Raw genomic sequence first — 1,050,915 nt, 5'->3', positions numbered from 1 at the left:
ACTTATATAGGTTTTGTTTTATTTTACTACTTTTTTAAAAATATCACTTTTTGTAAGAAAATTGACCTGCTTAAAATTGTCCTCTTCTGACCCCTGCAACACTTTTTTCTGTATACGTGGCTGTGCGAGTCCTCATTTTTGTGCCATTATCTGTAGTATCTATCAGTACCATTTTTGTTAAGATGGGACTTTTTGATTGCTTTTTATTTTTTTTTTCTCATTGATAAAGTAACCAAAAATCTGCAAATATGGATTTTTGTATTATTTACATCTACGCCATTCACTGAACGGTTCAATTAATTATATATTTTAATAGTTCTGACATGGAGTCCTTACATAGAAAGATAGAAATGAGGGAGATGGATAGATCAGTGTTTTCAGACCAGGGTGTCTCTAGCTGTTGTAAAACTACAACTCCCAGCCTTTGGCTGTCCAGGCACTAGACAGCCTGGCTGGGTATTGTAGTTTTGCAACTGCTGAAGTCTTTCTCTTCCAAACTGCGCGAGCAGGTTTAAGGGTCTGTGTGGAGCAGAAAGCATCATTAGTGGAGCAGGGGTGTGCCTGCTCCACCAATAGGGTGGGATGCAAGGAAGTATGAGGGGAGACAGAGGAGCAACCACACCCTCAGTCACACCCCATAGCACTGGCTCTGAACCTGGAGAGAGCAGGCTGCTCTTATGAGGGGCCTCAGGACATTCAACATATGGAGAGGGTTTGTCTCGTAAAACCTACCCTCTCTAATGTACAAAACTGAACTTTTACTAACTGAAAAGACTTCCTGTAATCCAAAATTCAGGAGACTTAATATTCCAACTCCCCCCAGGAGGAGCAGAAGGTCTCTTAGAGGGCACCACTGGGTTGACAAACTTTTTTTTTAGAAGAGAACAATAAAAATGTTTTGTATCCTCAAAGAGACCGGCAAGCTTATGCAGTTAGAGACAGGAGTAATAATAGAAACTACTTCCTAAGGAGCTAGTTTCCCAGATAGTACTTTTAAACTTAAACTTATTGAAGACAGCCACACCTTGTTATCGACTGAAAAGGAAGGACCTACAGTAAATCTCCTGTTAACTTCCCTTTTATGGATGCTGTGAACCTGGGCCCAAATCATGCACAAGTTTTCATGAGCAGCATCAACTTGCCGATTTTCAGAATCAAAATGAATAGAGGTAACCCTAGGGTGATAACTGTAAATGCAAAAGAATGGGGAGGAATTCAGCTGATTGTTCATGGAGAACTTGGCCTGAGGTAAATTTGCTGCCCAATTGCCTGTGTATAACATAACATTTTAGGCATTGTTCTAAACCTTGGTTAACAGATACTGTTTGACCATTAGTCTCCTGATGAAAATCTGAAGAAAATGATGTTAAGCTTTTCACAAAATGCACACCAGAATTTAGTCACAAACTGCACCTCTCTATCTGAAACAATATTTTAGGCTACCCTGTGTAACCAAACAACGTGGTTCATGAACAGTGAGGCTAAGTGTTAAGCATTAAGTAACTTAGGTAATGGAACAAAATTACATATCTTCAAACCTATCACCGACTACCCAAACTGACGTGCTGCCATTGAAATAATAAAATCCATAGACAGATTTACCCAAGGCGAGGTATAAGAAGAGGGACTGCAGGATGATACATAGGCCTCAACAACCCTAGAGAGTCAAGACTGTCACAATTTCTGGACACCAAATATTTAGTACTGGCCATACTTGGGTAACTAGCCAGTACTAAGTTATGACATTTATTCATTCAATAAGCGCAATCACAAATGGCTTGAGGCAAAGTTTATCTCTTTGGAAACAGAATCAAGTGCCTGGTCTTGACTTTTAATAAACTAGGCAAGACCAGGACTTGGTAAAGACCTTGTAAAGCATAACGCCCCAGGAGCCTGTCGAATCAAGAAAGGTAAGATTTTTATAATCGGTAGCCACTGTCTTGTACTGAGCCCCCTCTAAAAAGTGATGCCATTCCTTGAATGCCCACTTGGAAAGGGGCTCTTGTTTACCGATGTAATTTTTTTCAGTACTAGAACATTTTCTAGAAAAAGTTTGACCCTGAGACAGAACTGCTCCTACCTCATTTTTGGAGGCATCCACCTCAACCAAAAAGGGTTTGGTTTAATAAGGTTGAGTGAGCATGGATGCCACAATAAAACACTTCTCAGGTTCCCAATGGACCAAATCAGATCCTTTCTTGATGTTGGTGAGCTCAGTAAGAGGCTTGGCAATGAGAGAGAAGTTAAAAAAAAAAAAAAAATACCTGTAGTAATTGGTGAACCCCAGGAACCGCTGCAGTGCTTTCAAGGAGGAAGGCAAAACCCACTCCATTATCGCTTGGATCTTGGCCAGATACACGTGAAAGGCTTGGGTTGTTAAAATGTAACCCAAGAACAGGACTTCTTGCACCCTGAAGACACATTTGTTAAGCTTAACATGCAAGTGGTTCTCTCTCTCAAAATCTGCAGCACTGACAAGACATGTTGAATGTGGGAATCCTCATGCTGAGAGAAGAATATATTATCATCTAAATACAAAAAATCATAAAACACATCATTAACCAAGTTTTGGAAGACTGCTGGGGCATTACTGAGCCCAAATAGCAACACCAAATACTCAAAATGTCCCTCTGGGTTATTGAATGCTGTCTTCCACTCATCCCACTCCTAGATTTGAATTAGGTTAAATGCCCCCCTAAAATAAGCTTGGAGAACCATTTGGCCCCAAAAACTTAGTTAAACAAGTCTGGAAAGAAGCGCAGGAGGTACTGGTTCTTAATGGTGATCTTGTTTAGTTCCTTTTAATCAATGCAGGGGCGATGACCACCATCTTTTTTTAGCAGCAAAAATAACCTTGCTCCCATAGGGGACACTGATGGACACATGTGGCCTTTCTACAGACTCTTCTGGATATAATCATTCATGGACTGCCTCTCAGGACCTGAGAGATAAAAAATTCTCCCTTCCGTTTCTGGCCTTGAGCACTAAATCAATAGCAAAGTCATATTCTCTGTGAGAAAGAAGAGCATCTGAGGCCTCATTTAATTTTTTTTTTTTTTTTAAAGCGCTAGACAATCAAGGAACTCTTGCTCTCCTACACACTGAGACCAGCCAGACTGAAAAGAATACACCTTGGGTGACTTGAATCTGAAGATAGCGGCCTTGCAGCTTTCCCTAATGGTGACAAAAAATGTTATGTTGTCAGAGAACCAGTTAGGGAGTTTACAAGGAGGTTCAGACCGAGGAACTATACATGCCACAGGGGCCTGAACTCTAATGGTCTCTTGCTGATTTACTTTTTTTTTTCCCAATATAAATCCTGTATACTGACCAATATTACCAATAATATCAGTGTACTAGGAGGAATATTATCACCATACATATTACCATCATTTTGTTACTGACCAAATCCTGTATACTGAGACTGATATTACCAATAATACAAGTATACAAGGATGGAATATTATCATCATACATATTACCATCATTCTTTTACTGACCAAATCCTGTATACTGAGACAAATATTACTAATAATACCAGTATATAAGAAGGAATATTATCACCATACATATTACCATCCTACTATTATGGGCAAAATCCTGTATACTGAGACAAATATTTGTTACGCCGAGCTCTCCGGGTCCCCGCTCCTCCCCGGAGCGCTCGCTACACTCTCGCTCCCGCAGACCGCTCTCGCTCTCGCTCCACTGACCGGGTGCGCTGCGATACCGCCTCCAGCCGGGATGCGATTCGCGATGCGGGTAGCGCCCGCTCGCGATGCGCACCCCGGCTCCCGTACCTGACTCGCTCTCCGTCGGTCCTGTCCCGGCGCGCGCGGCCCCGCTCCCTAGGGCGCGCGCGCATTGGGTCTCTGCGATTTAAAGGGCCACTGCGCCGCTGATTGGCGCAGTGGTTCTAATCAGTGTGTTCACCTGTGCACTCCCTATGTATACCTCACTTCCCCTGCACTCCCTCGCCGGATCTTGTTGCCATCGTGCCTAGTGAAAGCGTTCCCTTGTGTGTTCCTAGCCTGTGTTCCAGACCTCCTGCCGTTTCCCCTGACTACGATCCTTGCTGCCTGCCCCGACCTTCTGCTACGTCCGACCTGGCTTTTGTCTACTCCCTTGTACCGCGCCTATCTTCAGCAGTCAGAGAGGTTGAGCCGTTGCTAGTGGATACGACCTGGTTACTACCGCCGCAGCAAGACCATCCCGCTTTGCGGCGGGCTCTGGTGAACACCAGTAGTGACTTAGAACCGGTCCACTAGCACGGTCCACGCCAATCCCTCTCTGGCACAGAGGATCCACCTCCTGCCAGCCGGCATCGTGACAGTAGATCCGGCCATGGATCCCGCTGAAGTTCCTCTGCCAGTTGTCGCCGACCTCACCACGGTGGTCGCCCAGCAGTCACAACAGATAGCGCAACAAGGCCACCAGCTGTCTCAACTGACCGTGATGCTACAGCAGCTACTACCACAGCCTCAGCAATCATCTCCTCCGCCAGCTCCTGCACCTCCTCCGCAGCGAGTGGCCGCCTCAGGCCTACGACTATCCTTGCCGGATAAATTTGATGGGGACTCTAAGTTTTGCCGTGGCTTTCTTTCACAATGTTCCCTGCACTTGGAGATGATGTCGGACCAGTTTCCTACTGAAAGGTCTAAGGTGGCTTTCGTAGTCAGCCTTCTGTCTGGAAAAGCTCTGTCATGGGCCACACCGCTCTGGGACCGCAATGACCCCGTCACTGCCTCTGTACACTCCTTCTTCTCGGAAATTCGAAGTGTCTTTGAGGAACCTGCCCGAGCCTCTTCTGCTGAGACTGCCCTGCTGAACCTGGTCCAGGGTAATTCTTCCGTTGGCGAGTACGCCGTGCAATTCCGTACTCTTGCTTCAGAACTTTCCTGGAATAATGAGGCCCTCTGCGCGACCTTTAAAAAAGGCCTATCCAGCAACATTAAAGATGTTCTGGCCACACGAGAAATTCCTGCTAACCTACATGAACTCATTCATCTAGCCACTCGCATTGACATGCGTTTTTCCGAAAGGCGTCAGGAGCTCCGCCAGGATATGGACTTTGTTCGCACAAGGCGTTTTTTCTCCCCGGCTCCTCTCTCCTCTGGTCCTCTGCAATCCGTTCCTGTGCCTCCCGCCGTGGAGGCTATGCAAGTTGACCGGTCTCGCCTGACTCCTCAAGAGAGGACACGACGCCGCATGGAGAATCTCTGCCTGTACTGTGCCAGTACCGAACACTTCCTGAAGGATTGTCCTATGCGTCCTCCCCGCCTGGAAAGACGTACGCTGACTCCGCACAAAGGTGAAACTGTCCTTGATGTCAACTCTGCTTCTCCACGTCTTACTGTGCCTGTGCGGATATCTGCCTCTACCTTCTCCTTCTCCACTAAGGCCTTCTTGGATTCCGGATCTGCAGGAAACTTTATTTTGGCCTCTCTCATCAACAGGTTCAACATCCCAGTGACCAGTCTCGCCAGACCTCTCTACATCAATTGCGTTAACAATGAAAGATTGGACTGTGCCGTGCGTTACCGCACGGAACCCCTCCTAATGTGCATCGGACCTCATCACGAAAAAATTGAGTTTTTGGTCCTCTCCAATTGCACTTCCGAAATTCTCCTTGGACTACCCTGGCTTCAACACCATTCCCCAACCCTGGATTGGTCCACAGGGGAGATCAAGAGTTGGGGTACCTCTTGTTTCAAGGACTGCCTTAAACCGGTTACCAGTACTCCCTGCCGTGACCCTGTGGTTCCCCCTGTAACCGGTCTCCCTAAGGCCTATATGGACTGATGTGTTTTGCAAAAAACAAGCTGAGACTCTTCCCCCTCACAGGCCTTATGACTGTCCTATTGACCTCCTCCCGGGCACTACTCCACCCCGGGGCAGAATTTATCCTCTGTCCGCCCCAGAGACTCTTGCTATGTCTGAATACATCCAGGAAAATTTAAAAAGAGGCTTTATCCGCAAATCCTCCTCTCCTGCCGGAGCTGGATTTTTCTTTGTGTCCAAAAAAGATGGCTCCCTACGTCCTTGCATTGACTACCGCGGTCTTAATAAAATCACGGTAAAGAACCGCTACCCTCTACCTCTTATCTCTGAACTCTTTGATCGCCTCCAAGGTGCCCACATCTTTACCAAACTCGACTTAAGAGGTGCTTATAATCTCATCCGCATCAGGGAGGGGGATGAATGGAAAACGGCATTTAACACTAGAGATGGACACTTTGAGTATCTGGTCATGCCCTTTGGCCTATGCAACGCCCCTGCCGTCTTCCAAGACTTTGTTAATGAAATTTTTCGTGATCTCTTATATTCCTGTGTTGTTGTGTATCTGGACGATATTCTGATTTTTTCTGCCAACCTAGAAGAACACTGCCAGCATGTCCGCATGGTTCTTCAGAGACTTCGTAACAATCAACTTTATGCCAAAATGGAGAAATGTCTGTTTGAATGTCAATCTCTTCCTTTCCTAGGATACTTGGTCTCTGGCCCGGGACTACAAATGGATCCAGACAAACTCTCTGCCGTCTTAGATTGGCCACGCTCCTCCGGACTCCGTGCTATCCAACGTTTTTTGGGGTTCGCCAATTATTACAGACAATTTATTCCACATTTTTCCACCATTGTGGCTCCTATCGTGGCTTTAACCAAGAAGAATGCCAATCCTAAGTCATGGCCTCCTCAAGCGGAAGACGCCTTTAAACGGCTCAAGTCTGCCTTTTCTTCTGCTCCCGTGCTCTCCAGACCTGACCCATCTAAACCCTTCCTATTGGAGGTTGATGCCTCCTCAGTAGGAGCTGGAGCGGTCCTTCTACAAAAAAATTCTTCCGGGCATGCTGTTACTTGTGGGTTTTTTTCTAGGACCTTCTCTCCGGCGGAGAAGAACTACTCCATCGGGGATCAAGAGCTTCTGGCCATTAAATTAGCACTTGAGGAATGGAGGCATCTGCTGGAGGGATCAAAATTTCCAATTACTATTTACACCGATCACAAGAATCTCTCCTATCTCCAGTCTGCCCAACGGCTGAATCCTCGCCAGGCCAGGTGGTCTCTGTTCTTTGCCCGGTTTAATTTTGAAATTCACTTTCGCCCTGCCGATAAGAACATTAGGGCCGATGCTCTCTCTCGTTCCTCGGAGGCCTCGGAAGTAGAGCTCTCTCCGCAACACATTATTCCTCCGGATTGCCTGATCTCCACTTCTCCAGCCTCCATCAGGCAAACTCCTCCAGGGAAGACCTTCGTCTCTCCACGCCAACGCCTCGGAATCCTCAAATGGGGTCACTCCTCCCATCTCGCAGGCCATGCGGGCATCAAGAAATCCGTGCAACTCATCTCTCGTTTCTATTGGTGGCCGACGCTGGAGACGGATGTTGTTGATTTTGTGCGGGCCTGCACTGTCTGTGCCCGGGATAAGACTCCTCGCCAGAAGCCCGCTGGTCTTCTTCATCCTCTGCCTGTTCCCGAACAGCCATGGTCTCTGATTGGTATGGACTTTATTACAGACTTACCCCCATCCCGTGGCAACACTGTTGTTTGGGTGGTCGTTGATCGATTTTCCAAGATGGCACATTTTATTCCTCTTCCTGGTCTTCCTTCAGCGCCTCAGTTGGCAAAACAATTTTTTGTACACATTTTTCGTCTTCACGGGTTGCCCACGCAGATCGTCTCGGATAGAGGCGTCCAATTCGTGTCAAAATTCTGGAGGGCTCTCTGTAAACAACTCAAGATTAAATTGAACTTTTCTTCTGCTTATCATCCTCAATCCAATGGGCAAGTAGAAAGAATTAACCAAGTCCTGGGTGATTATTTACGTCATTTTGTTTCTTCCCGCCAGGATGACTGGGCAGACCTTCTTCCATGGGCCGAATTCTCGTACAACTTCAGAGTCTCTGAATCTTCTTCCAAATCCCCATTTTTCGTGGTGTACGGCCGTCACCCTCTTCCCCCCCTCCCTACTCCCTTGCCCTCTGGTTTGCCCGCTGTGGATGAAATAACTCGTGATCTTTCCACCATATGGAAAGAGACCCAAAATTCTCTCTTACAGGCTTCATCACGCATGAAGAAGTTTGCTGATAAGAAAAGAAGAGCTCCCCCCATTTTTTCTCCCGGAGACAAGGTATGGCTCTCCGCTAAATATGTCTGCTTCCGTGTTCCCAGCTACAAATTGGGACCACGCTATCTTGGTCCTTTCAAAATTTTGTGCCAGATTAATCCTGTCTCTTATAAACTTCTTCTTCCTCCTTCTCTTCGTATTCCTAATGCCTTTCACGTTTCTCTTCTTAAACCACTCATCATCAACCGTTTCTCTCCTAAACTTATCTCTCCCACTCCTGTCTCCGGTTCTTCGGACATCTTTCCTGTAAAGGAGATACTGGCCTCCAAAAAGATCAGAGGAAAAACCTTCTTTTTGGTTGACTGGGAGGGCTGTGGCCCTGAAGAGAGATCCTGGGAACCTGAGGACAATATCCTAGATAAAAGTCTGGTCCTCAGGTTCTCAGGCTCCAAGAAGAGGGGGAGACCCAAGGGGGGGGTACTGTTACGCCGAGCGCTCCGGGTCCCCGCTCCTCCCCGGAGCGCTCGCTACACTCTCGCTCCCGCAGCGCCCCAGTCAGATCCACTGACCGGGTGCGCTGCGATACCGCCTCCAGCCGGGATGCGATTCGCGATGCGGGTAGCGCCCGCTCGCGATGCGCACCCCGGCTCCCGTACCTGACTCGCTCTCCGTCGGTCCTGTCCCGGCGCGCGCGGCCCCGCTCCCTAGGGCGCGCACGCCGGGTCTCTGCGATTTAAAGGGCCACTGCGCCGCTGATTGGCGCAGTGGTTCTAATCAGTGTGTTCACCTGTGCACTCCCTATGTATACCTCACTTCCCCTGCACTCCCTCGCCGGATCTTGTTGCCATCGTGCCTAGTGAAAGCGTTCCCTTGTGTGTTCCTAGCCTGTGTTCCAGACCTCCTGCCGTTTCCCCTGACTACGATCCTTGCTGCCTGCCCCGACCTTCTGCTACGTCCGACCTTGCTTTTGTCTACTCCCTTGTACCGCGCCTATCTTCAGCAGTCAGAGAGGTTGAGCCGTTGCTAGTGGATCCGACCTGGTTACTACCGCCGCAGCAAGACCATCCCGCTTTGCGGCGGGCTCTGGTGAACACCAGTAGTGACTTAGAACCGGTCCACTAGCACGGTCCACGCCAATCCCTCTCTGGCACAGAGGATCCACCTCCTGCCAGCCGGCATCGTGACAATATTGCTAATAATACCAGTATACAAGGAGAAAATATTATTACCAGACATATTACCATAATACTATTATGGGCCAAATCCTGTATACTGTGACCAATATTACTAATAATATCAGTATACAAGGAGACATATTATCACCATACATAAAACCATCACACAACCATCATATACTGTATACTGACACCAATCTTACCAATAATACAAATATACAAGAAGTAATATAAACACCATACACATTAATATCATACTGTTACTGGTCAAATCCTGCATACAAATATTACCAATAATATTCCATAACATTATCACCATATATATTGTCATCATACAGTTACTTACCAAATCCAGTTTACTGGATTTTACAGGAAAAAACTGTATACAAGGAAAAATATAATCATCATGCTTATTACCACCAAATCCAGTATACTGAGACCAATATTACCTATAATACCAGTATACAAGGAGGGAATATTATCACCATACATATTACCATCATACTGTAACTGACCAAATCCTGTATACTAAGACCAATATTACCAATAATACCAGTATACAGGGAGGGAATATTATCACCATAAATATTACCATCATACTGTTAATATAGATACAAGCTGATCATACACGCTGATCGTATAGGTGATTACAGTTACATTTAGTGACTCTTAGTGATTTAGTGACTCAAATTTTTCTTTGATCGCAGTCATCTTCTTTTCTTTTGTTTTGTTCTCCATCCGGCTCAGATCACATGTCGACTTCTTCCACCCAAACTTATCTATTCAGCATCTGCAGAACAAATATTTTTGACTCTGTATTTTTCCAGTTCTTCCCCACCTCTACAAAATCTCTACATCTATAGGTCCCCAAACTGTGATTATGTCCAACTTGATGCACAGTAAAAGTGGATAGGTTAGTAGGTTCCCCATTAACCCCTTTATTCTGTAGGTCCATACGGTTAAAATGATACCCTACTTATATAGGTTTTATTTTGTCATACTTCTGTAAAAAATCATAACTACATGCAGAAAAATGTATACGTTTAAAATTGTCATCTTCTGACCCCTATAACTTTTTTATTTTTCCACATATGGGGCGGAATGAGGGCTAATTTTTTGCGCTGTGATCTGACATTTTTAGCGGTTTCATTTTTGTATTGATCGGACTTTTTGATAAATACGTTATTTTGGACTTTGGAATTTTTTTTGCGCGTACACCATTGACCGTGTGGTTTTAATAATGATATATTTTTATAGTTCGGACATTTACGCACGTGGCGATACCACATATATTTATTTTTATTAACATGGTGGTTTTTTTTTATGGGAAAAGGGGGGTGATTTGAACTTTTATTAAGGAAAGGGTTAAATCACATTTATTAACTTTTTTTTACACTTTTTTTTTGCAATGTTATAGGTCCCATAGGGACCTATAACACTGCACACACTGATCTTATACCCTGTTTAATGCAAAGCCATAGCTTTGCAGTGATCAGGGTTATCGGCGGTCGATTGCTCAAGCCTGAATCTCAGGCTTGGAGCAATCAATGGCCAAGGGGACACGCCGGAGGCAGGTAAGAGGACCTCCGCTCGTGTCCCAGATGATCGGGACACCACATTTTCACTGCGGTGGTCCCGATCAGCCCCACTGAGCAGCCAGGTAGCTTTCACTTTCGGTTTAGACGGGGCGTTCAACTTTGAACGCCGCGTCTAAAGGGTTAAGAGCTATTAGCCCCGGGTCCCCGGCATCAGATACATGCTGGGACCGGCCCGATATGACGCGGGGTCACTGCGTGACCCCGCGTTATATCGCGGTAGCCAGCCAAGGTCGTAAATATACGTCCTTGGTCGTTAAGGGGTTAAGTAGATCTATCCTTTTAGAGAACATATTCAGATACTTGCAAGTTATTGGTGTTAATTTCCTTAATGATCTGACAAATGCAAGAGAGGACAGGATAATGTGGAGAATCTCCATGGATAATTGTTTTAACACTGCAGCTGGAATTGGTCGCCAGTTCAGCACTAAACAGGGTAAGGATCTGTCTCATCATACGGTGTCTCGACGTTTAAGAACATTTGGACTGAAAGCCCACTCTGCATTGATCAAATCTCTCATTATCAGAAAGAATCAAATGGCTAGACTCACCTTTGCTGAGGAGCATGTTGTGTGGACAGAGGAGAAGTGGTCCAGAGTTCATTTTAGTGATGAAAGCAAGTTTAATTTATTTGGGTCTGATGGGAAACATTATGTTCGTCGACAAACTGGGGAAAGACTGAACCCAAATGTATAAAGAAGTCAGTGAAAGGTGGAGGAGGAAGTGTCATGGTTCGGGGAATGTGTTCTGCAGCAGGAGTTGGAAATTTGTGAATGCAAGTGTGTATCAGAACCTTCTTCAACACCACATGGTTCCTTCCTTGCGTTCACCACTGAATCAGCAGCAATTTTCATGAAGGATAATGCCTCCTGTCACACAGCAAAACGGGCAAAGCACCCACAGACAATACAGCACAACAAACAGCCAGAATTGTACTTCCCTTCAATAAAGCACACCGTCAAATTAAGAAAATGATTAACAAACACTGGCAACTACTACAAACTGATAAGACAATAGGGTCATCTTTAGCCCCACAACCACCAATCATATTCACTAAAGCCCCCAATCTAAGTCTAAAAATAGCTCCCACAACAAAGTCTACCACAACCACACAACACAATAAAAGACAGACCACAATATCAGGCTCAAAAGGTTTCCATAGATTCACCAAATGCAATAATTGTAAAGCCACTTCTTTCCCTAAAAAAACAGAACCAATAATATCCACTGCCAACCACACCGAACATACAATAAAATAATTTCTCCCTTGTAACAGCAAAAACACCATATACATAATACAATGTCCACGCTTTAAACAGTACATAGGCCGCACATCCAGAACCCTAAATAAAAGAATAGCGGAACATTTTTACAACATTAACCGTGGATATGAAAAATATACTTTGTCAGCACACTATAAGCAACACCACAATAGTCACCTCAGGGGTACTAGCTCGGCAGCTCTCCAAACAGTAAAGCCAGACTCGAGAAGCGGCAATTTCATTGCCAAAATGTCCAGGGCAGAGTCCAGGATGATTTATGATATGGGTACGTTATGGTATGGGTTCCTTTAACAGGAGGCAGACCTCCATCAGCACAAGGAGTCAGAGCCAGACTGTAACCAGTGCCTGAACCCCTACAGCACATAGGTCTACCCTCCCCTGTACCCCATCTACACATAGGGTTATCTTTTTATTTATTTATTTTTACATTTTTTTATTTACTTTATTTATTTTATATAATTTTTAAGTTTAAGTTTAAAAATAAGACACCTCTAATAGGCTTGGCAACCTTCAGTCAGAATGCCCAATCAATACATTACTACATTTGATACACATCTTGACATGAACTTTCATTCCAACCCATTTCATATTTTTATATATATATTTTTATATTTCTACATTTTCATAATATTCGCATAGTCATTATATATTCGTTAAACATTTTGACATGAACTTCTATTCCATCAGATTTGTATTTTATATATATTTTTTTATATATTTTTTATTTAGATTTTTAGTATACTATCCATATATTCCACATATATACTTCATAATTCAGTCCCAAATGTCTTTTTCACTGTATTTGATTACATTATATACCATAACAGGCATTATTACATTCTTTATGTCTCAGTCACCATGTATATATGTGTGAGTGTGTATATATGTGTATATGTATGTATATGTATATATATGTGTACACCACCTTCCTATTCCAGACCGTCCATCATTTCTATTACATCTATTATTATTATTATTTTCATTTTTATTATCAATTCCCCATTATATATGAATGCACTAATTTTCCAACACTGTTTACATGTATTGAGAGAAAAGTTTGATCCTGAACTTATCCGGTTTTCTGTTCATGTCCACATTTTCTGTACAGCACCAATTTGAACAATCAATTATGTTCCCCTGATTACGTTCACCCAGACCATATAAAAAGAGCCAAATGGACTTCTAAATCACATTAGCTATTGAAAAAGAGACCAAGAGGGTCTCGAAATGCATCTAGTCAGCATTGAGAGTACATTACCCCATCAAGCATCTTAGCCGCATATACGATACCATATCAAAAGTGCTCCGCAAGCCAGGGGGAAACTGCCAATCATTACTTCATCACCACCTACCAACTTCCAGCTTCAGCAACGGACGTGCACCATCTGACCTGCATCATCTGACCTCTCCCTCACCAGGCCCACCGTGACAGTACTCCCGCTAGCCGGACAATGAGGGAAGGACCGGCCTATGATGGGTAAGTGAGAGAGCTATGTTGGATCCATATTCCGGTGAGCAGCGCATGCAGCGCACACCTACAAACTGCAATTAACATTGCTTTCCTACAGCAACTAGGTAAGGCACATAGCGTCGATACCCTATAGCATCAGCCTTCTCTGAAGGCATATACCTAATTCTCATTATACAGGACCTCCAGGATGGCGCATAGTGTCATATGACTTTACCGCGTTGACAACATTTTTTCTCATGTGGGCAAAATAAGATATATTATATAAATGCGCAATTTGCAATATTGTCTGCCTTAAACATATATACCCACTGCTACCAAGCAGCATATGTTTTTCTTTTGCGGTAGATGCATATAACTCCATAGCGTATAAGCTAACAAGCCAGCGGCATGAACATTTGTACTCTTTTATTTTCTTTTACTCCATTAATGTTTTAAAAAAAAAGTATACAAAACCCTATTAGTGTTTTATGGGTGGTCTGCATGGGCCCTGCAGACACCACACATGTAGCACGATTTCATCTATATATATATATATATATATATATATATATATATATATATATTTATATACATTTTATTAATAAACACAATCATTATTCAAATATCTCTCTCTATCTTTTTTATATATTTTTTATTTTTATTTATTTTTTTCATTTCAAAACCGGTAAAGCAGTTCCTTGAAACTGAAAACATTGAAACAAGGAGTGTGAGAGACTAGTGATGTCCTGTGGCCACAGATGTGCTGATGTCATTCAAAGCAAAGACCTGTACACTTCCTACTGATTGGTAACTGTTGTAGCCTTCAGAAAATGTAGTTAGAATATTTCTATTTGTATGGGCCATTTATATGGATACACCTTAATAAAATGGGAATGGTTGGTGATATTAACTTCCTGTTTGTGGCACATTAGTATATGTGAGGGGGAAACTTTTCAAGATGGGTGGTGACCATGGCAGCCATTTTGAAGTCGGACATTTTGAATCCAACTTTAGTTTTTTCAATAGGAAGAGGGTCATGTGACAAATCAAACTTATTGGGAATTTCACAAGAAAAACAATGATGTGCTTGGTTTTAACATAACTTTATTCTTTCATGAGTTATTTACAAGTTTCTGACCACTTTTAAAATGTGTTCAATGTGCTGCCCATTGTGTTGGATTGTCAATGCAACCCTCTTCTTCCACACTTCACACACTGATAGCAACACTGCAGGAGAAATGCTAGCACAGGCTTTCAGTATCCATAGTTTCAGGTGCTGCACATCTCGTATCTTCACAGCATAGATAATTGCCTTCAGATGACCCCAAAGATAAGTCTAAGGGGGTCAGATCGGGAGACCTTGGGGGACATTCAAGTGGCCCACGACGACCAATCCACTTTCCAGAAAACTGTTCATCTAGGAATGCTCGGACCTGACATGCATAATGTGTTGGTGCACCATCTTGCTGGAAAAACTCAGGGAACGTGCCAGCTTCAGTGCATAAAGAGAGAAACACATCATCATGTAGCAATTTTGCATATCCAGTGGCCTTGAGGTTTCCATTAATGAAGAATGGCCCCACTATCTTTGTACCCCATATACCACACCATACCATTAATTTTTGTGTTCCAACAGTCTTGGAGGGATCTATCCAATGTGGGTTAGTGTCAGACCAATAGCGGGGGTTTTGTTTGTTAACTTCACCATTCACATAAAAGTTTGCCTCATCACTGAACAAAATCTGAGTAAACTGAGGGTCCTGGTCCAATTTTTGTTTTGCCCATTCTGCAGCACCTGAAACTACGGATATTTGAAGCCTGTGCTGGCATTTCTCCTGTGTTGTTGCTATCAGTGAAAGAATAAAGTTATGTTAAAACCAAGCACATCATTGTTTTTCTTGTGAAATTCCCAATAAGTTTGTCACATGACGCTCTTCCTATTGAAAAAACAAAAGTTGGATTCAAAATGACTGACTTCAAAATGGCCACCATGGTCACCAAAGAGAGGTGGGGGGAGGGGAGGGGGGAGGAAAACGGGGAAGCTCCAGCTCCACTTGGAAGTGAAAAAATTATTTTATTGATTATCCATAAAATAAGAAAAAGGTAAAAAAGTGCAAAAATCAAACATGCATGGTGAGTTAAAATCTCACGTCCACCGACGCGTTTCGGGCTGTCAAAAGCCCTTAATCTTGGTGCATGATCTACATGCTTCGAGCTGCTTATATACACTGACAACCTTATCACAGGTCACATGATCAGAGGCCACATGACCCTACACATCTGATGCTTAATTCACCTAAACTCACTATAAACCACATATCACGGCCAAAAGGTAAACTTATATATTGACCCTAAAAATAGATAGGCAACATGAGTATCAATAGATATATGCCAGATCATTTCTATAATTCATCCCTGCTGGAAATCTAGTTTCCAGCATAAGAATCCAATATGCCTCACGTTTAAGCAATAGGCGGGTCCAGTCTCCACCTCGTTGAGGAGGGGAAACCCATTCAATGCCGCATACTTCAATGAAGTCTGAATTACCCTGGTGGACCTCGGCTATATGCCTAGACAAACCAGACATTGAGCGTCAGTTAAAAACCGCAATGTGTTGTGCAACCTACATATTGTTTCTTACACTCTTTACATGTAGCCACATAAATTACATGTGTAGTGTCACAATTAAGAAATGATTTGATGGGATATCTTTTGCCATTCGTGATGAAAGCAAAGGTATTGGATTTAAAGGCATATCGGCAGAGATTGCATCTGTTTTTCGCATGCTTCAAAAAAAACTTTAAATGTAACCACGTATTGTCTTGAGATTTGTGTATAAAGTCACTAGGGGACAATTGGTTGCGCAGAGTGCGACCTCTTTTTGCCACAATGTTAACGCCTTCTTGGAGAACATTGTACAATGTATCATCTTCATAAAGAACAGGTAAGTTTTGCAACATAATGAATTTTATCTGTGAAAACTGCATACTGTATTGTGTTGAGAATGTAACTCTGCCACCATTTGATGTATCTTTTTTATGGCTGTTACATAATAACTCATCCCTGTCTTTATGTTGAGCTATGCGTTTGGCTCTAGTTAGAGTAGATTTTGAGTATCCTCTTTTTGATAATCTGTCATCTATATCTTTACTCGTTTGTTAAAAGATTTCTTTGGTGCCCTTTTTTGCTCGAATGTAGTCTCCAACAGGTAGGTTGCGGGTTACATGACGGGGATGACAGCTATCTGCGAACAAAATACTGTTGCCAGATGTAGGCTTTCTGTAAAGGCTCATACAAATTCCTTCTTGAGGATCTCCTTTCAAATTAACATCCAAAAAATTGATGCCTATACCACCCCATTCAGTGGTGAATTTTAAATTATTATGATTAATATGCTCCAGAAACAGAGAGAACTACTTCTTGGTGCCTGACCACACCAGGAGGAGGTCATTTATATAGCGCACGTACCATTGAATGGCATGTGCAAATGGATTGCAGGGCACATATAGATGGACCTCCTCCCAGTAGGCCATGTACAGGTTTGCAAGACTGGGTGAAAATTTGGACCCCATGGGGCACCATGGTCACCACCCATCTTGAAAAGTTGGGTCACATATACTAATGTGCCACAAACAGGAAGTTAATATCACCAACCATTCCCATTTTATTAAGGTGTATCCATATAAATGGCCCACCCTGTACTGTTAATGTATGGTTATTTTGTAAAACACTGTTGAAATGGCATGGTGTACCCCTGACAAAAAATATTTCCAAATGATGATCAATGTAGATGATGTTATTTCTGAAAAAAAATTAAGTGTTCATAAATAGTTCTCTAATTTTGATCTTTGGTAGGTAGCCAGATAGGTAACTAGATAGGTAGTCAGGTAGCCTAGGTTGCTAGGTAGATAGCTAGATAGGTAGGTTACCATGTAGCTTGCTAGGAATCCAGGCAGGTAGGTAGTCAGGTATGTAGCTAGCTAGGTAGCCAAATGGGTAGGTGGCCTGGTAGGTGGGTAGATAGCCAGGAAGTTAGCTAGCTAGGTAGTCAGGGGTTAGGTAGGTTGACAAGCTGGATAGGTGGCCAGGTAAATAGGCTGCTAGGTAATCAGGTAGGCAGCTAGCTAGCTAGGTAGGTAGTCAGGTAGCTAGCTATGTAGGTAGGTAGTTAGGTAGCCTGCTAAGTAGGTAGGTAGAAAGAAAGAAAGGTAGTTAGCTAGGCAGGTACTAAGGTAGTTAGTTAGGTAGCTAGCTAATTAGTTAGGTAGCCAGTAGGTTGCCCTGGCCCCTGCAGTAGCTAGATATGTCAGGATGAAAAAAACTAAACACATACACAAAACACATGTCTCAAACAGCAATCTCCCTTAACATCTTAAGTACCAAGCCCATTTTCCGCTTAAGGACCAGAGCGTTTTTTGCACATCTGACCACTGTCACTTTAAGCATTAATAATTCTGGGATGCTTTTACTTTTCATTCTGATTTCGAGAATGTTTTTGTGACATATTCTACTTTATGTTAGTGGTAAATTTATGTCGATACTTGCATCCATTCTTGGTAAAAAATTCCAAAATGTTATGAAAAAATGTAACTAACTTTGAAGCTCTCTGCTTGTAAGGAAAATAGACATTCCAGATGAATTATATATTGATCCACATATACAATATGCCTACTTTATGTTTGCATCATAAAGTTGACATGTTTTTACTTTTGGAAGACATCAGAGGGCTTCAAAGTTCAGCAGCAATTTTCCAATTTTTCACAAAATGTTCAAAATCGAAATTTTTCAGGGACCATTTCAGTTTTTAAGTGGATTTGAAGGGCCTTAGAAATACCCCATCAATGACCCCATTATAGAAACTTCACCCCTCAAAGTATTCAAAATGGCAATCAGAAAGTTTGTTAACCTTTTAGGTGTTTCACAGGAATAGCAGCAAAGTGAAGGAGAAAAATTCAAAATCTTCATTTTTTTACACATATGTTCTTGTAGACCCAGTTTTCGAATTTTACAAGGGTTAATAGGAGAAACAGCCCCCCCCCCCCAAAAAAAAAATTTGTAACTCAATTTCTCTCAATGTAAGTATGTACCAGCTCACCTTCAGCTGCTAGCGCACGAACTGGCGTGGACTACGCCCAAGTAAGATGCAGAAAAGAGAAAAATGTCCAGCGCTTGACTCGGGGAGCAGGAACTTTTAATTAGAATCCACAGGAAACATACAGGAACACAAATACGTGTGACGCGTTTCGGCTTGTTGTCACCAAGCCTTAGTCATACACTAAATACACTACAGTCTTTTTAGTGTATGACTAAGGCTTGGTGACAACAAGCCGAAACGCGTCACAAGTATTTGTGTTCCTGTATGTTTTCCTGTGGATTCTAATTAAAAGTTCCTGCTCCCCGAGTCAAGCGCTGGACATTTTTCTCTTTTCTGCAATTTCTCTCAAGTAAGGAAATACCTTCTGTATGTAAAATGTTCGGCAGGCGCAGTAGAGGGCTCAGAAGGGAAGGAGCGACAATGGGATTTTGGAAAGTGAATTTTGCTGAAATGTGTTCTTGGGGGACATTTCGCATATAGGAAGCCCCTATGGTGCCAGAACAGCAAAAAAAAAAAAAAAAAACACATTTTGGAAATTACACCCCTCAAGGCAGTATTTTTTTTTTATCCCAAATTTACAATTTTTACAAACGGTAGTGGGAGAAAATGCCCTCAAAATGTATAACCCCATCTCTTCTAAATATGGAAATACCCCAAGTTAGGACGTTAAATGCTCTGGAGGCGAACTACAATGCACAGTCTCATTTAACATTTGGAAAGCACATTTTGCTGAAATAGTTTTTGGGGGGAATGTCGGGAGGTGCCAGAACAGCAAAAAAAAATCACATGGCCTACTATTTTGGAAACTACACCCATCAAGGAACATAACAAGGGGTACAGTGAGCCTTAACCCCTTAAGGACCAGGCCATTTTACACCTTAGGACCAGAGCGTTTTTTGAGCATCTGACCACTGTCACTTTAAACATTAAAAACTCTGGAAAGCTTTTAGTTATCATTCTGATTCCGAGAATGTTTTTTCGAGACATATTCTACTTTAACATAGTGGTAAAATTTTGTGGCAACTTGCATCCTTTCATGGTGAAAAATCCCAAAATTTGATGAAAAAAATGAAAATTTTGCATTTTTCTAACTTTGAAGCTCTCTGCTTGTAAGGAAAATGGATATTCAAAATAAATTTTTCTTTGGATCACATATACAATATGTCTACTTTATGTTTGCATCATAAAATTGATGAGTTTTTACTTTTGGAAGACACCAGAGAGCTTCAAAGTTCAGCAGCATTTTTCAAATTTTTCACAAAATTTTCAAACTCACTATTTTTCAGTGACCAGTTTAGTTTTGAAGTGGATTTGAAGGATCTTCATATTAGAAATACCCCATTATAAAAACTACCCCCCCTCCCCAAAGTATTCAAAATTGCATTCAGTAAGTGTTTTAACCCTTTAGGTGTTTCACAGGAATAGCAGCAAAGTGAAGGAGAAAATTCAAAATCTTCATTTTTTACACTCGCATGTTCTTGTAGACCCAATTTTTGAATTTTTGCAAGGGGCAGCCCAATTTCTCTTGAGTAAGCACATACCTCATATGTCTATGTAAATTGTTCGGCGGGCGCAGTAGAGGGCTCAGAAGGGAAGGAGCGACAAGGGGATTTTGGAGAGAACATTTTTCTGAAATGTTTTTTGGGGGGCATGTCACCTTTAGGAAGCCCCTAGGGTGCCAAAACAGCAACAAAAAAAAAAAAAAAACACATGGCATACCATTTTGGAACCTAGACCCCTCAGGGAACGTAACAAGGAATTAAGTGGGCCTTAATATCCCACAGGTGTTTCTTGACTTTTGCAAATTAAAAAAAAAAATGCTTGGTTTCCCAAAAATGTTTCATTTTTACAAAGGGTTAAAGCAGAAAATACCCCCCCAAAATTTGAAGACCAATTTCTCCCGATTCAGAAAAAAACCCATAGGGGGTGAAAAGTGCTCTGCTTGCGCACTACAGGTCTCAGAAGTGAAGTAGTCACATTTGGCTTTTTAGAAGCAAATTTTGCTCTGGGAGCATGCCGAATTTAGGAAGCCCCAATGGTGCCAGGACAGCAAAAAAAACGTAACAAGGGGTAAAGTGAACCTTAATACCCCACAGGGATTTCACGACTTTTGCATATGTAGAAAAAAAAAATTTCACTAAAATGTGGGTTTCCCCACAAATTTCACATTTTTGCAAGGGTTAATAGTAGAAAAGACCCCCCAAAATTTGTAACCCCATCTCTTCTGAGTATGGAGGTACCCCATAAGTGGACGTCAAATGCACTACGGGCGAACTACAATGCTCAGAAGAGGAGTCACATTTGCAAACTTTGCAGAAATGGGGGGGACATGTCGCATTTAGGAAGCCCCTATGGTGCCAGGACAGCAAAATACCCCCCACATGGCATACCATTTTGGAAACTAGACCCCTTGAGGAATGTAACAAGGGATAAAGTAAGCCTTAATACCCCACAGGGTTTAACAACTTTTGCAGATGTAAAAAAATAAAATAAAAATTTCACTAAAATGTGTGTTTCCCCCCAAATTTTACATTTTACAAGGGTTAATAGCAGAACAGACACCCCACAATTTGTAAATAAATTTCTTTGGAGTAAAGACATGCCTTATTTTTTGATGATTTAGGCTTGGCGGGTGCACAGCAGGTCGTGCTTGAGTGGGAGCGCAGTCAGGGACCTTGACCTTGGAGCCAGGATGTGGGACCCCCCCCTCAAGGAGCGTTAATGAGGGGAGCACTGAGCCCTAAAATAGGGGAACACTATAGGGGACAACGGGCCGTAACTGGGGTAGACAGGTGGGGTACAGTGGGCCAGAAAATAATAAAACATAATAAAACAGGATATGTTCCCAGAATGATGACCCAGAGCATAGCCAAAACTAAATAAATATGGCCGCCCCAAACCCTATGCTCTGAATCATCATTCTGGGAATGTGATGTGTGTGGCCGTCCCTAACCTGTTGCCTCAAATGCGCACCCGCTCAGGTGGAGAGAGAGCGCTGCACATTTGAGCCAACATAAAAAAGTCCCCGATGATAGTGACTCAGTGACCTATGACCCATTTTTGACAAAACACCCCCAGAGGTCTTATCAGGTTTTTTTTTGTTTGTTTTTTTTTAAAGTTTTTTTTGGGCAATTTAGTGATTTATGGGGGTTATATTTTGGAATGTACTCTGGACTTGGTACATTGGTCAAATTATGGAAAATTCAAATAAAAAGGGAAAATTTAGGGCTCCATGGAAGTGTGATACTCCCTGAAGCAGCCTATGCAGAGGCCTGGATTATCTGGGCAAGTGTCACACTGAATGGTGGTGTCCCTCCATCTCCCCCTCCTGTAACACACTCTGCATTTTTTCTGGGATCGTCCCTTCTTTCCACTGGGGGGGGGGGGGGGGGGAACCTCACCTGGAAAGTGTTGGCCTGGGACGATCCTGGCGCCTATAACTCCAGACCCTTGGGAAGTCCGGCCTGATCTTTCCCGGTCAGCAAAGATCAGGAACCTTAGGACTTCTTCTTGGTACTGGAGGAATGTCCCTGTGTTGCCAGCGTACTGGGATAGTACAAAAGCGTTGTACATGGCAACCTGTACCAAGTAGACCGCAACTTTTCCTTTTCATAAGGGGTAAAAGGAGAAAAAGCACCCCAAAATTTGTAGTTAAAATGCTCCCGAGTACGGAAATACTCCACATGTGGTCCTAAGCTGTTTCCTTGAAATACGACAGGGCGCTGAAGTAAAGGAGCGCCATGCGCATTTGAGGACTAAATTAGGGGTTGCATAGGGGTGGACATAGGGGTATTCTACGCCAGTGATTCCCAAACAGGGTACCTCCAGCTGTTGCTAAACTCGCAGCATTCCTGGACAGTCAGTGGCTGTCCGGAAATGCTGGGAGTTGTTGTTTTGCAACAGCTGGAGGCTCAGTTTTGGAAACACTGCCGTACGATACGTTTTCATTTTTATTGGGGGGGGGGACAGTGTAAGAGGGTGTATATGTAGTGTTTTACCCTTTATTTTGTGGTAGTGTAGTGTTTTTAGGGAACATTAGTACTGGCGGTGCTTTACGGTGAGTTTCCCACTAGGAGTTTGCGCTGTGGCGGAAGATTTGCTGCAGCTCAAACTTGAAGCAGGAAACTCACTGTAAACCCACCCATGGGAATGTACCCTGTACATTCACATGAAGGGGCAAACCTCCAGCTGTTGCAAAACTGCAACTCCCAGCATGTACTGACAGACCGTGCCTGCTGGGAGTTGTACATTTGCAACAGCTGGAAGCACACTGGTTGGAAAACCTTCAGTTAGGTTCTGTTACCTAACTCTGAATTTTCCAACCAGTGTGCCTCCAGCTGTTGCAAAACTACAACTCCCAGCATGTACTGATCGCCGAAGGGCATGCTGAGAGATGTAGTTATGCAGCAGCTGGAGGTACGCTACTACAACTTCCAGCATGCCGTGACAGCTGTTTGGGCATGCTGGGAGTTGTAGTTTTGCAATATCTGAAGGGCCACAGTTTAGAGACCACTGCACAGTGATCTCCAAACTGTGGCCGTCCAGATGTTGCAAAACTACAAATCCCAGCATGTCCAGACAGCAAACTGCTGTGTGGGCATGCTGGGAGTTGTAGTTTTGCAAGATCTTGAGGGCCACAGTTTAGAGACCACTGCACAGTGATCTCCAAACTGTAGCCCTCCAGCTTTTGCAAAACTGCAAATCCCAGCAGGCGCAAACACCTGTATAGTGGTCTCAAAACTGTAGCCCTCCAACTGTTGCTAGGCAACTACTCACCGGCTTCCGTAGGATCATCGCACAAGGGAGCCGCACCAGGGAGCCGCATCGCCGTCCTCTGCCACCCGCCGTTGATGGGTAAGTGGACCTCTGGCGCCGGTCACCGTTGGTTCCCCCATTCTGCTCGGACTACTGTGGGGGGGGGGGGGGGGGAAGAACAGGGGAACCGAACTTTAACCCCCACTGCCTCAATCTGCTATTGGTCGGTCACTTCTGACCGACCAATAGCAGGGATAGGAGGGGTGGCACCCCTGCCACCTCACTTCTATCCCTTCTGGGGGATTGGGGGTGTCTTGGACAACCCCGGTCCCCCATCTTTTCCCGGGTCACCGGAGACCCTTGGGACCCGGAATCGCCGGAGACCCGTATGACCCGGAATCGATTTGCGGCCGACATGAGGGGGGGTTCACAAAGCTCCGGCCCCATGATCGCCAGTAATCAGACCCGGAGCGAACATGCTCCGGGGACTAATTATAACGGGGTGCTGTGTGCAAGATCACGGGGGTCCCCAGCGACGGGACCCCTGCGATCAGGCATCTTATCCCCTATCCTTTGAATAGGGGATAAGATGTCTTAGTGCTGGAGTACCCCTTTAACTGATTAGTAAGTTTAAACACCTAGCCCGTCCTTGCACATACTATATTCCAGCGCTACAGCGCATGTAAACATTCCATTGGTACTGACAAGCTAGCTTCTTACCTGAAGCGCTATCTGAAGTATCCAGACAGTTATTTTAAAAGCACCTCATAAAGAATAATGATGTGCAGACTTGGTATGGATATCATAACTCTTGCACAATTTCGGACTTTGGTATTTTTTTTACGTGTACGCCATCGACTGTGTGGTTTAGCTAACCTAATATTTTAATAGTTCGGACATTTATACACGCGGCGGTACCACATATGATTATTTTTATTCTTTATTACATTATTTTATTTAAAAACGGGGAAAAGGGGGATGATTTAAACTTTTAATAGGGATGGGGTTAATTAACTTTTTAAAAAAATAAAAAAATGTTATTGGGGGTTAAACATGCAATCTTCTGATTGCATACACTGATCAGTATTTTGCGATTGCAAACCACTGATCAGTGTAACCGGGCGCTCTGCTGCTCCTGCCTGCTGCGCAGGCATGGAGCAGTAGATCGCCGATCGGACAACGGAGAGGCAGGTGAGGACCCTCTCGTCGTCCAGTAAGCTGATCGGGACAAGCTTATTTCTGCAAGGTGACTGATGTAACCCTGCATGTACTGTGAATACAGGGAAGGCTGTGATAGAAGGTACGCACCCGGAGTCCAACTGCAGCGCAGTAATACAGGCTTAAATAGGCACTGTCAGATTCAAAAACCTTTTTCAACTTGGCAAAACATTAACATTTCTAATAATCTTCATAAAAACATGTTCCTTTCTTTTTATAGATACCATGACTTATTATAAAGACCACTAGATGTCCCCATACCATTCAAAACACAATCCTGTCTGGCTGCAGCATTATATTTGTCCAAGCTGAATCACAGGTATGAATAATGTCCAGTAGGTGAGGGTTGGGCTAGCATTCCTCTGTGCCTACTCCTGTTCTATCAGACTGCAGAATGAAAAAAAGAAAAGACGGGGGCAGCCTGTAGTGAAAAAGAGCAGCCTGTAGTGACTGACTTAAGAGACCCAGCACAGCAAAGCAGAGTCAGGAAAAAGAGGAGTCTGCAGAGTAAAGACACACCCCCTCCAGAGAACCGAATGACAAACCAAGTGAGCAAAAGGTAGAAGGTATTGTTGAGAGAAATATTTTTGCCAGACACAAATGATATGTACATGATCAGGATCAGGTACTGAGCAACATAAAATTGTTGTTGTTTTTTTTTTTGGGCGGGGGGGGGGGGAGAGGTGGCGGTGGGGATATGACAGATACTCTTTAACAGGCTGTGTTTACTTTGGCAGTAGGTCAAAGGACCGCAACGAGAAACCAAAGAAAGAAAGATTAATAACATTGTTAATCTTAAAGGGTAGCTCCCACCATCCTATTTTTATTTTTTTTGCTAGCCCATTCCCTCCTCCCCCCCCCCCGCCCCGCATACCCTGTTCCCTCATTACACTTGCAGTTACTGCAGAATCCGGCAGCGGGCGTGCAGGGACAGCGGCGGCGACGAGGTGGCGGAGGGGATGTACGGGAGGAGTGGCCTCTCAGCCAGTGGCTGGGGAGCCAATGCGATCGCTCCCGCCTGTCTGATTGACAGGCAGGGAGCGAGTGCAGCCTAACTGAAAAAGGACTGATTGCCACTCCAAAATCAGTCCTTTTTCAGTAGCCGGTTTTTAAATGTAAATTAAACCTTTTTAATGAAAAAAAAAATAATAATAAAAGTATATTAGAGATATGTGGTAGTACATAACTACTACAACATATCAAAAAATAAAGTTGGTGACAGTGCCCATTTAAACCACCTGGTTCAATCTACTCAATGTTTTTTTTTAAATTTTTATAACATTTTAAAGAGGGAAAGATATTAATCAATTGGCATATATCTGATACATAATTTTACCTTACATAACACTGACACCTAGCCACAGCCTTAGCTGTTTTCACTTAGTTTATTCTACACCAATACTCATGCCCTTTTACAGATCTCACATACCAGCTATAGGCAGAAGCCAAGCTAAGAAACAAACAAGCTAAACCAAACTAACAATGGAAATCTTGGTTCTCATGCATCATATCAACAATGTAGATGGGCAAAGAATTATTTGTTATTGTTATTCAAAACTGAGTGGATTACTTTGTGGGAAAATAGACTGCATAACCGGTTTTCTCTCTCTCTCTCTCTGTCTCTCTCTCTCTGTATATACAGTCATGGCCGTAAATGTTGGCACCACTGAAATATTTCAAGAAAATGAAATATTTCTCACAGAAAAGGATTGCAGTAACACATGTTTTGCTATACACGTGTTTATTCCCTTTGTGTGTAATATAACTAAACCAAAAAAGGGAGGAAAAAAAGCAAATTGGACATAATGTCACACCAAACTCCCAAAATGGGCTGGACAAAATTATTGGCACCCTTAACTTAATATTTGGTTTCACACCCTTGGGAAAAAAATAACTGAAATCAGTTGCTTCCTATAACGATCAATAAGCTTCTTACACCTCTTAGCCGGAATGTTGGACCACTCTTCCTTTGCAAAGGAAGGGAGCCTTTCCCATCAGCAATTTTAAGATCTCTCCACAGGTGTTCAATGGGATTTAGATCTGGACTCATTGCTGGCCACTTCAGAACTCTCCAGTGCTTTGTTGCCATCCATTTCTGGGTGCTTTTTGACATATGTTTGGGGTCATTGTCCTGCTGGAAGACCCAAGATCTTGGACACAAACCCAGCTTTCTGACACTGGGCTGTACAGTGCGACCCAAAATCCATTGGTAATTCTCAGATTTCATGATGCCTTGCACACATTCAAGGCACCCAGTGCCAGAGGCAGCAAAACAACTCCAAAACATCAATGAACCTCCAACATATTTCAATGTAGGAACTGTGTTCTTTTCTTTGTAGGCCTCATTCCATTTTCAGTAAACAGAAAAAGGATGTGCTTTACCAAAATCTGTTTTCCCAGAAGGATTTTGGCTTACTCAAGTTCATTTTGGCAAATGTAGTCTTGCTTTTTTATGTCTGTCAGCAGTGGGGTCCTCCTGGGTCTCCTGCCATAGCGTTTCATTTCATTTAAATGTTGACGGATAGTTCGCGCTGACACTGATGTCAGCTTGAATATCTTTGGAACTTGTTTGGGGCTGCTTATTCACCATCTGGACTATCCTGCTTGTAGAAGGCTTGTAGCATCCAAATCGCAGATGTCAACCCGGGCATCTAATGCGGTCTGGTATAGAAACCAGATAGTTGTGCACACAAAAATGCTCCCAAAGGGACCGGTGTACAGCACTTCCTCCAGTGGATATAAGTAATGTCTAAAGCTGTGTCGGACTGTAAAAGTCTTTATTGGTCAAACAGCACCCCTAGCATAGAAACAGGAGTCTTCTGCATACCTCCCAGCTTTTGCTAAGAGCAGAGGGAGAAGCCACGCCCCTAACCACATCCTAACCACGCCTGCAGCTGCAGAATGGGAAAACTTCTTTAGGGTCTATCCACATGTACAGTATCCTGCGCATTTTTGCTGCGCAGGATCTAAAGCTGTATGCAGTTATTTAATTTACATTGAAATCTGTAGCCGAAAATCCTTCGCATCAATTCTGTGCAGAATACTGTACTGTACTGTGTGAATACACCATTAACAGCAATAATGTTGTCAGTATGTCACCTAAGTTTAGGATGACCTCCTATAGTGACAGACCGACAACAACCCTCATCATTAGGCAGCAGCACCTCCCTCCCGCATTTCCCCCATAGTAGGCAGCAGCACCCCCCTCCCCCCACTCACTTACCTCCTGTAGCTCTTCTGTCTTTTTCCCAGCGGCTCCTTTAGCACATCCTCTTCCTTTCTCTTCCTCTGCACTCCGGCATTTGATAATGTCACTTGTGCATTGGAGTATCTTGTGTTTGCTGGCTAAATGTAGCCACAGGCACAAGCGTGATTGACAGGGTGAGAAGCCAATGGCTCTTTACTATGTCAAATTTCCCACCAAGCTTCTCATGTGAGGCATTTTTTGTTAAATGCGTGACATGTGGGGGCCATTCCGGGACATCACCCTAAAAGTGGTACTGTCCCACTGGATCCGGGACGGTTGGGAAGTATGGTCTCCAGCTCTCAGGTGCAGAATGTCACTTTCCTGCTCCGCCACAGACCCTGACACCACCTGCACCGATGGGAAGAGGAAGTTTTTGCCTGCCCACCACTGATACTGTGTATCAGAGTAGGTAACTTTCTGGAGAGGGGGGGGGGGGATGTTGGAATTTAGGGGTCAGTGGGAGATAAATGGGCACTATTTCAGTGTTTCCCAACCAGAGTGTCTCCAGCTGTTGCAAAACTACAACTTCCAGCATGCCTTTGGCTGTGCGGGCATGCTATCTATCTAAGCGGGGCTGCTTCTCCAGTCTCGGAAACTTCTGTGTTTCTGGGACTGGAGACGTGATGTCACGCCACATCCCCTCATGATGTTATGCCCCCTACCATAGACATGAATTTCTGATGCTCAATTATAGCTATTAGCTAAAGGTTTAAACTTTTGCCCTACTAAGAAACCAAACTGGTTCCAACTTGAATTAGACTATTTATAATTCTTTTGAAAATTTAGATTAAAAGTCTAGTTTGCAAATAGACCTCCTGAGACATGTGTGACTGCTGTTACACAGGATCAGCCGGCTGGTTTTCGCGCTACGGACTTTGATTTCAATATCCCCAGCGGCTTTAACCCCCAGGTTGATTCCTGTGCTATTGACACATTTTGTAAACTAGTTAAACAGGATCTTAAAAAAGTCAGTGTCAATGATCATAAATCCAATTCATTGAATTTAACTTAAACACAAATTCTAGTGCTAAACGAACTTGTCCATGACCACAACTAGATCATCAAACTCGCCGACAAAGGCAGGGCAGTTGTGGTCATGGACTGATCCAAATACCTTTTTGAAGTCAATCGACAATTGAATAATGGTTGTACATATCTTGAACTTAAATTTGATCCAAGACGTGATATTGCTAAAAAAAAGTCTATGATTGTTTGCAACCAGCTTTTTATACTGAACTGATAGACAAACCTTTGTTGGACTATTTAGTTGTGTCACACCCTACCACTCCCTTTTTGTATATACTACCCAATGATTCATAAATCATTGTAGAACCCTACTGGGAGACCAATTGTCTCCAGGAGGGGATCTATAACGAGCCATATATCAATTTTTCTTGACCAGATATTGAGACCCTATGAGGAAAAGTCCAACTCTTTTATTTGTGACTCAGCTGATTTTCTGAAAAAGATTGAGTCTATCACCATTCCCCTTAACACAATCTTTGCTTCACTGGATGTGACATCTCTGTACACCTCCATTCCACATGCTGATGGATTAGAGGCGGGACAGAAAGCCATTACACCAGATTTTTCTTCTGAAAAATGTAAGTTGGTTCTTTCTTTACTTGAGATCGTAGTTACCAGCAATTATTTATTATTTAACAACAAATTTTATTTACAGTTGATAGGGACAGCCATGGGCATGAACGTGGTACCTAAGTATACCAATGTGTTCATGGCGGCCCTGCAGGAGATGTCAATCTATGGGTGCCACCACTTCAGCCATGTGCTGGGGTGGTGGTGCTACATTGAAGACATCTTTCTCGTATATTTGAGTCACAGCTTTTTCATTTGATTCTGTCTTATTTGAACCATATTAAAGAACACATTAAATTCACTCTGACTCTCTCTTCCACATCAGTACAGTTTTTAGATACATTAGTATCAAATGATGGAAAACAGCTTGTCACAGATTTATACGTAAAACCCACAGACTGCAATTCAGTTCTGAGATTTGAGCAATGATTCAGTCTCACCGCATCATTGGGGTAGAGCCTTGCAAAACATGTTTATTCATTTTTCCCAAAGGGGTTACCAATCTGATTTGTTGCGCCAGAGTAGGGAAAAGGTTCTTGGGATGGACCATACCACCTTGATCCACCAACCCAAGATCACTAAACCTCCTAGATTATACATTTATATCCACGTATAATTTTGAATATAATAAAATTGCTAATGTGATCCACAAGCATTGGTCCATCATAAAAGATTGTTTTCCTGACATACCTGAATTTCAGATTTCTTCCTTAATGTCTTATCAGAGGTCCCCGAGCATGAGGGACAAATTTGTCCGAACTGACGTGTCTTCAGGCCAGGGCGACCGACAGACATATCTAACTGACAGACGAATCGTTGGATGTTGTATATCTCGATTTTTCCAAAGCATTTGATACGGTTCAACATAAACGGTTGGTGAATAAAATGAGAAGGATTGGGCTGGGGGAGAATATGTGTAAGTGGGTAAGTAACTGGCTCGATGACAGTAAACAGAGGGTGGTTATTAATGGTACTTATTCTGATTGGGTGACTGTTACTAGTGGGGTACCACAGGGGTCAGTATTGGGCCCTGTCCTATTTAATATATTCATTAATGACCTTGTAGAGTGGTTGAATAGTAAAGTAGCAATCTTTGCAGATGATACTAAACTCTCTAAAGCGGTAAACACTATAGAGGACAGGGCACTGTTACAAATGGATCTGGATAGGTTGGAGGCTTGGGCTGGGAAGTGGCAGATGAGGTTCAACACTGATAAATGTAAGGTAATGCACATGGAGAGGAAAAATCCGGACTGGGATTATGTATTAAATCGGAGCACACTTGGGACGACTGACGTGGAAAAGGACTTGGGAGTTTTAGTTAATAGTAAATTTAGCTGTAGTGACCAGTGTCGGGCAGCTGCTGCCAAGGCAAATAAAATCATGGGGTGCATCAATAGGGGCATAGATGCCCATGACAAGGAAATAACTCTACCGCTGTACAAATCGCTAGTCAGACCACACATAGAATACTGTGTACAGTACTGGGCAACAGTGTACAAGAAAGATACAGTGGAGCTGGAGAGAGTTCAAAGACGGGCAACCAGGGTAATACAGGGAATGAGAGGACTACAAAACCCAGAAAGATTATCAGAATTTGTGTTATTTAGTTTAGAAAAAAGATGGCTTAGGGGAGACCTAATAACTATGTATGAATATATAAAGGGACAATACAGAGATCTTTCCCATGATCTATTTATACCCAGGACTGTATCTATAACAAGGGGCATCCTCTATGTCTAGAGGAAAGAAGGTTTCTACACCAGCACAGACGGGGGTTCTTTACTGTAAGAGCAGTGAGACTGTGGAATTCTCTCCCAGAGGAGGTGGTCATGGGGAACTCTGTAAAAGAATTTAAAAGGGGTCTGGATGCATTTTTGGAGAATAATAACATCACTGGTTATGTATACTAGATCTATAGGGACAGAACGTTGATCCAGGGATTTATTCTGACTGCCATATTTGGAGTCGGGAAGGAATTTTTACCTCTAGTATGAGGGTTTTTTTTTTGCCTTCCTCTGGATTAACTCAGTAGGGACTCATTAGGGATATAGGTTGAACTTGATGGACTCTGGTCTTTTTTCAACCTTATGAACTATGTTACTATGTTACTGTGGCCCAGAAAGGTTCATTTCCATGCAGATCTTGTATGAACTGCCCATGCATGAATAAGGGTTCTGTTTGTTTGTCATCCTGAAACAGGAATATAAATTGAGTTTTTATCTCGCATGCAAGTCAGATTTCATTATTTATGTTTAAACTTGCCCCTGCCATTATCTATATGTAGGGCAAATGACCTTGGATTTCCACGCACGCCTCAATCAACTCCATTCGTAAAGCTCGTATATACCTGCTAGTGTTGAAAATTTTTGGGAGGCGGGACTCACAGGAATATGATTTGCGGTACACTCTTATCGATCACATCCCGAATTCCAAACAAGGTGGATACAGAGTGAGTCGTCTTAAGAAAAGAGAGCTATATTGGATATATGAATTAGGTAATTTACGCCCCCGGTGCTTAAATGTTGATTTTACCGTTACACCGTCAATCTACTATGCCAAATAAATGTCACCTCAGATAGCAATGGCTAGAAGTTACTAATTTCTTATAACATGGAGATTTGTACATGTATGTTGTGTACATTTCATATTTGTAATATATTTTAATTTTTTTAGATCTTGATGTTTTTACAATCATGGGGATCAGTTAGAACCAATCACCGGATTCAATATTTTTACATTTATGTGTACATGATATTTAAGAGTGTATTTATGAGCATGTAAATAATCTTTATAGCGTACTACTGCAACATATGCCTATTTTTACATCTCTTTATTACACTTTTAACCCCTTAAGGACCAAGTGTTTTTCTGTTTTTGCACTTTCATTTTTTCCTCCTCACCTTTTAAAAATCATAACCCTTTAAATTTTGCACCTAAAAATCCATATGAGGGCTTGTTTTTGTGCCACCAATTCTACTTTGTAATGACATCAGTAATTTTACTTAAAAACCTATGGCGAAACAGGAAAAGAAATCATTGTGCGACAAAATTTAAGAAAAAACACAATTTTGTAAATTTTGGGGGCTTCCGTTTCTACGCAGTAAATTTTTCGGTAAAATGACACCTTTTCTTTATTCTGTAGGTCCATACAATTAAAATGATACCCTATTTATATAGGTTTGATTTTGTTGTACTTTTGGAAAAAATCATAACTACACGCACGGAAATTAATTAATTTTAAATTGTCCTCTTCTGGCCCCTATAACTTTTTTTTATTTTTCTGCGCACAGGGCGGTATGAGAGCTAATTTTTTTGCGCCGTGATCTTAAGTTTTAAACGGTACCATTTTTGTTTTGATCAGACTTTTTGATCGCTTTTTATTCCTTTTTTTTTATGGTATAAAAAGTGACCACAAAATACTCTATTTGGACTTTGGAATTTTTTTGGGCGTACGCCATTGACTGTGCGGTTTAATTTACAATATATTTTTATAGTTCGGACATTTACGCAAGCGGCGATACCACATATGTTTATTTTTATTATGTTTATATATTTTTTTTATATGGAATTTGGGAAAAGGGGGGTGATTTAAACTTTTAATAAGGAAGGGGTTAATGTGTGGGTTTTAAAACTTTTTTTTTTTTTTACACTTTTAGTCCATAGAACCATACTGATCAGTGTGCTCTGCGCTCGATTGATAAAGCCTGGCCCTGCCAGGCTTTATCATTCAGAGCACGGGAGCCGCCACAGCAGGAGAGGTAAGCCCTCAGGCTACCTCCACAGTGGATCGCCCCCCCCCCCCCCCAGCGATCGTGCTGCGTGGGGGCGATCCCCCCCACTGGACCAGCAGGGACAGGATACAGGCACCTTTAGACGCCGCAGTGAACTTTGACAGCGGCGATCTAAAGGGTTTAAGGGGTTGAAAGCCGCATGTCGGCTATTAACGTCGGCCCCCAGCTCTGAATCAGCTGGGGGCTGGCTGGTATGACGTGGGCTCAAGTCAGGAGCCCGAGTCATACACCGTTAACGGCCATTGGACGAGTATAGACATCCATGGTCATTAACAGGTTAAGCACAATTTTTATTATGCACATATATGCCTACAAAATATATACGTAGTACTGTCAAGGATGGCTTGAGGTGAGGCATTGTGAGTGACTGCTGTGAGTGACTGCTGCTGTATATAGCTGAGTGTCAACATAAAGAGATATACACCAGACAGGATGTTGGTATAAAAACTCTCTCAGCAAGAAGCTCAGATAGTTCCCAATTGCTATCCGAGAGTTCTCAGAGAGAGTTCTGCTTTAATCAAGGAAGTACATTTAGTTACATTTGACAAAAAAGGGTGGTTAGTTATGACGTCAAAATCAGCATGTTACATTTTGATTGGTTAGTTGAGCTTTATCTCTGTATATATTAGCATATTTAGCATCCATTTCTTTCTTAGCCAAAGTTCATTTATGCGGCTCTCTCACTCAGAACTGGAAAAAACCCAGATCGTTGTCCTTCCATACAATCTGTATCTTCCTCAAATGTTTTGTCTTCTGACGACTCCTCTTGGACCTCCGGGCGTCACTCTGAGGTCTCTATCTTAGTTGCAAGCAAATAGCTGGATATAGGTTAAGAGTAGGTAACAAATATATTTTTTCAATATTAGAAATGGCATATAAATATATAAGTATTAAAGGGGTAGTCCAGTGGTGAAAAACGTATCCCCTATCCTAAGGATAGGGGATAAGTTTGAGATCGTGGGGGTCCGACCGTTGGGGCCCCCTGCGATCTCTCTGTACGGGGGCCAGGCTCTCCGGCCAGATAGCGGCAGACACGCCCCCTCAATACATCTCTATGGCAGAGCCGGAGATTGCAGAAGGCAGCGCTTCGGCTCTGCCATAGAGTTGTACTGAGAGGGCGTGTCGGCCCCTGCTTTGTGGGAAGGTCAACTCGCCCCCTTCCCGCGGGCTGTGGGGGCTCCGTACAGGAGATCGCAGGGGGCCCCAGCGGTCGGACTCCCCGCGATCTCAAACTTATCCCCTATCCTTAGGATAGGGGATAAGTTGTTCACCACTGGGTTCACCACTGGACTACTCTATATATTGATGGGCAGTCAGAATCATTTTAATCAACTTGTCAGTATATCTTTGTTGTACACACATTTTTTCATTTATTCTTTTATATTTTTAAATATATACATAACATATATGTTTACCATCAATATGCACTGTATAGGGGAGAATTATGAAAACATGTCCAGAGGAAAAGTTGCTGAGTTGCCCATAGCAACCAATCAGATCGCTTCTTTCACTTTTGTAAAGGCCTCTGAAAAATGAAAGAAGCGATCTGATTGGTTGCTATGGGCAACTCAGCAACTTTTCCTCTGGACAGGTTTTGATAAATCTCCCCCTATATCTCTATAGTGCACATATACTTTCTTATACACATTGATACTACTTATATCACATTATTGCATATGCATGTATAGTTAAGCCCATAGGGTATATATTGCATTACAGGTTGTTATATTGTGTGCATGTATTATGGATGTTATAGCATGTAATTGACTTTGCCCTGCATTGAGATGGCTTCCCGGACTCCACATGGGATCTTCGCATGTGCGGTTTCCTAAGTGGAAATGCTGGACACTGCTCATGTCTGGGGATTGAGCGCATGACGTGCGCTTGTCCCGTGACGTTCACTGTCAGTGTTACTGAAGATATGATGTCACTAAATCAACAAACATAACTTATATTTCTGAGGGTCTGAATCAATATTAATACGTATCTTGCCACAATATATATGTTTTATACTCACTAGTTAACATGATTTTTGATTGTTTTGCCATAAATTGATTTTTATTACTTTGTTAATTGTTCACCTGATAAATTGTAACACCAGTACCCACTGCACTATGCTTGAGAAACACGGCGTGATACTGTTGAAACGTTGTATCTAAACATGGGATAATAAACCGCTTTGTCTGAAGCTTTTTGGTATCTATCTATCTATCTATCTATCTATCTATCTATCTCATATGTATCTATCTATCTATCTCATATATATATATATATATATATATATATATATATATATAAAAATATTTATATACACATATCTCATATCTTTCTTCTATCTATGTATTTCATATACAGTACAGACCAAAAGTTTGGACACACCTTCTCATTCAAAGAGTTTTCTTTATTTTCATGACTATGAAAATTGTAGATTCACACTGAAGGCATCAAAACTATGAATTAACATGTGGAATTATAGACATAACAAAAAAGTGTGAAATATTCTAGGTTCTCCAAAGTAGCCACCTTTTGCTTTGATTACTGCTTTGCACACTCTTGGCATTCTCTTGATGAGCTTCAAGAGGTAGTCACCTGAAATGGTCTTCCAACAGTCTTGAAGGAGTTCCCAGAGATGCTTAGCACTTGTTGGCCCTTTTGCCTTCATTGGGTTTAGGTCTGGTGACTGTGGAGGCCAGGTCATCTGGCTCAGCAACCCATCACTCTCCTTCTTGGTCAAATAGCCATTTTCAACAGCCATTCCTGTTGAAAAATAAATGATGGGCCAACTAAACGCAAACTGGATGGAATAGCATGCCGCTGCAAGATGCTGTGGTAGCCATGCTGGTTCAGTATGCCTTCAATTTTGAATAAATCCCCAACAGTGTAACCAGCAAAGCCCCCCCCCCCCCCCCCCACACACACACACCATCACACCTCCTCCTCCATGCTTCACGTTGGGAACCAGTAGAGTCCATCCGTTCACCTTTTCTGCGTCGCACAAAGACACGGTGGTTGAAATCAAAGATCTCAAATTTGGACTCATCAGACCAAAGCACAGATTTCCACTGGTCTAATGTCCAATCCTTGTGTTCTTTAGCCCAAACAAGTCTCTTCTGCTTGTTGCCTGTCCTTAGCAGTGGTTTCCTAGCAGATATTCTACGATGAAGGCCTGATTCACACAGTATCCTCTTAACAGTTGTTCTAGAGATGTGTCTGCTGCTATAACTCTGTGTGGCATTGACCTGGTCTCTATTCTGAGCTGCTGTTAACCTGCGATTTTTGAGGCTGGTGACTCGGATGAACTTATCTTCCACAGCAGAGGTGACTCCTGGTCTTCCTTTCCTGAGGCGGTCCGCATGTAAGACTGGGTCCACACTACGTTTTGTCCCATACGGGAGCGCATACGGCAGGGGGGAGCTAAAAGCTCGCGCTCCCGTATGTAACCGTATGCGCTCCCGTATGTCATTCATTTCAATGAGCCGACCGGAGTGAAACGTTCGGTCCGGTCGGCTCATTTTTGCGCCGTATGCGCTTTTACAACCGGACCTAAAACCGTGGTTGACCAGGGTTTTAGGTCCGGTTGTAAAAGCGCATACGGCGCAAAAATGAGCCGACCGGACCGAACGTTTCACTCCGGTCGGCTCATTGAAATGAATGACATACGGGAGCGCATACGGTTACATACGGGAGCGCAAGCTTTTAGCTCCCTCCTGCCGTATGCGCTCCCGTGTGGGACAAAACGTAGTGTGGACCCAGCCTAAGCCAGTTTCTTTGTAGCTCTTACTGGTTTTTGTGACTGCACTTGGGGACACTTTCCACCTAGAATATGACATATTTTCAGTTGTTTCACACTTTTTTCTTGTGTCTATAATTCCACATGTGTTAATTCATAGTTTTGATGCCTTCAGTGTGAATCTATAATTTTCATAGTCATGAAAATAAAGAAAACTCTTTGTATGACAAGGTGTGTCCAAACTTTTGGTCTGTACTGTATATCTATCTTATATCCAGGGGAAAACTGACAGGTCGAGCACCCAGGCACTGCCTTACGACCCAGGCCTGAGAGTAGGTCTACCGCTGCCAACATCTTTGTTCGATTTACCTTCAGGCTACTTAGACGCTGGGCCTGGCCAGAAAGGTGGCCTGTCACCCGCAAAGCTTGCACTACCTACTGGGGGCGTAACCTACCTGGCACAATATCTACTGAGAGCATTACCTATCTGAGGGCATTAACTACCTGGGCGCACTATCTACAGGGGGCATTACCTACCTGAGGAAACTACCTACTGGAGGCACTATCCACTGGGGGCACTATCTACTGGGGACATTACTTACCTGGGGTCACTACCTACTGGGGGTATTGCGTACTACCTACTGAGACATTGCCTACAACCTACATACTGGGATAATTACCTACCTGGGAGCATTACTGGGGGGGGGCATTACCTACTACCTACCTACTGGGGGCATTACTGACAGTAGGGAACAGGTGGGGAATGTGCTGAAAAAGTGTGGTGCCAATATGTTTGTTGTCTGGCAGATTCGGTGGGGACGAGTCATGGTTTAAAAATGAATTAATGGTGGTCTGAGCAAAGCAGAGAAAAAAGGAAAAGATAACGACCCCAAGAAGACGCCTCCCGTGAGCCAGTAGATGTAACTGCACTGTGTATTTATACGGTCTGAAACACCTGTGTAGAGCTGGGTTCACCACTTTATGGGCTTTGTATGGGGGGGATGTTCACTGTTTGTTTGTTTTGTTTTTTTTACAGTCACTATGTGGTGGTAATGGTCATGGTGTGGTGGTATTATTCTCTCTTGTATACTGGTATCATTATTGGTAATATTGGTCTTAGTATACCGGATATGGTCAGTAACAGTATGATGGTAATGTGTATGATGATAATATTGTTCTCTGTATACTGGTATTATTGGTAATATTGGTCTCAGTATACAGGATTTGGTCAGTAACAGTATGATGGTAATACATATGAAGATAATATTCCTCCTTGTATACTGGTATTATTGGTAATATTGGTCTTAGTATACAGGATTTGTTCAGTAACAGTATCATGGTAATATGTAAGGTGAAGGAATTGTTTTTCTTGTCCTGTGTTTTTAAAATATTTTTTTCATAGACAAACGGCAAGATAGCGGGTGGCCCTGGGGACCGTTTTGAGGGTGGGCTATGGGGAAGAGGGCTGCATAAGAGGCCCCAAAATCTTTGATGGCAGCTCTGATTATAAATGGCAAATGGTACACATGGGACCCTATTGCATATTTTTCACTGGGGCCCAAAAGGTAAATGTTACGCATCGGGAGGCCCTATTACAAGGGGGGGTTCCGGTATTGTAACATATTGGTATTTTGATTCTTTCATTGTTCACGTTAAGCAGCAAAACTGAAGAGCATGGTGTTCTTGCTCATATGTGTAAATGTCTGACATCTAGTGGATAGTGTAAAACCTGCAGTGCTAAAATTTTCACAGTTGTTTTTTAAATTTATAGGTGTGAGAGGAACAGAGAAAAAAAATCCAAAAAGTGTAAAAACAACTTAGCAATATAGCTGGCAAAGCAGAAGAAAATTGTTCATCCATTTCAGCCAATCACCCTGCAGTGTTGCTTCAGGGAAAGGCAAAAGAAAACATGTGCTAGAAGCCAATATACTGCACATCAATGGCCCTTCTCCAGAATCTACGGTACTTACTATAACCTGTAATGTTATTACTCTCTAAAAATACATCCAGACACCTTTTCAACTTTTTTATTGAGTTCCCCATGAACACTTCCTCTAGGAGAGAGTGTAGTCTTCCTGCTTTTACAGTAAGCCTGTGCTGGTGTAGAAACCTTCTTTCATCTAGTCATAGAGGATGCCCCCTTGTTATAGATTCAGTCCTGGGTATAAATAGATCATGGGGACATCTCTGTTACTGTCCTCTGATATATTTATACATAGTTATCAGGTCACTACCCCCAGCTGTCTGGTTTTCTAAACTTAATAATAATCTATCAATGATAATTATCTTTCAGGGTACTGTAGACCGCTCATAGGCCACATACTGATTTAAAACTTGCATAGCACAAGGAAAACACTTTATACCGCTGGATTAATAAAACTTAAAAACAATTAATTCATCTTGTGTTTACTAGACAGCAATCTCATTCGAAGTACTCCATTCAACTATCCACAGGGTAAGTGGCTGTATGCTCATATCAAAAGAGCAAGCAGGCGCGGATGAGGAGCGGATGAGACAAGATTCATAAAACAGAGAACAAATAAGGTAAAAAGGAGGTAACCTAACCCCTAACAGTATCATGGAGCAATCATAATTAAGCTTTGTACAATAAGCTAGTCCAGACAGGGGTACAAGAAAGAAAAAGAACAGGTAAGGAGATGGGGAGAGAAGGGGTAAGGGAGAGGCAATGATAAGGGAAGGGAGTCCTCCAAGGAGGTAGAAGTAGATCTTCACCATGGTCACTATCTTGGGGACCAAATCAAGGCAGCCACTGTGCAAACGGAGGGACTGACCTGTGAATGCACCAAGTCTGTAGAGCCTTTTTGGGCCACCTAGGCTCCTCGACCATGAGGGATTTCATATAATGTATGGTTCCACAGACCACTCATAGAAAGCAGCTGTCACTGTGGATTTCTATTGCAGTGATATTACCGTCCTGGCCGCAGTTAAAAGATGCTGTAGCAGTCCCCTCTTAATAGCCTTGAGGGGCCCAGGAAGGCGAGACATCAAGGCAATGCCTGGCATAGGGGCCACAATGGTATCATAGACTTGTGAATACATTTCAAAGACTGCTTACCAAAAAAGCACCAGCGCCAAGCAATCTGACTATATTTGTATTGTAGTGCTGACCTATGTGTGGTAGCCCTTGGGGGGAGTATGGTAGTTGGGGTGTTTTTTCGGTAAGTTAGGGGTTAATGTTAACCCTAAAGTTTGTGATGCCAGGTTGAGGGCTAGTATGCTGAGGTAATTCTCCAGCCTATCGCTGCCCTTCCCAGTAACGATAGGTGCATATACAAAATGACTGAAGGTCCACAAGGTACTTGAACAAACTTTACTGAAAGGCTTGCGGTACATCCAATGCACAATAACAGTATCAGGAATACAGTCTCTATATAGTGCGATGACTGAGAGTTGTTGCGGACCTTGACTTTTAGATACAGTTTCTGAATTTAGGGTAATATTTGCAGATCCGTCCGGATTTAGGGGGTAGATAAGGTCCGGTGATCATGCAGAGTGCTTAGGGATTGATACACTCTCAATTTAGAATCGATTAGCCGTTGCCGCAAGGCTCGGGCCTAACTCACTGCGGGAGATAGTTGTATAGATCCTTCCTCGGCAGGAGCGCAGGAGCAAAGAGAAAGAGCAATGGCCACCGCTCCCTTATATGGGCAGGGGCAGGGCCGTTTTGGATTGGTCCCAGTAACTGTCACCGTTACAAGGAGTGATGGGTAGAATACATCACAGGGACCTCCAAAGATCCTAAACCAAAAACCATAGAGTTTTCCTGATCACGTGACCCACAGGTCCTGTCACGCTGCATACAGGTAATTAACTATTTATACAATCATATTTACATGCATCCTAAATAAACCATTAGCTCAATAACTATCTAGATGAGAGGTGACCAGGGGTGAACTAGACAATGGGGACCCTGACGTCATAGGGACTCTGGCTAAGGGGACCCACATACGCAGGTACCGGATAGGATACTGTACCGGGACACCGCATATGTAAAAAATGATGCAGTAAAACTAAAAGATAAAGCTATAAATGTTGCTTTGTGGATGTAGTTGTAGTATCAGCAGCAGGAGTAGTAGGTGCTGCAGTGATGGCAGGAGATGGGTGCCTGTGTGCAGTAGTAGTGGCTCAGAAAAAAAAATTGCAATGAGATTAAAGGGGTACTCCGGTGGAAAACAGTTTTTTTTTTTAAATCAGCTGGTGCCAAAAAGTTAGCCAGATTTGTATATACTTCTATTTAAAAATCTTAATACTTCCAGTATTTATCAGCTGATGTATACTACAGAGGAAGTTCTTTTCTTTTTGAAGTTCTTTTCTGTCTGATCACAGTGCTCTCTGCTGACACCTCCATTTCAGGAACTGTCCAGAGGAAGAGCAAATTCCCATAGCAAACCTCTCCTGCTCTGGACAGTTCCTGACATGGACAGAGGTGTCAGCAAAGAGCAATTATATTCCATTTCTCTCCAAGAGCTTTGTGTATGTCCAGCTGATTTAGATCGGGTGTCAGGTGTTTTTGGATTAGGGCATCAATATGCTCCTGAACAGTCTGTGGTACTTGGTGGCACTAATGCATTGAAGCATAATGTCCCAGAGGTTCTGATTTGAATTCAAATCTGGGGAATTTGAGGACGGTCAATGACATCAATGTCTTCATCATGCCGTAACTTCCTACGCATTGTGGCAAAACGAGGCCAGGCATTCTACTACACTAGGAAAAACCCAGGCCCACGGCATTAGCATAAGGTCTAAAAATGGATCTGAGGATTCCATCCTGGTACCTAGTGGCATCAGGGTATTAATTGCTATCACACAGAGGTTTGTGCGATTCACTAGAGAATATAAGGCCATCTCGCAACAGAATCCCTGAAAAATAAAGGAATTAAAGGGGTACTCTGGTGGAAAACTTTTTTTTTTAATTAACTGGAGCCAGAAAATTAAACAGATTTGTAAATCACTTCTATTAAAAAAATCTTAATCCTTCCAGTACATATTAGCTGCTGAATACTACAGAGGAAATTCTTTTATTTTTGGAACACAGAGCTCTCTGCTGAATCACGAGCACAGTGCTCTCTGCTGACATATCTGTCCATTTTAAGAACTGTCCAGAGTAGGAAAAAATCCACATAGTAAACATATGCTGCTCTGGACAGTTCCTAAAAAGGACAGAGGTGTCAGCAGAGAGCACTGTGTTCCAAAAAAGAAAATAATTTCCTCTGTAGAATTCAGCAGCTAATAAGTACTGGAAGGATTAAGATTTTTTAATAGAAGTAATTTACAAATCTATTTAACTTTCTAGGAACCAGTTGATTTAAAATAAATAAATAAATAAAGTTTTCCTCCGGAGTACCCCTTTAAGGTGTTGCAAAGGCCCAGTGAAGGTTAAGATCTTACCCCAATTGAAATGCTGTGGGAGAACCCTAAAAGGAATTTGTCTGGCCTGTATATAATCCATCCCTAGTACCTGGTAACAGAAGAATACAGTGTTTTGGTGCAGTGTCCATAGGTTTTCTCTATCATAAAAAATTTTAAGGAAAAATTTGGCAAAATTAACTTATCCCCTTTCCTGCGGGGATATCAGGGAGTTAATCAAGCCTGATCGCTGGAAGTCTGGTATCAGAGGACAATACCTCCAAATGCTGAGCCCTACTGCTAGGCACTGTGAGGGCTTATATAACCAGAGACGTTACCTTTAAGGCTCCGTTCACACTACGGATAATTCTGCAGATTCATTGAGGTCTGTCTGGTTTCCATTTATTTAGCAGGTTTCCCCAATTTCTTAGCCCAGTCAGATCCTACAAAATAAATGATACATGTGACACAGGTGTGAACTCAGCCCTATTACTGTATGTACTATGACCGGGTGAGTCCTGAGGTCACACAAAGTCAGTGTTTCCCAACCAGAGTGTCTCCGGCTGTGGAACACGATCAAGAGAAGGCGGAGCTACTGAATGGGTTCTTTAGTTCTGTATATACTATGGAAGAAGGAGCTGACATTGGACAGGTCAGTGCTGGTAACACATCATGTAATGTACTGAACTGGCTTAATGTAGAGATGGTACAAGGTAAGTTAAGTGATATAAATGTAAGCAAATCTCCAGGGCCAGATGGACTACACCCAAGAGTTCTTAGAGAGGTACGTTTAGTAATATCTGTACCCTTGTTCATGATATTTAGAGATTCTCTGGTGTCTGGTATTGTGCCAAGGGACTGGCGCAAGGCTAATGTGGTACCAATCTTCAAGAAGGGCTCTAGGTCTTCGCCAGGCAATTATAGACCGGTAAGTCTAACGTGCATTACGGGTAAATTGTTTGAAGGACTTATAAGGGATTACATACAGGAATACATAGAGGATAATAATATTATAAGTGATAGCCAGCATGGGTTTACTATGGATAAAAGTTGTCAAACCAATCTAATTTGCATTTATGAAGAGGTGAGTAGAAGCCTTGACAGAGGAATGGCTGTGGATATAGTGTTTCTGGATTTTGCCAAAGCGTTTGATACTGTCCCTCACAGAGATCTGACAGGTAAGTTAAGGTCCTTGGGCTTGGAAACTTTAGTTTGTAACTGGATTGAACACTGGCTCATGGATCGTACCCAGAGAGTGGTGGTCAATGATTCGTACTCTGATTGGTCCCCGGTAATTAGTGGTGTACCCCAAGGTTCAGTACTGGGCCCGCTGTTGTTTAATTTATTTATCAATGATATAGAGGATGGTATTAACAGCTCTGTTTCTATCTTTGCAGATGACACCAAGCTTTGTAGCACGGTACAGTCTATAGAGGATGTGCATAAGTTACAAGATGACTTGGATAGACTAAGTGTCTGGGCATCCACTTGGCAAATGAGGTTCAATGTAGATAAATGTAAAGTTATGCATCTGGGTACTAATAACCTGCATGCGTCGTATGTCTTAGGGGGGATTAAACTGGCTGAGTCACTGGTAGAGAAGGATCTGGGTGTACTTGTAGATCACAGACTACAGAATAGCATGCAATGTCAGGCTGCTGCTTCCAAAGCCAGCAGGATATTGTCATGTATAAAAAGAGGCATGGACTCAAGGGACAGGGACATAATACTACCCCTTTATAAAGCATTGGTACAGCCTCACCTGGAATATGCTATTCAGTTTTGGTCACCTGTTCATAAAAGGGACACTGCGGAGTTGGAAAGGGTGCAGAGACGCGCGACTAAACTAATATGGGGCATGGAACATCTTAGCTATGAGGAGCGATTAAAGGAGTTACAATTGTTTAGTCTTGAGAAGAGACGTTTAAGGGGGATATGATAAATGTATATAAGTATATAAATGGCCCATACAAAAAATATGGAGAAAAACTGTTCCAGGTTAAACCCCCCCAAAGGACGAGGGGGCACTCCCTCCGTCTGGAGAAGAAAAGGTTTAGTCTAAAGGGGCGACACGCCTTCTTTAACGTGAGCACTGGGATTTTATGGAACGGTCTACCTCAGGAACTGGTCCCAGCAGGAACAATTAACAGCTTTAAAACAGGGTTAGATACATTCCTGGAACAAAATAACATTAATGCTTATGCAGAATTATAAAACTACATCCCTTTTCCTTATCCCCTTACACCCTTCACTTCAATTCCCTTGTTGGACTTGATGGACGTATGTCTTTTTTCAACCATACTAACTATGTAACTATATAACACTACAACTCCCAGCATGCCGGTAGTTGAAGTTTTGAAACAGCTGGAGGCACTCTGGTTGGGAAACACTGGTCTAACCCAGTGCAGAGGAGAAGTGTATGATTAGGCTAAGGCTAGGTTCACACTGCCACCAAAGGGAGCTCTGTCACTCAACGGAGTTGAGCGGATAAAAAAAATACTGCATGTCCGATATTTTTTCTCGCCTCAACTCCTCTAAAATACTGGACACCCCATGGACCACATTCAAGTCAATGGGATCAGGGCTCAAGTCCTGCAGGAACTCATTGGAACGGAGTTCCTGCACTTTTTCCAAAGCAGGAACGCAGTTCCCATTAGCAGGAGTCCTGCAGAACCAGCCCCTAAAGGGGTACAACACCGCTGGACATCTTATCACGGGGGTCCCGCCGCTGGGGACCCCAGTGATCTTGGCTGCGGCACCCCAGACATCCGTTGCACGGTGTGAACTTCACTCTGTGCCAAATGACTGGCGAAGGGGGCAGAGGCTTATGAGGTCATGGCCATGGCCCCTCAATGCAAGTCTATGGGAGTGACAGCCGTCATGCCCCCTCCTATAGACTTGCACTGAAAGGCTGTGGCCGTGACGTCATGAGCCTCCGGTGCTGCATCCAATGCTCTATACAAATGTCGAGTACAGCAGGGAGAACGCAGTGGTCCCCAGCGGCAGGACCACCACAATCAGACATCTTATCCCATACCCTTATCTTATTCCTTACCCTCCTTTGGATAGGGGATAAGATGTCTAGAGGCAGAGTAGCCCTTTAAGTGGAAATCTTGGGTGAGTTCCCCCACTTTTTTTCCCAGGACTTGACCCCTGAATGGGATCTTTCGAGACCCAGCGGCGTCCGTTGTGCAAAGGGTCCATTCACAGGGATGTGAAATTCCTATCGCCCGACGCCCGGGACTAGCAGTTTTGGGCGCCGGGCAGGTGAATTTGTCCGGCCCTTAGCCCCGAACCTGACAAGCAGGGCCGGACCTGACAAGTGCGGCGGCGATCTGCAGTCTGTATGGAGCGGGCTCCCGACTCCTGCCCGCTCCATACTCTGCAGCCTGTGTCCTCCGAAGCAGAGCAGGGGAGATGAGAAGCTGTGTACAGTATTTGTCTTCTCTCCCCTGCTCTGCAGACGTGCAGGGGGAGATGAGGGGGCGTGGCTTCTTGCTCCCCGTGCAGACCTGCGTCCTCTGCTTCACTCCCGCCAGCTGTAGCTTCGGAGAGCTGAGGGGAGGAGGCGCGTCTGCACGGGGAGACTGTATGCGGCGCCGACAGGGGAGTATGGAGCGGGCTCGGGATTCCTGCCCGCTCCATACTCTGCAGCCCCCGGCTGTTCTCACAGTAGCCGGGGGCTGCCGCTAATAGCCAGCATGCGGCGATCGCCGCGACTGGCTATTAACCCTTTAGATCGCTGCTGTCAAAGCTGACAGCGGCGTCTAAAGGGACATGTGAATGCTCCCTGGTGGGCTAGTGGGGTGGATCGCCCCCCCCGCAGCGCGATTGCAGGGGGGCGATCCACTATGGAGGTAGCCAGAGGACTTACCTCTGTTTCCTCCTGTCCCGGCTCTGTCATTGATAGATCCTGGCTGGACCAGGCTCTATCAATGGATCACAGAGCACACAGATTAATAGAGTTCAATAGAACTCTATTCATCTGTATGAGGAATCTAATGATTCCTCCTATAAGTTTAAAAAAAATAAAATAAAATAAAAAAGTTTTAATAAAAGTTTGAAAGACACATTAACCCAGTGGTCTTCAAACTGTGCCCCTCCAGATGTTACAAAACTACAATTCCCAGCATGCCAGGACAGCCGTTGGCTGTCCGGGCATGCTGGGAGTTGTAGTTTTGCAACATCTGGAGGGCCACAGTTTGAAGACCGCTGCATTAACCCCTTCCATGTTAAAAGTTCAAATCACCCCGTTTTCCTGTATAAAAACATGTAAACATAATAAAAATAAACATATTTGGTATCGCTTCGTGCGTAATTGTACAACCTATTAAAATATAACATTATGTATCCCATACGGTAAATGTAAAAAAAATACCAAACCACAGATTTGCAATTTTTATAAATATCCCAGAAAAAAAAAAGTTAAAAAGTGTTTAAAAAGTCAGATCAATACCAAAATGGTACCGATACAAAAAACAGATTATGGCGCAAAAAATGAGCCCTCATACAGCCTGGTATGCGGGAAAAAAATAAAGCTACAGGGGTTAAAAAATGGCAATTAAAAAAATTAGAAAAAGTTCAGAATTAGTAAAACATGACGTAAACGATACAAATCTGGTATCGCTGTAACCAGGCACTTAAAGTATAAAACTAACATGTTACCTCAACCACAAGGTAAATGGCGCAGAAAAGAAAACCACCAAATCTGCTAAATTATCTTTTACTATTTCAATTTCACTTCCCTTGATATATATATATATATATATATATATATATTTATTTATTTATTTTTTTGGTTCGGAGAATGTTATTGAAAAATTAAAAGTTATCATTATAGTAGGTAGTTATGGCTATTATAGGGCGAGGAGGAAAAATTAGAGCGTAAAAGCAAAAATTGGCCCAGACAGGTGGATCGTCATGGTGTCGGATCATTTAGCAGGATATTATGGTATCTTTGCCCAGTCAGCTCATGCAAAATAAACAGAATATGTGACAGAGCTCTGACACAAGTGTGAACCCTGCCCTATTATGGACTCCTGAGGACACACTAAGTCAGTGGTTCCCAACAAGAGTGCCTCCCACTGTTGCAAAACTACAACGTCCAGCATGCCCGGACAGCCCTAGGCTGTCCGGGCATGTTGAGCGTTGTAGTTTTGCAACAGCTGGAGGCACCCTGGTTGGGAACCACTGCACTGAGTACTCTCCTCCCTGACCAGTGCAGTCACATCAGCTGTACTCTTCAATTACAGACCGTGACCCTGCGCTAGGGTGACGTCACTGTCCAGAAACAACACAGGACGGCAGTGGCCTTAACCCCGTGGCGAAACTACAATTCCCAGCATGCCAAGGAGTTGTAGTTTAGCAAGAGCAACAGGTCGGCGTCCCCTGCTAAGTGGCAAGGATGACGTCAGCAGCCGTATACCGCTGCGCACGACGCTCTACCTCGCGTTCCCTTACGTCACGCCGCTGACTGGTAGTCGCTGGACACATTGCTCGTGACGTATTGCTCGCGCGCCAAAGCCGGAAGAGGATGTTGTCTCATTTTGATGACGTCTTGTGTTCCGACTCCACGTAGCTTCAGATTGATAAGAATTGCAGGAAAACATGGCGGAAACGGAGGAGAAGCCGGATGACGGAAGCAAACAGCTGGTGAGCTCCCGCGGCAGATGTCGTGCAGTCTTGTGTAGTATATGGGGGTATCGTGCAGACGGGGGTAGAATGGAAAGCTTGTGCCCTATGACAGGATGTAGAATCAGTGCAAATGTGCCGGAAATGTGACTCTTGTATAACCCTGTATAATGCCCTATTCATTGGCATTGCTGAGTGTTTGGCTATTATCAGGTAATGCAGCATGGTGGTGGCGGACAGAGGGCAGCTACATGAGTGACAGGTTACACCCCATCCCTGTCAGAGACACAATACATGGATGATCAGGATGAGTGTGCGTGCAGTGAGTGACCCAGTGTGTCTTGTGTAAACTATGAAAGATATGTGGTGGTCTGCATGCTCAAACATTGTCCAGACATCCCATTGGTAAATAGATGTCAGTGATCGCCACACATTCTGCTCCTGGTCACATGATGTCATTGGGAGTCCTGCAGCCCATCTGCCAATTCCCTTCGGTGCTGAAGTATTTTAGTATGAAGTGAATGCCTTCCATATATAATATATATATATATATATATATATATATATATATAATTTGTAATATGGAGGATCCCATCTGTTATGGGATCCTCTATATTACAATTAACTCTTGGGGGACAACCTCTGTAACCATAGTGTAATAAAGCATTCTTTACCCTTCTCTTATACTGTTTAGCCCTGTAGAAAGCAATAGTCCTGACTGTTACCTCTTGGAAGCTGAGGCTGATATCGGCTCCTGCACCTAAGTTGTTAATTGAGGGAGGGGGCTTCCCTTGTCATCCCGTTGGTCATTGCCCTACAGTTCTGACCATGTACAGAAATCTGTTGGTCCATGCCAATGGCTGCCTGTCAGTGTAAAACCTACTGAAATCTTGCAATATACTATGGAAACAGTCAGAGGATTTCCTGTTCACATCCCCTAGTCCAGGCATAGGCAAACTTCAGCACTGCAAATGTTTTGGACCACATCTGCCACGATGCTTAGGCAGCATTTTGACTTAGAGACACCTGCAGTGCTGAAGGTTGCCTATGCCTACCCTAGTATAACATCAAAAAATCTAAATTGGTCTTTATAGAAAGGCATTTTTTTCAAACAATTGCCACATCCATAAAATATATATCTCAAAAAGTTGAGTGTACCCCAAATTATTGCCATAAATGAAAGAAGCCCTCTCACAGACAGTTATAGCTCTTGGATAAAATAGAAAATGTAAATTTTGTGTCACATAACTAGATGTTTTATTATTGTGGAACAAAATAAGTAAAACATAAAAAGAATATATACATTTAGCATCACCATAATTGACTTAGTGATACTGCATGTTTTTTGATGCTTAAATTTATGCAGTTTCTGCATCAAAAACCTTACAGGTTTTGCCTGTGTGAACTTAGCCGTATAGTGAACGCTGTATAAACAAAATCCAATAAAATAGCAAAATTGCAAGGATTTGTGTAAGTCTATAGTTATAGGTTAAATGTTCTTTGAAACAGTACCTTTAAAGAATATTACTTGTCAGACACCCCCCCCCCCCCCCCCCCCCCCCATAGACTTGCATTGAGGGGACGGAGCTGTGATGTCACGATACTCCGGCCCCGTGATCGTGAGTCATGAGACACAGAGCGATCTTCGATCTGTGAGGCTGATGATAGGGGGTGCTGGAGGATAGATCCTCTTGATCGGGGATAAGACGTCTAGGGCCGGAGTACCCCTTTAAGTATTGCACATGAGTTTTATTGAGTTTAGTAGACCTGGTGAGTGATACACATGGTGTAAGTGCTCTCCTTTATCCCCAGCATGTAGAAGTGTCCCATCACACCTTTTCAGATCCTGACATGGATTGTTTACATCTAGATGGGTGGAACTGAAATATATCCTGTAGGCACAGATTTACTAATACTGACTAGCATTTTAGACCAGACAGTCTCGGACTCTTTCACAAATCTAGTGCATCTTTGAAGTAAAATAAGTAAATAACAGTTGATCTAAATTCTGCAAAGTGTTATTCACAATTTTGTCATATGGAGTCCCAAAGTCATGGCATGGCTCAGCACAGTAATGTACAGTCATTTGCAGTTGGCCCAGGTCGGCTTGTGAAGCTAAGACGTCACAGTAATGCAGTGTATAGTTTGTTCAGCAGCAGATGGAAGGGGTAGTGACTAGGGATCAACAGATATCGATTTTTTTTTTTTTTTTTTTTTTAATTTTTTTTTTTTTTTAGGGACGATACCCATAATCTGTCACCTTTCAGGCCGATAGCCGATAACTTATACCAGAATATCGGAATAAGTTATCAGCTATTTCAACCCCCATGGCGGGGCAGAAGCCGTTGCAGATCAATGATTTAAAGTGGGTGCTTTAAATCAATGTACTGCAGCAGCTTTTTCTGTGCCAGAACCACCGCCGCTGCCCGCTTCTCTCCCCCTGCCTGTCCTGAGTCTAACCACCACAGTTGCCCCATCGCCTCCCCCCCCCCCCCAATCATCTGCCCACATATCACCACCGCTGCCCCATTGCCTCCCCCCATCCTCTGGCCACATGCCGCTGCCCCATCGCCTCCCCCTCATCCTCTGTCCACATATTGCCGCCGCCCCATCGCCTCCCCCCATTCCCGGTGTTATACGCAGTGCAGCGCACAGCAATAGCGCAGGAGCCAGAAGGATCGCGGACCCCCGGGAACAAGTAATTATAACACCGGGGATGGGGGGAGGCAATGGTGTGGCGGCAGCGGTATGTGGGCAGAGGATGCGGGGAGGCAATGGGGCAGCGGCGGCGATGATCGTCTCTGGTCGTGGCATTATCAGCATATCGGCAAGGTAATTGCCAATACCTATAATGTCCAAAATCGCTATTATCGGCTGATAATATCGGCAAAACCGATAATCGGTCAATCCCTAGTAGTGACAGTAGCTCGGTAGAGGCTCCTTGTTGTCTTCTAGTACACTACAACCAACCACTTGGCAGTATGCAAAGTCTTCTTCTCATATGAGAATGCTGTTGTCTCTGTTTGACAGGAAAGGGGAATGTGTACTTTTTGCATAACAATTTGTTTTTCCTCATGCACCAGCATCTTAGGCTCCTTTCACACTAATGTTATCGCTTGGTAGGTGACGTCCATTTGGAAGATAGCAGGGAAAAAATTTGTGCATGACAAGCCTTTTTCTCCCGCTATTTTAGGCCACAATGACTGGAGTTATAGTGAATATGGTCCTCTTTGCCCGTTATAACTCCTGTTAGGCTCCGTTACAATAACGAACATTAATGGTGATCAAATTGGGAGAAAAGAGCTCTTAGCATCCACTTGTAACAGAGCAACTTTCACAGTGTGAAAGTAGCCTTAGCAGGGGATCACTCTACGCAAGTACATATCTGATCTCTACAAAAGCCCATGTGATTGCACCGGATCTTGGCTAGGGCATGTTGGGAAATAGTGCCAACAATTGTTCTCTTTCATAAAGGCATGAAGCTTCTTTATTTATATTTTCAAATGTTTTAATTTGCATCAGACAGGTGAACAAAATGTGTCATGTGGTCATTAAGCGTAGAAAATGTCAAGCCAAGTATCAGATCGCTCATTCAGCACATGATAAATGTAATCATAAAGTCATGACTCATCTTCACATCGTGACAAAATAAATTAATGCTTCAGCATTTTAACCTGTTCCCAACATTTATCAATGGAAACAGGCTGGGCCTCATACCAAGCTGTGAACAACAAAGGAAACTAAAAGTGCCCTCTAACATAGTCCCCAAAATGTCATAAGTAGAGATGAGCGAACTTACAGTAAATTCGATTCGTCACAAACTTCTCGGCTCGGCAGTTGATTACTTTTCCTGCATAAATTAGTTCAGCCTTCAGGTGCTCCGGTGGGCTGGAAAAGGTGGATACAGTCCTAGGAAAGAGTCTCCTAAGACTGTAACCACCTTTTCCAGCCCACCGGAAAGCTGAACTAATTTATGCAGGAAAAGTTATCAACTGCCGAGCCGAGAAGTTCGTGACGAATCGAATTTACTGTAAGTTCGCTCATCTCTACTTATGACATTTTGGGGACTATGTTAGAGGGCACTTTTAGTTTCCTCTGTTGTTCACACCTTGGTATGAGGCGCAGCCTGTTTCCATTGATAAATGTTGGGAACAGGTTAAAATGCTGAAGCATTCATTTATTTTGCAGGCTCCTCTTCTGAATGGTACAAAAACAATCCGCTGAGGCTAGAGCCTCTAAATGGCGAAACTAGAATAGGAAAAATTTAGGGTCATGTGATAGTTGTGCATCAAGCAGAATGAAGCAGATGAGTAAATATTCATCATGAGTTCTTTAGAGTGATAGGGTACAGTATAGTTATAGTTTCTTATGTCTTTTTGTAACCTGCATTTGTGCATATTTAGAATGTCTGTGATGTGTTCTTTTTCCCCATAATTTTGCCTTGCAGTGGTGACAAACGGGGCTTTGTATGTTGATCACAACTCACACTTTCCGTAAAATACAAGATTGCTGCTTTGTATTCATGACCATTTTCTTTTCTAGTTTGCAGGATTGTCAGATGTTTCCATATCAGGAGATATTCCAGTGGAGGGGGAGATCACGGTTCCTATGGCCTCACAGTCACAGGAAGAGGATTTTTCTACATTGGATGAACCAGTTCGAGAAACCATTGTAAGAGAAATCTAGAAAAGAACCAGACTCTGCTTCACAAAAAAAATAGTAGATTAGGACATGTTGCCTAAATGCTCGTAAGTGGTAGAAATCATAGAGATTACTCATTTTAGTTAGTATCAGTATATTTGCATGCTTCTCACCCAGGTAGCACATCAGTTGGTACAGGTAAAAGGAATATGACCTATTGTTTAATGGTTACCATTAGAGATGAGCGAACTTACAGTAAATTCGATTCGTCATGAACTTCTCGGCTCGGCAGTTGATGATTTATCCTGCATAAATGAGTTCAGCTTTCAGGTACTCCCGTGGGCTGGAAAAGGTGGATACAGTCCTAGGAGACTTTCCTAGGACTGTATCCACCTTTTCCAGCCCACCGGAGCACCTGAAAGCTGAACTAATTTATGCAGGATGTCATCAACTGCCGAGCCAAGAAGTTCGTGAAGAATCGAATTTACTGTAAGTTCGCTCATCTCTAGTTACCATTCATTATAAACACTTGACATTTCATAGAGACCTACATTAAAAATTTTTATCGATCAGCAAAGCGAGCCAGTAGAAATGCACTCTAAGGGTAGGGTCACACTTGGCAGAAATGCTGCATATTTGATGCCCACGTGTTTTAGAAGCAGGTGCTTTTTTTAGTTCTAGCAAAGTATATGGGTGTTTATTATTACTCCCATAGACTTTACTAGCACAGAAAAACACACATGCAAAGTCTATGGGTCAAAAGTTATAGGACAAAAATGCATGCGCATCAAATACATAGCATTTACGCTGTTTGTGACCCTACCCTTAGTGTGCTCTCTCCCCGCTTTGTCCCAGAGCGTGCCTAGAAAACTCTCCCATATGGGCAGCTCCAGACTATTGTTTCATATGGTCCATGTGGCTGTAGGAAAGATGGCTGCTCCCATAATCCTGTACAAAAACAGAATTTAAAAAAGCAATATAATCAAAAAAACTAGAAAATAAAAACTAAGAAGGAAAGAATATGTACCAGTATCTGTTTTTATAAATAAATAAATATAAAAGGTTATACATTATCTTTAATGCCATATTTACATGCAATAAAAAATCCTACACCATTAAAAAAGCCATGGTTTTTATTTTATTTTACGATGTGTGAACATGGTCTAAGTCTGAAGTCTTATGCAGAGATATTATTAATAATCACTATAGACTTTGTACACCAGACTCTGTAGCCTTCATGTGATTGTCCCAGCAACTGTACTTTCAGATGCTCAAATGGAACAGCTGGCACTGCTGTAACTTCAGAGCTCGCTCCCTTTACCTTCCAACATTAATGTCACGTCACAGTCAATCACTGTAGCCTGTAATGCGGTGGTGCTTGACACAAAAGAAAGATAGCATCACAAACATAGTAACTCAAAGAAGAACATGCGGCAGCTCACCGCTTCTTTTGCAATCAGGCTGGTTTATTCATCAACCATGGGGTACAATAGGAAGCCAAAAGAAGCAGCACACCTGCGAAACGGCCATTGCTAGTTTGTTTGCACCCTGCACTGCTATTTTACCCCATGGTTGATGAATAAACCAGCCTGATTGCAAAAGTACCACTGAGCTGCTGCATGTTCTTCTTCTCTGATCTACGTACTTTCAGATGATTCTTGTATTTTTTTAATTTTTAGATTATCACTGAATATTTCTCTTTTACAATATTCAAGATGTGAACACTTACGGTTTTCAACCATTTTAACCTATAGTTTTCCCTTAAATTTCAGATGCGGGACCTAAAAGCTGTTGGACAGAAGTTTTTTCATGTTATGTACCCTAAAAAAAGTAATGCACTTCTGAGGGACTGTGAGTATTAAGCTACAACTCTATTACTATACATATTGGTTCATCTGTTGAAACTTATGTTACTGAGTTTTCTAAAAGTAACTTTACATTTACCTTATTGGAAGTGTATAATATCTTGTGGTGTTTTATAAATTTGAGATTCTGCGTATGAAGAATATTTTGCTATGTGGTGCAGTTCTCTGTTGCACGCATTTAGAAGTGTTTTAGATCATTGCTGTATATTGCTGTTGCTACATAATTTTCTGATTGTCTTTGTATATTGGTCACTGTTGTTTCCAAAACTAACACTGGGTCCAAAGCACAAAAAAAGGAAAGGTTTTTCACTAGAATTTTATCAAAAGATTCTGCTGCAGTTTAACTCAACTAATAGTTGCTCTACAACAGGGGTCCTCAAACTCTGGCCCGCTGAGGACATGTATCCCGCCTGCCGCTGCCTGGGACATCCCTGTGTCCCAAAAGATGTTTTCGGGACACAGGGATGCGCTCTCGGAGGCCCCGTGTTTACTTTAAAAACCCAGGGGCCACCGGGAAGGTGGCGCACGCAGGGATGTCACTGACGCCGTGCGTGCGCCCATAGCAACGGAGCGCGGAGCAGCGATGAGGATGTGCGCTGGCCAGCTTGGTAAGTGTTACCAGCGGCACGTCAGCTTCGGTGCTCCGTCCACCGCTCCTTCGGTCCCGGGACTTACTGCTATGTCCGGACCCGAGGAGCGGAGGTCGGAGCACTGAAGTGGGGCAGAACACAGGCATACAGCCTCCAGCCATACACTGAATTGCTGGAGGCTGTATGCCTGTGGGGGAACTATACTGCACCTAATGGGGGGGACTGTACTGCACCTAATGGGGGGGGGGGGGGGGGACTGTACTGCACCTAATGGGGGGGGGGGGGGACTGTACTGCACCTAATGGGGGGGGGGACGACTGTACTGCACCTAATGGGGGGGGGGGGGACTGTACTGCACCTAATGGGGGGGGGGGACTGTACTGCACCTAATTGGGGGGGGGACGACTGTACTGCACCTAATTGGGGGGGGGGACTGTACTGCACCTAATTGGGGGGGGGGGGACTGTACTGCACCTAATGGGGGGGAACTGTACTGCACCTAATGGGGGGGAACTGTACTGCACCTAATGGGGGGGAACTGTACTGCACCTAATGGGGGGGAACTGTACTGCACCTAATGGGGGGGGAACTGTACTGCACCTAATGGGGGGGGGAGAACTGTACTGCACCTAATTGGGGGGGGGGGGGGACTGTACTGCACCTAATGGGGGGGGGGGAACTGTACTGCACCTAATGGGGGGGGGGGGGGGGAACTGTACTGCACCTAATGGGGGGGGAACTGTGCTGTGTACTTAAAGTGGTAGTCCACTAATAAGATATATAAGTGTGCATAGCAATTTTTTCATGTTTTGTTATCTATAGTCCGGCCCTCCCACGGTCTGAGGGACCCTGAACTGGCCCCCCATTTAAAAAGTTTGACCCCTGCTCTACAATTACACTAAACTATTAAGAATATGACAGATTTATCGAACAACATGAAAATTCTGGCTCATTCATTCTATCTTGTCTAAGTTTACATTGTCTGAGAATTAGACTGCTTATTAAATCTGGGCCTGTGTGTGAACCCATCCTGAGGTTATGTATACACATTTTTTTTTTATATTGATATTTAACAACACTTGTTTCACCCCAAAAGACTGCCACAAAAAATAGCATTTTGTTTGCGGGTAAAAAGACAGGACCAATAACTGTGTGACTGTAACTTTAGGCAGAGACCAGATTTGTTTTTTGGTGAAGGAATTTAGGTAGCTCAACAAGCAAGAGAAAGGATTGGACGAGAACTGGTAAAGAAAGCTGTGTACCCTATACACCCTGTAGTAAAAAGAAACGGTAACCGTTCTCTTCAGTATTGCCATTCCTTATTGTGACACCAGGTCTTTGCCACACTCAACTTCAGTGTTTTCCAACCAGGGTGCCTCCAGCTGTTGCAAAACTACAACTCCCAGCATGCCCAGACATCCTTTGGCTGTCTGGGCATGCTAGTAGCTGTTTTGCAACAGCTGGAGGCACCCTGGTTGGGAAACACAGCTCTACTTCCTAATGCTGCAGACAACTTGCATTGCTGTTCAGAAGTGTTCTGCCTCAGGCTGAGCATCAATGAGGTGTGTTGCCTGCAGCAGCGGGATGTGTATCTCTGCACAGACCGGGCACCGTGATAATGGAGGCTGAAGATGGGGAAGGTAAGTAAAATGTATTTTTTATTTTTTTATTTTATTTTTTTTAAATATATATTAGACAGCCTGGACACATGTAAACAGACACACAGACTTCCTATCTAATCTCCTTGATGACGACCATTTTTAGAGGTATACTGTAGTGAAATATAACTCATCCCCTATCCAGCGGGGGACCCCCGCTATCTAACATCTTATAGGGGATAAGATTTTTTTAGCAGAGTACCCCTTTAACTTTTTTTTTTTTTTCTTTTATAAATAAAAACTGGTAAAGTAGATAAGCAAACGAGTTATTGCTGCTTACACCTGATTTTAATGCAGTTGTGATCTGCTCTTTCTTTAGGGGATTTATGGGGCCCTCTCGTACTTTGTGTCTCCCTAGCATTGTAAGTATTTGTAATTTATCTTGTGTCCATTTTGTTTATACGCCTATATGAATTGATTAAGGATGATGACCTTTAATTTGTGTGGTAGCAATGTTTACGTCCACCAAACCTATTGGTTGAAACTTGCTTCTCTTTACCAAATCTTGTTTAAATTATGGGACACTTCCTCAGTAAATTTACATTTGTTTGAATTCCAGTCATGTAAAAAAATATTTTTTTTTCTCCCCTCATGAGAATGCTTCAAGGTGGCAATGCAAACAGCAAAGATGATGGAGGTCCCCAGTTTGCTGAAGTGTTTGTAATCATCTGGTTTGGGGCCGTGGTCATCACACTAAATTCTAAGCTTCTTGGTGGAACCATGTAAGTAGATTATGGATGGAGGTGTGTATTGTGTTTATTCCTCTTGGTGCCCACTCACATATTATTGAGTAATGCTATAAGACACAGTCATGGCTGTAAATGTTGGCACCCCTGAAATTTTTCAAGAAAATGAAGTATTTCTCACAGAAACCAAAACCCAAAAGGGAGGAAAAAAAAGCAAATTGGACATAATGTCACACCAAACTCCAAAACTTGTCTGGACAAAATTATTGTCACCCTTTCAAAATTGTGGAAACATAAGATTGTTTCAAGCATATGATGCTCCTTTAAACTCGCCTGGGGTAAGTAACAGGTGAGGGCAATATAAAAATCACACCTGAAAGCAGATAAAAGGAGATAAGTTCACTTGTCTTTGCATCGTGTGTCTGTGTGTGCCACACTAAGCATGGACAACAGAAAAAGGAGAGAACTGACTGAGGTCTTGATAACCAAAATTGTGGAAAAATATCAACAATCTCAAGGTTACAAGTCCATCTCCTAAGATCTAGATTTGCCTTTGTCCACAGTGCGCAACATTATCAAGAAGTTTGCAATCCATGGCACTGTAAATACAGGGGTGTGGAAATTAAAAAAAAAATTACTTGTCCAAGGGACTAAAGCGGAACACAATCTACTTGTCCCTCAAGAAAATCCACTTGTCCTGGTAGATAAAATAATTTCAACCAAAATAGTCTGATTTCCCCCCCCCCCCCCCCCCACACTAGACCACCAGGGATGGATATAACATCCCTTTAGACACTGCTGTCAACTTTAACAGCGGTGATCTAATGGTGTAATAGCGGCCATGGTGATCGCAGCATGCCAGGCTATTAGCGGCGGGAGAGCTGTAGTCTAGATGTAATGAGCAATTCTGGACTATTTACATTTACACCGTTCACCGTACGATTTAATTAACATTATATTTTAATAGTATGGACATTTCCACATGTAGCGATACCACTTATGTTTATTTTTGTACATTATTTTTATTTAAAGAAAATTGGAAACTTATTAGGAAAGGGGCTTATTCACACGTATACGCACATTTTAAAATATTTTAATCACTATTTTTCAGTCTTCATAGGGACTCATGTTACTGGGGGGGGGGGTTCTGCTTCTCCAGTTTGTGGTGCATTTTGTGTCAGAAAATGCTGGAAGTTGCATTTAGTTACTAGATAACTACAACACTCAGCATGCCCTGATACAGCCTATGGTTGTGTGGGTGTTGCAGCATGATGTACTGTATAGTAGTACAGGTAAGGTTATTGTGTAACATGCTGGGAGTTGTAGTTTTGGTCCGTGTCAGCTGTAAAGCCATAGTCTGTGTCAAGGAATACAGGGAATTACAGTTAGTAACTACAACACCCAGCATGCCCTGATACAGCCTATGGCTCTGCAGCTGACCTGAACCAAAACTACAACTCCCAGCATGGTACACATTATAGTTCTACAGTTCAGGTTATGGTGTAACATGCTGGAAGTTGTAGTTTTGGTTCTGGCGTGTTTGCGTGCATCTGTGGAGCTCTTGGCCGGCGGGTGAGTATGAAGGGTGGGATTCTGGGGGAGCAATTCAGTGCGGGTGACCAGAAGCCACTAAAAATAAAAAAATTAGATGGCACAACTGGCGGCGGCGGCACACATCATACATTACATACATATCACACATAGACAGACATCATACATTACATACACATCACACATAGACAGACATCATACACACATCATACATTACATACACACATCATACATTACACACACATCACACAGACATCGTACACACCATACATTACATACATACATATCACACGTCATACATTACATACATATCACACATCATACATTACATACACACATCATACACACATCACACTTAGACATCATACACACATCATACATTACATACACACATCACACAGACAGACATCATACATTACATGCACACCCCTACCCCTTAATTCCCTGGTTGAACTTGATGGACATATGTCTTTTTTCGACCGTACTAACTATGTAACTATGTAACATCACACATAGACAGACATCATGCATTACATTCACACATAGACAGACATCATACATTACATTCCACATCACACATAGACAGACATCATACATTACATTCCACATCACACATAGACAGACATCATACATTACATTCCACATCACACATAGACAGACATCATACACACATCATACATTACATACACATCACACATTACATACACATATCACACTTAGACAGACATCATACATTACATACACACATCACACATAGACAGACATCATACATTACATCCCACATCACACATAGACAGACATCATACACACATCACACATCCACTCACACCCTACATATACAACCACCCTTCCTGCCGCCTGCATTCTCGGCCTCCTCACCTGGCCATGAGTGGACATCAGAGCTGTAGTCACCGCCCTGTGAGGTTACATGGGTTTGAAAATCTCCCCTCACACCGGACGTCCTCTTTACCCTCCCCCACTCTGTGTTTTACCCGTGCAAACATGAAGCCGCCCCGTGGTGGATTAGGTCCTGTGGAGACAGAGCAGGGGAGGGATAGAGCTGTGTGCGGGGGATGGAGCTGTGTACCGAGCTGTATAAGTCCTTTCTCTCACCCTGCTGTGTCTTCTTGTGTAATGTAGAGCTGCGTCCTCCATCCTCCGGGAGGGGAGATAAGAGGGCGTGGCTTAATTTGGTAATGCAAACGTGCGACCTCGGACTCTGCGGTCAGCTGGGGGCCGCTGCCCCCTCCATACACCCTGAGCGCCGGTGTGAGGTGCAGACTTGCATCCACTCCTGTGCCTCACACCGGCATTAAAGAAAAATAAGGGGGAAGTCTGTCTGTCCCTGCTAGCCTGATACAGGGCTAAATCTATGAAAAATTCACCTGCCCGGCACCCAAAACTACTTGTCCCGGGCGCCGGGCGATAGGATTTCCACATCCCTGAGCTAATCTCCCTTGGCATGGACGGAAGAGAAAAATTGATGAAATTGATGACTGGATAGTCCGGATGGTGGATAAGCAGCCCCAAACAAGTTCCAAAGATATTCAAGCTGTCCTGCAGGGTCAGGGAGCATCAGTGTCAGCGCAAACTATCCGTCAACATTTAAATGAAATGAATTGCTATGGCAGGAGACCCAGGAGGACCCCACTGCTGACACAGAGACAGGGAAAAGCAAGACTACATTTTGCCAAAATGAACTTGAGTAAGCCAAAATCCTTCTGGGAAAAAGTCTTGTGGACAGATGAGACCAAGATAGAGCTTTTTGGTAAACACATCATTCTACTGTTTACCGAAAACGGAATGAGGCCTACAAAGAAAAGAATACTGAACCTCCACCATATTTCACTGTATGTACTATGATGTTTTGGGGTTGTTTTGCTGCCTCTGGTACTGGGTGCCTTGAGTGTGTTCGTGGCATCAGGAAATCTGAGGATTACCAATGGATTTTGGGTCGCACTGTACAGCCCAGTGTCAGAAAGCTGGGATTTTGTCCGAGATCTTGGGTCTTCCAGCAGGACAATGACCCCAAACATATGTCAAAAAGCTCCCAGAAATGGATGGCAACAAAGCACTGGAGAGTTCTGAATTGGGCAGCAATGAGTCCAGATCTAAATCCCATTGAACACCTGTGGAGAGATCTTAAAGGAGTAGTCCAGTAGTGAACAAGTGGTGAACAACTTATCCCCTATCCTAAGGATAGGGGATAAGTTGCAGATCGCGGGGGGCCCCGACAGCCCGCGCGAAGGGGGCGTGTCGACCCCCCCTCCCCCCCCCCCCCCACCCGAAGCGGCGGCTGACACGCCCCCTCAATACAACTCTATGGCACAGCCGGAGTGCTGCCTTCGGCACTCTCCGGCTCTGCCATAGCGATATATTGAGGGGGCCGCCACCCGCTATCTGGCCGCAGAGCCTGTCCCCCGTACAGAGAGATCGCAGGGGTCCCAGCGGTCGGACCCCCTGCGATCTCAAACTTATCCCCTATCCCTAGGATATAGGATAAGTTTTTCACCACTGGACTACCCCTTTAAACTTCTGCTGGAAAAAGGCACCCTTCCAATAAGAGAGACCTGGAGCAGTTTGCAAAGGAAGAGTGGTCCAACATTCCGGCTGAGAGGTGTAAGAAGCTTATTGATGGTTATAGGAAGCAACTGATTTCAATTATTTTTTCCAAAGGGTGTGCAACCAAATATTACGTTAAGGGTGCCAATAATTTTGTCCAGCCCATTTTTGGAGTTTGGTGTGACATTATGTCCAATTTTCATTTTTTTTCCCTCCCTGTTTTGATTTAGTTCCAATACACACAAAGGGAATAAACATGTGTATAGCAAAACATGTGTTACTGCAATCCTTTTCTGTGAGAATACTTCATTTTCTTGAAAAATTACAGGGGTGCCAACATTTACGGCCATGACTGTATTTTGCCAGTACAGCCAGCATCTAAGTCTTCTGTGACTTTCTGATACAAGAAGAATATAAAACTGATAAATCTAGTGGTAAATTGAATGTATACAGCGAAAATACTGCACAATAATGCGTAATGAGTCACTTGAACAGGGTACATAAGGAAAAACTATATGTTCTTTTCATGTTGGTGGCACACTTTTTAGAAATACATCATTTCGTAGCACAGTAATTCAGTCTTAGGAGCGTGTGTAAGGATTTTTGTCATACTTCTGCCTTCAGTGATTGGAACGCTTTCATTGCTGTAACCAATAATACATACTGTGTGCATACATGAATACAAAAGATGAAGCCATAAAAATACATGCAAGTTGGTATTGATAATTTTTGTGTTTCACACCTACATGCTGCAGCAGACACACAGTATGGAAAGCTTTGTTCTAGACTGACCTATTGGTTAATAAGTATACGTAGGCCCAGATTTACGAAGGCTTTCTAAAACTTAGACCACTGTTTCCCAACCAGGGTGCCTCCAGCTGTTGCAAAACTACAACTCGCAGCATGCCTGGACAGCCTAAGGCTGCAACAGCTGGAGGCACCCTGGTTTGGAAACGGTAACTTAGACAGTATGTCATGCTGTTTGGTAAATCTGACATATTCTTAGATTCACTAAGTTTAGTTTAAACCAAGTATTATCTGGCTAAGGCTGGGTTCACACCACGTTTTGTTAAATACGGCTCCCGTATACGGTTGGGAGGGGGCGGGGCTTAATCGCGGTGCCCGCACTCAGCTGTATTCGGGAACCGTATTTAATGTATGTCTATGAGATGACCGGAGTGAACCGCAGCCTCCGGTCGGTTTTGTTTTCGGACGAATGCGGTTTCCTGACCGCAGGCAAAAAGGTGGTCGACCACGTTTTTGCCTGCGGTCGGGAAACCGCATACGGCCGAAAACGAAGCCGACCGGAGGCTGCGGTTCACTCCGGTCGGCTCATAGACATACATTAAATACGGTTCCCGAATACGGCTGAGTGCGGGCGCCGCGATTAAGCCCCTCCTCCTAACCATATACGGGAGCCGTATTTAACAAAACGTAGTGTGAACCCAGCCTTAGGCTGCATTCACACCACGTTTTTGCAATACAGTTCCCGTGTCAGGTTTTTGATGAAAAACGGATTCCTTAAAACCTGACTAAACTGTATCAAAACGTGTGTACAAATTTTAACCGGTATATGGTTTGAAAAGTGATGTCCGGTTTCATCCAAGAAAAAAAGTATAAGTTTTTTAACTTTTTACTCCATTATGAATAAAGTTCAAGTGCAAGTAAAAAACCAGATGGAACAGTATGCACAAACGGTTCCTATTGACTCCCATGTTAAAAAAAAAAAAGTGTACGGTTTGTCACCCGGACCAAAAACCGTGGTAGGCTACGGTTTTGGGTACGGGGGGGGGGGAAAAAACGGACAAAACCGTACTGGATGCAAAACTGACACAACCTGATGCATCTTTTGGCATACGGTTTTCAATGGAGAGTCAATGCATACGGTTTTCAATACGGTTCCATACGGTTTTCACATTCATAATGTATACAGGAACTGTAGTGCAAAAAACGTGGTGTGAATGCAGCCTTAAAGGGGTACAACGATCGGTGCCGCACGCTATTTGCCCAGGGTCCCAGCTTTCATTAGCCGCCGGGACCGACCACGTCGTGACTCAGCGTTATATACCGGGACTGGGGGCAGGGCGTACTGGTTCCAGAAAGTTAAACAGATTTGTAAATTACTTCTATTAAAAAAATATTTGTCCTTCCACTACTTATTAGCAGCTGTATGCTACAGAGGAAATTCTTTTCTGTTTGAATTTATTTTTTGTCTTGTCCACAGTGTTCTCTGCTGACACCTGATGTCTGTATCAGGAACTGTCCAGAGCAGAAGAAAATCCCCATAGCAAATCTCTGCTGCTCTGGGACAGTTCCTGACATGGACAGAGGTGTCAGCAGAGAGCACTGTGGACAAGACTAAAAAATAAATTCAAAGAGAAAAGAATTTCCTCTGTAGCATACAGCTGCTAAGTACTTAAAGGACAAATATTTTTTTTAATAGAAGTGATTTACAAATCTGTTTAACTTTCTGGCACCAGTTCATAAAAATTAAAAAAAATTAAACTTTTTTTTTTAATGTATGTATGTTTTTTTTTTTTGTTCTTCTTCCAGTTCATTCTTCCAAAGCCTGTGCGTGTTGGGATACTGCATCTTGCCCCTCACAGTGGCCATGCTCATATGTAGGCTGCTACTCTTAGCAAAAGTGGGCCTGACAACTTTCATCCTGCGACTGGTCATAGTGGCAGCAATGTTTGCCTGGTCTACATTTGGTAAAGTGTTTGTTTATCAATTTATTTTTTTAAATATAAATAACCAAAAATGTTTGTGCATGTTCTCATGTTTTTTCACATACTTGGTAGAGATGAGCGAACTTACAGTAAATTCGATTTGTCACGAACTTCTCGGCTCGGCAGTTGATGACTTATCCTGCGTAAATTAGTTCAGCTTTCAGGTGCTCCGGTGGGCTGGAAAAGGTGGATACATTCCTAGGAAAGAGTCTCCTAGGACTGTATCCACCTTTTCCAGCCCACGGGAGCACCTGAAAGCTGAACTAATTTATGCAGGAAAAGTCATCAACTGCCGAGCCCAGAAGTTCGTTCATCTCTAATACTTGGCTATAAAATTACTGGCTGCTTGCTATATAGAGCTTTTTTTGTCTATTTTTTAACGCAAAAATTTGCGCTAGAGTCTTTTCGTGTCCTTTTTTTTTTTGCGAAAAATCTGATGGAATTCTTCATAGCCATGTCTACAGTTAAGTTTTACCATAGAACACTTTCTACTGTCTAATCAAATTTAACTGCGGTTTATTTATTTTTTTAACTAAAAAAAAATGCACAAAAGCATTATTCTTGCGCAAATATACACCACCTCGGAGGATACGTACCAAAGTGTCAGAAAGCATGGCTGTCGGTGACTGCTGAGAGTTGTAGTTTTGCAACAGCTGAAGGGACACTGGTTGTGAAACTGTTTTTTTTTTTTACCTAACTGTGTTTCACGACCGGTGTGCCTCCAGCTGTAGCAAACTACAACTCCCAGCATGCACCGTACATGCTGGGAGTTGTAGTTTTGCAACAGCTGGAGGCACACTGGTTGTGAAACACTGAGTTAGGTCACAAACTCAGTGATACATAACCAGTGTGCCTACAGCTGTTGCAAAACTAAAACTCTCAGCATGTACAGTCTGTCAGCTCATGCTGGGAGTTGTAGTTTTGCAACAGCTGGATGTTTCCCCCCCCCAATGTGAACGTACAGGGTACACTCACATGGGCGAAGGTTTACAGTAAGTATCCGGCTGCAAGTTTGAGTTGCGGCAAATTTTCTGCCGCAGCTCAAACTGCCAGCGAGAAACTACTGTGAACCCCCGCCCGTGTGACTGTACCCTAAAAACACTACACTACACTAACACAAAATAAAAAGTAAAAAACACTACATATACACATACCCCTCCCCTCCCCAATAAAAATGAAAAACGTCTGGTACGCCACGGTTTCCAAAACGGAGCCTCCAGCTGTTGCAAAACTACTACTCCCAGTATTACCAGACAGCCACGGACTGTCCAGGCATGCTGGGAGTTTTACAACAGCTGGAGGCACCCTGTTTGGGAATCACTGGCATAGAATACCCCTATGTCCACCCCTATGCAAGTCCCTAATTTAGGCCTCAAATAGGCATGGCGCTCTCACTTTGGAGCCCTGTTGTATTTCAAGGCAACAGTTTAGGGTCACATATGGGGTATCGCCGTACTCGGGAGAAATTGTGTTACAAATTTTGTGGGGTATTTTCTGCTTTTACCCTTTTTAAAAATTTAACCTTTTTGGGAAAGCAAGCATTTTAGGTAAAAAAAAAATAAAAATTTTTTTTGACATATGTAAGTCGTGAAACACCTGTGGGGTATAAAGGTTCACTTAACCCCTTGTTACATTCCCCGAGGGGTCTAGTTTCCAAAATAGTATGCCATGTGGGTTTCTTCTTTTTTTTCTGACCTGGCACCATAGGGGCTTCCTAAATGCGGCATGCCTCCAGAGCAAAATTTGCTTCCAAAAAGCCAAATGTGACTACTCCTCTTCTGAGACCTGTAGTGCGCCAGCAGAGCACTTTTCACCCCCATATGGGGTGTTTTCTGAATCGGGAGAAATTGGGTTTCAAATTTTGTGGGGTATTTTCTGCTATTACCCTTTTTTAAAAATGTAAAATTTTTGGGAAAACAAGCATTTTAGGTCAAATATATATATATATATTTTTTTACATTTGCAAAAGTCATGAAACACCCGTAGGGTATTAAGGCTCACATGTTACATTCCCCGAGGGGTCTAGTTTCCAAAATGGTATGCCATGTTTTTTTTTTTTTTTTTTTTTTTTGCTGTTTTGACACCCTAGGGGCTTCCTAAAGGTGACATGCCCCCCAAAAACCATTTCTGAAAAATGTTCTCTCCAAAATCCCCTTGTCGCGCCTTCCCTTCTGAGCCGTCTACTGCGCCCGCTGAACACTTTACATAGACATATGAGGTATGTGCTTACTCGAGAGAAATTGGGCTACAAATACAAGTATAAATTTTCTCCTTTTACCACTTGCAAAAATTCAAAAATTGGGTCTACAAGAACATGTGAGTGTAAAAATTGAAGATTTTGAATTTTCTCCTTCACTTTGCTGCAATTCCTGTGAAACACCTAAATGGTGAAAACACTGACTGAATGTAATTTTGAATACTTTGGGGGGTGTAGTTTTTATAATGGGGTCATTGATGGGGTATTTCTAATATGAAGACCCTTCAAATCCACTTCAAAACTGAACTGGTCCCTGAAAAATATAGAGTTTTAAAATTTTGTGAAAAATTGGAAAATTGCTGCTGAACTTTGAAGCCCTCTGGTGTCTTCCAAAAGTAAAAACTTGTCAATTTTAAAATGCAAACATAAAGTAGACATATTGTATAGGTGAATCAAAAACATTTTTTTTTTTTTTTTTTTTTTTTTGGAATATTCATTTTCCTTACAAGCAGAGAGCTTCAAAGTTAGAAAAATGCAAAATTTTTCATCAAATTTTGGGATTTTTCACCAAGAAAGGATACAAGTTACCAAAAATATTTACTACTATGTTAAAGTAGAATATGTCACGAAAAAAAACAATCTCTGAATCAGAATGATAACTAAAAGCATTCCAGAGTTATTAATGTTTAAAGTGACAGTGGTCAGATGTGCAAAAAACGCTCTGGTCCTTAAGGCCAAAATGGGCTTGGTCCTTAAAGGGTTAAAAACATAAAATAAAAAAAACTCTTATTAGATCACCCCATAGATGTTCAATTGGACAAAGGTCTGTGTTCTGGCAGGGCCATTCCAAAACATTAATCATCTTCTGGTGAAGCCATGCTTTTGTGGATTTGGGTCCTTGTTGTGCTGAAGGGTGAACCCCTTCATTTTCCGCCTTCTAATGACCCCTGAATGTGTATTGCAGTATTTTAACAACCTATGGTATTTGATGGTATATATATTTTTTTAGTAATTTCCCCCTAACCTCCCCCCCCCCCCCAAAATCCCCTGCTCAAATGAATAATGAAGTATCAGCCGCAGTGCACTGGGGAACTAATCATATATGACCCGCGGGCGCTGCTCTGCTCCCCTCCACTGAATGAACTATCAGCCACAGCGCCGTCCCCACATCGGGGAACTAATCATTTTACCCGCAGGTGCTGCTCTCCTCCTGTGAGCCGCGGCGCTGGAAATGATTGAGTTGTGAGCCACTGGTGCAGGACGGAGAACTGAAGCTGTCACCTCCCCCTGAATGCCAGTGGGCAGCGGGCACTGTAGAGCTTCTGATCAGAAGTTCTGCATCACCTGCGGCCCACTGGCTTTCTGCGCTTGCAGTGGGTGGTGACAGCTTCCGTTCTCCGAACAGAAGTCCTGCGCCTGCGGCTCGCAACTCATTCAAACTCCTTAATTTCCAGCACCGCGGCTCACAGGAGGAGGAGAGCTGCGCCTGCGGCTAATATGATTAGTTACCCGATGTGGGGACAGCACTGCGGCTCATAGTTCGTTCATTTATTTATTCGATTTATATCGTAAAGAAAAAACACTGGTATTCGGTATGAATCGGATCGCCCAGCACTACACCCTACCCAAAAGCCCATTCATATGTAGAATACAGGAGATTGTTGCCTAAAGTAGCTCACAGCAAGTACGTGCCAGAGATCCCTGCAGTTCCTTTAATGTTGCAGTAGGTTTCTTGGAACTTTAAAAGTATGTGTACGCTTTTATATCTACTGTATGTGAGGTGTGTGTGTGTGTGTATATATATGTATGTATTGTACATACAGAGGTTAAAGCTACAGTTATCAAGTCTAGAGAATACTCTTTGGGGGAGATTTATAAAAACCTCTCTTATTTTTTCAGAGGCCTTTTCAAAAATGAAAGAAGAGATGTGATTGGTTGCTATGGGCAACTGGTCAATGTTTCCTCTAAACAGGTTTTGATAAATCTCCCACTTTTGAGTTTAACATCCAGTAGTAGGTTTATACATTAAACCTACATGGATACACTGTATTTGGCTCAGGATAGGAGAGATTTGTGCTGCTTATGTATTGAAGACAAACCTATATTTAAAACTCTTTTGTCAGCTGACTGCCTCTTTTAAGCATGTTTAAAAACCCTTGTTCGCCAAGTGCACATCTGTTCGCATAATAGATGTGGCCAGTGAACGATGGTAAAGGGCCTCACGAATGATCCAGCCCTGCCTGCATGGTTGTGCCATGTGATAGGTTTTAAAAAAAGAGCTCATCTCTTTGATGGCGCTTGCCCTTAGATTATATGGCAAAGCTGACAAGTGAGCTGAATTTTCTAGGCACTGGGCTAGGTTACAGGGCATGTTGTGGCTTTGGTCAGTGTGTGCTGTCTTTTTCCATTTTCTGTCTTCCTTACTGTCCTTCTGTAGTACATGCAAACAGGAGAGAAGTTAACCCTGTAATTTTTCTTTTGCAGCCTCAACTGCCTTTCTGGCAGACAGTCAGCCACCTAACCGGAGAGCCTTGGCTGTCTACCCCATATTCCTCTTCTATTTTGTCATCAGCTGGATGATCCTGACATTCAACCCTTCTCCTCTTTAGTTCTGAATTTCCTGTAATTACAGAAGGACTTGAATAGGCTTGAAGAATGGGACTCTATTGGTAAAATGAAGGCCACATAACATCGATATCTAAGTAGCCACCAACACTAACGCTGAAAAGGAAGCAGGGATAATGCACTGGTGTGTGCATGAGGCTTTGGTGTCGTTTTTGTATATAGCCATGCACTAAATCTATAGATATCTTCTGTTTTCAATTATTGCATTCTAGGAGGTTTTACTTCATTACATGAGAACTGTAGGGTCCAGATTGTTGTACTATGTGTATTCTCACAGTTCAAGCAGCTTTTGCTAAGATATGTCATTTAATTCATTACATGTCTAAAGGTGTGGCCTAGACCTTGGTTATCACCTGTTGTCTTAGGCACAAATCATGTGTAACCTAAAATAATGCAACAAAAGACATTACTAAAGAACGACAACTGCACATACCCAGCATACAACTATAAATCTAAACTGCCTTTACATTTACTGCTTTAGACGATTCATGCCAAGATCAGCGGATGAAGAGTTTGAAGCTTATTTTGAAGGAGACTGGGAATAGGAATAGTTTACATACAGTGAGGCCTTTCTTATTGTGCTAAAATAAAAATGCATATATCCAGAACTACATTGAAACAACCAGTAGAGGGCTCTGCACAAGAAACTGTTGTATGTCCATATTTGTATGAATGTTATGCATATGAGGTATATGCAAGAAGCTTTAGGCAGAGTCAAGACAAAGATGAACAGAGGCACAGGAGAACCTGTGCCACGGGTGGGACTATGCATTGCTTTACCCTCATGAGCAGGGCCTGATGACTATACTCTATTACTACTGTGCTTATTTCTTTCTTAGGGTGTTAGCACATTGGAGAGCGGTCAGCTGTGAATTTCTTTTGATTTCTTTTAAATTAAATGGTATAATGCAATCTATATTTATAATTTATTAAACTTTTTTTTTAATATTATGATAGTATCAGTTTGTTTTTGAGCTTACAAAGTAAAGAAGTGGAGAATCTATCTACATGAAATGAGTCGAATCAGTTTGATTTTTAAGGGATGCCTCATGAAGGCCAATGCTGCCAGATGGTTGCCCGACAAATACCTGATTTTAGCAATGTCTGCTATTAATGTCTAGGAAGAGCCCAACCGCCTATGTTTCCGTATAGTGCCAGCTGAGGAAATATAGCATTACATGCCGGTGTTAAGTGAGTGTATGTGGCATTTTATGTTACTTATTACATGAACAAAATGTTATATTGGATTAAAGACATTTTAAGGAAACAAGATAGACTTTGAATCGAGAGCACATGGAAATCAGAGGCAAGGTCCCCCTGCCCAAACCCCCTCTAAGAGCCATAATGTGGTGGGTATAAGTCGTACATGTTTAACAACCATTTATCGTCTACTTGCCACCATGAGTAAGGTGCATAAGTAATGGTGCATACACCCTGCGCCAACCGGCAACAAAATCGGATATGCTGCACGTCCAAAAGTGAACCAACCGGAGTCACTATCTAATGCTGCCTGGCTCATTAACAAAAATTGGGTTGGGGGCATGGCCTGGCTGCCGCTGTGAATGGCCGCTTGAAAGGATAGCTCAGTCTCCACAGCTCTAAATAACGGCAAAACCCGGTAGTTACTGTCTTCAAAAGCTGCAAAGCTGAAAAGCTTTCAAAGTTTTATTTCTCCTGCGCTGCTCGGGGCACACAAGATGGCGCCGACTACCCTGACCGCCCTCTGTCCCTTGAAACACAGCCGCCTGGAGCGCACAGTCCATCGCAACATACCGGACAGCTGACGTGTCGCTCCATATCTGAGCTGGCTCTCCACAGCAAGCCGCCCGAAGGAAATGGTGGCCCTTGTTCTTCTGCCGCTTCTGTGTCCCCTGCAAGGAGTGCGAATGCGTTTAATGAAGCGCTACACTCTGCTGCTATTCACAATGATGCCTGGGGCTCCCTTGCTGGGACTCCCGCACAAAGCCCAGCTAAACAGACCACGAATGGCAAAACCTGCAGCACCTAGTGAGGTATGTGAATGGAATATATGTGACACGGCTGACTTGAAAGGCATGGATGAACTACCCACAATCTCAGTGTCTGATACATCTCTCACAGACACTACCATGAAAGAGATGTTGCTGGTGTTCCATAAAGCATTCCTGACAGACATGCACAAAATGGCGACCCCTTTGCATACCACAGTTACTAATCTCAACTGCCGCATAAACCATGTTAAAACTAAATTCGCTGACTTTGCTGAATCCCATAATACTGTCATTGATGCCGCTAATGAGATGTCTGAGGCTGTTGAAGCCCTCCAAGCAAAAGTTGCGGACTTGGAGGACAGAAGCCGCTGCAATAACATTAAGTTGAGAGGGGTGCCAGAGTCTGTCCTCCCTGCTGACATCCCTAAATATGTGAGATCTCTGTTGAAAGCCACAATACCATCCTGCTCAGAACAGGAATTAGAAGTGGATCGTGCACACAGGATCCCACGCCCAAAAAATATGGATGACTCTGTGCCCCGAGATATCCTTTCCAGGATCCATTTTTATACCATCAAAGAGAGTAATGGAATATTCCAGAAAAAACAACGGGCTTCCTGCTCCTTTCCACAAAATTTGTCTACTCTGACCTCTCCGCAGCCATGTTGCAAGCCACGAGAGATTTACAACCAGTAACTATGGCACTTTAAGATGCACAAGTGCCCTAGAGATGGGGTTTCCGAGTCTGCCTCCTGGGGAAAAGAGATAACATCATCCATGTCATTCGCTCCCTTGCGGTGGGTCGGCAACTCCTATCAACACGGAACATTTCCCTGAAAGTGAACTCTGCACCCTTGCATACAGGCTCTGGGATTCGCTCTCACACAACCTAACTGTCTCTACTGAAGATGTGGCGGTAACATTCCTTGTTGCTCTAGTTTTCTAAGAGAAAGCTGATTTAGTGGTCTGTTCACTGCAGGCCTCAGTGTGGACTTACCCCACCCAAGTTTGCTGGCTCATATAGAAGGAGCCGCATGATCTACCTATCTTGGTACTCATTTTTGGTTACTGTTTTTATGTTTACCTGTTTTTACTGCCTCTTTATGCTTCTATGTCTGCTTTTACCGTTGTGCCACCTACCTTCAGTGGACGTGCTAGCTGGGAGGCATCCCTTCTTCCCTACTTCGAATACTACTTGCAGTCACAAATACTGATTGATTACCTCTTATGGTTATACATATCGCTAGTATAAATGTTAATGGCGTAAATGCACCCTCATTTCTGGAAGGAAGCAGTGTCCCTTGGTTGTGACATATGTGCCCAAGAATCTCATCTACTTGCTGAAGACTCATTTAGAGTAAAACACCCAGCTTTTCCACACATATTCCACTCCCACCACTCATCTAAATCCAAAGGAGTTCTCAAAGGTATAAAAAAAACACGGTCTCCTTTAAATTAGAGGAGGTGATCTCAGACACTAGAGGGAGGTACATTATCTTATATTGCACGGTTAACTCTTTTTAAAATTTAGCTTGATTTTCCTATACACCCCAAATTCGGGTCAACTTAGATTTCTTAACTGTCTGCTTAGAAAGGTTAAACGGAAATAGTGGGGCTCCCTTGTTCTATGCGGGGATTTTAGTGTAGTCATGAATCCAGCACTTGACTCCTCTTCTCAATCCAGACTTCCTTCTGGTAGTCTGGCATCATGGGCATGGGAATACGATATATATGATATTTGGCGATTGCAGCATATTGACGAACAAGATTATACCCACCTTTCTGCAGCTCATAATTCCTACTCAAGGTTGGACATGTTTCTCGTGGACAGTCGACTAGTAAACTCGGTCCAAAACTCTAACATTGACACAATCTCTTGGTCGGATCACGCAAGCATATCTCACTCTTGCTGATTCGGTTTCCTCTAAAAGCTCCTACTTGTGGTGCATTAGCCAGTTTCTTTTGTCCCACAAGAAGTATTCCCACTAGGTCTTCCCCAGGAAACTATAGACCGGTAAGTTTAACGTGCATTGTGGGTAAATTGTTTGAAGGACTTATAAGGGATTACATACAGGAATACATAGGTGATAATAGTATTATAAGTGATGACCAGCATGGGTTTACTAAGGATAGAAGTTGTCAAACCAATCTAATTTGCTTTCATGAAGAGGTGAGTAGAAGCCTTGACAGAGGAATGGCTGTGGATATAGAGGGGGGCTCTGTATATAGAGGGGGGCTGTGTATATAGAGGGGGGCTCTGTATACAGAGGAATGGCTGTGGATATAGTGTTTCTGGATTTTGCTAAAGCTTTTGATACTGTCCCTCATAGACGTCTGACAGGTAAGTTAAGGTCTTTGGGTTTGGAAATTTTAGTTTGCAACTGGATTGAACACTGGCTCATGGATCGTACCCAGAGAGTGGTGGTCAATGATTCGTACTCTGATTGGTCCCTGGTAATTAGTGGTGTACCCCAAGGTTCTGTACTGGGACCGCTGTTTAATTTATCAATGATATAGAGGATGGCATTAACATCTCTGTTTCTATCTTTGCAGATGACACCAAGCTTTGTAGCACAGTACAGTCTATAGAGGATGTGCATAAGTTACAAGATGACTTGGATAGACTAAGTGTCTGGGCATCCACTTGGCAAATGAGGTTCAATGTGGATAAATGTAAAGTTATGCATCTGGGTACTAATAACCTGCATGCGTCGTATGTCTTAGGGGGGGATTAAACTGGCAGAGTCACTGGTAGAGAAGGATCTGGGTGTACTTGTGGATCACAGACTACAGAATAGCATGCAATGTCAGGCTGCTGCTTCCAAAGCCGGCAGGATATTGTCATGTATCAAAAGAGGCATGGACTCTAGGGACAGGGACATAATACTCCCCCTTTTTATAAAGCATTGGTACGGCCTCACCTGGAATATGCTGTTCAGTTTTGGTCGCCTGTACATAAAAGGGACACTGTGGAGCTGGAAAGGGTGCAGAGACGCGCGACTAAACTAATATGGGGCATGGAACATCTTAGCTATGAGGAGCGATTAAAGGAGTTACAATTGTTTAGTCTTGAGAAGAGACGTTTAAGGGGGGATATGATAAACGTATATAAGTATATTAATGGCCCATACAAAAAATATGGAGAAAAACTTCCAGGTTAAACCCCCCCCCAAAAGACGAGGGGGCACTCCCTCCGTCTGGAGAAGAAAGTTTAGGCTCAAGGGGCGACACGCCTTCTTTACCATAAGAACTGTGAACTTATGGAACAGTCTACCTCAGGAACTGGTCACAGCAGGAAAAATTAACAGCTTTAAAACAGGATTAGATACATTCCTGGAACAAAATAACATTAATGCATATGAAGAAATATAAAATCCCATCCCTTCCCCAATATCGCGCCACACCCCTACCCTTCAATTCCCTGGTTGAACTTGATGGACATATGTCTTTTTTCGATCATACTATGTAATTGCTCTCTGCTGATATATCAGAATACTTCGCTTTAAACTCCCCTTCCACACAGTGTCCCTTAATTTTATGGAATTGCCACAAGGCAGTAACCAGAGGCATGTGTATTAAATATAGCTCAATCCTGAAACGTCAGAGAGAACAATGTATCTCATCTCCTTTTTAGCTCAAATCAAATGTTTAGAAAGGGTTAATAAACAATCTCCATCGGAGTCCACTACTTCAGCTATAATGTCCCTAAGGAGAGACCTTCGCTGCCATATGCTTGCTGAGTATGAAAATCCTTTTGTAAAACCAAATACTACTCGCAAGCAGGGCCGTTTGAAGAAATTTGGGGGCCCCAAGCAAAATGGACATGGAGGCCCCCCCCCCCCCTTGATGATCACACACGTCACGCTCTAGGGCCGGCCCTTGAATGTCGATACGAGGCCCCCACATTAGGTGCAGGACAGTTCCCCCCACGTTAGGTGCAGCGCAGTTCCCCCCACATTAGGTGCGGAACAGTTCCCCCCACGTTAGGTGCGGAACAGTCCCCCCCCCCCCCCCACATTAGGTGCAGCAGAGTTCCCCCCACATTAGGTGCAGCAGAGTTCCCCCCACACTAGGTGCAGCAGAGTTCTCCCCACATTAGGTGCAGCAGAGTTCTCCCCACATTAGGCAAGCAGTGTTCCCCCATATTAGGTGCAGTATAGTTCCCCCACATTAGGTGCAGTATAGTTCCCCCACATTAGGTGCAGTATAGTCCCCCACATTAGGTGCAGTATAGTCCCCCACATTAGGTGCAGTATAGCTCCTCAAATTAGGTGCAGTATAGCCCCCCACATTAGGCAGTATAGTTCCCCACATTAGGTGCTGTACATTTCCCCCACATTAGGCTGTAGTTCCCCCAACATTAGGTGCAGTATAGCTCCCCACATTAGGTGCAGTATAGTTCTCCCCACATTAGGCTATAGTTCCCCCACATTAGGTGCAGTATAGTTCTCCCCACATTAGGCTATAGTTCCCCACATTAGGTGCAGTATAGTTCCCCCACATTAGGTGCAGTATAGTACCCCCACATTAGGTGCAGTATAGTCCCCCCAACATTAGGTGCAGTATAGTTCTCCACATTAGGTGCAGTATAGTTCTCCACATTAGGTTGGCAGTATAGTTTACCTCACATTAGGTGCAGTATAGTTCTCCACATTAGGTTTTAGGTTGGCAGTATAGTTTACCCCACATTAGGTGCAGTATAATTCCCCAACATTAGGTACAGTATAGTTCCCCAACATTAGGTGTAGTATGTTCCCCTCCAGCCATACAGCCTCCAGCCATACAGTGTATGGCTGGAGGCTATATGCCTGTTTACTGCCCTACTTCAGTGCTCCGACCACTGCTCCTCTGGTTCGGCCACCATAGCAGTAGGTCCCGGGACTGGAGGAGCGGTGGTCGTAGCACTGAAGCTGATGTGCCACTGGTCACTTACCATGCGAGCCAGCGCATGTCCTGTTCGCTGCTCCGCTCCTCCGTGTTGCTTTCCAATGGGCGCACGCACGGGACGTCCGTGACGTCCCGGCGTGCGCTACCACCCGGCGGTCCCTGCGAGGGCCGAGAGGGTTAACAGGAGCATGGGATGTCCTTAATAGGGATGTTCTTAATAGTGATGGGGAAATCCGCCACTGCATGCATTATATACACACACACACAACACACTGTACACATTACATACTGTACATGCACCATACACACACACTGTACACATTACATACTGTACATGCATCATACACACACACATACTATACACATTACATACTGTACATGCATCATATATACACACAAAACACTACACATTACATACTGTACATGCATCATACACACAACACAATGTACACTTTACATACTGTACATGCATCATACACACACACTGTACACATTACATACTGTACATGCATCATACACACACATACTGTACACATTACATACTGTACATGCATCATGCACACACATACTGTACACATTACATACTGTACATGCATCATACACACACACTGTACAAATGACATACTGTACATGCATCATACACACAAATACTGTACAAATGACATACTTGACATGCATCATACACACACACATACTGTACAAATGACATACTGTACATGCATCATACACACACATACTGTACAAATTACATACTATACATGCATCACACAAACACACACATTACATACTGTACATGCATCATACACACACAACACACACTGTACACATTACATACTGTACATGCATCATACACACACACTGTACACATTACATACTGTACATGCACCATACACACACACACACACTGTACACTACATACTGTACATGCACCATACACACACACTGTACACATTACATACTGTACATGCACCATACACACACACACACACACTGTACACATTACATACTGTACATGCACCATACACACACACACACACACACACACTGTACACATTACATACTGTACATGCACCATACACACACACACACTGTACACATTACATACTGTACATGCACCATACACACACTGTACACATTACATACTGTACATGCACCATACACACACCCACACACTGTACACATTACATACGGTACATGCACCGTACACACACACACACACTGCACACATTACATACTGTACATGCACCATACACATTACATACTGTACATGCATCATACACACACACTACACATTACATACTGTACATGCACCACACACACACACACACACACACACACACACACACACTGTACACATTACATACTGTACATGCACCATACACACACACACTGTACACATTACATACTGTACATGTACCATACACACATACTATACACATTACATACTGTACATGCATCATATATACACACAAAACACTACACATTACATACTGTACATGCATCATACACACAACACAATGTACACTTTACATACTGTACATGCATCATACACACACACAATGTACACTTTACATACTGTACATGCATCATACACACACACACACACACTGTACACATTACATACTGTACATGCATCATGCACACACATACTGTACACATTACATACTGTACATGCATTATGCACACACATACTGTACAAATTACATACTGTACATGCATCACACAAACACACACATGACATACTGTACATGCATCATACACACACACTGTACACATTACATACTGTACATGCATCATACACACACACTGTACACATTACATACTGTACATGCATCATACACACACACACACTGTACACATTACATACTGTACATGCACCATACACAAACACACACACTGTACACATTACATACTGTACATGCACCATACACACACACACACACACACACACACACTGTACACATTACATACTGTACATGCATCATACACACACATACTGTACACATAACATACTGTACATGCATCATACACACACACTGTACACATTACATACTGTACATGCATCATACACACACACACTGTACACATTACATACTGTACATGCATCATACACACACACACTGTACACATTACATACTGTACATGCACCATACACACACACACACACTGTACACATTACATACTGTACATGCACCATACACACACACACACACACACACACACTGTACACATTACATACTGTACATGCACCATACACACACACACACTGTACACATTACATACTGTACATGCACCATACACACACACACACTGTACACATTACATACTGTACATGCACCATACACACACTGTACACATTACATACTGTACATGCACCATACACACACACACACACACACACTGTACACATTACATACTGTACATGCACCATACACACACACACTGTACACATTACATACTGTACATGCACCACACACACACACACACTGTACACATTACATACTGTACATGCACCATACACACACACACACACACACTGTACACATTACATACTGTACATGCACCATACACACACACACTGTACACATTACATACTGTACATGCACCACACACACACACACACTGTACACATTACATACTGTACATGCACCACACACACACACACACACACACACACACACACACACTGTACACATTACATACTGTACATGCACCATACACACACACACACACACACTGTACACATTACATACTGTACATGCACCATACACACACACACACACACACACTGTACACATTACATACTGTACATGCACCATACACACACACTGTATACATTACATACTGTACATGCACCATACATACACACACACACTGTACACATTACATACTGCACATGCACCATACACACACACTGTACACATTACATACTGTACATGCACCATACACACACACTGTACACATTACATACTGTACATGCACCATACACACACACACACTGTACACATTACATACTGTACATGCACCATACACACACACACTGTACACATTACATACTGTACATGCACCATACACACACACACACACACTGTACACATTACATACTGTACATGCACCATACACACACACACACACACACACACACTGTACACATTACATACTGTACATGCACCATACACACACACACACACTGTACACATTACATACTGTACATGCACCATACACACACACACACACACACACTGTACACATTACATACTGTACATGCACCATACACACACACACACACTGTACACATTACATATTGTACATGCACCATACACACACACTGTACACATTACATACTTTACATGCACCATACACACACACTGTACACATTACATACTGTACATGCATCATACACACACACACACACACACACACTGTACACATTACATACTTTACATGCACCATACACACACACTGTACACATTACATACTGTACATGCATCATACACACACACACACACACACACACTGTACACATTACATACTGTACAAGCATCATACACACACACTGTACACATTACATACTGTACATGCACCATACACACACACACACACTGTACACATTACATACTGTACATGCACCATACACACACACACACACACACTGTACACATTACATACTGTACATGCACCATACACACACACACTGTACACATTACATACTTTACATGCACCATACACACACACTGTACACATTACATACTGTACATGCATCATACACACACACACTGTACACATTACATACTGTACATGCACCATACGCGCACACACACACACACACTGTACACATTACATACTGTACATGCACCATACACACACACACACACACTGTACACATTACATACTGTACATGCACCATACACACACACACACACTGTACACATTACATACTGTACATGCACCACACACACACACACTGTACACATTACATACTGTACATGCACCACACACACACACACACACAGTACACATTACATACTGTACATGCACCATACACACACACTGTACACATTACATACTGTACATGCACCATACACACACACTGTACACATTACATACTGTACATGCACCATACACACACACACTGTACACATTACATACTGTACATGCACCATACACACACACACACACTGTACACATTACATACTGTACATGCACGATACACACACACACACACACTGTACACATTACATACTGTACATGCACCATACACACACACTGTATACATTACATACTGTACATGCACCATACACACACACACACACACACTGTACTCATTACATACTGTACATGCACCATACACACACACACACACACACACACACACTGTACACATTACATACTGTACATGCACCATACACACACACACTGTACACATTACATACTGTACATGCACCACACACACACACACACACACACACACTGTACACCTTACATACTGTACATGCACCATACACACACACACACACTGTACACATTACGTACTGTACATGCACCATACACACACACACTGTACACATTACATACTGTACATGCACCATACACACACACACTGTACACATTACATACTGTACATGAACCATACACACACACACTGTACACATTACATACTGTACATGCACCATACACACACACACACTGTACACATTACATACTGTACATGCACGATACACACACACACACTGTACACATTACATACTGTACATGCACCATACACACACACTGTATACATTACATACTGTACATGCACCATACACACACACTGTACTCATTACATACTGTACATGCACCATACACACACACACACACACACACACTGTACACATTACATACTGTAAATGCACCATACACACACACACACTGTACACATTACATACTGTACATGCACCATACACACACACACACACACACACACACACTGTACACATTACATACTGTACATGCACCATACACACACACTGTACACATTACATACTGTACATGCACCATACACACACACTGTACACATTACATACTGTACATGCACCACACACACACACACACACACACACTGTACACATTACATACTGTACATGCACCATATACACACACACACACACTGTACACATTACATACTGTACATGCACCATACACACACACACACACACACTGTACACATTACATACTGTACATGCACCATACACACACACACTGTACACATTACATACTGTACATGCACCATACACACACACACACTGTACACATTACATACTGTACATGCACCATACACACACACTGTACACATTACATACTGTACATGCACCATACACACACACACACACTGTACACATTACATACTGTACATGCACCATACACACACACACACACACTGTACACATTACATACTGTACATGCACCATACACACACACACACACTGTACACATTACATACTGTACATGCACCATACACACACACACACTGTACACATTACATACTGTACATGCACCATACACACACACACACACACACACACACTGTACACATTACATACTGTACATGCACCATACACACACACACACACACACACTGTACACATTACATACTGTACATGCACCACACACACACACACACACACACACACTGTACACATTACATACTGTACATGCACCATACACACACACACACACTGTACACATTACATACTGTACATGCACCACACACACACACACACACTGTACACATTACATACTGTACATGCACCATACACACACACACACTGTACACATTACATACTGTACATGCACCACACACACACACACACACTGTACACATTACATACTGTACATGCACCACACACACACACACACAGTACACATTACATACTGTACATGCACCATACACACACACACACACACTGTACACATTACATACTGTACATCCACCATACACACACACTGTACACATTACATACTGTACATGCACCATACACACACACACTGTACACATTACATACTGTACATGCACCATACACACACACACACACTGTACACATTACATACTGTACATGCACCATACACACACACACACACACACTGTACACATTACATACTGTACATGCACCATACACACACACACACACACACTGTACACATTACATACTGTACATGCATCATACACACACACACACACACACTGTACTCATTACATACTGTACATGCACCATACACACACACACACACACTGTACTCATTACATACTGTACATGCACCATACACACACACACACACTGTACACATTACATACTGTACATGCACCATACACACACACACACTGTACACATTACATACTGTACATGCACCATACACACACACACACTGTACACATTACATACTGTACATGCACCATACACACACACACTGTACACATTACATACTGTACATGCACCATACACACACACACTGTACACATTACATACTGTACATGCACCATACACACACACACACTGTACACATTACATACTGTACATGCACCATACATACACACACACACACACACACACTGTACACATTACATACTGTACATGCACCATACACACACACTGTACACATTACATACTGTACATGAACCATACACACACACACACTGTACACATTACATACTGTACATGCACCATACACACACACACACACACACACACACTGTACACATTACATACTGTACATGCACCATGCACACACACACACACACACTGTACACATTACATACTGTACATGCACCATACACACACACACACACACTGTACACATTACATACTGTACATGCACCATACACACACACACTGTACACATTACATACTGTACATGCACCACACACACACACACACACACACACTGTACACATTACATACTGTACATGCACCATACACACACACACACTGTACACATTACATACTGTACATGCACCATACACACACACACACACACACTGTACACATTACATACTGTACATGCACCATACACACACACACTGTACACATTACATACTGTACATGCACCATACACACACACACTGTACACATTACATACTGTACATGCACCATACACACACACACACTGTACACATTACATACTGTACATGCACCATACATACACACACACACACACACACTGTACACATTACATACTGTACATGCACCATACACACACACTGTACACATTACATACTGTACATGAACCATACACACACACACACTGTACACATTACATACTGTACATGCACCATACACACACACACTGTACACATTACATACTGTACATGCACCATACACACACACACACACTGTACACATTACATACTGTACATGCACCATGCACACACACACACACACACTGTACACATTACATACTGTACATGCACCATACACACACACACACACTGTACACATTACATACTGTACATGCACCATACACACACACACTGTACACATTACATACTGTACATGCACCACACACACACACACACACACACACACACTGTACACATTACATACTGTACATGCACCATACACACACACACACTGTACACATTACATACTGTACATGCACCATACACACACACACACACACACTGTACACATTACATACTGTACATGCACCATACACACACACTGTACACATTACATACTGTACATGCACCATACACACACACACACTGTACACATTACATACTGTACATGCACCATACACACACACACACACACACACACACACTGTACACATTACATACTGTACATGCACCATACACACACACTGTACACATTACATACTGTACATGCACCATACACACACACACACTGTACACATTACATACTGTACATGCACCATACACACACACACACACACACACTGTACACATTACATACTGTACATGCACCATACACACACACTGTACACATTACATACTGTACATGAACCATACACACACACACACTGTACACATTACATACTGTACATGCACCATACACACACACACACACTGTACACATTACATACTGTACATGCACCATACACACACACACACACACACACACACTGTACACATTACATACTGTACATGCACCATGCACACACACACACACACACACTGTACACATTACATACTGTACATGCACCATACACACACACACACACTGTACACATTACATACTGTACATGCACCATACACACACACACACTGTACACATTACATACTGTACATGCACCACACACACACACACACACACACACACACTGTACACATTACATACTGTACATGCACCATACACACACACACACTGTACACATTACATACTGTACATGCACCATACACACACACACACACACTGTACACATTACATACTGTACATGCACCATACACACACACTGTACACATTACATACTGTACATGCACCATACACACACACACACACTGTACACATTACATACTGTACATGCACCATACACACACACACACACACACACTGTACACATTACATACTGTACATGCACCATACACACACACTGTACACATTACATACTGTACATGCACCATACACACACACACACTGTACACATTACATACTGTACATGCACCATACACACACACACACACACACACACACTGTACACATTACATACTGTACATGAACCATACACACACACTGTACACATTACATACTGTACATGCACCATACACACACACACTGTACACATTACATACTGTACATGCACCATACACACACACACACACACACACACACACACTGTACACATTACATACTGTACATGCACCATGCACACACACACACACACACACTGTACACATTACATACTGTACATGCACCATGCACACACACACACACACACACACACACACACTGTACACATTACATACTGTACATGCACCATACACACACACACACACACACACTGTACACATTACATACTGTACATGCACCATACACACACACACACACACTGTACACATTACATACTGTACATGCACCATACACACACACACACACTGTACACATTACATACTGTACATGCACCACACACACACACACACTGTACACATTACATACTGTACATGCACCATACACACACACACACACTGTACACATTACATACTGTACATGCACCATACACACACACACACACACTGTACACATTACATACTGTACATGCACCACACACACACACACACACACTGTACATGCACCATACACACACACACTTTACACATTACATACTGTACATGCACCATACACACACACACTGTACACATTACATACTGTACATGCACCATACACACACACACACTGTACACATTACATACTGTACATGCACCATGTAGTTTTGCAACAGAGGTTGCAAAACTACAGCCTTCGGCTGTCCGAGCATGCTGGGAGTTGTAGTTTTGCAACAACTGGAGGCACCCTGGTTGGGAAATGCTGGTATAGATACACACATGCACTTTACATAGTCATCCACAGTAGTAACACACATATGTGTGTGTGTGTGTGTGTGTGTGCGTGTGTATATATATATATATATATATATATATATATATATATATATATATATATATATAAATAAATACATATATACACACATACACATACACCTATATATATATACAACAGGGACACTTACTATAGTCAGGCCCCATGTTGTACAGCCTCTGCGGTCTCCTCACAGGTCTGTGCTCTCTCCTCCCCCCTCCCCCTCCTCCTGCTCAGACAGCTGAAGGCTGAGAGTCCGGGGCTGAGGGAAGATACCAAGTGCAGCGGGGGTGGGGGGAGCGTGATTGTGGTGAGGTGAGAAGAACTCCAAAGCTGCAAGTGAGTTTATTTAAAAAAAAATGTCAGGCATTTGTCCGGCCTTGGTGATGGGTGGAATTGCCCTGTCGCTACAGGACGAGCAAGCACTGGCTCTGCTCGGGGCCCCAAGCAATTGCTTGGTTTGCCTGTCCTGTAGTGACGGGCCTTCTCACAAGATAACAAGGCAGGGAAATTGTTAGCTCATAGACTTAAAAAACGCCAGTTAAAAACGTGCATACCCTCCCTCCTCCATCCTACTCACAATACAAAACTACATACACCTAAAGAAATAGCTGATGGCTTTCAAACCTTTTATGCAGATCTCTATAATCAAGATAGGTCTATCCCCGCTCTCCCCGATGCCAATTTGGCTTTACAAACTTATCTGGATAGGCTACACCTACCGGCTCTCACAAACCCTCAACTTGAATCCCTGAATAAGCCTATTACTGCAGCGGAAATCCAAAAGGTTATTAGTTCACTCCCATCTGGGAAATCCCCAGCCCCTGATGGATTTTCAAGCTTATACTATGAAATGCACCACCGCCATGCAAACTGGCTCTCTACCCAAGGAAAACCTATAGGCTCTTATAACCACCATCCCAAACCTGGTAAATCTACTGACTTACCCCAGAACTACAGGCCCATTTCTCTTTTAAATCAGGATATAAAAATATATGCTAAATTATTGGCCATGCATCTCTCTACCTACCTCCCATGTCTGATTCAACAAGATCAATCTGGGTTTGTCTCGAATCGACAGAGATCTGACAATACGCGGAGGTTACTTAATGTCCTCATCACAGAGTCTCACAGCATTCCCTCCTTAATTTTGGCGTTCGACCACCTTAAGTGGTCCTATGCCTTTACAGTGCTAGAAAATATGGGCTTTAAGGGGAACATCTTCTCCGCCATCGCTTCTCTATACTCGACACCCTCTGCTAGAGTGCTTGCCAATAGGACTCTATCAGAGGAATTCACCATCTTGAATGGTTCCAGGCAAGGCTGCCCCCTTTTACCCCTCATTTATATATTATCCCTAGAGCCATTAGTCCAAGCGATTCGCCTAGACCCTCGTATCACAGGTATATCTGTTAACAGAAATATATAGAAAAAGACAGAGGAGACACAATGCGCATCTAAGCGTAGTAAAAAAAAAAATATATATATATATATAGATAATCTGAGTGTAAAAGAAAATAATTAAATTAAATAAAAAAAATTAAAAAATGGATGTCGGCTCTAAGGAAGGGGGGGGGAGCAGCCGTTTCCAGATTCGTGTTTTAAGTTGTTATGTTAGGTTTGCTCACCTTTCTGTGTTGTACCGTGGGCACAACACCAGTAGACGCTTGTTTCCCACTATTCTGGGGGACACAGATTGGAGGAGTGCAGCCGGCACTAGACCCGTTCTCACCGGCGGAGGACGGTCACTGGAATGGAAGAATATTGGTCACTTGGTCCCGAGAAAAAAGAGAAGTGCTTCTGTGGGCGCTCACCTCTGTCACAGATGTAGTCAATCACAGGTATGTGGAAGTTTCCGAGAACTTGGTAAAATAAAACCGCTTGGACACGGATGTATTTTGGAAAATAAAAAGAAGGTTTATTCCTTCAGCATGCAATACAGCAACACGTTTCGAGGGGCAGGGACCCCCTCTTCATCAGGCTATCTGATTGGGCAGTGTGGATGTCCTTTATTTATACCTCATTTGCCCACGAAAATCACATGTGTGTGTTACATAACATGAAAATAAAACAATAAAGAAAAAAAAATATATATATATATAAATAAATAAATACATAAATAATCAAAATAAATAAATAAAATCCATGGAAAAGAAGACATTTACATTAAAAATGGAAGTGAGCATTCTGTAAAATAACCCACAGATGGTCAGTTTGACTAACCATTATATTATGCACCTCATCTTGTATTGCATATGTGATATGTAATAATTCTGCAGACGTCGGGCCATTTCAAATGCTCTCCCTTCGGAGATCTACAGTGGCTGGGTGAGAGGTCTGAGGCACCGACCGCCGGTCTGTCCACACATCCATCCTCCTGGCCGCTTATTGGATGGGGGACCGGTGTCAAACCCATTTCCCCACACAGGGATGATTACATTTATTTAATGCATATGTGTATGTGTATGTACATACACACACATCCATATGCATGGTGGATGGATGTGTACTTATCAGCTGTTTGTTTTGTTTTAATTCAGTTTGTTTGTTGTGGTTGTTGTGTCAGTTGTTAACTATCTCATCTTTTTAAGATATTAATTCCACCGCTTCATTCAGGCCATGTGGTTATAATGTCTGGAGGCTGTAAATCCAGAACATTTCTTTGCGTGACAGGATTTCAAACCTATTTTTCTTTCCCGGTGGAATGTGCTCAATTGGGGTTATGGATATGGCTGTCATGTTTCCCTCATGCATCAGGCTCAGATGTCTAGATAGGCTATGGTGCATGAATCTCTTCTTTATGTTGGAACGATGCTGATTCAATCTCAAATGTAATGGTTGTGTTGTTCTTCCAACATATTGTTTACCACATTGGCACTCTATGAGGTAGATGACATATTCCGTTTGGCATGTCATCAGATGTTTGATGGGGAAGGTTTCACCCGAATGGGTACTGGAAAAACATTTTTGGTCATGGCGTATGGTAAAGCAACATAGGCATCTAGGTTTTCTGCATTTGTATGTTCCCACGTTTCCAGTTTTGTCGTTTTTCTGGGAGGATTTGTTGTGGCATTTGAGATTGCTTGGGGCTATCATACCCTTTATGGTTGGTGCCCGCCTAAAAGTCAATCCCGGATTTTTTGGGAGAATTTTTCCTAGATGTAGATCACATGTAGATGTAGATGTATTCCCCAATGTTTCTACATGATGTTTCTGATTTTTGTTTGACCCGCTGAATATGTGGTGATGAAATTGCATCTGGTTTTTTCCTCATTCTCCTTTTCTTTTTCTTTCTTTTGTAGGTGGAAGGCTCCCGGGTCCGTTGCCTCAAGACATTCCTCTTGGGTAAGTGCACAGGTTTTTTCATATGCATTTTCAAAAAATTCTTTCGGATATCCTTTTGCTATGAATCTGGACTTTAAGATTTTGGACTGTTCGGAAAAGGTGGCAATATCTGTACAATTTTTTCTTACTCTCTTGAATTGTCCAAAGGGGATGTTTTGTTTCCACTTCTTATAGTGGCCACTGGTAAAGGATATATAATTATTGGAATCAACTTTCTTGAAAAAGGTGGATGTGATGAATCTATCCCCTTTATGGGTGATGTGGAGGTCCAAAAACTCAATTGAAGTGGAGGAAAAAACGGGGGTGAATGTCAAACCCCAGTGGTTGGTATTAATATCCGTGACAAAAGATTTGATGTTCTCTGGGTGGCCACGCCATAATAAAAACAAATCATCTATATACCTTTTGTATATAGTAACATGTTTTTTATACAGGGGATGTTTTTTTTATCACCTGTTCTTCAAAGCAACCCATAAAGAGGTTCGCATATGATGGTGCCACTCTGGTCCCCATGGCCGTCCCCCTTATTTGATGGTATAGGGTGCCATTGTATGAGAAAAAATTGTATTCCAGAATGAATTTCAGACAATTGGTAAGGAAAATTACCTGTTCGTTTGGGATGCTTTTGTCTTTTTCCAGAAAGGAAATGGTGGATCGAATTCCCAGATCATGTTGGATATTCGTGTATAACGACGTTACATCCATGGTGAGTAAAACCATGTCATCTTCCCAGGGTGTATCATTTAAGATGGTGATCAGCTGATCTGAATTCTTCAGGTAACTTGGTAGATCTGCCACATATTCCTGCAATATCCTATCTAGATATTGGGACATGTTACATGTGGGACTATGTATCCCAGAAATGATGGGTCTGCCCGGGGGGTTTTGAGTGTCTTTGTGTACTTTTGGTAGATGGTAATAATATGGTGTCCCAGGGTTAGGATTAAAAAGAAATTTCTTTTCATTCTTTGATATGATTTTATCCTCCAGAGCTTTGTTTAAAAGACTTAGAATGTCTTTCTGTAATTTTGGAAAAGGATCTGTGCTGATCATTTTATAGTAGTTATTGTCTCCAAGAATCCGATTGGCTTCTTTGTTGTAATCTGTGTAATTTTGCATAACTATGCTTCCTCCTTTGTCGGCCGCACGAATGACAATGTCTTCATTCTTTTTCAGATTTCTCAGGGCGTTTTGCTCACCTTTGCTCAATCTTCCTTCGCTTTGTTTTCTTGGGAAAGCTTCTGGTAGGCTTTTGAATTCATCTGCCACCATTTCATGGAATGTTTTTATAAAATTGCCCTGACTTTTTCTTTTTTTTTCTTTATTGTTTTATTTTCATGTTATGTAATACACACATGTGATTTTCGCGGGCAAATGAGGTATAAATAAAGGACATCCACACTGCCCAATCAGATAGCCTGATGAAGAGGGGGTCCCTGCCCCTCGAAACGCGTTGCTGTATTGCATGCTGAAGGAATAAACCTTCTTTTTATTTTCCAAAATACATCCATGTCCAAGCGGTTTTATTTTACCAAGTTCTCGGAAACTTCCACATACCTGTGACAGGTATATCTGTTAAACACTCATCCCATCTGATCTCTTTATACGCAGATGATATTATTCTCACATTAGCAAATCCCCTTTCCTCACTTCCTGCAGTCTTACATAACATTTCTATATTCGGCTCCCACTCATACTATCACTTGAATAGCTCAAAAACTCAAACATTAGCACTAAATATGTCACGCACCTGAATGCAGGCGGTCTGGAACAGGATGTGGATCCTCTACCTGTGTGGCTGATGACTCAGACCATATCGGGGAGCGGAGGTGCCGCTGGTCTTTACCAGAGCCCGCCGCAAAGCAGGATGGATTTGCTGCAGCAGGCGACACCCAGGGCGCTACCCCCAATACGGCTCGACCACACAGGTAACTGGGCAAGGCGAGGTACAGGAGCATGAGACAGGCGTAGTCAACGTAGCAGAAGGTCAAGGCAGGCGGCAAAGTTTCGTAGTCTAAAAACGTAGCAAGTAAGTCTGGTAACACGGTTAGGCAAAACAGGCAATAGAAATGCTTTCTCTTAGGCAATGAGCACTGAAGATCCGGCAGGGGTGTGTGGGAGGTGCAGGAACATATAATGCGGTGTCAGGTGCAAAGACTAATTATGGGCGCTGTTACGGCGAGCGCTCCGGGTCCCTGCTCCTCCCCGGAGCGCTCGCGGCGTTCCTCTCTCTGCAGCGCCCCGGTCAGACCCGCTGACCGGGAGCGCTGCACTGACATTGCCGGCGGGGATGCGATTCGCATAGCGGGACGCGCCCGCTCGCGAATCGCATCCCAAGTCACTTACCTGTCCCGGCCCCCGGCTGTCATGTCCTGGCGCGCGCGGCTCCGCTCCTTAGGGCGCGCGCGCGCCAGCTCTCTAAGATTTAAAGGGCCAGTGCACCAATGATTGGTGCCTGGCCCAATTAGCCTAATTAGCTTCCACCTGCTCCCTGGCTATAATACCTCACTTCCCCTGCACTCCCTTGCCGGATCTTGTTGCCTTGTGCCAGTGAAAGCGTTTAGTGTTGTCCAAAGCCTGTGTTTCCAGATTTTCTGCTATCCACATTGACTACGAACCTTGCCGCCTGCCCCGACCTTCTGCTACGTCTGACCTTGCCTCTGCCTAGTCCTTCTGTCCCACGCCTTCTCAGCAGTCAGCGAGGTTGAGCCGTTGCCCGTGGATACGACCTTATTGCTACCGCCGCAGCAAGACCATCCCACTTTGCGGTGGGCTCTGGTGAATACCAGTAGCATCTTAGAACCGGTCCACCGACACGGTCCACGCCAATCCCTCGCTGACACAGAGGATCCACATCCAGCTAGCCGAATCGTGACAGTAGATCCAGCCCACAGGCGCAGGCCGCTGGGCCAAACACACAGCAACAGGAGAACACAGCAGCACACCGCCAGCACAAAGATACAGACGAAACACGAGTATACAGACAAAACACGAGTACACAGATAGATAGAACATGAAAAGCTATACAGCTGTAGTGCAATAAATGAAAATACGAGGCTATGAAATTATGAGGTACTTAGCTTGCAAATTTGGCGCCAAATAGCGTGGACCGTCCCATCACGGTAAGCCGAATCGTGACAGGCGCACTGGCCCTTTAAATTTCAGAGCCCCAAAAATGGGGTTGCGTCACTGGTCCAGAGAGGAAAAGTTTTAAAAATTCTCCCACTGATTCGGCTGCCATATCCCCAAACATGGTGTGAAGAAGCCCTAAGCAATACATTTTTTTAACAACTACTGCAGATGAAAAGTACATGGCTACAATAACTGCAGCTATATGTTATGTTGACCCCTTCAGGATCAGACAAATATTCCTTTTTAGTACTTTAGTTTTTTCTTCACCATTTAAAGGGGTACTCTGGTGCTTAGACATCTTATCCCCTATCCAAAGGATAGGGGATAAGATGCTTAATTGCGGGAATCCCGCAGCGGGGTGCCGCGTGCATGATCTCGGGCGTCCCCAGCGGCGGGACTCCCGCAATCAGGAATCTTATCCCCTATCCTTTGGATAGGGGATAAGATGTGTAAGCACCGGTGAACCCCTTTAAGGACCCAGCCAATTTTCACTGTAGGGTACGGTCATTTTTTGCACATCTGACCACTGTCACTTTAAACATTAATAACTCTTGGATGCTTTTACCTTTCATTCTGATTCTGAGAATGTTTTTTTGTGACATATTCTACTTTATGTTAGTGGTAAAATTTTGTGGATACTTGCATCATTTCTTGGTGAAAAAATTCCAAAATTTGATGAAAAAATTTAAAATTTAGAATTTTTTCTAACTATGAAGCTCTCTGCTTATAAGGAAAATGAATATTACAAATAAATTATATATTGATTCACCTAAACAACATGTCTACTTTATGTTTCCATCATAAAGTTGACATGTTTTTACTTTTGGAAGACATCAGAGGGCTTCAAAGTATAGCAGCAATTTTCAAATTTTTGACAAAATTTTCAAAATTGAAATTTTTCAGGGACCAGTTCTGTTTTGAAGTTGATTTTAAGGGTCTTCTTATTAGAAATACCCCACAAATGACCCCATTATAAAAACTGCACCCCTCAAAGTATTAAAAATGACATTCAAAAGGTCTGTTAACCCTTTAGGTGTTTCACAGGAATAGCAGCAAATTGAAGGAGAAAATTCAAAATCTTCATTTTTTACACTCGCATGTTCTTGTAGACCCAGCTATTGAATTTTTACAAGGGGTAAAAGGAGAGAAATCTTCCTAAAATGTGTAACCCAATTTCTCTCGAGTAAAAAAATACCTCATATGTGCATGATAAGTGTTCGGCGGGCATAGTAGAGGGCTCAAAAGGGAAGGAGCGACAGTGGGATTTTGGAGAGTGAGTTTTTCTGAAATGGTTATTGGGGGGCATGTCACTTTTAGGAAGCCCCTATGGTGCCAGAACAGCAAAAAAAAAAAAAAAACCCACATGGCATACTATTTTGGAAATTACACCCCTCAAGGAATGTAACAAGGGGTCCAGTAAGCCTTAACACCCCACAGGTGTTTGACGACTTTTTGTTAAAGTTGGATGTGGAAATTAAAATTTTTTACTAGGGACAATAGGACAAAATGACCCCCAAAATTTGGAACCCCATCTCTTCTGAGTATAGAAATACCCCATGTTAGGACGTAAAATGCTATCTAGTGGTCTCAGACTGTACCCTCCAGATGTCGCTAGGCAACTCACCGGCTTCCGTAGGATCCAGCCGCACGACGTCGACGCCCGCCGATCTCCGTCGCCGCCCACCGATCTCTGTCGCCCGCAGCCTCCGGATCGGTAAGTGGATCTTCGGCGACGGTCCCTGTCGGGTTTCCCCGTCCTGCCCCGCCTATTGCGGGTGAGCAGGACGGGGAAAACGAAAGTTAACCCCCCCCGCCCCCGATCTGCTATTGGTGGTCGCGTCTAGACCACCAATAGCAGGGATAGGAGGGGTGGCAACCCTACCACCTCACTCCTATATCTTCAGGGGGATTGTGAGTGTCATGGACACCCGCGATCCCCCTTCTATTCCGGGTCACTGGGTCACCATAGACCCGTAATGACCCGAAATCACGCAAATCGTAAGTGTGAATTGTACTAAGGCTCCAAGTATAATTCTAATAACTACATTGAAGCATGGCTCCCTATCTCACTCCTGGTCCCCCCCTATGGCTCCCCATCTCAGTCTTAGTTTTCCTTTAGGATGAACTAGAATTGAGATTGGCTTTCTAGCTCTTCCTAAAGAATGAGACAAGCACTTTTGTACAGTATCTTCTGATCAACTGGTGCCAGAAAGTTATAGAGATCTGCAAATTAATTAAAATCTCAGGCTTTCTAGTTGTTATCAGCTGCTGTATGCCCTGGAGCAAGCAGCATGTTGCATTGGGACTTGCTGCACATGATTTACTGCAGAGTTCAAAGCTAAGGTCAAGGCTCTAGGTGAGGAAAGTGTTGGGTTTCCCAGAGTTGGTTCTCTCACAGTTTATAACATGTTACCTGCATTTATGCCTGTCCTCCTATATGTTCAGTAACTTTACTTTTATTTTACCCTGAACCTGTAAGACATCTGTTTAAAAAAAAAATAAAAATAAAAATTATACTCTGATCTCCAATCATGCCCAGCCATTAAACCTCTTCAGCACATCTGTACTTGAGAAATCAATATGGCTGTCACCCAGCTTTTTCAGATTTCTGCACAGATATAGGAAATTTGTACTCCATACTGCCAGCAGTAAAAAAATAAAGAGGTACATACCTTCCTTCTATCCCCCGGTGCCTCCGGTAACCCGCTCCTGTCTCTGCCACGATCCTCTTCCTGGTTGCCGGTGGTCGGCGAGTCATACTGCGCTCAGCCAATCACTGGCCGCAGCGAAGTCCCCACTCGGCTGGCGGTAGGCTGAGCGGCAGTGTGATGTTTTCAGCCCCGGTAGCAGGTGCTGGGGAGGAAAACGTCACACTGCCACTCAGCCTATCGCCGGCTGAGTCGGGACTTCGCTGCAGCTGGTGATTGGCTGAGCGCAGTATGACCTCTGCAAAGTATGTGGAGTTTCTGACCACTTTCTTTCCTGGTGTAGAAGGAAGAACTACGCTTTCCATAATAAAATCATCTTCATGCATGACAATGCACCATGTCATGCTGCAAAGAATTCCTCTGCATCATTGTCTGCTATGGGGTTAAAAGGAGAGAAGTTCATGGTGTGGCCTCCATCCTCGCTCTACCTCAATCCTATTTAAAACCTTTGGATCCTCCTCAAGTAAAAGATCTATGAGGGTGGGAGGCAGTTTACATCCAAACAGCAGCTCTGGGAGACTATTCTGATATCTTGCGAACAAATTCAAGCAGAAACTGTCCAAAAACTCACAAGTTCAATGGATGCAAGACTTGTGAAGCTGCTATCAAATAAGGGGTCCTATGTTAAAATGTAATGTGACCTGTTTTAAAAAGTTAAAATGTTGTTAAGTTTGATTGAAATAGCTTTTGATTTCAGTAAATATGCTGCAAATACAACAAATGACAATTTTCAGTTCTTTACAACCGATAAAGTGTTTTAAAACTTACTGAGAGTAATAATTTGGAATAGTGTATTGTAAGTTTTTCATGTAAAAAAAAATACCGTTATCATTAGGAGGTTTGTTCAATAAAAATTGAATTGTACTCTTAATAGTTGATAACATGAGAATCATGCTGACTGTTATTTACATCAATTATTTAGGTAAATGAGAAAAATATAATTTGCATAATAATTTGGAACAGGGTGTATAGCCCCTACTATAAATGAGCTACAGTAGAAACTAACAGAATGTTCTTGCTGCACGCCACTGGATGGGATTATTTGGCAGAGTGATGTTCAATACAACCAGGATATGGAATTTCACCCTCTATAAAGCTCTCTTTAGAGCTGGATGAAAGGGCCTCTGGCTTACATGAGGCATTCAGCAGCTACATGTGAAGACATGATGTCATTGCTCAGCCCTCACCTGTACAGATCCCTGTGTGTGTCTCACTGTAACATCTAGCAACACATTGCTGGTCTGCACAGTGACTGGGCAAGTGCTACCATGGCACTGACTACCTTGCCGAAGACCAGGACCTGTAACAACGCTACTTGCAATGTAAATGCTACTATGTATGGAGCCATGTGACTTTATTTCAGCGCCAATGGAAATGACCAACTTTCCAAAATTGTCATGAAAATTCAGCAATGTCACAAACCGAAGACACTGAGGTAAGATTGAAGTATTATTGTTAGTGCTTTAATTGTTAAGGTGATTGTCTAATTCACGCTCCCAGAGGTAGGACTACTCCTATGCGATCAGACACTCATCTGGTGAAAAGGGTATGTTTTTATTTATTTTTTTATTGGCTGGAATACCCCTGGTATGGGACAACATATGCACAAAACAAGGAAATATTACCTGGATTAACACCAGCCTAATATGAACATATGTTTACATCTGTATTGTGACCACAAGTCTGTGAAGCTGTGGATCTGACGACCCAAACTGACAGCTGTCATTAGACCCCCTATAGCTGACATCACTGTTGCCTTCTCTTTTTGTAGGCTTGGATACCTTGTATGACTTTAATAACTCTAATACCTGTCAATTTACCATTTATCATTAATGTAGTTAATATTTCATTGATAGTGTTTGCTTTTGTTTGTTTGATTTTACTATGTACATGTTAGAACATGTGCTTTTGCCTTACTTCATCTTCTGCTTGCACTAATGCTGTACATCTTCATATACATATAGTTATTCAAATTTTACTTTGTATATGCTTACATTTTAATAATTATTGTTAAAGGGTGATTACACTCGGGGTGGGGCCAGGACTTGCAGTCGTAATGCAGATTAAAAAATATGTCCATATTGGGCAAGTGTGAACCCAGCCTAACAGTTTTATTGTTGACCTTTTAGACGTGTTCTCTAAACAGTTCTTACTTTTTTATTATATAAGCCATAGAGATATAATTATGATATAGTGATGAGCCTCTGGTGCTCTGTGTTCGCGTTACTATCAAGCCATCTGGTTTTCTGCTCCCGTAGAACAAGAGAGTCAGATCTGTCACATGATGGAGATGTAGCCCATTTACTTAATAATAATGGGTTTTATTAATAATGGGTCATTTATACAGGAAGAATTGCGCTGCATGTTGTATTTACCTAATATCTCTTTTATTTGATGTATGTTTCTATGCACTCGACATTGAAAATAATCTCACTTAGAAGTATGTATATGTTTGTTTCTTATGTAGCATGAACCTATTCTGTAGCGATGTACAGGGATTGCAGTCATTGAGATTTTTGCCTGTACCCCTATGGCCTTGCAAGCTAAATAAGAGTATTTTAAAATTTGCCAGAGTTTTCCCTCCTTGCTGCCTTTAGTATCACAAGAATGCCTAGTAGATCTGATGCTGCATAGTAAAATTGTAGTGAAGCATCAATGTTGTATAGCATTCCGTGTTCTGCGGATTTCATAACAATGAACAGCCTTATCATTGGCCGCTGTCTTTACATGTGGTTGTGGTCAGGAGGAAGGGGAGTGACGGTGGGCTATCAAGTTCAAATTTCTAAATAGATCATATTCGTAAATAGGATCATTTAAAAATGTTTGCAGATTTTTTTTAAAGGGGTTCCCTTGGGGCTTTAACATTGATGGCCTATGCTCGTGCCTATGAGCAGCGGGTGTCTGGTACTGCAGCACGTCCCATGCACTTCTGGTCTTAGCACGGCCACCTATAACTATGGGTCACAGTGTCTGTGTAAACATTGAAGGTAATTCGGTGCTTGTTGGGGTGCAGCAGCCCCTTAGAACGTATGCTGTGCAGTTAGGGTTGCCACTTGGCCGGTATTTTGGCCATCCTGCAATGACCGGTATTTATCTAACCAATCCTCCAACTCCCAGAATGTTGCACCATATACTATACCAGTGTTTCCTAACCAGAGTGCCTCCAGCTGTTGCAAAACTACAACTCCCAGCATGCCCGGAAAGCCGTTGGCTGTCCGGGCATGCTGGGAGTTGTAGTTTTGCAACAGCTGGAGGCCCCCCTGGTAAGGAAACACTGACCTATACTATATACTACTATATAGTCCAAAATGCTGGGAGTTATAGTTTTGCAATAGCTGGAGGCACCCCTGGTTGGAAAACACTGACCTATACTGTATACTACTATATAGTCCAACATGCTGGGAGTTGTAGTTTTGCAATAGGTGGAGGCACCCCTGGTTGGAAAACATTGACCTATACTATATTCTACTATATAGTCCAACATGCTGGGAGTTGTAGTTTTGCAACAGCTGGAGGCACGCCTGGTTGGAAAACTCTGACCTATACTGTATACTATTATATAGTCCAACATGCTGGGAGTTGTAGTTTTGCAATAGCTGGAGGCACCCCTGGTTGGAAAACACTGACCTATACTGTATACTACTATATAGTCCAACATGCTGGGAGTTGTAGTTTTACAACAGCTGGAGGCACCCCTGTTTGGAAAACACTGACCTATACTATATACTACTATATAGTCCAACATGCTGGGAGTTGTAGTTTTGCAATAGCTGGAAGAACCCCTGGTTGAGATACACTGAATTATACTATATACTACTATATAGTCCAAAATGCTGGGAGTTATAGTTTTGCAATAGCTGGAGGCACCCCTGGTTGGAAAACACTGACCTATACTGTATACTACTATATAGTCCAACATGCTGGGAGTTGTAGTTTTGCAATAGGTGGAGGCACCCCTGGTTGGAAAACATTGACCTATACTATATTCTACTATATAGTCCAACATGCTGGGAGTTGTAGTTTTGCAACAGCTGGAGGCACGCCTGGTTGGAAAACTCTGACCTATACTGTATACTATTATATAGTCCAACATGCTGGGAGTTGTAGTTTTGCAATAGCTGGAGGCACCCCTGGTTGGAAAACACTGACCTATACTGTATACTACTATATAGTCCAACATGCTGGGAGTTGTAGTTTTACAACAGCTGGAGGCACCCCTGTTTGGAAAACACTGACCTATACTATATACTACTATATAGTCCAACATGCTGGGAGTTGTAGTTTTGCAATAGCTGGAAGAACCCCTGGTTGAGATACACTGAATTATACTATATACTACTATATAGTTCAACATGCTGGGAGTTGTAGTTTTCATTTGGGGCAGCTGCTGAGCCACAGGCTGTATCAGGGCATGCTGGGAGTTATAGTTAGTAACTATATATGCAAATTCAGGAGTTGCAGTTAAAGGTGAAATAAAAAAAGTTATAGGGGTCAGAATAGGACAAAATTTCCCCCACATATGTGTAGCCTGTGATGTTACGCATATATTAATTATGCAAATTGCATGGCCAGTATTTTTTTGCAAGAAAAGTGGCAACCCTATATGCAGTGCACCAGTATAATGGTAACACAAGCTTACACATACATAGATATTTGAAGACTGCAGTTAACTATGTAAAATCAGTGGTGTGGTCTGTGTGCTCACTGTATGGTTTATGTTTCTTTCTACAGTAATATGGTTATTTTTCGCTGCATAGCCCGCTCCCCTATTATTCGCCCCCTCATCCAGCTGTCTGACACCCTCTCACATACAGGAGGCATTAGATAATGTAGCTGGAGGCTCACATTGCAGCTGCTGGCCTCTCCAGATGTAGTGACACTGATTTATTCCCAGTCAGGTGCTGAAGACTTGAACTGGTTCCAGTCGAAATTGATTGAAACCACATTTATGATTGCTTCACGGGCTCAAATACCAAGCAGTATAAAATATAGGAGCTTATGGAACTGGATATTTTTACCCATGACTTCATTTCCACTGTATAAAAATGGTTGTCTTGTTCACGAAGAGACCTTTGAGAAGGGAAAGATGGTAAATGGACAGTCAGAGGGAAGGCTGGCCCAGAAGACCAGGGCAGTGGGGGAGGCAGGAGAGCTGTCCTGACACATTAGATGAATGCTCTCTGAAAACACCTGGTTTGGTTTGGTCAGTCAATCTAATGTGTATTTGGGCATATTTCCTGATATTTGCAGTTGAGTAGAAGAATCGGACATGTTGGATTTAAAATGTCCAATTCGTTTTTCTCAGCAGAGAGGCTGTGCTAGAGATGTCTGGCATCTCCTTAATGCCGTCTCCCTATTTAACTAACTATGCATACTTGTCGATTGTATGGGGACTGCTATCCTATGCTTATGACCAGCTTTAACCCCTTAAGGACGCAGGGTTTTTCCGTTTTTGCATTTTCATTTTTTCCTCATCACCTTCTAAAAATCATAACGCTTTCAATTTGTCACCTAAAATTCCATGTAATGGCTTATTTTGTGCACAACCAATTCTACTTTGCAGTGACATTAGTCATTTTACCAAAAAATCCACGGTGAAGCAGAAAAAAAATTAATTGTGCGACAAAGTTGAAGAAAAAATGAAATTTTTTAAACTTTTGGGGGCTTCTGTTTCTACGCAGTGCATTTTTTGGTAAAAATGACACCTTATCTTTATTCTCTAGGTCCATACAATTAAAATGATACCCTACTTATATAGGTTTGATTTTGTATTACTACTAAAAAAAAATCATAACAACATGCAGGAAAATGTATATGTTTAAAATTGTCATCTTCTGACCCCTATAACTTTATTTTTATTTTTCTACGCACGGGACGGTATGAGGGCTAATTTTTTGCGCCATTATCTGAAGTTTTTATTGGTACCATTTTATATTGAATAGACTTTTTGATAGCGTATTTTTGGTCACTTTTTATATCATGAAAAAATGACTAAAAAGCTATTTTGGACTTTCCCCACGTGGCTATTTCCCCACGTGGCGATACCACTTTTTTTTTGCAGTGTTATAGCTCCCCTAGTGGCTATTACACTGCACACACTGCTACACAGATCATTGCCGTGCATTGACATGGCAAAGATCAGTGTTATCGGCGGACGATTGCTCAAGCCTGGATTTCAGGCTTGGAGCAATCAATCGCCAATCGGACGTGACAGAGGCAGGTGAGGGGGACCTCCACTCGCATTCTAGCTGATTGGGACATCTCGATTTCACCGCAATGGTCCCGGTCAGCCCGACTGAGCTGCTGGGAAGCTTTCACTTTCATTTTAGAAGCGCAATCAACTTTGAACGCCGCATCTAAAGGGTTAATAGCGTACTGCACAACGATCGGTGCTGCACGCTATTAGCCCAGGGTCCCGGCTTTCATTAGCCACCGTGATCGACCCGGTATGACATGGGGTCACGGCGGAACCCCACATTATATTCCGGGACCGGGCATACAGATATGCCCTGCGTCCTTAAGAGGTTAATGGGGTACTCCCCTGGAAAACATTTTTCTTTAAATCAACTGATGCCAGAAAGTTAAATAGATTTTTTAATTACTTCTATTTAAAAATCTTAACCCTTCCAGTACTTAGCTGCTGTATGCTCCACAGGAAATTATTTTTGAATTTCCTTTCTGTCTGACCACAGTTCTCTCTACTGACACATCTGTCCATGTCAGGAACGGTCCTCGCGGCTCGGCGTTTACTGACTTCAGCCTGCATAAATTAGTTCAGCTTTCAGGTGCTCCGGTCGTCTGGAAAAGGTGGATACAGTCCTAAAAGACTCTCTCTAGGACTGTATCCACCTTTTCCAGCCCACTGGAGCACCTGAAAGCTGAACTAATTTATGCAGGCTAAAGTCAGCAAACGCCGAGCCGCGAGGTTCGTGACGAATCGAATCACTGTAACTTCGCTCATCTCTAGCTCCTACTCTGGACAGTTCCTGACAGCACTGTGGTCAGACAGAAAGGAAATCCAAAAAGAAAAGAGCTTCCTTTGGAGCAAATAGCAGCTGATAAGTACTAGAAGGATTAAGATATTTAAATAGGAGTAATTTACAAATCGGTTTGACTTTCTGGAACCAGTTGATTTAAAAAATTTTTTTTTCCAGTGGAGTACCCCTTTATAAGCATTGAGGACAAATGGATATGGTAGGAGGATTAAACTAGTGTAAATAAAAATAGCAGCCCTGCTAAAGCTTGTCCACCCTTCACCTTCTTATGGACCTTTGTAAACATGTACAAGGCTTCATAAATCCACAATTGTAAGAACAGGGAAAAGAGAAATAGGGCCAGATAGTCATATGCCTCTTCCCTATAGAAAGGGACTACAGGGAAGTAGCAACAATGATGGCCGTTAGTGGGATGATTGGCATGAACCAATAGTAAATGGAGCTTCTTGTGATACTTACTCTGGGGCCTCTTCTCTCTGTACACCTCTATTGGAGCAGATAATGGACACAGGACACAAAAAGGAATGTTTTGAACATTTTGGCAATAGTCTTTCTTAGGACCTACAATAAGTCCTGACCTCTACAACTTCCATGGTGTGTGAATTCATATTCCACTCTTGTTCTCTTTATATAGGTACTACCTGAGAAAATGTTTACTGCATGTAAGAGATCACCTCATCGTATAAATATGCAATCATGACAAATGATTGATATGGAATGTATGTTATTTTCCCTACAAGAATGTCTCTTTATAAACCTTCCTTTAGGTTTGTTTGGGGGAAAAAACTTTTAAAGAATATGCAGCCTTCTTACATGAAGTAGTTACCTTCTGTGCTATTTCATCTTCTCATCATGCATATATTATTTACACTACATAGATAGCCTGTGATGAATAAAGAGACCCAAAGATGGACAGATGTATGGGATGGCCATTGTGCTGCTATGAGTTTTGAGAGTCTTGAACCGCACCAGCTACCAAGCCCACCCCATCCACGTGGAAACAACTTATATCCTTCTCACACATCCCTTCAATCATCTTCAAAAGGCCAGAAGAGGGAACCGCTCAGAAGCTTCTTTACCCTGTGTTGTGTTTGTTACCACCATGAATATGAAGAGATTAATCTTAGCTGTCCATGCCATATGGAAGAATCCACCTCATGTTGTGAATATACCCACAACCAAGAAGACATTATTAGGATGGACCCTCGACAGTCTTCTCTTCCAATTACAGATTCGCCCAAAGTTGATGGCACTGTTCAAGATATGGATGTGCAATGGCCAACGTTTCCTAAGAGAACGGTTTCATATGCAAAACACAGTATGGTATGTATTATGCCTCCTTTCATTCCCTCCCTGCTTCCTTCCCTTCTTCTATTCTTTCATTCCCTCCCTTTCTTGCTTCCTTCCATCCTTCCCTCCTCCTTTCCTTCTTCCCTCTTGCCTCTTTTTTCTTCCTTCCCTCCTTCCTTCCTGTCTTTGTATCTTATATTGGTGCAACTTGTATTTGAAACAGTTCTGTATTTTACACTTTTGTAAATAGGAAGCTAACTTGTAATAGTCAATTAAAGGTTACATTTCTATTTCAGTTTAATTCATACAGATTTTTTGCCTATGTATCATAGACGGTTACCTCTGTATCAAGACTAAAAAGAAGAAATGGCCATTAAACAGAAAATGTGTCGCCTAGATTTCTCTTTACTGATTAGAGGCAGATACTGAAACCTGTTATTTTTTTTGTTTCTATCTTTTGATTTGTAATTTATTCTTTATTATATTTTTTTTGTAATTTTTAAGGGGGCTGCCATATTGCATTTAGTAATAAGTTTTACAACAGGACCCCTCGCCGCCATAGACAGCAATAGACCTTTTCAGAAGTCATTCTACAGGGGGGGTGGGGGGTGGATGGGGTGCTGATCTCTACTGTGATTGGTGGGGATCCAGTGTTATCTCTCTACTGGTGTCACCTTTCACTGTGCTCTGCAAAGAACAAAAAAGGCTTCGTTTTAGCCCTAGTGGCCAGAGTGGAAACTGCAAGATTTCAGGATTATTATAAAATATAGATCACAAAATATATTATGATAAAAAAAAAAGTGTTACCAAAAATATGTTTTTAACATAAAAACCTGATTTAAAGGGGTACTCCGGTGAATTATTATTTTTCATAAACTGGTGCCAGAAAGTTAAACAGATTTGTAAATTATAACAAATATATTACTGGCGTACAAAATATATATGGCATACAAAAATGAGTAATAAAATATTAATATAATAGGAGCACACGCTGGGAAATAGCTGGGAGAAATGACAATAGATAAAAAACAGAAATGATGTCCTACCTTAAGATTTGTAGTGCTTCATCATAATGGGACAATGTACATAGGTTTCTGAAATATGGATGAGGATTGAAAAAATGAATAGAGGACAATAATATAGTGCAATAAGTGAGTGGTATGGTATATACTAGTTGGATACCTGGAAATGTTGAATGAATAATATGGCAGCCAAGAATAAAATAGATCCTTCCGTAGTGGGCCCGTTAATGGGTTGCTCCAGCGCTGCAAAATGTAATGTAATGGTATCTGCACTTCCTTAACAGAGATATGATATAATTTCCTGATGTGATTGAGTACCTGGAGTCTGTAGATGGTCAGAACAGTCACCTTCCAGGGTAGAGATCTTTAGAACAGGTGTAGCGGGAGAACGCTCCGGCCTGTAGCGTCTCAACCGGCTTCCGTCCTCGTGGCAAAGAGCTCGATGGTGTGAGTGGCTAATAGTGACGTCACTAACGGTTCATCGACGATGTTGTTTTTATCTGGAAAGGTGAAGTGGAGAGCTTGGACTCTTTTTTTAATTGATATTAATAAAAAATAATACTTTTTAAATTTTACAGCCACATATAGCCAGACTACTGTACATTTCTTGGATCTCACCATTTCTTTTTTAAATGATCAAATTACCACCTCCACCTATCACAAACCAACAGACAGCAACAGCTTTATTAGAATGGACAGCTGCCATCTCCCAAGCTGGTTAACTAACATACCTAAAAGCCAGTTCCTCAGACTGTGCAGAAACTGCACAGACACAACCCAATATGATAAGGAAGCCACCATCTTAAGGGACAAATTAATAGTAAAGGGATATGAAAAAGCCCCTTTGAAAACAATACAAGAACAAATACGGGAAACAGACAGAACATCATTAATATTTAAAGAAAACAAGAAAAGGAGGAAAAAAACATCAATATGGAAAAACAGAAAACAATAAAAATTTCCATTATAACACAATTCAACAATCAAAGCTTCGCCTTTAGGAAAATAGTAAAACGATATTGGAATGTCCTCTGCAGTGATAAAATACTGGGGGACATCCTCCCACAGACTCCCTCTTTTGTATATAAAAAAGCACCTACCATCGGAATAAAAATAGCCCCCACTATTAAATTAACAACAAAAAAAATCACCAGCTCTTAATAGTGGCAATTTTTTACCTGCCAAAAAAAGGCTTTTTTCCCTGCAAAGCTTGCAGCGCCTGTAAAATAATTAAAAATACCAACCCGACAATTGAGGTAGAAAATAAGTGTGAGAAAATCAAATACAAAATTAATAATCATATACACTGCAAGTTTGTGGGGGTGATCTATGCTATCACCTGCCCATGTGAAAAAATATACATCGGCAGAATGAAGAGGCAACTAGGAATAAGAATAAAAGAACACTTTTATAACATTCAGCTGGGTTTTGAAGGACACCCATTATCAGTTCATTATAAAAGATTTCACCAACAATCAGTCACAGGATCCCACTTTTTTGGTTTGGAGAAGATCACCCCACACTGGCGAGGAGGGAACTTTATTGCGCAACTATCACGATCAGAAAGCAAATGGATCTTTAATTTAAATTCAATGGCCCCATTTGGATTAAATGAATAAATGGAAATGTTTTATCCTAAAAAGATATATATATATATATATATACAGCAACATTTTCATCCCAGCGCTGGACCACAAATTAAGTCAATCACTCATCCAGGATAGCACACAGAGGGTTAAAATGTCAGGTTCGCTTCCTCCTATAAATACCGGCCACTTACCCACATCGTGTATCCCGACGAAGGAAACCCAAGTGCCTTTCGAAACGCGTCGATATCTTTGTGGACTCTCTGTGCCCCATTAGTGACGTCACTATTAGCCGCTCACACCATCGAGCTCTTTGCCACGAGGACGGAAGCCGGTTGAGACGCTACCGGCCGGAGCGTTCTCCCGCTACACCTGTTCTAAAGATCTCTACCCTGGAAGGTGACTGTTCCGATCATCTACAGACTCCAGGTACTCAATCACATCAGGAAATTATATCATATCTCTGTTAAGGAAGTGCAGATACCATTACATTACATTTTGCAGAGCTGGAGCAACCCATTAACGGGCCCACTACGGAAGGATCTATTTTATTCTTGGCTGCCATATTATTCATTCAACATTTCCAGGTATCCAACTAGTATATACCATACCACTCACTTATTGCACTATATTATTGTCCTCTATTCATTTTTTCAATCCTCATCCATATTTCAGAAACCTATGTACATTGTCCCATTATGATGAAGCACTACAAATCTTAAGGTAGGACATCATTTCTGTTTTTTTATCTATTGTCATTTCTCCCAGCTATTTCCCAGCGCGTGCTCCTATTATATTCAGATTTGTAAATTACTTCTATTTAAAAAATCTTAACCCTTCTAGTACTTATCAGTGACTGTATCCTCCACAGGAAGTTATTTTTTTTTAAAATGTCTTTACTGTCTGACCACAGTGCTTTCTTCTGATACCTCAGGAACTGTCCAGAGGAGGATAGGTTTGCTATGGGGATTTGCTTCTGTTCTTGACAGTTCCTGAGACAGACAGGTGTCAGCAGAGAGCACCGTGGTCAAACAGTAAAGGAATTTTAAAAGAAAATAACTTCCTGTGGAGGATACAGCCACTGATAAGTACTGGAAGGGTTAAGATTTTTAAATAGAAGTAATTTCCAAATCACTTTAACTTTCTGGCACCAGTTGATTTAAAAAAAAAAAAAAAAGAGTTTTTCACCGGAGTACTCCTTTAAACCATAAGTTATCTTCTGATGACACATTATCTTTACGTATTCTGTACACATTCTCTGTAAATATTGGATAGCACCAGGCTGACCTTCCTTCCTTACTGGACTTCAGGACTGCCTTCACCCTTTTGCCAGATGCCAGGCACCTACCTGCCCCAACAATGCACACCTAGTACCTAGCCACCTTGCCTCCTGGACATCAGCTAGGTACCTACTTTTATTCACCGGCTATTAGGTACCTACCTAAAATTTCCCTCTGGACAGGTAATTACCTGACCTTTTACAACAGATATGAATGAATGGCTGAATAGAGTGATCAACTTGACAGAAGCACCTCAACTTATACAGCAACTTGTGGCATGTACTTAAATTAAAATATTACATTTTAAATCACTATCCCTTCACGCCAAGTGCCCTGGTGGTCTATCACCTTAAATAGACAATTCCACATAGTACAAAAGACCAGCTCCTCAACGCTACACAACACAACTCACAAATTATATATACAGGTATGTATAAAATGAGGGTCAAACCATATAATTACACAATATAAAAAAATATAGGGGGAGATTTATCAAAACCTGTCTGTTACGCCGAGCGCTCCGGGTTCCCGCTCCTCCCCGGAGCGCTCGCTACACTCTCGCTCCCGCAGCGCCCCGGTCAGATCCACTGACCGGGTGCGCTGCGATACCGCCTCCAGCCGGGATGCGATTCGCGATGCGGGTGGCGCCCGCTCGCGATGCGCACCCCGGCTCCCGTACCTGACTCGCTCTCCGTCGGTCCTGTCCCGGCGCGCGCGGCCCCGCTCCCTAGGGCGCGCGCGCCGGGTCTCTGCGATTTAAAGGGCCACTGCGCCGCTGATTGGCGCAGTGGTTCTAATCAGTGTGTTCACCTGTGCACTCCCTATGTATACCTCACTTCCCCTGCACTCCCTCGCTGGATCTTGTTGCCATTGTGCCAGTGAAAGCGTTTTCTTGTGTGTTCCTAGCCTGTGTTCCAGACCTCCTGCCGTTGCCCCTGACTACGATCCTTGCTGCCTGCCCCGACCTTCTGCTACGTCCGACCTTGCTTCTGTCTACTCCCTTGTACCGTGCCTATCTTCAGCAGTCAGAGAGGTTGAGCCGTTGCTAGTGGATACGACCTGGTCACTACCGCCGCAGCAAGACCATCCCGCTTTGCGGCGGGCTCTGGTGAAAACCAGTAGTGACTTAGAACCGGTCCACTAGCACGGTCCACGCCAATCCCTCTCTGGCACAGAGGATCCACCTCCTGCCAGCCGGCATCGTGACACTGTCCAAAGGAAAAACTGCTGAGTTGCCCATAGCAACCAATCAGATCGCTTCTTTCATTTTTGACAAGGCCTCTGAAAAATGAAAGAAGCAAAAGCAGCAACTGTTCCTCTGGATATTTTTTTTTTTATAAATCTCCCCAATAAAAATAATGATATCAATGTGTCCACCACTGTTGTGGTCAGGGTCAGACTCCTGAAAAATAATTGAATGGTTAATATCCCAATAGGTCTTACGTGACAATTGTATATAATGCTAAAAACCAGAAGGCTTCTTTCACACTGTAAAAACACATCCGTTATGAACGCCCGTTAGGAAATTGGCAGTTATACGGCCGTTAGAAAATCCCATTATAGTCTATGGTATTTTTCTGATAGCCGTTTTAACCCGTTATCGCCCATTATTAATAACGGCCGTTATTAATAATGGGCGATAGCGGGCTAAAACGGCTTTTAGAAAAATACCATAGACTATAATGGGATTTTCTAATGGCCGTTAGTGATTTTGTACCGGCCATATAACTGCCGATTTCCAGGCTTTTTATAATGGGCATTCATAACGGAAGTATTTTTATAGTGTGAAAGGGGCCTAAGTTAGAGAGCACAGTGTTTGGTATGCGACAATTAATCAATGTGGATGATTTCATGTGTCAGAGTATTGTGCTGCACGCTATACCTCTCTGCAATAGAACTATAAGAAAAATATAAAACTGCCCAGCTGTTTATACTTCTTTAGTTAGCGGTCCCTGCATAAATGCTTATAAAAACGCATATGATATGCGGAAAGAAATTCCGGAATATCTGTTGGCACAAGCTACTCAGCATACAATACAGGAATATGGGTGCACTACTGTGGTAGATGTATACAATGACATTGGCTATCCCTCAACACTGATGTTAAAATTGAGACATTCGCCAGTATATCCTTATATGAAGGATACACCAGAGCCCGCACACCAACGCCAAGGTTTCTCAAAATGGTGCGGGACCTACGCTAATCCTACCTGTGCTTGATAAGCAAAACAGGGGCCAGTGGGCAATTACGGCAGCATTCGGTCGACTCACAACTTCCTCCCAGATACTCTCCAACGGGACTGAGCACACATGCAATGGGAGGAGGGAGGCAAGTCACAAGCCCCACCTGAGTTGGCTAATATGGGTGCATGGCCTCACAGGTGCTACCTTAATGCTGCCTTGAAGATATTCAAAGCGCATTAATTTTGGAGTTTACACACCTCCAAGTATAAAATTTAAACAGACAACAAAAAACGTGGTCTCAAATGGCTGGAGGTGCTCAACCCCAAATGCAGTTGTGCATTTATACTGGGGGAGCAGATCCTGCCCTTGTAGTCTGTTGCTAAGGGCGATCCCCAGCATAAAAATGCATACAATGGAGGATGCCTGCAGCGGACTACAAGTGTCATATTAGAATCCTACACCAGATAGACGGTGTGGATATGGTATGGAGGGTATTTGGGAGGAAGTTGTGAGTCGACCGAATGCTGCCGTAATTGCCCACTGGTCCCTGTTTTGCTTATCAAGCACAGGTAGGATTAGCGTAGGGCCCGCACCATTTTGAGAAACCTTGGCGTTGGTGTGCGGGCTCTGGTGTATCCTTCATATAAGGATACACTGGCGAATGTCTCAATTTTAACATCAGTGTTGAGGGATAGCGAATGTCATTGTATACATCTACCACAGTAGTGCACCCATATTCCTGTATTGTATTCTAATTGTTACACATCCACACCGTCTATCTGGTGTAGGATTCTATTGTGGCACTTGTAGTCCACTGCAGGCATCCTCCATTGTATGCATTTTTATGCTGGGGATCGCCCTTAGCAACGGACTACAAGGGCAGGATCTGCTCCCCCAGTATAAATGCACAACCGCATCTGGGGTTGAGCACCTCCAGCCATTTGAGACCACGTTTTTTGTTACTTGGCGTCTTCTAGGAGCGCTTGGAGGCTACAACGGTAGTTTCGCAGGATTAACCCACTTCATCCGGCCTCAGAGGCCGGAGGAATTGGGTTAATCCCGCGAAACTACCGGTGTAGCCACCGAGCGCTCCTAGAAGACGCAAGTTCACCCATGTCCCCGGACTCCATGGACTAACGACCGAAGCCTAGCGATGAGTGCATACTACTTTCTTTCACATACTATTTATGATACTGCAACTTTCTTGATATGCACCCCGCAGGTGGTCGCTTTATCAGGACACCCGGACCGCCATATGTAGAGGTATAGCAGACCTGCATATCCTAGCTCTATTAGAAGTGTTATAGTGTATTAACCCCATGAGTGCCCCCACTCGTTCTTCTGCTAATACTGCTTATATATAGAGATATGTTGGTAACATCAAAGAGTCGGCAAGGATCCTAGGTTGTGCACATAATAAAAACTGGCATGACTTTAAATATCTTGGATCAATAGCACCCTCTTAAAGTATATAATACCTATCATCTAAGTGTATCCTTTTCCATAAATTTAAAAAAGAATAGATATAAAATGCACATTTATTGATTAAAATATATATGTACTAAAAAAAACTCCATATAATACACTGTAAATATTTTTTGCATATTAATCCCATATTTTATTTTATATATAGAAATTAGTATAGTAAAATAAGCATACTAAAAAGTTTTTTAGGTTTTTAAAACTGGACACATGGGTAACCGAGCTTCAATCTCAAGGCGCTGGAATACCGCTGGAATATCAACCCATGCATTCAAATCTATTGGAGAAATCCTAATAGCTCCAGTTCAGAATTTGGAATAATAGTTTCAAACTGATAGCCCTTGATTCTGACATTTTTTTTAATATGATCCTCCTCCAGTCCTGTTTTACTGAAAATAATTTGCATATTTGAGACCCCATATGGTCCTGCTTATGTGCTACATTGAAATGAGCTTACAAGACATTTGTCTATGCCTATTCGGCAATGCACAGTGCAACAGAATCCCATTGAAACCAATATTTTAGTAGAATTCTGCTGAGAAATTCCACTGTGTGTGTGAAAATAGCATATATATATATAAATCTAGACAGTACTAGGTCTGTGCCAAGAGAGACATTGAGGGTATGTGCTTCCCAATATGCCAAAAAATTGACATAACTTGGTGAACTAGGTACCCATTGCGATATCAATCTGCTGTCTATAGAAATGGCTATTAAATAAAAAATAATTACGGTTTAGTATTATCTCTTACTTACTTGGTAACAAAGTAGCAATCTGCGAGTCTAATAATTCTTTTATTTTTTTCACTGCTTTAGTTTCTAAATTGTAATGATTGCACATATATAGGGAGCATATATCAAAGATGCACAAGATCCAATCCGACCTTCACAGGGAATCCTCTACCAACCTGACGGCTTGAGTGTTATTGCGTAAATACGACAGTGCCTCCCTGATGAATGGTTATAGAAATTGATCCACATATTGGGACAAATTTTTTTGTCAGGGAGCCTATGCCTGATATTATAGGCCTACCTGAGGGGTCGGTTGGATCCTTGTGCACCTAAAAAACTAAAATAAGGTGTTGTGCATGCAAGTTACATGCGGTGTAAAGTGCATACTGTGCATACTTTGGAGCTTCAGCGAGGAGTTAAAGGAGTAGTCCAGTGGTGACCCGTGGTGAACAACTTATCCCCTATCCTAAGGATAGGGGATAAGTTGCAGATCGCGGGGGGTCTGACCGCTGGGGCCCCGACCGCTGGGGCCCCCTGCGATCTCCTGTACGGAGCCCCGACACAGCCCGCGGGAAGGGGGCGTGTCGACCTCCGCACGAAGCGGCCGACACGCCCCCTCATTACAACTCTATGGCAGAGCAGGAACGCTGCCTTCGGCAATCTCCGGCTCTGCCATAGAGATATATTGAGGGGGCGTGTCGGCCGCCGCTTCGTGCGGGGGTCGACACCCGCTATCTGGCTGGAGAGCCTGGCCCCTGTACAGAGAGATCGCAGGGGGCCCCAGCGGTCAGACCCCTCACAATCTCAAACTTATCCCCTATCCTTAGGATAGGGGATACGTTTTTCACCACTGGACTATCCCTTTAAGGCTTTCATGCTCGGTGCTGATATTGTGTTCATGGTGAGAATTACTGTGAGTGTTTAGTTCTGAAAGTGACAATAGGTTTACATGGGCTGTATGTATAAGCTAATTTCCAGTGAGATAGATACCAACGGGGCATGCTGGGAGTTGTAGGTTTGCAACATCTGGCGGTCCGCAGGTTGAAGATCACTGTTTGGTGCAGAATAGTTTTTTTTCTAGATTTTGCACCTTTAAAGGGGTATTCCAGGCCAAAACTTTTTTTTATATATCAACTGGCTCCGGAATTACTTCTATAAAAAAATCTTAATCCTTCCAATAGTTATTAGCTTCTGAAGTTGAGTTGTTGTTTTCTGTCTAACTGCTCTCTGATGACTCACGTCCCGGGAGCTGTGCAGTTCCTATGGGGATATTCTCCCATCATGCACAGCTCCCGGGATGTGATATCATCATTGAGCAGTTAGACAGAAAACTTCAGAAGCTAATAACTATTGGAAGGATTAAGATTTTTTTTTAATAGAAGTAATTTACAAATCTGTTTAACTTTCCGTAGCCAGTTGATAGATATATATATATATATATATATATATATATATATATATATATATATATATATATATAAAAGGTTTTGCCTGGAATACCCCTTTAAGTCAATGATAAAATCTGAGAACACACATGTGAACGTGCCCTTAACAATACTAGTTAAATGTACAGTATGTGTATCATTGCAAACAATGTGATTACCCAGAGATTGTCACTAGAGATGAGCGAACTTACAGTAAATTCGATTCGTCACGAACTTCTCAGCTCGGCAGGTGATGACTTTTCCTGCATAAATTAGTTCAGTTTTCAGGTGCTCCGGTGGGCTGGAAAAGGTGGATACAGTCCTAGGAAAGAGTCTCCTAGGACTGTATCCACCTTTTCCAGCCCACGGGAGCATCTGGAAGCTGAACTCATTTATGCAGGAAAAGTCATCAACTGCCGAGCCGAGAAGTTCGTGACGAATCAAATTTACTGTAAGTTCGCTCATCTCTAATTGTCACTTAACCATATTAGTGAATGATATACTGTATTTGCCAAGTTAGTTATGAAGTGATACATCCCCCATGCCCTATATCAGTGGTCTCCAACCTGCGGACCTCCAGATGTTGCAAAACTACAACTCCCAGCATGCCCGGACAGCCAACGGCTGTCCGGGCATGCTGGGAGTTGTAGTTTTGCAACATCTGGAGGTCTGCAGGTTGGAGACCACTGCCCTATATCTTAATATTTAGGAGAAGCTATAATAAAGAACATCAATTTCACCACACTACTTCTTAGGAACATCAGGGCAAAGATGTTTACAACACTATACTGTCCACATTATTAAGAACCATTATAAGGCTGGGTTCACACCACGTTTCGTTAACTACGGTTCCCGTATACGGCTGGGAGGAGGGGGGACAGGGCTTAATCTCGGCGCCCGCACTCAGCCGTATTCAGGAACCGTATTTAATGCATGTCTATGAGCCGACCGGAGTGAACCGCAGCCTCCGGTCGGCTTTGTTTTCTGCCGTATGCGGTTTACCGACCGTAGGCAAAAACGCGGTCGACCACGTTTTTGCATGCGGTCGGGAAACGGCATATGGCCGAAAACGAAGCCGACCGGAGGCTGCGGTTCACTCCGGTCGGCTCATAGACATGCATTAAATACGGTTCCTGAATACGGCTGAGTGCGGGCGCCGCAATTAAGCCCCGTCCCCCTCCTTGCAGCCGTATAAGGGAACCGTAGTTAACAAAACGTGGTGTGAACCCAGCCTAAGACAGATTTCATCCTGTGACAGAGATTTGCTTCTATAAAGTATGAAAATTCCCTGTTTCCCATATTCACTTTTTAGATGCTAGTTTCCAAATGTAACTTTTTATGACTATTCCGTAATTTTTTCTTTAAGGAAACATGATGTTGGGTTTACTGGTCTCAATGACTTGTATGTTACTAGGGGTTGTAACTAGAGATGAGCGAACTTACAGTAAATTCGATTTGTCACGAACTTCTCGGCTCGGCAGTTGATGACTTATCCTGCATAAATTAGTTTAGCTTTCAGGTGCTCCGGTGGGCTGGAAAAGGTGGATACAGTCCTAGGAAAGAGTCTCCTAGGACTGTATCCACCTTTTCCAGCCGGTGGGAGCACCTGAAAGCTGAACTAATTTATGCAGGATAAGTCATCAACTGCCGAGCCGAGAAGTTCGTGACGAATTAAATTTACTGTAAGTTCACTCATCTCTAGTTGTAACTAGCAGGAGGGGGCTAGTTACTATCCTGTGACCTCTATAGTGAACACTGTAGTTTTACGTTTCTATATTGTAATTTCTATTACGCTGCTAAATGGTGTCAACGTTGGCATAATTTCCTACCTGGCAAATCTTAACCTGGAAATGTGCAATTAGTAAGTAATTATTAGAAATGGAAGGGTTAATCTCCCTTTCAATGTGTATCATATGTATTTTAACACCGATGTATGACAGAAATGGGTTCAATGTGTTAAAATCGACATTTTGGTCTCCCAGACAAATGCATAGAAAACCGTCTAATCTGGCCAGTATGGAGTTAGGATTTCAGCCTGAGATCTGATGTAGGAGACTGTGCTCTGTGGGTTAAAGTGATCTGCACACTACGCAGCTGCCCGGTATAAATGCGGACATTCATCTGCTTGTGAAGGTCCCTGTTCCCTCAGCAGATTTGTCATTTTTCTGTTGACCTTTTTGAGAATTTTCTGCATAGCAGAGAGCGGAAAATCACTGACGGTCGAGCTCCATGTTTAACTCTTACATTGCAAAAAGCAGTATCTGCAGGGGCCATGTAAACTGCACAAAATATTGTAAAAATCTAGGATGTCATATAAAAGAAGTTAGAGGAGCTATATATGTCTGCAGGTGATTGCTACAAGTCTTTACAGTCTTTTAAATGTAAAAAAATTAAATAAAAATTATACAGAATTCTCCCAATACATGTGAACATTCAGCTTACTATTATAAGTCTAAGTTTCCACTTGTTTTTTTTTTCTGGCAGTTTTTGGATATCTGCCATTGCAGTTTTTGAGCCGAATTCAGAAGTGGATCCATAAGGGAGGAGAAGTATAAGTCCTTCCTTTATATGTCCTGTTGCTTTTGAATACATTTCTGGCTTTGGCTCAAAAACTGCAGCGGCAGTATTCCAAAAACTGCCAGAAAAAAACCAAGTGGAAACGTAGCCTTAGTGGTGAAAATGATTCCTACACCACTAATTAATTCAGTACAAACCCAAAACAGCAACACAGACAATTTCATCACTCTGTGAGAATAAGCCTTTAAAGGGGTTATCCAGGAATAGAAAACAAAGCTAATTTCTTTCAAAAACTGCTCCCTGTCTGTCTCCAGGTTGGGTGTGGTCCTGCAGCTCAATTTCATTAAAGTGAATAGAGCCAAGTTGTAATACCACACACAACCTGGGGACATATGTGGAGCAGTTTTTGAAAGAAATGAGCTCTGTTTTTATATTCCTGGATAACTCCTGCGTAGTTGGTTAGAACCTTATGAGATAGTATTGACATTAGATGGAACAAGGTACCTTGCACAGTCTGATCTTGCTTCCCTCCATGTCTGTTTGTTTAAGAGGTACTGTCAGTTTTCTTGTCTAAAAATTAAGTAGCAAATGTGTGACATATTTATAAGAACTCTACTTGAGCCATTCCTTTGTTATTACTCCTGAAATCATATAGATAAATTGATATCAGACTTTGTAGATACAGATACATTACCCTATGGACAAGGAAAATGGTAATGCCCATGCATACATTTCCCAGAAGAATGAAAGAGGAAAGGCACGGCCCAGGGGTCTATAAAAAGATACTGTTGTTTTTTGTTATGGTAAATGTAATCTCTAACTAAAAACAGACATGATAGATAGATAACAGGGCCTGTTTAAATCTATACTGTATAATACAGAGAGTGCAAATGGTGAAGATACATAAGAGTAAGGGTGCATTCACACCACGTTTTAGCTATACGGGTATCAGATCCGGCCTCCTGCTCATTCATTTGAATGAGCCGACCGGAGTCCAACAGTGACTCCGGTCTGCTCATTTTTGCCCCGTATCCGGTTTTCTGACCCGACTGAAAACTGCAGCATACCATGGTTTTCTGTCCATTCAGATAACCGGATACGGGGCAAAAATGAGCCGACCGGAGTCACTCTTGGACTTCGGTCGGCTCATACAAATGAATAAGAAGGGGGCCGGGTTCAGCTGGGATATGGGAGCGCCCGGTTTTCACTCCCTCCAGCCGGATCCGGTCCTCGTATAGCTAAAATGTGGTGTGAACCCAGCCTTAGATAAAAGGGCAGTAGTTTCCTGATTGTCTAAACTACACTTAAAAGGTACCTAAGAAATGTCTGAAGGTGTTAATAGCACACCTGTATACGTGGTAATCAGGGCCTAACGAAGCACTGGTAGTGCGATAACGGACCGTCACCCGTCTCTCTCTCCCCCATGCTGTCCTCCCTCTCCGCTCCCTTGCTGCCAAAAACGATGTGACAAATAAAAGCTGCATTTGATTCATCTGGGTGAGTGCTCTGTGCTTTCTATGTCTACATATTTACAGTTTACCTGCATGTTTAGCGTGAGCACCCTGATTGAAGTCTCCATTGATGCCGTGGGAGATCATACCATACTGCTGATTCTGGTTAGTGGTGCCGAGACGCCTCTATTAGTGACTGTTCAAAAAAAATGCCTGATATGTGATACCATTATCTCAGAGGTCTTGTGCTGAACCCTGTGCCTGTTCATTTATGATTTTTACCACTCCCTGGAGAGCGGCACAAGTAGTGTAAAGATTTACAGAAAGTCCAGAGGCACAGTATAACCAGACTGTTCTAACACCAAACACTATAGTAGATGCACTATCACATGTGGCCACTAGTAGGCAATGCTAAAGCTTTTATTTTAAAGCATCAATATCCAGTACAGAAATACTGTACTTGCTGTAGTAAGGCCAAGCTCACAAGTCACAGAAATGCGGCTGATTTTTTTTATTGGCTATGTGAAGGTAAAATTTATAACAAACTACAGCAGGCAACAGAGATCGGAATTTGATTTTTTTGGAAGTTTTGGATCCACAGCAAAATCTACAACTGCACATTTCAAAACCTTTCTTTTTTTTTTTCTCATAAACCACAAAAAACAGCAGACAAATCAGTTTGGTGGAGATTTGTCCTAAAGAATTTTCTGCAGATTATTTGTGGATTTTTCCCTCAAATCTGACCATTTTAATTTACCCTAAACATGTAATACATCTACTACAAAATTAAAGCCTTATCTTTTAAAAATAGAATACATATTTATTTATGTATAATTTTATATATGCAAAGCATACCAACATTCCAAAAATAGAAAACACTTTTGTATAGAACTGCATTTATTATCAGGCCAATAATCATACCTCAAAATAAATCTAGTGGACTTAGAACTGTCTGACTGAATTTTTTTTACACCTACTAGGATCAGCCATATTCTTGTGCCACCTCTGAAAATCTAAAAGTACATTATGATTTACCCCCACTGATCATGAGAATAGATGTAAAATGTTCCAAGTGAATGGAGTAGAAACACAGACAGTTGGCCATGGCTCCATTCATTCTCTTTGGGGCTTTTGAACATTTATGGTACTCAGCAATGTTTGAAGGTAAATGTACACTGTATATGTGATAGGTGTGTGTGTGTGTGTGTGTGGGGGGGGGGGGGTGGGGGGGGGGGGGGGTCCCAGAAACCGGGGCCACAGTGTGGATATTCTGCAGACTGTACAGAAATGCGCCTTCTCATAGACAGCTATGCATTCCGTGCAGAGTCCGCAGAAAGAATGAACAGGGTAATTTTTTTCTGCGGACATGGAAGACGGAATTTCCGTGCCGGAAACATCTAGCACGGAGATTCTGCCATGTGCACAGCACAGCAGAATCCCATTGAATTCAATGGGACTCTGTTGCAGTGGAATTTCTGTGCGGACATTTCAAATGGAATTCCGCACAGAAATTCCGACATGTGAACATGACCTTAAAGTGTCACTCTTCTGCTGATTTTCTTGTTGGGTGTGGAGAGCCACAACTGTATAAAAATAAGCATTTCATGTGCAGGAAGGACAATAGAAGGACACTTTTTTGTTTCAGAATAAGCTCATTTAAATCAGGCACATTCCATAGATAGGATTTACAGCTGATCTATTTTTGTAATCATGGCTGATTCATATAAATGATCACATACTTCAAAGCATTTGTTGTTGAAGTTAAGTTCATATTTAGAGCCTTTTCTTGCATTTCAGGAGGCCGTATCTATATGTGTTACATACTGTATCTCTGGGTGCTTATAGTATCCATGTGCTATCCTTATCTCTGTTATGTTAAGAACACAAGTAGCATGACACACTGCTATCTGACAGCACCAGATGCTACATTTATCCTTGGCAGATGAAGCTTACTGGGAAAGAGACCCCCATTATTGAGATTGCACACTTCTACTATTTTGATCAGAAAGAAAAAGTTCGCTTTTCAAACCTCAGTACCCCCAAATAGAGGCCATATGACCCTACTATCCTCCACTTACCGCCAACATTTCTTTAATCTACACCTTTAATCTTGGTAGTCACAGGAAACCAGTTAAAAATGTGCACCAGATCTATGCCAGTAAGGAAACTCAAGTACTGTGGTATCACTATACTTGCCCTTCAAAATAGTGCGTAGCTACTAATGGTGGTTGGATTTCTAAATCTGAAAATAAACATAGCAGTTTTTACAATCTTTTCCTGCTGCAGCAACATTTTTCTGATACAGAACTCCATATCCCCGGCATAGGTGATATCCCCTGCATAGGCAACAGTGGCATAGCTATAGAAGTCGCAAAGGTCGCCATGGCGACCGGACCTCACAGCTAGGGTGCCTTCAGGGCCCCCCATGCCACTACACTATACTGTAGCTGGGGGTTGGGCCAGATCGGGTCGTCAGGCCCTGCCTGAGGGGGAAGTTGGTCACTGCCAGCACATTTTTTTTGTACTTTCCATTTTTTTTTTTAATTCCGGGCCCTTTAAAAAAATAAAAATAAAAATAAAAAAATAACAACAGGGCACAGAACATGATCTGGCCACTTTGCCCCCTGAACCCAAACACTGCTGCCACCGACCCCCCCTATCCCCCACCCGCCCGCTCTGGGCCCGCTGTGGGTGTAGATAGATGGGGCAGGGACATTGAGCAGAGCAGAGAAACTGATAAAAGCAGATGTGCCCCACGCAGGCACGCACATCTGCTCCAAACCCCTGACCTGTCCCTGCCTCTGACCTCACTTCATCCCTAGAACCTGCAAAAAAAGCAGCAGACTCCACTCCACTCCATCCCTGCCTCACCAGCATCATGAAGTCCTAAGTGTAAGTGGCTGGGGGTGGGTAATCTGTACATTTATGCTGGATGTGTGTATGAATGTGTGTATGTATGTATGATGGATGCATGTATGATAAATGGATTTATGTATACATGATAGTTGTGTGCATGCATGATGTAAGTGTGTATGCATGATGGGTGTATGAATGATGGATGAGTGTATGTATGATAGTTGTGTGTATGATAGATGTGTGTATGTATGATAGATCATGTATCTATCATGCACACATCCATCATACACACACACATTTATCATACATACACACATCTATCATTCACACACATCCATCATACATACACACATGTATCCTACATCAGTCATATACACATACGTCTATCATGCATATACACATACATACATCTATCATGCATACACACATCTACCATACACCAGTCATATACACAGCTATAATACATACATACACTGTATATCAATGATGTGTGTGTATGATAGATCATACATACATCATACATACATCTATCTATCATACACACAACTTTCATACATACACCCATCTATCATACATACACACATACATCATACATACATCTATCATACATACACACATCTATCATACATACACACATACATCATACATACATTTATCATACATACACACATTCAATACACCAGTCATATACACATCTATGATATGGAAAAGAGAGGAATATGAGGAGGCACTCACAGTTTCAAGGTGCAGCAATTTTCTTTTTATTCTTGGTGCAAGATTAGAGCATTACAGCAACCGCAGGACTCCATGGCAGGAACACAGGTGCAGTGACTATTGTTTCACGCCCCTTCTGAAACAATTGTCACTGCACCTGTGTTCCTGCCATGGCGTCCTGCAGTTGCTTTAATGCTCCAATCTTGCACCGAGAATAAAAAGAAAACTGCTGCACCTTGAAACTGTGAGTGCCTCCTCATATTCCTCTCTTTTCCATATCATTGTTGCACTGTATGCTCTGGAGGATTGAGCACCTCGGACGGTTGTAGACAGTTGATTGCCTCGCTACAGCACTGAATGTTTGGCAGCTTGCTTAGCTTGCCAGAACCTACATAAGACTGCTCCAAAACCATAGATGGCAGTGCCGGTCTCTACCTACCTTTTTCATATACACATCTATAATACACCAGTCATATACACATCTATAATATATACATACACTGTATATCAATGTGGAGGGGTGGGGGGGCCAGGGGCTGATTAGGTACAAATTGGACATTGCCTGAAGAGGACTTAGGGTATATTCATACAGCGGAATTTCCACAGTTCCAAAAAAAATTTATTTAGCATCTTGCCGAAAGGAATTGCAGAATTCTGCCAAAATTGCAGAGGAACACAAAAATTCTGCTGAAATCCAAGCACTATTGACAATGGGATTCCGCCGCTGAATTACGCAACATATGAGACTGGTCTTGTATTTCTGTGGAATGTGGAATTTCTGCTGCAGAATGCCCGCTGCTGAAATTCTTCTGTCTGAATGGGACAGTGGAATCCCATTAAAAATAATGGGCAGTAAATTCTGGCAGAATTCTTCTGCAGAATTCTGCATGGAAATTCCACGATGTGAACATATCCTTAAGGGTCTGAGGAGGGATCAGGGGAATCTGGAGAGGACTTAGGGGTCGGGGGGGGGGGGGGGGAGTGAAACAGAGCAGCCATGAGGAAGACTCAAGACTTAGAGGTTGGGGATGGAGGGGGGGGGGGAACAGGGGAGCCTGGAGAAGGAGGATGAGGAGAATCTCAGACGGGTCTGAATGAGGGGCAGTGCAAGGGTGGGATTCAGCTGAATTGTTACGAAACTGTGTGTACGTTTAAACTGTTAGTACGTTTAAATTATGTGCACAGTGTGAGGAATTATTATATTCAGGGGGAACAGTGTGATGCAGTATTATATTCACAGGGCACAGTGTGAGGCAGTTTTATATTCAGGGGTACAGTGTGTGTCAGCATTATATTCAGGGGGTACTGTCTGTGGCAGTGTTATATTCAGAGGGTACAGTGGGAGGCAGTATTATATTCACAGGGTACAGTGTGAGGCAGTTTTATTTTCAGGAGTACAGTGTGTGTCAGTATTATATTCAGGGGTACAGTGTGTGGCAGTGTTATATTCAGGGGGTACAGTGTGGGGCAGTATTATATCCAGGGGGTACAGTGTGTGGCAGTATTATATTCAAGGGGTACAGTGGGAGGTAGTATTATATTTTGGGTGTACAGTTTGTGTCAGTATTATATTCAGGGGTACACTGTGTGGTAGTATACTATTCATAGGGTACAGTGTGTGGCAGTATTATATGCATGGGGTACAGTGTGAAGCAGTATTATATTCTGGGGTACAGTGTGTGGCAGTATTATATTCAGGGGTACAGTGTGTTGCAGTATTATATTCATAGGGTACAATGTGTGGCAGTATTATATTCAGGGGGTACAGTATTTTGCAGGGTTATAATGATTATTGTCTTAATGCAGAGAATGTGTAACTACTGACAAAGTGAGGAAGCAATGTGCAGACGTCAGACTCGTGCAGAGACGATGGAAGAAGTCCTGGCATTTGGACCAGATGAAGAAGAAAAGAAAACAGAGAATACATCTCTTAGGTCACTGATATCATTGTGTATTCTCCTGACTGTCCCATCACTGCTGTAGTCCCTTGTATGTTCTGCAGTTATGATGGGTGACACTGTACCCCAATCTGTGGCTCTCCAGCTGTTGCAAAACTACAAATCCTATTATGTAGCTTTGCAACAGTTTAACCTAAGGGCTGCTTATTGTAAAAGGCATGGGTTTATATTTGGTCCCAGCCCAGCCCTGCCTGTGAGTCTTTTATATAACTGTGTCCCATCAGTGCTGTACTGGATTTTAATGTTTTACACTTTGGTTCCTGAGGCACTGTTTAATTTCATTGTTTTATGAATGGCATATGATCATGTTGTTTTTTAACAAATGTTGCATTTCCGGTCATGTGATGTGACTTGTGGGTATTTATTCTGAGTATTGTGTGATTTGTATCCCACCTGAAGAAGAAACCGGACCGGTTTCGTAACGCGTAGTACTTTTAAATAAACCGCTTTTATATTCATTTGACTACCTCATTGGCAGCACCCTGTGATCCTCCGTGGAGTGTGGTGTGGTTTTGGAGTCCACCAGTGCTGTAGTCACTGATATCCGATATCACTGATATCAATTTTTTGCATCAGGGCCTTGTGGTTTCCAGCTATGCCCCTGGCAATGATACAATTCTATCTACATTCTAAGGAGTGCAAATGTCATTCTTTCCATTTTATGGTAAAAAGACTGTATGTTTTGTTGTATGTTACACTGTGGTGATGTGCCATGCACTTAAGTTGCACTGCAAAGTCCTTGGTTGCATGAAATGGCAGGCAGCAGTACTCAGCAGTTCCACCATGTCCTGTCATGGTAGCTGACAGAGAGGAAGATGCTTTTTCAGCTGGTAGCTAAGAGAAGGAATACCAGTACCAGCATGAGCCAGGTAGGGGCCTAGTGCTGACATGGATGCGTGTGTTGTGGTTTCTGAAATGATGTGCCGCAATGCTATTAGGAAGGGCAGAGAGATGCTTATAAAAAGGAGTAGTTTGGCACCAGGGGGCTGAGTGTGGATGGACTACATGTGTAGTCTAAAATACCTGCAATTAGGCTGCATTAACATCTCGTTTTTACATTACGGGTGGGGTTTCCTGACCGGACCTAAAACCGTAGTATACTACGGATTTAGGTCCGGTCACAAAACCGGATACGGGTCAAAAATCAGCCATTTGACTCCGGTCGGCTCATTAAAGTAAATGGAGTTCAGCGCTGGTCCGGTTGGGGTATGGGAGTGCACGTTTTGCCCCTCCCCCAGCCGGATCCGACACACATAATGTAAAAACGAGATGTGAATGCAGCCTTAGCCTATGTAATTCTTAGGCCTGGGGTTGTTCATGAATCATGTGTCAGTAAGATAGAGGTCACAGAGGCTTGTTTATTTTGTGCTTGAGGCTGGTGCGGCTTTCATATTGCCAGAAAGGCAATAAGCTACAAGCTGTGGTGAGTGACGAGGCACTAGTGGATCAGTCCGGGTTCTTTTTGGGGCCCCTAAAAGAAAGATGGCATTGTGCTGTTTTATTGCAAGGTTTGAAAAACATCACTAGGAAGCAGATAGTTGACAGGGCACCATTGCCACTTTAGAGTAGAAATCTGATCTAGTGTCATCACAGGGACAGCATACTGGTCTTCAAGCCAACCCAACATGGGTTGAGTGTGCTTTCAGCCCTTAAGAGTCATTTTTGGGGAGTCTGCTTGGAAATGTAATAGATATCAGCATGGAAGAAAACCAAGAAAGCTTTGGTTATGGGAGACTTCAACCCAGGAGGAAGCCTGTAGCTAGGCCTTGGAAAGGCTTTGTTAGATGTAAACTTGAAGAGAAATTTAGGCCCATTGTGCAGCTGGAAACTGGTGGCCTGGCAGAGGTCTGGATGAAGTTGGAACCTGATGATTGTAAGAAGAGGCAGTGCCTAGTCCAGATTTAAATAATCAAAATAAAGCCAAGATGGTGGACAGGCACTTGTCATAGTCAAAGGTAAATGTTCAGAAACTGAAAGACTCACAAGCCAAGGTAAGGGTCATAAATAGACAATTATAAATACAAATGTTGGAGTAAAAATGGGATCTAATATAACAGCTCTGGCTGGGAATTAGTAAAATTTCCACTGAATAATAAGAAGGAGGTCTTCTAAATTGAAAGTAATATGGCAGACTGAATCTCAGTACTGCAACCAACAGAAAACTTATGCCTGAGAAAGAAGGAGAGTCTGCCAGGCCCTAGAACAGTCAGACACTGTTAGTAGCCGCTTGTCTCTGTTTTGTTCCATGAACATAATAAAACAGTATGCAGTAAGCACCTAAGCTGGCTGCAGGCAGGCAGAATGTTATCATTCATCTATATGTCATTGGAAAGATTTTTTATTATTACTTAGAGCCCTTTAAATATGTATATATTATTTATAAGTCAGTGCAAAATATGTAAAATGTAAAGTATGATTTTACAGTGGGGCAAAAAAGTATTTAGTCAGCCACCACTTGTGCAAGTTCTCCCATTTAAAAAGATGAGAGGCCTGTAATTTTCATCATAGGTATACCTCAACTATGAAAGACCTAATGAGAAAAAAAAAATCCATAAAATCACATTGTCTGATTTTTAAATAATTTTTTTTGCAAATTATGGAGGAAAATAAGTATTTGGTCAATAACAAAAGTTATTTTCAATACTTTGTTATATACCCTTTGTTGGCAATGACAGAGGTCAAAGTTTTCTGTAAATCTTCACAAGGTTTTCACACACTGTTGCTGTTATTTTGGCCCATTTCTCCATTCAGATCTCCTCTAGAGCAGTGATGTTTTGGGGCTGTCGCTGGGCAACATGGACTTTCAACTCCCTACAAAGGTTTTCTATGGGGTTGAGATCTGAAGATTGGCTATGCCACTCCGTGACCTTGAAATGCTTCTTACAAAACGACTCTTTCGTTGCCCGGGCAGTGTGTTTGGGATCATTGTCATGCTGAAAGACCCAGCCACATTTCATCTTCAATGCCCTTGCTGATGGAAGGTGGTTTTCACTCAAAATCTCACGATACATGGCCCCGTTCATTGTTTCCTTTACACGGATCAGTCGTCCTGGTCCCTTAGCAGAAAAAAAGCCCCAAAGCATGATGTTTCCACCCCCATGCTTCACAGTAGGTATGGTGTTCTTTGAATGCAACTCAGCATTCTTTCTCCTCCAAACATTTTTACCAAAAAGTTCTACTTTGGTTTCATCTGACCATATGACATTCTCCCAATCCTATTCTGGATCATCCAAATGCTCCCTAGCAAACTTCAGATGGGCCCGGACATGTACTGGCTTAAGCGAGGGACATGTCTGGCACTGCATGATTTGAGTCCCTGGCGGCATAGTTTGTTACTGATGGTAGCCTTTGTTACTTTGGTCCCAGCTCTCTTCGGGTCATTCTCTAGGTTCCCCTGTGTGGTTCCGGGATTTTTGCCCACCACGATTGTGATCATTTTGACACCACGGGGTGAGATCTTGCATGGAGCCCCAGATCAAGGGAGATTATCAGTGGTCTTGTATGTCTTCCATTTTCTAATATTTCTCCCACAGTTGATTTCTTCACACCAAGCTGCTTGCCTATTGCAGATTCAGTCTTCCCAGCCTGCTGCAGGTCTTCAATTTTGTTTCAGGTGTCCTTCGACAGCTCTTTGGTCTTGGCCATAGATGTGTTTGTAGTGTGACTATTTGAGGTTGTGGACAGGTGTCTTTTATACTGATAACAAGTTCAAACAGGTGCCATTAATACAGGTAACGAGTGGAGGACAGGTCTGTGAGAGATAGAAATCTTACTTGTTCGTAGGTGACCAAATACTTATTTTCCACCATAATTTGCAAATAAATTCTTTAAAAATCAGACAATGTGATTTTATGGATTTTTTCTCTCATTATGTCTCTCATAGTTGAGGTATACCTATGATGAAAATTACAGGCCTCTCTCGTCTTTTTAAGTGGGAGAACTTGCACAATTGGTGGCTGACTAAATACTTTTTTGCCCCACTGTATATGTGGACATTCACATGAATGGGAGCTGGATTTAAGTTCTTTACATTTACATTCCAAAGGCAATAAGATATTTAAGATTGGCTATTCATGTTCCATTGTATATGTCTCCATTGTTTCTGTACTCTCTACATTGATAACATTTCCCAATCAAAACTGTAGGCTATGCAAACTAAATGTGGATACCTTGTGCAAAGTATTTCTACATTCTAAAATGACTGATATGAACAAGTAGGTTGCATGTGGTGGCTATTAGACTATAGACACATCTCAGATGATTTATATTATATGTATATTATGAAAGTCCAATTAACCCCTTAACGACAATGGACGTAAATGTACGTCATGGTGATGTGGTACATAGTGCACCATGACGTACATTTACGCGCCGACATGATCAGCAGCCAGGGACCCGCCGGTAATGGCGGACATCAGCGATCGCGTGGATGTCCGCCATTAACCCCTCAGATGCCGTGATCAATACAGATCACGGAATCTGCAGCAGTGCGGTACTTTGCATGGATGATCGGATCGCCCGCAGCGCTGCCGCGGGGATCCGATCATTCAGCATGGTGGCCGGAGGTCCCCTTACCTGGCTCTGGCCGTCTCCCGGGGTCTTCTACAGAAGATCACCGATAATACTGAGCAGTGCTGTGTCCTATACATAGCACTGCAGAGTATTAGCAATCAACTGCTTGCAATGAATAGTCCCCTATGGGGACATAAAAAGTGTAAAAAAAAAAAAAATAAAAAAAAAAAAAAAAAAAAAAAAAAGTAAAAAAATTTAAAATAAAAAAATTTGAAAAATCCCCTCCCTCAATAAAAAAGTTAAACGTCCGTTTTTCCCATTTTACCCCCCAAAAAGCGTAATAAAAATAATTAATACACATATTTGGTATCGCCGCGTGCGTAAAAGTCTGAAATATTAAAATATACTGTTAATCATCCTGTACGGTGAACGGCGTAAACGTAAAAAAATTAAAAAGTCCAAAATTGCTGCTTTTTTGTCACATTTTATTCCCCAAAAATTTTTATAAAAAAATTAATAAAAAGTTAAACCTAAGAAAAAGTGGTACTGATAAAAACTACAGATCATGGTGCAAAAGATGAGCCCTCATACCGCCACATATACGGAAAAATTAGAGAGTTATAGGTGATCAAAATAGGGCAATTTCAAACATACTAATTTTGTTTAAATGGTTTGAGATTTTTTTCAAGCGGTACAATTATAGAAAAGCATACAATATGGGTATCATTTTAATCATATTGACCCACAGAATAAACGAAACATGTAATTTTTACTGGAAAGTGTACAGCGTGAAAACAAAACCTTCCAAAATTTGCTAAATTGCGGTTTTCTTTTCAATTTTCCCACATAAATAATATTTGTTTGGTTGCGCCATACATTTTATGGTAAAATAAGTGATTTCATTACAAAGTACAATTGGTGATGCAAAAAACTAGCCTCCATATGGGTCTGTGGATGGAAATATAAGAGAGTTGTGATTTTTAGAAGGCGAGGAGGAAAAATATGAAAATGCAAAAATAAAATTGGTCTGGTCGTTAAAGGGGTACTTCGCCCCTAGACATCTTATTCCCTATCCAAAGGATAGGGGATAAGTTGTCAGATCGCCGCGGTGCCGCTGCTGGGGATCCCCGGGATCCCCGCTGCGGCACTGCGCTATCATTACAGCACAGAGCGAGTTCGCTCTGCACGTAATGACGCGCAATACAGGGGCCGGAGCATCGTAACGTCACGGCTCCGCCCCTCGTGACGTCCCGGCCCGCCCCTTTCAATACAAGTTTATGGGAGGGGGTGCGGCGGTCGTCACGCCCCCTGCCATAGACTTGCATTAAGGGGATGGGCCGTGATATCACGTGGCTCCGTCCCCTGTATCGCCTGTCATTACGCACAGAGTGAACTCGCTCTGTGCTGTAATGATAGCGCAGTGCCGCAGCGGGGATCCCCAGCAGCGGCACCGCGGCGATCTGACATCTTATCCGCTATCCTTTGGATAGGGGATAAGATGTCTAGGGGCGGAGTACCCCTTTAAGGCCAAAATGGGCCTGGTCCTTAAGGGGTTAAGCTATTTTTTTGCCTACAGTGTTACACAGTTATGTGCATAAGGGATAGTTACAACTTCCTGTGTCGTCCATATGGAAGGAATGCTGAGAGCGTTTGGCAGGGGTTCAGCTGTAACAGGACATGAGTTGTTGGGGTGCTCTCCTGCATTCAGCTTATTTACCACACAGAGAGTAATGCAGTGAAGCTAGAAGAGTATTATACAGTCACTAGATATAGCAGCATGCTTTCTCCTCTTCTTGGCAGAACACTCATGGCTTATGCCTTGCTACCAAATGTATTAATAGACTCCATTTAGATTGAGTCGTGTAGTGCATTAGTCAGATGGTGCCAAAGCGAGAACTGTGCCAGTTTTCCCAGAGATACTTTTCCAACCAACAGGATAGCGATGCTGGATTTGAAATGACCACTGAGCTCTCCTCCCCTCCCTCCTTCCCCACTGACAGCTCCTTACACAGCTGTTCTGACCATGTTTCCCATGGAGCTACTAAGAACTGCCTGCGTATTAGGATCTGCTCTGCCCCAGAACCCCCTCTGAGGGTTCCCCTTGGTTATCAGCATGCCACTGCTGGATCTATTCAGGGCTTGTTTCACCCGAGCAAAGGTAAAGTGAGATATGCAACCACTGACAGCTGTATGTGTATATATGTACTGTATATGATAGACGATATTATAAATGAAGGATCTAAGATATCATGATGGGAAAAAGTTGTAGATACTAAACCTGGAAAGGTTTGCGAAAAGTTGCATGTGTGAAATTTCTCACTTTTTTTCTACTCAGTTCTCTATTTGCTGGAATTTAAAATACGCAACTTGTGGGTTTTCTCTTTCCAGAGCATAAAGTCTGCTTATTCATGAAATCACTCTTTTCTAGTTAACCCAATGCAGCCTCAGGAGCGCAGACAGAATCTACATTATTATGCAGCATTTTATGAACAGACTATATACAAGTGTAACAGAGCTGAGCATTTTGGATGTAATGGAGCTGAGAACTTTTTAGTCCTTTTTTAGGACCGCAAGTAACCTTATTTACATGATACATCTTATCTTAAAAAAATAGATGCACAGTCAATGCAAAGAGATAATAAATGTCATCTATCTATCTATCTCATATCTCTCTCATATCTATCTATCTATCTATCTAACTTGAAGAGAGGTTCGGGCAGCACTAAGAAAAAATTTTGGTAGGTGCTCGCTGAGGATGGACTTGGTCCCAGAAATCCCAGATAATTCCAAAATAGCAGAAAATAGCAGCACACAGGGGACTCGGTGAAAACTGTGTGGCTTTATTCACCAAACATTAATGGCGACGTTTCGACTGCCTCACGCAGCCATTGTCGAGCCATTGTCGAGCCATGTTTGGTGAATAAAGCCACACAGTTTTCACCGAGTCACCTGTGTGCTGCTATTTTGGAATTATCTATCTATCTCCTATCTATCTATCTATCTATCTATCTATCATCTATTTATCTATCTATCTCATATCTATCTATCTATCTCATATCTTTCTCATATCTATCTATCTATCATCTATATATCTATCTATTATCTATCTCATATCTATCTATCTATTTATTTATTATCTATCTATCTACCTTCATTCCAATGCACCACTTGACTTAGTGCTTGAGTGCGTTACTATTAGAGATGAGCGAACTTACAGTAAATTCGATTCGTCACGAACTTCTCGGCTCGGCAGTTGATGCCTGCATAAATGAGTTTAGCTTTCAGGTGCTCCTGTGGGCTGGAAAAGGTGGATACAGTCCTAGGAGACTCTTTCCTAGGAATGTATCCACCTTTTCCAGCCCACCGGAGCACCTGAAGGCTGAACTAATTTACACAGGATAAGTCATCAACTGCCGAGCCGAGAAGTTTGTGACGAATCGAATTTACTGTAAGTTCGCTCATCTCTAGTTACTATGTTAAAATCAATAGGTAGTTCCCATCACTGTAGATTCTGCTTTGTCCCCTAGTAAGGGTCACATGAGAGTTTTTCAGCTGTTTCTACTCTCCCAGCTGGGAATTTCTATTGAGCTGTTTATATTGTTTCAGTTTGTGTCATTGTCTATTTGATTCATTTTTTGTTTTAAGATCTGTTACTGGAGGAATTTAGATTTAAAAAAAACAACAACAATACCACCCAAAATTGAAAACCAGTACCAGCCAAAAATTAAAATTCAGTGTTTATTGTGATTTGTAAAGTAATGATGCAAAATATGTGATAATACAAGATCAATAGTAATAGTTTCGTTACCGAGACAATGATTCAGACATTTATCATCTATTATCCACCTTTTGTTATGCAGCCTTTTCATTTTAGAATCGTAAATTCCATGTGGTAGCCATTAGATGATGGACACATCACAGCTGATCTATATTAGACATTAAAGGGGTACTCCACTGGAAAACATTTTTTTCTAAATCAACTGGTGCCAGAAAGTTAAACAGATTTGTAAATTACTTCTATTTAAAAATCTTAATCCTTCAAGTACTTATAAGCGGTTATATGCTCCGCAGGAAGTTCTTTTTTTAAATGTTCCTTTCTGTCTGACCACAGTGCTCTCTGCTGACACCTCTGTCCATTTTAGGAACTGTCCAGAGTAGAAGCAAATCCCCATAGCAAACCTCTCCTGCTCTGAACAGTTCCTAAAATGGACAGAGGTGTCAGCAGAGAGCACTGTGGTAGAAAATAGCTGAGTAAGCTGACAGCAATGGGTTGGAGTGTGATTAAATAGCAATGTACTGCTTTTAATGTCTGAAGTATCAACAGTGCATGGACAATCTTGGGATGTCTAATAGTGCTGCCATCAGTCCAAGTACCTTGCATGGACTGTACATAGGTAAGATATGAAAAGTAGTACAACACTGTTTCTTATCACTTTCCTGCAGCCCAGAATAAATAATGCTAAAACCTTTCATAGGCCCCAGTGGCCACAAATAATGCCGCTATGGTAAACCATCAGTGGGAGCAGCATCTGGTATATGTGAGGGAGCATGAAGTCACAAAGACCCCTCTCTGAAGTTCCGTTATATGTTTTAAATTATCAGGTGCAATTGCATGCACATGCCTTTCACCATAGACGATGGCCCAGATATAATAGTGCTTTTACATAGGTTACTGCAGGAGTGCCAGTCTCACTGACCAGTGCTTGTTTACTGAGCCTTTAAAAGGCTCAATCAATTGTGTGGCCAATAAAGCTCATTAATTTTGGGCTCACTTCTCCAGTTTACACAGGGCATTGTGCAGTAGATAGCCGATAGCCGAAAGCAGTCGGCCAACAATCCAGTGTTTGCCTGTTTGTTGGCTGTTCGATGGCTCTTTTACACGGGCCAATCATCAGGAAAGCATTCCTAGGAACACTCATTTGCCCAATAATCTGACCTTGTAAAAGGGCCTTTAACCCCTTAGCCAATTTTGACCTTACGGACTCAGCCCTTTTTTTGCAAATCTGACCTATGTCACTTTATGCATTAATAACTCTGAGATGCTTTACTTAGTCTGATTCTGAGATTGTTTTTTCGTGACATATTCTACTTTCTGTTAGTGGTAAATTTTCGTCGATACTTGCATCATTTCTTTGTGTCAATATTTTTACACTAAAATGCAGGTGTTACCTTAATTTTATAATTTCTACAAGGAGTAATGGGAAAAATTGGGTTACAAATTTTGGAGGGTTTTTCCTCCTGAGAATGGAAATACATCCACATATAGGGTAACCTGTTGTGTGGGCATACAACAAGGCTCAGAAGTCATAAACACCCACATGAGACACCATTCCAGAAAGTATCCCCCCCCCCCCTGAGGAATCGGTATAGGGGTAAAAGGGATATTTTGAACACACAAGTGTTTCATAAATTTATTTTCCAGGAATAGAACAAGTGCAGTGTGTGAAAAATTGAAATGAAATTTTCATGCTAATATGTCAATTAGGTACCCAGAATGATGACCCAGAGCATTGCCAAAATTATAACTTGTGCCCGCCACAAACCCTATGCTCTGATTCATCATTCTGGGAACACCCAACATGTGACCCAAAAATTGTTGGCTGAAAATATGACGGGGTTCATGAGAGAGCACTCCATTCGCATTTAAGGCCTATGCTTCTTACTAGTAGCTGATGCTTACATACATTCAGAGGAAAGTAAAAAAAAAGAAACACCCACATGTGACCCCATTACAGACAGTACACCCCCTAAGGTAGGTGTACAGGGGGCAAGTGGACATTTCGAACAGACGGGTGTTCTTTAAATTTATTTTCCAGGAATGGATGAAGTATAGTTTTATAAAAAAATGAAAATTGCTATTTTCCTACTGATATGCCAATTAGGTACCCAGAATGATGACCCAGAGCATAGCTAAAAGGAAAAAATTGTGCCCGCTACAAACCCTATGTTTTGCCTTCATCATTCTGGGAATGTTTTGTGTGTGGCTGTCCCTAAACTGTTGCCTGCAAATGCGCACACCGCTCAGATAGGGAGAGAACACTGAGCATTTGAGGCAATATGCAAACCCCAAATGATTTTAACTCGGTGACCCATGACCCATTTTTGGAAAAAATAACACGAGAAAGGTGTTATCAGGGGTATTATATGAGGTTTTTTTTTGGGGGGGTTTCAAATTTGGAAGACAATGTACCGTGGGGTCAAATTAGGGGGAATTAAAATGGTGTAAAAGGATTAGAACTTTAGTATTCCATGGAAGTGTGGTATTCCCTCGAGCAATTGTTAATGCAGAGGCCTGAATGATCGGGGCATATGTCCCACTGAGTGGTGGTGTCCTTCCATATCCCCCCTCCTGTGACACTCTGCATTTTTTCTGAGACCATGGGAGATCTCACCTGACAAGTGTTGCTATGGTCGATCTGGGCGCCTACAGTTCCAGCCTGCTCTTTCCCGGTCGCCAAAGATCAGGGCCTTGAGGACTTCATCTTGGAACTGAATGAATGTCCCTGTGTTGCCAGTGTACTTGGACAGTACAAAAGAGTTGTACATGGCAACCTGGACCATGGTCTACATGGTCCAGGTTGCCATGTAGAACTCTTTTTTAGTGTAGTTTCCTGTGAACACCCAGAATGGGGGGGCATTCTGGGGCTTCAATACGGGAATCCCTTCCCTCGTACATTTGCAAGTGTACCCTGAGTTTATAGAGTTTCATGCCATGCCTCGCCCGCTTAGTGGGAATATGTTGGCAGAAGATGAGTCTCTCCTTAAAGCTGATGCGAGACTCATCAATAAAGACCTCCCTACCAGGGACTTGCTGCATTATCGGCATAATGCAAGTATATCTGTATGGCCTCGAAACGGGGGCGTGTCATAGCCATACTGTAGAATGGGGTCTGGTAGAAGACGTCCCCACACCAGTATTGCCTGACACTGTGGTTTTTGACTAGGCCCATGTGCAGCACAAGGCCCCCGATTTATTCTCATTTTGGCTGCACTGACATCAGACCATCCATAGGGCCCAGCTAAAAAGAAGCCCAGGTGCGCAGTGACAAACTGTTGGGCATACAGATTTGTCTGCACCACCATCAGATTGACAAAGTCGTCACTGAAAAAAAAAAAAAAACTAAAAAAGTCAATTTCAGTAAATCCGACAATGGCAAACTTGATTCCTGAGTCGACAACAAACTCAGGAATCACAGGCTCATACTCCTCTAGTACAGTCCAGACAAGTTCACCGGTAGGGGGCACAGGTAAACTTGTCCGGGGGGTCGTGTAAATATGTATATATATATATATTAAAGTTTAGTAAAAAAAAAATTTTGACTTCTAGTACAAAAAGCCCTGCGCCAAAAAGGAGCAGATACAGTGGTGTGCGTCACTGATTAGCGCTCGGTGGCAGCAGGGGGCACAGAAGTCAGTGGGGGTCTGAACACTCAGCCCAGAACAGTGGAAAAAACAAGAAAAAAAGGAAAAAACAAGAAAAAAAAAGCACCTGTCTGAACCTTAATAAAACGCTGATCAGTAATAAATCAGACCCAAAAAAGGTGCTTAACCCCCCCTCCAAAAAAAAAATGCTTTTATCCCCGAAAAAATCCCCAAAACTGCTGATCAGTGTTACTGCACTGATCAGCGGTGGGGTGGGTGATTCACTAACAGTGGCCGGCCGGTCTTTTATAGGGAAGAGGGTCCGGCCAGAATCAGCAAAGAAAAAAAATCTGCACCTCAAAAAAGGCTTGGGACAGACCGCAGTGCCCCTGTAGGGCCTGGGTCACACAGTAGAAGGTGCTGTGGAACCTCAGATACCTACTGTGGGGGGAACGCTGCACAAAAAATAAATAAATCTTTCTTTTACCACCAAAAGTTATACCTCCCTAATCTACAATGTACACCTATGGCCCTAGATTCCCTTTTTGCTTTTAACCAAAGGGGAGGTGGCAGCACGGGGCACCGTTCTGCTCACCAGCACACATACTGTGGGGTGAGCAGAGCGGGGCAGCGTGCATTAACCCTCCCATCTCTGGCACTTACTGCCGTGATTGGTCCGGTCAATGTAACCGGCCAATCACAGCTGTCCTGGGAGGTGGCATCACTGCCACCTCCTAGCTATGTAGGGCGAGTGATTGGTGGTGTGTCTGAATTGACTAGCGAATCGTGGTGATCGCCAACATGGGGAGTCTCAGGACTTCAGGACTCAGGATTTTAGCAGACATCCCATTCCGATCCCCACCCGGCGAGCGGCGGTGACCGGAAAACTGCAGGGTGTACCTTAAGTACATTACACCCTGCTTCCTGCATGGGTTAAACAGTGTAAACTTAAACATGACAGTCTAAGGCTGGGTTCACACACATTATTTGGTCATTATTTTTACAAAAACATGGAGGGGGGTCTAAAACACAGAAAAAGGTACAAATCTTTGCATTATACTTTTTCTCTCTATCTGTGTCAATCTTGGTTATGGTAAAACTATTGACAAACATAAAGGCCAAAATATGGCTTAATCCCTTAACGCAGAACAAGTTAAGCTTGCTTCAGCAGCCGGGTCCCATAGTTAATTCTGGACATCAGCACTTTAGACGTTCAAAGTTTATCATGGCATCTAAAAGTGGCTAAATTCCCTTGCCGATTAGCTCAGGGTACTAATCGGGACTATTATGGTAAAATTGAAGGTTCCCAATCAGGTGAGATCACAGCCAGAGCTCACTTATCCTACTCGGCTGCATGTACAAGTGGAGCCCTATAACACTGATCAATGCTGTTCTATGCCACAGCATTGTTCAGTGTCTGCAGTCGATAGATTACAAGTAATTGTCTTCTATGGGGACTAAGAAAGAGTGAAGAAAAAAAAAACATATGTGGTATTGCCGCGTGCAAAAATCTCTGAACTTTTTAAATATAATAGGAGTTAGAAGAGGTCAAATTTAGCCCATTAAGGGCACTACCAATTTTGGCCTTAAATGGCCACTGTCAGATACAAAAACTTTTGATAGGTTTTGCAATTGCTTTCATTAGAAAAAGCCAGTCAAAGAACTGCCCCCCCCTTGCCTGCTTGAACACATACTAGTCCTGCTGTGTCCATGCTTCATGGACCCACTTCCTTGATTGACAGCTGTGAGTGTAGGGCTCACAGCTGGAGGAAAAATCCTCCCACTGTCAGCTTGTGTCCCGCTACTGTCAGTGAGGACAAGCTGGGAGTTGTAGTTTTGCTAATGCTAGGGGAGATGTGAGCAGACAGCAAACTGAGGGAGGGGGCGGAGACCTGCACAGTGAGGCACAGAGAAATTCAGACTAGTGAGCTAAATTAAAAGTGTAATAAAAAAATAAATAAAGGTGCTAGACACATAAAAATTAGATGTACATGATCAGGATTAGGTACTGAGTGATATATATATATAAAAAATGTTGGTATGCTTTAAAGGAAAACTGTCACATGTTCACTCCCGCACTAACCACAGGTACTGACCGATAGTGCAAGGGACACTGGTTTATATGATCCCTACCTTGCCCAGATCCGTCCAGCCGTTCGCCCGCAATCTTAGTTTTTTTTATACATGCAAATGTGTCTGTTACTGGAACGGGCAGGGTTTTCAGAAGCCTAGTGGCACTGTGATGTCAGCGCCACCCATCCGCAGCGCCTCCATGTTATGAATATTCTTCCCCCCTCCCTCCGGCTCTCCCTCTCCTCGCCACTCCTAACTGGTCTTCACTGCGCATGTGCCGCCTCCTGACATGTGCAGTGAAGACCAGTTAGGAGCGGCGGGGTGAGAGAGAGCTGGAGGGAGGGGGGAAGAATATTCATAAGCTGGTGGCGCTGCAGACGGGCGGCACTGATGTGCCAATTACATCCATATTTGCATATATAAAAAAACTAAGATTGCGGGCGAATGGCTGGACGGATCCGGGCAAGGTAGGGAGCATATGAATCAGTGTCAGCAGCACTATCTGTCCGTACCTGTGGTTAGTGCAGGAGTGAACATGTGACATTTTTCCTTTAGGTACACAGCCAATTTTCATTTTTGCGTTCTCTTTTTTTCCTCCCTACCTTTTAAGAGGCATAACTCTTATTTTTCATCTACAGGCCCATATGAGGGCTTGTTTTTTGCGCAACCATAATCGTATCATAATCATGCCCAAAAAAATATTATTTGTGGGGGGAAATTTTTTATTTTTTTTTGGTTTTTACACAGCACACTTTATGATAGAAAAACTGTATAAATTGTTTTTTTTATCATTGTACCTAAAAAGACAACATAATCAATATTCTTAAAATGTTCCTTTTTTAGACCACTATAACTTGTATACAGGGCTATATATATACAGGTATCATGTATTGTGCCTTGATTTATAGTTTTTATCTGTACTACATTTGTTTTGAATGGACTTTTTATTAGGGGAGGGGCATTTTTTTATTTTTAATGTTTCACTTTTTAAGTCTACATAGGGGAATTTGATATGCAATCATAAGACTGCATTCACTGTTCAATACCATGCCTATTGCATAGCATTATATGGTGGGATCGGCGATCCAATAATACAGCCTGGCTCAGCCAGGCTGCATCATTGGATCGACGATTCAGCGGCCGGTGAGGGGACCTTTCACTGTCATTATAATAGTTCGCCCTGGTGCATTATTTCCCAGATGTTAAGGGCATACATTTATGCCGTGTGTCATCTAGGGGTTAAGCATACTCATTTTCTTACAAAAGGTTATAATTTTTTAATAGTAGTAAAATAAAACAAAACTTGTAAGAAATTGTAAAGACCTACAGGAAAACCATAACATCTATATCTCGCTGCATGAGACGAGCCCCATAGACTCACAATGGAGCTCTTTATTTTCTTATAATGACAGGGACTCTTTAAGGAACTGCATTATTACTAATTTGCTAATGTATCCAAATCAATTGATGAGTGGACACATTACAAGGCAGTCAAGTCCCCAGAGACTAATTGGATGCAACATAATGAAAGAGAGGGGCTGCTATAATGGTACTCAGTACACTAGTAGTGGTATTCAGGGTCACCTAAAGCAAAATATTAATTATACAGATACAGGAGAGCTGATTTTTTCAGTGAAATGTTTTATTTTTTTGTAAGCAATCACTTAAACAACTTAGTAGACTTACAAATAACTCATGCCACAGATAGTTTTGTAAAATAACAAATTGAAGGGGTACTCCAGTGGAATTTTTTTCTTAATCAAATGGTGCCACAATGTTAAACAGATTTAAAATCTTAATCTTTCCAGTACTTATCATCTGCTGTATACTCCAGAGGAAGTTGTATGGTTCTTTTCTGTCTGACGACAGTGCTCTCTGCTGATAACTCAGTCCATGTCAGGAACTGTCCAAAGAAGGCGCAAATCCCCATAGCAAACCTCTCCTGCTCTGGCCAGTTCCTGACATGGACAGAGAGGTCAGCAGAGAGCACTGTGGTCAAACAAAAAAGAAATTCAAAAGGAAAATAACTTCCTCTGTAGTATACAGCAGCTGATAAGTACTGGAAGGATTAAGATTTTTAAATAGAAGTAACTTACAAATCTGTTTAACTTTCTGGCACCAGTAGATTAGAAAAAAAAAGTGCCCCTTTAACTCCTTAACGACGCAGGACGTATATTTACGTCCTGTGCCGGCTCCTGCGATATAACGTTGGGTCACATGGTGACCCCGTATCATATCGGTTCGGTCCTGGCGGTCAACAGCCAGGATCCGTGGCTTATACCGGACATTAGTATTAACCCTTCAGACGCGGCAAACAAAGTTGACCGCCGCTTCTGACGTGAAACCGAAAGCATCCCTGCAGCTCAGTCATGCTGTTCCAAAGTTCAAAATAGTGTATTTTGGTCACTTTTTATACCATTAAAAAATGAATAAAAAGCGATCAAAAAGTCCAATCAAAACAAAAATGGTACTGATAAAAACTTCAGATCACAGCGCAAATGAGCCCTCATACCGCCCCATATGCAGAAAAATAAAAAAGTTATAGGGGTCAGAAGATGACAATTTAAACACCTTAAGGACTCAGGGTTTTTCAGTTTTTGCACTTTCGTTTTTTCCTCCTTACCTTTTAAAAATCATAACCCTTTCAATTTTCCACCTAAAAATCCATATTATGGCTTATTTTTTGCGTCGCCAATTCTACTTTGCAGTGACATTAGTCATTTTACCCAAAAATGCACGGAGAAATGAAAAAAAAAATCATTGTGTGACAAAATCGAAGAAAAAACGCCATTTTGTAACTTTTGGGGGCTTCCGTTTCTACGCAGTGCATATTTTGGTAAAAATTACGCCTTATCATTATTCTGTAGGTCCATACGGTTAAAATGATACCCTATTTATATAGATTTGATTTTGTTGCACTTCTGGAAAAAATCATAACTACATGCAGGAAAATTTATACGTTTAAAAATGTCATCTTCTGACCCCTATAACTTTTTCATTTTTCCACGTACAGGGTGGTATGAGGACTCATTTTTTGTGCCGTGATCTGAAGTTTTTATCGGTATGATTTTTGTTTTGAGCGGACTTTTTGATCACTTTTTATTCATTTTTTAATGGTATAAAAAGTGACCAAAATACGCTTTTTTGGACTTTGGAATTTTTTTGCGCGTACGCCATTGACCATGCGGTTTAATTAATTATTTATTTTTATAGTTCGGACATTTACGCACGCGGCGATATCACATATGTTTATTTTTATTTTTTTTACACTGTTTTATTTTTTTTATGGGAAAAGGGGGGTGATTCAAACTTTTATTAGGGAAGGGGTTAAATGACCTTTATTAACACTTTTTTTTTACATTTTTTTGCAGTGTTATAGGTCCCATAGGGACCTATAACACTGCACACACTGATCTTTTACACAGATCACAGGTGTGTATTAACACGCCTGTGATCAGTGTTATCGGAGCTTGACTGCTCCTGCCTGGATCTCAGGCACGGAGCAGTCATTCGCCGATCGGACACCGAGGAGGCAGGTAAGGGCCCTCCCGGTGTCCGGTCAGCTGTTCGGGACGCCGCGATTTCATCGCGGCGGTCCCGAACAGCCCGACTGAGCAGATGGGTCACTTTCAGTTTCGCTTTAGAAGCGGCGGTCAGCTTTGACCGCCGCTTCTAAAGGGTTAATACCACACATCGCCGCAATCGGCGATGTGTGGTATTAGCCGCGGGTCCCGGCCGTTGATGAGCGCCGGGACCGACGCGATATGATGCGGGATCGCGGCGCGATCCCGCTTCATATCGCGGGAGCCGGCGCAGAACGTAAATATACGTCCTGCGTCGTTAAGGGGTTAAAGGTATACATTATCCTGCATTTAGTTATGATTTTTTCCAGATGTACAACAAAATAAAACCTATATAAGTAGGGTATCACTTTAACCGTATGGACAGTATGGACTACAGAATAATGATAAGGTTTCATTTTTACGGAAAAATACACTCATACTGCGTAGAAACGGAAGCCCCCAAAAGTTACAAAATGGTATTTTTTCTTAATTTTTTCTTCATTTTCTCACAATGATTTTTTTTCCCATTTCGCCGGTGATTGTTGGGTAAAATGACTGATGTCATTACAAAGTAGAATTAGTGATGCAAAAAATAAGTAATAATATGGATTTTTAAGTGGAAAATTGAAAGAGTTATGATTTTTAAAAGGTAAGGAGGAAAAAATGAAAATGCAAAAACTGAAAGGACCTTAAAGGATAACTGTACTGCATGAATTTTACATATTCCTGTGCCCGGGCTGCAAAAATAAACAAAATAAACTTTCACTCACCTTCCTACGTTCCCCGTTGCTCCGGTAACGGCCTCATGGTCCTCCGCTGTGATCCTCATGCTGCTTTCTGGGGACGGGAACGTCAGAGAGCCGTCAGCGTATCACCAGCTGCAGCGATATTCCGCCTCGGCCGGTGATAGGCTGAGCGCACTGTCATGTAAGGAGCCTCCTTACATGACAGTACACTCAGCCTATCACCGTCCGAGGCGGGACATCGCTGCGTATGCCTTATATTTACCTAATTATGTTTAGGTAAAGAGAGGGAGTGGAGTGCATTTCACCTAATGAGACCAAGCTAATCACATTGCTAGCTAAGCCATATATAGATTGGGGGGAGGAGTTATTTAGTTTAGGAGTTTAGAGAGCTTGAGTGCAGAGCTCAGTGTAAGCTGTAGTGTGGAGAAGAGACAGCAAGAGTGTAAGGTGATTGAAGGGAAGCCTAAAGTAAATCTTAAAGCAAGCGACTACATCATTCTGCAAGTGTTCCCCGAACCGAAAACAGATATATGCGTAACAGATGGTTGCGCAGGGTTCAAGTAAGCAATATTACAAAACTTAGGACTTCCATGCATGTTGCTGTCCTGAACAAAGAGAAGCTAAGAGTAGTAAAGTCCATTTCAGCAAACTTCCTGTCTACTTCTAGAGTATTGGATGTTACTGGGTTGTCCAAGAAAGCCAGAAGCAGCTGTCAGTGCTGTAGTCAGTGCCATGGTGCATAGGGGGTATAGGAGTATAGGAAAGAAATGAAGGCTAGGACAAAGGGGAGAGGGAAATGAGAGTTGGCAATTGCACAGAAATCAGAGTCCAGTAGTCAATAAGACAAGAAGGAAATCAAAATAGAAGCAAAGTCACCTAAGTAATGGAAATGTTAGCGACTTTCCAAAAGGCGTAGTTGCCGAGTTCACGGGTAGATTTCTGGCTGGATCAGTATTTTTCAAAGCAGATATGTGTCAATTAACCTTATGTTGCTTTAGCGACTTCAACTTATCTTTGGTAATTTAAAGAGACATCTTCAGAAGAGCAGGCAATATGTGGTGCAGTTGCATCGGAAGCCATGACTGAATGCCCAGGGGTTTGATATTAACCACTTCGGGACGCAGGGCGTACAGGTACACCCCCATTCCCGAGTCCTTAAGGACTCAGGGCATACCTGTGTTAAAGCGTTCTCACAACCGGACAACACTTCAAACCCTGAGGGTCCCGACTGCTATCAGCAGCCAGGACCCGGGGTTAATGCCAGGCACCAAAGTTGATTGTGGCATCTAAAGTGAAACTAAAATTATCCCGGCAGCTCAGTGGAGCTGTCCGATGTCCCGATCAGCTTACTGGGTGACAGGAGGGTCCTCACCTGCCTCCTGGTCGTTGGATTGGCAATCTACTGCTCCAAGCCTGCTCAGCAGGCAGGAGCAGCAGAGCGCCGAGAACACTGATAAATGCTATGCTATGGCATAGCATTGATCAGTGTATGCAATCAAAAGATTGCATGGAATAGCCTCCTGTGGAGGCTAAAAAATAAAGTAAAAAGGATTAGTTGGCCAGCACATACTGATGCCAAACTATTGCATGGACCCGGCATACAGGTGCACACTGCTAGGCTAAATAAACCCAAACAGGAGAATACAGCAGCACACTGCTAGCACAAAGATACAGATAAAACATTAAATGCTATATTGCTACAATGAAAAGTTGAGGTGCTTTGCTCACCATTTGGCCAAATAGTTTGGACCATCCCACCGCGATAAGGTGACTTCATTGGGACGAACCCTACACTGTAAATGTGCCTCTGTGTAATCATTTACCAGGCTTGTAAGGTCTGAAATGTCCAGCACCTAATAAGATGGGTGGGGTGCAGGAACCAACATGGAGATAGCCACTCCCCCATATGTATAACACAACAAATGTCAGATTTGAAAAAACGGACTGGGTCATAAAGGCCAAAACTAGCTGGGTCAGGAAGGGGTTAACGAGAGTGGAAAGAGCTATGTCCTGGAACTGTTGTGTCAGGGTCCCCTCTAATCTTTAACTTTCATGATATCAGCGGTGGTTTTTGAGGGTTAGACTTCAGCAGCATATGACTTGGGTAGGCATTTTCTAAGAACATTTTACCTTTTGCTTTAATTACCATGATCCTCTTGCATCAGGAAGTCTTGTGATGTTGCAATTATATTGATGCTGTATGACAGAAAGAGACCATTTTTGTCACTATGTTTTCAAGTTGTTCAGTTCGGTAACCGTTGTGGCCTATGTCTGCTTTGATCTCCACCAATTCTTAGAGTACCGGAGAGAGAGCTCAAAACAGCTTGCTGTACAATTTTCTCAATAAAGCCGGGTTCATACCAAAAATGTGCGGAATGTCAGCCCGGAAAACAAGGGAGATTCAGCGGGGGGCTAGGGCAGTTCAGAAATGCGCTGTCTCAAAGACTGCAATGCATTTCCGAGTGGAATAGGCAGAAAGAATAGACATGTCTACTCTATCTGTGGACGCTGGGATCGGGATTTCCACGGCAGGTGTTTCCACCATGTGCACAGTGCAGCAGATTTCCACCGAAATTAATGGGATTCTGTGGAATCGCCTTGTGGAGTATTCTGGCGGAATTCCACAGGGACATTCCTCTGTGTGAACATACCCTAAAAGAGCAGGTCAAGGAGGAGCCAGTGCCTACCTGATAAGCTTTCCAGCTCTGACTCTTCCTCGTGGTTTCCATCTCTAAGAGCTGCTGGTGCCATCCAATGGGCTCTGTTCCAGATTTTAACAGATGTAACTATCCATGTCAGCCAGTCCAGTTGGGGTTTGTAAGGTGCCTGATGTTCCCCTGGGGTGAGCTTTGTCTGTCTGTCCTATCAGATAGCAAAAGAGATTCCAAAAATAGCAGTAATGAGCTTTGGCTGAGCAGCATACTAATGCAGCCATCCAGCCCAGCAGTCAGGCTCCGCCCCCCAGGTCTTGACTTTTATTTATTTATTTTTTTTACTCATTAAGCCATGCAATTTTCTGTGGGTCAGACTGGGGAACACATGAGTACTAAAACTCAAGGGTGGGGCTGTGGGGGAATGAAACAAAGGCCACTGGAAGACTAGTCATGGAAAGTGTGCATGACTGGGCAAAAAACAACACAAAAGAAAAAACGAAAGTACTTTTTTTTAATTGGGATTTTCACAACAGATGTTTCCACTGTGTGCATAGTGCTGCAGAATTCTACCAAAATCAATGGGACTCTGCTGCAGCGGAATGTCCGTGTGGAATATTCTGGCAGAAGTCCACAGGGACAAATGTTTCAATTACTATTGTCAAGGGATTCTTCTATTTCTGAGTTCACATTTTATTCAACGAATATTTAGTGATTTATGTTAATAAGCTAAGAGAAAAGTATGCCCAGGTATATCACTACATTCCCATGTTGGATTCATTGCTTTCAGTTTAAGACTATGTTCCCTTTCTTGTTTTTTTTTATTTTTTATTTACTTTTTAAATTGTTCAAATTCAGCTATTTTTGTTCGATTTTGTTGCTATGGCAATTAACAAAACCAGTCATAGATGGATCTTCTGCCTAGCTTTTTATCTCCTGTTACTATTTCTATTATTTTTATGTTGACTGTACTGCATGTTTCCACCACTAGGGACCTGGGAGACTATGTTGCTGCAGCAGTTTATTTAGATCATACATCTGTAGGATTGTTCCCAGTTCACTAACTTTTTAACCTCTGGTGTTACTGAGCTATTTGTGTTTCTACTTCATGACTCCCAGACTTGGAGCTTCTTGACACTGATGTCTTTAGCCAGGATTTGCTGTTATGTGTATGGCAGGGTTCTGGACAACTATTCAAAACATCACAGAGATTTACAGGAAAAAAAAAAACTTCTATATTTCTAATACTTTTCAGCCTTACATACAGGCCTTCATTTACCACTGGAGTTCTATTTAAACTTGAGATATAAAAGTTTAGGAAAATGCATTTCACAAAGTTTTCACTTTGGGATAATTTTCCAAAAGGAGGACAATGTATTCTATATTCTCACAATGATTTAGAAAATAGTTTATTCTGTTTTTGTTGCCTTTTCACACTGTGTTTTTTTCCCTTTTAATAGAGAGGTTAAATAAATGAAAACCAACACATTTGTGATTATGAGGGAAAACTCAAAAGGAAATTTACTATTAAAAGGGAAAAGAATAAAAAAAGTAGTATTTTAGGGTCACATAGGTAAATCTCGAAAAGGAAAAAATTGGACCTTAAAACAGGGCACTTCTCCAAAGGAAGGATAACAGATAACTTCCAGTGTAAATGAAAAAATGTTTATTGGATAAAGTGCTACACGTAAAAACCATTTCTAGCCCGGACCGGTCTCTTTATCAGGCAATACACAATAATAACAAAGAAATTATTTAAAACATATATGGTAAAATGGTTCCGGGTCACCGTATCGAGGTGAGGTCAAACTAACAAAACACAATGGGGGTGTATTTATCATGTTTACCTCTTGTCAGTTTCTTTTTACCTGTTTTTTTTTTTTTTTACTTTGGTTTTTACAGACATGCGCCAATTTATCAATTGTCATTTAGTAACTTTGGCGCATACCATATTCTTCCTTTGGTATGTGTGTTTTCCATGTCAGAATATTGTTGGTGGTGATTTAAGCCAAACATGTGTCCAAAACAGGCAAATTAGTACAAAAATATAATTAGCACAAATGATTAATTACTGAACAATGCCAAAATCATACACAGGACCGTCAAAATCCTAGCAAGTTTACAAAATGACAATGGAGAGAATGCGCCAAACTTTGGCGCAAAAAGACACAGTACCAAAAAAATGCTCCAAACATATGCAATAAAAGACACATAAATCTGTTGATAAATACCCCCCAATAGGTGTACACCTGCAGCAATGACCCGCCTCGGCTGGTGATAGGCTGAGTGGCAGTGTGATATAACAGGCCCAGGCCTGGCCTTGGCAGTGTAAAACTGCCTGATATGTTTTTGTATTACAGAGAACTTGCTAATATCTACATATTCGGAAATTACTGATATATTTAATGGACCCCCAAAATGTCCACTAACAGATAGTCCCATTATCAAGAAATACTCCCGATATGTTACAGTAAAGTCTCAAACTCAAGTTGTGAATTCTCTAAGCCATTGTCCATTTAAGAAAGTCTAAGGGAACACCCCCTTAACCCCCACAAGGAGTGGACTTGTCATGGTCACAGCCCTCAGAATAGTCACCAATTCACAACAATATGTAAAATACAGTAGCAAGGAACAGAGCCAAGGGTCAGAACCAGGAAAGCGGGCAGGAATGTGACAGGCCAGGGACAAGATGGGAGCACAGTCAGAAACTTAGCCAAGGGTCAGAACCAGCAGCAGAATAACAGGTACCAGGCAGACAGTCCAAAGCATAAAGCAGTAATGTTGTCAAGGAAAAGGCAGAGATCTAGGTCATTTTGCTGGAACAAGGTGAGTAACACAATCCAAGGAAGTACAAATCAAATTACTTTGACAAATGGACACAAGTCACAAGGTCACAAGCTTAAAAAAGGCTCAATAAGGGCTGAAACGTTGCTGTGCAGTGACATGAGGGAATAAACCCACATTTGTTTTTTTTTACTTGGAGTGCTGCGCCATTGCTTTTTGGTTATCTGGATGGACTCTGATCAAGTTCGGGACACTGGCACCATACATACAGGATTGGCTAAGTAGTGCTGTATTCGTCTGGTTTTGGATGATGTCTCTTCTTTCAGTTCAGCTTTATCAGGTCAGCTTCAAGATCATTTTGACAGATGTGCAAAGCAAAAAGAACTATTTTCTTTTCTTTAGTCACAAAGCCCTTTTGGGGTTTCTATGGTCAGCGGTTTGTTTGTTATGATTTTAGACTTTGCCTATGTAGGGGGCTCAAGAATTTTCCCTTTCATTCCCGATCTCAGAATAACTCTTCCGGAAGTTACCCTTCTATATTTATCAGCAGGTCTCCAAGGCCACATCTGGAGCAGATTTTACTTGTTTGTGATGGTGTGTGAACAAGCAGACCCTAGGGGTGTTGGATGATTTTGGGTGGTTAGCACATTAAGCTCCGGGACACTGTCTTCATAAACATTGCTTTACCAAAGTCACAAAATGATGCGGGATCAATAAAGTCAAATAGAGCTATATATGAATATTTTCCTAGTTTTATATAATGCATTTGCCACATTTTTTCTATTTCCAAATGACAAAGTAAACAAATACAAGGATATATCGGTACATACATATAGTTACAACTGTTATTTTCAGTTGGTTAATATATAGATTTGCTTGGGGGAGATTTATCAAAACCCGTGCAGAGGAACAGCTGACTAGTTGCCCATAGGATTACCCTAACCCTAAAACTGCTTCCCTTGTAAATGCTTTAAACAGAATTGGGAATCAGGGAATACCTAAACGTGATGTACACTAAAAGGTATGTATGCTATATTGTGTCTACCCATAATTCTGCTTATCCCCAAATATCTACTCTACAATAATATGATTTATAAGACTGAAGTATAATTTGTAAATGTTCTGTAGTATGCATAAAATGTGTAGGGTACTCCCTGGTCACCCATTAAAGAAAATGTGTGGCTAGTTTCATGCTGCCAAAACACAAGCAGCATGGAAAACTGAGAGACTTCCTTATCACAACAATCTATGGATCTCTCTCTCTCTCTTTGCATATAGGGAGAGATCCATCAGTCAGGGCTGACAGACCAATCCCATGATTTGGAGCTCGGTTCCAAGCTGAAATTATAGAACTATGATTTCTCTGAAATGGCACAGCCATTCTCTGGGCTGGAACCAAATGTAGGCCTGGACATTTTAGAATTGCCCATTTCAGTCAAGGGTGTGGCTATGTGCAGGTAGAGCCCCAAAGGGGAGGGTAAATGTTGATCATAGTTGGGCATAATTAGGTACACAATAAAAATAAATACAAAAATGAATATATATATATATATATATATATATATATATATATAAAACTCAACGTGTGTGTGTGTGTGTATGTCCCAGCATCACGTCCAAACGGCTAAAGATGTTAACATGAAACTTGGTCACATGTTACTTATATGTCAACAACAAACATAATTTAACCCTTACCCATGCCCATTTGCCAGGGTCGGAGTTTTTGTTTAAAGTCCCATATAAAGTCTATGGGAAATATATGTTAATCTGCATAACATCCAAACGGCTGTAATACTTTGTAATAAGTAATTCGATAATACTTGGTCAGATGCAACTTATATGTCCACTTAAAATATGGGAATGTTAATTTAACCCTTAACTACCCCATTTGTGAGGGTCTGGGTTTTGGTTTAAAGTCCCATGCAAATCTATGGGAAATGTATGTTCCCACATAACTTCCGTGCGGCTGGAGAAATTTCAATAATACCTGGTACACATATTACTTATATGTCAAATAAAAATATATGATAGTTAAATTAACCCTTATCTACACCCTTATATAAAAGATGAATTTTTGTTTCAAATCCCATACAAGTATATGGCACTTCCGTTAACTTACTTCAAAAGCTCCATTCTGCATCTCCTAGTGAATGTGTCAGTCCAGCTTGCAAGCCACACCCCATCTCACAAAGTCACGCCCACTGTTTAAGCCATACCCCTTTTACTCTCTACCCATTTTGTGCATCGGTCTGGCTTGCAAATCATGCCTAGTCCCACAAAGCCACGTCCCCTTCTTTCCAGCTTACAATATCTTCATCACAAATCAGTCCCACCTGAGGACAGGATATGAAAATGGGACATAAGGACTGGCTATGGGGTCAGGATATGAGGTCGAGATATGAGGACAGGATATGAGGTTGGGATATGAGGATGGGAAATAAGGTTGGGATATGAGGACTGGATATGAGGACGGGATAGGAGGTCGAGATGAGAGGACGAGATAGGAGAATGGGATATGAGGTTGTGATATGGGATATGGGGTCGGGCTATGAGGACGGCTATGAGGACGGGATATAAGGACGGGATATGGTGACGGGATATGGGGTCAGGCTATGAGGATGGGATATGAGGTCGGGATAGGAAGATGGGATATGAGTACTAGATATTAGGTTGAGATATGAGGACGGGATATGAGGACGGGATAGGAGGTCGAGATAGGTGGACGGAATATGAGGTCAGGATAGGAGGACAGGATATGAGGTCAAGATATGAGGATGGGATATGAGGTCGAGATATAAGGACGGGATATGAGGACGGGATAGGAGGTCGGGATATGAGGTCGAGATATAAGGAGGGGATATGAGGTTGAGATAGGTGGACGGGGTATGAGGTGAGAATAGGAGGACGGGATATGAGGTCGAGATATGAGGACGGGATATGAGGTCGAGATATAAGGACGGGATATGAGGACGGGATAGGAGGTCGGGATATGAGGACAGGATATGAGGTTGAGATATGAGGATGGGATATGAAGTCAAAAGCTTCCTCCTAGGACTAAGAAGGAAAAACCGGGCAACGCCGGGTACTCAGCTATTAAGCATATACAGGATGGGCCATTTATATGGATACACCTTAATAAAATGGGAATGGTTGGGGATTTTAACTTCCTGTTTGTGGCACATTAGTATATGTGAGGGGCGAATCTTTTCAAGATGGGTGGTGACCATGGCGGCCATTTTGAAGTTGGCCATTTTGAATCCAACTGTTGTTTTTTCAATAGGAAGAGGTTCGTGACACATTAAAACTTTTTGGGAATTTTACAAGAAAAACAATGATGTGCTTGGTTTTAACGTAACTTTATTCTTTCATGAGTTATTTACAAGTTTCTGACCACTTATAAAATGTGTTCAATGTGCTGCCCATTGTTTTGGATTGTCAATGCAACCCTCTTCTCCCACTCTTCACACACTGATAGCAACACCGCAGGAGAAATGCTAGCACAGGCGTCATGTATCCATAGTTTCAGGTGCTGCACATCTCGTATCTTCATAGCATAGACAATTCCCTTCAGATGACCCCAAAGATAAAGGGGGTCAGATCGGGAGACCTTGGGGGCCATTCAACTGGATATGCGAAATTGCTACATGATTATGTGTTTCCCTCTTTATGCACTGAAGCTGGCACGTTCCCTGAGTTTTTCCAGCAAGATGGTGCACCACCACATTATGGGTGTCAGGTCCGAGCATTCCTAGATGAACAGTTTCCTGGAAAGTGGATTGGTCGTCGTGGGCCAGTTAAATGGTCCCCAAGGTCTCCCGATCTGACCCCCTTAGACTTTTATTTTTGGGGTCATCTGAAGGCAATTGTCTATGCTGTGAAGATACGAGATGTGCAGCACCTGAAACTACGGATACTGGAAGCCTGTGCTAGCATTTCTCCTGCGGTGTTGCTATCAGTGTGTGAAGAGTGGGAGAAGAGGGTTGCATTGACAATCCAACACAATGGGAAGCACATTGAACACATTTTATAAGTGGTCAGAAACTTGTTAATAACTAATGAAAGAATAAAGTTACGAAAAAACCAAGCAAATCATGAAATTCCCAATAAGTTTGATGTGTCACATGACCCTCTTCCTATTGAAAAAACAAAAGTTGGATTCAAAATGGCTGACTTCAAAATGGCCCCTATGGTCACCACCCATCTTGAAAAGTTTCCCCCCTCACATATACTAATGTGCCACAAACAGGAAGTTAATATCACCAACCATTCCCCTTTTATTAAGGTGTATCCATATAAATGGCCCACCCTGTATATATAACAATTTCCCATGATAAACACATGCCCATTGATAAATAATACCTCTATATAAATCATATAGCTTCCAAATAACAACGGTATATATGGAGAAATGCAAAATTTTCAATTTTGGGGAATTTTTAACATAGAAATGATGCAAGTATCGATGAAAATTTACCACTAACATAAAGTAAAATATGTCACGAAAAAACATTCCCGGAATCAGAATAATTGGTAAAAGCATCCCAGAGTTATTGATGCATAACGTGACAGTGGTCAGAATTGCAAAAAAGGGCTCAGTCCTTAAAAGGGTATTCCAGGAAAAAAACTTTTTTTTTTATATCAACTGGCTCCAGAAAGTTAAACAGATTTGTAAATTACATCTATTAAAAAATCTTAATCCTTTCAATAATTATCAGCTGCTGAAGTTGAGTTGTTTTCTGTCTGGCAACAGTGCTCTCTGCTGACATCTCTGCTTGTCTCGGGAACTGCACAGAGTAGAAGAGGTTTTCTATGGGGATTTGCTTCTAAACTGGGCGGTTCCCGAGACATGTTTCATCAGAGAGCACTTAGAAATGAACAACTCAACTTCAGCAGCTCATAAGTACTGAAAGGATTAAGATTTTTTTAATGGAAGTAATTTACAAATCTGTTTCACTTTCTGGAGCCAGTTGATATATGTAAAAAAAAAGTTTTTTCCTGGATAAGCCCTCCAGGCTCAGGGCTCAGTCCTTAAGGGGATAAGACAGTGTTTAGTTGCAGACATGCCTGATCACTCCTGCTTTGGCTTTGCAAAACCTAAGAAATCTAAGATAAGTTTGTTGCGAGGGCCATACTACGACTGGGCCGATTCAAGAAATTGCCTTATTGTAGTGTCGGCCCAGTATGTGACAACTGTCTTATGCTGCTAATAGAAAACAGCTGTTTCGCTGTGACCATACCATACTGTTTCCTTTCTCATTCTGTATTATTGATGTTCTTATTATATAAATAAGTTTAGGTGAAAAACAACTTGGTTAGTACCACTTTCAATATAACAGTGTCTGTGTGACTTGCAGTGTCTGTGCAATACTTCCTAAATGACATGTTCGTAACAACTTCTATTACTTTTCTGCGAATCTTATGCAGAGTCATGGCAGGAACGACCAAACTATATTTACTGCAGCTCACATGTCTGCTACGATGAGAGAAAAGAAATTCAAAGCAACCAATCTTGAAGCGTACCTGTTGTTCTAGGGGACTTTTCAGGATAAAAGCATATAAAAAAAACAGCACTATTTCTGGCCATTCCAAAACTAATATGGTATTTTTCAGCAGATTTTGGCTCTGCATGATTCATCTATAAATTGAAGTTCTCCCAGAGCTGGTGCCCCCTCCTCCCCATCCCTCCATAGACCTGTATTGCTTTGTCTTGTAGACACATAATACAGCGGAGCTGATTTTTAGAGAAGAATATTTGAGTAAGGGGAGGGTGGGGGTATTTTAATAACAGGAGAAAAAAACCTTTTTGTCTTATAAGACATACTACAAAGATTCTTATATCTGCTTGTTCTACAGATCTATGAAAAGTTTGTTAAAATGACAGTACCTACTAAACATTAGTGCCTTAGGAATGATACATAATAAGTAAAAATAAGTGTATCTTATTTGCCATATTGAAACTAAAGTGTAGGGCAACATTCTTTGATCAGCAGCTTTTACAGAAGTCCCTGGTTTTGGTACCCAAAGCCTTTATATTTGTACAATAACAATGTATTTCTGGAAAGAATTACAGTGGTCCCTCAACATACAATGGTAATCCATTCCAAATGGACCATCATTTGTTGAAACCATCGCATGTTGAGGGATCCGTGCAATGTAAAGTATAGGACAGTGGTCTACAACCTGCAGACCTCCAGATGTTGCAAAACTACAACACCCAGCATGCCCGGACAGCCGTTGGCTGTCCGGGCATGCTGGGTGTTGTAGTTTTGCAACATCTGGAGGTCCGCAGGTTGAAGACCACTGTTAGAGGAAGTTGTACTCACCTGTCCCCGCCGCTCCGGACCGTCACCGCTGCCCGGGATGTCGCCGTCCAGCAAGGCGCTCCGGCAAGGCCTCTGCTTCCCCGGCATCCGCACGCTCCGTCACCGCCATCACGTTGTTACGCACGCCGCTCCTATTGGATGAGGAGACGGCGTGCGCAGCGACGTGATGACATCGATGGAGAGCGCCGACGATGCAGGGGATCCCGAAGAGGACGCGCCGGAGCCCCGAGGACAAGTAAGAGACATCACCAGAGCTCACGGGGCACCGTAAACGGCTATCCGTTGGCAGCTGAAGCAGTCTGCGCTGCCGGATAGCCGTTTATGCGATGGCCCGTTTATGCGATAGCCGTTTATGAGAGGCCATCGCATGTTGAAATTATCGTATGTCAGGGCCATCGTAGGTCGAGGGGTCACTGTATTCACTTCACCCCTTCATCTAATAAAGGAGAATAGCAGTGTCCCAAAATGAGTTCTCATTGTAACAATATTAAAATTAAAATTTGGAATTTGCCATTATGAGCAGCTCTTCCATAAGAGATGATTACCTTCCCTGAAGCTTGCATCCGCAAAAGCCGCCAGTAGTTGTCACAAAGCTGCGGAACTAGCGTTCACTGTACGTCTGTCAGTATCTAACTAACTAATCATTATTGTTGTGCATAACCCTGCACATCCTGGTCAGGTGAGCACATTTTTGTGCTCGTCTACATTGGGAAACCCTGTATAGCCATGTTTCCCTCTATTGGTGAGATGTGTACTTTACTTCATGATGTTAGGCAGTAGAGACTAAAAAGCTATTTTTCAGCTTCATTAAATTCTACAGGGTATTTTAGACAAAGGTATTTTATTCTCCAGAAACGGCAACTTCAATGGTTGCTCTGGTTAACCTCCCCACTATTTCTTTTCATTACTGTAGCTTTGATAAGTATCTCCCAGAGTTTCTCTACATATTCTATGGGGGAGATTTATCAAAACCTGTCCAGAGGAAAAGTTGCTGAATTGCCCATAGCAACCAATCAGATCGCTTCTTTCATTTTTAACAAGGCCTCTGCAAAATGAAAGAAGCGATCTGATTGGTTGCTATGAGCAACTCAACAACTTTTACTCTGGACAGATTTTGATAAATCTCCCCCAATGTCTATAAAAACGTATTGTAACCTTCTCTGCCAATCCACTATGCAGAAGCTTAAAAGGGTACTCCGCCCCTTGACATCTTATCCTATATCCAAAGGATAGGGGATAAGATGTCAAATCACGGGGGTCCCGCTGCTGGGGACCCCCGGGATCTCGGCTGCAGCACCCACCTCAACGGCTTCTGACAACCTTGGAGGATTCGGATCCCGACCACGCGAGCGAAAGAGCGTGACATCACGACTCCGCCCATGTGTGACGTCATGCCCCGCCCCTCAATGCAAGTCTATGGGAGGGAGCGTGACGGCACACGGGGCGGAGCCGTGATGTCACAACTCTCCGGCCCCATGATCGACAGTAATCAGACCTGGAGCGAACACGCTCCGGGATGAATTTTAAAGGGGTGCGGGACCCCTGCGATCAGGCATCTTATCCCCTATCCTTTGGATAGGGGATAAGATGTCTAAGCGCCGGAGTATCCCTTTAAACTTTACCATACTATTGAAAGAGCTGTGCAAATGAGTTACATAAAGTCAGACCTATTCAGAAAAAAAGGAGGATTCACAAATAATGCCATATTTTTCATGCAATAAGTGGTAAAGGATGAATGGAGCACTCACCATAGGAGTATAGCTGGATATCACTTTATTTCTCGATGAATCACATCTAAAAACAGGAATAACAGGTGCAGAGGCAGGATAGGACTCACAGAGGAGCGTCCTACGACTATGATTTATGTCCTTTTCCTTGCAGTGTAGCACCACTGGGGTTTTTGTAGCTGCCCCCGCTCCACACTCTGATCCGTTAGGAGTACAGACTGTGCCTGGTCATCTCTATCAGAACCTATTTGCCATATTTTGTATGCATGTCCTCCAATAAACTAGTATAAATACAATGGTACATCTTCTCTAAGGATTTACACATCAAATTGCTTGTACTTTTAAATTTTTTAACTGTCCCAAATCTTAAACATTTCTTTTTTTTAACCAGATGATGCTCCTGTATGTATTTCTTATTATCCAAACCTAACATGAGAATTTCCATTATAAATAATGAAAAAGCTAACGTTACACTGACGTTTCTTTTAAAGGAGTACTCCAATGGAATTTTTTTTTTTTTATCAACTGGTACCAGAAAGTTAAACAGATTTGTAAATTACTTCTATTTAAAAATCTTAATCCTTCCAGCACTTAGCAGCTGCTGTATACTACAGAGCTCTTTTCTTTTCAAATTTCTTTTCTGTCTGACCACAGTGCTCTCTGCTGACACCTCATAGCAAAACTCTGTGTCAGCAGAGAGCACTGTGGTCAGACATAAAGGAAATTCAAAAAGAAAAAACTTCCTGTCGAGCATACAGCAGCTGATAAATTCTGGAAGGATTAAGATTTTTAAATAGACGTAATTAAAAAATGTGTTTAACTTTCTGGCACCAGTTGATAAAAAAAACAACAACAACACACTGGAGTACCCCTTTAGAGGAATCTTCACCCATATTTTATAGTGTTTGTACAACAGCCCCCGAGCTTGACAGCTAAGATGGTCTTTCTTTTTTCTTTTGCAGCTGTTCGTATCTCAAAAAGAAAAGAAAACTGAAGGTAAGCCATGTGCACGAAATACAGAACTGATAACTTGTTATATTATGGTATTGTATTGGATTCTTCATATCTTGACTGCATACGCTCTGGATGATACTGCTTGTACCCTTCTTTTTGTCTCTCTTGCATTGCTCTTTATAATGTATACAAACACTTTTTGCACCTTGATTTGCATACTGGGTTAGTGAATTATTTTATTTATTGTCTTACACACAGATGGAATTAAGAGCTTTTTTAATTTGGTGAATTGACTTTGTTTCAAGTTTTTTATGTATTTTTTTAGGAGGGTATTTGTTGTGGGTCTGGTATTGAGGGGCTCAATGGATTTGTCCCTCTGTATCCACAGTAGGTGGTTTATAATTGTGTGGCCAATGGTCTATGGTCGAAAGTACACTTCCAATCAAGTTCTCTCAAGTTTTCGACACAGTGCTCTCTCATCAATGGGACAGTGTCTGGTACTTCCTCATTGTACTTCCTCTGGTACTTCCTCATCCTCAAAAGTACCTTCAAGCCATGTATGCAATACTCCAAGACCATACTTGAAACACATGTTGTAGGCAGGAGAGATCAATGAAAAGGAGCCCCAAAGCAATTTAGACCACCACAGGTCACATCTAAGAATATAAGGACATAGGGGGGGATTTATCAAAACCTGTGCAGATGAAAAGTTGACCAGTTGCCCATAGCAACCAATCAGATTGCTTCTCTCTTTTATAAAAAGGCCTCTGAAAAATGAAAGAAGAGATCTGATTGGTTGCTATGGGCAACTGTTCAACTTTCCTCTGTACAGGTTTTGATAAATCTCCCCAATGGAACTTATTCAGCTTTTTTTCTTCAAATTGATTTGTTAAACTATGTACTCATCATTTAATGGTATATCACCAGGATAATAAACAGGGCTGTAACAAGCAACTTTACAAAAGGTACCATCCCACCTTGATCAGAATATGAAAAACTTATACTTTTTGGCCCCCCTAATGCACAAGAATAATGCACAAAGTGATGTTACGGGGGCAATGTACAAGTAATGTCACAATATATGGATAATGCACATAATGATGTCACAATAGTGAAATAGCACGCACAGAGAAGTTAGAGTGCATAGAAAATACACAGTGATTTAACAATAATAATGGAATAATGAGGGGGCATGGCCGGAAGCTCATGGGGGTAAGATGTGCCTGGGCTGAGCTCCTTCTACCCACTGCTTTAATAGCGGGCTATATCCCTGCTAAATACTGGATTATAGCACCTAAACTATATAAAAAGGATCTACAAGTGCTCCCCTGCACGTTTGGTCTTCCTCTCGCCTGAAGCGGCCCCAATTTGCCGACACTGCAGTGAATAGCAATGTACAGTTCCCGCAATCCCCGGCAGATTACCTGCCTTGGCGATGGTCCAAACCGGGGCACAGAACACTGAGGCTCCCTCTGGTGAGTACTTGCAGTCTCCCGCTCGGCCTTTCCTCTCCCCCAGATCAGTTCCGACCTGCTGGCGCTGCAGTTTGCTTCGGAGCACAGTTCCCGCGTTTCATGCCAGCTTGCCTGTCTGGGTATAGGTCCACACAAGGCCACAGAAGACTACGGCTTCCTCCTGTGAGGATTTACAGTCTCCTGCTTATCTCTGAAACGCCCTGGAGAGTCCTCCTGCTGCCTCACCAGTCAGCCTTCTCCACTCCAGAGTCAGCTCCCAGCGCCATTACTGCAACACGTGGCGTGCTCCTCCATGGCTGGCTGTGCTGCCCAACCACCTGGGAACACACTGCACTTCAGGTGAGTCTTTCCTCATTTCACAGCAGTATTACCATTGGGGGTACAGTTATTCACAACCATTTCACACTACCTACATGCTGTAACGTCTGGAGCTGCACTATCTGGGCCCCAACCAAGACCTCATGATGACAGAGGGGTTAATCAGTGAATTCCCCTAGACCACAGACTCTTCACACTCTGCACTCTCCGTGGCTACCTTATTCCTCTACATAATGCCTTAATTGTGAAACATTCTTGTGAGGACTGTCTTTACTTTGGAGACCCTAACTACTCTGGGCAACCATGTACTAATTACCTGAAAGGCTACCTCAAGACCCTCGGCCTTGTAAAGTGAAGCCAACTTCCCTACGTCTTAACTAATCTGGGAACCAGCTTCATTAATGACTGTATCCCCTGCCTGAGACATATACACTTGTCTCCTTTCACAGCCAAACTTTTGAATTCTCGTGTTTTTTCTCTGCATCGAACCCCTGGCAGCACAGATCCGCAATAACCCAGATATTCAGGGAATTAAAATAGGCATGAGGGAATTTAAAGTGACATTATTTGTGGATTTACACATGGCCCTAGTTAAATATGGTCGTTTCTCTGGATATAAAATAAATTCCCATAAGACAGAGGCTTTACCAGTCAATATACCAGATAGAATTCTCACATCCCTAAAACATTCCTTCCCACATAAATGGCAAACTGAGACTCTAACATATTTGGAGATCCACCTTACCCCTAAATACTCCACTATATAAAGTCAATTTCCCCCCACTTTTACGTGATAAAAAAATCCTTTTTGACAAAATGGTCCTCCTTACTGCTTTCTCTCTTAGGAAGAATAGCCACAATCAAGATGTCCATTTTGCCAAAAATCCTCTATCTCCTTGAAACACTACCCGTTCCTATCCCCAAAAGTATGCTGAAGAAATTCCAATCGGAAATTTTCAGATTCATTTGGAAGGGGGGTCACCATAGACTTGCCACCTCTGTCCTTACCACAAAAAAGTCATATGGAGGTCTCGCAGTCCCTGATCTCCATAAATACTACCTCTCGGTACATTTATGCAGAATCCCTTTCTGGTCAACATTTTTGGCCTTTAATAAGCGGATGGAGGTGGAAAAGATGTGGGTGTCCCCCCTTCATCTGAGCTTTTTTACCTGGTCTAAAGACTTCATAATACCCTCTAATAAATTATTGGGTCCTATGAAATTTACAATCAATGTTTGGACACAATCTTTGGACCTTTATTCTCTAAAATCCAGTAATACCCTTCTTACTCCCCTTTTATTCAACCCCCAAATTCTCAATAGTTGTGACATTGAGGCAATTACCCCATGGATAAGGTCTAAGCTTTATCAATTGCCAGACATAGCAGACCCCCACAAGCAGACTCTCCTACCATTCCAAGCCCTACAGGACAAATTGGTCTCACTAGAGATTACTTAACTTTTTATCAAGAGATCAAACAGCATCTGGCATTGCCGATGGATGACTCCCCATTCCCCCTGCCTACCCCTTTTGAAATGCTATGCATGGGGTTCCACTCTACATGGGGTCTCATTTCTAGTTTATATAATATCCTGTCCTCAGAACGAGGTGTTTCTCACCATCGGCACACATATATGGACAAGTGGGAGACTTACATTGAGGAATCGCTGTCTTGTAGCCCAATGGCAATCTATCTGGACAGCAGCAGACAAATCTTCCTCCTGTATTACTTACCAGGAAAATCAGTACAAGATTTTAATGTTCTGGTACCATACTCTCGAGAAGTTGAACCAAATATTCCCACATGTGTCTCCTCAGTGTTGGAGATGCCAGGCTGTAATCGGCTCTCTCCAACATATTTTCTGGGATTGTCCTTCGTTGAGACATTTCTGGTTCGAGGACCAATCTCTAATCAGCAAATAACAGGTGTTTGTCTCCCTCTCAATCCGGTCACATGTCTTCTGACCCCCCCTCCAGGATTATCAAAATTTATATCTAAATTACTACTCCATATACTCACGCCTTATTGCTCGTTGGTGGAAGCACCCTGAACGTTCCAGGCTTTAGTGGATAAGATCAGAGAAATTTGTAGGATGGAACGTTTGTCTGCGATCTATGACAATAAATTACATGTTTTCCAGAGGATATGGAGACCATGGGAGGATTATGATGACCCACTGCATGATAGGTAGTTTCATGACGACATAACATCTAACTTGACCATGCGAGAATCTGTCCTTTCGTCCCTACCCTTCCTTTCTTTTCTCTCTCTCGTTCATTTTTAGGTGATGAACCATTCCAGGGTATATATCATGCTCTACCTGCCAAATAATAGTTATTTCAGTTCCCTAGGTAATATGTCTGTTACCACCTATCACCATCCTGAGTTTTTATGACATCACATGCAGTTGAGGAACAATGATATATTTTATTGCGTCTCTTTTATAAGTTTTTTCCTCCCCCTTCTTTTGTAATTATCCTTCTCCAGTCCTTATTATTTCTCCCCACCTCCCCTCTCCCCACCCCTTACTTTGTTGTTTTGTTTTTGTTTTTTTTTGTTTTTTTCTTCTTCTTTTTTCATGTACCCATTTTTTTTGTTTTTTCTATTACGTTTTATATACAGTGACTAACTCAATATGATAATATGTAATATAATTTGTACACCTTGTTTTCTCTTTCTTATGGAAACATTTTTCATAAATAAACAATTATTAAAAAACAAAACAATAAAGGAATAATATGCACCATGATGTCACAGACACAGTACATGAATAATGTACTCAGTGATGACACAATAGAGATTTTAGATCACAAAGGGATAATACGCACAGAAAAAATACACAACGGAATAGTGCACACAGTGATGTCACAATAATGGAATAATGTGTGCAGTCATCACTTAGTATACCCTATGACCCATAGCAGCTGCTATGTCTGCTACGCTGGTAGTTACAGCCATGTGTGCTTTATATTCCTACAACTGGTGGATTACAGCCTCATAGGCACTCTTTGTGCTCCTTATAATTTGGCATGTAATGCTGTACTCTCATAGCACACTGCTGCTACCTTATTCTGCATCTGTACAACCCAGATATGTAATAACCATGAGCATTTCTGATTGCTGCAAGAAACATAGTACATTTTGTATATAAGGATATTGGATTTTTACAAAAACTTTACAAAAACTTTTACTACTTTTGCTTACAATTCCCACAATACATACTGTAAAAGTACCCAATACGTAAAAGTACCCAACCCAACAATAACCTAATAATCATATGCATTTTTCAAAGCAAAAATTTGAACTTTTAGTAAATCTTACATCTGAAGATCATATGCAGGATATATATATATATATATATATATATATATATATATATATATATATAAATATATAAAAAAAAAAAAGGAAACAGAGATACAAAGCGCAGCAATGTGCCATGACTCAATAACAATACGTCTGGCATCAAAAAATAGTCTTGCTCACCTTTGGGTGTTGTACTTTGAGCACAACACCATGTAGCGCTTGCAGCCAAAGCCGTAATAGAAATTCCGTGAGTGCTGCCAGCACCAACCCGTCCTGGAACCCTCCTGGACAGTCTCATAAGGTACACAAATCAGTAGCTGTGGCTACGGTAGAAATTCAGGTGCGGTTAGGCGCTCTCCTCGGGATGGCTGGTCAGCCACTTGGTCGGATGAAACAGACCCGGTTGGGGATATAATAAACTATTTTATTGAAAAAACAGAGATGAACGGACAACGCGTTTCAAGGGGCGGGACCCCTCTTCATCAAGTCCATTGATTGAGTACAAGAAAATAACGTCATTTATATACAAAAAAAAAAATGTTAAATCACAGTGTTCAGGGTTGTATAAATCCATAATTTCACAATGAATCATGTAAAATATCAAGTGTAAACCAGGGTTGTAAATGCTTGCGCAATAAAAAGTTATAAAAGTTTCTAAATATGTATTGTATATGTATTATATATGTATTACTTATCCACTGGTGGATGAACACTCAGATTTATTTGCAGTTTGTGGAATGGATATGTCATAAGATGACCGAAGATGCCGGCAGCCTAAAAGTGCAGACAGTTGGACATATCGCTGCAGAACCTGATGGGTTCCACAGGGTATGGGAGAAGATCTGTGGGAGTCCAGATTCTGTCTTGATAAAAAGGTTTTTTAGTAAAAAAACTAGTTGAGTATCCGGCGTTGCCCGTTTTTTCCTTCCTAATCCTTGTTGGGGAGGAAAATAAACAAAGGAGGAAGCTTTAAACTTCATATCCCGTCCTCATATATTGTTGTCATATCCCAACCCCATATCCCGTCCTCCTGTCCCGTCCTCCTGTCCCGACCTCCTATCCTGACCTCCTGTCCCGACCTCCTATCCCGACCTCCTATCCTGTCCTCCTATCCCGTCCTCCTATCCCGTCCTCCTATCTTGTCCTCCTATCCCGTCCTCCTATCCCGACCTCCTATCCCAGTTTATTATATCCCCAACTGGGTCTATTTCATCCCACCAAGTGGCTGACCAGCCATCCCAAGGAGAGCTCCTTACCGCACCTGAATTTATGCCGTAGCCATGGCTACTGATTTCTGTACATCGGGGGATCATGCATCGGGTCACATTCATTCACCACCTTTGTTACTCTGGGTCAGAGTGCAGTTTTCTGTTTCAACCAGACAGTGTTTCAGGCCCTTTATTCTTTCTTCCATCTCGCTTTTTTTCTTTTGTTACTGTTTGAGGGGATGATAATTCATTAGTATGCCTTGATATTAAAGAGTACCTCTCATGATCTTGTTAAATTTTATCATCCGTCCAGTTCACTGCCCCCATCGTGGTAAACCACCACCTGCATTTATTTTTATTATTTTTTAATTTTCTACCTTGATATTGCTCTGTATTTTCTGTTCAGTCTCAGTCAGATTCACAGACTGGGAAGGGACGTTCCCCAGCAGGCGTAACATCATCTGAAGCCATCGGTGGAGAACTTCCTCCCTCACTCTGCTGCACACAGCTCAGAGCAGTTCAGTGTGTGAGATGAGCTATGATTGGCTAAAGATGAACCCCCCCCCCCCCCCCCCGCCAGCACTTTAGAATGCATTTCCTGATTTTGGACTTCTGCCAGGACAGCAGGAGTCTGTGCAAGAGATGGGGGAAATGTGCTCTGGACAAGTAGAAAGACACATAGTGATAGCTTTTTTAAACACAAATAAAACATAGAAAACTTAATTTTTTTTAACCCCTTAAGGACCACGGGTTTTTCCACTTTCGTTTTTTCCTCCTCACCTTTTAAAAATCATAACCCTTTCAATTTTGCACCTAAAAATCCATATGATGGCTTATTTTTTGCACCACCAATTCTACTTTGCAGTGACATCAGTCATTTTACCCAAAAATCTACGGCGAAATGGAAAAAAAATCATTGTGCGACTACATTGAAGAAAAAACGCCATTTTGTAAATTTTGGGGGCTTCAGTTTCTACACAGTACATTTTTCGGTAAAAATGACACCTGATCCTTATTCTGTAGCTCCATACGGTTAAAATGATACCCTACTTATATAGGTTTGATTTTGTAGGACTTCTGTAAAAAATCATAACTACATGCAGGAAAATTTGTACGTTTAAAATTGTCATCTTCTGACCCCTATAACTTTTTTATTTTTCCGCATATGGGGAGGTATGAGGGCTCATTCTTTGCGCCGTGATCTGAAGTTTTTAGCGGTACCATGTATGTCTACCATTTTAGCGGTACCATTGTATTGATTGGACCTTTTGATCGCTTTTTATAAATTTTTTCATGATATAAAAAGCGACCCAAAATACGTTTTTTTGGACTTTGGAATTTTTTTGCGTGTACTCCATTGACCGTGCAGTTTAATTAATGATATATTTTTATAGTTCGGACATTTACACACGCGGCGAAACCACATATGTTTATATTTATTTTTATTTACATGGTGCTTTTTTTATGAGAAAAGGGGGGTGATTTGAACTTTTATTAAGGAAAGGGTTAAATCACATTTATTGACTTTTTTTTCCACTTTTTTTTGCAGTATTATAGCTCCCATAGGGACCTATAACACTGCACACACTGATTGCCAGCACTGTTCACTGCAAAGCCATAGCTTTGCAATGATCAGCGTTATCGGCGGTCGATTGCTAGAGCCTGCATCTCTGGCTTGGAGCAATCAATCGAGGGACCTACGCTCGTGTCCCAGCTGATCAGGACACCACATTTTCACTGCGGTGGTCCCGATCAGCCCCGCTGAGCAGCCGGGCAGCTTTCACTTTCGGTTTAGACGCGGCGTTCAACGCGTCTAAAGAGTGCGGCACCGCAATCGCTGCCACGCGCTATTAGCCCCGGGTACAAGCATCAAATACATGCCGGGACCGACCCGATATGACGCGGGGTCACCGCGTGACCCCGCGTTTTATCGCGGGAGCCGGCCAAGGACGTAAATATATATCATTAAGGGGTTAAACAAAGTACATTAGAAAGATTTTTTATTTACCATAAGGAGTGCATTGGTAAAACAAATTTTATAAGAGTGCCCATTTCATCTAATCCTCTCGCTTTCACTGGTGTCTCTCTCAGTAGAGCTCCCGCCCTACAGTGTCTATTGACACTCTAAAATATTTCCCTATATCAGCTGCTCTCCTAGCCAATCAGGAGGCAGTATAAGGTTGATGTCAAAGCCACTATAATAGCCTATGCATATAGCTTCAGCAGCCATTTTAGAGATAGCAGGGGTTAAGTGAAGATCTCTGTCTGGGACTCTAAGCAGTGAACAACACACATAGGAGTAGGATCACATATATAACAATTGTAGTAAAGCAGCAGAGAGTGTTCCAAATCTTTTTTTTCATCAGAAGTTAAAGGGGTACTCCGGTGGAGCACTGTGGACAAGACAAAAAAGAAATTCAAAAATAAAATAATTACCTCTGTAGCATATAGCTGGAAGTACTGGAAGGATAAACATTTTTTAATAGAAGTCATTTACAAATCTGTTTAACTTTCTGGCACCAGTTGATTGAATTTTTTTTTCCACCAGAGTACCCATTTAAATGAGCTTTTTTATTTGTTTTATGTTTATTGTGAAAAAAGTTGTGCATAGGGAGTTTTTGCCACTTTTGTGCACTAGGATGCCAATCTTGTTGCTGAGCCCAAAATGGAAGTTATTTTTCATAGCTTGTAAAAAGTCACTGCATATTCATTTTCTTCATTCAAAACCTGTTGCTACTCCAAAAAGGGATACATTTTGCACCACTTGGAAAAAAGCCATTGCTTCTGCCTCTGTGTGCACCATGTGTATGAAAAAGGGATAATTTGGGGACATTAATTTTAAAAGCATAAAAAATCCAAAAATAAAAATGTTTTTATTCAATGTGTTAGTTACCACCAGTTATTATCCATTTACCAATAGCATACATGTTACCGTAATATTGAAATGAACTTTGCCTTTAAACAGCTTATTAGTACATATAGTAGATACACTCCCAGGTTGCCTAACAGTGTTATAAAGGGTTTTTAAGGCTGTGAGACAGTGTTATACACACGTTTTTGGGCTATTGGTGAAGTACAGGTTCGGACAGAACTAGTTGAGTCAACACTAGAACTGCCAGAACCAAATATTTGAAAAGTTTACTCCTCTCTAGTGCCCAGTGTATGGGTAACCTGTAGCTTACCGTATGGTTCACCGTATAAGACGCACCAGCTTTTCCCCCGCAGTTTTGGGGAAGAAAAAGTGCATCTTATACGGTGAAAAATACGGTAAGGTACAGGCAAATACACATTAAAACCCTGTCCTATCGCGGCGGTCCCTGCGGCCATCAATGGCCGGGACCCGCGGCTAATACAGGACATCACCAATCGCGGTTATGCCCTGTATTAACCCTTCTGACGCGGCGATCAAAGCTGACCGCCGCGTCTGAAACGGAAGTGACACTAACCCGGCTGCTCAGTCTGGCTGTTCGGGACCACCGCGGTGAAATCGCGGCATCCCGAACAGCTTACAGGACACCGGGAGGGACCTTACCTGCCTCCTCGGTGTCTGCTCCGTGCCGGGATCCCCTGCATGGCCGGCGCTCTCCTTCGTCGTCATCACGTCCTCGCGCACGCTGTCCCGTCATCCAATAGGAGCGGCGTGCGTAGCGACGTGATGGCGGCGACAGAGAGTGAGGATATCGGGCAGCAGAGACGTTCCAGAGCGACGGGGACACCCCGGGGACGCGGCGACAGTGATGGAGGGCGACATCCAGGGCAGCGATGACGGGTCCGGAGCGGCGGGGACACATGAGTATTACCTCCTATACCAGTGGTCTTCAACCTGCGGACCTCCAGATGTTGCAATACTACAACTCCCAGCATGCCCGGACAGCCGTTGGCTGTCCGGGCATGCTGGGAGTCGTAGTTTTGCAACATCTGGAGGTCTGCAGGTTGAAGATCACTGTCCTATACTTTACATTGTATTTGGTTCAGAATCTTTTTTTTCTAGATTTTCATCCTTTAAAATTGGGTGCGTCTTATATGGCGAAAAATACGGTATATATGGTGAGGTTAGAAATCTGTTTCCAATGTGGTAAAAAAAATGGTAGCCACAATATTCTGGTCTGTACATTACTAAAATACTAACACATTTTCCTCCCCTAACACCATCTCCCGATGTGTATAGGGCATATGTAACAATCACATCTGGCTATTTTCCATATCTGCCAATTAATTTTAACACCTACATGGATAAACCATAGGATAGCTAGAATATCAGGGAAATCACTACTCCTTGTCATTGCAGTAACGGTACTCTTATGTAAACACAAAGATCAATATTTTAACAGAGCCAAGAATTAGTGCAGGTTCACATGACACACTATGGTAAGAGAGATGAAAGTCACAAATATTTATCTTGAGTGGGATTTTTTATTTATTTTTGCTTACTTTTATAGCAGGAGCTTTGCTTTGTTTCCCGCAGACTGTGTTTTTATGGTGCTAGCGGGACCAGGATATTGACACATCATGATTGATGGTGCTTGTATTAATGGACTTGGGAAGGTCAGGATGGTTAGAAGGAGCTGATTGAAGTGGCTGGTGTGATGTGACAGACATCAACACTTCAACCTCAGGTCACCTCTCAGTAACATTTCACAGTCATGGGTGTCTGGACAGAGCATGTGATAGCCTTCAGACACTACTTTCAGTATGATTTGGTCTGCAGACTAGATACATTTCAATTTTCATTGTTATTATGATTTTAAGGGATTCTGTCAGGGAGTTACAGCTGATGTAAACAAGAAGAACGCTGTGTCTAAAGCACTATCCTGGATGTAAATAACACCGCCATTACAAAGATGGAGTTTCCCGGAGATACAAATGTATTCTTCTTGGGTGACAGTTTATTACTTTGAGTGCCCAGGGGGTTATTATGCTGTATTTGTCACAGAACAGCTCCACAAAACAGTGAAATTACCCACAGGACTTCACTCCGTTAGGGCTTGTGCACATGACGGACTCCTGAGCAAAGTGCCTGTAGGACAGTGCACAGATCCTGGATGCAATAGGCGGAGAGGTGGGTGGCTTCCAAGTACTGTCGTAGGGACTGCATGTTTTTTTCTCCCCTGAGGCTAAGTTTCCACTTTTTTGGAAAACTGTCACTGCAGTTTTTGAGCCAAAGCCAGAAGTGTATTCAAAAGTAATAGGACATACAGTGGTCCCTCAACATACAATGGTAATCCGTTCCAAATGGACCATCGTTTGTTGAAACCATCGTATGTTGAGGGATCCGTGCATTGTAAAGTATAGGACAGCGGTCTACAACCTGCGGACCTCCAGATGTTGCAAAACTACAACATCCAGCATGCCCGGACAGCCATGCTGGGTGTTGTAGTTTTGCAACATCTGGAGGTCCGCAGATTGTAGACCACTGTTAGAAGAAGTTGTACTCACGTGTCCCAGTGTGTCCCCGACGCTCCGGCAAGGCCTCTTCTTCCCCGTCATCTGCGCTCTCCGCCGCCGCCATCACGTCGCTATGCACGCCGCTCCTATTGGATGACGGGACTGCGCGCGCAGCGACGTGATGGCGTTGATGGAGAGCGCCGACCATGCAGAGAATCCCAAAGAGGACACGCCGGAGCCCCGAGCACAGGTAAGTCATCGTCAGCGGACCACACGGGGCACCGTAAACGGCTATCCGGTGGCAGCTGAAGCAGTCTGTGCTGCCGGATAGCCGTTTATGCGAGGGCCCCGACATATAAAAGCATCGTATGTTGATGCTGCTCTGAGAGGCCATCGCATGTTGAAATGATCGTATGTCGGGGCCATCGTAGGTTGAGGTGTCACTGTATACAGGAACAACTAACACTTCTCCTCCCTTATGGATCCACTTCTGACTTTGAAAAAAGAAAACAAGTGGAGACTTAGCCTAAAAGCAATATGAAGTCTGATAAAACAAGCCCATTTTTTTTCTTTGTTGAAGTAACGTCCAGCACTTTGGATAGAAGATCATATTCCATTATCTGTTTCCAAACCTCCCGTGCAGACCTACATGTTTTTAGTGTATCGAATGTTCTTTCTCATGAGCAATGACCATGAGTGAGAGCATCTGATACACTTGAAATACGTCTGTTTAAAACAAATGACAGCCTTTATGGATTATGATAAAAATTATGACAAACTTTACCTTCTAAGGGCTGAACGTTACTACTACCATAGGTCCTTGGCAGCTGAAATGAAGGACATGCAGAAGCGGGTGACTTAATGTTGACTTTTTACTTGACCAATTCTTTTATTTTGTCGATTTTGTACACAATTGACAGAAAACATTTTGTGTATCTCCAACTATATTAAATTGGAGGCATATGAAGTTATGGTAGGGGGCTCATGCACCTCTTTGGCAGTCCTTTAAGAGTTCTTACAGAAATTACCTCATGTACCCTTATATAAACATTTATGTAACTGCAGTTATTCGATGACCAGATTAGCAGTTTATTATGTACCATATAGCGCTCAGAATGCTATATGTGCTCTTGCAAACAAACTTTAAATGAACTCTGTGTGGCCTAGGAATGCTTATTCCCAATATTAATCCCACGTAAGAGAAAAATGATCAGAGGATAAACATAATCGTTCATTGGCTTATCACATCTTTTGTGTGACCAATAAAATCCTCTTTATCAGCCACACATTGCCCTAAGGGCTTTGTAAAAGAATTGCTGTTTCCTTCAGACAGTCGGCCTGTCTAAAAGGGCCCATTGGCTAGATTTGTTTGTAGACTGTAACCATGGAGACACATATGTCTGGATAAGAGCTCTAGACAAAAAGTGATAGTGATATAATTATATTTTTAATGAAGGCTATATTAATACCCTTTAACAACATATGGCCACCATTTATGCCCTGTGCCTGGTCCAGTTCTATGATGCTGGCTCAGGAGCTGAGCTCGTGTCATAGCGGGATGGCCCCAACTGCTATCAGTAGCCAAGACCCATGGTTAATGCCAGTGTTTACTGTTCACAGTGATGTCCAGAATTAATTTCTATAAAGCCGTGTCAAATTTGATTGTGGCATCTAAAATGTAAAAAAAAAATATATCCTGGCTGTTCAGTCATGCTGATCAGGACACCCACGGTTAAGGGTTAACTACTAAGATTTCTACCACTGTAATACTATAAATTGCTGTGTAGGTGATTCTCAATATATCCTTGCAGGTTCACTTTCCCCAGTACACATAAGACATTCTATGATGTATACCAGACAGCCCGTCTCATGACTCTCTACCTAGCAGGATTGTATTACCTCTCGTCTTTGACACATCCTGTGATTATCCTTTACTTAAAATGTTGTTTAAAAGAAAAAAAAAGCACAAACAGCTGTTACTTTATATAGACAAACACTGTAGAACTCTCAGAAAATGAAGTAGACTAGTATGACTTTACCTTATGGTCTGCAGTGATGAATGTGCTGACAGTACGCAGGCTGTGTCTGCCCAGCAGACGTGTGAATCTTCAAAGGAGCTGGGACAGGGCGGGGGTTAATGGACACACTTTGAGGTATGTTGGTCATATGGTATATTACATTGGTGTCTTCTACTAAATGCGCCAGCCTTACCTAGTTATTGTCATTGACAACTGTGACCGTTCACTGTCACCCCAAAAAACATAAAACACACACTCTCTTCCAGATGCAGCTTTGGGGGTGTTGAGGAAGGAATGATTTCTTTTCCCATAGAACATTGCAAAAAAAAATTTCTGCATACACCACTGGAAGTCTTCAATGAAAATCAGTAAGATGTGTCTAGTTCCCATATTAGATGGATCAACTTGCTGAGTAAATGAGCGCATCTAATAGATTGGCAGGAGCGGAATGTTAGTGTGGCATGTGGTATGATGTATAACCTAGGGATCCTGGACTGTATATTGTACTGCCATGCTTTGTATGATTGTATTTATTGTAGCTGTGCACACTCTATGACTTGTATGACGACTGAATGATCAATAAAGCTCTTTCAATAATCTCGTTCACAGAGCCTATCACATCGCTCAAGTGTCATGTGGATTGCTCCTGCGCTTCTTATGACATTTAGCCAACCAACAGGGGAATGTGCAGCCAATGGGTGATTATTTTTATTAGCTGGTCAAAACAACCAGATAAGCTAACCCGATCAGCTGACTAGCATTTGAATAGTCATTGGCTGATCACTTACCCTATTACACAGGGTGATGTTCGCTTGTTCGGCTGCTAATCGCCCAATGTAAGCTTCACATGGCCGAAAATTTGCGAAATGTCCACCTAGAAATCAAGAGTGGACATTCCGCACATTAGAATAATCCGTCAGGCACTAGGACCATTTGGAAATGTGTCATCTCATAAGCAATGCATTTCTGATCAGAATCCACATAAAGAATAGAGTGTTCACGGAATCAGCCGTGTGCACAGTGCAGCAGAATCCCATTGAAATCAATTGAAATCATTGAATTTTTTGGGTATCTCTTCAAAGAGAGTCAAGCTAAAATTCTATACAGCTATTGTAATGGCCACTGTTGCAGCACTTACATATAGTATTGAGCGCGAATATTTAAAATGCTAATTTTTACAGCGAATATCGGCACTTTGCGATTTTTAGAATATAGCGATATGTATTCATAATGATGAATATTCAGGTTTTTTCTTCACAGTACACATCACAATAATGATGTGTATGTACTGTGTAAAAAAAAAAGTGATCTTCCCTCCCTGCTTCCAGCTTGTCGTCCAAAGAAGGTTCCAATATTATTTACTGTGGAGCCCGAATATTTCATATATGCAAATATTAACGAATATCGGCAATTCCAGAGGACACTGATTCCTCCCTTCTTTTAGGTGAAAGATATAATTGTGCATGCGCACTATGCGAATTTCATTACGAATTTTCGCATGGGAAAAAAAGGGAATGAACATAGCAAATATGTGAATTTCGCGAACATAGGACGAATATTCGTCCATATATTCACGAAATATCGCGAATTTGAATATGGCCCTTGCCGCTTATCACTACTTACATACTGTGGAATAGTGGTCTCTGAACTGTAGACCTCCAGATGCTGCAAAACTACGACTCTCAGCATGCCCGGACAGCCGTTGGCTGTCCGGGCATGCTAGGCGTCGCAGTTTTGCAACAGCTGGAGGTCCCCAGTTTGGAGACCACTGCTGTAGACGGTGGCCCAGTTTTCGCAGACCTCTGCAGTTATGCAGTTCTATAGGAGCAGGGTTTATTACTGTAGAACCATGTTGATTTTTGGACAGGGCAGGAACTGAATTTTTATTCATTGGATACAGTTATTTTAGTCTTTCGCTTAGCTTTTCTAGATCTGAGAGCAGCTCAAGTATAAGGTGTTTTGCAAGTTCCCTACGCTTGGTTCTATAACTATGCCTCCAACTATGTCTCCTGGCAAAGGAAAATACTCATTCAGGTTTAACGTGAGGCATTATCCTGGCATACAGCCTAGGCATTCTGAATACTAGGACTGCTGAGGGGGCCAGATCGTGCCAGTTTGGACAGAACATTCACTGATGTTGGCCAGGCTTGCCCACTGCTCTGCATGTAAACACTTGTTGTAAGATAATACATTTATTTGACAGTGCCAAGAACAGAGATGGTAGGAAAGCATTGGGGGCACTCTAACCATTTACATAGAGTACCAGGACTGTGAAACCTAGCCAGTAGTGACTGAATGGAAACTTTTTTTTTAGTTATACTATTTTACAAGTGTTTTATTTGCTCTTACTGTCACAGATGGGTCTTCACAGCTGTTGCTTGTCCGCTATCCACAGTGGTCTCCTGGGGGATTTGTTATGTAGGCTTCTCCTTCCCCACAATTTATTTATGACAACCCTGTGTGCATGTGAAGTGGCTGAGGAAAGGGGGATTCTAGGGAGGAGCAGACGCCAAATGCAGAAGAGAAGTGACAGCTGGGGACACATCCTGGGGACTGTATCACATGAAGGCTGCTCTGAAATGCTGGGGACATTCATAGATACTGTAGATCAAGATAGACTCAAAGGAAGTGAAAGTGGGAACGCAAAGAGAGAAGAGAGAAGACAATGTCGTACAATGCAGGGTCACGTATCAATTCCCACTAGAGTATTGTGTAAAATTGTTGCTGTTTAGAGAATATTCACTGTCTCCTGTGTGACTATGGCATCTATGATGCACAGAAATGTTTACAATAAAATTGCGATACATGGGAAGCGTTCTATATAAAAATATATAACTAAAAAAACATTTTAGATTGTCTGCGTTTTCTGTTTCGTGGGATGATCCACTATTCCAGGCATGTCCAAACTGTGGCCCTCCAGATGTTGCAAAATTACAACTCCCAGAATGCCTCCACCATGCCTAGACAGCAGTTTGCTGGGATTTGTAGTTTTGCAACATCTGGAAGGCCACAGTTCCCCACCCAGAGCTGCTTCAGTTAATTTTTCTACGCAGAATGTCTGCAAAAGCTGCTGCATTCTTTTACCTGTCTGCTCCTCTGCCTGTGGCCTTACTTATTACAAGGCAGCATGCTGTAAACATACCTTATTCTTCCCTAAATGCCCCAATAAAGACGAATATGCGTAGATGGTGATGTAGGCTTTAGGGGCTGGTCAGAATTGATGACATCATTCAGTAGCGGGGCTTAAAGTGGTACTCCGGTGCTTACACATCTTATCCCCTATCCAAAGGATAGGGGATAAGATGCCTGATCGCGGGAGTCCCGCCGCTGGGGACGCCCGTGATCATGCACGCGGCACCCCATTTATAATCAGTCCCTGGAGCGTGTTCGCTCCGGGTCTGATTACGGGCGACCGCAGGGCCGGCAGCTTGTGAGGGGCGGAGCGTGACGTCACATGGGGCGTCACACGCCGCCGGCCCTGCGGTCGCCCGTAATCAGACCCAGAGCGAACACGCTCCGGGGACTGATTACAAATGGGGTGCCGCGTGCATGATCACGGGCGTCCCCAGCTGCAGGACTCCAGCGATCAGGCATCTTATCCCCTATCCTTTGGATAGGGGATAAGATGTGTAAGCACCGGAGTACCCCTTTAAGCCTTTACAATTTTTAAAGCACATGTGCCCCAGTACTTAGAATAGCAGAGGAAGTATGTTTTTTTTGCACAGCACCATGCCTGAATGAGCACCACTAAGAGGTATTCCAGAATTTTTTATTCAGCCTTTCAGCCCATGATGCCAAGTTACAATACTGTGTAATTTGCTTCTATTACGTTGCACCGCTTTGTTTTGTTATCACGCACAAGATCTACACCCAGGAGTGCTGTAGTGCAAATCCTTTTTTATTATACTGTTGTCTATGACCTTTCTCAGCATTCCATGCGGCCAGAGACAAAGGGCATGGTTGTGCCGCAGTGGATTGGTGGATAGCATTACTTCAGTAATGCCCTTCCACCCTACTATCCACCCACTGCAGCAGAGCCACACCCCTTGGAGACCATGTGACTTATGATATATTGTCTTTGGCTACATGGAATGCTGGGAAAGGTCAAAGACAACAGTATAATCAATAAAAAGACCTTAATTAAAACACTTTTGGGTCTGGGTCCCATGCATGAAAATGGAACAAAGCCGTGTATGAAGGAAATGGAAGCATATACATCCATGGGCTCAAAGGCTAAAGAAAAAAAATCCTGGAATACCCCTGTATTCAATGTTCGTCAACCTGAAAAGATGTTACTGAATTTTGCTGAAAAAAATGGTCCCTCCATATGGTGAATGCTGCACAATTTACCTCAAAAATTTGCCATTTACCCTGCCCCAGACCCATTTCCTGTGTGTGTATTTAATAGGGTGCTGGGGCATGGGGGAAACATAAAAAAATGATGCTTATCTAGCGTTGGTCCCCTGTAGGTCTGCCCAGATCCTGTTCCCCTTCGTGTGGTTCCAGTGCCTTCTTTGCTGAGACCATGTGGAGGAGATGGGATCTGCATCAAACCTACAGAGGACTGGGGAAAGGTAAGCATAATTTTTTTTTTTTTTTTTTTTTTTTTTTTTTTATAAATCCCCCCAGTCCCGTGCACCATATTAAGGGGGATGGACTTGAAATGTAGATAATAGACATGAAATGTGAGGGATGTAAAATAAGAGAGATCGACTTGAAATGGGTGGATGTGAAATTGTGGAGAGAGACATGAAAAGGGGAGTAGACATGAAATGGGGAAAATAGACATGAAATGGAAGGGTGAACCTAAAATAAGAGGATAGACATCAAATGTGGGGGGAATGTGAAATAGGGGCTGGATATGGGGGGGATAGACATGACATGGATGGGATGAACTTGAATTGGGGGATTGTACATGATCAAAAGCATAATATTTACCTCGATAATTGTAATATGACAATTCCCCCAAATTGTGCAGCCCTACTGTTAATCAATGGAGAGTAGGTATAAGCAAGCATTCATGAAGGTATTGAGTTAGCGGAGATGGGCTGGCTAATCCTGGGCTCTTCCCATGCTGGGAATGACCCCCATATACTTGAGCCTCATTTGCATGGAAAAAGTGCTCGAAAAGACTATGGAGATTAAAAAAAAAGAGATATTCTCAGAATCCTGACGAAAAGCCCTGTCTGGCCATGGGCTTACCTCTATTTAGCTGCTGACAGGTTGACTTTTCTCTTAACTGACTGTTCTCTTAACCTCTTAACCCCTTAAGGACGCAGGACGTAAATGTACGTCCTGGTGCGGTGGTACTTAACGTACCAGGACGTACATTTACGTCCTGTGCATAACCGCGGGCATCGGAGCGATGCCCGTGTCATGCGCGGCTGATCCCGGCTGCTGATCGCAGCCAGGGACCCGCCGGCAATGGCCGACGCCCGCGATCTCGCGGGCGTCCGCCATTAACCCCTCAGGTGCCGGGATCAATACAGATCCCGGCATCTGCGGCAGTGCGCGATTTGAATGAATGATCGGATCGCCCGCAGCGCTGCTGCGGGGATCCGATCATTCAGAACGCCACACGGAGGTCCCCTCTCCTTCCTCCGTCCGGCTCCCGGCGTCTCCTGCTCTGGTCTGTGATCGAGCAGACCAGAGCAAAAGATCACCAAAAACAGTGATCTGTTCTATGTCCTATACATAGAACAGATCAGTATTAGCAATCATGGTATTGCTATGGGGACTATTCAAGTGTAAAAAAAAATGTAAAAAAATGTAAAAGTAAAAAAAAGTGAAAAATCCCCTCCCCAATAAAAAAGTAAAACGTCAGTTTTTTCCTATTTTACCCCCAAAAAGCGTAAAAATTTTTTTTTATAGACATATTTGGTATCGCCGCGTGCATAAATGTCCGAACTATGAAAATAAAATATTAATGATCCCGTACGGTGAACGGCGTGAACGTAAAAAAAAAAAAGTCCAAAATTCCTACTTTTTTAATACATTTTATTAAAAAAAAAATTATAAAAAATTTATTAAAAGTTTTTTAGATGCAAATGTGGTATCAAAAAAAGTACAGATCATGGCGCAAAAAATGAGCCACCATACCGCCGCTTATACGGAAAAATAAAAAAGTTAGAGGTCATCAAAATAAAGGGATTATAAACGTACTAATTTGGTTAAAAAGTTTGTGATTTTTTTTAAGTGCAACAATAATAGAAAAGTATGTAATAATGGGTATCATTTTAATCGTATTGACCCTCAGAATAAAGAACACATGTAATTTTTACCATAAATTGTACGGCGTGAAAACGAAACCTTCCAAAATTAGCAAAATTGCGTTTTTCGTTTTAATTTCCCCACAAAAATAGTGTTTTTTGGTTGCGTCATACATTTTATGATATAATGAGTTATGTCATTACAAAGGACAACTGGTCGCGCAAAAAACAAGCCCTCATACTAGTCTGTGGATGAAAATATAAAAGAGTTATGATTTTTAGAAGGCGAGGAGGAAAAAATGAAAACGTAAAAATTAAATTGTCTGAGTCCTTAAGGCCAAAATGGGCTGAGTCCTTAAGGGGTTAAAGGGAAACAATCACATTGGAAATTCACTCTGAACCGCAAGCAGCATGTTATAGAGCAAGAAGAGCTAAGCAGAATGATAAACAGTTCTGATGGAAAAGATTCAGTGTAACTTGTAACGTCTTGACTTATACCAGTACTTTCCTGAGTTTAGGAGTCCAGTGGGTGGTCCTACTCAGAGACTGACAATTATCTTCATATGCAGTCATACAGAAAATGCTCTCACTAGGTAGGACCACCCACTGGACTTTTAAACCCAGAATGATTAGAAGTTTAAATTAAGTTACACTGAATCTTTTCCCATTAAACTGTATATAAGTCGACTCTGCTCCTCCTGCTCTATAACATGGTTTCTACAGATTACACTGTATTTTTAACTGGTGTTAAAAAATAATCGGGGAGCTTTATCAAAATCTGTCCACAGAAAAAGTTCCTGAGTTGCCCATAGCAACCAATCAGATCACTTCTTTCATTTCTTAAAAGGCCTGTGAAAAATGAAAGAAGCGATCTGATTGGTTGCTATGGGCAACTCAGCAACTTTTCCTCTGGAGAGGATTTGATAAATCTACCCTAATAAGTTTAGGTAAATTCATAGCACCAAATCTAAAAAAAAGGTTTAAATGCAGATTTATTGTGGATTTTGACTTTCTCATTGAAACTTTGCAGCATATTCGCTACATAAGTTTTTATTCTACTGCATATCTATACCTCGGGTGTGGATGGGATCTGTTAAAATCCACAGAAAATTATGTATGTAAATATGCACTGTATACACCCAATGTATACACACTAGTACACTCCATGGAAATTGCCACCCTGCAATTTTTTTAATCAATTTATTTAAAAAGTTAACTGCTTTTCGTTTACATGGAATATTAGTGAGAAATGCTTTTAAGATGACTCCTAACATAGACTAATAGACTACGGTCTCCTGACAGGGTGTGTACTTAAGACATACAGGTGAAAAGCTATAAGGGGAGATTTATCAAAACCTGTGCAATGGAAAAGTTGCCCAGTTGCCCATAGCAACCAATCCGATTGCTACTTTCATTTTGCAGAGGCCTTGTTAAAAACGAAAGAAGAGATCTGATTGGTTGCTATGGGCAACTGGGCAACTTTTCCTCTGGACAGGTTTTGATAAATCTCCCCCATATAGTGTGCTGAGGGAGCGGTCATACCCAGGACCTGGTACCTAAGTGAAGGTAAAAAAGCCACCTCTGTAAAGTATTCCTTATACTTGAAAAAAAAGCCAAGCCAAGGTCTGAATTTTCAGACCCCAAAAAATGTCTAGAACGAGAAGTGTGCGGCTGAACGCTTCTCTCCCTGGCACACTGCAATCTCCGTCTCATTGCAGAAGACAGTTTGCATAGACTAATGATGGAGCCAATCTCTTGCAGCAAGATGGAAAACACAACAGCAAGCCAGGGAGAGAAGTACTTCGCCTCATGCTTCTCCCGTCTCATATCAATCAAAACTTTTGACGTGTGACGTCAAAAGTTTTTTTTTAAGTTGACAGGGACACTTTAAGAAACAACTAGAATCATAAAAAGGCACAATTTTGGTGAGGGTTTTGTTAAAGATTTTGCATTGGAACCCAGGAGCTTCAAGTTACGCCTCTGAAGACAAATGTTAGGTTACAGTAGGCAGTAAGGGGGGAGAGGAGGGTGTCATGTAGTCCTGTTAGTAAACTGTTCATTTGGTGTTTGTGGGGAGGATGTAGTGGAAGCATTCAGTGCATGCTGCTGGAGCAGGAGGGGTGAACGCTGTATGCGTGTCCAGGCACTGGCAATGCTGGCACATACAGGGCACATACATATATACACGCGTATGCAGTCTATAAATAGAAGTCCCTGCCCTCAAGGCTCTGCAGACAGACACGTGTAGCCAGGGAGGCAAACACATAATACACACATACACTCACTGCTCACCGCACTCACAGTCACAGTTTCCATGCAGTTTCCAGCTCCTGAGCTCTGGATGGAGACTGCTGTTGGGTTCTGCTTCTCCTGGTGGCTCCTCCTCACTTCGCTTGGATTTGGATTTTAGGGGGGTTGTAAAGAGATGAGCTTCAGAATGGCGCAGGTGACACAGGAGAAAAGCAAGATGAAAGGAGCACAGCTCAGGGACAGAGCATCCAAGACATGGAGACGGCTGAAGAAGCGACTCTCTGCGCCATTGGACCCAGGTAAGGGGACCAATCTTGTGGTAAGGGGACCAATCTTATGGTAAGGGGACCAATCTTATGGTAAGGGGACCAATCTTATGGTAAGGGGACCAATCTTATGTTAAGGGAACCAATCTTATGGTAAGGGGACCAATCTTATGGTAAGGGGACCAATCTTATGGTAAGGGGACCAATCTTGTGGCACAGCTGGGGGGGGGGGGGGGCGGGGGGGAATTATTATAGCATGATCCAGCCCAATGACAATGAGAAGCTCCCAGCGTTAAAGCACAAAATGTATGTAGGAAAAATCTTATTTGTCTCTAGTGAAAACTGTTGTTTATACATAAATATTTTTAATTCGATAATTTTTGTGTACAGTTAACTGGACAGTGCAGTGACTATGCTGGTCAATATAGTTGTGGGTATGAGATCCCAATGTCTCCTGCAAAATGTGTGCCAACAGGACACATTTGTCACCAAACTAAACTTTAAATATATTGTTCCTTATGCAATTATACGACACTTTGCTATTTATTTGCTGTTACAATTCTCAACCTTTATATGTTTTTAATGTGATTGAAAAAAACGGTCACAAGCTCAGAATTTTTTATTACAGGCAGGAGGGGTGTTAGGAGTAGTTAGGGAATATAGTTTAGTTTAGAAAATATGGTTTGATGACAGGTACGCTTTAAGTCTTTGGGCACATTGGCAATAAGGTTGGAAGATTTTTCTAACATGAATTGATCTTAAGATCTGTGGCTAACACCGCTTTTATGGGAAAGTGTTGTAGTGTAGGTGTAACAGGTGGTAGAAACTTTTACCATCATCAGTGTAAAAATGGATCAACTTTGAGAAGCCTAGGTGCTTAAAGGGGTACTCCGGCCCTAAGACATCTTATCCCCGATCCAAATAAGATGGATAAGATGTCTGATTGTGGGGGTTCCGCTGCTGGGGACCCCGCAATCTCTCCTGCAGCACCCCCGTTTATGAGCTGCATGGAGCAAAGTTCGCTCTGTGGCTAATGACGGGCGATACAGGGGCCGGGGTATTGTGACATCACAACTCCACCCCCTTTTGACATCACACCCCGCCCCCTCAATGCAAGTCTATAGGAGGGGCTGTCACGCCCCCTCTCATAGACTTACATTGAGGGGAGGGGGCATGACGTCACAAGGGGTGGAGTTGTGACGTCACGACACTCTGGCTCCCATGATCATTAGTCTTCGGAAACAGAGCTATCGTCGCTCCATGCAGCTGAGGAGATTTTGGGGGTCCTTATCCACTATCCTTTGGATTGGGGATAAGATGTCTTAGAGCCAGAGTACCCCTTAAATCTATTTGCATATGGCAGGTTTGTTTAACAGATATAGCAACATTAAAATCAATTTAAACTTTTTTTTTATTTTTAATTAAAAAGGAAACTGCAAATATGAACAGAGGGCAAAGATATTGAGGCAGATTTACTATTGCAATTTTACAAGAACTCTGGCATAATTTGTACCAAAAAACTTAACTGATCTAGGCAAAATTTATTTTAAACACTTTTTAGGGTGCGTTCACACGCTAGTAACTGCTGCGGGAAACCCGCTGTGAGTTACGCTACCATTCATTCGAATGGGTCCATGGACAGTCCGCAAATCTGACACTATTGCGGACCATCTGCGGACCCATTTAAATCAATGGTAGCGTAACCCGCAGCGTGATTCCCGCAGCGGGCAACCCGCTGCTAGTAATAGCGTGTGAACGCACCCATAGACTCTTTTTTTCTAGTATCTGATAAAAGGGATTGACCTCATTTAAAAAGAGCTTGACTTCAATAAAATACGGTGTGGCTTAAGATGCAACACCGTATGCTATAAATAAACTAGAATTCTAGCTCAAAATTCTTGTGAACTTTGGTCAGCTGGTGACTATGTTCAGGTTATTTCCTGCATGGATATATTTTTTTGACTAAAAAGAGCGGTGTACTGTGCTGACTGCGTTCAGGCCATTAAAGTGAATGGGGCCCATGTCTGTACGTGTACATATATGTTAGCATCCTATTTTAAGAGGTTAACCATATAGTATACTGTATACTGTAGAATCATGATGTGAATCCACCCTTGGACAGTTTTAGTAAATTTGGGCCAATGTTTCTTACAAGTTCCTTCAAGTGCAGATATAAATATCCATGAAGGAACTAAGATCTTCTCATGACATAAAGTAGCGGTATGCCATGAAGGTTTTAGATGATATTTGCAGTTTTGTTTTGTCTCACTAAATGAAAGGGTTTTTCCTGATTTAGGTAAATGAAGCTTACAATATACATGGTTTTCGGTTCCTCACCAATTTTACAACTTCAGCATGCTGTCAGTGAATGGAACATTGATGATTTATAATCCAGTATTTACACAGATTGTTACATTGTATCAGTGTTGGTGGCATTCTGCTGTGTTTAGCTGGCAGGCACTTGTGTAGTCTAGTCTCTCAGTGTTTTGAGTCAGTGTAGGTAGTAGTCTGCGGTGTTTAGCTCACAGAGAGGTGTCTGGACCAGTGTCTCATAGTGTTTCTAGGTACCTCTTACTCAAATAAATGACTTCAATATTGCTCTAGGGTCTAGGCAGTGATGAGAAACGGTGCTGCACCCAGTGAATGTACAGAAAGACTATCCGCTATAGATGTACTGTGCCACAGCTTGCAAAACCTAGGGTGTGGATTGGAGACACATAGTAATGTTGGGTGGTCATCTAACAAACTAATGTGTATGGTGGCATTCTGACTGTCTGATGATGTCTACTGCGAGGAACACCAATTCTCAGACATCTTGGGAGTCAAACTGCCTGATCCTTTGTTCACAGAGGACTGGAGATAAGCAATGCCAGATGTGTCTTACAGCTGCCTATCTTCGTCGTTTGTGACAGTTTACATACACAATTGGCTACTCCAAGGATCTATACTTAAATATTTGGCCAACAACTGTCTTAGGTGTAATGCCGTCTTACAAGCTATGTTTCTGTACCTAAAGTGTTCAGATAATACTGTTAGGATCTATGAGCTTCACTTTATCCCTATGTACACAACTTATGAAATGTAGTCAGGGGTAAGCCACTGCCAGACAGTTCTGGTGGCACTTTATCTCTCCAAGAACAGTAGTTTGGAGTAGCCGTTTTAGTCCAGCGATGCCACCATAAAGAAAATGACTATTGCACAGCAGTTGGATACCATTTTACACAAACAGGTCACTCCATAGATGAACTGAAACCCTCCCCAGTACACATTAAACATTGGTCCCTAATGTCACTAATGTGTATGGGGGCCTTAAAGGGGTACTCTGGCCCTAAGATATGTTATCCCCTATCCAAAGGATAGGGGATAAGATGCCTGATCGTGAGGGTCCCACTGCTATCATCAGCCTCTGGAGCAAACATCGCTCCGGGTCTGATGAATCATGATCACCCCCTCCCATAGGCTTGCATTGAGGGGGCGTAGCGTGACGTCATCTGGGGGCGGAGCCGTGACATCACGATACTCCAGCCCTGTGATCGTGTCCTTTGGATAGGGGATAAGATTTCTTAGGGCCGAAGTACCCATTTAAGTTGTGCCAAAGTGTAAATTCTTATAACACATTGGGGGGAATTTACTGAGTCTTAAAGGTCTTAATGTATTGTTTTTCGACTTTGTTTCTTTTATAATGAGTGATGGAGCAGAATGTTTGTGCAGCATGTGGTATAGTGTATAGCTTAGGGAAACTGTGCTGTAAATTGTACTGACATGCTATTATATGACTTGTAATGGCCACTGAAGGATCACCAAAGCTCTTTCAATAAACTTAAAGAGGTATTTTTAAAAAAAACATAAAATCGCTTTACTTTCCTTCCACACTTCCCCTCCACCACCGTTCGCCTAGAGCCGTTCTCGTCTGCTTAGCAAATCACAGGTCGCAGCAGTGTCCTGTCTCATCCTCTGACTGGCTGAGTGAGCAATACACACCTAGACCACAAGCACAAGAAGAATTGTGCAATGAGACCTGCACTGAGAGAATGGTGGTGATATGGGAGTGAGGAAGGTATGTATGTGTTTTTTTTTTTCCGCCAAGGCTGAGCATGTTTAAAAATACACAATTTGGAATACTCCTTTAAGTGAAAAAAACTTCTGCTGTTGGTTGTTGGCACATACCTTTTAATGAATCTAACACTTCAGCTGGTGCTGTCAGAAATCTATGCTAGCAGCAAACTACCCTTTTTACCCGAAACATACACCCTACCCCCCAAAATAAGCCCTAGCTGGATTATCGGGGTGGACTGCAACATAAGCCCTACCCCAAAAATAAGACCTAGGCAATGCCCAGGCTGCAAATATTAAAAACCAAACTTTAACTTACCTTCGTTCTCCGTTTCCCCGTTGCTAAGGAACCGGCCTCACTGTTCTCCGCTGCTCTTGCTGCTTTCTGGTGTTGGGACGTCTCAGAGCCTTCAGTCTATCATTGGCCGCAGCGATGTCCCGCCTCGGCCAATGATAGGCTGAGCGCATTGTCATGTAAGGAGCCAGCCGGCTTCTTACATGACAGTGGGCTCAGCCTATCATTGGCAGAGGCGGGACATCACTGCGGCCGGTGATAGTCTGAAGGCTCTGTGACGTTCCCATCCCCAGGAAGCAGCAAGAGCAGTGGAGGGACCTTGAGGCCGGTTCCTTAACAATGGGGGAACGGAGGACAAAGGTAAGTTAAAGTTTGTTTTTTAATATTTGCAGCCCGGGCACAGGAATACAAAGTACAGCGCAGCGGCTGATAATTATTTGGTTGGGGGGGGAGAGAAGCAGCGCTCGTGGGTGACATACTGTACAATGGGGTGGGGGGGACGTTGGGGGGGGGGGGAGCAATGTATGCTGTTACGGTACATACCGTAAATAAATAAGCCCTACCCTGAAAATAAGCTCTAGTGTGTTTTTTGTGACTAGAACTAATATAAGACCCGGTCTTATTTTCGGAGATGTAGATTTATGTAGATTTCCCCACTAATTTACACAGCTTACCGGGGTGACAAGGTTAGCCTGAACCCGTCAGAAATTCACAGGTTTTTGGACAACCATGGCACAAAAATGTGCAACTTTTTTACACCTAGATTAGTGTATAATAAATAGTAAATCTCCCCCTGTTTTCACGCAACATAGGCAGTGGTTTACCTTAGGTTAATTGTTGAATACTAAGTTTCTTCCATCTTACACTTGTATTTTTCAATGATTTACACATCTTATAGCATCTCTAAAACATTGTGTAATCCTGTGTAATTATGTTTGGCTAAAGAACATTTCCATAGGTGTCAGAGGCAATATGGGCCCCCATAGCACATGTCTAGGAGTACTAAGGGGGAGATTTATCAATATGTGTCTGTATGCAGCTACTTCACAGCTTTTTTTTTTTTTTTTGAGTTTTTGGCTTCTGTGCTTCAAATTTATCAAAACGGCACAAGACTTTGATAGATTTTCCGCAAATAAAAAACCATTCAGAGCTAGCTGTAGGATGTCATTTTTCTAAAGCATGGCAGATGAGGTATACATTTTTTTTTTTTATGTTTTCACCTCTTTAAAAAGATGCAGTTAATAAATCTCATCCACTGCATAGTCAAGAATGAAGCACTGCATTTCACAGTCACTTCTGTCAAAGTTGTCCATTTTGAAATTGTGCAAAAACAAACTGCGCAATAATTTAGTGGTTACCGTATTTTTCGCCCTATAAGACACACCGGCATGTAAGATGCACCCAATTTTAAAGGTGCAAAACCTAGAAAAAAAAGATTCTGAACCCATTACAGTGATCTTCAACGTGCAGACCTCCAGATGTTGCAAAACTACAACTCCCAGCATGCCCGGACAGCTGTAGGTCCGCAGGTTGAAGACCACTGGATAGGAGGTAATACTCACGTATCCCCGCCGCTCCGGACCCGTCACCGCTGCCCTGGATGTCGCTCCATCGCTGTCGCCGCGTCCCCGGGGTGTCCCCATCGATCCGGACGTCTTCTTCCGCCGTCATCACGCCGCCCGCATCACGTCGCTACGCACGCCGCTCCTATTGGATGATGGGACGGCGTGCACGACGATGTGATAACGTCGAAGAAGAGCGCCGCCAAAAAGGGGATCCTGGCAAGGAGTAGACACCGAGGAGGCAGGTAAGGTCCCTCCCAGTGTCCTGTAAGCTGTTCGGGACGCCGCGATTTCACCACGGCGGTCCCGAACAGCCCGACTGAGCAGCCGGGTTAGTGTCACTTTCGCTTCAGACGCAGCGGTCAGCTTTGATCGCCGCGTCTGAAGGGTTAATACAGGGCATCACCGCCATCGGTGATGTCCTGTATTAGCTGCGGGTCCCGGCCGTTGATGGCCGCAGGGACCACGGCGATAGGTGTGTATTCGCCGTATAAGACGCGTGTTTTGGGGAAGAAAAAGTGCGTCTTATACGGCGGAAAATACGGTAATTTCAGCCAATAAAATGTCAGGAAGGCAATGATAAATCTTCCCCTAAATTCCCAGCTATATTCAGTCTCGGTTTACATAACATGCAGTAAGTAGATCTAATGGCCATTTAGATCTGGGAAACATTCCTCGTTGCGGACACTAGGAGGCGCTTACTGCCTTCAAGTGCCTGATTTTGATTTTCTCAGAATAATGAAGACCCGCAAGTGTCATATTTTCTGCATTAGGACAGGACTGGGAGGTTTTATGTGAGCTGTGGCATCTGTTTAGACTTGAATAAATGCCTGTTTAGATGTGGGGCAGCTGGTTAGGGGGCACCCAACAGGTGTCAGAGCTGTGGGATTTAATATTACAGAATGCATAGTGTCCTGCTAAATTGCATTGAACACCCGCTCTGTTGCCCCTCTCTTGAGGTCATGCAAAGTCTGGGTCTAACAAATGATTAACATCCGATCCACACTGTCTACACAAGACATCTTATTGTGTGCTGTGTTCTAGGGAAAAAAAAGGCTGTGAGGGGCCAAAAGTGTCCTCGCCAGGTTAGGCAGGTTCTCATTACAGGCGTGGGCCAAATAAAATCATATTCACTTAGGAGGAGATTTATCAAAACATGTCCAGAGGAAAAATTGCCCAGTTGCCCATAACAACCATGCAAAGGCCTTGTTAAAAATGAAAGAAGCGATCTGATTGGTTGCTATGGGCAACTGGGCAACTTTTCCTCAGGACAGGTTTAGATAAATCTCCCCCTATATGTTTTTTTTTTATATTGTTATAGTGTTGCTGGTGCGCATTGAAAATAAAGGACATATTATTATAATGGTATAATGATGGCACTTTCTAGAATATTTGGGAGTTTATTCACTAGTAAATGAGTCCATGACAGAGGTAATGTTAAACTGTAGATGACCGATGGTAGGAGACCTAATGTATAGGTATACTGTATACAAAAATGTGCAAAGTGCAAAGAATTACAATGTAGAGGAATGTAATTCACAAGATAAGCAGGGGCTAGTTATAAAATGGGGCTGTGAGGTGGTCTCCTCATATATTTGTAGCACAATGGTAACTGTATACAGTCCAGGGCTCTACCTACCGTATTTTTCGCCGTATAAGACACACTTTTTCTTCCCCAAAACACACCTATCGCGGCGGTCCCTGCGGCCATCAACGGCCGGGACCCACGGCTAATACAGGACATCGTGGTGATGCCCTGTATTAACCCTTCAGATGCGGCGATCAAAGCTGACCGCCGCGTCTGAAGCAAAAGTTACACTAACCCGGCTGCTCAGTCGGGCTGTTCGGGACCGCCGCGGTGAAATCGCGGCGTCCCGAACAGCTTACAGGACACCGGGAGGGACCTTACCTGCCTCCTTGGTGTCTGCTCCGTGCCGGGATCCCCTGCATGGCCGGCGCTCTTCTTCGACATCATCACGTCGTCGCGCACGCCGTCCCATCATCCAATAGGATCGGCGTGCGTAGCGACGTGATGACGGCGACGGAGAGCGTGGATCCCGGGGAAGAAGATGTCTGTAGCGTCAGGGACACCACGGGGAAGCAGCGACAGCGATGAAGCGACATCAAGGGCAGCGGTGACGAGCGGTGACGGGTCCGGAGCGGCGGGGACACGTGAGTATTACCTCCTATACCAGTGGTCTTCAACCTGCGGACCTCCAGATGTTACAAAACTACAACTCACAGCATGCCCGGACAGCCGTTGGCTGTCCGGGCATGCTGGGAGTTGTAGTTTTGCAACATCTGGAGGTCCGCAGGTTAAAGATCACTGTTGGGTTCAGAATCTTTTATTTTTCTAGATTTTGCACATTTAAAATTGGGTGCGTCTCATATGCCGGTGCGTTCTATAGGGCGAAAAATACGGTATATAGTTGTGCAACTAATAAATGCTGTTGCACGATTATTTTAGGGCAAGGGAGAAGAGATATCCATAGGGATATATATACATATAGGTAAAAAGCATACTATAACTAGGATGGAATAAACCTATAACTGTAAATACCATGGCATGATACATTAAATTAAGTTAAAATTACAATTATAAGGGTAATAATCATAGTAATTAGAGATGAGCGAATTTACAGTAAATTTGATTCGTCACGAACTTCTCGGCTCGGCAGTTGATGACTTTTCCTGCGTAAATTAGTTCAGCCTTCAGGTGCTCCGGTGGGCTGGAAAAGGTGGATACATTCCGAGAAAAGAGTCTCCTAGGACTGTATCCACCTTTTCCAGCCCACCGGAGCACCTGAAAGCTGAACTAATTTACGCAGGAAAAGTCATCAACTGCCGAGCCGAGAAGTTCGTGACGAATCAAATTTACTGTAAGTTCGCTCATCTCCAATAGTAATACATAAGACAAATTAAAACCGCAAACTGTAAAGGCTGTAAAGGCGTGTATAAAAAATATTTAATAACACATTATGAATAATAATAATACTACTAATAATAATTAATAAATAATAAATAAGGAATAAGATCACAAGGGTGACAGTCATAATAGGCCTGTGATGTATATACATAAGTGATTATTTTAGAAATGACATTCAATCATGTCATTCAACCCTCCGGGAGACAATGTACAGAGGGTATGAATCCAAATGTTTTCTCTTTTTCTTAGTGTGTGAAATCTCTGATTTATATCTTTAACAATCTGCTCGATAAGCACAAATAAGGTTAAAGTCACCCTTCTGACGTTCAGACATGTAACGTGACACACTGTGAAGGAGAAGGCCATGCGCTGTATTGCTGCGGTGTTTGTTCATTCTTTCTTTGAAGCAGCGTATGGTTCTCCCCACGTACTGTAAGTTACAGGGACATTGTAAAAGATAAATGATGTACTGGGATCCACAGTTGAGAGTGGATTTGATCTGAAAAGTGTCACCAGTGACCGTAGAGGAAAAAATCTTGTATTTGTGTGTCATATAAAAACAACATTTACAGCAGGGGAGTCCGCAGCGCAAGCACCCAGATGTATGTAGGAAGTTGGAGGGATTGGGTTTGTGGGATTTAGATTTCAGTTTGCTTGGGGCTACCAAATTGCACAGAGTGCGGCTCCTCTGAAATGTGAGGGATAGCTTAGGAGGTAATATCTTACTGAGGTATGGATTCTTAAGCAAGATAGACCAGTGTTTGGTCAGAATGTTCATGATGTCTTTGTGTTCTCTGCTGAATGTAGTAATAAAATTTGCTGAGTGTTCTACAGTAGATTCAGAAGGTTGCGTTTTTGGAAGAAGGCAATCATCCTTTGTAAGAGCCCTATTGTAGGAGGAATGCACCAGAGAGCGGGGGCAGCCGTTGGCTTTAAAGCGGGCTTTTAGTATATTGCTTTGAAATGTGAAATCACTTCTTTGGTACAATTCCTCCCAATCCTTTTAAACTGACCATACGGCCCATTACAAAGCCATTTTCTAAAGTGGCCACTATCACAACACAGATAGCTGTTGCTATCCACAGGTTAAAATCTAAATCCCAGAAATCTAAATTCCACAAACCCAACCCCTCCAACTTCCTACATACATCTGGATGCTTCCGCTGCGGACTCCCCCGCTGTAAATGTTGTTTTCATAAGACAGAAAAAATGCAAGACTTTTTCCTCTACGGTCACTGGTGAAACTTTTCATACGAAATCCACTCTCAACTGTGGATTCCAGTACGTCATTTATCTTTTACAATGTCCCTGTAACTAACAGTACGTGGGGAGAACCGTACGCTGCTTCAGAGAAAGAATGAACAAACGCCGCAGCAATACAGCGCACGGCCTTCTCCTTCACATTGTGTCACCGTTATAACGCTGCTGGATGCGGATCCACTGACCTATGTGGCTGATGACATGGGCTTTATTGGGGAGCAGAATCTAAGGTGCAGCTGGTCTTCATCAGAGCCCGCCGCAAGGCAGGATGGGCTTGCTGCGGCAGGTGAAACCCAGGTCGCTACCACTTATATAACTCGACCACACAGGTAGCTGGGCGAGGTGAAGTACAGTAGGATGAGGCAGAGACGAAGTCAGACTTAGCAGAAGGTCAAGGCAGTCGGCATAGTCAATAATGTAGCAGAAGGGTCAGAACAAGGGCTAGGCAAACAGACAAGGGTACGCTTAATCTCAGGCAAATCTCAGGCAGATCCAGCAGGGAAGGTGTGGGGACTTATAGAGTAGTGTCTGGTGTTGCACATAATTATAGGCGTACTGGCCCTTTAAATTTCAGAGCTCCGCACCCTATGAGACAGGGACACGCGTGCCGGAGCTGAGTGGCAGAGGAAGAGGCAGCGGAGGATCAAGGTAAGTGACAGGCTGGGATTCGCATGCTGGAGCGTCCCACGATGCAAATCCCAGCCCTGCTGGCAGCAGGGGAGAGAGAGGCAATTCGCTCACAGCCATCGCAAGTGACCAGAGCGCAATGTGTAACAGTCACGTCATATGTCTGAACATCATAAGGGTGACTTTAATCTTATTCATGCTGTTCTTATCGAACAGATTTCACACACTAAGAAAAAGAGAAAACTTTTGGATTCATACCCTCCATACATTGTCTCCCGGAGGGTTGAATGACATGATTAAATGTGGTTTCTAAAATAATCACTTATGCATATACATCACAGGCCTATTATGACTGTCACCCTTGTGACATTATTCCTTATTTATTCATTATTAGTATTATTATTCATAATGTATTATGAAATATGTTTTATATACGCCTTTCCAATTTGCGATTTTAATTACCGTATATACTCGAGTATAAGCCGAGTTTTTCAGCACGATTTTTCGTGCTGAAAACACCCCCCTCGGCTTATACTCGAGTGAACTCTCCACCCGCAGTGGTCTTCAACCTGCGGACCTCCAGAGGTTTCAAAACTACAACTCCCAGCAAGCCTGGACAGCCATCGGCTGTCCGGGCTTGCTGGGAGTTGTAGTTTTGAAACCTCCGGAGGTCCGCAGGTTGAAGACCACTGCGGCCTTCGACATCATCCAGCCCCCTCTCACCCCCCTTTAGTTCTGTACAGTACTCACCTCCGCTCGGCGCTGGTCCGGTCCTGCAGGGCTGTCCGGAGAGGAGGTGGTCCAGTGGGATAGTGGTTCCGGGCTGCTATCTTCACCGGGGGGCCTCTTCTCCACGGTTCCGGCCCGGAATAGAGGCGTTGCCTTGACAATGACGCAGAAGTACGTTGGCAATGAACGTACCTCTGCGTCGTTGTCAAGGCAACGTGACTATTCTGGGGCCGGGCCCGAAGCGCTTAGAAGAGGCCTCCCCGGTGAAGATAGCAGCCCGGAACCACTATCCCACCGGACCACCTCCTCTCCGGACAGCCCTGCAGGACCGGACCAGCGCCGAGCGGAGGTGAGTACTGTACAGATGTCGAAGGCCGCAGTGGTCTTCAACCTGCGGACCTCCGGAGGTTTCAAAACTACAACTCCCAGCAAGCCCGCTGGGATTTGTAGTTTTGAAACCTCTGGAGGTCCGCAGGTTGAAGACCACTGAGGGCGGATGATGAGAAGAGGATGATGAAAGGGGGGGGGGGGGGTGATGAAGGGGGGTGTGTGGGATGATTACAAGGGGATGATGAAGGGGGGGGGTGTGGGATGATTACAAGGGGATGATGAAGGGGGGTGGGGATGATGACAAGGGGATGATGAAGGGGGGATGTGTGGGATGATGACAAGGGGATGATGAAGGGGGGATGTGTGGGATGATGACAAGGGGATGATGAAGGGGGGATGTGTGGGATGATGACAAGAGGATGATGAAGGGGGGATGTGTGGGATGATGACAAAGGGATGATGAAGGGGGGATGTGTGGGATGATGACAAGGGGATGATGAAGGGGGGATGGGTGGGATGATGACAAGGGGATGATGAAGGGGGGATGTGTGGGATGATGACAAGGGGATGATGACAGGTGATGATGATGAGGGTCTGGATGATGACAGGCGGTGATGATGATGAGGATGTTAATGACGGGTCTGGATGATGACAGGGGGGGATGATGTATTTCCCACCCTAGGCTTATACTCGAGTCAATAACTTTTCCTGGGATTTTGGGTTGAAATTAGGGGTCTCGGCTTATACTCGGGTCGGCTTATACTCGAGTATATACATATTATTATGTATTACTATGATTATTACCCTTATAATTGTCATTGTAACTTTATAATGTATCATGCCATGGTATTTACAGTTATAGGTTCATCCCATCCTAGTTATAGTATGCATTTTACCTATATGATATGTATAGCCCTACAGATGTCTCTTCTCCCTTCCCACACTGTATGAATATTGATCTATCTTTCATTTTCCTTGCACTTGTTGTACTTTACAAGTAATGAATGGCACTGTTATATGTTACTTTTATGATGCATACTTGTATTTTAATTTTGTTCATGTTTTGCATGTTTTAAAACTTTATGACATGTTCTGTTTGTGTTAGGCCCCTCCCATTACAAATTTGGGTGCCTGTTTGCACCTGTATATATACCTGCATGTCAACATATCCTAGCATACTGATCTGAAGAAGAGGTTGGATCCCCAGAAACGCGTAATCCCTTTTTTGTTATTTTATCTTTTAATAAACCCTCCAGGGATTTATATTCCTACATCTCTGGCTTGGGTTGTTTCTTCTACTTGCTCCTATTGGAAACAGCAGCGCCATCTCCACAGTCTTTTTTCCCTCCATTTCCATTGCATACAGCAATGTGACAGTCTCCTCGAGGGGGTACACTACTCCCCCCAGTCCTTCATTTCTGTTGCCATAAGTATAGAGTACTGTCAATTCACCAGGGCTTGTGACGATATGTGTAATGTAGGGATGTAGCAATTGTTGTGTTTCCCAACCCTGTGCCAGTGTGGCTGATTTGACTTAAGGGTGGGTTCACACCATGTTTTTGCAATACAGTTCTCTTGTCAGGTTTTTGATTAAAAAAATGGATTCCTCAAAACCGGACTAAACTGTATCAAAACATGTGTACAAATTTTAATCGGTATACGGTTGAAAACTTCCATTTATTACGAAAAAGAAAAACTTTTTTGGGGAGAATTTCAAAGTCAAAAACCGTATGGTGAAAACCGGATGGAACCGTACGCACATACGGTTCTGTAGGGTTCCCATTGACTCCTATGTAAAAAAAAAAACATATACGTTTCAATAAGGTTTTACACCCGGACCAAAAACCGTGTTAGGCTGCATTCACATCTCGTTTTTGCAATACTGTTCCCTGTATCCAGTTTCAGTGTAAAAACCGCATGGAACCATATTGCAAACCGTATGTATAGACATGTCATTGAAAAACGTATGCCAAACGTAGCATCCGGTTGTGTACGTTTTGCATCATTTACGGTTTAATCCGTTTTTTTCCCGTACACAAAACCGTAGTCTACTACGGTTTTATGTCCGGGTGAAAAACCAGATACAACCCGTATACATTTTTTTTTTTAAAATGGTGGTCTAGGGGAACCGTACAGAACCGTATGTGCGTACGGTTCCATCCGGTTTGCAGCATACGGTTTTGCAGTTTGCACATGCGCAGTGCACGCCAAAAGTTCTTCCCACAAATAGAACAAGAAGAACTTTATTTAATTAAGGATAAAACCATATATTTTTTTTGAAAAACGGATTAAACCGTATGCAACCGGACATCCATTTTCAAACTGTATACGGTTTAAAACCGTACAGAGGTATATACGGTTGTATACGGTTCGGTCCGGTTTTGAGGCATACATTTTTTACAAAAAAACTGATACTGGAACCATATTGCAAAAACGAGATGTGAATGCAGCAATAGGGTGCGTTCACACTACGGAATTCCACGAGCGGAACTCCGCGAGCGGAATTCCGCCGTGTGAACTTAACATTAGTGTGAATGGGTCTCTGCAAGACCCGTTCACACTGCGGAATTTCCGCGGCGGACAATTCTGCCGATGAAATTGTTCCGCAGAAAAAAAGAACTTGTTCATTCTTTGCGCAGATTCCACGAGCACTGCACAGCTGTCAATGGTGACGGCTCAGTGCCCCGCGGCCCTAGCGCCAAAGTACCCACGGCGGTGGCCGCCAGGTGGAATCTCCGCTCGCGGAATTCAGCGAGCGGGGATTCCGCAGTGTGAACGCACCCTTAGGCTACAGTTTTGGGTACGGGAAAAAACTGACAAAGCCGTACAGGATGCAAAACGGACACAACTGGATGCATCTTTTGGCATACGGTTTTCAATGGAGAGTCAATGCATACGGTTTTCAATGTGGTTCCATGCGGTTTTCAAATTGAAAACGTATACGGGAACTGTATTGCAAAAACATGTTTGAACCCTGCCTAAGATCAAGAGTTTATATATCATTTTTATATATAGTTTATATATAGTTTTTATATATCAACTGGCTCCGGAAAGTTAAACAGATTTGTAAATTACTTCTATTAAAAAATCTTAATCTTCCAATAGTTATTAGCTTCTGAAGTTGAGTTGTGGTTTTCTGTCTAACTGCTCTCTGATAACTCACGTCCCGGAAGCTGTGCAGTTCCGATGGGGATATTCTCCCATCATGCACAGCTCCCGGGACGTGACATCATCATTGAGCAGTTAGACAGAAAACTTCAGAAGCTAATAACTATTGGAAGGATTAAGATTTTTTAATAGAAGTAATTTACAAATCTGTTTAACTTTCCGGAGCCAGTTGATATATATATATATATATGTATATATATATATATATATATATATATGAAAAAGGAATACCCCTTTAAGGGGAAGGAATGATTCAAGCTTATAGTGTCACTGGTGGGAAATGGTGAATGTGTCAGCCTAGAGCAGTTTTTCCAAACCAGTGAGCCTCCAGCTGTTGCAAAACTTCAACTCCCAGCATGCCCGGACAGCCGAAGGCTGTCCGGGCATGCTGGGAGTTGTAGTTTTGCAACAGCTGAAGGCACGCTGGTTGGTAAACACTGGCCTAGAGACTGTTGTTCACATTCCTTTATCCGCATGGAGTGCAGACTTCTTTTTCCTTTCTTGGATTTATGCATTGCACATTAAAATATGAGCTTGTTGCACACTTGTTTATGTGGCATCAGTCTGTCACATCCTATACCCTGGTAATGGCACCTTCACCCTCCGCAGCTGGTGAGCCCGCCTGCTCATTGGTAGAAGTCTCCTATAGGTGGGGCTCTGTAATCTCAAGGACTTTTCCCCGATCACCTCCACTTCACATATTCACTGACAACAGCTCGCAGGTCACCGGCTGAGCTGGCATTCTACCTTCCTCTATGCTGCATTCTGCTTAGCACCTTCAGCGTTCATCTCTTGGACGATCAGACTAAACTTTGAATATTGACTGGTCTGATAGACTGGATGTTTCCTCACTTCTGTTGTGTCCCAAAGCCCAGAAACCACCTGACGCAGCCTCAAGGTAACAATAACCTGTGTACAGTATATTACGATACCGTAGAACGTAAATGTAGCAGAGCTATACTTGTCATTTTCATAACTCTCTAAAATAATGTCATCGGTTATTACAGTCTTATGTATGCCAATCAAATGACAGATGTGTAGACGTAATAAGGCCAAATTTATCATTTAACTCTTTAGTGATACCCAAAAAAAAAAGAATTGTTTCCAACTCAAAAGGCATAATTATTACCGTATGTTAGCAATTAATCATTGTTTAATCATTTCTTACACTACTGACCGTTGGCCAAGCCCATTACTACGTTTGGTTGTTTTTAGTTGTACGTTAAATGTAACCCTATAAAAAATGACTGGTAACATGACAAACTCAGCTCTGTGAGTGTGATGTACGGAGGACATCCGCGTAATGTAATAGAAGGGCGCCCGCTGTCATTAGATGGAGTGCTGCCTGTACAGATGTCACAGCTGTAGGATGGGGGTTGCATAAATGGACTTGAGTCTGTTCAATTTTGTATCTAAAAATAGAGCATTGATTTTAAGTACAGGTGCCCAGCTGGGGATTATTGGGTTAACCCACACTGTGGTGCCTGGCACACTTCAAAGTCCACATGTCCTTCTGTTAGGGATTTGTACATATTGGGGACAGAGTCAGAGGCAGTGGGAGATTTCCACTTTGTCACACATATTTCTCAGCTCCGGTCAGACATTAAGCTGGCTAATGATTATACCACAAAGCCGGGATATACAGGTCCAGCCACCAGAAAGGCACTGCTGATGGGGAGGGAACTGCAGAAATATATATCAATCTATACTGTCCCTACATATGTCTATTTGTCTGTCTGTCTGTCTCCCTATCTTCCCTCTATCTACAGTATCTATCTAAGTGTTTGCCAACCAGTGTGCACCCAGCTGTAGCAAAACTTCAACTCCCAGCATACTGGTTGGGAAACACTAAGATAGGCTGCATTCACACCTCGTTTTTACGTTACGGGTGCCGGATGGGGGAGGGACAAACCGGGCTCTCCCGTACTCCAGTCGGACCAGCGCTGAAATCCATTTACTTTAATGAGCCGACCGGAGTTAAGCGGTGACTTTCGGTCGGCTTACTTTTGACCCGTATCCGGTTTTGTGACCGGACCTAAAACCGTAGTATACTATGGTTTTAGGTCCGGTCAGGAAACCGCATACGGTTCAAAAATGAGCCAACTGGAGTCACCGTTTGACTCCGGTTGACTCATTAAAGTAAATGGATTTCAGTGCTGGTCCAGCTGGGGTGCGGGAGAGCCCAGTTTGCCGGCATCCGGCACCCGTAAAGTAAAAACGAGGTGTGAATGCAGCCATAGATAGATAGATAGATATGAGATAGATAGATACTGTAGATAGATAGATAAATAGAGGGAAGAAGATAGATAGGTAGGTAGATAGATAGAGAGAGATAGATGGATACATAGATATGAGATAGATGTGAGATAGATAGATAGATAGATAGATAGATAGATAGATGGAAGAAGTCTTTGTCTGACTATTTCTCTATATCTCCCTATCCCCCTCTATCTATCTTATCTCTTTCTATGTATTTATAAATCTGCTTTTATTTGTAACACACTTCCTCTTACAAAATTGTTTCTTCCCCACTACTTCTATTCTGACTGTGTTATAGCATTATTAATATAGATATTCGATTACTGTCAATCACAATTTGTTTCTAGCAGTTCTATAGCTATAGATCACATGTGCGATCACATCAGGCCGCTTTGGACTTCCCTAAGTGTAATGAACACACTTGGACTTATTTTTCCCCCCCTATAGCATCATTTAGGACATTGGTCTCCAAACTGTGGCCCTCCAGTTGTTGTAAAACTACAACTCCCAGCAAGCCCAGACAGCCAACGGCATGCTGGGAATTGTAGTTTTGCAACATCTGCAGGGCCACATTTTGAAGACCACTGATTTAGGACATAACCACTTCCCTGATGGCTCTAGTATCTGAACGGTGTCCACCCCAGTGTTACAGTACCACTTCTCTTTTGTCTTTAGACCTTCAGTGTGTTTGAATATAAGGAACTGATGTCATTCTGTCTGCTCTGTGATCTGGCTGTGCCTCCAGTGCTGATTTCCCTGTAAGTTTCAGGTCCTTTATATTGAAGAACACCAGAATATTAACATTGAATTCTCTTACGTAACATTGATTCCAGGGCTATGGATTGCTCCTTGGAATTCAGGCTTGTTGTTTGGCAGGACGTTGCCCTCTGGATTTTATTTAGGAGCATATGATGTCATAGCCGGCTAATATGTATCAGATTATGTATTAGCAAATATAATAAAATAAATTCCTGAAAGGATTAATGTTGCTTATTTTTCATTCTGAGCTGACTTGCTTTTTGTGCCCTGCTACTATCATGTTGCAGAAATATCACTTGGCATTGTAAACATCCATTGATGTCATGGAGCGTCTTTGCCAGTTGTACCAACGGTGCCGCCATCTGATCCCAGTGAGCCATGTCAGCGTCTGCCGAGTCAACGGCTACAATGTAGACTATATTGATAACATATGAATGCAGAAATTCTGACCTATGACATGTACATCAGAATCCACTTAATAATAATGGGGAGACTGTTTAACATGATGTATGTTGTATTGTACCAGTCTGTATCAGCGGAGAGCTGTCTGCCACCAAATAAAAGAGGTCAGCATGTTAAGAGGGTCACTAGACCTCATGGCCTGCTATAGAATTCACACCCCTCTCATATCACATATTCTGAAAGGACAACACGTGTGAAGTCAAGAGTGAGGGATGAGACCCAAAGCCTAGCTATAGGGATCATCACTCACTAATTCACTGTTATACAAAACCTATAGACATAGATCACTTTCATCAGATACTGGAGACGTGTAATGTAACAGAAGTATAAACCGCACATTACAGACTTTAAGTGTGAAAACGTTTATCTCTAAATTCATACAGCTATTTCAGACTTGAGATATGCAAACCATGGCTCTGTGTTGTAGTGCTTTAAGAGGTACTCCAGGGAAAAACATATTTTTAAATCAACTGGTGTTAGAAAGTTAAAACAGATTTGTTAATTAATTCTATTTAAAAATCTTAATCCTTCCGGTACTTACCAGCTGCTGTATGTTCCAGAGGAAGTTATGTTGTGCTTTCCAGTCTGATCACAGGGCTCTCTGCTGCCACCATTTCCGTGTCAGGAACTTTGGCTGTCCAGGCATGCTGGGAGTTGTTGTCTTTCCACAGCTGGAGGCGCACTGGTTAGGAAATACTGGTTTGGACACTGCCTTTTCCAGCATACTCAAGATCCAAATATTACTCAATAAGCCCTATTGATCTGTAATGGGTACAACAAATTTTCATTGAGGCTTTTATAGTGTGGATTCTACATGCTATTCTAGCTGTCAACAATTTAGCAGTCAATGGAACCCCCAAGCGAGACATTAAATAACGTTGCCCAACCCTACACTATCAATATGCTGATATATACCAGCCGTTGGCCCAGATTTATCAAACTGTGTAAGAGAAAAAAATGTTTTCCCCCCAGCAGCCAATCACAGCTCAGTTGTCACTTTACCAGAGCTCATTTGCTGAGCTGTGATTGGCTGCTGTGGGAAAATCATTTTTTCTCCCACACAGTTGGTTAATCTGGGCCAGTGTGAGTCTAGAACCTATATTTTTAACCTGTGATATATGTAAACCGGGGGCGAACAGGTCATGGATTTTGGAGTACTTGCATTGTGCAACTTGTATTGTCATATCTTTAGAGGTACTTGGCTTAAGAGCATTGAGAAACCTCCCTCAGACCTAATGGCAAGCAGTTGTATTAAAGGGGTACTCCGGCCCTAAGACAAATCTTATCCCCTATCCAAAGGATAGGGGATAAGATGTCTGACCGCGGGGGTCCCGCCACTGGGGACCCCCGCAATCTTGCATTCGGCACCCACCTCTTTGAGCTGCACGTGCGCTGCCAACTCACAAACTGCCGGGTGCCAACCACAGTGCCGGAGTATTGTGATGTCACAACTCCGCCCCTGTGTGACATCACACCCCGCCCACGCTATGCAAGTCTATGGGAGGGGGCATCACCGACCATAGGGCCGGACTATCGTGACGTCACAACTCCGCTCCCATGTGATGTCACGCCCCGCCCCCGCTATGCAAGTCTATGGGAGGGGGCCTCACTGACCACAGGGCCGGAGTATCATGACATCACAACTCCGCCCCGTGTGATGCCACGCCCCCTCCCATAGACTTGCATAGTGGGGGCGTGGCAATGTAATGCAAGATTGTGGGAGTCCCCCTTTGGATAGGGGATAAGATGTCTTAGGGCTGGAGTACCTCTTTAAGAATAAGTCCAGACTAACAGTAGGGGAAATTTCTAAATACTGGAGCATCATGTGCCAGTAACTCTGCCCCATTCAGTATGCACCCGATTCATATGCTTTGAATGTAATAAAGGCTACAACACCAATACTCAGAGTGGCCTTAAATTTTGATAAATATGGCTTTTGGGACAAATATAAAACACATTGACCAAACTCTGCCATTAAAGAATGAGGAAGGCAACAAAGCTCCTCACTGGCTGGATGAGAGGAGAACTACTTGTCTGTACCATACTATTTGATTCTAGCTTGTAGCTTGTGTGTTGTTATAACCCTAATGGGGCTGAGCAGGGTCCATAGCACCTGCTCGCTTCTATTAGTTATGGTAGCAAACAGTAGGGTCTGTTTCTGTAATATATTGCCTCTAAAAAAAGGGATAGTTACATTTATCATATTAGACTGTCTTCCTGAATGAAATTATTTTATATACAGTAATTTTAATATACTAAATTTATATACAGTAACAAGTCAGATTATCTAGTGCTATCAATGGTAGAGTGAAGCAATATTACTGTATTTGTCTACTGAATAAAGCAGAGTTAGCTGGTGTTTTCACGACTTTTCCTCTTTGCCACTTATCTCCTATCCCTTGCAGAAATACTTTTCACTTCTTTTCTGCAGTGGCCTATGTCTGTGAGAATCATCTACCAGACAATTAAACCCCGTTCATGGAACCTAGTGGAAACACAGTGAATATGCCTAATGTGCTCCCATCTCTGGTAGTAATCAGGAATCCAATAAAACACCATGGAACAATCCTATAAAGATTCCTCTTCTGTGCTTGGGTTATTTTTCCCAGACTCCCTTTGGGAATCATCAAGTCTCAGGGAATTTGTGGTATGTGAAGGAGAAGTTGCTGTCTGGATTCAGCTGGCTCTGCAGACCTGGGGCTTTTGTTGTGATGGCTGCCCCTGAGTTAACCTTTAAAAGAAGGTTTAGTTAAAGTAAAAGTGAGAGTAAAAGACTGACGGAAAGATGTTAAGGATGGAAAAACAGCGGAAAGGAAGAAGCACTGGGTGACAGAAGTGGTTGGGGAAATGCTGGTTATGGAAAAGTCTTTTGTGTCCAGACTGGGAGAGGTCTCTTTAGGAAAGTTCTCAGGATGAGGCGGGAGTTGGATTAGCAAAGAGGAGGAAGAGGTGGAAAGTAGAAGTCCTTGTTGTAGGAAAAACTACTTGATGACTAGAAGGCAATGACTGATGGAGGAACATAATGTTGTATAACAGATACATTGGAGAGAAAGAAATGTAACAGAAATCCCTGCTCCGAAAGTCTGGTCCAATGGAAAAGAGCCCTAGATCATTTATGATTATCTCTCTCAATGCCTTATTCCTAGTGCAGTTGTCTTGGAGTGTTCCTTTAAATACATTTTAGCTCATTTATTCTAAGTGAGTCTTCCACAATAAATGGATGAGTGACGATGGATATAGTCATATCATTATGATCCTATTTTGCTTCCATATAACTCGGTATTGTGAGTGATGACATTGTTGTTCTTCTCTACAGATGTTCTGTGGTTGGAGTTCTCTATCACTTGAGATCACTATCATTAAAACTGATCAGACATAAAACTATTCTTCAAAATTAAATTTGGCCAGTGTCTGTGGTGACCGGGATAAAAAGGATGCGTCTGGGATTTCTTAAGAATCTTTGGGGGGGGGGGGGGGGGGAGAGGGGATGGTTTGCAGCTGCTGCAGTCCACACACTGGTTTTGGAGAAAAGTACTGTACATCTTCCTGTGGAGCCTGATCAGTACTATATCATTCAATAAAACTCCTTACAGAGGAGGAGATAAGGCGTTCTATTCTCTTGGCATTATATTTAATATATATTATTGTTGCAGTTGTATCATTTTATGGGAACAATGGTTGCCACTACCACATATGGTGGAATAGTTTAAGGGCAATATCAACAGCATTTTGTCAGACTGAGTTGACACAACCTTCTTTTTATGCATTTAACAACACCATTACAATTAATGGTATGTAGTGCCATATATATATATATATATATATATATATATATATATATATATAAATAGAGATTGGTAACTCTTCTCTAGTGGTACTACTATATAGATTTATAGAAATTGTTTCTTCGCATCAGCTCTTCTCCAGAAGGTTAAAAAAAATAGTATTCAAACCAATTTTCCCCCAAAAGGAATAGTCACCTATCGGTAAAGAGCTGTTATGGGGTTCCTGCCCATTGTAAGTACCAAGTAAGGCACTGGTTGGTGAGAGAAAGGTGCATTTATTGCAGCTTGGGGTGACATTGCTTTTTAATGAAAAAGTCCTTATGGATTGTGGAATCTTTCATGCATGGAAAACTTTTTGTTTTGGAGGAATCTCTCCGATACGTTCTCCATTAGATGGCAGAAAGCTATTTGAATACCTTATTCCCATTAAGAATCAATGACAATAAGGCTAGGGCTCCACAGCAAGTTTTTCTGCAACACGAGCTGCAGTGGTGGATGCCTGCATCAGAACTAATGAAAGTGAATGTGGTCGCATTGTGCAATTGCCATAACCATGATCTGTCACGGAGCAGCTAATCTATCCAGGATGGATTTTGGTTGCAACAAAAGCACATTTACTATCACTGGCTGTATATATGCAGGAAGCTGTGATTGCGTTTTTTTGGCTGGATGAGGCTGGGTTCACACTACGTTTTTGCCATACTGTTTTCAATCCGTTTTTCTAAAGAAAACCATATGGCAAAAAAACGGATGGAACAGAATGGAAAAAAGTAAACTGTATGCGTTTTTAAACAGTATACTGTTTTTAAAAGTGCATACAGTTCTGTCAGTTTTTATTTTTAAAAAAACATACGTGTTTTGAAAATTTTGTCCATTTTTAATGGGAGGGGACTTGGGTGGGGACTTTAGGATTCAAATGCGCATGTGCAAAGTAAAAACGTATACGTTTTTCCCGTATGGAACCATATACATGTGCATTTCCCATTGACGTCCATGTTAAAAAAAACGTATGCGGTTGCAGTACGGTTTTTAAACCGGAGACAAAATTGTGGTCAACCACGGTTTTGACTCCGGTTTAAAAACCGTACTGCAACCGCATACGTTTTTTTTTAACATGGACGTCAATGGGAAACGCACATGTATACGGTTCCATACGGGAAAAACGTATACGTTTTTACTTTGCACATGCGCATTTGAATCCTAAAGTCCCCACCCAAGACCCCTCCCATTAAAAATGGACAAAATTTTCAAAAACGTATGGGTTTTTAAAAAAATAAAAACTGACGGAACTGTATGCACTTTTAAAAACAGTATACTGTTTAAAAACACATACGGTTTACTTTTTTCCATACTGTTCCATCCGTTTATTTGCCATACGGTTTTCTTTAGAAAAACAGATTGAAAACAGTATGGCAAAAACGTAGTGTGAACTCAGCCTGACCTGGGTTTCAGCTCTAGTTGCAGTGAACCTTAGTTTACATGCACCACCAAGTGTCTTCAATGTAAAGCAGTAAGAATCCCCCACCCCTCCAGTTGTCTCAAACTGTGGCCCTCCAGATGTTGCAAAACTTCAACTCCCAGCATGCCCGGACAGCCATCGGCTGTCCGGGCATGCTGGGAGTTGAAGTCTTGCAACATCTGGAGGGCAAAAGTTTGAGACCACTGCTCTAGATGGACAACACTGTTCAAGGGAAATATCTTGTGATAATAAGCAAAGTTTCCAGATGATGCGGGACCTGTAGTTAATGAGTCACCCATTAATAGTAGCTGCGTGCGCCAGAAAGCTGCACTAACCTTCCTGTTTAAAGCTGTATTACTTACATTCTTTATATGCCATGACAGTTGTTATCCTGGCTATGACCTGAGCAGGTGGCCAACATCCTGTACTGTCTTTTAGAATAGGAGATACAATGAGAGACAATATAATGGTGGAGCTCACGTAGCAACCATAGAAAGTGCAGGTTATTTACCTGAAACATGGATTGTTAATTATTAACAGTTTGCCAGAACAGGTTGATTTCTTTTTTTTTTAAAGAAAACTGCCAGGAACCTCTTTGCCTATGATTTGCATTAAGACTCTTTTCACCTTGTCCTCTTATCTGAGCCGTGAAGTTGCCCGTTATGTCCTCTGCTACACCCTGATAGTGTACGTGCTGCAGGCCCCGTAGATGAAATATAACCTGATAAGTTGTATTTGATTGGGAAAAAAAATAGAAAATGAAATTGTACCTTACGATTAGTTTTTCTTCACAATTTCAAGTCTTCTAAAATAGAAGAGAGATTTAACAGAAACAATCCAGTGTCCAACAGAACCAATAATTTCCATTGTGATTGCTCCATTGTACCTGTTACATTAGAAGTTATCTGCTAACCACAGGTTAGGGGATAACTGTTTGGGGGGGGGGGGGGAAGGGTCCCCTGAAATCTCATAAACTGGGACCCACTTGTGGGACTCACAACTGAGACTCACAAGGGCCCACATTTATCATTGTAGGTGTAAGTGAAGCATTTTTCTACACCTTTTTTGTGTGCTGATAATGTGTAGGAGCACCAGATTTATAAAATGTTCACAGAGCATTTGATACATTTTGTGCAGGTCACCTTTTCTCAAATTTCTCTCTTCACATACACTTAAAAGCTATGCCAGGACTGAGATGGTGTAGTTTTAGAGACTTTCCAGTGGCTTTGCCCCTTTTTTGCACCTTTTTACAAAAAAGCGCAGTTCATAAATCCCTTCTATATCATGTGTATTGCCAAAATCAGTGGATTGCAACTCAAAATCAGCAGAACTGTGTAAACAAAAAGGCGCAAAAAAGGCGCAAATAAACCCTACTTGCGCCTTTTTGTGCCTTTTGTAGACACAAAAAACAGTTTAAAGACAATGATAAATATCGGCCAAGGTTTCTTTGTTTGTAGTTCCAAGGTACGTGCTCTCAAGTCACCCAAGAGCAAGTAAAAAGTGCAAGTGTGTTCCCACAAAAACCGTGCACAATAAACCCTAATAAACCAAACCCTTCACCTCCAGGCCAAAAGGCACCGGCAGGGCCCCAGGTACAATGTCTCCTTTTGCCCAAGCTACTCAGGGACCGAAAGTATTCCCAGCAAACAACTAGGCATGAGCCAGGTTGTTACCAAGAACCAGTAAGACCGGTTGGCATCCATGGAGGTGAGAAATCTAATGGCACTACTGCTCCATTCATCTAGCTCCATGACAGAAACCTAATGGCACTACTGCTCCATTCATTTAGCTCCATGACAGCTGACGGTCATAGCTGAGCTGCCACAAAGAATGTATTGAGCGGCAATGTACATGCCTGACGCACCACTCTATTCTTTTTTTTTTTTCTAAAACTGTTTATTTTTTATTTTTCAAAAAGAACATTTTCAAATAGTTACAGATAGAAAACAGTAAATACAAAACAAATTTACACTATTTGGTTAGGAAAGAAAAGCAATTCCCAATGCAGGAGAATTTTTGACATAAAGAAAAAAGGGATTAACAAATAAGCATAGGTGAAGACCTGGTGTAGTTTAGTCTTCGGCAGGCGGTTCGTAAACAATTAACCAAGTACATCTTGGAGAGGGAATCAATTCCTATATACCGGTAAGCATATTCAGGGAAAAGCTACAACCATTATAAAACTAAAAAACTAAATAGGAAGAGGAAGGAAGTAAATAGTCAGTTAGGCCACATGGGCCAGAGAAGTGAAAAAGAAAATAATTTTAATGGAATAAGAAGAAAAAACAGCAGGGACAGAATGGTGAAAAAAAGGGGGGGGAGAGAATCACATGGTTCATATGATAAGTTTAGGAATCAACAAGATTGGTTGACGAGACATAATCTTCCCATGGTTTCCAAATCTTATGGAAATGGGGAAGTTTATAATCAATCATAGCTGATAGGTACTCCATTCGTTTGGTCACCTCAATTTTATTCATTAAGGCTTGTGTGGGTGGGGCCTCTCTTCTTTTCCACCACTGCGCAGGCAAGCATTTTTCAACGGTCAAGATATGTAGAAGAAGTCTAGATGAAATATTAGATAGACCAGGGGGGAACAGATTCAGGAGATATATAGAAGGGTTAAGGGAGATTTGGAGGTTAATAACCTTGTGTAATATGGATTGTACTTCAGTCCCAAAATATGTGGGAAAGTGTAACCTATCTCTGAATCACATCTCCAACAGATAGGGGATAAATGAGGTTAAATGTGATGTAGTTTCTCAGGGGTGTGAAACCAGTGGGTAAGGATTTTAAATTGATTCTCCTTAAGGGATGTACAAGATGAAGATTTTAGCGGCTCGTTTCCAAATGGTTTGCCATTGTATAAAGGGAATCTCCCTATTAAGATAAGTTTGCCATTTGTCTATATATCCATGACGAACAGTAGTAGCGTTATTTAGTGAGGATAGAAGATCGTAAATTGTGGAGATTAGGCCTCTGGTGGAAATTGAACCTCTACATAATAATTCAAAGGATGTAGGTTTGGTGAACGTAAAACCTCCCGAAGGTATATCTAAGTACATCTTTACTTCCTGATAAAAGGAGTATGAGTCATTTGTGAGGTTATGTTTGTCCCTTAGTATTCCAAAGGAATATAACGTTTTCTTAATTGGATCCACTAAGTCGGCTGTGTGAAATAGATGCATTCTAATCCATGAGGAGGTAAGCTCTGTATTTCTACTATTAGGAATTTGAGGTTTGAATAGGAGGGGAGTAAGGAGTGATTTAAATGATTTTAAGGGGAAGCTCTTAACAGTATAGTCCCATATGTTCTTAGTTAGTTTCATTGGTCCTAATAGGTTGTGGGGAGTTTTTAAAAGGGTTTACGGCCCAGACAAGTATGCTCGGATGTAGGGGGATAGCCACATTTTCTCTATCTCGGTCCATTTATTAAAAGCAAGGAAATGGTACAAGAGGGGAGCCGATGTAAATGGACTGCTAAATAATATTTTTGGAAGTCTGGCACACCTGGTCCACCAGATTTCAGTTTCGCTGTAAGGACCGATACAGGGAACCTGTGACATCCCCCGCCCCATATAAATTTCAGAATAATTGAAAGTTTTTCAAAGTACATTTAGTTATTGGGATAGGGAGAGTTTCGAGTATATAGAGGAGTTTAGGTAGGATAGACATTTTTGTAGCAGACATTCTGCCAAAAAGAGAGAGGGGTAACGATGACCACTTGGCCAAGAGGGATTTAATATGTTTGAGTAGTGGAGGGATATTATACTCATATATGGTAGCATAAGAATTGGTTAGGTGAATTCCTAGGTAGTTTATAGCTTCTGATTGCCACTTATAGAGGTAGGATTGTTTAAGGAAATGAAGAAGGTCATCAGGAATATTTATTGGTAGAGCCTCTGTTTTAGAATTATTAATCTTATAACCTGAGAGTTGTCCGTATAGGTCCAGGGCTGCATGTAAGTTAGGCAAAGACATTACAGGGTTACGCAATGTCAACAACACATCATCTGTGAAAAGCAAAACTCTAAATTTGCGAGAATTAACCACCACCCTTGTATATCTGGGTTATTGCGGATCCAAGCAGCCAAGGGCTCTATACTGAGGACAAAGAGTAGGGGAGATAAAGAGCAACCCTGCCTAGTACCATTATGAATCTGAAGTCTTGGGGAGACCGCATGAGGGAGACGTACTTGTGCTAACGGGGACGTGTAAAGGCTGGAGACTGCATGGAGGAACGGACCCGATATACAGTAGGTTTTAAGAGCCCGAAAGAAGGAACGGCCAACTTAGCCTGTCAAAGGCCTTTTCTGCTTAAAGTCCTAATATAATCCCTTGAGCTTTAGTCTTATTAAGGATATCTATCAAGTTGATGTTTCTCCTAGTACCATCTCCGGCCTGCCTATGAAGTCTAAATCCCACCTGATCCTTATTAATTAGGTATGGAAAAACCGCCCCCAGTCTGTAGGCCAGGATTTTTGTAAATAATTTTAAGCCTGAATCCAGAAGAGATATAGAGCGGTAACTAGAACAGTCTGTGGGGTCTTTACCTGTTTTGGGGAATAACTGTTATAAACGAGTTAAGCATGGTATGAGGGATGGGGGAGTTTGCTAAAAACGAATTAAAGAGAGTTATTAGGTGGGGAGACAATATGTCTGACAAAGTTTTTATACTGGGGATTTACCCTTGGGTAGATTATTTAATGTATTTTTCAATTCCTCCATGGTAATGGTGGCATTTAACATATTGAGATCAGCAGGGGTGACTCTGGGAAGGTTACAGGACTCTAGATAGGACTTAATACGTTTTTCATGTAATTCACGGTTTGGGGGGGGGGGGTGAGAGGTTATAGGGGTTCACATAAAAGTCGCTAAACAAACCAGCCATGCATTCAGGGTCATCATATACAAGGTGACCAGAGGGGTTTTTAATGGCAAAAGGGCTGGATTGTGCAGTTTGAGTATTTAATTGGGAGGCCAGGAGAGAATCTGGTTCATAATATTTATGCTTAGTGAAAGACAATAGTCTTTCAACTTTACCCACAGCTAGGTCTTTTAAATGGGAGCGAATTTTAGTTATCTGTTGAAGGACATTTTTAGAGAGACGGGCAATCATGTGGGATTCAGGGATTTAAGTTTATTTTTTTCCTAGGTCCTTACTTTGCTGTAGACATTTTTTGTTAGTCGGGAGGATATCGCTATACATTGTCCTTTGAACATGGTTTTGGGAGTTTCCCACACTGTAGAAAAGAAGGGGACTGAACCGAGTGAAGAAATCCTTCAGACCGGTTCCCAGAACATCTCTGTGGGCCTCAGATTTTAGCAAAGTTTCATTCAACCACCAGTGACAAATAAGTTTGGGAGTTGAGGTAGGTTTTTATTCCAAAGTGACAGGTGCATGGTCCACATAATTGGGTGGATTTCTGCTTTAGCTGTGAAGCGAAGACCCAAGAGATTTCCTAGGAATGTATCTATTTTTGTGTGGGTGGTATGGGGATGAGAATAAAAAAGTATATTCCCGGCTCGTAACGTGACATGTTCTCTATAAGTCAAATAGGTGATGTTGTCTGATCAACTGTCTGGAGGAAGTGGATAGACGTGTTAATGGGATAGGGGGTGTGGGGTGATCCACTGAGTATCTGTCTGTAGACAGAGAGAATGGTACATTAAAGTCACCACCAATGAATAATGTAGAAGAAGGGTATTCACTAAATTTTGCAAAGATTTGGGTAAGGAATGGGATTTGGGAGAGGTTAGGGGCATGTTGGTTATGTGTTCAGAGAGTATAATGCACCTACCATTTTGGTCAGACCATGAGGAGGTTAATTGAAAGGGCAATGACGAGAGATAAGTATAGCAACTCCTCCTCTTTTCCTAATTTGGTTAGAGACATGTACTGTGAGGTAATCTCGCTCTATTCTAATGGGAGAAGTGGGTCCCTGTTTTTGAGATCACAGGGGGTCCGGGCAGTCAGACCCCCCTCAATCAGACAGTTATGTCCTATGCTGTGGATAGGGAATAACGTCTAATAGTGCCCATGCCAAATAGAGAGAACCTAACTGAACATCAGAGGACAGAAGGATCAGGCATGAGAAATTTCAATATGCTTGATCTTTTTGTTTCCATAGGAAATAATCTGCTGCTAAAGCTCTTTATTCCCCCTCTTTATTGCAATAAACATGCACACTTAAACCATGCATACTTATGGTGGGATCACAGAAAACATACATTTGTACTGACTAGGTCAGCCTCCGAATTGTTCATCTCTTTCATAACAAGTACCCCTTTGCTGTTGTGATCTGCTTTATATGTAATGCATAGCCAGACACCAGCTCCTGGCAGTGTTTCTGAGGAATCTTAGTCTATTCCTCATGGTCAATGTCCTCCAGTTCATGAACATTCTTAACTTTGTGTGTTGCATCCGACTGGAATTACCATTAACACAAACGCTAGCAGAGGCTGGTAGCAGTATACGCAGTATGTAAGAGCACCCTGAGGAATTCCATTCAGGGGGTTGAATATTTTAGAGACTACAGTGGTCATTAAAAATGGCAGTTTGTGTTAAATTTGAGGAAACCACTTGGCATATTGGTTGCATAAAGCTATCTACATTGTTCTTGCTTGACTTTTTTATTTGTTTTACTTTGCTGTTTGTTTCTAGCAAATTTGTGAATTTAGCAAATACTTCTAGTAATGAATAATGTTGATTGTAATTGTAAATATCTCAATACAGATAAATGGTATGAAGGCATTTATGATATGTACATTTACTTTATGTTACAGTATAATACAGTGTGTATTAGATTTATTATCTCTGTCTTGTTACTATACAGTCATAAACTGGATTAGGTACTTGAATTGCTGCATTGAACCTTGATACCTCTGTGTAAAAAATAAATCTTGGAGAATTTACTCTTTCATTGTTCTTCAGTGAGAGTGGAGTGTAGTTTTAGTAAGAGTGGAGTGTAGTTTTCTTTGTGGGGTTTTTTCCATAGTATTTACTAACTTGGTGGGGTTTTTTTTGGTGCTCAAATCCACCACAATTTATGTGGGAACATTAGTAAATTTGTTGGAATTTTTCAAAACTGTTGGGGCCTCACCACTTTTTCGAGGCCACACTCCTCTCCTTCGGTGATCACACCTCTTTTCTGGGTTTTCTGAGTAAAACTGAGATTTAATCAGGTTTTGTGGATCTTTGGGTCGCAAATTCTGGCGCATAAAGCGTGCAGCACAATTTTGGCACAACACCCGAGAAAAAACTGTTGGGATCACATTAGTAAAAGACCCCCATTGTGTTTATACCTTCTTTACCAATGGTTGCCTCAGTGTACATAGTAGGTTATTTGCTCTTTGTAAGCCTTATTTATGTGGCTCTGGATTTTATTTCCATAATCTCCTGCATCCAAAACTTTTGGGATTTATAACACTTTGTCACAGAAAAGGAACTCAACTTTACTCATTGTGACTGACCAACAAAGTTCTATAACTGCAAAGATAGTAAGGTACAACCAGTCCCTGACATGCTGCACGGTGAAGGGGATTATACTGAAATAGATGAACGTGATACATTTCAGTGGTGCAATGGTTGCCACAATTATACTCATTTTACTCTGTATCTTCTGTTATGGAGAACACTTTATGGACAAAAGTATTGAGACCCCTACACATTGCACATCCCAATCTAAATTCACAGGCATTAGCATGGAGTCGCACATATTATAGTAACACACTGGAATTCAGTGAACTCTTTTAGGATCCATGCTTTCACAGATGCTTGTAAAGGCAGACTGCATTGGTGGAGGTTGGATTCTGTGCACAGAATAGAAAACATGAATTCAGTTAAGTAAGAGGTGGGGCCCAATACTTTTGTCTATAGAATATATATTTAGTAGCTGCTTATCAAACTCTGTGGGTAAGAATTGATTAAAGACTCATTGATGAATAATTACAATGGAAAATCTGATTGAGTCATCTAACACTGGATCGGCTGTGACAGTGTCTATGCATGAGGGCAGAGTCCATAAGGATGGGCCATAAATGTTACCCATCTGAGTCATGGGTTACACGTCAACATAGAAACATAGAATGTGTCGGCAGGTAAGAACCATTTGGCCCATCTAGTCCGCCCAATAATCTGAATCCTATCAATAGTCCCTGGCCCTATCTTATATGAAGGATAGCCTTATGCCTATCCCTATCTTATATGAAGGATAGCCTTATGCCTATCCCTATCTTATATGAAGGATAGCCTTATGCCTATCTCTTTCTTATATGAAGGATAGCCTTATGCCTATCTCTATCTTATATGATGGATAGCCTTATGCCTATCTCTATCTTATATGAAGGATAGCCTTATGCCTATCCCTGTCTTATATGAAGGATAGCCTTATGCCTATCCCTATATTATATGAAGGATAGCCTTATGCCTATCTCTATCTTATATGAAGGATAACCTTATGCCTATCCCTATCTTATATGAAGGATAGCCTTATGCCTATCCCTATCTTATATGAAGGATAGCCTTATGCCTATCCCTATCTTATATGAAGGATAACCTTATGCCTATGCTTATCCCATGCATGCTTAAACTCCTTCACTATATTTGCAGTGACCACTTCTGCAGGAAGGCTATTCCATGCATGCACTACTCTCTCAGTAAAGTAATACATTCTGATATTACTTTTAAACCTTTGCCCCTCTAATTTAATACTATGTCCTCTTGTGGTAGTTTTTCTTCTTTTAAATATGCTCTCCTCCTTTACCGTGTTGATTCCCAAGGGGTTTCTAGAGTAAGGTTATCGATTAGCAGCAGGCAACAATGATCATTCATAGAATAAACATATATTTCTTCTTTTATCCATTTGGAGAACAAAGCATTATTTATAAGAACCAATAGAATAGTAATGTTTTAATAACTTACATCTTTCTAGTTAGAATAATTTTACACTTGTAACTTTTGTCCTGTAAATGGGAATGAAAAATTAGGTCCTACTTAGAAAGTGGACATGTGGTCACTGATATGAGGGCTTGTCCTATCAGAAACCTTATTAGCCTGTCCCTAGGATACAAAAATAATGTAACATCAGTAGGAGTATGACTACTGTACACCTCCTTGACTGCTGCAATAAAATGGTAGCAGTACTAAAGATTGAGGGTCTAGGAGTGCACTTCCTACGGAAGCTGAGAGCAATAAAAGTACAGAATGGTCCCCCCATAACCAAACATTTATATCATATCCCAACTTTTACACAGCAGTTTTATTTACTTTAGGTCAAGAACTTGTGTTTAAGCTGCATTTACATGCTTCAATGTTTCATTCCATGACTGATTGTGAATTACTATTGTACATCCGCCACTGTTTTTAAAGGGGTATTCCGGGTTTATACATCTTATCCCCTATCACGCCATGCCCCCTCCATGCATGTCTATGGGAGGGGGCGTGACGGCCGTCACTCCCCCTCCCATAGACATGCATGGAGGGGGCTTGTCATGACAGTCCGAGGGGCGTGACCGTGACATCACGTCCCAGTCTCAGAAGTAGCGCCAGGCACAGAATGCCGGGGACTGCACAGAGATCGAGGGGGTCCCCAATGGCGGGACCCCTGTGATCATACATCATATCCCCTATCCTTTGGATGGGGGATAAGATGTATCAACCTGGAATTCCAGGAAAAAACTTTTTTTTATACACTGTATCAACTGGCTCCAGAGAGTTAAACAGATTTGTAAATGACTTCTATTAAAAAATCTTACTCCTTCCAATAATTGTCAGCTGCTGAAGTTAAGTTGTTATTTTCTGTCTGGCAACAGTGCGCTCTGCTGACATCTCTGTCTGTCTCGCGAACTGCACAGAGTAGAACAGGATTTGTGTCTACTCTGGACAGTTCCCGAGACATGTGTCATCAGAGAGCACCTAGACAGAAAAAACAACTCAACTTCAGCAGATCATAAGTACTGAAAGGATTAAGATTTTAGAATAGAAGTAATTTACAAATCTGTTTAACTCTCTGGAGCCAGTTGGTATATATATATATATATATATATATATATAAACTTTTTTCCTGGATAACCCCTTTAAGCACTTGATTTCATATAACTGTTCTTCTGACTGTCTGATTGTTATACAGTTTGGCCTTACTGTAAGTCCTAGGGTCATCTTAGTACATAAAGCCACTGTTAGGACCTATGAAAGGCACCATAATGTTTGCCATCTTGTGACTAGCCAGTGACATTACAATGATGCTCATTTTTGTGTGAACAATGAATTTTATCAATTAACTTTTGAATTCACAAAAGGAACATATGAATTATTATTTGGCTGTAAAACACCGCCATAGATTGCAGCGTAGTGCTGCCTACATTGAGTGCATCATAAGGAACAGCTCAGGATAAAAGCGGCGCACAAGACTTCAAAGGTAAAATGGTTTATTTACCCGGCATGCAACGCGTTTCGCTGGACAACCAGCTTCATCAGGCATGTTAGGGGTAGAGACACATGCGGTATTTATACATAATTAATAATGTATGGGTTAATTATTATGTATAAATACCGCATGTGTCCCTACCCTTAACATGCCTGATGAAGCTGGTTGTCCAGCGAAACGCGTTGCATGCCGGGTAAATAAACCATTTTACCTTTGAAGTCTTGTGCGCCGCTTTTATCCTGAGCTGTTCCTTGGAGGGATCCGTCTGAGTGCTTCACCTTGTAGCCCTAGCCTGCTTGAGATGTGCAAACCATTCATTACCTGTTTCCAGACCTGACCTCAGCGGTTAATATACAAGAAATCTTATAAACAGTGAGAACAAGTCACTGGATCCTCTTCTGCACAGTGTCTGTAATACAGAGACTGTAAATGACTCACATTCTGGGTGCTATTTTTTAGTCTCAGTCAGGACAATAAATGTAGACAGTGAAGGTGCTGCATGTAGTGAGCTGTATAGATATTTTATAGGTAACTTCTCCTTAATGTACATTGTGGTTATCATTGTAATCATGAAGTAGCTGTAATAATAATAATAATAGGCTAATGAAATTTAGTATGGGCTAAATATACACTACTATGTTATATATATCATACCCAACCCTGGCGCCTCAGGCAAAGAAGAGGTGATATACTATACTATCCTGGGTAAGTCTGTAATAGAGTGCCAGACAGGAAATCCTGCTGAAGTGTGCAGGGAATGTGAGTGCATTTTAACCATTTCACTTCTGTAATACCTTTTACTTTTTAAATGGATAGACTATCATTTTGTATATGGTTATAAATACATAAACAATAAGTGGTTTATAAGCATATTCATTTGCCACTGGTTTAGTCATATTATTAAAAATGTCTGCTTTACTTAGGTATTATCTGCTCCTGGGAAAGCTTGGTGACATCCACTATTAATGACCCCTCTGCTTTTTAAGACTCCTGAATTAAGCAGACTCCTGACTTAAGACTCCTGAATTAAGCAGACCTTAGCCATAAAGTAATACATACCCCATCATCTATAGTATTGTATTAGAAAGATCTAGGAGGCTGGGAAATCTGGGTGTAAACCCTTAGGCTATGTTCACAGGCTGAAATGTCCGCACAGAAAATCTCCATTATTACATTCCGCAGACTGCTAGGACCGCACAGGAATGTGCTGTCTCATAGACGGCTATGCTTTCCGTGCAGAGTCTGCAAAAAGAATGAACATATTCATTCTTTCTGCGGACACGGAAATCTGAATTTCCGTGCCAGATACATCTGGCACTGTATCTCTGCCATGGGCACAGCACAGCAAAATCCTGTTGAATTCAATGGGACTCTGCTGTAGCGGAATCTCCGTGCAGAATTCTAATGCGGAATTCGGCACGGAAATTCTGACGTGTGAACATGGCCTTATGGCAGCTTACCACATAAGATGTTTACTTAAGAATAGTTTACATTCACTGAAAGTGTATTTGCAAATGTTCGCTAATGCCATGTTCATACAGCCACTATAACAGTGTAAAGAATTAGACATTAGGAACGCATTCATAGATATTATATTTTTCATGCTAATTTAGGACTGTTGCATAAAATGCCTTATAAAATTCAGAGTATTTTCCAATATCTTCCCATTAGTCTCTCAATAGGGAGCAAAATGCATAGCTGATACATATAAAAGCTTGTTTTCCCTTTTTCCATACATCTCCATGGTGGATGGAATGATAATCATTATTTCTGGTATGATTATATATATATATATATATATATATATATATATATATATATATATACTTACACACACATTTTTTATAATATATACACACACCTAGGTGTATACATTCCTCTAGTGTATGCAGGAGCTAATATAGATACATTGTAAGTGACAGCAGGGTTCAAAATCTCTTCTATTCCTATAAACCCAATATACATAGCAATAAGTCCTGCATAGTTCCATATATACGGAACTATTCTTCTCTGCATAACTGACGTGATGTAACATACTACAATTTTTACAGCCATATTCATAAGAAATCTGACAGAAATCCTCTGTATACCTTCATACAAAAGTTCAGGCACCCAGAGGTATAGTAATGGCTCATGTAGGAGCACCTTATTACTGCTGCTCCATACAGAACTGGGCCATCATACTCCATCATGAGGGGATACTGAATGAACTACCATATTTTTCGCCGTATAAGATGCACTTTATCTTCCCCCAAACTGGGGGGGGGGGGGGAGTTGGTGCGTCTTATACGGCGAATACACACCTATCGGGTCGGTCCCTGCGGCCATCAACGGCCGGGACCCGCGGCTAACACAGGACATCACCGATCGTGGTGATGCCCTGTATTAACCCTTCAGACACAGCGATCAAAGCTGACTGCCGCGTCTGAAGCGAAAGTGACACTAACCCGGCTGCTCAGTCGGGCTGTTTGGGTGAAATCGCGGTGTCCCGAACAGCTTACAGGACACCGGGAGGGACCTTAACTGCCTCCTCGGTGTCTGCTCCGTGCCGGGATCCCCTGCATGGCGGCGCTCTCCTTCGGCGCCATCATGTCGTCGCGCACGCCGTCCCATCATCCAATAGGAGCGGCGTGCATAGAGACGTGATGATGGTGACGGAGAGCGTGGATCCTGGGGAAGAAGACGTCCGGAGCGTCGGGGACACCCCGGGGACACGGCGACAGCGATGGAGCGACATCCAGGGCAGCGGTGACGGGTCCGGAGCGGTGGGGACACGTGAGTATTGCCTCCTATCCAGTGGTCTTCAACCTGCGGACCTCCAGATGTTGCAAAACTACAACTCCCAGCATGCCCGGACAGCCAACAGCTGTCCGGGCATCCTGGGAGTTGTAGTTTTGCAACATCCGGAGGTCCGCAGGTTGAAGATCACTGTTGGGTGCAGAATCTTTTTCTTCTAGATTTGGCACCTTTAAAATTGGGTGCGTCTTATATGCCGGTGCGTCATATCCGCGACCCATCATCAATGGGGATATTGTGCAGCCGGTAATCCATACACAGAGGCAGGTAGTGTCAGGTGTGCTCCACATAATCTATTAGAAGGGGTTACATTTCTTAATAAAAAGACATTCCCCATAAAGGAAATCTTAAGATTACATTTAATTAGTAAGAAGCAGCATCAAGCCCGAATGATTCCTTGGCTTATTCCATCTTGCGTTAGGCCAGAACTTGGATTTGCTACCTTCATGTGAAACGCATATTTCTTTTTCCTTACTGAAAAACAGATTGAGTCTTTTAAGGTGGTTTCACAAAGGAGCTTTAAATGGTAGCGTTTTATTGTTGTGGTTCACACATTCCCCCTACAAGATTTGTCCTCACATCAGGCACAATAGAAACCTGGCTCTGCATAGGGCACTTCAGATGACAAAGCTAGGAAAGCACCAAAGATCACAAATGAGTGAGACTGCAGCCCCCTCCCATCCATTTCATTTATATAGGATATATCTACAGATCTACAGCAGGGAATTCAGGATCGGGGCCAACAAAACAATACATAACAATCAGTCTATAGATCTCCCTCACATAGTTGGCGCTGTTGATATGGCACAGTCACAGGGTTCAACCTGTTGAATTCTGTAGAATGTTTTGCAGCTGTAACCACTTTGGGAATTACTTTTATAGTAGATAAAGTTATAATTAAGTAACGATTTATAAAGTTCTTCTGGGTGTGACTGACGCCTGACAATGCGCCCTTTGTTTTTAGCTGTGCCATTGTTCTCTAATGGTACCTCTTTAATGATGGTTTATTCCCTATTGCACACAGTGTTTTGCTTCTTATAATGATTTTCTATTTGAATGTCCTGTACAAAAATTTGCAAACAAAGTTGTCAGATTGTGCATTTGTTTTAGATATTTATTTTTATAGTCTTTATTTTTTTATTTATTTAAAATGAGTACTGTATATACTTGAGTATAAGCCGAGTTTTTCAGCACGATTTTTCGTGCTGAAAACACCCCCCTCGGCTTATACTCGAGTGAAGTCTCTGCCTGTCAATCCCTTCTCAGTGGTGGGGCCTCCCGGTGAAGATGGAAAGCCCAGAACGACTAACCCTCCCCACCGGACGGTCCCTGCAGCACAGATGGCCTGGACCAGCTCACCCTTCCTTCCGACTGAGGGGAGGTGAGTGGAAAACTAAAGGGGGGTCTGGATGATGATGTCAGCCGATGGCTGTCCGGGCATGCTGGGAGTTGTAGTTTTGCAACATCTGGAGGTCCGCAGGTTGAAGACCACTGATGAAGGAATTGACAGGCGGAGATGATGAAAAGGGGGGGATGATGACGAGGGGGATGATGACGGGGGGATGATGTATTTCCCACCCTAGGCTTATAGTCGAGTCAATAACTTTTCCTGGGTTTTTGTGGTGAAATTAGGGGCCTCGGCTTATATTCGGGTCGGCTTATACTTGAGTATATACGGTATGTTCATTTCTGAAATGTAAAAAAATATATATTCTTTTTAAAAGAGCTATTTTACTTTGCTAAAGTAAAAGAAGACAAAAAAACAAAAACAAGCAAACAATAACAATAAAAAAATTTGGCTTCTCATCCCAACCCACAGGACATGTAATTTATACTGCATGGTAAGTTAAAGCCTAAAATGGTGCTGTCAAAAATACAAACGGTCCTGAAAAAAAACAAGCCTCAATACTGCCTCAATACTGCTACACTGCTAAAATTTGAAGTTACAAAGTTCTATATGGCAGGGGATGCAAAAAACTATAAAAAATAGAAAACAAAAGGCATGTTCTCCAGCATTTTCTTCTGTTTTTTATAAACGTAGAAAGAGGTTTTGTGACGCCTATCTCCGTTAGCTGTTTGCTGTTCCCAATGTGTGCGATAAGTCTTACTTATATTGGACTGGAGCATTTCCTTTGTAACATGTCTGTCCTGCTGATATTGGTAATGGGAAAACATTACATTTTAATGGCTATTGGACTCTGCCCCATCTTTATTAGTAAAACTGGATAAACATAATTATTTGTAACTGGAAAACTAGTTATGTCTGCTTTCATACGTGGCATTCGTGACTCATGAAGTCAACCATTTTTTAAGTGGAAGCTGATCACCGTGGATTGTATTTTTCAACCATAGAAATAGTGGTGTATGGCCATACTGCAGTGCTAGAATGACCACTGCAGGGAAGTTTAGTAATATTAGATGTTGATCGTTCAAATAAATGACTGAAACATGGATAGCCATGTGTGTCAAAGTGGGAGCCACACAGACTTATTAAAAGGGTACGTTCACACTGAGGCATTGGAGCAAAACTGAAGAGGAATAATTTTGGTCAGGAACATCTTTATTTTGCCATTTTCTCCCTTCCGCGGAATTCATACAGAATTTTCGCACAAATCTGTGGATTCCACGTGAAGAATGAACATGTTCAATCCTCAGGTGGAATAGAGTTCATCATCGGAATACTGCTAGAAGAAATTTCTCAGTGTGAACAGGGCAGGGGAAAGTCTAGAAAAGTCAATAGAACTTTCATTTAAAGGGGTATTCCAGCCAAATACATCTAATCCCCTATCCAAACGATAGGGGATAAGATGTCTGATTACGGGGGGGGGGGGGGCTGCCACTGGGATCCCCGCGATCTCGGTGCAGCACCCACATTCTATGCGGGGTTGCGTCTCCAGTCTTGGAAACCTCGTTGTTTCCGGGACTGGAGACGTTACATCATGTCACGTCCCGTCTATGGACATGAATAGAGGGGACTTGGCATGATGTCACATCTCCAGTCCCGGAAACAAAGAGGTCTCCGATACTGGGGACGCAACCCCGCATAGAATGTGGGTGCTGCATGGAGGTTGCGGGGGGTGGGGGGGGTCCCAGTGATAGGCCCCCCATGATCAGACATCTTATTCCCTATCCTTTGTATAGGGGATAAAATGTATTTGGCCGGAATACCCCTTTGAGGATAAGGTTAAATTTGAGGGGAATAAGCAAGAAGAATTACTCAAATAAATTCCTCCCCAACTCCTCGTGGTGAACATATCCTTAAGAACCCAGTGATCAGTACAAGAAAGGGCATACACTCATTTCTTGTCTGTAACCCTGGGATCTTAAGGCCCATAAAGCAACTGTTGGAAGCTGGCCATACACATTACATAGCTCAGCTGTATTCCCAACACCCCCTATAAACATGCACTCTAGGATTAGTTGAGCATGCATGTTTATTATCATAAGAAGAGGGGATAAGAAGGTGCTAGATACACCTGTACATTTGCTATTGTATATACTGTATCTAGTATTAATTGGTCTTCACAAGGACGGATATTTAAATATAGGAATCATCTGATAAGTGGTTCAGGGATGGAGCAGAAGATGGAATCCGAGCAGCTTTTCTGTTCCAGCGTTGTCCAGACCCTCAGGGAGTCCAGTCTTGCTGTGACAGCATGTAATGAGGCCGCATGCTGAAGTAAAAAACCATTACACTTCCCCATTACAAGATAACAGGATCACTGCGGTTAAATGAGATTATGAGATTAGAATGTGAAGAGCCTGACCCTGCAATTCCCACTGATGATTCATTTTCTGTTTCACAAGTCAGCTCTACAACTAGAAGGAGGAATTCCCATTCACAGCTTTATTTTCTACTTTTCATGTGTATATAAGGCCTTATTTAGAACACATTTTTCATCTATGTCAAGTTAGGCTACAACAGCCTATACAGACTTGTACTGCGTATTACCCAAGGTGTTCTTATGTGTAGATATAGGCAAGAAGTATGTCTTTTTGCAGCATGACAGGTTTATGTCTGGGTTTCATTTATTTATTTATTTTTTAACACTACTAAGCTATTGGATATCATAAAAAGTATAATTTATTTTAATAAATGCAATGAATTTAAATAAAGGAAATGTCAAAAATAGACAAGTTTAAATAGGTAATATTACCTACATTTTAAATAGGTGATGATAAGACTGCGTATGGCATATGTGCTGAGATAGTTCCAGGGCATACATTGGTGGGGAAACCTCCTTTAAAAATAGATGCCAACTATAATTGCTCCTCAATCTATTTAACCTCTTCATGACCCAGCAAATTTTGATTTCTGGCTCATGTTTTTTTTCCTCCTTACATTCTAAGACCCCTAACTTTCTTGTTTTTCCACTGACAAGGTTGTATTAGGGTTTATTTCCTGCATGACATGGTTAGAATTTCCAATGATCCACTTTTTTTTAATCATACATTGTATTACAAAGCCAGTAAAAAAAATTATATGCAGGGCAACATTGAAAAAAGAATATGGCATTGCACAATTTTGGAGTTCAAAATAAGGTAAATCTGACATTCCATATTTATTCTATGGGTCAGTACAATTCCAATGATACCAAACTTGAATACTTTTTGTTTAGTTTTATTGTTAAAAAAAATTTTAACCTTGAAATATAAAAAAAATAAAATGTAAAAACTTTTTTAAATACCATGTTCTCACCCCTATAACTTTTTTTATTTTGGTTTTTATCGGTACCACTTTTGTGTAGTTCTGGATTTTTGATCACTTTTTATTAATTGATTTTTGGGATGTAATGTGACAAAAAGTAAGTAATTTTGGCATTTGGAATTTTTTTTGCGTTAATGCAGTTCACCGTGCAGGATCAGAAACATAATAATTTAACAGATCGGACAATTATGCACGCAGCAATACCAAATATGTGTATTTTTATTTTTTTGTACAGTGTTTTATTTAAAAGATCCGGTTCTAAGCCAACATATCCCCAAAAAACCACGACTAAAAGAAAACTTGCCCCCAGTAGACTTAAAAACAAGCAATCCATTACAAGGGTCACTGAAAAAATGCCCAATACTTTCAAATGTAGCAGCCATTCCTGTAAGTGTTGCTTGAATATTAAACATGGGACAAAAACTTTTAAAAGCAGCACCACAGGAGAAACCTTTAGAATCAAAAATAAGATAGACTGTTCCACAACCCATGTCATTTATTTTCTGGAATGTGAATTTAATTTACAATATGTAGGATGGACCAAACAACAATTAAGGACAAGGATCAATAAACATCGGTGGAACGTTCAAAAAGGCTTCATGTTCCACAGTATTTCACGGCATGCCAGGGAATCACACAATAACGATTTCCCTGTGTATAAACTTACAGCTATAGAATGCATCCCCGTTGAAACATACAATTGATTTGAAAAGCTACAACACAGAGAGTCTTATTGGATTTATAAATTGAACATGATGTCGCCTGCAGGTCTTTTTTTTATTTATTTTTTATTTATCTTTATTAATCCATTTCAATAACAGTAGTTATACATTCTTCATAAAATGACACTTCCATTTTCTACACATATCATCAATATTACAAAAATGTTTAAACCCTCCCCCCTAATACACTTCTCAAGTCTGGTTCCAGTGCCCTGTCCAACCCACATCCCCCACATCCATTATTATTACTAATTCCAATAATCCCTCCTCTCTCCTCTACCCTCCCATATTCCCCCCCCCCCCAATCGTTTGGCAAAAAAAAACCACCACATATCTATACAAGAAGAATTTATATTAACTCCCCTCCCCCCCATCCCCCAGTTCTCAAGTCTGGTTCCAGTGCCCTGTCTAACCCAAATCACCAACATCCATTATTATTACTAATTCCAATAATCCCTCCTCTGTCCTCTACCCTCCCATCCCCCCCCCCCCCAATCGTTGAAAAAAAAAAAAAAAAACACCACATATCTATGGTTTATTCAACCATTCTCTTCCTCCCTGTTACGCCGAGCGCTCCGGGTCCCCGTTCCTCCCCGGAGCGCTCGCCTCATCTTCGTTGTTGCAGCGCCCCGGTCAGATCCACTGACCGGGTGCGCTGCGGTCCCGCCTTCAGCCGGGGTGCGATTCGCGATGCGGGTAGCGCCCGCTCGCGATGCGCACCCCGGTCCCCGTACCTGACTCGCTCTCCCTCGGTCCTGTCCCGGCGCGCGCGGCCCCGCTCCCTAGGGCGCGCGCGCGCCGGGTCTCTGCGATTTAAAGGGCCAGTGCACCAATGATGGTGCCTGGCCCAATCTTCCCAATTAGCTTATTGTGTTCACCTGTGCACTTCCCTATATCTAGTCACTTCCCTTGCACTTCCTTGCCGGATCTTGTTGCCTTAGTGCCTAGTGAAAGCGTTCCCTAGTCTGTTCCTAGTCCGTGTTCCTGACCTCCTGCCGTTGCCCCTGACTACGATCCTTGCCGCCTGCCCCCGACCTTCTGCTACGTCCGACCTTGCTTCTGCCTACTCCATTGTACTGCGCCTATCTTCAGCATCTTCAGCAGCCAGAGAGGTGAGCCGTTGCTAGTGGATACGACCTGGTCACTACCGCCGCAGCAAGACCATCCCGCTTTGCGGCGGGCTCTGGTGAAAACCTGTAGTGGCTTAGAACCGGTCCACTAGCGCGGTCCTCGCCATCCCTCTCTGGCACAGAGGATCCACTACCTGCCAGCCGGCATCGTGACAGTAGATCCGGCCATGGATCCCGCTGAGGTTCCCCTGCCAGTTGTCTCTGATATCGCCCGACAGATCGCCCATCTAACCCACCAGCTGTCGGAAGTGTCCACCATTTTGCACCAACATTCGCAACTTCTTCAGCAATCATCTCCTCCGCCAGCTCCTGCACCTCCTCCGCAGCGAGTGGCCACTCCTAGCCTCTGCCTGTCCTTGCCGGACAAATTTAATGGGGACTCTAAGTATTGCCGTGGCTTTCTTTCGCAATGTTCCCAGCACTTGGAGATGATGTCGGACCAGTTTCCTACTGAAAGGTCTAAGGTGGCTTTCGTGTTCTGCCTTCTGTCTGGAAAAGCCCTGTCATGGGCCGCACCGCTCTGGGACCGCAATGACCCCGTCACTGCCTCTGTACACTCCTTCTTCTCGGAAATTCGAAGTGTCTTTGAGGAACCTGCCCGAGCTTCTTCAGCCGAGATTGCCCTGCTGAACCTGGCCCAGGGTGTTTCTTCCGTTGGCGAGTACGCCATTCAGTTCCGTGCTCTTGCTTACGAGTTGTCCTGGAATAGTGAGACTCTCTGCGCGACCTTTAAAAAAGGCCTATCCAGCAACATTAAAGATGTTCTGGCCGCACGAGAGACTCCTGCTGACCTACATGAACTCATTCATCTAGCCACTCGCATTGACATGCGTTCTTCCGGATGGCGTCTGGAGCTCCGCCTGGATATGGACTTTGTTCGCACGAAGCGTTTTTTCTCTCCGGCTCCTCTCTCCTCTGGTCCTCTGCAATCTGTTCCTGTGCTTCCCGCCGCGGAGGCTATGCATGTTGACCGGTCTTGCTTGACACCTCAAGAGAGGACACGACGCCGCATGGAGAATCTTTGCCTGTACTATGCCGGTACCGAACACTTCCTGAAGGATTGTCCTATCCGTCCTCCCCGCCTGGAAAGACGCACGCTGACTCCGCACGAAGGTGACACAGTTCTTGATGTCAACTCTGCTTCTCCACGCCTTACTGTGCCTGTGCGGATATCTGCCTCTACCTTCTCCTTCTCTACTATGCTCTTCTTGGATTCCGGATCTGCAGGAAAATTTTTTTTGGCCTCTCTCATCAACAGGTTCTACGTTCCTGTGACCAGTCTCGCCAGACCCCTCTACATCTATTGTTTTTACAATAAAAGATTGGACTGTCTCGTACGTTTCCACACAGAACCCCTCCTAATTTGCATCGGACCTCTTCACGGAAAAATTTAGTTTTTTTTTCTCAGGTTCTTTGGCCCCAAGAAGAGGGGGAGACCCAAGGGGGGGGGTACTGTTACGCCGAGCGCTCCGGGTCCCCGTTCCTCCCCGGAGCGCTCGCCTCATCTTCGTTGTTGCAGCGCCCCGGTCAGATCCACTGACCGGGTGCGCTGCGGTCCCGCCTTCAGCCGGGGTGCGATTCGCGATGCGGGTAGCGCCCGCTCGCGATGCGCACCCCGGTCCCCGTACCTGACTCGCTCTCCCTCGGTCCTGTCCCGGCGCGCGCGGCCCCGCTCCCTAGGGCGCGCGCGCGCCGGGTCTCTGCGATTTAAAGGGCCAGTGCACCAATGATGGTGCCTGGCCCAATCTTCCCAATTAGCTTATTGTGTTCACCTGTGCACTTCCCTATATCTAGTCACTTCCCTTGCACTTCCTTGCCGGATCTTGTTGCCTTAGTGCCTAGTGAAAGCGTTCCCTAGTCTGTTCCTAGTCCGTGTTCCTGACCTCCTGCCGTTGCCCCTGACTACGATCCTTGCCGCCTGCCCCCGACCTTCTGCTACGTCCGACCTTGCTTCTGCCTACTCCATTGTACTGCGCCTATCTTCAGCATCTTCAGCAGCCAGAGAGGTGAGCCGTTGCTAGTGGATACGACCTGGTCACTACCGCCGCAGCAAGACCATCCCGCTTTGCGGCGGGCTCTGGTGAAAACCTGTAGTGGCTTAGAACCGGTCCACTAGCGCGGTCCTCGCCATCCCTCTCTGGCACAGAGGATCCACTACCTGCCAGCCGGCATCGTGACACTCCCATTCTTTGCTGCCTATTATTTTTAAGGTATATATCATTCTTTTATATTTCCATCTTTTTTTAAGCTTACGTCCCTTGCGCTTCCGCGCTCCATTCCTCCCTATATCGTGTTCTACTGCTGGTGCGTTTATTACGCACCCTCCAGGATCAACAAGTTCGAGGAGTAGCCATTACTCATTCTTTAGTCAGCTCATGTTATTTTACAGTTATACACCTTTTTTTTTCTTTCCTTTTCTCTTGAAAGGAGACTATTCATCTTTCATTCATTCACTAAATCAAGTGGAAGGGCCCACAATCACTCAACTTCCATTCCAACATGGGGGAGAGGAGAGGCGGGAGAGAGAGGGAAGATTAGAAGTGACAAGAGAGGGGAGGAGAAAGAAGAAGGGAGAGAGGAAAGAAAGAGAAAAAAATAGAAAGAAAAAAATAGAAAGAAATAAAAAGAGAAAAAGAAAGATTAATAATAATAATCCCTCCCCATCCCTTCTTACAATCTCTCCATTCAATCCATTCCACTATATCATATCATTAGGAAGGGAGAAAAAAAGGGAGAAGGGAGAAAAAAAAATACCCTATTATCTAAGACTCTCCATTACTAGACACAATCTCTCTCTCTCCGTCATACCTTTAATCCAGTTATCCCAAATTACATGGAATTTTGACAAACATCCGGCCTTGGCTGCCCAACAAAACTCAAAATTCATCATCTTACATACTGTACATACTGTAGCGTTAAATTCATACATTTTTGGGACTTCTTTGGACATCCAGTTTCTTGCTACCAATAGTCTGGTTACAAATTGCACTTTCCCTCTTGAAATCTTATGCATCCTTCTTCCTTCCGTTCTTCCTCCCCCTAATTACCAGGTTGTCAATTTCTCTAACCTTCCCTCCATCATCCATATCACCTTCAATCAGAATTCCTTGAGCATCGGACAATCATAATACATATAGAAAAACCCCGTTCCTTCGCTCTCACATCTTGGGCACTTATATTTTTTGGATTTGTCTATTTTTCCCAAAAGTTGTGGCGTATAATATAATCTATGTGTTATAAAAAATTGTGTAATCCTATGTGAACTATTTTTAATACTGTTCAAACTCTCTTCCCAAATCACCCTCCATTCCTTCTCCTTGTCCTATATCCTTTTCCCATTCCTTTATACTGAAGTGCCTCATTCCCTGATTTTTAACATCCACCATTATTTTATACATCTTAGAAATTATTTTTTTTATCCGTGCCCTCCCTTAAGACCTTCGTTTTCAAACATTCGTGAATTCTTAACTCCTCTTTCTTATCTATTTTTTCACTGCCTCCCCTAACTGTGCGTATCTAAATAGCAACATCATATTGTTAGGAATTTTATATTGTGCACTCTGCTCCTCGAATGAAGTTGTATTTACCCCAAAATCGCCACTCCTGATCCTCAAATTCTTTAAATTTTGTGTTATTAAATAGTCTTGTGCAATCTAGTGAGCCTTCCACCTTCATTATTTTTTTCTTTTGCGCCCATACTTTATCCACCATCTCCCCTATAGGCTCCTTTCCCCCCAACTTGGATTCTAAAAATTCTCCCATATCTTCGCACACATCCTTTTTTTCTTTTACCATTTTAGCAAAGGAGTCTGTTTCCTTCCATTTCTTTACGTACCTTAACTGTGCTGCTATGCAGTATAATCTGAAGTCTGGAACAACTAGTCCTTTGTTTATCTAGTGGCATTAATACAGTTTTGTTCCAGTTTATACTCGATCCCATTTTATTCCCAAACTCCTCAATTTCCTCTATAATCCCCTCTAACGCCTGTTGGTTGCGTATTCCGGATATAAAGCAAAATATCATCTGCAAAAAATTATATTCTGTCCTCTGTCCCCTGACATCCAAACCCCTCCGCTATCTTCATGTTTCTAATTCTTGTTGCCAATAGTTCAATATATAGGGCGAAGATTTGGGGGGACAGAGGACAGCCTTGTCTAGCTTCTCTGGTTAAATGAAATCCTTTTGACTGAACCCCATTTACCAGAACCACCGCCTTGGGGGAGTCATACAAAATTCCCATCCATTTAATAAAATATTCACCAAATCCATATCCCCTCATTACAATCCAGAGGTAGGAACACTCCACCCTGTCAAAGGCCTTAACAGCATCCAATGACAGGATGGAGCGCCCCCCCGCCCCCACGTTCCATTTGCAGATTTCCAAACAATCTTCTCACATTATGCGCCTTGGTTCTTTCACTCATAAATCCACGTTGATCATTCGATATTAGCAAAGGCATTACCTTTGCCAATCTGCTAGGGTCTTTGCCAATATCTTCAAATAGGTATTTAGCAGCGAGATTGGTCTATACGCATCGGGCTCTTGTTAGTTTTTCCCAGGTTTGAGAATCAATGTTATCACTGCCTCCTTCATTGATGGGGTTAGTATTCCCCTCTTTAGGATGTCTCTGAATAATTTCACCAATCTGGGGACAAGAACACTCTCATACTTTTTATACAGTTCGAATGGTATCCCATCCGGGCCTGGGGCTTTTGATCTGGGTTCTTCTTTTACCACTTTCCACACCTCACTTTTTAAGATCTCACCCTCCAGCATCTCAACAGCTTCCTTTGTTAATTTTGGAAGTTCACATTCATCAACATATTTTTGAATGTCTTCTTGTTCTACTTTTGTTTGTGAGGTATATAGCTCTTTATAAAATTCTAGAAAGATTTTTGTAATTTCTTCCTGTTCTCTTACAATCCGTCCCCCTTTATCTTAGACGGCTGCTATTAATATTTTTTCTTTTTTTCGTCTTTTATAAGCTTAGCCAACCATCTTCCTGGCTTTCCCCCTTCTAAATATCTCTTCTTCTCTGACTGAAACATAGTTTTTTTTTTTTTGCTTTCACTGTTAATAGCTCTTTAAACCTCCCTATTGCCTCTTCCCATTCTCTTCTATCCTTTTCTAGTCCTGTTTCTACAAAGTGCTGTTCTGCTTCCTCTACTTCCCTTCTCATCTCTTCTTCCTCTATCTTAAATCTTTCCTTCATCCTTACAATTTTTTCTTTGCAGATGCCTCGCAATACCGCCTTAATAGCATCCCAGACCATCCCCTCTGAAGCTGTATAATTGGGATACCTCCTTTATCATTGACAAACCGACATAGTTCCTTAAAGGGGTACTCCAACCCTAGACATCTTATCCCCTATCCAAAGAATAGGGAATAAGATGTCTGATCGCGGGGGTCCCGCCACTGGGGACCCCCGCAATATAGCACGCAGCACCCACCTGTTACTGCTCCGGAAGCGCTGGAGGGTCTGGCTCCCGACCACGGGAACGGAAGATAGTGACGTCACGACTCCACCCCCGTGTGACATCACGCCCCGCCTCCTCAATGCAAGTCAATGCATGCTATATTGCGGGGGTCCCCAGCGGCGGGACCCCCGGGATAAGATGTCTAGGGGTGGAGTACCCCTTTAAATACTCCTGATGAGAAGGGGGGTGGCACATAGATGAAAGCAAACAGCAGTCTTCTTCCCTCTCAATATAATACCAGAAATACGTATCTTCCTTCTTTGTCTACTTTTGAGTTTATCACTTCTACCTTCAACCCTTTGTGTATTAACACACTTACCCCTCTAGAATAGCAAGTATGTGTTGAGTGAAATTGCTTTGCAATCCACCTTCTTTGCAAAATCTGGATTTTATCCTTTATTAAGTGTGTCTCTAATAGACAAATAATACCTGGTAGATATCTATCCATCACTTTATAGACCGCCGTCTGCCTCTCCCTATCCGCCAGCCCCCTTACATTCCAAACTAATACCTTCATTCAAGTATTAGTAAAGGGAGAAAAAGAAGAAAAAAAAAAACACCCGCCCCCCCTCTGCCATCCCCCCCTCCTTTGAAATTGCCAAGAACATTTTCCGACAATTCCTCTTTTTCGAGCCCCCCTCCCAGCCAGCCATCTTATCAATTTCTCCCATTTCTCCCCTTAAATTACATTAGTATATTTATTTATTGAATTAATTATTTATTTACAGGGGAGATTAGTTTATTGCATTTTACCTGAACCCTTCCTTTTCCAGCCACTCATTTACTTCCTCTACTGAGGCAAAAAACCACGACCTATCTTTATATACCACTCTGAGTTTGGCCGGAAATAATAGTGAGTACCTGATATTTGCTTCTCTTAACCCCTTTTTGACATGTATAAAACTTAACCTCACCTGCTGTGTTGCCCTTGAATAGTCTGCATATAACATTATTTTATTACCATTAATCTCTTCATCTGCTTCTCTGGCTGCCCTCAAAATTACATCTCTATCTGCCGCCGATAGCAACTTGACTAGAATTGTTCTTGGATGGGCCCCTGGTGGAGGAGGTTTTGACGGCACCCTGTGCGCCCTCTCTACTTCAAATAGATTAGAAAGACTTTGTTTATCAAAAACTATTTATATCCAACTTTTAACAAACCGTCGGCAATCCTCTCCTTCTAGTTTTTTTGGGATCCCAACTATTCTTACATTTGATAGTCTTCCTCTATCCTCTAGATCTCTCACTTTGTCATTCAGTTCCTGACACATCCCTGGCAATTTGCCCACCTCTTTCTCTAGCTCATCTGTCTTATGTTCTATCCCTTTTGCTTTATCTTCTACCTCATTCAGCCTTTTCTTTAATTTTTTGGAAGTCCTGTCTTAATATTATGGTGTCCTGTCTTACTTCCCCTACCTGATTATCTTCTTCTATCTCCTCCTCAGAATTTTACGCTGCTATTACTCTTTTCTCTCCCTTACCTTTCTTCCAAAAACCACCCCACCAGTTGATCCCTCTGTCCCTTCCGCTATTTACCACAACAATTAACCTCAGTCACCGCCCGTCACTATGAAGTCATACAATCATACATTAGGTATTCGAGTACAACACCAGAAAAAACACCAGAAAAAAAGCTCTCTATCCAAATCCTTAGCAGTATATAATTTCTAGCCAGGAGTTGCTGTTAATGCATCAACATCCAGTAGAGAAAGTGGGAGAAAGAAAGGTTATGGCCAGTTAAAAGCAGGATTAATAGGTAGTTAAGGCACTTAAAGAAATGTTAAATATTATAGCCAAGCAGTAGGAAATGGATAATGGAAATGGATAATAAAACATCAAAGTCTGATATTGAATGTTTTACGCAGGACTGTCCCCAATTTAAAAAATAAAATAAAATTAATCCTATATCAGCGTTCTTCTTTTGTTAGGAATCGGGGGTGGCAGAATAGCTTATATGTTATAATTAGAGAGGACCTTGAACTGTATCTATTTTTGTCCCCCGTAACCCAATTTGGATTCCAAGAAGCAAAATGGAACAAAATTCATCTAAATTATGATTTTTCAATCTCAGCAATTCTGGTCATATCAGATCTCAGTCTAATTTCATGGCTACATTTGGAGCTCCGCTCCTCTCACCAGTCACGATTCTAGATGCCCGGCGTCCCACGTGTTCACGGACTCCTCCACAGCCTCCTCCGCTCCCCTTCTCCCCGCCGTATCATGACTGCAATCAGTCACCTCCTCCTTGCTCCACTCCGTCACGTCTCCCTCACTCAGCCTCCTCCCATAGACATGAATGGAGGGGGGCGTGGCGTGACGTCACTTCCCCAGTCCCGGAAATCCGGAGGTTTCCGAAACTGGAGATTCAGCACCCGCATACAATGCGGGTGCTGCAAGGAGATCGCGGGGGGTCTCAGCAGCGGGCCCCCCCGCGATCAGACATCTTATCCCCTATCCTTTGGATAGGGGATAAAATGTTTTTGCCCGGAATACCACTTTAACATTATTATTTTAGCGTTTTAACCAATCTACTACTTATTTTATCCTAACCAGAAGTACAGTTTAACCAATAGGTCCTCTGGTAGGATCACCCACATGACATCTCTGCATAGAAAAATACTATTTAAGTCCTAATAATGTATCACTGCATAACATAACTAGGATATCCTTACTGTCATACCTATTAGTATATATAATTATTATTCCCTCTGTTTTTTTTTTAAATGTTCCCACTCGTTTTACTGTACCTATTTTAATCTTTACAAGTCCCCAACATATATCAATAACGAAGACTTAATGAAAACTGCCACTGTAATATTCATAATGTAACTAGTCCAGCCAGACTTATGTGAACAAGCCGCTACGCACGGAAGACCTGTACGATCCCTGTATCATTGGGATGGTCATCACTAGTATTTTTTGCAGTTGGCGCCTGCGCAGTGCTGCCCACCAGTGTCTATCCACACAGTCATCATTAATATATTTTACTTCTAGGGCATGCGCTGGAGCAAGGACTGGCGGTCAGGCACGGAGAATACAAGCACATCTAAGCCGCGCCCCGCTCTCTATATTTTAATCACAGAACCCTTTGAGTCTTTTTATTTGCATGTTTAAAACCAATTATCAATGTGCATATTTATATTTTAGTTCAGTGTATACATAACATCTGGCAAACATCAGGATTACAATCCCACGCCCAGGGGACGGTATTATTGTACTCCTTGGCACCAAAAGCCCTTTATAAGCAGACATTTTTACCATGTATGTATGTATGTATGTAAGCCTGTTTTACCTGATGAAGAGGCATGTGCTAGCCTCGAAAACGAGTGGATTGCGCTACTGATCGGGCTTTTTCCTGCACCTCATTCCATTATTTAAAGGGGTACTCCGGCGCTTAGACATCTTATCCCCTGATCTTCCACGCCACACCCCGTTAAAATCAGTCCCCGGAGCGTGTTCGTTCCGGGTCTGATTACTGTCGATCACGGGGCCGGAGCATTGTGACGTCACGGCTCTGCCCCCGTGTGACATCATGCTCCGACCCCTCAATGCAAGCCTATGGGAGGGGGCGTGACAGCTGCCACGCCCCCTCCCATAGACTTGCATTGAGGGGACGGGGCGTTACATCACACAGGGGCGGAGTCAAGACATCATGATCTTCCTTCCCGTGGTCGGGAGCCAGAACCTCCAGCGCTGCCGGAAGCAGATACAGGTGGGTGCTGCATGCTATATTGCGGGGGTCCCCAGCGGCGGGACCCCCGCAATCAGAAATCTTATCCGCTATCCTTTGGATAGGGGATAAGATGTCTAGGGGTGGAGTACCCCTTTAAAAAATGGGAAAAGGGGGGTGATTAGAATTTTTATTAGGGGAGGGATTTTTTCATATTTTTGTAAACATTTTAATTTATTTTAGGACACATTTTTTGGCCCCTCTAGGGACCTATCATAAGCTATCAAATGGCTTACATAGGTCAATGTAATGCTATTGCATTACATTGATCTATGAAATCTGTGCTCAATTGCTAACAGCTGCCTAAGTGAGCCCTAAGCAATATCAGAGCCAGGGAAGACGCCGAGGAGCAGGTAAGATCTCTGGCTTCCCTAGCAACCCATAGCCCTAGGCTATGGGACCACTAGACATCAGGGAATAGTGGCATTTAGTGTTTAAATGCCGTGATCTGTATAAATCACGGTATTTAACCAGTTAAATGACGGACCTCGGCATGATCGCCGAAGTCAGTCATTACCGGCAGATGTCAGCTGCTGAAAGCAGAGAAAATCTCCTGGTCATGACGTGGACCTGACCCGCGGGTCCCCGTCATGTCCGCCTACCCGATCCATGATGTACATGGGTTGGGAAGGGGTTAAACTAATCATCCAGACATTTTGCTTATGGCTAGATTTACACTTGATAACAACTGTGTAGATAAGTAGACATCCAGACTGATGCTCATATAACTTAAACCTGTAATAATTTCTTCAATTTCATATAAATATGAATAATCATAATAATTATCTTTAATAATATCCATTTGTCAGCTGGGTTGCACTGTTCCAAATTTATTCTTCCTTATTCATAATCTTGAATTTTAGGTTCCCTCTACTTGACCTGGTTTGCCTTAGTGGAATACTGTTTACTACACTCTATATTCTGTCAATGGACAGCTAATTCAGAGTTCACAGTTTACAGTTTCTCTGTAGCTCCACCACAGGGCATATAAAGCATTACACAGTGCCCATTTAAATCTGTGCATTATACAGGACAGGATTGGTCCTCCAGAGGAGATATTCTTTGAAGCCTTGTTTCATGTAAGAGAGAAGAAGAGGATCCTGATCATGTATGTGAACTCAAATTCCCTAACAGGTTCTTTGGCAATGGGCTTTATAGACTGGACAACCCCTTTAACTACAGTTCATCTACAGTGCCAATGATGCAATAACCCACTGATAAAACTGACATTTTTCCTTTGTATTTTGAAGGATCTGCTTCAGCATATGTTTGAAGAGCAGCTTCTGTGAACACAGGAAATAAGTAGCAAAAAAACCTTTGTGTAACTGCTTATGAAATCAGTAGGGAACAACCACATTAAACCTGACCAAACCATTAGGAAAACATGTCCAAACCATTAGGTATATATGGCTTGTGAGAGTTTTTAAAGGTGAATCATATTTTCATTAAAATCATGTTTGGTACAATGTAAAACTACAGCAGCCAAAACATAAAAGCAATAGTGATTGTAATGAGCTATATGGTCTATTCATATACAAAAAAGTCCCCCATAGGGAACCCAGGGTATTGAAATAATAAATTCCAATTCCCTTCAGGGTTAATGACCCATCCAGGACTAAGACCCACTACTAGGGTCACCCCTTTAAAACTTCACTTTTATTTATTATTTAAGATCAAGAATCAGTGCAGAAATAATACAAAAAAAGAAGGTGTTTAAAAACACAATATATAGGAATTGGATTGGTCCAATAATGGCTCCACTATTTCTGTTTCAACCAAGGTTTATATGTTAGGGACTCTATTATGTCATTATTCTGGGTCCTAAGACTCCATTATTTCAACAATCCACATAACATGCAGCCCCCTCTGTTGTATCCTCCAATTCCTATAATTGCTATTTAAAATATGTTGCTCCCTAGCATCCCCCCGACGTTTCGCTGGGGAGACCCAGCTTTATCAAGGTATAGGACACTAATGCCGGGAGTGGGTAGTCGCTGTAGTATATATCTCCTCTGTTTGTAGGCGTGGCCACTCTCGGACCTGCTTTAGCCAATCAGGGAATGCCACATCACCATTCCGTCTCTTAATTATGATTCTACATCCTGTTACCTTTTGTGTTATTTCTGGATCCCTTCCGGGTCATCCAAGTCATATGATTTCTATTACCATCATTAGCATATTTCCTATTGTTAGAACCTATCAGCGTTCACGTTTCATACCTAACCCTTACCTGTTTCCCGTTCATCATCCAATCCAAACTGGATCATCCACCTTCATATACCCCATGACCAATTTTATTCGTCAGCTCAGGCATGCGCATTGCAACTCCCGTCCTTTCCCTTCTGTCTATCCACGGCTTTTCTCTATAGTATTTCCGGCGCATGCGTACTGGATTCTGCTTCACTCAATCCCCATAGTAACATGTAAACTAACTCACTACGCCTGCGTGACATTCCCCCAGTCTCTCTATGATTTTGGCTAGTCTCTATGGTATCATTGACGCATGCGTACTAGATACTGAATCCGCTCCATCTCCATGGTAACATATCAACTAATTAACTGCGCTTACGATGCAGTCACCAGGTCTCTTGTGGTATATACATCTTTAGTAACATACTAAACGCCGACATACTCGCATACCCCTCCGTTCCGTCACTATGGTTACCATACAACAGTCTCGCTGCATCTACGCTCTCTTCTCCAACTTCACGATCCTTCCCAATTCATCACCATGGAGATCAGATTAGGGATATTCTCCTTTCTATTGCATGTTCTATACGGAGGTTAGTTTTATACCTAAATTATATAGTAAAGAAGGGGGTTCCTTGCATTAATGCTATTTATCTCCCCTCTATAGCTGAAAATGTGGTCTATTCACACATACGGTTTTCTGAGCAGATTTGATGCGCAGGATTTTCTGCTGCAGATTTCAATGTAAACTGAATGACTGAACACAGCTAGAAATCCTCTCCCATCAAAGCTGCGCAGAATACCGTATGTGTGAATACACCCCATAGGCACCAATTCACATCAGGTTTCAAAGCTGTGTTGTTGTCAGGTGTCGGGAAACCTTTAAAAAATGTATTCTGACATATACCGTGTGTACCTGTGGTGAAAACATCTCAGCTTCAATTCACATTCTAAACTGCTGACACTGATAGCTGTTAGGATAAGGAGACGCATGGTGCCTTTTTTTTTTTTTTTTTTTTACATCTGTCTGTGTCACTAGGCCCCTGAAGTGATGGGAGCTAAGATGCTTCCTCCCATCCCCATCCCAGTCAGAGCTTAGCTAAAGAGCTAAGAAGTATTTCCAAACCTTGTTCCTGCGCTGTGCTGTGTGCAGGGGGAAACAGGGACAGGTTTGGGAGAGGAGGCATTCTAATCCTCAGCACTTTAGGGGCTTGTGAACGCCTCTTTGTCTCTTGGCACCAGAGAATAAAAGCATTTTTCTACATAGAAGCACAGACAGATATATGAAAAGTACCATGTGTCTCCTTGCCCTAACAGCTACAGTATCTAACAGTGTCATCAGTTAGGTTCATGAATTGTAGCTGACAGATTCCCTGTAAGGGTAGGGTCAAGGGTCACAGCTGGCTGTCTGTGCATGGTGGCCTCATGACTTTCCTCTGACAGTTTCAGGGAATGGATAGATCTAGCATGTTCAATTTTCATGCTTTCTCTCGTGATAGGCTGATGCTGGTAGCCGCTTTCTTCCCTATAAAACCACATGCATGTTTGGCCAAGCCAAGCATATATGTGTATGGGGGAATTGGAACAAATAGCTGTTAGCCAAATCAGTGTATGGCCGACTGCTATTGAAGGTGGCCATCTTAAGACAAACTGGTTGCTTGGTATACTGCTATTTGCTGCTTGCTCTAAACAAATGAAAGAGAAATATTTTCAGGACAAAAATGTGTTTGGTTTTGCCCATAACAACTGATCACAGCTCGGCTTTAATTTTACCATAGTTCGTTATGATATGAAAGCTGAGCTGTGATTGGTTGCTTTGGACAAATCAGACATTTTTTGTCTCAGGCAGAGTGATAAATCTGGGCCGATTGCATTAAAAATGCCGCAGACGTACTCACAGGAAGCATGGCAAAGATATGTGTGACTACTTCCCCACTAGTCATGTCCCTGCACATCAGTCCTAAAGTTCTTCTTATAGAGTCTGGTTGGGTAAAAGTAAATGCATCCAGGGAACCTGTAAGGGTGGTTTCACACTGCGTTAGCAAAATTCCTGACGTATACATCCGACATATACTTTTATAGATGCCTCTGGTAGAAAAAAAAACAGAAAACAAACAAATAGACCCCACAGTATACTGTGTGGCATACGTTTTTTTATGGTATACAGTAGGGCTGGGCGGTATACCGGTTCATACCGAATACCGAAATTTTTGTTCTGCACGATGTTAATTTTTCCCCATACCGCAATACCGGTTTGGCCCCTCCCCCTCGGGAATGAATGAATTATCAGCCCGCCGCGCTGTCCCCACATCGGGGAACTAATCATATGTTACCCGCCAGCGCTGTTCTGCTCCCCCCCAATTAATTATCAGCCCAGCGGGGTACTACTCACATATGTCACCCGCAAGCACTGCCCTCCTCCTCTTTGTTGTGGGCCACCGGCGCTGGAACTCTATACTGTACGCCAGTGGTCTCCAACCTGCAGACCTCCAGATGTTGCAAAACTACAACTCCCAGCATGCCCGGACAGCCGTTGGCTGTTGGGAGTTGAAGTTTTGCAACAGCTGGAGGTCCGCAGGTTTGAGACCACTGCTGTACGCTGTATCCCTATGCCCAGGTTGCAAAAGATAAACAAAATAAACTTTTACTTACCTACGTCGGCCTCGCGCTGTTCCTGGGGACTGGAACGTCGGACAGCCATCAGCCTATCACCGGCCGCAGCGATGTCCCTCCCCGGCCAGTGATAGGCTGAGCCCACTGCCATATAAGAAGCCGGCTTCTTACATGACAGTGGGCTCAGCCTATCACCTGCCGGGGCGGGACATCGCTGCGGCCGGTGATAGGCTGACGGCTGTCCGATGTTCCCGTCCCCAGCGTAAGGCCAACGTAGGTAAGTTAAAGTTTATTTTGTTTATCTTTTGCAGCCCGGGCATAGGGATACAGCGTACAGCAGTGGTCTCAAACCTGCGGACCTCCAACTGTTGCAAAACTACAACTGGCTGTACGGGCATGCTGGGAGTTGTAGTTTTGCAACATCTGGAGGTCCGCAGGTTGGAGACCACTGGCGTACAGTATAGAGTTCCAGCGCCGGTGGCCCGCAACAAAGAGGAGGAGGGCAGTGCTTGCGGGTGACAAATGTGAGTAGTACCCCGCTGGGCTGATAATTAATTGGGGGGAGCAGGACAGCACTGGCGTGTAAAATGATTTGGGGTGGGGGGAGAAAGAAATACCGTTATATACCGTGGAACCACCATAAGTTTCCAAAATACCGTGATACTCATTTTTGGTCACACCGCCCAGATCTAGTATCCAGTTCAATGGAAGAGTACACAGGTCCTCACTATTGCATCCAGCAAACCCCGCCGCATATGTACTGAATGGATGACATACGTCTGTTGTGTTTATGGGTACATGGACCTCTCAGACCCTTTGCACCAGTTTGGCCTAACACCGTGTGATCCCAGCCTTACCCACCACAGGTTTCCCATGCATTAGATTTCATCAGGGTGATGCACTTGGAGTTGTTAGAAAACATTCTTCAGCTTCTCTATGCCAGAGATAAAGATTTGTTTAGAAGAATAAGTTATCTGCGGGGATTCGGTGAGAGGTGTATGAAAATGACAATATAGCTGGAAGCTAGAACTATACATCCTGTTTTGTAATGTTTCCTTTTCATTCCTGGAATTCTTGGCCGGGAAACTGTATCTCCACTTTATTTCTGTATGATTATTGTTTGGTTGTTGGTTTAACCCTGCAACATCCTCTGGAACATTTTCCCATAAATCAGCTTCTCCTAGTTCTGGTAATGGCCAGCGGTTGGCCAGCGGAATGTCAGAGAGGGATGGATGTGCAAAAATGCCACTGGTTAGGATATATCCATGCTGGATTAGTGGCAGCTCTAAATATAGTTTGAGGAAGAGAACCACCCATTGTCTTGTCCTTGGTTAACAAATATCACTATTCTACTCACAGAAATTTTTTAAAGGGGCTGTCCAGCTTTAATACATAGAGTTTAATACACGATAGTCAAAAATAAAATCCTGAAAAAGTTGCAGTGTGTTGTAGATCTGTGCCACTTCTTCAATTAAACAATTTGTTTGACTTCTATCCAAAAGGAGAAATCCGTGTCTGCCCAGGGGCACAGTGTGGGCAGCTGTAGATGGCTGTGCGTACACTTTGTGCTTTCCTGTTGGCAGCTTAGTGAACATAGTGCACTGTCACAGTAATCATCATTTTTGCTAACTTTCTTCAGACTTTGGTTCTACTGTGGAAATACTCTTAAAACTTAGGCCACACCTCCAAGACTCCTGTTAGGAGCAACAATAAATATAGATGTAGATAAATGTGTGGTGTGCTGGTGGGGATGTAGGGTAGGTAGGGTGTAGCTGTGCAGTGATGAAAGTGTGTTGGATTAACCCTTAACTGTCGTGATGCCAGGGTGCGGGTTCTTCCTCTATATCTATATATCCTACCGCCAACCGTCCCAGGAACAATAGGGAGGAATAAAGGATTGTCCACAACCTTTAGGTTTAGTGAACTGGAAATAACTTTACTACAACTTTTATGCAGGTTAACAGGAGTAACAGTCTTTACAGAGGACCGGACTTTAAGTTCCTCACAGTTGGTTGGGACCTTGTAGGGAATAAGCTCTAAGGCTTGCTTTACACTGTTCCACTGAATTAAGGGTTTGGATTTAGGTTCAGTAGTCACGTAAACTTAGGATTGAGTTTAGTTGAACTCATGGTTTGGTATTCGGCTGAAGTTAGCAGGCTTCAGGCCTAGATTTTTCTTGGAGGTATGCACGGAGCATCTCTCTCTCTGCTAGTCCGGAACCCAAGAGAGCATGGGGAGAAGAGAGCGATTATTGGATACAGCACCCTTATATGGCAAGGGGCAGACTCATAGCTTATTGGTTCCCACCAACTGTCAGTCCATTCACAAAGCATTGTGGTACATCATGTGACCCACTCACGTGACCTGGAAGGTCCTTAAGCTTAACCTAACAGTAGGCTTAGTAGTCATGTGACCTAAGGTCCTGGAAGTACTATACATATATAAATTATATACAAATTATATACATCAAACACATAAAATTAAATAAGGAAGAGGCGACAAGGGGTTATCCCACTAGGAGGATCCTAACGGTATGCAGGAACTCTGACTTTGGGGACTTACCACACAAGATACGGTATAACATACGGTAACGGGACACCACAAATGGTACTGTGATATCACCAAATAGTGCTTTCATACACTGCAAAATGAATGGTACCATACAGAGGCCAGTGAATAGTGGATAGTACTTCTGAAGAAAAGTGGGTACAGTGCGACATGCAACCAGATAGATAATAAATAGTTCCATACAGTGCCCAGATACATACTATGGCTTACAAATGACTCCCCAGCTGAACTTTTGCTTCTTTATGTTGGCAGAACCCCACACAAGGCATGATGTGGGCACACTTAATATGCCTCCATGACTTCTCAACTATTGACTTGAACTGCACAAGCATTGATGCTGCACATGCCCTAAACCTTTTTTTTTTTTTTACTTATTCTGGAGCATTGTTTCCCAACCAGGGAGCCTCCAGCTGTTGCAAAACTACAACTCCCAGCATGCCCGGACAGCCTTTGGCTGTCCGGGCATGCTGAGAGTTGTAGTGTTGCAACAGCTGGAGGCATCCTGGTTTGGAAACACTGTTCTAGAGTTTCCAGAATACTCACACAGGCTATTGTCGCACAGCGTTAGCAGTGCCAATTTACCATATTCAATGTAGAAGCTCCAGGCATATATGGTAAAAAATAATTATAGATCCATATTACTAGACATAGGCCATTTTGGACTCCATTTAGGTAGTTTTTGTTGGGGTTTATATCGCCCTGTGTAATAGATCCAGCTATCAGCCGATGGAAAAAATGCTTGTTCATTAGGTGTCATTTTGATGGACCAAAAAAGCCTCAGAGCAGCATGCAGCCAACGAAGCAATGGGTCACACCAACAATCAGATCAGTTCTACGAGCAATTTGAATGAAGAATGGGTCCTCTGAATAAAACTATAAAGCATACTTCATTTCATCTTTGTATTACAAATATTCATGCTGATGAACTTGTACAGTATTCTAACGCGTTTCAGACAAAATTGCTATTGTTCTCGCACAGTGGTTCCCAACCTGGGGTACAAGTTTTCCAGGGGGTACTTGAAATAAAAAATCAGTAATGGCGGCCGCAGCCACTAGTCACTGTTTCTAAAATGGCCAGGGCCACTTTGAAATGAGCCATGGCTTTTATTAAGCTGACGTCACCGCACTTAGGAGTGGAGCTGGAGGACAGCAGAAGAGATGCGTGGGTACCGCGCTGCGGTGGGCAGTAACTACCATTAGCTTTGGTGCTCCACTGCTCCTGCAGACTGGGGACCTACTGCTTTTAGCCATAGCAATAGGTCCCCAGACCAGAAGAGCACCAAAGTGAGACAGTATGGGGGCCTACAGCTATACATGAGGCCACAGATGAGGCCAAACTACTTTATGGGGACACAAAGTGGGAACTTTTACTGTGTGGGGCAATACACATGGGGAGTTTGTAAAGAGGGAGGTATTGTACTGGAGAAAGGGGCCAAAAATTTTATTCTGGTAGGTTCTGTGGATACATCTCTTGGCCAGAAGAAAACTTAATAGTGTTCAAGGCCAGACAGTGAAGAAAAGGAAAAGTAAACAACTCAGATCAGAGAAGACGTAATCTGTGAATCGGGGGAGAGGAGCAGGAGGCCTGGGGAGAGGATGTAGAGTGAAGTAAAGCATATGAATTATACTATATTCATTACAAAAATGTCTCTAATTTGGAGGTACAATTTTTGGAAATGGACTGTCCAGGGGTACCCTGGCAAAAAAAAGTGGGGAACCACTGCTCTAGGAGGTCAGTGCTCATTTACCAAGTTCAGTTTTCACTTTCCAAATGTAGACTGGTGGTGTGGGTAAGAAAACAACTCTGACTGAGCTGTAATACAAAAGGTCCAATAGTTCTTGCCTCTACATCCACCTAGGAGCCCTATAGATGTACCTATGGTTTTATGATTGGAGACACATGGGTGCCATGACTGCCCTAGTATCTGGATATTTCCATTTCAGGAAATTGTCCAAACCCAGGGAGCTGTGGGACAAATATTGATAATATCTGCCCCCTCCTATTGGTTGTTTCCCATCTACATCTAACCTAGAGACAACTCCTTAGTGTTGTCAGTTTCCCACAGCACCCCATGGATACCAGGACATTCACAAAAAAAAAAAAATTGACCACTTTTTGTCCCAGATTTGCCAGAGAGCCATGGTAGAAGGGCTACTCTGACTGACTTGGATCTAACTTCCCAAGTAGCCACCCCAGCTACTATGGCGCCTCTGGCCCCAACTTCGAGACCTACCCGTTCCTCCCGCCTGCTGGCTTGTCTGAGCCCCAGCACCCCTGTCAGCTCCAGGATGCCAGAGCAGAGCCAGCCACCCTCACTGCAACCACCTCAGCCCCGCCACAGCAAATGAGCCTGCATTGGCCCTAAGCACCGTCAGCTTCTCCAGTCACAGCTCCCTCCTCCAGTCCCCCCATTTATCCGCTCCACTACTGGTTCCCCATTGTTTTTCTTGCTGCTCCTCTCTCCTGCCGGAAGTGGGGTGGGCCCGAGCAAAGTGGGGCAGTGAATGATGCATCAGGGGCCCACAATTCAACTGTTACCCCTGGAAACAACTTCACAAGCAGAACCAATGTTTCCTCGAGCAACACCCCCCCCCCCTCACCTTTCCACCGCCCCTCCACGAAAAAGGGTATTATAGTTATAGGCCACAGTGAGGTGATCAGCTTGTAAATGATGAATATTTAGGTTGCCATGGTTTATTATACAGCACACATTGAGATGTGCTACTTGAAAACGCAGCTAGTTCCTGCGTCTATATGAATGGGAGCTGGCATGTGAAACATCATATTGCCTGGCCATACACAACATTCTGAGGTTTAGAAAGTATGCAGCAAAGGACGTGACCTGTATTAAAAATCATCTAGTGTTTATACTGAGCCTTGGGTACTCCTACAGTCCAGTAAATGGAAAGCTGTAGTGATGCGTCATGTCCGCTGTAAGTGTTCTCGACTTCAAGAGCACTGACGTGTGCTGGGGGATGACAGCTATACTAATGCCACCCTTATAAAAGTCTACTACAGTAACTAACAGTATAATGGCAGACATAACATTACACAGATAAAAGGAACATTATTAAAAGCAAAAAAAAAAACTTTAATAAAATTGCTTAAAGAGTAAGAATAAAATGGTATTACAGCAGAATAAACCTAATAGGGTGATGTTATTGGTGAAAATTCTCGTATACAGTAGTGGTTTATATATTATTGGGGTATTCCTGTCATAGACATTTATGGCATTTCCACAGGGTTTCACCTCTGGGATCCGTACCTGCACCAGGGGTTCCTGTTCTGGGGATAGTACTTATGAATATATGTAACTTTCAAACACTATTGTTAACCTTCCAGCAGTCTGTAGTAATGGTTTCTCTTGTAAATGTTCAGAAAACTCCTCTCCTCCCCAAAAAATCTGTGTAAAAACCAGTAAAAGACATGCAGGAGTGGAGAGAAGGGGGATGCAGCTGCAGCAGCTTCTCAGTCAGTGTTGCACCAGGGGACATCTGATCTGAAGTGCTATTATTGGCTGTGTTTCTTCACTTATGCCCCAGAGTCTTTTCTCTTCCTTCCTCTTATAGCTGGATCTGGTAAATGCTTGGATTATAGCAGCCATTTTTAGCAGATGAATGTAATTGCTGTATAACATCAGGAAGGATCATAAACTCAACCAGACCACTTTGGTAAAATACAAGCCAAGCCTTTGTGTCTCCTGGTCTGTATACGTTACAGGAAATGACTGATGGACTCTATAGGATCAGAATGGCTCACCAGGTCTTGTTTACACCATTTACATTTCTTCTGTGAGAAATGTCAACAGCTCAACTAGTGTATATATGCAGCTAGCCTCCAAAGCCTGTTCTAGTCTAAGAGGCAAACCCTGATCTGGTATGGTTTAAAAAAAAAAAAAATTATTAGACTGTCTTTTTTCCAAATACATGACATTTGACATTGGCAAACATTTATGTTCTCAATGGAGAGAAGAGGTTAAAGTCACTAGCAGACTCCTCCATTGGTGGCTTAATAATTTCCATTATTTCTCTTCCCAGCGTCATCTGTCGGGGCAGAGTCAGGAGGACTTCATATACTGCAGACAGCCAGTTCTGACAAAGTTGATTCAATTAAACGGGGACCTTAGTCCCAGATGTCATGCATTGTTGAATGTATTTGTAGTGTCCTGCCTTGGAACAATGGTTATTGGTGTCCACATCTCTTAGCATTGAATCATAGTAGGGCCCATTATATGTGTTCCCTCCTCTATGTACCTAAATAAGGTCTGTTTCAGATGGGCAAAAATGTCCTGGACCTCCTACAGTTCAACTTACTACATCACTATAAACCCTTTGTTGTTCCGAGTTCAGTAGTGTAAGGTATTGCAGCTGGAATATGGATTCCGAAACACAACCACATCTGAAACCAGCCTGAAAGTACATTCACACATGCTATATATGCTGCAGATACTTAGCTATATATGCTACAGATTCTTAGCTCCATTGTTTATAGGACTTTTTCTACTAGCAATATTTCATGTTACCTCTGATACTACAATAGAATATGCTGGCTCGGCTTATACTTGGAATAAAATCAGGGTCAGACAGAGAAGAGAACTTTTATATATATATATCTCAACTGGCTCCAGAAAGTTAAACAGATTTGTAAATTACTTCTATTAAAAAATCTTAATCCTTTCAGTACTTATGAGCTTCTGAAGTTAAGGTTGTTCTTTTCTGTCTAAGTGCTCTCTGATGACACCTGTCTCGGGAACTGCCCAGTTTAGAAGAGGTTTGCTATGGGGATTTGCTTCTAAACTGGGCGTTTCCCGAGACATGTGTTATCAGATAGGACAACCTTAACTTCAGTAGCTCATAAGTACTGAAAGGATTAAGATTTTTTTAATAGAAGTAATTTACAAATCTGTTTAAAATTCTGGAGCCAGTTGATATATATAAAAAAGTTTTTTTCCCGGATAACCCCTTTAAGTATTCTGTTCACATAGAGCAGTGGTCTCCAAACTGTGGCCCTCCAGATGTTGCAAAACTACAACTCCCAGCATGCCCGGACAGCCAACGGCTGTCCGGGCATGCCGGGAGTTGTAGTTTTACAACACCTGGAGGGCCACAGTTTGGAGACCACTAACCTAGAGGAAAAAAGAAGCTATTTTGGTGCAAGACTCGCCAACATCTGGGAATTTTTGTGCTATTGGTATATAAGAGTCAGACATTCTTATAAACAGCTCCAATGCCAGATCTCATTCTGCATATAATTTATCACATATTCTATGTATGCAACTCATACGTTACCCAAAGGCGGACACAAGCTGCTCCATATCCTGACTCTGTGTATTTAGGTGTTATTGATCTTGTTCTCCATGTCCAGAAGTACAAACATGGCATGTATAGGGTGTATCGAAGTGTCTATGAGGTTGTGTGTTCATTCACCTTTCGTGGTCTTAGATGAGTATATCAAGAACCTGCCTAAAAAGCAATCACATGTTATAATTTATTATAGTCAACCATCTATGGTCCGGAGTCCATTTACACACACTGCAGTACCTTTCTACATGCATTTCTGCATGTAAATCCGCAGCATCAAATTCACACCAAACCTTGCAGCTTTAGGGCATGTTCACACGGCAGAATTTTCATACAGGATTCCATGGAAGAATTCCGCCAGAAATTCTGCCGTCATTTACTGTCTATTGCTGTACATGTGATTCTGCAGTCCCATTCAGACAGCAGAATTTCTGCAGGGGCATTCTGCTGCAGAAATTCTGCACTCAGCAAAAATATACGACCAGTGTTATATTTTGCAGAATTCCACACCGGAATCCAACTGAAATCAATGGGGCTTGAATTTCAGCAGAATTCTGTTTTCTAAGAACACAGAAATTCCTTTAAAAAAAAAAAAAAAAAAAAAAAAAAAAAAAAAAAAAATTTGCAGCAGACCTCACCAATGTTAATAGGATCTGTGGGCACATTTTCCGTAGTGGGAATTCAGCTGCCCAAAATCTGTCACAAAGAGCCCACACTGTTTGAAACTCGAGCCCTTAAGGTACGTTTTAGAGGGTTTTCCACTGCATATTTGAAAGTGGGCGGGCTCTTCTCGGCTGTCCGCAGCAGATTTTCCGCGGCGGAATGTACACTGCAGAAAATCCGCCACAAGCCCCATTGAAGTAGGGACTGTGGTGGATTTTCCACAGTGTAAATTCTGCCGCAGAAAATCTGCTGCGGACAGCCGAGAAGAGCCCGCCCACTTTCAAATACGCAGCGGAAAACCCGCTAAAAAATCCGCGCGTGTGGACGTACCCTTAGAGTACGCACATGTGCATATATTGCTACAGATTTGCCGCTGCTGATTATACTACCAATAGGATAGGAAAACCAGCAGCTGAAAATTTTCTGCAAAATATGTACGTGTGAACGCACCACAGTGAACAATGCGCTGAATATCCACTCGGAAACTACGGGCAAACACTCCGCATGTTCCACATTCCACATCTTGCATGTTCTTGCCAGTGTTAGGACCGCTCAGAAATTCTCATCAGATGGCAGTGCATTTCCACGCCGAATCTGCAGAAACAATGAATCTGTTCTAAGCACAGTACAGCAGAACCCCATTGAAATCAATAGGACTCTAATTTAGCGGAATTTCACAGCAGAATATTTCTGCAGAATTTTGCTCTGTAATTCCGCTGAGTGAACTTGTCCTCAATAGGATTTTGTAAAACATACACTGAACCTTAGGCTTGGCTCCCACTGCTTTTATGTTGTCTGCCACAAGTACTCGTAAGCAACCCAGCAAGTACGAGATGCTGATGTATACTGTGGCGGACAACAATTGTGGCCATTAAAGGACATCTGCAACAAAAGGCAACTTATCCCCTATGTGAGCGGGTAATGCGTGTAGCGTTTACCTCTCAGAGGTCAACGGTACGCCCCCTCAACGCCCCCCATACAGTTCTATGGGAGAGGCACGAATGCTGTCTCCCCGCCTCTCCCATAGAGATCCGACCGCTGGGACCCCCCGCGATCTGCACGGGGACACAGCTCGTTCGTGCCTCCCCGCCTCTCCCATAGAACCGTATGGGGAGGGGGCGTACCGTCGACCTCAGAGAGGTTGACGCTTAGCGTATTACCCGCTCACATAGAGCGGCAATGCAGGGCCCTGTTTGGGAGATTGCGAAGGGTCCCAGCAGTCAGAACCCCCGCGATCAGACACTTATCTCTTATCCAGTGGATAGGGGATAAGTTGTCTTTTGCTGCAGATGTCCTTTAATTCCAGTGGCCCGGACGGAGTCACTTAGTGATTCAGCTCAGGCTGCTTTCTGCTGGTATAGGCTATATGATTCACAGAAACATTAAACGGGTTCAACGTTTCTCCAGACGCCGGAATCTGGATTTCCACGGCAGAAATTCTGCCATGTGCACAAGTGCAGCAGAAATCAATGGAATTTCCGAGAGGAATATTCCCAAAGAATTCCGCTCAGGAATTTCACCATTTGAACATGGCCTAAAGGTTTCTGGGTGGCTTAAAAAAAAGGATACTCACCTGCCTGCTGCTCTTTCGAGAGCACCCACCTCCCTGCTGCTCACCTTGAGATATCTTCATATGCACACTTGGCTCATCTGAGCATACATGTGTTCTGAATGAGAAGCCATTACGCAGACTCCTCAGGCAGAAGGCCCCCAAACACTGGAGTGACAGCATCACTCACTATCATTCCCAAATGACTACAGCCAAGGCTTCATTTAGTTTGCTTGCTCCTTTAGAATGACACAGTTTGTAGATCTGTAGAAACTACTTTTTTTTTTAAACATCCAATTGAAACAAAAAAAAACAACACACACACACACACACATATATATATATATATATATATATATATATGTATATATATATATATATATATATACCACAGTTGTAAAAAGACAATCAAAATCCCTCAGGTAAATGTGGGCTCGGTACTTGGATTACTGGTATTTGGGGGGGGCGGCGGCCCTTCTAATGTCTGTCAGTCCAGTCTGAGGGTCAAATTGGTTTGCCTCAGTGTTGGATTGGAGAAATTATTTAGGGATTTTCTGACTGAGACGATGAAATACATCCATACCATAAGAATTGGAAACAGCTGGGGAAGGAGGAGTGGGACTACAAGGTACTATCTGGGAGTGTAAAGAGCAAAAAAAAAAAAAAAAAAACAACATACACAGCCATTCATAAAGACCAGCAAGGGAGTGTGCCTGAGTCTTTCTTCTGGACTAATACACTAGTCATTGGTTTTCTAGAACATTTTCAATTAGTGCAACAAGAAGGAGGAGGCGCAGAGCTGCTGTTATATCATTGTGAATGAAGCCCTATATGTAATAAGGGTCATGCATCCTATAGGTGCCGTACATATATAACACAGCTCTTCTCTGTATTTGTGGATCTCAATACAGATTCCTATTTGTTTAGAGCAGTGTTTCCCAACCAGGGTGCCTCCAGCTGTTGCTGAACGACAACTCCCAGCATGCCCGGACAGCCGAAGGCTGTCCGGGCATGCTGGGAGTTGTCATTCAGCAACAGCTGGAGGCACCCTGGTTGGGAAACACTGGTTTGGAGGTTAGCAGACTGTTTTGTACCTCTCAGTTGTAAACTATCCAGATGTAGATCAGAGGTTTATGCTAGACATGACTGGCAATGAAGAGGTTAAAGCAACACTCTCCTTTTTTTTCTCTCTCTCTCTCTCTTCCCACCAGATGGGCTGTCCCAGGACTGCTAGGGTTGTGCATGGAACATTTGTTCTTGGAGGAAGGGAGTTTAGTGAGGTCAGTAGGGCCAGATGCTACTATTAGCAGGCTATGTGTAGGAGAGCTCCAACCTCTCCCTGTATGTTCTGCCTCTGTCCTCCCCAGGATTGTACCCCACACTGCTGGGGCCAAACCCATGCAACCCAATGAATAGGATCAGGACTAAGAGGAGCAAGAATGGTAAGACTAGACGAATCTCCTGCTTGGAAAAAATAGAATTTTTATATCCTATTGTATTTATTTTGCTTGTTCAATAATGAAACACTGTATGGGTGTCACAAAGCTGAAGTTATCTCAGCCTAGTTCTGATATTTCAATGTGTTATCTAAAGTTTATATAGGATTAACTTAGAGTTGTAAAGGTAAATGACAGATCTGGTACTGGATTTGCCCTTCAGGAGGGAAGTGTATATTACAATGTGATTCCAGATGTAAAAAAAAAAAATATATATATATATATATATATATATATATATATGTCATGTGTTTAAAAAGTTATGTAGTATTCTTGCATCTGACTTCTTGACATGTGACAAGTTACGGTCATCGGTGGGTGACAGACGTATAGCAGCATTGTCACAGTTTCTAATACAGTGTTTCCCACCAGGGTGCCTCCAGCTGTTGCTGAACTACAACTCCCAGCATGCCCGGACAGCCTTCGGCTTTCCGGGCATGCTGGGAGTTGTAGTTCAGCAACAGCTGGAGGCACCCCGGTGGGAAACACTGTCCGGGCATGCACTGTCCAGGTATGCTGGGAGTTGTAGGGCATGCACTGTCCGGGCATGCTGGGAGTTGTAGTTCTGCAACAGCTGGAGGCACCCTGTTTGGGAAACACTGTTCTAATAGTTAGGATTTCAGGCATGCAGTTATATTCTCCTTTTTTTTAATGTTCTGAGAATAATGCATTAGTGCAATGCTCCCTTGCAGTTAGATCTGATGTAGTTGTAGGTTGCTACTTTTTCTTCTTTTTTTTGCAAGCGCTACTTTCTGCACATTCCTGCTCCAGATGGCATATAGCTCTGACAACAGGAAACGGTAACGCTAGCATTATGGAGCGGATCCATATTCCTACACAATGTAAAAATAACTGCATGGTATATGGGGGGGGGGGGGGAGAGATCAGTTTTTCCTCTGATTATAAGTTAGCCTTGTTCAAGCCACATATTCATTTCTGGAGCAGAAGAAAAAAAAAGTGCTTTCTGGAAATGCAGCTTTTCTGTGAGTTATGTTATAGCAGGAAATACTTGTGTAGGAATGGCTCGGTTGCCAGTATTTAAAATGTTCCCTTTAGGGAGCTTCCCCTCACCCCCGCTTTGGAGGAGTCTGAGAAAGGCAGGAAGGGATGTCCGTAGACCCTTGGAGAGAGGCAGGACAATGGCCCTTAAAAATCTTACCCATGGATCCCTAATATACTGATCTGGTCTAGATGCACCCGTCACAGGGAGCACTGTGAATTGGTTACTGTCTGGAGGGATCCTAGGCAGGATGTAGGGTGCAGATTTGGTGTGTGGGAGGGGACAGGATGTTGCTGCTGTCACTCCAAATTTCTCAGGTTCGGTTATCCAGATGGCACAATGTCCATTTACAAATGCCTCAATGACATGTCTGCCAATTTTTTAATATCTATCTTGGTTATTAATATAGCACCAACATACTACATGGCACTGCAAAAAGCACACACTTAAAGGGGTAGTCCAGTGGTGAAAAACGTATCCCCTATCCTAAGGATAGGGGATAAGTTTGAGATCGCGGGGATCCGACCGCTGGGGCCCCCTGCGATCTCTCTGTACGGGGGCCAGGCTCTCCAGCCAGATAGCGGGTGTCGAGCTCCGCACGAAGCGGCGGCCGACACGCCCCCTCAATACAACTCTATGGCAGAGCCGGAGATTGCCAAAGGCAGTGCTTCGACTCTGCCATAGACTTGAATTGAGGGGGCGTGTCGGCCACCGCTTCGTGTGGAGGTTGACATGCCCCCTTCCCGCGGGCTGTCGGGGCTCCGTACAGGAGATCGCAGGGGGCCCCAGCGGTCGGACCCCCCGCGATCTCAAACTTATCCCCTATCCTTAGGATAGGGGATAAGTTGTTCACCACTGGACTACTCCTTTTTAAGTGTTCCCAGAGAAGCTACTATTCAACGGACAATGGACATCACGTTATGGCTAAACGCCATGGGAGAGATTTATCAAAACCTGTCCAGAGGAAAAGTTGCCTAGTTGCCCATAGCAACCAATCAGATCACTTCTTTCATCTTGAACTAGGCCTCTGCAAAATGAAAGAATCGATTTGATTGGTTGCTATGGGCAACTGGGCAACTTTTCCTTTGCACAGGTTTTGATAAATCTTCCCCCATGTGTGTATGTGGTGTCCCGGTACCGTATGGTATACGTACCTTGTATGGTGGTCCCCAAAGTCAGAGTTACTTCGTTCCAGTAGGGTCCACCTGGTGGGATAGCCCCTAGTCACCTCTTCCTCCTTTAATTGTATGATGTTTACATGTATATGTAATTATATTATTAATGTTGAATATAGTGACGCAGGACCTTAGGTCACATGACTGTTAAGGTATGCTAAAGGACCTTCCTAGGTCACATGTTTAGCCCATAATTCCTTGTAAAGTGATTGACAGATGGTATGGACCAATGAGCTCAAGGCCAGGCCCTGCCCATATAAGGGAGCTGCCAGCCAATCCTCGCTCTCTTGGGTTCCGGACTATAAGAGTGAGGAGATCCGTGCAACTTGCAAAGACAAGACCAGGCCGAAGCCTGATAATACTAAATTGTGAGTTAAACTCAATCCCCTAATCCAGCGGAACAACGCATATAAATCTCCTGAGCTTAAAACTCATAAGGTCCCATCCAACTGTCAGGATCCTCATAAACTGTTCCTGTTTGTTTCTGCATAAAGCCTGCAGTAGAAGTTCCGACAGTTTCCTGAAACCTCTGGTTGTGGACATTCATTTATTATACCTCCCTATCGCTCTTGGGACGGGTGGTGATATGACAAGCATATACAGAGGAGCCCTCGCCCTGGGATCACGACAGTTGAGGGTTAAACCAGCACCCTTTCATCACTGCACAGCTACACCCCATATTCCCTATACCCCCACAAGCTTACCACATGTACATCAGAATACTGTCAAAAATTCTGACATATTCTATTCATGTATGCCGTAGCATATCTTTTGGTTTTAGGTTTTATTTATGATACACAGGGTAGAGGGGTAGACCACGCACTTGCGGCTTGCAAACATTGCATATATTGATATAAACAGACCGAACAGCCCCACCTCAAAGTAGTCTATGGTTTATTGAATCGTATGGGCATGTGGCAGAATACGTTAGCATACCTTTTTAGCATTATTTTGTTGTATAGCTGAAATGTGCTGTGGAGAGTGGCTAAGGCTAGGTTCAAGCTGTGTAAAGCAGTGTCCATTGGACCATTTATATGAAGGGTGGGGGTACCCAAGTAAACTTCACAAACACAACCTATTCATGACTGCCGGGACCTAATTTCTTCTATCAATAGATACCTATGACCTATGCCACATATGCCATCTAATGTTAAAAACAAATGTACACTTACAGCAGAATGCAAAAGCGGAGGTCTGCACTATTCTATGCAGCCAACCCCGACATATACAACCTGCACTAAGGGTTCATGGGGTTCATTAATCTGTTTAAATCATGCACAGGGACCGGTGAAAAATATGTTCTATGCTATCCACAGGATAGGGGATAAGTAGGTGATCTCCGGAACAGTAGCTTGGCTTGTTAGTGAGTAGCATGTGCTGTAGATGGCACACGCTGCGTTAATTTCCATCAAAATGAATGAACCTCCTCACAAAAAGCCGGGGTCCTGTTTCAGATACCAGTTACTTATGCCCTAGTCTGTGGATAGAGAATAAGAATAAAGTAGTTTTACTGGGAAACCCCTGTAACACAGTGTAAACCCAGCTTCAGGGCACGTTCACACGGACAGCGGGTTTCTTTTCAAACTCGCAGCGGATCACCCACTGCGAGTTTGAAAAGGAACGGGGTCTCCATGCGAGCTACGCTACGAGCGAACACAGTGCGATGTGCGAGTCGCAGTGCGCATGCGCAGTATACTCGCACATCGCGGCTGCTCTCGGCCTAGCTCAGGGAGCAGGGGGAGCAGCCGCGATGTGGGCGAGTGCAGCAACTCTTACATTGCACCAGTGTCTGCTCATAGCGGCGGATTGCCGCTCCGAGCAGGCACATCTAAAGGCACCCTGTAGGGGTCCTTCAGCGGCGGATCTGCAGTGTAATATACGCTGTGGATCCGCTCATATGAACGTACCCTAAGAGTGCGTTCACACATGCATATTTTTGCTGCAGATCTGCTGCAGATTTTGTTGCCCATTGACTTCAATGGGTAGTAAAATCTGTGACAGCAGATCTGCAGCAAAAATACACACATGTGAACGTACCCTTAAGGGCTCATTCACACGAGCGGATTTTCTGCTACAGATCTGCTGTAGATTTGCTTCAGCAGATTTTGCTGCCCATTAAAGTCAATGGGCAGCAATATCTGCTAAAGCAGATCTGCAGCAGAAAATTTGCTTGTGTGAATGAGCCCTTGGGGTACGTTCACACTCACGGATTTACAGCGTATTTTCGCTGCAAATCCGCTGGTGAAAGCCCGCTCTATGCTGGCTTTACATGTGCCTGCTCGTAGCGGCAATACGCCACTACCAGTAGACCCACTGCAATGTGCGAGTCGCAGTATACTCGCACATCGCGGTAGTTCTCTGCCCAGCTCAGAGCAGGGAGAGTGGCCGCGATGTGCGAGTACGCCGCGCGCATCGCTGCACTGTGTCTGCTGGTAGCAGCGTATTGCCGCTTCCAGCAGGCACATGTAAAGCCAGCATAGAGTGGGGCCTTCACCAGCGGATCCACAGCGGAAATCCGCACGTGTGAACGTACCCTTAGGGTACGTTCACACGTGCGTATTTTTGCTGCAGATTTGCTGCTGCAGATATTGCTGTCCATTGACTTTAATGGGTAATTAAATCTGCTGAAGCAAATCTGCAGCAGAAAATGCAAACGTGTGAACGCACCCTAAGGGCTCATTCACACGGATGGATCCGCGTCGTATTTTACGCTGCATATCCGTGGACAATGGACCCTCCAGTGTTGCCTCCTCTGTGCCTGCTTATGGTGGCAATCCGCCGTTACGAGCAGACATGCTGCGATGCACGAGTCACCGCTCGTAAGCACAGTGTACTTGCACAAATCGCAGCTGCTCCCCCTGATCCCTGAGCTAGGCCGGGGGCAGCGTTTCTGCTCATAGCAGCAGATTGCCGCTACAAGCAGGCACAGAGGAGGCAGCACTGTAAGGTCCATTGTCGGCAGATCCGCAGTGTAAAATATGCTGGGGATCTGTCCGTGTGAATGAGCCCTTTGGGTCAGTTCACACGTGCGTATTTTTGCTGTGGATTTGCTGCTGAAGTAGATCTACAGCAGAAAATATGCATGTGTGAACTGACCCTAAGGCTACTTTACACTGCTGTTATGTCCCGGCAGTACACCGGCCATTGTAAAACGGGAGTATAGTGGGAGAAAAACTAGTGCATGCACCATCTTTTTTCTCCTTCTATACTCCTCGAAAACAACAGATCTCATTACCCGGGATCTGGTGGTAGCCGTTGTGACCTATCCGTATTAGGCTGAAAAAAACAAGCCTAACGGACCCGCTACGGGCAGGTCACAACGGGAGTGTGAAAGTAGCCTTAGTCAGTTGGATCTGTTTGAAAATGGGTCCTTTACAATTGTCATGAATCTGTTATAAACAAAAGCCATGGTGCTAGTGTGAAATCTCTAAAGGACCTATAACTTTTTAAGTAATCCTCTTCTTTTAAAGTCCATGCAATTGTTTGTTGGCTTTGATTTTGGGTAAGATGATGAAGCCTTGCTATCTCCAACATGGCTTGTTTACCCAGCTTTCCCTCATCTGTGAATGGCAAATCTGAGGTAAGCAGAGATGTAGGGGATGCATGACTTGAGCTCAGTGACTTTAGTTGGTATTAGTTATCATCCTATAATCTCAGATATAAGTAAGCCTTTTTTTAAACAAAAGTAAGATGCCTAAAAAGTAAGAAAATGATGATTTCTGTATAATCGGTTGCTGGCTTAGGTGTGTCAGAAGTGTAGATCACCTTCCACTCCATTACTTATAGAAGGTCATTTTAAATCAATATTCCCCAACCAGTGGCACTCCAGCTATTTCAAAATGACAACTTCCATCAGTATTCCCATCAGCCTTCAACTGTCTGGGCATGATGGGGATTGTAGTTTTGTAAAAGCTAAAGAGGCACAGATTGGGGAACACTGATCCTATTTTATTGTGGCCTTTTTAAATAGTGGGCCTTCCTTTAGCTTGTAACATTCCACGATTCGATCCACTGTTTCATCCTACTATGAAGGTTTGTCATTGGCACTTTTGAGAGTCATTGTGTGGTTTTACTGGCGCCTTAGGAATGGTAAGATCATTGATGGAAGGGATAACAGGGTGATATTGTTGGGGGTCTCATGTCTCTATGACCCCACTCTTCGGCCCCCTCTGTAAGGAATGTTCCTGGGGCAGTTCTGTACAGGGCTGTGTCTGTGCAGGGGTTAATGACATGCTTCTGATGACATACTCTGCTGCAGAGGCGGCTGCATGTTTGGAAAGAGTAGAAAGGACCCTGTATGTTTTCAATGTGTGGGATCACATCCCACCCCAGGCAGCGTCTGTGCCCCTGGGGGTAAAGCAGGGAGTGTCTGTGTCAGCCTGGGAAATAAGGAGGCAATTGTCAGGCAATCGCACCCCACCATCATAGGCTCTTTCTGAGAGTGCACACTTGGTATGCCTTAACCCTATCATACTGTAGTGAGTTTATGAATGCCTTATTAAGGAGCCGCCTCTGAAGACAGAGTGGTACAGTGCGGGTCCTGTGCTTACCACACACACAGAGCTGCATTCTAATATCACGATGGAGGTAACATACTTATTCCCCAGTAATGCAGAACTCTAATTTCATGGTATAGGGCTCTGATTATATTAACAATTTATCCCTCAAAAGCAACACATTTGTAATATTTTGTGGAAAAGCCTGCAGGTTAAAAAAAACACACTCCAAACTGTAGGCATCATGTTAAAGAGCAGGAGGAGGCAAGAAGATTGATATATGGATTCAGTGCAACTAGTCATTTATTCATCTAACCCTCTGCTTATCCTAGACCTAGGATTCCAGTGGGCGGGCCATACCAGTGATTGACAGCTTTCCCAAGATTAATCTGCAAACATAGCTGTCAATCACTGGATGGGGCTGCCCACTGGATTTCTAAGCCCAGAATTAAGAGGCTTTGATGGCTGTATTACTAAATCTTTTCCTCTATCTATTTATATATATCTATCTATCTATCTCAGGGGGCCCTCCCACTGCCGGACTTGCTGCTTCATAAGATCAGGGAGTATACAAGCTGGATATATACAGACCTCCAGCATGCATGCTTTCTAACAGCTAATGCAGGAGTAGCAAGGAGTGACATGGCCTGGGGGCAGATAGGATGGGAGGGGGCATTATCTTACTTTGGTGCAGGAACTTCTCCCCTTTCCGATCTGTGTAGGAGAGTGCTTAAAGGGGTATTCCGGTGGAAAACTTTTTTTTTTTTTTTTTTTAAATCAACTGGTGCCAGAAAGTTAAACAGATTTGTAAATTACTTCTATAAAAAAAATCTGTCAGCAGAAAGCACTGTGCTCGTGATTTCAGCAGAGAGCTCTGTGTTCCAAAAAGAAAATAATTTCCTCTATAGTATTCAGCAGCTATTAAGTACTGGGAGGTTTAAGATTTTTTTTTAATAGGAGTCATTTACAAATCTGTTTAACTTTCTGCCACCAGTTGATAAAAAAAAAAAAAAAAAAGTTTTCCACCGGAGTACCCCCTTTAAGGACCTGAGTCACATGATCCACAGGTCCTTAAGCCTTACTGCACAGAGGAAGAAGACAGCATGAAGTAAGGCATGTGTGGTTTCACTATTATGCTTTTTTACGCTATGTCTTTTATACTTCAGTCACCTCCAGAATTGCACTCACTATTCTGCTGTTACATCATGTCTTATCCTCCTACCACCTCCAGAGCTGCACTTCCTATTCTACATTTACACCATGCCTTCTCCTACATTCACCTCCAGAGTTAGTCACTATTCTGCTGTCACATCATGCCTTATCCTCCAGAGCTGCTCTTTATTCTGCTGTTACCCCATGCCTTATCCCACAGTCACTTCCAGAGCTGCAGCCCCAATGTGATATCCTACAATCACATCCAGAGCTGCACTTGCTATTCTGCTGTTATATCATACCTTATACTCCAGTCACCTCCAGAGCTACAGCCACTAATTTTCTGTTACATCATGCTGTATCCTCCAGTCACCTTCAGAGCTGCAGCCACTATTCTGCTCTTACACCATGCATTACCTTTAGAGCAGCAGCCAGTATTCTGCCAGTACATCATGTATCCTCAAGTCACCTTCAGAGCTGCAGTCACTATTCTGCTGTTACATCATGTCTTATCCTCCTATCACCTCCAGATCTAAAGCCACTATTCTGCTGTTAAGTCATGGAGGCCAGTCACCTCCAAAGCAGCACTCCTTTATTCTGCTCTTCATCACATATTATAACCTCCAGAGCTAGACTTACTATTCTGCTGCCTTATACTGCAGTCACCTCCAGAGCTGCATCAGCTTCCTGGGGGGATAGGAGTGTGATTGCTGGAATCACATTCCTATAACTGTCAGGTGGGGTGGGGGGTTGTTCTGTCCACACCGACGTACACCTACAGCCCTGTACTCATTGCTGTGCGGCCTACTCTTACAGCCTATACTCATTTCTGTGCAGCCTACTCTTACAGCCTGTACTCAATGCTGTGCTGTCTACACTTACAGCCTGTACTCAATGCTGTGCTGTCTACACTTACAGCCTGTACTCATTGCTGTGCTGTCTACACTTACAGCCTGTACTCATTGCTGTGCTGTCTACACTTACAGCCTGTACTCAATGCTGTGCTGTCTACACTTACAGCCTGTACTCATTGCTGTGCTGTCTACACTTACAGCCTGTACTCAATGCTGTGCTGTCTACACTTACAGCCTGTACTCAATGCTGTGCTGTCTACACTTACAGCCTGTACTCAATGCTGTGCTGCTTACAATTACAGCCTGTACTCATTTCTGTTCTGCCTACACTTACAGCCTGTACTCATTTCTGTTCTGCCTACACTTACTGGGGGGGTTGAGAGTCAGCGCATCCAAACTCCAGGTATTGGAGAAAGCCTTCCTTCAGACTGTACAGGGGAGAAACAAATAATATTGTATGTGGGTGTCTATAAAGCGTGGGCATATGGGGGCTCCATGATATCGTATTGATATAGTGAGGTCCATTGGGTTTCCCTCACCTGGCAATAATCAGAAAGTGGTGGCATTATTGTTATAATATCTTTTTTAAATACACAATGTTACACCAATGTTTCCCAACCAGGGTTCCTCCAGCTGTCACACAACTACACCTCCCAGCTGTTGGCTATCCGAGCATGCTGGAAGTTGTAGTTGTGCAACAGCTGGAGGCCCCCTGTTTGGGAAACACTAGTGTTAAACAAATACAAGTACAATAAGTGAGAAACCTTAAATGACAGACTGATATAGCAGGAGAGGACACTGCCACCAAGGGCTGACAATCTATCTTTGTTGTATAGGTTTTCTTTTTTGCGTAATGCTTAGGTGAAAGGCGAATAAGTTGTTGGCTTTAAATTGGGTATTTTGTGTATTGCATTTTGCCTCAATGACAAATATCCCTGCAAGGAAGATTCTTGCATTGAAAGGAGACCCATGCATTGAACGGAAACAACTTATTGTGTAATCTGCGTTATCTCCCAGAGAAGCTCTAAAGGACCACAGATTTCTCTGTAAATTTATACCGTCAGACATACTGCAAGTACCATACACAGGTCCCATTATAATTAATAGGAGCCATACATGATACCCGCTGGGCGTTCTGTGGTCACCTCAACTGTCTTATCCAGCATGCAATAGCTCCTCTTCATGCCTGAGAGGCACTTTCGTGGGCCACCGTGTAATACACGTCCACACTGGATTCGGCAGTGGTAAAGCTGTTTTGTGAATTTTGTCTTGGTAACACGAGTCCCACTGCGCTATGCGTGATGTATCGGGTAGTAATATAGCTGTGTGGATAAAGACCAAAGCTTTATTTGAGCTTCATTCAGGTAATTTGGTCTGAACAGATCCCAGCAGAAGACCATGAGGAAATATTGGGAGTGATTCTTATGACACACTCAGTTTTTTGGTGTTTATTTTCAGCCTAGAAAAAGCAAAGTTTTTTTTATATTTAAAATATTTAACAATTAATAGCTAAACCAAAGGACCAAATAGAAATAACAGTTTTTCCATTGAATCCTCTAGAACTCGGTAGCCAAAGTCAGTTTATGGGACTTTTTTCCCAGTTAAAAACAGTCAAAATGCACTAAAATTCTATGTGTGACTATAGCTTTGGTTTTAGACCCATTTACATTTTTGAAGACATTGATATTCTAATGCTGTGTATACCAGTTGACGTATAGTTTAATGTGTTTGTCAAAGCATTTAGACTTTTCCCTATTTGTAGTAAGTAGTTTGGTCCATATACAAAGTGCTTATAAGTGATGCTTTTATAATGCTTTGCTGATGGCCGGACGATATAAAAGCACTGATGATAACATTCAGAAATAAATACTTTCCAGGAGTTTATCGGAAGTGAATTTGCTAAGTGAGGACTCAGTATTTTCATCCACACTTCATGTCAATAAATCTCATTGAAGGAACCTGCCGCCAGTCTCTCCCTGGCCTGAGATGGCTGATAACTTATAACAATAGAGAGCTTTCATCTACAAAACAGGATGAATACAAACCCCAGAAGATTAAGTTACAGATATGAGGACCTATGTATGTGTGCATTGTTAATAGAGCCTCTATATAAGGCCACCTTATTGGTGTGACTTCAGTCAGTCTACTTGTATAACTCTATTTGGCTTGGCAGGTTTACATTTAATGCTGAGATTGTATGATAAATTGCTCTTTGATGCCTACAGAAAGCCTCAGGTGAATTGCTAAGACTGTAAGCATTTTCTGTTACCTCCTTCACATGACCATCTTCATAAATAGTAAAATAGAGAATAATGTGGAGATGAAATAGAGATTTTGTCCCTATTTACCTCTGTAATATTAATGTGATATCCCAGTATATATTATTAATGTGATATAGTCCTGTACAGTACTTAGGCACTGTCAGGTTGAGTCCCTCTGTGTCCTAGGGGCCCTCCTGCAGTGTCTCCCCCATAGAAATATATATTATGTAATGGTGTTATGTAATAAGGACCTTTTGAGTTAGTCACATGATAATGTGTTCACATGATGTGTTTGTTACCCAGAGAGCATCAGCTAACCAGGTGACCTGCAGCTTGACCTATGGGCTTCTGGCTCAGCCCCCCCCCCCCCTTTATAAAAGGGGCAGCCATTACAATCTCTCTCTTAGATCCTTGTGGCCAGCCGAATCGGACCACAGCCCAGCAACCTCACCATTTGTATTGCTGGTAAGAGGCACATAGTGCCAATCCTTTATCCCGCTTTGAATTTGTTCAATTGTGTCCCTGTGCTGTCATGGTAACGAGGGTCCTAAAGCGGAGGACTCTGGCGCTGCAATGCGCACATGAATGACATTTAACCCTCACACCACTCAAAAGCACTCATCCAGCAGCCCTGTGCCGACAGGGTAGAGTGGTCGACAAATGGGGGGCTTCCAGTGCTGCCAAGCGCTGCTACTGAACGTATCACAGTTCTGCATTTTAATCCACCTTACCGGCTTAGTACCGCCCGTGCCAGCAATATGCAATACTAAATCACTGACGCTCAAAATCTCCTATTTTCCCATTTTACGCTGTGGGAAAGTATTCACTCAGTACTTACCAGCACACCGCGCTAACCACAGCGCAGAGACTGTTATACTCCGTGTCCCAACCTATTCTTCTACAGGGGAATTACTACAAGTGTGACCTATCCAGTATATATGCATCTATTGTATACTACAGGGTGGGCCATTTATATGGATACACCTTAATAAAATGGAAATGGTTGGTGATATTAACTTCCTGTTTGTGGCACATTAGTATATGTGAGGGGGGAAACTTTTCAAGATGGGTGGTGACCATGGTGGCCATTTTGAAGTCAGCCATTTTGAATCCAACTTTAGTTTTTTCAATAGGAAGAGGGTCATGTGACACATCAAACTTATTGGGAATTTCACAAGAAAAACAATGATGTGCTTGGTTTTAATGTATCTTTATTCTTTCATGAGTTATTTACAAGTTTCTGACCACTTATGAAATGTGTTCAATGTGCTGCCCATTGTGTTGGATTGTCAATGCAACCCTCTTCTCCCAATCTTCACACACTGATAGCAACAACACAGGAGAAATGCTAGCACAGGATTCCAGTATTCGTAGTTTCAGGTGCTGCACATCTCGTATCTTCACAGCATAGACAATTGCCTTCAGATGACCCCAAAGATAAAAGTCTAAGGGGGGTCAGATCGGGAGACTTTGGGGGCCATTCAGCTGGCCCACGATGACCAATCCACTTTCCAGGGAACTGTTCATCTAGGAATGCTTGGACCTGACACCCATAATGTGGTGGTGCACCATCTTGCTGGAAAAACTCAGGGAACGTGCCAGCTTCAGTGCATAAAGAGGGAAACACATCATCATGTAGCAATTTCGCATATCCAGTGGCCTTGAGGTTTCCATTGATGAAGAATGGCCCCACTATCTTTGTACCCCATATACCATACCATACCATCAATTTTTGTGTTCCAACAGTCTTGGAGGGATCTATCCAATGTGGGTTAGTGTCAGACCAATAGCGGTGGTTTTGTTTGTTAACTTCACCATTCATATAAAAGTTTGCCTCATCACTGAACAAAATCTTCTGCGTAAACTGAGGGTCCTGTTCCAATTTTTGTTTTGCCCATTCTGCAGCACCTGAAACTACGGATACTGGAAGCCTGTGCTAGCATTTCTCCTGCGGTGTTGCTATCAGTGTGTGAAGAGTGGGAGAAGAGGGTTGCATTGACAATCCAACACAATGGGCAGCACATTGAACACATTTTATAAGTGGTCAAAAACTTGTAAATAACTCATGAAAGAATAAAATTATGTTAAAACCAAGCCCATCATTGTTTTTCTTGTGAAATTCCCAATAAGTTTGATGTGTCACATGACCCTCTTTCTATTGAAAAAAGTTGGTTTCAAAATAGCCAACTTCAAAATGGCCGCCATGGTCACCACCCATCTTGAAAAGTTTCCCCCCTCACATATACTAATGTGCCACAAATAGGAAGTTAATATCACCAACCATTCCCATTTTATTAAGGTGTATCCATATAAATGGCCCACCCTGTATATCTGTTGAATTTTAACATGTTTTACAATCATTTTAATATTATGGTGATCCATCTGAAGCAAGGGCCCTGCTAAAGACCTCACATTACAATTATTTAATAAATGTTATTTAATTACTGATTACTAATTTTCTTGTATATTCTTTTATACCTTCTTCCTCTCTATCTTTGCTATTCACTACCCTTAGCCTAGCAGGACTACTACCATTTATTATCACCTCATTTACAAATCTGTTTAACTTTCTGGCACTAGTTGATTAAAAAAAAAAAAAAAAAAATATATATATATATATATATATATATATATATATATATATATTCCACCGGAGTACCCCTTTAACGTGTACCTGTTGTCAACAGAAACTTTTTATATAATGTAGATAATACCATTATATGTATATTTGTAATATACATTGGTTAAAAATTGTGTATATTTTTGGGTGAAAAAATTCTGTCCCTGCAGCTATAGCATGTGTGTCTCTATGAGGAGTCCAAAAACAGGAAGTGAGGGTAGGACAAGCAGGGCTCTGTGCAGACCCCTGGCTTGTCAATCCACCCCCACTTCCTGTATTTGGACTCCTCATAGAGAAACACCAGCAATAGCTGCAAGGACAAAAAGATACACCTTTTTGTAACCAATTATCTACATTATATAAAAAGTTTTTGTTGACGACAGGTACACTTTAATATTTTCCATTTCTTATCGTTTCATTCTGCTCTGGTTTTAAGTCTGGACCAAAAGCTGCATAAAGTTGGAAAAATACCCAACCAGAGTTACTAGCTCATTGTATTGAATAGGGCATGGCACAAGTCTGGCAGGGATATGGCAGGAAGCTGTTTTAAATTTCCCCACTGGATTTACAGTGCATAGTGAAAGTATTTGGCCCCCTTGAACTTTTCGACCTTTTGCCACATTTCAGGCTTCAAACATAAAGATATAAAACTGTAATTTTTGGTGAAGAATCAACAACAAGTGGGTCACAATCATGAAGTGGAACGAAATGTATTGGATATTTCAAACTTTTTTAACAAATTAAAAAACTTAACAATTTGGCTTGCAAAATTATTCAGCCCCTTTACTTTCAGTGCAGCATACTCTCTCCAGAAGTTCAGTGAGGATCTCTGAATGATCCAATGTTGACCAAAATGACTAATGATGATAAATAGAATCTACCTGTGTGTAATCAAGTCTCCGTATAAATGCACTTGCTCTGTGATAGTCTGAGGTCCAATTAAAGCACAGAGAGCATCATGAAGAACAAGGAACACACCAGGCAGGTCTGAGATACTGTTGTGGAGAAGTTTAAAGCCAGAAATGGATACAAAACGATTTCCCAAGGAGCACTGTACAATCGATAATATTGAAATGGAAGGAGTATCAGACCACTGCAAATCTACGAAGACCTGGCCGTCCCTCTAAACTTTTAGCTCATACAAGGAGAAGACTGATCAGATATGCAGCCAAGAGGCCCATGATCACTCTGGATGAACTGCAGAGTTCTACAGCTGAGGTGGGAGATTCTGTCCATAGGACAACAATCAGTCGTATACTGCACAAATCTGGCCTTTATGGAAGAGTGGCAAGAAGAAAGCCATTTCTTAAAGATAGCCATAAAAAGTGTTGTTTAAAGTTTGCCACAAGCACCTGGGAGACACACCAAACATGTGGAAGAAGGTGCTCTGGTCAGATGAAACCAAAATCCAACTTTTTGTCAACAATGTAAAACTTTATGTTTGGGGCAACACAGCTCATCACCCTGAACACACCATCCCCACTGTCAAACATGGTGGTGGCAGCAGCATCATGGTTTGGGCCTGCTTTTCTTCAGCAGGGACAGGTAAGATGGATGGAGCCAAATACAGGACCATTCTGGAAGAAAACCTGATGGAGTCTGCAAAAGATCTGAGACTGGGACGGAGATTTGTCTTCCAACAAGACAATGATCCAAAATATAAAGCAAAATCTACAATGGAATGGTTCACAAATAAACATATCCAGGTGTTAGAATGACCAAGTCAAAGTCCAGACCTGAATCCAATCGAGAATCTGTGGAAAGAACTGAAAACTGCTGTTCACAAACGCTCTCCATCCAACCTCACTGAGCTCGAGCTGTTCTGCAAGGAGGAATGGGCAAAAATTTCAGTCTCTTGATGTGCAAAACTGATGGAGACATACCCCAAGCGACTTACAGCTGTAATCACAGCAAAAGGTGGTGCTACAAAGTATTAACTTAAGGGGGCTGAATAATTTTGCACGCCCAATTTTTCAGTTTTTTATTTGTTAAAAAAGTTTGAAATATCCAATAAATTTCGTTCCACTTATGATTGTGTCGCACTTGTTGTTGCTTCTTCACAAAAATTACAGTTTTATATCTTTATGTTTGAAGCCTGAAATGTGGCAAAAGGTCGAAAAGTTCAAGGGGGCCGAATACTTTCACTATGCACTGTAGCTGCCAGAGGCTGAAACGTGTTGTGAAGACACTTTATATCTCTATCTATAGCCATTTGTACACAATGTTCTTACAGAAACTTTCTGATGTCAAAGCACGTGCCATCTTTCTTGTAGTGCACCTATCTCACTTGAAGAGAGTATTTGTCATCTGACCTTTAGCCTGTCTGTACCTTGATCTTATGAGACCTTACGTAGAACTATGTCAGTGTATCTTCTCCTCATAGGTCATATGTCGACCAGAGGAACTGTTCCCTACTGTTTCCAGTTTTTCTTGGTTGTAGTCTCCGCTAAACAGTAGCTATGATATATACACTTTATTAGGTACATCTTGCTAGTACCGGGTTGGACCCCCTTTTGCCTTCCTTCTTTGTAGTATACTTTCTATAAGGTGCTGGAAACATTCCTCAGAGACTTTGGTCCATATGAAAATGATGGTGTCATGCAGTTTCTCCATATCTGTCATCTGCATCCATGAAGCCCATCTCCTGTTCCATGTTGGGTATAAATCTGGTGACTGTGGAGGCCCTGGGTACAGTGCCCTCGTTGTCATGTTTAAGAATCCAGTTTGAGAGGATTTGAGCTTTGTGACATTGTGCATTATCCTGCTGTAATGGTGAAATGGATGGAACAGGAGGGATACCATATGGTTGGCTGGAGTTGGCAGAGCTGCTCTGGTGCCACCTTGAGCGCAGGGTGATGAGCTTGCACAGGTCGCACACCCCTAAGGCCAGTGTTCTGCAGTTTTCCTCGAGATGTGATATTTCTCGATACACTTCACTTCTGGCTGATATATATTTCACTTCACTTTAGAATGGCAGCTGCTTTGCTTTGTTCTGTGAAGCCTCCAACACAAGTCTAAGCCAAAATATAGAGAAAAGGGAGAATCTCCTGTCCAGCAATAACATACAGTAAACCAGCGATTTCTATAGAACGCTGGTATACTATAACTCCTTGTTACAGTTAACTCTTTCCTTGGCGGGCCAGCGCTCAACCCAGCAAGAAGTTTCAGTAAAATGGTAATCTATTTCTATTGGCTGCAAAGACCTGGTTGTGGGTGAGTGACTGGGCATGAGTGTGTGGGAAGACAAGTCAGCAGCAGAAAATCTGCAGCAAAATATGTACATGTGAATGTTCCCTTAAAACTGGCATACATCTAGGCTTGAGTATTGAGTGGAATGTGCCTGATAAGTCCTATGTCAGATCTTCGGTAGGAAAGTTGCTACCAATAACTTTGCCAGGCTAAACTAGCAGACTAGCAAATAAAGAAATCAACACCGTGAACTTTTAGGTTCTTGCTGTCAACCAATCCCTGTGAGACAATCCTCCCCTCCTGTCCTCACTGTGCAGACATGAAGCTATGCTAAAATAGTTGTAGCAGCTTTAGCAGAACTTAGGACATACAGTATAATTCTGGAGGTATTTACTTCACATTTCAATTTTTTTAACAAAATTAATAGGAAGTAGGGCTGGGCGGTATACCGGTTCATACCGAATACCGAAATTTTTGTGCTGCACGATATTAGTTTTTCCCTATACCGCAATACCGGTTTGGCCCCTCCCCCTTGGGAATTAATGAATTATCAGCCCGCCGCGCTGTCCCCACATCGGGGAACTAATCATATGTGACCCGCCAGCGCTGTTCTGCTCCCCCCACCAAATCATGTTACCTGCCAACGCTGTTCTGCTCCCTCCCAATTATCAGCCCAGCGGGGTACTATTCACATATGTCACCCGCAAGCATTGCCCTCCTCTTCTTTGTTGCGGGCCACCAGCACTGGAACGCTATACTGTACGCCAGTGGTCTCCAACCTGCGGACCTCTAGATGTTGCAAAACTACAACTCCCAGCATGCCCGGACAGCCAACAGCTTCTTACGTGACAGTGGGCTCAGCCTATCACCTGCCGGGGCGGGACATCGCTGCGGCCGGTGATAGGCTGACGGCTGCCCGACGTTCCCGTCCCCAGGGTAAGGCCGACGTAGGTAAGTTAAAGTTTATTTTGTTTATCTTTGCAGCCCGGGCATAGGGATACAGCGTGCAGCAGTGGTCTCAAACCTTTGGACCTCCAGCTGTTGCAAAACTACAACTGGCTGTCCGGGCATGCTGGGAGTTTTAGTTTTGCAACATCTGGAGGTCCGCAGGTTGTAGACCACTGGCGTACAGTATAGAGTTCCACCGCCGGTGGTCCGCAACAAAGAGAAGGAGGGCAGTGCTTGCGGGTGACATATGTGAGTAGTACCCCGCTGGGCTGATAATTAATTGGGAGGAAGCAGAACAGCGCTGGCGGGTAACATGATCGGGGGGGGGGGGGGGGGGGGGTAAAAGAAATACCGTTATATACCGTGGAACCGCCATAAGTTTAAAATACCGCCCAGCTCTAATGGGAAGTCTATATTGTTATACAATTCCAATAGTGACGTCTTTAACAGGATACTTGCTAGGAGAAAGTGCAGACTGTTTGTAGGCCGTTGTTGTTAATGTATAGTTACAACTGACAAACACAAAGCGAACATCAACACTATGCTACAATGTTCGTAAATACTACATGTAAATGATGATAGGGTGTAATGAATAATAAAAACATGTCCTGGATAAATGTTTGCTTTGTGCAGTCAGTAGCTAGAAGCCAGTTGCTATCTGTAGACATGCAGAATAGAAACATCGCTCTATAAGTTGAGGATTATCTGACCATTTATTTAATCATTAGAGACAATATATTGTAGGTGACCAGATGGCACCATTCTTACATAGGTTGCCAGAGGTTCAACTCGACTCATGTGGGCTCCAGAGGAGATATGTGACCTGAGCCCCACCATCATTTATACCAGTGTAGTGAACCCATCTACCACCATACCTGAAACATTTATAATGTGAGTCTGATCTTAATTTAGGTGTGTTCTCGTTTTTGCAATAGTTATAATATCCACAGAATTGTTAAAGGGGTACTCCGGTTAAAACCTTTTTTCTTTTAAATCAACTGGTGGCAGAAAGATAAACATATTTGTAAATTACTTCTATTAAAAAAAATCTTAATCCTTCCTGTACTTATTAGCTGCTGAATGCTACAGAGGAAATTATTTTCTTTTTGGAATGCTCTCTGATGACATCACGAGCACTGTTCTCTCTGCTGGCGTTATTATAATAATAATAATAACAACGCTTCATTTATTGTTGTTCTTAGTGGGATTTGAACCCAAGTCCCCAGCACTGCAAGGCAGAAGTGCTAACCACTGAGCCACCATGCTTCCCTTAGCATACATCTGCTATGCATGGTTGCTAAAATGGACAGAGATGTCAGCAGAGAGCACTGTGCTCGTGATGTCATCAGTGTTCCAAAAATAAAGGAATTTCCTCTATAGCATTCAGCAGCTAATAAGTACTGGAAGGATTAAGATTTTTTAATAGAAGTGATTTACAAATATCTTTAACTTTCTGCCACCAGTTGATTTAAAAGAAAAAAGGTTTTCACCGGAGTACCCCTTTAATGCAGCTCTGGACAAAAATACAGCTGCAACACGGGATCCTTTTTTTACAAGATGAATAATGTAACATTACTTAAAGGAGTAGTCCGGTGCACACTTTTTTTCATTTTATCCCGTCCGGGCTGCAAAATAAAAGAAAACACACTTTATCTTACCTGCCAATGAGCCCCCGAAGCTCCTGTACAGGTGTTCGGTCCCTGGGCTGTATTCTTCTTACTTCCTGTTAGCCCGGCACGTCACACAGAGCTTCAGCCTATCACCGGCCGCAGCGATGTTCCGCCTCGGCTGGTGGTAGGCTGAAGCTCCGTGTGACATGCCGGGCTAACAGGAAGTAAGAAGAATACAGCCCGGGGACTGAACACCTGTACCGGAGTGTATTGGAGCTCCGGGGGCTCGTTGGCAGGTAAGATAAAGTGTGTTTTCTTTTATTTTGCAGCCCGAACGGGATAAAAGGAAAAAAGTGTGCACCGGAGTACTCCTTTAACCTTTTTCTATGATGGCCATTTCTATACTGTAAAATTATGTTTAAAGAAGCTTTTTATCATTTTTTTGGCTCTTGACTTACAATTCTTGTTAATTGGGGTTTAGGCTAAAGTGCTGTTTTGCTTTTCCAGGATAATCATAGGGAACATGCACAAAAGCACTTTCTACCCTAAAAATAAGGATTGTTGTTTACTGAATAATTGTCCAGTAGGACACAGTATCATGTACTGTTGAGCTCATGAGTTCATGGTGTGCCCTTTCCACAGGCAGAATGAGCGCATTGTATGGCTCATATTTTTAGGTTCTTTTTGGTTGTGTTCACATAAATTGGAATGTAGCAGCCCACAATGGACCATTAGTACATCACAGGCTCTAGTGTGCACTTACCAGGACTCCATCCTCGCTGACGTCTTTGCTTATTTGGGTGTGAAGTTATGGGAAGTATCTTCTTTAAATTAAAGCTATTTTGTAGCATTTTTCTAATTTTAAAGATCATCTTGACTACTTTCTTGGGTATATATTTAGTATTTTTTTCCGTAATGCTGATTATTTGTGATACCTCTTCTTAATAAAAATAAGATTTTAGTACAATTTTATTTCTTCAGTTTAGGACCACGTGTTTCACTTCCTTTAAAGAGGTATTCCGCTGCTCAGGCTTGGAACAAACGGTTCAGAACGCTGGAGCCGGGATCTCGTGATGTCATAGCCCCACCCCCTCATGGCATCCCACCCCGTCCCCTCAATGCAAGTCTATGGGAGGGGGCGTGATGTCATGGAGGGGGTGGGGGGGGCGACTATGACGCCATGAGCTCCCGGCACTGGCTCCAGCGTTCGGAACAGTTTGTTCCAAACGCTGAGCAGCGGAGAACCCCTTTAAGGAGGCATATACTGTAACTCTAGTTTCTACTGAGCTATAAATCCACTTTTCAAGTATCAAGTATGTAAATAAACTATATTCTCTCTTTTTAGTATAAATGGCAGTTGTTTTGCTATGTATTAACCCTATCTTTACCTCCAGCATTTAGCATAGTTTGGAATGCAGTTCTGTCTGGTACAATGTTGGCTGGGAGGAAGCTTCCTTTTCCTCCTATTCGTAAACTCCCTCCTGGGATCTCTCCCCTCTCATTACTATTATATGTCCTGGAATTTCATTAACACTTGATAACATAAGCTTTCCTTCTAAAACAGTGATCACTATTTATTCACACCTAAATACTAGCAGAATGGATTCCAAGTTAGCTTGGCTTTGACCAAGAAGACTATTTTTACATGTGTATTACTTTTTAGACTTGCTACATTCCGTCTTATAATAATAGCTGACACGTGAATGTCTGTCTTAAAATTGTTTTAACATCATCACTGGACATATAGTGTTTCTCTGTTTTTATATTTAGCCCATTGAGATGCCTGTGCTTGCACGTCGCCTGGTATCAGTTCGGGTTGTGTTTTAAACAAAGTTCTATGTGCATTATCTATACTGAACGCTGAATCTCGCTCCAGGCAGTAGGACCCCCATGATCAGGCATTTATCCCCTATAGTTTATTGATACTATAGAACTCCTTTAAAGGAGATGTCCGGTGCTCACTTTTCTTATTTTATCCGTTCCGGGCTGAAAAATAAAAGAAAAAAATTTTCTCTTACGTGCTTAGGCTCCCCCGGTGCTTCAGTACAGGTGTTCGGTCCCCGGGCTGTTTTCTTCTTACTTCCTGATAGCCCGGCACGTCACACGGAGCTTCAACCTATCACCGGCCGCAGCGATGTCCCGCGTCGGCCAGTGATAGCCCGGCACGTCACACGGAGCTTCAGCCTAACAGGAAGTAAGAAGAATACAGCCCGGGGACCGAACGCCTGTACCGGAGCACCGGTGGAGCCTAGGCAGGCAAGAGAAAGCTTATTTTCTTTTTTTTTTTTGCAGCTCGGAACGGATACAATAAGAAAAGTGAGCACCGGATATCTCCTTTTAAGTAACTAAGGCTTTATCAAAACCTGAGGAAGAGGGGTGTGGATGTCCATAGTAATCAATCAGATTGCTTCTTCCTTTATTCAGAGTCCTTTTTAAAAAATGAAAGAAACAATCTAGTTTCTATTGGCAACTATAGAACTTAATCAATATTGTTTACATGCAAAGCAAAGAGATCTGTATATTTTAAAAATTCTACAAAATTATTACAATTGGATCAAGAATAGTCAGTAGAAATGATTCACTTACACTTTGTGATCATTGCAGGAAACTATTATAATTACTCAGAGTAAGGAAGGGTTTACACCAAGTTTGGCCCATCCAAGCCACAGATGCATCACATAACTGCCCCGCCCCATTACGCCCCCTCCCATAGAAATGAATGGAGGGGGCATGGCTTGACTTCACGTCCCCGTCTTGGAAGCCCGGTGATTTCTGAAACTGCAGAAGCAGCGACGCATAGAATGCAGGCTTCTGCAGGGAGATCGTGGGGGTCCCAGCGGTGGGCCTCACCCGCGATCAGACATCTTATCTCCTATCCTATGGATAGGGGATAAGATGTTTTTGCCCAGAATACCCCGTTAACTTCAATGACTTGAATGTAGTCAGCTAGTGACTAAGGTCATTTAATTGTTCTACCATATGTGCATTTGGGCTAGGACTGAAAGGTGGAATGCAGTACTTTTCAGTCAGAGACAAAACTTGAATAAAATTGGAAAATTACCCAAATGTAGTCATTAGCTGAATACATTAAAGTCAATAAAAAGAATTGGGCCCATGCCTATCTGAGCATGGATATGTCACCATTCCTTTTTCACATTTTTCTACTGTAACTGTGGCTCGGATGGGCTAAGCATGGTGTAAACAAACCCTTAGTTATAACCCTTGCCTTCTAGCTTGTCACTGTCACATCTATAGTAAATATTGCTTTCCGTAACATACAGTGAGATCTTGTGCTGACGTAGATGTCAAGGAGAACCACAACCATCAAGCAACTTTTACTGATTACTTCTCTTGTGGTATAAGGTCACATAGCAGCATTGTGGTCACAATAGCTTGACCAACTTTAGTTTTACTGCAGCAGACTTAGAACACCATTAACCTTATTATGTTTTAAGCTTGGTTCTGTAGAGCTGCAGGAGTGCTGTGTGTTGTGGCTGTTATATGGCGGTGTATAAACCTAATAGGGTACGTTCACATATTGATAACTCGCAGTGGGTAACCCGCTGCGAGTTGTCAACGTCTGAACGTACCCTGATGTGTAAAATTATTCTGCAATCCATATCATGTGGCAGTCACATTTTTTAGATTGCAGTGCCAGGGATAATGCTGTCCCATAATTGCATAGGCATAACATAAGAAAGACAACATGGCACCATGCCGTCCTGTTTACATATACATATTGCTGTCTGAAGGCAGGTTTTCTAAATGGTGGATAGAAGAAATCTACAGCACAAGACTGCAAAGTATTTAAATGTAATAATTTTATTGAATGTGCCATATTAAAAACAAATACCAAGTATAAAAGTTAAATAGATTTTCCTTTACAAGACTTTTTGTTGTTTAGTTAAAGATCCAGGTGTCTGTATATAGATCTTGTATAGAGACACTCTGACCTCTCAGCTCTTTGTTCTTTTTGATGTCTTTGTCCCGGTTTTACCATGACAAATAGAAGTGACCTCACGTGTTGCCAAGGTTAGAACTAGTGGGGCATGAGGCACTTATTATAGTGTCTTTATAACTCCTTCCTGGAAAGAGGCCATTTGTGGAGAAACTTCATATTGGAAGCTACAAGCATCAGTGTTATCTAAGGAACCTGCATCTGTCAGGTATTTATGGTATATTCTGAGGCTATGCCTTAAATGTGTAAAATGGGAATACTCCTTTAAAGTGAAGTTGCCATGATTATCCTGCGGAAGTGGCACTTGCTATTTTTGTATGTGCGTTGCAGATGTTTTCATATCTTTTTAGAAATTCTATATAAATAATCCCGTTCATCTGTGTAGCTTTGTGTCTCAGAAGAAATTAAAACAGCAGTTGCAGTGGAGGAAAAAAGTATTTGACCCCCCCCCCCCCTGCTTATTTTGTACATTTGCCAATTGACAAATAAATTGTCTATCTAAAATATTTATGGTAGGTTTTGTTTGAACTGTGAAATAAAGACTAATAGCAACAAAAAAATCCTGAAAAATGCATTTCAAGTAAGTTATTTGCATTTTACACACTGATATAAGTATTTGGCCCCTCATCAATAAGTAAGATTTCTGGCTCCCAGGTGTCTTTTTTTTTTTAAGGGTAGTGTCACACGTGCACATTCCTGTGGCAGCACACAAGACTCGAAACAGCTGGGGGCACAGTATAGGGTCGGGTCATTGGTGGATCTGCAGCATAAAATACGCTGCGGTCCGTTCTGTTACCCTACCCTAAGAGGCTTCTCATCTCAGCTTGTTACCTATATAAAAGACACCTGTACCCAGGGAATCAATCAATCAATCCGATTCCAAGCTCTCTACCATGTCCAAGACCATAGAGTTGTCCAGGGACAAGATTATAGAACTACAAAAGGCTGGAATAATGTACAAGACCATCGGCAAGCAGCTTGGTGAGAAGTTTACAATAGTTGGTGCCATTATTTGCAAATGGCAGAAAAACCTAAATATTGGTCAATCTCCCTTGGTCAGGGGCTTCATGCAAGATCTCACCTCATGGACCTTCAATGATCATTAGAATGGTGAGGAATTGGCCCAGAACAATTCAGCAAGATCTTGTCAGTGATGGAAATTAGGACCATATTCACCAAAAAAACTATTGGTAACACACTATTCTATGCAGGACTGAAATCCCGCAGTGCACATAAGGTCACCCTTCTCTAGAAAGCACATGTATAGGCCCGTCAGAAGTTTGCCAATTAACATCTGAACGATTCAAAGGTTCGTAGGCAAACTTCAGACTGCCTGTACATGCGGTAAAACTCCACTGAAGGTTTGATCTGTAAAATCCCAGGTTCCCCTTCTATTTCTGTAGTTGTTTTATGTTTTCTCTGAACCTTGCAACTTGTCCAAGGGACTACTTGCAAAATCGTTGTCTACTGCTGGCCTATAGACTATTCTCAGCTGCTGTCTTATCACTCCTGGTTTTATTTATTTATAAAGGGATTTCCTGCAAACTATCATAACCTGAGCAGGCTTAGTATATTACCACCACAAGATTCATAAGAATGTCATTGCTGTGTATGATATAAGTTAAATAAGGTTGGCTATGATTTATATTAAGGTATGTTGGCACATCTTACTCCAAAATAGTGTCTAATTAACTGGATGACATATTAACCAACTGTATCTACAGTAATCTAGAAATGGAAAAAAGTCACTTCTCATCTCCACACAGAACCCAGTGAAGAAAATGTGCCATTGGGCCAGGCTGTGATATACGTGACCAATTTGTCAAAGAGAACACAGAACTATGTGGATTAGGGTGAAATCAATTTGCATAGGACAATACAATGACAGTGAATCACTCTTTACGATCACCCATGTGTGAATAAACATCAACTCAAAATGTCATAATCACATATTTGCAAATGGTGACTGTTGCCAAAAGAATATGAACCCCACTTATATTAACTATATTGGTGTAAATTGGTATTTGCTTAATGGATTTGAACATGAATCACTCATATTGTGCACTACCTCGGCTGTCAGTCCCTGTAGGCCTAATCACAGAACATCCAGCCTTACCGAACCTGTACACTGAAGCTACTGGTTCTAAATGTCCCTATGTGACATCTAGAGATGAGTGAAGTTACAGCAATTCAATTCGTCACGAACCTAGTGGCTCCGCGGTTGCGGACATTAGCCTGCATAAATTAGTTCAGCTTTCAGGTGCTCCAGTGGGCTGGAAAATGTGGATACAGTCCGAGGAGAGAGTCTTCTAGGACTGTATCCACCTTTTCCAGCCCCCTGGAGCACCTGAAAGCTGAACTAATTTATGCAGGCTAAAGTAAGCAACCTCCGAGCCGAGAAATTTGTGACAAATCGAAGCACTGTAATTTCACTTCTAGTGACATACTATGTTCACTGAATGTTTCTGTGTGCTGTGATGATACACTACCTCAGGAACTAGCTGTAAATATAAATATGCACAGGGTATCCACTGGTCAGTGTATCAGAGCTATTGCTTTTCCCAATATTGGCTAATGGTCCAACTTCTACTTTTGGCAATATAATAATGTATACTACACGATTAGGTACAGGTTTCTCTCTTTTCAAGACACATCAATAGCCCCCACCTGCCTTTTCTAGAACTCCTATACTACAATAAAGTGGCATATAATGGTGCATGCCAGCCATTCACATCTGTGGGAGGTGTTCAGCCAAATAAAACTTTATGGAGCAAGGCTCTCTTCTCACTTGCAGTGACGTTTGCAATAAACAGAACAGTGAATCCAACAGTAACAATACAAATACAGGTACGTAGAAGAGAGAGTAGGAATGGACAGACATCTTTGAAACTAAACCTAGTTGAGGATGAAGAAGAAACGCTGCTAATATTACCACTTACCACCTCACCCAGAACATGAGGTAGAACCAATGGGTCATCAATTTAAGCCAACAAACATTAGTACCCACCCTCCCAGTTGTAAATGTCCTCCTAGTCAAAGGTCACCATCACTATATGTGATTGTGCCCACATCCTGCTATGGTTCTGTGTCAGGGGTAAAAAGGCATGGTGCTGTCCTATTCAGAATCATGGCAGCTCTCTGGTTCTAGTAAAGCCCCTTTACCGCTATACAAATAACACCCAACCACAAACTCTTAGAGCCTCAGTCTCCATTGCATTACAGTAGTGTTCTGTGTCTGACATGTAATATTAGCAAGGTACAAGGTGTATGTCTAGACATCAGAGGAAAAAGATCTCATTAAGAGAAAAGAAAGCCAGGTGGGGGAGGGGGTGTTACAAGAAATTGCACATGTTTTTAATATACAGCCTGACATGGCTTAGTGTGTCGGCTCCTTATATGTTGGCTTGAGCGTTTGATCCTTGGCAATGCATTAGGTCAGGGCCACCGTTTATTGCCAGACCCTTCAGTATTTATGGGGGTTGGCCTTATAATAGAGGTCTACTGCAAAAATAATGGATTCAGACATATACCATCCAAACCTGTAGCGTCCACCAGGATTTCATTTTTAAATGTGCGCTTACAAGGATCTTAACTGCATGCCAAAATGATGTTATAACATGTGTACCTTCCTTCAGCAGTCCAAAACCATTCAAGCTGCCCATTCCTGTATTTTATTTTTAGAGGTTTTATGTGATAAACTTGTTTGTTACCCTAAAGAGATAGTAGTAAATGAACATAACAGCATGATATGCTATATAAAAATGATTGTATAAGCTGCGACCACCATCAGCTCCAGGAAAGGTAGTTTGCTTTTTATACCCCAATAGCTATCCAATGGTGTCAGACAGATCTTCTTTAGTAAATGGATCTGAGCAGAATTACCAGAAATATACTGGCACTGTTTCTGTAAGAAAGTAACCATGCTTTTCTAATCTCATACAGCCCTTTTAAAGCTGTGAGAAGTCTGACTGCAAGAGCATGCTTCATTGACATAACTGCGATGTTCTAGCATGGCTTACAATCTGAACTCTCCAAGGACATGGACACTTAGAGGCATGCTGGGTCTAGTCTTTCAGCCTTGCTTCAAAGATGAAGTCATGTTCACCAGTGTCTGACCTGACTTGTGTGCTCAGATTTATGGGCTACATTCATGCATATTTGACTTAGGAAATGCCCCAGTGTAATGATAGCCTACTGACAACATTCCTATAAATGACTCAACGGTAGCGTCTGATGGCATTACAGCCGTAGGCCTCCACAGCTGGAGGCAATCCTCTTCCAGAATGTGTCATATGTGGCTATTTGCTTGCTATATTGGTTAAGTTTACATTCTAATATGGCTGAGGCAGGCAAAATAAAAAATAAAAATGGCGGTGCGCACTTCCAGTAATAGTACTGTGGACATCTCACCCGGCAGTGTGCTCAGAAGCGATGATCTAAAAATGAGAGAACGGTTGTAAATGTCTTCTCTCAGCTCCTACTGGAAAATATTTAGCAGTGGAAACTATTTGGCAGCGGGCAAGGGAGGGGGAGCTATAGGAACGTGGTGGAGTGGGAGAATCACAATGGGACCTAAGGATGATAAGCAAATCAGCTGACTTGAGCCTTTAACACAAGACTTTTCCTTTTTTTTGTATGTAAAGTGTAGTCAACTGTGCTATTGTATACAGCCAAATAAAAAAAGTATACATAGCAATGTAGTTTTTTATAATGTCAATGGAGAAACAGGTTCTTTGATATGGCATATAACAGAATTATCATTATTTATTATTTTTCATCTGGTAAAGAATACGATGTGAACCCAGCCCAATAAAATGTTTCTGTCATTTCGTGAGCTATGATTCGTCATATAATGTTTGGCTTCAATGATCGGTTCTGGGTTATATTGCATACAGAACCTATGTTATTTACTATAGATCGATATAAAAATGTATTTAGATTTATTATTTATTATTTTTTCTTCTCCTTCTGAAAACCAATATGGCCACCAATACTTTTTCAAAAGTTTTTGTTTTCAAGCCTTCCTAGAGTTCAGAATAGAAAATAATGTCATGAATATATAGGACCAGAGTTGTACAGCAGTGCTGCAGAATGAACGCCTTTTTAAAAAAAAATAAACTGTAATGTCAACTGCATTGGTTGTCATCCAGCTTTTGCAGAAATTTGACAGAATTATTATTATTATTATTTTTTTTTTTTATAGAAGTATATGGGCTGGAACCAGCATAAAAAAATAAAAAATAAAATTATATATTTCCATTGGTAACTTATTTGTATTTCATTTATGTACTTTAGTTATTTATCTATTTTTGTGCCTTTTTACATAATATCAAAGTCTGATGAGTCTGAAGAGATCTGAATGGCTGTAAAAACTTACTTGGGAAAAAAAAAAATAAAGAATAAAAAAAATAATAATGTTACATTGATAAATAAAAATGTATGCAACTATAATGATTTATACTACATATAATACTAATGTTTTATATGCTTTCTTATCATTGTAGACTTCGAGGCCAAGAAGGCTTGTGATTGGTTGCGGGCTGCGGGATTCCCCCAGTATGCACAATTATATGAAGGTAATCTTTTCTCCTTCTTTAAAACTTTTAGAAGTACTAGTTTGTTGTTGTTGTTGTTGTTGTTGTTGTTGTTGTTGTTGTTTTTGTGTTTTTTTTTTTGTTTTTTTTTAACTGTGCCATATCTGTGCACAGGTTGTGTGTGGTATTACAGATCAGCCACTTTTACTTTTAATGGGACTGAGTTACAATACCAGATAGAACCCATGGACAGTTGTGGTGGTTTGGAAAAGAAAGTTATTTATAGCTCCTCCCATGCTTTATGGCTTAGTACAGTGTTTTCCGAAAAGTGTGCCTCTAGTAGTTTCAAAACTACAACTCCCAACATGCCTGGACAGGCATGCTAGGAGTTGTAGTTTTGCAACAGTTGGAGGCACGCTGTTCGGAAAACACTAGCTTAGTATATGTCTGTGCAAATTAGAAGGCTCCATAGAGTGTGTTCTTTACTACACAGGTTTTGATAAATCTCCCCCATAATCTTTTTTTGATGTCTGTGAGGCTGTCACTGGAGCTGCCTTTACCGTTTCCCTCAAACTGAACATCTTTCAATCTGAGCCACAAAGTCAGGAATCGAGGCTCCAGCACTCACACGGGGCTGAGAGGATGGAACAGATTTCTTGAACAATAGCTGGAAGCATGGCATCATGAGGAAGCGTCAGGCCAACCATTGTCTGACCAAGTGACTTCCAGATTCCCCCCCCCTCCAGAAAACAGCTCCCAAATAAACAATGACGACAGCAACTGCTAACAGCCGAAGCTCATAACTAGGTGCAAAACCTTCCCTTCCTGTTCCTGAGGGAAGTGGTGAATCAGCTGTAGAAGCAGGATCACTGGATAAGGACCATACGGAGAGAAAAGCTAAACCAGATAAAACCTTACATTTTTAGATTACAGTGCAGAAGTGTACACAGGATTTGTTGAAGGGGAGAATTATATAAGCATGCATACATCGGGAACACTGGTATAAGCATGCATACAGTGGGAACACTGGTATAAGCATGCATACATTGGGAACACTGGTATAAGCATGCATACATTGGGAACACTGGTATAAGCATGCATACATTGGGAACACTGGTATAAGCATGCATACATTGGGAACACTGGTATAAGCATGCATACATTGGGAACACTGGTATAAGCATGCATACATTGGGAATGCTGGTGTCAACACAGTATAGTCTGGATGGTGGATAAGCAGCCCCAAACAAGTTCCAAAGATATTCAAGCTGTCCTGCAGGCTCAGGGAGCATCAGTGTCAGCGCAAACTATCCGTTGACATTTAAATGAAATGAAACACTATGGCCGGAGACCCAGGAGGACCCCACTGCTGAAAACAGAGACATAAAAAAGCAAGATTACATTTTGCCAAAATGACCTTGATTAAGCCAAAATCCTTCTGGGAAATCATCTTGTAGACGGATGAGACCAAGATAGAGCTTTTTGGTAAAGCACATCATTCTACTGTTTACCAAAAACGGAATGAGGCCTACAAAGAAAAGAACACAGTACCTACAGTGAAATATGGTGGAGGTTTAATGATGTTTTGGGGTTGTTTTGCTGCCTCTGGCACTGGGTGCCTTAAACGGATTTTGGGTCGCAATGTACAGCCCAGTGTCAGAAATCTGGGTTTGCGTCCAAGATCTTGGGTCTTTCAGCAGGACAATTATCCCAAACATACGTCAAAAAGCACCCATAAGATGGATGGCAACAAAGCGCTGGCAAGTTCTGAAGTGGCCAGCAATGAGTCCAGATCTATATCCCATTGAACACCTGTGAAGAGATCTTAAAAATGCTGTTGGGAAAAGGCGCCCTTCCAATTAGAGAGATCTGGAGCAGTTTTTCCTCCCTTGTTTGGTTTAGTTCCAATACACACAAAGGGAATAAACATGTGTATAGCAAACATGTGTTCCTACACTCCTTTTCTGTGAGAAATACTTCATTTTCAAGAAAAATTTCAGGGGTGCCAACCTTTACGGCCATGACTGTATATCTTATTAAAGAAAAATGTCCAGAAAGGATCCCACATAATAGCATACCTTGTGGTACATGTTTTTTTTTCTTTCCTACTGGACCCAGCTCCGTAGAAAAGCATGGAAGTCTGAGCTATTCCATCCAGCAAACCCAGATGGATACAAGCTGAACGGAGGACAAAGTGACACACTTTTGGCTTCTGTGATTATAATGGGGGGTCTATTGGAACTGTTTAATGCATATGTAAGGACCAATCATATGCCTGTGGAATTACTGGGCCTTGCAGTCCATTGCCATTCATGGTCTGTGTCAGTTACATGAAATTCCCATGCTTCATGGGCTGACACAGTGACGTAGGGGCTGGGGAGCAGGTGATATTTGTTGTAGTTCCCCTGGGACATACTCTGTACAGTGTCTGACCTGATGGTGTTTGTGGTGCCCATGATGGTGTAGTGCAGAAAGGAGGCCATACAATGTGATCACTTTAGCAGGGCACAGTCTATACTGAGCACAACCAATTCTTGCACAAATAGACGCAAAGTCTATCACAATACAACTGATAGGTGATATCTAGAGCCGGGGTGTCCTATGAAGATAATTTATACTAGGTTAACTGGTGCTTTCAGTCTTTGCTCTTATCACTAGCCCCTTCTGACTTTCTCCCTGAAGCGTTCCCTAGTTGGTTGGTCCCAGGGGTCAAGTCCTATTGAAAAAAGTGTGGGAACTCGCCCAAGATTTCCACTCTAGGGCTGGTCCTGCAGGACTCTTGCTAATGGGGACAGGGTTCCTGCTGTAGAAAAAGTTCAGGAACAAAGGGGGAGATTTATCAAAATCTGTTCAGAGGGAAAGTTGCTGAGTTGCCCATAGAAACCAATCAGATCGCTTCTTTCATTTTTAACAAGGCCTCTGCAAAATGTAAGAAGCGATCTGATTGGTTGCTACTGGCAACTCAGCAACAAGTAACATGGCAAGTAAAAGTAATAAAACAAAGATGGACAACACCAAACCAATGGGCCACCAGGGAACCTAGTGTGATACTGCATAAGTCATATATTGGTCCAAAATAGGGCTGCTACTCAGAAAAGCTTCCTAAAAACAACAGGAGAGCTATAGATATCAATATTTTGCCTTGATTGACAATCTGCTTTTCCTCTTGCAGATTCCCAGTTTCCAGTGGACATTGCATGTGTGAAGAGAGACCATAGTTTTTTGGATCAAGATTCCCTCAAAGCCCTCTGCAGGTAGTTTACATGTCGTTGAATGTAATGAGGCCATTTACTAACAAACAACTGTAATATTTGTTCAGTGAGGTTTGTGAGCATCAGTGCATGGAAAGCTAGATCAAAATGTGTTACACAGACAAATGGGATTTTCTAGATGTTCAGGTAGCACTGGGAAATGTAAAAATCACGACAAAAACACAACAAACCTCCCCCCCCCCCCCCCCCCCCCTTCCCCTGCAGGGTTCTTTCTAAAGAAAATGCCATTCCCAGATAACCGCTTTTAAGAACTTATGTTAAATTATGTAAGTAACTTATGTCATGTAAGTGAGCCTTTTCACATGGCATAGATCCGTTTTCAGACACTGGGGCATTTTAAAGTCTGTCCTCCCCACACAGTGTGTGTGTATGTGTGTCTTTGTGTGTGTGTGTGTGTGTATGTATCTCACAGATTCCAGTGATTGTTTTCTTACCGATTCCAGTAATGATCAACTATCTGGGTAAAAGGCTCGGGAGCTGTTTTTTGTGTGCATGGTTGGGAACAGCATGGCCCGTTCCCTGTAAGGACATTGCTCACTGTTACGCCGAGCGCTCCGGGTCCCCGCTCCTCCCCGGAGCGCTCGCTTCACTCTCGCTACCGCAGCGCTCCGGGCAGCTCCACTGACCCGGTGCGCTGCGATACCGTCTCCAGCCGGGATGCGATTCGCGATGCGGGTGGCGCCCGCTCGCGATGCGCGTCCCGGCTCCCGTACCTGACTCGCTCTCCGTCTGTCCTGTCCCGGCGCGCGCGGCCCCGCTCCCTAGGGCGCGCGCGCGCCGGGTCTCTGCGATTTAAAGGGCCACTGCGACGCTGATTGGCGCAGTGGTTCCAATTAGTGTGTTCACCTGTGCACTCCCTATTTATACCTCACTTCCCCTTCACTCCCTCGCCGGATCTTGTTGCCATTGTGCCAGTGAAAGCGTTTCCTTGTGTGTTCCTAGCCTGTGTTCCAGACCTCCTGCCGTTGCCCCTGACTACGATCCTTGCTGCCTGCCCCGACCTTCTGCTACGTCCGACCTTGCTTCTGTCTACTCCCTTGTACCGCGCCTATCTTCAGCAGCCAGAGAGGTTGAGCCGTTGCTAGTGGATACGACCTGGTCACTACCGCCGCAGCAAGACCATCCCGCTTTGCGGCGGGCTCTGGTGAAAACCAGTAGTGACTTAGAACCGGTCCACTAGCACGGTCCACGCCAATCCCTCTCTGGCACAGAGGATCCACCTCCTGCCAGCCGGCATCGTGACACTCACCTGAGTACAAATCTTACGAGTCTGTGTATAATCTGTGGCTATTGGCTCTTATGAGTGGAAATACAATTTCTGCTGCTGTTGGGCATACAATTTTACTCCCAGACACCTTTCACTGACTCATTCTCCATTCTACTCCACCCTTCAGTTTTTTCACTTTTTCCACAGTTCTATAACATGCTCCTCTTCCTCTCATCCCTTGAATGTAAATACAGGGTTTAGTAACTGAAGTATATTAGTAAAATGAAATCTAAAAATCTCACGAATGAAGCGCTCTCAGACTTCTGTCTGTAAATATATTATACTGTACCGAATATGTTCAGTAACCAGTTTCTACTGTAGTCTCATACTATATTTCTTTGTACTTTTTACAAAAGCAAACGGGTGTCATGAGCTGCCAGAACTGTTGTAAGGGCCATTGATCTTATAGAAGATGTCACTGATGGGATTGTAGACCTGTTGGGGTCTGAAATTTGTAGTTTCCCAACAGCTGGAGAGCCTTTGTAGTGTGTTATGTCATTTGGACTTTGACTACTGGATCTTAATGACATTAGGGTATTAAGTGACTTTCCATTGATGTTGTGCTATAACTATGGGATATGGTGGTATTTCACCTTGGATCTTGCAAAGGGGATTTCCTCTCTGGGCTAAATTCTAGCTTAACCCGTCCTGATGCCAGGGGATGTTAAGTTAAACACCATGCTGGTGTGTGGCTCTGCAGCTGCAAAGTACTAGCTAGAGTTAAAAGGATTTCATCAGTATTATTAATCCCGAGAGCAGCTAAATGTCAGCACAGGTTGTTCCAAAGAATTTAACCCATTATTTAAGAACAAGTTCACACTCACTCCACTATCCTGTAAGGGCAGAGTGGTTAGAGTCCTCATTGGTCACTGAAGGGTAAAATAAACATGGAGTTTATAGCCGGAGAAAGGAAAAGCTTGATCTTCATAGGGAAGATACATTGATCTCTCTTTCTTTGCAGGCGACTAATGACACTGAATTCATGTGCGTCTATAAAGCTGGATGTTCATGATCATCGAAAACAGGTAAGATGACAAAAAGGATGTACAAGCAAAAACTGGTGACAGTGATTCTAGATACACCTAGGTACAAATGTGTCCGACAATTGATGATCACAGTAACGTAACATGGACTGGTTAGTGACAATATAGTACTCAGTGCTTCTTCAGGTTCACTTTTCATATAGTAGATCTATTCTACATACCATGTTGAGTGGCCTTGCAAATCTATTGACTTATTTACCCTGTACTGATCTCTTGTAAAAACAAGTGTTCTAGCCCATGCTTGGCCACAGCCAGTCAGCTCAACTGTTAGAGATGTGCCTGTTGACAAGATTGTAAACTGGTTCCATTAACAACCAGTAGAATGGTGAATGGGCTTCAATACTTGCAGTTATTCAGATTAAAATATGATTTAATATTACATGTAATGTTGAAGCTGCAGATATATTATAAAGCCGGAGGAGCTGAGCAGATTGATTATATCGTTTTGTGGGAAAAGTTCCAGGATAACTTGTCATTTATTTATGGAAATCTCTGCTTATTCTGGACGATGTACTAAAATTGGAGGGGGGTCCTACTCCTACTCTTATCTCTGTGTAGGAGCACCCAAAACGAGCAGAGATTTATATGAATAAATGACAAGTTATTCTGAAATTTTCACACAAAACTATATATCAATCCACTTAGCTTCTCCTTTTATATAACATGCTACCTACAGATTGGACTGCTTCTTTTAACATGAGGATGGGTTCCATAAAAAAAAAAAAGTATACAAAAAATATACATAAGGCAATATGCATTTACATAGGATGTTTGTTTATGCTTCATAAATGTTAGATGTTATAAGCCTTTATTTCCTATATTGCTAAGATTTATAATATACAATTTATTAAATATGTTTCATTTAGCAACAGAATGAAGACTCTGATGATGACGATCAGTGTGCGATCAGTGATCGCTGGGCATTCCAGAGGGACCAGGGGCGCTGGTCTCGACTGGACTCGATTGAACTGCTGTCTCCGAAATTTGATGGGCCACCTACCATTAAAAGCACATCCAGTAGGGATAGTATCTTAACAGACCTAAGCACAGAACTAGAGGCCACCTCTCTGCGCAGTGTAGGAAGCAGCAGAGGGATTATGGACATAGTAGTTACTCCTCCTGCAGAATTGTCTTCTTTGCCTTCTTCCCCATCTGCCGGTAAACCATGCAGGAGCCTCAGCGACCAGTCTTTAGCTTCTCACCGTCGAGGGTTGAAGGAAAAAACGAAGAAAAGGAAAACAAAAGGCTTTCTAAAAAGGATGGAGTCTTTGCGTAAGAAGGATAAAGACAAAAAAGATCTTACAACATTGATTTCTAATGACCTGGAACACTCTGGGAGAGATGGAATACATTTCCAAAACCAGTGTGGTGGTGATGATGATGACGACGATGTGGACATTCATTCATATGATAAAGATTTCCTTCATCCTGGCTATAGGACTAAATGTGCATCTATTGACAGTATCAGAAAGCCACATTTGGATGGTCACTGTAAAGGGGTGTATTTGGAGGATTATGACCTCATTGGAAAGGATGATATGAAGCACAGGTTGTCACAAAAGTCGGATCGTCTGGTATGCATCCCAATGGACCATAAGCCTGGAACTTTCCCAAGGTCTCTTTCTATTGAAAGTTTATGTCCTACAAACAATGTACCCTTAGAAAGTTGGAAAATGGGAAGCAAGTCTTTAGGATACTCTGTGTGTAGCAGTATGGACTCTCATGGACTGGAGGGACGACAGAGAAGAGGATCGTATAGTTCAATTGGAAGCCGTTCAAGCATATATGACAACGTACCTGCTTCCCTTACAGGAAGTGGGGATATTTTAGAACATGGAGGCAGTAGTGACCTTTTTGGCCATTTGGATGATGTTCTCAATCATGTAAAGGGCCTACAGAGAATGGTGGAGATTTGGTCACGAACTGTGTGTCCAGAGCTTGATGAAGAGGAAACGGACTCTGGCGGTGAACAGATTGGTCACCTTGCTTATGAAGAAAGATCAATATCTGATGTTGGCACTTCAGCCAGTGACTTTGACAGCACTGGCAATTCTCTCAACGAAACAGAGGATGGTGAAATGAGAGAGAGAAGGGACTCTGGAGTGGGGGCGTCCTTGACCAGGCCGTCTAGGTGAGTCCATTTTATCCTGTACTAAGAGTTTTAAGCTACACAATAAAACTTTTATTTTACATTTATGCGGCAAACATTCCAATTCGGAAATTATAAGTTCACTTTACAAAGTACCGTATTTATCGGCGTATAACACGCACTTTTTAGGTAAAAATGTTTAGCCTAAAGTCTATGTGCGTGTTATACGCCGATACACCCCCAGAAAAGGCAGGGGGAGAGAGGCCGTCGCTGCCCGCTTCTCTCCCCCTGCCTTTCCTGGGGTCTAGAGCGCTGCTGCCGGCCCTTCTCTCCCCCATTACCAGCGCCGATAGCCAGGGGGAGAGAAGCGGCGCCGACAGCCAGGGGGAGAGAAAGGGCAGCGGCACCCATTGCCGGCGCCGCTGCCCCCGTTGCCTCCCCCCATCCCCGGTGGCATAATTACCTGCGTCGGGTCAGCGCTGCTGCAGGCCTCCGCCGTGCGTCCCTGGCGTCGTTGCTATGCGCTGCACGGCGCGGCGCGTGACGTCAGTGCGCCGCGCCGTGCATAGCAACGACGCAGGGGACGCGCACCGGAGGCCTGCAGCAGCACGGACCCGACCCAGGTAATTATGCCACCGGGGATGGGGGGAGGCAACGGGGCAGCGGCGCCGGCAATGGGTGCCGCTACCCCTTCTCTCCCCCTGGCTATCGGCGCCGGCAATGGGGCGCCGGCACCGATAGTCAGGGGGACAGAACAGGCAGCGGCGCTGATAGCCAGGGGGAGAGAAGGGCCGGCAGCAGCGCTCTAGACCCCAGGAAAGGCAGGGGGAGAGAAGCGGGCAGCGACGGCCTCTCTCCCCCTGCCTTTCCTGGGGGTATATCGGGGTATACACGCGCACACACGCACCCTCATTTTACCATGGATATTTGGGTAAAAAATTTTTTTTACCCAAATATCCTTGGTAAAATGAGGGTGCGTGTTATAGGCCGGTGCGTGGTATACCCCGATAAATACGGTATTAACTAGAGCTGGCTGTATTTCTTATTTTTTTTCCTTGTTCTAATAAACAATAAGAAAAGATGCTATGTATGCATGTACATATAAAAACATGGGTGTAGTAAGGTTATAGACATAAGTAGGGGGTATATACAGTAGATACCTCCCAATTGTATTCATACAGTATTCTATTAATGGACAACATCAAAGAGTCTGCTGACCACAGCTATGAACAACAAAACCTACAAACAATACTGCAGCAGACCAAATATGTTAATCAAAAATAGACAATTTTTATTGGTTACCAACACACAAAAATACATACATAAAATACATAATAAAAACAGAGATGACCGCAGATGAAAATGGACATCTATAGTGGCTGTAAAAATTGTAATATAAAGTAAATAAAGAATTTAAAGGGGTACTACAGTGGAAAAAACATTTTTCTAATCAACTGGTGGCAGAAAGGTAAATTACTTCTATTTAAAAATCTTATTCCTTTCAGTACTTATCAGCTGCTGTATGCTCCAGAGGAAGTTGAGTTGTTCTTTTCTGTCTGACCACAGTGCTCTCTGCTGACACCTATGTCCTTGTCAGGAACTGTCCAGAGTAGGAGAGGTTTGCAATTGGGATTTACTCCTTCTCTAGACAGTTCCTGACACGGACAGTGGTGTCAGCAGAGAGCAGTGTGGCAAGACAGAAAAGTACCATAAAACTTCCTCTGGAGTATACAGCAGCTGATAAGAACTGGAAGGATTAACATTTTTAAATAGAAGTAATTTACAAATCTGTGATCAAAAAGTCCAATCAAAACAAAAATGGTACAGATAAAAGCGTCAGATCACAGTGCAAAAAATGAGCCCTCATACCGCCCCTTATGCGGAAAAATACAAAAGTTATAGGGGTCAGAAGAGGACATTTTTCAATGTATTAACTTTGGTGCATGTAGTTATAATTATTTTTTTTTTAGTCGAAAAATAAAATCAAACCTATATAAATTGGGTATCCTAGTGACCGTATGGACCTACAGAATAAATATAAGGTGCAATTTTTACCAAAAACTGCACTGCGTAGAAACGGAAGCCGCTAAAAATTACAAAATGGCTTTTTTTTCTTTTTTCCAATTTTGTCCCATAAATAATTTTTTTTCAGGTTTTGCCATAGATTTCTGTGGGGAAATTATTAATGGTATTACAAAGTAAAATTGTTGGCGCAAAGATCAAGCCCTCATATGGATTTATAGGTGGGAAATTGAAAGTGTTATGATTTTTAGAAGGTGAGGAGGAAAAAAACAAAAGTGCGAAAATAAAAAATCGCCAGAGAGAGAAGGGGTTAAAAAAAATAAAAAAATAAATAAAAAAATTTCCCTGGAGTACCACTTTAACCCTGGAGGGTATACATCATATACATAGTTTAGGTACAGAGGTGCCAAATTATGCACTACCAAATAAAGTGCAAGTGCGGATAATAAAGTGCAATATCAGTAAACGCCACAAAAAAACACGAGCCAGGAACAACCAAGAGACATCCACCGCTACGTCTGTTTCGGATCGGAGTCCTTCTTCTGAAGGTTAAATTCAGTATGTACATTTTGTTTTTACAGCCACTAGAGATGTCCGTTTTCAATTGCTGTCATCTCTGTTTTTATGATGTATTTTATGTATTTTTGTGTGTTGGTAACTAATATAAATTGTCTATTTTTGATTAGGATATTTGTTCTGCTTTGGTTTGTATGTCCAATCACCTTCATGTAGATCAATCTAATCTGCTATAAGTGTGGACATGTATTGGGGGGCGGGCAGGATATGCATGTTGAACAGACTGTAAGGTATGTGATCAGCCCCCCTAAGGAATCTATACATATCAGTAAATTGCATTTTAAACATTACCACATCTTCTCGTTAAACATTTTATCAATGTGTGGGAATTCATACATGGTTGGGTCTGTGCTGCGTTTTTGACCTCCATTTAACGTATACATATGGAAAAAGCTGTAGACTGATTATAAATACCATTCTCATATTATAAATACCATCCTAAGTGCTATCATTACCAGAGCTTTTTTAAATAAAATAAATTAGAAACAAAAACCTCAATCCTATCAAATGGAGTGTCGTCCTACCACCTCCTCAATCTTCCGCTATGTTGATAACTATTTTACATTGTAATTGCAATAGTTAGTACAATCAGTGAATATTATTATATGTATATGTATGTCTTCAGTATTAAAGGTCATGGGGAAAAAAATGTTGGCCCTATTTTGTGCTTAGGAGGAGATTTATGAAAACCTGTGCAGAGGAAAAATTGACTAGTTGCCCATAGCAACCAATCAGATCGCTTCTCTCATTTTTAAAATATGAAAGAAACAATTTGGTTGCTGTGGGCAACTAGTCAACTTTTCCTCTTCACAAGTTGTGATTATCTTCCCGATATTATTTTCTTCGATATACTGATGGACACCAGCCATATATTTATGATATTATGGATTTATTTTTTATTTTTTTAAAGGGGTTATCCAGGAAAAAACTTTTTTTTTTATATATATCAACTGGCTCCAGTAAGTTAAACAGATTTGTAAATTACTTCTATTAAAAAATCTTAATCCTTTCAGTACTTATGAGCTTCTGAAGTTTAGGTTGTTCTTTTCTGTCTAAGTAATCTCTGATGACACGTGTCTCGGGAACCGCCCAGTTTAGAAGAGGTTTGCTATGGGAATTTGCTTCTAAACTGGGCGGTTCCCGAGACACGTGTCATCAGAGATTGCTTAGACAGAAAAGAACAACCTTAACTTCAGAAGCTCATAAGTACTGAAAGGATTAAGATTTTTTAATAGAAGTAATTTACAATACTGGTTAACTTTCTGGAGCCAGTTGAGATATATATATATATATATATATATATATATATATATATATATATATATATATATATATATATATATATATATATATATAAATAAAAGTTTTTTCCTGGAATACCCCTTTAAACTGTGACTTACCAGTATACACACATTTCACTCTGTACATTTTGGTGAATGGATGTGAACATTTATCTTTTGGAACCTCTGTATTTATTCTGTATTATATATTCATTTAGGAATGACATAAAACCCTTAGCTCCTATCGTAGGACTGGAGTCTTGGTAAACTGACCACAGTTATACAGATTGCAGACTATTGTAAATTACAGGGCATTGAAAATAATTCCTTTTAACTTCTTACATGGGAAGTTGTCTTTACCGTATATACTCGAGTATAAGCCAACCCGAATATAAGCCGAGGCCCCTAATTTTACCCCAAAAACCAGGAAAAGTTATTGACTCGACTATAAGCCTAGGGTGGGAAATACATCATCCCCCCACATCATCATCCAGACCCCCGTCATCATCCAGACCCCCGTCATTATCACCCCCGTCATTATCACCCCCGTCATTATCACCCCCGTCATTATCACCCCCGTCATTATCACCCCCGTCATTATCACCCCCGTCATTATCACCCCCGTCATTATCCCCCCTTCATCGTTAACCTGTCATCATCCCCCCCTTCATCATCACCCCCCTTCATCATCACCCCCTGTCATCATCCCACCCCCCCCCCCCCAATCCCCTTCATCATCATCACCACCTGTTAATCCAGTGGTCTTCAACCTGCGGACCTCCAGATGTTGCAAAACTAAAACTCCCAGCATGCCCGGACAGCCATCGGCGGTCCGGGCATGCTAGGAGTTGTAGTTTTGAAACATCTGGAGGTCCGCAGGTTGAAGACCACTGCGGCCTTCATCATCATCCAGACCCGCCCCCTTTAGTTTTCTACTCACCTTCCCTTGGTGGGAAGGAAGGGTGAGCTGGTCCGGGCCATCTATGCTGCAGGGACCGTCCGGTGGGGAGGGTTAGTCGTTCCGGGCTGTCCATCTTCACCGGGGGGCCCTCTTCTCAGCTCCGGGCGCGGCCCCGGACTAGTGATGTTGCCTTGACGACGTCGACGTAGAGGGAGGTCCCTGCGCATGAACCTCCCTGTGTGTCGTCAAGGCAACGTCACTAGTCCGGGGCCGGGCCCGGAGCAGAGAAGAGGGCCCCCCCAGTGAAGATGGACAGCCCGGAAAGACTAACCCTCCCCACCGGACGGTCCCTGCAGCATAGATGGCCCGGACCAGCTCACCCTTCCTTCCCACCGATGGGAGGTGAGTAGAAAACTAAAGGGGGGGGGGTCTGGTTGATGACGAAGGCCTGGGATTGACAGGCGGAGAGTTCACTCGAGTATAAGCCGAGGAGGGTGTTTTCAGCATGAAAAATCGTGCTGAAAAACTCTGCTTATACTCGAGTATATACGGTATGCAATATCTTAATACCAGTGTTTCTTTAAAGATAGAAGTTTCACGTGACTGCATATGGAAATTTTTGGTTCATCCATGCCATACTCATACGCGTTTTTAAAGGTTTTTTTTTTAAATCAACTGGTGCCAGAAAGTTAAACAGATTTGTAAATTACTTCTATAAAAAAAAAAACTTAATCCTTACAATACTTATTAGCTGCTGAATACTACAGTGAAAACTATTTTCTTTTTGGAACACAGAGCTTTCTGCTGAATCACGAACACAGTGCTCTCTGCTGACTTCTCTGTCCATTTTAGGAACTGTCCAGAGCAGCATATGTTTGCTATGGGGATTTTCTCCTACTCTGGAAAGTTAAAATGGACAGAGATGTCAGCAGAGAGCACTGTGCTCATGATTCAGCAGAGACCTCTGTGTTCCAAAAAGAAAAGAATTTCCTCTGTAGTATTCAGCAGCTAATATGTACTGGAAGGATTAAGATTTTTTTTATAGATGTAATTTACAAATTTGTTCAATTTTCTGGCCCCCAGTTGATAAAAAAAAAAAAAAAGAAAAGTTTTCCACAGGAGTAACCCTTTCAGGCTGTGTTTGCATCTACGTTCATACTTCCATTTTTCTGTTCTGTTATAGAAACAACTCCTAAATGTGCGTTTTACTGGCTCTTATTGAGATCCGTGGTATGACTACTTCTTGCTCAGGCAATGCTTCATTGGAAGGAAAAAGTATGCTAATTAGCAAATTTGCTCCCATCAAAATGGAAGAAAGCTATTTCATACTAGACAAAACAGACGTTCCTCAAAAGGAAGGGTCACCCAACTCTAGATCCCAACGCATCTGGGGCAGATTCTAGTGGGACTAGCATGATGCAGACTTCTCTCTTTCAATGGGGATTAAATTGACATTTTTCCCATGGAGCATTGCCTGAAAAAAGTCTCTACACCTCTGATCTCTTTAGTGAGAGTCTTTATTCCACCCTTCACCATCGTGATCTGCATCTAAGACATCCCTTGCCGACCAGCACCCTGCTCTGTACCAATAAGGCTGGGTTCACACTGCAGAATTTCTGGGCAGAATTTCTGCCTGAGATCAAGCCGGCGGCGCTAGGACCGAGCAGACTGCATTGATGCCCCCATAGACTGCAATGCATTTCTGGATCTTTTGGGAAATCTGCTCAGAAACGCATTGACATCTATGGGGATGGCAATGTAGTCCACGCGGTCCTAGTGCCGCCGGCTCGATCTCTGGCAGAAATTCTGCTCAGAAATTCCACAGTGTGAACCTAGCCTAAGGGGCAAGAACACCAAAATATCAAAGCAAATGGCAGAAGTGTCACATGACGGGCACTAATGAGGGCCATTTTACTAGAACAATTGGTGCTGAATCTGGGGAACAATCTACCTCAGGAACTGGCTACAGCAGGAAAACAGGCTTATATACATTCTTAGAACAAAATAACTTCTGCAGGAATATAGAATCACACCCTGTCCCCTTTATTCGGCCATACCCCTTCCCGTCACCTCCTTGGTTGAACTTGATGGACATATGCTTTTCTTTAACTCTACCAACCATGTAACTGTATGATTTTTATGATATCATATATCTTATCATATTTGCTAATGTGAACAAAGCCTTTAATCCCTTAAGGACCAAGGACGTACCGTTACGTCCTGAGTCCTTTCCCTTTCTATAACGCAGGGCCACGACGTGGCCCCGCGTCATAGCGGGTCGGGCCCGGCCCGTGGACCCGTGGCTAATAGTGCCTGGCAGTGATCGCAGTGCAGCAAGCTATTAACCCTTTAGACGCGGTGTTCAAAGTTGAACGCCGCGTCGAAAGTGAAACCATGCTGGTAAGCTCAGGGGGCTGTTCGGGATCGCCGCGGCGAAATCGTGGCGTCCCGAACAGCTGTTAGACACGAGGAGGGTCTCCTACCTTGCCTCCTGGTGTCCGATCGCCGAATGACTGCTCAGTGCCTGAAGTCCAGGCATGAGCAGTCAAGCGGCAGAATCATCGATCACTTGTTTCCTATGAGAAACCAGTGATCAATGTAAAAGATCAGTGTGTGCAGTGTTATAGGTCCCTATGGGAGCTATAACACTGCAAAAAAAAAAGTGAAAAAAAAAGTGAATAAAGATAATTTTTCCCCTTCCCTAATAAAAGTTTGAATCACCCCCCCTTTCCCATTTAAAAAAAAGTGTACATAAAAATAAAAATAAACATATGTGGTATCGCCACGTGCGGAAATGTCCAAATTATAAAAATATATCATTAATTAAACCGCACGGTCAATGGCGTACGCACAAAAAAATTCCAAAGTCCAAAATAGTGCATTTTTGGTTGCTTTTTATATCTTGAAAAAATGAATACCGTATTTATCGGGGTATACCACGCACCGGCCTATAACACGCACCCTCATTTTACCAAGGATATTTGGGTAAAAAAAGTTTTTTACCCAAATATCCTTGGTAAAATGAGGGTGCGTGTGTGCGCGTCTATATCCCGATACGCCGCTGCCCGCTTCTCTCCCCCTGCCTTTTCTGGGGTCTAAAGCCCTGCTGCCAGCCCTTCTCTCCCCCTGGCTATCGGCGCCGCTGCCCGTTCTGTCCCCCTGACTATCGGTGCCGGCGCCTATAGCCAGGGGGAGAGAAGGGGCAGCGGCACCCATTGCCGGCGCCGCTGCCCCGTTGCCTCCCCCCATCCCCGGTGTCATAATTACCTGGGTCGGGTCCGCGCTGCTGCAGGCCTCTGGCGCGCGTCCCCTGCGTCGTTGCTATGCACGGCGCATGACGTCAGTGCAGCGCATAGCAACGACGCCGGGAACGCACGCCGGAGGCCTGCAGCAGCGCGGACCCGACCCAGGTAATTATGCCACCGGGGATGGGGGGAGGTAACGGGGCAGCGGCACCGGCAATGGGTGCCGCTGCCCCTTCTCTCCCCCTGGCTGTCGGCGCCGGCAATGGGGTGCCGGCACCGATAGTCAGGGGGACAGAACGGGCAGCAGCGCCGATAGCCAGGGGGAGAGAAGGGCCGGCAGCAGCGCTCTAGACCCCAGGAAAGGCAGGGGGAGAGAAGCGGGCAGCGACGGCCTCTCTCCCCCTGCTTTTCCTGGGGGTGTATCGGGGTATAACACGCACATAGACTTTAGGCTAAAAATTTTAGCCTAAAAAGTGCGTGTTATACGCCGATAAATACGGTAAGTGATCAACAAGTCCAATGAATACAAAAATGGTACCGCTAAAAACTTCACAGCGCAAAAAGTGTTCCCTCAAACCGCCCCATACGCGGAAAAATAAAAAGTTATAGGGGTCAGAAGATGACAATTTTAAACGTATAAATTTTCCTGCATGTAGTTATGATTTTTTTCAGTAAGACAAAATCAAACCTATATAAGCAGGGTATCATTTTAATCGTATGGACCTACAGAATAAAGAGGTGTCATTTTTACCGAAAAATTTACTGCGTGAAAACAGAAGCCCCCTAAAGTTACAAAATGGTATTTTTTTTTCAAATTTTGTCCCACAATGATTTTTTTTTACGTTTCGCCGTAGATTCTTGGGTAAAATGACTGACGTCATTACAAAGTAGAATTGGTGGCGCAAAAAATAAGCCATCATATGGATTTTTAGGTGCAAAATTGAAAGGGTTATGATTTTTTAAAGGCAAGGAGGAAAAAACGAAAGTGCAAAAAACGGAAAACCCCCTGGTCCAGTACAGTAAAACCAGTACAGTTTCCAATTGGTGTTCCATGGTTTGTAGTGAACCTCCTTATTCTGTACTTGGTAGTATAGATATAGGGATAAGATATGGCAACTAATATGTTCCATTAAATGCTGCGGGTCTTCTTCCTCTAGGACAGTGTTTCCCAAACAGGGTGCCTCCAGCTGTTGCAAAACTACAACTCCCAGCATGCCCGGACAGCCAAAGGCTGTCCGGGCATGCTGGGAGTTGTAGTTTTGCAACAGCTAAAGGCACTCTGGTTAGAAAATGTTGCTCTTGGATCTTCGTATAAAGCTGTTTTTGGTAAGTTTTAGCAGGGTTAATCCACCGAATTCTTTTGTCACTGACTCTCTCTCCCCGGCAGGAAGTTACGCTGGCACAGCTTCCAAAACTCCCATCGGCCAAGCCTCAGCTCGGCATCACTGGAGATTAACAGGCAATCGTCCGCTCAGCTCAATCTCTTGCAGAAGTTATCCTTGCTGAGGCTGACTGCCATCATGGAGAAATATTCTGTACCAAGCAAGCAGGGATGGGCGTGGTGAGTAGTCTTTAAAATGTTCCTTGCTTCCTCGTATAACACACTGTACAAAGTTTTCTCTGCTATATGCAATTGTAACAACTACAAGAAGACATTACCCTATAGCACCTTAATCTATAGTAGTCGGCCTCAACGTGTGAGTCTCCAGCTGTTGCTAAACTAAAACTCTGAGCATGCTGGGAGTTGTAGTTTTGCAACAGCTCGGGAGTTGCAGGTTGAGAATCACTAGTCTGCAGTAACAGTGATGCAGAGCTTTACTACATAGCTGTGCAAAACAGTGTGCTGGTTTTTTCGGTTAACATTTTTTTTTCTAAAAATAAAGGCAAAGCTGAGTGGGAATGAGACCCTTAACACTTTACGTAATTGTTCAGATAGTGTTTTTGTTTTTTTAAGCCCTTTTACACCTTAGGGACTGAGCCCTTTTTCGCAATTCTGACCACTGTCACTTTAAGCAGTAATAACTCTAAGATGCTTTTACCGATTATTCTGATTCTGAGATTGTTTTTTCGTGACATATTCTACTTTATTTTGGTTGGTAAATTTTTGTCGTTACTTACATCCTTTCTTGGTGAAAAATCCCAAAATGTCATGAAAATATTGAAAATTTTGCATTTTTCTAACTTTGAAGCTCTCTGCTTGTAAGGAAAATGGATATTCCAAATACATTTTATATTGATTCACAAATACAATATTGTCTACTTTATGTTGGCATCATAAAATGGACATATTTTTACTTTTTGAAAAAAATTGAGGGCTTCAAAGTAGAGCAACAATTTTCGAAATTTTCATGAAAATTGCAAAATCTGAACGGACAGATGTTACAGAATAACAACTCCCACTGGGCAGTCTAGGCAGTCTGTAATAGTGGTCTCCAAACTGTGACCCTCCAGATGTTGCAAAACTACAACTCCCAGCATGCCCAGATAGACTTTGGCTGTCTGGGCATGCTGGGAGTTGTAGTTTGGCAACCACTAGGAATGCAGCAGTAAAGGTCGCTTAACTGCCACCTAACTTCCTGCAATCTCGCTCCTATCCCTCAGGATGATCGGGGCTGTCACTGACTGCTCCGATCATCCCTATTTTCCGGGCGATCGGGTCACCAGAGACCCGATCAGCCCGGAATAGCAGAAAATTGCATGTCTGAATTGACATGCGATTTTCTGCGATCGCCGACATGGGGGGGTCTCAGGACCCCCCCTCGGGGATGTGCCGGGATGCCTGCTGAATGATTCCAGCAGGCATCCCGGTCCGGTCTCCAACCGGCTAGCGGCGGGGACCGGAATTCCCACGGGCGTATGCATATGCCCTACGTCCGTAATGACTCGGGATGCAGGGTGTATGCATACGCCCCATGTCCTGAAGAGGTTAAGAGTACCGGTCACCAAACAAAATTTTTTATATATTGTTCCTTGTTATTATAAGACACTTTGCGATTTACTTGCTGTTAAAATTCTCAACCTTTTATAAGTTTTTAATGTGATTTAAAAAAAAAAAAAAAAAAAAAAACTGCCTCTTGGTGGCTCTGTTCTGTTCCCTGCCGCAAGTCAAACAGTTAGTTTGGTCTCCACCCGGACTTGCAGAAGCCCAAACTCAGGAAGTGCGTGCGGGGCATGGTGGGACAGCTCTCGCAGGCTTCAGTGACGTTGCACCTGCTGGGGAACATCCACTTTCTCCTGCCAGGAGCTCACACAATGTGAGCAAGGGGAAAGGTATGATACACAACTTTATTAAAGCTCGGAATTTTTTTTAAGGGCAGGAGGGGTGTTAGGAGTAGTTAGGGAATATAATCTGAGTTAGTTTAGAAAATATGGTTTGATGACAGGTACTCTTTAAATCAAATATATATGCCCCCTTTCCCTATATTTTTAAAGCAGATATCTGACAGTCTTCCCTACAATACATAGTTTAATGTTTATGGGGGGTTCACACTTAGGAATCAAAAGTTAAAAAATCTGAATTGTAACTCTGAGTTTTACTTTAGAAATGTGTACAGTAGTTCCTCTACCTGAGAAAACATATGCATTTACTATGGCCGTAAATAAAGACACAGGAAATGCCATAAAGGTCTCATAGATGGGGATTCCACTCCTGGGACTCACCCCCATTTCCATAATGGTGGTACTCTCACTCCTTTTCTATCTTGGTGCTTCTCCATCGGTTGTTTCCACTACTTACCCACAGTAATGAATAAAGAGGGAGGCACATATACAGTGTCTAAATGGATTATCACAATAAACATACCATATATTAGTGATCTATATGGATGAATCAATCAGTTATAGTGCAGATATAATTTGTGGTCTCAGTCCTTTTATTCCATCATATCTGGATTATAGGCGTAACATTCCTTCGAGAAATGGTCCATGTGCGCCCCCTTGTGGTTTTACTACCGCATCTGCATGCTCTATAAGACTGTTGTATAGGTTTTTCCTGTATGCATAGCATTCCTTAGGCTAGAGGGCACCTTGTGCAGGATTATTTTGGTGCCCCTTCCATAATGTCTCTGGAGGAAAAAATATATCCATGTAGGAAATATATCCATGGAGGAAAAAATATATCCATGGAGGAAAAAATATATCCATGGAGGAAAAAATATATCCATGGAGGAAAAAATATATCCATGTATATCCATGTAGGAAAAAATATATCCATGTAACTAGGAAGACTGTATATTGTATAGTGGATATAGTGGACAGAACTTCTGTGATCGTGGGGGTGAGCGTGGCAAAATAATAAGTCCAATGATAAATTGGAAAATGCCCAGAACTCACCAAGTAGCTGCTGAAAGGTCAATTTATTCACATAACTGATATCACAGGACGCATTTTGGCAGTATACCCTCCTCTGCTACTTGATATCAGTTATGTGAATAAATTCACCTTTCAGCAGCTACTTGGTGAGTTCATTGTATATTGTATAGGCGTACTAAACACATAGAACATTGTGCACACAATTGATTCCATCATATACTGCAGTCACAAATACAGTGGTATTATAAGTAGCAGTATCCTGTATCACCATATCACATATAATATCACCATATCACATATAATATCACCATATCACATAGAATATCACCATATCACATAGAATATCACCATATCACATAGAATATCACCATATCACATAGAATATCACCATATCGCATAGAATATCACCATATCGCATAGAATATCACCATATCGCATATAATATCACCATATCACATAGAATATCACCATATCACATAGAATATCACCATATCACATAGAATATCACCATATCACATAGAATATCACCATATCACATAGAATATCACCATATCACATAGAATATCACCATATCATCTGCATATTTAATTCTGCTAAATACTTTCAACACATATAATGCTGTAATATACTTAACTCACATATACGGCCATATTCTTTTCAAATTTAATATTTCTATATGCTGTGTGTACATATATTGCTATATACGGTACTCTATGCACGTATCATACTGCCCTACAGTTTTGCCACTATTTCCATGGAATCTCCGCATAAATGCTGCAGTTTTTCACGATGATAACAAAGCTAAAATGTGTGACTATACCCTCACATATCAAACATATGAGAATCCTAATCATAGAATTCATGTAGAGTGGTTTAAGTGAATGTTTTTTTTTTTTTACCCCTTAAATTTTTGTGCCGGAAACTGTGTACATGCGCCAAATATATGAAATAGTGCAGGGCATGTGGTAAATCTGGCGTGGTACACCTGTTTCACTTCAGTACACCGCTTTTTATGGTGCCTCCTCTGCAACAAATGTGCGACTGTTTAAAAATGCTTTTTTAATCAAAACTTGTGCAGAGGAAAAGTTGAGCAGTTGTCCATAGCAACCAATCAGATCGCTGCTTTCATTTTACAGAGGCCTTTTAAAAAATGAAAGAAGCGACCTGATTGGTTGCTATGAGCAACTGATCTTTTCCTCTGCACAAGTTTTGATAAATACCCCCGCTGTACATTTTTCTAAGCCAGGTCAAGGCTGGTGTAGACTTGTGATGATCTGAGGGCTTTGCTATGAATTGTGTGACAAATCGCTATGATAACTATCTGACCTCTGCAAAACCAGACTATGGCCTTACTACACGACTTTTAAAAAAGCTTCTAAAGCAAAAGTCACAAATTTAAAGGACAACTGCAGCGTTATACATCTTATCCCCTATCCACAGGATGGGGAATAAGTGTTTGATTGCGAGGGGTCCAACCGCTGGGACCCCCCACGATCTCCTCAACAGGGGCCCGCATTAGCACTCAGTGAGAGCGCTAATGCACGTAGTGTCAACCTAGAGAGGTCGACGGCTACGCCCCATCCCCATACAGTTCTATGGGAGAGGCGGGGAGGCACAAACACTGCCTCTCCACCTCTCCAATAGAACTACATGGAGGAGGCGTGTCGGACGCGGCATCATGCTGCGGCCAGCACGCCTCCTGCATGGGAGAGCCATGGCACAGCCGTGGCCCCGTGCAGGAGATCTTAGGGGTCCCAACATTCAGACCCCCGCAATCAAACACCTATCCCCCCTGCGGATAGGAGATAAGTTATTTTTGGCCACAGATGTCCTTTAACACCGAGACAAATCATGCAACAAATTAACCCACTTTCTTAACCCAAAAAAGCAGTTAAATCTTTTGATAAATTCCCCCCAAACTGTGTATAAACGCACTAATACATGCACTTGCCTTCTATAATGAATCGTTCTTGTAGACTGCTGAAGTGCAGAGGCCTTTATACCCTTGCCCCATGTCAGGACAGCAAACCGAAGACATTGGAAAAAGTCACTGGTCACGTAGCACAGAATAGGACTATAACCTGAACTTTCTCTTCTTGTTTGGACCTGCTCTGCAGATGCTGAAGCTGCAAACCCCTCGCCCTACCTCTTCTCAGTCCCAACTGCATATAATGTACAGACAGGCTGCGTGCTAGAGATATCTTCTATACTTCTTCTCATGACTCTTATGAGCAGATTATTTAAATGGGCTCTGTCAGATCCAAAAACTTTTTATACGTTGCTACTGATGAAAATGAAAGACCTTTTTGTAATTTGGTTGTTTAAATGTTTTTTTTTTTTTATGTGTAATATTTAATAAAGAAAACAGCTGCTAAAAATCCCACCACTAGGCTACTAAAAATCCCACCTACAGGGACACTAACCAGTCCTGCATCAGCTTGACCATGAGTCATGGACAAAAGATGACTCCTGGACAAGACCGCATGAGCAGACACACCAATCACCTCCCACCACCACAAGGAGGGACACGCCCCCTTCCCTGAGAGGATTTCTAACACACTGAGCTAAAGAAAAGAGTGATTTTTATACTAAATATAGGTGATAGAGGCATAAAAATTTGATGCACATGGTTAGGATTTGGTTTTTTTTTTTTTTTTTTTGTGGGATCTGACAGGTACGCTTACATTTTTTTACATTTTCTCACAGGCTTGTTTTGTAATCTGTTTTTAGGACTGTCCCGAAATTTATGAAGAGAAGTAAACCTTTGGACTACAGGGGGAGAGCTGTGTTTGGGGTCCCTCCAATAATAAATGTACAAAGGACAGGTCAACCGCTACCGCAAAGCATCCAGCAAGCTATGCGCTATATCCGCAGCCAATGTCTCGACCAGGTTTGTAGTCCTCATGGACACTATATATCTGTCACTGATGTCACCGCTGAATATCCTGTTCATTGTCATTCAAGTGGTTGGATTAACACATTTACATTCGCTATTTTCATCGTCTGCCACAAATGTCGCCACAATACTGTATTGTCATACATTTCTGCTTTGATTTACACTCGCCAACCCGTTGGTGTTCTTTCGTCCTCCATTATAATGTCCTCTGCAGGACTTTTCACGTGCTGCACCGATTCTGTTGAAACAAAGACTTGCTCCAAACATTCCTATTTTTAAGCGCACCTTGAGAAAACTTTTTGACAATGGTTAATGGCTATACACGGCCTGGTACCAATATCTCAACTCCATGCTATCCTCAAGTAGCCCCCACAGTGCACCCACCACTCTGCATCCAGTCAGGCCGGTACCCTGGATAAATATTCACTATGTATCTACTATGTCACTCCTATTACTCTTAGATTGTCTAGCTCAGTGTTTTCCAAACAGTGTGCCTCCAGCTGTTTCAAAACTACAACTCCCAGCATGCCTGGACAGCCAAAGGCTGTCCAGGCATGCTGGAAGTTGTAGTTTTGCAACAGCTGGAGGCGTACTGTTTGGATAACACTGTTCTAACTGTACTCTGAAAACTTATTTTTTATCATCCCCCTTGTTCTGTGCTTCAGGTGGGAATCTTCAGGAAATCCGGTGTGAAGTCTCGCATTCAGATCCTGCGCCAAATTAATGAGTCGTCGCCTGACAACGTCAGCTATGTGGGGCAGTCGGCTTATGATGTCGCTGACTTGCTGAAACAGTATTTCAGAGACCTGCCAGAACCCATCTTCACCAGCAAGCTGACAGACACCTTCCTGCAAATTTATCAGCGTGAGTACATCATACACTGCTTTGAACAAGATATTGTGTGTGTGTGTGTGTATATGCTGTTATTTAGTTATTGTTACCTATATGTGGCCTTGTTTGCCTTCACTGCCTGCTGCAACCTGTAGTACAGTATTAGGTAACATGTAAGGCATTTCATGCATTCTATGGCTGACTGTTATAAGTTCCTAAATGTTTTATGCACTTTGTGTCCATTTGATGCACATATCAAATACTTGCTGAATACCCGGCGTTGCCCGGTTTTTCCTTCCTAATCCTTGTTGGGGAGGAAAATAAACAAAGGAGGAAGCTTTTGACTTCATATCCTGACCTCCTATCCCGACCCGTAATATGTTTACCAGGTATTGAAATATCTCCATCCGTACGGAAGTTATTTGGGAACATACATTTCCCATTGATTTGCATTGGACTTTAAACAAAAACCCTGACCCTCACAAATGGGGTAGTTAAGGGTTAAATTAACTATCCTATATTTTAAGTGGACATATAAGTAACATGTGACCAAGTATTATCGAAATATCTCCAGCCGTTTGGAAGTTATGCAGTAACATATATTTCCCATAGACTTGTATGGGACTTTAAACAAAAACCCAGACCCTGGCAAATGGGGTGAGTAAGGGTTAAATCACCAATTCTGTGTTTGTTGTTGACATATAAGTAACGTGTGCCAAGTTTCATGTTAATATCTTTAGCCCTTTGGATGTGATGCTGGAACACACACACACACACACACACATACATACACACATACACACATACACACATTGGGGTTTATTTACTTAGAGTGGAGTGTAGTTTTCTTTGTGGGTTTTGATTTCCGATAGGTATTTTCCCAAGGTATTTACTAAGGTTTCCCTACATTTTGGACTTTTCCCTACATTTTGCTTTTTTTTTTTACAACTGTTCTGATCTGTAGGGTTTTCCTCAGCTCAAATCCACCACATTTTCTGTGGAAACCATAGTAAATATGTTGGGATTTTTCAAAACTGACGGGGCCATGCCCCTTTTGTCGGGACCATGCCCAATTTATCCCGTGACCACGCCCACTTTATACCATGACAACGCCCCCTTTTTGGGATTTTCTTGTAAAATGGAGGGTTTTGGTTTTTTTGGTCGCAAATTGTGTCGCATGGGACGTGCACCACAATTTGGGCACAAAACCTGACAAAAAAGAGTTGGGATCACGTTAGTAAATAAACCCCATTGAGTTTTATATATATATATATATATATATATATATATATATATATATATATATATATATATATATATATATATTATATTATATTATGTTCTCACTATGTAGGATTCACATATAGAAAATGTTAAATGACCTACCTGATTGTCTAAAAGAAACATAAAATATGTTGAAAGGGATCCTCAGCTGATGCTTCTTCTGCCTCTTCTCCAGATGTACCCAAGGATCAGAGGTTGCGAGCAGTGCAGGCTGCAATTCTGCTTATGCCGGATGAGAACAGAGAAGTCTTGCAGACTTTACTGTATTTTCTTAGTGACATCTCCTCAGCTCAAGAGAACCAGATGACCCCTGGGAACCTGGCTGTGTGTCTGGCACCTTCTGTTTTCCATCTCAATATTTCCAAGAAGGAAACCACCTCTCCTAGGTATGGACCTGTCAGATGATACTTGTATAACCTAGTAGTAACTGTTTAAAGCGATACTCCATCCCTAGACATCTTTTCTCCTGTCAAAAGGAAAGGGCATAAGTCTGATCGTGGGGGGTTTGACTGCTGGGACCCCCCGCGATCTCCGGCCCTGCACATTTATGTTCAGAATGCCGGTTTTGGGCGACCGTGTTTGTGGCGTCACACACCCTCCATTCATGTCTATGGGAGGGAGCATGCCCGACCCCCTGCTATCAGACATTTAAGATAAGATGTCTAGGGGTGGAGTACCCCTTTAAAGTTTAGGAGGATGCTTGTGATAGTTCCTGGGATCTTTACCAATTTCATTCCCTTTTTTTTTTTTAGCCATTCATTTATCACTAACAAAACTATTCTCATCTCAGACATTTATAGCATATCCACAGGATATTCCATACAAATCTGAGGTGGGAATGGCTCGCTAAGTGTGGTATGCTCCCATAGAAATAGTAATAGAACACTTCATTGCATTCCCATGAATCAATATGTGTATATATATATATATATATATATTTTATTCTTGACATTTTAAAGATTCCCATTCATTTTAGTTATGACAGTATTGGAATGTAAGTTGTCTTGAGGTGCTTTTTCTACCCCCTTAAGATTGTCAGTTTACAAATGAAGTAAGAACAATTGCATTTCATGTAGTGGTTTGTACATGTTTCTTTATACGGTGATGAACACAAACCTCCCTAATACACTGTTACCCACATGTCGCTTCCGTGCCTTCCAACTGCAGCCTTATGTTCCTATAAAGAATACACACACGTACGGCCATATTTCTCCTTTTATAGAATGCAGCCTATTCCCCACAGCTACATGCCCATCTTATGCCAAGGTAGAATACTTACCTCTTCCCTGCGCACAGTCTCAAATTTTCCAGTGTAATGTCTTTCTTGATATGAGCTGTAGACTTCATAACTGTAGAATGCTGCCACCTGCTGGCTACATTTATAAATTCTCCTTTACCCCCTGTAAACCCACAAAACTGCTGAGAGCGCTAGCTGGTCGATGGTAAAGCAGTTAAAACATACCATGGTGGATGGACATGCTGAGCTGCTGTATCACACACAACCTGTGGACAGGAGTGGTGCTGTTTTTGTAAAAAGCAATGTTTTTTCTAATATTGGACAACCTCTTTAACTGAGGAGTCTAATATTAACCTTCCTCATGCTGCAATCGCTTCTTCTTTCAAATGATGGCTCTAGTGCCCATACAGGAGATCTAGAAGTTCTTATCAGTTCTAAAGGTTTGACGGGAGCATGGAGGGGATTTAAGGGTCTTTGATCTAAGTTTTATTGTCGTAAATAAAAGAGAGCAGTAATATGCATGGTCATCTATCCTTTTATTTAATTGTTAGATTTAATTGTTAGATACTTACTAACTTAAATAAAATTGAAAAGTATAAAATGTTACAGGATGTCCCGGCATATAAAGCGTAAGAGGCTTGTAATAAGATAGTGATTTCTCTTGGTTCCTTATACATGTAGAGTTGACATTACTACCACCACTATGGCTGCATACCAACTTTAATCTAACATGTAAAGACTGGGAAATACTCCAAGCTGAAGGGCTGATTTTGCACATTGTGCTTCCCAGACCTTGTGAGCGAATACCCCACAATGGCAGCTGTACATCCCACATGTGTGCACCATTCATCTGGTTAGTCATAAAATTGTTGGCAGATTATAAAAGAAAAAATATAAAGTGTGTCCCAAAGACAGGGGGGCCTTTTAAAAATAACTTAATTCTAGCTACTAAAAACTACACAAAATAGAACGCGATAATTCCCAGGTGAGAATACTAGATTATTAAATGGTAAAATTAGCAATATCTGCCAATTATGGTAAGGTACCGCACTAACTAATCAATGCTCTCCTCATATTCAAAGATAATATATCACTGTCCCATCACAACGCGTTTCCATGCAAGGGGCTTGATTACAACAGTCACCCGCACTTCATCAGGGGAAAGGATCACTTCAATATAAGGGTGTGCAATTGTGCACTAGATTAGTACAATAGAATTATTAGATAAAAAGAGAAGAGCCAACTCCAGTGATACCGGACCGGAACACTCACCCACTGCAGGGTTGCCGTTCTAATTGTTTACCAAGGTTTTTAGCATCATCCTCCACTTGCTATACGCTATGTAGGACTGTTATCATATACCGGACAGTTTGGGGCTAAGCTGCCTACTAGCGTGTACCTTGGAAATGTTACTTACAGTTATTGGCTGACTGAATTGGTAGTCAATATTTTTACTTCATTTGTCACTGGAGTTGGCTCTTCTTTTTTTTATCTAATCATTCTATTGTACTAATCTACTGCACAATTGCACACCCTTATATTAAAGTGATGCTTGTCCCCTGATGAAGTGCGGGTGACTGTTATAATCGGGTCCCTTGCATGGAAAGGGGTTGGGACGGGACAGTGATGTATTATCTTTGAATATGAGGAGAGCATGCATTGATTAACGGTGTTAGTGCGGTACCTTACCATACTTGGCAGATATTGCTAATTTTACCATTTAATAATCTAGTATTCTCACCTTGGAATTATCACATTATATTTGGTGTATTGTTTAGTAGCAAGAATTAAGTTATGTTTTAAAAGGCCCCTCTGTCTTTGGGACACACTGTATATTTTTGTATTGATGTTGAGAGGTTTTTCATCGGGTTTGTGTATGGCCTTATCCAGATGCATACATAACTGGTGTCTGATTATAAAAGGGCTCTAAAAATAGCAAATCAAATGGTAAACCATGAAAGAATGACCACGTCATCCTGTATGGTTAAATATATAAGTGCTAACTTTCCTTCAGGATCATGCAGAAGAGAGGGGCCTCTGGAAAGCCAGACCACAAGGATCTGAGTGAGAACATGGCTGCAACCCAAGGACTGCTTCATATGATCAGTGAATGCAAGAAACTCTGCCAGGTCAGTGAGAAGCCATTGTGGTGCTGTAATAGAAGCACTTCCCACTACACATACCATGTAATATATTTATCAGGATAGTAGTAAGTTTTTACATTACATCATCTTGTTATAGACACCTCTGATGCTATCAAATAAGCATACCAGTGGCAGGACTGTTGAGACCCCTACCAACATTTCATATAACAGGAGATATGCTTTCTGCCCAAGCAGGTGCTGTGTGAAAGAAAGTGTAATGTAGCCATGCAGTGTAGAGAAAGTAATTAGACGGGGGTGCAGTGCAGAGAAAGTAATCAGAAGGGGGTGCAGAGAAAGTAATCAGAAGGGGGTGCAGTGCAGAGAAAGTAATCAGACGGGGGTGCAGTGCAGAGAAAGTAATCAGAAGGGGGTGCTGTGCAGAGAAAGTAATCAGAAGGGGGTGCTGTGCAGAGAAAGTAATTGGAGGGGGTGCAGTGCAGAGAAAACAATCAGAAGGGGGTGCAGTGCAGAGAAAGTAATTGGAGGGGGTGCAGTGCAGAAAAAATAATCAGAAGGGGGTGCAATGCAGAGAAAGTAATCAGAAGGGGGTGCTGTGCAGAGAAAGTAATTGTAGGGGGTGCAGTGCAGAGAAAATAATCAGAAGGGGGTGTAGTGCTGAGAAAGTAATTGGAGGGGGTGCAGTGCAGAGAAAATAATCAGAAGGGGGTGTAGTGCTGAGAAAGTAATTGGAGGGGGTGCAGTGCAGAGAAAGTAATTGGAGGGGGTGCAGTGCAGAGAAAGTAATCAGAAGGGGGTGCTGTGCAGAGAAAGTAATTGGAGGGGGTGCAGTGCAGAGAAAATAATCAGAAGGGGGTGTAGTGCTGAGAAAGTAATTGGAGGGGGTGCAGTGCAGAGAAAATAATCAGAAGGGGGTGCAGTGCAGAGAAAGTAATTGGAGGGGTTGCAGTGCAGAAAAAATAATCAGAAGGGGGTGCAGTGCAGAGAAAGTAATTGGAGGGGTTGCAGTGCAGAAAAAATAATCAGAAGGGGGTGCAGTGCAGAGAAAGTAATCAGAAGGGGGTGCTGTGCAGAGAAAGTAATTGTAGGGGGTGCAGTGCAGAGAAAATAATCAGAAGGGGGTGTAGTGCTGAGAAAGTAATTGGAGGGGGTGCAGTGCAGAGAAAATAATCAGAAGGGTGTGCAGTGCAGAGAAAGTAATCGGAGGGGGTGCAGTGCAGAGAAAGTAATCAGAAGGGGGTGCAGTGCAGAGAAAGTAATCAGAAGGGGGTGCTGTACAGAGAAAGTAATCTGAAGGGGGTGTTGTGTAGAGAAAGTAATCAGAAGGGGGTGCTGTGTAGAGAAAGTAATCAGACGGGGGTGCTGTGCAGAGAAAGTAATTGGAGGGGGTGCAGTGCAGAGAAAGTAATCAGACGGGGGTGCTGTGCAGAGAAAGTAATCAGAAGGGGGTGCTGTGCAGAGAAAGTAATCAGGAGGGGGTGCAGTGCAGAGAAAGTAATCAGGAGGGGGTGCAGTGCAGAGAAAGTAATCTGAAGGGGGTGTTGTGTAGAGAAAGTAATCAGAAGGGGGTGCTGTGTAGAGAAAGTAATTGGAGGGGGTGCAGTGCAGAGAAAGTAATCAGACGGGGGTGCTGTGCAGAGAAAGTAATCAGAAGGGGGTGCTGTGCAGAGAAAGTAATCAGGAGGGGGTGCAGTGCAGAGAAAGTAATCAGGAGGGGGTGCAGTGCAGAGAAAGTAATCTGAAGGGGGTGTTGTGTAGAGAAAGTAATCAGAAGGGGGTGCTGTGTAGAGAAAGTAATCAGACGGGGGTGCTGTGCAGAGAAAGTAATTGGAGGGGGTGCAGTGCAGAGAAAGTAATCAGACGGGGGTGCTGTGCAGAGAAAGTAATCAGAAGGGGGTGCAGTGCAGAGGAAGCAATCAGAAGGGGGTGCAGTGCAGAGGAAGCAATCAGAAGGGGGGTGCTATGGTCCTTTTACGCTAGTGTTCAGTAGGATGAAAGCAGTAACAGCCGTCTCTTATCATTATTGCACAGTAGTCTCAGTGGTTGCTAAGGTTGCGGAAAGTTGCATTTTAATTGTAAGATAATGTTTGAGAAATGCGGTCTTATACTTACCTACTGCATATACAATACCACAGCTATGATGTATCATGAACTACATTGCATATTATCTCTATTCAGTACATTCTGTTATCTTCTACAGATCCCCCATGATATGATGCTCCAGTCCCGGAATTCTTATTTAGCTGCCGATACCAATCCTCTGTCTTTGGACGATCTCTGTGTAGGCTCAGTGGGACATGAGGCCAGAGATATCTCTTCAGTCTTGGACAGCAGCATACAAAATCTTCTTCATGAATCTGCTGAGCGTTTTAAAGGCTGGATAACCATGCCTGGTCCAGAAAACACAGAGTTGTCATGTAAGAAGGTGAGTCCTCCTTAATACGAGTGTTGGAACATATTTGATATTGTTTATTCACATGATATTGTTAATGTGTACCCACGAGCTATATATATATATATATATATATATATATATATATATATATATATATATATATATATATATTGGGAGCATCATTGTGTGAAACATGATTTAACCCCTTAACGACGCAGGACGTAAATGTACGTCCTGGTGATGCGGTACTTAATGCACCAGGACGTACATTTACGTCCTGAGCCTAACCGCGGGCATCGGAGCCATGCCGGCATCATGCGTGGCAGGTCCCGGCTGTGGATCGCAGACAGGGACCCTTCGGTAATGGCGGACACCCGTGATCCCACGGATGTCTGCCATTAACCCCTCAGATGCCGTGATCAATACCGATCACGGCATCTGCAGCATCGCGGTCACTTAACAAGATCATCGGATCGCCCGCAGCGCTGCCGCGGCGATCCGATCATCCTGTACGGCAGACGGAGGTCCCCTCACCTGCCTCCGCTGTCTTCTTGGAGTCTTCTGCTCTGATCTGCCTTCCCGGAGACCAGAGCAGAAGATGACCGATAACCCTGATCAGTGCTATGTCCCATACATAGCACTGAACAGGATTAGCAATCGAGTGATTGCTTTAAATAGTCCCCTATGGGGACTATTAAAGTGTAAAAATAAAAGTAAAAAAGTTAGAAAAAAAAGTTAAAAAAAAGTTTAAAAAAAAGTGAAAAACCCCCTCCCCCAATAAAAACGTAAATTGTCTATTAAAATAAAATGTAAATGATCCCGTACGGTGAACGGCGTGAACGTAAAAAAAAAAATCCAAAATAGCTGCTTTTTTATAACATTTTATTCCAAAAAAAATAATAAAAAATGTAATAAGTTTTGTATAAGCAAATATTGTATTAATAAAAAGTACAGATCACGGCGCAAAAAATAAGCCCTCATACCACCGCTTATACGGAAAAATTAAAAAGTTATAGGTCTTCAAAATAGGGGGATTTTAAACGTACTAATTTGGTTAAAAAGTTAGCGATTTTTTTTTTTTTTTTAAGCGCAACAATAATAGAAAAGTGTATAATCATGGGTATCATTTTAATCGTATTGACCCAGAGAATAAAAAAGACATGTCATTTTTACCATAAATTGTACGGCGTGAAAACAAAACCTTCCAAAATTTGCAAAATTGGGGTTTTCTTTTTAATTTCCCCGCGCCATACATTTTATGATAAAGTGAGTGATGGCATTACAACGGACAACTGGTCACGCAAAAAACAAGCCCTCATACGAGTCTGTGGATGAAAATATAAAAGAGTTATGATTTTTTGAAGGCGAGGAGGAAAAAATGAAAACATAAAAATAAAATTGTCTGAGTCCTTAAGGTCCAAATGGGCTGAGTCCTTAAGGGGTTAAAGAGACATATTACAAAAGTTATAAGGAAATTGTGAAAACATGTGAGTATATGCACATTTGACAGATTTGTTGCAGAAATTTGTGCAACTAATAATCCATTCCCTTCATCTGAATATGGTTGTTCTGCCGCATGTGCATGAATTTCACCAGTCCTCGTTCAGATAAATGGGACAGTCATGGGAATTTCTACAATAAACCTGCCATCTTTGAATATATGCTTTAAGAGGTTGTCTCTTTATATACAACCCTTTTTATATGGGAGTGATCAGACCTTTATTTACATGGATTGCGTAAAGGAGAACTCCAGAATAGAAAAATTGTCCTCCATACTGCCGGCAGTAAAAAAAAAAAAAAAATAGATAGATACATACCTTCCTTCACTCCCCCGGTGCCTCCGGTAACCCACTTCGGTGCCGAAAACGTCACACTGCCGCTCAGCCTATCGCCGGCCGAGTCAGGACTTTGCTGCGGCCGGTGATTGGCAGAGTGCAGTATGACTCACTGACCACCGGCAACCAGGAAGAGGATCGTGGCTGAGACCGGTGTGGGTTACCGGAGGAGCGAAGAAAGGTATGTATCTATTTTTTTTTATGGAGGACAATTTTTCTATTCTGAAGTTCTCCTTTAAAGGCAAACAGTTATCCCGTTCACTCACACTAAACCCAATACACTGGGTTATAGTGTGGGTGAACAGGAGACTGATGCAGGGTCTCTGGCTAACATACATACCTGCAGTCTGGCGCCTGGTCCCGCTAAAGGTCCGCTTCTATCTTCTGCAAATTATGCAAAGGAGGTGGGCCCACTAGGCAAATTTGAACATTCATGTGGCGCTGGTCACGTGAGCCCTTGCGCCTACTGAGCACCCATGAATATTTAAATTCACCTGGCGGGGCCACCTCCAGTGTGCAATTCCATGAAGAAAGAAGCGGACCTTTAGAGGGACACCGCGCCGGACTGCAGGTATGTATCTTAGTCAGAGACCTTGCATTGGACACCTGTTCACCCGCCTTATAACCCAGTGTATTGGATTTATTGTGGGTGAACAGGATGACTGTTTTCCTTTAAGTCTGCCAAAGCAGAAGCCAATGTTGTAGACTCTCTTTATTCTATCTCCTAAAATTATCCGTTCTTTGAAGTCCATATGCTACATAGGCATGGCTGGCTTAAAGGGAGGGCAGACTGCTCACCCTTGCAGCGCCAGCAGAGCTGAATGTTCAGACTGATGCTGCTGTTGACTCTCAAGGCTTTTATGCCTAGCAGTACAAGCCAGGCACCTGCTGAGGGGCCTCCACCAACCATTATCTGGCCCTGATAGGAAGTCAGGTCACCAATGCCACTAACAAAATTTACATGAACCCATCCAAATTCAAAATGCAGTTAAATATGTTTCCATAAGCTACAGAAAATACCCATAATTTAACAGTGTCATCTGGCAGAGATAGTAGACCCTTGATATATAATCTTCTGTGTTTTGTAGGTTGGTGATGGAAATCCCTTGCGCCTATGGAAAGTATCAGCAGAAGTGGAAGCTCCACCAAGCACACTACTTCATCGTGTTTTACGGGAGCGCCACCTATGGGATGATGATCTGCTGCAAGGAAGAGTGGTAGAAACCTTGGATCAGAATGCAGATCTTTTCCATTTTGTAACAGACAGCATGGCTCCACATCCGCGACGGCAATTTTTAGTACTACGGTATGTGCTTGAAGAAAACATTTGTGTGAAAATATGAAGTTGATCTAAACAAATAATGCAGAGAACTGCTTACCATAAAGTCTACATAAGAGCCAATTCCTTGCTGCTATGTGTACATGGCTTTGGGCAACACTTTCATTACACATATACTAGAATTATTGTTCACCGGAGTATAAACCTGCCACACTCTATACCCACTGAATATTATACTGCCACACACTGTACCCCCTGAATATTATACTGCCACATATCATGGCCCTGAATATAATACTGCACCAAATCATGACCCTGAATCTAATACTGCCACATACTGTGCTCCTGGGTATAATATTGTCACATGCTACATGCTGTTCCCCCTAAATATAATATTGCCAAACATTGTGCACTGAACCAAATAATTGTGCCACTGTGCACCTTTAAAAGAATGGAAGATGTCTCTCTGCCTCCTGTCGTACAATAAATGTTATTCCTCCTAATAAACTGCACCACTGTGCCCCCCATTGAACTATGCCACTGACTCAATGAACTATGCCACTGTGCCCCCCTAATGTACTGTGCCATTGTGTCCTTCAATAAACTGTGCCTTCCCTAATGTACTGTGCCACTGTGCCCCCTTAACGTACTGCTCCACTTTGCACCCCTTATGTACTGTGCCACTGGGCCCCCTAATGAACTGTCTGTGCCCCCTAATGTACCGTGCCAATGTGCAATTTTAAATCCTTGTTTCCAAACCTGTGACTCTCCAGCTGTTGCAGACTAGAACTCCCATCATGTACAGACAGAAGCTGTAGTTCTGCAACAGCTGGAGAGTCACAGTTGGGGAACAGGACTTTTCACCTGAGAATGCTTACCTGTCCCAGGTCCCACACTGATTCTCTGCTCTGGCCTCTTCTAGTTAGGCCTGGTAAGAGCAGAATGATGCAGTCAGCACTAGTCAGGAGGAAGTGCCAGGCGGCCGGGCAGGGAGCAGAATATTCCCTCGATCACAGCAGCAGTCGGCTATTCCATTGTATTTGTGTCTTAAAGACATTTAAAGGAATACTGTAGTGGAAAATAACTTATCCATTATAGATGGCAAGGTCCGACCGCTGGGACCCGCCGCAATCTCCTGTACAGGCCCCGGCAGTCTGCAGAAAGGGGGCGTGTCCGTCCCCACAGGACGCGGTGGCCGACACGCCCCCCCTAATGTCAGCCGCCGCGTCATGCGGGGACGGAACACTCCCTTCCTGTAGAGGAGGGGTGGGTTCCGCTGTGTTCTGTATCCTGCACTTTTTTTGTAATAAGCTATTAATAATTTATTTTACTGCACTGTACTTTGTTTTTCTTAGATAATATCTATTCGTTCTCATTATTTTATAGATCCTATAAGATAAGGTTTGTAGATCTTATAAAAATTTATTTCTTTTGATGCATAATAATTTATTTCACACAGGAAATGGCGAACAGACCTTCCCAGAGGAGGATGCGCATTGGTCTCTACTTCTATAGACCATGCTACTGGCCAGCTGGATGAGGGGGTCCAGGCTGTAATCTTAAGCTCCCAGTATCTCATGGAGCCTTGTGGAATGGGGCGGTCTAAATTAACATATATCTGCAGAGCAGATCTAAGGTAAATTGAAGTTATGCCATATGTCATGTACAGAAATGATACACTCCTAAGTGTCCACACATATTAGGCTCTTTACTTAGCTCTCTTTTGCATTCTGTTTAAACTAGATCTGTTATCGTACTGTGTTACTAAGCAAAGGGGCACGTTGGACAATTCCTACCTTTGTTAGAAAGATCCTCTGAGATAAACAGATGACAAAATGGACAACCCCTTCAAGTCCATGCTCCTCTCCCCAGTGATTGTTGGGCTGCTGTATGTCTGTACGCATACAAAGCAGCCTTTATATGTATACAGACAGGTCCATGTGACCTTATGCCGGTCCAGAGTTTATAGTAACACCTTTTGGGTCAAATCTGTGTATAAATTGCCTTGAATATTACAATTTATCATACTGACCTGAGGAAGAAAAGTGCGGTCACTTTCACCAATAAACCTTGGAGGAGATTTATCAAAACCTGTCTAGAGGAAAAGTTGCTGAGTTGCCCATAGCAACCAATCAGATCGCTTCTTTCATGTCTGAAAAGGCCTCTGAATAATGAAAGAAGTGATTTGATTGGTTGCTCTGTTTTTTTTATTTTTCACTGGTGTTTGCAATTGCTTGTGTCCAGTGCCACGTGTTAGCTCGTTTTTAGCAGGTATCCTGTGCACTTTCTCAAGTTTTTAAAAATGAAGGAAGCAATCTGGTTGCTATAAGCAACTGCACCACATTTCCTCTGCACATGTTTTGATAAATTTGTTAAGACTTGTTAAGAGATTTTTTATTTTTAAATGTTTTCTTTTTTTGGGGCATCTGGGTGTTCAGACCCCATCAATCATTACAGTTATGTACTTCACTCCCCAGCTCACTGCAGTCTCTGTCCATTTGCAGAAGACGTGCTCTGTTGTAAGCCTGCAACTGGACAGAGACTGCAAGGAGCCGGGCAGTGAAGACCACAACTGCACGCTACTCCCTGATCATTCTTATGATCGGTGGAGGTCTGAACATCCAGATTCAGACCGATCAACACTTTTTTTAACCTAACTCTCTGACATGTGAAAAGTTTTGTTAAATGACAGGACACTTGGGACAGCACAATAGCAGATCTATTTTAAAGGGGTACTCCGCCCCTAGACATCTTGTCCCTATCCAAAGTATAGGGGATAAAATGTCTGATCATGGGGGTGGCGCAGCTGGGACCCCTGTAATCTTTGTGCAGCACCCAGCGTTCATTTAGAATGCTGGGTGCCAGCGGCTGGGGTCGTGACATCACGACCATGCCCCCTCGTGGCGTCACACCATGCCCCTCAATGCAAGTCGATAGGAGGGGGCGTGGTGGTCGCCACGCCTCCTCCTATAGACTTGCATTAAGGAGCGTGGTGAGATGTCACAAGGGGCATGGTCGTGGCATCAAGAGCCCCGCCACCCGCTCCAAGCATTCTGAACAAAATGCAGCTAGGACCCCCGTAATCTCTGTGCAGCACCCAGCGTTTGTTTAGAATGCTGGGTGCGGGCAGCAGGGGTCGTGACATCACGACCATGCCCCCTCATGACATCACACCATGTCCCTCAATGCAAGTCTATAGGAGGGGGCGTGGCGACCGCCACGCCCCCTCCTATAGACTTGCATTGAGGGGGCGTGGTGGGATGTCACAAGGGGCATGGTCGTGGCATCAAGAGCCCCGCCACCCGCTCCAAGCATTCGGAACAAAATGTTCCAGACTATGGGGCAGCGGAGTACCCCTTTAATCTCTAGCGATAAATTATTTTGCACAGTGAAGAAGGTGCAATGAAATAATCTGCACTGTATGTACACATATCAAGCATTGACCTACATAAAGGCTCTAAATCCTAAAATCCATGATACATTATTACATGCTATGACATGTGAAAATAATTTAGTATTCACCAGTATCTTTTTCCTTTTTGCAGGGGACGTTCTCCTGACTGGTACAACAAGGTTTTTGGACATCTCTGTGCAATGGAAGTAGTTCGAATTCGGAACTCATTTCCTCCTCTTAGTGCTGGTGGGCCAGAAACAAAGCTTTAGATACCGAGAAGTCTGAGTGACCATGTTGTCGGAAAAAATAGCGTGGAAAAACCTCTCAGCAGAGCTTTGGCATGGTCATTTCTGCCAACATATGAGATGATGCTACAGGAGAGTTTTTTGTCACATCTACGGTGCATGGAAGGAAGCAGTCCACAACATAGTGGATAAAAATACAAATGGTGGCATCAAGCATCCTTTGTTTGCTTGGCACGCAATCTGTAGCTACAGAGGATGTACAAGGTGACTGTTCTGCTGCCCACCTAAAGGGCAGTATTGTGCAAGACTCTATTTAAAAACTATTCTTGCGCTGCTACTTGGGGAGATGTTAACAAAGATCAGTATTATGTGTTTTGTTTTTATGTATGTTCTGTTGACTCAGTGATGCCAGTAAGCAGAGTTTGGTATGTTTAAGCTGAAATATTCGGTAGCTGGTGTGAATGCACTGACATGGCTGAGATGCGTAGCTTTGGATGACATTGGCGAGATGAATGTGATGTAAATGGTTTATAATATTTATACCTGCTTAAGAGTAGAACTGGACTTCTTGGCACATAACATGAACCTGTCTATCCTCTTCTTCAGGAAGAGGGGTCTCTGTCTGGTTTTGCCATTCAGTTAAAAGAATAGGTTTGCAAAAATAGATCAATTTACAACAAAATGACGGCCAAAATGATCCTCCTGATGAATTGTGGAAACTTTCCCACAAACTACACCATAGACACTTACACAGCATTGTGGTTCACTAGAAGGTAGCGTTGTGTTGCCCAGTGGGATCATTCGATTCTATAGTCTATCCCACCTTACGGAAAGTTCCAAAAACTCAGTTGTATAAGGCCTTGAAGAAATGTGATTTAGTTTAGAGGGGACTCTGTGGCAGCAATCTGTGTTGTGCTGCTCCGCTGTCATTGTGGTATGGCCACACTAGCACCTTGACAACTGCTCCTGTTAGCCGGGCTGCAGGGGCAGAGCTAAAACTGATCTTTCTCTGTTGGTGATGGCTGCCCTATGGATATGTGACTGGATGGCGTTCTACTTCCTATATAAAAACCTGCCTGCTGTTTCTCTGATGTACTAGAACAAATAATGAGAAATAAAATGAAAATATATTTAGTGATACTGTAGTCATTTTACCTTTTACTGGGACCAGGCAATGCAGCAAAAGTCATAGTCGTAGCTATTCAAGTGTCAGCAGAGTCAGTGGACACTAGAAAGCTCAACATCCATGTCATTCTGTTACATGTAGTTATTAAAAGCGTTTGTGGTCTGTCCTGACATGTCTTTTTAGTGAATATTTATGTTTCCAGTGAAATTCCGGTTCTCCTTTTCTTAGACTTTTTTGATTTTTGCTGTTCCTGGGAATGCAAGAATAAATTAACAACTGGGCCCTATCATTCCCTTGTCAATATAATTGATTGTACACACTTTTACATGGCCCAACGAGGCGTGAGAATGAGCGCTGATCTTGTTGAATGAGACTTTACACAACTCAATTAATCTCAAGTCTGTGTGGCCCTTGAACTTCATCTTTTGTCACATACCTATTTACACAAGGCCATGTGCGGCCTATAGCTTTGAATTTAATGGCCGCACAAAGGATGCGATCAGCAGATGAACAAGCGCCTTCTTATTCGTCAGCTAATCACTGGCGCTTTGACACTGGGCAATCATTGAGAACAAGCATTGCTGTGGACGTTCAGTCACCTGATGATCGGCCAGTGTAAAAGTTCCTCTATGCTGTCACCACTATAAGGGGTCATACTCCTTTCTCAAGAAAAATTGTACCTTCCAATGTATTCATTTATTTCCAGGGGGAACAACAAAGAAACAGCACAATACAGAGTTACCGTATATACTCGAGTATAAGCCGACCCGAGTATAAGCCGAGACCCCTAATTTCAACCCAAAATCCCAGGAAAAGTTATTGACTCGAGTATAAGCCTAGGGTGGGAAATACCTCATCCCCCCCTGTCATCATCCAGACCCGTCATTAACATCCTCATCATCCCCTTGTCATCATCCCACACATCCCCCCTTCATCATCCCCTTGTCATCATCCCACACATCCCCTTATCATCCCACACATCCCCCCTTCATCATCCCCTTGTCATCATCCCACACATCCCCTTATCATCCCACACATCCCCCCTTCATCATCCCCTTGTCATCATCCCACACATCCCCCCTTCATCATCCCCTTGTCATCATCCCACACATCCCCCCTTCATCATCCCCTTGTCATCATCCCACACATCCCCTTATCCCACACATCCCCCCTTCATCATCCCCTTGTCATCATCCCACACATCCCCCCTTCATCATCCCCTTGTCATCATCCCACACATCCCCTTATCATCCCACACATCCCCCCTTCATCATCCCCTTGTAATCATCCCACACCCCCCCCTTCATCATCCCCACCCCCCTTCATCATCCCCACACCCCCCCCTTCATCATCCTCTTCTCATCATTCGCCCTCAGTGGTCTTCAACCTGCGGACCTCCAGAGGTTTCAAAACTACAACTCCCAGCAAGCCCGGGCAGCCATCGGCTGTCCGGGCTTGCTGGGAGTTGTAGTTTTGAAACCTCCGGAGGTCCGCAGGTTGAAGACCACTGCGGCCTTCAACATGCGGACCTCCAGAGGTTTCAAAACTACAACTCCCAGCAAGCCCGGGCAGCCATCGGCTGTCCGGGCTTGCTGGGAGTTGTAGTTTTGAAACCTCCGGAGGTCCGCAGGTTGAAGACCACTGCGGCCTTCAACATGCGGACCTCCAGAGGTTTCAAAACTACAACTCCCAGCAAGCCCGGGCAGCCATCGGCTGTCCGGGCTTGCTGGGAGTTGTAGTTTTGAAACCTCCGGAGGTCCGCAGGTTGAAGACCACTGCGGCCTTCAACATCATCCAGCCCCCTCTCACCCCCTTTAGTTCTGAGTACTCACCTCCGCTCGGCGCTGGTCCGGTCCTGCAGGGCTGTCCGGTAAGGAGGTGGTCCGGTGAGGAGGTGGTCCGGGCTGCTATCTTCACCGGGGGCGCCTCTTCTCCGCGCTTCCGGCCCGGAATAGAGCCGTTGCCTTGACAACGACGTATCTGCGTCGTTGTCAAGGCAACGTGACTATTCTGAGGCCGGGCCCGAAGCGCTTAGAAGAGGCCTCCCCGGTGAAGATAGCAGCCCGGACCACCTCCTCACCGGACCACCTCCTTACCGGACAGCCCTGCAGGACCGGACCAGCGCCGAGCGGAGGTGAGTACTCAGAACTAAAGGGGGTGAGAGGGGGCTGGATGATGTTGAAGGCCGCAGTGGTCTTCAACCTGCGGACCTCCGGAGGTTTCAAAACTACAACTCCCAGCAAGCCCGGACAGCCGATGGCTGCCCGGGCTTGCTGGGAGTTGTAGTTTTGAAACCTCTGGAGGTCCGCAGGTTGAAGACCACTGCGGGTGGGGGAGTTCACTCGAGTATAAGCCGAGGGGGGTGTTTTCAGCACGAAAAATCGTGCTGAAAAACTCGGCCTATACTCGAGTATATACGGTATATAAAAAAAAAAGGTGCTCCAGAATTGCTATTGCTATCACTAAAATGGGCATGGCATGAGATGACTGCTACTTTTAAATGCAATCTTTGTCTAAAAGCAAGAAACGTTACCATGGTTCAGGTTACACAAATAAAACAAACTTTTAATATATATATATTTTCTACACTTGCCCAATCCAGGGTCCATATAGGTTCTGGGTTTGTAGTGACCATCAGAGGGGGCGATTGCTTGTGGGTGAATATGTCATGTAGCTTACTGACTTTGGAGATCTTTTCATAGCCATCTATGTAGTACAATGTCTAAAGATGATTGTTATATAAATATGTACAGGTAAATTTATAATATATTATTTTTTTGTACTGTTCCGTCACCAATGACTGTGCCAGGTTCAACCGTTTCCAATCAGTGTTTCTATTTAAGGGAAGTATTTGTAATATAATTTGCTTTTATTGAAAGAAACTATAATAAAATCTACCAAATAACATGTATGTGTATTTGTCTATATTGGTAATTAAGAAACTAAGTAGTATTAGTTGACAACAAACCAGTGGATAAGGTGCCCAAAGAGGTAGGTAAGCACTGAGGACATTTTGGGGGAGATTTATCAAAACCTGTCCAGAGGAAAAGTTGCCCAGTTGCCCATAGCAACCAATCAGATCGCTTCTTTCATTTTTCAGAGGCCTGAAAGAAGTGCTCTGGGCAACTAGGCAACTTTTCCTCTGGACAGGTTTTAATAAATCTCCCCCTATGTGTCTGTATGTAAGATTGTCAGAAAGATATCAAAAACAGACATCACATTAATAAATGACTAATCTAACTGCATGTAATTCATATATGCCATAACATGGGAACATACTCAAATATTGTGCACTATGTGTAGACTTTTAGGTTCCTGAAAAGCATGTTTGCTTAATTAATTCACCGTCGCCGGTTCCCGACATGTCCCACTGCTGCCCTGCTCCAAGAAGATGAGGAGCAGACAGCGGGAGGGGGAATAAGCACACTGGGGCCAATGAATTATTATAAACATGCATGGGGGCATACATTTTTTTTGGGGGGGGGGCAAAGTAGTAGTTTATAAACCCTACCAGGAGCCCTGAATGGCTCCTTGGTGCTGGCTATTCAGGGCTCCCGGCGGGGGATTTAAAAATGAAAGTTTACACAGTAGTATATACATCGCTGTGGAGTGGAGCATGCTGCCTGCTCCCCTGCTTTATAACTGCTGATCGTATCGGGTCTCAGACCGGGTGCGATCAGTCCCTTTCCCCCTGTACTACTACCCCCAACAAGGAACAGACTATGTTCCATGATGGGGGTAGTAGTAAAAACACTAATGTAGCCTCCCCAGCCACCTGCAGACTCCCGCAGCCAGGGAACGAATACTCTCATCATGGAAATGAGTCTCTTCCATGATGGGAGTAGTAGTCATACATTCAGACACACATTCACACAGGGTTGATAAAGAACTTTACCTATTCACATAAGGGAAACATTTTCTGCTTTAAAAAATGCTTTTGTAAGTGGGTTTCCAGAGTTTTGCTTACGTGCGATTTATTTATCAAGGTCGTGCGACTATTTGATAAATAGGTCGCACGTAAGCAAAAAAAAAAAAATAATTGTCCTATAAAAGCCATACATTTGAAAAGAATGATGAATCTCCTTCATAGAGATGTCAACCTCTCGCCTGTGTTTACACTGTACATTTTTTTTTTTTTTTTTTTTTTTTGTGTTTGGAGAACTTAAAGGGGTACTCCTCTGAAACATCTTATCCCCTATCTAAAGGATAGGGGATAAGATGTTAGCTTGCAGGGGTCCTGCCACTGGGGACCCCCGCAATCTCTGGTGTGGCACCCAGACATTCGGCGCACAGAGCGAACTCCGCTCCGTGCCCGATGACTTGTGATGCGGCCGCCACGCCCCCTCCATTCACTTCTATGGGAGGAGGCGTGACGGCTACGTTATAGTCGTCACGCCTCCTCCAATTGCCATGAATGGAGGGGGCGTGGCAGGGGGGGCAAGCTTCCGTGTTCTTGAAGCCGCCTCTGCCAGCACTGAGATTGCAGGGGTCCCAAGCAGCGGGACCCCCGCGATCGAACATCTTCTACCCTATCCTTTGGATAAGATAAGACGTTTGTGGCAGAGTACCCCTTTAAAGACACATGGGAGATAAAGGGGTACTTCAGTGGAAAACATTTTTTTTTCTTTTTTTTTTTATCAACTGAGGCCAGAAAGTTAAACAGATTTGTAAATTACTTCCATTTAAAAATCTTATCAGCTGCTGTATAATACAGAGGAAGTTCTTTTCTTTTTGAATTTCTTTTCTGTTGAAACCTCTGTCCATGCCAGGAACTGTCCAGAGCTGGAACAAATCCCCAGAGGAAACCTCTTCTGCTCAGGACAGTTTCTGATATGGACAGAGGTGTCAGAAGAGAGTACTGTGGTCAGACAGAAAATAAATTCAAAAGGAAAAGAACTTCCTCTGAATTATACAGCAGCAGATAAGTACTGGAAGGATTAAGATTTTTAAATAGAAGTAATTTACAAATCTGTTTAACTTTCTGGCACCAGTTGATTAAAAAAAATTTTTTGCCACTGGGGTACCAACCAAAACCACAAACACGTTAAAAATGCAACAAAAATCTGGATCTGCAAATTAAATATACCGTAATTGTGCACCTGGTGTATTAATAGTTTCTAAACATTTTTAAAGGAAATCTGCCATCAGATCTGCACTAAGCTGTCGGTACAGACAGGTAGTGCAGGTGACACTGTGACAACGATACTAACCTGGTCCCATTTTCCTGCTATCTTCTTCTGTACCTTCTGTTCCAAGGCCAAATTTGAGCATGGGCGGAGCTTCATTACATTGCTGCTCCTGCCTGTCTGCTGGGTCCCACTGCTAGCAAACAGCAACGGTGATGTCAGGAAGCTCTGGCCATGCTCCTAGTCGGGCCCGAAACAGAAGATGATAGCAGGAGAACCAGAGCACTGAACGAGATCAGGTAAGTATGGTTGTCATCAGTGTCACCTGCACAACCTGTCTGTACCAACAGGTTAGTGCAAGTGAAACTGATGACAGATTTCTTATAAAAATTCTTGCAAAAAATGTGAATTATTCAATGCTTAAAGGGGTACTCCGCACCCCTAGACATCTTATCCCCTATCCAAAGGATAGGGGATAAGATGTCAGATCTACGGGGTCCTGCTGCTGGGGACCCCCGGGATCTCGGCTACAGCACCCACCTGTACGGCTTCCACCTCACACCGGCAACACTGGAGGCTTTGGATCCCGACCACAATGGCAGACGAGCGTAATGTCACGACTCCGCCCCGTGTGATGTCACGCTTCGCCCCCTCATTGCAAGTCTATGGGAGGTCCGTCACGCCCCCTCCCATAGACTTGCATTGAGGGAGCAGGGCATGACGTCACACAGGGCGGAGTCAGACGTCACGCTCGTCGGCTATTATGGTCGAGATCCGAAGCCTCCAGCGTTGCCAGTGTGAGGTGGAAGCCGCACAGTTGGGTGCTGTAGCCTGAGATCCCGGAGGTCCCCAGCAGTGGGACCCCGGCGATCTGACATCTTATCCCCTATCCCTGTCTAGGAGTGCGGAGTACCCCTGTGAAAAAACTTTTTTAATTAACTGGTGCCAGAAAGTTAAACAGATATTGTAAATAACTTCTACACCCTGTTCCAAATTAGTATGCAAATTATATTTAGGTGTCAGAAAGATTAAATATTTTGTTTTTCAGTTTAACTCATGGATGGCATTGTGTCTCAGGGCTCTTTTGATCACTGAAAACAATCACGGACACCTGTGGCAATTAGATTGCCAGGTGAGCCCAATTTAAGGAAAAACTACTAACAGTGGGTGCTCCACATTATTAAGTACAACAGGAGAGGGACCTATGAGTGGAGGGTTAATTCAATATATATTTACAATTGATCACTAAGCGATCACTAGGACCCTACATTTCCCACCCAATATAAAACTCAACGTTTATTGAGCCGAGATTAAAATAACCTAACACATAGAAATCTGTATTCCATTATTGGCATGTCACTGCATGCTATCTGAACAGTAATTCGATTGGCTGCAGTCCACAATCTGTAGGTGTGACACCATTTTCAAGCAATTTGGGGAAGAAAAAAGGATCTCTCTCCTGCCGAAAAGAGTGAAATAGTTCAATGCCTTGGACGAGGTATGAAAACATTAGATATTTCACAAAAACTTAAGCGTAATCATTGCATTAAGAGATTTGTGACTGATTCAGAGCACAGAGGGGTTTGTGCAAATAAAGGCACATTGAGGAAGATTTCTGCCAGATCCAGGCATCGGATCAAGAGAGCAGCTGCTAACACACCATAACATAGCAGCAAACTGATATTTGAAGCTATTAGAAAATAGATGGGGAGCTGTACACTATGGGGGGAATTTATCATTGTATAAAGAGCTGTTTTGTGTCAATTTTTTTGCTCAAAAAGTGTTTTTTAGCGTCTTTTTTTTGCGCAAATTTTGATAGAATTCTTAATCGCCTTGTTAAGTTTACCGTAGAGGATTTTCTACTGTAGAATCAAATTTAATAATTGTGGTTTTGTTTTTTTTGCTCCCAAAAAATGCGCAAACTGCATTTTCTTGTGCAAATATACACCACCTCGGAGGACATGTACCAAAGTGTCTATTTTGGCACAGTAAGGACTGCTACTCCCATCATGGACAGACTCTGCCTATGATGGGAGTTGTAGTCCAGGGGCTGAGGTGCAGATCGCAGCAGGTCATTATCCAGAGACCTGCTGCCATGCGCATTTATTAACTGTAAAAGCTGACGGTACATACGGCTACACTGTGCTGCCACTGGCTCCTATAAACACTGTCATAATTCATAATCCCCGCCGCTGGGACATGGGAGCTCTGATTGGTGAAAATCTATTAACCAATCAGAGCTCCCGGCGGGGATTATGAATGATAAGAACTGTACATAGGAGTCGGTGGGGTGCGCAGTGTAGACGCATGTACCGCTGGCTTTGATAGTTAATAAATGCGGATCGCAGCGGATCTCCAGAGAATGATCTGCTGCGATCTGCCCCTCTGCCCTTGGACTACTACTCCCATCATGGGACAGAGTCTGTCCCATGATGGGAGTAGTTGTAGTACCGTAGCACAGCTGAGGGATGGCACTTGCACATCCCCGGCTGCGGGACTTTAAGGACTACTACTCCCATCATGGACAGACTCCGCCCATGATGGGAGTTGTAGTCCAGGGACTGAGGTGCAGATAGCACCAGGTCATTCTGCAGAGACTCGCTGCGATCCGCATTTATTAACTGAAAAAGCCAGCGGTACATGCGTCTACACTGCGCTGCTCGCCTGCTTATATATACACTGTCATAATTCATAATCCCCGCTGCCGGAACACGGGACCTCTGATTGGTCAATAGCTATTCAGCAATCAGAGCTCCCATGTATATAGAAGCTTTTTAATTTAATTGCGGATCGCAGAGGATCATTCTCTGGAGATCTGCTGCAATCCGCATTTATTAACTATACAAACCTGTGGTACATTCCGCAGAGACTCGCTGTGATCCGCATTTATTAACTGAAAAAGCCAGCGGTACATGCGTCTCCACTGCGCTGCCCGTCGGCTTCTATATACACTGTCATAATTTATAATCCCCACCGCCGGGAGCTCTGATTGGTGAATAGCTATTGACCAATCAGAGCTCCCCTCTCCCGGCGGCGGGGATTATGAATTATGACAGCTTTATGTAGAATGACCTGCTGCAACCGGGGGATGTGCAAGTGCCATCCCTCAGCAGTGCTGCGGTACTACGATTACTCCCATCATGGGACAGACTCTGTCCCATGATAGGAGTAGTGGTCCAAGGGCAGGGGGACAGATCTCTGTTCACATTATGCATTTTGCATAATGGGAACAGCCTTTATGGCAGTGTGTTCCCAAACAGGGAGACTCCAGCTGTTGCTTAACTGCAGCCCCTCATGATGGGAGTTGTAGTTTAGCAACAATTGGAGGCTCACAAAAAATGTACTAACCCATATTTCTTGTTTTTCTTTTCTTCTAATTTCAGATACGTGAATGCGGAGGACTGTCAGATTCGGTGGACTGCGACGATGACTATCGTTTTTTTTCATTTCAGTAAAATGGTTAACAAGGGCTGTGGGGGAGTGTTGTTTTAAAATAAAGTAAAATATAAATTTTCAATGTGTCGTGTTTTTTATAATTGAATTTTCAGGGTTAGTAGTGGAAGTTGTCACTTGGTTGCTTGGTTGGTATCTGGATGATACTGAAAATAGGGGGAACCCTATGTTTTTTTTTTTTTTTTATAAATTAAAAAAAAAAGTGTGTGGTTCCCTCATTTTTTCAGTATGAGCCAGATACCAACCAAGCAGCAACAGCCTGATGTTACCAGGGTGGGCAAGGACCATTGTTACTGGCCCTCCCCAGCCTAAATAACGCCAGCCTGTTACCGCCTAGGCCCAGGGGCACCATTTTTGATGCTCCGGGCCTGTTGGTACCGGCTCTTCCCGGAACACCTGTGGCGGTGGGTACCGGGTAATAATTGGGGGATAGCGCTAGCTGATTGGGGGGCTAATGCTAAGCTCCTGCCTAGTAATAGGTTCTGTCTACAAGACACCTTTCACTACTAAGCCTGAAAATTCAATTATAAAAAACACAACACATTGAAAACATTTTTTTATTTAAAAAAAACACTCCCCCATAGCCCTCGTTAACACTTTTATTGACATTTTAAAAAAAATGATGTTCATCGTCGCAATCCACCAAATCTGACATAGTCCTCCGCAATCACATATCTAAATTTCAAAGAAAAAAAACAACAAAAAGTTTAGTAAATTTTTTTTGTTTCCACACACCAGCAAAAACGCAAGAAAAAAAATACAAGAAAAACTGACAAAACACAGGAAAAAGCTGGGACAGTTTTTCTGGCGTTTTTGTTGACAAAAAAACTCAATGGAATCCTGGCCTCAAAGCAATAGAACAAAATCCCTATGTCCACTTTTCCTGTGAGGTAGAGAATGAGTGTACGGTAGAGCGAGGGGGGGGCGTTTCTATATTTGCACAAGATTTATCAAAGGAGTGTACAGCCTTAGTAAAATCTGAGCATGAGTGTAAATTAGACAAGAAGTGTAAAGGGGTAGAGCTGTGTCTACAATAGACACCTAATGATAAATCTCCCCCTATAAGTGTATATTTGTATAATTAACTGGGCCGAGGTACTGAGATACATTTTACCCGTAGTGTCAAAAAGCTAATAGTGAGAAATTGGAAAATTCAGACCTCTAAGCACAGTTAGTATTTTGTAAGTGTATAATGGGGAATAATACGATTAGAGATGTGGCTGGTATCAAAATATATTATACTTTATTAAGTAGTTTAAAATAGGATCAAGTCTCTGAGCAGGGCCCTTGATACAGAAACAACGGCTGGTATAATATATGTTATGTTAAAAGCAGTTTATCATAAAATGGCATAAATTATAGTTTTAAATAGTGGTTACCAGTCTTGACAAGGATAATATATGCAATAAAATATAAAATAAAAAATAACAAATAGTTGCAGTTTGTGGGTGACACAGTTATAGTCTGTTATAGGCTATTGTATTAGTAGAATGCGGGTTGGCACGGGTGCTGGTGCTCACAGCGCACCCGGCCTGATGGAAAATACCTGCAATTTTCTTTGAGAGTTTGTCCCATCTGTTGTGAAGATGTCTAACAGACCTAAGTGCCAAGAAGTACAAATCTGTTTAACTTTCTGGCACCAGTTGATAAAAAAAAAGAAAAAAAAAAAGTTTTCCACCAAAGTTCCCCTTTAATTGCCTTATATGAACTTCTGCCTGATTTTACTCCTATATATTGTGGCGTTTCATCCCCCAATGTAATAAAGTGAAAACCATTAGGGGGTTAGGGGCTTTAATATTTATAATTATAATTTATTATTTTTACATACCAGTTTTTTTTGTAAAAAAAAATCAAACAAACAAAAAAAAACCACTTTCTAATAAATTTATTAGAGAATTATGGTAAATCTGCCGGGTTGTGGGAGGCCAAAACCCTCCCACTAGGGAAAAAGAGTGAGAGCATGAGAGAATCAAAAGTGAAGAAAAAAAAAAAATAACAGGGCTTGCAGGAATTTACACCATTTCTACTCCAGTTTTCTGGCATACAGGAAATTTATATATTTCTGCCTATGTATACATACAAGAGTTATTTATTGCTATTTTTGTAAGACCTTGGCATCTTTTTACAAAGTGTTGTGAGAGTCCGACTCTCTACAACAGTGATTCCCAATCGTGTGCCAAGACATCAGAAAAAAATTTAAATCTTCCGTCCAGAATGTCTGCCGGTAATCATCAGCGTCAAAGAAGCTGAGACTTCCCAATGGACCTGGCGTACACAGGACGTCAGGCGTGAAGCATCCATGTCACTGGAGCAGATAATGCCTACGATGTTGGATTCTTCCCTCCGGAGAGGAGCCTCCATTCAGCTGACTGCTCTCGCTAAGTTGGTCCGGGAACACATTTGTACTGCCCTCCCTGCATATGTTACTAATGGCCACCTCTTTCACACAACTGAGAGGTTGTCTTTAGTAATGCATTCAGGCGGTTGCTAGAAGTTGGGGGGGGGGCTTGGGATAGAAGTGGGAGTTAGGCAGGGACACCTATCTGCCTACCTAGCAAATGCACCACCTACCCAACTATCAAATGTACTACCTAGCAAACATACCACCTACCCACCCACTTAATAAAACGTACCACCTACCAAACGTCATGCCTACCTGGGACAAACTTCCCACAAGGTGGTCCTGCCTACCTAATACAAACTTCCTACAAGAGGGTCCTACCTGGGAAAATATTAAGGTAAGGGGGTTCCTACAGAAAGCAAACTAACTTCAGGGTGGTCCTGCTAACATGGAGCAAACTATCTACAGGGGGTCCTACTTAGAGAAGGCAAACCACCTACTGAGGAAAACTACATACTTGGGAAACTACCTAAACAGTAAGCATACTTTGGGAACCTACCTGTGGGGGATAAGATGTCTGATCATGATGGTTCAGCTGCTGGGGACCCCGGCAATCACCGTGCATGACCACAGCCTGAATCTATTATTCTGAACATAATGTTCAGAACGCCAGGTGTGTGCACATGATCGTGGGGGTCTGGGGTAAAGTACCCCTTTAAATACAAACCTAGTTATCCTCTCCAACCATATATCAACAAAAATAAATTTTCAAGAATGTATTTACTTTGGTAAATTTTTCAAGATATTTTATTAGGGAAAAAAAACTTATGGCACACTTTGTTATTTACAGTATATTTTAGGTGATGCAAGTTGCCAAGTGAGGAGAATGCCTTCTGCCTCTAGGTATGCTGGTGGACTGGTGCTGAGGAGAACAGTGGCCAGGACTATTTGTTCAGTTAAAATTCTAACCATTCATTAAAGTGATTTTCCCCTTAACAACACTGATCATTTTTCTGAAAGATAGGTAATAAGTATTAGCGGTGGGAGTTTGACTGCTGAGATCCCCATTTTAACAAAGTGATAATGTGGTCTTTTAGGCATGATGTTTGTACAACGGATTTCAGAGATTTTTTTTGCTTTTTTTCTCTGCAGATCCTCTAAAGCTCAATTTGGATGGGGACCGTTGGTGGCCATTTTCAGGTCTTTCTGGAGATGTTCAACTGGGTTTAAGTCAGGGCTCTAGCTGGGCCACTCAAGGACATTCACAAGTTGTCCCTAAGAAATCCTGTATTGTCGTGGCTATCTGCTTAGAGGGCCAGAGCATTCTGGATCAGGTTTTCCTTAAGAATATATCTGCAATTTGCTCAATTTAGCTTACAACCGTGGCAAGCCTCCCTGTACCAGCCACTGAAAAAGCAAAAACCTAACAGCATGATTTTGTTGCCAACATTATGTTTCATTGTAAGGAATGTGTTGGGTGGGGGATGAGCAGTGCCTTGTTTCCTCTAGACATGACAATTGAGGTTAGAAAGTTAAATTTTGGTTTCATCAGACCAGATTATCTTGGTTTTCACAGTCTGAGAGTCTTTTAGGTGTTTTTTCCCCTTAAACTCCGTGCAGGCGTTCATGCATATTTTATTGAGGAGAGGCTATTTCCGGACCCTCTGCCGAGAAGCCTAGATTGGTGGAGTGCTGCAGTGATGGTTGACCTTCTGGAAGTTTCTGCCATGTGAGCACAGGATCTTTAGAGTTCAGCCAAAGTAAACAATGGGTTATTGGTAATAAATTAAGAATTATAAAGGTTACTGTGCTTTTGGAAACTTTCAGTGAAGCAGATTTTTTTTTGGTACCCTTCTCCAGATCTGTGCTTCTACACAATCCAGTCTCTGGGCCCTATAGGCATTTATTTCCGCCTCATGGGTTGGTTGTTGCTCTAATATGCATGGTCAGCTCAGCTGTGAGACCTTACAAAGACAGGGCTGTGCCTTCCCAAATCCTGTCCAATCTACTGAATTTACCACAGGTGACTCCGACCAAGATGTAGAATCATCTCAGAGATGATGAAGAGAAATGGGAGACCCCAGAGCTAAATTTAAAGTGTTAAAGCGACAGGGTCTGAATTCTTGTGTCCATGAGAAATGTTAGTTTTTCCTTTTTTAATATATTCACATAATTTTCTAAAATTCTTTTTTAACTTTGTTAGTATGGGTACTGAGTATAAAATAATGGGGGGAAAGGTAGAAGTTTTGTTATTTTAGCACAAGGCTGCAACAACAAAAAAAAAAAGTGAAAGGGTCTAAAAACTTTCTGAATGCATAGTATATGTGAATGGAGCAACAGGGCACATGTCCGATTGCTGGGATCCCCAGTCATCACAAGAATGTGGGTCCCTTGTCTCCCTGGTTGAATAGCATAGCAGTTGGACATACACAGTGCCACTATAGGCCTGACAAAGAAAGCTGCATGTTGTAGATAGCTATCTTTATCAGGGACATATGTGTGAATGGTTCAGCATTGTACATCGGAATTCCACTGTTCAGACACTTATCACTTATACAGATATGATGAGTTTTGTTCTTTGGGAAAACCCTTTTAAATCATTTGGTCGGTGTCTTTCAGGTCATTAGATATCCTGTTTCCTTGGCACCTACAATTCATTGCAATGTAGATAAAGTGATGGAAACCAACTGACCCATTATAAATATACTTAAATAAAGTATTTTTGAAGTGGTACACCCATATTCTCCTCAGTACAAGAAAATTTGCCTTGAAATCTTTAACATTTTGGCAACTTGATCAATGCATCTGTTTAAAAAGCATATCTCTATATCATATACATAGTTGTCAAGATTATAATACATCAGATCTCTTCATAAGAAATGTTATAAATATATGTACACTCAATTCTATTTATACATAATTCACACTGGTTTCCCTTTAATACAGCTCAGTGCTGTAGAATCCATAAGTCCTTCTGTTGACCTTGTTAAGGTGCTTGCCAATTATCGGTTCTGTCCTCAATGATTTATTTTTTCCATTGAAAATCATATCTCATGGCTATACTTAATTCTATCGATTGTCTTTTCTCATACCAAGCCAAGATGACCTTCTTGTCACATAAATGATGTCTTTTGTTTTTTACTTAGATTATCCCAATATTTTTAAGGACTACTCAGTGTTCACTTCTTTATAGTTTCCATAGGAAGCAGGGGCATATGTTTGTAGAGCTTGGTGCCTCCAGCCGTTGATATAGGAGACAAAGGCATGATCATTGTGTTGCGAGGCTTTTCATTGAGAATTGGCATCAAGACTGTGCTCCTATATCCCACATGGACTGATAACATGGATGATTTTATGAAAGGACCAAAATTAAATAATGAAAATAAGAACCACAGGTATCAAGTCAGTGCTCAATAGCCGAAAAGTTCATTGATTCCAACAGTGTCAAGCTGTATTGGTGTGAATAGATACCAATGTAAAGCTTTTCCCAGACTCCTGCAGTTGATGTCTTTTACTTTGTAAACATTGCTTGAGCTTCTCCTGGAAGGAGGAGGTGGTCATGGTGTAAAGGATGGGATTCAGGGCACTGTTTATAGGTAAAATGAAGATCACGACCCAGGAGGTAATTGTACCTGGAAATACAGATAAGCATTACATTGCATTCTTATAGTAAAGAGACTAAGGCCCCATCCACACTGCGGATATTCAGGCAACGGAATTCCACTTGCAGCAGCGTCTCATTGTTTTCAATGCTATTCTGCTGCTCTGTGCACACTGCAGAATTTCCGCATATTCTTTCTTTGGGTGAAATTCCGGCGGACTGCATTGCCGTCTGTGAAGATGGCGCACGGTGCCCGGTTCCACTGCCTAAAATTTTGGAAGCACCTGCTGCAAGTGGAATTCTGCCAGTTAAAAGTACGCAATGTGTGACTTTATTGTAGTAACACAAAAGTTTTACATGAAGCTAAATGACCAAGTACAGACATCGAATTTCAGGAAGTAGAACATTTTAAAGGCTTGGAGGTGTCATACAAACATTTATCCAAAACTTACATTCACCAACAACAACTCTTAGGCTATATTTACACAAAGCAGATTTGTTGCAAAAATTCCTGAATAGGACTTTTTAGAAATATATGCACCTTCTTCATAAATGTGTGGAATTCATTTTTCATTTGCAGACATTTCTGCCATTTTTCTTCTTTGTGTAAACACAGACTTTTACTGCATCTGTGATGCCTGCACTTGCTAGTCTGTGCTGATGCTCTCTGGTCTGGCAAGGGTTACAGATCCTAGCCAATGAGCTCAGCGAGCTGGTTATTTAGAGGGGTACTCTGGTGGAAAACAAACTTTTTCTAATCAACTGGTGCCAGAAAGTTATACAGGTTTGTAAATTACTTCTATTTAAAAATCGTAATCCTTTATGCTTCACAGGAAGTTCTTTTCTTTTTGAATTTATTTTTTGTCTGACCACAGTGCTCTCTGCTGACACCTCTGGCCAGGTACTGTCTTGAATTGAACAGTTGAACAGTTTTGTGGTACAATACCATTTGTGCTGGTCATCAGAACTTTTTATGACACAGCATCAACTCTGACTGTAGGTCCACAAATAGATTAGTGTTTCACAGAAGGGTTCTTGCTTGGCTTGTTTCCCATTTCTGATTAGTAGATTCTCCTTATTGGAGTGCGACCTTAAAGGGGTATTCCAGGCCAAAACTTTTTTTTATATATCAACTGGCTCCGGAAAGTTAAACAGATTTGTAAATTACTTCTATTAAAAAATCTTAATCCTTCCAATAGTTATTAGCTTCTGAAGTTGAGTTGCTGTTTTCTATCTAACTGCTCTCTGATGACTCACATCCCAGGAGCTGTGGAGCTCCTATGGGGATATTTTCCCATCATGCACAGCTCCCGGGACGTGACATCATCATTGAGCAGTTAGACAGAAAACTTCAGAAGCTAATAACTATTGGAAGGATTAAGATTTTTTAATAGAAGTAATTTACAAATCTGTTTAACTTTCCGGAGCCAGTTGATATATAAAAAAAAGTTTTGGCCTGGAATACCCCTTTAAAATTCTAGGGAGGGTATTCATGAAAAGTGGAGTAGGTGAAAGTCTTTTTACTCCATTAATTCATGTGGTGGAAATTGTGTACCTGCACCAAATTTATAACATGATGCAGGGCATGTGATAAATCTGGTGCTGATCACATTTCTTACATCGGTACTCCACATTGTATGGGGTTTTTGTGTGACTTTTAAACTGTGTGACAATTATGCGACTTTTTAACCCCTTAAGGACCGAGGTAATTTTGGCATTAAGGACCAGAGCATTTTTTGCATGTCTGACCACTGTCACTTTAAGCATTAATAACTCTGGGATGCTTTTACTTATTAATTTGATTCCGAGATTGTTTTTTCGTGACATATTCTACTTCATAATAGTGGTAAATTTTGGTCGATACTTGCATAATTTCTAGGTGAAGAATGTGAAAATTTCATGAAAAATTTGAAAATTTCGCATTTTTCTAACTTTGAAACTTTCTGCTGCTGAGGAAAATAGACATTCCAAATAAATTATATATTGATTCACAAACACAATAGGGGAGATTTATCAAAACCTGTCTAGAGCTAAAGTTGCTGAGTTGCCCATAGCAACCAAACAGATCACTTCTTTCATTTTCAAAGAGGCCTGTGAAAAATGAAAGAAGTGATCTGATTGGTTGCTATGGGCAACTCAGCAACTTTTCCTCTGGACAGGTTTTGATAAATCTCCCTCAATATGTCCACTTTATGTTGGCATCATAAAATTGACAAGTTTTTACTTTTGGAAGACATCAGAGGCTTCAAAGTTCAGCAGCAATTTTCCAATTTTTCCCAAAAAATTTAAAATCAGAATTTTTTAGGGACCAGTTCAGTTTAAAGTGGATTTGAGGGGTCTTCATATAAGAAATACCCCATAAATGACACCATTATAAAAACTGTACCCAGCAAAGTATACAAAATGATATTCAGAATGTTTGTTAACCCTTTAGGTGTTTCACAGGAATAGCAGCAAATTGAAGGAGAAAATTCAAAATCTTATTTTTTTTACACTAACATGTTCTTGTAGACCCAGTTTTTGCATTTTTACAAGGGGTAATAGGAGAAAGAGCCCCCCAAAATGTGTAACCCAATTTCTCTTAAGTTAGGAAATACCTCATATGTGTATGTAAAGTGCTCTGTGGGTGCACTAGAGGGCTCAGAAGCGAAGGAGTGACAATGGGATTTTGGAGAGTCAATTTTGCTCAAATGGTTTTAGGGGGTATGTCACATTTAAGAAGTCCCTATGGTGCCATAACAGCAAAAAAAATAAAATAAAAAAAACACCACATAGCATACTATTTTGGAATCTACACCCCTCAATGAATGTAACAAGGGGTACAGTGAGCCTTTACACCCTACAGGTGTTTGACAATTTTTCGTTAAATTTGGATGTGTAAATAATTTTTTATTTTTTTTTACAAAAATGCATTTTTTTCCCCAAATTTACCATTTTTACAAGAGGTAATAGGAGAAAATGCCTCCCAAAATTTGTAACCCCATTTCTTTTGAGTATGGAAATACCCCATATGTGGACGTCAAGTGCTCTGCGGGCGCACTATAATGCTCAGAAGAGAAGGAGCCACATTTGGCTTTTTGAAAGCAAATTTTGCTGAAATGGTTTTTCCGGGGCATGTCGCATTTAGGAAGTATATGGCACCCCTGCGGTGCCAGAAAAGCAAAATAAAAACCACATGGCATACTATTTTGGAAACTACACCCCTCAAGGCACATAGCAAGGCATACAGTGAGCCTTAACAACCCCACAGGTGTTTGATGACTTTTCGTTAAAGTCGAATGTGTAAATAAAATAAAAAATCACTAAAATGCAGTTTTTTTCCACAAATTTACTATTTTTACAAGAGGTTATAGGAGAAAATGCCCCCCAAAATTTGTAACCCCATTTCATCTGAGTATGGAAATACCTCATGTGTGGACGTCAAGTGCTCTGCTGACAAACTACAATGCTCAGAATAAAAGGAGCTTTTGGAAAGAGAATTTGTTTGGAATGCAAGTCGGAGGCCATGTGCGTTTATAAAGCCCCCCATGGTGCCAAAACAGTGGAACCCCCACCTGTGACATTTTGGAAACTACACCCCTCATAGAATTTAATAAGGGGTGCAGTAAGCATTTTCACCCCACTGGTGTTTGACAAACTTTTGGAACAGTGGTCCATAAAAATGAAATATGTAATTTTTCATTTGCACAGCCTACTGTTCCAAAAGTCTGTCAAATGCCAGTGGGGTGTAAATGCTCACTGCACCCCTTATTAAATTCTGCGAGGGCTGTAGTTTCCAAAATGGGGTCACATGTGGGTGGGGTTCCACCATTCTGGCACCATGGGGGCTTTGTAAACGCACATGGCCTTTAATTTCAGAAATATTCTCTCTCCAAAAGCCCAATGGCGCTCCCTCTCTTCTGAGCATTGTAGTTCACCCGCAGAGCACTTTACATCCACATATGGGGTATTTCCTTACTCCTAAGCTTTTTTCCTATTACCCCTTGTGAAAATGAAAAATTTGGGATAACACCAGCATTTTAGTGAAAAAATACAAATTTTTCATTTTCACGTCAAACTTTAACAAAAATTATCCGAACACCAGTGGAGTGTTAAGGTTTACTATACCTCTTGTTACATTCCGTGAAGGGTGTAGTTTCCAATATGTGGTTACATGTGGGAGTTTTTTTTGTATTTATGTCAGAACCACTGTAACAATCAGCCACCCCTGTGCAAATCACCTCAAATGTACATAGTGCGCTCTCCCTCCTGAGCCTTGTCGTGCGGCCGCAGAGCATTTTAAGTCCACATATGGGCTATTTCCGTACTCAGGAGAAATTCCGTTACAAATTTTGGGGGTCTTTTTTTCCTTTTACCTTTTGTGAAAATAAAAAGTATGGGACAACACCAGCAAGTTACTGTAAAAAATAACATTTTTTTATAATAACATGCTGGAGTAGACCCCAACTTTACTTTTTCAAAAGGGGTAAAAGGAGAAAAAGCCTCCCAAAATTTGTTAGGCAATTTCTCCCGAGTGCGGAAATACCCCATATGTGGCCCTAAACTGTTGCCTTGAAATACGACAGGGCTCCGAAGTGAGAGAGCGCCATGTGTATTTGAGGCCTAAATTAGGGATTTGAATAGGGGTGGACATAGGGGTATTCTACGCCACTGATTCCCAAACAGGGTGCCTACAGATGTTGCAAAACTCCCAGCATGCCTGGACAGTCAATGGCTGTCCGGAAATACTGGGAGTTGTAGTTTTGCTACAGCTGGATGCTCCGTTTTGGAAACAGTGCCATGCCAGATGTTTTTCATTTTTATTGAGGAGGGGCGGGGGGGGGGGGGTTGTAATGTGTAGAGGTATATGTATATAGTTTTTTACTTTTTATTATGTGTTAGTGTAGTGTGGTAGTGTGTTTAGGGTACATTCACTTGGGCGGGGGTTCACAGTGAGTTTCCCGCTGGGAGTTTGAGCTGCAGCAGAAAATTTGCTGCATCTCAAACTTGCAGCGAGAAACCCCCTTGTAAACCCCCGCCCATGGGAATGCACCCTGTTCATTCACATGGGGGGGGGGGGGGGCGAACAACTCTCAGCATGCTTTTTGGCTGTCTGTGCATCCTGGGAGTTGTAGCTTTGCAACATCTGGAGGGCCGCAGTTTGTAGACCACTACTTAGCGGTCTCCAAACTGTTTTCCTCCAGTTGTCACAAAACTACAACTCCCAGCATGCCATTTGGCTGTCTGGGCATGCTGGGAGTTGTAGTTATGCAACAACTGGAGGCACACTAGTTGGGAAACATTGTTTCCTAACTTGTAGTTTTGTAACAGCTGGAAGCAAACAGGTTTGGAAACATTGAGTTAGGAAACAATGTTTTCCAACTAGTGTGCCTCCAGTTGTTGCAATACTATAACTCCCAGCATGCCCAGACAATGGAAGGGCATGCTGGGAGTTGTAGTTTTGCAACAACTGGAGGAGAACAGTTTGGAGACCGCTAAGTAGTAGTGTTCAAACTGTAGCCCTCCAGATGTTGCAAAACTTCAACTCCAAGCATGCCCAGACTGCCCAGACATGCTAAGAGTTGTAGTTCGGCAACATCTGAAGGGCTAGATGTTACAGAACTACAACTCCCAGCATGCCTGGACTGTCTGGGCATGCTGAGAGTTGTAGTTTTGCAACATCTGGAAGAGCACAGATTAAAGACCACCACACAGTGGTCTCCAAACTGTGGCCCTCCAGATGTTTCAAAACTACAACTCCCTGCATGCCAGGACAGTCCAGGCATTCTGGGAGTTGTAGCATGCTTTAGCTTGAATATGACACAAGTAGGCCTGGACTGAACCTAGGAGGTACATTCTAACTAGAGGTGCGTACTGACTAGTCTACCCAGCAGGAGCAGAGCTGGGAGAGATGTTTATTTTTATCTAGATAGACAACTAGTTTTTGAGTCCAGCCCTTTAGGGATAATGGGTTGGAATAGGAACCTCCTCCTTCAGCCATTCTATGAGCTTATACCTAGAAGCTGGCTGGAGAGTGTATCATGGGACCAATGATTCACTCATCTAATGCAGTATATGCAAATGTTTAACCCTTATACTTCTGTAATACCTCTGTAATATATCTGTAGTACATGCTGTAATAGCAGTATAATACAGAAAAACAGTTATACAAGTAAACTCATGATACCCTACACCCAGTCTCAGGCTTTTAGCAAGAAGTTCCTTAGCCACACAACTTGGGTACCTGGACACTGCATCTGTGCATTATATAGTAGTGTCTGGACAATTATCTCTACTTCTCTGTAACTAATGTTAAAATAACAGCAGACTCCTAGACAGGTCTCTTTGCTTTCAGTTGAATAACTTAGCATCAGTGGATGAAAGGGAGTGCAGAGATGCCTGGCCATTTGGTGCTCCCTACTGTGATCCCGCTCTGCATATTTCCGCAATAGCCAAGCCTTGCAAGAAGAGGTTGCATGTCAGCATAGGAACTAGAACTAGAGATGTTTGTCATGGGGCATAGGACAGTGGAAGCTGCTATATATTCAGGGGGCAGAGTGGCCCTGACCATAATTATACATTCAAGGGACAGAGTGGTGACAAAGGCTGAGCTGCCCCTATGTACACATCACTGTAGGGAGATGTCAGGCACTTACGGTTAACTCCCCTTCCTCCATCATTGCTCCTCTATCTTCTCCTATTAAAGCTGCTGCCGCTGCTTAAGCTGGTACGGAGTTGGGGCGAATGGGGAAGGGAGGAAAGGGTCAGGACTAGTATTAGCTTCAGCAGTGGTTTTTCTATCATTCATCCTCAAAATACTGCAGATTAGTACAGTGTGTATTTCTTTCCTTCACTTCAAATAAATAATATACTTTGTATTAAAGTTTTGTAAATATATATTTGTCTATTATTTTGCCTTTTTGGATGATCCAATAAATTTACCTGGAATCTCTGCTTCTGTAAGTGAAACAGCTTTTAGTAAAAAGATGGGAATCCAGCAGAGGGCGTCAGTGAACACAATGAAGAAGAACCTCTTGGCTATGGTCACTTCTCGGGAGAGCACTCCATGCTCTGCTGTTTGGGCACCTGTCTTGTGAATAGAGTAAAACATGCTACTGTAGGAAAAGACGATGGTGATGAAAGCCAACAGATTGAGCCCTGGAAAAGAGACAACAGGAATATTAGTGTCTTGGCTTAATGATCTCTCCTACAAAAACTTCACGATATAGAATGTCATACTGTTAAAGCACCCCCTCCTCTACAGAGGAAGAATCAAAAACCAATCTATAAAACATGTTTGGTTAATATACAAAATTATCTAAAAGTTTCAATGTTATTATTGGATTTTGGGACTTTTAGGCTAATATAAGAGCAAGATATGCAAGAATATGATGAGCAATGATATTGTGTTTTTAGAATGCGATATCACCTACAGTATACCACATCAGCAAAGACACCCCTTCCATTTTGTGAATATTTTATAATATCATTTCATGTGGCAACACTAAGGAAATGACACTTGCTACAATGTAAAGCAGTGAGCGCACAGCCTATATAACAGTGTTTAACAACCCAGGGACCAAGGACGTGCCTGTACACCAGTGGGAATTCCGGTCCCTGACGCTCACTGGGCAGGGACCGGACGTTGATGCCTGCTGAAATCATTCGGCAGGCACCCTGTGCAAACCCCTGGGGGGGGGGGGGGGCGGGTCCTGAGAACCCCCCCTATGTCTGCGATTGCCTCGAATTGCCGGTCAATTCAGACCGGCGATCTGCGGCAATTCCGGATAATACGGGTCTCCGGTGACCCGTAAAATAAGGGGGATCGGGGCTGTCCAAGACACCCATGATCCCCCTGAAGGGATAGGAGTGAGGTGGCAGTGGTGCCACCCCTCCTATCCCTGCTATTGGTCGGTCAGAAGCGACTGACCAATAGCAGATCGGGGGTGGGGGGTTACATTTCGGTTCCCCACTCTGCCCACCCACTGTAGTCCAGGAAGAGCAGGGGAACCATGATGTGAGGCAGAAGATGGCGATGAGGTGTGGCTCCCTGGTGCGCGATCCTACGGAAGCCGGTGAGTTGTTGCCTTGCAACATATGGAGGGCTACAGTTTGGAGATCACTATACATTGGTCTCTAAACTGTAGCTCTCCAGATGTTGCAAAACTACAACTCCCAGCATGCCCAAACAGCAGTTTGCTGTCGGGGCATCCTGGGATTTTTAGTTTTGCAACATCTCGAGGGCCACAGTTTGGAGATCACTGTGCAGTGGTCTCTAAACTGTGGCCCTTCAGATCTTGCAAAACTACAACTCCCAGCATTCATGAACAGCAAACGGCTTTCTCTGCATGCTGGGAGTTGTAGTTATGTACCTCTAACTTTTGTTTAACTACATCTCCCAGCATGCCCTTTGGTGATCAGTACATGCTGGGAGTTGTAGTTTTGCAACAGCTGGAGGCACACCGTTTGGAAAATACTAAGTTAGGTAATAAAACCTAACTGAAGGTTTTCCAACCAATGTGCCTCCAGCTGTTGCTGGAGGTCTGTTAATGCATGTTGGGAGTTGTAGTTTTGCAATAGCTGGAGGTTTGCCCCCCCATGTGAATGTACAGGGTACATTCACACAGGCGGGTTTACAGTGAGTTTCCTGCTTCAAATTTGAGCTGCTGCTAATTTTACACCCCAGCGCAAACTCGTAGCGAGAAACTCACCGTAAACCCCCGCCGTACCCTAAAAACACTACACTACACTAACCCATATAAAAGGGTAAAACACTACATATATACCCCCTTACACTGTCCCCCCCCCCCAATAAAAATGAAAAAACGTATCGTACGGCAGTGTTTCCAAAACAGAGCCTCCAGCTGTTGCAAAGCAACAACTCCCAGCATTTCCGGACAGCCACTGACTGTCCAGGCATGCTGGGAGTTTAGGAACAGCTGGAGGCACCCGGTTTGGGAATCACTGGCATAGAATACCCCTATGTCCACCCCTATGCAATCCCTAATTTAGTCCTCAAATGACCATGGCGCTGTCTCACTTCGGAGCCCTGTCGTATTTCAAGGAAACAGTTTAGGGCCATATAAGGTGTATTTCCGTACTTGGACCAATTGTGTTCCAAATTTTGTGGGGCTTTTTCTCCTTTTACCCCTTATGAAAATGAAAGGTTGAAATTTACATTAACATGCTGGTGTTGCCCCATACTTTTTATTTTCACAAGAGGTAAAAGGAAAAAAAGACCCCCAAAATTTGTAGCGCAATATCTCCTGAGTACGTAAATACCCCATATGTGGGCGTAACATGCTCTGCGGGCGCACAACAAGGCTCAGAAGTGAGAGCACACTATGTACATTTGAGGCTTAAATTGGTGATTTGCACAGGAGTGGCTGATTTTACAGCGGTTCTGACATAAATGAAAAAAAAAATATCCACGTGTGACCCCATATTGGAAACGACACCCCTCACAGAACATAACAAGGGGTATAGTGAGCCGTTACACCCCCACAGGTGTTTGATGAATTTTCGTTAAAGTTGGATGGGAAAATAGGAAAAAAAAATGTCACTAAAATGCTGGTGTTACCCTCAATATTTCATTTTCACAAGGGAAAATAGGAAAAAAAAATCCCCCCAAAATTTGTAACCCCATTCCTTCTGAGTAAGAACATACCCCATATGTGGATGTAAAGTACTCTGTGGGCGAACTACGATGCCCAGAAGAGAAGGAGCGCCATTGGGCTTTTGGAGAGAAAATTTGTCCGGAATTGAAGGCCATGTGTGTTTACAAAGGCCCCATAGTGCCAGAACAATGGACCCCCCCACATGTGACCCCATTTTGGAAACTACACCCCTCATGTAATGTAATAAGGGGTACAGTGAGCATTTAGGCCCCACAGGTGTCTGACTGATTTTTGGAACAGTGGTCCGTGAAAATGAAAAATTTTATTTTTCATTTGCACAACCCACTGTTCTGGCACCATGGGGTCTTTGTAAACACATATGGCCCCTGACTTCCATTCCAAACAAATTCTCTTTTCAAAAGATCAATGGTGCTCCATCTCTTCTGAGTATTATATTGTGCCAGTAGAGCAGTTGACGTCCACACATGGGTTATTTCCATACTCAGAAGAAATGTTGTTACAAATTTTGGGGGGCATTTTCCCCTATCACCCCTTATAAAAATGTAAAATTTTGGGAAAAAATTATTTTCATTTACACATCCGACTTTAACGAAAAGTCGTCAAACACCTGTTTGCTGTTCTGGCACAATAGGGGCTTTATAAATGTGACATGCCCCCCAAAAACCATTTCAGCAAAATTTGCTTTCCAGAAGCCAAATGTGACTCCTTCTCTTATGAGCATTGTAGTTCACACGCAGAGACACGTTTTATGTCCTAACATGGGGTATTTCCATACTCAGAAGAGATGGGGTTACAAATTTTGGGTGGCATTTTCTCCCATTACCCTTTGTAAAAATGGTAAATTTGGGGAAAAAAACTGCACTTTATTGAAAAAAAAATTCCTTTACACATCCATATTCAATGAAAATTCATCATACACCTGTGGGGTGTTAAGACTCACTGTACACCTTGTTATGTCCCTTGGGGGGTGTAGTTTCCAAAATAGTATGCCATTTTTTTTTTGCTGTTTTGGCACCATAGGGGCTTCCTAAATGCGACATGCCTGCTAAAAACCATTTCAGCAAAATTCACTCTCCAAAATCCCATTGTCGCTCCTTCCCTTATAAGCCTTGTAGTGCACCCACAGACCACTTTACATCTACATAAGATGAATTTCCTTTACAGATTTTGGGGGGCTTTTTCTCCTATTATCCCTTGTAAAAATGAAAAAACTGGGTCTACAAGAACATGCGAGGGTAAAAAATTAAGATTTAGAATTTTCTCCTTCACTTTGCTGTGATTCCTGTGAAACACCTAAAGGGTTAGAAAACTTTCTGAATGTCGTTTTGAATACTTTTCGGGGCATAGTTTCTATAATGGGGTAATTTATGGGGAATTTCTAATAAGAAAGCCCTTTAAATCCACTTCAAAACTGAACTGATCCATGAAAAATTCAGATTTTGAAAATTTCGTGAAAAATTTGAAAATTGCTGCTGAACTTTGAAGCCCTCTGATGTCTTCCAAAAGTAAAAACATGTCAACTTTATGATGCAAACATAAAGTAGACATATTTTATATGTGAATCAAAATAAAATTTATTTGGTATGTCTATTTTCCTACAAGCAGAGAGCTTTAAAGTTAGAAAAATGCTACATTTTCAAATTGTTCATGACATTTTGGAATTTTTCACCTAGAAATTATGCAAGTATTGACGAAAATTTACCACTATGTTAAAGTAGAATATGTCACGAAAAAACCTTCTTGGAATCAAATTCATAAGTAAAACCATCCATGAGTTACTATTGGTTAAAGTGACAATGGTCAGATGTGCAAAAAATGCTCTGGTACTTAAAGGGGTTATCCACCATAAGGTTATTTTAGTACGTACCTGGCAGGCAGTAATGGACATGCTTAGGAAGGATCTGCGCTTGTCTTGAGGATAAATGGCTGTGTCATGAGATTACCATAACACTGTGGTTAGCTTTTTGTAAACTTGTATTTCCTGTTTGACTTTTCTTTTTTTGACTACAAATCCCCCAATTCCATTTTCCTCCCTCCCACACATCAGCCACCCCACCCTTTGAAACATAAATGACCTGCATCCATCAAAAGACCTGTGGTTTTCAATCAGGGTGCCTACAGCTGTTGCATTAGTTGCAGATTGATCTCTCTCCCACCAAGCGATCCCTCCACCCATTGAAGCAGACAGGCTCCCTGTCATCAGCTGACTAGTGAGTCAGGCCTCGGCCACATTGCAAGCTGGGAAAAATCTGAGACAACAGTCATTTTGTATGCTGTTAAAAATAAATAATGGGGTGAAAATCACAGAAGATTTGTGAGAAAACCGTCTCACACAGGTACAGGCACTATATTATGAACCACACTAACTTTACAGCCCCTGTAGCAAAGTCAAATAAACAAAAATCCTGGAATACTCCTTTAAGGTGAAAATGGGCTTGGTCCTTAAGGGGTTAATGTTGTGTCCCTTTAACATGTTAAGGATCAAGGGCGTACCTGTACGTCCTGGGTCTTTTCCCTTTCTATAAGGTGGGGCTACGGCGTGGCCCGCGTCATAGCGGGTTGGGCCCAACCTTTAACAACGGCCGGGACCCATGGCTAGTAGTGCATGGCTCTGATCGCGGTGCCGCGCGCTATTAACCCTTTAGATGCAGCATTCAAAGTTAAAGTGAAACTAAACTACTCCCAGCTGTTGGGACCACCGCGGTGAAATCGCAGGATCCCAAACAGCTGTAGGACACGAGGAGGGTCCCCTTACCTACCTTCTGGTGTCCGATCGCCGAATGACTGCTCAGTGCCTGAGATCCAGGCATGAGCAGTCAAGCGGCAGAATTATCGATCAATGGTTTCCTATGAGAAACCATTGATCAATGTAAAAGATCAGTGTGTGTAGTTTTATAGGTCCCTATGGGAGCTATAACACTGCAAAAAAAAAGTAAAAAAAAAGTGAATAAAGATCATTTAACCTCTTCCCTAATAAAAGTTTGAATCACCCCCCTTTTCCCATTTAAAAAAAAAACAAAAAAACTGTGTAATTAAAAATAAAATATGTGGTATCGCCACATGCATAAATGTCCGAATAAAAAAAAAATATTGTTTATTAAACCGCATGGTCAATTGCGTAAGCGCAAAAAAATTCCACATTCCAAAATAGCGTATTTTTGGTCACTTTTCAAATGATGAAAAAATGAATAAAAAGCGATCAAAAAGTCTAATCAATACAAAAATGGTACTGCTAAAAACTTCAGATCACGGCGCAAAAACTGAGCCCTCATACTGGCCCGTACGCTGAAAATAAAAAAGTTATAGGGGTCAGAAGATGACAATTTTAAATGTATAAATTTTCCTGCATGTAGTTATGATTTTTTCCAGAAATATCAAAATCAAACCTATATAAGTAGGGTATCATTTTAATTGTATGGACCTACAGAATAAAGATAAGGTGTCATTTTTACCGAAAAATGTACTGCATAGAAACCGAAGGCCCCAAATTTACAAAATTTTATTTTTTTCTTCAATTTTGTTGCACAGTGATTTTTTTTTTTTTCTGTTTCGTTCTAGATTTTTGGGTAAAAGTATTGGTGGCGCAAAAAATAAGCCATCATATGGATTTTTAGGTGCAAAATTCAAAGAGGTATGAATTTTTAAAAGTAAGGAGGAAAAAATGAAAGTGCCAAAAATAGAAAAACCTGGTCCTTAAGGGGGTTAAAATAACTCAACACACAGCCATTAATGTGTAAACCTTGGCAACAAAAATGATAATGTCCAGATTGGGTCTAAAGTGTAAATTTTAGTGTGCCCACTATTATTTTCCAGTACTACCTTAAAGTTTTTTAGTTTTTTTTTTTAAATCAACCGGTGCCAGAAAATTAAATAGATTTGTAAATTACTTCTATTTCTCACTGCTGAATACTACAGAGGAAATTCTTTTCTTTTAGGAACACAGAGCTCTTTACTGACATCATGACCACAGTGCTCTCTGCTGACATCTCTGTCCATTTTAGGAACTGTTCAGAGCAGCATATGTTTCTTCTCTGGACAGCTCTTAAAATGGACAGAGGTGTTAGCAGAGAGCACTGTGGTCATGATGTCAGAAGAGAGCTCTGTGTTCCAAAAAGAAAATAATTTCCCCTGCAGTATTCAGCAGCTAATAAGTACTGGGAGTATTAAAAATTTTTAATAGGAGTAATTTACAAATCTGTTTAACTTTCTGGCACCAGTTGATTAAAAAAAAAAAAAAAAAGTTTTCCACCGGAGTACCCCTTTAAGCCTCTTGGCCATGAAGTTCACCACAAGAGTCCTCTTCCACTGGTCTATGACAATATTACAGAGCTGGTGGATGAAACCATTTGAGGATGCTCCACAGATACTCAATAGGGTTTAGGTCTGGAGACCTGCTTGGCCAGTCAATCACCTTTAGCCTCAGCTTCTTTAGCAAGGCAATAGTGGTCTTGGCGGTGTGTTTTGGGTTGTTATCATGTCTGAATACTGCCCTGCGGCCCAGTCAGTAAAGGGGAGGGGATCATGTTCCGCTTCAGTATGTCACAGTACATGTTGGCATTCATGGTTCCTGCATTGAACTGTAGCTCCTTAGTGCCAGCAGCACTTATGTAGCCCCAGACCATGACACTCCTACAACAATGCTTAAATATAGGCAAGACACACTTGCCTTTGCACTTCTCACCTGGTTGCTGCCACACTCACTTGACACCTAAACCAGATATTTATGCCCTTAGTCTGCTTGTCTCCACAAACTGTTTGCTGGCTTTCTTGTGCATCATCTTTAGAAAATGCTTTCTTCCGGGTTGATAGCCATGCAGACCAATTTGATGCAGTTTGCGGTGTATGATCTGTGCACTGACAGGCTGACCTCCCAAAACTTCCACCTCTGCAGTAATGCTGGCAGTACTCATACATCTTTTTCCCAAAGAAAACCTCTGAATGCACTCAACTATTTTGGTTGACCGTGGCCAGGGCCAGATTAAGGCTGCCTGGAAGACGGAGCACTTCATTATGATGCCCCCCCCCCGACAGCTCCGCCACATTCGGTGCAGTATAGTTCCCCCACAGACATACAGCCTTCAGCCATATACAGTGTGGTATGGGTGGAGGCTTTATGTCTGTTTACTGCCTCACTTCAGTGTTCTGACCACCGTTCCGGGGTCATGATCTACTGCTATGGCCTATGGGCCATAGCAGTAGATCCCGGGACCGGAGAGGAGCAGTGGTCGGAACACTGAAGATGACGTGCCGCTGGTGACTTGCCATGCGCGCGCTTCCTCCTCACTGCTCCACTTCGCTCTTCTACGGGCGCACGCACAGGATGTCAGTGACATCCCTGCGTGTGCTATCTCCCGGTGGCCCCTGCATTTTTAAAGTTAAGGCGGGGCTGCAGAGAGGTAACAGGGACATCCTTGTGTCCTGAAAAGATTTTTCGGGACACAGAGATGTCCCGGATGTGACAGTGGCCCCCTGCAGGCACAGGGCCCCGAGCAGGTGCTCCAGGAGCGCCAATGATGATCTGGCCCTGACTGTGCCAAGAACTGTTCTGAGTGGAACCTGTCCTGTTAAACCACTGTATGGTCTTACCCACCATGTTCCAGTTCAGTTAAGAGTCTTTGCAATCTTCTTATAGCCTTGGCCATCTTTATGTAGAGCAACGATTATTTTTTTTTATATCCTCAGAGAGTTCTTTGCCATGAGGTGTCATGTTAACACCTGCTCCCCATTCACACCTGAGTTTCAAATGGCTAGCTGGGCCAAATTTGGACTCACTTATGTGAGATACTCTAACAGCACTGTCCTTTCAGCTCCCATATTGGATAACATGCTCTATGGTGACGGGAACAACGTCACGCCTGCTGGGCCACTCCCCCTTCCTCTCTCACAGAGGGCAGCAAAATGAGTAACTAACAAGGGATTGAAAAAGGTAGGAAAAGGGGTTTAAAAAAAAAAAGTAGGATTAGAGTCCGGAATTAGAGACAGATAAGTTCATGATAGGTACTCTTTAAGCTTAATAAGCTCAATTGATGTTTGTACAGTTTGGAATTTGTAGCTCTGATTTCAAAGGTACCTGGTTTAGAGAGAATGCAGCCCATGCGCTGGTATATCCTGCTTTATATATTCAATCAGAACATCAGCAGTTAAATATGTAAGTTTATCAGTAGAGGGCGCTCACTCTATACAATGTTCACATTCATTTTTTCTGAAATCTGTGTCAGCACATTGCTTTAAGTTCTCTTTACATGATACTTTTTCTGTTGTAGCAGCTCCTCATATCCCCAAATAATAATAAAATATATATTAATCAACGTAACAAAATGTTTTTTCTTTTTAATCTATCAATTTATTTAATATAAGGTGATAACCTCATCTTATCCACCTTTCTCTATTCCACTTCTAAGACCTCCAGTTATGAGCTGTATGCCAAAAGGTTCACCCCCCCCCCCCCCCCTTCCAACCAATGCCTTCTGGGCCTTAATTGATGTAGAGCCATATAAGGACATGTGAGAATAAAAGTATAAGGAACAGAACATTTACTATTAATATTATAGAACAATTCAATTGGATATCACAATATTTAAGACTGGGAGATGGGTGGTTGCCTTTTTTTGTTAAAAGATATATTACAAGGTTTTTTACTCTTTATGTTTCAGGCTGTACAACTTAAAGGGAGCACACCTTTACAGCAATTCTAATGCAGGACTATAAACTACACAGATACATAGCACATAGCAAGCAGTTTTTCATATGCCATAAGCCAGTTTATTACATCTTACCTAGGAATATGCTGACAGAGTATGCCCGAGCTCCAGATTTTTCTGTACTATCTGACTGTAGTGGGAAGCAAACCCCATTTCTTCCATAGAAATTGCCAAATGTGTCATAGCTAAGGAAAGGAATTACAGTAATAATGAAGCCAATGATCCAAATGGTGATGAGTGTCCCTAAGGTTTGTGTGCGTCCTGCTCGGAAGTGACTGAATGGAAAGACTATGCACAGGTACTTCTCCAGTGTCACATATGTAAGCATGAGAACAGAGACTTCAGAGGACAACATGGCCAATGAGCCAACCAGTTTACACTGCGAGCTCTCCATCCAGACCTGGGCATGTTTGTTGTATTCTCCCTGAAACTTTATATCATATGCCCCTAGGCAGAAGAGGTAGAAGCCCATTAAGCAGTCTGCACCTGTAAAAAGGGAAGGAGGTTTTAGACATGAAATTGAGATTGTGCAACAAACAAAAAGTGGGGCAAAAAAGTATTTAATCAGCCACCAATTGTGCAAGTTCTCCTACTTAAAAAGATGAGAGAGCCCTGTAATTTTCATCATAGGTATACCTCAACTATGAGAGACATAATGAGAAGAAAAAATATCCATAAAATCACAGTCTGATTTTTAAAGAATTTATTTGCAAATTATGGTGGAAAATAAGTATTTGGTCAATAAAAAAAGTTCATCTCATTACTTTGTTATATACCCCTTGTTGGCAATGACAGAGGTCAAACGTTTTCTGTAAGTCTTCACAAGGTTTTCACACACTGATGCTGGCATTTTGGCCCATTCCTCCATGCAGATCTCCTCTAGAGCAGTGATGTTTTGGGGCTGTCGCTGGGCAACATGGACTTTCAAGCCCCTCCAAAGGTTTTCAATGGGGTTGAGATCTGGAGACTGGCTAGACCACTACAGGACCTTGAAATGCTTCTTATGAAGCCACTCCTTTGTTGCCCGGGTGGTGTTTTGGGGATCATTGTCATGCTAAAAGCCACGTTTCATCTTCAATGCTCTTGCTTTCACTCAAAATCTCACGATACATGGCCCCATTCATTCTTTCCTTTACATGGATCAGTTGTCCTGGTCCTTTAGCAGAAAAACAGCCCCAAAGCATGATGTTTCCACCCCCATGCTTCAAAGTAGGTATGGAGTTCTTTTGATGCAACTCAGCATTTTTTCTTCTCCAAACACGATGAGTTGAGTTTTTACCAAAAAGTTCTACTTTGATTTTATCTGACCATATGACATTCTCCCAATACTCTTCTGGATCATTCAAATGCTCTCTAGCAAACTTCAGACAGGCCCGGACATGTACTGGCTTAAGCAGGGGGACACGTCTAGCACTGCATGACTTGAGTCCCTGGTGGCGTAGTGTGTTACTGATGGTAGCCTTTGTTACTTTAGTCCCAGCTCACTAGGTCCCCTCATGTGGTTCTGGGATTTTTGCTTACATTTCTTGTGATCATTTTGACACCACGGGGTGAGATCTTGCGTGGAGCCCCAGATCTAGGGAGAATATCAGTCTTCTTGTATGTCTTCTATTTTCTAATAATTGCTCCCATAGTTGATTTCTTCAGACCAAGCTTCTTGCCTGTTGCAGATTCAGTATTCCCAGCCTGCTGCAGGTCTACAATTTTGTTTCTGGTGTCCTTTAACAGCTCTTTGGTTTTGGCCATAGTGGAGATTGGAGTGTGACTGATTGAGGTTGTGGACAGGTGTCTTTTATACTGATAACAAGTTCAAAAAGATGCCATTAATACAGGTAACGAGTGGAGGACAGAGGAGACTCTTAAAGAAGTTACAGGTCTGTGAGAGCCAGAAATTTGGCTTGTTTGTAGGTGACCAAATACTTCTTTTCTTATTTACAATTTACTTATTTACAAATAAATTCTTTAAAAATAAGACAATGTGATTTTATGGATTTTTTCTCTCATTATGTCTCTCATAGTTGAGGTATACCTATGATGAAAATTACAGGCCTCCCTCATCTTTTTAAGTGGGAGAACTTGCACATTTGGTGGCTGACTAAATACTTTTTTGCCCCACTGTATGTGAGCAGTTTGGGACATAAAAATGTAGCCACAATATTAAAAATGGATAAAGGGGCCATGTAATTGTAAAAATAATATATATTTATTTATTAATTTTGTAAAACTTTTTATCATTAATGTATATTAACTATGTGTAATTATTAATGATGATGTATAAACTGTGATTTATTTTAACTACTGTTAAAAAAAACTTTATTAGCTATATTTCCGTCATTATTTAGGTACTACTACTACTCCCAGCATGGAACAGACTCTGTTCCATGTTGGGAGCTGTAGTACTTGAAGTAATAGACAGATCACAGCGGGTGTCACTCCTGACACCCGTTGTGATTGTCCTTTATAATCGGGAGAAGCGGGCGGCACGCCACACCTCTCTGCTCCCCTGCCCTGTACTCTGGCGGTGATGTGAAGTTCATATTTGCAGGTGACACTCTGCAGCTCTTTGGTCCTCTGCTCTGAACTCTGGGCCGGCCAGTGATGTGAATGGAAATTCACATCACTGATTCATATTTGGCGCTGAGAGTTGTGATTGGCCTGCACCATCTGGCCAATCACAGCTCCCCACCAAATATGAAGTTCATAGCAGAGGACCGGAGAGCTGCAGAGCTCCTTCCACTTCTCCTGATTATAAAGGACGATCGCAACAGGTGTCAGGAGTGACACTCATTGTGATCTATCTCTTAGTGCCAGTACTACAGCTCCCAACTTGGAACAGAGTTTGTTCCATGCTGTGAGCAGTATTAGTACCTTAATAATGACGGAAATATAGCTAATAAAGTTCAACAGTAGTTAAAGGGGTACTTCGGTGAAAAACAATTTTTAAAATCAAGTTAAACAGATTTGTAAATTACTTCTGTTTGAAAATCTTCATCCTTCCAGTACTTACCAGCTGCTGTATACTTCAGAGAAAGTTCTTTTCTTTTTCAATTTTTTTTCTGTCTGACCACAGTTCTCTCTGCTGACACCTCTGTCCATGTCAGGAACTGTCCAGAAAAGGATAGGTTTGCTATGGGAATTTGTTACTACTCTAGACAGTTCCTGACATGGACAGAGGTGTCAGCAGAGAGCACTGGGGTCAGAATGAAAATAAATTCAAAAAAGAAAAGAACTTCCTGTTCCTAGAATAATGATTCTGAAACTTAAAGGGAATTTTTTTTTTCATATCAACTGGCTCCAGAAAGTTAAACATATTTGTAAATTACTTCTAATAAAAATCTTAATTCTTCCACTACTTATCAGCTGCTGTATGCTCCACAGGAAGTTGAATTCTTTTCTGTATGACCACAGTGCTCTCTACTGACACCTCTGTTCATGTTAGGAACTGTCCAGAGTAGAAGCAAATCCCCATAGCAAATCTCTCCTGCTCCGGACAGTTGCTGCCTGGTGGCAGCAGAAAGCACTGTTGTCAGACAGAAAAGAACAACACAACTTCCTGTGGAGCATACAGCAGCTGATAAGTACTGGAAAGATTATGATTTTTTAATAGAAGTAATTTACAAATATTTTAACCAGTTGATTTAAAAAACATTGTTTTCCATCAAAGTACCCCTTTAAGTTTCAAAATCATTATTCTAGTTAATTCTGTGGATCCACAGCAAAATCTGCACCTATGGATTTTTAGCACTTTACTTCTTTTAAACTTAAAGGAAAACTGTCAGTGAACTCCTCGCGCACTAACCAGAGGTACTGGCTGGTAGTGCGGGGGACGCTGATCAATATGCTGCCTACCATGTGGGATACGCCCCGCTGTTCACCCATTATCTTCATTCTTGTGGATATGCAAATGAGCTGCTAACTGGCACGGGCAGGGTTACAAGGCTCCTTCTGGCGTCAGTGCCGCTCGTCTGCCGCACTGCCTTCCTTATGAGTATTCATCCCCTCCCTCCTCAGTGGAGTCCAGTACAGAATGGAGGAACAGTCGGAGGAAGGGGATGAATATTCATAAGCTGGGCAGCGCTGTGGACAAGCGGCGCTGAAGTCAGGGTGCCAGAAGGATCCTTGTAACTCCGCCCACGGCAGTTAGAAGCTCATTTGCATATCCAGAAGAATGAAGATAACGGGCGAACTGTGTGGCGGATCCTGGCATGGTAGGCAGCATATTGATCAGGATCCCCAACTCTACCAGCCAGTACCTCTGGTTAGTGCGGGTGGAGTTTACTAACAGTTTTCCTTTAATTTCAATTTTTCATCTAAAAATCCTGCATCTACAAATAGGCACCAAATTTGCATGATTTGGTGTTGACTTGCCACTACGTATTTACACGCGCACATGCGGCATATTTTCCCCTGAGGAAAATCTACAACATTTCCATTGTTTGTTAAGGCACTCTTACAGTGCATTGTGTTTTAAGTGCTATCATATTACACCCTGTGAGAGGAAGCCCCTGGCTGTCATGATAGCGGCTTGGCACCTTACACTATGTTGCAGAAGGGCCGATCGGGTTACTGGGGAAGCAGGGAGAAGGCGGGGCCCAGGCTCTTTACATGACACTGTGCTCAGCATATCACTTACTGAGGCGGGACATCTGACCGGCGATACACTGACCACAGTGTGACGATCCGTGCACAGCTGTAGCGGAGGAAGGTGAGTTAATATTTGTTTTTGTTTTGTTTTTTGCAGCCTGGGCACAACGGAATGAAGATACTTTTGACTAGACTACCCCTTTAATTAAATTTTATTGTGTTTTTGTATGTTTATATTTTTACTATGTCACTGTACTATTATCATTTTATTTTCATTTATTTATTAGTGTTTTGTATTTTGTTAGTTTTTTTCCCTTGAATTGACATATCTGTGGAGGTTATACTGGGGCTATTTAGGGCTTATACTTCCTTTGCTTCATATGCCTGATAAAGCAGTGATTTAATGCAGTGAAATGTGTTGCATGATGGGAAATAAACCTGAACTTGATTGATTACTAAAATCAGCACCGTGTTCTAACCTGCTATTCTTTGATGGAATTTGTGTCATTGAATTATGGGCAGCACTGGGGGATAGCCCTGAAGCTCCCATTGACTTCAGTGCTGACATCACACTTCTTTTCATGGTATTTTCCCCACTCCTGTAAAAGTCAGAGGGAACAGGGTTTTTGGCCTTGAACACCACGCTGTTCTGGATGTGAAAATTGGCCCATTTCCCATGTCCACAACAGCACTTTTATGCCCCAGTAAATGTACCATTTGTACAGTTTTATAAAGAAGAGTGCGTTCATAGTCTGAAAACATCTAGAGTGAATATGATGGTCAATTTACCACATTTTGTCTTTTCAACAATTCAAATTATTTGATGTAAATGGGTAACAATATGCTTGATGTTGATTCTTGAATATGTAGGTGAGAACTTACAGCAGAGAGACTTGATAGACATGGTATGCTGGCAGTTTTCAGTGCCTATAAATGACCTCATGCAGATCACAAACAGGTTCCCAAAGCAGGTGACACAGGCCATCACCCAGACGAAGACCCGCAGCAAGATATTGGCCAACATATTCTCGAAGGAAGAGATGCCGTCAGTATTGGGCTTGCAGCTGCGCACATGAGGAGCGTGGCTACAGTATTGGAACTTTTTGAAATATCTGCAGAAATATTAGACAATATTAAAGCACTAATATAATCTATTACATTTCCTGTAGTGTCTCTATAGTCTTGTTGTCGTCATCTGTAGAAACCCAGACACCAGACACATACAGTATGGATTTTATGTTCCAGTACATGAAAGCCACTCCATTTTTCCAAGCAAACATGTCAGTTACAAGGACTGCTTTATATAAGATCACAGCATTCAGTGCCTTTGATGTGTTTTGGTGTCATGTTTAGAAACATACAGCCAGAAAGTAGCTTTGATATATATTTCACCTTCTAACCATGTAGTTTTTAGGGACAGGGCTGTCTTTAATGTGGGGCAAAAGGGGCAGCTGCCCTGGACCCTGTCATTCCTTGGGGGCACAAAGCAGCTAGCCCTCTAGCTCCACGCTAAATCAGCGAGCTGCACTTTGCTGGCCTTTTTCTTTTTTTTGCCGCCGTGGTCTAGGCAGGGCTGGACCGTGGCTCACTGTTGTAAAGTGGACACGGCGCAGCCCGAACTGCTTAATAGTCAGCAAAAAAGTAGAAAAAGTCTGCTCACCTATCCATACTCTTTGTGGCTGCCATGATTCCTAATTAGTATAGGTGATGCCGGGGCATTGCTGCCACAGACAAGAAATGTAGAGGAAAAGGAAAATCCTCACTAGGAGCGATGGTCCCCCAGCACTTCCAGACACAAAAATATGTATGAAACATGAACTTTTATTCCATCCTTGTTAAAAAAATTGAGGTGCAAAGATAGATAAGAACAAAGACAGATGCGTTTTGGCTATGTAGCCTTTTTCAAGGTCTGCCTAAACACATACAAAATGCTGAATAAATGTACTAGTAAATGTAGAACGAGGAGTGCAATTGTGCACATCACTTCCTGTATTATACCTATAATAGACTTTGCGCTCACCCCTGGCCAACAAATGATATCACAAATTCAGGGGCCATATAATATACAGATAATTGTAAATATACATAACCCATATAAAGATACAAATTACAGTATACTATCAAAAAGCCATGATTAATAAAATAACATTATGTCTAACCTCTGGTTGAGTCCCTCAGGTACTCGTGTCGCCATCTTCATAATCCAATATGCTTCTCTAGAACATAATTTACGTGTTCTATCCCCGCCCCTCAGGGATTTAGTAACATATTCTTTCAGCATAACCTTCATTTGGGTAACTTTACCATCATGCACATCCCAGAAGTGCAGAGTGTTCTGAGATTTTTTGTTTTAATCTATGTACTGTTGAACCTATATATATATATATATATGTACCGTTACCCTCCAAGCAAGATATGCAATATATAACATGGTATGTCTCACAAGAAATATAAGTTTTAATAGGAAAAACACAATTATTAGTTGCTGACACCACTTGTTGGGTTTTGACAACGTGTCTTACCACAGGGTGTGCTACCAACATATTTCAGCCAGCTTGTTTTGCCCCGTGATTTATGTTGACCTAAATAGCTGGGTGAAATCCTGTTGCCAATGGTGATATTCTTTTTCGCCACACATCGGCAACATGATTTCAGAATTTCTCCCAAGTAGGGATCCTTTTTGAGAATGGGCAAATTTTCAATAATGATGTTTTTGTTAAATTGATTTGAAAATACTTTAGAAAAAATAATGGGGTTATTTCTTATAAAGTCCTTTGGGGAGATTTATCATTGTGTTCTATTCTTGTTTTTGGTCTAAATCTGCGATCTTTGTTTATTTTCGTGCAAATTGCGGTGCTTTTTTGCGTTTTTTTAAACGTCATTTTGACCTTTTGGTGTTGCTAGACCAGTTTTTAAAGTGACGGATGCAGTGGTAACGCATTTATTATCTGCGCATTTTAAATTTTGTCGCAAAATTCCCGCAAATGGTGCTAAAAAATCCGCAACTCTAGACCGCCTCCTGACCAGGTCAAAAAAAAATCACTACTCTTGTCTGTTTGCCAAAAATCTATAAACATTAGCCAAATTGAAAGAGAGGGAGATAGAGACTTTAGCGATCAAAAAAATAAATGATGGAGATACCTTTTTTGCTAAAATTTCATAGGGTACCATTAAAAAAATAATAATAAAAAAATACAGTAGTGATAGAAAAAAATGTCTTTAACGAAATGTATCTTTTTAATAACGAAATTTTTATTATTTTTTAAGCAGGGATCAATTTCTGTGGCCGGGCAGGGCACAAAAAATTTAGCCGACAATAAAAAATATATAGTGTGTGTATGTTTTTCACTTTTTTTCTATATTTTTTATTTTTTTTTAGGTAGTCAGCATAGAACACACTGTTCCGTGATGGGAGTAGTAGTTCCTGTACTAATTGACAGATCGCCCGAGTCCCTTGAAATCCTCCTGTATAATGTATAGATGCGGCCGGCCGCTCTTCTATGGTCCCCTGCACTGCCGTATATATACACCTATTCATATTTCCCGCAGAGCTGTGACTGGCCAGATGGTTCCAGATGGGAAATATGAATAGGTGCATATATACCGCAGTACAGGGGACCAGGGGCGTTGCTAGGTCTCCAAAAGATCCGGGGCATGGGCCATGGGCGTGGCTGAGGGTGGAGCCACAAAAAGGAGGGGCCAAGGGGCGGGGCCACTTAATGTCGCATGACTATAAAAAAATGTTGTTCCTTGCATTGGGGTTTGAGGTAGGGGTAAGTCTTATTGGCTGTCAGCTGATGTTACTTCAGGACAGGGAACTCAAGTGCAAATGAGGAGCATTATAGCCATAGCATGGATTATTAGGTGAGACCACTCTATGTTCTAAGCTGAGGTGGGGTTCAGGTGACAGCAGCAGTAGCAGGGGTTCAAGTTTTTAACAGGTTCCCTACTTGGAGTGAAGTGATGGATGCTTGTGCTGTAGAGCGCTGTGGAAAATTACTTCAACTATAATAATCAAATATACCAATTTTTACCATTTAAAACTACAGCTCCCAGTATGACCTTAAGTATGTGGTGAGGTTATGATGGGAGTTGTTTCATAACTGCAGAACTACTGCTCTAATGGGACAGTCAGGCAGCATACACAATGATATCAGTGACTACAGGTGACATCTTCTCTATAGTTTTCCCTTATCTAATTCAGATGTACATACCACCAAGCCCAGATGACTCCTCACTATTTCAGCGCATTCTGATCCTTTATATGAAAACAATAATTATTATTATACTGCCAAACACTGTATCCTTTGAATATAATACTGGCACACACCATCTGAATATAATTCTGACACACTGTACACACACTGAAAATACTAGAACACACTGTACCCTCTGTATATAATACTGCCACACACCATACCATCTGAATATAATACTACTACACACTGTGCCCTCTGAATATAAAACTACCACATACTGCACTCTCAGTATTATAGTCAGAGAGTGCAGTATGTGGTAGTATTATATTCAACCACCTACTGCGCTCTATGAATATAATACTGCCACATACTGCACTCTCTGAATATAACCTTGCCGTGCATCCTCTAAATTCAATACCGTAATGTATTGTGGCCCATAAAAACCAAACTAGCATTCCAGAGGTATAGTGTATATATAAAGAATTTCTGGGGTAAACACTCGGACCCCCCCCCCCCCCTCCCACATAATAATAATAATGCCCTCTGTCCTGTGCCCCTAACATATAATGCCACCTGTGCTGTGCCCCTCAGATATAATGCCCCCTGCCCTGCCCCCTCACATATAATGCACCCTGTCCTGCCCCCTCACATATAATTCCCCCTGTCCTGCCCCTCAGGGTGCATTATATGTGAGGGGCACAGGACATGGGGCATTTTATGTGAAGGGCACAGGATGGGGTATTATATGTGTGGGGCACAGCACAGGGGGCAGTACATATATGAGTGGCACATGTCAGGAGGCCTTATATGTGAGGGGAAAATAACAGGGGGGCATTATAGGTGAAGAGCAAATGTCAGGGGGCCATTATATGTGAGGGGCACATGACAAGGAGCCATAATATGTGAGGGGCAGATAACAGGGTGGTATTATATGTGAGGGGTACATGACAGGAGGCATTATAAGTGAGGGGCAAATGTGAAGGGGGCATTATATGTAGGGGGCACATGACAGGGGAGCCACCCTGTCATGTGCCCGCCACATATAATGCCCCCTTGACATTTGCCCCTCACTTAAAATGGCCCCTGTCATGTGCCCCTCACATATAATGGCCCCCTGACATCTGCCCCTGACATCTGCCCCTGACTTACACATAAAAGGGCACATTATAAGTAGGGATTGACCGATTATCGGTTTGGGCGATATTATCGGCCTATAATCACGATTTTGGGCACTATCGGTATCGGCAATTACCTTGCCGATAAGCTGATAATGCAACGCCCCCCCCCGAGCCACCGCACCGCGTCACACCCCCCACCGCACCGGCCCGGCCCCATTGCCTCCCCCATCCCTGGTTTTATAATTACCTGTTCCCGGGGCCCGGGGTCCACGCTACTTCTGGCTCCTGCTGCAGGACGCGTTACACTGTGCGCAATGAAGAGTGACGTTACGCGACGTGACGTCACCGTCAGTGCGCACAGTGACCACTCAGGAGGACGCCACTGAAGCCAGATGTAGAGTGGGCCCCGGGAACAGGTAATTATAAAACCGGGGATGGGGGAGGCAATGGGGCCGGGGAGGTGCGGTGGGGGGTGTGGCGCGGTGTGGTGGAGCGTTAGGGGGCGCGGAGCTATGCAGCGGTGGGGGGAGCGGTGGCGGTGATAGGACTCAGGACCCCCGGACAGGCAGGGGGAGAGAAGCGGGTGGCAGCGGCGGTCTATGGCACCGCAAAAGCCACTGCAGTTCATTGATTTAAAGCGCTTACCTTAAATCAATGATCTGCAGCGGTGTCGCGGGGGGATAGATAGCCGATAACTTATACCAGAGTATCGGTATAAGTTATCGGCTATCGGCCCTAACCTCCACCGATTATCGGTATCGGCCCTAAAAAAAACTATATCGGTCGATCCCTAATTATAAGTCAGGGGCACATAATAGGGGGTCATTATATGTGGCAGGCACATGACCCCTAACATATAATACCCCCCTGTCATCTGCCCCTCATATATAATGGCCCTTTGTCATGTGCCACATCATATATAAGGGCCCCTGACATTTGCCCCCAGGGGCGGTTGCATGGGGGCAGATACACATAAAAGGGCCCTCATATATGATGTGGCACATGACAAAGGGCCATTATATATGAGGGGCAGATGACAGGGGGGTATTATATGTTAGGGGTCATGTGCCTGCCACATATAATGACCGCCTGTTATGTGCCCCTCACTTATAATGTGCCCCCCCCCATTTTAATAATTCCCCTGTACCATATAGCACTCCAGCTCTGTCTGGCTCTGCAGCTTTCCCCTCCGCAGCGTCACCCTTCTCACACGCTGTTCCATTCTTGTAGAGTGTGAGCTGCGGGGACGTGATCTCCAGGAGCCGACGCGATGATTTGACGTCATCGCGCCTGCAGTGGATGGTGTCCCCGTGGCGCTCACTTTGCAAAAATGGAACGACGTGCGAGAAGGGTGAGGGATTGGTGGAGCGGGAGCTGTCCCACTCCCCCATGCTATAGTGCGGGGGGAAGGGGTTTGGGGGGAATTTTCAGGCCGATCCACCACTGCTTGTGTCCCTGATAACAGACGTGCCTGCGCACTGTGGCATGCACGTCTTTTACCAGCAGCCCCCGGTCTGTTAAAGGGCCACCCCTACGGTACTGTAATCAATAAAGCAGGTGTCCCACCGGCGCACTGCCACTGGCAAACAGCAGCCTGGTTGCGCGGCTACTGTTTGCCAGCACAGACACAGCAGGGAGTTCATACATTCGGGCAGGGGCGGACACAGACAGCATAGGGCCCCTGTGCAAAGAACCTGCCTGCCCCCCCCCCCCCATACATCAATTGTTCAGGTAGGAGATAAATATGAGATATGAGATAGATAAATAGATATGAGATAGATAGATATGAGATAGATAGATATGAGATAGATATGAGATAGATATGAGATAGATAGATAGATAGATATGAGATAGATATGAGATAGATAGATAGATAGATAGATAGATATGAGATAGATATGAGATAGATAGATATGAGATAGATAGATATGAGATAGATATGAGATAGATAGATATGAGATAGATAGATATGCGATAGATAGATATATAATAGAAGGAGAGCAGCACCGTAAAAAAACAAGGATCGGTGCACGCAGAGTCCAGACCCGGGTTAGGGATCCATATGTAAGCAGAAATTGGAAATATCCGCAGCACACTAAGTAGTAAAATCAAAACAAGTTTTATTCCATCACAGTGAGGGTGTCCAGAACAACGTTTCAACCAGCTCCCTGGTCTTTTTCAAGCTCAGTATACAATGTGCACAACATACAATTTATAAGGGTACTCATCAAGTACCAAGATAAGTGTCAATAAATGCATAACATCAAATACAATGTGAAAAAAAATCACTCATTAAAAAATAATCGAATACATCATACCAAAATAGTGAAAATATACAAATCAATCCATAGTTAAGATATTGGTGCACACAGCACAGTTTTAATGTACACTTTTGAATTAACTATGGATTGATTTGTATATTTTCACTATTTTGGTATGATGTATTCGATTATTTTTTAATGAGTGATTTTTTTTCACATTGTATTTGATGTTATGCATTTATTGACACTTATCTTGGTACTTGATGAGTACCCTTATAAATTGTATGTTGTGCACATTGTATACTGAGCTTGAAAAAGACCAGGGAGCTGGTTGAAACGTTGTTCTGAACACCCTCACTGTGATGGAATAAAACTTGTTTGGATTTTACTACTTAGTGTGCTGCGGATATTTGAAATTTATTTTAGATAGATAGATAGATATGAGATAGATAGATATGAGATAGATAGATATAAAATAGATAGATAGATAGATATGATATAGATATGAGATAGATAGATAGATAGATAGATATTAGATAGATATGAGATAGATATTAGATAGATATGAGATAGATATTAGATATGAGATATATATGAGATATTAAACCACACTTTGATTTGAACACTATTTGGTGTGCTGCCTAATACCTACTTTGGATAGATAGAAAGATAGATAGATATGAGATAGATAGACAGATAGATATGAGATAGATATGAGATAGATAGATAGATATGAGATGGATGGATGGATAGATAGATGTGAGATAGATAGATAGATAGATATGAGATAGTCAGATAGATATGAGATGGATATGAGATAGATAGATAGATGTGAGATAGATAGATAGATAGATAGATAGAAAGATATTAGATGGATAGATAGATGATAGATAGAGAGAGATAGATATAAGATAGATACAGTAGATAGATAGATAGATAGATAGGACATGGATATCTTTTTACCAACCAGGGTGCCTCCAGATGTTGCAAAACTAAAAAACTACAACTCCTTGGCCTTTGGCTGTTGAGGTATGCTGGGAGTTGTAGTTTTGCAACAGCTGGAGGCACCCTGTGGGATGGATAGATCGATAGGTAGATAGATAGTGTTTTCCAACCAGGGTGTCTCCAGCTGTTGCAAAACTACAACTCCCAGCATGCCTGGACTGTAGTTTTGCAACAGCTGAAGACACCATGGTAGGAAAACACTGATCTATGCCCAGTCAATCTATCTATCTCAGTGTTTACCAACCAGTGTGCCTCCAGCTGTTGCAAAACTACAACTCCCAGCATGCCTGGACAGTCTTTAGCTGTCCGGAAGTTGTAGTTTTGCAACAGCTGGAGGCTCCCTGGTTGGGAAACACTGCCTTAATGGATTAATGATAAATAAACAAGCAGTGTGTCCACATGTTGTGGCCCCAGTGGGGTCCACAGGTCACTACCCCCCAGCCCCAGGTTATACTGCTAGTGAGGAGAGAGGCAGGACAGGGGACATAACTTACCCTCACAGCCGCTGTGCTCCTGGGAGGCCTGTCAGCTCTCGGCCTCCGTCCTCTTCCTGTGCTGGGGGCGGAGCCATGTATCAGATACCTTCATCCCTGCGCTACTGCCTGTCTCCCTAATGATACCGGAGAGCAGGAGCAGCGCAGGGATTGTAAAAAAAAATAGCGCTTGTCTGAGTGGGGATCGGGACAACTGTACTGGATCCTCACCAGCTGCACCTCTCTCTCAAGGGGGCCCTTGGCCAGTGCCTGAGGGCCCATGTGTAGTGGCGAGCCCCTGTGCAGCTGAACATGCTGCACATGTGATTTGTCCGCCCCTGCATTCGGGGCACCAGCGGTTCACATTCGGGGCAGGTGCCCCGAAAGTTTTAACGTAGTGACGCTCCTGCAGGGGACCATAGAAGAGCGGCCGGCCGTATCTATACATTATACAGAAGGATCACAGTGGGTGTCCGGAGTGACATTCGCTGTGATCTTTCCTTAACTGCAGTTACTACCACTCCCAACATGGAGCACACTCGGCTCCATGCTGGGAGCTGTAGTTTATAGACAGATCGCAACAGGTGTCAGAAGTTACACTCGCTGCGATCTGTCTATTAATGCAGGTACTATAGCACCCAGCATGGAGCAGAGTGTGCTCCATGTTGGGAGTAGTAGTACCTGCAGGTAAGAACAGATCACAGCTGGTATCACTCCTGACATCCGCTGTGATCATCCTTTCTATTGCAGAGATGTGGAGCAGCTCTATACAGCGCTCGCATCTCTGCTCTGTACTCCGACTGGCCACTCACTCATTCATATTTCCCTCAGGGCTGTGATTGGCTGCAACCATCTGGCCACTCCCCACTCTGGGTGGAAAATATGAATGAGTGATGTGAATTTCTATTCTTATCACTGGCCGGAGTATAGTGCAGAGATGCGGAGCGCTGTATAGAGCCACTCTGCATCTCTGCTATATTATGGACAATTGCATCAGGTGTCACTGCACCAGGGGTGACCTGTCTATTAGCACAGGTACTACTACACCCATCATGGAACAGTCTGCTCCATGCTGGGAGTAGTAGTACTACAAAAAAATGTAAAAAATAGAGAAAAAAAAACACAAACTTCATTAAAAATTTATTAAAATTTCATGATAATAAAAATTTAGTTTAATACATTTTTTGCCATCCCTACTGCATCCTTTTTTTCCCCTAAAAATGCTATTTCCACTCAACTGCAAAAATGGCAGGAAAAAATTGCAGGAAATTGCACTGGCGTTTTTTTCTGGCGTTCAAGTGATCTGAAAGTCGTGTAGAAAATTATCTAGGTGTAGATCTGCACAAAATGTATCATGGTCACTGCAACAATATGATACATTTTGGAGCAGCACTGCCAAAAAAAAAACGCTTCTAGACAAACCACAAAAAACAACTAGCCAAGACCATTATTGATAAATAACCCCACTTGTGTCCAGAAATGTTTTTTTTTTTTTGCCTCCCAGGTACAGATATTCCGACCTGGGTTTTGCTCCGGCAATATTTTCTGCCCTAGTGATAATGTTATGCTTATATCCCCTATTCTCAAGTCTTTCCCCAATAACTTTACACTTGTGGTGATACAATTCTTTGGTGGAACAAGCTCTACATGCTCTAATGTATCTAACTTTTGATAGTATGTGGTTCATGACTATTTGCAGCATGTAGCAAAGAGTTGCCAGAAATGGGCTTTCTGTATGAAAAAATGTATATCCAGAAAGACAACTTCTGTACTATATTTTAAAGTATAATTTAAAGTAAACCAGAGATTGTCATTATAATTATTGAGATACTGTTGTAATTGAGACATGACCTGCTGTTCTATGGACACCACCAGTATGTCATCTATATAGTGACCATACCAGGTGATGTGGCGGAGGAAGGGTTTATCAAAGGTATAGATGTATCTTTCCTCCCACCACGACATGTATAGGTTGGCGAATGAGGGTGAAAATTTGGCCCTTTTGAGATGATGTTCCAAGGCAAAAATGACTCTATCATGGGGTATGACACTATAGAGTGAGGTGACATCACAGGAAATCCAGGCCACGCCAGGGTTCCATTCCAATTTCTGGAGAGCTGTCAATAAATCCTTGGTATTCCTGATATAGCCTGGAGTCCTGGTGACCAGAGGCTGAAGAAGATTATCCAGCCACATGGACAAGCACTCACACGCCAACCCTATGCCAGAGACTATCGGGTGTAAGGGTGGAGGAAAAAAACCCTTGTGAGTCTTTGCCACATACAAATAATCCCATACTTTCTTATCAAAAATGCCCAGACACACGCCATCTTGTAAAATCTTGGACAATTTTTCCTGCACTCGGGATGTTGGATTACAGTCTAAGACTTGGTACGTGCTGGTATCTCTGAACATTTTCCAAACTTCCAAACCGTACAATTCTTTCTACAAAATCACCACCGAGTTGCTCTTATCAGACATGCGAACTATAATGTCATCTTATTTCTCAAGTTCTTTAATAGCTTTGCGGTCTCGTGTGGTGATATTGGAGTGAGAATGGGGTGCAATTTTGATGTAGTGTTCCAATGCGCTTTCGATTCTATGTTGAAAGGCATCCATACAGGGTGCCCTAGAATTAACTGGGTAAAATAATTCATTGGTAATTTTCATTCTATCTTTAGTGGATGTGATGTTACCTGACATCGTACGCGAAAATTGTAAATCATGCATTTCAGAGACATTTATTTGGTCTCTGAATGAAAAATGTAATGGTACTCCGGCACTGTCCAAAGGGTTAAGATTTGGCAACTCATAATTGTGTGTCTCTGTAGGCATATCTGTATTGAGAAAATGTATTTTCACTGTCAAAGTACGTATGAAATGATTATCGTCCCACAGAGTCTGGTAAACATCAAAGTCTGTGCTGGGTACAACATTTATACCCTTGCTGAGTATTCTTTCTTGATCCCAAGAAATGATTTTCGCCGACATATTCAATACAGTGAATTGATTACAGTCCATTATTTGTGCTTCTTGTTGCGAGTGTAATATCTGTTATAACTTGCATTTCCATCTTTGGAACCTCCTGCCTGCTCGTCTAGTTCTTATATCACCAGGAGTGTAAAGTTATTAGGGAAAGACTTGAGAATAGGGAATATAAACATAACATTATTACTAGGGCAGAGTGAAACCCAGGTCGGAATATCTGTACCTGGAAGGCAAGAAGAATAACATTTCTGGATACATGGACTTTATAAGAAATAACCCAGTTTTTTTTCAACACTATTTTCAAATCAATTAAATCTTAATAAAATTTACAAATTCTCAAACAGAATCCCTACTTGGGAAAATTCTGAAATCATGTTGCCGATGTGTGGTGAAAAAGAATATCACTTGGCAATAGGATTTCATCCAGCTATTTCAGTCAACATAAATCACAGGCAAACCAAGCTGGCTGAAATATGTATGGTAGCACACACTGTGGTAAGACACGTTGTCCTATGTGTCATCTTATGATCAACATATAACCAAACCCCGCAACTGGGAGCAACCACAGATGGGGGTGCAAAACCCAGTGTAAAGCAGCCTCCCTTAAAACTTAACTTTTATTTAGTATATTTGTAAATAAAACTTATGAGAACTTATTAGTTAAAAACCCAGCAAAAGATGAGCCACTCTATTATTGTCTGCATTCTCGTCTAAATGTTATCATCGGTCTATTACCTACAACCTGATAGAAATCATGATCTGCTTAGAGGTTGTAGGTAATAGACCGATGATAACATTTAGATGGTGTCGCAATTTGAGGGACCTCCTGGTGCAGAGCCACTTCTCCTCATACAGTTAGAGTGGAATCTTTCCCACGTGGACTTTGAGAATTTTGTAAATTCCTACCAGAGACAAAGGAATTTAGAAATCCTGTTGATGGTCACATTTACCAGATAAGACAATTTTTCAATTGCTCCACAAAAACATTGTCTATGCGGCCCAGTACTGGTGCCCAAAAATCAATATCGGTAAAACGACTCAGGAGTTTTGGAGGCGGGTGTCCAAACACCTGAGCACAATTCGTACTAACAGGGAATCGCCAATATCTACACATATGAGGTCAGTTCACAAAGACCATGGGGGACATTTATCAAAGTATTTAGACTGCTTTTTCCTGTCTAAATTTTCGCACAGAAAGTTGCAGTCTAAGTATGTGCGACTTTTTTGCGACTTTTGCTCTAGAGGATTTTTAGAACATGATGCATGCTAGTTTATTTTAGACGGAAATGCATTGGAAAATGCATTGGTGCTGAATTTATCAAAAGCGACTTTTCAGTGACAAGTCGCATCGGCTGAAAGTACGCCAAAATGTCAGACCATGTTGGAGCAGGTTTAAATACAGTCTAAAGCAGTGATTCCCACCGTTCAGCACTCCCCGCGGTGCCGCGGGATTTTGCCGTGATTTTTCAAAAAATTTTATTATTTTTTTAAATGTCCCGCCCCGGCCTGACGGCGCAGGGGGGAAGGGAAGTCTGCGTGCGCACTGCGCACACAGCGTCCCCCTGCGTCTCCTGCGTTCCCCTCCTTCCCCCTCTGTTCCCTGTGTCCCCCTCCTTCCCCCTCTGTTCCCTGTGTCCCTCGCGTCCCCCTCCTTCACCCTCCGTCTTCTGCGTCCCCCTCCGTCCCCCTCTCCCTTGCGGCGCAGTGAGCCGAAAATGGTGCCCTGGGGCAGAACGAGCTGCACCTGCGCCGGACTCCCGTGCCTGCTGTGGAACTGCAAGCTGCGCGGGCCGGCTTGCTTAAGGTACCGTACCCTTTCCACCCCTCTGTTCACCTTCTCAACCCTGTCTAAACCCCCCCCACCGTCACCCAGGTCCACCCTCTACCCCCCACCGTCACTCATGTCCACCCCCCCTGTCAGCCATGTCCGCCTTGTCCACCTCCCTGTCCATCTCTATCACCCATGTCCACCCTCCCTGTCACCCATGCCCACCCTCCCTTTCACTCATGCCCACCCTTCCTGTCACCCATGTCCACCCCCCCTGTCACCCATGTCCACCCCCCCTGTCACCCATGTCCACCCCCCCCTGTCACCCATGTCCACCCCCGCTGTCACCCATGTCCACCCCCCCTGTCACCCATGTCCACCCTCCCCTGTCACCCATGTCCATCCTCCCTGTCACTCATGTCCACACCCCCCCTGTCACCCATGTTCACCTTCCTGTCACCCATGTCCACCCCCCGTCACTCATGTCCACCCCCTCTCCCACATGTTCCCCCACCTATCATCCCCGTCACCCATGTCCACCCTCCTGTCATCCATGTCTGCCTTGTCCACTCCCCTGTCCATCCCTGTCAATCATGTTTACCCCCCCCCGTCTACCCCCATAGTCTACTCTGTCACCCATGTCCACCCTCCTGTTCACCCATCTGTCCCTTTGTCACCCCAGTCCACCCCTCTGTCACTCCTGTCCCTCTTTTACCCCCTTGTCCACCCCTCTGACCCCCTGTCTCCCATGTCCACTCTCCTGTCATCCATGTCCACCCCCATCAAGCCCTCTGTCACCCCTGCCCATCCCTGTCACCCATGTACACCCCCCATTGTCCACCCCTCTGACCACATCATTGTCACCCATGTCCACCCCCTATTCACCCCCCTGTCACCCATGTGCACCCCCCTGTCACCCATGTGCACCCCCCTGTCACCCATGTCCACCCCCCCGTCACCCATGTGCACCCCCCCTGTCACCCATGTGCGCCCCCCCTTGTCACCCATGTGCACCCTCCCTGTCACCCATGTGCACCCTCCCTGTCACCCATGTGCACCCTCTCTGTCACCCATGTCCACCCTCCCTGTCACTCATGTCCACCCTCCCTGTCACTCATGTCCACCCTCCCTGTCACCCATGTCAACCCTTCCCTGTCACCCATGTCCACCCTTCCCTGTCAACCATGTCCACACCCCCCCTGTCACCCATGTTCACCTTCCTGTCACCCATGTCCACCCCCCCATCACTCATGTCCACCCGCACTCACACATGTTCCCCCACCTATCATCCCCGTCACCCATGTCCACCCTCCTGTCATCCATGTCTGCCTTGTCCACTCCCCTGTCCACTCATGTTTACCCACCTGTCTACCCCCATAGTCTACTCTGTCACCCATGTCCACCCTCCTGTTCACCCATCTGTCCCTTTGTCACCCCAGTCCACCCCTCTCTGTCACTCCTGTCCCTCTTTTACCCTCTGACCCCCTGTCTCCCCTGTCCACCCTTCTGTCACCCATGCCCACCCCTTTGTCACCCCTATGCCCCGTCATCCATGTTCACTCTTCTACACCCATCTATCACCCTTGTACACCTCCCTACACCCCTCTGTACACTCCTCTACACCCCTTTGTCACCCATGTACACTTCTCTACACCCCTCTGTCACCCATGTACACCCATCTGTCACCCATGTACACTCCTCTATACCCCTCTGTCACCCATGTACACTCCTCTATACCCCTCTGTCACCCATGAACACTCCTCTACACCCCTCTGTCACCCATGTACACTCCTCTACACCCCTCTGTCACCCATGTACACTCCTATACACCCCTCTGTCACCCATGTACACTCCTCTACAGGGACGTGCACACATAGGGGTAAAAGGGGGCTGGAGCCCCTGCCCTTTTCCTCATCTGCCCCTCTAGAGCCCTCACAAAAGGGGCTACAGACTCTGGGTTACAGGTGCAGTAAAAAGGATCCATTGCTGGGGAGTTGTATGTGGTTTAATGGAGGGTGCTGTGCCCTCCCTGCAGGAAGGGGGCGCCACTTACCCTGTCATTATCTGCCGTTTATCTGCTTCTCTCCACACGGAGGAGACAGGAGCAGCGGAGGCAGAGAGAAGCCCCGCCCACTGTCTGCCCGGCCACAAACTCCAGCCTGTGCAGAGGGGGATGGAGCCCTTACTGTAAGTAACTGAAAATATAAGTGAGTGATTGTGTGTGTGTATCTTTATGTATGTGCCTGTGCAGAGAGGGATGGCTGGGGCCTTAGTGTAAGTGACTGTGTATATATGAGTGATTGTATGTCAGTGTGTCTGTAGGATGTGTGTATATATACACATCATACAGACACACTGACATACACACACAGATTCACTTGCTCACACACACACACACACACACATATATAATGTGAGCAAGTGAATGTATGTATATATGTATGTGTGTATATATCTGTGAGGGATTGTATGTGTGTACCTGTATGTATGATGTGCTTATTGGCTATATATTTTAGTATATATTCCATGCTGTATGTATGTGTCAAAGTGTCTCTTTGTATGTGTGTATATTACCTATGTACTGTATGTGTGTATATTACCTATGTACTGTATGTGTCTTTATGTTATGTGCTTGGATGTATTGTATGAAGCACATTATTAGGGAATTATTGGAGGAATGTAAGCACAGTATATAGGGAATTTATGGAAGCACAGAATATATTTCATTATATTGGAACATTATATTTTTATGTATGCTGGCACTGTGTATAGATCCTTAACCTGTTAAGGACCCAGGGCGTAAACTTACGCTCTGAGTCCCGGTCCTGCGATATAACGTGAAGCCGGGACCCGCAGCTAATAGCGCGCGGCACTGATCGCAGTGCTGCGCGCTATTAACCCTTTAGCCGCGCGCTCAAAGCTGAGCCGCGTGGCTAAAAACGAAAGTAAAAGTGCCCGGCTAGCTCAGGGAGCTGTTCGGGATCGCCGCGGTATAATCGCAGCATCCCGAACAGCTGTAGCACAGGAGGAGGTCTTCTTACCTTCCTTCCTGCAGTCCGATCGCCGAATGACTGCTTCAAGTCTGAGATCCAGGCTTGAGCAATCAATCGCCGAAAACACTGATGCATTCCTATGGAGATGCATCAATCAGTGTAAAAGATCAGTTAATGCAATGTTATAGCTCCCCCTGGGGGCTATAATATTGCATAAGAAAAGTGTAAAAAAATCATTAACCCTTTCAATTATCCCTTCCCCTAATAAAAGTTGGAATCACCCGGCTGTTACGCCGAGCGCTCCGGGTCCCCGCTCCTCCCCGGAGCGCTCGCTACACTCTCTCCGCTGCAGCGCTCCGGTCAGATCCACTGACCCGGGGCGCTGCGATTCTGCTGCCAGCCGGGATGCGATTCACGATGCGGGTAGCGCCCGCTCGCGATGCGCACCCCGGCTCCCGTACCTGACTCGCTCTCCCTCGGTCCTGTCCCGGCGCGCGCGGCCCCGCTCCCTAGGGCGCGCGCGCGCCGGGTCTTTGCGATTTAAAGGGCCACTGCGCCGCTGATTGGCGCAGTGATTCCAATTAGTGTCTTCACCTGTGCACTTCCCTATATCACCTCACTTCCCCTGCACTTCCCTGCCGGATCTTGTTGCCATTGTGCCAGTGAAAGCGTTCCTTGTATGTTCCTAGCCTGTGTTCCAGACCTCCTGCCGTTGCCCCTGACTACGATCCTTGCTGCCTGCCCCGACCTTCTGCTACGTCCGACCTTGCTTCTGTCTACTCCCTTGTACCGCGCCTATCTTCAGCAGCCAGAGAGGTTGAGCCGTTGCTAGTGGATACGACCTGGTCACTACCGCCGCAGCAAGACCATCCCGCTTTGCGGCGGGCTCTGGTGAAAACCAGTAGTGACTTAGAACCGATCCACTAGCACGGTCCACGCCAATCCCTCTCTGGCACAGAGGATCCACTACCTGCCAGCCGGCATCGTGACAGTAGATCCGGCCATGGATCCCGCTGAAGTTCCTCTGCCAGTTGTCGCTGACCTCACCACGGTGGTCGCCCAGCAGTCACAACAGATAGCGCAACAAGGCCAACAGCTGTCTCAACTGACCGTTATGCTACAACAGTTACTACCACAGCTTCAGCAGTCATCTCCTCCGCCAGCTCCTGCACCTCCTCCGCAGCGAGTGGCCGCTCCTGGGCTACGCCTATCCTTGCCGGATAAATTTGATGGGGACTCTAAGTTTTGCCGTGGCTTTCTTTCCCAATGTTCCCTGCATCTGGAGATGATGTCGGACCTGTTTCCCACTGAAAGGTCTAAGGTGGCTTTCGTAGTCAGCCTTCTGTCCGGAAAAGCCCTGTCATGGGCCACACCGCTCTGGGACCGCAATGATCCTGTCACTGCCTCTGTACACTCCTTCTTCTCGGAACTCCGAAGTGTCTTTGAGGAACCTGCCCGAGCCTCTTCTGCTGAGACTGCCCTGTTGAACCTGGTCCAGGGTAATTCTTCCGTTGGCGAGTATGCCGTACAATTCCGTACTCTTGCTTCAGAATTGTCCTGGAATAATGAGGCCCTCTGCGCGACCTTTAAAAAAGGCCTATCCAGCAACATTAAAGATGTTCTGGCCGCACGAGAAATTCCTGCTAATCTACATGAACTTATTCACCTAGCCACTCGCATTGACATGCGTTTTTCCGAAAGGCGTCAGGAGCTCCGCCAAGATATGGACTCTGTTCGCACGAGGCGTTTCTTCTCCTCGGCTCCTCTCTCCTCTGGTCCCCTGCAATCTGTTCCTGTGCCTCCCGCCGTGGAGGCTATGCAGGTCGACCGGTCTCGCCTGACACCTCAAGAGAGGACACGACGCCGCATGGAGAACCTCTGCCTGTACTGTGCTAGTACCGAACACTTCCTGAGGGATTGTCCTATCCGTCCTCCCCGCCTGGAAAGACGTCCGCTGACTCCGCACAAAGGAGAGACAGTCCTTGATGTCTACTCTGCTTCTCCACGTCTTACTGTGCCTGTGCGGATGTCTGCCTCTGCCTTCTCCTTCTCTACCGTGGCCTTCTTGGACTCTGGATCTGCAGGAAATTTTATTTTGGCCTCTCTCGTCAACAGGTTCAACATCCCAGTGACCAGTCTCGCCAGACCCCTTTACATCAATTGTGTAAACAATGAAAGATTGGACTGTACCATACGCTTCCGCACGGAGCCCCTTCTAATGAGCATCGGATCTCATCACGAGAGGATTGAACTTTTGGTCCTCCCCAATTGCACCTCGGAAATTCTCCTTGGACTTCCCTGGCTTCAACTTCATTCCCCAACCCTGGATTGGTCCACTGGGGAGATCAAGAGTTGGGGGCCCTCTTGTTCCAAGGACTGTCTAAGACCGGTTCCCAGTAACCCTTGCCGTGACTCTGTGGTTCCCTCAGTAACCGGTCTCCCTAAGGCCTATATGGACTTCGCGGATGTTTTCTGCAAAAAACAAGCTGAGACTCTACCTCCTCACAGGCCTTATGATTGCCCTATCGACCTCCTCCCGGGTACTACTCCACCCCGGGGCAGAATTTATCCTCTCTCTGCCCCAGAGACTCTTGCCATGTCTGAGTATGTCCAGGAAAATTTAAAAAAGGGCTTTATCCGTAAATCCTCCTCTCCTGCCGGAGCTGGATTTTTCTTTGTGTCCAAAAAAGATGGCTCCCTACGTCCTTGCATTGACTACCGCGGTCTTAATAAAATCACGGTTAAGAACCGCTACCCCCTACCCCTCATCTCTGAACTCTTTGATCGCCTCCAAGGTGCCCACATCTTTACTAAATTGGACTTAAGAGGCGCCTATAACCTCATCCGCATCAGAGAGGGGGATGAGTGGAAAACGGCGTTTAACACCAGAGATGGACACTTTGAGTATCTGGTCATGCCCTTTGGCCTGTGCAACGCCCCTGCTGTCTTCCAAGACTTTGTCAATGAAATTTTTCGTGATCTGTTATACTCCTGTGTTGTTGTATATCTGGACGATATCCTAATTTTTTCTGCCAATCTAGAAGAACACCGCCAGCATGTCCGTATGGTTCTTCAGAGACTTCGTGACAATCAACTCTATGCCAAAATTGAGAAATGTCTGTTTGAATGCCAATCTCTTCCTTTTCTAGGATATTTGGTCTCTGGCCAGGGACTACAAATGGATCCAGACAAACTCTCTGCCGTCTTAGATTGGCCACGCCCCTCCGGACTCCGTGCTATCCAACGCTTTTTGGGGTTCGCCAATTATTACAGGCAATTTATTCCACATTTTTCTACCGTTGTGGCTCCTATCGTGGCTTTAACCAAAAAAAATGCCGATCCCAAGTCGTGGCCTCCTCAAGCGGAAGACGCCTTTAAACGACTCAAGTCTGCCTTTTCTTCGGCTCCCGTGCTCTCCAGACCTGACCCTTCCAAACCCTTCCTATTGGAGGTTGATGCCTCCTCAGTGGGAGCTGGAGCTGTTCTTTTACAAAAAAATTCTTCCGGGCATGCTGTCACTTGTGGTTTTTTTTCTAGGACCTTCTCTCCGGCGGAGAGGAACTACTCCATCGGGGATCGAGAGCTTCTAGCCATTAAATTAGCACTTGAGGAATGGAGGCATCTGCTGGAGGGATCAAGATTTCCAGTTATTATTTACACCGACCACAAGAACCTCTCCTACCTCCAGTCTGCCCAACGGCTGAATCCTCGCCAGGCCCGGTGGTCTCTGTTCTTTGCCCGATTTAATTTTGAGATTCACTTTCGTCCTGCCGATAAGAACATTAGGGCCGATGCTCTCTCTCGTTCCTCAGATGCCTCAGAAGTTGAACTCTCTCCGCAACACATCATTCCACCTGACTGCCTGATCTCCACTTCTCCAGCCTCCATCAGGCAAACTCCTCCAGGAAAGACCTTTGTTTCTCCACGCCAACGCCTCGGAATCCTCAAATGGGGTCACTCCTCCCATCTCGCTGGTCATGGGGGCATCAAGAAATCTGTGCAACTCATCTCCCGCTTCTATTGGTGGCCGACTCTGGAGACGGATGTTGTGGACTTTGTGCGAGCCTGCACTATCTGTGCCCGGGATAAGACTCCTCGCCAGAAGCCCGCTGGTTTTCTTCATCCCCTGCCTGTCCCCGAACAGCCTTGGTCTCTGATTGGTATGGATTTTATTACTGATTTACCCCCTTCCCGTGGCAACACTGTTATTTGGGTGGTCGTTGATCGATTCTCCAAAATGGCACATTTCATCCCTCTTCCTGGTCTTCCTTCAGCGCCTCAGTTGGCTAAACAATTTTTTGTACACATTTTTCGTCTTCACGGGTTGCCTACGCAGATCGTCTCGGATAGAGGCGTCCAATTTGTGTCTAAATTCTGGAGGGCTCTCTGTAAACAACTCAAGATTAAATTAAATTTTTCTTCTGCATATCATCCCCAGTCCAATGGACAAGTAGAAAGAATTAACCAAGTCTTGGGTGATTATTTGCGACATTTTGTTTCCTCCCACCAGGATGACTGGGCAGATCTCCTTCCATGGGCCGAATTCTCGTATAACTTCAGAGTCTCTGAATCTTCCTCCAAATCCCCATTTTTCGTGGTGTACGGCCGTCACCCTCTTCCCCCCCTCCCTACCCCCTTGCCCTCTGGTCTGCCCGCTGTGGATGAAATTTCTCGTGACCTTTCCATTATATGGAGAGAGACCCAAAATTCTCTCTTACAGGCTTCTTCACGCATGAAGAGGTTCGCGGATAAGAAAAGAAGAGCTCCTCCCGTTTTTTCCCCTGGAGACAAGGTATGGCTCTCCGCTAAATATGTCCGCTTCCGTGTCCCTAGCTACAAGTTGGGACCACGCTATCTTGGTCCTTTCAAAATTTTGTGTCAAATTAATCCTGTCTCTTACAAACTTCTTCTTCCTCCTTCTCTTCGTATCCCTAATGCCTTTCACGTCTCTCTTCTTAAACCACTCATCCTCAACCGTTTTTCTCCCAAATCTGTTCCTCCCACTCCTGTTTCCGGCTCCTCGGACATCTTCTCTGTCAAAGAGATCTTAGCCTCTAAAAAGGTCAGAGGGAAAACTTTTTTTTTAGTGGACTGGGAGGGTTGTGGTCCTGAAGAGAGATCCTGGGAACCTGAGGACAACATCCTAGATAAAAGTCTGCTCCTCAGGTTCTCAGGCCCTAAAAAGAGGGGGAGACCCAAGGGGGGGGGTACTGTTACGCCGAGCGCTCCGGGTCCCCGCTCCTCCCCGGAGCGCTCGCTACACTCTCTCCGCTGCAGCGCTCCGGTCAGATCCACTGACCCGGGGCGCTGCGATTCTGCTGCCAGCCGGGATGCGATTCACGATGCGGGTAGCGCCCGCTCGCGATGCGCACCCCGGCTCCCGTACCTGACTCGCTCTCCCTCGGTCCTGTCCCGGCGCGCGCGGCCCCGCTCCCTAGGGCGCGCGCGCGCCGGGTCTTTGCGATTTAAAGGGCCACTGCGCCGCTGATTGGCGCAGTGATTCCAATTAGTGTCTTCACCTGTGCACTTCCCTATATCACCTCACTTCCCCTGCACTTCCCTGCCGGATCTTGTTGCCATTGTGCCAGTGAAAGCGTTCCTTGTATGTTCCTAGCCTGTGTTCCAGACCTCCTGCCGTTGCCCCTGACTACGATCCTTGCTGCCTGCCCCGACCTTCTGCTACGTCCGACCTTGCTTCTGTCTACTCCCTTGTACCGCGCCTATCTTCAGCAGCCAGAGAGGTTGAGCCGTTGCTAGTGGATACGACCTGGTCACTACCGCCGCAGCAAGACCATCCCGCTTTGCGGCGGGCTCTGGTGAAAACCAGTAGTGACTTAGAACCGATCCACTAGCACGGTCCACGCCAATCCCTCTCTGGCACAGAGGATCCACTACCTGCCAGCCGGCATCGTGACACCGGCATTTCCAAGAATAAAAAAAACACAGTGTAAATAAACATAGGTGGTATCGCCGCTTGCGGAAATGTCCGAATTATAAAAATATACCACTTTTTAAACCGCACATTAAATGGCGTACACACAAAAAATTCCAAAGTCCAAAATAGCGCATTTTTTATCACTTTTCATACCACAAAATAGTGAATAAAAAGTGATCAAAAAGTCTGATCAGAACAAAAATGGTACCGCTAGAAACTTCAGATCATGGCGCAAAAAATGAGCCCACATAGCGCCCTGAACACAGAAAAATAAATAAGTTATAGGGGTCAGAAGATGACAATTTTAAATTTCCTGCATGTATTCATGATTTTTTTCTGAAGTGATACAAAATCAAACCTATATAAGTAGGGGATCATTTTAACCGTATGGACTTACAGAATAAAGATAAGGTGTCATTTTTGACGAAAAATGTACTGCGTAAAAACGGAAGCCCCCAAAACTTATAAAATAGTGTTTGTTCATCAATTTTGTCGCACATTGATTTTTTTTCCTGATTCACCGTAGATTTTTGGGTAAAATGACTAATGTCATTACAAATTAGAATTAGTGACGCAAAAAATAAGCCATCATATAGAATTTTAGGTGAAAATTTTAAAGAGTTATGATTTTTTCAAGTTAAGGAGGAAAAATTGAAAATGAAAAAACGGAAAAAGCCCGGGTCCTTAAAGGGTTAATGGTGGCACAGTATAGTTAAATAATAGTGGCACAGTATATAGTTCATTAATGGTGGCACAGTATATAGGGAATTAATAGATGAATGGTGGCACAGTATATAGGGAATTAATAGATGAATGGTGGCACAGTATATAGTTCATTAATGGTGGCACTGTATATAATGAATTAATAGATGAATGGTGGCACAGTATATAGTTCATTAATGGTGGCACAGTATATAATGAATTAATAGATGAATGGTGGCACAGTATATAGATCATTGAGGGGGGTATGGTATATAATTAAAGGGAAACTGACAGGCTGTTTACTCGCACTAAACCCAATACACTAGGTTACAGTGCAGGAGAACAGGAGAAAGATAATGGGGGAGATTTATCAAAATCTGTCCACAGGAAAAGTTGCTGAGTTGCCCATAGCAACCAATCAAATTTCTTCTTTCATTTTTGAAAAGGCCTGTGGAAAATGAAAGAAGAAATCTGATTGGTTGCTATGGGCAACTGGGCAAGTTTTTCTCTGCACAGGTTTTGATAAATCTCCCCTATTGTTATACTTACTAAATGTGGAGCAGCCGTTTTCTAGGTATTGCCCCACATTGCTAGTATGCGAAGTCAGTCTTGTGCGCAATGGAGGCGGAGCTTCCCTGCCTCCATCCTGTATGCTGTGCTATGCCTGGCCGTCTTTGTATATTTATAATTCTTTTTTTTTGCCAACTTGTATATTGTAGCATGTAAGCATATATTAGTGTGGTGTCCATCTCTTCAGTGTAAGAACCAGAGCTGTGTGGAGATTCCTGCATAAGGTGGGTGCTGGGTGATTGGGGATGGGTGCTGTGTGATTGGTGCTGGGTGATTGGGTGATTGGTGCTGGGTGATTGGGTGATTGGTGCTGGGTGATTGGGTGATGGGTGCTGGGTGATTGGGGATGGATGCTGGGTGATTGGGGATAGATGCTGGGTGATTGGGGATGGATGCTGGGTGATTGGGGATGGATGCTGGGTGATTGGGGATGGGTGCTGGGTGATTGGGGATGGGTGCTGGGTGATTGGGGATGGGTGCTGGGTGATTGGGGATGGGTGCTGGGTGATTGGGGATGGGTGCTGGGGGAGGCCAGATACAGTGCACGTTCTGTCATATAGAGGTCAGATCGGGGCATATAGGGAGAGATTTATTAAAACCTTTGCAGAGGAAACACCTTCTGCAAAATGACAGCAGTGATTTGATTGGTTGCTATGGGCGACTGCACCGCTCTTTCTCTGCACAGGTTTTGATGAATCTCCTCTATAATACAGTATATTATAGGGCAGCTGTCACATGTTTTCTATAAATAAGACTGACAGCATAGCCAAAGTATATATACACAGGGCAGACCTCAGAGAAACTGTTCTTGACTTTATTTTACAAAAGCACCAACTTATGGGAATGTCAAGGGGGCCTGGCCGGAGGTCCACTGTGTACCTGGGCCGCAGCACATTAAGCCTGGCAGACGTTTTTTAAATGATGAGAAGTGCCCTCTTTTTTTACTTGAGCCCCTGCCCTCTAAAATGTCTGTGCACATCCCTGCTCCTCTACACCCCTCTGTCACCCATGTACACTCCTCTATACCCCTCTGTCACCCATGTACACCCATCTGTCACCCATGTACACTCCTCTATACCCCTCTGTCACCCATGTACACTCCTCTACACCCTTCTCACCCATGTACACTCCTCTGTCACCCATGTACACTCCTCTACACCCCTCTGTCACCCATGTACACCCCTCTGTCACCCATGTACACTCCTCTATACCCCTCTGTCACCCATGTACACTCCTCTATACCCCTCTGTCACCCATGTACACTCCTCTACACCCCTCTGTCACCCATGTACACCCCTCTGTCACCCATGTACACTCCTCTATACCCCTCTGTCACCCATGTACACTCCTCTACACCCCTCTGTCACCCATGTACACTCCTCTACACCCCTCTGTCACCCATGTACACTCCTCTACACCCCTGTCACCCATGTACGCTCCTCTACACCCCTCTGTCACCCATGTACGCTCCTCTACACCCCTCTATCACCCATGTACGCTCCTCTACACCCCTCTGTCACCCATGTACGCTCCTCTAGACCCCTCTGTCACCCATGTACGCTCCTCTACACCCCTCTGTACACTCCTCTAAACCCCTCTGTCACCCATGTCCACCCCTCTACACCCCTCTGTCACCCATGTCCACTCTTCTACACCCCTCTGTCACCCATGTAAAAAAAAAGGAAAAAAAAGTTTGGCGCCTAATAGGTTTGTTATGCAGGTTTAACAGTGAAGAATTGTGGAAGAAATCGTGATGATGGCCCGGACCAGATGGAGAGGAGAAGGCAATGATGCAAATTAGAGAAGACGTCATTGGTGAGTTGCTGTATAAAGCAGCACTTTAACCCCTTAAGGACTGAGCCCTTTTTCACCTTAAGGACTCGGCCATTTTTTGCAAATCTGACCACTGTCACTTTAAACATTAATAACTCTGTAATGCTTTTAATTATCATTCTGATTTCGAGACTGTTTTTTCGTGACATATTCTACTTTAAAGTAGTGGTAAAATTTTTTGGTAACTTGCATCCTTTCTTGGTGAAAAATCCCAAAATTTGATGAAAAATTTGAAAATGTTGCATTTTTCTAACTTTGAAGCTCTCTGCTTGTAAGGAAAATGGATATTCCAAATAATTTTTTTTTTATTCACATATACAATTTTTTACTTTTGGAAGACACCAGAGGGCTTCAAAGTTCCGCAGCAATTTTCCAATTTTTCACAAAATTTTGAAACTCGCTTTTTTTCAGGGACCAGTTCAGGTTTGAAGTGGATTTGAAGGGTCTTCATATTAGAAATACCCCATAAATGACCCCATTATAAAAACTGCACCCCCAAAAGTATTCAAAATGACATTCAGTCAACGTTTTAACCCTTTACGGGTTTCACAGGAATAGCAGCAAAGTGAAGGAGAAAATTCACAATCTTCATTTTTTACACTCGCATGTTCTTGTAGACCAATTTTTGAATTTTTGCAAGGGGTAAAAAGGAGAAAATTTTTACTTGTATTTGAAACCCAATTTCTCTCGAGTAAGCACATACCTCATATGTCTATGTAAAGTGTTCGGCGGGCGCAGTAGAGGGCTCAGAAGGGAAGGAGCGTCAAATGGTTTTTGGGGGGCATGTCACCTTTAGGAAGCCCCTATGGTGCCAGAACAGCAAAAACCCCCACATGGCATACCATTTTGGAAACTAGACCCCTCGGGGAACATAACAAGGGGTAATGTGAACCTTAATACCCCTCAGGTGATTCACGACTTTTGCATATGTAAAAAAAAAAAAAAAATTTTTACCTAAAATGCTTGGTTTCCCTAAAGTTTAACATTTTTAAAAAGGGTAATAGCAGAAAATACCCCCCAAAATTTGAAGCCCAATTTCTCCCGATTCAGAAAACACCCCATATGGGGGTGAAAAGTGCTCTGCTGGCGCACTACAGGTCTCAGAAGAGAAGGAGTCACATTTGGCTTTTTTGAAGGAAATTTTGCTCTGGGGGCATGCCGCATTTAGGAAGCCCCTATGGTGCCAGGACAGCAAAAAAAAACCCACATGGCATACCATTTTGGAAACTAGACCCCTCAGGGAATGTAACAAGGGGTAAAGTGAACCTTAATACCCTACAGGTGTTTCACGACTTTTGCATATGTAAAAAAAAATAAAAAAATGTACCTAAAATGCTTGGTTTCCCCAAAAATTTACATTTATACAAAGGGTTAAAGCAGAAAATACCCCCCAAAAATTGAAGCCCAATTTCTCCCGATTCAGAAAACACCCCATATGGGGGTGAAAAGTGCTCTGCTGGCGCACTACAGGTCTCAGAAGAGAAGGAGTCACATTTGGCTTTTTGAAAGCAAATTTTGCTCTGGGGCCATGCCGCATTTAGGAAGCCCCTATGGTGCCAGGACCGCAAAAAAAGCCCACATGGCATACCATTTTGGAAACTAGAGCCCTCGGGGAATGTAACAAGGGGTTAAGTGAACCTTAATACCCCACAAGCGTTTCACGACTATTGCATATGTAAAAAAAATAAAAAAAATTTACCTAAAATGCTTCTTTTCCCAAAAACTTTACATTTTTAAAAAGGGTAAAAGCAGAAAATACCCCCCAAAATTTGAAGCCCAATTTCTCCTGAGTACGGCGATACCCCATATGTGACCCTTAACTGTTGCCTTGAAATACGACAGGGCTCCAAAGTGAGAGCGCCATGCGCATTTGAGGCCTAAATTAAGGATTGCATAGGGGTGGACATAGGGGTATTCTACGCCAGTGATTCCCAAACAGGGTGCCTCCAGCTGTTGCAAAACTCCCAGCATGCCTAGACAGTCAACAGCTGTCCGACAATACTGGGAGTTGTTGTTTTGCAACAGCTGGAGGCTCCGTTTTGGAAACCGTGGCGTACCAGACGTTTTTCATTTTTATTGGGGAGGGGAGGGGGGCTGTGTAGGGGTATGTGTATATGTAGTGTTTTTTTACTTTTTATTTTATTTTTTGTGGTAGTGTAGTGTAGTGTTTTTAGGGTACAGTCGCACGGGCGGGGGTTCACAGTAGTTTCTCGCTGGCAGTTTGAGCTGTTGCAGAAAATTTGCTGCAGCTCAAACTTGCAGCCCGATACTTACTGTAAGCCTCCGCCCATGTGAGTGTACCCTGTACATTCACATTGGGGGGGACATCCAGCTGTTGCAAAACTACAACTCCCAGCATGCGCTGACAGACTGTACATGCTGAGAGTTTTAGTTTTGCAACAGCTGTAGGCACACTGGTTATGTATCACGGAATTTGTGACCTTACTCAGTGTTTCAAAACCAGTGTGCCTCCAGCTGTTGCAAAACTACAACTCCCAGCATGTACGGTGCATGGTGTAAGGTGACTGCTGGGAGTTGTAGTTTGCAACAGCTGGAGGCACACCGGTCGTGAAACACTGAGTTAGGTAAAAAAAAAACTCTAAGTTTCACAACCAGTGTGCCTTCAGCTGTTGCAAAACTACAACTCTCAGCAGTCACCGACAGCCAACGGGCATGCTGGGAGTTGTAGTTATGCAACCAGCAGATGCACCACTACAACTCCCAGCATGCACTTTAGCTGTTTGTGCAAGCTGGGAGTTGTAGTTATACAACAGCTGAAGGTACACTTTTCCATAGAAAAAATGTGCCTCCAGCTGTTGCAAAACCATAAGTCCCAGCATGCCCATAAGGGAATGCTGGGAGTTGTGGTGGTCTGCCTCCTGCTGTTGCATAACTACAGCTCCCAGCATGCCCTATTTGCATGCTGGAAGCTGTTGCTAAGCAACAGCAGGAGGCTGTAACTCACCTCCTGCTGCTGCTTCATCACAGGACTGTCCCTCGCCGCCGCCGCCGCCGTCGCTCCTGGGGCCCCGATCCCAACATTGACGCCGGGCATCGGGGTCCCCAGCACCCGGGGTCGTCTTCCCGCACCCGCTCCCGCCCTCCGGAAGAGGGGCGGAGCGGGTGCGGGAGTGACACCCGCAGCAGGCGCCCTGACGAATCAGGGCGATCATGAGGTGGCACCAGTGTCACCTCACCCCTGCAGGCTCTGGCTGTTCGAGGCCGTCAGAGCAGCCAGTAACCGGGTCACTGGAGACCCGATTGACCCGGAATCGCCGCAGATCGCTGGACTGAATTGTCCAGCGATCTGCGGCGATCGCCGACATGGGGGGGCATAATGACCCCCTGGGCGATATGCCGGGATACCTGCTGAACGATTTCAGCAGGCATCCGGCTCCGGTCCCCAACCGGCTAGCGGTGGGGACCGGAATTCCCACGGGCGTATGGATACGCCCTGCGTCCTTAAGGACTCGGGATGCAGGGCGTATCCATACGCCCTGCGTCCTTAAGAGGTTAAACTACATACCCACTGATAAATAGATATAGTGCATTGCGTTTACAGTTTTTCCTTTTTTTTTCCCTGCTCGTCAACCTCGGTAGCGGTGCCCCGTGGACAAAAAAATTTCCGAGGTGTGCCCCGACCCGAAAAAGGTTGGGAAACACTGGTCTAAAGCATAGATCACGAAGTCTGTGCACAGAATTTATGAAGAGACGATAATTTGATAAATTTTGATAAATTAGGCGCACAATAGACCGGCCTAACCCTCTGTAGTTTGGTCTATATTGATGCGGGACATAGACAAGTCTGATAAATATTCCCCCATATGTTTGATATTAAGTTTTAAGGCATATGTCAAAAGTCTCTGGGTCCATGTAGGGGAAACTCCTATTACAAGGAATCGAGGTGGATTTTTATTCTGGGATGTAAGAGTCCTTTTGGCTTGAATGAAGATTTTTCTTTTTCTGCATTTTTGTAAACTGTTCCTTTCTTTCTATATATTAATTGGTTCATATGGACATACAAATTGACTCAGGGTACCTCTTGAGGGGTCTGAAATATTCATTTCAGAAGCATCTGATATCATACAATAAAAACATAATCAGTGGGTTATTTCAGATATTTCAATAGAATTATTGTCACCTCCTTAAGTTAATGGGATATAAAGAATACAATGGTAAGAGTTTATTAAATGTATATGGTTAGACAAGTCTTAGTTAATTAGACATATGGAATGTGGCAAATGAAGAGTTTATTACATGTATATTGTCAGACAAGTCATTATCATAATATTCCATTTATACATATATCAGTTAATGTTTCAATTTACTTTACCATATGGAAGTATAGAACAGAAATCCAGAGACATTCATAGAGTAAAATCCTCCTAGTACTGACGAGAATTGAGGCTAATAGCTTTAAGAACAAAGGACGTTCTGCCTTCTGGTTTTTATTTCCTCGTGGGCTGTGAATGACATATAAGTCATATGTATTTGTTGTGACGATAATAGAACCAATAAGACACTGAAATGTCAGACGGAGGACCATGTGATAATTCTATCCACTCATCTTGCAGGACGTCATAGATCATATCACATGACCGACAGATCATGTGACTTTTCAGGAAGTCTGGCACTTTACAGCACCAGCACGGAATATTAAAGGGCCGGTGCATGGATGAGGTAAGGGATGACCTCTTATAACAGTGATGGCGAACCTATGGCACATGTGCCACAGGTGACACGCTAAGCCCCCTCTGTGGGCACGTGCCCATAGTTCGCTATGGATGCCTTTTGATGTGCTCCGCCGGTGCCAGACTTCTGCTATGCCACCTGGAAGACTGGAGGAGGAATCGGAAAAGATCCGTCCTCCTGCGAGCAGGCTGTGTGGAGCGTCGCTGCACCAACACAGCATACTCTGCTTTCTACCGGAAAGGCAGGAGGAAGGATCTGAAAAGATCAGTCCTCCTGCGAGCAGGTTGTGTGGAGCGTCGATGCGCCACACAGCATTCTGCGCGAAAGAAACCATACTTACCACTGGACCGCAAGGGCTGAATGTGTCCTCCCCCCTCCTTCTCCAAAGGTAAGAAGGAGAGAGGGGGGGGGGGGGTAACTGTTAAAAATAAATAAATGAGCATTTCTAAATGTATTAAAAATAGATAATCTGCAGCACCCCTACCCCCCCCCCCACACAGCACCCCTACCCCCTCACACACAGCACCTACCCCACACAGCACCCCATCTCCCACACACCCACATAAACACAGCAGACCCCCACACAGCACCCATAGCACCCCTCAAACACACAGCACCCCTCAAACACACACAGCACCCCACAGACAAACACACAGCACCTCTCAAGCACACACACACATTACCCCCACACACAGCACCCCTCAAACGCACAGCACCTCACACACACAGCACCTCTCACACACACACACAGCACCCCTCAAACACACACACACACATCACCCCCACACAAAGCACCCCTCAAACACACACAGCACCCCTCAAACACACATACACAGCACCCCTCAAACACACACAAACAGCACCTCACACACACACACAGCACCTCACACACACAGCACCTCACACACACAGCACCCCTCAAACACGCACACACACAGCACCTCACACACACAGCACCCCTCAAACACGCACACACAGCACCTCACACAGCACCTCACACACACAGCACCCCTCAAACACGCACACACACAGCACCCCCACACACAGCACCCCTCAAACACGCACAAACAGCACCTAACACACACAGCACCTCACACACACAGCACCTCACACACACAGCACCCCTCAAATACGCACACACACACAGCACCCCCACACACAGCACCCCTCAAACACGCACACACAGCACCTCACACACACAGCACCTCACACACACAGCACATCACACACACAGCACCCCTCAAACACGCACACACACACACAGCACCCCACACACACAGCACCCCCACACACAGCACCTTTACACACAGGTCATATTATGCTTGTGAGCAGCTGTTTTCAGCTTTGAATTATATAATATCTGATACCAGACTAACATGATTTGAGTGCTGCATGTGTTGCTCTCAAACTATCAGAGTATGAACCAAGGTTTGACAAATGTTCGGCGTCTATACAGCAGCAAATATCACATTAATTGTGCAAAAGCATGTCAACTGCAAACTTCTACTAATGCAGTGTTTGTGTCCAAGACCCTCATTTAGGAGTTGTTTAAAGTGTGTTAAGCAAGTTTAGTTTCCTTGTTTATCTTGCTCATCCTAATTCAGGTTATTTACTGTAACTGTAGAAGCAGAGAAAGGACCCAGAGTAAGGCTTTCCTCATACAATTTCAGTCTGGTATGTACTGTATTTTTCGTCCTATAGGACGCACCGGTGTATAAGACGCACCCGATTTATAGGTGCAAAATCTAAAAAAATAAAGATTTTGAACCCAATAGTGGTCTTCAACCTGCGGACCTCCAGATGTTGCAAAACTACAACTCCCAGCATGCCCGGACAGCCGTTGGCTGTCCGGGCATGCTGGGAGTTGTAGTTTTGCAACATCTGGAGGTCCGCTGATTGAAGACCACTGCATAGGAGGTAATACTCACGTGTCCCCGCCGCTCCGGACCCGTCACCGCTGCCCTGGATGTCGCTCCATGGCTGTCGCCGTGTCCACGTCACTCTGGAACGTCTCTGCTGCCGGCCGGGTATCCTTGCTCTCCGTCGCCGCCATCACATCGTTACGCATGCCGACGCACGTACGCGATGACGAGGAAGGAGAGCGCCGGCCATACAGGGGATCCCTGAACGGAGAAGACACCGAGGAGGCAGGTAAGGTCCCTCCCGGTGTCCTGTAAGCACTAACCCGGCTATTCAGTCAGGCTGTTCGGTACCGCTGCGGTGAAATCGTGGCGGTCCCGAACAGCCCGACTGAACAGCCGGGTTAGTGTCACTTTCCCTTCAGACGCAGCGGTCAGCTTTGATTGCCGCGTCTGAAGGGTTAATACAGGGCATCACCGCAATCGGTGATGTCCTGTATTAGCCGCGGGTCCCAGCCGTTGATGGCCGCAGGGACCGCCGCGATAGGGGTGTATTCGCCGTATAACACGCACCGACTTTTTCCCCCAGTTTTGGGGAAGAAAAAGTGCGTCTTATACGGCGAAAAATACGGTAATTATATCACAAGTTGAGTATCCCCTTGTACGCATCTTTGGCACAGTTTACATGTAGCTTTGGTGCAGCTGGACGATCAGAAACCTGAAGAAAAATGCAGATCTATTGACATACATGCAAAGCTGCACCAAAACCGGATGTAATTCTGATGTAAACTGTGCCAAAGCAGCATGTAGGATGGGTGCAATCTGCAGGTGGATAGGTGGGAATGGGTGCTTATTTTGGTGACGCACCACCAACCACCAGTGTGTTTTCTTTAATAGAATTGATGTTTTTTCAATAAAAAAAAAAAAAAACAAGTTTGGATCATTGAACTCTGTTATTGTGTTCTTCTTTTAAAACAAAAGATGTTAATTAGTTATGGCATTAGTTATGTATGAGTTGTTTTTTTTTCTAAACTTAAACCTCAGTATTCTGTTTTAATTGCTGTGCTGGCACTTTGAGGGAAAAAAAGTTGTCGTGCATTATGGTTTGGGCACTCGGGCTCAAAAAGGTTCGCCATCACTGTCTTATAACATTACATATCATGGGAGTATTGAGTTAACCCACTGCTGAAAATTATAATGATTAGATGATTTGGAAGGGGGAGGTCCCACCAACATTTATAAAAGTTCAAACAATGGGCCTCCGCGTGTCCTATGCCTCAGACACCCCTGATGACGTGACTGATGTCACGAAACATGTAGGGGAGGCAATTTTATTGTGGCTTTAACGTCAGCAATACAGCCACACAATTGACCCTGTAGTCCTGCAGGCACAGGGTAGTAATACGCTCTCGGCTGAGAGTGCAGACAATAATAGAGTGGCTCATCTTTTGCTGGGTTTTTAACGAATAGGTTTAACCCCTGCACCATCTTCTGGCCAATTGTTAATCTTATGATCAAAACCCAATAATTGGTGTCAGCAACTAATAATTGTGTTTTTCCTATTAAAACTTATATTTCCTGTGAGACAGACCATGTTATATATTGCATATCTTGCTTGGAGGGTAAGAAGCAATATATAGGTTCAACGGTACGTAGATTAAAACAAAGAATCTCAGAACACCTTGCAGGGGGATGGCAGTGTTCACACGTTTACACTGTCAGGTGCGTCTCGGCACTTCATGGATGTGCATGATGGTAAAGTTACCCAAATGAAGGTTACGCTGATAAAACATGTTACTAAATCCCTGAGGGGCGGGGATAGAACACGTAAATTATGTTCTAGAAATACATATTGTATTATGAAGATGGCGACACGAGTACCTGAGGGACTCAACCAGAGGTCAGATATAATGTTATTTTATTAATCATGGCTTTTTGATAGTGTACTGTCATTTGTATCTTTATATGGGTTATGCATATTTACATTTATATGTATATTTTATTATGGCCCCTGAATTTGTGATATCATTTGTTGGCCAGGTGTGAGCTCAAAGTCAATTTCAGGAATGAAAGAGGAAGGGATGTGAACAGGAGGGAGGAGTTCTACATTAACTAGTATATTTATTCGACATTTTGTATGTGTTTAAGCAAACATTGAAATATCTACATAGCCGAAACGTGGCGGTCTTTGTTCTTATCTATTTATGCACCTTGATGTGTTTAACAAGGATGGAATAAAAGTTTGTGTTTTATACATATTTTTGTGTCTGGAAGTGCTGGAGGACCATCGCTCCTAGAGAGCAGTTTCCTTTTCCTATGCTTAACAGTCAGCCGGGCCAGCGCTGCAGCCACTTTAATTAAGCCTGCCCCGACGCTCCTCTCTCCTGTGGCGTTCCTCCGCTGACCCGTGCAGGAGGACGTCACTGATGTCACACATCAGTTGTGGCTGCCGCAGGAGAGAAGAAGGCACCACTCACTGCAGACACAGTGCACCACCTGAGCCTGCTGGACTCACAGGCCAGGTGAGTGTGTGTTAAGGTGAGGCAGCAGCAGAGGGGGGGGGGGGGGGTGGTGATTAATGAACTGGCACAGTGGGGTGGGGGGAGGAGAGGGGGGGGGTGTTTAATGAATTGGCTCAGGGGGAGGAGGGAAATGGGGGTTAATGAAATGGCACAGGGGGTGAAGGGGGTTAATGAAATGGCACAGAGGGGAGAGGGGGTAAATGAAGTGGCACAGGGGATGAGAGGAGTGGGCAATGAAATGGCACAGGGAGGGGGGTTAATGAAATGGCTAAGGTGATGGACGGGTTAATGAAATGGCAAAGGGGGATTGGGGGTAATTAAAATGGGACAGGGGAGGGGGGTTGTGAATGAAATGGCATAGTGGGGTAATTAAAATTGCACAGGGGGATCAGAGGGGCCATCTCAATTCCCAATCCCCCCTCTGATCCCCCTGTGCCATTTTCAACCCCCTCCCTCTGATCCCCCTGTGCCATTTCAATTCCCAGTCCCCCCCCCCCCCCCCACTCCCCTCTGATCCCGTGCCATTTCATCCCCTATCCCTATCAGAAGGGGGATTGAAATGGCACAGAGGGGATCAGAGGGGGAATTGAAATGGTACAGAAGGGGGGGAATTGGGAATTGAAATGGCAAAGGGGGGATCGGCAATGGAGAGGACTGACAAAATGCAGAGTCTAACATGTTTGTCGCGCAGATGCTGAAGGGATTAAGTTTTGGCTGGAAGGAGACATCATGGCAGTCTGAGCCGGATGGAGAAGAAAAGGAAAGAGGGCGATGCTGATCAGAAAACGTGTAAGTTGTGAGTCCCTAAATGTAATTGTAATCACTGATCTTTATACAGCTGGTATACATACCTCTATATGGTCCTGTATTGGGGGGGGGGGGAGGTAGTTGGGGAATCTTGGTTTGTATATAGTGGATTTTATTTAATAACAGTATAGTGGAATTATCCAGTAACTAGTCAATTTGTGGTGTAATGATCCTTGTGTGGCAGTATTATGTGTCCCTTATATAGGTGTAATATTGGTAATATTTATCTTGGTATACCGGTATTATTGGTATTGTTGGTCTCAGTATGCCTATATAATAATGTAAGGTAATATTTTCTCCTTGTTCAGTGGTATCAATTGGTAACTGCACGACTAGTATATTTAGGTATTTAGGTATCCAGTATTGTCATGTTAACTACATATATATATATATATATATATATATATATATATATATATTTCTAGAGTGGCGAAACTATGTGGGTAAACTATGCTGTCTACCTAATGTGGTAATGAGGTATTGAGATTGACTGTGCGATTGTGTGTGTGTGTGTCAAAATTAAAGACAGCCCTGTATAGAGATATAGGTTCCAACTATATTATAGCATTCTGGCTTTACCAATTTGTCAGTTCAAGGGATTTGAAGCTCTCTTAGGCTTTGTTTACACAGCAGAATTTCTGCACAGAATTCTGCATGAAAATTCTGCAGTAAATTCTGCAGAAATTAATTTCCTATTCACTTAAATGGAATTCCTGCATTGGAAATTCTGCTGTGTGAATGAGACTGCCGAATTCCATTGAAGTGTATTAGCTATAAATCACTGCAGCATTTTCATGCAAAATTCCATGCAGAATTCCAGCGTGTGAACAAAGCCAGATATATGAAGAGAAGGATTCACTGTAAACTAACTGTAGACTCTGATTTGACTGTATCCTTGCTAGGCTGGGTGCAGAGCTCTTGGCTCAGTGAATGTACTAGTGAGTATAAGCAGGGATGTGTATGGCTTGGCTGCTTACCTTGGGGCTGATGTACAGGAGCATGGTCTCCTGTCAAAGACTGGGTGGCAAGGTATACATTGTATACCTTGCTACTTAGTTAACAAACAGTATACCAAGAATACAGCATCTCCGCTCAGGGGCGGACTGACAGGTCAGGCTCTCGGGCAATGCCCGAGGGCCCGGCCTGCTTGGGGGCCCATAGCTGGCAATCTCTATCCCCTCCCTGCATCATGCAGGTCCTGGTCCGGCAGTCGATCAGAAGCAGCAGCAATCTCCACACACAACATAATGGCAGTGACTGCCCGGACCAAGACCTGCTCTAAATCTGGTGATGTCACATGTGACCTGGGGGCGGGCCTTAACATCCTGTTTCGCAGAGCTGTGGTGAGAAAAAGAAGGAGAAAACAAGCCTGGTGAGTATTCTTGCTGTAGAATACTCTGCTGGTGTGGAGTCACTGCCTCTAGCTGTTGCAAAACTACAACTCCCAGCATGTCCAGAGGGCAAAAGGCAAAGTTTTGCAAAGGCTGGATACACCCTGGTTGGAAAACACTGGTTTACAGTATATACACCCATTTACAGGGTAAGTAATGTAATTGTATACAGTGACCCCACCAGCAGAACAGTGAATACAGCTCTGGACTAACTCAGGATTAGGACAACATCTGTAATACTCCAGAGCTGCACTCATTATTCTGCTGGTGAGGTCACTGTGTACATAAATTACATTAGTTTATCCTGTACTGATCCTGAGGTATATCCTGTATTGAACTGAAGAGCTGTACTCACTATTCTGCTGGTGGGGTCACTGTGTACATACATTACACTTACTCACCAAGCCGCTGGGCCCTTTAAAATCTGGGCAGTGGCTGGCTGAGTAGCAGACATACGTGCCTCGTGCAGGCATGTCTGCTAAAAAACAGCAATACTTTAGTAACCCACCAGACAGAAGCACAGATAAGAACGCCCCTCTTTCATTCTCTGCAGTAAACACAACAGACTCAATTTCGGGTCCTTCACGCCGGCTGCCTGTTAGTTACTAATATGAAATGTAATTGGAGAGATGTCAGGAGGGGGGGATGTCACTGAGCACTCAGTGGTGTCAGGGGGTGATGTCAGTGAGCACTCAGTGATGATGTCAGGAGATGACAGTGAATGGCATAAATGTAAAAAAACACCAAAGTGCAGAATTGCTGATTTTTGGTCACTTGATATACCATCAAAAAAATGTATAAAAAGCGATCAAAAAGTCCCATCTAAGTAAAAATTTTACCAATAAAAACTACAGTTCATGTTGCAAAAAATGAGCCTCATACAATTCCGTATACGAAAAAATAAAAGTGTTATAGGGGTCAGAATAGGATGATTTTATGCATGTTACATTTCTAACAAAAAGTTGATTGTTAGTTGTATTGACCGACAGAATAAAGACAATATGCAATTTTAACTGTAAAATATACTGCATAGAAACAATGATTTATTTTTCTATATTTTCTTCATGTATTTAAAGATGTATTGTATGTGGGTGGGCGTCTATATGGGTGTGTCTTACACATGGGTTGGCACATGGAGGGGCCCCCATGATCCTCTACTGCCCGGGGGCCCCATGAGTTGTCAATCCATCCCTGTCTCCGCTTACCTTTGGCCAGTCACAGACTCATACTCAGCCGCTACTCCGCACTGCAGTGTATTGCCAGCTCAGTGAACTGGAGTCCTTGCTAATGGATCCACCCAATGCCAATCCCCAAAATAATTTGGATTTGTTCTAAAACTCATCTCTACTCATCACTCTCTTTTCTCATGAATATACCATTACTACTTACATGTGAGACAGATTAACTAGACTGGAAAACATGCGGTTGTGGATATTTGGAATGTCTATATCCTCCATGATTCTATGAACAAAAAAGACATCTACTTAAGATGAATACATTACATGTTTATTATTTTATCTGATAGATATAATGGGCCTCATTTACTAATGTTGTCGCTTTGTTGTTTTTTTTCCCCTCCTAGATTTCCTTAGATATTTACTAATGTGAAGTAAATTTTGGCGCACTGGTTTTTCTGGTGCATGACGTCATTACTAAAGCAGACAGTGGAAAAAACTTTGTTCAGACGCTCATCTGGAAGTTTTCCTGCCAGTTCTCAATGTGCAATTTGGTCACAAAAACATGTCAGGAAAATGTTAGTAAATGAGGCCCAATGTTTTTAAAATGCTTTCATTGCAACAGAGAGAACAATTACCATAGATAGAAAGTAATAAGAAACCCAAAATATTCTTAACCTACATAAATATTAGGAAATTTTACACTGAAAATGTTGTCCCTTTAAGAAATAATCAGCTTACTTTTAAGTTAATGGTGCTGAATTATTAGTAGTGCTAGGCACAGCAAAATGGAGGGACCTGTGCTTGGTAATGAAGAAGTTTTAATCAGATGATCATGGGGTACTGATAAATGGCCCTTGACAGGTTAAATAGACCAAGTCCATTAGACCATCAATATTAAAGGGGAGGCTCCGAGTGTGTAGCATGATGACCACGGGGCCGGAGTGCCGTGACATCACTCACAAAGATGGGTGCGCGATGACAGATTGCGGGGGGTCCCCAGTGATCATACATCTTATCCCCTATCTTTGGATAGGGGATAAGATGTATAAGGGCCGGAGTACCCCTTTAAAGTCTGGAAAAAAACCTTTAACAGCTATGCAAAAGGCTGAAAATAAATTGTTATATGGTTGCATTCATTGCCACTAAGGTGGTGAATCTATTTATGCATTTAAATAAGGGGGCAATAACTTTTTTGTATGATGGATTATGGTGTTGGATAACTTTTTTAATCATAAAATTTATTGAAAATGAATGCTTCTCTTAATTTAATGCTTCTCTTACAACATAGCCAGATGGTATTGGCAACAGTTGCAAGGTTGGCTTTGAAATGTTGCCTTGAAATCACACAATGTAACACATTAAATACATGATACATATAAGACATAATAAAGTCCTTAACATTTAAACTGCAACACTTGTGCAAAGTTGTGGAGTCATGGAATCGATAGACATGTTGAAGTGTACCTGTCATTTACAAAAACGTTTTATATAATGTAGATAATACCACTGTATGTATATTTGTAATATACATTGGTTCAAAAATGTGTATATTTTTGTCCCTGCAGCTATTGTCTGTGTGTCTCTATGAGGAGTCCAAATATAGTAAGTGAGGGTGGACAAGCAGGGCTCTGTGCACTGAGGACACGCAGGGCTCTGTACACTGAGGACAAGCAGGGCTCTGTGCACTGAGGACAAGCAGGGCTCTGTACACTAAGGAAAAGCAGGGCTCTGTACACTGAGGACAAACAGGGCTCTGTACACTGAGGACAAACAGGGCTCTGTACAGTGAGGACAAGCAGGGTTCTGTGCCCTCAGGACAAGCAGGGCTCTGTACACTGAGGACAAGCAGGGCTCTGTGCACTGAGGACAAGCAGGGCTCTGTACACTGAGGTCAAGCAGGGCTCTGTGCAATGAGGACAAGCAGGGCTCTCTACACTGAGGCCAAGCAGGGCTCTGTACACTGGGGACAAGCAGGGCTCTGTACACTGAGGACAAGCAGGGCTCTGCACACTGAGGACAAGCAGGGCTCTGTACACTGAGGACAAGCAGGGCTCTGTACAGTGAGGACAAGCAGGGCTCTGTACACTGAGGACAAGCAGGGCTTTGTACACTGAGAACAAGCACAGCTCTGTGAAGTGAGGACAAGCAAGGCTTAGTGCACAGATTCCTGTTTGTCCTACCCACACTTCCTGTATTTGGTCTCCTCATGGATAAACACACGCAATAGCTGCATTTTTGAAACCAAAAATCTAAAAATGTTTTAACCAATGGACCATATTTTCTGGTGTATACGATGACTTTTTTAAACCCGGTAAAATATTCTCAAAAGTCGGGGGTCGTCTTACACGCCCGATGCTGCAGTAGGCTGGGACGTCCGGGGTATGGATTATCCATACCCCGAGCGTCCCAGCCAAGATTAATTTCCCCCGTCACATTCGGGACATCCCTGTGTTAACTTTCTGCGGAGCCGCGTTAACTTTAAAAACTCAGGGACCGCTGGCAGGTAGCACATGCAACGACTTCACTGAAGTCCCGTGCGTGCGCCCATAGAAACAGCAGAGCAGGGCGGGGCAGCAAAGACGCATGCGGATGGTAAGTTACCAGCGGCACGTCATCTTTGGTGCTCCGACCACCGCTCCTCCCGTCCCGCCACCTACTGCTATGGCCTATAGGCCAAAGCAGTTGATCATGACCCCGGAGCAGAGGAGCAGTGGTCAGAGCACTGAAATGAGGCAGTACACAGGCATACGGCCTCCAGCCATACACTGTGTATGGCTGAAGGCTGTATGCCTGTGGGGGGCCACTGCCTACCTAATGTGGGGGAACTTCAACCTAATGTGGGGGAACTATACTGCCAACTTAATGTGGGGGAACTACAACCTAATGGGGGGGAACTACCGTATACTGCCAACCTAATGTGGGGGAACTACAACCTAATGTGGGGAAACTATACTGCCAACCTAATGTAGGGGAACGGCAACCTAATGTGGGGGAACTATACGGCCAACCTACTGTGGGGGAACTGCAACCTAATGTGGGGGAACTATACTGCCAACTTAATGTTGGGGAACTATACACGGTAGAGGGGTAGTCTTATACCGTGAGTATATCCCAAACTCTATATTTTAACTGTAAAAGTTGGGGGTCGTCTTATATGCCCAGTCGTCTTATACGCCGGAAAATAAGGTATATTACAAATATAAAAAGTTTTTGCAAACAGGTACCCTTTAATAATAATTAAAAAATGTAAACTAAATATTCAAAATACCTTAATTTATTCAAAATTGAGTATGATCTCTATGCTCAGACATACACACACTTTTTATTCCTTGGCAAGCTAAAAGGTTATTAATGGTTGTCTGAGAAATGTTCTGCCAAGCTGAATGCATTTGGGCATATATCTCATCAAGAGCTGCTGCTGGAAGCTCCCTTTGCAATTGACAACTAATAGTGTCAAAGAAGTGCTTGATGGGAGACATGACTGGAAACACTGCAGGCAATGGTAACATGTTTAGGATATGCAGGCTGCTCACCGTAACATGAGCATCATGCAGTCTGGTGTTTTTGTGCTGAAAATTACTCCTGGGACACTGAAATAAATGGCTGTACCACTGGTTCTATAAACAAATCAATGTAATTCTGAGCTGTTAGTGTTCCTGGAAGACAAGACAAGAGGGGGCCTGCTACTGTACATTGTGCCACCCCACACCATAGTCCCAGGAGTAGGACCAATGTTATGTTTCTTCATAAAGGCCTCTTCAGGCATTGCTCCATGGTCTCCAATTCAATCTCTTACTATTCTTGCATCTGAGAAAAAATACGGGAGTCATCGCTGATGAGGATAGATCTCCATTCCAGCCTCCATTGCCCTCTTGCTCTGTACCATGTGGCCGTTAAAAGCAGTGGAATGAGGTCAATAAAATGTCTGTAGCTTGATGTCTGGCTCATAGCCCAATGTCATGCATGTGCCTTCTGACAATTTGTGTAGGCACTGTTTGACATCTTAGACTTGGTATGTGACATCCATTTTTAATTGAAGTACAGAATGAATCATTACACACTATTTTTCTAATCTGACAATCTGTCCATGCAGAGGTTCTCTCTGTGCACCTCTTGCTGTCATTTCAGTTCGTTGTTGGTCTCCCTTCCACTGGAAAACTCAACGTTGAATAGTACCGACATCTTGGCCTTCCTCTGTAGCCATCTGCCGGACTAATAAACTATGGTTGCTCAGTTCAAGAATTCTGTTTTTCTCAGTTTGTAAAAAGTGCCAATATCTGGCACGTCAAGGGACAGGAGGCATCACACAATCATACTGACTTGACCCAATTTCAGAGGATTTATGTGGATGAAAAACTTTGCTTTAGATCTGGTTTTTATAAAATTGAAGACCCTACCACGTGCCCTAGATTGGAGCTGGATGCTTGAAAATTTGATAATTTGCTGATCTTATCATAACCTGTTACTTCCCTTGCATAATCTTATATCTTGTCCTTCTTGGTGTCACAATTTCAATGATGAAGAGCGTTTGTATCTGATGAAATGTTTGCTTTTTCTCTAACTGCAAAATGTTCATATATTTAGAATGTTATTCTAAATTCTATATATATTTTCCATTAAAGGGTTACTCTGCCCCAGACATATTATCCCCTATCCAAAGGATAGGGTCGGGACCCCTGGGATCTCGGCTGTGGCACCCCAGACATCCAGTGCACGGAGCGAACTTTGTTCTGTCACACCCCCCTCCCATAGACTTGCATTGTGGAAGCATAGCCATGACGTCATGAGCAAGGCACTGCCGTGACGTCACGAGCCTCCGGTGCTGCACCCAACGCTCTATACGAATGCCGGGTGCAGCAGGGAGATTGTGGGGGTGCCACCGGATAGGGGATGAGATGTCAAGGGGTGGAGTACCCCTTTAATAGATGATACAAAAGTATGGTAAAGCATTTTATTTAGGTCCAATAATTGCATTTAAGACCAATAAAACAGCCATGAGGGTTTTTTTTTTTTTTGGAGCAGGACAAACTATTCAAAATGATGTCAATGGTCTTGAAGAAAGTGCTATCTAACACATATTACAGTGACCCAAGTTACAGCTGATCTACATAGGGGACTAAGAACAAAGACGAGCATAGAATTCTTCATTGTCAAGCAATCACCTATCATACAATGTTATTCAGTGTTAAATATCCATAGAGGCTTCATCATAATATTGTGACTTTACTGACACAGAAAATGACTTTTAAAATTAGGAATTAGTTGCTATGGAGACAGAGATTTGCTGTGAACGTAATACATCTAGGTTAATTCTCCAGAGATGAATAACCACAATGTCATAGTAGGTCAAGGTACTTACAGAGACTGCAGGTTGGTCAACAGATCAAACTGATTGTGGGGAATATGGTTCAGAGGGTTGAAGGAAATATTTCTATAAAATAGAAATATTATAAAAATAAACACCCGCATGCTGTATAAAGGTATATTTTCCTTTACAAAAGACTATTTGTATGCATCCAGGGCTAGTGCATGGATAAACAGAGACTAAAAAGTGTGAAGACAATAGATAATTAAGACAATTGGCGATTCTACCCTCCCTCTTCTTACAAAGGTTATATGATATTTAATTGGTGTAATAGGGCTATATAATCTAGGTTCCAACCCCATGGGACATAACATGTCTCTAGGAATAAATCCGCTTTGCAGTAACAGACATGCAGGAGCCCAGAAAGGTGAGTAGGGGAACTGTTGTCTTATTGTCAGCTTTCTACTCTGTACTAGAGAACATAGAAGGGATTTAGGTATTACATTTTATGGCTCACAAATACTAGTGGATTACAAAACATATGCAATTCGAGAGCACTGTGCCCATTTACTGTTCTCGCCCTAGATCTCTTGGCTGTTTATATCTTCTGTTATTGCTGCCTGTAGTACTGTTATATAAGATACTGCAAATCAACCTGTCAAGGAGCAATACTCACAATTGTTGAAGCTCTTGCAAGTTATTGAACAGTGATGGTGACAGATCCGCTATTTGATTGACAGAGAGATCTCTGGGAATGGATAAAACAAAATAAAAACATTTTTGTGTGTTGTGACTCCACCCCTATTCCATCTATTCAAACAACTTTAAATGGCTAAAGTGCATGTAAACTTGCGACTTCAACTGTTAATGTCACCAAACAGAATGTGTAATCAAATATGACATATCAGTATCAAGTAGTAGGATGTACTCCATGAGTTGTCATCAGTTTTTGGAATAAACTGAACCTAGAAAAGTTGCAGATGATAATCTTGTGCTATTTCCGAAGACTTCGGTGGAAAACAATTTATTTAAAATCAACTGGTGCCAGAAAGTTAAACAGATTTGTAAATTACTTCTATGTAAAAATCTTTATTCTTCCAGTACATATCAGCTGCTGTATGCTCCACAGGAAGTTCTTTTCTTTTTTTAATTTATTTTCTGTCTGACCACAGTGCTCTCTGTGGAATCCTCTGTCCGTGTCAGGAACTGTCCAGAGCAGGATATGATTGCTATGGGGATTTGCTCCTGCTCTGAACAGTTCCTGACATGGACAGAGGTGTCAGCAGAGAGCACTCTGGTCAGACATAAAAGAAATTCAAAAAGAAAAGAATTCCACTGGAGTACCCCTTTAAGTAGGTATGGCTTTGTGGGAATAGTCCAATTTATTAATGGTAAAACCTGAAAATGACACAATATTTTGAGTTTATATCTTCTCATCAGAGATGAAGTTTTGTTTTATGACTGTAAAACGATACAAAACGTGTCCGATTTATAAAGAGTCAGTCATAATAAATGTGGACCTTATTCCCACACTTCCTAGTTATATAGTTCCATGATAATGTAAGGTAACTCACAGATCCACCAGTTTGTTCATTTGGGTTAATGCGCCTTGATGAATTTTTCTTATCTTGTTCCTGCGCAGGATTCTGTAATGGTAAAATCAAAGGTTACTAAATCATTCGCCGGCAGCTTTTCTATTTTTCAAGTATACTTTTTGTGACAGAAATCATAGGCCCTCAGTACAGTGTGTTCATGTGCCATGAAGGCTCAGTATTAAAACCTAACTCGCTGACATGATGGAAACAATGTGATCACCCATCAGTCCATAAACTCAAATAACTGTTATTCTATAGGGTTGAAAAGGTCAATATTAAAATAATTGAACAGGCATTGACAGATCCCAAAACTTTTATATGTTGTTACTGATAAAAATTAAAGACTGTTTGTAATATGGTTGTTTAAAAAATTTTGAATTTGTAATTCAAAAAAATAAATAAAAAAAAACGCACCTGAAAATTTCACCACTAGAGGTCCCCATACCTACTGGGACACTAACTAGTCCTGCAGTCAGAGGCTTGTCCTTAAGTCATGGACAAGAGACGACTCATGGAAGGCTCTATGAGCAGAAACACAAATCACCACCACAAGGAGGGACACGCCTCTTCCCCTGAGGATTTCTAACACTGTGACCTAATAAAAGATGTATTTTTATAATAAATATAGGTTATAGAGGCAGAACAATTAGTGGACTAGGTACTGAATAACATATAATTTTTTTTTTTTTTTGTGTGGGATCTGACATGTACGCTTTAACCTTTCAAAACAGTATTACTCTTTTTACTCTTCCCATTATATTTCGCCTGTGTTTAAGTGTCAGAAAATGAGTGGTTACATCACTCTGAGCTGCTTTAAAACAAAAAAAGTATCAAACAACTTCTTTAACCTCTTTAGGACCGTAGGCCACCAGCGATGTTGACCCTTTCACAACCTTAAACCATCAAGGATATTGATATTAACTAATTTGCTATCATTGTCTATTCAAGATATAATTTTTTTTCAATAACCCCTGAAATATACTTGATTACAAAGGCTGTTACCATTAGTTTTTGATTAAGAAAGTTATAACATTATAATCTTTAAAGGGGTACTCCAAAGGATTTTTTTTTTAAATCAACTGGTGTGGAAAGGTATACAGTTTTGTTTAACTACAGCTGCTGTATACTACAGAGAAAGTTGTGTAGTTCTATCCAGTCTGACCACAGTGCTCTCTGCTGACACCTCTGTCCATGTCAGGAACTATCCAGAACAGGAGAGGTTTGCTATGGGAATTTATTCATGTTCTGGACAGTTCCTGAGGTGGCAGCAGAGAGCGGAAAATGCTGTGATCCCAGGCTGTGAGCTAATAATCCATTGAAGAAGCTTGGTGTGAAACAGCATAGGGGTGGCTGTCCGGGAAAGGGTAAGGACTCTGGGCTTCATCCATGGTGGGTTGTTTGATCTGACTGTGGATTTTACGACTCGTAGCCTGGGACCACAGCATTTTCCGGCCGCATTTTCGGTGCAGGCTATGCTGTTTTATGATCCCTTCTGTGTCTAATTTCACACACAATCCATGTACAGTTTTTTTGTTGCTTTAGTCCTGGATCATATCTGTATTGATCATGATATAATTAACCATATATCTGTTTGTTTGTTGATTGATTGACACTCATATACTCAGTTGATTGATACTCATCTAGTGCCAACAGCACTTAGGAGACATTTTGTATTTTGCTTATAAAAAGGTTGTAATCTTATATGTCCTTTTCTATGCCCTTTTTCAGACTGCCATATACAGTCTGTCTGTTGCTGATCCATTTTTAATGCATATATATATATATATATATATATACAGTATGATTTTGTTTCCATAAACTGTATACACTTTTGCATACATCTTATGTCCAGTGTCATTGGTTGGTTATAATTTACAAACCTGTATAATTTTCTGTCACCAGTTGTTTTGTTTTTTTTCTCTCTGGAGTAAACCTTTAACTCCTTCCACAGTGGGATCCATGGTAATAATTCTTACAGATATTTTTCAGAGTATGCACAAATAACACCCCCTTCAAATGCATTACAGGTAGCATGCCAGAGGACTCTGTCAGGATTTAGGTGCAGAACAAGAGGATACACAGAAATCATAAGGCCCCATAGCATGCTCCCCTTCCCCTCTGAAAGCTCTGGCAAATGTACAGTTTTTATTTTATTCAATTCAATTTTATATTAGATCTTTATGTGGGAAGCTGTGTTAGTACTGTTTCCCACACCATCTGTGTGCCAGTATCTCCCCACCTTGTGCAGCATATAACAGATTAATTATCAGGGTACATGTTATGTTGTAAAATATGGTTTAAGAAAAACACATAAACAAAAATCTCAATAGAAGAGTTGAGAGAAATAACATTCTGTACTAATCCTCTTCAAAAAAGATAGAAAAATATAAAACTGGTGCTTGATAAATATAACATCTCCAGTAAGGGGAGCTCAGTACTCATGAATGTATACTACTACCAGGAAAGTCAATGGAAACTATAAAAATCTCTGTTCACTTTGCTCCCTATAGTGTTGGTTACAGGAAATAATTTGGAAATGTATTAAACCAGGTCTTACCCCATCCTCAAAGCAGTAGTGTGGCTCCAGCGTAAGTATACCCCATGATCGTAATGCATGCCTATATCTTAACAGGATCCTCAGCATGTGAACATGACCTTATCATACAATCTGTTTGGTCTCTATATGAGGCCCCTTTTTTTTTTTTTTTAAAGCTAATTGCTAGATCACTACAGAATAATATTACATTTAAATCAGAGCTCAGTAATGAAAAACAGGGTTCCAACCATTATACAAACTATTCTAAAATAAACCACCATCGAGAGTCTAATCTTATAAAAGTCATCCAATTGTTAAAGGGGTACTCCGGAGGAAAAACTATTTTTTTTTCTTTTTTAAATCAACTGGTGCCAGAAAGGTAAACATATTTGTAAATTACTTCTATTAAAAAATCTTAATCCTTCCTGTATTTATTAGCTGCTGAATACTACAGAGGAAATGCTTTTCTTTTTGGAATGCTCTCTGATGACATCACAAACACACTGCTCTTTGCTGACGTTATTTTAATAATAATAAGTCTTTATTTATTTATTTATTGTTGTCCTTAGTGGGATTTGAACCCAAGGCCCCAGCACTGCAAGGAAGCAGTGCTAACCACTAAGCCCCCATGCTGCACTAAGCATACATCTGCTATGCACGGTTACTAAAATGGACAGAGATGTCAGCAGAGAGCACTGTGGTCGTGATGTCATTAGTGTTCCAAAAAGAAAGGAATTTCCTCTGTAGCATTCAGCAGCTAATAAGTACTGGAAGGATTAAGATTTTTTAATAGAAGTAATTTACAAATATGTTTAATTTTCTGGCACCAGTTGATTTAAAAAAAGAAAAAAAAAATTGTTTTTCAACCGGAGTACCCCTTTAAGTAAACATGTCAGAAAATAGTTTTTGCCAGTGCAGACTTGATACCCCTGCATAACACTTCTTATCAGTAGTAGTGAGCCCAGTACTTATAAAGATGTCATCTATGTACCTTTCCTTTGTAGGCTAAGTTTGTATTGAGAAAATTGTTTTCCAATATTAAGATTTCAAACTTTCTATTCTTTATTCTTAAAAGAATCAATTTAATTTTATTCCACACAGAGAAGATGAGGTTGTATTGGTTCCCGGTGACCCAGGCTGATTCAAGTCACAACAGGTTTGTTATTTTCACTTGGATGATTTATTTTCTCTTAGTTTTCTTTTATTGATCTTCTCCTATACTTTCTACATATCTTCTTATAATGTATTCTGTGAAGAGCACAGTATTTCATAGTGCATTAACATAAATGTTATTAGCAACCAAACGCTAAACTACAAGAATGAGTGGTCAGCCAACCATGCAAGTAACAATTTAGTGAAAATATCTCAAGAAGTCTAATGACACTTATAATAATGTTCATGCACTTTCTGAGCAAGAGAACATCTTGAGACTAGATCAAAATAGGTTCACAGAACGAGTGAGGTGGACTACCTCTCACAACTTGTGCACCTCAGGCAAAGAATTACAATTAAGCCTTCATTCACACTATCATTATGTCCCGTCAATAATGGCCGTCAAACTCTCTTCTTTTTTTTTTAAAGTTTGATGGCCGTCATTTTGACAGAGCGCAATGGGCAATAACGGGTCCCAATGGACCCTATTATAATCAATGGTGTCCGTCAGGTGCTGCTGTTTTCAGAGAGAATAGCAGAAGAAAAAGATGGTGCAAGCACTATTTTTTCTCCCGCTATTCTCCCTGGTGGTCCTGACGACCATCACACTACCGGGTCATAATGGTACACACCTTAAAAATGAATATTAAATAAAAATTGCATTATAAAAGAGTCACACTACACAATAATAGAAAAAGAGGCCAGGATACTAACCACTGGAATAGCAGGAAATACTGATGATGGTACAGGCCTCCACTTCCCCTTCTTAAACTTAATTTGGAAGTAAGGCAGGAAAAAGCCCTTGAAGTCGGCGCTGCTGACTCTTGTAAGAAGGATGAGGCAATGCCAGAGATAGTAGAAGAGGTCCTCACCAGGACATTTTACTAAGAAAATAATAAAAACGGACAGAATTACGCGTTTCAGGAGGATCCCTCCTCCTCAGGGTGATCTGAGGAAGGGAGGGATCCTCCCGAAACGCGTAATCCTGTCCATTTTTATTATTTTCTTAAAGGAAATCTGTCATCAGAATCACCCACACTAAACCTGTTACACAGGCTTGTAGTGCGGGTAATCCTGATTAAAACGCTTCTTACCTGGTTAAAAATGGTTCAGCGGTTCTTCAGATATCTTTATTTTTAGTTTTCTGTTATTCCCTGGCTTGGGACTCAGTGGGAGGTGTTATAATCTCGGACTCGGCTACACGTCATTCTAGCTGGGCGGAGCGGCAGCACGGCTCATGAATATTCATGAACTTATCCTCGTAGTCTAACTCCTTTTTCTAGGTCTGGTGGGGAGGGCTGCGCATGCGCTGCGTTCCGTACACCCGGAAGTGGCGTTCTCCCCCCGGCTTCACTCGCGCTGCGGCCCAATACAAGTTAGAAAAAGGAGTTAGATTACGATGATAAGTTCATGAATATTCATGAGCCGGGCGGCTGCTCCGCCCAGTTAGAATGACGTGTAGCCGAGTCCGAGATGATAACACCTCCCACTGAGTCCCAAGCCAGGGAATAACAGAAAACTAAAAATAAAGATATCTGAAGAACCGCTGAACCATTTTTAACCAGGTAAGAAGCGTTTTAATCAGGATCACCCGCACTACAAGCCTGTGTAACAGGTTTAGTGCGGGTGATTCTGATGACAGATTTCCTTTAATAAAATGTCCTGCTGAGGACCTCTTCTACTATGTCTGGCATTGCCTCATCCTTCTTACAAGAGTCAGCAGTGCCGACTTAAAGGTTTTTTTCCTGCCTTACTTCCACTACTATACTCCAGGACAACTCTGTCTTCTCCTGCAACCCTTTGGTTCAGCAGCGGCTCACACCATCAGTACCCCGATCTTATTGTGGGTTATATGCGCATTTATTACCATCACAAGGCGAGCGGCTATCTATAAGTTCCGCGGGGTTGCCCCCCACCCACCTCTCACTTGCTTTAGGGTGTTACACGAGGCGCCGCCCATCGGTCCTTTCTTTTTATTTCCACAGATTAACCCATTAAGGACCAGCATAAGTAAACCTATATGCCGTTGAAAGACCAGGCCTGTTTTTTTCACATCGGGGATGTCTGTCTTTATAAGAGAATAACTCTGGTAACGTTTTGCCAATCACGATAATTCTGACACTATTTTTTTGTCACAAGTTGTCCTTCATGTACATAGTAAAAGTAAGCCGATATCATTTGTAGTTTTTTTTTACAGTGCAAAAAATCATGAAATTTAAAAAAAAATTACAATATTTTGCTATTTTAACACTAATAGGTTGCATATATTTATACTTACTGACCAAATAGTTTATGGAACTTATACTTTCAGATGTCTACTTTATTTTGACAGCATTTTTTTGTTTTTAATTCACATTTTAAATTAATTAGAAGCCTAACAATTTAACTTGAAATTTTTCAAATTTAGAAAATTTTAAAAGTACATCTTTTTTTTATGTCCTATGCAAGGTTTGCATAAATGTGAAGGCGGTAGAACATAGGAACACCCCCCAAATGACCCCATTTTAAAAACTAGACCCTTCAAGGTATTCACTAGGGGGTACAGTGAGTATTTTAACACCATAGTTTTTTGGCAGGAATTATTGCATCATTTGGGGGCATATTTTTTGTACATCACTTCTGATATTGCAAGAAATGCACCCTATATTTTATTAAGCTGCTCAGCCCGTGTTTGGAAATATCCCCACTTAGGCCATATTTGGTTCCTTGGCGGCGTGGTAGTACCCAGAAGGAGAGGAGCGCCATTTGGCTTTCAGGGCATCATTTTAGGCCGAATGGATTGTAGTCTGCACTTCATGCCTGCAAAGGGGTTTAGCTGCCAGAACCATACAGAACCCCCACAAGTTACCCCATTTTGGAACACTCCCTAAAGTATTCATCTAGACCAAAAGTGAGTACTTTGAGTCTTTTTTGTGTGGCTGGAATTGATACAAAGTCAGTTGAAAAATGCATAATTTCTTTTTTTTTTTAAATGCATTATTTATTGTACATTGCATCTGAAAAGTAGAAAATGCGGCCCATATTTTATTACGGTGTTCGTCCATGTTCGGAAATACCCCCGCTTAGACCATATTTGGTTGCATGTCCACATGGTGGGACCCAAAAGGAGAGGAGGCCCATATGGCTTTCAGGATATCATTATACAAATTATGGGCCGCACTTCAACTTGCAAAGCATTCTAGCTGTTAGAACAATACCGCACCCCCAGAAGTGACCCCATTTTCGAAACTACACCCCCTAAAGTATTCACCTAGGGCAAAAGTGAGCACAATTAGCCCTTATTGTGTGGCTAGAATTATTTCAAATTCAGTGGAAAAAATAGCAATTAGCTTTTTTCCCCACAAATTCTTTATTTGTGAGACATCATTTTGGTACGTCGCTTTGAAATAAAGGAAATGTGCCCCATATTTTATCACGCTGTTCGTCCAGGGCTGGGCAGTACCCCTACTTAGGCCATATCTGGTTGCCTGATCGCCTGGTTGAACCAAGAATGAGAGGAGCCCCCTTTGGCTTTCAGGGCATCATTATATGAATAGTCCCCATTCATACTGCATTCTGCAGTATCGGTGTCCGTTGTCATGTCAAAAAAGGGATGCCAATGTATACTGTAGTCGTCTCATTCAGAAATAAATGGAGCTGCTACAGTATCCGTCAGCATCACTCTTTTTTAAGTGATGCTGACGGATACCTCTAACACTGCAGAAACGCAGTATGAATGGGACGCAGTATAGGGGCACAGAGCACATCCGCGGCTTATTTCACACCGCGGATGCCCCGCCAGCAGTCACAAGGGCGAGATCACTGCTGTGGCTTGGTAGCTCAGTGTATCCTCTCATGACTGCCGGCGGGAAATCCGCCGCTATGAGTGGACACACAAAGCTACCTAGCCGCATCAGGAAACTCATTATTGTGACTGTTGGCGGATGTGCGCCGTGTGATCCTACACATTATGCATTTTTATTTTTGATTATATTTATTTAACTTTTTTACACTTTTTAAAAAAAAAATTTACACTTTTTTACATTGTTTTTACACTTATTTTTCCATTTATTGTCTTTACACTTTCTTTTTTATACTTTTATTTATTTTATATTTTTTTACACTTTTTTTTAATGCTTTGGAATACTTAGTATTCCAAAGCATTGCAGTTATATGCTGTCTGCCAGTTTTACACTAGCAGGCAGCATATCAGGATGTGCCTCAGGAACGTCCTGTCAGGCAATAACCGGGGCAGACCTGGGGGTCCTAGTAAAGACCCCTGGCTGCCCAGGTAAGCAGCAGCACCCCGCGATAGTTGCAGGGTGCTACAGGAGAGAGACAGAGAGAGCCCCCTCCCTGTAAGGGTTAAACTGCCGGGACCAAAGTTTTCTTCTGTCCCCGCAGTAACGCAGGTCCCCGCCCGCCGGGGATTACACACAGCACCCCGCGATCGCGCTGCGGGGTGCTGCAGGGAAGACAGAGGGATCTCCCTCCCTCTGTCATAACACTTACAGCCAGCGGTCACTTCCGACCGCGGCTGTAAGGGTTAAAATGCAGAGACTGAAGTTTACTTCAGTCCCGGCAGTGCGGCAGGTTCCCGGCTGTTACAGCCGAGTCACTGTGCACTGTGCAGCACCCACGAGAGCCATGGACGAGTATACACGTCCTAATGGCTGAATGTGCATTCAGCCTGGACGTGTATACACGTCCATGGTCCTTAAGGTGTTAAACTTAATTTGAACCAGAACAAGATATAATGGGGATTTGAGATAAAACAGTGGTATGTAGGACCAATGTTGCGATCCGGGGTATAGAAATCCTAAAAATACCCTAGACAGATAAATGTATTGGGGCTACCCCTACTTCATCAGGGAATGTCAGGGCTGTACTTCTTTGTCTTGCTCTGGTAATCCCTAAAGAAAAAGAAAAACCATAAGAAAGAAACCCTAAGTGTTTCCAACCACATAAGGTGGATTCCTCAGGGGCTGCAAAAATTAGGGTACTTCGATGCAATCAATAATTGGGATGAACACTAGTATGACAGCAGTAGCTAATCAAACAAAAAGAGGTACTAGGTACTAGAAATTAACAGAAGGGAACTACCGTTCAAGTTTCAGACTCATACAAACCCCTAGTGCAATATGTAGGTATAGGGCTGGGCGGTATGACCAAATGTGTGTATCACGGTATTTTTGTAACTTTTGGCGGTTCCACGGTATATAACGGTATTTCCTACTCCTCCTCCCCACCAAAAAATTATTGTTCTGCCCCCCCCCAATTAATTATCAGCGCTGCGCTGTTCTGCCCCCCCCCCCAATTAATTATCAGCCCAGCGCTGCCCCCATCGGGTTAAATACTCACATGTCACCCGCTAGCGCTGCCCTCCTCGTGCTGTTTGTTTCGGCCGCCAGCGCTGACACAAGGTAAACAAAATAAACTAACGCACGTTCCGACGTCGGCCTTATGCTGGGGACAGGAACGTCGGACAGCCGTCAGCCTATCACCGGCTGCAGCGATGTTCCGCCTCGGCCGCTGATAGGCTGAGCCTACTGTCATGTCAGGAGCTCTGAACGGCTTCTTACATGACAGTGGGCTCAGCCTATGAGTGGCCGAGGCGGAACATCGCTGCGGCCGGTGATAGGCTGACGGCTGTCTGATGTTCCATTCCCTAGGAAGCAGATGAGGCCGGTACCTGACCAACGGGAGGTAAGATAAAGTTTATTTTGTTTATTTTTTGCAACCTGGGCATAGGGATACCACACAGTATAGAGCAGTGGTCTCCAACCTGCTGACCTCCAGATGTTGCAAAACTACAACTCCAAGCATGCATGCTGAGAGTTGTGGTTTTGCAACATCTGGAGGTCCGCAGGTTGAAGACCGCTGGTATAGAGTGTCAGCGCCGGCGGCCGCAACAAACAGGAGGATGGGAATGGGGACAGCGCTAGGCTGATAATTAATTGGGGGCAGAACAGCGGTCGCGGGCAATGTGGGGACAGCGCAGCGCTGGGCTAATTCATTAATTATCGAAGGGGAGGGTATTGCGGTATGGGTGAAAATTCTTATCGTGCAGTAGTGTTGAGCGGCATAGGCCATATTCGAATTTGCAATATTTCGCGAATATATGACGAATATTCATCATATATTCGCCTATTCGTAATATTCGCGTTATATTTTCACATATGCGGAAATTAGCATATGCAAATTTTCACATATACGAAAATTCGTACGCCAGTCTCACACAGTAGTATTAGAGCCTTCTTTACACCACACAAGCTGGAAGCAGAGAGGGATGATCACTGTGATGTGTACTGTGAAAATAAATAAATAAATAAAAAAAAATACGAATATTCGTAATTGCAAATATATAGTGCTATATTCGTGAATATTCGCGAATATGCGATATTCGCGAATAAGATTCGCATTAGGAATATTCGCGAGCAACACTATCGTGCAGCACAAAAATGTCGGTATTCGGTATGAACCGGTATACAACCCAGCCCTAGGTATATATAACCATACTTCCCCCCCCCCCCATTTACACACACACATGTTAACATAGGTAAGACAATTTCCCATGATAAAACATACCCCTAAATAAACCAAATAGTTAGCAAAGAACACTGGAAAATAAGGAGGAAATATTACAATGATACTGGTACTAGACAAATCCAATATCCAATATTGCCATTAATACAGTATAGAAGGAGACAATATTATCACCATGCATATTACCAACATACTGTTAAATACCAAATCCAGTATACTGAGGCCAATAATACCAATAATACCATATAGAAGGAGAAATATTTTCATCATACATATTATCATCATACTATTACTGACCAAATCCTGTATACTGAGACCAATATTACCAGCATATAAGGAGGAAATATTATCATCATACTGTTGCTGACCTAATTCTGTATACTGAGACTAATATTATCAATAAAAGCAGTATAGCAGGAGAAAAATTATCATATTGATACTGATCAAATCCTGTATACCAAGACCAATATTAACAATACCAGTAAACAAGAAGGAAATAATTCCCCCATACAATGACCATATAGTGGTAGATATCAGCTCTGCAGACCTTATAAGTGACTACAGGGCAGTTACATCCAATGACTCACAGGTGACGTCTTCTCTAATTGGAGTCGTTAACTTTTCTTTTTCTTCTCAAACCAGCCAAGACTGACATGACAATTACTTTTAGCCAAGACTATTAGGTTTTGCAATTTCTCAGCACCTATAGTGCTCCCAACAGCAATTGTGCCCCTCCTCCTTCGTGTCCTACACAGTAGAGTGGGTAGATACGTGGGTGGAGAAAAGTAGGTAGCTAGGTCACTCCTGTGGGTAGACATGTCCCTTCACATAGTTTCCCCCACTACCATAAGTAGTCGACAGTTGTCCCCTGTAGATAGTTACTACCTGTAAGTAGGTTCCCCCTGTAGATGCTTACTCCCTGTTGGTAGGTCACCCTGTATACAGTACCCCCCCCTGTATTTATAGGCAGCCCCCTGTAGGTATTAGCAGCTCCCTGTAGGTAGTAGCACTCTATGTAAAGCATCAGCTCGATGTCTAAATTAGCATCCCCCTGTGGGGGGAAGCAGCCCCCTTAGGGAGTAGCAGCCCCATGTAGGCATTGCAAGCCCCTTGTAGGCAGTAGCAGCCCCCACATAAGGTAGTAGCTGCCCCATGTAGACAGTAGTAGCCCTCCTGTAGACAGTAGCAGCAGTCTGTAGATAGTAGCAGCCCCCCATAAGGTAGTAGCAACCCCCCTATAAACAGTAGCTGTCCCCCTTTAGACAGTAACAGCCCCCCTTGTAGGTGGTAGCAAGCCCCTTTGTAGGTAGTAGTGGCTCTCCTGTAGACAGTAGTAACCCACTTGTAGAAAGCAGAAACCCCATCAGGTAGTAGCAGCCGCCTTTAGGTAGTAGCAGACCCCTGCAGGTAGTGTCAGCCCTCATTGTAGGTAGAGGCAGACCCCCCTTGTAGACAGTGGCAACTCCCAGTTGATAGAGGCAGTCCCCCCCCCCCCCCCCTTGAAAGTACACCACTTGCCAACATTTATACAAAAAAAAAAAACAACACAAACCCAACTTGCCCTCCGGCTCCACTGCAGTCCAAAGCATGGCCTCTCCTCTTATCTTTTCCTCCACACTGTGCTCCAGCACATGATGACATCCCCCATCTGTGCTGGAGTGCAGAGGAAGGGCTGATTGACAGGGCCAAAGGCTCTTCGCTCTGTCAATCTTACAGCCAAGCGCCACATTTAACTATAAGCACGTCCTTAGGTGGCAGCATTGGTGGCCTTTATAGGTGTCCTGCATGTAGATGCGGACAGCCCAGCTAACAGATGCAAATATTTGGTGTGTCCAATGGCCTGAAAACAAACTAATAAAAGATTAAAATAATAAAAGAAACAGCATAATGATCCTTGCTATTTATAACAATGTCAAACTGCAAACATTTCTTAGGGATGGTATGAGGAATATAACAATGACTTAATTCAGTTAGTATCTCTGGATGTGCTGAAAAAGCAGGTCAAATCCGTGAAAGCCACACCACAACTTACCGAAAATAAAGTATCTGCTGCTAACTTCTTGTTGCCAGATACCACAGGAAATCTTAAGAGGTGGCACCAAGGCAATATTATGCAGGTGGTTTTCAATGTTATTGTATAGACGTTGTTTAAGCTTATGCTTAAGACATGATAATAGACTAATATGAGTTGATTGATGGCAAAAATAGCTAATGAATAACAGTAAGAGAAGATAATGAAGGGGTGAAAGATATGATATAGCGAAGATTGGAAGTGTGAGGAGAATGTCTGCATGTTGGATGTAGCATATTTCCCCCATTTTGCTTACATCAGTGTGGTTGGTACTTGACATAGAGGTTTTTCAACAGATGGCATGCACGCACACTTTACACATCACACAATTGTTTAAGTCTAAAAGAAGATACTGTTTAGTCTGAAAAATGTTTGTGTAGTCTGCTTCTGCAATGTTACTCTGACAAATATAGTTATCCTTAAAGGGGTTATCCAGGAAAAAACTTTTCTTTCTTTTCTGTCTAAGTGCTCTCCGATGACACGTGTCCAGTTTAGAAGAGGTTTGCTATGGGGATTTGCTTCTAAACTTGGCGGTTCCCGAGACACGTGTCATCAGAGAGCACTTGGACAGAAAAGAACAACCTTAATTTCAGAAGCTCATAAGTACTGAAAGGATTAAGATTTTTTAATAGAAGTAATTTACAAATCTGTTTAACTTTCTGGAGCCAGTTGATATATATAAATATATATATATATATATATATATATATATATATATATATATCCTGGATAACCCCTTTAACCCCTTGGGGACTGAGCCCATTTTGACCCTAAGGACCAGAGCATTTTTTGCATGTCTGACCACTGTCACTTTAAGCATTAATAACTCTGGGATGCTTTAACTTATGAATTTGATTCAGAGGCAGTTTTTTCGTGACATATTCTACTTTATTTTAGTGGTAAATTTTTGTCGATACTTGCATCATTTCTTGGTGAAAAATTCAAAAATGTAATAAAAAAATAGAAAAGTTTGCATTTTTATAACTTTGAAGCTCTCTGCTTGTAAGGAAAATAGACATATCAAATAAATTATATATTGATTCACATATACAATATGTCTACTTTATGTTGGCATCATAAAGTTGACATGTTTTTACTGTTTGAAAATATTAGAGGGCTTCAAAGTAGAGCAGCAATTTTCCAATTTTTCAAGTAAATTTCAAAATCTGAATTTTTCAGGGTCCAGTTCAGTTTTGAAGTGAATTTGAGGGTCTTTATGTTAGAAATACCCCAAAATTTACCCCATTATGAAAACTGCACCCCTCAACGTATTCAAAATGACATTCAGAAAGATTGTTAACCCTTTAGGTGTTTCACAGGAAAAGCAGCAAAGTCTTAATTTTTTACACTAACATGTTCTTGTAGACCCATATTTTTTAGTTTTAAAAGGGGTAAAAGGAGAAAAAGTCCTCCAAAATTTGTAACCCCATTTTTCTCGAGTAAGGAAATTCCTCATATGTGGATGTAAAATGCTTTGTGGGCGTACTGGAGGGCTCAGAAGAGAAGGAGCGACAATGGGATTTTGGAGAACGTATTTTGCTGAAATGGCTTTTGGGGGCATGTCATATTTAGAAAGCCCCTATGGTGCCAGAACAGTGAAAAACACCCCACATGGCATACTATTTGGGAAACTACACCCCTCAAGGAACGTAACAAGTGGTACAGTGAGCCTTAACACCCCACTGGTGTTTGATGAATTTTCACTAAAGTTGGACGTGAAAATGAGAAATTTAATTTTTTCACTAAAATGCTTATGTTACCCCAAATTTGTCATTTTCACAAGGGGTAATATGTGAAAATGTTCTTCAAAATTTGAAACACCATTTCTCTCGAGTAAGGAAATATATCATATGTGAATGTAAAGTGATCTGCGGGTGCACTAGAGGGCTCAGAAGGGAAGGAGCGACATTGGGCTTTTGGAAAGTGAATTTTGCTGAAATGGTTTTTGGGGGGCATGTCTCATTTAGGAAGCCCCCATGGTACCAGAACAGCGAAAAATACCCTTAAGGAATGTAAAAAGGGGGGCAATGAGCAATTACATTTTTCATTTTCACGGACCACTGTTCCAAAAATCTGTCTGTCACCTGTGGGGTATTAAGGCTCACTATAGCCCTTATTACATTCCGTGAGGGGTGTAGTTTCCAAAATGAGGTCACATGTGGGTATTTATTTTTTTGTGTTTATGTCAGAACAGCTGTAACCAGCAGCCACCCCTGTGCAAATCACCAGTTTAGGCCTCAAATGTACATGGTGCGCTCTTACTCCTAAGCCTTGTTGTGCGCTCAAAGAGCATTTTACGTCCACATATGGGGTATTTCCGTACCTGGGAGATATTGTCTTACAAATTTTTTTAAATTTTTTTTTCCTTTTTACCTCTTATGAAAATAAAAAGTATGGGGCAACACCAGCATGTTAGTGTACAAAAATTAAAACATTTTACACTAACAGGCTGGTGTAGACCCCAACTTTACCTTTTCATAAGGGTAAAAGGAGAAAAAGCCACAAAAAATTTGTAGTGTAATTTCTCCTGAGTACGGAGATACCCCATATGTGGCCCTTAACTGTTGCCTTGAAATACGACAGGGCTCTGAAGTGAGAGAGCGCCATGTGCATTTGAGGCCTAAGTTAGGGATTTTCATAGGTGTGTACCCGGATGCAAGCGTTACACTTGCCTCCTCCACCAAAAATACTGTACATCAGTTTTCCCCAAACGGGGTGCCTCCAGCTGATGCAAAACTCCCAACATGCCTGGACAGTCAGTGGCTGTCCGACAATACTGGGAGTTGTTATTTTGCAACAGCTGGAGGCTCCGTTTGAAGAACTGACATACAAGACGTTTTTAGTGTAGAGATGTAGCGAATTGTTCGCCGGCGAACAGTTACCGGCGAATTTAGCATGTTCGCGTTCGCATCGCCGGGCGAACATATGGGAAGTTCGATCTGCCCCCTATACTTTAACATTGCAGTAAACTTTGACCCTGTGAGTCAGAGTCAGCAGACACATTACAGCCAATCAGCAGCAATCTCTCCCTTCCAGACCCTCCTAACTCTTGCACGGACGCCATTTTACCCTCATTCAGCATGCTGCAGGCTTAGGAAGTGGAGGGTTAGAGAAGCTGCTCCTGCTGTATAGGGAAAGTGATAGCTAGGTTGCTGCTAGGTGGTGTATTCAGGGTCCAGTTTAATTCTAAAGCACTAGTGTAACATCTGCTTTAAGGACAGCACTCAAAAAAGCCCTTTTTAGGGCTGAAAGAGATCAGTCCGTGTGTCTTGCAACAGCTGGAGACAACCTGGTTGGGAGGGAACCGCTGGTTAAAAGGGGTACTCCAGAATCAAACATAAGTTCCTTTAAGCAACTAACTACTAGAGTATTCAAAGGGCTGAAAGATATCAGTCCGTGTGTTTTGCAACAGCTGGAGGCACCCTGGTTGGGGACCACTGCTTAAAAGGGGAACTCCGCTGGCATGCTTTTTTTTTTTAAAGCAACTAACTGCTACAGTATTCAAAGGGCTGAAATATATCAGTCTGTGTGTTTTGCAACAGCTGGAGGCCCCCTGGTTGGGGACCACTGCTTAAAAGGGGAACTCCGCTGGCAAGCTTTTTTGCTCATTGTCACACACGTGTAAATCACATTAGGTGTGACAGTTGTGCAAATAAAATAAAAATACCTTTTTTGGCTGTATAAAACCAGTCGTCACTGTCAGTTCACGTCAAAGTTACCAGTTTTTTTTGCCTGCGGGGCAAATTGTGTCACCCTAGTGAAAATCACATTTGGTGTGACAGTTGTGCAAATAAAAAAAAATCCCTTTTTTGGCTGTTAAATAAAACCAGTAGTCACTTTAAGTTCACATCAAAGTTACCAGTTTTTTTTGCCTGCAGGGCAAATTGTGTCACCGTAGTGCAAATCACATTTGGTGTGACAGTTGTGCAAATAAAAAAAATACAGTTTTTGGCTGTTAAATAAAACCAATCGGCACTTTCAGTTCACGTCAAAGTTACCAGTTTTTTTTGCCTGCAGGGCAAATTGTGTCACCCTAGTGCAAATCACATTTGGTGTGACAGTTGTGCAAATTTAAAAAAAAATACCTTTTTTGGCTGTTAAATAAAACCAGTCGTCACTGTCAGTTCATGTCAAAGTTACCATTTTTTTTGCCTACAGGGCAAATTGTGTCACCCTAGTGCAAATCACATTTGGTGTGACAGTTGTGCAAATAAAAAAAATACCTTTTTTGGCTGTTAAATAAAACCAGTTGAGTTTTGCATGCTATGTCTAACTCTGTCCTCCATACTCTCTCCCCCTGGCTAGCTCCCTCCCCCTTCCAACCACAGCCACTTCATTACTTACTCAGTTCTCTCACTCTCTCTGTAAATATTTACCTGTGTAAATTGTCAACACCAACCACTTAATACTCATTCGTATTTTGAAAAGATATGTTGCCGTGGCGCATGCGTACTGGCTCACCAGCATCGCCTAGCAACGCAGGACGCTCCGCTCCGTAGCCTAGACGCGCCCCCGGAAGTGACGCCGACACACCGCTGTGGCGCCGGCACCCGGAAGTGGCGCGCGCACATTCGAGCGTGGAAGCAGCCTGTTTGGTAAGTGCTATTTAAGGATCCCAGGTTCACTGATGTGACCGACGGGATACAGACGCCATAACCGCGCACTCTGCCACTGCAGTTCCCATTGTGGTCACGTGAGTCAAACCCAGTAGCAGGGCTCTGCTCTGGGTAACCAGCACACCTATTTCACTTTCTCCTTTGGTTTTGCTCTAAGGGAATTGTGTTTGTTTATTTTTGTGGACTTTGTTCACGTGTTGGTTCTAATTAGTGCACTTCATCATTATTATTGTTGCACGTTGCTGGCCTATTAATTGATTTTTTGCTTGCACTTTTTGCATCGCACCTTATGTATTATTGTTTACATTCGGTAACGCAGTATTAACTTTTTTGTTTGCCCTGGAGCCCCTGATGAACCCATTAACTTGGGGGAAACACGTTGGGCGGGCTTTACATTTGTTCTAGTTTAGGGGCTGACCAAGGGATAGACCGGGGCAGGGGTCGTCCTTTCAAGGACGAGTGCCCCGACAGCTCCCTGAGCGAGCAGGGCTAGTGGGCACAACATCTCCCCTGGCAGGGCACACTAGGGTCCGAGTCCCACCCCACCTGGTCTCCACATTTTCCCGGTCACCCCACTTGTTATCTCTACTCAGGCCACAGAACTGTTTGACTCCAACTATCATCGCTAGTTGTGGCCTCTGGGCCTCCTTGATCTATCTCCTTGTTGTTTGTATGTCAGTGGGGATTCTGTTGTTTTATTAGCACGATTAAACGTTATGTTTTATATGTCCTTACCCCTTCTGTGAACCGTTAAATAAAACCAGTCGTCACTGTCAGTTCACGTCAAAGTTACCAGTTTTTTTGGCCTGCAAGGCAAATTGTGTCACCCTAGTGCAAATCACATTAGGTGTGACACTTGTGCAAATTTAACCAAAAAAATGACAGGCAGAGGAAGGCTACCCCGCAGTGGTTCTCGTGATGCTGGGATTCCCTTTGGCCCTAAAATGGCCAGTGTTCAAAGGCCAAATACCCTGAACTCCCAAAGTTCTGAGGATTTAGTTGACTGGCTATCACAAGACACTCTACTACTACTACAATCTACTACAGCTTCCGCTCGGAACCTTGACGCACCGTCCTTCTCCTCCTTTAGCTTAGGTTTGGGCACCTCTCATGCTACCACTTGCCCGCCTGCCGCCACCACCAACACTAGCACCACAGCAGCTTAGGGGGAAAGAATAGGGGGAAAGTTCAGATGAGGAGACAGAAAGGAGGAGGAGACGAGTTGGAAGCAGGGGGAGGTCGTCGCAAGGAGCTAGTGAACAGTCAGACAGCATGCATCGGCACCCGGGGTCAGCCAGATGGGACGCCAATCAACGCATGCTGTTGCCACCACCAGAATGCCGTCATCGCAGAGCTCAGAAGTGTGGCATTTTTTGTGTGTGTCTGCCTCTGAAAACAGCGAGGGCATTTACAACCTGTGCCAGAAGTCCTGAGTCATGGGAAGTCCAACACCCACCTAGGCACAACTGCTTTGCGAAGGCACATGATGTCACATCACAAATGCCTATGGGATCAACACGTCAGTACAAGCAGCACACAAAGTCAAAGCCGCCATCCTCCTCCTGGTCCAGCATCTTCAGCCAGGTCAACCACTGCTGCCCTCCTTGCCCCCCCTCAACCATCGGCCTCTCCGTCTCTCGCCTTGAGCAGTTCCTGCTCATCTGCCGACAGTCAGGTGTCTGTCAAGGAGATGTTTGAGCGCAAGAAGACAATGTCTCAAAGTTACCCCCTAGCCCGGCGTCTGACAGCTGGCTTGTTGGAACTGCTAGCCCGCCAGCTTTTACCATACAAGCTGATGGAGTCTGAGGCCTTTAAAAAATTTGTAGCCATTGGGACACCGCAGTGGAATGTACCCGGATGAAATTTTTTTGCATAAAATGCAATCCCCAACCTTTACTCCATTGTGCAAAAGGAAATGATGGCATGTCTGGCACACAGTGTAGGGGCAAGGGTCCATCTGTCCACTGATACCTGGTCTGCAAAGCATGGTCAGGGCAGGTATATCACCTACACTGCGCATTGGGTAAACCTGGTGACGGCTGCCAAGCATGGAATGCGTCACTCTGCAGAGGAGTTGGTGACACCGCCACGACTTGCAGGCAGGCCTGCTGCTACATTCTCTACTCCTCCTACTCCATCCTCTTCCATAACCCCCTCGGCCGAGTCCTCTTCCACTGCTGCGTCTTGCTCCACATCACCGACACCCCTGGCACCAGCACCAGCTCCCCAGGTGCTATTCCACATCTCGGATACAGCAGTGTCACGCCATCTTGGGGTTGACTTGCCTCAAAGCGGAAAGTCACACCGCACCACCGTCCTGCATTATAGAGTCTTCTGGACTTTATCATAATTTAAGAGTGCTAACCATTACACAAAGGAACGCTTGTTGCGTGTGATTTTTTAACTTAATTTTCAAAAGTAAAATACAGAGAGGAAAGAACTCTGTTTCTTTAGTTGATGAAAATTTTTATTTAGAAAATAATTTCTTTGTCTGTTTCTCCGTCCTGCATCATAGTCTTCTGGACTTTTGGATATGCGCTTGTTCTTATATTTCAGCCATGTGTACATGCCTAATTTTTCTGGCCTCTGGTGCTGCACTTTTTCTGCTGCTGCAATTTTTCTGGCCGCTGCTTTCATCTTGATTTGATGAAAAATTTTATTTGGAAAAGGATTTCTCTGTGATTTTCACCGTCCTGCATCATAGAGTCTTCTGGACTTTCTGATAATTTAAACTTAAAATTTCCAGAGTACTAACCATTACACCAAGGAACGCTTGTTGCGTGTGATTTTTAACCTCTTCAGGACGCAGGGCGTATGGATACGCCCTGCATTCCGAGTCCTTAAGGATGCAGGGCGTATCCATACGCCCGTGGGAAATCCGGTCCCCACCGCTAGCCGGTTGGGAACCGGAGCCGGATGCCTGCTGAAATCGTTCAGCAGGAATCTCGGCATATCGCCCAGGGTGGTTATCATGACCCTCCATGTCCACAATCGCAGCACATCGCTCATAAATTCAGACGAGCGATGTGCTGCGATTCCGTTCCCTGCCGCTCGCCGGGCGGGGATCTGAGCCTGATGTCGGCTGATTTCATTCAGTAGACATCCCGGCAGTGTGACCTCCTATACCGGCGATCGCTGCAGGATGCCGGTAACTACTTACCGGCGTTCTGCAGCGGTTCCGCGTCATCAGGGTCACGTGTGACCCTGTAACCCGGATATAGATGGTGACTGGTGGTGTAATATACACCACCAATCACCATCCGTGCTGTACTGGGGGCTGGCATTGTGGCCACCCCCCTCAGTACAGTTGTGATTGGGTAGCCAAAGTGGCCACACCAATCACAGTGTAATGGGAGGGGATGGTGGGGGCTAGGAGCATGTTGCTCCATTCTGTCCGCCATTTCACAGAGATCTGGCGAGCAGGACGGAGCCCCGTGCTGCCCACCATCCCCTCACTGTAAAAAAAGTGCCCCTTGCCCCCTTTCTGTGGCCCCTTGGCACAGAAATCCCCAGGGATAGCTTTAGATTTAGGTGTGGACAGGTTAGGGTTAAAAAAAAAAGTTTTTTACATTTTTTTTTTTCCCGGCGTACCTCAGTGGGTGTCCGAGGGTCCGTAGCACCTTTAGCTGCATGACCACGGCCCTGCTGGGTCGCTGCGGTCTGTCGCCAGCCTTTTTTTTTGGTGCAGATCTTTTTTTATTTTCTAAGATGTGTTTATAACCCTCTTAGTTATAAAAGAGCGGTCCGCCACCGTTTGTTAAAGCCCACCCGCTGCTGATCAGTCCCGTAGTACGGATCAGCGTTTTTTTTTTTTGTGGTGCCGGCGCTTTTTTCCGCGTTTTCTAGCGCTTTTTTTGCACCCATAGGCGGTCCGTGCCACCAGTAGCAGGCGTGTACTGTGTGGCTGGACCTTACCTGTGTGTGCAACGTGCCTCACCGCTGTCAGTGATTTATCACTGATCAGCGTTTTTTTTTGGGTTCAGACGGGTGCATTTTTTGGGGGTTAAGCGTTTTTTTATTTAATTTTTCGGGTTTTTTGTGTGGGGGTCTGTGTACAAGCCACCAGCCACTGTTCTTGGCTGAGTGGCCGGACCCCCCACTGACTTCTGCGCCCCCTGCCGCCACAAGCGCTAATCAGTGCGCACACCACTGATTAGATAAACACTTTGTTTTTGGTGCAGGGCTTTTTTTGCGCTAGAAGTCCCTTTAAAAAAAAAAAATATCACTTTTTTATTTTTTTTCTGTTAGGGCAGGTTAGTTTAGCTAGGTTAGGTTAGGTTAGGGAGGGTTAGGGCGGGTTAGGGAGGTAGTATCGCACCACACCACACGCAGCACACACACCAATAAAGTTTTCCCCCCCACACACACACACACCCGTATCCCCATTAGAGTAGGGAAATGGCCCGCAGAGTGTTTTCGGCGGAGGAGGCATATGACATAATTGCCTCCAACACCGAGAGCGGCTCAGAGGACGATGAAGACCCCACCTTCCTTATTTCATCGTCCTCCTCATCATCTTGTTCTGATGATAAGCCACCAAGGCGGCGGAGACGCCGCCGTGCGGCGCCGCAAACCCCCTCTGTCCTTGACCCTGTGCCCCATGCTAGAATGAGTCCCCCTGGCGCTCATACTAGTGAAGCCCCCCTGCCAAGGTCACTGGTACCTCGTATCGGAGAACTTGTCTGGGCTGAGCCAGCAGACCACGAGCCCGTGATTCCTGAGTTTGTTGGCGACTCAGGAATCAAGATTAACCGCCGGGTTCACTGAAAAGGACTTTTTCGGTAATTTTTTCAGTGACGACTTTGTTAATATAATGGTTACACAGACGAATCTGTATGCCCAACAGTTTGTCGTCGCTAACCCGGGCTCACTTTTAGCTAGACCCAGCGGCTGGACTCCAGTCGATGCAGCCGAAATGAGGACCTTTTGGGGCCTTCCGCTGCATATGGGTCTAGTTAAAAAACCCAGTGTCAGGCAATATTGTAGTGGGGACATTTTCTACCAGACCCCGCTTTACAATATGGCCATGACACATCACCGGTTCGAGGCCATTCGGAGATGTTCGCATTATGCTGATAATGCGGCATGTCCCCCCAGAACTGATCCCGCGTATGACCGCCTGTATAAAATCAATCACTTCGGGGCCAGATTTTGGGAGGCCGATGTCCCTGGAAAGGAGGTCGCTATTGATGAGTCTCTCATCAGCTTTAAGGGGAGACTCAGCTTTCCGGCAATACATCCCTACCAAGCAAGTGCGGTATGGCGTGAAGATGTATAAACTTTGCGAGAGTACCTCCAGGTACACTTGCAAGTTTATGGTGTATGAGGGATGAGATTCCCGCATTGAACCCCCAGATTGTTCCCCCACTCTGGGTGTTAGCGGGAAAATCGTTTGGGGCCTTTTGCACCCATTGCTAGATAAAGGTTACCACCTTTATGTGGATAACTTTTATACTAGTATCCCTCTCTTCACATCCCTCGCCGCCAGATCCACAGTCGCTTGTGGGACAGTTCGGAAGAATCAAAGAGGCCTTCCTTCCTATCCCCTGCAGACTCATATCCCCCGGGGTGAGTCCCGTGCCTTTTCCCATGAGAACCTGTTGTTGGTCCGGTATAAGGACAAGAGGGATGTCCTTATGCTCACCACTATTCATGGGAACGGCAGTACCCCTGTCCCTGTGCGAGGTACCGTGGGACCGGTCCTCAAGCCCGATTGTTGATCTTTCTGATCAAGTCCTCAAACCATATAACGCCATGCGGAAAACAAAGGTATGGTACAAAAAAGTTGCGGTCTACATGGTACAGGTTGCCATGTACAACGCTTTTGTACTGTACAAGTACGCTGGCAACACAGGGACATACCTGCAGTTCCAAGAGGAAGTTCTAAAGGCCCTCATCTATGGTGACCGACAAAGAGCAGGTCAGAGCACCTCTGGAATTGTGGGCGCCCGGATCGTCCCTGGCGAACAGTTTCCAGGTGTGATCCCCCACACTGGAAAGAAGGGATGATCTCAGAAGAAATGCAGAGTGTGTCGTAAGAGGGGGATTTGGAAGGACACCACCACTCAATGCGACACTTGCCCCGATCATCCGGGCCTCTGCATTGGCTGCTTCAGGGAGTATCACACTTCCATGGAGTAATACATTTTCCATCCTTTGCCCTAATTTTCATTCCCCAAAATTCGACTCCAATGTACCAGTCCCGAGTACATTGTCTTCCAAATTTTATACCAAACTCCCCCCCCCAAAAAAACACAAAAAAAACCTTTTTCCTAATACCCCCAATATCTTTTTTATTTTTTCCCCCTAAAAAATGGGTCATGGGCCACAGAGTCAACAGCATTGGAGGTTTGCAGTTGCCTCAAATGCGCAACGCTCTCTCCCCACCTGAGCGGGTTGCGCATTTGAGGTAACAGAATAGGGACGGCCCCACACATCCCCTTCCCAGAATGATGATTCAGAGTATAGGGTTTGGGGCGGGCATCATTTTTACTTTTGGCTGTACTCTGGGTCATCATTCTGGGAAAATAATTGGCATATCAGTACTAAAATTGCAATTTTCTTCCCCCCCATAGTACACTTCATCCATTCCTGGAAAATAAATGAAGGGAACACCTGTCTGTTCCAAATCTCCACTTCACCGTATACACCTTCCCTAGGGGGTGTACTGTTTGTAATAATCTCACATGTGGGTGTTTCTTTCTTGTATTTTCCTCTGAATGTATGTAACTGTTATGTCCATAACAAACATCCGCCTCAAATGCGAAGAGTTCTCGCTGAGCTCTGTCGTATTTCCAGGCGACAATTTGGAGTCACATGTTAGTTGTTTCCAAAAAAATGAAGCAGAGCATAGGTTGAAAATTGCACTTTTCAAAAGCTACCCTTCATCCATTCCTGGAAAATAAATTTAGGAAACACCTGTGCGTTCAAAATGTCCTCTTTACCCCTATACCCATTCCTCAGGGTGGGTACTTTCTGTAATGGTGTCACATGTGGGTGTTTCATTTTTGTATTTTCCTCGGAATGTATGTAACCGTCAGCTACTGATATGCCATAAGCCACAAATACAAAGTGACCTCTATGACTTCTGAGCCGTGTTGTGCGACCGCCCAGCACGTTACCCCATATGTGGATGTATTTTTATAGTCAGGGGGAAAAGCCCTCCAAAATTTGTAACCCAATTCCTCATATTACCCCTTGTGAAAATGTTAAAAATTGGGTAACCCCAGCATTTTACTTTCAAAAAATCTAATTTTTTAATTTATGGCCCACTTTTCAAAAAACCTGTGAGGTGTTATTTCCCACTGTACCCCTTGTTATGTTCATTGAGGGGTTTAGTTTCTAAAATGGTGTCACATGTGTTTTTTTTTTTTTTTTTTGCTGTTGGGCGCTTTATAAATGCACATGACCCCTGACTTCAATTACAACAAAATTTTCACTCCTTCTATTCTGAGCATTGTAGTGCGTCCACAGAGCAATTTACATCCACATATGGGGTATTTTTTTTCTCAGACAAAATTGTTCTACAAATTTTGGGGGCCTTTTGCCCTATTACCCAATGTGAAAATGAAACATTTGGGGTAACATTATCAATATAGTGCAAAAAAAAATCAAATTTTTCACTTTTATGGCCCACTGTTCAAAAAACCTGTGAGGTGTAAGTACTCACTGTAACACTGTTACGTTCCCCGAGGGGTCTAGTTTCCAAAATGGTAAGCCATGTGGATTTTTTTTTTTTGCTGTCCTTGCACCATAGGGGCTTCCTAAATGCGGCATGCACCCAGAGCAAAATTTGCTTCCAAAAAGCAAAATTTGCTTCCTTCTCTTCTGAGACCTGTAGTGCGCCAGCAGAGCACTTTTCACCCCCATATGGGTGTGTTTTCTGAATCGGGAGAAATTGGACTTCAAATTTTGGGGGGTATTTTCTGCTTTAACCCTTTGTAAAAATGTAAAATTTTTGAGAAACCAAGCATTTTAAGTAAAAAAATATATATTTTTTTACATATGCAAAAGTCGTGAAACCCCTGTGGGGTATTAAGGTTCACTTAACCCTTTGTTACGTTCCCCAAGGGGTCTAGTTTCCAAAATGGTATGCCATGTGTTTTTTTTTTTTTTCTGTCCTGGCACCCTAAATGCTTCTTAAATGCGGCATGCCCCCAGAGCAAAATTTGCTTCCAAAAAGCCAAATGGGACTCCTTCTCTTCTGAGACCTGTAGTGCGCCAGCAGAGCACGTTTCACCCCCATATGGGGTGTTTTCTGAATCGGAAGAAATTGGGCTTCAAATTTATGGGGTATTTTCTGCTATTACCTTTTTTAAAAATGTAAATTTTTTGGGAAACCAAGCATTTTAGGTAACATTTTATTTTTTTTTTACATTTGCAAAAGTCGTGAAACCCCTGTGGGATATTAAGGTTCACTTTACCCCTTGTTACATTCCCCAAGGGGTCTAGTTTCCAAAAAGGTATGCCATGTGTTTTTTTTTTTTTGCTGTCCTGGCACCATAGGGGCTTCCTAAATGCGGCATGCCCCCAGAGCAAAATTTGCTTCCAAAAGCCAAATGTGACTCCTTCTCTTCTGAGACCTGTAGTGCGCCAGCAGAGCACTTTTCACCCCCATATGGGGTGTTTTCTGAATCGGGAGAAATTGGGCTTCAAATTTTGGGGGGTATTTTCTGCTATTACCCTTTTTAAAAATTTTTAATTTTTGGGAAGACAAGCATTTTAAGTTAAAAAATTTTTTTTTTTTTTTACATTTGCAAAAGTCATGAAACACCTGTGGGGTATTAAGGCTCACTTTATCCCATGTTACATTCCCCGAGGGGTCTAGTTTCCAAAATGGTATGCCATGTGTTCGTTTTTTTTGCTGTTTTGACACCCTAGGGGCTTCCTAAAGATGACATGTCCCCCAAAAACCATTTCAGAAAAATGTTCTCTCCAAAATCCCCTTGTCACTCCTTCCCTTCTGAGCCCTCTACTGCGCCAGCCGAACAATTTACATAGACATATAAGGTATGTGCTTACTCGAGAGAAATTGGGCTACAAATATAAGTATAGATTTTCTCCTTTTACCCCTTGCAAAAATTCAAAAATTGGGTCTACAAGAACATGCGAGTGTAAAAAATGAAGATTTTGAATTTTCTCCTTCACTTTGCTGCTATTCCTGTGAAACACCTAAAGGGTTAAAATGCTGACTGAATGTCATTTTGAATACTTTGGGGGTTGTAGTTTTTATAATGGGGTCATTTGTGGGGTATTTCTAATATGAAGACCCTTCAAATCCACTTCAAAACTGAACTGGTCCCTGAAAAATATCGAGTTTGAAAATGTTGTGAAAAATTGGAAAATTGCTGCTGAACTTTGAAGCCCTCTGGTGTCTTCCAAAAGTAAAAACACGACACGTTTATGATGTAAACATAAATTAGACATATTGTATATGTGATCCAAAAAAATATATATTTTGAATATCAATTTTCCTTACAAGCAGAGAGCTTCAAAGTTAGAAAAATGCAAAATTTTCATTTTTTTCATCAAATTTGGGGATTTTTCACCAAGAAAGGATGCAAGTTACCACTAAATTCTACCACTATGTTAAAATAGAATATGTAACGAAAAAACTATCTCAGAATCAGAATGATAAGTAAAAGCATTCCAGAGTTATTAATGTTTAAAGTGGTCAGAATTGCAAAAAAGGGCTCAGTCCTTAATGTGAAAAAGGGCTCAGTCCTTAAGGGGTTAAACTTAGATTTTCAAAAATAAAATACAGAGAGGGATGAACTCTATTTCTTTATTTGATAACATTTTTTATTTAGAAAAGAATTTCTTTGTCTGTTTCTCCGTTCTGCATTATAGAGTCTTCTGGACGGACTCTTGGATAGGCGCTTGTTCTTATTTTTCAGCCATGTGTACATGCCTAATTTTTCTGGCCTCTGGTGCTGCACTTTTTATGCTGCCGCAATTTTTCTGGGCGCTGTTACAGCTGCGGCTGCAACAATACCAAATTTTTGAGCCATGTGTACATGCCTAATTTTTCTGGTACTCTCTGCTGACATCTCTGTCCCTTTTAGCAACCGTGCATAATAGATGTATGGTAAGGGTAGCATGGGGGCTCAGAGGTTAGCACTGCTGACTTGCAGCGCTGGGGCCTTGGGTTCAAATCCCACTAAGTGCTCTTTGCTGACACCTCTTACCATTTTAAGAACTGTCCAGAGTAGGAGAAAATCCCCATAGCAAACAGAGCAGCTCTGGACAGTTCCTAAAGTGGACAGAGATGTCAGCAGAGAGCACTGTGTTTCAAAAAGAAAATAATTTCCTCTGTAGTATTCAGCAGCTAATAAGTACTGGAAGGATTAAGATTTTTAAATAGAAGTAAATTATAAATCTGTTTAACTTTCTGGCAGCAGTTGATTTAAAAAAAAAAAAAAAAAGTTTTCCACCAGAGTACCCCTTTAATAGGATAGTGTAATGGTATATTATATATATTAATACCACACAGACACACTATAAATTTAAAGATTATTCCAAAAGCTAGAAACATAAAATATGTTAAATACATAGAGTAAACATGTTGCGTGATAAGGCGTATGAGCTCATGGAAGGTCAGAATTGGAATAAATAGTATGTCACTATTCTTATATCTTTCTCCTATGTGTACTAGGAAAGTGGAGAAATATTAAATCTTTTTTTCATTACTTCAGGGAGTTGAAAAACAATATATAATAAATTCAGAAAGTCTTCAGACCCTTTCACTATTGTTACATTTTGTTATTTTGTGGACTTGTGCTAAAAGAAAACAAAAAAAATTACAAAACAAATTTCCAGTTTTCCCCATCAGAAATCTTTGCTTATTCATAAAAAAAAAAAAAAAAAAAAAAAAAAACATTAAAATAATGCTTTGACATAAATTTAGACCTTTACTCAGTACCTAGTTGAAGCACCTTTGGCAGTGAATACAGCGTCCATTCTTCTTGAGAATGGAATCAAATGGATTGCATACCTGGCTTCAGGAATTGTCTGCCATTCTTCTCTGCAGATCCTCTCAACAGGGCAAGACTGGCAATATGGCACTTACGATACTTGCCCAGTGGGCCGGACCATCCACCTGTCCTGCAAGCAGACTTTTTAATTGTTGTTTAATAAAACCTCTGCAGATGTAGACAGCTGGGTGCTTAGTGTCATTGTCTTGTTGAAAGGTGAATCTTTTGCACAGTCTGTGGTCACACTCGGGATCAGGTTTTTATTAGAAATATTTCTGCATTTTGTGCAATTCAGCTTTCCCTTAACCTTCACCAGATGCCCTATCCCAGACACTGAAAAACACCCACACACCATGATGCTGCCACCACTGTGCTTCATTGTAGGGATGATATTAGGAAGGTAATGAGCAGTGCTTGGTTTTCTCAAGATATGAAGCTTAGAACTGAGGTCAAAAGGTTCTTGGTTTCATCAGACCAGAGAATCTTGTTTCTCACAATCTAAGAGTCCTTTGCTAATACCAGGTGGGCTAATCTAGATATATATATATATATATATATATATTTACAGTGCGCAAGTCCTGCAGGAACACATGGGAACTGAGTTCCTGCACTTTTTCCAAAGCAGATACATCGTTTCCATTAGGAGGAGCAGCCCTTGAGTGGAAATCTTGGGTGAGCTCCCTCACTTGACCCCCAGAGCCCGCCTCAAAGCGGGATGGACTTGCTGTGGCAGGTGGCACACAGGTTGCTACCCCTGGCACGGCTCGACCACACAGGCGGCTGAGGAGATGCAAGGCACAGGAGGGATAAGACAGCTGGTAGTAGGCAGACAGCAAGGTCAGGTCACGGAGCCAAGGATCAGATACACAGAAAAGCAATAACAGGAATGCTTTCTCTCAGGCTCAAGGCAACAAAGATCCAGCAGGGAAGAGAGGAGGGTGGAGGAATTTATCAATGAGCCACAGGTGAATTACACTAATGAGCACACTGGCCCTTTAAATCTTAAAGCTCAGCGCGTGCCCTAGGGGACGGGGACACGTGCTCCGGAGCAGAGAGGCAGAGGCGGGGGTAGGAGAAGCACCAGGTGAGTGACGGACTGGGGCTCGCATGCGGGTGCATCCCACGATGCGAGTCCGAGCCTTGCCGGCAGCAGAAGGTAACGGGACCATGCGCTCACGGCCAGCGTGTGCGGCCAGAGTGCATAAGGTAACAGTACCCCCTTTGATCTCCCCCTCCTTTTATGAGTCAGAAAACTCCTGAGAAGGTCACTGTCCACGATATTCTCCTCAGGCTCCCAAGATCTCTCCTCAGGACTGTAACCCTCCCAGTCGACAAAAAATTTTTTTTACTTCTCACAGTTTTTGTAGCAAGAATCTCTTTAACCTTGAAGAAAGATGCCAGAAGAGCCGAAGACAGGTGTGGGTACAAGATTCTTCTGAGAAAACCGGTTTATGACAAGAGGCTTGAGGAGAGAGACGTGGAAGGAATTGGGATATACGTAATGTAACAGGTAGACAGAGTTTGTAGGAGGCTGTTGATTTTTTGTAGAACCTGGAAGGGACCAAGGTAGTGAGGACCGAGCTTGTAACAGGGGATCTTGAAGCGGATGTACTTGGATGAAAGCCACACCATGTCACCAGGAGAGAAGGATGGATGAGGTCTTCTACTTTTATCCACTTGCGCCTTTATGTGTAAAGAAGCCTGGGATAACGACTGTCGGGTCTGTTGCCAGATGGTAGAGAAGTCACGGACCAGCTCATCAACAGCAGGCACACCTGAGGAAACTGGGAGAGGAAGAAGATTACAGAGATGGAGCCTGTAGACAACAAAAAAGGGGGACAACCTCATGGACTCTGAATCCTTATGATTATATGAGAATTCAGCCCAGGCGAGAAGGTCAACCCAATCGTCTTGGCGAGCTGAAACAAAATGCCGTAGCTAAGTCTCCAACCCTCTCAACCTGACCGTTGGACTGAGGGTGGTAGGCCGAGGAGAAGTCCAGATTGATGTCCAGATGGTTACAAAGGGCTTGCCAGAACTTAAAGACAAACTGCACACCTTGATCCGAAACGATATGCTGAGGAAGACCATGTAAACGAAAGACATGCAAAAAAAGTACTTCGCCAGCTGCGGGGCAGAAGGAAGACCTGGTAGCGGAATAAAAGCAGCCATCTTGGAAAACCGATCCACAACGACCCTGATGACAGTGTTATTATGAGATGGAGGCAAATCGGTGATGAAATCCATGGGGATATGGGACCAGGGAGTCTCTGGAATGGGTAAAGGCTGTAAGAGTCCTGCAGGTCTCTGTCGAGGAGTTTTGTCACGGGCACAAGTTTCACAGGAACGAACAAAATCAGAAACATCACGTTCAAGATGGGGCCACCAGTAATGCCTAGAGATTAGAAGTAGAGTCTTGCATATTCCAGGATGTCCTGCTGTCAAGGAAGAATTACCCCATTTCAGTACCTTGTGTCTCAATCTGGCAGGCACAAAGGATTTTCCTGGAGGAACTTGCTGAATTTCAGCAGGAGCGTCAGGAATCAAATGGTTGAGAGGAATAATATGCCTAGGCATGGAGTCCAAACCAATGATGTCTGAGGACCTGGAGAGAGCATCTGCCCTGATGTTATTGTCTGCTGGACAGAAGTGGATGAAGAAGTTGAACCTAGAAAAGAACAGTGACCACCTTGCCTGGCGGGGGTTCAAACGCTGAGCAGATTGAAGGTATAGAAGATTCTTATGGTCGGAGTAGATGCTGACCGGATAAGAAGAACCTTCCAATAAATGTCGCCATTCCTCCAAAGCTAGCTTGATAGCGAGGAGTTCGCGATCTCCAATGGAGTAATTCCTCTCAGCAGGAGAGAATGTCTTGGAGAAGAACCCACAAGTTAAAGTCTTGCCCTTGGCATTTTTCTGAGTAAGAACGGCACCCACTCCAATAGATGAAGCATCAACCTCCAAAGCAATGGGCGTCTCCGGATCAGGTCTTGTAAGCACAGGAGCAGAGGCAAACGCAGACTTTGAACGGGAGAAGGCTTCTTCAGCCTATTGAGGACAATATTTAGGATTAGAAGCTTTCTTAGTGAGAGCCACAATTGGAGCAACAAAGGCCGAAAAATGTGGGATAAATTGACGATAATAGTTGTCACGATTCGGCTGGCTGGAGATGGATCCTCTGTGCCAGAGAGGGATTGGCGTGGACCGTGTCGGTGGACCGGTTCTAAGTTGCTACTGGTTTTCACCAGAGCCCGCCGCAAAGCGAGATGGTCTTGCAGCGGCGGTAGCAACCAGGTCGTATCCACCGGCAACGGCTCAACCTCTCTGACTGCTGAGATAAGCGCGGTACAAGGGAGTAGACAAAAGCAAGGTCGGACGTAGCAGAAGGTCAGGGCAGGCAGCAAGGATCGTAGTCAGGGGCAACGGCAGGAGGTCTGGAACACAGGCTAGGAACACACAAGGAAACGCTTTCACTGGCACAATGGCAACAAGATCCGGCAAGGGAGTGCAGGGGAAGTGAGGTATAAATAGGGAAGTGCACAGGTGAAGGTACTGATTAAAACCCATGCGCCAATCAGTGGCGCAGCGGCCCTTTAAATCGCAAAGACCCGGCGCGCGCACGCCCTAGTGAGCGGGGCCGCGCGCGCCGGGACAGCACAGATGGGGAACGAGTCTGGTAAGCGGGTCGGGATGCGCATCGCGAGCGGGCGCATCCTGCATCGCGAATCGCATCCCGGCTGGGAACATTATCGCAGCGCACCCGGTCAGCAGGTCTGACCGGGGCGATGCGAATGGGAGAACGCTGTGAGCGCTCCGGGGAGGAGCGGGGACCCGGAGCGCTCGGCGTAACAATAGTTAACGAATCCCAGAAAGCGTTGTATAGCATGTAGGCCCGAAGGACGAGGCCAATCCAACACTGCAGACAATTTATCTGGATCCATCTGCAGGCCCTGATGAGAGACAATGTAGCCAAGAAACGGAAAACTAGACTTCTCGAACAGACATTTCTCCAATTTGGTGTAGAGATGATTCTTCCGTAGTCGCTGAAGAACCAGACGAACATGAGTACAATGCTCCTCTAAGTTGGAAGAGAAAATCAGGATGTCATCTAGGTATATGATAACACAGGTATAGAGAAGATCATGGAAGATATCATTGACAAACTCTTGAAAAACGGCTGGAGCATTGCAGAGACCAAAAGGCATTACGAGAGGCTCAAAATGTCCATCATGAGTATTGAAGGCCGTTTTCCATTTATCTACCTTGCGGATACGAATGAGGTTATACGCTCCACGTAAGTCCAACTTGGAGAAGACCTTGGCACCACGTAGACGGTCAAAAAGTTCTGGGATAAGAGGTAGTGGGTAACGTTTCTAGACCGTGATTTTGTTAAGTCCCCTGTAGTCAATGCATGGACGGAGTGAGCCATCCTTCTTCCCTACAAAGAAGAAACCTGCTCCAGCAGGAGAAGAGGATTTGCAGATAAATCCCTTTTGGAGATTCTCCTAGATATACTCAGCCATACTTTTGGTCTCAGGAACCGATAGAGGGTATATCCTTTCACGAGGAGGAGTGGTACCAGGCAGAAGATCTATAGGGCATTCATAAGGACGATGTGGAGGCAGAGACTTAGCCTGTTTCTTGTCAGAGAAATCTTGGTCAGGTGTAGGCAGACCAGGCAAAGGAGGAGGACGAGTAACAATTTTAGGCTGGACTGGACTGAGACAAAGATTTTGACAGAACTGCCCCCAGCGAATAATTTCTCCAGTTCTCCATCTAGTTGCGGAGAGTGACGTAGGAGCCAAGGAAGGGCAAGAAAAAGCTCAGAAGTACACTAAGGCAGTACATAGAATTCAATCTTTTCTTTATGCAAACACCCACTTGCATGATGAGAGGCTCAGTACAGTATAGCACCTTACAGTCCAAATTTTGTCCATTAACAGAGGAGATAAGCTAAGGCTTGGCAAGCCGAGTAACAGAAAGATGATTGTTTTGGACAAAAGAAGAATCAATAAAGCAAAAGCGTTTTGGCAAAAGGTGTGAACAGTCTTTGAGGAAGTGCTCCGGGCTAGCACAACACAAACACAAATTCTCACTGCGTCGTTGTGATCTCTCCTGTTGCGTAAGATGGGAACGATCCACTTGCATAGCCTCTTCGACAAGAGGTGCAGGAAACTATAGAGGAGGACGATGCAACATGGGTGCCACGCGAGGATATCTCCGTGTTCGAGCAGATTCCCTCTCCAAGCACAGTTCTTCCTGCCTCTCAGCAAAACGCACATCAATACTTGTGGCCATGTAAATAAGTTCAGTCAGAGAAGAAGGAGGATCACGTGCTGCAAGGGCATCTTTAATCCTGCTATACAGTCCTTTTTTGAATGTGGCACACAATGCCTCATCATTCCATGCTAGTTCTCAGGCAAGAGTGCGGAATTGAACCGCGTAGTCACCAATGGAAGAATTCCCTTGATATAGGTTCAGCAAAGGCATCTCAGCAGAAGAGGTACATGTGGGTTCCTCAAAGACATAGCAAACTTCTGCCAGAAAAGCCGTCAAGTTGGAAACTACTGATCACTGCTGTCCCAAAGGGGTGTAGTCCCGGCCAGGGCTTTTCCAGAAAGTAGGCTAATAACAAAGGCCACCTTAGCACTTTCTGTCGGAAACAGTTCAGACATGAGCTCCAAATGCATGGAGCACTGTGTAAAAAAAACCTCTGCATGACTTTGAATCATCGTCATATTTAGAGGGTAATGGTAGACGGAGCTGGGAGCAGACACGGCAGAAACCGGTGGTGGGAGTGGGCCAGGTTGCGATACCTGCTGCTGTTGTAAGGCCAAAAGCTGTTGCATCATGGCAGAAAGTTGAGAAAGTTTCTGCGCCTGTCAAACCAGTTGCTGAGACTGATGTACCACAACAGAGGGAAGATCCGTGACTTCAGGCAGGGGTACCTCAACGGGATCCATGGCCGGATCTTACTGTAACACTCAGGTTTCAGAAGACAGGAACCCCAGTGGAGTCTAAGGTGCCGCTGGTTTTCACCAGAGCCCACCACAAAGCGGGATGGACTTGCTGTGGCAGGCGGCACCCAGGTCGCTACCCCTGGCACGGCTAGACCACACAGGCGGCTTAGGAGATGCAAGGCACAGGAGGGATAAGACAGCTCGTAGTCAGGATAGCATAAAGTCAGGGCAGGCGGCACAGTAGCATAGTCAGGAACATAGCAAATGGTCAGTAGGCAGGTGACAAGGAGCAAGGTCAGGTCATGGAGCAAAGGATCAGATACACAGCAAGGCAATAACAGGAATGCTTTCTCTCAGGCTCAAGCCAACAAAGATACGGCAGGGACGGGAGGAGGGTGGAGGAATTCATCAATGAGCCACAGGTGAATTACACTAATGAGCACACTGGCCCTTTAAATCTTAAAGCTCCGGTGCACGTGCGTCCTAGGGGACGGGGACACACGCGCTGGAGCAGAGAGGCAGACACAGGGGCAGGAGAAGCACCAGGTGAGTGATGGACTGGGGCTCGCATGCGGGCACGCGATGCAAGTCCCAGCCACGCCGGCCGCAGCAGGTAATGCGATTATGCGCTCACGGCCAGCGTGTGTGGTCGGAGCGTATAACGGAACACAAGCAACAGTACTTTATGCAAGTTCGGCTCCTCGCCAGCTCTTTTACACAGGTTGCAGGATAAATAAAAACATAACACAAGAACAAACAAATCCCTAGACCGTCTAGTCACTAGCTAAACAATCCAGCATGCCCTGACTATCCACTGGTGGGCTATTCCCGGCCAGTTAAACGTATACCTCCTGCAACCTTATACTCAAGGTTCCCACACAGTGTTTGCAACCTCTTGCTGTGTGTCTCATCCACACTTCACTGTTGGGGCCACTCACAGCTAGGGGCTGTTCTCCTCACCAGGACCCCCTGCCTCCCCCTACAGCCACCTTGCTGTCTTCTGGGGAGAGCCCAGACTACACTGTCTGACTTCCTTTTAAACAGACTTCCCCTCTCTTCTACCTCATTAATTAGGCCTTTTCCTTGAGCAACTTCATCCAACAGGTTTTGAGGCACTTGTCTTACTTCTTCAGCAGATTTCATATGCACCACCTCAATGGCGCACCCTTCTTTCATTCACACTTTCTTCAGCCACCAAGCACAAGACTTTTGGTCACCTTTGACAAATTCCTTGTAAAAGGCTCTATTCATGTCACACCTTTCCAACGCCAGGTTCTTCACTTTGGTCTTTGCAGTGCTCTAGACACTAGGTGCGGACAAGGGAGATGCTCCAGGCTTTTGTCTTCTTCTGTCACCGGTACGGCCATCGCCCAAACTTTGCTGGTGGCCAACCAAGCCTGTATCACCCATTTGCAGGTCTTCTGCAGTTATCTCTGGTTTAGCTTCTGCCTCAGAGAACTTCTCTGCCTCAGCATTTTTACAATTCAATGTCCATATCTCAGCTTCAGAGGGTGTTTCATAGGGTTTTACCTCAGTCTCAGCTTCAGAGGACTTCCCATTTGACTTCCTCCATTGCTTAGACTCCGCCACTTTTAGAGAAAGCATCTCAGTCTCCAGTAGCTTTAAATGTTTCTGCTGCTCACTCTTGAGCTCAGCAGAGTTCACCTTCAAACTTTCCAGCAATGTCAAGTTTTTGACAGTATCCTCCAGGGACAGCAGTTGTTCTCTCATCTGCTCATTGTCTTTATTTAGCTGCGCCATCTTGAACATGTTCTGTTCATAGACTTTTAGCTGAGTCTTTTGTTCAGAGAGCTGCATTCCAGGTGAATCCAAGGTAGCTGCGTGAGACTTAAGGTGCGTTTCGTTCTTCGCCTCCAGGCTCTGCACCTTATGAGCCATTACTACTTTCTCCTTCTCCAGCTCTTCCATGGCTACCAACCTAGCCTTGCGATCACTTTGTAGAGCCAGATATGCCTCACACCTGACATTCACTTCTTCATACTTGAATGAGACCTGCTTGGCCAGACTCTCCAATTCTCTCTTCTTGCTGGTCACAAGATCCTGAGAGCGGGACAGTTCATCCTGCACAGCCGCAAACTCATTTTTCTGCAGCTTCCTGCTCTTTCAAGCCAACTCATTCGAACTCTTCTCCTCCTTTAGGGGTTGTCATCCCCTTTGCAAGGATCTTGGCCCCTTGGGCCTCAGGGTAGTCCCTGGACAGTCTCTCTGGACTGTTTCTCTGCTCTCTGGCAGACTTCTCTTTCACTTCACCACCGTCTCTCCGCTCACTCGCAGAAACATCAAGAGCTCCTGGGACTGCAACAACAACATCTGGTCCTTCCTGGTCACGATCCATCTCTGGTCCAGACATCACATCTCCTTCACTCAGGACTCTGTCTGTGACAGTAAGCGCAGCACCCAGCTCCACAAGTACACTCTTCAGTACTTCTGCATTATCCACAGACATCTCTGTAGCTCTTGCTGCGCTGCAGCCAATTTCATCAAGGTGCTGACCATAGCATCCTTCTTGGCGACAACCGGTTGCTGTCCACATCGGTTGTTCCTAGCAACGGTATTTCGATTTCGACCCATCTTTGCAAAACAAACAACACGGCTTAATGCTGTTGCACTGCGCAGGTGGCCCGTCGACCGTTCTCCTCACCTGAGAGAGCACTTACTCGCTTGATGCAATCCATTGTCCCTAGCAACACTTTCATCAAAGGCTCAGTCCTGCTCTTATACTCCACAGCTGGGCTTGTCCGACTTGCAACATGCAGGGTGGGTTGCTCCTGGCAACAACTGCACTGCAACTCGACCGCTGCCCGCATCCTCCACCAATTGTAAGGATTTCTCCCTGGGGATAGCTCTGGATCGTTCTTGACACCGCCACAGGACACTTTTCCACTTCAATCAGCAAGCAAACAACAGGGCTGTGTGTTCCTCACCAGGACCCCTGCCACCCCCTACAGCCACCTTGCTGTCTTCTGGGGAGAGCTCAGACTGCACAGCCAGGGTGACCAATGGGTTCTTGGTCACCTCTCTTACCAAGACCCTTCTGGTTGTTCCAAAATGCCTAAATCCTCACATTATCCTCCAAGATTCAGTAGATAATGCATCTGTGCAGAATAATAAATACTGATTTTAAAATATATTGAACAAGACAGTCTTTTTGCTATGTACAATAGGAGTTAAAAGGATGTATACAGTAGTCTGCCTGCAACTGTTTTTTATATATGCTTCTAAGTCTGCTTTCACACTATAAAAATTCATCGGTTACAAACGTCCGTTAGAAAAGCCCTGTTCAACGGCCGTTAAACAATCCCATTAAAGTCTATGGGATTTTTTGATTATCTGTTATGACCCGTTATAGTCTGTCATGAATACCGGCCATTAGTTGTGACGGAAGAAATAACGGCACATGCACTAATTTTTCTTCCGTCACAACAAACGGGTAAATTAACGGACGTTATTTTTAACATTGAAGTCTATGGCTGACGGATGAGCCTTTATGTCATCCGTTTGCACCCAGTTTATAATATCCATTATTACTTCTGAGCATGCTCAGAAGAGGTGACATCAGCAGACTCCTGCAGTGCTGAGGGACTACTACTACTCCCATCATGGAACAGACTTGTTTCCATGATGGGAGTAGTAATTCCCTAGCTGTGGGAGTCTGCAGACAGCTGGGGAGGCTACATTAGTGTTTGTACTACTACCCCCATCATGGAACAGAGTCTGTTCCATGATGGGGGTTGTAGTACAGGGGCTGAGGGATTGATCGCACCGATGGCGATCCGAAGTTATTAAGCAGGGGAGCAGGCGGCATGTGTCAGTGTGTTTTAACTTTCATTTTGGAATCCCCCGTGAGGAGCCCTGAATGGCCGGTACTAAGGAGCCATTCAGGGCTCTCAGCGGGAGATTTAAAAATGAACATTGTGAGTAGCAGGGGACATATCTATATTAAAAGCACTGTGGGGGGGGCAAGATATATAAAGCTGCGGGGGGGGGGGGCAGACATATAGCCTATATATCTAGCCCCCCCAGCAGCGCATTACATATGACCCCTGCTGGTGCATTAATAAATATATACACCCGCGGGCGCATTAATTAGTGTGAAAGCAGCCTTAGAAGCATATATAACAAACAGTTGCAGGCAGACTACTTTATACACCCTTTTAACTCCTATTGTACAGCCGGCACTATGCGCTGCTAATAGCAATACTTTTCATTCATATGGCTGCAGGGGTATATGTATATAGAGGCACTGGGGGAGGCAGATATATAGCATTTCCCCCCCCCCCCCCACAGCACTTCTATATACATATGCCGCTGCAGCGCTATGTATGAAAAGTATTTCTATCAGCAGCATCGGGCGGCCGATGCTGCTGCTAGCATGCTTTTCACATATAGCGTTGCAGTGGCATAGGTATAAAGAAGTGCTTTGCTGCAAGGGTACATATACATGCGCTGTGGGGGTATATAGTTATTGCGCCGGCGGGGGTACATATTTAATGCGATGGCGGGGGATATATATTTAATGTGCCGGGGGGGGGGTATATATTTATTAATGCGCTGGCGGGGGTCATATCTAATGCGCTGCTGGGGGGCTAGATATATAGGCTATATGTCTGGCCCCCCGGCAGCGCTATATATCTTGCCCCCACAGTGCTTTTAATATACATATGGCCCCTGCTACTCACAATGTTCATTTTTAAATCTCCCGCTGAGAGCCCTGAATGGCTCCTCAGTACCGACCATTCAGGGCTCCCCGCGGGGGATTCAAAAATGACAAACACTAATGTATCCTCCCCAGCTGTCTGCAGACTCCCGGAGCCAGGGAATTACTACTCCCATCATGGAAACAAGTCTGTTCAATGATGGGAGTAGTAGTAGTCCCGGCTGTGGGAGTCTGTAGGCAGAGGTGTTTGGCCATACATGAGGGAAAACGGGTCTTAACGGATGAATATTTATTCAGCTGTTAGCACCCGTTATTTCATCCGTTATTAAACGTCCGTTTTTTACACAGAAAACGGACGTTTAATAACGGATGAATGCTCATAGTGTGAAAGCAGCCTAAGCAAACACATCTATTCCTGTGTACTTGTCATCAGAGGTAGGTCTGGTATATAATATTTAGTTGTTTATCTATCTATCCTTAGATAGGGTTAGGGGGCCCTAAACAGTGCATTTACTGGGAAGGGGGTGTACATAGCACACGCAATGTGGGTATGTAGTTTGGCTGAGCATTCCCTGGTCAGCAGGATTTTTGGTGATGCTATGTGACTAGCTTTGGACCTCAAGCCCTTTTACAGAAATTTTCCACACAGAGGATATCCCATAGTAGACACTGCTGGGAGGAGCAAGGTGAAGACTCCACCACCATTACTACTGCAGAGGAGAGCCACGAAAGAAATGCCAGTGTCGCTGCTGAACACCCACCCAATTGCTCCATGCTGCTAAAGACCAGAACAGGTGCTACTCCTGCTATATTGCATATAAAATGTATGTCTTCTGTCCCAGTATACCCACCCACTCCTCTGACGCATGAACATAAAATGGGAATGATGACTGCATATAAAAATGTGGTCAGGTCATATTTTGCAACATTTTCCAGTAAAATCGGCATCAGAATTAACTGCCTTTTGTTTGAGGTCATTTGGTTTTCATCAAACTTTTTAATTTTTTTTTGCTTCTAATTATATCTCTGTCAGGAAAAACTGTGCAGAAAAGTGCAAAGTATAAACATAGTTCAGTTTAGAAATTCATGTACAGTAGTGCAATGACTGTGCGGACAGCTTTACGAGGATGGAAAGCAGTTGTGAGAAGGGAAGAAGCCGACTGTGGGAATCAGCAGATACTGTATCTTTCTGAATTATTGCCTGTTTATTTAGATGTGATGGGTACTTTGGAGGGAAAATGCTGTTAGATAGCTCATGATGACTAAGTAAGAAAGCTCCATATTTTGTTTGAAGAAATCAAAACAGGTTCCAGGGATGGGACAAGCTCACTTGGTGCTTTAAGGCTAGGTTTAGACTATGGAATCTCCGGGCAGAAAATTTCCGCCCGGAGATTCTGAGTTCCGCCTGCGCCGACTGAATAAGTCTGCGCGGACACTGCAGTCTCCCATAGACTGCAATGTGTTCCGCAAGGAATTCCGTCTGAAGAAAGAGCACCGCCTTTCTTCAGGCGGAAATTTCTAAGTGGATTTACTAAGCGGATTTTCCGCTTCACAAATTCCGAAGTGTGAATTTGTGAACGGAAAACCATTCCCTACTCTAGACATTTTAGCAAGTGGAATTTCTGACGGAAATTTTACGACTGAATTTCTGTCGGAAATTCCGTAGTATGAACCTAGCCTAAGGGAAAGTTTCCAAATGATCTCCCACCCTATCCTCTTCTCTGAAGTTTAGCATGATATATGTCAGATTGGTAATCATTTAGGGGGAGATTTATCAAAAGTTGCTGAGTTGCCCATAGCAACCAATCAGATCGCTTCTTTCATTTTTGAAAAGACCTCTGAAAAATGAAAGAAGCAATCTGATTGGTTGCTATGGGCAACTCAGCAAATTTTCCCCTGGACAGATTTTGATAAATCTCCCCCTTAGTTAATTGTCCCCAATACACTTACCTACATTGCCTCCAATTTTAAATGTGTGTTCACATGTTCAGGTTTTCAGGAGCAGTGTGTGAATCCAAAGCCAAAAATGTATTAAAAAGAAAGGACTCAGTCTTCCCTTATTACTTGTCTTTCCCTCATGATCCATTTTCAGCTTTGGCTTCAAAATCTGAATCAAAAGACTTCAATGTATAAACCCTCACTTTTTCTTCACAGCACTGCAGTCCTTAATGCAGAGCCAATGCCCATCGTACCAAAAAAATCCAGTAAAGTTCACCATTTCCAGTATTATTTTTCCCAAGTCTATTCTTTACCTCTTAACAAATTAATGGACTTTTATGATACCTCATGATAGCACCTTCGGGAGTATGTCTTTTTATGATTTAGCAGCAAGAAAATCATCTATCTAGAATACTCAATACTCCTCCCCTCAGCCCCCATATTATTACACTAGCATTAGAACATTGTGTGCCAATTCAGCTGTCCCTTGATATGTTGTATAATGAAATAGCACAGCTTTAGGACCTACAAGCAGGGACGTGCACACATAGGGGTAAAAGGGGGCTGGAGCCCCTGCCCTTTTCCTCACCTGCCCCTCTAGTGCCCTCACAAAAGGAGCTACAGACTAAGGGTGACAGGTGCAGTAAAAAGGATCCATTGCTGGGGAGCTTTGTATGTGGTTTACTGGAGGGTGCTGTGCCCTCCCTGCAGGAAGGGGGCGCCACTCACCCTGTCATTATCTGCCATTTCTCTGCTTCTTTCCACACGGAGGAGACAGGAGCAAAAGAGGCAGAGAGAAGCCCCGCCCACAGCATGTCCCGGGCAGAAACTCCCGCCTGTGCAGAGGGGGATGGTGCCTTACTTACTGTAAGTAATTGGAAATATAAGTGAGTGACTGTCAGTGTGTGTGTGTATAGATGTGTGTATATATGTGTGTGTATCTCTATGTATGTGCTTGTGCAGAGAGGGATGGCTGGGGCCTTAGTGTGACTGTATGTCAGTGTGAGGTGTATATATGTGTGTTTGTGTGTGTGTGTGTCTATCTCTATGTATATGCCTATATATGTGAGCAAGTGAATCTATGTGTGTGTGTGTGTATATGTGTATGTATGTATATATATATGAGCAAGTGAATCTATCTATCTATGTATGTGTGTGAGTGTGTGTATGTATATATATATATATATATATATATATATATATGAGCAAGTGAATCTTTGTATGTGTGTATATATCTGTAAGTGATTGTATGTGTGTACCTGTATGTATGATGTGCTTATTGGCTATATCTGTTTGTATATATTCCATGTTATATGTGTGTCTGTGTATTTATGTTTCTTAATGTATATTTGTACCTGTATGTATGTGTCAGTGTCTCTTTGTATGTGTGTATATTACCTATGTACTGTATGTGCTTGTATGTATTGTATGAAGCACATTATTGGGGAATTATTGGAGGAATGTAAGCACAGTATATAGGGAATTTATGGAAGCACAGTATATATTTCATTATATTGGAACATTATATTTTTATCTATGCTGGCACTGTGTATAGATCCTTAGGGTGCGTTCACATGTGCCTATTTTTGCTGCAGATTTTGCTTCCCATTGACAATGGGAAGAGAAATCTGCTAAAGCAAACCTGCAGCAGAAAATACGCACGTGTGAACGCACCCTTAGTGGTGGCACAGTATAGTTAAATAATAGTGGCACAGTATATAGGGAATTAATAGATGAATGGTGGCACAGTATATAGTTCATTAATGGTGGCACAGTATATAGGGAATTAATAGATGAACGGTGGCACAGTATATAGTTCATTAATGGTGGCACAGTATATAGTTCATTAATGGTGGCACAGTATATACTTCATTAATGGTGGCACAGTATATAGTTCACTAATGGTGGCACAGTATATAGTTTATTAATGGTGGTACAGTATATAGTTCATTAATGGTGGCACAGTATATAGGGAATTAATAGATGAATGGTGGCACAGTATATAGGGAATTAATAGATGAATGGTGGCACAGTATATAGTTCATAAAGGGGGGTACGGTATATATTTAAAGGAAAACTGGCAGGCTGTTTACTCGCACTAAACCCAATACACTAGGTTACAGTGCATGTATACAAAAATTGGTCTTTCCATTTTCTAGGTATTGCCCCACATTGCTAGTATGCGAAGTCAGTCTTGTGCGCAATGGAGGCGGAGCTTCCCTGCCTCCATCCTGTATGCTGTGCTATGCCTGGCCGGCTTTGTATATTTGTAATTCTTTTTTTTGCCGACTTGTATATTGTAGCATGTAAGCATATATTAGTGTGGTGTCCATCTCTTCAGTGTAAGAACCAGAGCTGTGTGGAGATTCCTGCAAAAGGTGGGTGATGGGTGATTGGTGCTGGGTGATTGGTGCTGGGTGATTGGGGGATTGGGGATGGGGGGATTGGGGATGGGTGCTGGGTGATGGGTGATTGGTGCTGGGTGATGGGGGGATTGGGAATGGGTGATGGGGGGGATTGGGGATGGGTGATGGGTGCTGGGGGATTGGGGATGGGTGATTGGGGATGGGTGCTGGGTGATTGGGGATGGGTGAGGCCGGGTACAGTGCACGTTCTCTCATATAGAGCTCAGACCGAGGCATATAGGGGGAGATTTATTAAAACCTTTGCAGAGGAAAAGCCTTCTGCAAAACCATCTGATTGGTTGCTATGGGCGACTGCACCGCTCTTTCTCAGTATAATAGTATATTATAGGGCAGCTGTCACATGTTTTCTGTAAATAAAACTGACCGCACAGACAACGTGTATATACACATGGCGGACCTCAGAGAAACTGTTCTTGACTCGATTTTACAAAAACACCAACTTTTATGGGGGATAGGAATGTTGAGGAGGCCCGGCGGGAGTCGCAGCACATCTGCCCATTAAGTCTGGCAAACGTTTTTTAAATTATGAGAAGTGCCCTCTTTTTTACTTGAGCCCCTGCCCTTCAAAATGTCTGTGCACGTCCCTGCCTACAAGCATGCATGTATGATAGTAGACTGCTAAGTTATACAATCATAAAGCTACACAACTATACAAGGAGCAAATATTTTCATTATACATATTATAATCACACTGATCAATACCCAGTATACCAAGACCATACATTATCAACATTACCAAAATGACACTATATAAGACTCAAATAACACAACCATACCATGATCATCTTTCTACCATATGGTTACTGAATAAAAAAACTTTACTAAAACTAATGTTCACAATTTTGTCTCTTACCCCCTCCCCCCCCCCCCATACTAATTAAGATTGTCCCCTTTGGCCCACCCCTAAGTAATTTTGTACCTCTGATCCCCCCACTCAGTAAGATTGTCCCCTTTGGCCCACCATTCAGTAATTTTACCCCTTTGCCCCCCCCCCCACTTAGTTATTTGCCCCCTCAGGTCTCCATTTATTATAAGTGCTCCCTACCCACTCAGTAATATTTGCCCTGTGTGCTCTAACAGAAAAAAAATGTCTAATCCCATAAAGTTGTTCCACAGACATGTTCTTCTTGTGGCTTCTGCTACCTTCCCTACTATCCTCACATAGGCCACAGGCTGGTTATAGGGGTTATCCAGGAATAGAAAAAAACTTCACATCTTTTTTCAAAAACAGCTCCACATTTGTCTCCAGGTTGGGTGTGGTTTTACAACTTGGCTCCATTCAATTCAATTGAACTGAGCTGCAGGACCATACCCAACCTGGAGACAGTCGGGGAGTGTTTTTTTTTTAAAGAAAGTAGCTGTTTTTCTCTATTCCTGGATAACCCCTTTAATCCGTCCAGGACACAGGGCATGCAGGTACGCCCTGATGTCCTGGTACTTAAGGACCAAGGGCGTACCTTTTAACGGGGTTTAAACTGTTCTCACGACCGGAGAACGGGTTAAACCTGGTGCCTCCCGTTTGCTACGGGCAGCCACAACCCACGGCTGATGCCGTATACTGCTGATCGAGCCGATGTAAGGCATTAACCCTTTAGATGCTAACTATCAGCTCAGCGGAGCTGATCGGGACTATCACGACAAAATTGAGATGCCCTGATCAGCTTACTGGATGGCGAGAGGGTCCTCACCTGCCTCTTCGGAGTCCGTTTGGTGATTTGCTGCTCCAAGCCTGCTCAGCAGACTAGAGCAGCAGAGCGCAGAGAACACTGATCAATGCTATGTTATGGCATAGCATTTATCAGTGTGAGCAATCAAAAGATTGCATGTTATAGCCCCCTATGGAGGCTGAAAAAAAAATAAAGTGTAAAAATAAAAGTTAATAAAAGTGAATTACCCCTTCCCTATTGAAAGTTTAAATCACCCCCATTTTCCCCTTTTTTAAATAAAATTATGTAATAAAAAAATAAAAATAATCATATGTGGTACCACAGCGTGAGTAAATGTCCGAACTATTAAAATATAAGGTTAGCTAAACCGCACGGTCAATGGCGTATACGTAAAAAATACCAAAGTCCAAAATTGTGCTTTTTTGGTCACTTCATATACCAAAAAAAACCTAATAAAAAGCGATCAAAAAGTCCCATCAAAACAAAAATGATACCGATAAAAACTACAGACCATGGTGAAAAACATGAACCTTAATACTGCTCTGTATGTGGAAAAATAAAAAAGTTGTAGGGGTTAGACTAGGACTATTTTAAACATACTAATTTTGGTGTATGTAGTTGGGATTTTTTTAAAGTAGTAAAATAAAATAAAACCTACATAAATTGGGTATCCTTGTAACCGTATGGACCTACAGAATAAAGATCAGGTATCATTTTTACTGAAAATTGCACTGTGTAGAAATGGAAGCCCCCAAAGGTTACAAAATGGTGTTTTTGTTTTTCAATTTCCCCCCACAAATATATATTTTTTGGTTTTACAGTAGATTTTGTTATTAAATGATTGATGTTATTACAAAGTATAATTGGTGACTCAAAAAACAAGCCCTTATGTGGGTCTGTAGGTGCAAATTTGAAAGCGTTATGATTTTTAGAAGAAAAAATGAAAGTGCAAAAAACGAAAATTGGCCTGGTCTTAAAGGAGTAGTCCAGTGGTGAACCCAGTGGTGAACAACTTATCCCCTATCCTAAGGATAGGGGATAAGTTTGAGATCGCGGGGGGTCCGACCGCTGGGGCCCCCTGCGATCTCCTGTATGGGGCCCCGGCAGCCCGCGGGAAGGGGGCGTGTCGACCTCCGCACGAAGCGGCGGCCGACACGCCCCCTCAATACAACTCTATGGCAGAGCCGAAGCGCTGCCTTCGACAATCTCCGGCTCTGCCATGGAGATGTTTTGAGGGGGCGTGTTGGCCGCCACTTCGTGCGGAGGTCGACACCCGCTATCTGGCCGGAGAGCCTGGCCCCTGTACTGAGAGATCGCAGGGGGCCCCAGCGGTCGGACCCCCCCCCCCCCCCCCCCCCCCGCAATCTCAAACTTATCCCCTATCCTTAGGATAGGGGATACGTTTTTCACCACTGGACTACCCCTTTAAGGTCAAAATGGGCTAGGGGTTAATGCTTGCAATCTGTGAGACAGTGGGACTATATGAGGATGTCAGAGGTCTGACACAGAGGGGAACTATGACATCCTCAGCATGCTCCCACTGTCTCATAGGCCTCAGGCATGAACTAGCCTGTAGTATAATAGTACAGAGTGGGGCTTTTTTCTTTACCATAGCTTTGAACTGTATCTGCGCCGAAAGGATACAGACAGCATTAAAAATAATGATCACCAGTTCAGGTGTGTTCTGCCAGTAGCAATGCCAAGCTATAAATGTTAATATATTCTTTGATATGATTCTGTTAATTCCATGTAAACGCCAAACAAGCCACAAATGTTTAGTAGTATCCTTATTCTTATGTACACAAGCAAGCAGCAATAAAAGGAGAAAATATTTATATTTTAAACCATATAAACTAATTCACAATCATTGAAAATCTAATATGATGGATATAATATTCCATATTCATATTGTGCAGTCTTGCTAAATGCATTCAACTAAACCTGTATGGAGTTAGCATTGTGTATTGAAGTGCTATGATGATTCTGATGATAATAAATGCTTCCCCTATTGTCTGGGAAGGGAATATCTAGATAGTTCTGTACTGATTTTATACCTGCAAGTCATACAAGTGAGAGTATGAGAAATCTATGGAGCTGTCTTCTCCTCCAAGATTTAATAAACATATTCTACCATTCTAAGTACCATATTTTCACCGTATAAGATGCACTATTTCTTCCCCAAAACTGGGGGGAATGGTTCGTGCGTCTTATACGGCGAATACACACACCTATCGCGGCGGTCCCTGCAGTCATCAACGGCCGGGACCTGCGGCTAATACAGGACATCACCGTTCGCGGTGATGCCCCATATTAACCATTCAGACGCGGCGATCAAAGCTGACCGCCGCGTCTGAAGGGAAAGTTACACTAACCCGGCTGCTCAGTCGGGCTGTTCACCACCGCGGTGAAATCGCGGCATCCCAAACAGCTTACAGGACACCGGGAGGGACCTTACTTGCCTCCTCGGTGTCTGCTCCATGCAGGGATCCCCTGCATGGCCGGCGCTCTCCTTCGACGTCATCACGTCGTCGCGCACGCCGTCCCGTCATCCAATAGGAGCGGCGTGCGTAGCGACGTGTTGCAAGACTACAACTCCCAGCATGCCCGGACAGCCAGCATGCTGGGAGTTGTAGTTTTGCAACATCTGGAGGTCCGCAGGTTGAAGATCACTGTTGGATTATGAAAGTTTTATAGTTTAAATGAAGAAATAAATTATTGTTTATTTCCATTCCAATGCAGTTGATTCCCATAGCCTTCCTTGCATTCGAATATCTATCTGACGTCCTATCTTTATAAATTGTGGTCTTTATAATTGTTTTTACAGAGTTTGAACACTAACTCAGCATTCACCAAATAATTCAATACAGACTAAGAAAGCAGAAGTCTTTGTTTTAGCTATACCATGGACTCAAAAAATACTCTAGTAGTACAATAATTCTTACCGTATATACTTGAGTATAAGCGACCCGAATAGAAGCCGAGCCCCCTAATTTCACCCCAAAAAACCCAGGAAATTAACTCGACTATATGCCTAGGGTGGGAAATACATCTTCCCCCCATGTCATCATCCAGACCCCCGTCATTAACACCCTGTCATCATCACCCTGTCATTTTCACCCTCGTCATTATCACCCTGTCATTTTAACCCCCGTCATCATCCCCCTTGTCATCACCCCCCTTCACCTGTCAATCCCTTCAGTGGTCTTCAACCTGCGGACCTACAGATGTTGCAAAACTACAACTACCAGCATGCCCGGACAGCCATTGGCTGTCCGGGCATGCTGGGAGTTGTAGTTTTGAAACATCTGGAGGTCCGCAGGTTGAAGACCACTGCGGCCTTCGTCATCATCCAGACCCCCCTTTAGTTTTCTACTCACCTCCCCTTGGTGGGAAGGAAGGGTGAGCTGGTCCGGGCCATCTATGCTGGTGGGGAGGGTTAGTCGTTCCGTGCTGTCCATTTTCACCGGGAGGGCCTCTTCTCTGCACCGGGCCGGCCCCGGACTAGTGGCGTTGCCTTGACGATGACGCACAGGGACGTTCCTGCGCACAGACGTCCCTGTGTGTTGTCATCAAGGCAAAGTCACTAGTCCGGAGCGAGCGGAGAAGAGGGCCTCCCGGTGAAGATGGACAGCCCGGAAAGACTAACCCTCCCCACCGGACGGCTCCTGCAGCATAGATGGCCCGGTCCAGCTCACCCTTCTTTCCCACCGAGGGGAGGTGAGTAGAAAACTAAAGGGGGGGGGGGTCTGGATGATGATGAAGACCACTGAGAAGGGATTGACAGGCGGAGAGTTCCCTCAAGTATAAGCCAAGGGGGGTGTTTTCAGCACGAAAAATCGTGCTGAAAAACTCAGCTTATGCTCGAGTATATACGGTATTTCATTTGTGATAGTTCAATTCTTGACCTCTTTCCAGTAACTTTGTAAAGTACCTCTCTTCCAGAAGAAAGATAGTTTGCTTTCTGCTTCCACCTATTAAAGGTAACATCCCTGTAAGTCAATATCTGACACCTTTAGGAACCTTAAAATATGACTGGGGATTATAGGCAAGCTAGAATTTCCTCCAGGAGTAAGTGTCCCACTGTTGACAGCTGTTGTGGAGTGCTGACTGTGTACAGCTGGCTAGCAGAGTAGATTTTGTAGTGGATTCATGAACGGATTTAATAACACTATATGGCACTCATTTTACTCATTTTGATAAGGGAGATTATGTCTATCCTGAATTGCTGCAGGCTAACCCACAATCTCCTCAGTGGCAATTTCATCTTGGACAGTCCAGATTTTGAACAAAGACTAACGCCCTTCTGCTTCTCCTTCTACCCTTCGTGTGTGTTGTCAATACAGCTTTGAGAGTGTGACTTCCCTTCCTACCCCCTCTTTCCCACTCCTAACCCCCCATCACTGTCTGTAATGCTGTATTGTTTAACTTTTTTATAATGTACTGTATACAGGAATGTTAGTGTAGTAGGTGTATGTACATTAACGTGCACTTTCTAATTTACTTCTTTTTTTTACATTTTTCATAAAGAAACGCCCACTGAAGAGTAGAAATACATTTTGTCTACAGTACTTTGGTACTGAGCGAGTTGTAATTGATTTCAGAATAAGAATGAAAAAACTAATTGTTTACATATGATCAAGAAGAAGCGAAGGACCATGTGCCCCAGGAGGTCAGACATCAATGACAAAATCAATGCAAGGAATATTCTTCAGGGAGCCTAAAATTCCTATATGTTGTCGACATTAACATATTATATCACCATGCTCAACCATAGCTTATTTTTGGATTTAGAAGACAAATATTTATTATGCACAAATTTAACACAATTTTAGAAGCAACTTTTTTACTCCCAAATCAGGCATAAACTACAGTCATGGCCATAAATGTTGGCACCCCTGAAATGTTTCAAGAAAATATAGTATTTCTCACAGAAAAGGATTGCAGTAACACATGTTTTGCTATACACATGTTTATTTCCTTTGTCTGTATTGGAACTAAACCAAAAAAGGAGCAAAAAAAAGCAAATTGGACATATTGTCACACCAAACTCCAAAAATGGGCTAAACAAAATTGTTGGCACCCTTAACTTAATATTTGGTTACACACTCTTTAAAAAAAACTAAAAAAAAAAAATGAAATCACTTCCTATAACCATTAATAAGATTCTTACACCTCTCAGCCGGGATGTTGGACCTCTCTTCCTTTGCAAACATCTCCAGGTTTCTCTTATTGGAAGGGAGCCTTTTCCCAACAGCAATTTTAAGATCTCTCCACAGGTGTTCAATGGGATTTAGATCTGGACTCATTGCTGGCCACTACAGACCTCTCCAGTGCTTTGTTGCCATCCATTTCTTGTTGCTTTTTAAAGTATGTTTGGGGTCATTGTCCTTCTGAAAGACCCAAGATCTCAGACACAAACCCAGCTTTCTGACTGTGCGATTCAAAATCCGTTGGTAATCCTCAGATTTCATTATGTCATGCACACACTCAAGGCACCCAGTGCCAGATGCAGCAAAACAACCACAAAACATAATTGAACCTTTACCATATTTCACTGCAGGTACTGTGTTCTTTTCTTTGTAGGCCTCATTCTGTTTTCAGTAAACAGTAGAATGATGTACTTTAACAAAAAGCGCTATCTTGGTCTCATATATCCACAAGACGTTTTCCCAGAAGGATTTTGGCTTACTCAAGTTCATTTTGGCAAAATATAATCTTGCTTTTTTAAGTCTCTGTGTCAGCAGTGGGGTCCTCTTGGGTCTTCTGCCATAGCGTTTCATTTCATTTAAATGTCGATGGATAATTTGCACTGACACTGATGCTCCCTGAGCCTGCAGGACAGCTTGAATATCTTTGGAACTTGTTTGGGGCTGCCTATCCCCCATCCAGACTATCCTGCATTGATATCCTTCATCAATTTTTCTCTTCCTTTCATGCCCACGGAGATTAGCTACAGTGCCATTGGTTGCAAACTTCTTGATAATGTTGGGCACTGTGGACAAAGGCAAATCTAGATTTCTGTCTGGAGATGGACTTGTAACCTTGAGATTGTATATATTTTTCCACAATTTTGGTTCTCAAGTCCTCAGACAGTTCTCTTCTTTCTGTTGTCCAGGCTTAGTGTGGCACACGCAGTCACACAATGCAAAGTGAACTTATCTCCTTTTTATCTGCTTTCAGGTGTGATTTTTATATTGTCCACACCTGTTACTTGCCCCAGGTGAGTTAAATCAAGTTCAATCACATGCTTGAAACAATCTTATTTTTCCACAATTTTGAAAGGGTGCCAATAATTTTGCCCAACCCGTTTTTGGAGTTGAGTGTGACATTATGTCCAATTAGCTTTTTTTCCTCCCTTTTTTGGTTTAGTTTCAATACACACAAAGGGAATAAACATGTGCATAGCAAAACATGTGTTACTGCAATCCTTTTCTGTGAGAAATACTTCATTTTCTTGAAAAATTTAATGGGTGCCAACATTTACGACCATGACTGTAAATATTAATAACCCACATAAGGGTTATTAATATGAATTCCCTCTACACTGTAACATACCAATAACATAGCTTTAATTGTGTAATATGTTTTAGCTATGTAAAGAGACAGCAAAGTTAATGCATCACATACCGACAATGTTTTTCCTACACATTATAGACTCTTGAGTTATCAACATTCTATGTAGAACTCCTTGGAAATTCCTCTCCCTCCTAAATTGTTATAAGATTACCAAATGACAGTGTAATATCTCCAGAACATTATAAAATATCAAACAAAAATAAAGTTTGGCAACATGGTCACGGTATATATCATTTCATAACCTTTAATTTATTCCACTCATGTGTGAACCTTATATAAAATTTTAGCTCATAAAATACTTTTCCAACATTGTACACTAATAGTTGTGTAAGAGGGGTCAATCACTATAGACTACCAGAACCTTTTAGCTATCATAAAAACATTAGACTATAAAAATAACTTTAACATTAGAATGAACAACCAATAAAGTATCTGAGACTTCATAGTTATGTATAACAGTATGTGGATGGATGTGTTATTTTAATGGGGTTATCTGGTTATCTAGTTTTAGGGTTATCTAGTTTTTGAAAGAAATTAGCTCTCTTTTTCTATTCCTGGATAACCCCTTAAAAAAACACTCATCATTTCTTGGTGTCCATCACTGAGGAAATATCACAATGAGCTAATGACATCCTCTATGGTTACGCATTTGTGTCACTAGTACCATTCAACAGCTAGTGAAACTGGTTAGTAAGGGTTTTCTCCTAATATACTGCCTTTTTGGTTTCCTATTTCCTATAGTGTATTCTTTATGGTTTATGGCTTTAAAGGGGTACTCCAGTGGAAAACTTTTTTTTTTTTTTTTTATATCACATGGTGCCAGAAAGTTAAACAGATTTGTAAATTACTTCTATTAAAAAATCTTAATCCTTCCAGTACTTATTAGCTGCTTAACCCCTTAAGGACTCAGCCCATTTTGGCCTTAAGGACTCAGACAATTTAATTTTTACGTTTTCATTTTTTCCTCCTCGCCTTCTAAAAATCATAACTCTTTTATATTTTCATCCACAGACTAGTATGAGGGCTTGTTTTTTGCGCGACCAGTTGTCCTTTGTAATGACATAACTCATTATATCATAAAATGTATGGCGCAACCAAAAAACACTATTTTTGTGGGGAAATTAAAACGAAAAACGCAATTTTGCTACTTTTGGAAGGTTTCGTTTTCACGCCATACAATTTATGGTAAAAATGACGTGTGTTCTTTATTCTGAGGGTCAATACGATTAAAATGATACCCATTATTACATACTTTTATATTATTGTTGCGCTTAAAAAAAATCACAAATTTTTTAACCAAATTAGTACGTTTATAATCCCTTTATTTTGATGACCTATAACTTTTTTATTTTTCCGTATAAGCGGCGGTATGGGGGCTCATTTTTTGCGCCATGATCTGTACTTTTTTTTGATACCACATTTGCATATAAAAAACTTTTAATACATTTTTTATAATTTTTTTTAAATAAAATGTATTAAAAAAGTAGGAATTTTGGACTTTTCTTTTTTTTTCGTTCACGCCGTTAACCGTACGGGATCATTAACATTTTATTTTAATAGTTCGGACATTTACGCACGCGGCGATACCAAATATGTCTCTAAAAAAAATTTTTTGCGCTTTTTGGGGGTAAAATAGGAAAAAACGGACGTTTTACTTTTTTATTGGGGGAGGGGATTTTTCACTTTTTTTTTACTTTTACTTTTACATTTTTTTACTTTTTTTTTTACACTTGAATAGTCCCCATAGGGGACTATTCATAGCAATACCATGATTGCTAATACTGATCTGTTCTATGTATAGGACATAGAACAGATCAGTATTATCGGTCATCTCCTGCTCTGGTCTGCTCGATCACAGACCAGAGCAGGAGACGCCGGGAGCCGCACGGAGGAAGGTGAGGGGACCTCCGTGCGGCGTTATGAATGATCGGATCCCCGCAGCAGCGCTGCGGGCGATCCGATCATTCATTCAAATCGCGCACTGCCGCAGATGCCGGGATCTGTATTGATCCCGGCACCTGAGGGGTTAATGGCGGATGCCCGCGAGATCGCGGGCGTCGGCCATTGCCGGCGGGTCCCTGGCTGCGATCAGCAGCCGGGATCAGGCGCGCATGACACGGGCATCGCTCCGATGCCCGCGGTTATGCTTAGGACGTAAATGTACGTCCTGGTGCGTTAAGTACCACCGCACCAGGACATACATTTACGTCCTGCGTCCTTAAGGGGTTAATACTACAGAGGTAATTTTTTTTTTTTGGAACATAGAGCTCTCTGCTGACATCACGAGCACAGTGCTCTCTACTGACATCTCTGTCCATTTTAAGAACTTATGCAAACAAATGCTGCCCATGTCAGTTCCTAAAATGGTCAGAGATGTCAGCAGAGAGCACTGTGCTCGTGATTAAGCAGAGAGCACTGTGTTCCAAAAAGAAAATAATTTCCTCTGTAGTATTTAGCAGCTAATAAGTACTGGAAGTATTAAGATTTTTTAATAGAAGTCATTTACAAATCTGTTTAACTTTCTGGCACCAGTTGTTTTGAAAAAGAAACATTTTCCACCGGAGTACCCCTTTAAGATTAACATTGATACTTATAGGCTCTATAGGTGTGTAACAGTGACCTCCAGCTCTCACATGTTGTCCTCTTATTGCCATTAGGATCTCCACTTATCTTGGCTGAAGCACAAATGAAACATCTACATCCTTACAGAATACCATAACATAGTGATGTTTGTTGGTTGTTGACTTATCTACCCTTGACGTGTATTTTCATGACATTTTGGGACCCATAAACTTTCACCAATAGGAGCTTTTAGGACTTCCAGTTCTTCATTCACTGGCATTAATAGGGAGTTGGTCACTACATATTATACTTTGCCATTAGTACAGCTTCCACTCTTCGGGTCTATTCACATGTACAGTATCCTGCGTATATTCGATGCACAGATTTTTATGCTGCAGATATTAATGTAAACTAAAGGACTGAACACAGCATCAAAGCCTGCACAGAATACTGTATAGGCTATTGTACGTATGAATAGACCCTTCTGAAAAGACTTTGCACAAGATGTTGGAGTGTGTCTGTGGGAATTTTTGCCCATTCATCCAAAAGAGCATTTTTGAGATCAAACTGTGTTGTGGGAGGCCGACCCATAAACTCTGTTTAAGTAAATCCTAAAGATGTTGTATGGGGTTGAAGTCATGGCTCAGTATGGTCCAAGTCAAGTACTTCAAAACCAATTTTATCCATCTTTGCCTATATGCAAACTTGCAAGAATACAATTGTCTAAAACGGCTTGGTATGCTGAAGCATAAAGATTCTAAGGGGCCTAGGCCAACCTTTGAAAACAACGCCATTATACCTCCAGAGGTGGCATTTTTTGCACACACTATATGGCACTGGGCATTGTGCTAATTGTTTCAGGGCTTGCATACAGCTGGTGCTTTTTAACTGCAAATGAATGCCATCAATTTCAGTGCTCATTTGCAGTTCTAAAGCGCCCTCTTGGCATTGCACCAACATTTTGTTCTCTTAAGAAAAGTCCTGGTTGGAGCAGACAAGCCGACAGCTAGGACTTCTTGTGCCTCCCAGCGCACTGTTTTCCTGCAGGGCTTCTACTCTCTGTCAGGACCACAGCAGCACAGCTCTTCAAGCCATGCACAGTAATGTAACCTCATTGCGCACAAATTGAAGAGCTGTGCCACCATTGCTTTAAAAGCCGCTCACAGAGAATAGGAGCGCTGCAGGAGGGCGGCATGCTGATAGGCACTGCCCTGGAGCTCAGACCGGATAAGGAGGATGCAGAGGCCACAGTGGTGGAATGGAGTGAAGGTAAGTAGGTTTTTATTTTTTGGAGGCACTGATTGGGGGTATCTACCTTTATATGAACTCACTTGGGGGGGGGGGGGGGGTACAAACAGGGGGATTGCCTGTCTAACTTCCTATCAACCCTACCCTATCTACATACCTACAAGAGGATTATTTGCCTAACTAGCTACCTAACTACCTGTCTACATACCAACAGGGGAATTACCTACCTAACTACCTGTCTACATCCCTAGAAAGGAATTACCTGCCTAACTTCCTACCTATCTCCTTGTATACTGGTATAATTGGTAATATTGATCAGGAACAGGATGGTAATTTGTATGGTGATAATATTTCTCCTCGTATACTGGTATTATTGGCAGTATACTGCTGTTATTTGGTAGTTGTATGAGTTATTTAGAGGTATACAATATTATAATCTTTTGTAAAGGGGAGGAGCTAATAGTATATCCACAACCCTCCCCCCTACATGAGGGTGCCAAAACAGTCTTGCCTAGTGTGCGAAAGAGTCTAGCACAGGCCCTGATTTCTCCTCTCTTCTTTTTCTGCACAAAGTCTCAGTTTCGACTTTTTGTGCGAATTTCTAAAAGCGCTTTTCAAAGGCAGTTTTGTAAGCCAGGTCTGACCTGGCTTAGGTTTGCAACTCTTTCGAGGGGTTTGTGACTTTTTTTATGCCTATGTGTGACATTCACACTTCATAAATTCGTGACCACTGGACAGTGAGAACTAAAAGTTTCTTAGGTCAGGCTGTTTACTACTTTATGCATATCCACAAAAGTCACAAAAATAGTGCTTAGGTGTACGTGCAATATTTTGTGCGCATGGAGTAAGCAAAAAAAAAAAAAACAAAGCTCTAAATGCAATGACAAATCTTGCCCAGTTGTTCTTTACAGGAGAGTTTTTGACAAGTTTTTTTTTAACTATTTATTTGCTTTGTTGGCTCTTAAGTTCTTTTACAATACTTTGCAATTATTGATTCAGCAAGAAAATGAAAGACAGCGCACCAAAATATGGCAGGAATTATTATATCTGAGACTTTCAGACACAGTATATTTTAATTATATATTTATATGGAGTATGCTATACTTTTGATTTACCCCTGAAAAGTATGTTCCAAATCTACTTGGCCATCTCAGAATTGGCTGGACTTCTTTTGTTTGTATAAAAACTGCATATTAAAGCATTAGATTCAAGTTCAGCCCTCTCGGATGAGGCTGTAACAGGAAATACTAAGGAGATGGAAAGGACCCAAAGTAAAAAAAGATGAATATGTCACTGGTGCCATTGAACAGCTAGGGAAACTGGTTAGTACAGTGGAGATCAAAAGTTTGGGCACCCCAGGTAAAAAATTGTATTAATGTGCATAAAAAAGCCAAGGAAAGATGGAAAAATCTCCAAAAGGCATCAAATTACAGATTAGACATTCTTATAATATGTCAACAAAAGTTAGATTTTATTTCCATCATTTACACTTTCAAAATAACAGGAAACAAAAAAAAAAAATGGCATCTGCAAAAGTTTGGGCACCCTGCAGAGTTAATATCTTGTACTGCCCCCTTTGGCAAGTATCACAGCTTGTAAACACTTTTTTTGTAGCCAGCCAAGTCTTTCAATTCTTGTTAGAGGTATCTTTGCCCACTCTTCTTTACAAAAGTCTTCCAGTTCTTTGAGATTTCTGGGCTGTCTGTCACGCACTGCTCTTTTAAGGTCTATCCATAGATTTTCAATTATGTTGAGGTCAGGAGATTGTGAAGGCCATGGTAAAACCTTCAGTTTACGCCTCTTGATGTAATCCCCTGTGGATTTCGAGGTGTGTTTAGGATCATTATCCATTTGTAGAAGCCATCCTCTCTTTAACTTCAGCTTTTTCATGGATGGCATCAAGTTAGCATCCAAAATTTGCTGAAATGTTATTGAATCAATTTTTCTTTCTACTCGTGAGATGTTCCCTGTGCCACTGGCTGCAATATAACTCCAAAGCATGATTGATCCACCCCCATGCTTAACAGTTGGACAGAGGTTCTTTTCATTAAATTCTGTTCCCCTTCTTCTCCAAACGTACCTTTGCTCATTCCGGCCAAAAAGTTTTAACCTCATCGGTCCACAGAACGTGTTTCCAAAATGCATCAGGCTTGTCTATATGTTCATTTGCAAAGTTCAAACACTGATTTTTATGGTGAGGATGTAGAAGAGGTTTTCTTCTGATGACTCTTCCATGAAGACCTTATTTGTACAAATATCTCTTTATAGTGGAATATTGTACCACAACTCCAGTGTCTGCAAGATATTTCTGGAGGGATTGTGCAGTCAAACATGGGTTTTGATTTGTTTTTCTCACAATCCTGCGAGCTGTTCTGTCTGATATTTTTCTTGGTCTTCGAGATCTTGCTTTAACTTCCACTGTTCCTGATGACTGCTATTTCTTAATTACATTCCGAACAGAGGATATTGACATCTGAAATTGTTTTGCTATCTTCTTATAGCCTTCACCAGCTTTGTGAGCGTCAACTATTTTCAGTTTCAGATTTCTAGAAAACTGCTTAGAAGAACCCATGGTGCTGATTGTTGGGGCAAGTTCAGATGAGTCTGAGTGTTTAAAACCTCTGAGATTGACATCACCTGGTATTCCCAGATGATGATTGAGAACAATCCATGACACTGGCAGGTCTCAGCTTTGCAAGGGGGACAGTGCATGCTATAAATTCTGCAGGGTGCCCAAACTTTTGCAGACGCTATTTTTTTGTTTTCTGTTATTTTGAAAGTGTAAATTGATGGAAATAAAATGTAACTTTTGTTGACATATTATAAGAATGTCTAATCTGTAATTTGATGCCTTTTAGAGATTTTTCCATCTTTCCTTGGCTTCTTTATGCACATTAGTACCAATTTTTAACTGGGGTGCCCAAACTTTTGATCCCCACTGTAAGGGTTTTCTCCTAATATACTGCCTTCTTGGTTTCCTGTTTCCTATAGTGTATTCTTTATGTTCTATGGCTTTAAGGTTAACCTTGATACTTATAGGCTCTTAAGGTGTGTAACAGCGACCACTAGCTCTCACATGTTGTCCTCTTATGGCCATTAGGATCTCCACTTATCTTGGCTGAAGCCCATATGAAACATCTACATCCCCTACAGAATACCATAACATGGTGATGCTTGTTGGGCATGTTTGTTAGGCAAAGGATAGGGGATAAGATGTCTAATCGGGGGGTCATCAGGTGCACAGAACGAACTCCGCTCTATGCCGGATGACTGCCGACTACAACCGCCACACCTCCTCCATTCATGTCTATGGGAGGAGGCATGCCTTTCATAGACCTGAATGGAGTGGTGTGGTGTGACGTCATGAACACAGAAGCTCCAAGCTTCCATCTTCCGGATGTTGCCGCTGCCAGCCCAAAGATCGCGGGGTCCCCAGCGGCGGGACCCCCGTAATCAGACATTTTATATTAGGGGATAAGATGTTTTCCGGCAGAGTACCCATTTAAGAGTGATATGTGTATATAACATATGTTCTAGGTAAAGTCAGCTGAGTATTCATTGTTAAACCTTCACTGTGGGGGTATTAGGATAACACACAAGGTAATGCCTCTGGTCTTTCTTTTTATCTAGATGTTTGGTAAATGAAGTGATGTACACATATATTGTGCAAATCACCTAGAACATCAAATGGAAGGAAGTTGATTAAATTTAAATTGACCATTTATATTTTGTAGAAATTATTAACAGGGAAAATACACCTATTAGGCTTTAGAAACATTAAGGCAGCAAGCTGTATAGTAAAAGGTTTTACTCACAGGACAGTTATACACTCTTGAAAGACAGATTCACGAATGGTGTGCATCTGATTTCCCTCCAGGTCCCTAAAAACAAGAAAACTATGATTCAACAAAAATAGATATTTACACAGCATTTATTTTAGATAAGCCAGTTTGCTGACATTGCAAAGACTTCAACCCCTTAAGGACCCATCCCATTTTCCCCTTAACTCCTTAAGGACTCAGCGTTTTTCCGTTTTTGCATTTTCATTTTTTCCTCATCACCTTCTAAAAACCATAACGCTTTCAATTTTGCACTTAAAAATCCATATGATGGCTTATTATTTGTGCCACCAATTCTACTTTGCAGTGACATTATTCATTTAACCAAAAAATCCACGGCAAAACGGAAAAAAAAAATCATTTTGCGACAAAATTTTGTAACTTTTGGGGGCTTCCGTTTCTACGCAGTGCAATTTTTGGTCAAAATTACACCTTATCTTTATTCTGTAGGTCCATATGGTTAAAATGATACCCTACGTATATAGGTTTGATTCTGTCGCACTTCTGAAAAAAATCACAACTACATGCAGGAAAATGTATAAGTTTAAAATTGTCATCTTCTGACCCCTGTAACTTTTTTATTTTTCAGCGTACAGGCTGGTATGAGGGCTCATTTTTTGCGGCGTGTTCTGACGTTTATATCGTTACCATTTTTGTGTTGATCGCAATTTTTGATCGCTTTTTATTCATTTTTTTATGATATAAAAAGTCACCAAAAATACGCTATTTTGGACTTTGGAATTTTTTTGCGCGTACGCCATTGACCGTGTGGTTTAATTAATGATATAATTTCATAGTTTGGACATTTACGCACGCGGCAATACCACATGTTAATTTTTATTTACACAGGTTTTTTTTTTCTGGGGAAAGGGGGTGATTGAAACTTTTATTAGGGAAGGGGTTAAATGACCTTTGTTAACTTTTTTTTTCTCCCTTTTTTTTTGCAGTGTTATAGCTCCCACTATAGCACTGCACACACTGATCTCTTATGCTGATCCGTGCAAAGCCATAGCTTTGCATGGATCAGCGAGATAGGGGCTCAATTGCTCAAGCCTGTAGCCGGATGCCGCGGAGAGAGTAAAGGAGACCTCTGCCTGCGTCCCAGCTGATCGGAACATCGTGATTTTATCGTGATGTCCCGATCAGCCCGACTGAGCTGCCGGGAAGCGTTTACTTTCGTTTTCAGACGCGACGATCAACTTTGATCGCCGCGTCTGAAGGGTTAACAGCGCGCGGCACAACGATCGGTGCCGCATGCTGTTAGCCCAGGGTCCCGGCAATCGTTAGCAGCCGGGACCGACCCGGTGTGATGCGGGGTCACGGCGTGACCCCGTTTTTCACACCGGGACCGGGCTCAGGTACGCCCTGAGTCCTTAAGAGGTTAAGGACCAGGCCATTTTTTGCACATCTGACCACTGTCACTTTCAGCATTAATAACTCTAGGATGCTTTTACTTTTCATTCTGACTCCGAGATTGCTTTTTTGTGACATATTCTACTTCATGTTAGTGATAAAATGTTGTCTATACTTGAATCATTTCTTGGTAAAAAATTCCAACATTTTATTAAAAAAATTGAAAATGTTGCATTTTTTTTTTTACTTTGAAACTCTTTGCTTATAAGGAAAATAGATATTCCAACTTAAGTATATATTGATTCACATATACAATATGTCTACTTTATGTTGGCATCATAAAGTTGACATGTTTTTACTTTTGGAAGACATCAGAGGGCTTCAAAGTTCAGCAGCAAGTTTTTGAATTTTTACAAGGGGTAAAAGGAGAAATAAAATTTGTAACCCCATTTCTCTTGAGTAAGGAAATACCTCATATGTGTATGTCAAATTCTCTTTGGGTGCACTAGAGGGCTCAGAAGGGAAGGAGCGACAGTGGGATTTTGGTTTTTGGGGGCATGTCACATTTAAGAAGCCCCTATGGTGCCAGAACAGAAAACAAAAAACAACCCACATAGCATACCATTTTGGAAACTACACCCCTCAAGGAAAGTAACAAGGGGTTCAGTGAGCCTTAACACCCCACAGGTGTTTGAAGACTTCTCGTTAAATTTGGATGTGTAAATGATTTCTTTTTTTCATTAAAATGCTAGTTTTCCCCCCAAATTTTTTATTTTTACAACAGGTTATAGGAGAAAATGTCCCCCAAAATTTGCAACCCCATCTCTTCTGAGTATGGAAATACCCCATGTGTAGACATCAAGTGCTCTGCTGGCGCATTACAATGCTCAGAAGAGAAGGAGTCACATTTGGCTTTTGGAAAGCAAATTTTGCTGAAATGGTTTTTAGGGGGCATGTCACATTTAGGAAGCTCCTATGGTGCCAGAATGCTAAGGTTGGACATGAAAATGAAAAATTAGATTTTTTTCACTAAAATGCTGGTGTTACCTTAAATTTTTCATTTTCACAAGGGGTAATAGAAGAAATGGGGTTACAAATTTTGGAATGCTTTTTCTCCTGAGTATAGAAATACCCCATATGTGGATGTAAAGTGCTCTGTCGGCGAACTACAATGCTCAGATGAAGAGGAGCGCCATTGAGCTTTTGGAGAGAGAATTTGATTGGAATAGAAGTCAGGGGCCATGTGCGTTTACAAAGCCCCCCGTGGTGCCAGAACAGTGGACCAAATGTGACCCCATTTTGGAAACTACACCCCTCACAGAATTGAATAAGGGGTGCAGTAAACATTAACACTCCAACTGGTGTATGACAGATCATTGGAACAGTGGGCTGTGCAAATTAAAAATATTTTTTTTCATTTTCAAGGACCACTGTCCCAAAAATCTGTCAGACACCTGTGGGGTGTAAATGCTCACTGTACCCCTAAATAAATTCTGTGAGGGGTGTAGTTTCCAAATGGGGTCACATGTGTGGGGGGGTCCACTGTTCTGACATAATGGGGGCTTTGTAAACACACATGGCCTTCAATTTCAGACACATTCTTTCTTCAAAATCCCAATGGCACTCCTTCTCTTCTGAGCATTGTAGTTCGCCCGCAGAGCACTTTACATCCACATATGGGGTATGTTCTTACTCAAAAGAAATGGGGTTAAAAAATTTAGGGTAACACCAGCATTTTAGTGAAAATTCTTTTTTTTTCATTTTCACATCCAACTTTAATGAAAATTCGTCAAAAACCTGAGGGGTGTTAAGGCTCACTATACCCATTGTTACATTCCGTGAGGGGTGTAGTTTCCAAAATGGGGTCACATGTGGGTATTTATTCTTTGGTGTTTATGTCAGAACCGCTGTAAAATCAGCCACTCCTGTGCAAATCACCAATTTAGGCCTCAAATGTGCATGGTGCGCTCTCAGTCCTGAGCCATGTTGTGCGCCCGCAGAGCATTTTACGACCATATATGGGGTATTTCCGTACTCAGGGGAAATTGTGTTACAAATTTTGATGGTCTTTTTTTCCTTTTACCGCTTGTGAAAAAAAGTATGGGGCAACACCAGAATGTTAGTGTAAAAAAATTTACACTAACATGCTTGTGTAGGCCCCAACTTTACCTTTTCATAAGAGGTAAAAAGAGAAAAAGCCTCCAAAATTTGTAACACAATTTCTCCAGAGTACGGAAATACCCCATATGTGGCCCTAAACTATTTCCTGAAATACGACAGGGCTCCAAAGCGAGAGAGCGCCATGTGCATTTGAGGCCTATTTTGCGGATTTGCATCCGAAGTGCTTCCCAAACAGGGTGTCTCCAGCTGTTGCAAAACTCCCAGCATAGCTTGACAGTCAGTGGTTGTCCGGCAATACTGGGAGTTGTTGTTTTTCAACAGCTGGAGGCTCCGTTTAGGAAACAGTGCCGTACAAGACTAACTGTGTATGGGATATATGTGTATATGTAGTGTTTTACTTTTTTATCTTGTGTAGTGTAGTGTTTTTAGGGTACAATCACATGGGTGGGGGTTTACAGTGAGTTTCTCGCTGGGAGTTTGAGCTGCGGCGGAAAATTTGCTGCATCTCAAACTTGCAGTTACATTCACATGGGGGGGGGGGGCAAACCTCCAGCTGTTGCAAAACTACAACTCCCAGCATGTACTGACAGATCATGCATGCTGGGAGTTGTAGTTATGCAACAGCTGGAGGCACATTGGTTGTGCAACACTGAGAGTTTGTTACTTAACTCAGTGTTTCGCAACCAAAGTGCCTCCAGCTGTTGCAAAACTAGAACTCCCAGCATGTACAGTCACTCAGTGCATGCTGGGGGTTGTATTTTTGACACTGCTGGAGGCACCCTGGTTGCAAAACACTGAGTTAGGACATAAACTCTGTTTCACAACCAATGTGTCTCCAGCTGTTGCAAAAGTGCAACACTCAGCATGCATTGACAGTGGAAGGGAATGCTGAGAATTGTAGTTTTGCAATAGCTGGAGGCACACTGTTACAACTCCCAGCATGCCCTTTGGTAGTCTGTGCATGCTGGGAGTTGTAGTTATGCAACAGCTAAATGCACACTTTTTCCATATAAAAAATGTGCCTCCAGCTGTTGCATAACTACAACCCCCAGCATTCACAGACTACCAAAGGGCATGCTGGGAGTTGTAGTTGGAACTCCAGCTGGTGCAAAACTACAACTCCCAGCATGCCCATTGTCTGTGCATGCTGAGAGTTGTTGCTAAGCAACAGCAGGAGGTGAAAAGGCCTCACCTCCTGCTGTATCCTGCCGCCGGGACTGCCGCCGGGACCATCGCCGCTCCTGCCACCGGAACTATCACTGCCGCTCCTGAGTGGACCCCCGCAGGACCAAGGAAAGATAGGAGACCCCCGCCGGCCCCGATCTCCGCCCCGATCTCCACCACGATCACCGCCCAGCAGGACAGTGATTGATCTTTCCCTGGTCTCGGACAGCCCCATTCACCCTTTTTTTCCAGGTCACCGGAAGACCCGATTGACCCAGAATCGTTACAACTCACTGGTCTCAATTGGCCAGGGATTGGCTCAGTACCCCCCAGGGGTTTGCACGGGATGCCTGCTGATAGATATCAGCAGTCACCCCGGTGTGGTCCCCCCCCCCCCCCCCCCGGCACGCGGCAGGGACCGAAATTCCCACGGGTACGTACAGGTGCGCCCTGGGTACTTAACTACCAGCAAGCCAGGGCCGTACCCATATGCCCTGGGTCCTTAAGGGGTTAAAGGGATACTCCACTGGAAAAAAAATGTAATCAACTGATGACAGAAAGTTGAACAGATTTGTAATTTACTTCTATTAAAAAATATTAATCCTTCTAGTATTTATCAGCTTCTGTATTCTCAATGGGAAGTTCTTTTCTTTTAAATTTCCTTTCTATCTGACCACAGTGCTCTCTGCTGACACCTATGTCCACGTCAGGATCTGTTCAGAGCAGGAGAGGTTTGCTATGGGGAATTGTTCCTGCTCTGGACAGTTCCTGACATTGACAGAGGTGTCAGCAGAGAGCACTGTGGTCAGGCAGAAAAGAAATCCAAAAAGAAAAGAACTTTCTCTGTAGTATACAGCAGTTGATACTGGAAGGATTAAGACTTTTTAATAGAAGTAATTTACAAATCTGTTTAACTTTCTGGCACCAGTTGATTTAAAAAAAATTGCTTTTGACTGCAGTACCCCTTTATGGTCTATTCACACGTACAGTATTCTGTGCAGATTTGATGAGCAGGATTTTATGCTGCAGATTTCAATGTAAACTGAACACAACTTGAAATCCTACGCATCAAATCTGGGCAGAATACTTTATGTGTGAATAGACCCTTAAGGAGGACCTGTGGCCAGCCCAAAAAAATTAATATCATTAAATAGCTTATGGAGCCCTGATCCAACACCCTTTCACGGTTTCTTGATATGCCTCTCCATTTCCGAGATATGTGGATTTTTAATTTGTTTGACAATTCAGAGAATCAGTTAGATGGACGTAAACAGAATTTTAATAATGTGGTTTAATAATCAGGTGATGGGTGGGATTATACAGTCAGGCAGTGTAAAGGGAATCTGGCACCTAGAAATTGCCTATGAAACTGTTAGCAAGGTCAGGCAGTGTAAAGGGAATCTGGCACCTAGAAATTGCCTATGAAACTGTTAGCAACTGTTAGCAATGTGTGCACTGATAGTAATGTTACATGTATTTAGCTTCTTCGTGGCTGCAATCCTAATGCAATGGATGAATGTGCCAGTGCTCGAAGAGCAATTCCTCATAAAGGAAGAGTGCAGAGAGGGCGGTGAAAGCGAGAGGACAGAGGACTTTTCTACACCTCTATGACTCTTCAGACTGGCAATCAAAAGCATTTTCCTAATATTGAAGCCTTGGAGGACTTAAAGAGGTATTCTGACTTTATACATCTTATACCCTATCCAAAGGGTAGGGGATAAAATGTATGATCACAGGGGTCCCACTGGGGACCCCCGTGATTTCAGTGCAGCCCCTGGCATTCTGTTCTGGTCGCTGCCTCCGAGATGTGGACGTGACATTGCGGCCACACCCTAGTGATGTCACGCCATGCCATGCCCCTCCGTTCCTGTCTATGTGAGGGGGCGTGACAGGTTTGCAGGGGGGGGGGGCAAGCGCCAGGACCCCTGCAAACCCCCTTTGGATAAAGGATAAGATGTATAAAGCAGGACTACCACTATAAATACAGGTAACATTACTGGCAAACAGAGAAAATAGTTCAGCTCACTCCCCCAGCCCGCAGCGCCCGGACTGGCATGGGGGTCACCTTCAACGCAGGAATGTGAAACAGGAAAATGTCCAGCGCAGGTGAGTGGCAATGGAATGCTTTTATTCAGAAAACTTAAGCACATGGATAACAAAGACGCTGGTGACGCGTTTCGGCTCTGGAAGTCATACACTGTACCTTCAGTGCACACATAGCTGTATAACCCTGTCTGTTGTTTTTTTTTTTACAACTTCCATGTGACAGATTCCCTTTAAGTCACCAGATAAGCAGATCCATGGTGCTGTTAATTAGTACATGTATGCTGGTACTGAGTTCTGTGGTATACACTCACTGGCCACCTTATTAGGTACATCTGGTTAATTGAAAATCAGCTATGACATGGCAGTCACTGAATGCATTTAGACATGTAAGTGTGGTCAACCGAGCATCAGGATGGGCAAGAAAGGGAATTTTAGTGACTTTAAACTTGGCATAGTTGTTGGAGCCAGATGGGCTGGTACCAACTCTTGTTCAACTGGTATTTTCATGCACAACCATTTTTAGTGTTTACAGAGAATGGTCCAAAAAAGAGAAAATATCCAATGAGCGCCAGTTATGTGGACAAAAGGTCAGAAGAAAATGGGCAGACTGGTTCAAGATGAAAGAAAGACAACAATGACTAAAATAACCACTTGCTACAATCAAGATATGCAGAATACCATCTCTTAATGCACAACACTTCCAACCTTGAAGCAAATGGGCTACAGGAGCAAGAGACCGACTTGGGTGCCACTCCTGTCAGCTAAGAACCGGAAAGTGAGACTACAATTTGTACAGTCGCACCAAAATTGGACAATAAAAGACTGGAAGAATGTTACCTGATCTGATTAGGCTTGATTCCAGCTGCAACATTCAAATGGCAGGGTCAGAATTTGGTGTAAACAACATGAAAGCATGGATCCATTCTGCCTTTTATGAACAGATCAGTATAGTGGTGGTGGTGTAATCATGGTTTAGGGGGCACTTTCTTTTTTTTTAAAGTATTTATTTATAACTGTTTAACAAATTTTATCATCAAAGAAATACAGATGGCCTAGCATACAGTCTCCGAGCCCACCAGACACAGTGTCACATTAGGAAAACACTTCAGGGCCAATTTCACGCTTCTGGGAGACCTTATCCGGCCAACGAACACACAGCGGACACTAGGACAGAAAACAATGACTCTCACTCACACACTCCCGGAGCACACATCCCATCTCAATGCCCAGTCCAGACAGCCCACCTAACTCGGAGAACTAACCCTCTCAGGGGGAACTACCGACTCACCTATTAACAACCAGGGCATCCAAACCCTATCCAATTTCTTGGTATCCTTCCAGGCCATTATCAATATTTTCCTAGCACAAAACAGTAAAAACCTAATGAGAAGGAACCTATGGGAGCCCGTGGCCAGATCGTTAATAACACCCAATAGACAGACAACCGGGGAAAACACATAGGGGCAGTTCAAGTGATCAGTCATAAATTGCATCACCTCATTCCAAAAGGGCTCCACACAAGGGCAACTCCACATTGCATGTAGGAGGGAGCCCACATCCGCATTGCATCTGAAACAAGTATGCGAGGAGGAAGCTCCAATACGAAGCAATTTAACCGGAGTGTAGTATAGACGGAGGATTAGCCTCATCTGAATAAGCAAATAAGTCTTGGTGACTTCTCCCCAATGATACTCAGTCAACTCAGCGATCAGGGCCTTCGGATTGCAGCAAAGCAAAGGCTTGTGTCAGCGGTTTAGCGAGGTCGGTGGCACCTAGAAGCAGCTCCACATCAGAAAACGATGGGGTCACATCAAGAGAGCCAAATTGTGCCACCACCGCATGTCTCAACTGGAAGTACCGAAACTGGGCACCTCGAGGGAGATGGAAGCGGTCACACATCTCCTGGAGGGAGGGAAAGGAGGAAAACTCCCCAAACAAATGCATGGTGAACTTGACTCCATGATCGCTCCAGAAACCGGCAGCCTCCAGTCCCCGCAGGTGCTTATAATGAGGATTCCCCCACAGAGGTGCCCTAGGAGACATTACCGGTAGTGGGAAGCGTCCAGAAACCACCGACAACACCTCAGCCACTGTCCTAATAGGGGTCAACAATCTGGAAGAAGAAGTATATCTATACAGGACATTAGTCAATGTTTCATACAAACCCATAAGAGCTCCTGCCAGAGCAGTAGCCACATTTGCCAGATCCAGGTCGATCCACCAGGCAGCATACACTAGTTGAGATGCTAGGAAGTAATCAAGCATATTAGGGGCAGCCAAACCCCCCACTGTTTGGACGCCTGGAGCAGCGCCTGACCCATCGTGGAGGCTTGTCCTGCCAATAGAAGGACCTCAAAATGCCACTCAGCCTCTTAAAAAACTTTTTAGGGGGAATCACCACAGAAAGATGAAAGATGTAAAGAAAATATTAATTCTGCCAGCCAGAGAGAGGGGTAAGGAGGACCAAACCTGCAATTTATCAATCACTGATGCTAACACCGGTGCTAAATTCTGCCTCACATACTCCGCCACACAAGGAGAAACCTCGACTCCCAAATATCTGAACATAGTGACAACTTGTAACCCATGGGGAAGAGGTGGCACAGGGTCCACTGTCCTAGAGAGGGCCATCAAGGAAGACTTTCCCCAGTTAACTCTGAGACATGAAACCCCAGTTAACTCTGAGACATGAAAAAGGACCAAATTCGGCTAAAAGGGGAAACAAAGCCCCCAGGGAACCCTGAACATCTGCCAAATAAACCAACGTATCATCCGCATACATAGACACCTTTTCCTCCAAGGGCCCCATACAGACTCCATGAATAACAGGGGATGCTCGGATGGCCGCAGCCAGGGGCTCTACTGCTAGGGCAAACAGAAAAGGGGACAGAGGGCAACCCTGCCACATTCCCCTACCCAACCTAAATGCCTCCGAAACCTCCAGATTAGTTCTCACCCGTGCCCTAGGACTATCATATAATGGCTTCACTCACGCTCGGAACCTAGGGCCATATCTAAGGACTCCCAAAACACCCCTCAGATACAGCCATTCCACTGAATCAAATGCCTTGTACATGTCCAGGCTAATCACGTATCCCCCCCCCCCCCCCCCCCCCCGCCTCCCCCCGAGGCCTCCCTGTCCGCTGCAGCTATGTTTAGATCTAGTCTCTGAAAATTGATATCCGTGGCTCTCCCCGGCATAAAACCCGTCTTGTCAGGATGAATGACAGCGGCCATAACCTTGCGCAGCCGATTAGTCAACACTTTAGCCAAAAGTTTAATATCAACATTAAGAAGGGAAATCGGTCTATAGGAATCCGGCACAGTCGAATCCTTACCCGGCTTGAGGAGAACTACAATCAGAGCCTCCCTCATTGAGTCAGGGAGTCGCCCAGTAGCCAAGATTGCATTAAAGAGGTTCTGTAAAATAGGGATCAGCCTCTCCTCATTCATCCTGTACTAGTCCCCAATCATGCCATCTAACCCCGGGGTCTTTCCTGGCTGCAGAGAAGCTATAGCCACCTAAACCTCTTCATCCAAAAAGGGGGCATCTAGAGCGTCCACCTGGGCTGCATTCAAGGGCGTAAGGGGCAACTTCTTCAGAAAAGATACCAAGCCATCAGAAACATCTGGGATATGGGAGGTATCGAGATCACGATAAATGTCCTGAAACACATTATTAATGGTGGCCAGGTCAGTTACCAGTACCCCACCAGCCCCTCTAATACATGGAATAGCACCCACCGGCCTACTCTCCCTAGCCAGATATGCCAACAATCTACCATTCTTGTCCCCTTATTCAAATATGGCAGCTTCCCTGTCCACAAATCTCTTCTAAACTCTCTCCTTTTGAAGGATCACTAAAGCTCTCTGGGCCTTAAACCATTCACGTTCAACAGCTGGGGACAGGTTCCTCACCACCTCCGCCTCCAACACCCCTATCTCAATTTGCAATGCTTTCTCTCTGAGTGCATATGCCCGTCTCTGGCCGGCTACTCCACCCCCCCCCCCAACAAAGGCCCCCTAACATAAGCTTTATATGCATCCCACTGCACCAGTACGTCAGGGTAGGACCTATTTTGTTCCCAGAAACAGTTATGGGCTTCTAGCAATGAAGCCGTCACCACCTCCTCCTGCAATCAGCCGGGGTGCATCTGTCAGACCTTGGAGGAGGGACGAGGGCCCAGGCCTAGGGAAATTAGGAGCGCTGAGTGGTCAGAGATCCCCCTAGTGGTGTACAATTCGTCACTTATCAGAGGCAAAAGATCAGAGGAAGCAAAAGCCAAATCTATCCTGGAGAGCGACTTATGCACTGCTGAGTAATAGGAGAATAATGGGTCAGACGAAAGCTTCCAGCACCAAACCTCAGTAAGGGACAATGCTGAACTCCAGTTATTCAGACCAGGAGAGCCAGAATCTACTGCACCAGTGTGATCGATACCTGGATCCGGTACTGCATTGAAGTAAACTATGAGGAGAACAGGTAGAGAGGGAAACATTAACAGTTTAGACGTAATACATTCCAAAACCTCTACACAGAATGGAGGGGGGACATACGGACACCAAAAGAAAACTGAAGGCATGCAGGGAGCACTGAACAACCACAAACCTCCCAAAATGATTACAAGCCACTTGATCAACGACCAAGGGAAGGGATTTAATGACTAATATAGAGACCCCCCCCCCCTTACCGAGGAGAAATAAGTAGAGTCTTATCCCTTGCTATTCAAGCCCTCTTCAAGGCGAGAATCTTCTGACCTGTTAAATGGGTTTCTTGCAAACAAATAAGATGAGGGGACTGTTTTTTGACAAAGTCCCAACACAATGCCTGTTTAAACTTAGAATTAAGGCCTCTCACATTCCAGCTCAAAATTCTAAGAGACCCCATTGTGGAAAAATAAAGAACCCAATCGGCAGGAGAAATACCTCACAGAAAAATGCCCTCTCTCCATAGCATAAAGGCAGCATATACATACCATCCTTCCTGGGCCAACGCACCACCTAACGGGAAACTCCGAGAGCACACCACAATCATACCACAAACAGAACACAGGACTAGACAAACAAACAAGAAAACAAACAGAACAACAAAAAGAAAAACAGTGCAAAACAAATGAATCCCTAACAATCCCTGTCTAACACTAAACTTGTGTAGACCTAGACCCTAAAATACTAAACTCGCGGAGGTAGCAATCCAAACGGACCCACACCCTCCCACCAACCCAACCCCACTAACTAAATAGCTTGGGCCAACTCGCCACCTCACCAGAACCCCTTCAAACTGGAGAGAGAGCTGAAGTCCAGTGCAGAAGTCCAGGACCAAGGGGGGGGGGGGGGAGGTAAGCCTAACCCCTATCAATTAACTAAATTGAAAGCGTGGGAGAGTCCGACAGCAGCATGCAGTCCAAAGTTCAGTCTGGAGGAGCCGCAGCTGGAGCCACAGGAGCTGCATCCACCCACTGTAGAGCCTCAGCCGGAGAAGTGAAGAATCTCATTGTAGTCTCATCAACCACCCGAAGGTGAGCTGGAAACAACATGGCATAGCGGTATCCCTTGGCACGGAGACGGAGAAGAACTTCAGTGAACTTGGTCCGCTGTTTACGTAGCTCCACCAAGAAATCAGGGTAGATGTCCACCAGACTGTCATTAAAGCGCACTTCACCTTTAATATGCACAGCTCTCAGGATAGCGTCCCTGTCTCTGTAGTGAAGGAGCTTCGCCAAGAAAGGTCTAGAAGGAGCCCCCAGAGGGGGTCGTCTGTCCGGGACCCGATGCGCCCTCTCCACCGTAAAGTATGGTGAAAAGGTGTCTGGAGGCAGAATTTCCTTTAACCATTTCTCCAGGAAGGCCACAGGATCTGAACCTTCCACTCTTTCAGGGAGGTCCACCAGACTGATATTGTTGTGCCTGAGCCTATTTTCCAGATCATGAGCTCTATCCAACACCGTCTTAATTTGTCATTGCATAGAGGACAGCTGTGCAGTAATAGGTTGTAGAGTATCCTCAATAGTGGAGACCCGGCGTTCCACCTCTCCTGTGCATTCACAAAGTTTTTTAGTCTCATGATGAAGAAACCATCATGGTTTGGCAAGAGGTGAATGCCGCCGGTAAAACTTTTGATCCACATAGTCCGCTGGACAGGAGGAATGATGAGGAGAGCCCCATCTCTCAGAACCGGGAGATCCAGAGAACATTGGAGGGGAAGGAACCAGAGAGGATCCACCCAGAGCATCCACAGGCCTAGCAAATTGACTGAGAGCCTAAGCGGCATGCGCCGAAAATTAAGAGACCAGCAGGGTAGGCACACATGAGTCCCGTCCAGATTGAGCACCAGCAGGCGGAGGTCCCTCACCAGCAGGGCCCAGACCTGTGACCAGCCCACTTTCGGACCCCACAGAGCCTCCAATAGTTACCTGCCTTGTCCCTCAGCATTCCCAGCACTCCTGAGGGACTTCCGACACCCCCTGCAGCAAACGTCCTGCCGCCGCAGCCACTCCACTCTCCGTGCCACCAGCCGCACCAGGACAGCACCGACTCAGCCCCGCAGCTCCCACAGGACCCGGGATCCAGGCAGGTGAGTTGGGTCACAGAGTAATCGGGTTATTAGGGATATTAGAGCTGGGCTAGCGGGAACACTGCAGAGTGCTCAGCTCTCCATCCAGGCCAAGCCCTCCCATAGTGGGCACTTTCTTGGTACACTTTTGGCTCCTAGGTATCAATTGAGCGTTGTTTAAACATGAAATTTGTGCATGAAAAGTTGGCCAGTTGCCCATAGCAACCAATGAGATGGCCTCTTTAATTTTTTTAAAGGGCCTCTAAAAAATGAAAGAAGCAATCTTATTGGTTGCTATAGGCAACTGGTCAACTTTTCCTCTACAAAGGTTTTGATAAATCTGCCCCAATGAGTTTACCATTCTCCAATTGTCTTCAAAGTCACCAGATCTTACTCTCTCTTGTATTGCCCAGCTTCTACTTGTGAATGTAAGTGCCTTGGCTCCTCTTTGGGTTATTGCTGAATCCGAAATGGTAGCTCCTGTCTCTCATCTAGTTCCCCCTTTGCTCAAGTCACTCTTTATTTCCTTTCTCTATGGCACCATATCTAACACCAATCTTTTACAACCTCACTTTCAAACCTGGTCTAGACCCATCTTCTTTTCTTTGGGATTGTGAAATTACTGCTCTTTTATTTTTCTTGTACTGTACACTGTTATTTAATTTACCCTATTTATCCCACCCCCACCCATGGTTTGGGTATTTGGGTATTTATGTTTGTATTGGTTATTTTTTTGGCCTATAATAAAGCTTAATAGTTTAAATCATAGATCCCACATGACTTACAACTAATGTTAAAAAGGCTATAAATTACAAAAATTTGCATTTAAAGAATACAAATTGGAGAAGATAGTTTTAGCCTTTAAAAATCACAAAGCTTAATAAAATCTGTATAAAAAAAAAAAAGTAACATAAGCAGCAAAAATGCACAATGTAAGGCAGGTGGCTAAAGGAAGCAAAACTAATCCTAACACATTCTTTATATAAATGCAAAAAAAAAAAATAAATAAAACAGGTCAAAGCATAAAATGATGTATGCGTAACAGTATTGATCACTACAGTGCCCTGCTATTTACTGCTATAGCATGTTCCATCCACCCACAGTGCCCCTATAATACAACATTATCTTCTCCATGGTCCTGCAGTAATCTGTCCATATAAAGGAACTGTACGCACTTAAATGTTCTCTCCATCTGAAATCAGTAGATTAGATAACTGATTAGATAAAAGAAAAAGCCCCATGAGCAATGTGTGACTTTCTAGCCACATTGGGGGAGACTTATTAAAACCGGTGCAGAAGAAAAGTGGAGTAGTTGCCCGATACAACCAATCAGATCCAGATTCAATTAGATTCCTTCTTAAATTTTTTTAGATGCCTTTTTTAAAACTGAAAGAAGCGATCTGATTGGTTATTATGGACAACTGGTCAACTTTTTCTCTGCACAAATTTTGATGAAACTCCTTCATTGTGAATACATGTGGCATAAACAATGGAAACAATTAGCTTGAAATACATGCAATTACTAAGCAATAATGGGTATTTAAAAATAATTATACACTATTTATTACAATGGTTACTTACAGCCAGTTTAGACGAGGCATCTCTGAGCATAAGGAATTCTCTGTAATCTCAGCAATAGAATTGTTAAGCATGTACCTAAAAGAGAACAAAAACAACAATTATCTCTTTAGTGTATTAACCAAATTGTGCAGCCCCATAAAAACTATGTTAATCCCAGTTCTGATGAGTGGAGAAGAAGAAGAAGTCGCCTAGAAAAGATTTCTTACATCTAATTGAGATTACTTGTTATTTACTTATCCTGCTAATGAAAAAAAGAAATCAATTTAAATTCTCTCTGTCATCTGTCTGGACTTAAAGGGGTAATGTTCCCCAAGACAACTTATCCCCGATTCAAAGGATAGGGGATAAGATGTCTGTTTGCAGGGGTCCGTGCAGCACCTTGCATTCCAAACAGTATGTTTAGAACACTGGGTTCCATTGCAGGAGACGTGACCGAGCGTTCTAAATATACTGTTTAGAATGCCGGGTGCTGCTCGGAGATCGGGGGGTCCCAGCAGCGGGACCCCCCGCGATCAGACATCTTATATGCTATCTTTTGGATAGGGGATAAGATGTCTAGGGGCAAAGTACCCCTTTAGCAGGGTAAAGGTTTATACCCCTTGTATATAGATTATATATAAGGAAAAAGACTTACAAGAAATACAGAGAATTCAGACCCCTGAATGCTCCAGGGACGATCTTAGCAACTCTGTTATTATCTAATATCCTGCAAAAACAAAAGAAAACAAAAATTATGACTTTAACCCCTTAAGGACCATGGGTTTTTAATTTTTGCACTTATGTTTTTTCCTTCTCACCTTCTTAGAATCATAGCTCTTTTAATTTTCCACCTACAGACCCATATGAGGGCTTGTTTTTGTACCACCAATTATACTTTGTAATATCATCAATCATTTTACCACAAAATCTATGTTAAAAAAAAAAAAAAATCTTTGTGGGGCAAAATGAAAAAAAAAATGCCATTTTGTAACTTTTGGGGGCTTCCGATTCTACGCAGTGCATTTTTCAGTAAAAATTGCACCTTATCTTTATTCTGTAGGTCAATATGATTAAATTGTTACTCAACTTGTATAGGCTTGATTTTGTTTTACTTCTGTTAAAAAATAATTACTTTTGCACCAAAATTAGTAGGTTTAAAAATGTCCTCTATGGCCTCTATATTTTTTTATTTTTATTTTTTGCCCCATGATCTTAAGTTTTTATCAATAAAACGCGACTTTTTATACATTTTTTTTAGAGCATACAAAGTGACTGAAAATACGCAATTTTGGACTTTGGAATTTTTTTACGTGTACGCCATTGACCGTGCGGTTTAATTAACATTATATTTTTTATAGTTCAGACATTTACACATGCAGCAATACCACATATGTTTATTTTTATTTACATTTTTTTTTAAATGGGAAAAGGGGGGTGATTCAAACTTTTATTAGGGAAGGGGTTAATTCAGATTTATTAACTTAAAAAAAAAGTTTACACCATTTTATAGTCCTCATAGGGGATGATTACATGCAATCCTTGGATTGCATACACTGTTAAATTCTATGCCCAAGCAAAGCATTGATCAGTATTATTGGTACTTGATTGCTCCAGCCTGCCATGGCTGAAGGCAGGTATGGGCCTCCCGCCGTCCTCTAAGCTGATCGGGACAGCGCAGTTTTACCACGGTTGACTCAATCAGCTCCGCTGAGCTGCCGGGGCCGGGTCTCTTTTTTTTTTCAAATTTGATTGTGGCGTCTAATGGGTTAATGCCGGGCATCACCGGGATCAGTGATGTCCGGTATTAGCCACAGGTCCCGGTGGCTTATAGCTGACTGGACTACACGCTATGACTCAGGCTCAGCTCTTGACTCCGCATCATAAAAGGGGAGCAAGACGAGGACATACAGGTACACCCTTCGTCCTTAAGAAGTTAAATATCTATGGTGGCTATATGACAATAGTAAGGGAGCAATTATTTGAAAAGTAATAATAATAATAATAATATTAATAATATTAACCCGGATGCAGGGCATACCTGTACGCTCTGAGTCTGCTCCCTTTCTATAACGCGAGGCCACGGCGGGTCAGGCCTGGCCTCTAACTGTTAGAGGCTGGGACCCATGGCAAATAGCGCACAGCACTGATCGCGGTGCCGCGAGCTATTAACCCTTTAGATGCAGCGTTCAAAGTTGATCACCACGTCTAAAGCGAAAGTAAACTACTTCTGGCTAGCTCAGTGGGCTGTTCGGGACCGCCACGGCGAAATCGAGGCATCTCGAACAGCTGGAGGACACAAGAGGGTCCCTACCTTCCTCCTATGTGTCCAATTGCCGAATGACTGTTCCGTGCCTGAGATCCAGGCAGAATCATTGATCAATGTTATCCTATGGGATAACAATGATCAATGTAAAAGATCAGTGTGTGCAGTGTTAAAGCCCCCTATGGAGGCAATAACATTGCAAAAAAAAAAAAAAAGATTGCAGAAAAAAAAAGTTAATAAGTAATCATTTAACCTCTTCCCTTATAAAAGTTTGAATCACCCCCCTTTTCCCATTAAAAAAACAAACTGTAAATAAAAATAAATATAAGTGGTATATCCGCGTGCGGAAATGTCCAAATTATAAAAATATATCATTAATCAAAAGTCTGATCAATACAAAAATGGTCCTGCTAAAAACTTCAGATCATGGCACAAAGAAAAATTATCCCTCATACCGCCCCGTACGCAGGAAAAAAAAAAGGTATAAGGGTCAGAAGAGGACATTTTTAAACATATTAATTTTCCTACATGTAGTTATGATTTTTTCCAGAGCTACGACAAAATCAAACCTATATAAGTAGGGTATCATTTTAATCGTATGGACCTACAGAATAAAGAAAAGGTTTCATTTTTACAGAAAAAAAAGTACTGCGTAGAAACGGAAGCCCCCAAAAGTTACAAAATGGCGTTTTCTTCAATTTCGTCGAACAATGATTTTTTTTCCATTTTGTCGTAGATTTTTGGGTAAAATAACTGATTTCATAACAAAGTAGGATAGGTGCCGCAAAAAATAAGCCATCATATGGATTTTTAGGTGCAAAATTTAAAGAATTATGATTTTATAAAGGTAAGGAGGAAAAAACGAAAGTGCAAAAATGGAAAAACCCTGGGTCCTTAAGGGGTTAATAATTATAATAATAATAACAATAATAACTATAATAAATATTATTATAAATAATAACAATCATATATCATTGACATAAGGAGCCTGTTAGTGTCTCATGCTTCCTGTGGTTCAGACAGCATGACACTGGACAGGTTCTCTTTAAAGCGTTCTCGTTCATTTGAATAAACATGTTGTCTAGACATGTCAAAAATTTAGCTCTTCAGAGGTCTAGGACTAAAGGCTCATTAGCCCCAGAACTCTGAAGAAGCTCTACGGAATGAAACTTATAAGGGGTGGGGGGGGGGGGGGGCGGGCATGTGTGTTTGCATATTAAACCTAGGATCACCAGATGTAATGTCCTGTACTGCAGACAGTGACACATACAGTGTCAGCTACACAAACCAAGCTCTAACGCACACACACCTCAGTTATACACACACTTAGCACTGCTGCACACACACCTCAGTCATACACACACTTAGCACTGCTGCACACACACCTCAGTCATACACACACTTAGCACTGCTGCACACACACCTCAGTCATACACACACTTAGCACTGCTGCACACACACCTCAGTCATACGCACACTTAGCACTGCTGCACACACACCTCAGTCATACGCACACGTAGCACTGCTGCACACACACCTCAGTCATACACACACTTAGCACTGCTGCACACACATCTCATTCATACACACACTTAGCACTGCTGTACACACACCTCAGTCATACACACACTTAGCACTGCTGCGCACACACCTCAGTCATACGCACACGTAGCACTGCTGCACACACACCTCAGTCATACACACACTTAGCACTGCTACACACACACCTCAGTCATACACACACGTAGCACTGCTGCACACACACCTCAGTCATACGCACACTTAGCACTGCTGCACACACACAGCTACAGTACATGGCTCCAACTATCCTCCCCCAAACTTCCACTGTGTTTTTACTAGTTATGAAGAGAGGCTGCAGGGTTGTCTGTTTAGGAGATGGTAGGCACTGGAGAACCGCTCTGCCTCTCAGTCTGCTTTCTCCACTCAATGAAAGCATGGCCGCTGCTCTGTGAAGTGATTGTCAGGCCAGAGGCATACAGCACAGTGCTAAGCCCATCCGTACTTCATGTGTTCCAATTGTGCAGTAGCATTTTCACAGTCAGTGGGGACATACAGACAGACAACAGTGATTTACATGGAATGGAGACCCCTATTGGGAAAAAAACTTTGGGGACGATTTTCCCATAAAAAAGTAATCTATTAAAAAAAAGTAGTTTATAGTGGTCCTGATGATCTGGAATGTTTACCTGCTTCTGTTATCCATAACAATAGGAGTGGTCCATCTTTGGACCTGTGGTCTTTATCCCTTATTCTCACATGGTAGTCTGTTTATTCGTATTTTCAACAATGTTATGATTTTTTTTTTTATTGTTTTGATCCTGCTTGTATGTGTCCCCTGATGAACCCCATTATCAGGATAGGAGGGGAAATGCATTGGAATTTTAAAGTTGAAGTTTTGGTGTCACAATGCCACACTAAAGGTTCGAATCAGATTTACTGGGGGAGATTTGTCAAAACCTGACCAGAGGAAAAGTTGACCATGGCAACCAATCAGATCTCTTCTTTCATTTTTAACAAGGCCTCTGCATGGTTGCTATGGGCAACTGGTCAACTTCTCCTCTGCACAGGTTTTGATAAATCTCCCCCATTATTTTTTTTTGTTCAGGCATGCTTAGTTTTCATAGCTGTCATTATAGTTATCATTATATTGGATTCTGTGTGTTTATCACATTTGTTTCTGAGGACTTTTCTTTTTATATTTTTTAAGTATATCATATGAACTAAAGTTTTAAATCAAAGCTTTAGTCCTGTGAAAAGGGTACCTGAAAATCTATACCTTATCTGGTACAAAAAAAAAAAAAAAAGACAAATCAGAAAAAGGAACATAATTCAGATACATCTAATGCTATTATATAAGACAATAGGGCTAAAAAAAATATTAAAGGAAACATCTAATCGCGTTCATGCTGCCTGAGCAACTGGGGCAGTTCCTGGTGTAATTTCTAAGCTTCCCTGCCATTGATTGATAGAGCTCTCCCTGTACCCAATCAGGGAAAAATCTATCAATCAAGGTTGATGGAGCACGGGGAAGCTGTGGGGGTCTGCCTAATTAAATTATGCTTCAGGCAGCATGAACATGATGACAAGTTTCCTTTTATTATAGATAAATGATTCTTGAATTGACCATTGTGTGTGCTTAAGTCTTGTCGAATAAATTTTGAAGGGGTCGTCCGGCAAAAAAAGTATCTTCTATCAACATGATAGGGGATAGGTATCTTATTGCGGAGAGTCCGACCGATAGGCCCGATCTGATTTCCGGCGCCCCAGCTCTCTGAGAGGCATGCGTGGTACAGATGGCGATTGCGTCCTTCATCCTCTATGGGAGCACCAAAGAGACACCAGTGCTGCAGGCATCCATTGTGCTCCAATAAAAATGAATGGAGTGCATGCCATCTGTACCACATGCTCCTCTAAAAGAGATTGTGGAGGGTCTCAGCGGTCGGACCCCCCGCGATCATGCACTTATGCCCTATCCTGTGGTTCCTTAACTATCGTAATTCAGGAGATTGTGAATGAGGGCAGTATAAATATATTGTTACCAACTTACAACCATTCCAGTGAGTGAAGATCTAGGAACACATCAGCCTTCAGAACCTTTATCCGATTGTCACTAAGGAAGCTAATGCAATAAGGCAGTGGTTAGTGGTTAGTAAGGGTATGTTCACAAGTCATACAGAAAGCTAAATATTCTACATCAAGTTACAAATAGCAGGATTCATCTGTTTAGTCTTTATTCTCATATCTATAAGTCTGTTTGGGGTTATGTATTAATGACCTAGGATACAAACACTTTGTAAGGCTGGCCAACCTTTTTAATATGTTTTTTTGCCATGCAGAATGTACAGTGTACATTACCCCTAAATAGAATAATTACCATCAAATAGCCTACCGCTATTCTTACTGTTACCATGGAGCTACCTGCTTTTATTTCTTTACTAAAACAAAGCCTGTACCTGGATTATCATACATATAGCTATATGTTAAACTAAAATGCAGCCTATAGTTTATTGCATGGCTAGGCACAGGTAAATTAGGGCATTAAAGGGGTATTCCAGGATTTTTTATTTTATTTGACTATGCTACAGGGGCTGTAAAGTTAGTGTAGTTCGTAATATAGTGTCTGTACCTGTGTGTGATGGTTTTCTCACAATTCTTCTGTGATTTTCACCCCTATACATATATATATATATATATATATATATATATATATATATACATTTTTTTTTTTTTTTACAAAATGACTGTTGTCTCAGATTTTCCCCAGGTTGCAATGCGGCCTAGAGAGCCTGTCTGCTTCAATGGGTGGAGTGATCGCTTGGTGGGAGAGAGATCAATCTGCAACTAATGCAACAGCTGTAGGCACCCTGATTGAAAACCACAGGTCATTTGAATGGATGCAGCTCATTTATGTTTCAATGGGTGGGGTGGCTGATGTGTGGGTGAGAGGAAAATGGAATTATGGGATTTGTAGGCAAAAAAGAAAACTCAAGCAGGAAATACCAGTTCACAAAAAGCTAGCCACAGTGTTATGGTAATCTCACAACATAGCCTTTTAGCACCAAGACAAGCGCAGATCCTTCCTAAGCATGCCCATTACTGTCTGCCAGGTAAGTACTAAAATCACCTTATGGTGGATAACCTCTTTAATGACACATTTTGGAATTTTTCACACTTTTTTCACATTTTAACAATCTTTGTATTTTTTATGTGTGCTTTACATACAAACATTTTTTTGCAGTAGTGTTTGTTTGAGAACACAGTGGCTCACATTTATCAAAGCCTAGTGTAGTCGTTTTTCTCCATCCTTTTTTTTTTTATGGAGGTTTTGCCGGGTTCAGGCCAGCATTATGTTATGGCATAGCAAAGAGGAGTACGTGCTCTGATTGGTCAGAGAAGGAAATGAAAGGAAGTGTCTATGTGAGTACTACTGGCAAACAGCCCAGCTCTGGTCCCACCCCCTGAAATGAATAAAATGAGAAATAGCTGTGCGGCATGATAGTAATGAGAGTGCTAAAATCACCTTGTCACCACTCTGAAGAGTTAATCTAACAAAACCGTGCAGGTTTATAAAAAAAAAAAAAATAACAGGTATATTTTAAATATGCCCATGCATGGCACCTACTACAACCCAAAAAACTACTAAAACAAAACTATGTTTGAATGATGCAAAAATGCAGCTTTTTCTGCAGCATTTTACTGGTGTTCTCCCCACTGTTTTTTATGCAAAAAAAAAAAAAAAAAAAAAAAAAAGCTTTATTGTTATATTTATTAAAACTCTCTTCTAAGTGAAATGTAAAATTAAGTACAAATATAAAAAAATAAGTTCACACACTGTTTTTTCAGCCGTTTTTCAGCTGTTTTTTAGCTGTCTTTTGCTCGCGGTGCGCACAGCTCTAAAAATGGTGCGTGAACATAGCTTCAGAATGCAGCATTGAAAAAAGTGAACTTATGCTCTGGGCATGAAAGGGTAAATGATCGTTTTCTTGTGATATAAACAGACTTAAAATAGGTTTAGCTTACTTCTACTTTCTAAAGATAAATATGATTCATGTAAGTTTTCCTAGCTGTACAGGCTCAGAATGACTGACAGGATGATTGCATCTCTTTAGCATCGTCTTTGTGCCATCTTATAAATAAGCGCAGCTAATTATACCGCCATCTAACCGTTTGTTACAAGTTAAAAGACTTTTCTAATGACGCCGTCAATCCTCTAAATGCCTCTTACTGTCTTCACACAAATTGTACAGGTAAATAAGAGAAAGCCAAGTCAGGGGTTAACTTGTTACTTACAGCATCTTCAGGTTGAAAAGTCCTGAGAATGTCAGGCGTGAGATAGATCGCAGTCTGTTGTTTTGCAGGAGGCTGGTACAAGGACATAGACATTGAACATCACTATTTTGTTTGTAAATTAAATACAATTATAGAAATGCATTAGGCAGCATGACACAAAAATCTGGACAATTTAGAAAATGAGAATATCGCCAGGGTCACCTCTTTGAGGTCAGGTCATCTGCACTGTTGACTCAACTGGTTTTTGCGAGGCTTCATTACAGGTTTTTCACATATTTTTTAAAAAGTAGAGGAGAGGAAGGCTGATAAAAAAAAATCAGCGAATTTTTGAAAAATTCCATTCAGCTGATTCACCGAATTTTCCGAAAAAATTTGATTCGGTCCAAATTTATTCGTGGTGAATCTGTGTTAAAAATAGCTATTTCTGGCCTACAGAGAGCCTCAATAGGGGTGTAGAACACTTTGCCTTGCTGTAACACGCCAAAGGTGTGTGCTGGGTTAGTGAAATAATACTGTTACTCAGTATGACATGCAGATGTCGCTATTAGAATCACTGTCGCAGAGTGGCACAATGACAGAGCCTGGAGGTGGCATCAGTATGAGGAGACATATAGTGGCTGAATGACACAGCGTGGAGGTGGAGGCAGCATGAAGAGACCATATAGTGCCTGAACGACACAGCGTGGAGGTGGCGGCAGCATGAGGAGACCATATAGTGGCTGAATGACAAAGCGTGGAGGTGGCAGCAGCAGGAGGAGACCATATAGTGGTTGAATAACCCAGCCTGGAGGTGACAACAGCCTGACGAGACCATAGGGCCTCACAATTGAAAAGATTAAATATATTTTTTAACATTTAAAATGAATATTTAAAATAGATGAACCTAAAAAGTTTAATTTAATGTGCCAGCAGCATGAGGAGACCACTTGGCGGTGCACTGACAAAGCCTGAAGGTGGCAGAAGCATGAGGAGATCATATAGTGGCTGAATGACATAACCTGAATTGGCAGCAGCATAAGGAGACCATATAGTGGCTGGATGACACAGCCTGAAGTTGGCGGCAACATGAGGAGACCATATAATGGCTGAATGACACAGGCTGGAGTTGGCGGCAGCATGAGGAGACCATATGGCAGCTGAATTGACACAGCCTGTAGTTGGCAGCAGCATGAGAAGACCATATAGTGGCTGAATGACACAGCCTGGAGTTGGAGGCAGCATGAGGAGACCATATAGTGGCTGAATGACACAGCGTGGAGTTGGCAGCAGCATGAGGAGACCATATGGTGGCTGAATGACACAGCGTGGAGGTGGCGGCAGCATGAGGAGACCATATTGTGGCTGAATGAGACAGTGTGGAGGTGGCGACAGCATGAAGAGACCATATAGTGGCGGAATGACACAGTGTGGAGGTTTGCGGCAGGATGAGGAGACCATATAGTGGCTGAATGACCCAGCATGGAGGTGGCAACCGCCTGACGAGATCATGGGGCCTCACAATTGAAAAGATGAAAGATATTTTGATGAACCTAAAAAGTTTAATGCGGCAGCAGCATGAGGAGACCACATGGTGATACAGTGACACAGCCTGGTGGTGGCGGAAGCATGAGGAGACCATATAGTGGCTGAATGACACAGCCTGTAGTTGGCGGCAGCATGAGGAGACCATATAGTGGCTGAATGACACAGCCTGGAGTTGGCGGCAGCAAGAGCAGACCATCTAATGGCTGAATGACACAGCATGGAGATGGCGGCAGCATGAGGAGACCATATAGACGCTGAATGACGCAGCCTGTAGGTGGCAGAAGCATGGAGAGACCATATAGTTGCAGACTGAGACAGCTTGGAGGTGGCAGCAGTATGAGGAGAACATATGGTGGCAGAATGAGACAGCCTGGAGCTGGCATCAACATGAGGAGAACATATGGTAGCAGTATGAGACAGCCTGTAGGTGGCATCAGCAGCATCAGGACCTGGCGGTGGGTGGCAATATCAGTACCTGGTGACGAAGGTGGGTGAAAAAGGAGAAATTGGCATCAGATGTGTGGCATCAGGCGGGTGGCAGGATCAGAATAGTAGCTGAAGCAGGTAGGCAGAAGAAAACGGTCTCTTTTGTAAAAGTGTTAGTGTGCACAAGTAAGTATTGAGGATATGCATTACGTAAAACTCAACTTTTAATAATATTCTTAGGATAAAATATATGTACCCCAATTTTTTTTTAAATCAAACAAAGGGAAAGGTGTGCAAAAAACACCATGTGCCACCTACACCACCAAGTATTGATGTGATGCAAATACCTCTAAAAGGTGGAAGGGAACAACGTATGGTTCATTGTAACCGGTGGGGGTAAAAACTTCCCCTACTCTCGCATTATTAATTCCCTTCTTGGCAAGTGTTACTTGCCCTAAAAAGGGTAGCCCCACACAGGAACCTTTCCATATTTTCACCTGCAAACACTGCCATTTACCAGGGTTTTTAGGTGGAAATAGGGAGAGGTTCCTGTGTGGGGCTGCCCTTTTTAAGATGAGTAACACTTTCCTTGCAAAGGTGGAAGGGAACAACATATTATGCATTGTAGCAGGTGGGGGTAAAAAATTCCCTTGTAAGGCCCTATTACTATTAATTCCCTTCTTGGCAAGTGTTATTTGCCCTAAAAAGGGAGGCCCCACAGAGGATACTCTCCCTATTTTCAACTAGAAACACTGTGTGGGGCCGCCCTTTTTAGGGCAAGTAACACTTGGCAAGAAGGCAGGGCCGGATCATCATTGGCGCTCATGGAGCACCTGCTCAAGGCCCCGTGCCCGCAGGGGGCCCCGTCACATTCGGGACATCCCTGCGGGCTGCTCAGTAGCAGATCGGGGGGGGGGGGGGGGGGGGGGCCGCAGCTGCTTGTTAAAAATCAGTACGTAGCCCAGCCGCGGCCACTTTAAAACAGTGACCAGCGGTGGCTCCTGTGGGCCCGGACTCCTCCTGCTTTTTCTATTTTTCATATTTCCTTACCTGGCCGTGGGCTGTGACGAATGACGTCTCCTGCAGCTCCTCTGCTCGGCGTCAGGGACGTCACTCATCATTTCCTGCAGCCGCGGCCATTACAGGGCACATTTTTCTTCATTACACCCCAGCGCTGCAGGAAATGAGGAGTGACGTCCCTGACGCCATGCAGAGGAGCCGCAGGAGACGTCACTCGTCACAGCCCACAAGACCCGACGCATCACCTGAGCCTGCCGAGTGTGGCCAGGTAAGGAAATATGAAAAATAGAAAAAGGAGGAGGAGGGGGGAGCAATGAGCAGAGGAGGATTATGAGTGGGGGAGGATGATGAGGCAGAGGGGGGTAATGACGAGCAGGGGGGTAATGACGAGGGGGGTAATGACGAGCAGGGGGGGATTGATGAGCGGGGGGGAATGATGAGCGGGGGGGGGAATGATGAGCAGGGGGGGTAATGATGAGCAGGGGGTAATGATGAGTAAGGGGGGTAATGATGAGCAGGGGGGGTAATGATGAGCGGGGGGGGGTAATGATGAGCAGGGGGTAATGATGAACAGGGGGGGTAATGATGAGCAGGGGAGGTAATGATGAGCAGGGGGGTGGAATGATGAGCAGGGGGTGGAATGAAGAGCAGGGGGGTGGAATGATGAGCAGGGGGGTGGAATGATGAGCAGGGGGGATGATGAGCAAGGGAGGAATGATGAGCAGGGGAAAACATGGGAAAGGAGGCAGGGGGTAAATATGGCACTGGGGCTGATAAAAGGGGGAGGAAGGAGGGGGGCAAACTGAGGATCAAGGGAATCAAAGTTTGGGGGATGATGAGGCATATAGTTCAGAGCTTCCAAGTCATTTATTTTACATTTATTTTTTCCCCTCAAATTTTCCTGTGAAAATGAGGGTACGTGTTATATGCCAGTGCGTGTTATACGCAGATAAATACTGTCATTTCTCCCCCCCACCTAACATTCAGCAGGACAACCCTGTGTCCTGAAACATCTTTTCGGGACACAAGGGCCCTAGGCCATAGCAGTAGATCATTACCCTGGACCAGAGGAGCGGTGGTCGGAGCACTGAAGTGGGGCAATAAACAGACATACAGTCTCCAGCCATACACTGTATATGGCTGGAGGCTGTATGTCTGTGGGGGACATTGCCAACGCAATGTGGGGGGACTGCAACCTAAAGCAGGGGAACTACGACCTACTGTGGGGGAACTGTGCGTGACGTCACATGGAGGCGGAGTCGTGATGTCATGATCTTCCGTTCCCGTGGTCGGGTGCCAGAACCTCCAGCGCTGCCGGAAACAGATACAGGTGGGTGCTGCACGCTATATTGCGGGGGTCCCCAGCGGCGGGACCCCCGCAATCAGACATCTTATCCCCTATCCTTTGGATAGGGGATAAGATGTCTGGGGGTAGAGTACCCCTTTAAGGACCAGGGGAGGACTAAGGTTAAGTTTCCAGAGAAGGCAAAAGCACAAGAAAAAAATGCCAAAAAATTACCATAACGCAGGAAAAAGCAGTAGCAATTTTTCTGTGTTTTTGTAGGTAAAATAAGGGGGAAACCTAGCCTTTGGGGTTTCTGGGAGCAGGAGTCTGGAGGAGGACTTATGGGTCTGGGGGGAATTAGGGCTCGTCCACACTACGAACTTCCGCCAGCAGAATTTTTTTTTTTTTTTTGTTTTCAATGGGATGCTGCTGCTCTGTGCACACTACCGAAGACACAGTGTGTGGTAGTATTATTTTTAGAGGGCATGATGTTTGGCAGTATAATATACAGGGTACACAGGGTTTGGCAGTATTATATTTAGGAAGCACAGTCTCTTGTAGGGTTATAATGATTGTTGTCTTTATACAGAGGATGAGGATGGGCTGGCAGAGTGAGGAACCAATGATGTCCAGGTGTCGAACTTTACAGAGGAAGATGGAGCTGGAAGAAGACATGGCGTCTGGACCAGATGAAGAAAAGGAAAGACTACAGAGAAGACGTCTTCTGTGAGTCATTTTATGTTTGTGTATTCTCCTGACTGTCCCATTAGATCTCTCCCTCACTTCTAAGTTTTGCCAATTTGAGGCTCCAGCTGTTACAAAACTACAACTCCTATAACGCCTGAAGCTCTCCAGACATAATGGGTGTTGTAGCTTTGCAACAGCTGGAAAGAGTGATTTGAACTGGAGTGATTTTAGACCATGCAGACCATTTTATTTTAAGGGGTGCCTGACTCCTGTTCCACTCAGTGGAAGGGAAGGGTGACTGTCAGGGGGTGGGGGGGGGTCCCCATCATAATGAAGTGCTCCCCCTTCCAGGCAGCCTTAATCTGGCCCTGCAAGAAGGGAATTAATAATGCGAAAATAGGGCATTGCAGCGGAAGTTTTTCCCCTCACCTGTTACAATGGACTATACGTTGTTCCCTTCCACCTTTTAGAGGTCTTTGCATCACATCAATATTTGGTGGTGTAGGTGGTACATGGTGCTTTTTGCACACCTTTCCTTTTGTTTGATTTAAAAAAAAAAAATTGGGTATATATTTATCCTAAGAAAAGTTAAGTTTAAGCTAATGCATATCCTCAATACTTGTGGTCTGATGCCGAGGAATGTCTGTAAATGGGGAGCAGCACCTTAAATCTGTTTGGCACTATCCATATTTGTGAAGTATTGGTGTGGCACCATGGTCAATCTACTCTGATGCATTAGGTATTGGTGGGTGGAAATCCATTTTCACAAAGGTCAGTCTCTCCACATTTTTTGTGGACAGACGAGTTCTCCTTGGGGTTACTATGGCCCCCGCTACACTAAACACCCATTCTGATGGAACACTACTGGCCGGGCAGGACAGCTTTTCCAGTGACAATTCGGTGGTCACTGCGCAAGCTAGTGAGCATGCATCGTGCCATTTGTGCAAGTGACTCGGAGGAACGCCATGCCTCCATCTCCACTGCATACTGCCACGGTGTGTCTGGGTCCTCTGTCTCGCCTTCCTCATAACCCTCTAGCTCCTCTAGCTGCTCCTGCTCCTCCTCTCCTGTCAGATGATTAGAAAAACCATTAATCTTGCGAAACCTAAACTGTGCTCTACTGTGCCCCTCCTCCTCCAGATCAGCCCACACAGGGCTCATGTGGCCATGAGATGTAGGCGCCACTTCTACAGTGCCCTGACCAGCCATCGTTTCCAACATGTGCTGTAGTAAATGAAGAAGTGAAATGACGTTGTTCATCCTGTAATCCTGGCGATCCATGTTCGTTCTCTTTTTTTTTTTCATGCAAAAATTTGACATGAAATTCACATAGTGCGCATGCACAATTATATTTTTCACCTAAAAGAAGGGAGGGATAAATGTCCAGTCTGGAAGTGGCGATATTCGCAAAAATATTTGCATAAATTTGCATTAAAAACGGTCCAACATATGGAGGGTGGAATTCCAACATGTGGAAACATTGCAAAGCAGACTATGTTGCGGGATACCGTTCTGATGCGGCAGCTCAAGGAGGGTGTGCTTTGCGGTGTACGAGTGGCTGAAGTGCATGCAAAGTTTCCTTCCCATTGTTGGGATGTCTTGCAGATGGGGGGATCACTTAAGGAACCTCTTGACAACCAGATTGAACATGGGCGCATGTCTCAGGCTTCCTTGTTGCAGCGCAGACAGGATGCTCTTCTCGTTGTGGGTCACCATGGTTCCCATTTCCAGTTTTCGTGGAGTAAGCCATGATTCGATTTCTTGATGAATGACTTTTTAGCAGTTGTTCCCCTGTGTGACTCCGTTCGCTAAGGCAAACCATGTGAACAACAGTGTGACACCGCCGTGCCCTGCACACGTGGTATGCTGGAGGGGCATTGAGACTTGTCTGTGCAGTGGAGGCTGAGGACACGGTGAAGGATGAGGAGGTGGTGTCGCATACTGTTACAGGGCCAACGGTCTGAGAGCTTGGAGGCGGAAGCGGCGTGACCTGTCCAAGTTGCTGTTGTGGCTGTGCAGGAACCACATTCACCCAGTGGGCCTTAAAAGACATGTATTGTCCCTGAAAGTAGTTATAGTTCCACACGTCGGCGCTGCCGTTCACTTTGGTACACTCTGACATGCTCAAGGACTGGCCTACCTTCTGTTCCACAAAATTGTGCTTGGGACGGCTTGGGACTCTCCACCTCGGCTCGGCACAAGCCATTAGTTCTCTGAAAGGTGCAGAGTCCACCACTTGAAAAGGGAATGGCTGCAGCACGACCAACTTGGACAGGAGCACATTCAGCTTCTGCGCCGTTGGATGAGTGGGCACATACTGTTGTCTCTTGGACATGGCTCCGCCGATGGATTGCTGGTGGAATGACTGACTCGAAATAGGAGGAGCTGGAGCATCTGGAGTGACAGAAGATGGGTATGACACAGAGCTCCCTTAGGCTGAAATGGTGGAGGCTTGGCTGGCTGAAACAGGGAGTGGCATGCCACTGGGTGATGCAGCAGGCTGGACTACCATATTGGAGCCACGGTTCTCCCAGGCCGCTTTATGTAAAGCTGCATATGTTGACGCATGGTCGTAATGCCAACATTGGGACCCTGGCAACGCTTCACCTTCTGCCAACACATCACATGTGGTAAGGTTAACATCCTCCAGATGCTTGACGAAAAACTGCAACACCACCGAATAGCTGATTTTCCCAACAACACTCATTGACTGCTACTGCAGCCGACTCCAGGAACTCCTGTTCCACTACCTCCTGGGAAGGTAGGCTGCCGTGAAGCAGGTGGTCTACCCAGGGCACGCTTGGCTTCAGACTTTCCACTTCTGCCACCATGCTGACTGACATCCATGCTACCACCTTGCTGGCACAGCTGCTGCCTCACGGGCAACCTGCAACGCTTTTCTCCTGATGATGAAGCCCCTTCTGCACCCGGCTCCCAAGTGTGATCAGCTTCCTCATCATCGAGTTGTGTCTGCACTTCACTGATGTCCTCCTCAGGTTCCTCAACAGTGTCTGCTTCAGGAGCCTGAATGCTCGCAACACCACCTCCAACACCACTCTCCTCATCAGTACTTGCCTGCCTAGCGGAGGAAGCGGCGGATGTCTCCTCCACTTCTTAGCTGGGCAGTAGCTGCTGACTGTCCTCTAGTAGATTGTCCTCACTAAATTGTGGAGCCGAACCCACAGCATAAGATACTTCTGTGGGGGAGGGGTTAGCATAGGACAGAGGCAATGGAAGGGCAGTGACTGCTCCTGGGCCATGCCAACTGAAGGTTGTGTCTGAGGAACCCACAGGCTGTTGACTGGGGGCATCAGATGTCACTTCTGATGAAGTTAATGAACGTGTTAACCAATCGATGACGGCAGATGGGTTGCTGGTCGAGACACGACCGCTAGCTTATACCGGGAGCTCAGGCCTCTCGCTGTGACTCCTGCTGACACTCGCCCCTAGTCTGCTGCGACCTCTGCCTGATGAATTTAGGCCTCTGCCACTCCTCTGTGCACGTCCTTGCACTTCTGGTGTGTTTTGAATGGCCTTTCACAGTACATAGGCCCTTAAGACTTTAACAGGAACAAAATGGTACACCACTTAGATATACGTATGTGGTATGCACTTATGAGGGGAGGACAATGCACTCCAGTACGCTTAAAACAGTATTTGTCTACAAGAGCAGCAGGTGTGTACTTTTGCCTCGCCTTTCACAGTATCTAAGCCCTTAAGACTTTAACAAGAACAAAATGGTACACCACTTTGATGTACTCACACTTTACACTTAATAGAGCACAATATGCATTTAGTGCTCTGCTCACCCTAACTGGCTGGCTACTATTAGCTTTTCAGTTGTTGTACACACCAGTGCTGCAGCACACAGCCACTGTGAACTAGACCCAAAATTGCACTTTCTCTCTCAATCTCACTCCCTTCCCTGTGAGTGCTTCTAGGCTGGATTTGGGCTTGAGGTGAATCTCAGCTGTAAAAAAGCTTTTCTGTGCAACACACTGCTCTCTGTCCCTCTCTGCAATAGAACGCTGATGTGACTGGGAGGTAAATCGCTGCTTTAAAAATGCTTTTCTGTGCAACATACACTGCTGTCTGTCCCTCTCTCTCTGTAATAGAATGCTGATGTGACTGGCCGCAAGATGGCTGCCGATTATATAGGGCTGTGACATCACGGGGTGGCTGGCTGCTGATAGACTGCATGCTGCATGTGATTCAGAGTCACCCCGCCGACCCTTGTTCCCACCATTTCAGGATTCCTTGCCCAATGTCATCACATGTGAATCAGCCATTTTAGATGCCCAGCCCCTGGAGCCTGGACTGCACTCAATGGAGTTTAATGAAGCTATCCGCGCGATCGAATCGCAGCGATATTCACATTCGTTACGAATAACATTTTATTTATTTGATTCACTCATATCTACATACAATTGTAAAACTGTGTTATTTTGGATGGGGGATAAGTTTTCTTACACTGCAGTACTCCTTTAAAGGGGTACTCCAGTGGAAAACTATTTTTTTTAATGAATTGGTGCCAGAAAGTTAAACAGATTTGTAAATTACTTCTATTAAAAAATCTTAATCCTTTTACTACTTTTTAGCAGCTGTATACTACAGAGGAAATTCTTTACTTTTCTAATTTCTTTTTTGTGTTGTCCACAGTGCTCTCTGCTGACACCTCTGTCCATGTCAGGAACTGTCCAGAGCAGGATAGGTTTGCTATGGGGATTTTCTCCTGCTCTGGACAGTTCCTGATACAGGCATCAGGTGTCAGCAGAGAGCACTGTGGACAACACAAAAAATAAATTAAAAAATAAAGATTTTCCTCTGTAGGAAACAGCTGCTAAAAAGTACTGAAAGGATTAAGATTTTTTAATAGAAGTAATTTACAAATCTGTTTAACTTTCTGGCACCAGTTCATTACAAAAAAATAAAGTTTTCCACCTGAGTACCCCTTTAAGACTGAATAATATACAGAATCGTATGTTATTTCAATGCAGTATTATTTTTTTCCTGCTCACTTACAGTTTCTCTAAGTCCTGGTATAACCGAAAGGTACCATCGGGCAAAGATTTGATTCTATTGTCCTTAAGATCACTGAAGAAATACAGACAAAAGTCACAAATGATCACATACATGACATGTCACAATGCTGTTAATAAAAGGCTGTAAGAAGCTACCCAGTCTAAGGTTGCTTTCACACTATAAAAATACTTCCGTTATTTTGTGACGGGCGAATGAACGGGAGAAATTTTCCATAGACTATAATGGGATTTTCTAACGGCCGTTAGGGATTTTCTAACGGTTGTTTGACGACCGATTTTCAAGATTTTTATGACGCATGTTTATAACGGAAGTATTTTTATAGTGTAAAAGCAGCCTCTAATAATGAATTGATATTTGCTGCATTTTTTAAATGGGACATTAAGTCAGTATTTATTTATTTACTGTTTGCTTGTATATCTGCACTTTCTTTGGATAATGGAGTGGGTGTTAACTTTATTTCAATAAGAATGGTAGGTTTAAAGGGATACGAGCTTGATTTACTTCCTGCAGCCTGATTATTCACACCCCCTGAGCCTGATTCATGCCCCTCAGCACTAAGTCTGATTCATGCCTGATTCAAACCTGATTAACTATAGAAATAACAAAAGTGTTAAAAATGAAAGTGTTGGCCCTTTATAAAATGATGTGGAAGAAATTATAGACGGGGGACAGGAAAAATAAAATATATTAAACACATTCTTCTCCACTGTATTCATAGAGGAAAGTGAAATGCCAGGTGAAATACAGTAAGATAAGGTAAACACCCCAGTACAGGTCACCTGTCTAATCTAGGAAGAAGTACCTTGCCACCTACAAAAAATCTAAATAGACAAATCAGCAGGTCCAGATGGCATTCACCACCGTGTTCTAGTAACATAGTACATAAGGTTGAAAAAAAAGATCAGAGTCTATCAAGTTACACCTATAACCCTGATGAGTCCCTACTAAGTTGATCCAGAGGAAGGCAAAAACCCCTCATACTCGAGGTAAAAATTCCTTCCCGACTCCAAATATGGCAATAAAAATAGATCCCTGGATCAACCTTCTGTCCCAATAGATCTAGAATCCATAACCTGTAATGTTATTATTCTCCAAAAATGCATCCAGACCCCTTTTAGCCCCTTGCCGCAAAACGCCGTTTCTAAACGGCGCTGTGGCATGGGAGGGTTATGAAGCGAGCTCAGGAGCTGAGCTCGCATCATACACGTATGGTCCCGGCTGCTATCAGCAACCAGGACCTGTGGCTAATGTCAGACATTACCTTTTAGACTAATGTCTGGCATTAACTCTTTAGACACGGCGATCAAAGTTGATCTCCGCATCTAAATTGAAAGTGAAAGCTTCTCGGCAGCTCTGTCAGGCTGATTGGGACCATCGTGGTAAAATCGTGATGTCCCGATCAGCTAGGACACATCAGGATGGTGCCTTACCTGCCTCCTGCATGTCAGATTGGTAATTGATTGCTCCAAGCCTGAAATCCAGGCTTGAGCAATCAACCGCCAATAACACTGATCAATGCATTGATCAGTGTATTGAATCAATGCACTGCATGTTATTGTCCCCTATGTGAGCTATAACATTGCAAAAATAAAAAGTAAAAAAATAAGTTAATAAAGATGATTTAACCCCTTCATAAAAGTTTGAATCACCCCCCTTTTCCCATAAAGAAAAAACAAAACAATATATCCGTCAATTAAACCACACGGTCAATGGCGTACGCGCAAGAAAATTCCAGAGTCCAAAATAGCCTACTTTTGGTCACTTTTTATACTATTAAAAATTTATCAAAAACGATCAAAAAGTCAGATCAAAACAAAGATGGTACTGTTAAAAACTTCAGATCACAGCACAAAAAATTTGCCCTGATACGTGGAAAATTTTTAAGTTATAGGGGTCAGAAGAGGACAATTTTAAACGTATACATTTTCCTGCATGTAGTTATGATTTTTTTCAGAAGTAATATAAAATCAAACCTATATAAGTAGGGTATGATTTTAATAGTATGGACCTACAGAATAAAGAAAAGGTGTCATTTTTACCGAAACATGTACTGCATAGAAACGAAAGCCTCCAAAATTTTCAAAATAGCTTTTTTCTTCCATTTTGTAGCATAATGATTTTTTTTCTTTCGCCGTAGATTTTTGGGTAAAATGACTGATGTCATTACAAAGTAGAATTAGGTACAAAATTAAAAGGGTAATGATTTTTTAAATGTAAGGAGGAAAAGACGAAAGTGCAAAAATGGAAAAACACTATGTCTTTAAGGGGTTAAATTATTTTACTGAGTTAACCATGACCACCTCCTCAGGCAGAGAATTCCATAGTCTCACTGCTCTTACAGTAAAGAATTCCTGTCTGTGCTGGTGTAGAAACCTTCTCTCCTCTAGATGTAGAGGATGCCCCCTTCTTATACATACAGTCCTGGGTACAAATAGATCATGGGAGAAATCTCTATATGGCCCCCTGATATATTTATACATAGTTATTAGGTCGCCCCTAAGCCTTCTTTTTTCTAAACTAAATAACCCTAATTCTGATAATCTTTCTGGGTACCGTAGTCCTCCCATTTCCCATATTTCCTTGGTTGCCCATTGTCAGGAATCGTCCTCGGGGATAGCTCTGGGATCGTCCTGGTCACTTGCCACTGGACACGTTTCCTCGAAATAACTCGCCAGACAACAGTTCAGCATACTAGTCTGGCACCTCGCCAGCTTTATTTATACAGGTTGCAGTTAAAACAAAACATAAAACAGGAACAAAATAAAGTCCTAGACCATCTGGTCACTGACTACAACTCTCAGCATGCCCTGTCTACTAACTGTGAGCTCCTCTCATCCAGTTAAAACATGTGCCACCTGCAACCTGGTTACTCACAGTTTACACTATCACTTGGGCCACTCACAGCTCCTGCTGTGTGCTTTCAACAGGGCCCCCTGTCTCCCCCTTACAGCGACCTGCTGTTTCCAAGGGAGAGCCCAGATCAGACTGAGCCTCTTCGTTTTGAGCACCTCCTCTGTCTGCTGCCTGATTACTTAGGCCTCAGGTGAGGGATTCATCATATTCAGTCAAGGAAATGCACCCTTTCCTTGCCACTTTCTCACACTGTCTTTGAACCCTCTCCAGCTCCACTATATCTTTCTTGTACACTGGTGCCCAGTACTGTGCACAGTATTCCGTGTGTGGTCTGGCTAGTGATTTTTACAGCGGTAGAATTATTTCCTTGTTGTGAGCATCTATGCCCCTATTGATGCACCCCCATAATTTTATTTGCCTTGGCAGCAGCTGCCCAACACTGGCCACTACAGCTATATTTACTGTTAATTTTGTTAATTAAGACCCCTAAGTCCTTTTCCATGTCAGTTGTCCCAAGTGTTCTCCTATTTAATATATAATCCCAGCCTGGATTATTCTTCCCCATGTACATTACCTTACATTTATCAGAGTTGAACCTCATCTGCCACTTCCCAGCCCAAACCTCCAACCTATCCAGATCCATTTGTAACAGTGCAATGTCTTCTATAGTTTTACCGCTTTACAGAGTTTAGTATCATCTGCAAAGATTGCTACTTTACTATACAACCCCTCTACAAGGTCATTAATAAATATATTAAAACAGGACCCAAGACAGACCCCTGTGGTACCCCACTAGTAACAGTCACCCAATCAGAATAAGTACCATTAATAACCCCCCTCTGTTTCCTATCACAAAAGCCAGTTACTTACCCACTTGAACATATTTTCCACCAGTCCAAGCATTCTCATTTTATGCACCAACCTTTTACGTGGCACCGTATCAAATGCTTTGGAAAAATCCAGATATACGACATCCAGTGATTGCCCCTGGTCCAGTCTGGAGATCACCTCCTCATAAAAGCTGATCAGGTTAGTTTGACAGGACCGATCCCTCATAAAGCCATGCTGATATGGGGTCATACATTTATTTTCATCAAGATACTCCAAAATAGAATCCCTTAGAAAACCCTCAAAAGTTTACATACAATAGAGGTTAAGCTAACAGGTCTATAATTCCTGGGGTCACCTTTTGACCCCTTTTAAAATATTGGCACCACATTTGCCATGCGCCAGTCTTGGGGAACAGTCCCTGTTATTATAGAGTCCCTGAATATTAAAAAAATGGGGCTGGCTATTACAATACTTGGGTGAATGTCATCTAGATCTGGCGATTTGTCTATTTAGATTTTTTGTAGGTGGCACTGTACTTCTTCCTGGGTTAAACAGGTGACCTGTACTGGGGAGTTTACCTTATCTCGCTGTATTTCACCTGGCATTTTCCTCGTGAATACAGTGGAGAAGAATTAGTTTAATATATTTTCTTATTCCTGATCCCCGTTTATAGTTTCTTCCTTATCATTTTTTAAAGGGCCAACACTTTAATTTTTAACCTTTTTGCTATTTATATAGTTAAAGGGTTACTCCACTGCTCAGCGTTTCGAACAAACTGTTCTGAACGCTGGAGCCGGTGCCAGGAGCTCATGACGTCATAGCCCCGCCCCTCATGACATCACACCCCACCCATTGAATGCAAGTCTATGGGAGGGGGTGTGACAGAGCTACATTGCTCTACTCGGGCGCCAGGAAGATAACACACTGTTTGGTAATCCCGGTATTTGTGACACATCGCCCTGTCTGTCCCCCTAATAATAGAGTCCCCCACTAACAGTACCTGCCTGGCCTGCCCTGCACTTCACCCTCTCTCCTTAGGCAGAGTCCTGCTGCAGTACTGCTACCTCTGAAATGCCATCTCCCTCATCTGCCAAACGGGAAAACTTGTTGGGGTGTGCCAGATCAGGACTAGCCTCCTTGACACTTTTCCCTCTACCTCGTTTTCTAACTGTAACCCAGCTGTCTGCCTGACTGACCTGCACCTCCGTCCCACTATCCTCCCCCACCTCTACCCCGGAGAGTACTTGCTCAGTGAGCAGGAGACTCCTTTCCAAGTTGTCAATGCATCTCAGTGTTGCCAGTTGCTCCTCTAGATCCAGGATCTGGGCTTCCAAATGAACAACTCGCACACATCTCGCACACTGCTGTTCAAGGATTGCATTCATTGTGCAAGGTGTACACTGGACTGTCTTTTCCAACATGGAGGCCATACTTGATTTGTGGATTGCAAAATTTAAAAGTAAAAAAACAATCAAACATTTCAATTAAACTCCCTGAAATTAAAGTCCCTTAATTTTAAGTCCCTCTCACTTTTATACTTACACTCACTTGTATACTTCACACAATTGCATACAGACACATAATCACTAGCTCAGACAATCGCTTAGTATACTTTCTTCCACTGCCTGGAAATGAATGCAAAAAAAAGGGAATTAAGTCATGTAATAGACCCCTATTTTTAATTTTCAAGACTCTATAGTGACAGGATCTGTTACCCAGGACTGGTGCATAGCAAATGTGGTGCCAATATTTAAAAAGGGGTCAAAAAGACCCAAGGAATTATAGGCCTGTTTGTTTAACCTCCGTTGTATGTAAATTGTTTGAGGGTTTTCTAAGAGATGCTATTTTGGAATATCTTGATAAAAATAAATCTATGACTCCATATCAGCATGGCTTTATGAGGGATCGGTCCTGTCAAACTAACCTGATCAGCTTTTATAAGGAGTTGAGCCCGAAACTGGACCAGGGGCAAACACTGGATGTCGTATATCTGGATTTTTCCAAAGCATTTGATACGGTGCCGCATAAAAGGTTGTTGCATAAAATGAGAAGGATGGGGCTAGAGGAGAATGTATGCGTGGTTTTTAATGGTACTTATTCTGATTGAGTGACTGTTAGTAGTGGGGTACCACAGGGGTCAGTCTTGGGACCTGTTCTATTTAATATATTCATTATTGACCTTGTAGAGAGGTTGAATAATAAAGTAGCAATCTTTGCAGAGGATACTAAACTCTGTAAAGTGGTAAACACTATAGAGGGCAGTGCACTGTTACAAATGAATCTGAATAGGTTGGAGGTTTGGGCTGGGAAGTGGCAGATGAGGTTCAACACTGATAAATGTAAGGTAATGCACATGGGGAAGAAAAATCCAGACAGGGATAATGTATTAAATGGGAGAACACTTGGGAAGGCTGACATGGAAAAGGACTTAGGGGTCTTTAGCTGTAGTGACCAGAGTCGGGCAGCTAAAATCATGGGGTGCATCAATAAGGGCATAGATGCCCACAACAAGGAAATAATTCTACCACTGTACAAATCACTAGTCAGACCACACATAGAATACTGTGTACAGTACTGGGCACCAGTGTACAAGAAAGATATAGTGGAGCTGGAGAGGGTTCAAAGACAGGGAATAGGAGGACTACAGTATCCAGAAAGATTATCAGAATTTGGGTTATTTAGTTTAGACTTAATAACTATGTATAAATATATCAGGGGCAGTACAGAGATCTGTCCCACAATCTATTTATACCCAGGACTGTATCTATAACAAGGGGGCATCCTTTACATTTAGAGGAAAGAAGGTTTCTACTCCAGCACATAAGGGGGTTCTTTACTGTAAGAGCAGTGAGCCCGTGAAACTCTCTCCCGGAGGAGGTGGTCATGGTGAACTCAGTAAAAGAGTTCAAAAGGGGTCTGGATGCATTTATAGAGAGTAATAACATTGCAGGTTATGTATACTAGATTTATAGGGACAGAAAGTTGATCCAGGGATTTATTGTGACTGCCATATTTGGAGTTGGAAAGGAATTTTGCCTTCCTCTGGATCAACTCATTAGGGATGTAGGTTGAACTCGATGGACTCTGGTCTTTTTTAAACCTTATGAACTATGCCCTGTATCCTCATATTCACATGCCCTGAATCTGATTCATGCTCCTCAGCCTTATATTCACATAGTTTTGATCCTGATTGAAGACCCTCATCCTCATATTTACACCCAGAAGCCCCTCAGCTTTATATTTAGGTGTGTAAAAAAAACTAACATCCAGGGGAGCCTTTCATTAGCCCCGGGCTATCCATGTAAAACTATCATTATGCCAGGGATTATAGAGAGACATAAAACGGAGGCTTCTCCTTTTTGTTTTATCCCCTCACAGGTGCCACTATTATTAATAATGGCACCTATTGGGTTAAATGTTTGGGATCTGAGCTCTCTATGATTCCAGTGATTACCCTGTTACATTAAAATCAAAATACTTTCAGGTTCAAGGCATACTAGTATGTGCAAATGTTACCAAGACTAAAGATCAGATCCATCATATACGCCTTTTAAAAAAGGGTTACCGTATATACTCGAGTATAAGCCGACCCGAGTATAAGCCGAGACCCCTAATTTTAACCCAAAATCCCAGGAAAAGTTATTGACTCGAGTATAAGCCTAGGGTGGGAAATACCTCATCCCCCCCTGTCATCATCCAGACCCGTCATTAACATCCTCATCATCATCCCCTTGTCATCATCCCACACATCCCCCCTTCATCATCCCCTTATCATCCCACACATCCCCCCTTCATCATCCCCTTATCATCCCACACATCCCCCCTTCATCATCCCCTTATCATCCCACACATCCCCCCTTCATCATCCCCTTATCATCCCACACATCCCCCCTTCATCATCCCCTTATCATCCCACACATCCCCCCTTCATCATCCCCTTATCATCCCACACATCCCCCCTTCATCATCCCCTTATCATCCCACACATCCCCCCTTCATCATCCCCTTATCATCCCACACCCCCCCCCCCCCCCTTCATCATCCCCACACCCCCCCTTCATCATCCTCTTCTCATCATTCGCCCTCAGTGGTCTTCAACCTGCGGACCTCCGGAGGTTTCAAAACTACAACTCCCAGCAAGCCCGGGCAGCCATCGGCTGTCCGGGCTTGCTGGGAGTTGTAGTTTTGAAACCTCCGGAGGTCCGCAGGTTGAAGACCACTGCGGCCTTCAACATCATCTAGCCCCCCTCTCACCCCCTTTAGTTCTGAGTACTCACCTCCGCTCGGCGCTGGTCCGGTCCTGCAGGGCTGTCCGGTGAGGAGGTGGTCCGGTGAGGAGGTGGTCCGGTGAGGAGGTGGTCCGGTGGAATAGTGGTTCCGGGCTGCTATCTTCACCGGGGGCGCCTCTTCTCCGCGCTTCCGGCCCGGAATAGAGCCGTTGCCTTGGCAATGACGCAGAATTACGTTGGCAATGAACGCACCTCTGCGTCGTTGTCACGGCAACGTGACAATTCTGAGGCCGGGCCCGAAGCGCTTAGAAGAGGCCTCCCCGGTGAAGATAGCAGCCCGGAACCAGTATCCCACCGGACCACCTCCTCACCGGACAGTCCTGCAGGACCGGACCAGCGCCGAGCGGAGGTGAGTACTCAGAACTAAAGGGGGTGAGAGGGGGCTGGATTATGTTGAAGGCCGCAGTGGTCTTCAACCTGCGGACCTCCGGAGGTTTCAAAACTACAACTCCCAGCAAGCCCGGACAGCCGATGGCTGCCCGGGCTTGCTGTGAGTTGTAGTTTTGAAACCTCTGGAGGTCCGCAGGTTGAAGACCACTGCGGGTGGGGGAGTTCACTCGAGTATAAGCCGAGGGGGGTGTTTTCAGCATGAAAAATCGTGCTGAAAAACTCGGCCTATACTCGAGTATATACGGAACATCAGCAACAACTGTAAAAGAAAGAGGAGTGGTCCCGGCACCAGCTACCTGCTGCTGTTCAAACCGTGACACTTCATCGGAGGTCTAATGTTATCCCTGGAAGTCACATCTGTAGCCCGTCTGGTGCTATACAAGCTATGCAATGTAGTACAGTCAAATATTTATGGAAGAACAGAAGCGGAGCACTCACCAGGTTCTTGAAACAGGGACTTCTTTAATTCACTGGAATGGTGAAAACGGGTTTAGAAGCAGGGGAGCGAGTTGGAACACATGCGGGGGTATACAAGCTGGCGACGGACCGTTCTCGTGCCGGAGCGCTTCTTCAGGCCGGTGCTTGATGACGTGAAGGAAGAGGTGTGCTTATAACAGGTAAGGGTTACCATAGTTACATATAAACAAAAAACAGCTAAAATAATGTGCATGGTGCAGATCACATTAAAAGCATCCTTCTATCTTGTGGTTCATGTACAGGAAATATTACACATGCATACTTATAGAGTTTTCCCTTATTAGAAATAAATTCATATAAGCGCATTTAATTCAGATTTATTATTTAGCCCGAGCGGGCCCGTTGCGTTCGTTCTCAAGATCCAAAGAGCTTCTCCATTGAGAAGATCTTGATCTTTAGTAAATATTTGTTGCCTTCTTTGTACCTGTGGGTACTTCTACATAGGGAAAACTATAAGGCCCCTATTTCATAGGGTAAGATAGCATTTTAGATCCCTGAAAACAGGGGTAGGAGCTCCACGCCTGATAACCCATATGTCAGAAGTCCACAGCAACAATCCTGAAGCATTAACTCCTTAAGGGGGTACTCCGGTGAAAACCTTTTTTCTTTTAAATCAACTGGTGGCAGAAAGTTAAACATATATGTAAATTACTTCTATTAAAAAATCTTAATCCTTCCTGTACTTATTAGCTGCTGAATACTACAGAGGAAATTATTTTCTTTTTGTCCTTAGTGGGATTTGAACCCAAGTCCACAGCACTGCAAGGCAGCAGTGCTAACCACTGAGCCACCATGTTGCCCTTAGCATACATCTGCTATTTATCTGCTATGAATGATTGATAAATGGACAGAGATGTCAGCAGAGAGCACTGTGCTCGTGATGTACTCTGTGTTCCAAAAAGAAAGGAATTTCCTCTGTAGCATTCAGCAGCTAATAAATACTGGAAGGATTAAGATTTTTTAATAGAAGTAATTTACAAATATGTTTACTTTTCTGCCACCAGTTGATTTAAAAGAAAAAAGGTTTTCACCGGAGTACCCCTTTAAGGACACATGACGCACCGTACGTCATGTGTCCGCTCCCGACCTATAACGCGGGGCCGCGGGTCAGGCCCGGCCTCTAAAAGCGGCTGGGACCCGTGGCTAATAGCGCGCGGCATTGATGACAGTGCCGCGCACTATTAACCCTTTAGACGCGGCGTTCAAAGTTGAACGCTGCGTCGAAAGTGAAAGCATGCCGGTTAGCTCAGGGAGCTGTTCGGGATAGCCGCGGTGAAATCTCAGCATCCCGAACAGCTTACAGGACAGCTGGAGGATCCTTACCTGCCTCCTCGCTGTCCGATTGCCGAATGACTGCTCAGTGCCTGAGATCCAGGCATGAGCAGTCAAGCGGCAGAATCATCGATCCCTGGTTTCCTATGAGAAACCAGTGATCGATGTAAAAGATCACTGTGTGCAGTGTTATAGGTCCCTATGGGAGCTATAACACTGCAAAAAAAAAGTGAAAAAAAGTGAATAAAGATCATTTAACCCCTTCCCTATTAAAAGTTTGAATCACCCCCCTTTTCCCATAAAAAAAAACCACAGTGTAAATAAAAATAAAAATAAACAAATATGGTATCGCCGCGTGTGGAAATGTCCGAATTATAAAAATATATCGTTAATTAAACCGCACGGTCAATGGCGTACGCGCAAAAAAATTCCAAAGTCCAAAATCATGAAAAAATGAATAAAAATCAAGAAGTCCTATCAATGCAAAAATGGTTCCGCTAAAAACTTCAGATCACGGCGCAAAAAATGAGCCCTCATACCGCCCCATACGCGGAAAAATAAAAAAGGTATAGGGGTCAGAAGATGACAATTTTAAACGTATTAGTTTTCCTGCATGTAGTTATGATTTTTTTTCCAGAAGTACGACAAAATCAAACCTATATAAGTAGGGTATCATTTTAATCGTATGGACCTATAGAATAAAGATAAGGTGTCATTTTTACCGAAAAATTTACTACGTAGAAACGGAAGCCCCCAAAAATTACAAAACAGCTGGTTTTTTTTCAATTTTGTCTCACAATGATTTTTTTTTCCGTTTCGCCGTAGATTTTTGGGCAAAATGACTGACGTTTTTACAAAGTAGAATTGTTGGTGCAAAAAATAAGCCATCATATGGATTTTTAGGTGCAAAATTGAAAGAGTTAGGATTTTTTTAAAGGCAAGGAGGAAAAAACAAAAATGCAAAAACGGAAAACCCTCGGTCCTTAAGGGGTTAAAATTCTTTTCAATTGAAAGGATAGAAACCCCTAAACAGGGATTCACTAAAGATCAAGATCTTCTCAATAGTGAAGCTCTTTGGATCTAGAGAACGAACGCAACGGGCCCGGTCGACTTAAATAATAAATCTGAATTAAATGCGCTCATATGAATTTATTTCTAATAAGGGAAAACTCTATTAGGATGCATGTGTAATATTTCCTGTACATGAAGATAGAAGGATGCTTTTAATGTGATCTGTACCATGCACATTATTTTAGGTATTTTTTGTTTACATGTAACTATGGTAACCCTTACCTGTTATAAGCACACCTCTTCCTTCACGTCATCAAGCACCGGCCTGGCGTGAGTACGGTCCGTCGCCAGCTTGTATACCCCCGCATGTGTTCCAACTCACTCCCCTGCTTGTAAACACGTTTTCACCATTCCAGTGAATTAAAGAAGTCCCTGTTTCAAGAACCTGGTGAGTGCTTCTGTTCTTCCATACATTTTTTAACTGCAGAAGCCAAAATTGCAAGCATGGATCTTCACAGGCGCATCAACAGTAATGGACTACGTTCAAAAGGTCCTCAAGTTCATATTAGATATTTATTTCAAGCACATAAAAGCAAAGCGTTTCCTGCCCGTAGTGGGCACTTCATCAGGCAAGTGTGCACTTTAGAGATGAGCGAACTTGCAGTAAATTTGATTCGTCACGAACTTCTCGGCTCGGCAGTTGATGACTTTTCCTGCATAAATTAGTTCAGCTTTCAGGTACTCTGGTGGGCTGGAAAAGGTGGATACAGTCCTAGGAGACTCTTTCCTAGGAATGTATCCACCTTTTCCAGCCCACAAGAGCACCTGTAGGCTGAACTAATTTACACAGGATAAGTCATCAACTGCCGAGCCGAAAAGTTCGTGACGAATCAAATTTACTGTAAGTTCGCTCATCTCTAGTGCACTTCATCAGGTGGTTATGCACACTTGCCTGATGAAGTGCCCGCTACGGTCAGGAAACGCATTGCTTTTATGTGCTTGAAATAAATACCGGTATCTAATATGAACTTGAGGACCTTTTGAACTTAATCCATTACTGTTGATGCGCCTGTGAAGATCCATGTTTGCAATATTTTTTGGCTTCTGCTGTTTGGACCGGTGAGCTAGGATCGACCAGTGGATCGTGGCTGCTAACAGACCTTCCTTGATCAATACGCTTATGGTGTTGTGCCCTTAGCGCAACATTTTCTGGTAAGTGTGACTCTCATTGCACTTATCTATCATCATAACATATCACACTAGGGGCGCGTGTGCCTTTTTTCTTTTTTTCTTTTTGTCGTTGCATAAATTTTTTACTGTAAAAGTTACTTTAGAGCACTTACACTTTATACTTACATAACTGTCACATTAACAGAGACTGGTGGGACAAACTGTAATTCCTGACTTGAGCAGTTTACAATTCGCTTCTTACATTCACAGTTCTGAGGGTAAATATCCAGCTCTGTAAGGATAAAGATATACATAAGAGTAAACAATTGTCAACACACTCTTAACACACAGTAGTTATGCATCTAAGTACTGCCCATAATTTATAGAACAAGGCAGGGTAGACAGAGTGGACACGGGCCTCTTTATCCTCCTCTATACAGCATACAAATAATACACATGAAGTAGCCTAAAGTGCTGGGCAGCAATAGTCTCCTTACAATCCAACATTATTATTTATGCTGGAGGAGGGTTATCACAATGTCTTTATGCATGTATGTCATGTGACTGTTATTTGGCAAATCAGATTTGTTTTGGATTTGGATCCCTTGATCGGACATACCCTGAACAGCCCCTATGTATATGACACTGAGTGGCAGCATCACCACTTTTATTAATCCATAACAAAAAGTTCACATTCTAACTAATCCAATTTTTGATGAAATCCAGACAGACTCTTATTTGTGCTGAATCAATCCCTTCATCTCTAATGTTAATCCTTTCCACGCAGCAACTGTGAACTCTTTTTGGCCATAGGCTTTTTGGCACTGCTGCAAATTCCAAAATGGTCAGTCCTTTCTTGGACCAGTAGCATATTCTAAAACTTCAGATAGATAAAATATATAGTATAGCTATAGTATCCATATGGATAAACCTATTTTTTACTTAAATCTATTTTTGCCAAATCTTTGAATGCAGAATTCTGTTTTGTAAGCTTACACTATCATTTATGACATTGAGTCACAGATGTCAAAGAATTTCCTCAGATGCCCCTAGGGCCCAGTCCTCTTCAATGTTACACTTTTATAACACTTCTTATGATTTATCTTTAGTATAAAACCCAGAAGTAAACCCAAAGAGTCCATTCATCCTTTTCTGACCTACCACATTCATATTCATGTGCCTCCTCTTCCTGGATGACTTGACTTCCTCTGGCACTCTGGATGGTATCAAAGAGCTTAGGCCAGCCACTGTTATCCACTATGAGAGATAAAGAATGGTTAACATATTCCCATACTGACAAACACTAGCTGACATGACCATACATTTCTTACATTTTCTCTCATTAGCTGGGCTGGCCTTTAGAATAAATTCATTTGTTAGTTTGGTCTTGATTATTTTATCTTTTCTTTTACAATGTTTTAAGCTTGCTGAGATCTGAAGGTGTGCAGTCTTTTTATCACATACTGTGATATTACATTTTATAATTTGATGTAAAAAATATTTTAATCTAAGGCCTCTGAGGAATCTATGAGATGAAGCCAGCAATCTGTACCAAAATAAGGAAACTGAGGGAAGGGCAGTGTTTCCAGTAGATGTTGCCTTACACACTGAGGTTAATTACCCCCAAAGCTCCCACTTTTGTTAAAGGGGTACTCGCCCCTAGACATCTTATCCCCTATCCAAAGGATCGCCGGGGTCCCGCCGCTGGGGAACCCGCAATAAAGCAAGCAGCACCCACCTGTAACTGCTTCCGGAAGTGCTGGAGGATCTCAGGCTAATTCCTCCCTACCACGGGGACGGAAGATCGTCACGACTCCGCCCCCGTGTGACATCATGCCCCGCCCCCTCAATGCAAGTCTATGGGAGGCGGCGTGACATCATGTAGCAATTTTGCATATCCAGTGGCCTACATGATGATGTGTTTCCCTCTTTATGCACTGAAGCTGGCACGTTCCCTGAGTTTTTCCAGCAAGCTGGTGCACCACCACATTATGGGTGTCAGGTCCGAGCATTCCTAGATGAACAGTTTCCTGGAAAGTGGATTGGTCATCGTGGTCCAGATGAATGGCCCCCAAGGTCTCCCGATCTGACCCCCTTAGAATTTTATCTTTGGGGTTATCTGAAGGCAATTGTCTATGCTGTGAAGAGACGAGATGTGCAGCACCTGAAACTATGGATACTGGAAACCTGTGCTAGCATTTCTCCTGCAGTGTTGCTATCAGTGTGTGAAGAGTGGGAGAAGAGGGTTGCATTGACAATCCAACACAATGGGCAGCACATTGAACACATTTTATAAGTGGTCAGAAACTTGTAAATAGCTCATGAAAGAATAAAGTTACGTTAAAACCAAGCACATCATTGTTTTTCTTGTGAAATTCCCTATAGGTTTGATGTGTCACATGACCCTCTTCCTATTGAAAAAACAAAAGTTCGATTCAAAATGGCCGACTTCAAAATGGCCGCATTGGTCACCACCCACCTTGAAAAGTTTCCCCCCTCACATATACTAATGTGCCACAAACAGGAAGTTAATATCACCAACCATTCCCATTTTATTAAGGTGTATCCATATAAAAATGACCCACCCTGTATAATGTTGCTCTACAAAGGTTCTTTGCTAACTTTCACATTAAATGACACAGTGGAAGCGCCCTGTGTGCATAGTAAATAGGTCTATTGGACATCATGTTACCAGCATACACCAAAAAAGTCTCCTTTTGGCATAGTACACCTCAGTTTGCTATGCAGAAAGAAATCGTAGAAAAACAATGTTTATTGGTATTTTAAAAGTAAATGTTCATTATTTGACAGATATTGTTGTAAGCATTTATGGGCAGACAGAAAGGTCAATTGACTGATGTAAAGTCGCCCACAGCAAAAGGTCAAAATCCATATTTTGTATTGATGAGATGAGACATAGCGGGGCCGAGTCAGTTGTGTATATAATGCTGTATTCTGTATTACGTACATTTAATATAAAAAACACAATCAAAATTCTTAAAACCCAATTAAGTACATTCCCCGGAAACTGATAAATGTCATGCATACAGCTCTATGATGTTCAGACAATATGGACTAAAGGTTGTTATACTGATCATATGTAACTACATACTGCATACATTAACCCCTTAAGGACCGGGGTTTTTTCCGTTTTTGCTTTTTCGTTTTTTGCTCCTTCCCTTTAAAAAATCTTAACTCTTTAAATTTTGCACCTAAAAATCCATATGATTGCTTATTTTTTGCGACACCAATTCTACTTTGTAATGAAGTCAGTCATTTTGCCCAAAAATCTATGGCGAAACGGAAAAAAAATCATTGTGAGACAAAATTGAAAAAAAAAAAAACGCAGTTTTGTAACTTTTGGGGGATTCCGTTTCTACGTAGTATATTTTTCGTAAAAATTACACCTTATCTTTATTCTGTAGGTTCATACGATTAAAATGATACCCTACTTATTTAGGTTTGATTTTGTCGTACTTCTGGAAAAAATCATAACTTCATGCAGGAAAATTAATAAGTTTAAAATTGTCATCTTCTGACCCCTATAACCTTTTTTATTTTTCCTCGTATGGGGCGGTATGAGGGCTTGTTTTTTGCGCCGTGATCTGAAGTTTTTAACGGTACCATTTTTGCATTGATAGGACTTATTGATCGCTTTTTATTCATTTTTTCATGATATAAAAAGTGACCAAAAATGCACTATTTTGGACTTTGAAATTTTTTTGCGCGTACGCCATTGACCGTGCGGTTTATTTAACAATATATTTTTATAATTCGGACATTTCCGCACGCGGCGATACCATATATGTTTATTTTTATTTACACTGTGTTTTTTTTTTTATGGGAAAAGGGGGGTGATTCAAACTTTTAATAGGGGAGGGGTTAAATGATCTTTATTTACTTTTTTTTTGCTGTGTTATAGCTCCCATAGGGACCTATAACACTGCACACACTGATCTTTTACATTGATCACTGGTTTCTCATAGGAAACCAGTGATCGATGATTCTGCTGCTTGACTGCTAATGCCTGGATCTCAGGCACTGAGCAGTCATTCGGCGATCGGATAGCGAGGAGGAAGGTAGGGACCCTCCTGCTGTCCTGTAAGCTGTTGGGGATGCCGCGATTTTGCCGCGGCTATCCCGAATGGCCCACTGAGGTAACCTGCATGGTTTCACTTTTACTTTAGACGTGGCTTTCAACTTTGAACACCGCGTCTAAAGGGTTAATAGTGCGCGGCACCGCGATCAATGCCACACGCTATTAGCCACGGGTCCCGGACGTTGTTAGAGGCTGGGCCCGACCCGCTATGACGCGGGGCCACGCCGTGGCCCCGCGTTATAGATCGGGAGCGGACACATGATGTTTCAGTACATCATGTGTCCTTAAGGGGTTAATGGTTACACTAATATGAATATTATATACTAAATTGTTCCTTAGATTTGATTTGACTTTAAATAGAAAGTTGTCAATACGCCTGTCCACTCATCCTTAAAACCTCTTTTTTGGATTGTACAAGTGCCATTACTACTATAATGAATCAGTAATGTCTAAAGTGCTTTGGATATAATTACTCATTCCCTAAAATCAGACTACCTCTGTCTTAGGATGAGTTAAGGCTGGGTTCACACATAATATTTTGGACCTCTCACACTATTACTAGAATTGGGGGAACTTTTGTATAAACAATCTTCAATCAATTATATTCAGCATTATATTGCAAAAGCCAGTGTGGTGTCTTTGATGATGTCCACATGTAATGCACTATTTACAAAATGTCCATCTTACCTCTAGTCCTTTGTACACCGTTCAGTGTCACCTTGTGGATATCATGATAGAAATTTGAAAGCGGCACTAATAAACCAAATATAAAGTAAGACTCTTTGGAAAGCTTTCGCTTTACCTGTAGTAGATTTTTAAGAACATAATATTGTGTATGATTTAAAAAAAAAAAAAAAAAAAAAGGAAAGACTTCCTGTAGTCCCCTCCAAGTGCCTCACACTTACAGATTATTCCAGCAGAACAGTTAGGACATAATTCCCAGAGTATATTGTCTCTTGATCTAAGCATCAGTCATGTGTGACCGGCACATTTTAAATGCACTGAGAGCATTTCCAGAAACCCATAAAATACACTGGAATACTGTTTCTATTGTACATAGATATACTGTCTTGGAGCAGGACAGAAAGTATACATATTTTACTGGAGATTACCAACAAAAACTATCTATATCTAACTCAAGTATAAGTGTCCATATATATATATATATATATATATATATATATATATGCATATATATGTGTATATATATATATATATATATATATATATATATATATATGTAAAGTGGGGGTTAACCATGGTAGAGATGGGCAAACAGTAGAAACACCACACAGCAGTGACACAGTTCTGATGCAGGGCTTTTCCTGTAGTTTATTGTCCAAATACAAAATACAGCTTTATTTACATTAGCATAAGTCAAAACAAAACTTGCTTGCCCAACCAACCAATGATTCAAGAATCTGGGATAGATCGACACCAACTACCAGGAATAAACCAGGACAGATCCGTATAATTGACCTAAGATCCATGCTTTATTATGTGAAAATAGTCTATGAGACTATGGGGAGATTTATCAAAACCTGTCCAGAGGAAATGTTGAAATAAAAAAGCAGATGCGCTCCGTAGTGTAACACCAAAGGTGAGTTGGTAACGCTAAGTGTGAATTGTGCTTACCACATGAAGTTGTACTCCAACCAAGTACAACAATGGAACAGGGCGTATCATCAAAGGGTCTCTGCAGCTTCGTCCCGCTGAAATAAAATCACGATAAAAACAAGCAATCTCCAGGTAGCAGAGCGGGATCAATGGAAGCGGTGAGCAGATAAGAAGTTAAAAGGATTTATTTCCCATAATGCAACGCGTTTCACGGTCACCCGCTTCCTCAGGCATGTCTGAGGACATGCCTGAGGAAGCAGGTGACCGTGAAACGCGTTGCATTATAGGAAATAAATCCTTTTAACTTCTTATCTGGTCTCAGCGCTTCCATTGATCCCACTCTGCTACCTGGAGATTGCTTGATTTTACCAGAGGAAATGTTGACCAGTTACCCATAGCAACCAATCAAACCGCTTCTTTCTTTTTTCAGAGGCCTTTTAAAATCTGATTTGTTGATTTGGGTAACTCAGCGACTTTTCCTCTGGACAGGTTTTGATAATTCTCCCCCTATGTCTCTTTCTCAATGATAAGTGTCAGATAGAGAAACAGGCATAGTCTCGAAACGCGTCCGATTTGGCAAGATAAAGCACGGATCTTAGTTTAATTATAGGGATCTGTTCTGGCTTATTCCTAGTGGTTTTCTTGGCACTGGTCCAACTGGTTAAGAACTCGGACACAAGATTATGTCCAAAAGGTGTTTTATTATCACTTAAAACAACGAGTTTCTGGTTCGAATAGGACCCTTCCTCAGGTAAGGTGCCAAAACGAATCTTTGCACGGTCTTCTATCCAGCCTTTCCTCAGCAGGAAAACGTGTGCATTGTTTGTTGCTTAAAATCCTTCAGATGTGTGGCTCCATTATCATGTCACACAGGAAGTGCTGTGCAGACTGTGCACTTCCTGTTTGACATGATAATGGAGCCACACATCTGAAGGATTTTAAACAATGAACAACGCACAAGTTTTCCTGCTGAGGAAAGGCTGGATAGAAGACCGTGCAAAGTTATGGCACCTTACCTGAGGAAGAGTCCTTATCGCACAAGAAAGCGTTGTTTTAAGTGCTAATAAAACACCTTTTGGACATAATTTTGTATCCAAGTTCCTAACCAGTTTAACTGAACAAACTACCCAAAGGTAGTAAGGGGCCAAATGAACAATTAATTACTAAACCCCAGGGCCTAAGCCCGGGGTATGAAACCCCTAATTGCTACCCCTAAAACGTAACTTTTACTTAATTTAGTTAAAATATATAATCCCCTTGCCATTGCCACCATTGCCTCTTGAGAAAGCCGCAGAGGCGGGGAAACATGTAGAGGCGGCAATAGTGTTTATATTTTAAGCAATACCAGAATGATCAATATCTCAGTAGCCACTGCAGGGCTGTGTGATTAAAGGGGTACTCCGCCCCTAAACATCTTATCCCCTATCCAAAGGATAGGGGATGAGATGTCAGATCGCCGCGGTCCCACTGCTGGGGACCCCCGGGATCCCCGCTGCGGCACTGCGCTATCATTACAGCACAGAGCGAGTTCGCTCTGCACGCAATGACGCGCGATACAGGGGCCGGAGCATCGTTACGTCACAGCTCCGTCCCTCGTGACGTCACGGCCCGCCCCTTTCAATACAAGTCTATGGGAGGGGGCGCGGCGGTCGTCACGCCCCCTGCCATAGACGTGCATTAAGGGGACGAGTTGTGATGTCACGAGGGGCAGAGCCATGACGTCACGCGGCTCCGTCCCCTGTATCGCCCGTCATTACGTAAAGAGCGAACTCGCTCTGTGCTGTAATGATAGCACAGTGCCGCAGCGGGGTTCCCGGGGATCCCCAGCAGCGGCCCTGCGGCGATCTGACATCGTATTCCCTATACTTTGGATAGGGGATAAGATGTCTAGGGGCGGAGTACCCCTTTAAGAAGTGGAGACTGGTCTCCCAACATGGGTTACACTTACACTAGATCTTCTGGCTATTAGTTTAAAAAAAAAATTGTTGGGATTATATATTTTAACTAAATGAAGTAAAAGTTAAGTTTTAGGGGTAGCAATTAGGGGTTTCATACCCTGGGCTTAGGCCTTGGGGTTTAGTAATTAACAAATTCCTAACCAGCCCATCCTTTCCCTCTTATTATCTGTTTAATGGTCTAAATATCATTCATTAGCTATATAGAGCAGTTCCCCTTCTTTGGTTGTCACTTACATGCATGAAATGAGGGAATTACATCATCCAGCCATCCACTCTGTCTCTGTCAAAGTACCTCTCTGAAAGCAACCCCCACCCTCCTGAGAGACACAGACCATGTGGTTTCTACCCTGCACTGATGAGTCCGGCTCTTTTTATTGCTGAGAACTGGGAGGTGTGTGCAGCCTCAGCCAATCAGACACTGAACCTCTCTCTGCTTCTCCGAGCAGGAGGCTGGGGACTGGCAGAACAGAGCTGCAATGATTGTTGGGAGATGTAGGCAAGGGGAGAGAAGGATGGTAAAGAATATCAAGCAACCAGAAAAGACAGCAGAGGCCACAGAAGCCATGCATATCAGGCAGGATGATTTACAAGGAACATATCCAGGAAGTGTGGTGGCTTTGGAGTTTTTTTTTTTAAATATATATATCTTCCCTGTAGTACCCCTTTAAGTTTACTTTCAAGAGCAGTCTTTAGTGAACAATGAACACCAAAAAAATGGAAGAATGGCCTCTAGTTGTTCAGAAGAATAAAATGGCATTGCATGAGTCCAATTTACATCTTAAAAGCTCTGTTCAGTCACTGCATATAAATCTTACATTGAGATGGTAAAGAGAAAGATTGATTACTTCAGACAGATAGTGTGTATAAGACCAGATATAATCTGAGTATAAATGAAAGGATAGCACTGTGTGAGTTAAGAGAGCTGTGGCCGGGGTTATATTAACAATTTTCTTGTGGTTGATTATCCCAATACTCCTATATAGTTTGTCTTCCCTAAGATTTACAAAAGTATGGTTAACCCTTCTAATATACTCTAAGGGAAATGTTCAATATTTATCAATATTACCATTTTTCTTTACAGATTGTTGCAAGAATTTACTATTACATATTTGCATATCCATCAAAGGGGTTACCCACCATAAGGTGACTTTAGTAATGGACATGCTTAGAAAAGATCCGTGTTTGTCTTGAAGCTATGTGTTGTGAGTCCACTATGACGCCACTGCTGTCTTTTTGTGAAGTGGCTCTTTCCTGATGGAGTTCCCCTTGTTTACAAGTGTGTGTTCACTTTTCTTCCTCCCACACATCAGTCACCCCACCCCTTGCAGTACAGCTGAGCCCTCCAACCAGTGGTCACTCCACCAATGAAGCAGACAAGCTCCCTTTTAAAACCTCACTAATCATGTAAATGGCCTCACATTAACCTGGAAAAACCTGAGGCAATACTTATTTTGAATGCTGCTAAAAATGAACACCAGGTTAAAGATCTCATATGAATTGTAAGACATGCCATCAAACAGATACAGATACTATATTATGAACTACACTAACTTTACAGCCTCTGGAATATCCTTTAGCCCCTTAACGACGCAGGACGTATATTTACGTTCTGTGTCAGCTCCCGATATCAGAGGGCAGCAGGAGGGTGCTTACCTTCCTTCCTGCTGTCCGATCGTCGCTCTGCTAATCCATGCCTGAAATCCAGGCTGGAGCAGCAGAGCACTGATAGTACTGATCAATGCTATGCTATAGCATAGCATTGAAAAGTGTATGTAATCCAAGGACAAAAAAAGTGTAAAAAAAGTTAATAAATGTGATTTAACCCCTTCAGTAATAAAAGTTTGAATCACCCCCCTTTTCCCATAAAAAAATGTAAATAAAAATAAGCATAGGTGGTATCGCCGTGTGCATAAATGTCCGAACTATAAAAATATAATGATAATTAAACTGCACGGTCAATGACGTAGTCGTACACGTAAAAAGATTCCAAAGTCCAAAATTACGTATTTTGGGTCACTTTGTATACCCTAAAAAACTGTATTAAAAGCGATCAAAAAGTCCCATCAAGGGAGCATGGCCTGACAGCCGAGCTGAGGGTTCGCATGGTGCATTAGCTCCGCTCAGAGACTGAGTAACTCGATTATCCTACTAGAATCCTAGACTCCCCACCTTTACCACAGAGGCTTCAGAACCATCACAAGTCAGCTGGACCAATAATGGGTCCTACGAAACAGTTATCTGAGGCTGAAAATCTGCAATCCTTTGCCTGCGGGGGGAACCACGATGGCGGTGGCGCCTCCTCAGCTACTGAGGCGCGCTCCTCCGCTGCTGATCCCCTATCTCCCTTTTTATTTCCCCTTCTTTTTCCACTGGCTATCCAGCCTCTAACCTTAACGTTGCCTCAACATCCATGCTTACATGGTATTACTTATTGCACAGGGTAGGCCTGTATGCGGATGATACTATTCTTTTCATGTCCAATCCTCTTCTACATTACCTCTGTGTATTTCCATTATTGATTGCTTTGGTGTGCTTTCAGGCATCACAATTAATTGATGGAAATCTGTTTTTATGCCACTGAGGGGTGATGGCTGGGGACCAGTAGCTCTCGGCCTTTGTGTAGTGTCAGATTTTAAATATCTGGGGATTCAGATACATCATTCCTTTGGTGAGGAGTACACATCAAATATACTGCCCTTGTTGCCCTATTTTAGGGACAAGTGCAGAATCTGGTTGATGCTTCCTTACTCTGTAGCGGGATGCATAAATTGATCAAGATGGTGCTCCTCCCCAAATGTCTATACATATTAGAACATACTTCTGCCCCTGTACTGATTGCCTTTTTTAAACAGCTCAACTCCCTGATTATTAAATTCATATGGGGACAGAATAAGTTGAAATTACGACTCTCGACTCTGCAACACTTTAAGACAGTTGCATTACTTGAGGACATGAACTGATGCTGTACTTTGAACCCCTGGGGAATATCCCTTAGCACATTTCTTAGGGTTTAGTCATCTATGGACAGTATTGGAAGGTAGTCGGGGTGTGGGGAGGTCGTGGCTGCCCCTACATAGAGTAGCATCACAGGCTTGGGCGACAATGAAGTGACTTTTAGACTACTCTAACATCATACTGGACAGACTGATATGGTTTGACCCACTTCTACCTCACTTTTCACAGGAACTAGACCCTGATTTTTGGATTTTTCACGGTGTTAGAGCACTGAGTGATATTTTTGGGGATGGCAGTTTCCTACATTTCAATTCTTCAAGGACTCATATCATGTCCCTAGGGAAGCCTTCCATAGGTATGTTCAGCTCCGTCACGCCTTCTGGGCCCAGTTTCCCCCTGACTCCAGGTTGCTCTCCCGTTTCCCTCTCATAGGGGTTTTCCGATCTCAGGGCCCTTGGGGTCTTATTTCGGATCTTTACATATTTCTTTTGGATGCCAAGATGAAGGGGGACCCTCCACAAGTTGAAACTAGGTGGCAGGATCTCATTCCTACATTGACATCAGCGGAATGGGACACTGCCCTTTCCTCTCATTTGGTTGTCTCACCTACGATTAACAATAAACTGATTCACCTCTATATGCTATATCAAAGTTATCTAACCTTGGCCCGTCTAGTAAAGATGGGTAGATGTCCAACCCCTGAATGTCACCGTTGCCGAGCTACTCACTCTGATTGTATTCACATGATTTGGACTTGCCCAATAATCTCTACTTTTTGGCTTAGTGTTACTCAGTTCTTGGGCTCTTTGTTGGGGTGACCAGTTTCACTGGAGCCCAAGGAAAGTCTGTTGGGAATTTTTGAGGATACTCAATGGTCTCATTTTGAGACCATTTTAATACGCAAGTTTATGTTCTTAGCTTGCAAGTCTATTGCCCTGAAATGGATGAACCCTGGAGTTCCTACCCTTGAGAGTTAATGCCTCTGTCACGTACGAGTACCATCAAAACAAAAATGGTATCAATAAAAACTTCAGATCACGGCGCAAAAAAATATCGCTCATTCATCCCTGTATATGGAAAAACAAAAAAGTTATAGGGGTCAGAAGATGACAATTTTACATAAACTAATTTTGGTGCATGTAGTTATAATTTTTTTTAAGGTTGTAAAATAAAATAAAACCTTTATAAATTAAGTATCTTTGTAATCGTATGGACCTACAGAATAAAGATATGATGTCATTTTTACCGAAAAGTGCACTGCATTGAATCAGAAGTCCACAAAATTTACAAAATGGCGTTTTTTTTCCAATTTTGCCCTACAAATAGTTTTGTTCTAGTTTCACCGTAAATTTTGTGGTGAAATGATTAATATCATATGGGTCTTTATGTGCAAAATTGAAAGCGTTATGATTTTTAGAAGGTGATGAGGATAAAACGAAAGTGCAAAAACTAAAAAACCCTGCGTCCATAAAGGGGTACTCCGGAACTTAGACATCTTATCCCCTATCCAAAGGATAGGGTATAAGATGCCTGATCGCCGGAGTCCCACCGCTGGGGACCCCCGTGATCTTGCTAGCCACACCCCGTTTATAATCAGTCCCTGGAGCGTGTTCGCTCTGGGTCTGATTACCGGCGACCACAGGGCCGGCGGCGTGTGACGTCACGCCTCCGCCCCGTGTGACGTCCTGCTCCGCCCCCTCATTGCAAGCCTTTGGGAGGGGGCAGCTGTCATGCCCCCTCCCATAGGCCTGCATTGAGGGGGGCGGAGCATGACGTCACACGGGGCGGAGGCGTGACGTCACAGTGCTCAGGCACGTGATTGACAGTAATCAGACCGGAGCAAACATGCTCCGGGGACTGATTATAAACGGGGTGTGGCGTGCAAGATCACCGGGGTCCCCAGCGGCGGAACCCCCGCGATCAGGCATCTTATCCCCTATCCTTTGGGTAGGGGATAAGATGTCTAAGCGCCGGAGTACCCCTTTAAGGGGTTAAGGGGAATCTGTCATCTGCATTTACTGCTAAGAACTGAAAACACTGTTGGATAGCTGTTATGGTTTAAAAATAAACTGTATCTTTTATGGAGCTGATGGTTCCATTCCTACAAAAGTGCCTTTTTATTTCTCAGCCAAGTGTCTAGGAAGCTGGGCTAGGCTACTCAAGTGCCACAGACTAGCATGCCTCCTTGTTGACCCTCACCTCCAGTCAAGTTGGGTCTGGGAGGTGAGGGTTAATAAGGAGATGTGCCAGGCTGTGGCACTTAAGCAGCCTGGCTCTGGGGGTTGTTCTCGAGCAAGTGAAGTCTTTGTTCTGTTCCTCTGTTACATATAGCGATACACTTTGCTTTAGGTACCCGATGTTGCAGTTATGTCTGTGGTCATTCAGACGTTTCCTCCCATATTCTCCCAATTTGTATGCTCTGACAGCACAAACACCCCCTGCTTCCGCATTTGTATCCTTCTGGGGTTGAGATGTTCATCCTGGGTATCTCTACTTTTCTCAACCAACCTGGGGCCAGGATGTTCTTGATGGTTTGTGCTCTGCAAAAAGATAGCCCTGATCTTCTTGGAATAAGGTGTTGCAGAATGGGATCCATAAGAAGGATCCCCTAGTGCTTTTCAATAATCTTTTTGATCTGTTGGTGTTCCTGATTGTAGGTTGTATTGAAGTTGCAACTATGCATGCTGTTTAAGATTTTTACTTTTGGTTTGTCGGATGGTAATAGGATTTCTGGGTTTACTGTGAGGTTAGATGTGAAAGCCTTCTTTTAAAGGGTGGAAGGATAATTCTTCTGCTAGAATCTATTCAGTAGAAGCTTGGATTGTGCTCTGTAGTCAGATTTCTTCATACAATTCCTGTGAATCCTTCTATATTGGCTGAATGGTATGTTCAAAAGCCATTTTTTGTGGTGAGCACTGTGGAAGTCTAGAAAACTATTTGTATCAACTTTTTTGTAGTGTGTTTAGTGTGTAGTGGTTGTAATTCTTCTCTGTTGGTGATAGACATTGAGATCCAGGAAGATGATAGAGTTAGGGTGCAGAGTTGGGGTGAATTGGAGCCCCCAATTGTTGCTATTTAAGTGTTGGACAAAGTAGTTGGCTTGATCAATAGAGCTGTTCCAAATGATGAACAAATCATTGATGTTGGAAGAGCCCAATATATACTTTGATTCAAAGCCCCCCCATAAACAGGTTTGCATAACTGGGTGCCACTCAGGTCCCCATAGCTGTCCCTTTCTTCTGATGGTAGAGGGAGTCATTGTAGCGGAAAACATTGTGGGTTAGTATGAACTGTAAACCATCCAGAAGGAAGCAAATTTGCTTCTCTTTTAGTTTATTGGCTATTTATAGGTATTGTGCTGTAGTTCTTAACCTCTTAGGACGCACCTGTATGTCCTGCGCCCAGTCCCGGTCTATAAAGCGGGGTCACGCCGTGTCGGTCCCAGTGGCTAATGAGCGGGTCGGTCCCAGTGGCTAATGAAAGCCGGGACCCTGGGCTAATAGCATGTGGCACAGATTGTTGTGCCACGTGCTATTAACCCTTTAGACGTGGCTATCAAAGTTGATTGCCGCATCTAAAGTTGAAAAAATTGCATCCCGGCAGCTCAGTCAGGCTGATCGGGAACATCGTGGTGAAACCACGGTGTCTTGATCAGCTAGGACGCCGAAGGAAGGTCCCCTACCTACTTCCTCGGCGTCCGATCGGCGATTGACTTCTCCATGCCAGAGAGCCTGGCAGGAGAATTCAAGCCTCGATAACACTGATCCTCTGCATGTAGTTCTATGCTGATGATCAATGTTACGAATCAATGTAATGCACATTATGGCATCTAAAGGGGGTTATAACAGCAAAAATAAGTGGAAAAAATAGTTACTAATGATGAATTAACCCCTTCCCTAATAAAAGTAAGAATGACCCCCCTTTTCCCATTTAAAAAAAACTGTGTAAATAAAAATAAACATATGTGGCATCACCACGTAAATGTCCAAACTATAAAAATTTATTGTTAATTAAACCACACGGTCGATAGCGCATTTTTGGTCACTCTTTACAGCACAAAAAAAAAAGAATAAAAAGCGATCAAAAAGTCGAATCAAAACAAAAATTTACAAAATGGCATTTTTTCTTCAATTTTGTTGCACAATTAATTTTTTTCCTGTTTCGCTGTGGATTTTTGGGTAAAATGACTGTAACTGCAAAGTAGAATTGGTGGTGCAAAATATAAGCAGTAATATGGAATTTTAGGTGCAAAATTGAAAGGGTTAGGGTTTTTAAAAGGTAAGGAGGAAAAGACTAAAGTGCAAAAACAGAAAAACCCTGCGTCCTCAAGGGGTAAAACCTAGATCATGGGCGATGTTAGAATAAAGAGAGGTTACATCCAGAGTAAGGAACATACAGTTCTTCTCTCAAGGGAGATGAATCAGGTCTTTAATGAGGCTGGAGGAGTTCCTAAGGTAGGAGGGTAGTGTTACCACGATTTCTTGTAAAAACTAATTGATGTAATGGGACAGTTGATTTGTAAGTGAAACGATGCCAGATTTATGGGTCTCCCCGGTGCATTTATTGACCTTCGGCAGGGGTTAGAAAAAGGCCCCTTTTGGAGTATCATTTAGGAGGAATTGCTTTTCTTTTTTTATTTAGAGCTCCTTCCATGCATGCCGAGTGTATGAGCTCAGAATAATCCTTGCTATACATATTTGGTGGGTCCAAAGTTAGTAGGTCATAGTAAGAAGTGTTAGAAAATATGTGGAGTGCTTCCACTTGGTAGTCTTCGCAGCTCTGAATCATGACTCCTCTACCTTTGTCCGCCCCCCTGATCACAATGTTAAGATTTTCTTTCAGGGATTTCAGCGCTTTATTCGTGATTTTGGGAGATTCTGTTTTTCATGAGTATGTTTAGTTGTGGTGAGTTGGAAGAAATCCTCCAAATCTAAATTATAAAAGGCGTGAAGTTAATGGCCCTTGTGGTGGTGCGGGTAGAAGAGCTCATAGGTTTCACATCTTGGTGTATATAATCAGAAGGGGGAACTCCGAGGGGGTGTCGGGTTTTGTTTTTTGCTTTTCTAGTTTGAAATGTCTCTTGAGCGTAAGTTTCCGTGTGAAGGTGTTCAGGTCTAAGAATAGATTCAAATCATGTTGGGTTACACAGTGCTTGACACAAATAGGCATCAAGCTACATTAACTTAGTGATTCATGGTCACATTGCTTACTTTTTGTGCAGTGGGGCAAAAAAGTATTTAGTCAGCCAGATATTGTGCAAGTTCTCCCACTTAAAAAGATGACAGAGGCCTGCAATTTTCATCATAGGTATACCCCAACTATGAGAGACATAATGAGAACAAAAAAACATAAAATCCTGTTGTCTGATCTTTAAAGAATTTATTTGCAAATTATGGTGGAAAATAAGTATTTGGTCAATAGCAAAATTCATCTCAATACTTTGTTATCTACTCTTTGTTGGCAATGACAGAGGTCAAACGTTTTCTGTAAGTCTTCACAAGGTTTTCACACACTATTGCTGGTATTTTGGCCCATTCCTCCATGCCGATCTCCTATAGAGCAGAGATGTTTTGGGGCTGCTGCTGGGCAACACGGACTAGCAACTCCCTACTAAGGTTTACTATGGTTTTGAGATCTAGAGACTGGCTAGGCCGCTCCAGGACCTTGAAATGCTTCTTATGTGTTTGGGATTATTGTCATGCTGAAAGACCCAGCTACGTTTTATCTTCAATACCCTTGCAGATGGAAGGAGGTTTTCACTCAAAATCTCACAATACATGGCCCCATTCATTCTTTCCCTTACATGGATCAGTCGTCCTGGTCCCTTTGCTGAAAAACAGCCCCAAAGCATAATGTTTCTGCCCCTGATGCTTCACAGTAGTTGTGGTGTTCTTGGGATGCACTCAGCATTCTTTCTTGTACAAACACGATGAGTTGAGTTTTACTTTGGTTTCATCTGGCCATATGACATTTTCCCAATCCTCTTCTGGATCATTCAAATGCTCTCAAGCAAACTTCAGAAGGGCCCGGACATGTACTGACTTAAGCAGGAGGACATGTGTGGCACTGCATGATTTGAGTCCCTGGCGGCGTAGTGTGTTACTGATTGTAGCCTTTGTTACTTTGGTCCCAGCTCTCTGCAGGTCATTCACTAGGTCCCCCCGTGTGGTTCTGGGATTTTTGCTCACCATTCTTGTGATCATTTTGACACCACAGGGTGAGATCTTGCGAGGAGCCCCAGATTAAGGGAGATTATCAGTGATCTTGTATGTCTTCCATTTTCTAATAATTGCTCCCATAGTTGATTTCTTCACACCTAGCTGCTAGCCTATTGCAGATTCAGTCTTCCCAGCCTGGTGCAGGTCCACAATTTTGTTTCTGGTGTCCTTCGACAGCTCTTTGGTCTTGGCCATAGTGGAATTTGAAGTGTGACTGTTTGAGGTTGTGGACAGGTGTCTTTTATACTGATAACACATTCAAACAGGTGCCATTAATACAGGTAACGAGTGGAGGACAGAGGAGACTCTTAAAGTTACAGGTCTGTGAGAGCCAGAAATCTTGCTTGTTTGTAGGTGATAAAATACTTATTTTACCGAGGAATTTACCAATTCATTCATTAGAAATCCTACAATGTGATTTCCTGTATTCTTTCCCCCCCATTCCATCTATCATAGTTGAGGTATACCTATGATGAAAATTACAGGCCTCTCTCATCTTTAAAAGTGGGATAACTTGCACAATTGGTGGCTGACTAAATACTTTTTTGCCCACTGTATATCTTTAATGCAGATGCAGTTACCTGGGTTATATTGTAGTTTTATGAAGGTTATTAGCAGTCCATTAGAACTCACCAAAGTAGTTTAAACATGTGAGAGCTAGTTTGAACATGCATGTGCAGTGTAAGGTAAATCTTTCTGGGGGTTACAAAACATCCATTAAAGGGCTTCATTAGATTGTTTGTAAGATCCTTACTTTACACTAAGTGTATTTTGCTGTTTTGGATATTTCTGTGAACATCTCTGTTTTATTGTGTATCTTGTTTCACTTGTTGATTTGTGTTTAGCTTTATTACTTAAGCAAACCATATCTATTCTCTCAGCTATTATTCGTGAATAATAGACTCCACAGTAAACAAAGACAAACTAGAAAAGAAAAATGGAAAGGCAAAATCAATTCGAAAAATAGAAAAAGGAAAGCGATCAAGTTCAAAATGTGTTAAGATATTGTGAAAGCAAAGATAATGTAAACTAGTTTAGCTTTGCTGACTTGAAAATCACTACATAGAGAATAATTCTCCAGGAGGGCTCGGGTGAATGGGAATAAGGGATGGCCTGTGGTTTATGAAAGACAAATACTGTTTACTTGTAATTAGGGAATCCTCTGAAACTTTTTTTGGAGGATTTGCTTGAAAAATTAACCACTGGATTTATTATAGATTCGATGGTCGATTTATATTTGTACAGGAGCAGGGACTTCTATCAAAGGCATGCTCCTGTACATTGAACAGTGTAGCAATGAATGTAACATATCGGGGCAGCCTCACTTAACTGAGTGGTGATACAGTGTATGCCTCATTGCTCAGTGTACAAGAACAGGGACTCCTGCTGTTCGACAGCTGTCTCTGCTCCTTTACACACTTTATGTTGGGCCCTGCACTGTCGGTTTGTTTTATGTGATTTGTAATAACATTCTATATTTTCAATTAAAAAAATGTTTATATTACTACAAGCTAGCATTGTGGAGTCTATTTTTAGGTGTATACCTATACTCTCAGTGTGGAAAGCCATAGAAAATACTGTATGTACAGGAGCAGGGACTCCTAAGTCAGAAGCAGGGACTCCTAAGGTAGGAGCAGGGTATGTATTATTGGGTAGTATGTGTTACTGGGGTAGGGCACCAAGGATTCACCTGAAATGAATCCCCCAAAATTCAGATTCAAATGAATATGGAAATTCTGAGCAAAAAAGTTGATTAGTTTAGAATAGTTTTGTTCCCCTCTATTGTTTACTTCTTCCCACACTGAAGCTTTGTACTAACTGGTCACATTTTAGTGGGTAGGGAAACAGATCTTCACTTAGGAATCTGCACTTCTAGAAAGACTTAAGAAAAATAGAAGGGAGATACTGCCCAAAAAGTAGTTTAAACAATAAATATGTATAAGGTTGAATGCGAATACAATGGTATGTGAATGTGAATACAATGGACCTCATTTATCAAAACTGTCTAACCTTAAACACTGACCTTGTAGCCCATTCATTTCTTAAGCAGCTTTGATTAATGAGTCCCAATATTTGACTTATCTTTGCACTGATATTGAGTTATAGCATCTATTATAATGCAAGGTGCATCAAAATCAATTGACAGACTCACCTCTAACAACTTAGCTGAGGTCTAAGAGTGCAATGTTCTTTACTGCATTACCTATTAGGAGAGTATCTATGTTAGCTTACTATATTACTGAACAGTGAAAACTACACTTATTGGACTACCCATCACTAAAGTAAGTTTTGTGCAGACAAAGGCATCCTAACAATAGTGTGAATTAAATATGAGTAACAGTGTGGTCAATTGTACTTAAGAGACCACTCCTTGGAACAGCCCAGACTGTTGCTGTTGAGCAAATAGCTTTTATTTATTTTACAACCATGGCACAACTTTCTAGGGTGGTCCTTTTGTTGGGATAGGGACCTTGATAAAGCCAGAGGTTCCACCAGAGTAACTGTTGTCTTTTTCCAATCCTACTGAATTGCTGTGGATTTTTCAGAGTTTTATCTCTGCCTCAGCCTGCCTTACCTATACACAACTATCCAGGCTGCACTAGTTATTTAGAATAGCTACTGCCCTGCGCCTATGTGGATCCTATTACCTATAACACTGCTACCTTTGGCTGCGAGCATGCAATATACAGTATGTGCTGTATAACACAGAAGTACAGTATGCAGGCCATAAAGTAGCTAACACAGTTCCAGGCCAAGTATTTTATAGAAAGGGAGTAAAGGCGAGCAAACTTTTAAAACGTTTGGTTCAGCCGATTCTACAAAATTTGACAAAAAGTTTGTTTCGGAGTGAACTAGTTTGACCTGAACTGAAACTTTATCAATAGCCTTAAAACATGTATAAGAGCACAGCCATACAAGCCCTGTTAAAGACAATTAGGTCACCTAGATGTTTATCTTAGGTGTCTTTGGTGACCCGATCACCCGGAAAATAGGGATGATCGGAGCTGTCAGTGACAGCCCCGATCATCCTAAGGGATAGGATAGTGCTGCGATCTCCTCCTATCCCCTGCCATTTGTCAAAATGAATTCTGACCAATGGCAGCGCAGAACAGTGGGTTGCCATGGCAACACCCCGTTCTGCCCACCCCTGGATGTTGGGCAGAATGAGGGGAGAAGATGGAGGCCAGTACCTGACCAGAAGATGCGTGGGGACTGCCGATCGTTGCTGGAGACAGCGGAGATCACGGCGCAGGTAGGGAAACAACGGGGGGGGGGGGGGGGGGGGGAGGAAAGGAAGGGGGCAGTAAGCTATTTTACTGCTGCCATCCCTAGTGAGTGCCAAACTGCAACTCCCAGCATGCCCAGACAGCCAAAGGATTTGGCTATCTGGGCATGCTGGGAGTTGTAGTTTTGCAACATCTGGAGGGTCACAGTTTGGAGACCACTGTTACAATGGTGCCCAAACGGTAGCCCTCCAGATGTTGCCAAACTACAACTCTCAGCATGCCTAGACTGCCCAGGCATGCTGGGAGTTGTAGTTCTGTAACATCTGTCCCTTCAGATTTTGCAATTGTCATGACATTTTTGAAAATTGCTGCTCTACTTTGAAGCCCCCTAATTTTTTCAAAACGTAAAAATATGTCCATTTTATGATGCCAACATACAGTGGACATATTGTATTTGTGAATAAAAATGAAATTTATTTGGAATATCCATTTTCCTTACAAGCAGAGAGCTTAAAAGTTAGAAAAAAGCTAAATTTTCAATTTTCTCATGAAATTTTGGGATTTTTCACCAAAAAAGGATGCAAGTAACGACGAAAATTTACCACCAAAATAAAGTAGAATATGTCACGAAAAAACAATCTCAGAATCAGAATATTCGGTAAAAGCGTTTTAGAGTTATTAATGCGTAAAGTGATGATAGTCAGAATTGTGAAAAAGGGCTCAGTCCTTAAGGTGAAAAAGGTCTGCGTTCTTAAGGGGTTAAAGGGGTGCTCCGCCCCTAGACATCTTATCCCCTATGCATCCCCCGTTTCTCAGCGGGCAATGCAGGGGATGGAGAATCGTGATATCACAGCTCTGCCCCCTTGTGACATCACACCCCGCCCCCTCAATGCAAGTCTATGGGAGGGGGCGTGTCAGCACTGCACGGGGGTGCCGCAGGAGAGGGGATAAGATGTCTAGGGGTGGAGTACCCCTTTAATAAGTGCAGTGATAATAAAGTATTCGCTATGTGAAAAATACAATACTTGCTTATATTTATATCTCTCGTGCATAGTTGTTCTTAGATGTGCCTCTGTATTCATTTAATTTGTAGTGATCAACCTGTAACTTATAGATGTTTCTGTATTGTCTTTTGTTAATAAAGTTTTGCATAAAAGGAAGGGGTACTAAGATTATGTTTAAGGCCAGACAAAGCAATGCGTGCCATAGAATGGCCGTCACATCTGTACACAGTTCCCCGCTAAATGCATAAAGTGCATTTGTGGTGAGAGCTATCCTTTCTTTTATGTCTCATTTTGATTGATTGCAATAAATCTGATTTTGCACTGACAGAACAAGTGCAGAACACTCTCTCAAATTCTTTAACCAGACATTGAATCATTATTACATAACATTCATCAAGCCATGGTGCATTGGATAATACAATGGTGAGCTCAGCTTCTCTATGAAAGCCAAGCACTGCTGCCCCTTTGTTCTAGCGCTCAGTGGGGACATCAGCACCCGAACCCCCACTAATCCAAAGTTCTGGCATTGCTATGACATGTCAGAAGTCTGGTTAAAAGTTTAGGTACACTGTAAACTTCAAACCAGTGAACTCTTTACCATCATATGTACTATTCCCAGTACTAGATACATTATTCATTTAATCTCAACGTTTCATTATTGCAAAACAAAAAGCCTTTTTACTGTCAACATGTGCGCAAATCTGTGGATATCAAGAAAATGTTTAAATCAAAATAGGCAGCTAGAGCATCGCTCAAATTCTTTAGACAGTACTTCTGTTTGGATTACTGATAAAACAGAAAGAGGGAGAATAACAATGCTCTCTAAGATCTCATGCACAGTTACCAATTCTTTTTTTCTGCTACATATCTTCTACCATCTGTGTTTCTTTCCACCTCTCCAGACTCAGATACATTGTCCAAAATTGTTCCTGTTCCTTTGCTGATGTTGACTATGTACATCTGACAAGTCTATATTCAGGTCAACTTAATTCAGGTCCAAGGAGATAAACATCACAGATTTTTAGAAAAGTTTTCTCTTTTTATAATTTTTAGGGCAGACCAGTAAGTATTTGTTATTCTTGTTCACTACAATTACAATAATTTTTGTTTCAATAGTTATCTGTTTCCCTTTGATATTTACAGTAAATTGCTTGCCTGCATTATCAGGCTTTTAAGTTTCTAAATACCTGTCTTTATTCAAGAGATATCAAAAAATCTATATTTGAGGATATGCATAAAACGGTGACTACTCCATTTAAAAAAATTAGACCCAATATATCAATTCAGTGTATATAAAATATGACAATGAACACACAATGTATGACAATTCCCCAATACAGACAACATTGTATTGTATAGTATAGGATGTTCAATGGAGGGCTATAAAGGATAAGGAGGGGGTGGGGGGAGATGAAAGGGGGGTGTTCCAACTGTCAAATGTAACTGAAACTATGCTTACATAAGGGGGCTTATGGCTGCACATTGTTGTTAATAATCCTGACAACACCTGGGTATTAGCCGCCATATGAGTGCTTGGTTTTGGCCACATGAGACAGCCGTAATATATGAGCACACCACAAACACCTGAGAAAAACACAGCCACAGTATGTGACTCACCTATTGGGGTTAATGTTTTGTTCTCAGCCATAAAGCTTTATAAAATAGCAAGAAATATGTTCATAATCTATGCGTATGGAAACGCTGAACCACTAAATGGCAATTCAATGATTTGTGGAATATCACATGACATTCCAATAGTCCAATGTCATCTGATACTCTGTAGACCTTATATACTGTAAAACAATGCAGAATGGTTAAACCTAATGACTTACAAGTGGCATCCTTACTGATTAGAATATTGTCTCCTTAACGCTCCTTATAGTAGCATTGGCCCCTTTGGTTACATATAGTAATATCATCCATTGATTAATGGTACCCCTTAATGTCCCCACTCTGTATTGGTGACCCTTAGTGCAGCCATTCAATAATGGGGCCTCTAGTTTCTCCACACAGTGTTTCAGTATTGGTGCCTCTTATTGTTCCCACTCAGCAAAGATGCCCACCTTAGTTTTTCCCCACACAGGAATTATGGCTCAAAAAATAAAACAACAAACCCTCAGCAAGCTATGTTCTCATGGTGAATGGAGCCGCACTGCCTTTTTAGGCTTGGAGCCTATGAAAGACTGGGATGGCATTCATGGGCAAGTGCAGGTGAGTTTGATGATCTCATTGTAATGTTCAAGCCTAGGCAGGGGTCCTGTCTCAGCATCTCTTAGGCTGTTGGCTTAGAGGCCTGTAGCCTATGAGAGTGACATGCGTCATTATAGTTTTCTGCTGTATCTTTGTTATGAGGATGCAGATGTCTTTAAAAGTGTTGGTGATTTGGGAATCTGGGACATGAAGTCAGATCTGTGGTTTGCACCCTGCATGCCCATTAGTAGTGAATCCAGGCTGTATATATCATATAACACGCTCTGAGCAGCTACTACAGCTGAACTTTCCCTTCACTGATCAAAAAGAATCATCCTTTAAAAACCAGTGCTCTACCAAATAGAAAAAGGTAAACTCTGTCTTCCTACTGTTCAGTACAGGAGAGGGGGAGGACTTTCTGGCTCCACTGGCATGTATGAAGAATGGGAGGCTTTCCAATGACATATACTAGAAGCTTAATTTATGTACTATGGAAAAGAGTCCCATGCAGATTATAAATGACATATAATGTTTATTTATAACACCCACTGTGTCATATACATATGATTTGGCCATTGTGCTGTACACTGTATTATTATAGCAATAATATAATTTCTTGGGTTGGGTGGGGGGGGGGGTATTTTCTGATTTTTGCTTTGGGTACCCATAATTCTATGTGTTTATTTATGTATTAGCAGGCAAAAACAATTCTGCAACTTACCACAGTTTTCCTCATCAGCACCATTTGCACAGTCTTTGTGTCCATTACAGTGCAGGAGTTGAGGTAAGCACATAGACAAGTTTCCACATGGGAACTGCCCCAAGGGACAGGTACCACTGTCCATGTTTGTGGATATCATTAAGGTGTCTGTAAATAGAAAAGACATAGGAAAAAATGTATGACAATGGTTTAGTGGTATTAATAAATTTGTGAACAAAAAACACATTTTTCTTACTCAAAATATGTCCAAAATTGGAAAAATGTAGACATAATTTGGTAAAAAGTGTTCAAATAGTTGTCATTGCATATACAGTATAAACAGTATAAACTGTCAATTATTCTTGTAAAGCCTAGCTTTGTTTACTACAAAATACCAACTTACCAAAAAAGGGAAAAAAGGGGTAGAAATTAAAGAATTACATGTATAATAAACCAAATAAAAAAGACCTTTCTTAAAGCTAAAACCATTTCAAATGTTAAAATATCTGTATACAGATATTTAATTGTGTGCTTTTAGATTCAATAAGAGCCTTTTTTATTTGGTATACTAGCTGGCGTTGCCCGGTTTTTCCTTCCTCACCTTTGTTGGGGAGGAAAATAAACAAAGGAGGAAGCTTTTGACTTCATATCCCGTCCTCATATATTGTTGTCATATCCCGTCCTCCTTTCCTGTCCTCATATCTCGACCTCCTTTCCCTTCCTCCTATCCCGTCCTCCTATCCCGTCCTCCTTTCCCGTCCTCCTATCTCGACCTCCTTTCCCGTCCTCCTTTCCCGTCCTCCTTTTAAATCCTCCTATCCCGTCCTCCTATCCTGTCCTCCTATCCAGTCCATCTATCCCGTCCTCCTATCATGACCTCCTATCTCGACCTCCTATCCCGACCTCCTATCCCGACCTTCTATCCCGACCTCCTATCCCGACCTCCTATCTCGACATCCTATCCCGACCTCCTATCCCGGTCCTCCTATCCCGTCCTCCTATCCCGTCCTCCTATCCCGTCCTCCTATCCCGTCCTCCTATCTCGACCTCCTTTCCCGTCCTCCATTCCCGTCCTCCTTTCCCGTCCTCCTTTTAAATCCTCCTATCCCGTCCTCCTTTCCCGTCCTCCTTTCCCGTCCTCCTTTTAAATCCTCCTATCCCGTCCTCCTATCCTGTCCTCCTATCCAGTCCATCTATCCCGTCCTCCTATCATGACCTCCTATCTCGACCTCCTATCCCGACCTCCTATCCCGACCTTCTATCCCGACCTCTTATCCCGACCTCCTATCTCGACATCCTATCCCGACCTCCTATCCCGGTCCTCCTATCCCGTCCTCCTATCCCGTCCTCCTATCCCGTCCTCCTATCCCGTCCTCCTATGTCGACCTCCTATCCCGACCCGTAATATGTGTACCAGTTATTGAAATATCTCCAGCCGTATGGAAGTTATGTGGGAACATACATTTCCCATTGATTTGCATGGGACTTTAAACAAAAAACCCGACCCTCACAAATGGGGGTATTTAAGGGTTAAATTAACTATCCTATATTTTAAGTGGATATATAAGTAACATGTGACCAAGTATTATCAAAATATCTCTAGCCGTTTGGAAGTTATGAAGTAACATATATTTCCCATTGACTTGTATGGGACTTTAAACATAAACCCCGCCCCTGGCAAATAGGGGTGAGTAAGGGTTAAATCACCTATCCTATGTTTGTTGTTGACATATAAGTAACATATGTGCCAAGTTTCATGTTAATATCTTTAGCCGTTTGGACGAGATGCTGGAACATACACACATACATACATACATACACACACACACGTTGAGTTTTATATATATATAGATGTGTGAAGCCTTAGGGTACATGGTTTAAAGAAGCTTCTTAAAATTCACCTGCAAAAATTACTTCAAAAACCACCTCTGATTTTAAGGGGCTATTTTTTACCAATCACACTAATGTTTGCCCCCTGATGAACCCATCCATAGGGGAAACGTGTTTCTTATTGACAACTATTTTTTCAACTGATCTTACATACTTTCAGATGTGTTTTGGGGCCTTTTTTGTCAACTTCCCATTGATTAAAATGTGAGCTTCCATGTGAAACTGCCCTAAAAAAGTGATGAGACTTCTTTTTTTCTGTGCTGATTGTTTTTTTTTTTGTTTTTTTTTTAATACACATGCTTTTTTAGCATGCCTCACTGAAGTCAGTGGAAGCGTGAAGCTCTACATTTTTGGGGGGCATTTTTCACCATGTCTTCAGTTTGCTAAAAAAATCACCTTGACCAGCCAGAAGGCTATTGGAATAATGTTTTGTGGATTAATGAGCATTCAGGTTTAAAGGGGTACTCCGGCGCTTAGACAGCTGTAAGGCCCCTCCCATAGGCTTGCATTGAGGGGCAGATTGTGTCGTCACACGGGGGCGGAGGCGTGACGTCACGAGCCTCCAGCCCCGTCGTCGCCGGTAATTAGACCCGAAGCGAACATGCTCCGGGGACGGATTTTAACTGGTGTGCTGCGTGCAAGATCACGGGGGTCCCCAGCGGCGGGACCCCCGCGATCAGGCATCTTATCCCCTATCCTTTGGATAGGGGATAAGATGTCTAAGCGCTGGAGTACATGTTTATATGCAAAAAAATTAAAAAGCTGCATTCCAGCATAAAAAAAGTGATACTGGGGTAGATTTAACAAAACATGTGTACAGCAAAAAGTAGCCTAAAGCAACCAATCAGATTGCTTCTTTTTTTCAGAGGCCTGCACAGGTTTTGATAACTCTCCCCCACCCCCTATGAAACACATTGGTGATAATTTAATGGTTTGAGCCTGTGTTGCTGCATCTGGGACAGTACGGTTTGATGGAACAATGAATTCTAAATTATACCAGCAAATTCTAAAGGAAAACGTCAGGACATCTGTCCGTGGGCAGAATCTCAAAAGAATGTGGGTCATGCAGCATGACATCAACTCTAAGCTCACAAGTCATTCTACCAAATAATGGTAAAAAAAAAAAAAAGAATATAGTTAAAGTTTTGAAATGGCCTAGTCATAGCCCTGACCTTATTCACTTAACCCCTTAAGGACCGAGCCCTTTTTCACCTTAAGGACCGGAGCGTTTTTTGCAATTCTGACCACTATCACTTTAAACATTAATAACTCTGGAATGCTTTTAGTTATAATTCTGATTCCGAGATTGTTTTTTCGTGACATATTCTACTTTAACTTAGTGGTAAAATTTTATGGTAACTTGCATCCTTTCTTGGTGAAAAATCCCAAAATTTGATGAAAAAAATGAAAATTTTGCATTTTTCTAACTTTGAAGCTCTCTGCTTGTAAGGAAAATGGATATTCAAAATAATTTTTTTTTGGGTTCACATATACAATATGTCTACTTTATGTTTGCATCATAAAATTTATGAGTTTTTACTTTTGGAAGACACCAGAGGGCTTCAAAGTTCAGCAGCGATTTTGAAATTTTTCACAAAATTTTCAAACTCGCTATTTTTCATGGACCAGTTCAGGTTTGAAGTGGATTTGAAGGGTCTTCATATTAGAAATACCCCATAAAAGACCCCATTATAAAAACTACACCCCCCAAAGTATTCAAAATGACATTCAGTAAGTGTATTAACCCTTTAGGTGTTTCACAGGAATAGCAGCAAAGTGAAAGAGAAAATTCAAAATCTTCATTTTTTACACTTGCATGTTCTTGTAGACCCAATTTTTGAATTTTTGCAAGGGGTAAAAAGGAGAAAATTTTTACTTGTATTTGAAACCCAATTTCTCTCGAGTAAGCACATACCTCATATGTCTATGTTAATTGTTCGGCGGGCGCAGTAGAGGGCTCAGAAGGGAAGGAGCGACAAATGGTTTTTGGGGGGCATGTCACCTTTAGGAAGCCCCTATGGTGCCAGGACAGCAAAAAAACACACATGGCATACCATTTTGGAAACTAGACCCCTCAGGGAACGTAACAAGGGGTAAAGTGAACCTTAATACCCCACAGGTGTTTCACAACTTTTGCATATGTAAAAAAAATATTTTTTTTTACCTAAAATGCTTGATTTCCCAAAAATTTTACATTTTTAAAAAGTGTAATAGCAGAAAATACCCCCCAAAATTTGAAGCCCAATTTCTCCCGATTCAGAAAACACCCCATATGGGGGTGAAAATTGCTCTGCTGGCGCACTACAGGTCTCAGAAGAGAAGGAGTCACATTTGGCTTTTTGAAAGCAAATTTTGCTCTGGGGGCATGCCGAATTTAGGAAGCCCCTATGGTGCCAGGACAGCAAAAATACACACATGGCATACCATTTTGGAAACTAGACCCCTCAGGGAACGTAACAAGGGGTAAAGTGAACCTTAATACCCCACAGGTGTTTCACGACTTTTGCATATGTAAAAAAAATTATTTTTTTTTACCTAAAATGCTTGGTTTCTCAAAAATTTTACATTTTTAAAAAAGGTAATAGCAGAAAATACCCCCCAAAATTTGAAGCCCAATTTCTCCCGATTCAGAAAACACCCCATATGGGGGTGAAAATTGCTCTGCTGGCGCACTACAGGTCTCAGAAGAGAAGGAGTCACATTTGGCTTTTTGAAAGCAAATTTTGCTATGGGGGCATGCCGCATTTAGGAAGACCCTATGGTGCCAGGACAGCAAAAAAAAAACACATGGCATACCATTTTGGAAACTAGACCCGTCGGGGAACGTAACAAGGGGTTAAGTGAACCTTTATACCCCACAGGTGTTTCATGACTTTTGTATATGTAAAAAAAAAAAATTTTTTTTACCTAAAATGCCTGTTTTCCCAAAAATTTTACATTTTTAAAAAGGGTAATAGCAGAAAATATCCACCAAAATTTGAAGCCCAATTTCTCCCGAGTACGGCGATACCCCATATGTGTCCCTAAACTGTTGCCTTGAAATACGACAGGGCTCCAAAGTGAGAGCGCCATGCGCATTTGAGGCCTAAATTAGGGACTTGCATAGGGGTGGACATAGGGGTATTCTACGCCAGTGATTCCCAAACAGGGTGCCTCCAGCTGTTGTAAAACTCCCAGCATGCCTGGACAGTCAGTGGCTATCTGGCAATACTGGGAGTAGTTGTTTTGCAACAGCTGGAGGCTCCGTTCTGGAAACAGTGGCGTACCAGACGTTCTTCATTTTTATTGGGGAGGGGAGGGGGGCTGTGTAGGGGTATGTGTATATGTAGTTTTTTTTACTTTTTATTTTATTTAGTGGTAGTGTAGTGTAGTGTTTTTAGGGTACAGTCGCACGGGCGGGTGGTTCACAGTAGTTTCTCGCTGGCAGTTTGAGCAGCGGCAGAAAATTTGCTGCAGCTCAAACTTGCAGCCGGATACTTACTGTAATCCTCCGCCCATGTGAGTGTACCCTGTACATTCACATTGGGGGGGGAACATCCAGCTGTTGCAAAACTACAACTCCCAGCATGGACGGTCTATCAGTGCATGCTGGGAGTTGTAGTTTTGCAACAGCTGGAGACACACAGGTTGTGAAACACCGAGTTTGGTAACAAACTCAGTGTTTTGCAACCAGTGTGCCTTCAGCTGTTGCAAAAGCTACAACCCCCAGCATGTACGGACAGCGGAAGGGCATGCTGGGTCTTGTAGTTATGCAACAGCCGGAGGCATACTACATTGGCTGGGGATGCTGGGGATTGTAGTTATGCAACAGCTGGAGACACACTGGTTTACTACTTAACTCAGTGTGCCTTCAGCTGTAGCAAAACTACAACTCTCAGCAGTCACCGACAGCCAACGGGCATGCTGGGAGTTGTAGTTATGCAACCACCAGATGCACCACTACAACTCCCAGCATGCACTTGAGCTGTTTGTGCAAGCTGGGAGTTGTAGTTACACAACAGCTGAAGGTACACTTTTCCATGGAAAGAATGTGCCTCCAGCTGTTGCAAAACTACAAGTCCCAGCATGCCCATAAGGGCATGCTGGGAGTTGTGGTGGTCTGCCTCCTGCTGTTGCATAACTACAGCTCCCAGCATGCCCTTGTTGCATGCTGGGAGCTGTTGCTAAGCAACAGCAGGAGGCTGTCACTCACCTCCAACGATCCACACAGGACTGTCCCTCGCCGCCGCCGCCGTCGCTCCTGGGGCCCCGATCCCAACAGGGACGCCGGGGATCGGGGTCCCCAGCACCCGGGGTCGTCTTCCCGCACCCGCTCACGTCCTCCGGAAGAGGGGCGGAGCGGGTTGCGGGAGTGACACCCGCAGCAGGCGCCCTGATTGGTCGGCCGGTAATCCGGCCGACGAATCAGGGCGATCGTGAGGTGGCACCAGTGCCACCTCACTCCTGCAGGTTCTGGCTGTTCGGGGCCGTCTCTGACGGCCCCGATCAGCCAGTAATTCCGGGTCATCGGGTCACTGGAGACCCGATTGACCCGGAATCCGCCGCAGATCGCTGGACTGAATTGTCCAGCAATCTGCGGCAATCGCCGACATGGGGGGACATAATGACCCCCCTGGGCGATATGCCGGGATGCCTGCTGAACGATTTCAGCAGGCATCCGGCTCCGGCTCCCCTCCGGCTAGCGGTGGGGGCCGGAAATGCTCAGGGCGTATCCATACGCCCTCGGTCCTTAAGGACTTGGAAACGGGGGCATATGGATACGCCCTATGTCCTTAAGGGGTTAAAGGGGTTTTACCATGAAAATAAATCGGTCTGAACTGATGCAATATGTAAAATTAAGCATATCTGCAAATTCAAGTAATTTCCACATATCAATGTTTTTTTTGGAAAGGCAGCCCAAACAATATAGGCTGGATGCTCTCTTGTTTTTTTTTGTTTTTATTACACTTTTTTTAGTCCCTATAGAGGACTATAATCTGCAATCGTTGGCTTGCTAACACTATTCCACTATTACCATTGATCAGTGTTATCTGGACACTGCTTCTCCAGTCTGACAAAGCAACCAGGATATTCAGAGAGAAGATTGGACAGCACGGAGGCAGGTCGGCTAATGTCAGCTAATCGGATCCTGCAGCTGCACCAGTAGTTTACAGGCTTTACATCCCATGATCGACCTTGATCGATTATTAGCTGTAACTAGCTGTTATTAGCTGTACTGCTAGCCCGGTATGCAGTGGGATCACAATCCCACTCCAAAGCATGTCCCTCCCCTTGCCCCTCCCCCCCACCTCGGACGTACCCACCTTGGTGAGGGAAGAGGTTAAAACAAAGAAATGTTGTCAAAGAACCTAAAAGGAATTATCCAGTAATAGAAAAACAGAGCTAATTTATTTCAAAAACTGCTCCCCGTCTTCGGTGTGGTTCTGCAGCTCAGTTCCATTGAAGTGAATGGAACCAAGTTGTAATACCACATCCAACCTGAAAACAGACCGGGAGTTTTTTTTTTTCTTTTCAAGAGACTAGCTCTGTTTTTCTATTTTTGGATAACTCCTTTTAGTGGGCAGTTAATTAAGGAAATCCATCAAGACAACAAAGCTTAAGCTGTTTTATGGAGAAATGGGATAAAATTCCTTCAAGCCAAAGAACTAATTATTAATTACTGGTAAAGTTTAGAGGCCTTCGTTGCTGCACAAGGGGGTCATATTATATAGTGAAAGCAAAGGTTCACATATCTTTGCCACTGACAGATATGTGACATTGAATCCTATAAACATGTTAAAAGCTTTGATCAGGAGGTCTGAATGTTCAGACCTCTGCCGATTAGGAATCAGGAGAATGAGCCAGGAGAAGTCTGCGTTGCCACGCGCTCATCTCCCTGCTCTGTATCACATGCTCAAGACACGCTCTATAGACTTACATGGAGAGCTTGTCTCGATCACATGACATAGAGCTGGAAGAGAGTAAGCTTAATGCAGACTTCTCCCTGCTCATTCTCCTGAATGGTAGAGGACTGAACACTCAGACCTTTGCTAATCAAAGCTTTTGACATGTCTCTAGGGCACATTAAAAGTTATTCCGAATGACAGAGTGCATTTAAACAGGAACAACAGGAAGTGAGCTCAGCTGGGTTACTATGTGCTTGGCATTTAATGAACTTGCAGAATAAAACAGTATCAAAATAAACTTTAGTTAATATTTAAAGGCTAAAACTGGAGTACAGATCACCTAACAACTCCCTAAACAGCTGCGACTGGTCATTCCTGTTAGATAAAAATAAACTAGTAAAGGCCATTAACATAATGTAAGCAAATAAACTGGAGCAATTATTCCTAATGTGAGCAAAGGTTCAACTTAGTGTCCATTAATAGACTGGTGTGGACTGCATATTGAAATACTATTTGCAACTATTACTTAATTGTCCCAGTGCATCAGAAAATAAAAACGGCAACAAATATTCTAATATTTTAGATCTATAGCTTATGTGGAGACTACCAACAAGTCTGATCACTGATTCCCAACAATTTGGTCTCTATTTCTTGCTTACCTATCAAAAGTATTTTAGCAGAAAATAGGGGAAAACATGGAATGAGTATGACATGCGGAGTCAGACTACATAGGGTTTATTGGTAGTATATACTCAATAAAAGTAGAAAGTACAATCAGTGCCGTTCCGTGCATGTACTCAATAATCTTTAATCCAAACTATAACTGCTAAAAGCAAATATAATTATATCCAAGCTAGGAGTGCTATACTGTAATACAAGCATATCCAACCATGAACAAAGTGTGCTACATCAAGGCACAATCTAGCTGATGTGACAAATCACTTGGGGTCACCCAGCAATTAGTTACTCCTTCAGTCATCCAATGATGGCGACTGAGTCTCCCAACGCGTTTCTAGCGCCTGTTATGGCGGTGTCATCAGGGGAGATATTGACATAGGAGTCAATTAGAAATATAGACCGTCAGGGTATGTACCAACTGACCGGACTAAGTCAAGGGGCTGCAGCATGTAACCATACACAACACGCGGCAGCCTCTTAGCTATGGTACTTAGATATATAAAACATCAAAATAGGATTTTCTTTTTAAATAAAAAGACCATATGATTATGTTACTTGAAGTCCAGCACCAACAGAGGCCTTTCTTAACCACCTCCGATTGGCTGCCTATTGTGTGACTTCAAGAAAGATTACCGGTGGCGCGCACTCCCGCAGTGGCGAAGAGGCCGGCTGACATCCAGCCCAGCGCGCTGGGCTGGATGTCAGCCGGCCTCTTCGCCACTGCGGGAGTGCGCGCCACCGGTAATCTTTCTTGAAGTCACACAATAGGCAGCCAATCGGAGGTGGTTAAGAAAGGCCTCTGTTGGTGCTGGACTTCAAGTAACATAATCATATGGTCTTTTTATTTAAAAAGAAAATCCTATTTTGATGTTTTATATATCTAAGTACCATAGCTAAGAGGCTGCCGCGTGTTGTGTATGGTTACATGCTGCAGCCCCTTGACTTAGTCCGGTCAGTTGGTACATACCCTGACGGTCTATATTTCTAATTGACTCCTATGTCAATATCTCCCCTGATGACACCGCCATAACAGGCGCTAGAAACGCGTTGGGAGACTCAGTCGCCATCATTGGATGACTGAAGGAGTAACTAATTGCTGGGTGACCCCAAGTGATTTGTCACATCAGCTAGATTGTGCCTTGATGTAGCACACTTTGTTCATGGTTGGATATGCTTGTATTACAGTATAGCACTCCTAGCTTGGATATAATTATATTTGCTTTTAGCAGTTATAGTTTGGATTAAAGATTATTGAGCACATGCACGGAACGGCACTGATTGTACTTTCTACTTTTATTGAGTATATATTAAAAGTGATGTTTTAAGCCACCTCTATTCACTGGTGTTGGTCAGTTGGTGATTATTAGTTACATTGATACTTGGCTAAGAGGTTTATTAAATCGGTCGTGTACAGGACCTTATTGGTGTGCAATTTATGTCATACTTTATTGGTAGTATGTAACCGTGGAGAAACATAGGTCTGAATAGAAGCCATTGATGTAACCAAGTATTATATTTTGAGCTTTTCAAATAAATATTACTTAAATTACATTTTATTTTGAAACAGTGCTCCTTATTATGAAAAGGTTTATGCTTCGCAAGAACATACATATTCTTTGTTAAAAGAAAGAAATAATCTGAGTTAATACTGTACATTGCTGTTACGCCGAGCGCTCCGGGTCCCCGCTCCTCCCCGGAGCGCTCGCTTCACTCCCTCCGCTGCAGCGCTCCGGTCACGTCCTCTGACCCGGGGCGCTGCGATCCTGCTGCCAGCCGGGATGCGATTCGCGATGCGGGTAGCGCCCGCTCGCGATGCGCACCCCGGCTCCCCTACCTGACTCGCTCCCCGTCTGTTCTGTCCCGGCGCGCGCGGCCCCGCTCCCTAGGGCGCGCGCGCGCCGGGTCTCTGCGATTTAAAGGGCCACTGCGCCGCTGATTGGCGCAGTGGTTCCAATTAGGGTTTTCACCTGTGCACTTCCCTATATTACCTCACTTCCCTTGCACTCCCTTGCCGGATCTTGTTGCCTTAGTGCCAGTGAAAGCGTTCCTTGTGTGTTCCTTGCCTGTGTTTCCAGACCTTCTGCCGTTGCCCCTGACTACGATCCTTGCTGCCTGCCCCGACCTTCTGCTACGTCCGACCTTGCTTCTGCCTACTCCCTTGTACCGCGCCTATCTTCAGCAGCCAGAGAGGTGAGCCGTTGCTAGTGGATACGACCTGGTCACTACCGCCGCAGCAAGACCATCCCGCTTTGCGGCGGGCTCTGGTGAAAACCAGTAGTGGCTTAGAACCGGTCCACTAGCACGGTCCACGCCAATCCCTCTCTGGCACAGAGGGTCCACTACCTGCCAGCCGGCATCGTGACAGTAGATCCGGCCATGGATCCCGCTGAAGTTCCTCTGCCAGTTGTCGCTGACCTCACCACGGTGGTCGCCCAGCAGTCACAACAGATAGCGCAACAAGGCCAACAGCTGTCTCAACTGACCGTTATGCTACAACAGTTGCTACCACAGCTTCAGCAGTCATCTCCTCCGCCAGCTCCTGCACCTCCTCCGCAGCGAGTGGCCGCTCCTGGGATACGCTTATCCTTGCCGGATAAATTTGATGGGGACTCTAAGTTTTGCCGTGGCTTTCTTTCCCAATGTTCCCTGCATCTGGAGATGATGTCGGACCTGTTTCCCACTGAAAGGTCTAAGGTGGCTTTCGTAGTCAGTCTTCTGTCCGGAAAAGCCCTGTCATGGGCCACACCGCTCTGGGACCGCAATGACCCCGTCACTGCCTCTGTACACTCCTTCTTCTCGGAAATCCGAAGTGTCTTTGAGGAACCTGCCCGAGCCTCTTCTGCTGAGACTGCCCTGTTGAACCTGGTCCAGGGTAATTCTTCCGTTGGCGAGTATGCCGTACAATTCCGTACACTTGCTTCAGAATTGTCCTGGAATAATGAGGCCCTCTGCGCGACCTTCAAAAAAGGCCTATCCAGCAACATTAAAGATGTTCTGGCCGCACGAGAAATTCCTGCTAATCTACATGAACTTATTCACCTAGCCACTCGCATTGACATGCGTTTTTCTGAAAGGCGTCAGGAACTCCGCCAAGATATGGACTCTGTTCGCACGAGGCGTTTCGTCTCCTCGGCTCCTCTCTCCTCTGGTCCCCTGCAATCTGTTCCTGTGCCTCCCGCCGTGGAGGCTATGCAGGTCGACCGGTCTCGCCTGACACCTCAAGAGAGGACACGACGCCGTATGGAGAACCTCTGCCTGTACTGTGCTAGTACCGAACACTTCCTGAGGGATTGTCCTATCCGTCCTCCCCGCCTGGAAAGACGTACGCTGACTCCGCACAAAGGTGAGACAGTCCTTGATGTCTACTCTGCTTCTCCACGTCTTACTGTGCCTGTGCGGATGTCTGCCTCTGCCTTCTCCTTCTCTACAGTGGCCTTCTTGGACTCTGGATCTGCAGGAAATTTTATTTTGGCCTCTCTCGTCAACAGGTTCAACATCCCAGTGACCAGTCTCGCCAGACCCCTCTACATCAATTGTGTAAATAATGAAAGATTGGACTGTACCATACGTTTCCGCACGGAGCCCCTTCTTATGAGCATCGGATCTCATCATGAGAGGATTGAACTTTTGGTCCTCCCCAATTGCACCTCGGAGATTCTCCTTGGACTTCCCTGGCTTCAACTTCATTCCCCAACCCTGGATTGGTCCACTGGGGAGATCAAGAGTTGGGGGTCCTCTTGTTCCAAGAACTGTCTAAAACCGGTTCCCAGTAACCCTTGCCGTAACTCTGTGGTTCCTCCAGTAACCGGTCTCCCTAAGGCCTATATGGACTTCGCGGATGTTTTCTGCAAAAAACAAGCTGAGACTCTACCTCCTCACAGGCCTTATGATTGCCCTATCGACCTCCTCCCGGGTACTACTCCACCCCGGGGCAGAATTTATCCTCTCTCTGCCCCAGAGACTCTTGCCATGTCCGAATACGTCCAGGAGAATCTAAAAAAGGGCTTTATCCGTAAATCCTCCTCTCCTGCCGGAGCCGGATTTTTCTTTGTGTCCAAAAAAGATGGCTCCCTACGTCCTTGCATTGACTACCGCGGTCTTAATAAAATCACGGTTAAGAACCGCTACCCCTTACCCCTCATCTCTGAACTCTTTGATCGCCTCCAAGGTGCCCACATCTTCACTAAATTGGACTTAAGAGGCGCCTATAACCTCATCCGCATCAGAGAGGGGGACGAGTGGAAAACGGCATTTAACACCAGAGATGGACACTTTGAGTATCTGGTCATGCCCTTTGGACTGTGCAATGCCCCTGCCGTCTTCCAAGACTTTGTCAATGAAATTTTTCGTGATCTGTTATACTCCTGTGTTGTGGTATATCTGGACGATATCCTAATTTTTTCTGCCAATCTAGAAGAACACCGTCAGCATGTCCGTATGGTTCTTCAGAGACTTCGTGACAACCAACTCTATGCCAAAATTGAGAAATGTCTGTTTGAATGCCAATCTCTTCCTTTTCTAGGATATTTGGTCTCTGGCCAGGGACTACAGATGGATCCAGACAAACTCTCTGCCGTCTTAAATTGGCCACGCCCCTCCGGACTCCGTGCTATCCAACGCTTTTTGGGGTTCGCCAATTATTACAGGCAATTTATTCCACATTTTTCTACCATTGTGGCTCCTATCGTGGCTTTAACCAAGAAAAATGCTGATCCCAAGTCCTGGCCTCCTCAAGCAGAAGACTCCTTTAAACGACTCAAGTCTGCCTTTTCTTCGGCTCCCGTGCTCTCCAGACCTGACCCTTCCAAACCCTTCCTATTGGAGGTTGATGCCTCCTCAGTAGGAGCTGGAGCTGTTCTTCTACAAAAAAATCCTTCCGGGCATGCTGTCACTTGTGGTTTTTTCTCTAGGACCTTCTCTCCAGCGGAGAGGAACTACTCCATCGGGGATCGAGAGCTTCTAGCCATTAAATTAGCACTTGAGGAATGGAGGCATCTGCTGGAGGGATCAAGATTTCCTGTTATTATCTACACCGACCACAAGAACCTCTCCTACCTCCAGTCGGCCCAACGGCTGAATCCTCGCCAGGCCCGGTGGTCTCTGTTCTTTGCCCGATTTAATTTTGAGATTCACTTTCGTCCTGCCGATAAGAACATTAGGGCCGATGCTCTCTCTCGTTCCTCGGATGCCTCAGAAGTTGATCTCCCTCCGCAACACATCATTCCACCTGACTGCCTGATCTCCACTTCTCCTGCCTCCATCAGGCAGACTCCTCCAGGAAAGACCTTTGTTTCTCCACGCCAACGCCTCGGAATCCTCAAATGGGGTCACTCCTCCCATCTCGCAGGTCATGCGGGCATCAAGAAATCTGTGCAACTCATCTCCCGCTTCTATTGGTGGCCGACTCTGGAGACGGATGTTGGGGACTTTGTGCGAGCCTGCACTATCTGTGCCCGGGATAAGACTCCTCGCCAGAAGCCCGCTGGTTTTCTTCATCCTCTGCCTGTCCCCGAACAGCCTTGGTCTCTGATTGGTATGGATTTTATTACTGATTTACCCCCTTCCCGTGGCAACACCGTTATTTGGGTGGTCGTTGATCGATTCTCCAAAATGGCACATTTCATCCCTCTTCCTGGTCTTCCTTCTGCGCCTCAGTTGGCTAAACAATTTTTTGTACACATTTTTCGTCTTCACGGGTTGCCTACGCAGATTGTCTCGGATAGAGGGGTCCAATTCGTGTCTAAATTCTGGAGGGCTCTCTGTAAGCAACTCAAGATTAAATTAAATTTTTCCTCTGCATATCATCCCCAGTCCAATGGACAAGTAGAAAGAATTAACCAGATCCTGGGTGATTATTTGCGACATTTTGTTTCCTCCCGCCAGGATGACTGGGCAGATCTCCTTCCATGGGCCGAATTTTCGTATAACTTCAGGGTCTCTGAATCTTCCTCCAAATCCCCATTTTTCGTGGTGTACGGCCGTCACCCTCTTCCCCCCCTCCCTACCCCCTTGCCCTCTGGTCTGCCCGCTGTGGATGAAATTTCTCGTGACCTTTCCATTATATGGAGAGAGACCCAAAATTCTCTCTTACAGGCTTCTTCACGCATGAAGAGGTTCGCGGATAAGAAAAGAAGAGCTCCCCCCGTTTTTTCCCCTGGAGACAAGGTATGGCTCTCCGCTAAATATGTCCGCTTCCGTGTCCCTAGCTACAAGTTGGGACCACGCTATCTTGGTCCTTTCAAAATTTTGTGTCAAATTAATCCTGTCTCTTATAAACTTCTTCTTCCTCCTTCTCTTCGTATCCCTAATGCCTTTCACGTCTCTCTTCTCAAACCACTCATCCTCAACCGTTTTTCTCCCAAATCTGTTCCTCCCACTCCTGTTTCCGGCTCCTCGGACGTCTTCTCGGTCAAGGAAATTTTGGCTGCCAAAAAGGTCAGAGGGAAAAATTTTTTTTTAGTAGACTGGGAGGGTTGTGGTCCTGAAGAGAGATCCTGGGAACCTGAGGACAACATCCTTGACAAAAGTCTGCTCCTCAGGTTCTCAGGCTCCAAGAAGAGGGGGAGACCCAAGGGGGGGGGTACTGTTACGCCGAGCGCTCCGGGTCCCCGCTCCTCCCCGGAGCGCTCGCTTCACTCCCTCCGCTGCAGCGCTCCGGTCACGTCCTCTGACCCGGGGCGCTGCGATCCTGCTGCCAGCCGGGATGCGATTCGCGATGCGGGTAGCGCCCGCTCGCGATGCGCACCCCGGCTCCCCTACCTGACTCGCTCCCCGTCTGTTCTGTCCCGGCGCGCGCGGCCCCGCTCCCTAGGGCGCGCGCGCGCCGGGTCTCTGCGATTTAAAGGGCCACTGCGCCGCTGATTGGCGCAGTGGTTCCAATTAGGGTTTTCACCTGTGCACTTCCCTATATTACCTCACTTCCCTTGCACTCCCTTGCCGGATCTTGTTGCCTTAGTGCCAGTGAAAGCGTTCCTTGTGTGTTCCTTGCCTGTGTTTCCAGACCTTCTGCCGTTGCCCCTGACTACGATCCTTGCTGCCTGCCCCGACCTTCTGCTACGTCCGACCTTGCTTCTGCCTACTCCCTTGTACCGCGCCTATCTTCAGCAGCCAGAGAGGTGAGCCGTTGCTAGTGGATACGACCTGGTCACTACCGCCGCAGCAAGACCATCCCGCTTTGCGGCGGGCTCTGGTGAAAACCAGTAGTGGCTTAGAACCGGTCCACTAGCACGGTCCACGCCAATCCCTCTCTGGCACAGAGGGTCCACTACCTGCCAGCCGGCATCGTGACAATTGCATTCCTTATCTTAAGGGACATAATGCAATACAGGGCTGCATTCACTGTTCTGCTGGCTGATCATGGAAATTGTTTAACAACCCAAAAACAGTAAAAGGGTTGTTAGGGGTTTAAAAGTTATGACTAAGTGTGGCAAGGCTGCGCTAAATGAAAAAAACGACTGTACTTACCTTCCCTGGTCAGTTGGGCTGCTCTGAACTTCCTAATCTCAGTCTCAACCAAACTATTAGTAACAGTAGTGACTCACCAAAGCCAGTGATTGGCTCAGTGGCTACAATTGTGTCACAAATTAGATCAGAAAATGCTGAGCAGAGGGACCAAGCACTGTCAAAAAAGCAGTGGCAGGGGATCAGGGCATATTAGTACAGTTACTGTTTTTAAGCATTTGATCCAGCTTTTCCACATTTAGGCATATTTAAATTAGCCCCTAAACATCTACTATAAGCTCTTATTATTATTTTAGTATTATTAATCATGATGCAATTCTTTCTAAACAGTTTTATTTTTCACTGAACTTTTGGAAGATATACAACCAATAAATACACAAATCTCAAAAGGTCATGTACAAATGTCGCAAGCTGGACCGCAAATCTCATAAACGCTCAACAAGAAGGTACCAGCAGCACTCAAATACTCAAAAATGTCAAAAGCTTTATTTTGGAAACATTATACAAAAACGTATCAACAGTACCTCTGGTGATACGGAATTTTTTAGATGGATGGCAGGTATTCCCTCTATCTATGTGAATAAGATGAGCTAGTTTGTATTCCACTTCTGTGTGCTGTTATACTTACCTTTGTTTTCAGCTTTGCTTTTATGCTCTATACTGAAGTGAGTATATTTGTAGCTATTAACTTACCATATAAAATATCATTATAAAGATGGTTTCACACACCGTGATTTTTGGCAACATACCACTTCAGTTTTAATGCAGTTTTAGATCCATGGTGGATCCAGCAAGAAGGAAAAGTAAAAAAGTCCTTCTTTATATTTTCCTTTCTTTCAATCCTCTCCTTGTATTATGTTAAAAACTGCATGAAAATCTTCTGTATAATTTTTCCCCAAAAAATACTTGCCACAATTTGGTTCCCCATTCCATAATTTGTGGTGCAGCGGGCGTAAATAAGCCCACAAACCCTTCAAACCTGAAAAGGGGGTATGGCTGGCCATAAACAGGGCATGGCTGGTTTGAAAAGGGTGTGTTCTCACAGCCTGACCTATTTACTAAGAAATTTACACAAAATCATTTGAATAAAATAGTTGGAATTTTCCACCGATAAAAAGCTGGTAAGAAATTTCCCAACCTGTTGAATCAGGAGTCTGAAACATTTCATACTAATAAAAACCCAACATTCTTAGTAAATCAGGGCCATTGTGTTTAGAAACCACCCCCTAGGAAAAGATTGACTAGACCTTCGTTCTCTCATAGGGTACAATGTAAAATAGCCATAGGTAAATGGATTTTTTTTCCCACTTAAACACTTGCTAAGAAATATTAAAATTAAACTGCAATTTCACAACACAATGTAGAAAAAGATTGAAAGTATGTTCCTTGAAATTATAGGAATAATGGACTGCACTAGAAATAATTTGCTTCCGCAATGTATAGTCACTGGTATTGTCTTCTAATACTGTGGCTAACTCTGTAATAGCTATATACTTGAGTACATACTAAATTTGTTTGTATTTGCACAGCATGGTTGGCTTTTACATGTAATACTTTCTCTTCCTTTGCATTGTGTCTTAGATTGTTTGAACTTGATGGACGTATGTCTTTTTTCGACCATACTAATTATTTAACTATATGCGCTGTTAAATAACCTCGTGTTTTGCTTCAAATAATTATATTTGAAAATAGGAAAAAAAACAGACCATGATAGGTCAAGTATAAGTAAATACACTTATATATTTTACCATCAGAACAATCATTTTTATATTCCCATAGCAGAGAGAGAGAGTGGCAGAGATTAATAACAAATTATGTGCATTAAAATCGTCATTCAGATAAATTAGTACAAAGTAAGTAAAAAAAGCTATTATGCAGAGGGTAAACATTAAAGCACTGTGCAAGTTAAATGCAAACAGAAACTTCTACGATAAAAGCAGCACTCTAAAGTAACTATGAAGGGACAGGTGAATAAAAGATCAGGAGTTGTGAAGATAGAGGAGGCAACTTTCAATTTGCCGCTAGTGACCATAAAACACCTCAATAAAATGTTCCTACGATAGCAAACTGCTGCTGGCTGATTTTGATTTTGATTCTGTATTCATTAGAGGTTATTGTTTTACTCATTATAAGATTGAGTTACTGGCTGTAGACAGAACACTTAAGGTGCCCATACACTTTAGAGCAGGGGTCTCAAACTCAAATCATCTGGGGGCCACTGGAGATAGTGGTTTTGATCGCGAACGCAGATGATGCATCCCAATCAAGTCTTATGTGAAGTCTTCCAGCATTTTGCGCTGCTTGCCCGAAGCAGGGCTAAATGCCTGAAGAAGTCACCTACCCGGCATGAGGTGGAAATTTGCGACCCATACAGACTTGCGACCGCTCCTCCCCTCAGCTCTCCGAAGGTTTCTGAAGCTAGAGCTGGGTGGAGCAAAGGCAGAGCAGAGGACGCAGGTCTGCACGGGAGAAAGAAGGCAGAGCAGGGGAGAGAGGACGTACACGTCTTCTCATCTCCCCTCCCCTGCTGTGCCTTCGGAGGACGCAACATGCTGGTGTTATACCACAGTCTGAAGTCTCCTGAATGACATGCTGGGAGTTTTAGTCCCTGTTATGTGTGTGTATGCTAGTGTTTCCCAACCAGGGAATGCTGAGAGTTGTAGTTTTGCAACACCTGGAGGCACCCTGGTTGGGAAACACTGGTGTATGCCCTGTAGATGTGTGGTGAACTACAATACCCAGGAGACTACAGAGGCAGCAAGCTGGTGTTATGCAAAAGACTGAAGACTCCTTAAACACACATACTGGGAGCTGTAGTCCCTTTTGTGTGTGTATATGCCAGTGGATCCCAACCTGGACTGAGTTACATTAGTGTGCTGTGTATAACACAGGTTTCCTTGGGCTGCAAGGGGGAGGATGAGCCACACGGGCTGGCTTCTGCTTTTTCATGGGGTTTTCATTAGCCCGATAAAGAGGACATAGCAATGCATGGGGTTAGTACAGGACATGAACATCACTGTATGAACTCTGTGCATTTCTATGTCAGCGTTCACCTCAGAGGATGGATAATATAAATCAGCTCGTGCAGCGTTATACACAGCACACTTATAGGAATCATCCCCAGTCTGTGATGCCCCCCCCTTATGTGATGCCCCCCCCCCCCCCCTGTGATGCCCACCCCCAGCCCGTGCAGTATGTCCCCCTTCACACATAGAAATCATTAGGGAGTTGAGATGAGGAGCCGTGTATGTCCTCTATGCCCTGCTCTGGCTTCATTTCCCCATAGAAACTTGTGTCCTACGATGTCAGAGCAGGGGGAGGGGAGATGAGAAGCCATGTATGTCCTCTCCCCCCTGCTCTGCCTTCTTTCTCCCATGCAGACCTGCGTCCTCTGGGAAGGGGAGATGAAGGAGGCGTGAATTTTTTTCTGTGTCTGTACTTGGCCTTCTGAATAAAGGCAATCAGAAACAAAGAATTGCTCTCTTGACACAGGGCAGAAGAGATCACTTATGTCCCTTCAACTTCTGGCATGTCTCTGACAGTGTTTTGCTGCTGGTGTGCCACGTAACATCCATAGGTGTGCTGCAGAACCGACAACACTTACCTATATACTACACAATGTATGCAACCCGTTCTCTGTAAAAATTTAGCTCCGACCACCATTAACTGAGGAAGAAGCCAAACCGGCTTTAAAACGTGTTGTTCATGGAACAATTGGTTGAATTTTATATCCTTATTCCGGTCCAAATCTGGACTACTTTTGGCAGCGCCCATTAATGCACCAGGAGGAGTGTTTGGAGAAACCATGGATTTAAGCGAGTTGTGGAGGAATGGCAGCCTGGTTGCATTTGCATGACACAGATTTGTTTCATGCAATTGTGCTGACATTTGCACAACTTGCTAAGGTGAGTAGTTTTTTTGTCTTCAACTTTGTTTCACATAGAAGATTGCTTTGTCGTTTTGTTTGCTAATAGATTCTGCATGACAGTGCATGGTGGTTAATAGACTTAGCGCTGTGCCAGTGTGCACAAGCCCTTAATTGTAGTGTTGTGCTTTTTTGTGTAACACTAAGTATAGCAAGCAAGATATGTGCATGTCATGATTATTTACTTGTAGACAGATGTGGAATCTGGGTAGCCTGGCAGGGCTAGCCAGATGTCCAAGGAAAATCCGACTTGTAGCTGGATAGGCGCACACCCGAGGATGGATACAGAGCCGAAATGGTTAATAAAGGCTTTATTTCTGGCGTGGAACAACGCGTTTCAACGGAGCACCCCTCTTCGTCAGGTTCATCACGAAGAGGGATGCCCCCTCGAAACGTGTTGTTCCACCCACCCTCACACTCTGAGAACGAGTCCAGGGCAGGACTGTAGTGTCTCATTCATGTACACACTGCGGACCACTGGTTATTCCAGTGTCCAATATGACAATGCTGTCCCTGACTCTTTTATTGTGATTGATTCCCAATGTCCACGCCAACTAAAACATTACCAGTAGCCTCACAACCCTTGACAAAGCTGCTTCGTCAGCGAAACGTCGGGGAGGCCTACAGTCTAATGTTTTAGTTGGCGTGGACATTGGGGATCAATCACAATAAAAGAGTCAGGGACAGCGGTGTCATAGTGGACACTGGATTAACCAGTGGTCCGCAGTGTGTACATGAATGTGACACTGCAGTCCTGCCCTGGACTCGTTCTCAGAGTGTGAGCTTACCCACACTCCAGCACTTTGATATCCCCATACCACAGCAAATTTTAACACGTTTGGGGTCTTATATTTTAATAAAGTTTTATAAAGTGATATTTTAGAGGGAGGGTTCTAGTAAGGGGTTTTCCTTGCAAGGGGGTCACCCCTTAAAGGTTGTTATTGAGATTTTTGCCCTGAATACCTCCAGGGACAAATTTGTTTTCTTTGGCTATTGACGACAGTTGCCCATAGCAACCAATCAGATTGCCTCTTTAATTTTTCACAGGCCTCTTTAAAAATGAAAGAAGCGAGCTGATTGGTTGCTATGGGCAACTGCACCACTCTTCCTGTGCACAGGTTTTGATAAATCTCCCCCATAGTGTGTATGCTACACTTTCCAAGGAGAGAGCTATAGGAATAAAACAAGCAAAATTGGAGAGAGTTATTTGCTTGTTTTATGGAAACTAACTATGGTAAAGAGGCTTTGTAAACAGGAGATTATGTTGAAGCCTCAGGGCCAAGCTAAGAAACCACTACAGCAAAACCTAACCCACAGAATAAAGTTTTTGATGAATTCTCCTTTTAACCTTCTTTTAGGGGTAGTTAGCGGTACTGCCACTAATTATAACGCAATTTTACAGCTATTTTCCTAAATCACTGTAAAAATTGAACTATTCGCAGAAAAATTGTGCAATTCTTTAGTGTTATTTTGGAAGATAGCAGTTAAATTGTGGCAGTAATTAACATAAACACATCTTCAAAGGGGTTATCTAGTATGTATTATCTATTCCCTAAAAAAGTAAAGTCTCAGTCAATCAATGGTGAAGTCTAAAAAGTAAACCTAAAGTTGCAGACATGTGCAATAGTCAATGATAGATAAAGTTGCAATTTAAACCAAAAGACTCAGATTCTCTCTGTTAACAGGGTTGTTTACTTTAAAATACACATTAGACAGAAATCTGGCACCAAAAGATACGTCGGTGAAACCACACTCACTTTGCCCACTAAACACATCCTCTGGCGCACACTGTGCAAATAGCAAATGTGTGAGCAGCAAGTCACATAATAAGTGCAGCGAATGCTCAGAGTCTCAGTCTACATTGGCCATTCGTGCTATGTTTACAGGCACAGTGCATTCCACAGTTTTGGGTTTATGTATTATCCGAAAGGGGATAAACCTTCTAGTAATCTATTTTCAACCTTCCTAACATCCACTCCTGTTTCAGATCCTCTCTTTCAAGAATGACTAGAACCCTCCAAGGCTGAAAAGCTCCCATCCAAAATCAATTTAAAATAAAGTACAGATAAAGAGATTTATTAAAACCTGTCCAGAGCACAAGTTGCTGAGTTGCCCATAGCAACCAATCAGATTACTTCTTTCATTTTGCAGAGGTCTTGTTAATAATGAAAGAAGAAATCTGATTGGTTGCTATGGGCAACTTAGCAACATTTTCTCTGGATAGGTTTTGATAAATCTCCCCCATATATGAATCCACTTCTAATTTATCAGGTCTTTAAAATTTGTATTGGCAACTGACTCACCCAGCAGTGTTGAGCCAGTAAGAAAATATGTTGTTATGTGTACATCTTAACTGTTTGCCGGAGTGCAGCCAATCCTAGTAGTCTGCATGGTCTATGAATTTAAAGGGTTATTCTGTTGAAAAAAAAAAGAAAACAACTGGCTCCAGAAAGTAAAACTGATTTATAAATTACTTCTATGAAAAGATCCTAATCCTTTCAGTACTTATCAGCTGCTGTATACTACAGAGGAAATTGAGTTGTTATTTTCTGTCTAAGCACAGTGCTCTCTGCTGACACCTCTGTCCATGTCAGGAACTGTCCAGAGTAGGAACAAATCCCCATAGCAAAACTATCCTGCTCTGGACAGTTCCTTATATGGACAGAGGTGTCAACAGAAAGCACTGTGGTCAAACAGGAAAAAACAACTCAACTTCCTCTGTAATATACAACAACGGATAAGTACTGGAAGGGTTAAGGTTTATTAATAGAAGTAATTTACAAATCTGTTTAACTTCCTGGTACCAGTTGATTTGAAAGTTTTTTTTCACTGGAGTACCCCATTAATGCTCATATTCAATAAATGGTGTTCCTGGGTGTGTGGAATGTTTGCAGTATGTGTTATGTGTTATGCTATGTTATTTGTTGAGTATTAGCAGCCAGGAGGTAGTAGATACACTGAGCCTGCGTGAATGATGGCTTCAACCGTGTCAGGGAGCGGAGTCTAAGGTGTTGCTGGATTCCACCAGAGCCCACCGCAAAGCGGGATGGACTTGCTGCGGCAGGTGGCACCAAGGCAGGTACCCCAGACACAACTCATCCACACAGGCTGCTGAGGAAAAAATGTGGTACAGGAGGAATATGGCAACTCGTAGTCACGATAGCAGAAGGTATGGGCTGGCAGAACGGTAGCGAGAACAGGGATGTAGCAAGAGGTCAGTAGGCAGGCGGCACAGGAACAAGGTCAGGAACATGGTAAGGCAAGACACAATAAACGTTTTAACTAGGGCACTGGGCACACAAAGATCCGGCAAGAGGAAGAGGGAGGTGCACAATCCCGGGCCCGCTGAAGGACAGAGGAAGAGAGCACTTACGGCCAGTCTGACCGGCCGGAGCACTAGCCGTAACATTGAGTGAGTGGGATCCAAGCCTTATGGTGCACTTATGTGGCAGAAGCTGAGTGGGGCCCACTGTGAAATTCTTCAGGAGCTAGTGCACGTGGATCCAATTCTACTTCCCTTTTCTGGCCCCCATAAATTACTAAATATAGAGTCCCCAGCCTTCCCCGTACCTTTTTCTATTTTCATACATTTTTACTCTTTATTAAAGAGTACCTCTCATGACCTCCCAGGTCACTGCCCCATCATGATAAACCACCCCCTGCCTTTATTTTTATTATTTTTACATTTTCCACCTTCATATTGTTCTGTATTTTCTGCTCAGTCTCAGTCAGATTTACAGACTGGGAAGGGGTGTCTGAAGCCATACAGGGGAGAACTTCCTCCATCACTCTGCTACACACAGCCCAGAGCAGTTCAGTGTGAGATCAGCTCTGATTGGATAAGGCTGCACGCCCTCCCCTCAGCATTTCCTGCTTTTGGACTTCTGCCAGGCCAGCAGGAGTCCAAAGTCTGTATAAAAGATGGGGGGAAATGTGCTCAGGAGAAGTAGGGAGACACCTAGTGGCAGCATTTTTAAACACAAATAAAACATAGAAAACATTATTTTTTTAAACAAAGTACTTTAGAAAGATTTTTTTATTTACCATAAGGAGTGCAATAGCAAATTTTTTTTTTAATGAGGGTGCCCATTTAAATCTCCCGCCACATTAAGTTAAACAGATACCATACATGGGTTGATGCTAGGAGTAGGGCTAGTAAAGAAAAAAAAAAACAGTAAAAGTTCATTCCTTTATTATTTACTTTCTCAAGGATCTAAAACTGAAGATTTTTTTAGTATGAACATCTTAGCCTCTCAACTTTCTGTAAGAATTTTAATTTCCCATATTATCTGTCAACCTTTGGGTAGTCAGATAAATGAGTTTCAGCTTAGTTCCTTTTTCATTTTTTTTTTACCTGATAAAACATGTTTTACGAACTGTATGCTCATCTAAGACTGGATTATGTACTTATAAGATCGATATTTGTTTTTGGTTGGAATAATCAAGCAGTTTTACTATTACCGGTTAGCAATGTTCCTTTCCTTGTGCCATTGTTCTGTTTTATGTATGGTACTTTCTCCATTTTAATTGAAGACTGCTTTTCAATAATTTTGATAACTTCACTGAGGTCAATTCTTTTAGTTGTTATGTGTTAAATTTTTCTGGCAGACCTATTAGTCTTAAAGCATTGCATATAAACCTGTTCTCTAGGTTGTCAACTTTCTCCCCTAAAGATTGATTTTCCTGGACCAAATCTTGTATTTTAATATATTAATCCTCCCCTTAATTCTCAAATGTAACCATTCTCTTACAAATCATATGTTCTCCTTGACTGTAGCTGAATTAGCATTTATACCTCTTTCATGGATTGTAGAATTTAATTATTGATAGAATTGGTGGTAAAAATCTAACCCCAATGGGGGGGGGGGGGGGGGATTTATCAAAGCATTTAGTAGATTTTTTATTATTTTTTGCTTAAAATTGTCGCGAAAAAAAGTGACAAGTGTGACTACTCTCTTTTTTCTGTGACTTTTTGATTGTGCAGTGTCCTAAGCAAAAAATTAAAATCTTGCTTACTAAAGCAAAAAGTGATTTTTTACTTGCAGTGGTCAGAGATTTATCAAGTGCGAAAGTCGCAAAATAATCGCATGGCATGAAAAAACCTACTAAATGTACTCCAGCTCAGACACGGAGCAAAAAAAGCCAGTACCAAAGCAAAAAAAAAAATGATTTGCTTATGTGAAAGAAATTTATCAACAGGCTGAAACCAGTTGATAAATACATTGCACATAAGCAAAACAAAATTGTAAGAAAAAAAAAACTAAAAAAGGAATACATAAGTAAACATTGATAAATGTCCTCTAATGTATCCATGTTTCCTTACAAATTGAAGAACAGATGCAGTGATGCCCTGAAGTCATTGGCCACAGCAGGGACTGTTACCACAGAACAGGCACCTGATTCAGTGGAAGGTGTCAATCAAGAAGTCTTCCCCTGTCCATATATTACCCTCTTCAGCCTATTCTGAATATAGTAGCCAAGCTCTTCTTTCATTCCCACCACTAAATTGATGCCTTTACCATGTGACAGTTACAACAATGGTTGCCTGTTGTCTTTAGAATTCAATATACACTTTATATTTTTCACCCAAAATTATACATCTCCTGCTTTATCTTTATTTACCACTCCATCAGTGTTCTAAGTTCTACCAACAATCTTAAATAACATTCATAGTCTGAACCTCCCATTCCTGTCTCCAAATTCCTTGAACCCAAGTTTCCTCCAATGAGCTACCTCGGGCAATCACATCAATTCCCAAACATCTGCCCATTCTACAGCAGGATTCTACATTAGATGAAATAATTTAACCCCTTAACGACGCAGGACATAAATGTACGTCCTGGTGAGCTGGTACTTAACACACCAGGATGTACATTTACGTCCTATGCATAACCGCGAGCATCGGAGCAATCACGTGGATGTCCGCCATTAACCCCTCAGATGCCGTGATGAATACAGATCACGGCATCTGCAGCATTGCGGACACTAAAATGGATGATCAGATCATCCACCATGGCAGCCGAAGGTCCCCTCACCTGCCTCCACTGCCTTCCATGGGTCTTCTGCTCTGGTCTGCGATCGAGCAGACCAGAGCAGAAGGTGACCAATAATACTGATTAGTGCTATAAAAAAAAAAAAGTTAAAAAAGTTTTTAAAAAAGTAAAAAAAATGTGAAAAACCCCCTCCCCCAATAAAACCGTAAATTGTCCCATTTTCCCTATTTCACCCCCAAAAAATATTTTATATACATATTTGGTATCGCCACATGCATAAATATTCCAACTGATAAAATAAAATGTTAATGATACCGTACGGTGAACGGCGTGAATGTAAAAAAAAGTCCAAAATAGCTGCTTTTTTATTTTATTCCAACAAAAAATTTATAAAAAATGTATTCAAAGTTTTATAAAAGCAAATATGGTATCAATAAAAAGTACAGATCACAGCGCAAAAAAATTAGTCCTCATAACGCTGCTTATACAGAAAAATTAAAAAGTTATAGGTCTTCAATATAGGGGGATTTTAAACGTACTAATTTGTTTAAACAGTTTGCGATTTTTTTAAAGCACAACAGTAATAGAAAAGTATGTTACCATGAGTATAATTTTAATCGTATTGACCTAAAGAATAAAGAACACATCATTTTTACTGTGGATTGTACGGCGTGAAAACGAAACCTTCCAAAATTAGCAAAATTACGGTTTTCTTTTTAATTTCGCCATTTAATTGCGCCATACATTTTATGGTAAAGTGAGTGATGGCATTACAACGGACAACTGGTCGCGCAAAAAAACAAGCCCTCAAACTAGTCTGTGGATGAAAATATAAAAGAGTTATGATTTTTTGAAGGCGAGGAGGAAAAAACGAAAACATAAAAATAAAATTGTCCTTAAGGCCCAAATGGGCTGCGTCCTTAAGGGGTTAATCAGGCTGTAGATGTGTGCAAAATGCAACTGTACAGTAGGTAACATTGTATCTCTGAGGTTTTTTTTTTGTTTGTTTTTTTACAAATATGGCAAGAATAATAAAAACATAATAAAACATGGTTCGCCCACACAGGTGGTGTGAAATGTGGAATGTTGGTATATATAGTAAGTAAGGTCTAATGGAATGAGCAAATATTACATTTTTAAGTCTTTCATATCTTGTCCATGAAAACACATCGGGGGAGATTTATCAAAGCCTGTCCAGAGGAAAAGTTGCCCAGTTGCCCATAGCAACCAATCAGATCGCTTCTTTCATTTTTAACAAGGCCTCTGCAAAATGAAAGAAGCGATCTGATTGGTTGCTATGGGCAACTCAGCAACTTTTCCTTTGCACAGGTTTTCATAAATCTCCCCCATCGTATAATGTGTCACCATCAGAAAGCTGAAACTTGGGATTTCGGGGAGTTGTTGTTTCTTAGTGGGGGTTGACTTTTACAGTTATCTCTATTTATTTGGAGAGAGATCATTTCTAACTTAGAACTTGACAAAGGATATTTAATTTAATTGTTTTGCACTTGTATCTTTTTTAGTCCACCCTGTATTTTTTATGCATCCAAATAAAGCTGTTTTGTTTAACAAGAAGCTGATGTCCGGAATGCTAGGATTCCACTCCTCTTGAAGTGTTAATTTTTTCTATTTTGCGGTACAACTTTTTTGACAAAATGAAGAATAAAAGAGTTATGTCTTTTTGTTACCGTGAAGATGAAAAATAAAGTAAAAAAAAAGAAATGACATTTTCTGGTCTTAAAGGGGTGCTCCGCCCCTAGACATCTTATCCCCTATCCAAAGGATAATCAGAAGATGTTAGATCGCCGCAGTCCCGCTGCTGCGGCACCCCGCTATCATTACTGTGCAGAGCGAGATCGCTCAGCACGTAATGACAGGCAATACAGGGGCCGGAGCATCGTTACGTCACGGCCCCGCCCCTCGTGACATCACGGCCCGCCCCCATCAATACAAGTCTATGGGAGGGGGCGTGGCGGTCGTCACGCCCCCCTGCCATAGACTTGCATTAAGGGGACAGGCCGTGATGTCATGAGGGGCGGAGCCATGACGTCACACTGCTCCGGCCCCTGTATCGCCCGTCATTACGCACAGAGCGGACTCGCTCTGTGCAGTAATGATGGCGGGGTGCCACAGCGACGATCCCCGGGGTCCCCAGCAGCGGGACCGCGGCGATCTAACATCTTATCCCCTATCCTTTGGATAGGGAATAAGAAGCCAAGGGCGGAGTACCCCTTTAAAAGTTGAGTTATAAAAAGTTCTAAGCAAAATTATACAATGTATGTCATTGGTTATTTATGCAACTATTACACGTGTTTTGTGATACAATCTTATCTACTGCAATTGAAAGCTTTTATTGCTAGCGATATGTCATTTTTTCCATATAAGATTTAATATCTTACAAGCTTCCAGGTTTTTCCCTATTTACTTCTGTGCCTTTGGTTGACTGAACAATTTTATAAAAGCCAGGGACAGTGGATATTAGGCTGACAGCGTCTCTATGTCCTTTCAGAGCCGCACATTTTCTACTAATAAGTGAAGCCAAATCTTATCTGTTCCTGCGCATCCCTGATAATGTGTGCGCCCCTTTCCTCCACAGCAGATTTTATTCCACAGTAAACTCAAATGTGTGGTTAATATTTTGTCTGTACATGGCTAGAAAATAGGAGCATCTGTACAGCAGGGTAATTACGTGCAGCTGAAGTAACTACTCGCATTGACAAGATATGTTTTCTAGTGTAACAGGCATCAGCAGCTATTCAGCACAGCAGGTTTATCACTGAAACAAATGCAGCTTAGGTGAAAATAACTATCATCTTTCTGATGTTAATTCCCATTGCTGTCAATATAAATCAACGCGTTAAGGTCCGTAAATCCTAATCTGTTTCCTAGCTCCTCCATTCCTTTTAATTTCAGGCAGCTGACAGCAGAGTACAGGTGGTAAGTACTGCACGCTACCACTACAGTTCACAGTGCGATTAGGTAGAAATCATTTACATGACTTATTCAGTGAATTTTGTATCTGGAAGATTTAGGGGGAGATTCTCAAAAACTACTATAATTTCTGTTCCAGCGATATTATTCACGCCTTTTTTCTCTTGTGCTGCTTTGAAAATATGTGAAAATTCATTTTATCACCACTTTTGTTATTTTTCGCACCAAAATATTCTTTTTTGTTGCAGCCTTATTTAATTTTTGCACCAAATTTGCAGAGTTACAAATGAAAATATAATATATATATCATGTTACTACCTGAGTATCCGGCGTTGCAGTTTTTCCTACATAATTTGTGTGGGTATGTAAAAGCAACAAAGGAGGAAAACTTTTGTCCTCATATCCTGTCCTCATATCGTGACCCCAAATCTCCTACTCATATCCCGACCACAAATCTCCTCTTCATATCCCTACCCCTAATGCCCTCCTCATATTCCGACCTCTTATCCTATCCTCATATCCCGACCTCATATCCTGTCCTCATATTCCATTCATATATCCCATCCACATATCCCGTCTGCATATCCCGCCCGCATATCCCATTCTCATATCCCATCCTCATATCCCATCCTCATATCCCACCCTCATATGAGTTGTGATGAAGATATTGTAAGCTGAAAATAGAAGGGGGCGTGGCTTTGTGGGAGTGGGCGTGATTTGCAAGCCAGACCGATACACAAAAAAGGAGAAATCAAAAGCGGCACTTCAAAGTTGGTAAGTAAGAATCAAAACGCTGCTGATTTAAACAGTCAGGGATGTGACTTAAAACAGTTTTATTCCAAAGACATGCAGCACGTGCATGGGCAGCTTCATCAGGCCTTGAACACATTGCATGTCTTTGGTATGAAACTGTTTTTACCTTCACATACCTGACTGTTTGGATCAGCACCATTTTTATCCTTGCTTACCACCTTTGAAGTGCTGCTTTTAATGTCTCCTATATCCTGGGCAGGAAGGATGCAGATCTGAACTACACCTTTGCTATACAATCTCCATTGTTGTGTATGTTGGTACACAACCCCCCTGGTGAGCAGTTTACCTCCTGTCTGGTCACCTTCCTTGGTGTTTTTACACTATGAAGCACTTTTCTTCCCTTTACTAGATACACAAAAAGGGTAGAAAATAAAAGGGGTGTGGCTTAAATTGTGGGTGAGGCTCTGAAAGATGGGGTGTAGCATGTGGGGAGGGTGTGGTTTGCAAGTCGGAATGACACATTCACCAGGGGATGCAGAGTGGAGCTTGTGGAGTAAGGTACCAGAAGTCCCGTATGCTTGCATGAGACTTGAAACAAAAACCCCATTCTTCACATAAAGGGGTAGGGTAGGGTTAATTTAACTATCCTATATTTTTATTTGACATATAAGTAATATGTGACCAGGTATTATTTAAATATCTCCAGCCATTTGGAAGTTATGCAGTAACATATATTTCCCATAGACTTGTATGGGACTTTAAATAAAACCCCCAACCCTCACAAATGGGGGTGGGTAAGGGTTAAATCACCTATCCTATGTTTGTACTTGACATATAAGTAACATGTGAACATATTTCATGTTAACATCGTTAGCCGTTTGAAAGTGATGCTGGAACATACACATATACACACATATATACATACAGATATATACACACACACACATTTGGGGGACATGTATAAAAGATTTTACCCCTTTTTTGTGTTTATATTTTTGCGCACAATTTCGCGCAAGCTTTTTTTTTTGTGTCTTTTTTGCGTACATTCTGGTGGAGCATTTCCTCCAGATGTGTAGGTTTCGGTGTACCTTGGAGTGATATATTCAGTATGCACGAATTTATTAACTGTGTACATTTCATTTACCCGCAGAAAACTTCCGCAATGACCATATTTTTTACGCAAATATAAGCCATCTTGGACTGCACGTAGCATCCATTTCATTTTTCAAAGAATGTATCCATAATGTTCAACCTTTCCTCTCTATCTTATGCCCTTCAAATTGATAATTGTAATTATGTTCTTGTGTGCTACTTCAATAAATTTTCTTGACATTCTTTATTAGCTTAAATACTTTTATGATTGTCTGTAATGTTTCCTATATATTGGATATTGATCTTGATCTTCTCAAAGTGCAAAGATAACAAAAGCGTCATCCCCTGCAGGGCCAGATCCATTAAAGAGGTACTCCGCCCCTGGCATCTTATCCCCTATCCAAAGGATAGGGGATAAGATGTCAGATCGCCGCAGTCCCGCTGCTGGGGACCCCAGGGATCGCTGCTGCAGCACCCCGCTATCATTACTGCGCAGAGCGAGTTCGATGCTCCGGCCCCTGTATTGCCCGTCATTACGTGCAGAGTGATCTCGCTCTGCGCAGTAATGATAGCGGGGTGCCGCAGTGGCGATCCCCAGGGTCCCCAGCAGCGGGACCGCAACGATCTGACATCTTATCCCCTATCCTTTGGATAGGGGATAAGATGTCTAGGGGCGGAGTTTAAAATTTAGAAAATAGGGCCACGGTTAAGATTTAAATATGTTCCAATATGCTACAAACAAAGCATATACAAAATAGAGCGACGGTGTCTGGGGAGGTATGAGGACATTGCTATATTTGCCCGCAACTTATGAAACTCATTGCACAAGATTGATAAATTTTGCGCATCTACGCATAATTTAGAAGTCGGCAAAAGGGGTAAAGTACTTCTGCCATACACAAATAATGCCCCCACTGAGTTTTATATACACTGCTCAAAAAAATAAAGGGAACACTTAAACAACACAATGTAACTCCAAGTCAATCATACTTCTGTGAAATCACACTGTCCACTCTGGAAGCAACACTGATTGACAATCAATTTCACATGCTGTTGTGCAAATGGAACAGACAACAGGTGGAAATTATAGGCAATTAGGAGCGGTTCTGCAGGTGGTGACCACAGACCACTTCTCAGTTCCTGTGCTTCCTGGCTGATGTTTTGTTCACTTTTGAATGTTGGTGGTGCTTTCACTCTAGTGGTAGCATGAGATGGAGTCTACAACCCACACAAGTGGCTCAGGTAGTGCAGGTCATCCAGGATGGCACATTAATGCGATCTGTCGCAAGAAGGTTTGCTGTGTCTGTCTGTGTAGTGTCCAGAGCATGGAGGCGCTACCAGGAGACAGGTCAGTACATCAGGAGACGGGGAGGAGGCCGTAGGAGGGCAACAACCCAGCAGCAGAACCGCCACCTCCGCCTTTGTGCAAGGAGCAGGAGGAGCACTGCCAAAGCCCAACAACATGACCTCCAGCAGGCCACAAATGTGCATGTGCATCCACTCAAGAAGTCAGAAAGAGACTCCATGAGGGTGGTATGAGGGCCCGACGTCCACAGGTGGGGGGTGTGCTTACATCCCAACACCGTGCAGAACGTTTGACATTTGCCAGAGAACACCAAGATTGGCTAATTCGCCACTGGCACCCTGTGCTCTTCACAAATGAAAGAAGGTTCACACTGAGCACATGTGACAGAGTCTGGAAGCGCCGTGGAGAACATTCTGCTGCCTGTAACATCCTCTAGCATGACCAGTTTGGCAGTGGGTCAGTAATGGTGTGGGGTGGCATTTCTTTGGGGGGCCACACAGCCCTCCATGTGCTTGCCAGAGGTAGCCTGACTGCCATTAGGTACCGAGATGAGATCCTCAGACCCCTTGTGAGACCATATTCTCGTGCGGTTGGCCCTGGGTTCCTCCTAGTGCAAGACAATACTAGACCTCATGTGGCTGGAGTGTGTCAGCAGTTCCTGCAAGAGGAAGGCATTGATGCTATGGACTGGCCAGCCCGTTCCCCAGACTTGAATCCAATTGAGCAAATCTGGGAGGACATCCCTCAGGAGACCATCCGCCACCTCATATCCCATCCCCATTTCTAATCCTCATATCCTGTCCTCAGGTAGGAATGCATTGTTGCAAAGATATTGTAAGCTGAAAATAAAAGGGGTGTGGCTTAAATGGTGTGCATGTCTTTGCAAGATGGGGCATGGAATAAGGGGAGGGTGTGGCTTGAATGGGACTTAAAAACTCCATCCTTCACATATGGGGGTAGGTTAGAGGTGAATTTAATTATAATATATATTTTTTTTGACATATAAGTAATATATGACCAAGTATTATCGAAATATCTCCAGCCGTACGGAAGTTATGCTGGAACATTTCCCATAGATTTGCAGCAGACTTTAAACAAAAACCCAGACCCTCGCAAGTGGAGGTAGGTTAGGGTTAAATTACTTATCCTGTTGTTGTTGATATACATAAGTGACATGTGTACCAAGTTTCATGTTATTATATTTAGCCATTTGGAAGTGATGATCAGCCCAGAATAACCGTGATTCGCTGGTCAGAAATGAACGGCGAATCACGGCGATCACTGGTATTGGGGGGGTCTAGCCATTGCCATGGGATGCCTGCTGAATGATTTCAACAGGCATCCCGTTCCGATCACCGCCTTGGGACTATCGGTGATCACTAATACAGAGGGCGTACAAGTACGCCCTCCGTGCTTAAGTACCAGGGCGTGAGGGCGTACCTGGACACCCCTCCATCACCAACAGGTTAAAAAAAATAAAATAAATAAAGGACATTTAACATTATTCCAAAATGATTTAAAGTAAAAAAATATATAAATATAAAAACTTTTTTTTACACCATCTGAGAGATGGTGTGAAATTCACACCATATTTTTCATGTAATCTGGTCTTACAGGCTTTGAAAATATCCTGTAAAGCAGACAATAAACGAACAGTGTAAACCGTGGCACAAAGCTCTTTGAAAATGTGGTTGATACTTTTCGCACCATCATTTTGGCACAAACAGCTTACAGGACACCGGGAGGGACCTTACCTGCCTCCTCGGTGTCTTCTCCGTGCCGGGATCCCCTGCGCTCTCCTTCGACGTCATCACGTTGTCGCGCACACCGTCATCCAATAGGAGTGGCGTGTGTAGCGGCGTGATGACGGCGACGTGATGACGGCGATGGAGAGCGTGGATCCCGGGGAAGAAGAAGTCCGGAGCGTCGGGGACACCACGGGAAAGCGGCGACAGCGATGGAGTGACATCCAGGGCACCGGTGATGCGTCCGGAGCGGCGGGGACACGCGAGTACTACCTCCTGTACCAGTGGTCTTCAACCTGTGGACCTCCAGATGTTGCAAAACTACAACTCCCAGCATGCACGGACAGCCAACTGCTGTCCGGGCATGCTGGGAGTTTTGGTTTTGCAACATCTGAAGGTCTGCAGGTTGAAGACCACTGTTGGGTTCAGAACCTTATATATAGATATATATATGTATGTATATATATATGTATATATATATATATATATATATATAGATTACATAAATATCGTACAAATTTCCTATTATTAACTACATTATAAAAAATTTTTTTTTTTTTTTTTACTGAAAGTGCCCATTTAAGTCCTCCACAGGGGACTACTTATTGCAATCTATTATTTGCTTTTATTGTTCAGTGCTGTGATATCTGCGATCCATTTGTAGAGCCTGTCAGAAGGCAGACCATACAGATGAATCGCAGTAGAACGGCGGTGTTCCGATGAGTCCCCCCAAGCCCTGCTGATGCTTTAGAGTTCATGGTGGACATCAGCGTGGCTGTTTACAGCAGCCATCTTCATTCGGTCACTGGGTCGGGAGACAGGGTGATCGCGGGACCGGTACATGTACATCTGTGCGCTAAGTACCAGAGTAAGCCACGGACATGTATGTCTCATGTGCTCTTTGGATTAAATACCCGTAGGTATGAATATACAATGTTGTATAAGTGCATAGGTATCTATGTTTATTTTTTTCTACAGTCTATTCAATGAGGTAAGTCACTTACTATTCCAAGAATGCTTTTGACTGGGAACTGCCAAATCCCACCTCTGAAAACTTCAGTAACTTAACAGGATAACTATAAGTATGGTAAGTCCAGCTGGTTGAGTCATGTTGTGTTAGAATATTTATTCAATAGTTTTAGTACTCACAGGGAGTGTCAAGAATTTCCTACTCTGAGCCAACTTGTGACGTAATGTGGGTATATGGCATATTTGGGTATATCTCTAAAATCACTGTTAGTCTGCACTAGTCTGGAAATAATGATTAAAAAATCCCACTTACACCACCCTCACTTATACACAAATAAATAGCGCTGCCATCACCTGGACAATTTATAAACTGGGGTGCCTTGGTCTACAGAGAAAAAAACAACTAATAAACACCATAAATCCTGGTTTAACAACATATCTATGTGATTCTACAAACTAATAAAATACTCTAATCGGGTAGCGTGAGTTTTTAACAGACAAAGATGGAACTTAATAAATAAATATTTATTATGAACAAATTATAGTCACAGCGCGTACAAAAAAATAACAGACTATTCACATTAAAGGGGTATTCCAGGCTAAAACTTTTTTAGATATATCAACTGGCTCCAGAAAGTTAAACAGATTTGTAAATTACTTCTATTAAAAAATCTTAATCCTTCCAATAGTTATTAGCTTCTGAAGTTTTCTGTCTAACTGCTCTATGATGATGTCACGTCCCGGGAGCTGTGCATGATGGGAAAATTTCCCCATAGGAACTGCACAGCTCCCGGGACGTGACATCATCATTGAGCAGTTAGACAGAAAACAGCAAATCAACTTCAGAAGCTAATAACTATTGGAAGGATTAAGAATTTTTTAATAGAAGTAATTTACAAATCTGTTTAACTTTCTGGAGCCAGTTGATATATAAAAAAATTTCTTTGCCTGGAATACCCCTTTAAAGAAATAAAATAAAAAATGAGAAACTTAAGTTTTTAAGCTGGGCCATGAGTGCTAGAGGCAGAAAAAATTAGTGCTTATAGAACAATGCGAGACTTATTCAAAAACTTCTGTAATTTCTGTGACAGCGATATTAATCACACACATTTCTTGTGCTTTCCTGAAAATATGAGAGAGTTTATATTCGCACCACTTTTAGTCTTTCTTACGCCACTTTTGTTTTTCTTTTTGCCAAAATTGTCCGAGTTAGGCAATAGAAGAAGAAACTGCTCACTAGGAGCGATGGTCCTCGGCACTTCCAGACACAAATATGTATAAAACAATATGTATAGAACTTTGATTTCTTCCTTATTAAAAACATCAAGGTGGCAAAAATGAATAAGAACAAAGTTTGATGCGTTTCAAGGTCTGCTTGAACACAAGCACAATGCCGAATAAATATACTATTAAGTATAGAACTCCTCCCTCTTGTACACATCCCTTCCTGTATCATAAATAGTGTTGAGCGGCATAGGCCATATTAGAATTTGCGAATATTTGCGAATATATGGACGAATATTCGTCATATATTCGCGAATATTCGCATATTCGTAATATTCTCATTTTATTTCCGCATATGCGAAAATTCGCGCATGCGAAAATTTACATATACAAAAATTAGCATAAACAAAAATTTGCATATGCGAAGATTAGCATATGCTAATTTTCGCATATGCGTAAATTCGCACACCAGTCTCACACAGTAGTATTAGAGCTTTCTTTACACCACACAAGCTGGAAGCAGAGAGGGATGATCACTGTGATGTGTACTGTGAAAAAAAAATAAAAATAAATAAAAAAAAACGAATATTCGTAATTACGAATATATAGCGCTATATTCGCGAATATGCGATATTCGCGAATAAAATTCATATTGCGAATATTCGCGAGCAACACTAATCATAAAATGCCATAAAGGTACACATAATATAAAAATGCATAACCTGAATGAAACTACAAATGACAGTGTGCCGGTTAGTGAACCATAATTAATAAAATAACAATATGTCTGAACTCTGGTTAAGTACCTCAGGCGCTCGTGCCGCCATCTTCATAATCCAATACACTTCTCTAGTGCGTAATTTACATGTTAGGCAATACATGTCCTCGATAATCTGCTGCAGACTTAAGCGCTGTCCCATTGACAAACAGGACTTCTCTGGTGGAATACCCATTGGGGTATCTGGGATTGTGATGCAATTTTATAGTGTGAATGAGCCCTAGGGGCCCATGCACACTATGGAATCTCTGTCTAGAGAAATTCCAGGGGGGGATTCCATGTGCAGCAGGTGTTGCCGAGCTGTTGCATAACTAGAACCCCCAGCATGCATGAACAGCCAAAGGGCATGCTGGATGTTGTAGTAGCATGCCTCCAGTTGTTGCATAACTACAAGTCCCAGCATGCTCTTCGTCTGTCACTGCATGCTGAGAGTTGTAGTTTTTGCAACAGCTGAAGGCACACTGGTTGCGAAACACTGAGAGTTTGTTACCTAACTCAGTGTTTCACAACCAGTGTGCATCTAGCTGTTGCAAACTACAACTCCCAGCATGCACTGATAGACCGTACATGCTGGGAGTTGTAGTTTTACAACAGCTGTAGGCACACTGGTTGCGGACTGGTTAAGTAACAAACTCTCAGTGTTTTGCAACTAGTGTGCCCTCGGCTGTTGCATAACTACAACCCTTAGCATGCATGGACAGCTACAGGGCATGCTGGGAATTGTAGTTTTGCAACAGCTGGAGGTTTGCCTCCAGCTGCAAGTTTGAGAGAAATTGCCTAACAAATTTTGGTGGGCTTTTTCTCCTTTCACCCCTTATGAAAAGGTAAAGTTTGGGTCTACTCCAGCATGTTATTGTAATTTTTTTTTATTTGAGTACGGAAATACCCCATATGTGGACGTAAAATGCTCTGCGGGCGCACAACAAGCCTCAGGAGTAAGAGGACCATGTACATTTGCACAGGGGTGGCTGATTGTTACAACGGTTCTGACATAAATGCAAAATTTAAAAAATTAAAAAAACACGTGACCCCATTTTGGAAACTACACCCCTCACAGAATGTAATAAGGGGTGCAGTGAGCATTTACACCCCACTGGTGTCTGACAGATTTTTTGAACAGTGGTCAATGAAAATGAAAAAATACATTTTTCATTTGCACAGCCCATTGTTCCAAAAATCTGTTAAACGCCAGTGGGGTGTAAATGCTCACTGCACCCCTTATTACATTCCGTGAGGGGTGTAGTTTCCGAAATAGGATCACATCACATTAGGCCAGGTTCACACTATGGAATTTCCGCCTGTAATTTCTGCTTTGAAATTGCAGGCAGAAATTACTCTTGCTAAAATGTATAGTATAGTGGATGGGTTTCCGTTCACAAATTCACACTTCGGAATTTGTGAAGCGGAATTTGTGAACGGAAAATCCGCTTGAAAATTTCTGCCTGAAGAATGGCGTTGCTCTTTCTTCAGGAGGAAAAACTCGCGGAACACATTGCAGTCTATTAGGGACTGCAGTGTCCACGCGGTCCCAGCGCCCACTGATTCAGTCGGTCCTGGCCGCACTCAGAATCCCAGGGTGGAAGTTTTCTGCCCAGAGATTCCGTATTGTGAACCTAGCCTTAAAAGTACCATATAGCTATTGCATTATATAGGACGCTATTTGTTGGGGACAGTTTCAGTTTGTTGTGCTCTTGTTTGAAGTTTCCAGTGCTCTTTTATCAAACCCCCTAATGCTGCATTTATCACATCCTACCTTATACGGTCATTTTAATTACATACAACTTAATAACTACTCCAATAATGCAATAATGTTTTACCTTGCTGCCTTCCTAATATCTGATCATTGGTGCAAGCATTATACTATTTTTATGTCGCATTAACCTTAAAACAAAGTCATCTGTCAGTGATGCACACTTTGCTATGCACGTCATGTTTTAAGCCTGCATGTAATTTTATAGGAAGAAAATCCTCTTTTAATAATAGGCAATGATTTTCCTAAACATTTTACTTCCATAATGATACCTATTCTATTCTGACACTTCAGCGGGAGGGCAGGACAATTCAGATTATATCAGTAACAGCTGGCAGCTTAAAAGGCGCCTACAAAGAAGCTGTGCTGTTAGTGATGGATTATTATCCTAAAGAGAGGACCGAAAATCCTTTATAATGGAGTGCCACAAACAACCACAGAATGAAATGCAAAGCAATGTTTTTTATTGGATTTGCTGTCGATTTAATGAACACAAGGACATGTTTTGTAAAATAAGCACTTTCTGTAGTAGAAGTGGACTTGTAGCAATAATGTTACTCAGAGGCAGACTGACACCACTCAGGGCCCCCGGTGAGACTCCACTCCTGGCCCCACCTCTGCCCCGCCCCTATTCCCTCCCAAACCACTCCTTATGCCCTTACCTCTACATATCAGAGTACAAATTCCATCTTTTGAACATTCCTCTTTGGTGTTTATTTGGATTTTTTTTCACTCCTCTTTGACGTTTTCCTACTCCTTGGCAGTTTTTCTAAATCACAGCATGTTGAGACTCTGGCGTTTTTCTCCCATAGAAGTCTATGGGATTGAAAAAAAGACACCCTTAAAAACGCCATGTGGGTTTTAACTTTTTTTGACTTAAGCAATCTAAAAAAGGGTGGAGTTGTAGGGATCATTATTATCAGTGATCTTCTGCTCTGGTCTTTTCAATCTCAGACCAGAGTAGAAGACCCCGAGAGACGGACAGAGGCAGGTGAGGGGACCTCCGTCCGCCATTTTAGATGATCGGATCCCAGCGGCAATCTATAACAACTACGGCACTGCTGCAGATGCCGTGATCTGTACTGATCACGGCATCTGAGGGGTTAATGGCAGACATCAGCGCGATCGCTGATGTCTGCTATTCCGGCGCTCACATCATGTATGGTATAGGACGTAAATGTACATCCTGGTGCATTAAGTACCAGAGCACCAGGGTGTATATTTACGTCCTATGTCGTTAAGGGGTTAAAAATCACATGGACCCCATTTGCCATTTGTTATATTGTCGGCAACATTTTTACGTCCCTGCCCGCTCACATAAATCATTGCCTGATAGAGAAATAAAAAAACTATTTGTTAAAAAACTGCAGTTTTTGAGTCAAAGCCAGAAGTGTATTCAAAAGGAATAGGACGTATAAAGGAAGGAATTACATTTCTCCTCCCTTATGGATCCACTTCTGACTTTGGCTCAAAAACTGCAGCGGCAGATATCCAAAAACTGCCAGAAAAAAAACTAAGTGGAAACTTAGCCTAAGGGATAGTTTTCTTACGGCTTGATCCGTGGTTTTTATTTTTACCATTTTTGTTTTGATGGGACTTTGTGATCTTTTGTGACTTTTTTTTTTTTCCAGGTATTTGAAGTAACCAAATATCAGCAATTCTGTAGTCTGGTGTTTTTTATGTTTACCCCATTTACCATGCGGTTTCATTAATGTTATATTTAAACAGATAAGATATTTCCGCTTGTGTCAATACCATATATGTTTATGTTAATTCTTGTTTACATTATTTTATTTAGAAAATTTAAATGGGGGGGGGGGATTTAAACTTTTATTAGGGGAGGGGAATAATACATGTAAACTTGCCATTGCATACACTGAACAATGCTGTCTGCCTCACTACAGTTCCCGCCAGAAATCCTCTGCGCTGCTGGTAGCCCACTCCGTTAGTCACTATTTTCTACCTGCCTTTCACCGCTCCCTACATGATGGCACAGTCAGACATATCAGTTATCATGTAGGGCATTGTTTCCCAACCAGGGTGGCTCCAGATGTTGCAAAACTACAACTACAAAAATAAGCCATAATATGGATTTATATATCAGACAGGAGGCTCATATCTTATGCATTATTCTTTCTTTAATAATGCCCATAGCAGAACAAAATTCAATAAACAATCAGTGTAAAGAAAAAACTACAACTCCCAGCAGTCCCAGGACCACAGCAGCCACTCCTCGTCTGTAGCCCCTATATAAGGACTGCCCACATATAGATCCTCCTCTTTCTTTCTGCTCATGGCAGAGCATGCAAGCTAAGTACTATCTATGAATTAATGCTTAGTTTTCCTTACTTGCTACTCATAGCTATTATAGATATTGTGGTGTTGTGGGAGAAGATAATCGCGATTATCTTCGCCCCTTCACATATTATACAATTTTATTCTGTTTCGGACAACTATCTTCTCCGGTGCTAGTCCCCCCCTTGCTCCGGTTTATTCGCTCCGCTTTTCTTTTCCATCCTCCGTTCCTCCTACCCTCCACCGCTTTCCCCTCCCCCTCTTCCGGCGCCATTTTACCTCAGTCTTCTCCTCCTACTTTTCTGCGCTTCGCGCGCGCGGGATAGGGGCGGATCCTCCAGGTGTCGGCCGCATTTTCATCGCGGCCTACACGCTGAGAGGGGCGGAGTTTCTATTTCGTCACTGGAACGCGCTCCCGCGCCTTCCAATCAGTACCCAGCCGGACGTAGTCTCGCGAGACTTCGTCCCTGGGTACAAGGACTCTCGGGCTCACCTCCCACCGCTACGTCAGTGCAACGCTAGCGGTGTGGAGGACGGAGCCTGTACTACTACTACCCTCTACGTATTTTATAGGTAGATTGCAGGAATTTATTCCTTCCCCTCATCAACCCTATTCTCATTTCCTATTAGTTTACTTACAGATAAACTGTTAGTCACTATGGCCGAGGAACCCTCATCTGCTCCCCTCAGAGGAGAGAGCTCTTTAGACTCTGCCCAATTTATGACCGCCAACCAGATACAGGATTTGATTAATAAATCTGTTCAGGCGGCTTTGGCCTCCGCCATGGTAACCTCTGGATCACTACCAGCGGTATCCGGTGCGTCTATTCCGCCATTCCAAGGCGGTGAACCGCCAATTAAGAAGGGAAAGGTTTCCCATAAAAGGAAACATACCTTGGCAACATCTGACTCCCCGGCAGGGGAAGACAATAATGTGCTCCAGGCAGCCCCTACCCCGGTCTGCCAACCCCAGCATCCATCAGACTCCACTCGACCCCTGGGCCTCAGGGAGTTACAAGAGAAGAGGCACAGATCCGCTAGACGGACCAAACCCGATTCTTACGTAGATTCCTCTGACGAGGATTCATCGAGATCATCCAGCGAGTCTGACGGCTATGAATCCACTCCTAATATCGAGGATGCTGGGGATACGGCGTTTGACACCGACGCCAACCCTGTTACACAGGGCACTGTGATCCTAGACTCCCTAGGTGAACCCCTTTTTCACCCTGACTCCATCTCTCATCCACGGTCGGGTGAATGGTCCCCACTTCCCCATGTGGCCCAGTATGTGGAGCTTTGGGCTCGTAAGTCCCTAGACAGGACCAGCCGTAACAAGCTGAGGGCTGAGTGTCCTAGGCCCTTTATTCCCAATAAAGTAGTGGCAACCCCCGAAGTAGACCCCATTCTGACGAAATATCTAATGAAATCGGGTAAATTCCCTAAAAAGGGAATAGAACGCTCATTTAAAACTATTCAGGAGCGTATCTTGGACTTAATGGGCCCTCTCACTAAGATACTCAACCTGTCTGAACAGGCCGCAACGACGGATCAACCTGTCGATACCCGGCAACTCCGGGGGTGGGCCCAGAGGGCCATATGCCTAGCAGGTACTGCCAACACCACCTGCTCGATTGAACGACGTAGGTCGATTCTTATGCGTCTCGACCCGCAGCTGTCCCACCTAGCTGAAACCGAGTCTGGGCCTGCAGCAGCAGGAATGCTCTTTGGGGACAACCTGATGAAGGACATTAACAGGTTTGTCGGCCTGTTTACAGGTTTGGATAAAGCCCAGACTTCATTAAAGAAATCAGGGACCAATAAGCTTTTTCCTCGGGCCGGCAGAGGTAGAGGCCGATCTGCCGGCCGCACCCCCTCCTATAGGCCACAGGGCAGACCCTCTGCCCAATACCAGTACCCTCAGGCTCCTCCGTCCTACACCGTCCCAATGGCACAACCGTCGCCTTTCTTCCCTCCCAGAGGCCGACCTTGGCGCGGACGTGGCGGACGCGGATACCCCCGTTCCCGTCCAACTACCGGTAAGTGTGCCTGGTATTCCACATGCTCACATTCCTGTGGGGGGACGCCTGATGTATTTTTCCCACGCCTGGTCTGCGATTACGGCAGACGCGTGGATTCTACAGACAGTAGCGGGATTTCACATAGAACTCCAATCTCTACCGGTTCTGGGTATACAACCAAGTCCTATCCGATTTTCACAACACAACATGGTGCTCATAGACAACGAGATTCAAGATCTCCTATCCAAACAGGCGATCCGAGAGATCGACCCTTCTTCCCTAGGGTTCGTAAGCAACCTTTTCCTAGTGAAGAAAAAAGGGGGCGGTTACCGTCCGGTCATAAACCTTCGGGAACTAAACCGACATGTCACGTATCGCCATTTCAAGATGGAAGGAATTCACTCCCTTCGCGATTTGTTACAACCAGGCGATTGGCTAGTGAAGGTGGATTTAAAGGACGCTTACCTCACCGTCCCTATCCACCAAGATTCACAACATTTTCTTCGTTTCCTCTGGAGAAACCACATGTGGCAATTTACTTGCCTTCCGTTCGGCCTGTCATCAGCTCCGTGGTGTTTCACCAAACTGATGAAACCAGTGGTGGCATCCTTGAGGAGCAGAGGGGTCCGTCTGATCATTTATCTGGACGACCTCCTCATCATGGCCCGCTCCAAAGCGCAAGCTTCTCTTCACATGTCATGGACGGTACTGCTTCTGCAGAGTCTGGGATTCATAATCAACCGAGAAAAATCGGTTTTGATCCCTCTGCAAGAGATGGAGTTCCTTGGCTTCTTGGTGGACACCAATCAAGCCGTTCTCCGCCTTCCCAAATCCAAGCTAGCCCTGATCCGCAAGGAGATCAGAGCAGTCTTACGCAGAGGGTGCTTATCCTTAAGGGTACTAGCACGTTTGGTGGGCCTGCTAGCAGCCTCTATCCAAGCCATCTTCCCGGCCCCTATGCACTACAGGGCCCTTCAGAGACTCAAGATTATGCATCTGCGCCAGGGCCTCAGGTATGCGGACGAAGTTCCTCTTTGTCCGGCAGCCATCGAGGAGTTGCAGTGGTGGCTTCGTCATGCCGTCGAATGGAACGGCAAAACCATATTCAACTCCTGCCCGGACGTCATCATAGAGTCGGACGCGAGTCGTCTCGGCTGGGGCGCGCGGTGCGGGGAGGCTTCCACGGGAGGGACTTGGTCCTCCACGGAGGTCGATCTGCACATCAATGCCTTGGAGCTCCTGGCGGCATTTTTTGCCCTCAAGAGCTTCTTGCCACAAGCGTCCAATTGTTGTGTTCTGTTACGCATGGACAACGTGGCGGCGGTCCAATACGTCAACCGCCTAGGGGGCACCAGGTCCAAGATGCTTGCAGATCTTGCCAAAGACTTCTGGCACTTCTGCCTAGATCGCAACATTATCCCGGTGGCGGAGTATATTCCGGGGGTCTCCAACACGGTGGCCGACTGGAATTCTCGCTACTTACTAGATTCCAGCGATTGGCGGCTGGATCGATCAGTTTTCCTACGGTTGAGACAGCTTTGGGGTCCATTGTGTACGGATCTTTTCGCTTCTCGCCTCAATCATCAATTACCTCGCTTTTTCAGCTGGAGGCCGGACCCAGAGGCGTCGGCAGTCGACGCTTTCCGTCTCATCTGGCCCAGGGGAACGCACTACGCGTTTCCCCCATTTCAGATGATCTCCAGGGTCCTTCTACATACGATGAACCAGAGGGCGACGATTGTACTGATCACCCCCTGGTGGCCCACACAACCGTGGTTCCCTCTCCTTCTGGGGATGGCAGTGGACTATCCCCGACTTCTACCCCAATTTCCACAGCTCCTCTCCAACCCGACCGGGGATCTACACCCTCTGGTGGTGGAGGGCAACCTTCCTCTCCTAGCGTGGTTGGTTTCGGGGTCCCGGATGCGGATCAGGATCTTTCAAGATCAGCTAGGGATCTCCTCGCCCTGGCCTGGGCCCCCGGGACTAGATCGGCTTATCGATCAGCCTGGAGGCTCTGGGTTCGTTGGTGTGATCAACGACAGATTGATCCCGTACATGCACCTGTGTCTGTAGTGGTGAACTACTTGGCAGATTCCTTTGAATCCGGAAAATCTTATAGTTCCCTCAACGTTTACCGATCGGCTATCGCGGCTTACCATTGCCCAGTGGACTCTTTGCCGGTGGGCAAACACCCACTGGTATGTCGACTTTTGCGTGGCATTAAGTTTACACGGCCCCCGCGGGGATGTCTCCAGGTTGCTCGAGATGTTTGTCTCGTGGGAAGACAATGACGATCTTTCCCTAAAATTGTTGTCATATAAACTGACTGTCCTTTTATGTTTGGTGTCTATCAAACGCGTCTCGGACGTGAAAGCTTTGGACGTCTCTAGGCGACAATTTTCGCCTCAGGGAGTCAAGTTTTCGGTGGTCCGACGGACCAAGACGGGTATACACTCGGTTTTTTACCCGTTTTTTCCCGCGCATCCTCGACTTTGTGTGGTTCGTTGCCTGCAGGCGTACGAATCGCAGACTGCAGATCTACGGTCTCCAGATTTCTCTCAACTTCTTATATCTTACGTCAGACCTCACCATCCGGTGACCTCCGCTACTGTTATGATTTTTGTTGTCTTTTTCAGGATACTGAAGGCATTGGCTGTTTTCCTGTTTGTGGATAACCGGTTGGTTAAGCACTGCTGGGGTTCCCTACAGTCCCCGTTGGGACGAAGTTAGGCCGTAGATTGGCCTCGTTTCCTGAGTTCTGGCCCTGCTGGCCGAAGGTTCAAGGAGCGGTGTGGACGTCTGGCTGGAGTTCGGTTTCCTGTGCGGCTCTGATTCGCATGAAGAAAGAGGAGGATCTATATGTGGGCAGTCCTTATATAGGGGCTACAGACGAGGAGTGGCTGCTGTGGTCCTGGGACTGCTGGGAGTTGTAGTTTTTTCTTTACACTGATTGTTTATTGAATTTTGTTCTGCTATGGGCATTATTAAAGAAAGAATAATGCATAAGATACTCGCCTCCTGTCTTCATATAACTAATATTTTCCGTCACAAGCTAGGAAAATCTCGATTTTTAGGTGGAAAATTGAAAGGGTTATGATTTTTAAAAGGTAAGGAGGAAAAACTAAAGTGCAAAAATTGAAAAACCCTGAGTCCTTAAGGGGTTAATGGGGTACTCCACCCCTAGACATCTTATCCCCTATACAAAGGATAGGGGATAAGATGTCTTATCGCGGGATAAGATGTCCGCCGCTGGGGACCCCCGCAATATAGCACGCAACACCCACCTATTACTGCTCCGGAAGCGCTGGAGGGTCTGGCTCCCGACCACGGGACGGAAGATCGTGATGTCACAACTCCGCCCCCGTGTGATGTCACGCCCCACCCCCTCAATGCAAGTCTATTTGAGGGGGCGTGAAGGCAGTGATTTCTAACAAGGAACTGTTTGCCATTGTGTTTTTTGTGAAAGTAACTTGTTTTATAACCTGAAAACATTTTGAACAGTTCAACACTTTAATGAATAAAATATTGAATGCTTTTGTGATAGTTAATGTTTATATATTTTTTTCTTTTTAACACATTTGCAATATTAGGTTTAAATCAATTTAACACCCAAGCTGATAAACAAGGATAATTGTTGTAATGTTTGAAAAATTATAACAAATGAATACTTTTGATTCATGGAAACATTTTTAAACAAACAAGTCTAAACCATTTTGACTCACACAACTAATTTCTTTAGCTCGGAGTTTGTGCGACACAATTGACTAGTGCGACACAAAAAACCGTGTGACAGAAAAATAACCGACATGTATGACAGAATACTAAATAAGCCTGAAAAAAAAGACGAATGATATTGAAATCACTCCAGAATTAACACTCCACTCTTAGTAAATGAGGGCCAATGTGTGTGAACTGTAACATTGGTGGCAGCTCTCTATGTTAGGATCTGACGATCCTCCAGGGCAGGCTGAGATTAGAATGGGCTCCACAAAATGGCGGTGAGGCATCGGCAAGGGGAGGAGACAAGAGGGAAGATGTTAGTAATGTGAGTAGGAGACAGTCACTGAGTACGATTTATATCGAGGCTGGTGCACTCCACACACAGACACAATACAAATGCATAACAACTAAACCAACAATTACACGGTCAAGGTCTAGATCAGTGTTCCCCAACCAGGGCGCCCCCAGCTGTTGCAAAACTACAACTTCCAGCATGCCAGTGGTTGGGAAATGCTGATCTAGAGGAAGTAAGTTAGAGAAGAAGACGCTGAACTCTAAAGTGATCAGATGTAAGGGAAAGAGAGGACATGAGAACATGTGGGTGTAGGGGCACCATGGCAGAGGGGGCAAACAGCATACATGTGGGTAGAGGGGCACCATGGCAGGGGGGCATACAGCATACATGTGGGTGGAGGGGCACCATGGCAGAGGGGGCAGGGCCGTATTAACGTAGGTCCCTACATGAAAATAGGCCCAGCGGTCTACACAGGCGGCCCGCATAGGCCGCCCGGTGCCCATGATAAATATGTTAACAGAAAAAGAGGGCCGGCCCTGCACTGTCCCAGGCCGGCCCTGCTTCTTACTTACGGCCCTGGGTTACTTTCCCTAGGGCACCAGCTGCTCCTCTGCCCCACATAGTGGATAGGCCTGATGGGCAGGGGCATATACCGTCACTGGGGTCCGGGTATATACTGTCACTGGGGTCTGGGTATATACTGTCACTAGGGTCTGGGTATATTCCTCATTCCTCATAAATGAGCCCTCACTAAAGGGCTTTTGTTTTTCTTGTCCTGTGTTTTGAAATATTTAAGTTAGTAGGCAGAGGGGGGCAGGCCTTGAGTTGTGTAAGGGGCCCCAACATTTCTGATGGCAGCCCTGGTCTTGTATATAATCACTTATATGGTATACAGATCCAGTGTACAGCTGGTAACTTTCGCTATATGGGCACTGTGTGGGGGAATACTGGTCTGTGTATAGTGGTTTTATTCAGTACAGCATGGCGGTATTATCAAGTTATTGTGTGATGGTATATGTTTCCTCCTTGTATACTGGTATTCTTGGTCATGGAAAATGATCTTACCTATGTTAACTTGTTATATATTTTCTTTTCTTTTATTTTGTGTGTAGGTTGGGGCATTAGGAGGGATTTGGGTGGGATAGGGGCATGGCAGAGGTGTGGCCATGGGCATAGCCTCACAGGGGGCCCTTGCTTTATTTGGTCTGAGTGCCCTGAGTGTTGTCAGTCCGCCCCTGCCTGGGTGGTAACATGGGCTGGGTAACCTCCTGACCAGCGTGACTCACGTCACGGTATCGTAGGACGCTCCTCCCCCGTCAGAAAGAGGATCGTATGTGCTGCTTTCCTGCCTGGCCCATGCCCGTCAAAATTTTTTACTGTGTGACAGAGGTCCCACCGGCGGTCATTGTTCTCTGCCTCTGAAGTACCCCAAAAAGGTATCACCACCAGTCATGAACTGACTTGCCATTCAGGTACATAGAAAAGCTAGGTGAAAGTTTCTCACCTAGCTTTTCCATGCTCCTGAATGGCATGTCTGTTTATCATAGCTCAGCTATTATAGACAGATTTGACTAAAGGTTATAGGTAAATCTATATATAATAACTGAGCTATAATAAGCAGATATGCCATTCAGAAGCATGAAAAATCTAGGTGAGAAATTGTCACCCAGCTTTTCTGTGCTCCTTAGTGCCATTTCTGCTTATATTAGTTAAGCTAATATAGACAGATTTGCCTATAATTTATAGTAAGTTATCCTTATAGGCTATAAGCAGCAATGGCATTCAGGAGCACGGAAAAGCTAGGTGATAAGTTCTCACTTAGCTTTTTTATGCTCCTGAATGGCATATCTGCTTATAATAGCACAGCTATTATAGACAGATTGGCCCAGAAGTTATAGACAAGTGTGCTTGACCCCTTCCTGCTAAAAAAAAAAAAAAAAAAAAAAAATTTAATTAACTCTTTCCCTAATAAAAGTTGAATCACCACCAGCCGTCAAACACCTTATACCTTTTTTCTACCACTATGATTTTGTGCTGCTTATCATTGTGTTCTAATGCATCACTTGTACCAATTGTTACTTTGTTCAAGGCCTAACTGGGCCGTTGGTTCCTTTTCATTATTTCCATGCTTGTCCTTACATGTTATCTGTAAGCCTGTCAATAAAGCATCTTTGTTTGACTCTTAAATAAAAAATAGTGGTATTGCCGCTTATAATGTTGAGTAATCTGCATGGTCAATGGGTATCGTTGTAACCGTATGGACCTACAGAATAAAGCTAATGGGAGAGACTTATCAAAACCTGTGTAAAAGAGTGGTGCAGCTGCCCATAGCAACCAATCAGATTGCTTCTTTCATTTTTTAAAAGGCCTCTGAAAAATAAAAGTAGCGATCTGATTGGTTGCTATGGGCAACTGCACCACTATTCTACACAGGTTTTGATATATCTCCCCCAATGTGGGACTGTTTGCACTGTGTAGAAAGACCCTAAAAATTGCATTTTTTTTTCTAGTTTGTCCCACAAATATTTGTTTGTGTGTTTCACTGTAGATTTCGTGGTAAAATAAGTGATGTCATTGCAAAGTATAATTGGTGACGCAAAAAAACAGCCCTTATATGAGTCTGTAGGTAGAAAAATAAGAGTTATGTCTAGAGATGAGCGAATCGGAGCTGACGAACCCGAATTCATTACGAATTTCAGAAAATATACAATTCGCAACGAATGCGAATATCGCTGTGATTCTATCGCGCAAATCGCTTCATTAAACTCCATTTACTGCAGTGCAGGCTCCAGGGCCTTTAAAACGGCGGGTCCACATGTCAGTATATGGGGCAAGGAACGCTGGGAAGGCAGGAAGGCAAGGCGGGAAGAGAAGTAGGCGGGATGACCCTGAATCACATTCAGCATGCAGCCTATCAGCAGCCAATCACCCCTGTGATGTCACATCCCTATATAAGCGGCAGCCATATTCCGGCTAGCCACTTCATTATATTACACTGCAGAAGGATCATAGGACGCAGAGCCTGTGTGTGTTACAGCAGAGAAAAGCACAGTCCAGCAGCGTTTAACATCCTCCTAGTAACATCAGATAAAAGAAGCGATCTGATTGGTTGCTGTGGGCAACTCAGCAACTTTTGGACACTAACATATATGTAGCTATCCTGGTAATTTAATGTGCATAAAACATGTGACGGATGCGCTTTATTTGTGTTAAACAAAATTGCTTTGTGTTGCTTCTTCATTTTATATATTTCGATAAAAAGGCCCATCAAAATCTTCAGCACCAGGCCCATGATCCTCTTAATCCGGCCCTGGCACCATGGCAGAGGGGTCATACAGCATACATGTGGGTGGAGGAGCACCATGGCAGAGGGGGCATACAGCATACGTGTGGGTAGAGGGGCACCATGGCAAAGGGGGCATATAGCATACGTGTGGGTAGAGGGGTACCATGGCAGAGGGGGCATACAGAATACATGTTGGTATGGGAAAGAGAGGACATGAGAACATGTGGGTGGAGGGGCGCCATGGCAGAGGGGGCATACAGCATACATGTGGGTGGAGGGGCACCATGGCAGAGGGGGCATATAGCATACGTGTGGGTAGAGGGGTACCATGGCAGAGGGGGCATACAGAATACATGTTGGTATGGGAAAGAGAGGACATGAGAACATGTGGGTGGAGGGGCGCCATGGCAGAGGGGGCATACAGCATACATGTGGGTGGAGGGGCACCATGGCAGAGGGGGCATACAGCATACATGTGGGTGGAGGGGCACCATGGCAGAGGGGGCATACAGCATACATGTGGGTAGAGGGGCACCATGGCAGAGGGGGCGCACAGCAAACATGTGGGTGGAGGGGCCCCATGGCAGAGGGGGCATACAGCATACATGTGGGTGGAGGGGCACCATGGCAGAGGGGGCATACAGCATACATGTGGGTGGAGGAGCACCATGGCAGAGGGGGCATACAGCATACATGTGGGTGGAGGGGCACCATGGCAGAGGGGGCATACAGCATACATGTGGGTAGAGGAGCACCATGGCAGAGGGGGAATACAGCATACATGTGGGTGGAGGGACACCATGGCAGAGGGGGCATACAGCATACTTGTGGGTAGAGGGGCACCATGGCAGAGGGGGCATGCAGCCTACATGTGGGTGGAGGGGCACCATGGCAGAGGGGGCATGCAGCATACATGTGGGTAGAGGGGCACCATGGCAGAGGGGGCGTACAGCATACATGTGGGTAGAGGGGCACCATGGCAGAGGGTGCACACAGCCTGCAGCAGTCCCAGCTTCATGTGTTCACAGCTGCTGCCCTGGAGCTTCTGCACCTCTCTAGTCAGTGAAGCTGCCATCAGTCTCCCCTCTGCCCAGGACAGTCTCTATATCAGCCATTGTGCACTTTACCTCTGATCAGCTTCTTCTCCACACACAGACCGATGTGCTCCTCCATCTGCATCTCCCCCCTTCCCCCTGTAACAGGAAGCCTCTGATTGGTTGATGCAGGTGGCTCTCCCAGGCTGCAGGACCAATGAGCGCCTTCTGTTAGCTCAGGGGAGATCACATGACAGAGCAGACACTGCATGATCACTAGGGCTTTGCTCTGTACTGTGAGTAGTGATCACACTGAGGCTCTATAGGCCATAGGGTCATGTGACCGTGGATCCGGAGGTGTGGTTACCTTTGGATGCTTACTATGGCTCATTGATCATGTAGCCGGATGCGACAGGCACCGGCCTTGGCTGCTATATTGGTTTCCTTGGTGACCACACCTCTGTTATTATCATATGACTGCGTGTCGTGCGGTCACATGACCCTAAGACGTCATCACTTCCGCTGATGCGGATTGAGGTGGCGCCACTCTGACGCCATCTTGGTGGCGTCTGAGGATATTGATTATACCTATGGACGCCATGTTGTTGGAGATTTTGCTTGGCTACTTTTATGATGTCACATGATACAATAAGATGGCGTCCGCGGCGTGGTCTCCGCTGTCACACCTGCAAGGTATTGTCTACATTTCTTGTAATTTATTCTCTGTATATAAGACACATCGTTAGTATACATCTCCACACTCCTGAGGAAGTCACTCAGTGATGGAACGCATGGAGGTTCTTCGAACCTGGGCGTATGGGTGATATTTGTTCCCACCTTGTGTTGGCCTTGCCTCCTATCTGACCGTATCTAGGCAATCCTTTACTGGCATCTCTAGTTCATTTGTTTATATTTTGACTGTTCGGTTATTTAGCTCTAGAGATTCCCTGTCATCTCCGATATTTCATCGTGACACCTCTGTATACAGGTTCAAATTGTGCATTGCGCACTTGTCACTTTATATGTGCTTGTTTGATTCAGGTCAGGTGGGGGCTTAGGGTAGTATTACTTCATTTGTGGTAGGGGTACTACATTTCTTTCACCCAGGTCCGGATGAGACATATACCATGTCTCATCTGTGTGGTGTGGCCTGACATGGGCCTTTTTAAATGGTTTTAATCATACTTTCTTTGTGTCTATCATTATCATGTCGTGTTTTTTGTTTTTTTTTTGCTATGTAATTATGTGCTCCTAATAAAGATTGTCATATTTTGTACCTATTGTATGATTTCTGGTGTGCTTCCATTGTACATTGTTTCTGGGTTTGTTGCCACACTGAGGCTCTACACATCAGGGTAAATCACAGAAGCGGGAAATGTGGGGGCCGTTCCGGGACAGCGGGACATGGCCTCAAAAACGGTAATGTCCTGCCGGATCCGAGACAGTTGGGAGGTATGCATTCATAAGCAACCCACCTGGCCAGGCTGGCTTGTTCTTGTATCGCCCCTTGACCCTGCAGCCTGCAGACACAGACTGAGAAAGCCAGCAGAGCAGGGAGTTCTTGGGTGGCTGTGGCATAGTGAACTACTGCACTTAGACATGGGGCATGACCTATGCTCTTCTCCCAGGCAGCCACTGCTGTTGTCTTAAAGGGCCGCCGCCACAGTGGCTGTCTGGAAGAGGAATGATAGTAACTGCCAGCTCGGCTCCCACACAGCAAAATCTTCTCAATGACACAGCGACCGCGGCAGGCCCTTTCCCCGGGCCGGGTCTGGGTGTTTTAAAAAAGAAAGGAATAATTTACAATTATATGTGTCCCCGCCGGGCCCTCGGACCAGGTCCAAATGGATCAACTGGTCAGTCCGCCCCTGATGTTACTGTTAATTATTACAGAGCAGGTTCCCCCCACTGCGTCTACAGACATTAATAGTGCATTTTCTCTCTATATATATATATACTCTCTTACAAGAACTGTCTACATGTCTGATAGTCTTGCTTGGCTGTCTTTTTTAGACTTTTAATAGAGAGCCACACAAATGCCTACAGCCTCCCCCTGGATATACACGGCAAGATCTGTAAATGTAAATTCAGCCCTGATGCCCATCTCTTTACCCACCTATACACACATGAAATATATGTATTTACTTTATACACACACTCTGGAATAGACTGACATTTGACTTTACCAGAAGCAATCCCAGTAGGCTGGTTGAGTCATAACATCATTAGACCAGCATAGCAAAAATAGCAGCTGCTTCGGAGTAGTGCTACTTGTAGTTGTTATTGACTATTGGTGACATGCCTAAATGTTCAGAACAATGGAAACAGAAATCAGTGTTCAAAAGTAAAATAATAAACTTGGGAAAAAAGAATCTGCTTTTAAAATATCACATTGATAGTTCTATTGCATGGCTAGATTTAAGTGTAGTGATTTCTGACAACGTCAAGATGAGTCAACAGAGCAAAAGGTACCAAAGATGGCTTTCAAAATAGTAGACAATCTTAAGCATAAAACTGATCAGTAGACTTATAGACTAGATGGACCACATGGTCTTTTTCTGGCCACAATCTTCTATGCTTCTATGTAGTTCCAGGCAACTACCATTTTAGAAAACATGCATAATCCCTAAAGATAGAAAAGGATTCCTGTGGGACTGGACTATTTAATCTTTATCATACTCTAGCCTTTTTCCTGGCATCTCCTACTCCCTGTTCATGTCCTCTAAAAGGCCAAATTATGAAAAAAGTGTAAATGTTGGATAATTGTCTATTTTAATTATATGGATACATTCAGTGATAAGTATGAATACTTTTTGACCTATATTTGATGTCACTGAAGCATTGTGTTGAGCTTTAGGTATAAAGCTTTAGCTGTCGATGACTGACAGAATGGAAAGGTTTTTTTTTTTTTCCAAGACGGCACTAGAATGTCAGATTATTACTGAACAATTTGCCTTACTTTGACTTCATGTTTCATATCAGAAATGTTCTATTTTGAGGTTTAGTTGTGCTGCAAAGACTCACAATGACCAAACTTCTGAGCTTCTAATTTTAAATATATGAAAGAAGAACCTATTTCTGCACTCAAGTAAAGTTGATCTTATCTAAAGCTCATCCCCCCAGTGAATATGAGGGTGTCACTCCTCTGCTGTCCATATGAGAGGCAGATGATTTTTCTGTTTAGCTCTTATGCTGTATAGCAATTTTTCCATCTTTTTAAATTGTGTGACATAATCCAGAGGTCAAAAAATCCTATTGAAGTATTTTAATGTGTCAGTACTGTGCAAAAACCTTTAAAATAACCAAATCAAGTCATATGCATTGCATTGAAGTAAATAAAGTCCATATATATATATATATATATATATATATATATATAATGTGCGTGTGTAGGAGAATACAGCAATACACTGCTAGCACAAAGATGCAGATAAAACATGAAATGCTATATTGCTACAATGAAAAAATAAAAATTAAGGTGCTTCACTCACCATTTGGCCAAATTGTTTGGACTGTCCCACCACGATAAGGTGACCTCATTGGGACGGACCCTACACTATGAATGTGCCTCTGTGCAGTCAGTTACCAGGCTTGTTAGGTCACCTTTTAAATGGTGGGATGGTACAAACTATTATGGTGAGCGAAGCACCTCAATTTTTCATTTTTCATTGTAGCAATATAGCATTTCATGTTTTATCTGCATCTTTGTGCTAGCAGTGTGCTGCTTTATTCCCCTGCTTGTGTATATTTAGCCTAGCAGCGTGCACCTGTTTTCTGGGTCCATGCAATAGTTTGGTATTAGCATGTGCTGGCCAACTTATCCTTTTTTGTGATTGAGCCACTTGTGTGGGTTGTAGACTCCGTCTCATGCTACCACTATAGTGAAAGCACCGCCAGCATTCAAAAGTGACCAAAACATCAGCCAAGAAGCATAGGAACTGAGAATGGATCTGTGGTCATCACTTGCAGAACCACTCCTTTATTGGGGGTGTCTTGCTTATTACCTGTTATCCACCTGTTGTCTCTTCCATTTGCACAACAGCATGTGAAATTGATTGTCAATCAGTGTTGCTTCCTGAGTGGACAGTGTGATTTCACAGAAGTGTGATTGACTTGGAGTAACATTGTGTTTTAAGTGTTCCCTTAATTTTTTTGAGCAGTAGCTATATTAGTTGATACTTTTCTTTCAACCCTTTAAATGGGCATTGTCAGGTACAATTTTTTTTATATATATATTGTACATCTTGGAAACACATTAACCTTTCTAATATACTTCATAAGAAAATCTTATTTCCTTTTTTATAGAAATGATGGCGTATAAAATCATGGCTTTGTCCAAGCTAAAGTACAGGCATGGACAAAGTCTAGTAAGTAAGGGTGGGCTAGCACTCCTCTGTGCTCTATCCTGTCTAACAGCACTCCTCTGTGCTCTCTCCTGTCTGATAGCACTCCTCTGTGCTCTCTCCTGTCTGACAGGACTCCTCTGTGCTCTCCCCTGTCTGATAGTACTCTTCTGTGCTCTTTCCTGTCTGATAGCACTCCTCTGTGTTCTCCCCTGTCTGAAAATACTCCTCTATGCTTTCTCCTGTCTGATAGGACTCCTCTGTGCTCTATCCTGTCTGATAGTACTCCTCTGCGCTCTCTCCTGTCTGATAGTACTCCTCTGTGCTCTCCCCTGTCTGATAGAACTCCTCTGTGCTCTCCCTTTTCTGATAGCACTCCTCTGTGCTCTCTCCTGTCTGATAGTACTCTTATATGCTCTCCCCTGTCTAATACTCCACTGTGCTGTCTCCTGTCTGATAGCACTCATCTGTGCTCTCTCCTGTCTGATAGTACTCTTCTATGCTCCCCCTGTCTAATACTCCTCTGTGCTCTCTCCTGTCTGATAGTACTCCTCTGTGCTTTCTCCTGTCTGATAGGACTCCTCTGTGCTCTCTTCTGTCTGATAGTACTCCTCTGTGCTTTCTCCTGTCTAATAGTACTCCTCTGTGCTCTCTTCATGGTCTCCTGTATAACATAAACGTTTAACTTCCTAATTCTTTTAACTGGATGGCTGTGATGGTTGCCTCTGAAAGATGCCATTCAGCTTCCATTGGCTCCATATTAACCTCTTAATGATGCAGCAATTTTAAATGTTTTTTTTTCACCGTTTCCTCCTTGTCTTTTAAAATCCATTATTCTTCCAATTTTCATCATTTTTTCCATAATTTTTTCTTCCATAGGGCTTGTTATTTGCAAGACTTATTGTACTTTGTAATGACATCACTCATTTAACCACAAAATGTACGGTGAAGCAAAAAATAATATTTTGTGGGGCAAAACACCATTATGCAAATTCTAGGGTTTTTTAGCTTCTACTTTATAGTAACATTTTTTAAGTCATCTTTAGTCTGTGGGTCCATATGATTACAACCATTTCCAATTTGTATAATTTTTTTGTTTTATTTTATTATTTTTTGTAAGAAAATTAGGAATTTTTAAATTACCCTTTTCTGACCCCTATAAAAAAAAATTAGTATATGGGGCTGTATATGGCTAATTTTATGCACCGTGATCTGTAGATTTTATCGGTACAATTTTAGATTTGATGGGAATTTTTGATCGCTTTTTATTCATTTTTTTATATGAATAAATATATTATTTTTTGACACTTTTTTTTAGTCCCTATAGGGACCAATTACAAGCAGTCTTTAGATTGCTAGCACTGTTCAATGCTGTGCGTTGATCAGTGTAATCTACGCTCTGCTGCTATAGTGCTATAGTATGCCAAAGCAGACTGGAGCAGCACGCAAAGGATCAGACACAGGTAAGGATCCTTCAGCCATGATCAATCTAAGGGTATGATCAGACAGGCGGATTTATTTGCGGGTTTCCCGATGCGTATTTGAAACGGGACGGGCTCTTCTAGGCTGTCCGCAGTATATTTTCCGCGGCTGAATTTACGCTGCGGAAAATGCACTGCAGACCCTACTGACTTCAATGGGGCATGCAGCGGATTTTCCGCAGCGTAAATTCCACCACGGAATATCTGCTCCGGACAGCCGAGATGAGCCTGCCCCCTTTAAAATACACAGCGGGAAACCCGAAAATAAATCTGCCTGTGTGAACGTACCCTTAAGGACTAATAGCCCAGCAGTGGCAATCACTGCTGCAGGCGATGAGCTGCAACCCCTACCTGACGATTCCAGCCACATGCCTCACAGTACGAAGCGGTAAGACATCACAATCCTGCTCCAATCCCGCCCTTTCCCATACTTATTCATAGTATTCATGGAGGAAAGGGGGTTAAAAAATAAAATATATATTTACTGTATTTATTTATTTTTACTGGATGGCACATTACTATATTGGATTGGTATCACGGCATAACATGACAATGTTTACTCAATGTAAAAAAAAAAGGTTATGGGAAGACAGATCAATATACCACTCTTCTTGACCTGTTTTTTCAAGCTAAGTGAATATTTGAGGAGAAAATATAACAATTAAGAACCATGCTGGTGTTATAGTCCTGCAACTATTATTTTTTTTACGGAAAAAAAGATTATGACAACACATAATTGATACAGCTGAATGCACAATCATTTCCTTTCATGCCCTTGTAAATAACCCGCTTTGGAAATGGGTGCTGCTTGAACTTCCCACAGATAAATCTGCCATATTTCCTGACAGTTAATCAGCCCCTCCTGGGTTTAGAAATCTGAGTCAGTAAATCCACACAGTCTATTAGCACAAAACTCATTTCAAAGGAGAATATACATACAAGGTGACAAGCAACATTTCACTCAAGAAAGATGCAATAAGTCACCGACACATTAGCTATTAGAAAGGCATGAGAGTAGCGCTAAATGCCTTACATAGGTTTTGGCAGTAAAAAGTGCACCAATATACTTTCACAATGTCAGCAAGAATAAAAGATATTTTATTGTTTTGCATTTGGGAGTTGTATTGTTTGCTTATGTAATAAAGTATTATACCTGTGCAATCATGTCTTTCTTCTACCTGAATTCACATTGTGTTTTCTATCCCCTCTTTTTTTTTTTGTTTGAACATGTGCTGCACTCTTCCCCACCCCCTCAGCCCAAACCTATATAAGTAGTAGTTAGCTATACATGGGCCATTTCTTTCCTAGCAGCCTCCCAGTCTGACTGGGAGAGCTTGGTAAATGAGCTGCAGCATCCTGTTCACACTGGTGTGGTGCTGTGCGGCGTCCGTTGCTGCCGTGGCGCCGTGTCTGTGGGGAGGTGCTACCCATAGACTGGTTTGAGTGGCATTGGGGCCGCTCTGCCAGTGGGTCGTTCCCCCTGTGGGCATTGGTGTCACGGTGGTGGTGGTCGCCGCCCAGTGCTACACCATTTTATGCTAGGGACGTTAGGGACCCACTCTAAATAGGTGGCCTTGACGTGGCGAGTGGGCTTTGTACTTTTTGATCAAAACGTATACTAACAACCTGTTAGTTTTTGAAATTATGCTGAGAAGCAATTAGATCATTATACAAGATTGTAGATGTGTGACCATGTCTTTCTTCTACCTGAATTCACATTGTGTTTTCTATCCCCTCTTTTTTTAACATGTGTCTGCACTCTTCCCCACCCCCTCAGCCCAACCCTATATAAGTAGTAGTTAGCTAAACATGGGCCATTTCTTTCCTAGCAGCCTCCCAGTCTGACTGGGAGAGCATGGTAAGTGAGCTGCAGCACCCTGTTCACACTGGTGTGGTGCTGGGCGGTGTCTGTTGCTGCCGTGGTGCCATGTCTGTGGGGAGGTGCGACCCATAGACTGGTTTGAGTGGCATTGGGGCCGCTCTGCCAGTGGGTTGTTCCCCCTGTGGGCACTGGTGTCGCGGCGGTGGTGGTTGCCGCCCAGTGCTACACCATTTTATGCTAGGGACGTTAGGGACCCACTCTAAATAGGTGGCCTTGACGTGGCGAGTGGGCTTTGTACTTTTTAATCAAAACGTATACTAACAACCTGTTAGTTTTTGAAATTATGCTGAGAAGCAATTAGATCATTATACAAGATTGTAGATGTGCGACCATGTCTTTCTTCTACCTGAATTCACAAACTATTATACCTCATTGGTAAAATCATTACTCGTGCTTTCTAAACATTCTGTTGTGTAAAACAAAAAAATTGGGCCTACCTTCTGATGTTCGTGGATTGGCTAATGGAGCTGGCTCCACCTCTCTTTTTAAACCCAACTTTGCCATCATGAGAGGAGGCAAAAGGGTTTGTATTCTAAAAAAAAGCAAGGACTTAAAGGGCTATTCCTGCCAAAGACATCTTATCCCCGTCATTCCCCCTCCCATAGACATGAAAGGGGTATTCTGGGCAAAAACATTTTATCCCCTATCCAAAGGATAGGGGATGAGATGTCTGATCGCGAGGGGCCCGCCGCTGGGACCCTCCGCGATCTCCCTGCAGCACCCGTATTCTATGCGGGAGCTGCGTCTCCAGTTACGGAAACCTCACGGTTTCTGGGACTGGGGATGTGACGTCACACCACGCCACTTCCATTCATGTCTATGGGAGGGGGCGTGATGGCCCTCCCCCCCACGATAGGGGATAAAATGTGTCTTTGGCCGGAATACCCCTTTAAACTGCATTTCCTCCCCTCTACATTTCCTTCCTCAACCTAATGCATTCTATAACAGCTTAAATTTAGTTGTTGATTTCGCAATGAATGGTCCAAATTCAAGGGCTATTGATACTACTCTTTCAGATGTCAATATATCTTTATTTAAAAAAAGTTTTCTCATTTCATCAAGGTATCTCCTATCTTATATATGCACATACTTTGGAGCATTTTGGACCCCCGTTAATCCTCTGAATTATGTAACTTTAGTGCATGAATGAATGGAGCGGGCCACACCTTCATAATTTATATGCAACGCCTCTGCAGTGCACTATCCCATGACACATTGTATAATAAATATTGTATACTGCTGTACAAGTTTCACCCTACATATTACCATCTCACTGTTACTGAACAAATCTCATTATTCAAAAGCCAACATAACTAATAGTAGCATAATACAAGGCCACACACAATGGTCATGCTGCAACTACTATTCAAACACTCATGATTACAGTCAGGGGCAGATCCAGAGTCTAGTCTCGGGAGGGGCACTATTAGAGAATTTCGTTTTGGCGGACAGAAAATAAGGTGTTTCTTAAAGAACTTACAATATTATTAAATACATCCAGTATAATAATCAAATACACCAATTGCCACAGAATGGGAAAGCGATAAATAAGTTTTTACCATTTAAAACTACAACTCCCAGTATGACCTAAGTAGTGGTGAGGAGATGCTGGTAGTTGTTGTTTCACCCATCATTACTGCAAAACTTACAAGTGACTACCGCCCTGATGGGACAGTCAGGACAATACACAATGATATCAGTGACTACAGGTGACGTCTTCTCTATAGTCTTTCCTTATCTAATTCAGATGGTACATACCGCCAGGTCCAGCTTAATATTCTCACTGCATAACTTGACGCCCAGACGGCTCTTCACTATGTATTATTATAATACTGCCAAACACCATATCCTTTGAATATAATTCTGACACACTGTACCCTCCGAATATACTACAACTCAATTTACCCTTTGAATACAATACTGCCACACACTGTACCCTCTGAATATAATACTGTCACACACTGTACCATCTGAATATGATACTGCCACACACTGTACCCTCTGAATATAATACTGCCACACACTGTACCCCAGAATATAATACTGCCACACACTGTACCCCTGAATAAAATACTGCCACACACTATACCCCTGAATATAATACTGCCAACACACTGTACCCTCAGAATATAATACTGCCACACACTGTACCCTCTGAATATTATACTACCACACACTGTACACTCTAAATATCCCTCTGAATACAATACTGTGATGTATTGTGGCTAATGAAAACCATACTACCCCAGAAATTCCTTATACTCTGTGCCCCTCATATATAGTAGTAATGCCCCATCCTGTGCCCCCACATATAACTATGACCTGTCCTGTTCCCCCTCATAATAATAATGCCCTCTGTCCTGTGCCCCTACCATATAATGCCCCCTGTGCTGTGCCCCTCACATATTATGCCCCTGCAATGTTCCCCTCACACATAATGCCTCCCAATCCTGCTCCCTCAGGGGGCATTATAAGTGAGAGGAACATAACAGGGGGGCATTATAAGACAGGGCACATTATATGTTAGGGGCACATGACAGGGGGGGGCATTATATGTGAGGGGCACATGACAGAGGGTTCCTCACTTATAATGCCCCCCTATCATGTGCCCCTCACATATAATGCCCCTGTAACGTTCCGCTCACATATAATGCCACCTGTCCTGCCCCTTCAGGGTGCATTATAAGTAAGGGGCACATAACAGGGGGCATTATAAGTTGAAGTACATTATATGTTAGCGGCCCAAGACAGGGGGGCATTATAAGTGAGGGGCCCAAGACAGGGGGGCATTATAAGTGAGGGGCCCAAGATAGGGAGGCATTATAAGTGAGGGCCTGTTATGTGCCCCTCACTTATAATGCCCCCTGTCATGTGCCCCTCACATTTAATGCCCCCTGTCATGTGCCCCTCACATTTAATGCCCCCTGTTATGTGCCCCTAACTTATAATGCCCCCTTCATGTGCCCCTCACATTTAATGCCCCGTTATGTTCCCCTCACATATAATGCCCCCTGTCCTGCACCCTCAGGGGGCATTTTAAGTAAGGGGCACATGACAGGGGGCATTAAATGTGAGGGGCACATGACAGGGGGCATTATAAGTGAGGGGCACATGACAGGGGGGCATTATAAGTGAGGGGCACATGACAGGGGGCATTATAAGTGAGGGGCACATGACAGGGGAGCATGATAAGTGAGGGGCACATGACAGGGGAGCATTATAAGGGAGGTGCACATGACAGGGGGGCATTATAAGTAAGAGGCACATGACAGGGGGGCATTATAAGTGAGGGGCACATGACAGGGGGGCATTATAAGTGAGGGGCACATGACAGGGGGCATTATAAGTGAGGGGCACATGACAGGGGGCATTATAAGTGAGGGGCACATGACAGGGGGGCATTATAAGTGAGGGGCACATGACAGGGGGCATTATAAGTGAGGGGCACATGACGGGGCATTATAAGTGAGGGGCACATGACAGGGGGCATTATAAGTGAGGGGCACATGACAGGGGGCATTATAAGTGAGGGGCACATGACAGGGGGCATTATAAGTGAGGGGCACATGACAGGGGAGCATTATAAGTGAGGGGCACATGACAGGGGAGCATTATAAGGGAGGGGCACATGACAGGGGAGCATTATAAGTGAGGGGCACATGACAGGGGGGCATTATAAGTGAGGGGCACATAACAGGGGGGCATTATAAGTGAGGGGCACATAACAGGGGGGCATTATAAGTGAGGGGCACATGACAGGGGGCATTATAAGTGAGGGGCACATGACAGGGGAGCATTATAAGTGAGGGGAACATGACAGGGGGGCATTATAAGTGAGGGGCACATGACAGGGGAGCATTATAAGTGAGGGACACATGACAGGGGGCATTATAAGTGAGGAGCACATGACAGGGGAGCATTATAAGTGAGGGGAACATGACAGGGGGGCATTATAAGTGAGGGGCACATGACAGGGGGGCATTATAAGTGAGAGGCACATGACAGGGGGGCATTATAAGTGAGGGGCACATAATGGGGCCCTGTCAGTCTGCCGGAAGTGGCCATTCCAATGTCCCCCACAGGAAGCTCCGTGCAGGGTTCAGCACCGCTTCCAGCAGACTGCAGGGGCCCTGTTCAGGAGATTGTAGGGGGTCCTAGCGCTTGGATCCCCCACAATCTATAACTTATCTCCTGTCTTGGCATCTAAATAGGCTGTAAGTAAATTATAAATAGATGCTGGCAGCAGTGGGATAGATATCATATAGATATATAGATAGATATGAGATAGATAGATATGAGATAGATAGATAGATATTAGAGAGAGAGAGATATGAGATAGATAGATAGATATGAGATAGATATGAGATAGATAGATAGATAGATAGATAGGAGATAGATAGATATGAGAGATAGATAGATAGATAGATATGAGAGATAGATAGATAGATAGGAGATAGATATGAGATAGATTGATACAAGATAGATAGATAGATAGATAGATATGAGATATATAGATAGATAGATAGATAGATAGATAGATAGATAGGAGATAGATAGATATGAGATAGATTGATACGAGATGGATAGATAGATAGATAGGAGATAGATAGATTGATATGAGAAAGATATGAGATCAATAGATATCAGATAGATAGATAGATAGATAAAAAGAGAATATCCACAGCACACATCCAATGGGTGAAAAATCAAAGGTGGTTTATTCCATCAAACAGAGTGTCCAGAACAACGTTTCAACCAGCTCTCCTGGTCTTTTTCAAGCTTGAAAAAGACCAGGAGAGCTGGTTGAAACGTTGTTCTGGACACTCTGTTTGATGGAATAAACCACCTTTGATTTTTCACCCATTGGATGTGTGCTGTGGATATTCTCTTTTTATTTAAAATGGATCCCTGACCCGGGTCTGGACCTGCGAGCACCATAATACATTTAATATAATTTTTTTGGATGTGCTGTTTTCCTACAACTTCTACTAGATAGATAGATAGATAGATACATAGATATGAGAGATAGATAGGAGATAGAAAGACCAGGGTGCCTCCAGCTGTTGTAAAACTACAACTCCCAGTATGCCCACAAAGCAAAATACATGCTGGGAGTTGTAGTTTTACTATAGTTAGAGGCCTCTGCTGGGAAACACTGATAAGAGTTCCCCTTTACCTGTCTCCCGAGCCTGACCCCCCCTCCCCCCAAAGTTACTTACCATGAAGGGCAGCATCAGGGTGGGCAGGGGGGGTCTGGAGGCATTGGGTGGGTGTCCGGGCCTGTGGTGGAGGGCAGTAAGCTGAGCCCGGCCTGCTGGAAACAGAGAGGGATGAGAGGGGGAGGAGCTTACCTCTCCTCCCAGCCCCTGCACAGTGTAATGGCTGCAGACTGAATGATGCTGAGACCGGAGCATTCTCAGCACTGACAGGAAGCCCGCGCGGCCTGCAGAGAATGGTGTCCTGCAGAGAATGGTGTCCTGCAGAGAATGGTGTCCCCGGTGGTTCACACGCTGCAGGTGAGGGGACAGTGCAGCCGGGGCTGACAGCTCCCGCTCATCCCTAATATAGTATCGGAAGAGGCAGCAATGGATCCGCCACTGATTACAGTGCAGCTACATAAAATGAGTCTCATGGGGCATCTGCTTGCAGCTGTTCACTTTGCTTTTCTTTCTATCCAGCATAGACAGCCATGAAAACCTCTTCTAACCATGACTTGTCTCTGAGGAATCTGCCATAAAAACCTTTTTGGTTCCTTACATTTCCAGCACCATCCTCACCTTTTCTCCCTATAGTACTCCAAGGGTTCATATTGCAGTGTGACTTTATGCCTCAAAAACAGCAATATTGTCTCCTATGTGCCTCTAAAATAGTAATAGTGCTCACTTTGTGGGTTCTTAGTCAAGTCCTCTTGTCTAATAGTGCTAGCTGCTGGGCAGGGAGCACTGTCTCTGGTCTTTGCTATATCCTGTGTATCTATATATTTTCTTGGCTTGTTTGACTCTGATAACATATTTGTTCTTTCCCTGTATGTCTTTTTGCTCCTTAAATCTTTTGTTAACTAGCCTGTTCCCTAACTTCCATACTGTGTATATTATTTTGACATTGTGAACCCCTGCACTTAACAGTTTAGGGACCTTTTCCCAGTTCGGCGTCTGTTGTTTAGGGCAAATAGTATGGAGGATTGGTCGGCACTTCATGTGTTGTGTGGTGCTCGCATATAATGAAGTCCACAAAGATTGAAGAAGAAGATAATGAACCAGAAATAAGAATGAATTATTAATTTACACAAGCTTTTTCACTATTATTATGAAAGTGGGGTATGTGTTTGTCTTTTGTTGATCTGGTAACCATGGTAATCCACATGGGAGCTGGAAGAGGAAGGGCTTATCCTCATAAAAGTTGAATTCTCGTTGTTATGGTTACATGCAGTTGATAAAGGTGATTTACCGAAACGCGTCCAGCGAGCTGCGATTGTGCATATATGGTGTGAATAAAATACAAACATATTCTTCAAGAAAGACGTGAGTGCCTGAAATTGTTTTCTAATCTCATTGTTGTTAAGGGGCAGACTGTCAAATAGGCAGGGACAGATATTGTGGGTGAGCTCAAGGCTGCGCAAATACATGACAACAAGGGAGTGATATCACACTGACCAATACAAGCATCTTTTTAAATTCAATGCTGTAACATACATAGCTTTAAAATATTTCACCTGGGCCTCTTTCTAATAGTTTCTCGACTGTAGTGGCAAATATAAAATTGTTATATAGTATTAGTTGCAACACCCGTTGTGAAGAACTTGGATCAGGTTGCTAAACCTGATGCTCTTGGGAACACCATGTTTCTGTCATTCCAGACAAGCTCATACATCAAGCACCAAAGTACACTCAATAACAAGTTTCATTTACGTTGTATATTTCTGTAAAAGTCAAAATAAAAATTATTAAAACTGAAGAGAGCTCTTGAAAATGTACTGTACCTCAGTCTCAAATAGACTACTTCTTCATACTGTTTTCATTTGTAAAGATTTTCCTGGCCTTTCTGTCTAATCCTCAGAAAAACAGAATGAATTTTTATAGACAATTTATATCCTTTTTATAGACAGTTTTTATAGGTTGTTTAAAGGTGTCATTTCCAGACCACTTGAGGAATTATGGTAATAACATTTCCTGTTATTATAATAATATTACGTAATCTAAGCAATAATGACAAATATATCTTGTTCTGAAAGGAAAAATGTCAGCTTACTCCCCCTGCACTAACCAGCAGTAGTGGCTGGTAGTGCGGAGGACGCTGATCAGTTTGATGCCTACTGTGCCCGGATCCACCATACCGTTCGGCCAAAATCTTCTTTTTTCTGTATATGCTAATTAGGTGCTAACTGGCACAGGCGGCGTAACTGGCACTCTGACGTTGGCGCCGCCGAGCTCATCAATATTCCTCCCCTCCCTCCGCCTCTCCCTCTTCTTTGTAATGAAGAGGGAGAGGAGGAATATTACATAGAAACATAGAATGTGTCGGCAGATAAGAACCATTTGGCCAATCTAGTCTGCCCAATAATCTGAATCCTATCAATACTCCCTGGCCCTATCTTATATGAACGATAGTAGGAATGCAGGCAAAATTCCGGGTACCTGGCGCAATCCACTGTGGAAGGACCTAGTCCAAGCAGGTTATGTTGAAAGATGACGTTTATTAGCCATTGAGCACAGATGCGTTTCGAGGTAACAACCTCTTTCTCAATGTGGTTATGGCATAACAACATTGAGAAAGAGGTTGTTACCTCGAAACGCGTCTGTACTCACTGGCTAAAAAACGTCATCTTTCAACATAACCTGCTTGGACTAAGTCCTTCCACAGTGGATTGCGCCAGGTACCCGGAATTTTTCCTGCATTCCTACTCCTACTGTCTACAATTCAGCCCGGAGGATCCATGACGCCGAATACCGGGAGGCAGCACCACTAACAACTATGCGCTATAAGTTGTTGTGTCTTGCCATACACAACAACTAAAGGTGAGCAGTTTATTCAATGTAATAATGCCTGGATCACCACCCTATTTTAACAATACCACTCTATGGGAAGCTCTACTTATCTTTTTTGTCTATAGTTCCTTATATGAAGGATAGCCTTATGCTTATCCCATGCATGTTTAATATTGATGAGCTGGGCGGCGCTGTGGATATCAGAGTGCCATTTACTCCGCCTGTGCCAGTGAGCACCAAATTAGCGTATACAGAAAAGCGAAGATTTTGGCTGAACGGAGTGACGGATCCTTGCACGGTAGGCATCAAACTGATCAGCATCCCCCGCACTACCAGCCAGTACCGCTGGTTAGTGCGGGGGGAGCAAGCTGAAAGTTTTCCTTAAGCATTAATAACTCTGGGATGCTTGTACTTATGAATTTGATTCCGAGATTGTTTTTTTGTGACATATACTACTTTATGTTAGTGGTCAATCTCCTTCGATACCTGCATCATTTCTTGGTGAAAAATTCCAAAAGTTCATGAAAAATTAGAAAATTTTGCATTTTTATAACTTTGAAGCTCTCTGCTTGTAAGGAACATAGACATACTAAATACATTATATATTGATTCACATATACAATATGTCTACTTTATGTTGACATCATAAGGTTGACATGTTTTAACTTTTTGAAGACATCAGAAGGCTTCAAAGTTCAGCAGCAATTTTTCAAGTAAATTTCAAAATCTGAATTTTTTAGTGGCCAGTTCAGTTTTGAAGTGAATTTGAGGGTCATTATATTAGAAATACCCCATAATGGACCCCATTATGAAAACTGCACCCTCAACGTATTCAAAATGACATTCAGAAAGTTTGTTTACCCTTTAGGTGTTTCACAGGAATAGCAGCAAAGTTATTGTTCTTGTAGGACCATATTTTTTATTTTTACAAAAATTCCCCCAAAGTTTGTAACCCAATTTCTCTCGAGTAAGGAAATACCTCATATGTGGATGTAAAGTGCTTTGTGGGCGCAGTAGAGGGCTCAGAAGAGAAGGAGCGACAATAGGATTTTTGCTGAAATGGTTTTTGCGGAACATGTCACATTTAGGAGGCCCCTATGGTACCAGAACAGCGAAAAACACCCCACATGGTATACTATTTGGGAAACTACACCCGTCAAGGAAAGTAACAAGTGGTTCAGAAAGCCTTAAAACCCCACAGGTGTTTGACAAATTTTCAATAAAGTTGGACGTGGAAATGAAAAATTTTATGTTTTTCATTAAAATGCTTATGTTACCCCAAATTTTTCATTTTCACAAGGGGTAATAGGTGAAAATGTCCCAACAGATTTGAAACCCCATTTCTCTAGAGTAAGGAAATACCTCATATGTGGATGTAAAGTGCTCTGCGGGTGCACAAGAGGGCTCTGAAGGGAAGGAGCAACATTGGGCTTTTGGAAAGCGAATTTTGCTGAAATGGTTTGGGCGGGGCATGTCTCATTTAGGAATTTAGGAATTTTTCATTTTCATGGACCACTGTTCCAAAAATCTGTCAGTCACCTGTGGGGTGTTAAGGCTCACTATACCCCTTATTACATACCGTGAACAGAGTAGTTTCCAAAATGGGGTCACATGTGGGTATTTATTTTTTTGCGTTTATGTCAGAACCGCTGTAACCAGCAGCCACCCCTGTGCAAATCACCAGTTTAGGCCTCAAATGTACATAGTGCACTCTCACTCCTGAGCCTTGTTGTTCGCTGCGCAGAGCATTTTACGTCCACATATGGGGTGATTTTGGGGTTCTTTTTTTCCTTTTACCGCTTGTGAAAATAAAAAGTATGGGGCAACATCAGCATGTTAGTGTAAAAGGTTTATTCTTTTACACTAACAGGCTGGTGTAGCCCCAAACTTCTCCTTTTCATAAGGGGTAAAAGGAGAAAAAGCCCCCCAAAATTTGTAGTGCATTTTCTCCCGAGTACGGAAATACCCCATATGTGGCCCTAAACTGTTTCCTTGAAATACGACAGGGCTACGAAGTGAGAGAGCGCCATGCGCATTTGAGGACTAAATTAGGGATTGCATAGGGGTGGACATAGGGGTATTCTACGCCAGTGATTCCCAAATAGGGTGCCTCCAGCTGTTGCTAAACTCCCAGCATGCCTGGACAGTCAGTGCTTGTCCAAAATGCTCGGAGTTGTTGTTTTGCAACAGCTGGAGGCTCCGTTTTAGAAACACTGCCGTACAATACGTTTTTCATTTTATTTGGGGGGAGGGGCAGTGTAAGGGAGTGTATATGTAGTGTTTTACCCTTTATTACGTGGTAGTGTAGTGTTTTAGGGTACATTCGCACTGGCGGAGATTTACAGTGAGTTTCCCAATTTGCCGCAGGTCTAACTTCAAGCAGGAAACTTACTGTTAACTCGCCCGTGTGAATGTACACTGTATATTCACATGGGGGGGGGGGCAAACCTCCAGCTGTTTCAAAACTACAACTCCCAGCATGCAATGACAGACTGTGCATGCTGGGAGTTGTAGTTTTGAAACAGCTGGAGGCACACTGGTTGGAAAACCTTCAGTTAGGTTCTGTTACCTTACTCAGTATTTTCCAACCAGTGTGCCTCCAGCTGTTGCAAAACTACAACTCCCTGCATGTACTGATCGCCAAAGAGCAAGCTGGGAGATGTAGTTATGCAACAGCTGAAGGTACGCAACTACAACTCCCAGCATGCCGAGACAGCTGTTTGCTGTTTGGGCATGCTGGGATTTTCAGTTTTGCAACATCTGGAGGTCTACAGTTTAGAGACCACTGTATAGTGGTCTTAAACTATAGCCATCCAGATGTTGCTAGGCAACTCACCGGCTAATGTAGGATCCAGGGAGCCACATCGTCATCCTCTGCTGCCGCCAATCACCGCCGCTGATCTCCGCCCGCTGCCGCCGATGGGTAAATGGACCTCTGGCTCCAGTCCCTGTCGGTTTCCCCGTTCAGCCCCGCCTACTGTTGGTGGGCAGAACGGGGATACAGAAAGTTAACTCCCACGCTCCTGATCTGCCATTGGTCGTAGCTTCTAGATGACCAATAGCAGGGATAGGAGGGGTGGCATCCCTGCCACCTCACTCTTATTCCTTCAGGGGGATCGTGGGTGTCTTGGACATCCCTGATCCCCCTTATTTTCTGGGTCAACGGGTCACCATAAACATGTATGACCTGGAATAGCCGAAAATCACCGGTGTGAATTCACCGGCTATTTGCGGCGATCGCCAACATAGGGGGGTCTGATGACCCCCCTGGACATTTGCGCGGGGTGCCTGCTGATCTATATCAGCAGTCACCCTGGTCCGGTCCCCGCAATTCCCAAGGACGTTGTCACGATGCCGGCTGGCAGGTAGTGGATCCTCTGTGCCAGAGAGGGATTGGCGTGGACCGTGCTAGAGGATCGGTTCTAAGTCACTACTGGTTTTCACCAGAGCCCGCCGCAAAGCGGGATGGTCTTGCTGCGGCGGTAGTGACCAGGTCGTATCCCCTAGCAACGGCTCAACCTCTCTGGCTGCTGAAGATAGGCGCGGTACAAGGGAGTAGACAGAAGCAAGGTCGGACGTAGCAGAAGGTCGGGGCAGGCAGCAAGGATCGTAGTCAGGGGCAACGGCAGAAGGTCTGGAATCACAGGCAAGGAACACACAAGGAACGCTTTCTCTGGCACTAGGGCAACAAGATCCGGCGAGGGAGTGAAGGGGAAGTGAGGTGATATAGGGAAGTGCACAGGTGTAAACACTAATTGGAACCACTGCACCAATCAGCGGTGCAGTGGCCCTTTAAATCGCAAAGACCCGGCGCGCGCGCGCCCTAGGGAGCGGGGCCGCGCGCGCCGGGACAGAACTGACGGGGAGCGAGTAAGGTACGGGAGCCGGGGTGCGCATCGCGAGCGGGCGCTACCCGCATCGCGAATCGCATCCCGGCCGGAGGTGGTAACGCAGCGCCCCGGGTCCGTGGAACCGACCGGGGCGCTGCAGTGAGGGAAGTGTAGCGAGCGCTCCGGGGAGGAGCGGGGACCCGGAGCGCTCGGCGTAACAGTACCCCCCCCCTTGGGTCTCCCCCTCTTCTTGGGGCCTGAGAACCTGAGGATCAGACTTTTGTCCAGGATATTGTCCTCAGGTTCCCAGGACCTCTCTTCTGGACCACAACCCTCCCAATCCACTAAAAAAAAAGTTCTTCCCCTGACCTTTTTAGAGGCCAAAATCTCTTTGACAGAGAAGATGTCCGAGGAGCCGGAAACAGGAGTGGGAGGAACAGATTTAGGAGAAAAACGGTTGAGGATGAGAGGTTTAAGAAGAGAGACGTGAAAGGCATTAGGGATACGAAGAGAAGGAGGAAGAAGAAGTTTGTAAGAGACAGGGTTAATTTGACACAGAACTTTAAAAGGACCAAGATAGCGTGGTCCCAACTTATAGCTCGGGACACGGAAACGGACATATTTAGCGGAGAGCCATACCTTGTCTCCAGGGGAAAAAATGGGAGGAGCTCTTCTTTTCTTATCTGCGAATCTCTTCATGCGAGAAGAAGCCTGTAAGAGAGAATTTTGGGTCTCTTTCCATATGGTGGAAAGATCACGAGAAATTTCATCCACAGCGGGCAGACCAGAGGGCAAGGGGGTAGGGAGGGGGGGAAGAGGGTGACGGCCGTACACCACGAAAAACGGAGATTTGGAGGAAGATTCAGAGATTCTGAAATTATACGAGAATTCGGCCCAAGGTAGAAGATCTGCCCAGTCATCCTGGCGGGAGGAAACAAAATGTCGTAAATAGTCACCCAAGATCTGGTTAATTCTCTCTACTTGTCCATTGGATTGAGGATGGTATGCAGAAGAAAAATTTAATTTAATCTTGAGTTGTTTACAGAGAGCCCTCCAGAATTTAGACACAAATTGGACGCCTCTATCCGAGACGATCTGTGTAGGCAACCCGTGAAGACGAAAAATGTGTACAAAAAATTGTTTAGCCAACTGAGGCGCTGAAGGAAGGCCAGGAAGAGGGATGAAATGTGCCATTTTGGAGAATCGATCAACGACCACCCAAATAACAGTGTTGCCATGGGATGGGGGTAAGTCAGTAATAAAATCCATACCAATCAGAGACCAAGGTTGTTCGGGGACAGGTAGAGGATGAAGAAAACCAGCGGGCTTCTGGCGAGGAGTCTTATCCCGGGCACAGATAGTGCAGGCTCGCACAAAGTCCACCACATCAGTCTCTAGAGTCGGCCACCAATAGAAGCGAGAGATGAGTTGCACAGATTTCTTGATGCCCGCATGACCTGCGAGATGGGAGGAGTGACCCCATTTGAGGATCCCAAGGCGTTGGCGTGGAGAAACAAAGGTCTTTCCTGGAGGAGTTTGCCTGATGGAGGCTGGAGAAGTGGAAATCAGGCAGTCAGGAGGAATGATGTGTTGAGGAGAGAGTTCAATTTCAGAGGCATCTGAGGAACGAGAGAGAGCATCGGCCCTAATGTTTTTATCAGCAGGCCGAAAGTGAATTTCAAAATTAAATCGGGCAAAGAACAGAGACCACCTGGCCTGACGAGGATTCAGCCGTTGGGCAGACTGGAGGTAGGAGAGGTTCTTGTGATCGGTGTAAATAATAACTGGAAATCTTGATCCCTCCAGCAGATGCCTCCATTCCTCAAGTGCTAATTTAATGGCTAGAAGCTCTCGATCCCCGATGGAGTAGTTCCTCTCCGCCGGAGAGAAGGTCCTGGAAAAAAAACCACAAGTAACAGCATGCCCGGAAGAGTTTTTTTGTAGAAGGACAGCTCCAGCTCCCACTGAGGAGGCATCAACCTCCAATAGGAAGGGTTTAGATGGGTCAGGTCTGGAGAGCACGGGAGCCGAAGAAAAGGCAGACTTGAGTCGTTTAAAGGCGTCTTCCGCTTGAGGAGGCCAGGACTTGGGATCGGCATTTTTTTTTGTTAAAGCCACAATAGGAGCCACAATGGTAGAAAAATGTGGAATAAATTGCCTGTAATAATTGGCGAACCCCAAAAAACGTTGGATGGCACGGAGTCCGGAGGGGCGTGGCCAATCTAAGACGGCAGAGAGTTTATCTGGGTCCATTTGTAGTCCCTGGCCAGAGACCAAGTATCCTAGAAAAGGAAGAGATTGGCATTCAAACAGACATTTCTCTATTTTGGCATAGAGTTGATTATCACGAAGTCTCTGAAGAACCATACGGACATGCTGGCGGTGTTCTTCTAGATTGGCAGAAAAAATCAGGATATCGTCCAGATATACAACAACACAGGAGTATAGTAGATCACGAAAAATTTCATTAACAAAGTCTTGGAAGACGGCAGGGGCGTTGCATAGACCAAAGGGCATGACCAGATACTCAAAGTGTCCATCTCTGGTGTTAAATGCCGTTTTCCATTCATCCCCCTCTCTGATGCGGATGAGATTATAAGCACCTCTTAAGTCCAGTTTGGTAAAAATATGGGCACCTTGGAGACGATCAAAGAGTTCAGAGATGAGGGGTAGGGGGTAGCGGTTCTTAACCGTGATTTTATTAAGACCGCGGTAGTCAATGCAAGGACGTAGAGAGCCATCTTTTTTGGACACAAAGAAAAATCCGGCTCCGGCAGGAGAGGAGGATTTACGGATAAAGCCCTTTTTTAAATTTTCTTGGACGTATTCAGACATGGCAAGAGTCTCTGGGACGGACAGAGGATAGATTCTGCCCCGGGGTGGAGTAGTGCCCGGGAGGAGGTCAATGGGACAATCATAAGGCCTGTGAGGAGGTAGAGTCTCAGCTTGTTTTTTGCAAAAAACGTCCGCAAAGTCCATATAGGCCTTAGGGAGACCGGTTACATGAGGAAGCACAGGGACACGGCAAGGTTTACTGGGAACCGGTTTTAAGCAGTCCTTGGAACAAGAGGGCCCCCAACTCTTGATCTCCCCAGTGGACCAATCCAGGATTGGGGAATGGAGTTGAAGCCAGGGAAGTCCAAGAAGGATTTCAGAAGTGCAATTGGGGAGGACCAACAGTTCAATCCTCTCGTGATGAGATCCGATGCACATTAGAAGGGGCTCCGTGCGGAAACGTATAGTACAGTCCAATCTTTCATTGTTTACACAATTGATGTAGAGGGGTCTGGCGAGACTGGTCACCGGGATGTTGAACTTGCTGACGAGAGAGGCTAAGATGAAATTTCCTGCAGATCCAGAGTCCAAGAAGGCCACAGCAGAGAAGGAGAAGGCAGAGGCAGACATCCGCACAGGCACAGTAAGACGTGGAGAAGCAGAGTAGACATCAAGGACTGTCTCACCTTTGTGCGGAGTCAGCGGACGTCTTTCCAGGCGGGGAGGACGGATAGGACAATCCTTCAGGAAGTGTTCGGTACTAGCACAGTACAGGCAGAGATTCTCCATGCGGCGTCGTGTCCTCTCTTGGGGTGTCAGGCGAGACCGGTCGACCTGCATAGCCTCCACGGCGGGAGGCACAGGAACAGATTGCAGGGGACCAGAGGAGAGAGGAGCCGGGGAGAAGAAACGCCTCGTGCGAACAGAGTCCATATCCTGGCGGAGCTCCTGACGCCGTTCGGAAAAACGCATGTCAATGCGAGTGGCAAGATGGATGAGTTCATGTAGGTTAGCAGGGATTTCTCGTGCGGCCAGAACATCTTTAATGTTGCTGGATAGGCCTTTTTTAAAGGTCGCGCAGAGTGCCTCATTATTCCAGGATAATTCTGAAGCAAGGGTACGGAACTGTACGGCATACTCGCCAACGGAAGAATTACCCTGGACCAGGTTCAACAGGGCAGTCTCAGCAGAAGAGGCTCGGGCAGGTTCCTCAAAGACACTTCGAATTTCCGAGAAGAAGGAGTGTACAGAGGCAGTGACGGGGTCATTGCGGTCCCAGAGCGGTGTGGCCCAAGCCAGGGCTTTTCCAGACAGCAGGCTGACTACGAAAGCCACCTTAGACCTTTCAGTGGGGAACTGGTCCGACATCATCTCCAAGTGTAATGAACATTGGGAAAGAAAGCCACGGCAAAACTTAGAGTCCCCATCAAATTTATCCGGCAAGGATAGTCGTATTCCAGAAGCGGCCACCCGCTGCGGAGGAGGTACAGGAGCTGGCGGAGGAGATGATTGCTGGAGCTGTGGTAGTAACTGTTGTAGCATAACAGTCAGTTGAGACAGCTGTTGGCCTTGTTGCGCAATCTGTTGTGACTGCTGGGCGACCACCGTGGTGAGGTCAGCGACAACTGGCAGAGGAACTTCAGCGGGATCCATGGCCGGATCTACTGTCACGATGCCGGCTGGCAGGTAGTGGATCCTCTGTGCCAGAGAGGGATTGGCGTGGACCGTGCTAGAGGATCGGTTCTAAGTCACTACTGGTTTTCACCAGAGCCCGCCGCAAAGCGGGATGGTCTTGCTGCGGCGGTAGTGACCAGGTCGTATCCCCTAGCAACGGCTCAACCTCTCTGGCTGCTGAAGATAGGCGCGGTACAAGGGAGTAGACAGAAGCAAGGTCGGACGTAGCAGAAGGTCGGGGCAGGCAGCAAGGATCGTAGTCAGGGGCAACGGCAGAAGGTCTGGAATCACAGGCAAGGAACACACAAGGAACGCTTTCTCTGGCACTAGGGCAACAAGATCCGGCGAGGGAGTGAAGGGGAAGTGAGGTGATATAGGGAAGTGCACAGGTGTAAACACTAATTGGAACCACTGCACCAATCAGCGGTGCAGTGGCCCTTTAAATCGCAAAGACCCGGCGCGCGCGCGCCCTAGGGAGCGGGGCCGCGCGCGCCGGGACAGAACTGACGGGGAGCGAGTAAGGTACGGGAGCCGGGGTGCGCATCGCGAGCGGGCGCTACCCGCATCGCGAATCGCATCCCGGCCGGAGGTGGTAACGCAGCGCCCCGGGTCCGTGGAACCGACCGGGGCGCTGCAGTGAGGGAAGTGTAGCGAGCGCTCCGGGGAGGAGCGGGGACCCGGAGCGCTCGGCGTAACAGACGTACTGGTACGTCATGGGTCCTTAACACCCAGGGTCCCATGATGTAGCGGTACGTCATGGGTCCTGAAAGGGTTAAGTACCAGGGCGCAAGGCCGAACCAATATGCCTGTGGACCCCAACAGGTTAAAGTGTCAGGAAGAAATTTTCCCTAAAAGGAGGATAGGTATATAGGCTTCTGCCTCATGAGATTTAGTTTTTTTGCCTTTGTTTGGCAAATCATAGCAGGCTCAAGTGAATAAAAGTATTTCATTTTTTTATTATGTTATGATTAAACACGATGACCACAATGCTAATTAAACAGGCCACCAAACAGAATTACATGCATACATAATACATCAATGCTGTCTCTTTATAATGCTACCATATAGTGTCTGTCACATCACTTTGGCTGCATTCACATTTCGTTTTTACGTTATGGGTGCCGGATATGGCTGGGGGAGGGGCAAACCGGGCTCTCCCGTACCTCAGCCGGACCAGCGCTGACATCCATTTACTTTAATGAGCTGACCGGAGTCAAACGGTGACTCCGGTCGGCTCATTTTTGACCCATATCCGGTTTTGTGACAGGAACTAAAACCGTAGTATACTACGGTTTTAGGTCCGGTCAGGAAACCACATACGGGTCAAAAATGAGCCGACCGGAGTCATCCGTAATGTAAAAACGAAGTGTGAATTATTATCTCTTCCTCTACCTCTATTATTATCTCTTCCTCTACCCAATGGTCACTAATAATGACATTTTTGGTTCTAGAATTATCACATTTAGGCACAAATACAACTACACAAGGGAAAAGGAACAAGTTATCAATGTGCAAGCATAGCAGTAGTATGTTCTCAGGAATCCTTTTATTACTTCATGACATGCCAGAAAATGAAAATACATAATGAGGATGAGCAGCCTACCAGATAGTGGTTTCCATCAATGATAACTGCTTGTTTTTACAGTGATTCTGCAACATATACAGTGTGTTTATCCTAAAATGGAAAAAAAAAATCCAGAAATCTATATTTTGCTTAATTCTTTAGCAATATATAATTGACTTTACTGAGATATCAGCTGTGCATGATATCCCCCCCCCCCCCCCCCCCACACACATGTTTGTCCTGAGGCAGAACAAACAGTCCCTGTGGTTATGCATTACCGAATGCCAAAAGTTCTGTGGGCCACCATGTGACATCAAATGCCCCTATGGAATCCAGGGGTATGGTAATGCTGCTGGTTGGCAAACACCAGCATAACGTGTGTCCTGGTTCTTACCAGCATCATGCAACATTCTATGTGCCATATATCTGATGTGCTTCGTGGTCTTCCTGCTCTGGAGTGTCTCCTGCTGCAGTCCATGGTCTGTCCACTAGGGTCCGCTTGTGAGCACTGACTGAATCTTATAAAGACAGGTGTGCACTCACTAATGGATCCTCCTCCAATCCCTACCTGGTACTCCCTATATAAACCTGCTCCACCTGTTGCCTGATGTCTCAGCAAGGTTGTGTTTCCTGTATTGCTAAGGTCCCTGAACCCTGTTTTCTAAACCTGAGTTCCTGATCATGTTTGTCTGCTGTACCTAGAACTCTTTAGTCTCAGTTTGCCCTATTCTGCTCGCCAGTCTGGCTGCCACTTGTGGAACCGGGGGTCCACACCCATGGGGCATTACAAGTATTTTCTAGGGTGGTCCAAACATTGGACCTCTAATGAGTGAGAACATGTTAACCTTTTCTGCCCTGGACCATTGCCCCTATCAGAGAATTTACTATTACTATAAAGGCGTATTGAATGGCAATTTTTTTTTGAGCAATGAATAGCCGCACTATGGGGGAGATTTATCAAAACCTGTGCAAAGGAAAAGTTGCCCAGTTGCCCATAGCAACCAATCAGCTCACTTCTTTCCTTTTTCAAAGGCCTTCCTTAAAATATAAGAAGTAAGCTGATCGGTTGCTATGGGCAACTGGACAAGTCTTCCTATGCACAGGTTTTGATAAATCTCCCCCTTTGTGGAAATAATATATCTAAGTCTGCATTCACACTTTACGTTATGGGTGCCGGATCCGGCCGGAACCGGCTGGGGTAGGGGCAAACCGGGCTTTCCCGTACCTCAGCCGGACCAGCGCTAAAATCCATTTGCTTTAACCTCTTAAGGACCCAGGGCGTATGGATACGCCCTCACACCCTGGGCCTTAAGGACCCAGGGCGTATCCATACGCCCTGGCGTTTTCCGGTCCCTGCCGCGAGCCGGGCAGAGATCAGAAGAGGATGCCTGCTGAAATGCTTCAGCAGGCATCCAGGGCAAACGCCGAGGGGGGAGATGCAGGCCCCCCATGTCGGCGATCGCCGCAAATCGCAAGGGAAATCGCCCTTGCGATCTGCGGCAATACCGGGCTGATCGGGTCTCTGGGACCCGACCGCCCGGTAATTTTGCATGATCCCGGTTGTCACAGACAGCCAGGACCATGCTAAAGTATAGGAGCGAGGTGGCAAGCCTGCCACCTCCTCCTATCACCTGCGATCCGTTGGTTAGCTAACCGACCAATCGCAGGGGGGGACGGGGGGGGGGGGGCGGTTACTTCCTCCCGCCCTGCCCGGCCCATGGAAGTCCGGAGAGGACAGGAGGAAGACCGGAGGACGCGGCGGGGGGCGGGGGAGTGCTGGGGCCCGGCCCTGGTACTTAACTTGTCCCTGAAGACCCGGATCCTGGCGATGAAGACGGCGGCGGCGGTGACAGGTGAGTGGATCTTCAGCCGCGGTCGGGCCCTTTACAGCAATGCACGTCGCCGTAAAGCAACATGCATTGCTGTAATGGGACCCTGTATACTACAACTCCCAGCATGCCCAGACAGCCCTTGGCGTCTGGGCATGCTGGGAGTTGCAGTTTTGCAACATCTGGAGGTCCTCTGTTTGGAGACCACTGAGCCCTTCCAGATGTTGCAAAACTACACATCCTCAGCATGCCCTTACTGTCCAGGCATGCTGGGATTTGTAGTTCTGTAACATCTGGCCCTTCAGATGTTGCAGAACTTCAACTTCCAGCATGCCTGGACAATTTTGGCATACTGGGAGTTGTAGTTTTGCAACATCTGGAAGGGCACAGATTGGGAACCACTGTATTAGTGGTCTGTAAACTGTAGTCCTCCAGGTGTTGCAAAACTACAACTCCAAGCATGCTGGGAGTTGTAGTTCTAAAGATGTTGCTGAACTACTACTTCCAGCATGCCTGAGAATGTTTGGGAGTAGTGGTTTTGCAACAACTGGAGGCACACTGGTTGGGAAACATTGTCTGTTTCCTAACTCAGTATTTCCCATCCCATGTGCCTCCAGCTGTTGCAAAACTATAACTACCAGCATGCACTGATAGACTGTGCATGCTGGGAGTTGTAGTTTTGCAACAGCTGGAGGTGCCCCCCCCCCCCCCGTGAATGTACAGGGTACATACACATGGGCAAGGGGCTTACAGTGAGTATCAGGCTTCAAGTTTGCGATGCAGCAAATTTTGCGCGGCAGCTCAAACTTGCAGCAGGAAACTCGCGGTAATCCCCTGCCCATGTGACTGCACCCTAAAAACACTACACTACACTAACACAAAATAAAATAAAAAGTAAAAAACACTACATATACATATACCCCTACACAGCTCCCCTCCCCTCCCCAATAAAAATGAAAAACGTCTGGTACGCCACTGTTTCCAAAATGGAGCCTCCAGCTGTTGCAAAACAACAACTCCCAGTATTGCTGGACAGCCGTTGACTGTCCAAGCATGCTGGGAGTTTTGCAACAGCTGGAGGCACCCTGTTTGGGAATCACTGGCGTAGAACACCCCTATGTCCACCCCTATGCAAATCCCTAATTCAGGCCTCAAATGCGCATGGCACTCTCTCACTTTGGAGCCCTGTCGTATTTCAAGGCAACAGTTTAGGGACACATATGGGGTATCACCGTACTCAGGAGAAATTGCCTAACAAATTTTGGGGGGCTTTTTCTTCTTTCACCCCTTATGAAAAGGTGAAGTTGGGGTCTACACCAGCATGTTAGTGTAAAAAAATAAATTGTTTACACTAACATGCTGGTGTTGCCCTATTCTTTTCATTTTGACAAAAGGTAAAAGGGAAAAAAGCCCCCCAAAATTTGTAATGCAATTTCTCCCAACTACGGAGATACCCCATATGTGGGCGCAAAGTGCTCTGGGGGTGCACAACAAGGCCCAGAAGGGAGAGTGCACCATGTACATTTGAGGTGATTTGCACAGGGGTGGCTGATTGTTACAGCGGTTTTGACAAACGCAAAAAAAAAAAAAAAAAAAAAACATGTGACCCCATTTCGGAAACTACACCCCTCACGGAATGTAATGAGGGGTGCAGTGAGAATTTACACCCCACTGGTGTCTGACACATCTTTGGAACAGTGGGCTGTGCAAATTAAAAATTTTGTACAGCCCACTGTTCCAAAGATCTGACAGACACCAGTGGGGGTAAATGCTCACTGTTACCGTTGTTACGTTCCTCAAGGGGTCTAGTTTCTAAAATGGTATGCCATGTGGGGGTTATTTTGCTGTCCTGGCACCATAGGGGCTTCCTAAATGCGACATGCCCCCCGAGCAAAATTTGTTCTCAAAAAGCCAAATATGACTCCTTCTCTTCTGAGCATTGTAGTTTGCCCATAGTGCACTTCAGGTCAACTTATGGGGTACCTCCATACTCAGAAGAGATGGGGTTTCAAATTTTGGGGGGTATTTTTTGCTATTAACCCTTGCCAAAATGTGAAATTTGGGGGGAAACACACATTTTAGGGACATTTTTTTTTTTTTTTACGTATGCAAAAGTCGTGAAACCCCTGTGGGGTATTAAGGCTCACTTTATTCCTTGTTACGTTCCTCAAGGGGTCTAGTTGCCAAAATGGTATGCCATGTGGGGTTTTGTTTGCTCTCCTGACACCATAGGGGCTTCCTAAATGCGACATGCCCCCGAGCAAAATTTGCTCTCAAAAAGCCAAATATGACTCCTTCTCTTCTGAGCATTGTAGTTCGCCTGTAGTGCACTTCTGGTCAACTTATGGGGTACCTCAATACTCATAAGAGATGGGGTTACAAATTTTGGGGGGTATTTTCTGCTATTAACCCATTAAAATGTGAAATTTGGGGGGAAACACACATTTTAGTGAAATTTAATTTTTTTTACATATGCAAAAGTCGTGAAACACATGTAGGCTCACTTAATTCCTTGTTACGTTGCTCAAAGGGTCTTGTTTCCAAAATGGTATGGCATGTGTTTTTTTTTTTGCTGTTCTGGCACCATAGGGGCTTCCTAAATGCAACATGCCCCCCAAAAACCATTTAAAAAAAACGTACTCTCCAAAATCCCCTTGTCGCTCCTTCGCTTCTGAGCCCTCTACTGCGCCCACCGAACACTTTACATAGACATATGTGGTATGTGCTTACTCGAGAGAAATTGGGCTACAAATATACGTATACATTTTCTCCTTTTACCCCTTGTAAAAATTCAAAAATTGGGTCTACAAGAACATGCGAGTGTAAAAAATGAAGATTGTGAATTTTCTCCTTCACTTTGCTGCTATTCCTGTGAAACACATGAAGGGTTAAAAGGCTGACCGACTATCATTTTGAATACTTTGGGGGGTGCAGTTTTTAAAAGGGGGTCATTTGTGAGGTATTTCTAATATGAAGACCCTTCAAATCCACTTCAAACCTGAACTGATCCCTGAAAAATAGTGAGTTAAGAAATTTTGTGAAAAATTGGAAAATTGCTGCTGAACTTTGAAGCCCTCTGGTGTCTTCCAAAAGTAAAAACTTGTAAATTTTATGATGCAAACATAAAGTAGACATATTGTATATGTGAATAAAAAAAAATATTTTGAATATCCATTTTCCTTACAAGCAGAGAGCTTCAAAGTTCGAAAAATGCAAAACTTTCAAATTTTTCATAAAATTTTGGGATTTTTCACCAAGAAAGGATGCAAGTTACCAAAAAATGTTACCACTATGTTAAAGTAGAATATGTCACGAAAAAACTATCTCAGAATCAGAATGATAACTAAAAGCATTCCAGAGTTATTAATGTTTAAAGTGACAGTGGTCAGATGTTCAAAAAATGGCCGGGTCCTAAGGTGTAAAATGGCTACTTCCTTAAGAGGTTAATGAGCAGACCCGTATCTGGTTTTGTGACCGGTCAGGAAACCACATACGGGTCAAAAATTAGCCAACCAGAGTCATAGGTACAGCAGACAAACAGGATCAGGAACTCAGGTTTAGAAAACAGAGTTCAGAGACCTTAGCAATACAGGAATCACAACCTTGCTGAGGCATCAGGCAACAGGTGGAGCAGGTTTATATAAGGAGTGCTAGGTAGGGATTGGAGGAGGATCCCTTAGTGAGTGCACACCTATCTTTATAAGATTCAGTCAGTGCTCACAAGCGGACCCTAGAGGACAGACCACGAACTGCAGCAGGAGACACTCCAGAGCAGGAAGACCAGGAAGCACATCAGATATATGGCACATAGAATGTTGCATGATGCTGGTAAGAACCAGGACACATGTTATGCTGGTGTTTGCCAACCAGCAGCATTACACTACCCCTGGATTCAATAGGGGCATTTGATGTCACATGGTGGTCCACAGAACTTTTGACATTCGGTAATACATAACCACAAGGACTGTTTGTCCTGCCTCAGGCAAATTCAGATATCATGCACAGCTGATATCTCAGTAAAGTCAATTATATATTGCTAAAGAATTAAGCAAAATATAGATTTCTGGATTTTTTTTTCCATTTTAGGATAGACACACTGTATATGTTGCAGAATCACTGTAAAAGCAAGCAGTTATCATTGATGGAAACCACTATCTGGTAGTCTGCTTATCCTCATTCTGTATTTTCTTTTTCTGGCATGTCATGAAGTAATAAAAGGATTCCTGATTCCCAAGAGAGAACATACTACTGCTATGCTGGCACATTGATAACTCATTCCTTTTCCCTTGTGTAGTTGTATTTGTGCCTAAATGTGATAAAATGTACCAAAAATTTCATTATTAGTGACCATTGGGTAGAGGAAGAGATACAGATACCAGATGACAGCATGTAAGGGGGATGGGGAGGGTAAATGTTTTCTTCCCTTACATTAGACTGAAGGTATGCTACTTTAAAAAAAAAAAAAAAAAAATGTATCCTATGCAGATTTAAAAGTGTTGTGACCCACCAGGTAGTGTGGATGTTGTAGCAAGTGTGAGCTGGTGCTTGTAGTTCTGGATTTAAAAGTTTTACAGTAGCTTGAGTGATGAGTCTGTCAGAAGAGGTAGGTCGGCACCACTGAGTAGAATTCCAATTACACTGAGCAGATGGGGGGTAATGTGTAGCGGTAAAGCAGATACACGACTTCAGTATTGAGTCAGCGGAGGTGCTAGGATGTTATATAGGGATAGACTTAGTATCAAATGAAGAAGTGAAGCATACAGGAATATCCTGCACTCACCGCTCAGGCGTCAGACTTGAAGCTCCTAAATGGATCAGGTGACCAGGACTGCAGAGATGCGTGGGTGCAGCGAGGCAATAGAGCGCACAAGCATCTCTACATTCCTAGTCCCTGTCTTATCCGGTTTGGAGCTTCAAGTCTTCGAGTCTGACACCTGAGCGGTGAGTGCAGGATATTCCCGTATGCTTCACTTGAGTGATGATGTTTGGGAGCAATTCAGGAGCAGAAAGTGACTTTGTGTTTACATGAACTTAGGGAGCTGGTTTAGCCCTGGAGTATCTTCTTGGAAGGGCATGTTGAGGGTACAGGGTAGCCTTACTGTGGACTCAACATGACTATGAAGGGTGTGCCAAGCCGTTAGCACAACAAAGCTGTTGCAGGACAAGTAAAGTATTGTGGGTCCCTGGAGATGTGCTTCTTAACAACCACAAAGCTATATTCTGCTATATTCAAATGTTTTTACCACCAAGTGTTTGCAACCAACAAGTGCATCATGCCACATAATGTGAACTATAAAGTATATGGTGCCACTGTGTGAGTGTAACCAACAGTCTTCCTCTACTAGTTGTTACGCCTAGTGCTCCGGGTCCCCGCTCCTCCCCGGAGCGCTCACGGCGTCTTTCTCCCTGCAGCTCCCCGGTCAGTCCCGTTGACCGGGAGCGCTGCACTGTCATGGCCGTCGGGGATGCGATTCGCACAGCGGGACGCGCCCGCTCGCGAATCGCATCCCAGGTCACTTACCCGTCCCGGTCCCCTGCTGTCATGTGCTGGCGCGCGCGGCTCCGCTCTCTAGGGCGCGCGTGCGCCAGCTCTCTGAGACTTAAAGGGCCAGTGCACCAATGATTGGTGCCTGGCCCAATTAGCTTAATTGGCTTCCACCTGCTCCCTGGCTATATCTGATCTCCTCCCATGCACTCCCTGGCCGGATCTTGTTGCCTTGTGCCAGTGAAAGCGTTTAGTGTGTCCAAAGCCTGTGTACCTGAACTTCTGCTATCCATCCTGACTACGAACCTTGCCGCCTGCCCCCGACCTTCTGCTACGTCTGACCTTGCCTCTGCCTAGTCCTTCTGTCCCACGCCTTCTCAGCAGTCAGTGAGGTTGAGCCGTTGCTAGTGGATACGACCTGGTTGCTACTGCCGCAGCAAGACCATCCCGCTTTGCGGCGGGCTCTGGTGAAAACCAGTAGCCTCTTAGAACCGGTCCACTAGCACGGTCCACGCCAATCCCTCGCTGACACAGCGGATCCACATCCCGTAAGCCGAATCGTGACAGTAGATCCGGCCATGGATCCCGCTGAGGTGCCGCTGCCAAGTCTCGCTGATCTTCCCACGGTGGTCGCTCAGCAATCGCAGCAGATTGCCCAACAAGGACAGCAGCTGTCGCAGTTGACCGCCATGTTACAGCAACTTCTGCCTCTGCTACAGCAGCAACCATCTCCTCCGCCAGCTCCTGCACCTCCTCCGCAGCGAGTGGCCGCTCCTAACCTACGCTTGTCCCTGCCGGACAAATTTGATGGGGACTCTAAACTCTGCCGTGGATTTTTGTCTCAGTGTTCCCTGCATATGGAGATGTTGTCTGACTTGTTTCCTACAGAACGGTCTAAGGTGGCGTTCGTAGTAAGCCTTCTTTCAGGAAAGGCCTTGTCTTGGGCCACACCGCTCTGGGACCGCAATGATCCTGCCACAGCCACAGTCCAGTCCTTCTTCGCTGAAGTCCGGAGTGTCTTCGAGGAGCCAGCCCGAGCTTCTTCTGCCGAGACTGCCCTGTTGAACCTGGTCCAGGGTAATTCTTCAGTGGGCGAGTACGCCATCCAATTTCGTACTCTTGCTTCCGAGTTATCATGGAATAACGAGGTTCTCTGCGCGACCTTTAAAAAAGGCCTATCCAGTCGCATTAAGGATGTGCTGGCCGCACGAGAGATTCCTGCCAACCTCCAAGAACTCATCCATTTGGCTACCCGCATTGACATGCGTTTTTCTGAGCGACACCAAGAGCTCCGCCAGGAAAAAGACTTAGATCTCTGGGCACCTCTCCCACAGCATCCTTTGCAGTCTACGCCTGGGCCTCCCGCCGAGGAGGCCATGCAAGTGGATCGGTCTCGCCTGACCCAGGAAGAGAGGAATCGCCGTATAGAAGAAAATCTCTGTCTGTACTGTGCCAGTACCGAGCATTTCTTGGTGGATTGCCCTATCCGTCCTCCACGCCTGGGAAACGCACGCACGCACCCAGCTCACGTGGGTGTGGCGTCTCTTGGTTCTAAGTCTGCTTCTCCACGTCTCACGGTGCCCGTGCGGATTTCTCCTACAGCCAACTCCTCCCTCTCAGCCGTGGCCTGCTTGGACTCTGGTGCCTCTGGGAATTTTATTTTGGAGTCCTTTGTGAATAAATTCAGCATCCCGGTGACCCGTCTCGTCAAGCCGCTCTACATCTCCGCGGTCAACGGAGTCAGATTGGATTGCACCGTGCGTTACCGCACAGAACCCCTCCTGATGTCTATTGGACCCCACCACGAAAGGATTGAGCTCTTCGTTCTCCCCAATTGTACCTCTGAGGTCCTCCTCGGTCTGCCATGGCTCCGGCTTCATTCTCCCACCCTTGATTGGACTACCGGGGAGATCAGGAACTGGGACTCTGCCTGCCACAGGAAGTGCCTCTCCCCCCCTCCCAGTCCCGTCAGGCAAGCCTCTGTGCCTCCTCATGGCTCCCGTCCTTGTGTCTCCCTGCCCCGTGCCAAGCTTCACCCTCTGCCCTCCCTCCCCATTCCTACTCCTGCTGTACTGCCTGCCGTTGAGGAAACCCTCCATTCTTTCCCGGTGTCCTCATCCCAGGGGAGGCAGTCACCGGACAAAAAAAAGGGGAGACCTAAGGGGGGGGGGGGTACTGTTACGCCTAGCGCTCCGGGTCCCCGCTCCTCCCCGGAGCGCTCACGGCGTCTTTCTCCCTGCAGCTCCCCGGTCAGTCCCGCTGACCGGGAGCGCTGCACTGTCATGGCCGTCGGGGATGCGATTCGCACAGCGGGACGCGCCCGCTCGCGAATCGCATCCCAGGTCACTTACCCGTCCCGGTCCCCTGCTGTCATGTGCTGGCGCGCGCGGCTCCGCTCTCTAGGGCGCGCGCGCGCGCGCCAGCTCTCTGAGACTTAAAGGGCCAGTGCACCAATGATTGGTGCCTGGCCCAATTAGCTTAATTGGCTTCCACCTGCTCCCTGGCTATATCTGATCTCCTCCCATGCACTCCCTGGCCGGATCTTGTTGCCTTGTGCCAGTGAAAGCGTTTAGTGTGTCCAAAGCCTGTGTACCTGAACTTCTGCTATCCATCCTGACTACAAACCTTGCCGCCTGCCCCCGACCTTCTGCTACGTCTGACCTTGCCTCTGCCTAGTCCTTCTGTCCCACGCCTTCTCAGCAGTCAGTGAGGTTGAGCCGTTGCTAGTGGATACGACCTGGTTGCTACTGCCGCAGCAAGACCATCCCGCTTTGCGGCGGGCTCTGGTGAAAACCAGTAGCCTCTTAGAACCGGTCCACTAGCACGGTCCACGCCAATCCCTCGCTGACACAGCGGATCCACATCCCGTAAGCTGAATCGTGACACTAGTGTTCATCTTTTCCTGCATACATTTATTCAACAACACTTTTGCAGTGACTTAAACTAAATAAAAACTAAAAAATACTAAAAGTATTCTAAATTTTAAAGAATACTAAAAGTATTTCTTTCAAATTTGCATTACACTTTAAAGAAAAAGTGAATTCAGGTAGAAGAAACAGACATGGTCGCACATCTACAATCTTGTATAATGATCTAATTGCTTCTCAGCATAATATCAAAAACTAACAGGTTGTTAGTATACATTTTTTTATCAAAAAGTACAAGCCCACTCGTCACGTCAAGGCCACCTATTTAGAATGGGTCCCTAACGTCCCTAGCATTAAATGGCGTAGCACTGGGCAGCGACCACCACCGCCGCGACACCAGTGCCCACGGGGGGGAACAACCCACTGGCAGAGCGGCCCCAATGCCACTCAAACCAGTCTATGGGCCGCACCTCCCCACAGACACAGCGCTTTTTTGTTTGAACATGTGTCTGCACTCTTCCCCACCCCCTCAGCCCATGCATATATAAGTAGTAGTTAGCTACACATGGGCCATTTCTTTCCTAGCAGCCTCCCAGTCTGACTGGGAGAGCATGGTAAGTGAGCTGTAGCACCCTGTTCACACTGGTGTGGTGCTGTGCGGCGTCTGTTGCTGCCGTGGCGCCGTGTCTGCAGGGAGGTGCGACCAATGGACTGGTTTGAGTGGCATTGGGGCCGCTCTGCCAGTGGGTCGTTCCCCCTGTGGGCACTGGTGTCGCGGCGGTGGTGGTCGCCGCCCAGTGCTACACCATTTTATGCTAGGGACGTTAGGGACCCACTCTAAATAGGTGGCCTTGACGTGGCGAGTGGGCTTTGTACTTTTTGATCAAAACGTATATGCTAACAACCTGTTAGTTTTTGAAATTATGCTGAGAAGAAATTAGATCATTGTGCAAGATTGTAGATGTGCGACCATGTCTGTCTTCTACCTGAATTCACATTGTGTTTTCTATCCCCTCTTTTTTTTTTAACATGTGTCTGCACTCTTCCCCACCCCCTCAGCCCAACCCTATATAAGTAGTAGTTAGCTACACATGGGCCATTTCTTTCCTAGCAGCCTCACAGTCTGACTGGGAGAGCATGGTAAGTGAGCTGTAGCACCCTGTTCACACTGGTGTGGTGCTGTGCGGCGTCTGTTGCTGCCATGGCGCCGTGTCTGCGGGGAGGTGCGACCCATGGACTGGTTTGAGTGGCATTGGGGCCGCTCTGCCAGTGAGTCGTTCCCCCTTTGGGCACTGGTGTCGCGGCAGTGGTGGTCGCCGCCCAGTGCTACACCATTTTATGCTAGGGACGTTAGGGACCCACTCTAAATAGGTGGCCTTGATGTGGCGAGTGGGCTTTGTACTTTTTGATCAAAACATATATACTAACAACCTGTTAGTTTTTGAAATTATGCTGAGAAGCAATTAGATCATTGTGCAAGATTGTAGATGTGCGACCATGTCTGTCTTCTACCTGAATTCACATTGTGTTTTCTATCCCCTCTTTTTTTTTAACATGTGTCTGCACTCTTCCCCACCCCCTCAGCCCAACCCTATATAAGTAGTAGTTAGATACACATGGGCTATTTCTTTCCTAGCAGCCTCCCAGTCTGACTGGGAGAGCATGGTAAGTGAGCTGTAGCACCCTGTTCACACTGGTGTGGTGCTGTGCGGCGTCTGTTGCTGCCGTGGCGCCGTGTCTGTGGGGAGGTGCGACCCATGGACTGGTTTGAGTGGCATTGGGGCCGCTCTGCCAGTGGGTCGGTCCCCCTGTGGGCACTGGTGTCGCGGCGGTGGTGATTGCCGCCCAGTGCTACACCATTTTATGCTAGGGACGTTAGGGACCCACTCTAAATAGGTGGCCTTGACGTGGCGAGTGGGCTTTGTACTTTTTAATCAAAACGTTTATACTAACAACCTGTTAGTTTTTGAAATTATGCTGAGAAGCAATTAGATCATTGTGCAAGATTGTAGATGTGCGACCATGTCTGTTTCCTACCTGAATTCACACTTTAACCCCTTAAGGACCAAGGACGTATCGGTACGTCCTTGGTCCTGTTCTCCTGATATAACGCGGGGTTACACGGTAACCCCGCATCATATCATGGCGGGCCTGGCGACATAGTGAAGCCGGGACCTGCCACTAATAGCGCGCAGCGCCGATCTAAAACCGAAAGTGAAAGCTGCCGGTTAACTCAGTGGGCTGTTCGGGATAGCCGCGGCGAAATCGCGGCATCCTGAACAGCTTACAGGACAGCGGGAGGGCCCCTACCTGCCTCCTCGCTGTCCGATCGCCGAATGACTGAGCAGTCATGCGGCAGAATCGTTGATCACTGGTTTCCTATGAGAAACCAGTGATCAATGATGAAGATCAGTGTGTGCAGTGTTATAGGTCTCTATGGGACCTATAACACTGCAAAAAAAAAAAGTGGAAAAAAAAGTGAATAAAGATCATTTAACTCCTCCCCTATTAAAAGTTTGAATCACCCCCCTTTTCCCATAAAAAAAAACACAGTGTAAATAAAAATAAAAATAAACATATATGGTATCACCGCGTGCGGAAATGTCCGAATTATAAAAATACATAATTAATTAAACCGCTCGGTCAATGGCGTGCGCGCAAAAAAATTCCAAAGTCCAAAATAGTGCATTTTTGGTCACTTTTTAGATCAATAAGTCCTATCAATGCAAAAATGGTACCATTAAAAACTTCAGATCACTGCGCAAAAAATGAGCCCTCATACCGCCCCATTCACGGAAAAATAAAAAAGTTATAGGGGTCAGAAGATGACAATTTTAAACGTATTAATTTTCCTGCATGTAGTTATGATTTTTTCCAGAAGTCCGACAAAATCAAACCTATATAAGTAGGGTATCATTTTAATTGTATGGACATACAGCATAAAGATAAGGTGTCATTTTTACCGAAAAATGTACTACGTAGAAACGGAAGCCCCCAAAATTGACAAAACGGTGTTTTTTTTTACATTTTGTCGCACAATGATTTTTTTTTCTGTTTCACTGTAGATTTTTGGGCAAAATGACTGGCGTCATTACAAAGTAGAATTGGTGGCGCAAAAAATAAGCCATCATATGGATTTTTAGGTGCAAAATTGAAAGAGTTATGATTTTTTGAAAGGCAAGGAGCAAAAAACGAAAATGCAAAAACGGAAAAGCCCCCGGTCCTTAAGAGGTTAAAGAAACATTTCAGTTTTTATTTGACCATGTCTACTTTAGATTTAGTCAACTAAAATCTTAGACAGTCAAGTAAAACTAGACTAAAATTTACACAATGCAAATGACTAAAATGTGATAAAACTCAATGAAAATTAGCTGTCAAAATTAACACTATTTCGTGCCTGCAAGAACATTTACAAGAGTACAGTTCATGTCAGCGTATTTGCAGGCTGGATTCACCTCATTGGATACCTTATAATCATATCGTCAGAAAATGCACAAAATTATGGCATGTAAAGTGAGAAAGTACCCACAGCTGGCCATTGAATTTGTGTCATATCCTGGCTTAATACAATTCAAGTAAAGCTTTTTTCACTGTGTTCTATTGGCATTGTACACTATGGACAAGCTCTCCATGTTCAACGAAAGTGCACCGGCGAGGGTGAGCAGAACCTAATTATAAGCGATTAGTCCTGGTGACTTGGAAGCAAACTGATATTTTCATTTTCAATTAACCTGTGCCATCCCATAATAATGAATCGGCATGTCTGTGCATTTTGCAGAGATGTTTTTCTAATATTTGCATGTGATTTTAATCTACACTGCATATGTTCAATATCATGATGTGCTCAATATATAAACACAGAGCTCAGAATACACCAGGCCTGACACCCACTTGCATGTAACTGCCATAAATTTATGGGTTGTAATATACCACCATCTACTGCAGTCCTGTATATAAATATTTTATTACTCCTATAAAAAGTTGCAGATATTTGTGTAAGACATAATTCTAAGCTCCGCATTCATAGAACATATTAATCATAGATTAAGAAATATGCAGACACCTCTAAAGCATGTTTTGGATGCAGTGACATCTGCTTAGTATAAGAAATGTGGATTCGGTTAGGCAGCTAATGCGCATGCAAGAAGCTTAATTTTTACATGTTAATAGTCTTTACAGGCTCAGGTAGCACTTGGAAGTTGGAATGTATGAACCTCTGCATCAATCGCACAATATACTTTATTGAATTGGGTACAGAAACATTGACATTTTTGGAACGTATGCCTGATATCATCATAACCTGATAATGCTGCATTTTAAGCTACAGTATAATATATAAAGGGCCAGTGTTAGGGCTGGGTAAACAGGGCAGTTGACTGGGGCCCCCATCCTTCAGAGGGCCCCCTGCAGCTTCCCTGATACACATGGGTCCAGAAAGTGCATCGGCAGTAGCCTGCAGCATTTGGGAGTGCACCTCCATAGGGCAGTGTGTGCTGTCGGTCCGCTGCTCCTTTATGAACCCCCCTTCCACTCCCCTTCCCCCGACCCCTCTCCTCACCGGGATGTCTTCCGTCTTCCTGCTGCTGCTGGTGTAATACAGCTGAGCAGTCGAGACGAAGAGGACAGGAGGTAGTAAACAGCACCATGAAGCTCACAGCCCTGCCTCCACAGCTGCTACATGATATGGCCTCCTAGCCCACTGCACACAGCTAGTTTTCTAAAAGAAAATGTAAGTGTATTCCTATGTAGTGTGTAGTGTGTATTCCATGTATTGTGTATAAGTGTGCAATGTGCAAATTGTAAATTGCAAATCCCCGTGGGCAGTTCAATTTGACCTGTTCACACGGGCGGAGGAATGTGACGTGAAGGCGCTAATGTACCCTCAACCAAGGGAGAACCTTTCGGAAAGCGAAAGAAGGGAACTGAAATGGCTTAGTTCTCGGACTGATTTACGGGTTATGAAGGCTGATAAAGGAGGTAGTATCGTTCTTATGTCTACTGAGTCATATGACACAGTTGACAGGGTCACCTATAAGCGCCTCAGTGGTAATCCTACCGCCCGTACTATGGGCCAGCTCCTTACCTTCTTAAGGCTAAAATGTGAAATAGGTCAAATTACATAGACCACAGCAGAGAGATTAATCTCGCGAAGTCCTTGTTTTCCTAGATGGTACTTTTTGCCTAAGGTGCACAAGTCGCAGAGCCGACTCCCTGGACACCCTATAGTGGCAGGGGTCGGCTCTGCGATTGAATACCTTTCACAATACAGTGAATGGCTTCTTAAGCCCTTATTGCCATCTACACCCTCTTATGTTAAAGACACTGGGGATTTGCTGACACACCTAGACGGTTTCCATTGGCAAAACACCTACCACCTTACTTCTATTGATGTAGAGAGCCTGCACACCCGCATCCCTCATGATTCAGGTGTACAGGCTATCTGTGAGATTCTGACTGAGACAGACAAGGCTGACAAATTCATTAATTTTGTAACAGAATCCCTTTTTTTCCTCCTCACCCACAATGAGTTTAAAGATGGGGGACACTTGGTATAGGCAGGAGACCGGGACTGCTATGGGCACCCTGGTCTCTAGTACCTATGCAAATCTGTTCCTCTCGGTTTTCGAGCACCGTTATATTTTTTCTCCAACTAACCCCTTTGTGAGAAATATCAAGACTTTTCTTACGTATGTTAATGACATCATAATTATTTGCGAAGTTTCGGAAGCCGAGTTTTGCAGTTTTGTCTCCTACCTCAATGAGATCAACCGTGAGAATATATTGTTTACTCCCATATTTGGGGATTCTGAACTTAGTTTTTTGGATGTCAATTTGAAAGTAATTGACGGTACACTAACCACTCAGGGGTATCACAAAAATATTGCCCGCAATTCCCTACTCCATTTTAACAGTTCACACCCCATTCATGTAAAACACAGTATCCCCTACTCCCAATTTTTACAGTTGAGAAAAATCAATAGCGATGACATTATTTTTTTGACACGGGCTACTGATTTAAAAAGACGTCTCCTCGAACGACAATATCTAGGCAGAACCAGAAACACAGAAGATTTATTTTTTCTCTAGCAGAACCAGAAACACAGAAGATTTATTTTTTCTCTAGCCAATTCAAATGAGAACAACATAGTGGTGAATACAATCCGCAAAAACTGGTACATTCTGGAATCAGACCCTGATCGTAAAGAAGTTGCCTGTAATTCTTCTTTAATTGCTTACAGAAAAAAAATCGCACTCTTGGTGATGTGTTTAGAAGATCAGCCATCCGAAACCAGATTGTGCCAGCAAGCGGATGTGACTGGCTCACTTGCACCACACCTAAGGAAAATTGTTCCTTTTGTCCCCAGTTCTTGCCCACTAAGAGAATTCAGCTAGGTGGTCATAGTCATGAAATTAGAGATTTGACAACTTGCCGTACATCATATCTTGTATATGTCATTTTATGCCCCTGCAGGTTTTTCTACATGGGCAAGACTATCCGACCCCTCCACGTCAGATTTCGTGAGCACGTTCACTGTATTAGAACAGGAGCGGGTGCTCCTAGATTGATTGCCCATGTAAGAGAAACGCATGCAGTAGATCCTAATACCCTAAGATTCGCCAGCCTTGAGAGAGTTAAGTCTTTCCCAGGAGGTGGCGATCGGCATACTGTATTACTACGCAGGGAGGCACATTGGATCTTGAAACTAAAAGCCACTGGAGCTCTAGGTTTAAAAGATAGAGTCGAGTTGATACCTTTCTTGTAGGTTTCCCTGCATATGTCGTATGTTAATATTGTTACCAGCTTCTGATATATATGCATTTCTATGTTTTGGATAACCCCTTCTCTGTTAAACTTTTGTCACATGATTTATATGTCACGTGTTTTTGTTTTAGTCACATGTACACATTACTTTTGACCTTTGATGATGACGCCGCTGTTCGTGCTGCCTTTTTATGACGTCACGTTACGAGCGAAAGTTGCATACTGGCTTGAGGAAGCGATGTAAAAGCGTGAAACAGTCTGTTCTGGTTGTGCTCCCCACCTCCACCTTTGCACCCACCTGCCACTATTGCAATGCCTGAATAAAGCCATGTTGAACGGTAAGTGCTGTCCTGTCTTCTGTTTTAGTTTGTGCATTATACTATATTGGACATTTGCACCACCTCTATGAATGGCAACTTGGGTGTTACTATCGTATTCCTCCGCTATTCTGATCCATATAGCCTTAGTCCTGTATGTGCGGACCACCCTTTTCTCCCTAGCTTATGCCTGTATACTGTATTGTTAATAAACATGTACAGTGTGTTTATGTGTGAATATTTATATGAGCATGTTTATTGTTTATGTTGTATTTTCAAATTGTATTTTTAATAACCCCTTAAGGACTCAGGGCTTTTCCATTTTTGCACTTCTGTTTTTTCCTTACATTTAAAAAATCATAATTCTTAAAATGTTGTACCTAAAAATCCATATGATGGCTAATTTTTTGCACCACCAATTCTACTTTGCAATGACATCGGTCATTTTACCCCAAAAAATCTACGGCGAAATGGGAAAAAAAATCATTGTGCGACAAAATTGAAGAAAAATGACATTTTGTAACTTTTGAGGGTAGTAAATTTTTCGGTAAAAATTACACCTTCTCTTTATTCCATATGTCCATATGATTAAAACCTACTTAGATAGGTTTGATTTTGTCATACTTTTGGAAATATCATAACTACATGCACTAAAATTAATATGTTTCAAATTTTCCTCTTCTGACCCCTATAACTTTTTATTTTTCCACGTACGGGGCAGTATGATGGCTAATTTTTGTGCCGTGATCTGAAGTTTTTAGCTGTACCATTTTTGTATTGATCGGACTTTTCAATAATTTTTTCATGATATAAAAAGTGAACAAAAATATTTTGAACTTTAGAATTTTTTTGCGCGTACGCCATTGACCGTGCGGTTTAATTAACAATATATTTTTTTAATTCAGACATTTCTGCACGTGGCAATATCACATATGTTTATTTTTATTTACAGGTTTTTTTAATGGGAAAAGGGGGGTGATTCAAACTTTTATTAGGGGAGGTGTTAAATGATCTTTATTCACTTTTTTTTCACTTTTTTTTTTTTGTTGCAGTCTCCATAGGGACGCATAACACTGCACACACTGATCTTTTACATTGATCAGTGGTTTCTCATAAGAAACCACTGATCAATGATTCTGCCGCTTGACTGTTCATGCCTGGATCTCAGGCATTGAGCAGTAATTCGTCGATCGGACAGCGAGGAGGCAGGTAGGGATCCTCCGGCTGTCATGTAAGCTGTTTGGGATGCCGTGATTTCGCCGCAGCGATCCCGAGCAGCTCCCTGAGCTTCACTTTAGACACGGCGTTCAACAGAGGAAGTTGTATAGTTCTTTTCTGTCTGACCACAGTGCTCTCTGCTGACACCTTTGTAAGGAACTGTCCAGACAGAAATGAAATTCAAAAAGAAAAGAACTTCCTCTGGAGCATACAGCAGCTGATTAGTACTGGAAGGATTACATTTTTTAAATAAAAGTCATTTACAAATCTGTTTAACTTTCTGGCACCAGTTGATTGTCAGCTCATCATCTCTGCCCCTACCTGCAATATTCTGGCGTTTGCAAACTACCTACAAACACTACTGTATAGGGTTTTACCTGTAGCCAGTCATCTATTTTCCCATGCCCAAGGCAAATACACATGAAATGATGGCTGTATAAAGTGTCAGCCATCCGCCTGTTTGTGTGAGATGCCAAACAAATAAATTACAAATATCTTAGCAAAAGGCGACTAAATGTCCCAAAAAAAAACTATCTGGACAGAAAATAGTTTGCCAATGAATTTCTACTAAACATTTATTATTGAATGAGCAATCATAACAATGCTCCCAACAAAACGCAAGCTGGTGCAGTGGTGTATTCTATCACTATGTGCAAAGCAGAAAAAAGTCCAATGCACTTTCTACACAAGCAATGAGGCATGCAAATTCACAAATACACACATTTACACAATCAGCTCGGAGAACAATCATTGATGTTTCTAATACATCCATATAAAATAAAATAAAAAACTCTAATCCTCTTATGAACATTTATTACATCCAACCGTCACATTATTTACATGCTGTTCATGCTTTTTATTCCATACATACATACATACATACATGTCATGTGTTGCCCTCTAGTGTACAGACCACAGCCAACGAACAGCCCCCCAAAAAAACACAATGGGGGAGGTTTGTCAAAATCTGTCCAGAGGAAAAATTGATGAGTTGCCCATAGCAAGTTAGCAACCAATCCAATTGCTTCTTAAATTTTTGAATAGGCTTCTAAAAAAAAGAAAGAAGCGATCTGATTGGTTGCTATGGGCAACTCAGCAAATTTTCTTCTTGACAGATTTTGATAACTCTCCCCCAATGTGTATCAGCGCGCTTTGGTTGCGGTCAGCAGCAATTAATCATCATTTTGTTTTGTTATTTTATGCACAAGTGTTGAAAAATTATTTAAAATTGATCACACTGGGTAAATTGTACAATATCAGGCTAAAAGCTGAAATTTCTAGCAGTAATTTAGAAACATTAAGTATTTTACTATATATAATACATTTAAAATAATGTATATGCATTTTACTGTTCCCTTAGTGATGTGCACTTAGTGAATATGAAGATATGTAGCTGCAAGGTCAATATTATTAAAACGTAACACAATGACATGAGATGCTGTCAAAAAAGACATTGCTTTTAACGGACCCTGGGTCATAGTTAAAAAGAATGCAGCTGTCTTTTACTTATCTATGAGATCCTAGCTTTATTGTTAACTGAAGCAGCAGAAGCAGAGTCATTGTTCTCTCTGCACAGGAATAATATCTCCATAGTAGAAAGCTCTTTTCAGAATGACTAGTACTATGGTTGAGGAAACAGGTGAACAACTAAAGCATTGTGCATTTCCTGTAAATACAACTTTACATTACAACCTGTGAAGTCAAGTTCTTATAAAAAATTTAAAAAAAGTTCACAAACAAATAAAAATTCTTTATACACAGGCAACCTTACTGGTTTAATAGATATTTCAGATTATTTGAACCCTGTAGTGTCACATCAGGTAGGGAGCAGAGCAGACATGAACTCACCCCAACCACTGGCCCAACTTGCTAGGTCAATCTGCTCTAAATGTCAGTCCTTAACTGGGTGACAGTCTCTACACTTAGCTAAATGCACAGAGCATCAAGGAAGGTGGAACAGACCAGGCCAGCAACACATGGGCAGAAAGTAGGGATGTCCTGATACTAGTATTAGTATCTGGGCCGATACCAGGGATTTGCATGGTATCGGGGACTCGTTTAATGTCCCCGATGCCTGGTGCAGTGCTCCGCTGCCCCGTTCTTCCGTCCTCATCACGGCTGCTGCCCCGTTCTCCTGTCTGCATCAAGGCATTCCATGGAGGAGCATGTGACATATACGTCACTCCACCTCCTCCACTGCGCCCAGTGTAACGCTATGGAGGAAGCAGTGACGTGTATGTCACATGCTCCTCCATAGGACGCCATGATGCAGACGGCAAAACGGGGCAGAAACCGTCATGAGGATGGGAGAACAAAGCAGCGGTGTGGCAACACTAGACAGGTGCAAGTGAGCAACTACAAGGGTGGGGGCTGCTGTCTGCAAGAGGAGTGGGCTGCTGTCTATAAAGGGGGAGTGGTCTGCTGTCTACAAAGGGGGACAGTGGGCTGCTGTCTTTAAAGGTGGGGAGGGGGCTGCTGTCTACAAAGGGGAGGGGGCTGCTGTCTACAAGAGGGGCCTGCTGTCTAAAAGGGGGGACCTGCTGTCTACAAGGGAGGTGGCTGAAGTTTACAGGGGGGCTGCTACTAATGTCTGCAGGGGACTGCGGTCTACAGGGGGGTAGCTAGTAATGTCTGCAGAGGGGCTGCTATCTACAGAGGGCTGCTGCTGATGTCTGCAACTATCTATCCTACCTACAAGGGGATACTACCTACTATTAACCCGATAACGACCATGGACGAGTATAGACGTCCAGTTTGGCACCTGGACATCTATACGCGTCCATTATTCTCGCGGGTGCTGCCCAGTGCACCCATGAGATTGCGGCAGGGACTCGGCTGTATCACACAGCCGGGACCCTGCTGCACTGCCAGGGCCGAAGTAAACTTTGGTCCCGGCAGTTTTAACCCTTACAGCCGCAGTCAAAAATGACAGCGGGCTGTAAGTGTTATGACAGAGGGCTCCCTCTGTCTCCTCTGCAGCACCCCGCATCGCGATCGCGGGGTGCTGTGTGTGGCCGCGGTTGGCCGGGACCTGCTGCACTGCCGGAAGTGAAGTTCACTTCACTCCTGACAGTTTAACCCTTACAGCCGCGGTCAGAAGTGACCGTGCGCTGTAAGGAGTTCTGACAGAGGGAGGGGGCTCCCTCTGTCTCTCCTGCAGCACCCCGGAGCATCGCGGGGTGCTGCTGCATACCTGGGCAGCCAGGGGTCCTACAAAGACCCCCAGATCTGCCCTGGGTATTGCCTGTAGGATGTGCCAGAGGCACGTCCTAATTTGCTGCCTGCTAGTGAAAACTGGCAGGCAGCATATAACTGCAATGTTTTGGAATACTAAGTATTCCAAAGCATTAAAAAGTGTAAAAATAAATAAATAAATAAAATTAAAGTGTAAAAATAAATAAAAATGTAATAAAAGTGTAAAAAAAAAAAAAAAAAAAATATTAAAAATACATTTATTAAATTAATCTAATAAGAAAAAATGCATAATGTGTAGGATAGCATTGGCGGACATTCGCAGCATGTAATATGCTGCGGATGTCAACCATGTGATCCTACACATTATGCAGCAGTCACGGTAATGAACTCTCTGCTGCGGCTGGGTAGCTTTGTGTGTCCACTCATAGCGGTGGATTTCCCGCCAGCAGTCATGAGCGGACACACTGAGCTACCCAGCCGCAGCAGTGATGGATATGTTCGCCATGAGCGGGTGCTTATTCTCACAACATGGTGGATATATCCATCAGGAGCCTTAACTGTCACAGACAGACGCGTTATACTGCCAGCCGACCAAGGACTAATCAGAGAGGTCCCTGGTCCAGCCAATAACTTGTAGGGGTGCGGTATATAAATGGGGTCACTTGTGGGGGTGGGGGTACTGTTCTGCCCTGAAAGTCAAATGGCGCTCCTCTCCTTCTGAGTCCTACCACGTGGCCAAGGAACCATATATGGCCTAAGCGGGGATATTTACGAACATGGTACAAGCAGCTAAATAAAATATAGGGTGCATTTCTTTCAATATCAGAAGTGATGTACAAAAAATATGCCCCCCAAATGATGCATTTGTGAAAAATTGCAAATTTCGAATTTTTAACACTGACTTTGTAATAATTCCTGCCAAAAAACTATGGTGTTAAAATACTCACTGTACCCCCTAGCGAATACCTTGAGGGGTCTAGTTTTTAAAATGGGGTCATTTGGGGGGGTGTTCCTATGTTCTACTACCTTTTAATTTCTGCAAACCTTGCATAGCACATAAAAAAAGATGTACTTTTCAAATTTTCAAAATTTTCAAAATTTCAAGTTAAATTGTTAGGCTTCTAACTAATTTAAAATGTTAATTAAAAACAAAAAATTACGTAAAAATAAAGTAGACATCTGAAAGTATAAGTTTCATAAACTATTTGGTCAGTAAGTATAAATATATGCAACCTATTAGTTTTAAAATAGCAAAAAATCTAAATTTTTTGTAAAAATTTCATGATTTTTTGCATTGTAAAAAAAAACTACAAATGATATCGGCTTACTTTTACTATGTACATGAAGGACAACTTGTGACAAAAAAACAATGTCAGAATTATCGTGATTGGCAAAACGTTACCAGAGTTATTCTCTAATAAAGACAGACATCCCCGATTTGAAAAAACAGGCATGGTCTTTCAGGGGCGTACAGGTTTATTTGCATTGGTCCTTAAGGGGATTAAAGGCAATCTTACAGCAGAGTCACCTGCACTAACTTCAATTTATAAGTAAATAGTGCAAGTGACAGGGTTTCTACCGCTGCTCACCATGTGAACATCAGCATAATTGCTCCAGAGACACCGGCCTCACCGCCAATGCAAATTCCCTATTCTGCCCGACTCCATTGCACACAACAAGGAACCCACATATCAGCACGGTAAGCAGCGCCAGAAATCGGGTCACCCTGGTGTCAGATTCCCTTTAAAATAAAAGTACACGTAATTGGTATCGGCGAGTATTAGAATTAAAGTATTGGTACTCGTACTTGGTCTTAAAAAAATGGTATCAGGACATCCCTAGCACAAAGAGTAACAGAATCACAGACAAGGAGTTACCCAGGGCAAAGCTACAAATGTGAAACCAAGAGGGCAACACAATGCAAAACAGAACCAGAATCAGAGCAAACAAGGGTCAAACCAGAAGGGAAGCTTGAAAAAAAACAGGCAACCTTCATTTCATGGCAGGTCAGAAACTCAGAAAATAGCCCATGGGTCAGGAATACTGGTAGACACTGTGTGAAGCATGTGAGGCATAATTGGCCCCGAACTCTCACAACCTGATTGGCCATGTCGGCCAAACACCAGAGTGACCAGCATCTGCTTGAGACCCGGAGAGGCGCTGCAACTGGGCCATGAACATACATTATACAGAACTCATTAACTCAGTAAAACAATCATTGCTTTTACCATCAGTAACATAATGTGCCATCAATAAATATGGGAAATATACCTATATAAACATCAATGTGAAAAAATCAGCTTGTAATGACTCAGTTTCTTGCATGTGAAGATTACACCTTTCATAGACTATCCAGCAACTATTGAAATTCTATAGGAAATGTTTTCAGATTTAATTTTACAAATATAGCTCACTTTTACCATATGTAATATCGTTTTGCAGTAGACTGTCCATGTTGCTGTTGCTTCAGCTACAGCCAGTATAAGAATGTGACTGGAAAGTCTCCAATAAAACATTCAACTTTATTCCATTCTTAAAAATAGCAAAATAAATGGACAGCTCACAACAAAAAATGTACGAGGTTAAAGGGGTATTCCAGGCAAAACCTTTTATATATATATATATATATATATATATATATATATATATATATATATATCAACTGGCTCTGGAAAGTTAAACAGATTTGTAAATTACTTCTATTAAAAAATCTTAATCCTTCCAATAGTTATTAGCTTCTGAAGTTTTCTGTCTAACTGCTCAATGATGATGTCACGTCCCGGGAGCTGTGCATGATGGGAGAATATCCCCATAGGAACTGCACAGCTCCCGGGACGTGAGTCATCAGAGAGCAGTTAGACAGAAAACAACAACTCAACTTCAGAAGCTAATAACTATTGGAAGGATTAAGATTTTTTAATAGAAGTAATTTACAAATCTGTTTAACTTTCCGGAGCCAGTTGATATATAAAAACAAGTTTTGGCCTGGAATACCCCTTTAACTGGGTACATCTGTACCCTCTGGTGAAGTAACAATAGAGAATAAAATAATAGAATTCCCAGTCCTCAAGTACCTAAGCCAAAAAACAATGGATAGTTGGAAAATACATACATTTTTATATATCATATGCTATGCATAAATGTAAAATGTATCACTGGGCCCATGTGATATATTATAAAATATACATAATAGTATCAGGACCTACATGGCCTGCAAATAATCAAAAATAGACAATATATAATTTATATAAAAACCTGCAAGATAAAAGAAAATTCTAATGTCCAATATGCATGGAAGGATATTCCTGAATAGGTATGAAATAGCAGTTCACATTCAATAGTTCGCTAGCTGGAAATAAGTCCCTAGCTGTACCAAGTACCAGTGTAATCGTCGTCCAGAAGCTCCGCTGGTAGATGGAGAGGGCTGCCGGCATTGTGTACAGTAGATGTTGATCTGGAGCGGCAAGGTAACTGGAGCGGCAAGGTGTTCAAAGCGGTAAGGTATTCAATTCAATGGCGGTCAGACCATACAGAGCATATCACTCCAGGTAAAAAATCCTTCCAGGCAAAAGTCCTTCCTCTGCATCTTGTTCAGACAGGACAAACAGGCCAAACGCATTTCGGGGGAATGGACTGCTGCTGTTTTTACTCCCTAAAGGGTGCTGCTGCTGTATTTACTACCTAAAGGGGACTGCTGCTGTTTTTACTACCTAAAGGGGACTGCTGCTGTTTTACTCCCTAAAGGAGGCTGCTTCTGTTTTTACTTCCTAGAGGGGCTGCTGCTGTTTTTATTACCTAAAGAGGGATGCTGCTGATTTTACTACCTAAAGGGGGCTGCTGCTGTTTTTACTACCTAAAGAGGGCCTCTGCCGTTTTTACTACTTAAAGGGGGCTGCTGCTGCTTTCACTACCTAATGGGGGCTACTATTGTTACCCTAACCCTTGAAAAAATTAATGCATGCTTCTTGTATGAGCGTCGATGCATACATTGTATGCACCTCCATTCTCTTAAATTCACAGGAGTAGGGGGCCTCATGATCAAGTTTGCCTAAGGCCTCACAAAGTCTAGAGCCGCCTCTGTCAGTAATAACACTTAGTGCCATTTCTCGGTGTCTTTTTTCCTATAACATTTTACTTCAACAACCTCTAAACAGATATTTTGAACCAGTCAGGAATAGACACTTACTATAATATTCAATGGAATAACCCAGAATCACATCTGCTCTCTTGAAAACAACTTCATTTCACATATTTCCAATTGTGAGATCCATGGGAACTACATGCATATTTATGAATGATCTAAACATCATGTTCTATAAACTTTACTTGTGAAAGCATTCTGCTATAGATTTTGTTCTCTTTTAAAGGGAAACCAACAGCCTGCTCACCGACACTCAAGCCAATACACTGGTGCAGGAGAACCTGAGTAAAAAGGTGTTTTACTTACTGAAGTTGGTCCAACAGTCTCTGAGATATAGCCCCCATTGCTAGTATGCAGATTATGCTGTTTTTGAGCTTAAGTGTAATTATGATGTCAGAGTAAATATGAGGGAGCGGTGTATGCACTTTGCCAGAAGAGGAAAGCTCTCATGTGGGCACAGGCTCTCACATCACTAGGACGTGACATAAAAGTGATTTGTGAATAATTACAAGATGGCCGCGGGCAAAGCTGAGCAAAGACGAAGGAGGCAGGGAAGCTGGGCAAGCGCAGAAGTGGTATTTGCATACTAGCAACTGGGGCTATATCTCAGAGACAGCTGCACCAAATATGGTAAGTAAAACATCCTTTTACTCATGTTTACCCGCACTATACTATTGGGTTCAGTGTGGGAGAACAGGCTGTCGGTTTCCCTAAAAGTCCATAAAGCAGATCTAATTTTAGCAATTGTTCTTAGAAATATAATAAGATAAGGTTTTTATCATGTTACACTTATCAAGTAATAAAATACAAAGTGATGTGGGAGACCAGAGGTTCCTGACTGTTCCTGACATTACCAAGGGCCTTCTAAGCATATTCTCCCATTATGTCTCAGGAAATCTCAGGAATGCAGATGGGCCAAGATACTTCAGCAATGGTTTCTTCACATAGCCATTATTTTGAAGGTTTTCTGTGCTTAGATACAGCTTATTGTAGCTGGCATGATCAGCTTTTAAGTATGCATATACTTTACTTTGTGCATTTTAATGTGTTTTACCCTAAAACAATATTTCCAGCATGCAGATCCATGGCATCAGGTTGTACAAGAGAGAGTAACTTACATGAAGTTTATCTTTTTGCAAACAATAGGCTTTGCAGCATTGGGGGGGGGGGGGGGGGGGGGAATATAATAAGAGGTTCTGCCGTACCTTAGAGAAATCCCCACTTTGTTTCATAACCCATTTTATGCAATAAAATATATTTTTTGTCAATGCCTGTGAATGAGGTAGAGTTGAGTGAGGAACAGAACAATGAACTGGCAACCCTAGACCTCCATACAGTTCCTCAGCTTGTTACGCTATGCACTCCAGCCACACACGCTGGCCGAAAGTGCATAGTCCCTTTACCTGCTGCTCCCGCATGCAAATCCCAGCCCGTCACTCACCTGGTGCTTCTTCTGCCCTGCCTCTGTCTCTCTGCTCCGGCGCGTGTACCATCCCCTAGGCTGCTCTCGTGGATGCCGGACTATCAGGACGGTGTGCTACGCAACTTTCAAAGACACGCTAGGCCTCAAAACCTATGGCCTCAGCAGAATCAAAAATCGTGAGTCTTATACTAATTCCTAATACTAGCCTGACTACTGGACCGCAACTAATTCTCTAAATCCAGTGGAGCAGAGCAATAGTCTAGAGACTCTTAAAGCTAAAGTTCCAACCATTGTCAATCTCCAAAAGGAAGCTGTATTGATGAGAGACTGTTATGTTGATGAAGTGTACAGAAAATCTTCAGTAAAGTTAACGCTGTTTACAGAAGCTTTCCGGTTGTGGACAATCCATGATAACTATCTACTTAAACTCAGTATCATCTACCTCCCTATCGTTCCTGGGAAGGGTGGTGGTAGGAAAAGCTTTATTGAGGAACCCTCACCCTGGCGTCACGAATAGCAAGGGTTAACAAACACCCTTTATTACCTGCACAGCTACACTCCCCATACCCTACACCCCCCAAGCTACCATATATATATATATATATATATATATATATATATATATACATATAGACAGGAGAATACAGCAGCACACTGCTAGCACAAAGATACAGATAAAACATGAAATGTTATATTGCTACGATGCAAAAAATAAAAAAATTGGAGGTACTTTGCTCACCATATGGCCAAATAGTTTGGACCATCCCACCACGATAAGGTGACCTTATTGGGATGGACCCTACACTGTGAATGTGCCTCTGTGCAATCAGTTAGCAGGCTTGCAAGGTCTGAAACATCCAGCACCTTACAAAATGGGTGAGGTGCAGGAGCCAATATGGAGGTAGCCACTCCCCCATATGTATAACACAAACAAGGATAAGTTGGCCATATATATATATATATATATATATATATATATATATAGACAAAGAATAAGTCAGCCAGCACTTTAGTTGATACCAAACTATTATATGGACCTGGCCTACAGGTGCACGCTACTAGGCTAGATATACAGCAACAGAAGAATGCAGCAGCACACTGCCAGCACAAGGATATAGGTGCAACATGAATATGCAGTTAAAACATGGAGAGCTATACAGCTATGGTGTAATAGATGCAAATGTAAAACTATGAAATAGTGAGGCACTTAGCTCGCAAATTTGTCTCCGCCGGCGGTCGAATAGCTTGGACCGTCCCACCGCGATAAGGTAGCCTCCTGGGACGGACCCTACTCTGTGAATATGCCTCTGTGTGAACAGTTCAGTAAGCATGGCAGGATCTGGTATCAACTAAAGTGCTGGCTGACTTATTCTTTGTCTGTATTGCACATACGGGGGAGTGGCTACCTCCATGTTGGCCTTGCACCCCTACCCACCTCTATCAGGTGTGTATATAAGGTGGCTTGGATGTTCCAGATCCTGCCATGCTTACTGAACTGTTCACACAGAGGCATATTCACAGAGTAGGGTCCGTCCCAGGAGGCTACCTTATCGCGGTGGGACGGTCCAAGCTATTTGACCGCCGGCGGAGACAAATTTGCGAGCTAAGTGCCTCACTATTTCATAGTTTTACATTTGCATCTATTACACCATAGCTGTATAGCTCTCCATGTTTTAACTGCATATTCATGTTGCACCTATATCCTTGTGCTGGCAGTGTGCTGCTGCATTCTTCTGTTGCTGTATATCTAGCCTAGTAGCGTGCACCTGTAGGCCAGGTCCATATAATAGTTTGGTATCAACTAAAGTGCTGGCTGACTTATTCTTTGTCTGTATTGCACATACGGGGGAGTGGCTACCTCCATGTTGGCCTTGCACCCCACCCACCTCTATCAGGTGTGTATATAAGGTGGCTTGGATGTTCCAGATCCTGCCATGCTTACTGAACTGTTCACACAGAGGCATATTCACAGAGTAGGGTCCGTCCCAGGAGGCTACCTTATCGCGGTGGGACGGTCCAAGCTATTTGACCGCCGGCGGAGACAAATTTGCGAGCTAAGTGCCTCACTATTTCATAGTTTTACATTTGCATCTATTACACCATAGCTGTATAGCTCTCCATGTTTTAACTGCATATTCATGTTGCACCTATATCCTTGTGCTGGCAGTGTGCTGCTGCATTCTTCTGTTGCTGTATATCTAGCCTAGTAGCGTGCACCTGTAGGCCAGGTCCATATAATAGTTTGGTATCAACTAAAGTGCTGGCTGACTTGTTCTTTGTCTGTATTGCACATACGGGGGAGTGGCTACCTCCATGTTGGCCTTGCACCCCACCCACCTCTATCAGGTGTGTATATAAGGTGGCTTGGATGTTCCAGATCCTGCCATGCTTACTGAACTGTTCACACAGAGGCATATTCACAGAGTAGGGTCCGTCCCAGGAGGCTACCTTATCGCGGTGGGACGGTCCAAGCTATTTGACCGCCGGCGGAGACAAATTTGCGAGCTAAGTGCCTCACTATTTCATAGTTTTACATTTGCATCTATTACACCATAGCTGTATAGCTCTCCATGTTTTAACTGCATATTCATGTTGCACCTATATCCTTGTGCTGGCAGTGTGCTGCTGCATTCTTCTGTTGCTGTATATCTAGCCTAGTAGCGTGCACCTGTAGGCCAGGTCCATATAATAGTTTGGTATCAACTAAAGTGCTGGCTGACTTATTCTTTGTCTGTATTGCACATACGGGGGAGTGGCTACCTCCATGTTGGCCTTGCACCCCACCCACCTCTATCAGGTGTGTATATAAGGTGGCTTGGATGTTCCAGATCCTGCCATGCTTACTGAACTGTTCACACAGAGGCATATTCACAGAGTAGGGTCCGTCCCAGGAGGCTACCTTATCGCGGTGGGACGGTCCAAGCTATTTGACCGCCGGCGGAGACAAATTTGCGAGCTAAGTGCCTCACTATTTCATAGTTTTACATTTGCATCTATTACACCATAGCTGTATAGCTCTCCATGTTTTAACTGCATATTCATGTTGCACCTATATCCTTGTGCTGGCAGTGTGCTGCTGCATTCTTCTGTTGCTGCTATATATATATATATATATATATATATATATATATATATATATATATATATATATATATATATATATATATGTTTTATGCACTTTATTTACATTTTATATGGCCTTTATAACCCATTTTTCACACCTTTTCTGACTTCTTTAATAACTGTACCTTTATTATACCCGCCACCCGACCCTGGGTGCCCCATGTGATGACTCTATATTTATATTCTGTTAATAAACCCCTCATTCCAGTAATATCCTGATGGCTCTACATTTTATAACCCCTTTAAAACCTTGTATTGCTCTGATCCCTGTGTACTTTTACTCACTGCTTTTAGGTATTTTTATATACCTCATTTTATTAATTATACCCACTTGACCCCCCTATACTGTACTAATATCAGTCTTTATATGATAGCTGCTACCCCGTAACACCCCCCCCCCACACACACACACACATTTTGGTTGTAGCCCTTATACTCTCCCTATATTGTTCTACACAATGTACTGTATATAGTACTTCTATACCACCCACTTATAATATTGCAGCCTGTTCTATATTTACAACCAGCATCTCTTTTGCATATCTTTACACTGATAACTATACATGCTGCCACTCATTAATGTGCTAAACCCTGTGGGCTGCATATATTGCCACCCATTCCCCCATGGATCTGGCTTATGGTTCATCTATATACTGATCCCGTGCCGCCCTCTTTTAACCCACTTTTCAGCCGGCACTCTACATATTGAGGAGCTCGATCTTTACCCGGCCACACCATTTAGACTGGTGCATAAGGGGTGCATACATCTTATACACCTCATATGCGCATAAACATCCTCATCTTATACACCTCATATGCGCATAAACACCCTAAATCGGTGCATCCGGGGTGCATACATCTTATACGTCTCATATGTGCATAAACATTCTCAATGCACCTACTGACCACCGCAGTGGTCTCTAATCTGTATCCCTCCAGATCTTGCAAAACTACAACTCCAAGCATGCCCAAACAGCTGTTTGCTGTCTGGGCATGCTGGGATTTGTAGTTTTGCAACATCTGGAGGGTCACAGTTATGAGATCACTGTGCAGTGGTCTATAAACTGTAGCCCTCCAGATGTTGCAAAACTGCAAATCTCAGCATACCCAAACAGCAAACAGCTGTCTCGGGATGCTGGGAGTTGTAGTTGCGTACCTCCAGCTGTTGCATAACTACATCTCCTACAGTTGTAGTTTTGCAACAGCTGGTGGCACACTGGTTTGAAAATACTGAGTTAGGTAACAGAACCTAACTGAAGGTTTTCCAACCAGTGTGCCTCCAACTGTTGCAAAAGTGCAACTCCCAGCATGCACGGTCTGTCAATACATGCTGGGAGTTGTAGTTTTGCAACAGCTGGAGGCACACTGGTTTGAAAATACTGAGTTAGGTAACAGAACCTAACTGAAGGTTTTCCAACCAGTGTGCATCCAGCTGTTGCAAAAGTACAACTCCCAGCATGCATGGTCAGTCAGTACATGCTGGGAGTTGTAGTTTTGAAACAGCTAGAGGTCCCCCCCCCCCCATGTGAATGTACAGGGTACATTCACACAGGCAGGTTTACAGTAAGTTTCCAGCTTCAAGTTTGGGCTGCGGCAAATTTTTCGCTGCAGCGCAAACTCCTAGCGGGAAACTCACCATAACACGCCAGTGCGAATGTACCCTAAAAACACTACACTACACTACACTTACACAAAATAAAGGGTAAAACACTACATAAACACCCCATTACACTGTCCCCCCCCCCCCCCCCAATAAAAGTGAAAAACATATTGTACGGCAGTGTTTCCAAAACGGAGCCTCCAGCTGTTGCAAAACAACAACTCCCAGCATTTCTGGACAGCCACTGACTGTCCAGGCATGCTGGGAGTTTAGCAACAGCTGGAGGCACCCTGTTTGGGAATCACTGGCGTAGAATATCCCTATGTCCACCCCTATGCAATCCCTAATTTAGTCCTCAAATGCACATGGCGCTCTCTCATTTCGGTGCCCTGTCATATTTCAAGGCAACAGTTTAGGGCCACATATGGGGTATTTCCGTACTCTGGAGAAATTGCACTACAAATTTTGGGGGGCTTTTTCTCCTTTTACCCCTTATGAAAAGGGAAAGTTGGGGGCTACACCAGCCTGTTAGTGTAAAAAAAAATTTTTTACACTAACATGCTGGTGTTGCCCCCTACTTTTTATTTTCACAAGCAGTAAAAGGAAAAAAGAACCCCAAAATTGGTAACAAAATTTCTCCTGAGTACGGAAATACCCCATATGTGGGCGTAAAATGATCTGCGGGCGCACAACAAGGCTCAGGAGTGAGAGCGCACCATATACATTTGAGGCCTAAATTGGTGATTTGCACAGGGGTGGCTGATTTTACAGCGGTTCTGACATAAACGCAAAAACATGTGACCCCATTTTGGAAAACTACACCCCTCACGGAACGTGTCAAGGGGTATAGTGAGCCTAAACACCCCACAGGATTTTGACAAATTTTTATTAAATTTGGATGGGAAAATGAAAAAATTAAATTTTTCACTAAAATGCTGGTGTTACCCTAAATGTTTCATTTTCACAAGGGAAAATAGGAAAAAGTAACCCAAAATTTGTAACCCCATTTCTTCTGAGTAATAAAGTACCCCATATGTGGATGTAAAGTGCTCTGCTGGCAAACTACAATGCTCAGAAGAGAAGGAGCGCCTTTGGGATTTTGAAGAGAAAATTTGTCTGGAATTGAAGGCCACGTGTATTTACAAAGCCCCCATAGTGCTAGAACAATGGACTCATGTAATGTATTAAGGGGTGCAGTGAGCATTTACGCCCCACAGGTGTCTGACAGATTTTTGGAACAGTAGTCCGTGAAAATGAAAAATGAAATTTTTCATTTGCACAGCCACTGTTCCAAAGATATCTCAAGTGCCAGTGGGTGTAAATACTCACTGCACCCCTTATTAAATTCTGTGAGGGGTGTAGTTTCCAAAATGGGGTCACATGTGGGGAGTCCGTCCCCAAGGGTTTAAAATTCTTGTATTTCAATGGTCTCCTCATGTTTCAGCCACCTTCAGGGTGTACCATTCAGACACTACATGGGCTCCTTATGCTTTTCCCACCTCCCGGCTGTGTCATTCAGCCAATATATTGTTTTCTGATGCTACTGGGACTGGGATATTAAGTCCAAATATGTTCTGGTAGCACTAGCTAACAGAAATGCTTAATAGAGATTTCAAGATTGATTTTTCAATGTACGGGGTTATGAAACGCTAGGGTGTACTGCTGATGCCTGCTCCTGACTGCTCCTGTGTCTTTCAGGAATTACTTGGCTTACTGATGCTTCTAGTCTTGGGCCTTAAATTTTTGGATGTTTAGCACGAGCTAAATACATGCTTAATAAAAATTTCAACATTGATCTTTCAATGTAAGGGGGTAGAGATGAGCGAATCGAAGTTGACGAACACGAATTCGTTACGAATTTCATGAAAAATTTGATTCGCAATGAATACGAATATTGCCGCGATTCTATTGCACGAATCGGTTCATTAAACTCCATTTTACAGCGTTCCAGGCTATTGGCGAGCTAAGATAGCGAATCCACATGTGAGTACATGGGGCAGGGGATTATGGGAGGGTGGGAAACAGCGGCGGGAATGAAGGTAGGCGGGCTGACCCTGAACCACATGTGAGATGCAGCCTATCAGTGTTCACTGACCCCTGTGATGTCACAGCCCCTATATAATCAGCAGCCATCTTGCCTCTCTTCATTTCATCTATGCACTCAGATGGAGAGGACGGGACTGCGTGTGTGTGAATAGCTCATACCACAGTGTTACACTGCAACTGCTAGTCACATCAGCATTAGGGAAAGACAGGAGTGCAGAGTACTTTGCTGTAACACTGAGAAGGATCATTGATAGCTAAACCTCCTATTCATGGTATTGAGCATTGCAGCAGAGAGGGGCAGATAGCTGTCAGCTGCCTCATACAGATCTCCAAGCTGCCTGAACTTTCTGAAGCATCTTATCTCCTAATTTTTCAGCCCAATTGAGTTTTTTTTTGCTCCACAAATCTTTCATTGTGTGACAGAATTGTGTGACAGAGTGCAATTTAGGGTTTAATCCCTAGATTTTTTTTTTTGTGGTGCTGCACTGTTGGGTCCTGCTGCTGTTCAGAAATAAGTCATATTAGTGTGGATTTTAGTGCCTTTTTACCATTTTTCACCTGTTACTCTGTCTCTGTGCTAAATTAAGTGTTATACCACACGTTATACACCTGCCGGTGTATTAAAGAATTTTTTTTTTTTCCTGAGTACAAATACGCTTAACAGTGGCCTTATCATTGCAAAGGGCCTAAATACAAGCAAATAGCGTACCATATACTACCTTTTTTTTCTGTCTCTGTGCTAAATTAAGTGTTATACCACAAGTTATACACCTGCCTTGTATTAAAGAAAAAAAAGTTTTTCCTGAGTACAAATACGCTTTTTCAGTGGCCTTATCATTGCGAAGGGCCTACATACAAGCAAATAGCGTACCATATACCACCTTTTTTCTGTCTCTGTGCTAAATTCAGTGTTATACCACACATTAAACACCTGCCGGTGTATTAAAGAAAAAAAATAAGTTTTTCCTGTCTACAAATACGCTTAACAGTGCGCTCATCATTGCAAAGGGCATACATACAACCAAGTAGTATACTATTTAGTACCTGTATTTCTGTCTCGGTGCTAAATTCAGTGCTATTCCACACATTAGTATACACTGGATGGTGTATACAACAAAAAAAGAGTTTTTTTCTGCATATAAATACGCTTAACAGTGCGCTCATCATTGCAAAGGGCATACATACAACAAAGGAGTGTACTATTTAGTAACTGTTATTGTCTAGGGCCTATATACTTTGAAAGGACAGCCGTAAGTAATCGCCTGCTGCTGTTCTATACCCTCATAAACGCACTAAGTATGTCAGGCAGGGAAGTGCAAGGACGTGCACAGAGAAGGGGCAGAGGCCTACATACGTCAGGCAGAGTTAGTTGGCAGCAGACTTGGGGTGAGTGGCAGCAGGAGTCACAGCAATAAGCCTGAGCTCCCGTTAACACCCAGCGGTCGTGTCGTCGACCCATGTCTCCTCGTCAATTGGTTTGCACACTCATCCCCATCATCACAAGCGACATCTGACAACCCCAGTCAAGAGTCGGTGGGTTCCTCAGACACAACCCTCAGTTGGCATGGCCCGGGAGCAGTCCCCGTAATCCCATTGCCTTGGTCCTATGCTGTTCCCTCTCCCAAAGAAGTATCTCATGCTTTGGGTTCAGCTCCACTATATAGTGAGGAAGATGTAATAGAGGACAGTCAGCATCTAATGGGCAGCCAAGAATGTGAGGAGACATACGTCCCTTGCTCCGCAAGGCGGGCAAGTATTGATGCTGAGAGTGACGTGGGAGGCGGTGTTTCAATTGTTCAGGGTCCTGAGGCAGACACTGTTGTGGAACACGAGGAGGACATCAGTGACGTGCACACATCTTTTGATGATGATGAAGCTGATAGCAATTGGGAGCCAGGTGCAGAAGCCGGGGCTTCATCATCATCAGGAGAAGAGATTTGCTCTTTGTCTATGAGGCAGCAAGGCGGTAGCACGGTTGGCAATCAGCGTGGTGGTGGCAGTAGTGGAAATTCAGGAGACAAACGAGCCAGGGGGAGACCACCTGCTTCGCGGCAAGCTACCATTCAGGGAGGTAGTGGAACAGGGGTTCCTGGAGATGGCGCCAATAGCAGGGAAATAGTGCGAACTGCAGGTGGGAAAATCAGCTACTCTGCGGTGTGGTTGTTCTTCATAAAGAATCCGGAGGACCTTAGCGTAGTCACATGCAAAATCTGTGGGCAGAAAGTAAAGAGTGGCCAGGGTCCCAATTGCGGCACCACGGCCCTGCGTCAACACATGATTCGCCACCATAAAGCGGCCTGGGATAACCGTGGCACCGAGGTAGTAGTCCAGCCTGCCGCATCACCCAATTGGCCATCCGCTTCTTCCGTCATCCAGCCAAGGCTCCACCACCTCAGCCGAAGGGAGCATTGTGTCAAAGCCTCCTTCTTGCGCCCCTGCATCTTCCGCTCATAGTCAGCCATTCCGCCAACAATCGATCGGCGAAGTCATGTCCAAGAGACAACAGTATGCGCCCACTCATCCAACGGCACAGAAGTTGAATGTGCTCCTGTCCAAGTTGCTGGTGTTGCAGTTCCTCCCTTTCCAACTGGTGAACTCTACAGCTTTCAGGGAATTAATGGCTTGTGCCGAGCCGAGGTGGAGAGTCCCAAGTCATCATTCCTTTGTGAAGAAGGCAGTACCAGCCCTGCATATGTTTGTACAAGAGAAGGTGGGCTAGTCCTTGAGCCTGTCAGTGTGTTCAAAAGTGCACGGCAGCGCCGACGTGTGGAGCTGTAACTATGGGCAGAGACAATACATGTCTTTTACGGCCCACTGGGTAAATGTTGTTCCTGCACAGCAACAACAGCAACTTGGACAGGTCACACCGCTTCCTCCTCCACGCTCTGGCTCCCAGGCAGTTGGTCCTTTTACAGTGCGCGCCTCCTCCTCCCCCGTGTCCTCGGCCTCCACTGCACATCCAAATCTCAGTGGCCCTTCATCGTACCATGTGTGTAGGGCACAGCGGTGTCAAGCCGTCCTTCACATGGTTTGCCTTGGCGAACGGAGTCACACAGGGGAGGAACTGCTAAAGTTCATTAGGGAAGAAATCCGAGTATGGCTTACTCCACGAAATCTGGAAATGGGAACCATGGTGACCGACAATGGGAAGAACATTGTGGCCGTGCTGCGACAAGGAAGTGTGAACCATTTGCCCTGCATGGGACACGTGTTGAATCTGGTTGTCAAGAAGTTCATCAAGTCTTCACCCCATTTCACCCCATTGTCCTGACAATGGCAAGGAAACTGAGCATGCACTTCAGCCACTCGTACAATGCTAAGCACACTTTGCTTCAGCTGCAGCGTCAGAACGGTATCCCACAACATAGTCTCATTTGTGACATTTCCACACATTGGAATTCCACCCTCCATATGTTGGACAGACTATACGAACAAAGAAAAGCCATCATGGATTTTTGGATGATACAAGCAGATAGGAGTACTCCCTGTGTAACTTCAATGTGAATGAGTAGCTCATACGTGACACCTGCCGTTTGCTGAGGCCCTTTGAGGAAGCCACATTTTTTGTTAGTCGCTCGAATTACGCCATGAACGATGTAATTCCACTCCTACATTTACTCCAAAAATGATTGAAAACATGGCTGGTCACGGCAATGGAGATGTTGCGCCTACATCAGAAGGCTACATGAGTCCTGTGGGGGATGAACTGGAGGAGGATGATGAGGGGCAGAGCGGAGCACAGTTTACGGTGGATGAGATGGCTGGTGTTTCCGGTCATTGGACAGGAGAGAAGGAGCAGGAGCAGCAAGAGGAGCTGGAGGGTTATTACGAGGGAGATGAGACAGAGGACCCAGACACACTGTGGCAGTATGCAGTGGAGATGGAGGCAGGTAGTCCCAGCGAGTCACTGTCACAAATGGCACGATGCATGCTGAGTTGCTTGCGTAGTGACCCCCGAATTGTCAAAATTCATCAGCGCTATGACTTCTGGATCTCCACCTTATTAGACCCTCGCTACCGGCCCAGAATGGGGGCCTTTTTTACACCCACTGAGAGGGAGGACAAACTGACCTACTTCAGGGAGCTTCTACGTAGTCGGTTGGCCGATGCCTATGGTCCACATGGTCCATCCACTCGCAGGTCTGACTCGGGGGGCCCTCACCTTCCACTGCCACGGCTGCTGGAAGGGGAGGGGTGGCAGGAGCAGTACCGGCTCAATCAGCAGCAGCTTGAGTCTACAGTTGCTGATAAGTAGCTTCCTTCAGCCGCAAAGTGAAGCTACTCATCAGCAGCAGGTGGACATGGAGCAGGACCGGAACCAGCAGGTGGTAGCTTACCTCGACATGACCCTGCCAACAACCGTTGAAGATCCGCTGGACTTCTGGGCAGCCAAACTCGATTCATGGCCGCAACTAGCGGAGTTTGCCCTGGAAAAGCTGTCCTGCCCGGCCAGTAGTGTGCCATCAGAGCGGGTGTTTAGTGCGGCCGGGGCCATAGTCACCCCAAGGCGAACTCGTCTGTCCACTAAAAATGTGGAGAGACTGACGTTTGTCAAAATGAATCAGGGATGGATCAGCCAGGATTTCCAGCCACCAATGACAGATGGGTAGATTGACCATGCTCCTACAACAAAATTTTCTCTAATGTGGTTGGTTATGAAACCCTTTGGGGCAGACCTGGGCATTGTACGGCCCACTTGCCACATACGGCCCTTTGATTGGCTCTGACCGGCCCGCGCTGATTGGGGGACAACTATGCTGCCTAATCTGGGGGACATCTATGCTGCCTAATCTGGGGGATATCTATGCTGCCTAATCTGGGTGACATCTATGCTGCCTAATCTGGGGGGCAACTATGCTCCTTATCTGGGGGACAACTATGCTCCTAATCAGGGGGACAACTATGCTCCTAATCAGGGGGACAACTATGCTCCTAATCTGGTGGACATCTATGATGCCTAATCTGGGGGACAAGTATGCTCCTAATCTGGGGGACATCTATGCTGCCTAATCTGGGTGACATCTATGCTGCCTAATCTGTGGGACATCTATGCTGCCTAATCTGGGAGACAACTATGCTCCTAATCTTGGGGACATCTATGCTGCCTAATCTGGGTGACATCTATGCTGCCTAATCTGGGGGACAACTATGCTCCTAATCTGGGGGACAAGTATGCTCCTAATCTGGTGGACATCTATGCTGCCTAATCTGGGGGACAAGTATGCTCCTAATCTGGGGGACATCTATGCTGCCTAATCTGGTTGACATCTATGCTGCCTAATCTGGGGGACAAGTATGCTCCTAATCTGGGTGACATCTATGCTGCCTACTCTGGGGGACGAGTATGCTCCTAATCTGGGGGACATCTATGCTGCCTAATCTGAGTGACATCTATGCTGCCTACTCTGGGGGACAAGTATGCTCCTAATCTGGGGGACATCTATGCTGCTTAATCTGGGGGACAACTATGCTCCTAATCTGGGGAAAACTGATGCTTCTGGCCTTGGGCCTATAATTTTTTGTGGTTATGTGGTTATGAAACCCTCTTGGGTACTGCGAATGACTGCTCCAGACTCATTCTGTGTCTTTCACAAACTACTTGCCTCCCTGGTGCCTCAGGCCTTGGGCCTATCATTTTTTGAATTTTAGCAGTAGCTAAATACATGCTTAATGCAAATGTAGACATTGATCTTTAAATTTAAGTGGTTATGAAAACCTCTTGGGTACTGCAAATGCATGATCCAGACTCATTCTGTATCTTTCAGGAACTACTTGCCTCTCTGGTGCCTCTGGCCTTGGGCCTTACATTTTTGGATGTTTAGCAGTAGCTAAATACATGCTTAATGCAAATTTCAACAATGATCATTAAATTCTCGGCGCTCTGCCAGGGCCTTCTCCTACCCCGCCTGGGCCGATCCGAGGACCTCACTAACCAACTCATTAACTAATCCAATCGCTTATAGCGACGGGCGGTGTGTACAAAGGGCAGGGACTTAATAAACGCCAGCTTATGACCCTCACTTACTGGTAATTCCTCGTTTTAAGGTTAAATAATTGCAATCCCAGATCCCTATCACGAACTGGTTTCAGTGTGCAACACGCACCTGTCCTTGAAAGATAGAGACACGCTAATCCGTTCATTGGCGCGCTAGTGCGGCCCAGGACATCTGAGGCCATAACAAACCTGTTATTGCTCGATCTCGCAATTGATCGGGCAAGGTAAGGGGTTATTAAAGCCTCTTGGGTACTGCTGAGGCCTACTCCTGACTGCTCCTGGTGCAATGTATGGGGTAATTAAACACTCTTGGGTAGTGTTATTGTTAAATTTACCGATAATTTTATCAGTAATAAAATAGAATTTTGCAGAATGCTAACCGTTGCACAACGGAACGCTTGTTGTGTGTGATTTTTTAATGAAAAAAAATATATATATATGGAGAGGGATTAACTCTGCTTAATCATTTTTGGCGATTAGAATCCTTTTGTGCTCTAATCTTTTGGAGACAGATGCGCTTACACACATGTAATAATTTTTTTAACCAAATTTCAAACATTGTGTGGTTTATTATTTTTGAGAAGAATGTCTTTTGGTGGTCCACCGTCCTGCAATATAGAGTCTTCTGAACTGCTGTTTATGCGCTTGTTTTTAAAAAACAGGTATTTTGTCAGACAATTTCAATAAAATTTTGTGTTTTTTTGGGGTGGATTGTGAAGCCCGGGTGTGTACTCGTGCATCAGCCAACTCAAGACTGTGTCTTTCAGGCAATCTATGGGTTCCTGATGCCGCAGAGGTGGAGCCTGGGTCTGGGAATTTAAAATTTTGGGATTGCGGGTGCCACCAAAAAAGATGGACACACCTTAATCTGTTCAGTGGAGTGCGTCTGCGGCCCCGGACATCTGAGGGCATATTACACCTGTTATTGCTCGATCTCAGGAGAAGGGGGGTTCATCATTGGGAGAAGAGAGTTGCAGGTTGCCCTTGAGTCAGCAAGACGGTAGCACGGTTGGCAGTCAGCGTGGTGTGGCAGTAGTGGAAATTCTGGAGCCAAACGTTTCCCGGGGAGACCACCTGCTTCGCGGCAGCTTACCTTTCTGGGAGTTAGCGGTTTACCAGCACCGGTCGATGAAAGATAGAGACAAGCTGATCCGTCCAGTGGAGCGCGCCTGCGGCCCTGGAAATCTGAGGGCATAACACACCTGGTATTGCCCCATCTCGCAATTGATCGTGCAAAGGTAGGGGGTTATCAAAGCCTCTTGGGTACTGCTGAGGCCTACTCCTGACTGCTCCTAGTGTAATGTATGGGGTAATTAAACACTCTTGGGTAGTGTTTTTTTATTTTTTTATTTACTGATAATTTTATCGGTAATAAAATTGAATCTTCCAGAATGCTAATCGTTATACAACGGAACGCTTGTTGCGTGTGATTTTTTAATGAAAAAAAAATAAATAAATACGGACAGGGATTAACTCTGCTTCATCATTTTGGGCGATAAAAGTCCTTTGGTGATCTGATCTTTTGGAGACAGATGCGCTTAAACACATATTGAATTAGTGTTTGTAAAAAAATTTCAAACATTGTGTGGTTTATTATTTTTGAGAAGAATGTCTTTGGGTGGTCCACCATCCTGCATTATAGAGTCTTGTGAACTGTTGGATATGCGCTTGTTCTTACACAAAGGTATTTCTTTAAAAAATTTCTAAAACGTTGTTGTTTTTTGGAGGGGATTGTGAAGCCTGAGTGCGTACTGGTGCATCAGCCAACTCCAGGCTGTGTCCTTCAGGCAATATATGGGTTCCTGATGATGCAGAGGTGGGGCCTGGGTCTGGAAATTTCTAATTTTTGGATAGCGGGTGCTACCTATGAGAAATCTTTGTCAAAAATGTCATATATTGTGTTGTTTTTTGGGGGGGATTGTGAAGCCCTGGTGTGTAGTGTACTAGTGCATCAGCCAACTCCACGCTGTGCCATTCAGCCACTAAATGGTCTCCTCTTGCTGCCATGTCCACGCTGTGCCATTCAGCCTTTATATGGTGTCCTCATGCTGCCAACACCTCCACACTGTGCCATTCAGCCACTATATGGTGTCCTCATGCTGCCAACTCCTCCATGCTGTGCCATTCAGCCACTATATGGTGTCCTCATGCTGCCAACACCTCCACGCTGTGCCATTCAGCCACTATATGGTGTCCTCATGCTGCCAACACCTCCACGCTGTGCCATTCAGCCACTATATGGTGTCCTCATGCTGCCAACACCTCCACGCTGTGCCATTCAGCCACTATATGGTGTCCTCATGCTGCCAACACCTCCACGCTGTGCCATTCAGCCACTATATGGTGTCCTCATGCTGCCAACACCTCCACGCTGTGCCATTCAGCCACTATATGGTGTCCTCATGCTGCCAACACCACCACACTATGTCATTCAGTACGATCAAAGAAAGAACAAATCCTGCACTCACCGCACAGTACGGGTATCGCGGCCTTGGATTCCGGACCTCCTCGGATGGCGTGGGAGTAGCAGCCGCCGCTGACAACGCTCAGAAATGGGTCATTCAGTCACTATATGGTCTCCTGACACTGATACCCCCACCAGGCTCTGTCATTGTGCTGCTGTGCGGCAGTGATTCTAAGAGCGATGCCGGTAATCTGCATGCTATTCTGAATAACAGTATTATTTCACTACCCCAGCAAAGTGTTCTATACCCCTATAGAGGCTGTATGTAGGCTAGAAATAGCCTTTTTTAATATCAATTCGCCACGAAGAAATTCGGATCGAAGCAAACTTTTCGGGAAAATTTGGCGAATTGGCCAAATCGAATTTTTGAAAAGTTCGCTCATCTCTAATCACGGCGCAAAAAATGAGCCCTCATACCACCCCATAAAATTAAAAAGGGGTAGGGGTCAGAAGATGACAATTTTAAATGTATACATTTTCCTGCATGTAGTTATGTTTTTTTTCCAGAAGTACGACAAAATCAAACCTATATAAGTAGAGTATCATTTTAATTGTATAGACCTACAGAATAAAGATAAGGTTTTTACCGAAAAATGTACTGCGTAGAAACGAAAGCCCCCAAAAGTTACAAAATGGCGTTTTCTCTTCAATTTCGTTGCACGATGATTTTTGGGTAAAATGACTGATTTCACTGCAAAGTAGAATTGGCGACGCAAAAAATAAGCCACAATATGGATTTTTAGGTGCAAAATTGAAAGGGTTATAATTTTTAAAAGGTGAGTAGGAAAAACGAAAGTGCAAAAACGGAAAAACCTGTTGCCCCATAAGGGGTTAAAGATGTTTTATAATTTATGAAAAGTGACTTGTAAATTTCATAAATAATCATAATTTAACATTAGAATAGGCTATAGATAAATAAATACTTATTTACATAAATAAAAAGCTACACAGCTGTCTGGATTAGAGTGTGAATGTGGGAGCTTCGTAGGATAGCTTGGATATGAAGAGTGCTGTATAAGTGGCCATAATGTGAAGAAATTCTTATAAAAACATCATAGGTGTCAATAGCCATTAAATCGTTTAATTAAAGTGCTGATTTGACTCTAAGTAAGGTTTGTGATTATAATGTGAAAGTGTCCAAAACATTTTATCGTGTTTCATTCAGGCTTTAGTTTTCAAGAACTTTTGTAGTTTGCAGACTTTGTTTAAAGACGTCAAAGTGGTCTTCACCCCTATTGAGGCTCTCTTTAGTTCGGAAATAGCCATTTTAAAAACGATTTGCCGCAAATAAATTCATATTGAACCAAATTTTTTGGGAAAATTCAGCGAATTGACCAAATCAAATTTTTCTCAAAATTTACTAATCTCTACCGCATAACCATCTAACTTAGATGGTAGGTTTACATTCACAAACATTGCATATTAAATGAACAATGAAGCTGGTTTCTACGTATCCTAAATTCATAATATAGACCTAGTCAAAAGAGTCATCTTCTCTTGTAGATATGTAATAGAAATTTTTTTTACAAACGAAGGCGCTACCTAGTGCTGTTATCCTCAGATAGAACAAGTAGATATTAGGCAGAAAAGAATGCTGCTTACCTTCTAGTGTTGAACTCAGGGCTCAACACATTGTAGCATTCCATGACAATTTTTTGGGGGCTGCCACCAACCCGAGTCCGCATAGGCAAACGGACACCAACTGTAGAGGACTACTGGAATCCTCTGAGGAAGATCAAGAAGCAGATCTTTGGGGTGCACACCATGGATACAACAGACAAGCCGCGGACATCGTGGAAAATAAAAACTGGTTTATTGGATGACGCATTTCGGGAGCTTGTGCCCTTTTTGACAAGTCTGGGTACAACGGTTTGTCCATTGTACCCACGGTGTGCGTCCCAAAGATCCGCTTCTTGATCTTCCTCAGAGGATTCCAGTGGTCTTCTTCTCTTGTACAGGTACTTTGTGTAGCACGGGGACAAATTTGATTGACATTGACTTGTCATGACAGGTGGTCTCTCACAGTCTGGGCAAAAAATTCTCAGATTTAGTATAGAAAGTAAATGCAGAGTAACTTTTTATTATGCCTGGTAACCAGCATACTGTATCATTTGGAGATTAATGACAACATGACTGCAGGATCAGACTATGCACAGTCCATTTGCCAGCACATCTATAAGCATATAGGGCACTGGAGAAATGATGAAATTGTACAGAATGCATATTAGTAAGGGAAGGGAGTACCGAGATGCACAGGCCTGTGTAGGACTAAATGCAAAGTTGCATTTCTGATGATTGATCATGTTTTTATGTTTGAAGACATTTGAACATGAATTGAAAATATGGCTTTTTAGAGAGTAGGAAAAACACTTGGATTTCCAGCACTTCTTAAAATCTTCAATTTATTGCAGGTAAAAACAGAATACAAAAATATAAAAGCAAGCTTTCATGTAGCATAGAATATAAATGTTAGCAAGGCTTTTTAAATTCTTAAGGACCCAGCCATTTTACACCTTAGGACCCGGCCATTTTTTGAACATCTGACCACTGTCACTTTAAACATTAATAACTCTGGAATGCTTTTAGTTATCATTCTGATTCCGAGATTGTTTTTTCGTGACATATTCTACTTTAACATAGTGGTAAAAAAAATTTGTAACTTGCATCCTTTCTTGGTGAAAAATTTGAAAATTTTATGAAAAATTTGAAAATTTTGCATTTTTCTAACTTTGAAGCTCTCTGTTTGTAAGGAAAATGGATATTCAAAATATTTAAAATTTTTTTCACATATACAATATGTCTACTTTATGTTTGCATCATAAAATTGACAAGTTTTTACTTTTGGAAGACACCAGAGGGCTTCAAAGTTCAGCAGCAATTTTCCAATTTTTCACAAAATTTCCAAACTCACTATTTTCAGGGACCAGTTCAGGTTTGAAGTGGATTTGAAGGGTCTTCATCTTAGAAATACCCCACAAATGACCCCATTATAAAAACTGCACCCCCCAAAGTATACAAAATGATATTCGGTCAGCCTTTTAACCCTTTAGGTGTTTCACAGGAATAGCAGGAAAGTGAAGGAGAAAATTCACAATCTTCATTTTTTACACTCGCATGTTCTTGTAGACCCAATTTTTTTATTTTTACGAGGGGTAAAAGGAGAAAATGTATACTTATATTTGTAGCCCAATTTCTCTCGAGTAAGCACATACATTATATGTCTATGTAAAGTGTTCGGCGGGCGCAGTAGAGGGCTCAGAACCGAAGGAGTGACAAGGGGATTTTGGAGAGTACGTTTTTCTGAAATGGTTTTTGGGGGGCATGTTGCATTTAGGAAGCCCCTATGGGGCCAGAACAGAAAAAAAAAGCACATGCCATACCATTTTGGAAACAAGATCCCTTGAGGAACGTAACAAGGAATAAAGTGAGCCTTAATACCCCACGTGTTTCACGACTTTTGCATATGTAAAAAAATAAAATAAAATTTCACTAAAATGTGTGTTTCCCCCCAAATTTCAAATTTTTTGCAAGGGTTAATAGCAGAAAATACCCCCCAAAATTTGTAACCCCATCTCTTCTGAGTATGGAGGTACCCCATAAGTTGACCTGAAGTGCACTACGGGGAACTACAATGCTCAGAAGAGAAGGAGTCATATTTGGCTTTTTGAGAGCAAATTTTGCTCGGGGGGCATGTTCCATATAGGAAGCCCCTAACAAGGAATAAAGTGAGCCTTAATACCCCACATGGGTTTCACGACTTTTGCATACGTAAAAAAAAAAGAATAATTTTAATTAAAATGGGTGTTTCCCCCAAAATTTCACATTTTTGCAAGGGTTAATAGCAAAAATTACCCCCCAAAATTTGAAACCCCATCTCTTCTGAGTATGGAGGTACCCCATAAGTTGACCTGAAGTGCACTATGAGCGAACTACAATGCTCAGAAGAGTCATATTTGGCTTTTTGAGAGCAAATTTTGCTCGGGGGGCATGTCGCATTTAGGAAGCCCCTATGGTGCCAGAACAGCAAAATAACCCCCACATGGCATACCATTTTGGAAACTAGACCCCTTGAGGAACGTAACAAGGGGTACAGTGAGCATTTACCCCCACTGGTGTCTGTCAAATCTTTGGAACAGTGGTCTGTACAACATTTTTAATTTGCACAGCCCACTGTTCCAAAGATCTGTCAGACACCAGTGGGGTGTAAATTCTCACTGCACCCCTCATTACATTCCGTGAGGGGTGTAGTTTCCGAAATGGGTCACATGTGGGGTTTTGTTTTTTTTGCGTTTGTCAAAACCGCTGTAACAATCAGCCACCCCTGTGCAAATCACCTCAAATGTACATGGCACACTCTCCCTTCTGTTGTGCACCCCCAGAGCTCTTTGCGCCCACATATGGGGTATCTCCGTAGTTGGGAGAAATTGCATTACAAATTTTGGGGGGCTTTTTTCCCTGTTGCCTCTTGTCAAAATGAAAAGTATAGGGCAACACCAGCATGTTAGTGTAAAAAATGTATTTTTTTACACTAACATGCTGGTGTAGACCCCAACTTTACATTTTCATAAGGGGTGAAAAGAGAAAAAGCCCCCCAAAATTTGTTAGGCAATTTCTCCCGAGTACGGCGATACCCCATATGTGACCCTAAACTGTTGCCTTGAAATACGACAGGGCTCCAAAGTAAGAGCGCCATGCGCATTTGAGGCCTGAATTAGGGATTTGCATAGGGGTGGACATAGGGGTATTCTACGCCAGTGATTCCCAAAGAGGGTGCCTCCAGCTGTTGCAAAACTCCCAGCATGCTTGGACAGTCAACGGCTGTCCAGCAATACTGGGAGTTGTTGTTTTGCAACAGCTGGAGGCTCCATTTTGGAAACAGTGGCGTACCAGACGTTTTTCATTTTTATTGGGGAGGGGAGGGGGGCTGTGTAGGGGTATGTGTATATGTAGTGTTTTTTTACTTTTTATTTTATTTTGTGTTAGTGTAGTGTAGTGTAGTGTTTTTAGGGTACAGTCACATGGGCGGGGGGTTACAGCGAGTTTCCCGCTGCGAGTTTGAGCTGCCGCGCAAAATTTGCTGCATCGCAAAATTGCAGCCTGATACTCACTGTAAGCCCCCTGCCCATGTGAATGTATCCTGTACATTCAGGGGGGGGACCTCCAGCTGTTGCAAAACTACAACTCCCAGCATGCACAGTCTATCAGTGCATGCTGGTAGTTATAGTTTTGCAACAGCTGGAGGCACACGGGTTGGGAAACACTGAGTTAGGAAACAGACAATGTTTCCCAACCAGTGTGCCTCCAGCTGTTGCAAAACCACAACTCCCAAACATTCTCAGGCATGCTGGGAGTAGTAGTTCGGCAACATCTTTAGAGCCAGATGTTGCCGAGCTACAACTCCCAGCATGCTTGGAGTTGTAGTTTTGCAACATCTGGAGGACTACAGTTTGCAGACCACTAATACAGTGGTTCTCAATCTGTGCCCTTCCAGATGTTGCAAAACTCCCAGTATGCCAATACTGTCCAGGCATGCTGGGACTCGTAGTTCTGCAACATCTGAAGGGCCAGATGTTACAGAACTACAACTCCCAGCATGCCTGGACAGTAAGGGCATGCTGAGGGTATGTAGTTTTGCAACATCTGGAAGGGCACAGTGGTCTCCAAACTGTGGACCTCCAGATGTTGCAAAACTGCAACTCCCAGCATGCCCAGACACCAAGGGCTGTCTGGGCATGCTGGGAGTTGTAGTTTACAGGGTCCCATTACAGCAATGCATGTCGCTTTACGGCGACGTGCATTGCTGTAAAGGGCCCGACCGCGGCTGAAGATCAACTCACCTGTCGTCGCCGCCGCCGTCTTCACGCCGAGATCCGGGTCTTCAGGGACAAGGTAAGTACCGGGGCCGGTCCCCAGCACTCCCCCGTCCCCCGCCACATCCTCCGGTCTTCCTCCCGTCCTCTCCGGACTTTCAGGGGCCGGGCAGGACGGGAGGAAGTAACCGCCCCCCTCCTGCGATTGATCGGTTAACTAACCGACAGATCGCAGGGTATAGGAGGAGGTGGCCGGCTTGCCACCTCGCTCCTATACGTTAGCATGGTCCTGGCTGTCTGTGACAGCCGGGATCATGTGAAATTACCGGGCGGTCGGGTCCCAGAGACCCGATCAGCCCGGTATCGCCGCAGATCGCAAGGGCGATTTCCCTTGCGATTTGCGGCGATCGCCGACATGGGGGATTTCAGCAGGCATCCAGCAGGCATCCAGCAGGCATCCAGCAGGCATCCAGTTCCAATCTCTGCCCGGCACACGGCAGAGACCGGAAAACGCCAGGGCGTATGGATACGCCCTGGGTCCTTAAGGCCCAGGGTGTGAGGGCGTATCCATACGCCCTGGGTCCTTAAGAGGTTAAAGGGTACCTGTCATCAAACCATATTTTCTAAACTAACACAGATTATATTCTCTAACTACTCCTAACACCAAAAAAAAATCCGGAGCTTTAAAAAGCTCTGTATCATACCTTTCCCCTTGCTCACATTGTGTGAGCTCATGGCAGAAGAAAGTGGGCGTCACTGAATCCTGCAAGAGCTTCAGTCACTGTCACTGAAGTCTGCAAGAGCTGTGCCTCGCCATGCCCTGCACGCACTTCCTGAGTTTGGTCTCCTGCCAGGCCGGAAGGAGACCAAACTAACTGTTTGACGGAGTCACCTAGTGGCCGTTTATTCAGTCACACTAAAAACATATAAAGGTTGAGAATTTTAACAGCAAGTAAATAGCAAAGTGTCTTATAATTACATAAGGAACAATATATTAAAAGTTTGGTTTGGTGACAGGTACTCTTTAACTACCTGACAATCGACAGTCACCACCTATAGGCCATAGGTGGCATGAAAGCAATCTTTTATTTTCATGGGCAAACTCCTTTAACATATTTTGTAATAATTTATGATAATGTTTTTTTTTTTTTTTTTATTATTCCATTTCAGAATCTACAGGGTGAGCCATTTATATGGATACACCTTAATAAAATGGGAATGGTTGGTGATATTAACTTGCTGTTTGTGGCACATTAGTATTTGTGAGGGGGGAAACTTTTCAAGATGGGTGGTGACCATGGCGGCCATTTTGAAGTCGGCCATTTTGAATCCAACTTTTGTTTTTTCAGTAGGAAGAGGGTCATGTGACCCTGCAGTGTTGCTATCAGTGTGTGAAGAGTGGGAGAAGAGGGTTGCATTGACAATCCAACACAATGGGCAGCACATTGAACACATTTTATAAGTGGTCAGAAACTTGTAAATAACTCATGAAAGAATAAAATTACGTTAAAACCAAGCACATGATTGTTTTTCTTGTGAAATTCCCAATCAGTTTGATGTGTCACATGACCCTCTTCCTATTGAAAAAACAAAAGTTGGATTTAAAAGGGCCGACTTCAAAATGGCCGTCATGGTCACCACCCATCTTGAAAAGTTTCCCCCCTCACATATACTAATGTGCCACAAACAAGAAGTTAATATCACCAACCATTCCCCTTTTATTTAGGTGTATCCATATAAATGGCCCACCCTGTAAATTCTAAAATAACTCTGAAATCTTGCAGCTTTCATTTTGATTACTAAGCCTAATAACAAGCTGACACTTCCTGTTCTGTACAGATCACTTTGCTGCATTTTGCTCCTTTTATTACAGCATAGATAGACACACCATTTACAATAGCTAATGCCAAAGTAGCCTCCCCCTCCCTATACAATAGCAGAGGAAAGAAATGCAGAGATGGCGCAATATAGTGCAGTAAATTTTTATTACAATGGGCGGACAGCTGTCCAAAAACAGAATATTGCTTACCTACTGGTGTTGTGCAGGCAGGCACAACACTGGCGATCGCATGTAGTAAGTAGCTGGAAGCGATGTTCAGTATCGGGAGGCAGCTGGCCGTCGGTCCCACTATGCAAGCGGTTTGGATACAGGAGAAAACAGCTGGTTCTGTGAGCCCCTGACAAGGTTCCCGCAGAGCTCCAGCAGAAAAATCCGATTTTGGCTAGGAGGCGCTTGGCGCCTCCTAGCCAAAATCCGATTTTTCTGCCGGAGCTCTGCGGGAACCTTGCCAGGGGCTCACAGAACCTGCTGTTTTCTCCTCCCTATACAATGACTTCTGCACATAAAGCATGCCTAAAACTTCAACTTTTTTTGTGAAGTGGGTCTGGACTATTCTATTGTGGTTATGTCCGTGAGGTTTGTGGTAAAATAGATCCTGTCCATTATTGCCTATGTCCACAGGGCTTGCTGTAAAGCCTATCTCTAAATGCTGTTAAAGCGGTACTCTGGCCCTAAGACATCTTATCCCCTATCCAAAGGATAGGGGATAAGATGTCTGACCACGGTGGTCCCGCCAATGGCAACCCCCGCAATCTGGCATTCAGCACCCACCTCGTGGAGCAGCACGCCGTGCTGCCAGCTCAGAATCTGCCATGTGACGACCACGGGGCTGGAGTATCATGACGTCACGCCTCTGCCCCTGTGTGACATCATGCCCTGCCTATGGGAGGGGGTGTGGCAGCCGTCACACCTCCTCCCATAGACTTGTATAGTGGGGGCGGTTCGTGTCGTCACAAGGGGGCGGAGGCGTGACGTCACGAGACTCCGGCCCCGTGGTCATCACACGGCAGATTCTGAGCTGGCAGTGCGGCGTGAAGCTCCGCGAGGTGGATGCTGAATGCAAGATTGCGGGGGTCCCCAGCGACGGGACACCGGTGGTCAGACATCTTATCCCCTATCCTTTGTATAGGGGATAAGATGTCTTAGGGCCGGAGTACTCCTTTAACAACAGCTTGGGCAAGATGACCATCCCCTATACTAAATGGAAAAAAAAAAGCATCATAAAATAAAAACACATTAGAAGACAATAACATGTTTCAATATCTGGCTCTAATCAATAAAAAAATAAAATTCTAGGTGATACATTCACTTTAAACAAGGATTTACTCATTCGTGTTTAAATATAATTTCTATGATATATGAATGCATATATTCTAAATTATTCATTCTACATTTTATTTACACTTCAAAGTTATGTTTTCATTTATGTGATAGGAATAAGGTCCCCTTAGCCAGGAACCTGCAGTTCTGCAAATGTTCCCTGATGCTGCCAGAGGCAACAACACATAGGGTTCAAATTTAATAAAAATATATAATTGTCTTCCAAATGGGCATGTTTACTTATGAACACAGGTCATCTCTGCATTCAGAAATGCAAATAAGCCAATTAAAAGTTTTTAATAACAATGTATCTCTGCATAAACCACAGCACAATTAACACAGGATAAATGAGAACAAATATTCTGTCCCTAAAAAAAAAGGTTTATCGAGTCAACAAACATTCCCTACTGCGTGTGTTGCTAATGGCGGTACCTCTGTGTTACTGCTTGAGGATTTTCTAACCTTCTCAAAGGACAGAAACATTTCTGAGATTTCTCCATAATTATCACATAGCATAGTAACACTGGGACAGTCTTAAAGGAACCAAAGCATAAGCATGCTGGTAGAAAAGTGTATATGGAATTGATATTGTAACTGCATTTCCTGGACATATATATATGGATACACTGGCGAATGTCTCAATTTTAACATCAGTGTTGAGGGATAGCCAATGTATTGTTTACATCTACCACAGTAGTGCACCCATATTCTTGTATTGTATTCTAATTGTTACACATCCACACCGTTTATCTGGTGTAGGATTCTATTGTGGCACTTGTAGTCCGCTGCAGGCATCCTCCATTGTATGCATTTTTATGCTGGGGATCGCCCTTAGCAACGGACTACAAGGGCAGGATCTACTCCCCCAGTATAAATGCACAACCGCATTTGGGGTTGAGCACCTCCAGCCATTTGAGACCACGTTTTTTGTTTAAATTTTTACTTGGAGGTGTGTAAACTCCAAAATTAATGCGCCTTGAATATCTACAAGGCAGCATTAAGGTAGCACCTGTGAGGCCAGGCACCCATATTAGCCAACTCAGGTGGGGCTTGCAGCTTGCCTCCCTCCTCCCATTGCATGTGTGCTCAGTCACGCTGGAGGGTATCTGGGAGGAAGTTGTGAGTCGACCGAATGCTGCCGTAATTGCCCACTGGCCCCTGTTTTGCTTATCAAGCACAGGTAGGATTAGCGTAGGTCTCGCACCATCTTGAGAAACCTTGGCGTTGGTGTGCGGGCTCTGGTGTGTCCTTCAATTAAGGATACACTGGCGAATGTCTCAATTTTAACATCAGTGTTGAGGGATAGCCAATGTCATTGTATGCATCTACCACAGTAGTGCACCCATATTCCTGTATTGTATACTAATTGTTACACATCCACACCGTTTATCTGGTGTAGGATTCTATTGTGGCACTTGTAGTCCGCTACAGGCATCCTCCATTGTATGCATTTTTATGCTGGGGATCGCCCTTAGCAACGGACTACAAGGGCAGGATCTGCTCCCCCAGTATAAATGCACAACCGCATTTGGGGTTGAGCACCTCCAGCCATTTGAGACCACGTTTTTGTTGTTTGTTAAAATTTTTACTTGGAGGTGTGTAAACTCCAAAATTAATGCGCCTTGAATATCTTCAAGGCAGCATTAAGGTAGCACCTGTGAGGCCAGGCACCCATATTAGCCAACTCAGGTGGGGTTTGCAGCTTGCCTCCCTCCTCCCATTGCATGTGTGCTCAGTCACGCTGGAGGGTATCTGGGAGGAAGTTGTGAGTCAACCGAATGCTGCTGTAATTGCCCACTGACCCCTGTTTTGCTTATCAAGCACAGGTAGGATTAGCGTAGGTCTCGCACCATCTTGAGAAACCTTGGCGTTGGTGTGCGGGCTCTGGTGTGTCCTTCATATAAGGATACACTGGCGAATGTCTCAATTTTAACATCAGTGTTGAGGGATAGCCAATGTCATTGTATACATCTACCACAGTAGTGCACCCATATTCCTGTATTGTATATATATATATATATATATATATATATATATATATATATATATATATATATATATATATATAATATATATATATATATATATATATATATATATTTTTTTTTTTTTTTTTTTTTTTTTTCACTTTTTATGTACCAGCATTTGTGCATAAAGTGAATTTTGCACCACATATTAATGACCACTTAATAATGCACCCCTGTTTATTTAAACTGATGATCATTGATCGTTGTATTGAGCTGATGGCCAATTCTACCTACCTACTAAGCTGATGACCGATAATACTGATCTGTTCTATGTCCTATACATAGAACAGATCAGTATTAGCAATCATGGTATTGCTATGAATAGTCCCCTATGGGGACTATTCAAGTGTAAAAAAAAATGTAAAAAAATGTAAAAGTAAAAGTAAAAAAAAAGTGAAAAATCCCCTCCCCCAATAAAAAAGTAAAACGTCCGTTTTTTCCTATTTTACCCCCAAAAAGCGTAAAAAACATTTTTTATAGACATATTTGGTATCGCCGCGTGCGTAAATGTCCGAACTATTAAAATAAAATGTTAATGATCCCGTACGGTGAACGGCGTGAACGAGAAAAAAAAAGTCCAAAATTCCTACTTTTTTAATACATTTTATTTAAAAAAAAATTATAAAAAATTTATTAAAAGTTTTTTATATGCAAATGTGGTATCAAAAAAAAATTACAGATCATGGCGCAAAAAATGAGCCCCCATACCGCCACTTATACGGAAAAATAAAAAAGTTAGAGGTCATCAAAATAAAGGGATTATAAACGTACTAATTTGGTTAAAAAGTTTGTGATTTTTTTTAAGCGCAACAATAATATAAAAGTATATAATAATGGGTATCATTTTAATCGTATTGACCCTCAGAATAAAGAACACATGTCATTTTTACCATAAATTGTACGGCGTGAAAACAAAACCTTCCAAAATTAGCAAAATTGCGCTTTTCGTTTTAATTTCCCCACAAAAATAGTGTTTTTTGGTTGCGTCATACATTTTATGATATAATGAGTGATGTCATTACAAAGGACAACTGGTTGTGCAAAAAACAACCCCTCATACTAGTCTGTGGATGAAAATATAAAAGAGTTATGATTTTTAGAAGGCGAGGAGGAAAAAATGAAAACGTAAAAATTTAATTGTCTGAGTCCTTAAGGCCAAAATGGGCTGAGTCCTTAAGGGGTTAATTTATTAATTTTTTAATTAATTTTTTTTAAATTTATTTCTATATATATATATATATATATATATATATATATATATATATATATATTTTTTTTTTTTTCCTCTTTGTCCTCTTCACATTCATCCATCACACCTAACCTCTATCACAGCTACACTAACATACACGCCTCAGCCATACACACATCATACACACACTCACACACTGTCATACATTTTCGACGCATCTTATACACCGCCATACACTCTAGTACATTCATTACCATACATATCACATTCACAATATATAACACACTACCATAACCATCATCCCATATAAACAGACACACTGACAACACCCTACCACTCCACCACCCAATCTCACCAGAAAATCACTATAGTAATCCCCATAGACCTAGAGAACCAGTCACCTTTTTTCCTTTCTCGTACTAATTGCCATTTGGGTATATAGGAGATTATACCTTAACTGAAGTTCTCGGTCACCACAAACAGATAGAGTACATCTCACAAACCTATTTTTTTTACATATATTATAACTGTATGTGTGAATGTAATTATGATACATGGAAGTGATTACAAAATTAGAGTCAATGGATAAGTTTATTGGGGAAAATTGTACAATTGAAAGTAGACTACAGTACCTTGTAGCCTGGATACAGGATGAGATACAGCAGGGCCTGTAGATCCTGCACAAAGCTGGCATGCCATAAATGCTTGACTGATGATAAATATGGCAAACAAAAAAATGTGTTGTAATCTGGCTGAGACATTCTTCAAAAACTCTTGCTGTGTGTCAGGGAGCAGGCAGAAAAATGCCTGCGCATAAAACCTGCACATATCACTAAGCTGTTACTGTCCCTCATATCACTACCAGGGGTGACTGTCTGTACACACTCTGCCTAAACTTCATAAGCTGACCTCTGGGTTGTTTGAGTACATTTCTGCTAACTTTAGGATACCGCATGCCTGTCCTGACTGACCTCTGCTGCTCCCCCCTTTAACTACATTTCTTGTCTAGTCCATGGTAGATACAAGATTCCAGTGCTATCTGACCTACATTATCTAAATCCCTGGCTTATTTCATTATGTTCTTGTCTACTCCAGGATCCAGTTCTGTCTGACCCCATTACAGTCTTTGATAAACTTTACAATGTCTGCTTACTCTTATCTCCAGCTCATTGTACTAACTTTAATGGTGTGATTTTACATTGCCTTTATGTGGTCATTGCCTATAGCAATTACATGCCTAATGTACTCCATAAACTCTGGTTTCACCTATGCTAAATGTCAATTAGAGAATCAATCGATGGACTATCTTAGGGAAACAAACTCTTGGAGCAGCATTAGTGGGAAAGGGAGTCTTTCTTATAAGACAGTTATTGTGACTGGTTCTTTCCCTTGGAATTGGAAGAACTGTCTAAAATGTCCACCCCTCAGGATTTCCTATTAATATCATGTTGAGTTATTATGTTGTGTAGACTACTATAGTTCAATATATATGTGAGCTACTATAATAAATGCATCTGGATGCCTTAGTACAAGTCTCTCATGCTAACTGTAAATGCTCACAAATAAAGGACTATTAAATAAGTACATGGTTATGTAAAATAGTTTAGTCAGACAGGTAAAGAAGGCATTTAATACAACATAAATCATTCTAGGACTTTCGACAGTTTACATTTCCTGGTTCCTTGATCTCCCACAGTGGTTAACGTTTACATGGCAGGTTCACCTTAATTCCCCTCCCTTCAAACCACTAAACCATTTTCTTTTTTCATATTGAGCAGAATACATCAACAAGTTCAAGCCATAAGTTCAAGCCATAACAAGTTCAACCCATAACTAAAACCAAAAACTACTCTAATTATTACTGTATTTAATGTGTTTTTACAGTGAGGTACTGTCTATAGTCAGGTCAACAGTTCTATGTTTCCCTAAATACGCAAAACCTATATTGATACAGATATGCAATGGAAAGGACAAAAATATCATTATGTACCGATGAGCCATGGACAGCTGAAAATAGATTGAACATTACACATATTAGGCCATTTAGCATAGGTTAAGGTGTTCTCAGGAAGGTCTCTCTAAAAATAATGAGATCTATATATGTAATGTTAGACTTCCAGTCATGGTCTACAGATAAAGGTTTTACAGTATTACAGCACTTGACATGCAATTATTATGATCAGTGATCCAACCTTTCCTACTGTATAATCTAGGAGAATAAAGCTGTATAAAGATGTTAGAGAGTAACCATAATGACAAGTTTTCTCAACTGTTACACGTATGGCCAGTGGTCTGTGAAGGCAACTCTGGGCTACATTAACCCCTTAAGTACCAGGCCCATTTTGGCCTTAAGGACCAGGCCAATTTTATGTTTGCATTTTTGTTTTTGACTCTTTGCATTCTAAAAATTGTGACTCTTATATTTCTCTATATCTACAGACCCATATGAGGGCTTGTTTTTGTGTCACCAATTTTACTTTGTAATGACATCACTTATTTTACCTTAAAATGTATTTTTTTAAATCTTTTTGCGACCGTACTAACTATGTAATTATGTAACCTTATGGGATAATTAACAATATATTTTGATAGTTTAGAATTTTACACACGTGGTGATACCAAATATGTTTATTTTTTTTTTTTTTCACACTCTTTTGGGGGGTAAAATGAGAAAACGGATGATTTACATTTTTATTGGAGGAGGGGATTTTTCATGGGCGGAGGCAGGTGAGGAGACCTCCGTCCACCATTACAGAGCATTGGATCCCCACGGCAGCAATGCAAGCCATCTGATCATCCATTCAAAGTACCGCACTGCAGCAGATGCTGTGATCTGTATTGATCACGGCATCTGAGGGGTTAATGGCGGACATCCGCGCGATCGCTGATGTCCGTGATTACCGGTGGGTCCCTGGCTGCTGATAGCAGCCGGGACCTGGGGCGCATAAAATAAGCACCGGTCCAGTGCTCCCGGTCATGGCGGAGTGTAAATGTACGTCATGGTGCGCTAAGTACCACGGCATCATGACGTACATTTACGTCAATTGTCGTTAAGGGATTAATAGCTCTATCTCAAGATCAGTAGAAACTATGTAAAGCCAAAAAACTTTTTATTTACATCATGCAAACTTAACTAAAAAAATAAGCTTAAAAGGTAGACATATGTTTTAAAAGAGGAGATTTCCAATATGCATAATTACAGTGGTTATATCCAGCACTACATATCTAGGGCATTATAAAGAGATTATTCCTAAAAACTTAAATTGATAAAAATGCTGGAGTAAAAATGAAAAACTACTAAAATATCACTTATATAATATGATTGTGGAGCTTCTCTGCAACTGTAAAAACTATAACAACGTATTAATATGTTCTTCATCTTCTATTTATTGATTCTTTAGAATATTTGATGCTATCTATATTGTAAAGTAATGCTGAAATCAGTTTTAGGTGTCACGATCCCGGCTGGTAGGAGGTGGATCCTCTGTGCCAGAGAGGGATTGGCGAGGACCGTGCTAGTGGACCGGTTCTAAGTCACTACAGGTTTTCACCAGAGCCCGCCGCAAAGCGGGATGGTCTTGCTGCGGCGGTAGTGACCAGGTCGTATCCACTAGCAACGGCTCAACCTCTCTGACTGCTGAAGATAGGCGCGGTACAAGGGAGTAGACAAAGGCAAGGTCGGACGTAGCAGAAGGTCGGGGCAGGCAGCAAGGATCGTAGTCAGGGGCAACGGCAGGAGGTCTGGAACACGGGCTAGGAACAAACAAGGGAACGCTTTCACTAGGCACAAGGGCAACAAGATCCGGCGAGGGAGTGCAGGGGAAGTGAGGTATATATAAGGAGTGCACAGGTGAACACACTAATTAGAACCACTGCGCCAATCAGCGGCGCAGTGGCCCTTTAAATCGCAGAGACCCGGCGCGCGCGCGCCCTAGGGAGCGGGGCCGCGCGCGCCGGGACAGGACCGACGGAGAGCGAGTCAGGTACGGGGACCGGGGTGTGCATCGCGAGCGGGCGCCACCCGCATCGCGAATCGCATCCCGGCTGGAGGCGGTACCGCAGCGCACCCGGTCAGTGGATCTGACCGAGGCGCTGCAGCAACGAGGATGAGGCGAGCGCTCCGGGGAGGAACGGGGACCCGGAGCGCTCGGCGTAACAGTACCCCCCCCCTTGGGTCTCCCCCTCTTCTTGGGGCCAAAGAACCTGAGGAAAAAAAACTCAATTTTTTTGTGATGAGGTCCGATGCACATTAGGAGGGGTTCCGTGCGGTAACGCACGGCACAGTCCAATCTTTCATTGTCAACACAATTGATGTAGAGGGGTCCGGCGAGACTGGTCACAGGGACGTTGAACCTGTTGATAAGAGAGGCCAAAAAAAAATTTCCTGCAGATCCGGAATCCAAGAAGGCCATAGTAGAGAAGGAGAAGGTAGAGGAAGATATCCGCACAGGCACAGTAAGGCGTGGAGAAGCAGAGTTGACATCAAGAACTGTGTCACCTTTGTGCGGAGTCAGCGTACGTCTTTCCAGGCGGGGAGGACGGATAGGACAATCCTTCAGGAAGTGTTCGGTACCGGCATAGTACAGGCAAAGATTCTCCATGCGGCGTCGTGTCCTCTCTTGAGGTGTCAAGCGAGACCGGTCAACTTGCATAGCCTCCACGGCGGGAGGCACAGGAACGGTTTGCAGAGGACCAGAGGAGAGAGGAGCCGGGGAGAAAAAACGCCTCGTGCGAACAAAGTCCATATCCAGGCGGAGCTCCAGACGCCATCCGGAAAAACGCATGTCATGTGAGTTCATGTAGGTTAGCAGGAGTCTCTCGTGCGGCCAGAACATCTTTAATGTTGCTGGATAGGCCTTTTTTAAAGGTCGCGCAGAGAGCCTCACTATTCCAGGACAACTCGGAAGCAAGAGCACGGAACTGAATGGCGTACTCGCCAACGGAAGAAACACCCTGGGCCAGGTTCAGCAGGGCAGTCTCGGCAGAAGAAGCTCGGGCAGGCTCCTCGAAGACACCACGGACCTCAGCGAAGAAGGACTGGACTGTGGCTGTGGCAGGATCATTGCGGTCCCAGAGTGGTGTGGCCCCAGACAAGGCCTTTCCAGAAAGGAGACCACGGCAGAGTCTAGAGTCCTCATCAAATTTGTCCGGCAGGGACAAGCAGGGGTTAGGAGCGGCCGGTTGCTGCGGAGGAGTTGCAGGAGCCGGCGGAGGAGATGGTTGTTGCCGTTGCAGCTGCTGTGACAGTGACAGCAGCTGCTGTAACTGTGACTTCAGTTGCTGTGTCACGGTGGACAAGTATGCCAGCTGGTGATTTTGTTGGGTGATCATCGTGGAAATGTCGGCAAGACTTGACAGCGGCACCTCAGCGGAATCCATGGCCGGACGCTGCGGAGGAGTTGCAGGAGACGGCGGAGGAGATGGTTGTTGCAGTTGCAGCTGCTGTGTCAGTGACAGCAGCTGCTGTAACTGTGACTTCAGTTGCTGTTTCACGGAGGACAAGTATGCCAGCTGGTGATTTTGTTGGGTGATCATCGTGAAAATGTCGGCAAGACTTGACAGCGGCACCTCAGCGGGATCCATGGCCGGATCTACTGTCACGATCCCGGCTGGTAGGAGGTGGATCCTCTGTGCCAGAGAGGGATTGGCGAGGACCGTGCTAGTGGACCGGTTCTAAGTCACTACAGGTTTTCACCAGAGCCCGCCGCAAAGCGGGATGGTCTTGCTGCGGCGGTAGTGACCAGGTCGTATCCACTAGCAACGGCTCAACCTCTCTGACTGCTGAAGATAGGCGCGGTACAAGGGAGTAGATAAAGGCAAGGTCGGACGTAGCAGAAGGTCGGGGCAGGCAGCAAGGATCGTAGTCAGGGGCAACGGCAGGAGGTCTGGAACACGGGCTGGGAACAAACAAGGGAACGCTTTCACTAGGCACAAGGGCAACAAGATCCGGCGAGGGAGTGCAGGGGAAGTGAGGTATATATAAGGAGTGCACAGGTGAACACACTAATTAGAACCACTGCGCCAATCAGCGGCGCAGTGGCCCTTTAAATCGCAGAGACCCGGCGCGCGCGCGCCCTAGGGAGCGGGGCCGCACGCGCCGGGACAGGACCGACGGAGAGCGAGTCAGGTACGGGGACCGGGGTGCGCATCGCGAGCGGGCGCCACCCGCATCGCGAATCGCATCCCGGCTGGAGGCGGTACCGCAGCGCACCCGGTCAGTGGATCTGACCGGGGCGCTGCAGCAACGAGGATGAGGCAAGCGCTCCGGGGAGGAACGGGGACCCGGAGCGCTCGGCGTAACATTAGGTCTGACCATTAAACCTAATAATAAGCTAGTACCTTCTGTTCTGTACAGAAAACTGTTCAGTATTCTCAACATTAGCATGACTGGTAAGATTACAATGATAGGTTACAGCAGTATACAGATAAGACTGCATTCACACCACGTTTTTACAATGCAGTTCCCGTATATGTTTTCGATTTGAAAACCATATGGAACCATATTGAAAACCATATGCATTGACTCTACATTGAAAACCATATGCTAAACGATGCATCCGGTTGCATCCGTTTTGTGTCTTTTATGGTTTTGTCCATTTTTTTCCCATACCCAAAACTGTAGCCTACCACGGTTTTTGGTCAGGGTGAAAAACCGTATTGAAACCATATAAGTTTCTTTTTAACATGGGAGTCAATGGGAACTGTACAGAACCATATGTGCATACGGTTTCATCCCGTTTTCACAATATGGTTTTTTACTTGGAATTTCAATCAGACAAGTGAAACTTTATTCATAATGGAGTGAAAAGTTAAGAATGTAAATTTTTTTTTTCTTAAAAAACTGATGCAACTAGACATAATTTTTCAAACCGTATACAGTTTTTAACCGTATAGGGGTTAAAATTTGTACACACGTTTTGATACAGTTTAGTACAGTTTTGAGGAATCTTTTACTGCAAAAACGTGGTGTCAATGCACCCTAAGACAGGATCAGCTCCCTCCCCCTCTCCCTCCACAGTTACCTCTGCACAAGTCGCAGGGCATGCCTAGTCAACTTTCCCATAGAGGTGGATGAGTCCCTACAGTCTATGCCCATAGTGTAAAGCTGCAGTAAAGCAAATATCTAATTGTTGCTCATAGAGCAAAGCAGATGCTCAGACAAAATGGCTGCCCTGATAATAATGTAAAAAATTGAAATGTAAAATGGAGCATGGGTGACATATTTATTTTTAAAGGAGTCTACCGTCAGTTCTCCACCAAGGCCACTAGGATCACTCCACTCTCATCTTTATACCACCGCTGGTCCAGCAGAATTCAGTGAGCTGAGATTCCATCTGGCGGCTGCCGCTGTAATACAATGACGGCAATGCAGGGCTCGCAGACTTCTGCGCAAAGAATGAACATGTTTTTTCTTTGCATGGATCAACTTCTGCCGCTGAAATTCCGTAGAAGACCCATTCACACTAATGTTAGGGGTTCACACAGTGGAATTCCGCGCACTGTCCTCCGTGTGAACATACCCTCAGAGTTCTGGACAGGACATATGGGCATCCACAGATCCATTGGTTTTACTGAGAAGCATGCTGGAGTAAATCCGGGGCAGCAAAATAGGCAGAACTTTATACTATTCCAATTATTCCCATTTTTTTGCCACTGATAACAGCAAGTTTGCCCAGAAATAGATGAATCATAGGCTTTCAGAATATTTTCCTCCAATAAGCCTACTTCATTCAAGTAAAAAACTGATTATATTCTTAAAACCCTTCCATAAAAAGCATCTCTCAATAGACACCAGTGCAGCTTCACTTAATCTTCCTAACAGATGGTTTAAACACCAAATAACTTGTATCCAGAAGCATTTTAATAGCATGGGAAACAATCTGAAATGTTAAGCAAATGCATAAAAAGAGCTTTGGCTAGTAGCAAAAACTGTTCACTCTATCATTCTAACAGCCATAATATGTAGGAGGTAAATGCTTTACTTTTCAGAACATATAATTTGTTATTGTGAAAAAGAACATTCGATCAATGGCGAACAAAGTTTCTTGATGGTAAGTTATAATGCTACTCGATTTCTGACAAAAAAAGGTCCAAAGCAAATAAAGACAAATTGTAACAAATACCAATAATACTTGTTCTAAGGGACAGTCATCTCAGTCACAGTCATTGTCACACCCATTCTATGAAATGCCATTTTCTACTAAGCCTTTTCTAGTTACATCGAATGGCACTTCGACATATTGATCACAACACTGAACTCTTGGTGTTTATTCCTGAGGGACTCAGATGTGCTGTTTTTCTTACTGTAAGAAATTGAAATGATGTATCTTGCAATGCATACACTGTAGCACACACAAGTGCTTTATTAACACTCAGACTATTAGGGCTGATGTAACAAACAATCTGCATATAATCCTTAGGATGTACTCACATATGTCCATAGAATCAAGCTCAGTTTTTCTTTTATTCAAAAACTGACCATGTCTGATGCCCAAACTGATGCAAAAATGCATTAGTTGTCAGCTAGCTTTTTCTCAGCTTTAGTACTAAAAAGTTCAAGACCGGAAGAGAAAACTCTGCAAGACGCATTTTCCTATCCAGTATCGGGATCTGTCCAGCATCACAACTGACAAGACAAATGCCAAACAACCCTTTGTACAACATTGAGATTACTTGTGGCAGCAATTTTCGTGATGGCTAAGCCCTCATGCTGTTTATAAAAGTTAATATAATGCTTTTTTGCCGTTGAATTGCATTTTATTTCTGGTGAAATTAATACTCTTATGAATGACTGGTGTCTCTAAGCCCTGACTATTCAGTCACACCATTCTACCAACACACATATTTTCATGAAATGGTCAAAAATTTGCACCTATGGACATTTGCTATGATAACTATTTTGCATGGTTACACACCTCAATTGTTCTATAGGGGAAACATCACTACTTTATCTATTGTAGAAGATGATGGTCATAGGTTTTGGCAGGCAGGCATCATGTCATCAGAGAAATGCTGTACTGTATAAGTAGTATGACTTTATTGCCTGCACAGCAATTCACTTGTGAAAGCAGAAGCGTGTACTAAAATATTCAGCACTCGGAATTCTCCCTCAAAAGAAGAGCATCCACATGACAAACCACATGTACATGACAAAACCTGTTACTTTCTTGATGCCTAAACCACAATTTATTAGATTGGTAGAGAGGGGCTAGTGTTGAGCGGCATAGGCCATATTCGAATTTGCGATATTTCGCGAATATATGGACGAATACTCGTTATATATTCGCTAAATTCGCATATTTCCTAATATTCACATTTTATTTTCGCATATGCGAAAATTCGTACGCCAGTCTCACGCAGTAGTATTAAAGCCTTCTTTACACCACACAAGCTGGAAGCAGAGAGGGATGATCACTGTGAATACTGTGAAAAAAACAAACAAATATTTGTAATTGCGAATATATAGTGGTATATTCGTGAATATTCACGAATTTGCGAATATGCGATATTCGGGAATAAAATTTGCATCGCGAATATTCGCGAGCAACACTAATGGGGGCTTCTATATACCTCACTGGCTTTGATTGAAAGATCTCTCTCTATACCAAACAGAGAGAGAACTATCAATGAAGGTTGGTGGGGTGGGGAAAGATCACCAGGACCACCCCGATGATTGTTGGTTCAGACAGCATGAAAGTGATCATGCAATGCTAGAAATAAAAATTGGCAGAGCAAAATGTAATACAGGGTGTATTGCAGAGGTTTGCTCACCTGGTTTTGTTGTGTATCAGACAGAACTGCTATTAGTGGGTTTGTTTAAAGTTGTGGTGCTGCCTTCCCGGTATCGGCATGGAGATCCCTCAGCCAAAGTAACATCAGTGGGTTTGAATAAAAGTAGAAATCCGGGCTATGGCGCAAACCAGCAAAGGAAGAGTTTTTTGGATAATAATAACTTCTTTATTATGCCAGAATACAATGTGTTTCAAGGCTACAGTGCCTCTTTGTCAGGTATATAGGCTGATTAATGATAAGCCTATATACCTGCCGTAGAGGCATTGCAGCTTTGAAACACGTTCCTCTGCTGGTTTGCGCTATAGCCCGGATTTCTACTTTTATTCAAGCCTACTGAGCATGAAAGTGATGACAGGTCCCCTTTTAATAGATAGAAATAAAGGCAAGTCTTTAAGATTTTTTGAAGAAAGAACTGGAAATGCAAAATCGGTTGGTTACATTAGAAATCTCTGCAGAACATGTTGTATCTATACTTTTCTAATCATTATGCACCGAGAGTTTAATACTATAGAAGAAAAGTATTTATTTTAATAGAAGATAGTTGTGAATGCTGTCTTAAAGGGAAGCATTTTCTTTATGTATTGTAGTTTACAGAAAATGGAAATATTTTGCGAACATAGAAAAGCACAAACTAGAAAATAAATGTGCCAGAGAACAGAATTAAAGGAGTACTCTGTCGGAAAACATTTTTTAATCAACTGGTGCCAAAAAGTTAAACAGATTTGTAAATTACTTCTATTTAAAAAATGTTTTAATCCTTCCGATACTTATTAGCTACTTTATACTACAGAGGAACTTCTTTTCTTTTTGGATTTCTTTCCTGTCTGTCCACAGTGCTCTCTGCTGACACCTCTGTCCATTTTTGGAACTGTCCAGAGCAGTATATGTTTGCTATGGGGGGTTTCTCCTGCTCTGGACAGTTCCTGACATGGACAGAGGTGTCAGCAGAGAGCTCTGTGGACAGACAGAAAAGAAATCCAAAAAGAAAAGAATTTCCTCTGTAGTATACAGCAGCTAATAAGTACTGAAAGGATTAAGACTTTTTAATAGAAGTAATTTACAAATCTGTTTAACTTTTTGGCACTTTTTGATTAAAAAAATAAAATAAAAAAATTCCACCGGAGTAACCCTTTAAAAATGTATAAACACTGCAGAAATATCTTTCAATAAAAGTTTGTTGTTTTTTTTTTATCATTGTACTAGACTCATTCCCATAGGAGAGGAGAGAGATGACAATTTTGTTGCTTAGCGACAAAAAAAAATTTTTTAAATACGTTTTCCTCTTTTGACTTGCGTTCTTACAAGAGGTTTTAACGTCAGCGAAGTGGACATATTTAGTTCCATTTTGTTGCAAATGTAGCTATTTATCAGATTAAACAATGTACAATGAGAAACACAAATAATTCATAAGGGAAATGTAAAACAAAGGCATAAATTAAGAAAATGGTTTTCTTAAGAGGTTCCAGCTATTTTGTTCCAGCAGATGCAAAAGATTCTTCAAAGATGATTTAGAATTTTGATGTGTCAGAAATTGTAGAACTGTAAGCAATTGTTATTTCAAGAGTGAACATTATTGATATAATTTAATGACAACAAAACCAAGATACAATAAGCACATAAACATGCACAACTAAATATATTGTCAAATAAAAATTATGAATCTTAATTTAATACACAGAACACAACAATCTTGTTAAAATTATTTCAAAGGAGACAATGTATGAATGATAGTCAAGCCACCCCATCTTTGGTGAGACTCCCATAATACAGCCAATGAAGCAGGGAAAGCTATTACAATAATTACATACAAAAAACCACAACACCCCTGATGGAGCTGTTGTTTTAGTAGCAGGTCCTCTTGCCTTTGTGTTGTAGCAGGGACTTCATACATTCTGTGGGAGAATAGCTCAATAGAGCCATGGAAATAGCGCAAAACAAAAGTATAAGCTGTACACAGGATCTGTATACCACATAAGTGATTATATAAAGGACCATATGGCTGTAAATAGTAGCTGTACACAGGATCTATATACCTTATAAGTGATTTTATACAGGATCATATATCGGAAGATAGCATCTGTACACACTATACACATATATGCACCATATAAATGATTACATATACTGCACATCTAGATACTCACAGATGTTTTTTCTGATCAGTGGCATCCCTTTCATTTTCTTCTCCATCTGGATCAGAGCGCCATGACGACTTCTTCCACAGCTCATCCGCAGGACAAAAATGTTAGACTCATGCATTTTTCCTGTGCTGTCCCCTCGTCTACACAATCTCCCCATCTATAGACCATAAACTGTTATAATGCCCTCCTTGGTGTCCTGCACAGAAAAGGGCAGGTAGGTAGTCAGGTACAAAACCAGATACTCACCTGTCCCATGCAGCGATCTCCTCAGGTCTTCCGCATGCCGTGTTCTCCAGCCTCACACAGAGACGAGGCTTTCTACTGTATGTGCGTGAGCTGCACATATAGCTGAAAGCAGTGCTCATCTGCTTGGGGACCAGGGGTCAGTCCGCCCCTGGTTTTTATATTAAATATGAAATAAAAATACAGCCTTCACATTCACAAAATACAGTGCTAAGTATACATACATGTTCCCTGTCTATACAGGTGACCTCCTGCCAATCACCCAACCAAATGTAGATATCAAAATGTGCCACTGACACACTATTCAAGTGTCTTACAAGAGGCTAGCAAAATAAGTTATCCATGGCACTATGGAATGGAATAAATGGGTGAATTTATTTACCCAATTCCTGTCGATAAAAAGTCACAAGCAGTCCATGATCCGTAGAGATAACGCATAGTTTATTTCCCATATCATACAGTAGATTTTATAAAGAATGCAGATATATGTACAGAGAATTTGCAAAGTTTCAGTTCCTTAGTGCAATTGATACCTCTGCACCCAGATATATAGGCTTGAACTGGCCTACCATATTATCAAATAATGTGGGGTCAAGCTGTGACACAATAATGTACCACTTTTTTTGGGCTGCAAAGGTGTAGCTGAAGACAACCTCCTTTGAAGCTGATTTTATGCAGTCACAGGTGTGCAATCATTACTTACAGAAAGTAGGTTGGGCCCTCAGAATAATTTCCTCTGGTGGGACAAAGGAAATTCAGTCCAACATTGCCTATATAGCCACACTCCTGAATAAGGGGTATCATTCCTTCTATTACTCTACCTGCATTTAAGGAGGACCTGTAGTCAACTCAAAAAGATTGAGATGTTGCTGTCATTAAATAGCTTAGGGTGTCCTGACCAAACACCTGTTTCTTGATATGCCCTTCCGTTCCTCAAATATGAGGGTTTATGGTTTGTCTGACAATTCAGGAAATAAATCAGATGGGCGTGAACCTACAGTAATGGGTGGGATTATGTCATAAGGGGGTGGAAATGTTGTACTTTGAGGGGTGTTTATGCCTAATACACACTCCCTGATTGTATAATCCCACCCATCACCTGATATTCACTGCCATTATTAAAATTAAGCTCACACCCATCTGACTGATTCCCTGAATTGTCAGACAAACTGTAAACTCTCATAACTTAGAGAGGGAAGGACATATAAAAAAAAATGCAAAAATTTGTGCGATCAGGGTATGCTAAGATATTTATTAATAATACAATCACATTTTGGGGGGGGGGGGGGTGGTCACAGGTCCTCTTTAATGCATTATTTCCAAAAAGGGAAAGTATTTTATAAATTAATAGACTAATGACCTTTACAACAAGTAAACTATTTCTATTAAAAAGCTATACATTTCCTAAAATGGAAAATAAAATTGGTTTCATATCCTTAATGCTATGTACTTTACAAACATGGTTTTTGTTGACTTTTTGTCTGGAGTATGAATAGCCAAGCATTTAACAAACCTCCTTTCATACAACCTCCCATTTAATTTTGGCCATGCGCTCCATAGAGCAGAGTGAGCATCTCCTGTATCCTTTAAACACACACACTGCTAAAAAATAAAAAAATAATAAAGGTAACATTAAGATAACACATCTTAGATCTGAATGAATGAAATAATCATATGAAATACTTTCGTCTTTACATAGTTGAATGTGCTGACAACAAAATCACACAAAAATTATCAATGGAAATCAAATTTATCAACCCATGGGGGTCTGGATATGGAGTCACACTCAAAATCAAAGTGGAAAACCACACTACAGGCTGATCAAACTTTAATGTAAAGTACGTAAAACTAGTCAAAATGAGGCTCAGTAGTGTGTGGCCTCCACGTGCCCATATGACCTTCCTACAATGTCTAGGCATGCTCCTGATGAGGTGGCATCCGCCAACTCCTGGACAGTCTGTGGTGCAATGTGGCATTGGTGGATGGAGCGAAACATGATGTCCCAGATGTGCTCAATTGGATTCAGGTCTGGGTAACGGGCGGGCCAGTCCATAGCATCAATGCCTTCCTCTTGCAGGAACTGCTGACACACTCCAGCCACATGAGGTCTAGCAATGTCTTGCATTAGGAGGAGCCCAGGGCCAACCGCACCAGCATATGGACTCACAAAGGATCTGAGGATCTCATCTCGTTACGTAATGGCAGTCAGGCTACCTCTGGCAAGCACATGGAGGGCTGTGCGGCCCCCAAAGAAATGCCACCCCACACCATTACTGACCCACCGCCAAACCGGTCATGCTGGAGGATGTTGCAGGCAGCAGAACGTTCTCCACGGCATCTCCAGACTCTGTCTCGTCTGTCACGTGCTCAGTGTGAACCTGCTTTCATCTGTGAAGAGCACAGGGCACCAGTGGCGAATTTGCCAATCTTGGTGTTTTCTGGCAAATGCCAAACGGCCTGAACGGTGTTGGACTGTAAGCACAACCCCCACCTGTGCATGTCGGGCCCTCATACCACCCTCATGGAGTCTGTTTCTGACCGTTTGAGTGGACACATGCACATTTGTGGCCTTCTGGAGGTCATTTTGCAGGGCTCTGGCACTGCTACTCCTGCTCCTTCTTGCACAAAGGCGGAGGTAGCGGTCCTGCTGCTGGGTTGTGGCCCTCCTACGACCTCCTCCACATCTCCTGATGTACTGGCCTGTCTCCTGGTAGCGCCTCCATGCTCTGGACACTAAGCTGACAGACCCCGCAAATTACAATGGATGTATTCTCAATAGTGATGAGCGGTATTGCTCATATTCGAATTTGCGATATTTTGCGAATATATAGACGAATATTCGTCCTATATTCGCGAATTTCGCGTATTCATTATATTCGCATATGTGAATATTCGCATATTTGCGTATTCGAGGAAGAAAACAGTGAGGGAGTGGGCAACTTTACTATTGGTTGCTAGGAATGTTGTTGATAACCTCTGACAAGTGTATTTGCATCATTCTAATTGGCCTACAAGTGAAAAGAAGTAATATGCGAATATTCACATATGCGAATATGCACATGTACGAATATTCACATATGCGAATATGCATAAACATGTGAACATTCATAATTTTGAACATATTGCGAATATATTCGCAATATTCACAAATTTGCGATATTCGCAATAAAAGTGCAAATATTCGCGCCCAACAATAATTCTCAACCACAAGACTACCTGGATTAAAGAACAGGTTTGACCAATGTCATTGCAGAGAGCTAATATATATAGTGTCATTGCTGGTGCTCTCAGAGATACAGTACTTTATATACTTTCTCCTGAACAAAGATTGAAATGATCACATCAGAAATCAGATGCATATATTACAGTTCCACTCAAATGTACTATATTCAATAATAATATTCAATAATACAAGTAATTTAGAGTAGAAAGGCATAGCGTTCTTGCCCTTCTTTGTACTTAGTTCAATGCCAATTGTAAGGTAAGATGACCTGAAAAAACATGTCAGTAGATCATAGCACCAGGAGCAATAATGGAATTAATGGCCGCTGCCACAGACCAGTCATGTGGAAATCCAGAGAATAAACAGGAGAGTTCCAGTGAATTAGTGCCATATTATTTGGTCTTTTTAAAGATCTAATCCCAAGTAAACTTTGTCTGCCTTGAGAAGGAGGGAAGCTACTTGGCTGCAGTCATGTCATGCACATCTCCAACCGCAGACTGCATTATTAATTCTAAAGTGTTGTTAGGGACTGTTAAGGTTGAGTTTTCTGGTATTCATCTGGACTGTTTTAGTTAATTAAAGTTTTATTAAATGATAGTGTCAATACTGAAACAGACATATTGCTTAATGAACTCCTAAGGATATGTACACACAGTGTATTTTCAGACGTATTTTTGTAAAATTGCAGAAATTTTGCATCCGCATTTATTTTAACATAAATGTGCTCTATGTAAGTCTATGGAAAATTGGATTTATGTGCACACAATATGAAAAAACAACACATTAGACATAATGGGAAGATTCCAATTACCTTTTACATATTTGTTAGTTTGTGACAATATGCTAGTTTATGTGCCTGAGGCATGTCAACTAGCTCCAGTTATTCCCCCCATCTCTACAACCTCAATCCCTTTCATACAAACACCATCCCTGCCCCCTCCTTACACCTTCCTGAAATAAAGACATGTAAGTAGATTTTATTGGCTATGATAGACAGTTTATTAAAACAGATTTTACATAGCATCACATCGCCCAACCAGAGGCCTCCTAAATTATTTATAAATAATAATTAATTAGCCACAAATAAACAACAGTGTTAAACAGTAGAAGTCCCAGTGAAAACCACATGAGAAAGGGCCTTGAAGCCTGAAAAAGCCTGACAACCAAATCTACTGCCCCTTGTAGTTTTATCCTTACCTGATTAAAGATTGGCATCAACCCTATTATATACAGCATGGTGTGGCCAGGCCTCCAACCTTCCCACACAGAGGAGTACGGAGCCTACCAAGCTCCCTTCCAGAAACACATCAGGGAAGATTTATCAAATCCTGAGCAAAGGAAAAGTTGACCAGTTGCCCTTGGCAACCACTCAGATCGCTTCTTTCTGGACAACTGGGCAACTTTTCCTCTGCACAGGTTTTGATAAATCTCATACCCACACTCGTCACCAACTTCAAGGACCCACTACTCCGTGACTAAACAGATCCAAACTACCTAGTGAACTCCACTACTCCCCTTAAACCCCAAGGAACTCCTAAAGCATGAAATAATGAGCAATTTATCCGAAGAGTGGGAGGGTGCTAACCTGCCTTTTCCCTCTAAGTGGAGCAGGAGTAAACATTTTATCCTTTATTTATTCTTGTGCCATAAATGCCTCAGGCACAGTCTAATCAGCTTTTGTAGCAATGACAGCAGAGGTCATTGTTAGACCTCTGGTTGCCATGGTTACTATTGGCGCCTCACGATTGCTTTGTGGGGTGCTGATGAAGAGTAGAGGGAGCCCCCTCTCTCTGTCACTCTATAGATGCTGTGGTCACATTGACTGCAGCATCTATAGCACCCGCTCTGCAGTACTAGGATAAGGCTGCAGTACTAGGATGAGCCGGCCCATCCTGAGGCGGCAGCATGTTAAAGCTCTCCAAAGGCAGTTTTGTAAGCCAAGTCTGGACTGGTGTAGGTTTGTGGTGTTTTGGATGGGTTTGCGACTTTTTGTGCACTATTCGCACATGATAAATTACTTGCCACTGCAAAGGGAAAACTGAAATTGGCTTTTGCAAGATCATTTGTAGCTTTTTGCTTCCAGCCAAAAGTTGCAAAAAACTGTAATTTGGCACACAAGCAACATTTCATGCTCTAAATATAAGCAAAAAAAATGTCTAAAGACAATGACAAATGTCCCCCTATGAGATACAGTGGTTAAAGTTGCATTACAAAATTATTCTGGAACCTCAGGGTCAAATGCCAGGATATATATATAAGGCAAGCTAGCTTAACCCCTTAAGGATGCAGGGTGTACATGTACAGCCTGCGCCACTGCCCTTCTATGATGTGCATTCAGGAGCTATGAGCCGCTGGGACCAGTGTTGCAGTGATGCCCTGCATTTAAGGGGTACTCCGGTCCCCAAAGGATAGGGGATAAGATGCCTGATCGTGGGAGTCCCGCCGCTGGGGACCCCCGTGATCTTGCACGCGACACCCCATTTATAATCAGTCCCCGGAGCGTGTTCGCTCTGGGTCTGATTACCGGCGACCACAGGGCTGTCACGCCCCCTCCCATAGGCTTGAATTGAGGGGCGGAGTGTGACGTCACACGGGGGCGGAGGCATGACATCACACGCCGTCGGCCCTGTGGTCGCCGGTAATCAGACCTGGAGTGAACACGCTCCGGGGACTGATTATAAATGGGGTGCCGCGTGCAAGATCACGGGGGTCCCCAGCGGCGGGACTCCCGCGATCAGGCATCTTATCCCCTATCCTTTGGATAGGGGATAAGATGTCTAAGCATCGGAGTACCCCTTTAACCCCTTAGACACTGCGATCAATGTTGACTGTGGCATTTAAAATGAACAAAAAACAATTCCGGCAGTGTTGATTGGGACCCATCGTGGTGAAACCACAGTGTCCCGATCAGGTGGGAGGACGGTTGGAGTGCCCTTACCTGCCTCCTCGCCATCCAATCGGTGCTCCTATGCTCCAGTCAACCATATGGCAGGCTGGAGCAATGGAGCACTGATAACAATGACCAATTGACCAATGCTATGCTATAGCACAGCATTGTTCAGTGTATGCAATCTGAAGATTGTATGTAACAGTGTCCTATGGAGACTATAAAATAGTGTAAAAAAAAAAAAAAAAGTTAATAACCCCTTTCTTTACAAAAGTTTGAATCACCCCCCTTTTCCCATTTAAAAAAAAATAAACAAAACAATAAACATAAACATATGTGGTATTGCTGCATGCGTACATGTCCGAACTATAAAAATATAACAGTAATTAAACCAGACAATAGCATATTGCAAAAAAAAAAATACCAGAAGTCCAGAATTGCATATTTTTGCTTACTTTGTATACCCTAAATAAATGTATAAAAAGCAACCAAAATGTACCATTAAAACAAAAATAGTACAGATAAGAACTACAGATAACGGTGAATAAAATGAGCCCTCATATATATATATATATATATATATATATATATATATATATATATAGATATAAGAAAAAAAAAAAGTTATAGTTATATTATCAGAAGAGGACAATTTCAAACATGCTGCTTTTCATACATTGGAAGGAGTGCGGGGTGTCTCTGGCAGGAGGCTTCCCCAAAACTGCTTTTCATACATGGCGTTGTTTTTTTTTTTATTTTTTTTTATTTTGACCCACAAATGATTCTTTCTTTTTGTTTTCTCGTAGATTTTGTGCTGAATTGATTGACTTCATTACAAATTAAATTGGAGTCGCAAAAAACAAGCTCTCATATAGGTCTGAAGGTAGAACATTTTAGGTGAGGAGGAAAAAACAAAAGTGCAAAAATGAAAAAACCCTGAGTCCTTCAAGGGGTACTCGGCCCCTATCCATAAGATGTCTGATCGCGGGGGTCCCAGGAGGGGGAGTGGTGTCACGCCTCCCGCCGCGTGAACCCTGCATTCTAAACATACTAAGCATACTGTTTAGAATGCCAAGTGCTGCACAGAGATCATGGGGGGTCCCAACGGCAGGACCCCTGGGATCAGACATCTTATCCCCTATCCTTTGGATAGGGGAAAAGATGTCTAGGGGCGGAGTACCCCTTTAAGGGGTTAACTCTTCCCCTATTAAAACATAAAAAGTCTTCTTTCTCTCTTAAATTGACTTGGAAAGTAACAGAAATAGGAGCACTGTAGATAATACTGGTATATAGTGAAGAGGAGAGGCTTCTATGAGGAAGGTAAAAAAATTGATTTTCCTACATGGGACAGAAAATATCATCTCACAGGAGAGGCTAAAATCTTCATATTTGCCTAAAATGTGAAATGACACCTTTCATTTTATTATGAAATGTACAGCGCAACCCAAAAAATATTATTTGTGTGGAGAAATTATAAAGAAACCCCTAACTGTGCAACTTTTGGGGTTTTCGTTTTTACGCTGTACATTCTTTGGTAAAACAGTTCTCTTTTTTTCTGTGGATCAATACAATTAAAATCATATTTATGTTTATATGCTTTCAAAAAAATTAAAAACTATGTTTCTTTAAAATTGCTCAATTCTGATCCCCTATAACTTTCTCAGTTTTCCATGTACGGGGCTGTATTTTTCTTGTGCCTTGATCTGTACAGTGCACAGGTATCTTTGGCTCTCCCTAGAGATAAATGGAGAGCATGTGCTGATCCCCGCTCTGTTGAGCAACGCTCAGGAGTTTGTTAAGGGGGAAGGGGGGGGGAAGGGGTGGACAGACCCCAAGCAATCAGACACTTATCGATAAATCGTCCTACACTGCAGTACTCCTTTCAAACTTGTTGTTTACTTTTTTTTTAACACTTATTAAGTCCCCACAGGACTATTTATCCACCCAGTGGATGGTCCAATATGTGTCTGTACGCCCCCCCCCCCCCCTCCCCATTATACTTCAGATGTCGTGATCAGTATACTGACACAATATAATACTGAGGGGGAGCAGAGAGCCCATGATCAGACATCAGAAGTTCATGGCGGGGATGATGATAAGGAGTTTGATGATAGTAATGTAATTCTGAACAGGACATAGGAATCAGGTGACAAAGAGGTGATGCGTTCAGACCAGGTAGGTAGTGCTACTGTCAGCTAAGAAGAGTGTATCCTTAATTTCAAAAAAATTAAAAACTATGTTTCTTTAAAATTGCTCAATTCTGATCCCCTATAACTTTCTCAGTTTTCCATGTACGGGGCTGTATTTTTCTTGTGCCTTGATCTGTACAGTGCACAGGTATCTTTGGCTCTCCCTAGAGATAAATGGAGAGCATGTGCTGATCCCCGCTCTGTTGAGCAACGCTCAGGAGTTTGTTAAGGGGGAAGGGGGGGGGGGGAAGGGGTGGACAGACCCCAAGCAATCAGACACTTATCGATAAATCGTCCTACACTGCAGTACTCCTTTCAAACTTGTTGTTTACTTTTTTTTTAACACTTATTAAGTCCCCACAGGACTATTTATCCACCCAGTGGATGGTCCAATATGTGTCTGTACGCCCCCCCCCCCCCTCCCCATTATACTTCAGATGCCGTGATCAGTATACTGACACGATATAATACTGAGGGGGAGCAGAGAGCCCATGATCAGACATCAGAAGTTCATGGCGGGGATGATGATAAGGAGTTTGATGATAGTAATGTAATTCTGAACAGGACATAGGAATCAGGTGACAAAGAGGTGATGCGTTCAGACCAGGTAGGTAGTGCTACTGTCAGCTAAGAAGAGTGTATCCTAAACACCTGTCAAACATACCAGACGCAGTCCAGCTGGTCTGATCCGCTCAGGAGCAGGTGATGGCCAGACTGCTGCATGTGTAGGCCCAAGAAAAAAGACCTTCCAGAGGAGGGGTACAGTCCTCCAGATGCAGAAAACAACGTGGCACTGTCCCGTCTCTGCAATCATAAAGTAATCCATGGCAATGGTACGAGTATAGGAACTACGTCTCTACATAGGCAAATGGAGCGGCATCACAAGGCGTGTGGGACAGTTGAAAGGCCCCAGAATGCGAAGAAAACTTTGCTGCAGTTGCTACTTCAAATACCTTTCATTTATCTAGCAGCCAGGCCTTGTCCACAGGCATTCTCTGTTTTGTCCTGTTTTGTGTCCACCTCCTCTATCCAATCAGTTATCCATGTCATACAGACAAATGTAAAAATATATAGAGAGAAGGCACTGCTCAAGCTAATGTCCCACAACGTACAGTCCTGACCTGCAGAGACGGGAAGCCCAAGTTCGAAGGTGCTGCTCATGGTAAGTCTAGCCAACAAAAGTAGTGTAGTAGAAAGGATATAGAGCACTCACCATGGATTTCTAGGTCACCAGGTTAGACCATTGGTCAGAACTTGCTCAGTTTGCCATGGGTGTTCTGTTTTGTCCACCCGCCAGTGTAGCATCAAAGATAGCGATCAGTGCAGCAGGAGGCGACACTACCCCTGAGCAAACAAGATTGTCTTCCAGTAACATGGATTCGCCAATGACCGATCCTAGTGTGCCTCCTGCTGTGCCCATGTGTCTGCTTGCACAGGGATCTGCACGAATGTAGTAAACTGCAGGCACATGCGCAGTTTACTCTCAGAGAGCAGGGGGAGCAGCTGCAATGTCTTTGTGTAAACAGTGCATGCACCTGCAGTTTACCACAGTCAAGCAGATCCCTGTGTGTCTGTTCGTAGCAGTGGATTGCTGCTACAAGCCTACACACGGGCACAGCAGGAAGCACACACTAAGGTCGGTCATCGGCTGATCTGCAATGTAAAATATGATGCAGATCCGTTAAGTGTGACCCTACCCTAAATTACTTAAATATATTCCTAGGTGACCTAGCAGTGTTAAACAGGGCATTAGCGCTCTTATGCAGTGTTATACATAGAGATTAGCAAACTTTTGAAAAATTCGATTCGGCCGAATAATAAAAAAATAATAATTTGGTTCAATCCAAACTTATTTGCAGCGAATCTATATTAAAAATGTCTATTTCTGGACTACAGAGACCCTCAATAGGGGTGTAGAACACTTTGCTTTGTTCTAACACGCATATGGAGTGTGCTGGGGTAATGAAATAATACTGTTATTCAGAAAAACATGCAGATTACCGGCATTGCTTTTAGAATCACTGCCATAGAGCGGCACAATGTCAGAGCCTGGTGGTGGCATCAGTATGAGGAGACCATGTAGTGGCTGAATGACACAGCATGGAGGTGTTGACAGCATGAGGAGACCATATAGTGGCTGAATGACAAAGCTTGGAGGAGGCTGAAGTATGAGGAGACCATATAGGGGCTGAATTACACAGTGTGGAGGTGTTGGCAGCATGAAGAGACCATATAGTGGCTGAATGACACAGCGTGGAGGTGTTGGCAGCATGAGGAGACCATATAGTTGCTGAATGACACAGACTGGAGCAAGCAGCTGCATGAGTAGACACTAGGGCTTCACAATCCTTAAGATTAAAAGATGAATTTAGAAATTTAAATTGAAGATTTATGGTAGCTAGTGCTACCATAAAAAATTTTAGGCCCAGGCCAAGCAGCATCAGTATACCATATATTGGCTGAATGACAGTCTGGAGGTAGCTGAAGCATGAGGAGACCATATAGTGGCTAAATGACACAGCCTGGAGTTGACTGAAGCATGAGGAGACCATATAGTGTCTGAATGGTACAGCCTGGAGTTGGCAGAAGCAAGAGGAGACCATTGAAATTTAAGATTTTGAAATTGAGAATTTTGAAATTGAAATTTTAACTCTCAAGTTTTAGTGTCCCGGGCCCCGGCGTGTGGGTACAAAGGACCAAATTTAACAAGGAGTCACATGTCACATGGCAGCACAATGACAGAGCCTGGAGGTGGCATCAGTATGAGGAGACCATATAGTGGCTGAATGACTACCTGGAGTTTGTGGAAACATGAAGAGACCATATAGTGGCTGAATGGCACAGCCTGGAGGTGGCTGAAGCATGAGGATACCATATAATGGCTGAATGAGACAGCCTGGAGGTGGCAGCAGCAGCATCAGGAGTCCTGAAAGTGACCCTAATGCAGAGGAATTTCTGAAACTGGGGACCAGCATCTTAATTATGTTTTGCAGTATCCATGGCAGCACAATAAGAGAGCCTGGAGGTGGTAGCATCAGCATGAGGACACCATAGAGCAGCACAATTAGAGAGCCTGGAAGTGGCAGCATCAACATGAGGAGACCACATGGCGGCACAATGACAGTACCTGGAGGTGGTAGCATCAGCATGAGAAGACCATTTGGTGGCATAATGACAGAGCATGGAGGCGATAGCATCAGCATGAGGAGACCATAGAGCAGCAAAATGAGAGAGCCTGAAGGTGGCAGCATCAGCATGAAGAGACCATAGAGCAGCACACTTAGAGAGCCAGGAGGTGGCAGCATCAACATGAGCAGACCATATGGTGGCACAATGACAGAGCGTGGAGGTGGTAGCATTAGTATGAGGAGACCATAGAGCAGCACAATGAGAGAGCCTGGAGGTGGCAGCATCAGCATGAGGAGACCATAGAGCAGAACAATTAGAGAGCTTAAAGGTGGCAGCAACAGCATGAGGAGACCATATGGCGGCACAATGACAGAGCGTGGAGGAGGTAAAATTAGCATCAGGAGACCATAGAGCAGCACAGTGAGAGAGCGTGGAGGTGGCAGCATCAGCATGAGCGCCATGCCAAGTGAGGGTTGAGTCTGCAGGAGCCCACAGACTGTTGATTGGGGGTGTCATATGTCACTTGGTATGAAGTGGATGACCGAGTGAACCGAACAATCATGGCTGCTAGCTGACACCGGGAGCTCAGACCTCTCGCTGCAAAACCTGGCTGCTATACGCCCCTACTCTGCTGCGACCTCTGCCTGCGCCTGATGAATTTACGCCTCTGCCACTCCATTGTGCACGTCCTGGCACTACTCTGCCTGACATACTTATTGCATATATCAGGGGAGTACAATATGCTTCACTACGCTTAAAACAGTATTTGTCTAGAACAGCAGGTGTGTACTATTAGCTGTCCTTTCACGGTATCTAGGCCCTTGACAGATTAACAGGTACAAAATAGTACACTACTTAGATGTAGGTATGTGGTATGCAAATATGAGGGCAGAAAAATGCGCTACAGTACACTTAAAAAAGTACCTGAGCACAACACCAGCCTGGACTATCACAGTGTGTAGGCCCTTGACAGATTAACAGGTAAAAAATAGTATACTACTTAGATGTAGGTATGTGGTATCAGGTATGAATTATGAGGGCAGAATAATGCGGTACAGTACGCTTAAAAAAAACATATTTTAGTTAAACACAAGCTGGTGATTACATTTGCCTGGACTTTCACAGTATGTAGTCCAACGACAAATTAGCAGGCAAAAAATAGTACACTACTAAGAGATGTCGGTATGTGGTATGCACTTATGAGAAAAATGCAGAAAAATGCGCTACAGTATGCTTAAAAATACGTATTTTTGTAAAACACCAGCCGGTGAATACTTTTGCCTGGACTTTTACAGTATTTAGTCCCTTGGAAGATTAACAGGTACAAAATAGTACACTACTTAGAAGTACGTATGTTGTATGCACTTATGAGGGCAGAAAAATGCGGTACAGTACACTTAAAAAAAACATATTTTAGTAAAACACCAGCCGGTGATTACTTTTGCCTGGACTTTCCCAGTATCTAGGCCCTTGGCAGATTAACAGGTACAAAATAGTACACTACTTAGAAGTACGTATGTGGTATGCACTTATGAGTTATGCACTTATGAGGGCAGAAAAACTTGCTACAGTACGCTTAACCCCTTAACGACGCAGGACGTAAATGTATGTCCTGGTGAGCTGGTAATTATTGCAACAGGATGTACATTTACGTCCTATATATAACCGTGAGCATCGGAGCGTTGCTCGGGTCATGCGCGGCAGGTAAAAACGTAAAAAAAACGTAAATTGGCCCATTTTCCCTATTTCACCCCCCAAAAAGTGTAAACATTTTTTATATACATAATTGGTATCGCCGCGTGCGTAAATATCTGAACTATTAAAATATAATGTGTATGTAATGATACGTATGGTGAACGGCGTTAACGTTAAAAAAAATCCCAAATTGCTGCTTTTTCATAAAATTTTATTCCCCCAAAAATTGATAAAAAATTTATTAAAAGTTTTATATAAGAAAATGTGGTATCAATAAAAATTACAGATCACGGCTCAAAAAATGAGCCCTCATACCGCCGCTTATACGGAAAAATGAAAAAGTTATACGGCGTGAAAACAAAACCTTCCAAAATTTGCTATATTGTGGTTTTCTTTTTAATTTCCCCACACAAATAGTTCTATAAACTCATACTAGTCTGTGGCTGAAAATATAAATTAGTAATTATTTTTTGAAGGCGAGGAGGAAAAAACGAAAACGTAAAAATTGTCCCGGGGTTTTTCCGTTTTTGCATTTTTTGCTTTTTCCTCCTTACCTTTAAAAAATCATAACTCTTTCAATTTCGCACCTAAAAATCCATATGATGTCTTATTTTTTGCGCCACCAAATCTACTTTGTAATGACAGTCATTTTACCCAAAAATGTACGGCGAAATGGAAAAAAAAAATCATTGTGAGACTAAATTGAAAAAAAAAAAAAAAACGCTACTTTGTAACTTTTGGGGGCTTCCGTTTCTGCACAGTACATTTGTGGGTAAAAATGACACCTCTTTATTCTGTAGGTCCATACGATTAAAAAATAAGAAAGAAAAAAACGGAGTCACTTATAAAACATATATCATTTTATTAATTCCGTAGAATGTAAGTACATAAAAATTGTATATATATTAGTTAAAAATATTATTTTTCAAGGAGGAATAAGGCTAAAAGGTGGTGTCACCGGCTCTGCAATGAAGGCTGGGTATAGTGTATATATTACTGGATCCACCACAATGAGATAGAAAAGATACAATAATTCTGCACACAAATTTGCAAAAACAGGATGTTTAGCAGCATGTAGAAAACATGTATATAAATCTCACAGTGAGAGCAAAAAATATATATATGGCATGCAAAATAAAGTGCAGTGTGCATGTAAACAAACATAACATTGCAGGGATACAAAACAGTATGGCGATATACCAGAGTACAACAGCAATCAGCAGAGACCGGGACAGCACCACTCCAACGTACGTTTCGGTACTCAACCTTCGTCTGGGAGGTTGCGTACCGAAACGTATGTTGGAGTGGTGCTGTCCCGGTCTCTGCTGATTGCTGTTGTACTCTGTTATATCGCCATACTGTTTTGTATCCCTGCAATGTTATGTTTGTTTACATGCACACTGCACTTTATTTTGCATGCCATATATATATTTTTTGCTCTCACTGTGAGATTTATATACATGTTTTCTACTTGCTGCTAAACATCCTGTTTTTGCAAATTTGTGTGCAGGATTATTGTATCTTTTCTATCTCATTGTGGTGGATCCAGTAATATATACACTATACCCAGCCTTCATTGCAGAGCCGTTGACACCACCTTTTAGCCTTATTCCTCCTTGAAAAATAATATTTTTAACTAATATATATACAATTTTTATGTACTTACATTCTACGGAATTAATAAAATGATATATGTTTTATAAGTGACTCCGTTTTTCTCTTTCTTGTTATTTGCTAATTCTGTTTGGAGTTCACATACCTATAGCCAACACCAGTACCTGGATTAATCGATAGTGCTTGGTCACTTACATACTGCTTAGTCATAATAATAATTTTTCACTTCCAGGTCTTAGTTGTCCGTTTGGGTATTATTCACCATACGATTAAAATTATACCCTACTTATATAGGTTTTATTTTGTCGTACTTCTGGAAAAAATCATAACTACATGCAAAAAAATGTATACGCTTAAAATTGTCATCTTCTGACCCCTATAACTTTTTTTTTTTTCTGCGCATGGGGCGATATGAAGGCTCATTTTTTGCGCCGTGATCTGAAGTTTTTAGACGTACCATTTTTGTTTGTATTGATTGGACTTTTTGATCGCTTTTTATTCATTTTTTCATGATATAAAAAGTGACCAAAAATACACTATTTTGGACTATTTTCGCCATTGACCGTGCGGTTTAATTATATATTTTTATAAATTGGACATTTCCACACGCAGCAATAACACATATATCTATTTTTATTTACACAGGTTTTTTTTTTTTTTTTTTATGGGAAAAGGGGGGTGATTCAAACTTTTATTAGAGGAGGGGTTAAATTATCTTTATTCACTTTTTTTTCCCACTTTTTTTTTGCAGTGTTATAGCTCCCATAGGGGACTATAACACTGAACACACTGATCTTTTGCATTGTTCAATGGTTTCTCAAAGGAAACTCAGGCACTGAGCAGTCATTCGGCGATCGGACAGCGAGTAGGCAGGTAGGGACCCTCCGGCTGTCTTGTAAGCTGTTCGGGATGCCGCGATTTCGCCCCAGTGATCCCGAACAGCCCCCTGAGCTAACCGGCAATGATTTAATTTCACTTTAGATGCGGCGTTCAACTTTGAACGCCGCATCTAAAGGGTTAATAGCGCATGGCACCGCGATCAGTGCCGCGCGCTATTAGCCACGTGTCCCGGCCATTGTTAGACGTCGGGCCTGACCCGCCGTGGCCCCTAGTTATAGAACGGGAGCGGACTCAGGCCGTACAGGTATGCCCTGGGTCCTTAACAGGTTAAGGCCCAAATGGGCTGAGTCCTTAAGGGGTTTATCCCGCCTACTTCCCTTCCCACCTTGCCTTCTCGCCTTCCCAGCTTTCCTTGCCCCATGTACTGACATGTGGATCTGCCATTTTAGATGCCCTGGAGCTTGGACCGCAGTAAATGGAGTTTAATTAAGCAATTTGTGCAATAGAATTGCGGCGATATTCGCATTCGTTGCGGATCGAATATTTCATGAAATTCGGAATGAATTCGGGTTCGTCAGCTTCTATTCGCTCTTCTCTAGTTCTACACTTGTTTTGAGGCTTATTGTATTGCTGTTTTGCAAAGAACATGTCCTCTGTGAACCAAACTTTTTGGGAAAGTTAGGCAGGCTTGCCAACCTGAACTTTTGAAAAATGCACATAATGTTTCCAATTCATGTAATTGAAACAGATCCCATCCATTGTTGCCTATGTCCATGAAGCTTGCCATTATGCCTATCTCTAAATGCTGTTTAAAAATGCTCAGGACGATGGCAGCTGCCATAATATCGTTCAAAAAAAGAAAAAAAAATTACAATCAGGAAATAGGAACCAATGTGAAAAAAGAACATGTTTCAGCATCTGGTTAAAAAAGATCTAGACGATACCTTTCCTTTAAACTTTGTAATATAGGGGGGTATTTATCAGAGGATTTGTGGGGTTTTTTCACGTAACTTTGGTGCAATACTTTGGCGCAGTATCTTTTTTCGCCAAAGTTTGGCGCATCTTCTTCACTGTCATTTTTACAATTTTCTCAAAATCACACGGTCCTGTCTGTGATTTCAACTTTAGTCAGTAATTCATAATTTGCGCCAATCGATCTTTGGCGCAATTTGGGCGCAAATCCCGTTTTTGGGCGCAAATCCCCGCCAAGAAATTTTGCACATGGAAAACTCACTTAGTAATGTCAGAAAATGTAAAGGTGTCAAAATACATTAAAACATTTTTTTTTGTGAAAGTAGCGACACCTCCAGGGCTGCTCAATACTATCCTGCGACATAGTTGTCTCTGAGGAACCTTCACCCTCCGTTGAGCCTGCATTGGACATGGCTACACAGGTTCAGGAAAGGTAAGCACTAAAGCAGTGGTCTCCAACCTACAGACCTCCAGATGTTGCAAAACTACAACTCCCAGCATTCCCGGACAGCCAACGGCTGTCCGGGCATGCTGGAATTTGTAGTTTTGCAACATCTAGAGGTCCGCAGGTTGAAGACCACTGCACTAAAGTAACAAAAAAAAAACTACCCAAGTTGAAAATAAAATCCATTTCACATAGTGGTTATAAACCCCACAAAAGAAAATAACTCATGTCTCTTGCGGATATACTGCAGGAGGGACTCCGAAATGACTGCTCTACAGGGTAAAATACGCGTCCTCTGTGGTGGTAAGTTCTGTGTAAAAGGTGCTGTGAACAGCCGATTTCCACATTTGAGCCAAAATTACTAACAACTTGCACCAAATGATAAATTTGGTGCATGTCCACGAAAACCAAAGTGAAAAAAAAGGGTAAAAAGAAACTGTCAACAGGCAAAATTGATAAATAGTCCAGAACCATAGTTTTAGAAATCCTTACTAGCTTAATGTGTGCAAGGATCTGTGTATGTACAGAAGTGTCAGCTTAACACCAGGAAAATCTTCCTACTGTATATATTTTGATGGCTCAGCCAAGCTATCATAGACGTGTCTGTTGATGGAAGATAAAGCTAACAGAGCTTTAACTTAGGTTTTGTGTGAATAATGTTACAGATTTGTAATGTTACTCAATTTGTTATGTAATTTAGTTTGTAGTTGTTGGCTAAATGGTTGTTTGTCAATATATATGTTTCCTGGAGAAAGAGGATTGAGTCACTCCGAGACTCCTCTGGCAGCAAACTATGTAATAAGGAAACAAAGATTGTGAATGTTAAAATCCAACATGCCTAAACCTTTGTTCCCCATTATCATCCATTAGGGGAGAGCAAGACCCCCCCCCCCCCCCCTTATAAAAGGGATAGTTGGCCCATCCTGACAAAATGCATTACAAATAGCAGGAATCTTTCTGCTATTCTGTCTTCTCTTGTTCATCTGTTTAGGACTGTTGCAGTGCAGCTACATATCTCACAGTAGTTCAATTGCTCTGAATGGGTTATCTTGTCCGTAGCCCTGGATTGTTGAGTGGAGTTCCTATTGGTTAGCCTCTACCGGTTGGCTTGTCCAGTTCTGTGCTGATTATAGCATACGCTCTGTGAGTTTGAAACCAGTATGGCTTGTATCTCCATCAAGTTTAACCTATATCACTACTATGTCCCTACTGTGTTAACCCAGAGGAAGGAGAAAACAAAACTTTGAGGCAGATGCTGATTGCCCCATAAGAAAACAATAAAATTCCTTCCTGACTCCAATATGGCAATCAGAATAAATCCCTGGATCAACATAACCTATGATGTTATTACTTCAGGCCCCTTTTAAACTCTTTTCATGAGTTCACCATGACCACTTTATCTGGCAGATAGTTCCATAGCCTCACTGCTCTTATAGTAAAGATTGAGATTGTTGATATTTTTCAACAATTTTGGTTCTCAAGTCCTCAGACAGTTCTCTTCTCCTCTTTCTGTTGTCCATGCTTATTCTGGCACACACAGACACACATTGCAAAGACTTAGTGAACTTCTCTCCTTTTTATCTGCTTTCAGGAGTGATTTTTATATTGCCCACACCTGTTACTTGCCCCCAGGTGAGTTTAAAGGAGCATCACATGCTTAAAACAATTTTTTTTCCACAATTTTGAAAGGATGCCAATCATTTTGTCCAGCCCATTTATGGAGTTTGGTGTGACATTATGTCCTATATAGCAAAACATGTGTTACTGCAATCCTTTTCTTTGAAAAATACTTAATTTTCTTTAAAAATTTCAAGGGTACCAACATTTACGGCCATGACTGTATCTGTAGGTAGGGGGATAGTTAGGTGGGTGGTTGTGCAAGTAGTTTGGTGGGTAGGTAGTACCACAATAATCACAGTCTGTCAGAAATACCAGGCACCTAACAATGCGATACGGTCTGTGGCCTGACGCCTGAACTCCCCCCACCTCCATCTATCGCCTCCCTGCTCATTTACCAACCTGCTGTGACCGGAGAAGCTTCGCTGTAGCCAGCTGAATGGGTGAGTGCTCCGTTACTCTTTTCTTCTTATGGTGAAGACTAAGTATTTAGTTACCAGGCCCCCATGAGCATGACCCTGGCTTTGTTTACAGTACAGAGGCAGTAGGTCGGTTTACTGCAAAAAGAGAGTGGTGCTTTCTCCTCTGCGCTATATGCTCCTCTGCACTTAAAGGGCCACGTTGATTGAAAAATAAGGGGAAACCTAACAAAGAGCAATATGTTTGGCCACCCCTGCTCTAAACATAAAGGATGCCCTCTTGTAGGTACAGTCCTGGGTATAAATAGATAACGTGAGAGATCTCTGTACTGTCCTCTGATTATGATATTCTTTCTTGTTACTGTAGTCCTCCCATTCCATGTATTACTCTGGTTTCCTGTCTTTGCACCCTCTTCAGCTCCACTATAACTTTTTTCACACTGGTGACCAGTACTGTACACAATATTCCATGTGTGGTCTGAATAGTGATTTGTTCAATGGTAAATCTATTTCATTGTTGTGTTTATCTCTGTCCCTTTTGATGCACACAACAAAAAAAATTTTTTTTTTCATTTGCCTTGGCAGCAGCTGCCTGACACTGGTTGCTACAGTTAAATTTACTGTCAGTCGGTGATCTCCTGTACGGGGCCCCAGCTCTCTTTCTGCATGAAGCTGAGTCAACCACAGCACAAAGCTATGGTTAACAAGCCCCTTCATGCATCTCTATGGGAGAGGCTGAGATACCTGAGTACATCTCTTTGGCTCTCCTATAGAGAGGTACCAGATCGGACACAAATCTATCATTTGGTTAGGGGGATACATTTTTCTAAGCTGGATAACCCCTTTTACCACTTTACAGAGATTAGTTTCAACTGCAAACATTTACACATTACTATACAATCCCTCTATAAGGTCATTAATAAATATATTTAAAAATAAACTGTGCCAAAAAATGACCCCCGTGGTACCCCATTAGTAAAAGCAACCCAATCAGAGTATGTATCATTAATAACCACCCCCTGTTTCCTATCACTAAGCCATTTACCCACTCACACACATTCTCCCCCAGCCTAATCCTTCTCATTGTATGTACCAACACTTTGTGTGGCACAGTATTAAATCGTTTTGGAGAAATCCAGATATATGACATCCAGGGATTTAAGCTGGTCCAGTCTGGAGCTCACCTACTCATAAAAGCTGATCAGGTTAGTTTGACTTGACCCATACCTCATAAACCCATGGAGTCATACATTTATTTTCACTACAATATAGTATCTCTTAGAAAACTAAGAAATCTCTTTAAAAAATTATATTTACATACAATGGAGTTAACAAGGCCATAACTCCCTGCGTTGCTTTTGACCCCTTTTTGAATATTGGTATCACATTTGGTATGTTTCAGGTAACAGACTATCACCATAGAGTCCTTGAATATTAGAAATGAGGGTGTGTCTATTGCATTATTTAACTCCCTTAGAACATGAGGGTAGAAAACTACAATGTTGCTCAGACACCACAAGAAGGGAGGAGTGCTCAATTATAGGTGGCACCTGGCAGGAATTGGCTGGGAATCTAATAGGGAGTGCACACTGGCCCTATAAGTCTCAGCCAGTGCTCACGCGCAGCCCCTAGAGGACAGAGGAGAAAGTGCAGCTATGTCAGAAGCAGGACATGGAACAGAGCAGGCCGCTTGATGCAAGTAAGAGATAGGACACAACGTACGCCGGTGGTTTTCAACCAGCGGCATTACAAATTTACCTTATCTCCCTGGCATGTAATTTTACTGTGTGAACACAGTGGAGAAGAATGTGTTTAATATATTCAAGTTTTCCTCATCACTGTCTATAATTGCTTCCTCACTACTTTTAAGGGCCAGCGCTTTCCATTTTAACCTTTTTACTATTTATATAGCTAAACAGCATTTTGGGGTTAGTTTTACTCTCTTTGGCAATGAGTCTCCCTGTCTCCACTTTTGCTACTTTTATCTTCATCCTCCTCTATAATCTTCCCTCATTTCAGTTTTAATGTTTTACTATTTCTGTAAATAGAACATTTTATGGGTAGTTTTACTCTCTTTGACAATGTGTCTCTCTGTCTCCAGTTTTGCTGCTGTTATCAGTTTTTTACATATTTTATCCTTTTTCTTGTAGCGTTGTATTGCTCCTTCACTGCCTTCCTGTTTTAGTAGTTTAAATATTTATTTGTTTAAGGTTCTTCTTTGTGTTATTTAGGATTTGTATTGAGAAGTTACTGTTTTAATCTAGATTCTTGTGTTTCTGCTTGGGAGAATTAGGCTAGGGTTTTCCATAGGGGCATTCAGAGGGGCAATGAGTTTTTTTTTTTTTTTATGTCTTACGCCGCTCTTCTCCTCCACAAAAGACAATATATATATATATATATATATATATATATATATATATATACACATACTGTATTTTACAGACAACACATAATACTGCCACATAATACCTCTTCATGGTAACGACACATAATAATGCCACACATTAATAGTGCCCTGTAGACAGTAATTGTGCCCCAGTTTAGGCCCCACACAGCAATAGAGCCCTCTTTGTGCTCCCACACTACAATTAGTCCCCTTTTTCCCCCTCTCTGTAGTTAGGCCCCTTTTGCATCCCTTCTCTGTAATTGGGTCTCCACTGTGTAGTTAGGAATATTCTTAGTAATTAGGCCCTTATCTCTTCAGTAAGGCCCCTTTCATAGTTAGATTCCCGCTCTGTAGTCAGGCCCCCATCTCTATAATTAGGTCCCCTCTGTGTAGTTAGGAATATTCTTAGTGATTATTCCCTAATCTCTTCAGTTAGACCCCCTCCATAGTCAGATTCCCTCTCTGTAGTCAGGCCCCCATCTCTATAATTAGGTCCCCCTTTGTGTAGGTAGCACACCCTTTCTGTAGTTAGGCCTGCTCTCTATAGTTAGACCTCCTCTGTGTGGTTAGATCCTTCATCTCTATTGTTAGATCCCCTTTGTGTAGTTAGATGTCATAAGTCTCCAGGGGAGCATGGTTAAGCTGCAGTGGATGTGTGGATAACAGAGTGGAAGGGATATCCTGAAGTAATGCTATCCACCCGCCTACTCCAGCATGACCACGCTTCCCTTGAGACCATGTGACTTGTGACATAATGTCTCTGGCTGCTTATAATGCCAGGAAAGAGAGGCAATAGTAAAGCAAAAAGAAAATGAAAGTGACATTCACAAGGATAGGGGATAAGATGCCTGATCGCGGGAGTCCCGCGGGACCCCCCGTGATCTTACACACGGCACCCCGTTTATAATCAGTCCCCAAAGCGTGTTCGCTCTGGGTCTGATTACCTGCGACCACAGGGCCGACGGCGTGTGACGTCACGCCTCCGCCTCCGTGTGACGTCACGCTCCGCCCCTCAATGCAAGCCTATGAGAGGGGGCGTGATAGCTGTCACGCCCCCTCCCATAGGCTTGCATTGCGGAGCAGGACGTCACACGGGGGCGGAAGCGTGACGTCACACGCCGTCGGCCCTGTGGTCGCCAGTAATCAGACCCGGAGCGAACACGCTCCGGGGACTGATAATAAACGGGGTGCCGCGTGCAAGATCACGGGGATCCCCAGCGGCGGGACTCCCGCGATCAGGTATCTTATCCCCTATCCTTTGGATAGGGGATAAGATGTCTAAGCACCGCAGTACCCCTTTAAGATGGCCAACACTTATGTAAGTCTCTAATCTAGATAAAGAAAATGCTTACTTCCCAATTATTTGTTATTTCACAGAACAGCAAGATAAACATCATTTAGTATATGTGCTTGCTTTCATAAAAGCAGATAAATATCAGTCAGCTTCTAACTCCATCAATAGATGGAGGATATAGTTTGCGCTCTACTAGATATAAAAGTATTTAGGTGATTTACCACAAACCCGCTCATTCATTAGACCGCCTGACCTAGCAACAGAAAGCAATTATCTTGTATATGACAGGATAGAGCCTCTCAAGCTCATGGCAGTATTGCTATACTCAGCTTTGTCCATGACCTATTTATTTTTATTTTGTTTTCACACCTAGCTTTACAAATTGTTTTTTTTTCTTAATGTTTACTCTATTCTTTTCTTTTATTTATTGTTATTAATGTCTGCTAGTTGGCATTTGCCAAGTCAATAAGTGATATATCTAACTATATATATATATATATATATATATATATATATATATATATATATATATACATTTAACATTGTTGTTTTGCGTTCTTTGCACATTTCTTTTGTGTTCACTGTATTAAAAAAAATTCTACTATTGAACTATTGAACCAGAGTTTTATAAACAGTGGTAAACAGCATGACATCGACACCATGATTTTGATGAGAGATTAGCAAATTTTTTGAAAAATTTGATTAGGCCAATTCGCTGAATTTTCCCCCCAAATTTGGTTTGGTCAAAATTTATTTGCCGTGAATCGCTATTAAAAACGGCTATTTGCAGGCTACAGAGAGCCTCAATAGGGGTATAGAACACTTTGCCTTGTCGTAACACAAATAGGGGTGTGCTGTGTTAGTGAAATAATACTGTTATTCAGTATGACATGCAGATCACAGAGCAGCACAATGACAGAGCCTGGTATTTGGAATGAGCAAACTTTAAATACTTTTTTGAGGACCCATTGGAGGGTAAGTCTGGTGCCAGCTCCAATAGTGTATAGTTGCTGCAGTGTATAAGTTGCTGCAGTGAAAAATCTCACACTTATATCTTAAAATGGAGCTGGCAGTCCGCCATGAGGCCAGCTACAGCCTTTCCCAGCCCTTGCCTTTAATCCCCCCATGTCCCTGGTGCTCGAAGCGTTTACAATCAAACTACAAGATCAATATAACAAGATCACATGGCGGCACAATGACAGAGCCTAGAGGTGGTAGCAGCATGAAGAGACCATAGGGCGGCACAATGATAGAGCCTGGATGTGGCAGCAGTATGAGGAGACCATATGGTGGCACAACAACACAGTCTGGAGGGGGCGGCAGCCTATGTAGGCTGCAGAGCGGCACAATTTTAGAGCATTGTGTCAGTTTGTACTCTCTCTCAGTGGTACAGGCCTGACCCAAGAGGGCTACTGGGTAGAATCTGCCGGTATCAAATGCTTGGTGAAAATATCAAGCCATGCACGTGTAAGTAGGCACGGCTGCAAAACTGCATATAAAACTTTTATTGTTTAATTTAATCAGTTATGGTTTCATTTTCTCGCTCCAACCTGCTTCTTTGCATTCTTGTGATAATTCCAGAGATAATATATGATGACTAGTAATGATCAAATTTTATAAAAAAAAGTTCCATTACCAGAATTTTCAGAAAAAAATTGGGTCAATAGGAATTTATTTGAGTCGAAAACCTATAAAAAACTGACATGAGCCAGTGGAGACCAAATGGCAGCAGAATGACACAGCCTGGAGGTGGCGGCAGCATGAGGAGACCATATAGTGGCAGCATGACAGCCTGGAAGTGGCAGCAGCCTGATGAGACCATAGGGCCTCACAATTGAGAAGATTAAAGATATTTTTTTAAATTGCATGTGGCCATGTTAACATCCTCCGGATACTTGATGAAGAGCTGCCACACCGCAGAGTAGCTGATTTTCCCCCCAACAGTCTGCACTGACTGATTGCTACTGCGCCGACTCCAGGGACCCCTGTTCCACTACCTCCTGGGCAGGTAAGCTGCCGTGAAGCAGGTGGTCTACCCTGGGCATGTTTGGCTGCAGACTGCCCACTGCTGCCACCATGCTGACTCCCAACCATGTTACCACCTGGCTGGCTCAACTGCTGCCTCACAGGCAACCTGCAGTCCTCTTCTCCTGATGATGATGAAGCCCCTTCTGCACCCAGTTCCCAAGGCTGATCGGCTTCATCATCATAGAGATGTGTCTTCATGTCACTGATGTCCTCCTCAGGTTCCTCAACAGTGTGTGCTTCAGGAGCCTGAATGCTCCCAACACCACCTCCCACGCCACTCTCCACATCACTACTTGCCCGCCAAGTGAAGGAAGGGGGGATGTCTCCTCCACTTCTTGGCTTGGCAGCAGCTGCTGACTGTTCTCTAGTAGATTGTCCTGACTAAAAAGTGGAGTTGAACCAACAGCATAAGATACTTCTATGAGGGAACAGAATAGGACAGAGACAATTGGAGGACAGGGGTTGTGTCTGAGAAACCCACCGACTGTTGACTGGGGGTGTCAGATGTCACTTGTGATAAAGTGTATGACCGAGTTAACCAGTCAATGACGGCAGATGGGTTGCTGGTCGAGACACGACCGCTAGCTGATACCGGGAGCTCAGGCCTCTCACTGAGACTCCTGCTGTCACTAGTCTGCTGTGGCCTCTGCCTGTGCCTGATGAATTTAGGCCTCTGCCACTCCTCTGGTTATGTCCTGGAACTTCTCTGCCTGACATACTTAGTGCGTATATGAGGGGAGGACAATATGCTCCACTACGCTTAAAACAGTATTTGTCTAGAACAGCAGCAGGTGTGTACTTTTGGCTGGCCTTTCACAGTAACTAGGCACTTAGGACTTAGGAGCAAAATGGTATACCACGTAGATGTACGTACTTGGTATGCACTTGTGTGGGGAGTACAATATGCTCCACTACACTTAAAACAGTATTTGCTAGAATAGCAACAGGTGTGTACTTTTGGCTGGCCTTTCACAATAACTAGGCCCTTAGGATTATAACAAGAACAAAATGGTACACCACGTAGATGTACATACATGGTATGCACTTATGAGGGGAGTACAATACGCTCCACTACCCTTAAAACAGTATTTGTCCAGAACAGCAGCAGGTGTGTACTTTTGGCTGGCCTTTCACAGTATCTAGGCCCTTAAGACTTTAACAGGAACAAAATTGTACACCACCTATGTACGCACAGGTTACACTTAATAGAGGACAATATGCTCTGCTATGCAACCTGTATTAGGCACTAATAGCAGGTGAGTATGGCTTTTAGTGCTCTGCTCACCCTAACTGGCTGGCTTCTATTAGCTTTTCAGTTGTTGTACACACCAGTGCTGCATAACACAGTTGTTGTGTAGTACACCCAAAATTGTACTTTCTCAATCTCGCTCCCTTCCCTATCAGTGCTTCTAGGCTAGAATTGGGATTTAGATGAATCGCTGCTGTAAAAATGCTTTTCTGTGCAACACACACTACTCTCTGTCCTTCTCTCTCTCACTCTGCAATAAAACGCCAATGTGATTGGCCGCAAGATGGCTGTGACATCACAGGGGTGACTGGCTGCTGATAGGCTGCATGCTGAATGTGATTCTGGGTCATCCCGCATACCCGTCTTCCAGCCTTCCTGGAGTTCCTTGCCCCATAACCTGACATGTGGATCCGCCATCTTAGATGCCTTGGAGCATGGACTGCACTAAATGGAGTTTAATGAAGTGATTTGTGCGATTGAATCACAGCGCTATTCGGATTAATGGTGAAAATATTTTTCCGGAAATTCATAACAAATTTGGATTCGTCAGATTCGATTCACTCATCCCTAATTATGATCCATAAAGTGACTGAAAAAATATAGAATGATGGCAATCAAAATAATTGAGAGATACCAGAAAGGATCTGACTTAAATTTATTAAGACTTGTTTTTGAGTCTAAAAAAGAAAACAAAAACAAACAAAAAATAAACCATCAAAATTAAGTTTCTAACAGCAGCAAGTGTAGACCTAGACCAGCTGCTATTGTGAACTTTATTGTTAAAATTATTGTAAACAGTGTTTCAAAAAAAAAATTTTTTTTAAATACGCTGTCCAACAGTATGTTTTGGGCCTCATATTTTTAGGGTAATATGTGAAAAATAATTGCCATAGTAAACTGCACCAAATAGTTTTTAAAATTAAATGCCTCTTGTTACATTTGGCACATTCCAGACTGTTCTAAAGTCAGAAAATGTTGTTCATCCTCCCCAAAATGTGAGCATTACAATTTTACAATTACAATTTTTTACAATTTTTTTGTGCAAAAATGGCATGCTTCAATATGTACACCTTTTTAACCCCTTAAAATAGACATATCAAGTAAATTATATATTGACTCACATATCCAATGTGTCTACTTTTTGTTTGCATGATAAAGTTGACATGTTTTTACTTTTGGAAGACATCAGAGGGCTTCAAAATTCACACGGCGTATTTGCTGCGTATTTGCTGCTGCATATTTTATTTTCTCTGTTGAAGTCAATGGGTAGGAAAATACGCAGCTCCAAATACGCAGCAAATACGCAGCAAAATACGCTGTGTGGGAAAGTACCCTTAATCTGAATTGTTCAGGGACCAGTTCAGATTTGAAGTGGATATGAGGGGCCTTCATATTAGAAATACCCCATAAATGACCCCATTATAGAAACTGCACCCCTCAAAGTATTCAAAATGACATTCAGAAAGTTTTTTTTAACCCCTTAGCTGTTTCACAAGAATAGCAGCAATTTGAAGGAGAAAATTCAAAATCTTCATGTTCTTGTAGACCAAGTTTTTGAATTTTTACAAGGGGTAATAGGAGAAAAAGCCCACCAAAATCGAGTAAGGAAATACCTCATATGTATATGTGAAGTGTTCGGCGGGCGCAGTAGAGGGCTCAGAAGGGAAGGAGCGACAATGTAATTTTAGAGGGTGAATTTAGCTAAATTGGTTTTGGGGGGGGGGGGGGGACGTCATTTTTAGAAAGCCCCTATTGTGCCAGAACAGCAAAAAATTAAAAATAAATAAAAACACATGGCATACTATTTTGGAAACTACACCCCTCAAGGCACGTAACAAGGGGTCCAGTGAGCCTTAACAATCCACAGGTGTTTGACGTTAAAGTCAGATGTGTAAATGAACATTTTTTTTTCACTAAAGTGCAGTTTTTTCCCCAAGTTCCAAGTTTTGCATTTTTACAAGGGGTAATAGTAGAAAATGCCCCCCAAAATTTGTAACCACATTTCTTATGAGTATGGAAATACCCCATGTGTGGATATCATGTGCTCTGCTGGCGTACTACAATGCTCAGAAGAGAAGGAGCGCCATTGAGATTTTGGAGAGAGAATTTGTTTGAAATGGAAGTCAGGGGCCATGTGCATTTACAAGGCCCCCCGTGGTGCCAGAACAGTGGACCCCCCATCCACACATGGGGTATGTTCTTACTCAAAAGAAATGGGGTTACAAATTTTAGTGAAATTTTTTTTTAACACCTGTGGGGTGTTACAGGGGTATTCCAGGAAAAAACTTTATACATATATATATATATATATATATATATATATATATATATATATATATATATATATATATACCGTATTTATCGGCGTATAACACGCACTTTATAGGCGTCATGCGCCGCGCATAGCAACAACGAAGGGGACGCACGCCAGAGGCCTGCAGCAGCGCGGACCCGACCCCGGCATCAGGTAATTATGCCACCGGGGATGGGAGGAGGCAACGGGGCAGCGGCGCCGGCAATGGGTGCCGCTGCCCCTTCTCTCCCCCTGGCTATCGGCGCCGACACCGATAGTCAGGGGGACAAAACGGGCAGCGGCGCCGATAACCAGGGGGAGAGAAGGGCCGGCAGCAGGGCTCTAGACCCCAGGAAAGGCAGGAGGAGAGAAGCGGGCAGCGACGGCCTCTCTCCCCCTGCCTTTCCTGGGGGTGTATCGGGGTATACACACGCACACACGCACCCTCATTTTACCATGGATATTTGGGTAAAAAACTTTTTTTACCCAAATATCCTTGGTAAAATGAGGGTGCGTGTTATAGGCCGGTGCGTGGTATACCCCGATAAATGCGGTATATATATATATATATATATATATATATATATATATATATATATATATATACATATATATATATATATCAACTGGCTCCAGAAAGTTAAAATGATTTGTAAATTACTTCTATTAAAAAATCTTAATCCTTTCAACAATTATCAGCTGCTGAAGTTGAGTTGTTGTTTTCTGTCTGACAACAGTGCTCTCTGCTGACATCTCTGCTTGTCTTGGGAACTGCACAGAATAGAAGAAGTTTGCTATGGGGATTTGCTTCTAAACTGGGCGGTTCCCAAGATACGTGTCATCAGAGAGAACTTAGACAGAAAATGACAACTCAACTTCAGCAGCTCCTAAGTACTGAAAGGATTAAGATTTTTTTTATATGATATATAAAAAAAAAGTTTTTTCCTGGATAACCCCTTTAAGGCTCACAATACCCTTTGTTACATTCCGTGAGGGGTGTAGTTTCCAAAATGGGGTCTCACGTGGGTATTTATTTGTTTGCGTTTATGTCAGAACCACTGTAAAATCAACCACCCCTGTGCAAATCACCAATTTAGGCCTCAAATGTACATAGTGCACTCTCACTGCTGAGCCTTGTTTTGCGTCCGCAGAGCATTTTACGCCCACATATGGAGTATTTCCGTATTCAGGAGAAATTGCATTACAAATTTTGGGGGCCTTTTTTTCCTTTTACCGCTTGTGAAAATAAAAAGTATGGGGCAACCCCAGCATGTTAGTGTAAATTTAAAAAACATTTTTTACACTAACAGGCTGGTGCAGACTCCAACTTTTTCTTTTCATAAGGGGTAAAAGGAGAAAAAAAAAAAATTTGTAGTGCAATTTCTCCCGAGTACGGAAATATCCCATATGTGGCCCTAAACTGTTTCCTTGAAATACAACAGGGCTCCGAAGTGAGAGAGCGCCATGGGCATTTGAGGACTAAATTAGGGATTGCATAGGGGTGGACAGAGGGGTATTCTACGCCAGTGATGCCCAAACAGGGTGCCTCCAGCTGTTGCTAAACTCCCAGCATGCATGAACAGTCAGTGGCTGTCTGGAAATGCTGGGATTTATTGTTTTGCAACAGCTGGAGGCTCCGTTTTGGAAACACTGTCGTACGATGCGTTTTTCATTTTTATTGGGGGGACAGTGTAAGGGGTGTATATGTAGTGTTTTACCCTTTATTATGTGTTAGTGTAGTGTTTTTAGGGTACATTCGCAATGGCAGGATTTTACGGTGAGTTTCCCGCTAGAAGTTTGCGCTGCGGCCAAAATTTGCCGCAGCACAAACTTGAATAGGGAAACTCACTGTAAATCCGCCCGTGTGAATGTACCCTGTACATTCACATGGGGGGGGGGGGGGGGTAAACCTCCAGCTGTTTTAACACTACAACTCCCAGCATGCACTGACAGACTATGCATGCTGGGAGTTATACTTCTGCAACAGCTGGAGGCACACTGGTTGGAAAACCTTCAGTAAGGTTCTGTTACCTAACTCAGTATTTTCCAACCAGTGTGCCTCCAGCTGTTGCAAAACTACAACTCCCAGCATGTACTGATCGCCGAAAGGCATGCTGGGAGATGTAGCTATGCAACAGCTGGAGGTACGCAACTACAACTCCCAGCATGCTGAGACAGCTTTTTGCTGTTTGGGCATGCTGGGAGTTGTAGTTTTGCAAGATCTGAAGGGCCACAGTTTAGAGACCACTGCATAGTGATCTCCAAACTGTGGCCCTCCAGATGTGGCAAAACTACAAATCTGAGCATGCCCAGACAGCAAACTGCTGTGTGGGCATGCTGGGAGTTTTAGTTTTGCAAGATCTAGAGGACAACAGTTTAGAGATCCCTGCACAGTGATCTCCAAACTGTAGCCCTCCAGCTGTTGCAAAACTGCAAATCCCAGCATGCCCAAACAGCAAACAGCTGTCTGGGCATGCTGGGAGTTGTTGTTCTGCAACATCTGGAGGGTTACAGTTTAGAGACCACTGTTTAGTGGTCTCAAAACTGTAGCCCTCCAGATGTTGCTAGGCAACTACTCACCGGCTTCCATAGGATCGCCACACCAGGGAGCCGCATTGCCTTCCTCTGCTGCCTGCCGTCGATCGCCGAGGATAAGTGGACCTCCGGCGCCGGTCACTGTCGGTTCCCCCGCTCTGTCCGTACTACAGTGGGTGGGCAGAGCAGGGGAACCAAACTTTAACCCCCGCCCCAATCTGCTATTAGTTGGCCGCTTCTGACCGACCAATAGCAGGGATAGGAGGGGTGGCACCCCTGCCACCTTACTCCTATCCCTTTAGGGGGATCGGGGGTGTCTTGGACAACCCGGATCCCCTTTATTTTCCAGGTCACTGCATCACTGTGTGAATAAACCGGGGATTTGGCCGGTGATCGCCGACATGGGGGAGTCTCAGGACCCCCCTGGGCATTGACACAGGATGCCTGCTGATAGATATCAGCAGTCATTCTGGTCTGGTCCCCGCCGGGCGCGCAGCGGGGGCAAAAATTCCCATGGGCGTACAGGTACATCCTTGGTCTTTAAGTACCAGGGAGTGAAGGCTTACCTGTATGCCCTTGGTCCCTAAGTGGTTAAATGGGCACTGTCAGAATTAAAAACTTTTTTTTTACATCTTGGCAAAACATTAATCTTTCTAATATGTATCTTCAGAAAGCATGGCTTCCCCCATACCATGCAGAACAAAATCCTGTCCGGCTACAGCATTATTTTTGTCCCAACTGAAGCACAGGCTTGAATAAAGTCTGGTAAGTGAGGGCGGGATTAGCACTCTGTGCTCACTACTGTCCTGTCTACCAGACTACTGTCTGAAAACAGAGAGGCAGGAGTTACAGAGCAACCTACAGTGATTGCATAACTCAGGGAGGAAGTGAACACATGGGCCCTTATTTACTAAGAGTGTTGTGTAGGTTTCTTTGTGGGTTTTAATTCACTACTGTTTGTTTTCCACAGTATTTACTTAGGTTTCCCTACAGTTTCCACTTTCCCTACACTTTTCTTTTTTTACACATGCTCTGACCTGTAGGGTTTTCCTCAGCTGAAATCCACCACATTTTCTGTGGAAACTTTAGTAAATATGTTGAGATTTTGTGAAAATGTTGGGAACACGCCCCTTTTCTGTGACCACGCCCCTTTCCCAGATGGACACACCCCTTTTTCGGGTTTTCTTAGCAAAATGGAGAGTAAGGTGGGGTTTTTTCAACTCAGGCGCAATTTCAGGCGCAAATTCAGGCGCAAATTCAGGTGCAGACAGAATTTCAGGCGCATATTCTGGCGCAATGCGCCCGAAACTGGCGCACAACCCGACAAAACATGTCGGGTTTGCAATAGTAAATGAGGGCCATGGTGTGTGAGCACGGCTCAGTGCTTGTCTAGGGTGTGCTCCTTCCTGACCAGTGGATGTCAGAATTATGAGCAGCAGATGGAGGGATTTGTGGGCCAAATACAAAAGCTAGACATATAAAAAAGACATGTAAAGCATCTGCATGACCTAGTGAGTAACAGGTATGACAGATAAGTTTTAAGTACATTTTAAGGTTCATTAATAAAAAACCTATAGCTTATGCCTCTAGGACCTCACCAATGGTGCATAATGGTGTGGACAAAGATAGATGTAACAGCGTTTATTCAAAAATTGCTTTTAATTCAGATATAAAATGTAATATATATATATAAATAAAATAGTAGCAAAATATCAAAATAGTAGCAAAATATCACATTACACTGGCAATGATCTGATGAAAATCTCACTGGGCCCTAGTGAGGTATCAAAAATTATGTGAATTAATATTTAAATAAGTCCATGAATCTGCAGATAAAAAATATAAAAATAAAAATAAAAATACCAATATAAAAATAAGTCCGTAAGAAACGTATGGATATTGTAACATAAAGTCAATGAAGAAATTAATAAAAAAGTTGATGAATGAATGATACGAAGTATCTCTCACCACTGCTTCTGGCTTGGTCTGTTGTAATGGATGGATCGCAGCCTCATAATCCTCGTGTGCCCCAATGAGTGGAAGGGGGGCACAGATTGATAGATCTCCCTTAGCAGCCCCGTTGGCAAGGGGGCGCAGATGTTGCATATCATAGGCTCCGATGGCAGGGGAGCAAGCAGCAGTTGCAGCGCTCGGGACCTCGTTCGCTTGTCGGCTTAGCACAAACGGCACTAGTCTGGCACTCCGGCAGGAGTGTCAGTCGGCTCGGGTGCGACAACGGGTCTGCTGGTGATGGTATTCCGGGAGCAACGGAAGGTCTGGGATTGGCGTCCCACGTGGAGGCAGAAGATGAGGCTATGAGATGCAATGGATGGTAAGGTTACAGCCAGGCAGGGCGGAGTAGAACAAGTTTAACTCCTCTGTTGCCGAGGTATTTGCAGATGGACGCTGATGATAACTGTGTGAATAGTGCCAGATTTCTAAACGCGTTTCGGGGTACTGGGAAACAAAGACCTCCGACCCCTTCCTCAGAGGTCTTTGTTTCCCAGTACCCCGAAACGCGTTTAGAAATCTGGCACTATTCACACAGTTATCATCAGCGTCCATCTGCAAATACCTCGGCAACAGGGTAAACTTGTTCTACTCCGCCCTGCCTGGCTGTAACCTTACCATCCATTGCATCTCATAGCCTCATCTTCTGCCTCCACGTGGGACGCCAATCCCAGACCTTCCATTGCTCCCGGAATACCATCACCAGCAGACTCGTTGTCGCACCCGAGCCGACTGACACTCCTGCCGGAGTGCCAGACTAGTGCCGTTTGTGCTAAGCCGACAAGCGAACGAGGTCCCGAGCGCTGCAACTGCTGCTTGCTCCCCTGCCATCGGAGCCTACGGTACGCAACATCTGTGCCCCCTTGCCAACGGGGCTGCTAAGGGAGATCTATCAATCTGTGCCCCCCTTCCACTCATTGGGGCACATGAGGATTATGAGGCTGCGATCCATCCATTACAACAGACCAAGCCAGAAGCAGTGGTGAGAGATACTTCGTATCATTCATTCATCAACTTTTTTATTCATTTCTTCATTGACTTTATGTTACAATATCCATACGTTTCTTACGGACTTATTTTTATATTGGTATTTTTATTTTTATATTTTTTTATCTGCAGATTCATGGACTTATTTAAATATTAATTCACATAATTTTTGATACCTCACTAGGGCCCAGTGAGATTTTCATCAGATCAATGCCAGTGTAATGTGATATTTTGCTACTATTTTGATATTTTGCTACTATTTTATTTATATATATATTACATTTTATATCTGAATTAAAAGCAATTTTTGAATAAACGCTGTTACATCTATCTTTGTCCACACCATTATGCACCATTGGTGAGGTCCTAGAGGCATAAGCTATAGGTTTTTATTAATTTACATTATTGTTGCCGGTGGGGTCCGGCTTTAGCTTTAACTGCCTCGGTCCTTCTGTTGTGAGCTGCACCTTATTTTTTACATTTTAAGGTTCAGTTTATACAAAAAACTGATATAGACTTAACATCGCCCTCTGTCTAGACAAAGTATGCTACATACCTTCATGAGAGACCTGGTGCTGAAGTTCGTAAAAGAGCAATAACCTTCAGTATAAATACCAATATTTATTTCTTTAATACAACCCCTGTCCATATGCTTTGTCAGGCCATCTGGACATCTTAGGGGTTTTCCCTTATTTGAGACCTCCCTCTTTGAGCCAGTATAGAGAAACGTTCAATGCTGCTCCTGTTCTAGTGGACTGAAGTCATCCTTGTATTATCATGGACAGACTTTTATCTGATTGACCACCATGTTATACTACATTTCTGTTTTCACTGCTGCAATGTAAATGCCTGGTTGATCATATCTTTATGAGCTGTTTGCCAGATGGAAGGGGGCTGCTGGAAGCCTTAGTCATTTGCTGACCATTGCATCTCCTGCATTTTGAAAGAAGTTGTTTCAAATCTTCTTTTCTTTTCATCTTGTTTTAGAAAAGTCAGAACTGCGGTGGGCAATAGTTTGTACAGTGGCATGCAGAGTCTGTGCTACTGTATGGTGCGCTTTGCTTTACCATATTATTTGCTTCTAGCTGTAAATATTTCTGCAATATGGGATACAATAGAACATGCCACACATTCTTTTCTGTTAAAATTAAACAGAATATGACAGAATTAGAAGCATACAGACATATAGTAGGCCCATGCAGAAGTCCATACTTTAGGTACCCTAATATGGTTCTGTGCTAATTGAAGGTTATAAAGAGCCATTACCGTCCGAAGCCTACTGCAAGGGAAAGGAGCTCAACGCACAGCAGGGTACAGGTAAGAAAATAAAAATGTATCACAAACACATAAGCCCTCTCCAAAACAATAATAAAGTTATTAATGAGATTGGGTTTGGGAAATGAATAAAAATGTTTTGGTCATATACCTTTTATTTACGTTTTATTTATATAGATAACCTTAAGTAATCTATACATAACTTTAAGTAAGTTCTAAATAAGTTTGCTGCTATAGTTAATTATTATAAGTCAAAGTAAATTAGGAAAAAACATATTAAAGCCACAAATGGGGAGACAGAAAGAATCTTTGCCAAAGAGAGTAAAACTAATGTTTACCTTTATAAACAGTATATAATTAGGAAAATGTTTACCTTTATAAACAGTATATCATTAGGAAAAAGGGATATATATTGGTCGAAATACTGGAGAGAGGTATAAAAAAATGGAAAAAAAAAGTATTGTGATGAAATATGTATGTCAAATTAATTATATAGAAACAATAATCGTATTGCACATATGTATGCCTTGTACTGCTTGATAAAAGAAATAATAAATAAACTTTATAAATAGTAAAAAGGTTAAAACGGAAAGAGTTGGATGGAGTAATTATAGACAGTGAATATATCAAATACATTCTTCTTCACTGTATTCACAGAGAAGAATGAAATGCCAGGTAAAACACAGCGCGATAAGGACAATCTCATCAACATATGTTACTTGTCTAACCCAGGAACAAGTACAGTGCCACCTATACAAAATCAAAATAGGCAGATCAACAGATGACATTCACCCTTGTGTTCTAAGGGAATTAAGTAATGTAACAGCAGCACATATTTCAAGGTCCATTCTCATGCATAGCTGTACTACGAATGGTATTGATGAGGAAATTTTTGAAAAATTCTATTCGGCCGATTCGCTGCATTTTCCACCCCAAAAATTGGTTTGGTCCGAATTTATTTGCGGCAAATCTGTATGAAAAAAATGCTATTTCTGGCCTACAGAGAGCCTCAATAGGGGTGTAGAACACTTTGCCTTGTTGTAACACGCATAGGGTGTGTGCTGGGTTAGTGAAATAATACTGTTATTCAGTATGACATGCAGATTAGAGGTGTCGCTATTAGAATAACTGTTGCAGAGTGGCACAGTGACAGAGCCTGGAGGTGGCATCAATATGAGGAGACCATATAGTGGCTGAATGACACAGCCTGGAGGTGGTGGCAGCATGAGGAGACTATATAGTGGATGAATGACACAGCCTGGAGTTGGCGGCAGCATGAAGAGACCATATAGTGGCTGAATGACACAGCCTGGAGTTAGCGGTAGCATGAGACGATATAGCGGCTGCTTGACAAAGCCTGGGGTTGGGGACAGCATGAGAAGACCATATAGTGGCTGAATGACAAAGCCTGGAGGTGGCGGAAGCATGAGGAGACCATATGGTGGCAGTATGAGACTGCCTGAAGCTGGCAGCAGCATGAGGAGAACATATGGTGGCAGTTTAAGACAGCCAGGAGCTGGCAGCAGCATGAGAAGAACATAAGGTGGCAGAATGAGACAGCCTGGAGGTGGCATTAGCAGCATCAGGAGTCCTGAAAGTGACCCGGTGACATAGCGGGCGGTTGGTGGCAATACCAGTACCCGGTGGCGAAGGTGGGTGAAAAAAGGAGAACTTGGCATCAGATGTGGGGTATCAGGTGGGAGGCAGGATCAGAATAGTAGCTGAGGCAGGTAGGCAGAAGAAAACGGTCTCTTTTGTAAAAGTGTTGGTGTACACAAGTAAGTCTTGAAGATATGCATTATGTTAAACAACATTTTTTATAATGTTCTTAGGATAAAATATATATACCCAATTGAGAGGGTGCATACTGTTGTCTCTTGGACATGACCTCGCTGATGGATTGCTGGCAGAATGACTGACTCGAAATAGGAGGAGCAGGAGCATTTGGAGCGACAGAAGATGGGTATGACAAACAGCTCTCTTCGGCTGAGGTGGTGGAGCCTTGGCTGGCTGAAACGGAGCGGTGTGCCACTGGGCTGGACCACCACATCGGAGCCACGGTTCTCCCAGGTCGCTTTATGGTAACGCTGCATATGTTGACGCAGGTACATGGTGCCAACATTGGGACCCTGGCCACGCTTCACCTTGTGGCCATGTTAACCTCCTCCAGAAGCTTGATGAAAAACTGCCACACCGCCGAGTAGCTGATTTTCTCACCAACAGTCCACACTGATTGACTGCTACTGCCGCTGACTCCAGGATCACCTGTTCCACTACCTCCTGGGAAGGTAGGCTGCTGCAAAGCAGGTGATCTCTCCCGGGCACGTTTGGCTCCAGACTTTCTACTTCTGCCACCATGCTGACTGCCTACCATGCTACCACCTTGCTGCCTCCGCTGCTGCCTCACGGGCAACCTGCAACCCTCTTCTCCTGATGTTGATGAAGCCCCTTCTGCACCCGGCTCCCAAGTGCAATTGGCTTCACCATCGTCGAGTTGTGTCTGCACGTCACTGATGTCCTCCTCAGGTTCCTCAACAGTGTCTGCTTCAGGAGCCTGAATTCTTGCAATACCCCCTCCCAAGCCACTCTCCCCATCACTACTTGCCCGCCTAGCGGAGGAAGCAGAGGATGTCTCCTCCCCTTCTTGGCTGGGCAGTAGCTGCTGACTGTCCTCTAGTAGATCGTCCTCACTACATAGTTGAGCTTAACCCACAGCATAAGATACATCTGTGGGGAAGGGAACAACATAGGACAAAGGCAATGGGAGGACAGTGACTTCTCCCATGGCATGCCAACTGCGGGTTGTGTCTGAGGAACCCACTGACTGTTGACTGTGATTAAGTGGATGACCGTGTTAACCAATCGATGATGGCTGATGGGTTGCAGGTCGAGACACGACCACTAGCTGTACTGGGAGCTCAGGCCTCTCGCTGTGACTCCTGCTGCCACTCGCCCCTAGTCTGCTGCGACCTCTGCCTGATGAATTAAGGCCTCTGCCACTCCTCTATTCACGTCCTGGCACTTCTCTGCCTGACATACTTAGTGTGTACATGAGTACAATATGCTCCACTACGCTTAAAACAGTATTTGTCTACAACACCAGCAGGTGTGTAGTTTTTTGCTGGCCTTTCACAATATCTAGGCCCTTAGGGTTTTAACAGGAACAAAATGGTACATCACTTAGATGTACGTATGTGGTATACACTTATGAGGGGAGTACAATTCGCTCCAGTACGCTTAAAACAGTATTTGTCTACAACACCAGCAGGTGTGTATGTTTGGCTGGCCTTTCACAGTAACTAAGCCCTTGAGACTTTAACAGGAACAAAATAGTAGATTACTTAGATGTACTCAGAGGTTACACTTAATAGAGGACATTACACTTTTAGTGCTCTGCTCGCCCTACTATTTGCTACTATTTGCTTTTCAGTTGTTGTACACACCAGTGCTGCAGCACACAGTCACTGTGCACTACATCAAAAATTGCACTTCTCTCTCAATCTCACTCCCTTCCCTGTCAGTGCTTCAAGGCTGGATTTGTGCTTGATGTGAATCTCTGCTGTAATACACCCGGTCCAGGCAAATCACCAGGTCCAGATGACATTCACACTTGAGTTCTAAGGGAATTAAGTAATATAACAGACAGACCCCTATATCAAATAATGAAGGACTCTATAGTGACAGAATCTGTTTCCCAGGACTGGCACATAGTGAATGTGGCGCCAGTATTCAAAAAGGGTCCAAAAGGAGACCCCAGGAATTATAGGCCTGTTAGTTTAACCTCCGTTGTATGTAAATTGTTTGTGGGTTTTCTAAGAGATGCTATATTGAAATATCTCAATGAAAATAAGTGTATGACGCCATATCAGCATGTGTTTATAGGGGATCAGTCCTGTCAAACTAACCTGATCAGCTTTTATGAGCTCCTAGCTGGACTGGAATGAATTGCTGGATGTCATATATCTTGATTTTTCCAAAGCATTTAATACGGTGCCACATAAAAGGTTGGTACATAAAATTAGAATGTTTTGGCTTACTCTGATTTGGTGACTGTTACTAGTGGGGTACCACAGGGGTCAGTTTTGGGGACTATTTTTTAATATATTTATTTATGACCTTGTAGATGGATTGTATAGTAAAGTGTTAATATTTGCAGATGTTATGAAACTCTGCAAAGTGGTTAACACAATAGAGGACAATGCACTGTTACAAATAGATCTGGATAGGTTAGAGGTTTGGGCAGAGAAGTGGCAGATGAGGTTAAACATAGATAAATGTAAGGTTATGCACATGGGCAAGAAAAATCTATGCTATCAATATAGTTTAACAGGAAAATGCTGGGGATGACTGACAGGGAAAAGGACTTTGCAGTTTTAGCCAACAGTAAATTTAACTGTAGCAACCAGTGCAGACAGATGCTGCCAAGGCAAATAAAATCATGGGGTGCATCAAAAGGGGCATAGTTATAAATGACAAAGAGATAATTCTACTACTGTGCAAATCACTAGTCAGTGCCTCATGAAACAATGTGTACAGTACAGGGCACCAGTGTACAAGAAAGTGCTAAGAAAGAGATAGTACTAAGTAAGAAGATATGGTATTTGAGATAATATCATGTTGGGTAGGGATAAGTGGTTAAGTGTGGCCCTGAACTGCTTTATACCCTCTGTTCAAGCTTTTTGGGGTGCCCACCTTCCTAATAGGGTGGCCCCAATCACAATTTTAGTCCCTACACTATTAGGGTGCAGGATGAAGCAAAGTCAAAGTAACAAACAAACACAGGAAAGTCAGGGAACAGATCAGGGCACAAAAGGGTTAACCAACAACAACATAGCATAAGGACAGACTGGGAAAGTACATTAAAAAATGAAACAAGCCATGAAGGTTATAGTGAGAACATTGCAGTACAGATACATTAAAGGGGTGCTCCAGGGAAGTTAAGAAAAATAAAAATGCCCAAAAGCCACCACAATACCTGTTCTATGTCCCTAGTACAATGTTCCCTCAAGTTACAATATTAATTGGTTCCAGGACGAGCATTGTGTGTTGAAACCATTGTATGTTGAGACCATATGGAAACCTGGTAATTGGTTCTGAAGCAACCAGCAAGTGCAGCCTGGAGTGCAGAGGGGGGGTTGTCCAATCTCATCCAATCATCGCACTTAACTGCCATATGCTGTTGGTTGGACTCACCCCCTCAGCACTCCAGACTGCACTTCTTGTGTTTGGGCTTTGGTCCAAAGTCTGTGTATGAGATGGGGGGAAATGTGCTCTTGAGCTTTTTTAAGCACAAATAAAACTTAATTTTTTAAACAAAGTATATTAGAAATATTTTTTTTATTTTCCATAAGGAGTGCAATAGCAAAAATTTGTTTTATTGAAAGTGCCCTTTTAAGAGTAGTACAGAACATGTAATACCTCCCTGTACTGTTGGGGGCACTACCAGACAGGAATTCAGTGCATACGCTTTAGTAATACAGGTGTTTTACTAGTGAATGCCAATTCTAATTGGTTGGTTCTTCCAGCCATGGACATGTTTCGGAGATCTGGACTATCCGTAGCATTGCATATTGAGTCTAGTTTCAAGTTACAATGATCCAGAAAAGACCATTGTATGTTGAAACTATTGTATGTTGTGATCCTTGTGATTTTTGCCAGCTCCTGTTGCTGTTGCTTGCAGCCCTAACTACAACTCCCAGCAGTCAGTGCTGCCCTGTTTAATGGCTGACAGCCAACTACTTTTACTATCTGTGTGCATGCTGTGTTGTTGTAAACACACTGTATAGGTCTTTTCTTTCAAGCTATCCTTCCCCCAGCAATAAATCATGCTATTCTCTGAATGGCAGCAGTCAGTGATTAGATCTACAGCAGGAGAAGGGCAGCGTTATGTCCTCATATATTGTTGTCATATCCCAACCCCATATCCTGTCCTCATACCCCGGCCCCCTATCCTGTCCTCCTATCCAATCCTCCTATCTCGACCTCCTATCTCGACCGTCTATCTCATCCTCCTATCCCGACCTCCTATCCCAACCTCCTGTCTCGTCCTCCTATCCCGTCCTCCTATCCCATCCTCCTATTTAAACCTCCTATCCCGAAATCCTATCCCAACCTCCTATCCCAACCTCCTATCCCGTCCTCCTATTCCATCCTCCTATCATGTCCTCCTATCCTGTCCTCATATCCCGTCCTCCTATCTCGACCTCCTATCCCGACCTAATATCCCATCCTACTTTCCCGTCCTCTTATTTTGACCTCCTATCCCAACCTCATATCCCGACCCGTAATATGTGTACCAGGTATTGAAATATCTCCAGCCGTACGGAAGTTATGTGGGAACATACATTTCCCATTGATTTGCATGGGACTTTAAACAAAAACCCCGACCCTCACAAATGGGGGTATTTAAGGGTTGAATTAACTGTCCTATGTTTGTTGTTGACATGTAAGTAAGATGTGTGCCAAGTTTCATGTTAATATCTTTAGCCGTTTGGACGTGATGCTGGAACATACACACACATACACACACGCACACTCATTGAGTTTTATATATATATATATATATATATATATATATATAGATGAATGATATTTAGACAAATAAATAGGTTGGTGAGAGGGAAAGGATGGGCTATGGGTTTAGTTCCCCGCTGTACCCCTTTAACCCCTTAAGGACATAGCGTTTTTCCGTTATTGTACTTTCTGTAGCACTCACTGTTAAGTAGACAGGAAAACTCTGGGTAGTAGATCCGCTGGACATGTGTGGTAGACAACGTGGGCTGTACCAGGGAGCGGAGTTTAAGGAGCCGCTGGTTTTCACCAGAGCCCGCCGCAAAGCGGGATGGACTTGCTGTGGCAGGCGGCACCCAGGTCGTTACCCCTGGCGTGACTCAACCACACAGGCGGCTGAGGAGATTCGAAATACAGAAGGGGAACACCAACTTGTAGTCAGGATAGCCGAAGGTCTGTGCAGGCGGCACTGGTGTATGGTCAGGAATAAAGCAGAAGGTCAGTAGGCAGGTGGCACAGGAGCAAGGTCAGGAACACAGCAGGAGGTCAGTTACAAGGCAAGGCAAAACACAGCAATGCTTTCTCAAAGGCACAAGGCAACAAAGATCTGGCAGGGATATGGAGGAGGAGCAGGAACTTATAGAGGAGACACGGGTGAACACATAATTAAGGGCCTACTGGCCTTTTAAATCTTAAAGCTCCGACATGTGCACTCCCTAGTAGACGGGGACACGTGCGCCGGAGGTGAGAAGCAGGAGAGGAGGTGGCAGAGGACCAGGGTGAGTGACGGGCTGGGATTCGCATGCGGACGTGTCCCGCAATGCAAACCCCAGCCCCACCGGCAGCAGTAGAAGACAGGGAAATGCGCTCACGGACAGCACAGGTGCTCCGCAGACCGTAACACTTTCGTTTTTTCCTCCTTACCTTTTAAAAATCATAACTCTTTCAATTTTGCACCTAAAAATCCATAAGATGGATAATTTTTTTGTGCCACCAATTCTACTTTGTAATGACATTAGTCATTTTACCCAAAAATCTACAGTGAAAAAAAAATCATTGTGTGACAAAATGGAAGTAAAAAAAAAAAAAAATTTAAATTTTGGGGGCTTCCGTTTCTACGCAGTACATTTTTCTGTAAAAATGATGCCTTATCTTCATTCTGTAGGTCCATACAATTAAATTGATACCCTACTTATATAGGTTTGATTTTGTATTACATCTGAAAAAAATCATAACTACATGCAGGAAAATTTATACGTTTAAGATTGTCATCTTCTGACCCCTCTAGCTTTTTTATTTTTCAACATATGGGGCGGTGTGAGGGTTAATTTTTTGCATCATGATCTGAAGTTTTCATCAGTACCATTTTATTTATTAGGGGAGGGGTTAAATCATCATTATTAACTTTTTTTTCACTTTTTTTTGCAATTTTATAGCCCCCATAGGGGACACACTGATCACTGCCATTGCATTGCAATGCATTGATCAGTGTTATCGGCAGTTGATTGCTTAGATTTCAGGTTTGGAGCAATCAATCGCCATTCGGATGTGCAGGAAGCAGGTAAGGCACCCTCCTGATGTGTCCTAGCTGATCGGGACATTCCAATTTTACCGCGATGGTCCTGATCAGTCCGACTGAGCTTTCACTTTCACTTTAGACCCGGCAATCAATTTTGATCGCTGCGTCTAAAGAGTTAAGAAAATCTACACAGGATTTCTATAGCTACATAGCCAAAACCAAAGCCAGGGACAATGTAAAATCCTATATTTCAGGCAAGTGTTTGTAAGCAAAGTGCAGTTCATATTGACCAGTTCAGGAGGGTGTGGTCTCTTAGGCTGGACACAATTGGCCAGTCATCCTCTCCTCCTGATTGGCCCAGATGTCATCCCAATAACAGGCAATGACACAGCTGGACAGGAGGGGCTTGGGATGATGTTAGAACGAGAGACAGAAACACTTAGGGTGGGTTAAAAAACAACAACAACCTATAATCGCCTCTCAAGATCCTTGTAGCTGCCAAACTGAAACTTCCGGAGCCTATTCCTCACTGCTACTTCCTTCTTTCTAAAGTTGTGTTGTCTCAGCTAATCATTGGCTGAGGTGGGACACTGGTGAGGCAAGTGATTGGTTGAGCAGGGAAGTTCCTACTAAGCTTACACATTATCAAGTAGAAAAGGATGTTCTGAAGCTGTTAAAAGTACAAAGGCACTTAACTAAACTAAAAGGGCTTGCATACAAGAACTACAGTCCACAAAACCCCTTAAAAATTAATATTTTATTTACAAAAATGTTTTAAAAATATTCAAAAATGTGAGGCATCAATAAAAAATGACCCAAGTTTGCACAGAGGTACACTATTTTGTGACACAAACTACTCGCAATAGAAAAAATTAGTGCTTAGTGCAACATAATTGTTACAGTTGTTTATCTCATAGAGAACTCAGACAAAAATATTTCCTAAACCTTAAACACAGAGTCAGGGCTACCAAGGCAGAAAACCTTATGTTCACTATAGAAGCAATCCAATCAAGTGTTAGGGTAAAAGGAAAAAACCATACTATTGCAGGATAGTTCAGTTAAACATAATCATTGTAAAGTGCCGGTGTGCTACCTCACACCTTAGTTATGGGGAAATATTAAAATATATATATTTAGTTTTAATAAGAAGAGATATTTAAGGGGATATGATCAACTTATAAGTATATGAACGGACCATACACAAAAGATGGGAAATAGCTGTTACTGTTAAAACCCGCTAAAACAAGGGGGCACTCCCTCTTACTGGAGAAAAAAAAGGCTTAAAGGGGTACTCCACTGGCCAGCATTTGGAAGGTAATGTTCCAAACGCTGTTGTCGCGCTGTGGGGTCGGCCATGCCCCTCGTAACATAACTGACACGCCCCCTCCCATAGACTTGCATTGAATGGGCAAGGCTGTGATGTCACGAGGGGCGTGGCCAACCCCCGCAGCGCAAAAACATTGTTCGGAACATTTACTTTCGATCGCTGGCCAGTGGAGTACCCCTTTAATCTCCAAAGATGAAAAGCCTTCTTAGCCATAAGAACTGTGAAACTGTGGAACAGTCTACCTCAGGAACTGGTCACAGCAAAAACAGATGAGGGCTTTAAATCAGGCTACATAGATAGATTTTTCCAACAGAATAACAATAATATTATATCACAATCCCTCCCTTTTATCCACCAATACCTCTCCTTTGTCCATTCTTAAAGCAGAAATTAGGTCTTCATCAGTGGGACTTTGATTCCAGGAGGATTCCAGGCAGATTGTGAGGCAAAATCCGCACAGAACTTCTGTTGGAATCTATCTCTGTTAACCCTCAAACATTCTGCCCAGAAATTCATCTGCATAACATTGGTGTCAATGGGTTTTCTGACCTGTTCTTAGAATTGTTCCTGAAATTCCAAATTCCGGACATGCCAAAAGAATTTCAGTGATATTCTGCACAGACTGCATTGCCATGAATGGGGATGGTATTCAGACTCAACAAAGAACACACACCACAGGGATTGCGTTTATCCAAAGCTTTTATCCGTTTCTTTTCAAATGCAAAATACACATACTTTTTCAACATGGATATCACATCAATAATCACCCAGTGAAATCATTGCCTAATTATCTGGTTACTCGGATTGACGAAAAAAGAAAACATCCAAACAATCTTTTTTGAGATTGAAAAGTAATGGTACATTTCTGTATAGAGCATGTCAAAACTGTAGTGGCATTGTCCATGGCGATAGCGATAGGGTCATCAGGTCTGTGATCTCAGGTGGATGGTACTAGAAGGGATTGAAGCTGCAGGACAGGAAGAGTGAAAAAAGAAATTATTAAGACGGGAAGTGTATTGGATTCAGCACATTGACACTTTAGCGCCTCAGGGTATAAACTAAAATTGTTCTTTCAGCGTATATTTATAATGATACATATCCCATTTAAAACATGATAGAAAATCAATGTTTTTATAATGTTTTATATTGTAGAACTGAACTTTCGCGAGAAGCAATTTGGTGGGGGTGTGCACAAAGCAGGTTTGAGAAAGGGAGGTAACACTCCTGAAACGTCACCAAATGGACGACGCTCAGAGAGGCTGAGTGCTTCGACTCCCAGCCCAGAGGATTAACCAGGATTATGGCCAGGAACAGAAGCCCTCGGTTGAGGCACATGATTTCCAGAGATGCCTAATCCATGGACTCTTGCTACTTGTCACTGGGTGATTATTCATGCGATATCCGTGTAGAAAAAGTATGTGTATTTTACATTTGAAAATAAATGGATAAAAGCTTTGGATAAACACAATCCCTGTGGTGTGTGTTCTTTGCTGAGTATGAACATGGGCCTGTACCAGGATGTGGAGCACCTAAATTGAACACACGGGAGCCACCCAGTTTGTTTTATTTCCAGTGATCTGAAAACTTGTGGGATAGATAAATGGAGATGTGCAGGTCCATGCAGTCCTAGCACTGATTGATATCAGCAGAAGCTGCTGCATATACAATATCCAACCAGAATTTCTCCAGGCAGATTTTCCATAGTGTAAACAGGCCCTTAGGGCACTTTCACATGGCAGAATTTTCTAGAAGAATTCAGCTTAAAAATTCAACTAGGATATTCTGCTACATTAAGTTAACATTATAGTCAATTATATTTCAGCTGTCCCATTTACATGGCAGGTTTTATCACAGTGGAATTTCCCCCATGGTAATTCTGTAATCCAGATTCCGCAAAAGAAATTAACATGCTAATTATTTTACTGGAATCTGATCAAAAATGCAAAGTCATCAATTAAGATGGCGCATAAAGGCTGCTACTAAATGCAGAATTTCCCAGCTGAATTTTTAAGCTTTATTTTACTAGGAAATTCCACCATGTGAAAAGGTCCTTAGTGTGTACTGGTTTGTGAATGAAGAAATCCACGTCATTTTCCTCAGCGTAAGCATACCATTAGGGCCCATTGGGGGTTTGGGCTGAGAAGTGGCAGATGAGGTTTAACACTGATAAATGTAAGGTAATGCACATGGGGAGGAAAAATCCGGGACGGGGTTATATATTAAATGGGAGAACACTTGGGACGACTGACATGGAAAAGGATTTAGGAGTCTTAGCTAACAGTAAACCAGTGTCGGGCAGCTGCTGCCAAGGCAAATAGGGGCATAGATGCCCACGACAAGGAAATAATTCTACCGCTGTACAAATCACTAGTCAGACCACACATGGAATACTGTGTACAGTACTGGGCACCAGTGTACAAGAAATATATAGTGGAGCTGGAGAGGGTTCAAAGACGGGCAACCAGAGTAATACGGGGAATGGGAGGATTACAGTACCCAGAATTTGGGTTATTTAGTTTAGAAAAAAGAATGCTTAGAGGCAACCTAATAACTATGCATAAATATTTCAGGGGACAGTACAGAGATCTCTCCCATGATCTATTTATACCCAGGACTGTATCCATAAGAAGGGGGCATCCTCTACATTTAGAGGAAAGAAGGTTTCTAAACCAGCACAGATGGGGGTTCTTTACTGTAAAAGCAGTGAGACTGTGGAATTCTTTGCCTGAGGAGGTGATCATGGTGAACTCTGTAAAAGAGTTCAAAAGGGGTCTGGATGCATTTTTGGAGAATAATAACATTGATGATTATGTATACCAGATATTTAGGGACAGCATGTTGATCCAGAGATTTATTCTGACTGCCATATTTGGAGTTTTTACCCCTAGTATGAGGGTTTTTTGCCTTCCTCTGGATCAACTCAGTAGGGACTCATTAAGGATATAGGTTGAACTAGATGGACTCTGGTCTTTTTTCAACCTTATGGACTATGTTACTATGAGACAGAACTCAATCGGATTCTGCTGCTCAGTGCACACTATGAAAGTTCTGTAGTTTAACATCGATCTTGGATCTGGATTCTGCTGAAGGAATGAACATGTTCATTTTACCAGTGTAATTTGTTTCCAGGCAGCACAGATCCCCTGAGGAAATTCAGCAGGGAAATTCCTCGCTGAATTTCCTCAGTATACATGGGCACTTAGTGTCACACTGTATTGACAATGGGAATGATAACAAACACTCAGCTGTCAGCTTATTAATACATTTCCCTGAAGAATAACCTCAACCAAGAAGAGAAACAGCACAATGCAGAGTTCTAAGAAAATGTGCCAACATTTTTGTAATTGGATATACAATGCAAGTACTGCATATACTTGGCAAATAGAAAACAGAAAAAAATGTCTTGCACAGGTTCTCAGAATATAAGCTTCAAGTTTATTTTCCAAAGATACAACGGGATATGTAGATACATAAGAAGTGATGCGTTTTAGTCAAAGTTTTCAACCTTGAGTACGACTAAGGTTGACTTTTGAAGGTTAACTTTAACTGAAAAGCATCACTTTTTGTGTATTTACATGTCCTGTTTGGAAAATAAAGTTGAAGCTTTTATTATGGGAACCTGCAGTGCACAATTTTTCTGTTTTCTATTTACCAAGTTATCCGATGCAAGTTTACACTGGTCCATACTGCAGCTGGGCTTATATGGGGTGAGCTGATCTTTCCTACTTGTCTATCTACTGTATATACTAAAACAGTCTGGATAACTGGAAGTTGGTCTTACTGTCAATATTAGAATCCCTGTGCATCCTGAATTTGGAGCTGTATTATCTATTTTTGTTTTCGCATGGTACAGAGAGGTCTGTCCATTTCTCCACATGGACTTCTATGCAGAAAAATCTACGGATCTCTCGGCCAGCCAGAGAGAAGAGTGCAATGCTGCCCACTTTCCCGGCTGCAGGGAATAATATCAATTCCCAGCCACTGGCAGGGGATTCGGATCACAGGCGGTGCCCCCGAAGAAGATAAAATAAGTTGTAATTTGTGCCATGTACGCAACACAACTCAGTACTGTACAGTAGCAGGGAACACAAATCCCTGCTCCAATACTCAGGGCCAGCTTTAAGGGGGGACAAACAGGTCAATTGCGCAGGGTTCCCGTCCTTCAGAGGGCCCCCAGCAACTTCCCTGATATACATGGGCCCAGAGAGTGCGTCGGCAGTAGCCTGCAGCATTTGGGAGTGCACCTCGCTATAGTTAATTACTGCTAACAGCAGAGGCTTTAAAAAAACGCCAAACTGAAAAAAGCCAAGTGGATCTGGCATTTTGCAGTTTACTATTGACTTGCAGCTAACATCTCGACGCGGCGTTTTTTCGCTGAAAAAACACTATGCAGGAAAATTGGCGTTTATTACAGTGTTTTTGAAAAAAAAAAAAACTTAGTGGAATTCCAGCCTAATACAGCAGTCGAGACGAAGAGGACGGGTGGTAGCAAACAGCATCATGAAGCTCACAGCCCTGCCTCCACAGCTGCTACATGATATGGCCTCCTAGCCCACTGCAGAAAGCTAGTTTTCTAAAGGGAAATGTAAGTGTATTCCTATGTAGTGTGGCCATGTATTGTGTATATGTGTGCAATGTGCAAATTGTGTATGAGTGACCTGTATACTGTATTGTTAATAAACATGTACAGTGTGTTTATGTGTGAACATTTATGTGTGTATGTTTATTGTTTATGTTGTATTTTAAAATTTTATTACAAGACTGGAGGCTCCATTTTGCACACTCTTCTTTACTACTCAGGTGTTAGCAGCAAGATATAACAATAAAGTTTATAGAAAATAACATTACATATGCAAATGAGGAGTGGCCTGTAGCCAATCAGAGGCTAGCACAGGTGATATGAGGTAAGGTAACATAAAATACTTCCTCTTCTTTGCTGCTCCGCTCTGAAGTTAAGTACTCCACATAGTTACTCTTGCCTCATATATAATTATCGTTATTATCCATATTTATATATCCTATAGTTTTTTTCTTTGTCACCTCTATATATATATTTTTTTTCTCCCTTCGCTTCCTTCATTATTGCCGTCCATTCATTTCTTTCCTTAGCTTTATAAGCATATAATTGCACATAACCCCTCTATAGTTAGTTGCGGTCTTTTTCTTCCCTCAGTATCGCTAGTCTCTGCATCGCCGGACTGCTCGCGATACTACGCGAGCTGGTCCTCAGCTTCGCGCTCTTTTGAATTTCCCCGCTCTGTGACTGACTGTACAGAAGCCTTCTGTCACTCAGTGTTACGTTCCCTCAGAGACGGCCGCATTATTCTTTCTGCTCTGCAGTCGTCCATTCTAACTGTTCCTAGCTATCCTCTAGCGCCATCTACTGGTGTAATTTGGTATTTATCCTGCCATTAAACCTACCGTGTATAATATTTTATATATATATATATATATATATATATATATATATATATACACATTTTTTCCCTGCCATATTTACTATTTGGCCAATTATTTTATATTATACATTTTTTTCCATATATATATATATATATATATATATATATATATATATATTTCCTATAATAATACCATATATATATATATATATATATATATATATATATATATTACATTATGGCCAACGAAGATTTAACTAAGGACATGGAGTCCATTACTGTGCAATCTACGGAGGGCAATGCCATACAATCTATGGTGGACTTATCAGTCCGTAATGCTATGGCCAGTATACCAGAGATCGTGGCTCAATCCATGGCTTTGATCCTGTCCCAAAATAAATATCAGCAATCTCCCAAGGCTGGACCTTCTACCCCGTCGGATCTTTTTTGGTCCGCGGAGGAATCTACTTCAAAATTAGCCAAGGTATGGGGAAAGTCTGGGAAGGCCTCCCAGAAAACGGCCTATGCCTACTACCGGTCCTTCTAAATCCTATAAAAAAACCTAAAGTGGTTAACCCCTTAAGGACCGGGGTTTTTTCCGTTTTTGCATTTTCGTTTTTTGCTCCTTGCCTTTAAAAAATCATAACTCTTTCAATTTTGCACCTAAAAATCCATATGATGGCTTATTTTTTGCACCACCAATTCTACTTTGTAATGACATCAGTCATTTTGCCCATAAATCTACAGTGAAACGGAAAAAAAATCATTGTGCGACAAAATTGAAAAAAAAAAAACCTGTTTTGTCACTTTTGGGGGCTTCCGTTTCTACGTAGTACATTTTTCGGTAAAAATGACACCTTATCTTTATTCTGTAGGTCCATACCATTAAAATGATACCCTACTTATATAGGTTTGATTTTGTCGAACTTCTGGAAAAAATCATAACTACATGCAGGAAAATTAATACGTTTAAAATTGTCATCTTCTGACCCCTATAACTTTTTTATTTTTCCGTGTATGGGGCGGTATGAGGGCTCATTTTTTGCACCGTGATCTGAAGTTTTTAACGGTACCATTTTTGCATTGATAGGTCTTATTGATCGCTTTTTATTCATTTTTAAATGATATAAAAAGTGACCAAAAATGCACTATTTTGAACTTTGGAATTTTTTTGCGCGCACGCCATTGACCGAGCGGTTTAATTAATGTTATATTTTTTATAATTCGGACATTTCCGCACGCGGTGATACCATATATGTTTGTTTTTATTTTAATTTTTTTTTTTTTTTTTTTTATTGGAAAAGGGGGGTGATTCAAACTTTTAATAGGGGAGGAGTTAAATGATCTTTACTCACTTTTTTTTTCACTTTTTTTTTGCAGTGTTATAGGTCCCATAGGGACCTATAACACTGCACACACTGATCTCCTATGCTGATCACTGGTTTCTCATAAGAAACCAGCGATCAACGATTCTGCCTCATGCCTGGATCTCAGTCATTCGGCGATCGGACAGCGAGGAGGCAGATAGGGGCCCTCCCGCTGTCCTGTCAGCTGTTCGGGATGCCGCGATTAGCCGCGGCTATCCCGAACAGCCCAACTGAGCTAGCCGGCCACTCTCACTTTCACTTTTAGCCGCGCGCTATTAGAGGCGGGTCCCGGCTTCACTATGACGCCGGGCCCGCCGTGATATGACGCGGGGTTACTGTGTAACCCCGTGTTATATCGGGAGAGCAGGACCAAGGACGTACCGGTACGTCCTTGGTCCTTAAGGGGTTAAGGACCAGGTTCCATCTTCTGCGGTTACAAAAAGCATACTGATGCTAAAAAGTCGCATCCCATACCCTCCACCATGGAGGAGAAACATGTTAGCCGGTTAAAAGAGTATCCCGTAGAGAGAAACCGGACTCTTATATTACTTCCCCTGACCAATCCTCGTCTGGGGAAGGTGAGCTTTCTGAATATGATTCAGACTCTGAATACGAGGACATCTCTGTTAATGAGGATCCTACTATAACTAATGAGGACCCTAAAACAATTATTACGGACAGTGCAGGAATTCCGTATTTTGATCCAAGCCTCCTTAAACATCCCCGTTCTGGAGAATGGGAACCTCACCCCCAGGTATCCCAATTTTTATGGGTCAGAAAACCTATTGATAAAGCCACTCGCAACAGATTATGGTCTGAATGCCCTAGACCTACTATTCCAAATAAATTATCCATTACTCCAGAAAATACCTTAAATACCTAAATAAGTTGAATACCTAAATAAGTTGGGGAAAAACCCCAAAAAAGGTGTGGATCAGTCTTTTAAGACAATCCAAGACAGGTTTTTGGACCTTCTTGGTCCTTTAGCAAAAATGTTGGACCTCACAGAAGAGGCTAGTTCTTCTGGCAATCCAGGGAATTTGGAAGTCCTAAAAGGATGGGCTCAAAGGGCCCTATGTATTTTTGGTGGCATTAACACTACTATATGCACCGAACGTAAAAGGTCCATTCTATTAAAATTGGATCCTTAGTTGATTAACTTGGCTACAACTGAACCTGAATCCACCACTGATGGCCTGCTCTTTGGGGATACCTTTATCAAGGAGATAAATAAATATGTAGCTCTATTTTCATCACTGGATAAGGCCCAAACATCCCTTAAGAAGGTTTTTCAACCTCGATTTTTACCCAGGGCTGGGAAAAGAAGGGGCAATTTTCCCAGCCGTCAATCTCAGGAGAGACAATATTTCCATGCCCCCCCAAGAGCTGACAGGTTCCAAAACCCTATCCCTACCTATCAACCCAGTCCATTCTTTCCCACAAGAGGAAGACCGTGGAGAGTCAGAGAACAACGCGGATACCCCAGATCTCGACCCAACGCAGGTAAGTCTTTATCCAATATTTTGTTCCCCACTTCCATTAGGAGGAAGGATTGCATATTTTTCCCATACTTGGGCCATGATAACATCCGACCCGTGGGTCCTAAACACAATCCTGGGTTATCAAATAAGGTTCATTCAACCCCCATCTCAGAATTTAGCTCCTCATCCAATCATTTTTCAGAGGAGAACAAATCCCTCATAGAAGCAAAAATCTTAGAACTAAGTTCCAAAAGAGCAATTATCCAGGTACCTTTAAATTCTTAAGGTTTCCTGAGCAATCTTTTTCTAGTGAAAAAGAAGTATGGAGGGTACAGACCTGTCATAAATCTAAATACCCTAAACAATTATGTGTTCTATCAACATTTCAAGATGGAGGGCATCCATCATTTGAGAGATCTTCTGTTACCAGACGATTGATTAGCGAAAATAGACCTCAAGGATGCATACCTTATGGTGCCCATACATCTCGAATCTCAACCTTACCTCCAATTTTTAGGGAAGGATCAAAGATGGCAGTTCACCAGTCTACCATTCGGACTATCCTCGGCCCCATAGTGTTTTACAAAGCTACTCAAACCGGTCGTAGCAATTATAAGGGCTCGTGGGGTTCTTCTGATTATTTATCTGGACGATATCCTCCTTATCGCTCAATCTCTATCTCTAATACGGCTCCACATTCAATGGACTCTCCTATTCAATCTGGGCTTTATCATCAACACGGAAAAATCCATCCTCTATCCCTCCAAGGAGGTAGAATTTTTGGAATTTCTGATAAATACTCAATCTACCCTGCTCAGTCTTCCCCCCAGAAGGATGAAAACCATTCGGAGAGAAATTCATTCCATTTTGAACAAACAAACAGTATCTCTCCGCTCTATAGCCCATATAGTGGGCCTTCTTTCTGCTTCGATTCAAGCGATCTTCCGGGCCCCGCTTCATTACCGAGCTCTCCAACGGCTGAAAGCACAGCACCTTCGGAACGGTTTAGGTTACTCAGACGAAGTGGATCTTACTCCAGATACCAAAGAAGAACTACTTTGGTGGCTAAGATATCTTAAGGATTGGAATGAAAAGACTATATTCAATTCCGTTCCAGACCTGATCATAGAATCAGATGCCAGCCGTTCAGGTTGGGGAGCCTGATGCTGTTCTTCTGCGACAGGAGGAAAGTGGTCTCCAGAGGAATCTCTATTCCACATCAACTGCTTGGAATTACTGGCGGGGTTCTTCGCTCTCAAGAGTTTTGCGAAGAACAGATCAGATCGTTGCATCCTTTTACGGATGGACAATATCTCCGCAGTACAATATATCAACAAGCTTGGTGGTACAAAGTCCTTTCATCTAGCCAACATAGCCAAAGATCTCTGGCATTACTGTCTCACAGGAACATCTCTATCAAGGCAGAATACTTGCCAGGTCTTTCCAACATCATTGCGGACTGGAATGCTCGTTTCCTTACGGATTCCAGGGACTAGCAACTAGATCCTCAAATATTCAAACGCATCGATTCCATTTGGGGTACTATATATCTAGACCTCTTTGCATCCCAACTAAATCGCCAGGTTCATCGCTTTTACAACTGGCTACAGGCCACTCCTCATTTGCATATGTAATGTTTTTTTTCTATAAACTTTATTGTTATATCTTGCTGCTAACACCTGAGTAGTAAAGAAGAGTCTGCAAAATGTTCGCCTCCTGTCTTTAATAAAATCTATATTTTCCGTCATAGGGACTAGGAAAATCTCCAATTGTTTTTTATTAAGGATCATTTTAATATGTTGAAGTATTAAAGAGGTTGTGCATTACCTCTGCATTAAAAAACACTGCTGTGCGCCAGGCAGCCAAGGTGACCATCTGATGCATGGCAGTCAGTTATCATGCAAACACACTATTAAAATAGGACACATGACCAGTAATTTTCAGGTGTTAAACAGGTGCTGCAGCAGCTCTTCCACCTGGAACGCAGCAGCGCTACTCCATACCCAGTAAAGCGGCACTGCACAACCCTTTAAAGGAAAATGGTAATCCTGGGTTATACTGTGGGTGAACAGGAGACCAATTAGGGGTAACTGATTAAGGTTTAAGTTATGTCCCACCGTAGATCCGCTTCTATCTTCTCTGAATTGTGCCATGGAGGCGGATCCGTCAGCTAAATTTGCATATTTATTGTGACTCTACATACTAGTGACCTCGTTCACATAACCAAAAACAATGAATATGCAAATTGAGCCATCGGGGCCTGCCTCAAGCACACAATTCAGTGAAGATAGAGGAGGATATTTGAGGGGACATATTCTGTACCTAAGGTACAAATTTTTGGTCAGTGACCCCTCATCAGACTCCTGTTTACCCACAGTATAACCTAGTTTATTGGGTTTAGTGTGGGTGAACAGGATGACTGTTTTCCTTCAAGGCCCATTATCATTATGATGCACACATATGTGTGTATATATAAATTTAAGAAAAGGATCAGCGATAAATCATACTACCATTTATGGCTGATCTTGCGTGAGTATGCCCTAAAAATTATCAACAAATGTAAATGCCATTCATGTTGACATTTCCCTTTACACAACCCCATTTGAGCAGGACATGACCTGTATTAGGCTAGGACTCCACTGAGATTTTTGCCCTGCGATTTTTGTGGCATAAAAAAGCCAGAAAAAATGCCAGAAAAACTGATACAGTTTTCCCCTGCGTTTTGGCATTTTTTCTGGCGTTTTTTACCTTTGTGTGGAATTTGCCTTTTTGGCCCCTTTTGCGTTTTTTTTTTTACAAAATAGTTGGGTACAAAAAAAAAAAAGGACGCAGTAGGGATATAAAAATGTATTTAACTAAATGTTTATTTTTTTATAACAACATTTTAGTACATTTTTTTGTAAAGTGTGTGTGTTTAATTTTTTTCACATTTTTTAAGTAGTACTACTACTCCCAGCATGGAACACACTGTTCCATGCTGGGAGTAGTAGTACCTGTACTATAGACATATCGCCCCGGGTGTCAGTCTGACACCCGATGCGATCGTCCATAATATAGCAGTGATGTGGCTCTATGCATCGCTCACATCTTTGCTCTATTCACATCACTGGTCGTTCATATTTTCCCCCCAGAGCTGTGATTGGCCGGATGGTTTCAGCCAATCACAGCTCTGAGTAAAAGATGAATGAATGAGTGGCCGGCCCGGAGTATAGTGCAGAGCAGGGATGTGAGTGATGTATACAGCCGCTCCATCTCTTCTATAGACAGAACGATCACATTGGGTGTCAGAAGTGACATCCACTGTGATGTGTCCTTAAGCAGGCACTACTACTCCCAACATGGAGCACACTCTGCTCCATGCTGGGAGCTGTAGTACCTGCATTAATAGACAGATCACAGTGAGTGTAACTTCTGACACCCGCTGCGATCTGTCTAGTAGTAGTACTTGTAGTTAAGGAAAGATCACTGCGGGTATCCCTTCTGACACACGCTGTGATCCTCCGGTATAATGTATAGATGCAGCGACTGCTCTCCTATGGTCCCCTGCACGGCTGTATATGTACACATATTCCTATTTCCCACAGAGAGCTGTGATTGGCTGGAACAATCTGGCCTATCACAGCTCTCTGCGGGAAATATGAATATGTGTATATATACGGCAGTGCAGGGTACCAGAGAAGAGCGGCCGCGGCATCTATACACTATACAGAATGATCACAACGGGCGATCTGTCTATTAGTACAGGTACTGCTACTCCCATTATGGAACAGTCTGTTCCATGCTGGGAGTAGTAGTACTAACCAGAAAATGTAAAAAAAAAAGTGAAAAACACACGCACACACACACACTACATTTTTATTATTGTCGGCTACATTTTTAGTGCTTTACCCGCTCACATAAATTGATCCCTGTTTAAAGATTAATAAACACTTCGCAAACAAACTGGCTATACAAGGCAGTTTTAAAAAATTGCACCAAAGTCGCACGAGTGTAAAAAAAAAAGGTCTAAGAAAAGCTGCAGAGAAGAAGAGACAGAGGGGTGTGCTAAAGTGAAATTTCACAAAATATGAAATCAATTTGGTGCATGTACACTCCAAATACACCATCAAAACCTGTATATAACACCAATGCACCTACACTGACTTTGATAAATGTTCCCTTGTGAAAATACACTGTCATATATGGACGATCAGGAATGATGCATATGCTTTTTGGTAAATACTATATTTTGTAAGTGAGCAGGAATCCTGCAGCAGATGTTTTTCCAGCATTTGCTTTGCTGTCAGTCTATTTCACTTGGAGAGTTGCCTCCAGTAATGCGTACACATAAGGAGAAATCTGAGTTGTCGAGATTCAGCAATTAGATTCTTTCAGATATCTACATCTGGTAACTGACTGATTGTAAAATGTGGAAATGTTACTTTTGGCCTGTATTCAAAGTCATAACTACGAAAGAGCCTTTATAGAAATGCAAACATAAAGGGGGAATTTACTAAGACCAGCTTCTCACATGATGGTGTATTTATAAAAATTTTGCTACTAAAGAAACTGGGTGATTCATTAAAGGGAACAAATTCCCGGACAAATACATCTTATCCCATATACAAAGGATAGGGGATAAGATGTCTGATTGTGGGGGGCCCACCGCTGGGACCCCCCGCAATCTCCGTGCAGCAACCGCATTCTATGCGGGTGTTACGAGACGTTCTAGCCACGAGCGCACTCCTGCCCTGTCCTACCGTGCTGGCTCTGTTGCGGTTTGCATCGCGGGACGCGCCTGCATGCGAACGCAGGGCCGTCACTCACCTTCCTGCGTCTCTATCACCTCCGCTGTCCCTGGCGTGAGCACCGGCTTCCTGTGAATTAAAGGGCCAGAGCACCATTACTTGGTGCTTATCTGATCCTGATCTTTTTTTTTTAATTTTAAAATTTTTATTCAAGTTTTACAATACAAAACGGATACCCCACAGTAGGCAAGGACACAAGAGAAACATTGTACAGGAGAAAATGTAGGGACGACATAGCTACTAGTCGAAGCAATCTCTGCATCCTGGAAAAAACAGTAACTAATTGAACCAAAAAGGGTAATCGGATATTAGAATATAGTACTGAAGGGCACAGCTATCCAAATAGAAAGCAAATAAGTAGTGCATCCATTATGGGTGCGGTCAGTTAGATATCTGATCCTGATCTTATTTAACCCCGCACTTCCTCTTGACCTCTGCCGTATCTTGTGCCATTACTGCCTACTGTCTTGCCTTGCCGTGTATATGACCTCTTGCTACGTGACCTAACCTTGCTACAGTGCCGCCAGTCCTGACCTCCTGCCTGTCCCTCACTACGACTCTGTCTCTTTTCTTCTGTATCACGCATCTCCTCAGCAGCCTTTGTGGATGAGCCATGCCAGGGGTAGCGACCTGGGAGCCGCCTGCCACAGCAAGTCCATCCCACTTTGTGACGGGCTCTGGTGAAAACCAGCGGCTCCTTACACTCTGCTCCCTGGTATGGCTCAAGCCATCATCCACAACAGGTATAGTGGATCCACACCACCTGCCGCTACAGTAAGATCCGGCCATGGATCCTGCTAAGGTGCCTTTGCTCAATGTTGCTGATCTCACCCCCATCGTGTCTCAACAGTTGCAGCTGCTAGCTCATCAAGTCCAACAGTTGAATCAATTATCTGCAATGATGAAGCAGTTTCTCTCCGTTAACAGCCACAACAGCCTCAACCTATTCCTGTGGCTCCTTCGGTGTCTGCAGCTTCCATGGCCTCTGTCGGCTCCAAGCTATGTCTGTCCCTGCCGACAAAGTATGAAGGTGATCCAAAATTGTGCAGAGGGTTTGTGACTCAGGGTTCCATGCATCTGGAATTAATGGCTGACCAGTTCCAGATGGAGCGAGCTAAGGTGGCTTTTGTGGTCAGTCTACTCTGTGGGCAAGCCCTGGCCTGGGCTACTCCTCTCTGGAACCAAAATGATCCTATATCTTCCATCTTGCAAGACTTCCTCTCAGCTTTCAACAGTGTTTTTAAAGAGCCTGCATGGGCCTCCTCGGCTGAAACCGCACTACTGAACCTCCGCCAATTAGACTCTACTGGTGGTGACTACGGGGTCCAGTTCCACAACCTAGACTCCGAATTGGCCTGGAATGACGAGGCCCTGTGTGCTACCTTTGAAAAAGGACTTTCCAATAGAGTGAAGGATGTTCTCGCTGCACGAGATCCTCCATCTTTCCTGAGTGACCTCATTCAGTTATCCACTTGAATAGATGTGTGTTTGCTGAGAGGCTGAAGGAACTTTGTCAAGAATGTGAACCAGTTCGGACACGTTATCTTCTCCGTTTGGCACCTTTGTTCCAGCGGCCACCTCAACCACCCTTCTTGCCCTCAGCCGAAGAAGCTATGCAGGTGGATCTTGACAGTCTAACCCAGCAGGAGAGGTTCCGCTGACAAAATGAAAAATAGTGTCTCTACTGTGCCAGCCCAGAGCATTTCCTCAAAGATTGCCCTTTGCGACCACCACGTCCGGGAAATGCATGCACCTAAGAAACGTGGGAGAAGCGTCCCTAGGGGTGAATTCCTCCTCTCCTCAATTGACCACACCGGCTAAAGTCTATACCTCTACCAGTGCTTCGTTCTTCGCCTCAGCCTTTCTTGACTCAGGTTCTGCTGGAAACTTTATTAACGCCTTCATGAATACAGTGTCCCGGTGACACGGCTCGTTAAGCCATTGTACATTTCTTCTATCAACAGAGAATGCCTAAACTATGCGGTGCAATTCCACACTGAACCTCTATTATTGCAAGTGGGAGTATTGCACAAGGAGAAGATCAAATTATATGTGCTTCCTCACTGCACTTCTGAACTTCTTCTCGGTCTACCTTGGCTAAAACGTCACGCCTCGGCTCTAGACTGGCAAACTGGTGAAACCACCCGCTGGGCGTCCTACTGCCAGAACCACTGTCTGGCGACCCTGCAACCCAAGAGTGTCTCAACTTCTCCTTCCCTTCCGGGCCTGCCTCTTCCTTATCAGGACTGTACAGATGTGTTCTGCAAAAAGCAGGCTGAAAGTCTTCCTATACACCGTCCCTATGATTGCAGTCAAGATTCCATACCCCTTACCTTTGATTTCAGAACTGTTTGATCGCCTGCTGAGTGCCAAAATCTTCTGTAAGCTGGATCTGCGAGGAGCGTACAACCTCATCAGAATATGGGAAGGAGACGAATGGAAGACGTCTTTTAATACCCGTGATGGGCACTTCAAGTACCTTGTGATGCCATTTGGTCTATGTAACACCCAGGCCGTTTTCCAAGAACACGTCAATGACATCTTCCGCGATCTTCTCTACACGTGGCGTGGTCTATCTGGATGATATCCTGATTTTCTCACCCAACTTGGAGCTTCATCGCACACGTGCGACAGGTCCTACGATGCTTACGGGACAGTCGTCTCTACGCAAAACTAGAGAAATGCCTCTTTGAGAAGACAAGTCTTCCATTTCTTGGATATATAGTCTCCAATCAAGGCCTCCATATGGACCCTGATAAGTTGTCTTCGGTTCTTAACTGACCTTGACCTACTGGCCTGCGGGCTATACAACTCTTTCTGGGGTTTGCCAATTATAATCGACCATTTATTCCACACTTTTCCTCCTTGGTTTCCTCCGATAGTGGCTCTTACTAAGAACAGTAACACCAAATCCTGGCCTCCTGAGGCTGAAGAAGCCTCCTTCTGATTGAAATCGGCGCTTGCCTCTGCTCCAGTTTTATCAAGACCTGACCCAGAAAAACCGTTCTTCCTCAAAGTAGATGCCTCTTTGATAGGAGCTGGAGCTATTCTGACCCAAAAGACCTCCAGGGGCAAAACCGTGACTTGTGGTTTATTCTCCAAGACCTTTTCACCTGTCAAGAGGAATTATTCCATTGGCCATTTAGCTCGCCTTGGAAGAATGGCGTCACTTACTCAAAGGCTCTACTCATCCAGTCAGTATCTTCACGGACCATAAGAACCTTTTGTACCTTCCGTCTGAATCTCCTGCAAGCCAGGTGGTCTCTTTTGTTCTCCAGATTCAATTTCCTAATCAATTTTCTGCCCGCAGATAAGAATATCTCTCTCCAGGGCTTCTGATGTGGTGGGTCTGGACTCCTCCCCTCGGCACATAGTGCCTCCTGAACGTTTGGTCTCTGTCGCACCTCTTGATCTACAGAAAGTTTCACCTGGGAAGTCTTTTTGTACCATCCCACCTTAGAATTAAGGTATTGAATTGGGGACATTCTTCTCTATTGGCCGGGCCCCCCCGGAATTCTAAAGTCTAATCAGCATTCTTCATTATTGGTGGCCGAACTTGGAACGCAATGTTTCTGATTTTGTCCGTTCCCACACTAGTTGTGCCAGAGACAAGACCCCACATCTTAAGCCTGCAGGCCTTCTTCAACCTTTGCCCATTCCAGAGTGCCCTTGGACACACCGCCATGGACTTCATCACTGACCTACCATACTCCTCTAACAACACAGTCATCTTGGTTGTCACAGATCGTTTCTCCAAAATGTCCCATTTGGTTCCTTTGTCTGGACTTCCCTCGGCTCCTCAGGATCAATTCTTCAGGCATATTTTTCGTTTACATGGTTTGCCGTTACACATTGTCTTTGACCAAGGGATATCATTTGTCTCCAAATACTGGTGGGCACTCTGTTCACGCCTCAAAGTCAAGTTGGACTTTTCTTCTGCTTATCACCCACAGACTGCAGAGGTAGAGAGAGTGAACGAAATTCTGGATGACTACCGATGTCACTTTGTCTCTGCACGTCAGGACAATTGGGCCAATTTGTTGCCGTGGGCTGAGTTTTCTTATAATCACTGGGACTCTGAGGCTACTAAAAGATCTCCAATCTTCATTGTCTATGGCCGCCATCCTCTCCCTCCTCTTTCTCTACCAGCTTCTTCTGGGGTACCTGCTGTGGATGACCAGATCCAGGATTTCATGACTATTTGGCAGGAGAATCGATGGTCCTTGGTACATGCCTCTACCCTTATGAAGTCTCACGCAGACAAGAGAAGAAGGCCACCTCCAATCTTCTCTTCTGGTGATAAAGTTTGGATGTCAGCCAAATAGGTTCGACTAAAGATCCCAAGCTACAAACTTGGTACTTGGTTCCTCAGTCCTTTTAGGATCTTACATCAAATCAATCCGGTCTCCTATAAGATCTACCTGCCTCCTTCCTTATGCATTCCAAATTCCTTCCATGTCTCTCTCCTCAAGCCACTGGTCCTCAACCGCTTCTCCCCTGGCAAAGTCTCTCCTACTCCCGTGTCCAGTGCTGCCAATGTTTTTGAGGTTAAAGGGGTATTCCAGGAAAAAAACTTTTTTTTTATATATCAACTGTCTCCAGAAAGTTAAACAGATTTGTAAATTACTTAATTATTTAATAATTACTTAATAATTATCAGTTCCTGAAGTTGAGTTGTTTTTTTCTGTCTGGCAACAGTGCTCTCTGCTGACATCACTGCTTGTCTCGGGAACTGCACAGAGAAGTGGTTTGCTATGGGGATTTGCTTCTTAACTGGGCAGTTCCCGAGACACGTGTCATCAGAGAGCACTTAGACAGAAAAGAACAACTCAACTTCAGTAGCTCATAAGTACAGAAAGGATTAAGATTTTTTAATAGAAGTAATTTACAAATCTGCATGTAAAAAAAAGAGTGAGGGGAAGCACTGTTCACATTGGTAGAAAAATGGAAGGTCCCAGTAGTGGCAACTCCAACTAGTAAATGGATGGTGCAAGAGGTGCACCGATGAATAAGTGCATAGCATAAACAATAACTAAATCCAGATAGGAAATCCCGCACTCACCATGCGATGGACATGGTGAGTACAGGATTTCCTATCTGGATTTAGTTATAATTTACAAATCTGTTTAACTTTCTGGAGCTAGTAGATATATATAAAAAATGTTTTTTCCTGGATAACCCCTTTAAGGAGATTCTTGCCACCCATACCATCAGGGGGAAACTGTACTTCTTGATGGATTGGAAGGGTTTTGGTCCAAACGAGAGGTCCTGGGAACCTGACAAGAACATCTTAGATCAGGACCTGGTGCTGAGGTTTCTGCAGCCCAAAAAGAGGGGCAGACCTAAGGGGGGTACTGTTACGAGTAGCGCTGCGGCCAAACACGCTGGCCGTGAGCGCACTCCTGCCCCGTCCTACCATGCTGGCTCTGCTGGCTCTGCATGCGAACACCAGGCCGTCATTCACCTTCCCGCGTCTCTGTCCCCTCCGCTGTCCCTGGCCGCCAGAGCGTGCGTCCCCGCCTCCTAGGGCAAGCGCCCGCTGCCGGTTTATGTCTTGCCTTGCCGTGCATCTGACCTCTTGCCACATGACCTGACCTTGCTACAGTGCCACCAGTCCTGACCTCCTGTATGTCCGTCACAATGACTCCATTTCTTTCCTTCTGTGCCACTCATCTCCTTAGCAGCCTTTGTGGATGAGTCATGCCAGAGGTAGCAACCTGGGAGCCGCCTGCCGCAGCAAGTCCATTTTGCTTTGCGGCAGCTCTGGTGAAAACCAGCGGCTCCTTAGACTCCGCTCCCAGGTATGGCTCACACCATCGTTTACAGCAGTCATAGTGGATCCACACCACCTGCCGTTACAGCGGGGCTGCGTCTCTAGTGTCAGAAACCTCTATGTTTCTGGGACTGGAGACCTGTTGTCATGCCACACCCTCTGGTGATGTCATGCCTGCATAGAATGCGGTTGCTGCATGGAGATTGTGGGTGGTCCCAGCGGCGGGCCCCCTGCGATCAGACATCTTTTCCCCTATCCTTTGGATAGGGGATAAGATATATTTGGCCGGATAACCCCTTCAAGAGGTACATCATGCCTTGATATCTACACTAGCTAGCATAGATTTCAGTGACAATATAAACTAGCAAACTAGCATATATTGTAATAAATTTAGAGTGTTAATAGGCCACACCCCCTTTTATGTTCATCAATTTCTACTGTTTGATATGGTGCTGATGACATAAAAAACAAAAAGTCCCAAATTTTAGTGCAAATCAGGGACTGACTATTGATGTCAAACCTTAGGTGTAGAATTTTGATAAATTCAACCAGAGTGTAGTATATGAAAAGGGCTAGTGATATAATAACAGCCCTATGGCTGCAGAGGCCACATGTCTCCTGTCAATAGAATAAAATGGTAGTGCAGTAGGGTCTGGGAGTTGGCAAGATTTATCTGATAGGTGATGATGTCATCCTGTAGTTCACAAGAAGTCAGCTGACTATCCACAGGTTGCATGTGGTATTAGAAACGAGGTTCCATTCACTCCAATGGAATTGAGCTGTAAAACCACACCCAACCATCATACAAATATGGTGCAGGTTTATTTATTTATTTATTTTTTGTAGAAACCAGCTCTGTTCTTCTAGTGCTGGATAAAACCTTTAAAGAAATTGTAATAATAATAAATATTCTTAAAATGCTCTGACTCCATATAACTTTTTTATTTTCCTCTGCACTGGCTTCTTTTTTTGTTGTTGCATTTACGCCATTAATTGTGCAGGATTAGCAACATGATAATTTAATAGTTTAGACAATTCCACACACCCAATGCACAGTATGTTTTTTTATTTATTTTTCTTTCTTTTTTATGCTTACATTTTTTTTATTTGAAAAATGGAAATGGGAAATATGGGGAATGGGGAATATTGTTAAAGAAGCCAGCAATGGAGATCCCTCTGTGATGCTATTTGCGGTGGCCCTTGACTGCCGGGTATAGAGAATACATTAAGAGGTTAAAGGGATACTCCGCTCTAAACATCTTATTCCCTATCCAAAGGATAGGGGACAAGATGTAAGATCGTGGGGTCCCGCCACTGGGCTGGCGGGTTAGTGACGTCACGCCACGCCCCTCCATTCATGTCTATAGGGAGGAGGTGTGACAGCTAGTACATAGCCATCATGCCTTCTTCCATAGAGGTGAATGGAGGGGGCATGGCGGCCGGCATCACCAGTCATTGGGGACGGAGTGGAGTTTGCTTGGTGCACCAATTGACTGGGGTTCCGCAGCGGAGATCGCGTTGGTACCCAGCGGTGGGACCCCAGCGATCTAACATCTTATCCTCTATCCTTTAAAGTTAAAGTGGTAATAATGTAACTATTTCAAAAATGTTTTCGCCATACAAAACAGTAAAATTGAGCTTTTAAACACCCCTGAATATGTATTTGCACACAGTTCGTTTGCAGGCTACAGTACTTGTCTTCTGGGAAGGATCATATTCAGCCTATTCATCCAGTCTCTCTCCCTATCTCTATTAAGTCACATTCTTGTTTGGCACTGTCATGTATCTTTTTATGAGTGTGTTTGAAGTATAGGAAAGGAGGGGACAAGTAATGCAGAGAAACACTGCATATCTGTGAGACATGGATCATATCAAGTGCCTAAGGCATGAGATGCTGTACACAAAACCAGGGGTTCAGGCAGAATCAGTAAAAAAGCGAAAGATCAGGCTAGAACAAGAGTATGGACTTCCAGCCATGCGGCGGCCACTGTGCCAGAGTTTGATGTGGCAGATGGGCTGTACAATTTTAGGATAAGAGGCTCATTTAGAAGTTGCCTGCTAGCAGAGATAGGAAGAACAGAGGGTGGGAATGGAACAGCAGAATATTAAGACACAGGGCAAGAAAGCAATGGGGGTATCATGAAGAATGGAAATGATGAGCAGTTTAGTGCTAAAGTCAAGGAACAGGATAGAACAGGAGAATTGTAGTCCAAGTGTAGTATGAGTGCACAGTGTCAATGAAATGTTTTGACAGGCAGGGGAGGACTGTCATACATAGCATACTACTAGTTCATGAATGATGAATGGTTATAAAACAGCTGAATGTTCTGGGTGCTTTGTGCTCATATATTTGTTATCACTGGGAATATTAGAGAACAGTTGAGTTGTCAATTTTACATAAAATACTCATGAAATTATATGTTTTATGCATATGTTAAATTACCTATACTACACTTATGTACTAATGTACATAATGTACTTCCCTTACAGTATCTACAGTCCATATAAACCTCCCACCCTGTATGACACCTTTTATCAAACACAGCAGATACGTAACAATTCCCAGAAATAATAGCAACATAATACTGCCTGGATGACACCTTTTTATTAAACACAGCAAATAGGTAGCAATTCCCAGAAATAATAGATACATAATACCGCCTGTATGACACCTTTTATTAAACACAGCAGATAGGTAGCAATTCCCAGAAATAATAGCAACATAATACCGCCTGTGTGACACCTTTTATTAAACACAGCAGATAGGCAACAATCCCCAGGTTTGATAGCAATGTAATACTGTCCTTATGAAACCTTTTATCAACCACGAAAGTCAGGCAATATTTCCTGAGCATGAAAGCAATGGTATACTGCTGACATCTCTACCTCTATGTAAGTATTAGTTACTGCTATTTTATATAGCTTTATCATTTTAAAATACTCTAGATGAGTAGCTAGCCATAGGGATGAAATAAATCGATTCCCATATCTCCCCTACCATCAGAAAAAGAATAATAAGCTCCTTATATGTCTGTTTTAGGAGAATATTGCTATTATGTAGCAGCATTCCATTGCTTTTACAGTAAACATTTGTGCCAGAAAATACTGAATCGGATAAACCTTGGGTTGCTCCATCCAACTCTCTATGTAAAGAGAATATCTCCAACAACGTCAGTATGATAGTGAAAAGAGGTCATGCTGCTCCATAAAAGGGAACCATATGGGACCATGCATTTGTCTCAGCCATGTGAATAAGTTCAAACTTAAAAGCAGAGCTGTAGCTAGCTCACTTTGCACCCGAGGCAAGAACAAAAGATTGCGCGCCCAAGTTCAACAACATTTCTGTATCATCTTTAACCACCGGAGTGTTCTGGCACCCCTGCCGGGGCACCCTAATTGAGAATCACTGCCCAGTGTAATGTGTGCCGGACATCTCTTACAGTAGCGTGTCTGAAGCAATTGTCTCAATCAGTTTATGGGAGCTACAGCCCTGCTTAAAAGCATCAAATCAGTCCACAGCCATGGGATAAAGGAAAAATGTATCAGACACTATTTTTTATGCAGTTTACTTCATATCAATATGTAGAAGCCTCCATATCATCTATATAGTACAAGGAACAATAACAGCCTTCAGGCCTTTGTGTAATTGAATGCATGCAGAAATGTGATCTTAAAAAAAATTCTAATCCTATCCATAAAATATCAGAAAAAGCTATTGCTAGCTCAAAAGATCTATGGTTTCAACAAATATTTGCATAAATCAAAAGTACAAGAAACCTTGTGATATATCTTATGAGAGAAAAATGTCTCGTCTTCCACTTATCAGGCATCCTTCTTGTTACCCCTCTCCTAACTCATGATTCACTCTAAAAAAAACTGCTGACACCCATATTGTCTTTATGGCTCACTGAGGGATCAAGTTACATGCTGCTCATAGAAGTCTATACAGAGGAAAGGCAGGAAGACTGGTGTCTGGAAAGAGCCTAAAGCAGACAAAAACACAGCAGAGAGAAAGTGAGAGTACTACAGCATTTAGTGAGTTTTAGATCTCACCCAGTGCTTGATTCACAGGTTATACTGCTCAGAACTACTCTCCATGCTGCTACTGCTTCTTATGGTGTTCTGTAAAGACACAGGAGAGCAGGATCCCCTTATCTCTGTGTGTGTGAAAGGTATGAAGACATCAGAGCAGGATATCTGAACATTACAGATGAAGCCCACAGACTGTCCTTTTTTTTTTCTTAACTTTTGGCATTTCATACAGTACTGAGACTCCCAGCTAGCAGGGAAGGGAAGCACACAGCCATGCACTTCTCTGGGCTATACCTAGCAATCTTTTTTCCTTTGCTCCATATCAGTAGAAAAAAGGTCTCAAGATAAACCATACAAGCAGGGAGCAATATTAAAGCCTTCAAGCCTTTAAGAAATACAATATATGCACTAATGCAGTCTTAAAATAATTTCCTTTATAACATCAACTTTATTCATCCAGGACAAAGTGATAACAATGCAATCCGCATAGGGCCTTATTATGCAATGTTATTGTTTTTAATCTTAAAATTATTTCTAATCCTGGTTAATATGAGAGGATAATACAGCGCTTTGCAACAGGTAAGTATGTGTAGGTTTTGATGCCCAAGCTGCTATACTGGTAATGTGATTCCCGAATTTCACATGAAAATAAAAGTTTATATAAAGAAATAGACAGTAAGTGCTAAATGGAACTATACACTATATATGTGTATCTCATACCTTAATATGACTTGATTTAGGTACAGTTTGATTACTCTGAGATAAGGATGTTGGTATGAGATGTGCTTTGTAGAACTGTAAAAATATGTAAAACATATGAATAAATTAGTTAGGATTATCACTGAGTTGATGTGTTGATTAACTAACTCCTGTTTAGTACCTATGAAAATCTTGCGTTGATAGATCACTGTCCGATTGGTCGGGTGTGTACCATAGAGACAACAACAATTATTTACCCCGGAATGGGTTAGGGTCAATTGAACATAAACACCATTGACCAAGGGACAAAACCCTAGGTCACTAATACCCTTCTTAATCCCACCCCCTAAAACTTAACTTTTATTAAGGTCACTATAATGATAATGATGTGGTGATCAACTGTATTAAAATGACCCTCCTTGTGTATCTATATATATATGGTTGGTGGACTCTGAGCTAATTGCTTCCTAGTAGTTAGTCATAGCCAGTGATCTGCAGTCTCACTGGTTAGTAAGACACAAGGAAGGTTGTATTTAAAAACTGATTATGCCCCCTCTACATGTTTCGTTGCGGCAGCAACGTCTTCAGGAGGGAAATGGGCATGGTACCATAGAGACAACTAAAATATATTATTAATTCATAGACCTGTTTGAAAATAGAAGCGTTTATGCTGTTTAAATGCTTTACGATGATACCGGCTTTATTTGAAATTGTATTACTGATATGGTACCTTTCCTGAAGAATCTTGAAGTTATGCGCTGATTTGCGGTGAAGTCTGGTAATTCAGTTTGAGGATGTCCTTCTGTGGGGTGTAGCGGGAGAACGCCCCGGCCGGTGGCGTCTCAACCGCACTCACCTCGATTCGCGACTATTTAGTTGGTGATGCGTTCCGGTGGGTGACGTCACTGTGGAACAAGCTACGAGTGCAGCAGAGGTCCAAAATTCCCACCAACGCGTTTCGAAAGCTGTAGGCGGCTTCCTTCGTTGGGAAAAAAGCTCCAGTGGGGAGCTGAAATGTCGCTTTGAATTATGACATGAAGGAATACATTTTTACACTTTTTTGCAATTTTGGAGTGCTGCACCATTGTTTTCTATTACATGGACTTTGATCGAGTCGGGGTGCTGGCACCGGGCATCTAATGGTGAAGTAGTGCTGCATTGTTTTTGAACATATGTCAATTAAGGTATGAGATACACATATATATAAGTCCCATTTAGCGCTTACTGTCTATTTCTTTATATAATTTCTAATCCTGCTGATACCATATCAGAATAGATAAAAGTGAAAATGTTGCTGGCAGCTCAAACCAATACAAAGAAACCTACATGGTCATTTCAGCTTACAATGACATGGGTATGGCAGCCTGTAAAAGAGGTAATAGAGATTTCAGAGATTTTCAGTTCACTGCAATACATGACGTCTTCTAGGGGGGACTAAGAATGTAATTTAAAAAAAAATGATAATTTAAAATTCCCATAATAATTTTTTTTTTCAAATAAGTAACAACAAAGAAACTAAAGTTATATTCTGAGTGATATTTTTATTTGTACTCATCCTGGTGCATAACAAGAAAAAAAAAAACTTAAACTCACCTTCATCGTTCCCGCTGCTAAACCACTTCACAGCAATTCTGTTCAGGGTCAACACATGCACTGCATGCTCAGCTAACCAGCGGCCCCAGTGGTATCCCGTCTCAGCCACTGATTGGTTGAGTGGGCAGTGGATACAGCGACCCCGAGCAGACGAAGCAGTCCTGGTTACATAGAAACATAGAATGTGTCGGCAGATAAGAACCATTGGCCCATCTAGTCTGCCCAATAATATGAATCCTATCAATAGTCCCTGGTCCTATCTTATATGAAGGATAGCCTTATGCTTATCCCATGCATCTTCAAACTCCTTCACTGTATTTGCAGCGACCACTTCTGCAGGAAGGCTATTCCAAGCATCTCTGATTCTGGGATAAGGGCAGCAGTGGCAGGAATGAAATAGGTAAGCATAAGGTTTTAAAGTACATCTGTCACCTAAACTGACCCTTGTAAATAAGCCCTAAAAGCACATTCCTTACTGTGCTTTTTCTTTAAATACCTAAAATAACTTTTTAGAATTCAGTAGCCAGTGTCCTGGAGGCAAGGCCCTTTGGATAGGGGATACATTTTTCCGCACAATACTTCTTTAATGGTCAACTACAAAGTAGAAAAAAGAGGATACAGTCCTATAAAGTATAGTCCTATTTTAAACTGGATAAGGATACAAGAGAGCTGATTAAAGATATAAGTATCTGCAACCGAAAGCATAAAACAATAAATAATCAAAAATAAAAGGGAAAATGTAAAAAAAATGAATAAATAATAAATAAATATAAAACAAAAACAACAAAGATATAGATAATAAAAAAGTTTTTTATTGATTATCCTTATTTTTTTTTATCTTTATCTATTATATGTATTTAATATCTTAATTTTTTATCATCTTTTTTATTTAGTTCTGAATTAATACATTTTTGTATTTATTTATTTAACGTTTCATTTTCAATTTTAATTTTATTTTTGATTATTTATAGTTGGTGCTTTTAGTTCTATACACTTACAAATTTGATCAGCTCTTTAATTCATATTGGAGAATAACTATTTCCAGTTTACTGAGACATGGTATGCCCAGAGTGTAAGTGCTGCAATGGGCACTACGTTATCATGTATATTCGCCAATAGCTACCTTTGCTTTATGAAATCCAAAATTGTTTATAATAAAATAAATCCATTTTTACAGTACATAAGAAGTAACATGACATTTTTAGATGATGTATATAATATAAAAAATGTACAAGGACAGAAACTGAATACTTGATGTTACAGTGTACATAATGCATGGTACCTTATAGACAAGAGGCTATCAAAAACCATACCTATGTCTGCATCACAACAGCTAGCTTTTACCCTCCCCATATAAAGAAATACATCCTCTACAGCCAGATCCCAAGGCTACGGAAGATTAACAGTCACAACCAACTCTTTTGGGAAAAGGTAAGTGAATTGTGGCCTCACCTACTTGAAAGTGGCTATTCCAATACCACAATTAAGAAAGTGTTTAATTAAGTCAACGAATTCCCGAGTCAGTCTAACCAACAATGAAGAAAGAGAAAATGGACAACAGTTTTTTGTTTTCTTTTGAATATATATCTGACAAAATAAAGAAAGAAATAAAACAGCGCTGGAGGCTGATCAAAGAGAATACAGTTATTAAAAAAAATGATGATGATGGCTTAGTAGTGTGATTGGGGTTCTTTTGTAATTGTTTTCAGCAAGGAAAATACATTAAAGGGGTACTCCGCCCCTAGACATCTTATCCCCTATCGAAAGGATAGGGGATAAGATGTTAGATCACCGGGGTCCCGCCGCTGGGGACCCCTGGGATCTCGGCTGCAGCACCCACCTGTTGCGGCTTCCGGCAGCGCTGGAGGTTATCATCCTAACGCTCACGACCATGGTGACGGGAGATCGCAACATCACAACTCTGTCCCCGTTTGATGCCAAGCCCCGCCCCCTCAATGCAAGTCTATGGGAGGGGGCGTGATGGCTGTCACGCCCCCTCACATAGACTTGCATTGAGGGGCGGGGCGTGGTGTCCTACGGGGGCGGAGTCATGACGTCACAATCTCCCGTCACCGTGGTCGGGAGCCGAAGCCTCCAGCTCTGTCGGAAGCAGCAACAGGTGGATGCTGCAGCCGAGATCCCGGGGTCCCCAGCAGCGGGACCACTGCGATCTGACATCTTATCCCCTATCCTTTCGATAGGCGATAAGATGTCTAGGGGCGGAGTACCCCTTTAATGTTGCTGGCATGGCTGTGTATTTCAATTTATTACATGTTGCTCCAACTATATTTATTGTCTCAATTATTAATGCTCATGCGGTCATTTCTAAGTTGGAAACAACAATCAGCAATCTCTTCAAAAGATATTAAGATCTTATTAGATCAGTTCAGACAAGAGCTGGATCACTATGTCTGATTGAACATTTCAGGACCGAGCACCAAATATGGACCAATTCTGTGTATTACTTTGGACTTAAATATCTTAATAAAAATTTCGAGAAATCGATTGCCACAAAGAGCTACTGAAAAGAGAAGCAGGATGAATGTCTAAGCTTAAAGGGGTACTCCGGAGGAAAACATTTTTTTTTTTTTTAATCAACTGGTGCCAGAAAGTTAAACAGATTTGTAAATTAGTTCTATTTAAAAATCTGAATCCTTCCAGTACTTATCAGCTGTTGTATGCTCCACAGGAAGTTCTTTTCCTTTTTAATTTATTTTCAGTCTAAACAAAGTGCTCTCTGCTGAAACCTCTGTCCATTTCAGGAACTGTCCAGAGCAGAAGCAAATCCCTATAGCAAACCTAGTTCCTGACATGGACAGAGAGCACTGTGGTCAGACAGAAAGGAAATTCAAAAATAAAAGAACTTCCTGTGGAGCATACAGCAGCTGGAAGGATTAAGATTTTTAAATAGAAGTAATTTACAAATCAGTGTAACTTTCTGGCACCAGCTGATTAAAAAAAAAAATATATATATATACATATAGTTTTCTACCGGAGTACCCCTTTAATGCCAGAGGATAATTAGGGTTCAACGATAGTACTGAATTTTGTGTTTTTATCTAATTATTTTTTCTTTAATTCATTTTTTTTCTATGTTCCTTTAAGCAGGTGGTTCTTTTCAGCCTACATCATCATCAGATAAGTATTTATTTCACTTTTTCAGCATGATGCTTAGCAGTAGGCATGACATGAAACGGCTGTAACCTGGCTGATCTTGTTGGACCGTTATCTTTTCCCTTACCTGCTGTGAGTGTTTAAATGGACATCTAATAAAGCTTCAAGTTATACTTCTTCAGAACTGGTGAGTGCCTCAATTACCTATGCAGATTTAATATTCATAGACTATTGTTGCCTGTTGCTTTTGCACCACTATTAGGGCTCTCTCTCTTTTTCGTGGACCGTGCTTGATTAAGTCAGTAGTGCCAGCTTTATTTTTCATAACGAATAAGTATTCCATTGATAAACATGACAATCATCTTCTTCACAGCCTTAAATGGAAAGTTACAGAAAACAATAGAATGCAGTCAATTGCAGGGACCTGGAGATAGAATAATCTTTGGTACTTTTAGAAGTACAAATTTAATGAATCGAAATATATGTACAGTATTGTCGTTAAGTGAAAATACTGCATTGATAGACAAGCAAAACTGTTATCTGCTATAAATACAATACATATTTTAGCATTGGGAGCTCACTGAATGCATATGCTTGTACTTTCTTCTGTTCAGCTATATGTCAGAATATGTCATATGCCGCTGTCCCTTCTTTTATCATTTCTTTGGTTTGCACTGACTAAAAATAATGTCAGAGCGTGTCTCCTTCATCAGTTTTTATCTGATATCTTTTGTCACAGAAAAATTAGTTTTGCTACAATCCAGACACAAGGATTTTGCTGCTCGAGGTGACAAATCAATTGGTGCCATTTCATGCTTTATTTAGACTACCGTAAATATTTGTATAGCTGTGGTGTACACTATAAAACTGTGTAAATTGTAAGAGGCAAATATTGATGCTAGAATCATTATATTGTAACTGCAAAGCTGTAAACTCTGCAGACATGTGCCCAAACCAGCTGCTGAAGGATGTGGCTATGCCTTAAATTTGGCTATGCTATAAATGTTTATGATGGGAAAATCCCTTTAATAAAAATCCTACAGACAAGTACAGGTGACTCAACATAGCAAGGTTTTTCCTATACAACATATCTGGAACATAAAATTCCCCCCAACAAAAGCTGAGCAGAATGCCACCGGGAGGTATAACAAGAATCACAATGCTGCCAATAGTATAATTATACAGTATAAGTCAAGTCAGCGCACTAATAAAAAGATGTCTTAGGTCAATACTTTACCTGATTGTGACATGCTGACGACTCCCAGGTGGTTGTCCTGCTACCTCGACACGTGTTTCGGGTGATCCCTTTCTCAAGAGGCGCTACATGAGAGTGGGAAAAAACTCTCCCACTCCCACTCTCATGTAGCGCCTCTTGAGAAAGGGATCACCCGAAACACGTGTCGAGGTAGCAGGACAACCATCTGGGAGTCGTCAGCATGTCACAATCAGGTAAAGTATTGACCTAAGACATCTTTTTATTAGTGCGCTGACTTGACTTATACTGTATAATTATACTATTGGCAGCATTGTGATTCTTGTTATACCTCCCGGTGGCATTCTGCTCAGCTTTTGTTGGGGGGAATTTTAAGGGTGGGTTATTTTATGGGTGCTTTTCTACCTGTTTGTATAGATTAAGAAAGATTGAATTTTGGATATTTTCGGGCTAATTTTTGAAGGTTTTTGTATGATTACAATTAGCCTTTCGGGCTTGTAGGTAATATATCTGGAACATACCTGGATCTTAAACCCAATAAAACAGACTTTGTGACCCCATTGTGCTCTCCACTGCAACAGGTTGTTTTTCAAAAATAATTAATAGTTGCACATCAAATTGTGGACATAAACAATGTTCAAGTGTCATATGTCTGGTGGTCACTGGGATGATAGTATGGGTGATGATGAGCATAGTAGTCTACAATCACATAGCTGAGTGGTGTAACCCAAAGTTACTTGGTACAGTGACCCCTCGACCTACGATGGCCCCTACATACGATAATTTCAACATGCTATAGCCTCTCAGAGGCCATCGCATGTTGAAGGCAGCATCAACATATGATGCTTTCGTATGTCGGGGCCATCGCATAAATGGCTATCCGGCAGCGCAGACTGCTTCAGCTGCCACCAGATAGCCGTTTACGGTGCCCCTGTCCTCGGGGCGTGTCCTCTTCAGAATCCCCTGCATCGTCGGCGCTCTCCATCGACGTTATCACATCGCTGCGCATGCCGCCCCGTCATCCAATGGGAGCGGCGTGTGTAGCAACGTGATGGCGGCGACGGAGAGCGAGGATGCCGGGGAAGCAGAGGCCTTGCCGGAGAGTCGAGGACACCTCGGGGATGCGGAGACAGCGATGGACGGCGACATTTTGGGCAGCGGTGACGAGCGGTGACGGTCCGGAGCGGCGGGACAGGTGAGTACAACTTCCTCTAACAGTGGTCTTCAACCTGCGGACCTCTAGATGTTGCAAAACTACAACTCCCAGCATGCCCGGACAGCCGTTGGCTGTCCGGGCATGCTGGGTGTTGTAGTTTTGCAACATCTGGAGGTCCACAGGTTGTAGACCACTGTCCTATACTTTACATTGCACGGATCCCTCAACATGCGATGGTTTCAACAAACGATGGTCCGTTTGGAACGGATTACCATCGTATGTTGAGAGATCACTGTATACCACAAGCTTTTTTTTTACTCGGAAGCTGTTCACTCGCACAAAACCAGGAATCTTTAGGGTTTCATAAAGCAACTTTAACTTTAATTTACTCTTGATGCAGTTGAATAAAGTACAGAAAGTTTGAAATCAGCTTGGAAAAGTACAGTTTTGGAGATACAACTTAACCGCTTAAGGACATAGCATTTTTCCGTTTTTGAACTTTCGTTTTTTCCTCCTTACAATTTTGCACCAAAAAATCGATATGATGGCTTTTTTTTATTATCTTTTTTATTATTTTTTTTGCGCCACCAATTCTACTTTGTAATGACATCAGTCATTTCTACCAAAAATCTGTGGTGAAATGGAAAAAAAATCATTGTGCGACAAAATTGAAGGAAAAACGCCATTGTATAATTTTTGGGGGCTTCCGTTTCTATGCAGTACGTTTTTCAGTAAAAATGACACCTTATCTTTATTCTGTTGTTCCATACGATTAAAATGATACTCTACTTATATAGGTTTGATCTGGAAAAAATCATAACTACATACACGAAAATTAATGGCCGGTATGAGGGCTGATTTTTTGTGCCATGATCTGAAATTTTTATTGGTACCATTCTTGTTTTGATCGGACTTTTTGCTTTTTATTCATTTTTTATGGTATAAAAAGTGACCAAAAATACACAATTTTGGACTTTGGAATTTTTTTGCGAGTTCGCCATTCACCATGCGGTTTGATTAATGATATATTACCACATATGTTTATTTACCACATGGGTTTATTTTTTCTACACAGTTTTTTTTTTTTAAATGGGAAAATTCTTTTTTTACAGTTTTTTTTTTTTTTTGCAAGATACTATAAGGAGACTATAACATGCATTACACTGATTGCAGGCACTGTTCAATGCAATGCCATAGCATTGCATTGACCATTGTTATCTGCTCTTGATTGCTGAAGCCTGTATCTCAGTGTTACGCCAAGCGCTCCGGGTCTCTGCTCCTCCCCGGAGCGCTCACAGTGTTCTACATCACCCTCTGGTCAGTTGCGATTTGTTTTATCGCACTGTTTATTTACCTTTCATTTAATAATGCAGTGATATGCAAATCAATTTCTTATTTTTTTGAACTAACATATTGTTACGCCGAGCGCTCCGGGTCCCTGCTCCTCCCCGGAGCGCTCACGGCGTCTCTCTCCCTGCAGCGCCCCGGTCAGACCCGCTGACCGGGAGCGCTGCACTGACACTGACGACGAGGATGCGATTTGCATAGCGGGACGCGCCCGCTCGCGAATCGCATCCCAAGTCACTTACCTGTCCCGGTCCCCGGCTGTCACGTTCTCTAGATTTAAAGGGCCAGTGCACCAATGATTGGTGCCTGGCCCAATCAGTCTAATTAGCTTCCACCTGCTCCCTGCTTATATAACCTCACTTCCCCTTCCCTTCCTGGCCGGATCTTGTTGCCTTGTGCCAGAGAAAGCGTTTTGTGTATGTCCCTAGCCTGTGTTCCAGACCTTCTGCTGTTGCCCCTGACTACGACCCTTGCTGCCTGCCCTGACCTTCTGCTACGTCCGACCTTGCTCTTGCCTTGTCCTTTTGTACCGCGCCTGCCTCAGCAGTCAGAGGTTGAGCCGTTACCGGTGGATACGACCTGGTTGCTACCGCCGCAGCAAGACCATCCCGCTTTGCGGCAGGCTCTGGTGAATACCAGTAGCAACTTAGAACCGGTCCACCGGTACGGTCCACGCCAATCCCTCCCTGACACAGAGGACCCACCTCCAGCCTGCCAAATCATAACACTCATGGAGCCTCCCGCTGTCCTCTCAGCTGTTCGGGACACTACAATTTCACAGAGGCGGTCCCGAACCACTCAGCTGAGCTAACCGGCAGCATATTCTCCCATTTTAGATGCCGCGATCAACTTTGATTGTTGTGTCTGAAGGGTTAATACCGGACATCTGCCTGATAGGCGATGTCCGGTATTATCTGCAGGTCCCAGGTGCTGATAGCAACTGGGACCCCGCAGATATGAAGTGCGCTCAGCTTCTGTGCGCACTTCACAGATCGGGAGCTGGCTACAAACGTAAATATACATCTGTGGTCGTTAAGGGGTTATAGGGGAACTCCATTGGTAAACAATTTTTTTTTAAATCAACTGGTTACAGAAAGTTAAACAGATTTTTAAATGACTTCTATTTAAAAATCTTAATCCTTCCAGTACTTTTCAGTTTCTGTATGTTCCACAGGAAGTTCTTTTCTTTTTGAATTTCTTTCCAGTCTGACCATAGTGCTCTCTGCTGACACATCTGTCAATGTCAGGAACTGTCCAGAGCAGGAAAAAATCCTCACAGCAAACCTCTCCTGCTCCAGACAGTTCCTGACATGGACAGTGGTGTCAGCAGAGAGCACTATGGTCAGACTGGAAAGAAATTTAAAAAAAAAGAACTTCCTGTGGAACATACAGCTGCTGATGAGTACTGGAAGGATTAAGATTTACATATCTGTTTAACTTTCTGGCACCAGTTGATTTAAAAAAAAAATTATTTCCACTGGAGTACCTCTTTAAGACTTAGGAGTAAAGCAAAATCGAGTCACTGTCCTTTTAAGATGATGCAATTTTTGCAGACTATGGTTTTAGCAAAAATATTACATTGGTGCTTTTAAACATGAGCTTGAAACTTGTTGTATAATGTAAATGTAGACAGATGTAGACAACAGCTGTCACGCCCCCTCCCATAGACTTGCATTGAGGGGGTGGGGCGGGACATCATGAGGGGGGGGGCAGAGGTATGACATCACAATCTCCCGACACCAGCTCCAGCATTCGGAACAGTTTGTTCTAAACGCTGAGCATCCCTTTAATGTCCTATTTACTTGAGCTTATTAAACGATGATCTCATGGGTGGGTGTGGGGGGAGGGGGGGGACAGTTCCCCTGACTTAACAGGTTAGCACTTGCCTGACCAGAGGCAAATACAAGATCCAATGTACAATTTAATGTTACAAACCCTGTGAAGAAAATGCTAAAGATCAAAACAATCCTTGTCGCTGGACTTTGGGCTAATCATAGGCTTGACTTGATTTAAGACAGGACTAGCAAGTATGTGGCCTATTTATAAGAGGCATGCCTGACATTATCTATACATAAGCTCACTGACTTTTAGCTTCCTCAGGAGCACAGAAGTGTGACAGGAGCTGAGAAACTGACATGCCAAGGCTGTGACTCAGCTAGAGAGAAAAAGATCCACTTATTTTTCCCAGGCTAGGGGGTGGAGTTGGGACTGGCTTCTGCACTAATTGGTTAGGACTCCTAGACGTGATTAGATTCTGGTTTCAGGTGTATAGGAAATGCAGTGCAATGTGCAACTATTAAAGGGGTACTCCGCCCCTAGACATCTTATCCCCTATCCAAAGGATAGGGGATAAAATGTCAGATCGCTGGGGTCCCGCTGCTGGGGACCCCGGGGATCGCTGCTGCAGCACCCCGCTATCATTACTGCACAGAGCGAGTTCGCTCTGCACGTAATGACAGGCAATACAGGGGCCGGAGCATCGTTATGCCATGGCTCCGCCCCTCGTGATGTCACGTCCCGCCCCCGTCAATACAAGTCTATGGGAGGGGGCGTCATGTCATGCCCGTGATGTCATGAGGGGCGGAGCCATGATGTCACGCTGCTCCAGCCCCTGTATCGCTCGTCATTACGCACAGAGCGAACTCGCTCTGTGCAGTAATGATGGCGGGGTGCTGCAGCAGCGATCCCCGGGGTCCCCAGCAGCGGGACCACGGCGATCTAACATCTTATCCCCTATCCTTTGGATAGGGGATAAGATGCCAGGGGCGGAGTACCCCTTTAATCCTCTGCACATTGGAGAACATGTTTGACAGAAAACTCTAGAAAGACATGCTTGTAATGTAGAACAGTCACCTTGTCTTTCAGCACCTGAAGTACACACTTTACTATCCAGCAAACCTTTTAATATCTCAGCCACTCTACATATCTTAGTATAGCAGGGCCACCACATACACAATTGTCTAATACATATCTGTAAGTAATGTGATCTGCAGTCAAGCAAGATCCCATCTGTAAGTAAATGTACTTTTTTTTTTTTAAACCATAAATAACGTTTTTCTATCATATTGCCAATTCTCCTAAACCAGGTGTACTTCTAAACTTCCCTCCGGTGGAAAGCTATTTTTTTTTTAAATCAACTGGTGCCAGAAAGTTAAACAGATTTGTAAATCACTTCTATTTAAAAATCTTAATCCTTCCAGTACTTATCAGCTGTTGTAAAATACAGAGGAAGTTGTATTTCTTTCTGGAGTTCTTTTCAGACTGACCACAGTAATCTGCTGACACCTCTGTCTGTATCAGGAACTGTCCAGAGTACAAGCAAATTTCCATAGCAAACCTCTCCTGCTCTGGACAGTTCCTGATATGGACAGAGGTGTCAGCAGAGAGCACTGTGGTCAGACTGAAAATAAATTCAAAAATAAAAGAACTTCCTCTGTAGTATACAGCAGCTGATTAGGATACAGCAGCTGATTAGGATTAGGATTTTTAAATAGAAGTCATTTACAAATCTGTTTAACTTTCTGGCACCAGTTGATTTGAAAAAAATTTGTTTTCACCTGAGTACCCCTTTAAAGGAAAACTGCAGTGGTACACGTTTATATATGCCCGTGCCTCACAAATAAACAAAATAAACTTATACATACCTTCCTATGAGCCCCCGTTGGTCCGGCACAGGCCTCCCGGTCCGGCAGTGCCGACGTCATTCCACTTCCTGGGGACAGGGACACCGCAGAGCCGTTGGTGTATCACCGGCCGTAGCAATGTCCCGCCCCGGTCGCTGATAGGCTTAGCAGACTGTCATGTAAGAAGCCGGCCAGAGCTCCTTACATGACAGTGGGCTCAGCCTATCACAGGCCTGGGCGGGACATCGCCACGGCCGGTGATACGCTGACAGCTCTGTGGCGTCCCCGTCCCCAGGAAGTGGAATGACGTCGGCACTGCCGGACCATGAGGCCTATGCCGGACCAACGGGGGCTCGTAGGAAGGTATGTATAAGTTTATTTTGTGTATTTTTGAGGCCCGGGCACGGGCATGTATAAATGTTTACCACTGCAGTTGTCCTTTAAGTCACATCTTAAATAGAGAACATAGAAATGCAGTATGAGATAACATTTGAAATACAAACAACATATTTGGCGCACCAAAATTCATGAAGCTTCATGAACGGATATAATAACTGAAAGCGATATAGACATGTTTTGTCCAGTTCCAGTGTAAATATAAATACCAGGTATCATTTATACTATTGCTATTCACATGCAGTCCTTTGTCTGTGGTGAAAATCGTGTGCAATGCACATCCCTTATCTTTTTCAAGAATAATATATAAGATATATAACAAATATAACATATTTATGTTGGATTGCTGAGAAACTCTTTTCCCAGCCTACTTTAAATATACAGTAAGAAGGTACATGTAGGAAAGCACATCGGAAACCCAAAGCCCATTTGAATGAGGTTATTCTGCATCTAAGACAAAAACAAAATATGCAGACAAAACCCTGTAAATGCACAGCAGAAATCGGAGGCAACTCCCAGGGTTTCTGCTGAGTATTTTGCAGGGTATTTTTGGGAAAGGAAAAATGCACCATACACACATACCTCCCTTGTCCACTACAGTCTGTCAGGTGCATTATCTTATTGATCAGTAAGATATGATCACATTACATTCTCCAAGAAGCAATAAGAAAGTCACTTCTATATCTCGCTCACGTATGCACATGGACATAATATTATAAGGGCAGGATGTCATACCTCTGCAAATAGATTTCAGCAGACGAGGCTGGTATAGGATACAGATAGTTCAATGTAAACAGTATAATGATGTATCAGTGAGCAGGAAGCATATTCCCACTCATACACATTAATTGGAGTATAACTACTAAAAGATTTTAACGGTAATAGTAAACCACAAATGGTGATATGTCCCGGCATGCCATCGAATGTCATAATTAGATGGATCTCTGGGGGTTCACCCTGGGGGAGGTCAGAACCAATGCTTTTAAAGGGAATCTGTCAGCTTGTGATCTGCAGCACTAGAGTATGTCTCTGCCTCCTGGACCCTTGAGCCCAGGGGAGAAATGTTATTATTGTATAAGGTGGGTGAGGAGGTGTGTGTTCTCCGTGCAAGATAACAAAGTGTGGAGAATTTTAAGCCATTTAGCCCTCAACTAAGAACTCTGGGAAGAAGAATATGCAAAGCAGCTCATAAATATTCCACCACTCCTGGTGACATTCCCTTAAAATCAGAGTTTCCAAATGCCATCACAAGTAACACAGGTATGTTTGATTTCATTTCCCTGTCACCTATCTATTATTATGCTAATGTGAGGAGGGGGTCTTCCCCTTAAAGGGGTACTCCACCCCTAGACATCTTATACTCTATCCAAAGGATAGGGGATAAGATGTCTGATCGCAGGGGTCCCGCCGCTGGGGACCCCCGCAATATAGCATGCGGCAACCACCTGTTTCTGCTCCGGAAGCGCTGGAGGGTCTGGGTCCTGACCACGGGAACGGAAGTCCGTGACTTTATGACTCCACCCCTGTGTGACATCACGCCCAGTCCCCTCAATGCAAGTCTATGGGAGGGGGCGTGACGACTGTTCCCGTGGTCGGGATCCAGACCCTCCAGTGCTTCCGGAGCAGAAACAGGTGGGTGCCGCATGCTATATTGCGGGGGTCCCCAGCGGCGGGACCCCCGCAATCAGACATCTTATCCCCTATCCTTTGGATAGGGGATAAGATGTCTAGGGGTGGAGTACCCCTTTAAACCCACCCTTTCTTAGCAAAAGCAAAAAATCATGTCCACTGGTTCTGGAGTGTAAAATATAGAAAAGCTCTTACATTGAGGAAAATTAATTTTCCCGCTCATCCTCGTTCATTTGTGTGAATATTTTGCAAAGTTCGCAGATGTAGACAAGATGCACTTCATCTTTCGGTCATAAAACGGTCCACAGTAGAAGTAATTTCTGGGGTAGGTTATACACAGGAAACAGGGATTTGAAAAAAAAACTAATAAATCATCTTTTTTTTTTTTTTTTTTTTTGGGGGGGGGGGGATATGAAAACAAGATGAGAACGGGATATGAGAGAATGAGAGAAGGAGATGAGGACAGGTTTGTAACCCGTGACTTATTCTTGACTCAGCATACTAAATGAACTCTTGGGGTGTTGTGCTCGTCGAGTTTTGTGAAGCCGTCAATTCACAACACTGAAAGGCTGTTATATCTTCCTTTCAGGTTCCCTGTACATGACACCTCTAATGGATTTCTTTGAGGTTAAATCAATACTGTAATTTAGTTGTAAAATGCAGGAGGGGCAGTGTGTCACATATCATAGCCAATCTGCAGCCTCTTCTATTCTTTTCATTTGTAAACATGAATCACTTGTACCCAGTCTTTATCTTTAGTACCTGTTTTTGCCCAAAGCTATAGGACCTGTGACTACTACATACAGTGCCTTGCAAAAGTATTCACCCCCTTTACTTTTTTTTCGTATTTTGGTACTTTACAGCCTTGAGTTCAATGTTTTGTTAATTTGAATTGTATGTGATGGATGAGAACACAATAGTCTAAGTTAGTGAATTGAAATGAGAAAAATATATAAATAAAACTATTGTTTAGAAATAGAAAACAGAAAACTCACATGTGTGTATGTATTCACCCCCTTTGTTAGGAAGCCCATAAAAAGCTCTGGTTCAACCAATTACCTTCAGGAGTCACATAATTAGTGAAATGATGTCCACCTGTGTGCAATCTAAGTGTCACATGGTCTGTCATTACTTATAAACACCTTTTTTGTAAGGCCCCAGAGGCTGCAACACCTAAGCAAGTTGTTTTGCTGCCTCTGGTACTAGGTGCCTTGAATTTGGGGAAGGCATCATGAAATCTGAGGATTACCAACGGATTTTGGGTCGCCCTGTACAGCCCAGTGTCAGAAAGCTGGGTTTGTGACCAAGATCTTGAGTCTTCCAGGAGGACAATGACCCAAAACATACGTCAAAAAAGCACCCAGAAATGGATGGCAACAAAGCACTGAAGAGTTCTGAAGTCGCCAACAATGAGTCCAGATTTAAATCCCATTAAACACCTGTGGTGAGATCTTAAAATTGCTGTTGGGAAAAGGCACCCTTCCAATAAGAGAGACCTGGAGCAGTTTGCAAAGGAAGAGTGGTCCAACATTCCGGCTGAGAGGTGTAAGAAGCTTATTGATGGTTATTGGAAGCCACGGAATTTAGTTATTTATTCCAAAGGGTGTGCAACCAAATATTACGTTTAAGGTGCCAATAATTTTGTCCAGCCCATTGTTGGAGTTTGTGTGACATTATGTCCAATTTGCTTTTTTTTCTCCCTTTTTTGGTTTAGTTCCAATACACACAAAGGGAATAAACGTGTATAGCAAAACATGTGTTACCGCAATCCTTTTCTGAAAGAAATACTTCATTATATAGAAATGCCTTGGACCCTGGTGCGACTGCAACCTCTGCAGCCCCTATAGTTATGCCACTGACCAATGCGATTAACTATGGATGGTTTTTGTATCCATTCTACATTGATCAGAAAAGCGTTATGTTCAGCATTTACTTTTGGTATTAGATGCATTGAAAGCGTTATTGTAAAAGAAAAACAATAGTATATCATGTAGATAAAGTATGTAATAAATATGAAGGGCAGGTCTTTGAAACTGGAAGAAGATCAAAGATTCCAGGCAGTGGGGGAAGAGTTAGGGAAGAAATAGTAGGTAGATAGGTAGATAAATAACTTTGCTGTTTACAGGCTATGGACACCTTCAAATGCATTTATTTTATTATTGCATTATACTTTTTCTAATGCAAAAAAATTATATGACAATCTTTCCCATAGATCCCAGTTTCTCTTCTGTCACCTGCATGTTTTTCTTTTACAGCGCAGACTGTTCTGTTGCTGTCCTGTAGCTTTTGTCTGCTGTATTATATAGAATTACTTCTATATAATACTATAATACTACTACTATAGAATATGCCTATAACATTTGATCTTCAAATGCTATAATATCACAACTTAATTTTGCAAATACAAAAATTAAGCTGTTTATCAAGCTTAAAGCATTTTACCTAACAATGGGTTTACTGTTAGCAGAAATTGAGAGCAGACATGGCTGTGATGTTGGAGGATCTAGTCTCAAACCGAAAACAGACTAATGAAATTTTCAACTCTATTATTATGCCCTGGCTGCCACAATTAAAATAAGAAACGTTGACTTACGTCCCGACCCTCTCTCGATGCTGCCGGTTTGGACGTCCCACCAGTATGGCCGTCCCATGCTGACATGGCATATTGGGTTGGGACACAAGGAGGAAGGCTGGGCACGGGCTCAATACATCATATTGAGGCTCAGCCTATCACAGGCCAAAGTGGGACATCACTGTGGCCGGTGATTAGCTGAGCTGTACTGTTCTGTGTTGGCCACAAGAAGCCGGAAGTAGACTGCACTGGAGGACAGAATGGTGATACCAACAGCACCAGGGGAGCAACAGTAAGTCAATGTCTATTATTTTAATTGCGGCAGCCCAGGCATAAGAAATGAATTTAAAAAACTGCCGGAAGACCCCTTTAAGGTCATGATGGATTTATGTCTACAAAATATGTGTTAAACAAGCCCCTGTCTGCCAACTGCACCCATAAGAAAGGCTGATTTCACACAGACATATTGCAGACACATTTTTGCATTCGTATTATACAATTGTGGGTATAATAACCCAAACTAACAGGTGTCAGTTTAGGTAATCCGACCTGTGGTTAGGCCTGGGCTTATGGCTGTAATACAAATGCCAAAATTTGGCTGTAATACCCCTGTATGAAACCAGTCAAAAACAGACGGGCCCACCAGAGTACCAGTCTTCTTGTGGGTCCAGGTACTAGGTACTTATGCAATAATGTCTCTCAAAGGTCCAGCAGAAGACAAACCCATTTGAAGCTGACATTAGAGATATTTACTTTCTGTAAGGCCGCTGGTTGAAAACCATCAATGAACTATGTGTTCTTACAAGTGTCAGACAAAATCTTCTGAATTCTCTCCTGCTGCTTCAGCCTTTTCTGCAGTGTCCACTAGGGGCCGTGTGCGAGCACTGCCTGGGACTTAAAGTACCAATGTGCACTCCTTATTTGTCCCCCCCCCCCCTTCAATGCCTGCTTGGCATTCCCTATATAAAGCAGCGTCATCTGTTCACTGATGCCTTAGCAATAGTGTGGTTTCCTATGTTTTGATTATAGTTAACATCATATTATTTAAGTGGAATATACAAGGAACCAATACAAAGAAGCCTTGTAATATTCCCTAGAATCGCACTTCATCAAATTGCATTGTTTCTGACTGAAAGGGGGAAGAATCTATTATCACAAAACAGAAGTCGGAGCTTGGTTTTAGAAACTAGATATTATGTTATTGCAAAAGATATTAGGTTGCAAAGTTGGTGTCTTGTGCAGCTGAAATATATTACATCAAACCAAATCGAATCTTCATTTGATAAAGGACTCTTGATAACATAAAACCTTTTATCCCATGTCAATCTTCTATTTGCTGCCTGTCACTTTCTATAAGATTTTCAAGGCGTTTCTAGGTTTAACTTAACATGAGTGATGCTCTCGGGATTGTATTAACCTTAAGACAATTCAATGCATAGAGAATAGGAATATGAGGAGTAGGGTGGCGAAACCTTACAGAACCTTACAGGAACATATTGAATAGATTATCACTCGTAACAGTACATGCATGCCTCATATGGTCTGTTAATGCTAAGCTTTTTACTAAGTAAAAACAAAAGACACCAACACCATAATGGGAATGAGAAATACCTGTTTTGATGAAGCAAGATAGAAAAGAAGCAGAAAAAATGTTCAACACTGTAGTAGCATACAGTGGTCCCTCAACATACGATGGTAATCCGTTCCAAACGGACCATCGTTTGTTGAAACCATCGTATGTTGAGGGATCCGTGCAATGTAAAGTATAGGACAGTGGTCTACAACCTGCGGAGGTCCAGATGTTGCTGTCCGGGCATGCTGGGTGTTGTAGTTTTGCAACAACCGGAGGTCCGCAGGTTGTAGACCACTGTTTGAGAAAGTTGTACTCACCTGTCCCCGCCGCTCCGGACCGTCACCACTGCCCGGTATGTTGCTGTCCATCGCTATCGCCGTGTCCCAGTGTGTCCCCGACGCTCCGGCAAGGCCTCTTCTTCCCCGGCATCCACGCTCTCCGTCGCCGCCATCACGTCGCTACGCACGCCGCTCCTATTGGATGACAGGACGGCGTGCGCAGCGACGGGATGACGTCGATGGAGAGCGCCGACGATGCAGAGGATCCCGAAGAGGACACGCCGGAACCCCGAGGACAGGTGAGTGACCATCACCGGAGCTCACGGGGCACCGTAAACGGCTATCCGGTGGCAGCTGAAGCAGTCAGCGCTGCCGGATAGCTGTTTATGCGATGGCCCCGACATAAAAAAAGCATCGTATGTTGATGTTGCCTTCAACATGCGATGGCCTCTGAGAGGCCATCGCATGTTGAAATTATCGTATGTCGGAGCCATCGTATGTCGAGGGGTCACTGTATTGCTATTGAATTATGATGTAAAGGGAAAATCCACCTTGGAGACTCTTTGAAGAATATAATTGGGAATTGCTTACACAGTGATGTTATTACCAGGAATCTTCCTTATAGCCATGGGTGTGATCAAATCTACCACAGTATGGTCTTTAGCAAACAGTCTATGGTGAAAGATGAATTTGCACGGAAAGACCTAACTTAATGTATGCTGAATTTCTACAATGTTGTCCAGTACATTCCTTACATTATAGTAATGTAATTGCTTTTTAGGAATCTATACAGTATAGGCTCTAAAGTGGCTCACAGACCTGCACTTGAGGTTCACTTCAATAAGCCTTTAATACCTATGATTCTTTTAACAACAGCACTACTTTACCTGGGGATAAAAGATTTCACTACAAGTAAGGGTCTTATGAATTTATTATTAATACTATTTATAGGATGCATATATAGGATGCCAAAACCAGGTCAACAATCTATTCCACCAACTCAACCAATCCACTAGATGTTTAATTTTAAATGTAACCGATGGTTGAAGGTTAAAAAGTTTTCCCATTACCCATCATTTGAGAGAATTTCAACTATGTTGGATTGAATATAATCCTATATATTGTAAAGCACTTGCTTTCAATTAATTACAATACCATGGCTTTTCATGGGCTTTGCAGATTAGAGCGGATGTAAGTATTGGACCGGTGTGCTTAGGGCTCACCAGTAATATTGACTCTGCGGACCAAGCCTCAAAATATATTACCCATTTTAGCTTTAACCTTTTTCACCTTCAGTTTGCCGCAAGAATAGCATGAATATACCGTGAGTTTTTCAAAGGTTTAGCCATGATTTTGTGCAAATCCCAGTAAAGTGCAGAAGCAGATATTGGAGCTATTCATGTGCCCACTAGGACTTCACCTTTTCTTATGTGGATTAGTCACAGCCTAGTGAAGGTCCCTGATCAGAGCAAATAGGGTCCAACTGTATGAAGAATTCCCAGAACCCTCTTATGCACAGTATCTTGGGGGTCAATGCTTCTAAAGGTGAAATTGGATCATTTGAAAATTATAGAAATGCACTACTGAAGCAGCTACTGTCCCAAATGTCAAGTATGAAAATAGTAATAGCATACAACTTATATTTATTGTGCTAAATGTAACAAATGCTGCTTACAATCACCTAAATATAACCATAGCTATTATTATAACTGTCTGAAGTTTTTGATAGCAGCATATCAGCAAGTCTTGGTGGTTCTGGTTTATATCACATTCGTGTTTTTATCCTTGGCTTCCAAAAAGCTACTACAGTCTTAAAGTCTATAGTTGGAGGAAAAATTTACTAAGGATGCAAGTAGCCAATATGTAGGTTGAGCACCAGGAGAGTCTACTTGCTTTCAAAAATATTAGTGTCCAGAATATGACTGGTTACTATGTACAATAATAATGCTTTTATTATTAATATTTATAGAGAGTCTAGCATAGGGTTAATGACATGTCAATGTACTTGATAAACTCTTCAGGAAAAACATGCTATTCAAGATCAATAAATACAGAGAACCACATTATCTTAGCTGACAATTTTGTCTACAATGCAGAATGACTAGACATGATTCTTCATCATTGCAAATATCACATAAGTAGTCATCATAATGGGAAAAACACATTTATATCTGGTTCCTAGAGAACTGGAAAAGGTCAAACACATTCCATGCACGAGGCACAAGCAGAGATTGCCTAAGTTATGAATTGTCATTATGTCCTACAGTATAAGTATATCCTACAAAAAATACCTTGAACTCTACGAATTGACAAAGAAAATGTGCTAGATTCTATTGTGAAAACTTCAAATATAGCAAGACCATAAAAACATATACACAACTGACAGAGTAAAAACAAATAGGTGAAAAATAACATGGTAACAAAATAATGCTGTGTAAAAATACGAACAGCCAGAGTCAAATTGCTAGAGTGCACTATTATAATAAGACCTGGACAGGCAATACATACAAAGAGTATAAGAAACATGCAGGGCATCAATAAACCAAAAGAATCAACACATCAGGAAGTATACAGATGGGAAAGAAGGTTAGCTACTACTTGCTATCAATGTAATGTAAATGGCAAATAGCCCCAATACTGATGAAAAGACCAGGATAAGTGTTTCTCCACCTTCCAACATGTTTCACTAGGCTTCTTCTGGGTGGAAGTAAGAGGATGGGCCTTATATACTACAATGACTATTCAAATTGCATGGTGCCAAATTTAGACTCTTGTTTTTATGATTTGAATGAACATCTACATTTTACACTGATCAGCCATAACATTAAAGGGGTACTCTGGCCCAAAGACATCTTATCCCCTATCCAAAGGATAGGGGATAAGATGTCTGACCGCAATAAGATGTCTGACACAATCTTGCATTCAGCACCCACCTCGGGGAGCTGCACGCCGCGCTGTCAGCTCAGAATCTGCCGTGACGACCACGGGGCCGGAGTATCCTGACGTCATGACTCCACCCCCGTGTGACATCACGCCCCGCCCCCGCTATGCAAGGGGGTGTGATGGCTGTCACACCCCTTCCCATAGACTTGCATAGCAGGGGCGGAACGTGGCGTCACAGGGGGCAGAGTCGTGATGTCATGATACTCAGGCGCCGTGGTCGTCACATGGCAGATTCGGAGCTGGCAGTGCGGCGTGCGGCTCCCCGAGGTGGGTGCTGAATGCAAGATTGCGGGGGTCCCCAGCGGCGGGACCCCTGCAGTCAGACATCTTATCATCTATCCTTACCCCTTTAAAACCATGATGTGAACAGTCTGGTGCAAATGCATTACTAACCCAGGAAGAGATGGCACCGAGATACACTATAGAAAGAAGTCAGCTTAAAGGGGAACTTTGGTGGAAAACTATTTTTTTCAAATCAACTGGTGCCAGAAAGTTAAACAGATTTGTAAATTAATTCTATAATTCTTAATTCCAGTACTTATCAGCTGCTGTACGCTCCAGAGGAAGTTGTGAAGTTTTTTTTAGTCTGACCACAATGCTCGCTGCTGACAACTCTGTTTGTGTCAGGAACTGTCCCGAGTAGGAGAGGTTTGCTATGGGGATTTGCTTCTACTCTGGATGGTTACTGACACGGACAAAGGTGTCAGCAGATAGCACCCCTTTAAAAAGCAATATTCATGCGAAAATGTGTTATGTACTGCCATCTAAGCATTGTTTTAGACTAAGGGTGTTGCCTAATGGCAGTGGTCTTCCCATAAGTTAATGTGTTCAACCACACTGCAAAATGTATTTAGAGATGGTGAGGAATATGAGGAACATGATAGAGTTCAAAGATTTGACTTAGCCAACAGGTTCTCTAGATTCCAATATAAACAATATTCTGTGGGATATGCTGGAAAAAATCATCAATGTCCGATCCATGGAAATCGAACCTTCCGTCCTACAGGACCTAAAGGATCTATTGCCAACATCTTATTTTCAGATACTACAGAACACCTTCAGAGGTCAGTGGAGTCTAAGATTAGATGGGTCACAATGGGTCACTGTTTGATGGCACAAGAGGGACCTACACAATATTAGGCAGTTGGTCTTAAAGGGGTATTCCAGGAAAAAAGTTGATATCAACTGGCTCCAGAAAGTTCAACAGATTTGTAAATGACTTCAATTAAAAATGTTTAATCCTTCCAATAATTATCAGCTGCTGAAGTTGAGTTTTTCTTTTCTGTCTGGCAAAAGTGCTCTCTGCTGACATCTCTGCTTGTCTCGTGAACTGCACAGAGTAAGTACTGCAGCTCATAAGTACTGAAAGGATTAATATTTTTCAATAGAAGTAATTTACTAATCTGTTTAACTTTCTGGAGCCAGTTGATATATATATAAAAAAAAAGTTTTTTTTTTCCTGGATAACTCCTTTAATGTTATGGCTAACCAGTGTACATGTCTTCTAAACCTAGCATGAGGTTGTCATTAGCACCTAATCAGACAATTGGGAATGTGTGGAAGATAGTGGAGAACTTATTATAGACTAGAAGGATCAGACATAATCAGGACCCTTCATAGCGCTGCCTTAGATGAAGCTCTTCATATACCATACATCAGTAATTATCTATATTCATGTCACTAGTAATCAAACATATAGTAACCAAGCCTAGTTGAACCAGCTGATAGCAACACTATGGATTCCATTACCCTGATGTATTCACTATGTTTCATCTAGGTAAGTGTGGGATTTCTGTAAGCTAGAAACCTTGTAACTGGAAATGTTTAGAAATATCGGCCAATGAAGCGGACAGCACCGGTGCATGACCGCCGTGAAATAACGCTTTCTAAATGTGTCATATAGTGTGTCCATTTCATCTAGCTGTATTTTCTTTGCACAATAGGATACAGATTATAGTAGCTAAATGGGGATTAATCACAAAATATTAAAATAGCTGGGTGAAATACGGTTAACCCACAATCCTCTCCTATATAGAAGAAGGATGTGGTCTGATGGTGGTATGACATATCAGGCTAGTATGATAGCATAATATCTGCATGTGGTACAATGATATCCAAGCAAGTCATATTATTGTATAATAATTGTATAAATCTAATGGATATACAAGATTCTTAGTTTTTATATAGGATAACATTAAATGAGAGTTTGTACTGTGTTAGTCTTTGAAATATTGGAGATAAGTGGAGTAGCGATGATACCTTTATTAGCTAACTGATAGGATATAGAGTGCAATCTTACAAGACCTCTTAGGTCCTTCATTAGGCATATTACCATGCCTAATGTTACCATGTTACCATGCATGATGAAGGAACCTAAGAGGTCTTAAAAGCTTGCAATCTATATGCTCTCAGTTAGCCAATAAAGGTAGAATCGCTATTCCACTTATCTCCTACGATAGGATAGACATTCATGAATTCATCTTTATTTAATACAGGGTAATGTTGTTGAGAATATAAAGAACAATCCTCCAAAGAACTTACTATTTATTAAGGTTAAATAGAGAACAGGAGTTCTGACACGTGTGTCGGTAGGATATAGAGTGTATTAAATCTACAGTACATTTATACAGAGTGAGATCATCCAATGCACCTTGAAGAGTCAGACAGGGATTAGCAGTGTACTTTCAGCAAAAGTCATTATAAGTAGACAAGTAATCTTGAAGAACTTACCTGTAGCTGCAAAGAGCAGAGAAGCAAGAGCGAGCAGAAGCATCCTTATGTCCCCAATGTGTGTGCTGCCAGAGACTGAACTCCTAGATTGTAGGGAATAGAAGAGAGGAAGGAGGAGGTGTGGGGAGGCTCCAAGCAGAACCCTTTCCAGCACTCCACTCTCTTCCAATACACAAGCACTAGGAAGCACCTGTATACTCTACTGTTAGCATTATCACCGTTGATAATTCTGTACTCAGCACTTTAAAAATGGTAGGTCAAGGATAATGACTGCTACTGGCTTAATGTAAAACATGAACTTTTACATAAATTGCCTGCATGGTTTGTATCCATTATAGAAATTCCTTTCCATTAAGATTTTAAAAGGTTTTTATTTATATATACCAGAGATGAGCATTCCATAGTAAACACAGCATACATGTAGTCTATAATACATATTGTATATAAAAGTATGTAAGGTAAGACTATATAACTGCTGTCCTTATGAGATGCAGTAGTTAAGATAAATATGTTTTCCTTAAATTGCGCTATTAGACATAAGATAATGCAGTGTAACATTTGGGTGTAATAAATATAAATGGAACTCAATAAACACCACCTAACGTTTTATACATCAGCACTTTGTGTATCAGTCAAGTAAAACTGTAGGAAGAGGAATTTGATCTATAGGGGGGGTTCATCAACAACAGTGTATGGTAGAGCTTTTTTTTACCCCTTTCTGCTGCGTGTATTTGTCATTTACCTGCGCAAAATTTACTAAACTTGCACACGGGTCTCTGTGAATCATGTGCAGTAATAGAATCCAGCCCATCTCAGCTCTTGAAAAAAATATAAGGCAGACTTGTACGTGTGCTCGGAGCTGGTGTATATTTGCGCAAGAAAATGACACTTGTGTCCTTTTTTTGCGCAAAAAAAAAAGATGCAGTTAATAAATTGATGTCTACCAGAAAAACAGCTCTACGGTACACCTGAAGGGTGACATCTTTAGAAAAAGTTCCACCAAAAAAGACGCACAAAAAGAATGCAGGAAATATCCTTGCACAAGATTTTGCGCAAGAAAATACACCTAAAATGATTCTATATAGATTGATGAATCCCCCCCATAGTCTCTATTGAATGTGCAACAGCTACTGCACTCAAGTATCACTAGTCCTTGTGGTCTACCACGTGCTTTCTTTAACCCCTTAAGGACCAGGGGTTTTTCCGTTTTTAACTTTCATTTTTTCCTCCTTTTTAAAAATCATAACCCTTTCACATTTGCACCTAAAAATCCATATGATGGCTTATTTTTTTGCGCAACCAATTCTACTTTGAAGTGACATCAGTCATTTTACCCAATAATCTACTGCAAAACGGAAAAAAAATCATTGTGCAATGAAAAAAGAACACCATTTTGTAACTTTTGGGGGCTTCCATTTCTACACAGTACATTTTTCAGTAAAAATGGCACCTTATCTTTATTCTGTAGGTCCATACAATGATACCCTACTTATATAGGTTTGATTTTGTCGTATTTCTGGAAAAAAAATCATAATTACATGCAGGAAAATGTATTTGTTTAACCTCTTAAGGACCAAGGACGTTCTGGAATGTCCCCACACCCTGGGCTTTAAGGACCAAGGACGTTCCAGAACGTCCTGGTGTTTCTCCGGTCTCTGCCGCGCGCCGGGCAGAGATCGGAACAGCATGTCTGCTGTGATCGTTCAGCAAGCATGCCGTGCAAATGCCTAGGGAGGTCCTGGGACCCCAGCATGTCAGCGATCGCCGGAGATCGCTTGCAAAATCACGCAAGCGATCTTCAGCGATTTGGGTCATTCGGGTCACTTGTGACCCGATGACCCGGTAATAAATGGTGATCAGCGGTGTACAATTCACCGCCAATCACCTGCCATTGCTGGGGAGCGGTGACAATACTGTCACCACCCCAGCAACGCTGCTATAGTCCAGCCAATATCCGTGCGGCAGAGGAGGGGTTAACGGTCCCTTCCTTCTGCTGCACCCGCTCTCTGTGTTCAGTCAGCGGGTGCAGCAGTGAGGAGAAGAACGTGGATCCCCCCTCAGAGCTCCAGAGCCCCCTCAGGAGCCTTAGAATAGGGACAGCGGATTGCAGGGACAGGTAGGTAGGTTAATAAAGTAAAAAAAGTAAAATAAAAGTTTTAAAAAAGTAAAAAAAAAAGATTTAAAAAAAAGTCCCCCCGACCCCCTAATAGGTCCCCAAGGGTCCTATTAGCATCTGATCCCTGACCCTGGGTCCTATTAGGGGTTCAGGGAGCTGCGTGTGCCATCTATTTTTTTTTGGCCGCAGCTTTTTTTTTTTTTTTTTATAAACCCCCCCCCTCTGACCCCCTAATAGGTCCCCCCAGGGTCCTTTTAGGGTCTGATCCCTTACCCCGGGTCCTATTAGGGGTTCAGGGAGCTGCGCTTGCCACCCCTTTTTTTTTTGGCCACAGCCTATTACTGTTATTTCCAAGCACCACACACTACATACTTCCCCGCACCCCCCCCCCGCACAACGCGACATTCAACTTTGAACACCGCGTCTAAAGGGTCAATAGCGCGCGGCACCGCAATTGCTGCCGCGTACTATTAGCCCCGGCTTCAGATACATGCCGGGACCGTTCTGATATGACACGGGGTCACCGCTTGACCCCGTGTTATATCGCGGGAGCCGGCCAAGGACGTAAATATACGTCCTTGGTCGTTAAGGGGTTAAATTGGGCCAGGCGGTTTGCTGGCTCCAAGGTTGCCGTCTGCACAAATTCCAGTCTGAATGAGGACTCCCAACACTCCACCAGAACTGCATTTGAATTTTGCTTTACAGATCTCCAGAACTGCATAGACCCCTGCATGACACACCCCAAGTGAAACTGACAGGCTGTTCACCTGCATTAACCCAATATACTGGGTAATAGTGCGGGTGAACAGCAGTAAAATGTGGGTCACTAAGTTGTATTAATAAAGTATTTCCAGCATTAGAGGTCTTTATTCTTGTAGTTGCAATTTACAGCTCTGCGAAATGGAGACAGAGAGCCGGTTCACCATACTCCCCTGCCTCCTCCATAGTCCCCACTCTAGCCATCCCCCGTAGTGAATATTCAAAACTATTCACTCTCATGTCGCTAGGATGGGAGGGCTTGCCGGCACAGGCTCTCACATCCTAGCAACATGAGAATGAGCAGTTTTGAATATTCATTACAGCGTGGGCCAAAGTGGGAAATATGGAGGCAGGGGAGTGTGGCACTTCTGCTTCTGCCTCCATTGCACAGAGTTGCGCAATGCAACTAGAAGAATAAAGACCTTTAAGGCTGGCTATACTTCATAAATACAAGTAAGTGACCCACATTTTAATGCAGTTTACACACATTGTAACTCAATGGCCCTCATCTACTAAGAGTGGAGTGTCTGTTTGTGTTTCTTTTTTGTGTTTTCAACCTTTTTTTCACTTGGTATTTACTAATCTGTCACACTTTTCCCAATATTTTTAGTCGCAGGGAAAAATTCTGTTGCACGGTAATTTCTGTTGCATGGTAATTTCTGTCACATGGTTTTCTGTTGCACTGTAAATTCTGTCGCAGGCAGGTTTATTTCTGTCGCAGGGTTTCTTCTACTGGAGTACAGATGTGAGAGGTGGGAATCCCAGCAGGGGTTTCCTTGACCTTCCAGTGAATATCCAACTTCGGCACTGGAGCGCTACACCGGCGTGGTGACACAGTAGTCGGTATAGATTCGTAATTACTTTTTATTGAAAATCATATAAAGTGGCAATACATGGTAGGACTACGCATTTCTGAGGGGCTCCCTCCTTCCTCAGGTCCGAGTTACAGTGTGTGAATATAGTACTTTATATATACATATTTCTATGAATACATTAACCCATTAAACATTTGAAGTTTGCCGGGTCTGAATGCCACTGGAGCCTGAGCATGACGTAAGCCTCCAGGGTCTATTGGAGGGATATAGGAATGAATGGGCTAGATCTATAACATTGTGATTTTTTGCCCATTTAAATCAATGGGCACATTGTGGTCTATGGAGACTTTGCAGCAAACGTGGTGGAAAGCAAAACAAAAGGGTCCTGGTAGTAATGTGCATGGGAGACCCTGGTGTGGGTTCAATTCCCGGTTTGACATACAGTGTTGGGATTATACTTTAATTAGGATAGACAGGATTTTGGGAACTAGGGGGGAGATTTATCAAGCTGTTCCCGTCATTAGTTTTACTTTAAAAAGGCACATCGTTGCGCATTTTTTGCCATTTGCACATTTATTTTGCGCATTTTTAGTATATATGTCATTTTAGCAAAAATGACTGTGAGAAACTGAATTCCGTTTTGACTTAGGCCGTGGAAGATATTTACTATATGTGTTTTTTTAATTTAGGCACATCGGCTGGTGCATATCCTTGAAAAATGCGCAGATCTAGACCTGGGTGGAGGCAACCTTTCCAAAATGTCGCCAAATCCATTGTACACAGTTTAGTGCATTGATATGCTGTAATTACCCTAGGTTTGTGTGTGTGGTTTTTTGTTATTTAAATTAGTTTTCTTGTTAATTGTAAATGAAAATATGGGTTTTTTTTATCCCTATTTTTTTTTCATTAAACTAATTTACATTTTTAACAAAATTTATGATGCACAGATATACATTTGGAATGTAATTTGGAAATTAAACAATAAACTTACAAATGAGCCCAGACTGTTTATATTTTAACTTGAATATAATTTAATATTGTCCCATTCTTGCATTTCTTATTTTACTGTAATGTGAATTTTTTACTCTTGCTAGGTTGTTTAAAAATTCAAAAAAGGGTTTATATTCTCCATAAAAAAGTTCAATAACCCCTTTTACTCTTTAAATGTGCTAAGACTAGCCTTTAACCTTTGTAAAATACTAAGTCAATTTTTTAATTAGATATTGATTAAATTTTTGTTTTACCGCATAGAAAAATTAGCAACATAACATATAGAAAGGTTAGCTAAACAACACAGTTGATTTCGTACACAAGTCAAATGAATATATTTGTCAATTGCTTAATTTGGTTGACTTTGGCTACCCTTACAAAATTTTTAATAATCATCTAAAAATGCAAATCGAAAGTCAATTTTTTTTTAATTTAAAATAGTAAATTGTTCAAAAGTTTGATTGATTTTTTTTTACATTTTTTAACATTTAAACAAATATTGTTAAAATAAATCAACCAAAGATATTAGGGATTTATAATTATAAAATAATTAATTTATCTCTAAATCCGAAGAGTAATGTGCAAAGCTCCTTCGAAACTCACTGTGTCACTGTGCAAGAAAAACTGTTTTTTGTGGCTTCTGAGGTAAAAAAAAAAATGTGTGCAATATTTATCAAGTCTGTGCGCCTTTTTTTGAAACATTTTGCAGTGATAACAAAAATAACACAGAAAAAAGGTCAAAAAAGTGGCTTCTCAAAGACAATATTGATAAATCTTCCCCAAGGTCAATTGGATACCACATATTACCTCCTGTTTCAATTAACCCCTTAAGGACCACGGGTTTTTCCGTTTTTGCACTTTCGTTTTTTCCTCCTCACCTTTTAACCACTTAAGGACCCATGATGTACGTCATGAGTCCACTCCCGTTCTATAACGCGGGGCCATGGCGATCGCCGAGGTGAAATTGCGGCATCCTGAACAGCTTACATGACAGCCAGAGTGTCCCCTACCTTTCTCCTCGCTGTCCGATCGCTTAATGACTGCTCAGTGCCTGAGATCCAGGCATGAGCAGTCAAGCAGCAGAATCATCGATCAGTGGTTTCTTATGAGAAACCACTGATCAATGTAAAAGATCAATGTGTGCAGTGTTATAGCCCCCTATGGGAGCTATAACATTGCAAAAAAAAAAAAAGTGAAAAAAAAAGTGAATAAAGATCATTAAACACCTTCCCTAATAAAAGTTTGAAATTAAAAAACAACCAAACAGTGTAAATAAATATAAAAAATAAACATATGTGGTATTTCCGTGTGCGGAAATGTCCGAATTATAAAAATATATTGTAAATGAAACCGCACGGTCAATGGCGTACGTGCAAAAAAATTACAAAGTTCAAAATAGTGCATTTTTGGTCACTTTTTATATCATGAAAAATAAGTCCTATCAATGCAAAAGTGGTACCGCTAAAAACTTCAGATCATGACGCAAAAAATTAGCCCTCATACCGCCCCATACGCGGAAGAATAAAAAAGTTATAGGGGTCAGAAGATGACAATTTTAAACGTATTAATTTTCCTGCATGTAGTTATGATTTTTTCCAGAAGTATGACAAAATCAAACCTATATAAGTAGGGTATCATTTTAATCGTATGGACCTACAGAATAAAGAGAAGGTGTCATGTTTACCAAAAAGGTACTGCGTAGAAACGGAAGCCCACAAAAGTTACAAAATTGAGTTTTTTTTTCTCTTTTGTCTCACAGTGATTTTTTTTCCCGTTTCACCAAACATTTTGGGGTAAAATGACCAATGTCATTACAAAGTAGAATTGGTGGTGCAAAAAATAAGCCATCATATGGATTTTTAGGTGCCAAATTTAAAGAGTTATGACTTTTTAAAGGTAAGGAGGAAAAAACTAAAATGCAAAAACAGAATTTTGCACCTAAAAATCCATATGATGGCTTAGTTTTTGCGCCACCAATTCTACTTTGCAGTGACATTAGTCATTTTACGTAAAAATAAGGTAGGTAAGAGGACCTCCGCTCGCGTCCTAGCTGATCAGGACACCGTATTTTCACTGCGATGGTCCCGATCAGTCCCACTGAGCAGCCGGGAAGCTTTTCTTTCATTGAACGCGGCATCTAAAGGGTTAATAGCATGCGGCACCGCAATCGCTGCTGCGCGGTATTGGCCCCGGGTCCCCGCTTCAGATACATGCCGGGACCGACCCGATAGGACACGGGGTCACCGTGTGACCACGAGTTATAACGTGGGAGCCAGCCAAGGACGTAAATATACGTCCTTGGTCGTTAAGGGGTTTACCTAGTTGCCCATTTATGGTATCCAATTGACCTAGTTCCCACGGTTCAGACACTTTCTTAAAGGGGTACTCCGATGGAAAACTTTTATTTTTTAATTCAACTGGGGCCAGAAAGTTAAGCAGATTTGTAAATTACTTCTATTAAAACTACAGAAGAAATTATTTTCTTTTTGGACCACAGAGCTCTCTGCTGAATCACGACACAGTGCTCTCTGCTCACATCTCTGTCCATTTTAAGAACTGTCCAGAGTAGGAGAAAATCCCCATAGCAAATATATGCTGCTCTAGACAGTCCCTAAAATGGACAGAGATGTCAGCAGAGAGCACTGTGCTCCTGAGGTCAGCAGAGAGCTCTGTTTCAAAAAGAAAAACATTTCCTCTGTAGTATTCAGCAGCTAATAAGTACTGGAAGGATTAAGATTTTTTATAGAAGTAATTTACAAATTTGTTTAACTTTCTGGCACCAGTTGATTAAAAAAAATAAAAAAAATAAAAACTTTATCTATCAATTGACCCATATATGCCTATCCTAATTAAAGTATAATCCCAACACTGTATATCAGCATGGGAATTGAACCTACACCAGGGTTTCCCCTCCACATTACTACCAGGACCCTGCTGTTTAGCTTTCTACCCCATTTGCTGCAAGACCTCCATAGACCACAATGGGCTCTTTGTTTTCAATGGGCAAAAAAATCACAATGTATCTAGCCCATTCATTCCTATACACCACCAATAGACCCTGAAGGCTGACGTCATACTCAGCCTCCAATGGCATTCAGACCCGGCAAACTTCAAATGTTTAATGGGTTAATGTATTCATGGAAATATGTATATATAAAGTACTGTATCCACACACTGTAACTCGGACCTGAGGAAGGATGGAGACACATATAGATAGATGTATTAAATGAGTATATATACCGTATTCATCGGGGTATACCACGCACCGGCCTATAACACACACCCTCATTTTACCACGGATATTTGGGTAAAAAAAGTTTTTTACCCAAATATCCATGAAAAAATGAGGGTGCGTGTGTGCGCGTGTATACCCCGATATACCCCCAGGAAAGGCAGGGGGAGAGAGGCCGTCGCTGCCCGCTTCTCTCCCCCTGCCTTTCCTGGGGTCTAGAGCGCTGCTGTCGGCCCTTTTCACCCCCTGGTTATCGGCGCCGCTGCCCGTTCTGTCCCCCTGACTATCGGTGCCGGCCCCCCATGGCCGGCGCCGATAGCCAGGGAGAGAGAAGCGGCGCCGACAGCCAGGGGGAGAGAAGGGGCAGCGGCACCCATTGCCGGCGCCGCTGCCCCGTTGCCACCCCCCATCCCCGGTGGCATAATTACCTGAGTCCGGTCCGCGCTGCTCCAGGCCTCCGTCGTGCGTCCCCGGCGTCATTGCCATGCGCTGAACGGCGCGGCGCTCTGACGTCATGCGCCGCGCCGTGCATAGCAATGACGCCGGGGACGCACGACGGAGGCCTGGAGCAGCGGAGCAGCGCAGACCGGACTCAGGTAATTATGCCACCGGGGATGGGGGGAGGCAACGGGGCAGCGGCGCCGGCAATGGGTGCCGCTGCCCCTTCTCTCCCCCTGGCTGTCGGCGCCGCTTCTCTCTCCCTGGCTATCGGCGCCGGCACCGATAGTCAGGGGGACAGAACGGGCAGCGGCGCCGATAACCAGGGGGTGAAAAGGGCCGACAGCAGCGCTCTAGACCCCAGGAAAGGCAGGGGGAGAGAAGCGGGCAGCGACGGCCTCTCTTCCCTGCCTTTGCTGGGGGTGTATCGGCGTATAACACGCACACAGACTTTAGGCAAAAAATTTTAGCCTAAAAAGTGTGTGTTATACGCCGATAAATACGGTATTTATTTTTTTTTTTTATTTGGAATCACCATCCTTACTGAAATGATGGGGGGAAAAAAGTGTTGAAAAGACTAAAACCTTGCTTAAAAATTAAATTGTGCAAAAAAAGAAAGAATTACTTGAAAAAGTGAAGGCAGACAAAGGAGCTTTATACATGCTTTTAAGTGTCAGGTTTTCTTCCTAGATAATTCACATGAATTTCAGAGTGGTTTTAGGAAAAGACGAGAAATTATGGGAACACACCCCTTTTCCCGGAATCAATGCCCGTTTTGTAGGTTTTTTTTTCACACTGAGTGATTCAGATTCTGTCGGGTTTTTTCTTTCGCATATTCTGTCGCACGTTCCATATGACAGAAATTAGGTGCAAAACCCAACAAAAAGAGTCAGAATCATGTTAGTAAATGAGGGCCAGTATATTGGATTTAGTGCAGGCGAACAGTCAGTTAGTTTCCCTTTAAATTTACCGATTTCTATGACTATGCTGCACGTGTCATATCTGTGAATCAAAGTTCCAAGCCTTCCTTCTCCTGTGGTTCAAAACCGAAAGACCAGGGAGTCAGGAGTTTGTCTGGCGCAGAGAGGAACCATCAGGCAGCCAAGTAAAATCAATGGATTTATTAGATGCAACGCGTTTCGCTGCGCATGCGCAGCTTCATCAGGCATGACAAGAGAAGGCTGGTAACAGATATATATACCTCCAGGAATTAACCATTAGAGTACTTTTTGAAAGAGTTGTTACATAAAATTACAAATCCACATATGAATGTGACAATATATGAAAAATACTTTGCACCCTCAAGGTTTTAATGAATGTATCGATACAGTTAAATAATCTGATAAATTAGGGTTTAAAAACTTTCCATTTCTTCCAACTAATCTCCAAAATATTATATCTTGATCGTTTTTTTCGTTGTTCCGTCGGTGCTGTTCACCCTGGAGCGCCCCACTGTGTATCTATTATTCTTTACGTTTTATTATCCATGTTCTGCTTTTTGTTTTTCCTTCCTTTCTGCATACAGAAACTTTTGCATTTTTTATTTATTTATATAATGTTTGTAAATTTGGATCTTTGCGAATATTCACACCCTGCGGTTTCGCCGGGTGCTGTATTCAACACCGCACTAGTTATTCTAGTTCATTTTTTTCACTTTTTTTTCACTCTCTCTAAATAGTGTTCATACATCACCCTCTGGTCAGTTGCGATTTGTTTTATCGCACTGTTTATTTACCTTTCATTTAATAATGCAGTGATATGCAAATCAATTTCTTATTTTTTTGAACTAACATATATAGTACCTTATAGGTCTTTTATATTATATATATTAAAATAATATCCAACTTGCGTTGTTGAATGCCGCACCGGTGACTAGGCGGTGTGATTGCTTGAGTCCCTTGTGGTGGTATATTCACACCACATGCGATAATTGTATTATATATATATATATATATATATATATATATATATATATGTGTTTATATGATTCCATTGTGTTTTTACATTATTGTTTCGTTATTATTTTTGCGACTTTTGTCTATTTATATTTATTTATATCTATTTATATATTTTCCATATATTGTCACATTCATATGTGGATTTGTAATTTTATGTAACAACTCTTTCAAAAAGTACTCTAATGGTTAATTCCTGGAGGTATATATATCTGTTACCAGCCTTCTCTTGTCATGCCTGATGAAGCTGCGCATGCGCAGCGAAACGCGTTGCATCTAATAAATCCATTGATTTTACTTGGCTGCCTGATGGTTCCTCTCTGCGCCAGACAAACTGCTGACTCCCTGGTCTTTCGGTTTTGATCTTACTCTTACCCAGGAGGGCTGCAGTGGACCTTCTTCTATACTTCTTCTGCACTTTACCTTGTTGTGTGTGGGCGTACAACCAACTTTAGTAAGCGGCTTGGGAATTACCGTCCCCTACCCCCACCAACAAGATCTACTGATCCCGCACATGAGGCGCCTTCCTCCCTCTCTAGATTCTCCTGTGGTTGGGAAGGCCCACACATCTTCATTCCTATATGAGTACTGCATCTTTGTAAAAAGAACCACCTAGCAGGTATCCTGGAAGGTGGCTGACAAAGATGCATGGCCTCAGCTTATATACAAGTGCATATGTGGGGTAACCCCTAGCAACAGATAAACCATTTGTGCAAAAAACATACAAGAAACAAACAAAATTTAGTGCACAATTAAAAACAACAAAAGGAAACAGAACATGATGTGCAACAACTAAAAAGCCATATTAATAAGAACTGGGAGAGATCACTTCACTCGTTTAACCCCAAGGTGCCAGTGCCATCCAACCGAATAATCCACTTGGCTTCCTGTTGTAGCCTTAGGATGTACTCTTTCAAGACCCATACATTTTAATTCAGCAGGACTACTGCTATGACTTTCCTTTATATAGGAAAAGAAACACATTGCTCCTTTCTCTGTCCTAAGGGAATAAAAATGTTCTCATATTCAGTGGAAGAGAGGTCTTTTTGTTTTACCCACATAGAATCTTCCGCATGGACAGCAGGTGCAGTAGACTATGTGGGTACTCCTACAAGTAATTAATTAATTTACTTGGACCTCATATCCCCCCACACGGAAATTACATCTGCCTAAATTATGCAGACAAAATGAACAGCTCTTGCAGGGAAAATTACCTAGAGGAATAGAGTCATGTAACCAATTAGTGGACTTCTTCTGGACTAGGTACTTTTTCTTCTTTAAATGTAGTCATCTATCGTACCTGTTCTTTTAAAAGTTATAATCAGCTTATGGAGAGTGACAGAACTGAGATCTGGATCGCTCTCGAACATGAACCAATGTTTATGTAAGGAATTTTTGATGACATGATTGAGAGGTGTATTCCTAAAAGTGAACATGAATCTCTTCTTTCTATCATGTTCCCTTCGCCTGTGGCTTTTACTGGTAAGTAGCACAACCCTATCAAGTTTTTTAGCTTTCTCTAAGGCTGCATCAATAATCTCTATATGATAACCTCTTTGTATTAGTCTTTGTTGTAAAAAGGCATTGAAATCACTGTTCACTCTTCTAAGCCGAACCATTTGGCTAAAGGGGATAGCATTTTTGACATGTGGCAAGTGTGAGCTTCTATAATGTAGCAATGAGTTTTTGGATATTTCTTTTCTGTAGCCTGATGTGGAAATTATGCCATCTGTCACATCAATGCTTACATGAAGAAAATCTAGGTGAGCATCGCCAAAATGAATAAAAAAACATATTGACATGATTGTTCTGGTTCATGTGGGTGACAAAAGATTTGAATTCCTTTCTAGTGCCATCCCACACCACTAACATTTCATCAACATAACGTACATATAGTTTGAGGTGTCAGGTAAAAGGATTGGCGCTAAAGAAGATCAGACAGCTTTCTAAAACTGCAAGAAACACATTTGCATATGTACATGACATGGGGGACCCCATGGCCGTCCCCTGTGTCTGTCTGTACCACTGTTTGTCGTAGACAAAGTAGTTCTTATCCAAAACAAATTTCAGAGAGTCAGTCACAAACCATAAGAAGGAATCAGATTTGTCAGTGTGGGACAAAAATTCCCACATAGCTTGTACACCCGCATCATGTGGGATGCGGTGTACACGCTTTCGAAATCTGTCGAAGCTAGATGAAAACCGTCTTGCCAGACCAAACTATCCAGTGCCGATATAAGGTCATTAGTATCACACAAGAAGGAAGGGATCTCTGGGAGGAGAGGGCAAAGTAGCTAGATAAGTACTGGGTTGCCAAGCCAATCCCAGTGACAATTGGTCGCCCCGGGGGTTGGCTCAACGACTTATGCACCTTGGGTAGTATATACCAACGGGCTGGAACAGGGTTACTAGGGAGTACAGGTTCAGCTGTCTTTTCTGTCAATACTCCCATCTCCACGCTGACTCTCAACAAAGTGCGCAATTTATCAAGAACTCTTTTTGTAGGATCATATGCACACTTCTCATAAGTTTCAGCATTAGAGAGATGGATGTTAAATTTCCAGTCATGATCGGCTTTTGGCCATAGGACTACAGCGTTTCCTTTATCAGATTTGGAAACAATTACTTCAGGCTGGTTGACTAGCCAATCTAATGCAGTTTTTTTCTGGGTTAGTTAGATTTAGGGTAGGATCTGGGTAAATTAAGGATTTTACATAATTAAGAACTGCACTTTGCTACAGATCTAATGAGCTCCCTACAGGGATGGGAGGATTGAAACTGGAAGGGTTTCCCCCTAGAAAAAAAGGAGGGACATCTTGTTCAGGTACACCGACTCTACCTTCTTGTAATTAATTTAGGGTCTGTACACACAGATCCTCCTCCCTACTAAAATCCTGAATGATCCTAAACCCTAATGAGCTAATTTTACATGGGACTTCACCTTGTTTTAATAGGGTTATCTGTAGATTTCTTAACCTCAAAAAAAAACTTTTGCAAATTAATTTTTATTATTGCTTTATAGAAATCGACTTCAAAGTGCTCCAACAAAAAACACTCATTCAGCCCATAATTCAGTCCCTTAGAAAATGCTGTATGCAATCTGAAGAAAGAGTCAGTGAAGTCAAGTTGATAACATTATTTGTGACTAAGTCCTGCGCCAAAACACCGACTTCCTTTTTTCGCTTTCTTCCAGTTGTCTGTTCTTCCTCCGACCGCCTCTCCTTTTTCTCCTCCTAAAGGGTGAGTACTCCTGGTTATGGTAGATGCACTCGTTCAACTAACATCTTGATCATTAGACATTCTACATTCGGACTCGGTAGTAAAAAATCTGTTGTTTGTTTATTTTTCTTTTTGTTATTAGGCGTGGCAGTTTTCTTGAATTTAGCCCATGTGAATTCCCGATGGCTTTCGTAATCTTTTTAATCACGAACAAATTTTTCATATTTTATTATTTTATCTCAGCCTGTATAATGTAACAGTCTTTTTTTCCAAAGCCTTGAAGAATTTAGATAGTGATTTTTCATTGGTCGTCCAAGAGCATAACTCCAGTTTGGCTTTACAAAATTCTGTGGCGATATTTTGATAATCCCTCTGATATTTGTTCAGGACAATCTTAAATAAATTCATGGAATGTGCTAAATGTGCATTATGCCATTCTTCCATAAATGTAGAATCTACCTGAAATTGGGAGGGAGATTTTAAAAACCGCAAGCCCCGAGGTACTTGGTTACATTAAAAATATCACCATAGAGAAAGGTAAAAAACTTGATAGGGGTGTGCTACTTACCAGTAAAAGCTGCAGGCGAAGGGAACATGATAGAAAGAAGAGATTCATGTTTGCTTTTAGGAATACACCTCTCAAACATGTCATCAAAAATCCCATACATAAACATTGGTTCATGATCGAGAACGATCCAGATCTCAGTTCTGTCACTCTCCATAAGCCAATTATAACTTTTAAAAGAACAGGTATGATAGGTGACTACCTTAAAAAGAAGAAGAAGTACCTAGTCCAGAAGACGTCCACTAATTGGTTACATGACACTATTCCTCTAGGTAATTTTCCCTGCAAGAGCTGTTCATTTTGTCAGCATAATTTAGGCAGATGTAATTTCCATGTGGGGGGATATGAGGTCCAAGTAAACCAATTAATTACATGTAGGAGTACCCACATAGTCTACTGCATCTGCTTTCCATGCAGAAGAATCTATGTGGGTTAAACAAAAAGACCTCTCTTCCACTGAATGTGAGAAAATGTTTATTCCCTTAGGACAGAGAAAGAGCAATGTGTTTAATTTCCCATATAAAGGAAAGTCATAGCAGTAGTCCTGCTGAATTACATTTTATGAGTCTTGAAAGAATATATCCTAAGGCTGGGATGGATCGCGACACCTGTTTGCTACAACAGGAAGCCAAGTGGATTATTCGGTTGGATGCCACTGGCGCCTTGGGGTTAAATGAGCAAAGCGATTTGAAGCAAGCATAGGAGCTGCATGCACTCGCTTCGGAGCAGTGAGTGTCAGCTACCATCAGTAGCCACACACTCACTGCTTATGCCGGCATTTAACCCTTTAGATGCAGTGATCAATGACGATCATGGCGTCTAAAGTGAAAATGAAACTTGCTGGTAGCTCAGTGGAGCTCACGGAACCCCTGCTCTTTGAGCTAAAATGGCAGAGGAGGGTCCCCTAACCTGCTAACGGGCTAGATCAATGGATAGCCGATCATAATGTATAATGTCATAGGCATGTATAATACCATAGGCATGATACATATAAAAGTCTAATGATTGCATATAAAAGTCCTCTATGGGTTCTTAAAAAGTGTAAAACTAAATTTTAAAAAAGTCTCTAAAATTATATAAAACTCATTCCCCTAATAAAAAATAAAATTACCCTTATTTTTCCATTTTACAAAAAAAAAAATTATATATTTGGCATAGCTGCATGCGTGAATGTCAAACTAAAAAATAATGTTTATGATCCAGCTTGGTAAACAGTGTAAATGTAAAAAAAATACCAAACACCAAAAATACTAATTTTTAATCACATCATATATCAGAATTTTTTTTATAATGAGCGTTCAAAAAGTCTCATGAAAACAAAAATGGTACTGATAAAAAAATTAGCCATTATATATCCTCGTACACAGAAAAAAAAAAGTTATAGGGGTCAGAAAAGGACAATTTTATGCATACCAATTTTGTCAAGAAAAGTTTGAATTTTTTTAAGTAGTACAATAAAAGAAAAACTATATAAATTGGGTATATTTTTAATTGCATTGACCTACAGTTTTCTTATACATAAAATGTTTTGGCTTTGCAGTACATTTTAAAATGTAAGGTGTCATTACAAAGTAAAATTGGCCCAAAAAACAAGCACTCATATGGGCCTGTATGTGAAAAAATAAAAAAGTTATGGATTTTAAAAGGAAAGGAGGAAAAAAAACGCAAAAATGAAAATGTCCTGAGTCCTTAACCCCTTGGGGATGGAGCCCATTATAACCCTAAGGACGGGAGCATTTTTTGCAAATCTGACCACTGTCACTTTAAGCATTAATAACTCTGGGATGCTTTTACTTAGAATATGTCACGAAAAAACAATCTTGGAATCAAATTTATAGTTTATGGTATTGGTAAATTTTTGTCGATACTTGCATCATTTCTTGGTGAAAAATTCCAAAATTTTATGAAAAATGAGAAAATTTTGCATTTTTCTAACTTTGAAGCTCTCTGCTTGTAAGGAAAATAGACATTCCAAATAAATGATATATTGATTCACAAATACAATATGTCTACTTTATATTTGCATCATAAAATTGACATGTTTTTACTTTTGGAAGACATCAGAGGGCTTCAAAGTTCAGCAGCAATTTTCCAATTTTTCACAAAATTTTCAAAATTGGAATTTTTCAGGGACCAGTTCAGGTTTGAAGTGGATTTGAAGGGCCTTCCTATTAGAAATACCCCACAAATGACCCAATTATAAAAACTTCACCCCTCAAAGTATCCAAAATGACATTCAGTAAGTTTGTTAACCCTTTAGGTGTTTCACAGGAATAGCAGCAAAGTGAAGGAGAAAATTCAAAATCTTCATTTTTTACACTCGCATGTTCTTGTAGACCCAGTTTTTGAATTTTTGAAGTGGTAATAGGAGAAAAAGCCTCCAAAAATGTGTAACCCAATTTCTCTCGAGTAAGGAAATACCTCATATGTGTATGTCAAGTGTTCAGCGGGTGCAGTAGAGGGCTCAGAAGAGAAGGAGCAACAATGGGATTTTAGAGAGTGAATTTTGCTGAAATGGTTTTTGGGGGGCATGTCACATTTAGGAAGCCCCTATGGTGCCAGAACAGCAGAAAACCCCACATGGCATGCCATTTTGGAAACTACACCCCTCAAGGCACGTAACAAGGGGTCAAGTGAGCCTTAACACCACGCAGGTGTTTGACGACTTTTCGTTAAAATCGGATGTGTAAATGAAAAAAAAATAATTTCACTAAAGTGCAGTTTCTTCCCCAAATTTACAATTTTTACAAAGGGTTATGGGAGACAATGCCCCCCCAAATTTTTAACCCCATCTCTTCTGAGTATGGAAATACCCCATGTTTGGACGTAAAATGCTCTGCGGGCAAAAAACAATGCTCAGAAGAGGAGGAGCGCCATTGAGCTTTTGGAAAGAGAATTCGTTTGGAATGGTAGTCAGGGGCCATGTGCGTTTACAAAGCCCCCTGTGGTGCCAGAACAGTGGACCCCCCCACATGTGACCCCATTTTGGAAACTACACCCCTCACACAATTTAATAAGGGGTGCAGTGAGTATTTACACCCCACTGGCGTTTGACAGATCTTTGGAACAGTGGACTGTGCAAATGAAAAATAAAATTTTTCCTTTTCACGGACCACTGTTCCAAAAATCTGTCAGACACCTGTGGGGTGTAAATGCTCACTGTACCCCTTATTACATTACACGAGGGGTGTAGTTTCCAAAATGGGGTCACATGTGGGGGGTCCATTGTTCTGGCACTATGGGGGCTTTGTATTATGGCACTATGGGGGCCTTCAATTCCGGACACATTTTCTCTTCAAAATCCCAATGGCGCTCCTTCTCTTCTGAGCATTGTAGTGCGCCCGCCGAGCATTTTACATCCACATACGGGGTTACAAATTTTAGGAGCGCTTTTTTCCAATTTTCCCTTGTGAAAATGAAAAATTTCGGGTAACACCAGCATTTTAGTGAATTTTTTTTTTCCCATTTTCCCATCCAAATTTTATGAAAATTCGTCAAACACCTGTGGGGCATTCAGGCTCACTATACCCCTTGTTACGTTCCGTGGGGGGTGTAGTTTCGAAAATGGGGTCACATGTGGGTATTTATGTTTTTGAGTTTATGTCAGAACCACTGTAAAATCAGCTACCCCTGTGCAAATTACCAATTTAGGCCTCAAATGTACATGGTGCGCTCTCACTCCTGAGCCATGTTGTGCATCCGCAGAGTGTTTTACGCCCATATATGGGGTATTTCCGTACTCAGGAGAAATTGCGTTACTAATTTTGGTGGGCTTTTTTTTCCTTTTACTGCTTGTGAAAATAAAAAGTATGGGGCAACACCAGCATGTTAGTGTAAACATTTTTTTTTTTTTTTACACTAACAGACTGGTGTAACCCCCAACTTTTCCTTTTCATAAGGGGTAAAAGGAGAAAAAGCCCCCCAAAATTTGTAGTGCAATTTCTCCCGATTACGGAAATACCCCATATGTGGCCCTAAACTGTTTCCTTGAAATACGATAGGTCTCCGAAGTGAGAGAGCGCCATGCGCATTTGAGGACTAAATTAGGAATTGCATAGGGGTGGACATAGGGGTATTCTACACCAGTGATTCCCAAACAGGGTGCCTCCAGCTGTTGCTTAACTCCTAGCATGCCTGGACAGTCAGTGGCTTTCCAGAAATGCTCGGAGTTGTTGTTCTGCAACAGCTGGAGGCTCCGTTTTGGAAACACTGCCGTACAATACGTTTTTCATTTTCATTGGGGGGGGGGGGGGGGGCAGTATAAGGGGGTGTATATGTAGTGTTTACTCTTTATTATGTGTTAGTGTAGTGTTTTTAGGGTACATTCGCACTGGCGTGTTACGGTGAGTTTCCCGCTAGGAGTTTGCGCTGCAGCAAAAAATTTGCCGCAGACCAAACTTGAAGCTGAAAACTTACTGTAAACCTGCCCGTGTGAATGTAACCTGTACGTTCACATGGGGGGACAAACCTCCAGCTGTTTCAAAACCACAACTCCCAGCATGCACTGACAATGCATGCTGGGAGTTGTACTTTTGCAACATCTGGAGGCTGGAGGTTCTGTTACCTAACAGTATTTTCCAACCAGTGTGTTTCCAGCTGTTGTAAAACTACAACTCCCAGCATGTACTGACATACCGTGCATGCTGGGAGTTGTTCTTTAGCAACAGCTGGAGGCACACTGGTTGAAAAACCTTCAGTTAGGTTCTGTTACCTAACAGCATTTTCCAACCAGTGTGCCTCCAGCTGTTGCAAAACTACAACTCCCAGCATGTACTGACATACCATGCATGCTGGGAGTTGTACTTTTGCAACAGCTGGAGGCACACTGGTTGGAAAACCTTCAGTTAGGTTCTGTTACCTAACTCAGAATCTTCCAACCAGTGTGCCTCCAGCTGTTGCAAAACTACAACTCCCAGCATGTACTAATCGCCGAAGGGCATGCTGGGAGATGAAGTTATGCAAGAGCTGGAGGTTGCGCAACTACAACTCCCAGCATGGTGAGACAGCTGTTTGCTGTTTGAGCATGCTGGGAATTGCAGTTTTGCAACATCTGGAGGGCTACAGTTTATAGACCACTGCACAGTGATTTTAAAACTGTGACCCTCCAGATGTTGCAAAACTACAAATCCCAGTATGCCCAGACAGCAAAGAGCTGTTTGAGCATGCTAGGAGTTGTAGTTTTGCAAGATCTGGAGGGATACAGTTTAGAGACCACTATATAGTGGTCTCAAACTGCAGCCCTCCAGCTGTTGCAAAACTACATATTATGGCATGCTCAAACAGCAAACAGCTGTCTGGGCATGCTGGGAGTTGTAGTTTTGCAACATCTGGAGGGCTACAGTCTTAGACTGTAGCCCTCCAGATGTTGCTAGGCAACTTACCGGCTTCCGTAGGATTCAGGGAGCCGTCTTCTTCTGCCGCACGCCACCCGCGCCGATCTCCGTCGCCGCCCGCCGATCACTGTCGCCAACAGCTTCCGGAGGGGTAAGTGGACCTTCGGCGTTCAGTCCCCGTCGTTTCCCCGTCCTGCCCCGCCTATTATGGGTGGGCAGGACAGGGAAAACGAAAGTAAACCCCTCCGCCCCCGATCTGCTATTGGTGGTCGTGTCTAGACCACCAATAGCAGGGATAGGATGGGTGGCACCTCACTCCTATGCCTTCAGGGGGATCGTAGTTGTCTTAGACAACTGCGATCCCCCTTCTATTCCAGGTCACCGGGTCAATATAGACCCGTAATGACCCGGAATCGGCGCAAATCGCAAGTGTGAATTCACTTGTGATTTGCGCCGATCGCCGACATGGGGGCTCTAATGACCCCCCTGGGCATTTGCACGGGGTGCCTGCTGATAGATATCAGCAGTCACCCCGGTCCTGTCCCCGCCCGGCGCGCGGCGGGGACCGAGATTCCCACGGGCGTATGGATACGCCCTTCGTCCTTAAGTACCAGGACGCAAGGGCGTATGCATACGCCCTTCGTCCCCAACAGGTTAAAGGGGAACTCCGCTGGAAAACATTATTTTTTTTTTAATCAACTGGTGCCAGAAAGTTAGACAGATTTGTAAATTAATCCTTCCAGTACTTATCATCTGCTGTATACTACAGAGGAAGTTGAGTTGTTCTTTTCTGTCTGACCACAGTGCTCTCTGCTGACACCTCTGTCCATGTCAGGAACGGTCCAGAGAAGGAGAGGTTTGCTATGGGGAACTGCTCCTACTCTGGACAGTCCCTAAAATGATCAGAGGTATCAGCAGAGAGTATTGTGGTCAGGCAGAAAGGAAATTCAAAAAGAAAAGAACTTCCTCTGTAGTATACAGCAGATGATAAGTACTGGAAGGATTAAGATTTTTTAATAGAAGTCCTTTACAAATCTGTTTAACTTTCTGACACCGGTTTGAAAAAAAAATTTTTCTTCCTTTCCCTTTCAGGTACGGGAGGTTCAGAGAGACCCCGAGGGCAGATTTCTTATATTACTAGGTTCACTGTACGACAAAACTATGTTTTGTTAATTCCTATGCACCTACTGATTATCCACTTCCTTTCTTTCAGAAACTCTGTGACACTGTTGCTTCCCTGACCTTCGACACTTTGATTTGGGCTGGGGATTTTAAAGGGGTTATTCAGGGAAAAACTTTTTTTTCTATATCAACTGGCTCCAGAAAGTTAAAGGGGTACACCGGTGGGAAAACAATTTTTTTTTTCTTTTTTAAATCAACTGGTGCCAGAAAGTTAAACATATTTGTAAATTACTTCTATTAAAAAATCTTAATCCTTCCTGTATTTATTAGCTGCTGAATACTACAAAGGAAATTATTTTCTTTTTGGAATGCTCTCTGATGACATCACTGCTCTCTGCTGATGTTATTATAATAATAATAATAATAATAATAATTTTTCTTTTATTGTTTTCCTTAGTGGGATTTGAACCCAAGGCTCCAGCACTGCAAGGCAGCAGTGCTAACCACTAAGCCACCATGCTGCCCTTAGCATACATCTGCTGTGCACGGTTGCTAAAATGGACAGAGATGTCAGCAGAGAGAACTGTGGTCGTGATGTAATCAGTGTTCCAAAAATAAAGGAATTTCCTCTGTAGCATTCAGCAGCTAATAAGTACTGGAAGGATTAAGATTTTTTAATAGAAGTAATTTACAAATATAAATAGAAGGTAAATTGGGGCTCAAGGTCTTGAACAAATGGCCATAGAATATAGTTTGATAAAAAACTGTTTATTATATATGTAAAAAACTAGTGGAGATAGGTGTACCACAGGGCCCTTGTGATGACACCACTCCAACAAGTATAACAATAAAATGGTATAGTAAATAATATAAAAATGTGACCACTATAGGAAGGTAGATAAATTCCTCTAAATGATGCGCTCGTTTTTTTCTTTTTCGATTGGCGCAATACTATAAAAATAGCAACTTAATGGCTGTAACCCGTAGCAACCATATGTGAGACTGTCAGCCGGCAGTAGTAATTCTTAATAAGTTCCTTCAGTCCTTAATCAACGATAGATATAAAAAAAGGATATAGAAAATGCTGGCCAGCATAAATATTTCGTTTCAACACATACTTTGAGTTCAAGTCTCTCGCGCAGTCAATTTGTGACAAGTTGTACAGATTTATACTGCTGCAGCAAATAAAGTCTATGATGTTTGTCAACTATGCAAGAGATACTGGCAGTTATGACAGATAATTTTGTATCTCACCACTCCCGGGTATGTTCGGTTGCGATCACCTCTGCGATCCCTTCTAAGATGCAGTCCTCGCAGTATATTGTATACGCATCAGTGGCGGCGGATGCCGGGTCGCGGACTTGCAGCGCCTGCAAGTGGCGTCAAGACAGCAGTCTCACAGCTCCCACGTCCGGACAGCAGAAGGTGGCGGTGATCGCCAGATGGTGAATCCCCAGATGGTGAATCCGCAGCACCGCCGACAGCAGGTAAGTGGCAATGCTGGTAGCGTCCTCGTGGTAGCGAGGCGCGCGTAAAGATAGTAGGTTGTTTGACAGGTATCTCCGCTACTCTCTGGTTGCTTTAGAGATGGAATGTAGCTATATGAATTCCATATGAAAATGGTCTCAGTGGTCACAGGGGGACGCTGGACGCGTTTCAGGACTGTCTCAGTCCTTTCTTCAGCAGCTATGTATATCAAATATAGGTACTAAGTGTCGGAATATATACCTATAGCTCCTCCTCTACCGTTCTATGACGTCAGATCCAGAGTAAACATTATAGTATTTAGTAGATTCATCAATTAAATTTGTCAATGGCATTGTTAGAGACTATACAGAGTTCAGTTACAGACAATAAGATTGGTGTGTATATATATATAAATAAATCAAGAGTGTCAGATGAGATTATGTTTTTTCTTTGGAATATAGAAAATAATGAAATATAAAAAATATAAAATTATATAAATTATATAAACTATATTAAATTGTGGTTGTGATAGTGTGTGCATATTAATATTAATATAAAATGAATTTTGGTTTGATTGTATACATATATAAACAAATGTGTAATCAAATCTACCTAATAGAAAATGTTATGGCCTAAAAATTCAACTTTACACATATTAGACTAAGGGGTAATTTATGTGAACATACAAATAATATTAAAAGGAGTCTATACATTTTCATGATATCAAATACCTTCTATGTATATATAAAACCCACATACACTCCTGAAGAATATGTTGGTATCGGAATGTGAACTACAAATATAAAAAATCCGAACTATCGTTATTAAAAATAATAAAAATTTTAAAAATTTTAAAATTGAATCCAAGGTGGGGATGATGAAAAGGAGAGAGCCCGATAAAGGGTCCGTCGAGGTGCTGATAGACAGCCAGACCTCGACGGACCATCCAAAGGGACCTCACACATTTTAGTCCAAGAAGCCAAACAGTTCAAGATCATTATTCAGGCCCCTAGGTGCCAACGAGCCAAACTCAAAAATCTTGCGGGATTCTGCTCTTGACATCCTGCCAATAAAATTGCAGCCCCTCCAGTCTTGATGTATCCGTTGCAATGCTACATATTTTAATAGGTTAGGATTACCCTGATGGAAAAGTTTGAAGTGTGCCGACAGGGGATGTTTCTCATTCTGCTTTTTTATGTTATATCGGTGTTCAAGGATTCGTGTTTTTAATGCACGTGATGTGCGCCCTATATATTGTTTACGACATGGGCATTCTATGAGATAAATCACACCCTTGCCGGCACAATTCAGAAACCCTTTAATGGAAAAAATATAGTCATTTGATGTGGATTTGATTGTCACTGTTCTTTTTTCAAACTTAGTGGATTTACAATTTGGACAGTGGCCACATCTAAAAAAGCCCTTTAGATCCACCAAGGTTGAATCTGATTTTGTGTGTTTTAAATTGGAACGTACCGTGGGGGCTATTTTGATGCCTAGATTTGGAGCCTTAGTGTAAACAATGAGGGGTTTATCCGGAATAAGGTTGCCTATTATTTTATCTTGTTGGAGTAGTGGCCAATATTTATTAATAATTAGATCTATTTTACGGTATTGGGTATTGTACGGAATAATTAGTTTGGCATTGTCTGTACTTGTGGAAGTGACCGATACTGGGGTCTTTGGCTGAAAAAACATAGATTGGTCAAGTTGTCGGACTTTATCAAAGGATTGCTTTAGATGTTCAGACGGATATAATTTGTCTACAAATTGTTGTGTTAAGGCTTCGGCTTCTAGTTCAAATTGATCATTATTGGTACAATTACGTTTGAGTCTACGATATTGACTAGTTGGCACATTGGTCAGCCATTGTGGTAGATGACAACTAGTGTGGAGAATGAACCCATTTTTAGCCACCGGTTTATGGAATGTACTGCAAATTAATTTGTCAATATTAGTGGTTATTAGTAGATCTAAAAATTCCACTGAAACAGTGCTAATGTTGGGGGTAAATTTCAGATTTAGATTATTGTCATTAAGTGAATTGATAAAGGTCTCTAGGTTGGCTTTAGTCCCTCGCCAAATGAAAAAAATGTCATCTATGTAACGATGCCATGACACCAGGTCCGCCCCTAGCTGTGGATTGATGGTATCAGCTTCCCAACTTGCCATAAACAAGTTGGCATAGCTGGGGGCAAACCTGGTGCACATGGCAGTTCCATTTGTCTGTACATAGTAATCTGATTCGAATAAAAAATAATTATGTGACAGTATAAAAAATATTGCATCAAGAATGAACTGAATTTGTTCTGGCTGTAAGTCAGGTTTAGTGCTAAGAATGGATTGAATGGCCGTTATTCCCTGTTTGTGATTGATAACTGTGTAAAGTGAGCTAACATCAAGTGTCCCCAAGATCCATGATTGTTCCCATCTGATATTTTCAATGATTTGCACAATCTGAGTGGTATCTCGTATATAAGATTGTGTTTGTTTAACATAGGGCTGAAGAAATTGATCAATATATTGAGACAAATTTGCTGTAATTGACCCTATTCCCGATACTATCGGGCGGCCTGGAGGTTTAGTGGGATCTTTGTGGATCTTGGGGATGGTATAAAATACTGGAAGACGTTTTGGTGTATTTGTGATGAACTCAAACTCCTGATTAGTTAAAATTCCCTGCTCCTTCGCTCTTGTGCACAATATTTGTAGTTCCTCAAAATATTCAGACGTGGGATCACCTTTTAATTTATGATATGCAAACTTATTAGATGTGGATATATTGTATGAATAAGACTGTGTGTCATCTTGTGTTTTGGTTTGTTCTGTTGTTTGTTTTTTTATGTTCCATAATCTTTTTTTTTGTTTTTTTGGTAATAATTTCGTTCTCTATCAAGTCCAATTTTTTGATTAAACATTCTTGATATTTTAAAAATTCAGTTGTCTGTTCAAATGAATCGATTGTCGTACGTAATAATGAAATTTTGGTATCAATATCTGTAAGAATTTCTTGGCGCCGTTCTACAACTAGTTTGGTGGCTTCTATGGAGACTTGTTTAAAAAATGTGTCCCATTTTACATTAAAAGTGTCACTATTGAGATCACCTGCTGGAGTTTTATAAACTGTTAGACCTCTTGGAATATTTTCTGTCTGGATCATGTGGGTCAGAGTTTTAATTTCCCATTTTTGTTTTAAATTTTTTATCAAGTAAAACGCTAATTATCTAAATGTATCTGATAGTAATTTTTGTGGGGGTGCTGTGTCTACAGAGATATTAGTTATGTCGGTAGAGTCAGAAAATTGAAAGGTATCAACATTAGATTGTTTTGTTGCTAAATGTGTCCAAATGTCCATGGCGATATGAAGACAGAGCTCTAACCTCCTAGGTATACTGAATTAAATATTACAATGTGGGTTTGGAGAGGCTCTTGTCAATCAAATATCCATACGACCTGGGCTACCCAATTGTATCACCTATACCCAAGGTGATGAATTAGTTAAATGTAAATAGAAGGTAAATTGGGGCTCAAGGTCTTGAACAAATGGCCATAGAATATAGTTTGATAAAAAACTGATTATTATATATGTAAAAAACTAGTGGAGATAGGTGTGCCACAGGGCCCTTGTGATGACACCACTCCAACAAGTATAACAATAAAATGGTATAGCAAATAATATAAAAATGTGACCACTATAGGAAGGTAGATAAATTCCTCTAAATGATGCGCTCGTTTTTTTCTTTTTCGATTGGCGCAATACTATAAAAATAGCAACTTAATGTCTGTAACCCGTAGCAACCATATGTGAGACTGTCAGCCGGCAGTAGTAATTCTTAATAAGTTCCTTCAGTCCTTAATCAACGATAGATATAAAAAAAGGATATAGAAAATGCTGGCCAGCATAAATATTTCGTTTCAACACATACTTTGAGTTCAAGTCTCTCGCGCAGTCAATTTGTGACAAGTTGTACAGATTGTTTAATCAAAAAATTGGACTCGATAGAGAACGAAATTATTACCAAAAAAACAAAAAAAAAGATTATGGAACATAAAAAAACAAACAGAACAAACCAAAACACAAGATGACACACAGTCTTATTCATACAATATATCCACATCTAATAAGTTTGCAACATTAGACACTGAAAATCATTTTTTAGGAGGAACCCCCCAACGAGCAAATACCATACATCCCCAACACTTTCCCTACCCCACAAATCACAAACCAAAATATGGCCACAGGTCATATCAACCACGATACCACCACAATTCCAATTTTTATCCACAAAGCCCTCGGTCACCATACCCATCACACCCCAATTGGAGACAACCCAGACCCTATGCCCCATACAAACCATGATATCCACAACAAAAATACTCACACCAGCACTCAATCCCTCAACACTACCACAACAACAAACTCCAGGAACTAATGTCAGTTCCGAGTCGCAACCAAGCCCTAGAACCACGCAAAATTATAAAGACAGTAGAGACAGTAGCTCAAATTCACCCGACACCATCCAACAATCTGGTATTACCAACCCCCAACAGAAAAAGAGAACACGTAGAGGACGCCATAGAAGAAATAGAGATACCAAAGTCCAAAGTGAGCAAAATATAAAAGCAACAGATAGTGCCATTTTTAATCTCAGCTCCAAAACTCTGAACCCAAACCAATTGAAATTACTTGATAAAGGTTTAAAATATGCACCCAGTCAGCCCTTGGATAAATTTGGGGTATATATAGGAATAGAGAAATACATACGAAAATGATGTTTAAAAAAATATTTCATAAAAAACCCCATCCCAATATCCAAAAACAATACATCAATCTTTAAACATACATCTCTAAAAAGCAAATCCAATTTTTTTCCTCATCAAGAAACTAGTATTGATATGTTATCTTTTAAGAAGGCTATTGAGAGTGAACTAAGGAAAATAAAAAAACCTAAAAACACATGGAATAATCTTTCACAGGGAGAAATTAGAGCTATAAGACAATTTCAAGAAGAATTGTCCATCACCATAAGGCCAGCCGACAAAGGGGGTGGTATAGTGGTGATGGATACCTCCATATACACAGCCGAATGTCTTTCACAACTAAATGACACCAATACATATCATAAATTAAAAGGTGATCCCACGTCTGAATATTTTGAGGAACTACAAATATTGTGCACAAGAGCGAAGGAGCAGGGAATTTTAACTAATCAGGAGTTTGAGTTCATCACAAATACACCAAAACGTCTTCCGGTATTTTATACCATCCCCAAGATCCACAAAGATCCCACTAAACCTCCAGGCCGCCCGATAGTATCGGGAATAGGGTCAATTACAGCAAATTTGTCTCAATATATTGATCAATTTCTTCAGCCCTATGTTAAACAAACACAATCTTATATACGAGATACCACTCAGATTGTGCAAATCATTGAAAATATCAGATGGGAACAATCATGGATCTTGGGGACACTTGATGTTAGCTCACTTTACACAGTTATCAATCACAAACAGGGAATAACGGCCATTCAATCCATTCTTAGCACTAAACCTGACTTACAGCCAGAACAAATTCAGTTCATTCTTGATGCAATATTTTTTATACTGTCACATAATTATTTTTTATTCGAATCAGATTACTATGTACAGACAAATGGAACTGCCATGTGCACCAGGTTTGCCCCCAGCTATGCCAACTTGTTTATGGCAAGTTGGGAAGCTGATACCATCAATCCACAGCTGGGGGCGGACCTGGTGTCATGGCATCGTTACATAGATGACATTTTTTTCATTTGGCGAGGGACTAAAGCCAACCTAGAGACCTTTATCAATTCACTTAATGACAATAATCTAAATCTGAAATTTACCCCCAACATTAGCACTGTTTCAGTGGAATTTTTAGATCTACTAATAACCACTAATATTGACAAATTAATTTGCAGTACATTCCATAAACCGGTGGCTAAAAATGGGTTCATTCTCCACACTAGTTGTCATCTACCACAATGGCTGACCAATGTGCCAACTAGTCAATATCGTAGACTCAAACGTAATTGTACCAATAATGATCAATTTGAACTAGAAGCCGAAGCCTTAACACAACAAATTGTAGACAAATTATATCCGTCTGAACATCTAAAGCAATCCTTTGATAAAGTCCGACAACTTGACCGATCTATGTTTTTTCAGCCCAAGACCCCAGTATCGGTCACTTCCACAAGTACAGACAATGCCAAACTAATTATTCCGTACAATACCCAATACCGTAAAATAGATCTAATTATTAATAAATATTGGCCACTACTCCAACAAGATAAAATAATAGGCAACCTTATTCCGGATAAACCCCCCATTGTTTACACTAAGGCTCCAAATCTAGGCATCAAAATAGCCCCCACGGTACGTTCCAATTTAAAACACACAAAATCAGATGCAACCTTGGTGGATCTAAAGGGCTTTTTTAGATGTGGCCACTGTCCAAATTGTAAATCCACTAAGTTTGAAAAAAGAACAGTGACAATCAAATCCACATCAAATGACTATATTTTTTCCATTAAAGAGTTTCTGAATTGTGCCAGCAAGGGTGTGATTTATCTCATAGAATGCCCATGTCGTAAACAATATATAGGGCGCACATCACGTGCATTAAAAACACGGATCCTTGAACACCGATATAACATAAAAAAGCAGAATGAGAAACATCCCCTGTCGGCACACTTCAAACTTTTCCATCAGGGTAATCCTAACCTATTAAAATATGTAGCATTGCAACGGATACATCAAGACTGGAGGGGCGGCAATTTTATTGGCAGGATGTCAAGAGCAGAATCCCGCAAGATTTTTGAGTTTGGCTCGTTGGCACCTAGGGGCCTGAATAATGATCTTGAACTGTTTGGCTTCTTGGACTAAATTGTGTGAGGTCCCTTTGGATGGTCCGTCGAGGTCTGGCTGTCTATCAGCACCTCGACGGACCCTTTATCGGGCTCTCTCCTTTTCATCATCCCCACCTTGGATTCAATTTTAAAATTTTTAAAATTTTTATTATTTTTAATAATGATAGTTCGGATTTTTTATATTTGTAGTTCACATTCCGATACCAACATATTCTTCAGGAGTGTATGTGGGTTTTATATATACATAGAAAGTATTTGATATCATGAAAATGCATAGACTCCTTTTAATATTATTTGTATGTTCACATAAATTACCCCTTAGTCTAATATGTGTAAAGTTGAATTTTTAGGCCATAACATTCTCTATTAGGTAGATTTGATTACACATTTGTTTATATATGTATACAATCACAACCAAAATTCATTTTATATTAATATTAATATGCACACACTATCACAACCACAAATTAATATAGTTTATATAATTTATATAATTTTATATTTTTTATATTTCATTATTTTCTATATTCCAAAGAAAAAACATAATCTCATCTGACACTCTTGATTTATTTATATATATACACACCAATCTTATTGTCTGTAACTGAACTCTGTATAGTCTCTAACAATGCCATTGACAAATTTCATTGATAAATCTACTAAATACTATAATGTTTACTCTGGATCTGACGTCATAGAACGGTAGAGGAGGAGCTATAGGTATATATTCCGACACTTAGTACCTATATTTGACATACATAGCTGCTGAAGAAAGGACTGAGACAGTCCTGAAACGCGTCCAGCGTCCCCCTGTGACCACTGAGACCATTTTCTTATGGAATTCATATAGCTACATTCCATCTCTAAAGCAACCAGAGAGTAGCGGAGATACCTGTCAATCAACCTACTATCTTTACGCGCGCCTCGCTACCACGAGGACGCTACCAGCATTGCCACTTACCTGCTGTCGGCGGTGCTGCGGATTCACCATCTGGGGATTCACCATCTGTCGATCACCGCCACCTTCTGCTGTCCGGACGTGGGAGCTGTGAGACCACTGTCTTGACGCCACTTGCAGGCGCTGCAGGTCCGCGACCCGGCATCCGCCGCCACTGATGCGTATACAATATACTGCGAGGACTGCATCTTAGAAGGGATCGCAGAGGTGATCGCAACCGAACATACCCGGGAGTGGTGAGATACAAAATTACCTGTCATAACTGCCAGTATCTCTTGCATAGTTGACAAACATCATAGACTTTATTTGCTGCAGCAGTATAAATCTGTACAACTTGTCACAAATTGACTGCGCGAGAGACTTGAACTCAAAGTATGTGTTGAAACGAAATATTTATGCTGGCCAGCATTTTCTATATCCTTTTTTTATATCTATTGTTGATTAAGGACTGAAGGAACTTATTAAGAATTACTACTGCCGGCTGACAGTCTCACATATGGTTGCTATGGGTTACAGCCATTAAGTTGCTATTTTTATAGTATTGCGCCAATCGAAAAAGAAAAAAACGAGCGCATCATTTAGAGGAATTTATGTACCTTCCTATAGTGGTCACATTTTTATATTATTTACTATACCATTTTATTGTTATACTTGTTGGAGTGGTGTCATCACAAGGGCCCTGTGGTACACCTATCTCCACTAGTTTTTTACATATATAATAAACAGTTTTTAATCAAACTATATTCTATGGCCATTTGTTCAAGACCTTGAGCCCCAATTTACCTTCTATTTACATTTAACTAATTCATCACCTTGGGTATAGGTGATACAATTGGGTAGCCCAGGTCGTATGGATATTTGATTGACAAGAGCCTCTCCAAACCCACATTGTAATAATTTACAAATATGTTTAACTTTCTGGCACCAGTTATTTTAAAAAAGAAAAAAAAATGTTTTTCCACCAGAGTACCCCTTTAAACAGATTTGTAAATTACTTCTATAAAAAAAATCTTAATCCTTTCAGTACTTATGAGATGCTGAAGTTGAGTTGTTCTTTTCTGTCTAAGTGCTCTCGGATGACACCTGTCGCGGGAACCACCCAGTTTAGAAGCAAATCCCCCTAGCAAACCTCTTCTACTCTGTGCAGTTCCCGAGACCAAGCAGAGATGTCCGCAGAGAGCACTGTTGCCAGACAGAAAACAACAACTCAACTTCAGCAGCTGATAATTATTGGAAGGATTAAGATTTTTTAATAGAAGTAATTTACAAATCTGTTTAACTTTCTGGAGCCAGTTTATATATATAAAAAAAAATAAAAAAAGTTTTTTCCTGGAATACCCCTTTAGTATGGTCTTCAACGGTAAGTTGGATCGCTCCAATTATGCCCCGTTTCACAGGTCAGGGACACAGCAGAAGCTCTTACACACCCTCTTTGCCGAGGGATCCCTAGTTGATGTTTGGCGTGAGCACAATGGTACTGCCCGCAGTTATTCCTACTACTCCCCTACTCACCGCCATTACACGAGAATAGATTGGATCCTGCTTAATACACGCTCCCTACCTCAACTACTTTATGCCCGACGGGCCCTCTGCTTGGTCCGATCACGATTTGGTTCTAGTGCCTGTCAATTTTATGTGCCCGCTCTCTTATCTTTTCGATGGCATCTTAATGAGTCGCTCATGACGATGCCGGAAGTACAGCGGGCGATTGAGGGCGATCGTGATACTTATTTTTCACTTAATGCACATCCTGCGAGCCTTGCTTGGTGGACCACTGCCAAACTCACCAAACTCTATGACTTCATACTACGGGGACGTATGCCGACGTTTGAGTCTTTTCGATTGTCCCACTCTATTCCCAGTAGTGAACTGTTTAGGGCTTGTCAGATATTCTCTTTTCTACGTTCTCAGATTCCTCAGTCCTTGACACTCACTCCCACATTTTTTAAAGCCTGCGCCCTCTACACTCCCCATTTTCCTAGTTTATTGTCTCTGATTTATTCTCACCTCAATGCACCTCGTCCTGATACGAAATTAAAATATATGCTGTCTTGGGAGAGTGATATGAATGTTACTATGTCACCCCCTCAGTGGCACAATAGTTGTGTGGCCTTAAGTCGTGGCAGTTGGCAGGTGTCCTTAATGGAAACGGCCCTTAAGGTTTTACACAGTACCTATTTAGTCCCTGTGAGATTACACGCTTCTTATCCTGCGGTTTTACCGCTATGCTTCAGAGGTTGTGGCATGTTGGGCACGATGTATCATGTCTGGTGGTTGTGTCCAATTGCGTCTTCCTTTTGGAGTTCGGTTTTGGACTTCCTCGACTCTGTTCTGCCCACTCATGTGCCGAGGACACCTGCCTTCTGCCTACTGGGCTGTAGACCCCGTAGAATGCGGTACAAGATTTTCCGCCTGGCCCACTTTATACTTTTAGCTGCTAGAATACACATTGCGACTCGTTGGAAACAGTCAATGTTATGCCTAGAGGAGGTCATTGCTAGAATCAATCTTATCTTGCTCTTGAAAATTTTCGGCTATAAGAGGGGACACGGTAAACAATTTCCAGGCGGTCTGGGAGCCTTGGCTATCCTCATCCTATTGCCCCAATGTAACGCATTGTCTGTCACTTTATTAAAAGCTGCTTGGGCCTCGTTCCTGTGGGAGTCGGCCTCTGGTTGCAACCTCTTACATCTGTTTATTCATATGTTTTTTTATTTTGCTTTCTACCAATGCTGTATATTGCCTGTGAGATGATATTTCAGTATACACTTTAACCCGCACATGTACCATTGTTCTATGTTTTGTTATACCTGGGTCTTCAGACCGGTTTTGTGAAAATTGTTCGGAAGCTTTCACTCTATGTATCTACGTACCTTAATAAAAGCTTCATGGTTTGACCTTTAAAAAAAAATGTTTTCCAGGGGAGTACCACTTTAATAGCCGCAAAAAGCATTCAGCTTAGTGATCATCTGTAGGGTAAACCACTGTTGTACCATCCTAATTGGGAATATAGAATCCATAAAATTGACTCCCTCCCTTTGATGATGGGAGTGCCCATATTCACTGTTTCAACCCGATCAGCATTAGATTTAAACACTGCAGGTGCTCTGAGAAAGTGGTCAAGAAACTTTTTCCAGACAAATCTGTAGGCATTGGAAATTCAATTCTCTTACAGCTTTACAAGTTGTTGGAAAGTTGTGCAAGTAAGGCCATAGGGCATGTGCAAGAATAACAATTGTAAAAGTATCTTTTTCAGTGACCAGCAGTGCCTGCTTGCAAACATATAAAATAGAGAAGTAGGTTCTTGGACCATACAGACAAAAGCCAATAGTCTACACAACCACAGGCTGCTTTCTACTACCTCAATCAAATAAGGCCCGGTTCACATACGTCCGGCATCTGGCATTGGTGAACTCAGCCTAAATCTCGACGCAACTGATGCCACAACTGATGACAGCTTGTCTTCAGTTGTATGGCATCCGGCTTCCATTGTTTCTGGGCAAGCTGTGTTCCCCTGTCTGCTGCCCTCTGGCGGGTCAAACCATCCAGCATCAAAATTGAGACGTTGGATGATTGTGAACTGTTCCATTCAAATAAATGGGATCATTTCTAGCATTAGTTTTGGACGCCGGACACATATGTGACCCCAGCCTCAGTGATGCCAGGGTACTCTTGTTCTGACCATTGACATTATTGCACAGCATTCATTTAAGCAAAATGTTTCCTCATATTCCTTAAATACCTTCCTCAAATACCTGTGTAAATTAAATTAGCACAAGTCTGTTTACCTGTGCTAAAAGTAGGATGTTTAATCTGGGCAAGAATTTTGTTGTTTTTATTTGCCATTCAAGACATTGTCAAAGTTATTCTTCAACAACAAAACTTACTTATCTTGTTTCTTTCTTTTTTAGTTTTAACAGCCGTTTTGAGCGATGCCCCTATAGTGACCCTTTTGAAGGTTTTAAAGGCAGGTACTCCGGTGAATAACTTTTTTTTTTTTTAATGAACTGGTGCCAGAAAGTTAAACAGTTTTGTAAATTACTTCTATTAAAAAGTCTTGTCCACAGTGCTCTCTGTTGAAACCTCTGTCCGTGTCAGAGCAGCATAGGTTTGCTATAAAGATTTTCTCCTGTTCTGGACAGTTCCCGATATGGGCATCAGGTGTCAGCAGAGAGCACTGTGGACAAGACAAAAAAGATATTCAAAAAGTAAATCATTTCCACTATAGCATATAGCTACTAATAAGTACTGGAAGGGTAAAGATTTTTTAATGGAAGTAAATTACAAATCTGTTTAACTTTCTGGAACAAGTTGATTTAAAAGGTATTGCCTATTTTGGTCTTCAGGACAAAATTATTATTATTATTATTTTTTTCATAAAATTTTTTAGCCATATGAAAACTCTGCTTTGTGGGATAAGTAATATTTTTATGGCATCCTTTTGGGGTACATGTGATGCAATACAGTATATAATGTAATTTATAATATAAAACAAGCAATTATGCTATTGCTTAGTTTGTTTTTATTTTGCTTTACCATGCAGAATAAATTATATGTTAGGTTTATTCTGCTAGTCATTATGATTATGGTGATACCAAATGTATATATATTGCTACTCTCAGTTTCACTTTAAGCTATGATTAAACAAAGTTTCAATTTTCATCCTATCGCAAAGCCTAATATGTGTACTAAGATGGAACACCTGGGGCCCTTCGTTAGGTTGGCTTTATTATGTGCTATGACAACACATTAAGGGTAGGGTCACACAACACGGATCTGCAGCGTAAAATACACTGCGTGCTGTGCGACCCTACCCTAAAGGGGTATTCCAGAGATTTTTTTTTTCTATTTTACTGTCCCAAAAGCACAGATAAATAGTTAAAAAAAAAATGTCAGATCCAGGTTAGGAAGGAGTGCAGAATGATGCTTGCTCAAACCCCATTTACCATTCAGCCAATCATTGGCCATAGCATTGTCCTGAATACCTCTTTTACACCCTATAATCACGTTGTAGGGATAAAATAGGATTATAGAAGTAGTCTCCTTATTTTGTCTAAACACTGTCATTAAAGGCAACATCTGCTTAGGGGTCAAAAGGCTGGATAGTTGTCTTAGGCTACTCTCACACATCGGAATGTCCACATGTAAACCATCTCATAGACAGCTATGCATTCTGTGTGGAGTCTGGACAACAGAATCGAAATTTCCCAGCCAGAAATATCTGGCATGGAAATTTCCACCATGTACACAGTGCTGCACAATCTCTGCTGGGACTTTGCTGCTGCGGAATCTCTGTGTGGAATTCCTATGTGGTGATTCCGACATGTGAGCATAGCCTTAGAGTTGTCCTGGCTATTGCAGCTCAGCACATCATTTGGTGCAAGTTGTTAGTAATTTTGGCTCAAATGTTGAAATCAGCTGTTCACAGCACCTTTTACACAGAACTTACCACCACAGCGGATGCGTACCCTGTAGAGCAGCCATTTCGGAGTCCCTCCTGCAGTACATCAGCAAGAGACGTGAGTTATTTTCTTTTGTGGAGTTTATAGTCACCATGTGAAATGGATTTTATTTTCAACTCGAGGCTAGGACTCCACTGAGATTTTTGCCCTGCGATTTTTGTGGCATAAAAACGTCTGAAAAAAACGCCAGAAAAACTGCCACAGTTTTTCTCTGCGTTTTGCCGTTTTTTTCTGGCATTTTTTCTTGCTTTTTTACCTTTGTGTGGAATTTGCCTTTGGCTAAGTTTCCACTTGGTTTTTTGTCCTGCGTTATTAGGGATTAAAATATCGCCTGAAAAAACGGCTTAAAAATCGCCAGTGCAATGTCCTGCATCTGCCGTTTTTTCTGGTGTTTTTTCTGGCGTTTTTCTAGCGTTTTTTCATTTGTGTGGAAATTGCATTTTTTTCACCTTTTGGCGTTTTTTTGGTACCCAAAATTTGTTGGGCACCAAAAAAAAAAAAAAAAAAAGGATGTTACAGTGATGGAAAACATTTTATTAAATGAAATGTATATATTTTATACCCAACTTTTTAGTATTTTTTAATAAAGTGTGTGTGTTTCACTTTTTTTTCTCAATTTTTTTACATTTTTTAGGTAGTACTACTACTCCCAGCGTGGAACAGACTGTTCCATGCTGGGAGTAGTAGCACCTGTAGTAATAGACAGATCACCTCGGGTCTCAGTCCTGACACCCGATGCGATCGTCCATTATATGGCACAGATGCCGCTGTATACAGGGCTCACATCTCTGCACTATACTCCGGCCAGTGATGTGAATAAAACATAATGAATTCACATTTCCCACCCAGAGCTGTGATTGGCCGGATGGTTGGAGCCAATCACAGCTCTGAGGAAAAAAACAATGAGTGAGTGGCCGGCCCGGAGTATAGTGCAGAGCAGGGATGTAAGCGATGTATACAGCCGCTCCATCTCTGCTATAGACAGGACGATCACAGCGGGTGAAAGTAGTGACATCCACTGTGATGTGTCCTTAAGCAGGCACTACTACTCCCAACATGGAGCCCACTCTGCTCCATGCTGGGAGCTGTAGTATCTGCATTAATAGACAGATCGCAGCGAGTGTAATTTCTGACACCCACTGCGATCTGTCTATTAATGCAGGTACTACAGCTCCCAGCATTGAGCAGAGTGTGCTCCATGTTGGGAGTAGTATTACCTGCAGTTATGGAAAGATCACTGCGGGTATCACTCCTGACACCCGCTGTGATGCTCCGGTATAATGTATAGATGCAGCGGCCGCTCTCCTATGGTCCCCTGCACTGCTGTATATATACACATATTCCTATTTCTCACAGAGAGCTGTGATTGGCTGGAACCATCTGGCCAATCCCAGCTCTGCGGGAAATATGAATATGTGTTTATATACGGCAGTGCAGGGGACCATAGAAGAGCTGCCGCCGCATCTATGCATTATACAGGGGGATCGCAGCGGCGATCTGTCTATTAGTACAGGTACTACTACTCCCATCATGGAACAGTGTGTACCATGCTGGGAGTAGTAGTACTACCTAAAAAATGTAAAAAAAAAAAAAAGTGAAAAACACACACACACACACGCTACATTTTTATTATTGTTGGGCTACATTTTTAGTGCTTTACCCGCCCACTTAAATTGATCCCTGTTTAAAAATTGGAATTTGCCTTTGTTTACATTTTCTGACATTGCTAAGTGTGTTTTCCATGTGCAAAATTTCTTGGTGGTGAATTGCGCCAAAAAAAAACCCCTAAAGGCGCAAAATTGCGCCAAAGATCAATTGGTCGCAAATGATGAATTACTGACTAAAGTTAAAATCACACACAGGACCGTGTGATTTTAAGAAAGTTGTAAAAATGACAGTGGGGAGAATGCGACAAACTTTTTGCGCAAAAATACACTGCGCCAAAGCATTGCACCAAAGTTACGTGAAAAAAAAAACATAAATCCTTTGATAAATACCCCCCAATATACTTAACTTTCTGGATTCTTTCTTAGTAATAATTGGACATAGAGGAAACAAAATGGTAAGTTATTAAAAAAGAAAATAATAAAGTACAAAATAAATGTTTCAACAGTAATCAGACAATTAACAATAAAATGACCCTTAGGCTGCTTTCACACTATGAATTTCTCCGTTTAGGAACTTCCGTCAGAAGTGCCGTCACTACAGCTGCGAAACCCGTCCATTACAAAACCCCTGACGGCCGTGACTAAATTGCATTGCAGCCTATGGGGTTTTGTAACTGCCCGTTTGCACCCGTATATGCCCGTAATTCATTACGGGCGTTATACAGTGACGGGACATCGTGGCGGAAAAATTACTGCATGCAGTGCAATTTAGTCACGGCCGTCAGGGGTTTTGTAACGGACGGGTTTCGAAGCTGTAGTGACGGAACTTCTGACGGAAGTTCCTAAACGAAGAAATTCATTGTGTGAAAGCAGCCTAAGCTTCTCCTAAATGAGAAAAAATCCATTAAACCACTGTCCCACACTAAATGGCATAACATACATACTGTTTATTTATTGACATTTAGTATAGCCGGTGCACAGGCATTTAACTATAACAAATCACAAATTTCCTCTGATGGGGTTTTTAAGTAAATATTACTCAGACAGGGGATAACGATGGGAAATTCCTGAAATTGTTGAAGAACTAGACACGTTTTTTGAAAGAAAACACAAAATACATTTAGCTTAATATTCTTCAAAAGACATATGATCCTGCCTTCATAGGGTATGCTGCTGGCATGTTATGTTGCTCAAAACTAATCTGTTGTTGACAATTCTGATACTGTTTTGAACATGGTTGCATTTATGTACTTTGGCTTAAATTGTTGCTCCTTACAAATAGTTTATAAGCCCATTACTATTCACAAGAGAGGAAAAAAAAATAATAATGCACCAAGAAGGAACTGTTGGATTCAAATGAAGCTTTACATGTTTTTACATTTTTTTTAATCAACTGGTGCCAGAAAGTTAAACAGATTTGTAATTTACTTCCATAAAAAAAAATCTTAATCCTTCCAGTACTTATTAGTGGCTGTATACTACAGAGGAAATGCTTTTCTTTTTGGATTTCTCTTCTGTCATGACCACAGTGCTCTTTGCTGACACCTGGTGCCCGTATTAGGAAATCCAGTGCAGGAGAAAATCCCCATAGCAAACATATGCTGCTCTTGACATTCTTAAAATGGACAGCAGAGGTCATCAGAGACCACTGTGGTCATGATAGAAGAGAAATCCAAAAAGAAAAGCATTTCATCTGTAGTATACAGCCACCTAAAAAGTAATGGAAGAATTAAGATTTTTTAGTAGAAGTCATTTACAAATCTGTTTACATTTCTGGCACCAGTTGAGTTAAAAAAATAAAAGTTTTCCAAAAAAGAGTACCCCTTTAATGTAATAATGATTAATTTTAGTGAAAAATCCCCCTTCTATAATTTTGTTAGGGCCATTTGGCACAAATGTATTCAACTATAAAATCCAGAATCACTCTCTTTTACAGAGATTACCAGATCTATGTAATCCATTCTAGATGTATTCACCTGAAATGACTTTTAATTATTCTGGGCTCGATTTAGGATCCTGGGCAAAATTACGGGAAACACTATGTTTATTATATCTATGTCTGATATTAAACCTATGGAGGATAAATTTCCATAGAGTCTGTAAAGTTTCACCTACATACTGGAGGCCACACGGACCCTTCAGTGCATAGATCACAAGCTTACCATTAGGCCGGTTTCCCACTGTGAGGACCACCACAAGAGCAACATAGTACTTCTAACTTGACAAAGCCGGTTCTGTCTGGCTAAACATCTGGGAGGTTTCTATGCATTTTACATAGCAATGTGAGTGACTTAGGAGGAGGCCTTGCTGGGACAAATAGCAGTAGGCTTATTGTGATTAGGGAAATACCACACTTATAACAAGTGCTGCAACACGTAAAAAAATGTAAAAAAATTAAATTATATATATATATATATATATATATATATATATACATATATATACACACCTCTTGCGGTGGTCCTATGAATCAGAGTTTCAAAGAATCTCCCCTCCGTTTACAGATCATTGTATTTTAATATGACATTTTTCTTGGGAATTACAGCTAATTTCATTTTATTAGTTTAAAATGTGCCTGTCATCAACAAAAACATTTTATATAATTTTGATAATACCATTATATGTATATTTGCAATATACATTGGTTCAAAAATGTGTATATTTTTGGGTGAAAAAGTGCTGTCCCTGCAGCTATTGCCTTTGTTTCTCTGTGAGGAGACCAAATACAGGAATTGAGTGTAGGACAAGCAGGGCTTTGTGCAGACCCCTGGCTTGTCAATCATCCTCGTGTGCATGTCACAGAGCCCCACTGCACAGAGCCCTGGTTGTCCAACCTCACTTCCTGTATTTGGACTCCTCATAGAGACACACATGCAATAGCTGCAGGGACAAAAATATACATAATTTTTAAACCAATGCACAGGGTGGGCCATTTATATGGATGCACCTTAATAAAATGGGAATGGTTGGTGATATTAACTTCTTGTTTGTGGCACATTAGTATATGTGAGGGGGAAAACTTTTCAAGATGAGTGGTGACCATGACGGCCATTTTGAAGTCGGCCATTTTGAATCCAACTTTTGTTTTTTCAATAGGAAGAGGGTCATGTGACACATCTGTTTTATCTACATTATATAAAAAGTTTTTGTTGATGACAGGTACACTTTAAATAAAATTTGAATTCAATTGGGGGGCCCCTTCGTTATAAAGGGAATTAGTCCCTCAGGTACCTCAGGTCCCCTTGGGTAACTGAGAATGTGCTAAAGAGCCATGGATTGTTAGAGAGTAGATGAGCAAGGGAATATAGGTTTGTTTGGTGAAGTGAAGGGCAGAGTAATAGGTTTTTAGTGAATTTATATTGTAGAAAGTCTGATGAGGTCTGAATTTTTCTCCATAGACGTTCAGCACACCTAGAGCATCGCCAAAGAAAGCAGGTTCCTGGCTTATGCCAGGGTTGATATTAAATGTGTCAGGAGGTTCAGATTTTGGCGGGTGCTGCTTTATGTAGGATAGTCTTGAAGGTGTCATGTAAAGTTCGGCTGATAAAAATTATTTATTCTCTATCCAAATCTGTTCAGCCATTCCTGATAAATCCTCTGAGTTTTTGTAAATGAGGGTTTTTATTTTTTTATGTGTAATGCTTTTATATTTAATACTTGTCCAAGATCTTTTTTTTTTTCTTCTAAGGATGGTAGAGTTTCTAAGGTTCCAAAAACTGCACCATACATTTATAAATGTTGGAGCTCTATTTCCTAATACATAACATTTATCTTAACGAGACATGTATGAATCTTTTTCCAGTGAGCTTCCCTTTGTGATGACTTCATCCAGGAAGAATCTTATAATTTACTGGGGTTGGCTGAATTTAGTCTCTGCTCATTGTTTATATCAAAGAAGTAATTTACTCCTGACAATTCGCCTGTTTTCCAATTCGCCTGGTCATGAGATGCCAGCGCATCACATGACCTGTGACATCAACCGCTACTTCTGCTTGCATAACATCCTGAATCCCTGGATAAGAATTGGAACTCATTAGCCCATAAGCTAGATATATGGGACATTAGGGAAAAGTCATTGATAAGACAGGTCATGTGGTGCACCAGAAGAGAGGAGAACAGGTCAATTTTCATTGCAAATAATTGATTAAATTTAAGAGGGGACTAAATTTTAAATAAATAATAATGCAGACAACCCTCCTTAAAAAAATACATGTTGCATGTTCAAGGTTAAGAGCTGTAGGCAGAAGTGTAACGTTTAGCTTCAGGGACCCAGTGCAAAATCAGTAAGAGGGCCCCCTGTCAACTGTGCACCATTTATAATACTGGTGTTTTCTTATGTGGCAGAGATGCATTTGGGCCCCCTAGGCTCCAAGGCCCATGTGCAACTGGAACCTATGGACCCCCTATAGTTATTATGCCCCTGGCTGTAGACCATGTTGAATGCTCTGGGTCCTTGGGAAGTGCCGATTGCATGAATGGTAAGTTTGATCCTGTCTAGAACTATTCACTTATACTAAAGGAACATTGGGGGAGATTTATCAAACCATTTCCAGAGGAAAAGTTGACGAGTTTCCCATATAAACAAATCAGATCACTTCTTTAATTTTAAAACAGACCTCTGAAAAATAAAAGCAGCAATCTGATTGGTTGCTATGGGCAACTGGTCAACTTTTCCTTTGCACAGGTTTTATTAATCTCCCCATTATGTGAATTATCTATTGAGTGAAACACTAGAGCACAGTATAAACACTTTCAGTCCCATGGCTGAAGTCCGGCAGCATTGGTGCTCCACGCCTTTGGTTGTACTTAGAATTAGCTAATACATTCGGTGTAGAAGCTACAGACTAACAGATGTAGTGAAATGCCACCTCTGTTGGTTGTATGCCTCTAGCCACCCCATGAATACAATGAAAAATAGGAGACTTTACAGATATAGAAAAAGTGCCAATTAACATTTTCACAAGAAAGTTTTATATAGGAAGAATCTTATACAGAAAAAAGTCAGTAGGGTAATCCCTAACATAAGAACACAAGGGTAGAGCTACAAATTTAATATATATGTAATAATAGAGGTTACTGTTAGGTTTCCTATAACATTTAAAATACTACAATATTCCTCTAAAACTATTGTTGGAGCTGATGGATGTATGGCGGTGATCGTCAGCAGCCTACCTCTCAGGCCTCCCAAGTGCTGCAGAATCTACAAAGGAGCCATGTATTTTTTATGCACAGAATATTGAATACTTACTTTAGAGGTATGACACAGTCTGTGCCAGGCCCAAGACTAAGGGCTGAGAGCATATGGTGAAAGGAAACAGGCATTGAAGTGCTTCAGCTGTTTCCATATACACAATCATGGTGTTTAGGTTGACAAGTGTTTAGGTTCAACTCCTATTGAATTCTAATCTATATGCAATTCAGTCTCCCTAATGGTGGCTCAATGCCTATATATGGTAAGGTCACATGTGCTGTATTTCGTTGCTGCATACTTTTCTATCCACTGAAGTCAATGAGTAGCAAAATATGCAGCTGATTTTGCTACCCATTGACTTCAATGCCTGGGAGAATACACAGCAGCAAATATGCAGGGAAATATGGCATTGAGCCATCTTTAGGGAGAATAAATTGCATACAGATGGGAATTTAATAGGAGTTATACCCCTAAAGGGAAGAAAGGGATTGGGAACTTAATATCCATTAAAATATAAATCAGGTGTCACGTATGGGCAGGCAAGGAGTGTAGAAATGATCTCACCCACTCCCTCTATCCCTGCCTACTTGCCTATCTTCCCTAAATAGTGGATCAACAACCACAGTGACCCTAAATATGTGATGGAAGTCACTGTTAACAAAATAAACTACAATACAGATGGAGGTCGGGATACTGTATGGAATCCCACAAAATAACAGAAGTGAAACTAAACACACACACACAATGGGTCAAAGTATACTAGCCGAGTCAATACCAGGAGTTTTCAGAGATGCCAAGTCACAGATGCAGGAGAATAGTCAGAATGCTAAGCCAAAAATCAGAAGTACAAGATGATCAGAATTACAAGAATAAAGGCTAGCTACTGGAGTAAGGTCTTTTGCAGGTAAGGTCTGAAGGCATAATGCAGGCTTAAATAGGGAGCTACTCAGGTGAAAACCCAACGAGGTCAGCTGACCTAGCCCAGACAGCTGTGCATAACCCAGCAACCATAAACAAACAAAATAAACTTGAGAGCTAGAAAGATTTAACCCTGCGGGTTCTAGCTGAGCCAAATATCACAGTACCCCCCTTTTATGAGGGGCCATAACAACTTGAGAGTACAGAGATACGGGCTTGGACACAGATGGACCATCAATATCCTTATCTGCATCCTCGTCCTCAATGTCACACCACTCATTAGTGTCCTCCTCGCTTATCACAGATTCAGATGAAACAAAATTAACTGGCTTATTAGCAACCTTAGATGACAAAACAGAATGGACTGCAGAAACATTAATGCCACCCAAAGAAATACTGACAGGCTTAGATGCATGTGAGGTGAGATATACCTTTGTGTCCAAGTGGCTTCCAGGATTACCACTTGGACCCTTGGACGCTTGACATAAGACGTGATAAAGTGTGTGTCTTCACAATAAAAAAAAAAAAAAAAAAATCTGTTGACTTGACAGAATCTTCTGTGCTGTTCTGGGGTACGGATGGACCCTTACTGCATAGGTACATCCTCAGGCACATAGTGATGTTTAGAAACAGAAGAGGAGACAGGCAAAAATGGAGAGACAGAGAAAGAACAACATTCCCGTCTGCATTCACGTAAGCGGCTATCTAAACGAGCTGCTAAAGTCATAGCTTGGTCTAAGGTGTCAGAAGAGGAGTAGGCCACTAATATATTCTCCAGGATGTCAGATAACCCCAATCTAAATTGGCAATTAAAAGCTGGGGTGTTCCATCTGGAAGCCACACACCACTTTCTGAAGTCTGCACAATACTCCTTAACAGGTCTGCGCCCTTGCTTTAATGTACACAACTAAGACTTAGCGTACATAGCACGCTCCAGTTCAGCGTACAAGAGACCCAATCCCGCAAAAAAAGCGTCCACTGAGGACAACTCTGGAGCATCAGGATCAAGGGAAAATACCCCTTCCTGGGGACCCCCTTGCAGAAGAGACATAACAATACCTACTCTTTGGGCATCAGAACCAGACATGTATGGTCTTAACCTAAAGTATAATCTGAAGCTCTCACAGAAAGTTTTGAATGCTTTTTGGTTACGATCCAGGAGACTAACTTGCTGCTCTAAAGAAGTAGGAACAGTAGTGCATGATGACTCAAACTCCAGGATTCTGGCCAGCAACCTCTGAATCACCTGCTCCTGGTGTTCCAACCTGCCCATCAAGTCCTGGTTTACTCTAGACTGAGATTGAGATTTATCTTGCTGCTGTACCTTCTCAGCTAAATCATTGACCAACTGAGTAAGGTTCTGCATCTGACCAACCAGAGCTGTCAGATGCAGTAGTTTGGCAGAACTGATCTCACCCACTCCCTCCATCCCTGCCTATGTGCCTATCCGTCCTAAATAGCGGATCGACAACCACAGTGACAGTCCCACCCTAAATATGTGATGGAAGTCACTGTCAACAAAATAAACTACAATACAGACGGAGGTTGGGATACTGTATGCAATCCCACAAACTAACAGAAGTGAAACTAAAAACACACACATTAGGTCAAAGTCTACTAGCCGAGTCAATACCAGGAGTTGTCAGAGATGACAAGTCACAGATACAGGAGAATAATCAGAATACCAAGCCAAAATCAGAAGTACCAGATGATCAGAATTACAAGAATAAATGCTAGCTACTGGAGTAAGCTCTTTCGCAGGCAATGTCTGAAGGCATAATACAGGCCTATATAGGGAGCTACTCAGATGAAAAGCCAACAAGGTCAGCTGACCTAGACTAGACAGCTGGGCGTAACCCAGCAACCAAAGACAAACAAAACAAACTTCAGAGCTAGAAAGATTTAAATCGGTGGGTCCTGGCAGAACCAGACATCACATCAGCAGATTGATATATAGTCTAATGGGGAAAGTTCCAGAATAACTCATCAATTATTTCTGTAAATCTCTGCATATTCTAAATTAATAGTAGGTGGTCCTGCTCAGTGAATAACACAGATAGTTGCCAATCCCTTAATGTATCCTTTTTTTTTTTTCAACAAAATATACATCTATCTACTGAGCTCATCCTGCCTTATAACATGATGCCTACAGATAGGAATTGTTACGCCGAGCGCTCCGGGTCCCCGTTCCTCCCCGGAGCGCTCGCCTCATCTTCGTTGTTGCAGCGCCCCGGTCAGATCCACTGACCGGGTGCGCTGCGGTCCCGCCTTCAGCCGGGATGCGATTCGCGATGCGGATAGCGCCCGCTCACGATGCGCACCCCGGTCCCCGTACCTGACTCGCTCTCCCTCGGTCCTGTCCCGGCGCGCGCGGCCCCGCTCCCTAGGGCGCGCGCGCGCCGGGTCTCTGCGATTTAAAGGGCCAGTGCACCAATGATGGTGCCTGGTCCAATCTTCCCAATTAGCTTAATTGGCTCCCACCTGTGCACTTCCCTATATCACCTCACTTCCCCTGCACTCCCTCGCCGGATCTTGTTGCACTTGTGCCTAGTGAAAGCGTTCCCTTGTCTGTTCCTAGTCCGTGTTCCTGACCTCCTGCCGTTGCCCCTGACTACGAATCTTGCCGCCTGCCCCCGACCTTTTGCTACGTCCGACTTTGCTTCTGCCTACTCCCTTGTACCTCGCCTATCTTCAGTATCTTCAGCAGCCAGAGAGGTGAGCCGTTGCTAGTGGATACGACCTGGTCACTACCGCCGCAGCAAGACCATCCCGCTTTGCGGCGGGCTCTGGTGAAAACCTGTAGTGGCTTAGAACCGGTCCACTAGCGCGGTCCTCGCCATCCCTCTCTGGCACAGAGGATCCACTACCTGCCAGCCGGCATCGCGACAGTCAGTAGATCCGGCCATGGATCCCGCTGAGGTTCCCCTGCCAGTTGTCTCTGATATCGCCCGACAGATCGCCCATCTAACCCACCAGCTGTCGGAAGTGTCCACCATTGTGCACCAACATTCGCAACTTCTTCAGCAATCATCTCCTCCGCCAGCTCCTGCACCTCCTCCGCAGCGAGTGGCCACTCCTAGCCTCTGCCTGTCCTTGCCGGACAAATTTAATGGGGACTCTAAGTATTGCCGTGGCTTTCTTTCGCAATGTTCCCAGCACTTGGAGATGATGTCGGACCAGTTTCCTACTGAAAGGTCTAAGGTGGCTTTCGTGTTCTGCCTTCTGTCTGGAAAAGCCCTGTCATGGGCCGCACCGCTCTGGGACCGCAATGACCCCGTCACTGCCTCTGTACACTCCTTCTTCTCGGAAATTCGAAGTGTCTTTGAGGAACCTGCCCGAGCTTCTTCAGCCGAGATTGCCCTGCTGAACCTGGCCCAGGGTGTTTCTTCCGTTGGCGAGTACGCCATTCAGTTCCGTGCTCTTGCTTACGAGTTGTCCTGGAATAGTGAGACTCTCTGCGCGACCTTTAAAAAAGGCCTATCCAGCAACATTAAAGATGTTCTGGCCGCACGAGAGACTCCTGCTGACCTACATGAACTCATTCATCTAGCCACTCGCATTGACATGCGTTCTTCCGGATGGCGTCTGGAGCTCCGCCTGGATATGGACTTTGTTCGCACGAAGCGTTTTTTCTCTCCGGCTCCTCTCTCCTCTGGTCCTCTGCAATCTGTTCCTGTGCTTCCCGCCGCGGAGGCTATGCATGTTGACCGGTCTTGCTTGACACCTCAAGAGAGGACACGACGCCGCATGGAGAATCTTTGCCTGTACTATGCCGGTACCGAACACTTCCTGAAGGATTGTCCTATCCGTCCTCCCCGCCTGGGAAGACGTACGCTGACTCCGCACAAAGCTGACACAGTTCTTGATGTCAACTCTGCTTCTCCACGCCTTACTGTGCCTGTGCGGATATCTGCCTCTACCTTCTCCTTCTCTACTATGCTCTTCTTGGATTCCGGATCTGCAGGAAAATTTTTTTTGGCCTCTCTCATCAACAGGTTCTACGTTCCTGTGACCAGTCTCGCCAGACCCCTCTACATCTATTGTTTTTACAATAAAAGATTGGACTGTCTCGTACGTTTCCACACAGAACCCCTCCTAATTTGCATCGGACCTCATCACGGAAAAATTGAGTTTTTTTTCCTCAGGTTCTTTGGCCCCAAGAAGAGGGGGAGACCCAAGGGGGGGGGTACTGTTACGCCGAGCGCTCCGGGTCCCCGTTCCTCCCCGGAGCGCTCGCCTCATCTTCGTTGTTGCAGCGCCCCGGTCAGATCCACTGACCGGGTGCGCTGCGGTCCCGCCTTCAGCCGGGATGCGATTCGCGATGCGGATAGCGCCCGCTCGCGATGCGCACCCCGGTCCCCGTACCTGACTCGCTCTCCCTCGGTCCTGTCCCGGCGCGCGCGGCCCCGCTCCCTAGGGCGCGCGCGCGCCGGGTCTCTGCGATTTAAAGGGCCAGTGCACCAATGATGGTGCCTGGTCCAATCTTCCCAATTAGCTTAATTGGCTCCCACCTGTGCACTTCCCTATATCACCTCACTTCCCCTGCACTCCCTCGCCGGATCTTGTTGCACTTGTGCCTAGTGAAAGCGTTCCCTTGTCTGTTCCTAGTCCGTGTTCCTGACCTCCTGCCGTTGCCCCTGACTACGAATCTTGCCGCCTGCCCCCGACCTTTTGCTACGTCCGACTTTGCTTCTGCCTACTCCCTTGTACCTCGCCTATCTTCAGTATCTTCAGCAGCCAGAGAGGTGAGCCGTTGCTAGTGGATACGACCTGGTCACTACCGCCGCAGCAAGACCATCCCGCTTTGCGGCGGGCTCTGGTGAAAACCTGTAGTGGCTTAGAACCGGTCCACTAGCGCGGTCCTCGCCATCCCTCTCTGGCACAGAGGATCCACTACCTGCCAGCCGGCATCGCGACAGGAATGACTTTACAATGTGACAGGTTCCCTTTAAAAGATTTCTAAACAAGAACCTAACCTTTCTGCTTACAAATGGAATGTGAATACTTTCCCAGGAAAAAAATGTTTCGACATGTTTTATGTTGTTCTCCTTTACTTGTTTATACAGAACAATATGTTTCTTGTAATATCTATCAAACAACCATGTCAGTAGTATTTTTTCCACCCATCATGCAAGATACAGCAATGTTTTAAAGCAATGAAGTCATTTTAAAGCTCTTGTAATACCTGTGTTACAGCAGCGTTGCTGCACTCTGTTGGGCTGACAATAAGTAACATTTTTGAACATAAGGCTAAATTAGTGCTGCTTAGTATAGTGCATATACATTTTATAGTGTTGAAAAGCATAAAACCATATACATTAAATGGAGGCTAAAAATGCATTCTGTTGTATACCATACAGCAGAGTCTATTTCCCATTGACTTGCTTTATAGTAAAAATCCCTGCAATATATAAGGATTTTTTTTGTCATGTATACAATAGTGTAGTCGATTAAGCAAAATGACATCCTTCCCCTCTCAGTAGAGATGAGTGAACTTACAGTAAATTCGATTAATCACGAACTTCTCGGCTCGGCAGTTGATGACTTTTCCTGCGTAAATTAGTTCAGCCTTCAGGTGCTCCGGTGGGCTGGAAAAGGTGGATACATTCCTAGGAAAGAGTCTCCTAGGACTGTATCCACCTTTTCCAGCCCACCGGAGCACCGGAAAGCTGAACTAATTTATGCAGGAAAAGCCCTCAACTGCCGAGCCGAGAAGTTTGTGACAAATCGAATTTACTGTAAGTTCGCTCATCTCTACCTCTCAGCAATTTTTGCCCTGTTTTTCTGCCTGAGGCAGTACGCTATAGTATTTGTGTCGTAGGGCGCCGTTTGGACTCATGACAGGTGCACCACTCCCTGCATGCTGCAATCACTATTGATCATGGCATGCAGAGGGTTAAGTTACTGGTTGTTGACAAAAGTCTAATGCTGATAGTTACCGGCTGGTGTGAGCTGTGATATAGAGCTGACACCTGCTGCATACAGAAAGGGCTCAGTTCGTGAGCCGCTCTATATGACCACTGAGCTCTGTATTGATGGTCATTAAAGGGGTACTCCGGCCCTAAGACATCTTATCCCCTATCCAAAGGGACCCCCGCGATCAAGCATGCAGCACCCACCTGTGTCAGCTGCAAAGAGCAATGCTTGCTCAGTGTCTGAAGGACATCACGACTCCGCCCCCCGCGTGACATCACGCCTGCCCCTCAATGCAAGTCTATGGGAGGGGGTGAGTCGTGACCCTTCAGACACGGAGCAATCATCGCGCGGTGCAGCGGACACAGGTGGCTGCTGCATGCAAGATTGCAGGGGTCCCCAGCGGTGGGACCCCCGCGATCAGACATCTTATCCCCTATATTTTAGAGCAGGAGTACCCCTTTAAAGGGGCACTTCGGTGGAAAGCATTTTTTTTTTCAAAACTGGTGCTAGAAAGTTAGACAGATTTGTAAATGACTTCTTTTTAAAAATCTTAATCCTTCCAGTACTTCTCAGCTGCTGTATGCTCCAGAGGAAGTTCTTTTCAGTCTGACCACAGTGCTCTCTGCTGACACCTCTGTCCCTGTCAGGAACAGTCCAGAGTAGAAGCAAATCCCCATAGTGAACCTCTCCAGCTCCGGATAGTTCCTGACATGGACAGAGGTGTCAGCAGAGAGCACTGTGATCAGACAGAAAGGAACTATACAACTTCCTCTCTAGCATGCAGCACCTGTTAAGTACTGAAAGGATTAAGATTTTTTTTTATATAGAAATAATTTACAAATCTGTTTAACAGTTGAGTTAAATATAATGAAACAGAAACAGGTAATATTAACACAAAACCTAGTGTACACTTAGCCTAACTATTCTGTTGAATCCCCAAATTCCTCTTGATTGATAATATGATATCTTATTGTACAGGGTATACAGTAAATGGTCTTTTTGTTAAAACTCCAATAAAAAAAAATGTATAAAAAATATATTTATATGTTGCGACAATTATATCTGCAGAGCGTGCATGTTTACGGGCAGTAGAAAATAATCAATTGATAAAGCTTTTCCTATGTTTACTAACAATTTATATTGTATAATGTTTTAACATTTAAAATAAAAATATGGACAAAAATGAATAAACTTCAAAACAATGTTGCAATGGTTCAAGATGAACAGATTTAGTACTTATAAACCATGATTGATGAGAGATTTATTGACATGGCTGCTTGCAAAACAAGGAAGCTTTAAAATAGAGGATATCCTGCCGTATTTCATATGGTCAGAGAGGAACACTTAAACATTGCGTAAAAGAGTCTCTTTTTTATACATGTTGATTTCGAAGTTATACATTCCCAAACAAGCAGCTAAAAATAAAAAGTGTTAAGCATCAAAGAGCAATAAATCATGAAAGAATGCACAGGATATGGGTCTGATATGCAGTTAGGGACCAACTGGAGCTATAGTATAGATCAGTGGTCTTCAACCTGCGGACCTCCAGGTGTTGCAAAACTACAACTCCCAGCATGCCCGGACAGCCAACGGCTGTCCGGGCATGCTGGGAGTTGTAGTTTTGCAACATCTGGAGGTCCGCAGGTTGGAGACCACTGGTAAAGATATTTAATCTATATCTATATATATAAAATTCAATGTGTGTGTGTATGTATGTATATATGTATGTATGTATGTGTGTATGTTCCAGCATCACGTCCAAACGGCTAAAGATATTAACATGAAACTTGGCAAACATGTTACTGATATGTCAACAACAAACATAGGATAGGTGATTTAACCCTTACTCACCCCCATTTGCCAGGGGCGGGGTTTATGTTTAAAGTCCCATACAAGTCTATGGGAAATATATGTTACTGCATAACTTCCAGACGGCTTGAGATATTTTCACAATACTTGGTCACATGTTACTTATATGTCCGCTTAAAATATAGGATAGTTCATTTAACCCTTAACTACCCCCATTTGTGAGGGTCGGGATTTTTGTTTAAAGTCCCATGCAAATCAATGGAAAATGTTCTCACATAACTTCCGTATGGCTGGAGATCTTTCAATACCTGGTACACATATTACGGGTCGGTATAGGAGGTCGGGATATGAGGTCGAGATAGGAGGTCGAGATAGGAGGTCAAGATAGGAGGTCGAGATAGGAGGTGAGGATAGGAGGTCGGGATAGGAGGTCGGGATAGGAGGTCGGGATAGGAGGTCGAGATAGGAGGTCGAGATACGAGGACGGGATATTAGGTCAGGATAGGAGGCCAGGATATGAGGACGAGATAGGAGGACGGGATAGGAGGTCGGGATAGGAGGTCGAAATAGGAGGACGATATAGGAGGTCGAGATAGGAGGTCGGGATAGATGGACGGGATAGGAGGACAGGATAGGAGGACGGGATAGGAGGTCGGGATAGGAGGACGGGATAGGAGGACGGGATAGGAGGACGGGATAGGAGGACGGGATATGAGGACAGGATATGAGGACTGGATAGGAGGACGGGATAGGAGGACAAGATAGGAAGATGGGATAGGAGGTTGGGATAGGAGGTTGGGATAGGTGGTCGAGATAGGAGGACGGGATAGGAGGACAGGATAGGAGGACGGGATAGGAGGTCGGGATAGGAGGTCGTGATATGGGGTTGGGATATGACAACAATATATGAGGATGGGATATGAAGTCAACAGCTTCCACCTTTGTTTATTTTCCTGCCCAACAAGGATTAGGAAGGAAAAACCGGGCAACGCCGGGTATTCAGCTAGTCTATATATATAAAACTCAACGTGCGTGTGTGTATGTATGTGTGTATGTTCCAGCATCATGTCCAAACGGCTAAAGATATTAACATGAAACTTGGCACACATGTTACTTATATATTAACAACAAACATAGGGTAGGTGACTTAACCCTTATGTTTAAAGTCCCATACAAGTCAATGGGAAATACATGTTACTGCATAACTTCCAAACAGCTGGAGATATTTTGATAATACTTGGTCACATGTTACTTATATGTCCACTTAAAATATAGGATAGTTAATTTAACCCTTAACTACCCCCATTTGTGAGGGTCAGGGTTTTTGTTTAAAGTCCCATGCAAATCAATGGGAAATGTATGTTCCCACATAACTTCCGTACGGCTCGAGATATTTCAATACCTGGTACACATATTACGGGTCGGGATAGGAGGTCAAGATAGGAGGTCAAGATAGGAGGAAGGGATAGGAGGTCGTGATAGGAGGTCGAGATAGGAGGACGGGATAAGAGGTCGGGATAGGAGGTCAAGATAGGAGGTCGAGATAGGAGGTCGGGATAGGAGGACGGGATAGGAGGTCGGGATAGGAGGTCGGGATAGGAGGTCGGAATAGGAGGTCGGAATAGGAGGACGGGATAGGAGGTTGAGATAGGAGGTTGAGATGGGAGGTTGGGATAGGAGGTCGAGATGGGAGGACGGGATAGGAGGATGGGATAGGAGGTCGAGATAGGAGGATGGGATAGGAGGTCAAGATAGGAGGACGGGATAGGAGTATGGGATAGGAGTACGGGATAGGAGGTCGGGATAGGAGGTCGAGATAGGAGGTCGGGATAGGAGGTCGAGATAGGAGGATGGGATAAGAGGTCGGGATAGAAGGTCGAGATAGCAGGTCGAGATAGGAGGACGGGATAGGAGGACAGGATAGGAGGTCGGAATAGGAGGTCGGAATAGGAGGACGGAATAGGGGGTTGAGATAGGAGGTTGAGATGGGAGGTTGGCATAGGAGGTTGAGATAGGAGGACGGGATAGGAGGCCGAGATAGAAGGATGGGATAGGAGGTCGCGATAGGAGGACGGGATAGGAGTACGAGATAGGAGGTCGGGATAGGAGGTCGGGATAGGAGGTCTGGATAGGAGGACGGGATAGGAGGATGGGATAGGAGGACGGGATAGGAGGTCGAGATAGAAGGTTGAGATGGGAGGTCGGGATAGGAGGTCGAGATAGGAGGACGGGGTAGGAGGTCGGGATAGGAGGTCGGGATAGGAGGACGGGATAGGAGGTTGAGATAGGAGGACGGGATAGAAGGTCGAGATAGGAGGTCGGGATAGGAGGTCAAGATAGGAGGTCGAGATAGGAGGTCGGGATAGGAGGACGGGATAGGAGGTCGGGATAGGAGGTCGGGATAGGAGGTCGGAATAGGAGGTCAGAATAGGAGGACGGGATAGGAGGTCGGGATAGGAGGTCTGGATAGGAGGTCGGATAGGAGGTCGAGATAGGAGGACGGGGTAGGAGGTCGGGATAGGAGGTCGGGATAGGAGGACGGGATAGGAGGTTGAGATAGGAGGACGGGATAGAAGGTCGAGATAGGAGGTCGGGATAGGAGGTCAAGATAGGAGGTCGAGATAGGAGGTCGGGATAGGAGGTCGGGATAGGAGGTCAAGATAGGAGGTCGAGATAGGAGGTCGAGATAGGAGGTCGGGATAGGAGGACGGGATAGGAGGTCGGGATAGGAGGTCGGGATAGGAGGTCGGAATAGGAGGTCGGAATAGGAGGACGGGATAGGAGGACGGGATAGGAGGACGGGATAGGAGGTCGGGATAGGAGGTCGGGATAGGAGGTCGGGATAGGAGGTCGGGGTATGAGGACGGGATATGGGGTTGGGATATGAGAACAATATATGAGGACGGAATATGAAGTCAAAAGCTTGCGCCTTTGTTTATTTTCCTCCACAACAAGGATTAGGAAGGAAAAACCGGGCAACGCCTGGTACTCAGCTAGTATATATATATAAAACTCAATGGGGAACATGTATCAAAGATTTTTTGCGCAAGCCCTTTTTTTGCACATTTTTTTGCGCACGTTTTGGTAGAGCATGTCCTCCAGATGTGGCCGAATCGGGGTACCTTGAAGTGCCATATATAGTACGCATGGATTTATTAACTGCGTACTTTTCCTTTGCACCAAAAATTTGACCGCAAGATCTTGGACTTAACGTAGCAAGATGCTCTAAATCATCGATTCTATTTTTCAAAGAGTGGATTGAGGAGATAACTATATTTACCCGCAATTTATGAAACTCATTGCGATTGATTGATAAATTTAGCACTTCTGCACATAATTTAGAATTCGGGAAAAGGGGTAAACTGCTTCTACCATACACAAATAATGATACATGTCCCCCAATGTGTGTGTGTGTGTGTGTACGTTCCAGCATCACATCCAAACGGCTAAAGATATTAGCATGAAACTTGGCACACGTTACTTATATGTCAACAACAAACATAGGATAAGTAATTTAACTCTTTTTATGTTTAAAGTCCCATACAAGTCAATGGAAAATATATGTTACTGCATAACTTCCAAACAGCTGGAGATATTTTGATAATTCTTGGTCACATGTTACTTATATGTCCACTTAAAAGATAGGATAGTTAATTCAACCATTAACTACCCCCATTTGTGAGGGTCGGGGTTTTTGTTTAAAGTCCCATGCAAATCAATGGGAAATGTATGTTCCCACATAACTTCAGTACGGCTGGAGATATTTCAATACCTGATACACATATTACGGGTCGGGATAGGAGGTCAAGATAGGAGGTCGGGATATAAGGATGGGATATGAGGACAGGATATGAGGATGGGATAGGAGGTCGGGATAGGAGGACGGGAAAGGAGGATGGGATAGGAGGTTGGGATAGGAGGACGGGACAGGAGGTCGGGATAGGAGGTCGGGATTGAAGGTCAGGATAGGAGGTCAAGATAGGAGGTTGGGATAGGAGGTCGGGATAGGAGGTCGAGATAGGATGGGATAGGAGGACAGGATAGGAGGACAGGATATGAGGACAGGATAGGAGGACGGGATAGGAGGACGGGATAGGAGGACAGGATAGGAGGTCAGGATAGGAGGTCGCGATAGGAGGACAGGATAGGAGGTCGGGATATGAGGTCGGGATAGGAGGACGGGGTAGGAGGTCGAGATAGGAGGACGGGATAGGAGGTCGAGATAGGAGGACGGGATAGAAGGTCGAGATAGGAGGTCGAGATAGGAGGTCGAGATAGGAGGACGGGATAGCAGGTCAGGATAGGAGTTCATGATAGGAGGTCGAGATAGGAGGTCGAGATAGGAGGACGAGATATGAGGACAGGATAGGAGGTCGGGATAGGAGGTCGGCATAGGAGGTCGAGATAGGAGGTCAAGATAGGAGGTCGAGATAGGAGGTCGGGATATGAGGACGGGATATGAGGACGGGATGTGAGGACGGGATGTGAGGATGAGATATGATGATGGGATAGGAGGTTGGGATATGAGGTCAACAATATAAGAGGATATGAGGATATGAAGTCAAAAGCTTCCTCCTTTGTTTATTTTTCACCCCAACAAGGATTAGGAAGGAAAAAACGGGCAACGCCGGGTACTCAGCTAGTTTATGATAATCTATTGGACAGCTCTTTGAAGAAGTTACATTTCTTAAGCAAAATATAGGAGAATATATTATAGTAGAAATGTCTCATAATTGTGATACTTTCACAGGTAACTTTTATCCACTGTCACACCTTCAAATACATTGAGCTAGAGTTCCTGATAAACAGCACATTCCCTCCGGGCATTAGTCCAAGTAGTAGGCTTATGAGTCTAAGTCAGTATCCTAAACCATAGAAATTCTAAGAACTATAAGAGATTGAGTGCTATTTAGAATTACAATAATGGCCTATGGGGATGTGATCTATATAAACCATACAGGGTATGAAAATAATTCATGACTTACATTAAAAGGAAGAATACTGTGTTTATAATTTACACTCAAAGACATATTTTATTTCATGATAACCAACACATTTTCAGATGTAACCTGCAACACAGCTAATACATTAATAGCCTACTAAATAATACTTATAAAAATGTCAGGGAATAAGGGGCAATGGTTACCAGAGCATACAGCACACATTCAAATGGATATATTGATATAAGTTGAGCTATGTAAAGAATGTATACAATGCTTGAAGCCATCAATCGGCACACTCATTATTTTTCTGTCTCATCATATAATCTGTTTCAAACATTTTATTGTGCTGTATTTGCTGGAAAAATGGAGATCTTGACAAATGTGTCTCACAGCAGTTTAGGGCTAAATTTTGTTTTAACAATGATTGTTTATACAGAACATGAAGAGTATATTTTCAGCTATATATTTTATTAAAGAAAAACGGAGAACACCCGCATGGGCAGTAGGAAAATATATTGTCAACTGTGTCAACAGTAGAATGTGGAAGTAGAAAAATAGTCTTCTATTGGACTATAGATAAAACCCACAAAATTGTAAAGTACTGACCATATATAAGCCAAGGAATGAAAAAACCTTATATGTTATCCCTAAAAAATACCTTGGTCTCCTACCTACAAAATCCAATACAGCAAAAACAGTATTAATACATTTTTATTAAATAGAGAGAGAGAGAGAGAGAGAGAGAGAGAGAGAGAGAGAGAGAGATGATATTACATAAGGAGGAGGTATGTTACAGTGTGTCACCCCAGTAGTAATGATATTACATAAGGAGGAGGTATGTTACAGTGTGTCACCCCAGTAGTAAGGAGATTACATGGGGAGGAGGTTTTTTACAGTGAATCACCCCAGTAGTAAGGAGATTACATGGGGAGGAGGTTTGTTACAGTGTGTCACCCCAGTAGTAAGGAGATTACATGAGGAGAGGTTTTGTTACAGTGTGTCACTCTAGTAGTAAGGTGATTACATGAGGAGGAGGTTTGTTACAGTGTGTCAACCCAGTAGTATGGTGGGGTGTGGCAAAGGTTGGAGTCCAGGGGGCGACAATGCTTTTGGCTAGGCTGCACATGCTCCGGGATGGGGATGCTGCAGCTCCGATCCCCATATCTCCAGGCGAGTCCCCCAGCAAAATAATGGGAAAAGAGCAGGTGCGGCGCTGCTGAGCATGGAGCCGGAATCCAAAGAGGCCTACTCGGCTTCAGGTACTGCACTCCTTCCCTTCTACACCTCTTTGGCACCCCTCTGCCACCCCTATACACCCCTCTGTCAGCCCTGTACACACCTCTGTCACCCCTGTACACTCCTCTGTCACCCCTGTACACTCCTCTGCCACCCCTGTACACTCCTCTTTCAGCCCTGTACACTCCTCTGTCACCCCTGTACACTCCTCTGTCACCCCTGTACACCCCTCTGCCACCCCTGTACACTCCTCTTTTAGCCCTGTACACTCCTCTGTCACCCCTGTACACTCCTCTGTCAGCCCTGTACACCCCTCTGTCACCCCTGTACACCCCTCTGTCAGCCCTGTACACCCCTCTGTCAGCCCTGTACACCCCTCTGTCAGCCCTGTACACTCCTCTGTCACCCCTGTACACCCCTCTGTCAGCCCTGTACACCCCTCTGTCAGCCCTGTACACCCCTCTGTCAGCCCTGTACACCCCTCTGTCAGCCCTGTACACCCCTCTGTCAGCCCTGTACACTCCTCTGTCACCCCTGTACACCCCTCTGTCAGCCCTGTACACCCCTCTGTCACCCCTGTACACTCCTCTGTTAGCCCTGTACACTCCTCTGCCATCCCTGTACACCCCTCTGTCACCCCTGTACACCCCTCTGCCACCCCTGTACACCCCTCTGCCACCCCTGTACACTCCTCTGTCACCCCTGTACACCCCTCTGCCACCCCTGTACACCCCTCTGTCAGCACTGTACACTTCTCTGTCACCCCTGTACACCCCTCTGTCACCCCTGTACACTCTTCTGTCACCCCTGTACACTCCTCTGTCACCCCTGTACACCCCTTTGTCACTCCTGTACACCCCTCTGTCACCGCTTAAATATAGGTATAATACTATTAGGGTAAGGTCACATGTACAGGATCTTCTGCATATATGATGCATATATCAAGCTGCAGATTTGAAGCTGTTTTCAGTCAATAAGTTTACATTGAAATCTGAAGCTTGAAATAGTGTGCCTCAAATATGCAGAAGATCCTGTGCATGTGACCCTACCCTTAGTATAGATAAGTGCATTCCTCTTCTATTGACTCTGTTAATACTATCAGGATGAACAGACAAGGAATGGGGGGGGGGGGGGGGGGTTCTATAGCAATAGTAATTTATATATTCTCTATATAAATCACTGCTTTGTGTCTGGCCACAAAAGATGTAAGGGGTGATGAACGGCATTGCCTCTTAACTCTTTCTTGGCTCACTTGGCAGAAGACTTCCATTGTATTCCCAGCTCAGGAGCCTTCTGCTCTTAAACTGCAAATCCCTTTTGGAGCAGGGACTCCTGTCAGGGCTCCTATATAGTGAACAGCGATACACTGTACACCGCTGTTTACTGTACAGGCTGCGGAGTTAATAGCATCACAATTTAACTCCTTACACTCCATATCAGATTGCTTCTTTCACTTTTCAGAGGCCTATTTAAAAATGAAAGACGTGATCTGAATGGTTGCTATAAGCAACTGCACCACTCTTCCTATAAACAGGTTTTGATAAAACTCCCTGTATATATTGTACACTGCAGTAGAACGAAGATGGAAGACGGCACTCCAATGATGTGGTGTCCAAAAAGTGTGAAGTTTTATTGGCCCATCAATATACAAGGGGATGCAACGTTTTGACCGGACAATAAGGTCTTTCTCAAGCATCACCTTGTATACTGATGGGACAATAAAACTTCACACTTTTTGGATATGACATCATTGGAGTGCTGTCTTCTATCTTCTTTCTACTTGTTACATAGCCTTGGTCAAGCTTGAGGACTGGCACCAACGGACTTGGAAGTCCCTAACACTGTGCCCTATTCCATACCTCCTTTCTATATATTGTACACTACAGTGATATATAAAAAAAAAAGTAAGTATTACTTACAGATGCTCTTCATACGTCCAAAGAAAATGCCTATGGGCAATGCATATCAGTATAAGCGGAGCAATTTGGTATGGGTGGGGTATATTGCCATTGGTGTGGCATACCTTTTGGGGGAGGAGCTTAGGGGCCTCCTCAGTATGTCTCGCAGGGGGGGCCCCAAAATTTATTGTTACCCCACTGAGTAAGATAATAAATTAAAGGCTACATATATTGCCAAACAATAATCAGTAAATAATAATGCATTACTATTATTATTTTCTAAAGCTATGTTAGTCCAATAGGGGAATAATAAATACCCAATAATAAATTAGTGATAAATACTAATGCACCAAAAGTAAGTGATAAATTCAAAGTAACAAAATTTGGACCAAATTCATATCCAATGTTACAGCTCTGGACCAAGACCTCCGCGATGCACATTTTGTCACCAGGCTTCTACTGGGGGGTACTGAGGTGGAGTACATGGCCACATTGTACATGTTGACTAATGAGAGAGGAGTGTCCCAGCTCATTAACTGGTAATTAAAGTCTGAGTTGCACTGCTTAGCCAGACCACCATCTTTACAGACTTTAAAGGGGTATTCCAGGAAAAAACTTTTTTTTATATATCAACTGGTTCCAGAAAGTTAAACAGATTTGTAAATTACTTCTATAAAAAAAATCTTAATCCTTTCAGTACTTATGAGCTTCTGAAGTTAAGGTTGTTCTTTTCTGTCTCTGATGACACGTGTCTCGGGAAACGCCCAGTTTAGAAGCAAATTCCCATAGCAAACCTCTTCTAAACTGGGCGGTTCCCGAGACATGTGTCTTCAGAGATTACTTAGACAAAAAAGAACAACCTAAACTTCAGAAGCTCATAAGTACTGAAAGGATTAAGATTTTTTAATAGAAGTAATTTACAAATCTGTTTAACTTTCTGGAGCCAGTTGATATATAAAAAAAGTTTTTTCCTGGATAACCCCTTTAATATCCAGGTAATGAGCTCCCTCATGCCCAAACCACTACTGTGTGCTTTATCATAAACAACATGTTGTACATTATATGGGACAGAAATTATACACTCCACTGAGATCTAGTGAAGGCAGCAGAATCCTGGACACACAGACCTAACATTCAACATATCTTACTGGAAAAGACATGCTAATTTCTTAATGGAGCTGTAGGACACGTAACTCCAACAACAGCACCTAATTGGTTTAATGACCTCTATATAATTCCGTTGCTGCACATGTGTATTACAATACATACATGTGGTTCTTAAATTTTGGTGACATCTGAAAATGTATAAAAGGTAGTCTGAAAAAAGTATAAGAGGTAGTCCTTACTCAGCCAACCAATAACTCAAGTTTAGTGTAGAGCAGATTGGGTGAAATGTGCAGAGGAAGCCTCGGGTCGGGTGGGCCTGCAGTCCAGCGAATAGAGCATTATAAGGAACCAGGTTGCCAGTCCTCTCCAAGGGGGGTTTCTACATTCAAGTTGAGCTTTATATTCTGTATATCAGTCAGTGGAACCAAAGATTTTCTTAAGACAGCAAGGAGGGCCTTGTTGCAACCAGGACCTGAAAGCTTCCAGCAATGCCTGGTAAAGTAGAAAATCTTCTCAATGTACAATGAGAGAAAGTAATGTCCGGCACCGCTAGTCCTAAAGGCAAAGGACAATGAACTGGATAATAGGCAAATCCTGTATATTTCTGTGTAGCGTTGTGTGATTTGTCTCTCAGGCTGGTGAAGTGATCCAAAGAACAGAAGCAACAAAGGAATCAATCAAAGATAGGCAGTAAGGAAAATGCACTCACCCAGTATCTTGCTGAGACAAATAACTTTGCACAGACAAATAACTTTGCACTAGTTTTGCACACATGGGCGCTTCCTCTGGCTCACGAGTCAGAGGAAGTGCCCACGTGCGCGAAACTAGTTGCCACCCCCCAGCACGCCCCCTGCCTGTTACCATCAACAGCTCCCTGTGCACCTGTCTTTGCTACCTGTACAGCATTTGAATAAAGAAAAGTTATTTGTCTCAGCAAGATACTGGGTGAGTGCATTTTCCTTACTGCCTATCTTCGATTGATTCTAAAGTAGAATATGGCTAGTAAGGCTACAAAGGGTCTAAACCCTCACTTGGGAACTGTTAAATAACAGAGGAACTAAAATTAACCTGTCAGGAGACAACTGACAAAGCCTGTGCATACTTTTGGAGTAGAGTATTCAAGGGACTGTGAGTAACTTTAATTGTCATAGTGGAGAAGGTAGGTGGATAAGACATACCAAAAGACCCTTGTACTCACCAAGCACATCTGTGTGTTATATATTCAAGTTTACTATTTAACTCCAATTTCCGCTGCATTGTGAAGAAAACTGTATTACTGTATTGCAATAAGTTTAAAGTAGAGGAGAAATTATTCTTGTTGTTATACTCTGTGTCTTCTGCCATTATTCCACGTTTAGCCTTCAAGGGGTTATCCAGGAGAAAACTTTTTTTTTTTATATATATATATCAACTGGCTCCAGAAAGTTAAACAGATTTGTAAATTACTTCTATAAAAAAAATCTTAATCCTTTCAGTACTTATGAGCTGCTGAAGTTGAATTGTTCTTTTCTGTCTAAGTGCTCTCTGATGACACCTGTCTCGGGAGCTGTCCAGAGTAGAAGCAAATCCCCATAGCAAACCTCTGTGCAGTTCCCGAGACAAGCAGAGATGTCAGCAGAGAGCACTGTTGCCAGACAAAAAAGAACAACTCAACTTCAGCAGCTGATAATTATTGGAAGGATTAAGATTTTTTTAATAGAAGTAATTTATAAATCTGTTTAACTTTCAGGAGCCAGTTGATATATATATATATATATATAAAAGTTTTTTCCTGGATACCCCTTTCAATTCCAAACACCTAACTACTATTCCCAACTCTCTTGCACATCGCAGCAGTCCCGCTACAGCCCACACCAGGGACGGACCGAGTAACGGACCCTCTGAAAAAAGAACCATGAACCACAACTGTGACAAGGTTACAAAACTACAAAGGAGCAGCTTGTAAACTACATATTACATTGTTTGGAATTAAGTTTGCAGCAGAAACTTAGTTCAACTTTTATGACAATTTTTTCAACCTTACCAACTATATTACTATGCAAATATTATTATATATTTCTTTGCAATGTACTTGTTATTAATAAACACAATCTTGCTTTATACCTATTTCTAATTTAGTTTAAAAAAAAATCCAATTTATTTCTAAAATTTTGAGATGTTATTTCAGCCCGGCCTCATTATTCTATTAAATTAAAGTCTGAGCAGGTGAATGTATACTGAAGTATTATCTCTGTCGCGTTCTAATTATATAAATCATGTCAGCTGTGTGCAGGAAATCGTTATCTTTACCTTACACTTCCATTCATAGTTAGGATTCTTATGGCTCTATATCGCTGGTCTTCCTAAGTGCAGATATGTTGTTGCATTTTTCTGCTTAAGACTGAGGGAGGGAAAGGTTTTAAGGGTGTTAACTTAAAAGAAAAGAAAGAAAAAAGAATAATCATTTGCTTATGGAAACAAATGTGAGAGTATTATATTGTTGGGGCACTTGCTCTTAATGTCATCTATTATCTTTCATTTTAAAGGATTGTCAAGTAAAGGACACAAAGTCTCCCACATGCTGGAGAACCTGTCCTGATTTACACAGCTCGTGGATCATGAAAAAAAGTCATCCTGCCGTCATGCTATTACCGAAATGGTGAAAAAAAAATGTGGCCAAATGATACATGTGTATTTGATACAAGTTTTATACAGTGGTCCTTCAAGTTACAATATTAATTGGTTCTGGGACAACCATTGTATGTTGAAACCATTGTTTGTTGAGACCAGAACTCTATGGAAACCTGGTAATTGGTTCTGAAGCCTCCAAATTGTCATCTAAAAATAGGAAAAAGTGAGAATTAAAGAAAAATAAGTAGATAACTAACATAGATAAAGCAAGTCCTTATATATAAAAGTAAGAAAGATCTGCTGGGAGCTGTAAATCACTGTCTATGTCAGTGTTTTCCAAGCAGGGAGCCTCCAGCTGTTGCAAAACTACAACTCCCAGCATGCCCGGACAGCCAAAGGCACGCTGGGAGTTGTAGTTTTGCAACAGCTGGGGGCACCCTGCTTGGGAAACACTGGTCTATGTAGAGGATAGGAGCTTCTTCGTACAGTACATGCAATGTCCTAAAAAAGTAACATGGAGTTGCCCTCACCTGGTGTCCAAAGGAGCAGGTAATACTGGTACAGGTAAAGTGTACAGAACATGTAATACCTCTCTGTACTGTAGGGGGCACTACCAGACATCAGTCAGTGCATACGCTTCAGTAATATAGGGGTTTTACCAGTAAATTGCCCATTCTGATTGGTCAGTTCTCTCGGCCATTGACAATCTTTGTCCAGATTGTCATTGTATGTTGAGTCTGGTTTCAATTTACAATGGTCCAGAAAAGACCATTGTATGTTGAAACTATTGTATGTTGAGGCCATTGTAAGTTGAGGGATCACTGTATATCCGAGTGGTCCTGTGAAGAAAAAAAACAACTGTAATGAAAAAAGTTGGGACCAAATCTTTTTCAGAGGAACCAATTAGATTCCAGTTTACATATTTTAGAGGCCTTTTAAAAAATTGAAATAACACACATATATATATATATATATATATATATATATATATATATATATATATATTTGCTATGAGCAACTGTTCCAATCTTTCTTTGCACAAGGTTTGATAAATCTTCCCTATAATATTTTTGAAAAAAAGGTTGTGAGGTTGGCTGGCTGAGTAAATGTTGAACTTTACAAATGATCCATTTCTGTTGGTCAGAAGGAGAACATGCAAAAATGGTGAACAGGGGAAATATACTACAGATTTGCAGTGTATGTGTGTGATTCAGTCATGGTAGGCTCTATGTATTATCTACTGATGTATCGAATTCCTGCTCATCCAAGATGGTGCTGTTTTGTAGATACCATATTAGAAGCAACTCTAAACCAGTTAACACTGGCTTAATAGTCCAGTTATCTGCTACTAATAAGGACTAAAGCTAAGTAAAATTCCTTTTTAAACTTTATCTGCAATAGAAATAAATAATGCTAAAAACTGCTTCATGTTAAAGTGTAAGGAAAGGAAGTTACGATTTGGATAATGAATCAGATACCTGACGATCGCAATGGGTCCCAAGTAGATCTATGGCCAAGAGTCACTTTGAACTTTCTCTGCACCCCCAAGACACAGATCATAAACTTGCCAATGGCTTTTAACCCCTTAAGGACTCAGCCCATTTTGGCCTTAAGGACTCAGACAATAAAATTTTTACGTTTTCATTTTTTCCTCCTCGCCTTCTAAAAATCATAACTCTTTTATATTTTCATCCACAGACTAGTATGAGGGCTTGTTTTTTGCGCGACCAGTTGTCCTTTGTAATGACATAACTCATTATATCATAAAATGTATGGCGCAACCAAAAAACACTATTTTGTGGGGAAATTAAAACGAAAAACGCAATTTTGCTAATTTTGGAAGGTTTGGTTTTCACGCCGTACAATTTACGGTAAAAATGACGTGTGTTCTTTATTCTGAGGGTCAATACGATTAAAATTATACCCCTTATTACATATTTTTATATTATTGTTGCGCTTAAAAAAAATCACAAACTTTTTAACCAAATTAGTACGTTTATAATCCCTTTATTTTGATGATCTATAACTTTTTTTATTTTTCCGTATAAGCGGCGGTATGGGGGCTCATTTTTTGCGCCATGATCTGTACTTTTTTTTTATTCCACATTTGCATATAAAAAACTTTTAATAAAGTAGGAATTTTAGACTTTTTTTTTTTTCGTTCACGCCGTTAACCGTACGGGATCATTAACATTTTATTTTAATAGTTCGGACATTTACGCACGCGGCAATACCAAATATGTCTATTAAAAAAAAATGTTACACTTTTTGGGGGTGAAATAGGAAAAATACGGAAGTTTTTCTTTTTTATTGGGGGAGGGGATTTTTCACTTTTTTTTAACTTTTACTTTTACATTTTTTTAAATTTTTTTTTTACACTTGAATAGTCCCCATAGGGGACTATTCATAGCAATACCATGATTGCTAATACTGATCTGTTCTATGTATAGGACATAGAACAGATCAGTGTTTTCGGGCATCTTCTGCTCTGGTCTGCTCGATCACAGACCAGAGCAGGAGACGCCGGGAGCCACACGGAGGAAGGAGAGGGGACCTCCGTGCGGCGTTATGAATGATCGGATCCCCGCCGCAGCGCTGCGGGCTATCCGATCATTCATTCAAATCGCGCACTGCCGCAGATGCCGGGATCTGTATTGATCCCGGCACCTGAGGGGTTAATGGCGGACGCCCGCGAGATCGCGGGCGTCGGCCATTGCCGGCGGGTCCCTGGCTGCGATCAGCAGCCGGGATCAGCCGCGCATGACACGGGCATCGCTCCGATGCCCGCGGTTATGCTTAGGACGTAAATGTACGTCCTGGTGCGCTAAGTACCACCGCACCAGGACGTACATTTACGCCCTGCGTCCTTAAGGGGTTAAAAGGTTGTAACCATCAGATGAAGTTGGAAACTGTGGCTGAACTGCAGCATTACCATAACTCTAATCATTTTAGAAGAAAAGAACCAAACCTCACACGTAGGGTAAATCTGGATGATGGCTCAAGGACAGGGACCTGACAAAGTGAGTGTTCAGGCTCACAAAAAATGTAAGCACATAACTCTATGCAGTATGGCTACTCCTGTCCGCAGGGCAGGCCCTTGCCCCCATCTGCAGTTCACAGAGGTTCCCACTACCTTTTCTACCTAAACTGTAACTGTTCTTAACATTATTGTAATGTCTATTTGTATTTTGTATTGTCTGCTTTGGGTCCTGTTCAGACATTGTTTATGTTTGAACAGTTTCTGCGGTAATTCTCCCTGGGATGGGGAGAGTTAACCTTCCTCTCTTCAGCACTGGGAGGATATATAAGACCTCTTCAGGTGCTGTTTTGCTCTGGTTATTAGACCTATATTCTGGCCATGTTGGCTTGATGCTCACTATGTCTGTCTGTGCATATATCCTGAGTTTTAACCATGGTTATCTGTCCTGTTTGAGATATATATATACATATATATATATATATATATATATATATATATATATATATATATATACATATACATATATATATATATATATATATATATATATTTATTTCAGCTTGCTTTGTTTTAATACATTTGTCGGGTTTCAGTATTTGTGTATGTTAGTTCTGCATTTGCTTTGTGTTGCCTAGGTCTGTATTCACACTGTGCGTTTTGTCAGTCCTGTTTTGACCTTGGTTGATCCTGCAACTCGAAAGATAGAATCCTGTTCTGAGCCTTGGGCTAATCCATCTATCTAGGGGTGAGTTTGTCCTTTGTCTGTACCCGCGTTTGCTAGTATTTAAGATTTTTGTTTCCTCCTAGGCTAGTATCCTGATGTGTTACAGTAAGATCGGGCCATGGACCCCACTGAGGTAACCCTGCCTCAAGTAGCGGATCTTCCCTCCGTTGTGGTACATCATGTCTGAACTGTTTCCGACGGAATGTTCTAAGGTGGCCTTTGTTATTAGCCCACTGTCAGGAAAAGCCCTGGCCTGGGCTACACTCTTTTGGGACTGCGGTGATCTGGCAGCTTCCAACTTAACGGCTTTTCTGGTAGAATTTCGCTGTGTCTTTAAGGAACCCGCACGTGCCTCTTCTGCTGAGACGGCTTTGCTGAACCTATGTCAAGGGAATTCTTCCGTTGGTGACTACGTGGTTCAATTCCACACTCTAGCCTCAGAACTAGCATGGAATGATGAGGCCTTGTGTGCCGCATTCAAAAAAGGACTGTCTAACAAGATTAAACATGCCCTGGCGGTACGTGATCCTTCTTCTTCTCTGACTGAACTTATCCACCTGGCCACACGTATTGATGTGCGTTTTGCTGAGAGGCAGGAAGAACTGCGCTTAGAGAAGGAACCTGCTCGAATGCGGAGATATCCTCCCCTGGCACCCGTGTTTCAACATTCACCTTTACAGTTTCCTGCGCCTCTTGCCGAAGAGGCTATGTAAGTGGATCGTTCCCATCTTACGCAACAGGAGAGATCACAACAACGCAGTGAGAATTTGTGTTTGTATTGAGCTAGCCTGGAACACTTCCTCAAAGACTGACTTTATTGATGCTTCTTTCGTCCACAAATATCATCTTCCTGTTATTCGGCTTGCCAAGCCTTTGTTCAACTCCACTGTTAATGGACAAAATTTGGACTGTAAGGTGCTATTCCGTCTTGCATAAAGAAAAGATTGAGTTAAATGTACTGCCTCACTGTACTTCTGAGCTTCTTCTTGGTCTTCCTTGGCTCTGACGTCCCTCTCCGCAACTAGATTGGAGAACTGGAGAAATCATTTGCTGGGGACAGTTCTGTCAAAATCTTTGTCTCCAATCCAGCCTAAAGTTGTTTCTCATCCTCCTCTTTTGCCTGGTCTGCCTCTACCTTACCAAGATTTCTCTGACGTATTCTGCAAGAAACAGGCTGAGTCTCTGCCTCCACATCATCCTTACGACTGCCCTATAGATCTTCTGCCTGATACCACTCCTCCTCGTGGAAGGATATACCCTCTATCGGTTCCTGAGACCAAAGCCATGGCTGATTATATCCAGGAGAATCTCCAAAAGGGATGTATCCTTAAGTACTCTTCTCTTTCTGGAGCTGGTTTCTTCTTTGTAGGGAAGAAGGATGGCTCACTCCATCAATGTATTGACTACAGGGGACTTAACAAAATCACGGTCAAGAACCATTACCCACTACCTCTTATCTCAGAACTTTTTGACCGCCTACGTGGTGCCAAGGTCTTCACTAAGTTGGACTTACGTGGAGCGTATAACCTCCTTCATATTCACAAGGGAGATGAATGGAAAACAGCCTTCAATACTCGTGATGGACATTTTGAGTATCTCGTAATGCCTTTTGGTGTCTGCAATGCTCCAGCCGTTTTTCAAAAGTTTGTCAATGATATCTACCGTGGTCTTCTCTACACCTGTGTTGTCGTGCCAGCTATGCCAGGGGTAGCGACCTGGGTGCCACCTGCTGCAGCAAGTCCATCCCGCTTTGCGGCGGGTTCTGGTGAAAACCTGCGGCACCTTAGACACCGCTCCCTGGTACGGTCTGAGTCACACAGGTCCAGCGGATCCGCATCCACCGGTGTTCCTGTCTTCTGAAACGTGTTACAATAAAGATGAAGATAAGAAAAATATAACCTTTAACCCCTTATGTACCAAGAGCGTACAGGTACGCCCTGACATCCTCGTACTTAAGGACCAAGGGTGCACCTGTATCTCTCTGTGGGAATTCTGGTCCCCGCAGCTCGCCGGGCGGGGACCGGACCTGGATGCCTGCTGAAATGATTCAGCAGATACCCTGTGCAAACCCCTGCGGGGTCCTGAGATCCCCCCATGTCGGCAATCACCGTGATTCAACGGTCAATTCTGACCGGTGAATCACGACTTTTCCGGGATGATCAGGTCTCTGGTGACCCGATCGCCCTAAAAAATAGGGATACATAGTTACTTGATGACTGGGGGCAGGCAGCGGGGACAGGCGAAGGCAGCAGGGGACAGACACAGGCAAGTGGAGGCAGCAGCATCAGAAGCAGCAGTGAAGATTGCTGTAAAGTGAAGAATTACACTTGCCTTCAATACCAACATTACCCTAAAGCTGTGCAGGAGTATGTGTGTATATGTAGTGTTTTACTTTTTATTTTGTGTAGGTGTAGTGTAGTGTTTTTGGGGTACATTCACACTGGCGGGGGTTCACAGCACGTTTCCCAGTAAATTTGCTGCATCTCAAACTTGCAGCGAGAAACTCGCTGTAAACCCCTGCCCGTGTGGCTGTCCGTGCATGCTGGGGGTTGTAGTTATAGAACAGCTGGAGGCACACTGGTTACAAAACACTGAGAGTTTGTTACTTAACTAAGTGTCAATCCAGCTGTTAAAAAACTACAACTCCCAGCATGTACGGTCTAGCAGTGCATGCTTGGAGTTGTAGTTTGCAACATCTGGAGGCACACGGGTTGGGAAACACTGAGTTAGGAAACAGCCTTTGGCTGTCTTGGACATGCTGGGAGTTGTAGTTTTGCAACATCTGGAGTTTGGAAATGACTGTGCAGTGGCCTCCAAACTGTGTCCTTTTAGATGTTGCAAAACTACAACTCTCAGCATGCCCAGACAGTCCAGGCATGCTGGGAGTTGTAGTTCTGTAACATGTGGCCCTTCAGAAGTTGCAGAACTACAACTCCCAGCATGCCTGTACAGTCTTGGCATGCTGGGAGCTGTCTGGAAGGGCACAGTTTGGAGACTACTATACAGTGGTGTCCAAACTGTAGCCCTCCAGATGTTGCAAAACTACAATTCAAAGCATGCCAAGATTGTCCAGGCATGCTGGGAGATGTAATTCGGCAACATCTGAAGGGCCAGATGTTGCCTAACTACATCTCCCAGCATGCCTGGAAGGTCTGAGCATGCTTGAAGTTTTGCAACTTCTGAAGGGCTTCAATTTGGATACCACTATGAAGAGATTAGAGATGAGCGAACTTACAGTAAATTCGATTTGTCACGAACTTCTCGGCTCGGCAGTTGATGACTTTTCCTGCATAAATTAGTTCAGCTTTCAGGTGCTCCGGTGGGCTGGAAAAGGTGGATACAGTCCTAGGAGACTCTTTCCTAGGAATGTATCCACCTTTTCCAGCCCACCGGAGCACCTGAAGGCTGAACTAATTTACGCAGGATAAGTCATCAACTGCCAAGCCGAGAAGTTCGTGACAAATCAAATTTACTGTAAGTTTGCTCATCTCTAGAAGAGGTCTCCAAACTGTTCTCCTCCAGTTATGGCATAACTGCAACACCCAACATGCCCTTCGGATGTCTGGGCATGCTGGGAGTTGTAGATTTGCAACAACTGGAGGCACACTGGTTGGGACACATTGTCTGTTTCCTAACTCAGTGTTTCCCAACCCGTGTGCCTCCAGATGTTGCAAACTACAACTCCCAGCATGCACTGATAGACCGTACATGCTGGCAGTTGTAGTTTTGTAATAGCTGGATGCACACTGGTTGGGAAACACTGAGTTAAGTAACAAACTCTCAGTGTTTTGCAACCAGTGTGCCTCCAGCTGTTACATAACTACAACCCCCAGCATGCACGGACAGCCACACGGGCGGGGGTTTACAGCGAGTTTCTCGCTGCAAGTTTGAGATGCAGCAAATTTACTGGGAAACTCGCTGTGAACCCCCGCCAGTGTGAATGTACCCTAAAAACACTACACTACACCTACACAAAATAAAAAGTAAAACACTACATATACACACACATACTCCTGCACAGCTTTAGGGTAATTTTGGTATTGAAGGCAAGTGTAATTCTTGCATCCGGGTCTGTCCCATGCAAATCTGTAATATAGGCCTCAAATGCGCATGGCACTCTCTCACTTCAGAGCCCTGTCATATTTCAAGGCAACAGTTTAGGGTTAAATATGGGGTATTTCTGTACTTGTTTTTTTTTTCTATTTTAACCTTTTATGAAAAGGTAAAGTCGGGGTCTACTCCTGCATGTTATTGTAAAAAAATGAAAAAATTTACACTAACATGCTGGTTTTGCCCCATACTTTTAATTTTCACAAGAGGTAATAGGGAAAAAAAGACCCCCAAAATTTAAGCAGCAATTTCTTCTGAGTACGGAAATACCCCATATGTGGATGTAAAATGCTCTGCGGGCGCACAACAAGGCTCAGGAGTGAGAGAACCATGTACATTTCAGGTGATTTGCACAAGGGTGGCTGATCTTTACAGCGGTTCTGACATAAATGCAAAAAAAAAAAAAACACCCACATGTGACCCCATTTTGGAAACGACACCACTCACGGAACGTAGCAAGGGGTATAGTGAGCCTTAACACTCCACAGGTGTTTGAAGAATTTTCATTAAAGTTGGACGTGAAAATAAAAAATTTGTATTTTTTCACTAAAATGCTGGTGTTATCCCAAATTTTTCAATTTCACAAGGGCTAATAGGAAAAAAAAAAACATGATTTGTAACCTAATTTCTACTGAGTATATAAATACCCCGTATGTGGAGGTAAAGTGCTCTGCTGGCGCACTACAGGGCTCAGAAGAGAAGGAGCACCATTGGGCTTTTGGAGAGAGAATGTGTCTGGAATTAAAGGCCATGTGCGTTTACAAAGCCTCCATGGTGCCATGGAAAAGTGGACCTCCCCACATGTGACCCTATTTTGGAAATTACACCCCTCAAGGAACGCAACAAGGGGTGCAGTGAGCATTTACACCCCACAGGTGTCTGACAGATTTTTGTAACAGTGGTCCATGAAAATTAAAAATTTAATTTTTCATTTGCACAGCCCACTGTTCCAAAGATCGGTCAAACACCAGTGGGGTGTAAATGCTCACTGCACACCTTATTACATTCCATAAGGGGTGTAGTTTCTAAAATGGGGTCACATGTGGGGGGGTCCATTGGTCTGGCACCATGAAGGCTTTGTAAAAGCACATGGTCCCCGACTTCCTTTACAATCAAATTCTCTCTCCAAAAGCCCAATGGCACTCTTCTTCTGAGCATTGTAGTTTGCCCGCAGAGCACTTTACATCCACAAATAGGGTTCAAAATTTGTGGAGTTTTTTTTTTCTCCTATTACCCCTTGTGAAAATAAAAAATGTGGGGTAACACCAGTATTTTAGTGAAAAAAATGTTTTTTTTCATTTTCATGTCTAACTTTAGAGGAAATTTGTCAAACACCTGTGGGGTGTAAAGGCTCACTGTACCCCTTGTTACGTTCCTTGAGGGGTGTTGCTTGGCAAATATTGTACCATGTGGGGCTTTTTTTTGCTGTTCTGGCACCATAGGGGGTTCCTAAATGCGACATGCCCCCAAAAACAATTTCCGTAAAAATGTGGCTCCTTCTCTTCTGAGCATTGTAGTGCACCCGCAGAGCACTTTACGTCCACATATGGGGTATTCCTATACTCAGAAGAAATGGGGTTACAAATTTTGGGAGGCTTTTTCTCCAACTATCCCTTGTGAAAATGAAAAATTTGGGGTAAAACCAGCATTTTAGTGAAAAAAATCTAATTTTTCATTTTCATGTCCAACTTTAGCAGAAATTTGTCAAGCACCTGTGGGGTGTTAAGGCTCACTGTACCCCTTGTTACGTTCCATGAGGGGTGTAGTTTCCAAAACAGTATGCCATGTGTTTTTTTTTTTTGTTTGTTCTGGCACCATAGGGGCTTCCTAAATGTGACATGCCCCCCAAAAACCATTTCAGCAAAATTTGCTTTCCAAAACTGAGACTTCTTCTCTTCTGAGCATTGTAGTGCGCCCGCAGTGCACTTGACGTCCACACATGGGGTATTTCCATACTCAGAAGAGAAGGGGTTACAAATTTTGGGGGGCATTTTCTCCTATAATCCCTTGTAAACATGTAAAATTTGGGGGAAAACCAGCATGTCAGTGAAAATTTTTTTTTTAATCATTTACGCATCCAACTTTAATGAAAAGTCGTCAAACACCTGTGGGGTGTTAAGGCTTACTGTACCCCCTGTTACATTCCTTGAGGGGTGTAGTTTCCAAAATGGTATGCCATGTTTTTTTTTTTTTTTTTGCTGTTCTGGCACCATAGGGGCTTCCTAAATGGGACATGCCCCCCAAAAAGCCATTTCAGAAAAACTCACGCTCAAAATCCCATTGTTGCTTCTTCCCTTCTGAGCTATCTAGTGCACCCACAGAGCACTTGACATACACATATGAGGTATTTCCTTACTCGAGAGAAATTGGGTTAAAAATTTTGGGGGCTTTTTCTCCTTTTACCCCTTGTAAAATTTCAAAAACTGGGTCTACAAGAACATGTAAGTGTAAAAAAAAATGAAGATTTTGAATTTTCTCCTTTACCTTGCTGCTATTCCTGTGAAACACCTAAATGGTTAACACACTTTCTGAATGTCATTTTGAATACTTGGGAGGGGGGTGCACTTTTTATAATGGGGTCATTTATGGGGTATTGCTAATATGAAGACCTCTCAAATCCACTTAAAAACTGAACTGGTCCCTGAACAATTCCGATTTTGAAAATTTTGTGAAAAATTTGAAAACTGATGCTGAACTTTGAAGCCCTCTGATGTCTTCCAAAAGTAAAAACATGTCAACGTTATGGTGCAAATATAAAGTAGACATATTGTATATGTGAATCAATATATAATTTATTTGGAATATTCATATTCCTTACAAGCAGAGAGTTTCAAAGTTAGAAAAATGCAAAATGTTAAAAATGTTCATGACATTTTGGGATTTTTCACCAAGAAAGGATGCAAGTAACAACAAAAATTTACCACTGTGTTAAAGTAGAATATGTCACAAAAAACACTCTCAGAATCAGAATAATCGGTAAAAGCATCCCACAGTTATTAATGCATAAAATGACAGTGGTCAGAATTCCAAAAAAGGGCTCAGTCCTTAAGGTGAAAAAAGGCTCAGTCCTTAAGGGGTTGAAAATGCAGATGGTACCAAAACATTCAACATAAAGACCTATATTAATTGCAATCACAGTAACGTAATATGTATTGTTGAATGTGTGTTGTGTAATCTGATGTATGTGGGATATACAACACGTAAGCTTAAAATACGGGCATTGGAACACACAAACGATAGAAGTAATCCAACCAGCTGAAACAGATCCGCAGCCTCTGCAAACTTTCACACTGTACATGGAGGTAGTCTAACTGGATTCAAGATATATGCAATTGAACATGTAACTGTTGGAGCGAGAAAGGGATGCCTACGCAAGAAATTGACCGACATGGAGGTATTTGGGCAATTCACGCTGGACACACGAGCCCCATCGGGTATGAATATCCACTGTGAATAACTGTTTCATTATTAAATACCACCAGTTTCCCTAACTCACTCCACATAGGAACTGATCTATGTATACAATCTATTCATCAGTCTGTCTTTTGGGGAGGTGAATGGTTAATAGTGCACAGGCATACTCCACCCCTTGCACAGGTACTTAATCCCTCACCTGCAGACAGACTGACGTCACCGATGAAGAGTGCATGCGCTTGAAACGCGTCTGGTGATATGGTCGATTTTAACAGTGTTATGTGATCTTCTATAAAACTGTCATTCATGGAGTGCTTGATCATCGTTTGCTTCTTCGGATTAAATAGCAAACTCTGCATACAACAAGATGCGGGTAGAAGAAGTCATCGTGGCAGTCTTGAGAAGAAAGAGAATGTTTACTATCATTTGATGCAATTGTAACATATTTTGCCTGTTAAAGTTTCTGTGGTTGCCTTACTTGGTATAGATCCTACACTAAAGTCAGTATCCCTCTATCTATATTTCATAGATAATATCAGATTCCAATCAAGATGGGGGTCACAGTTTAGAGCAGGGGTCCTCAAACTTTTTAAACAGGGTGCCAGTTCATGGTCCCTAAGACCGTTGGAGGGCCGGACTATAGATTAAAAAAAAAAAACTATGAACAAATTCCTCTGCACACTTATATATCTTATTAGTGGACTACGCAGCACAGTTCCCCCCACATTAGGTAGGCAGCATAGTTCCCCCACATTAGGCTGGCTGTATAGTTCCCCCACATTAGGCTGGCAGTATAGTTCCCCCACATCAGGCTGGCAGTATAGTCGTCCCCCCCCACATTAGGTTGGCAGTATAGTTCACCCACATTAAGTTGTAGTTCTCCCCACATTAGGTTGGCAGTATAGTTCCCCCACGTTAGGTGAAGTGTAGTTCCCCACATTAGGTGCAGTATAGTTCCCCACATTAGGTACAGTACAGTTACCCACATTACGTGCAGTATAGTTACCCAAATTAGGTTGGCATTATAGTTCCCCCACATTAGGTTGTGATTCCCCCATATTAGGTGCAGTATAGTTCCCCCACATTTGGTTGTAGTTCCCCCATATTAGGTGCAGTATAGTTCCCCACATTAGGTGCAGTATAGTTCCCCCACATTAGGTTGACAGTATAGTTCCCCCCCCCCATTAGGTTGGCAGTATAGTTCCCCCCACCTTAGGTTGGCAGTATAGTACCCCACAGTAGGTGCAGTATAGTCCCCCACATTAGGTTGGCAGTATAGTTCTCCCACATTAGGTTGGCAGTATAGTTCCCCCCCACATTAGGTTGGCAGTATAGTTCCCCCCCACCTTAGGTTGGCAGTATAGTACCCCACCTTAGGTGCAGTATAGTCCCCCACATTAGGTTGGCAGCATAGTTCCCCACATTAGGCTGCAGTATGCTCCCCCACATTAGGTGCAGTATAGTTCCCCACATTAGGTGCAGTATAGTTCCCCGACATTAGGTTGTCAGTATAGTTCCCCCCACATTAGGTTGTAGTTCCCCCACATTAGGTTTGCAGTATAGTTCCCCCACATTAGGTTGGCAGTATAGTTCCCCCACATTAGGTGAAGTATAGTTCCCCATATTAGGTGCAGTATAGTTCCCCACATTAGGTGCAGTACAGTTACCCCCATTACGTGCAGTATAGTTACCCAAATTAGGTTGGCATTATAGTTCCCCCACATTAGGTTGTGATTCCGCCACATTAGGTGCAGTTTAGTTCCCCCACATTTGGTTGTAGTTCCCCCATATTAGGTGCAGTATAGTTCCCCCCACATTAGGTTGTAGTTCCCCCACATTTAGTTGGCAGTATAGTTCCCCACATTAGGTGCAGTATAGCCCCCCACATTAGGTGCAGAATAGTTCCCCACATTAGGTGCAGTATAGTTCCCCACATTAGGTGCAGTATAGTTCCCCCACATTAGGTTGGCAGTATTGTTCCCCCCCCATTAGGTTGGCAGTATATTTCCCCCACCTTAGGTTGGCAGTATAGTTCCCCCCACATTAGGTGCAGTATAGTCCCCCACATTAGGTGCAGTATAGTTCCCCCAGATTAGGTTGGCAGTATAGTTCCCCCACATTAGGTTGGCAGCATAGTTTCCCACATTAGGCTGTAGTATGCTCCCCCACAATAGGTGCAGTATAGTTCCCCACATTAGGTGCAGTATAGTTCCCCCACATTAGGTGCAGTATAGTTCCCCACATTAGGTGCAGTATAGTTCCCCGACATTAGGTTGTCAGTATAGTTCCCCCCACATTAGGTTGTAGTTCCCCCACATTAGGTTTGCAGTATAGTTCCCCCACATTAGGTTGGCAGTATAGTTCCCCCACATTAGGTGAAGTATAGTTCCCCATATTAGGTGCAGTATAGTTCCCCACATTAGGTGCAGTACAGTTACCCCCATTACGTGCAGTATAGTTACCCAAATTAGGTTGGCATTATAGTTCCCCCACATTAGGTTGTGATTCCGCCACATTAGGTGCAGTTTAGTTCCCCCACATTTGGTTGTAGTTCCCCCATATTAGGTGCAGTATAGTTCCCCCCACATTAGGTTGTAGTTCCCCCACATTTAGTTGGCAGTATAGTTCCCCACATTAGGTGCAGAATAGTTCCCCACATTAGGTGCAGTATAGTTCCCCACATTAGGTGCAGTATAGTTCCCCCACATTAGGTTGGCAGTATTGTTCCCCCCACATTAGGTTGGCAGTATATTTCCCCCACCTTAGGTTGGCAGTATAGTTCCCCCCACATTAGGTGCAGTATAGTCCCCCACATTAGGTGCAGTATAGTTCCCCCAGATTAGGTTGGCAGTATAGTTCCCCCACATTAGGTTGGCAGCATAGTTTCCCACATTAGGCTGTAGTATGCTCCCCCACAATAGGTGCAGTATAGTTCCCCACATTAGGTGCAGTATAGTTCCCCCACATTAGGTTGGCAGTATTGTTCCCCCACATTTAGTTGGCAGTATAGTTCCCCACATTAGGTGCAGTATAGCCCCCCACATTAGGTGCAGAATAGTTCCCCACATTAGGTGCAGTATAGTCCCCCACATTAGGTGATGTATAGTTCCCTCACATTAGGTTGGCAGTATAGTTCCCCCCACATTAGGTTGTAGTCCCCCCCCACATTAGGTTGGCAGTATAGTTCCCGCACATTAGGTGAAGTATAGTTCCCCAAATTATGTGCAGTATAGTTCCCCAAATTAGGTTGGCATTATAGTTGCACCACATTAGGTTGTGATTCCCCCACATTAGGTGTAATATAGTTCCCCCACATTTGGTTGTAGTTCCCCCACATTAGGTGCAGTATAATTCCCCCCACATTAGGTTGTAGTTCCCACACATTTAGTTGGCAGTATAGTTCCCCCACATTAGGTGCAGTATAGTCCCCCACATTAGGTGCAGTATAGTTCCCCCACATTAGGTTGGCATTATAGTTCCCCCACATTAGGTTGGCAGTATAGTTCCCCACATTAGGCTGCAGTATGCTCCCCCACATTAGGTGCAGTATAGTTCCCCCCACATTAGGTGCAGTATAGTTCCCCCACATTAGATTAGCAGTATAGTTCCCCCACATTAGGTTGGCAGTATAGTTCCCCACATTAGGCTGCAGTATAGTTCCCCCCACATTAGGTTGACAGTATAGTCCCCCCCACATAAGGTTGGCAGTATAGTTCCCCCCACATTAGGTTGACAGTATAGTTCCCCCCACATTAGGTTGGCAGTATAGTTCCCCACATTAGGTGCAGTATAGTTCCCCACATTAGGTGCAGTATAGTCCCCCACATTACGTGCAGTATAGTTCCCCCACATTAGGTTAGCAGTATAGTTCCCCCACATTAGGTTGGCAGTATAGTTCCCCACATTAGGCTGCAGTATAGTCCCCCACATTAGGTTGGCAATATAGTTTCCCCCACATTAGGTTGGCAGTATAGTTCCCCACATTAGGCTGCAGTATAGTACCCCACATTAGGTGCAGTATATTTCCCCCACATTAGGTTGGCAGTATAGTTCCCCCCCCCACATTAGGTTGGCAGTATAGTTCCCCCCACATAAGGTTGGCAGTATAGTTCCCCCACATTAGGTTGGCAGTATAGTTCCCCCCACATTAGGTTGGCAGCATAGTTCCCCACATTAGGTGTAGTATAGTTCCCCCCACATTAGGTTGGCCAACTTGGCAGTATAGTTCCCCCCACATTAGGTTGGCAGTATAGTTACCCCCACATTAGGTTGGCAGTATAGTTCCCCCCACATTAGGTTGGCAGTATAGTTCACCCCACATTAGGTTGGCAGTATAGTTCCCCCACATTAGGTTGGCAGTATAGTTCCCCACATTAGGTTGGCAGTATAGTTCCCCACATTAGGTGCAGTATAGTCCCCCACATTAGGTGCAGTATAGTTCCCCCTCATTAGGTTGGCAGTATAGTTCCCTGCATTAGGTTGGCAGTATAGTTCCCATATTAGGTGCAGTATAGTTCCCCCACATTAGGTTCAGTATAGTTCCCCTACATTAGGTGCAGTATAGTCCCCCACATTAGGTGCAGTATAGTTCCCCACATTAGGTGCAGTATCGTTCCCCCACAGACATACAGCTGTATGCCTGTGACCTGCCCCACTTCAGTGCTCCACTCCACCAGTCCGGCCATAGCAGTAGGTCCCGGGACCGGTGGTAGGAGCACCGAAGCTGACGTGCCGCTGGTAACCAAGCTGGCCAGCGCACGTCCTGCTCGCTGCTCCGCTCCTCCGCACTCCGTTGCTATGGGTGCACGCACGGGACGTCAGTGACGTCCCTGCGTGCGCTACCTCCTGGAGGTCCTTGCTTTGTTAAAGTAAATGTGGGGCTGCCGAGAGCGCATCCCTGTGTCCCGAAAACATCTTTAAGGGCACAGGGATGTCCTTAGGCAGCGGCGGGCCGGATAAATGTCCTCAGTGGGCCGCATGTGGCCCGCGGGCCGTAGTTTGAGGACCCCTGGTTTAGAGCATTGTTGTAAAATACAACGTGTGTAACAGTTCATGCCTCCTTTCTTAGGTTATGCACATGAAATAAGCAAACCCTAAAATTAAGAATAATAAAATAAGAAACACAGTGTGAAATCCATACAATATGGTTCTATTATTCTGAATGTGCCAAATGGAAGCAACTATTAGATTACTGTTTAATTACTGTATCTTTACTTTATATCTTCTAGCTTTATACACCCTGTTTTGGAGCTATGTAGAAGGTTAGGAAGCAGCTGGATATAGACCATATATTTACATTTGACTATATTTGATATTTATATAAGAACATAACACTATACAACAGGATAGTCTTGGTCCATTATTTCTCTGTCTAATGGGGCTTTCATATCTTTACTTTGGAAAGTGCATAAAAATGGATTCTGGTATTTTGTTGTCCAGCATTCAACTAAATAATTATTGTAAAAATGGAGAGAGGACATTGTTCCAAAGAAAATCTGAAACTACGAACTTGATGAGCTTGCACAATAACAGAATAGTAGCAGAATAATATCAAATCATCGACATAAAATGTTCTTAAGGGTACGTTCACACGTACGCAGATTTGATGCACAGGATTTTCTGCTGCAGATTTCAATGTAAACTAAATGACTGAGCACAGCTTCTAATCGGCAGTTACAAATCCTGCGCATCAAATCTGTGCAGCATTGTGTATGTGTGAACGGTACAGTATTCTGCGCAGATTTCATGCGCAGGATTAGAAGCTGTGCTCAGTCATTTAGTTTACATTGAAATCTGCAGCAGAAAATCCTGCGCATCAAATCTGCACAGAATACTTTAAGTGTGAATAGACCATAAAGGAGTATTTCCATCTGAAAGAACTTAGCTAAACTTGTAGGGTACATCAAGTGAAATATTTTTCCATAAATGTCCTGCTTGAAAAAATCAGGAGATAAGAGCAGACATAAAAGGAGATTCTCAAAATCTACTGCAATTTCTGTTCCAGCGATATTATCCAGACCTTTTTTCTCCTCACATTTTCAAAGGTCTTTTGTGCTGCTTTGAAAATATGACATTTTTTTTGTTGCAGCCATATTGGATTCTTTTGTGCCAAAATTGCTGATTTTTGTGCCAAATTTTACATCCCTGAAAATTCTGGTGGAAACATCTCACAAAATATTCCATAGTTACTAGTGCCCAGACAAGCAGTAACTGTATAAACAAAACATTTGTGAGCTTAAAGGGGTTTCCCAGCATAACGTGATTTTAGTACGTACCTGGCAGACAGTAATGGACATGCTTAGGAAGGATCTGCGCTTGTGATGGGGCTAAATGGCTATGTTGTGAGATTACCATAACACTGTGGCTAGCTGTTTGCGAACTAGTATTTCCTGTTTGACTTTTCTTTTTTTTACTACAAATCCCACAATTCCATCTTCCTCCCTCCCACGCATCAGCCACCCCACCCATTGAAACATAAATGAGCTGCAGACCTGTGGTTTTCAATCAGGGTGCCTACAGCTGTTGCATTAGTTGCCAATTGATCTTTCTCCCATCAAGCAATCGCTCCACCCATTGAAGCAGACAAGCTCCCTGTCATTAGCTGACTAGTGAGTCAGGTTTCGGCTGCATTGCAAGCTGGGAAAAATCTGAGACAACAGTCATTTTGTATGCTGGTAAAAATAAATATTGGGGTGAAAATCAATACCCCAGTACAGACACTATATTATGAACAACACTAACTTTACAGCCCCTGTAGCATAGTCAAATAAAAGAAAATCCTGGAATATCCCTTTAAATGTGAGTACAGGTGCAGTGACCAAGAAAATAAATCAATAAATAAATAATATAACTAATATATTATATAAATAATAATTACTTAAATAACACGTCTACTTTTATAAAACTAACGTGAACAGTGTAAACCGCGGCACAAAACTCTTATAAAATGTGGTTGATACTTTTTGCTCCAAAATTGTGGCGCAAAATTGATTTTTTTGGGTGCAAAATTATTTCGGAATCTCCCCCATGGTGCAGGATGGCCATGAAAATGGAAGAAGGACAAGACATACTCTTGTAGGGTAATTTTATAATATTGTGCTTGGTGCTTTTGGCTGTCCGGGCATACTGGGAGTTGTAGTTTTGCAACAGCTGGAGGCACCCTGGTTGGGAAACACTGGATTAAGTATTAACATGTTGCCACCTGGTGGTGGAAATCTGTAAGGCAATGTGTAGAGATCATAAATGGATATATCTGATATCTTCTCATGTATCTGATATCTACTCATCTACTCATGTAATAATAAAATAATAATATACTAAAATAAAATACATGTGAAATTGTGGTATCCCCTCTGCTGTTGCATAAGGGCTGTGCATGAAAACATGTAGGAGTGAATCAAGCAAGTGCAAGTAAAAAATCTTTTATTTTTATTTGTAGCCTTTTAAAAAAAATTAAATTGCTTAGCGGCCGGCAGCAACCGACACGTTTCTGGTGTGTCACACAGTTTAATCGGGGTATAACAAAAATAATACATGTCAGCAGTTAAATACATTCTTGGGTTATACACTGATCGAAAATACCTGTTTGTCATTTAACCCTTTCCCACAAAAGTTCATTTGACAAAGATAAAATTCAAGAAATCAGTACGAAAGCTGTGAATAGAAAGACGTTTTAAGGACATTTTATCATTTCAGAAGATCCACATGGTATCATGCCATCCTATATTTATGCAGATAAAAGGTGAAACATGACCTCATAGCAATAACAAAAAAAAAAAAAAAAAACACATCACAAAGGAATCAATTGTATAACATTAATTCATGTGTCATTTTTCATCCATTTTCCAAATCGATTAAATATGAAATGTGAATGAATGTTCATATTTTCCTATTATCAAATATAAATTTACACAAAGCCAGTAATAACGGTATGCGTCACGGCCATTCTGCTGTCCATAGTGTATAAGTTACTAATAAATATTATCACCCTGCCCCAGCACCCTTATAGAACTCTTTTGTGTGCAGTCTCTCCCATATAAATGTGCTGTAAATATACTAGGCATCAGTTTTTACTTTTACATTTTGTACTTTGGAAGGTCAGATTGTAAATCTCTCCAAAGCTAATAAGCGAAATTTTAAGGGCAAGAAGCAAAATGGATTTCCTCCCATGACACAAACTTCTTTAAATTAATTTACTGTGAGTCTGAAACCCCTTCTGATATCTCTGTGGGGTATGAGCAGATTATCAGCAACGCAATGGGGGATGCACAGGATTAGTCTATGGAGCTGTGCGCAAATGAAAACAATGGAAGGTGCTCCAAATCCTAATGTCAAGAGCCAGAGCCATGCGGCAGAACAGGAAAGTCATTTATTCTTTTAATTAATTACTGAGGTTTAATTACAGCTCCAGACCTAATCTTACTCTTATTCCACAGGAAGTCTTGTAAGGTTAAACAGTCCCTCTGCCAGTAGTTTCAATCTCCATTTATAGCTAAAGCCCATATTGGATCACAGTAAAATAGGATAATTAAAGGGGTACTACCATGCTGACAACTTATCCCCTTTCTAAAGGATAGTGGATAAGTTGCCTGATCGCGCGGGGTCCCGCTGCTGGGGACCCCCGCTATCTCGCACACAGCACCCCACTCTCATCAGGCTCTGAAGCGAACATCGCTACGGGTCTGATGACTGCCAATCATGGGGCCCGAGTATCGTGATGTCACAGCTCCGCCCCATGTGATGCCACGCTCCGCCCCCTCAATGTAAGTCTATGGCAGGGGAGAGACAGCTGTCTTGCCCCTGCCATAGACTTGCATTGAGGGGGCAGAGCGTGACTTCACACAGGGGCGGAGCTGTGACGTCACGATCACCGACCCGTCATCAGACCTGGAGCAGATGTTCGCTCCGGGGCCTGATGAGAGCGGGGTGCTGCGTGCGAGATAGCGGGGGTCCCCAGCGGCGGGACCCCGTGCGATCAGGCAACTTATCCCCTATCCTTTACCCCTTTAAAAGGCCACCTTTATGAGAGGAGACATAAAATTAACATCCTGGGCCTCAATGCAAAATCAAATAGAGTCTGTCAGTAATGCCATGTACCGTACTGCTGTCCCTATGTAGCAGAAGAGGTTTTGAGTAACCTCGGGGTGCCAGGCTCTGATTCCTCCACATCCTCTTTACTATATAACTGCACTCCCCAGCATGATATAAGGGGTACTCCGGTGGGAAAAAATTTTTAAATCAACTGGTGTAAAAAAGTTAAACAGATTTGTAAATTACTTCTATTAAAAAAAATCTTAATCCTTCCAGTACTTCCAGTACATTAGCTGCTGAGGAAATTCTTTTTTTTTTTCTTTTCTGTCTGATCACAGTGCTGACACCTCTGTCCATTTTAGGAACTTTCCAGTTCCTCACACGGACAGAGGTGTCAGCAGAGAACACTGTGGACAGACGGAAAAGAAATCCAAAGAGAAAATAATTTCCTCTATAGTATTTAGCAGCTAATAAGTACTGGAAGGATTGAGGTTTTTTAATAGAAGTAATTTACAAATCTGTTTAACTTTTTGGCACCAGTTGAAAAAAAAAAAGTTTTCCACCAAAACACCCCTTTAAGGTAGTTAGGAAAGCATGTACCACTAGAACAGTGTATCCCAACCAGGGTGCATCCAGGTTTTGCAAAACTACAAATCCCAGCATGCCTGGATAGCCCGCATGTTGAGAGTTGTAGTTTTGCAACATCTGGAGGCACAATGGTTGGGAAACACTCAACACCGATAACTATAGGATAGCTGCTAACTTTGAAAAGCGCCTTTTCCAAGGTCTTTATTAGAATTTACAGTGCCAACAAACTTTGGCTTCTTGCTCTGTGCCTGTTATACTAACGACCCTTAGGCAGCTCTTAAAGGGGTACTCCGGTGGAAAACTTTTTTTTTTTTTTAAATCAACTGGTGCGAGAAATTTAAACAGGTTTGTAAATTACTTCTATTAAAAAATCTTAATCCTTCCAGTAATTATTAGCTGCTGAATACTACAGAGGAAATTATTTTCTTTTTGGAACACAGTGCTCTCTGCTGACATCTCTGTCCATTGTAAGAGCTGTCCAGAGTAGGAGAAAATCCCTATAGCAAATATATGCTGCTCTGGACAGTTCCTAAAATGGACAGAGATGTCAGCAGAGAGCACTGTGGTCATGATAACAGCAGAGAGCACTTTGTTCCAAAAAGAAACAAATTTCCTCTGTAGTATTCAGCAGCTAATAAGTACTGGAAGGATTAAGATATTTACCTTTCTCGCACCAGTTGATTTAAAAAAAAAAAAAAAAGTTTTCCACCAGAGTACCCTATAAATACAAAAGACAAAAAAGCCTCCCTGGTGTGACACCTTCAACGTAAAGATTAAAAATAAGTGAGCCAAGGATCAACTCACATAACACAGTTGTGCAAATTCTGGCACAACACATATATATGCACTTTAAGGCAGCTGCACATTCCTCCTCACTCTCCCAGGCATGAATAATGGATTCCAAAACCACTCCAACCTCCACGGAGGATAATAGGCGCTGCCAGTAACGTGATCCAGAAGTCATAATAAAACTTATTTTATTAAAAAAATGCTAAGCATTGCGAAACCGGACTGGTTTCTTCTTTTGAAAAAAACGGTCCGTTTTCGCAACGCGTATCATGTTTTAATAAAAAAAAGTTTTTATTATCACTTCTGGATCACCTTACTGGCAGTGCCTATTATCCTCCGTGGAGTTTGGAGTGGTTTTGGAATCTCTCAGGCAACTCTTGACAGATGTCTATGAGTTGTTCTTAAAGGGGTACTCCCGTGGAAAACTTTTTTTTTTTTTTTTAAATCAACTGGTGCCAGAAAGTTAAACAGATTTGTAAATCACTTCTATTGAAAAATCTTAAACCTTCCAGTACTTTTTAGGGGCTGTATACTAAGGAGAAATCCAAAAAAGAATGCATTTCCTCTGATGTCATGACCACAGTGCTCTCTGCTGCCCTCTGCTGTCCATTTTAGGAACTGTCCAGAGCAGCATATGTTTGCTATGGGGATTTTCTCCTGCTCTGGACAGTTCCTAAAATGGACAGCAGAGGTCAGCAGAGAGCACTGTGGAAATGCATTTCTTTTTTGGATTTCTCTTTAGTATACAGCCCCTATAAAGTACTAGAAGGATTAGGATTTTTTAATAGAAGTGATTTACAAATCTGTTTAACTTTCTGGCACCAGTTGATTTAAAAAAAAAAAAAAAAGCTTTCCACGGGAGTACCCCTATAAATGTACCCTTTACAATAATATACAGTATATTAATTATAGTTTTTATACAATGTTTGGAACAAAGAAAGTAATTGAGATGCTATATCTGATGATGACAACATGTACAATATCACCCTCTATATAAACTTCTCTGCCTCGCCCACCATTGTAGAGCTGTAGTTAGCACAAAGAAAATGGCCTATATTTAGTAAAACAATCTAATACATTTTAATCTGCCACTTGGGAAAAGGGGCAAAGAATATAATGGTTTTAGAGGTACAACAATCGATAATATCAAAAGAAGCGTGCACATTTAACAACCACCTAAGCTGTAATGTAGGTGGCAGCTACATCTGACTCTATCCAACTTAATCAGCAATTCTCTTTTGTCAGTGTTTCCCAACCAGGGTGCCTCCAGCTGTGCAAAACTACAACTTCCAGCATGTCTGGACAGCCGTTCGCTGTCCAAGCATGCTGGGAGTTGTAGTTTTGCAACAGCTGGAGGCACCCTGGTTGGAAAACACTATCATCTATATATATAAAACTCAACGTGTGTGTGTGTGTGTGTGTGTGTATGTATGTTCCACAAAAACTTTCAAACGGCTAAAGATATTAACATGAAACTTGGCACACATGTTACTTATATGTCAACAACAAACATAGGATAGGTAATTTAACCCTTACTCACCCCCATTTGCCAGGGGCGGGGTTTATGTTTAAAGTCCCATACAAATATATGTTACTGCATAACTTCCGAACGGCTGGAGATATTTCGATAATACTTGGTCACATGTTACTTATATGTCCACTTAAAATATAGGATAGTCAATTTAACCCTTAACTACCCCCATTTGTGAGGGTCGGGGTTTTTGTTTAAAGTCCCATGCAAATCAATGGGAAATGTATGTTCCCATATAATTTCCGTACGGCTGAAGATATTTCAATACCTGGTACACATGTTACGGGTCGGGATGTGAGGTCGGGATAGGAGGTCAGGTAGGATGTTGGGATAGGAGGACGGGATATGAGGACAGGATATGAGGACGGGATAGGAGGTCTGGATAGCAGGTCGAGATATGAGGATGGGAATGGAGGATGGGATAGGAGGACGGGATAGGAGGACGGCATAGGAGGATGGGATAGGAGGACGGGATAGGAGGTCGGGATAGGAGGTCGGGATAGGAGGTCGAGATATGAGGACGGGAAAGGAGGACGGGATAGGAGGACGGGATAGGAGGTCGGGATAGGAGGTCGGGATAGGAGGTCGAGAAAGGAGGATGGTATAGGAGGTCGGGATAGGAGGTGGGGATAGGAGCTCGAGATTGGAGGACAGGATAGGAGGTGGGGATAGAAGGACTGGATAGGAGGACGGGATAGGAGGACGGTATAGGAGGTCGGGACAGGAGGTCGAGATAGGAGGACAGGATAGGAGGTCGGGATGTGGGGTTGGGATATGACAACAATATATGGGAAATATATGTTACTGCATAACTTCCAAACGGCTTGAGATATTTCAATAATACTTGGTCACATGTTACTTATATGTCCACTTAAAATAAAGGATAGTTAATTTAACCCTTAATTACCCCATTTGTGAGGGTCGGGGTTTTTGTTTAAAGTCCCATGCAAATCAATGGGAAATGTATGTTCCCATATAATTTCCGTACGGCTGGAGATATTTCAATACCTGGTAAACATATTACGGGTCGGGAGGTCGGGATGTGAGGTCGGGATAGGAGGTCGGGATAGGAGGTCAGGTAGGAGGTCGGGATAGGAGGACGGGATATGAGGACAGGATATGAGGACGGGATAGGAGGTCTGGATAGCAGGTCGAGATATGAGGATGGTAAAGGAGGAAGGCATAACTTCCAAACGGCTGGAGATATTTCGATAATACTTGGTCGCATGTTACTTATATGTCCACGTAAAATATAGGATAGTTAATTTAACCCTTAACTATCCTCATTTGTGAGGGTCAGGGTTTTTGTTTAAAGTCCCATGCAAATCAATGGGAAATGTATGTTCCCACATAACTTCCGTACGGCTGGAGATATTTCAATACCTGGTACACATATTACGGGTCGGGATATGAGGACGAGATAGGAGGTCAGGATAGGAGGTCGGGTAGGAGGTCAGGGTAGGAGGACGGGATAGGAGGATGGGATAGGAGGACGGGATAGGAGGTCGGATAGGAGGTCGGGATAGGAGGTCGGGATATGAGGTCGAGATAGGAGGTCGAGATAGGAGATCGAGATAGGAGGATGGGAAAGGAGGTCGGGATAGGAGGATGGGATAGGAGGTCTGGATAGGAGGTCGATATAGGAGGTCGAGATAGGAGGTCGAGATATGAGGATGGGAAAGGAGGATGGGATAGGAGGTCGGGATAGGAGGTCAAGATAGGAGGTTGAGATATGAGGACGGGAAAGGAGGATTTGAAAGGAGGTCGGGATAGGAGGTCGGGATAGGAGGTCGGGATAGGAAGTTGAGATAGGAGGACTGAATAGGAGGACGGGATAGGAGGACGGGATAGGAGGTCGAGATAGGAGGTCAAGATACGAGGTCGGGATAGGAGGTCGGGATAGGAGGACCGGATAGGAGGACAGGATAGGAGGACGGAATATGAGGAAGGGATAGGAGGTCATGATAGGAGGTCGAGATAGGAGGTCGGGATAGGAGATCGGGATAGTGGGTCGAGATAGTAGGTCGGGATAGGAAGTCGGCATAGGAGGACGGGATAGGAGGACGGTATAGGAGGTCGGGACATGAGGTCGGGATAGGAGGTCAAGATAGGAGGACGGGATAGGAGGTTGAGATAGGAGGTCGGGATAGGAGGTTGGGATAGGAAGTTGAGATAGGAGGACTGAATAGGAGGACGGGATAGGAGGACGGGATAGGAGGTCGAGATAGGAGGTCAAGATACGAGGTCGGGATAGGAGGTCGGGATAGGAGGACCGGATAGGAGGACAGGATAGGAGGACAGGATAGGAGGACGGAATATGAGGAAGAGATAGGAGGTCATGATAGGAGGTCGAGATAGGAGGTCGGGATAGGAGATCGGGATAGTAGGTCGAGATAGTAGGTCGGGATAGGAAGTCGGGATAGGAGGACGGGATAGGAGGACGGTATAGGAGGTCGGGACATGAGGTCGGGATAGGAGGTCAAGATAGGAGGACGGGATAGGAGGTTAAGATAGGAGGTCGGGATATGGGGTTGGGATATGACAACAATATATGAGGACTGGATATGAAGTCAAAAGCTTCCTCCTTTGTTTATTTTCCTCCCCAACAAGGATTAGGAAGGAAAAACCGGGCAACGCCGGGTACTCAGCTAGTTATCTTATAAAGTCAACAGCTGCATTATCCACAGTTTAGCTACAACAAACAACGCAAAGGTCTTGCAAATTCATTAGCACTATGTTTGCCACAATATAATATAAATAAATCCCTCTTTTTATGCATTTGTGACTAGTCTAGTGTCTGAGGCTTACTATATTCTGTACAAAACTAAATTATTGTCCAGCACCAGGATGTGGATAAAAACGGGTTTCTTTATTCAATGAAGACAGCTACATACATGAAGTCTCTGACGCATTTCACGCTTTCGCGCTTAGTCATAAAGTGGCATACAACACATAAGAACACATATATATACTAAAATTCCTTCTCACCAATTGGTGATAAAACAGATGGAAAATACGAAACGGATTCGGTATATACAAAAAACATGTACTGGATTCAACAGAAATATACATTGCATTGTGGATGCAGTGTGAATAACATTCAAGGCACAAGCGAAAACTGCGACAAATATATAGATCTATCAGAATGAATATATATAATATGTAAAAAGAAGAATTGCAAAAGAATATGTATATATTGCACAAACCGCAGGAAAAAATTGCATGTGTCTGAATATATGCCACAGTGTCCAATACCATATTTAAGCAGGGACCATTATCAAAATAAGTGATTGATAATATGGATAACGACACATTACTTTTTATATATCAAACACCCACATGAGAAGTAGAAATTAATATGTCATAATCAAATCCAATCTATGATTTAAACCAGTTGGGTGTCTGGTATTCAGAACAAATATCCAGTAAGTCTCCCTGTTTAGTAGTTTTCTACGGAGATCTCCTCCCCTAATGTTATATTTAACCTTTTCGATGCCCATAACTACAAGAGATGTAACATCCCCTTTATGAATATCTCTAAAATGTTTGCTCAACGCTGAGATATTGAATTTATCAGCACGGGCTTCGGAAATGTGTCTCCTAATTCTTTCCTTTAAATGGTTGCTAGTACAACCAACATATTGTTGGCGGCAAACTGTGCATGCTGCCAGATAAACCACCGATGATGTATTGCAGTTCACAAAGGTTTTTGTAACATATTTTCTACTTTCTACTTATTTTTATTTCTCTTGTTTTTATTACTCCCTTTTTTGTTTTTTTGACTACTTTGTGAGTTTGGGGTTCTCAAGATGGATTTAGGCGTATCTGTCAGTCCACCATTATTCTTATATAGGAACCATGTGAAGATTTGGTCCTGCTGATAGTCCTCAGTGTCCCTTTGGAACTTTGTTTTTTTAATATCTATAATTTTTTATTCAATATTTTCCAACTTTTCCAGAACTTTATTTTCCATGGATTTATAATCTTTATGATCCTGAAAAAAAAACAACTCAGTTTGAATTTTTGTCATTTCCTCTTGTAGAGTGACCAGTTCCATTAATTCTTCTTCTACAATATATGACATTAACTTGTTTGAGCAGTCCAATAGTGCTGCATCCCATTTAGTTTCAAATTTTGGAGAATAGGTTTTGATGGGTCTTTTTTTAAGGCGCAAGCCTCTAGGCACAATGTCTTTTGTCAAATAGGTAGATAGAGTCTTGTGGTTCCACCATACTCTCATTTCTTTAGCAAGTGAACTTTCCATCTGTTTAAATAAATACATCATATCCATGGGAGCTGTATTCACAGGATTTGCGGACTTACTTTCAAATACAATGCGGGCTTTCCTGTCTCGCCTCGTGCTCATTTCTTGTATGTCCAATTCGGCAATGCCTCCTGTAGCTCCCATCATGTTTGGAGTGGCGTGCTCCATTGTAGCCATCTGTCTTCAATTTTCTGCCCGTATACCTGGGGAGCTGGTCTCGCGGTATTCAAGCAGAGAGAGAGGAGAAAGCATTGACCGCTTGGATTTGATTATGACATATTAATTTCTACTTCCCATGTGGGTGTTTGATATATAAAAAGTAATGTGTCGTTATCCATATTATCAATCACTTATTTTGATAATGGTCCCTTGCTTAAATATGGTATTGGACACTGTGGCATATATTCAGACACATGCGATTTTTTCCTGCGGTTTGTGCAATATATACATATTCTTTTGCAATTCTATTTTTATATATAAAAGAGAAAATCTCTCTTTTTACATATTATATATATTCATTCTGATAGATCTATATATTTGTCGCAGTTTTCGCTTGTGCCTTGAATGTTATTCACACTGCATCCACAATGCAATGTATATTTCTGGTGAATCCAGTACATGTTTTTTGTATATACCGAATCCGTTTCGTATTTTCCATCTGTTTTATCACCAATTGGTGAGAAGGAATTTTAGTATATATATGTGTTCTTATGTGTTGTATGCCACTCTATGACTAAGCGCGAAAGCGTGAAACGCGTCAGAGACTTCAAGTATGTAGCTGTCTTCATTGAATAAAGAAACCCGTTTTTATCCACATCCTGGTGCTGGACAATAATTTTGTTTTGTCTGCTACTTGAAACCGGAGGCAGGACTTGTGGATCCGCGCACAGAAGGTGTGTGATTCCTGGGTGAGCGGTCAATGCTTTCTCCTCTCTCTCTGCTTGAATACCGCGAGACCAGCTCCCCAGGTGTACGGGCAGCAAATTGAAGACAGATGGCTACAATGGAGCACGCCACTCCAAACATGATGGGAGCTACAGGAGGCATTGCCGAATTGGACATACAAGAAATGAGCACGAGGCGAGACATGAAAGCCCTCACTGTATTTGAAAGTAAGTCCGCAAATCCTGTGAATACAGCTCCCGTGGATATGATGTATTTATTTAAACAGATGTAAAGTTCACTTGCTAAAGAAATGAGAGTATGGTGGAACCACAAGACTCTATCTACCTATTTGACAAAAGACATTGTGCCTAGAGGCTTGCGCCTTAAAAAAAGACCCATCAAAACCTATTCTCCAAAATTTGAAACTAAATGGGATGCAGCACTATTGGACTGCTCAAAGAAGTTAATGTCATATATTGTAGAAGAAGAATTAATGGAACTGGTCACTCTACAAGAGGAAATGACAAAAATTAAAACTGAGTTGGTTTTTTTTCAGGATCATAAAGATTATAAATCCATGGAAAATAAAGTTCTGGAAAAGTTGGAAAATATTGAATAAAAAATTATAGATATTAAAAAAACAAAGTTCCAAAGGGACACTGAGGACTATCAGCAGGACCAAATCTTCACATAGTTCCTATATAAGAATAATGGTGGACTGACAGATACGCCTAAATCCATCTTGAGAACCCCAAACTCACAAAGTAGTCAAAAAAACAAAAAATGGAGTAATAAAAACAAGAGAAATAAAAATAAAAAGAAGTCGGAGAGAAAAGTGAGTTTTTCTGATAGCTCACATGACGATAGCATCGGGAAACCCTTCTCATCTTCTTCTATGGAATCTTTGGATACCTGTCATCGGCTGGATGCCAGCGGTGGTGCGATTTCAAAAAACCGCAAAAGCACAGATGTCGAAGAGCTGGCCGCAAACACAGACGCAAACAGGTACCCACTTCGATCGGCCATAATTCAGAAATAACGTCTGTATTGAACTTATCTGCATGTACATTGACTGTTCCTCACTTGCAGCTTCTCAGTAAGGGACTTAATTTTGTACCTTCTTGCGATTTCAATCTATTTGGCACAATTCTAGATGTAAACAAGTTTGCACGTGATCTTACTTTGCAGAGACATTTTTCACAAATTGAAGAGATTAATTGTGATCTTATACCTGAAAGAAATGTCATCAATAATGTTTCTGCTGCAGGATGCCATAATTTTATAGATCAAAAGACTCTATTGAATTTACGTATTTTGGAAAATGAGTCTGCTGCAATGTGTGATGATGTAGGGGGGAAGTTTTGTACGGCCAACCCTGGGTTCTATCCTGTGGCCTCCCGTTCGGAGGCCCTGAATAGATTCCAGGAATTGGTTGAAAATGTTTAATTACACAGTCAATGTAAAAATCATGCTGGTAACTTAAATAAAGCAGAAATGTTAGCATTAAAAGAGTTAATGGGAAATGATTATATCACCATTAGAAATGCCAACAAAGGTGGAAATACAATTATCTTGGATGCAGGATTGTACAAAAAATTTAATTTAGAAATGTTGGCGGATGCCAACATCTATAAGAAATTACAGAACAATCCTACATCTGGGTGTCAATTGAAATTGAAAAAAATCTTAAGTGAGGGGGTAGCTCTAGGTGTTATCGACAAAAAGTTAGAGGAATATTTATTTGTTAAAAATCCTGTGATGCCCATTTTCCACTCACTCCCCAAGGTCCACAAGGGAGTCTTCCCGCCACCTTTAAGACCCATTGTGGCGGGCATAGACTCCCTTGTGGAACGCTTGGGGGAGTGGGTGGATCATTATCTACAGCCTATTACAAAAATAACTCCCACATATATAAGAGATACAAAACATATCATTAATTTGCTTGATGACATCAACTGTGAGCCTGGCTTGGCCCTGGCCACATGTGATGTCATAGCACTATATCCCTCTATACCCTGGGTCAAAGGCATGGAAGCTGTAGAATACTGTCTGGATCAGTTCAGTAGTTACTCCCCTGGATTGAAGGAATACATTCTTATGGCATTAAACTATCTGTTAGATAATAATTTTTTTATGTTCGATGGCCAGTATTACCTTCAATCCAGGGGAGCTCCGATGGGGGCTAAATATTCGCCTTCCTTGGCTAACATTTTCATGATCTACTGGGAAATATGTTTTCTTTTTTCATCCTCCAACCCTTTCTCCCACCACATCCAGTGGGTGGGTCGTTTTATAGACGACCTACTGCTGGCGTGGAGGGGGACAGAAAGTGAATTTGAGCGATTCATGAGCTATATGAATGATAATAATTTCAATTTGAAATTTACCTCCCATTTTGATAATACTTCTGTTAATTTTTTGGACATTACAGTGACATGCCGGGATGACAGGTTTGTGGTAAGTCCGTATAGGAAAGAAACGGCAACAAATTCTGTGTTACTTGCCACATCCTGCCACCCACGACATGATGTAAAAAATATTCCTTTCGATGAATTATGTCGAATTAAACGCAACTGTTCTGATCCAGAAAAATCTGAAAAAGAAAAAAAGATTTGGGAACAAAAATTTGTTGAAAGAGGGTATGGAAAAAAGGATATAGAGATTGCTAAAAATAAAGTAGAGAAAATAGATAGAAGAGATTTAATTGTAGAAAGTAGGAGAGACAACAGAGATGGGTGGAATAAACAAGAGAAACGCAAGCCAACTTTTATTACTGCATATAGTAGACAGTTTGCAGGTATTAGACACATTATCAATAAATACTTACCATTACTTGAAAAGGATCCACTTTTGAGAAATTCAGTATCTGGGGGTGTTAAAATAGTATCCAGAAGAGGTCCATCTTTAGGATCAAAAGTATCACCCAGTCTCTTTAGTAGTAATACAGACAGTGCGGCAGCCAGTACTTGGTTGAACAGCACGGGAAACTGGAAATGTGGCCACCGAAGATGTGTTACTTGTTCACATATGAAGGTTAGCAAGGAGTTTGAATCATATGCTACAAGTAGAAAATATGTTATAAAAACCTTTGTGAACTGCAATACATCATCGGTGGTTTATCTGGCAGCATGCACAGTCTGCCGCCAACAATATGTTGGTTGTACTAGCAACCATTTAAAGGAAAGAATTAGGAGACACATTTCCGACGCCCGTGCTGATAAATTCAATATCTCAGCGTTGAGCAAACATTTTAGAGATATTCATAAAGGGGATGTTACATCTCTTGTAGTTATGGGCATCGAAAAGGTTAAATATAACATTAGGGGAGGAGATCTCCGTAGAAAACTACTAAACAGGGAGACTTACTGGATATTTGTTCTGAATACCAGACACCCAACTGGTTTAAATCATAGATTGGATTTGATTATGACATATTAATTTCTACTTCTCATGTGGGTGTTTGATATATAAAAAGTAATGTGTCGTTATCCATATTATCAATCACTTATTTTGATAATGGTCCCTGCTTAAATATGGTATTGGACACTGTGGCATATATTCAGACACATGCGATTTTTTCCTGCGGTTTGTGCAATATATACATATTCTTTTGCAATTCTATTTTTATATATAAAAGAGAAAATCTCTCTTTTTACATATTATATATTCATTCTGATAGATCTATATATTTGTCGCAGTTTTCGCTTGTGCCTTGAATGTTATTCACACTGCATCCACAATGCAATGTATATTTCTGGTGAATCCAGTACATGTTTTTTGTATATGCCGAATCCGTTTTGTATTTTCTGTTTTATCACCAATTGGTGAGAAGGAATTTTAGTATATATATATATGTGTTCTTATGTGTTGTATGCCACTCTATGACTAAGCGCGAAAGCGTGAAACGCGTCAGAGACTTCATGTATGTAGCTGTCTTCATTGAATAAAGAAACCCGTTTTTATCCACATCCTGGTGCTGGACAATAATTTCGTTTTGTCTGCTACTTGAAACCGGAGGCGGGACTGGTGGATCCGCGCACAGAAGGTGTGTGATTCCTGGGTGAGCGGTCAATGCTTTCTCCTCACTATATTCTGTAGCACTGTTTTATGTAATGCTGTTTCATACATATCACATGAAAATTGCCTTTGATCAGCTTTATTGCTTTTATAATGTGGCTTTATTATTATTATTATAAACATTCCCTTATAATATGGGAACAAATGTAGCTTTGTTGTCTTTTATACACTGCTAACAAAAAATTAAGGAAACACTTAAACAACACAATGTAACTCCAAGTCAATCACACTTCTGTGAAATCACACTGTCCACTCAGGAAGCAACACTGATTGACAATCAATATCACATGCTGTTGTGCAAATGGGACAGACAACAGGTGGAAATGATATGCAATTAGCAAGACACCCCAAATAAAGGAGTGGTTCTGCAGGTGGTGACCACAGACCGCTTCTCGGTTCCTATGCTTCCTGGCTGATGTTTTGGTCACTTTTGAATGCTGGCGGTGCTTTCACTCTAGTGGTAGATTGAGACGGAGTCTACAACCCACACAAGTGGCTCAGGTAGTGCAGCTTATCCAAGATGGCACATCAATACGAGTTATGGCAAGAAGGTTTGCTGTGTCTGTCAGCGTAGTGTCCAGAGCATGGAGGCACTACCAGGAGACATGCCGGTACATCAGGAGACATGGAGGAGGCTGTAGGAGGGTTAAAACCCAGTAGCAGGACTGCTACCTATGCCTTTGTACAAGGAAGAGCAGGAGGAGCACTGCCAGAGCCCTGCAAAATGACCTACAGCAGGCCACAAATGTGCATGTGTCCACTCAAACAGTCAGAAACAGACTCCATGAGGGTGGTATGAGGGCCTGATATCCACACGTGGGGGTTGTGCTTACAGCCCAACACCGTGAAGGATGTTTAGCATTAGCCAGAGAACACCAATATTGCCAAATTCGCAACTGGCGCCCTGTGCTCTTCACAGATGAAAGCAGGTTCACACTGAGCACATGTGACAGAGTCTGGGGATGCTGTGGAGAACGTTCTGCTGCCTGTAACATCCTCCAGCATGTAAGGTTTGGCGGTGGGTCAGTAATGGTGTGGGGTGGCATTTCTTTGGGGGATTGCACAGCCCTCCATGTGCTTGCCAGAGGTAGCCTGTCTGCCATTAGGTACCGAGATGAGAGCCTCAGACCCCTTGTGAGACCATATGCTGGTGCGGTTGGCCCTGGGTTCCTCCTAATGTAAGACAATACTAGATCTCATGTGGCCGAAGTGTGTCAGCAGTTATTGCAAGAGGAAGGCATTGATGCTATGGCCTGGCCCACCCATTCCCCAGACCTGAATCCGTTTGAGCACATCTGGGACATCATGTCTCGCTCCATCCACCAACGCCACATTGCACCACAAACTGTCCACCTCATCAGAACCAGGCATTATAGGGAACGTGGAGGCCACACACAGTGGCGTTGCTAGGGTTGGTGTCACCCGGTGTGGTAGAAAATGGTGTCACCCCCATACCTCCCCCCAGTAAGCCTGTTGTGACAGACACCACTGTTGTAGCGCATTGTGAGAAGTTCCAGTAAAATAATAAGATATACCAGTTGCCACAGAATGGGAAAGTGTTAAAGAAGTTTTCACCATTTAAATATACAGCTCCCAGAATTACTTAAAGGGGTACTCCACTAGAAAACATTTACTTTTATATCAACTGGTGCCAGAAAGTTAAACAGATTTTTAAATTACTTCTATTTAAAATCTTAATACTTACAGTACTTATAAGCTGGTGTATGCTCCACAGGAAGTTGTGTAGTTCTTTCCAATCTGACCACAGTGCTATTTGCTAACCCCTCTGTCCATGTCAGGAACTGTCCAGAGCAGGATAGGTTTGCTATGGGGGTTTGCTCCTACTATGGACAGTTCTTGACATGGACAGAGGTGTCAGCACAGAGCACTGTGGTCAGACAGAAAATAAATTAAAAAAGAAAATAACTTCCTGTGAATCGCTTATACAGCAGCTAATAAGTACTGGAAGGATTAAGATTTTTAAATTGAAGTAATTTACAAATCTGTTTAACTTTGTAGCACCAGTATATAAAAAAAAAAAATGTTTTCCTGTAGAGTACCCCTTTGAGCAGTGGTGAGGTTATGCTGGGAGTTGTGGTTTCACTCACCATAACTGTAGAACTTACAAGTGACTACAGCTCTGATAGGACACAGAGAGGAGAATGTACAATGATATCAGTGACTACAGGTGACGTCTTCTCTATAGTCTTCCCTTATCTAATTCAGATGGTACATACCGCCAGGACTTGTTCCAGCTAAAGCTTCTGTCTGTAGAATGTGACGCCCAGACGTCTCCTCACTATGTCAGCGCATTCTCATCCTCTATATGAAAACAAGTATTATTATAAACCTGCCAGACACTGTACCCACTGAATATAATACTACTATACACTATACTCTTTGATTATAAACCTTCCATACACCATATCCACTGAATATAATACTACCACACACTGTACATTCTGAATATAATACCATCACATACTGTACCCTCTGAATATAAATCTGCCGCATACTGTACCCCTGAATATAATACCAACACATACTGTACACTCTGAATATATTACTACCACCCACTGCGCCCTCTGAATATAATACTTAGAGATGAGCAAACTACAGTAAATTCAACTCGTCACAAACTTCTCGGCTCGGCAGTTGATGGCTTTTCCTGCATAAATTAGTTCAGCTGTCAGGTGCTCCCGTGGGCTGGAAAAGGTGGATATTGTCCTAGGAGAATCTTTCCTATGAATGTATCCACCTTTTCCAGCCCACCGGAGCACCTGAAGGCTGAACTAATTTACGCAGGATAAGTCATCAACTGCTGAGCCGAGAAGTTCGTGACAAATCAAATTTACTGTAAGTTCGCTCATCTCTAATAATACTACCACAAACTGCGCCCTCTGAATATAATACTACCACCCACTGTGCCCTCTGAATATAATACTACCACAAACTGCGCCCTCTGAATATAACGTTGCCATACAGTGCACCCTCTGAATATAACGTTGCCATACAGTGCACCCTCTGAATATTATACCACAACCGCATTAACACCCCTCAACATCCATTAGCTGATGCTATTACCACGGGAGGGGGGTATTGGTGGTGTTGCTAGTGGATGATCGGGGTGCTACTACTGGGGGGGGGGGGTGTTGCTGAAGGATGATGAGGGTGCTACTGGCCATCCCCCCTGGCAGCATCACCCCCATCATCCATTGGCAGGATCATCCTCCTGGCAGGAGCACCTCCCTCATCCACCATCAGGATCTGCTGATGGAGGTGCTGCTGGGGGGGGGTGTTGCTGGTGGATGATGAGGGTGCTACTGCCAGGGGGGGAGCATTAGGTAGGCAGCAGTTCCCCCACATTAGGTAGGTAGCAGTTTCTCCACATTAGGTAGCATCTTTTCCCCACATTAGGCAGCATAGTTTCCCCACATTTGGTATCAGTTACCCCACATTAGGTAGGTACCAGTTACCCCACATTAGGTAGCAATTTCCCCACATTAGGTAGCACAGATTCCCCACATTAGGTAGCATAGACTCCCCACATTAGGTAGCATAGACTCTGCACATTAGGTAGAATAGACTCCCCACATTAGGTAGCATAGACTCCCCACATTAGGTAGCATAGACTCCCCACATTAGGTAGCATAGACTCCCCACATTAGGCCGCAGGTTCCCTTGCAGGTTCCCCACAATGCGTCAAAGTCTCCCCATACACACACACACACACACACATGGGCACACACAAAAAAAAAAAACATACAACACAGAGAGACACACACAAAAACACACAGTCAGAGAGACACACACTCACAGACAGACACACAGAGTCACACAGTCACACACACAGAGTCACACAAACACACAGTCACACACAGAGTCACACAAATACAGAGTCACACACACTCACAGTCACACACACACAGAGTCACATACACAGTCTCACACACACAGTCACACACACACTCAGAGAGTCACACACACACAGTCACACACACACACAGTCACACACACACACACACAGAGTCACACACACAAACATAGATAGAGACAGACACACACACTCACCCATCCAGCGCAGCGATCCTTCTCACCGGGCGCAATGAGAGTGACGTAACTGACGTCCCCCTGCGCGGCCATGCGGTGTGACGTCAGGCCGGCGCAGACGCAGGAGCGGAGGCCGGGCACAGTACTGGTGAAGGTGAGGGGGGGGCGTGATGACGGACGGGCGCACTGAAAGGGGGGGGGTTGCTAACGCACGGGCGCACAGCACACACAGCGCAGGGGGGGGGGTGCTGACGGATGGGAGGCCGGTCGGGCACAGTAGGGGGGTGTCAGTGTAGCTGGGGAGGGGGAGTGGGTGCTGCGGAGCGTCTTGGTGTCACCCCATTAGGTTGGTGTCACCCGGGTCGCAACGCCACTGGCCACACACACTACTGAGCCTCATTTTGACTTATTTTAAGGACATTACTTAAATTTGGATCAGCCTGTAATTTGGTTTTCCACTTTGATTTTGAGTGTGACTCCATATCCAGACCTCCATGGGTTGATAAATTTCAATTAGTTCATTCATTCAGATCTAGCATGTGTTATCTTAGTGTTCCCTTTATTTTTTTGAGCAGTGTATATACAGCACTTAAACTCACTACTGAAGTGTTCATCTCTGAACTAGGATTTCAATGTTAGTCTAGACAGGTCTCTGTCTTGCATAGTAATTTTTATAGCCTTTCCTAGACTGCATGGACAAGTATGCATGGTATATAAGCAGGGCTGCTTTTGAGGATAGTGCTTTAATGCAATATACTATATATTAGAAATAGATATTTCCCTGTGTTATTACTTGATTCCTTAGTAAAAGGAGTATTCTGAAATAAAAAAGAAAAAAGATATGTTATCAACTGGTGGAAGATCAAGCAGAGCAAAGAGTTCCTGACATGGACAGAGGTGGCAGCAGGGAGCTCCACGTCAGACTGAAAATGTATTCTCTTCAGTATTGTCCAATCTAATTCCTCCTCTGAGTCTACAAGATTACCTGACTATAAACCCTTTAGAGCTTTTCATATTTGGCAAGGGGCTAATGGGCTAAATAAGGGATATAAGAAAGTGCAGAAGTAGCAATCACACCCATACCCTGGTGTCTGTTGGGCCCAATGTCTCACAAAAAGAGACAGGTACATGGCAGGTGAAAGACCCACTTACAGATTTTGTACTGGGGCCCAAGAGTTTCGGGTTATGGCTCTGAGTCATGGAAAATAGATGTACCCTATCTGTGCATAGTACACAATAAAAAACTGTAGTGGATGAAGAGTTTGTAATGATATTAAAGAACAAAGAAGAATTTAAAAAAAATAAACAAAAAAGAATTAAAGACCAAAAAGGAAAACTTTTGGGTAAAAACTAATACAGAATTTGTATTGTGGTATATGTTTAAATTGTGAACTACCATATTTTTTGCCATATAAGACGCACTTTTTCTTCCCCAAAACTGGGGGGGGGGGGGAAAGTTGGTGCGTCTTATACGGCGAATACACACCTATCGTGGCGGTCCCTGCGGCCATCTCAACGGCCGGGACCCGCGGCTAATACAGGACATCACCGATCGCGGTGATGCCCTGTATTAACCCTTCAGATGCGGCAATCAAAGCTGACTGCCGTGTCTGAAGCGAAAGTGACACTAACCCGGCTGCTCAGCCAACAGCTGTCCGGGCATGCTGGGAGTTGTAGTTTTGCAACATCTGGAGGTCCGCAGGTTGAAGATTAGTGTTGAGCGGCATAGGCCATATTCGAATTCGCGAATATTCGCGAATATATGGACGAATATTCGTCATATATTCGCGAATATTCGCATATTCGTTATATTCTCGTTTTATTTTCGCATATGCGAAACTTCGCGTATGCGAAAATCAACATATGTGAATATTAGCATATACAAAATTAACATACGTGAAAATTCGCATATGCGAAAATTAGCATATGCGTATTTTCGCATATGCGAATTTTCGCACGCCAGTCTCACATAGTAGTAATACAGCCTTCTTTACACCACACAAGCTGGAAGCAGAGAGGGGAATCACTGTGATGTGTACTGTGAAAAAAAAAAAAAAAAAAAACAAAAAAAAAAAAACGAATATTCGTAATTACGGATATATAGCGCTATATTCGCGAAATTCGCGAATTCGAGAATTTGCGATATTCGCGAATAATATTCGAATTGCGAATATTCGTGAGCAACACTATTGAAGATCACTGTTGGGTTCAGAATCAATTTTTTCTAGATTTTGCACCTTTAAAATTGGTTGCGTCTTATATGCTGGTGCGTCCTATAGGGCGAAAAATACGGTATATTTTGTCCCAACCCCACTAAAAACATGTTAATGTCAATGTCCCAATGTATGTATGTCTGTCCTAGTGACCAATGCTCTTTTAGGAGACCTATTTACCATTACCTGTATCAGTATATCTGTACACATATTTTTCTTCAAAAAAGCTTGTGTTACAAAAGTTGATTTGTAATATACTGTAAAGTGATCCTTGGTGTAGCTAAATAGTTTACTAAATACGAAAAATAGGATGCAGCACACCACAAATTGCAATCAGGAGTGTTGGTTTATTCCATAACGTGCAGAGGACAACGTTTCGCCAGCCTCACGCTGGCGAAACGTTGTCCTCTGCACGTTATGGAATAAACCAACACTCTTGATTGCAATTTGTGGTGTGCTGCATCTTATTTTTCGGATTTGGATTAAGGAACCGGTGGACCCAGGCTCCAACTATGCGAGCACCCCGAATCTACCTATATCTATTATTGCTTGATGTTCTGCTTTTTTTTTTGGATTTTTTAAAAAATAGTTTACTAGAATCTTCTATTAATAAGTATCCTCTGCCTCAATGCTTGGTATCTGGTAAAGAGAAAGAATGAATGATGAACTATGTTGACCTATTTTACACTGAATTACATCTTCTCCAAGTAACATCCGCACCAACATCCGCCACCAACTTCTCACACTGACCAGACTTCCTATTCCTGACAGTGCACTGATACTACCCTGCTCACCACTTGTATCAGAGTTTGTTACCCCTGAACACAGTACATGGGAATACCCCATTCACAAACATAAGTGCTTCCTCAGTAGTGATCTGGGTTATCTCTCTATGACTTTATGTAAACATTGCTTTGTGCAGTCCTACAACTAGACATTAGCAATTCTAATGGAGACCCTTCAGACTTTATTAACTCTATCCTGAGGAATTTGCTGCCAGCTTAGAATTTTTGAAACCGTAATTCTGACTTTTCTTTTAAATGATTTATTCCTGTATGCATGTGAATTGACAGGATCCAGCAATGCAATATAAGTCAGTAAGTGGCTTCCTTGCAGAGATATTGTGCTGCCTATGAATAGTAAGACAGGGGATGAAATGAAAAATATGATATGAATCCATCTCTCGTCATTATCTGTCAGGCCTTCTATGATGGTGATAAATACAATACAATATTGGCCCCCACGGGAAAGAAAAAGAATGCAGCTTAACTCCTTTATTACTGGAAGAAGTATGAATTAATATTTGAGGAATTTCCTGTTTTGATCCAAATATTCCATTATTTCTAGATATGGAGTACCGTATATACTCGAGTATAAGCCGAGTTTTTCAGCATGCTTTTCGTGCTGAAAACGCCCCCCTCGGCTTATACTCGAGTGAACTCTCCGCCTGTCAGTCCCTTCTCAGTGATCTTCAACCTGCGGACCTCCAGAAGTTGCAAAACTACAACTCCCAGCATGCCCGGACAGCCATCAGCTGTCCGGGCATGCTGAGAGTTGTAGTTTTGAAACCTCTGGAGGTCCGCAGGTTGAAGACCACTGCGCGGGCCTTCGTCATCATCCAGACACCCCCTTTAGTTTTCGACTCACCTCCCCTCATTGGGAAGGAAGGGTGAGCTGGTCCAGGCCATCTATGCTGCAGGGACCATCCGGTGGGGAGGGTTAGTCGTTCCAGGCTGTCCATTTTCACCGGGGGAGCCCTCTTCTCCACGCTCCGGGCCCAGTGCTGGACTAGTGACGTTGCCCTGATGACGACGCCCAGGGACGCGCATGAACATCCCTGTCCGTCGTGGTCAAGGCAACGTCACTAGTATGGGGTCGGGCCCGGAGCGTGGAGAAGAGGGCTCCCCCGGTGAAAATGGACAGCCTGGAACGACTAATCCTCCCCACCGGACGGTCCCTGCAGCATAGATGGCCCGGACCAGCTCACCCTTTCTTCCCACTGAGGGGAGGTAAGTAGAAAACTAAAAGGGGTGTCTGGATGATGACGAAGGTCGCAGTGGTCTTCAACCTGCGGACCTCCAGAGGTTTCAAAACTACAACTCCCAGCATGCCTGGACAGCCAATGGCTGTCCGGGCATGCTGGGAGTTGTAGTTTTGCAACATCTGGAGGTCCGCAGGTTGAAGACCACAGCGGCCTTCGTCATCATCCAACCTAGGCTTATTTCCCACCCTAGGCTTATATTCGAGTCAATAAGTTTTCCTGGATTTTTGGGGTGAAATTAGGGGCCTCGGCTTATATTCGGGTCGGCTTATACTCGAGTATATACGGTAGCTTCCTGTAAGTTTCAGACTGGCAACAAAAACTCATCCTCTTCTCTGGTGAAATGCTTGGCATTTGATAAGACCAGCTAAAATAAAATGATGTGCAAAACTTGGAATTATGTTGAGGGGGGTGTACAGATTTAAGAGAGAGCTGTAAATGTTAAGAGAAACTTGCTGAATTTATTTAATAAAATGTCATATTCTGGGGTACTTGTCATTCCATGCATATATTCTGTTGTTCTTATAACAGAAATAGAGGGGAATTTATCAATGCCGTTTTTATCAACAGACACATCTCTTGCTTGCTGAAAAAATTTGTGAATTTTGTCATCAATTTGCTCCCCACTTTCAAGTATATCTTAGCATATAAGCAAGATTTAAAAAAAAAATAAAATAACTCCAGGCATGAGCATCCTTAGAAGCTAAGATATCTATAAAGCAATCACTGTACACTCTTAACATTCATTTCAGATTCATATTTATTATATATGGTGCGCCACTTTAATAAATTAGTTGCACGTACGCAAGCTATAAAAGGTTGTTATCTGTTACAAGGACAACAGAATATACTGATGAAATGATGAATAAACTCCAAAGGCCATTTATACATTGTGTGGGTGTAACTAATCCATTAAAATGGCAAAATGTATAATGCATATGAAACGACTGTCCGTGTGATCTTTATGGTGATAGCTTTAAATGGTTTGAGGATATGTTAGCTTCTAATGCTGCTCATGGCTGAAGTCAACTTGCGCACATATATATGCAACATTTAACCTGTTAAAGGGGTACTCCACCCCTAGATATCTTAGGGGATAAGATGTCTGATCATGTCATGGGTGGGACCCCCCCGCCATCTCGGCTGCGGCACCCCAGACATCCAATGCACAGATCACTGGCAATACTGGGCGGAGGCTCGTGACGTAAAGTACCCCTTTAAGGATGAAGGGCGTACAGGTACACTCTTACATCCTGGTACTTAAGTGCACTTCAATTCAATTAAAAAAGAAAATAACTTCCTCTGTAGTCTACAGCATCTGATAAGTACTGGAAGAATTAAGATTTTTAAATAGAAGTAATTTACAAATCTGTTTAACTTTCTGGCACCAGTTGATTTGAATTTTTTTCCCATCGGAGTACCCCGTTAAAGGGGTACTCCACTGGCCAGCATTGGGAACACTGTGTGCGCTGCGGGAGTCGGTCACGCCCCCTCGTGTTGTCACTCCATGCCCCCTCAATGCAAGTCTCTGGGAAGGGGCGTGATGGCTGCCACGCCCCCTCCCATAGACTTGCATTGAGGGGGCGTGGTGTGACATCATGAGGGGGCATGGCTGACCTCCACAGCGCGCACAGTGTTAGCAACTAAATGTTCCCAACGCCGACCAGTGAAGTACCACTTTAAAGTGGTTATCACAAGATCCAAAGTTATCCCCTGTTCACAAGATAAGGGATAACCAGCTGATTGGTGGGGTTTAACCACTAAAACTTCCACCAATTCTGAGGGCTTTGTCCACAGAATGAATGGACTACTGTTAGAATGCCCTAGAGAGAATGATTGGGGGACTGCATGCAGACTGTTCTATTTTATATAACAATAAAAAGCAAAGCTTAATTATCAACCAGTTTTCACCTATCCATAACCGTTACCATATATATACATATATATATATATATATATATATATATATATATATATATATATACACACACATATACATATATATATATATATATATATATATATATATATATATACAGTATATATTATTGTGGTCTGACTCACAGTACCACTATGAGTCAAACCACAATAATTTGCTAATGAGAACAGATGGGAATTTGCTCCCCTTGCAACATTTTATGTAAAGTTATGTAAATTTTATGTCAAGTTATGTAACTTTCATGTAAAGTTATTTATGCAAAGCAAGTAGACCCCATGTTCAACAATGCAACAATTAGCATTGAACTTATCAAACCCATTTCATAGGTATTAGGCTCCAAAAAGATTATGCAGCCAGCTAAAGCCCTGATGAAGGCCCTAGATTCTGCATAGGGAACAAGAAGCTTCAAATTACAACTCTGATCAAGGGGGTGGCTTGTTATTGAAGGACACCATAATCAGTCCTATAACCTTAACAAGACCTAGGTCTAGTATGACAGTTTATTAAAGGGTGTTTTTTGTTTTTCTAAGGGGTACTCCTGTGCTTACACATCTTATCCCCTATCCAAAGGATAGGGGATAAGATGCCTGATCACGGGAGTTCCGCTGCTGGGGACCCCCGGGATCTTGCATGAGGCACCCCGTTTGTAATCAGTCCCCGGAGCCTGTTCGGCCGGCGGCGTGTGACGTCACGCCTCCGTGTGACGTCACGCTCCGCCCCTCAATGCAAGCCTACGGGAGGCCTCCCGTAGGCTTGCATTGAGGGGCGGAGCGTGATATCACGAGCCGCCGGCCGTGTGGTCGCCGGTAATCAGACCCGGAGCGAACACGCTCCGGGGACTGATTACAAACGGGGTGCCGCATGCAAGATCCCAGGGGTGCCCAGCGGCAGGACTCCCGCGATCAGGTATCTTATCCCCTATCCTTTGGATAGGGGATATGATGTGTAAGCACCGGAGTACCCCTTTAATCTTTGGTAGCGCCAGCAACTTCAGACAACTCCCACCCCTGGTATGGTACTTGTGACACAATTACAGCCGTCTGATGAGCATAAGGCAGTACTTCTTCGGAAGGGAGGGTGGCCTTACTGCAAGACAGGTGTGCCTCACCCTTACACATAGGAAGGATTTGTAAAAAGCTGAGCATCACCGTCAGCATCATCCAGTGATCAGGCAGACACATCCTCTATTAGTATCCACATCAGCTAACACTGGCTGATGCTTATGGAGACTCTCCTCTTTGATGATGCTTAGCTGTTGGCACTGCTCAGTTTGTTTCCAATCCTATGTTAGTCTCCCCCCCCCCCACACATACACACAGTTTGCCAAGGGCAGAATTATCAATCATCAATATTCTATTTACTATCATTATTATTATTATTATTATTAATAATAATAATAATAATAATAATAATACTAATAAAGTTTGGCTTTTGTGGCCATCCATTTGCCATTTATCCTCTCTGCCATTAGGATGCGAAGGCTGAGAGGATAATTGATTGTTTTGTTCATTCAACCACTTCCTGCCAAAAAAACGTCACCGCATCATGATACTGTCACCACCAGCCAGTTGGCTTCATGCCGTTTATGCCAAATGCAGACTTGAGCCATTTGTGTGGGATAGTAGGAAACAGGACATGTCAATCCAGATGACATTCGGTCATGTGTTAAAGACCCATTGATGCTTTACGACACTTGTATGTGATGATGCGGGGCCGTCAGGGGCATCCTTGTTGTTTTTCAGCTATTAAACCCCAGTCGACAAGCCACATGGTTATTGTGGAAATTTGCCTTATTTGCTCACTTTTGTGTGGCTTGTTTAGTGTGTCCATTGTGGTACGTCATTGCCGAAATAACTAATATGCCACCTCACAATCAACTGCATGTGGCCTGCCACTGTGTGATCTGTCGAAACAATGTTCGTGGTTGGTACACTCTTGATATCGTGATTTAAAAACAGCAAACAAAAGCAACAATTTCAGAAATGCTGAAACCTCCAGGCCCCAACAAGTTTCTCGAGCTCAAATACACTTAAATGGACACTGTCAGGGACATGTGAAAAGTTTTAATCGGTCTGGGTCTCACTGCTGAGTATTGGTATGATCAGGAGACTGAGCCCAGAGAAATGTACAGCATCGTTGTTCACTACACAGGTAATAGAGATTTTTTTCTTGCTGCTCCATAGAATTATAATGGAGCAGCAAGACAAAAATCGCTACAAGTTTGGGAGTGATCAGCAATGCCAAGCACTCGTCCTGGCTCATTCTCCTGTTTGTATGGGTCTCAGCTTTGAGACCCAGACCAATTAAAAACTTTTGACATGTCCCTGTTATATGCAAAAATGTTGTCACAGTGACACTGCTATAAGGTGGGGGTGTCAACACATTATCTCACAGCTGATTGTTATAGGACCACCATGTAATATCATGTTTTTGGTCACAAGATGTCTGACACCAGTCATTTCACCAGACAGTGATCCTTCAGGGTATATACAGTATCTATGTCAAAGAAAACATCACTGTGCATCATTACCAACAATATTGACAATATGGATAAAAACTCTTAATCAGGTTGGATTGATCTTACATCAAAAGAGCAGACACTTAATTGACAGCTAATGATATACCAAGTGCTAAATTATACTCAGCATAATTTTGTTTTTGCAACAGTTAATACTAGGACGGCCTACTACCCAGGCAAAAGGAGCTTCGCTTATGCATGCTAAAATTACCCTTTAACTTACTCAAAATTTTAATTCAACCTGACAGCAGGTGAGACACAATCTGAAATAAAGGGAAGTGGTTGGGCGCAGCATTTGTTCACTTGTTCTTTGCCTGTGTGAAATAGCTACCACAAGGACCTCCATTACAATGATATAGTTCTGCCTTCCATCAAAAGCAAATAAAATTTTTCCATCATTCCCGTTTACTCTACAAATGACAGAGAGCAGTTCACTGCAATTTGTAGACTATAAATGTGATATACACCCTGAGCAGATATAACCCCCAACTGCACAAACAGATTTCACATTCACCTTAAAGCAAGTGGATCTGTGTGCTCTCAAATGCCAATGCTAAATTTCACTTTTGGTCTGTCCCTGCATTTAGTGGAGAGATTTACCTAGTTCCACAGAGACAGAATGCAGGAACAAGCAGCTATGCTCAGATTACATACAATGGATTTTGTAAGAAGACAGGGATATGCTGCACAAGTAGAATTCAGTCAAACTAAGACATGTCCAGAAAATATATAAGATGGTACCATTGTGCATTCCACATTACATTAAGGGAAACATCTTCTCAAGTTGGGAGGCTCTTCTAAAAGGTTATTGGACATGTTCTCTTTTTTTTTCCATGTGCAATAATACAAAATTTAAGAACTACATCAAGTACAATACTTATCCATCCCCCCTCCACCCCCTTCTCTGCCCCACCTCCTTGCCTGGCACTACTACCTTTCCCTAAGAACTATTAAAGATTATATTTCCTTAATTCCTCCATTCTTTCCATTCCTTAAACACCTTTTCTTTCTTCCTACCTTGGTAAGCTAGTTCTTTAAATTTTTTTTACCCTATTAACCAGGGTATACCATTCTTTTACCGATGGGGCAGCAGGGTTTATCCAGTTTCTTAATATCACAATTCTTGCTAATCCTATTAGCTTGAGCACCATTCCCTTTTTTATTAACTTTTATTCTATTTAAAGGGGTACTCCGGTGGAAATGTTTTTTTTTTTTTTTAAATCAACTGATGCCAGAAAGTTAAACAGATTTGTAAATTACTTCTATTAAAAAATCTTTATCCTTCCAGTACTTGTGCTCTCTGCTGACACCTGATGCCCGTATCAGGAGAAAATCCTCATAGCAAACCTATGTTACTGTGGACAGTTCCTGACACGGACGGAGGTGTCAGCAGAGAGCACTGTGGACAAGACAAAAAAAAATTCAAAAAGCAAAGAATTTCCTCTGTGACATACAGCTGCTAATAAGTAGTTGAAGAATAAAGATTTTTAATATAAGTAATTTACAAATTTGTTAAACTTTCTGGCACTAGTTCATTTAAATGGGCACTGTCCCCCAAATTTTTTTTTGATATGTTGTAGTACTTATGTACTACAACATATCTCTAATATACTTTTATTTTTATTTTTTTCATTAAAATGGTTTAATTTACATTTAAAAACTGGCCACTAAGGATCTCCCTCCTAGTGGCAGGCTGCAGCCTGGCGTGACGTCATGCTTGAATTCGGACCGATGCCGGCCGGGCATCGGTCCGAATTCAGTCATGCTGCGCTCGCTGCCTGCCTGTCAATCAGACAGGTGGGAGCGAGTGCTTTGAAAGAAGAGGATGTGCGCAGGCTCCCTGGCCTTGCACGCCGGCCCTAGCTTCCAGGGACAGGTAAAATACTATGCAAAGCTGCTGCTAAGCAGCAGCTCCACTGTGACTGTTCTTTTGCCGGGGGGGGGGGGGGGGGGGGGTGGGGGGGGTGGTAGAGGAGTGATTTGAGCGGCGCGGCCGGGGGGGGGGGTTGCGGGCTGTGCGGCGGGGAGCGGGATGTGCTGCTATCACAGATACAGTGTTCTCCTATACAGTATGCCTCCTGCCTCCAGTTGTTTCCCCACTACAACTCCCAGCATGCCCTGACAGCCAATAGATGTCAGGGCAAGCTGGGAGTTGTAGTGGGAAAACAGCTGGAGGTACACTGAATAGGTGAACTAAGGGCGGAAGTGTGCCCCCCCCCCCAGCAGACATCAGTGATGTTGTTCCTGCTGATGAAGTCTGCCTGATAGTAAGCAAACTACCAGGCAGACAAAAGGCATTTTTAATATGTAAAAAATAATAATTAAAGGCAGGGAGGGGGTTAGGGATAGATGGGCAATAGTCAGGGACAGAAAAAAGAAAAAAAAAAAAGGATGGTGGAAGCTACCCTTTAAGAAAAAAAAGTTTTCCACTAGAGTACCCCTTTAACCCCAGGATTGCAGTTTTCCCATCAAATTGAATTATTACCTTTAAATCCCTCTCTATTTTTTCATATATTCCTTTCCAAAACTGTTGAATTTTTTGGCATTCCCAAAACATATGTAATAAATCGGCTTCAACACTTTTACATTTTGGACATGTGGCCTCTTGTCTATTACCCATCTGGTTTAATACTTTTGGTGAATAGTGGAGACGGTGTATAATTTTGAAATACGATATGATTAGAGTTAACAGACGCCCTGAAAATAGTTTTCCACTCTTCTTCTTTAATTTCCCCTAAATCTCTGTTCCATTTTGCTTTACATTTTATTATCTGTGCTCCACTCCTTCAATTGACTAACATTTTATACATTTTCCCCACCACCTTTTCCTTACTTTTATTTCTAGCTTGAAGGCATTCCTAATTTGCCAATAACCAAACACTTCTACTTCCTTTAACCTAAATTCCTGTTTTAATTTACTCCTGTTACGCCTAGCGCTCCGGGCCCCCGCTCCTCCCCGGAGCGCTCACGGCGTCTTTCTCCCTGCAGCTCCCCGGTCAGTCCCGCTGACCGGGAGCGCTGCTCTGTCATGGCCGTTGGGGATGCGATTCGCACAGCGGGACGCGCCCGCTCGCGAATCGCATCCCAGGTCACTTACCCGTTCCCGTCCCCTGCTGTCATGTGCTGGCGCGCGCGGCTCCGCTCTCTAGGGCGCGCGCGCGCCAGCTCCCTGAGACTTAAAGGGCCAGTGCACCAATGATTGGTGCCTGGCCCAATTAGCTTAATTGGCTCCCACCTGCTCCCTGGCTATATCTGGTCTCCTCCCTTGCACTCCCTTGCCGGATCTTGTTGCCCTTGTGCCTAGTGAAAGCGTTTTGTGTGTTTAAAGCCTGTGTACCAGAACTTCTGCTATCTCCCCTGACTACGAACCTTGCCGCCTGCCCCCGACCTTCTGCTACGTCCGACTTTGCTTCTGCCTACTCCCTTGTACCTCGCCTATCTTCAGCAGTCAGAGAGGTGAGCCGTTGCTAGTGGATACGACCTGGTCACTACCGCCGCAGCAAGACCATCCCGCTTTGCGGCGGGCTCTGGTGAAAACCTGTAGTGGCTTAGAACCGGTCCACTAGCGCGGTCCTCGCCATCCCTCTCTGGCACAGAGGATCCACTACCTGCCAGCCGGCATCGTGACAGTAGATCCGGCCATGGATCCCGCTGAAGTTCCTCTGCCAGTTGTCGCTGACCTACCTACGCTGGTCGCCCAGCAAGCTCGTCAGATTGCCCAACAAGATCACCAGCTGTCGTACTTGACCACCATGACACAGCAACTCCAGTCACAACTACAGCAAGTACAGTCACAGCTACAGCAGCAACAACCATCTCCTCCGCCAGCTCCTGCACCCCTTCTGCAGCGAGTGGCCACTCCTAGCCTCCGCCTGTCCTTGCCGGACAAATTTAATGGGGACTCTAAGTTTTGCCGTGGCTTTCTTTCGCAATGTTCCCTGCACTTGGAGATGATGTCGGACCAGTTTCCTACTGAAAGGTCTAAGGTGGCTTTCGTAGTCAGCCTTCTGTCTGGAAAAGCCCTGTCATGGGCCACACCGCTCTGGGACCGCAATGACCCCGTCACTGCCTCTGTACACTCCTTCTTCTCGGAAATTCGAAGTGTCTTTGAGGAACCTGCCCGAGCCTCTTCTGCTGAGACTGCCCTGCTGAACCTGGTCCAGGGTAATTCCTCCGTTGGCGAGTACGCCATACAATTCCGTACTCTTGCTTCTGAACTATCCTGGAATAATGAGGCTCTCTGCGCGACCTTTAAAAAAGGCCTATCCAGCAACATTAAAGATGTTCTGGCCGCACGAGAGACTCCTGCTAACCTGCATGAACTCATTCATCTAGCCACTCGCATTGACATGCGTTTTTCTGAGAGGCATCAAGAGCTCCGCCAGGAAAAAGACTTAGATCTCTGGACACCTCTCCCACAGTCTCCACTGCAATCTGCGCCTAGGCCTCCCGCCGAGGAGGCCATGCAAGTGGATCGGTCTCGCCTGACCCTGGAAGAGAGGAATCGCCGTAAGGAAGAGAACCTTTGTCTGTACTGTGCCAGTACTGAACATTTTTTGGTGGATTGCCCAATCCGTCCTCCACGTCTGGGAAACGCACGCTCGCACCCAGCTCTCGTGGGTGTGGCGTCTCTTGATGCTAAGTCGGCTTCTCCACGTCTCACGGTGCCTGTTCGGATTTCTACTTCAGCCAGCTCTCCCCTCTCAGCCGTGGCCTGCCTGGACTCTGGAGCTTCTGGGAATTTTATTCGGGAGTCCTTAGTGAATACATTCCGCATTCCGGTGACCCGTCTTGTCAAGCCACTCCACATTTCCGCGGTCAACGGAGCCAGGTTGGATTGCACCGTGCGTTACCGCACGGAGCCCCTCCTAATGTGCATCGGACCTCATCACGAGGAAATTGTATTTTTTGTCCTTCCTAATTGCACTTCTGAAGTTCTCCTTGGACTACCCTGGCTTCAACACCATTCCCCAACCCTGGATTGGTCCACTGGGGAGATCAAGAGTTGGGGTCCCTCTTGTTCCAAGGACTGCCTTCTACCGGTTCCCAGTACTCCCTGCCGTGACCCTGTGGTTCCTCCTGTATCCGGTCCCCCTAAGGTCATTAAGGACTCTGCCTGCCACAGGAAATGCCTCTCCCCCCCTCCCAGTCCCATCAGGCAAGCCTCTGTGTCCCCTCATGGCCCTCGTCCTGGTGTCACACTGCCCCGTGCCAGGTCTCGCCCTCTGCCCTCTCTCCCCATTCCTACTCCTGCTGTTCTGCCTGCCGTTGAGGAATCCCTCCATCCTTTCCCGGTGTCCTCATCCCAGGGGAGGCAGTTACCGGACAAAGAGAAGGGGAGACCTAAGGGGGGGGGTACTGTTACGCCTAGCGCTCCGGGCCCCCGCTCCTCCCCGGAGCGCTCACGGCGTCTTTCTCCCTGCAGCTCCCCGGTCAGTCCCGCTGACCGGGAGCGCTGCTCTGTCATGGCCGTTGGGGATGCGATTCGCACAGCGGGACGCGCCCGCTCGCGAATCGCATCCCAGGTCACTTACCCGTTCCCGTCCCCTGCTGTCATGTGCTGGCGCGCGCGGCTCCGCTCTCTAGGGCGCGCGCGCGCCAGCTCCCTGAGACTTAAAGGGCCAGTGCACCAATGATTGGTGCCTGGCCCAATTAGCTTAATTGGCTCCCACCTGCTCCCTGGCTATATCTGGTCTCCTCCCTTGCACTCCCTTGCCGGATCTTGTTGCCCTTGTGCCTAGTGAAAGCGTTTTGTGTGTTTAAAGCCTGTGTACCAGAACTTCTGCTATCTCCCCTGACTACGAACCTTGCCGCCTGCCCCCGACCTTCTGCTACGTCCGACTTTGCTTCTGCCTACTCCCTTGTACCTCGCCTATCTTCAGCAGTCAGAGAGGTGAGCCGTTGCTAGTGGATACGACCTGGTCACTACCGCCGCAGCAAGACCATCCCGCTTTGCGGCGGGCTCTGGTGAAAACCTGTAGTGGCTTAGAACCGGTCCACTAGCGCGGTCCTCGCCATCCCTCTCTGGCACAGAGGATCCACTACCTGCCAGCCGGCATCGTGACAACTCCATTCCTTTAATTTCCCCTCTTCCATAATTTGGTACATCTTTTTAATACCCTTGCTACCCCAATCTATAAATTTAGTGATTTTTGAAAATTCCATAAAATTTGTGATATTCCAGACTGGTGTGAATATAAAACTCCCTTCTACCTTCAATAATTTCCTTATTCTATTCCATACTTTATCAAGTGTGTATATACCCGGACAAAGCTTCAGCTCCTTCTCTCCTAGATTTCCACTTGCTAGAATTTCAAACAAATCTCCCCCCCCCCCCAATTCCTTTTCACTTCAACTATCCCCTTATTGTGTCCTCCTCTTGTGATATATAAGTTATCTGTGCAGAAATATAGTATAAATAGAAATTAAGGAGCCCTATTCCTCCATTTTCTATTGGGGGTTCAAATTACAATTTTTTATATGGACCTGTTTCCGGCCCCATATCAAAACATATATTTTCTTTTCTAGTTTCCAAAAAAACTTAATCCCAATCCAGATGGGGGGCACCCTGAGATCTATCCACCATATATAACCCCATTTTATTCCATATCCTACATTTACTTCCTATCTTCTCTACTAATGGGTTGAAATTTAACTTACCAAAATTCTTAAATATTTTTGGATATCATAACCCCAGGTATTAAAAATTTTCCCTAGGCCCCAGTATTTTTTACTTTACCTATTTTCTTCTTTATTTGATATTCTGATGGTAACAGACTTGTCCCAATTTATTTTGAAACCCGAGTATTGACCAAACTCTTCCACGTCCTGGATTACAATTGGTACATTCTTAATCGGGTTGTTGACAAATAAGACCACGTCATCAGCATATAGAAGAATTTTTTCCCTTTCCTTCCTAACTCCAAAACCCTTGAATTTACTGTTCTCCTTTATACCTATCGCCAGGGGTTCTACGAATAATGCGAATAGCATAGGGGAAAGGGAACACCCCTGCCTAGTTCCTCTGCTTAACCGGAAACTGACTGTTAATTTTCCATTGATATCTATTCTAGCAGTGGGATTGCTATATATAGTTTGAACACCTCTTATAAAAATTTCTTCCATTCTAAACTCTTCTAGTACCTTGAAAAGAATTCCCCATTCCACCCTGTTAAACGCTTTATTAGCCTCAAGGGACAGGATGGAATGGGGCCACCCTCCCTCCGTCTGCATATTCAGAAAAAGTTGTTGGACATTACCAAACAGCCTCCTCCTTGGCAAAACCCCTTCTGTTCTTCCCCTATCACTTTTCCCATTAATTTCCCAAGTCTCCTAGCCCAAATTTTAGAAACATTTTTATTGTCTGTATTTAACAGAGAAATTGGTCGGAAAGAATTCATGTCCCTACTCTCCTTTCCTCTCTTAGGTATCAAAATTATTATTGCATCTAGCATCGAAGGAGACAACCTTCCTAGTTTCAAGGATTCATGAAATACCTCTAAGAGGCAAGGCAGAAGCGGATCACTGAATTTTCTATATATTTCGAATACCAGTCCATCAGACCCCGGGGCAGAATTCCCTGAGATACATACTCCTCAAAACTTCATGTACTTCTTCCAAGTCAATCTTCTCATTTAAATTCCTTCTTTCCTCGTCCTCCACTTTTGTGATCCTTATTTTCTGCAGATATTTTTTTTATCCTATCCTGATTTCCTTCCCCCTCAGATGTGTATACATTTTGATAAAATTCCATTGCCACTTCCCCTATCTCTTTATCTCCCTGCACCCACTGACGCTGCTCATCATAGATACTCTTTATTAGCCTACTTTCTCTCTGATTTTTATCAATGCCTACTAACAATTTATTTGTCTTGCCTTCTCCCCCCCCCCCGTGCCTTCTCTAGATCTTCCCCGATTTTACTGTCATTTGTTCTGTTATATTGCTGTTCTATCTCCTTAATATTCTTTATTAAATCTTCTTCCTTCTTCTTTTATGCTCTTTCTAAATCTGGAAATGTTCCTATAAAGGCATCCCCTTAAGAAAGCCTTTAAGGCATCCCAAACTACATGTATATTTGTAGTACCTTTATTTAATGGCCCAAATTCCACTATCTCTTCTTTAATCCATTGAATTACATCTTCAATTTCTAGCCAATGAAGATTAATATAACATTTTTTGTTCACTATTTCTTTACTACCTTGATGTTTAACTACGCATACTTCCATTGCATGGTCCGAGACACTTTTAGGTTCATAACTCATTTTACTTATAGTTTGCAAGCACTCTTATTTGTTAGTATTACATCTATCCTTGATGCTGAGTTATAGGTTTTACTAAAGCAGGAAAAAATGTCCTGCTCTAGGTGCAGAAATCTCCATACATCTTTAAAACCAGCTTCTTCGAAAAATGTTTGCTAAAGGTGTGCCTCCCCTTGCCACTTCTTTACCCCTTCGATCCTTCTTTGCATCAATGACTTTGTTGAGATCCCCAGCCACGTAAAGATCTCAAAAGTTTTTGTTAAGCCTCTAGATTAAACAGGGTAATATACAGTATATTAATGCTAGGATGACGAGGATCTCCTTCCATTTTGTGTGAATGAAGACAAATCTTCCTCTACTATCACTTTTTGAACTATAAATTTCTATATTGACTTTTTCATGAATCAGCACTAAGACCCCTGATGATTAGGATGAGTGTAAAAATATGAAAATTTATTTTACTGTTTCCTTAGTGAGGTGTGTCTCTACTAGACAAATTATTGCAGGCAAAGTTACTAATTCTGTCAAAGATTGAGACCCTTTTCCCCCTCTCTTTAACCCCTCTAACATTCCATACTAGCAATCTACCTACTTTTTCCCCACTGCAAGACCCTTTCATGCACTTAATAAAGAGCTTTCACCTCTGTTCCCTAGTCTTACTTTTAGTGCCAGGCTAACCCCTCCCCCTCTAACCCCTCCCCCCGTCCTGGATTGAGATTTCCAAACTCCCTCCCCTTTACACTTTCTCCTAACCCCCAACCCCCTCCTCCTCCTCCAAACCACCATAAAGTCCCTGAGGGTCCATCCACTTAGTAACTTCTTCAGAGGAAAAAAAACACATTTACTCTTTATAAATTCTCCTCACTCGGGCTGGAAACAAAAAAAAAAAAAAATAGAATATCGGTTTGCCCGCTGTGATCCAATCAGCTCGTTCCACCATGAACCATTCTGATAAATTTTCTATTCCTACTAGATTTTTAATCCAATTAGTGCAAAATGTGAGCGGGTCAGCACCTTGTTCTCCTTCTAGAAGACCTATTATCCGTACAATAGCTCTCCTTGATCCATCTTCTAAATCATTAATCTTTTCTCTTAACTATTTGCTCTCTTTATTAGTCTCTTCTTGTGATTTAATCATTGTTGTTACTTTATTGTCTAGTTGTGGTAAAGCTTTCTCTATCTCCTCCACTCTTTCTTTAACTTTCTTTAGGTCATCTCGAATGAGCATTATATCTGTGCTGAACCCTCCAACTTGAGTGGATAACTCCTCCAGTGCTTTATTACTCTTTTGTACTTCACTCAAGATGGTAGTCAACATTTGTGCATTGATTTCTCCTCTCTCTCCCTACTCTGGCAGCCCTTCCACCTGTAAAACCGAGTACAGTTAAATCTCCCTTAGGGGACACCTCCCAATAAGGGACATCTCCCAATAGCGGACAGTTTTTAATCCCCCGGCAGAGTCCCATAAGGCTTAATGTATTTACAAAGAAAGAAAAAGCCTCGGCACAGGTGCGTCTGACCACGGGTGTATTCTCAAGGAACGTAGGAACACTGTAGATGCAAATCCCGGTGGTGCTCTGACTTTTGTAGAATCAACCAAGTCACAATCCAAAGAAAGAAAGAATAAGTCGTCGACTCACCATTAAGTTGCTTCACGTTTCTTCTTTTATTGAAGGAACATACTCACATATACAAGACAGGGGGAGAGGACTGCAAGCAGGGACGAGAGGGGGGGGGGGGGGTACTGCTCAACAGGTGACGGGATCCGTTTCTCATGGTAATCGTGCTTCTTCTGGCCACCCTCCGAATAGGGGACATTCCCAATAGTGGACGTGGACACACCCAATAGGGGACAAAACACTCCCAATAGGGGACAACCAGGCTTATGTGCCAACCCTACCTTGTACATAGGCCCTCTGTCAGGGGGTACAGTCAATACCCCAGTAAGGGGCCCAGACTCCAGGGGGCCAGGCCCCCTGCAGCCGCCCCAGCACAGAAGTAGAAGGCCACTGTTTAAACAGTGGTCTCATGCTTCTGTACGTCCGCCAGCCACATCATTCACCCCCCTCCTTCACTGATATCCCCCGTGCCACTTTATTTCCTGTGTCAAATCAACCCCCCCTTATTACCCCCTGTGCCACATCCTTTCCTCTTGATCGCCCCCTGTGCTGTTTCAGTCCCCCTTTATCCCCCTGTGCCACCTCATAAAGAGGGGGGTGATGAGTTTACACAGAGGGTAATAAAGGGGGAATGAAATGGCACAGGGGGATCAAGGAAAAACTATGTGGTACAGGGGGTGAGGGGGATAATTTGGCACAAGGCATAAGGTGGCACAGGGTATAAAGGGGGGATGAAAGGATATGGGGAAAGGATAAGGGGAGATTAAACGGCAGTGGAAGATTGTACTGTAATATTGCTATTTATCATATTTTATAGGTAATTACACTCTGGAGTGAGTACAGGACAGTATTCAGTAATTTAGAAAGCTTTTTGAGCATTTTTTCCAATAGGGGACATCTCTCAATAGCGGACACTTTTTTATTCCCCGTGAGTGTCCGCTATTGGGAGATTCTACTGTATATAGATCCTTCATTTAGACTTATGGCTCCCTCTGTGATCGCTTGTCTATTTGTTCTAGTCTTTATAGAGTCTTTTGAGTGTCTCTGCAGTGGTTTAGGCTTATTTGGCATTTTAATTATCAATTGTGTTTTCCTTAAACCCACCTACAAAGAGCATATATACTTAAAAAATCTCCACTGATGTTAATTCCTCCTCAATAAAGTCCTTTTAACGGCCCAGGGCGGTCACTTACATACTCTCCTCAGGTGCCTCAGTCACAAGTGGGCCAGGGGGGGCATGACTATTCCAATGCGCCACAGTCTTTCCCACCATTTCAAATGTGAAGACCGCTTTTCAGTGCGCCCTCTGTAAATATACATATGTTACCTCTTTGAATTTCTTTATTTCCGTTAAGCATTACATATTATTTTTACTCATACCATCATTTATGCAGTCACCTACATATTCCTCTGAGTACACCGCTGCTAAGGAGGAGGAGGGAGATGGACAGCTTTCCTTCACTTCACCACCTGTGGACATACATATTCCTTATCAGATGACTATACGCTTCACAGTTATGCTTTACGACAGTTTGTTCCAGTAGTCGCATTCCCAAAATCTCCCAGCATATTAATTCTGGCACTAGAAAAGACCCTAAAAGCCCCCTCTCTGCACCCCCTCCACTTTCAAGTCCATTCACTTCTGTGTCTCTGCATTTCCCGGGCTTATTTTAAAGTCTGGGTCCCAGCAGGCTCAGGGCTCTGTACTCTCGCCCCTTGCCATTAATTTCATAATAAAATTAACACTCCGGACACATCTTTATCAGTGAGATAGAAGTACATTAATTACATACTGCATTGCTTAGATACACCCATTTTATGTGTATGGGTCACTTTACTGGTTTTTAATTTATTCTATAGATTCACAGCACTTCTTATTATTATCCGGTGATTTCTCTCGCCAGCCGACTGATTGCTTGTCTCCCCTGCGTCCCCATAGTTCTCTCCAACAGACCCGGTCCCGCGCTCTCTCACAGCACTGACTGCCTGTCTGTACCGGATGTCTCCGCTCTGCTGCAAGAGAAACTCCCAAGCAGCATTGCGGGGCTTACGTACTTCCTGTTTGTCCGGCTCCACCTTCCACCCAATGCACATTAGTAAGTTTGGTTGGTAGGTAGACAGAGCCCATGTAACACCTGGGTACACACACATAACAGCACCAGCCAGGGATTGTATAACTCGATGTGCCCTATCTATACACTTATACCATTACCCTCTCATAATCTTTACACTTGAATATCTGAGGTACAAAAAGATGCTTTATAATTCTATTGATCCAGAATGCCTGCTCAGCAAATATTTCCTATGTGCAGTCTCTCTTATTGTGGTTGTCACTACTAGGACTAGGCTAGAGAACACTGAGATAAAATGTGGTGGATTTTTTTTTTTTTTCTGGTTATATTTAGCTCATATTTGGCTCATCGTTCTCTTTTATATTGTCTGTTTACATTTTTAGGCTCCAGAGTCAATTCCCCTGCTGCCTACATGTCACAGTTTTTGTTTATACTGTATCTATTGGCATGGGATTCCTCTGGAATTTCCGGATTTTTTTATTCCAATGAAAAGCACTTTCATGCAGAAGACCTCACACGTGTATAGTACGTGATGTGAGACAACTTTAATTAAGTAATTAGTATACAAATTGTATAGCCTTGGTATTGCCCTGTGATATATCTTACCAGCTAAAATCCATTATTCTAACCATTATCCCCTTCCTGACCAGACACCACTTTGTTTTTTTTACTACATGCAATTTGGAAAGATAAATGTATTAAAAACAAAATTTGTGATACATCCGACTTTATTTTTATGCCATTTTTTTGTAATATTAAATTTTTTGTGATATCAGGAGGGAAGTAAAACACTAACACAATAAGGAGGTACATGGTCAAAGGAAGAGAGAAATTTGCACATAAATATACCAGAACTGAGAGTGGCATAAATCGCTTGTCAAACTCTTAGTCAAAAGGTCACCAATCTGTTCTTATACTGATGACAGCAGTGGTTTATGTAAACAAGATGGGTGGGACAAATTTCAAGAGGCTATACTCAGAAGCTCTAAAATTTTGGGCATGGCCATTAGAGAACAAGATAGATCTTAAAGCCCAGATTTTACCCGGGCATAACAACGTGATAGCAGACTCCCTATTCCAGACAAAAACTAACCCTAACTACAGTTAGCCTCACAGCCCAGAAATTTCTAGCGATAACCCTGAAATTCAGAATAGGGGAGATAGACTTGTTTGCATTCAACACAACAGCCAAAACTCAAAAGTTTTTGGAGACAGTCTGGTCTCAGAAAGTTGGAAAATAGATGCTCCATCCTTTCTGTGAAAGGACTTGCAGAATCTGTATGCTTTCCCTCCCCCTACACTAATGGTCAAGCCATTAAAGAAGATACAGATGAACAAATATCTCAAATAGTCCTAATGTATCCTGTCTGACTATCCAGACCCTGGTTTCCGAAACTTCCCAGGATAATAATAGAAAAAAAGATACCCCTTGGAATGACATTTAAGTTTTTCCAGGGCTCGAGGAATTTATTACTACAACTTCCATAGTTAATGTAAATTGCAGCCTTGCAGCACCCAACTCAACTGTTGACCCTGAAATGACAAAGTAAAAAGGTACTGACATTGTGAGTTCAATGGCCCAAAGAGGAATGTATTAGTTAGGTAAATCCCACTGAAACAGGTTGCATTAGGTGGTATAGAGACCAGCAAAGGGTGTGGATTGGAGACCAATGGAATGCTGCTTGTGTCACTATGGGTATAAACCCTCCACAAACATGCAAAGATAGAAAATTATGGCAGCTCACACTACAGTATATAAAGCACTTCCCCAATAGTCAAACATGTTTAGGGGTTTATTCACTAAACAGTTAGAAAAAAATTGAAACTCATTTACAGACCAAAAGACAAAAAAGTAATTATTTTACCATTTTTATTTTTTGTTGCTACCATTATCAAGGTCCGATTGAACTGTGATTCCTGAAAGATATAGGCTCAGATGTATCAAACTGTGCCAGAGAAAAACTGAAGAAATTTTCCCCCAGCAACCAATGACAGATCAACTTTCCTTTCCTAATGAGCTCTAGTAAAGTGAAAGCTGAGTTGCGATTGGTTGCTTTGTGAAAAATATTTCCAGTTTTCACACAGTTTGATAAATCTGGGCCATACTTTATACACATGGTTAGACAAACAGATTGGAATTTTTACAGATAAGGCCACTCACCTTCAGCTGTCAAGGGTTTATTCAAAAGTAAATAAAATTTGGCCTCAAACAACATTATCTGGCCCCACATGGTCAGATTACATATAAAAAATACAGCAATAACACAAACAAAAAACCTTGCAGTTTGCAAAAATTTTTCATTTTTGCACTCTTTTTTTTCCTTCTTACCATGTAATAATCCTAACGCTTTCAATTTTTCACGTATAGACTCATATTGGGGCAAAATCATGACCACAAGATCTAAGGTGAAACAAAAAAAATTATTTGTGGGGTGAAATTGGAAAAAAAAATAAAAAAACATGTATAATGATCAAAATTGCTGTTAAAAGAATTCACCCACAGACGGATAGATGTGGCCATGGATTTGCAATGCCCCAGGGTCTGCATCACGTTGACGTAAGTGATGGGTCACTGTGTTATTGACACACAGGTCCCATCATTTGCGCCCTCCGTGTCTGCAGCGAGTTCTCTAAGTGAGCGCTTGATGCCTGCCTGCTTGAAGCACATGTGTAATGCTAGAGGCAGTATGTCGCTGGCAGTATAACGAGAAGGAACAGGCATCAGGAATGATTCCTCGCAAAGGGAACGAGTGCTGGCTCAGAGAACCTGCTGCGGGCACATTGAACCAATGGGGGGGGGGGGGGGCATGCGCTGGGACCTGTGTGTCAATCACACAGCGGGCCCAGAGCATATGTCAATGAAATAGGGGTGGCGGCCCCAGGGCACTGCAACTTTGGGTGACTCCTGTTAAAAGCTATTTTTATGATTATACAAGCTGCTAGAATGGATCCAAAGCTATGTCTTTATTAATGTTGTACACACCTGTTACACACTATTGTTAGGTTAAGGGGGTAAAAATTTCCGACAGTTGTGCTTTAAAATATCCTCTGACCCCCTATTACTTTTACTTTTTTTTCCATAAACAGGACTGGATGAGGGCTCCTTTTTTTTATCTGTAGTTTTAATCTGTACCATTTCTGTTTTGGTGAGACTTTTTCTTCGCTTTTGAATTTTTTTTTATTTTTTTTTTTAATGCCATTTCTCTACTCCTTATTGGAATGGATCAATTTCATTTTAAATATGGGTTTCCCCATCCACTTTAGAACTTATTGATTTATTAAACCAATCTTACAAAAGCGAAAGAGCAATTGCCCAAAATACCAATAGAGTCATTTCTTTAGACCATTTATGGAACCCTTGGCTACAATATACTCATAATGCAGGTAGTTCTACTAGTGTGTAACACAATCTGTTACTGACCCAGCGGCATCCTCTCTCACTCTTTTCCTTCTCTCTGTCTTTCCTTTCTTTCTTCCCTATCTCTTCCTTATCTATTGTTTTGGTTTGATTTATTGCTTATTGCCTTATTAATAAGCTGATAGTGTTACTTCATTGTCCCTGAGTCTGGAGGATCACAGTACCTATTACCTACAGTGTCATTTGAGATGCGTAATACTATGCATATGCTGTGCTTTGAAGTCTTGGGACAGATACAAGTTTGTTCTGATTGTACCAATGTTTTACACACGTTGTAACTGGATGATTTTGCATTTTTGTGCATTGTTAATTTAAGTTTATATGAAAAAAATCAATAAAAAGATTGAAACAGAATTTTTTTTATGGTATATGAAATGATCAAAAATACGCAATTCTGGACTTTGGTATTTTTTTTAACGTATACGCTATTGACCGTGTGATTTCATTAACATCATATTTTAATAGTTCGGACATTTATGCACACGACAATACCATATTGTCACGATTCGGCTTACAGGTTGTGGATCCACTGTGTCAGCGAGGGATTGGCGCGGACCGTGCTGGTGGACCGGTTCTAAGTGGCTACTGGTGTTCACCAGAGCCCGCCACAAAGCGGGATGGTCTTGCTGCGGCGGTAGCAACCAGGTCGTATCCACTAGCAACGGCTCAACCTCGCTGACTGCTGAGAAGGCGTGGGACAGAAGGACTAGGCAGAGGCAAGGTCAGACGTAGCAGAAGGTCGGGGCAGGCGGCAAGGTTCGTAGTCAATATGGATAGCAGGAGATCAGGTAACACAGGCTTGGACAACACTAAACGCTTTCACTGGCACAAGGCAACAAGATCCGGCCAGGGAGTGCAGGGGAAGTGAGGTGATATAGCCAGGGAGCAGGTGGAAGCCAATTAGGCCAGGCACCAATCATTGGTGCACTGGCCCTTTAAGTCTCAGAGAGCTAGCGGGCGTGCCCTAGAGAGCGGAGCCGCGCGCGCCAGCACATGACAGCCGGGGACCGGGACGGGTAAGTGACTTAGGATGCGATTCGCGAGCGGACGCGTCCCGCTGTGCGAATCGCATCCCCGCCGGCAATGTCAGTGCAGCGCTCCCGGTCAGCGGGTCTGACCGGGGCGCTGCAGGGAGAGAGGCGCCGTGAGCGCTCCGGGGAGGAGCAGGGACCCGGAGCGCTCGGCGTAACACATATATGTTTACGATTTATTTTTGAGTACATAATTCAATTTAAAAAATGGGAAAAGAGAGGTGATTCAAACTTTAATTAGAGAAGGGGTTAATTCACATTTATTACATTACAGCCGGATAAGGCACTAAAAAAATACATTACATGCAATCTTCAGATTTCATAAACTGTTCAATGCTGTGCCATAGCATTGATCAGTGTATCAGTGCTCCATTGCTCCAGGCAGCCATGGCTTCCTGGAGCATAGGAGCGCTAAACAAAGGAGAAGACAGCTAGGGACCATCACGCCGTCCTCTCAGCTGAACATTTGACCACCTGCTGAATACCCTGCTCACTGAATTCAATGGACACTTTAAGCCATAGCTCAGCAATGCCCCTTGAGACCCCTATTTTTGGAGCTTGGCAGTTGACCTGTCTATAAAATTCCTCCATCTCTAGCTTTCAAATATTTCTTCAGCAGGCAGGGCCCCGGGAAAGTCCTGGTCATTAATGAGGTTTTAATTTATAAGGCACCTGACAATTTTGTCTTCATACTCATTCTTTATGCATTGTTTTTCCGTTGGTATTTAAGGTATTGGTATTTAATTAGCTTTTTTAGCCCATTAAATTCCCCATAACTTTAAATCAATACCTTTTCTCCTATTTCCAGCTCTGACATGAAACTGCTCCTGAATGTTCCTTACAATTCACTTACCAATACACATTGTAATTCAAATACTATAAAATACAGGTAGGGAGCATCATGGAAGACCCCAAAACTCTAAGATGTTGGCCAACAAACTGTAAACACAAAGTGCTAAAATAAACACAGTGCCTATTATATTGGACAAGATGAGATGTCATTTATAACTTCTCTGGTTCTGTTCAAAAAGTGTTTCATGCATCACAATTAGAGTATATACTTTATATCAGGGTCAAGGATGACAGGGATTTCCATTAGTGAACAAGGCTTTCTGCTTTTCTTTAATCTTTACATCAACTGTGACACACACACATAAATATACCTGCAGAGTGTTCAATGGTGATGACGGTAATGAAAAAGATGTTCTGGCGTGATTCTCCTGGGCATTTAGCTATAGACTAAAAGCATTGCCTCCAGACTTATTAGGGAAGCGTGTGAAGTGACCACTCAGTCCTCAGCCACTAGGGACAGGAGCTAAATAATTTCCGTGGTGCAGAAAAAGCGTCGCTTATTTTTCTGAACTGTGAAAATGATAAAATGATAAAATCCACTGCTCATATGCTGCTAATAACTATGCTATTAAATAATAAAATCACTGAAAACAACTCTCACACCAAAACAGAATTTTTGGTCATGATAAGAATTACCATTATCTATTATTCCTTCAACACATCACAATTTACTGTCATCTGTCAATTACTAATCATCCCTATTACATTTATTATCTGTGATAGATTGGAGCCAAAATATTTTTTTGTAGTGTTTTGATCACTGGGATCTAACACTGAAAACAAGGGTGCCAGACTCTGTTCCAAGCAGAGAAGAGAACGGACATTCTTTGTAACTCAACATAATTGTATCTGCTTTCCTCTCTTTCCAGTCCGTGGAGGCTGTCCTCCAGAGTTTCTCTCCTCTAAATACTATCTGAGCAGCTGTGCAACCTTCTTCCTACTGAGATCTTTAACACTGAGGCTAAGTTTCTACTTGTTTTTTTGTGCTGTGTTTTTTGGGATGAAAAAAAAAAACACATGAAAAAATGCATGAAAAAATGCCAGTGCAATATCCTGCGTCTGGCATTTTTTTTCTTTTTTTCATTTGTGTGGAAATTGCACCTTTGCAGTTTTTTTTTTGGTAGCCAGAATTAGTTGGGTACTAAAAAAATAAAATAAAAAAAATGCAGCAGTGATGAAAAAAAATGTTCTTTTTACATATTAAAAATGCCTTTTTGTCTGCCTGGCAGACTTCCCCAGCAGGCACCACGTCAATGATGACTGCTGAGCCCGACACTTCCACCCGTAGTTCACCTATACAGGGCGCCTCCAGCTGTTTCCCCACTACAACTCCCAGCTTGCCCTGACATCTATTGGCTGTCAGGGCATGCTGGGAGTTGTAGTGGGGAAACAACTGGAGGCATACTGTATAGGTGAACACCGTGATGGCCGCACATGCCGCTCCCGCCGCGCAGCCCGCAACCCCCCTGGCCCCGCTGCGCCGCACAACCCAGTACCCCCCCTCCCCCACGCAAAAGCATTAGCATTCAGAACAGACACAACTGAGATAATTTTACCTGTCGCCGGGAGCTGGCGTGCGAGACCAGGGAGCCTGCGCGCGTCCTCTTCCTTCAAAGCGCTCGCTCCCGCCTGTCTGATTGACAGACGAGAGCGAGCACCGCAGTTAATGAATTCCGACTCGTTGCCAGGCTTCAACGAGTCGAAATTCATTAGTGACATCACTGCCGAATGCATTCGGCCACTAGGAGGGCGACCCCTAGTGGCCGAATTTAAAAGTGATTTTAAACTGTTTTAAAATCACTTTTTTTTTTATTAAAGTATATTAGAGATATGTTGTAGTACTTAAGTACTACAACATATACATTTTTTGATTTCATGACAGTGCCCATTTAAGCCCTCTAATGTCTTTAAAAAACAAAAGCATGTCTTTTTTATGATGCCAACATAAAGAAGACATATTGTATATGTAAATCAACATGTATTTTATTTGGCATGACCACTTTCCTTACATGAAGAGAATTTAAAATGTATAAGAGTGCACATTTTTCAAATTTTCATGAAATTTGCGATTTGTTTCACAAAGAAACGCTGCAGGTACAGAAAAAATGTACCAATATTATAAAGTAGAATATGTCATGAAAATTTTTTCTCAGAATCAGTAGGATAGATAAAAGCATCTTGAGTATTAATGAATAAAGTGACACAGGTCTGATTTGAAGAAGTTGGCTGTGTCCTTAAAGGGGTTATCCAGCTTAGAAAAATGTATCCCCTCTCCAAAGGATAGGGGATATGTGTCAGATCCCCTATCCCCTATCAGTGGCCCTCTGACTTAGTGCTGGGCAGTATGACCAAAAATGTATATCACTGTATTTTTCGAAATTATGGCGGTTTCACTGTATTTAACGGGGGTCCTCAGTATAGTGTCAGGTGGTCGGGGGTCCTCATCATGGTACCTAGGGTCTCGGTCAGGCTGCCCGGTAACTCTCCTCCATGTCTTCGCAGTTCTGCTCGAGTTTTCCGCGCCCGCCTGGAAGTCACATGCCTGCCAGGAGTTGTAGTCCCCTCCCAGTTCCTCACAGTCAGTTCAGTGTGGCTCGGGCTACACTTCTCGGAGACGCTGTGTGGCCGGACGTTTCTCTATGCCATCACAAATTGGAGTTGGTTGCTATGGAAATGTTATTGCTGTATGTGAAAAATTCACATCATAAAGAAAAAACACACCGGTATTCGGTATGAACCGGTATACCGCCCAGCACTACTCCGACTCTCTTTCTGTATGGAGTGGGGGTTGGCACATGCCCTCAATTCATCTCTATGGGAGAGCCGAAGCGCTGTACTTGGGTATCTCTGGCTCTCCCATACAGATGCATAAAGGGGGCTTGTTGACCACCGCACTCCCAGCTCCGTGCAGTAGGAGAGCCCTCCTCCTCCCGCGGTCAGATTCAATGTGATCTGACACTTATCCCATATACTTTGGATAGAGGATACATTTTTCTAAACCAGACTACTCTGTTAAGGAGATACTTGGTAAAACTGTGATTTGTGTGTGTTTTTCCCCTAATATATACTGGTTCCACATAGGGACTAGATAATGCAATCCTGGGGACTGCACAAGTGATCACTGTATCGGAGCCTTTAGCTGCAATCGACCAATGATTTTTAGTGGGTCAAAATGACCCCATGAGCCGACAAATCTATGTTTCCACAGTATGATATATCCCTGTTCAACTGATAATCGCCTTGTGTAGAAGCATCCTTACATAACAAATAGCATTCATGTAATACCGCGTATTATATCTGTAAACTACTAAAAAGCTGCCTATTAGACCCTGCCTCCAGCAGGGCACAAATGGCGAGGTGTACATGGTGTGGGCAAAATTTTTGATCTCAAAATCCAGCAACATCCAGATGCAGTAAGGCATGTGCAATCGCGATGTACAATTTTGTATTTTTTAGAAAGATGGGGTTAAAGGGGTATTCCGGGATTTTTTTTTTTATTTGACTATGCTACAGGGGCTGTAAAGTTAGTGTAGTTCATAATATGGTGTCTGTACCTCTGAGTGACGGTGGTCTTGAAATTCTTCTGTGATTTTGGCCCCAACATTTGTTTTTAACAGCATACAAAATTACTCAGGTCTCGGGTAATCCCAGGTTGCAGGGCAGCGAGAAGTGACATCACTAGTTGGGTGATCAGAGGGAGTCTGTATGCTTTAATGGGTGGAGTGACTGCTGGGTGGGAGAGAGATCATTTTGCAACAGCTGTAGGCACCCTGGTAAGAAAACACTGGTCTTTTGAATGGAATGCCGCTAATTTGTGTTTCAATGGGTGAAGTGACCTCACACTTTCAAACAAGGAAGTATGGGATATGTAGTTTAAAGGAGTACTACGCCCCTAGCATCTTATCCCCTATCCAAAGTATAGGGGATAAGATGTCAGATTGCGGGGTCCCACCGCTGGGGACCCCCGGGACTTCTGCAGAAGTACCCCGCTAGCATTACCGCACAGAGCAAACTCGCTCTGTGCGTAATGACGGCCAATACAGGGGCCGGAGCATCGTGATGTTACGGCTCTGCCCTCTCAATACAAGTCTATGGGAAGGGGCGTGGCGGCCATCACGCCCCCTCCAATAGACTTGCATTAAGGGGGCGGCCCGTGAAGTCATGAGGGGGCGGAGCCGTGACATCACAATGCTCTGGCCCTGTATCGCCGGTCATTACGCACAGAGCGAATTTCCTCTGCTCAGTAATGACAGGTGGGTGTTGCAGCCGAGATCCTGGGGGTCCCCAGTGGCGGGACCCCCACGATCTGACATCTTATCCCCTATATGTGATAGTTGCAGTCATGTATCTCACCAATATTCAGCCGCCAGTCCCGTACTGCGACAGACCAGAAGTAGAGTCCTGCGGCTGTTTGTCCGGGCTGTATGATCCTCTAGGTAACACAGGCTGTGTGTGTGCTGTACGGATTGGGGCTCTGGCAGGAATCCCCGAGCAGATGAAGCCCGCAGCTCAGAGATTCAGCGCTTTCGGTTCAGCTCTCTCAAACACAGACAAAGGATCTCTCCTGGGTCACACAGGCTGCATGCCCAATAAGTGGAATGAAGATTCAGGTGGGGTAGGCGGATCTATTTGATTTAAAGACGGCTTGAGTTGGATTATCAGTGGTTAGGCAGTGCGTCTTTTTAAGTGCTTAATTCAGATCATAAAAACTCTAGACGCGTTTCAGGGGGCTTAATCCGACCCCTTCTTCAGTAGACAAGTTGTAAAGAATACAGCGAATAAGTCTCATTTATATGGTGAGTTCACATTTGGTCCTCATTAGGGTGAATTGAAAGCAACCTGTGGAATGGACTCAAGGAGAATGGATTTTCCAATTTGCAAAGTAGCAAGTAAAACCAGGATTTTTTTAAATATCTATAGCATAAATGAATAGAATAAACAAAAATTGTTTTCACAGCATGAGAAATGCATATGCATTTATAAAGCAAAAGATCAAACTACTGCAGATCATGTTTATGTCACAAACAGAGCAGATAAAATCAGTCATTGTTCACACCAGTGTATTGTAGACTCCTGCACGTCAGTCACTAGATAGTAGAAGACTCCTGTGCAGGTGTCCAAACACACATAAAAGATACTAAGACATATAAATGTAAAATACATTTGAAAATGAAAATACAAATTAAATATAAAATTATATTCTAAAGACGATACCATCAATGCACTGCATGAAAACATGTGGAAATTGAAACAAATTATAATGAAAAAAAAATTAAAATCAATTAAATAAAAATAATGACAAAATAGATAAGAATATAAATGAATAAAAATAAATAAAAAATAAATAGATATAAATATAGAAAATATATAAAAAAATATAAAAATAATAATAGAAAATAAAAATGAAATAGGATACAGTAAAATAAAATAAAATGCAATGATGTTCATTCTTTCAATGTGTTGGGATAGAGGTCTGGTCTAGAATCGGCCACCGCCGCCAGGTGGAAGGGGCCTGTCACGTGCGGTTTCCCGACCGCAGGCAAAAATGTGGTCGCCAACATTTTTGCCTGCGGTCGGGAAACCGCTTACGGCCGAAAAAGCAGCCGACCGGAGGCTGCGGTTCACTCCGGTCGGCTCATAGAAATACATTAACTACGGTTCCCGAATACGGCTGAGTGCGGGCGCCGTGATTAAGCCACGCCCACCCCTCCTCCCAGCCGTATACGGGAACCGTAATGACAAACCGTAGTGTGAAGCCAGCCTTATAATGATTATTGTCTTCATATAGAGCAGTGTTTCCCAAGCGTGGTCCTCAAGTCATGTTTTCAGGATCTCCTTAGTCTTTCACAGGTGATATAACTGTGTTGATGCCTGATGCACTGACCATAATTATATCACCTGTGAAAGACTAAGTAAGTCCTAAAAACAGTTGAATTTGCCTGACTGTCCCATCACTGTATTTACCTGTAAGTTCTGCAATGACTGCACCCGGGAGGCTGATACTAGGGCCTGATTCTGGGGTCTGTATTCTGTAAGGGAGGAGGGGAGGGTTGATACTAGGATATGAATTATAATACTGAGGTTTGTATTACGCAAGTCTGGTCTGGTTTAAAGGGGAACTGAATGAATTTGTCAGACACATCCCTTATTCACAGGGGATAAGTGTTTGATCGCAGGGGGACATTAAAGAGGATGAGGAGTTGTCCATAACAGCCATTAACGTTTTTGTTCAACAATGATAAGCATTTTAAGGTGGTATAGCACGGAACTGAGATTATCAGACACTTATCTCCCCACAATCTCCTGTATGGGTGGCTACTTACCCGGCTACTTACCGGTCCACGTTGTGCTCTGGCCCTCAACTTCCTGTATGAGAGCAAGTGATGTCCAGCCTAAGCTGTGATTACCTGGGGGCTGGAGTGCACCGAGGATGTAAGTAGCCAGGGTCCCGTATAGGAAATTGCAGGGGGTCCTAGCTGTCGGTCCCGGTGGATGGGAAATAAGTGTCTGATAAGTGTTCAGTTACCTGGACTACGCCTTCGCACTGTAATGTCATAACTGTGGGGTCCATACAGTAAGGACAATAAATTGGGAAAATCCCACAACCCCACAAATCCTGCCACAATAAACCACATCCATTATAAGGAACACCTTTTGTTGTCAAAGCCCAAGGGTCCCTGGAATATATTTTCAAAGGTTGGCAACTATTATCTGGGTGCATTTTATTTTTTTATGTCAACGAGTGCTGCAGTTGCCATAGCAACCAATCAGATTGCTTCTTTAATTCTTCCGAGGACTTTTTAGAAATCTAAGAAGCCATATGATTGATTGCTATGGAGATTATATATATATATATATATATATATATATATATAATCCTGCTGGTGTTGGTAGAGGATAACTACATCAAAATAACACATTCAGTTATGTCATAGTGCACTATGTAGGTGGCTAATGTATGACTACACTTACTACATCGTATGTATTCCTGTTGTCCATGTTGGAAGGATCAATAAAGTTATGGTGACGTCATATCACTGCGACTAATGTGAGAGCACTCTATCTTCCCTGCTGCTGATTCGGGAGTTCCTGTTCCGCGATGCCTAAGGTGGTGTCCCGGTCGGTGGTCTGCTCGGACACCCGGGACCGGGAGGAGTATGACGATGGGGAGAAGCCGTTACACGTGTATTACTGCCTGTGCGGTCAGATGGTGCTGGTGCTGGGTGAGTGCTGTCCTGCACGTCTATTATGGCTCTGTAGTTGTCTGTGTACAGGAGCTGGGAGTCCTAGTGCTATATACTGTGTTCCCCTATGTATGCAGACGGTGGCTGTGGGATGGCCGTTCTATGGGGCAGTGTATACCATCCAGGGTGCCCATAGCTCTTGCAAAACTACAACTCCCAGCATACCTTGGGGATTGCAGTTTTGCACTCTATGATCACTGACCACTGGGAATTGGAGAGTTCATGTAACAATGAGGCAGAGAGTCTGGAGCAGTGCTGCTTACCCTTTCTGACATTGGGCATAGAGAGAAATCTATCTATGGCCCAGCGGGCATTGTGTATGGATCCAATTAATGGGACCCATTCATGATACTTGTTCGGCACCTTGGTAGCCTGACCATTATGGGCGAGCAGTTGTATCTCTCCATATCTGCTAGGGGAGCATGAATTATTTTCATAAAGTGAAATACCACCTGCTCCTAGCTGGGCGGCTCTCCTAGGACCAGTTATTTAAAGGGGTTCTCTGGAGAGTAACAAAAATACCTTAATAAAAAATACCAAAAAAAAAAAGTTTTACTAAATACATTATTATTATTTATTTTTGCTGGTTTTGTCTACTGAGGTACTGTATACTTTAAAGATGGCCGCTGTCCATTTACCACACACACAACCTATTCTAACACACAGTGGGAGGTTTGCATCATGGCAGCACAGGGCTGACCTCAGCCGTCCTCCCCGCTGCCTGTCATTAACTAGTATGTTACACTATGATATTGGGATAAAGGTAGGCTCCTGGATGTTGCCTTTATTTATCCTATTATTACATTATATACTATATGCCCCATACTGTGCTGTCTGTTTGTCTCTGACTTTATCCAGTAGTGCAGGACAAATGACGAGAGACATGGTACCAGCAATACTTTTCACTTCTGCCTCGTCTGGGCAACATATTGTTTCTGCATAATGTCTGAGACATAGAGGATACGGTGCATGCTGTCAGGAGACTATATTACCACAATAGCCTACACCTCAGTCTCCTTTACTTCAACCATGTCTAAAGAGGTGTATACGCCTAAAGAGTGACAGTGCACCCTTCCTGCTGTGTGCTAATACAGTTAGTGTCTCTGGTAAAATAAAAGCAACCCTCTTCACATCATCCCCTCAAATAAATACAAAAAATAATAATGTATTTTGCTTTAAGCTATTTCTTTTTTTTTCTCTAGTTCCCAGAGAGCCCCTTTAAATGTAGAAATGAAATAGACATGCAGCTAGGCTCCGTGGCTGATTCACATGACTCTATGTTGACGGGTCACATGAAATAACCAAAAGCTTGTCTTAGGCTGCATTTAGACCACGTTTTTGAAATACAGTTCCCGTATCAGGTTCTGGATAAAAAATGGATTACTCAAAACCGGACTGAACTGTATCAAAACGTGTGTACAAATGTTAACCTGTATATGGTTAAAAAAAAAAAAAACATCAATGGAGAGTCAATGCATACAGTTTTCAATATGGTTCCATACGGTTTTCAAATTGAAAAAGTATACGGGAACTGTATTGCAAAAATGCAGCCTAACTCATGGAGTGGATCAATCTGGGTCAGGTTGATTGGGATGTGCTGATCAGTAGCTAGTGAGGTTGTGCCACATTTTTCTAGCAGTATTAAAGGAGAACTCCGGAATATAAAAATTGTCCCCCATATTGTCGGCAGTAAAAAAAAAAATAAAGATGTACATACCTTCCTCCGCTCCCCCAGGGCCTCCAGTAACCGGCTCCGGTCTCCGCCACGATCCTCTTCCTGGTTGCCGGTGGTCGGCGAGTCATACTGCGCTCAGCCAATCACCAGCCGCAGTGAAGTCCCGACTCGGCCGGCGATAGGCTGAGCGGCAGTGTGAGAACTTTTCAAGACACAAAATCCTTCACTACACCAGCACCTGCTGCCGGGGTCGAAAACGTCACACTGCCGCTCAGCCTATCGCCGGGCGAGTCAGGACTTCACTGCGGCCAGTGATTGGCTGAGCGCAGTATGAGTCGCCGACCACCAGGAAGAAGATCGCGGCGGAGACCAAAGCCGGTTACCGGAGGCCCCGGGGGAGCGGAGGAAGGTATGTACATCTTTATTTTTTTACTGCCGGCAGTATGGGGGACAGTTTTTATATTCTGGAGTTCTCCTTTAACATCAGACCTTCACAAGAACATTCCTTTTCTCAGGGTCTGTCTTGCAGTGAGATATTGCTTTCCTGATACAGTGATATGTATGCCATATACAGTGATCCCTCAACTTACAATGGCCTCAACATACAATAGTTTCAACATACAATGCTATGGAATCTGCAAAACATGTCAATGGATGGAAGAACTGACCAATCAGAATGGGCATTCACTGGTAAAACCCCTGTATTACTGAAGTGCATGCACTGACTGGTGTCTGATAGCGCCCCCTACAGTAAAGGGAGGTACTACATGTTCTGTACTACTTTTAACCCATGCCATGGTTAGCTGCTCCTTTGGACACCAGGTGAGGGCGGCTCCATGCTACTTTTTTAGGACACTGCGTGTACTGTACAGGACCCTGAAGAAGATCCTGTCCTATACATAGACCAGTGTTTCCCAATGAGGGCACCTCCAGCTGTTGCAAAACTACAACTCCCAGCACGCCCGGACAGCCGAAGGCTGTCCGGGCATGCTGGGAGATGTAGTTTTGCAACAGCTGGGGGCACCCTGGTTGGAAAAAACATAACTAGACAGTGATTACAGCTCCCAGCAGATCTTTCTTATGTAAGAATTTGTTTTATCTTTATTAGTTATCTACTTATTTTTCTTTAATCCTCACTTTTCCCTATTTTTGGATGACATTTTGGGGCTTCAGAACCAATTACCAGGTTTCCATAGAGTTAAGATCTCAACATACAATGGTCTCAACATACAATGGTCGTCCCAGAAGCAATTAATATTGTTACTTGAGGGACCATTGTATCTATTCAATTGCCTGTAGGTAGTGGATGGTAGGGGCCCTCTGACCACCTCATGATTGACCTGACCTGAAGCACAGTGCCAGTGATGCTGCAACATGCCTTATATTATCATTAATTGTGTAATACAACAAGCTGTACATATTAGACAGGTCCTAACGAAGTCTGGGAACTAAAATACTGTTGTTGGTGAGTGTTACACTTCATGCATTAGTAGACGGGTTCATCCGTCTGGTGCAGGATGCATGGAGCGGAGTTCTGTTTCTGACAACATTTACCTCATGACAAGCCATCATAGACCCCTATATTGTCTGATATACAGTGATGGTCCTGCTGCATTGGTCATTGTTAGTAGAGACTTGCAGGAGGTCACCTATAGAAGCTGTCAGTAGAGAATGCTGGTATGAATAAGACGGGGAGAACCTGGAGAAGAATCCTTTATTACTGAGAGGGAGAGTCAAGTCCTGTTGTGACTACTAAGGGGGTGTTTGTGGGAGGATTGTGCTTTGTCTGATAGGGAATTCCCCTGTGGTTACAGGGGTGTGAAAATTTTATAAAAAACTACTTGTCCACAGGACTAAAATGGAGCAAAATCTACTTGTCCCTCATGACGATTCACTTGTCCGGGCCAATTTCCGCTTTTACGCTCTCACTTTTTCCTCCTCGCCCTATAATAGCCATAAATACCTACTAGAATGATACCTTTTTTATTTTTCAATAACATATTCTCCGAACATATATGTATGTGTGTATATATATATATATATATATATATATATATATATATATATATATGAGGATAGCAGTCCCAATCGCAGACGGCTCAAATAATCCAAGATGCAGAAAGATACAGCAGCACACCCAGTAGTAAAGTGCAAAAATTGGGATTTATTTAACCCATATCAGATGCGACGTTTCGATGGCATCCCGCCATCTTTTTCAAGCATGGTACACAGGTTACAACATCCACATTATATCAGGTGTGTAATTAACAAACAATCAAATGTAAACATTGTCATAAAAGTGATCAAACATACAATCATAAAGTTTAAGTGTATGCAAAATATAAAGTGCATGAATTACAAACCAATACGATCATAACATCAATATACATTTAACAAAATCCACATAAAATAAGTGTGTATCGGTTTCCCTAAACCGGAATCCACAGGTGGCGCACCGCTATGACAATGTTTACATTTGATTGTTTGTTAATTACACACCTGATATAATGTGGATGTTGTAACCTGTGTACCATGCTTGAAAAAGATGGCGGGATGCCGTCGAAACGTCGCATCTGATATGGGTTAAATAAATCCCAATTTTTGCACTTTAGTACTGGGTGTGCTGCTGTATCAAAAATTGGAAGAGAGCGGCACTCCAGCATTCAGTGAAAACCCAGTGAGGGTGTATTTATTCACACATCTGCAATACACGTGACGTTTCGGCCCGTCAATAGAGCCTTTCTCAAGCACTATTGACGGGCCGAAACGTCGCGTGTATTGCAGATGTGTGAATAAATACACCCTTACTGGGTTTTCAATGAATGCTGGAGTGCCGCTCTCTTCCATTTTTTGCTACATTTACTTGGGGCCTGGGTCTGACCCTGGAGCTGAGCACCCACGTGGATCTTAGAATCCTTGGCTACAGCCACGCATGGTGCTCTTTCCTCTTCACTATATATATATATATATATATATATATATATATATATATATATATATATATATAACAAAGCAATGGTGCAGCACTCCAATTTCAATAAAAAAAATAGTGTATTTATTCACCACATCTCAAAAATACAGCAACGTTTCAGCTCAACAATAGAGCCTTTCTCAAGCCTAGTGACAACTGCCAAGTAAAGGGTTTTTATACCCAATCAAGTGTATACAATCAACAAATAATTAAAACAATCCAAAGTGTATAATCCATAATCAATACAATACAGTGCATTAATAAAGTGCTCATTCAAAGAGTTCTGTTGTAGTACATAGTGTTAATTGATTAAAAACATGTACATAGATAAAAATGCTTGAAACTCTAGACTCATAGTTAATGACATAATCAATAATATACAAAACATCTGTAGTTAACATGATTGTACATCATAGTCGCATGGAAGAACTCACCCGCTCTGTGTGTGTAATGGCGCTGATGGCTTGTGGTGTTCGGCTGTGCGCATGCGCCAACCTCCTGATGCCGCAGGCTCGTACTGACTCGCCGGACGCATGCTTCAGAAACAAAACAAACGGGTCATGTGCTGAAGCACATGACTCGTGTGTCAGCTGACCCGTTACCTCGGATACCTCCGACGCTAACAAGCTGTCACGGATTACCGGAACGGGAAAACCATCGTAGGTAATTGTGGTAACATATGGTGGCTGTGGCATTACATGTACTAAGACATCACTAATGCGTGATGTCAGTTAGAAATAAAGATTAATACATATATATATGTGTTTTTTTTTTTTACTGTTCTGGCACCATAGGGGCTTCCTAAATGCAACATGCCCCCCAAAAACCATTTCAGAAAAACGTACTCTCTAAAATCCCCTTGTCGCTCCTTCCATTCTGAGCCCTCTACTGCACCCGCCGAACACTTTACATAGACATATGAGGTATGTGCTTACTCGAGAGAAATTGGGTTACACATACAAGTATACATTTTCTCCTTTTACCCCTTGTAAAAATGCAAAAATTGGGTTTACAAGAACATGCGAGTGTAAAAAATGAAGATTTTGAATTTTCTCCTTCACTTTGCTGCTATTCCTGTGAAACACCTAAAGGATTAAAACATTTACTGAATGTAATTTGAATACTTTGGGGGGGGGGGGGGGGGGGGTGCAGTTTTTATAATGGGGTCATTTTTGGGGTATTTCTAATATGAAGACCCTTCAAATCCAGTTCAAACCTGAACTGGTCCCTGAAAAATAGTGAGGAAAATTGCTGCTGAGCTTTGAAGCCCTCTGGTGTCTTCCAAAAGTAAAAACTCATAAATGTTATGATGCAATCATAAAGTAGACATATTGTATATGTGAATCCAAAAAAAAATTATTTTGAATATCCATTTTCCTTACAAGCAGAGAGCTTCAAAGTTAGAAAAATGCTACATTTTAAATTTTTTCCATCTAATTTGGGGATTTTTCACCAAGAAAGGATGCAAGTTACCACAAAAATGTACCACTATGTTAAAGTAGAATATGTCACGAAAAAACAATCTCAGAATCAGAATGATAAGTAAAAGCATTCCAGAGTTATTAATGTTTAAAGTGACAGTAGTCAGAATTGCAAAAAAGGGCTTTGTCCTAGAGTTGAAAATGGGCTCCGTCCTTAAGGGGTTAAAGGGAAACTGACAGATGACACTAATTTGAATACACAGGTGGTTAATGTGGATGTTCCTGAGTAATACAATGTATTCTGTACTCCAGTCCATGTAGCTGTTCCCGATTTCTAGCACAATATTACAATATGCAAATGAACTCTTAACTGCACTGGAGACGAGTTTGAAGGCTTTCTGAACCTCTGGCTCCACCTCCTGCGAGTTTATTTGCATATTGCAAGATTGTGCTATATCTATTGAATGGCTGAACATATTGGGGTAAGAAATACATTGTTTTACTCAGGATCATCCACACTGACCACCTATATATTTAGGTTAATGGGGTTAATGCTCTGCTCAATGGATTGGGATGATTTTGTCCAGATGACATTGGTAGGTGCTGTCACCTGATTCTGTCTATCTGCCATTAATAGGTCTTAGTAGGAAAAGAAAAAATAGAGACTGGCACAAGGCGCCTTTTGTGTATTATCTACGTGAGCCTTTGAACAGAAGCAAAACGAGGCCAATGATTGCCCGTAGATAATAGCCGCTCACCTGGAGCGAGTATACAACTCTCCTATCAACCCACTATGCTGGGTTATCAATAACCTGGAAACATATGCTGGCCCAAGGTCTCAGGAGGTGGAGAAAATGTGGCCCCTATGTGTTAGTGCTGCTTGTTTCAGAATGAATGTAATTCAGTCCAAGGAAATATGAGGAAAAATCCTAAGGAATTTATTTAAATTAATAAGTATAAATAACATAAAATAAAGAAATATAGGGATGACGCGTTTCAGAGGTAAGCAGCTCTTTCTTAAGATGAGTATATCTGATCGAAAAAGGAAGCGCTTACTTCTGAGACCTTTTATTCCCCTTTATTTCTTTATTTTATTTATACATATTTTTTTTTAAATAAATTCCTTTGGAATTTTCATCATACTTCTTTGGACTTTCATTCATTCCGAAATAAACAGCACCTATACATCAGTGTCACGTTTTGTCTGCACCATTATTAATAGGTCTTGTTACCCTCTGCCCAATTGCTTAAAGGGGTGCTCCAGCCCTAAGACACCTTATCCCCTATCCAAGGCATAGGGGATAAGATGTCTGACCGCTAGGGACCCCCGCAATATTGCATTCAGCACCCACCTCAAGGAGCTGCATGCCGCGATGCCAGCTCAGAATCTGCCGTGTGACGACCACGGGACCGGAGTATCATGACATCGCGCCCAGCCCCCACTATGCAAGTGACGGCCGTCATGCCCCCTCCCATAGACTTTGATAGCAGGGGCGGGGCGTGACGTCACACAGGGGCAGAGTTGGGACGTCACAATACTCCGGCCACGTGGTCGTCACACGGCAGATTCTGAGCTGGCAGCGCGGCATGCAGCTCCCCAAGGTGAGTGCTGAATGCAAGATTGCGGGGGTCCCCAGCGGCAGATAAGGGGATAAGATGTCTTAGGGCCGGAGTACCCCTTTAAGATCATTTTATTTAGATGATATTTGCAGGTTCTGCAGCCTACATACCAGCAGTCTGCGGAGATATTAGTCGCACTACTTTTTTCCCACATAGCTTTCCTTAAGAATATATTTATTTTTAAATGAAATCAACAAACTTACCTGCATTTCCTTGCAGTCTTGTGGACTTGTATCCTTGGGAAAGCAGTACTTGAGTTGTGTGAGGATGTAATTGGATTTGAGTCCTTGTGTGCGTCTCGGGCCGCTGTGCTGCGGTGGTTATTAAATTTGTGTGCCGGCTCAGTGCTGCGCTGATAACGATTCTCAGCCTAAATGTAATGTTAATCAAAGACCTTTTTAGCGATAATGACCGGAGCCCTTTACTGTTGCCTGCAGGAAACAGAAAGTAATGATGCCTGGTAGGCCCTGGAAAAGTGTGAACCTGTAACCCCTCCAAGGCCTTAAAGCCATTTTTTATTTTTTTTATTATTTTTTATTTTTGTGCTTGTTTACATCAGTGTGCTGTTTTTTCTTTTGTTTGATAGCAAGAGATGTTATTCCATTTTTGACAAGTTTTAAGTAATACAAGTAAAAGTCCTGACTGCCCTGTGCACAATGTATTTTCACAGTATGAGATTCCCCCTGCTCTCGCTGATGATCATTCGGAGGGTCACTTTAAGCTTTGACCTAGCCTTATCAGTGAAGTCAGTGTTTCTGTATTTTAATATTGATTCTCCTCGGTTTCTGTTTCAGACTGCCAGCTGGAAAAACTTCCCATGAGACCTCGGGACAGAGCGAGAGTTATTGATGCAGCAAAACACGCTCACAAGTTCTGTAACACCGAAGAGGAGGAAGCTGTATTTCTGCGCAGGTATCTCCCTTGGGTCTCTTCTCTGCACTTCATTCATTTAGATTGTTACTCACAGATGAGATCTTGGGCTTACACGCATTTTCTGTTGCCGTCTATGTGGTGGCCCAGTACAGAAGTTGTTACCCCGTACCCTTGCTGCCCTGTCAGGCAGCCTCCCTTCAGTGTCCCCTGGGCCCCCTTGCACCTGTCCCCCCATGCTTGTATGTTTATCATGTATTATACTGTGTAATGTGTGAAGACAGCGTTGTCACTTTAAGACTGTTTAACATGCGAGTTGTCATGTAATTGTTACCCAGGAGATATCAGTGACCTAGGGGTGACCAATGGGACCCCACCAGAGTCTCCCCCCCCCCCCCCTCCATAGAAGCCCAGGGAGGGAGGAGTCTCTTCACTCTCTTGGAGCTTAGAGCTCTTGTTGCTGAGGTCCAGTGCAGTCGAGTCTAGGAGTGTGTCTGGTGTCATAGGAGGCCTCAAGTCAAGTCAGCAGCCACAAGTCTACAAAAAAGTAAGCTAAAGTCACACCTTAGTCTACCTCAAGTCAAGTCAAGTCCAGTCAGTCTCTGTCATCAATTGTCCAGTCAACGTGGCCTGCACTAAATTGTCCAGATATACTACAAGTCCCAGCAAGCCCTTAAGGTCTCTGAAGTCACTGGTCACCTCCGTGGGCCTGGCTGACCTGTAAAGACTTTTCCACCTGTCTAACCTCTGTAAAGCTGCCATTGTCCGTTACTTGGCGTCGGAGTCATTATTGCCCCCGTGCCTAGCCCAGGATCCAGCGGTATACCTGTGTGTGGTATTGAGGATAAACCACGCCCTGGCATCACGAATACAAGGGGAAAATGCCATCTGCCCTGCATCTCACACCCCAGTACCACATCTACATCTATCTTATTACTTTTCCCTCTTTAGTCCTGTTTAAATTGCTTGTGTCAGGTGTCAGAGTAGAAGAGATTTCTGCAAAGCAATGGGCCATGTATCAAACGTCATATATCAGAAAAATGTAACTCCACCATTTAGTAGTAACAATTGAATTTCCCTCGGTAGTTACAGCTGTGTCCCTCATCTCTACTAGTAGTAGAAGTTGGGTCTCCACATTTGTCATTTCTAAAAACGATTATCGTCACTCACTTCCTTTTGGTCAGACAGCAAGCATTGCTGCTTACAGTAAAACATGCTCTATATAATTTACACTGCACCATATACTAAGGCATCATGTAAGCTACATATTGAGCAGGAAGCCTGCACTGTATTCCATGCTACCCAGTTACCTTTCGCTATTTTGGGCACTCTGCGAAGCGAATCACAGAAAAAAAAAAAATTTGGTTCAAGTTACTTAGTTCACCTCTATATAGAAGTTTGTTGACAAAAAAAAAATTATGATGTATACCTTTAAGTATGCTAACTATTTTAGTGTGACTTATTTATAAATTAATGAATGCTGTGTGTTTACATGAATAACTGTAAAGGTTGCACTGTGGCCAATGTAGTGACAACAGCAAGTGTAGTTCTCTGGCATGCTCCATATGGGAACTCAATCTTGGCTCCATCTAGTCAAACTGTATAGTGTGAGAGCAGAGTCCCAAATTCACATGATCTCTGACATTTAACTTATCCCACCATCTCACTGGGATCTAAATTCCAGAGATTGGTAGGGTTTTCTCGGAACTGCTAAAGCTAAGTATGTGCCTTTCCTAGCAATAAAACAGTTAAAAAAATAATAATTAAATGCATACTTACCTCCCTCTACTGTCAGATCTTCCAGTCTCTGCTGGCCTCTTGTTCTGCCATGTTTTGATGATGTCCCAATCCACTACTTAGCTCTTTGATTAGACTAGCAGGGAGTCATCAGAAGGTGGATAAACAAAGGAGCCGGGACTGGAAGGTCTGACACCTGCAGCATCAAGAGAGCAAGAGGTAAGTATGCATATTTTATATTGTTTTAATACACCTACTAAAGTTTAACATTTCCTGGAATCTTTAACATACAATAACACCTCAAAATAGTGCCAAAAAAAAGGGGGTCCCTTATTGTGTATTGTTGGTTTATTGTTTTGCCTTTATTGTTTTGATATTGCTTGCTTTCTTTCATACTTCAATAAAAATAGATTAGCCATAAAAAATGATAGGGGGGGGGGGGGCGCTATATAATTTAGTAATCACTGCAATCGTACCAAAATAAAGGGAACATTTTATGATAAAAAATGGTCCTAGGGCCCATTACAGACCTCTATCTTCTTTTTCACATTATTTTAGTATATTTAGTATTCCCTGTCAACTTATAACTGGTCGAGAGAAAAGTGTGATTTATTTCTCCCTTGCAAATTTAGGGTAACTGAAAGGTACAAATGACACAAAATTACAGAATGTTATGTCTGTTTCTGTATGGATTTTAAAGGGTTTTTCCAGGCAAAACTGATGTGTGTTTATATCTGAAAGCCATGACTGTCCCAAACAGCTGATTAACAGTTGCCAAGTCTCGGGGCCATACTGAACAGATTATAATGGTCAATACTAAACTAAACTCAACCAGTCAATTTTTCCTGGAAAATCCCTTTTAGAGGGGTACTCCAGTGTAAAACTTTTTTTTATAAAAATGTATTTATTTATTTTTTATATAAATTCCAGGAATTTTTTTTATTTGACTATGCTACAGGGGCTGTAAAGTTAGTGTAGTTCATAATATGGTGTCTGTACCTGTGTGTGACGGTTTTCTCACAATTCTTATGTGATTTTCACTCCAATATTTATTTTTAACAGCATACAAAATGACTGTTGTCTCAGATTTTTCCCAGGTTGCAATGCGGCCGAGACCTGACTCACAAGTCAGCTGATGACAGGAAGCCTGTCAGCTTCAATGGGTGGAGCATTCGCTTGGTGGGAGAGAGATCAGTCTGCAACTAATGCAACAGCTTTAGGCACCCTGATTGAAAACCACAGGTCTTTTGAATGAATGCAGCTCATTTATGTTTCAATGGGTGGGGTGGCTGATGTGTGGGAGGGAGGAAAATTGAATTATGGGATTTGTAGGCAGAAGAAAAAAAAAACTGAAACAGGAAATACCAGTTCACAAAAAGCTAGCCACAGTGTTATGGTAATCTCACAACATAGCCATTTAGACCCAAGACAAGCGCAGATCCTTCCTAAGCTTGTACATTACTGTTTGCCAGGTACATACTAAAATCACCTCATGGTGGATAACCCCCTTTAAATGAACTGATGCCAGAAATGTAAACTGATTTGTAAATTACTTCTATTAAAAAATCTTAATCCTTCCAGTACTTATCAGCTGCTGTATGCTCCACAGGAAGATATTTTCTTTTTTAATTTCCTTTGTCTGACTACAGTGCTCTCTGCTGACACCTGTCCATGTCAGGAACAGTCCAGAGCAGGATAGGTTTGCTATGGGGATTTGCTCCTACAGTGGTCAGTTCCTGACATGGACAGAGGTGTCAGCAGAGAGCACTGTGGACAGACAGAAAAGAAATTCAAAAAGAAAAGAACTTCCTCTGTAGTATACAGTAGCTGAAGTACTGGAAGGGTTAAAGAGTACCTTTCAGCAACAAATCTTTTGATATTTTATAGCTTATTATATACTGACCCACTTTCTAATAGAATTGCATTAAAGAAAATTAATCCTTTTTATGTCTATTTTAATTTTGAAACTTTGGCCATTAGGGGTCTCCCTAGGAGTCCCTGGCCGCAAGATTTTTAAATTTATTTTTTTAAACTTATTTTATTGCGATGTAAGTGCATACAAGGAAACAAGACAATAAAGGACAGTGAGAAACCATGGAACATTTGTTCCAATATGTTCAACCACACATCAGGATATATCAAAACATATCAGTGGCATAGTTTGCAGATACATCAGCAATGTAACAACCATTACTAGTAGCGATACAAATAAAACCAACCACCAGAGGTGGGAACCTGACAACGGGAAAGATAACAATACAGGGGAAGACAAAGACAAACAAACACTAGACGGTCGAACAACAACCACTCATCCACAGATGGAAACGTTAAGGGGAAAAATAAAAAAATAAAAAGAGGGGAGGGGGGGAGGGAAGAAAGAAAAGGAAGAGGACATAGGAGGAAATAAATTATGAAGAGTGAAGAGAAAAAGAGGGATAAGAAGGAAGTGGGAAAGGAGGAAAAGGAAGAAGGAAGAAAGAAGAGCCAAGGAACAAGAGAAGGAAAGAAAGGGAAGGAGCAGCGTCTAAGAGTGCGAGGTAAGTTGATCTCTGGTAGCCAAGAAGCGTGATATGGTGTATTGTGTATGTGGAGTGGCGCACCAGGTGGACCAAAATCTATGGAATTTGGTAGGGTTCTTACGCTTTTTGTATACTATATATTCGTAGTTCACAGTAGTGTTTACAAGAGCCTTACGGGCAAGGAGTAGGACCTCCATTTCGGCAGGAGCCCACTGTTCTTCATCGAAAAGTCAGAGAAGGCAGTATCTGGGGGCCAGGGGAATCGGACGTGACATCAATAAATTAATGAATTTAACAACCTCAGTCCAGAAGGAGTTAATGAATCTACAGGACCACATCATATGCATAAAGTCGGAGTCAGGTTCACCACACCTATGATAAGATGAGTCTGGGCGTCTACCCATCTTAGCCAGTCGAATGGGCGTGAGATATGACTGGTGGAACATGTATAATTGGATAAGGGGGTTATTTATAGAAGGAGAAACATATAAGTGAGAAAAGGGGGCATCATCCCATTCCTCGTAAGTCAGATCAGTGATGTATGTTTTCCACCTCACCTCAACAGGCAGAGGCTCCTTGTTCATTCTGGCATTAAGTAGTGTAGTGTAGAGCGCTGAGATAAGGCCCCTAGGGCCCTGTGTGGTAAACACCCCTATAATCGGGAAGCGAGAGAACGGCATAGAGGGTCCCGGGAATTGTACGGAGAAGGAGTGTCTGAGCTGGAGTGTCTGGGCACAGACTTCTCATCCAAGAAATACTGAAAATCCCTAAAGTCAGTACCATCATGAACGTCCCCAATACTAGAAACTCTGTGGGTCATCCAGAAGTGAGGGTCCAGTTGGGCAGAAAAATGTGGCAACAAAGGGTCATGCCACAATTGACGGTCCAACATCACATCAGTGTATATGAGTAGTCGTTGGGAACAGACCAGACCTGGTGTGCTAGCTTATGCAAAGGGAGCCACCGACCACCTAGACCCGATCTGCCCTCCAGTATTGGCCACGAGTGTGTAAGTTGTAGGTAATGTGCCAAGTGATGTTCACTATTAGGCAGGGAAGAGGCAGACACCCAACTTCCCAGGTACCTAAGTTGTCCCGCCAAGTAATACAACTGTAGATCAGGTAACGACATACCTCCCTGTCCCCTGGATCTCTGCAATGTGGACAATATGAGTTTGGAACGGTTGGACCCCCAAGGAGTCCCCAGGGAGAGAACAGAGAGTGTAGTTGCTTAAAATAAGACAGGGGAACAGGTGAGGAGGCGTGTTCCAGTAAATAAAGGCACTTGGGGAGGACCACCATCTTAATAAGGTTAATACATCCTGCCAGAGAAAGCGGCAGCGACTCCCACACTCTGAACTTATCCCTAATATAGGGGAGCAGAGGAGAGATGTTCGAGTGGAAATTATCCCCAATGCGTCTGTGTACTATGATCTCTAGGTATTTAAATGAGGAAACAACTTTAAGGCCAAGAACAGTAGATCCCCCCCCCCCCCCCCCCCCGATACATTGCGAAGGGGCATGTAAACGGATTTACCCCAATTGATCTTAAGACCAGAATATATCCCAAATCGGTCTATAAGGGTTATGCTCAATTCCAGGGTCGTCTCAGGAATTGACATGAAGAGGATCATATCGTCCGCGTACAGGCCCACCCTATCCTCCCTAGAGCCAACATTGATACCAGTGTAGTCCAGGTGTTGCCAGATCTGCAGAGCCAGTGGCTCGATGGCAAATAATAGGGGAGAGATAGGGCAGCCCTGCCGTGTGCCCCTACCAAGGGAAAAATAAGGGGACAACATTCCGTTTATAGACATACGAGCCCTAGGGGATTTATAAAGGAGGGAGATCCATCTAATAAAGTTGGGCCCAAATCTCTTGAGAACCTCCAAAAGATATGGCCATTCAACGGAGTCGAAGGCTTTAGCTGTATCCAAAGAGGCCAATGCCCAGTCCTTATTTTCCGTGACTCCGATCTGGGTGAGCACTTGGACCCTACGGATATTGTCCGAGGTAGAACGATCCGGCATGAATCCGGATTGTTCCATATGAATGATGTCTAGGATAATGCGGTTGAGTCTTATAGCCAGCATTTTAGTTAGAAGCTTATAATCTAAGTTTAGTAAGGATATGGGACAGTATGAGGTACACTCAAGAGGGTCTTTATCCGGTTTTAATATAACTACAATGGAGGCATCACAGAAGGAATCAGGCAATTCATGCGCCTCAAAGGCTGCATTATACATGGACAACAGTACCGGAGCCAGCTGCTCCTTGTACTGTTGGTACACTTCCATTGGAAGGCCATCGGGGCCCGGCGACTTGCCTCTTGCTAGGGCGCCCAAGGCCTCTTCTAGTTCCTCCATTGTAAAACTATGTTCAAGAGAGTCAACACTGTCAGGGTTGAGTCGGGGAAAGACAGTTGTATTCAGATAGTCAGAGAGATGTTGGGGGGAGTAAGTGGCCTGTCAAGTGTACAAATCAGAATAGGAGGAGACAAACCTGTCAGAGATCTGGGAAGTGGTAGATAGAACAGAACCCGTCACCGAACGGATCTGTAAGACTGTCGGCGATTTGGAGTTCTGATGTAAATGATGGGCTAGAAGTTTACTAGACTGATTACCCAGTTCAAAGGCCACTTGTTGTTTAAAAAATTACTTACAGGCGGCCTTTTCCTGTAAAGAGTGTAGATATTGCCTACCAGCATGTAGCCACGCACCTTTGTTCAAGTCAGAAGGGTCACGTGTATAGTTAGACTCCAGCTCAGCAAAACGCACACTCAGATCGTTCTCCTCTCTCACCGCCTCTCTCTTAATAAAGGAAATGGCGGATTGCAAACAACCCCGTAGGAATGCTTTAGTCGTCTCCCACGTTAACAAACGGTCAGGGGAACCTCTATGATCAGTCAGAAACATTGTAAGTTGTATGGGAATGCCATCAAGAGGACCTAACAAAGACAGCCAGTAAGGGTTCAGTCTCCAGCTACGAATGTTCGAGAGCTGAGGGAGAAGCGTGGTCAAAAGAAGTGGAGAATGATCAAACACTCCCCTAGTCACATAGACAAACGTCTTGCACCATAGGTAGCAAGTAGAGATGAGCGAACTTACAGTAAATTTGATTCGTCACAAACTTCTCGGCTCGGCAGTTGATGACTTTTCCTGCATAAATTAGTTCAGCTTTCAGGTGCTCCGGTGGGCTGGAAAAGGTGGATACAGTCCTAGGAGACTCTTTCCTAGGAATGTATCCACCTTTTCCAGCCCACAGGAGCACCTGAAGGCTGAACTAATTTACGCAGGATAAGTCATCAACTGCCGAGCCGAGAAGTTCGTGACTAATCAAATTTACTGGAAGTTCGCTCATCTCTAGTAGCAAGGCATCATTGACAAACCTCATATCAATACGTGATAAAGAATTGTAGCTGGCCGTATGGCATGAATATGTACGGGCACTTGGATACAGGTGTCTGTAAATATCTCTCCAGTCCAGCTCCCGAACCAAAGCGTATAGAGGTGTAGGTGAGGAATGAGAAGGTGTGTCCGCTCCCCGTCTGTCGAGAACAAAGTCCAAAACATTATTGAAGTCGCCCATACATATAACTTTAGCCCCCGGTACAGAAACAGTGAAAATAGCCGCCTGATGTAAAACCATGAGAGAACCTGGAGGGGGTGCATAAATGCCCAGGAGGGCATATGGAGAATTATCTATGAGAGAGGAAATGAACACAAACCGGCCTTCCGGATCCACCTGTGTATAACATACTTCCCACTTCAGAGATTTGTGAACCATGAAGGAAACACCTCTGGAGTGTGAAGTATGGCATGCATGTATAGTCCACTGAACCCACGGTCTGGAAAGCCATTGGGTGTTAGTTGCTGTGAGGTGTGTCTCCTGCAGACAAACAGATGGTTGGTACTTACGGATGGTGGCATAAACTAGGGAACGCTTACGAGGGCTGCCAAGGCCTCTCACATTCCACGATAAATACTTCACTGTAGCCATTAGTATGGAAGAGAGTAGGAACTAAAACGAGTATGGAGAGAATAAAAAATAATCAAAAAAAGGAAACCGCCAGAGAAAGTACAAGGAAGGAAAAAAGGAACAGGGGGAAAGGGAAGAGAAGGAGCACACCGTGGACAAGTGGACCGACATAGAAACAAGACAAGACAAACAACAAATAGGGGGCAATTGTACAAAGGGGAAACAGTAAACAAGTTAAATGTGGCAAAAACATCAGCCTTGAGCCAATGGAGATAGTATAAGCATACGGGGGGAATCTGTCTAACAATTAGCAAGGGTGTATGGGACTCCTACCAAGACCACCAAGAGACAGACAAGGAGAGCGCTCCTAGTGTGATAGCGTAATGTAAAAGCAAAGATAAAAGACAAGAAAACTTGCTCACCAAGTATAGTTGTACTGCGACCAAGTACAACTATGGTGAAGGCGTGAAGTGACCCTGCAACGGGCGAAGAGCGGCAGCTGCTCCTGGACACACAGGCGAAGAAATTAAGCGGATCCCTCCAGGGAACAAACCAGGATAGAGGCAGCGCACAGGACTTCAAAGGTAAAATGGTTTATTTACCCGGCATGCAACGCGTTTCGCTGGATAACCAGCTTCATCAGGCATGTTGAGGGTGGAGATACATAGGGTATTTATACACAACAGTTAACCCGCACATTGCTGGAATAAAAGCAATAGGCGGGAGCCCATAAAACACACATATAAAAAATAGTAAAATACAGAAAAATATATAAAAATAAATAAATAACACAATTATATATATCCACATACCCAACTAAAAAAAATTTTGGATATGTAAATACATAAGATATAAAATATAAAATATGTCAATAAATTTGTAATATATTTAATATGTTATGATAATAGAAGGCAAGTCAAGTCACACAGCGTTCTCAATCATCTCATTTAAACCACCAGGGAAAAGGGAACCAAGTGAAAAAATCCAGTATGATTCTCTATTAATTAGCCTTTGGAAACGATTTTTTATAATAGATGGTATGACTTCAATGATTTTTAATTTAAGACAGTCAAAATTCCCGGAGTGTATTTGACATATGTGTCGTGAGACACTGTGTAGCATGAATTGTCTTCCCACATTGGAACGATGTTTATTCATGCGGGACCGCACTGTCTGAACAGTGCGGCCCACATACTGCAAACCGCAAATACAAGATAGAAGGTAAACCGCATAGCTGCTTTCGCAATCATGCGTTCCCTTAATCCGAAATACATTTTTCGAAATATTACAAACAAAATTATCACCTTTTTCTATCATGATGCAGCATTTACATCTCATTTTACCACAGGGAATAGTGCCATTATCCTGTCCTACACGATTAGATACAACAAAACGATTATTCTTAAGACCGTCACTGGGGGCCACTAAATTACGCAGATTTTGTGATTTGCGGAATGTGACACCTGGGTGGTCGGGTAGTATATCTTTAAGTATCGGATCACCTTTTAATATATACCAATATTTATTGAATATTGTTTTTATCTTGGATGCTGCGCAATTAAAATTGGTAACGAAATTGTGACTATAATTCTTCTTGGATTTTTTATTATTTTTACAATCAATTTGACATTTATCGATTGTGAGATTTATAATTTCTTTCTTAATATCATTCGCATTAGTTTTATCAATTATCAAATCCTCTTGTCGTTGTCCCTTAGCCTGATTAAAAGCTTTATTTAGAATCGATTTTGGATAGTTTTTCTCTAAAGCGATTCTGTAGAATACGTGATTGTTCCAAAAAGTCAGAATTAGATGTACAATTTTTTCTGATACGCAAATATTGCCCATAGGGCACATTACGGATCCACTGGGGATAATGGGAACTATTGAAATCCAATAGACTATTTATGTCCACTGGTTTAAAAAATGTTTTTGTTTTTATACGGCCATCCGAATCCTTTCTGAGTTGAAGATCAAGAAAGTCAATAGAGGAAGAAGAGCAGTGAATGGTAAATTTTAGACCCCAAGTGTTAGAATTAAGAGTGTCAACAAAATCATGTGCTTGAGAGGAAGAGCCTGTCCAAATAATGAACAGGTCATCAATATATCGCCTATAAAAGGCGACATACCGATTAAAAACAGGGGACTGTGTGATATGTGAGGACTCGAAACGCCCCATGACCAAATTAGCATAACTGGGGGCGAATCGAGTCCCCATCGCACAGCCCCTGCATTGTCTGTAAATGATATCATTAAAACTAAAAATATTGTGTTCTAAAATAAAAAAAATAGATTCAATAATGAACAGTACTTGGGTGAGTGAAAAATTACCATCTGAGAGGAGAACCTCCTTTATGGCCGCTAGACCTATAGAGGTGATAATATTAGAATAAAGTGCACAAACATCAAGAGTCAAAAACAAAAAATCAGCTGGAAAAATAATATTGCTAACCTCCCTAATTAGCTGTGTAGAATCTTTAAGATAGGAGGGAAGAGAGAGAACAAAAGGTTGTAGAAATAAATCTATATAATGTGATAAATTACAAGTGAGTGAACCAACACCAGATATAATGGGACGTCCAGGGGGACAAAACAAGGATTTGTGCAACTTAGGTAAGTAGTAAAAGATAGGTAACGAATAATTTTTCACTGATAGAAAATCACATTCTTTTTTATTTAGCAAATTATTATCAGTAGCATTTTTTATAAGTTCTTTATATTCCGCAAAATATCTAGGGGAGGGATCATTCGTCAAAATTTCATAGTATTCCTTGTCGGAAAGGATTCTGAGGGCCTCATCAATATACGCAGATCTATCCAGAACTGCAACACCACCCCCCTTATCAGCGGGGCGGATAATTATAGAGGAATTATCCTGTAGACTTTTTACAGCCTGTCGTTCAACAATACTTAGATTGTCTTGTATTTTGCCAAAATTATGGCTATCACGTAAGGAACAAAGTTCTTTTGAAACAATCTGATAAAAAGTATCCACATAAGGGCCTTTATTATGGATAGGATAGAAAGATGACGGGGGGGTTACTTTTACATGCTTAATTTCAGTATTCCTTATGGTGTCAAAGGATGATGAGACATTTGTATTAGATTGCCCCAACAATGGGTCCTCTACTGAGATGTTACGTTTATTCGAAAGGGAGAAGTGTCTACTTAATGTAAGTTTACGTGTAAAACGATTCAAATCTAAAAATAGTTGGAAATTGTTTGGTAAGGAAACTGGACAAAAGGATAACCCTTTTGATAATAAATCACTCTCATTTTGGGCCAAGACGTAAGAAGATAAATTGAAAATTTTTATTTTACCATCACTATCTCTAACTATGTTCTTAGGAAAACTTGATTCGGAATTTATTGTAATAGATTTTTGTTCTTCTTGAAATCTGGACTGGAACCTTTTTGATTTATTTTTTCTACCTCCCCTGCAACCTCGATGCCGAATTTTCTTTTTATTGACTTTGTTGCAATTGGCTGAAAGTATTGGGTGATACGGTTGGTGGTGACACACTCCTCCATATGTTGGAGTGTGACAGTGCTGGCAATTATAGGACGGGAGCCTAAAAAAAGGCTAGAATCAGAATTAGTGTCTACCGGACTATGAAGCAGAGTAGAGGAAGAAACATTATGTACCGTAAGTATAGAGCTATTGAAAATGGTATCTTCTGACATGGATTCATCACCACAGGGTTCGTCAACAGGTGGATCAATTATATGAATCGGATTCACATGTTGCGGTAGTTTCTGAAATCGTTTTTCAAATTGCGAAATATTTGGAACATGGTTTGCATGTTGCAATGAAGGAGCAGCATGCAATACCATATTCATAGATCGATTAGTATTAATATATTTGTTCGGTGAAGAGGTAACTTGTTGTAATCCTTTTCCAAGTTGGTTTTCACATGGCATAACCAATAACTGAGGGTCTATGGGTACCCTTGGTGTGTTCTGTTTTTTGTGAAATCTGGAGTTATAAATCAAACGACTCCCGTTGGGAGGAGACCTCGAATCATGATGGTTTTTTACATTATATTTCCCTTTATAATTATTTTTATTTGCGTAACCACTAGAATTCGTATTTAAAAATCTTTTCGGGACTGCACCCATATTCTGTGGTCTGGAATCTGAATTCAAAACCTTATTCGTATTATTAACGTTAGAGCCCATCTGGGTACTGGTAGATGTTTCTACTGAAGGTGTAACAGCTATAGTCGCATCGACTTTACCAGTAGTGTGAACACCTACTGACGATGGTAAGCCAGGGGAATCGGCGGCAAAATCGTGATTGGTTCCCATATGTTTGGGATTGTTATGGCTATATCTGGGCCATTTACGAACTTGGCCACAGGCATAGTCATTCAAATCCCTATTAAACTTATGTGCTTTTTTATTAATGATATCAAGTTCAAATTTTTTTAACCTATTTAAAACAGCAGCATCCATTTTTCTAAAAATACCATAATGACTATAAGGTGTCAAAGAAGTTCTAATATTGCGTGCAGATTCTAGATAATTTTTTGATAAACTATTACGTTTAGCCCACAAGCGCTCAATCATGCCTTGTGAACAGGTTTCAAGAAAAGCTTCCCAATCACGGGAAAAAATAACATCATTTGGGAAAGAGGACTCAATCGAAGGGCGGAGACCTCTAGGCGAAATGTGTTTAGCTGCATATCTAGACAGAAAAAGTACATCAATACTCTGTTGTATTTCTAGCTTACAAATATCTTCATATTGTTTAAAAAGTTCATTCAATGTCTTAATGTCCACATCAGACGGTGTGTCCTGATTTAACTCAGGTTCCAACAATTTCTGGACTGTAACGTTACCGATAAGTTGGGAAATAATCGTGTCTCGTGCAGACTCACGGTCCAATAGAAAATCCATATTGAAATATAACAACAGAAGTAATAAACGTCACCAGTAGACGAAATCAGATTCTTCAAGCAGGTGTCTGAACCAAAACAGACAAACCAGGATACCACGAGGCAAATGGCCGATATCACACTGAGTGCAGCTACATCCAACAACGATTCCTCAGGAATCCAAGGGGAGGGACCTTAAACAGCAATAGACAGACAAGGAGAGCGCTCCTAGTGTGATAGCGTAATGTAAAAGCAAAGATAAAAGACAAGAAAACTTGCTCACCAAGTATAGTTGTACTGCGACCAAGTACAACTATGGTGAAGGCGTGAAGTGACCCTGCAACGGGCGAAGAGCGGCAGCTGCTCCTGGACACACAGGCGAAGAAATTAAGCGGATCCCTCCAGGGAACAAACCAGGATAGAGGCAGCGCACAGGACTTCAAAGGTAAAATGGTTTATTTACCCGGCATGCAACGCGTTTCGCTGGATAACCAGCTTCATCAGGCCACCAAGAGGCCATCTATCAGATAATAGCCCGAGATGAGAGCACAAAGGGGGAGGAAAGGGGGGTGGGGGGGGTCAAGGAGGGGAAGGGGGGGGGGGGGGGGGAGGGAGGGAGGGCCAGAGGGTGATCACAGGCCTGACATAGGGAGGGTAACAAATGAAAATAAACACTTATAAGTAGAGGTACAACCAGAGCATCTAAGGACCAAAACATTAACTGAGACCTCGTAGGAACAAGCCACAGAAATGTTAAATAAAGTGTACATTTCAAAAACCATAGGCCTCGCCGGTCCCGCCCACCCGACAGTATAGTTGAATGCCCTTAAGGACAACAGAGGGCCACAACCCTAAAACAATGGAAGCAATACAGTTTCAATCAGCCACAACCACCCCCCACCCCAGTGTCCAGACATATGAACCCAGCCCGACATCATGTGTTTTGAAGGGATTAGCAGCAAGTGTCCAGGGGGTAGAAGGGGTATGCAGAGCGAGCAAGTGCATAGTCCATGGCAGCATATAAGGACCAGGACGGTGAAGAGAGTCCAGAGGGGAGCAAATGATGGGAACAGACAGGACATCAGGGTAAAGGAGGTAAAGTGTAGGGGCCGGGAAAAGGGAGAAAGTCCGGACAAGAGTCTGCAATGGTAGGTAATATGAGCGGAGATGAGTGTCCAGCACATGGGGGCAGGGCCCTGGAAACAGGACGGGCATATTGGGTCGGGCAGCGGCCAAGGTCTAACCGGGGTTCAGTTCTCACAGTTACGGTACAGCATTAGGCAGATAGGTCTCACACATAGGTCGCAAAGTCCGGTACATGCGTACCAACAGTCCCGCTGCAGGGAAGATCCAGCCATGAGCATCAACGCCTAGTATTGTGCCTCTGAGTGGCCCACTCATCAGCCTCCTGTGGCGTGAGGAAGAACAAGGCCCGGTCGCCGTCCACAACTCTAAGGCGGGCAGGGTAGGTCATGGAATACGGTACCGCCATATCCTTCAGCTTCCGTTTAACCGCCTGGAAGGGGGCCCGTTTCTTCTGCAAACCGAGGAGAAGTCGGGAAAGATAGAGACCGTGGATCAGTTATAAGTAATTTCAGGCAGGCGACGGAGAAGTCTCAGGGCAAGATCGCGGTCGCTACAATTGAGCATCCTGGCCAGGAGAGGCCGCGATGGAGCCCCAGGAGGGAGATGGCTAGTCGGCACACGATGAGCTCGCTCCACTAAAAAGGCCGCAGAGAAGGGGGCATCCGGCAGAAGCTCCCCCAAACCAGCGCTCCACAAACGGCCCAGGATCCTGACCCTCCCAGCGCTCCGGTAAGCCAACGATGCGGAGGTTGTTTCTCCTCAGACGGTTCTCTAGATCGTCGGCTTATTCTCTCCATTGAGTCACAGATCTCTCGAGGTCTGCAATAGCTGCAATCGAGTGCATCACAGAGTCCTCCACAGTGGAGACACGATCCTCCACGTGCCTCACCCGGTCTCGGAGATTCTGCATGTCGTGTCTCAGGAGACCGATATCAATCTTCACCTCCTCAAGCATGTTGGTGAGCGAGGTTTTACAAGCTGTGATGGCCGATAGTAGTTGTGTGGAGACTTCGCCCAGGGTTAACTCTCCTGCTTCTTTAGGCGGTGGAGTGGAGGCAGAAGGGCGGAGCTCAAGCTCTGAGCCAGCAAGAGGCGCAGATACAGGCCCGGCGCCATCTTGGCCCTGTGTCCGCGCGCGTAGTTCTGTAACTTTGCAGCTGCCGCACTCTTGTTGGCCAGCATAATGGATCCCAGAGATCCAATTTGGTTCCAGAGCCTCTGAGGTAGAATCAGGGAGTCCAGGATGAGGGCAGGATACAGATAATCACGGATTCAGTGCGGAGCTACAGCAGCATGCGTCCGCTTCGCTCAGCGTCCAGGCCACGCCCCCCGGCCGCAAGCTTTTTAATTGATTTCGTACTCGTGCAGGCCTGGCGTGTGAGTCCGAAATCACAGACTCAGCGCAGCTCACTGCCTGTCAATCAGACAGGCAGGAGCAAGCGCTGTGCTCGTATCCCTGCAGGGCACGGCAGCTCAGTCCTCAGACGTTCCTCCTCTCTGTAGAGAGTTAGAGTCAGGAAAAGATGGGGAGGGGGATTGGGGAATGTGTAGTTGAGGATAGGTACTCTTTAAGATTTTTAAATTAGAAGTAATTTACAAATCTGTTTTAACTTTCTGGCACCAGTTGATTTAAAATAAAATGAAGTTTTCCACCAGAGTAACCCTTTTAAGTTTAGTCTTCCACCATGGCTTAGTAGGAATTCCACTTGGTAGTTACAGCTGGGTCCCCATTCACCTCTAATAGTAGAAATTGAACCTCCTCCCTTACTCAGTTGGTAAAGCGTTAGTCATTTCTAAAAACTCTTGATATCTCATGCAGGCAGGTCAACTATCTTGATCAGTCGAGGTCTTAGTACTGAGACCCTCACCGGATCGGTATAGGTATAGCTGGGAGAAGCACATGGTATTGCTCACACTGACCATCTTTTCCATTGCTTCTCATTGATCATTGAAATGAATGACATGTCAAAATGCTTTTAGCAAATGCATGGCATGTCACAGGAAAGTTCCATGGGCGTATAAAGTTATAGAAGTGTAGATATATATTCATGCATTCATTCAGTCATTCATACAGATGGTTACGCAGCCGTTCCTCTAAGTTCCGTCTTATGATCTTGATATTGCTTTTAAGATCTTGTCTCTAGAGTTATCTCCAGGCATTCTGTACCGTTTGTATTTATGTCCTACAAGGGCTTTGCGTGAATGAGCGGTGTGCTAATTCCTATTAGTCACAGCCAGAGGTGTAATTGAGCTGCTCTTCCCTGGCAGTGCCCATCCTCCTGTCATCTATTTACCAGCTGATTGCCCTTGATTACTGAAGCCAATTTCCTCTCTGCACCAGATGCACGCGAACCAGCAGGAGTCTTTAACTCCAGGAAAACTTCTGCCAACTGACTCAAATGGCGGAGCAGCCATTGGCTTCATGTATGTGAGAGGTTCTTAACCTCCCATGGGCTCGACTCCAATTATGAGAATCGGCTTCATGACACACAATTTATTCAGAATTATGTCTATTAGATTAGATGGGCATTGTTCTAATTACTTGTCTTTTCTCTTCATCTCTGTTGTTTTGTTAGGTTATCATTTGTTTACAGCAGAATAGCAGTAGCTGCCGCTCTGTAATCTGTGTGTAGGTAAAGTGGAAGATTATTTGATTTAAATAACCTGTGTATTGTAAAGACAAATATGATGATGGCAACTTAAGAGTGTATGTCCAATAGAGAGTGTGCCCACGTTCAGGTGTTTACATGCAATTATTTAATCCAAGACTAGATTTAAAAAGAACAGAAGTCTCAGACTTTACATTGAGTTCTTTATTTATGATCCAGTCTTCACTGTTCAATGTGATGGGATCTGTATTAATGCAGATGTTGTTATAGCCTACCATTGTTAGATATAGTTTGTTATTTAATGTGTAAATGTTTATATGTACATTTTTGTTTTATTATTTTGCAGACCAGATGGCATTGAGCGTCAGTATCGGAAAAAATGCAGCAAGTAAGTAATTATAAGATGTGTTTTATGCGGTTTTATAGATCCTTACATCTCTCCCTTTCCAGAACCATTAAAACATTCCTGTCATATCACTCAGAAAAAAAAATGCTTATATATATATATATATATATATATATATATATATGTCCCAATACCATTTTTTTCAAGACAGAGTACGAGTACCGATACTTTAATTCTAGTACTCGCCGATACCAAGTACGAGTACTTTTATTTTAAAGGGAATCTGACACCAAGGTGACCCGGTTTCTGGCGCTGCTTACAGTATGATATGTGGGTTCCTTGTTGTGTGCAATGGAGGCGGCTGCTGTAGTATGAGCCAAGATTTCTCTCTTCTCCATTGGACAGAACAGGGAATTTTCATTGGCGGCGAGACCGATGTCTCCGGAGCGATTGGGCTGACATTCACATGATGAGCAGCGGTAGAAACCGGGTCACCTGCATCTACCTATAAATTCAAGTTAGTGCAGGGGACTCTGCTGTAAGATTGCCTTTAATAGTAGGTAGTATCCCCTTGTAGGTAGTATAGATAGTTGCAGACATTAGTAGCAGCCCCCCTGTAGACCGCAGCCGCACTCCTGTAGACCGCAGCCCCCCCTTGTAGATAGGGCACCCCCTTGTAGACAGCACCCCCTATTGTCCCCCCTGTAGACAGCGCCCCCCGTGTCCCCCTTGTAGACAACAGCCCCCCCCCCATGTAGACAGCGCCCCCCATGTCCCACTTGTGGACAACGGCCCCCCCTCCTTGTAGACAGAGAGCAGGGTCCCCCCTTGTAGGGATCAGGCCAGCCCCTTATAGACAGCAGCTCCCCCTTATATAGACAGCAGCCCCCCCCTTATATAGACAGCAGCCCCCCCTTATATAGACAGCAGCCCCCCCTTATATAGACAGCAGCCCCCCCCCTTATATAGACAGCAGCCCCCCCCTTATATAGACAGCAGCCCCCCCCTTATATAGACAGCAGCCCCCCCCCTTATATAGACGGCAGCCCCCCCTTATATAGACGGCAGCCCCCCCCCTTATATAGACGGCAGCCCCCCCCTTATATAGACGGCAGCCCCCCCCTTATATAGACGGCAGCCCCCCCCCTTATATAGACGGCAGCCCCCCCCCTTATATAGACGGCAGCCCCCCCCCTTATATAGACGGCAGCCCCCCCCCTTATATAGACGGCAGCCCCCCCCCCTTATATAGACGGCAGCCCCCCCCCTTATATAGACGGCAGCCCCCCCCCTTATATAGACGGCAGCCCCCCCCTTATATAGACGGCAGCCCCCCCCCCTTATATAGACGGCAGCCCCCCCCCCCTTATATAGACGGCAGCCCCCCGTTATATAGACGGCAGCCCTTCCCCCCCATATAGAGACGGCAGCCCTTCCCCCCCCCCCCCCCCCCCCCCCCCCCATATAGAGACGGCAGCCCTTCCCCCCCCCCCCCCATATAGAGACGGCAGCCCCTCCCCCATATAGAGACGGCAGCCCCTCCCCCATATAGAGACGGCAGCCCCTCCCCCGCTGCTGTCCTCGGGTGTTGCCGCTCCGCTGTCCCGTTCTCCCGATCGCATCATTGCGTCCTACGGAGGAGCGTGTGACACACACGTCACTCTGCTTCCTCCGTAGCGTTACTCTGGGCGCAGAGGAGGAGGAGTGAGGTGTGTGTCACATGCTCCTCCATAGGACGCAATGATGTGATCGGGAGAACGGCTCCTGTATTCGGCTCACAAATCCCTCTGTTCTGCTGCTTAACCATTCTGTCATCATCTGCTCAGGGGCATGTCTGAGGCAAGCACTGAGCCCGCCCTTACACACAATGCATGCACTTCCTCCCAGAGTCTGCTTTACGGGGCTGGTTCTCATCATCCAGTCACTGCAGGCTTCTCTGTAAACCTCTCCTCTCTGTTTTCATGCTGCAGTCTGATAGGACAGGAGTGAGCACATAGGACTGCTAGTCCTGCCCTCACTTCCTGGACTTTGTCTCTGTCTGGGACTAAGATGATGCTGCAGCCCACCAGGATTATGTTCTGAATGGTATGGGGACCCCTAGTGGTGTTTTATTTTTATAAATTTATTCTTGTGTTAGGAAAATTGAGAAAATAACATTTTTATGAAGTATATTAGAAAGGTTAATGTTTGCCAATATGTATAACCTATGAATAGTTCTTGATTCTGACAGTGCCCATTTAAATAATGTGTAATTCCCTTTTAACCAGCAATTTCAGGCTGGAGAGAGGATACAATGAGTTGACAGATGAGAAGCCCATTTTCACCTTAAGGACTCGCCCAGTTAGCGTTTTTGCACTAATGTTTTTTCCTTCTCCCCTTCTAAAAATCATAACACGTTCAATTTTGCACCTACAGACCCATATAAGGGCTTGTTTTTTGCTTCACCAATTGCACTTTGTAATGATGTAATCTGCATCAAAACAAAAAAAAATTACTTATTTGGGGGTGAAATAAAAAAAAAAAAATTTCTGCTGTTTTGGGCTTTCGTTTCTACGCAGTGCACTTTTCGGTAAAAATCACATCTTATCTTTATTCTGTAGGGCCATACAGTTACAAGGATACCCAATTTATGTAGGATTTTATTTTACTTCTTAAAAATATTATAACCACATGCACCAAAATTTGTATTTTTAAAATTATCCTCCTGGCTAATTTTTTTGCACTGTGGTCTGTAGTTTTTATTGGTACCATTTTTGTTTTGAACGCTTTTTATTAATATTTTTATGGTATATGAAGCAACCAAAAATGCACAGTTTTGGACTTTGGTATTTTTTTTTACATGTGTGCCATCAATCATGCAGTTTAGCAAACCTTATATTTTAATAGATGGGACATTTACGCATGCGGCGGTACCATATATGATGATTTTTTATTTTTATTACATTATTTTGTTTAAAAAATGGGAAATGGGGGGTGACTACCAAATCAGGATTAACAATAGCTAAATTTTAAACCTTTTATTACAAAAATTTCTATTACAGAATAACGTACACAAATCCCCATAAAAAACAGTAGATATCAATTATTTCACAAAGTGCAATAGTAATAGGGACAATCCCCCGTAATACATGCCTCACCCACCCGACGCGTTTCCCCGTAATTCAATGAAAGAAAATACGGTTCATCAGGGGTATACAAGCAATTAAAGTAGTCACTTTAGGACAAAAATGCACATACACATAATAAGTACATATAGAACATATACATAGTAATACACAGAAAAAGCTCGGCTCTGCTCGTTATCGATGAAAACTGCCGTGATGTGTTTTCAGACCTTCATTATTGTTCCAAAATATTCATGAACAAGTATGTCCCTTTAGATAGCCGACCTCACAGATATATAGAGGGTAAACTCAAAACAATATGTTCTCCAGAGATGTCACTGTTGTAGTATGATTATACATAGATATGGGTAGAGCTATCCAGCTAAGAGCCAAAACTAGGGAGCAGGACTATCATTAGTTGTACAAAAATGCCCAAGAAGCAAAAGACAATTTAAATACTCTATCACTCCTCCTTGGTTAAAAGTTCCACCATCTAGGCCTTATATCCAGAAGTCAGAGATAATCCTTTAGCATAGACAGATAGCCGCAAACAGTCCCAACCAGCTGCACTCTAGGGACACTCTCCTCCACAACAGGTCCCACTGTTGGTCATCACATAAACTTATCCTAGCGACCACCAATGCACATGACCACCGCTCCTGATGATGAGGGATGTGGTCATGGGGGGTGATTCAAACTTTTATTAGGGGAGGGGCTTATTCACATTTATTCCTTTGGTTTTTTTTTTGCCCCCGTAGGGGGCTATACCATGCAATCTTTTGATTGCATACACTGTTCAATGCTATAGCATAGCATTGATCAGTGTTATCGGTGCTCTGCTGCTCCAGCCTGCACGGCAAACTTGGGCAATAGAACACCGATCAGACAGTGGGGAGGCAGGTATGCCCCCTCCCGTCATCCTCTCAGCTGATCGGGACTTTCGCGATTTTGTCGGGATGCTTTTAGTTTAATTTTAGATGCCACAATCAACTTTGATTGCGGCATCTAAAGGGGTAATGCCGGGCATCGGCCAGATCAGTGATGGCCGGCATTAACCCTGGGTCTTGGCTGCTGATAGCAGGTGGGGCCCACCTGGTTTAAAGAGGCACTGTCATTTATGAATTTAAAAAAAATATTTTGTAGTACTAGTACTTTTTTTAAATATACATTTATAAAAAAAAATTCAATTTTACAAAAAAAAAATCTAAAATGAAAATGGCCACCACTAGGGGGTCATCTGTCTTTATGCAGACAGACTAATCTGTATTTTGCAGCATACTGAATGCCGGCCATAAAGTGTGTTGGTATCCAGTAGAACTGCAACGATAAAATCGATTAAATTCGATAACGGGATTCGTTGTCGACGAATCACGTTATTGAACAATTGTCCAGGAGGCTGCTGCGGTCAGGCTCGAGTCCCGAAAATCCCACAGCAGCCTCAGTGACAGTGGCACAGGGAGCATCAGAGGGGTGGAAGATATAATGGAACAGGGGGCATCTGAGGGGGGTAATATAATGGCCCTACTTAATAAAGTGTGTGCAGTGCACCCTGCTTTACCCATGGGGGTATGTGCAGAGCATTGCACCCTTGTGCCTGTAGTACAGACACTGGTGCAATACTCTGCACATACTCCCATGGGTAAAGCAGTGTGTATGTAGTACATATACACTGCTACACATCCTAGTGTTTGTAGTACTACAGAGTCTGTACTACAGACATGGGTCTGGTGCAATGCTCTGCAGTCTGCACATACCCCCATGTGTATAGGAGTGCTATATAAAAAAAGAAAAAGTGTAGATAAACCGCTCCACCAAAAAAATGAGCTCCCCTTTTCCTATTGCTATACAAAAAAGTAAAAAAAAAAAAAAAAAAAAAAAAAAAAAAAAAATATAAATATATATATATATATATATATATATATATATATATATATATATATATATATATAATCTATCTCTCTAGCTATATATAGATTTTTTTTTTTTACATATCTGATATTGCCACATGGCTAACTATGTGAATTATTAAAATTAAGTGAGATATAGATATATAGAGATATAGATATAGAGATATAGATATAGAGATATAGATATAGAGATATAGATATATAGATATAGATATATAGATATATAGATATAGATATATATATAGATATATATAGATATATATATATATATATATATATATATAGATATGTATATAGATATGTATATATATATATAAATAAATCTGTCCCTGCCTATTGCCCATCTACCCCCTCCCTTTGTCTGCCTGATACTGTGCTCACTTACCAGGCAGTCTTCCCCAGCAGGCACAATGTCACTGATGCCTGCTGGGGGGCCGACTTCTGCCCTTAGTTCATCTATACAGGGTGCCTCCAGCTGTTTCACCACTACACCTCCCAGCTTGCACTGACATCTATTGGCTGTCAGGGCATGCTGGGAGTTGTAGTGGTGAAACAACTGGAGGTACCCTGTGTTGAAAACAATATCTTTGTTACGGCCGCAACACGATACCTCAAACCCCACCGCGCATACCGCTCTACTCACCCCCTCGCCGCCGCCGCGCACCCCGCTGTACCACCCCCCAAAAATCACTTACTGAAGTGCAGGGGTTCTGGACAGTCCTGAGGCAGCAACAGCGGCACGTATCTTCCGGGAGGCGGGGCAGGCGTGCAAGGCCAGGGAGCCAATGCACGCATCCTCTGTGCTCTTAGTGCTCACTCCTGCATGTCTGATTGAAAGGCAGGGAGCAAGCACTGGCTGACTGGCTGACTGAATTAGGACCGATTGCCTGGCCTGCATTGGTCCTAATTCAGTCGTGACGTCACGGCTGGCTGCAGCCGGCCACTAGGAGGGAGACCCCTAGTGGCCGGTTTTCGAATAGAAAATAAACTATTTTAATAAAAAAAAAAAAAAAAAAATTAAAGTATATTTGATATGTTGTAGTACATAAGTACTACAACATATCAAAAAAAAAAAAAAAAAAGGTTGGTGACAGTGCCCATTTAACATTTTATTGTAATAGTTCAGACAGTTACCCATGTGGCAATATCAAATGTACGCTGGTTTGTACAGGATCATTAATAATGATCCTGTACAGCAACCGGCGTAAATGTTAAATAAAAAACTCCAAAATTGCTGCTGTTTGGTCACATCACATGCTAGAAACGTTTAATATGGCCATTGTACGTAATTTTTCAAGTAGAATCAGCTGAACCTCTTTTTTTTGCCATATTGAAGTTTTTTCCGATCAATGAAATAATCAACAACTAATCGATTATTAAAATAACCGTTAGCTGCAGCCCTACATGCACCATTGCACCACTACAGCCTTCAGCTGTTCCTAAACTATAACTCCAAAGATGGCAGTTGTAGTTTTGCAACAGCTGGAGGTACAATCTTTGTAAAACTCTTGTTTTAGAGCTGTTTATTCTCCAGCTGTGTGCCTCCAGTTCTTGCAAAACTACAGAGAAAGAATGTGTGGGAATGCTGGGATTTGTAGTTTTGCAACAGCTAAAGTCAACACTGCTCTAACACAGTGCTTTACAAACACTGCAGCTCCAGCTTTTTCAGTGCAAAACTACAACTCCCAGCATGCTCTGTCCCGGCAGCTAACTGTAGCCGGGTCGCAAGGCTAATACTGGACATCACCGATTGCGGTGATGTCCTGTATTAACCCTTTAGACACAGCGATCAAAGTTGATCGCCACGTTAAAGTAAAAAAAAAAGCATCGCTCCGATGCTCGTGGTCATGTACAGGACGTAAATGTACCGCCGTACCAGGACGTACATTTACATCCTTGGTCGTTAAGAGGTAATATGCTGTTTGTATCGGTACCATTTTGGTATTGATCGGACTTTTTGAACACTTTTTACATTTTTTCTGGGATATGATGTTATAAACATAAAAAATGCAATTCTGTGATTTTTTTTTCTTTTCTTACGTTAACACCATTTACCGTACGGGATATAAAATGTTATTTTTTAATAGTTTGGACAATTAGGCATGAGCCAATACCAAACCAAATAGGTTTATTTTTATTATGTTTACATATTTTTATATGGAAAAGGGGGTGATATGAACTTTTAATATGGAAGGGGTTAATGGGTGTTTTTTTTAAACTTTTATTAAACTTACTTTTTTTCATACACTTTTTAGGAGGAATCATTTAGATTCCTCATACAGATCAATGCAGTTCTATTGAACTCCATTGACCTGTGTTCATTTGGCTGAGCCTGCTCAAGGCAGGCTCAATCAAATGCAGATCTATGGGGCAGCCATGAATGCAGAGTTAAAGCCCCCACCCCCGCGATGGCACTGGGGGTGGGCGATTCACCCTGCTAGACCACCAGGGGTGGTTAAAACATCCCTTTATCTAAAGGGTTAATAGCTGCATGTCAGGCTATTAGCGGCAGCCCCTGGCTACTGAAATCAGCCAGGGGCTGCCGAGTATGGAGCGGGCTCCATACACCCTGAGTGCCGATGTGAGGTGCAGACTTGCGTCCCATGCAAGTCTGCGTCTGCACCTCACACTGGCATTGGAAAAAAAAAAAAAAAAAAAAGGCAAGTCGGTCCGGCCCTGCCTGCCCGATACAGGGCTAATGCTATGAAAAATTCACCTGCCCAGCGCCCGGAACTACATGTCATTTTAATCGTATGGACCTACAGAATAAAGATAAGCACCCTCCCGTTGTCCTAGATATACTGCATTGCTGACATTTTTATTATCTGCTGGGCTCCAGTAGAAGAGGTCTTGGGAACAACAGTACAACACTAGTAAAAAAGTTATATGAGTAGTGATATAAATCTGCCATCACTGGAGGCGAATACAATCGTGTTATTTATGTAACATAAAAATTAGGTCAGGAAAATAAGGAGGCACTCACGTATTAGTCGGGGTGACAGCAAACTTCTTTATTTCAGGTTTGCTGTCACCCCGACTAAAACGTGAGTGCCTCCTTATTTTCCTGCTCTTCTTGGACTGTACACTGTGTATTCACTAAAAGGATTGAGCACCCGGGTCGGTAGGGACGGCATCACCACACCGCTCGCTGTATCACCAGCACATGGTTTTGTTACTGTTCATAGAACATTAAGGGATAGCAGCAGCTGTGTTGGTGCTGTTTCTACGTTGTGAATAAAAATTAGGTGTTTAGTAATGTGATTCTTGTGCCATTAGCATAGGAAACCTTTTTTAAGCACTATTATTGCATTTACCATAGCGGGAATAACATTTAAAAATTTCCCTTTTATAAATTGTCATTTACAACATTATGTAGAAAATGAACTTCCCTACTATCCTGAATAGTCAATCATGCAGTGTGGCCTTCATTGACGTCTTCCTCCATCATGCACTGTACAGTGTGGCAGCACTATGTATTCTTAGGGAGTGCACCTTGATGCACTAAGCATGAGCGAGGAGTACAAGGCAGTGGCAGTTCTGGCACAGATTTGGGTAAGGTAAGGACATCAGTCAGTCAAGCTTGAAGGGAGGTTTTGAAGACCGGACTGTGTGATAATTTAGTATAGCCGCACTATGCCCAATACTATTTATTTGTACTCTGCATACAAGGCTCAGTACATTTTCTACAGCATGCTAAAATAGAAAGTTTATCCTGGGGTATTTTTATAAAGCTATTTCTTGTCAGTATAAAGTAGTGATGGTCATTATGGGAACTCAAATTAAGATACAAGGTTTATCCAAGGAATAACAATCTGAAGGACAGATTATAAATGTATGATCACTAGAGTTTTAACTGATCACTGTTTCAAAGGAGCAATGGTCGCATATCTGCCCTGCAGCTCCAGACAGTCTATGGGAGAGAAGTAGCAGGGTACAGCTCGCTGTTAATCTCTCAGTGACATAGACATTAAATAAATAAATAAAATAAACAAAATGGAGGGAAAAAATCTGAAAAAACTAGTGGTAAAAGAAAGTTGTTCTGTCCCCAAAATAAGACATTCTGTGGGACGTAAACACATATGGCATAGTTGTCAGATGCCCAGGTATTGAGTCGGACTGCTATGTTATGACTGCAGGTAGCATGTTTAAGTGTGGTGTCCCGATACCGTATTATATACGTTACCTATATAGAGGTCCCCATAGTCAGAGTCCCTAGGACGTCGGGGTCCCTCTTTTGTAGTTTTCCCCTTGTCACCTCTCACTTAGTCGATGACTATATAGCAGTTCTATTTAATATTAATATAAGTATAAATATGTACATATTTGGTTATCTACCTGTTCGGAGCGTAGCAGGACCTGCGGGTCACGTGAATAGGTTAGAACTCTATGGTTTTGCTACAGGACCTTTGGAGGTTCCCGTGACGTGTTCACCCACAATGCACTGTTACGGTGAGTGACAGTCGTTACGGACCAATCCAAAACGGCCGGCCCCTGCCCATATAAGGGACCCGCGCCATCTTGATCCCTCTCTTGGGTTGCTGACTCTGGAAGAGGTAGGATCTCCACAGCTTACAAGACGTTTTACTAGGCCAAAGCCTTGGGGCCTAGGTCTATAACATAACGGATAGACTAAGCAATTCCCCGCTACTCATCGCAAGATCACTGGACCTAATTACTCCCCTAAATCCAGCGGATCTCTGCTATACATTCCTTCAGAAGCTAAATTGGGCTTACCTGATCCCAACCGACTGTCAATCGCTGCTCAAGATATATGTAAAGAGACTCTCTTATTTGGACTGTTACTATTACTACATGTACAGAAATTCCTCAATAAAAGTTCCTGCAAGTTTTCAGTTAACAGCGGTTGTGGACAATCCTTTATTTCTGCATCACCTATTGCTCTTTGGAAGGGTGGCAATAGGCCTATCAAGAAACACAGCGTTTAACCTTCACCCTGGCATCACGAGTGACAAGGGTTAACAGCGCCCTTAACTATCCGGAACAGCAACACCCTAACTACCCTACACCCCCCACAAGACAGTATCCTCTCATCCGCCACCACATAAGGAACCTTTAATCACTTTCATGCTTGAACAATAAGTCATTGAGACAGACCCTGGTGACTTCTGCTTGCCTCGCCAGTCTTGATTGATGGATATGTTCCTGTTTGGGTATAGGGACACATCTGTAAATCAAGGCTGATGGACTGCCCCATCAGTGAATAGTGCCTCCCACTGGACTCTTAATTCCAGGATAGGCAGGGATTTCAATCAATAAGTTATAAGCTATACCAAATCTTTCCCCGTAAAACTGTTAGTATACTCTGCTCCAGTAGACTACGTTGGACTACATTTTCATGGGGACAAGTTCCCATTTATTACATTAATTTTACACAGATATGTTGCTCCAAACATACAAAATCATCTAAAGCCACCAAGCCATGGTTCTCCAGCTGTCTGAAGAGCCCCAGTATGTCCTGCAAACCATAGCTTTCTGCCTCTGATGTCTTCATGCTTTGTGCAGTTGAATACGTCATGTCCTAGGGCCTTCACTGCTATTCAACTTCACCATGGACATTATCCTAGTACTAAAAGAAAATGTAATGGTCTTTCTTTATCTTCTTGTCAGAATTTTTCCTTTGTACTTGACTGATCATGTCATTGCGTTCATCTGCAGGTGCAGCCTTCCTCTCTTCTACCAGCACCAGCAAAAGAATGCCCCCGCAACATTCATTTTCAATGGAGCTCTGGTCAAGTTTGGACAAGGTTTTGGCAAAACCAACATCTATACTCAAAAACCTGATCCACCTAAAAAGGTATATTATCAGTTATATTGTGATAGATAAATCCAGGAATAGAAGCACAGAGCTAATTTCTTCCAAAAACAGCACTACATCTGTCCTTGGGTTGTGTGTGGTATCACATCGTTGCTCCATTCACTGCATTGGAACTGAGCTCCAATACCACACATACAACCTGAAGACAGAGGTGGTGCTGTTTTTGGAAGAAATTAGCTCTGTACGTCTATCCCTGAATAACCCCTTTAATATCTTGAGTGAAATATTCTTAATGCTGTGGTTATTACATTCAGCTGAGGAGGAGATTGTGTCAGATCAGAACATTGTCTTGTATAAGGCGTCAGGAAGCTAAGTGGTCGATGTTTTGTTCCTTCCCTGAGGCACTAAGTGAACACAAGTTCAAGGACAGTTGCTGGTTCTGGTCAGATGTCTTGTTTCACCTCCATGCAAGTTTTACATGTTACCTCTGTATTTCTCCATTAAAAATAAATCTTTCTTTCTTTTTTTTCTTTTTTTATCAAGGTCATGATGACCAAACGCACTAAAGACATGGGCAAATTCAGCTCTGTTACTGTATCCACCATTGATGAAGAAGAGGAGGAGATAGAGGCGGTAGGTGAAACTATATAATAGTGACATCTATCTGTGTTTTAACACTGTAGACACCATCTCTACTACAACATTGTCTATTATGCTGTTTTAGTCTAGAAATGAACACATATTAAAGTGTCAGTTTAGTACATCATTGCCAATGCTATAACTGGATTACTATGAACAATCCCCACGTCTGAATTTGTTCAGGTTTTTGTTAAATTCCAGTCACATCATCATTTGGTGATGTATTTGTTCCAATCTTACAGAGAGAAGTGGCGGATTCCTATGCCCAGAATGCAAAAGTGATTGAGAAGCAATTGGAGAGAAAAGGAATGAGTAAGAGAAGACTTCAGGAACTGGTATGTACATCTGCTGTGAGCCACTATGCCATTAGATGTCTTCCTAACATTTTACAACTTATCTCGACTAGTAGGCAAAACAAGGCACAGTATAAGAGTATAAAATTCCCAATATGCGGTTAGGTTTACTCCCTTATGGAATAGGTTAAAGGGGCACTCCGCTGCTCAGTGTTTGGAGCAAACTGTTCCGAACGCTGGAGTCGGCAGCTTGTGACATCATAGCCATACCCCCTCATGATGTCATGCCCCCGCCCCCTCAATGCAAGTCTATGGGGGTGTCACTAGCTCCCGCCGCCGGCTCCAGAGTTCGGAACAGTTTGTTCCAAACGCTGAGCAGGGGAGTACCCCTTTTAAAGTAAATCATAAATCACATGTAGACAATACTGGTCCATTCTTCAGAAAGTTAGGAGCTTATCATAGCATGTAACCTGGTGGTAGTGGTGACACAGGTGCTATTTGCCTTATGATTTATTTTTTATTTATTTATTTTTGCCCATTGTGTCCCGTCCCGATAACATCCATCCTATATTCAGTATACTGTCCTGCACTTGGATAGACATCCGGTCATTCATATTTTGATGCTGATGATCCAGTGCATATGTGACTTGTTCCAATCCCACAGTGCAACAGGGGCTTTGTGGTTTAGGGTACTATATATATATTTTATTTATTAACTAATATTTTCGTCCCACAGGCTGAATTAGAAGCGAAGAAGGCCAAAATGAAGGGAACCCTGATTGACAACCAGTTCAAATAGAAGAGACACACAAGAGAGAGATACTGCTTGAAAGTGACAGGGGTTTAGAATGACTTGCCAGCCATCGCATATTGCTTCCATGCTGTATGACAGGTGTTTGCCAGCTACGGCCACCTCTAGCAAGTCTCTATAGAGTATTTCACCCTGGATAGCTGAGGTTCGGAAAGACTACAATGGATGAGGAAACATTGCTGAGGGTTAAGAACTCTTGTTGAGTTAAGCAGCTTTTAAATATGTTTTTTTTTGTTTTTTAATACTACAATGTACTTGTATAAATTGTAAAAAAAAAAGAAATGGTCTTGTGTTGGGTAGTATCTATGTTTATTTTTATTAAAATAAGTCTGTATAATGTACCCTTGGTTAAGCACTTATGGACAGTCACTTTCTTGTGGGGTTTGGGGTCTAGCAGTTAGTTATGTTTTTCAACCAGCAGTATTTACAGCAGAGATGGGGAAATTATTACAGCCTAACTATGGAAACACAAATCTTGGCCAGAATGTAGAATAAGGGTACGTTCACACATACAGTGATTTTCAGCTGCAGATTTCAATGTAAACTAAATGACTGAGCACAGCTTCTAATCTGTAGTTACAAATCCTGCGCATCAAATCTGCGCAGGATACTATACATGTGAATAGACCCTTAGGGGTCTATTCAGATTTCAATGTAAACTAATGGACTGAACACAACTTCACCCTTAAATACTGTTTCTCTGTCCCATTTAGCTAAGATTCAGCTGTTTAAAATCTGAGATTAGTGATTAGAAACCCCATCCCTTCCTTCCATTACTAGTGAAGAGTATTGGGGGCGAGGGTATTATCATTTTTGGTATTTAAACAGAATGTGTTATCAGAAAATTACTTCTTGTATAGGTCACAGTGCACGTCCAGGTACCTTTCCTATTTATGCATGCTTCAGTCTATTGTGGCTATGTCCATGAGGTTTGCCATAAAGCATGTCCCTAAATTCTGTTAGAAAACAGCTCAGGCAAGATAGCTACCACCATCAAAATGTATTGAAAATGAAATAAGAAAAAAAATCTGTATTTGACTCTATTTAGTGAAAAAGTGATGACATTCCTTTTTAGCCAAGAAGTGCATAAGGTTCTGTAGGTACTGTGTTTTCTCGATGTTCAACTTGAGTACTATTCCTGATTTAGGCGTGGGTCTGATTTGAGCCAATAAAGTATTAAAGGGGTGTTCCGGAAAAAAACATTTAATACCCTATAAGATGTCGGATCACGGGGGGGCCCGCCTTTTGGGACCCCCCACGATCTCCCTGTAGCACCCGCATTCTATGCTGGGGCTGCATCTCCAGTTTCGGAAACCTCCGAGTTTCCGGGACTGGGGACGTGACGTGATGTCACGCCACGCCCCCTCCATTAAAAAGATTTAAAAAATGTGTTTCCTGGTTGCTCTTCATTGGGGGACACCGAACTGATGGGTATATGCTCTTGCCGCTAGGAGGCGCTGACACTAGGAAAAAGAAAAGTCTGCTCCTCCCTGGCAGGATATACCCACCCTCCTGCAGTGAGGTAACCAGTTTTATCTAGTGTCAGCTAGGAGGTGGACACTGTCTGGTTCTCTCCAGACCTGGTCTTTTTTATTATTTTCTAGTAAGGGCTGTTTAGTTAGATTTCTTTTCTCCCTTGTATTTCACTTTTTCAGGTGGGGCGACAGGAGCATGGCGCTACCTGTTTCCCCATATGCGGCTAAGGGGCACGGGACAATGATGGATGCACAGTCAACCCCTTCCCGCCAACGGCCAGCGCCCGGAGGTTGTACCCTGGATCCGGGTCCCCCACTGCCCCTGCTCGCCCCGCTATCTGTAGCCTGGTATGATGCAGCGTGGCCATAAGCTGGTTGAAGACGTCTGAGGTTGAGTATAAGAAGGTAGGTGAGTAGTTTACACTCCCCTTCCCCCCTCAGGGTGACGGAAATCCATCTAAAAAAGGGACTCTGTCCTTTATTGGGGTCCTTATGTGTGGGGGCTGTGTTATGCAGGGACACTGCACCTGCACTGCTGGCGGAGTGAAGGGCTCATGGCTGCGCATGGCTCTGTCCTTCTTCCCCTGTGCCAGCACACGTTCTGGGGGTTAAAATGGTGCGGGAGGTCAGGAAGCGCGCTTACCGCTGCCTCTACTTTTCCTCCAGCCGCCTCTCACCTTTTCGGGAGCGGCGCCGCTTGTTCTCCGAGTGGGGCCGTCGGCTCCCTGAACTGGGGCCCGGAGAGAGCTTCTCCTCTCCGGGCCGCCATTTCTTTTTTAACCGGCGGTGCTTGGCTCCGCCCCTCACCCATCGGGAGCGGCGCCGCTCGTTCTCTGAGCAGCGCCGTCTGCTCCCTCATCTGTGGCCCGGAGGGAGCTTCTCCTCTCCGGGCCGCCATATCATTTTCATCCCGCGGAGCTTAGCTCCGCCCCTCACCCATTCAGGAGCGGCGCCGCCGTTTCAGCCGCGCCGTCGTCTCCCTGAACTGAGGCCTGGGGGGAGCTACTCTTCTCCGGGTCATCTTTTTTCCCTAGCCTCGGAGCTAGGCAGCGGCTTAGCAGGTGCTTCTAAGTGTGCTGCTCTGTGCCGCTGCCGCTCCTGAGACTGCCACTGTGTGAGGCTTGGGGAAACTCATGTGGAGTTCAAGTCCCCAGCAGTCTCACAGTGGCAATATTGTAAGGGAGCAGCATTTTAACAATTTACCTTCACGGCAGGCAGGTAGTTTGGCTCCCTCTTGTGGTCAATTCTGGTGTTTGCACTCTAAACTATTGCTGCCTTGGCCTGTCGGCCATATCGGCTATACACGCCAGACAATGGTTACTGTGCATGAGCTGCTTACCGTATGCCTCGGGCGTCCCTATCCCGACATTGTTGCCGTGGCAGGTTTTTGCCTGGGACGTACGGTCCCTTAGTGTCTATAGGGGATATCTTCATACATTTTGTTTCCCCCTACCACTGAGTGCCATACCTTGTCTAGCCCCACGACATTCTTAACAGACACTCAGGTCTCTTGCGGTTCCTCATCTGTCTTTTCTGCTGACAACCCTTCCTGGGGTGTTCTTGGTTTCATACTGTGTGATCCCCTGTCCACAGGCTAAGCATCTAGTGCTCCGGAACCTCTCCAGTGCTAGGTTCTGAGGCAATATCACTGTGTGGACAGGGTTTAAATCTTGTATCTCTGTGCCAAAACGGTGGCCTCGCCTGTCTTTCATCTCACAGCTGCCACCTTAGTGGCTGGTGCTCTGGTACCTCTGCTGGTGCGAGGTGCCGAAGGCAGAACCCTTCTCTACTAGGGTCCAATACCAGTCAGTCACAGTGGTCTGCATGGTTTCCTCTGCCACCTGTCATCCACTTGTCCCACATCACTCATCCGAGGTATTCGCGTTTAGAGATCCGGTACCTCACTGCTGTGCATGCTGTGCATGTCATCTCGTTCCGCTCTGGACCTATACCAGTAAGCCAGATAGTGGTCTGCATGATTTCCTCTGCCTGTTGTCGAACGACTCACAGCAGTTGTGTTTGTGGCTGCAGTTCCGATACCCCACTGCTGGGTGCGGTATATGGAGAACTGACCCGATCTGTCTTCAGGACCCATACCAGTAAGCCAGACAGTGGTCTTCATGGTTTCCTCTGACGTTTATTACACGGCTGATGTATCTGTGGCTGCAGTTCCGATACCCCACTGCTGGATGCGGCATGTGGAGAACTGACCTGCTATGCCTTAAGGACCCTAAGGCTCTTTGTCTCCTACGGACCCATACCAGTAAGTCAGACAGTAGTCTGCATGGTTTCCTGCATCGCCTGTCACACTTCACGGCCAAGGTGTCTGCGACTGGAGTTCCGGCTCCTCACTACTGAGCGAGGTGCCGATGTCATGAATAGTTGTCTTCTGTGGATCCATGAAAGAAGGTCAGAGAGTGGTCTGTATTGTTGCCTACACCGCCAGTCATACATCTAATGGCTGATGTATCTGCGCCTGGGTTTCCGGTTCCTATCTACTAAGCGCAGTGCCGATGGTATACATAGTTGTTTTCTGTGGATCCATGCCAGTGAGCCAGGCAGTGGTCTGCATGGTTGCCTACATCTGCGTGGTTCTCTACACCGCCTGTCCTCCATCAAACGGCTGATGTATCACTCGGTTCCTCGCTAATGTGTGAGGCGTCCAACTTCTACGGACCCATACCATTAAGCCAAACAGTGGTCTGTATGGTTACCTACACCGCCTGTCGTACATCTAACGACTGATGTCCCTGCAGATGGAGTTCCGGTACCTTACTACTGAGCTAGGTGCCACTGAAGTGATTCGTCTTCCATGGTCCTGTACCGGTCAGCCAGGTACACATCCCATGGCTGGTGTATCTGTGACTAGACTTCTGGTACCTCACTACTGTACGAGGTTTCCAATGGAATCACTCGCTGTCCCCTAGGGACCCATACCAGCAAGCCAGTCAGTTGCCTGCATATTTTCTTCTGCCGCCTGTCACACGGCAGGCTTTTTCGCGGCTGGAGTTCCAGTTCCCCCCTCTGTGCGTGGTATACTTGGAACTGATCCAGCATGTCCACAGACACTATACGGGATGTCATGGATACATTCCGTGCTCCCTCCGTTTTTCTCTCTCTCTCCAGGGGGCGGGGTTTCTTGGCCTCCCCGCCTTTCCACCTTCGGGTCATCTACCATGCATTGTCACCCCGTGGACGGTAGTTCACCTCTGCCATGGTAGTTTTCAAGCGAGTCTCTCCGAGTTGCCCCATGTGCCTGATACAATGCACCACATACTGGTTTACAGGGTTACCTGCTTTAGCCAGGTCCCTCTCTGCATGTCTGCTACTCTGTCTACAGGTTAGGTTCTCTCTCCACTGGGACCCGACGTGGCCAGACTGTGTCTGCTCGGTGCTCTGATCCACCTGGTCACCTCCCCCTTTGGACTACTACTGCAGCTGTAGTCCGGTGTCTCTCTTCCAGGTGCAGTCCCGCAGAGTGAATGCATATGGGTTGTTAGGACCTTTTCTGTCTGTAGGTCCCAGGGACCTGTTGCAGCAACAGCAGCATTGCTCCGTTCTCCTTTCTCGGGTTGCACTGTTGGTCTGTTGGGGGCATACCTTCCTTCCTGCTGGTCCCTTGGATGTCTGCGGTTTCTTTAGTGTCTGCAGTCTTGGTTACGCCACTGTTGTCGTGGGGTCCCCATGTCTGTGCTCCTACATATGCTAGGTCCACTTTGTAGGAGGAGAGCCCACCTTCCTTTGGTACGATGGGATGCGCCCAGGGCTTCTCGGCGATTCGTTCCCAGTTCCGGGTCGGTTGAGCACCTGTGTTCCGACATGGGGCCTGCTGGGGCTCCTGTCGGTTCAGCCCCTCCCTGTCCCTCCAGGTGTTCCTTTCCGGGGTTCCTTGTCCAGGGTGACTCGGGGCCTACTGTTCACTGTCTGGAATGGCTCTCAACACGTCTTGTATTTTGCCGCTGGAGCCTTGGGTTTTTGTCCACTCAGTCATTGCATTTCCCTGCTCCTTCTGCGCCTTGCGCGCTTGCCAACCCCCTTTTTTCAGGGCTGCAGGATCAGGGTGCTTGTAGTAGGTCTGTGCTTGTGTTGTCGTTTCGACCACCCCTTTTTTCCCTCCCGTGGAGGGACTATTTAGTTTTTTTGCTGAAGTACATTCACCAGTGGTTTTACTACCTAGGCTTGTGTGCTTTCTGTTCACTATCACAGCCTAGTGCTCTCCCTGGAAGGGGTGCGTCCTTCTTCCCCTTTTGTCTGTGTCAGTTGTACTGCATTGACACCACAGTCTTCTTTAGTAATCCTTCCTATGCCCAGACATTGGGAGTTCAAAATGGGTTCTCAAGGGTTCTCTCTCCATTCCCGTTTCTGACGGGATGTTCTTCAGGATGCTCTGGTCTACTCGGACCATTCTGGTCTATCGCTGTTGGTTCCCTTGTTGGGACTCTGTCCTACGATGCTGTGGTGTGCCTTCTTTTCAGGCAGCTTTCCGATTCTTGGGCCTTAGTGATGGTTCAGGTCTTGGACATTTGTTGCGGCCTGGCCTCGTCTCCTCCGCGATCCCGTTCGTCGGGGTGATATTTCTGTTCTGCACTCCTTCTCTTCTTTATGGCAGTCTTTTCGCCAGGAGAGTTGTTCGCGGACATCTGTTTCCCCCTTGTCCTGTGGTTTCTTGTCTCTCTATATGACCCGGGTGCCTTGGCTCTCTACAGTGGATGGCCTTTCCTTTTGGTCCTCGTCCATTTCCTTGGACGGGAGATCTTCCGGGAGATCTTTTTCTGGGCCTAGAGTGTCTCTGACCTGGGGGCTCGCCCGCAGGCCTTGCGGGCATGTGAGTTCAGTCTTGGGACTGTCTCTTTTTTGCTGGTGGTTGTTTTTTCCCACCCTAGGGGACTGCTTTGGTATGTCCCATCAGTTCGGTGTCCCCCAATGAAGAGCGACCGAGAAAAGGAGATTTTTTTGTACTCACCGTAAAATCTCTTTCTCATAGCCTTCATTGGGGGACACCGCACCCACCCATTTTTTCTTCTTTTTCTGGTTCTTGGGTTCTCCGGGATTCCTTCTAGGGTCCTACGGACGTATTTCCTCGTTTGGCTTCTCCTACTGCTTTGTGACACAACTGGTTACCTCACTGCAGGAGGGTGGGTATATCCTGCCAGGGAGGAGCCGACTTTTCTTTTTCCTAGTGTCAGCGCCTCCTAGTGGCAAGAGCATATACCCATCAGTTCGGTGTCCCCCAATGAAGGCTACGAGAGAGCTTTTACGGTGAGTAATAAAAATCTCCATTTTTACAAATTAAAAAAAAGTCTCCTAAATAATAATTTTATTACCCCCTACTTTTTTTTTTTTTTTTTTATAGAAAAGTTATCACCAAGCGAGAACTATAAAATGCTTTGGCATACAAACTGTTACTGACTGGCATCAGCAATCACGCTGATGTTAGTCGTTTAACCCCCTTAAATGCTGTGATCTAAAGCGATCACAGCATTTAAATGGTAAAATGACCTGAACCATGGAGTGTCTGATGTTTGATCGGCACCAATGCCTTCTGAAGACCTCTGTCTCTGCCATGTTAAAGGGGTTTTCTAGACAAATAAAAAAAAAAAAACAACATGCCACCTACTTCTGCATTTAAACAATAAAAGAGCGCATACTTGCCTTCCTTGTTCCCGCTTTAAAGATGTTCCAGTCCCAGCTACACTCCCATTCTGCAGGCTTCAGATGAAGCCACACTTCCTCTCAGCTCTGGGATAGTGGGTGCAGCAAGGGCGGGAAACAGTTTCTGTTCTTAAGGGATTCTTAAAGTCCAAGACCCACTTTTCACACCTGCTATCTCTCTCTCTTTTAAGTAGTAATAACTTTGAAATGCTTTTACTGAGCAAAGTGATTTTGAGAATTTTTTTTGTGACGTATTGTAATTTATATTTGAGGTACATTTTGTTGATTCATGCAGCAGTTTTGTGAAAAAACTCTACATATTGTGGATTTATTATTTTTTTTTTTTTTATAGTGTTCACTGTGCGCTACAAATGATCTTTTATCCTGTGGGTCTATACGATTATGGAGATACCCGATTTGTATAGCCTTTTTCCTTTTCACAGAAACGTCATTCATTTAATTTTTTACTTTATTGAAGAAAACTTTATTTTTATATTTATATATAATATATATATATATTTTTTTTTTTTTACCTGCAGCACAGCATAACTGTCAGTATTTCCTGACACTCTTGCCTATAAGGGAATGTTCACACAACGGAATATCATGCGGAATTTCACACGGAGATTCCGCAGCAGCAGAGTCCCATTGATATCAATGAGATTCTGCAGCACTTTGCACACGGCGGTATTTCCGCTGTGGAAATCCCGATTCTGGAGTCCGCAGAAAGAATACACATGTATGTTCCTTCTATGGAGTCTGCATGGAAATGCATTGCCATCTATGAGACTGTGAATTTCCGAGCAGTCTTAGTACAGCAGCCTGTGAGGTACAATGTCCGCACGGAAAATTTCAGTGTGGACATACCCTGACTGGACCTCACAGGCTGCCATACTTGGCAGACAGTAGGCGATCCACTGGCATCCTGCTGCCATGCCAGCTATTGCCGATGGGGGACAGGTTGCGCCCCCCTCCCTCTGTCAATCACGGCCGGGCCCTGCCGCCAATCTCCTGGAGTGCATTGCGCAGAGCAGGAGATCAGTAGGACGCATGCATACGTCCTATTGCCGGGACATACCTGCTTATAGGCTGCATGCTTAACTCCTATTGTGGGTTAGACAGGCTGACTTAGCAGTGCCATTCAAACTTAGCAAGGCATTAGCATTTCTTTGATCAGTATAAACAAAAATGATTGTTTATAAAAGACCCCTATGGGAAAATAACAAGTGGGGAAAAAGCTCCTCTCCTAATAACAATTCAAATGACCCCTTTTTTTCCATTTCTATCAGTTATTTAAAAAAAATTGGTATACAATGGTGCAGAATTTTCCAAACTATTTAAATATAAAATTATGATCCTTCACTGTGAATGGCAAACATAAAAATAAATAAATAACCAGAACAATCAAAATTTTCACATTTAACCCAAAACAGTACTGATGAAAAACTAAACTGCAGATCACAGCACACTTTTTTTTGTGCAAATGTTTTATTTCCTCACTTTCACTTAGAATAGGATCATTATAGGACATGTCCAGAAAATATGGAAAAGTGGACACACATATATATGGATCACATCTTCAAGCAATTATAGATATACACTCATTAACAAAGAAAAGTAACACACCAAGAAGTTGTTGGAATCAAATTAAACTTTGTGTGTGAATGTGATATTCATATATCTAAGCGATCAAAATACACTGCAAAAAAAAAAAAAAATAAAGGTAACACTAAAATAACACATTGTAAATCTGAATGAATGAACTAATATGAAATACTTTAGTCTTTACATAATTGAATGTATGACAACAAAATCACACAAAAATTACCAATGGAAATCAAATTTATCAACCCATGGAGGTCTGGATATGGAGTCACACTCAAAATCAAAGTGGAAAACCACACCACAGGCTGATCCAACTTTGATGTAATGTCCTTAAAACAAGTCAAAATTAGGCTCAGTAGTTTGTGTGGCCTCCAAGTGCCCGTATGACATCCCTACAACTACTGGGCATGCTCCTGATGAGGTGGCGGATAGTCTCCTGATGGATGTCCTCCCAGACCTGGATTAAAGCATTCCCCAACTCCTGGACAGTCTGTGGTGCAACGTGGCGTTGGTGGATGGAGCGAGGCATGATGTCCCAGATGTGCTCAATCAGATTCAGGTCTGGGGAATGGGTGGGCCAGTCCATAGCATCAATGCCTTCCTTGTGCATGAACTGCTGACACACTCTAGCCACATGAGGTCTTGCGTGAGGAGGAACCCAGGGCCAACTGCACCAGCGTATGGTCTCACAAGGGGTCTGAGCACAACCCCCACCTGTGGACGTCGGCCTCTCAAACCACCCTCATGGAGTCTGTTTCTGACCGTTTGAGTGGACACATGCACATTTGTGGCCTGCTGGAGGTCATTTTGCAGGGCTCTGGCAGTGCTCCTCCTTGCACAAAGGTGGAGGTAGCGGTCCTGCTGCTGGGTTGTTGCCCTCCTACAGCCTCCTCCACGTCTCCTGATGTACTGGCCTGTCTCCTGGTAGCACATCCATGCTCTAGACACTATGTTGACAGACATCTCTGATAAGCTGCACTACCTGGGCCACTTGTGTGGGTTATAGAATCTGTCTCATGCTACCACTAGAGTGAAGGCACCGCCAGAATTAAAAAGTGCCAAAAACATCAACCTGTAAGCATAGGAACTGAGAAGTCGTCTGTGGTCACCACCTGCAGAACCACTCCTTTTAACCCCTTAAGGACCAGGCCATTTTACACCTTAGGACCAGAGCGTTTTTTGAACATCTGACCACTGTCACTTTAAACATTAATAACTCTGGGATGCTTTTACCTATCATTCTGATTCCGAGATTGTTTTTTCGCGACATATTCTACTTTATGTTATTGGTAAAATTTTGTCGATACTTGCATCGTTTCTTAGTGAAAAATTCCAAAATTTGATGAAAAAATAGAAAATTTGGCATTTTTCTAACTTTGAAGCTCTATGCTTGTAAGGAAAATGGATATTCCAAATCATTTTTTTTTTATTCACATATACAATATGTCTACTTTATGTTTGCATCATAAAATGTACGTGTTTTTACTTTTGGAAGACACCAGAGGGCTTCAAAGTTCAGCAGCAATTTTCCAATTTTTCACAAAATTTCCAAAATCACAATTTTTCAGGGACCAGTTCAGGTTTGAAGTGGATTTGAAGGGTCTTCATATTAGAAATACCCCACAGATGACCCCATTATAAAAACTGCAGCCCCCAAAGTATTCAAAATGACATTCAGTCAGCATTTTAACCCTTTAGGTGTTTCACAGGAATAGCAGCAAAGTGAAGGAGAAAATTCACAATCTTCATTTTTTACACTCGCATGTTCTTGTAGACCCAATTTTTGAATTTTTACAAGGGGTAAAAGGAGAAAATTTATATTTATGTTTGTAGCCCAATTTCTCTCGAGTAAGCACATACTTCATATGTCTATGTAAAGTGTTCGGCGGGCGCAGTAGAGGGCTCAGAAGCGAAGGAGCGACAAGGGGATTTTGGAGAGTACGTTTTTTTGATATGGTTTTTGGGGTGCATGTTGCATTTAGGAAGCCCCTATGGTGCCAGAACAGGGAAAAAAAAACACATGGCATACCATTTTGGAAACTAGACCCCTTGAGGAACGTAATAAGGAATAAAGTGAGCCTTAATACCCGACAGGTGTTTCACGACTTTTGCATATGTAAAAAAAAATTTAAAAAATGTCACTAAAATGTGTGTTTCCCCCCAAATTTCACATTTATGCAAGGGTTAATAGCAGAAAATACCCCCTAAAATTTGTAACCCCATCTCTTCTGAGTATGGAGGTACCCCATAAGTTGACCTGAAGTGCACTATGGGCGAACTACAATGCTCAGAAGAGAAGGAGTCATATTTGGCTTTTTGAGAGCAAATTTTGCTCGGGGGCATGTCGCATTTAGGAAGCCCCTATGGTGCCAGGACAGCAAAAAATACCCACATGGCATACCATTTTGGAAACTAGACCCCTTGAGGAACGTTACACGGAATAAAGTGAGCCTTAATACCCCACAGGTGTTTCACGACTTTTGCATATGTAAAAAAAATTTCACTAAAATGTGTGTTTCCCCCCAAATTTCACATTTATGCAAGGGTTAATAGCAGAAAATACCCCCTAAAATTTGTAACCCCATCTCTTCTGAGTATGGAGGTACCCCATAAGTTGACCAGAAGTGCACTATGGGCGAACTACAATGCTCAGAAGAGAAGGAGTCATATTTGGCTTTTTGAGAGCAAATTTTGCTCGGGGGGGCATGTCACATTTAGGAAGCCCCTATGGTGCCAGGACAGCAAAATAACCCCCACATGGCATACCATTTTGGAAACTAGACCCCTTGAGGAAGGTAACAAGGGGTACAGTGAGCATTTACCCCCCCCCACTGGTGTCTGTCAGTTCTTTGGAACAGTGGGCTGTACAATTTGCACAGCCCACTGTTCCAAAGATCTGTGAGACACCAGTGGGGGATAAATTCTCACTGCACCCCTCATTACATTCCGTGAGGGGTGTAGTTTCCGAAATGGGGTCACATGTGGGGTTTTGTTTTTTTTGCATTTGTCAAAACCGCTGTAACAATCAGCCACCCCTGTGAAAATCACCTCAAATGTACATGGCTCCCTTCTGGGCCTTGTTGTGCGCCCCCAGAACACTTTGTGCCCACATATGGGGTATCTCCGTAGTCGGGAGAAATTGCATTACAAATTTTTTCCCTTTTACCTCTTGTCAAAATGAAAAGTATGGGGCAACACCAGCATGTTAGTGTAAAAATTTTTTTTTTTTTACACTAACATGCTGGTGTAGACCCCAACTTCACCTTTTCATAAGGGGTGAAAGGAGAAAAAGCCCCCCAAAATTTGTTAGGCAATTTCTCCCGAGTACGGCGATACCCCATATGTGTCCCTAAACTGTTGCCTTGAAATACGACAGGGCTCCAAAGTGAGAGAGCGCCATGCGCATTTGAGGCCTGAATTAGGGATTTGCATAGGGGTATTCTACGCCAGTGATTCCCAAACAGGGTGCCTCCAGCTGTTGCAAAACTCCCAGCATGCTTGGACAGTCAACGGCTGTCCGGCAATACTGGGAGTTGTTGTTTTGCAACAGCTGGAGGCTCCATTTTGAAAACAGTGGCGTACCAGACGTTTTTCATTTTTATTGGGGAGGGGGGCTGTGTAGGGGTATGTGTATATGTAGTGTTTTTTACTTTTTTTTATTTTATTTTGTGTTAGTGTAGTGTAGTGTTTTTAGGGTACAGTCACACGGGCAGGGGGGGTTACAGCAAGTTTCCCGCTGCGAGTTTGAGCTGCCGCGCAAAATTTGCTGCATTGCAAACTTGCAGCCTGATACTCACTGTAAGCCCCCTGCCCATGTGAATGTATCCTGTACATTCACAGGGGGGGGGGGGGGGGGGAACCTCTAGCTGTTGCAAAACTACAACTCCCAGCATGCACAGTCTATCAGTGCATGCTGGTAGTTATAGTTTTGCAACAGCTGGAGGCACACGGGTTGGGAAACACTGAGTTAGGAAACAGACAATGTTTCCCAACCAGTGTGCCTCCAGTTGTTGCAAAACTACAACTCCCAGCATTCTCAGGCATGCTGGAAGTAGTACGGCAACATCTTTAGAGCCAGATGTTGCCGAACTACAACTCCCAGCATGCTTGGAGTTGTAGTTTTGCAAGATCTGGAGGACTACAGTTTGCAGACCACTAATACAGTGGTTCCCAATCTGTGCCCTTCCAGATGTTGCAAAACTACAACTCCCAGTATGCCCAAACTGTCCAGGCATGCTGGGAGTTGTAGTTCTGCAACATCTGAAGGGCCAGATGTTACAGAACTACAACTCCCAGCATGCCTGGACAGTAAGGGCATGCTGAGGATGTGTAGTTTTGCAACATCTTGAAGGGCACAGTGGTCTCCAAACTGTGGACCTCCAGATGTTGCAAAACTACAACTCCCAGCATGCCCAGACGCCAAGGGCTGTCTGGGCATGCTGGGAGATGTAGTTTACAAGGTCCCATTACAGCAATGCATGTCGCTTTACGGCGACGTGCATTGCTGTAAAGGGCCCGACCGCGGCTGAAGATCTACTCACCTGTCGCCGCCGCCGCCGCCGTCTTCCTCGTCGGGATCCGGGTCTTCAGGGACTGCGACAGCCGGTATCATGCGAAATTACCGGGCGGTGGGGTCCCAGAGACCCGATCAGCCCGGTATCGCCGCAGATCGCAAGGGCGATTTCCCTTGCGATTTGCGGCGATCACCGACATGGGGGGCCTACATGGCCCCCCTCGGCGTTTGCCCTGGATGCCTGCTGAAGGATTTCAGCAGGCATCCAGTCCCGATCTCTGCCCGGCGAGCGGCAGGGACCGGAAAAGGCCATGACGTCGTGGGACGTCATTGGTCCTTAAGGCCCAGGGTGCCATGACGTCCCACGACGTCATTGGTCCTTAAGAGGTTAATGGGGGTGTTTTGCTAATTGCCTATAATTTCCACCTGTTGTCTGTTCCATTTGCACAACAGTATGTGAAATTGATTGTCAATCAGTGTTGCTTCCTGAGTGAACAGTGTGACTACACAGAAGTGTGATTGACTTGGAGTTACATTGTGTTGTTTGTGTTCCCTTAATTTTTTTTGAGCAGTGTATAAGAGTGAAAGGATAAGTTAATTGGGAAAAACTGTACAATTGAAAGGAGGCTTTAGTACCCTGTGAGCCACTTCAAGCTTGGATACAAGATGCAACATTGGTGGGCATGTAGGCCTACAGGTGCAGTATAGCATCCTGCAGCACCTTTTCCCACAGATTTTGTAGCCTGGCCTCCAGATTCTGTACACTTGTAGGTAGCCAAAGAGGGATTGTCTTAAAAGGGTATTCCAGGAAAAAAAAAAGTTTATACATATATCAACTTGCTCCAGAAAGTTAAACAGATTTGTAAATTACTTCTGTTAAAAAATCTTAATCCTTCCAATAATTATCAGCTGCTGAAGTTGAGTTGTTCTTTTCTGTCTGGCAGCAGTGCTCTCTGCTGACATATCTGCTTGTCTTGGGAACTGCACAGAGTAGAAGAGGTTTGCTATGGGGATTTGCTTCTACTCTGGACAGTTCCCGAGACAGGTGTCATCAGAGAGCACTTAGACAGAAAAGAACTACTCAACTTCAGCAGCTCATAAGTACTGAAAGCATTAAGATTTTTTAATAGAAGTAATTTACAATCTGTTTAACTTTCTGGAGCCAGTTGATATATATATATATATTTTTTCCTGGATAACCCCTTTAACCCCTTAAGGACCAGGCCATTTTATACCTTAAGGACCGGAGCGTTTTTTGCAATTCTGACCACTGTCACTTTAAACATTAATAACTCTGGAATGCTTTTAGTTATCATTCTGATTCCGAGATTGTTTTTTCGTGACATATTCTACTTTAACTTAGTGGTAAAATTTTATGGTAACTTGCATCCTTTCTTGGTGAAAAATCCCAAAATTTGATGAAAAAAATGAAAATTTAGCATTTTTCTAACTTTGAAGCTCTCTGCTTGTAAGGAAAATGGATATTCAAAATATATTTTTTTTTGGGTTCACATATACAATATGTCTACTTTATATTTGCATCATAAAATTTATGAGTTTTTACTTTTGGAAGACACCAGAGGGCTTCAAAGTTCAGCAGCAATTTTGAAATTTTTCACAAAATTTTCAAACTCACTATTTTTCAGGGACCAGTTCAGTTTTGAAGTGGATTTGAAGGGTCTTCATATTAGAAATACCCCATAAAAGACCCCATTATAAAAACTACACCCCCTAAAGTATTCAAAAAAACATTCAGTAAGTGTATTAACCCTTTAGGTGTTTCACAGGAATAGCAGCAAAATGAAGGAGAAAATTTGAAATCTTAATTTTTTACACTCGCATGTTCTTGTAGACCCAATTTTTGAATGTTTGCAAGGGGTAAAAAGGAGAAAATTTTTACTTGGATTTGAAACCCAATTTCTCTCGAGTAAGCACATACCTCATATGTCTATGTAAAGTGTTCGGCGGGCGCAGTAGAGGGCTCAGAAGGGAAGGAGCGACAAATGGTTTTTGGGGGGCATGCCGCATTTAGGAAGCCCCTATGGTGCCAGGACAGCAAAAAAAAACACATGGCATACCATTTTGGAAACTAGACCCCTCAGGGAACGTAACAAGGGGTAAAGTGAACCTTAATACCCTACAGGTGATTCACGACTTTTGCATATGTAAAAAAAAATATATATTTTTTTACCTAAAATGCTTGGTTTCCCAAAAATTTTACATTTTTAAAAAGGGTAATAGCAGAAAATACCCCCCAAAATTTGAAGCCCAATTTCTCCCGATACAGAAAATACCTCGCATGGGGGTGAAAAGTGCTCTGCTGGCGCACTACAGGTCTCAGAAGAGAAGGAGTCACATTTGGCTTTTTGAAAGCAAATTTTGCTCTGGGGGCATGCCGCATTTAGGAAGCCCCTTTGGTGCCAGAACAGCAAAAAAAAAAACCACATGGCATACCATTTTGGAAACTAGACCCCTCGGGGAACGTAACAAGGGGTAACGTGAACCTTAATGCCCTACAGGTGTTTCACGACTTTTGCATATGTAAAAAAAAAAATTTTTTTTAACCTAAAATGCTTGTTTTCCCAAAATGTTTACATTTTTAAAAAGGGTAATAGCGGAAAATACCCCCCAAAATTTGAAGCCCAATTTCTCCCGATTCAGAAAACACCCCATATGGGGGTGAAAAGTGCTCTGCTGGCGCACTACAGGTCTCAGAAGAGAAGGAGTAACATTTGGCTTTTTGAAAGCAAATTTTGCTCTGGGGGCATGCCGCATTTAGGAAGCCCCTATGGTGCCAGGACAGCAAAAAAAAACACATGGCATACCATTTTGGAAACTAGACCCCTCAGGGAACGTAACAAGGGGTAAAGTGAACCTTAATACCCTACAGGTGATTCACGACTTTTGCATATGTAAAAAAAATATATATTTTTTTTACCTAAAATGCTTGGTTTCCCAAAAAATTTACATTTTTAAAAAGGGTAATAGCAGAAAATACCCCCCAAAATTTGAAGCCCAATTTCTCCCGATACAGAAAACACCTTGCATGGGGGTTAAAAGTGCTCTGCTGGCGCACTACAGGTCTCAGAAGAGAAGGAGTCACATTTGGCTTTTTGAAAGCAAATTTTGCTCTGGGGACATGCCGCATTTAGGAAGCCCCTATGGTGCCAGAACAGCAAAAAAAAAAAAAACATGGCATACCATTTTGGAAACTAGACCCCTCGGGGAACGTAACAAGGGGTAATTTGAACCTTAATACCCTACAGGTGTTTCGCGACTTTTGTATATATATATTTTTTTTACCTAAAATGCTTGTTTTCCCCAAAATTTTACATTTTTTAAAAGGGTAATAGCAGAAAATACCCCCCAAAATTTGTTAGGCAATTTCTCCCTAGTACGGCGATACCCCATATGTTGCCCTAAACTGTTGCCTTGAAATACGACAGGGCTCCAAAGTGAGAGCGCCATGCGCATTTGAGGCCTAAATTAGGGACTTGCATAGGGGTGGACATAGGGGAATTCTACGCCAGTGAATGTAGTGTTTTTAGGGTACAGTCACACGGGCGGGGGTTCACAGTAGTTTCTCGCTGGCAGTTTGAGCTGCGGCAGAAAATTTGACGCAGCTCAAACTTGCACCCGGATACTTACTGTAATCCTCCGCCCATGTGAGTGTACCCTGTACGTTCACATTGGGGGGGGGGGGGGGGGAATCCAGCTGTTGCAAAACTACAACTCCCAGCATGTACGGTCTATCAGTGCATGCTGGGAGTTGTAGTTTTGCAACCGCTGGAGGCTCCGTTTTGGAAACAGTGGCGTACCAGACGTTTTTCATTTTTATTGGGGAGGGGGGCTGTGTAGGGGTATGTGTATATGTAGTGTTTTTTACTTTTTATTTTATTGTGTGTTAGTGTAGTGTAGTGTTTTTAGGGTACAGTCGCACGGGCGAGGGTTCACAGTAGTTTCTCGCTGGCAGTTTGAGCTGCGGCAGAAATTTTGCCGCACCTCAAACTTGCAGCCGGATACTTACTGTAATCATTCACATTGGGGGGGGGACATCCAGCTGTTGCAAAACTACAACTCCCAGCATGTACGGTCTATCAGTGCATGCTGGGAGTTGTAGTTTTGCAACAGCTGGAGGCACACTGGTTGTGAAACACCGAGTTTGGTAACAAACTCAGTGTTTTGCAACCAGTGTGCCTTCAGTTGTTGCAAAAGCTACAACCCCCAGCATGTACGGACAGCGGAAGGGCATGCTGGGTGTTGTAGTTATGCAACAGCTGGAGGCATACTACTTTGGCTGGGGATGCTGGGGATTGTAGTTATGCAACAGCTGGAGACACACTGGTTTGCTACTTAACTCAGTGTGCCTTCAGCTGTTGCAAAACTACAACTCTCAGCAGTCACCGACAGCCAACGGGCATGCTGGGAGTTGTAGTTATGCAACCACCAGATGCACCACTACAACTCCCAGCATGCACTTTAGCTGATTGTGCAAGCTGGGAGTTGTAGTTACACAACAGCTGAAGGTACACTTTTCCATAGAAAGAATGTGCCTCCAGCTGTTGCAAAACTACAAGTCCCAGCATGCCCATAAGGGAATGCTGGGAGTTGTGGTGGTCTGCCTCCTGCTGTTGCATAACTACAGCTCCCAGCATGCCCTTTTTGCATGCTGGGAGCTGTTGCTAAGCAACAGCAGGAGGCTGTCACTCACCTCCAACGATCCTCGCTGCACCAGGTCAGTCCCTCGTCGTCGCCGCCGTCGCCGCTGCTCCTGGGGCCCCGATCCCAACAGGGGCGCCGGGGATCGGGGTCCCCAGCACCCGGGGTGCACGTCCCGCACCCGCTCACGTCCTCCGGAAGAGGGGCGGAGCGGGTTGCGGGAGTGACACCCGCAGCAGGCGCCCTGATTGGTCGGCCGGTAATCCGGCCGACGAATCAGGACGATCGTGAGGTGGCACCAGTGCCACCTCACCCCTGCTGGCTCTGGCTGTTCGGGGCCGTCTCTGACGGCCCCGATCAGCCAATAATTCCGGGTCACCGGGTCACTGGAGACCCGATTGACCCGGAATCCGCCGCAGATCGCTGGACTGAATTGTCATAATGACCCACCTGGGCGATATGCCCCGATGCCTGCTGAACGATTTCAGCAGGCATCGGGCACCGGCTCCGCTCCAGATGGTTGCGGGGGGCCGGTAAAACACATGACGTTCTCATACGTCATGTGTCCTTAAGGACTCGGAAATGGAGACGTATGAGAACGTCATGTGTCCTTAAGGGGTTAAAGGGAAACTGTCAGATATTTTCTCCCGCATTATCCACAGGTACTGGTGGATAGTGCGGGAGACGCTGATTAAAACAAGCCCTACCTTACCCAGATCCGCCCAGCCGTTCACCCGCAATTGTAGTTTTATTCTATGTGTATATTTTGCTGTAACTGGCACGGGCGGGGCTTTTGCACTGACATCAGCGCCGCTTATGAATATTCATCCCCTCCCTCCAGTTCTCCCTCTCTTCGCTGCTCCTAACTGGAGGGAGGGGGGATGAATATTCATAAGCGGCGCTGATGTCAGTGCAGAAGCCCCGCCCGTGCCAGTTACAGCAAGATATACACATAGAATAAAAGTACAATTGCGGGCGAACGGCCGGGCGGATCCGGGTAAGGTAGGGCTAGTTTTAATCAATCTCCCGCACTATCCATCAGTTCCTGTGGATAGTCCGGGAGAAAGTATCTGACAGTTTTCATTTAAATGTTTGAATGGCAATAAATCTGGAAACTTGCAGCCATGGAAGTACTGTTATCTAGCAAAGAAATCCTTGGGAAATTCTTGCTGTGTGGGCATTACCCTGCTTAAAATTGCCACTTGAAAGCCATGAAAGGCAACGTGTGGATGTCGGATGCCCCCACAAATCACTGAGCTGTTGGTGCCCCCTATATCATTGTTAGGGGTGACCATATTCATATATACTGACATATATAATGACATACGCATTCATGACAAATCAGTACATCTTATTTTCAAATAAAAAGCATATGTCAATCATTTTTACTAAACCCTTTACTTGTAGCTCACCATGCCTCAATACCTAGAACTGTAGATCTGCTGAATGCCCACTTGTTATAGTTTTAATTCTAACATAAAAGATTGTTTTCTGTAAGGCCAGGTTCACATGGCATTTTTCTGTGCGTATTTTAATGCTAAACGCAAGCCTATGCACCCTCAAAAAGCCCTCCATTTATTTTACTGGAAAATACACGTACCGTTTTTCGCCGTATAAGACGCACTTTTTCTTCCCCAAAACTGGGGGGGGATAGTTGGTGCGTCCTATACGGCGAATACACACCTATCGCGGCGGTCCCTGCGGCCATCAACGGCCAGGACCCGCGGCTAATACAGGACATCACCGATCGCAGTGATGCCCTGTGTTAACCCTTCAGACGCGGCGATCAAAGCTGACTGCCGCGTCTGAAGCGAAAGTGACACTAACCCGGCTGCAGCGGGAGGGACCTTACCTGCCTCCTCGGTATCTGCTCCGTGCCGGGATCCCCTGCATGGCCGGCGCTCTCCTTCGTCGTTGTCGCGCACGCCACCCCGTCATCCAAATAGAGCGGTGTGCGTAGCGACGTGATGACAGCGACGGAGAGCGAGGATACCGGGCAGCAGAGACGTTCCGGAGCGACGGGGACACCCCGGGGAAGCGGCAACAGCGATGGAGGGCGACATCCAGGGCAGCGGTGACACGTGAGTATTACCTCCTATTCCAGTGGTCTTCAACCTGCGGACCTCCAGATGTTGCAAAACTACAACTCCTGGCATGCCGCTGTCCGAGCATGCCGGGAGTTGTAGTTTTGCAACATCTGGAGGTCCGCTGGTTGAAGATCACTGTGACCTATACTTTACATTGTATTCTAGATTTTTCTCATTTAAAATTGGGTGCATCTTATATGCCAGAGCGTCCTATAGGGCGAAAAATACAGTAATTGTTAACGCAGCCCGTTTTCCAGTAGATATCAGTTATGCAAATAACATGTTGGAAAATGAAGTCAATTCAAAAGTCTCAGTATACAAGACTTACAATATAACACCAAACCGGTACAAATGTCGGATGAGTCTTGTAAATCATCTTGGTCCTGTATTAAAATGCTTCAAAAAGGTTTGTCTTGATCGATGTGAAAAACTTGAATGTGGCTATGGTAAACGTACTTTTTTTTCCGCTTTCTGCATTGTCTTGCTGTTTTTTTTATTTGCAAATAAGACATACTGATTTGTCATTCTGTCAGCTGACACACTGCATCCTGTCCCCTGCCATTCAGTATCTTAATAAGGTCTGACAGCTTCAGGTTGCACATCAGAGGCAACGTCTGTTGGTGAGCAGTAAATTGTCATCTGTACTGGGATATGTAGCTGCACCCACAAGGAGAAAGAGAGGGCACGTACATAGCTGAGTGCTCTGTAAGCTGTCATTTTGTCCATGAAATTTAACTCCTAGGCTGCTAGACCTTTGCGACTGTCCTCTTCTATTAGCTGTATAAACATTAAAACCAATGCCTTCCAATTTAAGCTGTAAGAAATTGATTAGCCATGCTTTTATTTTTAGTGTTTAACACAATTTTGTTAGATATACTTTGTGTTTATAAGATATTATTTTGAGAATATTATCGATTGCTTCCTTTTTTTAGTACCTATTGAGCTGCACCGTCACCGCAACAGAAATAAAAGCAGGAAATATAGGTTAAATTATTGTGATGTTAGCATGTTTTTTCCCTTGATATTACATTTAAAGGGGTACTCCGGTAGAAAATATATATTTTTTTTATTTTTTAAATCAGCTGGTGCCAGAAAGTTTAACAGATTTGTAAATTATTTCTAGTTAAAAATCTTAATCTTTCCAGAACTTATAATGCAGTATACTATAGAGGAAGTTGAGTTGTTTTTTTTTTTTTTGTCTGACCACAGTGCTCTCTGCTGACACCTCTGTCCATGTCAGGAACTGTCCAGAGTAGGAGCAAATCCCCATAGCAAACCTATCCCCATAGCAAGCCTATAATTTAAAAAAGAAAAGAACTTCCTCTGTAGTGTACAGCAGGTGATAAGTACTGAAAATATTAATATTTTTAAATAGAAGTAATTTACACATCTATAAAAAATGTTGGCACCAGTTGATAAAATATTTTTTTTTTTTTGCTATCTGGAGTTAAAGTGGGCCTGTCAGAAGGAAAACACCCAGTAAACATACTCGCTGCAAGATGGGTCTAGGCATCATGATTCTAGGCATGCCTGTTTTATCTCCATAGTCCTTTTTCATGGCCCCTTTTCATTTGTGTACCCTATTTGGCTGACAGCCACTCTAGTTAAACCTGAAACTACCTGGGCTCTTGCCATACTGGGGAATGGCCCCTGGGCACTTGAGCCTCATTTGGATATTAACCCCTTAAGGACGCAGCCCTTTTTCACCTTAAGGACTGAGCCATTTTTTGCAATTCTGACCACCGTTGCTTTACGCATTAATAACTCTAAAACGCTTTTACCGAATATTCTGATTCTGATTTTTTTCTTGACATATTCTACTTTATTTTGGTGGTACATTTTCGTCGTTACTTGCATCCTTTTTTGGGTGAAAAATCCCCAAATTTCTTGAAAATTTTACATTTTTCTAACTTTGAAGCTCTCTGCTTGTAAGGAAAGTAGAAAATTTGTTTCTTATCTGAAATTTTCTTTTCCCAGAGTCCAAAGGCGGCACGAAAGGGTTAAGCATTCTTGCTGACCTGGAAGAAGAGCTGTAACTAGCAATACAAATTAGAGACAAGTAATTAACCCCTCCAACCACCTATACCTACGCTATAAGTACCCACAGATAACACCAATACATGTATAGTATGCAGCAATATAATTTTAATGGGGGGGTAAACTTGTGCCGCCTTTGGGCTCTGGGAAAAGAAAATTTCAGGTAAGAAACAAATTTTCTACTTCCCGATCGTCAAAAGGCGGCACGAAAGGGATTTGCACAGCAATGAAAACAATAAGGGTGGGATTGTTATAGACTCATGGCACCTTGCAAAACGCTCAAGCCAAAGGCCGATCCCTCAGCCGAGGATACATCCAGACGGTAATGCTTGATAAAGGTGTTTGGAGAGGCCCAGGTTGCTGCTCTGCAGATTTGGTCCATGGGCACATGGTATCTCTCCGCCCATGATGCAGCCGTAGATCTTGTAGAATGTGCACTTAAGGTGAGGGGTGAGTCTTTCCCTTCCAGAGAATAGCACTGCCTAATAGTATCCCTTATCCACTTTGCTAGGGAGGCTTTACTGGCCTTTTTCCCCTTGTTAGGGCCTTGAAATTGTAGGAACAGAGCTTCTGTTTGTCTGAAGGAGGCTGTTCTATCCAGATATATCAGCAGAGATCTTTTGATGTCCAGAAGGTGGAGTTTGTCTTCATGATGATCATGATACTTTTGGTAGAAATCCTGGCATAGTTCTCAGTATTCTCAGATAAGGATCTTTGGTGGATAAGGCTTGTAATTCGCTTAACCTTCTGGCTGAGGTGATAGCTACCAAAAAAAGGCATTTGAAGGAAAGCTATTTCCAGGATGCCTCTTCCAGAGGTTTGAATGGAGAGGAGCACAGTCTTTTTAGCACTAAGGGAAGATCCCAAGATGGTGAGGGATTGTGAAAAGACAGTCTGAGTTTATTGACCGCTCTAAAAAATCTCGAAATCAAGGCAACTTTGAAAAAAATTCCATTTAATCTGGAATTAACCTCTTAAGGACGCAGGGCGTATGGATACGCCCTGCATTCCGAGTCCTTAAGGACGCAGGGCGTATCCATACGCCCGTGGGAATTCCGGTCCCCACCGCTAGCCGGTTGGGGACCGGAGCCGGATGCCTGCTTAAATCATTCAGCAGGCACCCTGGCACATCTCCCAGGGGGGTCCTGAGACCCCCCCCATGTCGGCGATCGGAGAAAATCGCATGTCAATTCAGACATGCGATTTTCTCCAATTCCGGGCTGATCGGGTCTCTGGTGACCCGATCACCCGGAAAATAGGGCTGATCGGAGTTGTCAGCAACAACCCCGATCAGCCTAAAGGATAGGAGTGAGGTTGCAAAGCTGCGATCTCCTCCTATCCCCTGCCATTACTCAGAACGGAGTTCTGACCAATGGCAGTGCAGGACAGGGGGTTGCCATGGCAACCCCCCATTCTGCCCGCCCCTGGATGTCAAGGGGCTCTGGAAAGAAGATGGAGGCCGTACCTGCAGGAGAAGATGCCTGGGGACCTGGGATCTTCGCTGGAGCCTGCTGGATCCTGATCAGGTAGGGAATCCACAGTGGGGGGAGGGGAATTGAAAGTGAAAGTAAATCGATCTTTACTGTGGCAACCACTAGGGGGGCCAAACTGCAACTCCCAGCATGCCCAGAGAGCCAAAGGCTGTCAGGGCATGCTGGGAGTTGTAGTTTTGCAACATCTGGAGGGTCACAGTTTGGAGACCACTGTTACAGTGGTGCCCAAACAGTAGCCCTCCAGATGTTGCCAAACTACAACTCTCAGCATGCCTCGACTGCCCAGGCATGCTGGGAGTTGTAGTTCTGTAACATCTGTCCCTTCAGATTTAGCAATTTTCATGACATTTTTGAAAATTGCTGCTCTACTTTGAAGCCCTCTAATTTTTTCAAAAAGCAAAAGTATGTCCATTTTATGATGCCAACATAAAGTGGACATATTGTGTTTGTGAAGAAAAATAAAATTTATTTGGAATATCCATTTTTCTTACAATTAGAGAGCTTCAAAGTCAGAAAAATGCAAAATTTTCAAAATTTTCATGAAATTTTGGGATTTTTCACCAAAAAAGGATGCAAGTAACGCCGAAAATTTACCACCAAAATAAAGTAGAATATGTCACGAAAAAACAATCTCAGAATCAGAATATTCGGTAAAAGCGTTTTCGCGTTATTAATTTGTAAAGTAACGGTGGTCAGAATTGCGAAAAAGGGCTCAGTCCTTAAGGTGAAAAAGGGCTGCGTCCTTAAGGGGTTAATGGCAGTCAGATGCACCTTAAGAGTATTTGGCTTGAGACCTTTTTGGAACCCTTACTTAAGAAATTGTAGTATAGATGAAATTTCTTCTTTACAACAATGTTTCCTTGTACACCAGGCAGAGTAGAGAGCCCAGACTCTATTATAGACTTTCAAGGTAGATTGTTTTCTAGATGCTAATAAGGTGGATATTACCTCTTGAGAAAGGCCTTGTTCCGATAACATCCCCCTTTCATGTTCCATGCTGTCAATTGGAGCTTCTGAAGGTCTGGATGTCTCATCCCTGCTTGGAGAAGAAGATCTGACCTGGTCGGAATTCTCCACAAGTCTCCTCTCGATATATTGTATGCGAGAGGAAACCATGCCCTTCTGGGCCAGAATGGCAAAATCACAATGGCCTTCGCTTTTTCGTCCCGAATCTTCTGGAGAACTTTCGGAATCATTGGAGCTGGAGGAAACACATATACGAAGAGATTTTCCCAGCTGATCGACAGTCCGTCCACTGTCACTGGGCTCCCCCTCTTCAAAAGGGAACAGAATTGTGGCAATTTCTTGTTCCGATGGTCTGCCATCACATCCAGATCTGGCTTCCCCCATCTGGACGTGCACTTCCTGATTTAATTCCCAGTATCCCTGGTTGATGGCATTCCTGCTCAACCAATCCGCCTGAATGTTGTCTGACCCTCTGATGTGGACTGCTGAAATTGACTGCAGATGATGTTCGGCCCAAGTCATGATTTGTGAGCATTCTTTCTGCATCAAACGACTTCTTGTTCCACCCTGTTTGTTTAGATAAAATACAGAGGGTAGGTTGTCCGATTGAACCTGAACATGTTTGTTCTGGACTGTAGACTTGAAATGGAGAAGAGCCCTCCTGATGGCTGTTAGCTCTCTCAGATTGGAGGACATTCTTGACTCCGCTGGGGACCATTGTTTTTGCACCCAGATGTTCTGTACATGGGCACCCTGACCTGAACTTGAGGCATCCGTAGTGAGGATTGTTGGAATCTGACTCCGAAGAGATTTGCCCTGGATCAACCTCTGTGGATGGAGCCACCACCTCAAATCTTGTTCCAGGCACTTCGGAATTCCGATGACATTGTCCACCGTGTTTTGGGACTTGTCCCATTCCTTCAAGATGTGCTGTTGAAGTTTCCTGAAGTGGTCTCGAGCCCAAACCACCGCCTCCACTGAAGAGGTTAATATTCCTAGAGTCGCCATTGCCTGTCTTATGGTGCAGTCCTGGGACTGAATTAGAAAGAGAATTGAAGACTTCACTTTGAGAACTCTTTGAGGAGATAGAAATAATTTCATTTGGACTGAATTTATGGAGAACCCCAGGTAGGTGATCATTGTAGATGGGACAAGACAAAATTTCTTGACGTTGAGGAGGAAGCCATGATCCAGGAGAAACCGGATTGTAGTGGAGAGATTCTGGAGAAGTAATTCCCGTGTCGGAGCCCTGACCAGCCAGTCGTCTAAGTAGGGTGTGATGGAGATCCCTTGGAGATGCAAGGCTGCCATGAGGACTACCACCACTTTGGTGAACACACGAGGTGCTGATGTTATGCCAAAGGGTAAGCATGTGAACTGGAAATGATGGATCTTGTGATGAATCAAAACCGCCACCTGCAGGTATTTCCTGTGTGCAGGGAGAATAGGGATGTGGAGGTAAGCGTCCTGGAGGTCTATTGACGCTAGAAAGTCCCCTTCTTCCAGGTCTAGGACTGCTGAGCGAATGGACTCCATCCGGAATTTCCACTTGACAAAGAAGCGATTTAGATAGGACAAGTCTATGACTAATCTCCATCCTCCCGAGGCTTTTGGTACTGGAAAGATCGGAGAATATAGGCCTTTGAACTGTTCACCTTTGGGAACTTCTTCCAGGGCTTGTTTCTGGAGAAATTGAGTCACAAGATCTTTCACAATGACATTGTTGGAATTGTTGACTAGAAATCTTTCTGGAGGGAACGCACTCAGTTCTAGTTAATACCCTCTTGTGATGATGTCCGTCACCCAGGCATCCGATGATGTCTTCTGCCAGACTTCTGCAAAGAGCTTTAATCTGCCCCCTACAGGTGGTAACTCTCTACTGGCGTCACATATCTTTTTTAGGAAAAGGCTTTTTCTTGGAGGAGGTAGCACCTTCAGATTTTTCTTTGTAGAACTGTCTTCTGTTAGCACAAAAGGAATATTTCCTTTTGGGGGAAGACCTTGACCTTCCATAGACTGCCCTTGTAGGTTTCTTCTTTTTCAACTGATATGTAGAATCTTTCTCTTCATTAAAGGACTTCAGGATATCATTCAATTGAGGACCAAACATAGAGGAGGGCTTAAAGGGTAATCCGACAAACCCAAATTTTGATGAAATATCTCCCTTCCATTGCTTAATCCAGAGGGCTCGTCTAATAGCATTAGATAATGCCAGAGATCTGGAAGAAAATTTCAGAATGTCAATAGGTGCGTCACACAGGAATTCTGCTGCTAATTTCATTGTCTCCATTCCCTTTAATAGCTGATCTCAAGGGATACTATCCTCAATGTCCTGGGACAACTGACTTAGGCTGGGTTCACACTACGTTTTGTCCCGTATGTGACCGTATGCGCTCCAGTATGTCATTCATTTCAATGAGCCGACTGGAGTGAAACGTTCGGTCGGCTCATTTTTGCGCCGTATGCGCTTTTACAACCGGACCTAAAACCGTGGTTGACCACGGTTTTAGGTCCGGTTGTAAAAGCGCATACGGCGCAAAAATGAGCCGACCGGACCGAACGTTTCACTCCGGTCGGCTCATTGAAATGAATGACATACGGGAGCGCGAGCTTTTAGCTCCCCCCTGCCGTATGCGCTCCCGTATGGGACAAAACGTAGTGTGAACCCAGCCTTAACCAGATCCTGAGAGACCTGGCTACTGGCACTGAGGCAGAAGAAATTTTTGATTAGGAAGCCGCTGCAAGATAAGTTTTCTTTGCTAAACCTTCTGCCTTCCTTTCTACGGGATCCAGTAACTTAGAGGATTCATCTGATGGAAACAGGGTCTTTTTTGCCAGTCTTGCTGCCTTGGGTGGCTCCTGCCACTCATCACATATTTTGGGGTCCACTCTATAAGTGGTTTTGAAACGTGCTCCTGGATCCGTCTTTTTTTCTGGTTTAGCCCAGTCTTTCCTAAACCATTCTGCCAGCATTGGATGGGAAGGAAGATATCTTCCCGACACCTGCGGGAAATAATAAAGCTGCTCCTTTTTAGACTTTTTTGACACATCTTTGTCAGATTCTAGAGTTTCCTTTACAGCTGACAGAAGTTTTGGAAACTTTTCTTTAGGAAGCAGGTAGAGATTTTCATCTAAGTCCTCAAAAACCTCCTCTGAGTCAGAATCATTACAAGAAGAATCCTTGGAGGAGGAATCAGATGATACAGGAGAGGTGCGGTTAGAAGACCTCTTCCTCTTTTTGGGCATGGAAGAGTTTTTAATCTCTTTAAATGTATTGCACATTTCTCACTTTAATCAACCCAGGAAGGCAGAGGGTTGAATATCAGAATGGTTTAGGCAGGCTTCACACATGCTTTGTCCATAGCTTTCTGGCAATGGTTGCTCACACTGAGAACACATATTATGGCGGGACTTTCTTTTTGCTTTGCCATGCTGTTGCGACATATTAACTTCAGTTAATCTTATATTAATATAAGGTGGATCGATCCCTCTGAACACTACCGACTTTAAAACGGCTTAGGGATCTGCTGCCTAGGCTGAGCGCAGCCTGCGCAGATCCCTGTCGCGTTTAAATGGAGCTCCTGGCATACACTTCCGGTTAGGGTCGGAAATCAAGCTTGCGCATGCGCAGAGGCCTCGGCGTCAGAACCGGGGCGCCATCTTGGAGTCCCTGCGCCTCCGAACTGTAAGTGCCGCTGCGCGCGCCTGCGCACTACCTCATTCGCCATTTTGGAGCTCCCCCGCTGCTCTCCGCGTGTACCGGAACTTCTGTTTTCAATGGGACCGGCTCCGGTAAACAGGAAAGGAATGTGCCGCAGCGCGGACACCAGTAAAATTGCGATGTCCCAATCAGCTAGAACAGGAGGAGGGTGCCTTACCTGCCTCCTGCACATCAGATCAGCGATTGATTGCTCCAAGCCTGAAATCCAGGCTTGAGCAATCAACCGCCGATAACACTCATCCCTGCCATTGCAATGCAATGGCAGTAATCAGTGTATTGAATCAATGTACTGCATGTTATAGTCCCCTATGGGAGCTATAAGATTGCGAAAAAAAAGTGAAAGAAAGTTAATAAAGATCATTTAATCCCTTCCCTAATAAAAGTTTGAATCTACCCCCTTTTCCCAATAAAAAAACTGTGTAAATAAAACTAAACATGTGGTATTGCCGCTTGCGTAAATGTCTGAACTATAAAAATATATTGTTAATTAAACTGCACGGTCAATGGCGTACGCGCAAAAAAAGATAAAGTCCAAAATAGCATATTTTTGGTCACTTTTTATACCATAAATAATGGCTAAAAAGCAATCAAAAAGTCAGATCAAAACAAAAATGGTACCGTTAAAAGCTTCAGATCACGGCGCAAAAAATTTGCACTCATACCGCCCCATACATGGAAAAATTAAAAAGTTATAATATAGTTATATTTTTTCAGAAGTACGACAAAATCAAACCTATATAAGTAGTTTATCATTTTAACCGTATGGACCTACAGAATAAAGATAATGGCCCTTATTTGTGGGTGGAGTGGAGTGTAGGTTTCTTTGTGGGTTTTAATTCCCTACAATTTATTTTCCATGGTATTTACTAAGGTTTCCCTACACTTTCCACTTTCCACTTTCCCTACATTTTGCTTTTTTTTTTTTTACACGTGCTCTGATCTGTCTGGTTTTCCTCAGCTCAAATCCACCACATTTTATGTGGAAACCTTAGTAAATATGTTGGGTTTTTGTGAAAATGTCGGGAACACGCCCCTTCTCGGTGACCAGCCCCCTTTTCCCGATGGCCACGCCCCTTTTCATGTTTTCTTAGCAAAATGGAGAATTAGTTGCGTTTTTTTCAATTCTGGCGCAAATTCTAGCACAAATTCGGGCGCAGACAGAATTTCTGGCGCAATGCGTCTGAATCTGGCCCACAACCCGACAAAACATGTCGGGTTTGCAATAGTAAATGAGGGCCAATGTGTCATTTTTTCAGAAAAATTTACTGTGTAGAAACAGAAGCCCCCAAAAGTTACAATATGGCGTTTTTTCTTCCATTTTGTCGCACAATGATTTTTTTTTTCCGTTTCGCCATAGATTTTGTGGTAAAATGACTGATGTCATTACAAAGTAGAATTGGTGGTGCAAAAAATTAGCCATCATATGGATTTTTAAGGTGCAACATTGAAAGTGTTATTATTTTTAGAAGGTGATGAATTAAAAAACGAAAATGCAAAAACTGAAAAACCCTGCATCCTTAAAGGGTTAAAGGCCTGTGAAAAATAAAAGCAGCAATGTGATTGTTTGCTATGGGCATCTGTTCCACTCTTCCACTACATAGGTTTTGATAAATCCCCCCATGTATATAAAATCTGCCTAATCAAAAATTTACTGTTTTTATCCTACTGTCATTCAAAGCATTGGGAGAGGGTTTTTATGCAATAATCATGTTTTTTTTTTTTTTTGTTAAAAACAAGTTTTCTTCATCAAATGTCATGCAGATTTTATCCATGTAAACGTGTCCTAAGTCTCCCCCAATGTTTTAAGCCACACTGGGAACTGGATTTTCCAGTCTCATTTACTGCTACTTAGATGCAGCAAAAACAATAGTTTAGAATATACCCTAAAGGTGTCCATACACATTAAATTTATGTTAACTAAATCTGCAGTTTTTGGCATATTCAAAGATTAGGCAGTCAGATGTTATTATCTTGTCAAATCTTGTGTTCTCACAGGTAACTAACTGCTGCCAAAGGTGTCTGGCAGAAGCTTATTCTCATCGGGGGGACATTTATCAAAGCATTTAGTAGGTTTTATTTGCTTAAAATTGTCGCAAAAAAGTCTCCCGCGCACCTACTCTTTTTTCTGCGACTTTTTGCTTGTGCAGTGTCCTAAGCAAAAAGTGATTTTTGACTTGCAGTGGTCAGAGATTTATCAAGTGCGAAAGTCGCAAAAAAGTTCCATCACATGAAAAAACCTACTAAATTTACTCCAGCTCAGACATGGAGCAGAAAAAGCCACTACCAAAGCAAAAAAAAGAGAAATTGCTTACGTGAAAGAAATTTATCAACAGGCTGAAAGCAGTTGATAAATGAGTCGCACATAAGCAAAAAAAATTGTAAGAAAAAAATAACTAAAAAAAGGAATAGATAAGCAAACATTGATAAATGTCCCCCATTGAGAACACAAGCACACTCAGACAAGCATACATGTGTATAGGGATCAGAAAGGGTTGTTGAAGTCAGTGGTTCTCTACTCAACACTGTGTGGAGTTGGTCACCAATCCCATGCCTCTGATGCATCTTCATTCCAGGAGGTCACTACGGCCGGCAGATGTAGACGCAACTGACTGCATATGTATGTAAATACCTCACAGTTAGGGCAGGGGCAGTAGACGGACACCAAACTGCCGGCAGCTATCTCCTCCCAGTGGAGGAGTCACCTAGCTATGTTTTTGTCCACCATGCTCGTACTTGCTATGTGGCAGCCATCTTGCCCTGCTACTTTTCTTCTGGACAGTCTGATAAGATTCAAAAAGGACACATCCACCAGGTCCACATATCATTTTACTGTGTTGATTCATTGCCCGAACTAGGGAAAAATTCCTTCTCGGCTTCAAATACATCAATCTGAATGTATCAATGTATCATAAATCTAGGACCTACAATGTGTAATATATTTCTCAAGAAGGGCATCCAGGCCTCTTTTGAGCACGTTTAATGAATCAAGACAATGCTGCAGACAGGTCTATAGTCCTACATTACAGTAAAGAGTTCCTGTCTATGACAATGGTAAAACCTTCTATCCTGTAGACATAAAGGATTCTTCTTGTCATGGTTACTTGGTTCTGTTTTCATCATTGATAAGTGACAAAAATGACAGATGGAAGCAGATGATGCTAATTCTGATGTCTTTTACCTCACTTCAGTAGGGGCTGAATGTGACAGAAAGCAGATGTGATAGATTTTTGCATGACTAATGAACAGCTGCTTGGTATCTATACTTGACTGCAGTTAATAAAGATTGCTAGGTTTGAGAGGTTCTGTATTATCCTGAGATTTCTTCTCCACTTGATGAAATGATATACACTAGCCGTAACACATTGGACCTCCTTTGGCCTTCAATACTGAAGTAATTTATTGTGGCCTAGATTTCCCTAGGTGTTAAAGTTGGTTTTCAGAAATATTGATCCATTGGACAGAATAGGTTTTACAGTTGACAGAGGGGGCAGGAGTCTGTGTCTAAGCCTCCAAATATACACCGATAAGCCATAACATTGACAGCATCTGACTAATATTGTGTAGGACCCCCCTGTGCCACCAAAACAGCTTACCTCTCGAGGCATGGACTTCACAATATCTTCTGTTGTGTTTATAGAGGAGCGAATCGGAGCTGACAAACCCAAATTCGTTACGAATTTCATGAAAAATGTAATTTGCAAAGAATGCGAATATTGCCGCGATTCTATCGTGCAAATTGCTTTATTAAACTCCATTTAGTTTGTTCCAGGCTCCAGGGCATCTAAAATGGCAGATGTGAGGACATGGGGCAAGGAACTCTGGGAAGGCGGGAACAAGGGTAGGCGGGATGACCCTGAATCACATGCAGCATGCAGCCTATCAGCAGCCAGTCACCCCTGTGATGTCACAGCCCTATATAATCGGCAGCCATATTGGGGGCAGTCACTTCATTCATTACACTGCAGAGAGATAGGACAGACAGCCTGTGTGTGTGTTACACAGAAAAGCTCATTCCAGCAGTGTTTCACATAATTTCTTTGCAAAGAAGGCAGAACCAGCCCTGCACAATTTTGTGGAAGTGTGTACCAAAGTGCATGGCAGCGCCGACGTCTTGAGCTGTAACTAGGGTCAGGGACAATACATGTCCTTTACGGTTCACTGGGTTAATGTGGTTCCTGCACAGCCGCAACCCCAACTTTGATAGGTCACACCGCTTCCTCCTCCACACTCTCAGGCCATTGGTCCTTTGACAGTGTGCGACTCCACCTCCTCATCCACCACGTGTCCACAGCCTCCACTGCCCAGACAAGTCTCAGTGCCCCTTCACTATACCATTTGTGCAGGGCATGGCGGTGGCATGCTGTTCTTCACATGGTTTGCCTTTGCAAACGGTGTCATATGGGGAGGAAATACTAAAAGTAATTCGTAAAGAAATCGGAGCATGGCTTACTCCACGAAAACTGGAAATGGGAACCATGGGGACTGACGGGAGGAACATATTGTCTGCGCTGCGACTGGGAAGGCTGGGCAATGCATTTTGCATGGCACTCGTATTCAATCTGGTTGTCAAGCCACTCGTACACCTCAAAGCACACCCTCCTTGAGCTGCAGCGTCGGAATGGTATCCCCCAACACAGTCTGATTTGCGACGTTGCCACACATTGGAATTCCAAGCTCCATATGTTGGCCTGACTATACGAACAGAGAAAAGCCATCACCGATTTCTTGATGATCTAAACGGATAGGAAGACTCCCCTGTGTAACTTCAACGTCAATCAGTGGCAGCTCATATGTGACACCTGCCGTTTGCTCAGGCCCTTTGAGCAAGCCACATTATTAGTAAGCCCCAGGATTACAGGATGAACAATGTCATTCCACTACTTCATTTCTTACAACACGTGTTGGAAACGTTGGCTGGTCAGGGCAATGGAGACGTTGCACCTACATCTCACGGCCACATGAGCCCTGTGGGGGCTGAACTGGAGGAGGAGGAGGGGGAGGGACACAGTGGAGCACAGTTAAGGTTTCGCCAAATGGGCGGTTTTTCTAGTAATCTGACAGGAGAGGAGGAGCAGCCAGAGGAGCTAGAGGGTTATGAGGAAGGCGAGACAGAGGACCCAGACACACCGTGGCAGTATGCAGTGGAGATGGAGACAGGGAGTCCCTCCCAGTCACTTGCACAAATGGCACAATGCATGCTCACTTGCTTGCGTAGTGACAGCAGAATTGTCAACATTTAGCAGCAGGAGGACTTCTGGCTCTCCACTTTATTTGATCCTTGCCTTTTTCACACCCACTGAGAGGGAGGACAAACTGACCTACTACAGAGAGATCCTACGTAGTCAGTTGGCCGATGCCTATCGGCGCCATCGTCCATCCCCTCGCAGGTCTGACTCGGGGGGGCCCTCTGCGCTCACCTTCCACTGCCATGGCTGCTGGGAGGGGTGGGGTGGCAGGAGCAGTACCAGCTCCATCAGCAGCAGCTTGAGTCTACAGTCGTTGATGAGTACCTTTCTTCACCCGCATAGTGAAGCAACTCATCAGCAGCAGGCAGACCTGTAGTAGGACCTTAACCAGCAGGTGGTGGCATACCTTGACATGCCCATGTCAACACACCTTGAAGATCCGCTGGACTTCTTGGCAGCCAAACTTGATTTGTGGCCACAACTAACAGAGTTTTCCCTGGAAAAGCTGTCCTGCCCGGCCAGTAGTTTGCCATCAGAGCGGGTGTTTAGTGCAGCGGGAGCCATAGTCACCCCAAGGAGAACTCGTCTGTCTACGAAAAATGTGGAGAGAGGGACCTTTGTGAAGATGAATCAGGGATGAATCAGCCAGGATTTCCACCCACCAATGCCTGATGCATCAGAGTAGATTAACCATGGTGCCACACCAACACAACACAAATATGGATAGTGCCAAACAGATTTAAGGCACTGCTCCCGTGTTACAAAATCACTATATGGTCTCCTCATGCTTCAACACCTCCAGGCTGTGCCATTCAGCCACTATATGGTCTCCTCATGCTTCACCACCTCCAGGCTGTACCATTCAGCCACTATATGGTCTCCTCATGCTTCACCACCTCCAGGCTATGCCATTCAGCCACTATATGGTCTCCTCATGCTTTCCCACCTCCAGGCTGTGCCATTCAGAGACTATATGGTCTCCTCATGCTACAGCCACCTCCAGGCTGTGCCATTCAGCCACTATATGGTCTTCTCATGCTGCCTCAACTCAAGGCGGTCATTCAGCCATTATATGGTCTCCTCATACTGATGCCACCTCCAGGCTCTGTCATTGTGCTGCCATGTGACGTGTAATTCCTTGTTAGATTTGGTCCTTTTTAACCACTCGCTGGGATCCGGGACATTAACACTTGGGAGTTTAATCGTAAATTTCAGTTTCAAAATCTTCAATTTCAATTTTAAAATTCATCTTTTAATCTTAGGGATTGTGAAGCCCTATTGTCTCCTCATGCTGCTGCCAGCTCCAGGCTGTGCCATACAGCCACTATATGATTTACTGATGCTGCTGGGCCTGGTACATTATTACCTAAAAATATTTTATGGTAGCACTAGCTATCATAAATCTTCAATTTCAATTTTAAAATTCATCTTTTAATCTTAGGGATTGTGAAGCCCTATTGTCTATGTGGTATCCTGGTACAGGACCTGGTCCTGTCCCTTGTCTAAGGTCCCCGCAGCTAGAGTCCCTCCATGTCTATAGGGCTCTCCTGCAGGGCTTACCCCTAGTCGTCTTAAGTAAGTGTGTACATATTATTTTAATGTATAGGAAATATATGTATAGGACCTTAGTGGTCACGTGATGCACCGTTGTAATGTATAAAATGCTTAAGGACCTTTGGAGGTCTTGTGATGTACCCAGTTCACTAGGTCCATAACTTACAGGTTTGCTGACCAATGAGCTTTGTCCAGCCCCTTATTATATAAAGGGCTGTAGTCTGTAAACTCTCTCTCTTCCTGCCGGACTATCAAGCAAGCACAAGCATCTCATCAGCATCATTTCAATTAATCTAGGCCCAAAGCCTAAGAACCTGCAGCCACTAAACGTGAGTTACTTAAAGCTCAAACTACTGAATCCTGTGTGACTACTATCTGCATAAATATTCAAAAATAGAAGCCCAGTGGCTAGCATCAAAAGCTCATTGCTTCCAGGCTGTGCCATTCAGCCACTATATGGTTTACTGATGCTGCTGGGCCTGGGACATTACCTAAAAATAATGTATGGTAGCACTAGCACTAGCTACCATAAATTTTCAATTTCAATTTTAAAATTCAGCTTTTAATCTTAGGGATTGTGAAGTGCTATTGTCCACTCATGCTACCTCTAGCTCCAGGCTGTGCCATTCAGCCACTATATGATTTACTGATGCTACTGGGCCTGGGACATTACCTAAAAATATTTAATGGTTGCACTAGCTCCATAAATCTTCAATTTCATTTTAAAAATTCATCTTTAAGTTGTAGGGATTGTGAAGCCCTATTGTCTATTTATGCTGCCACCAGCTCCACGCTGTGTCATTATGCCAGATTATGGTCTCTTCATGCTGCTGCCACCTCTAGGCTCTGTCATTGTGCTGCCATGTGACTGCTTGTTAGATTGGGTTTTGTGGTCATACAGTATTAGTTCAAAGTAAACACCGGGACATAAAACTTGGGAATCTAATATAAATCTTAAATTTGAATTTTAAAAAATCGATGTAATCTTTTTCAAGACTGAGTGTGGAATTATCTGTGGAATTACCTGTGGAATTATCACAAGAATCCAATGAAACAGCTTGAAGCGATAACGATGAACCATAACTGATTAAATGAAACATTTGCAATTTCACAGTCAGGGGGGTGCTGAGAGGCAGGGGCTGGAACAGGTGGTATCTTGCATGGCCAAAGGACCACCAGCTCAATGCTCCCCAGAATGGGTAAAAATTTAAATAAATTCAAATAAAATAAAATAAAAATTACATAAAAATTATGTTTATTCTCTTCAATTTTGACACCATATGGTCTCTCTGCTGCCACAAAGATGCTCTGCAGCAGTGATTCTAATAGCAATGCCTGTAATCTGCATGTCATACTGAATAACAATATTATTTCATTAACACAGCACACTCCCTATGCGTGTTAGGACAAGGCAAACTGCTCTACACCTCTATTGAGGCTCTCTGTAGGCAAGAAATAGCCGTTTTTAATAGTGATTCACCGCAAATAACTTTTTAAAGTTCGCTAATCTCTAGTTGTGTTTATCAGTAAAAAAGTTAGTGTGAGATACTTAAAGGGGTATTCCGGGTTTATACATCTTATCCTTTTGATAAGGGGGAATAAGATGTACAGTGGGGCAAAAAAGTGTTTAGTCAGCCCCCAATTGTGTAAGTTTCCCACTTCAAAAGGTGAGAGAGGCCTGTAATTTTCATCATAGGTATACCTCAACTATGATAGACATAATGAGAAAAAAAAAATCCATAAAATCACATTGCCTGATTAAAGAATTTAATTGCAAATTATGGTGCAAAATAAGTATTTGGTCACCTACAAACAAGCAAGATTTCTGGCTCTCACAGTCTCCTCTTTTCTCCACTTGTTACCTGTCTTAATGGCACCTGTTTGAACTTGTTATCAGTATAAAAGATACCTGTCCACAATCTCAAACAGTCACATTCCAAACTCCATTATAGCCAAGACCAAAGAGCTGTCAAAGGACACCAGAAACAAAATTGTAGACCTGCACAAGGCTGGGAAGACTGAATCTGCAATAGGCAAGCAATTTGGTGTGAAGAAATCAACTGTGGGAGCAATTATTAGAAAATGGAAGACATGCAAGACCACTGATCTCCCTCGATCTGGGGCTTCACGCAAGATCTCATCCCGTGGTGTCAAAATGATCACAAGAATGGTGAGCAAAAATCCCAGAACCACACGGGGGACCAAGTGAATGAGCTGCAGAGAGCAAGGACCAAAGTAACAAAGGCTACCATCAGTAACACTCTATACCGCCAGGGACTCATCATGCAGTGCCAGACCTGTCCCCCTGGTTAAGCCAGTACATGTCCAGGACCGATCCAGAAGAGGATTGGGAGAGTGTCATATGGTCAGATGAAACCAAAGTAGAACTTTTTGGTAAAAACTTAACTTGTCGTGTTTGAAGGAGAAAGAATGCTGAGTTGCATCCAAGAACACCATAGAACACCAAGAACACCAAACCTACTGTGAAGCAGGGGGTTGGAAACATCATGCTTTGGGGCTGTTTTTCTGCAAAGGGACCAGGACGATTAATCCATGTAAAGGAAATAATGAATGGGGCCATGTATCGTGAGATTTTGATTGAAAACTTCCTTCCATCAGCAAGGGCATTGAAGATGAAACGTGGCTGGGTCTTTAAGCATGACATTGATCCAAACACACTGCCCGGGCAATGAAAGAGTGGCTTCGTAAGAAGCATTTCAAGGTCCTGGAGTGGTCTAGCCAGTCTCCAGATCTAAACCACATAGAAAGAAAACCTTTGGAGGGAGTTGAAAGTCTGTGTTGCCCAGCGACAGCCCCAAAACATCACTGCTCTAGAGGAGATCTGCATAGAGGAATGGGCTGAAATACCAGCAACAGTGTGTGAAAACCTTGTGAAGATTCACAGAAAACAAAGGGTATATAACAAGTATTGAGATTAACTTTTGTTATTGACCAATACTTATTTTCCACCATAATTTGCAAATACATTCTTTAAAAATCAGACAATGTGATTTTATGGATTTTGTTTTCTCATTATATCTCTCGTAGTTGAGGTATACCTATGATGAAAATTACAGCCTCTCTCATCTTTTTAAGTGGGAGAACTTGCACAATTGGTGGCTGACTAAATACTTTTTTGCCCCACTGTATGATCGCAGGGTTCCCACTGCAGGGCAGTGCAGCCCCCAGCATTCTGTGCTGAGTGCTGCCTCTGAGACGGGGACCTGTCGTCACTACCATGTCCCCTAGTGATGTCACTCCACACCCCCTCCATTCATGTCTATGGCGACATCATGCCCCCTCCCATAGACATGAATGGAGGGGGCATTTTGTGACATCCCTTTTGGGGATGAGGCCATGACGTCACGTCCTTGTCTCGATAGATCCTTACACATGTTTTCTTCTTCCAGCACATCAATTTAAAAAACTGACTGTTCCCATGCTGCCTAATATATCCCACCACTTGACAGGCACCATTGTCACTAGATAATCAATATCAATGACTTCACCTATCATTGGTATTAATGTAATGGCTGATTGGATTATACCAATGCCTTGACAGTGTCAGTATTATTACTGTTCATTTTATAGTAAAATAAAGGCATTTTTGTGAAAATAAACGCTTAGAATTTTATTGCAAGGTTATATGACTAAACAAATCACAGGAAGGTTGTGTGTAATTACATTACAAATGTCTCTGCTCAGTGCTGGGGAGATAGAGAAAATGTGTTTATAGCAGATAATTAAATGGGAGAGTCTGCAGTCTGTCAGCCAAGCAACAAAATCAAAATGTCTGAATGTTTTCAAAATAAAGATTACGCAGAAATCATTGCTGCTTTGAACATCACTTGGTACTGACCTTATTAGCATTTCTCTGTAGTATGTCAGCCTAATGAAAAAAGAGGCTAAAATTACAATATTTTCCTTTTTAATAAATTCACTAAAATTTATAAAAATTCAGTTTTCTCATTCTCATGATGAGAGCAGATTTATGGGAAAAACACAATTTCTTTGAGGGGGAATGTAGATGGTGATGTCATTTGTCACCTTATGATCCCCTGTGAGCTCTAGAACTTTGTCATAACTTTGTCCCCATAGTGTAAGGTGCAATAATGACACTTGTTAATTGTGGAAACAACTTAGAACTTTATCGTTCTGGGCAGATCCATTTATAACACAGTCTTTTGTTTGTACACTTTTTAAGGATATGAATAGTTGGTCCCTTTACGAGTTGGTTTACTAGCAGATATACTGACTGGAAAGTCTCTGGTGTGCTTTTTGCACTCCGTAGTGTAGACCTCTGCATTATGCTGTTTTCATTACTCCCATATGAAATCCAGGCCACCAATGCATTCAACAGGATAGGGGCAGGGGGTATCATTCTAAAAGTAAATGAGGATTTCACAAGAGGGACCCTCATTTATCAGGCATGACATCACCTGTTTATGAGATGGTTTAAAGAGGACCTGTGTAAGCTACAAATATCTGAGGGGGAGGGAGATTTGATTACATTCCTGTTTATAGTGCAGTATGTTGATTACCTCCACCCCCTGTTCTGGAGAGATAACGTCCAGTACCCCCTCTGACAATCTCAGTACTCTACACCCCAAAGATAAGCACTACTACCAAATACCAAATTTTATTGAATACAATAGATTAAAAAACATATATTTCATGCATAATATGGCACTACAACTAACAGTCACAAGCAGAAAGTACTATACAGGTAAGAACAAGGTAATCAGCAATTCATTACAGACTAGGCCTTTCATGACAGACTAGGCCATATGTTTCGCTCAATTGCGGAGCTTCCTCAGGGGGCTCACGCCCCCTGAGGAAGCTCCGCAATTGAGCGAAACATATGTTGGGGTTGGTACACATACTGGTAAGACTCGTTTATTCATTTTAGACTCCAGGACTTTATTTATTATAACCTTCAGTTCTTTGCACTATGCACCTTCTGTTTTCAGGTTTATTTAATCATGTGAACTGTTGAATAAGCTATTACATAAAGGCCTAGTCTGTCATGAATTGCTGATTACCTTGTTCTTACCTGTATTGTACTTGTGACTGTTAGTTGTAGTGCCATATTATGCATGAAATATATGTTTTTTAATCTATTGTATTCAATAAAATTTGGAAATTTGGTAGGGTTTAGCAAAAATACTGATTCTTAGGAAATGGTTTACACCAAAAGCCCCACATATAGAAGGATGGAGTAACATTGTAGAGAAAGTGCGTAAATATGAATCTATTTACTTTCTTGGGAAAAAGAAATCTGTGGAGAATAAGTTAGAATGGGAGAGATGGGTATAAAGATGGTTATGTGATTCTTTGGTGCTAGCTCCGGACTGACGGCAAAGGGGGAGGGATAGGAATTGGGGGTTGGGGGAGGGGGAAAAGGGATATGTAATTTGTTATTTCATGTATGAGAAATGTTTTATGTATTTTGTAAAAGTAAGAAAAAAAAATTGGTATATTAATTGTTTGGTAGTAGTGCTTATCTTTGGGGTACATTGTTATATGTAACACTACACCTAAGTGTGTTGGTTGGTGGGACTATATTTCCCACTTTGCTATTTTTGGAGTATAAATCTCAGTACTATCTCAGGGGAGCAGGGATGTAATAATACTTGGTGCTATGTTTACTGTGTGGTTATTGTGATGGGGAGCGTTTATTCAGCACCGGCCTGCACTCATAAGATCCTGTTCACGGAGCGCTGGCCAGAGCTGAATAGTCATAGTCAACTAAAGAGTGTTTATGACTTTTTATAAACATGAATCTTCATTTACATTGTCTGTGTATCTCTGGATGTTCTCAGGTATTCTTCTACTTTAGCATCAGATGATGTTACTTACGTGATGCTTTATGTGCCTATTTTTTGGTTATATACATTAGAAAGTTGTTGCCATTTCAAGTCTGTGTCAAGACTTGGAGGCTTAAGAGAGAGCGTCAGACACAGACATGAAACGGCTGTCACCTTAACTGTCTCTTTCTCCAGTTTATTAGACTAAATAAATATCAATGTTTTATCTGCAGGAGAAGTAGTGAGTGTTATCCATTTTATTTTGTTTTCTGGGATATAAATGTGTTTATAGTTTGCTTCGGATTGAGCCCCACTGTCTAATTACTCCACCTGTTGCTCCCTTCATATGTATTTATACATAATTTGTATTAGCTGCAGTGCCAAAAGCGTTTTTCTTTCTTCTGGTTGTTATTAGTTACAGACACTGACTAGTGCTCCATTGTCTATCATGTACTGATTTATTAACTTTCTAAAATGTTGTATGTTTCTCAGCTTTGTGGGATGTCGATGGTTTTGTATCAATGCATTTACTACATAAGCTGGCAGTTTCCATCTGCCTGGAATGCGTCTCATTAAATATAGAGCACCTGTAGACACGGCTCCAGTGGCCTCTGCTTACTGTTCTGTCTCATCCTGGCATTCTGTTTGAAAGAATCCCTGAAATTTATGTAGTCGTGCTCCATGTGGAGAGTGGGATGGATTGCAAACAAACTATTCTGCTTATGTTTTGAATTCCTCAGTAGCTTGGTTTGGCAGAAGACACAGAGATGTTCTCACTGTTCCGATGTGACCACTGTTATTACACAGAGAGGCCTACCGAGAATAGGTTAGCCTCATTCTCTATTGCTCCAAATAAATTTTTTCTTTGTCGCCTCCTCTCCTCTCTACAACTGGACGGCCCCAAACTTATCTATGGTCTTTCTGTAAAAACGATATAAATAAAGTGTATAATTTATGAGAATGCCTCTTTTTTTTCAGCCCGGGTGCCATTTGGACAGCTGGGTATGTGTGCATCACTTACTTGGGGAAGAGAATGGGAAGAAGGTGATGATGCTCTGGACAATGTCAAAACCATGGCTTCTAACATTCAAGTACATATTATTTTAATACATACCAGCTACCAAAATATTGTTGTAAACTAAGCACACAAAGTTATGACAATGATCTTTAGGATGTAAAGAAAGTGCTGCTCACTATCAAATACAGTGAGGTAAAAAAATTATTTAGTCAGCCCCCAATTGTGCAAGTTCTCCCACTTAAAAAGATGATATGATAAGGCCTGTCATTTTCATCATAGGTATACCTCAACTATGAGAGACATAATGAGAGAAAAAAAAATCCATAAAATCACATTGTCTGATTTTTAAAGAATTTTTTTTTGCTAATTATGGTGGAAAATAAGTATTTGGTCACCTACAAACAAGCAAGATTTCTGGCTCTCACAGACCTGTAACTTCTTCTTTAAGAGTCTCCTCTGTCCTCCACTTGTTACCTGTATTAATGGCACCTGTTTGAACTTGTTATCCATATAAAAGACACCTGTCCACAACCTCAAACAGTCTCACTCCAAACTCCACTGTGGCCAAGACCAAAGAGCTGTCGAAGGACACCAGAAACAAAATTGTTGACCTGCACCAGGCTGGGAAGACTGAATCTGCAATAGGAAAGCAGCTTGGTGTGAAGAAATCAACTGTGGGAGCAATTATTAGAAAATGGAAGACATACAAAACCACTGATAATCTCCCCCTGATCTGGGGCTCCACGCAATATCTCACCCCGTGGTGTCAAAATGATCGCAAGAACAGTGAGCAAAAATCCCAGAACCACACAGGGGGACCTAGTGAATAAGCTGTAGAGAGCTATGACCAAAGTAACAAAAGCTACCATCAGTAACACACTACGCTGACAGGGACTCAAACCATGCAGTGCCAGACGTGTCCCCCTGCTTAAGCCAGTATATGTATAGACAACTTTTGACCTCTGTCATTGCCAATAAAAAGTATATAACTTTTGTTATAGACCAAATACTTATTTTCCACCATAATTTGCAAATAAATTCTTTAAAAATCAGACAAGGGATTTATTCTGACTGCCATATTTGGAGTCAGGAAGGAATTTGTACCTCTAGTAGGAGTTTATTTTTTTGCCTTCTTCTGGATGAACTCAACTCAGTAGGGACTCGTTAGGGTTACAGGTTGAACTTGATGGACTCTGGTCTTTTTTCAACCTTATGAACTATGTTACTATGTTTCTATGTTACAATGTGATTTTATGGATTTTTTTTCTCATTATGTCTCTCATAGTTGAGGTATACCTATAATGAAAATTACAGGCCTCTCTCATCTTTTTAAGTGGGAGAACTTGCACAATTGGTGGCTGACTAAATACTGTTTTGCCCCACTGTACCACAGGACACCTTCAGATGTCTTGTGCATTCTGTCTCAAGGGTCAAAGCTGTTTAGTCAATATGAGGTGGACCTACAAAATATTAGCTAGATGGCTTTAATGTCATGGCTGATTGGTGTATGGTTATATGTTTTATTGTTACACCTATATTAACTTCTGTAAAACTGCTAAGAAACTGCAGGATAAAAGTCATATAATGATCCCAAGTAGAAATGGGCAAATCAGTTCAGAGCAGAGTAGTCTGAGTCCGATTTCTTTTATTGTGATTTTGTTGAGATGAAGTGGTACAGAAGCATGGACTTCTGTTAAAGACAAGTGTCCCACAAATGTATTTACTGAGTAGCGATACATACATTATATACCTGTAGCTCAGTTCACATTCAGTGTGCTGTACTGTGCGGCCAGGAGATGCTACATGCATTGCCTATTAGGCTATGTTCACATGGGCAATGTCAGCATGGAAAATTTCCATGCATACATTGCTCAGACAGCAGAGCCCCAGCAGAACATGTTGGCGCTAGGACCGCCGTATCATAGACTGCCATTCATTTCCGTGCAGACTCTGCAGAAGTAATAGACATGTCCATTCTTTTTGCAGACTCTGGATTTGCGAAATTCCATCAAGTGAAAATACCCTTATTGGTATTTACTGGGCTGGGCTCTAGGCAGTCTCTGTTTATTTTGGGGTTTGAGTTTGGGATCCGTGTTCATTATGGGTTGTATGCAGGGGCTTCGCCGGGGAGGGGAGGTTGGCTAATGGGGCTATAGCCCCAGGTGTTCTGCCAAAGCCCTGGGTCTCAAATGCTGATATGTGAATTTTTTTCAATTATTGCCACCGCTGCTTTAAAAATGCGGTGGCTCATGGGAAGTGTCTTCTGGCATGCCTGCGTTCGGCACACCAGAAGACGCCGGTCCGCCACCCGGTTTGATGCCGCCGGGAAGGGGGGCCAGAGGCAGAGGCTAAGGCTGCTTCCCCTCCGACTCTCTTGCATTAAAATCCCAGGCAGTAAACATACAGTAGGAGTCTGGATACCTTAAGCTGCTTGACAGAGGTTCCTGCCACAGATAACAAGCACTGCGGCTCCCGTACAGATACGGTGGCTGCGTAATGACGTTCCCAGAATCCCAGTGCCAGCGTCACTATGCTCTACGTCATCGCGCGGCTGCCGTATCTGTACAGCAGCCGCATCGTTCATTATCTGGGGGAAAAGCCTCTGCCAGGCAGCTGAAGATATTGGGATCTGATGCAAGCCGGCCTGGGGGAGCAAGGCCCCCATATCTGTTCGTCAGCAGTATCATCTGGAAAAGCGGCCTTTGCCCTGCACCTGATTGAGTAAGTGGAGGGGACCATCTGCCTAATGGGCAGAGGGGGAGATCATCTGAGGGGACTATGATCTGGGGGGACTAACTGGGGGAAAAAACTGCCTGGGGGGATTGGGGGGGGGGGTTTGTAGAGACTAACTGCTTACGGTGAGGAGGTGGGGTAGAGGTGTGGGCCCTTAGTAGATGTTGCAAAACTATTTTGTATGGGCCTGCTGGGAGTTGTAGTTTTTCAACATCTGGATGCACCTTGGTTGTGGAACACTGGCTTGGAAGGTTTGTGGTAGATGTTGCAAAACTACAACTCCCAGCATGCCCAGACAGCTGAAGGCTATCTGGGCATGCTGAGAGTTGTACTTTTGTAATAGCTTGAGGTACATTGGTTGGGGAACACAGACTTACACTGGGGACTGTTCCTCTCTATAGTAAAGATGGCAGTGAGGAGGTAGAGGTAACGCACCAGAGCGTACCTGTACCTCCTCGCAGCCATCTTTATTACGTCTGTAGTTTCCAAGGCAGTGTTCCACAACCAATGTGCCTCCAGATGTTGCACAAGTACAACTCCCAGCATACACAAACAGCCAGAGGCTTTATACTGTGGGGACCTATAGATGGGGAGATTGTGTAGAGGAGGGCACTGGCACTGGAAGGCACTGGAAAAATGAGGAGTCTAGCATGTTTGTCCTGCAGATGCAGAAGTTTTGGCTGGAAGAAGCCATCATGTTGGTCTGATCGGAATGGAAAAGAAAAGAGGATGCCGCTGATCAGAAAATACGCCATCTGTGAATCCCTTGATGTTACCTTTTGGCTACGTTCACACGTGTGTGTTTTCTGCTGCAGATTTGCTTTAGTAGATTTTGCTGCCCACTGACTATAAGCGGTAGCAAAATCTGCTACAGCAAATCTACCTCTGCATGGTGAATGTATTTGGGAATATGGTCTTTTGTATAGTCAATTTTATTTAGTAACAATATAGTTTTATTAGACAGTGGTAATGGTGGTGGTGGTCATGGTATGGCGGTATTATTTGTCCTTACTGGGAACACACAAAACTAGCAGTGTGGCCCCCTCTGCACGTGTTTCATTTAGTTTGGTGATGGTGACCATTTTAGTTGTTTTGTACTGGTGTTATTGGTAATATTGGTCTTAGTTTTGGTTAGATATGGTCAGTAACAGTATGGCGGTAATATGAATGGTGATAATCTTCCTTGTAAATGGGTATTATTGGTAATATTGGACAGTATACAGGATATGGTGTATGTTTATCTATGGTGATAATATTTCTCCTTGTATACTGGGTATAATGTGCGCAATTGGGAATTGAATGAGGGTGTGGTTTGGGGGGGGCATGACTGGGGTTTGGTTAGAGGTGTGACTCGAGCTATGGGCTCTAGCCCCCAGTCTTTTGGAGACCTAGCTCCTTACAAACTGTAATAAGCTCAATCCACACCAATATTGATCAAGGGTGCTACATACTAGACCACCAAAAGAAAAAAGTACATGATGTTGAGAAACCACCGGTGTATGGCGGGACCATGGGTGTAGCGGTGTAGGTGGTGAGATAAGATGGTATTATCCCGGGGAGCAAAATATTGTTAACCCCTAGTGTTCGTGACGCCAGAGTGGTTTTTGGTACCGGAACCACTCGAACGGTATCTCCGTTATTCCAATGGCTAGTAGTGAAAGGAGAGTCCACAACAGTTATGGTTTAATGGAGGCTTTACTGAGTTTAAGACAGATGGTATTATCTTCACAGCTAGGCCAGATTCCCAGAGAGATGGCCAGGAACTCAGAAGGACCTCGCAGCTTGCTGGGCCAATATATTTGTAACTGACTTGACTCGAGATTCGACTTGACTTGACTATATGCAGGACTTGACTAGTTTCAGTGACAGCAGACATAGACTTGAGATTTACTGGAATGACTGTAGCTTTCGGGGTCTTCCAGATGCTGATCACTGAGATCTCTCGTGTTAACTGTTCCTCAGCAAAGACTTGATCTCAATTAGCTGCTTGCTGCAGAAGAGCGGGAATTGTAATGGCCGCCCTTTTATATAGTGGGGGGGCTGGACTTAAGCCCATTGGTCAAGGTTAAGCTGGTGCTCTCTGGGAGAACATGTGACAACAAATCATATGACTGCATAACATAACATGTGACAGACTTACACAGGTCCTTCAGACCTCCCACAGGTCCTCTGTACTACCCAAACACCAGAAAACAACAGGGGGAGAACCTACAGGGGAGCCCCCAGGTCACTGAGGGTAACCTGACAGGGCCTAAAGGTAGTACAGGACCATGTCCTGTACTGGGACATTACAATGATATAAAGCGCACACCACAATATTTAAATAAATATGACAATTTTATTACATGACTAGCTGAGTACCCAGCGTGGCCCGGCTTTTCCTTCCTAATCTTTTTTGGGGAGGAAAATCAACAAAGGAGGAAGCTTTTGACTTCATATCCCGTCCTCATATATTGTTGTCATATCCCAACCCCATATCCCATCCCCATGTCCCGTCCTCATATCTCAACTTCATATCCCGTCCTCATATCCCGTCATCATATCTCGACCTCATATCCCATCCTCATATCCCATCTTCCTATCTCGAACTCATATCCCGACCTCCTATCCTGACCTCCTATCTCAACCTCATATCCTGTCCTCCTATCCCGACCTCATATCCCGATCTCCTATCTCGACCTCCTATCTCGACCTCATATCCCATCCTCATATCCCGACCTCATATCTCAACCTCATTTCCTGTCCTCCTATCTCGACCTCATATCCCGACCTCATATTCCGTTCTCATATCCAATCCTCATATCCTGTACTCATATCCAAACCTCATATCCCGACCTAATATCCTGTCCTCAAGTGGGACTGATTTGTGATGAAGATACTGTAAGCTTAAAATAGAAGGGGGCGTGGCTTTGTGGGACTGGGCGTGATTGTCAAGCCAGACCCAAAAAGGTAGAGAATAAAAGGGGTGGGGCTTAAAATGTGGGCGTATATATTTCCCATAGACTTGTATAGGACTTTAAATAAAAACTGGTGTACAAAGCAGTCCGGCACTGCGAGGGTGTTGGGGGCGGTTGATGGAGGTGGGTGTATTCTACTGATGTGGGCGTGTGGTTGTGCTCTGGTTAACACAGCAATGTAATCTTCATATCCAAGCAACGGTATAGACATAAAAACCCTGACCCTGGCAAATAGGGGTGAGTAAGGATTAAATCACCTATCCTATATTTGTTGTTGACATATAAGTAACATGTGTGCCAAGTTTCATGTTAAAGGACAACTGTAGTGGTACACTTTTCTATATGCCCGTGCCCGGGCCTCAAAAATAAACTTAGACATACCTTCCTACCAGCCCCCGTTGGTCCGGCACAGGCCTCACGGACCAGCAGTGCTGACGTCATTCCACTTCCTGGGGACGCTGCAGAGCCGTCGGCGTATCACCGGCCGTAGCGATGTCCCGCCCCGGCTGGTGATAGGCTGAGCCCACTGTCATGTAAGAAGCCAGCCAGAGCTCTTTACATGACAGTGGGCTCAGCCTATCACCGGGACATCACTAAGGCCGGTAATAAGCCGCCGGCTCTGCGGCATCCCTGTTCCCAGGAAGTGGAATGACATTGCTACGAATCATATTAAAAACTGCTATTTCTGGAGTACAGAGAGCCTCAATAGGGATGTAGAACACTTTGCTTTGTTCTAACACGCATATGGAGTGCGCTTGGGTAATGACATAATACTGTTGTTGAGTATGACATGCAGATTACAGGCATCACTTTTAGAATCACTGCAGCAGAGCTGCACAATGACAGAGCCTGGAGGTGGGATCAGTATGAGGAGACCATATAGTGGCTGAATGACACAGCTTGGATGTGGCTAATGCATGAGGATACCATATTGTGGCTGAATGACACAGCGTGGAAGTGTTGGCAGCATGAGGAGACAATATAGTGGCTGAATGACACAGCTTGGATGTGACTGAAATATGAGGAGACCATATAGTGGCAGAATGACACAGTGTGAAGGTGTTGGCAGCATGAGGAGACCATATAGTGTCTGAATAACATAGTGTGGAGTTGTTGGCAGCATGAGGAGACCATATAGTTGCTGAATGATACAGCCTGGAGCTGGCAGCAGCAGGAGTAGACACTAGGGCTTCACAATCCCTAAGATTAAAAGATGAATTTTGAAATTTAAATTCAAGATTTATGGTAGCTAGTGCTACCATAACATTTTTTGGCCCAGGCCCAGCAGCATCAGTAAATCATATATTGGCTGAATGACACAGCCTGGAGTTGGCTGAAGCATGAGTAGACCATATAGTGGCTGAATGGCACAGCCTGGAGTTGGCTGAAGCATGAGGAGACCATATAGTGGCTGAATGACACAGCCTGGAGTTGGCTGAAGCATGAGGAGACCATATAGTGTCTGAATGGCAAAGCCTGGAGTTGGCAGAAGCATGAGGAGACCGTTGAAATGTAAGATTTTTAAATAGAAATTTAAGATTTTGAAATTGAGGATTTTGAAATTGAAATTTTAACTCCCAAGTTTTAGTGTCCCGGACACCGGCGTGTGGGTACAAAGGACCAAATATAACAAGGAGTCACATGTCACAAGGGAGCACAATGACAGAGCCTGGAGGTGGCATCAGTATGAGGAGACCATATAGTGGCAGAATGACTGGCTGGAGTTTTTGGCAGCATGGGGTGACCATATAGTGTCTGAATGGCACAGCCTGGACTTGGCTGAAGCATGAGGAGACCATATAGTGGCTGAATGGCACAGCCTGGAGCTGGCAGCAGCATGAATAGACACTAGGGCTTCACAATCCTTAAGAGTAAAAGATGAATTTTGAAATTTAAATTGAATATTTCTGCTAGCTAGTGATACCATAAAAATATATAGGCCCAGGCCCAGCAGCACCAAATAAACCATATATTGTCTGAATGACACAGCCTGGAGGTGGCTGAATCTTGAGACCATATAGTGGCTAAATAGCACAGCCTGGAGGTGGCTGAAGCGTGAGGAGACCATTGAAATTTAAGATTTTTAAATGTAAGATTATTAAATTGAAATGGAGGATTTTCAAATTGAAATTTTAACTCCCCAGTTTTAGTGTCCAGGCCCCGGAGTGTGGATACAAAGTCACATGTCACATGGCAGCACAATGACAGAGCCTGCAGGTGGCAGCAGTATGAGGAGACCATATAGTGGCTGAATGACTGCCTGGAGTTTGTGGCACCATGGGGAGACTATACAGTGTCTGAATGGCAAAGCCTGGAGTTGGCTGAAGCATGAGGAGACCATATAGTGTCTGAATGGCACAACATGAAGAGAGACCATATAGTGTCTGAATGGCACAGCCTGGAATTTGTGGCAGCATGAAGAGACCATATAGTGGCTGAATGGCACAGCCTCGAGTTTGTGGCAGCATGAGGAGAGCATATAGTGGCTTAATGGTACAGCCTTGAGTTGGCTGAAGCATGAGGAGACCATATAGTGGCTGAATTGCACAGCCTGGAGTATGTTGCAGCATAAAGAAACCCCATAGTGGCTGAATGGCACAGCCTGGAGTTTTTGGCAGCATGAGGAGACCATATAGTGGCTGACTTGCACAGCCTGGAGTTGGCTGAAGCATTAGGAGACCATATAGTGGCTGAATGAGACAGCCTGGAGGTGGCAGCAGCAGCATTAGTAGTCCTGAAAGTGACCCTAATGCAGAGGAATTTCTGAAACTGGGGACCAGGACCTTAATTATGTTTTGCAGTATCCATGGCAGCACAATGAGATAGCTTGGAGGTGGTAGCATCAGCATGAGGAGACCATAGAGCAGCACAATTATAGAGCCTGGAGGTGGCAGCATCAGCATGAAGAGACCATAGAGCATCCCAATTAGAGAGCCTGGAGGTGGCAGCATCAACATGAGACCATATGGCGGCACAATGACAGTGCCTGGAGGTGGTAGCATCAGCATGAGGAGACCATATGGTGGCACAATGACAGAGCGTGGAGGTGGTAGCATTAGCATGAGGAGACCATAGAACAGCACAATGACAGAGGCTTGAGGTGGCAGCAGCAGCATGAGGTCCATGCCAACTGAGGGTTGAGTCTGAGGAACCCACCGACTGTTGACTGGGGGTGTCGGATGTCACTTGGGATGAAGTGGATCACCGTGTGAACCGATCAATCACTCCTGCTGGGTTGCTGGTCGAGACACAACTGCTAGCTGACAGCGGGAGCTCATATCTCTCTACTGCCTGCGCCTGATGAATTTAGGCCTCTGCCACTCCACTGTGCACGTCCTGGCACTACTCTGCCTTACATACTTATTGCGTATATGAGGGAAGTACAATACACTTCACTATGCTTAAAACAGTATTTGTCTAGAACAGCAGAAGGTGTGTACTATTGGTTGTCCTTTCACAGTATATAGGCCCTTGACAGATTATCAGGTGCAAAATAGTACACTACATAGATGTATGTATGTGGTATGCACTTATGAGGGCAGAAAAATGCGGTACAGTACGCTTAAAAAAAACGTATTTTAGTTAAACACCAGCCGGCGATTACTTTTGCCTGGACTTTCACAGTATCTAGGCCCTTGACAGATTAACAGGTACAAAATAGTACACTACTTAGATATACGTATGTGGTATACACTTATGAGGGGAAAAAAATGCGCTAGAGTACGCTTTATAAACGGATTGGAGTAAAACACCAGCCGGTGATAACTTTTGTCTGTCCTTTTACAGTATGTAGGCCCTTGACAGATTAACAGGTACAAAATAGTACACTACTTAGATGTAGGTATGTGGTATGCACTTATGAGTGCAGAAAAATGCGCTACTGTACGCTTCAAAAATTATTAGAGTAAAACACCAGCTGGTGATTACTTTTGGCTGTCCTTTCACAGTATATAGGCCCTTGACAGATTAACAGGTACAAAATAGTACATTACTTAGATGTACGTATGTGGCATGCACTTATGAGGGCAGAAAAATGCGCTACAGTATGCTTAAAAATATAAATGCCCACAGCACCAGCAGTACACAACAATGCTGGAACACACAGTCGCTGTGTACTAAACCCAAAATTGCAAAAAGACTCTCTCTCAAATACTATTAGGAATGGACTGCTGGGTATGGATTATACCGTCTACAGACTAGTATAACCAGCAGACCAGTTGTTGTGGAACAAAGACACGGATTTTCCCCCAAAAATTATTTCTCTCTCCTGTGAAAACGTTTCTGCCGCTGAGGCAACACACAGGTTTCTGCCCCTCTCTGTAATACAATGCTGTTCACAGTTACTGAGGGGTTAATCGCTGCAGTAAGAATTAAGTTCTGTGCAAAAATGCTGTGCTCTGTGTCCAACAGAAGGCTGAGGTGATTAAGAGGTGAAATGCTGCTGGAATGAGTTTTTCTGTGTAACACATAAACAGCAATGTCCGCCCTATCTCTATGCAGTGTAATGAATGATATGACGAGCCGCAAAATGGCTGCCGAATATATAGGGCTGTGACATCACAGGGGTGACTGGCTGCTGATTCAGGGTCATCCCGCCTACTTCCCTTCCCATCTTGCCTTCCCAGATTTCCTTGCCCCATGTACTGACATGTGGATCTGCCATTTTAGATGCCCTGGAGCCTTGACCGCAGTAAATGGAGTTAATAAAGAGATTTGCACTATATAATTGCGGTAATATTTGCATTCATTGCGAATTGAATATTTCATGAAATTAGTAATGAATTTGGGTTAATCAGCTTTGATTCGCTCATCTCTACTAGCAACGCCCCTGGTTGTAAGAAAGTATTTCAGTTTAGGCTGGGGACGAGACATATATAAATGGGGTAGGACATATGGTTAAAAATGTGTTGCCTATCGCATCACTTCTCATTATCTCCCTCTGTATGACAGATATATACACAGACACAGAGGGACATACTGGACATGAATGTCCCCTCCATGTACAGCAATCCCATACATGATCAGCAGAGTTTATTGGAATTGGGGATCGATTACTGGCAGAAAATAACTTAATATTATCCTTAGTAAATGTCAAGGGACAAAGACTTACATTTAGTTCATTTAACAAATCCAGCTGATCTTAGCAAAATGGTGCCCGATTACCATTGAATGAAATGTCATGCCAATATTATTCAGCTGATGCTATGGCCAATTTTAAGACCACAGATCATTTTCTGTCTGGTCATTGTAGACATGGAAGGAAGGAATACATTGAATAAAACAGATCCATCAGCAGGGTGGCAGATGCATCAAAAATAAAAAAAATAAACCAATGTATAAGATGCTGAATTACCAAACTGCTGGATGCTTAATGTGCCTCTGACTAGCAATATAATACCATTATGATCGGACAGATGAGCTTTGGGACCCTGTAGCAGCCCTTGGTGTGTATACATAATCTACAGTGTGTCAAGTATTTTATGTATTAGGTGCTGCATTCATCATATATAAAACAGCCCACATGCAATCTCCAGCGTCCTATGAGCACCATCTAGTGGCATTGAGAGCACTATCTGTATATTAGGGGAATTACACGAATCTGAATATTCCCTTCTGATATCTGTAAGCATGCATAGCCATCAAATACACACAAAGCTTTTCTGTTCACTAATGATAACAAAGTAAAAAAAAAAAAAAAAAAAAAGAATATATATATAATTTTTTTTCCTTCCCTTTTTTATCTTTTCAAATTAATGATCTTAAAACATTGCAATGCTCATTTTTTTTATACAATGTAAAATATACATAAAATGATATCTGCTGTAGTCTAAAAGGCTGTCTGTCTTTAAAGGGGTACTTTGGTACTAAGCATCTTATCCTATCCTGTGGATAGGGGATAAGTGTCCGATCGAGGGGGGTTCGGCTTCTGGGACCCCCTGTGATATCCTGTCCAGTAATCCACATGCATGATGAAGTGATCTCCGCTCGGTGACAGATTACCGTCAACCGCATCTCAAAGCTGTGGCCAACACTCCCCCTCCATATATCTCTACGGGAGATTTGGAGATACACGAACACTGTTTCGCCATCTTTCCTGTAGACATAAATACAAGGGTGTGTCCACCATGGTCACTCCGAAGCCTAGAACAGCTAGAGTTCTCAATTTAAATGTTCAGAAGGCCGCTGTGTTGGGATGAAGAGGGAATAGATTTATAATAGAATAGAATAGATTTATAATACTGTGGTACCCCTTTAATCAAATTTCCACACACTCCTCTGAGGTTTTTAGTACAAACCTCTTCCTATAGTAACTACAAAGGGTTTATTTGGTCCTTAAAAGAGCTGTAGTGTGGAGCCATGTTAGCCCTTTAATTGACAAATATCCACCCCCCTTTCCTGACAGACTAAGTTTTGTTATATTTTAAAGGGGTACTCAGGTGGAATTTTTTTTTTAAAGTGTACCTTTTAGATTCAACAAAAAATTTTTTTTTAATGTATCACTCAGTACCTAATCCTGACCATGTACATATAATTGTTATGTGTCTAGCACGTTTATTTATTTTTTTATTATACTTTTAATTTAGCTCACTAGTCTGAATTCCTCTCAAAGGGAGGGGCGTGGTCTCACTGTGCAGGTCTCCGCCTCCTCCCTCACTTTGCTGTCTGCTCACATCTCCCCTAGCATTAGCAAAACTACAACTCCCAGCTTGTCCTCACTGATAGTAACAGGACACAAGCTGACAGGGGAGGATTTTTCCTCCAGCTGTGAGCCCTGCGCTCAGAGCTGTCAATCAAGGAAGTTTGTCCATGACATAGGTGATGAGGCATGGACACAGCAGGACTAGTATGTGTCCAAGCAGGCAGGGGGGGGACAGTTGTTTGACTGGCTTTTTCAGTATGAAATACTGAAAATTTTCTAATGAAAGCAACTGCAAAACCTATTGGTTTTTGCGTGCTTTACAACATATCAAAGGTTTTTGTATTTCACAGTACCAATTTAAATGAACTGGTGCCAAAAAGTTAACAGATTTGCAAATTACTTCTCTTAAAAAAATCTTAATCCTTCCAGTACTTAGCTGCTGTATACTACAGGGGAAATTCTCTTCTTTTTGAATTTCTCTTTTGTCTGTCCACAGTGCTCTCTGCTGACACCTCTGTCCAGTCAGGACAGTTCCTGACATGGACAGAGGTGTCAGCACAGAGCATTGGGGACAGACAGAAAAGAAATCCAAAAAGAAAAGAATTTCCTCTGTAGTATACAGTTGCTAATAAGTACTGGAAGGATTAAGATTTTTTAATAGAAGTCATTTACAAATCTGTTTAACTTTCTGGCACCAGTTGACTTAAAAAGACCTAAAAAAAGGTTTTCCACCGGAGTACACCTTTAACCTGCATACACCCTGCATCCCGAGTCCTTAAGGATGTGGGGCGTATGCATACGCCCGTGGGAATTTCGGTCCCCGCCACTAGCCGGTTGGGGACTGGACCGGGATGCCTGAGATCATTCAGAGATCATTCAGCAGGCACCCCGGCACATCACCCAGGGGGGTCCTGAGACCCCCCCCCCCCCATGTCGGCGATCACAGAAAATCGCCTGTCAATTCAGACATTCGATTTTCTGCTATTCCGGGCTGATCGGGTCTCTGGTGACCCGATCACCTGGAAAATAGGGATGATCGGAGCTGTCAGAGACAGCTTCTATCATCCTGAGGGCTAGGAGTGAGGTCGCAGTGAATTGAAAGTGAAAGTAAAGTGATCTTTACTGTGGCAACCACTAGGAAGGCCAAACTGCAATTCCCAGCATGCACAGACAGCCAAAGGCTGTCTGGGCATGCTGGGAGTTGTAGTTTTGCAACATCTGGAGGGTCACAGTTTGGAGACCACTGTTACAGTGCTGCCCAAACGGTAGCCCTCCAGATGTTGCCAAACCACAACTCTTAACATGCCTGGACTGCCCAGGCATGCTGGGAGTTGTAGTTCTGTAACATCTGTCCCTTCAGATTTAGCAATTTTCATGACATTTTAGAAAATTGATGCTCTACTTTGAAGCCCTCTAATTTTTTCTAAAAGCAAAAATATGTCCATTTTATGATGCCAACATAAAGTAGACATATTGTTTTTGTGAAGAAAAATAAAATTTATTGGGAATATCCATTTTCCTTACAAGTAGAGAGCTTCAAAGTTAGTAAAATGCTAAATTTTCTAAATTTTCATGAAATTTTGGGATTTTTCACCCAAAAAGGATGCAAGTAAAGCCGAAAATTTACCAACAAAATAAACTAGAATATGTCACGAATAAACAATCTCAGAATCAGAATATTCGGTAAAAGAGTTTTCGCGTTATTAATTCGTAAAGCGACGGTGGTCAGAATTGCGAAAAAGGGCTCAGTACTTAACCTCCTGAGCGGTATTCCCGAGCGTGACTCGGGGTTAATTTTCCCTGCCAGGATCGGTAACCCCGAGTCACGCTCGGGGTAGAATTGCAGAGTTCCCGGCCGGGCTGCATGATATATCGCAAAAGCAATGCGATATAGCGATGCGGCCCCCCGGGAAAACATGCGATTATCTGCTCTGGTCGGCTCCCGTTGCGGGGGCCGGCTAGAGCAGGTAAAGAAAAATACTAAAAGTCAGTGTTTCCCTACCAGGGGGCCTCCAGCTGTTGCAAAACTACAACTCTCAGCATGCCCGAACAGCCAAAGGCTGTCCGGGCATGCTGGGAGTAGTAGTTTCACAACAGCTGGAGGCCCCCTGGTAGAAAAACACTGAGCTAAGTGTAAAAGGAAGAAGTAGTAAAATAAAAAAAACTTTTGCTCACCTAGTCCCGGTCCCTGCAGATGTCGTTCCCCTCCGTGCGGTCCGGGGTGTCCTCTCTTCACTATTCATCTTCTAGGACCTTTCACTTTTCAGCCAATCACAGGCCGCAGTGGTGTAAAGCCTGTGATTGGCTGAAGGGGAAAGGACTTGTTCTGCAGCAAATACACTAGGTTTGAAATCTGCCCGGCAAACCTAGTGTATTTGCTGCAGGACAAGGTGACAAGGGGGGGGGGGGGGGGATGTGACAAGGGGGGGAATGTGACAGGGGGGGAATGTGACAAGGGGGGAATGTGACAAGGGGGGAATGTGACAGGGGGGAATGTGACAGGGGGGGAATGTGACAAGGGGGGAATGTGACAAGGGGGGAATGTGACAAGGGGGGAATGTGACAGGGGGGGAATGTGACAGGGGGGGAATGTGACAAGGGGGAATGTGACAAGGGGGGAATGTGACAAGGGGGGAATGTGACAAGGGGGGGAATGTGACAAGGGGGGGAATGTGACAGGGGGGATGTGACAGGGGGGAGGGGAATGTGACATGAAGGGGGGATGTGACAGGGGGGGGAGGGGAATGTGACATGAAGGGGGGATGTGACAGGGGGAGGGGAATGTAACATGAAGGGGGAGAATGTGACAAGGGGGGGAATGTGACAAGGGGGGAAGAATGTGACAAGGAGGGGGGAGAATGTGACAAGGAGGGGGGAGAATGTGACGGGGGATGTGACAAGGGAGAGGGGAATGTGACGGGGGAGATGTGAAATGGGCGGAGGGAGATGTGAAATTCAGTTAAAAAAAAATTGTACCGCTTTTGGTACACATTTCCAGAGAGAATCATACCGCCAGGGAGGTTAAGGTAAAAAAGGGCTGCTTCCTTAAGGGGTTAATCTACAGGGTGGGCCATTTATATGGATACACCTTAATAAAATCAGAATGGTTGGTGATATTAACTTCCTGTTTGTGGCATATTAGTATATGTGAGGGGGGAAACTTTTCAAGATGGGTGGTGACCATGGCAGCCATTTTGTAGTCGGCCATTTTGAATCCAACTTTTGTTTTTTCAATAGGAAGAGGGTCATGTGACACATCAAACTTATTGGGAATTTCACAAGAAAAACAATGATGTGCTTAGTTTTAACGTAACTTCATTCTTTCATGAGTTATTTACAAGTTTCTGACCACTTATAAAATGTGTTCAATGTGCTTCCCATTGTGTTGGATTGTCAATGCAACCCTCTTCTCCCACTCTTCACACACTGATAGCAACACCGCAGGAGAAATGCTAGCACAGGATTCTAGTATCCATAGTTTCAGGTGCTGCACATCTCGTATCTTCACAGCATAGACAATTGCCTTCAGATTACCCCAAAGATAAAAGTCTAAGGGGGTCCGATCTGGAGACCTTGGGGACCATTCAACTGGCCCACGACGACCAATCCACTTTCCAGGAAACTGTTAATCTAGGAATGCTCGGACCTGACACCCATAATGTGTTGGTGCACCATCTTTATGGAAAAACTCAGGGAGCGTGCCAGCTTCAGTGCATAAAGAGTGAAACCCATCATCATGTTGCAATTTTGCATATCCAGTGGCCTTGAGGTTTCCATTGATGAAGAATGGCCCCACTATCTTTGTACCCCATATACCACACCATACCATCAATTTTTGTGTTCCAACAGTCTTGGAGGGATCTATCCAATGTGGGTTAGTGTCAGACCAATAGCGGTGGTTTTGTTTGTTAACTTCACCATTCACATAAAAGTTTGCCTCATCACTGAACAAAATCTTCTGTGTAAACTGAGGGTCCTGTTCCAATTTTTGTTTTGCCCATTCTGCAGCACCTGAAACTACGGATACTGGAAGCCTGTGCTAGCATTTCTCCTGCGGTGTTGCTATCAGTGTGTGAAGAGTGGGAGAAGAGGGTTGCATTGACAATCCAACACAATGGGCAGCACATTGAACACATTTTATGGTCAGAAACTTGTAAATAACTCATGAAAGAATAAAGTTATGTTAAAACTAAACATATCATTGTTTTTCTTGTGAAACTCCCAATAAGTTTGATGTGTCACATGACCCTCTTCCTATTGAAAAATCAAAAGTTGGATTCAAAATCTTGAAAAGTTTCCCCCCTCACATATACTAATGTGCCACAAACAGGAAGTTAATATCACCAACCATTCCCATTTTATTAAGATGTATCCATATAAATGGCCCACCCTGTACTATGATCTTTCTGGTGCACTTCAAATTGCTATGACCCTTTTTTAGTAGGATATATGTGCAGAGTTTAGGTTTAGCATCCTGCTGATCCAGAATGGTCCCTGACCTGCTTCTATTAGGACATCATGAAATTAGGACATCTTTGACAGGAGTCCCTGCTCCTGCACATCTGCCCTGAGGTAAATGTTGATGAATGACCTATCAAATTGAATTAATGACCAATTTGCAGTGATTTGTCCCAAAAGCAGGTTTGTTCATCTTTAGCCATGTTTTCATGCAGAACATTGCCCAGAGCATTAAGCTGCTTTCCCTGTTTTATCTTCTTTTCATAGTGTATCTTGGTGACAAGTATTCCCCAGGTAGGAAGGACACAAGTATATAGCTGTTTATATGATGTAAAAGAAAATGTGATTCAACAGACTCTTTCTTCCATTGGTCAGCCCCACGTTTTGATTCTCACATGCCCATTGTCGACACTCGTTGGTAGATTGGGTTGAGCATGGGCACTCTGACTTGCGGTTGGCTGCATATTCTTATATGCAAGTGCTCAATGTATAACGTAAGGGTATGGCTGTAAAGGTTTCAACTTTAAATTTGTACATACCTCTCATTAGTGAATTGACCCCTTCAAGGCCGAGATAGCAGAGTTTAAATATATATGCAAATTAGGCTTTGGAGCCCATTGGTCTTTCCCCTTGGCCACTATAGTTTCCCAATAGTGGCTGTCAATCGAGGGGGAGTACAAGAGGTGACCAACACACAGAAGGAAGTGACTAACTGGTTAAAGGGATTGAACTTTGCTGGGCTCTAGTGGCCAAAGGGAACACCCATTGGGCTCCAAAGCTAATTTGTATATATTTTTAACTCTCCTATGTCGGCACTTGGGGGTCAAGGTAAATTGGAGTTCTAGTGCAGACCAGCTGGGGATAATTACACTTCTAGCAAGGACTATAGGGTAACTTCTTGGTCTTGCTGAGCCTTGAATATCCTCTTGTAGTCTTGCCAACTTTTATAATTGGGGGCATGAATTATAAAGGAAATCCTTGAGCAGCATTAAACTTTTCTGGTAGAACCAGGGCTAACACAACTTATGGTCTACTCATCAAAAGGAGGGGTAAGAAAAACCATTTCACTTCTCTGTCCAGGGCCAGGCTGCACTTAATAGATTAAACCTTTCTCTCCTTCCTTAGACTAGCCAGGACTATATTAGCCTGGTTTTAGCCCTCTGTGAAGGGGGTTGTATTTGGGGATGGCTCTCTCAGAACATTCGAGAGGCTTCTAGGCAGAACCCTATCTAAGGAAGATAGTGTGACCGATTCTCAAAATTGTTACATTATCCACAAGTGGCTGTAGTACAAAAAAAGTACCAATTAAACAGTGTAAAAGCAATACAATACACCAGAGAAGCTTAACTCAGGGGTGGTATTCAGCCGGTTCTTCCAAGTTTGTAGGAACCAGCTGTTAAAATGGCAGCCAATTTCCCGAACTGAGAAAAAGAAAAACCTGTGCCCCGGTTTACCCGCTGCTTGCTGCTCACCACTTTTTGTTCTGGTGCCCCAAAATGTGGTATCATAGAACGCTGCTATTAGCTGTATGACGTCTTTCCACACATACAGCTGAAATCTATGACTGGGCTGTTATAGACTGCAGCTGTATGATGTGGCCTACAGGAAGCTGGGTACTGCGCAGGATGTCAGTATCCTGGCATAGATGCGTGCAATGATGTCACTCATCACACACACCTCCACAACAGAGGAGGATTACCTATGTTCTTAGGGGGTCTAATTACTTTATAAGAAGCCCTACCTGCCTACCTGATAGAGAAACACGCCTACCTGATGTGAGGACAGGGGCCCTATCTGCATACTCTGGGAGCCGTCCTGCCTACTTGATGGGGAGGTATACCTATCAGGGGCCCTATCCACTTGCTTACTGGGGGAGACCTACCTGCCTACCTGATGGAGGGACATGACTAACTGATAGAGGACATACCTATCGGGGTCCCGATCTACGTACTAGGGGAGCCCCACCTGCCTACTTGATGGGGGAGGCATACCTATCAGGGGCCCTATCTACCTACTTACTGGAGAGCCCTACCTGCCTACCTGATGGACAGACATACCTACCTCATAATCAGACCCCTACCTACTGGGGGAATTATGCACTTACTGTGGTAGACTTACTTATCAGGAACCCTATCCACCTAAAAGAGGAAAATACCTACCTACTTAATGAGGGAGACTTACTTAATTAAAGGAGTTATGCAGGCATAAAAAATAAAAACAATTAAAAAAATAATAATAATATATATATATATATATATATATATATATATATATATATATACACACACATATGTATGGCTCAGAGTGGCATAAAAATAAAAAAATAATGAGTACTCACATCCCTTGATCCACCCCACAGCTCACACTCATGGTCCCTGCTCATCACCGCTACCGCATTATCTGCATTGGAAGTGCCTGCTCAGCCAGTCACTGGGCGTAGCAGTGTCGTGTCTAAGTCAGTGAGTGGCTGATTATTATGAATATTATTATTAATGAGGTCCTACCTACATACTTAACCTATTGGGGACATCGGGCATACATGTATGCACTTGCCACCTGGGCCTTAATGCATCAAGGCATACCTGTATGCCCTGGAGCACTAAATAACTGTAAAGTGAGTGCAGGAGCTTACCTCACTTTAGAGCAGTGAGTATCGGCTACTATCAGCGGGATCGCCACTGTCCATGACTTTATATCTAAATATACATAAATGTTTATAACTCTGCATGGTAAACAGCATAAACAATGAAAGAAAATACCAAACACCAAAAATACAGATTTTTAATTGCATCCTATATCAGAAAAAAAATGAATAAAAGAGATCGAAAAGTTCCATCAAAACAAAAAAAGGTACAGATAAAAACTAAAGATGAAGGTGCAAAACATGAGCTCTCATAAATTCCAGTATACAAAAAAATACAAAGTTATGGGGGGGTCAGAAAAGGGCAATTTTAAGCATACCAATGTTGTTAAAAAGTTAGCATTTTTTTCTCAAAATAGTACAATAATAGAAAAACTGTATAGATTGGGTAACTTTATAATTGCATTGACCTACAGAATAAAGAGAACGTCATTTTTACCGTTAAACACACTGTGTAAAAACCAAATCCCCCAAAAGTTGCAAAATTGCAGTTTTCTTCCAATTTCTGCCCACAAAAAATAGAATATTAAAGGAATTATCCAGGAATATAAAAACAGAGCAAATTTCTTTCAAAAATAGCTCCAAGTCTGTCTCCCGGTTGGGTGTGGTTCTGCAGCTCAGTTCTGTTGAAGTGAATGGAGCCAAGTTGTTATACCAGACCCAACCTTGAGATGTGGAGCTGTTTTTGAAAGAAATTAGCTCTGTTTTTATATTCCTGGATAACCCCTTTAATTTTTTGGATGATGTAGTTTTGCAACATCTGGAGGTCCACAGTTTGGAGACCACTGATATAAGTGATTACATACAGTTACATGTAGTGACTCATACGTGACATTTTCTCTAAATGGAGTCATTCATCTTCCATTTTCTTCTCTATTCCAGACCATCAGAATGAATACTTCTAGCCACGAGTTGTAGTTTTGCAAAAGCTGGAGGTCCACATTTTGGAAACCATTGCCTAATATTGTACACTAATCATGTATTGAGCTAGTATACATAACTGTATACTGCATGAGGATAATGTTGATCTTGCTATAGGGGTTTCATTCAGTAACAGTATAATGGTATTAGTCACTGTTTATTGGTAAGGGTAATGTTACTGGTGTGGTGGTATTATTTAGACCTTATTGGCTTTATTAGTCTTGGCTTTGTTAGTGTAAAATGACCATAGCCTATAGTATGTTGAGTATGTTGATGGTAATATATTTTAGCATTTGGGACCCACTTTTACATTTTGCCCAGGGCCACACATAGTCTAAAACCAGCCCTGCATGACAGGGCCCACTTTCGGAGGAATAACACTGGGTATTCTGTTGTGCACCCACGTCGTCAGGCAGCAGTGATCTTTGCTGGCTTTAGTGCCCAGCCCGATGCATGTTCAGCAGTACTGCTGCAGAATCCACCCCCTTCTGACGTTACCCCCTGCTCCCTCAATGAAAGTCAATTGGAGGGGGCGTGTTTGTTGTCATGCCAAAACATTTTTTTCAACTGGAGATACACGTGAATTTTGTATCCGGCAGTATATTTCATGCAGCAGCTCATATGTAATATATCATGCTACATGTGAGTGCTCCCTGATATATATTGGTTTAACCTCCAGACAGTTGAGGGTCAGGGTGCGCGAACATGTAAGGGACATTAGAGCGGCAGCAGGAATTGAGGATACGACTAAAATGAAAACTCTACCACGTCACTTTAAAGAAAAACATAATTGTGACCCCAGTGGTCTGAAAGTGAGGGGTATTGAGAGGATCCAGGGGGACATCAGAGGTGGATATTTAAAATGCCTGCTGGCCCAGAAGGAAAGTAGGTGGATGATAACCTTAAATACTTTAACACCAAATGGGTTGAACGAACAGTTGAGTTTCTCCACCTTTCTTAATTAAATAGAAAGAATCATATTCACCAGTTTTTTAAGATCATGTGTTTTTATGGTGTATCACATTTTAACATATATTAATTGTATCTTTTAAGATTTTATATGTTCCCATGGTTGCGAGCCTTTGTGAGCTTCAAAACACTTTATATGACCGGACATTGCGGCGGCAAGATTCAGAAAGGAACAACGTATCTGTTGTGATAAAAACCTATCCTTTTGTCACCTATTCCATCCCGTATTTGGTTTATCCCTTATTTATTGGCCTATCATTTTCTTTATTGTTTACTCTCTATGTAATAACTAGAAACATTTTATTATTTTCAAGAAAATATATGGGGAGTAAAGATTACAATTTAATATTGGAGGTCAGGTTAATTTCAACATAAATAGTGGTTCCCTCATTAGATGAATATTGTAGTTGGGATAACCATACAATAATATTTTATAGCAGCTATACATGATACATCGCACTTTTATTTTTATTTATTTTTGTGGTATACAGGTAATTTATACACTTTGATTCCAAATTGTCAAAGACAATTTGGTATCCATATTATAGGTGTTTAGGTTTTCACGATAACTTCTTTATCACTTTTTTAGCACCAATTATTTTATATTTATTATATATATATATATATATATATATATATATATATATATATATATATGGATTAATCTATGTGTATATAAATATAATTTTATGATAAGTATATTTGAGTATGTAATTATCACCTTCGATTATTTATTGATTAGTGTTATGCTAGTCTTATGCACTGCACATAAGAGTGTTCTGCACTCTATTTATTACTATATCACATTATTAATATAACAATTTTTGGATTTGTGATGCAATTTTTGTTGTCATTTTTTCCATTCTCTTTTTGCTGTGGCACATAATAATATTTATATTAATATTTCACATAAAATTTACTGAGTAATTTATGGTGTGTAGTATGGCTGCAGTGTTTTTATGCTAACTATATAGATAGTATTGAATCTGTGAGGTTGCTATATATTTATATTTATATATTTATGTAACGCTATCAGCCAGTTATGTTGAGTAATTTCGTTAAACAGTAGGTCGGGATTATACTCACCTATAATTGACATATTTGTATCTGTTAGACAGCGGGGTGCAGAGTGCGCCTGCGCGTTGTTGCCCGAACGGAAAGTGCCCACAATGGTGACATTGAGCTGTGTGCGCATGTCCGGAACTGACGGGACGGCCATGTGCACTCTGGCTTGGACGCCGGAAGTGGGGCACCAGTGTGTTCCGAAGGGACAACACGCAGGTGCCAAAAGCTGCGACACCGGTGCCGGTCATTCAGATAATAGGTAAGCCATATAAAGCTGCAATGTGCTCGCAATAGTTAGTACCTCTTGAAAAAGGTAATCGAAACGGTCGTAGAGGTCGGGCGGCGGTATTCCCCACTATGGGTAAGCAAATCAGTTGTAAGGACCTTGTGACATAGAGGAACAGCCTTCATGCTGGTTTATGGTGGATTAATTATATTGCTCTAAAGACTTTGCACAACATATCTGGCTGATTAGTGACTTTTATGGGCAAGTGCAATTTGAAGTCTTATATGCTGCTTTATTTATCCATGGTTGCACATGTCACTTTACTGTTTAATTTAATTTATCTCCCATTTTTTGGTAAATCCCTGGGATTTCCTGCTATATGTACTTTATTTGCAAGGCATTACTTCCACTGAGACCTAGCTTAATTATTTCCATTATGTCACATATTTAAATAAGATCTAATACCGTTTACCCTCTGCGTTGCTATTGGCAACTGTGCACTTTTGTTTCTGTCATGTGTTGTGTGATACAATTTTATATTTATTTTCAAAAAAGTGTTGGTTTTTATGAGGAGGTTATTGTTTTTTTGTGGCATTTATTGAACTTGAGGTTCTCCAGGTTTAAAAGCATCCTCATATGTACATCTAATACTGTTTTCCTCATCTTATCTTCTCAACATTTGGTTACACTTGCATGTCATACAATCGTGTACCATATTACATTACATATATGCCTCATTATGCACTTGGCAATTTACTATACTGTATATCACAAGCATACCGTGACCATTACCATAACTTATCACCTCCACCATCATCCCCAATTCACCACATATATTAATCTCACATAGCTACCTACTATCCATGCCACCCCCACCCCCCCTAATAATTCATTGTACTGACATATTCATTGTATATACGTTATATACGTTTTCTACTATATCCATACACCATCCCCTCTACTCAGAAGTACCCTTTCCACAAGATCGCATTCCTCACGTGAGTCTAAGCATTACACTCACGCCGCTTCATAGTGTTGTGACACCCATGTCCACGGACGTCTGTTTATTCCTTCCGCGCGCATGCGCTTACTTGAAGCGTCCTTAGTAACCCAACTCCTGCCTCGCTACGGATGCGCACAGCTCACTCTGAGCTGTCTGCGATCCAGGCATCAGACAGAAGATTTATTTCCATTCAACCTGGCATCCCCCTACTTGGCGCTAGTCGCCCATATCAGGGTAACCCTCAATAATTTACAGCACTAACAAATTCAGCATAGGTACGCTAAGTATCAAGTCCACACACTGCTCCCAGCATACATATCTAGTATTAGAGCTGATCGCATCCTTTGCGGGATCACACTCACGCTGCATTGCAATGCCCTAACATTCATGTCCACAGATTTCTGTTTATTCGGCCCACGCGCATGTGCGAACCTATAGCGTCCTTAGCAACCCGACTCCTGCCTCGCTACGGATGCGCGCAGGTCTTACAGAGCTGTCAGTGATCCCGGTGCCGGGCAGGAGTCCGTTTGCCACTCCATCCTGGCATTTTCCTGCATGGCGCTAGTCGCCTACATTATGGTAACCACATATACATACTGCATGCTTTTGACAGAGTTCCCTGCAGTACACTAATATCTAATTGTAATTACTAACTGCGGTGACACTGTTTACACAGTACGTCAGTCTCCTGTGTTTCCGGGAGATAGGCTGACATCAGACATCCGACACCTAATTGATTGTGGCGCCTTTTTACCTATTTAAAGCATCTTGTTTATACTGCTGCACATACCACTTGTAACATTGATAAAGAGGCTGTCTGGGCCTCAAAACGCGTCTGTTTCTGGTACTTAATAAATGGATTTTATATCTACAAATCACATGCTGTGATTCCATTCCACGGATTGCGCCGGAGACCTTGCATTTTCCATCCTATCCTCCATGTTTCTATGATCGGCAAGGGATTCCTGATACCGATACTGAGGTGGCTGCACCATCATTATACGCTGTTACTGGTGGTTGTGTCTGGCACACAACCACGAAAGGTGAGCGAGATTGCCCATACTGTCCTATCAGCACATGTGTATATCCACATCTGTCTGGACTACTACCCTATGAGAAGCTCTGCTGTTCTTTTTCTCTTCTATTAGACACATTACACTGAGGACAAGCAAGGCTCTGTACACTGAGGACAATCAGATGTCTGAACACTAAGGACAAGCAGGGCTCTGAAGACTAAGGACAAGCAGGGCTCTGTACACTGAGGACAATCAGGGCTCTGTACACTGAGGGCAATCAGGGCTCTGTACAGTGAGGACAAGCAGGACTCTGTACACTGAGGACAAGCAAGGCTCTGTACAGTGAGGACAAGCAGGGCTCTGAACACTAAGAACAAGCAGGGCTCTGAACAGTAAGGACAAGCAGGGCTCTGTGCACTGAGGACAAGCAGGGCTCTGTGCACTGAGGACAAGCAGGGCTCTGTGCATTGAGGACAAGCAGGGCTCTGTACACTGAGGACAAGCAGGGCTCTGTACACTGAGGACAAGCAGGGCTCTGTACACTGAGGACAAGCAGGGCTCTGTACACTGAGGACAAGCAGGGCTCTGTACACTGAGGACAAGCAGGGCTCTGTGAACTGAGGACAAGCAGGGCTCTGTAAACTGAGGAAAAGCAGGGCTCTGTACAGTGAGGGCAAGCAGGACTCTGTACAGTGAGGACAAGCAGGGCTCTGGACACTAAGGACAAGCAGGGCTCTGGACACTAAGGACAAACAGGGCTCTGTACACTGAGGACAAGCAGGGCTCTGTACAGTGAGGACAAGCAGGGCTCTGAACACTAATGACAAACAGGGCTCTGTAGACTGAGGACAAACAGGGCTCTGTACACTGAGGACAAGCAGGGCTCTGTACACTGAGGACAAGCAGGGCTCTGTACACTGAGGACAAGCAGGGCTCTGTACACCGAGGACAAGCAGGGCCCTTTGCAGTGAGGACGAGCAGGGCTCTGTGCACTGAGGACAAGCAGGGCTCTGTGCACTGAGGCTCTGTGACATGCTCCCAGCTCACACAGCAGGCTGATTGTCCTGCTCTCACTTCCTGTATTTTGTCTCCTCATAGAGACACACAGGTAATAGGCTGCAGCTACAGCATTGTTTCACCCAAAAATATACAGTTCACATTTTTTTTACCTATGTTTATTACAAATATGCATATAATGTTATTATCTGCAATATATAAAAAGTTTTTGTTGACGACAGGTACACTTTAACTCCCTAAGGACCAAGCCCATTTTCACCTTAAGGACCAGAGCATTTTTTGCAAATCTGACCACTGTCACTTTAAGCATTAATAACGCTGAAATGCTTTTACTTTTCATTCGGCTTCCGTGACATATTCTACTTTAACATAGTGGTAAATTTTCTACTTGCATCCTGCCTTGGTGAAAAATCCCCAAATTTTATGAAAAATTTGAAAATTTTGCATTTTTTTAACTTTAAAACTCTCTGCTGATAAGGAAATTAGACATATCAAAAAAATTATATATTGATTCACATATACAATATGCAATTTTCAAATTTTTCAAAAAAATTTCAAAATCTGAATTTTTCAGGGACCCGTTCAGTTTTGAACATGAGGGGTCTTCATATTAGAACTACCCCATAAATGACCCCATTATAAAAACTGCACCCCCCAAAGTATTCAAAATGACATTCAGAAAGTATGAATACAGACAAAGAAAAATATAGCCAGCTCACCGCTTGTAATGGATCAGTTTGTAAGCACTCTTCATTTAATCCAAAAGCCAGGAGAGAGCTGAGCCATTGTTCTCGGTAACATATAGAAAAAGGAAAGGTTTCCAGCTCCCCGGAAAAAAATCTTCAATTTTTTTTTTTATTCCAAAATGTATTCAATCCATCTTAAAACCAAAAATGAAAAAAAAAAACTGTGAGGATAAAAACAACCCCTGCACCGACGTGTTTCAGACTATCTGTCCTTAGTCATGGCATAGGAGGAAGGTAAGACTTGGTCTTATATACCATATGGAAACGAACACCTGGTTCAGGAAAAGACTCCCATTTCCTGCTAGAATTTGGCGTCTGTCGTGGTTTCCTGGGAGGAGTAGCAACCACTACAAAGAAAAAAATTAACCCATTCAGTCCAAAGAGACTTATTCATTATATGTGTACTAGTTAGCAGAACCAAAAAAGGAGAAAAAGGAAAAATCAAAATAATTTTAGCAAAAAATAATCTGATAAATCAGAAAAAAAACTTTTACATCCAAACAACAAGAAAAACGTTGGAATGGGGTGAAAACCAAAATTAATTTCCTAGATGTGACATTGATTGGGGACCCTGAAAAGGGCTGTATTTACTCCAAATTATACAGAAAACCAATGTCGGGAAACATACAATCTCCCCATAGGAGAATGTGTTAGGGCTAAGAGGGCGTCCTCTGATAATTTAGTCTATGAACAATCGTGCAATGACATAACAACAAGATTGCGCAAAAGAGGCTATGGAGTTGGTACCTTGAATAGAGCTAGGAATATTGTTGACAGTAAAGATCGTATTACCTATCTTGAAAACAAGAGTGCAAATGAGAAGAAAAATCTAAAAAAGACCCACAGTGATTATCGAAAAACTAGTTACCCTGTAACATTTTCCACTCCATACAGTATTCATTTTAATCATTTAAAAAATATCATACAGAAACACTTAACTGTCTTGAATGAGAATGAGGACATCTGTAAAGTACTGGACAGTGGAGTCAGAATTGTAGCCGAAAAAGGCAGATCTTTAGAAGCAAGATTGTCAAATAGTGACTTCAAAGAAAATAAAAAAGACTGGTGGCTGGATACAGTGGGTAATTACAGATGTTCACGAATGAGATGCAACCTGTGTAAGTACATGACATGTGCCAATGGCCAAATTCATAATATCAAATCTTTTATAAACTGTGAGACTACTCATGTAGTATATTCAGCAATTTGTACTCAATGTAATGTACAGTACATAGGTTGCACCTCGAGAAAACTAAAGAAGCGCTTCTATGAACATTTTCTTGTAAAACAGGGAGAAGGTGGAGGCTCTCGTGCACCCTCTGGTCTAATTAGGCCTATTTTGGAAAATCATGGGGGAGACCCATGATATATCCAGGTTAGGCCTCTTTCACACTATGACATTTTTCCGTTTAGAAACTTCCGTCACTATATCGGGGAAAACCGGTCGTTACAAAACCCCTGATGGCCGTCACTAAATCGCATTGCAGCCTATGGGGTTTTGTAACTGCCCGGTTGCACCCGTATATGCCCGTAATTCATTACAGACGTTATACAGTGACGGGATATCGTGACGGAAAAATTACTGCATGCAGTAATTTTTGTGCCACGATGTCCCGTCACTGTATAACATCCGTAATGAATTACGGGCATATACGGGTGCAAACGGGCAGTTACAAAACCCCATAGGCTGCAATGCGATTTAGTCACGGCCGTCAGGGATTTTGTAATGACCGGTTTTCCCTGATATAGTGACGGAACTTCTGACGGAAGTTCCTAAACGGAAAAATTTCATAGTGTGAAAGAGGCCTTACAGGAATAGAACGTGTACCCCGTCCTCAAAGAGGAGGTGATTGGTCTTATGCAGTGCTTAAATGGGAGGCGTTCTGGATAATTCACGCTACCCGCAAGGGTTAAACTCCCGCAATGATCTTTCATATTTTTACTGAAAATGTTTTATTCTTTTTCTTGTTGTTTGGATCGTAAAGTTTTTCTGATTTATCAGATTATTTTTTTGCAAAAATTATTTTGATTTTTCCTTTTCTCCTTTTTTGGTTCTGCTAACTAGTACACATATAATGACTAAGTCTCTTTTGACTGAATGGGTAAATTTTTTCTTTATAATGGTTTCTACTCCTCCCAGGAAACCACCAGACTCCAACTTCTAGCAGGAAATGGGAGTCTTTTCCTGAACCATGTGTTTGTTTTCATATGGTATATAAGACTAAGTCTTACCTTACTCCTATGCCATGACTAACAACAGATAGTCCGAAACACGTCGGTACAGGGTTGTTTTTATACTCACAGGGTATTTTTTCGTTTTTGGTTTTAAGATGGACTGAAAAATTTTTGGACTTTTAAATTTTTTCTGAAATTTTTTTTCCCGGGGAGCTGGAAACCTTTCCTTTTTCTATTCAGAAAGTATGTTAACCTTTTAGGTGTTTCACATGAATAGCAGCAAGGTGAAGGAGAAAATTCTAAATCAAAATTTTTTACACTTTCATGTTCATGTAGACCCAGTTTTTTAAATTTGCAATGGGTAAAGGAGAAAAAGCCCCCCAAAATTTGTAGCCCAATTTCCCTCAAGTAAGGAAATCCCTCATATGTGGATGTCAAGTGCTCTGCGTGTGCACTACAAGGCTCAGAAGGGAAGGAGCGACTGGGATTTTGGAGAGTGAGTTTTTCTGATATGGTTTTTGGGGGGCATGTCAAATTTAGGAAGCCCATATGGTGCCAGAACAGCAAAAAAAAGTAACATGGCATACTATTTTGGAAACGACACCCCTCAAGGAACGTAACAAGGGGGCCAGTGAGCCTTAACACCCCACAGGTGTTTGATGACTTTTTGTTAAAGTTTGATGTATAAATTAGTTTTTTTCCCCTAAAATGCTGGTTTTCCCCCAAATTTTACATTTTTGCAAGGGGTAGCATGAGAAAATGCTCCCCAAAATGTGTAACCCCATCTCTTCTGAGTATGGAAATACCCTGTGTGTGGACATCAAGCAAATTTTGCTGAAATGTTTTTTTTTTTTTTTTTTTGGGGGGGGGGGGGGGCATGTCACATTTAGGAAGCCCCTATGGTGCAAGAACAGCAACCCCCCCCCCCACATCACATAATATTTTGGAAACTACACCCCTCAAGGAACGTAACAAGGGATACAGTGATCCTTAACACCCCATAAGTGTTTGACAAATTTATGCAAAATTTGGATGTAAAAATGAAAAATTTGATTTTTTTCACTAAAATGCTGGTGTTACCCCAAATTTTACATTTTCACAAGGGGTAATAGGAGAAAAAGCCTCCCAAAATGGAAAATACGCTCTGTGGGCGTACTACAATGCTCAGAAGAAAAGGAGCGCCATTGGGCTTTTGGAGAGAGAATGTGGTTGGAATAGAAGTCGGGGGCCATGTGAGTTTACAAAGCCCCCTGTGGTGCCAGAACCGTGGACCCCCCCCCACATGTGACCCCATTTTAAAAACTACACCCCTCACAGAACTTAATAAGAGATTCAGTGAGCATTTACACCCCACTGGCGTTTGACAGATCTTTGGAACAGTGGGCTGTGCAAATGACATTTTTTTATTTTTTATTTTCACAGACCACTGTTCCAAAAATCTGTCAGAGACCTGTGGGATGTAAATGCTCACTGCACCCCTTATTACATTACGTGAGGTGTGTAGTTTCCAAAATAAGGTCACATGTCCACTGTTTTGAGACTATTGGGCTTTGTAAACACATGGCCTTCAATTTCAGACACATTCTCTATCCAAGAGCCCGATGGCGCCCCTTCTCTTCTGAGCATTGTAGTGCACCTGCAGAGCACTTTACATCCACATATGGGGTATGTTGTTACTCAGAAAACATGGGGCTACAAATTTTGAGGGCCTTTTTTTCCTATTCTCCCTTGTGAAAATTCAAAATGTTGGGTAATACCAGCATTTTAGAAAAAAATAATTATATTTTTTTCAAATTCACATCCAACTTTAACGAAAATTCGTCAAACAGCCGTGGGGTGTTAAAGCTCACTATACCCCTTGTTACATTCTGGGAGGGGTGTAGTTTCCAAAATGGGGTCACGTGTGGGTATTCATTGTTTTGCGTTTATGTCAGAACCGCTGTAAAATCAGCCACCCCTGTGCAAATCACCAATTTAGACCTTAAAGGTGTACTCCGGTGCTTAAACATCTTATCCCCTATCCAAAGGATAGGGGATAAGATGCCTGATCACGGGAGTCCCGCCGCTGGGGACCCCCGGGATCATGCACGCGGCACCCCGTTTGTAATCAGTCGCCAGCGGCGCGACTCCCGCGATCAGGCATCTTATCCTCTATGCTTTGGTCCTCTATCCTTTGGATAGGGGATAAAATGTTTAAGCAGCGGAGTACCCCTTTAAATGTCTATGGTGCCCTTTCACTCCTGAGCCATGTTGTGTGCCCTCAGAGCATTTTACATCCACATTTGGGGTATTTCCGTACTCAAGAGAAATTGTGTTACAAATTTTGGGGGTCTTTTTTTCCCTTTACCGCTTGTGAAAATTAAAAGTATGGGGCAACACCAGCATTTTAGTGTAAAAACTATTTTTTTTTACACTATCATGCTGGTGTAGACCCCAACTTTACCTTTTCATAAGGGGTAAAAGGAGAAAAGGCCCCCGAAAATTTGTAATGCAATTTCTCCCAAGTACGGAAATACCCCATATGTGGCCCTAAACTGTTTCCTTGAAATACGACAGGGCTCCGAAACGAGAGAGCACCATGCGCATTTGAGGCCTAAATTGGGGATTTGCATCCACCACAAAAATGCCCTACGCCAGTGTTTCCCAAACAGGGTGTCTCCAGCTGTTGCAAAATTCCCAGCATGCCTTGACAGTCAGTGGCTGTCCGGCAAAACTGGGAGTTGTTGTTTTTCATTAGCTGGAGGCTCCGTTTTGGAAACAGTGCCGTACAAGACTTTTAAAATTTTTATTGGGGGGGAGGGGGGTACTGTGTAGGGGGAATATGTATATGCAGTGTTTTACTTTTTATTTTGTGTAGTTTAGTAGTGTTTTTAGGGTACATTCACACGGGCGGGGGTTTACAGTGAGTTTCTCGCTGGGAGTTTGAGCTGTGGCGGAAAATTTGCTGCATCTATAACTTGCAGCAGAAAATTCGCTGTAAACCCGCCCGTGTGAATGTACCCTGTACATTCACATGGGGAGGGGGCTGCAAACCTCCAGCTGTTACAAATCTACAGCTCCCAGCATGCACTGGCAGACCATACATGCTGGAAGTTGTAGTTATGTAACAGCTGGAGGCACACTTTTTCATAGAAAAAAATGTGCCTCCAGCTGTTGCATAACTACAACCCCCAGCATGCACAGGCTACCTAAGGGCATGCTGGGAGTTGTAGATGGAACTCCAGCTGTTGCAAAACTACAACTCCCAGCATGCCCATTGGCTGTGCAAGCTGAGAGTTGTTGCTAAGCAACAGCAGGAGGGGAACAGGCCTCACCTTCTGCTGCATCCTGCTGCTGGGACCACTGCCACTGCTGCCCCCGCTCCTGCTGCTCCTGTCGCTGCCGCTGTACCAGAGGGGACCCCCGCTGGACCAGGGAGAGGTAAGAGACAGTGATCACCCAGCAGGGTCATGATTGGTCGGTCGTTCTGACCGATCAATCACGTGATCGTGAGGAGGCCACCTCACTCCTGCTGGGTAAGGGTGAATGGAGCTGTCTCGGACAGCCCCATTCACCCTTTTTTTCTGGGTCACCGGGTCACCAGAGACCCGATTGATCCGGAATCGTCGCAAATCGCTAGTCTGAATTGACATGGGGGGGGGGGGTATCAGGACCCCACAAGGGTTTGCACAGGGTAATCCCGGTCCAGTCCCTGCCCGGTGTACGGTGGGGACCGAAATTCCCACGGTTGTACATGTACGCCCTGTGTCCTTAAGTACCAGGAAGTCAGGGCGTACCTGTATGCCCTTTGTCCCTAAGGGGTTAAGCTATAGTAATGTTTTCTTACCACATTGTTTTCTTACCACATTTTCCAAGCTCACTTATGTTGTTTTGAAAATATGTGAGTTTCCTGTTTTGCGTCCCTTTTTTCCATTTGACAAATTTTTTATCCATTTGCAAATTTTTCCATTTTGCAAATTTTTAATCTTGAAAAATTCAGTTGGGAAAATGCAAATCATATGTTATAAGAACGTGAGGCATTTTAATTGTATTCTTCAGAGACCTCATACAGGTTTATGGATGAAACATGGTTCAGGCTGTGTGTATGGCACTTTATTGGCTGTTCTTTTGTGGTACCATATGCATTTTTGCCACATTTTAAGGAAAATTACTGAATTTATTTTAAAATGGCATGTTTACTGCAATTTGCATAATCACTGTAACATTTTGTAGACTGAAAAAGGTATACTTGAGGAGGAAAATTTTATATTTGCCTATTTTTAAGCTGTGTTCACACATTGCCTTTCATTTACATCACTGTTACAGTACTGTCATGTATATATATATATATATATATATATATATATATATATATGCGTTGCACCATTTTTGCAATGATTTGGGTCGCTTGCTGCAAAAACTCATGCAATACTGAACCACACAGCAGCAATGCAAACATACCTCCAGTTCAAAGTAACCGCACCAGATCATATGTTCAGTTTAAGAATGCAGGGTGTACCTCGGCGCCCGCTCCCCTGCTATGACGCGGGGTCACGAGCTGACCCCGCGTCATAGCGTTGTGGTCCCGGAAGCTATCAATGGCTGGGACCCATGTCTAATGCCGGACATCACCGATCACGGTGATGTCCTGTATTATCCCCTTAGACACGCAATCAAACTGTATCGCCACGTCTAAAATGAAAAAAAAAGTATTCCCGGCAGCACAAAAGATGGCGGGAGGGCCCTTATCTGCCTCCTCGCCATCCGATTCCTTCTGCGATGCTCCAGACTGGCTCATTAGGCTGGAGCAATCGAGCGCCGATAACACTGATCAATGCTATGCTATGGCATAGCATTGAACAGTTTATGCAATCAGAAGATTGCATGTAATATTCCCCTATGGGACTAAAAAATGGAGTAAAAAAAAAAGTAAAAAACAAAGTTAATAAATATGAATTAACTAAATTGCTAATGTGAATTACAAAAGTTTAAATTACCCCCTTTTCCCAAATTCATATAAACATATGTGGAATATCCGCATGCGTAAATGTCCGATCTATAAAAATATAATGTTAATTAAAACTCACGGTCAATAGCGTATACGTAAAAACAATTCCGAAGACCAAAATTGCGTATATTTGGTCATTTTGTATACGCTAAAAAATTTTTTTTAAAAGCAATCAAAAAGTTCCATCAAAACAAAAATGGTAACGATAAAAAGACTACAGACCATTGCACCAAAAAATTGCCCTCACACATCTCCGTATATGAAAAAAATGTAAAAATTATAGGGGTCAGAAGATGACAATATGAAACATACAAATTTTGCTGCATGTAGTTATAATTTTTTTAAAGTTGTAAAATAAAATAAAACCTACATAAATTGTGTATCCTTGTAACCATATGGACCTACAGAATAAATAGAAGGTGTCATTTTTACCGAAAAGCGCATTGTGTAGAAATGGAAGCCGGCATTTTTTTTTTACATTTTGTCCCACAAATAATTTTTGGGGGTTTTGCCATAGATTTTGTGATGAAATCACTGATGTCGCATAAAACAAGCCCTCATATAGGTCTGTAGGTGGAAAACTGAAAGTGTTATGATATTTAGAAGGGGGGAGGAAAAACCTTGAGTCATAAAAGGGTTAAAAAGGCAATATATATATATATATATATATATATATATATATATATATATATATGGAAAGGCCTGCGCAGCTGGCCTGTAATTGTGGGAGGAGCGGGATGACCATAAAACCCACGGCTCTCCCCCTTTCAATGACGCCGTGGGTTCTTCGCTTGAGGGTGTCACGTGATGTCGGCAGGAGGTGGAGTCACGTTCCCACCGGTCAGCTGACTGCTCGAGTCAGCTGACAGGAAGGTCGCTTCAGCCGGCATGGTGGTGGTAAGTGGCCGTGGCTGACCGGGGGTAACGCTGGCGGTTCCCGGACTCCGGAGGTGAGCCGGAGTTCAGGGAAACCCTTGGTCAGCCCGGCCCCAGGTTATCGTATTACATATCGGCATTCGGCATTCGCCGGTAGCATTTATACGGTTTTCGGCTTTATATGTTTACTTACGGCTTGCTGCGCATGTATATGGTTACTTTGTTATGCGAACAGCCTCCTGCACGAGCATATCATTACCGCACTAGGTGAACGGCTTGCTGCGCATGTATGTGTTTACTTATGGCTTGCTTTATTATGTGATGATTACTTTGTTATGTGAACAGCCTCCTGCACCTGCATATCATTACCGCACTATGTGTACGGCTTGCTGCGCATGTATACCATTACTTTGTTATGTGAACAGCCTCCTGCACGTGCATATCATTACCGCACTATGTGAACGGCTTGCTGCGCATGTATACCATTACTTTGTTATGTGAACAGCCTCCTGCACGTGCATATCATTACCGCACTATGTGAACAGTCTCCTGCACATGCATATCATTACCGCACTATGTGAACAGTCTCCTGCACGTGCATATCATTACCGCACTATGTGAACAGCCTCCTGCACGTGCATATCATTACCGCACTATGTGAACGGCTTGCTGCGCATGTATACCATTACTTTGTTATGTGAACAGCCTCCTGCACGTGCATATCATTGCCGCGCCATGTGAACGGCTTGCTGCGTATGTATATGATTACTGCATTGTGTGAACAGTCTCCTGCACATGCATATCATTACCGCATTATGTGTTAGGCCTCTTGCACATGTATTTGATTGCTGCATTGTGTGAACAGTCTCCTGCACATGCATATCATTACCGCACTATGTGATAGGCTTCTTGCACATGCATATCATTACCGCACTATGTGATAGGCTTCTTGCTCATGCATATCATTACCGCACTACGTGATAGGCTTCTTGCACATGCATATCATTACCGCACTATGTGATAGGCTTCTTGCTCATGCATATCATTACCGCACTACGTGATAGGCTTCTTGCACATGTATATCATTACCGCACTACGTGATAGGCTTCTTGCACATGTATATCATTACCGCACTATGTGAACAGTCTCCTGCATATTTTATCATTTCCGCACCACGTGAACAGTCTCCTGCACATGTATAACATTACCGCTCTATGTGAACAGCCTCCTGCTCATATATATCATTATCACATTTTGTAGTTCTGTGCTGCTGGGAGGATCTATATGTGTCTCCGGTATACTGAGACTCGCACACCTTTACACTCAATCGGACTCACCGCTCCGCCCCACCCTGTGGGCTTATGCTTCACCCCCACAGCTGCCAATCTGGTCAGTCTAAGGCACGCTACACCAACAGCTGCGCTCACTTCCAACCTTTGTCTCTTAACTAACTTCCTCACAGTTTTCTTTTCATTTATTTTATATTTATACTTCTGTGTTTCCGGGCGGTGTGCCTCCAGCTGTTGTGGAGCTACGATTCTCAATTATAGGAATCATGCCGTAGGGTTCATGCTGTACACATCCTGGTACCCATACACGTTGGTAGGATTCATGCCGGTAACATTTATACGCCACACACGCTTTTAGGGTTCATTCGTTCTCTACGCGCTTGTAGTTTTATACCGTACACACGCTTTTAGGGTCATACTGTACACCCCCTTTGTAAGGTTTATACTGCACACACGCTTGTAAGATTCATACAGTACACACTTGTAGAGTTTATGCCGTTTACTTGCCTACAGGTTTCATACTGTGCACTCGCTTGTAGGATTATATTGTACATTCACCCTTAGGGTTCATGCTGTACGCTTGCTTGTAGCATTCATACTGCACTCACGCTTGCGCATATTTGTGGGGTGCATGCTTGTAGCATTTACTCTATACACACGCTTGTACATACTTGTAGCATTATGCTGCGTACACACTTATAAGATTCATGCTGTACACAGTACACACTGGTAGGATATCCTGTACACACGCTTGTTGGATTCTTACTTACACGCGTTAGGATTATCCAGCACATTCGCCGGTAGCATTTATACGGTTCACTTGCTCGCATAATTCATAAAGTTCATGCGGTGCATACCAATGTAGCATCCATACTGTACACTTGCTCGTAGGTTTACGTGGTATACACGCTTGTACTCGCTTGCAGGGTTCATACTACACACACTCTTGTAGGAGTCATGTTGTACACACTCATAGGATTCATACTTTGTACACGCTCATACGAGTCACACTGTACGCACATTTATAGTATTACATGGCCCACGCTTGTAGGATTACTACTGAGTATGCACTCATAAGGTTTGTGCTGCACACCCACTCGCAGGACCTGTATCACGCGTGTTTGTAGGGTTATATTACTCGGGTGCACGCGGGAATCAGGCTGTGTGTGCACTCGTGGCATGTGTTCTGTACATGCACTTGCGCTATTTGTGAAGTTCGTACGCCCGCAGTTTTGTGCAGCGCACATGCTCATACAGCACATGGGGTGTGGCCCTGTACGCAGGTATGTGGTTATAATAGTTACTACTTGCCGGCATATTCTCTGCCATCAGGTCGTGGTTAGCTTCAGGCATTCACTGGTGGTCTATACGCGTATATGGTTGGCCCGAGTATAGGTTCATCAAGTTGGTGGTATAGCCATGCTTAGCGGTTCACGACAGTTTCACACGTAGTCGTTCTGCACGCATCTTTATATAGGCAGGGTGATATATAGCAGTTGTCGCTGCTGACACATATTCAGAACGACAATTACACGACGCACAGGCGGGGCAGACCCAGTAAACCGTTGCAGATGGGGTATGTCTCATTATCGTTGGTACTGACATGCCTTCTGAACGACACTGACACTACGCATGGGTGGTATTTACCTGTTAGGCCTGTCATGTTGCAGAAAGGGTACGTCGCATAATTGTTATGACTGACACGCCACACATAGGTGATGTATGCCCGTCATGCCTGCCACGCCTGCAGGGAGTACGTTGCACGGTTGTTACTGACACACCTTCAGAACAGCAATAACGCCACACATAGGTGATAAGATTTGTTTTATTATCCAAGTAATCACCTCATGAACCTGACACGTCTTCAGGTTGTGTTTACTTGTGTCGTCGGTGCACCTCTTTTACGATATAGTCACGTTCTCAAAAAACGGAATTCACGATGTTTTGGGTTGTCATGGTACTCGTATAAACTTTCGCACTTACCACTGGACACACACTTATCTAGACTCAGTTACGCATATAATTCTCGTCCGACACGTCTTCGGATACTTTCCCTCTCTCCTGGTTTAAAGAGTTATTTATTGTTGTCCAAGTAATCACCTCATGAACCTGACACGCTTTCAGGTTGTGACTGCTTGCGTTGTCGATGCGCTCCTTTCTCTATGTAGTCATGTCCCAAAAATGTACTCCATGGTGTTCTAGGTTGATATGGTACTCGTATAACGTTTTGCACTTGTCACCGGGCGCATACTTGTCTAGACCCGGTTACGCATACGATTCTCGTCCGAAACGTCTTCGGATACTTTCCCTCTGTTCTGGTTTAAAGTGTCGTACATTGTTCTCCAAGTAATCACCTCATGAACTTGACACGCTTTCAGGTTGTGATTGCTTGCGTTGTCGATGCGCTCCTTTCTCTGTGTAGTCATGTCCCAAAAATGTACTTCATGGTGTTCTAGGTTGATATGGTACTCGTATAACGTTTCGCACTTGTCACCGGGCGCATACTCGTTTAGACCCGGTTACGCATACGATTCTCGTCCGACACGTCTTCGGATACTTTCCCTCTGTTCTGGTTTAAAGTGTCGTACATTGTTCTCCAAGTAATCACCTCATGAACTTGACACGCTTTCAGGTTGTGATTGCTTGCGTTGTCGATACGCTCCTTTCTCTGTGTAGTCATGTCCCAAAAATGTACTTCATGGTGTTCTAGGTTGATATGATACTCGTATAACGTTTCGCACTTGTCACCGGGCGCATACTCGTCTAGGCCCGGTTACGCATACGATTCTCGTCCAACACGTCTTCGGATACTTTCCCTCTGTCCTGGTTTAAAGAGTTGTTTATTGTTGTCCAAGTAATCACCTCATGAACCTGACACGTTTTCAGGTTGTGATTGCTTGCGTTGTCGATGCATTCCTTTCTCTGTGTAGTCTCGTTCCTAAAGATGCTCTTCAGGGTGTTCTAGGTCGTTAAGGTACTTGTATAACGTTTCGCACTTGTCACCGGGCACATACTTGTCTAGGTCCAGTCACGTATACAATTCTCATCCGTCACGTTTTCGGATACTCTCTCTCTGTCCTGGTGTTAGACGGTCAGCTATGTTATAGATAAATGAGCTTGGCTAGACGGTTAGTTTGGCTGTCCCTACTACATACATTTACTTTCACATGTGCTCACGTTGAAGGAGTCCATAATATTGCAGCAGATGCCTTGTCCGCAAATACGCAAAAAATTTATGGTACGGCGTGGAACTCATTTTCCAAATCCAGATCCAAGCACGCCGAGGGCGACAAGATTTCAGTTCCCTTCCTATTAGCATATGTCAGGTTTTGCCATACCACACTGCATTTATCCCACAATACTATTAAGAGTTATCTAGCCGGTATCCAACACCATTTATCCTTGACCAATACCCGTAGTTACTCTATACTCTCTTCTCGCTTGGTGTAGTCCGCTCTGAAGGGCATCCTTGAGAAGGAAGTCCCTCGCAGCCCAGTCAGACAACCAATCTCAGGCAACATGTTCAGGCAGTTGTCCGACTTGTTAGACTCCACACCATTGGGTATTCGTGATAGCCTCACATTAAAAGCGGCCATGTACCTTGCCTGTTATGGGTTTCTCAGACCGGGTGAGTGTACTACTCGGACCATTAACGCGCCCTTTCCTAAGGTCAGTCAGCTGTCACATGTCTCTGATCATTTCCAGCTGTCCCTCAGTCAGACCAAGACCTCGTCTCCGGGTCAAACTGTGATTGTCCGGTTTTCCCCACCGTGCACAAAGGGTGTCCTGCCACAGTCCTCTGTGAATTGTTGAATGCCTGTGTTAACCTATCAGCTGACGAACCTTTACTCCATTTTAGGTCCAACCTGCTAACTACTTCTCAATTCATCAAACATTTACGCATTTCGGTCGGGTCGCTGGGAGGAGTCCCGACTTCATTATCCGGTCACTCCTTCCGTATTGGCGCAGCTACAGCCAATTCTAAGCACGGGGTCCCAACCCACGTAATCATGAAATTAGCATGTTGGAAATGCGGATGCTACGTGCAGTATTTCCCTAACCCTCGCAAAGAAATGGCTAGCGCATTCCAGTCTCTTGTGTTGTAATCTGCAATAAACAAATGTTTGTTTAAATCCGGGTTTTGCCCTCTTTTCCAGGCATATTCTTTACGCCGCAGTTATGGCACACTTCAAACTGCTTAGTTGAGGTTGATAGGTTATTGGTTACAGTTGGTTGTTAGGTTAGTATTAGGGTTGTACGCATTTCAGTCATGTAGCAACGACCACAAATGGAAAGGCCTGCGCAGCTGGCCTGTAATTGTGGGAGGAGCGGGATGACCATAAAACCCACGGCTCTCCCCCTTTCAATGACGCCGTGGGTTCTTCGCTCCCACCCGCCCCCCTTCTTTTCATTCCATCACACTTACCACAGGGTATGCCCTCTTTTCCTGGCATATTCTTTACGCCGCAGTTATGGCACACTTCAAACTGCTTAGTTGAGGTTGATAGGTTATTGGTTACAGTTGGTTGTTAGGTTAGTATTAGGGTTGTACGCATTTCAGTCATGTAGCAACGACCACAAATATATATATATATATATATATATGTATTGTAAGGATTCCTCCTTGGGGATTAGCTCCGGGATCGTCCTGGACACTGCCACGGGACACGTTTCCACTCAATAAACCCGCAGACAATGGTTATTCATGCAAGCCTGGCACCTTGCCAGCTTTATTTAGACAGGTTGCAGGTAAAACAAAACATATCTCAGGAACAAAGCAAAGTCCTAGACCGTCTGGTCACTGACTACACATATCAGCATGCCCTGACTACTATCTGGTGAGCTACCCTCAGCCAGCATAAAACATGTACCCCTGCAACCTGTTACTCACAGTTCACACCACTTCTTCACTTCTTGGACCGCTCACAGTTCGCTGTGTGTTTCCTCAACAGGGTCCGTGTGTCTCCCCCTACAGCGATATGCTGTTACCCAGGGAGAGCCCCAACTATTCTGTTTCTTTTTCTTTTAAACACACTTTCCCTTCCTGATACCTCATTAATCAGGCCACAGGTGGAGCATTCAGCAGAGTTAGCAAGGGAAATACACCCCCTCCTTGCCATACTGCCACAATATATATATATATATATATATATATATATATATATATATATATGTATATATATATATATATATATATATATATCAAGGCTGGTTTGTGAGTCGCTCACCCAGTGCACGCCCAGCTCGCCTCCTGTGCCGTGGACCGGCCGGTACCGCCTCCGGCTACTCACTTGTGAAAGAAGAAACAAGGTCCGGCACTAGGTTGCAAGTAAAAACTTCTTATTCTTTTATTTCAAGATTCTGCGGTACAGGGTAGAAAGTCTGACGCGTTTCGCTAAAAAGCTTAATCGTAGACTGCCGTACAATCACAGGGGACAACTTAAAATACCGGAGGTGTAATTCACATGACTGACCTCGTCATTGTTAATAACATGTTACATATAAAACCTGGAATTGGAATCCATTCAGAGCCCTAATTATAGTGTCTGTTCACACTCTTAGATTATCATATACTGCGTTAGAAACTATTTCATATTTATTATTCGCTGATTGCAAGACTAAGAGTTTCTATATATATATAGACATACACACATGTGGATATGTATATATACAGGGTGGGCCATTTATATGGATACACTTTAATAAAATGGGAATAGTTGGTGATAATAACTTCCTGTTTGCGTCACATTACATTATATGTGAGGGGGGGGGGACTTTTCAAGATAGGTGGTGACCATGGTGGCCATTTTGAAGTCGTCCATTTTGAATCCAACTTTAGTTTTTTCAATAGGAAGATGTTCATGTGACACATCAAACTTATTAGGAATTTCACAGGAAAAACAACAATGTGCTTGGTTTTAATGTAACTTTATTCTTTCATGAGTTATTTACAAGTTTCTGACCACTTATAAAATGTGTTCAATGTGCTGCCCATTGTGTTGCATTGTCAATGCAACCCTCTTTTCCCACTCTTCACACACTGATAGCAACACCGCAGGAGAAATGCTAGCACAGGCTTCCAGTATCTGTAGTTTCAGGTGCTGCTAATTGGGCAAAACAAGAATTGGAACAGGACCCTCAGTTTACGCAGAAGATTTTGCTCAGTGATGAGGCAAACTTTTATGTGAATGGTGAAATTAACAAACAAAACCACCGCTATTGGTCTGACACTAACCCCCATTGGATAGATCCCTCCAAGACTGTTGGAACACAAAAAATGATGATATGGTGTGGTATATGGGGTACAAAGATAGTGGGGCCATTCTTCATCAATTGAAACCTCAAGGCCACTGGATATGCAAAATTGCTACATGATGATGTGTTTCACTCTTTATGCACTGAACCTGGCACGTTCCCTGAGGTTTTCCAGCAAGATGGTGCACCACCACATTATGAGTGTCAGGTCCGAGCATTCCTAGATGAACAGTTTCCTGGAAAGTGGATTGGTCATTGTGGGCCAGTTGAATGGCCCCCAAGGTCTCCTGATCTGACCCCCTTAGACTTTTATCTTTGGGGTCATCTGAAGGCAATTGTCTATGCTGTGAAGATACGAGTTGTGCAGCACCTGAAACTACGGATACTGGAAGCCTGTGCTAGCATTTCTCCTGCGGTGTTGCTATCAGTGTGCGAAGAGTGGGAGAAGAGGGTTGCATTGACAATCCAACACAATGGGCAGCATTTTATAAGTGGTCGAAAAATTGTAAATAACTCATGAAAGAATAAAGTTACGTTAAAACCAAGCTCATCATTGTTTTTCTTCTGAAATTCCCAATAAGTTTGATGTCACATGACCCTCTTCCTATTGAAAAAACTAAAGTGTGATTCAAAATGGCCGACTTCAAAATGGCCACCATGGTCACCACCCATCTTGAAAGTTTCCCCCTCACATATACTAATGTGCCACAAACAGGAAGTTAATATCACCAACCATTCCCATTTTATTAAGGTGTATCCATATAAATGGCCCACCCTGTATACATATATATTCAGCCTGTAGTGTGGTTTTCTACTTTGTTTTCGAGTGTGACTGCATATCCAGACCTCCATGGTTATGTACAGTGGGGATCAAACGCTTGGGCACCTCAAGTAAAAGATTTTATTAATGTGCATAAAGAAGCCAAGGAAAGATGGAAAAATTTCCAAAAGGCATCAAATTACAGATTAGACATTCTTATAATATGTCAACAAAAGTTAGATTTTATTTCCATAATTTACACTTTCAAAATAACAGAAAACAAGAAAATGGCATCTGCAAAAGTTTGGGCACCCTGCAGAATTTATCGCATGCACTGCCCCCTTTGCATAGATGAGACCTGCCAGTGTCATGGATTGTTCTCAATCATCATCTGGGACATAGGCGTGCGCAGCCTACTGCATTAGGGTGTGCACCCTAAAGCACAAACTCACTCCGCTCACGCGTGTGTTTATGTATATATATATATATATATATATATATATATATATATATATATATACACACATATACACACACACACACACACACACACTCCTGCATGCATAGTATAGGAGGATTGGATCCAGGGCCGGTTTTAGGCTTAGCATGGCCCTGGGCAAAATCAGAAGTGGGGTCCCAAAAGTTGTAATAGTGCACTAATCAGATTAGCACATTTTTGGTCACTTCAAATACCATAAAAAATATCTAAAAAGCAAAAAAAAAAAATGGTACCGATAAAAACTACAAATCACAGTGCTAAAAATGACCCTCATACATCCCCATATACAGAAAAATAAAAGTGCTATAGGGATCAGAATAGTACAATTTTATATTTTTGTATAGTTCCCCCACATTAGGTTGGCAGTATAAATCTCCCACATTAGGATGGAAATATATTTCCCCCACATTAGGTTGGCAGTATAGTTCCCCCACATTAGGTTAGTAGTACAGTTCCCCCACATTAGGTTGGCAGTATAGTTCCCCCACATTAGGTGGTAGTATAGTTCCCCCACATTAGGTTAGTAGTATAGTTCCCCCACATTAGGTTAGTAGCACAGTTCTTCCACATTAGGTGCAGCACAGTTCCCCCACATTAGGTGCAGTACAGTTCCCCCACATTAGGTGCAATATAGTTCCCCCACATTAGGTGCAGTACAGTTCCCCCACATTAGGTGCAGTATAGTTATAATTGTAGGGAGGAGGACAAGTCTAGAATTTACCATGAGGCTTACGGGACTAATTCTACCCCTGATCTTATATTTGCCAAGGGGTTCAATGGGCGGAGCCAAAGGGTTGTCAAAATTAGGTTTCGACTAGAGTGTCAAAAATCCATGCACCAGCCCTGACTAGACCTCCCACTTGATTGTATGTTTGCTGGTGTTTATAGGGAGGCATTTGATGTGGATTTGAAAAAAAATAGTAAGTTGAATGGTAAAACTCATGTTTTTCTTTACTTGGCAAACAGAAACAGCTTTTACTATAGGATGGTGGCACAGAGGGGGGAATATTCCAAATTTAAATTTTTTTGGCACCAGATTGGTTGAAAAAGTGATGCGGCACCCAGCAAGCTTGGAGCAGCATGCATGTTGTAGTTTTGGGTCTGCAGCTGACCCAAAACTAGGACTCCCAGCAGGATGTTGCACCATAATCTAAATTGTACTCCTATATAGTGCAAGATGTGTGGAGTTGTAGTTTTGGTCATCATAGATTGTATCAGGGCATGCTGGGAATTGTAGTTGGTAACTGCACCTCCCAGCATTGCATTCCTTCAAGGAATGCAATGCTGGGATTTTCAGTTACCAACTACAATTCCCAGCATGCCCTGGTACAATATATGGTGACCAAAACTACAACTCCCATTATGTTGCACTGGGGGTGCTGTGTGTGTGTGAGTGTGGGGGGGGGGGTGCTGTGTGTGTGTGTTTGAGGGGTGCTGTGTGTTTGAGGGGTGCTATGGGTGCTGTGCGGATTGGGCACATAATACATACATAATATAAAATATATACATAATACATTAAAAAAAATGTTCTTTCAGCTACGAGGTCGGTGCTGTAGTAGTTTTTAGTATATTTGCTGGTAGAAGAGCACGGACTGCAGAGAGTGGGCCGTGTCCCGTGTATCAGAACAAAGGAAAAAAGAAAGTGGCCTCTTTCAAGGTGCTTGTAGTATTAAAACATCAAACCTTTAATCTGTATGCTTTAAAAATAGAAAAAGGTGGACATCAATCATAAAAGAGAAGAGAAACTCCAGCACGTTTTGAGCAAAATGTCGCTCTTAATCATGGCTATATGTAGCTCAAACGCACTGGAGTTTCACTTTTCTTTTATGATGTCACCTTTTTCTATTTATAATGTATACAGATTAAAGGTTTGATGGTTTAATACTACAAGCACCGTTATCTTTGGAATAGCTGGAGGAAACTTTCTTTTTTCTTTTGTTCTGATTCATAATACATATATACATACACACATCATACATGCATAACCTAGACACACATATATATATATATATATATATATATATATATATACACACACACATACATAATGCATAAATACATACTATATGCATACAAACATCATACATATATAATACATACACACATCATACATGCATAACCTACACACACACATATTTATATATATATATATATATATATATAAAAACACAAAGGGAGCCAGCACTGGATGACCACTGGGGATGTGCCCGTAATCCACCCGAACGCCAAAGACGGGTACACTTCACAATCCCTCCACAGGAAACAGCAGCAATCGCCAGGTCCAGTATAGTAGCAAACTGATATTTATTGCATCAATAACAGCAACGTTTCGGCTAAAAGTGAGCCTTTCTCAAGCATAGTGCACTATGCTTGAGAAAGGCTCACTTTTAGCCGAAACGTTGCTGTTATTGATGCAATAAATATCAGTTTGCTACTATACTGGACCTGGCGATTGCTGCTGTTTCCTGTGGAGGGATTATATATATATATATATATATATATATATATATACATATATATATATATATATATATATTTATATATACATACACACACATACATATATCATACATATATAATACATGCATGCATCATACATACATACACACACCATACATAATACATACACAAATCCATAATATATACATATACACATCATACATAAATACATCATACTGTATGTATGATGTGTGTATGTATGATGTATTTATGTATGATGTGTATGTGTGTATATATTATGGATTTGTGTATGTATTATGTATGGTGTGCATATGTATTATGTATGTATTATATATGTATGATGTGTGCATGTGTATATTATGTATGTATGTATTATATATGTATGATGTTTGTATTTATGCATTATGTGTGTATATATATATATATATATATATATATATTATACATACACAATGCATAAATACAAACATCATACATATATAATACATACATACATAATATACACATGCACACATCATACATATATAATACATACATAATACATACATAATACACACCATACATACATATTACACACACCATACATATTACACACACCATACATACATATTACACACATCATACATACCACCCCCCTCCCGTCCTCGGTCTGTGCACTTTTCTCACCTGCGGCAGCCATGTTGGGGTCAGAGGCCGGGCACGTCCACTCCCATCTGCTGGACACTTTGCACCATCGCCCACTTCTTCCTCATGCCGAGGAATGGACACTCGGTGCCAGGAGTTGCGGCCAGGATCATCCCAGGAATGGAAGGAGACGTGCGCAGCTGCGGGGCAGCCCCTGCGTCTGCAGTTAGCGCAACAGTGTGCGCGGCCGGGGAAGGGGGAGGAGCGGCCCGGAGGAAGGGGAAAAGAGTGGCCCAGAGGAAGGGGGGATAGAGCGGCCGGAGGACAAGGGATAGAGCGGCCCAGAGGAAGGGGGGATAGAGAGGCCCGGAGGAAGGGGAAAAGAGTGTCCCAGAGGAAGGGGGATAGAGCGGCCGGAGGACAGGGGATAGAGCGGCCCGGAGGACGGGGGATAGAGCGGCCCGGAGGACGGGGGATAGAGCGGCCCGGAGGACGGGGGATAGAGCGGCCCGGAGGACAGGGGATAGAGCGGCCCGGAGGACAGGGGATAGAGCGGCCCGGAGGACAGGGGATAGAGCCGCAAATTCCGCAAATTAAAAAAAATGCATTTTTAAACATCCGGTGTGCCCTGAAAGTCTTTCAGGGCACACCGGATATTTAAAAATGCATTTTTTTTTTAAATTTGCGGCTCCGGACGCTCTATCCCTGCTGCCTGCTGCCATACATGATGGGGATGTAGTCCAGAACTGTGAGCCTACATTATGTAGGCTCACAGCTCAGGACTACATCCCCATCATGTAGGATTGTGATTGTCGGGGATGTCCGGTGGGGCTGGGGTTTAGTAGGGAGAAAAAAAAAAAAAAAGTCCTGCAGCAGCGGGCCGCAGCCATGGTGATTAGGGTGTGCCTGTGCACACCCGGCACACCCCGTGCGCACGCCTATGATCTGGGAAGACCAGGTGATGTCAATCTCAAAGGTTTTAAATGCTCAGATTCATCTGACCTTTCCCCAACAATCAGTACCATGGGTTCTTCTAAGCAGTTGTCTAGAAATCTGAAACTGAAAATAGTTGACGCTCACAAAGCTGGAGAAGGCTATAAGAAGATAGCATAATGTTTTCAGATGTCAATATCCTCTGTTCGGAATGTAATTAAGAAATGGCAGTCATCAGGAACAGTGGAAGTTAAATCAAGATCTGGAAGACCAAGAAAAATATCAGACATAACAGCTCCCAGGATTGTGAGAAAAACAATTTAATACCCGTGTTTGACTGCACAATCCCTCCAGAAAGATCTGGCAGACACTGGAGTTGTGGTACACTATTCCACTATAAAGAGATACTTGTACAAATATGGTCTTCATGGAAGAGTTATCAGAAGAAAACCTCTTCTACGTCCTCACCACAAAAAATAGTGTTTGAACTTTGCAAATGAACATATAGACAAGCCTGATGTATTTTGGAAACAAGTTCTATGGACCGATGAGGTTAAAATTGAACTTTTTTGGCCGGAATGAGCCAAGGTATGCTTGGAGAAGAAGGGTAACAGAATTTAATGAAAAGAACCTCTGTCCAACTGTTAAGCAGGGGGGGGTAGATCAATCATGCTTTGGGGTTGTATTGCAGCCAGTGGCACAGGGAACATCTCACAAGTAGAAGGAAAAATTGATTCAATAAAATTTCAGCAAATTTTGGATGCTAACTTGATGCCATCTGTGAAAAAGCTGAAGTTAAAGAGAGGATGGCTTTTACAAATGCATAATGATCCTAAACACACCTCGAAATCCACGGGGGATTACATTAAGAGGCGTAAATTGAAGGTTTTGCCATGGCCTTCACAATCTCCTAACCTCAACATAATTGAAAATCTATGGATAGACCCTAAAAGAACAGTGCGTGACAGACAGCCCAGAAATCTCAAAGAACTGGAAGACTTTTGTAAGCAAGAATGGGCAAAGATACCTCAAACAAGAATTGAAAGACTCTTGGCTGGCTACAAAAAGCATTTACAAGCTGTGATACTTGCCAAAGGGGGCAGCACAAGATATTAAAGGGGTACTCCGCCCCTAGACATCTTATCCCCTATCCACCGCGGCGATCTGACATCTTATCCCCTATCCTTTGGATAGGGGATAAGATGTCTAGGGGCGGAGTACCCCGTTAACTCTGCAGGGTGCCCAAACTTTTGCAGACACTATTTTTTTTATTTTCTGTTATTTTGAAAGTGTAAATGATGGAAATAAAATCTAACTTTTGTTGCCATATTATAAGAATGTCTAATCTGTAATATGATGCCTTTTGGAGATTTTTCCATCTTTCCTTGGCTTCTTTATGCACATTCATACAATTTTTTACCTGGGGTGCCCAAACTTTTGATCCCCACTGTACATAACCATGGAGGTCTGGATATGCAGTCACACTCAAAAACAAAGTAGAAAACCACACTACAGGCTGAACCAACTTTGATGTAATGCCCTTAAAACAAGTCAAAATGAGGCTCAGTAGTGTGAGTGGCCTCCACGTGCCCGTATGACCTCTCTACAATGCCTGGGCATGCTCCTGATGATGAGGCTCCTGGACAGTCTATGGTGCAACATGGGATTGGTGGATGGAGTGAGACATGATGTCCCAGATGTGCTCGGATTCAGGTCTGGGAAACGGGCGGGCCAGTCCATAGCATCAATGCCTTCCTCTTGCACGAACTGCTGACACACTCCAGCCACATGAGGTCTAGCATTGTCTTGCATAAGGAGGAACCCAGGGCCAACCGCACCAGCATATGGTCTCACAATGGGTCTGAGGATCTCATCTCGGTACCCATTGGCAGTCAGGCTATCTCTGGCAAGCACATGGAGGGTTGTTCAGCCCCCCCAAAGAAATGCCAACCCACACCATTACTGACCCATCGCCAAACCGATCATGCTGCTGTTACAAGCTGCAGAACCTTCTCCACAGCGTCTCCCGACTCTGTCATGTCTGTCACATGTGCTAAGTGCAAACCTGCTTTCATCTGTGAAGAGCACAGGGTACCAGTGGCAAATTTGCCCATCTTGGTGTTCTCTGGCAACTGCCAAACATCTTGCACGGTGTTGGGCTGTAAGCACAACCTCCACATGTGGATGACGGGCCCTCATACCACCCTCATGGAGTGGACACATGCACATTTGTGGCCTGCCGGAGGTAATTTTGTAGGCCTCTGGCAGTGCTCCTCCTTGCACAAAGGTGGAGGTAGCGGTCCAGCTGTGGGTTGTTGCCCTCCTACTACCTCCTCCACGTCTCCTGATATACTGGCCTGTCTCTTGGTAGCTCCTTCATGCTCAGGACACTAAGCTGACAGACACAGCAAACCTTCTTGCCACAGCTCACATTGATGCGCCATCCTGAATGAGCTGCACTACCTGAGCCACTTGTGTGGGTTGTAGACTTTGTCTCATGCTACCACTAGAGTGAAAGCACCGCCAGCATTCAAAAGTGACCAAAACCTCAGCCAAGAAGCATAGGAACTGAGAAGTGGTCTGTGGTCACCACCTGCAGAACCACTCCTTTATTGGGGATGTCTTGCTAATTGCCTAAAATTTCCACCTGTTGTCTGTTCCATTTGCACAACAGCATGTCAAATTCATTGTCAATCAGTGTTGCTTCCTGAGTGGACAGTGTGATTTCACAGAAGTGTGATTGACTCTGAGTTACATTGTGTTGTTTAAGTGCTCCCTTTGTTTTTTTGAGTAATGTGTATATGTATGTGTTATATATATATATATATATATATATATATATATATATATATATATATATATAACATTGGAAAAAAAAAAAAAATAACACTATCAAGATTTTTTTTTTTATCTCAGTTGTTTACATTTTCACAGCATTCTAAAGTTAGTGTAAACTTTGCGCCCCGAATTTTAATGTAAACACAAGTACGAGCCTTTGAAAATGTCCTTTAATCTAGACTAAATTCGACACTATGCCCAATTTTGCTAAAGTGGAATGTGGGGTGGAAACTTTGGCTTTTATATGTTAACTCCTTTGAAAATGTAATGTGATTTTTCAACAAATACTGCAAATATTTGGCATGAAACGCGGTAAATGGTGGCATACAAATCACATTAATTTTTGAATATGTCCATATGTATGTCTGGACTGGAAATGACTTTTCCTTCTCTTTTCATTCCACTTACATTAATGTCTTTATTGGATAAATAATATATGGATCTTCATCCTAGGAAAATATTATAATAACTGTGGCTGATTTCATAAAAGAAGATGCAAATTGATGGACATCCCTGTCAGCAACTGAAAAGAAATCATAGAACAAGTGATAAATAGAATTTTTATCACAGACAATCTATTATTATCAGAGACAATCTATCAATCTATCAGATATAAAAACAATTAGATTTTTCCATAAAAACCAATCACAGCTCAGCGTCAGTATCACAAGGAGCTCTGTGTTCTCGTTCCTTTACATCAGATGGTTTATCTGCCAGGTCTGGCTGTATACATGACTAATCACTTTTATTGTCAAACAATGTAACCTGTGTGCAAACTGTTTCCTCTGTGAATGGACACCTTGGGCACAAGCTGCAGGCATATATACCGTATATACTCGAGTATAAGCCGACCCAAATGTAAGCCGAGGCCCCTAATTTCACCCCAAAAACCCAGGAAAAGTTATTGACTCGACTATAAGCCCAGGGTGGGAAATATATCATCCCCCCCCTGTCATCATCCAGACCCCTGTTATTAACACCCCCGTCATCATCACCCTGTCATTTTCGTCCCCCCGTCATCATCACCCCGTCATCATCCCCTTCGTCATCACCGCCTGTCAATCCCTTTCAGTGGTCTTCAACCTGCGGACCTCCAGATGTTACAAAACTACAACTCCCAGCATGCCCGGACAGCCATCGGCTGTCCGGGCATGCTGGGAGTTGTAGCTTTGAAACATCTGGAGGTCCGCAGGTTGAAGACCACTGCGGCCTTCGTCATCATCCAGACCCCCCCTTTAGTTTTCTACTCACCTCCCCTCGGTGGGAAAGAAGGGTGAGCTGGTACGGGCCATCTATGCTGCAGGGACCGCCCGGTGGGGAGGGTTAGTCACTCCGGGCTGTCCCTTTTCACCGGGAGGCCCTCTTCTCGGCTCCGGGCCCGGCCATGGACTAGTGAAGTTGCCTTGAGGATGACGCACAGGGACTTTCATGCGCAGGTACATCTGCTGCGCACGGACGTCCCTGTGCATCGTCGTCAAGACAACGTCACTAGGCCAGGGCCGGGCCCAGAGCGTAGAAGAGGGCCTCCTGGTGAAGATGGACAGCCCGGAACGACTAACCCTCCCACGGGACGGTCCCTGCAGCATAGATGGCCCGGACCAGCTCACCCTTCCTTCCCACCGTGGGGAGGCGAGTAGAAAACTAAAAAGGGGGGGGTCTGGATGATGACGAAGGCCGCAGTGGTCTTCAACCTGCGGACCTCCAGATGTTTCAAAACTACAACTCCCAGCATGCCCGGAGAGCCGATGGCTGTCCGGGCATGCTGGGAGTTGTAGCTTTGCAACATCTGGAGGTCCGCAGGTTGAATGCCACTGAGAAGGGATTGACAGGCGGAGAGTTCACTCGAGTATAAGCCGAGGGGGGCGTTTTCAGCACAAAAAATTGTGCTGAAAAACTCGGCTTATACTCGAGTATATACGGCAAATAGCCCTAGAGTTGCACTGTACAAGATGCCAATAAGATAAACAAAATAAACAAAACAGTTCTGTATTAGGGCCATGTTCTATTTGACAAACATAATGGGAGCTATAACTGCAACCATATTAGGTGTAACCCTACTTTTTAAACAACTGATCTAGAAAAAAAAATTAAGATTTTTATTATTTTGACAAAAAGAGATGACTCATTCTTTACTGTTTGAATTTTTTTTGTTTTTCCTTGTAAATAATAAATAAAGACACTCAGGAGAATTAATTGTTCTTGTTATTTCACTATATGGAATCTTGTGCTGAAAAACAATGTATTCCTATGTATTGATGTCAAACACTCCATTTATTTCCCATCAGGGCTACTTTTGTTGAGTCTCACTTTACACACATCTTAGTGAACATTGATGTTATCAGCTTTTGTAGCAGAAATGCAAATGGAAATTACAGAGAGGAAGTAGGTTTAGTGTTACATATTTATTTGGATTAGTATACATTCTGTGGAGTCTTGTGTGCAGATCCCATGGAATGAGCTGTGACATTGATGGATGAAGCTGTGCACTGACACCGCTGAGTGATCCTGAGTGCTGTATCAAGTCCAACACCTGCTCCTTTTCACATCCACTTTCAGGGATGGACCCTGTCCGGAGTGCTGAATCTTGAATAGAAAATGCACAATTGACATCTAGAAAAAAAAAGTTCTTCTAATCCAATAGAAGACACATCCTATAATTCACATATATTCTGTATATTAAATATACTGGTGTTAGGTGACCTTAATAGAGGTGGACCCCCCCCCCCCCCCGCCTTTATGTGTATGTTGCTATTGGATTAGTAGTAGCAATAAGTTGTCAGATCAAGAGCATCAGTGAAGATTTGCTTAGAACCTGTGTGTCTGTTTAGTGACCAGAAGGCAACATATGCCCACAACTGTGAAAGTCAAGAAAATACAGCCATTTGGGTCATTGTGAGAGGTGCCCCAAAGGTAGTGTAAACTCTATCAGAAGCATTAACAGAATGAGGCTAAACAGTCGCCCTGCTCCCCAACTCACCGCGTCATTCTGTTCCTCAGCTATTCAACCAGCACTGATCCTAGCGCGTTGCCTTGTGACCAACCTTTTCACACAGGGGTTGGTATGTGAAGCACAAGTCACTTTTTTAAAGGAAATTTAAGAGCCTCTTATAGACTTACATAGAAAAGTGACTGGAGAAGTCTTAAGTGAAGACAATTGTGAATGGGAAATCGCTTCAGGACCCCACTGGGCCAATTACTGACTACTGCAATGATTGACTGAATGGTTCTCTGACATATTGGGCCCCAGCACCAGGAAGTGGCGACGGACACTGGAGTAGCGATACTGGAGGCTACGGGGACCAAGTGAGAGGCAAGTATAGTTTTTTTGTTTTCTTTTTGGCAGCCTGGACATTTTTTTTCCTGCTTTTTGCTGAATATATCTTTGCATCCCTGTACAGTTATTATCCCAATGGATTCTGATCACTTGCTGGTTTGCAGCCTGAACTAAGGCTGTGCTGCCAGAGAAGGAGATTGTAGTTTAACTAAGCATGTCGACTGTCTCAGTTGATGCCCTAACATGGTCATAAAAGCAATAGGTCAAAACAAAACAGGTATGTGGGGTAAAAGGAAATTACGCTTATATGTTTGAAATATGTTTCATTTAAATATGTTTAATGCATTGGTTTAGATATATTTTTCAGTGTGCATTAGCTTAAAGAATGCATCATTTTGCATGAGTTAAGAGCTTTGCATCAGTTTAGACCAGGCATGGTCATACTTTAGATGTTTTGGGCTACATGTCCCATGATGCTTTGTCAGCATTTTGGCTGTAAGTGTGATGTAGTCCAAAACATCTGCAGTGTCGAAATTTGCCTTTGCCAAAGACCTAATTATTTTTGTGGAAAAATCCCATTTAAGAAAACTGATAGAGGGGGCTTATTTGAAAGTCTTAGGTCTGAATAAGATCACTGTAAAGATCAAGTATTCTTTACCGCTGATCTTAAAGCTCTTTGATATGATCCTTAACGCCAAGTTCTTCTCCAAGCTAGACTTGTGTTAAGCCTTCATTTTGATTCACATCATGAGGAAGATAATTGGGAGACAACTTCATATACTCAAGATGGTCACTGCACACAGAGGATTCAAAAGAAGCAATGGCTTTTAGAGATGAGCGAATCGAAGTTGACAAACCCGAATTTGTTACGAATTTCATGAAAAATTCGATTTGCAACGAATATGAATATCGCCGCGATTCTATTGCGCAAATCGCTTAATTAAACTCCATTTTACAGCGTTCCAGGCTATTGGAGACCAAAGATGGCGGATCCACATGTGAGTACATGGGGCAGGGGATTATGGGAGGGCGGGAAATAGCGGGGGAATGAAGGTAGGCGGGCTGATCCTGAACCACATGTGAGATGCAGCCTATCAGTGTTCACTGACCCCTGTGATGTAACAGCCCCTATATAATCCCCTCTGGTCATTTCTCCTATGCACGAGATAGGGAAAGGAAGTGACTGCACGTCTGTGTGCTGATTGCATACAACGGCGTTATACAGCATATATGCAGCGGTGACATCAGCGTTAGGGAAAGACACAGGGCACAGTGTTGCTGCAGTTCTGACCGAGAACGATTCTAGCAAAACCTCGTATTCTCCTTACTCCATATAGCAGACATAGAGGTGCTGCATAACAGTCACCTGCGTCATAGATCTCACAGCTGTTTTTACCTGTATGGAGCATCTAATCTCCTCTTTTTTCAGCCCAATTGAGTTTTTTCTGTTGCTCCACAAATCTGATTCTCACAATTGTGTGACAGAGTGTAATTTAGGGTTTAATCCCTGTAAAAATAAAATTTCTGTGGTGCTGCCCAGTTGGGTCCTGCTGCTGTTCATAAATAAGTCATATTAGTGTGGACTTTAGTGCCTTTTTACCATTTTTCACCTGTTACTCTGTCTCTGTGCTAAATTCAGTGTTATACCACACGTTATACACCTGCCGCTGTAGAAAAAAAAAAAAAAGGTTTTCCTGCGTACAAATACGCTTAACAGTGGCCTTATCATTGCAAAGGGCCTAAATACAAGCAAATAGCATACCATATACTCCCTTTTTTTCTGTCTCTGTGCTAAATTAAGTGTTATACCACACGTTATACACCTGCCAGTGTATTAAAGAAAAAAAGTTTTTCCTGTGTACAAATACGCTTTTTCAATGGCCTTATCATTGCAAAGGGCCTACATACAAGCAAATAGCGTACCATATACTACCTTTTTTTCTGTCTCTGTGCTAAATTCAGCGTTATACCACACGTTATACACCTGCCGATGTATTAAAGCAAAAAAAACGTTTTTCCTGCGTACAAATACGCTTAACAGTGCGCTCTTCATTGCAAAGGGCATACATACAACCAAGTAGTGTACTATTTACTACCTGTATTTCTGTCTCTGTGCTAAATTCAGTGCTATTCCACACATTAGTATACACCGGCTGGTGTATACAACAAAAAAAAATATATAGTTTTTTTCTGCGTATAAATACATAGAACCAAGTAGTGTACTATTTAGTAACTGTTATTCTGTCTAGGGCCTATATACTTTGAAAGGACAGCCGTAAGTAATCACCCGCTGCTGTTCAATACCCTTATAAACGCACTAAGTATGTCAGGCAGGGAAGTGCCAGGACGTGCACAGAGAAGGGGCAGAGGCCTACATACGTCAGGCAGAGTTGGCAGCAGACTTGGGGCGATTGGCAGCAGGAGTCGCAGCAATAGTCCTGAGCTCCCGTTAACACCCAGCGGTCGTGTCGTCTATCCTCGTCAATTGGTTTGCACACTCATCCCCATCATCACAAGCGACATCTCACAACCCCAGACAAGAGCCGGTGGGTTTCTCAGACACAACCCTCAGTTGGCATGGCCCGGGAGCAGTCCCCATAATCCCATTGCCTTTGTCCTATGCTGTTCCTTCTCCCAAAGAAGTATCTCATGCTTTGGGTTCAGCTCCACTATTTAGTGTGGACGATGTAATAGAGGACAGTCAGCAGCTAATGGGCAGCCAAGAATGTGAGGAGACATGCGTCGCTTGCTCCGCAAGGCGGGCAAGTAGTGATGCGGAGAGTGACGTGGGAGGCGGTGTTTCAATTGTTAAGGGTCCTGAGGCAGACACTGTTGTGGAACACGAGGAGGACATCAGTGACGTGCACACATCTTTTGATGATGATGAAGCCGATCGCAATTGGGAGCCGGGTGCAGAAGCCGGGGCTTCATCATCATCAGGAGAAGAGATTTGCTCTTTGTCTATGAGGCAGCAAGGCGGTAGCACGGTTGGCAATAAGCGTGGTGGTGGCAGTAGTGGAAATTCAGGAGCCAAAAGTGCCAGGGGGAGACCACCTGCTTCGCGGCAAGCTACCATTCAGGGAGGTAGTGGAACAGGGGTGCCTGGAGATGGCGCCAATAGCAGTGAAATAGTGCGGACTGCAGGTGGGAAAATCAGCTACTCTGCGGTGTGGTTGTTCTTCATAAAGAATCCGGAGGACCTTAGCGTAGTCTCATGCAAAATCTGTCGGCAGAAAATGAAGCTTGGCCAGGGTCCCAATCTTGCCACCACGGCCCTCCGTCAACACATGATTCGCCACCATAAAGCGGCCTGGGATAACCATGGCTCCGAGGTAGTGGTCCAGCCTGCCGCATCACCCAGTGGCCATCCGCTCCCTCCGTCATCCAGCAAAGGCTCCACCACCTCAGCCGAAGGGAGCATTGTGTCAAACCCTCCTTCTGGCGCTCCTGCTTCTTCCACTTTTTGTCAGCCATTCCGCCAACAATCGATCGGCGAAGCCATGTCCAAGAGACAACAGTATGCGCCCACTCATCCAACGGCGCAGAAGTTAAATGTGCTCCTGTCCAAGTTGCTGGTGTTGCAGTCCCTCCCTTTCCAACTGGTGGACTCCAACTGGTGGAGAGTCCCTAGCCGTCATTTCTTTGCGAAGAAGGCATTACCAGCCCTGCATAAGTTTGTACAAGAGAAGGTGGGCCAGTCCTTGAGCCTGTCGGTGTGTTCAAAAGTGCACGGCAGCGCCGACGTGTGGAGCTGTAACTACGGGCAGGGACAATACATGTCTTTTACGGCCCACTGGGTAAATGTTGTTCCTGCACAGCCACAACAGCAACTTGGACAGGTCACACCGCTTCCTCCTCCACGCTCTGGCTCCCATGCAGTTGGTCCTTTTACAGTGTGCGCCTCCACCTCCTCCCCCGTGTCCTCGGCCTCCACTGCACGTCCAAATCTCGGTGGCCCTTCATCGTACCACGTGTGTAGGGCACAGCGGTGTCAAGTCGTCCTTCACATGGTTTGCCTTGGCGAACGGAGTCACACAGGGGAGGAACTGCTAAAGTTCATTAGGGAAGAAATCCGAGTATGGCTTACTGCACGAAATCTGGAAATGGGAACCATGGTGACCGACAATGGGAAGAACATTGTGGCCGCGCTGCGGCAAGGAAGTGTGAACCATTCGCCCTGCATGGCACACGTGTTGAATCTGGATGTGAAGAAGTTCATCAAGTCTTCACCCCATTTGCAAGACGTCCTGACAATGGCAAGGAAACCGTGCATGCACTTCAGCCACTCGTACACCGCCAAGCACAATTTGCTTGAGCTGCAGCGTCAGAACTGTATCACACAACATAGTCTCATTTGTGACGTTGCCACACATTGGAATTCTACCCTCCATATGTTGGACAGACCATAGGAACAAAGAAAAGCCATCACAGATTTTTTGATGATACAAGCAGATAGGAATACTCCCCTGTGTAACTTCAATGTAAACGAGTGGCAGCTCATACGTGACACCTGCCGTTTGCTGAGGCACTTTGAGGAAGCCACATTTTTTGTTAGTCGCTCGAATTAGGCCATGAACGACGTAATTCCACTCCTACATTTACTCCAAAAAATGATTGAAAACATGGCTGGTCACGGCAATGGAGACGTTGCGCCTACATCAAAAGGCTACATGAGTCCTGTGGGGGATGAACTGGAGCAGGATGATGAGGGGCAGAGCGGAGCACAGTTTACGGTGGATGAGATGGCCGGTGTTTCTGGTCATTGGACAGGAGAGGAGGAGCAGCCAGAGGAGCTGGAGGGTTAGTACGAGGGAGGCGAGACAGAGGACCCATACACACCGTGGCAGTATGCAGTGCAGATGGAGGAAGGTAGTCCCAGCGAGTCAAACTGACCTACTTCAAGGAGCTTCTACGTAGTCAGTTGGCCGATGCCTATCGGCAACATGGTCCATCCACTCGCAGGTCTGACTCGGGGGGCCCTCTGCGCTCACCTTCCACTGCCATGGCTGCTGGGGAGGGGTGGCAGGAGCAGTACCGGCTCAATCAGCAGCAGCCTGAGTCTACAGTCGCTGATGAGTAGCTTTCTTCAGCCGCATAGTGAAGCTACTCATCAGCAGCAGGTGGACATGGAGCAGGACCTGAACCAGCAGGTGGGGGCTTACCTCGGCATGACCCTGCCAACAACCGTTGAAAATCCGCTGGACTTCTGGGCAGCCAAACTCGATTTATGGCCGCAACTAGCGGAGTTTGCCCTGGAAAAGCTGTCCTGCCCGGCCAGTAGTGTGCCGTCAGAGCGGGTGTTTAGTGCGGCCGGGGCCATAGTCACCCCAAGGCGAACTCGTCTGTCCACTAAAAATGTTGAGAGACTGACGTTTATCAAGATGAATCAGGGATGGATCAGCCAGGATTTCCAGCCACCAATGACAGATGGGTCTGAGAAGATTGACCATGCTCCTTGTCACGGATCGGCAGGCTGGAGGTGGATCCTCTGTGTCAGAGAGGGTTTGGCGAGGACCGTGTCGGTGGACCGGTTCTAAGTAGCTACTGGTTTTCACCAGAGCCCGCCGCAAAGCGGGATGGTCTTGCAGCGGCGGTAGCAACCAGGTCGTATCCACGGGCAACGGCTCAACCTCTCTGACTGCTGAGATAGGCATGGTACAAGGGATAAGGCAAGAGCAAGGTCGGACGTAGCAGAAGGTCAGGGCAGGCAGCAAGGATCGTAGTCAGGGGCAACGGCAGGAGGTCTGGAACACGGGCTAGGAACAGACAAGGGAACGCTTTCACTAGGCACAAGGGCAACAAGATCCGGCGAGGGAGTGCAGGGGAAGTGAGGTATATATAAGGAGTGCACAGGTGAACACACTAATTAGAACCACTGCGCCAATCAGCGGCGCAGTGGCCCTTTAAATCGCAGAGACCCGGCGCGCGCGCGCCCTAGGGAGCGGGGCCGCGCGCGCCGGGACAGGACCGACGGAGAGCGAGTCAGGTACGGGAGCCGGGGTGCGCATCGCGAGCGGGCGCCACCCGCATCGCGAATCGCATCCCGGCTGGAGGCGGTACCGCAGCGCACCCGGTCAGTGGATCTGACCGGGGCGCTGCAGCAACGAGGATGAGGCGAGCGCTCCGGGGAGGAACGGGGACCCGGAGCGCTCGGCGTAACACTCCTACAACAACATTTTATCTATTGTGGTTGGTTTTGAAACCCTCTGGGGCAGACCTGGGCATTGTACGGTCCGCTTGCTACATACGGCCCTTTGATTGGCTCTGACCGGCCCGCGCTGATTGGGGGACAACTATGCTGCCTAATCTGGGGGACAACTATGCTCCTAATCTGGGGGACATCTATGTTGCCTAATCTGGGGGACATCTATGCTGCCTAATCTGGGTGACATCTATGCTGCCTAATCTGGAGGACAACTATGCTCCTTATCTGGGGGACAACTATGCTCCTAATCTGGGGGACAAATATGCTCCTAATCCGGGGGACAATTAAGCTCCTAATCTGGTGGACATCTATGCTGCCTAATCTGGGGGACAAGTATGCTCCTAATCTGGGGGACATCTATGCTGCCTACTCTGGGGGACATCTATGTTGCCTAATCTGGGGGACATCTATTCTGCCTAAACTGGGTGACATCTATGCTGCCTAATCTGGGGAACAACTATGCTCCTTATCTGGGGGACAACTATGCTCCTAATCTGGGGGACAACTAAGCTCCTAATCTGGTGGACATCTATGCTGCCTAATCTGGGGGACATCTATGCTGCCTAATCTGGGTGACATCTATGCTGCCTAATCTGGGGGACATCTATGCTGCCTAATCTGGGGGACATGTATGCTCCTAATCCGCCGGACATCTATGCTGCCTACTCTGGGGGACAAGTATGCTCCTAATCTGGGGGACATCTATGCTGCCTACTCTGGGGGACAAGTATGCTCCTAATCTGGGGGACATCTATGCTGCCTAATCTGGGGGACATCTATGCTGCCTAATCTGGGTGACATCTATGCTGCCTAATCTGGGGGACATCTATGCTGCCTAATCTGGGGAACAAGTATGCTCCTAATCCGGGGGACATCTATGCTGCCTAATCTGGGGGACAAGTATGCTCCTAATCTGGGTGACATCTATGCTGCCTAATCTGGGGGACATCTATGCTGCCTAATCTGGGGGACAAGTATGCTCCTAATCCGGGGGACATCTATGCTGCCTAATCTGGGGGGACATCTATGCTGCCTAATCTGGGTGACATCTATGCTGCCTAATCTGGGGGGCAACTATGCTCCTAATGTGGGGGACATCTATGCTGCCTAATCTGGGGTACATCTATGCTGCCTAATCTGGGTGACATCTATGGTGCCTAATCTGGGGGACATCTATGCTGCCTAATCTGGGGAACAAGTATGCTCCTAATCCGGGGGACATCTATGCTGCCTACTCTGGGGGACAAGTATGCTCCTAATCTGGGTGACATCTATGCTGCATAATCTGGGGGACATCTATGCTGCCTAATCTGGGGGACAAGTATGCTCCTAATCCGGGGGACATCTATGCTGCCTAATCTGGGGGGACATCTATGCTGCCTAATCTGGGTGACATCTATGCTGCCTAATCTGGGGGGCAACTATGCTCCTAATGTGGGGGACATCTATGCTGCTTAATCTGGGGGACATCTATGCTGCCTAATCTGGGGGACAAGTATGCTCCTAATCTGGGGGACATCTATGCTGTATAATCTGGGGGACATCTATGCTGCCTAATCTGGGGGACATCTATGATGCCTAATCTGGGGGACATCTATGCTGCCTAATCTGGGGGACAAGTATGCTCCTAATCGGGGGGACATCTATGCTGCCTACTCTGGGGGACAAGTATGCTCCTAATCTGGGGGACATCTATGCTGCCTACTCTGTGGGACATCTATGCTGCTTAATCTGGGGGACAACTATGCTCCTAATCTGGGGGATATCTATGCTGTCTAATATGGGGGGCATCTACGCTGCCTAATCTGGGTGACATATATGCTGCCTAATCTGGGGGACAACTATGCTCCTAACCTGGGGGAAATCTATGCTGCCTAATCTGGGGGACATCTATGCTGCCTAATCTGGGGGACATCTATGCTGTCTAATCTGGGGGACATCTATGCTGCCTAATCTGGGGGACATCTATGATGCCTAATCTGGGGGACATCTATGCTGCCTAATCTGGGGGACAAGTATGCTCCTAATCCGGGGGACATCTATGCTGCCTACTCTGGGGGACAAGTATGCTCCTAATCTGGGTGACATCTATGCTGCCTAATCTGGGGGACATCTATGCTGCTTAATCTGGGGGACAAGTATGCTCCTAATCCGGGGGACATCTATGCTGCCTAATCTGGGGGACATCTATGCTGCCTAATCTGGGTGACATCTATGCTGCCTAATTTGGCGGACAACTATGTTCTTAATCTGGGGGACATCTATGCTGCCTAATCTGGGTGACATCTATGCTGACTAATCTGGGGGACATCTATGCTGCCTAATCTGGCGGACAAGTATGCTCCTAATCCGGGGGACATCTATGCTGCCTACTCTGGGGGACAAGTATGCTCCTAATCTGGGTGACATCTATGCTGCCTACTCTGGGGGACAAGTATGCTCCTAATCTGGGGGATATCTATGCTGCCTAATCTGGGTGACATTTATGCTGCCTAATCTGGGAGACAAGTATGCTCCTAATCTGGGGGACATCTATGCTGCCTAATCTGGGGGACATCTATGCTGCCTAATCTGGGTGACATCTATGCTGCCTAATCTGGGGGACATCTATGCTGCCTAATCTGGGGGACAAGTATGCTCCTAATTTTGGGAACATCTATGCTGCCTAATCTGGGGGACATCTATGCTGCCTAATCTGGGGGACAAGTATGCTCCTAATCGGGGGGACATCTATGCGGCCTACTCTGGTGGACAAGTATGCTCCTAATCTGGGGGATATCTATGCTGCCTAATCTGGGTGACATCGATGCTGCCTAATCTGGGGGACATCTATGGTGCCTAATCTGGGGGACAAGTATGCTCCTAATCCGGGGGACATCTATGCCACCTACTCTGGGGGACAAGTATGCTCCTAATCTGGGTGACATCTATGCTGCCTAATCTGGGGGACATCTATGCTGCTTAATCTGGGGGACAAGTATGCTCCTAATCCGGGGGACATCTATGCTGCCTAATCTGGGGGACATCTATGCTGCCTAATCTGGGTGACATCTATGCTGCCTAATCTGGGGGGCATCTATGCTCCTAATGTGGGGGACATCTATGCTGCCTAATCTGGGGGACATCTATGCTGCCTAATCTGGGTGACATCTATGCTGCCTAATCTGGGGGACATCTATGCTGCCTAATCTGGGGGACATCTATGCTGTCTAATCTGGGGGAAAACTATGCTGTCTAATCTGGGGGACATCTATGCTGCCTAATCTGGGGGACATCTATGCTGCCTAATCTGGGGGACAAGTATGCTCCTAATCGTGGGGACATTTATGCTGCCTACTCTGGGGGACAAGTATGCTTCTAATCTGGGGGACATCTATGCTGCCTACTCTGGGGGACAAGTATGCTCCTAATCTGGTGGACATCTATACTGCCTAATCTGGGTGACATCTATGCTGCCTAATCTGGGGGACAACTATGCTCCTAATCTGGGGGACATCTATGCTGCCTAATCTGGGGGACATCTATGCTGCCTAATCTGGGGGACATCTATTCTGCCTAATCTGGGGGACAAGTATGCTCCTAATCCGGGGGACATCTATGGTGAATACTCTGGGGGACAAGTATGCTCCTAATCTGGGGGACATCTATGCTGCCTAATCTGAGGGACAACTATGCTCCTTATCGGGGGGACAACTATGTTCCTAATCTGGGGGACATGTATGCTGCCTAATCTGGGTGACATCTATGCTGCCTAATCTGGGGGACAACTATGCTCCTAATATGGTGAAAACTGATGCTTCTGGCCTTGGGCCTATAATTTTTTGAAGTTTAGCAGTAGCTAAATACATGCTTAATGCAAATGTCAACATTGATCTTTAAATGTAAGGGGTTATGAAACCCTCTTGGGTACTGCAAATGCATGATCCAGACTCATTCTGTGTCTTTCAGGAACTACTTGCCTCCCTGGTGCCTCTGGCCTTGGGCCTTAAATTTTTTGGATGTTTAGCAGTAGCTAAATACATGCTTAATGCAAATTTCAACAATGTTAAATTGTTCAACAATAAATCGTTAAATTCTCTGCGCTCTGCCAGGGCCTTCTCCTACCCCGCCTGGGCCGATCCGAGGACCTCACTAACCAACTCACTAACTAATCCAATCGCTTATAGCGACGGGCGGTGTGTACAAAGGGCAGGGACTTAATCAACGCCAGTTTATGACCCTCAATTACTGGTAATTCCTCGTTTTAAGGTTAAATAATTGCAATCCCAGATCCCTATCACAAACTGGTTTCAGCGTGCAACACACACCTGTCCTTGAAAGATAGAGACAGGCTAATCCGTTCAGTGGAGCGCTAGTGCAGCCCAGGACATCTGAGGCCATAACACACCTGTTATTGCTCGATCTCGCAATTGACCGGGCAAGGTAAGGGGTTATTAAAGCCTCTTGTGTACTGCTGAGTTCTACTCCTGACTGCTCCTGGTGCAATGTATGGGGTAATTAAACACTCTTGGGTAGTGTTATTGTTAAATTTACTGATAATTTTATCAGTAATAAAATTTAATTTAGCAGAATGCTAACCATTACACAACAGAACGCTTGTTGCGTGTGATTTTTTTATGAAAAAAAAATATATATATGTAGAGGGATTAACTCTGCTTAATCATTTTTGGCGATTAGAATCCTTTTTTGATCTGATCTTTTGGAGACAGATGCGCTTACACACATGTAATAATTTTTTTAACCAAATTTCAAACAATGTGTGGTTTATTATTTTTGAGAAGAATGTCTTTTGGTGGTCCACCATCCTGCATTATAGAGTCTTCTGAACTGCTGTATATGCACTTGTTTTAAAAAAAAAACTGGTATTTTGTCAGACAATTTCAATAAAATTTTGCGCTTTTTGGGGTGGATTGAGAAGCCCGGGTGTGTACTCATGCATCAGCCTACTCCAGGCTGTGTCTTTCAGGCAATCTATGGGTTCCTGATGCCGCAGAGGTGGGGCCTGGGTCTGGGAATTAAAAATTTTTGGATTGCGGTTGCTACCAAAAAAGATGGACACACCCTATCCCTTTCAGTGGAGCACGCCTGCGGCCCCGGACATCTGAGGGCATAACACACCTGTTATTGCTCGATCTCAGGAGAAGGGGGGTTCATCATCAGGAGAATAGAGTTGCAGGTTGCCCTTGAGTCAGCAAGGCTGTAGCACGGTTGGCAGTCAGCGTGGTGTGGCAGTAGTGGAAATTCTGGAGCCAAACGTGCCCGGGGGAGACCACCTGCTTCGCGGCAGCTTACCTTTCTGGGAGTTAGCGGGTTACCAGCACCGGTCTATGAAAGATAGAGACACGCTAATCCGTTCAGTGGAGCGCGCCTGCGGCCCCGGAAATCTGAGGGCATAACACACCTGGTATTGCTCGATCTCGCAATTGATCGTGCAAAGGTAGGGGGTTATTAAAGCCTCTTGGGTACTGCTGAGGCCTACTCCTGACTGCTCCTGGTGTAATGTATGGGGTAATTAAACACTCTTGGGTAGGGTTTTTTTTTTATTTACTGATAATTTTATCGGTAATAAAATTGAATTTTCCAGAATGCTAATCGTTACACAACGGAACGCTTATCGCGTGTGATTTTTCAATGAAAAAAATAAAAATAATAATACGGACAGGGATTAACTCTGCTTCATGATGCTGGGCGAAAAAAGTCCTTTGGTGATCTGATCTTTTGGAGACAGATGCGCTTACACACATATTTAATTTGTTTTTGTAAAAAAAATTCAAACATTGTGTGGTTTATTAGTTTTGAGAAAAATGTCTTTGGGTGGTCCACCGTCCTGCATTATAGAATCTTGTGAACTGTTGGATATGCGCTTGTTCTTACACAAAGGTATTTCTTTAAAAAATTTCAAATATTTTGTTGTTTTTTTGGAGGGGATTGTGAAGCCCGGGTGTGTACTGGTGTATCAGCCAACTCCAGACTGTGTCCTTCAGGCAATATATGGGTTCCTGATTCCGCAGAGGTGGGGCCTGGAAATTTCTAATTTTTGGATAGCGGGTGCTACCTATGAGAAATCTTTGTCAAAAATTTCATATATTAGCCCTGGTGTGTAGTGTACTAGTGCATCAACCAACTCCACGCTGTGCCATTCAGCCACTAAATGGTGTCCTCTTGCTGTCAACATGTCCACGCTGTGTCATTCACCCACTATATGGTGTCCTCATGCTGCCAACACCTCCACGCTGTGCCATTCAGCCGCTATATGGTGTCCTCATGCTGCCAACACCTCCACTCTGTGCCATTCAGCCGCTATATGGTGTCCTCATGCTGCCAACACCTCCACACTGTGCCATTCAGCCACTATATGGTGTCCTCATGCTGCCAACACCTCCACACTGTGCCATTCAGCCACTATATGGTGTCCTCATGCTGCCAACACCTCCACGCTGTGCCATTCAGCCACTATATGGTGTCCTCATGCTGCCAACACCTCCACGCTGTGCCATTCAGCCACTATATGGTGTCCTCATGCTGCCAACACCTCCACGCTGTGCCATTCAGCCACTATATGGTGTCCTCATGCTGCCAACACCTCCACGCTGTGCCATTCAGCCACTATATGGTGTCCTCATGCTGCCAACACCTCCACGCTGTGCCATTCAGCCACTATATGGTGTCCTCATGCTGCCAACTGTTACGCCGAGCGCTCCGGGTCCCCGCTCCTCCCCGGAGCTCTCGCAACATCCTCGCTACTGCAGCGCCCCGGTCAGATCCACTGACCGGGTGCGCTGCGATACCGCCTCCAGCCGGGATGCGATTCGCGATGTGGGTGGCGCCCGCTCGCGATGCGCACCCCGGCTCCCGTACCTGACTCGCTCTCCGTCTGTCCTGTCCCGGCGCGCGCGGCCCCGCTCCCTAGGGCGCGCGCACGCCGGGTCTCTGCGATTTAAAGGGCCACTGCGCCACTGATTGGCGCAGTTGTTCTAATTAGTGTGTTCACCTGTGCACTCCCTATGTATACCTCACTTCCCCTGCACTCCCTCGCCGGATCTTGTTGCCATTGTGCCAGTGAAAGCGTTTCCTTGTGTGTTCCTAGCCTGTGTTCCAGACCTCCAGCCGTTGCCCCTGACTACGATCCTTGCTGCCTGCCCCGACCTTCTGCTACGTCCGACCTTGCTCTTGTCTACTCCCTTGTACCGCGCCTATCTTCAGCAGTCAGAGAGGTTGAGCCATTGCTAGTGGATACGACCTGGTTACTACCGCCGCTGCAAGACCATCCCGCTTTGCGGCGGGCTCTGGTGAATACCAGTAGTAACTTAGAACCGGTCCACTAGCACGGTCCACGCCAATCCCTCTCTGGCACAGAGGATCCACCTCCTGCCAGCCGAATCGTGACAGTAGATCCGGCCATGGATCCCACTGAAGTTCCACTGCCAGTTGTCGCCGACCTCACCACGGTGGTCGCCCAGCAGTCGCAACAGATAGCGCAACAAGGCCACCAGCTGTCTCAACTGACCGTGATGCTACAGCAGCTACTACCACAGCTTCAGCAATCATCTCCTCCGCCAGCTCCTGCACCTCCTCCGCAGCGAGTGGCCGCTTCCGGCCTACGACTATCCTTGCCGGATAAATTTGATGGGGACTCTAAGTTTTGCCGTGGCTTTCTTTCACAATGTTCCCTGCACTTGGAGATGATGTCGGACCAGTTTCCTACTGAAAGGTCTAAGGTGGCTTTCGTAGTCAGCCTTCTGTCTGGGAAAGCTCTGTCATGGGCCACACCGCTCTGGGACCGCAATGACCCCGTCACTGCCTCTGTACACTCCTTCTTCTCGGAAATTCGATGTGTCTTTGAGGAACCTGCCCGAGCCTCTTCTGCTGAGACTGCCCTGCTGAACCTGGTCCAGGGTAATTCTTCCGTTGGCGAGTACGCCATCCAATTCCGTACTCTTGCTTCCGAATTATCCTGGAATAATGAGGCCCTCTGCGCGACCTTTAAAAAAGGCCTATCCAGCAACATTAAAGATGTTCTGGCCGCACGAGAAATTCCTGCTAACCTGCATGAACTCATTCATCTAGCCACTCGCATTGACATGCGTTTTTCCGAAAGGCGTCAGGAGCTCCGCCAGGATATGGACTTTGTTCGCACGAGGCGTTTTTTCTCCCCGGCTCCTCTCTCCTCTGGTCCTCTGCAATCCGTTCCTGTGCCTCCCGCCGTGGAGGCTATGCAAGTTGACCGGTCTCGCTTGACACCTCAAGAGAGGACACGACGCCGCATGGAGAATCTTTGCCTGTACTGTGCCGGTACCGAACACTTCCTGAAGGATTGTCCTATCCGTCCTCCCCGCCTGGAAAGACGTACGCTGACTCCGCACAAAGGTGAGACAGTTCTTGATGTCAACTCTGCTTCTCCACGCCTTACTGTGCCTGTGCGGATATCTGCCTCTACCTTCTTCTTCTCTACCATGGCCTTCTTGGATTCCGGATCTGCAGGAAATTTTATTTTGGCCTCTCTCATCAACAGGTTCAACATCCCGGTGACCAGTCTCGCCAGACCCCTCTACATCAATTGTGTTAACAATGAAAGATTGGACTGTACCGTACGTTACCGCACGGAGCCCCTCCTAATGTGCATCGGACCTCATCACGAAAAAATTGAGTTTTTGGTCCTCTCCAATTGCACTTCCGAAATTCTCCTTGGACTACCGTGGCTTCAACGCCATTCCCCAACCCTTGATTGGTCCACAGGAGAGATCAAGAGCTGGGGTACTTCTTGTTTCAAGGACTGTCTTAAACTGGTTCCCAGTACTCCCTGCCGTGACCCTGTGGTTCCCCCTGTAACCGGTCTCCCTAAGGCTTATATGGACTATGCTGACGTATTTTGCAAAAAACAAGCTGAGACTTTACCTCCTCACAGGCCTTATGACTGTCCTATTGACCTCCTCCCGGGCACTACTCCACCCCGGGGCAGAATTTATCCTCTGTCCGCCCCAGAGACTCTTGCTATGTCTGAATACATCCAGGAAAATTTAAAAAAGGGGTTTATCCGCAAATCCTCCTCTCCTGCCGGAGCTGGATTTTTCTTTGTGTCCCAAAAAGATGGCTCCCTACGTCCTTGCATTGATTACCGCGGACTTAATAAAATCACGGTAAAGAACCGCTACCCCCTACCTCTTATCTCAGAACTCTTTGATCGTCTTCAAGGTGCCCACATCTTTACCAAACTGGACTTAAGAGGTGCTTATAATCTCATCCGCATCAGGGAGGGGGACGAATGGAAAACTGCATTTAACACTAGAGATGGACACTTTGAGTATCTGGTCATGCCCTTTGGCCTGTGCAACGCCCCTGCCGTCTTCCAAGACTTTGTTAATGAAATTTTTCGTGATCTCTTATATTCCTGTGTTGTTGTGTATCTGGACGATATTCTGATTTTTTCTGCCAACTTAGAGGAACACCGCCAGCATGTCCGCATGGTTCTTCAGAGACTTCGAGACAATCAACTTTATGCCAAAATGGAGAAATGTCTGTTTGAATGTCAATCTCTTCCTTTCCTAGGATACTTGGTCTCTGGCCAGGGACTACAAATGGACCCAGATAAACTCTCTGCCGTCTTAGATTGGCCACGCCCCTCCGGACTCCGTGCTATCCAACGTTTTTTGGGGTTCGCCAATTATTACAGACAATTTATTCCTCATTTTTCCACTATTGTGGCTCCTATCGTGGCTTTAACCAAGAAGAATGCCAATCCTAAGTCCTGGTCTCCTCAAGCGGAAGACGCATTTAAACGGCTCAAGTCTGCCTTTTCTTTTGCTCCCGTGCTCTCCAGACCTGATCCATCTAAACCCTTCCTATTGGAGGTTGATGCCTCCTCAGTGGGAGCTGGAGCAGTCCTTCTACAAAAAAATTCTTCCGGGCATGCTGTTACTTGTGGTTTTTTTTCTAGGACCTTCCCTCCGGCGGAGAGGAACTACTCCATCGGGGATCGAGAACTACTGGCAATTAAATTGGCACTTGAGGAATGGAGGCATCTGCTGGAGGGATCAAAATTTCCAGTTATCATTTACACCGACCACAAGAATCTCTCCTATCTCCAGTCTGCCCAACGGCTGAATCCTCGCCAGGCCAGGTGGTCTTTGTTCTTTGCCCGTTTTAACTTTGAAATTCATTTTCGCCCTGCCGACAAGAACATTAGGGCCGATGCTCTCTCTCGTTCCTCGGATGCCTCGGAAGTAGAGGTCTCTCCGCAACACATCATTCCTCCTGACTGTCTGATCTCCACTTCTCCAGCCTCCATCAGGCAAACTCCTCCAGGGAAGACCTTCGTTTCTCCACGCCAACGTCTCGGGATTCTCAAATGGGGTCACTCCTCCCACCTCGCTGGCCATGCGGGCATCAAAAAGTCCTTGCAACTCATCTCTCGCTTCTATTGGTGGCCGACTCTGGAGACGGATGTTGTTGATTTTGTGCGGGCCTGTACTGTCTGTGCCCGGGATAAGACTCCTCGCCAGAAGCCTGCTGGTCTCCTTCATCCTCTGCCTGTCCCCGAACAGCCTTGGTCTCTGATTGGTATGGATTTTATTACAGACTTACCCCCATCCCGTGGCAACACTGTTGTTTGGGTGGTCGTTGATCGATTTTCCAAAATGGCACATTTTATTCCTCTTCCTGGTCTTCCTTCAGCGCCTCAGTTGGCAAAACAATTTTTTGTACACATTTTTCGTCTTCACGGTTTGCCCACGCAGATCGCCTCGGATAGAGGCGTCCAATTCGTGTCAAAATTCTGGAGGGCTCTCTGTAAACAACTCAAGATTAAATTAAACTTCTCTTCTGCTTATCATCCTCAATCCAATGGGCAAGTAGAAAGAATTAACCAGGTCCTGGGTGACTATTTACGGCATTTTGTTTCCTCCCGCCAGGATGACTGGGCAGATCTTCTACCATGGGCCGAATTCTCGTACAACTTCAGAGTCTCTGAATCTTCTTCTAAATCCCCATTTTTCGTGGTGTACGGCCGTCACCCTCTTCCCCCCCTCCCTACTCCCTTGCCCTCTGGTTTGCCCGCTGTGGATGAAGTGACTCGTGATCTTTCCACCATATGGAAAGAGACCCAAAATTCTCTTTTACAGGCTTCATCTCGCATGAAAAAGTTTGCCGATAAGAAAAGAAGAGCTCCCCCCATTTTTTCTCCCGGAGACAAGGTATGGCTCTCCGCTAAATATGTCCGCTTCCGTGTCCCCAGCTACAAACTGGGACCACGCTATCTTGGTCCTTTCAAAATCTTGTGCCAAATTAATCCTGTCTCTTACAAACTTCTTCTTCCTCCTTCTCTTCGTATTCCTAATGCCTTTCATGTCTCTCTTCTTAAACCACTCATCATCAACCGTTTCTCTCCCAAACTTGTTTCTCCCACTCCTGTTTCCGGTTCTTCTGACATCTTCTCCGTGAAGGAGATACTGGCCTCCAAGACGGTCAGGGGGAAAAAAATTTTTTGGGTTGATTGGGAGGGCTGTGGTCCTGAAGAGAGATCCTGGGAACCTGAGGACAACATCCTAGACAAAAGTCTGGTCCTCAGGTTCTCAGGCTCCAAGAAGAGGGGGAGACCCAAGGGGGGGGTACTGTTACGCCGAGCGCTCCGGGTCCCCGCTCCTCCCCGGAGCGCTCGCAACATCCTCGCTACTGCAGCGCCCCGGTCAGATCCACTGACCGGGTGCGCTGCGATACCGCCTCCAGCCGGGATGCGATTCGCGATGCGGGTGGCGCCCGCTCGCGATGCGCACCCCGGCTACCGTACCTGACTCGCTCTCCGTCGGTCCTGTCCCGGCGCGCGCGGCCCCGCTCCCTAGGGCGCGCGCGCGCCGGGTCTCTGCGATTTAAAGGGCCACTGCGCCACTGATTGGCGCAGTTGTTCTAATTAGTGTGTTCAACTGTGCACTCCCTATGTATACCTCACTTCCCCTGCACTCCCTCGCCGGATCTTGTTGCCATTGTGCCAGTGAAAGCGTTTCCTTGTGTGTTCCTAGCCTGTGTTCCAGACCTCCAGCCGTTGCCCCTGACTACGATCCTTGCTGCCTGCCCCGACCTTCTGCTACGTCCGACCTTGCTCTTGTCTACTCCCTTGTACCGCGCCTATCTTCAGCAGTCAGAGAGGTTGAGCCGTTGCTAGTGGATACAACCTGGTTACTACCGCCGCTGCAAGACCATCCCGCTTTGCGGCGGGCTCTGGTGAATACCAGTAGTAACTTAGAACCGGTCCACTAGCACGGTCCACGCCAATCCCTCTCTGGCACAGAGGATCCACCTCCTGCCAGCCGAATCGTGACACCAACACCTCCACGCTGTGCCATTAAGCCACTATATGGTGTCCTCATGCTGCCAACACCTCCACGCTGTGCCATTCAGCCACTATATGGTGTCCTCATGCTGCCAACACCTCCACGCTGTGCCATTCAGCCACTATATGGTGTCCTCATGCTGCCAACACCTCCACGCTGTGCCATTCAGCCACTATATGGTGTCCACATGCTGCCAATACCTCCACGCTGTGCAATTCAGCCACTATATGGTCTCCTCATGCTGCCAACACCTCCACGCTGTGCCATTAAGCCACTATATGGTGTCCTCATGCTGCCAACACCTCCACGCTGTGCCATTCAGCCACTATATGGTGTCCTCATGCTGCCAACACCTCCACGCTGTGCCATTCAGCCACTATATGGTGTCCTCATGCTGCCAACACCTCCACGCTGTGCCATTCAGCCACTATATGGTGTCCTCATGCTGTCAACACCTCCACGCTATGTTATTCAGTCACTATATGGTCTCCTGACACTGATGCCACCACCAGGCTCTGTCATTGTGCTGCTGTGCGGCAGTGATTCTAAGAGCAATGCCGGTAATCTGCATGCTATTCTGAATAACAGTATTATTTCACTACCCCAGCACACTCCCTATGCGTTTTAGGACACAGCAAAGTGTTCTATACCCCTATAGAGGCTGTATGTAGGCTAGAAATAGCCTTTTTTAATATCGATTCGCCGCGAACAAATTCGGATCAAAACAAACTTTTCGGGAAAATTCGGCGAATCGGCCAAATTGAATTTTTGAAAAGTTCGCTCATCTGTAATGGCTTTTTCTAAGTGATCCAAAAATATCCCTTTTTAGGAGAAGCAACAGATTTTGTACCTAGAAAGTGAAGAAGCAATGGCTTTTTACAAGCTGTGAAAAATTATTATATTTTTGGGACATAGCAACAAGATTGGCATCCCAGAAAGTCCACAAAAGACACAACACCCCTATGCACAACTTTTTTCACATTTAGTGTGTGGTCCTATTCCTATCTGTGTTGTCACTGCATATTGTCCCTCACAGAGATCTCTGGCTATCTCTAAAGTGGCTGGTGAACCTATATGCATTGGCTTTTATGGTGGCTTCGCCATCACTCCTAAACTTCCTCCTGATTGGCCTGGAAAGCTGTTTGAAAGTCATTATGGGATTTCCTGAGGTAATGTCATCCTTCCTATTTCTCATTTCTGCCATGTGGCTGCTGTTATTTCATCATGTTCAGCTGAACCGAACAACCCAAGTTTGAGTTCTGGCCGAACCGAACATTTAAGTAAGTTCTAACAAAACTCTAATTCTGAGGGTTTGTGTCGCTCATCTCAACTCCTTACACTTTTGGGTTACATTATCTCCGATACAAGGTTTCAAATAGATTTAGAGAAGATGTCTGCTTTCCCAAACTGGCCTAGTCCTTAAAGGGGTTATCCTGCAAAGTGAAAAAACCCACCTCAGATCAGCTTAGGACATTAATTATGTGTCTATAATCATAACCTGACCTTTTTAGTAGCTGTATTTCGCTCTGATCTACCTTTTTGCCCTTTTTCTTTTTCCTTTCCCCGTGCGCTGTCTTGAAACTACAAGTCCCGGCATCCTTTGCTCCTGTTCAGCGCTCCCCTCTTCCTCACTTCAGTAATTGCCGTATCGCAGTGAGGGGACCGCATAGCATATTCCTCGTTGCTAGTGCCACTACTCCCGCCTGCTGCAACAGTAACCCAGCCAGCCCCACACTCACTGACTGCCATGCACACACCTTTACTGCTCTGTGAGTGAGGGCTGCACTGTGGGTGCACGCAAGTAGCACACAGCTTCCCAGGCTGATGGCTGATGGCAGATGTCTATAAAAAAAATAAAAAAAATTTTGCACCCCCCTCCCCTCGGCTGAGTTAACTCGGCACAAGGTGCCGCTTGGCCAGCATTATTATTGCGCCAGGCATGCACAATAATAAATGCACATATATCATAACCCAACCCCCACCCAGGTCTACTCAACAACAGAAGATGGACAGGCGCCGAGGTTCAGAGGAAGCAAAGATTGGGTTGCTGAAGGAAGGGTAGACTGACACCACTTCTGCAAACTGCTGATCTCTCCAGCCTTGCTCATGTGCATTGCTAGGCAGAAGAGGTCTCCTGATCTCCCTCGCAGAAGGAGAGTGAGTTGGGCCGTCTCGGCATTTGAGTCATGTGGTCTCTGTCTCGGAAGGTGGGGCTGCAGGAGGAGGGACAGCAGACAAGACGAAGATGCCAGAACAGGGAGGCAGAAAATGGTTTTGATGACATTTCACCATAGGAATAATGGTGGATGGAGTGATCATTTTTAATTGATGTTTATTGCAAAAATATAAAACTAGGAAGAAGAAAACTAATAATAGATTACAATTTTTAACTGGACTACTGCTTGAAGGCCTCACTCCTACCCAGCGGTTCCTGGATCTTACCAATTTTAATTGACAGTTAATTTCTAACTTCTCATCTCTTACTGCCCCGAAACCTACCAAGAAAGGAGTGAATGCCAAAGTCTGGATTCAACAAGCTGAGTTCATCTCCCTTCTGCTGAAGAAGTTTATTGCCTCTACCCCAGTCCTACATCATTCGATAATCTCTAAACAGTTCTGTGGGAAGCCAGATGGGTGCTCTACTTTTGTGCTTATGACCTGCAGGTAAGAATGTCTGAGCTGATAACCTTTCACATTTATTTGATTCTTTGGATCAAGTCGAAGATCCCCAATATATTATTGACCCTCTTCGTCTAGTTTTCAAGCCTCCAGTCTGGACACCTAGGGATATGTAAGACCATTCATCTGCCGTCTCATCTCTACTGGTGGTCATTGCTTTCTAAGGATGTCAGCAAATATGTTTCTGCTTGTATAATGTATGCGTTGTTCAGAGTTTCCAGGTCCAAACCAAGATGCATTCATTCAGCTCTTATGGAGGATAACCAGCCTCTTTTTTTTCACAAACAAAGCCATCACTTCCTAGCACTTTCTCATGATTGATAAAATGGAGAATCCGGTCCGAAAACAGAACCTTGTTCAATTCTTCCACATGTTTCTCAATAAACACTCTCTCTTCCTCCTTTCATATGTGTAGGCACAAGCACTGCCATGTTGTCTTTTACCTAAGCCTGAGTGAGAGAATGCACAGTTGTTGCTGATAGCAAAGCAAACATTTTTTTTATATACCTGAGATTATTAAATGCCATAATAAAATAATATTAGTCTTTGTTAGGCAAGTGTTTATACATTGTTGTCATACTTTTGTTACATGTGACATTCCAATAGTTGTTGTATTCTTCTGTGTCAAGCAAGCATTTATACAGCGCTTTTAAATGTCAGCATTTGTTCAAGGGAAATAGTGAGAATGCAAATCTTGTTGCAGACCAAATTTAACTTAAAATTGTTAAATTATTATATTTTTTCTGTGTCAATTTATTGTACTGTATTATGCCTCAGTCTTTCTCTTTTTCCTCTACAGCCTCCTCAATTGACACTTCACCCCCATTCTTTCACACATGTAATCTCGAGTGCTGCCATACCTGTTTTATGTATGATGAGTCTGCATCAGAGAAGCCACACAATGGGTCAGTACTGTACTGTAGCAAATTTCCCAGTAGAAGTCATTGTCTACCTAACAACTACAACTGGGCAACATGGTTAGTGAAATTGGCAAGAACATTGTGTTACACTGTGTTTGGGTAATATGACACATGCTTCCTGCATGGCACATGTCTTAAATTTGGCAAATAATAAAAAAAAAAAATGATCATGTCTTGTGGAATGCTTAAAAAATATCCAGGAAAGTTTACACCTTTCCGCCCTTCTTGTCTGAACAGTGACAAAACATTCCAACTTTGCACCATTAGTGTGCAACATTCCACTAGATTTCCACCTTGCGTATGCTGGACTGTCTGTATGAGCAGCGTAATGTGGTCAAAGCAGGGAGCATATGGTTTTTTGACCATGACCTGCAGGCTGCATGTCTGACCTCATGTCCCAACAGAGTCACTTCTCCGTTTTCTCTGCCAAAACTACAGGGTGGGCCATTTATATGGATACACCTTAATAAAATGGGAATGGTTGGTGATAATAACTTCCTGTTTGTGGCACATTAGTATATGTGAGGGGGGGAAACTTTTCAAGATGGGTGGTGACCATGGTGGCCATTTTGAAATTGGCCATTTTGAATCCAACTTTTGTTTTTTCAATAGGAAGAGGGTCATGTGACACATCAAACTTATTGGGAATTTCACAAGAAAAACAATGATGTGCTTGGTTTTAACATAACTTTATTGTTTCATGAGTTATTTACAAGTTTCTGACCACTTATAAAATGTGTTCAATGTGCTGCCCATTGTGTTGGATTGTCAATGCAACCCTCTTCTCCCACTCTTCAAACACTGATAGCAACACCGTAGGAGAAATGCTAGCACAGGCTTCCAGTATTCCAGTAGCTTCATTCAGCAAGAGTCCACAGCATAGCACTCGCCGCATGTCACTGGAGAGTGGCATTAATCGAAAATCCCTTCGGCGGATATAAGCTACTCACAAATGGCACCCTTACAAACTCCAGCTACTGCAACATCTCAACGAGGATGACCCAGATCGGCGCACTGAATTTGCAGAATGGGCAAAACAAAAATTAAAACAGGACCTTAGTTTACGCCAAAGATTTTGTTCAGGGATGAGGCAAACTTTTATGTGAATGGTGAAGTTAACAAACAAAACCACCGCTATTGGTCTGACACTAACCCACCTTGGATAGATCCCTCCAAGACTGTTGGAACACAAAAATTGATGGTATGGTGTGGTATATGGGGTACAAAGATAGTGGGGCCATTCTTCATCAATGGAAACCTCAAGGCCACTGGATATGCGAAATTGCTACATGATGATGTGTTTCCCTCTTTATGCAATGAAGCTGGTACGTTCCCTGAGTTTTTCCAGCAAGATGGTGCACCATCACATTATGGGTGTCAGGTCCGAGCATTCCTAGATGAACAGTTTCCTGGAAAGTGAATTGATCGTTGTGGGCCAGTTGAATGGCCCCCAAGGTCTCCCGATCTGACCCCCTTATACTTTTATCTTTGGGGTTATCTGAAGGCGATTGTCTATGCTGTGAAGATACAAGATGTGCAGCACCTGAAACTATGGATACTGGAATACTGTGCTAGCATTTCTCCTGCGGTGTTGCTATCAGTGTGTGAAGAGTGGGAGAAGAGGGTTGCATTGACAATCCAACACAATGGGCAGCACATTGAACACATTTTATAAGTGGTCAGAAACTTGTAAATAATTCATGAAAGAAGAAAGTTATGTTAACACCAAGCACACCATTGTTTTTTTTTTGATTTGTCACATGACCCTCTTCCTATTGAAAAAACAAAAGTTGGATTCAAAATGGCCATCTTCAAAATGGCCACCATGGTCACCACCCATCTTGAAAAGTCCCCCCCCCCCCTCACATATACTAATGTGCCACAAATAGGAAGTTAATATCACCAACCATTCCCATTTTATTAAGGTGTATCCATATAAATGGCCTTCCCTGTATATACATTGTGTAGCTTGTAGCCTTCTTTTTGGACACTTTATAATTCTTTCTGTGCATATATGTTAGGATCTATTGTAATGCCTTTACATACTGTTGTCATGTTAGTGTCTTTATGGACCTGAGGGGTCACCCTGTTTTTCTTTCCCCCATTTGGGTGCAGGTGCTCTTTTTACCTTATATGTTTTTTATGTGTACATTTATCAATAAAGATTTGCATATTTTCTCTAAATGACTCCACTTTTGTGATAGCTACACAACTACATAAAGCATCAGTAATATTTGGCCGACTCAGCATGCTAAGCATTACATGTTGGAACAGTTTAAATCCGCTGCCAGAAGCTGATGCATATTATTCTGCATCAATCGGAAATTTGCACAGGCCAATACAATTCAGCCCTCAGGTAAATGTAAAATTAGGTTGAACTAAATGTGTCATGTTTGAAATATCAAGGCATTTTTTTTTGCATATTTATGCAGACATTGCTAATTGCTTGGCAGCAGTAGGCATTATAGGCCATTTGGCTGACGTAACAAGGCCAAGGTCCTGCACATGTGCAAGACCTATGAAATTTAGCATTGAACATCAAAACCGCTAATAGTTTTACCTATGTACAATGATCTGATGTTATTGTCTCTTGTTCTATATCTGTTTGCTGGGTATGGTCACATGATGATTCAGGTACAAGACCCAAACTACACCTATTTCAGTTAAACAGTGTCAGGGTTCATCCTGGGGGGAGCAAAGAAAAAAATGTCGAATGCAGTCTGCATGTCGGTCCCACCTATATGTGGCTTTCTATAAATGAAATTGAAGCATGTTATTAAAAATTTTGTGCTTTTTCTAACACATCTTTGGTGCATTTTTGGCTAATCTACCCCAAAAGCTGTCAACCTGGAAAGTTATTAGCAACAAAATATGTGCCATTTTAGGTGACATTTTAAAAATACCTTGGAGAGGTACTTTTTGTCCATGAGCTGTGCTCTGGTGCTAAAATAACAGTGGCACAAATTTTGGTGCATCATGTACAGAATAGCCAATGCGCCCAAATTTTGGTGCAAATCCTATGGAAAAAATGTCAAACACTCTTTCATTTATTTCCCTCACTGTCTCCATAACTATGATTAAGAGCCCATTCATATAACTGGAAACATTTACAAGACCCTGCCAGACACATGTAGGGTGCATCCCACTTGATGTTGCACTTGGGAGAGAAGCCATAGGGGGAGATTTATCAAAACCCGTCCAGAGGAAAAGTTGCCCAGTTGCCCATAGCAACCAATCAGATTGCTTCTTTCATTTTTGAAAAGGCCTCTGAAAAATGAAAAAGCAATCTGATTAGTTGCTATGGGCACCTCAGCAAGTTATCCTCTGGACAGGTTTTGATACATCTCCCCCATAGCTTGTACTAAGCATGAGAGGAGAAGATATGCAGGAGGCCACAAAAGAGTTATCGAACCCTGTTGGAAAGTAGGAATATTATGTTGAAGCAAGCTGGCAATCAGAAATGAGAGGGGGAGCCTTTTTAGGGATCAGGGATGACAGAGGAAGCAAAAAGCAAATAAAGAGAATCTTCACTCTCCAGCTCTTAGCCATCTCAATCCTGTTTTACAGAATGACCCCAATATAAGTGTATGGGGCTGTTCTGTGAAGCTGGAAAGATCTTGCCAAGATCACACACTTTTCACTTGTGATTTGCCTTTTCCTCCCAGAATTCTTTGGGATTTAAAATTGGTGTAAGTTTTTTTCTGTTCTTTTTTTTTTTTTTTTTTAAACCGCCACTGCAGTTTTTGAGCCAAAGCCAGAGGTGTACTCAGAAGGAATGAGATATATATATATATTGGAAGGATGTACACTTCTCCGTCCTCATGGATACGCTTCTGACTTTGATTCAAAAACTGCAGTAGCAGTTTTCCAAAAACCGCCAGGAAAACCTTGTGTGAAAACTTAGCCTAAAACAGCTAATTGTTGTTGCATAACAGCTAAAAGTGCCACAAAAAGCAACACAATTGAGCTATAAAAATGTAGAAAAAAAAAACATGGTCAATAATAAACTAGCCTGAATTACACAGGTTTTTTAAATAATGTGTTAGATTGGCCAAAAATATGTTTAAGAATCTGTTTTAGCTAAAATCATGCATATACATTAATTGGTATTTGCAATGGATTTTTCAGTCTGCAGGTGTAAAAATGTAAAGACAAAGTCGGAAATCTCTCTGCCCTGAAAATCCATGTGTAAAAAGAAAGAAAGAAATCACAATGTTCATTTATCTACAAATGTTTCCAGTCAAGTGAATCGCTGATATTTTGTGACAGTCGGCAGAATTTACTTTGTGATGCCTAGATGCTTGGTTTCCAGTAGCCAAAGTAATGTGAGATTTGTGATGTCACAATTTTAATTTGTCATTTGAACAAATTACATGAAAATATGTGGTTACAATTGTTTCTTGTTTATTTGCTTACCAGTAAAATTGCAACATAACAACAACATATGTATTAAATATTATGTGTGTTCATAATGTAATGAAAGAAGTAGCCTATAGAGTACTCTTTGCTCTGGTACAACTATATCTATACTTTTTTCCATAGACTTCTTAATAGGCAATAGACCTGAAAAAAAATGTTTGAATATACAAAGGAATAATGTTTCTTCTTGAGGAGAGTATCATAAAGATGGGTGGAAACTTATTGGCCATTTATGCTCCTGTGAAAATCCTGGGAAGAAGAATATACAAAACAGCTCTCGGACACCATCATTTGGAGGTAGCTTTCCCTTTAAGTCAGTGTCTGACTTTAATAAAAAGCCTTAGGATGTGACTGGGAATGTAAGCCATGCCAGACAACTCTCTGGAAGAAGAGTTTACACGTCTATGGACAGCTATTTTGGGGTTACAAGTATGAATAAACAAAGGTCAGTTAAAAGACACTTGAAGGTAATGAATTTTTGTTTTTCAAGCCAAATTAAATAAACAATTAATTAATAATATATAAGGAAGCCTTACAAAATCATGAGGACAAATTTAAAAAGGTGTATGCCCATTTTCTGGTGTCAACTATTTGTATCTTTTTACCTGTTTACGTCTTCCTCACCACAGAATGGGGCTTAGTTTGAATGGGAACTGCTGCATTAACTATAATTTACACCAGAAACTGGTGTAGTTGTAGCTGAAATCTACAGCTGTTCCTAACTGACATATGGAACAGTCTGCATGGACAACCATGCATGTAAATGATTAGGAGCCATTCACCATTCACCATAAGGAGATTCTCTACCACAGATGCTTCCTGTTAAACTGTTTAGCCATTTGTAATGTGCTGCCATTACCAGAAGTAGAATCTACTACCCGGTACCTCAATTTTGCCATGGTTTCCCTCATTGTCATTGGTGCATGTCCTGG

At 43.1% G+C, this 1,050,915-nt stretch overlaps 4 protein-coding genes and 3 long non-coding RNA genes across 14 annotated transcripts; 4 read left to right on the top strand and 3 right to left on the bottom strand.

The window, feature by feature from the left end:
- Positions 1–33,794: 33,794 nt before the first annotated feature.
- On the bottom strand, positions 33,795–47,880 carry LOC130291069 (uncharacterized). The gene is made up of 3 exons (XR_008847786.1): positions 47,831–47,880; positions 42,709–42,813; positions 33,795–34,091 (listed from the first exon to the last, which is right to left on the bottom strand). It is a non-coding gene; the product is annotated as an uncharacterized LOC130291069 (long non-coding RNA).
- YIPF6 (Yip1 domain family member 6) lies at positions 47,870–69,279 on the top strand. Its single transcript, XM_056539437.1, has 7 exons — positions 47,870–48,022; positions 52,544–52,672; positions 54,415–54,493; positions 57,075–57,117; positions 57,352–57,477; positions 64,108–64,265; positions 68,965–69,279. Exons 1-7 carry the CDS (start codon positions 47,978–47,980, stop codon positions 69,087–69,089), a joined length of 705 nt encoding a protein of 234 aa, XP_056395412.1. The 5' UTR covers positions 47,870–47,977; the 3' UTR covers positions 69,090–69,279.
- A 59,490-nt stretch (positions 69,280–128,769) lies between these two features.
- Positions 128,770–314,553, top strand: STARD8 (StAR related lipid transfer domain containing 8). 5 transcript variants are annotated; one of them, XM_056539267.1, is made up of 15 exons: positions 128,770–128,877; positions 154,911–154,944; positions 275,153–275,224; positions 278,355–278,436; positions 280,683–280,746; positions 281,631–282,895; positions 292,265–292,438; positions 297,919–298,078; positions 298,750–298,948; positions 300,375–300,585; positions 303,451–303,565; positions 305,739–305,963; positions 308,857–309,074; positions 310,507–310,683; positions 312,593–314,553. In XM_056539267.1, exons 1-15 carry the CDS (start codon positions 128,833–128,835, stop codon positions 312,708–312,710), a joined length of 3,159 nt encoding a protein of 1,052 aa, XP_056395242.1. In that variant the 5' UTR covers positions 128,770–128,832; the 3' UTR covers positions 312,711–314,553. The 5 variants fall into 5 exon arrangements, with proteins under 5 accessions (XP_056395242.1, XP_056395240.1, XP_056395241.1 ...); XM_056539265.1 differs by lacking the exons at positions 128,770–128,877; positions 154,911–154,944 and adding an exon at positions 176,786–177,372; XM_056539266.1 differs by lacking the exons at positions 128,770–128,877; positions 154,911–154,944 and adding an exon at positions 176,788–177,372 and having other exon boundaries at positions 281,637–282,895.
- Positions 314,554–323,692: 9,139 nt separating this feature from the next.
- On the bottom strand, positions 323,693–757,913 carry LOC130291062 (relaxin receptor 1-like). 2 transcript variants are annotated; one of them, XM_056539420.1, is made up of 18 exons: positions 757,858–757,913; positions 522,335–522,481; positions 499,507–499,602; positions 498,532–498,637; positions 486,032–486,103; positions 476,068–476,139; positions 473,825–473,896; positions 468,649–468,720; positions 468,015–468,089; positions 453,173–453,238; positions 394,409–394,480; positions 393,511–393,582; positions 392,889–392,960; positions 387,741–387,812; positions 350,118–350,347; positions 344,727–345,137; positions 335,255–335,470; positions 323,693–328,364 (listed from the first exon to the last, which is right to left on the bottom strand). In XM_056539420.1, the coding sequence occupies exons 1-18, from the start codon at positions 757,898–757,900 to the stop codon at positions 328,177–328,179; spliced, it is 2,154 nt and encodes a 717-aa protein (XP_056395395.1). In that variant the 5' UTR covers positions 757,901–757,913; the 3' UTR covers positions 323,693–328,176. The 2 variants fall into 2 exon arrangements, with proteins under 2 accessions (XP_056395395.1, XP_056395396.1); XM_056539421.1 differs by lacking the exon at positions 486,032–486,103.
- LOC130291064 (uncharacterized) lies at positions 520,928–616,156 on the top strand. Its single transcript, XR_008847783.1, has 4 exons — positions 520,928–521,027; positions 521,507–521,634; positions 522,309–522,397; positions 615,957–616,156. It is a non-coding gene; the product is annotated as an uncharacterized LOC130291064 (long non-coding RNA).
- Positions 757,914–876,776: 118,863 nt separating the features above from the next.
- Positions 876,777–889,918, bottom strand: LOC130290805 (uncharacterized). Of its 2 annotated transcripts, XR_008847700.1 has the most exons (5): positions 889,793–889,918; positions 888,785–888,849; positions 883,132–883,330; positions 879,849–879,920; positions 876,777–876,917 (listed from the first exon to the last, which is right to left on the bottom strand). It is a non-coding gene; the product is annotated as an uncharacterized LOC130290805 (long non-coding RNA). The 2 variants fall into 2 exon arrangements; XR_008847699.1 differs by lacking the exon at positions 883,132–883,330.
- STEEP1 (STING1 ER exit protein 1) lies at positions 889,836–928,643 on the top strand. Of its 2 annotated transcripts, none has more exons than XM_056538892.1 (7): positions 889,836–890,043; positions 898,546–898,663; positions 915,773–915,814; positions 926,460–926,598; positions 927,103–927,192; positions 927,441–927,533; positions 928,228–928,643. In XM_056538892.1, the coding sequence occupies exons 1-7, from the start codon at positions 889,920–889,922 to the stop codon at positions 928,288–928,290; spliced, it is 669 nt and encodes a 222-aa protein (XP_056394867.1). In that variant the 5' UTR covers positions 889,836–889,919; the 3' UTR covers positions 928,291–928,643. The 2 variants fall into 2 exon arrangements, with proteins under 2 accessions (XP_056394867.1, XP_056394868.1); XM_056538893.1 differs by lacking the exon at positions 889,836–890,043 and adding an exon at positions 895,334–895,373.
- Positions 928,644–1,050,915: the final 122,272 nt, after the last annotated feature.

This window comes from Hyla sarda, chromosome 9 (assembly GCF_029499605.1).
Source record: "Hyla sarda isolate aHylSar1 chromosome 9, aHylSar1.hap1, whole genome shotgun sequence".
Taxonomy (NCBI): domain Eukaryota; kingdom Metazoa; phylum Chordata; class Amphibia; order Anura; family Hylidae; genus Hyla; species Hyla sarda.
This window is presented reverse-complemented; position numbering and strand designations above follow the sequence as displayed.

What these genes read in the sequence shown, in the direction of transcription:
- YIPF6 (XM_056539437.1), top strand. Translation starts at nt 47,978, where the DNA reads ATGGCGGAAACGGAGGAGAAGCCGGATGACGGAAGCAAACAGCTG. An exon ending in TAATGCACTTCTGAGGGACT is followed by an intron (nt 54,494 to 57,074) that starts GTGAGTATTAAG and finishes CTCTTTCTTTAG; the next exon opens with GGGATTTATGGGGCCCTCTC. An exon ending in AAGCTTCTTGGTGGAACCAT is followed by an intron (nt 57,478 to 64,107) that starts GTAAGTAGATTA and finishes TTCTTCTTCCAG; the next exon opens with TTCATTCTTCCAAAGCCTGT.
- STARD8 (XM_056539265.1), top strand. Translation starts at nt 177,249, where the DNA reads ATGAGCTTCAGAATGGCGCAGGTGACACAGGAGAAAAGCAAGATGAAA. An exon ending in GTATGCACAATTATATGAAG is followed by an intron (nt 275,225 to 278,354) that starts GTAATCTTTTCT and finishes TTCCTCTTGCAG; the next exon opens with ATTCCCAGTTTCCAGTGGAC. An exon ending in AATGCAAGAAACTCTGCCAG is followed by an intron (nt 303,566 to 305,738) that starts GTCAGTGAGAAG and finishes TATCTTCTACAG; the next exon opens with ATCCCCCATGATATGATGCT.
- LOC130291062 (XM_056539420.1), bottom strand. Translation starts at nt 757,900, where the DNA reads ATGCTTCTGCTCGCTCTTGCTTCTCTGCTCTTTGCAGCTACAG. An exon ending in ATGCCTCGTCTAAACTGGCT is followed by an intron (nt 453,239 to 468,014) that starts GTAAGTAACCAT and finishes TCTTGTTTTTAG; the next exon opens with GGACCTGGAGGGAAATCAGA. An exon ending in CAAGAGTGTATAACTGTCCT is followed by an intron (nt 394,481 to 453,172) that starts GTGAGTAAAACC and finishes TTACCATTACAG; the next exon opens with AATCCTGCGCAGGAACAAGA.
- STEEP1 (XM_056538892.1), top strand. Translation starts at nt 889,920, where the DNA reads ATGCCTAAGGTGGTGTCCCGGTCGGTGGTCTGCTCGGACACCCGGGAC. An exon ending in TATCGGAAAAAATGCAGCAA is followed by an intron (nt 915,815 to 926,459) that starts GTAAGTAATTAT and finishes GTTCATCTGCAG; the next exon opens with GTGCAGCCTTCCTCTCTTCT. An exon ending in AACCTGATCCACCTAAAAAG is followed by an intron (nt 926,599 to 927,102) that starts GTATATTATCAG and finishes TTTTTTATCAAG; the next exon opens with GTCATGATGACCAAACGCAC.